This window comes from Agelaius tricolor, unplaced genomic scaffold (assembly GCF_023055355.1).
Source record: "Agelaius tricolor isolate 1412-34295 unplaced genomic scaffold, bAgeTri1.0.p SCAF_1, whole genome shotgun sequence".
In the NCBI taxonomy this organism is placed as follows: Eukaryota; Metazoa; Chordata; class Aves; order Passeriformes; family Icteridae; genus Agelaius; species Agelaius tricolor.
The window spans coordinates 99,482,028-100,635,460 of record NW_027269261.1 but is presented as its reverse complement, the minus strand read 5'-3'; the positions used below and the strand labels follow the sequence as shown (position 1 = coordinate 100,635,460).

The 1,153,433-nt window shown below is 36.1% G+C and overlaps 5 protein-coding genes and 1 long non-coding RNA gene across 17 annotated transcripts; 4 read left to right on the top strand and 2 right to left on the bottom strand.

The window, feature by feature from the left end:
• Positions 1-144,188: 144,188 nt before the first annotated feature.
• On the bottom strand, positions 144,189-205,590 carry LGSN (lengsin, lens protein with glutamine synthetase domain). Of its 3 annotated transcripts, XM_071433020.1 has the most exons (5): positions 166,207-166,236; positions 160,409-160,468; positions 158,334-159,330; positions 147,993-148,171; positions 144,189-146,395 (listed from the first exon to the last, which is right to left on the bottom strand). In XM_071433020.1, the coding sequence occupies exons 1-5, from the start codon at positions 166,234-166,236 to the stop codon at positions 145,196-145,198; spliced, it is 2,466 nt and encodes an 821-aa protein (XP_071289121.1). In that variant the 3' UTR covers positions 144,189-145,195. The 3 variants fall into 3 exon arrangements, with proteins under 3 accessions (XP_071289121.1, XP_071289036.1, XP_071289214.1); XM_071432935.1 differs by lacking the exons at positions 160,409-160,468; positions 166,207-166,236 and adding an exon at positions 205,477-205,590; XM_071433113.1 differs by lacking the exon at positions 160,409-160,468.
• Positions 205,591-238,187: 32,597 nt separating this feature from the next.
• LOC139598780 (uncharacterized) lies at positions 238,188-245,020 on the top strand. The gene is made up of 2 exons (XM_071445569.1): positions 238,188-238,321; positions 244,905-245,020. Exons 1-2 carry the CDS (start codon positions 238,283-238,285, stop codon positions 244,998-245,000), a joined length of 135 nt encoding a protein of 44 aa, XP_071301670.1. The 5' UTR covers positions 238,188-238,282; the 3' UTR covers positions 245,001-245,020.
• Positions 245,021-245,315: 295 nt separating this feature from the next.
• PTP4A1 (protein tyrosine phosphatase 4A1) lies at positions 245,316-251,777 on the top strand. Its single transcript, XM_071445556.1, has 5 exons — positions 245,316-245,454; positions 247,027-247,119; positions 247,494-247,624; positions 249,202-249,276; positions 250,356-251,777. Exons 1-5 carry the CDS (start codon positions 245,350-245,352, stop codon positions 250,471-250,473), a joined length of 522 nt encoding a protein of 173 aa, XP_071301657.1. The 5' UTR covers positions 245,316-245,349; the 3' UTR covers positions 250,474-251,777.
• Positions 251,778-259,281: 7,504 nt separating this feature from the next.
• On the top strand, positions 259,282-312,191 carry PHF3 (PHD finger protein 3). Of its 10 annotated transcripts, none has more exons than XM_071445483.1 (17): positions 260,154-260,243; positions 280,043-280,159; positions 280,388-280,463; positions 280,722-280,883; positions 281,980-283,798; positions 294,366-294,690; positions 295,715-295,892; positions 297,382-297,553; positions 297,680-297,836; positions 298,869-298,985; positions 301,073-301,204; positions 301,626-301,758; positions 302,257-302,449; positions 304,056-304,203; positions 305,317-305,406; positions 306,569-306,764; positions 307,886-312,191. In XM_071445483.1, exons 4-17 carry the CDS (start codon positions 280,742-280,744, stop codon positions 310,054-310,056), a joined length of 5,973 nt encoding a protein of 1,990 aa, XP_071301584.1. In that variant the 5' UTR covers positions 260,154-260,243; positions 280,043-280,159; positions 280,388-280,463; positions 280,722-280,741; the 3' UTR covers positions 310,057-312,191. The 10 variants fall into 10 exon arrangements, with proteins under 10 accessions (XP_071301623.1, XP_071301564.1, XP_071301555.1 ...); XM_071445474.1 differs by lacking the exon at positions 260,154-260,243 and adding an exon at positions 271,254-271,365; XM_071445463.1 differs by lacking the exons at positions 280,043-280,159; positions 280,388-280,463 and adding an exon at positions 271,097-271,365 and having other exon boundaries at positions 260,100-260,243; positions 297,403-297,553.
• A 444-nt stretch (positions 312,192-312,635) lies between these two features.
• Positions 312,636-1,104,369, bottom strand: EYS (eyes shut homolog). The gene is made up of 49 exons (XM_071445583.1): positions 1,104,209-1,104,369; positions 1,015,996-1,016,853; positions 1,013,730-1,013,843; positions 971,267-971,460; positions 969,310-969,437; positions 964,311-964,425; positions 950,340-950,499; positions 937,565-937,669; positions 937,163-937,302; positions 930,429-930,595; positions 922,502-922,755; positions 911,988-912,092; positions 838,081-838,194; positions 835,707-835,829; positions 823,246-823,350; positions 807,264-807,386; positions 806,012-806,125; positions 804,732-804,845; positions 804,164-804,277; positions 787,994-788,191; positions 785,507-785,628; positions 758,566-758,687; positions 739,362-739,621; positions 731,719-731,815; positions 730,481-730,588; positions 729,768-729,913; positions 721,206-721,377; positions 720,607-720,685; positions 707,851-708,050; positions 652,320-652,444; positions 648,600-648,724; positions 645,060-645,312; positions 575,670-575,860; positions 573,873-573,964; positions 558,087-558,237; positions 528,565-528,677; positions 504,027-504,256; positions 459,359-459,523; positions 451,853-452,006; positions 419,250-419,358; positions 416,202-416,422; positions 364,925-365,097; positions 355,397-355,579; positions 350,108-350,274; positions 349,773-349,917; positions 343,185-343,359; positions 335,338-335,510; positions 325,221-325,382; positions 312,636-315,268 (listed from the first exon to the last, which is right to left on the bottom strand). The coding sequence occupies exons 2-49, from the start codon at positions 1,016,750-1,016,752 to the stop codon at positions 314,070-314,072; spliced, it is 8,856 nt and encodes a 2,951-aa protein (XP_071301684.1). The 5' UTR covers positions 1,016,753-1,016,853; positions 1,104,209-1,104,369; the 3' UTR covers positions 312,636-314,069.
• Positions 928,415-963,250, top strand: LOC139598788 (uncharacterized). The gene is made up of 3 exons (XR_011682008.1): positions 928,415-928,518; positions 941,591-941,653; positions 963,178-963,250. It is a non-coding gene; the product is annotated as an uncharacterized lncRNA (long non-coding RNA).
• Positions 1,104,370-1,153,433: the final 49,064 nt, after the last annotated feature.

Here is a 1,153,433-nt window from a genome sequence, read left to right as displayed (position 1 = left end):
ACAGACCATGAAATTATTCTGATGCAGATTAAGGAAATAAAACAACATGATTTCTGGATAGTTTTAGGTTTATATGCTTCAAGGTGCTGCATGTTCATTCCAATCCTACAAAAAATCATCTTTAAACTTGAGAAAGTCAAGTCTATATCCCTAATTTATTTTTCTTTCAGGGAAAATAGGGTTCAATTTTTATTCAAGTTCTGTTGGTAATGAAAACTGGATATTCCATCATAAAATTAACAGCCTTACTACGTGTGGCTTGAAACTGGCATTAAACACCCTTTTGTTTTATCACTGTACATCAAAGTAATGTCTTTGCCTTGGAAAATCTGTCTTTCTGAGTGAAAAAAATTGATTAGGAAAAGAGATTTATTTACAATTTTGATAACTAATTTTCTATGGAATTTGCAGCAAGACTGTGTAGCATAAAATCTTTGTGGTCTGAATACTCCTAGTTCTCTTTTGTTAAAATTGTAATCCTGATTAATGATTATATGATAAGAAATTATTTCAGTTCAGCAACCTATACATAGGAATTACCTGTATTTTATATACAATTTGTACATAATTTTTATAAGTGCCAGAATATGATGTTAGCATAATATTTAAACAAAAGTCTAGGAGAAAAGATAGCGTTTTCTTGCTTAAATTAATTTATTAATTATTTTGATACTGAGGGCACTTACCTAAAAACAAAATATTTTTGTTCAAACTTTTAACAAACTTTTTGTAACATTTCTGTGAGATTTACTTAAGGTGTCTGAAATGTTCTGGTACCCTCATCTGATGGGATTATATAAAACAAAGTAATAGCTGACAAGGTGGCTGTTCATATTCATGTCCATATAACCAGTTCACACACACAAAAAATAGTTTCTCTATTTTCCAGTTAGACATAATTAGCAATCACATTTGGGTAGTAAAATAAGCACAAAACTCCTCCAACTTGTACTATCTAAACAACAGAGTTTTGCAAGTTTCTGTCAAGAAATAGCTTCAGAGATCAATTTATCATATGATTTAACAAGATACAAGGAGACACTTCTTCCTTCAAGGTTATCATATGCCATATGCCTTGCTCTATAGGTTTGCCAAAAGTCACTTAATGCCATATGTCCTGAGCCATTTGTTTCTCAAACAGTACCTCAGCCACTGCAGATGCCATCTGATATAAATAATCAGAAAATCTAATCTTGTTGCTTTGCTACGATTTTCTGTGTAAAGTAAGTATCATGAGAGATTTGTGTGTGTTAAATCTTAATTCTTCAAAAGACAATTTTCAGCACCACGCACAGTTCCACCTCCTGTACACACAGAAGAGGGGGTGGGTTTGTCTGCACAGGCAGGTGAATACCAACCCAAATAAGTGACTCCACCTTTTCCTAACAAAAACACAAAAACTTCTGAAGTCTCAGAAAATCTCTCAAACAGCTTTTAGGAAATGGTGTTTAAGCACAAAATGCTTAAAAGGGTAGTGAATTCCTGGGAGAAGCAGAAGGCAGGGGACATCCTTCATCTGTAATTCTTTCTTTCCTACAGCTGTTAGACAGCTGCCTTGTCAAGCAGATTCTTGAAAATTCAGAATAAAGGTTCGTCTTGTGTCATTGCATAAGATTCATGATGCTTTAAGATGGACCTTAACTTAGGGAGAGTAGTGCAGCAGGCCACACACCACAATGAGCTGTTCTACTGAGCTATTTAAATTAGTGATTTGTGGAAGCAGCAAGCATATTTGAGAAAATTTATTATTAGATATTTTTAAAACCTCTAAAACTTTGCTTTTAAAGAAAAAACACGTGAGTATATTTTAATACAAGGTGATTAAAAAAAATGTTACTAATTTCATATTTTATTAACTTTCATAATTTTACCTTATATCCATCTTTTAGCCTAAATATTTCTTAAAATAACATTCAAAAAACATCTTATTTTCAAACCTTGGAAAACATGTATAAAAGAAGAGAGATACAGCTGTTGCTGTTGTCAGTGATCCAGTCATCAGAGCTCAACAGAGATCTCCACTTCTGTTTACTTTATACTTTGGTTTACGTGGACCTATATAGCCTTTGCATTTGAAAGGGAGCATCCTTTGCAGGATGCTGTATGGATTAATTACCTAAGGTTTGTTTAACTCTTTGGGAATGAAGAATTCTATTTAGATACTAAGCATTGCTTTCATGTAGGAAAATAAGATAAATGCTGACTGACTGGCAGTGCTGGGGTAACACAGCTGTTTGGCTTGGAGTTACAAAATCACTCTTCCCATTTGAGGCCCCGCAGCATCCTCAGTACTTTCTCTCCAGAGTGTGAAAGTGGCAGGTGTTCATGGCCATTGCTGGGGGTGCTGCAGCTCTGGAAAGGCTGAGACACCAGGCAAAAACACAGCAAGTCAGATGCTGATTACATGCAGAAAAGCAATTGGAGTGTCAGATGAAACTGTGATTAGAATGATATCATTTTAATGTATTCTCATGTACTTTTGTCCTGTGCCTTCTGTGCAACCAGATGCATGGGCACCTTCTTTTGGTCTTGTACTACATACAAAGGAGCTGCAGTAAAAATGTTACTATTTTTAGGCTATTATCCCTTTTCAGCTTAAGCTGAACACCAAATATTTACTGATTTACACCCCAGATAAAATACTATGATGAGAGTTAGAGACTGCTTTTAGTCTCTGTAACACATGCAGGAGAAGCACATGCTGTTCTAGCCCCCAGAAATGCAGCTTCCAGTGCCACACAATTGCATTTTGCTTTTTTATTGATTAAGGACAATATTCAGCTGTATATTAAAAAAAAATCAATTCAGATACCCTTAGGTAGGGAAGGCACCATTGTTATAGTCATATAGCAGTGGAATTGGGTTAACCAAGTCTTGGATATCTCTTAAATTGGGATTTTGAATTCCCTGAGTGCATTGACTATATTTTCACTGATTATAACAGGAATCAAAATACTCAGTGAAGTGGTAGAAACTTACAAATAAGTGTGTAGCAACTCTTTTCATAAGGGCACAAAGTCAGTTCTGTAAATTGAGGTGTTTTGAGCTGTCCCAGAGGTGGTCTTAGAGATCCCACCTGGCTTCAGATGATGTTTCAGAAGGGTTAGATGCCAGTACAAATGCAACTGCACAGAAAATGCTTAAAAGTTCCAAAACCTTATATAATGAAGCTGTAAGCAGCACTGAGTTTTTGAGATGACATTGTGTGAAGCATGGTTGATTTCATTAGAAATAGAACCAGTGGAAAACTTAAAGGGAAAATCACAAAGTGATTTCATTCAGAATAAATTTAAATCTACTCTGGACAAGTCCTAATATGGGGATACATGATGTCTTGTGACTTTCTAAATAAGGACAATAGTTCTTGCAAAATTGTGTTTTATTTAGGTTTCTTTTTTTTTCTAATGGCCTTCAAGCAACAACAATAAGCAGTTAAAGCATTTTCTGTTTTCTGCTAGGAAGACTGAGTCTGACAATGATGAATGAAATATGCTACCCTGACAGGGTTTTCTATAACAATCATATAAGGCAACAATTCTGAGCTCTAGAGGTCTTGAAGCCACTAAAGAGAGGGGGGAAATAAATTAAAATTCAAAAATCAATATTTTCAATACTACATGTCTAGTTGTACAAAATCATCATAAGTCTTCTATGAAATCAGAGCTGCCAAAGTTCAGGAAATGCTGCTCTGCCTTATAACATCTTGTTCTATACAAAGAAGAAATACATGGACCAATACAAGGACATGTCAACAGAAAATTGACCCTCTTTTAAAACAGAGAGATCTGAAGTCTGCATGAAAATTCCTTCATAAATCTTGGAAATCTCTGATAAGTAACTATAGTTGTTCAAGGATCAAAATAATTTGTTTAATTGAAAGTTACAGGATCTGTACTGCACAGCACAGGATGCTTTGGATCCCACATGCCAGCAGACTGCTGATTACCAGAATATTTCTGTAGCAGCAAAATTGTCAGTGTCCCAGTCATAAGCAGGTGATTATCTGTGGTTTTAATATGCTAATGTGGTTCCTGGCATCTTTTTGACCAGCATGACTGTCTCAAGAAACTTATGGAAATACTCAAGTTGTGCTGAACAGTACAGTGGTTTCTAGACTGTCAGCTTTCTAGGTTTTGATGGGTTTTTGTTTTTGCTGCTGTTAGGGGCTTTTTTTTTTTTTTTTCCTTCTTGATTTATTTTCTGGAATCTGTGTAAAAGAACAATTATATAAAAATATAAATCAGTGGTCTGGAATTGAATTTTCCAGGAATTTTTTTCAATATCTTTATTTTTGAACATTTTTGCCACTGAAAATAAGAAATTCTTACCAAAACAAAAGTTGAGTAAAAATGTCTAACTAAACAGAATTCAAGACACAAAACTACAATGTGAGTATATTTACATTTTTAAACCCAAAATATAAGGTAAAGATTAAAAAGAACTCTGAGCCTACAGTGCGAATTTTCAAAGAATAAAAACCACATAAAATATTTTTTCTGGCTGAAATACACTTAAATATATTCTTTATGGGTCCCAAAGAACAATTCTTTGTGAATTTGCAAGCAGATCATACTAGAAATTGTCTATATTTTATAAAGCTAAAAAAGAAACCCTAAACAGCTGCAGAAATTAAGCATGGATCCCTGATGCTTTATAGCATTAGTAAAGATGTGATGAAGGAAATGTAGCTCACCTGGAACTGTTTCTCACTGAACAGAAGCTCTTATCATTGAGATGAACACAAGTGTACAACAAAAGTGTTCATAACATGTCTCTAGATCTAACTCTGAAGACAGAAAGAAATGTTTATTTCTTCCTGCTGATGAAGAAGGGAGAGCAGGGGGTGCAGAATGGTGCTATTTGGCTGTTGCTTGCAACCAAGTAATGTTTTAAAAACTAAGCATGAAGGCTACAACATCAGATGAGAAATTCTTGAAATGTAGTGACTCAGAGAAACACTAAGAATTTTTGTGTACAAGTCTAGTTGTTGGATGCCTACAGTGAAAATATCTGGTTCAACCAGAGTGATGATCTTGATTCCTTAACTCACCAGAACCTGTAATGAGATTGTGTTTAGTGCCAATTCTTTAGAGCTAACAACGGAGTCGGGAGAGTCAAACACTGAGAATTCATGTGATGCAAAACACAGCTTATCATTTTTGTTTACAAGTGTTATCTATTCAGTTTAAAGGGAAAGGCTGTGAAGATAGAGATATTTGACTAAAAGAAAAGACACCTGTGGCAGCAGCTCTCTGGCCACAGAGAGAAACAGACAGCTTTCCTGTCATCATTCTGGGAAAGACTGTGAGAAGATCAGAGAAAACAGTGAGAAACAATTCTAATCTTCACCTGCTGCACCTGGTGTTTGTGAACATGAGGAAGGTGTTATGGAGATTTGTTTACCAAAGGGTGGTTTCTTAATTAGCCAATGGTGATGGTGTTTTAATTAAAGGACCAATCAAGTCCACCTGTAGCAAACAGAATGGGGTCTTTTAATAAAGATTATGATCAGCATTCTGTAAGGGTCTTGAGAGTCTGTGTCCTGTATTACCCAGTCCTGACCCATTGTGCTGATAGGCACCCAACATGAGGAGAGTAAACAGAAGGGAGAAGCAGAGAGATATTTTGGTTAAGTAGTATCATGACATCCCATCAATAGGTCAAGCTTCATTCCATTTGACCTATCATGTCTGGCTGTTCTTGAGTTGCATCCAGAAGCTGATGACCAGGAGGTAAAAATGATCACTTCATTTGAGGCTCTAGTTTATGGAAATATGAGAAACAAAACTAACTTGTTTTGCAGCACTGAAATTCTCTGGTTTTGGTTGGGGTTTTTGAGCTTTTGCTTGTTTGTTTATCTGTTTTGTTGTTGTTTGGGGGGGGTTTTGGTTTTTTTTTTGGGGGGGCAGTGTTTTTTTTGCTGGTTTGGGCAGGTCTTTCTTATCCCCAAACCTATACAGTCTGAGAACATGCAATTCCGTTTCTCTCAATCCTTCAGATTTCAGTGGTTTTGGGATGTTTCTGTAAGAATCAGCATTTTTTTTTTTTAGTTTAGGTCTCAATGATAAACTTTCTTGTGCCACTGCACTGACAGCAGGAATTGAGCAGATGTCAAACTATAACTGGATTTTTTTGCTGACTGCTTCCAAAATGACTTATTTGAATGACCAAATTGATTCTTTTTGGTTACAAGTCTTTGGCAGTCACTGAAAAAACGATGCCATAACAATCAAATGAACATGGGCAGAATAAAGTGACAAGGATAAAGCATCTTCTTCCTCTTCCTTCTTCCTCTTCCCATCTCACAGTTGGCTGCAGATAGCATTAGTGACAACAAGAAGTGTGAGAAATGGAACTGCACTTGTTTGTACTTTTTTGCCATGTATTTTAAACCGAAGCAGCTTTGACATTTCAGATGAATATTTCAGACCAGATGCTCCAGAATGCGATAATGGTAGTTCTGTACGGCAATTCTTTTTCATGCAGGTCAGAGAAGCCTGGGGCAGTATTCAATTTTGAATATCTTATGAAAGCAATGATCTGCATTCTTTTGTAAAAACCAAAATTGAATAGTGGTTTCACAAGAATGAAGTGTTACTGTTCTGTCTTCTATTCAAACTTGAGGATTGTATTGCCTGAGTTTTCCAGTAATTTACATAAAGACAAATACAACAAGACTGATTTTCTGAGATGAAACTTGGGGGGTTGCTTTCTAACAACCTATTTTCCTAAATACTTCCTTGGGGGAAAAAAAAAGGAAAACCAGAGTAAATTTCTGTGTGGGTGTTCAGAATTCTTTGTTTAGCACTTAATACAAGTCTGTGCCAGGATGACTTTCAAAGCAAAAGATCTAAGACTGTGCTGATTTTGGGAAGAGATGCAGCTGGGAGCTGACCCTAACTGACCAAAGGGATTTTCCATACCATATGACATCATGCTTAGTATATAAATGGGGGGAAGAAGGAGCAAGGTGGGGACAGTCAGACTTATATCTTCCCACATAACCATGACACATCAGGGAGCTCTTATTTTTTGAGGATGGCTGAGCACCTGCCTGCCCATGGGCAGTGATGAATTAATTCCCTGTTTTGCTCTGCTTGTGTGCTTGACTTTTGCTTTACCTATGAAACTGTCTTTATCTCAACCCACGATTTTCCAATTTTTGCCTTCAGATTCTCTCCCTTATCCTGCTGGTGGTGGAGTGAGAGGGCAGCAGCATGAGGTTGAGTTGCTGGCTGGTTAAACCACAATAAAGACAATGTCAGCAATATGAGTTGGATCTCCTTCTTTTCTTGCAGTTGAGTTTGTCATTTACAGCCCATGAACCTATATGAGGAAGTTCATAGGCTGGAGAATTACTCTTTGCTTTCAATCACTTTGTGCTTTGTATGAGTTGACTGTGCTTGGTTACATCTTCACGATTTTCTTTGAAAATAAAGAGATGGAATTACTAATTTACTTTTCAAAAGGAAAGGTAAGACTTAAAAAAAACAATTTGCAGTGGATCCTAAGCACCTTAATTAGCTACATTCTGCTTTGACTGTGGTAATGCTGTAGTAATTATTTGACTCAACAAAACCCGAAGTTTGAATTGTAAAACATGCATATGAAAAGAAATTTTGCTAGTTTGAGCCCTTAAAATATAATTAATTTCACAGAACCTTGCCTCAGAACAGCCTTAATTATGTCAACCTACATTTCATTTTAAAGTCTAACCCTGCGTCACTGAAGTACTTTATACATCCTTATTTGTCTCTTCCTTTTCAGTATTTTCAGATTTATTTCCTTTCTATGTATAGATTGTCTCACACATACTGTTTTCAGTTAGTTGTCAATGTTTTAGAATAAGTGCAAATAATTAATGCAGATTTGGGGAAGATTGGAGCTGCAAAAGTCTATTTCAGGGAAATTATCCTTGAGAGATGTCAAATGTAACAATAAGATGCAAACCACGGAATATAATTGTTGTTAATATTTTCATAATCTGAAGTCACTACAAAGGCTTTCAGAGTATTTTTATTAAAGTACAATAGCAGATGGACTGTCTGCAACTGTTTGCATAACTGCAGAACTGTAATCCTTCTTAATATGACAAAGCTTTGCTGACCTTCTTTGGTGAGTGCAAGTACTTGTGGCTCAGATATACAAATCTGTGTAGGACTGTAGCCTTTATTTTGGTCCCTATTCCCCACCAATTGCTAGAGGAACTGGACACCTAAATCTATCTGAGGACCTGTGCCTGAAGTTCTTGAGGGGTGATTTCAAAAGGTTTCTTGCAATTTGTCATAGTTCAGAGGTTTACTAAATTACTTTTAGAAAGCTTCTGAATAAAAGAAGGAGAAAAAGAAAGATGTATTTGATGTATTTCTTTAACATGCATCTCCTTTTTGCAGTCTGCAGCTGGCTTGGATCAGCATAGTTGGGTTTTATTCTTCCTGAAGCCTTGTGCAAGATTCCAGCCATGTGATCATGCTACATAATAAAGGTTCCAGCTTGCCTCCCTTAACTGCAGACTACAGGGAAGGATGCACAGCCTTTTGTATACTCTGTCCTTCAAGATTTCTGTATCACCATCAAAAATTTGTGTCCCTGAGGTCTTGCTCTCATACAAACTGAGAATACAATTGCTTTGAATTTACTCTAAATGTTGTGAACTGAACGTACTTGAGACAGTGCAGAATGTCATTACTTTGTTCTTCTGCACAGTGAATGCTTTTGCCACAAAAATGACTAGTATCCAGTCTTTAACTAAACCTGCAAAGGGGAAGCTTCCCACTTAAATTGTAAGCTCTATTTCCTCAGCACTTAACCATCCTAATTTATTACTATCCTAAGTTTCTCTAGTACAGTAGAAGAAACAGCTATAACTATCATTATGACTAAACAAGACTGTTTGTTCTTTTAGCTGAGAATCTGTTGTACTGAAACGACAGCAACTTTTTTACAATGTGATGATACAATTACAGCTTACAAAAACCCCCAAACAAACAAGTCTGCTGCCATAGATCATAATCAGTACCAGCAAGATATAATTTTATTCTTTGTATTAATTATGTTTGATTCTGCAAGTGGAGTTCCTCAGTATGCAACATGAAATTTTTATCAAGAAATAGTTTTGTGAACGACAAAAGATTTCATCCTGGCAAAATTTACCACTGCTAGCAGAAAAAGATAAATATCAGTAATAACAGCTTATTTTACTTTGAAAAAAAATCCTTCACTATTATGCTTAAGTACAATCTTTTACAGAGGAAGCACATACACTCTGCCCCACTTTCCATCAAAAATTGTACTTTTCTTTGCCTGTTTGTTGTTGTTCATGTTTTTCTGACATCGATAAAATTTGTCTCTGGTTTTGGTATTTGTTGGTCAGCATGTGACCATTCCATATAGATTTTGCTGTCTAGCAAGATGGATATCTCAAGGTACTACAGGGATCTACTCCTTATCTGTCTGTTATGTTTGAACTGGACAGAAAATGTGTCTGCTTATCCTGAAACTCCAAGACAATAAAGGTTCTCCAAGCTTCTCAGAGCTTGCAGCCCTCTTACCCACTGCAGATAATTGGATTTGACCCAGATTCTGGTCTTCAGCATGATGATTGATGCTCCAATGTCTGCATCTCATCATGGTCTCATGACCTGTGCATCCAAAATTTATTTGACCTTCAGCATGCTTTCTGTGCCAAGTCTTACAGCCTGGGAGCATCTTGGTTTCTGCTGACAAAGATATTTACCAAGAAACTGCAGATTTCTGTTCTTGTGTATAAGTGGTGCCATCTATAGTACCTGGTCAGACAGCCATCCTTCCTCCTGGCCACTCCACTGCCTTCCAAGAAATCCTGTGGCAGCCTTGAAAAGTTAATGTGACATGAATTCTCTCTCATACAGGCCACTTAAAAACATGGTCATCCCAGATAAACTGGTATTTTTGTTTTCCCTGCTGCCATTGTGGAAAACTGGCTGAATGAAAAACCTCCTGAAAGAGATTAGTGAGGCATGTTAATCATACTCAGGAAATGACTGTATCAGCCCATTGACTGTAGAGGGAATGCAAATAAATTTTTAATCTAGCCACAGCTATTAGAGTACTGTAATTACAGAACATAACTTTCATCCTTACTTAGACATCCCACTTTTCTCACTTTTTTCTGTTGCCTTAATTTGTGTAACTGAACCTAAAAATTTGTGGGAACAGAATCTCACTGTATTTGGTCCGTCTCAGAAGGAGTTCATTTTTGCCCCAGCAGCCCTCACAGTGCAGTGCTCTGCATTGGTGGCTAGAAAGGTGCTGGTAACACACCTTTGGTTGGTGTTCTGGGCACTGCATCAGTGCTGTCTCTCCATCTTTCCATCACCGTCAGTGGGCTGTCAGTGGGCAAGATCTTGGGACGTGACACAATTGATACAGCTGACCCACACTGACCAGAGGGGTATTCCACACCATATGACAGCTGCTCAGATAAAAAAGATAAAGAAAGGAGGAGAAAGGAGGGGCATTCTTTATTTACAATGTTTGCCTTCCAGAGCAACTGTAACACATGCTGAAGCCCTGCTTCTTGGGATGTAGCTGGACATCATTTGCTGATGAGAAGTAGAGGCTAAAATTTCTGGATTTTTCTTTGCTTGTGCATATGCAACCTTTTGCTTTTGCTTTAGTTAACAGCCTTACCTCAACCTTCAAGCTGTTTCCTGTTTTATTTTCTCTTCTCTATCCAGCTGAGAAGGTGGAGTCATAGAGCTTCCTGGTGGGTTCCTGATGTCCAGACAAGGTCAACCCACAGTAGCAACCACAGGGGGTCTGCTGTGCAACTAGTTTAGCATAAGAAATTACCTGGATAGGGAAATTAATTTATTTAAATAATTCAGAGGGTTCTAGAGGGGTTGAAACAATGGGTCTAGGTTTATCTTATGTCGGTCAGTGAAGGCAAATGCCAAATTCTGCACGTGGGAAGGAGAAGATCCTAGTAAGAATCCATGAATAGCTGAACAGCTGGGGACCAGCTCTGGGGGAAAGGCCCTGGGGGTCCTGGTAGACAGTGAGCTGAGCTGCCAACAATGTTTGAATGTTTGAAGGTGTACTAACAAGATCATGGTCAGCTGGCTGAAGGGATTATTCACAGTTCTGTGTCCTCCAGCATGGGAAAGACACTGATAAACCAGAGCTGATTTAGCAGAAGGCACCAAGAGCTCAGTGCCTGGAACAGCTGTCCTGTGAAGAACGACTGACAGAGCTTGGCTTATTCAGCCTGGTGAAAGTTTGACTTCAGAGGGATTTAACAGCAGCCCAGCCAGCTCTGCAGGATTATAAAGAAGATAGTTCTAGACTGTTCTTAGTGTGTGTGGAAAGCTGAGAGACAGCAGACATAACTTTAAATCAGAGAGATTTTGGCTGGTCACAGAAAAAGAACTTCTCCCCATGAGGAAAGCACAATAGAGGAGGAGCAGGCTACACACTGTTGTTATTGAGTCCCCACTCTCAGAGGCTTTCAAGACCCAACTGCAAAACACTCTAAACAAATTAGTCTGACTCCTTGGTTGACCCTGCTTTGAGAGGAGGATGTACAGGAGGCCTCCTGAGGTCTCTTCATATATGAATTATCAGTGATCTCACAAACAGGCCATAATGAGCCTTTTATGAAAGCATGCCTACCAGGGCATGTTATCTTCTACCATATGGGAAAAGAAGAAACAAACATGACATTGATGCATGCATCTCCTCTGCTGAAACAACAGTTATGTGATGCCTTTATTGGTTGTTACAATAGTGATCCATTTTAGCTGTGGATAAGGGAGGTGTTTGTTTGTTGAACAATACCTTTCACAGGACACACACAAATATTCTGCATGTTCAGAGCTCCCCATTTCCTCTCCAAACGTGTTTCTAAAGCCTGAAAAATGAGAACATTTGCTCCAGAAAGATTAGAAGAATGCAAAAAGCAGTGTCTAAGCAAAAAAGATTGCACTGTGCTTGCCTTAGGAAGCTGCCAGTATATGAACAATGAGTTTGGAAAAATAGTTCAGCTCATACCAAACACTGTGATAAAGCTGAGGCGATAGCAGACAAAATGGAGGAACTTTAAATTGAAGAGTCCTGAAGATTTGTTTCAGACAGGACTACAGTGTTCTTTGTGATTTCTAAAGCTAATGTGCAACACTAGTCACCTTAAATATGTATTTAGGTGAACTTGAAATCAAGAGACCCCAATGATATTGAATTAGAGCATTATGGTTCATGGCCATTTGAACAGAAGCTGAAATTTTATTATGTTTAAAGTAATTGGCATATTTTTATGGATTCATTTTTTAATTTGGCATCCATTCAGATTTCATTGCTCGTGCTACAGTAGTTGTATGATGGATTGCTGTGTTTTTTCAATTATTATTAAACTTAATTATTTTTGCTCATGTACCCAAGATGTGAACAACGTTGAGAGTTCTAATCTAATAATACAGACTGTTTGGAAAATATGTGCTGTCAATTAAAGGCATTTTGTAATAGAAACGATAAAAGAGTCATTAGTGAAAAGTAGTTTGCCTCCCTATGTACTGACTTCACTTAATCAAAGGTGCTTTGAAATTGAAATCATCAATTAACTTTGCTTGGTTTTGTACTGATCAAGCACTTTCAGAGTTGCTGGAAATCTGTGAAATTAAGTTATTCTGCAAAGGAAATCAAAATTAATGTGGATTTTTTCCAAATACGTTTTATTTTTCCCTTCCAATAATGTACTATATATTTATTTCTTCCAATGTTAAAGTGAAAGAAACAGGCAAGATTAAGCTTGTTGCACTCCACTTTTAAAGGCACCTCTATTATATTTTACAGGATCATGCAACAGATAATGAAATACATCTCCCCAATATATATAGTTTTTTTCTTATTTCCTGTAATATTTTAAGTGGCACTCTGATGCTCAAAACAAATTTAAAATTAAGAATATAAAAAATTCATTGAGAAACAGAAAAGCTGTATGATCAAATCCCTGGCATGATTGTTCTGCAAATGAATCTTTCTGACAAAGCCACATCTCTCCAGTTCTCCATCAGTAATTTGACACAGGGAAAGAGTCATGCAGGCCAGTTGAAAGTGTTGTGTTAGCTTCCCTCTTTCTGCAATAGTTCCAGAATTTCTAATGGCTGAAAATAGCAATTTTACTTGCTGCATGGTTTTACCAAATTTTGAAAAAAATTTTTTTTATTTTTAAGAAAGGGCTTTCTTCTGAAAATGTGTTGGTTTTTTGTGTTTTTCTTTTTTCTTTTTTGCACCAGAGGACTGTGAGCTTACATTTTAAATTTCATGGGTGTAGAGGCCCAGAGAAGTTGGCTTTAGTCACAGGGTGAATTTTTTTGGTGCATGCCCCTGCCCCCAGGGCCACATTATCATCTAAGAAACCCTCATTAGGTCTCAACAGTGAGGAAAAAGCACCTGGAGTAAGCCCCTCCGGCAATTACCAGAAACATTGTATCCAGGATCCAACAAGTGTCTAATGAGCACCTGTTTTTTAATGAACAGCTCTGGAAACTTATTTTTCTTTTCTAAATAGCAAGCTAAGTGGAATAGAATATTTACTATTGAACCTTCAAAGAAAGTCTTGAATGGTGACCAGGACAGAAAATTTCTCTAACTAAAGCCCACTCTCTTGCAATCCTACAATCAGCAGTTCAAAGTGAGACCCTTTGAGCTCTTGAATCCAAGAAGACATGGGGGGATAGTGTGTATGTCTCAAACCAATAAGCAGATGGCTGTGGAGTCAAACAAGGACTGTTAGAAATAACAGACAAGAATTGTTGGTATTAACATGTCATGAGAAGCAAGATTTGGCTGCAGAAGGGAGGCCAGGTGGAGGCAGGGCAGCAGTTTTCTATGACAGAGAACCTCAGCACAGTACAGTTCAAAAGCAGGAATGAGGCTAAGAAATGGGAATGGGTTATAAGGTGTGGGATTACACACACTATAACCAAAGGTCCCCACCAAAGCCATTTCCTGAAAGGCCTGAAAGAACAAACTATGTATGATAACTAATTTACATAGAAAATGACAAACTTGTCTTTGGGGTGGAGAAACCTGTATATAGAAAGATACCTCCCCAAGCCTGGGTGATTCCCCTCAAGGCATCTCCTTGGCAATGCAGCTGGATTGATGCCTAGTGCTGGAACTAGGACTGGTGGTGTATTTTTCTTTCTCTTTTCCTCTTTATTTATCTTTTTCTTTCTCCCATTCTTTCTTTGATTCACGTCTCTAATTTCTCTCTTCATTTCACCCCACACTTTTATCCAGAACTCACTGCTGTGGGCTGAGATAGTAGGTCAGGAACTCATATCCCAATTTCTATGCCAAGTGTGTAATTTACTAATAAAACCTTCTGAGTGTTTGTGGACCCTCCAGTGTCATCCCTCTTATGAATCTTAGGTGCTTCTTTCCCCATAGGGATGGGTGGCCACAATGGATTCATATGTTTAAAGCTTTATAATAACCTCGCGTTCTTTATGGTGTCAGTCTGAAAGGGAATTTTTTTTTTCTGCAAATTGTTTAGCAAATAAATTCCTCAATAGTCCCCAGTTACTGAAGGATAAGCAGCTAAATTACAATGCCTAGTCCAGCTTTCAGTTTAAAAAAAAACTTGAAACATGCACAGAACAGTTACAATTATTGCTAGCTGGAGTGAAGTAAAGTTTAGTTATGCATAAATTCATAGTAAATTGAAAACAGCAAAAAGAAAAACAGTCAGAAAATTGATCCCAGGGATACAATCATACATCTCTTACCCAGTAAGGAGTTTTCCTAGGTTTACAATGCACAACTTAAATTACAGAGGTCTTCTTGTAGGACTTATTACATAGAAAATACCAAAAGGCTTTGCCTTTTCCTGACAGTAATAGGAGTTGAAAGGCCTCAGCAGTATGACAGGGAAAATGTGCACCTATTATTTCTCAGGGAGTCAGTCATGGTCCGCAAGGTCACAAGCTGACAGCAAAGATTTTTAAAAACTTTCAGCAAAAGGGATGAATAAAATGCTTTTCAAAATTTGTGTTCATTTCAAATGTCATAGCTGCAACATAATTGCAATAGTAATTGCAATAATTTGCTGTATTTCTACCATATTGATAACAGCACAGCACAATGGAACAATGACAAATGCATTCTATAAATAGATGTGCACTCACTGTAAGCATGTCTGTGCTCTCCACAATGAATGACAAAAATGTTCTGTGTAGGCAAATAAACCAAAAATTGTACATTACCTTGGAGTCTTTGAGAATGAATGGTTGATCTTGATAGATTTAAAATGACTTGTCAGTCATTTTAATAAATTTTTAAAATTTGATATAATATTGTATTTTTGCTACAGAAACCCCTAAAATGGTTTTAAAAAGCTATTGCAAATCTATTGTAATCTATTATTATAACTACAATTAAGTACTTATAAAAATTTCTGTATGCCTTTCTGCATTCCTTACTACTTGTCTGCTTTACTTCTAAACTCTGCAAAATATTTTCATAAAATTATGTGATGTAGTTTTAATTATAAAAGCATGTGATATGACTGACCATATTCACACACATGTATGTTTAGCACAGCTTGACTACAGTCTTAATTGGAAAGGGCATGTTACTGAAAGGCACAGTAATCTTAGCTCTGATATTATGATCCACTTTACATTTTTCAGAATAAGTCTATGATTAAGGTGACATATCAGTTCTCATTATGTCAGTATGTCAGATTATACAACATAAGTGATTGTGATAATGTCAAACCTAGTAGGACTAAAAAAGGGTCTCTAAAGTCCATCTCTAGTCCATCTCTAAAGAAGGACTTGCTAATACAATATAAAAGTTTCCAGTATTTCTCTTCCACCACAACTGCGTCCTGTTGCATCAAAACTAAATATAAACTGATGCAATTATTATTTGCCATCATGTGAAGGATGGAAACTATTTCTCTGCACAGTGAAAGACTTCCTTGGTGGACCTTTTCTACACTGTGCCCAAGGAGAACTAGAAACCCTGGGTCATAAGTCCCCATCTCTCCCACCTCTCCCATTTTGTACTTATGTGTGCCCCCCTATTTTGCACCTTGAAGACATACCCTCCAACATTTTTTTCTGAAGTTGAATCAAAATGTTTTAAAGCTCCTGGGGTTTTCGTCTTGCTTTTGGTTTTGTTTGGGCTCTTTTTTTTTTTCCCTTGGGCACAATCCATTTCACAGAGGGCTAAGATGCTACAGCAGCAGGTACAGCTTGAAATCCAAAGGAAGGGGAAGTCTAATACCCCTCTTCTTTTGAGGCACACTTCCCTGCAGGCCTTCTTCTTCCTACCACTACTGTGTCTCCAGGTAACAAATGATAGCTCTTCATACCTCATTAAGACAAGTTTGATGAAAGTATTTTTATGGTTCAGATTATTGGAATCAACAGCTAAATGCAAGTGGGAGGCTGTGGATGAGACACACTAAAAAGCAAAGCAAGATAACCAAGATAACCAAGAAGGATCGTGTCACATTTTACAGACATGTTTTGGTTTGTATTTTAATTGTTTCACCCATTACTGCAAAATGTGCCAAAGTCCAAATGCTAAAGATGAATAATGATTTGACAGTGTAGAACCAAACACCAACTGCCAGAGCTTAAGGGGACTTCAAATTGCCAGGATATGAAAAGTTCTTAAACAACAGAAGGAAATTGTGAATGCATTGATACTATAAGAGAGTTAAAAACTTGATCTAGTCAAAGCGACTAGACAGAAAGAAAACAAAAAGAAACCAGGATAAATTTAAAAGCAAAGATTTTATGATAGCACAGCCTGAATTAACTGTGGTTAACAACCTTGGAGGGATTCATGGACTTCGTTCTAGTCATGCTTTGTTTGTCAATTTCGCAAGTAGAATAGGTGAAAGTATAAAATGTCTGACAGTAAAATCAGAAATAAAAATAAAAAATTACATTTAAAAGTATTTTGACAAAAACTAATTCAGCAGTATGCAAGGTGTAGAAAAATCTTTCTTGTGTAGAGTTACAGCTTTTCTATCTATTGAACATATTCAAGAGAATTTCAAGTGTAAATTTTACCATGGCTAATGAATACCTAAGTGACAAGATATTCTGCTAAAAAGGCTTTCCAGCCTAGAAAAAAAGAGACATTTTAAGAACCAAAATCTGGAGTCCAAATTTAGATATATTTAGACAAGACAAATGCTTTATAGAAGAAGAGATAAGTAAGTATGTAAGAAAAAACCTTTGTAGTGTTCTACCATTTTCCAAGCCATCATTTGAAAACTTTAAGTTAATATCTATTGTAATCCTTTAAAATGTGCCATAATACAAGTGTCACCAGTACCACAGCAATCACTGAATTCTGCAGCCTGGATTATGCAGCATCTTACACTGGGCGATTTACATTGTCCTTAAAAATCTGTGGCCCTTATACTGAATGAAAAGATCCTGACCTGTGCTGCAACCAGCTAGTTAGAATCACTCATTAAAAACATTGAAATTTTGCAGGCTGCCTGTTAAGCAGAATAATTCTCTGCACCTGCTGCAAGCTGATTTCCTCTTGCTCCATATGCCAGAAAATTCTTTCCCCAGACATATCTTGTAACAGCTGGCATTTCTTTTTCTGCCTTCTCCTCTACTTGCTGGGTTGGCAATCTCTTCTCTTGGCCTATGTTTTATCCCAGTTCAGATTGTCTCTCTGTCTCTAGACCAGCTTGTTGTCATCTAATGTCAGAGCAGTAGAAAGGGGTTTGGACCTAGAATTGCATTCCTGCTTCTCAGGAGCTTATGTGATTGCATTTTCCATAAGGTTTGTAATGCCAATATTCTACTAAGCTCTGCCCGAAGGACTGTGTCTCATTTCTCTGACATTATAAATGTTTTTGAGTAAATTGGTGAAGATTAATTCTTTTTGTGGAAATTTTAAATTTAAAAATATCTGCAAAGATAATGACAGGTTCAGCTCGGGGAAATACCATTAGCATCCCTTTAAAAGAAGTTGGAGTTCTTGGCTAGCCTTTAGTAAATGGCTCTAAATCAATCAAAGCAAGATTTTGGACAACAGTAACCCCATAAGCATCTTGCATTTGCATGTTGGCATCTGCTTTGGTGGTAGGAAGACTCTTCAGGTCATGATTTTGGGAAAATTTTTGCTATTACAGCTTCAAAACTTTGCAAAAGATGATCTCGAAAAGTTTCTGAAATTTGGTTTTAAAAACAATAGGGGAACTTCCTTAAAAATCTGAATTGTCCTTTAAAAACTACAGATTGTTTAAAAAATGACATCTTTGTTAACTTCTGCAGAATACTTGTCATAGGAGGATGTAAAAAATCTCACATCCAAAAAGTGACTCTTTCCATTGAATAAAAAAATATAATGAAATAAACAACTAAAAATCCTGGAATTCACTTAGTAATCCTTAGATCTAATCTTGAAATGAGATAAAATATAGATAGGTATTATTCCAATTAATAAACAGCCTGCAATCTCTGTATTATAAAATCAATTCAACAATTTTTAAGGAATTAAATTATATCTTCACATTAGTAGTGTCTTTAAATTGTCAGACTACTTATTTCTGAAATGTCCATAAATACAACATTTATCAGGTCTTCTCTGACCACCAAGTGAAAATAACTTTTTGTCTACTGACAAATGAGGTAATTAAAAGCTTTTGGAAAAGGATTTTCATTAGCATAGAATACTTCAGATACAATATGAAAACAAAGCAGATGAGAAACAGTCTTTTTTGGATCAAATATAAAAAAAAGATATTAAAAGAGTTTTATGATCTGCAGTGTAGAAAATGTTACCATTTATTGTCCATTTTCCTGTTCTTAATACATTGACTTTTTCCACCATTATGCATGATTTAAGTTCCCTAGGAAAAAGAAAATATAAATTAATGCTATAGTAGTTTAACAAGAATATATGCTTTGTAAAAAGAGAAACTGTGGGTATGAAAAAAATCAGGAAAACAGTCATCAGCACAGATATCTGAAATATTTTCATTGATTTAGCTTCACTCGGTCATCAGTTGGTAGAATTATTTCATGCTCACATACATTGTCATTGTTTGCAAACTCAGGGCATGTTCACCCTACGTACCAACCTTAAATTGTGTCATTGAACAGAAGTGGATATTTTTTAAGGTGATATTTTTTTCATGTCTGAGGGAGATCCTCCTTTTAGCTGTGCAGCACCTGTCAAAATCTTCAGTACCCTGCTCAGCTGAGGATGAGTCTTACATTCATGATTTAACCCAAATCACATTTTTAAAGAAAAATGAAATTTAATGGATAAGGATATGATGGAAGATGGTGTTTTCCAAAGGGAGGCTTTTCCTATTTCACACATCATTGGTACATAGATTTTTCAGAAACTGTATCCAAACCCACAAGTTTTAATGCCTCTGCACTGACATTCTCTTAGTCATGGCCTCACAGATGAGAGTTGAGATTGTCCTTGCTTTTCTTTGGTGGGTACCTCACCTCTTGGAGGTCAGCATCCCTGCGGATTCCTGTGGAGACTAAGACTAGATTCACACTGAAGAAAACCAGAGTTCCCACTTTGCTTCTGCCATGGCGTGTCTTCCACATCAAAAGCAGATTTTGAAGACTGAGCCTTTCAGCAGAGTGGGCTCAAGTTGCTGCCATGGGATAAACTGTAAAGTGAACTACCAGCCACTTCCACTCCTTTTTATTTGCAGTTTGAATAGTGTAAGGCTAAAAGCATACTCCAGAATTTAATAGGCATTCATATATAATATATGAGCACAACCATTCAGAGCCAAGTTAATAATTTTCCAATGCATAGCATACTCCTTAAAAAGACATTTTAAAAGGAATAAAATGAAATGTACTGACTGCAAACATCTTTAACCAGAAAATTAAAAAAAAATCCAAACAAATAAAAGAGAACATTGAAGAAGCAAGGGATTTTGTTTAATAATTATTTTTATTTTTAATGAAATATTTAATAATTTATATTTAAATTTAGACAATTTCTTATGAATCTGAGAAATCCTGTGCCTAGAAGTCATTTTCAAGCTCAAATTCAGGAAGAAAAATAACCATAGGTAAACTGAAAATGGAAACTGGACTACAACACTCCAAGAACTTTATTCCTGGTTGTAATGGTTTTGATTTTGATATTAATTGTAATTAAAACCAAAAGCCAACATTATTCTCTTTTCAGTGTTGGACTTTGCATTGAACCAAATGAAGTTTGTTGCATTACGAGGTGTGTAATAGGTGTCATCAGAAGTAAATAGCATGTGCAAGGAGCTAACTTGTAAATTAGATAATCTTGCAATTCTTTTCTTGAAGTGCCACAGATTAACAAAAAACCATACTGTATCAACATATCATTGCAACCTACTGTATCACAAAGAGATACCTATGAAAGCTAGACACAATTAAATACAGAACTGAGGAGTAAGAAATATAAATAAAACATCAAAACCAATAAGGGAACTGTGAGGAATGCATAGGAAGCGAATTATATGTAAAATTTGATAATTCAGGCAATTAAAGGGAACAAAGATGAAGTTTGACAGATATTTATATTAATATTAGCAAGTGCTCCTTGCTTAAATAAGGTCTTTCCTTTCAGAATGGGAACTTATTATGTGAACAACACACTTGAAGTTTGAATATAATTTGCCAGAGGAAAGAATTATTGTCATAGCCCAGAGACAAGTAGCTCAACTCAGTTGACTGAGCTAAAAGCAGAAGTGCTTTTAAATTTTTTAAATGAAGAACGACTGAGGGAGCTGGGGTTGTTCAGCCTGGAGAAAAGGAGACTCAGAGGTGACCTTATCACTCTCTTCAATTTCCTGAAGGGTGACTGTGGTGAGCTGGGGCTCGGTCTCTTTCTCCGGACAACAACAGACAGAACAAGAGGACACAGTCTCAAGCTGCGCCAAGGGAGATACAGGCTAGAATTAAGGAGGAAGTTTTTTACAGAAAGAGTGGTCAAATACTGGAACCATCTACCCAGGGAGGTGGTGGAGTCACCATCCCTCAATGTGTTTAAAAAAAGACTGGATGTGGCACTTGGTGCCATGATCTAGCTGAGGTGTTAGAACATGGGTTGGACTCGATGGTCTTGAAGGTCTCTTCCAACCTAGAAATTCTGTGATTCCGTAAATTCTGAAGTCAAATTGGGGGTTTTTTAGGGGTTTTTGTGGGTTTTTTTCTTTTTTTTTTTCTTTTTTTTCTTTTTGCAGTAGTATACTTGAGTCTGAAGCCCATGATGTGGACAAGGAGCAAGGAACTGGCATTTTAGGTACTTTGCTTTACTGATACTCAGTGAAACAACACCTTGCTATATATATTACATTCCATGGGATTATATGGAGCAACAGTTTAGCCTTGTCCTGCACTGTGCTGTTTCTGCAACCATTCCCTAAAAAGAAAAACTATTCATATTAGTTCACATTAGCTTATTTTAAAAGTAATGTTGATAGTTGTTTCTGCAAACTGGAGAAATCACCAGTAATTTTGCCTATAATGCAACCTGTAAAGCATCAAAATTGGAAAAAAAATTAAAAGGAAATATTCCTTTTCACTGCAGTTGATTTTTGGAGATGATTTGGTGTCACCTTTAAGCAGTAAAATGTCATACTACACAGCTAATAGAAAATGAGTTACAAAAATCAGAACAGTACATACCTTTCCAGAGTTCTAGAGAAACAGAAAAAGCTTGATGTTTCAAGAGAACTAAGCTCTCACTTAGCTCACATGGTTCTCCCATTAAAACCTAGAAGTTTTAATACTTTGTATCTTTTTACTTTTTCTTACTGGGATCTGTTAAAAGCAAAATTCCTTTAACAATCCTGTCTGCAACCCTGTTTTACCAGCATCCAAGAATGGAAAGAAGGGTTTTATCAGGATTAGCAATATGCACTGTAAATTAATGTTAACAGTAGAAGAAAAGGAATTGCAATTGGTGCAAAACTTATTAGGTTTACAATTTGGATAAGTTTCCTGAGCACTTACACTGTTTCACACCTTTAATGAAAAAGAAACAATAAAAAAGAGACATTGGATATCCATTGGCCTAGAAGTCATATATTTAAACTCTCTAAATCCTGAGCCTGAAGTTTATCCCACAAGGAGATTAATAATCTATCAATGTTCAAGTACTACAAGTAGGATTGCAAAAAAAACCAACAACCAAACAGATAAGGGCTTTAACAAAAGAGACTTAAAACATTTTAAACCTACCTCTATCTCTTTATTTTTTGCTTTTCTAAACATGGAACTCATCTTGCTGGCAAATCTACTAACTACAATTTGACTTATATGTCATAATTTTAAAATTCTCAGTTTTATCATTACACGTGAAAAAGAGAAAATAGAATTTGAAGCAATGGTTGCAAAAGAAAGAATTATAACACAACACTACTCTCTCCTCAAAATATTAAATTTTATTATCAGAAGGAAGCATCTTCCTTTCTCCCTTTGAAAAATGTGGCTTGGAATAATAAAGTTTTCTTCAAGAAGTGCCTGGTTAGTGCTCAGAGCACACCCTCCAAAACTTTTCTTGGTTTAGCCAGATCTTAGCAAATCTGCTTACAGTAGGGCAGCACTCTTGTATTTTGCTGTAATTGTGGGCATTGTGGACTCTAGAATTGGAGTGTTTAACAGCATGGCAGGTGCACCAAACACAGCAAGTGCCTGTGGAAGGAGCACAGTGTGTAACCCTCTCTTGGCAGTAACTCAAAGACTCCCACTAAAGTTTTCTTTCACACCTACACACAACATCTTATTTGTCCCGGTCTCTCTGCAAGCCTCTCACTGTCCCTGGGCCTTACCCGGGTCGGCAGAGAGTGGGGGGGGTAGCCCCACCACGGCCGACTGCAGGGAGACACTCTCTGTGCCCCGAGGGTGCTGAGGGCACTCAGGCTGGTTGCCTTCGTTGCAGCAGAGACGACCGAGACGTCGGTGGAAGAGGAAAGGGGCCGACTCCCAGCAGGGGGTATTCCAAGGTTTTATTAAGGAGTCCCGAAGGAGCTCCTATACCTCAGGGGGTTCCTGCCGAGAGCCCTGGGGGAAGTCTGGAGCTCACATTTAAAGGGGGGAGGAAACTAACATAGATAAAATCCTACTAACCAATAGGTATCTCTGGGGGATGGGTGCTGGGGGGACAGACATACAAAACAGCGTATGGGGCAGGACTTGGGGGGTTGACCCTTGGCCCCTGGCTAATCACTCGACAACTTGGACCGAAACTTCTAGGTAGGGGGCTGGGATGTCGAGGTGACTGGCAGAGAGCCAGGGTGGGGGTTTTGGAGGTCTTATCCTGGGAAAGGGATAACACAAGTAGAGGGAAAAGGAGTGGGGGGATGCAGTCTGGGATAAACCATTTGGGAAAAACATGGGGATACAAAACCAACTACTTCAAGGTATTACAAAATATAAGAACGCACTACAACATCTCCCTCTTTTCGTTTAAATAAAAAAGGAAGAGGCACCTAAACATTAAATTTCAGCTCGGAGTGCTATCAATCATCAGCAAACCAAGGCTGTTTTGTAAATTCTGCAGAGGTTTCTGTCCCTTCCTCAGAAGAGGTGGGAACAGTCACCTGATTGACCTCTAAAGGGGAAATAGCTTTTGAGATCAGTTTGGTCACAATGCTCTTGATGATCCCAAAACTGATCAAAATAACAAGAAGAACAAGCAAAACTAAAAATACAGATTTCAAAATGGATTTGACCCAGCCCGAGAGTCCCCATCCCTGAAAGAGTCCATCCATCCAGTCTGCTGTTTCTTGCTTGATGTCTTGGACCATTTGTTGCATCTTCCCGATGATTTTGTGGACATTTTCAGCTTTGGATGACAGATTCAGGCAACAGAGACCTTCAAACTCCTCACAACGATGGTTATGTAGCAGGAGGAGAAAATCAATTGCAGCCCGATTTTGTAGGGTGGCTTGCCTTGTTGTTTCATCGTCTGCCAGGAGGTCTGAAAGTGCAGCTGATGTAATATTGGCCTGTTTAGCAACCCAACACTCTAGATGTGATAATTCACCTAGAGCTTTGGCTGCAGATACCCATGGCAAAAACACGGTGATCGCAACTCCTTTTGGTTTGGACCAATGTACAATTTCAGAATCGCAATTTGGGTCCAGATTCCTTAAATCTCTCTTTTTGCGGGCCGAATTGCGGGTGCTGGTTTTGGTTTGCCAATCCATGATTTGGGTTTTGTTGGGTGTAAACAGGCTCAGCTTTCCAATGGTGCGTGGACCTCCGATTAGACGAGAGGGGATGCCTGCCCATGCTCTGTCCCCGCAAATGAGGAAAAACCCTTTAGGAAGGGCACGGGGCTTATTATCAGGGGTAGAAGGTATTCCTACTTGGGAAATTTTCTTACACCAAATTTTTGCTGTATAATTCACTTTGAACTGTTTGACTTCATGGTACAAATCTACTTGATCTTTTGGTGTAAACGTAAACTGAACACAATAGAATGCCTTGGCAGAACCAAGGAGTTCAAATTCTTGGGGTTCTTTTTCTGCTACTGCTTGTCTATCAATTAATTTTGACCAAGGGGATAACGGATTATATACTGGGGGAAGGGGAGCAGCTAATGTTGGCGGAAACTCATCATATTTGGATGGGATCCCCACAAGGCAAGTGGACATCGGGTCAGACACAGAAGAGGCTGACAGGCAAATGTGGTCTTGGTTGAGGACTCTGGCGAGAGTGGTCCACACATTTGCTTGGGGTTGTGGAACGATCCACATCTGACCTGGATGGACGGCTGTCAACAGAAGCAACGGAAGGATGGGGCTCATTCTGATGACACCAGGGCTGAGTTCAGATCAAAGGAAAACACTAAAACTGAAAATAAAAAATGTTAGGGATGAGGTCCAGGTAACAACAATTTAACTTTAAAGAGTCTGACGGCGCTTCCTCCTCCAGCAGGCACTGGCTACCTGTGTTGCAGCTTTGTCCTTTGACACCTTAGGAATGTACGGTCTCACCCACCTGGAGGGGATCCATCTCAAGCCTGAGGGAGTGGATACGCACGCATATCCCCTACCCCAGACTACGAGCTCATGGGGCCCCTCTATTTTCCAAGTTTCAGGGTCCTTTATGAGGACTGGTGGACGCACTTTTAGCTTGTGCTGACTGTTCTCGTTAAAATGTCTTACAATAGGTGGGTTAAGGTTTTCAAAGGTACAGTTCAAAAAGTTCAGTGTGAACAGTGCTTTGGACAGCTGGATTTGAGGGGTCTCTGTTTTCATCACTTCACGTTGTCGGTGAAGAACCTTTTTTAGATTCTGATGGGCTCTCTCCACCACAGCTTGGCCTGTCGGGGAATAGGGGATGCCTGTTTTGTGTTCTATTCCCCATTGCTGCAGGAAGCTCTGAAGGTCTTTGGACTTGTACGCTGGGCCATTGTCTGTTTTGATGACCTTAGGGATTCCTAATGTGGAAAAGGCTTGCATGAAATGCTTCTTTACCTCACTGGCCTTCTCCCCTGTGTGGGCAGAAGCATAGATGGCACCAGAAAAGGTATCCACGGAGACGTGGACATATTTAAATCTGCCAAATGATGGGATGTGGGTTACATCTGTCTGCCACACTTCGCAGCTCTGCAAGCCCCTAGGGTTTGCACCTGCACTTAAGGTAGGTAGTGACTGATTTTGACAAGAAGGGCAGGTGGCTACGATGGCCTGGGCTTGTTTGTGCCTCAGATGGAATTGTCGGACCAAGGCAGGTGCATTCTGATGGAAAAATTGATGACTGATCTTTGCTTGTTGGAATACCTCTGGGAGCGGGGCCATCTTGGCTGTAGCCGCAAGGGCATCAGCTTTCCGGTTACCTTCTGCAATGAACCCCGGCAGGTCTGTGTGTGACCTAACATGCATCACATAAAATGGGTGTTCTCGGCCAGAAATAATTCTTACTAACTTAGAAAGTAATTCATATAAAGGAATGTTGGAAACTTCTTGCAGCACAGCATTCTCTGCCCTAGACACTACACCTGCAACATAAGCTGAATCAGTAACTACATTTAAAGGCTCGGGAAACTTCTCAAAAGCTCTGACTACAGCGGCCAACTCAGCAATTTGGGGTGATCCTTCCACCTTGGCAATATCTGCTTCCCACTGTTGAGTTTGGGGATCTTTCCAAGTTACCACTGACTTGTGAGACGCACCAGACGCATCAGTAAAAACTGTCAGTGCTTTTAGAGGTGTCCTGCTCTGAATACTTGTCAGTGATAATGAAAACTGAACATCTGAGTTGAAAATTTTGTGGGCCGGTCTGTGAATTGAAATTTGGCCTGTGTAGCTATCTAGGGCTAATTGCAAGGCTTCATTCTCTTGATAAAATTGCTCTAGCATTGCTTGAGACAAATGGCCTGATTTCAGGTTTAAGGAAATGTAAATGCAGTCAAAGTCACACCCTGCCAATTCTCTGATCCGTATCCTTGCTTTCCGGATCAATTCTGCCATCAGCTCTTGTGGCATTGTCATCCTTTTTGACCTGTTGTGACTGAGAAAAACCCACTCTATAATTAAGAGGGGATCTTTCTTGACCTGGTCCTTTTTCTTTGCCTGGACAGTTTCCCACTGAAAAATCATACCATGGAGATGTGGCAGTTTGCCTAAGATGATAAATTTGAAGGGGAGACCCTGCTGGCACCTGTGGGCCTGTCTAGTAGACATGATTTCCTGAACTTTCTCCAGTGCGGTTTTCGCTTCCTGGGTGAGGGTCCTAGGAGCACTAAGGTCATCTCCCCCTTTTAACAAATTGAAAAGGGGGGCTAGGTCTTCGGTGGAAATGCCTAGCCAAGGTCTCACCCAATTTAAGGATCCACAAAGTTGATGGAGATCCGCTAAGGTTTTGATATCATGTTTGATAGTCAATTTTTGCGGCACAATGGTCCGCTTTCCAATCTCAAGGCCCAGGTACTTCCAAGGTGGCATCTTTTGAATCTTTTCTTCTTGGAGCTCGAACCCTGCAGCAACCAATGCATTGATTGTCAGGTCAAGTGTGTGAGTAAGCATGTCATCACTTGGGGCACACACCAGGATGTCATCCATGTAGTGCAGGATGATGGAATCTCCTGCAGCTTCACGGACTGGAGACAACAAGGAAGAGACATACCTCTGGCAAATCACAGGACTGACTTTTAGTCCCTGAGGGAGGACGGTCCAATGGTATCTCTTCATTGGGGCCTCCAGGTTAATGGTGGGAACCGAGAAGGCAAAACGCGGAGCATCGTCAGGATGTAGGGGAATGTGAAAAAAACAATCTTTGATGTCAATTACAGCTAAAGACCAATTTTGTGGAAGCATGCTTGGGGAGGGCATCCCTGGCTGTAGGGAGCCCATGTCCTCAATAACATTGTTGATTTGACGGAGGTCATGGAGTAGTCTCCACTTGTCTTTGTTTGGTTTTTTAATGACAAAGACAGGCGAATTCCACGGCGACGTGGTTTCCACAATGTGACCTTTTTCTAACTGCTCTTGTACAAGTTCTTCAAGCGCCTTTAATTTGGTTTTATTGAGCGGCCACTGAACTACCCTTATTGGAGTATCAGTTTTCCAAATCAATTTTTGGGCATGGCGCACCTCAGCGACCGCTCCCCGAAAAACCTGCGGGTTTTCTGGGATGTCAATTGTGGTTCCCCATTGAACCATTAAATCTCTGCCCCAGAGGGGCTCTGTGTAGTCTAAAACAAACGGGCGAATAGAAGCTATTTTGCCATTGGGTCCCTCAATTTGAACAACGTTTTTTGACTGTCTTGCCAATTGAATTCCCCCTACACCTTGCACGTGTCCTGCTACGTTTTGCAATTCCCAGTGTGATGGCCACTCTTTAGATGGAATAATCGTGACATCCGCTCCAGTATCTAGAAGTCCTTGTATGGACTTGTACTCACCACCACGGTGTAACCCACATGATAGCTTGGGTTTTTCTCTTCCCAATACCTGAGTCCAGCAGACATTGGGACGGAGTTTACCTCTGAGGGTGTTTGCTTGCTCCTGGTCCCATGGAGGCTCAGGTACTGGGATGGCTTGGGCTATGATTTGGCCTTTGGGCAAGTACACGGGTGGATGAGTACAGTGAAGCCATATGACAAATTGTTTCGGGTCTGATGATATGAGACCCGGAGGAATAATAATTTCTTGGGGTGTGTGTTTTGTGTCCCCAAGGACGACATACTTACTGTGACGTTTCTGGCAAAGCTGTGTCCAAGTACCTGGTTGTTCAGGGTTAACAGATATGAAATGCCAGTTAGTGTCTCTGAGATGGAGAGGTTCGGTCAACGCCAGCCTGTAAGGGTTATGTGAAGAGTCAGTGGTTAAAATTGGTCTGGGATTATTCCCATGAAATGAATGTTCTGTTTTGTTCAAAGCCAGTGCCTCGCTTGGCACCGATACATCTTTTACACTAGATTTCTTTTCCCTCCCCCGTACTTGAATTGAGCCCACCCTATTTTTGTCATAGCGCTGGGGAAAGGAGCGCTCTTTACTCAGTTTTTTGAGAGGTGGTCCTTTGGGGAATTCTGGTTTTTAAGCATATTGTATTTAAAATCTAAAAACTGCTTTTTCAGAGGGCAGCCAGGCATCCAATGCCCCAACTTCCCACAAAGATGGCAAGGTCTATTAGAGCTGGAGATTCTCTCTTGTGGCATCGTGACATGCTGGAGCTGGCTGGTAAATGGTGGCTCAGGGGTTTCCACTGCAGCAATCCTTCTCTGTGGTTTTGGTCTCTCATCGGTGTCAGCGGGGGTAATGGTAACTTTCTTCTCACACACTTCAAGCATGGCCTGCAGCGTAGGCGTTGGGTCAAGAGGCAGGCTGAGGATAGCAGCTTTGCACTTCTCATTGGCATTTTCTTTAGCGATCTCGGTGAGGATTTCCATCCTGGCTCCTTCATTCTGAACTTGCAATTCAACAGCTTTTCTCAACCTTTCCACAAAACTCAAAAAGGACTCAGATGGAGATTGTGTTATTTTCAAATAATTTTCAATTGGAATACTAGGACGGAGCCCAAAGAAAGCTTTCTCAGCTGCTCTAGCACCTTCTCTGAAAGCCCTTGTGGGAATGCTTTCTGCCTGGATCACGCTGTCTTCCCAACCTCCCTGTCCACAGAGGTGATCGAGGGATAACATATTACCATAAACATCACGAGCAGTAGCTTCATCAGCCCACAGAGCTGGTAAAATTGCTCTCAATCCTTTTTGCCATGCAACTTCCCACAAGAGATATTCGGAAGAGGATAACAGGCAGGAAAAAAGGTGTTTTATATCAGCAGGGGTTAGAATGTGAGCGAATAATGTAGCTTTAAGGAGCCCTCTAAAATATTCACTTGATCTCCCAAAATCTTTTTGGGCTTTGGCTAGTTCTTTAACAGAATCAACAGAAAGGGGGCTATAATTTGGCTGGAATGCCCCGGTGGCATCTGGAATATATGAGACAGGGGCAACAGAAAGGAGCTGTCCTGTTTCCGGGTTCGGTCTCCCGGCGACAGCGTCTCTTATTACACTGTCCTGAGCGCCAGAGGGCGGGCCGTGGGGGGGGCGGAGGGAGCCCGCGGCGGGCGGGCAGAGCTCTGAGGGGGCGGGGGCGGCCGGGGCCAGAGCGGGAGGGGCGGCCGGGGCCAGAGCGGGAGGGGCGGCCGGGGCCGGGGGAGGAGACGGGGGAAGGGCGGGAGGGCGGGTTTCGGGGGCGGGGTGCTCCGAGCAGAATGGGTTGTTGGGAGAGCGAAAGGGATTCTGGGAAGGCGAGGAAACCGGCATTGCCACGTGGTGTCCGCCATTATGGTCCGGGGAAGTTACCGGGCGCGTCTCAGGGGTACCAAGGCGGGCACTAAGGTTGTGAGACACGGTATTATAACTTGGGGAAGCAGGGGGGAGGGTGGGATTTCGGGAATTCAGGGCAGAAGTGTCCGGGTTGGAGACAGGGAACTTCTGGGGGGAGGCAGGGGTTTGTGCAGGGGCTGGGAGTGGGGGAAGGTGAGTGGGGGAGGGAGAACCGAACTCGGAGGGGGGTAGATCGGGTTTTTGGGAAACAGAGATATTGAAACTGTTGCCGGATGGCTGTTCTTGCATCTTTAAATTAAATTTTACAACATTTCTTATCTGCAGGGCTAAAAAAGCAAATTTTGACGGAGATATGTCTCCTGCTTTCCCTGCCTTCAATAATTCACTACCAATTTTGTCCCAAAAAGCCAAATCACTGAGACTTTCAGTGGACACGTCAGGGAAGTGAAGGAAAAGCCATCTGACGAACTGTTTAACATCTGTTTTTGAAAATCGGATTTTTTCACTCTTAAGAATGTTTAAGAGATGATAATAGACACACTTGTGAGATACAGAAAGCCTAGCACCCATTTTGGCTCTGATTTTAAATTTGTATCTCAAATTTCAGCAACCCAGGTGGGGGGGGGGAGGAGAAAAAAGCCTACAGCTGGCAGCCTGCCCACAATAGAGAGAAAGGAAAAACTTCAGCCCTCCGCGGCGGGGCTGAGAACAAAGGGCAGGGAAACACCCCCTCCCAAAGAGGGGAAAAACAAGAGAAGGGTAAAACTTACCAATCCAACTGCAGGAGAGGGGAACGAAAAAGCCTGGGATGTTGATTTCCACCTAAAGCTGACTTCTTAGGGTACATAAGAAGCTCCCAGCTTCGTCCACAGGAGAGCAACTCACTAAAACGGAGTTTTTTCTTTCCTGAGGTAGCTTGCCGGCCGAAGGCTTATCGAACAGACTGAAAGAATGTCTGAGCCCCTTTCCGTGGGCTCCTGGAATGGTCCCAGAGCCCCACGTTGGGCGCCAAGCTGTCCCGGTCTCTCTGCAAGCCTCTCACTGTCCCTGGGCCTTACCCGGGTCGGCAGAGAGTGGGGGGGGTAGCCCCACCACGGCCGACTGCAGGGAGACACTCTCTGTGCCCCGAGGGTGCTGAGGGCACTCAGGCTGGTTGCCTTCGTTGCAGCAGAGACGACCGAGACGTCGGTGGAAGAGGAAAGGGGCCGACTCCCAGCAGGGGGTATTCCAAGGTTTTATTAAGGAGTCCCGAGCGAGCTCCTATACCTCAGGGGGTTCCTGCCGAGAGCCCTGGGGGAAGTCTGGAGCTCACATTTAAAGGGGGGAGGAAACTAACATAGATAAAATCCTACTGACCAATAGGTATCTCTGGGGGATGGGTGCTGGGGGGACAGACATACAAAACAGCGTATGGGGCAGGACTTGGGGGGTTGACCCTTGGCCCCTGGCTAATCACTCGACAACTTGGACCGAAACTTCTAGGTAGGGGGCTGGGATGTCGAGGTGACTGGCAGAGAGCCAGGGTGGGGGTTTTGGAGGTCTTATCCCGGGAAAGGGATAACACAAGTAGAGGGAAAAGGAGGGGGGGGATGCAGTCTGGGATAAACCATTTGGGAAAAACATGGGGATACAAAACCAACTACTTCAAGGTATTACAAAATATAAGAACGCACTACAACACTTATTATCTCATACTGAGAAAACATTTGCATTCTCAAGCAAAAGCCTTGATCTTTCATTGTCCCTTAGATGTCTGCATCTTGACAACAGTATTCCTTGCTCTGAAGTTTTTCTGGTCCATTCAGTCAGAAAACACTTCTACCCTTTTTCCCATTGTATTGGGTTTGCCTGGCCACGTTTTGGTGGCTGTGGGGCTACAGGAATGGCCTCTCTGAGAAGGTGACAGAAGCTTTTCTAATGTATGACAGAGCCAATATCACCTGGCTCTGAGGTGGACCTGCCATTCATCAAGGCCAAGACAATCAGAAATTGTGGTAACACTGACACCCCTGGGACAACATATTTCACAAGGGGGAACATGTGGGAAAAAAGCAGCCAGAGAGAGGAGTGAGAATATGTGAGAGGAACAGCTCTGCAGACACCAAGGTCAGTGCAGGTAGGGCAGGAGATGCTCCAGGTGCCAGAGCTGAGATTCCCCTGCAGACCCTGGTGCAGCCCCTGGTGAGGCAGCTGTGCCCCTGCAGCCCATGGAGGGCCGTGAGGGTTCAGAGACCCACCTGCAGCCTGGGGAGGACCCTATGCTGGAGCAGGAGGATGCCTAAAGGAGGCATCCTCCTGATGGGAGGCCTGTGCTGGAGCAGGCTCCTGGCAGGACCTGAAGATCCATGGAGAGAGAGGAACCCACACAGGAGCAGGTTTGCTGGCAGGATTTGTGACCCCATGCTGGAGTCGCCTGTTCATGGAAGACTAAACCCCATGCAAGGGAGCACTTGGGAGCAGTTCATGAAGAACTTCATCCTGTGGAACAGACACACCTTGAAGGAGTTCATGATGACTTTCTTCCATTGGAGGAACCCCATTCTGGAACAGGGAGTGTGAATAGTCTTTCCCTGAGAAGAAAGGATTAGCAGAGACAATGTGTGATGAACTGACTACAACCCCCATTCCCCATCTCTCTCTGTGTTGCCAGGGGAATGAGGTAGAAAATGCAGAAGTGAAGTTGAACCCAGGAAGAAGGAGTGGTAGAGATGATGGTGGTTTTAAATTTAGGTTTTATTTTCTCTTCACCCTACTCTGATTTGATTGGTAATAAACTATAGTAATTTCCCCAAATGGAGCCTGTTTTCCCATGATGAGTGATCTCTGTCCTCATCTTGACCCACAAAATTTTAGTTGTAATTTCTCTCTCCTGTCCTTGTGGGGAGGAAAGTGATGGAATGGCTTTGGTGGGCACCTGCCATCTGCTCAGGGTTAACTCAGAACATGATCTAGAAAAATTATTATGTTGTTCTGTCCTCACTTACCTAATGAAATTGTCAAGGGAATTCTTTGACTGTTTTTCCTTTTTTTTTTTTTTTTGTCTTATCTAGATCTTTTTTGATGCCTAACATTTCTTGGATACCTGTAGGAAACTGCAGCAACTCTCTGCAACAGAGGCTATATCAAGTCCCTGCTAGTTACCTACCTTCTTCACAGTTCTGGAAAGTCCAGCCCCCTTGTTTTGCCCATTTTTTAATGTTCCAGCTTCAGCATGTTACTTCAGTTTAGGCATCCTACTCCACCACTGTCATCCTGCCTCCAATGGCATTTTTTAAATTGTTTATGGCTATAGTAGTGACAACATGGATGCAAGGAACAAAGTCATGGGGAGCTACCAGATCTCTCCAGGCTCAGTGTATGAGAGACAGCAATGTTATGGTTAATGGTTTAAACATTGTTATGAAGCACTTTTTGCCCATTATGGCAAAACTGTAGAGAGCTGCAGCCACTGAAGCCCACCTCTCCTTGAATATGCCTCCTGACAGGAACTTCAAACTGTGAGTCAGGCCAATTTAAGGTCTAGGGAGAAGCAAACAAGGTTGAGGAAGAAGAATGTATCTACCAGGAAAGCCAAACCCAGCAGCTGTCCTGAAAATCAGCTCTGTCTGGGTTTGTGGTGGGGAAGCCAAAGGCCACAGGCTCATCTGCTGAGGCCAGGTTTGCACACATCCCCCCAGTCAAAAGGGAGGGAGGAGAGTTTTGGGTGTGTGGTGTAACCTCTGGTCAGAGGCAGTGAACAGCCATCCTCCCTTACACAAACTGGCTCAGTTGTGAAACCCCCACCCTGGGAAGGCCACACACATGTGGGACATTCACCTGAGAGGCAGCTGAGAAGTCTCATAAACCATCAAAGATCCCCAAAGTGCCCCCAACACCCAACTGATTCCTGAGGCCGTGCACCAGCCCTGCATGTGACACAAAGTGATGCAATGGATCCAGAGTCTGCTGCAAGGGACTGTGAAACTTGTCCCCTCCAGGGGAGGTACCTGGGCACTCCCATCCAGCCCAAATGTGTATTAATTCATTAAACTCTGTTTTGGGGGACCTCACCACCAAGAAGACCAGAAGAGGACCAACAGGAGGCTGCCAGGACCCATGGAGTGGTAATATTTTCTACTTAATCTGTCTCTCTGTTACTCTCTTTCTCTCCCTCCACAGTTTCCTATTTCTCTATTTCTCTCTCTCTCCTTCACATTTAATCTTAAATAAAATCCATATTATTGACTTTGGCATATGGTCTCCTTTGCACCTTAATTTTGGCAGAGGCAGCTCTCTAACAATTTCAATAACCAGATCATAACACAGGAATATGATTTATGCTGGTAGAGCAGTGCTAAGCCCACAGTCAGTCTGTATTGTTTTAAGACAGTCTCAAAGCCACCAAGGTAAGCCATCTACAGCAACAGCCCTACTAGTAACAACCTCATGTATGATATTTTCCTTGGGTCTGTCTCTCCCATTAATGTCTTTCAACTGTGTTAAGAATATAGAGAGATTTTTTAAAAACTTTCATTGTACTTTTCAGACAAAATAATTAATCTTTGGGACAGGTTTGGGGGGTTTGACAGCTTTTCTTCCACTCTATATTTACATTATATTATAGTGATAGAAAGCAATTTAAAACTTCATCTTTCAGTTACATGCTAAGAGATAACTCAGGATACAAGTCCTTCTTACTCTGTTCCAACCTGGCAGTGAATTCTAAGAAACCAGATTTCTGATCTCTCTCAAGCATGTTGAAGGTTAAAAACTATGTATCTGTCTTCCAAAACCTTCTAACTTGTACCATTTTTGTTGTTATTTCCCTCTCAAATGATGAAGGATATTATCATTCAATGCTGGCAACAGCACTTTGCCAAAGCACTGTCCTGAACCATCAGAGAAAATTAAGTGAGGAAGATGATAGTCTATCTTAGCTACTGCTGTGAGATGCTAGGACTAGGAGCATCATTTGTTACATGGCCTTATGATCCTCAACTCAAAAAGAAGTTATTTTCTTATTTTCCTAGTGTCCTTTTGAGTAGGAAACAAAAGCAAATACTTGTGCAGCGAAGTGCTACACCAGAATTGCTTCTAAAATTATTCCAATTCCAAGACTACTTTTACTTGATAATCCCAAAGAAATACCTACAAAAATAAATGTGGGTAGGGTTTTTCTTTCAATTGTTTTGTTAAAGTACAGGTTTAAGAATGTGAGTTTTGCAATTTCCAGACAATTGTAATCTTGGGGCTTTTTTAATATATCCTTGCTAAGGATCTTTTTTTCTTTTTTTTTTTTTCATCAGAGACTGTTGTGAATTTAAATGTAGAGTTAATTTAATCTGACAATAGCACAATCTCTTCAGCCTTGTAAAACTGATAGCTTTCAGTGAAGGTGTAACTTAAAGGACTTAAAAGTGATTATATTAATTCCCTGTGCCTGAAGCAATCTCTCTAAATTAAAGCTCTTATTTGAGTAAATCTCAAACTGTTTTGAAAAATGACTCAAAGTGTTTGCTGCGGGGAAATGCAATGTTTTTAAAAACTAAGGCAATAACATTTGCTTAGTTTCTTTAGAGTTTATGTGAAAAAACTCCAACATGACTTATAACAAGAATCTGAAAGAAGCCATCTGAGGAAACCATCACCACCACCTGGTCCAGGAGACAAAAGCAGCAGCCTCTCTCTGTGAATGAGGCAGGGACTGTTTTAGGAAAATCAGTCTAAAATGTAACTCACCATCTATTCAAGGTGCACATTTTGCTGATCCTTTCCCAGGTTTGAGATAAGTTTCAGTGTCACACCAGTGCCACTGAAGCCAATGCCCACTGGAGAAGGCTCCGACAAGGAGCAGGAGTAGCTGAGGAGGCAGCCTGGCTGCTGACAGAGCTCAGCCTAAGGCAGGTTGGCTCTGCCTGCAGAGATCAGCTGAAGCCTGGGACTGTTGTCTTGTGCAAAGATTTCATTGCTTACCCCACTGGTAGAAGTTAGGATCTAAACCACCTTTTCTCTGGGATTTCCACAGCTGAGAGTGAAGGAGCCAGGATGAATATAAGGGAGGCAGAGACCAAGGTGTTGGGCTTGGGGGGAAGTAAACACTCACACTACCAAAGCTGCCCTAGGCCAGCTGTCTGGGACCCCAAATCTCTCAGGAAAACTTTGAAATCAAGAATTATTAAGTGAGAATCTTCAGGCTTAGATTGGTGAAGAGAAGAGGGTATTAACAGAGGAGAATCTGACAGAGGGAATGCTCTTCCATTGGTAAAATTAATAAGGCAGGAAATTTCTTAAAACTAGTTTAATTCCCTCTCCCCTCTGTCAGAACAGTGATTAGTACAAGAGATACAGAGTGATTAAGATCCCTGCAGAAGAAAAGAATTATATTAAGTCAAAAGATATTTATGACACAAATTAAAAGCAAAAATCAGCCATGAACATGCTTTTTATTAACATGTGCTACAGCACATTAATATATGGGTTTATATTTTTTTCTTTATGATTTCTAACTCCAGAAGATATATTTCAGTAGCAACTACATGCAAGATACAGCCTGAGAGTAGTGTACTGGCACCTCTGGAGAAGAATCTACCTTCTGATACACTGTCTGTCATTTAATAATTCTCACACTAATGAGAATTATGTTTTTGTTGATTGACATCTGATAATCAAAAACAGTGATATCAGAAAACTTTTACTTTTCTTATTTTTTTCCCCTTTTTTCCATTGATTTGATTGATTTGCTCCCCAGTTATGAATGCAAAAACACTTTTGATGGGTTGGAATTGTCCAAAACTAATGGCTGCAGCTGGGCTTTAAATCCTGTTTAGTGGATCAGAATGAGTAAGAAAATGTTCTCAACACTTAAGCTTGATAGGGACATAAAAATTAATATTAGTCATTCCTCTAATTAATATCTCTATTAATTCATTGTGTTTGGTACACAAGATACTCATGCTTATACATCTGGATTTTGTTAAAATCATAACTCCGTGAGCCCATCAGAAAAATAGGGTCTCACCAGTATCACTGGTCCCTTGACAAGGGCAAATCCCTCCTTATGCAAGAAACCAACATTCCATCTGCCTTCCAAAACTATTACTCACAACTTTTCAGGGTCAAAAATGACAGTTCACCCTTTGATTTTAATTTTTCCTTTGTGTACATTGCCCTTAGGGGGAATTAATGGGAATATTTCTCTGCTATCTTGAAATGGAATACCACAAGCACAAAGCCATAAATAGTTCACTGTAGTAGTTTTGCATCATCTAAAGCACAAGTTGACTCTATAACCCAGATTATTTTCCTGTAATAGATTTGTGAATTCAAGACTGCATCAGTTCTGCACATGGTAAAAATCTGTTTCCTGCATTACCAACATTGGTATGTGCAGGATGATGCCTACTAAGAGAGGAGGATGCCAAGGCACATCTGAGCTCTTATGATTCTGCAGAATGGCATAACTCATTCAGAGGATTGAGAAGGAACTATAGAATATCTCACATGACAAATTGAAAAATTGCACTTGTAGGATAATGCAGATATTTATGCTAATGATTGGCTGATTTAAACCATACAACTCCAGCAATTGTATTTTTTGCAATAGCATAGTCACATTTTATCAGGAAACATGGACAAAGCTGCTCTGCAGCAGTTAATTATAGAGCACTGGTTATTGCAGCCTATTAATATTTTCTGCAAGTTCAATAAGCTTTAAAAGTACAACACTGTTTTAAGGAATCCCAGAATGAGCTGATGTACCACACTACTAAGAAATTAAAGGTTGGCAGCAGCAATTCAAAATTGAATTAACCCTCTCTGCCTAAAGGTATGAGATCAAAATAGCTGAATCTGGAGTATAGTATCTCTGGAGCAGATAAGAAATTTTGCTGTAGGAGAAAAACTCATGAAGGAAGATGAGAAAAGAGAGGTTAGAAAGAATCCAAGATCCTTCTGAGGAGGATAGTGGAGTTCAGGAGAGCAATAAGGCTGGGGGAACCACACAAGTTTCCAAGATGCAGCTAATGGGGAAACTGGGAACACAGATGGTCAGAAAAAAGGGCCCCACCTTAAGTGTTGGTTTAACACTTAATTGGAAAGTGGTCCCAACAGCAACACCACTTTCCATTTTTTCCTTCCAGCCAGCCTCAAACATAAATGCAGATGTCTCCCATTACATTTGCATTGGCTATATCATTAGGACCATTGGCATTTTGCCCTGATGTGCTCTTTGGCTGTCTGGGAGCCTTTTCCCTGTTAGCAGATCCACTTGCACCCATTCTTTTGCACCTCTGCGCCTTCTTTACCTGAGAGTTCACCTTTGTTTTAGTGCTAGGTTAAGCTTGGTTAGCTGTCAGATGCCCACCCAGCTGCTCCCTCACTTCTTCTCCTCAACAGAACAAGGGGAAAATACAAGATGAAAAAGCCTGTGGGTCAAGATAAAGACAGGGAGATCACCTACCCATTACTGTCAAGGGAAAAGCAGACTCAGCTGGGGGAAATTAGCATAGCTTATTGCCAAACAAAACCGAAGCAGGATGGTAAGAAACAGAAAAACACCTTCACTGCACCCCTTGCTACCTCCCAGGCTCAATTCCACTCCTTCATTCCTGACTTTTCTGCTTTCTACCTGCCCCATGACTGGCAGGGTGGGTGGGGAATGGGACTTCATCAGTCCATATCAGCCTCTGTTATTCATTCTGTGTACTGAATGTCAGTAGGGCTCTGGTGTGTGAAATGACCACAGGGGAGAGGACTGGGAAATTGGGTGTAAGTTGAAAACAGAAAACAAAGAGAGAGAAAAAAGGTATCATTCCCTGGGTAAGTCTGACAGTTGTTCTCATTTTTTTTTTTCAGAGAGATTGAAAAGTGAGTATTCTATATATACATTTCTGGAAAATGAAATTTTCACCTGTTCTTTTATGTACTTTCACAAATGTTCTTGAGAGTGTTACTTTTGTTGTGGCAGGTAAAATGAAAATTAATAAATGACAGTTTTCCTATATTTTCTTATCATTTATATTTCAGATTAATGATATTTATTTATTATAACCTTTACACTTCAGTTTATGTGCATTCACAGTAAAACAGATGTTCTCCTAGATGTCTGTAACACTCCAGAAGGAACTGCCTCTTTGCACTACAGAATGAAGTATAATTGCCAAAACCTAGAGAATGAACTTTATGATTAACCAGCAGACAGCATGAGTACATGTCTGGTTAATTTATGATCTTGAATCCAGGAGAAATATTTCAAGAAATTGTTTCACTTTCCAAGGAAAAAGTTTTTGCAGCATGGTGTTTTATATTTTAAATGCTATTATTTTGTGTTGCACAATGATTGATGAAACTGATATAGAGACATTTATATATTAGGTAGATTAGACTTGCAGAAAGCCACAAAAGTGGTTTTCCTCCTGTAACTGGAATGTAAGAAAAACCTGAAGCCTCCAAACTGTAGAAATCTACTTATGGAATTTCTAGACTGATTAACCTCTGTTTGTTTTTCTGCTTATTCCAGAAGATTCATAAAACATAATTTCATTACTTTTGTTAGAGTTTTCTATTTGTTTATGTGAGAACCTGGCCAAATGTTCTATTGAGCTACTTTTTTATGAGTTCTATTTCACAAGAAACTCAATATCTTCTTTCCAATAGCAAACTAAAATTGGGTTTGGTATTATATTTACCACTGAAATAGCTGCAGCTAATTTAGTTATAGTTAATGGAGCTCATTAATCCTGTATAAATTCTTTAGCTTCCTAAGTGTACTACACTAAATAGAATGCACTTTAAAATATTTAGTTGACAAGTTTCAGTAAAATTGAGCATTTAAACTTCAGCCTAGTTTATATAAACTGTAGTTTATGGTTCAAGCCTAAGTTCTGAGTATATAGAGTATATATATATATCAAGAATAAATAATTTAAAAAATAGAAAACAGTGACAGTGTTTGTATATTTCATAATACAAGCCATGCACTTAATGTTCTCTATTTCTGTTAGTCTGAAATTTCCTCTTACATCACTTTTTCTCATTCTTTCATAAATTCCTCTCAAATATGGAGATACATAGTGTACTTTTAAATAAACATAACTGAAATAAACATAACTTAAATCGTTTGCTGAGACAGAGAGGTAGATGTTTTCTTCAAGCAATGAGGATGAGGAGGGATTTAAATGTTGCATGTAATGTACAAAGTTCAGCATTTAAAACCACACCCGTGCAAACCCCTTGAATTATAACTTCTTTGTTACAGAACTTTTCATGGAAGAAAGAGAAAAGCACAGACTTTATTTGTTGGAAGGATTCATCTCATATTAAATTTGGTCTATACAATCCATATATCTTTACAGTCTATACAGCAGCACCTTTTTACTGAAGAATTATCTGTCATACTCCATAATGAGCTGCACTTTCACAGGTATATTGTATGGATTTTTGCAACAGCACCTCATTGCTTTTGTAATCCTTTTTCCTTAAGAGAAGTCATCCTTTTATGAAATGTTCAATACTTTGGAAAACAGGTTATATTGCATTCAAGTTTCTTTGTGGTCTTTCAAACTGAACAGCCTGAAAAGTTTCTTCAGCTTACTGCTTATGGTTTGCTCTCTACAGATGTTTTCCTATTGTACACTGACAGGTAAAATAAAAACACTTCTGCTGTGGGTCTTAGACCTAAAAATAAAGCAGTGATCTAATACCGTTTTTATAGAGTGGGTTTTAGAGTTTGTTTTTGGGTTTTTTTCCCCAGATTGAATATCCTTAGTTTCATCTTCCATATTGGAAGAGGTAAGCCACTCAGATTGTCTTGATCAAAGGTGAAAAAAACTTGGCTTTGGTTTGGGGGAGTTGTGCTATACCAACTCTACAGACAGGAGAAATTAATTTTTTTTAATTAAAAATAAGCCCTGACATCAGACTAATTCCCATTTTTGATGCTATGTCCACAAAATATCCTTTAAGTGATTTTTTTCAGCTGCTGCCTGATTTGGCAGGTTCTTCGTCCACATAAGCACTGATGGTTTGACATTGCTGAAGTTCTTCTTCCATTTACATTAGAAATTCCTTCTATTTTGATGTCTGATTTTGACATCACTCACAGAGCTAGATGTATTGCAGATTAAGTGCTTTTTGTCCACGCTCACCATTGAACAAGATCCACAGGATCTTACAGCATTATCCTGATCCTGTCCTGTCCATGAATTGTGACTCCGGGGCTCACAGCTTCCTCTCAAACTCGACCAAATTCCAGCAGTTTAAGATTCACTTCCATGTAAATTTAATCTTAAATTGACTCAAATTCACGTGCAAACTGACTTCTGCAGTACTTTGACAAGTTAAACATACAAATGCAATCAGGAAAGTAAATCCTAGCAAAATATATTGAATACATGTTATTACAGTTATTTGTTATATGGATGGAAGTGATATGTGAATTTAAATGACTGTTTGCATGTTTAAATGTACTGTTTCCTGTTAATCTCGAGACCTCCCTCTGCTGCAGAGCTACAGTAACCACTTAGGGATAAGCAGAAAGAAGTCATACACTCATTGTGTCATTTTGGAAGACAGGAAAAGTTACAAAAATTAATAAAAAAATTACAATTCTACCAATCCAGAAAGTATAGTGGATATTTTCTTAATTGTGACTCTCTTGTCCTGGGCAATGTGATGCTCTGAAGAGATGTCCTGCTCATTGTCTGACTCTGCTATTTCTTCCAGCCTCTGAATTCCCTCTATTTCAGTGCTCCCCAGAGAGGACACATAAGGTATTGTGAACTACCATATGTTAAAAACCTGGTGATTTCACACATGCACTTGCTTTCAGGGTCTTTAATCACAAATTGAGGCAATCTTGCAGAACACACTGAGATCAAAGCCAATTGAGAAAATATGTCTCTATATAATTTTCTTATTAAAATTTTGCAGAAGATATTAACACCATGGAAGTGAGTAAAACCATAACAGAAAATTAACAACATCTGAACAAAACCTGACATTTTGGGTAATTTTTCTTCTTCCTAGGTTTAGATTGCTGTAGTACATCTGTGGTGGTGTTCACAGGGGTCCCGGGAAGAGATGAGGATCTGGCTCATGTTTCAGGAGGCTTGATTAATTATTTTATGATATATTATATTAAAACTATACTAAAAGAATAGAAGAAAGGATTTAATCAGAAGTCTTGAAAGGAAGAAGTGGAATGGAATGATAATAAAATCTTGTGACTGACCGAGACAGTCTGAGACAGCTGACTGTGATTGGCCATTAATTAGAAACAACCAACATGGGGCAATCACAGATCCACCTGTTGCATTCCACAGCAGCAGATAATCAATGTTTACATTTTGTTCCTGAGGCCTCTCAGCTTCTCAGGAGGAAAAATCCTAGCAAAGGGATTTTTCATAAAACATGTCAGTGACATACATCCACTCAAACTAAATGTTCTTCAAAGTTGTCCTAGTTTAGCAACTGTGTAATCTGGCATAAAGGTTGTGTGATGATGATTCTGTCTTCTTAAAGTCAGCTGAGGAATAGCAGCATTTTTTTTCTCAAAAGGCTTTGAGATCCTTCAGAAAGGATCTGAGTTGGAAGCTCTGGGAAGGGAATTTAACATCTTCATCTGAGATGAAAAGCTGGAATTAAAAACTTTTTATTAGCCTTGTTCTCACAGTTCCTCCTCAGGTCTAGCAATAAGTACCATCATAACTTGGATTTTTTTTTTTAATTTAAAAGCTCAGTTGTAGAGCCTTTTCTGTAATCTGTCACATATAGTTTGCATTTTGTTATACATGGTCCAAGGCTATGTGTTTCAAGCTCTGGGATATTCTGTTTGTCATGAAGGAAGAAAAAGAAGCTTCCTCATTCTGTTCAATGAAATATGTTTCACTTTGTCTTAATGAATTTAAGAATGGCAGTGCCAGAAAAGCAACACAGTTATCATGATAAAAATTAACATATTTATACAGGAAGAAACAGCAAATAAATGTGGACTAAATATTACAATAATCTTTACAACAACAACCAAAGCCTATGTGTCCTCCACTCTATCAAAACAGCTTAAATGTCTAATTACAGCAATAGTACACTTATTTGGTCTAGTTTTGAGACTTCTGCAAAATGTTCTAGTTGTTATTTTCTTACAAAAGTGAGGCAGGTGTTCCCCAACTGAAATTTTGAGTATTAACTTCTTTTGTGTATTAAGGCATGTGTTTGTCCCACAGGAACAGATGAGCCAAATCTGATTCATCTGGCCAGGAGAATTATTCATGCCAGTTCAAGATTGATGGGAAATAATTTACACTTCTGATCCTTATGGTACTAAAAAAAAAAATAATCTGGTACTAAAAAAAAAATGGTACTAAAAAAAAATATAAAATAAGCATAGAATCATTCAGCTTTTTCACTATAGCCTAGCTAAGGCCTTGAAAGAAATGATTCCTTGGTTCATCTTAATGGGAAACAAATTTGAAATCATAATTAAAATGTGTGCATCCTCATTACCAGCTATTCAAAAAATGATTAAAGAGCATAAAAATAAAAGCAGAGATCACATTATGATAATGTGATTTTATCATGAGTGCATTTTGGCATCGTATGTAGCTGGCCTTGGGTTATGAGTGGTTAGAGAGAGCACAATCACTCATTTTTCAAGCTTCCTAAGGCATAAATTTTACTTCCAGAACTGTCTGATTTCTACTCCTAGTTGTCTGAATTTAAATGAAAAGGAAGAAAAAACATCATTGGAAGTAGCACTATTATAGAGTGCTTTAATTTAGAGGCAATTTTTGTAATAATTTTCATTGTCTATAAGAACCCATGCTATATTTAGACTATGAGCAGCTTGCATTTCACATACAGCTAATGTACTGTACTTGCAAGGTATAACTTTTTTGTTATGTTAAGTATATAAACATTTAGATATGCAGAAAAACTTCTGAAAGATTTATCTGTGCTATGATATTTTTATAATGGCTTCATCTGTAGATAATGTATATGCACATATATTTCAACTATATATTTTCACTATACATATTCTATTTCTGAAGCAGTAAAGTGATTATTTTATAGAAATGTGTATTACAAGCAACAGAATTCAGTCATCTACCCATTGTCTATCTATAGTGATGCAAGATCAAATACATTTAGCACAGCCTTACACATCTGTTCATGTCTTCCTATTATCCAACAAGTTTAAGCAAATTGAAAGTGGATTCTATTTTTGAAAAACTACTAAGTAGACTTAAACACACACATAAGAAACAGAGTCAATTTTTGCAATCATCTGGCATTTTATGATTGACTTTTTTTAGTTTTTATATAGAGAATTTGAAAAAAAAACCAAATGTATTTACAAAATAATTTGATAATTTTCTGTGAAATTACAATGATTTTTCTAAGTGACTGTCCATGTTTAGGGCAAATTTGGGAGGAAAAACCTCTAAAAGTGTTCTTCTAGAAAGCACATTCAAGCACCCCCTCCTCCAACTGCTTCAGGAAAATATTTCCTTGGAGAAAGGTGGAAAAAACCTGTTTATTTAACAGGCAAAGCATTCAGCAGCACAAAAAAATTGAACAATATTAAGCAATAAAATATTAAGCAATAAAACCTCTTGCTGCTCTGAAGAGATGACAAACTCAGGAAGATGACAAACCCCTTGGTGGGCTGTAGCTCAGCTCACCCAGTGTTATCAATCCCTCTGGTGCTGGAAATGCCCAGGCCTGGCCCCCATGGGCCACAGGTGCAGCTGCCAGTGCTCCTCTGGGTGTTCAGTCCAGAGCAGGTTCAAACAGTCCAAGAAAAAAAACCAAAACACCACAATCCAGGGAACTGCTCTGCCTCAGCTAGCTAAAAACTAACTAAAAGCAATGGAGAGCTCTGTCCCACTGTCTGTCCATGCTGCAGACAGCACAGTCCAGGAGAAGGATGTGAGGGAGCAAGTGCAGTTTCTGATAACAAACTCCGTGCTTCTTCTCCCCCTTCCCTCTCAGAACAAGTCTTAAACAAGCAAAACTTATTTCTGGGCTAACCAGATGAATGGGGATACAAGCATCATAAAGTCACCCCAGGACAGTGACAAAGCATTGTAGAGCAAGTTGAATTATCACTAATACTTCTGGCAATGTTTAATAATTTCAAAGATGTTTTCATCACAAATGTTTTGAACACTCTGATGCAATGGCCTGGAAATATAAAGACCAGTTCTATGTGACAGTTTTCAGGAAATTGCTTGAGAAAAAATATTACTTATATTAATCTTTAATAGCTTATGAGATATGAACATCTAGGAAAGCTCTTTACACTCTTCAGCATAAATTGAAGCTATGCATAATGTCTGGATGGCAAGAAAACAGATGATCTGTGATAACATTTCAATCAAAATTGCATAAAGTCTAATGGTGCTCTTAAAATACAATGTGGTTCTCCTAATGGCAGTTCCACCCCTGGTGTGAATTTTGGATAGATTAGCTTTCTGACTGGAAACAACTGAATTCTTGAAACTAAATCTCAGAATTTAAATTTTTACTTAGTAAACAATCCACAGTCAGCTTCAGGGCTATGGAACACTTGTGTTCACAGCCCATCAGTTCACTCTAGCTATCACTTACTGTGTCAGGAATTTAGGTGACAAAGTACTTACTCTCATTTCAATTGAGCTCTCAGAGGCTTTGAGGTTTCTTAATCCTTAGAGAGCTCCTTCTGTTTATATGAGATAAAGTAATGATCCCTCAGAACCAGCAACTTTGCCTCCTTGTCCATCTCTGTAAGAAGGTGGGTTGTCATTTCATGTGTTTTCCCCTTATGAAAAATTCTTGGCACTATTTCAATAAGGTCCATTTAAACTGTCTTAGCTATAGAACAAAGATTGTTGTTCTGGCAACAAATTTTATTTCAGAGAATGAAATTAAAAGCAAGATTGATCTTTTTCAGCTAACACATGGAACAGGAATATAAAGTTGTCCCTCCACCGTTGGTGACCTGACAGTAAGGTTTAGCAGTGACAGCAGGATTTTTACTCTAGGATCAGCTGATTATACAATTTAATTCTGAAGTTTAGACAATTTCATGGCAGAATAAATGGAGGACTGGAGCAAGTTTGAATGTTTTCAATTCACTTCCCCCATTAACACAAGAGGTGTCATCTCACCATCACTCCTTAGTATACATTTTGTCACACTGCTCTAAGTGGATTCCTACATCCATCAGGTGTCCAGATGAGATTCAGAGCTCATTGGAGAGCTATTAAATGCCACTGTCATGAGCATCAAGACTGTCTGATCTGACTGCTGATGACTATACCCTGAGTGCTGATTCTCACAACCTGTGCAAATAACAGTGAATTGAATTTCCTCTGCATGCTCACCTTTTGGAATGATTAATGATCTTAGAAACAACACTTTTCCTGGTAGGCATCAGCCATTAGTTATGACTAAAGAAAGCACATGTTTCCAGCAGTAGAGAAATTTTGTCCTCAGAATACCTCAGTAGTGGGAACAGAAAAAAATTTCAGGAAAGCAAAGATGCCCAGGGAAGCCTTCAGAAAATAAAAGAGATGTATTTTCACAAGGAGAGCGGAATTTTGCAGACAAATTAAAATGTGAAAGGTGTCTGCCATGGAGCAACAAGAGCAGAAGTTATGAGTATGTAGTTCTGTTATGATCACAGGTTAATGATTTGAGTTCTTCAGAGTGTAACATTACCTAAAATATTGTGTGGGCAAGAACTCCATTTAAGTTATGATAATAAGTATAGTGAGGATGACAAAGTAGTTAACAAACAGATAGCAAACTCAAAAATGCAAATGTTTGACGATGTACACATATTGCACATCATGGCAATCATTGACCACCAAGGTTAGCAGTCCCACTCACATAGTTCAGCCATAAATGAAACAGCCATGTATTTTCCTAAGTGAAAGGTAAAGAAAAAAGCCTAAAAACACACAGGGATGTTATTCTTATAAAACAGTAATTAAGAGGCACACAATTATGTTTCTAAAATCAATAGAATGAAATTTGGTTAACAGAAATACAGGTTATATCTTAGATGAAAATATTTTCACTCTCACATCTACCAGACTGTGGAACCATGTATTAACACTGGTCCTGCTTCAAGGATAAAGAGAGAATTCCCATCTCTTTAGCTGCTTCTTGTGGCTAGTAAAATCAGATGGAAAAAGCCTTTAGAGAAAATGCACTGGAGTTTTTCAGCTCATTGTCCTTCTTATAATCTCTTTCTACACCCTTTTCCTGCTGTTAAGAGTGACTATTGAAGGAAAAAAATAGTTTTTACTGTTGTAAAATGCTTCCTAGGAAAAGAGAGAAAGGCAGATAAATGCGACTTGAAAGACATTTGGTAAATGCATTTCTGTTTCTAATATTAGCCTGACATTAAAAAGGATAATGGAATATGTCCAAAGTGTCTCTTCTCTCTTTTTGATAACAAAACTCTGGACAAACTGGCAGATAATGAAGATTTAAGACCTTCCAAAGTAACTTCTTACGTGAATGCCTCTTAGCACCTTTTACATATTCCTAAAACTGCAAGGGAGAACCACTTGGTTCAAAGATAGATATCTATGCCTATCAAATATTGCAGACATTCAGCCAGACATATTTGGGAATTAAATTTTTCTAACTGCTAAGTAAAAAAAAAAAAAATTAGAAAAGAAAAAATATAATAAAATAGTTAATTAAAGATTATTTTCTTGCATAAAAACAAGAAAGCCTTGAAAATAGTCTTAAGGAGTCATACATTTGATTGGAAACATAATTACAAACCTTCCTTTTCTAAAATAGCCACTAGTAGAGGATTTTGTCTATTTGATGTTTCTCTAAGACTATTTGCATTTCATTTTTTCTCCCAAGTGTTAGTGGCAATAGGGGTTTCAATTTGATGTTGAAATTAAAATATTTCTTACTAAACATTACATATGGTATTGTAATTAAGAGAACTAAATGGAATATTGCATATAAGGCAAACTAAGTCCTATGCTATGAAAATCAGTAACAATTTAAGCATTATTTTAATATTGTTAGCATTTTTTCTATTAAACATACATCCATATGCAATCAGAAAGCCAAAAATTTGCAATCATGTCTTAATAAGAGCATACTAAAAGTAATGTGGAATATAATTGAGCAATAAATAGCACATTGTATGTATGGCCAAGACTTTTTATATTAAGTTAAATCATTAGTATAAATGTGAAACACAACCTGGATTAATCTGCTGAGAAGAATCAATACGTATAATTGCAAAAAACATTTAATAGTATCCATTAAATAGAATCAAAAATTGTTCTTAGTAATTTACAATGTAGTTAATAGACATTAATAAAAATATTCATATTGTGTATAATTTTTTTATTATGAAAATACACTGATTCTAAAATACTTTGGCAATTCTTTTTTTTAAACAGCCCATCTCCCAATCATTCTCATTGATACCAGTGATAATAGTTTAAAATAGGAGCCTCAAAAGTTTTAGAAGTTCACTGAAGCTTTTATTCTGACTGAGTTCACAGCTCTAAAAAGTAAATGAGAAATCTCTTCAGACCCTTTCTCTGTAAAGTTCTGAGAAACGAATTTTCCATTCCGTTTTCCAGAGTGTGATGTTTTCTCTACTGATGTTCAAAGTCATCTCTGGATTAGATATAAATAAAAGGCACAAAACATTTAGCTGTGCAAAGAGATCAAAAGATTAGATCAGACAAGATGACTATGAAGAAACTGAGGTGAAAAGAACTGAAAGTAAGTGGTTGGTCATTGATCTCTGAGTTCTGTAAAGCAATCAGCTGCTATCAATAAAGTCAGACCTCTACATGGACCTGTCATCACAGTGCTTGTACCTAATGCTCCACTTTTTTGAGGGAATGATGTGCATCATAATGTGTGACAGAAAAATTATGGGGCTGTGATTCCCTCACCTCTTTGCCCTTCAAAGTCATTGAAACTCTTTCTCCCTGCATCAAGGATACCTAAGTATCCTCTCACTTGAAATTCAGGCTGAGAAACATTCAAAACAGCCAAAGAAAAGTCAAGTCATTTTTCAGTGTAAGTTCAGGGTTCATTGAAGCCTTCATTGGCTGAATGGCACACTGGAGTTCCTCAGAAAAAGAAATCTCCTTTAAACTTCGACAGGCCCAGTTTACATGAGGAGCATGCTAGAATATTTTATCCAGTCCAGCATCAAGGCACTATTGCAGACAGTTTGTGAACACAGAAGAGAAATCAAATTGAACCATAAATATACCTACAAACCAGGGAGTACCTGCTCTAACACACAATGATAGGCCCACTGATGGGCATACTATAGGTAAACCAGCAGAGAGTAGTGCTTCTATCATGTCAGTAGCTGAGCACTCCATTTCTCAGTGCACAGCTAACCTCCTAATCTTAGCAAAATGCAGAATGAAAGAAAGAAAATGTACTTACCCATTGTTTTCTGATTTGTAGAGAAGTCAGTTTTGCCTAGATCTTCAGATGCCTGTGGGAATAAAAGCTTAGTACTCGATTTGCTTTGAGGACTTAAACACATTCCTGTTGCATCCAGCTGTTTTCTATATCTCAAGACTCACTCCTATTAGTCTTATCTTGCTCAAGTACCTCTTATGGTCTAAAGTCACTGCAGCCCTTATTTTCACATGCCCTTTACAATAGCCTATAATCTCCACAATTCAATTGTGTTCCTCATTACCTTTACGTGGAAGATAGGGGCCCTGTAGAGATCTCTGCAGCAGTATCTCCTTCTTTGAATTTACAAACAAGGCAATTACAACCAGAAGATACTGCCTTGTTTCTCAGGAAAGCTAGAAATGAAAGGGAGAATGCTTAATCCTGCAAGTCACTATCCTCTCACTTAAACAACTAGAGCAAAAAAAATTAATATTCTTATGTTGTGTAACCTTGCCACCACAGGTTGATTATGTAGATGAAGCTACAAAGACTCAGCCTGTTCAAAACTAAACCAATAAAAATGGTTCTGTAAAATTGTCACTGAAACTCAGACACACCATTTGCTATGAAACTCTATTTATTGTGGAATACCTGTGTACTATTGATAGTCTTGTCTCTAAACATCATGATTATCCAGTACTTAACATTTATTTGCCAGAATTGTAAATTCTGGAAAACTGGCTTTTCTCCTTCTCTTAGAAGACTCATATTATTTTTACCTGGCACACAGAGGGTTGATATTTTGTAATTTATAGTAGATAAATTCTCTGCTATGTCATAAAGAAAATGTAATTGAAGATATCCCCTAGCTATATTGCTTTACCTTGCATTATTGACATGCTTGCAGCCTATTCAATGTTCTTTCATCTAACAGTGTTAATTTTAAAAGCAAATTGAATCTTTTTAAAATTCTATTTGAGTAGCCAATTAGATGCAGATATTTTGCTTACGGCTTCTGCAAGAATCTCTATAAGGTGTCCCTATGTTAATACCTTCCCACATTGATTGCATAATGCAATATGACATTTTGTGTTAATAGGCTTTTATTAAGCTGGATTCAGAGGTTGCATTTCTTGGAGATTAAAGAAGTTGTATAATGAAGTTTCCTCAGTTTGTTGGTGTTAGAAAGAATATGGTGATCTAGTTGTGAAAAAGGATGGCTTTCACCCATTTCTCAGCAGGCCGCTGTTTTTCATAATTTTTAACTGTTGTCAGACCCAAAGCAAACAGATGTGTTTCAATAAAATCAGAAGCCTATTTTTAGTTGCTACTTCAGTAGTCAATAAAAGTTTTCATCCCACTGATGACAAATCTATTCTTTCTTCTATTTATTAAAGGTCAGCTATAAAATTACTCACACATTCACTGCAGTATTTAACATAACATACATTTAGAAATTCATTAAACATCATTCAAATCAACTTTATAATTCACATTTTCAATGTATAACTGTTCTAAACTATATCCAGTGGATTACTTTTGGCTTCAGCATAAGAGTCTTAGCTATGGTACAGAGATAAAAAACTTAATTTCCTGTGGCAGCAAGTAGAACTTTGCACTGGACATCAAGAACAAAGTGTTCCATGCAGAGTAGAAGGAAAAGACTAAAAAAACCAGTCAGACAAGTACCACTGAAGGGCAGTTCATTGGCCCAGTTCAATGCCCAGTTTATTTTTTGGAGGTATCCAACTCAGGAAAGAGTTGTGTACCTCCAAAAAATAAGCTCTCTGATACTCTGAATTAGCATCACATAAGAAGCTTTGCATAGCTGGCCAAGAAAGTAATAGATTCTTCAAACTTATTCTACAAGGTTTGGAACTACACAGAGATGGTTTTAGTTATAATGGATACACAGCCTAGAAGCTCCTCCCAAGGAGCTGTTACTTGATGGATATCAAACAGTAATTTATCAGCTAGCACATGTTAACTGGCATGCTAGCTGAAAAATTACTGTTTGATCAGTAACTGATCAGTAATTACTGTCTGATCAGTAATTTGATCACACCTCGTCAAATCACACATTCAGTGCCCAAGTGTACCTGGCACAAAGAAACTTTACCTCCAAAATCCTAATTATAAGAAATTTTAAGAGAATGGAAGAAAAGAGGAAAATATTACATGTGTCTACTCCTGATTTTTGTCTGGGGTGATAAGGTATGATTGATGATTTATTAGAAATTTTTTTTTTTCTCTCACTAAAATTTACATCTAAAATTTTTTATACAGGATGTAGTTAGTGGAACAACCTAAAGATTTGGGTAAATGTATTCTGTTAGATGCTAAAGGGGGTTTTTCAAAACAGGACTACTTAAGTTTCTTAATAATCATGGACATGTGTCAGTAGAAAATAATATATTTTGAAACATCTATTTCTAAAAGTCGGGTCCTGATCCCCCTGCCTTCCTGCCCCATTGGGTATATTTAAAACCTTTTAAGCCAATGAGAATTAAACTGTTGTTTATAGCTCAGTTGTGTCTGTTTTCATAACTAGCACCAGAGATTACATGATCATTTATAATTAATGAAGATATGTAGTAATTACAAGATAATAATGAAGTTTGTGAAATTTAACAATTCATCAAAGTTAACCATCAATATCAACTATTACTACCACTAGTGTCAACAAAAGGCACTTCTGCTGTTTTCTTTGAAGTAAGGCAAGATCTCTGTGGAGGAATAATACATATTCAGGCAGTATACTGTCTGAATGTTGCTGATGAAAAAGCAAATAAGTTGGCTGAAGCACAAACCCTCATTCAGGCATGAGAGAAATGAACATCTTTCCAAACTAAATACAGGCTGACAACATGGAGTCCAACATTTCCTGGAAGAAAAGTTGGCAGTTATTTGAGAAAATATTAGCTGAGGGATAGTTGATAAGGTGGTCATTTGTGAGCAAGAAATGATGGTAACTTATTGCTTGTGGAACTAGAAGGGGCTAACCCAGAAGAGAGAGAAAACTATAGCATGTCACAAAGCCATTGTTTTTTTGCATCCAGTACTGTGTAGCTAATCTTAGATATTCAGCACTGTTTTCTCTCCCTGAATCACTTTACTTCTTTGCCTAAGGAACTTCAGTCTTTCATTTCCCTACAAACTTATTTCCTTAGACTTTCATGTCCCCCATTGCCTTGCTTATGTAGGATGCACTCATTTTTTATTGTTTTGCAAGTTAAAGCTATGTTCCTGCACAGACAGGATACCGTGGTGTGGCTGTCCTAAACCAGTGGTTTTAAAAAGCATCTTTTTTTCATATTCTATATATACTGAATGTACTACCTAATTTTACTTAATGTAAAATATAAATGCAATTCTTGTATCTGTATGTAGTTTACAGTGATGATTTCTGTCTTTCAAGTAGTGATTACCATGCTGTGTTCTGTATCAGCAAAGACATTCTCAGGGACTTTCCAATTTACATGTTTAGGTAAGCTGTTTAGGTATTAGCCTGGGAAGGAAGAAGATATCCTTTCCTGTCAAGAACAGCTAAGAAGAGCTGGGGAATGAAAATGTTCTGCCCACATGCTGAGATAAGTAGGGGCAGATTTTGACTGAATAAACATAGTCACATTCATACTTAGCCCAGCTGCTTGAATCCTCTTAAGCATAGGTCCAAATTTCTCCTTCGACATATTCCTCAGCATGCTCACACCCATGCCCCAGGCCACAGTTTTTTATTTAGCTTAAACTCACCTATAGCCACACTAACACTCAATGCACTACAGCAGAAATGGTCTTGCAAAGCAAAATGGTGTGACCAGACATCCTTAATGTGTGTATTTTAGGGAGACTCTTTCTAAAAATATTTTGGCCCTATTGATTGAAGGCCTGTTGGCTGGAATTCATTAAGTGTGCTGTCGATTTGGCTCAGTTTCATTTCAGAGAAGTCAAATTTGCTTGCTCTGATATTGTGTAAAGCAAAGCCTGATCTATAAGAATGATTGGAGATTTATATCTGAAGTGTAATTATGACCTTATCTGGAACAGTAAGAGAGGTAGAAATGTTATGTAAATATTCCACTCTAGCTAACTGGACTTAGAACAGTAAACAGGTGATAATGAAGAGAAAATTTAATTTATGGCGATACTAAAGGTGACACTCTGTCATTTGACAGTAATTTTAGTGATTTGGGAGTCATTAGTTTCCTGGCTAATGAAGAACTAGAAGAATCATTATCTACTTATCCTGTTTGCTTCTAAGAAGTGGCCTAATTATGAAATTTCATTTTCTTAGTATAGCAAACTTATTTTATCCTTTATTTTGAAATTAAATTAACCAATTTCATCCATTTCCAAATAATTTTGAAAGTATTGTATCTCAAACCCAGTGGAAATAAACAGTATAAAAATTAGAAATTATTTCTTTTTGAAAGGACTTTAAAGCTGTGATGGCTAGATCTAACAAAATTCTCTTGTGCTGTTTGTCACACTGCCATAACTAAAGTAAGTAGAGACCCAAATGCTGGATGTCCCTAGATGAGAGAATGTGCTTTGAGAAGATCCCTGTAAAGAGGGGAAGAGGTAGTAAGGGGGAAGAAGTTCCTAAAGAAAAGGGAAGTGTTTCTTAACCCACTGCAACACAGGGTTGACATGTATATGGACATTGAGGTATGTAGAAGGAAAAGGTATGGACAATATGGAAAGACAGGGACACTAAGGGTAGAAACAGCTGTGACAGCTAAGGACTGCAACCAAATTTCTTGCTGTACTCATGGCACTGAAAGAGGAGTGGGCATTCATCTCAGCTTGTCTCTGCCAGTGGATTAAGGAATGGTTATGGTCAGGAAATACAGATGGTCTGAACACCAGCTTTTCATACAGCTGGGATAATGTGGTTAAAGACCACTTCTGTACTTGTTTCTGCTTAGTACCAACTATGGATGCTTAGGCAATCTGAATTTGCTTTAATTTGTTTAGCAGTGATACCCATGATGGGTATATTAGTTCTTTCAGCCTTCAAGCAAAAACTCAGACTACTGTGACAACATGAAATTTCTCTGCCAAAAGGAAGTGGCCACCAGCTCACAACAATTTCTGTCCAGTGCCAACTTGTCTACCTCTTACCCCTGTTGCAACCATATATGTGACATATACTGCCAAGATATGGTTTGGATGTGTTTCTCTCTGAGGGTGCCAGACTCACTCATTTTGTCTGTAATATAAAACCTTGGAACCTGAGTTCATTACAGAAGAGCTTTCAACATAGAGAATAAAAATTCTTTTAGATGTAGTACCCAATCTACATCCCTCAGTTTGATTTACTTAGAGATTTTCTTATTCATATCATCATCACATTTTTATTAAATAAAAAAAAAAAGAACAAAGAAACAAACAAAAAATTATTTCCCCTGTATGATCTCCATGTATTTCAACAGTTATTTTTATCTTTTGTTTCCTTTTTGTATGCATTTCTGGAAATCAAAGGCAACATTAGAATGGAAAATGGCTTACAACTGCTACATGGTGACGGAATTGAAAAAAAATACTGTTATTCGGAAAAATCAATACTGAATAATTATATTTTGAAAGCTAAAATAACTTTAAAAAGATATATAAAACCTAGGAACCCAAGCCAAAGCAAAACAGCTCTCCAAATCAGAAAAGTTTTTGTCAGAAAAGTTTTTACAAAATGTACAAGTTGGTTGTTTTAATGATTCAAGGGGAAGATTTCATTAACAAAATGCACATTTAACTATCAATATTTCAAATGGTATGATGCTCAAGATACAAAATTATTAAAACTCATTAGCAGGATAAAGCTGTTTTATGTACTTTTAAACTGTAGGCAAAATTGATTGTGCCTTTTTGTATATAAACCAGCTGTCCATTCCTTATTAAGGCATCTGTCAGTTCTTAATAGAGAAAGATGATAAAAATGAGTGCAGAAGAGCTTTTAACTCAGAGCCTTGCAAAACATTACCTTAGAGGAATATAAAAGAAGAAAAGAAAATGTAAGTCAGATAACTATAAAAATGGGAAACACACAATCTACATTAAATTTAATCTGGTTTATAGCAACTAATTTTATGAGCTTTCAAATGACTCATTAATCTCAGTATACATTGTTTTACTAATAAAAATATTTTCTTCTACCTTTGTTTCATAACAATAAGGATGACACTGTGAAAATACTAACTCCTTGCTCTCCAGTAGGAATTTAAAATTTAATTATAATGTGTTACTTCAATCTTGGTATTAGCCCTGAAAACAAGGCCTTGAACCTCTCAACCTTCATTAAAAAGGATTAGTGGTATATTATTAAGACACTGTTTCCCCCAGATTCTAAGTTTAGAACATGAATCTGGTTTTGGTTCTCCCAGTAATAAAAATTAATCGCAGATGTGCAAGTATAGTTCAATTAATTCATGGCTCTGGTTCATGAAACTGCAAACAGGAGACAAGGCTTTAGTTTTTATGCAAGATCATAATTGTAATCTCATCAAAATCTCTCTCTGCTCTTCCTTTACTGAGAAGGAGAATTGATTGTGGTGTGATCCAATTTAGATTTGAAAACTAAGTGAAAGATTCCAAACACTTGTTTGCCAAACTATCATTTTGTGCTAGTTAAGTGATGGATGCCTGCCGAATAATTTAACCCTTCAATAAGAAATATTTTTGTGTCCATTCTGCTCTGGAACAATGCCTTGACACGAGAAAAGGTTCTATCCATGGGGTCAGGGACCATACAACCCAGTCATGCTTTGACTCTGAAAGGTTCACTGCTGCTTTCTCCAGTAACCCAAAACCTCTTTATTGGTTGAGGAATACCCAAGATGAAATTGGGTGAAGTTGGCCACATGAGCAGTTGCTAGAAGACTTGAGCTCCTCTGTGGTGGAAGGCACATGCTGGGGCCATGGGCCCTGTGCCAGGCCTGATCCTGACCCACATTCATGAGTATGCTGACACAGCCCAGGTGGGTCTGGGTGCTGCTCTGATCCAAACCAAAATGCTAATACACACACCAACCCCTCCCTCTGGATTAGGGAAAATGAAGATCTGCAACGAGAATTGGGGCTGTAGTCACAACAATTCCAGTGGTACTTCAAAGACCTGTTTTGCGTTGAGTGCACACACCTCGGTTCCTCCTCATTTAGTCTCAGAGAAAAAAAGGTGTAAATTCTGTTTCTCAATCCATTTCAGAATTGTACTGAAAAAATCCAACTTAATGCATTGTACACAAGAGAATGAGTCCAATGAAAACATACTGCACTTTTTGAGTAACATTGGAAGAATAAGGAGCTATAAAAAGCATAATAGGTCTTACTCATGTATCATTTCTGCAATTATATTTACCAAAATGTCTTTTAATAAAAAAAAAAAAAAAGAAAAGCAAGCATTCTAAAGGTGAAATGAAAAATGTTCATGCTGTACTGATAATACACATTGAGAAAATTACCAGCAAAGGCTGATAACTACTGTCTGTGGATTGCTGAAAGGTAAAGAGAAATGCATTGTTATACCCCTAGGACCTAAGAAAGAAGAAAGAAAAAGACTATTTCTGTTTTGTTTATGTTGACAGTTTCATTAATTTTTTTAACTGAATGCTCACATTTTGATTGAAGTTTGTATTGAGCAGGAATTTTAATTTGCCTATATTGGCTTTTCTGATTAATAAAAAGTCCTTAAGAAAGAACCCATTGTGTTCTTTCATTTCACATCCTTGGTTAGGTTTGCTGAGTTCTGGTGTCTACATTATAAGCAAATGAATAGAAAAGTTTAAAGCAAATAAATACCACCACATTTATCTTTCCTCTTTCCATTTCCTTAGAACAGAAATTGTGCTATTTTTACTTGAAAACATGTTGCACTTCCATTCCCAGTTAATCCTCTGAAAAAATTGTACCTTAAATTAAAATCATACCCTCACAATTAATTGAATATATATTTTCATTGTCACTTGTTCATGTAAAATTAACCAAAAAATAATGCAATTTTCATATGATGGATTTACAAAGCTGAATAAAACAGGAAGCATAAAACCAGCCAGGTTCAAGTTTTATATTCTTCACTGACTTTGGTTCATGTTTTCAGATATGTCATATTGCAGACTTAAAGTTATACCTCTTAAGAAGAGAAGTTGGGAGAAGAGCAGTGATCTGAATTATTTATCATACAGTATTATCTTGCAAGATTCATCACTGAGGGACCCCAGGGATTTCTTTAGCAGGGAGAGGGGGCTAATTTAAAATATTAATGAGTAAATGTCATTTCTTTATTTCAAGATTCAAGGAAAGCATTTAATGCTTTTTTACCTATAGGTTTTAGGTTAAATTGGCTTTGGGGTTTTCTGAGTCTTACTATTTTCTAATGGGACTTGAAAATTCAATGAGACTTGAATTTTGTCAGTCCTACTCTGTCTGCAGCTGGGAAACACAACTCAATATCAATGAGATGACAGCTCCACTGGGAAAGAGACAATAGTTCCATTTCTTGTACTAAAACACTGTTCTTGTACTAAAACACTGTTCCAGGGTAAACAATTTTAAAAATGCATTTTTATTTAGTATCTAAGATTGTAATCCAACCACTTTTATTTTCTGTATAATTGATTGAATACCTGCTCAAGTCAATGGTTAATTTGAGCTTGAAGCAAGCCAGGACCTGTCTCTTCAATGTTTGGATCTGATATTCCTCTTCCTTACCCTTTGGTAAATCGAGACTTATTCCTGCCTTCTGCTTACTGTGAGCAGACAGTGGATCAAATGTGGAAATAAGTAAACCAATTGCATTGTAAGATATAGATACTTCAACTTGAAGCTTGAAAAAAAATTAAATCTGAATGCCAATCTATTATATATTAACATTTGAAAAGACTGTTTCCCTGTTGGGGTGGCTCAAATAAATTTTCCAAATACAGTACAATGCAAAGCTTTTGTAAACTTCACATTGAAAAGAAGTATGATTTTATATGCTATTCTACCAAGCAAGATTAAGAGATCAAGAGAGATTAAAGGGCACTGAAGTTCACTTAAGATGCTCCTGGACAGTTAATGCCATTGCCCCAAGAATTTTTTATTACAAGAGCTGTTGTATATAATGTGTGATGGACCTAAAATTCCTCTTTCCAAATCTGAGCCTGAACTCAAAGGCTGAACAGAATTTTTCTGTACACATCTTCGTTTCTTTTTCACTGTACTGAGTCCTGACTAGAGAAAGGCTGCAGAGGTGCAGTATCCCTTAAATTCATTTGCATTTATTATGTAGTGTTTGTATTGTGACAGTGGCAGCTCAATATTTGGCTTTTCATTGGTGACCTCCCTATTCTCTGAGCCATGCCATGCAGGAGTGAGGTGCCTTCTCTCCCAGCAAGTGCCTTGTGCTTAGTGTGGGACAGTTCTGGGCCACACACTGTCTGCCCATGGCATGGGGCTCAGGCAAAACCAAAGAAAGGCTGGAAATCTGTAAAACACTAATGGCAACAAACCCCACTATCTGTGGTGCAGGACACTGTCCCTGCATTGCACCAGTCCTTGGGCATGTCACACAGAGCTGTGTCCTCATTGTGCTTGGATCATCAGCCCAGGCTAATTCAGGTGCAGCCTACTCTTGGGCAAAACAAAAACAAGGCTGAGAGACTTTCAATTGTGTGACATCCCACAGAGCAGAAACTGCAACCCGATTGGTAAGATAGGGTGCTTTTACCACCTCCAGTCTGAGGGGAGGAAAACAAATTTTCTACTGTGTAGCATGTCAGGAATTGAAGTAGGTGAACAGATAACTCAGGTCCCAGGTCTCTCTGTTATCCCAATTCCTAACACAGGGCATAAAGGTTAACAATTCTTTGAGACAAACTGTCACTAATCTCCTGAGATCCTAGGGAAAGAAGCAGAGATAAAGTCCAGAGAAGGGCAGATTGTCTGGAATGCCAAGGGTGAGTGTATTTTTAATATTACAATCTTACTGTCTTTTATAATGAGAATCTTGTATTTTTATTACTTCTTCTCTGTCAGGGGAAAAATGACAAGACAATTATCTAATTGTTTAATAACAGAAATTTGCCCTGTTTTATGGTTATATCCATCTGCTAGAACTGCTTTGACTGATGAAATATATTTTAGACTGTAACACAAAAAATTAATTTACACTGTGTTTTACTTTTTTGTCTCTTCAGATCATCTTTCATTACTTTCTGGAACAATAGAACTTTGCTATATTGTCTAAGTGAAATCCTTCTTAAGAAAGACAATTCAAAGTTCAATTTAGTAACTTGTCTATGGGCTGATGATGTAAGTTTTAGAACTGAACAGATATTGCACATTTTCATTGTTTTTCTTAATATCTAGTTTATTTCCTATAATAGAGGCACTATTCATTTTACCTTGAAGAAAAACCTAATGAGGAATTAGACACCCGTCTTTATTTGGTGTTGAATACTCTGTGTCTCTTTTGACTGAATTAAACAACTCTTGTGTTTTAGCACTCAAACTCACAATATTTTGCTGCTGGTATTATAAAACCATGTTTCAGTTACTTTTTTTTTGATCTGCTAACAAATAAATCTGGACTTTTACTGAAACAGAATCTTCCAATTTTTATTTGAAATCATAGCACACTATGCAGTGGTAACAAAACAATTTTAAACAATGTCAAAAGATTTAAGAATTGAAAAATAATCAAATGGATACCCAAGAAAGACCCAAAGCTCTAAATTCCTCATAGGAAGAAATTCAAAATGTTTCTAATTTAGCCAGATTAATTTTGATTCCATTTGACCTCATAAATTATTTCTCAGTTACATTCCTGGAAGTAGTTTTGCTGATGTGGGAGACCATGTCAGTTAAGTAGAGGACTGTGCAAAAAAAAAAAAAAAAAAGGGTTGGTGACATGCAAAGGTCTGGAAACTCCACAAAATCAGGCAAATCATCACTTTCTACGTGGTTTGGTTATTTTAAAACATGTGGTGAATGCAAATAAGAAGCAAATTATCTGTTGCCTAAAAAATATTTTCCAAGCTATTTTTAATTTGTTCCTCTCAAATGAAATATAACAGAGAAGAGTTTGTTAATTTAATGTTCTTTAAAAAAATTTTTTAGTGTGTCTATTTCTTCAGTTTAAAGTGATTGAGACTTTTTTTACCTGAATGTGAATTATGAAGTTAAATATTTTTCATTTACTACATTTAAGTTACAAAGGAGTCACTCAAAGCAGGCAAGTACCTTGAAAAAAAGAAAAAAAGTTCTTAAAAGGATGATGTTCTTTCAATGAAAATTCGTCATAATAAAATATCAGCCACAATTCTTCTATTGTGCTCTGGGTTTTTGATACCAAAATCAACTACTGCAAACAGAGAATTAGAATGGAAATAGGGTAGTGAAATATTGGGTCATGTGTAGTTCTTGTCCCTATTATAACTTTTTTCTCCTTTAACAGGAGATCAGCAATGTTTATAAGAATCTCCCTACATTTCCCAGAGATCATTTTATAATCTAATATTAGTTTGTCCCTTTTCAAATGTTATTTGTAGCACAGTGCACGGCCAATCATTCTAACAAATCTTTTGCCTGTTTTTTCCCGGCTGTTTGTTGTGCTCTTGATATTTGGGAAAAGCATATTTCACTTGTTTTCTCATACAAAGTATTACTCTCATTTGTTTCTTTTATCCTTCCAAGTGTTTTTATGAGGAACATTGTTGATCACACCTGTTTAAAGCCATGTTTATGCCACTCAGAATATTGACTGGGAATTTGCATTGCCAGAAAATCTTCTGCTATAGTGGCTTTTTCATAGAATATGTCAGTCCATCAACACCAAAGTGTTCTGTGAGAAAGAGACAGTGCCAGCAGTGGTCTGAGGAGCCTTTTTCTCTGCCAGGAAGGGTTTTGGCTGGTTCACTGTCCAGCTGCTGCTTAATGCGATGCTGAGAAGCCCTGCTCTGCTGGAAATTAGTTCCTCAGTGTCCTGACTGATCTGCCTGCCAAGATCCTGGGATCCCAAGGACCTCATTGTCAGATTCTGTCTATATTTGAAAGGTGGATCATTATGGAGCTGGGACTTGAAAACCAGGAAATTAAAACTTTCTTCCTTAGGTAAGAGGGACAAAAGGAACTAGGAAAGCAATTATCTTCATTCTCAGTGATTCATTCTCAGTAATGAGAAACTTGGCAGGTATTCTGCTTTGTGATACTGTTCATGGAGAAAGCTCCAAGTCTCCAGAGGTTCCCATTGCAATCTAATTTTGATAATATTTCCTTTTTTTTTTTAATACATTATGCAAGTGTTGGATAGCTAAAAATTTCTATAGGACATTAAATAAGTTAAAAAAACCAGTCACACTATTTTTGATAGTTTTTGGGAAGTGTGATATTTGGATCATTTTTTCATCCTTCAAAATTACTTATGAATTTCTTCTCTTGCTATCTCATTAGAAGCAGTCAGATTCTTGTTCTCAACATATATTAAGTAGCTCTGTAACATTTCCCTTCTTTCATACTCTCTTTTTAAAAAAAATGCTATGTCTTCTATCTATTTATATACTTATTTTGCTGTCCTGAGAAGTCACTTTGTCCTTTCTGGGCTCTTTGCATGTTTCATAACAATCTCCAAATTCTGGGGGTGGTTGATGAATTAACTATGCTGTTTTCATATGAGGAGAATTTCTCTTTGTTGGTGATTGAAGGGTGATCTTCAGCTTACTCATCACTTTTTTCTCTTTTGCAGAACTGTTTGCCCTTTTTTTTCCCCCTGGGCAGCTCTGTGCTTGTGTTCCATAATTTTTTTATCTCAAGCATTGCACTGCTCTGTGATCAAGAGATTAGTGCATAAAACACAAATATCCAATTTTCAGGCTTATCAGTAATGCATTATGTAAAATGGAGATTAGACTATTGCCTCTGAGTATCTGTGCTTTGTAGTAGAAGGTGGAGGCCTAAAAGATGAAACTGACCTTAGGGACAGCTGTGTGTATATAAAACAATCTGGCCCTCTGACTCTTTGAAGCTTGAATCTTTTGATGCCAAAAATCAGACCAGCTCCAGAGAAAGAAGGGAAGTTAACAAGGAATTGGAGAAAGCAAATTTAAGATTTATAGATGAATTAAAGACATGCCTTTGAACTGAAAACAAAGTATTTGTGTCTGTTTCATAACATTTAAAATAGATTCTGCTAGAGAATACTTATCAAGATTTATAGAATTGATAGGTTGTTTTTACTGTTCTTTGATAGCTAAGCCAAAAAGCACCAATGTCCACATTTACAAATCCAGGCGAGCAGAGTTAGTGCAGACTTATTTTCAGTATTTTAGAGAGTGAGGAAAGCTCATATAGCATGAACAAATGAAACTCTGAAAGGTCTTTTGTTCATTTTCTTTTATGGAAATATTCTTCTTTTTTACCTTTTTATAAGGAACAGGCTATGAAACACACTTTTTATAAGAACCTTCTCTACTTATTAAAAAAGGTGTTCTCTGCTGCTGCTTCTTGAAATTTTCCAGCAGGGAAGGGAATGTGTTAGGAGGAATGGGTCAAGAGCAGAACAATGGCAATGTGGAATATACAACACTGAAGTGACCTTGCAGCAGGGAATAATTCTTGCTAAGCCTGTGTGAGCAGTAGGCCAGTCATCTTCTAGCTTGGACTGAGCTACCCTGGTTAGAGAGCTAATAGCAACAAGTTTACTCTTTGAGCTCTAGCCATGAGTTTGTGGTTGTTCCCACTGCCTCACACATTTGGAGGAGCTGACAGGATATGGGAGCAACCATGTTGTGGCTGGTGAAGAAGCTGGGGATGGAGGAAGCTCTGTCAGAGAACACTTGCTTCTCTGGGGGTTTGCCCTCACCCACATTCTTTACCTGTGAGACAGCATGAGAGTCAACAAACACTTGTCAGATATATAACTTTGCTCTGGAATGGACAAATCAGTTCCTTTGGTTTCTTCCTGCTGCTGGCACTGCTTTCCTTTATCAAAAGGACAGCCACAGTAAATGAGTATTACTCTGTTAAAATTCTGAACTTATATTTACAGCAACTAAACATGTGGCCTGCATGTTCTACTCAAGTCTGGGGTAAGTACAGTCTCACATTTTGCAAGAACATGTCCTGCCTCTAAAATATGTTCTTTCTCCATGTCAGGGCAAGAACTCTTCTTTCTCTTCTTCATCATCAAGGTCTGACCACCTACAAGTCCTGGACAGCATATATACCATCAAATGCACATCCTTGCAGCACAAACTACACAGCCTCTAAGTGCTCTGTTACCTTCAGCCCATGCTGAAGTAACATTACCTTTTGGTTACCCATTTGGAATTACATATTTGCATGAATTGCAAGCTTGTCTTCTAGAAGCTATATTGTTATATATAGGAATACTCTCTCTATATATGTTTTTAGAATAATTCTGTCTGATTTCCTTATCCCTTACCTCACTTTCCCCCCTGTATCTCACTAGATTGTAGGGGTTTTGTCACCTCCCAAATTTGCTGGCAACTGCAGTTAGTTGAATAGGTTAATAATTTTTTTTTTTTACTGTAAAAACAAAAGGATGCTAATGCATAAATTTACTTCCAGATAGATCCTGTCAATCACTATTACCACCAAGAATAACAAGACTTTTTTCCTATTTGACACAATCAAATACAGATAGTGGTGTCCTCTGCTTTGCCTTTGCTCCTAAATGCTGGGTTCAAGAGCTGCAGGGCTGAAAGGAGCTGTGTCAGCCAGAGCAGTGGCTGGGGGTAGTATTTTGGTGTGGTGAGTGAGACCCCTTACATAAGCAAATGACAGAGATGAGATAACAAAACTGGATCAAGTCACACCCTCTAAGATGGCAGCTTCACATAAGGTCCAAGGCACCCTAGAAGCTGCTGTAGGTTCAACAGACACCCTGGCTTTTTCACTATAGAACACCATGGAACACACCTGGACTAAAGGGGTGCAAAGATATTTCCCAGACAGGTTCGCGTTGCACTTCTCAAACGTGTAGCACAGAGTACCAGATCAGCAGCTAAATTCTGTGTCCAGTAATGTGATTGTAACTGAATGAAGAATTTACACAGGATTAACGACCCTTAAGACCTTACAGGGTAGTCTCTATCAGTTTATAAATCTACCTGTGGCAGAAAGACTGTAAGTCCCAAATAGCATGTCTACAGTGTGCTTGTGTTGCCTCCCAAAGTAATTATTCTGCAGGGATGAGAAAGAAAAGATTCCCTGACTGCAGCTTCCCTGCAATGGCAGAGGCCTTGGATGGCACAGATGAAGCAGCACTGCAAAAGAGGTGATTTATATTTATTACAAGGTTTGCACAGACTCTTGTCTCCCTGGAACAAGAAAGAGACTGAGAAAGTCTTTCTTTTCTAGATTGTCTTTAATGGAGAAGATCTATCATTCTTTACTCATGCTGAAACTCAGCTTTTGCTGCACTGGTAGGTACTGAAGATAATGATAACTAATGATCATCAGTGAATTCACTTTATTCTTGAAAATGGAGGAGCAACTTTTATGCCTGTGATTGTCCATCGTAGCCTTTAAAGTTCCAGGAAAAACAAAATAAAACTATTATCACCGATAACAATGATGGTAAGTCAAACAGAAAATTTTATTATTTTTTCAAGTTCACATTAACTATGGGATGATTAAAATTTTACAGTATCTAGAATTTAGAACAATTAAGTTACCTGTAATAACAAGCCTTTTTAAGTCTTTGAATTTTAAACCTAAGTATGTAAAAATATAACACTTCCTGCTCTACCAAGATAGGCAGTCCACAACAATCCTTATATGCTTTAGGAGAAAAATGTTTTTTTAATGTTTTACCTCTTCCAGATCAGAGTTATATTCAGTTATTCCAGGGTTTGACCCTTAGCTGCATTTCCCTTCTGTAGTGTCCCAAAAAATATCTCAGCTTGAGGTGGAGAGACCATTACAGAAATCATTTGTCCATGACAAGCAGGAAGTGAAACAACCAATGTTGTAACATATATCAAGTCATTGAGCCTTGCTCCTGACACAACTACATCCAAGGTGGTTCTACAGTGTGTCAAGTGAAAAGGAATAAAGGGAAATACTCTGTCCCCAAGGTTCAAGAGAAATGTTAGCTTGTATTAGATTTTATGTTGTGATCCTCTTTGTTAATTATTAGTCTTCTTTGCAAAGATTCTTGCTTTATAAAACCGAGAATTAACTAGAATTTTGTAAAATATAGTGCTGTAAGAAATGTAAACAAACAATTCTTTCACCTATAAATCCTTTCAATGGAGGTATAAAACTAGAGCAAGAACTCAGCATGGAAAAACCAGCACTGCATAGAATTCCTCCTTGCTTACTACCAAATAGCCTCCAGTGTTGAGAATTAAAGGGAATAACACTTAAAAGTCAGTAGCCATTCTGATAACTGTGACATCAAAGACTAAAGCAGTATGCTGAAAAGCATGTGAACAGCTTCAGTGATTCTGGTAGAACTGCAGACTTTCCAACAAACTTACATTTAGCACCTTAGCACCAACGTTTACATTACTCTGCTGTGTCATTACATGGAGCGCTCCAAACAGGAATTTAGCAATAGCTTTATGGACAGTCTGAAGCCTCCTTGCTCTCAGACCTCCTCATTCCATTTTCTATCTCATGCTCTGAGAGCCAGGAGGTAATACCAGCATTTACTGGCCCTATTTCACCTCTGGTTATGGTTTTCCTTTGTAAGCCTAGGCATTTGCTTCTGCACTGCAAAATGCCAGGAGGTGAGATTCTGCCTGGCAAAGTCCAGAGCGGAGTGCTGAGACTGACAGGGTGTTAAATCCAGACCTGCATGTTTTGCTCTGTCACTAAGCAGAGCTAGCAGCACCTCAGCTTGAGGGAGTGTTTTGTTGTTGGATTTAATTAAGTCAGGGTTTCAATCCCAACCCACTGTGTTCCTTCAGTTTATAATGGTCCCAAAGAGGAAGGGCTCAAACCTATCCCTGTCCTTTCAATCACTATTCAGCAGAATAATGTAGTGCCAAATGTAACACTGGATTGGGATGGTAAGGACTGACTTCCAGTTATTTCTCCTAGACCTGTCTGACCATCTACACCAAAATTTTTTCAAAAGGTCAGGACACTCCTAAGTAGAGATAAGTGGCTAAAGTCAAGAACAAACATGCATCTTAAATAAGTAATTCTACTAGACACCATCTACTGCTTTACCACCTTGGTATAATGAAAACTAATAGATCCTGCTCATAAATCTGCCTCCTCTCTTATAGGAAGGGTGGGAGAGATGAGATGTAAGGCGGAAAGAAGGATGAGACCTTCATCCTTCAGCAAAGCAAACAATCTGATCAGGTCAGCTGCTCAGGCAACAGAAGACCTAGAAATCATTGAAGGTCCTATTCTAGGGAAAGCTCTAAGGAAATCATCTTTAAATATATGTCCTTCTGTAATGCAAGCTATTTTACCCACCTCTTTATTTAAGACTATCTATATATCTATCTATATATATATATATACGTGTGAATATATACATGTATGTAAACATATTTGTATATATACACCTCTCAATAAATAATTTCATTTACCTCACTGCCCATGAAAACTTTATTGGTGTTGGCATGACCTTAGAAATAGGTCATGGCAACACAAATAAAGTTTTGGCATGACCTTAGAAATATAGAAATCTTTGACAACAAAACAGATAAGTCTCATAGATTTGGGAAGGATTGAAATATGCTGACTGTCTGACCAACTAAGACTTCAGCTATTCTAAACACCTTCTAGTCCAGTAACTTACGTGGTTGCCTTGCTCCATTATTGTCTTAAAAAACAAATGCATTGTTGTCTAGGGAAGATAATAGATTTCTAGTTTTATCTCTGTTAAGCCAAAGATTCAAATAATGAGGGTGTGCAGTTTTGGTTTTTGGTTGATTTTTTTAGAAAAGCTGAAATGCAGAAATAACATTATTAAGGGCATTGGTCATTGGAAAAGTTGTTAAAAGTGCATTCTATTTTTAGCTGTGTTCTGTAAATACTCTGCTTCATCATAGACCAATTTTTCAATTACTGTAAATTTATACAGATCCATTCAAACTATTTTATGTTCTCCAAGGATCTGCATCAAAAAATATATCTGAGAATTAGTGCAATTTTAATGCATGGCCTGTCATCAGCAGAAAGATTTATGGAAAGTATTTTGTCAAGACACTTTTTAAAGCTCTTCTTTTATCCTAAGAAAGACAACCTACACTTAAAATCTTCAAATTAAACAGCTGCTCTTATTTAAATTAATCTAACAAACAAAAATAAAGTGCTATTTGCAAGTACAAGTGAATGAACAACATTGAAGAAATATCTGTTAATTGGGTTTGTGAATTAAAATACTGTGTTCTTTGTATGTGAAGAAGAAGCAGAAAATTGCAAACATTGATTTCAAAATAGAAGCTATTCCCTTTATTGTCCTGAGAGTGCCCATCAGAGAACAATAAATTTCACTAACAACAGTCCCTTGGTATTCACACCAAAAGCAGCACAACCCCCTTGCAAAAAACCTAATCAGAAAATGGGATTATTTTCTGTGCTTGTATTTTTTCCAGTTTTGAGGCTTCCTATATGTTTTCTGAATTCTGAAAATAAAAATTATTATTATTATTATTAGTAGTAGTAGTAGTAGTAGTAGTAGTAGTAGTAGTAGTAAATAAGTTCAAAATACCCACAATTAAATATATACACTGTTGAAAGTCTAGAAACTATAAAAGTTGGTCTGTAAAACTGTCAAAATATTCTGGGGAATGTAATCGATCAGGATGTTGATTAATTTTCCCTTTGCAATCATTATCTTCAGGTAAAGAAATTGAACTTAATGAACTCTTTAAACAAGAACTTTGTACCCAGTTAATTTCTATTAACTTCAATAGTGATGCCTGATCATGGGCATCAGCCTGCATTTGCTTGATTATCTGTTTACACCTGCACGATGTTGGCAAAAGTCAAAATTATCTGTAATAATAGAATAATCTAGAACAGAAATAGTGTTTCTGCATGCAAGTTGCTCTCATTTAGAATGGCAGTCTTCTCCATGCAGGGCTGTGACCACTTAGCAAGTTTTTCCAGACCAGAAAATATTGAAAGTACAATTAAACACTTATTACCTGATCATTCACACCCAGAAACTCATGGAACTCTAGAATACTTTAGGTTGGAAAGAGCTTCTGACACTGAAACCAATGCTCAAAACAAACTTCAAAGGTACATCAGGTTGCCAAGGGCTCTCAGTCCAGTGCTGAATATATTCCAGGGTAAAAATTTCACAGACTCTCTGAGCAACCTCACTCAGTGTGAAAAGTGCTCTTCTGAAATTAAATCAGAATTTCCCTTGTCACAGCAATCTATTCTCTGCCCCTTTCCAGGAAGAATCTGCCATCTCTAAAATTGCTATGTACTTGCAGACAGCAATTAGATTCCCCCTCTGTCTGTTCTTAAGTTGCACAAACCCAACTCTTTCAGTCGCTTCTCTCATTCTGCACACCAGTCCTACAGCCACTGTGGTTTTCTCTCTTCCAGTTTTCTAAGCTTTTCTTGCACCAGGAAGACATGTTTGCATGCAGCAAACATTGTTAGATAAAATGCTTCACCTATAAAACTATGACAAGTGAAACATTCCACGCATTGCACTCACTCAAATAATTGCCTGTGGGAGAAAGTACCCTTAAAACAGCATTCAATCAGGTCATTTCCAGAGTTCATAATAGAATCACCATATAGCTCAGTTTGGAAAGGACCTCAAAGATCATCTGGCCCACCCTTTCAAGGGAAAGGGAGTCTAGATGATATTATCCAGCATCCTGTCCACTCACTTCTTGAGTTCAGAGTCTCACCTCTGCTAACCCTTGAAAATTAAACTAGACCAGGAGCAGGTGCCAGTTTTAGTGAGATTTCACTAACAAGGATGTGAACTGTCACAGGCTGTGACCTGGAGTCACTGATGAATTTAGCAGCTATGCAGCACAGATGTGCTAAAACTTCTTACATTCACAGTGTTCTTACATTTCCATATGTAGCATTGAAACTACATATGCAGTAAAGTAAGAGATCATAATCTTCTAAATAAATCCTTGAGGATTCACAGAAAAAAAGTGGAACACTTCATCTGTCAGCTTTACCAGACAAAGGGTAATATGATCCCTTATCAGCCTCCCAGTAGTGTCTCACTTGAGCTTTCTGTTGGGGGTGCTCTGAAGTATATGTGAAATGCAGAAAAGTGAAGTGAAAATTAATTTAGGTACCTGGTTAGCAGGGAGCTGTAAATTATCACAATTTTAAAGGAACAATATTAATTGAAAAATCATCAGCTTTCTGCTTTCAACTTCCATAAGGAGTTCCATAATCATTCTGTTTCCATTCCACGTTCACAGATGATAAGTAAAATGTTTTAATTTTAACCTGGGAAGACAACTTGCAGAAATGTGATTTGATTGAACTCTGCTCTGACTGAAGACTTCTTTTGAAGATCCAGCACCTTACTGAGAATATTGAACTCAAGTGAATAAATAAAACACGAACATCAATAAGAATGAGGAAATTCAAAGTTAAATAAGATGTTATAAAACGACCACAGGGTATTTAAATGTGTAGCACAGACTTTATAGTGAAAGAAAAAAGGGAATATAATTAATTTGTAACCGCAGAAGCTGTAGATTATTGCAGGAGGCAAAAGAAAAATTAGTTGCCTGTTTTAAAAAGTTTTGTGGCCATGACAACAGATAGGATAAAATGGTGCTGTGCCACAACTGTCAACCTGATTTGCATGACATGAGGATCTGCTGCAATCCTTTGTAATGCTCACAATGTATATCCTAAAGAATTACATTTGACTGTACATCAAGAGCAAACTGAAAGGCAGCATTATTTGTTAGATCACTCAATGCAGCTGGAAAAAAATGGCCTTGCTTTCAGGTCCATGAAATCATCTTCAGATTTTTTAACAAAGTCATGTCCCACCATGCTTGCATGAAGAATTACAAGGATTCAGCTAAGGGATGCTTCTGGGTTAGAATAAGGACATATTTTGGGTAGGACTGCTGCCCCTGTCCATGTGAAGCACAGGGCTTGCTTTCTTCCTTATCTCATTTGTTTTGTCATATGCAACATGGTTTTCTGTTATTCTTTACAGGATAAATCTGTGCAAATGACAAATTTTTGCAGCTGGATCTATGCTTCTGTTGCCTTACAAGCACTTCAGAAATCAGATATGTTTCATTTTCTAGTGTACAAATTTTTATTTGCAGTATATTAATAACAACCATAAAATATGAACCTGTAAATATATCTTAATATGAGAAATATTAAGATACTTCCACTCATCAATAAATTATAGCCCCAATCCCTCTGGATCAATGACATAAGCTGTTTTCTGTGCCTCACAGGGAATACATGGAGAAAGAAGTAGATTATTAACCACAGCTGATTAACATTTTTTCCTTTTAGTAATTCAATTTATTCTAAAATATGGAGCAATGACCATCACTGATATTTTGTTATTGTCATCAAGGCTGAGGATTTTGGTTTTTTTTGGAAATACATATAGTCAGTCCAATAAATGCAAAAATATTTACGGTTGTCTTCCCCATTCTGGTAATGAACAATCCCTGATGACACTGACATTTTGAGGTAAGATTTTTGGTATCTTCCTTTGCAGTTAATTATGATGACACCTCCAGTAAAAGTCCCCAAAACAGTTGGTAGATAGAAAGGCTGCAATCAAGACAATGAAACAATGACTTGCAAAGGATACCTAACACCCTACTTACATTATAAGCATCTTAAGTAGCAGAGAGTACATTTACACCCATAACACAGATGCCAGACAGGAGTTGTGATCCTAGAACAATCAGGTGCTCTAAGAGAAAAAAAAAAATTGAAATTAAATGCACCTCTAATTATCCATATAAAATATTTTAACACTTTATCATAATACAGCCACACATGTAGTCTGAAATGTCAGGTTTCATCTGCCTATAAGACATACTCATCCATGAGCTCCAGAGACCTTTTGGCTGCATTTCACACAGCGCTTGTTTTGATGTACATGAAGTTTCTGAAAATTGCCTTGATATAGTTGACCTAAGTTAGGGAATTGTTTTGACACACAAGTGTGGTTAAAACACAATGACAAGCCAGAGATATGGCAGAAACTGGAAGCATGTCTGAACTGCATAGCACAGCACTTGGCTAGGGATCAGCTTGGGGGCAAACCTTTGTAGTCTGTCTGAGGTGCTGTCAATCGTCAAAGTGCTCTGAACTTAAACCAAGGGCCAGGCAAGCCTGAAGTGCAACGAGAAGATGAAGGAGGACTTTTACATCGATAACTTTAACACCAAGGTAAATTTTTCAAGATGGGATTCTTCCCTCCTCTAATGCTTAAATGTGAGCAGTCTCCAGAGGGAATTTAGAAATCCAAAGCAACAAACTCACCCGAAGTAGCCAAATTACATCTCAATTCAGATAGGGGGAATGCTCATGAAAGTTGCTTTCCTTTTCATTTCTGCTCAGAGTAAGAAAGTACAAGTAATGCTCTAATATTGCTTCTTGGGGTTGGGGAGGAGTTTTATAAAGCAAACTGAATAACTTTCCAGTTTTCTCACCACTTATATTCCACCTCTCTCCTCTTAATTCCCAAGATTTTTAACCATACTCATGCCTTATGGAACAAAAAAATAAAAAGCACTGACTCTCCTTTTGCCTTTGTAGGTAAAACTGGGTCTGTATTTTTACACTAGGGTAAAACCCCACGGCATACAAAAGTGAACCTGGTAGGGTTAGCCTCAGGTACTACTAACAGAGGCTTTACAAAAGACATTGCAGAAGCTTTTTACTTTCATAGCTTTTGCAAACAAGCCCTAACAAATCTCTCGAGAGAAAAACCAGGCTAATACTGATCTTTTTTATCAGTTCATCCTGTAACAACAAATGAACCTTTTCTATGCATCATTCTAGTTATTCTCAGTTGCTATTACCACCTGTTTTACAGCATCATGCTGAACACAGATTCAATTTCTAAAGCACCTGAAGGTACTGTCAGTATTGAAGAAGCATGCTAAACTTTTTATCAAGTAGACTACAGAAGATGACACAGACGTCAAATCTGTAAATCAAAAATTAAGTATCTTGAAAAATGTTTGATAGGTTGTAATGCAGCTGTAGGATCTTACCCAGAGTAAAACCTACTGTAGCAATCACAGTGAACATAGAGAACAAGAAAATACATTCTGATTGTGTTCACAGACTAGATTTTTTTTTATACAAAACATTGATTCATTCCTGGAAAATATTTACTTTTTCATTTCATTAACACTGCCACAAGAAACAGTCAAGTGGTCAGTCTGGGGCCCACTTGAAGGACCTTTATGCCTTAAGAAGGTTAATTTAAATCATACATGTCAGTGTTTCCCTCCATAATGTTTTTTATTTAATGGAAAAGTGTGATATTTAATCAAATTTGTACTGAAAATATTAAACTCTTACTAATCAGATTTTCATGAATTAACAAAATCCTAAGCAAACATCACTGAAGCATTTACATTCAATTTAATCCTAGTGTGGATATCCAATATAACTTTGCCTTCTTGGGCTTTCATGGATTAAGTATCAAAAAAAACCCCCAAAATTAAGGTGCATACATATGCTTTTGTTATTTTGTAAAGGCTTATATGATGAGGACTTGACAAGAAAGAATTACAGAGATCTGTTACCCTCATGTTCATCATTGTTTCTATTAAGGAGTCTGAGAGGCAGCAGGCAGACAAAGGGGTCTTCATGAATACTTAAATGATATACATTTACTTGTAGTTCTTTAGGTAAGAAGGTTCTCTGGCATTAGAAAAGGGTTTTATGGTGTTGATTGCTGAGTACATCTGCAATCTCTAGAAAAAAATAATTGTATTAGCCAAGGTCATTGTAATTCTTTTTTCTTAATGCAACTCCAATAACCTTATAATTGCTATCTGACTCATGAGAGACTATTACCTATTAGTTGAGCTACTCAGTTTATAACAGTAAACAATCATTAATAAAGAAAAAAAAAAGAAAGAAAAAAAAACCCCTACTGTATAAACAAGTAATAAAAATTGCTGCTTCATAGACAGCATTTGCATGTTTGTCACTGAAGTCCTTTTTACAGACACCACCATTTTCCGATTAAGTTTACCTTATTCTGGGCACAGTCTTTTAAATAACTCCAAAATCAATGAACCTTTTTTATTTTTTCTTTTCCAGTTTTTTTCTGATGTTGTTCTGGATCTGTGCTATGAAGTGAGGAAGGGAAATGTAAGGCATACTGAAGCAAGGAAGCAGTGAGGTGGAATAATTATAACCAAATTATACTTGGGAATATTCTTTCCATATGTCCAGATAAAGCTTTTCTGTAGAGTGTCAACAAACAGCTCACTCATAGCTCTCTTAGAAATGGGGGAATGTTGCTGCTGAGAATATCTGATAGACCAAAGCCCAGGCTGCCTCCCAACTTGCATCTGTTGACAGCGAACTGAAATATTCTGGAAAGTCAAAATCAGAGCAGATGGACTCGGAAATTGCTTTTTTTGCAGAATAAAATTTACCTGAGCAAGAAAATAGGTCTAACTCTTGATATTGCTTTTATAGAAGCAATAACTTTTCTACTTAGTTGGTTTATTTTTTTTTAACAGGCCTGTAATAGATCTTATTTCAACCAAAAAAATTCCATATACTGCAACATCTTGTTCAAATCTGTATATATAGAAAACACCCACATTTCTGTGACAGATCATTGTTTCATCTTTCATATAGATTCACTTCATCTCTGTTGGAAAATTTCCAACTTTCCATCTTTGTTCCAACTTTCCATTGCTGTTGGAAAATACATTGATTTTACAAACCTTGAAAGCGTAGGAACAAAAATTCAGGATTCTTTTTGGTGTCAACAGGATACCTTGACACTTCAACAAATCTATTCTGCCTTTTGCTGATCCCTGCATTTTGCTCTGACTTGCTAAATGAAAGCCTTTTCCTCAGTGACCAAAATGACCACTTTGTATAGTACATGAGTAATGTTTTTTAATTTCTCTGTTACTTTGGACATGTATTAGAAAACAAATGGTTATCATTTTACACTTATGGAAGCATAAATAAGTGTGCCACTTACACCAGGAACACCCACAGTGGTTAGCATTTACTAAATTCAGCAGAGGTTTTGGATCTTGGAAGCAAGTACTGCACTTTGTAAGATAACACATGGGAAACAATTTCAAAAGAAAACATATTTCCAGCTCTTCAAGAGCAAAAGTCAATCAATTTAAAAGCGGCTTTGGTTTGGTTTGGTTTTATTTGTCTCTTTCTTCTTCACAAATAAAAAATATACATGTATCAAAAATATGTGTGCAATAAGGAAAGGTGTAAGAATTATGTCTTTGTTTTCCTACCTTGACTCCAACAAAGACCAACATGCTGTCTTTGTTAAAGACTATTTTTAAACTTATCCAATTGCAAACATAAATTGTTGTTATTATTTTTATTAGGTTTATAAAATTTTATAGGTTAAGTGAAAGATAAAAGTGTCTCAACAACTCCAACACATTTTCTTGGGAAGAGTACCAGTTATGCACTAGAAAAAGCCAACATACTTCAGTTGTACATGCAGCTCTGGGACTGAATATACTGCTTGTGTTTCATAAGTCTTTCTAACTGTCTTGGCATACATGGAAAGATCACGGTATGAAAAATGAAGCTGTATTTTAATATATTTGACTAAATTCTATGTCAAATACTTTCATCAGAGAGCTATATCTTGCTGTTAGGTTTGATGAAGACAGATTTTGGATCATTATACTGAGAACTGCTGCTTTTGGTATCTCACTTGTAGTCCTGATAGGTAAGTAAAAAACATTAAGGCCCAAAATTTCAAATTTATTTGGGATCTTTAGCCTACTGAAATGGGTATAAAATTTGTTAACTAAAGTCTGAAGGAATAAATAAATGAGAAAAATTTTATATGATAGGTATTACTATACTGTAGAACCACAGTATGCTAAAAATGATGAGTAGGTAATTCCATTTTTCTACTATATAATTCTCAGTTCACTTCCCCCCTACACTTTTTTAAGGAAAAAGTGTCAGTTACCACCATGTTCCAGTGCATCCAAGTATACATGAAATTAAGTGGAGTTGTCAACATGCATTACTGGGAAATTGCACCAAGTTTTTGTTCATTTTCAAGTCATGTACCAAAGGTGGAAAGACAAATGTTAGCACAATGGAAACAGAGGAAAGCAGCAGAACTGTTTTATAAATTTTATCACCAGAAGGAAGAGCAGCTGTTTCTATGTAATAGTTCTGCCTTTAAATGCTTTATCACGCTTTTGTTTATGTGGCAGGATATTTACTGTACCCAGACTGGATAGCACCATGAAATGAATGTTTTGAGCACATCAAATGCCACTGCAATATATAAATGTGTAACAAAATACAAAAAAGATTTTCACAGATGCTGTGAAAATAAACACTTACATTGTAATCATTCTATTTTCCTATTTTGCAGTTTTATCTTCTGTTTTCTAATTCCATGTTTCTTTGTTTCTCTAACTAATGTATTAAAGAGATCAGACTCAATGTACAAAATAATGCATAATCTTTTTCTTCACACTGGTGTGTTCTACTTTTTCCTTTTTCCCCTTGTATAACCTCAAGATATTTTTAATACATGTCTTATTCATATACCTATATATATCTAATTTGAAACACTTCTGGGAAAATTTTGGTTTTTAATTTAATTAACTGGATTGAATTCTGTTTCCCTAAACCAGTTGTACAGGTAGACTGTGTAAGTGTAACTGTATCACAGTTAAAAAATAATAATAATCCAACTACAATTGTGTAACATATTCAGTGATTTATATTGGACTTAATTTATACCTATTCATGAACTAGGAACTACAAAATATGAAGTTCACCAGTATCTTCAATGAAAAAGCAGATTGTCTATTAATTCCTCATTCCAGTTTTGTTGTAAGCCATGCTCTGTTCCACTCCAGTTGTTAAAATTTCAAATTGTTATTGCAAACAGAAGAAAAAACCATGGAAAAGTGCCACAGAGTTAAGGATTTTGAACTGAAAATATTCAATTATTTGACATACTTCCAAGAAGTGCTACAGAAAAATGAGGAAAGTTAATTGGAAATTTTAATTGTGACAACCATTTTATGGAAATGCATCTAGTCTAATTCAATTTGATTTAATATTGTTATTCAGTGTGATTGGGGAATAAAACCCAACACTGTAAATGTTTACAGTCTGATTTGTGTTAAGCAATGTGACTTGCTAAGAGATTACATTTCATTTTTAAATATGAATACTACAACATATCATTAGAGCATGGTTTCAGTACTTTATGCAAACCAGAGTGACTAACTGTATCTCAGAAATCATTACTTCATGTAAAATTATCCAAGAATTTCCCTGTAGGAAAAAATTAAAGTCTTCCAAAAGAATCCTCCTTGCTTCAGCATTTTTCAACATTTTCCATTTGAGAGAGCAGTATCTCTTCCTCAAAGGCTGCCTGCCTTTCAGATCTGAGCCAGCTGACATAAGGGAGAACCTTGAGACAATTGTCCTTTTTCCAGGAGCATGCAGCCCCATGGAAGAGTAACTCGCACCAGTCCTCAGCTCCTCCTGCTACTCCTTGCACCCACAGTATGAAATGTAAGCTGCATAAATGTCTCTTATTTTCTCTTTTCCCTCCACCACCCCTTCTTCCTTCTTTCTTTGGATCTCCGTACTAGGAAGAAGCAATATATAGCAAAAGTAATTCCAAATTCTGGACAAAACTGTTTGAGAAGTCTCCTGTCATTATTACTTAATATTTTAAAGAATATTTCTCTGAGTTAATTCTAAAGTCTCTGACCACAGAAAGAAAGAGGCTCCTCAGTCTCTCAGCCAATTTTTCTGTAAAAATAATCTTACTCAAGAGAGGTATTTTAGCTTGGTAAATAGTATTATATTGTCTTAGTTTTTCTCTCTCTGGTCAATAATCTTTCCAGGAGTCCTTTGGTGTATGTTAGGCTTCTGAAACTTAGGATGACACTGAGGAGAGATTTAGCTACTTAACAGTCTTCTGAGGTGCTGGGCTGCACTACTACAGCCTGGTAGTGCAATACAACTCCTTTTCTGCATTTTAATGTATTGTACAGTGACTGCTCTCTCTTCGTAGTATTGCTGCCAATAAAGTGCATCTCCCAATTTCCAAGGAAGAAGGGCAAAGGTGTAAAATGGACTTCAGCACTTTTGTACCCTGTCCAGGATGCATTGCCAGTTTGTCCATAAAGTGAGGATTTACTTGAGCACAATCCAGCACACATGACTATCATCTTTCTCTTAATAAACAGATGTAGAAGTTATGAAGATTTTTACTTAAGTACTTTCAAACTAAAAAGTAGGTATAATATATGCATTACTGACTGAAACACATAATATTTCCTATAGAGACAAAATGTGATGTTAAATCCACCCACCCAAATATCAAAATTTACATCAACAAAAGACAAAAAAAAATATTTTAAATAATGCATATGAATAAAATTAATCATTTTTATACTGTAGCATCTATCATAGAAACCTAAAAATAGTGTGTCTTTATAAATATCCTGTGATTTGAAAATAAATTAATATCTTTGTGTTCAAAAGTATTGATTTGTTATAAGAATTTGATCCAGAATCAAGGTTCATTTCTTACATTTACTTCCTGCACACAATACTGAAGACATCCACTCCTTCAAATGAACCCTTAGATATTATTTATTACTGATGAAGGAAAGCACAAAACCATACATCCAATAACTACAATAAAGAGAAAAAAAAAAAGACAGTACAGAAACCATAATCTGCATGTTCACACTACCAATGAGATTTGAGTTTAAACCATACATATCTGCAATTAGGTACATAAAATGTATCTATGATCAAATCTGCATGGATTGACTCTTTGCACATAGGCAAAGAGTCTTTCATTCACATGAAAGCTTCATTCACATCAGTTAATTGCTCCATGAATACAAGTATCCAAAAAAATAGAATACTGTCCTTAGTTCTTGAGTGAAGTTCTACCTAGACAGAGAAGAAGGCTGAAACACAGACTACAGCCAGAATAGCAGTGCATACCCTTCACAGCCATGTATACAGTGGGAACAAACCAATGCCTTTCAATGATAAAGGAAGAGGTTCTGGAAAGCAAAATGGGGAAAAACAGCTGACAGCTAGAAGTGTCAGTCACTCCACATGGCACAATGATGATGGTAAACCTCTCTGATGTTATTAAAAGATGTGATACTACAACATTTAAAATATTTTTAAAAATAAAATTGTTTAATCTTACTTTCTTTGTAAAAATTTAAAAAATTATATTCATCCCTGCAGATGCCTTCTTGATCTATCTCCTCTGCTTTAGCATTTTTCTCTATATCTTCTGTAAATAACATTTATTTTCAATTCAAACCTTTCTATCATTTATGATTTTATGATTCTAGACACCTTTGTAAGAGACACTTTCTGAAATACAATTAATTTGTATTTTAATTTGCTAAAAGGATAACGACACCTGTTAAAAGAAAAAAAAAATGCTGTGTAGCTCATAATCAACCACAACCCTGTGATTTCCTTATATAGACTAAAACTTTGCCGTGATTCTGATCTGTGCTTTTCTTACTGCTGTTACTGCTGCCAGTAAAATATTACTAATCATTCACCAATACGTTGTCATCTGTTGCAGATGACAAGAACAAAATAAGTGTCAAATTTACTTTTTTTTATTAGCAATACTCTTACACAATTATTTCCCACAATAATAAGAAAAAAATCAAAGAAATAGTATTTTGGTGGTTATTTGAGAAATGACTTAGCACCTTAAAAGAATTTCACTGATTTTATGACTTTATCTAGTCAATGGAAAAATACAAAAATTATTGGATTCTGTTACAGGCTGCAATCATCTAATCTGTTCTCCAACAAAACAAATTCTAGAGAAACCCTTGAATTAATTCCTGGTTTAGCTTAAGCATATTGTTTAATAAAATATCCAGTATAGATTTATGAATATTCTCCAGAGGTGGAGAATCCATTAGCTGGATGCTTACTACAGACAATTACTTTCCCTCTTTGCTAGTTCTCTGCTAATAGATTTCTATTCACGGGAAATTATTTATCGATTATGCTTGGGTCACCCCTACCGACTTGTCCTTTATTAGACAAACTGTTTGAGATATATATCACAGTGGTAGCCATGTGTTTCCATCCCTTCATCGTTCTCAAGGCTCCTCCCTGAACCTGCTCCAATTTCAACATCCTTCCTGCACTGTAGATACCACAGTATTACAGCAGAAATCACTCTAATCTCAATATGAAATACACTCACTTGACATTTCCTCAAAATGTTTCTTCCTTTGTATCCAAAAGCAGTTTCGCCTCAAGCTTGTTAAGTATCTCAAATCCATTCTTCCAGTCTACTGTCAGAAAAAAAAAGGGTAAATTAGCCAAGAACCCATTCTTCTAGGCCCATTCTCCATATGAAGTACACATCAAGGTAGATATTTCTACCTGCCTTGCAGAAGAGTAAGATACATTCAGCAACCCTATTATTTGTTTTCAGCCAGCTTATAAATAATTGGAAGGGTTTCTTCAGTATAATACTTATATTTCCTTATTATCCTGTTAATCAGTGTTTATTTCATTATCTTTGAATGTTAATTAATCAAACCCCAGCTCAGCTCAGACTTAATGTCATGTCAACACAGTTTACAACTAGCGTGGTAATATTTTCCTTCTGTTTTGAGTACTGTGAAAATTTTGCTTTTCTTTTATTTTTGTGGAACTTTCCCAAAACTTTTGGAAGTCAGTTACAAAGTTCCAAGAGGTTACTTTTGGGGGGTATAAAGCTTCCAGTGGTGGTATCTTTCAATTTTTTATTTCTCACATTAATTCAAATTTGGAGATTATTCTCCAAATCACAACAGGTCACTTTTGAGAGGGCTAAACTAACAGCACCTGCTGGGTGGATGGGTATAGACCATTTAAACAGATGAATCAGAGGTGTTGGGTTTCAGATCAAAGATATGGAAGACTTACAATGTGGGTAGTGGCTTAAACCACAGTGAGCTCCTTCTTCAAGTTTTCCTGCTCTTACTCAGGCTGCTGAAAAAGATACAAAAAGTGAGTAGAAAATGAGTGATTTTACAGCCTTTTTATGTATGTTCTACTTTTTGCTGATAGCAATGGATTCCCATAATTTGAAGCATCAGTTAAACAAGACAGTCATCTGTGATACTGAGACTTAATTTCCAGTATTTCCTATGTCAGTCATTTAAAAACACTTTTTATTATCAAGATACCTTACATATGCTTCATTTTAACCATCTTAAAATTCACTTTCAATTCTTGTGAGTCCATTGCAAGAGGTTGGGACTCGACATGGGTACAAATTCTGCTATCAGAGCCTGAGGGAGCTCACCTCAATTCCCAGCAACCACATGTACAGACAAAGCTCTGAAACATTAAGGTTCACATCAAAATTCCAGCCTCTGTCACTGTCATAGGCTTGTCCATCCCATTCAGTACTTTACATCAAAACCTGAAGAATGTTTTGGCCAGAAAGAGACCAGGTGAAGTAAATGAGGCAGTCTGTTTGCTTTCTTGAAAAGGCCAAACCTCTGTCTCAAATATCTGCCTAATAGCATTATATCTAATCACACAGGCCAAAATATTAGACAGAAATATTGACTGAGTCAGGCATGGAGCTCCTCCTGCCTTCCATGTGCATTTCTTGGCCAGTGGTGAATCGCTGCATCAGGAATATTTGCAGCTCTTTTACTCCTAGCATGTATTTACAATATGTGCCTCAAGTCAAGAGGCTGGAGCTTTATTTCTCCTCAGAAATAAAAGCAGTTCTTTACCTCCCAGTGACTGCTTTATCCATTGAACTACTGTGTAGAAGAGAGGGAATGGGACCGCTTGACCTGCTATAAAAATGAATCTCTGGGACTGAATTATATCACTTGCACATAACAAAACCTTACTAGATCTCTTTTTAGACCACTATAAATCTGAGACTGCCACACCACTGTTGGTTGAAGTGCCCTGCAAAAGGTGGTACTTGTTAAACAGCTCCTGATTTATTTGTTAAAGTTTCTTTTGCGAAAACAGTTTTGTGACTTCCCTCGGAAAAATTTTAAGAAAAAGAATTTCATATTAGCAGTAAAAAAGAATTTTAATTAAACATTCTACCTGCTCAGATAGCAATATATTCTTTCTATGTTTAGACATTTCTGGACATAGCAAAACCATAACCTTTTCTGAATCTAATTACATCTTCAAAGCTGGTAACTGAACCTAAGTCTTGGGTGCATTTTGTGGATATTAAAAATCATCCTATACTTTGAAAGATTTTTTTAATACCACTAAAAGCAGTCCAGACCTTTTAATATCTGCTCTTAACAATCTTAAGGATTTTTATAGCTATTCTCTTTCCTGTATAATCTCTCCAGACTCGCTTAACTCAATTTGGAAGTTATGGATGAATATTTTTCTGCTAGGGACAATTTCTAGCTGTACATGTATCCATCAAATTATCTTATATATATATATATATGTTTATATATAAAAAAAAAAGTTGAACTGAATAGCTGGCTTGGATACCATCCACCATCTTTCAGAAGACCCAGATGCAGGATAGCTGCCAGTGCTTTGTATCAAACAGCTGAGGTTTTTAATGTTTCACTTTACTTCCAAAATTAGGAGGGTATAGGATGCCTAATGAAGGAAGTGACAAACAAAAAAAAGCCTAGCCAGATAACTCAAAAGCCTGACTGGACTAGAAAACATGTTTAGAGATGTTGCTGTTCTCTCTCTTCTACGAACAAGTTTTGTGAATCCAGTGGAGAAAACATGTTTCCTCACTCTTCAGTGAGATCTCCTTCTAACACAGAGATCCAGCATGGTCTGCACTCATGCCATGGTCTCATCTGTCAGAAATTCTTGCCATTGGGCCAAATCTGTAACTTGCAGTGGAAATGTGCAGAGGTTTGTGTTGTTCACATGAAGATATATCCAACCCATTTCAATGGGCTCTGCCACAGGACAGAGCTGAGCTCCCTGGGTAAGGTAAGGACCTCAAACCTATGGAAAAGCATTTATAAGTGATGGAAAAACACTTCCTGGCTGAGGGGAGTGAGGTTAAAAAGTGTGAGAGCAGAGGGAGGGGAGGAGGTGCTTCAGGTGCAGGTGCAGAGGTTGCCCTGCAGCCTGTGAAGAGAACTCAGGCCACAGCAGCCCATGGCCCACAGCCAGTGTGAAGGACCTAGGGCAGAGCAGGGGCAACGTGTGAGGAGGAAGGAGCAGCACAGAGGAGCTGTTGTGGCTTATCCACAAGCCCTGCTCCCCATTCCCTGTGCTGCTTGCCATGGGACATAAAGGAGTCAGAAGTGAGGGAGTAAACTTCCTCCTGGGCAAGAGGGTGGGGGGATCAGAAAGGGTGTATTTTAATTTTTGTCTTTGTTTGTCTCTGTTTATATATTTTTTACTTGCAAGTAGATTGAGCTAGCTTTCCCCAAGTCAAGCTTGTTTTGCCCATAATGCTCACTGGTAAGTGATCTCCCTGTCTTTCTCAGCCCAGGAGTTTTTCATCTTATTATCTGCCCCCGTCCTTCTGAGGAGGGAATTGGCCAAGTAGTTGGGTAATCATCTGACTCTATTACTAAATGAAACTGGGGGATGTGCATCAATTGGAAAGATGGAGAAAATTATTAATTGTTAGCTACTAACTCAGTGAGCTAAGATGCAGTGGTGAAAAATCACTATGCAAACAAATAGATTAAGATTGTGATTTGGGGCAAATACAGAAGGACAGTATTAAACTTTGAAAACAATCATCATTCTTTTTTAAATAAAGGTAGTTTTAGCATACTTTTTTGGATATCCTATAATCATCTTGCTGTCTGACTATATGTATACTATGTACATATGTGTGTATATATATATATCTGTTTACTAAGATATCTGTTCATAATTCTATTATTCTTAAATATTTATATGTTGTTCACATCCTTGATTTACTACTATGCCAGAATAAATGTATTAGAGGATTTTTGCTGTAAATTCTCCACTTCTGTAATGGAACAAATGCTTCTTTGACAGCATAATTATTAAGAGAGCTTTATCTGTTTACAACGTTTCAGATATTTGGAATGTAAATGCATGTCCTGCAGACAGCTAATGAGATTGTCAAATGTAATTTAACATGTCTTTGATTCTCAGAGATAGCTTCACCATGTTACTGCTATGTCTGTATATTGGAGCAGAATTTATCTGTTTGAAAGTGATCACTAAGGATGACTCTGAGCCATCAAGATATCCTTGCAGTAAGAATGCTTTAGAAATTTAGGCCTAACACTTCAGAGGTTACTCTTCTAATCTTATTCTTTGGCAAAAGGAGTCTTTTTGCAGTAATTAATTTTAACACTTTGACCAATCAGTTCTGAAGTGACTGTCACTCCAGGCACTTCTGCTCCCAGCTACACTGGGTCCCTTGCAGCTCATCATCATTACCTCTTTCACCAGTCTGTCATTTAGCTCCAAGATCCTATTTTTTTTCTCACACTCTGGATCTTGGTGTTTTTGGTTTGTCTTTTTTTAACTAGACTAGAAGAAATCTTCTTCCTAAGAGCACAGGGGCTGATTTACCTCATTTTCACTAGTACATCTGCAGTACAACAGGATAGGCAATGCTCCTTTAGCTGTAAAAGAACAGAAGAATCAAAGTCACAGTCAGTAGAAGCCACCATTTCTCAAAATCAAGATGTAATTAACAGTATATTTTTATAGCAGATTCAGAGTCAGCTATTTGCAGCAGCATGCTGTGTAGTGTAAGAGTTTAAATAAATGCCCTGCATGAGTATGAATGCAGTCACATAGTTATCAGGTGTAAAACCATTTTTGAAATTACAAAAATGTCTTTTCCAGGCATGTCAAGAGAGGCCTTTAGGCAGTCTTGGGGTTCACACACAAAGATCTCAATTCTTTACTAATCTATGCAAAAGCATTTGAGTACTAAATTCAGTGATTCTATTTTAAAACCTATGTCTGTCTGATATTGCACATTCTCATTCCCTGCATCTCAGTCTGTGGAAGGTAAGCCACCTCTACCATAAGAAGCATTTTCTCACAAGTATGACAGAAGAAAAACAGTAGAACCTAATTAGAAAAATGGTCATTTATAAGACTTTGTTTCTACTAAATGAAAGTTTGAGAATTATAATTTAGTCTCCACTTACCTGAATAATAGTAATATCTTAAATAATTGTTTTATGGTATGTCCTAAAACTGTAGAATGGTGCAACAGATTTTTATGAGGAAATATATATATAAAAATTAAAGAAGTGATAAGAACTGACTACTATAATTGTGAAGGGAGAAGGCACTTGAATGCAGTTCACGAACAATAACTTCTTCCAACCTATCATTCAGTATTTGTCAGATATGATTCATTCCCCTAATAGAAAGCTTAATTTTCCCAATGAGACCTGACAGTTTTCTTGAACTAGTTTCACAGATGATATATCTGCCATGAGTATAGATTGATGTCTCTCAGGTGGCATTACAAATACCATTTTCTGTTGATCTGAGAAGGGAAGATAGAAACAAGATCACAACTTTATGAAATGTCCATAGATTTTTTTGGCAGAAAATGAAAGAAATTTCAAACTGACCTTTGACGTGAAAGGAGACAACACTTCAGAGCACCTAGCCCAGTAAACAAACTGACACTTTTGCAATAATACATACACTGTGTAGATTGAAAGACTGCTTGATGTTTAAATTGATCATCTGACAATAATATGTCAAGATGTTGTTCATAAGAATGCAGCTCAGTCTGTCCAAGAATTTTGTGAAAAATATCTCAGAATTTTAAGAATAAAATTCTTAATGGGTAAGATACCAGTAAACCATTGGGCTGTTGCGCATGCAAGTAACCGATCTCCATTTAGAGATCAGATGTGAGTTGCTAAAGATAAAAAATTTAAAAAAAAGAAAAAGCAAAATCATGTTAGTGTCGTGAATGGCAGAAGAAATGCTTCACACAATATGCGTGAATGGCAAATCCAAAGTTTATTGAAAGCTCACACATATTTATATTGGTGTTAATGAAGCTTATACATATTGCAAAAGCTGAGCTCATTATTGGTTAAAGCACTCTTAGATCAACCACACCTACTTCTAAACGCTAATGATTATTTTGTTTCTATGTTTGCATTCTTCTAGCTTCTCTACCTAGGATATCTACATTTTCTGGCAAGCGATTTTCTCCCCCGTCTTCCTGTTTCACGAAGGTCACTGTGACCTTTGTCAGTGATTGGACACTGGTTGCTTAATCCCCAGCTTGTTTCCCCTATCCTTATCCAACGGTATCACATCGAAGTGGCTAACCAATTATCCAAAAAGCTCTCCATATGTTAGTATTAAAGTGAATATTAAGAAAAAACTATTCCATTTCTCTTGTGTTGAATATGCTTGCTACATATGTTTATAGGTTTTTTCCCCCACACAAAAAGTAAAGCAAGCACATATTACAAAGTAAGAAATGTTGGATTATACATGAAGGAAGAAAAAGAAAATACTGACATGCAATCACTAATGTTTTAATAGGTCTAGCTCTTTGCTAAGTTTTGTTTGCACTCAGAATCTACAAATTGCAAAGCTGGGCATCTAACTAAGTCTTGTGCTAAAACACTTATCTGAAAGATTTCTTTGAATGAGATCTTTTTAAATTTATTTCCTTACAAACAGGGAAAAATATTACAAATCTATAAGATGAAAGATAATATAGATATTATGCAGACATAAATCATCAGACTTTCATATGCAAAATTTAATTCAGAAACTCCAGTTTTATACAATTATATTCCTTCAGCTGAATAATTTCCATTGTAGTGTTGAGGTTGAAAGTAATCAAAATATTTTGATTACAGATGATGCATGGCTTACATTTAAAAAAACCATGCTCATTCTTAAAAAAAAAAATGCAATGCTTGGCTTCCCCTGTAAAGCAAGCTGTTCTGGACATTAGCACTCTTCAGAAACAGAATAAATTCACAACACCAAAATATTATAAAATGATCACCTTGTCTGTGCATGGCCTGTAAGCTGAAATGGTAGTTTACCTCAATGAATACTTTAGCTTCAGAGAGTCTTGTGTAAAAATGTGCTTTGCCATTCTGTCATATTTCTTTTCTGCATTAATCATGAAAGCCAGATTTCAAATCAGACATTGTCAAACAACAGAAGAGTTAGATGAGAGCAGTAACAATTAAACAATTACTAAAACCTCGCAAACTACAACCTATGGAGCAGGACTGTTTAATCTCTTAAAAAAATGGATGGAGATAGAACTCTCTACAGCTGCATAAGGTAATACAATGAAGCAAGCTGTGATCAATTATCTCTCTAGTCAATGTGGAAGGATAAAAATAAGAATGGACTTAATTTATAGAAGGGGCAACTAGGGTAAATAAAAGTTTTGATCAAGCATGGCAACTGAAAATCATTTCCAGGAAAAAGTGAAGTTTCACCATTCCTACAGGTTTAAGGTCTTGGTAAGTTGTTATTCTTTTCAGGTTTAGTAACACCTAAACTAATCCTACCATGTTTCACTCCCTACCAATGAGTTAAAGAGTGGTTCTGCAACCCAAGCCAATTTGTGATGGCTGAATTGTAAACTACATTATTACTGAAACAATTCCTGTATGTTAATATCATCTTTGTTTTATGACATCTGATAACTTTGTGACTGAATGCATGAAGATATTAATTAATTTTACTGATATATGTACAAATTGCAAGCTTTTCTTTTCCGGAACAGGTGCACCTTATTTAACTTGTATAGCTTAAAAAATACTTATATGTATCTCTAATATGCCAGGTTTTTATAGCTGCCAGCAGGACACTAAAATGTATAAATTTGGCTAGTTTTTCAAACAGATTTGACCTCTTTATCTTAGTATTCATGCATTTCTAAAGTGTGCTCAGGATACATTAATTATCTTATCCACATGAGATTTATGTACTTTAGATAAAGCCTTTAATTTCCTGTAAGAAAACAGAAGCAAAATCAATAACTATTTCTAGTTCCTGTGCTTACCTGGAAAGAACCATTACTTAATAAGCAGAAAAGATAGCCCAGCATTTTGTCCTGTGATAAAATGATAAGTCTGTGTTGTATATCTTTCTGAGACTTTCCCATCTTTGAAGGAAACTAATGTAAATTCAAGGCTAGGACAGCAAAGATAAAGTTTGAGACCAAACAGACTGAGCATTGTGAGAGTTATACATGCATACAAGATTTTGCTGTTCTCTTTTCATTTAGCTATACAACATTTTAAGCTAATTGCCAAAAATGTCTATGAATTTAAGTTTTTATCATTAGGTATGATCTCATTGTTTTCTGGATGTCATTAAGAGCATTCTGATTTGCAATGCTTTGTCTAAACACAAGCTTAACAGCAAATGAGATTTAAAAAAATAATAAATATTACGCTGTTTTAACCTTTCTGAGTTTATTTTCACAAAAACCTATAGGTTGTATTTCTTTTTTGTTGGATATTTTTTCTGTTTATGAGTTTTCTATTAATGTCAAACAAGATGATTAATTTGAAATGTGATTGTCTATAGTTATCCTTTAAAATATTTTCTAATAGACAATAAAAAGCATTAAGCCTTCTGAATATAATCCTTATTTTCCTATCCAAAAAAGTTACTAGAATTTGGTGGAGACTCAAGATCACTATAATTCTTCTTTTTTTTTTTTTTTTCTTTTGTTATTGCCAAATATCACTAGAACATAATGCTGGATTCTTTAAAGCTGTTGGAATCAGAGATGCACAAGTTTTCATGGTGGAGACAATAGAAATGTCTTGAACTTATGATGGGAAATACAACCATAAGGTTCTGAAAGCTTTAGCCACTATGTCAGGATTTCCCTTGAAAAGTAATTTTGATGTCTGGAATTCCCTTTAATTTTGTGTGGAGCAATTTGAATTATAAATGTTACACCACCACTGATACTTACTGGTACTGTATATTCTGAGTAGTCCAATCCATGTTCCAAATGCACATTTGTTGAATTTCTTTCTGTCACTTCATTGTAGAGTAAACTCCAGGGCTATGGCTTAATCAGCATGAAAAATCAACTAATGTTTTTGTGTGTCAGTAACATGTGTATTACAACTTTTGTGGCTTAGTAAAATGAGTGGAAAGGGTGTGTGAGGGTACACCAGCCATAAAAGGGAAAGAAAAAACACAAACAGAGATTAAAGGAAATCCTTAGAAGCCTTTGGAGAGATTATTTGTACTAGTGACACTTGAAAGAGATGATTTAATGTATGAAACTGAAAGAATGATCAGTGACTGGAACCCATTCCTTACAAGAATGCATGCTACCTGACATGGCACTAGCTTGGTTTTGATTAAACAGAAATACTGTTTGAAGTCAAGACATGCCGTAATGAGAACTACAAAAACCAAACAGTAAAATACTAAACTAATAGCTCAAAAACACTTGTGTCATAAATAAAGAAAAAAAAAATGACAGTAAATGAAAGCAATGTGCTAGCCTGTCTAGAATCTCTGATATAGTAAAAGCTTGACATTTTTTAAACTATTCTCATCAGGTATTACACTTCTAAGAACTCTGTTTTGAAAAATGTATATTAAAAGGGATTTTTAACGTTTATTGAATTCACTGTACACAGCTCTGTAAAGATTCAGCTAATGCAACACTCATTTTGTTTATACTTTAAGCTGTCATTATAATAATGACAGTTTTCATTGGAAGGTAACAGAGTACCCCACACAGTCATTTGTACTCCCAAAGTTTGTCAAGCTTGGTTTTATTTTTTATTAATAGCACTTCTGACAGCCTCAGCTCAGAAGTGCTATTAATTCAGAATGTGTTTAACTCACTGAAACCTCTAATTTTGAGTTTAATCAGACTTTGCAGCAAAAGCTGACTGGACACATGATTCTGAGAGTTCTCTTGGAAAATATTTACCTGGTATGTTACAGTAGGAAAATACAGTAGACCAGGATTTGTGAGATAAGCTGTACATTAATGAAATAATGAAGATTTTTTCTATTCATTCCAAGCAGCTGTTCAGTGGAAGCTTAAAGATAAACCCATCCTGTGTTGTCCCTGTGCAAGACACAAACATAACTATGGAGACTGGTTTACTTGAGCATGCAGATGAGTGCTTGCTGCTACACCTGTGCAAGATGATGAACAAACTACAGAAGATCAGCAAGATATGCACCTGGTGTCATGGGAAATACCTGTACTGAGTAACCGAATATGTCACGTCCTTAATTCAAAATGCAAACTCACCTAGAAAGGTAAATTCAGCCCCTTCTTCACAGGCTATTTATTTGTGAATTCAATTGATAAAGTCTCTATTTAAGAGTAATTCTTTCCTATTTAATTTAGTCCCACCAACCTGTATGTTTCTGCATTTTTTCTAACAAGATCACATATGTGTCCAGGGATGGGTATTGAAATGTTGGAAAGTATGTGAGGTCAGTGTACTATATTTGTAGAATACTTTGTTAGCACTCATTTTAAAAGATGTGGAAAACAGACATCACAGAACATGAATTTTGGCCTAATAATAATTAGCTACTATTTTGCAAATAAATTAATACTAGCTAATTTTTTTTTCTTAATATTTATTTATTAGGCAAAGTATACTGATCCATTGTCCCTGAAAAAAGGAAAAAAAAATAAAAAACCAAAGAGAAAAGTGGTATAGTGACAAGGAACTCAAATGTAATCTTTCAACCACCTACTTTCTGAAATAGAAGGAATTGCTGGGCAGCTGGGTAAGAAACAAAAAGTGAATTTTTTTAGTTAAAATTGTTTATCTCTTTTTGTAAAAAGAAAAAAAAAATACCCAAAAAAAACCTTAGGTAAGACTAGTGAACCATACAGAAAAATCCTTCCTGAGACTGGAGCTTTCACTGGTGCCTGTTGGCTATTTTAAATACGTACTTTATAAACTCTTCTACCTGTTGGAAAGTATGGTTTATTTATTTACTTTTTTGTATTTATTTAGTGATACTTTTGTGTATCAGTTCTCCGAACATGAGTTAATATTTAATTTTTTGTGGCACTACACAGAATTCACTTGAAGTAAAAACAGGTCCAAGCTTAATGACAAGATTGAAAATGTGTTTAATTGTTCAAGAAAATAAAGGTTTTAATGGTAGAAAAGAGAAATGTTTAAGTCTTCTCTGTAGAAACAAACTAACAAAGAAATAGAGCTGGGAAATTACTTTGTGTGCTTAGGCTTCTGTTAAAAATGAACACCATTTGTGTTAGGAAGCAGCATGGTGTTGATGTGTCCATGCTCAGCCCCTGTGTGCTGCCATTCATGACACACACAGTGAGGGTAACAGAGCTCAGCTGGCACCACAGCTGACTGGGGCTTGCAAAGAGATGAGCCATTCTGTTTGGCTGTCATATGGAAATTCAGCCTTCATCCTTAGGCATCTGCAGCTTGTTACCCATGATCTCTTTTCTTGCCTTTAATGGGAAATGGACTTATTTCTTTTGCTTTATGAAAGAAGTTGATTCGCATTCACAGAGTGCAAACAATTTGGATGGTATGTCCCTATGTTAGACTGAGGGATAAAAATATCAAGAACTCTATGGATTTTTTTTCAGACCTGCAATTCCCACTGTGTTTCACACAACAGAAACTTTCCCTGAAAACTCAAAAGTTTTATGGGTTCCAAGGACAGAATTTTACCATTAGGTTAACACTGCATCTAATTAACATCAGTTAAATCTGCTGCAGCTGTACAGAGATTGCCTCCTAATGTGTTGAGCAACTCAGTAATGTCACATAATTTTACACTTGATCTACAGCAAAGTAGTCAGGTGTAAATATCTAGCAAGAGATACTCCTAATCTTGGGGGTAAGGGGGGTGGGCAAGCACTTTTAAAAAATGCTATGGCCAAACCATGAAAAGTGCAAACTGGTAAAAGTTCTCCCTTTCAGGTGTGATGCATTCCAAGCAATGTGTAAACAAGATGTTTATTTGAGGCATCTGCAGCTCAGCAGTATGTGTGCTGCCCAGAGTAAACACCTGGCAGCACCTCATTTCAGAGGAAATTTGTTACTCACCTTCTTCTTCCTAATCTCTCTTGATTACTGCCTTGAGTATCCCACTGGTATTTATAACAAGGGAAATAGTCACACACATTCACTAAAATTAAAGGAACAGCAAAGGGAGAGCCATGTACCTCCAAAGGCCATAGCACTGGAGCCTGTGGCTCTGTGTTCACCCTGCCCTTCAGCACAGAGCAGGAGGTTACAGACTGCAAGGTGGAAATAGCAATGCCTCCTTCTCCTTTGAGTCTGTGAGACCCTAGAAAGGACAGGCCACATGCTCAGGCAGGACTGTGGCTGAAAAGAGAAAGGGAGATGTTTAAAGGTCCCATCTAACCCAAACCATTCTGTGATTCTCTGACTGTTTATATTTGATTGTGTCAGAAGGCCTATGAGAACACAGCTCTTTGCCTGATATTGGTGGAGTGAGAAAATTCCTCATGCTTTCTCTTCTGTAAAGTTGCCCAGGAATTGTAGGACACATAAAATAACTGCCTACAGATCCTTTTAAGAAACTGCTGAAATAATTCTGTTTAATAGAAGATTGAGGGCATGTTTTTGTAGGCTTTGGAGAAAGAAACAGCATGAACCTTTCAGTCATAGACTTCATTGTGGGAAACCATCAATGTTTGAAACACAAGATCTACCCCAGCTCCCCTCTGGACACTTAGGATCCATCACTGGAAAGTTTCTTGCCAGAATGACAGATTTATAATGCAGGGAGTGGTAGCCTTCCCTTAAGGCAAAGGTGGCAAAACCTAACTAGGCTAGATGTCAATAGACTTATGCAAGTGTACATGAATCACCCAGTTTCTGTAAAGAAAAAAAAAGATCTGCTTGTCTGCTCTCACTGTGAAAAAAGGAGCACTGAATGTTTAATCTTGTTGAAAAGACTTATAGTGAAATCTTAGTTGATGTCTGTCTGGGAAACACAAATTATTGCTAGGAAATGTGCATCATGTTAATGAGTAAAATTAATATCTCAGTAGGGTTATCCAACTCAAAAGGAAAATAGTAATTATAGCAACTTTTTGAACTTCCTTTGGTAGCTATAATAATAAATTGTAGGTAGAGAAAAAGAAAAAAGAAAACTCCAAGAGACAGTACTACATGACAGAGTAATATGTATAAAGGGAGGAAAAATAATATAACTACAGTGAAGTAACTAGTGTGATAGACAAGTGATCAGCCTAATTTTTTTCATTTTAAATTTTACTTTAAATAGTGATTGTTGCTACAAATGCTTAAAGATAGAAAACTTGTCAGTAGGTCATGTTTAGCACTGTCACTGATGTCAAAGAAGTCTCTCCATGTGTGTCAGAGCATACATGCATTCCAAAAATGTAACTTGTTAAATTTATCAAATTACAAGTCTTTAAAATCAATGAGGAGAAAAGAACTCTGAGTTTAAGAGGGAGATTAATGGGAAAAAAACCCCACCAAATCCTGCATACTTAAAAGGAAAATGAGATTCTAAGACTTGTCTCTATTACTGCAGATTTTTCATTGTAATCAACACACAGCCTGGAACATTTTATTTTTGAGACCAAATTTCTTCCTTTGTCAGATCACTGAAGGACCAGTGACTAAACCTAGTTGATCTTTGTTTGCATCATTCCTGTCTAGTCTCAACAACGCAAACAACTGCAACAAAAGCATCACTGCAAATTTATGTCCTAGAGTGGCACATTTAAAAAATTTAAAATATTTCTATTAAGAGAGTAAAACTGAAGAGAGGGGGTTTGTTAGTTGATCCATGCTTAGGTCTGTTAGGCAAACATCCCACACCTGACTGCTACAAAAACTAAGACACATTCTTGATAAACCCAGAGCCAGAGTCCAAAGAATAAATGCATGAGTTGCAGATGCAAAGTAAGGATAACAACAAAAACCAGAAGATTCTGTAATCATTGTGTTACACATTTTATTTTCTGCTGTGCATTAGCATGGGTTCTTCACTTATCTGGAAAACACAGTTTGGTTTATCTCATTATTTGGAGTTCTAATTCTGAAAAAATAACTATTTCCTGCAGTCTGAATACAGAAAAGTTATGCTTTTCTATGTATGTATTAGAATCTATTTGCCTTAATATACTGTATACTCTTTCTTTCTTTCTCATATGTGACAGAAAAAGCTGCAAAATTGAGTCACATCCTTGCTTTTTGTGGAATATAGTGTGGAGTATAGAATACTTAAAATAAAAGTATGTGAGAAAATAAAGGTTAGAGAAGTATTTCAATTATCAGGGTCATTGCAGAGGCATTGTTCCTCAGGAAAGTGTTTAAAGTATAGAGAAATCTGTTTTATTTTGATATCCTAATGGCAAAGACATTTAAATATAGTTGATATGATGTTAATCACATTATACTTTAGAAACAAACAAGAAAAACAAACCCCCAAAAAGCAACGTTTAGCACAAAAAGGGTGGGGAATAAACTGTCAGGGAGTATCAATCATGTTAGAAGAATCTTTCCTATCTTTCAACCAGAAAGTTGGTCAACAGAGCTGTGAAGAAGTTACTCATACAAAACAAATTACATTTGTGTTTTTTTAATAAAACGTTAAATCAAAACATAGCATGCAATTGGAATGCTCTGGGATCTCACTCTCAGTGTAACCAGTGATGCTAATGCTATTGAACTAGATGTACAAACAATAAAAAGAAAGTCCTTGCCTCAAAGAAGTTAAATCTACATTTTAAAAACTAGGAAACAAGCTGATGGAGCATGAAAATGCAGATTTAATGAGGCAAAGAAGAGACTGTTTCATCACTTAATATGTGTGAAATAAACCCACTCACCAGGGATGAGGAATAACTTCTGGATGCTGACTGCATGTATAACTATTGCCCAACATATACATACACAGAAGAGCACACAACAAACTGTCCACAACTGCCCATTATTTTCCATAACTGGATGATAAGGCTCTCCACTGTCTTACCAACAAAGCATCTGAGCAGAACTGACAAAGGTGAAGCCAAAAGAAAGAAGTTATATGGGTTAGAGTAAAAGAGGGAATATTTCTAATGAGTAGTCTCTTTGACTGCTTGCAGTAAATGCAAACACTCTTAATGATATCATTTGGAGGTTCAGGAAGGGAGGCTAAGGGTAGCACAAATGAGCACTGGAGTTTATATGAACTGCAGTACTAAGCCTGTCATTTTGTGAGAGGTTTGCTGGGGCCACAACAATTGGTTGTTTCCCATTGTCCCACATGGGGAGCTGCTTGCAAACATCAGTTTACTGAGCAAAAAGCTATAGGACAGCCTGATCCATGGTGTTGCCTCTAAATCTGAGATCCCAGATATTCCTCTTTAAAAGATATAGAAATTGAACTATTTCAGTGGAGTGTCTCAGGATTTTCTGTTGAGGAAATGAGCTTTGAAAGCATGGAAGTCATGAGAGTCCCAGTTAGATGCCAGGCAAACATTTTCCACGCCTCTTACCACAAGCGTGGCAGTCACAGGGACTACATCATTCTAAGTTGATAATGCCTACGGAAGCAAGGAAGTGAAATTTTTAATCCCACTCCTAAAAGTTTTGAGACTATTTGTTTTTGTCTCGACTTCTTGTAGTAATTTCTTCAATACACACTTTTGTAAAGTTGTTTTGCTGTGACTTAATTTACAATTAATAATACATCAAGTAAATTTTCTTTTAAGAATGTTTTCTTTCAGTGAGCTGCCCTAGAAATAGGGCTCCTCTGATGTCCAATCATGTATGCACAGTGTTCATTTCTATCATAAAATACATGAGATCTCTAATTTCAGCTTTGATGCATGACTGTAAAAGTGCTAAGATTTAACAGCCTTGAGGTGATGTTGAGTTCATTATATGAAGCTGGCAGCACTTCTTCTACCAGATAAAAGAAATTTAATTACTGTCATCTACAGGAGACAGTTGTGTTGACTTTGAATACTCTGATTTCTTTTATAATCTAGCTATTTATAATTTCTATGCTGTGCATTTTCCCTGAATGACTCTGGTACTTCAGACAAGGTTTTCAGCAAGAAATCATCATAACAAGAATATCTTTATTTTCTTTTCAGAAGAACTAACATTATTCTGATGGTTGAGAGGTTTCTGAAGCCTAATGGTAGAATTTCAAAGGTCTTCTTATTTATTTGAGATTTTTTTGGCCAAATTCCTGATGTGCTCCCTCTTTCCTGACTTTTGGCTGCTGTAGAGGAAAGTCACCAGCTATATAAAATGTTGTTTATTCAATATATAACACACAGCATTTTTCATGACTGTGAGGTCACATCATAAAAGGGGTGTAAAATTTTGGGTGTCATATTCAATAAATTTTTAAACAGATTTTTCCTTGGTTATGTCTAAGAAGAATACTGTAGTTGATCTACTTCTCTCAAGGAAAGATGAAAAAATATACACAAGGTCTGACTGGCCTTGTTGAACATATTTTTAACTACTGAGTGTCAGGAATAAACTCAGTTATTGAAAGTTCAACTGAAGAACATTTTCAAGTGCTGGTATTGAGAAAAAATAACTGTATCATAATTTTCTCGCAAGCCAGAGGGTAAAGAACTTAAGCACTCATTTGGGGATGAGTGTATATTTGCTTTATGTAGCATTTTTGAGGATCTTAAAGCCTCAGTTTACCTCAGTTCAGCCTTTGTTTGGCCTCAGTTCAGCACAGGCTGCATATATTTTGGATGGAAATGGATATAAGTAGTTCCTTGGTTTGACATATGCTGCTTTTCTGAAACGGGCCTTTCTGAGCATAATGTGAATTTTGATCAGACTGAAGTTATCTCTAATTCCTAGAATAAATTTCCATCTCTAACAATATAGTTGGAATTTTAACAAAATCATTGCTCTGCCAGGGGAATGGCATGCACACCACCAGTCTTCCAAGCCTGTTGGTCGCTCTGTGCCTGGTCTGGGTTGAAAGTTTGAAGGAAGTGAACTTGAAGGATGGTACACAGGAATTTTTCAAAGACTGCTCCTGTGGGATATTCCTTGAAAAGTCTTTTGAAAAGTCTTTAATGTGATGTCATTTCCTGAAATGTATTAACATTTGATCCATGCCAGAGCATTTGGAGATCGAACGAAACTATACAGTAATATAAAATGGAGATGTGGATGTTGGAAGAGTAAGATGATGGAAGAGTACGAAGAGCAGATATCACAAAAGAACAAATATCCTGGAATAAGTGATGAAAGAAGTGAATGCAAAATGTCAACCAGGAGAGTTACCAGATGTAATAAACTGATGGATGGAGAAGGAAATCCACTTTTGTGTGAAGTTCAGTAAAAAAGAGACACTTAGTGTAAGGGCTTGGATAAGGTCAGGGAGAATAGAATAGAATAGAATAGAATAGAATAGAATAGAATAGAATAGAATATTAAAGTTGGAAGGGACCTGCAATCATCACTGAGTCCAACTGCCTGGCCACTCTGTGGATGACCAGAAGGTAAAATACATTATTACAAGCACTGTTTACACGTCTCTTAAACATTAACAGGCTTGAGGCATTGATTACCTCTTGTAAGACAATCCTGTTGATATAGAAAGAGTTCCTAAGATCTACTCTAAACCTCTCCAGTGCAGCTTTGAACCATTCCCATGTATCCTGACACTGGACACCAGGGAGAAGAGATGAGCACCTCCCTCTCCACATCCCCTCCCTAGGAAGCCATAGAGAACAATGAGGTCAGACCTCAGACTACTTTTCTCCAAACCAGACAAGCACCTAGACAAAATGGTCTAAGGCCATTCAGCTTGGAAACACGACAAACAGGAGCCAATATTGTAAAGGAATATAATACCATTAAGTTCATGGATAAATTACCAGGGAAATATTTTCACTAACCATAATGCAAGATTTAAAGGAGAGAGGGAAATTTACAATATAAAAAAAAAAAAAATTGGTTTTTATACCAATTGCCTTTATTATGAGATTCAATGCTACAAGATGTTACTAACGAAGGGATACAATTAATTTGTCAATTGCTATCAAACAAAAAATGTGTAGACGGAACCTTTGACTCCAGAATCCCAAGACTCAGAGATCAGACTCAGAGATCAGAATCAGAGACAGAAAATCAGAGAAAACAGAAATCAGAGGCTGACCCTGTGCTTTAATTTTCCCCCACCAAAATGCCAAGTGTCTGTTGTAGAAGACAAGATATTGGGATAACTCAATTGTAATCAGATGCAAATTTCCAAGATCCTGAAAAAAATCTTTGAATCCTGAAAAAAATCTATGAGAACTGAGGAAGTGTTTGATGTTATCATGAATTGAAGAGTCTTGAAGTAAAATTATAATCATTATTAGGAAAGCCAGACAGTAAATACAGGTAGAACATTCAAAACCTTATCTCAAAAAAGGAAAATTAATTCTGTGCACCATTCAAAAGAAAGGAATACAAAGCAGAGGATTTCCATCATTCTGTATGTCACATTACATTTCTATTCAGTTCCAAGTACATTACATTCTGTCCTTTTGTCACTTGTTACATCTTTATCTGTAATTGCTTTTCTGTTTCAGGGGATTTGTAGAGTTTTTCCTATGACTGATGGTTCCTTTACTTCACACTCTGCCTCTTCCCCATTGTTTTATCCTTTAGTCTCTGTTTCTTTTCTCTCTTCATTTAAATAATCCATCAAACAATTGTATTGCATGTGACTGCATTTTTAAGTTGGATCTGAAATATTTTTATCTCATTTTAGCTCATGTAGATGCACTCACCTTTGCACTGTTGTTTGACTAACTTGCTTCCTGATTAGATTATAAGAGATCTATTCGTTTTATTTTGCTGTGTTTGGGCTTTTTTCTCAAGTCCACCATTTACTTTTTGAATTAATTAGGGATGAAAATGTTCTAAGTATATGGATTACTATGCAAAAAAAAAAACAAACCAAAAAAAACCAACAAAAAAAACCCCTTTATATTTAAACTTAGAACAGATTTTTCAAAAACATAATTTTGTACCCACAGATTCTTATTTTGGTGGTTTAATTTTACTGGATACCTACCCTATAATTGCATTCAAGAGAATTAAATCTAGAATGCTATTTTTACTGTAGAAATGGGTTTTGACAGTTCCTTTTGGAGACGAGCAGGACATAAAATGAAGTAGTGCAAGGTGTGAATAGTTTTGCTCAAACAATTCCCCAAGGTAAAAGAAACAACTGAGCTTGCATAAAAAAGCTCAGAGTAAGCCTCTGAATCTCAAAATTATTGATAAATTTTAGATGTATTTGTCTTGGGAAAGGAAGGAGAACACATTTGTGAATTACTACAATGAAGTTCATTTTCTTGGTGTTTGTTCCAAGTACTCTAGAATATGCACTGTGCACTGCTGAAATATCATACCTAGTTAATGAGTAAGATTAGACCAATAACTTCTTTTATTTCTTAGGTAGATGGACATACAAGTTTTATCCATCAATTTCATAATAAATATTCATCATAAATAAATAAATAGTAATAACAAAGAAAGAGCCTAAGGGCCTCTAAGCTATGAGATAATAATCAAAGAGGCTGCAACTGCACAAAACTAAAAATCAGAGTGCAATTCAGCGTGAGGATTAGCCCCAAAATCAGTAGGGTGATTCCAGATTTTCAAAGAAGTGTACAAACTTTCCATGGTTTAGCCTGGTCTAGTGATTGCACCTTCCTTAGCTGGGGAACAGAATGGTCACTGCTTGTGATTAAAACTTAGTATCTACTTTGATTCCAAAAGTCTTTTGGATCTGTGTAACACAATGCTTGCATCTGCAGTTGTAACAGCTGGATGCCCTGAGGAGGTCATATCGTGCTTGATTTTTTTATATGCTGCAGCTGAACTAAAGAATTAACCATATAAATATTTTTTTTTATTTGAAAGAAAAATGATTGTGTAGTTAAGTGACAAATTCCTACCAAGAAGTACTATTTATGTGCTACCCCAATATTTATGCAACAAAATCAATTCTCAGCCACTCACATAAAAGTGATCCTGGATCTTGGTACCTCAGCAGAGAACAGAAGATGTAAGGATAAAATGACAAAGGCAGGCTTAGATTGTATGAACCTTTAGAAAGAGGAATATTCAGGAAATCTGGATCTGTAACATCTGTTAAGCTGCTCAGGATTGCTACAGAACTAAGAGTTCCCAAATTCAGGAGAACTCAAAGGGAATTATTTGCATATTGAGTTGTTGAGAAGCGTGTAGGAAATCTAAGGCATCACTTCCAAATACTCTCCATATGTTGATTTTAATACAATATTATCTTACCCCGTTGCATAAGGCTGTCTCAGAATACAGTAAGCAAATACTACTACTTGAAATTTACCTACCCTCATGTTTTTGGCTTTTTTGTGTCCTGAATAAGCAAACCTCAATCCTTAGCAGACAGAAATCAATCCAGGTTTATCACAGTATTTTGGAAGTTCTTATGTCCAGAGAGTGCTATAGCAAAAAAGTCAATAGGAAATGACACAAATAATAAAAAAAAGAGGATTGACACTGATATTTCAATATCTTAGTGACAGATGAGGAAGAACTCCTAACAAGGGAATACTCCAGGATACAGCTGATAAAGATTATTCTACCAAGGAGGCTCTGAGGCTCAATAGTAAAGTTGGGAAGGATAGAGAGGCTGAAGGTTCATCATGAATCTGTGGAAATCCTTGGAAAGAAGCAGCATTGTCAAAGAACTCCATCTTTTCCAGAAACAGAATTAGATTATTTAATCTGTCAAAATTTATCAATTAAGAATTAAGAGAAAATATGCATATATATATATATATCTATATATTCATATCCTATAAATTTTGAGCTGAATAAAAATGTTTTCTTCTGAAGATGACAGTTTTTATTGCTTTAATCAGACATTGATAATACCCAGCAGAAAAAAGATGTGGGTACCAAATTATGTTAATCATGTTAACTTGTCTGAAATTATCATTACACCTTTGAGAAAGGAGCAACTTGGCCTTGGGCTGTTGAGTTTGAACTGAATCTGAGTGATACAAAGAATCCAGGAGAACCTTACAGCTCATGCTTACTCCATAATTATGGTGTTGCTTCCTGCTCCTTCCCAGACCAGGGCAGTCCTTTTGATTTTTTTGTTAGATGTGATGTAGTTATTGGATTCATTTTGGGAGTCTTGAACTACTTGTCTTTGTTCTGCGGGTAGAAGAGAGAATCTCTAGTTCTAGTTATTTTGGGGGGTTTGCTGTAGAAGCTTAGAGAGTAAATGTGGTGTGAAATAGAAATACTGGACAAAACCCTGGGATGTATGAAAAAACTTTATTTGGAATGGTCAGAAAAGTTCAAAAAGTGATGCCTTAGAGTAACAACTATGAAATCTTTTCTATCACTATAAAACTGGTCCAGCTCTCTGAAAATCCCTTGAGTTTAGAGATAATTTTTTGTACTGAATTGGTTTGCCTATTACTAGTTATAAAACTAGAAATCATATTATCAACCGTGAAACTATATAATTAGTTTCTTTATGGACCTGCAGCTTTTTCTAGATAAAATAAAAACTGTCACCAAATGCAGATGCCATTACGAATATGACAGGTCATTTATGGAAAGAAGGTTGTGTAGAATAACATTTGATAATTTGTTGGAAACATTAGCATATAGATAGCTATGGAATGTGTGAAATATTATCAGAAGAATACTAATCTAAATTGCTTCAATGTCCAAATAGGATTTAGTGTTTTGTTACTCTAATGCTCATAGCAATTCCAACTTAAACAATTTATAGACATAGCATTCAGCTGTGAATAGAACCATGCATTCTTTCTCTGTGTTAAAATATTGAAAGCTGTGGAGTTGAGAGCATAGATTATTGTTATTATATGAAGATATGTGATCAAATGTTCAGAAGTGACTAATAACCCTGAGGAAAAATTATTATTTTTTGCTCCAATACATTTGTATAGCTGAGGAAACTTTTTTTTCTAATCATATTTTCTAATCATGTTTGACAAAAACTAGTAGGAGTGCTTTTACAGTTCCAGCATGCAGAAGATTAAGTCGATATTTCCTGAAAAGGAAGAATTCTTCTGTAACCATGCACCATTAGGGATTATATTAGGAGAAAAACCCCAAGCCCTACTTATTCACAGAGCAACTCTCTGTGAGTGGGACAGAAAAAACAACAGATGATACAATTACATGTGTAAATTGAATGGTTTTAGGCAGAATACCCTGACCTATGGATTAAAGTGATTCATTGAAATGGAGACCAGAAATTTCCCAAGCCTGAAATCCAAGATTACTCACAACTCGATAAAGTAAAGGAGTGGTAAAAAAGTTGGAATTCTCTTCCTGACTGCTCAGGGAACACATTACTGACAATCCTTTCTGTCCTCCACCGCTTACATGGGATGTGCAATTCTTCTCAACTGTGAAATGAGTGCTAGGAGTCTTGGGTCAGATCAGAGATAATGCCTAATTTTTCACAAAGACACTTGACATTCTTTCTAAGAACTTCCACGAGAGCATTTGTAACAACATCAATTCTCTTAACCACTGTACGTGTATACAGTAATTTAATATCTTTATTTGAACACTCAACATGGGAATGTAAATTCCTTTACCCAAATGCAAATGCTTTTCACCAAACAGTAAGCTTGAAAAATCCCACAGTACATGGGAGATATAAAACTTATCAACTTCACTTCTGCCTGTTAAATAGGTTGCTCTATCTCCAAGTTAAATTTCTCCCAATGAGTTTGTTTGGGTTCTGTATCTTACTATTCAATCCTAATGTACTTGTACTCCTTGTGCTTTAAGGACTTTTTTTATTCTTTCCAATATCTGCAGAGATATAGGGAAGATAATTTTCTGCAGTTAAGCACATCTTAAAAAGAGTTGCAGACTAAATATGAAGATAGCAGATTCCTTCCAGTTTATTTAAAAGAAACCCCTCTTTAATATGTCTATCAGTGATGGGAAGTAAGGATTAATTACTCAGTAAATGAAGCAATTTTACATATTTTTGTATGTAAGTGGGTCAGAAAACATGTAACTTCTATGATGGGCAGGATCTAGTTCTGAGCTTTTGGGGGGGAAATGAAGCTTTTAATTATTAATGTAATTTACTGTAACAAAATGTAATATCACCTTCTGATTTTTTTTCTAGATCGAAAGTTTTTTCTATTACTTCCCTTATTTATGATAGAAAAATTATTTTATGGAAAAAAGAGTAATGAAGGATACACACTTGTTAGATTTCTTTGCTTAGATTTTTGTTTTTAAGAAGGTGGGTAATTATTGAATTAAGTCTTGCAAAATAAAAAAAAAAACCATAATCAAACTTCGAGGCATGCATCTCAATGGAAATTGGTATTTGTCTTCCTGAAAAAAGACCTATATAGATCACAGCTGGAAGAGCTTTCAGTTCATTAAAAATCCAAAATTATTTAACTTCTATAATTAATTAGGACGCCAAAACTGCTCATTCTGAAAATACTGGGCCACACTGTCTGTTCTAAATGCATGGATCTATGTTTTTGACTGCAATTTATTAATATCTCAAACAAAGCAACACTATGTGGTTTGGGAAAGCAAGAACCTTCTCTAGAAGTTCTGTTGTCTTTCCTGTAGCAGCTGTAATGTCTTAAACTCTGTGTCCTTCCCTATGAGGGAATCTAAAGGAACACAAGATGATAAAGCTGCTATTCATTTGGATAGTATTGCATGCTCTCCAAATTCCAGACATCTCATGGTGAATCTCTATTCTATTAGAAATAAGGGGAAAAGATAGCTAAATATAAGGAATTGTGAAGATGAACCAAGGTACTGTTGCATGTTCTGTCCTCAAAGCAAGCATAAAAATATAAAATGAAACCAGTTCGTTCCTCTCTGAATAGGTCAACTAGCTACACTGGTTAACTATTAAAATGATTGCTAAGAGAATTTCTTTTTCAAATTTTCCAGTGCAAGAGTTACACAGTCATTTGACTTGATTATCTGCTGTATTAATTGATGTTTTGAGCATTTAAATGTGTTGATTTATTGATTCAATTTAAATTGTGACATTGATGATCACAGATACGGGCATCACCCTCTGCCACTTTTAATTAATGCTCTAAAACTGGAGTGTATCAAATTGAGAATGTGTTTGTGTAGTTTTAGTAGAAGGACGAACAAGGAAATATAATAACCATTAAAACCATGAGTTTGTATTTCCTCCCTCAAATTGACACATGGGTTATGTACTCAAGGGCTAAGCAACACTAATGTACTTGCAAGCTGCTTAATTCACTTTCTAAATTCATATTAAGTCACTCATATTTTGACTTGGTCAATAGAAATGTGAGTGGAATATGTTTATTTAGAGATTAGATGATGGATATGAAATATTAGATGATCAGATATTTTATGATGTGTTCTTTTACTATTTTAAAGGAGTCTGGTTTTGGATAAAACTATTTTTTTGTATAAAATTAGGACTGGAATAAATGTTCTTTTCTGATCAACAGAAACTAAAATGAAGTTATCTTTGGGCAAAAACTCTGAAATCTATGTAAAAGTTGCAGAAATATTGGCACCAGATTTGAAAATCACCATTTTGATAACTTAAGTTTCTCTAGAAAACAATTCACTGTACTCAATGATACAACGAGTCTCAGGAAACAGAAGCTGGACTTTCAGGCCTGCTCAAAACATTATTTTAATGCATTAATATTGCTCTTCTGCTTTGGCCTCATTGTTATTAACAAGGATGTTATGTCCCCATTGCATCTTCACACAGCATGACCCTGATCCTCAGGGAAGGATCAAAGTTCACTCAAATTATTGCCAGTAACAAAAGAATCTTTCTAACTAGAATATTACAACTGTGAGTAATCTCCTGGCTTTAGATGCCAGAGGTGAGCTGGGGAGTATCTGCTCTGTGTCCTTGCCCTGTTGCTTTTCTGAGACACAAGGGTCGTGTGAGGAACAAGAAACCAAGACCTCAGAGTGCCTGCAGGGTTTGCATCCTGATCTCATGCAAGAGCACGCTAAGCACAATTTAGCCAACTTCTTTATCTTTTTTCATTTACTCAAATATTCATTTAAAACTCAGCTGCAACAGATGAAATAGTACATTCCATTTCAAAACATCTCAGTGCTCTTCAACATCACCATTAATGGCCTGCATGCAGGATCTGAAGAGATACTAGGTGAGGTCACAGGCAATACAAAACTGGGAGAAGCTGTTGACTCCCTTACGGACAGGGAGGTCCTGCAAGTTGGAGGACTGGGAAAACATCAACCGTATGAAATTCACCAAGGGAAAATGCCAGATTCTGCACCTGGGATGGGGCAAGCCTGGATGTACAGACAGACTGGGGAATGAGATAGGGAAGCCTCATCACAGTTACAACTTCCTCCTGAGAGGAAGAGGAGGGACAGACACGGATCTCTTCTTCGTGGTGACCAGTGACAGGACCTGAGGGAGTGGCCTGAAGCTGTGGAGGTTTAGGTGGGATATCACAAAAAGGTTTTTCACCCAGAGGGTGGCTGGGCACTGGAACAGCTCCCCAGGGCAGTGGTCACAGCACCAGCCTGACAGAGTTCAGGAAGGGTTTGGAGAATGCTCCCAGCACATGGTGGGATTCTTGAGGATGGTGCTATGCAGAGGTGAGAGTTGGACTCAGTGATTCTTGTGGATCCCTTTCAACTCAGCATATGCTGTGATGCTGTGATTCTGTGATTCTGTGATTCTCCTTTCTTTCTATTCATTTCTATTATTGTTTTATGCAGTGCTAAAGCACCAATTAACTGTCAGAAAACTTCCAGGTTCTCATGATTATTAATCTCTGCTTTTCAAAGAGCTAACTGAGTTACTGTTGTGTAAACCCAGAACATTATTCATGAGGCTCCGACTGAAATGGCATTTCTTTCAGTTTTCAACAAGATCAACTATATCCTTAATGAACAGGAGCAAATGGGAAATAAATATAGCAGAGGATTTTGATACTGAATCTGAAAATACTACAGTCTATCAGTCTCGGCAAGAAAATTGCATAAAAAACAGAGAAATAGTGTTTGAATTATGCACGTTGAAAAGAAAGAAGGAAATGTGTCCTGGTTGCATGAGAACATTAGGAATATTGCAGTGCTCAACTTTGCTGTACAAACCTCACAAATATCACTAGGTACACCATTCCTACTTTATAGCATATCACATCAGATAAGTGTAACTGATTATTATGACTCCAAAAAACTTTAAATTTCCATGAAGCCTTGCTTTGTATCCTCAAATAAAATCTCATTGGTTTTTTAATTTTCCCTTGGATCCTTTAGTATATTTAGAACATAATTCTACAAATCTGAGAAAAAATGAAAATGAAACAATTTCCTTCATTTTTAAAGGTGTATTTTTTATTACATCCTTTCTATTAAGCCAGTCTTTTCTGTGAGGTGGTGAAATTCATGATCTTGTAGAAAAATCTGCTTTTTTCTCAATTTCCTTTTCATATTTAAAGTGAATCTGCCTCCATGATGACCATTTTTCCAGCAGATTTACCATCTCTTAACACTGTATTTATTCACTGCTGTTAGTATTCACCAGTAAAAAGACAGCAGATTTTTGCATCAAGTAGCAGCCAGGCAGTGAGGGCCATTGGCATTCAGTGCTACCCTGAGTCAAATCCTTTCCACCGGGGTAAGGGGTTCACAGGAGGTTTGGGGAGGGACTGGGTGCCCCTGCAGGGCTGCAGCAGAGGTTTCTGACCCCTTCACTCTGGCAGACAGGGACTCCTTCTGGAGACCTGAAGCTTCCAGAGTCTCTGCATTAGCTGAATTATATTTTTCTGTGCCTCCACGAGAACTTTACCACTAAGCATCTGATCTTTCAGCAGCAATAGAGAAAACTTGACCTGATCCTTTAGTTCCTTGAATGCTTTTTTTACTGTACTAGTAGTCAGCAGCAGCTGGCTATTCCACACTCCGCCCAAAATACATTAACACCTCAATCACCTCTTTCTGTTAATCATCTTTTCTTTCTACTACAGCAATCACAGCCCCTTTCTGTTAGTCACTGTGTATTTTTTAGAGGCCTATTTACTTGAAAGATCTTGCCACTCAAGCACAAAATCAGAAATGGATACAAAAAGATGGGAGATTCTGAGGAAACAATGAAATTATATGAAATTATATAACATAAGGAGGGAAAGACACTTATGTCAAAACCACCCATTAACCTGACCAGCTAATTTGAAGACTGCAATCATAAAATCTGCACATGAGGGGGATCATACCTGCAACATTCTGCATGCTGGTTTGTCTGAGAGCATGTTGTTAAAACTACATTCCCATCCCTCTGTAGATGTAAATTTATTTTAAAACTAATTAGGTTTTCATAATTTTGAAGAGATGAAAGAGGCTGAAGATGCTCAAACACTTAGAAAGCACTTCAGTCAGTTGTTACCGTTTCTTCACCTTTCATAGAAAAATTAATTTGGGGCCAAAAATTTCATTCTATTGCCAGAGTTACTCTGGCCATGGACATGACCACACAAGTCATTCTTGCATGTCATGTGGATTTGTCATCTAGAGCACAATAAGGATATCTGATTTGCCAAACCACCAATGAAGGTTTATTCTCTGAGATGTGCAGTGGATGTATATAAAACAAATAATTAAATAGATGTGAACTTATACCAGGAGACAACAAAGTTGCAGAACTGTCATCTACTAGATTCACTCTGTGCTGTTCACAGCCTCCTAAGAGGTTTGGTTTTTAATGGTCTTTGTCTCTATGCCTAGGTGGAGTATGTTACTAAGACATTCTATTAAGAAGAGAAAGAAAAAGAAAACTTCTGTGTTGGGGGATTTTAGTTCCAGCTAATTTATGTAATATTGCTACATCATTTGTACCCAATTCAGTGACAAGCTCATAAAGGGCCTTTATTACACTCTCTGCCTGCAACCAATTAAGGGGAAAAAAGAGCCTTTGTTCAGCTAATCATCTGAGTGTTATCAAAATAATCCTTCTGGGCCCCATTTAAAAGTCTAAATACCTCTGGCAGTTGAAGTGTAATGCATGTAAATAATTGAAATTATAAATATCTCTAAACAAAAGAAATTGCTAGTGATCTGGTAGCTTGCCAATAAAGTCTTGCTCAGTGAATTCACTGAGTTAAGAACAACAAAAGAGGTGTTGTAATCGGACAGCATATGGCAAAGTTATTTTTAAAGTTTTCAAGTAGTGTTTTGTTTACTGACTTCTTTTTAAATGCTGTGCTATGGAAACAGAGGGCAGCTAATTCTGCTTATGGTAGGAGACAGATGTTCCAGGCAGCAAGAAAATAAAGGAATATTCTTCAGGTGTCTGACTTTATGTTTTGCTTTGCATTTTTATGCCCCAAAAATAATACCTCAGGTGTTGAATTGAGGACTTTCAGTAATTTACTGCAAGAAGTAATTTTACATTCTTTAAGAGATCACAGTTCCTCTTTAAAATAATCCAAGGAACCTAATGAATTAAACATTTTGCAGCTGCAGACTCTCAATTTTTGTTTACTTGTACTATATGTGGTAATAGTATCTTTATATGCATAATATTTGGTGTACAAATATATCTGTTTATTTATTAATCAGAAATAGCCAGAGCTGAATTAAAATCAGACAGTCAAAGAAAGTATTTTGCAGAATATTTATGAGGTTGTGGTTTGGTCTGAGTGATAGTTTACAGGTTCAAATACTTTTTTTCTGTGCACCATTTGGAAACATCTGCGGATTTTGGTATTCAAAGATGTGAAAATTCACTTCCACTTAAAATGCTTTACATTTCAGGTGCTCAAGCAAGACCTTAAATAATCAATTTCTGTTTAAATTTAAATGGAATTTTTTCAAAACTTTCTCTGAAATTTAAATAAACAGACTATTAGTCTCAGAGAATAAAGAAAACCTGACCACATTCACCTATCACTTCCATTTTGTGCGTCTCTGATTAGAAATCGTGCTTGCATATAAGCAATAAGATTTACAACATTACATCAATGACTGTACTGGATGAGAAAAATGACCTACCATGATCCTATTCCCAGCTGTAGCATTGAACACAAGTCTAGGAAAGGAAAAACAGAGCACACGTTTTTTGTATCTCCCACTCAGCCTTTGCCTGTCTTATCCTGAGAGGGGTCACGAGACTGATGTTGGATTGCCATTTGGTTCTCCTCATCTGATCTCTCTTCCAAGAACTTTAAAGTATCCTGTGAATCCACTTCCCCAAAATCCTCTGGAAAGAATTTCCATGGAAGCAATACTCTCTGCAATGCCCTGGCTCTTCTACTGACAGAGAAAATGAACAGCTTCTAACCCTGCTCTCTGTGTCTCCCATAATTCTGCTGATCTCTCTCATGTCCCCTCTACATCAGCTCAGCGAGTGAGTTCTGCTTCACTCAGAAACTGTTTCCTACTTTTCATCATTCCCATCAGCTTTCTCTGAATCCCTTAATGTGTCTTTTATCAGGACGAGGGGATCAAAATGGGCAGGATGGGATGGAGGAATAAATAAATTTATTCCTATAGCAGGAAAAATTCTGTTTTTTTCCAGAAACTACAGGACAGAACCTCAAATGTCCATCCAAAATGCTAACAGCGCATTTCTACCAATGCATCATATTGCATAAAACTGATTTCCACTTCTTATTTGACTACCTAATCATGATATTTCATAAAGGCCCTTGTAATTCTTCACAACCTGCCCTGATCTCATTACCCTGAATAATTACAAATTACCAGTATACTTTCTTCTCTCACTTCACACCCTGTTTTTAGATAGATAGATCATTACAATGCAACATTTCCCTAGACTTCCTCTTCCCAATGTGATATGAACAGGACAGAACAGGTTTAGGATAGATCAGGTTCACAGACCAGTACTTTTCCAAATCCCTTCCTAGAAATACCCTCTGCCATCACCATTTGCTGCCTGTTCTCCTAGTTACTGTTGTTTGTTTCTGGATGAAGTCGGCACATGACAAGGAAATATATTTAGCAGATTGATTGAGAGGAACCTTCATCCTGGGCTATAGTGATGAATGACTTTCCAATTGCAAATTCTTGCAAATTTTGATACATAATGTATTTGATACATTTTAGTGACATCTAAAAGTCTGAGAATCTTGGGAAAAATTAATGAATATCAAATAAAAGTCTGCCTTTAAAATTTCAGTAAGACAATTGTGATTTCTTTCATTGTGGAAATAGTAATTAGTTACATTACATCTTCTAATCCTTGGACCAATTTTGGTGCCATCAGTTGAGACAAAGTGGTATGTCTTGCAAACCTCTAAAAGAGTATGTGCTGGAAGAGCTGTTGTTCACCACTATCAACTGCCTCTCCTATTTTAATCTGGCCAAAATTCATATTTATTTCTTTTCTTCACAGGATTATTCAGATAACTGATTAGATATTTTTTCTTGTCTCTTTCAGTGTCAGTATGACCAGATGTTATTCTTTCTGTTTGCTTATTTTGTGCTATTTTTATTAAGTCATTTTTTTTCTTGTCTGTTGGTTTTGACAAGCATTACCATCAGTATAAGGGCCAAATTCAGTAAATATTTTTATTTAATGGAGACTATCATAGTTATTTAGATCTATATGTATGACAGAGTTAAGTTAAAAGTTTCATCAAACTGCAATTAAAACAGAGACATTGGAAAAAAAATCTGAGGTAAAGAGGTCTATAAATGTAACCTTTCAAAGGGACTTTGCAGGGCTTCTGGCTTTGGTTCTGCTACTGTTCTTACTGTTGCAATGTTACGACACATTTTAGCTAATGATTTTTTTTTTACTCTGTAAATGTATAATATTCAAATTATCAGGAATATGATAAGGAAAGAGCCCCCTATTAAAAAAAATGTTGGGGGAATAATTCCTCCTTGACATTTGGACTGGAGAAGGACACTAGTTTTATGTGTCATGAAATAACTCCAGAGGTCACATCAGATGTGACAGAATATAAAAGAATTCAGTGACTTATTCATCTTGTTCCTTCAGAAGCTGAACAAATCCAGAGGTCAAGATTATCAAAGCAGGGTTACAAAGGTCTAGTTCTGACACATATATATAGATATGTATTCTGAATAAAGCTCTTGGACCTTGTGTCCTAGCTCCAAAATCCCACAAAGAGTTACTGAACTGAGGCAGAGATTCCAAGCAGACCACACACAGAAGTGAAGCCTCACTGACCTGCTTTTCAGAAGATTATTTGTTCAGAAGTTCCCACTGAAACTAATAGGACCTGCTGAAAGCTTGGCACTTCTGACAGCACCACTTTCTGTGAGTCCAGCAACAAGTCAGGACTTACATGAAAAATCTGATAACACATTCCCTGTATGCAAGGAGAGGATGTGGGAATTGCTGATTGCATTTAAAACATCTTTACAAATGTTTCAAAATTACTTGTCCATACTGCATACAATTTTTATTTAGTGTGTTAACTCTTAAAACTAGATTCCTCTCTTCATTTCTGACAAGCAGTATTTTCATTCTCCTAATTTAAATTGAGCTGTGTGATGCTGCAAAGTACATTTCCTCAATGATAACTCCAGACTTACATAATTTTCTCACATCCCAAAGTCTAATGTGAAGGATACAGCATGAAGCACATAGATGGGAAAGCAAAATTAAGATTAAAATGTCATTACTTTAATTCTGGGGAAAATGTAATTGCTAGGCTTGAAACTAATTTGAATATTATTTGAGAAACTGGATGACTGCATGCAGAGCTCTGCAGGACATGACAAATATACTTGCAACCCTCTTCCCTTTGAAAAGGTGAAAGGAGTTGGCCTTAAAGTGAAAGACAGCTGGGGTTCATTTACATTATGTTTATATGGTTCTCTACCTGGCCATGTCAAAAGTAACTGGTTTTTTACCCTGGAAAAAATACCTACTTTAATTTAAAATTCATAGGAATAGGAAGTTTTAATAATGATGTTCAAGTCAAAATTAACAGGAATTTAAGTAAGCAAGGGATAGAAAGCCTCAGGAAGCAGGGTTCTGCACTGGGTTCAGAGCCAGGACTGACCTACTTGTTTTGACAATAAATCCTTATTAAGCTACCATGACTACAGTCTGAAAAAAGAAACAAAACTGATCTTGTATGTACATCCCAATGAAAAATGGAAGTAATATCTTTATATTAAACAAGTAAGGAACTCGTTAAAATGGCCTTCCCAAGGTCACACAGGGAATCTGAATAGGGGCTTTCTCATGGCTCTTCTGCTTTTTACTGTTTAGCCTAAAGTCTGGATTTGGATTCAGATCTGAGGATTTTTTAGTAAATCTTACATATGGCTAACCTTATGTGACCTTGTCTGCACTATGTACACTTCTGCTCAGAGTGAAAAAGGTGAAATCCTAAATAATGTAATTCATCAGAAAATGAGAGCAAAAAAAGTACTGTAGAGGAAAACCAGAAGTCTTGATTTAATTTTAAATGTTTCTCCTTTTAATTACTCAAGAGAAAAATCAATTTAGGCCATTCCACACTTCATTTGCTTTGAAGCATGTAATTTTAAATGCTTGGTTTTGTACTTTGTCTCACACTTTTTTATTACTGCTAAGTAATAGATGTATAGAACATAAGTTAGAAAAATATGAAAACTACTTAAACTTACATTGTTTGAAATTTTTTCATTGAAAAAAAAAAAAAGAATGAATGTGAATTCTATTTTTCTCTTTAGTTACAGGTTTCCCAGGCTTTATAGTAGGAAAAATTAAGAAAAGGTAAATCTGAAAATACTAGGAATAAAAGTATTCATTTATTTTTAGTAACATATGTTTTCAAAATTCCTCCATTAGATATGAAACTCTTACAGCCCGTTCTAGGGACTCCTCCCTTGTAGGGTCTGCTGCTTCAGAGGGCAGTTTGATGAACTTGTTTGAGGATATGCAGCAACATTTTGGAGTCAATTTAGAAAGAGTGACAACTCTCCTAGATGTCCCCACTTTTGCTGAGTACATTATCCACTCCTGTAACAGCTAGAACCTTCAAAGGAGTCAGGCTAATCACTTTAAGGAATAATACATGTTACTGATAACAGAAAACTGACAGTTTTGCCATTGACAGTGACTGACTGCAAAAACTAATTTAACAGAAAATACAGATAAGCTCTAATCACCAATGAGTTAGCTAACTCTATGCACCCTAATCATTTAGGGTGCATAAAGTTAGGTTCTTATTCAATAGGTGTCCCTGTTAGGTTGTGAGAGATGGCTGAGGCAGGGTAGAAATCAGGTTCAAGCTGTCAACCAAACCCAGAGGTATGATGGAGTTTTCCTTAACTTCTCTCTATTTCTATATTACTTTTATACTGTTTCTTTACACACAGGTGGAACCTGAGTGACTCTGGTCTTACATACCTTTGTTACTGATTGTTGTAAAACTCTCTCACTTCAAACATAAGATATAGTCAAGAAAATATGGAATGCATGCTCAGGGAGGGGTGGTCATACCTTGCAAGTGGATAGCTTTGGGATGGAGCTGTGTGTTAGTATCTAAAATTAGATTAAAATGAGCCAAGTTCACCTGAGAGGAGCAATTTCACCACGGTTGCTGGTTCAGCAGCTGGATGTTCCCTATCTCCCTTGGCTGATGGGTACTTTGGGGTTTATTGGCTACTTGGAAACATCGAGTTCTCCCCTGCAAGCATTAGAACAGAGCCTGGCTGTGGTGTTTCCTCTCTGCTCCATCCTCCATCCCATCCCTCTCAGCAGCTGCCTAAAGTTGCAGGCTGTGTTGGGTGAGGAATCATGGTGGAATAGACTTTGTGCACACCAACCGCATTCCATCCAGGAAGCAGCAACTGCATTTCACCATATAACATCTGTACTGTTATAACTTCTGCTAGAAAGTGAGTATAACTGCCCAGTTTTCTATAATTTCACCCCTAGTCATCTTCCCACAACAAGAGACCATCATAATATTAGGCATGGTACAGATACATGGAAATAAGAGTTCTTCCTCTCAGAGCACAATCCTAACATTCTCTTTCATCTTAGCCTAGCAAACATGCTGAATACTTGTTTCCCAAGATGTATTTGTATACAGAAAATAATGCATTAATCTGTAGAAACAAATAAATTATTCTGCCAAAATGACCTATGAAAGGAAAGCCAGGGTAAAAAAAAAATCAAAACAAGAGATTTCAAACACCTTTGAATTCCAAAGTAGTCCAATGAGCATAATGTAAAAGCATACACCATCTGCAAATTTAATATTTCCCATAGACTGATTGTTGTAGAGTGGATAGCTGATTTCAGACCATGTGTGAATGGGTGGCAGGTTTTCTCTACAACATATTTAACAAAACCCACACTGAAATTTTATAGCATTATCATGTCAGCACATGACATTAAGAATAAAGATTAAAAAACATTTAAGGCATTTAACTGACTTAATTCCAGCAAATGACCTTTGCTGACATTACTTACATGCTGTTTTGCAGTGAAACAAAAAATTAGGTTCAACTGTTCACAGCCTGTCAACATTTTAAATTACTTGAGGAACAAATCTGATTTTTCAGAAAACTGGAACCTTTCCCAGTGGCCTGGATAACTGAGCTCTTGAACAACCTCAGGCAGTGAAGCAGATAAAGGAGATGGTGAAAATTTTTTGGGAACACCTTTACCAGAAAGGTTTTTCTCCACAGGCTGACTGATCTGCTGTCCTCTAGCTAAGCTGAAACTTCAACACGATGCTACATTTTTTGACAGGGACCTAACTATATCTCCAGTTTTTCTTTCCATTATTTTTGGTCTAATACCACCACTTGACATTTCCAGGTGTTTGTCTTGAACTATGTAAAAACAGCAGAGTGAAACTTCTGAGCTCCTTCTCCTGCAGTATGCCACCAGAAAGGACAGTTATTTCCATGTTCTTACATAGAATTTTCCACTTAGCATAACTACTTTTGTTTCCTTATATTCGCATGTTTTGGACAAGAAACCATCACGAATAAATACCAATCCAATTTCTCCTGTCATCCTTCTGCTCCTTTCATTTCTGGCCAATCAAACTTGAAAGAGCCCTTTACACAGTTCATAAATCTTCATTTTCTTCTCACAAATACTTAAAATTTGTTGTTAAGCTTTAAGTCCTATATGTTTACCTTTCAGACTTACATTAGAATTTCTGTGCCTTAAGTCTCATTGACAACTAATATTTTTCTAAACTTGAATATTTTTGTCTGCAAGGATCAACCAGCTTGACTCACACAGTATCAGCTTGCTTTTCTAATACCTGCACAGGTCATTACACATCCTTTTTAATCCCTAATGACAATGATTTATGTGCATGATCTTCTTTTTCATTATCCTTGTCCATCTCCATAAACAGTTCTGTCTTGCTAGAGAACTGCCTGCTTCAGTGAAATTTTCTCATATAAAACTAAAGAGAATTTATCATACTATTTTTAAAAAGGATTTGAGCATGCAGAAAGATGTAACTTTTCCAATGAAAATTAAACACAATTAAAGGCATTATGATATGCCATCTCCCTGTTAGTCTTTTGCAAGGTACAAAACCGGTTTTCAGCTAAAACAGCACTAGAAGCATGGAAGGCCTAACACATCATCATAACTTTAGAGGGGTTTATTTAAGCTTATTTCTCCATTTTCTTTATAATTTAAGTTAGAAATTAAAGTCTGCTAATTTTTAAAAAAGATAATTTCAATAAGAGCTCTCATTTTTATGAGAGCCCTGCTCTATGGATGTATATCAGCAAAACAGAAGTGTCTTTGTACTGACAGCAACTAGATGAAAATGCAGAGGGCTGGTTACTGATGTTTGTGTGTTTTAGGTCTGTTAAATGCTGCACAGCAGCTCGGCATTAATAGCTGTGCTGCCTGGTAGCTTTGTCTTTGTTAGCTCAAGTTAATGTTGAACAGAGTGATTTTTCAACTCCCTGGCAATTTGAAGTGAGTTAGTACCAGGACATGGATCCTTTTTTGAAATCTGTATGGGATCTCTCTCTACCTGCTGTGCCTAATTTCAAAGCCCATTGCTATCATTAGGAAAAAAGTGTTGTTTTCTCTTTTGTCTGTGTGCTCTACTTCACATCAATATCATCAAAAACCTCTCACGATTCTTGCTATAAATTGATCCTGTGTAGCCCTGACTGACCTTCAGACGTCACAAAGTTGAATTTTTCGAAGTTTAAAACCTTTCTTTGTGACAGATCAAATAGCCTGGGACACATTTGGACCTATTATTATTCCATTGAAAATATTTCATTTCCATAAGGAATGAATTTTTAACCAAGCAGAGCACTTTTCAGCAGTTAGTACAGCCCTGCTCTCTCCAGTATTGTAGAGGGTGCAATCTGCTTTTATCCACTGGCTGAAAAGAAGCAAGGAAAAGAGGAAAGAAATTCCAGGCCTCACCTGGTAGTTGCTGCATAGGCAAAAGTACTTTATTTGAGAGTTCTTCAGGTGGTTGACTTAGAAGATTTATTGGATTTTCATAGGCATCATAGCTGTATACAGCCTGCACTAAGTTATATCCTAGAATCCATCTTGCTCTTCAGTTTATCTTCTTCTGTAATTTATGCATTCATATTTTAGTGCAAACATCTGTTTATAATACCTGCTCCTACAGGAAACACTTTTTATATACTTTTCCTAATGCATCCTTTCTTTAAACTTCTAATTTTAAAGGCTGTTACTTGGTACAGATGTTCATTAGTTTTTGTTAATAGAGACAAAAAGAAAGTGCTTTTTGGTCACTCCTTACCTGTGTTTTATAATCAGTATACTTAGGTACATTTCTGTATTTCAACTCAATCAACACAAAATTGGGATATTTCCAATCCTAAAAACTGGGTTTGGGCTTTACCTGTTACTAGGAGAAAGGTATTTTTAAGATAAAATAAATATTATCAAGTAGTGGTTTTGCACACCATTTTTTTTTAGAATATATTGTTATCAGGTACTAAATATGCTGGTAGGCAAAAGCAGAGCAAGAAAGGGGCAGAACAGAAAAGAGAGGGTTCTTGAATCCCAGCACAGGCACACTAGCTTCTACAGCTCCACTACATGGGACACCAGCTGCTTTTGTAATGCTAGAAAGCAGAGATTTTATCAGTGTTCTTCTAATACCTCCTGTGAGCACAGCATTCCTGGGAGAAGAGAGAAAATGCAGCCTGCAAGGCACTCTGAAAAACCCTTACCCTGTCTGTGTAAAAAGGAGGAACATTTTTTGTCTGATTCAAAATGTTTCTGAATAGCTCTAATTTTTCGTTATTGTTTGTTATGGTTATTATTATTAATTATTTAGGATTTATTAATTGTTTATTATTATTATCCCACACAAAAATTATGTCTGAAAATCTGTCATATGTAGGAACTGCATCAGCTATAAAGACTCTGTTAAAATAAAACCCTGGAGTTTCTTCAGATGGCTATGTAGTGAGTTTTCAGGGTTACAATGAGACAAATACCATTAACTTCCTTGGTCTGCTTCTTTCACCTCATTCTGCAGGTCTGATTAGACAGGATTTCAGTGGGAATTTCTCTGGAACTGGAATGCCTGGGTCATGTTGACTTTCTGTGCAAGGTCAAAATGGCACCACAAATTCCTAGACACGTGCATTCACATATCAATGGATCCATGCAATATTTGCTCTTGTATTTGCTTTGAAAATGTCACAGTAGCACAGACAGTGCAGTTAGGTGCTTGGCTTTGGTAAGTTGTACCTGCTTTAATGTCCTTAGAACATAATGGCCTTTTTATTTCTTGTAACACATTTTCAGCTGGTGGAAAAGTACTTGCTGTTTGCATTGGGGTCCTTCTATGGCAGCAGTCTATGTCTCCAGAGGAATATAGGGCCACTTTTTATTTACTGGTGCTAATGGGGCCATATGACTTTTACTGTCAGTTGGAAAATGAGGCCACTGCCAGATGTGTGAAACAAAATTGCATTTTGTACTCAAATGCTTTTTCTCAGTGAACTCAAAGGAAGCCTGCAAAGACAAATGTTCTGGCTAGTAATGACAATCTACCTTTTTAAATTAAAATAGAACATGTGTTTTATAAAGGAGTTAAGGAAAATAAATGATAAAATGTGCTAAGTGCTGCAGCTAAATTAAAGCTCTTTTTTTCCAGGTGAAGCACTTTGATTTATTTCCCTAGACTACAAGGACTTTTTCACTGCCTTCTGCTATCAGCTAAGAAAAAGGAGCTTTTTATTTTCACAGTGGCACTCCAAGCTTTCTCAGATCTCTGGAATGAGTGATCCAGATGTTAAAGGACACAGCAGGACTCAATGGGGATTTGGGAAAGACTGGAAAGTAGATAAGGTCATAGCTTAAAGAGCAAGGATGAGTCTCTCTAAATTTGAGAAGACTTACAAGTTCCTACAACTAGAAGAAACTTTTTCAGCCCCTGGATAACTTGTGAATGTGTCCTTTATCCAGGGGAAACACTCAGATATGGTGCATCTACTGGAAGTAAATGTCATGGAAATCCTGCTAAGATTTCCTTTCCATAAGGTAACTAATAAATAATCAGTTTTCCTTAGTGTAGTTTCTTTTTCCCAACTCAATTTTACTGTGTCAATCAAAAGACTTTTCTAATCACATCTCAGTCCTCCAAAAAATTCTGAGAAGTATTAATTATGGTCTATTAAAATGTAAAATGTAAATTAGGGTTAAAATACCAATCAGAAGGATCATATGCATGAATTTTAACACACCTTGCACAAAACACTTTTAATTTAGCAATTTAGCAATTAGTTAAATTTAGCTGAAGTTTCAGACTGAATTAATAACAAAGATCCCCCCACCGAAAGTTTTTATATTGCTTGAAGATTTTACAGGAAAAAGCATACATACTGATTTCCATTTTGCACAAGCATATTCAGGATGTGTGCCAATTTGTACTCAAGTGTTTAATCTCTCCAACACTTTCAAATGTGGGGGTTATAGCAATGGATAATAGGAAAGTGTAATTTAAAATGTAGAGAAAAGAAAGTGTCTCATGTCCAACTGGTAGCAAAGTTAGACATGCAGAACATAAAAACCTCTGTTCTTCCTTTTTCTTTTATATACTTGCCCCAAAACACACAAACATCAGTTTATCTCCTTGCTGTTTCTCAGACCAGCTGAGTGTTCCTTCAGCACCAACTGTTTGCTTTTTGCAGTTTACCTCAAACCCTAATATTTTTTCATAGGAGTATCATCTCTATTAATTGCTTCTTGGAATCAACATTCATAAAACACACTGCACAAGGAAGTCCAAATCCTCAGAAAATTAAATATATATCAAGTTACAGGCTCAAGTGTAAAGGCACAAGGGAAGAATATGAAGGCCTCACCTCTTAAATGAAAAATTTTGTAAGCCACCTATATAAAAATACATTCTCTATGTGTGTGTGCATGATATTCATGCATGAAACCTTTATACTGTGTCATATAGCTTTTCAAGTGTTAATGAATGATGAGCCAATTAGCCTGTCCAGGGAAGTGGACATCAGTATTTTTCCCCACAATGTGAACTGCAGATATATTTGCTTTTTGCAAAATAGAAAAGAATTTTTTTAAAGCAGCTAAAAACATAGAAGTTATAAATGGCCATGGATGTCATAAATAAATGCATCTAATTTGTTGTTGGATATACAAGTGGCTAAAACACTCCTCCTTGACAGGGTGAGAAAGTGAGATGAAAAACTCCTTGGGGAGGAAGGTCAGGGAGGCCATTACCAGCCCCCCCTACTACCAACACCTTGACAAGTACACCAAGGGCAGGCTGGGAGAGTGGCACAGGGTGTGTGAGGGGACAGCCCAGCCCCTCTGAGAGATCCTGTCCTTCAAACTGATAATGCTATGGATGAACCCCAGGAGAGCCACTCATCACATTGAACAGCAACTACATAATCAGAGACAGCTTATTGAAACTCTCTGAGCAGTAGTGTGACAGAAATGGAAACTTCTATAAGGTGTTGGTAGAGGCCTTGGAGCTGAAAAACCCTGACGGCACTGCCCTCCCCCAGGACATCCCCATCCCTGGCCTGGGCTCAGCAGGTCCCTGTGGGGTGCAGGAGCCCCTGCAGCTGGCAGAGACCCCAGTGAGGGGGAGTGGGGACAGCCCTGCTTGGCCAGGGACACCTGGGTCACCTGTCCCTGCACCACACAGGGACCTGCAGCCACACAGAGGGGAGGGAGGTTGTCTGTGCTGCCAGACAGTGTGAGAGTGCATGGAAATACAAAGGGGCATTACCTACAGAAGGAAGTTTGGAAATGGGCTGGTTTCATTTCAAGCATCTGGGACTGTTGTTTATCTGTTGTGTCACCAATATCGATCCTGAATGTACAGTTCATTGATAGCCAGTTCACCGACTGCCAGTTAACTCTGTCATCAATAAATCAGCAAACCTTTAATCCTTATTTGATTTAAACCACTTACTACAGGTGAGTAGTTTTTCCCCATGACACATATGATCTGTCTCTACACTGATTCAGAGGCCGGAGACCCACTTAGGAGGATACAGGACCATGCTTGTGTCCATAAATAAACAAAAGTTCTTAGCTGAAATGGTCCAGTAGTGGCAAGGGTAAATATAGTGGAATATGGAGGATTTTATGCTCTAGAAAACAGAACTTATAACTCCATTACTAGGGAGAGCAAATTGAGAAAATTATACAGTAGGTTTTGCAAACAGCAAGACTCCTTATGTTTAGTAGTCATTATTTTTTCAGGTTATTGAAATACCACAATTTCCACGTTCTATTCACTGTTGATTTACAAAGGAGCTAAAAGGTTTGTGACCATTCTGGCTTCTGCAAGCACAGAATGGGTTTCTCTTGTTAGTTTTGAATATCAGTACTTTGTTGCTGATTGTGATTTCCAACTGGCAAGCTTGGTTATCCAGTGCTATGTGGAGATGCAATGGTAACCACCGTGTAGAGCAGAGAGGTTCAGCTGTAGAGAGGGTATTTACAGGAAAATCTTCAGCTTTCCCCAGGAAAACCAGATTCCTGCAACAGGGCACAGAGTCAGCCCAACAGAGACATTAGTGAGAAGAAAAATCTGAACCATGTTGCTCACTCAGAAATCAAATGTTCATGAAGAATTTTCTGAATATTTATCAGACAGAAGAATCAAAAAGCTGAGAAAGATAACCAAATTTTAGAAAAAAACTAAAAAGGATCAAAATTCACATGGAAAACTTCTGCCCTGAATCATCCCTAATACAACAAAATTTCATATGAACAAAGTTTTCCAGTGTTTCAGAACACAGAAACAAATGACATCCCAGATACTAAATAAAGATTGTGGGGACATTCAATATTATGAATAATTATACCTTGTCTCTTAAAACATCTTTCATAAATTTAGTCTTTAATAAATGCAAAATAAGCATTCAAACTGGAGGAGCTTTTTAAGCAGTAACATCCAACATTTCTACTAAGTAATTACTAAGAATATTTGCTTTTATTTTGAACACATACTGGTTTTGACAGTCATTCATAGGGAAAAATGTATCTGTAATTAATTTTTTTTCTTACCAGTTTAGTTCTGCAGCACTTCAGCCCTAGATAAAAGACCTGTTCATTGCCTGATGTGCTGAAAAATCTCACTTATAAACACAATCCTTCCTTACAATTGAAAATACTATCATTAATTAGTTAATATTAGAGCAAGATCAAAAGGCTTGGTATTCTGCTGACATTCAGATGTGAAAAGAGTTGGGTCTTTCATTATACTTTGATTTGTAAAACCAAACAATTGGAAAATGCACAACTGGACAAAATTCTCTTGTAAAGGGGCTTCTGGAAGCAATTGTACTTCTGGCTAATGGCTAAGGTAAATGACAAGTTTCATTGGATTTTGACATCTGGATTCTGCATAGCACCTCCTACAGAATGAGAATTGTAGAATTGCTGATGTATTCATACACATGAGAGATATTCATTGTTTCACCCCCTCCATCTGAGATTTGTATTCTGATTAAAATAGGAAAAAAAAAGGCAGAAGGATAAAATTAAATTTCAAGGCCAAATTTATTATTATTCTTTATGTGCATGAAAACTGCTGATGAATCTGGATATAGCTGCCACTGACAGAAAACTGAATAAACTGCCATTGGAACCATGGGCAGTATTATCTGTGGCATGTCTGCAGGCTCTCTGGAAAATTCAGTACCAAAATGGTGCAAATTAATTCAGCACCTTTGTAGCAACAAAAAGGTGAAAATAAAGTGTCAGAATAAAAATGAAATACTAGTCCTAAAAAATTTGTCCCTTTAAGACCAGTTGGCTGTTCTGCAGAAACCTTAAACTAGTTTAAGCCAACTTAATCTCACCTTACTCTTGTCCACAAGTTCTCAGTCTTTTCCTTGTATCTATACAAGGCTTTATGCAATCAGGCATACATCCTACTGGCCCTACTGAAAGAAATCTTTTTCTGCATTAGTTTTTAGCAGAATGAGCAGGCTGAGCTGGCTGACTGGAAAGCTAATGTGAGTCATGCTGGCAGCAGTGCACAGCAGAAACACACCATGGAGAGCAGGCTGGGAAAAGTCCACTCTGAAGTCCCAGCCAAGCAGATCAACTGGAACCAAGGCTGCTTTTCCAATTGGCTCTGCTCTGAACTATGTGGACTATTTTATCATCCATGTCACGCAGCTCCTGTGATATTGTGACAAATAATATGAACAAGTAGAATAAATGTTTTATCCTCTGTCATGATCTGCATAAGAACTGAACAGAATGTGCTGTATAAAAAAATAGGTCTGGGAAGACAGAGGGGTTGTGTTGTAAAAACAGTTGCCTTTGAAAAGAGTTGTTGATGAATATGCTAAAACAGCTGAAATTAGGACAGATCTTGTTAAGAAAAGAAGTTTGCAACAGGCTGAAATGTTGCATTTTTATTTTTTTAGTGTCACTGACACATGCATCTGCTTCTTAAGGAGCACGGGGTGAAAAGATCTCTCCTTAACTTTCTCATTCAGTTCCTGTCATTGCAGACACCTATGCTACATAGTTGCTTTAAGTGTTTATCAAGATCAATTTTTTAAGAAATTTGTTACATTTCTTATCTACAGTACTTCTACGAGGAGAGCTTGAACCCAGCTTTCAGTGATAACTAACAGAAGAAAAACCAACTGAATATCTTCCCAGAGTTCTCAAGTATAATTGTTAAACACTGGAAAAAGAAACCTCATTTCCTCTTTCAAATCATAGTAAAGTCTCTCATGATGGCATTCTTTTTCTTCCCTAAAGATTCTGTAATTAAAAATGTCTCTTTTGTATTTCTGTTTCTTGAGCAAGCTACATTTCTTTCATATATTCTTTTAGTTCTTCCAAAATCTCAACTGCAGTGACATTTTTTCAAAAATCAAACTGGAATTTATGAAATATGTAATGTTCATGACACATACTGATGATCCCATCAAATTAGAATGTGGCATCAGGATATCACCAGGATATTCAATAAAGATTTTTTTAAATGAAAGTTTTAGAAGCTGTTTCAGAAGATTTTCAAAGAACTATTTTCTTACTTTTCTCAGATCAAAATGTGTTCATCAGAAAAAATAAAGAATTGTGCAAATGCCTTTTCTTGAAGCCAGCAGGAGGTATGGCTTAATCAAAATTCATTATCATTTTGATTAACCTTTCACTGATTGTATTTCCGTATCAACAGAAATAGTAGTATATAATAATAAATAATTGAATCTCTTCTGCAATTTAATAAATCATAGAATCAATTATTTAAATCAAACATATCAATTTCTTCTCCAAAACATTTAAATTGCTTGAAAGGTCTGCAGAGAAATGGTTACAAGAAATTGAAAAGGAAACTAAGGAAATTCATATATGCTATACATAGCCATATGCATGCAAAATGCTTCAAGTTGTTTGTATAGCTCATGTTTGAGCTGTAAAAAAAGTCAACAAAATCCACTCCTCCCTAGAATTATCAATGCATCAAATAAAAGAAAAATACATAATGGAAAAAAAAATCCTACAAAAAATATAGCTATTAACCTGATTTTAATACAACAGAAATTATTTTAAAATCAAATTTTACTTTAATAAGTTATAAGTGGCATTAATACTGCTACCTTGTTATGCAATGCTTCTTATTCAGGAAAGTATATCTGGAAACTGGTGCTCCAGAATTACTCAGGAACAAAAAGTATAAAATATACACATGGAAAGAGAAATAGTCTTGGTCAGAAGAAAAAGTGGAAATTAATCTTGCTGAATCTCTCTCTTCTATTTGCACTCCAGCCAGCCACCAAAGTGAGTTCTTTTAAGGCTTTTGGTTCATAATTTATAGCAACAGCTATTGTTGGCTCACAGGGAATGTGAAAAGAAAATAATACTTTCATGGCATTTTAGAAGAATAAGTTGTGTGCACTTTCTTCTTATGCACAGGCCACAGGAGGATTTTCAGCAAGTTCTGCAGTCCTGAGCTACTTTGTGCTTCCATTTTTGGGAGCAGAGCATTGCACCTTTGGAAGATGTCAATTCCAAAGCACTTTCTCTTTGTCTTAATAAATGTGGACAGTTAATTTACTGTCCATTTTATGGCAATGATATTCCAACACTTGAAAAGCATAATTCATAGCAGACATTGCCCTCAGCTGGCCCTCTGCATCATTTACTTTCCTCATCCTTGTGTCACCCAGGCACAACAGAATGCCAAGCTGTAAAAGTTCCCTTGTTTGAGTTAAAAAATTGAAATTAATCTTGACAGAACAAATAAAACATGTTATCTCTATGGTGTGTACCTTTCAGTCACCTTAAAAAAATAAGACCTTCAAAAGTTGTAATGAATATTTCATATGTGTGAGAGGAACCATTGCACTCACACCTCATGGATGAAACTGCATTTTTATAGGGATTCATAAAGACATACTCAGCTATTCTGGAATGACAGGGTTAACTGGACTACTTTTCCCCCAAGCACATAAGAAAAATCAGAGGTGAAACACACTGGGAACAAACTCTGATAATTTTAACTGGGAGTTCAAAACCTGTACTACAGTGGTGTTATGAACACCATGACTTCAATTAGGGAAGTGCTAATGGTGGCTCACACATAGAGGGGCTACTTGGATACCTCTGCTAGGTTTTGTTTTAAAGTAAAAAAAAAAACATCTAAACATCTAAAAGTAAATATAGATCTTTAAATTTGTGTTTATCAACATGTGAAATATTAAAAAAAATCAAAAGAAGGTGTGGTGGAAGACAAAAACTTCTTTTGCATTTTTTCTACACAATAAGTTTTTCAGTTCCTGAAAAAGCCAAGATATATTTATTTTTCATGAACTGCCACAGAAAAGAGACACATAAGCAAACCAAAGTGCACGTTAATGAAGATTAAGCAGTTTTATGATGCTGCAAATTGTTATAAATATTAAGAATAAGCTTCTGGACAAAGGCTAATGAAGAGAAGTGCCCTGGAGTGCATTTTCTAGCTGAAAATTTGAGTATTTGGAAAACAGGGTGATTTTGAGGCTTATTGTCTTGTTAATGTCTTGTCTGAAATTTTTCCAGCAACACTCAGTAGAGGATAATTGAATAGGACATGTATAATCTAAAAATAAAAACACTTTTTATTTGAATTGCCATTATTGATCCAAATATTAGCTCTCCAGTCTGAATACATTTGGCTTCATAAGGAAAGCTATGGTATCTTACATGTGTACTGGATGATTCAGTAATGAACAAGTGCTAAACAGAGTTTGCTGGAGCTGAAATAGTACTGACAGAGTTTTTGCATATTGGTTTCAGGAACTGAGTGTAACAGCATTATTCTTGTCACATAGATAAGACATAAAACATGCAGGTAGATTAGACTAGCAGGATTAATCTTTTCAAATGAAGCTGTCTACAGTATGGATGTCTGAATTTAAGCTAGATCTTGTGAGATCTCTTAATTGTGAATGGAGAGAAAACAAGTACACTAGAGTGCAATTGACTTAATGCTGGATCTAAAGTCAGCACATTCAGAACAGGTCAGATACATGGAAATCAAGAAGGACTAGGAACCAGGACAACTATGTTAGAGTTAGATGGATACTTTGTACATTTAAAGTAAAATGAGATTATTGATACAGGAAGGATCTTCACACAGGAAGGACCAAGACTGACAGAGTCCAGCCACATGCCTCAATTTCAATGAAGTTGATGTCCAGCAGAATTAGTTTAATGGGGAAAAGAAGTTACTCAAAACAGCTCAGTCTGAATTCTGGGAGTTACTGATTCCCATACAGTTGGATTTTTAAGATAATTCAAAATTAATTTAAACCTAAAGGAAAGTAGTACCAAACAGGAGAAGAAACATGGAGGTGAAAAAATATTACTCAGCTTGAGAAGACACCTTGGCAAAATAAAATATGTTCTATGTCATATTAATAAGCTTTCCATTGCTGCCTTCCTCCACAGGGGCACTAGAGTGTCCTCTGAGTCACACAATTTAATAAACTGGGATTTTACTGATCCCCAAATCAGAAAACTGGGAAAATATGAAAAAATGTCTGAAGGCATATTGGAATGTTTATGAAAGAAAATAGAAGTCAAATTTCCAGTGTGTCTATATAATGGAAAGCCTGACAGGCCATAGGACCCACTTTTCTTATTTAGAACTATGAGCAAAGTCTGGCTAAACGTGGAGAAATTGGGACTAGAAGAAAAAGTTTGTATGTTCAGCAATCTCACCTGAGGATAGATACCATCAGGTTCTGGACTAAGCCTGTGAAAAAGATGGATGAAATTGATACAAATAAATACCAAGCACATTCACTGAAAAGAGCATCTCTATGTCAGCCATCGAGGAGGGGAATGACTGTCTTTGATCGTGGCAGTAGCAGTGCAGTCTGCAGTCAATATGTTCATGAAATACTGAGAACCAAAACACAGATAAGTACACATTATCTCCTAGAAGGGGACATTCTGTCAGTAAATTAACATGGGAAATTATTGCTCCTCTCAAATGAGAAATACATATGTTAGCAGAAGATCTGATGTAAATTTCCTTAGGCAGAGACTCTGCATCACTGTTCTACCTGCCAACCTAAAGGTTGAACACTTAGCCCTATTAAATACTGTGCTTTTTGGTTCAAGCAATTTCTGTGATGTGTCAGAAGTTAATATGTGTGTATGTGTTTGTACACAGGTTTTTTTCAAGAGAAGGATTTTGCTAAAAACCTGTAAAGGGAATTTGTGCTGGCAAATAGGGGGGAAAAGATTATATAACTAATGTTAGCATTTATATAATGCTAACATTAGTTCCATTCCTGTGCTGGGGTCTGTGGGAGTACTTTAGTGAATAAAGACACTGATAAAATGGTACAAAAATTCCCTGGATTGAAGGCATAAATGTGATATCATGAGGAATGGAAACACCTTTGAGATTCAACTCCTCTGACACGCTCATTAGTGTGATTCTGGCAAAAATTTCAGTATTAAAAACACTGACCTGAGAATAAAAACTTTAGTGGCAATTTGTCATTATCTTGCTCTATCTCCAAGTTAACCACATGCAAGGAGTGAGACTGTCCTTGAAAACACCTGGAGAACATTTGTGTTTTTAAGGAACAACACAGCTCTCTCCTTTTATTGGCAAGAGAGCACAATTCTACTGCATAGCAGTCGAATATAGTTTTTCTTTTATGATCACCAAAACTGGTGTACAGTGTGCAGTACCTACCATGGGAAATGTGAATTGTTCATTCCTCTTTTTCGCTGAAGAGATTGAAAAGAATGGAAATCCATCCTAATTTGGAATCTGCTTTTGTCATCCTCAACATTTTTCACTCAATGTGCTGTAACTCCTGCTTTAAAGTCCTGCCAAGTTTGTTTACAGAAGCATCATCCCTGGAGCAAGCAAGATAACCAAAGTAACCTGGTCAAAAGACAAGGAAGAAAAAATTTCAAATACAGAATGATGGGATTCTGCAGAGGTAACCTGGATTTCTTAATAACTCGGTATTGTTTCTCAGAAGTTTCTCATCTATCCATTTTTCCCTCCCTCTTCTTACCCACACATAAAGGGTGTAGCTCCCTCATCCTTACATGCCTACCCTTTCCATCCTTCCCCACTCAGGCATTTGAATGCAGTTTTTCTGTAAAACACAAGCAATAAACTCAAAGGAGGGGGGAAAATACTCCAATAAATATAGCTACACAGGAATATTCCATTTTCCCAAACATTCTACTGATTACTTTCCTCAAACATCCGCTTTTTGTTCTGTCTCTAGCTGCTCTCATGGCCTTGTTGAAAGCTTTCTAATTTGGAGCCAGAGAAGAGGCCAGCTGACTGCAGGCAGGGCCTCACCTCAATCTGCCTCCTGCAGCCTCAGCCCTCTCTGAGAGAGATGGATTACTTAATTGCAATTTTATTGTGCCAGCGTTTGCCTTTGCAAGTGTAGCAACTTTTGGGAAAGCACTTTTCGAATGTGAGACAAGTACAATTTCAAAATAGAGCAGTTTGGACCATTCTATTTAATTCAGTTAAATGTAATGGCAAATGGTACTTTAAAAAAATCCAACTTCTTAAGATGGTATAAAAAAATCAATGAAAATGTATTTCCCTAGCTCTGATTGCATCATTAGAGAAGCTGCAAATTTTGGATTCCATATCTGTGGGGCTTTACTCATTTGATCCCAATTCAATCTTATGCTATTCTTCCCTAAGGAAGAGAAGAAAACTGACAGAAAACAAAAAAAAAAACCAAAAAAAAAAACCAAAAAAAGCAAACAAACCTGAAACACCAAACCCCACAAAATCTCACAATATAATGCTTCATTTCACATTTTTGAAAAATATTTGCTTACTGACAAGGCAATAAGGTCTAAAAATGAGAGACATAAAATTTCAAAATGTGTGGTTTTCAATGGTTAAATTACCTCTTTTTCTAGTTATTTTTTTCCAGGTAATGCAGAAAAGTATGTCTGATATAAGATTTAATGCTGTAATACCTCTACTAATATGAAGAAGGGTAACCTACATAAATCCTGTATCCTCCGAACAAAAAAAGTTAAAAGGATAAAAGAAGGAAAATTCCACTTTTTATTTCACCACCCCCAACATGTCATTCAACACATGATATAAAATGAGCTTTCCAACAGAGAAACCTACCCAGGCCAGTGAATGTGTTTGTTTGCATTTCCAGAGCAGTGCAGGGGAGCAGCAGCCCTCCAGGCAGAAGCCACAGGTGTGCCATGCACTCAAAGTGCCCTAGCTCTATCTAGTGGATGGAAAGGAGATTCTGCTTGCTGTGCAAAAGCTGCTTAGTGCTTTTGCTGGACATTTGAATGCAACACAAACACCTTCTCTTTCCACTTTTAGTGTAGCTGTGCCATCTATAAATTGATGCATGCAACAGCAAAACTAGCTGTATTATTTTATAATACTTCTGTTTGCACAAAACCTTGGAGGTGGGGTTACAGAGAGAAATAATATTTTATTAGGCAACCGATATTATTGGACTAAAGAAAAAGTCACACAAGTTCTTCTCTGGAGTTAAACAAGAAATTTTATGTTATGGAACAAACTAGGTCTTCACCAAAAATAGATTATTTTCCTCTTTTTTCCCCTCTTTTTTCTTGCATTATGAGTTTATGGTTATGAATACTTTGTCTACAAAGATACTGCTTATCTTCTCTATACACAGTCTTGCATAAAAATCATAAAGACTATAGCACCAATATAATAAGTAATATCTTTTAAACTTCTCTTAAGGCAATTAAATATGACATTTTTGTCTTAATTTTTATATATTATACCTATTTAGAGAAAATGAAAGACAATACAAGATGAAAATGTTTACACATCTATTAGCTAATAACAGTGTTCCCTCTTGAAATGTAGCTGTAAATCCAGCCCAGGCTTCCACCTACTCTTTCCTGCAAACCCTTGTGCAAGGAGGAAGACCTGCATGGAGGCTGCCAAGTTGGGAATACAGCAAGCACAGCCCTTGCTGTGGACTCAGTGGATGCCCAAAGGCCTTGCATGAGGTGGGGAAGAAAAACTTTTAAGGGGATCCCTTACAACCACCAGATAAAAATCATCTTTTTCATTCAGTTTGAGAATGGGGTTGAAACGAATTGTGAGGTCTACTCACAAAATCACGAGGAGCTCAGTGAGATTCTGTGGGAGGTCCCCTCTATATGTCACTGAGCAAGTATGCTCACTCATTTCTTAACAAGGTATTTGCCAGGCTGAAGGGTGTGAAAGCTCAATTACTTTTTTTCATTATCATCACACATTGCACAATTTATGTGTATTTAGGGTCTCCCAAATGAACTGATGAGATGTCTGCCATATGAGCTGTTTTTTAAGGCCTACAGGAAATTTATGCTTGTGCTGAATGTAGCTGCCAACTTGCTTACTGGAGTGAGAAATGTGTCTTTCTCTTCCAAGGACACCAGTTTAACTCTGAACAATGTTTGTCTTTTCCTTTTGATCAGTAAATCCCTCTACAGTTGAAACTTTCTTCATTGATCTGTTGAAACATTTTAACTAACTTCCTTCAACTTTTGCACAGAAACTCTTTCAATCTAGATATATTGCAATTTCAGCAAAGGAACCAGTGTTGTAAAAGTCTCAGAAGCACAACTGCAATAAAAATTACATAAATCTAAATAAATCAGAACAATGTCAGGAAAGTAAAAGAGAAGTGAAAGGGAATAAAAGATCATTGGCTTAGTTAGATTAGAAAAATATATTTTGTAAGAAGAGACAATCCTAAGTTAAACACATCTTAAGGCAATGTATCGTGTCCATATCCATATAACATGTGGACATGTAACATATCCACCTTCATTCCAACCAACTAAAATGAACTGGCAAAAATCTTTCTTTCCTCAGCATAATTGTGTTTACATTCAGATTTACAATAAGAAATATAGAAAACTGTACTGCTAAGTGTTGTGACTTTTTTAGTTGATGCAGTTATTTTTTTGGATGAACTGACAGAGCTTTATAAAAATAGACAAGTTTTATTTATTGAGAATATATATCATTATTTTTAGCACGGATTTCTAACAAAGATTCTCCTTCTCCTCCCCTGAGAACCTGCAGCTAGTATCACTATAACACAAAAAGATTCTAGCATGAACCTACCTGTAAATCAATACTTTTAAAAATGTTTTTCCTAGCATTTTTCAAAGTATAGACACTTCGAAAGGTCTTCTAGTAGAGATAATGATTCCTGTAAAGAAAATTTTACCTTAATGTCCTTAATTAGCTTTAGAAGACCTTTGTTTAGACCAAAGATCTTGAGAGTCCCATGGAAGCACAGATTTTAATTGAGTTAATCTATTTTTAAGCAGTAGATGTACATATCATAATTTTCCTAACATGTAATTTTACCTACAACCAGTCTGAATAATTGCTGAAGATCAGAGAGCAAGCAACTGGCAGAGATGAGAAGAGGCAGTCTTGTTTAGTGCTTAGCTGTACAACACTCAAGTCTTATCACTAATTACTGTTTTTGCCTGAAGCTGAGGAAAATGCCAGAGGAAGTCTGGCGAGAGCACAGCTCTGTCTTGGGAGGAGGGGATGCTCAGAAAAGAATGTGCTACAATTAAGATATTATTATGCTGGGGCTGGAACATTTCTGGGGTTTTTGGTGCAAGATGGCGATCCACTGAAATCATATCAATTCTAAGATATAGTGATTTTTTAATAAATAGTAATATTTATCTGAATGCATGCTAATATTTTATATGCATTCAGATCTTGTTGATTTAGCTTGTTTCCTAAATCAAAAAGTATACACCCATTTACACAGCTGATATTACATGTGCAATTAGCTAAATTAAAAGCTGGAATGAAAATAGGAATATTATCACCATTTTGCAATTCCATGATTTCACAGTCAAAACTCTACCACATGAGGAAGAATTGTACAACTGGACACCTTAATGTGCTTGGATAAAAAATTTTCAAAATTCCTAAGACTTTTTTGTCCCTTGGTGAGGTTTTGCAGAAAAACTGAAATGTCTAAATATAACAGTAATTTATTCTACATAGACTGCCACTTAATTGAATTGTAACTGCACCATGAGAACCCTTTAAAAATGAGAAAGGAACCCCTCAGATTATTTCTTCTTGATTAGGAAAATAAAATAAGCGTAACAGCCTCTACAAATCCCGAGTCCTTTTGTTGGCAGCATGAAGTAGCTGTGCACAGCACACAGATACTGCTTAGGCATTTATCTGATATACTGAAACACTGCTATGTAACTGCAATGTATCAGCCTCCCAAACAGAGGTTCAAGCTATGATGTGTAAAATATTAACAGGAAGATATAGGCTCATTTTATTTGCACATTTTGAAAATACTCACTAGAAAACTCCCAGGGAGGTGAAATGCTTCTGGTCTTTGGATGAAGCATTTTCAGCATTTATTTCTTGGACCTTTATATGACTATTCATTATATTGCTGAAGGGATATTATTTCACCCCTACCTTTTAAAATTGTATAAATAGCTACACAGATTGTAACCCATATATTCCTGCCTGCAAGTGCTATCTCTATTGCACTTTGCCTATTAGGATTCAGTCATTACTAGAGACCATGGGCTTCACTCCCAAATTATTTGTTACTGCAACTTCTCTTCTCGCTTCCCTCCAGGCACACAACTGCAAATACAGTAAAAACTAACTGCATTTCTTACAACACCCCCTTATATCTCTTACTCTCACTCTGCTTCCAGTTGTAATTCCTGATTTGTAGACTACTGCTGCAAGCAGTCCCACAACACAAGTAATGAGTCATGCAGAGCAGTACAGAGTGCCCAGGAAAACAGGGGAAATCAGTTACATGCTCACAAGTGCTGCAGCCAGCGAGGCAATATGTAGAATTTAGACACTGGCAATATATCTAAGGCACAGCTGAAGATATAAGCCCTTCCTCTTTCACCTAGTCAGAGCCCAGCTGGGGAAGATGAAATTCATGTTTGGAGCCTGGGCCATCCCAAGAGGGCAGTAACAACAAATCAGCAAGAACAGCCTGCCAAAGGGAGACAGGGCAAGTGGTCCCTGTCTAAAATATGCTAAATGAAGGGGATGAGCGCGTGGTAGGGACTGAATCCCTTGCATTGAACAGGGAACAGCTCAGCAGTGAGAAAGGGGAAAAAAGGAAAGAAACTCTCTTTTTAAGGCTCAGTATTCTTGTGGAAGTTGATATATTGTATTGGCACACTTCTGAGTTGCAATATATATGGAAAAACTAGCAAACCTGATTCCACCCTCTCTCTAAGACAGATGGTTATGCTAGTGGAGGAACAGCAGTCAGTGTGCCTCGGGCACAGATGTGATCTTCAGGATATGTCTAAACTGCTAATTGCAAGAGGTCTTCTGGCTGCCAGGACCTAGGCCACACCCTGTGTTGTCCTTTACTGGGATGAATGCTGATCACAGACTGGTTTGGGTGGGAGGAGACCTTTAAAGGTCATCTAGCCCAACCCCCCTCAATGAACAGTGACATCTTCAACTAGGTCAGGTTGCTCAGAGCCCTGCCTAACGTGAATCTCTCTAGGGACAGGACACCTACAGCTTCTCTTGGCAACCTGTTCCAATGTTGCACCACTTTCATTGTAAAAAACTTCTTCCTTATGTCTAATCAAAATTGACCCAGCTTCAATTCTAAACCATTACCATCAAAATGATGCACACCAGCTTCCTTTCATCATGCTTCACCTCAGTTTGTGTGAAGGGATGGAAACCTGGGCATCCACTGCCAGTAAGGATCCAAAACATGTTACACTCTTTTCCCATTCTGGATGGGAATTCTCTTTTCCCATTCTGGATGGGATTCTGTGGTCTGGGACCACAAACTCTCGTCCTGTTAATTCTTGTAAACAAAAACATATAAATGAGTCATGGCTTATATTCGTATTATCTCTTATTGGGAAAAATGTAATCTACTCTGCTTAGCAAGCACAAAAATCATTTTCATCACGCCTCTGACAACATCACTGTGTCAGTAACACTTTCTTAGACTGCAGATGGTATTTGTTCAGTGCTGGTTTTGAAGACCCCGTGCTTCTCCTCAAGGGTGCAAGAACATAAAATATGGGTGCATGTCCCAAAGTCTGTTCTCGCTTAGAACCATTACTTGCAGTAGATGACTCTTATTGTATACTTCAGGTTGTTGTGTGGAAGAAAACAACTAAGTAGATCACACATGAGGATCAAATTAAGGGCTGAACTGTTGAGTTAAACTCTGTCATCACCATGGTGTAAGTACAGAGAAGCTGTACTCATGTTGGTGGATTTAAACTGATATAAAATGAGGGTAAGTAAAACAAGGGCAAGACTCCATCCACTAAGGAGTCTTCCCAGTCCTTGGGGTAGTGTTATGCAGAATTAAGGCATTCCAGAGAGGAGTTTGAAAGAAAAGGCTCTGAAGAAATATTACCCTTGCATTATCACAGTTTGAGGTCTGATACGCAGAGCTGAGACTGTAGCCTACTATGTCAGGAATCATGTCTAAAATGTCAGATGAGCTGGAATAAATCTTCTTAAAGCTAATAGTTCCTTTCATTGTTATTCTTTACTCATCAAAATGATGTATTGATTTTGAAAAAGCAGAGTGGGTGGGATTTTTCCACTTCTATCTTTAAAAATGTAAAATCTTACAAGGCAACAGACAAGAGTTCAATAAGGTTAAAAGATCTCAAGGACCAGAATGTTGTGATTATTTGGGGTCTTTGCACTAATATAAGTAAGAATCCATGTATCTCACTGGAGGTGAGATTTGTTTTCTGTAATAATACTACGGGTTTTTTTCTTAATCACAGTGTCAGTTGAAACTGGTTTTAGAATTAAATACACATAGATGGTATGTACACTATGACAGGTGAAAGAAATGTGGTTTTCTTAAAACAAAATATTTGTGTTAGTCAGAAATAAAAGATATCTCTGCATGCTGTAGAGGAAGAGCTATGCAGTAACTCAGAAAAAATCTTGAACAAAGATAAAAAATGTCAGTTATTATGCACTTAGCTGGCAGAACAGCTCTTAACAGCAGAAATGACACACAAGAGTGATGAAAAGAGGATATTTTAAAACCTTTTATTTTACATAATCTGTAACAGAATAATTAGTTATAATTGTGATAATTAATAGCACTGATTTTGATTGGTATTAGAGAATATATAAATATTAAAAAGTTCTATTCTTGTATGGGAGAAAAAAAAGCATGTTTTAGATGCAGCAATCCAGAGACAGAAGACTAAGAAAATACCTTTTATTTTTCTTCTTTACAAGACCAGGGTCCAGCAAATCAGAAGGAAATTAATGAGAATAAAAATATTCTTGAAGTTCTTTCCTGTCTTAGTAGGTGGAAATTACATTTTACTATTTTTTTAGGCTTAGTACTATGCTGCTTAATAATCCATTTCTGCATGTTCCCATCTCCACTTGTAACACCATTGTAGGAAAAAATATTTTTATGGTTCTGTTCCACACAGTCTCACTTTAATAATTTGGTCTTACTAAATAAAAGGTATCAGCAGTACTTTAAGTTTTGCAAGTCAACAAGAAACACTGCAGAGTTAAACCCGAGACTAATTTTTTTTGCAATTACTCAAGAATCTTTAAAATAAAAGCCTCTTCCATGTTCATGACTCTTGAAAGTGTATTTGTAGCCACCAGAAAACTAAGCTGAACACAAGTGTGAATTCCATCAAATATGTGAGTCTGCTCCCTCAGAAGCAGAAATCTGGTCAGTAAAACCAGCACATTACCCAACTGTATTTCCATTAGATCTCTCACCTAAGAAACAAATTTCATTGGATCTTTTGGGAAAGGTTTTGTTGCTTCGGGAAGCGTGTGCTTCCTGAAAGCTGCTGGATTGACATGGTGGCAGTTTGCACAGAACTGCTGGGATAGTCATCCAGATAGACAAAATTAAGCTGGTGCTAATATTTGACTGTCCACTTGGATATGTGCTGTTTGGAGTTTCCTGGTCAAATTTAAATTTGATTATCTACATATTTCTTGACCTTTAAAAAAGATGTGATGTGACAGAAACAAGCTATATGGACTTCCATTTATTTTCCTCTGAGTTTATGGGCATTTATCCTGTCTATGGCTCTGTAAGAAAAATCTGTCTAACCCCACTTTTAAAACAAATTATGTTTATGATGTGTGGGGAAACTGCACTGTGCTGGATCCAGTGGCCCAAGAGAGGCTGAGCAGACACAGAACACACATGTGCATCTCTTACAGACTCCTGGAACAGTCCTGAGAGGGGCCCAGGTGGAGTGTCCCTTCCTCTGAGCCCTTAATTTGTGTTCCCACATGCCACAGGGCTCTCTGCTCCTCTGGGGTGGTGAAGATCCACTTGTGATGAGCTGATGGATCCTGGATAGTCCTTGGGGGATACAGAGCAAGGTATTATTTGGCTTGCCCTCCATGTACCATTACTTCTCTGTGTTTCTGTGTATAAAGAGCTTTTGAGACATAACATTCAGATGCTGGTGCTCACACAAACAAATTTAGTGTCTAGTCTTTGATCAGCAGGAAGTGCCACACTGAGAATGTGTGGAAAACGAGAAAATATTAGAAAAATTTGCTTTTGGGATCATCTTTGACATCTTTCGATACCTCTTTCACTGTAATTTCCTTAAGATCATGATTTTATGAAGCAACAGAGTTCCAGCTCACACAGTGCACCCAGAGAGGTACATTCTCTGCTGTCAGAGAACAATGATTGACACCTGTCTTTTTCCAAGATTTGTGGTTACAAATAGCAGGTAAAAGGAAGACACTGTGTGATTAATCAACTGGTTTCAACAAGACAAAACAGATTTTGTTTTGCAAGCTGTCATTTGTGAAGGTGCATAATGCAGTACATAAATGGAGAGTGCATCTCACACAAGCAGTATGAGCTGCATGGCTGGTTCTGACAGGATCAGTGGAAATATCTATCCCCCTGCTATCAGGAGAACAGGTGGTAGTAACATCCATTTCTGTTCATCAAAGCAGCAGGGTGGGTAGTGCAGACTTTTCAACCATGTATTTTACTCTGAGCAAGTAACCCAGACCCACAAAAGTGACCCAGTGATATTCTGTGGCATCTCAAGAATTAATGAAAATTATACCAGATGACATTGGCATCTCCCTTGTCATTCCACACAGATCCTTCTGAAATCAGCACTGAGCATTTGGTTTTAATGTTACAACAAGCAAAATGACAGCACAGAGATGTTGCTGCCATCCAAAACTCTTGCCATGGCAAAGCCTATCCAGGGGCTCTGAGAAATGGCCTGTACAATTTCTAGATTTTAGAAATATATTAATCCCTTTTATTCCTTCAAAAGAAAGCAATAAACAATGTATAGGATACTAAAAGTGATGTTGGCTGAGCCCTGATCCAAATGATAGGTTACATTTTGGTGTCTGTAGTCAAGCACAGAGGCAAGGGGATGACAGCAGCATTTAAACTGTAACACCCAGGGGACAGAGCAAGGACCTTCAGGCTTCTCAGATCCAGCAGTACTGAGCTGAAGCAGCAGCTGAGCAGATGGAAAGCTGCTATCTGCTGGATGCCATTGTAGTACCAGTCCTTTATGGCTCTTTGATGAGTTAGGAGAAATCACACATCAGTCCCATAGCATGCAGTGACAGTTCCAGAGCTCAGAGTGCTTGAACCAGGCTCTCTTTAAAATGTCAGATTAACTCATCACTTAAATGTACAGCAACTCCAGAGAAGTCAACAACTAACTGAGTAACCACTGGCATCTATGTGGCTTCTTTAACTAATATTTGATGTCTCAGTGCAATGACATTATTTGACACTGTTGGTCATGTGTACTTCAAGGTCAAAAACATGCTCTGAGTGGGGAAGCTACATCAACATACTAACTGTGACACATTAGTAGTTTACAAAGCAGCTTTGTTAGAGGTCTCCAAAATAACTTTCACTTGGGAACTGCCTCTAGAGGCATCCTTCACAACCACTTCTTTGTTGATGGGTCATGTGCCAAGTATATATTGGATGAAGGATGAAGCCTTTTGCCTGAAGCAGCCATACGATCTCTGTCTTCTTTTGCTTTTCCACAATCAGCATCAGCTTTTTTTTCTCATTCTTCTGGTTTTATTGATGCCTGTATATCTGCATGAATGTTTCATGTTCTGCATGAAAATATGAATTTTCAGCACACCAAAATTAGAGTGTAAACAATTCTGTATGCATATATCCTTAAGAGCACTGCCCTAATTTTTCCGTGAAAATATCAGAAAATATTAGTCACAAGAAAATGTGACTGATCTGAAGCTATTCCTCAAAACAAAACTAAAGTAAGTTTTAAAGTGATGTTTCACAGAGATTCCCGTGAATGTTGTTTTCCCAGTATCTAGTGAAGTATCCCCAAAGGAGAACTGAAATTTACTTTCAACTATTTACTTAATAAATGCACATGCTGTTAAGGCAACCAACAGAACTCTGGGATTAGTTCATCCTCACTGTCGAGCAAGGTCAGCAGGTCAGCGGTGGTGGAGCAATGTGCAGAATAGGCCTGTGCTAAAGAGGCCACCTCACTGCCCTCTGATGTTTAAAATTCTTTTCCTAGTATGTCCCTGTGTGTTGCAAAGCTACCCCATTTAAGCAGAATTGTGAGCATCCCAAAGGAAGCACAAATTTGATGCAGTAGTAGGTGGCCACATTCCATGTGCATCCTCAAAGTCAAGCTGATTTACCATTTTCCTTAACTCTACCTGTCAGTGACAGATACCCCCACATCACTACAGCAGTAATAATGATAGCCCAAATAAAGCAAGGTGCTTGCTGGGCCTTGCTGTAACTTAGTGATTTATTGTATATTACATGGGAGCTTAAAGGTGAACCTTATAGTGAATCTCCATGATTTAGCACATATTCCAGAGATGCTTAGCATGTAATTCTGTTGTAAATTTATATTGATTTGCTGTACAATATACAGAACCTTATGGTGTAGCTTCATTGGGAGGTTCTTCTTACTCACTTCCAGTATCATGCACTGTGACTGTAGCTCCAGTGTGAAATGCTCTGATTTACAGGGGGCACAGATGATTTCACTGTGCAACTCTGCTGTGACCCTCTAATGATGTCCTCACTGAGTCCTGCTGGAGCATAGGCTGAACTTCAACAACCCACTGAGGCTACCATGTGCTAAAGTATCTGCAGCCAACAAATTCTCTGTTTCAGAACAGAGAATCTGGATTAAAGCATATTTGCTTCTAATCCAGACACTAATAAGGTGTCACAAAACATGACTTGTTCACCTTTTCCACAAAAATCCTAGTATCAAAAATACTACACATCAATTACTCCCATTTCCAAAAGCTCCAAAATTTTTAATTTTTAGCTTGTACAGTGTTTTCACCTAGGTTTGCCTTAGGCCAGGGGCACAAATTTTCAAGTAGCAGTTTGTGGCAGGTTGACTGCAGTCAGCAGCTAAGCACCCCCACAGCTGCTCACTCACCCACCCTCCCATCAGGGTGGTGGAGAGAAATGGAAGAGCAAACAGAAGAACTTGTGAGTAAAGACAATTTAACACGTGAAAGAACAAAGAGAAAAAAAACCCCAAGTGACATAAAGACAATCCACCTCCCACAAGCAGATCAGTGTGCAACCAGTTTCCGAGCCACAGCTGCTTTGAAAGAATTTCCCCAGATTTATTGCTGAGCACATTATATTGTATATAAATGATATCATCTTTGTCAGTTTGGGTCAGCTGTTGCAGCTCTGTCCCCTTCCAATTTCTGGGCGACCCCAATCTATTTGCTGGCAACGCAGAGTGAGAAACAGAGAAAACTTTGCTGCTGTGTAAGCCCTGCTCAGCAGTAGCTAAAACACTGATGTGTTACCAACACTGTTTTACTCACAAATCCAGAACACAGCACCCGTGCTGTGGGCTCCTTTGAAGGGAATCTACTCCATCCCAACCAGACCCAGTACACTGTTGTACAATATCTAAGAAATCAGATTTCAGTAGCATTGTCCTCAGCCCTAATTTTGAGAATTAAACAATACAGTATAGAAAATAATGTAATTTATTTTTTGCCCTGTGGCAATTTCTATGTGTTTCAATAAACAACCAGAGGTGCATGGGAGCTAAGCTCCTAACTGAGGTGTGCCAATAAAGTGCCTAAAATTCTCTGGGGTGGGTTTGAGCACAATAGCTTTGAATTCAATTTAGTATTCTACATAAAATTCATATAGAGTGTGTATGGAAGAGACACAAAACAGTGTCAGTAGTAGCTGCAATTCTGTAAATGGTGGCAGCAAAACAAGAAACCCAAAATGAAACAACAACAACAACTACAAAAAGAATAAAAAACCAAGGACATAACATTACCAGGATGGAACATCATAGTCAGTGTGAGATGGTAGAAGGCTCTATTTGTGGACATTGTTATGATGAGAGCTCAGTGTCAGCAAGGAAATCAAAAGGCACTCCAAAATTACAGATTAAATTGAACAAACGTGATTGTATACCTTCAATAAAAAAAAAAAGTTGCTCTGTATTTGCAAACTCATGCAAGTGATTTCTAACTTTCAACCAGTCATTCTTCATCCAAGAGCTGGTCTTTTTTTCTCAGGTGATGAATTAGAGCTTGCACAAAGCACTCTCACTTGCTCAGTCCTCTTCACATCTTTCTCCCATTGCTCAACACTAACACTTTTAGTGGAGTTTCTTGCAAATAGCTCCTCTCCTCTTGACTTCCTTTACTGCCATATCCTGGGACTGCATTGGTGCGTTTTCCACAGACAGTGCATTCAAAGGTGTTAAAACAGCAGAGTTTCAGAGCAGCTAAATTAATGCTCTGCAACAACATTGCAGTATCAATTTTTATTTTGAGAATGAATTTGAAGAATTTTGAACATAATTGAGCTCTTTAGTTAAAAAGAGCCAAACAAACTAAATCAAAAAGTCATGAAGGTGTTGCAAAGAAAAGGTTGGAGGAAAAGGATTGCTAAGACTTAAATACTACAACTTTGTGAAGAAATTCCATATTGAAAAATGTGAGTTGTGGTAGCAGACTTGCAGAGCAAAGCCATATGGATATATGTAGTCAGAACCACTTAAAAATGGCTATCCCACATGCTGAAAGATATCTAGAATGTGCATCTAAATTTCAATAAATCAAACTCTGGGTAAAGTTATGTTTCTGCTCAGAAATAGAAAGGTGGTTGGAATAGGTATTACTAGGGTGTGTTTATTGACTATGAATTTATGATTTTCTTCCTGCAGATGGGGAAAAAATGACACAACAGTAAAATGGAAGTCTCTATAAGCAAGTAGATCTCCCAAAGTATTTCAGTAAGATGGAAACATGAAATAAATTCTACTAATGGCCTACATTACATTACAAAAATAGAATATTGCCATTAAATGGTTCATACTTTTGCTGCAATGCTGTTAAGGATGATACACCTAAAGATCACACACACTCACACATGAATATAGATACAAGCCTTTCACTGGACTGTGTTATTATCAAGAATGAAAACAATATTTTGGATCTATGGTGCTTTACTGAAAAAGCCATGCAAATTCAACAGATAATTAAGCTTAGCTAAACCAATGTAAAAGATACGCATTAGCTTTCAGCTGCCACACTATTTAAAAAAATATTGTAAGCACATATATAAAACATATGGGTGTATTTTAATGGGTGTTTTTCAGCAGAGCATGACAGCTTGAGATCCCAGAGGAACACTGCACAGTGCACTGCTGCCCTCTGGCTGGAGCCTGAAAGAATAAAATTTGAATATATACTTGGGTGCATGACATGATCACCTTGACTTGCTGGAGACATGTTAGCTAACAAATTCAATTCTCTTTTCATATCTCATGAAACATGAAGCCTGGTTAGAAGCATGGCATTTCCAAATAGAAAATGAGCTACTGTATGAAGGGGTTTGTAGCTTTTGTATTATTTTTTGGATCCTACATCAAAAAAGAGATCAAGTTATGATGTGTACCAGGGGTATGAGGTACCTCCATTTCTCATTGCATACATTCAACATAAAATTTTCCTGAGCAATGATATTATAGAGTTTCACTACATTTTCACTGTGTCCCTAGTGTTCCATTACATTATATGTCTAACTGTAGCTGTACACCAGTTTTCTGACTGCTTTGCTACTCTGTTTCTTCTGGTATGTTTTCTTCCATACACTCACCATGGATAGATTTCTCTCATTAAAAATATTGTGAAAAAGTAAATGATAAAAAATAAAAATAATGATAAAACTATTATTATTTTAAAAGCATCATTATTAAAAATAATGATTAAAAATAATTTTTAATCTCCTAAAATATATAGTGTAGCAGTCTGTTCAATGATCTCACAGCAAAATGGGACCCAGCAAACAATGAAAACGAGCCATCCTGTTACATCTGTAAACACTGTGAACATACCATGCATCAGTATAGACTATCTTAGTGCATCATAAATTACACTGTGGAGTCCCTTATCAAAACACTGCCACTTTCCACGGTTATCTACCTGGCTCCAGTTTCATTCTCTCTAACACTCTGACATATTCCAAATCATCTAATCTAAATTTTCCTTTATGAAAACCTGCTGCTATGTTTTAACGGTAACATATAGGAAGAAAAGATGGTATTCTGCTCCTTAGCTACATCCTCTACATGCCTGAAAACCATTAGTAAAACCTATATTCTGCCTCCACTTTCTGAGCTACACAATTCAGTTATTCCTAGTAAATAGGTCCTACCTAGATGTATTCACTTGCTTTGGTGCCCAGATTTTCTCCAATAAATCTGCATGTCTTTGAAGTGTGTCACCTTATTACCAAATCCTGAGAAGAATTTAACTGAGCAAAATGATCAGGTTTTTGTTCTTGCAAGCTATAGCCTTGTTAATATTTCCTGATCTGCCTCTTCTATGCAATGCTGAGCTGGTGAAAGGAACACAGCCAGATTCCTCTCTGAACAAGCACAAACTGAGGCTCCTCACATCCTTGTCTCAGTGTAGTATCCTGCATTTACTCTTATTCAAGTATATATTTCTCCCTTGAGCCCCCACTCTGGAAGTGTTCAACTCCACACTGAGTGAGGCTCCAAGAAAACCTGTTCTAGTGGAAAGTGTCTCTGCCCAATGCAAGGGGCTTGTAACTAGATGACTTTTAAGATTCCTTTTAACTCAAACCATTCTACAGTTCTATGATTTTATGAAATCCTATGGAAAATCATCAGGAGCATATGCAAGATTACAGATGCCGGGTTTTTTTATTTTATAACACTACACTTATTTATATTATCGAACTAATAATGCTCTAGACATTGACCTCAGACCTGTAGAAGAGTGAAGTGTACTTTCAGGCAACACTTGAAGATCAAATGTTAATGGTACAACACTCAATAATAATTAATTTCAGCTGAGCAGAGGGACGTAATTAACTTTTTCTTGTTGTCTTTCTAAGGAATATGCATGAAAACTTAGTTGGGGATACATGCAAATTTAAAATTCATTTGAAATAAGTTGAAATAAATGTTTTTGTGCTTTCTGACAGAGTTGGAGTTACTCCATTTTGATTACATAGCATATATTTAGGAAAAGGTATTGAACAATATTGACCAAAATTTGGGACCCACTAGCTTCAGACTCCATCTGTGAACTTTGTAGTTTAAAAAAAATAGCATCCATTTGCCAGAAACATGAAATGTTTTCATTTAATCATATATCAATGTCTTTTCAGAGTATGAGTCATCAAGGAGTATGAGTCACTACTTAGAAAATACCTGTAGGTTTATTTTACTGGTTTACCTTATCTCATTATAACTGATTATAACTTGTAGAACATCAGAACATTAGACACCTGAGGTTTTTTAGTTTATAAATAATGGCTTTCTGTCAATCTAGTCAGGTAGTTGGACACACAGCAAGAGGTTTAGTTATGATGTTATTTTTTTCAATGTTGTGATAAGAAAATATATGGATAATATATGTAGTATATATCATAAACTTCATGTTTATTAAATTCAGTGGTATTTTTTTTTAAGTGAAGGTATACAGTGGCATATAAATTATAAATCCAAGACAAATGAGAAAATGTCTTATAAACCCACACCAACAAATAACTATTAATCTGTGTGACTACTGGGACTAAATATTAAGTATGCTAAGTAAGCTCTCTGAGCAAGTAAATAATTTTTATGTGTGTCTTCTGCCAAGTGTTTGTGAAAATGGTAAGTAACCAGAAAGAGAAGAGAGAAGACAGATTTCCAGAGCCCCCGAAGAAGTGCTTGGGCAGCAGAAGATTTTTTTTTCAGAATGGGAAATTCTGCTTAAATGCAAGGCTATGCAAATATATGCCCAATGCAAATTAGCCTCTAGCAAAGAAAAATAGTCCCCTATATGCCTGAAAATTGGGCATTCAAAAATGTATCATGAGAGTAAGAGGGAGAATCAAATCCACACACCAATCACAGACATGGGAATTCATCGTGTTTCTTTAGATTATTTATTTCTTCTTGCTACCTGAGTATAAAACGAGTTCTTTGGAATCACACAAAAATCTTTAGCATACCAGGTGCTACATTTCAAGTACAATACTTTGTAGAGGAAGAATGGAAGATCCATCAGTAGGCAAGTAGCACATTCCTGTTCACACCTTCCTAATTCTGCAAGTTGACAGAGGCATTGACTGAATCTTGTTTTTACTCCACTGATGACCAAACTTTCACTGACAAATTCCTACACATAGATCAAAATATTGTGACAAGATAAAGAACACCAGAAATCATTGTTAATGCAGAGGTGGTGTAAGAAACAAAAGTTACCTTTAATAATAAAGGATGACAGCAGTAACAAGAACAAAGAGCAAATCTAAACCTCACCTCCTGCTATTCCTAAAAAATATTTTTCTTTACACCAGCTGCCATTTCTAATTTTAGGATTGCGTCTTTTGTCCCTCTATTTTAACCATGAATTTTCAATCTCTGAATTTGCATCTTCAATCTTTCTTTCTTATTTCAACTTACTCTTTCTGCTCCTCTCCTCAGTTTTTTTCTGCATGCTTGATAAAATCAAGTTTCCTAAAAAGTACAGTTTAAGCTCTAAATTCTCTGGCTTTTTTGACTTTTTTTTTCCTCATTTGCCATTTAAATCTGAATTAACCCATTAACCATCAAAACAGATATAAAACTAACTCATTTTTTATTGCACAGTGGCCTGACACTGCTGACTTTCTATTACTATTCCCTCTTCAAGTCACCATTTGACTTCTTTTAATATTTTTATTAACTATAATTCTTGAAAACTCCATTCAGCAGCAGAATTCATGATGTATAGATTACTATATAATCCATCCTGTCTTTTTTATTTATATCCATTAAGATACTGATTCCTGCCTCTTAGGTCCTACAGCCTCAGTCCTTTGCCCCTCTCTCTACAATGTTCATTGTTCTAGCTTATGTTTTAAATCAAACTCATATTCTTTTGGTTTAGCAACCCATCAGTTACTGAATAGGCTGGAACAAATCCCATAACCATACTGAACACAAAATTCCCCGCCTTCCCCAGTTCTAAACCCCACTCCTCATCACTGTCCTCATCACTCCCATTTTTCTGCATGTTATATGGTCCTGTTACAGTTGAATAGTTGCTCTTCTCCATTTCACGTTCTCTTTTCTTCTTTTCACCAGCAGGTCTGCCAAAAAAAACTCCACCTGTTTCTTAAAAGCTTGTTAATGTCACTTCATTAATACATCAGCTTTGTGCTGCATGATTGTATATGGACACTTAAGTGTAATTATCATGTACTATACAAAGGAGGGGGGGAAATCCCAAAGCATTAAAAAGTTTTTAAATATATTTAAAACTAATTTCAAGAATCTGAGCCATTCACTGTATGCATTTACACAGCACCACTACAGAAGAGTGCTCCTTCTAAATAAAATATCCCAGGCATTTATTCCTTTCACTATCCATTTCTTCAGTTTCTAACTCATAATGTTTCATGGCAACAAAGTATCGGATAAAAGTTTCGCCTAATGCTTCCGTAATGCACGTATCTTTCTCGAGTGCAACCAGAGCATCTTCTAGTTTCAGAGGGATGGAGGAGTGTTTCGGATCAGCAGTGTGATTTTCCTCCTCAAGCATATCATCATACCTGAGTCCTCTCTTTACTCCATCTAGACCTGCAGCAATAGTAGCAGCAAGGACCAGGTACGGGTTTGCTGCAGCAGAACTTAATTTATTCTCTATGTAAGTGCCTTTTCCACCATGGCATTTGACATTAAAGGCACAGCTGTTATCATTATATGCCCACTTTGCATTTACAGTCTCTTTTGATTCTTTACTGTATTTGGAATAAGACTTGCGGCAGCTGGTGGTAGGAGCCATCAGGCAGCTGATAGCTGCTGTGTGCGCCAAGAGACCTGACAACCAGTTTATTCCAAGCTCTGAGAGCTCCTCAACTCCATAACCAGCAGAAAACAAATTCTTCTGGCCATTCAGATCCCACAGGCTGTGTGAGAGAGCCCCCGAATTGTAGAATCCTGATTCTGAGAAAAAGCTAGCCACGTAGTTATACTTCTTAGCCACCTCTTTAAGGCCTGTTCTGAATGTGAAGGCACTGTCAGCTGCATCTAGGCCAAATGCTGGATGAAAAGTGATCTCCATTTGCCCAGGCCCACTGGAAGAAGAAAAGCTTTCAATGTTGGCACCAGCATAATACATTCCTTCAATGAGCTCCTGAATGAAAGTCTGGTCATGGTTATTTAGTATCGTGGCTGCAGGAAAGGATATTGTCTTTGAATTTACAACCTCAGTAATGCCATAAATACAAAATTCATAAGTGAATGCAGAGTGCAAAGAAAAACCATTGTCCTGAAGCTGGCTCAGCTGTTTCTTGGCAATGTGCCTTGGGGAGGTCATTAGTGGGGTGCCCAGCACGGTGAAGGAATCACATATCACTCTTGCAGTCTGCTCAGTCCAGGGTAGTATTCGAAATGTCGATAAATCAGGGTTCAGAATTATGTCACAATTGAAATTGGTTGCATTTATGTACTCTAATTCATTATCTTTAGGATTCAGCGTCAGTTCAAGGTAACTTCTGGGCATGGCAATACCATGAATTGCTTTCTCCTAAACACAGAGCAGAATGACATATTACCAAACCAGAAAACAGCTCAACAGTATTTTTATGTATGTAAAAGACATAAAATTCAGATTCTCAGGTAGAACAATGATATTTTCATAAAAGAACACTAAAATGCAGTGATCACTGATGTGAAGGGTAAGAGCCAGTTGCTGTGTCTTTATAAAGCAGACAACTTTCTGCAAGATTATTATGAAAACTGTGCCATCAACGATCATTTTTAAAATTTCCATAAAGGACAAAAAAATTGTTCAACACTTTTCTTGCATGGTGTTTATATAATTATGGGTATCACCAGTTAGATGCATACTTTGCAAGTCAGACTTTTATCTATAGTTAGTCTATTTTACTACCATTTTTTTAAGTAGACCCAAGTGACCACACAAGACTCATATGAATTAATTTCAGGCTGTAACTTCTCTTTAAATACTGTTTTTCAGATGCAATATTTAACAGAAAAATCTCACTTTCTAGACTTAAAAGTTTGGGGCAAAATGCAGAGAACACTTACAGGTGACAAAAATTCATAATTATACTTTCTTCTCCATTTGAACAGAAAGTGTCAACTGATGAAAATTAAATGCAGGTAAGACCCCAAGGAAGGATCATCCACCTTTGATCAAGCACCTTTACAACTTCCCTTACGATCAAACATTTTTCTAATGAAAGCTGCAATTAGGCCAAGTTCTATCAAGTGAAATTTGGCTTATATTTACATCTTACCTTTCTTATTCTTCTAAGGGAAAAGATTGCCATTTGCGTGAGCAGAGGAGACAGAACAAACCCAGAAAGGAGAAATCTCAGAGCAGAAAATAGCCAATTTTGCATTTTCATATGGAAACTGCATATGGTGGCTTCTCTTAATATGAATGAATGAATGAATGAATGAATGAATGAATGAATGAATGAAGTCTGTCTTCTTTTAAGCAGGTGGCAGTCAACAGTATCAATGTGTGACACCCATAACCAAACTCTGATGATCCCTGCTCCAAGATGTCTAAGCTGTCCCTTTGGTACTGAAAAAGGTGTCAAAGGTGACTACCCCATAGTAGTACCTCTCCCTCCTTGAACACTGCTACCTAATTTATCCTGCTTCCTGATTGGATTTTTATTTCCTGAATCATTACTATAGCAAATATTGCTGTTAAATCATTGTGCAACTCAATGATATTTTCCTATCTTATTGATAATTATGACAATTTTCATATCTAAAATTATTGTATTTTCAGTCATTTTATTTCTTTCAGTGTTTACTCCTTTCTTTTTTTCAATTTAGAAATGTTTGGCAAAGTAAAACTTTTATAATGTGTTGAATCTGAAAAGATATTTCTGAGGGAAGAGATAATTAGAACTTCAAAGAACTGAAATTATTAGCCTTATCTAATTAGATTACTATTTGGAGGAAAGGAGGAATAAATTATTGTAGTGATGAAAAGAGTCTAGATCCTTTGGGAACATGAGCAAGGGGAGGGAACAGATAATTTGCTCTAAGTTGGAGTTGCTGCCTGCAGTATGAAAAAATATATAATTTAAGGATGGGGGCATGAAAACACATAAAGATACAACTAGAAACCAAAAACTTACTTGAAAAAAACGAGAAGGAACATTCTTTGATCTTGACACACCATGGAGGTCTATTGATTCAAATCTGACAAACTGCACGTTGTCCCTGGCCATCTGCTGCTTAATAAATTCAATATGAGAGAACAGGTAAAGGAGAGTTGGGTTTCCGAGGCCGTTTATGTCAGGGTCTCTGTTGAATGCTAGAAGTGAAGAGGAGTGTTCACGTCAAACAAAATGATGAATGCTGGAATAAGGCTCTCCTAAAAAGTGCAACAGTAGGAAATTGTGGCATGGGGTGTAAAAACAGAAATGACAAAAAGGTATGGATCATGAGAGAGTTTTGCAAATAAACACAAGTATTTTTCCCTGACATCCTGTATAAAATACCTTATTTTTTGGAATGGTCTGTAGTTTAAACTCTTTTTCAAGTTAAGAAGAGAACACATGGTAAAACCAGGAATTTATGAGGTTTTTTGAGGGGTTTTAGGAGCAAAAGCAGTAACTGGATACCTATTTCCCACTGAAAACTGACAGAATACAGGTGCTGTTTCTTCAATGACTTTGTAAAGTGTGTTGATATGGAAACATAATAAAAAGGCACTTGTCTTCTACTAAACCTTTCTCAAGGCCTCTTGAGGAGGATTACTTTCTTCTCCAGCACAGGCAGTGACTCTTAAGGGAAGTTTAGGCATTTATACGTTTGCTGTTATGGAGTCATCAACTGTATTGCAGAAGCTGTAGGGCACTATAAACTTCTTGACATGAAGGCAATAACACCTGAGTACAACTTCTATAACAGTGCAGAGAGATGGGCACAGACACTTCCTTTCTCCAACCTCAATCTCTCAGCCTGCTTTTCTTTGAAGTATCTATGCATTGTTTTTATTCAAGTTAAACTATATAAGGCATCAACTTCCACTTGATACAATAAACTAAAACAACCAAGAGTAAAATTTTATATTAACAGGCAAAAAATTGGGGAAAATATATTTCTTTTCACATTTCTGGGAGAATAGTGTTCCATTCTGAGGATGTGCACAGAGGAATTTATGCAGAAGTTTCAAATCCACAGTGAAAGATCACCAATAGCAAGCATTCACCGCCACCACCCTTCAAGTGGAAGTTTAAAGCTTCATGCTGATGCGCTCTTAAGGTTGATGGGTCCATCCTAATGTCTCCAGTAGAAAAGTACCCAACCTAGAGCAGATCTCCTCTAGCAGGAGGATCTCCTCTAGCAGGAGCCAGCAGGCACAAACACAGCTTTTTGACCTCTCCTTTGGGGCGTAGGACTGCCAGTTGCAAGGCTTTAATAAGGCTCAGCAGATGGCCCAGCACAAGGCTGTCAGATTATTCCCTGAGAAGGCCACGAATTCATCTGTAGTCACAGACTTCTCAGAATCTTTGAGTATTACTGGAGCATCCTCCAGCTTAGATGGCAAGAAGGATACTTTAGGTCAGTCAAATAAGAAAAAGTTAAGTAATAACATTGCTTCCTGTGGAATGGCAACTGAAAGCACAGAACAAATTTAAGTCAGTAGGAGAACAGAGTAAAAATTGAGCAGAAAGAAAATAATTTTGTCACATTCACTTCTCTTCACGACATCTTTCTCTTTGGCCTGTTTCAGCTCTAAATTCCTTATGGAAATAACTTTTTCATCCCCGATGTCTTCTATGAGCACTGGGGCAATATGCCCTTTAAAAGATGAGCATAAAATAAGGAAGTCCTATTTAATAGTTTTGTGTAACACTCACTCTGTTGCAGGTGCTGCCAAAACACAAGAGCAAGCAGGGAGGACTGGCCTTGCCCTGCCTATGCCACCAAATTATTTGAATACCACTTCAGTCATCCTTCAGTCATGTCGTTTTACAACATATGGGTTTACTGGCATTTTCCAGATTAGACTTTTTTAGGAACATGACCAATATTTAGATGTTTATTAAGAGGTATAAACTGTGGCTGTTTAATAGTTTAACAGAACTTTAAAACATTCTGAAAATCTTCTTAAAGTTTATATCAAGAGAAGTTTTTTTTTTTTATTCCAGGGACAGAAACCTGAGGCTTTTACCTTTAAAGCAGTGCTTGAGGCCTTATTTTATATGTTTAATTTCCTTGGCAAAGATGGTAAACATTTCCTGTCAACCACCTGTCACACTGAGATTTTTATGTCTTTGTATTGTTCAAAGTAAGGATTGGCTGACAACTCTTGACATCAGTCAACTTTTAATGTAAATTTTGCAAGTATTTCTTAAAATGTCCTGAAATGTTGTCTGTTAAATTTTCATCTACTGAACAAATATTTTTCAGGTAAAAATATATAAATTATGAAAAAAAGCAACTCTAATTCTGCTCCAATTAATTCTTTAAAACAATATTCCTGAGAGATATAGATTCTTTTAATCAGTATCTAAGAAAAACACAAGTGTTATGTCATATTACTGATGTATAAATTCATTTTAAAAGTACAGCTACAAATATACTTAATTTAAACATCTGCCAATGGCAGATAATTTGCCAAATTTTATATATTTGTGTCTTGGAGCTAAAGTTATTTAAATAAATACATAATTCCATATGTGAACAAACATTAACAGAAAATTCATAAATATACAATTTTTCTAAAGAACACTAAGAAAGAAAAAATTAATAACTAAAGGAGAAAGAATTTGTCTTCTCCAGTTAGACTTTTACAATCAAAGATATTTTTAAATTATGAGAATAAATTGTATATATTGGTCTAGTATTAGTCTAGAATTAATCTATATACCCGTGTAGACACCCTGCTAATCAAAAGACACTTAATCATCTACAAGAGCTTTTTCCAAAATCTTTTAGAATCAACAGAAAGAGTCATGCAGCCTTCACACACTTTTTAGAGTTCATCTTTTACACCATTTTCAGATTAGCTTTCTCATTGAAATAATGTTTCTGTAAATTGTAAGACAGATAAAAATGTCACCTCTGGTTGATTTTGGAAATATGTGAGGGGATTTGTTGCTTAAGTAATAATTAGTGAATAACTAGTAGCTGCTCACTTTTCCACTGCATAGGACCCAAAATATATTTTCTGGGTAGCCGCTAAATAAATCACTGTCAAACTACATCCATGATTCTAACAAATAGTATAGTAGGGAACTCAATACTCTGTCTTTACTCAGTTCATACAGTCACCATCTGGAGCGTTAGCTACCAGAGGTAAAGTAGCTAATACATATTTGACAGGCCTAGCTGATTTAGAATCACAGTCTAAAATTTTTACATTCTTCTAAGGGAGGATTCTATTCACAAGTGTAATTTTTTCTCTAGGTTTCTGAGTGCCTAGAAATAAGGGCATCTTCCTTTTCGTTTCAGAAAATCTTGTTAAAGAAACAGTTCAATGAGATGCTCAAATTTTTGCTCATATTTTCATTTTAAAAATCAAATAAAAAATCCAAACTGGCCATCTTTCTTTAAGCAAGTCATTAAATATCTACATCAGTTTGGGAGGACACAGGAAATAACCAAATGTTTTTTTGTCTATGGTTCTGTCTGCATTTCCCATTTAAGTTACCACTGAGAAACAATTGGTAATATTCATGTTTCTATTGTAATTAGTACAAAATATCTACAAATATGAACTATGTTCACATATTTAAAACATATTAATTGCACAAAATTAAAAAAATATTACAAATACTATTATTATTATCATTATTAGGGTGTCATTCTCATATTATTAATATTTCAATAATCCAGATTGCTAAGAGCAGCTAGGGCAAATAGCTGACATCAGCTTTCCCTTCTCAGCAACAGAGAAGTGCCAAAACAGAAGAAAGTGCACGTCGCAGATCAATCTCTCATTTTCAACTTGTTCAAGGGTGTTAAACCACACCACAACTCAAGTGAACAGTTTCTTAATTCTAGAAGAGTCTCCTATGTTAGAAATCTAACACAGGGTGCTCTGCAGATCTTTGTTCGACCACTTTACAAAAACAGACACCTTATGTTGATGGTACTCACTAGAAATGGTACTCACTAGAAATCCCCACAGGATAATCACACAAACACACTCCTCTAAATCCTTTGGAAATTACTGTCAGAACCCGTTTAAATGTCCGCTCTTCCTTACAGTGGTCTGGTTTGTATAGTTAGGAACAGCCAGTTTACTTGTTTTCACAGCATGTTGTTTACTGTTCTCACTTTTGCCTTCAAACATTAACCACCTTTATTTCTCAAACCTTATGTGACAGCTTTTCCTACAGCTGATATAATTCGTATTGCTACTTTTCTATTCCCATCTGGTTTTTTGACATGGTAAGTAGACATTAGTTGCATTCAAATGCTCTATTGATGTAAACAGTGATCAGAAGCATCTTAGCTTGAAAAAAATACACAATTTCCATTTCTTTCTCACCTAAAAAAAATGTTTCGCCAAAACTGCTCAATGATTTGATTTCTGCAGTAAAGCACATAAAAAGTTGTTTCCTACCTTGTATTTTAACTCATCTATGAGACTCTTAACAGGGGAATAAATATGCAAGCCTACTAGAAACTCTCAAAGGATACGAGACAGTAAAAACATTTGCCTGATCTGTTTGACAGTGAACTTTTTAAGTTCATTTTTTTCCATTTATTTCTTTGTCTCATGACGGTCTGCTTTATTTTTTAAACTTAATTGCAAAGCAGGCTTTTTACTGGCATGACCAGTCTTTTTTTACTGGCATGGAGAAGCTAGGCTTTTTCTTGAGTTCTCTGGCTAATTTAGAGACTACCATATAGCTTCAATCAGCCATGAATTATTCTTTCTAAACTGTATGAAAACAACATGACACAGCTTCTCAGAGAAGATACATCTTCAAGAGTCAAATGCAAAGCACATTTTTATCTTTCAATAAGTGAGAGATGAAATAAATAACCTATATTTTTCCACATCCCAGGATATTTTATATAATATCTGCAATGAATGAGAAAATCATCACAGTTGTCTACAAAATTTAGAGGATTTGAAAACAAAATGTGCAGGTGTCTGAAAGAAATCTAAGTTATGAAATACCCAATGTAATTACCTAACTGATAATTCTAAGATTAAACTACACTGGCCTATCTTTCTTCAAAATCAAAAAGAAAATTTGGATTTATGAAGGAATCATTGAGCAAAGTGTGAACCAAGGCGTACACTGTTGCAAACTGGAAAGTCCCTACTGGTCTAAAAATATTTGTCCTAATTAAAAAAAATCAGGATAATCATAGAACAGTTTGGGTTGAAAGAAACCTTAGAGATCATCTAGTTCTGGGGCCTATTCCATGGGCAAGGACACCTTCCACTAGACCAGGTTGTTCAAATCCAATCTGGCCTTGACCACTTCCAGGATGAGGGAGAGCACTATGCTTAATGGGAAACAAGGTTAATTAGGGAAGAGACTTTGTACAGTATTGAAGGTAAGGACTAAACTTTTCATTAATATGTTGTAGAAGGAGAGGCAGCTGGCAGCCATAACAAGCAAAGAATGCATTTCCCTTACATTAGGTCCAATCTAACAATTTTTGCAACCTTTAACTATTACTGTAAAGCAAGCAAGCATGTCCAGTGGGTGGGAAGAATTATTGTCAGAATAAACCTCTTTCTCACACAGTCATGTCATGACTAGCTTACAACAAATACCAGAGACAGATGAGTTGAATCTCAGCTGAAAGAGGACAAAATAGATCAGAAAGACTGGATGGAAGTCCTGTCTGAGCATTTTTCTTTCATATAGATTAAGAGGAAAGATGGGAAATCATGCAGAGTCATAGAGGAGGATGATTTCATCTATTAGTATGGAAGACAGAGTACTAAAGAGTTTTTGGTTGTTTTGGTTTGTCCTTAGAGTTTGTTAGGTAAAAAAGAAATGGTCAGTTGTATACAGCTTAGTTTGTAAAGAAAAGGAAAGAAAAAAAAAAATTTTTTTTCAACAGAAAATACGGGCAAGAGGGTTTAGAAAGGAGCTGAGCTTCAGCCCTGCTATGCTCCAACTCTGTTCAAAATGTAGAAAAAGAGAGAAAAATTGTGTGGAGCCACAGAAAAGGCATGAGGAAAGAACATGAAGGAACAGTTTATCTTTGGTTCTTTACTTTAGGAGAACTGCAAGAATGGCACCGATTGAGTCACATACAAAGTGGAAAAGGGTACTAAGTGAAAAAGACAGTCCTAAGTCCCAAAGTAAGACATTGTTATACTGCAGGAATTACAGCAGAGGCAGTGACTATGAAGGGACCACTTATATTCCCTGATTGTCCACCTGCAGCTCCCAAAGAGTCCCCATTTCTGTTTCCTTGTGACTGACTGGTTTTGCTGAGCAGAGTCAGTGGGGGCAGACATGTCTCCTCCAGGTGAGCACAGAGGACAGTGAAACCACATGGGGAGTTGAAATTTGGTTCAGACTGTGTGAGCAAATTTTTGTATGTCAAAAGAGAAAAGCCTAGGCTATTTCTTTGCTGAAGGATTCATAATTCTGTCCCTAAATATTAGGTAGCATCATTTGTTAGTGCCTCATTATTAAAAATAAGAGCTTTGAACAAGTCAAGAGTGATAATATGAGGTTAATATTGTAATAGAAAACAAGATTTCTAGTAGGATTGATGAAATCCACTTCTAAGTATGAAATACAGCCTGCTAGTATCTTCTTGAAATGTTTTTCTTTAAAAAGCCAAGTTAACAAAGGAACTTAGTGTTTGGGGTCAGCATGTGATTCTTGAAGCATTCAGACTTTCTTGTGCACTTGAAATTTCAACAGTCTCTAGGTAGCTATTGGTGCCTGCAGCCATAGCTGAAACATATTTTCTTTCTTCAGTTTCCTCTCTAGCAGTTCTTGGCCTCATGTTGGTCATATTTACATGGCTATTGACATATACTCAAGAATATGACTCCTGTTGAGAGGACCTGCTTTGGGAGCTGTCCTGGATGCCCAGCTCTGCAGTCTGCACTGAGTAGATTTTAAAGCATTTTTTTATCCTGGCTACCTACCAAGACACGCAAAGCAAATTTGAAGCCTCAGATGAGGGACTTATTTCAGTGCTTTGCTCACCTACAGCTACCTGGGGGTGATGTAGTTTCGTAAGGTCCAGAAGAGCAATTTCTCCTCAGCCTGTGTGATGTCACCAGCCTCAGCTGGTCCTTCTGCCCAGAGTGCCTGTGGCTGCTGAGGCCACCCTCAGTCCCTGGCTCTGGGAGCCCACATCCCCCTGTGTCACAGGAGATGATACACCAAGAGTCTGGGATATCAGGATCCTTGGGTGCTTCATATTGCTTGAATAAAGTTATTTCCTCTGGCCTCCTCTCTGGCCGCTGTAGAATTAATATTCTAATGTAGCAGCATACAGAGCAGCACGTGGTAAGACTTCAGTTCAGAGAGGTCAGAACACACCTGCCCTATGTGCTATAGACACTATACATACAGCACATGCATGAATTCATCCTGTGTGCATGTACATACCATGAATGGTTATTTAATACTACTTGCATCTTTTACTGTTATTCTCATCCTTCACTGTTTGGAACCATCCCTCTTTGTCGCCCAAGAATGCAGGCATTGAACAGCTTAAGAAGCTTAAGAAGGTAACTGATGACTACATACCAACTTGCAGAAATTCATATAATTATCAGATATAGACACTTTGGCAAATAAAATTCCTAAATTCAGGTTAGTGCTGGCAGTATATTCACCTAATTAGCTGCATGTGTTAGTTTCTACCTTTCTTTCTTCCTTTCTAGCTTTAGATTGAGTTTTAGCTTTAGCTTCAGCTCCAGTTTCTCTGACATTGTCCAAGTAACACTTTTCTTACTAACCTAACTATCTTACATGTCTGCTTCTTTCCTTTTATTTCTTCCCATGCTCAAGTACTTTTTTTACAACAGATATGACAAGAAATGGAAAAAATTCAGATCAGAATTTTGGAAAAAATATATGGATTTATCATTTTAGAGAGATGTTAGCCATGTAACTAACATGCCTTTGTATAAATCCTCTGATGTACTCTGAATCACTGATGCCCAGCTACATGTTTTAACCTTTCTACTGATGGTCTCTAGAGATTGCCCCTTAACCCTGTACTTTTATAACAATAAAGTATATTCCTGTTTTGGCCATATCTCAACACTGAGTGGATCTGAAATATAACTTCTTGTAATTTTTCCAAACATTTGGGATGAAGTCTTCTGATTTGAGCGAGTTCAAATATTTGAAAACTTGCAAATTATTGGAGATTGTATTTCAGATCTACTCAGAGTCAAGATATCTTTAGATCCAATACTTCAGGCACTTTGGTAACTGAAATATTAACATAGTGTTTTAGTCCAAAAAAATGAAAATATTTAGGATTTGATCTTATCAATCAATAAATTACCACAGGCAACAATGAAATACGGTTTATGCAAAGGCTCATTAAACAATGCAGAAATTTATCTAGAACTTTCTTTTCTTCAGTTAAGTTACTGAATGTATTCAATGAAATTAAATTTTGAACACATACAGTTCTTATTAAGTAGAAAGTATTTCTGTGCATTCCATTAACTAGTTGAAATGCACTGTGAGGCCTACCACTTGTTTGATCAAAGCCAAATGGAATCCAAACCTCATGAGATTCCAAAATCTTTGATATTGAATACTTTTCTGGTGAGACAAAACAGTTTTCTCCCAGCTCCCCTCAAAGTTACTTCTCACCTGTAGGTCTCTTGCAGCCATCACTACCACCAGTCACTCAGGGCAGGGTTAATCCCAGGCAGCTTTAGGCATCTCAGAGTTAGACAAATGACTCAAATTAATCATCACGGGGCTTCTTCCCCACTGAGTGGAAATATACACCCACCTTCGGAGATCAGTTTTTCATCCACCTCTAGTACCTCTCTGAAGACAAAATGCCTCTCTTTACTGACTAGGTAATAAGCTTGGATTAGCTACTTCAAGTTGAGTGGTTACAACCGGGTTGAAATCTCCCTGTGGAATCTACAACTAATCTCATCAGTTCCCTCTACTTTGTAAGTGGTGCTATGACAAAGAATAATTAGTCCTATGTTTTTAAATATACTTGCTGGTTTTGCAGACAATGAGAACACAGTATTGTTAAAATTTTGATAATGAATTTTGCCAGCCTTTAACAATGTGAAAAACAATGTAGTCTGAAAAGGGAACAGCATCAATCACAGGCTGAGAAATAATCCTCTAAACTTTTTATTCTAATAGACACGAATAGAAAGTGGTTCAAGTGCGAAGTATCTTTTCACAGCTTTGTATTTGTCATGCAGTGCCTTGAGTAAACACTGATACTGTTCATGGATTTCTTTTTCAGACTTGTTCAAACTGGGGAATACAAAATGTCCGCCAAGAAATCCTGCTGCAGCTGATAACAATTGACATGTTCAAGTTGTCTGTTTTCAGAATATCTATAGTAGGGTTTCTATCCAACTGTCGGGAGACTTGAAAAAAGCAGGATAAATTAATACTATTATAAATATTTCATTGCTATTATTATATTTTCTTATATAGTTAATGATGGATAAAGTATTTTATCAACGAAGAGATTCATATTTCTTGTATTAGCAAGATAAGTCAAAAGGCAAGATATCTGTCCTGGAAAGCTGATAATGTGATCTTCTACTGATGCTCATGGAAAGGTATTAATCTCATATTCATACAACTGACAAACTGATGTTTTTGTGCTTCCTGGAAACAGAACAACAAACTGTTCAAACCCATCACATTATCACAGCTAATAATAGTTTTCAGTTTGTTGATCCATCTAGCCCAGAAGCTTTACAAAGAAATCAGAGCCTATTAGTAGCAATTAATTGTCTCTACAAACACTTCCAAAATGGACTTACTGAACAGCATGAAAATAAGTGGAAGTTTTCTCTGCCTCATTTGCTTTTCTTCCCCTATAATTTGCAAGAGATGTTTTTGCTTTCCAGTCCTCTCACAAGACAAATAATTGAAAACACCATTCCTACATTGGAACAATTTCTACTGCTGGAAATGTTTTTAAAAAAAATAAACTTTAGTAAGTGCAGATGCCATCAGAGCTTTGCAGTATGTAGCAGAATTTTGGGAAATGCTGCCTTCACTCAGTTTAAATGAGGAAATATTTTAGTTTTAGTGAAAAAGACATGACCACTAGTGCGTGAAAGTTTTGGCAGGCAGTTGGGCTTTATAAATACCTTGCTTAAAAAAAAAATAGAAAAAGCAGCATAGATGTAGAGCGCAATATCCAATCCATCCTGATCACACAGAAACCACAGGTGTCATTTCTCTCATGCACTAGCTCCGACTTAAATTTGCAGCTTAGCAAAACACCACAAAACTACAGGAGCATTTTCTTTAAGGGGAGAGCAGGTGATGTTTAAGTATCCTTACCGTCGAGGCCTGGGGAGGAGTCAAACTGCACCTCAGGAGCTGTGCTGTCTGCAGGTGTAGGAGCTGCTGGAAGTCCCAGAATAAGGTGATCCACATTGCTTCCCACTGGTTGCTGCTGATCAGAGCCGGCAGAGCTGAGGACCAGGACGGTTTTGCTCTGCTGCCCCATTCCCTCCTTGTGGAAGCTGAGATACTTTTGCTTTTTCTCTCCAAAATGGGGACTAAAAGTCTCAAAGGGCCGGCCCTGCTTGTCAGCTGCTTTCTCCTGGGGTTTCAAATTTTTCTGAGCAAAAGTGCCACCTGCCTTGCCACAGAAACTGGGCCCATGAGAAGGCAGATGACCTTCACTCAGCAGGTTTTTCAACTCTTGTAGACTTCGTTTAGAAATGCCAGATGCCCCCTTGAAGGCCTCTGCAGTTCGGCTCCCTGGCATAGATGTGGCACTTCCCAGGGAGCCCATCTTTGTCACGTGAAACTTGACAATGTTTTCTTCCATCCCACCCCGTTCTTCTGGCTTACCCCCTGCCTGCTCACTGTGCTTCTCCCTCTGTGCTGCCTCCATGCAGCCACCTTTCTCTGCACCCCTCACAGGATGCACACTTGTGGGCAGCTTCATCTGAGCTGCTGTATCTGTTTCCTCATGCATTTTTCCTAATATTCTTTTCCCAGTATCAGCATATTCCTGGGTTTCTCGTGTTTCTCCACACCTGTCTTCTTTACCATCGCTGCCAGAGTTGGGATTGTCATGACCTCCTCTGTCCTTTTGTGCTGCAGGAAAGGTACTGGGGTTTTGGAGGGACTGCTCTGATGGCAGCTCTGAGCAACCAGTGGTTCCTTTAAGTGGACAAGGATCTGGGATTTTTGAGGTGCGGGACAGCTCCATCTTCTCATTTTCTCGAGGAGGAACATACTTTGTAGGACCTTTGATTCCCTTTTTCTTTCTGAAACCACATATATTGTTGCCATCAACTTCATCATTGTCACTTTCAGATGTGTTCTGTAACCAGCAATAAAATATACAACCAAACAACATGCATGAATGACACAAACATGGCAATGGAGCACTACCACCTGCTGCATTCACCCTGTAGTACTTCCACTACTTCTCGATGATGGAAGTCTCAAAACTGAACAATTTTTTTGACCTTTAAAATATAACACAGAATTATTTTTCTTATGTTTTACAACAAAATTGGAGAGAACACCTTCATAATACTGCTCTTAGGCAGATTTAGTAGATTATAATAGGAGACATACTACGTTGTGTGACATCATTTACCAAATGTGTCCTTCAAAGTTGAAAAAATGTATTTTAGTACTTACAATTAAGTATATTCCTGGTCATAATAAAAGTATTTGTATTTATAAAGGAAATTTATTGCCCTGAAACCAGAACACTGGCAATTCTTATGAGTGTGAGGATTGAAACCTGAAAATAAGCAACTTTTAAATTAATTTCAGGACGTAATTTGGACAAATAACTGAACTTTCAGAACAGTGTTCAAAAGGAAAAACTCATATTTGGATGTTTAAATAGGAAAGAACCCAATGTTTACCTTTATATATGACACTGATATAGCTTATATTGTAGTGGTGGGAGCAGATTTTAAAATGGATGTAAACCTGTGGAAAAAGTGGAAAAAGGAGCTACAAAAAGTGATGTGCTTGCATTATCCCCAGATATATCAAGTGTCTGGATGACCATCTCTGCTAAGTATCCTGATCTTATCTCAAGTGTGATTAATTTGATGGTGACAGGGAAAGGGACAGGAAATCAAAACCAGACACTTTCAAATTAAAAAAAATAGCACAGATTTCAATATTGTGAGTGATTAATTGTCACAATAGTGATTGAATTCTGCATCTCACAATGTCTTTAAAAAGACTCCCTAACTTAGTCTAACCAAAATCACTGCATATCCTATCACAAACTGTTATATTACTAATGAATACCTACTGAATTAAGTATTTAAGAGATATGAACACTACTTGGCTTGCTTGGATTGGGCTGGAATTAGCACCTGTAAAAACACTGGGAAATCCAGGGATATCCTCTGAATGAGACCATTCTTTACCTTTTCCACAAAGGAATAATCTGCACTCTCTCCAATTTCTGGATTTCCAGAAGAAGGGATCTGCACAAAAGCAAAATGAATGCCAGTCTAGGTAAGGCAAAAGTGATTTCTTTTGGAAGACAAAAACATGTAGAAAGAAAGGCAGAAGCATCCAGTGTGCATATGGAATGAAGCAGCATGGCTTACATTAAGTTCATTAAGAACTCCCCTTCTTTACTATTTTCTCACCATACTATTTTCCATCATTTTGTAATCAAAAGAGGTTCACGGCTTCTCTCCTAAAGAAGAGCTCACAGGAATGTTTCCTCCCTCTCTCCCACCTCTCCCAGTTTACCATGACAGGCTGTATGTACAGCTCCTTTGGAGCTCACTGGGACCCTGCTGGCCAGCAGCTCTGTGGGGAGATAAACCCCTGACTCCCATGCACATGTCCTGGCAGGGACATGCCTGTGGTGCCTGCTTGCAATGAAACACAGGCACTGGTGCATTCACATCAGAAGTCCTTTCCTACCCCAGTTTTAGCACTCTGTGTTTAATGAACCCATTTCTTCATCCAAGGGCTTTGGTTTATTCCCATAACACACCCTATAACACCCCATAAAAATATTCTGGGTGTTTGCTGATACCCCTTCACATTCACCCATGCAGAATAGACCTAATTCTTACAGCTCTGTACATTATGGAATAGAAACACAATAAAAAAGAAACTTTTTTGAAAAGAAAAGTGGACAAAAGCAGATTGTAATTCAGAATTATAATTTTAATAATTTCCTTAGTAATACACAAAGGGAATGAGGCTGGGGGAGAAACAGTAGTGGTGGAGGAACTAGAGTCTGCCAAATGGAAAAACACAGGTCTTATAATAAAACATTCATCATATTTAATTTCTAAACGTGTAACATTATTTTTTGAGAGAAAGTAGACAAGAGTTCCAACTATGAAAGCTATTGTCATTCAAAAAAATTTTATTATCATTAATTTATGACAAATATTTGCATTAATATCTTCTGTGGCAGAGGCTGCCATCATCAAAATATCTTGATTTACAATTTATGGTGTTTTCAGAATTCTTTTGTTTCCTTTGAGTAACTCAAAACCAGTAACATAACCTAACACCATATGCATTTCTACTTTATAATGTATGCTGATAGCTATTGAAAAATTTTTAAATAGACAAAATTTTTGCCTGTTATCCATATTGTAGATCTCTAAAAATATTTGGCAAAATGACTGAAGAAAAGTTGAGCTCATCCTTTTTTATAACACCTCTACTAAAGTCAGGAAAAGGATTGTATAGATGTCAAAAGCAAAATGTCAGAAAACTACTTATTCATATAACTAGCCATTCTAAAGGATTTCACAAACACAAGATACTATTCCCACACTATAATCCTTACCAAAACAAATTCCTTCTGAATAGACATGAGCAGGAGAAGGACTGATCACTTGTAATTTTGTAAATGGAAATTTTCTTTTGCAACAGACTGCTAATAACTGATGTGTCTATAGTAGTTTGCAAAGGTTTATTCTCCATGAAGAACTAGGATATGGTACTGCAGTTTGATTTTAGACCCAAAAGAAATACTATACTCATTACTCTTAAACAAAAACAGTGATCATTTTTAATTTCAAATAAAGAAATCTCTTACAATTATAGAGAGAACAACCTATTAATTACTTTAGGTTCTCAGCACATTGTGCATTTTTGCAGGGAAATGACTCTTAATTTCTAAATAAACTCAGACATTATGGACTTTCATTTAGAAAATGTAATTTTTCATTTTAATTTAATTTAATTTCATTTCATTTCATTTCATTTCATTTCATTCACAGTATTTTCTGCAGTGAAATAAACATTTCTATATTTGTTGCAAGGTACCACTACAGCATCTCTTCATATTAAAGACAGTCAAATACGTGAGATAGAACACAGACTTAGACTTATTTGTCTAGTAGTGTATGTGGTGTGTACCATCAGAAAAGGCTTAGTACATGTGTACAGAGAGGAGACCACCCAGGAATAGGACTTATGAATTGTCTGTTTAAATTTTTATTTCTTGAAAGGATTTTTTTTCTACATAAGACAGGGATGATTAAGTGAAATAGTGCCTTAAAAGAGATACAATGAGCTAGCTATAAATCATTACTTAATTTAATTGGACCATGTGTCGTGCTGTGCTGAGAGGAAAGTAAAACAGTCATGGCATTAATATAGCAAATATTCTGACTACTTTTAATTTCCTTTCTGAGTGCTCCCACACTTTGTTGCTCTGCATCAACAGCATTAGGAAATAAGCCACTTTAAAGTTCTTTTACTCAACATTTGTTTCGGCATGAATTAATTTTTGTTTGCTGATTTTCAAAAATTTGCTTGCACCGTAATCCAGAGGTCTTGGCAGTTCTGAAATTTGCTTCTCTGTCTTAGCAAGTGAACACTTGGGCAGCAATTCAAATATTCCTGCCAGAAGAATCAGCTCCAAAATACAAACAGTGTGAGCCACATTGTGTGACAGATCTGAGATTTAGGTTCTAAAGTTTTATCTGATGTTATTTTTCATTGATATTTATTGGTACTTGCCCAAGCTCTGATTTCTGTTAGGTCTACTTGTGCTAGTGCTGAAATTTGTGCTGATACATCGATCCCCTCTGCACTGGAGTTTGCACCTGGTAAGGCTTCAGGTAGAGGAGGACCAGTGCAAGTCCTACAAGAGGCAGGAACAGTAGGCTGGATCACACTTCATTTCCCTTTATGGATAATCTCAACTCATAATAAATGACAGTTTTAACTCATCAAATGACAGTTTTACTCATCTTCACTTTGTGCCAGCTGTGTTGCTCTGAGTACACAAGAGTCTGGATGTCTGACTATCAACAGATAAGGACTACACTTAAGCTTTGCAGCAGCATGTTAAGGCACCATGCAGGCAGGAAGAGAAGAGAACAGAGGACAGTAACAGCAGGCAACTATTTCAGCAGATGAAATTGCTCGCTCTACTTAACCAGATTAAATGCCGCTTCTGGCACGTGACCGGGATTCTACATCTGAGGGACATTCTATATCTTGTGATAACACAGAAAATATAAATCTAAAGCAATTTTTCTTAATCAGTTTGTGTTCATTCAGGGCTTTGTACAGTCCTGAAGTGAAGCATTAACTGCATCATGAAATACAGCACTGCCAAAAGGCAGTTCAACTGTAAACCTGCCGAGCTGAGAGCATTGGAAATGTAAAGTGTTGCCTTTGGGAGAAATAACAAATACTGAGTTTTGTGGTGCATGAAACAGGTGAAAATCCAGGGCAATTCTTGAACTTTTGCCTTAAAATGTTATTATAGGTGACTGAAAATATACCTGTAGTGTTCTATGTGGCAAATTCAGATGCTGCAGAGGGAACCTTCCATTTTTCTCCTACTTTTTGTTTGTGTAGGCATCAGTGTCATGACTTCAGGCAAGACTGCAAGCACTATTGTATTTTATAAACCTCTCTCAAAAACATATTGACAAAAAGAGACATGGAAATGAAAAAGATAAACTCTCTGTAAAGCATTTGAAAGGAGGGGAAAAAAGAGAGAAACGAAGTTAGTTTAAAAGGAGCTCTGAGTAACTCTAGATGAAGAGCTACAGAAGGATTTCTATCAAAGGAAAAGATGTAAGAGGCAAGGTGCAACTCTAGCAGGACCTTTAGTATACCTAATCAATAAAATAACCCAAAGTTCCTGCTACTGACTACCTAAAAAAGTGATGCAAGCATTCAACAAAAGACAATAGGAACTAAGTCACATTTCTCATTTTTTATTTCATATTGTTAACTGATTGTTAAGATGTCAACTTGTGATGATCTTTTTGACGCAGTGCTATAGATTTTTCAAGAATGAAAGATTATTTTTGCAAATAACATCTAAATGTCAAAATCTGGTAAGCCTAAGAAGTAGAAGAACGTGGGAAACTAAAACAAAAGTAAAAAATATATAAGGTTTGGTTGGATGAATTTTCTTATATATGAAAAGTTAATTTCTTCACTTAGGTTATATTTTTTTTATCACATAAAACACTGCTGAAAAACTGAAATTAAATGTTTCCAGTCTAAAAAAATGTAAAAATGTTGTTCAGGTCATGCTGACATGGGACATTATTCTCATTGTTTGAAATTTTTTCTGGTTCTAACTCAAAAGCCAGTTTTTTAGTGTTTTCAAATACTGTCATATTCCAAATGCTGAGGAACTTTTTCTGTCCCACTCTGGCTGTCATGAGGTTACCCTTTACAGTCTCCCAGTTTGGTACATCAAGTTTATTTAATCTTTTTGTGTAGTAATGAATTTCAAATACTTGAAGCCAAGTCAGCAGGAGGTTTTGCACTCAACAGTACCCATAAAGCAAGTAGTTCTGTGTCCAAGTGATTTCCCTGCCCCTTTCCCTGGCAGGAGAAAGCATTGCCCTGCTGCTTCCCCAACAACCAGGCAGCAAAGGAGCAGAGGCAAGAACAAATTATCTACTGCTGAGAATTAATGAAGCTTCACTGGAGTCACTGGAGCTACAAAGATTCGAACCAGGACAGAATCTGGGCACGGAGTTGTACTGAGGACAACACAGATATTTTCAGGGAGTATCTCCAAGCACAGAGAGAGGGTTTGGCTCTTGGGTGCAGTGCTAAAACAAGGCGTGTGTGCGACGATAAACAGACACTGATTGTTTGTAAGCCACAAACATGAGGATCACATACTTTGTCAAGATATTGCTGTGACTAATTTCTCCCTCAGTGACCTTGTTTGATAAAGTGGCTCTTTGAGAGTGATTTACAGCTACAAAAACCTTGTTGTGAAGGATGTGAAAGTGGCATAAATGTTAGGTACATCTCATTATTATGCAGTTTGAGAAGCTGAAGCACAAACTTGCCATAGGTCAAGGGAGATGTGTGGCAATGTGAGGAGCAGAAGGAATCTCCTTCCTTCTTTGAAACTTTTAAATATTCTCAAGATTATTAATATCCTTCATGTGAAAATTAATGGAGTGAAGTTAGCTAACAATATTGTGCTACTTATTTTCACATCTAACATCTGCCATTGTCTGTTACACCTATTCAAAGCCTTCATACTACATACACAATTATCAGAAAAGCTTCTCAAGGTCGTTGATTATCTTGCTGCTTCAAAGCAACAGAGTTGTCCTTGTAACAAGATTATTTGTAATTACTTTCCCTTGACTATGTTACCCGCATTGTGTTAAAAAAATCTCTAAATAAGGCAGAGTCTCAAAATGAATAAGCTCAAAATGAATAATGATCTTTCCTTCACAGTGGTTTGGGACCACAGAAGTATGAATTCAGGACTAGAATCTGCTTTAAAATGCAATTATATAGAAACTAAGCATTTCCATTTGGGTCAGTAGCCTGACTCAAGAGTGTCACTTTCTTACCCAGGTCAGATCCCGATCCACAGATTGTAGTGCTTTCATTTAGGTTAATGAAGTCAAAGCCAATATGTTTCTCCAATAATATTAATAGGATCAGATTTCAGACATCTATTTCTGTTACTTTTGATAAAGCTATAAATGAAATGAATAGGAAGTCAAAATCTCTTGGACTTGCTTCCTAAAGCAAATGGAGTGTTTTCAGTTTAAACAAGAAGCCTGTCTTTGACCTCCATTTCCTTCAGAATCAGACCATGCTCAACATACATGCATGAAGAGCCTTGCACATAATTCACAAGGAACAACACACTCACTTGAAACCTTGAAGTAGATGCAAGAAGTATTTTATATCAGTATATCTGCTTGGAAATCATTTATGATCAATCTCTTACCTGCTGACTAAGATCTTCTTTTTTGTTCATGTCCACTTCATTCTAGTTCAGGTCACCATTAGAAATGGCCTAGTAAGAGTCTGGTAGAAAGATATCCCATATTTATAGGCACAGACACAATGAAGGTTAGTTCAAACAGAATTGCTGTAAAGCTCTTTTCCCAGAAGGCCACGCAGATGATGAATCATGGAGAGCAACCCCAATGACTCATGGCCAAGAGCACTGCTCTCTGGAACAGCACAGAAGTAGTAAACTGACAAACATGCATTATTAAGCTGCCTGCCTGGAAACAAAGACAACTGAGCATAAAACTGGTTTGCTCAACTTTTCTCCTCACAAAAGGCTTTTGTCCCGTAACAAGCCATTTCTGTTCTGGAATAGAAGCTATTGTTAGGCTCCTTAGAGGTAAAACCTATACTGGGCATTACAACAGCAGTATGTTTTTGAGGCACATGAACAGGGATTTGAAAGGCACAGAACACTGCAAGAAAACATGCAGCACCAGCCAGTTATTCTGGCTTGCATGTTGTAAATTAATAGTGATGCATCTGGTTGTATTAGAATCGGAGAGGGGTCTTTTTTGCATTAGATATCTAAAAATATTTCAAGATTAGATAGTTAAGCTTGTCTTTCTGTTTTTTCTTTTTATTTTTCAGGTTTAATATGTATTCAAAGGACTGTTTTTAACTGACGTTTCATTCATTCAAGTTCCTTTGGATGACATAAAATTAAAGGATGGCCATTGTTGTGCTTACAGGAGCCCAACCTAACAACCAATCACTCAATAAATTCAAGTAAACATGATGTTCAGATTTAATTATGTGAAAACTCAGATTTGGCATTCTTTTAATACTCAAAAAACCAAAAGTTTGTTACCCAAAATAACGACTATGCACTAGGAGCTATAATTCACAAAAATCTTGGGCATCACCAGTCCAATGCATAAATATAAATGCCCAAGTCCTAAACTGGGATTCTGAAAATCATTCTTTTTCTTGTAGGCCAGAGATCCTACATATGTGACTCCATCTTTGCAATTTCTGTAACTGCCCCATTCTGAACTGCCCCACTTGTCACAGACCAGAGCAGGCAACAACTGGAAGTTCACTACTATTCAAGAAATAGGCTTATTTATGTCTTGACATTTTGTCAGCCAGACATTAAAAAAAAATCAACACCCAGACCATTCAATAGGACCAGGCTCCTACATGACAGATAGCATGGAAGTCAGCATTTTGCTTTTAGAATAATTCTTTCAAAAATGCCTCAGACTGCCATCATACAACAGTAGGCACAAATGTACAGTTCCTTTTCTAGGCAATGTACAGCTGTCATAGACCTACAGGCTGCCATGGCAGAATTGCTTGTGAGCCTGCTAGGATGAGCAATGTCAAAAGGACACTTCTAAACAGGACTACTCACACCAAATTGTCTGAGAGGCAGAGGCCAGACAGAAACAATTCTTCTGCCTTCCCATTTTTACCATTTTGAATGCAAGCAGGAAGGACGTCAGTTCTTAATTTAAAAAAGACACGCTTCAGGTTAAAAATCTCATTTTTCAGAGCAATAAAAATATTCTTCGCAACAACAGTGGTCAAACACTGGCACAGGTTGCCCAGATAGGCTGTGGGATATCCATCCTTGGAGGTATTCAGAATTTGAGTGTAAAACGCCCCGAATAAACTGAGGTAAGTTCTGATTTAAGTGGCTGATCAAGCCTGATAACTACCACAGATGTTATCCAGAGTAAATTATTATGTGATTGTACATCTGATTAATTTATACATATTTTTAATTAACTTCATTACATTCTTGCAAGTACAAAACATCTCTGGCACACTTCACATCCTGTTCTACTCTGTTCTGCTAAACAGATCCTAAAGACAAGAAAGAGAAACCTTTGCTTTAAACAGTGTAGTTGAGGCACCAATCTTCTGAACATCATTAGAAAGAAACAATCCTTTCATTAATGTTGAAAGAATCAACTATTTCCATCTCAAGTATTTATTAAGTCCTCTTAAAAAAAGAGTTGTTTTGTTTTGCTTTGTGGATAGAATGAAATAGGAGAGGGAGGGGGTTCTCTGCCAAGATCTGCCTGCAAGATGCTGCTGGTTTCAGAAAAACTGTGCTGATTGGAGAATCTGAGAATCAGATCCAGAAACTGATGGAAGCTTATTTCAGATCTACCACAACACACAGATTACTACAAAGAGCATTGTTTGGTCAGTAACACTCACCATCTTCCCACCTTTGGGAAATAAGATAAATCAAGACAAATCACTGTATCTCATGAGAAAAATCCAGGGGTTTATTAAAAAATGGCTTTTATAAATACATTAAGAAAGGCAGTTTCTGTAACTAAGCTTTTGTAAAAACCTGCTTTCAAATGGACTTGGGAGTTTTCTTCCTAAAACAAACCTCTGCAGTCTTTCCAAAACAAAGAAAACCCAAAAAAAAACCTACAGAGGAAGGCATCCTCTGAGGGAGAAGTATTCTGACAATAGAGAAAAGGGAAAATAAAGTTAATGGAATCATGTTTATTTTACATTTATCATTGAATTGTGCATAAGAGACATTATAAGTAGTGAATTCCAAATTCCTGAAAACCCAGTTTAGTATTGGCCACAATAAGAAAGGGCGAAAAAGTAGGGATCAATATTTACTGCTTGATCAGGACACAGCTGTGAGAAACAGCCATGCCATGCTCATCCACCCCTTGTTTCCTGGCAGACAGATGAGATGGGCTGGAGCAGACCTGCCTCTTAGACCTGTTCTAAAATGCTTGTCCCATCTTTCATCCCCTCCTCCTTTTCCAGTTCATTAGAGAGGAACCTTCTCCAGTCCTTAAACCCATCAAGTAGGAGTGAGAGGCCTTGAGATGGTTTCAATTTGGCATTAGCATAAATGTGCTAAAAATGTTCTTTTTCCAGCTGGACTGGCTACAAAACAGTTTTTAACATAATTAAAAGTAAACGAAATTTCTCAAGGGCATGTATGGTGCAGACTAATATTTTCATGTTCATATATATTCTTTGTGTCACCACAGGAAATGGAGTCTGAGAAGAACAGCTCGAAAAGTGTTTTCTGGAGGAGAAACAAAGATTTACACAAAATAATCCCTTTATTTTAGAATGTAGAACTGATAGCGCGAGTTTGCATAATTGTTTAATTTAAATATACAGGGCTTCAACCGCAGTTTATCAAATAACAATATAAAAATCTAGACACTTCAGAACTATAATACGGAACAAATGTCACCAAAGTGGTTACTTAATACTTTAACTACAGATACTTTGTATGCACTGTCTATGATGAATAAGTGCTAATGAGAATGTGCAAACTGTTAATTATCCCATTAGTAGCTCTTCAGCAGCTAAAAAAAGAGAACCAGCTTCTCTGGTGACAGCTACTGTGGTAAACAACTGCCAGCTCAGGGGAACGATCTGCTGGTGAGTTGATGGGAGCCTTCAGACAGGCTTCAGCGTCATAGTGGCCTAAAACTATTTCTGATTCCAGCTACTTACAAAAGGGTGGGGTTTTTTAATGTATTTTCAAAAGAAAAAAAAAAAAAGTTAAAATTTTCACTGCTTGTACTCTCCTCCTATTTAATTTGGTTCTCCAAGGGGGGAAAATTTCTATATATGAATTAACATCCCTTTAAACAGTGAAGAATCAGGCTTTGGAGCATCCACCAGGAAAATATTTTTTCCCCTAACTAGTGCAGGTTACATTCAGTTGCTAAAAAATGTTTTCTCCCATTTCAGAAACCTTCAGAATAAAGAGACTTTTAAAGCTGTTTAGCACTCTTATAATGTGGAGATTTCCAGACTGGTGCCAACACTACTGTATGGATACACATGTTACAGTATGGATACAGTATACAGCTGTATACTGTATACTGTATATATCCATATATGTCCATACACTACTGTGTATGGATATATATGGATATATACTAGATATAGTATGGATATATATCCATAACTAACACAGGTTACAGTATGGATATACAGGTTACAATGTGTTTTGGCAGACTTATTGCAGGAGTTTTTTATAAAAAAGACTCTTGAACTCTCCAGCTCCAAGGCTGGCAAAAGGAGGTGTTCACTAAGTCTCTCCCACGTCATCATAAACTTATTAAATTCTGGGCTAAATTCTAAAGGCTAGTATTACAAAGCTAAATACAGAATTGGAACATTGAAATCCCTTCAAGTAATTCTAACCTAATGTGTTCCTTCACCCAACAGGATACATTTCTTCTTTTACCTCTAACCTTGTGCCTTGCCATCATTACTAAACAACACTGTAGCTTCTATTCACAGGCCTTTTGCTTTGCATTTTTTTTACAGCTGATATATTATTCAGCATCAAGATTTACAAAATAGTTCATCTAATTAAATTCCATATTGCCATCTAGTAAAACAGATTGTTAGGGCTTAGATTTGTATTGCCATCTCAATTACTGGAGCTATATTTCTCCTAGATCCTCTTAAATTTTCCTCATATGGTTTTCTCTTCCTACATTTTCAAAAGGTAGGCACAAATGGTGCTCACATTGAATTGGAACCAAAACAACACCATGACTAGAAGAAGAAGAATTCCTGTGCCCCGAGTTCTACCCAACACACCTTCCTTCTCCTTCACCTCTCTGGTGGCAATACACACTCACTTCCCTGGCAGTCATGCTTTGCCACAGTGCAGCTGCTGGACTGGGGAGCAGCCATAGAGGCCTGTTAGAGAATTGTGTCCTATTTCCTCTACATGCCTCTTCCAGCACAGTACCACGTGGGAAGGCTGCCTTGCAGCGTGGCCCTACTCAGAGCCCATCACCCCATGGGGAAGCGTGACCTGTGAGGAGGTCTGAGAGGTGCTCCAGCAAGCAGGGCACAGGACAGACTGTAATTAGCAATTAATATGGATTGCAGTAAATCCAGGTAGTGCTTGTCATTCTAATCCTGCAAAACACATCATGTGAGCATTAGTACCATTGCTGCAGTTTTACAGCTACCCCTGTAATTCTGTCTCACTATGACATGTTCCCTGAGGTGAATTGCAAGAAGCTGCACAGCAGAAACTGCATAACAGAAGCCCTGACACCATCTGTGGCAGCTGGGATTTTCCACCTTAATATACAACACAAATTCCTGGCAGATGTAACAGACGTTACTTGACACAGCAACACAGCAGTGTCACTGGCCGAGGTTCTGTAGCTACAGATCTTTGCACTCTGTGTAAAATCTTCATGATTTAATCTGGAACCACACGAGGGAGGCCATGAATCCATGCTGGAAGAAGGTTTGATGGTTACCATTAGTGGTCAGCATGGACCGTGACCGGTGCTTCATCACGTGACTCTTGTTGCCTCTTGTTATTTGCCACCACGCTCCACAGATTTCTTTTTCCATATACAGTCAGCCTTCAAGTGAGACATAAACTTTAAGGAATTTAGAGATTTTAGAGGAGCTAAGGCTTTAGTTAGACATAAGCTTTATTTGAGTTAATTAAAATAAATGGGTAGGCCTAGATGAATTTAAGAGTTAGTAGTTAACTAATAACTGATTGATTGTCAACACAATGTTTGGTTAGCTGGGTTTATAATGAAGAATATAGAAACTGATAAATAGCTTTTAGGACCATAAGACAATTGTAGGCCTCCTCTGTTCTGAAACCAATTGAAGACAGGGAGTAGGAGTTCTACCAAGGGTTCATTTGTCATATTTGCATTGAGAAGGTAGAAAGGTCAGAACGAGGAAAACTTCACTTACTTCCTCATTTTGGGACCCTTCCCAATGAAAGGGACCACCAACCCATTTCAAGAAACAAACTGTGCATGCTTAATAGCTTTTGAACTAATTACCATATGAAGCAGGGAATGGGATGTACCAAAGTTATGAATATGCATTTGTATTTTGGGTATTCAGTACTTGCATAGATAAAAGGACTCTGTAATCACCAGTAAATGGTGGTGTGTGTTTGGGAGCTATCCCACACACGGCCCGGTATCACGATAAACATACACTTTCTAACTTTAAACTGTTACAGAGTTTTTGTCCGTCACAGCTGGATATTGGTACTAGATCAATATCCATATTTTTTTAATAAATCACAGGAGCCTTTTGACATTACACCTACTAACCCCATTTTAGCAGAAGGTTGGAGAAAATTCATGGCATCTTATGGCCTTTGTTCACATGTCTTGCATGCCCTCCAGGTAAACGCAGCACAATGTCCATCACACACCTCAATCACTTCAATTTTTCCAGGATTACCCCTGCTTGCTGGAAAAAGAGGAAAAAAATGTCACTTAATAGACCTGGCCTTTTACTTAGACTTAAGGTGAGAGTTCAGATGTGCTTCCACACAGCTTCCAAATTGTTCCACTTTAAAGCAGACAGTCAGCTGCCATTAAAGTGTATTAACACTACAGTGAGAGGTGCTCCATGGCAAGGCGTGCACTTAGGCATGGATATCCTGTGTCTTTAGGTGGTGTCACCAAACAAATGGAAATAAGTAAGAATGTTTACTGTCTCTTAAGGGAAATAAAAATTAAAAAGAAACTTTTCATATATTCTTGAACATATTTCTGCTAAATGTTTTTCTCTTTGACATATTTCAACCCTTTGTAACAGTGTTTCAGGTGGCTGTAGTTCTATTTCCACGCTGTTAACTTGCCATCACAGTTGAAAATCTCATTAGAGAGAAAAAGTAAAGGGAAAAACATCCCTCAAGTACAACAGGATCAGACTGACCCAGCCTCTCTGCAGTGTGCAAACATAGCCTGCATGGCAGATGATTTGTCAAGTATTTTTCCTGAGGAACCATCAGTGGTTTCCTAGTACACAATTATGCAAATCACTGAAAGCACTATGTGAAAATGATGATATTTAGTATGCACTCTGAGTATACTAACAATATTCAATGCCATCCATACTACAATCCAAATTTTCCCAATTATATGTCCAAAAAGTACATATGTATGAGATAAATAATGATAAATTAATAGCATCTGCTACCTTAATTTGTACTTATAAATTGGCAAAATCTAAGAAATCAAACAACAAAAAATGCATATTTGCCCACATAATATACCTGGTTGTAAAAAACTCTTTATATCCATTAACTTTAGGGTCTTTCTCAGGTAACACCCGGAATTTTAAAACAAGTCTAGAGGAAGTTATCTTTAAAAATTATTAATGCAATAATTTTTAGCATTCTATAGCTGAAGAGGAATTCTGCACTGGGTGTTATGCTTAATTTAAACTTTGGCATTTCTGATTATTAAAACTTGACACAAGATTTATTAGCCTAATTACCTAGATGTTTTAATGTATTTGTGCTATGACACCACAGTTCCACTATTCCTTATTTTGATTTCCTCAGTAAATCTGTCCACTCTGAAAGTAAATTCTCCTTTATGCCCTCTGCAGGCATAGAATATTCTGGCTTACTTGTATTCATATTCCTTTTTCCTAAGTAGATTATTTGTCTTCACACGTAGAGCATATACTCCTTTTTCATTCAATAAAGTGCAGTTATCTAGGGTACAATAGATATGGTTTGAAATCAACTTATAGATATGGTTTGAAATCAATTTATGCCTGGATGGATTTAGATATGTAATTCTGCCCCCCTTACTGACACCCTTAATAACTATGTTCAAATGCTTAGTGATTCAAATCTGTATTTGATATATATTCAAAAATGTGAGGTTCAAACTCAAAAGTAGGAAGCATTTCTTTGCCAAGAGGGAATCAAGCACTGAACAGGCTTCCTAGAGGGGTGTTTCATGTCCCTAGACTGTCAGTGCTTAAGAGGCAATTGGGCAATGTCCTTGATAATATGCTGCAACTTTTGGTCAGTCCTGAAGGAATCAATCAGTTGGATTGTACATCACTTCCAGCTAGAACCATTCTATTCTATTCTATTCTATTCTATTCTATTCTATTCTATTCTATTCTATTCTATTCTATTCTATTCTATTCTATACAACTACTGTTGCTAAATGAATAGATGACAAAGATGCTTAGTCCTCCTTGTTAAAATTGCTCTGCTTGATGTAAGCTGATTAAAAAATCATTGGGTCAGATAAAGAGAAGTAGTATAAGCTTAAATCTCTATAACTAGTGAAAGATTCTTCCAGACAGAGGGAGAAACAGCTTTAATCGCTGTCCTGGTAAAAATTATATACTTTAAATTGAGGCTGTTTTCTAGCCACCTTTTCTGCCAGTCAGGTTTTAAATTAGCATAGAATAGATGCAGTGGGGTAAAATTAAGAATCTCTACTTTCATTTAAAATATGCATTTCTATCATGTTTTCAAGGAAGCCTTGAAAGCAAGCTAGTGTGAGTGGAAACAGAAGGGAGTACTAAATTCCTAATATTTCAATCCTTGCTGGTAATTTAACAGCAACAAAAAGTAGCTGCCATGTTCTCTACTTACATTAGGTGGCACCATCCTCACAGATTTATTGTTTATGTAAAAAAGCTTAAAAACATTAATTCTGAAATTATGTTAATTCAAGTACAAAATACCTTGATAAAGCTGATGCTTGAATTGTAACTCAGAGGAACATCTGACATTATTTAGACAAGAAAGAGTACTCAAATTTTGTGTAAAAGAAATCTTCTTTGTTGAAGAAAAGGTGCACAGAATAGCTAGCAGGAAAGCAGGAATACCGATGGATTTACCCCTAAACCTTGCTCTGTAATAGGCTTATTAAGAAGCCCACAATTCACTTTTCATCTCTAAACAGGTTTTGTTCCCTGAAAAACAATAGTGAAAACCTCCTTATGATTCAACTTATTTAACTGGGTTATGATAATTTGCAGGACCTTTTCATTCTTCACTTATCAATGGAGGAATTTCTAAAAATAGTTGAGAATTGCCAATTCCACTTTGCAACATTCATCACTATTTCGTAGTGTGGGTCTCCTTGCGTTAAAATGAAGTTAGTACTATTAGAAATGGAATGAAGGAGAGGGTAAGTGTTGAGAGCAACCAACATCAAATTCAATTAAGATCAGCCTGTTCTCAAATCATCTCTGTGTCAGGCTAGGCATGGACTTAGGCATGGATAGCCAGTGTCTTTAGGTGGTGTCCCAAAACAAATAAATAAGAATGTTTACTGTCTTTTAAGGAAAATAAATAAAAAACAAACCCTTTATATATTCTTAAACATATTTCTGCTGCATGTTTTCTCTTTGATGTATTTCAACCCTTTGTAACAGTGTTCCAGGTGGCTCTAGTCCTGTTATCATGCTGTTAACTTGCCATCACAATTGAAAATCTCATTTGAAAGAAATTCTTACAAGACTCATGACACTAGGGCTCCTGGTCTTGAGAAGAATTCTTCTAATAGCTTAACTTTAAAACTCAATGTTTAGTTTTACCAAATTTGGAAAATTATATACAGTCCATCAGATAGAAACAGGTGGGTGTGAACTGCCTAAATATTTTAGGACCTCTAAAGAGAAGTGACTTTCTGTTTCCTTGGTCCATCTCTAGGGTAACATACTAGAAACTCATTAAATCAGTTTAAGTAACCTCTTTGTCATGGCCTGAGTAGCAAGAATCAAATTTATAAAGGCAAATAGATGTTATTTGAAATTTTCATCCACATACCTCACTGCTCTTATTGCTGATGATCCTCTGATACCAAATTTCACCCCAGTGTGAACTCGTGCCATTTACTGAGGTTCACAAAGACAGGTGACCCAAACAGCCTGTGATGAATATCCCTCCACTCTGTTTATGTCAACTCAAAAAACCAATGACAATTCAAAGTTATGACTTTGGGTAGATGATTAAGGTAAAAAGAATGCTAAAGTACGGAAGGCCCTAGATACCTAGCCATGACATTATTATTAAGTCTATCATATATTACTGTATATGTATAATTATCATATTTTATTATTATTAAATCTATGTATAGTACAGTATGTACGTAAGCCTGGACTGATTACAGGATGCACACACACTGTTTTCTTGCACATATTGCTGCTTCAGAGATGAATTAAGGATGACTGATCTATTTATTAAAAAACAAAACCAAGATCTTGTCTCAAATAACAGTGATAAAAGTTGGAAAATATTGCAAAGTAATTGAGTATGCATTTTCTATTGCTCTAAAAGAATACATTGGTGTCACAGTGTTTTCAAAGTTGTGCAGCAAAATCTTGCTGAAAACTACTTTTAGAAGTTCCTTTCTAATTTCCTACTGTTTGTAAGATTGTTTAAAGAGCAGATAAAATAGGTCAGTTGGAGAATGGTACTGAATAGGTGACTAATGCATGGCATTTATACAAGTTACACGTAATCTGTATATGTTTTCAATAGAGCATGGTAGTCCTAGAAAACAGATTTGCTCCCACAAACCAGTGTATTTCTTACACACTTACTGGGGTTATAATACACTCCATACCTAGAAGGCAGAGGAAAGAATCAGAGGCTTGTTCCACAGGTTATGTTACTGGGACTGTATCTGCAGCTGTAAAAAAGAGGCTTGGCTATAAAAAACCAACCATGCCAGCTAAAAGCAGTCAATACATGCAGCAGCACATGCTGCAGTACAGAATATAGTGAGTGTTCCTTTTTGCTGCAATTTGGCACATTTACTTGAGCCAGGTAATTGAAGTGGATCTCACAAATGTCATTTAGCATTTGTCCCAGTGCTTCAAGCAAACGTTCTTACGACTGAGTCACTGAATGAAACACTCATTAACTACTGGAGGCAGGAACTGGACAAAGTAAAGCTGAGTGTGTTGCCTCTGATGCCTCCTAATACACACATTTAGTGTTTCTACCCTAACAACTGAAAGACCACTAGTCAAGGCTATGCAAATAGATTTATATATTGTCCTTACTTTTCTTTTGATCTTTTAAATAAGGATGATTTAAACTATAACAGGTATTCCAACAATGGTATGGAAACTTCCATGTGCACGACAGATGAATGGATTGAAGGCACACCCAAAATCAGTTTGGGAGGTTCTCTAGTAGTGCACTTGTGCTCCATCATCCCTCCTTGCCCATAATGGACTGTGTTTTGTACATGCTCATGTGCCAGGTGGCATTCAGGGCTCAGAATCATTTCTAACAAGTGGTTTAAATATGTCAAACCCATTTTGGAAGGCACAAGCTATTAGACACAAGAGCATGACTGAGGCGGTTCCAATCAGCCTGAGGATTCAAGAGCTGCTCTTGGCAGTATTTATGCACTGATTTGCATTTAATCCAACAGTCCCATGTGGGTGAGGAGGAGATAGTGTGGCACATAAAAGGCTATCAAATGTGTGGCTCCTATGAGCTCTGCCATGGCTCTTTGAAAGAATTTGGTTGCCAGATCATTTCCTGATACTCTGATAAGAGCAGTAAGGGACTTACCCCTCTGTGTCATTGTCCAGAGGTCATCACTTAGTGCATTTTGAATCTCTGTAAGCTTTTTGTAATAAGCAAAACAAAATTGGCATAGATTGTTAAATAAAGACATAGTGTAGATGTAATTACTGACTGATTTTCCTTGCTGCCTTATCAGGTCAGACCTAACATGTCTTCTCTAAGCAAATTACTTGCAGTGCCATAGGCAAGTTTTCTTTCCCATATCCAGTCCAATGGTTCAAATTTCCACTCATAAATAACTCCCTTTACCCTGTAGATATTTCTAATGATGAATGAATACTTTTCCTAGATACTTTCATCTTCAAGAAGTTCCTGACCTTACAAATATAATCCAGAGAAGTAATGAGGAAAGATTCCCTATCTTCTTAAATGAGAAGGTGCCAAATCCCCACTTCTTTGCTACTGATTTGGTGTAATTTAGAAGACAATTTTTTTCTAGTGATCCATATAGCAGGTTGAGCATAAGAACTCTAGATGTAGGAGCCCGAGGCAAAAGTCATTACAAAAACAGCAAAGAGGAGCCAGACCTGCATTGCAGTGAAGACTCCAAGGCAAACTGCATGCACAGAAGTGCTGTGCAATTCTTTCTTTTTCTCAGATAAGTACTACTCTATGTTGGTTCCCCTTCTAGGCATAGAAAGCCAGGATAGGGTTAAAAGTGTTCCAAGACATGGAAAGATTTTCTGAGTTCACCCAAAGTCAGTGACAGAAGCATATTTATTCTGTGAGAAAAGTACATGTGTTACACCTGATCAGCCAAGGGTAAAGCAACGGCTTAAAATAACAATGAAGCTTGCAAAGTTTTTGCAGAAGATATCTAAAAAGCTTAAAGCTACAGCTTGCTCACAACTTTCCTGAACCTGTATGAATTCTAATTGACATAATCATTATGACCTCAAAAAAAACTGGGAGGATTTTCACAGGCAGGAAGGAAGGTGTTGCGGTAATGGGCAACATAGGGACCCCAGGGAGGTACAAAGTTGTGCTCTTTATTGCCAAAAACCTGGCCTTTTTAAGCAGTTAGCTGGATATCACCAGCTAACACAACAGGCCCAAGTCAGTCAATCACCATACACCATGATGTGGACATGTGGCTGTCACACAGCAGGTCTCTCACATCTCTCATGTCTCTCTAACCCTATTCCAGCTCAGTCACTCTCCCATAGCCAAAGTAACAGGCTGGAGCCATGTTACAAGGCCTTCCTTTAATAGAGCCTTACCTATCAGTAACAATTCCCCCATCTTTGTTTATGTGTTGCACAGCTAAAACTCTGCGCCTGTAAAGCCATTATCTTATTAAGACTGCTATTGATTATTTGCTGCACACGAGATACAATACACAGGGTATATATCACAATCATTAAGAACACACCAAGGATAACTGTGCTATACATTACTAAGTGTTTAAGCCATGCCTCAAAGCTGAGGCTGTCGAGCCATGAAGACACCTCCCACCAATCACCTTCATCGTGTTGCAGCGGCAGTTTAGTGAGCTGCTTAAGATTACTGATACTCTTATGAAAGGACTTTGGATGGTCACTTAAGTTCATGCAGCACATGCCATCAAAATCTTCGCACCCATGGCCATGAGCCAGCAGTAAGAATTCAATGGCTGCCTTGTTTTGCAGTGTTGCATGTTGCACTGATTTAACGTCAATCAGCATTGCTGAAAGAGAGGCACTAGTGGCATTAGCTTCCTCTGCAAGCCACAGTCGAGCTTGTTTAAAGAAGAGAAAGCATGAGCAGTACCAGTTGCTGGTATCAAGCTGCCAGAGATGCACTCTGCAGTGTTCCAGAAAGTCACTGGTGGATCACACTTCTCTCTGAGAACCCATGTGCTGCACCTGACCCAGTGCTGAGCTGCAGCTGTTAGAGCTGTCTGATTTGGATGAAACTAGGTCAGTTGGCCAATAGTGCAACAGCTTTGCCTGGCATACCTTTCCAGATACACTCCCTACACATTAAGAACAAGTCCAAGGGGAGAGCAATAGCACTGATACCAGATGTCAGTCAACTTTCCAAAGTTCGATTACACCACAAGGAAGTATTGCTGAAAATACCTTTAGCAGAGACATCAAAGTTAACACTGTTTATATGAACATCAAATATATCCCCAATGTAAAAGCAAAGCATGCAATGGGACACTGCAAAGTCCCCAGTCTATCTAGTTCTTGTGGCTGCGAGAGCAAAGCTGGAAAGTTGTGCATTCTTCTCAGATCTTTGTACCATGTCTCATCCCATCCTGTGTTCTTTCACCAGGTGTCCTGGCACCACCACCTGGGCTGCAATATACTTGGAGCCAGGCAGTTTCACATTGTAGAGCTTACCAAAACGCTCCTCACCAATGGGTACCCCTATGAACCAGGTGTGAAAGGAATCCCCAGGGGATGCCACAGAGGTGCACATAGTATCAGTGTGTGTAGCATTTGCAAGGGTGATCCATACATTTGTGCTGTCCAGCGTAGGGGGTAAGACACTCACAGTGCCTTCACCAATCAGGATGATGCAAACAAATTTAATGTGGCGACCTGTGGAGACACAAGCATAACTCCTTCCCCACATTAGCAAGCCTAAAGGTCCTGCCCACTGCCCTGTTTCTAGGTCCTTTACCATCACCAGAGGCCTGGGATGAGCCTTTGTATCAAAACAAAATTGCCTTTTGCATGCTGTTTGGCCAGGTTCATCCCAATTCAGGAAATTGAGAACATACAGGGCTTTTGCTAATCTATCATGGAAGCACTCCAGGAAGGCTTATTTTTGACATGAGAGCCATCTCCCTGACAAATTTAAGATACCTGCAGAGTAGGGCTGGAGAACTTTACAGAATAGACCTCAAAGTATTAACACAAGCAAAGTGGCACTTTTTCCTAGGCTCATTTATTGAAGGAGCTGAATTATTTGACTGAAATATTCTGGAATTCAGCCAGAAGCACAGGAAAGATATGAAACATTTTGACTTAAACTCAGTGCTTCAGAAAGGTATATACAAATCAAAATTGGTATTGTATAATGGGAATGGAGGCTCTTTTCAGTGGTGTCTTCAGTGGTGCAGAGCAAGTGGTGCTGCTCACACATGTGCAATAGACAGACAGAGCTCTCACCCTGCTGCATCTCTTCCCACTATTGCAGCAGGGAAAATGATCTTTTGATAGAAATGCCAGACTAGTGTAAAAGGTCATTAATGACCCATTCTATATAATACTCATTTACACTTCACTTAGCATTCCATTTAATTAGTAGCTCAAGAGGCAAACAGGAAATAAGCATCATCTGAGGACACTCCTAACATTATTCTCTACAACCTCTCTGAAGCAGACCACAATCCCCCCAACAGGCTGAGACAAGAAAAGATTTGAGAAGTAAGTGGTATATATCACTCTTTCCTGTATGCCAGCTGAAGCTAGCAAGATGTACATGCCACTATGACTCAGCACAACAAACCTGCAATTTCCTCAGGCTTTGGGCATTTGACATTAGAATGACTCATTGTCCATATGGAGAGCTGAGGAGTCATTTTCATATGACCGCACCAGAGCATCTTGAGAGAACTTAGAGAAATAGCTGTAGTTCCAAGGTGTTCTTTTTCTGATAAATTTTCTTAGCTATTTCAGTTACCCCTCTGTGATTGTTTCATCAGTGAGATACAGCTGCTGATTGTGGCTCCACAACTCTTACAAAACAGTATTGCGTATCTTCTTAGAAGTTCTTATGGTAGCAACTTTCCACCAAATCTTTGACGTTTGGCAATACTAAAACAACTAACACAGAGATATGTTAATGTAGGTCATCACTGAATTGTGGAGAAAGGGAGCTGAGCCATATCCTACAGGCCATGGCATTTTACATGCCTTGGAATGAGAAGCAGATCCCACTGCACCCCAAAGAACAGCCTGCTTTCAGCACCAGAGCAGCACCAGCCTTCCTTGCACAACCATGCAGCAGGCTCAAGGACCTCCCAGCTCCATGAGGAGGTGAAATTGAAAACGTGCTAAAATGAGCAAATCTCTCCACCCATGCTTTGGAAGGTGGCCACAGCTATCCACCTTCAATCAAGAAGTGCCACACAGAGCACAAATTTATTCCATAGAGGAGCCACTCTTTGTTACTCTTTCTCCTTTATCAGGGCATTTAAGCATTAGCACGTGGACTAATATTCCCACAAAAAAATAACAGACCCTTATTGTCCAAAGGTCACCTACATCAAGCTTTGATATTAGCAATCTGATAAACATGAGGGTTCTAATCTGACCAAGGTTCTTAAACTGTCATGTAACAGAAGATTTCAGTCAAACAAAAGCTTTCAGTCACCTTTTCAAATCAATAAAGTAACCAACTACAAAACTAAAATGTGACTATAATATCACATAGGTTGGAAGCTCTTTAGCTATCATTTACTATTTCAGCCATACAACTATGGCACTGCAGCTGGTGTGTAACCATCCATGGGGGAATGCAGGCTGAAGAACTGAGGTCTGACACTGGAAGATAGGAAATGTCAGATAAATTATTTCCTGTCAACCTTTATTCTGTTCCTTGTGCAATTGTATTTCAATACAGTCTTTAATTAAGTAATCATATCCTATTCTTCCCCCTTCTTTTTTGCCTTTAAGATTTAATGCAGAAAATTAATTCCCATGGTAGTTAGAGGAAGGTATCAGGGGCAACTCTTGGTTGTGATGCTCCCTAGCTTCTCTGCAGCTTGATCTTTCATCCTCAACTATATTTTTTGCAGGTTTGGTTTTTATTACATGTGAGTTTTTATGAACAGATAACATCAAAGTTAGGTGAATTTTGAGTGCCTTTTACCACAGCTTTGCAGGTGGCTAGCAGAGGCACTTTTTGTGCATCCCAGGCTTGAACAATACACAATGACATGAGAAAAGTTTCAATATGTTGGTTGGTCTGTTTCCAGACAAAAGCTGTTTCTAGTAAACAATTAAATATGATAATTTTTCATGTGGGATGTTGCATTTGCACTGAAAATTGCAAAAATAAGTGATACAAGCAGCTGAGCTGCAGTTATCACAAGACATAAAAGTAACATTCAACATAAAATCCCCATAATTTTAAACATAAAAGTTTGAGGTTGAAAATTGATGAGGTTGAGCTCACACCTGAAGCACTCAGTATTTCACTGTAAAGCAAATATATTCTTCAAGGGAACAAAATCAATCCTCCTACTAATTCTGCTTCCAAGTGTCAGCCTGCATTATGTGAAAATGTTACCAGGCAATGGCATGACAGCAGGGAACAAATGAAACAAAAATCTCTGCTCAGTGTACTTTAACTTCCATATGAAATTTAAGAGAAGCAACTGCAGTTTTGCTTACTTAGCCTGTATCAGCTCCATTCTTTACAGTTAAAATGAACATTTAGAGGTGGAATGACCTCCCTGAAGAATACTATGTTTCTGTCCCTGACCGCTCATGCCTCCAAGTATTGAAAATACAAGCTTTTTTTCTTTTTTTCTTGGCAAAGGAAGAAAATCTGATATTTGCTGATATTTATATTTAATACCTGCTTAAAACCATCTTTTCCAACACATCACCAATCAAAAAAAACTGTAATATTTTTTGCATTGCCCTGAGGAATTTAATCATTCTGCTCTAGCCTATGGATGATACAATCCAGACCTCAGGTTTGCACTTCATAGAACTTTGTGATTCAGCTGTCGTGGCTACTTCTATTTTTGTGTGTCCAAACCTTCAGCCTGTGCTTCTGGGTTTGCTGCAGTGTGTGTTTGGCTGCATTCAGAAAGATGTTCTTCATTTTAGCCTCTCTTTTCAGTCTCATAACTAAGCCTAAAGTGAGAACATAAAAGAACCAAATAGTCCAGGTTTGTGATGAAAAACAAAGCTTTCTTAGATGTCATTAACCTGTGAAGCTATTTAATCAATCAAGGAGATTCAATGCTACCATATAGAACATGGGAAATATTTGAGACTTATGAAGTGTTATTATGTTACAAAATTTTGGCTGATGGGCTTTTGTATGAAGCTCTTTTACAAATATTTAGGAAATCCAATTTTTCAATGTACAGCCCTGAGACTTTGTTATGGCTTGCACCAGATATCCTATGCCTGGAGCTAATACATAGCTGCAATAGCAAAATTTGAAAGGCAGTACTGCAGATTCTTATGGCATCTTCCTTTCCAAAAGCTACTGAAATACCTTTTTCTCCACTAAAATCAGAGATTTTATCAGAAGTGGTTTGATATTGATTGTCTATACTATCTAATTGCTGTATTCATTTATAGGACAGGGAACCTACTGCTAACAAGAGGCACCTCTAACTAATCTGTTCAAGAAATGGCAATAATAATTGCTTTTGCTCATCTTTATCAAATCCACTGCTGTGCACTGACTATGACTCTTTCAGACAATCTCTGTTGCTTTGTGGAAACATTTCTTGAGAAAAACATTCTCTTTTTATGGTGTAGTTACAGGGTTATTTTCTTTTTATTATGGCTCTCATTTTTATTATTATGAAAATAAACATATGCATAGAAGCAGGTTTTTTATTATTTGAGAATTAATCAAAATGCCACCAGTTTTTTTGCATTCATGTAATTATTTTTATGTTTGAAGAGCAACAAAACATCTGTTAACTATCTATCATAATACTATACCACAAATTAATTCTTTTTCCGTGAACATCATAAAGGTATATGTGATATTGCAGTAGACTGTCATGAAAAACATTACTGTGTAATGCACATGCTTATGATAATTTTATATGGGAAATAACTGTGTGCCAGGAGGTGAACTTCAGCTCTTTCTAATAAACTGAGGAAAAACCAGCAGAGCACAAAAACTTACTGAACTTTGCTGCCTTCAGACAATTGCTGTTTCCTGCAGTCCTAATTTGGAGTTTTAATGTCATGTGTAAGTGAATCTAGCATTCAGGAATGAGATCCTGCTTACAGAAGACACCAAAGGAAAAAAAATTTTTTTACTAACATATTTGTCCTCATTTTGTTGCACAAGTTGTTGCAGCCATTGCAAAATTGCCATAAAGAAAGAAGAATTTTTAGAAACTAAATATCTATCAGAATAAATCATATTGTTAGCTTTTAGTGAACAAAACAACTAAACAAAAATACTTCCATTATTTTTTTGCCTAATGAAGCTTCAGACAGTTATTAATTTACAGAGGTCTAGCACTGCAATCAAAACTATTACCCCTTTAATCTTCATTTGCTCATAATCAAGGCCTTGAATCCAGCTTTTTCATTTTCTAGTACAGTCTACTTTTTATAAGTACAGACTGACTGCTATCAATTATGTAAGGGGAAGTACAGACTGCATCATGTATCCTCCTTATAATGTTTCCTTTTCCTCAATACAGGCATAATTTAATCACCTTAAAAAAGTCCCAATTATTTCTGCTTGAAATCCCCATGAAAAATGGACCATACATCACAATATAGTGTTTTCTTTACATTGATCAGTACATCCTCTTACCTACAAAGCAAACATTTCATCATTCATGCTCTTTCCCTTTTCTCTACTAAAACAGATTTCCATGTAAAGAATGTCCACATGATTTAAAGTATATTTCAGACTTTTCAAAAAATTCCTCAAAACCTTGCCTAACTCCAAGGCCCCAAGCCAAGTTTCATGGAAAAAGGATTTTCATGCAAAGAGGATTTTCTAGTCAGTTCTTTCTTCCCCAAAGGAATTCATAGAAGCACTTTGCTTCTATGTGCTTGAAAAACTGAAATAACTAAAATAATTTTTGAAAAAACCTAGAACTTCTTCTTATTTGGCCCTCTGAAATTCACCTGCCTAACAATTTTGCCTGTCAGTTTTGAAGATAGAAGATAAAATTAGTGCAGAAAAGTAGTTCTTTCTTATGGAAACACCCCTCCCCTCCCTCACCCCCAATTATATTTAGTTCTATGAGAAGGTAAAAATTTTGGAACACTGAAATGTCTGTTTTTAAATGTTTTTATTGTCATGTAAATTAGTCTTCTTGGCCTATCTCTGGTCAATACAGCTTCTTCAGCAAATTTGCTGCTGCTGGTGGCTTGCAAAGGTAATTTGCCTCCCACGTTTGCAGGTCATGGACAAGTCACCAAGTGGTGCTTTCTGGCTGATTAAGCTGTGGGACATGTTCCAGTGAGCAGGTCTGAAAGCACACACTGACCCTATCTAAATCTTTAGCCAGGTGAAACCTGGGAACACCTCAGCTCCCCCCTGCCTCCACCTGAAGGCACCCTGGGCACCTGGTCCAGAATGTGATCCCTCTCCACACCAGCAGCCCAGCCTTGGCTGTGGGTCCTCACAGAAAATGCTTCTTCCCCCTTGATCAGACATAGCTGAAGCCTATGCACACAGATGAAGGAAGAGTTTTGTTTAAATAGCTTCTCATTACAAACACCAGTTCTGCAAAATCTGGTAGGTCAATTGAAAAATCATCTTTTAAATGAAAAACACTGAAACATGACAATTCCCTTTATTATGAACATAAAGGTTTGCTACATAATGAATTCTAACTATATCTTCAGGAGCCTTGTGATCTAGAAGCTGTTATTCTCCTTTGTCTCTTAGGAAGCTTCCTGGACAAATAACATTTTTCATTATTTACTGGAAACATCCTTTCCTATAGTGAAGAATGGCACGTTTTTTATAAGAACACAGATTTCATCTGATGAGGTTTTAATTCTATTCCTCTCTTTCCCCTTATTAGACCATATTTCTGAGGTGGAGGAGTGGGACATCCCAGTCTGAAATTCATTCACACTTCACAGTCTTCAGGCACAGTTGGGCCTTTAAGAGACATGAGTTGCAAATCGGTGAACCTTACCCATGGTAAATTCACAGCATCAGTTGAGCACCCTGTCATCTTTAGAGCATCCAAAGTTGTGCCTTACCCTAAAGACTGGCTATAAAGGAGAAAGCATACAACACATTTTCTATGACTTTGGATTTCAGCACATCACCCATTGGAAATCCATCGGCCCAGGCACCCACTTGAAAGTCCTGGATTACTTACAGATAATGGCCACACAATTCCCCCCCTTCAAAGAATCCAGGACCCAGGAGCCAAAGAAAGCCACCAGAATATTTTGATGTGAAGTTGAGGTCCAGAGATTGAGAATAGTGATGATAGGCAGAGACAACTTGCTGGTTTTACTGCTTTGGAGGATTAACATAGAGAACGTTAAAATCTGTTAAAATGTATTAAAATCTGGGCAAGCTGGATAGATGGGCTGGGTCCAGTGGTATGAGGTTCAATAAGACCAAGTGCCAGGTCCTACACTTTGACCCCCAGGCAGCACTACAGACTGGGGGCAGAGTGGCTGGAATGGGGCCCAGTGGGAAAGGACCTGGGGGTGCTGGCTGACAGCAGCTGAACATGGGCCAGTGTGTGCCCAAGTGCCCAAGAAGGTCAATGACACCCTGGCCTGTACCAGCAAGAGTGTGGCCAGGAAGACCAGGGCAGATTGTCCCTCTGAACTCAGCACTGCTGAGGCCACACCTGGAGCGAGTCCAGACGAGGGCAACAGAGCTGGTGAAGCATCTAAAGAGTGAGCCCCATGAGAGGCAGCTGAAGGAGCTGGGAGTGTTTAACCTGGAGAAGAGGAGGCTCAGGGGTGACCATACAGCTCTCTACCACTCCCTGCAGCCAGGTGGGGATTGGTCTCTTCTCTCAGGCAGCCAGTGACAGGATAAGAGGAAATGGCCTCATGTTCCACCAGGGGAGGTTCAGACTGGACGTGAGGAGGAATTGTTTCACAGAAGGGGTTGTTAAACAGTGGAATGGGCTGCCCAGGGAGGTGGTGGAGGCACCATCCCTGGAGTTGTTCACAAAACTACTGGATGTGGTACTTAGTGCCGCAGCCTGGTTGACAATGTGGTGATCGGTCAAAGATTGGACACCATGATCTTGGAGGTCTGTTCCAATATAATTCTGTGAAATCATAGAATCACAGAATCACTAGGTTGGAAGAGACCTTCAAGATTATAGAGTCCAACCCATGCCCTAATACCTCAACTAAACCATGGCACCAGTCTTTTTGTAAACACATCCAGGGATGGTGACTCCACCACCTCCCTGGACAGACAATTCCAGTAATTTATCTCTCTTTTGTTAAAAACTTTTTCCTACTATCCAGCCTATATTCCCCTTGGTGCAGCTTGAGACTGTGTCCTCTCATTCTGTCAGTTGCTGCCTGGACAGACAGACACCAACCCCCACCTGACTACAACCACCTTTCAGGAGATTGTAGAGGGCTCCTTCCTCTCTTTAGTCAAACTACTGTTAGTTCAGTAATATCCACTAATCTTCTTAAGGGATGACTCGCATCCAAGCCCAAATTTCCACATATTTCAGCCTGACTCATCACTGTTTAAGTTGGAATTGTTCTGTCTCACAGTTTTTGCAAATACACTGTCAGTCTTTGCTTACTCATATTAATAGCTTTGCCATGGCCTCATGTCTCCCCCCACCTTTCCAGCATCTGTGGGCAAAAACCAATGTTTTCTGTCTGAGAAGACTGGAAGACTTATTGACTCCTCCATGAAAGAGGAATCTTTGCTCCTCAGCAAAGCCAGTCACAGCTTTTTCACTACTTGCTGCTGGGAGTACTCTACAGCTGATCTAAAAAAGCCTTGGAAGGTGCTTGAGAATTAGAGCTGCTGGCAAGGCAAAGAAGTGGCAGTCACTCCCTGCCGCCTCCAAGAATTCACATTCTGTAAGGGGGATTTTCCTCTCATTTAAGCCTGAAAACATTCCTGAGAGGAACAGTTTGTCCTCAAGTTGGCATAATGTTGCATTAAACATTTGCCACTTACTGTTCTGCAAGCTGTTAAGCTTCCTGTGAAAGCAGTAAGATACCACAGAAGCACTCTTGTAAACAGAGTCCTACATCATTTTATTAAAGAACTGTGGCAATACTTATCTGGGAACAAAACAAGGGGAAGTTGCATCACTCTGTGGGCTGCAAATGAAGCAAGGGGAATTATTAGCCTAAATTAACACAGAAGAACAAATTATATTCAGCCAAGAAGTGTTTTACAAGGAAGAAGATGAAAGAGAAAGTTGTAGCTTTCTATAAAAGGAAAGATACAACTTTAATGATAAGCATAAGAGAGAGGATATTCAGATTAAAAGAAAGGAAGGGTGTAATTTGATCTTAGTCCTGAGTTGTAACTACAATGCAAAATAAAAAGAATACCAATGAAAATTTCAATACACTCTAAAAAAGGCATAGAAATAAAGGCGAAATGCACTTACTACAAAGATTCTGGAGAACCTTCAAAGTGAGCAAAACGTCCCTTCTTTTCTAACTGTGCAAGGACATCTGCATCATACTTGGCAACATCAGTCCCTTGCTTTGCTAAGGCCATTTCTATCCTTACCCAATAAACCATAGATCTTATTAGGAGTCTTGAATTATAACCCTAATTGCTATGTGCTTCACAAACCCCCTACTGCTAACAATCCAATTGCAACACAAGAATTGACAGATAAACACAGATGAACATCATTCAGTGAATCCATGTGGTACCTTCTAGCCTAGAATCTCCATAAAAATGGGAAAACATGCTGAAACTTTCTTATTTCCCATGACAGACATTGGTTGAAAAACACCTGCATCCTAATCACTACCATCTGCACTCTAAACTCATTTCTTGCAGGTTTCTGTTTTTCTGAGTGGATCACAGTAAATGTAGCACAATGAGAATCCTGTACTTGTTTATATCTCTGCAAATGTGATCAGGCTGAGCCTGCTCAAGAGGAAGCAAGTAAACAGTGTAATAAACCAGTTAAAGCACTACACTACTTTACAGAAGATTAAACATGCCCAGAACTTTTTTATACTGAAACTGGCTAGACCAAAATATCCAAAATGTCAGCACTAGTGACCATTCTTTGTCTCCAAAGCTTTCAAACTGCCTGGAGGGAATAGTGTCTGTTCTGTACTAACTCCCAAGTAGTGCCCAAGAATTGCTGGGAGGAGTCTGAGCTGATCCAGCCCAAACCAGGGACAAGGTTAATGATCTAGCACTACAGATGACTGAGTTTATTACTCTGGAAGATTTAGAGTAAGAGACACCTCCCATGGCACTAACCTCAAGGAAGTCATGAGCAAGAATTAATCAGAAAACAATAGTGCTTTCAAGGATTTACTGCAAAAGCACATTCATTAGACTGCACCCCTGAATGTACCAGAGGCCAAAAACAGATCAATAGTCCAGAAAGCAACCTCCTAAAGGAGCTCTTGTTCAGCAGAACACTGCTTGGAAGGGCAAACTCAGGACTGTAGGCTCAGAAAAGATCTTCTTTGGTAAGTTTCTACAGCAAGGCAGTTGAGTGCTGCAGCAGGGGAAGCTGAGGAGGAAGACAAGGGCATCCCTACTTACAGACAAGACTGCACCAGAAGTGCCTGACTTACATAAGCAATTTGTTCTCTTGTTTGTGTAAGCAATTCAGCTAGACCACAAATACCATCCTGAGTACTCAGGTGAAAAGTACTTGCAAGTCATTCTTCTGAGAAAATGCTCTGAAAAGCAGAGTCCAAGGCTGTGACATCAACTGCAGTCCTCTGTATACCATGACTGGATGCTGGTGAGTCATGCCATGCATAAACCACCAGCATTTGAGAAGATCTTCATAACCAGGTCCAGTAAAATTTATTGTTCTAAATTTGCAATTAACTCAGTTTAAATTGACATAATTAGGAGAATCTGACTCATAGCCTTTTTATAAGCGTATTTTAAAATCTAATTTATAAGATAAATGCATCTTCTGTTTCTGAAATGACATAAATATTACCTTTTTTTTTTTTTTAATGAAGCTATGCTTCATTTCACCCAGTAAAGGAGCCAAACCCTAGTTTATTAGTACTTGGTCTGTGTCTGGCTGAGAAATGAATCAATACCCTTAAATTCTGCCCTAAATGAACTTTTGTGCAAAGTTGTGTCTTACAGCACAGCTGAGGATTTAGATCAACACACTGACTCAGATCCTGCCTGGAGCCACAACTGGATTTTTATTGCTGTTAGAGAGACCTGCGTCTTTCATCGGTCCCCTCCCTCTTTTTTTTTTTTTTTTTTTTTATATAAAACCACCAACTCTAATTCTAACCTGGACCACAGAGCAACTTCCCCGATGTCAGGGGAGCTGGCCTGGGGTGGCAGCTGGATGGGGCTGCGCCGAGGAGAGCAGGGCTGGCTCAGCAGCGTCAGGAGGTGTCGCTAGGCAACGCAGGTAACCATGGATACCTGCATCCCCGGCGGCCCGTGGGATTTTGAGATTAGTCATTCATCTGCAAAAACACTTTAAGAAAATAAATAATAATTAATGTGTTACAATGCAACACTGTCTCCGTATAAATGTTGTTGTAATGACGAGATCCAATTTAATAGAACTTACTTTACTGGGACTTGGTGTTTGCTCCACCTGAAGACTCTGAGAACTCTAGGTCACAAAATCATGGAATCACAAAATAGTTTGGATGAGAAGAGACCCTAAGGGTCAGGTAGTTCCATGTCCCCTGCCATGGGCATGGACAACTTCCACTGGACCAGGTTACCAAAGCTCCATCCAGCCTGGCTTTGAACTCTTCCAATGATGGGGCATGGTCTCTCAAACATTGTGAGCTGCAGCATTAGTGACAGAACCAGATCTCTGGCCAAGGGTCACATGTTTTTAAATCCTTCATTAGAGAAATACCCTGAAGCTTAAAATGCTACAAGAAAAGTAGTAGAGTTCCTTTACATAGAAATTGCCCAGTGAGATTGACTGTCCCTTCCCCAGCAGTCTGGCACTGGTGTTTGGTTGGAAAGTGTGATTGCTGGCTGATTAGTATCAAAGTTGCCAGTAATCATGTGCCCACAACTAATGCTGTCCCATCTTTCACATGTTGGAGGTTTCCAATTAGCAAAGGCAGCCCAGAAAGAGCAGCATCCTGGGGGCCACAGCAGCAGGACAAAGAGCAGCCAAGGTCACCAAGCACCTTCCTTTCAGCTCTTGCAGGAATGTGATTGTGTAAATACATGTGCACAATTTTAGCAAAGCCAAAAAACCTCCAAAATCCTTTGCAGTCTGTGGCCACTACACCCTGAGCAAAATTCCCTCCCAGCTCCAAGCCTGGGAACCCGTTCAACCCTGTGCTTATGTGCCTCACTGCACACATCACCTGCGATACTGGTATTACCAGTCTCTTTCCTACCACTTCTTTCCCCTAATGCTGAATACTTGAGTCAATAAAATCAATCTGTAGTTAGCAAAGGCTAACTAACAGGAGCATGGATTTGTCCTCGCACAAGTGGTGTACCCAAAGTGATTAGCTCAGTCATTCCTGATAGGGTCTTGTAAACAAATTATTGATTCCTGGGTGTTTGAGGGATGTTGATTAGAATTAGTTTAAAGCAACAGCTCGTCTCACTTCATCAGAAAAAATTGTAAAAAATGTATCAAGGAGATCAGCTGCTTAATAAACAGTATTTTTTTTTAATCTGTGATATGCTGGCTATTTAAAATATTACTGCAAAGGAATAAGCAAACCAAACAATGATAACACACATGCTATATATATTACCTATCTTGCCTTAATTAAAGTCGTTTACTTGTTTACTATTGGAATGAGGCAGGCCCTGTGACTTGCTTTAATCTGCTTATTCAACTTCTTTATTAAAATCATGCTTTTCAGCTGTGATCACTAAGCCAAATAATACACACTGTGAGCAAAAAGCTTATGAAAATCTGTATAAACTATTTTGATCAGTCTTAATGAAAAGTTGAATTTGGCTTCAAACAATGAACCTTTTTTTCTGTGAAGCCTTTTAGGAAATCCCACTGCAAAAATTCTCAAGCTTAAATGGTGGCTACTGAGGATACCATTTGCTTGCTGGAAACATTTAGAAAATTTGATTTACTGTGCATAGTAGAAAAACAGAGAAAGTAGAAAAAAATTTCTGGATTCAGTTGTACATTTGCAATACTGACACAGTCATAAACTACTCTTTGATCAATCTTGTGGTTCAGCTTCACTGACGTCAACGCCCTTGGACAAAAGCACTTGTAAATAGCTCCATAGTTTAATAGATTTTTCTTCATGAAGCCTAAATTTATATGCACATCTATGCAGTGTCCTTGCACTCTCACACATACTTGCACAGTTAGCAGAGATTCTGATTTAGCAATCAGGAAAAGGCTTTTCCTCAATCAGAGTTGTTAAGAACCTGAAGCCTGAGCAATGGAGTCTTTCATTGTAAATGATGCATCATGGAGAGTGAAAAGTTTTAAACTAGATAATTAGGATTAATATATTTTATGTTAAGATAACAGCTATCTAAAAACAACCCAAAGAGAGACTGGAACAAGACATACTATAATGGATACATATTATCAAAACCTATTTGATTTAGTTGATGGACTATAAATCACATGATAAATTCATTTTCACATGACTACCCAGACTTTCTGATTTAGACTGGCTCAGAAATGCCTTGGCCTTTCTCATAGTGTTACTGAATTTCTACTCCCCAACCCAGTCAAAAGCAGAGTCACTCAGGAATAAATTATTTACTAAGTAAAAAATTATATTCCTGAACATTGAAGCTGAAAAAGCCTGTTTTCCTTATAAATCTGTGCCTTGAACTTGTTTGACTTTGGCCAGACAAGGCACAGGAAACACTGCTTTTCACAAACTGTGCTGCCCAAATGAAGTTTTTCATTCCAGGCTTCAGGCTCCCTTTTCATGCACATTCTAATAGAGTATACATTCCTGTTGCAGACTTTAATTAACAGACTTCGTCTCCTCTAACTGTTAATTTATTTGCATAAGTCTTGGGGCTTAATTATTTTTGAAATGTTTACCACTTTGTCAGAGTAGTAGAAATCAGACAGAACTTTCTAGTTATTAAGGAGGATTCAAAAAAATCACCATATAGGTAGAATTACCTCAGCACACGCAGTTGCACAAAGCTCACTTATTTTTGACAAACAAAAACCCCAAATCTAAAAAAAAAATTACAGTTATGGATTCCAAGATTGTTTTATTTTTATTATAATCTATCTTTGACTTCTTTGTGCCATTATCACCTGGGAAAGCTTTTAAGACTGATTCTTGGTTCAGATTCCCCAGTGACAGCTATTAATCTCTTCATACCTGAGCTATCTCTTAAAGGATGGAAAGCTTCTTTCTCACATCTTCTCTTCGTTATTACCTATTCACAGAAGTGTTGGAGTTGGTTCTGAATGCTAAGGAGGATCATCTCAGCTTGCTAATGAGGACAAACACAACATCAGTACAACTGTGACTAGCTTTAGAATAATTTTCTGAGGTGATAAAGCTGGTTCTTTACACAAAAAGGTGTTGAAAATTCCCACAGGGGAAAAGCTAGTTTGTGTATTTCTCATATATCTCTGCAATATTTATTTTTGAACACAGTGTTGGAACACAGAGTTCATACAATGTGATCAAGTGAGTGCTTTTACATTTTAAACTGTGGTAAATGGATCCTATTTCACTCCTACTGAGCTTGTGGCTGAGAACAAATTAGATTTCTCCACAAGAAAATAGCTGGAATTGTCTGTTTTTCTTAATAATTTATTTCACTACTTAATGTCCTTCAATTTAATAGACCAGTATCTGTAATAAACTGCATTATTAACATCTGTTTTCACAACATTTTCCCTATGGGGTTCAATGAAGCCCAGCACTGTGATGCATAGTTTGTGAAATACAACAGTTCATGGACAAATTCAAGCACACCAGAGTCAGGGTGGCCAAAATCGATCCCACCCATCTATAATCTGGATTTTGGGGCTGAATGTGCCTGGACCAGAAGTGACTTCTCATGCTACTTAGATTCCCTCACCTGCAAGCAATATTACAGCTGCTGGACACAAACAGGACCCTCAGGCCTTGTGTATACCAAGTTTGTCCACATTTGGTGCCTTACAGAGTGCAGTAGCCTGGGAGGGCAAACACGAGGGCCCACACATCTGCAGCAGTGCTTTCCCAGTCCCTGATCCGAGTTCTACAATACCCACTTAAGGGACATGGGATAAAAAGCACAGACAGTATTGGGAATACACATTTTCTCATTTCACATAGCTTTTTGTCTTCCTAGGTCTATGAATTTTTTGCATTTTTTTGGCATTGATCCAACTTCATCTGCACTATTGATTATTTGCCAGCCTGGTGCTTCCCCAGACTCTGAGACAAGGAAGATGTGGGTTCATCATCTCCCAGAACAAAGTTGATGGCCAAGGTCTTGCGTTTCTTGGGCAAGTGCTCTAATTCCCTAGGTGCTGAACAATGGCAAGTATTTCTTCAAATACAACTCAGGGCTGGGGAATTCCAAGGTGATGTTCCTGCCTGCAATGAGTCCATGACAAAGTTTCAGCCTCTAAACAAAGTGTAGTGCAGATGACCAAGCTGTGCCTTGTGTCCATCCTGCTGAAAATAGTTTTTAGATCTTAGGAAACTCTAACTTTTCTTCAGAGGTAAAAAGCAACTCTGGCTCACATAACAGGCACAATGTAAAATTGCCAGAGCTTGACTCCTCAGTGATGGGTCCACTGTAGTGGCAAAGTAAAAACCTCCCATCTAAGATATTTAGCAACAGTATGATGTGGCAACAAATCAAGAGTGGTCTTTTCTGTCCACTGTAAAAAAGTCTAAAACACCAATCGATTCTCAATTAGACTACAAGGAAAAGAAACTTAGAAAAAAAATTGTCTGTTCTGTTGATTGATTAGAATTTTGTAGCTTATCTTTTGAGGCTTTATTTGTGTAGGTTGCTGACCTTGGCAGGAGGGTGACTGGCATCTTGCAGGAGTGCCATCTGACTTAAAGGAAGAATTTTTAAGAAATCATAGAATCTTAAAGCTATAGAATCATTAAAGTTGGAAAAGACCACCAAGATCATCAAGTCAGACCTTTGAGCAAACACCACCTTTTCAATTCAACCATAGCACTAAGTGCCTTGCCCAGGTATTTCTTGAGCACCCCATGAGATGGTGTCCACCTCCTTGGGCAGCCTGTTCCAACATTTGTGGTCACCCTTGTAGTAGTTTGAAAGCAAACCAGTGGGAGATCCCAGGTCAGAAATACAATTTAATAGGAAAATTAAAATAAATGCAATAATATAGAAACACTGACAGAGTATAACCTGTTGGTCAGGGTGTTGGTAGCAGTCTGATTAAATGGTGGCTGCAGTCCTCCAAGAGTGACAGATATGGTTCTGTTGAAGCAGTGATCCTGTAGAAGGGTTTGATCTTCCTCTAAAGGTCCAGTGGTGGTTATGAGGCTCTTGTACTCTGGGAATTCACTGGATAAGGCTGCTGTGGTGTTCTAAATCTCAGATTATATCCAGGTAGAAATGCTTGGCTCCTTCCCCTAGGCAGAACATCTCACAACTGGGTGATGTAATTTTCATCAGCCATGCAGTGACAATCAATGGCCCATTAACAGAAGATATCTCCCTGGAGGGAGGATGGGTCATGGAAGAGATAAAGAACACTGCTCCACCTGGTTTTAACAGCTGGCCCATTGATAGAAGATATCCCCCAGAGTTATCAAGAACGAGTTAAGCAGGAGATAGGGAACAATGCCCCACCTGGTTTTAACAGCTTATGGAGATGGTGATAGAACACTTACCTTTGGGTACATCTGACATTGTAACCTAAGACAACCCTCAATGAAAGAATTCTTCCTGATGGCCAACCTGAATTCCCCTGGCAGAGCTTGGGTCCATTTTCTCTTGTCCTATTGCTGGCTGCCTGGGAGAAGAGGCTGACCCCCCACCTGGCTACGACCTCCTTTCAGGCAGTTGTAGAGAACAGAAAGGTCATCCCTGAGCCTCCTCTCCTCCAGGCTAAACAACCCAAACTCCCTCAGCTGCTTCTCACAGGACTTGTGCTCCTTTGCTTTTCTCTGGGCTCTCTCCAACCCCTCTGTCTTTCTTTCAGTGAGAGGCCCAGAATTGGACACAGCACTTTTGGTGTGACCTCATCAGTGCTGGAGCCAAGAACAGAGGGACAGTCTCTTCACTGGACCTGCTGGCCACTCTGTTATTGATACAGATACAATGGCCAGGATGCCATTGGCCTTTTTGGCCACCTGGGCACACCCTGGCTCATGTTCAGCTGCTGTTGATCAGCATCCCAGGGGTTTTCTGCTGGGCAGCTTTCCAGCCACTCTGCCCCCAGCCTGTAGTGATGCTTGGGGTTGTTTTGACACAAGTGCAGGACCCAGTACTTGGTCTTATTGCACCTCATACTGTTCATCTTGGTACATCAACCCAGTCTATCCAAATCCTTCTGCAGGTGATAAATCAGATTACATTTTCATTGGTGAAACGTATGGAAGATTTTATATCTGTCCTGATATTTCATTCTTTATAAACACAAGTGGAACACAATAAAGACAATCAAATATTCTAGTTTTGTATGTAAAAGCATCTGGTATGTATTTATATGTATCAAGTATTTATATACACATAAGGAAAAAGGAGGTAAAAATAATCATTCCCCAACTAGCCATCTTAAATTAGGAGTCAGGTTCATACATTTCACCAGAAATGGAACACTGAGAAATCTGGAGGATGAGCAATTGGCAGTTAAAATTTACTTAAATCAAATTGCAAGATAACAGTTGTTTAATGTTCTACTTTGATGCAGCTTATTTTTCTGCTTGACACATCTGTTAAGCTGTAAGTTCAGAACTGCTCTTAGTGAGAATCTGAATACTCGTCACCACCTAATTTGCTAGGGATCACAGGAAAGTACATTTGTATTCCACTATATTACACCACACCTCAAACATACATATTGTAGTTTAGGTCACAAAGTACATGACAGTGAAAAGGTAGCATTACAAATATAATAAATTAGACAGTAGTGATCTTTTGTTAGATGGTTGAAAACATTGCCAGTCCCAGGCTGGTCGTCTGTCTGTCTGTCTGTCAGTTAGTCTGTAGGAGGCTGTTGGTGAAACCTGTGAGCAATCCCCAGTTGACTTCAGGCAAAGGTGTTTGGGCTGGTATCACCTCTGTCATGGACTATTTTGTCAGTCTTGTTTGGAATTAGATTAGAAATTGAATGCACAAGTGTTTTGGCAGCCAAGTCATAGAGAATTAAATAGAGAATTAAATAGCACATTTGGGGCCATTAATGGCTTCAGCTGAGACAGGTTCAGAAGAGACATTTTCCCACAGCCTGATTGATGCCTTTCACATAATTTAAGTTCCTCATCCAAAGAATCTGAGCTTTCTGCAGGCAAAAGATTTGTATTGGAATGTGTTTTGAGTACCTTCCTGAGGTCAGGAAAGAAAACTTTTCTCTTTTTTGCTAAACAATCATCTCCCATACCTGAAAGTTTTCTAAATATTTTTTTCGTGTTTTATTAAAGCAAATGGGACCACATGTGGTCATATTCATGGTCTGTGACAGTATATGGTACAAGGAACTTTCCTTCCAGGATTTAAATGGTGGTGCAAAGTTGGGGTATCATTTTCTAAATCACCTGCACACACATGACCCCATCAGGCACGGTGCACTCCAGGGTTTATGGCAGAACAAAGCAGCCAGAGTCACTGACGCAGAAACGGCTTAGAGAAAAGCAAAACAGTGCTGAAGAAACACCACTGTTTCTGGTGGTCAAAGAAATTACTTTAGAGCAGCTTTCCTCATCATCCAGACCTGAATACTGAACTGCTTTTATAAATGCTTTTGCCATAGCCACATCCCTGGACAGCATACACTGAGCTCTGCAGAACATTGCTTGACTCATTTTATTACACTTTTTTCACTACTGTTTTCCTTTCAGGTGGACATATCTTTTTATTTTATCTAATGTTTCAACATGACAGTATTAGATTATGCAAAGCAAAGAATCAGTCAGTAAAAAGTGGCATTTAAGCATTGTGTGAATAAAACACACACACTCTTGGGGTTTTTTTTTCTTTTTAACTATGAAAAGTCTATAATCTCTGCAGGGCTATTTTTTATTTTGCCTTTTTTTTTTTTTTTTTTTCAATTCTGGCAAAAATTTGCCCTTGAAATTACCAGTTCCAGCTACAGAGAGACCTGAAACCTGTGGTCAGATGCATTGGGACACAGCCAATGCAGAGAGGGCAGTTGGGAGCCCGGGATGGCCCCAGCACAGGGAGCACCCCATGAGTAGACACAGCCCCGTGGGAGCAGGGAGCCTCAACAGCCACAGCACGAGCTGGACCAGGCCCAGGGGCCACCCAGGGGGCTCAGGCAGGAGCATCAGGGTCCAGAGACAGGCACACCTGCTCCACAGTTCAGGCTCAGGAGAAATAAAGGGCAGGGGTCCCTGGGGGAAGGGTGAGGGTCCCAGGGAAGGCTCATCAGAGCCATTAAAGTCAATTCATGCCCTGACATGTCTCACCATGAAGCAGCAGCAACACTTATTACAAGTCATTCTATTGCAGTTTTCTTACAAGTGAAAAAATCAGTCCCAGGGCTATACCAGTATCAGTGTTATCAAAAAAATCTTACAAGTTTGACAGTAGAAAGTTTTATCTGATATTACATTTCATCTATCTTGAAAGCCTTCTAAATGACTATTCTATATCTTAGTACTACATCTATCAACACTGGACATAATTTCTTATCTTGCCATGTATTAAACTATCATTATCTATCCCTTATAGATGTTTCAGCTAAGGTCTATGATGCTGGGGCTGTGCAAGTATAAAATAAAAAGCAATCTTTTACCTCAGCAGAAGTTCTTTAAACATAGCACAAGGCACTATAATAAATACAGTATAACAAATACAGTAAGTTGTGGGGGAAAATGGAAAAGAAAAGACAAAGGAAGTCAAATTGTATGTTAACAAAAGGCAGCCAAATGAACCTGCATCATTTTGTTTTGATTCTTCAGTTGAGAATCATACCTAGTTGTCAGAAATCTCCTCTGGATGTTTATTTCCAGTGATATTTCTGGAACACTGTTTCTATTCAGTATAAAATTCAACTTGCATAATTTTTGTTTTATTTCTTTTCCATCAAAAAATTTCTAGTAATAAGAATTCCTGGCACTGCATTTAAAACAAAAAAAAAAAAAAGTCTTTATTGCCCTAGGATCTGATCTGGCATTACTCAGTGCCCCCACTGCTGACTGGCTAAGGTAGTGTTTTGCAGTAATGGAAAATGTATACAGGTTCTGCTTTTTCTGAAGAGAAGCAGCCAAGGAATGTGAATTTTACAGGAGATACTCTGCTCTTCTGAGATGAACTGGGAACACAGATATCTCTGAGATACTCTCAAATTCTACACATCTGAAAATCTGGGGGAGGAAATTTATATTAGTCACAAACCTTTAACATTTACAGAAGATAAACATAAGTGTCCTGCCTAAATTATCTGATCATCACAGTAAATATCTGGTCTGCTAGATACCCTTAATTTGTAAATAGCCTATAGAAAAAGGTAGAATTAGAGAAAATGAAATCACCCCCAACCCCAATGTATGCTAAAAAGAAATTTTCTAAAGTCAGCCAAAAGGAACCTTTTTTTTTTTTTTTAATAAAAGGCAGTCTGGTCTCTTTTTTGGAGATTTGATTCCTTTCTTAAACCAGTAGTTGAGTTCATCTGTCCCCAGAGAACAAAGCTAAGACTTACCCAGGGATTACTTGTTTTAAAAGCCACATTTTAAAAAAACTAGGCAGTGAGGCTTATATTCAAAACAAATGAAAACTGAGGACACAAATCTATCCTTCAAATTTTATGCATGAACATCAATTTGATGCCACATTTCTTTTAGCAAGGTAGAAATGCAACCTCAACATCATCCTTCAGTTGAGGAAATTCAAGCCCAAATAATTTTGGATTGTACCTTGAGCACCAAACAATGGACTAACTTGATAAAAAGAGTACTTGCCATCATTCTTGCTCTAGTTGTCATTGTACACAGAAGAACATAGTGATCTGGCCACAAAGCACAAATGCATGAGGGAATATGACAAAGTAGGCATAAACACTCTTCTGGGCAAACAAGAGAGCAACCAGAGCTCTAAGCACTGACACTTTTCCAGAGGAAAACATAATACATTAAAACATTATTAAAACATAATATATGTTTTACATGTATTATCTATGATGCTCCACTATCAACAATCATCATAGAAACACTTCAAAATTCTAGTCACTCTTCTGCCAGTGCACAATCTAATTATTACTCATGGGGTCAAGATCTCTATTGTCTTCAGTCTTCACAGCCTGGTGGAATGGTTTTCATTCTCCAAATGCTTTTTTTCCAGAAAAGGAATGAGCAGAATAATTTGTTGCTCATACCACTGTCCACAGTGGGCTGAAAGCAGACTGCATCAGAGCAGATAGAAATTATCCTTTCCTGGGATTTGCACATCTTGTAGACATACTGTAGCATCACCCCTGCAATAACTGAAAAGATAATTATTATAAAGAATATGAATAAAATATTCAATAGTTATACCTTCCCTGAAATCTGAGATGGAAAAATTCTGACTATTTTTGTTGGGACCTTTACTTACTTTCTGTTCTTGTGCTCCTATATGTGTTGGCCTTACTCCCACAAATCATCCACAGGCTAAGTGGGTCTCAGCTGTCCATAGCATCTATACCTGACTGAAGGGCAGGGAGCTTACAGCACTGCTTCTCACAGCAGGAGGAAAATTCCAGGCAAATTAAGGCTTTTGGACTCTTTGATACCTTAGGCTCTATTATAGTTACTTTTGTCAGGGGAAGGATAAAGTGTAGTTTAAATCTTGGGATTTACTGGTCCCAGAAATAAATATAAGGAGGTCAAAGGCATAGCTCTACAGAGTCCAGGCCAGCACATGGATGTCAGATGATATTTAAGAAACCAGGTATCCCTAAAGTCAGCTTGCATACTCCAAAAATATCAGTAACAAGTACAAGGGCAAAAGTTACTCAGTTTTAGATTCAAACTATTGCAGACTGACTGCTGAGATGCTTGTGCATGTAACTGGGTTAGAAAATATTCCACTGTAAAAACTTCTGGAATTCTGGATGCTTTTCTGAGAGAACAATATATGTGAATACTTACAGGTCTCCAAAATTTTTCCCGGTGTGAATCAAGCATGGTGTTTTTGCACAGTGAAGCCAAGACACACTTGGTACCTATTTCCTGCAGTTAATGTGCAGAAAACATATATTAACATTTTGTGTCATCTCTCCTTGTCTGTTATCCCATGATCCCCATGTGCACCAGTATGTCTACCCCATAAGGTAAGGAGCAATAAGAGATCAAGAGAGGCCTACAGGAATAAAAGTATCTCTGTTGGGTAAACACAGGATCTTGTGGAGCCAAGGATATAAAACACAGAAACTGTAGTTCTGGCGCCCAGGAAAATGGGAAGGGGTTAATCAGAATCTCAATCAGCCTAGCTTCCCATAAGTTTGAAGAGCCCCTTTTTAGGGTAGCTTTCTATGAAGCTGATCAATCTTAGGAAACTTCTGTTAATAACCAAGACAGTTGCAGTGCTGCACATACTGACATTTCTCTCTGGTTACAATGATATCCAAGTTCTCAAAATTGGTAATTACTGTAAATCTCTAGACATTTCCTATCTGTATAATGATTTTAAAAAATACATTTCCCATCTTTCATCCTCCCATGTTAATCACCTACAGGGTTGCTTAGCCCACTGAACCACAGACAAGCAATCAGCTGAATACATTACTTAGAGATACTCAAAAACCAGCTTTCTGCTACTTCCTTAAGCTTTTCTCCATGACAGATTAGAGTCTGGCTGGTTTCAAGTCAGGACTTTTCAGAAGTGTAAACATGGCTGAATTCTACCCCTTATCTAGAGCTATAAATTACTTCTATTATCATGAACAATAATGATCTTAATGAATCAGTATTTAATCTCCTCAATGAATTAGATTTTTCAAGAAGCTTTTCAAGAGATTCCGTCACAAAGGCTCTTTTAAAAAAGTTCAGTGTCAGGAGAAGAAGGAAGGTTCCTCTCACGGTTACTGGTCAAAGAACAAGCAACTAATACTAGAAAGAAATGGCAGGTTTTTCATAGAGAAGGAAGGTGCCAGAAGAGTCCCTCAGGTATCTGTGTTTAGACATATGATATTAAATATATTCTTAAATGATCTGGTTAAGAAATAAAAAGTGAGGAAAAAAATCTCCAAATGGAACAAAATTACAAGAATCAGCACTGGAAATAACAAGGACAAGTTTCAAAATGGTCTTATATGCTCCCATATGTACATGATAGAGGGGCAAATAAAATTCATCATTCATGAAAGCAAATCCATACCTATCATTGTGAAGGAGAACAAACCATAAGGTTACAAACTTAAATTTATAAATACTAGGATTCAAATGACCATGAGGAAGGTGATCCTGGAAGTAGATATTGTGTAAAGTTCTCTGAAAACATATTTTCAATGTTAAAAAATTATCAAAGCAAAAAATAGAATATCAAGAACTATTATGAAAGCAGTAAAGAATCAAATGGAAACAAGGTTCTGTGATCATACCCCAAAGAGACACAGTAAAATCAGAAAATAACTATAATTGGAGACTTGGAATTAAATAAACTAAGATTTATGGGGAAAAAATGGAGAAATTTGAGATAATTATGAAAGAAAAAATTATGAAATTAGAAACGCATACAGAAAATGTTAAAGGCATAGAGAGGGTGAATGGGCAATAGCTATTTATTGTTTCCCATAACATGAAGACAAGGTGGAACACAATCAAATTACCAGGCAACTGGTTCAGAGCAAAAGGAAGTATCTTTTCATGAACACATAATAAAACTGTAATACTCATTGCTACAGGACATTATGGATGCCAGAAATATATAGGATCAAAAAGAAATTATACAAAATTAATGGATGAATTAATGCTAGATCTCTGTTCTGAAACTCCCAAAGCTTCAGACCAGTGAAACTTAGGAAAAATTAATTATGTCCTTGTCTTTCTCAAAATATCTACTAGTAGGCACTGTCAGAGACACATCAGTAAGCTAGACAGATCTAACAAAGTTCTTCTTCAACACAAGAATTCAAGTCTTTTTTTGTTGGAAGCATGAACTTCACTCATATTCTAAAATGAGAATTTTTTTTTAAAGTCATAGTTGGACTTTATATTAGTGGCTAGATAGTGATTGGATAGTGGTTGCAAGCTAGTGATGAAAATACTGGTTTGATGTCTCAATTCTGGCACTGAGTAGAAGCTTTTGTCTGGCTGATTTGATGGCTGATTCGTATGATGGGGTCAGTCTGATTCCCAGAAATGAGATGATTCCACCCAAAAACCATGCTCACAAATAAAACTCTAGTGAAAAGCCCATTAGTTCAGTACACTTCAGCCCTCTTCATTAGCAGGACACATGGATTGGAGTACATCACAAGGCCTGCACTGACAGCTTTGTGTGTAAGGTTGGCACTGGCAATCTTGTATGCAAGATCTTAGGATGAGCTTCTGTAAACACTCAGTAATGTAACAGAAGAGTAATATTCCAAAAATTATTGATATTATTCAGGATGATTCCCTGCACCTAAGCAGTTTTCAGGACTGGGGCCCTTGTCTAATTTTATGTAGTGTAGGGAATGAAAATTTCAGACCATTTCTCCTTACCATGGAAGAGCTCCAATCTAGAACATAGCAAGTGACAAGATTAGTGGAGGGAATATGAATGGAGCCCATGGTAGTAGACTTTATTACTTTGAGTGATGAGGCTGAACTGGAGTTTTACCTATCTTTTAGTATGTGATTTCCTAATAGATAAGAAGGCATTGTGCTGTTGAATAGCTAAGGGAAGGTGATAGGGTAGGCAGGAAAAGGAAAAAGAAGCAGAGATTCTTTCACAGCTGTATTACTAATGGTTAGTTTATTGGATGCCTCCTAAACATAGTGAAGGACTTAGAAACTATTGAAAACCAATCATAGAATCACAGAATGAGATAGAAGAGACCCACAAGGATCATTGAGTCCAACTCCTGGCCCTGCAGAGCACCATCCCCAAGACTCACACCTTGTGCCTCAGAACATTGTCCAAACACTTCTTGGACTCTGTCAGGCTGGTGCTGTGACCACGGCCCTGGGGAACCTGCTCCAGTGCCCAACCACCCCCTGGGTGAAGAACCCTTTTCTAGGATCTCACTTAAATCTTTCCTGACACAACTTCAGGCCATTCCCTTGGGTCCTGTCAGTGGTCACCACCTTTGGATGGTGACTCTCCAATAATTTAACAACTTTCTTATAGTGCAGCAACCAAAACTGCACACAGTATTCAAGGTGAGGCCACATAACTAGTTCAGAAAAGACAGTACTACTGAGACTTCTTGCTAATAATCAACAATTTATTTTTTCCATAAAAGGGGCTGTGTAGCCCCTTTTTGTCTTTCTGCATGGTTTTCATTAGAGTGTGCTTTCTCCTTGACTATTGTGAGAAAGTATGGTAATAATTATTTTGTGGAATTTAACTGTTTTTCTTCAATGTTGTTAAATAGTCTTGCTTGGAAGACAGGCAGATTGCAGGACATGTGGATTCTGAGGTGTATTTTGCTCTGCAGAAACCATTATTAGCTGTTCAGATATCACAGAAGATAAACCAGATACAGACACTGAAGGGATTTAAGACAGATCAAATTTAGATGGTTTCAACACTGACAAATCCACACCTACAAGATGCCATGAGAATAGAACAAATAAGGCTGTTTAATAATAGTTTAGCAAGTTTTTATTGCTAAATATATTGGGAAGAGACGATCTCTTGATACTTGTTAAATTCCAGATAGTCTGAGACGTGACTGGGATTCTTTCTGCCACTTTGTGCTTATTGCACAGCATTGTTGTAATTCAGGCACCAGATTGCTCTAAGTTTAGCATCAATGTCAAATTTTTTACTTACTGCTGAAATGGGTCTATGAAACCTGAGGTCCAGAAGAATAGGCAGCAGTGGGAGGATGGCAGGAACTGCTTGCACAGACATGGTATGGGGGTTAGATTTCATGGTAATCAGCATTTGAAAGACAGCAGCAAGCAGCTAATTGTCTATAAATGACTGTATTCACCAGTTCCACAGGGCGAATTCTAAGCTAATGATACTTAAATTCAATAGCCTGCTACACAATCAGACAGACTACAAATTAAATCTTTTGAAATTACAGCTTTCTCACAACAAAGCAAACAAATAAATGAGACAAAATAATGTTTTCATTTGTAGTGTTTGCACGTTGACAGATTTCTGAGGTTTAGATTGACTCAAATGCCACTTAACACTTCTTCTGTACTCGAAATAATGGATTTATTTAGCTGAAATATTGTAAAAGGTTTTCACTCCAGCTATCCATTTCTGCCCTCTCAGGAGATAACTGCTTACTTTGCACAAAGTTGCAAGACCAGCATACCACTAAATGTTCTGAACACATATTCTTAATTCAGTTGTTTTTTCTAGTTTTGCTATTACTTGTTACTTAGAACTGAAGTGCATCTGCAAAAGGTGTTAATTTTGCTATGAAAATTTTTGGTAGGCTGATGCATCTATAAAATATGAAGTAACATATTTTAATCTTATTTCTTATTCTCTCTAAGAATATGAAGACATCACTTTCCATGAAACTTCTGTCTTGACCCTTCCCCATTGGTCTGAAATAAGCTTGTCCATCAGTTTTATATTTCTATCCTGTTGTGTCTTCTATGCCTTGAGAGGCACACAAATAAACCATTTAATCTTGTATATACCATGGAGGTGTTTCTGCTTGTACTTTGGCTACACTTTATTGTCTTTGCCATGTAATAATTGCTTATGCAAACTCTTTGAAACCAGTCGCTAAGCAAAGGAGTAAGGCAACCATCTTGCCTCCCATTTTTTTACTGTCAAGTTTTTAACACTGAGTTTTTTGCAATCACAACCTGTTGGAAATGTCAGAGCTTATTAGACATTCACTGGCAAAACAGGTCTACACCAAATATTTTGATAAACTGCTAATAATGCATTCTGATAAATGTAACCTTACGTCCTGAGTAGATAGTAAATACAGCAAGATATAACTGCACATTGGTGTCTTTCAGGTGCTGATACCTCACCTGAAACATCTTCCTCTAAACAAGTTCTTTGCCCAGGGACTACTGGGTCAGGGAAACCACAGCAGTTGTCTGAGAGCTGAATAGCATAAGCTCTGAGATACACGGACAGTCTAAAGGAATAATACACTTCTGCTGAGGCCTTTTATCTGCATCCCCTGTGAGATATTAAAGCTATATTCAGGCTACTAACTCAGTGCTCTTAAGTCTGACACCCTGAGTGCAGAGGAGGATTAAATGAATGTTTGAAGCTGTTACTGACTTAAGCTGTTTGCCTCACACTTTCTTTGAAGGACCACCATGGACATCTCATGACGTCAGGAACGAAAGGGCATTTTAAAGGTTGGCAGCAAATCCAATCAAGTCTTCCAGATTATATGAAAATGCCTTCATCCTTTCTGGGGATGGTGACGTTGTTTCTGAGTGTGCCTTCATCTGTGCCTTCATCCTTTCTGGGGATGGTGACATTGTTTCCTCTAATGTGTAAGACAATTTGCTACAGCTGAAACCAAGGAAAATTAACTTCAGTATCAATAGGGAGCTCTGCAGCTAGCCCAGGTGAGCAGTACTCTTGTTTCTCCTCCATGAGTATGCAAGGCTTTCAATCTGCATGTGCTTTAACTTATTTTTTCCATGTTATGGGCACACAACTGGGCTCTGGGTGTTCTGCAAACAGGGACATCTTATGTGGATTTAAAATCCATTCTGCCTCAAGAGATATAATTATGAAGTGATCATTGCGAAGTCCTGCCCTTGTCTCTGGAACTGTGGCCTGTCTGTACAAAGACCACATCTATCACATATATCAATGTCCCTGTCACATTACAGCCACTCAATGACTGATTTCACAGACTGAACACTGTCTTTCCTTCATGTGCAGGCACCAAGCTTGTTCAAACAAACTGTCACTTGATCTATCCTATCATCTCTGCAAATTTTTCTCCCCAAGCAGAATCAGTTAATCTCTAGGGAATAATAACCTCCTCCTTGCAGAAGGACATCTAGCTGAAAGAATTTTTTTTCTTTCAGCTTTCAGCTGAAAGGAGCTGAAAGAAAAAATACCAATAGTATTGGTAATACTATGTATTACCAATCATAGTAATACACTTTGCAAAACTTTGCTTTTCCAGTGACACCATATTCCAGATGATACTATTTCTGGCCTGGGTGCTTGCCTGTCCTTTCAGTATCATGTTTTGATACACTATTAGGCAAATGAATCTAGTCTTTTCTTGCATTAAGCAAAAGGGTGTTTCCATACTCTTACCAGGCCACTTTCCTCCCTTGCTGTGCTGGGGTTCACCATGGCCTTAGGTACTCCAGGATACCAAGGAGAAAGACAATCCTGAGTTCACAGCAGAGCATGTCAGGAAATTAAACCAATTTTCCAGTACCTAACAGAGGCTCAGGTAAAAAATTTCTAGCAGTCACTCTTTCTTCCTTAGCATGTGATACATGGGAATGTCACTGTCCTCATTTAAAACTTCTGCATCAACTCACAGTCATTACAGCATAAATAACACTGATTTTTCTCTTTAAAAATTTAGAAATTGAGTGGAATGAAGATGGGACCTAGACAGGTGGTGATGAAGTTAGCATGCCCCAGCCAGCCAGTAGATCTGGACTGCACAATTTCCATGCTCTAAGTGGCCCACTGGGCTCAGAAGTGATTCAGAGGCTGGGCACACATCAGTACTTACCTGCAAAAGTCCTTCCAGTGCAGTGTTTATGCTCTCACTCCAGCCCAGGTGGGAAGTCAGACAGAAGCAGTCACTACATCTGGCAGACTCAGCTTCCAGGGCAGCTGCCTCTTGGGGCAGCAGCTGAGCTCTGAAGCAAAAAGCATAGGAGAGAAGTGCTGGATATCACAGATTTGTGGAAAGTGAATAAAAGATTAGTGTGTTGGTTTTGACTGGGACAGAGTTAGACACAAAACAAGAATGATCACACAAAATACACAAGATAAACTAGCACAAAATCATAATATATGATTTTTCCAATGCAAGCAGTGAGCATTCATGATCTGACCTTGCAAGTACATATTGAATGGGTCCTAATCTGCTCTATCAGATAGTCTGGCTCTGCACAATAAAGTATAACTGTTCTTATCATTGAACTTCATATCCATGTCTAAAATCAAATAAACCCTATGTTCTCAAACCTGTTTTATAAATTCATATTCAAATTCCACCTGAAAGAAAACACAGACTGCCTTGTGTTAATGAACACAAGATTAATTTTTATTACCACTTCATGAAAAGTATAATCTTAGAAAGAGCTTTTGCTTTTATATCTATTTTAATACACCAACTTGAGAGTTTTTCTCTGACTAACAAACTGTGCTGCTCAGAGAGGTGGGCAACACAGTGTTCAGAGCCCCATCTAATCTGCTCTTGAATACTTCCCCATCCCTGGAAGTGTTCAAGGGCAGATTGGACAAGGCTCTGAGCAACCTGACCTAGTTGAAAATGTCTTTTTAGGGGGCTGGACTAGACAGCCTTGAAAGGTCCCTTCAAACTCAAACTATTCTATGGTTCCATAAGAAACAACAAAACAAGAACTAAAAGAATGTCTTGTGTTGATGGCAAAGGACAAAACTGACAACAACCAAACTGAGAACGACTGAGGAATGTGGTTTTGCCAAGATCAGAAGGTCTGTGGTCCGATAACAGAAGAATGGCAATAAAGATAGCATCTTATTGTGTGTATCATTCCTGTTATTCTACAAGAAGGCAGACTGTAAGCCTAAAGATACCTCAAATGAGGAAACATACAATGAGCAACCCCTTTTCTAAGAATTATGAAAAGAGAAATTAAATTCTGAAACAGAAGTATCACCCTGAAATAATGTTTGATTTAGAAATGATATTGAGCAGCAGTCCAAAAAGCCATTTGATATCACCAGTAAGTAAGAAAACAAGAGAAATAGTGAGGAATCAACAGCTGTATCCTTTCCCATTGCTGTAAACCACAGATGATCCTTGCCAGATCACTTAGACAAACATTTGTGCTTTTATGTGGGTACGAGTGGGTGAAAATCTAGGGTTGACTGAAATCAGGGGTGTTTAAATAATTTTCTCTAAGTTCTCACAAGTGGTTTTCTCCATAAATTTCCCACAAAGCTGAGGAGAAAAAGGATGTGACTGTACTATGACATCAAACACCTAAATTCCTAAATTTAACTACTACAGGTATCTAAGCTGTGGAACTGTTTTATTTGCTAGTAAGGTCATAGCCTTAATGTCTGCTCTGAGGTGAACTAAATTGTTCTTCTGACTCCAACTGTGTTGATTAGATTTCCATTGATAATCATGGGCCATAGGCATGTCTATATGCATCTAAACATGAAAAATCTAATTTGAAGGATCTTAATATCTGGCCCAGTATCACTGTCTTGTTCTAGATGTCATCTTTCTTTGCATGTGTCTCTAAATCACAATTTAGCAATGTTTATTTTATTAATATCCTTCTATTTTACAGTGTAAACAACATTTTTAATGTGACCAATTGGTATTTTTTTATTACTTCGTTCAAGTAACAGCATTAAATATCCTTAACTTATGCTAAAATTAGGTATTTATTGAATTCATATTTCATTTTATGCAGTAGAATTTTTTCACACATTTAAAAATTGACATATTCATAACTGCTCTAGTTCTTTGGTGTTATTTATGCTTAGCACAAGAGAGCTAATGTTGGCTGGGTTAATGCTTCCTGAAGATTAACAATGTACAGATTATGTAAGGTGAAATTCAGCATATCTGGAACAATTATTTGCTGTTTAGCTCACATAAATTTTCCATTTTTCAGAGGTAACATGCCATGGAAAAATGTTCAGGTATTTCCATTTAAACAGATCAGATTGCATTTTACTTTTTATAGTAAGAGTAAACTCCTGTTCTTGAAAGTCCTGACAACAGTGATATCTGAAATCTTTTGTTTAGGCACATAGCAACATTCATATTTAATGATAAAGTAAATTCATCTGCACTTGGCTGCCAATAGTTTAAGTGCTGAGTGAAATAACTCCCATTTTCAAAAGAATGTGATTAAACCTCCTCTTTCTTTCATGCCATTCTGGCTTGTAAGCTCACTATGACTATACAGTTGTGAGAGTACGCGTAGAAATCAAGGCATTGAGGTTTTATTAGCCAGTTTTTGCTGTATCTGTGCTGCACCTTAACTTACATTTCTATGTTTCTTTGTGTGTGGTGTTTATTGTACAGTCCAAAATCTCATACAATTCAGTATGTAGACAAATTCTAAGTCATGTAGTTTGCAAAATGTTGCTTTTTAAATCTTATTTACCCATCTTAAACAATAGCTGATTTTAGAATGAATCCAAAATCACAGAATGGATCAGGTCAGAAGGAACCACAGTGGATCATCTGGTCCAGCCTCCCTGCTCAAGAAGGGTTATCCTAGAGCACATTTTTACACATTTGGCAAAGAATTACATCCCACTAGACCCTGTGCCACTCATTACAACCGTCAGGGACCTGCCATTCAGCCAGTTCCCAAATTATGATTATTCTTCTTGCTGTTACCCACAAGGACCCTTCAAAACTTTGTTTTGATTGTGTTTATGTTTGCCTTGATCTGGGTCACTACAGAAAGCTTCAGGAAGAACTATCTGCTTTGCTCCCTCACAGTGGCTGTGGTATGAAGCCAAGGAAAGAATGCTGCACAGGGAGTGCAGGAGAAATGGGAATGCTTCCTCCTGAAAAGGCACCCCCTTTCATCCCTTTAACTGGAGCTGGAACCTGTGGAGTTTTCCCAAAAGCTTGGCATCCCTCCATCCACACACCTTTGACAAAGCTAAATATGGATGCAGCTCTGAGCAACCTAATCCGGTTAAAGATCTCCCTGCTCACTGAAGAAGAGTTGGAACTAGATGACTTTTCAAGGTCCCCTCTAACCCCAACCATTCTATGATTCTCCACCTTCTTTGCTGATTATAGTGCTATAGTGTTGGGTATTTCTGCACAATTTTAGTAAATATTTATTTCTTTTCATTTACAGCCACAAAGCAGATGTCTAAATACAAGGGAAATGCACTCTAGAGTTGATACAGAAACAGTTATCCTAGTCCACATATATCCTGACCATGGTGTAATGCACACACAAATTTTGATAATAATTTTTTTTTCATGTTTGTCAGAAGAGGTATGATGTAAAAAACATCTATGGAAAATGAAAGATGAGTGGTAGAACCTGAAACTCTTTTCTTTCTTGATTGTAGTAACAGATTTGGCTTATCCTGTTGCCATTTAATCTTGCCAAAAATGCCAAAAGTCACTATGTAAATTATCCTCAAGAAGAATTGTCCTTAGGCTAAAGTTTGAAGGGATTCTTTCTCTGTTTTGATACATCAGTATCTATTAATGCTTAGTATCTGCCTAATGGGATTTTTGAAATAGATTTTTTTTAAATTGTAGCTTTTATTCTCCATAAACTGATTTTACTGGTTTGTTCCATTTTTCCAAGATCAAAATCTTATTTTTCAAAATGCAAAATATAAAATATAAAATAAACTAAAACTGAAATCTAAGCCTGACTCCCTTATAACCCAGTTTAAAACTGCTCCGTTGTCTTTTCTTTTTCAACAAATAAATAATTATTTGACAACCTGAAACTGTTTCAATGTGTCTTTTTCTCTTCTAACCCTAACCCATATTCTGTTGATTAAGGTGGTCTCACAGAAAGGGGGAAAACTGCTGCAGATTGTGATATATTAGATTTTTTTTTTTGCCTCCCACATAAGTGGGAAAAACCCCCAACATTGCTTTTATGTGGGAGTTAAAATATCCACTACCACATGCTGTAAAAGTCTTTGTATCATTCATTGGAAATGTTATAAAAGCATCCTCTAAATTGGTCCCCTAAGAAAAGATAGCTGAAAAGATGCCTGGTTTGGCAATCCTGCAGGATATTATTTTCAGTGTAGGTGAAAGCTTTGCAGTGTTATCCATTTATCCAGTCCCTGCAAGGTGGCAGAAGCAGGTCAGTGGCAGAAATTCACACGGTACATGAATTGCAGGATTATGTCTCTGCAAAGCTGAAGAAGTTGTCTCTACCTGAGTGAAAGATTTTTACATTAAACACCTTTTGGTATCAGACCTTACTGCCTCAGATGATGGAGAGAACCATTATCTGCCCACCTTGCAGGGACTGTGGGGAAATCCATGCCTTAAAAATTGCAGGGCTCTGAGTCCAACACATAAGTAATTGCTTGCCTCACTTTCTAGGATAACACACTGTGTTCAGGACCTATGAGAAGATGCTTGGTCTAAACAGATGGACAATGCAAAATAAGAGGGTGGAAAATTTACAGATGGCACAGAAATATTCTGAGGAATTAAGCCAACATTTTCAAGTGTGAATTCTCAGAAACCATGCACAAAGTAAAAGAAGTACCTTCTTTGAAGGAAGCTGCTCAGAAGTGTTAACTCCACCAATGTAGACAGATCCTGGTTATTTATTTCAGATTTAATTTTAGTTTCAGGACTTAAGTGAGCATTCAAGCTTGAAAATGTTTGTCTGTTGCTCACTTTAATGCTCCCAGCTAGGAGTAAGGTAGGTCAAGCAAGTCATGCCATGACTATGAGTCAATCAGCCTGACTCCCAGGTATCAAGATCACTTTCATTATCTAAAGAAGAATTAGAGCATCCAGCACTTGTTACTCATGGGCATCAACTCATCATTTTGGACAAAAATTTGTTCCAGGAAAACAGCAAACATGACAGTCTGTGTTGATATAGAAAACACTTTACTGCAAGATTCTCTTTCCCTTCTTTTAGTTTTCTTATTTTGCTCTATTTAGTTTATCTTTTCCATTTTTCTCACTGTATTTTTTATCTCATTTAACCTCCTCCTGAAATTGTATTCCCCAAATAAGTCCCCTATTTCTCTAATCCTACTCAGTAATTCCTACAATGGTGTAAATAAGGCTTAGGAATCAGTGTACTGAAATTCTGTGATTGACAAGTGAATGGAAAAAGTGCATTCAGATTTCTGAAGGTGGTATTTCCTACCTCTGAGTGACAGAATGAGTTCAGGACAGATGATTTTAACTTCCTCTCTTTTTTTTTTTTTTCTTCTTTTAACCTAGCCCAGATCTTTATTTTTACTCAATGCCTTACAGGACTAAAATTTCTCATTTCTCTTCTTTTCTTCCTCCTGTTCTCTTTCCCAGTGATGTCTTCAGAATCTTGTCTTTTAGCTTTCTTTTTTTTTCCTCTTTAAGAAAAATATGAATTTAACTTATACTATTTCTTTATGGTTTTTATTCATGTTTAAGAAACAAAGTACTCTAATGGTGCAAGGAAGGACTTTAAAAAGTTGAATAGTGGCATACAGTTTTAAAAATTTATGACAAAGAATCATACAGTATTTAATTTAGTTTATGTAGTTCACAAAACAATGCTTTGCATTTCAGAATATGTATCAAAGCATCTGGTTATATGTACATAATGAATGGATATATATCTATATGGAAGGATAGGCATGTATGCCTATCTGTGGATATATATTATAATTTCAAAAACAAGACTATTAATATAAAATGCAAATCTGTTATAAAAACACATAAAGGCCCCAAATGACTGAACTTTTACTTTCCAAAAAGCAGCTGATTGATGAACAATTTCTGCATTTGTTCCAATAAAATAGTGTGGTTTTAATTTCTACTAGTAAATTAATGCCTTTGAGTCTTCTTTTTCTGCACAGGTCATATGGCAGTGCATTATCTTTTTTTTTTTAAAAGAAGACAAATGTATGAATATCAAGAAGATATCAATATTTTACCAAATTTGAAATAGTTTTGCTATTGCAGAAGGTAAATTCCATGTACTTTCAGCAGAATTTGTCCTGCACAGTTATGGATTCAGTTCCAGTATTTCCAGTGTCACATGACAGAGGATAGTGCACTTGTAAATAAAGCCATCTAATTAAACCCAAGACATTTCTTAAATCATAGCATATTTGAAGGGCACTTAATTTTTTATGCCAAAGTATTATGAACACATGATCCTTGAAATGAATTCCCAAAGTAAATTTGGAGGCAGACAATCATATCTTTTTGTGGAAAAAACAATTTTTTTCTAAATGCTGTATCTTCTATTTTAAAGCCTTTGACAGCATGTTTAGAATAACCATATGTCAGACAGTTATTTAAGGGAGAATGAGAAATTAGCAGTGTATAATTCAGAAAGGAACCAGAATACCACTGAGTTTGGAAATCCAGAGAAGAAAGCCCCTCTTCCCAGCCAAGCTTTGCCTCATTCATGATTGCTACACAGCAGCAGTACTTCTTCTCCTGGGCAGTAAAACAGATTTTTATGGAACAGTTGGTTGAACTGGCATTTTCACCTTACCCTAACTTATGATGAAGAAAGAACAGTTTATTTGAAGCTACTCATGGAGTAGTTTGAAAAACTTCCTGTGTTGTTTTTCTCAATCGTCTGTGGGTTTTGGGCAAGCAAATTGGAGGATGGCTTTAGAAAATGCCAGTATAGCACAGACAGAACATGCATTCTCCTGATGGAAGAATCCCAAGAGAAGCAGCAGAGCTGACATGTGAAACACATTGGTTATTAAATAACACTTCAGGGAGTGTAACAGAAGTGGATTTCCCAGCCATGCCCCAGCTAATAAAGATGAACTGCAGCACCTACTGTATTAGTAACTCTCCTGGAAAGGCAATTATTGAGATGATATGGAAAACAATCCCATTTGCTGATAGCTTTTGAGATCACTTTCATTTTCATGCAGAGTGAAAAGATAATAAGGTAGATTTTTTTTCCCAGTGAAATTCTATTGAAACAACTCTTTAAATTTCAAGAACTCAAGTGGGATCACTAGTAATAATTTAAAAGCCCTGCCAGAGATTAATCATGCTATTAAATTTTGCTGAAGATTTCTGAAAATCAACACATCTGAGAAGTATTTCAGCCATAGTAAACTGGGTATTTGAACATTTTTTCATTTTAACAAAGTAGTTTTTGTTATAATTCAGAGAAATAATGTGAATGCTACCACTCCTCTCTTGCAACAGTGCAACCGCTTCAGTAACACGAATCTTATTTTGCAACTTCTCTAAGAAATTAGTTAAAAGGAATAGGAAACAAATGCAATGGAGAACAGAGATATTTTGTGATCCTCGTTCTTCATGGGTTAATTCAGATCTCTTGTTTTCAGAAATGATAAAATTTTTTTTTATTTGGCATTATTTTTATTATTTGCTATCACTTTTGCACTGATGTTCTTTTGCAGAAATAAAAGTATTTTGGACTTGTACTGATGTAATTTGAGGCAGAACAAAGCCCTAGAATTACAGGGAGAGCAAGTGTCTGAGATAACCATAGCCAATACTTTCAGGAGAAGTTGGATCAGATAATTTTAGCTTGCCAGTTAAAATGTGCTTAAACAACACCAGTTCTTTAGGATGACAGTTTCCATACTAAAAATCTGGCCGAGTCTGAAAGCTTTTAGAAAAAATTAGCAATAATACTTTGATTATTTGCAAGAAGGAAATAAGGAAATCCAGATTGTTTTCTACATAATAAAAAAAAAAAAAACTGAGGTCTTTTCTTGCCAGTATTTTAGCCCCGTCTCACTCTTTCTGTCTTCCTCTTTTCCCTACTTTATGACATGGTTTTGAACTTGAGCAAGATATGGACATTTAAAGGCTGAACTTGTCATTGTCCCTGTGAAACACCATCTTAAATGGCTGCATTATAAACTTTAAAGTGCCACTGACACACAGCCAGAGAGACCTGTGAAACAGAAGTCAAAATCCTCAGAAATTCCATACTCACTGAACACATTTAAGCTATACAAGACTTGTAGTGATGAGTAACCTGTTCCTACATCATATTCACAAAGTGAATGATTTAACACACACATATTTAGATTTTTTTTTTCCCTGGCTGTCTCAGCTGTTGTGCCTGGGACAAGAAGTGAAAACTGCAACCATATAATCTGTTTTTTTAAGTATTAAGCACTCACACTGTAACAGTTGTTAGAGGAACCTCTGCTCTAGACATATGGCTTACTAAAAATACTACCTTATTTGAAAAATGAGGCCTCTGTCTTCTTGGTTAGATACATGAAATTAATGGACCCCTTTGACCTTAACCTCTCCATACTTGAGCTTCCTTCACATCAGATAAGGATAAAATATTCCGTCGTTTCACATGGCATAAAGTAATAAATCAATGCATTTTGTGGTGCTTCCAGATGCAAGTGATACATCTCATAGAAAAATCTGTGAGAAAGGCAATGATTCACAGAAGAATTTCAATAGTATGCACTGTCAGCTGTAATGAATTAGGTAATATTTTAAATATGTGCTTCTGTGTCATAATACATAAGCATTGCGATGCCAAATAAAGACTGTAGATGCATTTTTCATTTTGGCACTTACAAACTTTTTAGTGCTTGGTTTCTCAACCTTACTCACATTTTTATCTTTGTGCATATGCCTGTAGTCTTTAGAACTGTAGATTTTGCTTTTGCAGCACTATAAGTCTGTAGTTAATGTCAAGTTCTACAGACCCTGGAGAGAAAAAGACTTATTTCTGAGTGCCAAAATTTGGTTTTCCTTGTAATTGTTATTAATCACTACTGAGAGTATTTTGCATTTACAGTTTTTCTGACTGTATGACCTGCCTTGCATGTTTGCAACTCCTGTGTGAGCTAGAGACATTGTAGAGATAATGTCCCTTACTGTTCTGCAACCTAATCTTTCAGTTGCTGACCATCAGGAAAAATAAATTATCAATACACTAATGGAGAAAGGATTCACTCTCACTACAGGCTATGAAATCACATAAATGCACAGCAGAACACATAACAATTCATCATTTCTTGCCATTTTACCTCTAAAGGACATTTTTATTACCCAACTTGTTTTAGCATCACTTGACTTTGAAGGTTAGAAATTTTTGTCTGTGCCACATAGCCTCAGACTTTATAGCATTTTTAACTGTTGCCAGCTAAAATCAGCCATATAAGTATGCTCTTGATGTTAAATCCAGAGATGTGAATGGAGTTAGCAGGAATGTGAATGGAAGTAGCAGGAATGTATTTTCAACTTTATTTTGTCAATACAAGGGCTCTCAATTAATAAAGAAATAGCTTAACCCCATAAGAAAGTGTCAGATTTACAAAAACAGTGTTCAGGGAAAGTCATACCTTGATGCTTCAACTAGAATTGGAATACACTAGAAACTGCAGTATTGAATATCTTAGAGTTGATAGAAAACTATAGATTCATTTCAATACCAGAGCTAAAGCCAACACAGAAAAACACCAAAAGTAATAGATGCTCTGGCAAATTCTGCACATTGTCAGAAGAAGAACTGGTGTTTTTTTTTGTATGCTGTTCAAGTAGGCAGATTTCTAGAAACAGCCTTTTAAAAAAGGCATAGCCAAAAAGATTGAGTCTCAACATAATGACGGCAAATAGGTCACCAAGAAAACATCAACACAACAAAAATAAAACAGAAATAATCCTGAAGAGGAAACCTACACACAAAAAAACCCCAACAAACAAACAAACAAAATAAAAAAAACCCACTCAGGGATCTAGCTGAAACAATCATTTAAATCCTAATGAAAAAACAGGTTAGACAAAATAATTTCTCTAAGAGAGGTCAGTATAAATCCAGATCAAGAAAGATTAAAATAGAAAATTGAGAAGTTCACCATAGCAAATCACTTTTACAAAGCAAAAGTCCTTTATCTCGGTGTTAAATTAGAGACAAACTAAAAGCATGCAGAGAAAATCATATAAAAGAATAACTGCAACCTTTGGTGTAATACATGAAAGTTAAGCCTGGAATACCATCCATATTTTAGCAAATGTAAAGATCAAACACATGAAGAGAAGATAAAACTTTTGATGAATCCTGTTCATTAGAAATATCCCAAAATCCCAGACAGAAACAGAGTCCTGTGTACAAAGAAACTATTCTAAGCAATGAATTATGAGCAAGATACAGACCGAACTTGTTTTATTCGCTGGAACTTTTTCACAACAAAAGTGATGGGCTTTTGCAAGAGATTTACTTTCCCAATACAAATTTATCCATAATGATGGTCACACAAATTATGGGTGTTATGATAGCATACAAATACGTGTGTATGTGCATTAATTAGATGTAGTAAGCTTCTAGGGAACAAATAAAACACCACAACAAAAGACCAGCTTTTAAATGTGACATCCTAAACTTGCAAGAAGTTAAAATTCATTTGACTGTGCACTGCATTGTGGTTTCCATGTTACATCAATAATGCCAATGTTTTAAACTTTCCTACAAAATACATAGAAACCAATTGCATTGCAGTTAGAAGAGAGTTTGCATCACACGTTTCAAACATCTAAACAATAATGTTCTATTTTGTCTCCTAAATGCTTCATCAGAATTCCCAAAAGACAAAAGGAGCTTTAAATACATTGACAGGTAACAGGACCATGCCATCAGCATTGTTCTCCATAAATTCCCTGTAAATACCAACCAGCCAAATGTGCTGTTGCTGACTTGATCAAGTCTAACATGCCTGTACTCTTCCAAACCTTCCTCCAGAGATACAAACGGTTCCATTTTGTCAGAATAATATCCAAAAACTGTTCCTCCTTTAAATTTTTATACTCAATGTCTAAATGAGATAATGATCATGATTCCATCAAGTAAGCATAAAAATGTTTGCAACTCTAAATAGCTGCCATCTTACGACTTCAGTTAATGAGAAGGTCCCTTAATACGATACAGGACTAACAGAAGGCACGTAAGTGATAACGAATGTAAACAGCACTGGACCACCTCAGGTCATGGCATAACAAATACTTGTAGGATGTACCTCTAACATGAACTTCAGAAACAGACTCCCTAAGAGGTTTCTGTCCCATTCTTCTCCTTTTTTTTAATAATAGTTTTCTATTTACATCCTACTGACTGAAATTCCAAGGCCCTGTCTCACTAAGCTCCGATCTCAGGAGAAAACCTCCACTGCACAAAGTTTCCCTTGAGTTTTCAAAATTAATTCAGGGATGTAGCATGGATAGTCTACTCTTTCAGTTACTCAATGATTTATTAAAATTATGCTGGTCTTAAAATAGACCAGTATTTTCTTCTCCCTCAGCATACAAATGATTCAGCCTTACCTTGGGGCATGAGGACCTTACTTAGGAGTAAGGAAGAGGAATACAAAACATGTACAAGCACTGGTATGTGAAAGATAATTTAAGCTAACTTGGGCAAGTTCACAAGCTGTCAGCACTTCACCGTCTCAAAGGCCAGTACCAAGACTTTCATTTGATTATGGACATTGGGTTGAAAGAGGAGTTAGAGTAGGATTCTAGGCTTTTCCAGCCACTAACAAAGGTTAAGGAGGTCTTTGCTACAGATTGCTCACCTACATTAGCATTTAAGCAGGTAAAGAATATAAATACATGCAAAAAATTGCTGAGCTTTTAGAATACTCTCTGCTTTTGTAGCTTTAGAATGTTAAATAAGTGACTCGATTTCCTTCTACCAAAGAAGAAAGGTTAGTTTCAACGCGGCATTTTTACATTCATAAACAGTTGTTTCTTCTAGTACAATCTCATGGATTAAAAATTCTCAATAAGGAAGTTTGCTAAATTACTAGTTAATCTAGCCTATTCCTCTATTAATGCAATATTAGTAATATAAAAAATATATTTATTTAAATATATATTATAACAAAACCAGCTCTTCGTGAATATCAATATTTGTTAATTGGTATCATTTACTTGCAATTAGCAGATAGCAACATCATTAGCTTATTTTGTAGTTATATGAGAGTACAAGTTTACTTAATCCTCATGGATATCAAAAAGGAAGTTTACCCCCTTTTTTTATAACTTCATGTTTTTATGCTACTTTTCCATTATTTCTCTTGGCAATCTGCACAGCTGAATTGAATCTCTCTTTGCCTTTCTCATCTCAGGTCTCCAAATTACTAGACAGTGACCAAAGGTGATTGCCAATTATTAATAGGGACTTTTTTTACATTTTACAAGTACTGCATAAGTTGCATTAATCTTAAATGGCATTTTACAGAAATTGAGAAACTATAATTTTCTTAACATTTTCATTTCTTAACATCTACATTTTCCCAGTCATAACCACAGAAGAGTTAAAAACAGTAATTAGTCTGGTGCTGACTCACTCCTTATTGCTTCTGAAGACACTTGTGTTAAATCAGTATAAACATAGGTTTAAAAGGTATTTTAATCATGAACTGAGCAGTAATGCATTGATTTTAATTCCAGTTCAAAAAGTTTGCAAATCAAAACTGCAAACACCTTTTTCCATAATTTTAAGAAGGGAATAAAACAGGTTGTAATGTTATTTTGTTGCTATGTTCAAATGAGAGAAAGTGTCTTGCCAAATGTGAAGAGTTTTCACTGAATCAAAAAGCTTTTTCTGTAGAAAACCATAAAATTATATCTTTTAAATACTGTTCTGAAACATCTTTTCAACAAAAGTGGATTGCAGTTGTCTGTTGTAGTAATAGAATCTAATAGTTTGGTAGGAGCTCAAACTGGTGCTAAGTCAATCTGCTTCTGTCAACTATTTCTACAGCATTTTGTCCCAGTTCATCCAAAACACATGAAAAAAGCTTTCTTCTTCTTCTTCTTCTTTCAAGTCAGTATTTGCCAGGAAATAATTCCAGGCCAAATTGCTCCAAGCCAAACATCACAGCTCTCAGTGGCAAATAGGCTAGAGAAGATTTTTCTAAGAATTTTCTTCTATGAACTTTTGGAATGGTATCTCCCTTTGCAAAGAGCAAATAAGACTGGAAAATTTAGGTTCTCCACTCCTTTGTGCAGTGTCTTTTTTAACCTACAACAAAAGAAAGGAGAAGCAGAAAAATAATATCTGAAATGGTCATTTGCAAGCACATGCAGACCTGCTAGAACTGCACAGAGTTTTCTACCAGTGCTAGTTTTTTGGAAGACCTGTTTTGTTTTTTTTTTCCCTTAATGAATCCAACCATCTCACCCATGTCTCTCCCCTCTTCTTAAAATAACTCAGTATTGTAACAACTGCCTTCTGGCTCTCTCTGGTAAATGGCCTATCAAGTAATTTCATAGAGGTAAAATTAGAGGCTGAAAAGCTTCACTCATTTTGGCAAAAAAAAAAAAAAAAAGCATAGCTTCACAGCTTTTCAACATAACTTTGTTTATTTTTATATTTAAGAAGACATAAATTACATGAAGCTGAGCCTGTGTCTGTGAGACTTCAATCCCCAAAATACCAGCAGCATTACAATCATAGAAACAGGAGTCTGTAGAGGCCATCCCAATTTAGCTGAAGTATTGCTCTCCTGACACTGTCATCCCATAAACACAAAGCTCTTCCTATTCTCAGCTCCCACTTGCAGTTTATAAATAGCTGTGGTGCGTTGTGCAAAAACAGGTTGCAAACAACATGAAAGGAGCCAGCAGTTGGAAACAACCTACTTTTTTCCTGGGGTCTAATTGCTGTTTGTACTGCTGCAATGACCAGAGTCAAAGTACTTCAGTGTCCTGTGTGCTTTATAAATGAACTATGTCCTTTCCCTCTCCTGCAGGATTTTGTGTCATTAAATTGGTGGCCATTAATACAAGCTGATCATAGAGCAGTTCAAATTAAAAATAATTTTCCTTATTTATTCTCCATACTACCACTCCTTCATGATTCTTCAGGCAACATTTCTGACTGGCACAGAGAGAGGAAGTGAATGTTTGGTGGGATGAAGGCAAAGGAGTACATTTTGTCACTCCAGCAATTAGGAGGTACCCAATGGCCCCAGTGGCAGCAGGAGTACAAAGAGGACCTACCAGTCACAGGCACTGGCACACAGCCCATGTCGTCTGGGCTGCCTGAGGAAGGGTGTTGTCAAATTGGACTTTGTCTGGCCAAGACTTGTGGGACAAAGAGCAATTTGTATAGGAAGCAATGATATTAAAAATCCCAATAGAGAAACGCTGGACTTCTGCCAGTCAGTGTATTCAGAGCATTGGGAACTTTTAAAGTGGTAAATTTCCCCTTGCAAGGGGGGAAACATGTACTGCCCTACACATGTACTCCTTTGCTTTTATTTTTTTCACAGAGATACTATTGACCTTGCAAAAATCCAGTAAGCCTCTAGTCAGACAGTTCTTTCTCCAGAAGTTCAACCAAGTCTGCTCTTAAGACTCAACAGCACCTGTTTTTCCAATAGTTTGCTCCTGTGCCCTCCCTGTCCCTGGTATTTTCAAGTGGACACCCTTAGCCTAAAACCGCACTGCATCCTCTATTTAAAGAAGATCTGAAAAGAGACTCAATAAAAATATTCAAACAGCTGGTCCCAGGAGCAGCTTTCAAACTGAGGGTTTGGCAACCACAGGACACATATAGCACATAGCAGTATGTAAGTGACTAAGAACGACAACACAATGTGATACCCTGCTGCCCAGACCATCAAACATCCTAGGATAGTGACATGTCTGAAATCCATCCTGTCCAGAAATGTTGTGTGTTATGCCAGACAACATGCCAGACAGGCACTCCTGCCCCCTCATGATCCACAGCCATCAGTGCTTCCATGAGAGTAGGCTGGAGCTGTATTTATTCCTTTCCTTCTACACTGCAATGAAATGGCTCCTGCATAACTGCCTTGATGCTAACATTCTGCTAAAGGAGGGAATGTCTTAGATTAATATCTGCCTTCAGACTCATATATATATATTTCCTATTTTCTGGAGAATTTCCTAATTGACATGCTAGTTGTAGGTGGTAAGTAAGGTTCCAGAAAGAATTCTAAGAATTCTAATAAGGTTCCAGAAAGAATATCTAAATATTAAAAGGGAGGATTAGAGGTAATTAGGAATTTACAAACCAGTCAGCCAACTGCAATTCTCAGAAAAATACTGCAATAAAAAGCAAACAATATGAGTGCCTTTAAGAGATAGTCTAAAAGTTTTTTAGAGAATCTCTGGCTTTAATCCAATCTCATCTCCTTCTAAACCAAGCAAAGATCATCCATAGTAACTTACAAAAATTTTTTTGATACTTCCACATGACTTTATTAAAAGCAATCACATAAAAACATCTTGATGAAACTAAAGGAAAATGGGCACAAAAACATTTGGGAAACCATTTCAACAATTTATTTTAAAATTAAAATTAATAGTTCATTGTCCAAAGGGAGAGATGATTGAGTATAGAACCACAAATATTTTCTTTGTACCAGATTCTACTCAGTAATGTGAATAAGTAAATTATCAAATAAAAAAGTAATTTATTAAAGTTATACTTTATATTAGGCTTTGGAGAGTATACAAGCAGATTGAAAGGCAAAATCAGAATTTGGATGCTTGAAAAAATTGGAGGATAGGTCAAGAGAAAAAAAAAGAAAAAGAAGCAGACAAATGCAAAGTATTACTCTGTTTAGAATTTACTAAAAGTGTAACTGCAAGATGACTTGGCAAAATTTCCTCAGAAAAAGAATCTGCAATTCACTGGATTCATCAACCAAAGTGAATCACTGTCTTACCATTTGAAAAAATAAGCCATACTGACATGCATAAACAACAGTATTGCAGATACTATATTAGTAATATTTAACTAAATTAGTAAATGTATTTTAATAGATCTGTTTTAGCCTTTATAAGTTAGGGAAATATTTACTGAAAACCAAGGCATTTATAATGCATGCCTCTGTTTTTTAACCAGATGACTAACTGCTACCAACAGGAAGCTGGGCATTAGCAAAGTCTTCCTTTACACTCTTTAGTTCAGAAGAAAAACTTTGACAAAAAGTAAATAAAAACAATTATTTAACTATTAATAGTCAATTTAGACTTTTAAAAAATTGTACAATTTTTTAATTTACAAAGGCCTTAATACAAAGATCTGAAATTATCACATACTTAGTCCAGTGAGCAGAAAATCTGTTTACTTACATAAAGTAAACTTAATTTTGGATTACAGGACTTCCCTCCCAAATTACAGGGCGATGTCAGACTTTGATAATCAACAAACATAATTTATTACAGGCATAAAAATGTGTGGAAAATGGTGCTTCCTAAGGTCTGTATTTCACGTTAAAAGACCTGACAAATGTACACTCTTTGTCCAAAATCATACCTGAATTCTTTCATTTCAACACTGTCTATGGTTGAAATCATACTTTTAAAAGCATGTTTAAGGACTGTGCTATTGAACCTTTTAGATAAGCAGAGGAAAAAAAAGATACAATCTGGCTGAACGCCTCCAACAGAAGGCAGTAAACAGAATACAAATTCCTTTTTGTTTCACACTAACTAACATTATGTCTATAGTTCAAGTCAAGTAAATTCACAGCACAGAACTTCATTAACCCTACAGTTGAGGGTTTTGTCCCTTCTAAATTGATATCCATTTGATTGCTAGCCTTTTAGTGTTCAGTCTTATATTATGCCAGATTGTTTAAAATATGTTTGAAATATATTAGACCTCCTCGCCTTTTTAAATCCAGATATTAGAAATAAATTACTAGTTATTAATGCACTTTTCCTGCAATGTTTGAGACTTCTGTTTAAACCATTATCCATAAACAAACTGATGCAACTTCCTACTCAGGATAAGAAGACTGGCTACTAGAATTCAGAGCAGAATTTGTGATGGGGCAGTTGGTGTACTGGACTACTGATGATACTGCTCCTTTATGATTATAAAACATAATCAATCAGTGAGCCAAAGACCAAAAGAGTAGAAAGGTAGACAATTCACTAACAGTTTGGCATGAGTATTTCAGCAAAGATTTTTACATCTTGTTGGAGAAGCTCTAGTCACTCATTATGTAATGAAGACACGGTGCAGTCTGAGAATTAAGGGAGTCTTTTGAGAGATGCAGTCTCAGATCCCAGAAGAAGAGTGAGAGGATTAAACTTAAGGTCTTGCACTCCTATCAAGTGTGCTGACCCTGCAGTTTTAGGCCAACACAGGGACATAATTGTATTTGGAAACCATGTGGAGCCCTTTGTTTTGCTTTGTTTTGGTTTTTTTTCGTTCATTAGAAGTACATAAATCATTTTAGGTCAAAAAAACCTTTTAGTGTTGCAAAAAATGAAATTAATTTATAGTGGATTCTGTTCTTTGTGGTTTCTAAATCTTCTCAAGGAAAGGATAACAAAAAAATTAACCTATTACATAGGACAACTTAAAACATCAGTCAGAGTGTAGGAACATATACTGCTCAGAACTGAGCTGGACACAGCATGGTTTTAGACACTGATGGGGTACTTTTTTTGGATACATTAGAGCCATTGGTAAGGAGAATTCATGCCACTCTAGAGTGGTAAGATTCAGGTTACCTCATGTGACCAGTTTGAAATATAGGTGCTTACTTCAATTGCTCATTCTTTTTCTACAGTCATGATAAATACTGCTGAAAAGCAATTTATCCCGTCTTTAGGACTTATGCCAGAACAGAATTTATCAGGCTCTAGAAGGACTTCTCTTGCTCTCTGAATTACAGGAAAAGCCTAGACAACTCTCTTAGATTTGACACCTAACTCATGGTAGCAAAAGGAAGCTGGATGTCTTCTACTACGGTAGGTTTCTACACAAGGTGCAGCCCAACACTAGTTAGTCTGTTTTTCCACTTGAAGTGAAATTACTTTTATGTAGCTTTAGTTAAATGTCTGAATCTGTGTAAATACCAATTAATAAATTTACTTCTGATTAGGATATTTTATAATTTGGTTTCCTGATTTGCATTGTAACTTACATTATGGAAATTAATGAGTTTCCCTGTAAATCAGTCTCTTAAGGCAATGACAGTTACTTTGAAGACATTTTACATCATTTTTTCCTAATAATTATATGACAGAAGAGAGACCATAAGGATACAAATATGTAAACTGGAAAGGACAGGTCAGGTCAGGGGAATTTTGTAAAAGCAGTATAGGAGAAATATAGAGCATGAGGGAGAAGACCAACTTCTTGATCCCTAAGACTAAATGTAAAACTGCAGTCCTGATAATTCAGCAGGGGCAAAAAGAGTAATACATTTTCTGAGGCTGAAGTCTGTAATCCTTGAAGAATGTTCCAAAGAAGACTGAGATTAGGTGCACAAGACACAGGCTTAAGATGACAGCAATAAATATAAAATAAATATGCAGTCTTGGGGCAAAGAAGATAAATAAAACAATATTGCTGGTACCTATAATGCCAGCAGACACAAAGCAGAAGGAAGGGTTACCAAACACAAAGAAAGGGAAAATCCTTAAAAATACAGAACTTGTACTGCAAGTAGAGAAAGCAGGACACAAAAGCAGTTAAGATAATTCATAATTGTATCAGTGAAGAATGCATGCTGCTTTAGTTTCTAGAGAATGAATGGATTCGCATAAAGCAGCATGTGAACACGAAAATTGCAAGCAGGAACTTTAGGGCCCCTTTTTCCATTACTATGATGGATAAATAGATAACTTTAAAAATTAATTTTGTTAAAGCACTGTTATCCTCATAGTGTTAGACTGAAAAGTGTTTATGAAGTGACAGGGGCAGTCATTTACTTTGCTGAGAATTTTTTTACCTGCAGGCTGTATTGGTATCTCTTCCTTTTTTGTGTAACTATTCAGTATATTTAAAAATGTTTTCTTAAATATTAATTTTGTGTTTATATTCAAGATTTTATCCCCATGTTTACCTATTTTTTCCCTCTTTTTGACTGCAGCCTGGCTAAAGAAAGTCAGCTTCATCCTCTAAGAGTTGGCCAAGCTAATTCAAGTTTTATTTCTCTCCACTATGGTTTTTGTCTGCTGTATTTTTCAGTGAGCCATGCTGACTCCTACTGATTCCATTTTTAGTTTCCTAGTCCTTCTCATGTTTTGAACAGGAATCTGTGATGTGTAATTAAGGGTGTGAATTCCCATATGCTGGAACTGTCTAAAGCTGAGCATCCCCAAGCAACTATTCCCTCAGAAAGCATGACTTTTGCTCTAAAATAATATAGATAATTTTGAAAAGTAATCTTTTAAACTAAAGGGCAACTTCCAAAGGTAAAATATACTTTTTGTTTGATCAGAGATGTCAGGTATTTTTTTCCAAAATTAATATATGTTAGATTGTGCCCGAATAAAGCAGAGTAAAATCTGACTAAATACTTCAGGCTATTTACTGAAAGAAGACTAAAGAGGATATTTTTCTTCCCTAAATAAGGCTGGTGAAATTTCACAGAAATTGGGAAATAGTATTGGAAAAAAGCTCCAAAATACGAAAAGTGTTTATGATCAGTTTTAGTCCTAATAGTACCTTAAGAAAAAAAAGTCAAGGTTCCTGCATTACCTTGCAATGTATTTTATTCAATTTGGAGAGAAATAGGTAGCCCTTATCTTGTACAAGCAGTGCTTGGTTCTGAAAGCTTCTGTTCAAGTCGAGGCTTAGTGGATCACTAACAGGATGAGAGGATGTATGGATGAGAGCTGCCTTCTGAGCCTTACAAAAAAGGCAGTAGAGCATCCACTGAGCAGCATAATGAGCTTGTTTCCAGAGGCTGTCTCCAAAGTTTGTACTGTTGATCTTTAGGAATAGTGTCTGTAAAGCTCATTGCTTAGACATTTGAAAATGTCTCCAGACTGCTTCTTGCTTGCTTGAAAATGACTAAGCAAAATTAGCTCTTGAATTATATATTGAAATTTTATTATGTTTTCAGCAATGGAGTTTATTTAAATACTGGCATTTCTAATAAAATTAAAAGCTACAAGAAATATGTCAGTAAATTTTGGGGTCTGGTTTCTTTTAAAATATATTTTATGTAGTGAAAATTTGAGAGTCTGCTTCTAAGCATCCTTAGTTATCCTAAAGTACTGCAGAAAAAATTATCAGTTTTACATTAATCTTGTTTGCATCCTAAGAATTTTCTTCTAGTAACTAGAAGGCCTCTGCATCAAGTTTCTTCTGATATTTGAAATGTTTCCATATGTGACAAAGAATGTGCAGAAAATATTCGCTCTACTGGCATCTTGAAGCTTCTTCACTTTTTTCTATCATTGCAAATATTTTTAATCTGAAATACTTGTTAAGGCCTGTTTAGTGAGACTAAGGACTTAGTTCCATATCTGTCTGCTCCTTTTTCCTCTCTTCCAAAGGCCAGCCTCAAGGACATGAGTTTCACTACATACAATTATCCACAGTGGGGTGTGTCACAGGACAGAATATTTTCACATCTACTCAGGCAACCTTAAACCAAACTATCACCGCTTATCTACACTTCCATAAACCAAGTACATCCTGAATACACAATGGTGCACTTGCTTACCCCAATGGTTATGATGATATTTCCCAGTTTACATAGTGCCCTTCTGAGTGGTGTGTGTCCCTAGGAACAAAGCAATCAGATTATTTCTCCTTTATGGCTCTAAGGACAGTGGTTATTTTAGCTTGCCACCACATACACCTGAGGTACTTCTGGCCCCTAGAGCTCTGACTATTCCCCACTTGCATCACAGACACATTAAACATGCTTCCCATTCTGTTCATGTTATGATGCAGACATCCATGTGACATTCCATGTCTTTTGGACAGAACCAAAATGTGAAATTACCACCATAATATTTTCATGACAAAATGGACAGTCATGGAAACTGTTTGAATTGTTACTCTATCCCCCAAGTGTACACTGGTGTTTCAAGCAGGAATTGTGCAATCCTACAATGAGAACATTTAAACACAGATAGGGAATAGTTGCAGAGGCTCCAGAATTTTGTATCTAAGCAGATGTAGAAACAAATGTGACCCACTTTTCTTGGTGTGGAGATGCTAACTCTCATTATTAAAAGAAATTATCCATGTGGCATCAGAAACATGTCGAAGTAAGAGTTTCAGAGAGGAGGATTATTCAGAGAGGAGGATAAATGCATATGCCTACAGCTGGTAGTTCTGAGAGTACATATGAGTATGTGAACTGCAGGAGTATTAGACAGGAATATACAGTTTTGGGCTTGATGGCAGGTTCAAGAATACCAGTTTGAAAAATTTAAAAAGGGCACTAGGGGCACAAAAGAGGCAGTTCTGCATAAAGAAATTTGCACAGAAAAACTACAGTGTATTCAGTTACATTTTCAGTGGGGTACAGCTCCCTACCATTAGTTTGGTATGTATTATTTTGACCAACAGTCTGCTGACCAAAGTAATATTCTGGCTGTGCAAGCCCTGGGAAAAAAAACAACATAATCACACACATAGAAAGGCTGGTGCAGAGTTCATCTGGCAGATTGGAAGCAAAATAGCCTGAGACCAGGAGTACCATTGGAATGTCATCTATGTCACAAAAAGTACATGTTTATTGATAGCCTGACACAGTGTACCTGCTCTAAGACAAAACAAAAGTCTTTTTTTTTATGACAAAGAGTTAGCATATTTTTGATCTGCTGAACCAGTTTACTCAAGCAAAAGGCAAAAGAAATTAGGGATCCAAAAGAATTCCAGCACTAGATTATGGAGGCTGACAGTTCTCAGATGCTTTCTTGTTTAAATCCAAATACAAAAGCCACTATATTTTCTTAGGACATGTGGAAAATTACTTATCTTTTCCTTACAGCTTCCAGCTTCCATCTTGATTTTTATACACATGAAATTTCCTTTCTTTAGATTAATACTAGTTAATCTCCCTTGTTTGTGATCTTTAGATCTTAAGATTACACATATTTTGGTTTCCAAGTGATTTGCTTTTCCTGTTAAATTGAACACAGGTATATCTCTCTTCTAATACATTGACAATTATAACACTATACAAAAGAGAAATGTTCTACAATGGGAACATTTAAACACAGATAGGGAATAGCTGCAGAGGCTACTACTAATCAAAGAAACAACAAAAGGACATGTATAGATACCAAAAAAAAATATATTTTCTTTTACATGTTCTAATTTTCCTTCTTGTATAATAATTTTGTCATTTAATAGTATAAGGTCATATTTGAGCATGGAATAGAATTGCAATAGAGCTTCCATTACCAACTTTAGCTTCTATTTCTCAATTTTTAATTCAATTCTCATAAATAAAATGAAAGGCAATGATTTTTAACAATAATGGGATTCCACCAGTAAACGATAAGATAAACTTTGAGTCTAGTGACAGTCTTGTGAGAGCATATCAGCTAACAAAAGAATATATTGAGTTATATGAGTGGATGTGCAAAATTTTCCTGTCTCAATAAATTGTTATTTTGCTGCACAAAACAACAACAACAAAACCCACAGAAAAATCAATGAGCATTCCTCCCTAGCAACAGAGGGGAAAAAATCAGGAGCGGTGTGAGGAGGATGCTGAACAGGCAGTAAGTGACTGATAGCTGAAGTAATCTGAACAGACTGAGCAAAGGGATTGCAGTTTATTTCTGGTTGCAGCACTAATAATGCAAGGCAATAAAATATGTGGTTTATATTTTAGAAAAAAAAATATAAATGAATTTTCACACTTATCCAAAGAAACTTTTTAAAAAGGAAAAATTACCAGTCCTTATAATTGCTGTATGCTCTTGTAATTGCCATGAACATATTTTATATTACTATTAAGAGTATCAGCTTAGCAGTTTTCATGGGTAGCATTGTTGAAAAACTGTAACACACAAAAATGAAGTATTTTAACAGCAAATCCTTACACCAAAATTTCCTAAAAAGTAATAGTAAATATGGAAAGCACGGTTAGCACCTAAGGCCCTGTTTGTCATAGCTGTGGCAGGGCTATGTTTTGCCACTAACATACTTGAGAAAATATTCCCTGGCTGTCAGCTCAAACAGCTTCCTGAGATAAATGCTGTGATATATCCAGAATGTCAAGCCATTGGACTGTTCCAAAAAGGAGAAAACCTAATTAAACCAAAAATGTCCAGTTTTCCTAGTGTAGAGGCTTTTACTTCAATAGGAATAAACTAGCAGATATGTTGTAAAAGAGCCTAACAACAGAAAACTTACCTGTAAGCAATATTGTGCAAATATTTTCTGAAATTATTCATCTTTATAATTACTCCTGTAATACTTAAGTACCATCTACTCAGATTACATGTTGCCTAAGGGCCAATAATGAATGTTAAACTTACCAAATGACTATTACACCACATGCCTATAAAAGATCATCATTTCTTCAGTCATGAAAAATCCTTCATTACCACATCTTCACGGCTTTAATACAAACTGGGTATTATGGAGACAATTCTTTTATTGAACAGACAGAAGCAATATGAGAAATTCAACAAATGTTTCCAAAAAACAACTGAAAAAGGGCTCCACATTGGTTGCATTTGTGAAGTCTCAGTAATAGTGTTCTAATTCCTCTGACCAGTCCAGGGCCAATGCATTTAAGCAGGGTTCCAGAAAGAAATTAAAATGACCTTCTCTTCAAAATACAGAAACCAGCTTTGGAGCTGAAAATGGAAAATAATTGTCATTATCACAAAAGCATATAGACAAGATCTAGCCCAAGATCATGAAACCAGCATACCCAACTTTGTATATGAAGTGCTCATTTCCATGAACGGTGAAAAGGTCTGTGTTAAATCCCCATAATGAATTCAGAGTATTTTTTTATAAAGATAAAAAGCCAAGGATGCTGAACAAATATGAAGAATCCACTGCAAAGTCTTTCAGTTTTGATAGTGTGGTAGAGCATCACAAACAGATTTCCTGGTAAAAATCCTGTATCCCTCTTCTAGCACATCAGCACAGAAATTTCCACAGCAGAAAGGTTCCCCTCTAGCACAGGTCAGTGCCCCCAGTGCTCCTTAGGTGCTATTTGCCTGCAGTAGAGGGCTCCATGTGTGCTTGAGACATGGAAACAGAACCACGTGTTGATGGTGCTATTGACCGAAACTGGGGACATAGGAGAGAAATTAACTTATGTTTAACAATCATGAGACTTTTCAAAGAACCAAAGAAAAGGAAGAAGCTTGAAAAAAGATTTTGACTGAGGACATCTATGGAGACAGATGGGCATGCCAGTCCTCTCCTTTGGAGAGAGGTATCCCTTGAATGGGGTCTAAAAAGATCTTCTCAAACCCTCATGGATTTAGAAATCCTCCGTGGTCAGGGTGAGTTCCCAGCATGATTTGGAATCCCATGCAGATTTGTTGGGACCGATTGGTTTTTCCCCCTTTGTACCACCCCCACTCTTCCCCATAAAACCCCCAGTTTCTGCCCTGTTCAGAAGGGAGCTGCTGTCACTGGCATCCTTTGCAGGGAGCTGGAATAAAGGCCACCTCTACAGAACAACCACACGGTGCTCCTGTCTCCTTGTCCCTGTGTTGGCCAGGGTACACCTTGCAAGGCAGAGCTGAAATCACTGCTAAGAGCTGAGCTTCCTGCCCCTTGCTGAGTTACCCTGTGGCTGAAGCAATGTCTAAGACTCCTAGAAAGTTGTCTCTTGTGAGACCTCTCTCTGGGAAGGTTGCTGCATCCCAGTCGAGCCATCAGACCCCTGACTGGCCGCCCCCACAGACATCCATCAGAAAATAAAGAGGAAAACATGCCAGAGGGGAGAATAAATGAGATCAAGATGCAGAAATTAAGCTGACATAGTAAGAACAGACAACAGCAAGAAACTCAAGATTTTGGGGGGTTTTATACACACAACAGAATTATAATCAATGGGAAATTAAAAAGAAGCACTCAGTTAAATTATTAATGTTATTAAACTTTAGAAATATTAAAAGCAGAATTTCCAGTTAAGACACAATATAAGAAATTCTACAGCTCCATTGAGATAAAATTACCATAAAGAGTTTGAACTAACTAAAAAAACCTGAACTAAAGCATTGTTTACTACAAATCTGCTTTTGCTGCTAAATTTGCACTTCAAGATGTAAAAATCTGTATTTTACAGTTTATGATCTCCCGTGCATCACAGCATATGAGATTTCACCCAGTAATTCCTGTACTGAAGCCAGTAACTTGTCTCTTCAGTAACTTCAGACCAAGTGAATTTGTCATACATTCACAAACCAATCCACCTTACTCTTCAAATCAAGAAACCTTTAGAAGCCGATAGTTTCACCTTGTGAGATATCACTCCATCTATTTTTTGAGTTAAACAGGAAGAGTTCTCTATATGCCTCACTGTTTCCAGTCTTTGAATATTTTCTGCAAATTTGCATTCTCAAAAACATATCACTTTCTCTTCTGTGACATGGCTGTGGACCTACCACTCAAACACAAATTGACACTGCCCTGCAGTCCCTTCCACTGCATTATCCTGTTCACCAGAAGATCACAGAATCCAAGAGACCCCACAGTACTGAAGCTAATCTGAAGAGGGAGGCAAAAAAGGGCTAAGAGGTGGAGCAGTAAATATGAACAAAGAAGTAGGTAACAGGGCACATGAAAAATGCCACACACAGGCTCCAGATGCATTGGTTGGGATTTTATGTATATCAGAAAATCAAATAAGGTCTGTAAGTTTTGCACATGGTAATTCATTAGTGTTGATGCTATTAAAAAAAATAAATCCCTCTATTCCTCACAATTTCATGTTAGATATCTAAGGATAACAGAATGATCATTCTTATCATTACCAAAGCACTGCCCTGGGAGTTCATATTGACTTGTCCATTATCATCCCTATACTCCTTTAAGAGTAACAAAAGTATTCTTGAAAACATATAAATCTTGCTTGTGTTCCTTGTTCTAGGTGTATGACTTTGCAAATGCCAGTACTAAACTGCATTTTTGAGTGAATAAGTTACTAAACAGCTTAGATTACTCTGAAGAACTATGCTGGTATCGTTGCTACTAGCTATTCATCAGTCTTTTCATCAGTCACACTTGTTTTTTAGACTGATCTTTGATTACACTCCTATGGTAAAACTGTTTGAAAACATGAACATTTAGTGCTACAGCTATGCAGTTACTTTTTATGCCAATCTTGTAATCTTATCAAAGCATTAAGTCAGCTTTCTTGGAAAACACTGGCTGTTTTCCCTAGAACTACATTGATTTGCATTACTTACATTATTTTTCTTTAATTATACTTTGTTTTAATCTGCTTAGTCATGTATGAGTTTTCTATTAGATGACAGTCTAACCCAGTGATAGTCAACTCACTTCACATTTTTTACAGATTGGCATGACATAGGCATTAGCACTACCTTCAGAAACCTCTACACAAAAGGCTACAGTAAATATCAGCAGATCAAAGATCTAACCAGTAGAACCTTAAGTGTATACATTAATTCTATACATACTGACAAGTAATAGACATGACATCAAGAACTATATAAAATCCCCAATTATACTAAAATTTAAAATAGGATTAATCCATATAGGCACAGTGAAACTATGTCCAACTGAATAAATTCAGATTCTTACATTCCTTTCCAGTAAAAAATTGTCTGTGGGTTTTTGCCCCAATGTTATGTTACAGAAAACCCGGACAAACATTAGGAACAACTGACTGATTTTTAGAGGGACTGAAGAAGCTAAGTGTCTCCAAAAGACAAGGGTATTAATAACCAGTAATTTTATTTAGTCCTTGAGCAATATTTTTATAAGTTGTTATATAAAGATATATATTTAAAATATAAGAGTAATGTTTTAAAGTTTAACTTCCATGAATCCCATAGAAGTAGCATTCTCAAAAAACAACATACATAGCAGCAATGAATTAAAACCACTTCAAAGCAATACATGGTCTTGGTGTGACTGCACGTTAACAACTACTTCCTGTTCTGGTCCCTCTGACTAAAAAAATAATATAATGGAACTTTTATAAATACAGAAAGGTTGACGAAGATGACCAGAAGTAAAAAACTTTGCCCAAATTATATTAAGATTCCCCTTCTTTACAAAAATGGCTAGCAAAGCATATAAAACATTTACACTTTTACATAAAGAATGTGAATAGGGATTTTTTTTCACTATTTTCACTATTCTTAGGAGAAAATAAAGTAATCATAAGGTATATTTGGATTTCTGAAACTTTGGTATTCTTTAAATTGACTGCTTTACTGCACAACTGCAGTATTTTAAAAACTTTCAAAAATTCTCGAGAATAGTCAGCAAGGTAAGGACATTGAGTTCATACCCACATTTTGTTTTTCATTGCCACTGCTTCAGAAATGTAATTCAAGCTTTTTCCTATTATAGCCTCTTATCATAAAACTTGCATTAATCTTCCTAATACCACAAGAGGGTCATGATCACATCTTTGTTTCTCGTACTGGTAGCATCAGCCTCTTCTGATTATACCCCACAGATTTCTCTTTTCAAGCATTTATTTCTTTCTTATATTTAAAGTTCCCTTGGAGTGTCATCTCCTTCTGTTTCCTCAACCCGTTTTGTCACATCAGTTCATTAACTGGCACCTTGTAACTATCCACTTGTCTCTCTCCTACACACATACCTCTCATTCTCCCTGTATTATATGAAATAGGAGACTATTGCAGTCTCCAAGTATCTCTTGCCATTTCAGATCACAAAATTCAGGAACCGCATAGTAAGTGACAAACTACTATGACATAATCAATCACAACTAGGGGGACCAGATAGGGTCAATCTAATAAAAATTATTAATATATTGTTAAAATGATCAAGGCATTCTTTACTCAAGAAGAAAAAAATCCTTTTATATCAGAAGTTTTCAGAGCTAAATCCTTTCTTCTTTGTGTATGTAATTTCAGAGAAACTGCCAGACTTATTTTCAGTGTAAACTACTGTGCTAGAGCACTCAAAGGATGTTGCAGCAGAAAGTAATTTGATTTTAAAATCCTGATCTGTTTATTGTGCAATGAAGCAGTAAACAAAACCTTGCATTGTTGGAGAAAAAACCCAAACACAAAAACCAAACAGCATGGATTAAATCAGGTAAAGAGCTGTTTAATCACTGACTCTGTGATTCAGAGCAAATTCCTGAAACTTTACTAATGGTAGAATTTATGTTGACTTTATTTCTTTATTCCCAAAACCTTCCTATCCTAAAGTAAACAATATTTCAAGCACCCATTCACCTTGGGATCTTATTTTATAGTATTCTGAGGACATTTTCAAGAAGTTTTATGTGGAGAAGTGGAAGCAGCTGTGAGTTCACCAGACACGTGCTCTAAGCCAGTAAATACTGACACAATGTAAATAAATACAGCCCAGATCTATTTATAGCCCGGAGAAGCTAAGTACATTATCCTAGCAGAGACACGGCTCCTGGTTAGATTAGCTCATGGCCTCCCGAAGCCAGGTGCAGTGAAAGATGGCATAAACATGCTGTGAATAGCACATCGCTCACGTGTCAGATACCGTGAAAACCTCCTCTGGACAAGCCACGGCTTATGCAGGTTCTACAAACCCAGGACATTTGGGCAGAATCACAAACCAGCCTTTGTACAAGGCAATAGTAACTTGAGGAGACTCATATCGGGGCTGTTTATTTTTTATATAGAAAACCAACTTCTGCAACCTCTTGTAATCTGTAAAGCAGCAATAAAAGATCACGCAGAAGAAAGACTTAACTAGTTAAATACAACTAGAACATTTTCAGACGAACCCAAGCTAAAAATAGGCTGTTATTTCACAAAGCTGGCAGTGACCCACATGGAGGTGTTTCCCGGGCTGCCGGTGTCCAGCCAGGGACTGCGGGCCGCGCCGCTATCCCCGAGGCGCGGCAGCGATAGCAGCGGCGCTTCCCGCCGCCGGCTGCACCCCGCCAGTCCGAGTCTGCCTTTGGGGAGCCCCCGGGAGCCGCTTTCCCAGGAGCGAGAGGGAGCACGAGGCCGAGCGAGCGCTGGTGTTTCTCACACCGCCGCTGGCCTACTGGGCTGCGCTCCCGTCTGCAGCACCAGAATCGCTGTTTTCATCTCGACTTAAGAGACACGGGGTAATCTGCGGGCAGAACGCTCTAAGAGCTTCCTGTCGGTATTAAACTCGCCAGAGCGGTTTTGCAGCCCGAGGGCGAAGGGGCCGACGGATTAACCCCACGCGGGGCCGGCGCTGCGCTGCGCCACGCCACCCCGCGTCCTACGACCCGCGCGGGAGCGGCTCTCCCTCCTCGCCTCGCCCCGCCCCGCCCCGCCCCGCCCCGGCGGGCACAGGGCTGCGGGGCGCCAGCCGGCCGGCCCGGCCCGCACCACGGCGTGGCGCGGGGAAGGCTCTGGAACTCTGCGTCCCGCGGGAGCCGGGGCTCGCGCCAGGCGCTCCCCGGCGAAGCCACCGGCGCGAGCGGGCGGGGCGGGGCGCGCGGGGTGTCCCGGCGCGGCCCCGAGGAGCGCTCCCCGCGCCGGCCCCATTCACCAACCGGTTCCCGCCGGCCGCCTCCGCCTCTCGCGCCCGCCCGCCCCGCCTCCGCCCCGCCCCCCGCGGCCTCGCGCCCGCCCCAGACGCGCCGATGGCGCCGTTGATTGGGTGGGCGCGACGCTCGTCAGTGACGCGCGCGAGGGGCGGGGCCGGGGCGCTCGTGCGGGAGGCGGCGCCGAGTGTCGCTCCTGGTGCAGCCGCGTCCGCCCGGCGCCGCCCGCAGAGCCGCCCGCCCGCCGCAGCCGCTGTATGGTCCTTCCCCGCGCCGCCGCCGAACCCCCGCCGGCAGCTCCGCGGCCTCCAGCGCCTCCTCCTCTTCCTCCTCCTGGTTCTGCTCCTCCTGCCCCCGGCGGTGGCGCCCGCACCCCGGCTGTATGATCAGGCTACAGTCTTCAATGAGTAACCATATTCCTGTGAGTGCCGCTCGCCCGCGCCCCCCGCCCTGGTCCCTCGCCCCGCTGGCCTCCCGGCTTCCGCGCCTCTCCCCCATCTCCTCCATGTTGTCTCTTTGTTCTGTCGCCCAGGCCGCGCCGACTGCGGGCGGCTTCTCGAAACACCGGGCTGCGGCTCCCGTCGGGCGGGCCGCTGGGGAGCCGAGCCCGCCCGGCTGCGGCACGGCTCGGCCTCCCTCCCTGCCGGCGCCCCTCTCCTGCCCCCGCCTGCTGGCGCCCCTCTTCCCTTCTCCACCGAGAAAGGAGGAGGTGGCGACCTCTTCGCGGCTCCTGGGCGGCCCGGCCCGGGCACAAAGCCGCTTTGTGAGCTTGGCTGCCGCTTGCCCCGCCCGCCGGTCCGGCCTTCTCCCCGCCGGGCTCCGTGCGGTGGAGTCCGCCGGTTGGTCCAGGCCGGGCCGCCCGCCGGGAAGGGCAGCGCCTCCGCGCCCTGAGCCGCGCCGGGAGCCCCCTGCCGGGGGGAAGCCGAGCCGGGCGGCGGCTCCGGGGGACAAGATGGCTCCGCGTCGGGAAGCCTGATCGAGGCGTGATGCGAACCCGTGACCGCCGCAGTCGGGGCGACGGCCCGGCCTGGCCCGTGGGGCGCTGTCACGGCCGGGACAGTGTCTCCGCACCGAGGAGAGGTTGGGGCGGACCGGCCGGGAGCCCGGCACGTCGCGGCTGCGGGGCGGCCGTAGCCCGGGGCTGTCCGGACAAGCCGGGGCTTGCCCGTGGGCGGCTGGCTGCCAGGCTTGGCTGGCGCTCGTCCCCTGCCGCGGCCCCACGTGCGCGGCTGCGGCCGGGGCGAAGGCGGCTGGGCGGCTGCTTTGTCTCAGCCGTACTCGGGCGGGGAGTCAGAGCCGGCTGCGAGCGAGGACGTGAGTCCTTTCCAAAATGAGCTCTATGCAGTAGAGGTGGGGTATGCCCGAACTCGGGTGTGCAGCCGGCATTGTTCGGCAGGAAAAGTCCGCAGACGAGTCATTAAGTACGTGTTGAAGCGGATGTTTCTGTAACAAGCCTCAAAAGCTTACGAATACAGTCAACTACCTTAATTTTGACCGAAACTGCTTTCAAGACCTTGCCATCTGTATTTTCAAGCAAGGCATTTCCTTCTGGAGGTGGATCGCAGTTCAGCTTTGGAAGATTTCGCTTGCCGCTTTTTGGCTTGTTTTCCTTTTTAAAGTCACCTAGTAATCTCGGTGCCTGTGCTGCGTAACATCTGTGACTACAGGGCACAGTGTGTATTTAGGCAGAAAAAAATCAAACAAGGCACGGCTTGCTGGTGGTACTATGCCCTCCAAAAGCAGGGAAGCAGGAAAGACAAAGAACAAAATCAAGTCGTCTACGACAATAGAAGCAGGATTGTTTGCTCACTGTTAGCCAGCCATGCACATTGCAAGTATTATGAGCTGACAATTGTACAGTTTGGGTGGCATGAAGGTCCTGTAATCTGGTGTTTCTTATTTCTCCTGGAGACAGCTTTCCAGTATGTCTACCTGCATCTGCTGAGTCTTTCGAAAGCAGTGACTCAGAAGTATGAACCCCGTCTCTGTAATCTCATAAAACTGCCAAATCAGGAAACCTGAAGATTACACCTAAATGTCAGCTCATATTATTCCATTGATGGAATAGCAAAGGGTTTTGAAATTGTCTTAACAGAGTCGTTTCAAGGGGAAGAGGTAATACAGAGGTGCTGTTTTTTAATTGCACAGCTGTGAAAGGAAATGTGAGAATGCGAAATAAAAATGTGTGATAGATATAAAAAGAGCCAAGGCAACAGGATGTCACTGTTTTACTGAAACTAAATGTGTCAGTAAGACAGTAAATAAATAGAAGTAAATCTTATCTAATAACTTCTATTAAGTGAAACTTTCCTGTTCTGACAAAATCCATGCCACATAAGAATGCCGGATGTGTCCCAGCGTGTAGGCTGACTGTAGGCAATCACTTGTTTTAAACGTTAACCAGAAGACCCTGATAAGGATATTGCTGAACCATAAACAACAGATTGTCACCTTCTTCAAAAAAATTAAAACTCACTCCATTGGATGAATACAAGAAAAAATTCTGTGTTAAATGGAAGTCCGTATTACTTTCTTCTCAGTTGAACTTATTGCTAGGCATTCATTACTTAATTAAACTTGATGAAATACATGCAGACATTTATTGCTGTATGTGCTATATTTCTCATGTTATTGCTTAAAACATAATGGAATCAGTTTTTGACAGGATTTATGTAGTTTGCTATTGAAGTGACAGTGTTAATTCATTTGGAGATTCCTTACTTCTAGAAACTCAGGAGGAAGTGCTAGACAACAGGATGGATTAGTTTCTGTGATGTCTAATTTTTTCCAATATCTGTTAAGGCTTCTTTGCATGTTGTTTTTGTGGTCCAAGCAGAAGAACTTTGAACCAAATCACATGGCCTTGGTTTCATCATCTCTAAAAGTTGCAATGACTTGTTATACAGGAAGTTTTGAGATAATTTTTTCTTCCCCCTTCTTGAACTGCAAGAATATGCTTCCGGCACAGAGCATGTCACAGCAAATTTATGATAAACCTTTGGATTCTCCCTCCCCATTGGTGAGATATGAATGTATTTTCATAGGCAATGGGTCACTTTCCATGGCCTAAAATGGACAGTGTTATCACTGGATATCATAAGGACAGGCATTTATGTGCTCAGTAGATAGGAGGTGCATCTTGTCAAGAGTACCTTATGAAGGTGTGCCTCTACCTTGTGTAATGGCTTTGCAGTTTGTACCCCTTACCCTGCCCCTCTTCCCTGTCTGCTTTGGCAGTTGCTACTGAGGCCTTGAATAGTAAGAAGAAGTTGGAGGTATTTGTCATTCAGTATTTTTTTATTGGGTAGTAAGTTAGAACACTGGACTTCCTCACAGGTGTTCTCAAATTGTTGTGAAACCTAGTTTATTTTAGTTTTATAGTGTTAGTCCTGTGGTTTAGTAGGTGAGTGTGTGTAAGGTCTTGACTTAAGAGATTGTGAGACCACATAGTTGGTTCTGGGTATAAATGTTTTCAGACTGTGAGCAGGTGGATTGAGTAACCGTGAACAATCGTGCACATCTTCTGAAGGTAAAAGTGTCATTTAACTGTGTTAAGAAGTGCTTTTGTTTGCATGCTTTTCAGGACACTACTGAGTTGTGAACCAGTGTCAACAGCATGGGATAACCTTGCATCTCTCTGCTTTCCCCATATCAGTAATGAACAAATAGATTACTTTTGTAAACCGTTTTTGTCAGACATGAGTGGTTGTTTCAAGCCCCAAATAAACAGCCATGTGAATCTGCTTGTCACTGATGACAGATCTGTCCTCGAGAAGGGCATGAATTAAAGCCTTCCTTTTTCAGATGCCTTCCTTCTGCTCGAACAGTTTATTCTGTAACTTGTAACTTGAGTTGTAGTGGATCATACAATCATAATTAATGCAGCTATAATTAACAAGTTACCTTCTCTCAATAGGGGGTCCTGGCATATTAACCCTAGTTTTGTTTTCCAAGTTTATTTTGGTGGCTCTAACAAAGTCTAAATGTTGGGCTTTTTGTTGGGATGGAAACTGCTACTTTTTCCAAAATCCCTCAGTATTAAATTTCCTCAAGGAAAATTTATATGTAAATTGAAAAGAACCTACTGGTTCAGCATACACAACTTGATGGTACAAACAATGAGTTGGTGTTACTCTGTTAAAGAGCCTTCTGCCTTCAACATTACATGTCTGAATTTCACTTATGCAACTTTTTGCTTTCATGCACTGTCTTGACTGTTTTGATAGCTTACTACCAAAACTGTATGAGACAATATAGTAATTTTAAAGCTGTATTTCTAGGCCTTTTAAAAGCTCATTACATCATTTGAGTTCCCTAAAAGCCCGAGGTCATCATAATTACTGCAAGATTATTTTTGTAGCTGATTTCTTATCTTCCAGGTCTTTTTGCTGTAGCTGGGTGAAGCCTTGTACTCTGGCTTACCTGCATAACAGAAACAGCGTGCCCATGTACTACTCATCTTTAATTTTCATTTGACTCCCAGAACAGAATGAAACTAGGTTGGCAAAGCTGTCTTGGGATAGTACAATGTGTTTCTGCCTAAAGGTTGGTCTGTCTGTGAACCTTTCCTGCTAGATTGGTGAGAAGTGATGGCATTCACATCAAAGGAAACTGTGAGCTTTGGTCCTCTGCAGTGTGGCAGCAGTAGTTGCCAAGGCAAACAGCGAGGCTTAAGTACATGCTTGGTTAGGTCCTTAGATGTGTGAATTACTAAGGTTGAGATGTGTCTAATACTGACTGTTAAGTCAGTAATTAACAAAATTAATTCCTTTGTAAGGGTTAATAACACACGGAACTCAAATGTAATGTTGCATAATCTACTTGCTTCTGCTTTGTATAAGAATTTGAACTGTGCACTTTGTTTCTAAAATGTCATTAGCAATCTGCATTAAAAAGAAGGATTTTTTACTTAACTAATAATTTTCTGCCTGCCCTTTTCTGTTTTTACTGGTTTGTCTGGTATCTTGGGTACTCCTAGTTGCAGACTAAGGATAGCCTGCCTAGAGGACTGGATGAAACCTGGTTACTTCTTTCTTCCTACCTGCCCTGGCAGGGTGACATGTTAAGTGTTCTTTTCTCCCCAAAAGCTCCATTTTGCCAATTGAAAGGTTTTTACCCTAATGACTCCATTCTCTGTCCTCAAGCTCACTTGCATGCATTTGTGTTTCTGACAGCCTTCACTCCCTCATCCTTTAGCAGAGCAAGGGTCTGTCTATGATTCTTCTTAGCAGTCTTAAGAAGAGATCGACAGGAGATCTGCCAGTGCAGTGCAAAAAGCAGCACAAGACCTTGTGCAGCTATATCTGCTTAAAGCTGTCCTGTCCCTTTCTGTCATTCTGCTTCTTAAACTAATTGAAAGTGACTTTAAATAAGTTACCTTCAGTTCTTTTTTTCAGTTGCTATTTTAGCTGTTCCCTAGATCTGGTCCTAGGAGGCTTTTAAATGCACTCCTGCTACCTTGCTGGGGCATGCATGGCTGGTGAGTCAGATGATAATTCTTGGAGTTCCTCCAAGTCTGAATTCTTCTGGTTCCTGTTACTCTGTTGACCTTTGACTTAAGAGGATCCTTCTTACTCCTTTTCCACACCTATTATGTTTAGAGTTCTTGCTCTCTGTCAAGTTGTTAAATACTGAAGTAGCTTTTTTTACAAGAAGCTGGCAAACTTAATCCTGTAGTCTGCATCCCTACCAGGTGGTGGTAGTATCTCTGAAGTGGCAGCAAAGTGGATGTGAAATTGTCATCTTAGTTTCTTTCTATTAACTTCATTCTCATGTTTGTTAGCAGCAGGTTGGGGTTTTATTGTGTGCTTCTTTGTTTTGTTTGTGTTTTACTAGTCATGCCTGTGACTTAACACACACGTTAAAACTCTTACCAGGAAGCTGTCTGAAAACATGAAAATAGGTTGACTGATCAACATAAATAACTTCTTCTGCTAAATATTTGTAGGAGTGATTGTGTTTCTCTCTAATACCTAAGTATATTTAGTGGATGTGGGGTTCAACTTGTACCTCTATTTTGGAAAACAGAACTCCCCTCTTCCCTCCTGTGCCCTAGCCAGGTATAAGCAGTAATACTGGTAGAGTAACTGGGCACAAAACTCATCTATCTTCTGTAAGGGTTTTACAGGTATAAAAAGCACGTATGGGTGGTTCATTTGCAACATCTGCAAATAAATACACGACTTGGAGCAGTTAATTTGCTATCTTAATTCCTGGTTGCTTCTTCCAGTAATTATATATATAAATTCAACCATAGCTGAGCAGCATGCCAGTGGACAGGAATGACCTGTTCAAGAAACTTGCCTGTGTATGTTTTTAGCTAGAGCATCTCTGCTTTCTGTGTATATTAATGAAGTCATGGTGTAAAAAAACTGTTGAGGCATATGAAGGTTGCCATTGGTCTTTAGCCTTTAGTATGTGAAATGTTCCTTAGTTAGAAATATGTGTGTGTCAAAAAGCCCACATTTTATTGTTAGGCCACAAGGACTGCATTTGCTTTCAAGGCCTACTGTTTGAGCCAGGTGGGTTTATACCCATTTTTTTCTGTAACTTAAGGTACTGTAACTTTAGTAGATGTTGTGATGTCTCTCAATTCAAAGTGGAGCAGGCAGTTGTATAGGTATCCTGGAAGAACTATTCTTTTTATAAATACTGGGGTTCTTAAAACTTGTTGCTGTGTTTAGCAGTTCTGAAATTGGTATTTTAATACATTGCAGGATTTGCTGTTGCAAAAACCCTACAGAGAAACTTTGTAATAAGTAAATGTATTTGTTTTCTAGATTCCTAATTTTTAATGCAAATTTTTTAATTTGTAATCCATGCTAAAAAAGGTAACAGGATTCTTGCACAAATCTAATCCTTGGAATAAAAAATAAACCTTGTGAAATAAGGTTTATTAATAAAGCTTAGTTGTTGTGGTTTTATTTTTTCATTTGTTAAAGCTTGATGTCTTAAAACCTTGTTTCACCTGTACTCATTATACTTTCCCCCCCCTCTCTTTACAGCAGTTCTGTGGTGTTCTTGGTCACACATTTATGGAGTTTCTGAAGGGCAGTGGAGACTACTGCCAGGCACAGCACGACCTCTATGCAGACAAGTGAACTGTAGAAATCCATTACTACTCCACCAAGAAGCCCCCCTAAGAGTGGTTGACCAGGATAAGAAGTGTTGAATTGAAATCGGCAGAGCATTTACCAACAGAATTCAGACCTGGATGGGGTAAACCTCAGTGCACTGCCTTTCTTTTGCCTCAGTATTACTGGATTGAAGAATTGCTGCTTCTTGTTAGGAGGTTCATTTCATTTCCCATTGCTCCCAACATCATACTTCCAAGCACTGAGAATTTCACGTGGAGTATAGTGAAGTAGACTTCAGTTTCTCTACATCACTTCTGTATTAGAATTTTTTTTAATCCTTTCATAATCTTGTTGCATGTTAAACTAAATCAATATGGCCCGAATGAACCGCCCAGCTCCTGTGGAAATCACCTACAAGAACATGAGATTCCTGATCACACATAATCCAACCAATGCAACCTTAAACAAATTTATAGAGGTAAGGCCAGTACAGAATTCTTACTGATGTATTTCTTTAATCCCTGAACAGCATGCTATATTTATATATAAATAAATATATATTTACTAGCTAATAACTACTGTAAAAGCCATATGAGGAGGTACTGAGACTGTATATTGATTTTTCCTTTCAAATGCTGGTGCTTTGCTTTGAAGATCTGTAGACAAATCTGTAGATATCTGCAAATCTGCAGACAAATCACATATACTTTGGCCTTCACAAATGTAATTCTGAGAGTGAACTAATAATTATACTGTCTAGTGCATAGTACATTAAGTGCATTGTTTAGGTCTGAAAACAGGAATTACCTAGCAGAGTTATGTACAGAGCAATACAAACAACTCTTAGTGGTAGGAGCTCACATTGAGATCGGGCTGAAGTGGGGTAACATTTCATTGGACTTCCTGCATAGTGATACATAGTGTGGGTCAGAACCTTAGGAGCTAGTAACAGGATTGCAATATGCTTTGACTGCCTAGCTTCCTTCACTATTAGCAGATCGTGGTTTTTGTGTAGCTTAAGAGGATCCTCTGTGTCATAGCGTCTTCGAGAGGGAAATTTGTGGCAATAGGCTTGGTCTGCACTCAGAGCTGCTGAAGCTACTTCAAGTGCTTTGGTGCATGCTACTGACTGAAGCCAGTGGCTTGGCATAGATTGCCAGTACTGAATTCATCAGCTAAACCACGTATTTAGCATGTTGGAACTATAAAGTGTGTGGTTGTATAAAGTGTGTGTGTATGCTAATAAATTGCTTGCAGAGCTACTTCATGGGAAGGTCCAAGTTTGCTAAGTCCCTCCTTAGCAAGATTTTAGGTGTACTACACCTCAATTCTGTATTTGGTGCAGGATTATTTACCGGAAGCAGAGTGAGATAACATTTGCGTGCCTTTATATTCTCAAAAGTAGATCAGGTCTGCTTAGGCTGTGCTTCAGTCATTACCCTGGCAGTTGCAGTCTGAATGATATTTGTTGCAGGGAGAATGAAGAGAGATTGCTTTTTTTTTTTTTTTTTAATTTTAATGTAGGGTAATAGCAAAATGGAAACCTAAATTTTGTCATGACAGCTCAGGAATTGGAATAATTTATTGTCCTGTACTTTTAACTCTTAAGAGTAAGTGGTCTAACAAACCTGTTGTTTTAAGCAGAGAGAGAGGGGGAAGATATGAACTTTGCTCAGAATGCTTTTAGTGAAGTATGTAGCTTTGCAAACCAGGAAGCTTCATGTTCCTTTAAGATGAATGATCATTTGGAGGTGGACTACTTGGACTAATCAACGTTTATCAGGATCTCATTTTAAAAGAAAAAAGTCTGATTCAACATAACCAAACTTAGTCTGCACATAAGACTATGTTTGCAGAAAAGCATAAAGTATCTGGTGTTAGCACACAAGTTTTTAGTCATTTCAGCTATCTGTGTCTTTGCAGGATGGCAAGCATTTGCATGAGTTTTGCTACTGGGAATTTTGGAATGAGTTACTAAGTTAGTTTATTAAGAAAATTAAATGGTTAAGTGAAGCTGGTTTACTCTTACAGCATTTTTTCCACTCCTTAGGAACTTAAGAAATACGGTGTTACCACAGTGGTGAGAGTGTGTGAAGCTACTTATGACACTGCTCCGGTGGAAAAAGAAGGCATTCAGGTTTTGGTAAGTAGTGTAGAAGCAGAGTTTGGAACCAACACATTTTGCTGTTCACTCTACCCCCTTCCCCAAAAAAAAAAGATTATTTGACACCACTTTATGAGTGTATTCACTCAGCAACTGATGGAGGAAAAAGATGTAGAGACATCTTTTCTTGTCAGGAAAAAAAGTTCAGTTTTGGGCTAAATCATGTGATCAATGAAAACTGATTGAGAGGAATCTATTTGTAATATTGCTGTAGTTAGACTATCAGAAAATTGTAGGTTTAAGTGGTTTCCTCAGCTGTCAGCTCTTCGTCCATTGTGTCCCCTCCTTTTTTTTGCCTGTGCATACAGCTTACAAGAATTCTGTCTTTATGTGTTTGTCACCCTGTGTTCTAGGACTGGCCCTTTGATGACGGTGCTCCACCATCCAACCAGATTGTTGATGATTGGCTAAACCTCCTTAAAGTCAAATTTCGTGAAGAACCTGGTTGTTGTATTGCTGTACACTGTGTTGCTGGTCTTGGAAGGTGGGTGAAGTTTTAAAGATTTGTTGAATTTGTCATCCCTTGCCAGACTTGTTAAGATCTAGTGCAAAAGTTTACTTGAGGCAAATGTAAAATAGGCACGGATCCAGTATTGGAATGACCTTATGCTTAAAAGGAGTTAAGATGGCAGGAAACTTGTATGTATTTATTGAAGATCTTTAGGTCAAGAGATGATGCTTCAGAGCTCTCACAAAGTCTACAGAATTAAGTTAACAAGTGTATTCATCAACTGAGTATGTTGATGAGTGCCCCATTGAGATTTTTTTGTCTGTTTTTCCCTAATAGACTTGGGGTTTTGTGACTTGTCTGCTTTCTCTCCATCTCCATTTCAGCAGTATTGCCAGTCTCCTTGAACCAAGGGCATTGTAACTGTTAACCACAAACAAGTGGGTGGTTCTGGCACATCAAGACCAGCTTTCGTCCATAACCTATCTGGGGCATGAAAAGTGTTTTCTAAAGTCCCAAAGCTGTTTGTCTCATTTCTAAGTGATATGAAAATTTTTAGGGATATTGCTAAATATTCTCCTCTTAGTCGGGTTTCTTCTGTCTGCTGCCACTATCTTGAATAGACTTCCAGAAGTTGTGAGAAAATAATAATGGTTTTACTGCTGTTCTAAACTGCTTGGGAACTAGATCTGTTCCAAAAGAAGTTGCTAAATTCTAGCTATGGATTACAGCATGTCCAATATAAAATGAAGGTTTCTGGTCTTGTTGTCCCTAAACCTGGCTTATCCACTGCATTATGGCTTCACATAACAAGATTCACTGTAGTGAACTTTGTAGAGGAATGTTACCAAAACAAGTCTTCTTCTGCTGCTTAGAATGATAGAGGTTGGTTTTTCCTCAAAATGGGGTAGTTAATTAGTTGAAGACAGTCCTAGCTTTCTGTCATGTAAGTTTCCTTAACCACCTAAAGTTACTATTATATGCACTAGTCTGTTGCTAGTTTGTGGCGTGAGGTTTTGTCTTGTGGTTTTTGGTGGGGTTTTTTAAATTGCTAATATATTTGAGTTTGATTTAAGTCAAGCTTTTGTAACTGAAAATTGATTCTGTCAAAGGAGGAACACCATGGCAAACAAGTAAATCCTCAGGGGAGTGTAGTAGCCTGTGGATTGCGTCTGTTCCCAAAACTTGTGACACTAGTGTTGGATTTGTCACTTCTTACTGAACTCGACCTCTCTTCTGACTTTTGTTTTGGCATCCTGACTGCTTCTAATGGTGATTCATTTTGGAGAATAAAAACCCAAATGCAACTCTTCCTCAGAATCAATTTATTTGAAACAAATGGTTAAAGATTACTTGCATTTTGCTTCTGTTGTCATCTCATGTACCTAAAATCAGATAAACGAAGCTAAGGTTGACCAGAGTTAATTTAAACCCCTATTTAATGAGAATGGCTAACTCAAAATCAGGTGATATGTCTCAGTGAATGTAGGAATGGCCTCCTGCCTTTTCTGCTTTCCCAGTGAAGAAACATCAGATATGCAGAAAACAGAGTAAATGGTTTTTCTGAATATGCTTTGACAAAAGCTAAACTGATTTTTTTTTTTTTTAACCAGAGCTCCAGTCTTAGTTGCTCTTGCACTGATAGAATGTGGAATGAAGTATGAAGATGCAGTGCAGTTCATAAGACAGTAAGTGTGACACTAATATGTAGCTGTTCCCAAGATTCAGTATGTTGATACATCCTTGGCCCTGAAGGAAATTCTGAATTACCTTTGATGCCTTTTTTTTTTGGTAAGGTTTTTAATTTAGTACATCTGAGATTGTAGTGCATACAATCAGTGTTGTAGGATTTGGATCTATGGAATGGATATTTTTCTGCTGAAACCAGAATCCATACATAATTACTTGAGGAGGTTTAAAAAAAAAACAGAACAACCATTAACAAATCCCCTAACCTTCAGTTAAATTTGCAGAGTTCTCTTTATTTATTTTACATATGAAAGGCAGAATACCTTTGTCTTTTCTGGTGGTCTTCTGAAGGCAAATATGTCCTTGGATTTTTTTAATCAATGTATGTAAGTCAGAGGAGACAGTTTTAGTCTCAATATTTTAAATTCTCAGGTTTCAGCTATATTTAAAAAAAGCTGCATCCATTATAAACAATAACAAAACACTTCTTGCATAATTGCCAGGCCTTCGAAGAATTAAATTTAGCTTGTACTGGTTGTATATGAAAGGAGGAATAGGTAGCAAGGTACATACTCCAGTCAGCCAACATGTACCTTTTTTTCACATACATACAGTTTGAGAAAACAAAAGAAGATTAATTTCTGTTCAGCATCTTTATTATGGGGACTTTAAATGTTTATGTACCTTCTTACTATTGTCATATTCTTCATAATTGTTTTAAGAGAATGCATGACTTCAGCTCTCAAGAAGACAATCTTGCATCTTCTCTATAGCTTCCTTTTGAAGTTTCTTCCAAAGATCTTAATGTAAAATCTCTGGCTTTTGCTTATCATAAGCTAGAACACTGTCTAAAATGTTATGTACTCCTTTGTGCATGTGGTCCAGTGAGGTATTTATGAAAGGAAGCTACCACCCTCTTTCCTGGCACTTAACTTCCAATTATCCCTACTTTGGTTACAGCCTTGACTTAAAGGTGGCTTTTTTTAAGTGACCTGAAAATATTTTTCTCTGGTTGGTGATATTATTTCACTGGACAGTAGATTAATGTTCTGTTTCAAATCTGTTTCTTTCCATCTAGGAAGCGGCGTGGAGCTTTCAACAGCAAGCAACTTCTGTACTTGGAGAAATACCGCCCCAAGATGCGTCTGCGCTTTAAAGACTCCAACGGTCACCGAAATAATTGTTGTATTCAGTAAAGCTCAACAGCCTATAGTACTTCTTTGGAAATAAAGGATGGAAACAGGAATTAAGCAGACTGCATGCCAAAGACATCAGTCTGGTATTTTTTAGTAGTAAAGGAAGCTTCCTTAGGAGTATTTATTAGGCTAAAGGCTCAGTAGAAATGCAACTTCTATGTTTAGATAAATATCTGTCTATTTGGAGACCCAGTAAATGTTTTTGCTGTACCCTGTTTCTGAGCTGTCTCCTTGTTCATTAATTATCAGATCAAATATCCTTTAATCATGCCATTGAGTCTTACTGACCTAGTTTCAACTACTATAAATTGGGGTACTAAAATAAATCTATCTGTAGAGAGATTAGGTGCCAAAATACCCAGCATATCAGCTACATGTTTTTCCTTAAAATGGGCATAGTTCTGATGATGTGAGAACTACCAGCTTATCTGGACCTTACTATCTTTTTTTCTACAGTCATTTCAATATTGAAGAATATGGCCTCTAAAGTAGTCTTGCCTGCTCACGGTATGTTTTGTCTCCCACAATCGCACTAGAATTATCAAGATTTGCACAGTCTGTCTTTTTAATACTATGAATTACAGCAACTTTTTACCCCTGCATCTGTACTTTTCTGTTACCTGAACCTCTCCATATTACAAGTCATTACTCTGGTTATTCATGTAGAAGATCTTTTAAATTGTACAGAAGCACACAAGTCTTTAATGTCTCCAGACAAAAAGCCTTACAGTAAAATTAATGTTGGCACTTCATGTGCAACTTAACAGAGGGCCTGAAAAGGTTGGGAGGGGCTATTTAATATTTCTAGTAAAATGTTGCCTTTGTCTTGTGCAGGAAGTATAGAATATGCCCTTTACTTTAGTAAATATTTTTTTAAAACGTAGAAATGCTTTGTTATTGTAGCTAAAAATTCTTAATCAGAAAATTTCTGAAAAATCTTGTAGTTTTCTTTTACTGTACCTATTGAGAGTTGTTTACCAACTATTGCTTTGTTGAAAGTGTGATCTTTTTCTTTTCTTTTCATTTTTCCTCCTTGAGTTTCTGCTATGACTTGGGCAGACCTCTGTAATATTTTGTATGCCTTTCAAGCTGCGTAACTTAATATTTGGATACTTGATAATTTGTTTTATTATGTAATTGATAAAATGGTGATGTGTATTAATGTTAGTTCAACCATATATTTATACTGTCTTGGGAATGTGTGGTTATAGTTCTGTGGGAGAAATACTTTTGCCAGTGTTCACCAGCTTGTAAAATCTAGTGCGAGAGCTTAAAACATCTAAATAAAGACTGAAATGCACTTACGAAGTTTGCTGAAATGCTCATCACTTTCACTTACTTTTGTGTACTGTCAGCAATCTGGAGGTGCCTAAGCTCAGAATCTAGTCAGGCATCTGTTTTCTTCTTTTTTTTTTTTTAAATCTGGGCCTGAATGTCCCCTTTGCTGTAATGTTTGCTGTTTGTTTTACTCATAAATAAATGTGGATAAAAATTAATGGTAGAAAGTACAGTATTTTTTCATGTAGCTTACTTGGGACTTGCTGTCCCCAGTACTAAAGCAGCTTACTTACTTAGTGTTCTTGAAGCTGTTTTTGCAGTAAAACAGAAGAGGATAAGCACCAGTAAAGCTTAGAGAACACTTGAATCAATACCATTAGAATTCAGGTAAAAATAATGTGATAGAATGCTTCATTGTCAAGACTGAAGCTATGTACAAACAAGATGTTCCAAAAAATGCGTGAGCAAAGACCTGTTATTTGAGTTTCCAAAGTGGTGACTAAACTTCCTGACAAGTACTAGAAGGTGCTCTTAGTAGGCAGCTGAGGTGATCGATGCTCATATCTGCTTAGAGTTAAACTTTGGTTAATATATCTCTTCCTTTCTAAAGAGTGAGGTGGGATCATAGTATCAGTCAATGAGATTTCTGAAGGATTGCTTTTGGAGAAGTTATAGCCTCATTATAAAGAACACTGTATGATTTTAAAATGCCTAAAATAATATAATATAGCACAATCTTTAAAGCAGTAAAATAAACTTTGGATCATCTTTCCTGTGGAAGCTGAACGTGGTTTAAAAGGTATTTTGTTTAATAGAATACAGCTTCATTTGACTGAAGAAATGAGATGTTATGGAATGACATCCAAAGTCATCAATGTTTCTGTTGCCAAGATGGGCATGGAAAACAGGCTTTAATGTAACACTTAATTTTGGATGCTTTCAATGTGTAACTGCTTTGCCCCATCAAGAGGTATATTGTAGTACATTCCTGTCATCTGCTAGACTGGTTTGTGCTGTGGACTTAATGGCTTATGTAATGTGACACATAAATGGTGGCAGTGTTTACATCATTCCTTAGCATGTAGCAGAAATGTTCATGGGAAATGGGGCGAGAGTTTGCAATTAGTGCAGCAGAAAACTGATTAATTCCCTATATTGTTCTGTCATATGGTCCCTTAAAAATTTGGAGGAAAGGTAGTCAAACAAGGTACTTTGTTACTGATTATCCAAAATTAGGTATAAAATTGAATGTGATTTTCTTGACTCTGATTCTGAAAAGTGCTGAGCAGTCAGTTTCCACTTAAGTCTGTAAACACTTGTACTTAAATATACATGAAATTATGTGGAACTCTTTCTCAACAGTCCTGAGCCACTTCAGACTGTACTCAAAAGTAATTAATACTTCTAATCTCCCTGTCTTCAGTTCTCAGTGTATAAAAATCCATTCCAGTCCTTAAATTAGTGGGGCAGTTCTGGAGATAAGCAGTAATTTCTGAAGTAATCAGACCCATCAGCTTTATTGCAGAAGAAACAATGAGAAAATGAGTAATTTGGTATTGAGGCTGAATCCAAGGTTAGACTTAAGGTCTTTGGCAGTAAGAAAAGTAGTAAGGCTCTGCTCATTTATGTGAGCATTGTTTGTCCTTACAAATGGGATGGGGGAAGAAATCTTCTGTAATTAAATAAATGTATTTGAGAGGGCCAGACTAGGGGTTCATATATGATCTTACCTTAATTGTTTTTAAGCTTCTGAGTGCTTGACTGCAGCATTAATAATACTCTTTTTCCTTTTTTTTTTTTTAATATGTGCAACATTATTTAAATAATTACTGAGAACACTCAAAACAGTATCTTAGATTTGCTGGGCTTTTGCTGTGTCTTTGTTAAGCAAGTATTTTCTGTCAGTATCGGGAAAGTTATCAAACCAGAGATAGTATTGTCCCAAGAAGATTACTATTACCTTTTGTATGTATTTGTGTAATCCCACTGTAAAGAAAAAATCAATTATGCTTCACAAATTGAATTCAGCTCTTAAAATCAGGCTGAAATTTGATGGGTTTATTAATAGCTAGGAGGGACTTAACTGAAGAAATGCAGTTTTTTTAGTGAAAGGAATTTTGCTGTTAGGTATGTCTCAGCTCTCCTATGCTAAGAGATACCTAAAATAGGTTAGCTGAAGAGCTCTCTAAAAATGAGAGCATATTCTGTAAAGGGAACATGGGATGGCAAATTCAGCTTTTAGCATTGGTATGTACAGGCAGATTAAATAAATTTCACCTAACTTCGTTAAGTGCAATAGTTCAAAGTGTCAGGTAAAGTATTTCTTTCCACATACTCTGCTCTTAATGTGTAATAACCATTGACAATTATAACTCAATTTAATCTTACTGATATGAGTTTATGCTGTGTAACCACAGCAAGTGGCATTATTTTTGTCTTGATGGTCACCTGCATGACTGCTGTTAATTTTGATACATACTGTCTTAATGCATTGATAATTATCTCAATAACAACTCAAGTTCCCTATCAGTTGAAAGCCTCTTTGTGAGGTAATAGTGTTTAAATAGTGATCTGACAAGAAACGATAGGGACAGTGCCAGAAGATCAAGTTCCCTGCTTCAGTTTCTGATTCAAATGAGAACTCTGAAGAAAATCAGATACCAGTGTTTAGATACATAGGAATGCTCAAGACAGAAATACTCACAAAGGAGAAGACATTCAGTCTCAATACTACATGTAACCTGCGTCTGTAAGAAAACCTAGATGTACAGAATGGGTATTTTCTATTGGACTGGAGTCTTAATCTCACTTTATTGGTGGAGTAACGGCAATAGCCGATTTTTATCCTTTATAAATTTGCACATGCTTTATCATTAAGTTCCACTGATGCTTGTTCTGAATAGGACAGAGCTTGAATTACCTTTGGACTCTGGAGGAGCAAGAGTTGCAGGTGATGAACTCTTCTTCCCCATTCACAGGAGTACAGTTATGATACAATCTGAACAGGACAGCATTGTTACGCACGTCCACAGTGCTAGTAGGAAGCTACACACATCTTAGTTTGCCTTCTTCAATTCCCCAGTAAATCTGTGTGTCTTTAGGTAGGGCATGCAAACCCTGAAGTTGCATTTAAAATTTCAATTCAACTGTGACAAGTTTCAGTTCATCATAGTAAAAGCACATAAAGACAAGAGGGCCATAGCAGATGTGCAAAACCATGGAGTTCCCTTATACTGCAAGTACACTCATCTCTTTACACTTGATGTACAAGGTTTTCCAGAGTAACACGTTCCCTGTCTGTCCCAGGGATGGGCTGCCCTACTCTTCTCTCCCTGGTTTTGTACAGCAGGATTCTTCTCCCTGCCTTCAAAGTGGGAGTTCCTTGCAGGATGCTGTGGAGAATGGGTACCTGGCAGGAACTTTATACCCCGATGCTCTCAGATGCTGCCTCAGGCCACCCTACATGGAGTGTTTCTGCACTCTGTCTTTATTCAATAGACAGAATTTTGCTAATGGGCAGACTTTTTTCTAGGCAGATGCTGGCTGTTTCCTATATTAATCTAATTAGTGAGACAATTTTATAATATCCAATCACTTTGTGTTGTTAAGGTTATCCTTCTGATGGAGAGCATGCAAACTTTCCCATATTTGTGTTAAATCACACCCCTTTTTACCTCTCCTCTTCTCATACTTCATTCAGTTGCCTGATCTTGAGTTAGCCTTTTGCTGCATAAGGTTTATTTCAAACATTGAGAGTCTTTAGCTCCCAAGTTCTTGACCTTATTTTGTTCCTGTTTTCCCTGTCTAGAAATTCTTGGTCATTTCTATTTCGCTTGTCTACTTCTCATCAAAACTCCTTTCTGGACTTCCTTCATTGCTACCTGGTTTTCTTCACTGGAAAAAAAATAGGTACTGTTCAACAGCACTCGATGTTTATATGCCTGTCTCAATTGTCTTTCAGCACTACCAGAGTATTTATACTACTTTGAAGTTGGGTCTCAATAAGTTCTATTCCAAGCCCTTTGCCTTGGAAGCAGTTCTGAGCCAAGTCCAGGAAGGGAATTTGAGAGAATTATCATATATTATTGGGTTGAAGCATTAGGATATTTTTGAAGGAAATCCTCTAATTGTGCTATTAAGAATATAGAGTAATTTAGATTGGACAAAACATTAGAAGATGATCTAGTCCAACCCCATGCTCAAAGCAGGGATAACTTCACAATTAGATCAGGTTATTTAGGAGCCTATCGAATCTAGTTTTTAATATGTTCAAGGATAGAGATAACAGCTCCTTCCCAATATCCGTCACTCAGCTGAAAACTTCCCTTGAGAACTATTCAGAATCTTCCCAGATGCAATTCCCCCGTTTCTCACATTTTTTCACTGTGACCTCCAAGACACTCTGTCTCTTCCTCTCTACATTCATCTGCCAGGTAACTGACAGAGGAAATTTGCCTCCTCAGTCTCATCACGAGGGTGAAGAAGCACAATACGGTCTATGCTCCAAGCCTCTAATAATCTCAGTGACCTTCTACCATGGTTCCTTCCAGTTTGTCAATATTTTCATGTACTGGGGAACTGGACACAGGCTACCAAACAATTGCCTTCATAGAAGCTAAAAATTAAGGTAAATAGTACTGGAGTGAAATCTCAGGTATTCAGAGAATTCATAACCAGCAGCAGTTCCATAGATACGTGCCCAAATTAGTTTGGGACATAAGTCTCAAAGGCATATTTTGTGCTGGCTATCAAAGTTTGTTTCCCTCTAGCACTAAAAAAGTTCATTAAAGCATTTTTTTCTGTTTTACACCAATCTCTGCATATAACTGCATCTCTGTCTTACTTTCTGGGATAAAATGTCTTTTTTCAGTCTTGAATCTGTGTATTGCATTGGGTAATTCTTAACAGCTTGTAACTTCTACACCTTTTACCGCTCTACAAAAACCTACCCTTAGTCATAAAATCAATGGCTAAACATCCTTTGTCTTCAGAACCTTGCCTTTGTCCACCTTGCTGTATGGGTAATTTTAAAAGCCTCAGTCCCTTTCACCTGTGGAATTGAATGTTTTTCTGCTGCTTTCTAGAGTAGGACACGTAATTTCTGTTTGATCCAACAACTGTCAGCTACTAGTGAATCTTTTTGTGGGGAAAGAGAATGATCATGTCATAAATTTGGTGAAAAGTGCATACACGTTACTGTTCCTATACTAACTAAAGCAAGGAGGAGGTAGGAAATTAAAGAAAAAATAGTGTCAAATCAGATATTCTTAACCAAAATATGTGGGTTTCCTTTATATGATTAGAAAATTTTAGATTATTGGTTGTTATTGTTCTGCATTTGAAAAAGTCAATTCTTCTTACACAAGAAATAGAAAAGATCAGAGGAACTAACAGTTTTAAATTTTGCTAAAGATATAATTCACAGTAACTTAAAATCAACTTCAAACGAGCTAACTATGGAGCCTCCTGAACAAGTGATACTGGCAAATCCCAGGTATTGTGAGCAGAGTGTCTGCTGCTCTTCCTGGAAAAAATCATGGCAGTAAGCTATGAAAAGCAGCTATCTAATTATTAAGGGGTCCCAATGTAGTATTTCTGACTTTCAGAAAACAGTAACCAGAAAAAAAAAAGAGCTTGTTCAATATTGTAAATTCAGCAGATAAATGTAACTGGTGGTGTAGTACATATCAATTTATTTCAGAAGTCTAACTCTGCTTTGTATAACATTTTCAGTTATGCAATTCACAAAATAAATGCAGCACTTGGGTTTTAAAATCATTTAAATCAAGTATCTTGCAGACAAAAGAAAGATGTTCCTGTGAGACACTGTTTGAATATTTAATGGCCTACTGCTGTAACATATCTCAGCTTTTTGACAGTAGCAAATACTGCCCTACAGCAGGGCACCACCATACCCAATACATTCTTTATCCAGATAAGCACATGGAGCAATCTAACTCTTTTCCACATTTTGACAACCAAAGCATAATTAACAGTAAAAAGCAAGCCATGTTTATGACCAGTTTGATCATAATCTGACTGCACAGAGCATATTTTCAAAAATTGCATTTAGACCAAAAAACATGGGAAGACTATAAGGAATATAATTCACAAACCTCTTGGGAAGAGTTGTGGCTAAATAGAGGCCTGGAACTATAAGCAAAGAAAGTGCCTTCTGCTGCTTTTTCTTGTGTTCAGGGCACTAGAAGACTTAAAATAAATAGGTAACTTTTCAATGGAAACAACTTGGAAGATCTGGCCTACTACCAAGTAGCTCATGTATAAAGGGATTACATGATAAAATATTGCTAGGGAAGAATGGCTGTTATTACAGCTGTAATTGTGTACACCTGGTGTGTCACTGTACACAAAGGCCTCTGTAATACCTACAAAATTTGCTATTGGGGTGCTCTTTTTTTTTATGCTGAACTGCAACACAGGTGCTTCAGATGGTCAAGTTCATTACATAAATGGAGCAGCACTGTATGGCCATGGCAAAAGAAAAGTGCACATACTCTGTTAAACTGAGATGGGTCACTGGAGTTCTGTGACTTTTGACAGTGTAAAGAAAAAAGTGAATAGAGCAATGAACAATGATCAGATTACCAGCAATGCTTTGCCTGCTGCTTGTGTCAAAAGAAATGAAATCAAAAGGGCTGAATGCTGGAAAATTTGTGCAATGCAAATTCTACTTAACTGAATTTTGCTTCAGAAAGTAATTTCATTTCTTTGTATAATATCAACAGTATTTTAGAGGGTTAGCACCTTGTTGAAAGTTCTGTACCTAAAAAGCCTTTGAAGAAGTTCGTGCAACCAACCCAGTAGCTCAGTTCTGCACCATCATAAGAATTCAGGGTTTTTTTAAAGATGCTTGTTTTGGAAAGAAAAGAGTCCTTCTGAAACAGAAGAAGTACAGGAAGAAAACTGGAGAAAACCAACTTGTGGTAAAGTGCGTAAGTAGCTTTGGAAGGGCAGGGAGAAAAAAAATGCTGCATAGGTAAAAAACTGCTCCACTCCAAAACTGTTCTGTTGCAAATACCTTGTGTATTGCCTGTAAATATTGCTGTGTTACCATGCCTCCAGTTTAATGCTTCCTTTCTTAGTGTCATGGCAGCAAGAGATGCATTCAATGTATTTCAGCCTTCATGGCACCACAGAAAGCCCTAGAGAATACAATCTCAAAAACTCAAAACAGAACTGAAAAAAAGGAAACTAAAGGAAACACAATCAATTTTTTTGTCCTTACATCATGTTTGTATTTCGTTACAAAATACTAGGAATATGTAAAGGCAGCGTTAATATAGTAATATATAAGGTAATTCCAAATTCGATTTTTAGAAATATTAAAAATCAAGTTTCTCTTTTGGAGGTGCTGAAACTTGGCATATGCTAGAACCAGCCTGCACTGCACTTCATGCCAGCCATCACAACTGAAAGCAGCGTAACGTATGCTGCATTCAGCTAATGCTGTAACACAAATTGGCAAAGAAAGTCCTGCTCTTTAGTAACATCATGTGGAGACCAAATTACTCCAGGTTCTGATGTCCCGACAACGCACACCGCGACAGTCCCCCTAGGTGTCGATTCGTGCGGATGTGCGCCACAGGTCCTGCAAGGCGCGTACACAAACTGTTACCAGGAAAAGAGAAGGCGAAAACGCGCCTGCACCAACAGGCAGCATGAGACATGTCTGCCCGGGACCGACCGACTGCGGAGATTTTTCTGTCCAACGTGTAGGAACCGAAGAGCTTGGCACCTCGGGAACTGCAGGAATCCGCCCGGGGCCGACGGCGCACAGGACAGATTAACAAACAGGTTGTATAATGCGGGCTGCACCGAGCACGGGGGGTGGCAGCTGCTCCCCAAAGACAAAAGGCCACATCATTACACACGCACTAGTCACACCATGCGTGTCCTCAGCCAGGGTCTTACGGGAAAACCCGCGGAGCCGGCCGGCCGCCCTCCATCCGCCCTGCCCTGGGCCCGGGCAGGCCCGTCAGGCCCAAGGCCGGGCCCGCGGCTGCCACCGGGCGCCCTGGGTACTGCGGCCCCCGACTCCAGCGAGGGTACCCAGGACACGCCCGGCTCCGCCGCGAGGGCCGGTTCCGCTGAGGAGCCCATCCGGGCCGGGGCCAGCGGCGCACCTCAGTCCCAGCCCGGCCCGGGGTCCCGCGGCTCTGCCCCGCCCCCGACCCCTCCCGCCCGGCGCCTGCGCAGCGCGCGCGCCCCCGCCCGTCCCCCATCCCTTCCCTCCAGCAGCGCCGTCACGTGAGCGGCCGGGCCCGGCGCGCCGGACGCCGCGGGGGCGCGCACCGGCGGGGCAGCGGGCACGCGGCCACCACCGGGCCGGGCCGAGCCGGGCGCGACCACCTGGGCGGGGGCAGCCCGCGCGCGCGCCCCCGCGGAGCTGCGCGCGCCGCCCTCCCTCCCTTTGGCGCGGCCGCCGCGTCCCTTTCCCCGCGGCCGCGGGGCAGCGCTGGGCGGCGGAGCGGGTGAGTTATTGCGGCAGCGACGGGGCAGGCAGGGAGGGCAGCAGCGGGGGTGGAGGACCCCGCTGCGCTGCGCGGCGCCCCCCAGCCTTCCCCGGGCCGGGCAGAGCTGGGCCGGGCCTGCGGCGGCAGAGCCGCGGCCTATGCCGGCCAGGCCCGGCCGGGTGGCGAGGGGCGGCCCGGCGGGACGCGGCTGCTTCCACCGCGGGGCCGCGGCACGGGCTGTGCGCGGAGGCGGCGCCGCCGCTGGCTCCTGTGCGCAGGCGACTTGCGGTCCGGCCGCGGGCCCCGGGGGCGCTCCCCGGGGGTGCTCCCCGGCCGCCTCGCTCTGCCCGGGTGCGGCCCCGCGGCCCCGGCGCGGTTGTTGCGGAGGCTGCCACCCGCGGGCCCCGGGCCGGCCGGGTCCGGCCACCTGACATGGCGCTCTGGCCCCGGCCTCGCTGCCTGCGGCGGCCGCTCCCGCCCCGTGTCCGTGCGGGACCCTGCCGCAGGCTCCTTGCCCGGAGTCGTGTTGCTGCCGAGAGCTCTCCCACAGCGCCTTCCCTGCCCTGCAGCTGCTGCGTTTCGATCCTTCTACGTTTGTCTCTTCTCACCCCTTGAGCCACCGATGCCTTGTTGTCCCATACCAAAGAGAGAAATAATCACCAATTTAGACTCTGCTCTTCTTGCTCTTGGTCTGACCTGTTCCGGGCGCCTCCTCCCGTGTTTTAAACTTAGCATCACCAACAATTTCTGTGTTCAACTCCTGTGTATAGTACCCACTGTAGGAAGTGCGGGAGAAAATGTGGTCATCAGCAGTGCTGTGGGATGCAGTGGCCTGGTGGTATTTCCAGATCCTTATCTGGGATGAGGTGCCGTTTCTGGGACAGTGCGTTTATTGCTTGCTACTGGGATGCACGTAATAACTCTCAGGCTTTAGAAGAGGCATCGTTCATGTGATTGCGAGTGTTCATTCTGTGTGGTGTGCACAAGGGAGACCTGTTACAGCCGTGCAGGGTGCGTTTGGATGAAGAGCAGTCTGCGGCATAGTTTAAATTAGTAAAAATAGCCAATGGAGTGAAGCGTAAAAACCAGTAAGGAAAGACAGGAATGGGGGCTGACAGGAGCTACGCCATGCAAATTGTAGTTGTGGTGTCTTTCATGTAGTTGTTAATTCATTATGCAGTTTTTATGCATTTGCTTTTATCAAAATGAATATTAGCATCACTAAACAGTGGAAATATTTTAGGATTAAACGTAAGGATGGTAAACATATGGCATCTCTTTATAACCACTAATTCATGGTTTGTTTTGCTTAATAAATTAATCTGTTGTGGTTTGGGACACAATGTAAGGAAGCCTTGAAAACGTGGGTTTTTACATTTCTTGGAGTAATTCCACTTCTGTTTACAGTTAGTGCGTGTCCTGCAATAAAACTCTTCTTTTTCCATAACAAGCAGCTTCTACTTTTAATTTCTATAGTTGGCTTTAAAAATTATGCATATAAACATGGAGTTCTGAGCACTTATATTTGGTTTTTTCAGCTATTGTTGCCTGTTACTCAATCATTCAGTTTTTATGTGCCTTTTACATTTGCAAAATGAAGGGGCACCTAACTACAAACCCTGTTGGCTAGATTTAATTCAACACAGTGGTAAGGTGCTTTATGGAAAACAGAAACTCTGAAAATGCTAATGTACTGTATTTCTGCAACCACTGTCTTAAAAAGAGGCTTACCTCTACCACTTGTGTTGTGCTCAGAGTTGAGCTGATGAATTTCTTTAGTTATTTTAATTTTTGCCATTAATTTTTCCTAGTCAACCTGGATATTGTTAAATACAAGCTTTAAGGAGAGAGCCATATTATATTAGAAGCTTTTTTTATGGTAAGGGCATATTTTTGAAAGGTAATGCTATGAAGTAGCGATGATAAAGTTCACTGAATTGGGGTATGAGAGTTCATTTTATAGAAGCAGAAAGTGAAAGATTCAGACAGCTTGTCACATTCTCCTGGGTGGTGTCAATATAGCTACATGATGGATGGCATATTTCTGTGAAAAACTTCCCAAGGGTTAACTATTAAGCTTTTAACTGTTGCTAATAAAAATCCCAACAAACAAACTTAATTCTAATAGGTGTTTCCAAATGAATCTGTATGAGAGAGACACTGACAAATGCAAAAGGTATTACAAATGAAAATATTCTCTCCAGTGACTGACAAATAATCAGTGTAACTTGCTGCACAGTTTAACATTTTTATTGTGTTCCAGCTGAAAATACTTGAAACAAGTATTGAGAAACCTGAGGGTGGAAGAGTTCAAAAGAATAGCAGTAATAATGGGAATACAATCTCTCCTCATCTTTTTACTTTCAGTGAAATGCCTCTGGGTAGTGAACTTACAAATTCCAAAGTTATATACAGCAATGGAGAGACTCAAATGGTCTTTGATTATGCCTAATTTCTGTGGTATTCAGATGTATTCATTGGTGGGACAGTCCAGCAAGGGAAAACAGAGTACTTAATGTTTCACAATGTAAAAAAATTGCATTTTTCATTTACATACTCCACGTTTCACACTGTGAAGGTGTTTTTTGACATAACAGAAGTTTTAATGCAGCACTTTGTGCCTCTTTGAGCTGTAAAGTAAGGGTGAGAGAGGTATGTTTTTTTAACATAACTGCTAAGATGATTTTCAGTGATACAATTTCATATTTTGTGATTAAGAAAAGGTTTCTCTATTCGTTCTGTATTTCTTTGTCTTCTAAATAAATTTTTTTTTTTAAATTTACTTTTCCTTTCTGTTCACTGAGGTACACACTGATGTACAGTTATGGCTGGTGAATGAGTTATGAATAGAGAAGGTTTAACAAAGTAAGTATCTTGAGCTGTCTGCTCTCTTAAATACCATGATAGCAAGTAGTAAGATACCTGCTCTGTCATTGAGGGGAGCAGCACATAACTTTAGATTTTAGATAGATTTTGGGAGGTCATTATTATTATTATGTCTGTTGAGATTTTAGTAGCAAGGGGTTTGTGTCAGTTGATGTCTGAAGACTTCAGAGTGAGGTAAACACAAATATAGTATAGAAGAGCTTCTTAACAATTAACAAAATGCTCAGATTTACATTTCTTGTTTTTTAGTCTTTAGCAGGGCTTTGTTTTGATGGCACTAAAAGCTAGATCTTAAATTTTAAATGAGGAATTAAATTAATAAATAATAAGTAGGGGGTTTACATAAGGGAACAGGTGGCATATGGATACCTAATGGGTCGATGTTTCAGTGTGTAAGTTTGTCAGCAAAGTGTACCTGGCCCTCCTTTACAGCAGTATCGATGATTCAAATCAGCCTATTTGCATACATGTTCCTGTTAGGCAGGTTTTTGCCAGTGTCCTGTTTTTTTGGGAGATAAGTGAATGAGGAAGGTCAAATTTGATGATGCTTAAAGATTAAAGCTCAGTAAACCATATTCTATACAAGTGTTATACAAGTGTTATTCTATAAGTGTCAGCATCCTTTTGTTTTTTTGACAAAGGATGCTGAAAGCTTCTTTTAACCCTTTCCAAACATGTTTTTGTGGCTAGATGGCCATTCATATGCTCATAGATCACATTGCTTGTTCTGTCAAAAATATTTTGTGAGTTAATTTAATTCTTGAAGACTGCCCCAGGTGATGGGATTTGAGCCAAAATGAACCAGAGTAGAAAGCACATTGGTGTGAGATTGGTAAACTCACCAAAAAGTTGTCAAGTTGATATCTTCTTACTGATGCTGCCTCTGATGCACTGCCTGATATTGATTTTTCTCTTTAATCCCATGATGTGTTTGGACTGTGAACCCCATTGGGTAAAATCTCTAGCTACAGATGTGGGTCTCTGTTCTGGCTTTTGATGCTGTAATATCTATGAACATAATGCATACAGCTTCTGGTGCTTAAAGCATGGCAACATGGATACATGGCTACTTAGCCTTAATTTTCCATTAGATACTTGGGAGCTTAAACTTAAAAGTTTGTGTAGGAGGAAGGAGGAGGATGGTAGTAAAACGTGCATCAGGGCTTTGAAGTAACATTGTTTGGTAGATGGGTTTTAAGTGTCAAGGTATCAGTGAGCCCATGGAGTGGTCTGACATCACAGCTCCAGTGAACAAAGGTAGACATTTCATACCTTGAGTGTCCCTTTTGGGTTCAGTAGTTGCCATACAGTGTGAGCAAGGAGTTGTTTGTGGTTTTTGGTTTTTTTCAAGGTGCTTGTGTTCATACCTAATTGCATGCCAATTAAGATGCAGTTCTCCTCTTCTGATGAAAAGTTTTTGTCACTTATTGTTACTTTCTAATTCTTCTGTAACAATGCTGAATCAGCTTTTCCCATTTGTTTTGATGTCTAAGGTGATAGTTGTCCAAATAGTTTGTTCCTTTCATTTAGTCTCCTTCCAGAGTTTACTGCTTGAAGAAATAAATATAATATGGATCTTTTTAATGGAGTCTGTTAGAGTTATTGTCACTAGTGCTTGCTGTTGGTCATTGGGTGTGCATAAGCACAAGGTCCAGAGACCAAATGTCGTATCTTGAATGTTGCAATGTCTCCCACATAGTCCAGTCAATAACTAGATGTACAAAACTTTTAAAAGCACTAGACAGATTCAGCAAATTGGAAGTGACAGACACTATTCAGAAACGTACTTCGGTGAAATGGAAGGAATTGTAGTATTGCTGTGCTATCTTCAGCAGTTTCAGACTCACTTATTCAGGCAGGTCAATAAAGTAGATAGGCTATTCAACATCTAGGATTCTGAATATCCTAAATAAGCAGTGTGAGGTTGTTTTTTGGTTTTTTTTTTTCCCTTCATTAGGTTCCCTCACGTTTTTGCCTATCCTTGTCCCCAATTCAGGCAATTCTTTTTTTGGCAATATTTCTTTGTAGAAATGGGTTTTTTTTTTAAGTCCAACTTTTGAGAACTTTAATAAACCAGATTTATTTTTAGTTTGACAATTATTAAACATACAGAAGCTTCTCTTTTATATTGCTAACTTTAAAATATAAGCTAAAATATGAAAGTCAAGTTTAAAAGGTAAACAGATATATTAAATTCACCCCCTGGCCAGAGAGGGAAGGAAAGAGAGTAATTACAGTGAAGCCTAACATTTGCTTTGTAAAATAAATGATGTGTGAATACTGTAAAAAAATGAACAAAATGAATGTAAAGGAAAATAAAGAAAAAAATAAAATATCAAGACAAATGTATCTAACATATATCCAAATATGTAGTTGGAAAATTAAATTTAACATGCTACTTTTTAAGGTAGACTTAGTTTAAAATGCAGTCAAGAGTATGCTTAGCCTGTCACAGAATCAGAGAATCACAGAATTTCTAGGTTGGAGGAGACCTTTAAGATCATTGAGTCCAACCCATGTTCTAACACCTCAGCTAGATCATGGCACCAAGTGCCACATCCAGTCTTTTTTTAAACACATTGAGGGATGGTGACTCCACTACCTCCCTGGGTAGATGATTCCAGTATTTGACCACTCTTTCTGTGAAAAACTTCCTCCTTAATTCTAGCCTGTATCTCCCTTGGCGCAGCTTGAGACTGTGTCCTCTTGTTCTGTCTGTTGTTGCCCGGAGAAAGAGACCGACCCCCAGCTCACCACAGTCACCCTTCAGGAAGTTGAAGAGAGTGATAAGGTCACCTCTGAGTCTCCTTTTCTCCAGGCTGAACAACCCCAGCTCCCTCAGTCGTTCTTCATACGGCTTGTGTTCCAAGCCGCTCACCAGCCTCGTTGCTCTCCTTTGGACACGCTCAAGCATCTCAATGTCCCTCCCAAACTGAGGGGCCAGAACTGGACACAGCACTCAAGGTGTGGCCTCACCAGTGCCGAGTACAGGGGAAGAATGACCATCCTGCTCCTGCTGGCCACACTATTCCTGATACAGGCCAGGATGCCCTTGGCCTCCTTGGCCACCTGGGCACACTGCTGGCCCATGTTCAGCCGACTGTCAACCAGCACCCCCAGGTCCCTTTCCTCCTGAGCACTGTCCAGCCTCACCGTCCCCAGCCTATAATGCTGCAGGGGGTTATTGTGGCCAAAGTGCAGGACTCGGCATTTGGACTTATTGAACTTCATCCCATTTGATTCTGCCCATCCATCCAACCGTTCCAAGTCCCTCTGCAAAGCCCTCCGTCCCTCTAACAGATTGACACATGCTCCCAGCTTAGTGTCATTTGCAAATTTGCTAATGAAAGACTCTAAACCCTCATCCATGTCATCAATAAAAATATTAAACAGAACTGGCCCCAGCACAGACCCCTGAGGGACACCACTGGTGACGACTGGCTGCCAGCTGGATGCAGCACCATTCACCAGCACTCTCTGGGCCCGGCCATCCAGCCAGTTCCTAACCCAGCACAGAGTGCTCCTGTCCAAGCTGTGGGCTTCCAGCTTTTCCAGGAGTGTGCTGTGGGAGACAGTGTCAAAGGCCTTGCTGAAATCCAAATAAACAACATCTACTGCCTTCCCTGCATCCACTAGGCGGGTTACCTGGTCATAAAAGGTGACCAGGTTGGTTAAAATGTTTTTCACATTCCCGGTCATGTGAAAAACACAAGGAATGCTTAGTGGTAAATACAAATTGTGATCACCTGAGGTGGGTTTTAGATAAGATGATAAGAAACATGTGGATGCAGTTGTAGATCTCCACTAAATTATTTTTCTCTGTTGTGATTAAGAAAATAATATAACAGGAACTGAAGTAATTCTTTGCCTCTTTCATAGACAAACTAAGCAATGAAAAAGCTTAAAGATGTGCAATATCTCTTGTCCAGTTTCTAGTCTTCCTTCCCTTCTAAGATTAGTTTGGAGGATATGCTTGTTTGAGATCTCAGTTTCTTTTCTTAGCAAGTGATCATTCTGACTATTTAACTTTTAATTTTAAAAATTCATGTAGAACTGTTAAAGATGTAATGAAAATATGGTAAAGGGGGAGAAGATAAAAATCTGCTGTGGCAGATTCTACAGCATGTTTATTTCGTACCAGATTTGTTGGGATTTGAGGCAATATTATGTCACACCTGGCTTAATAAACTATTTCAGCAGTGGAAGAAATTATTTCTTTTAAACTGAAAGAATTAGACTGTAAAAGGAAACAGTGTTGAGAGTGTGAAGAAATTTTATGGTAAACATAATGTGGGGAAAATTCTAGAAGTCATATTTGACTGTGGTCCTTTCCAGCAGGGTTTATAGTGTTGGATCACTTAATGACAGGTATTGGTTAGTGAGTTACTTTGTAATTGTTGCAATGTTACTTCTGTAATTGTTGCTTCTGGTTTTGCAGTGGGGGGGCTGATAGAAGCAAAGAATTTTCGAAGGTGTAAGAGAAATGTATTTAGTGAACTGAGGAGAATGCTGGCCATACTTCAAGCTTTCCTTGATGGTGAGCTCTTCTCTTACCCAGATTCCTCCTGTATGTTGCTGTGCTCTGATGCTCCAGGAGCCAGTGGGTGGGAGTTTAACTGAGCCTGACTGGGACTTGCTCCTTTGCCTCATTTATGAACACTCCTCACTGGTTCTGTGTGCAAAATACTTTTCATATTCTGTTGCTTCTGATTTTCCGCAGCGGGCAAGCCCTTGTGAATTGCCGTGCGATGGGAGCCGGCTCGGTGTGTGCGCGTCTGCTGGGAGCCTTGCCGAGGCACCGGCCGCCAGGGTTCAAGGGGAGGGCACAGCTGTGTTCCAGTGCAGTAACACATTCTTCCTTTGAGGGGTTAGGATTATCTTTGGAAATAAGTCAGCATGAAAATCTTAGCTGTGATTTTACCTCTACCTCTGGCTATTTTTCCTGATGTTCAAAGTGTTTCAAATTCAAAATTCATACACTGAAGGCATTGTGCAGGGGAAGATACTTTTTTTTCTCGCAGCGACTGTTTTTAACAGCTGTCTAGCTAAAGAAGTTTATCTCTCATCCTCAGTCCCACAGATTTTACACTTCTTATGATAGGTAATCTAGTAATGTTAGAAATAACTTTAAAATAGCTTGGTAGTGTACCAATTATGTAAATGATTGCAGAATGGTTTTTTGAACTAGGCAAAGCAAAATTTTGATTTTGCTGGCATAAACTTTGTATTTTAAAAATGGTAGAACAAGTTCTTTAAGATTAGATTTTGTGCTAGTAGTATTTTTAGGCAAGCCCCCTGACTTTTTGATGCAAAATTTGGGTAGAACTTAATACTTGATCACAGGCTCATGCTCCAGGAATAAAGCTTTCAGTAAAATTCCTCTTGAATTTTCTCTGCTAGCTACTTAGGTCTCATTGAAGGTCTTTGTGGCCACTGCATGTATAGTTGCTTTGACAGTTACTTCTCAGTGCTTTTAGTGTTTCTGAATGGCTGCATGGTAGTCTTAAAAAACTGAAGGTATCTTTTTCTTCATCACATCACTGAAGACAGGTTAATTTCTGTCAGGGATTTTTGTAGCAAGAGCTTTGCTTCTTAACATTGCTTTTTATGAAGTGGTCATCACTGCTTTGGGAACCACAATATTTGAGTAACAAATATATAAATGTTCTCCTATCCAGAAAAAAAGCTTGGGATATGTTATTGTGTCTTGAAAGCCAATGCCACTTTTTAATGTTGGATGCAAAAGGTTTCTTGCATTCTCACAATGTGTAGGTATTCTATTGCAGTGTAATTGCAGTGTCAATAACTGACACTTGCTAATGTCAGGGTTCACCATAATTTTATCCTGTGGCTGTTACTCTTTTGCTCATGTAATGCTAATATGAAAAAATCTGTCATTACAGAAAGGTACTTTGAAGTACTGTATTGGGGCATTTGTAATTATTTTCTTACTTGGAGCCATTACATCTCTTGTAGGTTATCCTATTGTATCAGATTGTGTAACTACTTGGTATAATAATAAAAACAGATTATACAGTGCAGCATAGTACTTACTCCATTAGTTTGCTTCTTCATTTGTTGCCAGATTTGGAACTTCAGAAACCATGTTTGCTGTTATAGATGCTGGTTTGCGTGGTGTATATGCAGATGCACTGCATTGTTTGATAAAAGAAGTCCATTTTTTTGGTGAGAGTGCTTTCAAATTACAACTTGCTGCTGAAGTCTGTTATCTCTTTACTAAATGCACGTGATTCCTAATTTTGCTAAACGTCACTCTGGCTGCTTGGTCAGTAGGACCTCGTGTATTAGACTGCTTTGTTGTGTAGAAATTGTGTGTAGAAATTGGAAAGATAACTGTGGCTCTGCAGAGACACAGTTCTATACCTGACCATCACTTTCTTCTGAGCTGCCCTATGGGAGAAGGAAGAAAGACTGGCATGTTTGAAAATAAAACCCCAACAACCCAAAACCCAACAAAACCCCACAAACAAAAAAAACCCTAAGAAACCCCACCCAAACAAAAGGAAACACCATTCGTGTTAAACCTGTAGTTTTTGTGAATTTGTGAAACAAAATGCGCAAATAGGGTCGAAATTGTAGCAGAGCCCTTACGTGTCTCTGGCTAGGATATTCCCAGTTGATTGCTAAAACAGAAATGCCCCATTAATGTGTCTAAGGAAGCATACTTAATGTTCTATTAAGCGTGAGTAAGTACTGGATTTATTTAGTGGCGGGTTGCTGGAATAACCATCTAGAAAGTAATTCAAGCACTGCAAACTCCAATTCTCACTTGTCATTTTCCTTTAATTAGTGTGTTCATTCTAAAAAAATAATTATCTCACGTGGGAGAGGATGATGAAAGAAGGAACAGGATACTTATTTGTGTCCTTTTGCTGTTTCCAAAAGCTTTAACAGCCTTGTGTGCCAAAAAATGGTCTTTCAGACTATCCTGTTTGCCAAATTAAGCCAGGCAGTACTGCACTGCTCCATTTTCCTTACTTTCCTTTCCTGTCTGATCATATTTATTATGGTTATCTTTGTCCACTTTGAGGATATGCTAAAGCAAAACTTCCAAAGTATTTTGCTGACTTTTTTTCCATTCTTAGTTTCCATGTTTACTTATACATACTTAATAGTTAAGTCTTTGCTTCAGTACTTCCACTTCTGCTGCATTGCAAAGAAGATCTAGAAAATAAAGAATTCCTTGTAAAATGCAATTGCCATCTTTGTATACAATTCCTTATGTAGACTTCTAGACATTCATCTAAACTTCTTCAAAATTGAAATTTCAAAGGGTCCTCCTTTTGATGCCAGCTCAGAATTCTCATGTACCTGATTGAAATCAGATTTTTCGTATAAAATTGATGTATTTTTATTGACTGTATTGATGGATGAAAAATAATAGAAATAAAACCTTGCTGTTTAAAAATACTATCTTGCTATGAAGTATCTGGTAGTTGCTCTTTGAACAGAAATATAGTTCTTCTCAGTAGTACACCATATTAATAGTATGGCAGGCTCTGGAACCTTATCAGCTCCATTGATGTTAGTGGAAGCTGACCTCACATTTGTACGTTTAAAATGAAGAAAGTCATGCTCACAGTGCTGCTATCTCCAGGTTCACTTGTTCTTGATATCCTCCTCCTCTGGTCTCCTATCTGCTTGGGCTGGTTAAGAGTTAAACATTTTAAAAAGAAGCTGTTTAGTTACCTTTGTTATTCACACTCTGTAGAAGTGTCAGCATTCAGATGCTGATAGAGGAGATTAGCATGGAATTTCTTTTAAAAATAATTAGGGAATTGATTTTTAGTTATGATTTTTAGTGGGCCATACTAAGCCATAAGCAGTTTTTTATTTGTTTTTATAATTCTTAAATACCTTAAGCATTCTTTATAAAACACAAGAGCCAAAAAATGTGCTGGTGTCTTAGGTGTTTTACAGTTTGTAGCTTATTTTCTTATGGTATTTTTCTTGTCTTTCTATAGGGCTGAAAGACACACAGGAGTCTTCATGGATGTAGTTGATACATTTAACCATTTAATTCCTACTGAACAATTAGATGATGCCCTATTTCTAGAATCCAACCTGGAGAATGAAGTCTGTGAGGATTTTAGTGCAAGTCAAAATGTCTTAGAGGATTCGCTGAAGAACATGCTCAGCGATAAGGATCCTATGCTAGGATCTGCAAGTGCCCAGTTCTGTTTGCCTGTTTTGGATAGCAATGACCCCAATTTCCAGATGCCTTGTTCTACAGGTAAATCTTACAATTTTCTAAGATTACAATTTAAAATACAGTTTCACTCTAGTACCAACCCTTTTTCATAACTTAGAAATAAGAAGTTGGTATTTCTGTCACCTTGCTGCCCTTTTTCAATGCACTTCATACATGCCTGGCATGTAAACTATGTGCAGGAATTGTTAATTTTGTAGTGTAACAATCGAGGAAAGCTCCTTATGTGGATCAGAAATAGCCTAGGCCTTGTCTGTCAGTTACTTCCAACGAGAGTCAAGATTTGTTTAGTGTAGGTGGTGAGCCTGATCACTGAAGTCACTGGTTGGCTCAAAAAATACCGTATTTCTAGAGTAGCAGTAGGTGCAGGAGAGTTATACAAATTACTGACCTCAGGGTTGCTCTGTTAATGCTAGGCCTTCTGGTACTGAGCTGTTTCTGGATTCTGGGTGCTTCTGGTTGGCTTCAAGACCCTGGAATGATCATAAAATTATTTTTTACTGTTTGGAATACCTGATTTGGGAACAATTTAGACCAAAGTTTTAAATGAAAATAATCTTAGAATTTATTGAGTAATTTTAGAAAATTAAAAAAAAAAAAGGGATGATCCAATCCCTAAAATGATTAATTTGTATGAAGAATTGGAATAATTACACTGAATTTGATGCTACAGACAAAAATATACTCTGTTCTTAGTAGTGTTCTTTATTTGACTGGAAGTTTAAAAAACAAAATTTTTTAGCTTCATTACTAGAAGTGTTGTAGATTATTGCAGAAAATTTTGCAGAATTTTGCAGAAAATTTGCAAAATTAATGCAGAAATTGCAGAAAATTATTATCTCAATATTTAATTTTTTTGAGTAAGTTTTATAACTGCTTCTGAAAATCTTCATCATTTCCTTACGTATATTTTACTGTTACTAACAGACTAAATTTTCACCGTCACTAAATTAGGTGGTATTACATAATGGAAAACTGTAAATCAAAGATTATACTGTTTAAGGTAATGAAAAAGTGAGCTATCAAGCCAAAACAAGATATTTGGCATTTTTTTCCTACTTCAGAAGAACATTTTTGAGGCCATCCTTAATGCTTTGGTATACTCTTGCAATAGTCTGTATTCCTACACATTTTTCTCAGTAGCCTGCCAAACAAAAATCGTATCCCTTTTAAAATGTGTAAGGCCATATAATGTACATAACTAAACCAAATTCCCCCTCACTTGCAAATTTGTTTGTTATATTGCATCCTGTGCATCCTCCAACAAACCTGTACTGCATTTAAAATTCTTGAATTAACTCATAGGGTACAGCTGGATATTTTGGAAGGTATGGACAAACTTTCAGGTGCTTCCTGGCATGTATTTGTCCTGAAAGTGATCAGTAGTGCAATAATTAGTACTATTACTACTTAAATAATCAAAATTAATCTTAAGGTCCTTAAAAATAGTTGAGTGAATGCATTTATTTGGGAGCTGCTTTTTCAGGCTGTCAGAAGACTAAGGGATTCAAAGCTGATTTGATTTATGAATTTAATGTTTTCTTTTTAAATCTGAAAGCGCCAGTAGAGCCACATTTCAGTAAAGAAATTAAAATGTGTAATTTGGCATTAATGTAGGGTATCCAAAAGAACATGAAATGTTCTTGTTGTTGCTTGCTCTTTGTAGGTCTTGATAAGAACTGTCCTTACTCTGACATGGTAGGACTTCAGTATGTGCTTAAAATTTTTTAGTTAAGAATAACGAGTATCAGTTCAAAGTATGGTTTCTTTGCTTGTCTTTTTTCCTTGAAAGTTCATATTTTGAAAGTTCATAGTTGTGATTTATTTGATTTTTCTGACACTGTTGGTGATCTAACACTGCTGATGTAGTCTGCTGGTAAGAATGTGGTTATTCAAGGTGGTAGTACCCTCTGTATGAATTAAGCCATGCAAAAGCTATTTTTCCCAGTTTAGATGGAAGCTCATCTGTATGCCAAGTTCAATTTGTCTAAAAAGTAAAAAAGCATAACTCTCCTGACAAAACTTGCTTTAATATATTCTATATTTTGCATAACCCATTAAACAGTTTAAGAAAAGGAACAAAGTGCTCATGGAAATTAATTCACAGACCAGCAAAAGATAGATTTATCATATTTGATGCTTCTTGTATTGTAGAATTCTGTTTTGTAGAAGTTTTAAAGTGGTGCATATTTCATGCTACGGCTTACTTGACTGCTGTGAGCAATCAGGAGAGATAAAGGTAGTAATAGTTAAACTGAGGACAGGTGTTGTAGCTAAAATAGTAATCAGATCTTCTAGATAAAATGGAGGAGCAGAAGGCATGGCTCCCTAATTCTTCTTTGAAAGCAGATTTGAGCTGAGTTCAGGAGTAGAAAACCTAGGCACAAACAAAATACTATCTTTATATGCCTTTAACTCAGCTGTGTAAGTGTGAAATTTCTTATGTGGGTATATGAGTATATGAGCAGGGCTTGATTCAGGCCTACTTCTTACCCACATGGCTACTTTCTCAAGATTGTGACATTTTCTCTGCTTTATTTTGGAGATCATGTATTTTTGTTTTCAAAAGCAAAAACTCCTCTCTTGCTCTTAAGTTGGTTTTGAGTGTGGGTTTGCTTCCTGCTCTCTTTCTTACTGCTGCATGGGTATCAGTTTTTGTTGGTAGTTTTTACTGGCCTGATCCAAAGTTGTTACTCATCAATATGTTTTGCTCAGCTTTAGGGTTTGGTTTATATTGTGCATCATTCATCAAGAACTAAGCTTTTTGTTAATACTAAGCTCTGGTTTTGGTGAGTTACCTCTTACCTGACTGTATGTGATGGATACTGGTAGCAATTGATTGTACGTCCTTTAGACAGTTCAAGTGCATGCCTATAAGAAATACAGAGACATGTATCCAGAAAACACATTTTGTATGTTGAATTATAACTATATCTCTTGGGGTGAATAGTAGCATAAGATCATAGAATGATGTGGTTTGCAAGGGACCTCTAAAGGTTGTCTAGTTCAGCCCCTCTGCAATGTCTGTGTTCAACTAGATCAGGTTGCTCATAGCCCAGTTCAACCTGACTTTGAAGGTTCCCAGGCACGGGGATCCACTGCTTTTCTGGGCAACCTCTTTCAGTGTTTCACCACCCTCATAATAAAAAAGTTCTCCCTTACATCCAATCTGAAGCTACTCTCTTTTAGTTTAATACCATTACCCTTGTCCTGTCACTACAGACCATGCTAAAAAGTCTGTTCTTATAAGCCCCTTCTAAGTATTAAAAGGCTGCAATGAGGTGTCCATGTATTCTCCAGGCAAACAACCCCAACTCTGCCAGCCTTTCTTCAAAGGACAGGTGTTCCAGCCTCCAGTCATTTTTGTGGCCTCCTCTGGACACGCTTCACCAGGTCCATGCCTTTTTTGTACCGAGGGTCTCAGTCAGCAGTACTAGTATATGACAAATAGAAGGACTGTGACAATGGATGTTTGTTGCCTATCTGTTGATAGGCAGAACTATATCAGTACCAATAAAGTAGTCTCATGTTTATCTCTTTGCCTGAATCTAGATTGTGCTAGATTGAGATAGTTTCTTTAGTTAGATGACAAACAAAGTTGGTCAGACAAAGACCAGCAGAAACCAAAGACAGAACAGACCAAACTTGCTGAGCTTGCTCTGTAATTGCCACTGAGTAACAGAATGGGGTCAGAGTAATAATATAAGGTTATTTTTCAGCTTTGATTGAATAATTACATATTTAGAGAAGGAACAAGATTCTTTGTGGGTGATCCTGGTTATAGCTTTGAGCAGAGGTAGAGATAACTCTATGACTCTCACAAGCTGAATAGGGTAGAGGTCAAATTATGCTGAAATCCTTTTAGAATGTGTTAGTGAAGGGTGACTGCTAAACTATAAAGATGTAGTTAGGTTGCTGGTTTATGGAGCTAGACTGAGAAGAATATTGGTCTTACAGCACAGTTAAGAAGTTCTACTACCTCTGTGAATCAAGGTACAAACTATCCATGTCGTATTCACTGCAGCTCATAGGAGCTTAGCAATTATGGAGGGCTCTTCCTGTCCTGAGGTAGGTATCAGCAGAACGACATTGTGTCGATAGTAGAAATTGATATAAGTGCTCTCCTTGTCAGTTAAAGGACAGAATTGGACAAAATGAAACTTTTGAAAAATAAATGAAATCCAAATTCTTGAAGCAATCAGAAGTGTCCCAAATCATGTTTTAGGTGCCTCTCTGCTTCTTTTTGTTGGTTTGCTTGGGTGGTTGTTCTCTGTGCATGAGCAATGTAGAAAATTATATTGAGTAGAACAGCTCTTGGCCATCTTAAATGTTTGAGTGGTGTGAGTGGGTGTGGAAGCATGCTTTTGGTGTTGTGTTGATTTCTTTACCTTATTGAGCAATTCATTGATAAGAAGTGGAAACTCTGAAGTTTAGAATATTACAGAATTATTTTAAGAGCAGCACACTTATTTCAACTTTGAATGGTGCCCTAGTGACAAGTTTTCTGTTTTGTTTTGTTCTTGCTGGAAGACATGTTAGAAGCTTATGCACCTGTGAACATAGCAGGTCATACTGGTTGCATGCCAGTGAGCTAAATAACTTAGCATTCATAATAAATTGGTAATTCTAGGTAAATTGAATTGGTATCACAAACTGTGTAGCTTTTCAGGATGTCATTTACTGGGGTAGTTTGATTTGTTATATTTATAATACAGGGAATGGAATTTTAATTGCATATAATCTGGAGACATTTCTAGATTTCATATTAAAATCAATCTTTTAACTAATTTAGTTTATGGGTATGTTTATCAAATCAGGTACTTACCATAAATGATAAAGACTGCTGCTGTAAGAATCACAAAATGTGTTAGGGACATGTTTTTAATTGCCCTTTTTTTCCTGTCCCTCTGGATTGCCGCTGGGAAAGTGTTTCCCTAAAGTGCAGTCTGTTTTTTCTAGTTTTAGCCTGTGTTTTCATGTGTATTGTTAAAAGCAGCATTACCTCTGCTGAAATCATTATTAGCTACTGAATCTTCGAAGCCAAACCAATTTTTCTGACTACAAATACTCTTTTCTTTAGCTGGCGTGATGTCTGGCTGTGTTAGGCATTTTGGGCTCTTTTCACTAAAGCCAAATGTACATTTATTTTTCCTCCTACATTTGAAGTAATTTTGAATGTAACTTTGAGATTCCAAAATTTGGTTTACAGTTATTTCTCTGTTTTCTTACCTCTTTATGCCTTCCTTCTTCCAAGCTGTCCATATGAACAGCTACACAGTGTTTTATGACCAAGGTAGTAACTTTTCTGTATAAAATTTAAATTTATTGTATTGGTATTGAGAATCTGGAGAATATTTATCTTGTGCCTTTTTCTGTTTGTGGGTGGCAAACTACCTATATTCCCCAGTGTAGGTCCTTCTGAAGTATTTAGTATGCCTTTGGATCAGTTTCATGGGTAGAGAGAGGTTGGATCTGTACTAAGATTTGCAAAGCAATTTAGATTAGCTCTCTGATTTGTAAATCCATGAAGACTCTTAATAAAATTAATTAATTTACATTAAAGTGCTTGGTTTGATGTGGTGTTTTTACTTTGTTGAAATTTGTTTTTCTGCTCTTTATTTCCAATGTAACAGGCTTGTGTCTCTAAAGAACCGCTATTCAGTAAGCTTGGGATATAACTCCGTCTTTTTAATAAAACAGGCATGCAGGCCTCTGTCAAGATACATGCTGTATTAAGTTTATTTATCCTAGTTGATTTTCATAGATCTTTATTCTAAAGACTGTAAAATTACCTCTTAACAACATAGACATTAATGGAGAGTGGGAGCAAGTGTTTAGTTAATATTTCCTGTTACATACTGTGATTCTTTTCTTGCACTGGACAGTCAGCCCAAAGTACTTGCAGGCAAATTCTCATTTCAATAGATTACAGGCAAACTTTTGTAAAACAGTTGGAATTTGATGTTTCTTTATGTAAGTTACATCATCAGTCACATAATTTCTCTTGAAAAATATATCTTCTTTTAACAGAAAGTATTTTTAATCTTGTTTCTTGAACATATGCATCACAAATGTCAATAGTAAAAAGGTTTCTCATAGAAAGTATACCATCCTCATTTATGATCTTGAGACTTACTGACAAAATATCACTATCTTCATATGTTTTGTTGTTTCACTGGAGTTCATTAGCTCTTCTGAAGGCTTACCTAGATGTGCTAGTTACTGCTTTAGACTGTAATTGTTCTTTTCATTGTAGAATTATGTTACATCTCTGTGTTGTTATTCCCATGTAATGCAGAAATTTTACCATGTTCAACCATTTCCATATAATCTGTGATGTTTATATGGAATCTACTGTGGATTTGCACATTCCTGCCATTAGTATGATTCAGCTGGACATAGTGCAGAGCAGTGCAAAGCAGGAGCAACAGCGATCTTCTATTTGGTGTGCTTACCTAAGCAAAAGAAATCTACAGAGAAGAAATTTATTTGTACACTTGATATTTACCTTGGTCAGTGTGTCAAGAATCTGAGTATTTCTGTCTTAATTGTGGCTGAAAATAATGAAAGAAAGTCTTATGTTAATAAACATAAAGATTTATAAACATCATAGTTTTTGATGATGTATTTAGGGGTTTTTCCTTCTCCTTACCTCCTCTTTTACCAGAAAGTAAGGCTTGTTTTCTTAAATTTTACATTGCTAAAAAATTAAAAAATGGTCATACTTTTGTTTTAGCATAGGGAAAACATTGCTTTAAATTTGCAAGTGGACTGTTTTTACTGAATGTTGTTCTATTATGATATAACATATATAAAAGTGAGTCAGTAGTACAGCCCAGCAGTTTAGAAGTTTAGATACTTTGCAAGTAATGGAGAAACTCAAAATAGTAAGGTGAAGGTCAGTGGTGCCTTTTTCAGTATAAATATGCTGAAAGTGGCTAAATATGTTGAATGTGACTCGTACTTTTCTTATTTGCAATCTGTTCAGTTGTACACTGGTGTACAACTCTTCTATTCAGATAAGTTCTTTATTCTTTTTTTGTTTTTCCTATTTTTTTATTTTCTATACTTGATGCTGAGATAATATTTAGATATTTGTTACTAAGATCATCTCTGCTTTTTTGCTCTTTCTGATTTTGCTTTTGTTGGTTTACCTTTCTTAGGGGTTGTTTCTTTACCTCCACTTCTCCTTCATAATTTACTTTTCTAGTCTTCTTTGTATCTATTGCTGTTCTCTGTCATTTTTCTTTTCCCAGCAGGGTCTATGTGGAATGCTCCTCATCAGGGGCCTAATGAGACTGTCTTTACTAGCTGAGTTGTAGCTCAGGTGGTTTGAAATTAGCAAGATTCTGTGCTTCAATTCCTCTGTAAAATTAAAGCTACAGCACAGAGTCTTGTAAGTATGAAAATACTTTAATATTTCACACTGTCTGTCAATAATGGACTGAATGTGTCTCTTGTTATTAAGAAGGGAGGGTGTAGAAATTCCCTTGAGCAAGAACGTTGTAAAGCCCAAGACTAATGTCAGCCCTTTAATATGCTCAGAGTTGTTTCAGAAGCTGTCCTAGTAGTTTTTATTTTTCATGCTGTCTTCAATAGTTTAGTAATTTAGTTCTCACAGAAAGAACAGAAGTGGATGTGAAAGGAGTCTCTTTTGTCACAGTCTGTTCCCAAAAGCCAGTTTTGTGTGTTGCAGGAGCACTATGAAAACACAAATACCAAAGTGCAGGGCTGCTGGGAGGATATAATCTTTGAGAGCATGAGAATGGGCAGCTGGAGTTAGAGTGAGGGTCCTTCTCATTCAGGTTTCCATCTTAGACAACAGCTAGCATTAGATATTTACTGGGAAAATGTCTGATAGGGCAGTTACAATGTTATCTTTTTGCTAGTGTGTCCAGTATGTAGCTTATAGCAAATAAGGGATTAAGGAACACTCTTGAGTGGAGTAAGACCAAATTTATCAGCCTCATGCACCTTGCATGTGATATCTGTATGTTTGTAAACACACACAGATAAAGAGGTGGCTCTGTGGATTGGAGAGTGGAAGTGGACAGTAATTTCCACAAACACTTTTCCTTGTAACTGATGTGTACAATGCAGTAACTAAAAATATTGGTTAAAATAAAATAAATGACCATAAATTGTTAGCCTAAGAAACTCCCTAGTTTTCAGCTCCTGGCACCCATCTGATTACAGAGGTTCAGAATGCTGATTGCCTGGTGCCATGATCAGCCTTCCTTAAGAGGCTGATAAAAAAATTTGTAATATTAGAAATTCTAACATGTTGCTTGGTTACTTTGTTTTTTCATTGTTTTTTTAAAAATTGCAGTTATACCAAACTTGAGAAGGACCAGGAGTTGACAGATTTTCTGAGATGATCTAAAAATTCTAACAATTTTTAATTTAACTTCTTGCTTTTTTACTTTTCTGATTGATGTGTTAATTTATATAGTTTTAAGTGAGCAATATTTAGAAATTTTTAGATATCTTATATGTGTTATGTGAGTTTATCTTAAAAATGCTTCAAGGTTTGTGTCTTAGTAGTGAAAAACAGACATACTTGATTGTTGGGAGTCACTGTTATATTTGTTAGACCTTCCTGTGTGTTTTGTAAAGTCACTTGGATGTTTGGCTTGATCTCACAAATTTTGCATCTCATGGGAACCAGGATTCATTAATCACACATAGGATCTTTAACTAGGAGAGGCTACCACTGCAAGAACCAAATTTAGAGCAAGTGAGGAGAATGGCTGGTGTAGTGACCTGACTGCCTCTTAGGAAACCTGTTTTCAAGAGCAACCTCTGGGACCTTTCTCAGGTTAGTGGAGAATAGGAGTTCACCAGTGACAATGTTCCCGGTCTCTCCTGGGAGGTTAAGTGCTTGCTGCACTTAAAGCTCTTCCAAAAAGACATTACAGGCACAGATATGGGATATGGGTGGGGCTGAGAGTTTTAAAATGGTATCCTGTCAGAAAACTGTGATTTTTACACTCCGCACTTCTGGATCAGCTCTTTCTGCTGTTTACCTTTCTTCACTTTCTCTTAGGTGGGAAGGGACAGTGAGGGGCAGCTGATCCTCTAAGACTGGGGACCTTCCTGTGGCAAAAAAACCCAATAAAAATGTGAGTCCACAAAAAAGCTATGAGGACTATCTACAGAAGTTTTAAGCTGTGGGTGATAGCTTCTTCTACACTGAAACTGCCTCACATGGGAATTTTCTGTCCTTTATTTCTTCATTTTTTTCTCTTTTGTTTGATTTTAGATGGCCAGTTTATTTATTTTTTTAATGTCTCTTGCCCTGTCTTGCTCAGCATTATAGCTGCAACACTTTTTGATCATTTTAAGTTTTAGGCTCTTTCTTGTTTGTTTGTTTTTTCCAGTTACTGGTCTTGATGATACTATGGATGAAGAAGGAGTTAAAGAGAGTGGTAATGACACCATTGATGATGATGAGCTTGCTTTACCTAATAGGAATTTGAGAAGCCGTGCTGAAGAAGCATCAGTCACATCACCGAGGAAATCACCACGTTTAATGGCACAAGGTGATTATAGATTGTGTTTGCACATTTGAAGTAAATCAAATCTTTAAAATCCCACCCTAACATTTATAAATTTAACTTGGTTGTGTGAATTCCAATATAGAAACTTCCTTTTTCATGCCTTGCAGCTAGAAGCTGGCATCCATAGGGTATGAGTCAATTAGAATTCCTATTTAATAAATATTTAGTGTCTTCTTTATGGTCATTAAACTAATTTTTGAGATTTTGATCCTTTCATGTACATAAGATTATTAATGTTGTTCTTCACTAACAAAAGCATGATGGAGTTGCAAAACAGCATTGGAATATTAGGTCAGCATGTCTCTTATTTCCAGGTAAAGTTTTGATTCTATTTTTATTTGCATATTCTCTTTTTACTTTTAATTAGGTTATAGTAATTGCAGTCAGAAAGTCTTTAATCCAAATATCTCAAGATACTTAATATTTTATTAAAATATTTTAATTCTTTCTGTTAGCTAATTTATTATAGTTACGGGATTTCTAATTTGTTGAACTGGAGTTATTTACTCCTCTGCTTATTCCCTCTAGAGCAGGTTGAGTTAAAAAGATAAAATTATTTAATATGACAATTAGAATTTAAACAAGAACCTGTGGTACAAAGCAGGTGATTATGCTGTTTAGAGAGCCACTGGAATAGTTACTTGTTTAGAAAATATAAAAGTTGTTGTCAGCTGAGAATGTGACTGGATCTCAGATTTGTAGACTGTTCTCTAAAAGATTTTTAAACTTCAGTTATATTTCTAATCACAATATGGCTTGTGCAATTTTTGTTTGAGGTAGAAAAGTAGAGTTAGTTTGGATTGTCTTTCTATCATCGCTTGTGTTTTGTATATACTAATTAGAAATTCCATGGCTTTTAGAATTATGGGATTTTACATCCAAAATATGTCCATGTAAAATTGAAATGCGAGTCGTTTAGTTTTGGGGAGGTTTTTAAGTTTAGTAAATAACTAACTTATAAGTCCTCTTTGTATCCAGAAAGCTAAATTGAGGTAAGTCACTTTTGTTCTCAGCAAATCTTGTATTTGCAAAAAGAAGGAAGCAGAATAGCTAAGAGATTTTCTTCTTCCCTTCCTAGAACCAGTACGGAGTCTGCGGCAGAGCACGCTAGCCAAGCGTTCGAATGTTGCTCCTCCTCTTAATACCAAGAAATCATCCGTAAAAAGTGGATCTGCTCCAAAAAATGGACAGAAACAAGAGAGAAGTCCAGTTAAAGAGACAGATGTTGCAGCACGCTTGAAAACGGAGCAGCCTAGGGAGGTTAGGCGTAGTACAAGACGATCAGGACAGTTGGAAGGAGCAGCAGCAGCAGTAACAGCATCCCAAAATAATAAAAAATGTCTGCCTGGTCCTGAAGATGGGAAAGAAATAAAGTCTGAAACCCCTGAGCAGACAAAAGTTGAAGAAACACCCCAAGAGTTAAGTTGTGCTAATTTAACAGAGCCCTGTTCTCCTTCTCCTGGGGAAACAAAGGAAATAGTAGAGGTTGCAATGAACACTGACTCTGGGAGTGCTGAGTCAGTTTGTTCAGTATCTGCAGATACTGAAATGATTCCTGTTAAAAATGAAACAACTGATGTGATTGATTCAATGGGCTTGGAAAATTCTTCAGAAGAAAAGACTGATAATAAAGCAGAGGAATCAGAGAAGAAAGCAGAAGAACATAATCAAATTGAAATAACTGGAAACAATAATGATTCATCCAGTGCTTGCTTGAATACAGATGGAATTTGTGAGACCTTTTCAAATTCGTCCAGCTCTGTGAAAGAGGGGGTTGATTGCAGTTCAGGTTCCCACAGCGTGGAAGTTCTTGATGAAAATGCATTGTCAGTAAAGGAATGTGTAACAGAAACTGGAGGTGATGACAAGGGAATGGAGAAAACTGAAACTCCATCTGAGAAACTATTGGACAGTACAGACTGTGATAATAAAGACTTGAAAAGCAAAGAGTTTACTTCAGCTGACCCAGGAAATAGCATTTTAGAAAGCACTGTTGTTGACCAGTCAAGCCAAAATGTACAGCAGCAGATCGACAGTACTAAAGTAGAAGGCCCAGAGGCATCAAAATTTCAGGATGATGAGAGACAAATTGGTATTTCAACAAAATGTGAAAAGAACATTAGGCCCCGGCATAGTAAATCCATAGTACAGAATAAACAAAATCTGAGTGCAGGTACTCGGCAGAAATCAGGTTCAGTGCAACAAGAAACGACTCGGTCAAGAACGAGAGCTGCTGTTGCTGTTTCGGGCCTTCACAGTTCCTCTTCAGCAAGTCTGAAGCGAAATGCTGATGAGCAAGAGAGTCATCAGCATCCAAGTAACCCAGTTAAAATTAGAAAGAAACAATCTGATCTGGGTTTGAAAGCAAAGAGTGGCATTTCAGGAGTGACTGTAAAAAAACAGACCAACACAAAGCTAAAGAAAATACCCCGAGTCCAGGCTTCTGGGCAAGCCCAGAAGTTATCAGTTCAAAAAGCAAGTGAGAAATCTCCTACTCATCAAAGCTGCTCTAAAGATACCCACCACTCTGTGCATTCATTGTCAGGTCATGTTTCACATCCTGGTCAGAAGCAAGCCAGCAAACACCAACTTGCAACTGGGCTAAAAGCTAATAACTCTACAAAGGAAGAGGCAGAGACTAAAGATCCCTCTGTTGTAGAACATCTGAAGGAGGATGATAAGGAAAAAAACAAGTCAAAAAGAAATGATAGAAATCTCCAACCTCGCCAGAGAAGAAGTAGCAAAAGTCTTTCACTTGATGAACCTCCTTTGTTCATTCCAGATAACATTTCAACTGTTAAAAAGGAAGGCTTGGAACATACCTCTGCTAGTGAAAGCAAACATATTTGGGTGCCCAGCAAACAATGTGGCTTTTGCAAAAAGCCACATGGTAACAGGTGTGTGTGCCAATGTGTTTTAGGAATTTATTACTGGTCTTGGAAGGTAATTTTTTTCCTTCCACCAAATGTTTTACGCTGCTCATGCCAAAACAAAGTCCTAGTCTGGCAATACAAGTCTGTATGTCATACAGTCAGTTAATTTCCTTTGCACTCATACACTTTTTTTTGATCATTTAAACTAGCATTAGAAACTAGTTTGGCCCAAAAGTTTGAATACAAATGTTTTGTTATATGAGTACATATTTTGATGACTGTATAATTCTTCTATGCTGTTTAATTATGCACTTTAAGCTTGACTTTTTTCAAAGAAAAAAAATTGGATATCTGTGTTCCGGGTTGTCATTTCCTTCTTTCCAGAAGCCTCTGAAATGGAAGGATCACCATAAACCAAAAAAATCAAATAATTGTTTGCATGTGACTTTTATCTAGTATAAGTCCAATCCTAATAGTAGAGATATAGAGATTTTTTTTTTCACTTTTTGTAATCAGTGCCCTGAGGTTTCATGTAACTGTAATTAAGTAATTACTAGGGAGGAGAGAAAGAAGAATATGGAAAAACCCCACAAAACTTCCACATGGGCATATCTGAAATTGCCTTTAAGCTTAATAATGAGGTTGCATCTGAAGTTGATAATAGCCCTCTGTGGCAAAACTTGTTCTGCACAGTAAGTGAGCTGAAAAAGACCATTGAGTTTCATTAATGATCTATTAGTCCAAGAATGAGAATTCCTTTATTCCTTTATCCTTTATTCCTTTAATACTGAAGTATTTTCTGTTGCTGCTTTACCTGCTAGCCTAGTTTTTGGTTTTTTAATGTCAAATTGAAGATATTTGTGATTAGCTTATGTGAGAGAAAGTTTTAATAGTAATTTTTAGTCATTGTGCTTTAGAACTCCATACATCAGAGTGAAATATGGAACAACTACCTTTGGCACCTGAGGGCTTTTTTTGCCATTTGTGTGTATCTAAGAAGCCCTTCTGAGCTTTATTGACTTATTGTATCATATTTGAAAAACAAATACAGGAAAATTCATTTACTGCGCAGCTACAGTAACTGCATCATTGTGGCCTACTAAAAGAATTAATAAGAGGTTTGCTCTGCCTGGTGGCTGAGGATTACCTGGTTGAAGGGGTGCTCAAATTTAGTTCCATGGGGTTTTATTTTTTTAAAAAATTCCTTTTAAGACTCATATTATCTGTGTCTTTGTTAGAGTGTTTAATTTTAAGCAGGTTGCATTTCCTTAGTTTTTGTCATCTTAGGCATTACCATGACAGTAAAACTGTATGAGTAGCCTGTATTTCAGTAAATTGTTTACATCCCAAAAGGTCACTTTCTGCATTAAAAAAATGCTTCTGTAGATATTTTTAAAGCAAAATATGATATTTGGAATTTCAAATACTTGATAGCTGTTAAGAATGCAGCTTTGACTTGTGCTATATTCTTTCTATTTTTGCCAAAAAACCCACTGTGGTTTGGTTTTTTCCCAATGTCTTGTTAGAGTTCAGAAAGTCTTAATTTTTATTGCTAAATGCATCTAACCAGTGTGAGATGTGGCAATGACTCAGTTATATCTACTTATTTTAGTTTATAAAGTCAAAGTAGCATTACAGAAGATACAGGAATACACATCAATATAGGATTGAGTTCAACAAACTCAATTTTGCATTGCCAGTTCTTAGTGCTGCCAGAATAATAATAAAGTGTATGAATCACCAGCTGAGGTTGGAATGAGACAGCCCATGAGTTGCCACAGATGGTAATTATGGGTATCATCAGTTTTGTAATGTTTATCTTCAGCGTTTTAGGGTTTTTGGTTGGAATTGTGTTACTTTTTATGTCTGCATAGCAAAACTGTGGACACAACCAGCACTTTCGGCAGAAGATAATCAGATTTGCTAAACATAGAAAGATTTTTAGCACATAAACACAGAATTTTTGTATATAAAACAAAAAGAGAGAGAGACACAGTAGTGGAATAAAGAAACTTGCACTATTGAGCTTCATGCCTAATAACAGAAAATTTAAGACTGTCAGTGCATGACTTTTTGTTATTACTAGTCTAAGTAATAAAGTTTTATTTTTTTCAGATTACTTTACTTCATAGTTTTGTGCTACAAATAACTAAAACCTTGCAGATTCACTTGCTATTATTAAGATACCAGAGGAAGCAAAATTTTTATCTCCTGTGCCTTGGCATTTTGTCCTAATTTAATTATTCGAGCAAGAAAAAGAAAATACTTGTAGTACAGTGCAAAAGAGAAGAAGTGTATGATGATAAACTTGAATTCTGTCTCTTGGAAACCCATCAAAACTATCAACATTTACTGTAATGAAAAGGGGATTTTAATTTGCTGTTTGGACTACTTTTCAAGGAATTTTTGTTTCCCTTTTGAAACCACCTTGCTGGTCACTCTTACCCTTTTTTTCTCATTGTGTAAGAGAAAATAAGAAAGTGTGAGACACAAATGCTGTCAAATGGCTGTATGTTCAATAAATCTCAAAGGCAGAGCTAAGATCTGAAACAACATTTTTGTTTATAGCTCTATGGTAATTTGAATTTTGGGACTTTTATTCAATGCTGTGGTTGAAATTGCTTATAGGAAAAGAAGTTAAACTGAAGTTGCAGCCCCAAATTGGGAAGTAATTTGCCAAGAGCTTTTCAGGATGTCATTGTAAAGTAACATTTAAAATTCAGTATGCAGAGTAGTAGTCACTAGAATCGTTGTGTATTTTCTCTAATAAATGTAAAGCCAGTTGTTGTTATTGTAATACCAAGCTTGGAGAATTGATTCAGGTTGAAGGTAATGTGTTGAAATGGTGGCATCAGCTTTCTTTGTGTACAGAATTCCCAAAGGGCGATGCTTACATAGGCCTTACACAGACCCAGAGTAATTTTACTCTGCCTGTTAGAACAGGAGTAGAAGGATGGTACTTCAATGTTGTTTTATTTCAGATCAGCACGTGGCAAATAGAGTAAATTTATATCTTTAGGAACACATGCAGTAATTTGCTGGCCACATGCAAAGTCAAAGTATGCTTACCTTGTAGTGCAGATACAGTGGGTTTGGGAAAGGAGGAATTCTGTTTTATGAACATGAGGTGTACATGATCAAAAAAGTTTACAAGTTAGAACATCTTGCTTTGTAAGAGACAATGTTTGCTTGCTTTCTATTAATGGATCATCATTGTTTGGCACCTGAGCTTTGAACAATGACTTCATGCTCTCTCTTCCATTTGTCTTGAAGTTTATGAGCTGTAACCGTCATAGCTGTTTTATATATATTTTTTCATTACTCAGAGAATGGGTTGCCAGTGTTTGCCTTCAGAACTCTCTCAGCCTGTTTGCTTGATGTATTGTGATGTATCTTTGCTATGTAACTAAAAAGAATTGCTCTTTCATATGAAAACTAAGCCTTGTGTTTCTGCACAAGTCAGATGACTTTTTGTAATTTTCAGCACATCTGAAAGTAAATTTTTTCATATTTTCAGGGTTTGAGTTGTTGTTGCTCATAGTATTTTCAACATGTTTGACATTGCCAGTGCGTTCCCATATTGCTATCAGATGTTTTCTAATCAGCTAATAACATAAATCATATGCAAAAATTTTCATTTGCCTATAGATGAAAAGTGTGTGTCTATGGATATGCATATCACATTGAAAACTTTTAGATTGAAGTTACTACTCAAATTCTTAATGATGCTGAAAATACTAAGCTTTGTCACAAACAATAGTTACTTTTTAACGACAGATTAAAGGTCGTTAAAAGATAGTTGAATTTTAAAAACAATACATAATTTCTCAGCATAGTGCAAGATAGTAGCTCTGCATACATTGAGAAATCTGCTAATGTAAAATTTCTCTGCTTTTCACTGTAGATGTTCAAATTCTCTGCAGCTGGAGGTCTGAACTGTTTCCTTGCTTGTACAAGTATACAAAATCTAACACACATTTTTCAGATTGTCTCCCTTGTTTGTAACTTATCTTCTTTAACAAGAAATTTGATCAATTTTGGATTAATAATTCAGTACAACTTGGGACACTCTGTTTCTAAGCAGATGTTCTAGAAAACATTACAGAGCAAGTTTGTAACTTTAATTTGGTGACTTGGTCTTGATTTCAACAATTCCAAGTAAGATTTTTTTAATAGCCTGTGGGAGTTAGAGGATTCTCTTCTGCTGTTGTTTTGTGGGGTTTTTTTCTGGTTTTGTTTTGTGGCTGCTTGGGCTTTGATAATCCAGTTTGAATGGTCAGACATAATTTTTCTGTGAGGTCTGAGGCCAGTTTAAGTGATACAGGAATAGATTTTACTTAGGGTATTCCTTCCCCCCACATTTCAATTATGCTTTTATATGGAGGAAAAGTTAGTAATGTTGTAAAAGGTAATTAATTGGAAAGTGCTGAAGTTGATTTAGCAAATGTACAGTATTCTTGATTTCTTGCTTATACATAATTGCTAAAGTGTTCCTTTAGAACTGTAGTACAAAAAAGTACTTTGGCTGATGGATGCAAACTGCAAACCATTTTTACCCATACCAAAAATTATTAGGAGATTTTTATTTTAAAAATAGTGCTAATTGTGAGTAAATTATAGTGGATCCAGGTTATCATACAATTTGCATAGCCAATACAAAGGAGAGTGGTTGAGAAAGGAGCTTGAGGCTCCAAACTTACAGCCATCTTTAAATTACAAATGCATATTTTTTTAGGGTGTTGATGCCTGGCGTGAGTGCATCATATACAACAAACAATTTGTTGTGAGAACATTCTTCACAAGGAACAGTAATTAGAATAATAATGGTGCCTGAGTTCTAGTAAACGTCCATTAGGTGGTATGAGTGTGTTAAGCAGCAGATTATGCAAGATGTCATCAGTTTACAGTAATGGGTGATGCTTTTAAATTTTCTGCCTCTGTTACTGCTTGCTTCCTCTGTGAAAAGCCTTGCAACATTAAAAGTTATCGTGCTTTTCCACCCACAGCTGTAGAAAACCTGAATGACAGTATAAACAAAACAACATTGTAATGTATAATTAACAAAAGGAAGGCCTCCACTGTGATTATTTATGGTTACATAATTGTATTTGTAGATTTTAAATGGATTATGTTACTATGCTGCAGTATTGGCAAGATTATTATTAATACCAGTGGCATTAAGGAATCAAGCAAATGAATACCATAAGTTGTCTAAAATATTTTTATGAAAGATGAGCATAAATACAAGGTGCTTATTAATGCACTTTATAAAGCATATTATGCTTATCCTGCAACATGCAATGTGTGTAGAATCCACTGGTAATGGAGCTTCCCTTAATGATTATATATAATATGTACATATGTTTCTTTATATATGCATAATTTTTAGTGCAGGTTTGTAATTAATATTAGGAAACATACTCTTTTATTTTCAGGGTTTTGAGGAAATTTAGTGGTTTTGGCTTTGCTGTTTGGCATGTTTCATGAATTCATCTTTAATTCAAAAAGCATAGGGTTCTTTATCTTCCTGCTGCTTCCTATTTGGAGGGGGTTCCTGTAATATAAATAGCAAAGAAAACTATGCCTTTAAGAAAGAGGAGAAACATCTGGCATAAAAGATGGGTAATTGAAATTTAGTACTTAGGCAATAAGTTTGCAGTGTCTTTTTCGTATGCTGCAAATTCCATGTAAGGACATCTGCTGCTAATGATTGAGATAGGTTTATGGGTTTTTTTCTAGAAGCTCAGAACTTGAAAAATCATGTCACTTGTGTTAGACTTTGTCAAAAAGGAAGCAAGTGGAACTGCTCATGTCTCTTACAAGGTAGTGCAGATTTTTTTTTTTTTGACAGACCATATTTCATTTGAGCTTTGTATCAAACCATGCTACTTCACTGATGTGGAACATACATTCTGCTAAAGCTGCCATGCCATGAATATCTTGTCCCTGCTTTAACATTGGCTGGACTGCAGCAGAGAAACAGTTGAAATGTTAATGCAGGTTTACAACAGATCTGTAGAGGATTGGTGAACAGTGACATTAAGGGACAAAGTGCAGATGGGGGACTTGCTTTAAGGACTTGTTGAAGTCCTTAAAAAGTGAACAGAGGGTTTACTCCTCTTAGGGGAGTTTGGGGTTAGGGTGTTCTTTTGAATAGTTTGGTTTGGGGTTTTTGAGGGGTTTTTTTTGTTAAGATTTGAGTCCTTTTGTGGTATTTTTCCCAATTGCTATGTGCCACAAGCATGAAGGATTAAAGAGAAGCAGTTGTTTTGAAACTAAATGATTTTCTGTAGCAATGCATTATTAATTAGTCTTAAAATCCTGATTTTGTAATGCTGTCCCACACTGATGAATAACTCTTGACAGCTCCTGATTTTTATTTTGCTTCACTCAAGTATAGCTTTATGATGAAAAGCTGTTTTATGAGTAAGGTGGTTTCTGCCCATTTTACAATAATGATTTTCTCTGGAAACTTGCTGCTGTTACATAACTTGAATATGAAGGTAATTTTAAAACATGGTCCATATATTTAGAAAATAAATTGTCCTGACTTTTTCATCTAAGAAATGCATTTAATTTATTACAAATAACTCACCAAAGGAAGTATTCGGATCATAAGAGAGGTTGTGGTAGGTTTGCATTAATTATTCTGTCTCTTTTTATGTTTCATCGCTTACTTTCTGATTTTAAGGTGTCTCTTTTCATGCTGACATGTGGACTACCAAGGGGATTCTTTAAAGGGATGAAACTGTAGCATACAGCATACTCTATGCAGAAGTCCCAGTGAGCTATAGTACTGTGTGCTGTCACTTGTCAGCTTTTAAAAATTTTTTTCTTTCAAAAAAATTTTTTTATGTTAAAGTCCAATGAAAGCAAGTCTCTCATTGAATGTGGCATGATTTAATATTTTAAAATAAACTTTTCTTTCTCTTTCAGCTTTACATCTTCCAATCCAGCCTTACAACATGGGTAAAAGTCCTGCACTTCAGATTTGAAGCAATCTGCAGTCAGAAACTTTGATGTTTTACTAGTCCAAGATACCAGAACTGCTTCAGTCAAAATTAACAGCTGTACAAAAGGACATCCTTGGGCCTTCAAACCAGGCTTCAGTTTTTCTTGACTCCCCTATTTAGATTGAACATTGCCCATTACCTAATTATAATTGCTACAAATCATAGATTTGTGTGCCAGTGAGGGAAACAGGCAGAGATGTAAAAGTGGCCTTATGGTAAAAAGGATTACCTACATTACTGGTATCAAAATCAGTATGTTCTCTCCCAGCCTCAAAAGTTACAGTTTTGCATTTGACTAGTGTGGGAAAAAAGCCCCAATTAGTAGAAATAGTGAATTTTTTTAGGCAGGCAGCACCAGTGTTTTTATTACCATTTTGTATAACTAGGTTTAAGCAAAACAATTGTAAACAATACATTGTGTTGTATAGAACAGACATCATGGATATATCCTAATTCTTTTTGTAGTCTTGGTTTCTGAATCCTGAATTTTAAAGTTTTGTTGTGTGTGTTAAAATACAGTGTAACTGAAACCTTGTTGTGAAGACTGGAATGAAGCCAAATGAATCTTCCATTTACAGTAGTTGGCTTGAATGACCTCTCTCTTGGTGTGTAGTCTTAGTGAAGAATGATCTTTTCTGAGTGGAATTCATTGTAGGGTTGACTTTTAAAATTTTCATTATTTATTTGATAGACCGGAAAATAAAGATTTAATACTGGATGCCTATCCTGGTGCCTTACTTGCACACCATCTCTATTACCCCCCTTAATATGTGTGAGCTAAGCTGAAGAATTCCATGTGCTGTCAATTTAAAGTTGAAGGTGTGCAGCATCTTGTGCATTTTAGTTTAATCTCTTCAGCAAATATCCATTTTCTAAATACAAATCAAAAGTTTGTTTTGGTTACTAGATGCAATCCATCTTCCTCATATAACAAATTAGTCTCCGATGCATGAATTTGCAAACTGAGGAAAAATTACATATATTTTAATAAAAATTCAATTAATAGCAGTTGTGGTTTCATGAATGGTGTATTCTTGGTTTCCTTTTATTTTTGAACCACAGGCATTAATTCCTTAGGACACCAAAACACCCTTTAAGCATGATGCTTTGGCTGTGTGGTTTGAATTTATTTCAGCTTTTGCAGAAAATCTCACATGGGGAATTTTTGTAACCAGTTCCATTGTTCCCAGAGCTTTACTAGTATTTTATTGCAGAGGTACAAGATGTGTTCTGTGTAAAGCACCCACTGTGGACCTTTGCAGTTATGAAATAGGGACTCACCTTATATTTCCTGCCTGTGCATGTTTGGCTCCAGGCTCTCAGAAAGGAGCAGTGAGCTTTGTGTAGCAGTCCTGTTGCTTCTTTCTTGTTTTTCTGTTGTGTTTATAAATGCTGTAGTATTACTCTGCTGAGACCATCAGAAGTAATTGTGCCCTAACATTACCTTTCTTGTTTTTGCAATTTGCTGGAACATGAATCTGAAAAGATTGAGGTACTGACAAAACATGAAGGAACCTCTGCCTTTCTAATTAAAATTATGAAGTAAATGGGCAGATGCTGTTTGCTAGTGACAAGTAATACTATTAATGTACTTGCAGCTCAGAAAAAGAAAATTCAAAAGGAGAAAATATTTTTCATCCCAAACTATTTTAAAAACCAGTTTCTTCAAATCTAGCAAACATCATCATAGGCTTTTTCTCAATCTGATGGACCTCTAAAACTTCTCAGACTCATTTTGTATCAAAATATTTTCTTCAGCAGAATGTAATCCTGACATATTTTGAGTAGGGAGGGACAGAACATACAGTTATTTCTTCTTTTGTTTCAAATGTCTGCTGTTAATAAGAGCTTTCATCTCTGAGGTAACAGTAATTTTTGAATACCATACCTGCATCAAGCCACCTGGAACATTGATTTACCGTTCTGGAGAATGAGAGTTGCTCTAAGCACATCATGTAATGTTTATAGGGTTCCACCAAGTAGGTAAGTCAGCAGATAGCCTGAGTGGGGACATACCTAAGTTAGGTATAATTTTGCTTAGAATCACCTTATGGAAGAGATCTGTAAGGTATTAGGTTAAAGAAATAGGGTTTGCAGGTCAGCGTATTTAGCTCTTAAATATATTGCTGAAATGATCAGGTTTTCATGAGTTACTTTTAAGTCAGGTCTGTCTTCTGTGAAATTCAAAACCTAGGAATTCAGTAAATTTTTAGTCTTACCAAAGAACTTCTACTTTCTTTAATACACTTACAGTCTTTCTGGATTTTCTTCATCCAGACTATTTGTTAAAGTACATATCTTGAATATAGTTTATATAAGTATAAAACAAAATGAAAAGAAGAAATAAAAATTGAACAAAAAAACCTGAACAAACAAAAATGCACACGAAAACAAACAAGCAATCCCTGCCCTCCCACCCCCAATCCTTCAAAAATATGAAAGGGGAAAGAGAATGGAAATGGATATCACAAGAGATCTTCCTGCATCATTTGAAAGCTGTTCCTTGGTGCTAGGTTCATTATTTGTAAAAAATAATTCCTACCACATAAGTCTCCTGAAGTAATTGGTTTTTAGCCTGTGAAACTTTGAAATTCCACATCATTCCCAAATTCTTGAACTGGAAATTGTACCTATCAGTGTAATTAGGTGTTCATTATACCTGATGAAGTTTTCAAAATGCTTCCACAAAATAGAAATCATGCTTTTGTTTTAGACCAGATGATCTTTACAGTGAAAGTACAATCTGTATTAAGGTTGATTCTAGTTTTAAAATAATGCAGTTAAGTGAGTTGAAGGGTGTCCATTAAAAGATAGTCATTTTGGTGTTTGAAGCATTCTTTAAATAACTTAGCTCTGAATAAAATGGCAGAGTAGTGTAAAAGTGTGTACCACGTTTAAACAAAAACAGTCACTGCAAGCTAGACTGGTGGTTTTGGAAGCCAAACTCCTGGCCCCATATTCACCAGTAAAGAGAATGAAAAGCAGCTTGCTAGAAATAATTTAGTAATAATGGTCTAAGGAATGAGATGTAAGATACCAACTAATTTAGAATAGGTTGATATACCCCTTGTGTTTGTCAGAACATTTAAATACCTCATACCGCTGTGGACGATTGCAGCTGCTGATGTGTTTGTGATGAATGATGACAATCATATTTGTAGGAAAGCAAGGATAATATCTTTTAAGAAAATTTTCAAGTATTTTCAAACAAATTGACTGTTTCTGAGAATTGCTGGATTTTTGGTTTTGTTTTTTAACATTCATAAGAACATTGATAGTAATCTGAAAAGAAGCTTGGTAGGATTTGGAAGCAAGTTACACAAACACAGTGAGGTTTGATAGTCTCTTGGACTGTTGTAAAAAGCAAAAAGGAAAAAAAAAACTCTTGGGAAGACCATACCATGTCGTAAGGCTGGAGATGGATGTAAAGCACCAAAGAAAATCACTTACTAGGTAAGAACAAATAATTGAGATGCACAGATCAAAGCAATTATGATATATCCTGCTGAAGGTGCTGTATCTTCTGTCATAGTCGTCTTTCACAGTTTTCACTGACTTTTATCTTACTTTGTTTTCAGGTTTATGGTAGGTTGTGGTAGATGTGATGATTGGTTTCATGGTGATTGTGTTGGGCTGAGCCTTTCTCAAGCACAGCAGATGGGTGAAGAAGATAAAGAGTATGTGTGTGTGAAATGCTGTGCTGAAGAAGACAAAAAAATGGAGTGCTTTGATCAAAATGTACCAGATAGTCAAGTGAAACTTGAGCATAAAGAAGAAAAAGCAATTGAGTGTGAAAAACTGGGGGTGTCAAAGCAAACACCTACTTGTAATCTAAATACAGCGACTGAAAAAACAAAGCAAACGGAGGACACTGGGAAGCACAAAGTCAAAATCTTCAGACGGGTGAGTCTTATTTAATGTTTTAAGTTCCCTTAATTTCTGAGGTTAGAAGGTTTCTGCCTGTGCTGTTGCCAATTTATAGACCATATTTCAGACATCTTTGTGAATCTAATTTAAATTATTTGCAAAGTTACTTCGTCTTCTAGGTGGCTTGACTCTTTCAAGAGGGTATTGCTAAACTCTTTTTTTATATTGAGCAGGGATAAGTTAATGTCATATGCATATAGAACATCCTGAGTTGGAAGGGACACATAAAGATCATTGAAGTCCTACTCCTGTATGTGTATATAAACCTATATATACAGGTGTACAAAGAAATGGTGAAGAACCTAGTGCATTTTTCTTTCAGATTTCTAATAGGACATCTGTCAATTTGCTATGTATTATGAGCTGCAGAAAAACAAAACAGGAAACAATACAGCAACAGTGTTTTAGTTTTTGATTGGTTTTATTTCAGATTGTATATAGAAAGGAATGCCTAGTGCTTTGTTTGGAGTTTTTCTACTTTTTGTCTAATTTTACTAACCAAAGGATAATTTACAAAGATTATTGCGACAATTCTTCAGTTTGTTAGTATATAATGTCATATTCATGATAACATAATCATAAGTAAGCCTGTCTTATTTCTGAGTAGTAGTATTGAAATTCTGGAATATAAACTGTTCTTTTTAATTTACATATGCTTTCTAAACATCCCTGACCTTTGTGGCTAAAACTGGTTAAGGAATGTTCATCGGTATCCCTGACTTTTTAAAATAACTGCAAACTTAGTGGTTGTCAACACAGAGCTTAAATGCAAATTCTCTGTGCTGTATCTTGAGCCAATATTTAAAGGAGATTGTTAAGCAATGCTTGGCAGTAATTTGGGATATTGTTCAGTAATTCTTTAGAAAATTATATGGTGACACACATCCAGGGGATACATTGTACAGTGTAAAAAGGAAAAAATGGGAAAAACACGTGGTAATTATGTAGAGGTTGATTGTAGCATTCAGTAGATGCTAACATGTGTAAATGTTTCTTTCAGGAATCTGGGGATGGGAAGAATTTACCAGAGTCCAGAGACTCAGATACTAAAAAAGGGCAGCATGTTCCTGCTCGGAAGGGATCACAAACTACTGCAATTCCTCGGCGGTCCCCTGAAGATAAAAATGAAAAAACAAGTAAAGAATCCCTTAGTACAATGGAAAGGTCCACAAAATCAGGTACCAAGGCTTGGGAATGTCCTCCATGCTGCAGTTCACATCAGTGTACAGTGAAGGATGATGCCTTTCTTCATAGCATCAGTTTTTCAAATCACGTTCCATAGTGGAAGAGCTGTTTGTTTCCATAACATTTATGATCTTTATTTCTCAATTTTTTTTCAGAGTTATTTAGTAGGTAGATGTGTCCTAGATAGATGTATGTTTCTGTTTCAATAGTAGAGGATACTCACATGATCAAAAGTGTGAGAAAAAATACACAGACATCTCTATTAAAATTTATTTTATATTGTATGAGACTTTAAAATACTCTTTCATAAAATACTATGAAATGCTTTATATGCATAGAACATATATAAATTATATTTTGACTTACTGATGTCTTTTGATAATAATTAACAACTTGACAATCTTGTCAACTCATTTCAGAGGGGACATTATATTACTTGCTGAGTCATCAGATTTTCATCTAAACTTCGTTCTAAAGGTTGAAGGGACATATTTACCCTCCAGCAACCTTTCTCCTCTCCCTAGCTCCCTTCCAGGAAGCATTTTTCTTCTAAGGTCATTATAATGTGAAGTTGTTGTTATTTGGGACTGAAATATCAGCAGCAAAGCTAGTGAGATTTTGTGTGAGAACTGTGTCTTTTACTCTGAAACTCAAGCTTTTAATTTTTGTCTAAAAATACATAACTTAGCTCTTCTGGTCTTTTGCCAGTGCTGGTGCATTCTAGAAATCTTTATCAATCTTTAATATATTCTTTTTTTTTCTGATTATAAGATGAAAAAATTAATTTTACTTAGTTCCCATTTCTTCCCTAAATTGAAGGGTGCTGCTCAAAATTTGTGACATGTTCACATGCTGACACAAATGAGCATTCAGTTGACTCTCTGAAAATTAGTAATTTTTCTTTAATGAGGTTTCTTTAATAATTCAAATAATGGACTTATCCATTATTTGAATTATTTATGACACAAACCTTACAATGACCTTGAATGTTACTTGAATCAGAAGATGAGATTATAGTTGAAATAATTTTGATGGCTATCAGATGCAGTAATGCTAAGTTTAATGTAAAATGATATTTTAAAGTAAAGCTTATTATGCTTATATGTGCTTCATAGTATATTATTTCTTAGTTTGTTCATTGAAAAATGAATCTATGCTGTTACAAAAATTTAGAGTCAAAAATCATACTTAAGATCAAGCTAATGAGCACTGGTCATCCTTATTTGGTGCAGATGAAAATACTGCAAATCAAAGGGCAAACCCCCTGTTTCTGCTAAGGAAGTTTTTGTTCTGGGTTAATCTAAGTAACATAAAATCCAAAGCAAAGAAGAAAAAAACCCCAACCAAACACAAACCATCCATCCTAGGGGTCCAGTCCTTCTTCTTGAGGATCAATTCTTAGCAGTTTAAAAATAAAATTTCATTAAAATAATTCCATCAGCAGCAAAAATTTCTAAATAAACCTACTTGATTATTTTACAGTTTTTAACTGTGTTTTGGTAGGTGTGCATGAGAAACAAGAAATTAAGAAAAAGAAAAATGAGAAGGGATCCAGTAGTGCAACACACCTGCCAGCTGTGCCAGCTTCCAAGCCATCTGCTGATCAGATAAGACAAAGTGTTAAGCAGTCTCTTAAGGAAATTCTTATGAAAAGGTAAAGATATATCAAGAAATGAAATTATTTATTTGTATTTATAAATATTTTCCTTTGGAAGGCAAAGGAAAAACTGTTAATTATTTGGATGCATTTTGTAATTTTTGCCATTGTGTCCTCTTATAGATTGACAGACTCCAGTTTAAAGATTCCTGAGGAGAGAGCAGCAAAAGTTGCCACAAGGATTGAAAGAGAGTTATATTCTTTTTTTCGAGACACTGACGCGAAGTATAAGAACAAATACAGAAGTTTAATGTTCAATCTGAAAGATCCTAAAAATAATGTATGTGTGATTTGTCTGTTGTCCTTTGCAGAAGTCCTTGATTTGCTGTAGATTTAAGGAACAATCTTCAATCTAGAAATGTTATCAACCCTCCTGCAGTTTAACTGGTTTGAGGTTTTTTTTGGGTTTCCTTGGTTTTTTGATGTTGTTTGTTCCTGGGCACTGAGTGTCCTCTGTGTTCTTCCCCATCATCAATTCTCCAACTCCTTGCTCCCAGTGTACAGTTTTTTTGTTTGGTTTCAAGCTGTAGTAGATACAGTTGGCCAAGTTTGTGTTTCTCTTTACCACTGATATGTTATTTAGATATTCCTGTCCCCCCCATAATTCTTTGCTGTTTACTACACCTACTCTTTTTCTGTTAAAGATCTCCTTACTGTGCTTTTTCACACCCAGATTTCTCAAGCTTGGTCTTCACTCTCTATTCTGCTTTCTGTGAGCCCATTATTTAACATCATTCCTCCTCAGCTTCTGTCTTTTGTTCTTTATCAGTTATTCTGATCAAGTCACTTTGTTTATAGTTTTTTGCCATTACAGTGAGCCAATTGTAAGAATTCTATCTTAACTTTCATCTAACAGTTAACTTCTGTTTTCTCTTTGCTCATACTGCTAAAGTAGTTGGTTGTCTTTTTTTTACCCTAGGACTTCATTTAGGCAAGAAGCATAGATATCCTCTTTGATGGCATCTTCTCTTTGTTGTGTAATGCAGAGGATTTGCACCTTTAAAAACAAAAACTGTGAAATGTCTGAGTTTCTGCTGCAGTGGGCATAAAGTCTTTCTCTTTTGAAACAGCAGTTAATTATATTTTTAATCATTAAGGGTATGTGTAGATACATTGTTATGTAGAATAAATGGAGCTCTGGAATTAAGCTTTTTATGTTATAAAATCTAGTACTGATTCCTGGAGAGGAGATAATTACAAACCCACTCCATTTAGCTGTACAGAGCATGTTGTATGTTACTTCTCTGATTTATTTCCTGCTGTGAGCTATTTTTGTCTTGATAGCAACAGTTACTTTTCTTCTTTCTTCTAGATACTATTTAAGAAAGTACTGAAAGGAGAGGTTACTCCAGATCATCTAATAAAAATGAGCCCAGAAGAACTGGCTTCCAAAGAGCTGGCTGCTTGGAGACAGAGAGAAAACAGACATGTGAGATTTGTCAACTTACGTTGTTTATTTGACAGCCTAAGCATGTGTAACTTCTGTTTGCAGGTTAAGTGTATGCCCAAAGAACAGAATGGATGTTGCAACCAAGCAGGAGGATCTCTGTTATTCATTAAGTACTCAGAACCCAAAGATGTTGTCAGGACAGAAGTGAAAGGAGTGTAGTCAGTTTCTGAGGGGAGGCAAACATGCACTTTCCTTTGCCTTGCAACTTTGTTGCTGCTGGCTCTTCTTTCTGTCTCAAAGAAGGCTTCTTTGTCCTTATTTTCCACAAGATTTTAAAGTTGTTGCTGGAGCTTTACAAACACGAGTTTCTTAAACAGGCAGAAACGGATACTGGACAAACCAAACGGGAGCAAACTGGTGTTGTTTCTAATTTACTGCTGAAGTGTTACAAATCAGTCCCCAAAAAGTAAATCCAGAGCTGAAAACCTGATCTGCCAGTTGGAAAAGCAGCCTAAAGGGACAACGAACAACAACAACAACAAAAAAAAAAAAAAAAAAAAAAAAAAAAAAAAAAAAAACCAAAGAAAAAAAAAACAAAAAACAAAAAAACAGGCAGCAAAAGAAAGCCAAGTGTAGGAAGTTTACTAGGTTAGTTTAGGCATGACTTCTCAAAGCAGAGCGTCACTCTGTGTACTGTGCTGAGAGTTTAGAAGGAGAAACAGGAATAAGAGGTTCTGTATTTTTATAAAAAATTCCTTTTTGTTAGACATAGCTCCATTTATTGGGCATTTAGTCTGATGATAACTGCAGCTGCTTAGAAATGGCCATTAAAAATTTTCTAATTTACAAAGTCTGGATTTATGTTGACAGGATCTTTGGTATTTATATTCCACATCATAAAATCTAAAAGCACATTGTTTGGGTAGTGTAAATTCATCTGTGTGCTTGGAATTAATGTTTGGTAATAACTAATTTAGTGGAGTGGGATGCAGTGTGCTTTGCAATAGTAGTAATTCCTGTGTTTTTTCCTTGTCATTGCACATTGTGGCTAGACTTGGTTATGAATCATGATAACTTTTTGCTACTTTCTGTGGAAAAACACTTGCTGATTATCTTGTTTCAAGGGACTAGAAAGCATGAAAAGTTTGTGTATTCTGTAGCTATTCCAAAGCCCATCTTTGTAGTGGAACTTTTTTACATTTATTTTTATATACATCAGAGAAATTCTAAAAACAGACCATGCAAAATAAAATTCCACTGCTATGAGAAATATCTTCCCAAAAAAGTGTATGCTGCTCAAAAAATTGCTGAAGGGTCCTAATTATTCCAGAGAAATGCTTCAAAATTTTTAGAAACATGTAAAATAAATAGCGATGTACCACTTGACTGTATTTTTCATGTTACTATTTAAGCAAGGCATTGAGACTGCAACTTAATAATTTTTTTTTTCAATTTCCCCACGATGTTCATAAGTATTGTTGGTATTTTTCAGACAGATAAAGCAATCATAGACTGCTTGTTTCCTTAGTAAATTAGGCTTGAGAATATTTGGCACAGCCAACATAACCTTGTCCTGGTGTAAGAAATGGAAATGTGCTTTAAGAGGCAATATTAGAAATAATGGTTTATATTTTATTTTATTGCAGGAAAGCAAAGCAGCAGTGCTATTGCAATTAGCATCTCCATTACTTTTAAAAATACCTTTAAGTTTTTTCTTGAGATGAAGCATTAGGTTTATGTACTAAAAACAAAATGTTGAAAAATTATACAAATTGGCATATATTTATATCCTACATTGTCGCTATTATCATGGGAAAATAATGGATGTATTTCTTTCTTTAGCTCTTGGGAAATCAGAATTACCAGTATTTTAAGTCAGTGTTGAAGGTTTGCTTTATAACTTATTTAAATGCATTCCTGGTAAGTCCTTGCTGTTACACTGTAGGAGAAGTTAGACAGGCTGCTTCCATGTTTCCTTTATGAAACTACTTGACACTTGCAAAATAAGAATGCATTACTTTTCTTCCTAGAGGGTTCTCTAATTGCAATACCGTTATCTCTTATATTTTTGAATTTCCAAATTTTACTGTATGGGAGTAATTACACATAACTACTTGTTTTCACAGACAATTGAAATGATTGAGAAAGAGCAGAGGGAGGTTGAAAGAAGACCAATTACAAAAATTACTCACAAAGGAGAAATAGAAATTGAAAGTGAGACACCAATGAAAGAGCAAGAGGAAGTAATGGAAATTCAGGTAGGAAAGAAAGCATGGCACTACAGTATGTTCAGTACATAGGCAATATGGTTGTGAGGTGTTTTGTTTATGATTCTGTTGTTCAAGTTTATAATTATCTGATAGTTTTTCTTTTATCTTTACTGACTTCTTGGCCTGGTGATTTTGTTGGTTTCTTTCCTTCAATGTTGTGTCTGTGACTGTATGATGAATTCTGGCAGTAGTAGAAATTAGAAAATATTCTAAATGGTACCTTAATATATTTGAGAATTAGTTATTGTAATGAATTTGAAGATTTTTTTGATAGAATTTTTCGCTATACAGCTGAAGGAAGAGCTTTATGTCTGAAGGGAGGAAAATGCCATAAAACTTTTAAACAATATTAGGAATATTAACAGAGGGATTAAAAAAGCCTAACTGAAATGTGTTTGACTTTTCTTAGGAACCTAATACGAAGTTGTTTGAGAAGTCAGAAGAAGCTGAAAAGGATAAAGAAATAAATGAATCTGCATCTCCGGACACTACAAGTCAACATAAAAATCATCTCTTTGATCTAAACTGCAAAATCTGCATAGGTAATTTGGGAAAGAACATGAAAATAAATAGATGGCACTTCTATAATTTTCAGTCATAAATCTCAATATACCTCAAGAATTTAAATAAATGTGGTTTTTTACTTAGTTTGCTGACAAAGTTGTGGCAGGAATGTTTTACTTCATCATTTACAAAAGAGACTATTAAAAGGGTAGTCTATTGGCATAAACTTGTCTTCTTTTAAAAAAACAGCTTCAGAGAGTGCAATCCCTATGGTGGATGTACATACTACTGTTGATTCCTCATTTCTTTATCCTATGCCATCGCAGTGCCAAAAATTATGTTTAGTACTGTATAAACATATACAGTGTAATAATTTCTGCAGGGTCAAATATGTGTAAATATGTATCCTATCCCACTTCAGTGGCAATATGTAGTATTTTTGGTGTGTCTTCCTTGTGTTCAGAGGAAGTTCAGAGGAGGTCCTCTTTTTGTTTCTCTAATAAAAAATGAAACCTCTTGTGCTTTCTTTCCTGCAGGCCGAATGGCACCACCTACTGATGATGTGTCAGGGAAGAAGGTGAAGGTGTCTGTTGGGGTTGCACGGAAGCAGTCCGACAATGAAGCAGAGAGCATTGCAGACGCACTCTCCTCCACATCAAGTATTTTAGCTTCAGAATTACTGGAAGATGATAAGCAAGACTCATCAAAGTCATTCACACCTCTCCCAAAGTAATACAAGCTGTAGAAACAGTATTTTTAAATGAAAGACATTATTAATCTTGTTAAGCTATTATGTCTAAAGCTACTTTTTTAATGGTGTTTCATTAATCCATTTGGGTACTTGAAGTCGTACACAGTTTTAGAATGGAGTTCTCTGCTGGAGTAAATGCTGTTCATTTATATGCATAATAGTACATATATTGTTGTGATTTCAAACTTCTAATTACCACATAGTTTACTTTTCCCAAAAAGCCAATATTTTCTGGTGCAGCAAGGTTTAAAAAGAGATTATATTACAAAAAATCAGTATATAAATTTCATATTGCCTTTTGCTGTTAAGACATGTAGTGTACATATTGTGCTGCATTTAAATAAGCGTGTCTTTGTATAAGCGTATATATAAATTTGGGGAATTTGATACTGCTCTAAACAGAGCATTTACACTGATAATTCAGGCTAGTTTGAAATTCCAAAGTAGTGCTTTTCCAGAAATGGCAGGTAACAGCATAACAGCAGCTTGTTTGATGTTTTGCTGTATTTGCTGTCAGCTCTCTCTTCATTTTCTTCCACACTCTGCTACTCACTAAAAAGGAAATTGCAGTTTATGAGGCTGTTTCTTTTTGGTGTGAGGGAGGCTTTTCGAGAAAAACATCCACTCCCAATTATTTAGAATTAACCAGAGTTCATACTGAAATTTTGCCTTTATCAGGACAGTGTGATCTTTTACCAAGGATAGTGAACTTTGGTTTTTGAATAGCTTACAGCAAGTTCAAGGTAATTTCCAGTGTCAACAGAAATAAACATAGGTTACAGTGTTACTGCATGTGGTACTACTGGGCAGCTTAAAACTGTTAATAACATGCCGAGAATATTTTGATAGCAACACGTTGGGAAATGTTGAAATGTGTAGTCTTTTTCATAAGGAAACTCTCAGGTTGAGAAACACTCTCCTGTGAAATTATTTAAGTCATCCCATTAATTTTTTCAGCTGCTTTGTTGACAAAACTGAGGCTTTTTTTCAAAGGCAGGAAAAACAGTTTTTTACAGGTGGAATTAGGAGGAGGCACTCACAGAAAGTGTGGAAGTGGTGCATAGATGAGAAGACATGAGGAGCCAGCTTGTGGTACAAAGAGAGAGTAGGGTGACACAGGCATGCAGGTGGTGGACAGACAGTGGTGGCACAAAATGTAGGAGTTAGGAAAGCAGTATAGGCCAGCAGGCAGTGTGTTTTCATCTTTTACCTGTGGCAGGGGAACATCTCTCTGGCTCTGCAGCACCTGTGTGTGTTTGTGTCCTCTTCAGTATAGAGAATTATAGATAATTCTCAGAATAAACAACTTCTCTGTTTTTAAAAAATATTGACTAGGGAATTAATATGCTGCTCATCTGACTATTCCTGTACCATAGAGCTACTCCAATGGAAGATAAGAAATGTGGTTGTCTGCCTGTCTTTTTTCTTTAACCCTTCAGTATGCTTAACTGAAAGAGAAAATTCTTTATAATACTTGTGATAAAGTATTTATTTCTGTGATAAAGAAAAATTAGGATTTACCCTGTCTTGCATGATGTATCATGTTGTAAACTGAGTGGGTTTTTCGTTTGTCCTTTATTTTAGGTCAGAAACGCCTGGTACTGTGGAATGTGAAAGTCTGTTTCTGGCACGACTGAATTTCATCTGGAAGGGCTTTATCAATATGCCTTCCGTAGCAAAATTTGTTATTAAGGCTTATCCAGTTTCTGGCTCCTTTGAGTATTTAACAGAGGTAATTATATTTATTGAAAAGAATTAATGAACAATTAATTTATTAATTTTACCAACTCACTTACCTTGTAGGCTATAATTAGTATAATGATGGAAGACAGTGAGGCATGATCATTTTACTGAATGAAGTATTAGTGGGAGGACATTGATTAAGGTCTATATTTGTAAGTCAAGCATTAGTCATTACATGAACCTCTTGTTCATCTTCCCATCTATAACAAAAACCTGCGTAATGGAGTTTTTTTGTTGGTTTTTTTTTGCCCATCTGGTGGCAGTTCTGGTCCTAACTTTGCATTGTGACTCAATTGTCCCTGAAAAAAAAATCATGTAACATTCTCTTCTGTGTCTGAAAGACTGGAAGAGCATGTAACTGCTTATAATAGTTGTCTTTGTGTCACAAAATAAAGATCAGAGAGCTCATAAGGCACAATTTTCCTTCTTGAGAGCTGCACAGGATGCATCAGCCTTCTAATTAAAAGAACTTAGGTCTTCTGTTAATAAGATGGTCTTTACTTTGCTGTAGATCTTCAGGGAAGTGCAGGCCATGCAGTAATCCTTAATACTAAACGATTGTTATATGAGTATCATACATTTTTCAAAGCTCTTCTATTTTATTCCAAAAGAATTATTTTTCTGAAAGTCTGTTTATTTTGCTTGGGAACAGTGAACTCAGTAGTATCCAAGAATTTACATCTTTATATACATGCACATGTAGGTTATATTTTCCCCTCATGATGAAGATTTTGAAAGTTTATTATGAACATAGATGTGGAGCTCTCATTGTGGTGTGATGTGATGGATAGCTTGAGTGTTCCCAGAGCACAGTACAGTTATGTTTGCCATTAATGTTACCAGAAAGGATAAATTTTGCAAGGTTTAGATGAACAGTATTGAATGATAACTAATTTACTATGTATTGGTAACTTCATACTGAAAATCTAAAATGTCCAAAATTTAATTTTGTTCTTCTGTTGTAACTTCTACTGATATTTTAAAATTACAACTTAAGAAATAAAAGAACTAAGTATGTTTTGAATTTAATGAAACAAATACTGGATGAAGGACATAGCACAAGATTTATTTGGATTCACGTTTCTGTTGTCCTTTCTCATAGGATTTACCTGATAGTATTCAAGTAGGTGGCAGGATATCTCCCCACACTGTCTGGGATTATGTAGAAAAAATCAAAGCTTCAGGGACCAAGGTAAGAATTTTACCTAGTAAAGACTTGCTGTTTAATATGCATCTTAGTCATCCTAAAGATACTTAGTTTATTTCTCTTTGAAACATTTGCAAAATATGTGAACGTTAGGAATATCTCATGGTTATGTTGAATGGGATGGGTGGCAGCTGCTGGCTTTTTTTTTTTCCTACCTAACCTTAAACTGTCATCTGCTGTTTGAGAATACCTGTCTTTGTTTTTCACAGTAACTCATCAGAAATGTTAGGATACCACTCCACATCTCAATTTTTTCAGTAGTGTTACATTGTGCAAAACCATCTCAGTGGCTCTTTGCTGGACTTGTCCCACTGTGTTCCAGTTGTCCTTATGCTGGGGAGCCCAAAACTTGAAGTCCTTTCCAGGTGGTGTCTCACAATTGCTGCATAGAAAGAAATAGCCATTTCCCTTGGTGTGCTGACTGCTTTGATTCTGACACCCGGATTGCAGTAGGCCTTCTTGGTATGGATGCATCACCAGTTCATGCTGGGCTTGTCCACCAGGATCCTCACATCATTTTATGCCAAGCTGTTTTCCAGCCAGTCAGTCCCCCAGCCAGTTCTGGTGCATAGGGTTACTTCAGCTCAAAGTGCAAGATTTTGCATTTTGCCTTTGCTGACATTGACAAAGTTTAGCCTGTTATTTCAGCCTGCTTAGGTGCCATCTCAGTTTTGCAGAGGTTCTTCTGTCCAATCTTCCAGTCTGTTCAGACAGCATCAGCTCCTGAGCTGGGCTTTGGGCATAATTCTGGGATCTGAATACTCATCTTCCACTATTATTAATGGACGTCTTGGACACAACAGACTACAAAACACAGCTTTCTAGTAATGTTAAGGGTAGAGAGTGGAGTAATTAATTGGAAGCTGGCAAGCTTCCCTGAAACTTGTTATTTAGTTGTCTGTTAAAATATTGGCTCTTTTGTCATGTACTTCAATTAATTTTTTCATACTAAGTGCTTTCTACTTGTTTTATCTAGCTCTGAATTATTTTGGCACTGTTTCTGCTCCTTCTGTCTCTTCTGTTCTCTGCCATTTTGGCATAGCTTTTTCTCCTCAGCACCGTTCTTTTAAATAAAGAGCAGTCAGTAAAAAAACATTTCACAGAAAAATATTCTTGACCATCTTTTTCCCTCTCATTCTGTGAACAGGAGATCTGCGTGGTTCGCTTTACCCCGGTAACCGAAGAAGATCAGATCTCCTATGCATTGCTGTTCGCCTATTTCAGCAGTAGAAAACGTTATGGTGTAGCGGCCAATAATATGAAGCAAGTGAAAGATTTGTACCTCATCCCTTTAGGTTCCTCAGATAAAGTCCCTCATCACCTTGTGCCTTTTGATGGGCCTGGTAAGTACAGCTTGGAATTTGGAATTTTATTATCATAACGCTACCCGAAGAAGTTGGCAATAAGAGGAAATGAAATTTAAAAATGCTATTTTATTCAAATATGGAATGAGTTTTCTATAGTATTATTATAATAGTTTCCTTGAAAAGATAATTATTTCCCCTTGCTAGATTATGGTGATACTTCAAAGATGAAAATATTAGTGTTTAACAACCTTGTTTTATGTCTGCTACCTTCTTTCTCTAACACAGGAGGCTTTGTAGGTTTCAATATCAGTAAACTGAGTCACACAAGTAGACTGTGGTAGAAGGCATAAGTTCCAAATTGATACTCTCAATTTAAAATAGTATTTTTCATTATTTTAATTGTTTTTATCTTTTTTCTCAAGTATTCCAAAGTTCCTTACAAAAAAATACATTGAAAGTTTAAAACATAGATGGGCAAGGAAGAAAAGGTCTTGAAAGGGCACTCACTTGATCTGTGTACACCTGAGTTACTTATATCAGTTTATCTTAGTTATAAAAATCAGTGCATAATCTTTCTTTTTGAGATAGGCCGGGCCAAAATGAAGATAGAATGAGCTAGAACTCTTTTTTTTTTTGCCATTATATGGAACAAAATAGATGGTGAGGAGATGGGTAATAGTATGCCATGAGGGAAACATTTCTGAAATTGCTCCTGGTAAATCTTGGAAGAAGTATGTCTGATACAAACTGATGAGGAGATTTTTTGTTTGCAAGTGTTCTGTTTACTTTTTTTTCCCTATTATACGTTGCTACCACTGCTACCATGTTGTAGCTGAGTTAGACTGATGTTTAACTTCCGTGCTGATTCTGATGAGATTAGATATCCTATCTGTCTCATATTCTCTGTTTGGAAGTTATAGTGTACTTGAACCAATCTTAAGTGGCAGTGCTTGAAGTCATACTTTTAATACTGGAAATACATATTTTTATGATTTTAAGTATTGTTTATGTTTAACATGACAAGCAGAACAAATTCAAATGCCATAAGATTAATACTTTGATAGTATATTGTAAGTATATGGGGGTTATTTTTGTTAAAATTATTGCCTTAACCAAAATACAAAGAGATGATAAATTGCTGTTGCAATTCTGTACAGGGATTGAAATACATCGACCAAATTTATTACTGGGATTGATAATTCGCCAGAAGATGAAGAGGCAGATTACTGCTGTTTCAAGTGTAACCAGCAGTTTTGCAGATGAAGCTGCTGAAAGTACCTTGAGTAGCTTGCCACCAGAGAAGAAAAGCAAGCCAAGCAAACATGAAGTCTCACATCATGATTTGGCACTAGAAGAAGAAGAGGAAAATAATTTTTTTAATTCCTTCACAACTGTGCTACACAAGCAGAGAAATAAACCACAGCAGTCTAATACAGACGATGCTCCAGCAGTTATTGAGCCGTTGGTGGAAAGTACCAAACATGAACCACCAAAGCCTCTCAGGTTTCTTCCTGGAGTCCTGGTTGGATGGGAAAATCAGCCTTCAACTCTGGAGCTAGCAAATAAACCCTTGCCAGTTGATGATATTCTTCAAAGCCTGTTGGGCACGACAGGGCAGGTGTATGAGCACAGCAAGTCAGAAGCAGGTCCTAGTGAAGACATACCATTATTAAATGAACAGGCCACCTTGAAAGAAGAAACCATGGATGTTGCTGATGTAACTGCTGAAGCTGGTGAAGCAAAGACTGGTTTGGATGATCCTCAAGAATCCACTAATGCTGCTGCAACTGTGGATGCAGCAGCTGTAGGGACCTCAAGTTCTGCAAGAAGTACTGGTTCTTTGATAGGGCTGACTCTTAAGGGAAAACCTCCAGATGTCTCCACAGAAGCATTTTTAGCAAATTTGTCTGCTCAGGCACAGAATAAGGAAACTGAAGAAAGTAAAGAAAATGACCCAAAGCGACAGATACCAGACAAAGATAGTGTTGCACAGGAAGTTAGAAGGAGCACAAATTCCAGCTTTTCTTCCTCATCAAATTCAGGAAAAAAGCCCAGTGAGAACAATGTTAATGTAGGCTCTGCTGAAGGTACTACTGCTAATACCTCTAAATCACCACCATTTATTAATCTTAAAAGAGACCCACGACAGGCAGCTGGACGAAGCCAGCAGACTAATATTTCAGAAAACAAGGATGGAGATGTTAGCAGAAATGAAGACCGACAAAATGCTTCAGGAAATGATCAAGGAGAACCAGAGAATAAACAACTTTCTGGAGAAGGGGGCTTAAACCTGTATCAAAGTGAGGCACAAACCAATGAGACACCGTTCAGTTCAGCTGCAGCTAAGGCAGATAACACAGTTGCATCACAAGCAGAAGATACCAAACACTCACAGGAAGATGGATTGATGCAAAACATTGAAACAGTGAACTCATTTAGAAGAGGACCAGCCGCAACTTCATCTCATTTTGAAACTGAAAACTCTTCTCGTTCTGAATTTATTTCCAAAGTCCCAAGCCCTATTGCAAGTGGCAGCTTCTCATCTGTTGGACCTCCACAGCAGAATTTTCAGCATTCTAAATCTAATCCACCTGGATTTCAATTTCAGGCTCCTGCACCTCATAACTTCCCTCCACAAAACAACCCTATGTTTGGATTTCCTCCTCATTTACCACCTCCGCTTCTTCCTCCTCCTGGCTTTGGTTTTCCTCAAAATCCAATGATGCCATGGCCACCAGTAGCTCATTTATCAGGTCAGCCACAGTATGCCGGACCCATTGCACAAGGGCTACCAGTGGCTCACAAACAATCAAGATTTTTGGGACCAGAAAATTTTTTTCAGAGTAAAGACAGTAGGAGACCAGAAAGACGCCACAGCGATCCTTGGGGCAGAGAAGAACAGCATTTAGAGAGAGGATTCAGTAGAGGAAAAAATGATAGACAAAGACCTTACAGTGAAACCCATCACCAAAAAAAAGACAGACATGAAAAAGAATGGAGCAATGAAAAATACTGGGAGCAAGATTCTGAGAGAAACAGGCGCAGAGACAGAAACCAGGAAAAAGAGAGAGAGCGGAAGAGTAGAGAGGAAGGACAGAGAGACAAAGAAAGAGCGCGATCCCCACACAGTGATAGAGCTGCTGATGGAAAAAGCCCCAGAGAGACTAGAAATCCAGAAAAAAAGACAGAGAAGCCTAAAAGTGATGAACAGGCTCATGAAAAAGATAAGGAGAGGGAGAAAAGCAAAGACAAACATAGAGAACGAGAAAGTGAAAAGAACAGAGAGAGACATAGGGACCACAGTGACAGAACTAAAAGCAAAAGGTAAAAAGATGCAGGCAGTCTTTTAAAATCCTATTTAAATAAACTGTTAGAGTAATGTTGTAAAACTTTGTATGACAAAAAAAAGAGAGCCTGCTAGGATTGTGCCATCGTTTTTTATTCTGTGTTGGTGTTTTGCAGAAACAAGTCTGTGTTTTGGTACCACTCAACGTACCAATACTCATCCTTTTTTTCATTATACCAACTATCGCTAGAAGTAGGAGTTGAATATTTTAAAAATTTTACATTGCTGTATATTCAAAATTTTAAAGATTTCTTTTTATTAATATGCAATAAAGGCTTAGGAATTTTCTTAGCTGAGGAAGTTGGCTTTAGTCAAGTCTGCAATATAGTTGCTGCCTTTGGTAATTTGTGCTCTCTTCTGTTTTAAGATGCCCTGATAATTTTAAAGGTCGTTTTCATACAATACCCTTGTTTTTAAATTGCACTGTTTTTAAAGACTGCAGCAAAGCCTCAGAATCCACATGTTACAACAAAATGTAATATGTTCAGTGGTGTGAAGAGTTTGGGTTTTTTTTTAAATTATTCAGTAGTACAAAAAGACCTCAAGTATATTTGGTTATATTATATTTCAAGTTTTTCCTAAGCATCTGAAGCAGTTTGTGACCAGAAATTGGAAGGCTGAGCTGCTCGAATGTTACTGCTTTAAACTGCACTTGTTTTAATAAGAAAGCATTTCTAACCTAAATTCTTGAAAATTATTTGTAGTAGTAAATTCATTTCTCCCACCATTTTCCCTGCTTCAAAAACTTGAATACCTAAGCTTGTACATTACTTTGTGTTTTGCTATCCTTTTTACTGTAAAATGTAAATATTTTAAGGGATATTTTGATTCTAAAATGATAAAACTTTCTCACATACTGTGTGTGTTTGATTTCATAGCTGTGAAACTGTAGGCTAAATGAATACAGAAGGCTGAGTCACAGAATGCCACATTTGTTGTACACTTTATAGCTCGGTTTGTTTTGAGTTTTGGAGAACAAAGAGGGGGGAGAAGGGCAAAAGTGTTTGTACCCGTGGGACTTCTGGTAACTTGGTATTTTGTGGACTACCATCCAGCAGTGCCAAACAACATGCAAATGTGAAAACAAAATCACCTACTCTTATACTTTTTAAAATACACTGGGCCTTCTATTGAGTCTGTCAGAAACAACAAAAATATTCCACCATATAAAGAAAAACTGAGGTTTATTGTTCTGGTTTTCAGTGTTTTGTTTTTCCACTTTGAGTGCACAACCTTACTATGCTGCTGACAGAGCATTTTGCACTTTGCTGTAGAAAAGACTCTTCTTTCCAGAAAAGTCTTCCCAGTTTAACAACATCATAATTGTTAGTTTTAATTATAAATATATTTTAAGGTCAATTTTTACTTGGATACCTTGCAAGTAACTTCATGGTCAAACTGGCTAAAATTTAAAATATTGCACTGAATAAAGGAGGTGGTAGACTTTTATTAAGTGATGTTTTTTCAGCTCATCGTTGACAAGACTAATTAAAAAAATCCTCAGTAGCTAAAAGCGACATTCAAACATCTTTAAAATAAAACTAGGCTTTTCCAAATTAATTCCATGGTCTGTAAAGCAGTAGTGCTATTGAATATATCTGGTAGTAATATACACGTGTTTTGTTGTTTAAATATTTGCACTGAGTTCTGTAGGCACAGAAATGCACCAAGACATTGTTCTCATTTTTGGAGTAAGTTTTAAATTGACAGCTCTGCATATGAAGATTTTCTTTTGATCCATTCAAAAGTAGTCTACTCCAAGGTCACTGGTGATCTGCCTCTCACATGTGCATCCATCTCTGCTCTGAAAATAAACTGGAAGCAGTGAAAATTGCAACTGCCTGTATGGAAGGGATGGGAATGCTTTCTGCCAGAACTACCAGAAATAATTTGTTTAAAAGAATATGTAAACATTTTTCAAGTTTGCTGAGTGCTTTGCCACCTGCCTTGTGTATGTAAAACCTGAAGAGAGCCACAGTAAAACAGCTCTTGAGGGAGAGTTTTGTTAAGTGTTTAAGTTAACAAACAGCAAAAGTCTCCAGGATTTATTCCAAGGATGTGCATTAGTGTAATGGGAATAAATCCTGCTACTACAAGAATAAAGGATTTTACTTTTCCATTGCCTTCAGTCACTCTCCTTCCAACATTTGTGTTTGCTGGAAGTGCTCTGATTACTTGTTCCTTGTTTTACACCAAATCACTGCTCAGATCACACAAGGCAGTGTGGACTGCTGAGGAACTGGCAGTACACCAGAAGCCCCAGAGAGAACAGGATAAACCTTAAATATGCTCCCTTCTCCAGCATCACGTGGCCATAAAAGCCTCTACCTAGACGAAACTGAAAGAGAAGAATCTGGGACAGCTCAAATGTCAGGTGGGCTTCATGAGCTGCCTTTTCAGAAGAGTTGCAGAAGCTCTGTTGCATCAGGCTGATCACTTGAGGGCTCAGAGCAGCTGAAGAAAATAGAATGAACCTCACAAAGTTGTTCACAAATGCTTAATGAAACATCTTGGGGTAGCTCCCATGCACTTCAGTTATCTTTAAGTCGCCTGTAACTGACCTGACAGTGCTTTCATTGCTACAGGTTAAGTATGGTGATGTGGAAGCAAGTGTGTGTCACCCAGTTTTAGGTGCTTATGGCCTTTGCCCTATAACATACACCCCATCCTCACTTCCCTCTCCACCCCAAAACAGTTACTTGTTTCTGACAGGTATATGCTGAAGACTTGCATTCAGAGAATTTCCATGCAAGGAGGTAATGGTTTGTTATGTGCTTTTTAGCAATAGTAAAGTGAAAACGGAAAAGATACAAATCAATCACTATTTATTTTTATTTAATAATTTTACTAATTTAGTAAGCCAGCAGTCAAATGAGAAATGTAGATGCCATCGTATATTATTGGTATAAGCACATTAAGATAGATAGAATTTTAAATTTTTGTTGCTCCCTAAAGCAGAATATAAGACAGCTTTATGAGAAGGAATTGATTTTTTGTATTTATGTATGAACAGCTCTATTTACTTTTGAGATTATCAATTAATGAAAAATATATTTGCAGAAATTTGGTTTACTATGGCCAAAACCTCTGTACTCATAAATTATTGAAATGTCATTTAGGGGCATATAAGCCAGAAGGGTATAGGTAAAGTAGAACAGTTCTTGGACTTTTTAAAGTCTTAAGAATAAAAGTTACTCGTAGACAGACTGCCACATTGCAGTTATAAATCATTAAAGCCAAAGGTTTTCATGTAGTCAAATAGGGGAGACCTCTGCTGGAGAAAACCAGGAGGCCTGTTTTCTCTCTCTAAAACTATATATGTTTTTGCTCTTTAAATCATTCTTTAGGAGTAATATTTTAGCAGACTTAAGAGAGGCTTGACTTCTACCCTCTTACATATAATACATACAGGATGGACACAGATAGGGGAGTGAGAACAACTTTATTACCTAATTAGAGTCTTCTTGAGCTTAACAAGTAATTATAGCTGTTGCATTTTTTTTAAATTCTCATTACAATAAATGAGGGTTTTGCCTCAAGCACACTGTTTCTTCCTCCACCAATTTCAGTTTTTAGACTGGATCTTAACATTACAAAATAAACATTTTAATAATATTCAAGAGTTGGAGAAACAGGTAACAGTTTTCTGTTCTCATAAAGCAACAAACAACACTTGAATGATGGTTGGCTTTACAAGCTAATCCCTACCTCTTTGTTTACAAAACTATTTCCAACACAATAAAGAAAAAAAACCCTTCAGACTTTCCCATTATTTTAAGGTAAATGCTAAAGAGTATATATAAATAATTCTATGAGGAAAACAATTGATCATATTTTATATGTATATGTTATTAATACTCCACATAAATTTGTCCCTTATTACTTTTTAAATGCTATCCTGTGTTGGTTGCTGAGTCGTACATTGTCAGCTAACACAATAAACAGGAGGAAAAGGAATTTTACCTTTTTAATAGAGTCTCGGACAGTTTTTTCAATTAATTTCCAGAATTTCCATCATGAATGTTGTATCCTTCTGCTTTCATTAGCTGAATCTTTTTAGAATCTTGGAAGAGCACAACATCTTTAATCTTACCAATGAATTCCTTCTGGAAAAGCCCTGTAGTGACTATATTGACTTTCCTGCCAATTTCAAACCCACCAAAGTAACAAATGCCACCGTAGTTTAAAGCAGTGTATTTTCTTTGTGGGTCAATATCTTCAAAAAGGATTAGTTCCTCATCAAGATAAACCTTAACACAAGTTTGGTTTTGAACTACAGTAGTGAAATGCCATCTTCCATCAGAACAGGTGAAATACTTTCTGTGCATTAGAGGAACAGAGATTCTTTCTCCAAGATTAATTACAACTTTTAAAGTTCCATTGGCAAGACCAATGGCAAGGAAGTCATTATCTTCATCTTCACTTTTTCCCATCCACACTATTAAGCCTTCAGTTTGATTGGTAGTAAAATTTAAAGAAAGGCGGCTGTACTGGAGGTCTCTTTTTCCATAAAAAGGATCTGTGTATTTAATGTAGGAGTTACCAACAAACTTTGCTATATAAAATTTGATTTTGTTATCGCAGTACTTACCTGTCCAGCCTAGTGCACATGCACAGGTATATGAAAATGAAGAAGGTTGAGGAATACAAAGTGCATGAGACCCACACATGTTTTGTGAACAGTGAATGGATTGTTCACACTTGGTCCCTGTCCAGTCTTTTGGGCAAGAACAAGAAAAGCCTGAGTTTACAACTTGACACGTTCCATTATTTTTGCACATAGTGTAACCACAATCTGTTCCATCACAGTCACCAATGTTGGCTCCACCCTTGGGGTCAGTCACGGTAAGATTCAGTTCCCTGTTGTTTATTACCATTTCTCGAATACAACCAGTGAAACCTGTGGGCTCATTTTCTATTGCCATTGGATTAACAAGGTTTAAGGAGGATACCCCTCCAACAAAAAAATCTGAGTGTGTGTCTAGTGCATTCATTCCAGGACTGGCTTTTTGAGTAACGTTGATACCATCCAGGTCCAGGTAGCCTTCATTACCAACTCTTCCTGCATTAAGTAAGTGCCATGTATTTCCATTTGTGTGGACCTTCTGAAGGGTCTGTAGGATGACTGTTCTGTCTCCAAGGTTGTAGCGTAACTGTGTATATCCATTTACTAATGATATACATAGAAAATCACCTGTATAAAAAAACAGTATAAAATATTTTTAAGTTTTAGAGGGATGTGCCAAAGAAAAACATATTAATGATTCTGATGCTTTCATGCCTGCATTTCCTTGTACCATCATTATATCTCAATCACACAAAGGGAAATGTTCCCTGATGAACTGCTTTTAGCCTTTTTTTTTTTTTTCTTTCTCATTATTGGAAACTGAGCTCACGTTTGCCTCAAAGTAAAAAGCCCAGCCTTCTGGAATGCTCTGCTTTTGTGCAAAGACTAGATAACTGAGATAGGAGAAAACAGGATCACTTTGGCATCTAGGAAGTGTGAATCAGTGTTCCCATCGAAAAGAAAAAGGTTTTGGCCAAGTTACAAAGGCAGAAATACTCTCAACTTCAGTATGTTGAATAAAGGCTTGATGGATTTGTCAGTTTAATGAACAGTTTTGTCTGCACCAGACATACTCTGCTTTCCCTGAAGGCTCCTTTTCACAACAGGGATGCTTTAGGTTTAATAATCTGACAACTGTAGGAACAGATATGCTTTTTATTGCATTGTTCTTCTAGAGGCCTTTGTGACAGGAAGTATTAGAAGGGAGTTCTCTCTTCTTGTACTATCAGTGTTTCTGGCCGTATAGGCAGTGTAAAAGGAGAGAGTACCACTTCAAACTGTACTTCCAAGCATGAAAAAGGAAAACTGGGAAAGGTTAGGAAATGGGAGATGGAGAAGTTTGTAAAGGCAGCAGTAGAGCCTAATAGGGGAAGGTGACAGGGAAGCAGAAGAGAACAGCAGAAAAGTCTGCAAATTAAAGTTTTGTTCTCAAATTTTTTGAGGTTTGCCTGTGCAATTTAACTTTTATATCTTACTTTTGGAAATAATAGGCATCAGGTTGTTATCCATTAAACTGGTAAATATGTTTGTTAAATTTGAATGCAAGCTTTCCTAATAGTTACCAGTCCAGTTTCCTTAAAGATTAAACATTCCTAAGGGTGGACCTATCAGAATGATGAAGTTAGCTTTCATGTGTGTTTAATTTTTGAGTATTTCTAATCCTTGGATTACATTGCCTTTAGTGAAATTGAATGGCTTAATTTACTGGAGGCTTGTGAAAGTTGCTGAAATTATACCTCCCTATTCAGGAGATGTTCAGGTTGCCATTTAGGCAGGCTAGAGGTGTTTTAGTTGTATTAGTGGCTGTAGAGCACATCATGCCTCACCTTCCCTGCTCCAGAGACCCATGGGAAGAACAAGAAAAAAGCTCTTCCTTCTTTCAGCTCTGGTGATAGCAGAGCACTCCCTTTTAGCTTGCTAGTTCCAGTTGTGATAATCTGGTTTACTTCCCTGTATTTAGTGTTCTTTTCCAAGACCTTCCTTGTTTCTTTTTTTCCAGAAAATTAATATGATTTCCTTCACTTGAGATTTCTCCTGCTTAGTGATGTGGCTTTGTGTGCTTGATTTTTCAGTGCATATTTTGAATACACTCATCTTGCTTTGTTTCAGCAGTGTACATAACCTGCTTGTCTATGTCTTTTATCAGGCCCTCAATCCTAGGGTGGGAAAGGAGCATGAGGAAAAGCTTCTGAGCCACCTCTTTGGCAGCCTTCGATCTCCTCTCCTTCCTGGACATGCAGACTTGTGTAAGGACACAAGTACTCATATTTTGCTGTCTAGGAAGGAGGAAAACATCTGACCAGGGTTGCTGTTGCATCTGACCTGTAACCAACACCCAGAGAAACTGGCAGTTCTCCAAGACTTCCTGGCCTGCAGGGGAGGGTTTTGGTGGCTTTGCACATTTGACAATAATCCGTTTTGGAATCTTATTTAATCTTATTGCAAGAACAAATCTGTGTTACTGAATCTGCTGTCTACAGTGTAAAGAGGTTATTGCTGAATATTCTGGCACAAATTCGAAGCTTCACTTCAAACTGGAGTAACTTCTGCTACTTTTGAACAAAAAAATTACACTTCCAATTTCACCTCTCCTTGAGGCCTTTCTTACTCCTCTGGTTAGACCCTATCTTTTCACAAATGACTTTCCATTTTAGTTGTTGGCAAGAACAACAGAGTGTTCAGATAAATTTTAGAATCTGAAAGTTGATCCTAGGGTGCAGTCAGTATTTCTCCATGAAGTTTTTCATATCAGAGGTACTATTAGGGACAACTGGCTGAAAACATCTTAGAACTGTTGTGCAAAGTGCTGTGTGTTCACTGTCCAAGAAACTTCCTCTGAAAGTGAAGGGAAATGATGGGCTTGTCTTTGATGCTTTTCAATTTAGCAACCAGTAATATTTTCAACACGGGATCTCCATCTGCCCTGTCTCTGAGGGCCAGATTGCACAGCTGGAGCCTGCAGAGGCCGATGTCTTCATAGGAGTTGTATCACCAGTTTAAACAAATGGCATTCTTGCCACTGATTTTCTCTTCTCGGTCTCTGTATAGGAGACCAAGAAGCACTACAGTTTTTACTATTTCAATTTGATCATAGCTCAGACCTGCCTCATTTAACCTGTGGCCAGAGACCTTTCTGAGGAGATTGACTTTGGTTAAGCATGAAGGAGATGACATTCTTAGTTTTTCCAGCACTAGACTCTTCAGCTGGTCCCTGCTTTCTTGAAAATACAATCTACACATAGGACACACAACTTTGCTTCTGGTTTTTTAGATTAGCAGCTCATTTAATATGGGCTATTAATCTCCATCAGTGGTGTCATAAAAGAAACAGACTCCTGAGACAGGCACTCACAGTTGTTGTTTTGTTCTGCATGCAAGTCTTTGCCCAACCTGTTGGATGCAAGGAGCTATAAGGCAACCTGTGTCAGTAAGGCTGAATCTTTTTTCTAAGTAGGCTGTTGTAGCTTAGCTGGGCCTTGAAACTGCAACATGTCAAGACCCTGGGCATTGAACAAAATTATTAACAACATTTAGTTCTCTTCTGATGCACCTTCTTGCCCCTGTAATACTCCCTGTTTCAGTAAAACAGTGATTTTTTTTTTTTATAGCCTAAATGCTAATTCCCTTCTTCTCAAGGGAAGGGAATTTGTAGCAGGTATTGCCTTAAGGAAGAACCTGTTCTGGAGATAAAACAGCACTTCTACCTGCAACTCCTAGTTCAGGGTTTTCACCAAGTGACTGAAGGTCAAAGTTGCTCTGCCTCAGAGTGGATTGTCTGTATTTCATATTAGAAGCCAGAACTCCAAAGCAGGGGTGAATTTTTCTTCATAACTTTATTTTCACATTTTTCTTATGTGTACAAATCTCACCTGCTCCTGTATGGGATGTCAGAATTCCCAGAAGGCTGGTCAGCCCTGTGTCTTGAGCAGTCAGTTCCTCTTTACTGGGAGATAATGAAAAGTCTCCTAAAAGTACCTCCAAGTGCTACTGTGAGATCTGGATTATCTGTAGTACTATCTTCTTATATGACTTCTTATGATGAATTCTGAGTGCATCACAAAATTTTTCAGCTTGCTACTACTATGAATATGTATGTAAGTCTCTAACAAATTGGTTGCAGTCTCACAGTCAAATTTTGAATGCTTCCAAATGGTAACAATGCCTTTTCATGTTCAGTCTTTATCTGGAGCTACAGATGTGTCTGTATACCCCCATTCTAAGATCATGCTCAAGTAGTATCAACTCTCCATGCTTCTATGTTACCATAGGAAACTCATGTACATCATAATTTGTCAAAACTTGGTACAGTTGGAAATGCATTCTAGGAAAATTGCACTCTCTTTGGAGATGTCCTATTCAGGCCAGAAGCACCGAAATAAAAAATGTAATTTTCAATTTACACAGCTGTGTTGGGCAAAGATCTCTGCATTTACTGCTGACACTACTGAATATGCCTGATACAGATGCATTTCCTAAGAGGGCTGAACACAGTGTCAGCGTCTCAGCTGACAAATCAGCTCATGCTGAGCTGGAGCAGCATCCTGGATGGTATTTTTAACATTTCTGTTTCAAGGTGTCATCCCCACAGTGACTTCAGTCTATCCTTGTGCTCTGGGGTGTGTGTGTAAAGCAAGGCCTTTCTTAACCTGTTAAAAGAGTACCTGAGGTTTTTCCTATGGTCCATTGAAAATTAAGAAGGATTTCCCACTAGTTTGCATGGCCAAAGGAACTTCCAGAACATACTTTCAAGTGACCTTTGTACTCAGTGGCGTTCATTTTTTTGCTGCTATTACCATAGTCTCAGTGATACACAGATGCAAGTGTCTCTGAATGCTCCCTGTGTGTTCAAAGTCACTGATTAGTCCTGCAACTACTGAAGATCTAGATTCCTTTAAGCATGTGTTGTTCATCTTTTGTCTCATCCTGTGTTACTGAGCAGGAGCCTCTATGCTAAGCTGAAGACAGAAGCTTTGATGAGCTCAGTGTTTCAGCAGCTTCTTGCAGCTTAAGCATCCCAGGAGCCCTACACTGTGGTTTCCTGGTTACTGAATATCTACAGTCTTGGCTCCTTTAGTTGTTTTGGAGCTCTGAGACAGCACCTCTGGGTGTATGTTTGCAGCCTGTGCCTTCTGCTGGTTTTACCTCACCCTTCTGTCCTCTAGCTCAAGCCCAGAGTGCCCGTTTCTATCACTGGTACTGAGTAGCACTTCCTCCACTCTCCTTCCACCATTTTTTTCAGAAGTTGTTATTGATCACTGGCACCATCTTGGTGGCAGGGTGAACATTTGAGCCTTTTATCCTCATAAGCAGTAACATTGATGGGAATCACTCCCAGTTAATGAAACCTTTTACTCTAGGTTCTGCTATGTGCTCATCTTCATTCCAAACTGACCTTGTTAGCCACCATAGTGAAGTGCCTGTGTCTCGAGCAGTACTACTGCCTCGTATTGGCATGATGCATCCTGTAACCATCACAGCTCCAAGAGCCATCTGCTCACTGCTCCTTCCTGCCTTGTTGAGCTGAGTTCACATTGCTTTCATTCTTCTTCTTCACAGTGTTCCTCTCATCCTGCTCTCCTGTATGATTTTCCATGGACCTGAACCACAATCTTGTACACTGTCACCCCTTACATATTGTTCCAGGAGCAGAACTTTTCTTGTCTAGAAGGGGTTGAAATAGCCCTATCAGCCTCCAGCTGAACGGCTACAATCTGTGGCCAAGGAAGGTGATGCACTCTGGTGTCCACCTGAGAGGAAACCTAACTGACCAGCAGTTGTCCTTCACATGCCTCCTGAGCATTTCCACTAGCCAGAGTAAGGCCCAAGGCCAAGGAGAGAAAAGGGAAGAAAAGAAAGGGCTATAGTGGGGTAAAATGAGGGAACAAAGAACAGAGAAGAGATGAGCCTTTTGCCCACCCTCTGCAGCTTCTGCTATTAATTGCTATCTGGTAATATGTCAATGTGATTGAAGCTGCCTTCCTTTAAGTTTGTAAACCTTGTCTTTGCCCTTGTCTGAGTGTGTGCATGCAGTTAGGTACCAGCTGGCTGACAAGGTAAAGGAGCTTGTTGCAGCTGTTGTAACTTGATCTTTCACCTAGGGGTGACCATAGCCAGTGCCCCTAACACGCATTTAAAGGAGTTACCTGGATATGCTTTCATGGATTATTATAATTGATTCTGCTCCATGTGTGGAGTTCTAGCTCATGCAAGACTGAAAACTGATGTCAAGTCAAGCCTGTATATTTCTCAAACCATTTAAAAAAATCAGTGTGTCAATAGGTAGAGTCCAGCTTCAGTTTGGAGCACCATCCCATAGCAGGAAGAACATAGCTGGGATCCAGAGCAACCTTGCAGACAGTGATGCCCATGTGTCTGCAAGGGGTGGGCACTTATCTATTTGTAGATTAGACTATTCAGCCTCATCTTTCCAAAATGTGTTTCTTCTTTGTGAAGAAATGTACTGTGCTTCCTTTAGTCATCACTGTCACCCTGGCAGGTTTTGGCAGTTGGAAGGAGCCACCTTCCTTGAGCAGCCTCAATTTGCCAAACATTTTTGGTTTGCTTGCCAGTGTCAAATGGGTAACAATAACACTTCATATGCAACAGATTTCAAGACAGTGGGGATGTCTGTTCTGTCACACAGCTACACAGCTGGCTGCCAGTTCTGCTTCCTACACTGCTGATTTAGTCCATACAAATGATTCCAAAACTAGTAACAAAGCAGAAATTATGTCCCTGTCAGCTAAGAAAATATGGCTGCGAAGAGAAAAAGACTTAACCACTCAAATTCTTGTTTTAAAAGTGAGTGGATGATCAGTTTCTTTCTGATTAAGAAAATAATACCCCTGCCTTTTAGGTATTTAAAAGTTCTGAATATTTCCAAAAGATTTTAGTCCAGTTCCATTATTCAGTTTTCATCATAAGCAATGTTTTAGAAAATCATGCAGACATCACATACTTGTACTGGCATTCTCTTATTTTCATGTTACAGATTTATAAACTGAAATGCCTTAAATACCAGGAGTTAAAGTTTTTAGGTTTTTCAGACCAGGTAGGTGACATAATCTGGCTAAAGAGAGACAGAGAACTGCTGTTGCAAATGTTGAGTGTTAAATTTAGCATGAGTCATCCCATTCTGTTTATTGACCTGACTTCATTCTTAGTCACCTAGCATGACTGTTCGTTCTCATCTCTTAGGGGAGCAAACCTTTCCATCACCCTGGCCTGAACTCTGGAATAATGCAGGCAGTCTATGGCATATTCCACTTTTGATAACTAAGGTAAAGCTTCAGTAATACTGTGACTCAACAAAAAGCACTGCTGCTTTTAAACTGCCTTTCACCCAGAGTGCCAAGGCCTCCAAACATATAGAGTGGCTGCTGTGTAAATGGACTGACTTATATACCTCGTTCAAGCATTTGATGGGCATCCAGCAAGCCCTGTCTGAATTACAGGCTGTTTAATCATTAGGAGTTCATGCTTTCATTGGTAAAAATAGAATACACTGCCCTTGAGAAAATGTGAAGTGAGCTGGCCTTCTACAAACAGTGTGCTGGACTCCACTTGAGTTCCATAGTGTTTGCAGAGTCCTTGCCCAGATGCAGTGCATAGAGCAAGTAGTCAAAAGGGAGGAAAAAAGTTCCCTTGTCTTCAAGTTTCCTATCTTCAAGTTTCTGAAGTCAACTCACTTGTTGGGTTGGGTTTTATCCCTAACTTGTTATTAATATTGCCAGCCACATAAATTTTGTCAGAATTTGGAAATTATTTTCTTAGGGCCTGCAGAAATCCATAGTACTATACTTAAAGTCAGGATGCACATTCAGAAATAGCTGACAAAGCAACAAAATGGATGACTGGCAATTACAGGAAATTAGGCTAACAGATTCACAGGATGCTTTCCATTTTGTGCCAGTTTCTGCGGTGTTTAAATCTGTGTACTGGAATAGTGATATTTTTAGAGGAATAGAAGGTGGGACCAGTAGATCAACGTCAAAGTAAGGAGACTAAGGAGACTTGCCCTTTCTAGAAAGTTCTCTTTTGTTCTTTGGAAAGAAGAAAGCTGGAGGAAAATGTTTCAACAGACATCTTGTGTTTTTTTCTTCACCTACTAAAGATGTGATTTTATTTTTAATGATGGGAGGATTATTCGGTGGCACATGTCCCTGAAGGCAAAGTCCCAGTGTAGTGTTTATGTGGGTGACAAACCAAGCTGATACATAACTGTGCTACTCAGTATCATTGCTAAATTATATATATAGTTATATATAGTTAGCTCATTTCTTTAAAAAAATAAAATGCATTGCCTAGTGAGGGAAAAAATTTTGAATTATTTCCTATTAAAAAGGAATTTTAGAAATAAAATCCTGTGATTTCAGCAATTAATTTATTAACTCTTACATAACTGTCTAAAGAAGAAACTTTATTGAGTTCTTTCTAAACTAATCTTCAACAGAAAGCTGTATCTCATCTGCTGGCAGCTAAGAATACTTCTAGGTTTTTCAATCTAATTCTGGCCTGGATTTGACAGGATTATATGAAGGCAAAAATAAAAAGCCAGGTGATTAGTTTTTCCTGAGTCTTTCAAAACTAGAGGACAGTAGAAATAAGAAATGTAAATAAATCTCTCTGTATAAGAGGAATTTTAGGAATTTTATTTTGAAATTGAATTGCTATGATTCTAGAAAATGATTGAAAGAAAATATTCTTTCCTGTTTAAACTAAACACTCAGGAATGGCAAGAGAATGAGGGCAGGTTCAGGCTACACCACTCCTGACCCAAGTTAAACATACTTAGCACTCTCTTTGATGCTTCCAAAAGGTATTTAATTTCATTAGATGCCAGCTGCTTCCATGACCTCTGACTATTCTTTCTGAGAGAGATCCTTTTCTTCTCCTATTTGTCATGGCCCATGTAATGCTTTAGTTTATACAGGAGAGAACAATTCACCAAAAATCTCAGAATTTGGCCTGTAAGTGATAGAACTATAAAAGATTCATTGTAGAATACAGAGCTCTTTGGTAATACATGTATTTTTATTACAGATGCTCCATATATTTTTCTTTGAAGCTTCTTCTCTCTATGTGGTTGCAATTAGAATAAGGCAAACAGGAGGTGTCAGCAGTGTATGATGCATTATCAACCTGTTGAAACATCTGTGTGCACAGTAAAGTGCTGGTACATTTGGCATGTATGTGTTTATATGAATTTGTGGCTGTTTATTGAAGTGTCTTAGAGCTTTAGACTTTGAACAAAGGAATGTAAAAACAAATGATCAATAATTAACTTGTTTTGTCATATAAAGCATCATTTTTGCATAAACTACTGCTCAATACAAGAGAAAAATCTGCTCTAAGATGATGTTATGGATGACATAATCCTTCTGTTTAAAAACCTGCAATCAACATTTAAATGCAATTGAGTATGGTAATAAAGTAATTACAAAAATGTACACCTTAAAGACTAAATTTTAGAATGTACTTACACTATCAAAGTATGTTTTCATGACATGAAGTTTTAGGAATGATAACTTAGTAAAATTTAAAATACTTCTATAAATATTTTATTTAGATTTATTTGTCACTCTGCATATCTGGGAAATGCAGAACTTGCATGTTTTACATGCTGCACCAGCACACTTTTCAACGTTATATAATAAAAAGCTACACTTCTGAGAAGCCTCATTTGCTCTGTTCACTTTCACTTAACTTGTTTGATGAGTTTTCATATTGCTTTGGTTTTGGTCATTTAAAACACTGGTCCAGCTCCCTAAAGTGAGAATCTTAGTGTAGCTTCTAAAAAGCTGGCTGAGGTCACTTTCAGGGGGAAGTGCTTTCCTGAACCATTAAATAAGTTCACTAAGTACTTTTTGGCTTTGGACTATCTTAAACTTTGGTTTTGAATGTTTTTTTCTTATGAACTTGATTATTTACAGTTCAAATCAACTGTAAAACACAGTTCTGCATACAGTTCTGTCCCCAGCACAAGAAGGACATGGAATTATTTGAGATAGTCCAGAGGAAGGCCATAATATTGATAAGAGGACTGGATGAACTCCCCTACAAAGACAGGCTGAGAACATTGGGGCTGTTCAGCCTGGAGAAGAGAAGGCCACTGTGTGGGGACCTCACAGCAACCTGCCAGCATCTGCAGGGAATCAAGGAAGCCAGAGAGGGACTTTGTCAGGAACTACAGCACAATGAGTAATGAAAATCTGAAAGAGAGAAAATTTAGGTTAGGTATTAGAAAGACATATTTTACGGTGAGGGTGGTTGGACACTGGAACAGGTTGCCCAGTGGGCTTGTAATGCCCCATGCCTGGCAGTGTTCAAGGCCAGGTTGGACAAAGCCTTGAGCAGCCTGGTCTGGTGGAAAGTGTCCTTGCCCATGGCAGGAGACTTGGGACTAGATGATGTTTAGGGTCCCTTCCAATGCCTTAACATTCTCTGATTCTGTGATAAAACCCAGCCACCATGGGCAGCGAGCTACAGAGACTGAATGCCTGAATCACCCCAACGTACTCCATTTCTTTTTCACAAAAGTACCTGGCTGTGTGATAGCAGCAAGCTGGAATCCCCTTACCTGACTGAGAACCCAAATGCTGTGCAGTGTAGAACAGGATCCCATCTGGAGAGAGAGGCTGGAACTGCAGTTTAATATGGGTCTTGTGCCGGATATAAAAGGGTGCAAATGACATCCATGATGATTCATTATTTCTGAAGGATGCATCACTAATGGAAATATCTGAAAAATGCAAGAGGAAATGTCTTCTGAAAGATATTTTGAGAGGACTGCATTATTATGGAACCAGTTATTTTGTATGGTTTTTAAATGCTGTACATAATACTTCCCATTCTTCCATTTTCACAGAATAAAAATAACCTAGATACAAAATAAAACTTAGATAATAGCAAATCAATGCCATTGTCTTCTGGGTTCCTTATTTTCCTCAACAATCAAGGCTGCAGTTCTAATGCAAAATAAATGTGAGCTTGTTAGCATTCATTTTTAAATAAGTATAAGTGTAAATTTCACATTGTTTAAAAATTGAAATGCAAAATACTGTTGCAGGAGTCAAAATAAACATTTCTTTTCTCACCATACAGATGAAAATCCTAGTGGAGGATTTGTAATGAGCTGCTTTGTGTGTGATAAGAATGTACCTTTTAAGTAGGAAGTATTCATTGATTGTTCCTGAAATTTGTTTTTAGGATAATCATACTGAGATGTTTGATAATTCAAATCGTCCTATCTTATAGTGAAAGAGAACACTCACACAATTACAGTTAGGATGCAATGTACACTTTTGAGCTATACACAACTTATCATTCTGTCTTACCTCTTCCCTCAGCGCTGGTTGTTCATATACCACTACAAAATCAGGCTGGTTCAGTTGCCTTCAGCCAACTGATAAATTATTATACTTTTCTATAATGTTTATGTGACTTGAAAATTTTCCAGTTTTTCCCACTGTAACATTGCATATTTGAGATATAATTATCGTAGAATCAAAGAATCTCAGAATGGGTTGGCTTGGAAGGGACCTTAAAGATCATCTAGGTCCAACTCCCCTGCTATGGCCAGGGACATCTTCCACTAGGTCAGCTTGTTCAGGGCTCCATCCAGCCTGGTCTTGGGCACTTTCAGAGATGGGGCATCCACAACTTCTCTGGGCAGCCTGTTCCCGTGCTTCACCAGTCTCAAAGATTTTTTTCTTAATACCTAATTTCAACCTACTCTCTTTCAGCTTGAAGCCATTCCCCCTTGTCCTGTAAATACATGCTCCTGTAAATAATCTCTCTAATAATGTTAGTTATTAGCTAATTCAAGATCATATTAGTAGTAGTTTCATGTAGATAAGGTAGTTGTTAGTTTACTGTATTTGGGGGTTCACTGGAATAATCAAGCTACTTAGATATGCAGGGCGTATTTAGACCTGTGTGTGTAAAACTGTTTTTACTGTTTAGTTAAACAGCAGTGTTAAATGCCTGAGTTTTAAGTGTTGCCTTCTCACTTCTGCATTTCCCAGCTGAAGCTGTGCTGTTTCCCTTCTAAGAGACCAAAGTCTTTCCTCATTTTGGTGCTCCCAATTTCATTGTTTTATGGTGACTTGCTCTCAGTCACATATGCCTTCAGGATGTCCTTGAAGTACATTCTGGGATACCTTTTGCTATCTTTCACACTCAGGTTTTCTGCCCAGCATCTGCTGGTGAACCCACTCACCACCCAGCTGCACCTTGCACTGCCTGCCACAGATGGGCCTCAGTTATTAGGCTGGAATACAGCCAGCATGATGCAAGCTCTTGTCATTTGTCTATTTGTCACACCACCTCCTTCAGAATAGGGTTCAAGGTGTCCCTGGTGGACAGTGTCCAGCAGGCAGATGCATCACTGGAGAGGATCCAGATCTCTCACCTGTTATCAGCATAACCTGACCTGAGGATGCCTCTTGAATGGGCAGTAACTGCACAGCTGACCTTTTTATTAATTCCCCCTGGTAGATTACAGATAATATTTCTGAGGAAGGTACATGGATTTGATGGCACAAAATCTCAGTAAGTCTAAAAGTAAGTTGTAATCACTGGAATATCAGTTATAATGGATTTATTTAATGCTTGAATGATCTGAATCAGGCTTTTGATGGGCTATTTTTCGATCTATATATATATTTTCTCAAACCACTCCCATCCTAAGTATCACAATAGCTGTTATGCATGCTATCAAGGCTAGGAAGTGTCTGTAGTAATATATTATATAATGTCTAAAGCATGAAGTTCCTGGCATCTAAACTTAAGAGTTCACAGAAACAGAAGTATTTAGAATTGCAATTACCCTAGATGATAAATAGTAATAAAGATTGCTAAACAGATTTGGTGCTGTACTTTACATCACTACAACTTATTAACACTATCAGGTACAAAAGACAGAGTAATACTTTTTATTCCATATGGATTTTTTTTTCAGTAGGTAAGACAAGGCTCTCCATTAGTAGTTAAAATCCCTATATCGATGTCTTCATATTTAAAAAACAATCAATAATAATAATTCATTTTGTACATAGACTTTTTTTCATGCATAATTTGTAAGTCAGTCTCCTCTTAGCAGAATTTTGCACAGTGAGACTTACATGTGGAGGAACTGTGCCACAGTGGTCAATCGTATGTGAAAATGTGCTGCTGCCTGAAAGGTCGCCTTAGGCAAAGTGTGTAATGAGGTATCTGAAAGTGTCTATGGCAGATGCAGTGTCACTTTATCAATGACTTTGCTGCTTATGGAGGAAGCCTGGACAATGACTAGTGTGAGAGCAAAATCAGCAGGATTGAAATGCTACATTGCTTGTCATTGGGAGGGATATGAAAGGAAGATTGCTGTGATAAAAAGCCTTGAAGCAGAGAAAGAGAACAAGGATAAAAGATGATTTCATAGTATCAGTCAGAGAAAGAATTAAGTCCATGGTTTCATATTTCAGATAGAGTATTAAAAAATAAGACCCACAGCTTCAGCAACAGATGTCAGAATTCTTTAGTAAGGAAGGTATTATTCTGATTTATAGATATCAAATAAGATACTCTATTTAATATACTTCATTCTGGAACTTCTAAGATGCAAATATTTTATTTTCATTATCTATAAAAAGTATGCTTATTCCCGATAAATGTATCTTACAAGTGTCAGAAAGTAACATATTTTGCCACAATGCAGCAGGAGTAACTATAGGAAGTACTAGAATAACTTATAATTTTCTTTTAAATGTCCTGTAGATCCTGCAAGTACTGATTATATGCATGGAAAAAATCTGCCTTGACAGGTGCTTGGAACCCATATGTGCACACATATCCCAAAACAGAATGCATTGACTCTACCACAGTGCAGAGGTGAGCAGGATGAAATTTCATTTTTGCAAAATTGCTTCTATAGACAGACAAGCTTTTAACGTGAAGAATATGACAATTCAAGCTTTTCAATTTTCTTTTATGGCAGGCATATACAAAACTAACACATCAGAGGCTGAGGTACTCTAATGCTGTTTTCTTGGCAGCAAACTTTGTTTTTCACCTAAAATAAGAAAATAAGAAGCTCAGCTAAACTTGCACAAGACAACACCTGTGTCACATATGCTTATTCCTGAGAAACTCCTTGCTAAAACGAATGAGGTAAATGGATGCCTTTACTGATCCTATAAGCTAAATGGGTAGAATCTTTGCTGTGTAACTACTGCATTACTCACTAGAATGCTTAGCACTGTGGGATGCATTGTGACTACAGCAGGCATTTACACAAATACCTCTGTATCTGATTAATGGCTCTGTTTTCTAAGCTGAACACTAGTATCTGATAATGCTACACAGAATCACAGCATGGCTGGAAGGGACCACAGTGGATCACCTGGTCCAGCCTCCCTGCCCAAGCAGGGTCATCCCAGAGCCCATGGCACAGGGTTTGTGTCCAGACAGTTCTTGAATATCTCCAGTGACAGAGGAAATGTGAGTCACTGCTCAAAGGACTGGGGATCTAATAACAAAAGACAGAAAAAGCCATGTCTGGCTCATTTTCTCACTTGGGAAAGCTGGATCAAGCCTCTCCATGCCTGATAGCTGAGCTAGGGCAAGTGAAACATCAGTTCCACAGTGATGAGGCAGGTGTTAAGGTCCAGCTTGCAAATCAGTCTGTGAGTCAGGGTCCAGATGAAGTGGATCTTGATGCTGCTACAGTGCAATTCAGCACAGGATCATGGGGTATTTAAAGCTGTTCCTGAAGCAATGCAGGAGGAAACTCCTGCTGGGGCTTCTCAACTAAGCTGTCTTTGAGACTCAACTCCAGCCCCATCCCTGTGGGCTGAGAAACACTCTCAGAGCTTTAAACTCATAATAGGAACTTATATATTGAACTCATATTTAGACACTTTAATCTAGGTGCTTTGCTTTAAAACTAGTTCCCACCATTACCTACCTACCTACCTACCTACCTCTGAACACTTTCACAAAGTAAGGTGGCAAGCACATTTTCAGCATATTGTTCATGCTCATAGGGGAAGTCTAAGTTATTTCAGAGTCATCCTGCTAAGTGCAAGTTAGCTGGCTGGATCTTGTTCTTGCTCAGTTGGGGGAGTGGAGGGACTGGTAAGTAGATGATTGAATTTTTATTGGGACACCACATCCCATGATGACATGGCTGACTTGGTGTGGAGGGTATTATCATGTCCTTCATTTTATCATACATGACTTCCTCTTGGGTTTCTATGTGATGTATTTGAGTAGGTAACTAATTTTGTTCTACTTGGCATTTTAAATTATACAGATAAATATTACAAATGCATGTTCCCTTGTGCCTGCCATGAATATGAAGTTTACTGGGCTGTTAATGATAAACCTGAAGGCTTAGATGGTCTTTGGGTAAAACTACCTTTCAGGTAAAATTTTAGACAACACATTTTATCCTTATGCAACGTGAATGCTGTGGCTACTGCTTAAACATTTTCTCATGTTGCCACAAATTTTCAAAAAATGTTGCTGGACACAAAGCTTGATGGGATTGGCAGTGCTCAAATGACTAAAAGACAATAGTGACAATAGTGACAATAATCACTGTGACTCAATAGCAAATTGCCCTTGTGGTTAAACATAGAAACAAAAGTGTCCTAATGGTAACTATGAAACTATGAGACTGTGCAAGTCCAACTGCATTGTCAGGTAAACCCAACATAAGTGTACATGACTGTGTATATAAGGTGTCTTGTCATGTACAAGTTGAGCTAAACCTTACTGTGAATTAATTTATCTTACAATAGTAGTCAAAATAAGTCAAGTAACATTCTATACTGTGTAGAAGTAAAAAAGTACTTATAGTAAAAATTATTTCAAAAGTAAAGATTTTTTTTTTCTGTTAGTTTATCAGGTCATTTCAAAAATTTGCTATACTTTTATATCAGAATAATGGAACTTGACCTCAAAATAATATGTAGGAAATTGACTTGAGCTGAATAAACATGGCCCAAGGAAGTTGCTTGTCCTTTGTTCATCAAGGAAATGGCTTTATTGCTTGACAAGTGTCTCTTTAAGGCCAGAACAATGAAAACTCTTTACATTTTCTTTCAGTTCTTCAAGCACTCTATGTTGACAGGCAATATTAGTAGCTATGGAATTCAGAGACTAATATACAGTTGAAGAAGTCTGTTTATTAACTTGTTTCTTTGTGAAAAAGACAGTGGCATTCTGTTATCATGCCTTGAAGTCAAGAAAAATCATCACAATAGATTTTATGAACGTATGTGGCACAAACTATTCCTGCTAAAGAAAATTGCTGAATAATTTAAAATTCATAGAAATACTGTGATGAAAACCCTGTTTATTTTCACCACCGACAAGTGTTCTCCAATAGTGCCATCTATAGAATCTTTCAAATATTGCACTGCTGTCCCCTTAAATAAGAACATTATCAGTCTCTGTTATCTCACAATTAATTAATCTGAAATTGTAGGTCTTCTTAATTCCTCCACAAAATTATCTGGGAAATAAATATACTCAGGAGCTATAGAAACTCTATCTTATAAATATATCTCAATGTGTAATGGAATGTCAGAGGAACTTTATTGACTTAACATTTATTTTTGTTCAAGTTTTTCATAGCCTTTGGTGATGCTGCTTATGACAAGATTAAAGACTTGATTTAATCCATTAAGACAAACGGCAAGAAAAAAAAGAGGTAAGCAATAAATGTTTAGATTCTAAAAGAGTGCTTCAGGGAGATATTGCATGTAGTTGCTGTGTCAATTTTCTCTCTAAACCTCCATTGTTGGCCACTGCTGGAGACAGGATTACTGGCCTCACACAGGCACACAGTTCTTATGAGAGGAATAAGCTGCTAAGATAGAATTCAGCAGAGATTAAAATATAAATGCAGACTGTAATTAAGGATAATGCCTGTAATTTTAATGTTCACATATCTTCTTAATTACTATTTGTGAAAAAAGATATTGTGTTCACATATGTAACAATGTGCTGTATAATTAAGCTACCTGCTGTAAAAGGGTTTTACACTGTTTCTTCTTTCTCAGGAAGAATCATCCTTGACATTTGATCTTGGCCACTGTTTCTCACAGTAATAATCACAGTGAAACCAACAGGTCTACTATACACTTGCAGGGGAACTGAAAAAACAGGTCCTTAGAGACTTCTCCCTCCTCAGAAGCCCTTTGAGAGATCTAATTACAAAGGTATTCATTGGCACAAATGGAATAAGCTGGAATTTGGCATGCAAAGCCATGCAGGGGACTCCCCAGACAAATTACTGGAAACTCTTGTTAATTTTGAATATTGTGTCTTCTTGAAATAACTAAATTATCATGCTGCTGCGTGCTGAATCTTCTTAATCAGAAGAAAAGTTATAATTGTCTGGTGCTTTAGATGCAAACTTTAAGTCAAATGACCCAAAGATTTTATTAACATCATGTTTTGGTGTCATGGAAAACATAACAATTTTTTAAAAAAACCCTAGATAAACTACTTCCCCATATTTCCAATCCTTGTGGTTATGGGAGTGCTAACTAAGAATTAATGCTGGGCCAGATCATGGCAATGTTTGGATGCCATTTTTGCACCTCAGGAGCTGGGCTGGCTTTGCTGTGTTGCTGTCACAGCTGTGACCTTTTCAAACCAGTGGAACATGATTTACTGCTTCATGTGTCACAAAGAGTCTTGGAAGTGGTTTGAGTCCAAGTGGCAATGTTAACACCAAGCAAAATAGACTCCTCCATGAATCTTCTATTTCCTTCCCATTTCATTAAAATCACTTTTGTTTCTGGAGGTATAAATTAATAACATTTTTGTTTGTTTAAATCAGTGTTACCTTTCTAAAGCTAACACTCTTGTTTTATGAGTGTTAATGGGTTTGGACAGCACAGTGCACCCAGGAATTGGAGTTTTAAGTTGTTGAACAAATGTATTACTCTGCCTTGGATGACAAGGCTTTATTTCTTGGGCCCATTCTGATCTAATTTACAGCCCTGTCCTTCTTTCCTAGTGCTCATTATGGATGCTTGCCTTCCCAAAACTGGTCTTAAATTTCACAGGCATCTTCCTATTTGTCAGTCACCAGGGTACTGTCTACCTGCTGAACCTCTTGATCTTTCTCTGAGAAAAGCAAGTCCTGATACTTACTTTGTCAGGTTGAAATATACAGTGAAATATTTGCTCTCAGCATTTCAGCCTACAAAATATCACTGCACTACTTCCTGAATATGAATTTGTTGCGCACAGCCAATAGGAAATTAAGAGTAATTGAAGTTGCTACCTTCTCTTTGTCAAGTGGGTTTATTTCTTCTATTTCCTCTAAAACACATGAAATAATACAGATCTTTCTGCAATCTCCTGAGAGTATTGCTCAATTTACCTATTGACAATGGTCACTGTGAGATATTCAAGTGAGTCCTGTGACTCTCGGGCCATGAGTGCCATGAAAACTGTGTTCTTTAACAGAACTTTCTCTCCCTGTGCTTAGTCTTGTTCTAACTTAGTTTTCCAACCACTGAACACTTGCTAGTGGAGCTCTGACATCTAAAGCTTAACAATAATGCACCCTATCTCTGCACTGACAGCCATTGGATCCTTGGTGGCTTGAGTTGATGCTCTAAGCAAGACCATCACAGTGAAGAAGGGCATCATCCTCATCTGCTCAGATGCTTTCATCTCTCCTCTCTCATGTACATAGTTAAGAAAGAACCTCAAACATTTTTAGTGTTTGCCAAACAAGTTAATGCTTGTTTGTTGATGATTTAGCCTGAGTACCCTTAATAGTTGTGTTCAGACTGCTCTTGTTTATTATTGTGGTTCTACCCCTATTGCCCTATTTTCTTGCTTCACCTGACCTGTTCCTGTGCAATCCATGCTGTTGTGCTGTCTTTGCCAGTTGCTATTATCTGGTAAACCCCTGTTTGTTCTTACCCTTTGTAATTCTACTCTATGCTTTTCTTGCCTCATAAATCTATTTGTCTTCTTCTCACACTTTTTTCCTTCCTTCTGGTACATTCATTAGTCTTCATCCTTTAATTACCCTTTGTTTCTCCCAGTCCCTTGGGCTGTTCATTGCTCTCTGTCTCTTTTTCTTTTGGCTCCAATAACCACCATTAATCCAGAGATGAGATATTCAATCTTGATAAGCAGCTGTTTTTTAGCAATTTGCTATCCACTAAAAGTGCAAACTGCTCTTTGAAAAATCTCATGATAATTCGTTATTCTGCCACAGAGTAAGGTGAAATACAGGGCACAGAGTTTGGTCAGGATCCACAGTACCTATTCATAAAAGGAAAGCTTTTAAATAAAACAGAGAGAAGCCCTCTAATGTGTTTATCAGGTGAAGAATTACTGCAAGAAAGACAATCTGTAAGAAATACAATTTTCTCTTGCTCCAATATAAGTTCTGTACTGATAATATGGCCATCATAAGAAGACCCAAATGAATTCTGGAACCAGAACACAGGACTGTTTACCTGATTAATTACCTGCTTTGTGTATAGCACATATCCTGATGATCAGTGTCCTGAATCCAGATGCCATTGCTTTTGAAAACCTCACTTGAAATGAGAATTCAAAATTGAAAAGTTCATATGAAGAGCCTTGAACAGCTGTTGCAGCAGAGGCAATAAAGCAAGCACGTTCTTACGTGGAATAAGGAATTCAACAGTAACTTTCCAGAAGCTATATTCTTTTTCATTTGTTTACCAGTTCCACGTGTAATGGGATCTAAGAACTATCCATCTACAGGGTGAGGAGGACTGCAAATCAGGTCAAATGCAGTTCAGCTTGTCAGTTTTGTGCTTCAAACTCACACAACAAGAGAGCTGGACCTTGACAGGCAGTTTGGGAAGGCAGCTATTTAACAGTAACTGGACTTCTCCAAAAGTTTTACAGAAGCTTCTCAACAGAAAAACATAAGCTTGTAAAAAATTAACATGAATCTAAGAGCTGTGGAATAGAGGGTGTGGACTGTACCTCCTTACACACAGAGTCACTTCAGGCACTTTCAGGAAAAGTCCCTGAGCTTGCAACACCTGTGTGTCCACATTGTTGAATATCTGCACAATCTCTCAGAGAAGAAAACAGATAAAGGACTCCTTTACATGAGGGTAAGAAATGCAAAACCTGCAAACTGAGGACATATTTTGAGGGTGGCATGTTGAAAAAAAGCCAGGGAGAATAATCACTTGTGGATTTTTACAGTGATGTTTGCATCTCTTGTCATCATTATCAGTGCACCCCTACCCAACAGACTGTGAAGCCAACAGGAACTTCACCATTAGGATCAGTAGAAATTGGATAAGGTCCCAGATGCTTCCCTCTACTGTGATCCCAAGTGTATTTCCCATCATACTTCATTATGATGAGCTTGGGAATTGAACTAAGCACTATAACATTGCTCTGCAATGCTTCCTGTCCCCTTGGTGCCTGACAAATCATGCTTGTGAATTTGGTTGATTGATTTGAAAAAAATGAAGGAAAAAATGGCATTAAAAATAAGCAAAGTAAGTAAACAATATCTAATAATTAATTGCTTTAAATTACTTTTTCCAACAGAAAAGAACATCACTTTCTTAAATCTACTTTTGTATCTTGTGTCTCTATGTTACATTTAACTGATATATTGCAAAATGCTGTGGTTTTACATCACATATCTGTGTGTACAATGCACTGTGCATTTGACATACCTTGTTCACAGTAGGTACCCGTTGTTCCAAGAGGACAGTGACACGTGTAGCCACCAGGCAGTGGCACACAGGTACTGCCTTGCTGACACAGATGTGGAGGATCATGCTCAGGATCACACACTGACACAGTTTCTGTGCAAAATGCACCTTTCCATCCAGTGAGGCAGTCACAGCTGCGGAGGGTAAATGAAGGGAAAGAATGCAACAGTATTATCAAAAGAAATCAACATGTCAGTAGCAATCTAATCAAGAGATTTTCAAATTTGGATACCTATATTCAATAACCTGATTCAAAATGGTTAACAAGAAAATGGTAGTAACCAAGTTTCTCATTTAACTATTTGATATGTTAATTTTATTATAAAAGAAAAATGTACATAATAGGAAATATTTTATTTTGAATAGTAACATTACAATATTAGCATCTTATTAAAAAAAAAAAAGGCTTGTAGCTTTCATGTGTTTGTTTTTCTCTACAAATAATTCCAAAAGGCCTTGGCTTCATAAACCAGGAGGAGTTAAAGTGGGCATTAAAAGGGAAAGGTAAGCAGCAAAAAACAGTCATAAAAATAAAACCAGCATAAGAGAATTTCTAACAGTGACAAATACTAGCTACTAAAATTTGAGTCTGTCAGCAACTGCCTTTCACTTAGTCATTGGTAATTTTCTAAATTCTTATAACTGGCATATCAAATGTAGGTTTGTTGAAGCACATGACGAAAAAGAGGATAGTGGGTATGGCCATGAAAGAGTTGGCAATCTGGGTTTCATATATATATGATTGCAATCCTATACCAAAAATAAACTTTCTAAACTGACTGAATCATTGAACTTGTTATTGTCTGCTACACTTTATGCCTTTCTTTCATCCAGGCTGTGGAACAAACCCAAAAAAGTCACAATAACCTATAAATTTAAAATTAGTATGGATTCTATAGAAATTGTTAAATACAGAATACACTTGGGATTGATGTTTAAAATGGCCTCCTTACTAAAGAGTTAAAATTACATATATTAGACCTATTTTTATTCTAGTATTTTGTATCTCTTTATGATTAAAAAATTATTCCCCTGAAAAAAAACATCTATGGATTTTTTTCACTGGAAGTTTTCTCTCTCAAGGCTAAGAATGAAAACTCATATTTTGATTGGGTTTTGATTGGTCCATGTTTGTTTGGTTTTTTGCTTTGTGCAAACTCTGGAATTTTTCTTTGCACTAACTGAGCTGCACATCCTCCATTAATCAGCCCACTGTTTCTGCATAAAACATAATGAGGAGCTTGTGAAACTGCTGTTTCACCAAACCTTCAGATCAGACAACATGTAAACAAAGCACTGCCAACAAACCCTTCAGAGCAATAAACAGACATTTGGAATGAAGGGGAAAAGAGGACAGGACCTTGCAAAAGCAAAAGCACCTCAATTCATCAAAGTCAGCATCAGAATGCTTTCTGTCCCAGCTATAAATGTTATGCTTTGATGCATGAAAGCTGCTGAGAAGGGGATGTGATTTAACTCCCTGAGTGCAAACAGCAGTGCCCCTTCCTTGTGCCATGAGGGAGGCTGCTGGAGCTGATGCTGCTGCTCTTGGGCATTGTACATGAGGCTTCTTCCCCTTTCCCTGGCTTATGTCTGCTTATGTCTTTAAGTTTCTTTTAATTCTTGTCTCTTATGACGTAACAGAAGTCAGGTATTTAAATTAATTTAAAATCATTTGCACAGAGCTGAACCTGTTTCCTGGCCTACAGTAGCAATGATCTATCACCAAATGAAGCCTATGTAACACACCTAAGCAAGCTGAACTGCTGTTGAGAAGTTTGATACAAATTTCCTAATCTTTACAGAGATGAAAGAAGAGCAAGTGTTTTAGAAATTTTCCATCATACAGCCTGCAAGGCTGGTCTACTTTTCTCTATGTCTTCCTGAATTTGGTTGCTTGTTTTTCCAGACCAGGAGAGCCCAATAGCTTGCACTAGTGACTTGACTCATGGATTTAAAGACCTATTTAGAATCACAAAATACCTCAAGCTGGAAGGGACTCATAGGGATCTTTGAGTCCAACTCCCTGCTCCTTGCAGAGCTACCTAAAGTAAATTGTATGACTAAGAGCATCATCCAGATGTTTCTTGTATTTCTTTAGGTATAAGAGATGAGATTCACTCTGAGATCAAGGCAGTTAATTTGATGTTACATCAGGTGCCCAGCTGGTTTCCACTTGCCCTAGAAGTATTTGAGAGAGGCAGCTGTTGGCCAGGGAGACAAGTTTCTGACAGAGGTCTGACAGAATGCTCAAGTATAAGCAATGGGATCCTCAAGGAACTGCCTGAGCTCAGCTACTAATAAACAATGGGATCCTCAAGGAACTGCCTGAGCTCAGCTACTAATCAATCAGTGGTGATGGAGCAGGAACAGTCATGGGAACTGGGGCACGATCCACCCCACAAACCAGCTCATGCATGGCCCTAATGATGAAGTCCTGCATTCAGTGGCCTCAACACAGACAAATGATATTTGCCTTCTGATCCATGGTGGGTCTGAGAGATGTGTGAGCCAGCAGAAGAGCTGCAGAAGACTTGTTCTTCTCTGGAGTGCTCCATTTCTGTGCTCCTATGAAGACCAGAAAAGTATCCCAGGACCTGTGCCATTAGAATGCCAGTCTTTAGACAATTGGAAAGGCCTGGATCTCCACTGACTCTAATAGGATCCTACACATTTACTTCACCTGGAGACACTCTAAGTTTATGTGTCTTAGGAGACAATGTCACTGCAAGATACTTTCCTATTTTCAGGCTTTTTGAAGAACATAGATTAAATTCTGTAAATATCTCTTCTATACTAGAGATACCAGTATCTCAAGAGGAACTGCCAAAATGTCTTTTTTTCTTTTTTCTTGTTTTCTAAAGCATATTTTCAGGTGGAAAAGGATAGAGAGGCTTTCAAGTACAACTTTGATTTTGTGTCAAAATGTCAATGATTATGTGTCAAAACAAACTGTATAATCTTGAATCACCTGGTTTTGCCAAGGAATATTAATAGAATGCATTTCAGAGTAAGTATGGGGCAAAGTCAGTCAGTTCAGGAAGCAAAACAAACTCACTTTAAATTTTGGAAATTCAAATACCACTTCAAGTTCTGAAATATTTGTGTTTAGAAAGCTCAAGGATTAATTAATTTAATGACATTTTCTTTTTTGCTTCTTGTAAAATGCTTAAAAGTGTCATGCAGTATTCATAGAATGGTTTATTCAGGTTCAAAGTTCCTTACCAAAGCCAAAATTAGCTCTCAAACAAATAACACAGTTTTTACATAAGCAAGGATGACAAGTGTATGTCACTGTTGATTATGAACCAAAACCCAAAATTTTTAATCAAAATTCAGGCAACAATAAAAAAAAGTAATGAAAAGTAATCTTACACATAAAATATGTAAGAAGTGTGTCTGTGTGTTACTACACAAAATCCTGATCAAACTTTCTTGAACTTTATAGTGAAATAACTAAAGATCCTAAAGGATTAATAAACAATTGAAATGATTACTTAGCTCCAAAATGAAACAAAAAACATTCCTCTATTGAATATGGAAAATATGCAATTTAAAATGTCATTCTCAATGCTAACAAATATGGAATTTCCCATAGCTATGCAAACGTGGTGTCAAATCAAACAAGTAACCTTATAGCAGAAAAGGAGGTGTCCAGGTCTGCACATTCTGACACCTGAATTAGGATTCTATATGCAAGATGGGCATATACTCAATGGAGATCAGAAGCTTAATTAATTTATCAAATTACTTAGAGCAGCTGAGATTAGGCAGATGTTCAGTGACATCTGAAACTCCCTAGAGTATCTTGTGTGACCTCCAAACACTTCTGCAGGAGGAACTGAAACATATCTCAACATCATTTAAGTATGTCAGATGGTGCAGGACATCTGAAATCCATATTGGCATGTATTAGCCCCATCAAACTGCCCAATCCACTGGAGATTTCTTGATACAGTTCTTGAATTTGTTTTGTAGTGGAAAGAGTCTGAGCAAGGAAGGAAATTTCTAAATAAGAGTGGTTTCAAATTCACACAGTGGAAGACCAGAGCATTAACAAAAACCAGTCTATCTTCAGGCTGGAAGGTAAGGAGGGAGCCTAAAGAAGACAAGATTGGAAGAGAATCAGCTGTATTTAAACAAAGAGGACCATGGAATGCTGCAAAAGTGTCCTATTAAATAAGGCAAATTGGATGAAAAATTTTAGACAGCAAATTCACCCCCCAAAACAGAACCTTGTATTGTTTTAAACCATGATTATTAAACAGAGAAATGTCTTTTTCCTTAAAGAGTATGAAAGTTATGTCCTTGTGTTCCATATTGATTCTGTCCTTGCACTGCAAATTTATTTTAATTGAATCTGGCCTAATAACAAGACTATAGAAGCTCTTTTTGTGGGCCGCCTCACACATATGGGGTATGATTTAATTTCTGAAACCTGAGTGGCTGTTCTTTTTGAAAGCTATAGAATACTGAGAAATCCACATGAGGCTTGGAGATATGACAGAAAACTTATTCAAGTCCCAAATTCTTCTGAAGCCACAGCTGATGGCCAAACATATACCCAGGGGTGTCTAAAGTGACACTGCATGCTCACATTCAGCAGATTGAATCCTCTCCATTTTGTCTGATGTTCTGTTCAAATAGCACACAAGATACATTTTTTTTCTTACTTCACAAGAAGTAGCCATAACACCTAGCAGACAATCTTGCTACATTAAGTTTTCTATTTTCCATAATTTTGCATCACAAATAAAATAATAGTGGATATTATTGTCCCTTGAAAATTATATTCTTCATTTTATTATTCAAGTAATTCCCCTTTGTTTTTTAAAACACAGCAGTTGTGCTCCGTTGCTGGCCAGAATGTAAAGATTAATGCTGCATATTTCTGTTTCTATTTAAATCAAAGCATTATCCCTATAGCAACTGAATCTACGGCTTAACAGCACTGCACACTTTCTGGCAGGGTGGTGAAAGCAAGACATAAAAATAGCTCAAAACAGCAACCAAAACCTCTGGAGAGATCTCATTTCAGCAGAGAAAATATTTGAACACAAATCCAGTTCCCTCAAGGACTCTGCTCTTCAAAGGAACATGGATGATTTGAAAATAGAAAGAAGTTCCCTCTGAGAAAATATATTGAGACAACATTGAGAGCTACTGCACTTTGACAGAAATTAGATGTAAGCTACATCCATGTCTCTTTGGCAATGCTTCACTTTTTCTGAGAGAGGAAAAGGTGGCCATTACTGGTACATGCATGCACATATACTTGGTGTGTGTAGACCTAGCTGTGTGACCACGTTCACAGGGGTTTTCAGGTGAGGGAAAGGACGAGAATGTTGACTCCATGTTCAGAAGGCTTGATTTATTATTTTATTATATGTATATATTACATTAAAACTATACTATAAAGAATAGAAGGAAAAGTTTCATCTCAGAAGGCTAGCTAAGCTAAGAATAGAATGGAAAAGAATGAAAACAAAGGTCTGTGGCTTGGACAGAGAGAGAGAGCCAGCTCTGCCGTGACTGGTCACTAATTCCAAACATCCACACCAGACCAGTCATGGATCCACCTGTTGCATTCCACAGCAGCAGATAACCATTGGTTACATTTTGTTTCTGAGGCCACTCAGCTTCTCAGAAGGAAAAATCCTAAAGAAGGATTTTTAATGAAAAGATGTCTGCAACACTAGCTGTCCTGAGATATGGGGACAGGAATAGAATTCAGTAGTAGGTCACTATAAATTAAATGCAAACAAACAAACCACCAGAAAAATCAAATTACACCCTCCTTCCGTCCTTCCTCCCCCCTTCCCCCAGTGCCCCAGAAATTTTAGAATAATCCCTAAACTAATCTGGAATACTGTAATGATGAAAAAGAACTTTGTCTATAATACCAAGCTTGCTATGTTTTCCTGTCACCAGCAGCCATTCTAGCCTGCCACCTGCTTTCCAAATGTGCTTTAGATGCTGCTGGTGGTGGTTCATCTTATGGACATGAAGGTGACTTAGCACAGCTGAGTAAATTGCTGAAGCAAGGATTTAGGTGGGTGGATGGGAGTGGGATGTTTCAGCCCACATTTATGCTTTTTTTTGTCTTGCAATTTTGGTTTTGTATTGCCTCTAATATGCTCATAAGGGGAAAGATGACCATTATCCTTTCTTGTTCCTCAGAAAGATCAAATGTCAAGGGTTTAACAGCTCTGGGAGGATGCTGCAAAGTGCAACAGTTGTGACATGCAGCAGTGCAACAATCAGAAAACAATTCCAAATTATATTTTTTAAAGCATTTCCTTCATTACTGTATTTAGAAGATTATAAAAAGACTTATAAGGGGAATGGGGACCAATCTGTGTGCTAATCTTGGGGTCAGTTTTCCAAATATGAGTACAGTTTACTAGCTTTAGAAGCAGTTTTTTTGTACAAATTTTCTTACAGGTGAAGATTTGTGTCACAGGCAGCAAAACCAATTACCATATAATTCTCTCTCCAATCCAGAGTTAGTAGATTGTTTTTGGTTTGACAGATATGCAAATGCTTTTCTTCATAGCACACAGAAGAACAGATTTTTGTTGTTTTAAGAAGCATCATACAGAGGCTCCACAGTGCAAAGCCTTTTTTCTCATTCAAATCTGTCTTGCTGTCTGCAATGTTTCTAGTGAGTATCTTAACAAGCTTTAAATCAGCACTTTTGCCTTTTTAAAAAATTTATGCAAATCTGTGGAAATAAATGAGCACATGTGAAAGCACATAAGGGGAAGCAAGCATAATTAATCTTGGCAGATACTCTTAAAATAAAAAAATCCTCATCAGCAAAGGTTTTACAGCTGTGTTACAAAGTGAAAACAAAATTTATTACAATGGAAGTGTTGACACTCAACAGCAATTTGGAACTGCAAATGAGCTTCCTCCCTCAGTGCATACAGCCTGGGCACTCAGCTCCATCTACACTGAGAGACAAGGCATGAAAGACCAGAGACTCATATTTTGGGCAACCTCTCCTGGCTACCCCCTCTCATCCCATAGATCAGCCAGGTGAGCAGCTTAGAGATGAGCTGACAGACTTTGAACAATGTTTGGAGCTCCTACAGATTTAAACTGGCTCAGAACTTTCTAATGTTGGACAGTCGGTGGTTTATTCCACAAGGGGTTTTTTAATGGAAAATAATAATTCCCAGAAAACAGACATCACCTATTTTTGCCCCATCAGTCACATTTGGACATTAACACAGTCAAGCTCTCCTCTTTATTACTTTTTCTCTGCTATTCATGCTGCTCACCTAATTTTAAAAAAAGGTCACACATCTAATTCTTCCCATGCATTTCCCAGTAAGTCTGGTTGCCAGTGACTTAGTGGAGCAGAACCAGCCCATGGAATTTGTTAAAAATATTCCCCAGAAATGGTCCTAACATTATTTTAATATTAATGTGTTTGTCTAACTGAATGAACTTTCATCAGCTTCCTTCCTTCCTTCCTTCCTTCCTTCCTTCCTTCCTTCCTTCCTTCCTTCCTTCCTTCCTTCCTTCCTTCCTTCCTTCCTTCCTTCCTTCCTTCTTCTGTTATGAACACAATAAATTACCACAGTTATTAGTCTAGGGACAGTCTATGCTGTGCCCAAAAACATATATAAATATACAAACATATATATATATATATATATATAAAAATATATATATGTTTGTATATTTATATACAAACATATATATATAATATATATAATATATATATTATATATATATAATATATATATAAATATATATATATTACAAACATAAATATATATATATATATATTTACTTACTAAATGGTAGAGCCACTTTCTATGCACTTGCCACCATTTCTGCATTTTATTAAACTGCATGGGGAATCTTTACATTGTCCAACACTGCGACCAGAATTGGGGTGTCCTTCTGGAGTTCCTGGTGATTTAAATCCTTCATTAAGGCTGGTGCGAACTTGAACATCAAAAATGCAACCTCAAAAGTAGAAAGAAAGAAAGAAATTAAGTTTAAAACAGATAGTGAAAGGCAAAACAAACTGAACAACAGGGCAGTGTCGACCCTCAGTGAGTGGGTTCCTCCAGAATATCTTCAGTGAAGGGGCAACCATACCATCTACAGAAGATAAAGGTAGGCCAGCTACTTTCTGTTCAGGCAAATGAGTAGATGATCAGAAGTCCTTCATTTAATGGTGGGTAAAACAAAGGAAATATTTTCTTAAGGAATAGACAGTATATAAAGTCAGTGATTAGATGCAATTTTGTGTTTACACAAAATTTGAGTTTATCATGCTCTTACAGGAATGTTTCTATATCAGATAAAAACAGTCACAAATCCCAAAAAAATATAAAGCACCAAAAGGACAGCCAACCAACCAACCAAAGCCCCAAAAACCCAAGGAAAAAAAAGAGAAGGACAGCAAGAAACCTACTTAATATAAAATATAATAGAATCCAAATGTCATCAAATAATATAATGCAAATAAGGAATGTGGACTTGAATTTCCATAGGCTGAAAAGGACCCTTTCAGGTAATGACTCAAATTCTTCCCTTCTCAAGTGAATGCTTCAGTCCTTGGTACATGCAGATCATGTCACACAAGACATTTTTAGGTTGAGGTAGACTGCTTCTTCAGGCCCTTAATCTCAGAAAATAATTTAAAAAATTAACATATACTAGTAAGGTAAATACTTCTGGGTCTGTTGCTTGGTCCTGTGGCCAAGTGACCTGGCATGGTCACAATTTTATTATCAAACTTTTATTACTTTCCAGAAGAGTAAAGCTGCATGCAGACTGCCACTGGGAAATGATCCAAAGATTATTCTAAATCCGTGAACACAGTAAAGAATTGTTTAGGAAAACAATAATTGTCATAAATATTTGTTAGGGAATATTGTAATAATTTATTTGTAAAAATGTTTTGTAAAGATGATCGAGTGCCAGTGCCTGGATCTATGCTCTGATTTTCTTTTAATGTCATAATCCATTGATATCCCAAGTGAAAGGAGGAGCTAAAGCTTCTGAGTGAAGCAGAGGTGTTCCCTACTTGCTCCTTCCCAGCAGCTCCTGCGCAGCCTGTGAGCTTTCTAGGGACTGCCTCTTTGGAGACACTTTGCTCTGCCTGGTGGTGTCACAGGATAGTCAGCCTTATGGGTCAGGCTGAAGTCACCAGTATTTCTGGATCATGTTTATGACTCCATGTGCTTATTTCTATACAGCAAAACCAAAGATGATGCCATATAATTATATAATATAATATATATTTTTTTTATCAAATCCTAAATGACCTTTCAAAATGTACCCCAGCATCCAAGTGATGTACAGTCACATTTAAAGGTAGCCTTAAACATTTTTGAAATGTCATCCGGATCTATACATAAATATATGTACAATTTCAAACTAAAAATCAGGTTTTAAACCACATTAGTTAAACTAGTACATAAATGTATCTGAAAATGCCCAGAGCTTTCTAAACATGACTTATAAAATTTAGCTGAGATGGAGTGAATTCCTACAGTGCCTGAAATCACAATAGTTGGAATTCAGCAGGGCATCTCAGAGGCTCTCTGCTTAACATTAGAAGCAGGGAAAAGTTATGATACGGAGATGGCAAATAATCATTACACTGATTTTAAAAGCAACACTTAACATGAGTTTTTGCATGATTAACTGAAATCACAAAAGAAATAGACTTGCATCTGAAAGACCCAATGAATATACAATGTGGTTTTTTATAGTTACGTAATTTTTAAAAACAAAATATAAGTAATATCTACAAGCAAGATAACTATTTTAACCACAGTTTCATGATAGTGAAAGTAGCTTTCTTAGGCTATTTCCATATTTCACACATTTTGTAGCTCTGTCTATATTGACACATAACTGTTTATTCATAAACTCTTAATATGTAATTTAAAAATAACCTAGTTTGATGATTATTTGCAATCTTTGTATTATTGCCTCTTTGCTTTTTACAGGGTTGTTTTTTTAGGCCACCTTATGCTTGGTAAATCCTAGCTAATGTTTCATCTCTATCAGTAGCAGATAAAGCATGCTCTGTTCTCCTGGGTCTTGCTGGAGTGCTAAGCAAAAGCAGCCCAGAGCTCTGCGTAAACAATGGAAAGCACAGTGAGTCCTCAAGGACTTTCAGGTCATCATGGAAAATAAACTGGCATTTGTGTTGATGACTAGCTTGAGTGCACCAACCACAGTTTAACTGTGCCATCTAGGTTAGGAACAGTTCTTGAGCACTGGTAAACAAAGCATGTAATAGGTACAAGAGTGTTTTGGCCCAGCTAAGTTAAACTGAATCTTTTATTTAATGAGTCAGAGCAGCAATTTGAGCCTGTTGTAGCAAGCACTACACAACCTTCTGCAGAGGGATCAGCTGATGAATGTGCCTTGTTTCTGACCTGAATTTCCTTAGCTCTGCCAGTTCTGGGCCCCTTTTAATGAGAGACTGCCAACTATTCTGAATAATGGAGAGGTTTCCTGACACAGCCAAGTTTGCAAGAGGAACTCAAAGTTCCTGACTTTGTGAGTTAAACTTGGCGTGATTTTGAACATCAGTTTTATGCAAGTAAACAGAAATCAGACACCAAGACTGTACACTCACAGATGGTATACTACCCTTTTTTTGTAATCTTTTGAATTGTGGCTTCTTAGACCACACCTAGGCCTTTCTATTACCGACCTTTTTTAGCATCAATTTATTTTATAGCTTTCACCCCCAGTCAAGCAGAGCTCATAAATCACTAAAGAGCCATTAAGTAAACTTGAGGGATTTTCATAAAATATATTACTTCACTGGTCACCTTTACTTTTTTAAAAATTTTTTCTGATATACCCTTATCACACAAAAAATTTTTCTTATAACTTCTTGCTAGGATCCCTTGCTCACTTCTAAGCACTTGGTGCTAATTTGACTAAAAAGTACACAAAGCAGGCATTTTCAATATGTACTAAAAGTGCAGCAAGAGAACTGACAAATAGATACACTGATAAATATTTTGTATCTGAATGCAGTACTGAATTTACAGATTTCTTAAATCCTACCTATCCTTAAATGCTTTTCTTTTCCCCTGTCTTTCTTTGCTGTTTGTGAGTGCTGGTCTAAAGAATGGCCCTGACAGTGACTACTCAGGTCTTCTCAGAGCTGTGACCCAAACACCCAGAGGTACCTGTATGAATCATACAGCACTGACTAAAAGCCTGTTCAGAACTCACTGTCCTTCTGTGACATCAGTGGTGCAGGAACATAAAGATAAGTAGTCTTAACCTCGGCAGTCTTGTAAGGTATTCTAGCTTATTATGAGCTTAAACTTTGACTGAAAGGTTATATTTGTATCTGTTTGGAACTCAACTGTGTTCTGGGCTTACTCTATTTTTAAAAAGTAATTGCAGTACCTGCAATTTTATTTACTTTGCAAAATCATTTATGTGAAGAGATGGCTCTTTCAGCATGAAAGAGGTTCTTCAACAGTTCAGCTTTGTGGTAAGAGTTTCTTTAGCCTATTTACTCCTTTTAATAATATTTGCTGTCAAACAACAGATAACTTCTATAGCCATGCTTCATCCTGCTTAGGAACAGGACCACAGGAACCATCAGTTGCTTCTCTTTCTCTGCTCCTCACCTATTTCTTGATGCAAGCCATGGCTCTCCATCAGTTGGATTGATGGCTAGAGACTGAATCCTGCAGTCATGGTAGCACAGAGCATGAAACATCAGAATTCTCCCTCTTTTGTCCCTGACACCAGATTTCTCTCTGCCTCTTTCAGAGATGGAAGGGCTGGAAATTCAGCTGTAACTTCTAGCTTTTCCCAAATAATTTTCTGTTTCATTTTGTGTAGATGAGTTGTGCAGACCTTTGAACATGAGTCAGTTGGTTTCACACTCCCTTTTCAGATTGTCCATTAATGACCAGGCTGAGTCTCTTTGGCCACAAGACTTTCAGCTACCTAAACCTCACATTTGACTTTTTAGAGCATCTGCAGTGTACTCAGAAAACTCTCAAGGTCCCTTAGTTACCCTGTTATAGGAAATAGAAAAAAAGCTGAGCACTAAAGTAAACAATCCCATTTACAAAAAGCTCCAATAAGCCCCTAAGGAACCTCAAATTCAGATAAAGTGCAAAGAACCTCAGAGTCCATGTGAACTTGGCTGCTTCATCTGAGCTCTACCAGTTTTCAGCTTCTCATAGGAACTGAATGAAAGTTTGCAAATTGCTTACAGTACCATCAAACATCCTTCAGCCTTTCAAAAGGATCTCTAGGTGCTGAATTTAATTTCCTAAATTAAAAATTCCACAACTTTTGATTATTAAACGACAATTTCTTAAAAATATTTGTGTTCAGTTTCCTCCTCCTCTGTGGAAATGTCTTGTACAAGTGCTAAAGGCATGCAGGTCATGGTAGAAATAATCTGAAACTGTAATTGTACAGAGTAAAAATCCTAAATTATTGCACACTGACACTGGGGACATTTAGTCTGCAGCAGTGAGGCTGGTCTCAATGTTTCTTCATCCAGTAGTGATCTCTTACAAAAGAAGAGGTACATTCCTTAGAATTAGAAGCAAAATGGTTTTAATAAATCATGTCTTTAAAAGGAGTCAACAGCAGGGTTCCAAAACTCTGAGTGGTTTAATCAACTATGTCCTAGATAAATTTATCTTGGCTGGCACTTCCAGAGTTTCTGTGAGATCCCTACAGCTGCAATTTGGCTGAAGTAAAATAATTCAAAATTTTCTTCTCTCACAGTGGTATTGCAGTTCCCACTCTGGAAAAAAAAAAAACTATGGAGGTTTATTTTTTATTCTGAAGATCCTGAGAACTGAAACTGGGGAGATTTCTGAGCTAGAAGAACAAATGAGATGCTGACTACGTAAGAAAACATTGGAGGAAATTGATCATAGGAAAGTGTAGATTCCTTGAAAGCCACTGTGCATTGGAGAACAGAGACAAGCTGCTGCTGGGAACAGGAGCATGGAATTAATTAGCAAAAAATAATAGTCTCAATACTATAAATGCTAGGTACATAGAGAAAACTGTTTATGTGCTACATGTTTCCCAAAATTTTGCAGTAATACTTCTTTTTAAAGAGCATGAAAAAAATCAATAAATAGTATGGTAACTAACAGTACATGAACTTTGTGGTTTCTGAAAAGTTATTGAAAATATTGAATCTGTAGAAATTTGATCCTTACAATACATTTGTAACATGAGGAATCTGGAAAACTGAAAATATTTGTGCTTAAGTAAAGCATTAGATATTCCTGTCAGTCACCCCTAACATTAGCACATCTATAAAAATGCCCAAAGTAGTTCACAGATATTGACCCTCTGAAAACAGTCGCACTGACATTATGTTTTATGATATGCCAATTTGCAAGCTGCTTAGAGGCCATGAAAGGTATAACCATACAATCCATGCTTCCTGAAAAGACAGAGACAGAGGAGATGTTAATTCATATGACATTCTGACTGAGAAGCTGACTAAGAAATGACAATATGAAATTGAATTTGAGGAAATGTCAGTGTAAGAAAAAAACGTGAAGTAATGGCTGGAAATAAAGCAGGTACATGGGCTTAATGGAAATGCAGTGTTTTAGTGCATTAAAGTGAGTTTTATTGCTATGCTTGACTTTCATAACATACCCTCAGTTTCATAACTGAGAACCCACACTCTGTTTTACTGTTGCAAAATGTTTTCTTTTCGTTTGAAAGGCTTTCCAGTGCTTAAAATTAATTGAAATTTTACCTTGTAAATATCAAGAACATTGTTTCTTTGGAAATAAAGAACAAAAATAAAGTGTTATGAACAAGTCCTTTGCTTCATTGCTGATCTGGTAGGAGTTGAAAACAGATTAATAAAACTTCAATATCAGTTTTGAGGTAAAAATTATTATCTGCTTGATAAATATTTGCAAAAGGAATTAGCTAAGTCTGCCTCGAGACCTAGGTCATAATGTCAGGAAAAAAAAAAAATCTGATGTCTTTCAGAAAGAAGTTTTCAGTGTGCAATCTATTACCCAAACTAGCACTGCCAGTCACAGTGGAAGCAGAATCTAAACTACTTCAGAGAAAGGAAGTCATTTTGAAGTGATGCTGTAGAACAGGGACACATAAGAAGAGGTTACATGGCAAACATTACAATGGAAAAGTTCCATTTTAGCAGAAACTGAAAGTATTAAAATTATTTAGCAATGCCTCTTTTTGCATCATCTTAGTGATCTTAGTTTCTTAGTTATCAGAGTGAAATAATGAAAAAGCCACAGGAAATTCAGCCAAGGAGATTCTAGTTTGTTTCCTGATAAGGCAGAGATTGCCTATGAAAGAAAGATAAACAATCTGATGCATGTAATAAAATGAATTGAAAATTGTGCAATCTTTACCTTGAAAGCCATTCTTAAATCTGGGTCCCTTTGGTAGGAGCTCTGGCGTGTACTCACGATAGCCTCCCAAATAAAACTGACTGAAGACATTGAGTCCAACCAGCCTTCCAGGAGAAGTGACAGTTTTATTCTTCTGATCATCCACCTTTCCATGAAACATTAATACTTGTTACAAAAAAGGGGTTTGCCTTTATTTAGGAACTTCTAGTGAAGAAAATCCTCCCAGCTTTACAGGGAAGCACAAAAATAATAATTACATTTTCCATGTAAAATGTGAAAAAACACAGAGAACACTTTCATCTAAAGGCTATCTTAAGGATATCCTTCTTTTTTACCTTCAGCCAGCCTTTCTGGAGATTCCTGCCAAGATGGATGACATGAATATTGAGTGTGAGATCGAGTGGTTTGCTAATGATTGTTGCTGTGCCAGAACCTAGGTTGTAGCTATATACCACTCTCCCATTACGGAGGCCTAGCTCCAAGAAATCATCTCCATTCAGACCTGAAAAAACAAAAGAAGGATAACTACTTATTCCAGGATTTAGTGAACATCAGTGTGTAAAATATACTCCAAATCCACTGAAAAATTAGCAATTTAGCAAAATAATAGCCAGGAAGCTTATGAGTTTACTATATATTTCTAATATTCTCTGTTTAACTTGTAATACTCTTTCTAGTATTATTTTGCATTTAAAATAGAAACTGCAGAGATTTTAAACATTTATAGGATTTTTGACAGAAGATTTTTTTCATACTACAGTTAAGTGAGTGATATCCACAAAACCTGTCAACCCTTCAGCCCTGGTGGATTTAGCAGTCATTGCTGTTCCTTCCCCCTGGAACATAAATAAATTTCAACTTCCTCCAAAATCTTAAAAAAAAAAAAAAAAAAAAAAAAAAAAAAAAAAAAAAAAATTAAAAAAAAAAAAGTTGAAATTTCAAGTTGCAGGTGAGAATAGGCCCTGACTTAGTCCTGTTCCAGAATGCTTTCAGCTTTCATTATAGGTACTTCAAGAGCCTCAAAACCAGAGGACACCTGCTGCTCTGAGGCAAGGGGAGTAACAGGGACATGGCTCTGAAGAAGCTTTTGCAGCTTCTATCAAGCTCCTTCAGCTGCCCTTGACTCAACAGCACCTGGAGATTTATTGCACCTGCCCCTGATTGAGGCAGCTCTAGGATGTTCATTGATGGAATTTCCTTGGTCAGCCAAGTGCTTTAATTCTTTAAGCCTTCTTTCAGGTTAGAACTGATTGATTTTCCAGTTTGCAGTAAATAATTTAATTTTTTTTACATTTCAGCCTCCATGCTATAAGTGTTGTTTGTGCTTTTAGTAACTACAGTGTAAAATGTCATTTGCAGGAATTTCAGTCTGACATAAAGCCCATGAGTAAGAGTTCAATTTCTCGACCTGGTCATGCAAAATAAACACATTTTTACACTGTCATCTTTAAAGAGCATTCAGTCTCTCTCCTCATGCAGGCAAGGGAGGAACCACCATTGATTGGAGAAAACCTGATCAACTTGTTTTTTTTTTATCAACCCCAACCTTTTTTTGTTTATGGTAAAAGAATCAGGATACAAACAATGGTGAAAGTGAAGAATGTTCTCACTTGTGCCTTAGGACGACCCAAATTGAAATTCAAAGCCATCCATTTCTTTTTACAACTCTCCTGTGAAATCAAGCAATTCAGTGCTCAATTTCATGCCCATACATGGTATTTTATTTGATATTTTCTTCTGTTTTCATAAGGTATTTGTTTCAGGGAAGGTCTCCCTATTTGCTCCTCCAGTGTCACATGGTGGCTGCCATTTAAAATGTGTGTTTTGATGCCCCTGTCTCAAATGCATGGGAAATTTTCTTCATTTGCAGAAGATAAAGTAGTCTTTTCCCCAGGAAACAATGCTACTTATATTGACCTCCCACTAAAGCTCTGCACACAGCTGCTTCACAGCCAAAACTGCCATATTCCCCTTATCTCATATCCTGGAAATGAATCTGGGGTGTACTGTGCTTTTTCTATACAGAAGTTTGTTTTTTCTATAGAGTTACTATTCTGATGCAATGGGAATCTATAGAAAAAAGAAAAGTAAATCCTTATTCCAAAGAATATAAATCCACTGCCTCTGTAGAAAGTGTGCAGCTACATTCAGTTGTATAGAACACAAACACTATTCATTTTTTATTACAATGATTGGTTCATGATTTATTCATAAACTGAATGAAATCCCATTGCTTTCAGTTACACTGGCACATTACCAGTGAAGGACTTCCAAACTGCAAATAGCAATTCTTTTAAAAAAACCTTTACTAAAGTTTCTGTTTTCAGCAGTGTCTACAATGCACTTATGTCATTTGACCAGCAAAACTAGGGGAAGCACATTAAAGACAAACTGTTATTTAAAAGGCTTTTTGATTTTTTAAAATGCTTTTCAGAATTAAAGTGTGTTAAAGACATGCAATGTAGCAGTGTCAGTACTCTACAAAACTGACTGGATAGTGAAGATAGTCATAGAATCATAGACTGTTGAGAGGTTGGAAGGAACCCTAAAGATTATCTAGTCCCAACACCCACTGCCATGGGCAGGGATACCTTTGACTAGATCGAGTTGCTCAAGGTCTTATCCCTGGCCTTGAACTCTGTCAGGGCTGGGGTAAAATAGAATAATGTTAATAGTTTGCATAAATGAGACAGCTTTAAACTTTAGCTATGTATTGGGACAGAATTTTATAGTAACTCACAAGAGGTTAGCTATGAAATTGATGCCTGTGGTTTGGGCAGAGTCAACACTGGAGGGGAATCAGATAGGGTGCTGCAAGAGAATGTTGACTACAAGAAATTGGATGAAATGGAGAAAGGGGAAAATTTCAAATTAAATATTAAAAAATGCTTCCTTAGTGGAAGATCACTAGCTGTGAAAACCCTCATGCTTCTCCTATTGAGAGCGCTATTGCTCAACACTCAGGAAATTGTTAAAACAAGAGCATCTTCTTTGGTAAGAAACTGCTTTTGTTGTTAAAATGTGGGGTGCTCAGTCTACCCAACCATTAAAACTAAGGAGAAAATCACAAATTATCAACAACATTTTACCATCACCTCATTGTTCCGTGTTTCTTGAGCCTTGCCCTTGGCAGGTGTGCTGCTGCCCACCCGTTGTTCGACATGGGGATGCAGCAATGCCTGACTGCTGTACCACAGTGCTCACACACACAAATCATATGCAAAGTAATAAAAAGCCAGGTTTCTGCCTGGCAACTGCATAACAAGCCCAGAATGTAGTATTCTCATTAATAAAAATGACACCAGTAAAACTTTTTTTAAAAACTCAGTTCAGTCAAATATGATTCCAAGACCTACATTCCACAGTGACTTCTGACAGTTCAGGGTACACCCTGCAGGCAGGCCTTTTTGAGACAAATTTTAGTGCAATGTATCTTTTATACTTAAGCATTTTTTTTGGAGTTCTCCTTTGATTGTTGTAACAAAAAAGAATCAGATTATTTCATACCATTGGTGTTCTACATATCGCATTTGCATTTTCTCCATCCTGAATAAAGACAATGAATTAATTGGTATGATTTTTGTTTGGTTACATTTCCTACAATTGGAAATGTTTCAAACAGGTGTTAGAAATTCAGTTCCCAAGGCTTCAGAAACATGTTTGAATGTGGTGGTTCATTCTTGTTGTTGAAAAGAACTTCTAATGATTTCTTTGTGTTCATATTACAACAGAGCTTCTTATAAAAATTTAATGGTGCAGACATTGGCTTTTGAATGCTGTTTTCTGAACGATTAGATGGAAAGGTTTTAGGTAATTACAACTCTGTGCACCATTTCTTCTCAGCTACCCAAAAAAGACAATATTTCATCCATCCACAAAAATTAATAACAGCTAGTGACAGAAAAAGCTGCCTGCGAGTGAATGTGACTGTCACAGGATTAAAATGTGGCAGGATGAGAGCTCTACCTGGATGTAGTTAAAATGATTGAAATGGAGTTCAGTTAGCAGGATCAACAGGTTTGATCAATCAGTCTCTTGCTGAAGTTTGGGAAAAAACTTAGCAAATTCTGATTTCCACACAGATAGAAGCAGAGCTAAGTTTTGAGTTTAAATCCTTTCAGAGTGGTTAATACCAATCTGTGTAGGCTAATTTGGGTAATCAAACTGATAAATTAAGTACCAGGGTCTCATAGCACACTAAAGTGCTGCTGAGCTGCACTAGCTAAATTTGACAGGATGTTTGCAAATGAAAAGTAGCAGATTTAATTATATCATAGATAAACTGCTGAGCTGTCCTACACTAACAATTTTTCATTTGCATTGCAATACACTAACAGTCTGACTCCTGCAAGTCTGCCACAAGGAGAAAGGGGAAGAAGCCTCAGAGGATATAGGAGTTTAAATAAAGAAATTTAGTAGAAAGAAAAACCTAAGAAAATATCAAATGTATTAACATAGCACATGAGGTATCCCCTGTATCCTATTGACATGGTATACTGCAATAGCTTTGTTAGATATATATGTAACTGCATAATGCCTCCCCAAAACTGATTTTTAATAATGCATTTTGGGACCTCAGTATGTTAAAACAACAAACAATAATTTGTCCCCTACTTCATCCTCCTGAAACATTAATTTTCTGACACTGTTCAGCATAAGTGTAGGGTTCCTGTAGGTCAAGGGCCATATCTGCAAAACTCATGTGATGTTTCAGATATGGTAAAATACCTACTAAAGTAGTAGAGAATTCTATCACACTTAAATCACTCTCCTGCTGTGATAGGTTTAGACATAAGACACATCATCCAACCTCCCTTCTCAGCTTCAACAATTCCATAGGACAGCTCCAAACCCAAGAGCTAGGTCATGCTCCAATTGCAGAAATTATTAAGATAAAAATAAATTTTCCTTCTTATGAAGTATCTATGAGTGGTTTATGTCTGCATCAAATTATATAAACTTTTCCTCAACTTTCATTAGTATTATGGCTTTTGTTTGGAGTAATGCTGAGATGGACAGAGCACAGGTATTGTTACCCATGCCCTGCTGACACCATGCAGGCTGCCACAAAGGGGTGCTGTGGAGAGATACCTTAAGTATTGATAAAATCTTAGTACAAATACTCTAAGTAGATTTAAATAACTTGCTTCTCAGCTGTGTTAATCAGACCAAATTGAATGCTTTGCTACACAGACTTTAGCTCAAATTACTTGTGGCTAGCTTGGGTTAACTTGCATTGAGAGATCTCAGGGTTTAGGGTCTCCTATTTTATGTGAATAACACAGAGTTCAATGATCAATAATGAAATTTTTGTTAACAACTGACAAAAGGGAACCTTGGCCTTCAAGTTTCCATCAATTTTGTTCAGAAATACATTACCTCAGATTAATTGTTGATTTCAATTACTGGAAGCAATTATATTTCTCCTTAATAAAAAGAAACATTTCTACAACCTGTTAGATTTCTTTGTCTTTACAAAACAGTACAGTTTTGAAGAGATTATTTTCCCACTAATGACATTTTATCTTAAATAGAATCAAGAGAAACCTGTGCATATTTTTTATCCTACTTGTTCAATAAGAATTTGACAGCTTGTAAGGATAAGTGATACAAATAAAGCCTACCTTGGCCCTTCTGTCCAGTGAAAAAAATCAGGTTATCTTGTAAAGCTGACTGGTGGTTTGCCAACTGAAATTTCAAGCGAAATTCATAGTAGAAGGTGATATTTGGGATTGTAGAATAAGCTAGGAATGAGGTATATCCAAAGACATCTGTGCCGCTGAAACTTGGCTGAGTAATATTAATAGCTGTATTAAAAAAAGAGTAAATTCAGTGTTAGGGCAAAAGGTCCAACAGACTTATTTTAAAAAATGAATTTTTGGCAACTACTGCCATCTCCTGGATGCTAGGTAACATTACTACAAATAACAGTAATATTTAATCAAGACTCAGACAGACAAAAGAAAATACAGAAAGAAATTTTCCTGTTAAAGGAAATGCCATCTCTAACAGGAATTTGAGTGAAAGTGAGTACAAGAATGTGCTGACAAGGTTATGGAATGATAATTCTTCACAGGTAGAAGAAATAAGAAAAAGAAGCATCATACAAGTATGAATTTGCAGCACAGTGAACAGGACCCACATGAATTGCAAATAAAATCAAGTCTATACCTGTCTGTACAGAAAACAGAGCGCTGGTGCTGCGTACCCACATGGCTCCTAGGGCTGGCAGCCAGTAGCCAGACTGCTGTAGTCAGTTCCTGGAGCTGATGCTCAGAGATCACATAGTGCTTGTATTGACAACATGGTTCAGTAAAAACAGGAGAAAGGAATGACAGCTTAATCCTGAAAGGTCTGGGACTAGATTTACAAGATTCGAGCAGTTACCTCCAACCAACCTGCACCCCAAACGTGACTGGACACAGCTTTATTAATGAAGGCAGTGTGAGGGATGGGGGGAGGAAGGAACACAAATCTGCACCGTGCACAAACCACATGGGGAAACGCTAGTCAAGGATTATAATACTCCCCAGGTAAATCTATATTAGCCTAAGTTCATCTAAGCACCTAAATGCTTACAGGGAGGGAGAAAAAATACCATGTAATTATGAAAATGTCATCACCACCTCCAGAGTGTGGAATCTGTTTCTAAATTTGCAGCCTGGGAAAGCTGCCATATTTGCAATGATGTGGCAGGAATTTCCTTGATACCTGCATCTGAGAAAAGGTGCAGACACAGGCATGGAAAACCTTTTCTAGCACAGACTTGGAATTTGCAGCAGTACAGAGTGTACTGTCCCATTTATTGAGCACTACTCCACACATGTGGCACATTATGCCTTGCTCTTGATCTTAGATGGGAGCCAGAAAATATGAAACAGTGGTTTTGTCCTAATTAGCAGGACACTGGAAATGAGTCTGAACACAACCTCAAGCTTCAGACCTCTGTGAGTCATGGACTGAATTGGAGGCACAACACAACTCCCCCATATTTAAATCTCATGTTAGTTTTAATCCACCCATATTCCCTTAGATTACTTGAACATGACTGAAGGAGTCTCAAATTCTGTATTTTTGCTAATTTAGAAAAATATGACACACAGACTGCTTCTTTGATGCAAAGTATTCTTCCTTTCTTTTTTCCTTTCTTTCTTCCCCCTTCTTTTGGGTGTCTTTATGTTTATTTAATAAACCACAAAATGTTTAAGAGACGAGAAGATTTTAAAATAAAGAAGTCCTTTGTGCTTATTGTTTTTTCCTGCTTCAATTTAAAATGGGAAAAGCAAATTCTCTCATGTACCTTCGCAGAGCCAGGTAATTTGGTTTGCTGGCAGACATCACTGAAGAGTCTATTCCTGATAAGTTATTCCCAACAGGAATTCTTTATGCCCAGGATGAGGTATGCCTTTGTGTCAGCTGTTTCCTAGGAGCATTCTAAGTGGGGAGTTATTTTCTTGCCTTTCTACTTGCTCCTTCCAGTATTCCACATAAAGCTGGATTAAAGATTGACAAAAGGCCTTCTCAATGCAAGGAGGCCACAGACCTGTTGGAACAAGTCCAGAGGAGGCCACTGAGTCAATCACAGGGCTGCAACACCTTTCCTGTGAAGACATGGAAGAGTCTGAGAGAGCTGGGGCTGCTCAGCCTGGAGAGGAGCAGCTCTGGGGAGACTTGTAGCAGCCTCCCAGAACATAAAGAGGGTTTACAAGGAAGCTGGGGAAGGATTGCATGAAGACCATATGGAGCTATACCTCCACCAGGCACATAGTCCTGAAGGGGATAGTACTTTTTAAGGCAGTAAGAGTCCTGTGGGTATTTTTAATGGAAACTGTGATGCACTATTTTGGTTTACATATTCACAGTTTTCTCCACTGTGCGGAAGAAGTTTCTCACACCTGGTAGAAGTCAGATGCAGTATTAATTAACCACCCTATCCTTAGCAGGTAGGCACATGTTTGCAAATAGTCCTCCCTATGCTGGTCTCTGGAGAGTAAAATGTATTTAGAAATGTTAATTAGTAATGAGTCAAAAGCTTATATTTCTGGCTGACTCAATCTATCTAGCTTGACAGCTATTCCATATTTTGTCTGTCTCTGAACTGCCACTTACAGATTTTATAGCACATTTTTAATCATGTTTCTTGTCTACACCAAGTATTGTTTGTCAAAAGATCTTTATCGAATCACATAAAAAAGTGAAAGGTCATCAGTAAATGTGCATCAGTGTTTGAGATTCACTTCATACAATGACCTTCATTAATTTGACTTTAATGCAGACTAGTTTACCATAGTCGTACATATATTTAACTTAAAAATTGAAAGAAAAAGTAATAATCCTGTATGAAAAACACAGTGATTGGCAAAATCATGTGAAACAAAACAGCTCCACCTTTCTTATAATTCTCTACCTTTTCATTATAAAGCTATGGAGCCAAGACTGCAGAAAATTGCATAATCTTTTCCTTGGAACACAGTCCTTCTAAACAGTATTTGTAAAATGTTTGAGGCTGGTTGAATTAGCAGAGGGCACAGCTATCTTCACTGGGTTATTTTTCTTTTCCAGTCTGGACATCATCCAAACTGATTTCTACTCTTGCTCTTGTAGTGTACAGTCTGAAGTGGTAGAGAGCAGAGATGTGTCCCAAGAACTTTGATTATGAGCCGTGCTCGCACACTCCAAGTAAACACTGTGACTAAAATACACATTGCTCTGACAGAGTACTGAAGTCTTTTATCAACTTTTTGTCCTTGATCTTGTCCTGTGTCTCCCTGTCAGTTCTATGTCATTCATCATTATGCTTTTCTGCATTCCCAGTATTGAGCAAGTAATAATGAATGATATGTCCCATTGACTCACAAACAAATAATGACAAATTATCCCATTATATAAATGTATCGATGTGGTTGACTTCTTACTTCCCTAATATTGTATATCTCATCAGAGCTGAGCACGAAAAATGGGAGATAGAAAAAATCAACTATACTTTGAAAAAAATCTTAGAGGCTCAATTTCACTTCTGAATTCTCTACCCCCCCCCCCCCCCCCCCCCCCCCCAACTGGCACAAGGTGATGGGGCACATGGGTTGTGGATGAGGCTACTGCCATTCCCCCCTCAGAGAAAGAACTATTCATACGCTTTCCCCATTCCAGTATGGGGTCCCTCCTATGGGAGACAGTCCTCCATGAGCTTTTCCAACATGAGTCCTTTCTATGGGCTACAGTTTTTCACAGCATGGGTTTCCCACAGGGTATTGAACTGCTCCAGTGTGGGCTCTTCTCTTCATGGGCCCGCAGGTCCTGCCAGACCCTGCTGTGGTACAGGCTTCCCATGGGGTCACAGCCAGGGATCCTCCATGGCCTGCAGGTGGATATCTTCTCCACTGTGGGCTCCATGGCCTGGATGGGGACAGCTGCCTCACCATGTCTCAACCCTGGGCTGCAGGGGAACCTTGCCACGCAAACCCACTTTGCTCACTGGAAACTCTGGGATGTCCAAGGAGGAAAAGATAAGGGGTGTTAGAGCTGCAGGGTGGTGCAGTGCCAGCTGAGGGTTCAAGGTAGTAGTAAAATACTCCTCATGTCTGTAAGACTGTTGTATCAAGAGTTAGTGATCCACTTAATGGCTCATTCAGGTGTATGACTTTCCCTCCCCACGTCCAGGACTTATGGAATCCTTTTGTCTGTCTTGTGGCATCAGTAATTATGGAGTCATCAGTTTTACTCTGGGAACTGAAATTTGAAATAATAAAAGTGACTTCACTGCTCAGAGATGAAACTATGATTGTGAAAAACTGCTAGTACAGCAGTGACATTAATAGTGTATGAGTGTGCCTGTATGTGTGTTTTACAATTTTTATGACATTCATCACATTGGAGGTGTGGGGGAAATTAAGGCCCAGTGAAAACAAAATAACTGAGAAAATAAATTCTCTTAAACAGTAAGAAGAGCAACCCTGCAGTTTTTTTAGCTGAGGAAATTCCCTTTAGGCATCTGCTACCACCGAACTGCACAACTCAGTCTGCAGACCCAAACAACTCTGAAGGTGACATTGAGTGCCAAACATAGCTGCACAGAAACAATTCGCTTGCAGGCTGATTTTCACTCTACAGAACTTGAAGCAAGTGACTATTCCCACTTTAACGCTTTGAAATTAATTTTATACATGGGGGAATACATCCCACAGAAAACCTGCTGGAATTCTTGGGGCTGTGAAACATTACTATAAGTGTTGCTCAGAAATGTTTCAAGGAAGAACCTTCCAGATTGCAGTGAATGACCCTTTCCAGGGTGTGTTTGCTAAATACAGTGTCACAGTTAGGACTCAGCTTCATGTTGTCACATATGTGAACATATGTGAAACTAAACCACTGAAGTTTGGTCTAAAACACTGCAAATGACACAATTACTCATTTTAGCAATGCCCATGCCTTTGAAATCCTTCTCCCTTTAAATCTACATTTGTCCTTATAAAGTGCTTGCTCTTGATTCTCGGCTCAACAAAAGGCTTCCTGTTATGACCAACATCTCCCCAAAAGAGCCCCATTTCTTGTGCAACATCATATTACCAACAACACCAGGTGTACATTTCCAGTCCTGGTGAATGAACCATTCCTGCTTCACTTGCATTTAGAAGGCCATTACCATCCCTCAGTATAATGATACACTGATATTTACTATTTAGGAATTCTGCATCTTATATATCAAAATTTCTTACACTCAGATATTTCAAATGTTGTGATCTTATATTTTACAGACTTTATCAATCTCCTGTACAAACCAGGAAAGGCTTCCATTCTGTGATTAGATAGAAGTGTAAAAAAAATAGACAAAAAGAAATAAAGGCTGATTACAGGGACGGTAGCAATTTAACAACTCTAATCAAGTCTGTGATACTAAACACTGGAGGAGATATATAGTGTGCAAAAAACAAAATGCAAGCAACTTTTTGCTAATTTAAATGTGAAAGGAAATTTGTCAAACTAAGGGCTTGAATGCTGGCTGCTTTCACACGAATCTACTGAGAAGCCAGAGCTCAATAACTGGACTCAAATTATATAGATCCCTTTATCTGCAGTTTAAAAAAGCAAAGTCACTTGGGGGAATTAGTCAATCTGCCCATGTGGACATAGGCTCTATAGTCTTATAGTCTCTTTTCCAAAATGTTGGGTATCGATGGTGTTTTCCTCTCCTTCCCTTTACCCCAACCCCCCAGCCAAGTTGGAGGCATTTAACAGAGGCATTTAACTCTGCAAATCAACAGTCAAGCCCATCCCTGCCCCAGGAGCCACCAGGCCATCACAGGTCCATCTCCATAATCCCAGAGCACAGACCACCACAGCAGACAGGACCCAAAATAAGGATTCAGAGGAAGGAACATCTTGTCCAGATCCCTCCCAGAGCTGTCAGGATACCCCAGCCCTAGTGGCAAGGTGTGACACTCCCCATGGTGAGTCAATAGTGGGTCACCTTTTGGACAGAGGGGTGTAACTATCATGGGGTATGGGACACATGAGATGTAGGTGAAGAGCATTTTGGAATAGCACAGGACTTATGGGGGTCTAAAAGAGAAAATTAGGTGATTTGGGGAGGAATGAGTGAGGAAAATAGAGGGATACAGAGACAATAAGGACCAGGCACGTGTAAATAGATCAGAATGCTTGTCTGGCCATGTCCTTCACCTGATCAACATGGCCTGTACACTCTTCTGTTTTATACTAACATTCCCCCTCCCTTTGGCGCATTATGCTGTAGCTGTGTAGGTTCCTGAGAGACATTTCAATGTATAATGGTCAACTTGCAGCCAAAATAACATGGTCATCTAATGATAAAAGCAAGAAAAATGTGTAGTGAGAGATAATGCATCTTGTTATGTATGTTTGGAAAAATGGACATGCTTTTGGAAGCTTTCATTGATGTCTGAAACAAGCATAGCATAACAAATAAACTCAGAGCCACTGTCACCAGCCTGCTTAGACAGCAGTATGCTCCATCTGATTCAGAAATGTAAGAAAAGTCCTTGTTAGTCCCAGACCTTGTGTATTTTTCCATATTTATATACATTTGTCTAACAGAAATTACTATCTGTCCTTACATTTTTGCCTCATTTGTCATATTTACAATTGTCCTATAATTTTCTTCACTTTTTGAGTGTTATGCATTTCACATAAAATGATGCACATTAGCTTGTCACAATTTGGTTTTTCTTAGTTTTTTTCTATTTTTGTTTTTTTTTTTTCCATTTAATAGTGACAATAGTTTTATTATAACTTTTCCTTACTGTCACCGACATATTTTATGAAAATCCTTTCACTAGGATTTTTCTCCTGAGAAGCTGAGAAGCCTCAGAAAAGAAATGTAAACAATAACTATCTGATGGCTGTGGAATGTGGTCTGGAGATGGTTTACCAACAGGTGCATCTTTGATTGGTCTCATGTGAATTGTTTTTACTTAATGACCAATCCCAGTCCAGCTGTGCCAGACTTCTGATTGGTCACAAGATTTTATTATGAATTCCTTTCTAGCCTTCTGATGTCTCCTTTTTCTTTCTTTTGTATAGTTTTAGTATATGATTTTCTTTTAATATAATAATATCATAAAATAATAAATCAGTCTTCTGAAACATGGAGTCAAGATTCTCATCTCTTCCCTCATCCTGGCAACCCTCAAACACCACCACAGTGTACATAATTGCTGTTGTTCTTAGCATGACTTCCAACCCTTAGCAGATGGCAATTGGAGCTCTGATAGGGGGAAGATCTGTATCTGTGGGCTCATTTATGGCTCTGTCCACATCTTTATTTATCCTTACTGTGTCTTTTGCAAATAATCTCTATTGTTAGGAGCAGCCAAGCTGGCATGAAATTGCAATTCTATTTGGTACATTAGTTATATTCATTTTTTCAAATAATCACTGTGACATCTCACTTGTTCTGTGTTGATGAAAACCAACTATTATTTGACAAACATTTTGATAAACAGCTTTTCTTCAGTGTTTCAGACATAAAGTATCAAGCATTAGGTTGTAATCTGAATAGTAGAGACAATATTATTGTGTATCTGAAACAAAAGATGATTAATTTAAAATCTGTGCTTCTATGTTTTAATTTTTTATGGATCATTTCTTTCTATTAAATTTATTATCTGGGACACACATTTTGTCATAGTAAACAATTAAGTTTGCCTTCTGCTTCTAAAATAATTTAAATTGTTCTATCATTTTAATTAGGCAATCTATCATTATCTTTAAGTATCTCCCAGAAGCATGGCTTTAATGCTGCTGGGGCTATCCATAAGGATACATCCAGATTCCACTGCTGTGTGGCTCTCTTTCTCTCTTAGTTTAAGAAAATGGGATAAAGGGGCCTCTTGCAACTCATTTTAAGACTTCTGTCTGTGTTCAGGTTATTTCTATTCCTTCTAAATTGTTAAGATATGGTTCAATAAAATAATTTTTCATATTTCAATAATAGATTTTTATGTTGTCAGCTGATTACCTTAGATTTATGTCCTGCAAAGCTGAACATTCTTTCCCATTTTGCTTGTTTATAGTGATGTTCCAGACAGTTTTACCTTTCTACTTATTAAAATTAATTCTTTCTGTGCTTCCAAAGACTCCAGTTTTGTAGACCAATCAAACTAATGAATTTCTGTAGTTTCTCTCAATTTAGGCTCTCAATTTTTATGTGGTCTCTCAGTTTAGAGACAATTAAATACAAAGATCTGCAGAAGAGCCTCATTGAACAGCTACAAGGAAAAAACATTAGATGATACTCAGTGTTGACAGATGTAAATTGGGGCAGATTACAGAACAGTCCTAGCCTTAAATACAGAACAGTGGGCTCTGACCTCACCATCAGCTTTCCAAGGAAGAGGTGTTGGAAATTTTAATAAGCACTTTCATGAATATGTCAGTGTACTCATAAAAGAAAACAGAATGGGAAACAAAGAAAACAGAGATGGGTTAAGTAAGGGCAGAGAGTAAGGTAGAAAAATGTCAGACAGCACTGTATAAAGCAGTGGCATTATCAGACCTTGAATATAGCACCCTGAATCAGCTCTGGAGACTCATTTTAAAAAGGATGCAGTGGAATTGAGAAGGAACAAAGAAATGCAGCTTGGATGACTAAAGATGCAGAAAATGAAGTCCCAGTGTATTTCTACTGTAAATTAGGAAAGGTTACCAAGAAATTATCATACATGTTTCATATATTCACTTCTACTATTTGCTATCAAGTATCATGGTTAGATGAAAGCAGATAAAACATAAATGTTCATCTACTGAAAATTTTGGAAATAAAAATTTTAAATAAGACTTAAATATGTATATGATATGACATACACCAACCTGATAATTGTTTAATATTTATTTGAAAAGGCACTTCATGTGCACCACTAAATAAGCTCAGAACCAATGAGTATTTTCTATATGTAGGTTTTTCAATCATTTCTTCTTGCTGCATTCGCTGTTAGGGGAAAGAATTCCTTGGATGTTCACACACAGGAATTCCTGACCTAGAACAATCATTATAATCAATGCTCAAGGAATAAAAGTCCTTCCTTTGACAATGTTAGTCAAAATGACCTATTTCCATTGCTTTATTATTTTCACTTCATCCTGTTTCCTGTTCCACAGCAAAGCACTTAGTAAATTTTAAATTGTCCTTCTTTTTGACCTGAACAATTAATCAAATTATTCTATATGGTGGTATTTTTGCAATTCAGAAAGTATTACTTTTACACTACTTTAATATGCAAAATGTACAAAGTAATACTTCTGTAAGCAGATGAAAAATCAAACTACAGGAGAAATCAATTTCTCCAAAGGAGCTCTCACTTGAATCTCAGTTTTTCTCCAGGTGATTTATTAAAACTTCAAATGCTACCTGGTATTTCCCAGCTTCTCTGAGTAAAAACTCTCAGCTTCTTTGATCCCTCTGTCTACCTTTCTCTGGCTGGAACTGTAATGAAACCACACACGGGAAGGGTGATCAGCTTAGCCATTCTTTGTGTGTGACTGGGTTTTGGGCTGTATTTTTAGGTGGGGAGGTTGTGACTTTCAGTGTTTTACCTTCAAAACCGTTGACATGTTTCTTACCACAGCTTCTATGAATGATAGAAATATGACTAATGCATGAAGAAAATGTTTCTTACCATCACTGCAGAGGATGCCAGACCTTCCATATGGACACAAGCAAACAGCATCTCGTTTGGACTTTGGAAAACATGTAGCACCGTTTCCACATGGATTTTCGTCACAAGTTGCAAACTGGCAGAGTTTTCCAGTGTAGAGTTTAGGGCATTCACAATACCAATTTTCTTCATCACTGATAAATTTAAATTACAACAAACAAAAAAGTGTAAGCACCAAGATGCATTTAAAACAAGCAGAATAGGATTTACACGTAGAAAAAATCTGTGACATCTGACTTATGGTTGTAATAGATCTCTGCTTTTACTAGTGTTCCTGGCATTAAACATGCCAGAATGCCTTACTAGGACTTGAAATAACAGCTTCTTTTGGGTTTAATTTTAAATTTTAATTTTTCTTTATTTTGCTGGTGAGATTTGTGACTTTTCTAATGTCTCACTAGTTGTTAGTGCTGCATCTTTCATAGCATAATCAAAATAACTGCTACAGTCTTCTATTATGTCTAAAAAAAATGAAAGCATGTGAGAACAAAAAATGAAAGTTACTAGTTTATTTTGCAAATGGAAACATCATTTGTATATTCAGATACTACATACAGTTTGTATGTATACAGTAGGATGCAGAAAATCCTGAAATATGAACACTTGCAGTAGGGATTATGTTGAACTTGAAACAGAATAAACAGAACATCTCTGCTATCATATAATTTATGTTCTCAGTCTTATAAAGAATATTAGAATAGGCAAGGATAAAAATAAGTTGTAACCAGACAAAACCGACATTTAGAAATGTACATATTCTGGTTGTACCAATTTTTTTTATAGTACACAAAGATAGCACAATGACAAATATGGCAGGAGAACCAAAGCAGATAGGAAAACAAAAGAGTGCAAGACATTCCCATCTATGACTTATTATAAATATAATTTCACAAAAGGTCTTATTTGATTTTCCCCTTATATTATGGCTAAAAATGGATGACAGCTAGATAGGTCAATTAATGTGGTTGCTCAGTATTCATGTACATCCTCAGTATTGAACAGAAACATATCTGCCTTTTACTTGAAAAGGTCACACGTGCCCTTGGGTATAAATGCAGAAGACATGGTGCATGTTGTATCAAATCACACTCATTGTGGTTTTCCAACAATAGCGTAATCATTAGGATGAGCACTGATAAAATTTCAAATACATGTGATTTCTAAAAATTCATTATCTGCTTATAATAGCCACACAATCAGGTTTTAGAAAATAATCTGGATCTGAAAGATGTCCTGTATTTTTTAAAAGAGGGAAATAAGTAAGCCTTGTGACATTCCTTGCTCAGAGCAGTTGATTAGTGTGTTCCTAAACTGACCACCCGCAGAGCTGGGGAGTGAGGATCTCAGCTTGAGAGTCTACCAGAATGAAACTCATGAATAATGCCTCCAGACACCTATGCAAAAGAAAATTGCTATCAGCTGCAATAATAAATTTCTGTGTGTAGCCTATTCTATTTATGGATCTGCTGCAGACAGCACGAGAGGAATCTAAATGAGCTACTGGATTGCTTTCATTTGTGCAGTACTGAGAATCCTGCTTTCACGGGTTTTAGTATCAACATTACGCAGTTCAGCTAATTAAAAAAGCATTAATAAACTGAATTATTCCTGGAAATCTACAATTGTGGGTGATGATTTTTAGTTATCAAATGTATTCAGTTTTTTTATGGAAGAAAAGGTGGATCATCACTGCTGACTGCCATAAGACGCAGACTTTAGTCCTCACCCTTAAAGAAAAAAATTTCATTCATTCTTTTAAGGACCTGTATATGCAAACATTGGCCATTACTTTTTATAGTCTTACTTTTGCTATTGTGGAGAAGATTAAAAATAATAGGTTTCATAACAAATGGTGAATAGTTTATGGTTTACAAAATGAGCAATGTTATGACATTTCACCATTGGTGCTGTAAGAGTCTAATAAAAAAGAAGAGTGATTCCTGATAAGGCAAAGAAAACAGTTTTTAAAAAGTTCTACAAAATAATATAAAACTTGAAAGTATAACAGCTAACCACAGAGAAAGAAAATAATCACATCCATTTCACAAAAATTAGTATACAAAGCCCCAAATAACTTATTATTTTTCAAAGCACGCTGTAACTGTACTAGGTTAAGAGAGGGACAAGATCTCCCATATTCTACTGAGTTAATCTCAGATGCAAGAAACACATAATGCTCGAATGGCCAAGAACTTTTCCCAGGTAGATTTCACAATTTCATGATGGCCTGCTACCCTTATAAATGCAAGAAGCAAATGAAAAAGGGCAGAAAATCAGAACAGTAATATCTTTTGTCTATGTTTTACACCTGTGAATGACTCCAAGAAAAACTTACTGGGTAATTACATACATGAGCTGAAGAAAGTGAAAAACAAGGAAAATACCAGAATTTTGAAGCTGCAGAACAAGAAACAAATTTGGAGTGTTCTGTGGAAATGTGTTATATGACTGTATTAGTGTTTGAGTTCAGATCCAGAGCATGGTTTTGCAGAAAATCTCCTGTTTGTCCCCTGTTGAAATGCCCTGTTCCACACTGTGTCTCTAGAGTACATGAACTAATTTCTTTTGGATGAACCTGCACCAGAACATTGTCTTAGAGGTCAGGTTGCTTCAGCTCTATGGACTCGGCATTCAGACCCAGACCAGATCTAGTGTGAGTCAAAGCTTCTTGAAACATGAATAATGGGAATGTTGGGTCCTCAGCACTAATTGATTTGACCTGAAAATCCATGCCTGTTGAGCTACATTACCTACTAATGTGGATGCAGATTTATAAGCCATCAAAAGAAAATCATGCAGCCATGGTATATGTTACACACAAAAAACCCCTCCAGATTTTACATGAGAGCACTGATGAGCCCCAGGAGTAAATAGAGAAAAAAACCCCAAACAACCCCCAACTATTTAGAATCATATGAAGGAAGAAAGACACAAACAGTGAAAGCAAATGGGAGAAAATATAGAAATAGTGATGAAAAGGTGTGAAAGAGACAAGAGTGTTTCTAGAGCACCATCACCTCATGCCTCCAGGATTATGATACAGGAAAAAAAAGTGGAGGGGAAAAAAAGTGTAGGGAAAATGAACTATTCCCTGACATTCTTAAAGTCCTCTGAAATGGTAAGGAACGTATTTTGTATTACCATTTCCCATGTTAAAATATTCTTTTGATCTTTGGTTTAGATATTAGATTGGAAAGAAAGTTACCAAGAAATATTTGCATGATATGACATGATATTGGTAATTCAGTAATACAATTTCTCTCCTTGAATCAATGTTACATCAGTGATCTGATTTAATGAAATCAAAGTTTTCTATAATATTGACAGCTTTGGGATACCAACCCAGATCATGGTAATTTATTTATTTAAAATATTGCACAATACAGAGGAGACTGAATTGTGTTACATTAGTGATCCAGTCACAGCTGTATTTAACCAGCTGTTAAAACCCTGCTTTTGACTTAAACCAATTCTGTTTTTGAAAGGAAAGTTTATAATCCCTCTTCACAGTGTGTCACAGACATCATCTGTACTCTATTGAGAGTGTTTTGTTTGCCCAAAGCAGAATATAATTTTCCATATCCCTGTGCTTTTTCCATTTCTAAAGTGGGAGTACAATGAGAGCAAATGCCCTTTATGTAGTTTTATGCAAGAGGGCTTCCCTGAAAGGAAGCACACTCAACACCCATTAATAATGACTTTAAAGTCCCTTCTAACACAAAGCATTCTATGATTCTGTGGTTGTACTGTGTGTCACAATGGGTTCAATATTTAATGACATAGATTCTTTTAGTGCCTTCATTATATTATCTGTAACAAAGCTATGGAAGTTGGAGGGAACAGCTCCTTCAGTCAATAAGTAGTAGATGTACTTCAGTTTATTTTCAAGTTGTTACTATTATGTTTTTGTAACACTCTTGTTTTAAATTACTAGAAAATGAAAGGACCATCATACATTTTCAGTTTAAGCTTTAAGTTGAATTATGCTTCATGCAAAGATTCATTAAATTGCTTTCCAGAAAACACCAGCATAATGTAAAGGCAATTACAATCTCCCTTTGAAAGCTTTGTGTAATAGACAAATCCACGGAAGCTCTCTGCTGCCAGAAGGACAACCTTATCTCATCAATAATCTTAAAAATATCAAAGGACAATATATAAAGGAGGTGTTTCTTCCTTGTGCACAGCAGGTGTTTTTCAGTATATAATATATCTGCCAATCTTTTCTTCTATTATACAGCTCCCAAAATCAATTCAGCTTTCATGCTGCTTTAGTACTTTTCACTCAGGTTTCCTCAATTATGGTATCTTGTCTAGCTCTGAATGCTTTGTTATCTTTACTGTTTTGAATCATTTTTTCCTCTGTCGGGAAGCATTATTCTACAAGTTCTGTCAGTTTACTTTAATTTGCTTTGCCTTTCACTCAGAGGATTTTTGTATTGGGTTTGTGTGATTGGGTATTGGTAGTGGCAGGGGACCTACAGGGGTGGGAAGCTGGCAGGGGTGCCAGGTGGCTGTGAGATGGACCTGCCACTGGCCAAGGCCAAGTCCATCAGCAACCATTGCAATGCCTCTGGGATAATGTTGTTAAGAAGTAGAAAAAAAGCCCTGGCAGCAGCCTGTGCTGGAGCAGGATCCTGGCAGGGCCATGGCCCCATGGAGAGAGGAGCCATGCTGGAACAGGTTTGCTGCCTGGACTTGTGTCCCTGTGCCCTGGGACACACACTGGAGCAGTTCTGAAGTACTGCAGCCCATAGGCCTTCCCACACTGAAGAAGTTCATGAAGAACTGTTTCCTGTAGGAGAAATCCCACACAGGAGCAGGAGAAGAATGAGGAGCCCTCTCATTGAGGAGGAGAGAGCAGCAGAGACTTGTGATGAAATGAGACTTGTGATGAAATGACTGCAACCCACATTCCCCACTCCCCTGTGCCACTGTGCAGGTGGAGGTAGAGAATTTGGGAAGGAAGTTGAGGCCAGAAAAAAAGGAGGGGTGAAGGGAAGGTGATTTAGGATTTGGTTTTATTTTCTCTTTGCCCTTCTCTGATTAGATTGGCAATAAATTATTTTTTTCCCCAAGTTAAGCCTGTTTTGCCCATGACAGCCTGACCCTTGAGCCTTTCATTATATTTTTTACTCCCTTGTTCAGCTAAGGAGGATAGAGCAGCTCTGGTGGGCACCTGGTGCCCAGCCACGCTCAACCCAGCACAATTTTCTAAACTGCTTTTCTTTATATGAAGGCTCTCTTTAAAACAAGACCAAATCACTTGTGAATTAAGTTGGTTTAGAAAACTCATAGGGAAAATGTTTTGAGATTGGTTGGGTGCACTCATGGAGGAACTATTTTGCTTAAAATTTTCTTTGGGGCAGCCTTAGAGTTATACTGGTTCTATCACAGACTAAATAGGCCCTCACTTTTAAATGATGCTTCTGAATTATTTGATTTAGATTCAAATATTGGAGTGGAAAGATTACAATCCCACTTCAAAAGGAGAACACGAGGGACAAAAAGGTTCCAACGCTTTGCTTGCCTTTTGTCAACACAGGAAAATTAGACCATTGTGTATAAACTGATTGAACTCTAGCAGCAAATTAATTTGTAGGACCCAAATAAAGGTTTATCCATCCCAGTCTGACAGAAATGAGCATGTGCTCTATCTTACCATTAAGCATATGCGTTTCCTTGAGCAAGAACACACTCTTTAAACAATACCTAAACTGTAGAAAGTTTCCTGCATTTTGATTTAGCTGTGATTTAGGAAGGACAGAATTTGATTTATGAAAATAATGAAGGAAGAGAAAGTCTTGCTTATTGGCAGATTATCTATTTCAGACCTTCAAAAATGCCATTATTTTCAGGAGTTTAGGATGGTTTTAATTTATTTTGCAGTGTACTAATCGAACTTACTAACACGGCACTAACTTTTCAGGATCATGAAGCCTCTTCTGGGGTCTTTTATAAGCACTCTTTAGACTCCATTTTCCACTCAGTCAACATGCAGGATTCCATAACCATTCCATGAAGGATACATATCCATTAAAATGTATGATGCATGAAAAGTTCTGCCTGGTAACATGTCAGTTATGACCATTCCTGTCACAAGAAGATGTACAATTGTGGTATCAAGCACTTCTAGATGTGTAACACTTAATGTGAGATGGTTAAGGATCCCTCAGAAAAAGTACAGCAAGTAATGGCTAGTAAAAAAAACAATCTATCTGAACAGAAATCCATTCCCTGGCCACATCTAGGAAGAGAAATAATGATCTGTCAGGCTGGATCCAGTGCAAGGGCTATAATTAGTTCTGACATTACTCCTTTCCCCAGTCTCAGTCTTTTCAGTTAAATCTACATTTTGTCCTTCCTTGTGTTTATGTGAAAAATAGTCAATAGATGTTGACATATGAAAATGTATTTATAAAAATTACTTTTTTTAAAGCTGAAAGGCTATGATTTTGACAATAAAAATTTTGGACTATATGAAATGTGTGCAGGGCAACATATAAATATTTTCAGCAGCATAAGGTTGAAGGCAGATCTCCACATCTTACTGAAATCATATGCAGACTAAATTCTGTTTGTCCTTCAAAAATCTATCATAATTTCTTATAACAGAAGATTTCCAATTGCTCTCAGTAGTCCCTAAGGCTCTAAACAGCCTTTGCTTCAATATATCTACTGTTTGCAGTAGGACTTGGGAATACCATACCCAAAGCAGTGACATTGAACATTGGCCTGCACCATATTGTTTGTTGCACTGCTTCCACTAAACTTGCATTGTATACTATTATTAACTTCTACTAGAAATTTAAAACAATCTTTAAGCACAAAACCACTAATTACTGCAATTTTAGATGAATTTATAAGTAGCAGAACTACATGACAGTATTTTCCAAGATTTCAGCCTCATTACAGACCAGCTGTAGTTTCCTAGAGTAATCATGAGGAGATGGGTAACAAAATTGCAGGGCAAAATCTTTAATAGTTTGTAAAATAACAGCATTTACTTTAAACACACAACATAATAACTTTGAACTATGATGGCTATATTCTAAATTCAGAACTGTCTACCTTGGAAAGAGGAAAAAAATATAGTGCAAATCTAGGTGGTCATTATGTTTTTCTCTCTTTATCAGTTTCTTACTAATTTCTTTTCCTGTTTCTAAAAGAGGTTTTTTATTTATGTATTTATTATTTTGAACTTCCATAGATGAAAACTATTCCATTCTGAATTCAACTTACAGAAAGAAGCTTCCATAACCAATTCTTGATGATGTTGTCACTAGTTCTACCAATTTGCAACTTTAATAATCAGTGGCTCAGCACCTCTTTCATGTTTATTTAGCACCTGTTACCTTTTCTGTTTTAAAAACATTCTGAATCACAAGGGCTTGATCATCAGCACTTTCTTTTAGGCCTGGTCTATGTACAAGGCTCGAAGACACAAATCTCTTAAGAGCAGACATAAAGGGTAAGTTAAGTTTTGAATTTGCAGGGCATCATCACCTTCCTATGGTGATTTTCCCTGTTCAACTAATTCCCTATATCCCCTAGTAATTCAAATTTAGAGCCTTCTCTTCAATCCTAGGTACCTCCTCATGTCCTAGTTTCAACCCAGTCTCTGAGATTTCTGTTTCTAGCTCAACAAAATGGAGATATTTTTTCCATATGCACATAACACAGTGTAATATTTACAGATAAGAATTTATGTTTATGAACATATATAATATATTCTAAGCTATGAAAGGAAACAGCAATTACTAAAGTCTCTATGAAAAGTTAACATTGCAAGTGACCACGTAAATCACAGCTGCTTTGAACTGACAAAACCTTTACCATTCACTTTGGATATTCCTTTTTCTAACTATCCTAAAAACAACACAAGAGAGAAGTTCTGAAGGAATGAATTTCATGGAGGAAAACCTGAATAGAAACTTCTTTTGATGGTTCATCTTTCCACATTAAATCTTCAACTTATTTTTCTTAGTGAGTGCCAAAAGAACATTTGTACATTGCTTTTTCATTTCTCAATGAAAACACAAAACTGGGCATGTGCTTGGCTTTTTCTCTGAACAGCTAACAGAGCCACGAGGTGGATCAAGAGCCACAACTTTGAAAGAGCAAGTCCCCATGGACTGTGCTTTTCCATGGAAGGGAATGAGTATGAGTCATATTTTCACAATATTCTAGCCTCAATGAGAAAGTTGTATCCCTCCACTTTGCCTGTAAATCTTTTACATAGTTTTTAATATTTAAATTCTATTAATTGTCTACCTATGGGCTTTGGGAGCTTTTTTTTCCCTCCCGAGTCTTTAAGTTAAGGAAGGGGAAGATAATATTCCTCTACATAAATCATGCTTCAAACCAGTAGGCATTTGCAGACTAGCATCTGTGTTTGCCCAGTGGCCAGTGAAATGTAACCTCTTCTTTCTTCTGACTATGCATCACAGAAAATTTGATTCTCTAATAACATTTACTAATGTATATTAAAAAATGTACTTGTACATATCATGGTAGTTAACATATTAGAAATATGCCACTGATCTAATCAGTAAAAATAGCACTGCAGAACCCTGCCTGGACTTCTACACGTTTTTTGAAAGAGTATTTGAGCTATAACTAAAAGTCATTTGCCAACAGAAAATATTTTTTCAAAATATTTATTATATATAATGTTTTTTTAAAAACCTCCTTTTTTCAACCTCAAATGAAATTGATTACTATCTATACAGCATACCAAACTACAGCCTCTAAGACATGAAATCCTAGAAATGTTTTAGGCTGAGTTAATTTCCATTAACTTCTATTTCTATTATCTAGACCTTATTATATTATATTATGAAGATTAAGGTGATACATGAATGACACAAGCAATTGCATTTGCCCTATATTCTACAGATTTATTGCTTACAAAAGATGGTAGATTAGCCAAAATTCCTTGGATGGTGCAAACTAGATAATTTAAGTTTCCTTGCCAATGACCAAGATGATTTCTTTCCCTCAGAAGGTAATTGAAATCTCTGTGCCTTTTCAATCTGTAGTTTCTTAGACTGTCCAGGGCTTTAACTCTAATACAGATAAGTCCTAGAGTTTTAAATAAGACTCTGGACATTTCCCAAATAGCTTTTTACAACCTTCAGACTAGCACATCATCAGTCACACGATGTGGCTGAATTGGTAGGTCATGTTTGAAGAACATTGGTTTTCAGGAATCACCTCACATATACTGATACATAAAGTCTAGAGTTAAATCTTATCTCAGCCCAACAGTGGTGTTTCATTACTGCAGATCTATCTAATTACAATGTAAGCATGGAATATGTGATGCTGAAATCCAGAGAACAAAAAAACCCTAAACACCCTAGACCTTTGTGTTACTTAGAATAAGACTAGTAAAAATTGGCCTGCAACCAGTGCATCAGGCATTGTAACCTGTGCTGAGTGTAGTATAAAGACTTCCCACAAAAATAGTATAGCATTTTTCTTTAGTTCCCAAAAAAACCCATCTCTTAAAGCTCCTGGGTATCTTTCCCCTGTCTGTCTCTCTTATCTCTTTGAGATTCACTTTCTTCCCTGTGTAGTTCAGATATTTTCTTCTGGTGTTGGGAATAAAAGAGGAAAAGAAAGCCTCAACACTGTTTTCTTTTTCATCCTTTCTCTGGAGTACCACCAGCTCTCAAAAGGAGCAAGAAATTCCTGCATCATAGGACTTTTGTTTGTACCTTAATAAAAGTGTAGGAGGTTAAGGACAACTTCATAGAGTCCATTTGTCCATGGCTCTAACCAAATTTCTACAATAAATTCAATCTAAGGTATTTATTTAAATGGCATCAAAGGTAGGTCGGGAAAATTGAAAGTAAAAAGCAGATAGAGAAGTAAGTGTGTATGAAGGACCAAACCTTGACCGCTCTGTCAGTTTCCTCCTACTAAAATGAAAGGTAATGTATAGGAGAGTGCACAAAGCTTTTACAAAGAGTAATTGCTTAAGCTTACACAACTAATTGAACATGAGAAGGACAAAAGAAGTACTGAGTACTAGAACTACAAAATATTGTCTGAAGTGAAAAGTTAGACATCACCGTGTGCTTTCAATTTTGTTACAATATGCTTTCTATCAATAGCTTGGGTTGTTCCATCTTGTAGGTTGACCTTTTACTTTGATTGCTGCCTCAGCTCTGAATTTCACACATTCCTGGATGATGGCTATGACTTATGAAGGATATAAAATGCCCTAAAAACTGTAAAAAATCAAATACTATAAAACTGAGTGTTGGCATTTTTCAAATGCGCAAGAACTGTAACTGTTACAGTTGTCCCATTGCTGAGAATTAGCACAGTTGGTGACACTGTGAAACTGATCCAAAGTGCAACTGAGGAAGTCTGATTCGCAGCTGATCTTTATAAATGTTACAAAAGCCATTTGTGTACCATTTTCTCAAACAGACCTATCTTTAAGTGCTATGAGATTAGTCTCTCTCTAGCTTGTACTCAAGAGGTCAGATGAGTCAGGTCATCTGACTTATTTGCAGCAAAAGCTAAATCATTATCTTGAAAAAGTAAATGACAGGAGAATATACAATAGAGGGAAACAGTTGCATCATGACATCATTAGCAGTACTGTTATTCACTTCCAGATTCCCTTCAGAGAAACAACTCAGTTTCTCTTGATATCATGATGTTGACCCATTTCTTTACATTTATGTAGAAGAATAACACAAAGTTATTCTGTCAGTCTGGCTCTATTGGCTATCTAACCTTGCAAATTTTTGGAGAATGGAAATGAGTAGTTCTTTTAAATAAGACACTTGAACTTATAAATCCATAACTAAAATAACCTGAATCAAGAAAGCATATGTAATGATCTGCATTTAATCATAGAGGATTTTAGAGTAGTTTTGTCAATAAAGCAGACAAAAGATTTCATGTTATTTTCTGGATATAGAGCATCTATAACTAGGATTCACCAGGGCAGTGCCTGTGACAATATTAGCTTTTGAAGATAAAGGAGTTTCTTTAAACCTTCTGAAAACTTTTCATTTTCCAGTGTGCATCAGTATGATGTCTGTCGATGTAAAATGAAAGTACTGGAGCAATTGCTGGTAACAATTTGATATTGCACTGTCTCATTCTAGTGTCTGAATATTTTACAGATACTGCTCTTCACTGCTGGGTGGAGCGAGTGGTGCTTCAACCTCTAATACATGCTGTACTCTTCTGACAAAAACACTTCTGATTCAGTAGCAAGGAATGGTGATTTGAAAAGTGTATCCATGTTTTTGCCATAAAGTTTGAATGTGTCTGTGTCTACATAGCAAAATGAAGAGATCATGGAAGTGGAATTAGACATATTTGACTTTATTCTAATTAGCACTGCTACCGCCTGCAGTGAACACATGTGGGATGTTTCGTTCTGGCTGCTAAGTTTTCCAGGAAAATAGTGATTTTTTCAGTTTACTAGCATGTATAGATATTGCTACTGATTCTATCTTCATGAAAACTACCATAGTTGTGCCTTTTCTGCAACCAAAATCTCTTTATTTTACTCTATAGGGATGTCCGCAATGTATCCATAGAAACAAGCACAGAATGAACTGTGATGCCTTGTGGTCACGTTTGTTTTGAAGTTACCACATAAAGGAAGTAAGAATGCCCTATTTAAAAAAAAATAAAAGAAAAGAAAGGATTTTAAAAAAGAAGACAGAGCTCTAATGCAGCAAGAGGAAAGAATTAATTTTAACCCTTCGTGTTTACTTCCATTAGTCAATTTCTAACAAATACATTGCAAAGCCATATTGGCTGAAATATTAATGAAGGAATTCCTTCCTTCCATTCCTTCCTAGGCATTGATATCAATGCTCCTGTAGGTGAAATGCACATTACAGCTAATAAGGGCAACTAACACCTCAGTTAGGCTGTGAAAGAAACAATCTGTTTGTGGCTGCAGAATGATTTAGCAATTAGAGTAGGTGCTTGGAGTTTTCCCAGGCTTTCAGGTTCACTTGACCAAATTATGACAGCACTACTGAAAACAGGTGATCTTGAAAATCACAGCTTTTCATACACTGTACCACGAATAGGCATAATTAAAATTAGAAATTTAATTTAAATTCTCAGTTGAGAGAAGGTGAACTGGAATTCCGTTCTCTACTTCGGGACTTTGCTTTAATATTAAGGATTTATTGACAAAAAGTAAACCCAGAGTACCAGCTAAACCTCAGTTCTCCCAGTATCTGTTACATGCCTCTTCAAAGGTAGGGGTAGATTATACCAATTATTCTCGTTATACTGATTATTTCTGGTTCAGAACAACAGACACTTTCACACTTCCACTGCTGGCTTCAACATTCCTAATTTCTAAAGAGAAGGTGAAAAATGCTCCCAGAAAGTTTCCAAGACACTTGGATACTTAAAGGCTAACCTAAAGCAGGGCCTGCAGTCCAAAAGTTAATTCAGACCTGTACCATAAATTTCCCTAGAATCCTGAAAACTTGAGAGAATCTCAGGTTTTGTAGCATTCTTATTTTACAAGTGTAAAATTTAAAAATACAAGTGTCATCTGTGCTATCCAAATGAGTTACTCAACTCAAAAATGAAAATATTTTCTTTGTTAACTGATTCCATTTTCTGATGTGCAGAGGTTTTCTACAGCCTTTTTAAGACATTCAGAACTGGAAGGTAGTTCCCTGCAGTCAAGTCCTACCACATCTGAAGGTCCTACCACATCTGAATAACTTTCACATCAAAGAATGTTTGTCTTGAAACTCCCACCTGTAACTGAGTTTCCAACACAGTATTTAATGTGTGGAGGGGTTGGACCACAGTGTGAATGTTCAGCTTGTCTGAACCAGCTGACTGGTTCCATGAGGATCATTACCTTAGCACATGCTTTAATGCAGACAATGATAGGATCTTGATGAAACCACTTAGGAACTACAGAAGCTGGTAAAAGAGCTGAATTTTTTGGCGCATGTGTTTCTTCATTTTGAAAAAAGAAAAAAGTTCTTGCTTTACTCAAGGCCATTCTTGAGTAATTCTGAAAAGTTAATATTAAAAAATATATTGTTGTGTGACAAATCAGGATGTGATACAAATCAAATGACTCCAAAATCAAAATAAGAAATATGAGATTTGTCTGCAGAGTTGATAATTAAATTTTGTTGTGTATTGGATATTGAAGAAAAGGGTGCTAGAAGTTGGGAAGTCCTACTGAGGCACAGCTACCATTGAACTGTTTACTCTGCCTATATAGCTTCTGTACTAAACTGATGGGCATTCAGTGGTAGAAAAGCAGTAAATGAAATACTGTCATCAAAGACAATATAGTTTTTAATTTGCTTCCTTTGAAAATGTTTTAAATTAAATGTGTAAAATCCTAACTTCATTAACATTCACTTAGAACATTTTATATGTCATCAATGTAGTAGTGGAATATCATAACCACTAAAATAAATAGGTCAGTTTGACATTGTATCATCTATGAGATAAGCTCTTTAAGAGATCTTTGACTAGAACTGATATAAACCACAGTAGATTATATACACTCATTAGTGTTTATTATTTTCTGCTGAACTATTTCAAACCTAAGATCAACACTGGAGTTAACTACTGTCTTCTATTATATGACGAGCAAATTCCTTTAAAATCTCACTTTCCTATTGTACCTACACTATTATTTATTTTTAAAGGTGTTAAAGAGTAACTGAACCATTTTAAAATATGTTAATATCCATCATATTTTCATTTGTTAAGCTGAAGTAAAAATTATCTCACAGTGGTGTTTGTGGCATGGGGATCTCTGGCAGAGGTTTCTGCTAATGCAGCTGAACAGAGAATATTTCCATTGGGATTGAATCTGCATGATAATTGTGGAGAAAGCAGAGTAAGAACAGTTTGTGTTGCAGTTGTTGGCCTGAGTCTTCCAAGATTTTACAGTGCACAAAATAATTTCTGGCAGAAATTCCTGTAACTCATATGGCTACCTCCCCTTAAGCGTATTTTCTGTGTGTAATATAATTCTATGTCTTCTAGTATTATCTAAAGCAGTGTTTGTGCCAAGGTATCATTTATGTGCTTCCTGTGTTCCAGCACTTTCTGTGAGACTGGAAATTGCAGTGCTGGAGGAATGGAGTGATTCATAGCTCTTGTGTTTCTATGGTAAGATTTTCTGCTGCTGTAATTGTTCAGCTCCACAGGTGGTAGCTATGGCAGCATCACTTGTGCAGAGAGAAAACCATGCAGCTTCTGATGTTTTAAGGAAGGTTAAGTTTTTTATGTTAAAAGCAGTACTGTACAGCACACTACCTATATATGGTATTCATTACACTGTTACTATTAAAGACTAGCTCATGCACAATGGAATTATCTGTATTAAATGCTAAAAACAGAAATAAAATAGACATGGAGAGAATTTACTAAACAAAGAATACTTGAAGCTGTACAAATAGAAGTTATAAGTGAAAGATACATAAAAAATGGTTGACATGGCTTTAAAAAGTATATAATATATGCAACAGCAAGAAAGATATTGGTATATTTTTCCACTTTATCTAAGGGTCACCTTTATCTCCACAGTGGTGCAGCTATGCCACAAACAGGCAAGCTAATCCATTTAACACAGGATTCCATAAATCTCAAATTTTAGGGAAAACAAGAAAACCAGATTTTTTGAAGCTCCTTTAGCACTCTCTTTGCTATTTATCAAATATTTTTGTATATATAGCTATGGAAGTGTGATTCAGTAAGATGCAAAGAGCACTAGAACCATGAATTCATCTATGAATCACGAGCATAAATCACACAGGATCACAAAAAGTACATTAATCACTCCTTCCTCCTACGTCACCGCCTGCCAGGGGATGGCCACGAATGTGCACTCTCATTCTTAAACAGTTGCAAGCAGTGCCTGAAATAGTATTATGTCCTATTTTATGAAGGTTAAGTATCCTGGAAAAAAGGCATCATCCCCTTACTACCCAAGTTATTAACAACCTTCATCCCTCATTCATCATAATTTCAATGAATACTTTGCTCTGCAGTTACTGTGCTCTCCTGCCTGCCAGGAAATGCAGCCTTGTCTGAAGACAAGAGTGTAACCTCAGCACATCCCTACCACCTCTCATAGTGCAAGAGCAGAGCGTTGTGAATGCACATCAGAGACCCTGTGAGAAAGCCCCCTAACACAATTTATTGCAGCCAATCTGATGCCAAAAAAAAAAAAAAAAAAATCCTTTCCTATTGTCCCAGAAGAAATTAACACTCAACGTTCACAGAGGCTCTCAGGATGCACAGCTGTGCTCTGACCTGTCAATGAAAACCAGGGATCTCCCAGCATGAGTTGTGGCTGATGAGGCAGTATCACACATGCTTTGCTTTATGAGATGTGAAAAAGAACTGGTGATCTATCTGAGTAATTTTTGACATGTCTTGCCAATTCACTGGAGAAACTCAGAACCCTTCCTTCAGGCAGGCAAAGCTATACTCTCTTTTAGCTTACGTGACATGAATTCCTGAAATGGAATATTTTTGCTTCAAAGAACTGACCTGTGGCCAAGCACAGTGACACCAGGCTATGTCTTCTCCCCTGACACAGTACAGGGTAGTAGAAGCACATACCATTTTTCTCTTTTACTACACTGGTAATGTTTCCAATTTTGCGTTATTATGAGCAGCAAAGATAAAAGAGGTGAAATGAGGTGTAACAGAGCATCAGGCTCTCAACATTTATTCCAGCTAGCTGTATTGGAAAGAGTTAATTTTCTGCAAAGCAGAAGGTGTGGTCCTGTATTGTGGATTTGAAACTGAAACTGTGTTAAGGTGTCAATGTTTATCTACTGCAAGCAGCAATTGCACAGCATAAGGTTTTATGTTTTCTCACTCTGAGCAGGCTGGGAGTGAGCAAGAAGGTGGGAAGGGACTCAGTCAGGACAGTCCCATGAACTGGTCCCATAATCTAAGGGACTGTGCTCAGCAGTGAAACCTGGGGGCTCATCTTTCCTAAGTAGCTGCTGCTTGGAGACTGGCTGGGCATTGGTCTGCAGGGGGTAAATGATTGCTTCTGCATAATTTGGTTTTGTCCTTTGTTTCTCTTAATTTATTAAACCGTCTTTATTTCAACACACCAGTTTTCTTGTTTTTGTCTTTCCATTTACCCCATCACTTTGGAGGTGAGTGAGTAACTCAGCTGGGGGTTATGTGCTCGCCAGGGTGAACCCACCCTGTTGAGCAAGTGACAAATTCCAAATGTGTCTGGGAGCTACAGGATCAGGAACTGCAATACAGGCACTCTACAGAAGTTTGCATTTGGCTAGGTACTCAAGGACAAATGATCTGGCCCAAAGACTGGAAAATCTGGACTTTGCAAGGGACATTAACTTCCAGCAATTCTTTTGTGTTTTGATAACAACAGACATTTGTCAGAGTGAGTTCACTAGCAGGTCAAGATTTGTGTGACAACCAGGCTGCAACACATTTAATCAAGAAATAGAAAGTAGAAATGATGCCTATCCCTAAAGGTTTTCATACTCAACTTTGAATGTGTTCCTGCTGGTCCACAGCAGACTCTTTGCCCAGGTTCTGTGATGGTAAATGCAGAAAACCAGAAAACCCACTTCCCTGGAATCTGTACAAATGTCAAGAGCATTCCCACAGAGCTGTGAATAAGTCCTACGAATACAGAAGTGCAACTGAGGGGGTCTGAGCAGCTCCCCTGGGCTGGAAATCTGTGGAGACGTTTTTGCTTTTCCTGGTGTAGTCCTTGAAATCCAGGAACAAAAAGGACCACAAGGAAGGAAGGCTGCATGCTATTAAGGGATACAATTATCCTGTCTCTGAAAGTGGACATCTCACAAGAAAGGAAAGTTTTAATGCAACATTATGTCACATTCATCATCCCATGACCTGCAGCAAATGACTTCTTGAGACAGATGTGTTTCACAGTCCGTAACAGATATTCCTACGTGAATATGTCTGATCACTTTACAAACCTATGTCAACATCTACATTGTGTTGCATTATTCCACTGCTTATGTATGAAATATTTCTTATCATCTACCTCTGCTCTCTTTGAATGTGTATCTCCTTTTTTTACATGATGTACACAAGTTTTTCCATTAGAAGGCAAATAATTAATGTCTGTTTGTTTTATGTCTCTCCTGATGTTGTAGACCTGTCACTCTTCAAACATCCCTTTTCCACACCGGAAAACTTGAAAGTAATCTGGAAAAATTCCATTTCTTCCATCATCCTTGTCTCTTCTTTTATTTTAACCTCATCACTCGTCTTTTTGAGAATAAAATAACAAAATTAATGAGAAGTATTGGAGCCTTATCAATTAATATTTCTGCATCATGACATTTCACCCCTTACATTCTAAGGATTTGCTCTTTACTTTCATAGTTGTTACTGAGCACAGAGATGGTCCATTTAATTGATTATTCAGAAATTGTTTCAGAGAATATTAGAACCTATAAAGCTCCTTTTCTGAAGGGTAGCTGCTGTATACTGTAAAACACTTCTCAGTATGATTTACTTTTTAATAATTTTCCATACACATTTATTTATCATATTTATTATCCCCAACATGGAACCTAGATGAGATCAAACTCTTGCTGCTATGGGATCCTGCAAGAATCTTTGAATTGGTGAAACTTGTTGGCAATGGTACCTACGGGCAGCAGTTTTTCTTCCAGTCAGAGAAGGGGAGGAAATGAGGACACGTGATAGAAAACAACATGGTGGCACCAAGGTCAGTGGAAAAAGAAGGGGAGGAGGTGCTCCAAGCATTGGAGCTGAGATTCCTCTGCAAGCCATGGTGAGGACCATGGTGAAACAAACTGTCCCCCTGTAATCCATGAAGACCATGGGGATGCAGAGATCCACTCAGAGCCCATGGGAAAAGTGCTCATGCCAGAGTGGGTGGATGCCAAGGAAAGCTGTGATCACCGAAGCCCCCTTGAATAGGCCTCTCTGGAAACCTGGACCTTGGACTGTAAGTTAAAACACCACAACGGGAACTTGAGATAAGATAAAGGTACTATTGTCTGGGTACTATCTCAGACCTAGGGAGAGGTCAACAAGATTGGGGGAGAAGAATTTATTACTCGTAATGGACACAAAGAATGTGGAATTTAGGGGTACAAGGAAAGTCAACTCAGGAACTGTGCTGAATTAATCTGATTGATTAGATGGTAATTCCAGTGAGGGGAGATCATGGTCACCAACTCATGGCCCAGTGACCCAATAATGAATTAAATAAAGTTAAGAAAAGGCCATTTTCTGTATAGTAAAAGCAGTGAAAATTAAGTCGTGCATATTATGTCATGCCCTGCCTGTTTTACAAATCTGCTAAGTATAATCTAAGATGCTTTGAAGTAAATAGTGAATAAAATAATATTATGTCTGTTTCTGATTGTGTTTCCATTCAAGGCAGATTAAAGCAATTTATCTCAAACAGATGTTGTGCAGAGATGATGAGGTTACAAACATAGCCTAATTGTAAAGGGCCATTGGCCATTTCTGGAATATTAAGGAAGACATTATTTTCAGTTAAGCTTGAAAATGATGATAAGAAAACATGACATTCACCTGGAATTTTGTATATGTACATTTTCATCTATCATGTCATTTTTTTCCTAGAAATCAGCTAATAGAGCTGCCAAGGCAGACAAAATTGCTAACATTTTACACAGAATTTTTGCTGTCTAGTCTCAAAGTGTCAGTAGCAATACATTCAGTGTTAAAAATTTTCTATAGGCAGAAGAGTCTCTTGTTCTGATGACTGTGATATGTGTCATTCCTTCTGGTGGGAAGTTACAAATGAAAATTACGTTTGAAAACTGGTAAGAAACCAAAGAATGAAGCTGCCAAAAACTGGATGACTGCTGGTCATCTGCCTTTTGAATAAATGTTTCTGAGGCTCATTAATGTTCACTTTCTGATAAGTCCTGCTGTATTGATGCTGAAGATGAAGTAGGATTAGAATGTGCTACAAGCTGTATGGGAAAAAATACTTGCTCTTGCCCAGATTTTCAGACCTTGGGCAAATCTCTCAGATGTTTTCACAAAAGAGAATACTTAAGACAGCAATAGCTTCACTACAACATGCCACCTGCAGAGCAACCTGATGAGATCCCTCTGCTATCGCTGCCAACTTGAGTTAAGAAAACCCCATATGAAAACTTTTGGTAGTAAAGGAATTCAGGTTAGAGGCTAAACACAACTTTGAATCTGAATAATTTTTCACCTAAGGGAAGACAGAGTTTTTCTCAATGCTAAGGCTCTTCAGCCATGAAACCAGTATAATTTTGTTTTTCTGGGTGCATTAAGAAGATCAACATGAAGCACTGTGGAACTATGATCCAGATGAGCCCTTACTGAATATTTAAAAACAATTCAATTTTAACAACTTTTGTTTGCTCACAGACCATCCAACACTAGTGATTCTGTGGAATGAACAAATATTTCTTCTTCCATTTAGCAACATTTACTTCTTGGCCTTAGTTTCAGAATCTTAGTGCACTGGCTGGAGAGAAACACTATTTTATTGTCTTTCAACAGGGAAAGATTTCTGTTTGGAATGAAAAGCTGAAAATTGCTGAATGAAAAATGACCCTTTTTATTCTGAATTAAGAAAATTACTATGATTACTTTTGCATTTGTGTTCAAAGCCAGGCTCACAAATGCAAGCTTTCAGAAGCAAAACCAGTAATATTGTAGTTTATTCCTAAAGTTTTGTAAGGGAAACTTATTAAAGTTATTTTCATGCAAATGGATGTGTGACTTTCTTTCATTAGCTTGCTGAAATGGCCTTAATGCCAGCCAAGCTAGCCAAACACCAATGGTGTGATAATGGCTTCAGAACATTCTCTATAAGCCTGCCTGAGTTCTAAGTATGTTCCCACATTCCTGGAAAACTTTTCCTTAAAATAGTATTCCCTTCATTGAAGTTCATGCACAAGCTTTTCTAGCTTTGATGTGTCTGCTTGTTTTGCTACAATAAACTCTTGTTTCAGCAGAAACATATTTTTTTCCCTTAAAAGAATAACTGGAGTTATTAGGAGAAATCTTTTTACAAAAATAATCTTACATAGAACAAGATAGTTGTGCTTACAAAAAAATCGAATGCAACTCCCCAATAGTCTGAGACTTTTAACTTCAAGCCACTGCTGATATCTAGGTCAGATCAGAAAGGACAAAAAGGACAATAAGTAGTCAACAGGTATCACTATTACAAGCAGACATGCAAGCTTATCAAAAACCCAAGCAGATTAACAGAAGGTTATACATGATGATATACTGGTTGTAACATCTTAGGAAAAGGTTCTCATCCACTGCTTTTTGAATAGCTGTCAGTCATTTAAAAAAAGAAACCCACAAGGGTAGTTGTTTGAAAAATGCCATAATTCCTGAATGCAGATGATAGCAAAACCTCTATAAAAATAACTTGCAAATAAAGATTGACCACCCAGCCAGTGGAATAAAAATGGTCACCCCCTGAAAGGATACCAGAGTTCATCTTTCAAAAGTCTTAGTTGGGTAAATTCAAAGTAAAAATGCTGCTGGAAGAAATTGGTTTACCAAGTCTGTTTTCAGATTCTCAAAACTGACATAAAATTATATGTGAAAGACTGTAAAGTCAACTAAAATCATTGCAGTTTGTATGGAAATGTCACACTTCTATCTACTTCACTCCAGTTTTTCTGTTGAGTCAACATGAAGACTATTGGTTCCATGCCCACTTAATTCCTTCTGAGAAAACTGTGAGATGGTATGTGCCATAATAGCAAATCCACCTTGTAACGGCCTCTTAAAATTGCTAAATATTGTCTTTATACCTTCATTTTCTTTCTCCTTTTCCAGATTAAAAAAAAAAAAAAAACAACAAAAACATGGCCCTTCCCCCCGGAATCTGAAGTGATGCGTCCATTAAAATGTGTTGGCATTATAGATTAATAATCACTCAGACAGTGCCTTGTGAAACCATTGAGGATTGGGTCCTGTTATAACAGATATTTAACACACAGAAGTATTCACATTGGGCAATATAATGTCTGAACACCACAATAATGGCTCTATTTGAGCAGTTGCTGAATTATGTGGCTCTCAGTGACATAAACAGAAAGCCTGAATATGTCAATAGCTTGTTAGCTTTTACAATTCATGTGCTTCTTTCTCTGTAGTCTGGAAAGATGCAGGGATTCATATCCCACTCCTCAAATCTGTGTGCAGGCAGGAGTGACATACCTCACCCACAGATTCCTTAATTGAGTTCATACTGCTGAGCATTTTTTTTTTCATCTCTTCCACATCCCAAAAGGCTTTGTACCTCTAGACCACGACCTGCAACATTAATTCCTGGTGCTCAAATGATTGAAAAGTTAAAGTCTGGTAATTTCATTGTAGATACAAATGTGGAATGAATGAATTTAGCAGCTGAAAGTCTGCCCAGCATGTTACAAATACTTTGTACTTTTGCAATTTGGTATTAGAGTGCAACTGACTGCTTCTGACTTTGGTATCCACAGCAGTAGGCCTAAGAACAAGACAGCACAATTGAGAGTCTTCATCAGTCAAGCTTCAGGATCGTGTTATGACAATTTACAACATTTATGATTCTGGCAACTGTCTGTAATGTAAACTCTGTGGTCATCTAAATAAAATAATGCTCTTATGCTAATACGGTAAGGCAAAACTACTGTATAGAATTTATTACATATATTATGATGCCCTTGGTTTGGCATTATCTTAATGTACTTCACTGCAATAAGACTCTGCACATTTGCAGTAATATTCTGCAATTTTATACAGTTACATAAAAGCTTTATTGAAATAATACTGCACAGCTTTTTATGCAATTCCTAAAATAGCAGAGGCATAATGTAACACCAGAATCATAGGCTATTTAATAATGCATGAGATGTTAAAATTATGCCACTTTTGTATTTTAAACTGTCCATTTTTTCTTCATCTTAGTGTCTCAGATGTGTTCTCTTCTACACTATGCTGCTTCACCCTTCTTCTCTGATCTTCATGCAAAGAAGCATCATTTTCTAGCATACTAGTATTATGTTTTTCCTGCCAATCTGTAATGCATTATAAGAAGCTGTTAAAGAATAAAGGACTTCCTGTTGCCCCACTTCTCAAATTTCTTTGCTTCATTTGCAAACATCCAGAAAAAGCTGGAGTAACCACCATGTTTGTCTTACTGAATGCTATTTCAGACCTTGTAAAATCAAAGGAAATATTTAGGGATGGTGCTAATGTCATATGTAGTTTTATTGTCCTTTGGACACCCTTAGTTGACAAAAGCTGTGTTGGTAGAAATTAGAGACTCTCTGCAAGACTAGGAGTCTGTTTTCAGTCAGCTGGAAGATATTGCTGACATCAGTGTTCACACAGTTTACCAGAAAGGAATACCCTTTCCTCTTAACTCCTGGAGTAGTCAGGCATTGTCTTAATGGTAAAATGCATTTCTGTCAAAAGGAGGACCCTAAAACAGTGCAATCCTGTTTAGCAATATCAAGCAAACAAGATTAAAATCAATTACCTTCATCCTATTTTCCTCTGCCCCACACTTGTTACTTTTCTGAAATATTCACAGACATTTGTGATTAAGCCATACTAAGCTTATCTCCAATTTTTTTTTAAGTATGAAAAAGGCATCTTTATGAAATCCTTAAATAGAAGTACCAGCCATTATCAAATGTTTAAAATTATTAGACTGCTACTAAAACAGAATAATACACTTAACAAAAGCAGCTGTCCTATTCAGATTCCTTAAAAAGTAGGGGAACCAATACTGTACCAGAAGCAGATTTTATTGTTCAAAGATGAGAGAATCTGAGAATGGTTGAGGTTGGAAGGAACCTTCAGAGGCCAGTCCAACCCCTCTCCTTAGAGTCACCTACAGCCATTTCCCCAGGACCATGTCCGGAAGATTTTTGTGAAATCTCCAGGGATGGAGACTCCAAACCTCCCTGGACAATGTGTACCAGGAGTACCTTAGCTAATAATGTGATACAAAGCAAACTATAATTTCAGGGTGTATTTTATTGTTCATTTGTCTCCTTATTAAGATAGCTATAAGGAAAAATCAAGAATGCTGGCAACCTGACAGACAATCACTTTAATTTCAAGAAAGATTTTAGCTATTAATAATTACAGCAGTCAGTCAAATGGAAGTTGCTTACACAGGTGAAATAACATTAGATCAGGCCAAATGGACAGTGAAGGATATTCGCTGCATTTTGAGCATTTTCAGTGCTGAAAATGCTCACTTGTCAGTTGGCAAACTGGCATTCATAATCAAATTTTCAGACTTGCTGTGTCTTGCAAACAAATGCCAAGCAAGATATGTTTTTCAGAATCTCTAACACTCAGCTATTGAACTGAATGCTTGTAATTTCAGAATGTTCCATTTCCCCAGCATTTTATGCTTATCAAATAGTTCAAGTTATCTTATTTTGTATTCTACAGGGAGATTAAAAGAATATTCATAAATGTATACCTAACACCTGAAAGATTGCACAGATCACTGATTAATCTAAGCTGCAAAGTATTGAAAGGAATCTTTTAGATGAGGCAAATGATGCAGGGTCAAAAAAACTGAAAAATGCCCAGGAGATTATCCAGCATATAGAAAGAGCTATTTTACGCAGAGAGAAAGTCTTTACAGTGAGAAAAAAAATAAATACACAATATTTTTTCTCCATTTTTAATGATAAATCTCAACACTTTGAATGGTGTGTCCCCTTTTACAAGCATTTCCAGTTTAGCTCGACTATAAGCTATAAAATGCACTAGATGGCAGCAAAAAGTAAGAGAACAAATCCATAGTGTAAAGGTACACAGAGATATGGTACAGACAGACTGAATGATTCTAATGCGGAATGAAGGTGGAAGAAATTCCTTCATTCTTTTGCTTGTGTTTTCCATTAAACAGTGCAATGCCTAAGCCAGCTGTCCATTGCACTATTTATTAATCTGAGTCAAAACTGAGATGTTCACAATTGCCTTTCAAAGGGGGTGAAATGCAGAGTCAATATGTGGCTCAGTGCAAAGAAGGTGGGTACCAAGCTCAGTGGTGTTCATAGGTGCACAAATGACTGTGTCATCTCAACACTTTGTGTCGAATATTTCAGTTAAAATGATACTCCATATTTAAATATAAGAAAATGGCAAGTACCTATTCCAATACAAGATTTTTCTTTTTCAAATTGTACTGTTGCCTCCTCTCCAATATATTTGAGTTTCTATAATTAGGATTTCAAAATGCCATCATGCACAAGGTTCTCAGAAGACTTATGGGTTGACCAGTACAATCTGATTAAAAGTGGATCTCTTCCCTAAAATCTCCAAAACAACAAAATCCTACATAAAACTGTACCACCTAAACCTTGCCTAAAAGGGTTGCCAGAATATTGGGTATAGTACAGAGGACCTTAAAGAATGTAATGACATTACCCTCTGAAAAACATTTTGAAGCTGTCATATTGTACTTGCCATGGTTCCCTTTAAGGCTAATTGTGCACACTTAACTGCTTGGTTGCTTCTACAAGAGATGCAAAAAGTTACAACTATTTAAAAAAAGAATAATATAATTCTTGCTATTTCACAAGAGGGAATCCCTTAAAAATGTTTCTCTACTAAAGGAAGCAGGAAACCTGCAACCAGAATAAAGGTTAAGAAGGAAGCAATACTAATGCAAATGTGTAAAGCAAAGAACTTGCTATTTATGTGGATCTTTATATTTTTATCTCCTCATATCTTCCATTCTGTCACGGTGCTACAGACAATGAACCATTTTCAGCAGCTCACAGTTTAGATCCCAGCTTGTTCTCCTGAATACTCTACCCCCACAGGGATTGCTTTGTTTAGGAGTGGAGGAATAGGGAAAAGAAAAACAGAACAGAAGGCTCTGTTTAAAGATCATGCAGTGACTTATTGAATTTCAGTTTCTTCAGTATATACTGTAACAGGCATTAAATAGTCTATTGAATAATCCAGGATCAGAGATGATAAATCTTTGTTGCAAATTTGTATTATTTAGCAAATTCATTATGTGTAAAAACCACGACTATATTGAAATGTTCTCTTTTGGCCACCACATAAAATCTCAATTAACCTGTAGACTGTAAAGTTAAACTATAGAGCTTGATGATCATTCTGTCAAAAAGTAACAAGACCAGAAGAAAAATTTTCACTCCAAGTGTGTGCATACATTAATAACAGGTCTTACATGTAATCTTTAATACTAAAGAACATAAGTTTGAAGCTCCCATCAGGCTAATGAGGGTATCTGTCTATCTAATGACGGTATGAAAATCTTTTCATATCCAAAGAGGAATTTAACCTGTATTTATTTATTGTAGCATTTTCATCAACACATTCCGACCCCTAATACTGTGATTATCCATTTATGTTTTCAGAAATGTTGATGAAACTTTCCTACAATATAGACAAAACTGTTCTAATTATAACAGAATCAAATGGCTTCGGGCATCTCTGTTTTCATGCATGTGGATATAGACCTATGTTCTCTGTCCCTTCCCTGAAGTTTCCATAATCTTTCCAATGAACAGAGCTTGCTCTTCTCTATTTCCCTTTCCCTCTATTTTCTGAGGGAATTTCTTGTTGATGCAATTTTTGCTGAATTCAACAAATTGAAAAGATATTTCTGTTGAAATAAGTAAACACACAAACCCACATTCACATTTTTTCTAAATGGCTTCTAATTAAGATTAATTTTCATTAATTTTATGCAGTACAAACTGGCATTATTTAATTTTTCTATCTGAAAATCTAGTTTTTCAGTGAGGGCTGAAATCTGTAGAAGTTTTTACAGAGAATTCTATGTGAAATTTTCCTCTTTTGAAATGGTTGTTATATCTATCTGGATGAAGTTTTGCTCTCCTCTGGAGAGATAAAGAATACCTTTTCTGCAAAAGGCTGCCAGGAATTCAGAATCACTAAACACAGCTGATGATGGTAAAGAAATTATTTGTGTATTTGAAAAAAAAGTTATTTCCCTCAGCTGATGCTCAAAGGAAGATGATCACAGGCAGTTACAAAAAAGAAAAAACAAAAAACAAATAACCAAAAAAAAATGAAAGCTTTTACTACTACCTCTAAAGAGAAGTAACTCTTCAAACACATTCAAGAGGGAAGATTTCAGCAACTTCTATCTGACTAAGAGGTTTTGCAGCATTTGGAAAAAATGCTCCAATACAACAAATGACACTTCTCAAAAGTTCCATTTAAACTCCTTTAATTAGTGTGTTTAATTTAGAAAAAACCCAACAAAAACCAACCCAACTGAATAAACAAACAAAAAAGTCACTTCTAAGGACTTGAGATGGGGATACAAATTTGGTCACACATGGTATTCTGACTGTACTCTGTATAATAAAGTGACTGAGTGCCTTACTAATGTGTGAAGCTCACCATGACTTAAGTTATTGAACACCAAAGCACAATTCTTGAAGATAATAAATCAAATTGAAAAATGTCCTTAAGGATCCGTTTCTTTACCATTGAAGGGTGGATTTTTTTAGGAAGGAAAACAATAGTGGCCAAATGAGGGCTGAATATTTGGACAGGAAATGATAATTTATTTGGGTGTGCAAGCAGAACTGCAACAAGCTCTCTTGTTTTTCAGACAGTAGGTTACGCATGTATAAACTGCCATAAGTATTTTTGAATCTAGCAAATCTATAGCAAATTTCTAAAAGTTTTGCAACTAAGGCAACTAAGACTCATGCCCAAGTTCTCATTCAAAAGAAAATTGCCATGTCCCTTAGCATCAGACAAAGATATTTAACTAGAAGTGATTTAAGGAGATGAGTGTTCCTGGCTGAATCAACAATGATGATTCTTTGCCACTTGGGTCTTCTGAAGAGGTTTCATATTTGAGCACTAAACCAGCATCACATAGCTTAAGAGTTTTGACAGTTTCCCTGCAAAACACAATATGCCCACGAAATACCTGCACCTCTCATAATCTCCTATAACTTTTCATTCTAAAAGAAAATAGTTTTTCTGTTCCTCTGCTTCCCCTTTTTAGGTAATTTGGAACTCATTAAGATCCTTCACAGACATAGTATTGCAAACCACAATGTCTGTTTAGGTAAACACATTTATAAATGTAGCTTTAAAAATGCAGTGTCTAATTTTTTCCACATATTTCAGAGGCTTCCTTGGAAACAAAGTATATAGACCTGAATTGAAGAAAATTTATTTTTCTAATGTTATAAATAAATTGTAAGGAAGCTGTTAGGAATGATTTTATAATCATCCTTGAGGCAGAAACCATTTAGAGCAAAACTGGTAGCATGAAGGCTACATAAAAACTCAAGAAGGCATTAAGAACATTTATGATTGTTGCAGCAGAAGTCCAATTTACATTGAGTTAAAGCATGATGGAATTACCAAGTGTGCACATAAGTTGAGCAGGTCAGAACAGGATCAGTGTCACACCTTCAGGTATGCCAGATGTAATGTGTACTAATGTATTATTTAAAGGATTTTAATGAAAACTGAATCAGATTAAGTGAACTGTTTCTAATCTGATTTTCACTGTATCAGGCTCAGCCCTACTCTGAGATAATAAAGCCAATGAAAAATAAAGAAAAATAAATAAGCAGTGATCAGCAGAGTGTAAAAAACTTCAATCTTTAGGACAGAGAGTCAAGCAATAACTTTCTGTTATTAGTTGATTCCCAGCTTGCCAAAACACTTACACTTTCAAGACAAATTAGCAATTGATAAAAACCAGCCCTTTTTCTCTACCAAGAGCTGTCAAGAATTATAACCCCTGGTTAGGATTTCTCAAGCGGAATATGCATTATTATGTTCTTCTCACCATCAAATGCTCCCTCAAAACTGGCACTTCTCATCTGTAATTAACAAGCAGAACACAAGGTAAAATGCCACACCTATCAGTGGTGCACATAATGATGTGAAATTGTTTCCACAGGCTCCAGGTCCTTTGAGAGGAATAAAAAGGCTCCACTATATAACCCTCTCCAGACCATTTCAGACTCTAATCCTGCTACTCTCCTACAACACAATCCTCTGGGGCACTGGGAGATCGTGAATTAATAACATTGATTTCTTTTTGCAGTAGCCAGTTGATTCAGAAAACTGCATCAATCAAAATTCGTTTTTCCTATGGTCTGTTAGTAGTTCCACAGACATTTCAAGCAAGTTGCTGTGAAGAAAAAATAGCCTCAAGAATGCAACTACATTATGCAGGGACTAATAAACTGGCATCTACAAAATAAAAATGTGTTTGCAGCCTAGGGTTAACATTTGGCTACTTTCAGCCAAGATAAAGGAATATTTTGACTTTACTTGACCTAGTGACTTCCCAGACTGAACAGTCTAGAAAGATTTTGCTAGAACTGATCACTGACCTTGGCTGGTGAAAATCAAATATTGATGGCAATACTCCTAGTAACATTTTATTTACCAGTTCTAAATTTTGAAACCTGTTTTGCTGCAGTTGGTAAAGTCAAGGTTAGAGTGAGTAGTATAGGTACCTCCAACTCTTAATGCCTTGTCTAGTCTTAGGAAGTATATTCAGAGTGTTTCTAAATTATGAAGGAAACAAAATATTTCAGTTTCCCAAGGGCTTCAGTTTATGTTTTACACAAATTAATCATTATTTGTCTTAGACCATTCCTTTTTATCTGTTATGCTGGCTTGTCATATTTCAGCATCTTCTCCCATCAGCCCCAGAGAAGCTGATTCAACCTTCATGTTTTAGCACTATGTTCTTTTAAATGTTGCAGCTGGTAACATGACTTCCAATTATTTTTATGCAAATGCATATGACAACAACCCACATCTATCTTACCTCTCACTAATTAGCTTCTAAGTTTTTAAAAACTTTTTCAGCTTTTAATATTTTGCAACATGCTTGAAAAAGTATTATTTCTGTAACATTGCTCTTCTTCAAACACTGCAGCTTGGTCTTTCTAATAGTTTCCAGATAATTCCTCCTTGACATATTTCTGCTATATGATATGTCTTTCCCTCTGGGCTTCTAAAGGAAAAATATTCTCCACAAGAAGCTCAGGAAGACATTTACTGCATAGCTGCAACTGCCAAAAAATTACTATTCTTATCATATTGCTTCTTCTACAGAAAGGGTATGGCACTTCTTTCTATAAACTTAGATGTGCCAGTTAAAACCTGAATGTCCAACTTTATTTTTACTTTATTATTTCTTTTCTGTTTTATTATCCTTGGGTCCCAAGCTAAAGTTTGACTTTGTTCTACATATTTATAAATGCATACTATATGCTGTGCCATGAATCCTTGATGACTATATTAAAAAAAAATCTCATTAATGTTTCAAAACAATGGTAGAAATTATTTAACATTATATCTATTTTATCCATAGTTTCAAAGAATATTTAGAATAATCTTGGCACAGAAAAGACAAGGACGTGACCCAAGGTGGCCAGGATGCCTTTACTAAGGGCAAATTGTGCCTGACCAATTGGGTGGCCTTCCATGGCAGAGTGATAGCAACAGTTGTCAAGGGAAGGCTAACAGATGACATCTATCTAGACTTCTGTAAGGTCTTGGAGATCATCCTTATCTCTAAATTGGAGAGGAATTGATTTAATGCATGAACTGTTTAGAAGGTAGGGACTAGCTAGATAGATGCAACCACAGTCTATGGATAACCTCGATGACCACACTGGAGCTGTGGTCAGTGGCTCTGTGTCAAGGTGGAGGCTGGTGAGGAGCAGTGTCCCTCAGGGCTCTGCTTGGGACTGGTGCTCTTCAGTGTCTTTATCAGTGACACAGTGAGACCTGGGAACCTCATGAAGTTCAACAAGGCCAAGTACAAGGTGCTGCACCTGGGTTGGGGTGATTCCAGACATGAGGACATGGGAGAAGAGCTGCATGTGAACAGATCAGTGGAGAAGGACTTGGGGGTTCTCACGGATGAAAAGCTGGACATGAGCCAACAGTGTGTGGTCACAGCTCAGAAGGCCAATGGTATCCTGGGCTGCACACAAAGAGGAGTGGCCAGCAGGTCCAGGCAGGGGAGTCTCCTCCCCTCTGCCCTAAGGATTACTGCATCCAGGTCTACAGTCCTCAACACAAGAAAGACATGACCTGTTAGAGTGGATCCAGAGGAGGCCACAAAGACAACAAGAGGAGAATACTTCTCCTACAAAGACAGGCTGAGAGAGTTGACATTGTTCAGCCTGGAGAAGAAAAGACTTTGGGGACGCCTCACTGTGGCCTTTCTGGACATTAAGGGCACCTATGAAAAGGAGGGAAAGGGTCGTTTTATATGGGCAAATAGTGACAAGGACAAGGGGCAATATTTCTAAACTGAAAGAGGACAGGTTTAGATTAGATGTTAGGAAGAGGTTCCTTACTCAGAGGATGGTGAAGCACTGAAATAGGTTGTCCAGTGAGACTGTGGATACCCTATCCCTGGAAGTGTTTAAGGCCAGGTTGAATGGGGCTCTGAGTAACCTGGCCTAGTCAATAGCATTCCTGCTGGGTGTAGAAGAATGAATGCATAATAACTCGGTTGCATGGAAAGTGAGAAGTGTAGCCTCAGGGTAGGGGAAAAATTATCTATAAAAAGCCCTGGTGGCACCCCCTGGACTGTGGACACCTTGTTGGCCAGATTGATGCTGGACCCAGGACCAGTGATATCCTTTACTCTGTCTCTGTCTTTCCTCTTTAAAAAAAATTCTTTTATTTCTATTACTATTAGAAGATAAGGGACTAACTTATTTCAATTTCCATGATGTATATAATTTACTTATAAAACTTATAAAACTAAGGTCTTTTTTTTTTTTGGCCCTCTGGCATTTGTTGTTCCTTTTCAACCATGGGCATTCACAAATCTTGAATGCTCCCTTCCTCTCGGGAGTGGAGCACCACAAATATGTAGATTAGAACAGTATTTAATTTCATATCTATTACTCTCCATCTTTCACATTATATGAAAGAATACCAGACCATATGCATATGACACCCTTCTTCACATTTTACATGAAAATAATTAAAAGTTATTGTCAGAAAGGAGGAAAACCAGCAAGCCAGATGCAATATTTCTTAGCAGACACAAAACTTCAGCTTTTAAATGCAATGCTGAATTGTATTAAGCTATGTCTGAAAGAAGAATGAAATGTGATGCATCATCAGAAGGTTAAACCCTTGGCTATACCAGCTGCCTCGAGAGAAGAGTGACACTGCTCCATCTCAGGAAAGACAGAGATACATTAGTGAGTTTCACTGACTGCAAATATTACCTGTCAATACCTTCTTGCTGCAAATGTGTCAGAAAACACAAATTCATGTTGGAACAGTTAAAAGGACTGAAAATATTTTATGGGATATGCTATAGATAAACAAAAAATAATAATTAAAAAAAACCTTAACAAAAAACTCTGCTAAATCTAGCAAAAAACCCCAACAACTACCAGGGAAGGTAAATTACTGTTCTGCTTCTCCAATCTCTGGCTTTCATGTACTTCATTATCAGTCAAATTGGCCAGGAGTCTCAAACCCTCGGTGTAAGTACCATCCCTTATTGGAGGCAGCACCACCTCAGGACAATCTGTAGGACAGAATGGGTAACCATGGTTCAGTTGCTTCTCTTCACAGCTCACTACCTTAATACAAATCCACCTGGCTCGCACTAAAATGCCAAACTGGGTGATGAGATGCAGGCATATATTCCTTCATCCAACACCGAAGTGGAACAGACAGCTTGAACAGGCACTGCCAGCATTATCTGTCAGAGCTTTGAATGAGTTCATCTAGAACTGGAAATTTATACCAGACAAGGGCAAGTTTATGTGACACCTTTCTTTTTGAACTCTATCTGTGTATCTAATTGGGAAAACAAATATGACAGATACCTTAAATAGTAATGTTTATGCAAGTGTATTTGGCTACAATTTGTCTTAGAAATGTTAAATTATCATTTTCTGCATGCTTTCTGCAGCTATACATACATAATTTGATATGTCAGACTATGTTTCTCTGGTCCTTCTTGTGGTAGTTTATTGCACCGTTACGCTATATGTGATGCTACAGTTCTTTTTAGAAATGTCCTTCAAAGTTATTTTTAAACAATGGGCTCTGATGAGCAGTTTTCTTCATAAAACTTGATCCTGTACATACTCATTTTAATGCCCACAAACAATTTTTGCAGCTCCTTGATTGATTGTTAAGTGCAATTCTTCTTCTGTTTGTTTTTTTTTCAATAGTTGTCCAATTAGCAAGATAGTACTTCAAAACTAAATCAAATATTACCAAGATGCCTTGCTTCTGATGTTTTGTATGGTGCATATGACCTGCCAAGACATTGACTCCCTCACTACACCATCAAAAAGGGTGAGAATTCTCTTTTTTTGACTTGAGCAGGCTGTTATCATTCTCTACAGCTTCCTGAAGGGTGGTTGTAGTCAGGCGGGGGTTGGGCTCTTTCACCAGGCAGCACTGACAGAGCCAGAAGACACAGTCTCAAGCTGCATCAAGGGAAATATAGGTTGGATATTAGGAAAAACTTTTCTACAGAAAGGGTGATAAAGTTCTGGAATGGCCTTCCCAGGGAGGTGATGGAGTCACCATCCCTGGATGTGTTTCAAAAAAGTCTGGATGTGGCACTCGGTGCTATGGTTTAGTTGAGGTGTTAGGGCATGGGTTGGACTTGATGATCTTGAATGTCTCTTCCAACCTTGTGATTCTGTGAAATCTGTGAATTCTGTGGAAGTTACACAGCTAGACCAAGCCAATAATTCACCTATGTTCAACAGTCAAATAGGCAGAAAAGTACTTCCAGAGAAGGATTTAGAATCATAGAATGACGTGGGTTGGACCTTAAAGTGACCTTTCGCTAGCCCAGGTTGCTCAGAGCTCCATCCAGCCTGGCCTTGAAGACTTTCAGGGCTGGGACACCCACAAGTTCTCTGTTTCAGGGCCTCACCACTCTCACAGTAAAGAGTTTTTTCTTAATATCTAATCTAAACATACTCTACTGAGGATTATGGACATTTCCCCTTGTCCTGACATGCTCAGCATCCATATCTCCACAGGAAGATCTGGATGTGGCAGACCCACACTTCTCAGTGTTTGCAAAATCCACTCCACCTGTGAGGGACTGGGTGTGCACACCCTGTGTGTGGGTGTGTATAAATAACTTACAGAAAGTTTCATGGAAATTTTTAGGTGTTTATTAACATTCTGCAGTGTCTGATATTGTGGTTTATCAGTGGCATTGCTGATACTGATCCTAAATTCTTAGTTCACTTATTGTCACTCATCATTAATAAATCAATAATTATACTCCATTGATAAATCAATAAATACTTTTATCCCCATTTAAAACACATCAATTAAGCAGTTTTCCTCTGTGAAGAATACCTGTCAAAATTTGAAGGTAGAAAAAGAACTGCCAGTATAACCTGCATCTAGCTTCTTATACTACGTTATTCTGAACATGAACAGATTGTTGTACTTATGCATTTAGGAAAATTCATAAGTCAAAATGAAAGTACCAGCTAATTTTGCACACCACTTGGAGCTAGGAAGCTGTTGAAAGCAAGCAATCTGAATTACTGTCTACGACAACTTAAATTTTGTGTAAATTGAGAAAATAGGTGGAGACAGAAAAAATTGCAAATGTTGACATCCGAATAATTATTAATATTGTACTGTGGCAAATTTGTTTCCAGCTGAGTCAAACATAGATGAAAGCACTTAATAGGAGAAAATCTTTGAAGCATTCAGGTGTCTAAAACCAGATGCAAAGGTTCACAGTGACATTCTCTTTAGAGTAAAGGAGAGCCCTCCCTTTTTCAGAGACTCTGACTTTTCAGACAGAACTAATTGGTTATTACATAAGATTTCTGTTCTCTGAAAACTATCAAGCCACATTATTTTTTTTCCTTGAAAAGGAACTGTAGTCAAACCAGAGAAAATCAGGCAAACATAATGCTATTTGCCAGTAGCTATGGTGACTGCTTGTAGGAAAAGGTAAAATGTTCTCAGGTGAAAGAAAAACCCTCACTGTTGCTTCTGTAGGATAAAACTGAGCCAAACAAAACTATTTAATTTGTTAATATATATTTCTTTACCCAAGTAAGCAGAGTGGGAAGGAAATTAACTTCCTATATTTAAATGCTTTAATTGGAAAATTCTTCTAGGAAGAGTGTTGTAACAGTTCAGGAATGCTATCATTATATCAACTCTCTGTGCTAAAGATCTGTAATAGCTGAAAGCTTTGTAATAATTAACTCCTTCCAGAAAGCAAGAAGATAGTGAAGAGGGAAAAATGTTAATAATTCATTAAAAAAATCAGGATTATTGACACACTATCATTATAAATAATTGAATCAAGTAAGTCTCCCCTTGGTAACATATCCTTGAGGTGCTGGATTCTTGAACATATTGATGTGGCTCTGGGACATAATATTGATTAAATCATCATTATTAAATTATTAAGTCAGATTGGGAAACCAGGCCAATTTTGTACTCCTCTATGTGTTCATTCTTAAATAGGAAGGCCTGGGAATGTTTATTTGCAATTGTCCTCCTTGCACTGCATTAATTCAGAAGCCATTTTAAGCTGGACCACAAAATTGCTGGATTTCTTAAGCATGAGCTAGTATGTATTCAGCTAAGAGGGGGCTCTAAGGAGCACATCAAAGCATTGTACTTAGCTACATTAAATACATGTTAATGCCTAAAATATTGAAAGACAGATGTTACAGAAGTAGCTTGATATTAGTTTACAGCTTACAGCCTATCCCTGCTCTTATTCATCAGGCCTGCATGGGTCCCTTAGCCACTCTATGGTAAGGGTCGCAGGGTCATCTCATGGTGAAAAGACTTCTTTTTTCCAAAGGATGAATTCTCAGACTTCTCAGCAACACATACATTTAACTATGACTGCCATCACTAGAGGTACAACAGGTTTTGCCCTTTTCTTTGTTCCAGAAGTGGGAGGCAAGTGGATTTTTCTTTTTCCTGGTTTCACTAAGTTGACATCCACTGGTATGACACGCATAGCGATAGCAGCAAGCTAGTGGCACCACAGCAATTTCTGTCCTACAGAGAATTAATCTAGCTGTCAATTTTTACTTGTTTGCCCTTTTTTCCATCTCTTGTTGTACCACCCTTTCTCTTATCTTCTAGCTGGCTATACTCTGAAAGGAATAATTAAATTTGGACAAATTTTTAATCAACAGGACAGCAGTGGTTTTAGTAGTTCCCCCTCTACCCCAACTCTTTACCTTCTATCCCCAGAAACCACTTTAAAAGTTCAAGACATTTTTACCTATGATTCTGACTGCAGGTTCTTCATTGATTTCTGAGGGTGATCAAGACAAGTATGGCAATGCAAAAAAATGCCTTAAGAACTTTTACTAGGTTCTAATTGAGACACTGTTTTTCAGATTTCCCTCCTGTTGTTTTCTCTTCAGTTCTATAATACAGATCAATACAATCCAAAGTTATTCTGTGTGAGCAAAAACTGTTGAATGTTTCCAGCTGTGGTGCTTGATTAGATTTTCATTTCAGTGGTATAAATCAGAGTAACTCCACATAAGGCAAGGAAATCTCAGTACTCTCAAATGGTGTAATCTCAGATGTAAAACCAGAACAAAATTCCATTTTTCTCCTTTTTCAGCTGGCAGTGTTACATCCCAATCCTGCATCAGAAGATTAATCTCCTTTATATGTAAACACAGAATTGTACAATTACTAATTATTAACTAATAGAATATTTAGACAGAGAGGAATATGCTCTTAACATCCTCTGTCAAGAAAGATAATTGGAGATGCTGTCTGAAAGAATATCATCCTCTGTGACTCAGATATCAGTGCATAATTTCTGTTAAAAGGAAGATAATTTTTCTCAAGAAATGCTGATTGCAGGCATAAATTAGCTCAAACAAAAAGCAGGCTGGAGGATGAAGCATAGCTGGAATATGTTGATTTTATTTTTTAAATAACATAATGTGTTCCTGCACTTTATTCTTATGCCCATTCTGCTTTCAGAAATGAAAACTAGGTCTCAAGCCTAATTTCAATATTATAAACGCAAGATTAAAGAGTCTGTTTTCTGCACTGCAAATGAAAATAAAGTAGCAGTGCTGTGCAGGCTCTTGCCTATGTGCTTACACACCTCACTGTGAAAGAATACTTCCATGAACACAGCATTTCTCCTAAAGTACATAATTTGCTACATCTCACTGGGACTATCTGCATAAGAAATCCTTTATGGGAGTGAAGCAGCCTGATTGGTCCACACAGAGCATTCTTGGTTGTTGCATAGAAAGTGAAAGGAAATCAGGAGAGCACAGGGAAAAAACCCTCAGATACCACAGTAGTAGTGAAAAAAGAGGATACACTTGAATGGAAACAAGCAGCAATTTCCCATCTTTCCCATACACACAGATCTTGTCATGCCAATACTTACTAGGCTAAGCAGAACAGAATAATGTTTAGATGGAAGAAACCCTATATTTTCCTTATTGAAAAAATACTGCAATAAAGCTCAGAACAATAAGTGTTGGAGCAGTCACAGAAAATGGCACACCACTGGGTACTATTATTCCTTCTCTCCTGAGGTCTTAATCTAGAGTGTGATTTTTTTTTTGTTTTTCTTTTTAACAGCTGGAGATACATAAATGCAAGGGGAGGAGGGATGGAAGTTATAGGGGACAACATTCTAAGCATCTTAAAATATTTGCAAGACACATATCACAGTGACTAAATATACCCCAAGAGAGTATAATCTTTCTTTCTTTTTTTTTTTTCTTTCTTTTTGGTAAATCTCAGAGCATTTCAAATGTTAACTGACACAAGGTTTGTCAGAAGCTGAGTTTTTTTCTCCTCTCTATGAAATTTATTTCTGCAAGCTACTGCCAGTAGAAAGATGCTTTTATGAGAAGCAAATTGCTTGAATATGCTACTGGGGGATTTTCTTTCTCTGTACCCCCAGTTTTATTTAAATGTCATAAAGAGCTGGCTAAACCCAATTACTACCAGCTCTGCAGTGTCTTCCTTCAGCTCAGGTCTGTGATCTACTGCTTTTTGTCCAGAGGGGCTTTAGTGCTGGGTCCATTTCTCCGGCAGGGAGCCAGTGACACTCGAGCTGTAGGTGGCAGCAGCCCACAGCTCTTCTCTCTCACAGCCTGGTGAAAGCCTAAAACCAGCCTAGAGACACAGAGCAGTGTTTTACTCAAGAGGCAGCAGAACAAAATATGGTAATAAGGATTTTTCACAGCCAAGGATTGCAGGGTTTTCCTGGCAAAGAAAAGCAGTTTATGAAGCACCCATTTACTTAAGACTTTGTTTGTTTATTTGGTTTTTTTTTCAGTTTTTTTTTTTTTTTTGCCTTTTTTTTTTTTTCTGGAGAAAAGTGTTATTTTGCATACACAGGCCCTTGGACGGGGGCCAAATGTCTCCAGAGCATAAAGATGAGATTTGACACAAACCCAATGTTTCTCATTTTGTTTCCATTTTGATTTTTGTAAGTTGGAGCATTCTTGTGATGCTCTGTTTTTTGGGTTTGTGGCTCACGTTGCAGTGTTCTGGTCTAAGGAAAGCTAATTGCACATGTACCTGGCTTTGCAGCACAACTTGATAGAATACATATGTAATCATTGTCAAGGATATGAGAAATACATATATATTGCCCAAGTTACTAAAAACACATGTTATCAAGTCTAGCTTACAGAAAATGCTTGCCAATTTAAACATCCAGGAATTAGGAACTGCCCAATTCATACTAAAAAAGCCCACCCAAAAATATGGGCAAAAACATACTGATAAACAACATCAATATATAAGCATGTATACCAATTTGCCTACGAATATACCTTATAAATATATTTTCTCCTATATACATATTATAAAGATATAATAATACCCAACTGGTTTTGCTACTACCGAAATATTTACCCATGAAAAAAATTGATGGTTTAACTAAATGAGTAGGCAGATTAAAAAAACCAAAAAGATATGTTCATTTCAATTACCATTTTTTACATATTCTGCATCTAGCAAGATTAGTTCCTAACCACAAATGCCATCTTGTTCATATTAAATCACAGCATTTTACTATCAAAGTACAAAACAAACATCCTCTCATTTTAAAACTGAGTGTCATAACTCTACATCTGCTCTTAAATCATTGCCCTAGCTTTAAAAACCTGATTGAACATGAACAAGCACTATCCATAAATAAAGTGTCCAGATATTGAATCCTGCTCCATCTCAGTATTGACTCTTGCCTTGCTGTAGCTTCTTTGTAAAACATGCTCTCCTACAGATGGAATTCACTCGTCCTTGCTACTAAGTGAAACACAGCAGGACTCAGCATTTGCTGAAGCTGGAAACCAATGTTAGAATTCAGCCTTGAATTTTGAGCTGGCATAACTACCACTTAATAAATCTGGATGCTGAGTTTCAACACTTGTAAAGCTACAAAATATGCTCCTGATTGCTTTGTCTTTTTATTGCAGTTTAAGCATTCATACTAAAGTAACATTTCAATGTTAAAAATGTTTGTCCACTCCAAGAATTTTAATGCCTAACAATTAAATAGGTATCTGTGAAACAGTTTGTCTACCTCATTGTTCTTTAAAGCAGGGAAACAGTAATGATACTCAAAGACTGCAGCAGGATTTTAAATATGAGTGGCTACTTTTAACTTACTGCATGTTTATAAATTGCATTCTTGCTCTATCATCCCTGAAACAGTGACAAAGCAACGAGCTGTTAACTGTGTCCTGTGTCCCACTTCAGCTGTGCTTCATGGTTTAAGTGAATCTTAGGTAGGCAAATTTCACCCTGGGGAAGATGAGGGTATAAGAATTGTACTGCCTGAATCAGAAACCTAGAAAAAGCATCAGGAAAAGGAAATGGTTTGGAGCTCTTTTTCTGTGCATTCTCCAAGGTAGGGAGTGGGGGCATTTAGACCTTCTGACTAATTTACAGGTTTGGTATTAATCACCAGGGAGGATTTGTTGTTATTGTTGTTGTTGTTGCTGCTGTTTTTTAATACAATTTTTTGGATAATAGGAGAATACATTTGTATTAGGCATGATCTGAGAGGAAAAAGGAATTCATTAAATTAACAGCTCTAAATGTATCATAAAATTTGGAGTAAAACTGTCTTATGGACTGTGTGCCTGAAGGAGCAGAGTGGGAGATTTCAACCATTTGGCAAATTTTCACTTTAATTTCTCCATGAAATCTACTTGAGAAAAAGCTAAAAAGAGTTTAAAAAAAGTAATCCTCTTTACAAAACACAATTTATTTGTTAATGGTTCTTAACTGCAAATGATTTTCAGTTCAATTTACCCTAGGTTTTTCTAAACAGTTTGTTCTCTCCACTACATTAGTATTTTTTTCCAGGTAGTGACTCTGATCCATGTAACAATATCCTGAATGCTAATGAATGCAAAAAAAAAAAAATCTGGCTTGCACAAAATGAAAACATGATGAAAATGAGCTTAGTGTGAATTTTGGGATTTAAATCAATCTCTGAATATTTTGGTAAGATATGATGTCCATAATTAATCCCTGAAGGTATAGAGGAAAGTGCTTAAGTCTGGGTTAATGAACTACCATGCTTAGGCTCCAATCTAGAAATATTATGCAATATTTCTGGAAATGGTTTACAGAATGGAAAAATGAATGAATTATTGGGCATATCTGACAACTGAAATACAATCATGGTAACATATTATGTTCTACTGCAAAACAGAATAATTAATGGATATTATTCAGGCTACAGATAATAGTCTTCATGTTTTATTTTAAAACTTGAGCTCAAAATGCTAACCATTTGTAACTCAAAAGCCCTTGCTGTGAAGAATTTGTTTAGATTGAAAATCTCTGTTATTGATGATATACCATTCTCTAGCTTATTTCTGTGTATTTTCCTTGGTCTTTTCCAGACCTCATGATATGAATAATCCAGAAGTAAAAAAATTAATTAAAGCTGTAAATAGGAGCCAGCAGTGTGGCCAGGTGGCCAAAAAGGCCAAAGGCATCCTGGCCTGTAGCAGCAACAGTGTGGCCAGCAGGACCAGGACAATGATTGTCCCCCCGTACCTGGCACTGGTGAAGCTGCACCTTGAGTGCTGTGTTCAGTTCTGGGCCCTCCCTCAATACAAGAAGGACATTGAGGTGCTGGAGTGTGTCCAGAGAAGGACAACTGAGCTGCTGAAGAATTGGTCTAGAGAGAAAATCATAGGAAGAGCAGCTGTGGTAGCTGGGGTTGCTTATCCTGGAGAAATGGAGTCTCAGGGAGACCTTATTCCTCCCTCCAACTCCCTGAGAGGAGGCTGCAGTCAGGTTGGGGTTGGGCTCACCTTGCAGGTAGCAAGTGACAGGACAAGAGGAGATGGCTAAAGCTATGTCAGGAGAGGTTCAAGGCTATCAGTGCTCAGGAAATAACTGGAGATGGCACTTAGTCCTATGATCTAGTTGGCAAGGTGGAGATTGGTCAAAGGTTGGACTAGATGATCTTGGAGGTCTTTTCCAACCTCAATTATTCTATGATTCTAATTGCTAAGATTGTCACTGAGAAATATAGAAAAAAAGTATGTTATTTACAGGACAGCACTCATGCATTTTGAAGAAGTGCTGTTCTTTTATATTTAATTGATAGAATTCACTCCCAATGTACTCCAGTTCATGACTTTTTGGGATTTTACCTGTTTTCTCAGTGTCCTTGTCTTTGCAATTGGGGTGAGATATGAAATTTTAAAAATTGCCCTTAGCACCCTCACCAAAAATACACTGTAAAACCCAAAAGTATAATGAAGACAGGATGGTTTTGCAGAATGGAACAATACATATATAGCACAGTTATAGTCAGCATATAATTTGTTTTATTGCATACATATCCACATGCGTTTCTATCTGTGTTTTCACACAGATATTTATTACACACTTCACAAATTCCCCATGATTACAGCAAGCTCATGACATGGTGACTCAATAATGAAACTTCACTATCTATTAGTAGCTTTAAAGGCTGTTTGGAAACAGAAAAGTGATGTCATGACCAGAGCTTCTGAAACTGAAGGCTTACACATCCCTCTGCAATCCCAAGAAAATTTGCTGGGGAACGTAGAAAGAGAACTCCAATGTAAATAACAGTCATTGAAGTGATCAGTGATAATTGTGGTCTAAGTTGATGACGAGTGCTGAACCAGAACAGAGGTGACTCATCCACACTTAGTGCACATGAGGGTTCCTGAATGTTCCAGCCAGCAAAGCGAGCCTTGCTGCCGAGCTCCTCCTCAATTCCCAGCAGCTGGTCTTACTTGGCCAGATGCTCAGAAGGTCACAGGGCAGCAGTTTTGATCTGACAGTTCAGACAGCCACTACTAGATCAGTAAAGAAGGTGTCTGCTGTCTCTCCAGAGCAAAGACTCACCATCACACCCCAGCCATTGGACTGGGCCAGCTTGCCAGTGGAGCCCTTATGACTGGCAGTTTCAATAACTATTTAAAACAGAATTTCTGCCTCTGAGTAACTGGTTTCCATCTGTGATTTTCGCCTTGCAGCATTCTTGAGGTGCCTGCTCCCAATGGAATTTTTTAGAACCTGATCTCATTTAGTACTACAACCTATTCATGAATGTGAAAACCTGCTAGCACAAACATGTTCTTTTAGGTACACAGCAAAGTAAAGTATTCATTAAAGTACTCTACATGTTAACATATTCGGGCTTCATGTACAGACATGAGTAGGATGTCCAAAAACTCATATGACTATGACATCATGTATATGAAATATATATCCCATATTATCATCATGGTAATGAAATCAGGTTTCAGGGAGCAGTGGTGTAGTGATTTGTATTGTTCCACAACAATGCTAGACACCTCCACTAATTATGGAGGGAACTAGTGACCCAGGTTTTGTTCTGACTTCTACTGTGAAGTAACCTGAGAGAGGTCCTGGTAAAGGACAAAAGGATTTTTGTGGTTCTAGGGTCATTTTCCCTTCATATTTCCAAGGATACAGATTTCAGAAAACCAGCCTTCAAAAGTGGTTGTTTCATACATATTTTTTATCCAAGACAGTCTTTCCTGAAGAGCAATGTACTAATTTTCTAGCAAGACATCAGGTAATTCTTAAGTCTCTGGATGTTTTGAGAATAAAATAACATATTGATCTTCTATGTTCCCCTTCACTTCAGAGTAATACAGAACTTCTATAAGTTTTCTCTAGTGTTGTTAGTCTATTTCTAGAGTCCCATATTGTTGTTAGATTTCTAAAGTCCATACCTCCTTGGTGTATTCTCATGGCGGCAGATCTTCACAGCACAGACTCCTTCTTCTACATACTGTTCTCTCTCAGTTCAGGGCTCCTTCACAGCTCTCCCTGACTGGCTAACCCACCCCCTTTTATCCCAGTTATCTTCATTTGTCACAGCTGCAGCCCAATTAAGGACATTGCAGCTGCAGCCCATCAAGGACAACCGGGACCTCTGGGGCAAAGCCTCTATACAGATATTCAAGTACAATACATTTCCTCTACTCTAGTAAAAAAATAAAATAAAAGGTCCCTTCTTCACAACATGCAAGACCTAATATAACTGGAGCCAGTTGTGAGGAAGACAGTATAAGCACCTCATTCCAATGGGCTCTGAGAAAAAATTGAAGTACTAGTTACCTTTGCCTTTGAATAGTCAGCTGGATACTTAGGGATCTTTTGGCAGAATGTCTCCTCTATTTCTGTCTTTCTGCTTCCTAAAAGCTGTCTTTTAGCTAGGTTTGGCTACTTAAAAGACAGCTAATCTAAATTCATTATCTGTATACACATGGAGCATGAAATTCTCGTGACTATCATGGTACAGCTATGTATATTTATCTTTTCAGATGATCACAAAGTTGGCTAGTTTTATTAAATCCAAAAACCATGGTCTTCCATTAAAAAAACCCAAAACAACAAACAAACAAAATAAAACATTTTTTTATATTTCTAAAAGGCAAACTTAAATAAGTGCTTTCTGAGAAAGAAATAAAGTACAAAACCAAATCTGGTGTCATGATAACCATCTATATCAAGATGACACTTCATATCCAGACTTCTCAAATTCTATTTGAATACTAAGCATGTTCCTCGAAGCTAACAAGGTACCAAAGGCAAAGAAAGCTTCTCTAAAGCATAATCAAAACCTGTTCTGTTCTGTGACCTCTGATAAGCCTCACTGTTTTATTTCAATGATAACCTTCCAAGCAAGGTTTCAGAACAATGAAGTTCTAACCCATTCGACCTCCATTAACTACACTAGTGGTTCTCTGTCTGTAATTTTCAGTATGAAGTGTAGAAATCTATAGCTAGTAAGTAGGTGTGCATGTTAGGTCAGCAGCAAAGGAAGAAATGTTCTGACATGTATTACGGATACTGCAGATTATCTGGTGGTTTGACCACTTTCCTGGGCAGTGTGTTCCAATATATAAAATTTTGGTAAATTTTTTCCCCTAATATCCAACCTAAATCTCCCCTGCTGCAACCTGAGGCCATTTCCTCTAGTTCTGTCACTTATTAATTGGGAGAAGAGGGAAACACTCACCTTGTTGCAACCTACTTTCAGGTTGTTGAACAGAGTAATAAGGTCCCCACTGACACTAATTTTCTCCAGGCTGGAATGCCATGTCCACTGCCCTTCTCTGGACACACTCCAGCACCTCAGAGTGTCTTTCTTATAAGGAGGGCTCAAAACTGCACACAGGATTTGAGGTGTGGCCTCACCAGTGCTGAGTACAGGGGGACAATCACTGCCCTGGTCCTGCTGGCCACACGATTGTTGGTACAGGCCAGGATGCCATTGGCCTTCTGGGCCACCTGGGCACACCCTGGCTCATGTTCAGCTGCTGTCAACCAGCATGCCAGGGCTTTTATTCTGGGCAGTTTTCCAGCCATTCTGTTCCAAGCCTGGAGCTCTGCATGGGGTTGTTGTGACCCAAGTGTTGGACCTGACTCTTGTGTTACTGAACCTCACAAAATTGGCCTTGGCCCATGGATCCAGCCTGTCCAGGTGCCTCTGCAAAGCCTTCCTGACTTCAGCAGATCAACACTCCCACCCAGCTTGAAGCTCTCTGTGAATTTACTGAGGATGCAGACCATCCCCTCATCCAGATCATCAATACAGATATTAAACAGGACTGGGCCCAGCACTGAGTTGGGAGACCTCACTAGTGACTGACTGACACATGGGTCTAACTGTTCACCACCACTCTCTGAGCTTGGGTCTGCAGAAGAACTTATACTGAAAGCATTACCTATGTGGGATTTTGGAAAACCATTAGTTCAATGAATATGACACACTAGTCAGTTTTCATACATATATTACGTGATATACCTTATAGCAAACAGTCTGAGCTCTATTATTTGTCAGTATTAACAGTGAAGTGAAATTCTTGTTAAGAATCTGCACACTACTTCTCCAATTGGAGAAATTTGTATGAATAGTGTTTTGAGTATTTCTACTTATGCTTAAACATCTCATTTGCCTTGGAAAAGTATTCCATTAATTTTGCTGCTCTGTTGTATTTTAAAACTTCAAACTAGATACCCTTTCTGGAATTAAAGCTATCAGAAATGCTGATTTGGTTCTGCTGTAATTCGCAGAAATAATGCTACATAGAATTTCTAGGCATTCAGTCAAAACATTCCAAGATTACTGGTATAATAATGGCATTTACTGGTATTTCAATACCCCCAGTAAAATTTTAGCAATGGCAGCTTCTCTGATTTAAGTAAAATTCAATAGAGATTATATATAACATGATGTGTAAAAAAATTTGTGCACAGCCTGCACATTATCTAAAGAGTCAGGAATTTGAAGCCCTTTATATTTTGATCCTTGATTTTCTTACGTGCACTGTTTTCAGTGTGCCACTTTTCACACTAATCGGATACTAAATCTGTGGATCTGAGAACATAAAAAATTGATTTTCCCACAAACATTTTTAAGAGAATCACTACAATGCCACCTAAATTAAAAGCAGAATGCTTTATGGTTTGAATATCACTTTTTCTAACTTGCTTGTTTTGATTATTTTTCAATTGTCAGAATTTGTTATTACAACAATATTTCTAAGATAAAATTATGTTCAGAAGCAAACAAATTCTGAAGAGAGTACCTCATTTTAATCACTAGTTCTATATTTTAAAGAAGTTCTATATTTTAAAAATGCTTATTTGAAAAGAATAGCAGTTCAATACTAGTATATCCAACAAAATTTATGATTTTATATTTTGCTGTGTTCCCATACATTATCATCATAAACTTTCCTGAGGTCTTATAGATGTTTTGTTTAAAATCTAAAACATCATCACTTAATGCTGTCAGCTTAATGGAATATGGCTTTGATTTCTTTGTCAAATCTTTCCTCCATGCTACTATAATCTGAGGAATACAATGTCCAAGAAATTAAATATGATAAAATGGGAATCTATTTCTGATGCAAAGAGTGAGACACATCTGGTTCAATTAATTCAGTCTTGAAACAGATATCCTAACAAAACTGTAGATTAGAAAAATTTACTGTTTAATCTTCAAGGGCTAGAAGGCATTAAATTTTAGTTTTCTGTTCTTATTTAACAAAAACTAATGTAGGAGAAATTAAGATTTTATCCAGAAAAACAATGTGCAGAGTTTTTATACAGGACTTAACCCAAATTAATTCCTTCCACCAGAAAGATCAATCTAGGTAAGTGAATTCTCTACCTCTTTACACTTAGTGTTAGGAAAACTAGAAATGAAATTTTTCTTTTTGACTTATTTGACTTTCTTGTGAGAATACAATGAAACAAACACACATCCAGCTGGATTTTTGGTCATTATGGAATTATCTTTCAGCCTCCTCAAAACTTTTATTTCTTGATAAGAATGGCATTAATTTTTCCAAAGATCATGAGAAACCAAAAAGGATGAATAATCTCTCTTCCAGAAAAAGGAAACAGCTTGGAAATAGATGTAAATTAATTATTCTATTCTCCAAAATCAAATTTGAAGTAATAGAAAAAAGTAATAGATTTCCAAATGTAAATCTCTTAAGTACCAAACTCCCACTAAAATATCTAATCTCATAAAAAAAGCAGGACCCCAAAAAATCAAGTCTCCCAACTAGTCGTCCTAAATAATGGTATGTGTAAGCATGAATCATCATCATCATCACCATTATCATCATCCCAACATCCACTTCTGGAGTTGTAAAATGTGGACATCTTTGGTATTGAGAGATCTGCCTAAAAATCACCCCTTGAAAAGGCACAGTAGTTTATCTTCTTCATACAGATCAGCATGCATAACTGCATTTGTTGAAATTTCTGAAAAGTTATAAGGGTAAACAACTCCCATCTGGAAATTTTCTTCATTTGAAGATCAACTAAGATGAATTTTAATCCCTTTGGTTAATCTTTTTGCAAAACCTGAATATGGTGGAACTTAAAGTACTAATTCTGAACTTAAAATGGGTGTTAACTAGGATTTAGATTGGTAAAAACCCCAAAAAATGGATGTTCTAGCTAATATATTGGCCTGAGTCTCCTAGTCTACAAAACACATCTATAAAAAGCTTATTGATATATGATAAATTCCATTATTTATGACTAGCTGGTACCTTTCTTACCCAAAAACACCTACAACTAAAGCAGTGAGAGAAAATCCATGAGCAATTCTAAAAATTTGACCTGCCATACTCTTTCTAGTTTTGGAGAAATGCTTCAGTGTTCCTTAGTTTGAAGGAACCTGCATATTCTAGGGTAACAATTCTATCTTTAGGTCAAAAAACACACAAACCAGATTTTTCAAGCTGGAAGCAGACTGCAGCTCTGTGCTAAAAATGTGAGAAAATAATTAATAAAGGCATACAAGCCTATCTTTAGATTAATACTTTCAGCTGAAACCTACACAGTTTTGGCTTATGGGCATAAGCAAGCATAAATGCATTTTTGGCACATGGCTGGAAAGGGATCACCAGGATTAGCCTTTGAAAGGAAAAAGGAGATGTAAAAAGTTTGCAAAGAACATTTTAGTGTCTCCAAGGTCTACAGTTTAAGGTCTTTCTTTTTTCTCCTAAAAATTCACATTTCTACTTTAAATTGATATTCAGGATATATACTAAAAGGACACCACAAAATTTGTTAAATCACTTCATCTGCTCTCCTCATCATCTACATCATAAGATTGTCTATCACTTAACCATGTTCAACCATAAAATTATCTTGTTCTTACAAGCTAACCTAACCCTGAACTCATTCTCCATTTTTTTTTTCTAAAAGACATTCAAAAGGTTATCAGATGAACTTTAGAAAAGAGTTTGGATGAAAATTTTCATTTAGTGATCTGTTCTTAGAGGCTAAAGAGGAATTGCATGATTTCCAGAATGCAGAAAACAGGCAATTTCTGAAGTATGCTTTAGAATATGTATTTCTCTATTTATAGATAAAAAGGTACTATTCAAATGAGACCAACATATCTAGGAAGGTATCTCTTATATTATTAGGATATTAAAATTGAAAATTTAAATTCCTCATATATTTTGTTGATTACAGCATACATGGCAGCTGAAATCTGAAGATAAGTGTCTCTCTATTGAAATTTATTGCTAATTGAGTTTGATTTTTCAGTCTTGGTTAATTGATTAACATTAATGGACCCATCTGCTGCATCAATACATGGGGAATAACAACAGTACGAATAATCACTGTGAGAATAGTTTGAGACACTGCAAACATGATTGTTTGTGGGAGCAATTAACTTTGTGATTGCATTCTACACTATAAAAGCTAAGCTTGTGTATGTTTACATTTTTTGAATCTTTATAAAATTTAAAACAAATGCATGAATCAATTGCTACTAATGTAGTAGCTGACATAATTGTCAAATCATTGGTGAGGAAATTTTGTGAGTTTATTTCCCACACACAGATGTGTCTTCTTAATTAACACTAAGCTTGGTTTGCAACATCTGGTTCATATGATCAGGGGGCCACACAGAATATTAAGAGCTTCCTAGGTTAATCTTTCCATGCCCATTTCAAACACATCCAAATCCAATGAGCTTTGTATGCCACAGAATTATGTGGCATCAAACCCTTAAATTTACACAATAGTTGCCATTTTTCCCCCCTCTGAAATTATTCTGGAATTCTACCTTAGCATAAAGTTAAAGTGCTGTAAAAGAGCTAGGGAACTTGGAAAAGTGTTTTTTAAAGGAGTAGAGCACTTCTATAGTTAGACTGTTTTGGTTTTTAATCTAATACATAATGACTATGTAAAGAATTAAAAATTTAGATTTCTATTGAAACATTCATCTGATGAAACATATGTTTAAACACTTTTGAAACCAATGGATTTTGGTCTGTTGTGCAGGCTTTGGCTGGGATAGAGTTAATATTGTACTGGTGGGGAGCTGTGTTTTACATTTGTGCTGAACATTGGATTGATAACACAATCAAGGCCTTTCTGCTCCTCACCCCCCCCACAGCAGTGCAGAGGCTGGGGCAGCAGAAGGAGTTGGAAGGAGACACAGTTTACCCCAACTGACCCAAGTGATGTCCCAGACCATATGGCATCATGCTCAGGGTATCAAACAGGGGGTAAGAAAGAGGAAATGAGGCACATTTGGAGTTACATTATCTGCCGTCCCAAGTCACCATTACCCATGCTGAAGCTCTGTTTTTCTGTCACCATTGCCCTGCCTAGACAATTTAGGGTTGTGTCTGGCCCTTGTTCCCCTTTCTGAACTTGATCCTGATCCCCTACCAGTGGACTGATGTCCCAGTCCTGCCTCAGCATGTCACTACACCCAGAGATATCCCCAAAGTCCAAAGGCTGGGTCTGTCCTGATGCCCTACCTGGTGCAAAGTCTTGCCCTGACAAATGCCAGGGGAACACCTGATACAACCAATGACCAGAACTAAGGGTCAGCTGCACCCTGAAATTTTGTGTCTGAAAACTAGGTACATTCTAATCCCTGTCTTCTTCTACTAAAATGATAAAGAATATTTTCCCCGTTCAAATAAATTTCTTTTGCATAATTATTGTAATTAATGGGTTGAACACTACAGTAGTATTTTTTTCTCTAATGATGAGAAAAGGCAAGTAAATATCTTTTCAGAACCACTGTAAAAAATGTTTCTTAGAAACACACCTCTCTATACTCAGCAATATGAGTTGACAAACTCCAGTCTTCCTTAAAAAAACATGACACAGATATTTGCTACGTAATACTTCATGGTCTTTTAGAAGCAAACCCACTAACTAGTTGCCAAGCACCTGAAGAATCAAATGCAATGAAAATTATCAGTTTTTATTTCTTTTTGCCATTAAGCAGTGTAATTGAAACACCTGGCAAAAATCTTGCTATGACACCAGATAGTTCCCTCATCACTCTCACGTGTGACTCCCATCACGTCCCACGGATATATGTCCAGTTGATTTAAAAACTCTCTAATCTGATTATCATCCACCAAGTGTAAATCTTCCTTTCTTCAGACTTTGTCCTACAGGAGAGGAATAGGATTCCTGGAGCCCAGTTATCCATAAAGACTACGGCAAAGAAGGCACCTCAGTCTTTCCTGAATCCTTTGTCACCAGGATTTTTCCCCATTCAGCAGCAAGCCTACATTTTCTGAGGTCTTCCTTTTGCTGCTGATATCCTTGTAGAGGCTTTTGCTTTTGCTCTGCCCATCCCAGCCAGATCATTATCCAGAAGGGCTTTGGCTTTCCAGCTCCATATCTGTGGAGCTGGATTTTTTCTCTGTACTCTGTCCAGATCACCTGGACATGTTTCTATCTCTTGTATACTTCTTTTTAATGTTTGAGTTTTGTCAGAAGCATCTAATTAATCTGTTCAGCCTTGCTGACAGTTGATTTCCTGCTTATTAGATTGAATAATTCTTGGGTTTGGAGAAGGTGATCCCTGAAAATCAGTTGGCTGTTGTAGAAAATCATGAAAACTGTGCTACTGAACAGCCACTTATCCCTGGTTTGCACATACCCAGTCTTCCATGACACCTCTGGGCAGAAGAGAAGTGACCTATTTCAAAACAAAAACATTTCTGAAAAGGGCCCAGGCCAGCAGCTGGAAAACAGAAAAGCAGGAAATAAATCCAATCCTCATGAATTATTCAGGACACAAATTCAAATGAAACAGTATTCCATAATGGCAGCTGACAGGCCAAGCAGTAGAATGGCAGAGATACAGTAAAAACCAACAGAGAAAAACCAGATTCATTACTCCAAAGTACACACTCAGTTTCATCAGACTGGTAGGCAAATTGTGTGTTTTCATAAAACTGCCTTGCTTTCATTTGTGCTCTAGTCAAACAAGACTTAGAGATCAAAGACCTGTTTTGTATTTTTTGTGTGCTCATATCAATCAAGAGGCAGAGAAGTCCCTCAAAAATTTGTTCAAGATCTCCTCAATCAAAGAAACACACAGTGGCCTAGAACATCAAAAGATCTTTAAATTGTTCTGTTCAGCATTTGCCTTGAAGTGAAGTACAATTTTTTAATAATTTGGCAGCTACTTCATAAATTCAATAATTTCTAAACAGAAATGTGTTTCTAAATGTTGAGTTCCTGAGATAATGATCAAGTTGCTATGGCTGAAAAAGTTACTGTGCTCCTACTGAACCATCATTCAACTGAACCATTATCCTCTGTTTTTTTCACTCATGTCTCTTTCAGACTCCATTTCCTCTTTCAGCATAATGCACCTTAGCTTTCAAAGGTTTTTTGACAGCATCTTTTCACATATGCTGAAGGTCAACAAGAAAGTCACTTGTTAGTGTTTCCATAGCATGATGATGAACATTTGCACTCAGGAACACACCATGAAAATGTGTGAGGGTACACAACTAAGATATGGAGTTGTTAGGAAAAAGAATGACCTCTTATGTGCCTTCTGTCCAAACTGTCTATAGAAAGGTTCAGATTTAGTTTTGTAGCAGTACTGATCTGGTTGGTTGCAAAGGAACTCTGCCTTCAACAAAATGTATATCCTGTGTGGACAATGTCATTATATTTTATATCACTTTTCATGCAAGCAAATAAAGTGTAACATCTCTCTGGCTGGCATGAAGATGCCACATTTTCTATTTGAAATTATCAGGACAAAAGATTGGTGATTATTTCATTACAGAGAAAATTATAGTAATTTTTCATCAAGAATGAATGATAAAATGGGTAAATAAATGCCTCTTACCTAGTGCAGGTCCCCCCATTGTGACATGGATGATAATCACATATTGGAACATTGCAGTTCTCAACATTCCTTCCTTCAAGAGCCTCATCTATGATGAACAACTCTTTGTGGTTGACTTGAAAATCCCTAATGCATCCTTTAAAGCCATATATCTGCCCAGCACATCGATGAACCTCCTCATGAACAGGAACCTTTCCAAGGAAGATTGATCCAAAGTTGATCTGCAGAAACAAAAAGAGACTTGTCAGAAAAAATATGATTTGTGATGTTATTGTAAACAATGAAAGAACAATAGATACTGATAAAGGAAATAATCATTACTTGAAGATGAGCAAAAACTCTGATGCTTTCTGAAGTGATTATTTTAAAAAATGTTCTCTTTTTTTTTTTGTTTTTGAATAATCCTTACCAAAAGGATGGTTTAATTTGTTTTCATATTTTCAAATATATAAGACAACATACTTTCCACAAAACCCAATTTGGAATTCTCAGCCTCAATGACAGTGAACATGGTAAGTTTTTTACATAGATACCCTCATCCTATATGATGAGTTGAACATTCATGGCTGAAGTTTGGTGCAGGAACACAGGACAAGCTGTAGACTTGAAGACATTTCCTTTAGGACCTGGGACCTATGGGATCTCAAGATAAGGGGAATACAGAAAAAATATTTTAGTTTTTTAATGAGTGACAGAAAACAGACTGCTATACTGAAGCCCAAGGGGGAAAAAAAAGAAAATTTTCAAATTTCCAAAAGTCTAGAACATTCTTATAATGCTGCAAAGAAACAATCACAACTTTTTCACACAGGGTCTGGCCACATCATATTAGTGCTCACTATGGTAATTCCTCTGTTGCCTGACCTAGGATTCAAGCCCTTAATCATCACATATAAATGATCTGTGGCTCATTTAACACTCTGAATTCCACTCCTCAAGCTAATTCCTGACTTTCTGGAATTCTGACATGGGACTACATCACTCCTGAGTTCATTTGCTAAGTGCCTGCCAATTCTTAGGAATTGAAAGAAAACTAAACTTGCATCACACAATGATGCATTTATTTGTACTATACCATTAGTCCAGAAAGAGGGTGACACCTAGCCCCCTCAAGTCAAGAAATTGGAATCAGAAATTATCACAGCATATGTAAAACATGTGAGGGGGTAACTTATAGTGAAGAGGCCGTTCGCTATCATATTCAGACACCTGTTAAGAAATAGAAACAGGAGGAAAACATCCCATTGATTTATCTGGAATTCACACATCCATATGATTTTTGCTTTGTTGTTTTCAGTATTACTTTTATCAGTCCTGGAGCTATGTTGACAATTTCAAGTGAAATTTTTGATAGAATGAATGTGAATACTGCCAGATATTCTTCTACTCAGCGTCTTTCATTCTGAAGTGAAAAAGAAAAACACCTACTTCCTTTAGAGCATGGATAAAATTATATCAGATTTTTCATACCAAAGGAATTCAAAGACACTGGCTCTGCACTTGTTGGATTAATTTCAGATCACTTGACTTTATCCCCTTTCAAACAAAGCTATGAAACACCGCAGTGATAGACAAGATTTGTAAGTAGTGTTTGCAAACATTTTCTCTCTGCCTGTGAATCTCTTTCAAGAAGTAAGCAAAGCATTGGACTGCATGACAAAGTATCTGTGATTAAGAGCACTGTTTTTAACACTCCACTGGCAAAGCAATCTCCTTTATTATCTGGCTTATTTTACAAAAGCACTAACCTTGGGGACAGATCCAGTGTATCACAGAACAACTTCAGTAGGCTTTGCTCTGTTTCTAGCACCACTGGATTTTCTCATAACGTATTTGATTTTCAAGCTCATGTTACTACACCATAATATACATTCTTTCTATAAAGGTCCTGTTCTGAATTTAACTGACTTAACCAGAATATATTTTAAGGAGGCACAAAGAAAAAATTCCTGAAAGTCTTATTAATAACATAAAAGGTTTAATATAGCATTATATCAATAACTTATGGAAGACTTATGTTTAACTTTTCAAATACTAATTTGAAAATATCCTTCTTCACTTTTAGCCTGAGTAGTGAAAAGGATTATCTTGGGCAATAATGGGAAGATATTCATTAGACCTCTTAGAGATAAGAAATGTCTTTTTATTCTTTCTTTGATTGTGTACTTTGTAAATAGAGGTTCTGGGAGATTAGGAGCAGATCTGTAAAGTGTAACAGTTAGTCATGAGGATTTGACATTCAAACTTCATACCACACAAGGGAAAAATTCTGTTACAAACCAGCAGTGCGTACTGTGAGATGCACATCAAGATTAGCATCTCTAAAGATAACTGACCTGTCTTCAAGTGAACAAACTTATAAAGCAAGATGTCAATCACAGTTCAAATTCTTGTCTAAAAATGTTCAAAAATGTTTCATGCAGAAATAATCTTGTGATGAGAGAATGCATAAAAAAGGCAATAAAATGAAGACAAAGAATAACTGAAAAATTCAAGATTTGGGAAAGCTGGCCTCTTTTCCATTCAGAATGAGTCTTCTGATACCAGTTTCAAAATGGAGACAGATATTTTCACAATACTATTCAGACACCAAGTCCTAGCAAAAATACTGAAACCAAAATAAATCACTGATGATTCATAACTGTCCTCCACTAGACAGTGTAGCTTGCAACTAAAAAGTAACTAGAATTACTGCTTAATAATATCTGAATTGTTTCTTATAACCCCTTGGCCTTAGGTAAATGACACTGCTAATATACTTTTTCTAAACTCTCATAGCATCCATGTCCTTTTATGGACTTTGTGCAGCAGGCATAGAGGCTTTAGAGTCGAATAAAAGAAGAAATTAATGGATATGTTGTGGTTGCTGGATGCAAAAACACCTATTAGAAAGAAAGTAAGTTGATATAATGATATCTGAAGAGGAATTATATTTCCTCCTTTAGAAGAAGTTAGAATATACCTTTTCTCCTTTGGAAATAACTGTAGTGCATATGCTGAAGAAATGTTCAAAGCAAATAGCTATTTTTTGATGTTTTGCAGACTCACCTGAGATGCTTGATGTGAGAAGGAAAGTCTGTGCTGTACAGGGGGGTTTCCATCTGCAGCCACTTCAATCATGCAGTAACCTTCAGGACTGCCCACAGGCAACATGTAGCTGTAAGGAAACAGGAGATCCCATTGCTGCTTATCCTGTTGGTCACGGAGTATTCAAACCTCACATGGCAAAGGTAAAGTGAAAGAATGTTCATACTTCCAAAAAGTATGAAAATCTTTGGACACTACTAATTTCAGTTTCATAGCTATTGAATTACCCAGGAGACAAAAGATGCAAGTTTCATCAACTAACATCCCTCTTCTGTTTCCTTTCTTGCTATTCTTGACTAGTGTTTGAAATATATACAGAGAAAAGAAGAAAAAATCTTTAAATATTTAAGTGAGTATTGATAAATTTTAAGTGCTAACTGTGGTTGACATACAATCTCCCTAGTATCCTCTGATTGTTGGACAAGTGACATCAACATTGAATGATGCTGAACAGCCTGGGTTGAAATTTCTTTTTCCTGACCTACAGAGGGAACATAAATGGAATAAGAAATGAAAGGCTGCATACCTCTGAGCAGAAAAATTACGCTGCGAGGCAGTTATCACTACTTGGAAACTGTGTTAGTGCAAACTCTGGTACTGAGCCTCAGAGATAAAGAAGATTGTAAGATTAAGGGAATTTGTGTAGTAAATACTACTGAAAATTCAATAAAACATGGAGAATTTCAGCCAAATCACCATAATTAGGTTTCTGGGGTACAGCTTCTAACAACAATGTTACATTTTTATGTAATATTTCACAAGTGCTACACAATGAACTTTAAAAAAGTTTCTAAAAAAAATTAACATATTTATATGGACTACCAAATTTTCCATTTCTTTTAGCTGAATAAATGGTAAAGGACAATAATAGGAATCTCAGAAATTGTTTTTTGTTGGGATAGATGAAGTTTTATGTTATGCAATATACATATGAAAGAGTTAAAATATTTTAAAGCCCATTATGATCTGTACATTAGAAGCATTACTAATCATGGAAACTACTTCAGCATTGATAAGGACAAATTTACTCCTGGAGAAAACACATCAAGATGTACCATAGTCTCAAATGGTACCTTTTTATATATCACCACCTGGTGATTTATTCCAGGTGATGCCTTGAGCTTTGTGCCTCTGCTTCTGTTTCTAAAGTCTTACTATTTCATCCTTCTCTCTCTAGATTCATTATGAAATCTCAGAAGTTGCTGGGAACATTGTATTGACATAAATGGATTTAGTATTTTATAGTATAGGCCCCAATGAATATTTAGAAATTCACTGCAGTGATTTCTGAGTGAGTAGTGCAAAACCAGTGCATTTACTCACTCACCTTACAGCCAGAACATCCACATCAGCACCTGATGCTTACATATTAATAAATCCCACCTTTCCACTGGTTATATCACTGCTGGTTCACAGCTAAATCAGTCAATACTAATTCATTGACTTTCCACTGTACTCCAATGCATGGGGTTGAAATGTGCTAAATTATTTCTACCTCTTAAGTATGCAACACATTTCTTATTTTTGAATCTTTCTTTAAAAATCTGGGATATTTGAATGGCATTTTCTATTATCACCCTCTGAAATGTGATCTAGACCCCTAGACTATTTAAATGAGTTTGAAAAATACTCATTTTTATTTATAATTTCAGGCTAAAAAGAGTCCTGTTGTTAAGGTATTTTTCAATTGCACTCCTTCTTGAAAAGTCTAAAGTTAGCATAATATTTTGATTTTAAATAATGGAGCTAGAAACAGTGCCTGTTGTTTTGAAGACCATCTGATTTGCACAATTTCATTATAAATAATGAATTCAATAAACAGAAGTTTCTCCTTAATAAACAATGGAGATATTGACAGATAGTTGGTGATTTCCTTTTAGATACTTGAAATAAGGAAAATTTTTGAGAAAATGCTTTCACTGTTCTGTTTTCCAACCAATTCTTGAAATATAAAATATTCTTTGAATTTGATTTATTATTCCTTCTCATATTTCAGTTGCTGTGAATTGTCTCAGTAAGTCAGAGTGTATAAAGATAACTTTCTCAGATAATAGAAAATCAGGTCATTTAAGATTCTCTCTTGGGGGAAACAAACTCATAGCCTTTCCTTGATGCTTTCTACTCTGAATGGATACTGTAGTAGAGACCTAACACACTCATATCAAAGCCCACCCTCTGCCCCTGCCTTGTCCCTTCTTTTCAGAAAGATTTCTGAAGTCTGCATGTTTCTTTTTCTAAATAACCTCTTATACCATATGTTACAATGGTCCAGCCCAAAAAGAACAAAAGTTTAAGTGAAGTGGCAAAATTAATTAATAGGAATGCTCATCTAATGAAAAATAAAAGAACATTGAGGTCTGTGTCAGTGTGACCATCTTCAAGTAATTAGCCATCCATTCAGCATAGTAAACTTCCATTGCAAATGCCTGGTTACACACATCCTCACTGTTTTCTACACATAACTTATATTGTTTTGGTCCTTTACTGTAGGAAAAAAGTGGAATATTAAACATAGGTGCAACTAAAATAAGCCTTAAAGACTGTTTAATACTGACAAGTTCTTTACTTTAGGAACCTTTATTTAGACAAGCCCAAGTATCATAAATTCATTTAGATAATAACACAGTCATCCCTACTCAGGCATACCTGGTAATCCATTCTATCTTTAAATAACTATATGAGGGGAAAAAAAGAAAATCCAAATAAAACCTCTCAGTATCCATAAACGACAGCTTATTATACAGTGATTTTGATCATTAGATCATAAGTTCATAAAGGACATAGAGGTGCTTCCCTTTTTTTTTAATATGCAGCAATGAAATCTCAAGGAGCAGAACAGATTTGTTTGATGTCTGCCAATAGATTTGTGACTGAGTTGTGAGAATAAAAGCAGGGTCTACAAGCAGAAACCTGCTGCCCTGTATTCTGGAGTGCAGGTTTGGAATGCACTCAATGCATGCTACCACTGTTTTCTTCAGCATTTGCTTCTTTCTGTGTAAAGATTTCCAATGAATTAATACTTGGAATTTTTCTCTGTCTTGTCATGGGAAGGAAAACCTGTCATTTGAAATGTGAACAAAATGGATATTTTTCATACTTATGTTACCACAGAATTAGAATTGTTTGAATTTGCTAGATTACTTAAATATGCCTAGAATAGCTTTTAGAAAGAGACACACCATGAAAGTTACAGTCCAAAAGACAGATTTCTTAGAATATTATAAAAATATGAAAAAATGGCAATTGGACCACAAATGCTGTCTCAGTCTTTATTATAGAATTTAATTCCAGAAAGTGCTGCAACATAGACACATGCAAAATATAATAATATTAGTTTTTTAAAACAATGGTGGAAAAAAGAAGGGACTTGAAATATTGTGTCACAGAAATTACTTGAACTAAAATACCATCAATGTTGCTCTATAACCTGGTTATAGTTTTCTTATAATCTATGTTTAAATCTGTCTTAATCTTGCAATTGAATAAATGCAGTTGTATTATTTCACACACCTCACAGAAGATTGAAATCCATTAGAAAAGAGAAAATGAAACTGATGATTTATTCTCTTGACATTTTTTCTTTATTTTTCTAATTAACCTCATATTATGAGATACTGACCTCACATTAAGAACACCTGAGATGAAAGTGGCTAATCACTGACATCTTTAAATTTTGAAATATTTTTAGTTCAGTGGTGCTTTTTCACTCGTTTAGATGCTGAAGGCATTTCAGTCCATCTGCCTTGCATCTCAGTGGCACATTCTGGCTGCACTTAAAGCCAGCATATTTTTCCCTCCAGAGACAGTGACAGGAGAGAATGCAACATGATTCCTCTTGCAGTATGATTTTGTCAGGCAGCAGAATTGTGATTCATTCATATCACACTCATAACCATATAAAAAGGATTCACAGAGAAGTAAAGAATTGGGTGTGTGAGAAGTAGTTATAGGAAATGTGTATATGTGGAGGACATATGGGTAAGGTTATGCACAGTAACCTTAACAGGTCTAGAGCCATGTGAAGCCCAGCCTGTTCCTGGAGATGCTAAGATATAGGCCTGATGAATTCAAATATTTATTTCCACAAATTTGAAATGAGAAGATGTTCAGCCTTCCTATTTGCTCTAGGCTTAGAAAATCATGATTCTTTTTCATAGTTGCTGTGGATTTTATATAAAGAACAAGAATCACAAAAAATTTACTATTTTTTTGCAAAAGACTCATGAGAGTCAACAGGTGCAAAACAGTGGTTATAGATTGTGTCATTAATAGTTGCATGTTGATTAATTATGTGCATGAACACTGGATTTCTAACAAAGTGCAATGTGTACCCCACACACTCATGACCATTGGATTACTTTAGGTCTGGAACTGGTAGTCAAATAAATCCTCTTAAGATACCCAAGATTGGGGCACCTCTAAATCTGGTATGATCTTGCTCAAGTAAATGTTTTAGCTTAAATTATCATAGATTTCTCCAGCTGGAAATAAAATCATACTTTTTTCCCTGTCTAGCTAGTCACCAGGTGGCACTAAAGGAGCACAGTAGAAAGCATGAATGCACAATCCCTACTAATGTCTCTTCTAATAATTGGAAAGACTGACTTGAGCTCTAATTGATAGCATGATTGCTTCAGCTTCCAGTTATATCAAGGGAAACATAGTAAAGTGTCTTAAACTGATTACATATTTGACAATACGGATGAGAATAGGTCCAGAGACTGGAACTTCTGGAAGACTTTTAACTGTTTTTATGCAGTATAACTATGCAATGTAATCAAGTAAAAATGGTGCATTCATGGTTATGTAAACATACTTAAGAAAGTTTAGTTTATAGCAATTATATTTTCTATATAATGCTGAAGATGCAGCCATATTTCTAACAGATTAAGGAGAAGTATAGCAAAATTAAAATGTCGTATCAGCAGGTATGAATAACTCCAGGCATTATAAAGAGAACTTTTGTTTTTATCCAAGCTAAATAATCACAGTAAAACTGTTTCTGAACAAAGACCTCACACTGCTATCAGTGCAGGGTTTCTGGTCTTCTGAAAAATTATTAGAAATTAGCTACACTATTGTCCATTTTATAATGCCACAATTGGAGGACTACAATTAGAACTACTTGCTATTTTTCTCCCTACATCTGAAAAATGATAGCCCAGCTTAACAGTTAAACATAGGAAAAAAATCCCTGCAAAAATCCCTTTACTAAAAAAGTATTGATATTAAAGACATAAAATAAAAGAGTCCTGCAAAACACTGAAATAGCAGCCTCATTTACACCCTTGATTTACCAGAGCAGTTGTCAAGGGAACAACTAACCAACTGTCAAGTATTACAGGTGATTTTTCAAGAATGGTGATTTTACTTTCGACTGAGCATATTCAATTCACAAGCGTGAAAATATGTATTGTGCCTTGCAGTTTTAATAATCTCTTCACTCTTTTTCAAAATTCTTGCACTTACTACCTTTTATCCCCTTAAAAATATATTTCTAAAAAGCCAATTGCTTTAAAAACCATACCTTCACTTCCCAAAAATTAACTTTAGCGTACTTATTCCATGGAAATGTTGTCATGTCTCTTTATCATCTTCTATTTCAGTAAGGTCAAATTTTGGTATTTCTTACCAACTTCAGTTGCAACCCTCAGAAGTGACAATTATAAAAATGAATGCTGCATTTTATGTCTGACATTTTATTTGAAATCAATGAAACATATTTCATAACCCCCAGCAATTCAACATCAATTTTCAGGTTTTCTAGTTGCTGCAAAGTGACCAAATAGTAAAAGTGTTCAGAGAGGGAAAGAGAAAAGGAGACCAAGGAGAAGAGTAGATGAAAACAAGGTAGATGGAAACCTCAAATTACTTTGACTCCTGAAGTGTCTTGCAGGAGTCCCTTGATGGCCATTTCTTTAGGAAAAATAAAACAAACCACAGACAAAAAGAGGTGTGTCAGCTTTGGGAATACATTATAAACTCCAGCTGACCCTGAAATTTTTTGAAATTTGCTGCTGCAGGTGTATGTACATAAATCTCTGGGCCCTGATGGGACTCATCCCAGAGTACTGAAAGATATGGCCAGTGTCATCACAGGATCTCTCTTCATTAGTTGTCAATGATCTTGGGAGTCTAGAGAAGCCCCAGCTGACTGGAAGCTGGCAAATATTGTTCCAGTTTTCAAGTAGGGAAAGAAAGAAGGTCCTGTAAATTACAGGCCTATCAGTCTCACTTCAGTGACTGATAAAATTAGGGAGGAGCTTGTTTTGGGAATGATTGTAAAGCATTTGAAAGATAACACCCTCACTGGCCACAGATAGCATGGGTTCATGAGGAAAAAGTTTTGCTTAACCAATTTAATGTCCTTTTAGTACTAGGTCAGCCACCAAGAAAAGAGAGTAGATGTGGTACATTTGGCTTATAGCAAAGTTTTCAGTACTATTTCCCAGAGTATCCTTCTGGATAAAATGTACAGAGCACAGAGAAATCCATAACACGTTGGCTGAGCAGTTGGCTCAGAGGGGTATTAAATGGGTTTGCATCAGGCTGGCAGCCAGTTGCCAGTGGGTTCCTCGGGGCTCAGTTTGAAGGCCAGTGTTCTTCGACATTTTTATAAAAGATTTGGACACAGAAATTAAATACACATTAATGTGAATTTGCTGATGACACCAAACTAGAAGGAGCTGTGGACTCCTTCGGGGGCAGAGAGGCTTTATAGAGAGATCGAGATAGACCAGAGAGCTGGGCAAGCACCAACCATATGAAATTTAACAAGAGCAAGTTCCAGAGTCTTCACCTTGAATTGTGGTTATGTATACAAACTGGGGGATGAGAGGCTGGAGAACCACTCTGTTTGAGAGAAATCTGAGGGTTTGAGTTCATGGCAAGTCAAATACAAGCCACCAGTGTACTCTGGCAGCCAAAGGGGACAACTTGGGGTGCATTAGGCACAGCATTGTGAGCCAGCTGAGGGAAGTGATTGTCTCACTCTACTCTGTAGTGGAACAGACACATCTCAAGTACTGCATGCAGTTTTGAGGGGTGTCAGTAAAAGAAGGCTGCAAAGTGTTACAGTGCTCAAAGGAGATTGACTAAGATGGTGAAAGGCCTCGATGGCAAGACTTAAAAGGCGTGTCTGAGGTCACTTGGTTTGTTCATCTCGGAGAAAAGAACGCTGAAGAGTGACCTCATTCTCAAGGGAAACAATGTAATGGGAGATCCTGCTCTCTCACTGGTGACCAGCAATTGGACATGAGAAAATGGAATGAGCTGAGCTGCATCAAGGGAAATTCAGATAGAACATTAGAAAAAGTTACTTCACTGAGAGGGTGGTAAGTCACTGGAACAGGTTCCCCAGGAGAGTGGTCATGGCACCAAAGTGCCAAAGTTCAAGGACTATCTGGATGATGCTCTTAAGTGTATAGTTTAATTTTAAGTAGTTTTGTAAGGAGCAGGGAGCTGGAATCAATAATCCTTAGGGGCCCTTCCGATCTGAGGAAGTCAACAATATTTTTTTATCATAGAATCATAGATTCATAGATTCATAGATTGAGTTGGGTTGGAAGTGACCTTACAGATCATCTAAATCCAATCTCATTGCCATGGCCCTTTCAGTAGATCAGGTTGCTCAAAACCCCCTTCAACCTGGCCTTGAACACTTCTACAGATGGGGCATCCATGAATTGTCTGGGCATCCTCCTCCAGTGCCTCACCACAGTCATAGTGAATTTTTACCTTGTATCTAATCTACACCTGCCCTCTTTCAGATTGAAGCCATTTCCCCTTGTTTTGTCACTCACTGTGTGTGCTTATAAAAAAGAATCTCTTTTCTCTTTTTGCTATGGGGGTACTAGTAGAATTGAAGAAAATAAGGAAAACAAATACCCTTTGCCTTCCCAAATACTACTTACTTTGCACTGAAGATGCAATTTCTTTGCTTAATATTGGTATACAGTTTTTTTGCATACATTTTACAGAATCTAAAAAAAACCCCAAACCCAATGTTTTTGTATAAGCATATTAGTAGCTGAAAATGGTAATACCTACATTAGGTGAAACAGATACTGTTTATGTTACATTCTACTTAGCTTGGTTTATGCTTCATTTACTCCAGCTCTGCTAGTCCAACTGTCAAGTTTATGATCCTTTAGTAGATTGGCTAATGGGACTCTTTCTAATGCATATATTGCCAAGCATACTACAGGCAGCATACACCCAAGGATCATTTATTTCAATGGAATGCTTTTCTTCAACATATATATTTTATGAATCATGACTTTAAAGATATGTGTTCCCAGAAAGGATCTTTAAAGGAAAGTATAAATTCTGCTTTTAATCATATCTTTGAAATCCCATTGACTTCATGGGGACTTCACTGGTGTAAACACAATACATCACTGTGCTGTGACAGCCAACTGATAGACTGTGACACCTCCATTTCACACATGCAAGAATGGGAATAACATAAAGATACTGAAATAATTAGCACTAACATTTAGGCAGAGTTTTGAAGTTACAACAAAATTGAACTTTTATTATAATCATTACCATAGTCATAATTGCTGTTCATGATCATGACGGTATTGGAAGAACAGATTGTTACACAATTGATCCTGGCAGAACGCACCAAGTCCTACAAAAACCTTGTGTTCTAATTTGAGTTTCAGGACAACAAGTTTGTATATAGAAGAATACAACATGTATACTGTACTTGTGTTTTTGTCTGTTGGATCATAAGGCTTCATAGTGCATATTGTGGGCTTTTTTGTCTGTTAGGTGAATTCGTTGAGATTTCACTGCTGATAAATACCCTGTGTTTCTAAACCCAGTAATCCACCTTCAAGACTGAATACAGTTGCTTTCTCCTGCTTCTGACTGCATTGCCTCAGGTTCATGTACCAACTGCATATTTGCTGCACCTGAACAAGGCTGTTTAATTTTTGTTATGGTTACCTTTACCTTCTCTTTGAGTCTACATTATATCAAAGAGAAAGGCTTCTACTCTTCTATTCTTTGGTGCTACAGAGATGAGCACTCCTTAGGGAAGGTGCTTGTGGTCTTTTGCACAGCTCATTCTTACTATGTAATCTAGCTTCTCTAATTCACTGATTTTTAATATAGATGTAATTGCATTCAAGCAATTTTATTAAAAATTGTGTAATGTCAGAAAAGAAAGTTGGCCTTCCTTTTTCAGTAAAAAGCCCCCAGCTAAAGCTTATGCAACAGCTAGTACAAAATATGTAAGACATGAAAATTCAACTATAATCTTCACTGAAAGAATATGCTGGTGTGAAAATAGAAAAACCCTTTTTATGAAGAATCATTAGATAATAAGCTTTGGACAGTTCTTCCCTTAAATGGAGATGAAATAATTTCAACAAACAAAATGGCTAAGCTGACCTATTATCTCAAAAGTAATATGCCTTTGTCCCTGAGAAATGGGAAAAATTGTCTAGGGGTAATAGGTGATACTAGGAAATTAATTTCGAAAAAGCCAAAATAGTCTTCAAGTGCAATGATGCAATATGACACCGATGAAGACGAAGAAGCTGGAAGACTTCTGCTAAATGATAAATAAAATTTGATTGCATGGAACATATGAATGCTAATTAAAAGAGTACCCTAAAAAGGTACCAACTCAGAGGTCTTTTAGTCTCAAGCAAAATGTGACCACTACCAAACCACTCTGACCACTATCAAGCATTTCTTTCTCTTTCAGTACAAGATAACTTGTAGGTAGAGTGATTTTGAACTCACTGAAAAGGATTGTGTGTTTGGATTGTGTTTCTGTTTAAGAAAACATTAATATCGGTAGAAGCAGAGTATAACTTCATATAAGGAATATTCAGTATTTCCTCCTGGTGAACAAATAAACACTGTTGTAAGCCTGGAAAAATATGAAAGAAGCTCTTGGTAAAACTTCAAATTTCAAAACTGTCTACATTGTTGCTTTGGTATCACATCTTAAAACTATTTTTATGCCATTTATTTATCTGCCAGGTAACTGAATCTCATGGATATGAACAGGTGAAAATAAAGAGAAATAAGAGAACAGTTTATGTACATATAGAATCAATGGTCTCATGTGAAGTGGATATGAGATACAAAGTTTGAAGAAAATACACATATACACATATTTCTGACAACAACCAACATTTAAGAATTTTTCTTATGCATACACAACTTATGCATAAGTTGTGCTTTTTAGAATGGTTAAACCAGAACTAAAGAGAAGAATAAAGGTTAAAATAACATATCTAAACCACCATGTTTTGAGGGGGTAAGTTCCCCTCAAGACATCAAGAAAAAAAGGTAAAATCATACAAATGCTGAGAGTTCAATTATCCTAACACCTCACCAAGAAAATGCCACAAAAAAAAAATTAAAAAACTGTTTGAAGAGAGACATAGTAGGCAGTCTTCAAATGACGTCTCCCCTTCCCTGAGGAGGGCTATCACTCCCAGAGCAGAGAGACTCTTCTGGTGCTAGCAACAGCTTGGTAGTGCACTGGAGCATAGGAATTAATTATTATGTTTAACTGTCTTCAGATACAGTCTTCCATCTATTGTCTTACATAAATCTGATCCTATGAATGAAAATTAGGAAGCCACTTGACATGTGAATAAAGCTCTATCAATGCAGTCCTGTACAGATAATTGCAATACTACAATGATCTCCTATTGAGGATCTTTTCTTACCTATTACAGACAGAAGAAATACAATGATCAGTAACATATATTACTTCTACCAGGCAGCACTAATTAATTTTCTTTTGCATACTCTGATGGTCCAAAATGAACTGTTACCTCCCCTCTACATGGGAAAACTAAGAGAAAAATAGGTTAAGCAATGTGGTTAATGAGAAAGTGACTCTTCAATTTGAACATCAAGAGAAGGAACAATTTATATACTAGTGCAGGAAATCCTGGGTAGACTGGAGAATAAAGACCTTCTATTACCAATTAGTGCAAATCCTGAGGTAGTGGCTGGTATTAATACTCAGGACCAAGAGACATCCTGCTGTATTTCAGTTTTACACATATAAGTATCAATTGGAAAAAGAAAAAAGTATTTTGCTTTCAGACTCTTTAAGGTTTATGTCTTTTAATCCTTCATAACCTTAAGCCTTTTGACCTTGGATCTATTGTCACATTTCTCTAATTATGACTTAGGCAAAATTTATGTGCCAGCTTCTCATAGTGATATTCAAACAGCCTGTTCTTGGTCCCTTCTGGTAACATTCTCAGAAACATCCCAGTAGACAAAAAAAAAGAAGTAGGCAGACACATAATCTCTCTTATAATTCAGCCACAACTGCTGAAACAACTATATCCTCTGCTCAACTCTTCCAAAATGGTCTATGAATGCCTAATTCAGTTGAACCACATTAAGATCCACTATAAATATGGCAAGAGAAAGTGAGTCAGGGCATACGTAGCTAAAGGTAACTTCTTAAAAGAGGACATTTAGTTCTCCACTGTATTGCTTAAGAATAGAAGGTACAAACATATTATTGCCAAATAAAAGTTTTCTATTTATGATAAGAATTAGCATTAACATATTAATTGTGTTAAGCATTACTTGTGCTGTCACAAGCAAAGGGCTATGGAAACTGAAGAGAAGGGTAATGCACCATTTGTAACCCAGCTAAAACTGGAAATGCATAACTGATCTTTCATATTAAGCCATAACACCACTTAAGAGAGTTATCTCTTCACCTCCAAGCTTCACCAACTTTGTGTCTCCCCCTTTGACGCCATCAGTAAGCAAGAAAGTAAGGCCTTGCCATCATAATCCCTTCAGGCCCTCTTCAGTACAGGTAAGAATAACTGATTTTTGGAGAAATGAGAGGCATCATTGCCAAAGTGCTGGTCATCTTACAAATCTGCTTTCACAAAGAATGAACAACTCACCTGAAGTCAATAATACAAGGCAGAAACATTAAATAACACTCCCACTTGCCAGACTTCAGATTTATTGATTTGTGAAGCCTAATGGCCACACAATGTAACCAGTTCATTACATTATAAAAAAAATTGGTTTTTGACAGATACTTATTGCTTTGAACACACAAAGGAATAGAACAGAGCAGACTTCTGATTACAGAATACATTCATAAATACAGAGTTGCACAGAACTTAAAGCTTACTGTTGTCATCTAAACTGATTAAAGTTCTGTACTCATCTTTATCTGGACCAGACTCATTAAGTGTTTTGTTGCAGTCTGCTTTTGATAACACATGTGCTGTGTTTTCCCCCATCAGAACAAAATTGCTCTGTCAAAGAAATTAAGATTCTCATAATAATTTCATGTGCATTTTGTACTTGAACCCATCTAAATCAAAGCATCCAACATGAACAGCTAAGAACATTTTGCTAAGCTATAACCAACTATTTTTAAAGAAAAAATAAACTGCTTTATGATGGTATGTTTATACACATTTTAGCTGCAATCTTAAACATACATGAATGTACAGGATGCTTATTGCCTATTTGAATATCAAAAGGCATAATATAATTTATAATGTCATTTGGATGTGCTTCAGCAGAACCTACCTAAATAGCCAGATGTATATTTCTTAGTGTATTAGAAATGTCTCTCCTACTTTTTTTGTTCAGTGATATATTTGAGCTGAAATGTATTATTTGGAAAATGAATGCTGCACAAGATTCGTAAGTATAAACTGCAAAAAAGAAAAGCGAGGTAAATATAATACATTTAGTTTGTAGATGTAAATGCATATTCACAGACCATCTTTTAGGAAGTGTTTTTGGTTTTTTTTAAACAAGATAGATTACTTTCATCAGGTTGTAGAAGCAAAAAGTATGAGGTGTTCATGGAAAAAAAGCAATCTTCTATGATGTGAAATGGGCTGCATTTCGTCATGAATAGTCCAAATTTTACATAGGCCTTTCAACAAGATTAAATTTTATGAATGTAAGTCATTAAGGAAATTGTGGAAGTATAAAAAAGGGCCACAATGCTTGTTGCTGTGTATGTAAAATCAGGTTTTGCTTACAGATGAGGTTCTTTATTTCTTGATTTTGATGTCCAATTTTCCACTTATATATTATAAATGCAGCTAGACATATATTGCATTTGGAAATATTAGAAATTATTTCACTACTAAACTACCCTGTGATTAACTATTTCATTTCAGAGAGATGCATGGTTGTATTAACCATGTAGATACTTTAGGTCAAGATTCAAGCACTGAAAAATGTATCAATTTATCAGAATTAACATTTCTAACTGACAAAAATTAACTTTAGATTAAGCTGTCTCTAATTAGCAACAAATGAAATCATGCACAACCGGGGTTTACCAGGTACCAGTTATAGTCTCTTCTTTATAGTGTTAGCCCTAATGAAAAGCATTTTATATCAGTATTTGCAGAGTGGGAATCCCGGCAGACTGGGAGAGTTAGTGTTTATTATCCTGAAAGGTAGGGAACTCCATAGTGTGTGATCCAGGCCTGGCTCATAGACTCTCCTGCTCCCTACCAGCTTATATGTAATGTTGCAATTCACCACCTGAGAGTGTTTGGCAGCCTCTGCAATCAACAGTAAAAATAAACAAATTGCTGAAGTGGCCTGAATGAGCCTGGACAGAAAATTTTTAGGTACTCTAAGTGTCCTAACAGGGTGTTAAGAGCAGACACTCTTCTATTATGGGCCTCCATAAAGCCAAAGTTATACACTGATTTTCACACTTTACACGGAATCGCTGAATGGGCAGGGTCAGAAGGGGCCACTGGAGGTTGTTCCAACCTCCCTGCTGCAGCAGGATCCCCTAGAGCATGATTCTTGTGTTTGCATCTGGATAGCTTTTGAGTATCTCCATAGAAGGAGAAAATGCCCACAGTCTCCCTGGGCACTCTGTTCCAGTGCTCAGCAATCCAATCCAATCCTTACAGCAAAGATGCTCTTCCCCATGTCAGGTGGAACTTCCTGTGTTCCAGGTCCTGGCCATTGCCTCTTGCTGTCTTCTGTATGTTTGTATTCATGATAATAGCTGAACCCTTCACAGCATTCCCTTACCAAAGGTTATTTTATAGGGTTTGTTTGTGTGTTTGTTTTTTACTGCAATAGGTAAAAGAGTATTGGACTCTAGAAAAATGGATGGCAACAGGATCACATCATAGGTGTCTTTTGGTTCAGTGGATTCAATACTAAACAGTAGTTGAGTTCCATCAAATAGATTGTAAAACAAGAAGTCTTTCTTTAGAACGAAATAAAGAGAGTTGTCTTTCATTTCAAATCACTCTTTAAATCTTCAAACACCAAAATACCAAGAACAAACCAAGCTTATTAAAAAGTGATCAAACTAAATATATCAACATATCCCAGCCTATAGATCAGATACTTGCAAAGTCTGGAGAACAAACTTGTCCTTCAAATTTAAATAGAAAAGGAAAAAGGGAACAATTTATGAAACTTGTGTATAGCTAAACCATTTCTAATGTGTTCAGAAGAGCATTCATGGGCTGTACTTCAGACATGCCTCTGAGGCAAACCCTAGGAGGTCATGCTGGAAGATTCTTTTCCTCTGAAGGACCGAGTGAGAAACTTCATTATTTCTCTGGCTCACACTGAGCACTAAGGGATGCCATGGGTAACTGACTGCCAGATATACAATGCAATGCTCACCAACAAATTTCCTGCCCACTTAGCTGATCTTGATATGAGGGTGTTAGGAGAGCCTTGAAAGGAATGTTCTATCTGAATGGCAGTGTATTTTAGGAAAGAGTTTTACCTATCCAACATAAGTTATTTTTAGAAATTATTTTAGTCTTCATCTATGTACCTCAGAACCCTGTGATCAATAATGAATTTTAAAATAAAAAGATCTCTGTAAATCTTGTATCACAGGGAAAGACCTGAAGGAGATGAACAGACATGCCCAAGATGTTGTCTGAAGAATGCCAAATATGTAAGGTAATGAGTGCAGGTTCTGTGATTGTCATTCTTTTATTGATCTCATGTGAAGTTGCTAGAAATTAGGATGAATTAATCTAAACAGAAATTGATTTTAAAGAACATACCCATCACACTTATTAAATTGCAGCAGTCAAATAGTTGCCTGTTTTCAGTCAATATTAAGTGATTTGCTTAATGATGAACCTGGAAAACTTTGCCTGCTATGCATCTGCCTCTCATTTGTGTGCCAGAGGAAGACAGCTGGCAGGAAGATATGGTGAGCATTAGGGTAGGATTAGGGCAGCTAATTCTACCACTGTTTTCATTAAACAACTACTGCACTGTTTTTCCAAATTAAAAAACAAAACCAAAACAAAAAAACCAAAACAAAAACAAAAAATAAAAACAAAACAAAAAATCAAATAAAAACCAAACAAAAATAAAAAAAACTCAAAACCCCAAAACCAAGCAAACAAACAAACAAAAATCCAAACCAAGCAAGCAAGTTAACAAACAAAACCCCCAACCAAAATAGGCTACTGTTTGGTCAGGAAAGAAAAAAAAACCCCATACACCTGTGCCTGACATATGAAAGGCAGGATACCTGCTGGTGATTCAACTATAATATGTGCTGCACATAATTAGATAAGCAGAATATATTGTGTGGGGAATCAGTTATGGAAAATCTACTTTGCAAGTACTTATTTCTTTTATTTTCCCTGTCTTCCTTTTATCATTCTTTCTTATTCAGGAAGGGTTGAGGCAAATGAAGTTCTGTGTTTGTCCTCTATTGTCTGCTGCATATTGATACAATAGTTTGGGCAGGTAGGGAAGGAACAAACCTTATTTGGCTTGAATCAGATACAAACCACACTGACATAAAAAGAGAGCATTATTATTTCTAGAGGGAAAACTGAAAAGGAAAGAGGAAAAAGCTTATTAAGCAAAGTATTGAATTCTCATCTTTGATCAAGTGAACATTTTGGAATCTTCTAACCATGGTAATGATTTAAGACACTGTTTTTTAATAGGACAATGTGGTGGTTTGACAGGAAATGTGTTTTTTGGGATGCTGTGTTTTTGGCCAATGGATATTCAGACTTTAATATTGGCATTTAATCTGGCCATTGGGACATGGACACGCCTCTGAGAACACGGGGTTAAAAGCAGAGCTCTCCCCTGGGAGGGTCCTCTTGGGTTTCCGCCAGGAAAGAGTTCGGGTCTCTGCCCCGGCCCAGCTGCTGGCTGGGCAGGGGGAGGGGAAAGCCATGAGGCTGGGAGAGGTAGGCCTGAGCCCCGGGGTGGAAGGGTGGAAGAGAGAAAGAGAGAGAGAGACACCGGGAGCCATTGGGCAGCCCCCCCTGAGAGACACAGAGAGAGAGAGAGAGAGAGCCGCTGCCTGAGACTGTAACCTTGAAGCTTGATAAACATGGGCCTGTGCCAGCAGCACGGCTGGGACGGAGAAGAGGGGGGGGTTCAGCCGGCTGCTTGTAGGAGCTTTTAACCCCTTTTTGGAAAATGAGAACTTTACAGAACATTGACCTTTCCTAGAAGATAGAGTGGAAGATGAGGAAGGAAATGGGTCAGTGTGAGAGAGGTCTGGGCGAGTGAGAGATAGTAGAAGAATAGAGAAGAATCCTAGTGGGAAGAGATGATGGAGTAGCTTTTGCTGGACTCTTTTTGTATAGCCATGGACAGAACCATGTTCCTTGTGATACAGAGACTGCATTCTAGGGGGAGGCAATGGCCTCAGAACCAAGAGGGTTCAGTGTTGATGCCCCTCGGCCCCAGGGGGTGAAAAAATATGGGGGGGACAGGTGTCCCAAAGGAGAGATTGTGGGGACAGGTGTCCCAAAGGAGAGACTGTGCCTTTTTTGGATCGGGACAGAGCATCCTTAAAAGACAACCCTAGAAGCAGTTCTGGTCCGTGTTCAGTGGTGAGAGCACTGGACATGAAAAGGAAGAGGTCACGACGGCAGATGTACTCCGGGCGGTGCCACGAGTGACACAGAAACACACGAGGCTTCAGCTGTGTTTCCAGGGGAAGCCCATGGCACAAGAAGGACTCTTCTCCTCTTGATGAACTGAAGATTGATTGTCTAAAAGGTGGTGCTGGACCGAGAGTTGGTGATTTGAGGAACAAATGTATTGTGTTGGAAATTTGGTGGGGGGAGGAGGAAATGCATTTGTGAGGTTTTCATTTTCCCTGTGTGTGTGTTCCTTTTTATCTGTAGTTGTAGAGTAGTTAATAAAGTTCTGGTTCTTTTTTCCCTAAGTAGGAGCCTGCTTTGCTTATTCCTGGTCACATCTCACAGCAGAAACCAGGGAGAAGGTATCTTCATGGGGGCACTGGCATTGTGCCAGTGTTAAACCATGACAGACATGTTCTTTGGAGCCCATAGAAAACCATCTTCAGCTATCTGGGATTAAAATGAGCAGGGATAGTCTCAGCTACTGACATGTAAAATATTTCAACAACTCAATATGCAGTTTGGAAGAATAAAATATTTGAATTTTTGTACACTTTTTGTTTAAAGCTATGCAATGATAGTTTAAAATTATAGAATATGTACATAAAGTTTTCCTACTTACTAGGCAAAGTAATTTATTTCATCATTTGAAGATGCAGGAGTACTATGCTGTAAAACTTGCAGGTCACAAAATATTGTTCCATGTTTAGTTCAAGAACTTGTGTAAGGTGAGATGAGATATATACTAGCTTCTTGCAGATCATCTTGAATTTAAACTGAACGATTTTGCGCCACTTCATTTCCCACTCGATGTAGCTGTAAATGTTTTGGCCCTTTGGTTGTCTCAGTACTCAACCTTTGGTGTACTTAACTGTCTTCCTGCACATAACTCAGAAAAATGGCAGCAGATTTTTAGTAGTTTAAAAATAAAAAATACAAAAGGAAAAAACACAAAATATCATAGCAAGAATTCTAAATGAGAGCAGAAATGCATGTTCAGCATTCACTACTGTAATACTCCATGACCAAGGAGATAAAAGCTACCAAAAAATCTCACAACCTTGCTGCCAACCTGTCAGAAAACATAGTCAGCTATGATAAAATTGTATGGACAAATTGTGTAATTACTTTAAATCACAAAGCAATGATATGAACTAATTATGACAGTGTTGGATACATTGAATAATGTTTCTCTTTGCATTAACTCCTCAGAGTAAGAATGAGAGGAATTTCCAAGATCTAGGCCTCTCTTTGGATCCAACTGCCATAGTTGCTTGAGTGGTAAAATATTTACTATTTAATCTACTGTTAATAAGGGGCAGTGTTAGTCAATATGAAACTACCTTGTGTTGCTACCAAAAAGAACGGTGCCCAATTGAAGAAATTGCTCAGGGAGTGTAACTAGTGATCTGACCTGACTAAAAAAAAAATTACCAAATCCCTCAAAAGATAATTTTGTCATCAGATAAGCAGAACTTCTACAGCAGTTCACAACTAATCAAACCAAGTTAATCACTCTTCTGTTTAATTGCCTGCTTAGTAAGACTGACATTATCTTCCTGAACAAAGAGGGCTTTAATAAGAGATATTAATTCCAAAAGCTGTAAGATGCTGACCAGTGTAAAACTCACAAGAAAATAAAACATTGCAGATGTATACTGTCTGAAAATACCTTATATGAAATGTAATATATGCAATGATAGAGAGCCATTTACTATTCAATATGAATGAATGTTCTCGTATTGGAAGGTGTGAATACCTTAATACTATAGGATTACTTTTTAGCATTTTGAGACTCTTTGAAATTTTTATTTAAGACAAAGGAAATGGTCATACTGACAGGGTTTCTTTATCATTAAATAGAGACTTTCACAATTATTAGATATGGGGGTTTTGTTCTGGAAAAAATAGAAAAGAAAGAAAGAAGGAAAGAAAGAAAACCCCAAAAATGAACCCCAAAAACTTTCTGGTTAAATTTGAAGGTTAAAGTGTTTAAAAGGAAACAGATGAAAGTATATGGGCTTTAGAAAGTATTCATAGTCCCTGGAGTACTTAGCAAGACCAACAATACCACATCAACCTCAGTGTCACCACACTGAGTTCTCAAATCGAAAAATATGGATGTACATTTGGCACAGGCTGCTGCTGAGATTATTTTCTGCATCAAGCAATCAGCAAACTCCACTCATATGTTAACTTGACCCTATTTTTCCTTATATATCCCCACCTTAAATTTCCAGTAAAACTGCTTGTGTGCCTGCTTCCCCACATAAGAACTGAAGAAATGTCTTTTAAAAAGCAATAAAAGTTCCAGATTCACTACCTCCATGAAATAGATTAAGAAATCTTGAAAGATTACAGGTTTAAGTATTTGATTGAAATAAATCCATTAAAATAAATCAATGTGTTCTTTTCTGTTAAAAGTGAAGGAAAAACTCAATCTGAATAATCAATACCTCCCTCTTTGGCTGGTTGAGGATCAGTACTCTTCAGCCAAAGAAAAAACTGCTCAGAACATACCTTGGCTTGTGTCAGGCACAGACTGCTGTTTAGTTTTGTGTTTTTCACAACATTTGCTGTTGAGCAAAACTTATACCTGCCCCAGAAGGCAGGCAAGCATAATCCTGTTATTTTCCAGATGGATGAACAAAAGAGGTTGTAGAAGATTGTTTCTGACAGTGTTGGGAACAAAACCCAGGGGCCAAACCACATGTCAGATTTACATAAAATGTATTCAAATCAAGAGAAAATGCATTTTCTGAAGGTGTTTTGAACGGCTGCTGAGTAATTTAGTAGCAACACAGCATGCTGCACTGTAGCTCTCACATTCACATCTTTCATTACTATTGGTCTGCTAGGTGCTGGCAGCTCCGACAAGACAATACAAACCGTAGGGGGGATGAAACCATTTCTGTGACAATGTATAGATGCCTAGCTCCTGGTGTTCTCACTAAAACCCCTCAGTGCAGTAGAAGTCACATCCACTGTTGCTAACAAACAGCAGAGCAGTGCTGCAAATTGCATGGAAGCTGCAGAAGAAAGGCCACAGAGACACAAATCCCAAGGCACAGGTGTGACCCGGTGCCATATAAACACCATTTGCCCAAACAGGGAAATGTACAGCAAACATGTGATACTGCACTTGAGCAAAGCCTCCAGAAAAGGCAGTCCACAACTGGAATAATATTTTTTTTATGTTCTCCAAACCTCTAACAGTTACATGTCTGTTTAATATAGTTCATTTTAAGTGTGAACTCAAAAGCAGATTTGGCATTACATAATGTTTTGCTATTTTATATCAAAGCACAGAAAATCTGTGAGACAGTTACTTTATCTGGAAATACTCTCTAATGCAGCAGATATTTTTCACACCTCTGGAAAGGCCATAGCACTAGCAGTGTGAGACAATAATTACTCTTCTATGTTCACTGTATGCAAACACAATGTGACTACAAGAATTCTCCAATATACTCATATTTACATTGTGTTGAACAACAAAATACAGCCTTATCCAACACAAGACAGCACTAGTTATAATTGAAATAAACAGAAGAGGTCACGTATCTGTTACAAAATTTGCCTGCACAATTACACATGGAAGGAATGCAGGAAAATCATGTTCAGTATCCCTTCCCTGTTCCTTCTGTGGTAAGTTGACCTCAATCAGCTGCCAGCTGCTCACCCAGCTGCTCTCTCTCCCCTCCCTCTCAACATGACAGTGAGTGTGGGGAAGCACAATGATGAAATTCCTGGGCCAAGATAAAGACAGGGAGATCACTTAGCAATTATCATCACAGGACTCACATGATGTCAGAACCCAGGACATCCCTCTGGCTGTCCTGAGCAGGCAAGATCCCTTCCAGGGGGCTCAGAGACCCTGGCACAGAGCCCAGGATGCCTGTGGTTTTGATTATGACCCATGGAGCAAGTTACCAGCCTTATGTGAAGATCTGCAAGGCACGACAGTTTAAGAAGAATGATAGTGAATTTATCACGGGGTGAAAAAGTAGATTTGGGGGCTTTTAGAATGTTCAGGGGGCAAGATGAAGGGATCTGGGCGTGTCCAGCCTTTCTCCTTCTTCTTCTTCTTGGCCTTCATCTTCTGCTGTGATGTTGGCACTTTTAGATTGGTTTAGAGTAGAAGCTCACTGTCTAACATAGGTGATAGGTATTGGAAAGTAATTGTAAACGTTGGATATGTAGTTTTTAGTATAGAGACATAACGCTGCCCCGGGGGCAGGCAGAGTGCCTCTGTGCTGCTGAGTGGACCTCAGCTGGACAGGAGAATATATTTTATAGATAAGGAACAATAGAAGAGCTCTGAGTCCTTCTTCGAACGCTGGGCTGGGAAAAGAGACCTTCTAACTTTTCTTGGGGTCACTCTGACCAGTGAGAGATCCCGAGACAACATGGGGAAAATTTATTTAATTTATTGGCCATTAAATAGGTTTGGATGGTAAGAAACAAAGAGAAAAATTAACCCCCTGCTCCCAACCTCCTTTTTTTCCAGGCTCAATTTAGTTCCATTCCCAACTTCTGTATCTCCCCCACACAAACAGGGCAGGAGAAGGATGGGGAGTACAGCCCAGTCTGTAAGAGCTCCTCTCTGCTGCTCCTTGCCTCTCACACCTTCCCCCTCGTCCAGTGTGGGATCTCTGTGGGTCCCAGTTCTTTCAGGAAATACCCACCTCCTGCAGCCCCCAGTGCCAGTGCCTGGGCACCTACACTCTGTACATCTCCTTTCTATAACCTCTGTAGCACTTTGCTAAAATATTAAATAGTCAAGTAATGGTCAAAAAATGACAAAACATCTTTGGATAAAGCTGACCACAGATGTAACAGCAGCATCACTAACTCCACAGAAAATAAATCAACAAAGGTAAAGAGCAAGGGACAGGAGGTAAGGGGTACAAAATGGTGAGCAAGCAGAGAAGAAAGTTTCCCAGACAGTTTACAGTCTAAGAAAAATCCAGGTTAATGTGTACTTAAAAGAACAAACTAATGATAGTGGCAATCAAAGTGGTGGAGAGATAAATAAAATAACTTCTCCCACCTGAATTATTGATACCAAAATATAAATTCCCTATGGAATCGGGGCACTTCAGTTAAAGGAAGAGAAATAATTTCCTTCCTGTGATGTGTTCCACAAATGAGTTTCTTGCAGACTCTCAGAAAGATGCAGTGGATGTTTCTCTCTCTCTCTCAGAAAGATGAGGTTGACATCTCTCTCTTTTTTCCTCTCTCTCTTTCACAACTATCAAGGAGGACTATTTAATAAATGTGTGCGTGAATTTTACTGAATATTCTCTTTAATCAAGTGACTCAATTTCCAGCACCAAATTTTCTTACTGCTGCTATGCAGAACTAGGCCTAAACTGGCTATTCTTTAAACAAAGAGCTGTCTGATGTCCTGTCTTGTTCTTTCTTCTCTGCCTATGTGAAAACTATATATTAAAAATCTACCTGAAATTTATTTAGAAAGCAAGAGTTTAGAAAAAAATAAGATTATAGCTATTACAATTAAATAATAACCATCTCTATTTCTTCTTTCCCTAAGCCCCCATGAAAAAGATATTATCCAATGAAATATATGAAAGAGCAATCTCCAGGACACCTGATGTCTTGTGAAAATTTCTGGTCACAGAGATGGACTGAGTATAGTGAAAAATACAGACCATGTATCAGAAGCTCAATGTCACATTTTTAAAATTCTTTGCCTCAGAAAATTTAGTCTTTTGAATATGTTTTGGAGATAGGTAAATAGTATTCCCACTTTGGAGTTGTACGAACTAAGCAACAAGCTAAGAGTAACCAAACTTTTTGAAAGGATATTGAAAATTTGCTGCTGAGCTAGGAGCTGGTCACCTAGACCAAGAAGAACTGCTCTCTTCTCAGCAAACAGGAGAAAATTCAGCATAATCCCACAGCAGTCTGGACTGCACGACTTCGCTGCCTGTTTCATTGTTTGTGGAGCTCTGCCTTCTGACTCCTCTGTGCTTATTGGTGCTCATGAGATGAATCAAAGGGAGCCAAACTGGCTTGTTGAGAAATAGATACATTTTCTTGCCCTTCCCTCTACCACTGCTTATTGGGCTGACTTCTGGTTTTTATTTTCTACTGATTTTCAATACCTACAGAGCAAATAGTACTTCCTATTGCTCTCAGCTAAGGCAAACCTGAAGAGAATTGCCAATTGTTACAAGCACACTGAACCAATTTTATTTCTGTATTGATCTTCCACATACAGAACAACAGATTGGAGGAAGAGAATTAAAAAACTGCTTGCTCTTCACAGTTTTATTTTGTTGTTCAGCTCTTCAGAACTCTCAAATACAACAGTGTAAACTACCACCTCACTTAGGAAGAAGGCAACACAGCACCTTAATAAGGTATTTGGCTCTATACTCCAATGCTATTGCTCCATGTGCTGTGCCAAACCCACAGAAAGTAAACTGCTGTCTGAAAAATCCTCTGTGTAAATCATTGGGTGACCAGACATAGATGGTGAATTTTAGAGAATTTATATATATTAGAAATAAAAAAAATAAAATATTGAAATGATAAAAATATTTAACAATATATCATCTTACATTGAATTTTATCATTTCATTATTCCTTCTGAAATCCAGTGACTCCTTTTTTTTCCTTCATGTCAAAGATATCTGCACCGTTTCACGCATCATGCCTGGTGTCCCTTCAGCAGTACTGAAATCCCTTCATACTAGTCTGTATGTGAAATAACTGTTATTCCTTCCAAGCAGATCAGAAGGGCCATGCATCTCACTTCCTCACTGAAGCAGTGGGAGCAGCCAAATATTTTGAAATCTTTGCTTTCTCACCCAGCCTGACTCAGGCCCAAGAAGATGGAAAAGTGAATCATATGATATCACTGTCTATGTAGAGAAACCACAGTGAATAAGCAATCACATCAGCAGTTCCTGGAATGCAATGTTTATTCAGCACACAGAAGAAACAAGACTGTCTACCAGTCTGCACCATTAAAGCAGTGTCTCCTTTAATACAGAAAGGGAGGGTTCTAAAGAACTTGGCAAATTTTGGAAATTTAGGTTAAATGCAGTTTAGAATTTCCATGGTATAATAAAAAAATCTCTTACATATGATTTATCTGCAACAATACTGAAGGGCAAATAATATAATTTTCAAAGCAGATGTATCCAGAAAATGGAAATTGGGTTATACAGACTATTAGAACTTTATTCTTCCTATTTTTCTTGCATAAAATCAGAGATTCTTTGGATATTGGAATTTTAAAATTATAACACATAGCCAAATCTAAAAGTAGAAGACAAATAAATGTGCATTCATTATGCTTTATAAGGTATACTTTAATTCTGGTGAATTCACAACTCACTGTCTTTAGAAGGCCTGATAAATTATGGCATAGAGATTCAGTAAAATCTCATAGAGAAATAACTGTTGTTAACAGCATCACTCACTAAGAAAGCAATAAATAATTACTGCAATTGTCAACAGCACACCAAAACTGTTTTCTTAATATGATTATTAATCTTACAACTTCCTTTGGAAAATGAATTTTTCTGGTTATTCTGAAAATTACACTAGCTATTATTTTGTCATGTTTGATAAAAGGGTCTGATGAACAGTGAGGTTTTAGAATTTTCTGAATTATATAATACGTTAGTCATGCTTTTGAAAGTTATAGCATGGAAACCTAACAATCTATTCACATATCTAATTACCAGCATATCTGTAATATGCTTAACAATGAAATAATCAACATACATTGGAGATTACCATGGTCATTAAACATCGGATTCTGTTTAAAAATGTTAAAATTGATATGACAAGGTTTTCTTCATTAGCTTTTTTCATTTTATCACTTCTGTAGGAAAAAATGCAAAGCAAATATACTGTCTTGAACCACTTGGTTGAAGTGGACTTTTTTAAAATCAATCACTGGAATCAATGAAATTCAGAATATGAGTATGAGGGGTATTACTGAAGTGTTTGGCTTATCCTAGGAAAAAATGGACATAATAAAAACATTGCTCCAACCCAATAATATCAACATTCATTATTATTTTCAAGTCTGGTCCTCTACATTAGAGAGGGAGAATGGTGGGAGAACAACATAGTAGTTGGGCAGGAATGCACCTTAAACACAAGAAAGATCAAAAAAACCTTTCCATTCTACCTCTACTCTATACAGGCACTCTCACTGGGACAGTCAGTACATAAAATATAAAGTTGTATGTAAAATGTAAAAATGACCACTGACATGACAGAATTTTTTTCAGAACGATGAAATTGTTTTGCTCTGCATCATAAAACTTTTTTTTTGTATTTCTTGCAGATTAATGGAAAGTTAAATATTCAAGTCTTTGTGGTGAATGATGGATTATTCTGCATAGCTGTGAGGGAGTTATGCCTATCAGCATCTTTTAGGATGAGTTAATTTATCCTACAATGCCAAACACAATCCAAAATAAAATAAGGTCAAGGTTAGTGCATTTTTTCTTTGCTGCTTGATTTTGCTTTATTATGCTAAGTTGAACTCACTAATAAATACAAATACCCTTTAGCAACATTGGTAATTCAAATGAAATATGTTACATTCTTAAAACAGATAATATGGTTAAAAATAAAAGCTATCCTTTTTCCTATAGGAAATACACTCATCTCTAGCATCTCTTATTCTATCCATTAAAAAGTTTAAATTCTGGTAGATACCTTCAGGAATAGAGATTAAATTATGCTTATTTTTTTCAGGATATTGAAGTGTAAACAGGAATTCAAAATGTAAATTCTAAGTTCATGATTGGAGCATCTGTTTGATGCATCTATGCTAAAGTCAGCATTTGCCCCAAACAGAATTTTATTTAACAGAATGCCTGATTTAGCAAAAAATTTAAATACATAAGATTTCCAACAAAATTTAATTTTTCAAATTCTGTGTTCAACAGATTGGAGGGTGTGCCCTGCTAGCAGGACTTTCCAAATAATACTTTCCAGTATTATTTTCTCTGATATTAGAGACATTTACAAAATATATTTATTTTATCATTAAGATTTAACAACAACAAAATCTTGAGTTTTATTTATGTTTGAAGCTGCAGTAATTGTAACAGAAAAAAGGGTTTATCAATGGGATAAAAGATTGTGAGAAACAAATAAAGAGTATTTTGCAAAACAATTTTTCTACTTTTTCAGCTTGTTTATAATTTAACACTGACCACTCAGGGAAGCAACCTAGATACAAGCTGTCAGTTTTCAGTTGAGTGTCAAAAATTGCTAGTGAGCAATAAATGTCTGAGTACTGCATTAATTTTTAAATTTTGCCATAAATCCATGTACTTATACAAACTCCTCTAGATTAATACCTTACTTGAAAGTAGGTGAGGTTAGATGGAATAAATATGACTCATCAGCATTTTTCTTAAATAATGTAAGTAATCAACAGCCTCATATTTTTTCAAAGCTTTATCTTTGAAATATGGTAAATATACATTGCTTTTCTGTTGCTTCTATGGTTGCAGGTAGTCATAGCACTCCAGCTGTGACTCAGAGCTCAGTTCAGTATGGAGCTCTGGATGCCTGATGCTACTCTGTATTATTGAGCTGCTAATACAGTTCACACTCTAACATTTATATAGATATGAATAACTTTGAAAAAGACTGAAGAAGACTCACACCTAGCAAGAGAACCTCAAACCTTCTTTAATGCATTGGTTTTGGTCAGTAGTTTTAGCTTTTGGAATGCACATCCATGTAGGAGCTCAAACAGCATTTAATGCAACTCTGTAATTTGTCCATAAGAAAACACAGCAGCTATCACTTATTTTGTGACATAGCCTTTTCATCTGGGATAAATGTAAAATGACACAATATGAATTGGAAGATGAAAATATTATGACATCATATACTGCGAACTGGCCTGTGGTGAGCCACTTTGCAATAAACCTTCCAAAGCCAGTTAATGATTTTTTTGTGTACCTCCTTACAGACAGAGTATGAGACATAAAGACAGGCCCTTGACTTATTGTAAACATGAATTAGCAGCAACCATAGCATTGATGTGTTATTAACCTAACCCTCATATTGAATGCAAAACACAGCACTATACCAGGTACTGAGAAGAAAACTCTGCCCCTGGTGAAACCAGGACAGCCGGCTTGAGCAGGAATGTTGGAAGGACCTCCAGAGGGCCTTTCCAGCTAAAGAATCACTTGACTCTGTCCTTCTGTGTTCTTGGGTCATTCCTCTAAGGGCAGTTAATGCAAGAAAATCTAGCATAAACTCAGAGCATGAAGGGTACAGGAATTCAAACATCTGTTCTTCAAGTCAGTAGCTAATGAGCTTGAACAGCCATAGCAGTTGGTTTGTTGGCTTTGACAGATCACTGATGAAATATTGCATACTGCTGATGAATGAAGGAAGAAAAAAAAGTTTCAGAGAGTGGCTTATGTTTCTAAACACACTGAATGTTCTGTTCATACACAAAAGCTGAAATTGAAATGAACACAAAAGGTAACCTTTTCTATATTCTTTGTGACAATCCATTTTCTTATTTGAGTTATTCCAGACAACATGCCACATGGCGTTATTTCACCAGCTGATTCCAATGTTCCAAATTTTTGTTTTAAATTTTAATTACATATACAAGAATTTGTATTCATTAACTTGATTTAATGTATCTCTTATGGGACTATTTTTAAAATGAAATAGATGTAGTGATTACTTGTGTAAAACTGTAACAGCTCGATTAATGAAACTGGGATTAAGGTTTTCAGAGAACAAACATTACACTGGTGTACAGGGCAAAAGCATTTCTACTTTATAGTGGCAAATATGATGATTTTATGAATTTTTCAATTGCTATAGAAAATGCAGCAAACATAAATTCATTCAGTTGTATATACGTCCTTCTGGAAGTAATAAAAATTTTTCTTCAAAATTGATTAAATATAATTAATATCCTACAGCATTTCCAGTTCTATGCAACACAACATGGGTACAATTCATCTACATGCTGACTTAAAATTCAAAATTAAGATAGAGAGTATGTAAAATATTTCTTTTTAAAACCACATCTAAATGTTTTTTCCTTAACAATTTTATAAATTCATAAAATAAAATTAAAATTCTTAAATCTATTTCAAACTGCTTTCACTGTTAATCTTCAAATAATTTTGAAAAGATGAGATGTGGTAAGATGACAGCGATATTGCATGTAGTTGTCATTTACCAAATCACCTTTCCATTTCTCATTCATAACATAATTAATCATGTTGGAAATCAGTATGGTATGTATGAAATCTAGGCTACACTATGTACTTGCTGAGATATAAAACCTGCTGCTCAGATGTTTCCAAATCATCAAAAAATATCCTATATTTCTAGGTAACTGGTAATATTGGAAGCAATAGCAAGACATCAGATAATTGAGTTTGGGGTTTGTTTTTTTTTTTTTTTGTTTTATTGATTTAATGTAATTTTAAGTAATACTTTCACACTATGCAGGATACCCAACACCTGTAAATAACAATAAAAATATGCACTAATATGAAAACCCATATATCTCTGAAATAATGAAATGAAATAGGTAAACACCATGACTGAAAATGAGAAAACATATCATATAGATTGTGATTTACATATTTTTTTAGAAACACATTTTCAGAATGCACATGCATGAAAAAGCTTTAGAGAATAGTTCAAGCAACGATTTTTTATTCTGTGGAAAGGGTGGAAGTAGAAGTGGAAAAATCATGGACACTGATAACATAATAATGTAACACCTTGCCAAAGTTTCCATGTGGAGGTACAAAAACATGCTGAGGACTTTCGCAGTTCAGAATGTGCCATCTGCTTTTGAAGCTGGAAGACCAAATAATAAACTTCAGCAGCTTCTGTACCACTGCATGGTCTAGGTGATAGTTGGCCAAATTAACTGGGTAAACAAGTTTAACAAATAAACCCTTTTAAGGACAGCTAAAGGTGCCCTTCTCAGCCATGAGTAAATGCTCACATCCATACTACTGATTAAAGTGTGACAGAAGGCTGGAAAAAACTGCTTTCAATATGTTCACTTGGAAGGTACATGAAATGTAAATGTACATAATAACATGATATAGCTCTGTGGGGATGGGCACTATGTTCATTAAATTCCAGAGTAAAATTCTGCAAGTTCTGCAGGTACATAAGACTGAAGAGTGATGTTGTCACATACAGGGAAGATTTTAATTAATGCTGCCTTGGAATCTCCTAAATGGAAAAGGACCCGCTGTGTCACATCACTGTGCAGAACAGACAAAAATATCATTTAGAGACAAGAATCTAAGATGTCTAAAAAATATCAGTACTCATATTCTAAAAGTGACAATCCACCTTACCATCTAGATAAATCAAAATCCTGATGACCTGGGTATTTCAATCTCTTTGTTAAATTTACCTTTTTTCAACCACTGAATTGAAGAAACATCATTTGCCCCCATGACAGTAATATCACTTTAACCACAAAGTAGAGCAAATTTTAAATCAGGCAAATGCATTTCAGAACCTACTCATGGAATGAAATGTGTTTGGATTAATGTTCTTTGAATAACTTTAAAGAACAAATCTATAAACCAATCCAAACTACATTTCAAGTATGTGCTCAAAGCTTTAACTGAAAAAACCAATACATTTTCAATCATGATATCATAAAAAATTACACTCAAATGAATGCACATTTTCAAACCAGTAATCAAATCATCCTAAAATAAACAGAAATAGAAACACATGAAACTGCATTGAAACAGGTTTCTATTTTCTTTAGGCAAGGCAAAAAAAGTAAGCAATCAGAGCTTTATTGACTTTCTTCTATAAAGCTGCCATTTCACAAGTATCATAAAGACAATGACTGAACATTTAAAACTCATTTAATCTTCATCAGGTTTGAGAAAATGGCCATTTCTAAGGAAACTAATCATACAGTTAAAAGAAAGCAATAGCTCTAAACTATGGGAATGTATTCGTTTCTTGCACATGTGGATTAAAAAAATAAGTTTGAAAAGGAGAAAGTCTCTTTCTATAGATCTTGGATGTGTTATTTGTAGTGTTTAACCACTGCAGTCATAGTAGCATCCAAAACCAGAATAACTGTCAAATATGATCTTCCAAACTAATTCAAAATCCAATACAGCAAATGTTTTGTTCCCCTTTTGGAGACCTTGGAAACAGTAACAAAAAGTGATCATTTATTCTACTCTTTGACTCTTTTCCTGCATTATAGGGAAAAAAACCCACAGAATTTTGCAGGTAAAGCATACAGATAGAATTATCTATCTCCAACAGCCTCTGAGAACACAAATCAACAGTTTGTCATGGATTCATATTTTATATCTTATGATGCAAGAGCTTGGGAGGCTACAACTGCCTTGTCAATTTTGCTTTTTCCTTTGACAGAGGTTAAGGATGATTGCTGAAGGATTACAATTTTATTGCTGCTTGGTGAAGGATATACTGCTCTCTCTACATTTTAGAAGGACTCACAAGAATAATCACAAGTCATTTTGAAGGCCAAGCCCATAAACTCAAATTCATGTAAATCCCTACTAGTCACAGTCTACAATCACACCTTGCAAGTTATTTAGTATTCCACTGTTTCAAAGATAGCAGTATAAAATTCTAGTAAACAAAGGAATTTGTTTACTAGAATTGAACTGATAGTATTTTGTAGTGTAACAACAAGAAGAATGAGACCATAAATACAGAGGTATTAATATTAAGGTAGAAAAAGAAGGAAATAAAATTTTCAGTGTGAACTTGAACTCTATACCTAGAATCAGTTTTTAAATTTTCGTTTAGCTGCATTTGTTGCTACAATATTATTAGGCTTTGAAATCTGTATGGCATTTTAATGGCTTAAATGTATGAAGCAAAGATAACGCTACCACAGCTGAGGCAGTGCAATTATCTGACCAATGTCTCATACAAGAGAAGCCTCTGGGATTAAAAAACAAACTTAGAATAGTTTATTTGTATTGAGCTGTATAAATCTATCGAGTATTTTTGGAGAGAAAAAAAATCTGCTAGATCAAAAGGAGGGGAAGTGATCTGCTCTTCTTTGTAAATTTTATGTGCTTTTACAATCTGTACAAAAATCCTAAAATAAATACACTGCCAGCTAATAAGATTTGAGTGTATGCTCTGTGACTTTGTTCCATTAATACTAGATGTTAATACTAAGCATAAAAGGAAAAAAACCCTGTTTTAAATGTAGAAAAAAAGTAATGTAAAGACCTGTGGATGAAAAGAAATAGAAGATAGAAATGAAACAGTTTCTTAAATGGCAGCTCCTATTAGCTTTCTGTGTATTGAAAAAAGGATTTATATTCTAACAAATGTGTTTCTAAAAGAATTGGTACAGCAGATGGGTTAAGCATACAATCTAAGAAAATAGGCTGATATGCTGAACATTCTCTTCTCCCCTTATCAATCTACTCTATATAGTGAGATCAACAAACCTCTGTCATTTCAGAATTGATCAACATTTACATAGAGAAACATATCATAGAGAAACAGCTCAGAAAAAAACCCACAAAAACAGTCAGATTTTGCTTTGATTTTTCTTTTTTCATAGTAAAAGGCAATTTTGAGAAGCCTAACATGCATATTTCATGGTAACTTTTGCAGCAGTCTCCTTCACATACCATCCTCTAACAGCAAAAATAGTCCTAGCTAAGGCTTCCTTTAATTTCATAATTTGTGCATTACATTCCCTCACAGCACCAATGTTTACAGTTCAGGTGCAGCAATTAATACTTAATAATACTTAAATGATGTAAAAAAAATGTTATCTTAATCACAGTAATATGATATTTTATATGGGTCAGAATTATTTCTAAACATTTCTGAAGTAAAGATTGAATACTTTACCATTATTTAACCTTACTAATATAAATATAACAAAAACCCCTATATTATTTCTGTTTTACTTCCTACCTAGCTTGCACATATGAAATTCCATGACTGGAAAAGAGTTAATTCATTACCAAAGCATGAAACCAATATCCATCTCAAAATGATAAATGAACCACTTTGAGAACTATCATTTGTACAAGATGAAAAATGACAGCAGTGATTAGCCACTTGTATAATCCTGATAGTACAGTGGCAAATGTAGATATGACAACTTTTAGAATTGTAGTTGTTTGAATAAGGCTTTTAAAATCTCCAAGTACACCCTGTAATGTAAGATGTTGTTAGCATGCCCATTTTTAATTTATCTTAAACAATAGATTAGTCTTATATTTAGCACTAAAATGTGATGACAAATATAATTTATTCAACGTGTTAATTAATAAGCATAAAATATGAGACCCCCCACCTGTAATTTCAAAAATTATGTTTAAACTGTTTCAGTTCTCAAACTGAAATAATCTGTATCTGTAAATGTATCTGGACTTTGAAGACTTTGAATGATTCATAAGTTCTCCAAAGGACTGAAGTAATCTGTGTGAACTAAAATGTATTTTCAATCAAGGAGAATCGAAATTGAATTATATTTTCAACTTTATGAAAAAGGTTTCCAAATTTGCTTTCCAATTTGACTTGCCCTTTTATTGTCAAAAAAAAAAAAAGAATGAAATTACGTTTTATTGCTCAATATAGATGACTAAAACTCTTTTAGTGTAACCCAGTTCTTACCTTACTGTGATAGGGACGAGCATCCCCTTGCTGACAGATTGGTTCAGGGATACAGTCAGAATGTTCTGAGAGTTTCCACAGCCTAATCGAACTGTTGGTCTTCCCTCCACAAGATACAGGTGAAGAAACTGCTCTCCAAAATTTCTTTCACCAGCTTGGAAAACAAAAATGGAGACAGTCACACTTCTGAAAGTGTAGGACCTCACAGAACTAAATCACACATCTGGAACACCATCATCAGACATGATGCCTATGTGACCTTGGGGACCCTTCTGTACATATACAGGACTCTTCTTGAGTGACTGTGAGGAAGAAAATCAGACTGTAAATGTCTGTATTTAGCTGATAATAGTTAAAAGTAAAAGAAAATAACTAAAAGACAAAATTTAATACCATTGCAGTGGCATCAATCTTACAGAGATCCTACATTAACTGAACTTCTCTCTATATCCAGCAGTATCATTAAGGCAATGAAGGTGACAATAAAAAAAGAAATTCACATTCATTCAGCTTTTCAAATAAATTATAGAAAACAAAAATTATAAGAGGACAGCTCTTATAATAGATTTAAAGATTATGAAAAATTCACCTTTCCCAATTCATGATGTATTTCAGACTCGAGGAGAAGAAAAATTATTTACAAAACATCATACTGTTACTTGAACTCTTAAAAATAAGAATGAAAAATATGCTTAAGTTCACTTCCACTAAATAGTATGTTATACATTGTAAAAATGACAGCAAAATATTTAAGTGATGAATGATACAAGGCTCTTCTAAAAAAAAAGGACTGACACCTACAGTTTCAAATGCTATTGGGTGAATTTGCCCTTTGAATTTAACTGTATTTACTTTTTATAAAATGTATGACAGTTCCTGTTTACAATTTTTATTCACCTTTAAGACAAATAGTTTAAATGCTAATCTGTTTATTTCACTGTATTCTACTATGTTTAACTGAAGTAAAAAAGACTCACTAACTGGGTCAAGAAACTGAAAATACTGCATATATTGTTTGATGTACCACTGCCTCTGAATAGGAGGCTCTGGGTGCTGGCATGGGTGTTAGACAGGGAGAAATCTCAGGCTAGCATTTGGGGGACCCTCAGCTGTGGAGTGCCTGGGTTTGGATGTGTGAGCCTCGAGTGACTCTGCCCATGAATCATGAGCAGGAGTCCCCCAGAGTGGGTCAGAAGGGCTGGGATCAGGGCTGGGTTTCATCTGCTGGGTTTCATCTGCTGGGTAGGAGCTCCCAGGCCTGGAGTTGCTGCAGAGAGCCACAGGTCAGAATATCCTTTATTATTTTTATTCAGAAAGGTAAAAAGAATGAGGGCATTATTGGGACTTTAAAAACATAATAATTTGTAAAAAAAGAAAAAAAATCAACTTTATTTTGGAGGACAAAACAAAGAGCAAAAAATGATCTTTTAGATCAGAGAGAGACAACAGTGCTTGCAACTGCCTGATCATTTCCTTTTGTACAGTTCCTAGCAGAAACATTTCACAATGTAAACTCCCTCCTTGAGAACAGCTTTCTAGGCAACATTGCATTTCTTCAGTCTGTTACAAATCCTGATGACCTACTGAAGCCTTTTATGCTTAGACATATTTTGTATTCTGAATACCTAATTAACTCCAAAGCTATTTTAATTTGACTGGATTTCATGCCTTTGGCTTTTACAATTTCCTTCTACAATAGTCTGATAATTCTCTTTCAAAATGTATTGCACTATTGCACTGCTTTTTAAACATCATATAACTGATATATGTATATATTGTACTACCTGTTTCCTAGTCTTCTCCCCTCCCTGTACATGCCATTCCTGGCATTTCCAATTTTTACCAGTAAGCAGATCTGTAAGTCACATTGATTCAGAGAGAATGAAGTGGATGTATATGTGCTTGTATATAACAGGTGTTGAAAAAGTGCAGTTACAGATGAACAGCTTGTTTTCCTTCTCCCAGTGACTCTGTCTGTCTATTCACTTTGCCCACTAGTAAAAACTTGGAAAAAAGTCCTCATTATTACCAGTAAAGTAAAAAATCTGGGACAGCTCTCTCAAAGGCAGCATTACTTCTTGAAACTTCAGTGTGTGTTGCTGCTTGAACTTCAGTCTAGGGAGCACTTTTAAGTCACACTTACAGGTGACTAACAGCATTCTTCACATTATTTGCTAGGTGGTATGAAATCCTTTGAAAGGACAGTCCTTTAAATCTTTCTACAGTGAACATGAGGAGTCAGAGAATTTTGTTCTGTCAATGTGAAAGAGCATATACTACCTAGTGCATATGATGGAAGTTACCTTCATAGGAAAAGCTTGAGTCATAAGCAAAACAGACAGGTTCTGGGAAGAGACAGAGATCAGGAAATACCTGAGTTAAAAACCTTGTTGGATATTAGGGGTAAATCATCTTGACCTCAGGTAGAGGTTGTGTGAGGGTTCCAGCAAAAGAATCTCAGCAATCATCCTTTCACAGAAAACAGTGAGCTGGAAGGTTATTTTTGTACATCAGTATGTCAATAAGCAAATGGCCATTGAGCTTAAATTATTGCCTATCTAAAAGAGAGATTTGAAGTCCCATTAAAATATGGGATTAACTTTATTAAGATAGAAAATAAATTTTGACACAGGAAGGATACTGTGAAATGCTCTACCTGAAAATGAGAGCTGAAATAAGAGACAAAGAGACTGCAACTGAAATGTCTGAATGGCCTCTAGTTTCTTAAGTGTAAGGGCAATAGGGAAGATCTGGGGAACAGAGCTTCTAAGAAAAAAGGAAATAATTTATGAGCCCAGCTTATGAAAAGGGAGCTGTTGTCCTTAAGGAATGCTATAAACATGGGCTGTGATATCTGAAATCCAATTGTCAGAAGTTATAGGCTACCATATATAGCAGAAGCTAAACAACCTACCCTTGAAGGGATTGTGAGCAGCATTATGCTGACTCTCTTAAAAGTGAAAATGATGAAGTAAAACTTTACAACTGTATCAGGTTTTTATGATTGCTAGCAATTTATTTTGCTTTGTGGCTAAATATCACAATTTGCTTTGACATGTTGATGAAATTTAATCATGCTAACAAATAAAATAATTAAAGAAGAGAATAGAAATTTTATGAATGCATTCTGTAGTCAACAAATAAATCTTCTCAAATGATGGCTAATCTTTATTGGCACAAATGTAATTGTCACATTCTAACAACAATTTAAGCATAACATAACAGCAAAAAATTCCAGGGATTTTTAGTCCATTTACTGTTAACACTCTTTAATGTATGTATTTATTGAATACATACTGAAATAATTAGGGAAAATTTCATTATTAAGAATGTAAATGAATTTTTCTTTGTATTAAGACAGATGTATGTATAGTAATTTTCTATGTATCATACATAGACTTCTACGACATATCTCTTTCCCTTTTTTTTTTAACAGAAAACCTATTTTTGGAAGCCTCTACAAGTCCTTAGTACTTGTTAATTTCAACTAATCATTGATAACATTTTTGGTAATAAAGGCATCAAATAGGATTTTTTTTAACAATGGTATGGTATGATTTACTAAAGTGGCATGCCTAGCACATGTAGTGGTTTTTATCTTCTGCCTATTGGTCAGCCTATAAGCAAGCTTATTTGCTGTATTCTCTATATTTATTTTATTTGTCTTATATATATTTGCATATATATAATTGCACTAAGTGCTAAGAGGTATTAAAATATTGCATTGATATTTCAGTGCTCTGTTCTTTTTATTTAAAGGCATGTTGACATGAAAAAGTGAAGAAGGCACAGATCTTTTTTGCTCTTCACTGGCTAATGTACTAGGCAAAGACAGATGCAAGTTTCAATCCTTTTATATTATCCTTATGATTTTGACTTAAATAGTCTTATGCATACTTTCTGATTCAAATTCATTTGTGTATTAGTAGCATCATGTCTGAGAGTTCTCCCTGTAATTAAATGTCTACTAATTATCTACCAGGAAAACAGATGTAACCTCACCACCACCTGGTAAAAACAGGTGTGTTTGTAAAACGTGTAATCTGAAGTTGGATTAATTTAAAAAAAACTAATCAAAAATGTGTAACAATTTTCTAGTAAAGTACATCTGAAAGAAGCACATCACTGTAATGATTTTTCTATTTTAAAAAGTTATTTTGACAAATAGAAAGGTTTTTGCTTTATGAATGTGTGAAGCTAATTGTAACTGCAATTATTAAACCATTGCTAACATGCATAAATTAACAGAATCTGAAAATGTTGGGAACATTAACCCTTAGAAGTGTGTGATTCTTGTACCTAGTAAGTGCAATAGCCTCAAGTTGGCTTTCTGCTGATGGTTCATTCCTTGGATGTTTGATGGTCACACAGCTTCAAAAAAGCAGAGTAAAGGCAGGAGTTTTATAACTATTAAAAGCAGAAGAGCTGACAGCAGCAGCTTCTCTTTTGTAGTAGTTAGAAGTGAAAATGAAAGACAGAGTGGGGAGAAAAAATAGGGATGAAGGAAATACAGAGAAAGCATATGAGGGAACTCACAAAGGATATTTATTTGACAGAAAAGTGTACAGAAATAATTAAAAAATTCTCAATTATCTGTATACGCACATAGAGATCATTCATAAAACACTGGAAAGATTTTTATTCATGCATTTATATAATTTTTTATTTTACATTCATGTAAAACCAAATAAGAATATTGATCCGAACCATTACAAGAAACATTTGTAATATTTGGAGAGTAATCTAATTATCAGGGAGACACAGAACAAAAAAAGAAAGAGCAAAACCAAGGAAAAGTAATTGGTGTTATAGAAGGAGGGACAGAGATCATTAAAGTGGAACTGGAAAGCAAAGATCTATCTAATGCTTAACACAGTATCAGAATTCTAAAAGAATTCTGATAATAAGACACAGAAAGTAATGGATGACTTATCAGTCATTCTACAAGAATTCTGATAAGTCATGCATTACTTTCTGTGTCTGTGTTCCACAGCCAGGCAGAGATCCAAGGTTTTCCTTATTTACTTATCTATTTATTTAGCTTAACAGAAATCTAACCTTAATAGAAACCCTACTGGTCGCTAAAAGAGCAGAATATTGCAAATCAGTTAAAATTCCATTTTAGGGCTAACACAAGGAATGACAATGCAAGTATGACATGGTACTGAGAACTTTTGAAGAAAAGGTGATTTTTCACTCTGAGAAAATATACAAAAATTATCCTGAGTTCCTAGAGCTACCCCAGCTCAATTTTAGGGTGAGAACTGAACTCGTACCATTAATCCTGATCCACACTGACTCCTTTTTGGAGGGACAAGAAGTGAGCTGTGACACTGCCCATGGAAGGCTCAGATACGGATAACAGGAAAGCAAAAAATGTCAGGGTTCTCCAGTAATGACATTCTATCATTCCAGAAAGTGGAAACGTTTATATTCTAAAGAACATGAAGTCCTCAAATACTGCTAAGACAAAATATCTGCAAACACCTGAAAAATACCATGTTAACAATTTTCCATAGACAGTATGAACTAATAGCTGAACAAGTTATATTAGGTTTAAATATCTAATTAGGTTAGATGCAAAATAAGTACATTACCTAGAAAAGAAAATGCATAGAGTCATATGAATTGGTCATCTAGTTCACCCCTTGCAATGAGCAGGGACATCTTCTACCTGAGCAGGTTGCTCAGAGTCTTCTCAAACCTGACTTGGATGATTCCAGGGATGAGGAATCGGCCACATCTCTAGGCAGTCTATTCCAGTACCTCACTCCCCTCATGGTAAAAAAATCTTTATATCTAGTCTACATTTACACTCGTTTAGTGATTTTTGGTTTAAAGACATTACCCCATGTCCTATTGCAACAGGCAACTAAGAAGTTTAGCCCCATATTTCGAATTATAAGCACCCATTTAATACTTAAAGACTGGAATGTGGTGTCTCCAGAGCCTTCTCTTCTCCAGGCTGAACAAACTCAACTCTTCTAGCTTCAAAAAACACCACTTCCTCCTGAGTTCCTCCTGAGTATAGCAGAGAGAATCTTCCTCTTTTTTTCTTTTTGGTTTGGAGTTCTTTGAGATTTTTGGTTTACAGAGATGCTTACTCAGGGCTTATGTGTAGATAGCAAGATTAACTTTGGCTGGAGCCAAATTAATCTGCAGTGATGAAGCAAACAAAATCACTAAATGTCAAATATATTCAAAATACTTCCAATAACCTTCATTGAATTCTTCTTCAAGGGCAAATAACTCCTCTTGAGATTGAAATAACTAACAAGTATAAAACATTTTGATATAAAGAACTGCCACATTACCACTTATCCATGATTCTTGGCAAATTTTGCAGTACTGTAGCTTAGGCAGGTGCAGTAACAGCCCAGATATAAAATACAAGGACTTAAAATACTATTTTGAAAAGAAGTAAACATTAATTTTCAGTTTGGGGCTAGAGTGTTTCACATCTAAAAAAAAATCCAGTACAGATAATAACAAAAGGCATAATTAAATAATGCCAAAAAGCTTATATTACTTTTAACCTTGTCTTATAAATATGTACATAGTTCAGATGAATTCACTGAACTATGTACATATACTACTACCAGATTAATATAAATGCAAAACAATTTAATCAGAATTATTTATGCTAGATCAACAACATTTCTTGTGTAGAGTAACTCTAGGAAGTTGCAGTGAACTGAAAATGCTCCTAATGATTTTGTCTTTGTGGAGTAAATCTATCAAATAATCATATCTTTCTAGCTCTTCTCGGGAAGAAATCACCTCACTTTCCATGTTTTCCATTTGCAAGAAATTGCAAGATAAAATATATAATGAAATACTCAACTGGCAGAGAAGTCTATCTTTTCTTGCTGACTAGTGAAAAGTGTACTTCTGTCTCAGAAGTTTATGCCATATATTGAGGAATGAAATATGCAGGCAAGAAGCAACTTTTTTTATGTAGTATTAACAGGCATATATCCAAGTCTGCACGTATACTCTCTGGGGATCACAAAGGAATTCTCTGAAGTGTGAAATCACAGTAAGTACTTCAAAATATGGCAAAACTGCAGAACCTAAGATAGTTCTATAAATCAAGAATTTGGAACCAAGATCACAATTATAAAAAGCGAGACTCAATCCAACTACAGAGAAGTTGTTTCTCTATAAGTTGTTCAAAACTTCTTCAACATTTGTATTTCAAAGCTGTAAAACTTACAACTAAAGTCATATGCTTACTGTGTTCTTTCTTGTCAGGAAGCAGCATTTTCTCTTGTAAGTTATGTTTTCCTCAATGAGTCATAAATTAAAGAACTTTCCAGAGGAACACAAGGAACAATGGTTCAAATTTTATAATGCAGCATGCATTAGAATACCAAAAGGCTTCTACTGCATTTTAATGACTCATTTTGCTGTTGAAGAGGAAATGCCAGCTGATGTACACTAAAGTTAATAAGGACCTGAAGGAGCTAAAACTGATACTTAGCTTCAAGTATCTTTGGTACTCACTGTAAAGAATTGTGCCATTTAGAGCAGTTGTTTTCACTGTCAAGTACAGAGTCGTCAGATTGCTTGTTTCCTGCCCAGATGCAGTCCTGGTATCAGATACAGATGTCAGAGAAGGTAGCTCCAAATAAGAATTTCCAGTGAAGGATGGAAAAAACAGTGCTATGTCTGAAATGAACAACAAAAAGCTAATTTTATTAATTTATTACAAAATAAAGTAATAAAATTCAAGCACTTTAGAGAGATCCATTTTTTTATACCTGTGAATAGCATCATCAACTATATTATTTGCTGAGCATGCATATAAATTTCTTTAATTTCAAACGTTCAAATCAAATACACAGAAAATGAAAAAGTTCTAGCATCTGCCCATTACCAGAAGTGATAAGACCATTATAGGAGGGACTAATGCTAGAAGATGCAAGTTAAAAAGACTGTCATAAATTTTCTTCTTTACAGATGTGTCAGTACACAACTTTTGTCCTTTGACATCTGTGTGAAGTACTTTTAATTTTTATTTCTAGATGGGAAACCCAGTTTTTCTTCATTTTCAGAATACTTACATTTGTGGGGTTTGAAATTATAAAGAGAATGCCATTGGGCAGAATATGCATTTTTCCACTACACTAGTCAGGAAATGAATAATTTTTAAGAGAAAATTTTTAAGTGTGAAGGCTTAACATTTACAATGTTTATTGCATTCATTACTTTAGTCATTATGGCTTTTGGGATTTTTTTTACTCTTTAGACATGATAATAGTATCATGAATGCAAGAAAAAATAAGCTAAAACTAATTGAGGTTAGGCAGAATGTCTTCCCAATGCCTTAAGAAACCTATTTAAGCAAAATACCTTGAAGATTTCCCAGACTGATCACCAGTGATATGAATAAGGGATAAGCATAAAAAAAATATTTTGAGTTCAGATCATATTTTTGCAAAGAAATTTTTAGTTTAATGAACTAAAACTATACAATGGATCTGTGAATGATGATTACACATGGGCATGACTAACACTTAAAAAAAATTGTATTCACTTTATTAATTTTTTGTTTGTTTGTGAATCTGACCACTGTTTATCCTCTGCTGTTTTTATTTGACATAAGAAAAAAGGACAAAAGGCCAAACTAAATAAGCATATGCAGAAGGACAGTCATTAAAAAACACCACACCCTGACAGCAAAAGAAAAACAGCAATGACTAGTCGTGTTTCTAAATCATAGGTCTGAAAAAGGATTGTTGGAGAAAGTGGAAAAAGATATGAGATGAAAAAAGCTCAGTGGCATTGCAAATCAGAAGCAGATCTACATGATTATGAGGGTTTTTTGCCTAATTAAATTCATACTTTCAAGAGAAACAGTACTAGGAGGTCAGCAGTGTAGTGCAGGGCCACAAACAGGATTAAGGGCTGGGTTCTCTTTCACATGAGGAAAGGCTGAGAGAGCCAGGACTCCTAAGGCTGCAGAAGAAACAGCTCAGGTGGATCTTAACACCTGTCTGTAAATACATGGGGATGACAAAAAGGGAGGCAAACTTCTCTCAGCAGTGCACTTGATAGCAACGGGAACAAATCAAAACCCAAGAAATTACACCTGAACACATGGAAGCTCTGTTTCACTGTGAGGGTGGTCAAACATTGGCCTAGGTTACCCAGAGGGGTTTGTCAGGTCTCAGTTCCTGGAGGTTTTCAAAACCAGACTGGGCAGGGTTGTGAGAAACCTGTTCTAGGTGATCCTGCTCTGCTTGAGCAGGGGTTTGGACTTAATGGTCTCAAGATGATGGTCCCTTCCAACCTCAAAAAATTGGTGATTCTGTTATCCTTCACAGGGAGGCTCTGTGCACTCAACTTTTATTATTCTTGAAGTGCAGTGCCTTTAGAAATCTCAGTGTAGTTCAGTACTCACGATGTAGTGGTACACTGAGCAACAAAGCTGTTAAAATGTCTTTTATTAGGTAGTTAAAAAAATCCCAACTAGTCAATTTGGAGAGTAACTGTCCACAATTTATATTCTAAGTTAAAATTGGTCTGTGAACTTTCTTTCAGCTAGGTGAAGGGAAGGGGGAGAAGAATGAGGAGGGGAAGAGATCATGGTATATCTGGGCAATCTTGAAAGGAAGGACAACCTCATTACTCCTTTAGGAAGGATAGCTCCCTTCAAAGGAGGCATCTCCCCTAAAGATTTAAAACTTTCCAGGGAGTCCAGCACTTGCATCCAAAGAAGTCTTTGCATTGATGTATAGGAAAAATCACTGAGAAAAGATTATATTTCAACAGTCCTGTCTACATCTGCAATGCTGTGCCCAGAGCAGCCTAGGCTTCCATCACCAGTGCTGTGAAGTCCTCTCAGAAATCAGCAGAAGAGACACAGCAAATACAGCAACTGCATCAGAAACAAATGCATTCCTGGCAAAAAAAAAAGCCATCCAGAAATGCCAAGATGCAGAGCACATCCTCTTCCCTACGGTGCACAGGCTATTAGCCCGCTGATCCTTAACAGTCATTTTCTGCCCTAAAGCTGTACAACAGCTGCAATCTGTTGCAAGTCTACAACATCAGTAAAGAGGTCATTGAGAGCACAGGGATTAGTCTTCTGCTTGGATGAAGGGTCTAAGTGGGAGAAAACAGATTGAGTCTGTGTATTAAGAACCTAAAACCTATGTTTGTGATACAGTACACAGAGAGAACACTATGAGCAAAGCTGTCAGTTGGGACAAAATTTTTCCACTTCCCTCATTCCAGTAAACTCTTAATTAGCAGAAATTAAAGTCCCATGAAGCACTGACCATGGCTGCACACATCAGATCCAAAGAAGGGCATCTGCTGAACTACAATAAGCTAATTCTCTACCACATCATGACAGTATTTTAGTACTGCTTCCTAGAAATATTTACAGTTCTTCATATTTGAAGATGATTGCTGGCAAAAAATAATTTAGTACTTAATATATTTCACAGGACAGGCTAACAAGAAGAACCCAATTCCACCCTGGGTCCACTATCTGAGAATGTCACCTCTGTCTCTGATCACAAGGACTCTCTTCCACTGAAGCAATGGTCTCCAAGTGAGTACATGCAACCTAAGGGGTTCTCAAAACAATTAACTAGGATGCAGGAAGAAATAGAAACTTTCTCATATTTTTAGGATAAAAAAGATTACAAATAAATCCAGAGAAAAAGTTTGTAAGAGACTCCACAGAGTTGGGTCTGAATTACCTGACAAGCACATATTACTAAGAAATCTACTTTAACAATTTAATGGAAGACTCAAATTTTCTACTGAAATAAATAGATTAGCTGGGATATTATTTATGAAAATTTTGACAATAACACAGTACAATAAGAAAAAGTTGAGAAACACCAGTAATTTTCTATTATGTCCCTACCTGATTTTGTCTTAGTCAGAAAATAAAGTGGAGCAAGGGGAAGGATATAGGTTTCTACTGCTACTAAAATGGAATCAATCTGTTTCCACTCCTACCTCTAATTTTCCCTTTGCATTCTACAGTTTTTATTACAAGACTGGCTTAGCTTGAATTTGATTAAATTCTGTTGAATTATTTTTAAAATATATTTTTCAGTCCTGAAGACATTAAGAGTCATCAACTGCACCAACCATCCCTAAATAAATTCAAATGAGAACCAAGAAAGACTTTTAACATCACAAAATCCAAGAAAGAGAAGAAATGCATTCATCTTCTGGTAGGAAAATCAGACCCAGCATCTGACTAAGCTTGTTTACAATCTACAAAGTAGAAAACTTCATTGAATGTCCCTGGTCCTCTTTAATAATTGAAGTAAATAGGTAACCCTAGGATGTGATTATCCTCACCCAATCATGACTTAAACTGGCCTATTTCTCAATTTGCTATAAAAGGACTTGAGAGTCAATAGTTTAGGTGCAAACATGTATGCAGCAATATCTGAAGGCAGATGAATAATTCTCATTCTTGTTGCTTATGCATCAGAGATAGACACCCTGCAGAAGGATTTTCTTTAGGCAAAACCAAATTAGTACAGTAGTTTTGAGTTGAAATGTTAAAGATGTGAACTGAACAGGATACCAGAATATTTAGTCAGGGGATTAAAGTCTGAATTTGCTTTTTATATCTTTCAATTACAATGGTAAACATCCTCTGAAATCTATGGACAGATTCTGTGCTTGTTCTTCTTTTCCATCAGTCAGAGAATGTGATAGAAGCACAGGTGATAAAAACTTTTACAAGCAGTGCAGCAAACCTTTTCCATATTATCAAGAATGGAGGTGTTCCCAGCAGGCAGAAAGTCAGTTAAGAATCAATATCAAGGGTCTGATGAATGCATGATCTGTTCTATCCATGTCATGCTCACAGAATATCCCAGGCAACCAAATTTAACCACCTTAGAGTAATGCATTCTTTTATCTTATGTTCATGGTGTGAAGAAAATCAAAGTGAATTAAATATGATTCAGAAAATTCCTAGGGATTATGTCTGGTACACATGAAATCTGACTTGGGTGTTTCATAGAGCATCACACGCACGTACACCAGTACAGAAATACAGTAACCATTTCCTATGAAATAATTGATTAGCTGAGTTCAGCTCTTTCAAGACAATAAAATATGAAACAAAATAAATCTTACCCATGCTGCTTTCATTCATTTGTCTCAATGCACAAAAGCCTCCTGCCTGCTGTAACTGAACTTGAACATAACAAAGCACAAAATCCTTACAAAATAAAATGCACAAGTGTTCCTCTATCAGGCCAGCCTGGTGCCTTTTTGATAATGCTCTCCACTGCCAACTGGGAGGTCTGAAATCAGATCACTGACTTAATCTCTTACTTTGCAGACTGCTAGGGCCTTTGAATGGGAGAAAGACAGTACATTTAATTGTGAAGACTCAAGAGGAAAGCACTAAGGGCAATGGGTCATATAAGCAATCCTTAGAGCAGGACATCAATTCATTTTCATTGAAAGAAACTGCCATACAAGTAGAACAGTAATAGAAGAAAAGACTTAAAAAAATTAGGAAAATAAAGCAGAAGATATTCAGCAAGCATGCATTTGCAAAGGTACAATGAAACACAGAACAGAAATAGGGATGATCAAAGGGATGGCATTGCTTCCAGATGGAGAAACAGAACAGGCCTATTCAACATGCAGAGGAAAATGTGAGTAAGAAATGACAGCTCCATGTCTTGGAACACAGCAGGTAAGGGAATTCAATTACTCAATTATTGTTACTATCAGGTCACAGGCTCGCAAAACAAAAGGAAATTCTTACTAACTTTTTGCAGAATGTTTGGGGTAATTTATTGCCAAAAGATATTATGTAGGTCAAAAGTATATAAAAATATTGAAAAATTGAGAGCAATACAAGAACAAGGGAAACTAATCCACCAGCCTAGCAAATACAATGGAACCACAGGTCAGGAAACCTTAGTCTCGTTGATTGGTGGAAGCTGAAGTAATGCACTTGGGGAAAAATCTCTGTTGTCCTGTTTTATATATCCATTTTAAAGAGTGACTGTTTTTTCTCTGAGACAGGATATTGAGCTAGATGCCCTCCTGACTTGATCTGGCTTGTGATTTTTGTGTGACTTGTTCTGCTCTGTGTATCACTACTAAGACTGCATGACAGAAACTAAGAGAGATGCAGACCATTTAACATAAAGGAAATTAATGATTCCCTAGATATCTGAAGCATACAGCAATTGTCATCACCTAGTGCCTAGAGTTACCCATCTCCTTTGATGGCTGTATTTCAATAAGCAGATCAACTCAATGAAAATATGTTATTAGATTTATTGCAAGAAAAAAAAATGTTGATAATTTTAGCATTCCTTAAGTACAAAGAATTTGAAGAGTTGGCTGCATGTCTGAAAAAACAAGATCATAGTAAATCAATATGATGTTAACATGCTTTGTAAAAAAGCACAAAACAAAGACATAAACAAAGAAACAAAACAAAGAAATAAATATTTTCATATTCCTATTTTATAGCTCACAATATTCCTCTTCCAATCTCACATTTTAGGAAGGAGGAATATTTTTTTTCCCTATACCCTCAGTCCAATTGATTTTAATATACAAAAACCTCAGTTGTTTTACATCAGCAAAGTTATAACTGCATTCATTTACAGAAGAAGAGAATTTAGTCAACTACTGTGTCTGTGTGAAAGGATGAAAATTACCTGTCTCAGAATAAGAAGAATTTTATTCAGTTAATGGGCAAGAAACATTATAAATGTCCAGGTGAGATGTGCTGTGTAATTATTAAGTTCTGTAAATTTTTCTGGATGTTGCACAGACATGCAAAGTCCAGATGTGTCAGCAAGTACAACAGACTGACATGAAAAATAAAAAAAAAAATATTAATTCATATTCAACTCAAGATCTTGTGAAAATAGAAATGACACCTCGGCATAAAGATAAAAAGTAGTGAAGGTGTTTTGTGTTGAAAAAAATCCCAAACAATCTAGTTATTGTTAGCCCAAATCCACAAACAGAATTAGCCTCTTACTGCCTGTTTTTTCATAGTTTTGAAAACAACACAGTGATTTGTCTTTTTCTGTTTGATTAGTTTCATCTCCAAAATTTATTACTTTTCTCCTAAGTGCATTGGATTTTGAAGCGGAAAGAATGTTCTTAATTGATACTTGTACCTAATCAGATGTGTTTTACCACCTGCATTCAAAATGATGCATAAGTGCTTCTCTTTTCCTGAATTTGACATGGAGGAAATTGGGAAGCTATTATCTAATATTTTTTCAAGCTGAATATATTTGACAGGAAATATGATCTTCCTGTAAAAACACCAGAGTTTTATCTATTTTTAAAAAGCACCCCATCTAGGAGGGAAATGAATGCCCTTTATATCTTAATTTAAATACTTCTATCTTTCCCAATTATGGGAAAAAAAATCTAAGACAGACTCTTAATATGAAACCATAATTTAAACTGGAGCTGTCATATTGCACTGCTATATTTGGTGCTGAAATGCTGGTTGCTTTGAAGGTCGCTGTGACACATATTATGGCAAAATTTAATGAAGCAAGACTTGTAAAAATCTTTTGAAGCTCCCTCAATAATATATTTGTTCTGTAAAATATCACAGAAGATCTACTTGAACATGAGCTTTCACAGTTTTGATTTACATCTAATGAACTGGTAAAAGAAGAAAATGAAATAAAGTATTGGTTTTCAGTGGGAAAGAGGCAGCTGTCATAATATTTTTGAAAACTCATACTTTTCATAACAAGTTGATGTACTAGAGATCATCATTGTAATGAGCACTTTTTGGTTCCACAAATGAGTGGGTCAAATGGCTTAATTTTCTATTGGTTTGCAGTGAGTCTCAGCTAAATGTGTACATATTTTATTTGTATATTATAATTCTTATGCTTATCAAAATTCCAAGGCCTTTTTCATTTTATTTTATGGAGTATCAATGTGTTTTCAGCCACTTTAATTTTATCTCTGCCATCTAAGTTTAATTTTATTCTCTGCAATGGTGCTTGAACACATAAACAAACATTCCTATCCCAAAGGATCTTAGAAATACTTGAAGAGTAATTGGCTATAAAGGTTTAATTTGGAAAAATATTCAGATTTTTTTCAGTGTGTGTCATACTTAGTCAGTTGAAGAGGAATCTTCCATCTGGATAACATTGCAGACTAATTTGTCATATGGTTGCCACTAGATATTAGATGATCAATATTAAAAGTGAAATGCAAGCTGCAGTTTCAAGAACACTAAATTTAATGTGCTCATGTAAATAGCATAGTTTCTGTATTGCTACATTGTGTATGCAACAGGTTTTTATTACTTTCCTGGGAGATTTTAATAGGACTTTCCTATTATTATTTAGCTATAGAGGTACATAGTTTAAAGAATTGTGTAAATCTAATCACACTTTTAATCTGAGCTTGTTTTCACAGATTCAGGGCGCAAAAAAAATGGGAATGTGAAAGCAATTTTTCCTCCATCTCTTAATTATATTAACATCTTGCTATGGCTTCCTTTGGGAATCATGTAGCTAACTCAAGGGCTTGGTGGGAAAAAACCAACAAAAACAGGCATAAAAGGATACTTAAGGGTTAAATTCATTAAAAAATTAAATTAGTATCAGAGTATGGATTAGAAAACCATGTATTTTCCTCTGTTTGCCCTTTCCTTTGAGGATTCAAAAACCGGTAGTTTTCAAAATCCCCAGTTTTGCTAATGTAATTTTTTTTTTATTTTTAGCCTAAAATGCAAAGTATAAAAAATGGAGAATTATCTATATAGACAGCTTGCCTATTCCTTTCCTTTATTTCCTAACATTTATCACTGTTACATTAGTTAGGAATTATAAAGCTAGAAGTAACACTTACATATAATGATCACTTTAAACATTTACACTGCAACAGATGCACTGTTGGTCTTAGAAAAGTATTTTCCAATTGATTTTTAATATATTTACTGTGTTAATATTTAAGAACAATGAAACAATAATAACAAATTGGAATTGTAGTAACTTTGATTGTTTTCTTGGCATTTGCAAGACAGCAATTGGGGAAGCATGTTCATTTACACATATTTATGTTTGCTTAATCCCAACAGCACTAATTTCAACATATTTTAGTTGGGCTCAGCATTGTGGGCACACAAACCAGTTCAGTCACATGAAATTCCTAAAGAATATTACAATCAAGTAAGCAAACTTATCTGGATTAAAACAATCAGGTGGACAATTGAAAAGGTATTAAGTTCCATAATTCCTAAGTTTTTAGCAGCCTTATTCAGCCAAGTTGTAATACTCTGACATCTTAGGTTTTATCTTGGATATAGTCTTTAACTGTAGAATCCTCATTCTCCCGCTTCCAAAACATAACTGGTAGAAGTTCCCGATGAGATGGATGTTCAGAATTAAAGCTTTCAGTTCATCTGCTTGCTTTTCTTCCATTGATTTGATGTGAGAGCATTAGCAAACCTTTACTGTGAGTGTAGGTGAAACAAGGAGAGAACCTCTTCAATATATCTGTACATTGCCTTGTTTGTGCCAACTCTGGCATGGATTTTTAGACCGGGCTTTGAGCAACCTGTTCTACTTAAAAACATAACTGCTTTTTTTATGGGGAGTTCAACCAGATGGCTTATACATGACTCTTCAACCCAAACCATTTGCTGATTGTATGATTTTATTAAAGCAGAAGTGACTAAACAGGAGACAAGACCCTAACTGCCTTCCCATAGCTGCTGCTTCTTGGGTCAGCGCAATCCTTCCCGAGGAGGAAGGGGCAGACTGCTTTCCTGAGGAACAGAGCAAGCTCCATTTGGAGACAAAAGAAGCCTACAGCATGGCTCTAAACAAAGCATTCCCAAAGCCTTTTTCCCCCCCTTTTCCATTCTTCATGACCAAAAATGCATGCTCGAATTGATTCCCGAAGGTAATAAAAGGCCTGTGAAGAAAGCCACCAGTCTTGAACAGATCTTTTTGCAGCCTTTTTTTTCCTTAGAGAGCAGATCTTACTTCTGTCTATACAGGGAGTTAGTGGTTTGTGTTCCATGCAGGATAATTTTAGGCCAAGATTTCTTTCGTATGTTGGGGCTCTATCTGAAAGAGCAGCAAAACAGCCCTTAACTCTAGCTTTACTTGGGAATCTGAAAAATGGTTGCTCCAGACTGAAACATCTTTTTTCAAAATCACTTCTGGTACTCTTTTTCCACTTGGTGCAGAATATCACATGCCTACTGATTTCTTCACATGCCAAAATCTTCCTTTTGTTTAACTGTACAGAATTAGATTTTAGCATGTACAGAATTAGATTTTAGCACTACTTTTGCCCTCTTTTCATTGGTGTAGGTAGATCTACTCCAGCAGGTTGTTGAACTTAAATGAATAGCAAGGTGGTCAGTGAAAGGACAGAGATAATTTTATCCTACAGAAAAGTATCTGCACAAAAATATTTCCTTTTCTCTGTGGCTTACTGCAGATTTAAAATACATTAATTTCAAGATAAACAAGACTTCTGCTTGATAGCAATTCAAGTCCTGGTGTCCAAGCTACAACACTAGAATATAGTTTGGAAAATGCACTGATTGAAATGACACAAATGATGGAAAGCAAATGACAAGTTATTTTCCAGCATTTGCCAATTGTTAAGAAACAATTTCTTGTGTACATGCATATTCCTATAAGGAAAGGACTCCAGGAGGTGAATAATCATGTCTTACAGGCAACAATACAAATACAGAAACATTTTTCATGGACTAAAATAATCCTTGTTCCTCAACACCATGTAAAAGAGAATTTCTTAAGCAAGGTATGAGGCAGCAGTAGGTCTCAAGTATACCTAGCTTCATTATGAAAAACACAAAGGTACTATTAAGAATTGCTTGATTATTTTTTTCCTGTTGTTTTATTAATTGTTGAGCTAAGGAATTCATCTTGTGGTATCTTATTTTCAAATAAATATCTATTTTAAAATAGTGTGTTGTGTTCTGTCAGGGATTTTCAAACTGACTATTTCTTTCATTGATATCAATGATATTCTTGTGTAGAGGGATGACTTTTGCTTTATTTTTAGGGAGAAAAAGTGATAATTTTGGTAGTTTTCTGTTATGAGACAGAAAACTGTCTGTTGAACAGTTGAGTAGCAATTACAAAAAAGTCCAGCATTGCAAAGCTGAAACGGAACTCTTTGTGGAACAGAGAGTGAACTTAAAATTTAAGATTTTAATGTAATATAAACTCAGGACAGTCTTCCCTGCAACTTGATAATGAAAAGGATGGGAGATAAATAATCATTCTTTTATAAGATTTAGGAAATTCTACATATTTTGGAAGTGAGGCCAAGGTAAACTAAGTATACATTTGAAAAATGGATGACCCCTTCTGCTGCTTAGCCAAAATTCTCCTCCTCACGTTAGTACAAATGTCTGTGGATAGTCTGAGAAAAAAGCCTATCATAATAATGTGCACCAGCACAGTTTGCTGCTGGTAAATATAACAGCTGAGCTCACAGGACAGAAGCATGTTTCAGATAAGAGATGCTTAAGTACTGATTTACACCATGTGAAGGAATTGTGCTCCCTAGCTAGAAGGGCAACTGACTAACAAAAAAAAGGAGAAATGACAATTACATTTAAAACATGACTTTTAAAAAGTCCTCAGACAGGCTTTCATCCCTCACACCTGTCCTAAAAAGTGACCTGCACTGGGATGTCCACCTGTTTCCCCAATAACCCAACACAGAACAGGAAGAATTTGGAGTCTGTGCTGTCCACTAGGTCAAAGTCCTTAATTAGTATCCAGAAATCTGCAAATTCCCGGGTCTCCAGGTCTGAGGAAGGAAACCCTGCACTTCTGGACACCCATCAGATCATCCAGGAGTTTACAGATTATGGTCTACTTGCTCCAGAGACTAATGAATTTCTGCAAGAAATTCATTGGATATTATTTCTTATTCCTGTAGAACCACCTGTCTCAAGCTTGCGAAAATCTTGGTGAGTTTTTGATGGTAATAGTCTCAAAGTACTAGGTCCCAGCAACCATCTAATTTTGGTTTTATTGTTCCAAATGGAAATTAGAAGGAAAAACCCAAACTCCTAAATTTTTTCCCCACAGTTGAAGAATGTATTTCTTCAGCAAAGTTTAAAAACTATCCATGTAACACATTGTGAAAGTACTAACTTTTTTACTTGTAAATTTTTTTCTGCTTTATTTATTACTTTTCACACTGCATATTTTTATATATGCTGCTTCCATCAACCAGGAGAAGATAAAATAATCTACATTTTTTTTTCATTCTTGTCTTAAAAATGGAAATTTTCAGGCCAAAAGTTTAGATAGGAAATACAGGCATAAATCCATCCAGTACATTCCAATATTAAAGAGAGAATGGAATATTTTAGTATAAATATTAAAGAGAGAATGGAACCAACCACAAGAATTTATATGAAATATATTCATTTACTTTCCATATTTAGACAGAAATGCTTTAGAAGTTCATAGCTATAAGTTATTTGATTAGGACATCTTTCCACATAGCAGCTTCTCAAGAATATCCTTGATGTATTAGAATAAGGAAACAAATGAAAGTAATGCCTTCCTTTTCAAAGTAAACACTTCTGATTGTCTTCTCTTGGATCCATGATGAGTCCAGAACATATATTCTCACCCATTCCAAGACTGAGAGATTAATACTTCACCTCAGGTTTGATATAAATTTCAAATTTAGCTTTGATAGTCTTTCTATCAGCTGCCTACTAAGGCAGACAGAAATATGTGAAGCAAGATGTTCATCAGGATTGTGTGATACCAGAAATCCCATGGTGCTGGAGCTAGAAAGTCTGCTGCCCTCACTATTGGAAAGCTAAAAACCCTTCTGGGTTCTCAGCTGGTATATTTCTGTTTCTGACCTTAGAGCTGCCGACAAAGGACATTATATGCAAGAAAGCTGGTTAGCAATTTTTTTAACTCAAAAGCACTGATGTCTATACTGCAGCAGGAGTTTTTTAGAAGAAAAGGTTTGAAACTCAAATACTTCTAAGTATGTAATACAGTATAACTGGCACCTAGCAAAATAAACCTCAAGTACTGATAGCAAAATAACCAATCTTTTACAGATAGCTATTTTTTACTTTGTTCCATTTGTCACTGGCCTATGGCTGATACCTTTTAAATAGCAATTTATCTACCATTTTACACTAACTTATTTCCATTACCTAAGACATTGGAGCATACTATCAAAATATAAAAAGAGTAAATTTCCTTTTGTATAGCTAAAATTAACCAATAATCTGGAACAGAATTAATTGTTGAATAGGCCAGTCTTTTGCAGCATTAATTATAATGTCAAGAGCTACTTAATTAAGTTCAGTACTTTTCTTCTTGTTGTTACTTATTAAGTTATTTTTTCAATTTTAAATCTCAGAGGTTCCACAGTAAATTTCAATGGCATCACTGCACTGTTTTTAGCTGTGATAGAAGCATAGATGTGTGGTGCTATATTTTGGTTTTGTGATGAAAGCAGTGTTCCTCACTCTACTTCCATTTCTCTTCCCCATCCCACTGGGAGGGAGGGAGGGAGGGAACAGCTGTACTGGATTGAGCTGCCTCCTGGGCTCCTTAAACCACAACAGTGTTCCAGGAAAAATACTTTCAGGCCCTCTAGAATGCATTGCAATGCAGGTTGTTGTCATTTTATAGAAACCAACTATCAATAACTCTGAAGAGGAGGTGAAGCTCCTTGCTCAGCCTTGGATACTGAAAATAATATCTGGGAAGTATGGATCTGCCTACAGTAATAAGGCTGAACAGCAAACTTTGAAAATCTTCATTAATTGGTAAATGCAAGAATTTCTAAAAATGTCTGAAATGTCTGAGGTAACAGAATTTAAAACAAGAATTTCTAGATTAGAACTAATTGAGGTATCACTCTCTTGACAGTCCTCCTTGTATACCAACTGTTTTTTTTCCTCCAACAAAATCTAAAAAGTCATTGAGAATGACAGGCCTGGCAAAATGCAACGTGAGGTATTGAAAAGGAGAAATAAAGGAGGCAGATAATATTTCTGGAAGCCATTATTAAAAAAAAATAAACCACACCATTTTAAATGCATCACTGGTGCAAGCAAAGAATAGCTAGAAGTTGCACCAAGAATTTACAATAGTCAATTTTTGGTTCACAAGCATAGTCCAAGTAACACTTTTAATTCTTTACCTCCAAAGACTATGGACCTGAGCTGTGCAGAGAGGAGCCTCTCCCAGGCTCTGCTCCTATAATACAAAGCAGTTACTAACAATTCCTTTCTGATAGGACATGGGTCCTTAGGATGGGAAATCTTATTTAAAGCCATTGGCAGGACTACAATTAAGTTTCATCTTGAGAACTATCTGCACTACTGTAATATTAATTTTCTGTATTTTTTTCCCCCAATCTAATAAGCAATTACAAAATAACCTCACAATGTCACAGCTCTGCCACTAATGTCACACAATATCATGGTTCTCTGGTACATGCAAAAAAACCTACATGAAAGCAGAGAATAAAACAATACTGCAATCATATTTACTGCTACTTTTAAATACACATTCCCCATCTGCCTTACTAATATCTGCTAGGCTATAAATAGTAATGTAGGAAACTACTTATTTTTCTAATCATAGTTGAAAAATTGGGATGAGAGGAAGGAACAAGGTTTAAATGAACTATCATTCGGCATAGCTCAGGTGCAGCTTAGAACAGTAGCAGTGCTGATTATTCTTTTGGAATAAACACAATCCCAAGACACACTGAAAGGGTAATAAAATCAAAATATGCTCAGAAGAGCATGTCCCAGCATAAGGAACATCTGCCCTTTCAATTTGTGTTATCTAATTATTAAAAAAAAGTACATTTTGCATTTTAATGCTGTTTGAATTTTCATCTTTGAATCTCTGTTTTACATTTAGTCACACCTCAGATATTTTCTCCCTAACAGTCTCCGTGCTGATGGATTTCATATTGGAAAATGCAATTGCTTTTCTGGATTTTACATTCATTTTGTAACAAACCTACTAAAAAGTACCACAGTGGGTGAACTGCAGGTAAATGATCCAACACAGCTTTAATCTAATTTATCTGCTAAATCACTTTAATTAGCTTTGGACTGTCAGCTATTACTTCCAGATTTTTACAATAGAAAGATGAATGAAAGCACTTATTTGAAAAAAAAGTACTCCTACGCACTTTCCTCAAGTCAAATAGTCTCCCACAAAGTAAAAAAACAAGTGGGAAAAAACCACATGTCATTAGTATGGCACTTCTATTTTATTACTTGGATATAAGGCACAAAATAACTAACATCTGTCATTTTGTAAAATGCTCTTCACCTTTATTATCTAATGTCTAGTAGAGAGTGAGCAGTCTTGTTTAGACTGATTTAAATTCATGTATATTTTAATGCATGCTTATAAAATTTGAAATTTGCCATTTGGCTTGTTTTTCTACTGTGTTTACTTATGTCAGACTCAGTAGGATAAATCCAAAATAAAGTCTGTAAAGCAATGTATGATAGTGACTACGAATGAGCAACCATTTTTAATAATATAAAATATCACAAAAATAAACTTATTCTCTTTTCAGATGTTGGACCAAAAGAATGAAAACTTGGGTTTTTTTTCTTTATTGCACAGCATGCAAATAAACAATAAATGTTTAAAACCTCATTATATAGTGCATGTTGCTTTGTTTCTGAGCAGCAAATGTTTTGAAAGTAGTTTCATAATGATTATGAAGAACAAATTGTGTGAAATAAGTGAACACTTTCAAAATGATATCCAAATATAAAATTAATTTTAAAATCATGCTGGCATTGCTAAGAGCACACAGTAGTGGTCTTGATAAGAGACCAAGTTGGCTTTGTTAGACTTGTTTAAAACTGTAGAAGAGAAACAAGGGAGAAAATGATAACATGAACATAGACGAGCACCTTACCCAACCACCCAAGTCTTACAAGCTGACATAATTGCCTTTTAATCTATGGGAAGTTTTCATATATATTAAGAACTGTGTGGCCTCCTTTGGCAATAAATTTATCTGCTACTATGACATACAACTCTGCCATGAAACAGAAAGTGTGGTGACTAAACTGAAACTACTACTGTAAAAATTTACTGTCTGGTCTTCAATTAAATTCTCATACTTACATAAGGAGTTATCTGGAGCCAAAACCTGTTGATCCTTCTTTGCCTATGTTTATGTGTCAAGGTGACAAAAACCCAAAGTCCTGATCAACAAACTAAGTTAATAATTTTTTTCTCTTCAGTTAGAGAAGAAATCCTTCTGCTTTCCTTGGAGGGGTGGGAACCAGCCACTGAAGGTCATAGATTAAAGCTCTGCTAAGAGAAACATCAGAAATGGGATTTCCAAATGGAGAATTATGAAGGAGGGATCTTAAATTTTGTGGCTAGAAATAGCCAAGCTGTAACAGAGGTGAAGCTTGCATATGAATTGAGCTGAAATCTTGGTGTCAAAAGAAGTTGTGCAGCCACAGCCTAACTTAGGATTCTTTTTATGAAGAGGCTGAGTGGATGTCACAGAGAAGACAGAAACATGGCAAGTACACAGTCATTCTTCTGAAAAGTATTCTGCCAGCCTTCAGTGGTTTGCAACTAGCGGACTTTATGAGACAAAGGTTTTGTCTTTACATTTAATGTCTTCTAAGAAACCTTTATCTCATGAATTTATACATGTTGCTCTTTGAACCTACTTGTAAGGAGTCGACCCTGGCTGGATGCCAGACATCCACCAAAGACTCTCTATCACTCCCCTCTGCAGCTGTTCAGGGGAGAGAAAATGGAACAGAGGGTTCGTGAATGGAGATAACAACAGAGAGAGGTCAGTAACCAAATACTGGCATGGGCAAAACAGGCTCTAATTAGAGATACTCATAGAATATTACAAAAAAAAAAAAAAAAAATCAAAGCAGGATAATCAGACGTAAAATAAGACTTTAAAAATAACTTCCCAGCTCTAACTCCTCCCCCTACAGTGGCACAGAGAAACAGGGAATGGAGGTTATGGTCAGTTCATCACAAGGTGTTTCTGCCACTCGCTGCTCAGGGAGAGGAATCCTTCCCCTGTTCCAATATAGGGTCCCTCCCACAGCCAACAGTCTTCTACAAACTTCTGCCACATGGGTCACTCTTCCATGGGGTGCAGCCCTTCAAGCACAGGCTGCTCCAATCTGGATATCCCATGGGGTCACAAGTCCCACTAGGAAACCTGCTCCAGCATGGGCTCCTCTCTCCATGGGTCCGCAGGTCCCTGCCAGGAGCCTGCTCCAGCACAGGCCTCCCATGGAGTCACAGCCTCCTCTCAGGCATCCACCTGCTCCAGTGTGGGGCTCCTCCAAGGGCTGCAGGTGGATCTCTGCACCCCCTGGCCCTCCATGGGCTGCAGGGCACAGCTGCCTCACCAGGGGCTGCAGGGGAATCTCAGCTCTGGCACCTGGAGCACCTCCTGCCCCTCCTTCTGCACTGACCATGGTGTCTGCAGAGCTGTTCCTCTCACATATTCTCACCCCACTCTCATCTGGCCACAATTACATCTGAGCAATAATCTTTTTTTCCTTCTTAAATATGTTATCACAGAAGCACTACCATAATTTATAATTGGCCAGCCTTTGCCAACAGTATTCCACCCATCACCTCTGTGAATCACATATATAAGAATTATCATCAAAAAGCCACATTCATCAGAGAACCTACTCTCACATCAACAAAACTAACCAAACAAAGCAAGACAAAAATTCCACGTACAAAAGCAAAATAACATAATCACAGTACTTAATGAAAATGGACAAGTTACACAGAATCTACCCCTTGTCCCTTTGGTGCTATTACTCAGATATCATGTCATTCACACCATGACATAAGTTCTAGTATCTACAATTTCCTACAAATAAAAAGTCCCACTGCTTAATTGCACTACATGAAGAATACAAGCAGAAGAATCTCAATTTCAGTTAGGATAAGGGTTCCTTTCCTCTCTGAACACAGAGTCTTTGAAACAGCAAAACAACTCAAACCTGTGGGAAAATATGGATTCCATGAAATAGTTCTTTGGGCACTTTTTAGCAGACAAGACATTAGCTCCAGAACTGATTTTTTTTTCCTGAAAAACTTCACATTTATCTTCAGAATCTGAAAACTCAAGAAACCTATTATAACTTTCAGCACATTTGCTGAGGATAATGAGAAAGCAAAAAATTCCACCGTTGCCAACTGCAAATTAAAAAAAGTCTTGATGACTAAAAAGTATATAGTCATAGCAAAAGTTAACAAACTACCATTTCTAATGTCAAAAGAAATAAAAGACAGTATCATCTGCTATGAAACTAGTTTCTACCAGCATAAATTTACAGTCCGAGCTCAAAAAAGCCCTGGAGCCTGAGTTATTTCTTCACAGACTATGCATTCTGATGTCATGGGAGAAATTCCTGGTCAAAACCCTCACATTCATCCAGACATGTCTACTCTTCATCACTCTATCTGTAAATGAAATTTAATTCATGCCCCAATTCATTGCATTTTTATTCTTCTCAATAACATTACCATCTAATGAAAGAATTGAAGTTTAACTAACTCATCTGAAAAAGGAATATCAGAGGACATACATAGAGAGATTAAGAATTTAATAATTTTTAATTGACAGAAGGAAAATCTTTTTCCAAATGAGCTACAATTTTAGAAGTAGTGGAAATGCTGATATTATATTCATGTTCATTTATGAATAAGATGTAGTAGCTTAAAATGTTACTGTTCTTCAATTGCTCATTACTGTGCCCTCAAATAAGATCTAATCATATGAATGTGATTCCTTTTAGTACATTTCAGTGCACAGTAAAACACGTTAATTTAAATCATACAAATGAGAGCATTGCAGAATCAACTTTTATCACCATGGATTACAATAATATCCTAAATTAGGATAAATTAAGAGTAAAATTAGACAGTAGACTTACCGAGCAGCAAGTCTGAAAAATATCTAAATATATGTCATTTACTTCATGCATTCAATTTCATGCTTGCAAAAGCTAAATAAGCATTCAGTCTTTTAGCAAAAAGAAAATTTTTGAGATTTAAAATTTTATACAAACCATTGAATAAATATTGCCTTGGGCAGGCATGTGGAAACCATGGACTTCTAAAGAACTAGGTGCCCTTGATAACTTCATTAGCCCCAAATAAAAATAATGATAATAACCCCTAACAAACAGTCAGCAGAAGCTTCTATGGTCTTTGTGTCCTGTTCTTACTTAATTTATGCTTTTTCTGCATTATATTATATTTTATATTATTACAATCCAATGGCTATCATTGCTAAACTTAGTTTTTTAAGGGTTCTTACTTTCTCATGCATAAGGTATTTTGGAATGATCCTGATCAGAATTTTTCATACAAAAAAAACCACCAAACACTCAAATATGATGAGGTTTGCATTGGTTATATTTGAGATAATCAAAAGGGTACTATATTTATGTGAGTGTACTGTCACATAAAATAACAGGAATAAATTGCAACACTTTTTTTCCCAGGATTCTGTGTTTTACAAAGAAATGTTAGTAGCATTACTTTGTGTGAGAAAGTTTCTGTCATTGTTAGGGGACAGCTGATGTTGAAGTTCAACCTCTACAGGTATGACATTGAGTATTGATGCAAATTGACTGCTAATATTTGGTATAATAAATTTTGTACCAGACTGATTCTATTTTCTTACTTCTACTTACACATAAACATGTGATAGATATTGTATCATGATATCAGTGGGGCATTATTTCACATTTACTAAAAATACAGTTTCAGTTGTTCAACATTTTGTTAAATGAAAAAAAAAATGAAAATTTTTACCATGTAAAATCTGACTCATGTCCAAAAGATGTTTCTAGAATGCTAGGATTTAGCTGTAGTGATTTACAGAGAAACAAGGGAATTAACATTTACAGATTAAGTCTGGCTAGACTCAATTGGCTTTTATTCCTCAGAAGTAATAATCATCATCCACACTTAGAATCATAAAATGGCTGGGGTTGGAAGGGATGTTTAAGGCTCCATCTAGTTCAACATTCATCACCTGGGTGAGAATTGTTGAGGAATGTCCAGGAATGAGGAACTGACATTTCCATGTTGTACATGAGGCAGCTGGGAAGTAGCATGGACGATACCATACATTCATGCTTCAGGGAGGTAGGGCTCTTGTTGCCACACACTCACAGCACCAGGAGCTGCCCAATCTCAAGCTGCTTATGCACACCAACTAACCATGTAAAACATGGCAATAGGGACATCACTGAGCTTTCAATGAACTTCATAAAAATAAATTAAAAAATTGTGGTGCTATCTAATTTATGATTCAGTGTCAGTATCACACCATAACAAGTTGTACTATGAATAATTTTAAATCCATCGGTTAGCTTGCAGGCAGATTTGCCATGTGCTAGAGATAAATGCTTTAAATGTTACTGTCAGTAATTGACTAGGATGCTAGTATTGATGGTGCACCTGTTAAAAGTGTTCTGCTCACTCACAAAGAAGCAGGAAACTCATAGTTTTGCTACATGAAACTTCAGTCCTGAAAAAACAGCCTGCCATTGCAAAGGATAAATAAATTTTAAGAATGATCTGTTTCTTAAAGATCATCACAATTTCTTTTCTCTCAATTTTTAAAGAAATCCACTAAGTACACCGATTTTACTATTAACAGTAAAGCCCAGATTTCTGTCATATAAATATATGACTGTGCCAGAGAAGTACTAGTTAGGACTGGAATTAGCTGTTTGGCTTGCAGACACTGCCAAAAGCTATTGAAGGTACACTTAAAACTCCTAATAGATTTTCTTTTTAATTTTTCATCTCTTTTTGACCTAGATGTTTGGTCAACTTGTGTGACAGTTATATTGGGCTGCATTGTGGCAGCAAAATTAACTGGCTACAAATAGATAGGTTCCCATCAACAGAACAAAACCTGCATTTGTTCCTGAAGAAGAGTATATATTTTTGATCAGTACTCTTTTCAAATTACTGATAGATTCCCTGAAATGGAACCTAGCACCTAAGTACGCAAGCAGTAGAAAATGTGTTGGTAAATTCAAAGTGTTCATCACTGTATTAAATAAAATGCACTTTACCCCACCAAATAAATAAAAATTGCATTCTAAGGCAGAAATGATGATACAGAAGACTGAAAACAAGTGGAAATAGAATAAAACAGTATGGAAAAGCAAAAGACAGCAACTGGTTCTGTTGTTTTGTCATTCTTTTAAAGGACATATTTCATGGATATTTCATACATATCACTTTATCACTTTGTAAGTGTTCATGGGTAAATCATAGGCCAGATACATAAATAATGAAAACAATATGGCAATTTATATATGAAATATATGCAAGTGATGACAAACACTGAGGTGCCTTATGACAGTCAGCAGGTTTTGAATGCACTCTGCATGGTAGTATTTTTTTCTTGTTCAAGTAAAAGACTTTTCTACATATTAACAGCAGTTGGGAAGTTCATTTTCTGGAAAGTTTTTATGATTAAGTGATGGCAACAGAAGGCACATCACAAAATCAGTTACAGCTTATTTCATGGTACATCATTTACTGGGAGATGAGGCAGTTTCCTCCTTGAGTGGAAATCTAAGGCTGGGGTTCTGCAATAAGTTCTTTTAATAGAAACTCTGTCAAAAAAATTATTCACAAAGTGTCCAAAGCAAAAGTGCACCAAGTTTTGCATCATAAAAATGGGGAATTTAGTGATAGAACATTTAAAAATATTACTGTATCATATTCCCCAAAGAGTTCAAGTGAAAAAATTGCTTGCCAAGGTTCATTTGATGGCCCTGAGTCCTAAAAGAGTCACTACAATTTTGTAAGAATCAGCAAATCTTTCATCTGCATGGTAGAACCTGATATATCCACATCTTACACTAGAGATCCCTTCATTAGGGATGGACTTGTATTTTATTCTTTAACCATCTATTTCCAACTGTTCAGAACATACTCTAAAATGTACCTGTGCAGACAGAGTGAAAATTTTCTTCAAACATGCAATACTATAGGCTGTGTTCTTCTTACCTGAAAGCAATTTAGAAATGCTGGTGAGACAATGGATTCCTTTATGAAGTCATGCACAGCTAGCTAACTTTGGCATATTTGTAAGGTGAAAGGTCACAGAAACTTTATGAAAAATGACCTATGCCCATGAGTGAAAAATGGCACAACCACTGGAAAGAGAGCAGTGATCCACAGGGGTTGAAAGACTTCAGTTTTGTTTGGGCTTCACTATTAAGTGAAGATTGGCTCTGACAAAAAGTCAAAATTTCCCAGCAGCAGCTGCATCACCATGGGATAATCTAAACCTGCTGTATTTGGCAGCCTGGGCTAGAGTGACAACAAAAGTAAAGGGAAATGCAATTGGGGAAAGTGATTTTAAAAGTAAGGTGACACTTATGAATCTTGTTATATAAAGTAGTGATAAAGCACTTGGAGATTATCCCTTTTTGCTGTTTGCTATAAATTAAAAACTTCAATTTTTATCTGAAATGTAAGAGTTGTGCCTTACATGAACCTCAAATATGTTCACACCTTTCTTTATCTTTTAATCCTTCTGTACATCTCAAGTCTTTAAAGTGTATCTGACGACAAAAAAATTTTTGTTTCACTGCATCTTTGCTTCTATTGACTGTTCCATTAAAGTAATAATGAAAAAGTTCTGTTGTTTTTGCCTTAGGCTGATGTTGCAGCCTCAATGAAATGAGGACTCATTATAAAATTTCCTGGTTTATTATTTTTAGTGTTAAAGGAATCCAAATAATTCCAGTGTGAAATATATGCAGACCTGGGCTAAACAAAATCCAACGAAATAGGACAGTTAAGACTCACATATGAGTTTACCATTTCAGCGTCATGAAACAATAGACAATTTCCAAATAATCCTCTTAAATAAGAATAACCTTCCTAATTTAGTGGAGAAGCAGTGTTCCAGCTCAAGTGTTTACACTGATGAAGAGCCGTCAGTCCTGCACATCAGGGCAGTCAGGAAAGCTACACCTTCAGCAATGGCCGAATGGGCTCAAACATAACACACTACTGTCTGGATAACAATTACAATTCAGTTCTTGGTTTTAGCTTTGAGTTTAACTCTCCATTGGACAGGTTAAATCCTGTTGACTCTCAAAAACCCCATCCTGTCTCTCAGTGCTAAAGGCAGTTTAATTCTTGTGGAGAATCCTCCAGAGTGAGAGGCGGGGAGCAGCTGCCTGCCACCATCTGCCTCGGGAACTTGGCTCAGTCAGAGCCGGGTATTCCCTCTCTGTTTCTGTGACTGAGAGAAGCTCTGCTCTGGTCACTGAGGGACAAAGAGCTTTGGGACTCTGTCTGGCTGGGAATGCTACCCTGACCTATCACACCTCCTTTCCAAACTTTATTGCCCAGACACCACCACCACCAGCAGTACTGCTGCCAAGGGGCCAGAGCTTTCTGTGAGGAGCACTTATTCTGATCTGCCTGGCTCCTTTCTCAGGCTGTCCCATCTCCGCCACCATGGGCAGGGAGGCTGGTCCCTCGTTAGTGGTAAGGACAGATCTGCACTAGCAGTGCCCCTGTGTCTGTATCCATTTGGTCTCCACATGTCAGTTCAGTCTCAGATGCTTTTATATCCCAATTTACTGCTTGTTTATAGTGCTCCCAAGGAAAGGCTACTAGAAAAGGACCTACCGACAATTATAAAGTGATTGTTTATACTCCACTGATTGTATCAAATTCTAGCATAATTAAGTTCCTTGCAAAGTGTGTTTTCAGCAAAGTCCATGATCAGCGTGGCATCACTACAAATGTTCTGCTTTCTGGGCAAAACCAGATTCACACTCAGCTCTCTCCATGGTACAAGCTTGACTGTAGCTTTAATGGACTGCATAGACACATGCTGTATTTAATATTGTCAAATGAATTATTTTTACTTAAGGAATAATAATTTAGAATCATATCAATATTTTCAGTGTTTGAGCCTGGTTTTTAAGTCTTGATTTGGACCTCCATCACATTCTGTTTCTATAGTTTTCTGTGCAGTTGTCTCACAACTGCCTTCCCTCAGGCTGTTCAGCAGAAGCACAGTTTCAATGACAGAGGACGCTGGTCTAAATCTTAGCAATCAAAGTCTAACATCTTCTGGAAAAGTGTTCAGTGTCCTGCACTGTTACAGCTAAAGAACATTTACAGTTTCTGTGTTTTCAGATTTGAAAAGAGTATGTATAGACAGACGGGTAAATAAATAACTTTACTCACACTTTTTTGAGTTACAATGTTCATGAAAAATAACCCTGTGGTGATTTAAGACTGAGCACCTTCATATTTCCTAAATTCCTTTAGTGTCTTAATAGTCTTATAAAAAATATTTCCACTTCTTTTGTACACTTCTAGGGTACAAACACAAGTGAATCCTTTCTGCCAGTGGCAAGCAATGACAAAGGTATCCAAGCAGTTAAGCAAGCAAACATGCAAGAGTATATTAGAACAGTTACTTCAGAAAACTCCTCAGTTTTAAGGATTTTAAAATTGTATTACTTCCCAGATTTGCAATGCCTGCACAACAAAGAATGAGGAAGAGAAGGAAAGAACTGTACTATCTGCTGTCCCTTTTGGATGGGCACTGATCCACTCAGAAAACTGGCCCTGTACAGTGTTGTGTGAGTCAGAACCACTAAGTTTACAGAGGCTCCAGAACTACTGAGACTGCAGTTTTGGTGATGCAGTGAAACAGGAATGACCTAACTGATGAGATCAATTACTGAATATTTCTACTAGCAGGTAGGACAGGGGCCTGACAGGCACCTAACTGACTATAGATGGCTTGGAATGCAGTATGGTGAATAAAGTACCTATGTACCTATGCAGAGGTAGGATGGATACACAAGAGGATGGATACACAAAACCACAATGTACATTCTTAATTAATTGAAACCTATCTTTTGGCACTGCATGAGCAGTAGGAGTAAAATATATGCAAGCTATCACTCAGTGAGGAGCATATTTTTCATATATTGGAGGAGTAGAAAACATTGGAAAACTCATGCTATTGTTATAAAACTCCAAGCCATTGAATTTTATTGGTTTAAGCCATTTGAGTTTTTAATAAAACTCAAGCCATTCTCTTGAAATCTGATAAAGATAGCTAATGTAAAATACATCACTAATTCTAATTATCACGAGACTATGAGAAAAAATAATCAATGCCTGTAGCTGCAACCCCTTCCCTAAACTATCAAAATTAAGCTACTTAATCATGAATCAAATTGAAGGCCCCTCCAGAGTTTCAGTTAAGTCTTTTTTTAATTAAGGTAGCAGGCTTACAGGTTTCTGTTTGCATTAGTGAAGACTTAGCTTAATATCACAAATACAATCCTAAATATCAGAAAAGCAGAAGATATTCAAGCCTGAGAGACTAAATCTGTGGGACCTCACTGCTTCTTTGAAACTACTCTGAGAAATTTGACAACATTAGTTAAAGCTGCTGGTAGGTTTAAACTAAGAAGAGAAGAAAATCACCCTCCCTCTAGAGCTCACTTTCACAATTACACCTTTGCAAAGAGGGGCTAGATTGATTAACTGCATATGGTCAATATTTATATATATATTATATATAGTCATGCCTAAAATTGAGTTACCATGGCTTGTATTGTGTGGTACTGTGCTACCACAGGTTTCTACCTATCATAAGGAAGCACAGGTTTTATAGATGAACTAATTAGAACTGAAGTGTTTTAAAATATTATTGTTGCTATTTTCTGGACTCTGTTGAGAAAACTCAGTACAACATTGCACAAGAGCCTACTTCAAATGCAAAGCTTTGTGAGGAAAACAAAAGAACATGTTTAAGAGTGATGCAATTCTTTTATGGTACATTTTGGCATATTAGAAAGTCCATGGATCTAAGCAATGTAAGAAAGTATTGCCTGCAACTTCACACTAGTGTTTGACTAAATATTATCCATCCAGCAGTTCAGGCTAAGTATTGCTATGACAAATTACATGTTTGATCCAAAAGAAGGAAGCACTAATTTTTGCATTGTTTGAACTAAGAAGTATGTAAAGCTGTCTGTGATTTGAGGACAGGATGTTCATGGGGAGACTGTAGAGGAATGCATGCTGAAAGGTTCAGCAATAATTTGTTACATGCTTAAAAATTTCATCACATGGTTTCTGTAACTGTTTGCTACATCAGTACAGCTATTGACATCTTGTGTCAAAGAAAGATGCAACTAATATAATTGTTATATTAAAGAGATGAAAATTAATGCATACTGGGGAAAAGTGATCCAATCATTTTTTCAATATGCTTTTCCAACCCTCATTTATTATTTGTTTCCTGAATCCTTCACACCTTGAAATACAAAGACTTGAAATATTCTTCTTGCTAAATGAGTCTTATTAGGAAAATGATTAATGTAGGAAAGAAGTTGCAGTACATTGCAAGGTTAGTTTGATCAATTGGTAGAGCAAGCACAGTCTTCTAGCCAATTTTAGAGCTGAAGATAAAGAGAGAGACATTGTTCTTTTAAACTTACAGACTGTAGTCTCACTGGATAACAGCCACAAGAGATAAGTCATGTGGCTGCTCACAAAACACCTCATCTTAATTAGTAGAAGAGACACCAACACACATCACATATCTTCACTCTATGTTCCCTTGGTTCTAACTTAAAAGCAGTGCAACTCCAAAGCCTGTAAAGATCTCTTCTTTCATATGTAAACAATCTGAAAGACAAATACTTACTTCTAAAAAGCCAGGAAAATGTGCTGTCAGGTTAAAAGCTAGTCTTCTCCCATTTTGCTCTTTTTTTAGAAGATAAAGTTTCCTTCCTGTCAGGATACATAGCACTGCACATCAAATAAAAGTATAATTAAAAGGACAGTGGCAGTAGTGACAACTTAGCTACTTACCCTGCTGTCAAGTTTAACTTTATCTTCCAACTGCTGTACTTACAAAATTGCTGGAAAAACTGCATTACTTTACCTGCTAGTGAGTAATGTTTGCAGTGTTTTAGTTATCCCATCCTCATGCATCTTTTTTGCCTGGCACTCTGGTTAAAATAAAACTCTCCTATATGGTTTTCCAATGCAACTTTCCATTTTTACTGGTCTTTTTAAAGGGCATACTCTCTGAGGTAATGGTTTTAAGTGATTTACTTAGTATTAGACCAGGGGGAAGAAATCCCTGTGTTCCCTAGAGCAGCCACACTTTTAATCAAATATAACTCATAAATCACATTTACAACTTTCAGAACTCAATCAATAAGATACTTTATAGTCTGTAAAAAAATTATCTGGAAAGTAGTAGAAGTACAAGAGGGATGTTACTGAGGGACCACACACATCTAGGCTCTGCACACTGCCTGTCTTTAGGGACTAAAGTGCCAATTTTAACAATGACTGATTTGTCCCAAAACTCTAATGCATTTATAAGCAATGCATAGTTGGCTGATAATGAAGCATTCCAGGAGGCCATAATCAATAGTACCAAAGCAGAATAAGTTTACTGTTTCACTTTACCCTAGTTTGGTGACTATTACTAATAGTTTTCTCATCAAACTTTAGCTAAGGACTTTTGTTCTCTTGGGCAGAAGTTTTCATGGCTTTTCTCTGAAGCAATCTCCAAGTAAGTCACAGAATACCAAGGGCTTTTCAATGCTAATTCAGTTACATGTCTTCCTGAAGTTTAATTTGCATATTTAATATAGCAAATTCTTCATCAAGTGTTTAATTTGTATACATAATACTGAACAGTCTCCTGTAGCAAAAATTACCCTATTAAACAGTACTTCATCTAGGACTGATACATAAGTCAAAAGCAAGTTCTGTAAATTACTGCTCTAATATCTGCATAACTTCAATTATATAGTAGATAACTTTCTCATAATTTCTGGACCATGCATTTGAAAAAAAGAAATTAATCACCTCATATTAGAGGCTTCAAAATGTGTTGCCTGTTTGTATATTCCCCTAATGACTCAAACATAGTGTGTATATCTTGTATGAAGATTTATTTGAACTTTTTTTCATGCAAGAGACACCACAAAATTGTTGTACTCAATGCTAAGAAAAAAAAACCCCAGAGAAATATTATCTCAACCTTCTGAAAATCTAATGACAGCAGCTTTCATGAAATATAAACAGATGCCTGCAGCTGTTGTATCAATATTCAAATTGAACACATACTCCAGTGGTACTAGAGAGTGGTGGCTAAGAGACTGAAGTGACAGACTACTCAATAGCAAGTTTTCATTCAGATGGAAATGATCTTATTGGACTGAGTTCAGACAGCTTCGCCTTTCATTCCTTTTTGAGACATCTGCAGAAAGTACTGGCAAATATCTGGATCATTTCAGTTTTTGGAGCCAGTGACTAGAAAAAACCAGAATATGTGAGAGCTGTTACCAGCTCTTACAACACAGACAGAAAAAAAATTAGGGAATAGTACTGATACATTAAGACTTTGCATTAGAATGTATTTCCATTATAACTGTCAACAACTTAGATGGCAATTTTGTGTAAAGATAAATGACAAGAAAAGTGCAACCACAGCTTAGAAATCTATTTTCTAACCAAACTGCAAGTGACTTTTAGTGTTAGGTCTATGAGGGATCATGTTGTCACTCATTTAAGACAGTTTCATAGGTTGAAAATATTAAATTAAGTTCCTAGTAGTGACTGGGTCTTTAATAGGTTTAGACACTTTGCCTTTTAAATCAAAACTGCCAATAATTTTACTTTAAGAAAGAATGGGAGAAATTTGTTTGACAAAAACAAATTCACAAATAGTGAAGTTGGTAACAGCTAAACAATCTTTGACCAAATTTAATGCCTAATTGCTCTATTTCAGTTTTAATAAGCTCTCTACAATGGAAGATACCAAAACCTCACTGGAATCAGAAACAAACAGACTGAGATATCTCTGTAAATAACATGAAAAGTATCCCTCATACTGCATGTCCTATGGCTTTTTAATGGACACAAGTGAACCTGTTTGTGATGTTTGTAAAAGATTGTCTATTTGTTGAGCTGCTTTGTTTTGTGATTGATCTGACATTTGAGTGGAATAGCAGAATGCTGAGGAGGGGAGCTGAATGGATTTGAACTCTAGGGAGCAACTATTTGAATCCTGCGTGGCATCCATATTTTAAGAAATAATCAGAGCCTAAATATATACACATTTAAAGCTATGTCCAAGTCTTTAAAATATATGTTATCATATGGAGCCTTTGATTTTCCACTGATGGTATGAGGAGAGTATGTCTGCTAAAGTTTTCTACACAGTTTTCTGTAGACCTGATGTGTGAGTCAAAGGAAACATGATCTGGTTTGGGGTGGTCATCTTCCAGGCAAAATCTCTCCTCGTCCACATAGAGAATTTATCATATAATCAAATTACTGTATTTATTTATATACTATCATAATCAGAGTCCTCTGGCATGAAGTCATATAGGAAAATGTTGACAATAGCATATTTCTGGTATTCAGCAATTGGTACCAGCAATTGGATGGACATACAGAGGCCTGTCTGCATGATCTTATGCAGAAAAATACTGAGAAATTCAATTTCTATTCAAACTTGGCAGGGCATGAATCAGAACTGATCTACAAGGCATGATGCTGCACTAATGCACACAGATGGTAGTAATTCTGCCAAATGTGTGAATTCCTATGCTAATAAAATCACATTATTTATGATTTCTTCACACACTGCTTCAAGACAAGTGATTTTTCAGATAAAGTCAGAGCATGACCATCTGTCACTGATCATAACGACATGCATAGAATGGAGCAATCATGCAGCATCTGGTCAAAGTATGATTCAAAAGGCTAATGAGGAAACATAATCTGGAATAGGATATGAAAAAGTTATTATAAGTAAAGTTTTAAAAGTATCATAAACCAGACATATATTTTAGCAAGTTAAATAACACTTACAGTATGAGATCTGGATTTTCTTTCTTTGTAATAATCTGAAATCTGTACCAAACCAGATAAACTCTGAATTTAGATTTCTCTCCAGAGAAATTACATATCAGGTTCTATAGGTTTATTAACATGTTGAATATATGCTGTGTATCCAACTTGTAAGATGATCTGTCTTGTGTAAGCCAATCACCAAGGAAGGATGCACTAAGATAAAGGTTTAAAAAATTATTTGTGCAATTGATTCCATTGAAACTGAAAGAAAGTGAATTTATGTAATTACTAGACAGGCATATTTTCTATTAATAACAAAAAGGATTTGTTGCCAAGAATGAATTATGGATACTTGATATATATAGAGAGTGATAATATAGGAAAATTTATATTTAAAAACTGTTCAGTGCAAATGAATCCTAAAGTTACTTTTTCCCATTAATACATTAAATTTTAAAATTCTTGAGGAAAGAAATTTTCTTCTGGGAAAACAAAGAAGGAAAAAAAGTCACTGATGACATACATGTGACTGCTCCAGAGAATTCCAGAGAAACAAAACTAAAAGCTTGTGTTCTGTGAAACTACATAATGAATCAGATCCTCTGTGCCTGGTCTTAGGTACTGGGCAGTGGATTTAAAACTGTTAATCAGAAGTACCTGTATCCACAATCTAATGTTTCTATTGGCAGGCACTGTCAGAATGAGTGTGTCTGTGCTGATGGTCACGGACAGTTGGTTTGGATTACAAGAACACTGACTCCCTCTGGGTGATCTGCTAATTATTTGCAGAAAAAAAATGGTTTAGAATTAACCTTTGTGAAATGTGTTTGGTGTCAAGTATGTTTTATTTGACAGATTACAGCACCTGTTAAGTCTTGAGCTTCCTGCTCTTTATGATATTGTATTAGCTTTCAAAGGAAAGGATGTAAATAAGGACCTCCTTGAGACAACCCTAGAAATTTGAAAATCCATCTAGACAAAGAATGGACAAGTGAATTATTAACAAGCAGAATCACATCATCATGATCCCACAAAAAAACCCCCAAAAAACCAACCAAACAAAACTACAGAAGAAAATGCAGGAAGAATTGCAGTGAGGGAACAGAATTCCAAGGTCTTAGAATGAGTCTGAGGCTAATTCAAGAATACAGGTGAACTTGATTTTTTGTCTCCTATGCTATTTAAAAGAAAAATTTCTGTGTCATGCACTGTATTTTTCAGACTACAACAGAAAATAAAATACATCCACAACTGGAAAATCAGTTATGACAGAGCATGCATTGAGCTGCTTCTAATGTCCTGACATAGTCTGCCTAAACTGCTCCCACAGATAGGTTTTTGCCCTATGAAATTACTTTAGGTTTACTTGGAGATAGAGGCAAGGATGTTCTTTTCACTTTATCTGGTTTTTCTTTCTTTCCTCAAATACACTCTGTTGACTGAGAAACAGTGGCATTCTTTGATTTGTGACAGTTCATTTTGCCTTTCTTTCAGAATATTTGGCTTTGTTATTTCTTCCCTTACACTGAACATTGTCACTGCAAGTACCCCTTCTACAATTAATATCAAACAATTGAACAGTTTGCTTCAGGAAGCTAATTCTGCAGTGCTACAGGACATCATCTATCTCCAACATTTATCTCTTTCAAAGCAAACTCTTTCTCATATAATCCAATTTCATGAGGGTATTTTTCTTTGCTACCTTTGATTCAGCTTTATAATCCACTATGTATAGCCAAAGAAAACTATTTTTGTGGTCTCTGAGTGATTCAGTTCATCTCAGAATATACGTACTCTTCCTTCTTAAATCCTTTCCCCCTTTCCTTTATCCTTATTGTAGCTCTGATGTGACATGTGCAGAGAGCATCAAGTTAAGTTGGGTGGTGGATTCTATTCTCTGCTGTATCATATGTGTGATGGTTGAGTGGTCACAAAAACAAGGAAAATAAGCAACAAGCTCCTGCAGATTTCCAGAGAATGGCTTATGGAACCATCAGAACAACAAAAAGTACCGGCCACAGGTTTTATGGTCAAAGAGAGAATGAATAAAGCACAGGAATTGCTTGTGTCAAATTGTAACACAAGTATTTGGATATACTTCCTGAAATAATGTGAAAGCAGTGACCATATTCAGCTTTTTATTCTAATTCTCCAATTATTTCATAGCATTGTCTCTTTAGGTGATGTAGCTGTCAACAAAATTTCAATCCCAAATTTTCATGGAATTTTTGCCTTCCCCTGCACAATTTTTCCCATTAAAAAAAAGAAAATTGAAGATCACAATGGCTGCTAATTAAATTTAACCCCTTGCTTGCTATGATAGTATATTGGCTTTTATAAGCCAATGCTTTGCATGATCAGAAATCCCAGGATTAGAAAATGAAGTAAATAGGATCTCACAACACGACATAGTGAAGTGTTAACTGGAAAACTCACTTTTTCCAAAAAAAAACCCCAGTTTTTTTTCTACACATGTTGTCCAAACCCATTCATTCTTTCCACAAATAAAGAAAGAAGCTCCATGGTTCAGTCTTCATTCAGTGATGATGATAGGGAAACATAAAAAGACTTTTAAGAAAAAAGTCTGAGTAGGACTTTGACTAAATATTACTAGTTCTGAAATTGCACCCAGATTTGTACCAAGAAATACTACTAAGAGTTACCTGAATTCAGGTTTTGTTTAGTAAGTACTAAACAAACTACTCATTTTCAAAGTTACTTTCATTATCAATTATAGATAATCACAGAGAAAAAAAAAGTGTCAATAGCACACAAAACCAAGAAGAATATTGAAGGAGTATTTAAAGTAAAAGCATTTTATCCACTAAGCATTCAGTAACACATCAGTAGCAAAGCATCTCACTTTCACTTCTAGTCTCACCTACATTCCCTGCTAAATGGGGTACACAACAATTCTACTGACCTCCCCTCCCCACCACAGGGACCACTACAAACACCTGTACCCACAACTACGGTGAACACCTTTATCACAGAATGCATCTCCTGCCAACTCATGCAAAATGAGCCGGTTAGTTCAGAGAAATGCTGCTCTAGGTGGGTGCTGCATGGCCCAGACTGCCTCTGAAAGCAGTGTGGCAGATGGTACACGACCTGCTCACATATGCTTTGCTACATCTGTAAAATTAACTTTATTTTTTACTAGTTACTTAAACTGGTCTGGACTGGAAATCAGAAATGTTTTCCATGTAGCTGATTAGAAAAAGAGTGATTCAAGTTTGTAACAGTGGCCACACACCAGGAAGGAGACTTCTACCTGAATGGAAGAATCACAAAAGAAAGAGTGACCCAGCTTTAGTACCTGGACTACTGTGTCTGCTTCTGGGCTTCTCAGTACAAGAAAGACCAGGAGCTACTGGAAAGGATCCAGCAGAGGTCACAGAGATGATTTGGGGTCTGAAGCATCTCTCTTATGAAGAGAGATTTCAAGAGCTGGGCCTGTTTAGTCCAGAGGAGAAAAGACTGAGAGGGGATCCCATAAATACATATAAATATCTCAAATGCAGGTGTCAGGAGGATGGTGCCAGGCTCTTTACGGTGGTGCCCAGGGATGGGATGAAAAGAAATGATCATAAACTAAAACACAGGAAGTTTCATCTCAACATGAGGAAGAACTTTACACTGAGAGTGGCAGAGTACTGGAACAGGCTGTCCAGGGAGGTCATGTAATCTCCCTCTCTGGCAACATTCAAAACCCACCTGAGCATGTTTCTGTGTTCCCTCCTCTAGGTGACCTTGCTTTGGCAGGAAGGTTGGACTGGATGATCTCCAGAGGTTCCTTCAAACCCTAAAGGTTCTGTAACTCTGTGACAAAGAAATTGTCAAATAGAAGACGATAAAAATGTCCCTTTCTTTATACTGGGGCTCGAAAAAAAGGAGATGCTGAGTCAGCTTCTTTTATTTCTGCTCACACTGCCCTGGGGAGGTTGGCAAGTCAAAAAGACTGTAAAAGCTACAAAAAAAAATGAGGGAGAATAAACAAACAACAAATGGTGGCAGGAAAAGATACAAAACAGTCATGAAGTTGAAATATAGAAATTCTTGTGTTTTCTATAAATATACACAATAGCATATAAATAGTTTATTGCTATTTGGAAGAACAAAGCCAGAAAATAAAAAAGGATATCAAATAGTATTATGTGTTCTGCAACATAACAGTAAGGAAGAAAAGAAGGAACAGCATTGGTCAGGGTCAGTAAGAAACATTTCTGGTTTCAAAAAAGAATCTACTTTTAATGACATTTCCCAGTATTCTTATAGATGCTTTTGGCATTTTTCTCCTTCACTTTTTGTTTTTAGTAGACAGATATTGATTATTACTTTCTAAAAGACTCATGAATCAAATATTTAGGGGAAAGACACTTTTTGTTAGGGGAGCACCCTTTAGAGCAGAAAATTAAAATAGCCATGCTATGAGCAAAAAATCTTGGCATAGATAAATGAAGATATTGCCAGAACTTATAAAAACCTTAATGTCATGGAGAGTGACTAGGCCTTATTGATTATTACAAGTAAGCTTCATCACTACTCACAGAGTCCTGTATGTTTTTGGCAAGTTGTTCATGTGAAAAATAAGCTACAGCAATATAATAGGAAAGTATTAATCTACTGCTTCTGAAACTGTAACAAAGCAGTAGGATTTCAAAGTTCTGCCACTGGAGCCAGAAGAAAGAATGAAGAATGTTGTGGATCTGGAAACACAGCAAACATGTGGTGTATTTTTCACAGGCAACAGAAAATGCAAACAGGTGCAGGGGTTGGTAAAGCTCCATTTGAAATCTCCTTTCAGCAACTACAAAGTGGCAGGCATTCCCTGCTCTGAGACAGGATGATTAACACTGCAAGCTGAAAGAGTTTGTGGAAAAGGCAAATATAAAACAGTAATTTTCTTCCTCAGAGAGTTCTGAGCTTTTATTAGCATTCCTGTGACCAAGAATTTTTTCTTTATCCTTCTAAGAGAACTTCAGCTGGATTAAGTACAATGCCAATGACTACTTTTCTTTATAACTGCTCATTTTATTTTCCTTTTCTAGATTTGTATTTAAAAAATATTTTCATTGTTCAGCTGCCCTATCACACAACCTCACAAATCTGTCCTGCCTGCTGTTAAGTGCACAGTAGTAATTCCTTTATCCTGTTCCCCTCTCATTTTCTTAAATGTTATCAACATTTTAGCATATCTAACTGGGACCAAAGGCTTAATAACCTTTTTAACGGATCTAAAATCCTAAACAAAGCAAAACAAACAAACAAACAAAACCCCAGGATACCCCTTAAAGCAGACACATTTTGAGCCAATATTTTGGATCAAAATGTTCAGTTCTGATAAAATTTATTGTTAGTGTTTCTTTTAAATCTTTTGCCTCCCAGCATCTCTGGATAAATTTTAGACCCACATGCATCAGTGGCTGGATTATTCATGGGAATGTTCAGGCTTTAAATCCAGGCTGACATTCTTTCTCTTATTCTCAATGGCACTCCGGTTGGTCTCCAGAAACGTCAAAAAATGGGAGACTGGTTCTGATCATCCAGAAATTAATTTCATATTCTCAATTCCGCTCTTGAGTCTCTCTGAATTCAACTTTAAAGGAGGAAAATTATGCAGTCTGCTGGATCTCAAAGAACAAAGAATGAAAGGCACCTTCATACTCTATTTTTTAATGCATGGAAATTTTTGATTTTCTGCACCTTTCCTCTACATTAATATTTTTTATGAGTGGTTAAAATGCTTTTATATCAAGGGAAGAATTAATTTAATAGGAGTTTCTGTAAAACTCCTGTATAAGAATCTCTAAACAGAGAAGGCTGTGTAGTGATTCTACAATGCTTTTAGCTAGAGATTTGATGAAGTACATATATATTTAGTAAGAACACTCCCATCTTATGTGGTTTTTTTCCTATTACAACAACAGCTCCATAATTTATACCTCAGAATAACCTACAGAGATAAAACTTTTAAATTTTGCAACTGTGCCGCATAAAACCCAAAACTCAGTAGCATTCTCCCTTTCATGCAAGAAAATGCATGTGAAGACATGGATGTACAACAGGGTCTGGGCTTCTACTGTCAAACTCTAAAAGAGACTTAAAAAGCTTGTGGCTGTACACATTTTACTCATATAAATATTTGATTGAGTTTTGCTCTTTATTTTGCTGACATTCACCAGTTGCTGAAGCCAGCTGTACATATGAGAAAAAAGAAAAAGCCATTAATTTACAATTTCCATAAGATAATATTAAGAATAATGCCACATGATGGAAAACAGCTTTGGCTGTCAGATGATTCTATAGTTTTCCATTTTGGTTGGTAGAAGCTAATAGGGCCCTTGTCTTTTTGTTTTCTTGAGTTTATTTTTTCATATTTGCATATTTTCTATAGTATTCTATATACAACTGTCTTTTACTATTTATTTATAATACTGTAGTTTTATTTTTGTCTTGTATAGGGCTAAAAAATCTATTTATATAAGAAAATTCTTCATACAGAGAAATACAAGTCACAAAGGAAAATTTTTTCGTTTCTGGAAGTCATTGTTTGAACTACGAATCTAACAGAGTATCTGTTTGGGCAATGTATCAATCCTTTGCTCTGTTTGATGATGTATTCACTATTTTCAGTAATTCCACTAAAACACAGGGAGACTCTACATGCTGACAAGTTTTGAATCATGTTCTGCACAGAACTGATTTACATCCATAGTATTTAAGTATATAAGTATATCATGCTACTAGGAGATTCACCTTCTGAATCCTAGATTTCCTGGGTAACTAAAATGCTAAATCACTAACATGTTTTTGCTCTATAATTACTTGCCTATTTTATCACCACAAAATGTCATTACAAAAATATAAAGAAAGTACAATGGTAGAAAGAAAACCAAGATTTTATTTTACATATAAGAAGTGGCTTCCTCAGAAGGAGGTTGGAGGCTTGAGGAGCCTCACAATGGTAACTTCCTAATACCTATGTTATAAATTTTCCTCCTCTTTAAAGATCAGCAGTTTAAGATTTTATGCAGGCAGCAGTGTTCCATGCAGATGCATGAAAAAGAACATATCAGGCACTCTTAATTAGAAATAATATGGGGTTTCATGCTTGAGTCAGAAATTTATGCTTAGGCCAGGAAACAGCAAAGCCATTTTCTCTTTAGTCACATTATGTAAGTAGCCAGCATCCTTCCAAACTGGCTACTGGCCTTGGGAGCATGGTAGCATGAAAGGATGGGCCAGGTGACATGGTGCTGAGCAGGACACTTTACTGAGGTCCCTTGAGAATCCTGATGTTCACTCCATTCTCTCAGCTAACTGAAAGTTCCTGAGAGTGCTCTGGGAGCAGAACCACAGCTTACACCCTGTGTGAAGGAATGAAAATCCCTCTGTTTTCAATCACAGCATTCTTGAAATCAAAATGTCAAGGTAGTAAAGCATACTGTTATCCTAACTCAGTACCACAGATGATTTCTAACTAACTGTTAAATTAACTGTGATGTTGAAGCACACACACTCTTCTATGTCTCTTTCTTACATAATAAAGCTCAAAAACATTATTTAATACCTCACCTGCTTTATTACACAGTATCTCCTGGGGAAGAACTCAAATGAGTCAAGCTCAGAAAATAAGCATTGCCAAACTGCCAGGGGAGACACAGGATTTTTGCAGATGACTTGATTATCAGCAAGTTAGCACAACAGAACAAATGGCTTCAATTCAGGAGTTACTGAAAGAAGTTTTTCCCAGAAAATGCCATAAATGGAGAAGTAAAGCAAGGAAAAAAACCAAGTATTTGCCACCTACATGACAATGACTACCTTTGAATGAAAAATTACTCAAAGGACTGGGACATTGCAGCCTAACACCTAGCAAGATTAGAAAGAACCAACTTTATATTGACATTTTCAAGTGGAAAATGAAGGGGAGAAAGCTTGTTCCCTGCAAATTGTAAACTCACCATTATTTCATTTTCTGCTATCTGCTGCCCAGAATAGAGTTTGTTATCAAATTGTTACAATTCTCATAAAAATTATTATGACAAGAACACATTCATCCACCCACATTAAAGAAACAGTGATTCAAGAGCCAAATGCTAGAAATGGTAAAATTTCACAGGTCTGGTCTATGTGATGAGGAGACATAGATTTTTCTACTGCTTTTATAGATTGTTTTTTCCAGAAATGCAAATCCTTATAGCAAAATGCTACAGCTATTTCATTTTTAATAAAATACCTATAAAAATAAGCAACTTTAAACCAAAACTTAAACCCAATACTTCTTATTTTAAATGGCTCATGACTGACTGTGAAGAGATGTGAATAACAGACAGAGGATGTACTAGCAAAGTGACAACTCTATAAGAATTTTCTATAATTATTAACTTTTTTCATCATAATCTCTCAAAACAGCTTATGCCCAACAGGCTCCATAATCTATTTCACAGAACAGACTTGTGAAATATATATAACAACTCTGCTAAATAAGGGAACCCTATAGCTCTACAGTATAGCATAGAACTCTATATTATATTCTATAGCAGTAGACTCTACAGCTGTTGTGGAGCTCCTTGGTTGTGGGTATATGACAGCTGCAATCATAAATAACTTTACAGATACTGGGACAGCAGTTTTTAAGACTTTGTTGGTGCTTTAAGAGCTCTTTCTACATCTCAAAAAATCCTTTCTTATTATCTTATTATTAGGGGGATTTTCCTCCCCCTAGGTATAATTAAGGTTTAATCACATATTTAGTCTTAACAATCATAGAAAACTGTCACATCCCTTTGAAAATTCATTAAGTTCTCTGGAGGGATTTGAGATGAAGGTTGATTTTAAGTAATAAGCTTATATGAATGACCAGACAAGTAACAGAATGGAGGGATCCTAAATCAGGGTCTGACATAGTAGAATACCTGCATCCTGAACATAAATTCCATGAATCACAGAAGTTCCTTACACTCTCAAAATTAAATACATGTAAAGCTTACATGCTTCACTGAATCTGGGACATAATATCTAAATTAGATGAAAATGAAATATTAAGTTGTATGAAAGCTCATACTGACACTTGTTTCTGAAGTGACAAAATTCATTCAAAATGTCCAAGAGGACATAAGAAGGATTTGTCTAAAATTGCTTCACCTCTTCCTTGTGAACTCTGTTTCTTTTCCGTCAAAATCCTGTTTATCTTTGATTTCAAAAACACTTCACCAAATTAACCCACATAAAAATAAAAATGATAGAACAAGATGTCAGTGGATTAAAGATATTTCAGATACCTTGAAAAAGTCTCCATAATTTTCTGAACTAGGAAGGAAAAAAGCAAGGGCCATAAGCTCAGTCCAGGTGACTGTGAAGCTAATATGATTACTAAAATCACAGACACAGGGTATTATAAAGTGTTGACAAGTTACACTTCACAAGGTTTGCATTGTCTGATATCAAAGTGCAAAATTATATCCTCAAGTGAAAGTGCAGAGAAGAAAATTAATTTATATAATTCCTTTTTGCATTGCTACCCAAATAAATTTTCTGTTGAACTATATTGAATGGAACAGACTGTGGGAATGGCTATTTCCTATGAAAATTGCTATAATCTCAACTAGTGTATAAAATCCAGCATACAAAGTTAACTACTGGCTAAATCCTTGACTTTTCTTAACGAACCTACTGTGTTCTTGATTTTCAACCCCACTTCCTAAAAAAAAAGTCTAAAGGGAAATCTTACTACAATTTTTTAAATCTAGTCCAAAAACTAGAGAATTCATTTGAAAGGTTTACATACACAAATACCAATAGTGGGATATCAATAGGTATCTCACAAGCCTAGACATAAACTGAGGTTAATGACATCAAATTAATGAGTCTGGGAATTTATAGAAATCTCTAAACACATTATTTTTTTCCTGCTCACAGAGTCTTACCAGGTATGAATTATTTTGAAGGAGGACAAAATGAATGAAAGAACACTTGAGCCCTGGAAAAACAGAGGTTTTGGGGTAACCACATCCCATTTTTTCTTTCTGGGTGCCTCAAACTGAAACCTAAATGTGGAGATGAAAGTGCAAGTGCAAGTGTCAACTTTTTTATGTAATTTTCACTGGCTTACTTTTCTTTTTGATGGAAAATGTCACAGACTTGTTTTAAATTATAAATAGACGGTATAAATGTTTTTAAGGAGATAAATAGTTCTACTGGAGATATGAGATTGTTCTAAATATGGCTGAAATCAAAGAAACTGGACCAACTTCATTTCTTTTCAAAGCCAAAGACATAAAGACAAAACTCCCCATACTTGTCTGAGATGAATTATGGTAGTCAATGACACAAGCTAGAAATGTTAAATTAGGAACGACATCTAGAAAAGCATCTGTAAAATAAACTTCAAATGTCCAGGGTGATATTATCAAATATTTCTCAACAAATCAGGAATTCAACAAGTGTATCCTGGGGAACAAATGCAGCAAAGTCTTTAGTGTGACTGTTCCAACCTAAGTGCCTGCAACAGCCTTCCATTTTACTGCTATTTTTGCAGCTTTGCCCAAGGAGTTGACCTTTAAGTAATGTACAAAATATACACAGGCAACATATCAAATTCAACAGATTTTCTGGTTTTAACACATGACATTTAAATACACTTTTTATTGAACAATTTATAAAACTTTTACAGAATACTAAAAATTTTGGAGACTTAAAAATGTTAATCTTATAATTAACAGTCAAGGATATACCATCTTCACACATGCAAGACAGTGATATTCCCAGCTATTGCCATGAACTTTCCAGTAATGCACCACCATCTGCTTTCATGCTAAAGCAGAGCCATAGCAGCTTTTTCTACTCGTGAGGGAATTTCACAATGAAGCAGATAACACAGCTTAGCTAATAAAGAAAAAATGATACATTTAAAGTTAAAGTAAAAAAGCTTATTTATATAGAAAGGAAATAGAAGAATGGGCAGTGCAGAGTACACTATCTACCTTTCATACCTCATCGATAAAATCCTGCCTTGCTCTTGGATGAAAGCAGTCATGTAGCACTCACCACTGATTAATTTTATGTGACAAACATATTTTCTATGCCGCATTTTAATAAAGATCTAAAATTCATCTTGTACTAACTTCTAATTTCTTATTAACTTTGGTAATTTGGAATTTAAAAAATAGAAAAGTGGAAATACTGAAAGCAGTATTAAAGGGAACAGAGGCCTCAGATATTTGCCCTTCCATGCTCTATACTAGATCCTCACTTTGGCCTTGAGTATATAACCAGTGTTTATAACTTCAATTTGAATTTGGCAAATACACTGATTTGTACGTATACTTTTCTATTTCATTACAAAAACGGAGATAGAGTTCCATTTTCCAAAACTGTCATTTAGAGATATTTCAGAGGTATTTGCTTACAGTAAGTACACAGTGTATTTAGATAAACTGCTATGGTCTAATATATCCATAGGGACAATTATGAATTGAATGTATTTTTTGTAAAGGCAGAACAATCTGCTAGAGCTTACTAGTCAAGGAACAAATTAATAAAGCCAAGAAATTGCATTTAATAACACTCATTAAGTTAAAACAGATAACTGATAATGACATTCACTTGCTCTCCCTCTAGAAGGTGTTCTTATACACTGTAATAAAAATAGTTAGCAACCAACGAAATGTATCTACCATAGCCATTTAGTCAACAAATTCACCCATTCTAGTGAAGCTAAGATCCCCACGGAGGGTTTGTATGTAAAACCCTGTGGCTTTAAAACCATGTGCACTGTTAATAAAGGTGAGTGTACAATGAGTTTTCTTGCTGAAATTTAGTTAAGGGTAGGTAAAAGGCAGATCACAAAGATGATTAATGAAAATATATAGCTGAAATGTATAGGTATACATAGTAGCATGTTATAACAGATCACATTAAGATAAACAGAAATCATTAAGGAGTCAAGAGAAAAATTCCTTGATTGTCATAAAGTTTCTGTATTGCATACATGACAATTTACTTTCTCCATTGGGAGGTCTACGGTAAATAATTTTAAAATTATTGCTGATTCTCTTATCTCCTGTAATTATGAGCTCTCTCTAGATTTCTTGATGTACAGGTCTCTGAATATCAAAAGTTTATAATCATAGCTCAGTTGGTCAAATTCTGGTTTCATTAGACTAAATTATCAATCTCATTGAAAATTTAGGATTAAATAAGATCACTCTAAACTGTAGTTACTTTTCAGCTACTAAATACAGGATCCATCAACTCAAATTCTGATCCATCTAAAGATGTAATGTGACAGCATGAGCTCTGGGATGCAGCTGCCCCAGTGAGCTCCCAGCCAGTGAACATGTCAGATACAGCAGCCCAGGCTCACCCAGCAGCACTAGCAAAAAGGAGGAGGCTGTTCCCTGTATTGAAAAGGGGGTTTTAGAGGGTAAAAGCAGAGCTCTGTGAAAAGAGAACTTAATTCATCTTCTCCACACACACACACACAAAATAAGTTATTCTTCCAGTGCTAGGATTATTAGACAACCTATGTGGAAATATTAATCTCTGTTATTATCTCAACATCATGTAAGGTGCAGGAAAGCAAAAGGCATCTCTTCCACTTTTAGGAAAAAAAAATAGATACATTGTGGAAGCAGGGTGTTTGACCATTAAAAGGATTATATGGTTGTACAGCTGAGGTTATGTTCTCCAAAGGAGCTGCTTGCTTCAGGGTTTCTTTAAAGCTTCTATTCTGTTTTATTGAATGGAATGGTTACTGGTGTACCTTATGTAGAGTCAGTCCTAACCATCAGAGATTCCGTTACAACTGCAACTAAGTCCAAGAGTCCTATGCTTTTAATTTGATCTTGGGGTAGTCATAATTCAGTCATATTTTCACACATGATTTTTGAAACAAAATCACAGAAAGAAAGAGAGAAGTCCCCTTCATTTACACAACTAAGATAAACTTCCTTGGAAGACAAATTTTCTTGGAAGTGTAGTTTGCAGTCAACTCTTTCCAATGTAGGAATTCTGCTGGCCTGCACTGGCTAAGCTTCAAAGGAGAAAATTACTCTGAACACTGTATTTTTGAAGGAGCAACATAAAAATACTTTTTTCAATAAATGAAACAGAAGATACTATCCCTAAAGTCTATGGCACATGGAAGTACTCAGTCCAGATAATATCATTCAAACACAGATCATGACAGTTATCATCAAAAACATGAAACCATAGTGATGCCTTAAGTTTTAAATTTCATATTTTTCAGATCCTGTGCTGCCTTAATGGTTAACTCTGAACTTCATATAAAGTGTTAGCAAGTTCTCTTCACAGGGTAGTTAGACAAAACAATCCTTTTCCAGCCTGAGAACCAAGGACAGCCATTACAGCCTCTGGCCCAAAAAGCATAAACAAAGGTGAATTGAAGAGAGCAAACCGAGAGGATGGCATTTCATAACCTGAGGCTGTAATTGGACAATTAACTCCAATATGCTAATGGACCAAAACTTATAAAAGTGTGAAACCTCGTGACCGGTTCTCCATTTTGTGACCATTTTGGGTCCATCTTGAGTGTAGCCCTGGTCAGGCTCTTGCTGCCCAATGTGTATCCTTTAAGGGCTTTTAATAAATATCTACTTTATTCTTTAACTCTGTCCAGCCTCTGTTCTAGGTCAGCCTCTCCAGGCATCAATAGAGGACCCTTGGGGACTGATAGATCAGCTGGAAGGTCAGAAGAAAGCAGCAATCAGACACTGGTGGAAGGAACCAGTGGTGTGGAGTCCCACAGAGTGGTTATGCACACATACTGATATGGCCTATTATCACAGGATGTCAGTCAAACTCCTGCTTAAATTGAACATTCCCTACTCCTAGCATAACCCTTGCAAAAAATCAGAAAGTGCCCTCATCCAAAACAGCACAGATGATGCTGATAAAAAGGATGCCAATTGCATTCTTTGGAACACAGAAGGAAATTCTGGCAAATGAAATGTATGTGAATAAATAAAAAAAATTATTGAAATGTTGAAAATACTTCATTGGAGGACTAACTAACTATTTCATGTTTTATGGAACACCCTTTTTTAGTTTCATTATTTCATGTTGCAGTTTCCACATCTGCAATGTATTGTAAGCAAGTGCAAAGAGTATACCCAGAGACTAAATATGTAGAAAATATGGGACTCAATTTTAACAGTGCAAATTTGCAAATATATGATTTATTATAAACTTGAAAAGGCTACATGGTAAAATAGTCTCTGATATCTTAGCAACATGACAATTTTTTTTTTTTTTGAGCTGACAGTCAGTGACTGCTTTCACATATAGGGAGTGCAATGACCTATTTTTAGACAGTAATACAATGTGATGCTAGCTCACATACACTAGCAGTCTGGCAAAGGCAGTCTTAGCTCTAGTTGCTTTTACTTCATACTGTGGGAAGTTCATTAGGAGGATGATACAGTTATATAACCATATTCTAGACATTTTTTTAGTTCTTTTCCTGTACACCAGTAATGCCCTTTATGAGAATTATCTACTGCAATTCATAAACCACAGTACCATAAAAGCTAAAACAGTTTTTGAAGCCAGCTATGAAATGTGCTTTAAAAAAGAACTTTCTGAAAAGCAATAATGAAAAGCAATTACAATTACAAAACAGAAATATTGATCAGTTTGCCTTATAGCCTTGATTCATTTTACAAAGAAACCGAAATTACTAAAAGAATTATTTTCTTATTCAAATTCCAATTATGTTCATTTGATTGATCTGTGCTCTATGAGCAACAGTAGTATAAGTATAAATGAGTTACAGAGAGAAAGAAAAGCCTTTTTCAACAAAGGATCTTACACACTGATGGAAAAAACCCAGTCTGTAGAAATGGAAAACATAATCTTTTGAGGAAGTCAGCTTACTTCTGTCCCAGAAATAATACAGTGAAAAACATACATTAAAACTGTGCACTACAATTTTGCACAAATAATGCTATGTTTTTTTTCACTAACTCAAATTGCAACCCTTAGGAGTGTGCCTGACTCATATCACCTAATTTACACTGCAAATAAGTATTATTCTAGTTACCTCAATGAATTTGCTCCTCAGTTAACTAAAAGTAACTGGGATGAAAGCAGAGAAATATGACAATCAATACCTCTTCCCCCTTTTCATATCCAAAGCAGAATAAGACTTTCATTTCATAACTAACAGGGACAAAATTAATCACCGTTACCTTTTTCACAGAATCGCCCAGTGAAGTGCAGTGGGCAGTCACACTGGAATGAGGTGGCCCCAGTAGGCAGAGAGAGAGGGTGACAAGTCCCTCCATTATGGCACAGTCCTTCCTGGCACACGGATGGCAATGCAGGGGAAATCTGAGAGGCCACACCAGGGTCAGGCAGGTGAGGCACATCAGAAGAAACCACAGGGAGTGCTGTTGATAGAGGTGTGGGTACAGAGATTCTGAAAGGAGAGAGACAACACATCAAAACAAAAAAAACCCCGTGAGATCTAATTTTTGTTACTGCACTTAAGCTTCAATTTATATTAGTTTGTTGTTTTTAAATAGAAATTCAGACTATACTTAAGAAAATATGAATACATACGGAATTCCCAAATCTAGTCCCCATCCAAAAAAATAGCAAAAACACAGTGAAGGTATTTTTTTCCTGTCAGGGAGCAAGGAATAGCCTTCATGCAAGAAGCACAGTTTTATCGGCTCTCAAAAATAATTTTTGGTGGATGTCAACAACAGTTAAAAAATAAACACTAGCTTCACTTATTAAATAACTCATTGCTTGAAGTTACCAAAACTCATAAGGCAGTTATATAAGAGATTCCATACAAGAAGATGAAGCATGCATAGCAGAAAGGGAAAAAGCTGTAGTACAGAAACACAGTATCTTATAATTCACAGAAATATTGGGGAGAAAGGGGAAGGGTAAAGAAAAAGCAACTTTTTTGGTGCAGTATCACCTGTTTGTCAACTCTGTTTGAAAGAAGCCCATATATTGGCTCCTGCTGTGCTCTTTCCTTTCTCTTTGGCACCTACTCTTGTATCAGCTAAAAATTTTGCTTCACCATGTTCTAGAGTTGAGAGTATGTCCTAAAAAGAAGCATTGGAAAGTGATGACGCACCAGTAGATTGCAACTGCAGAAACAAGATAGGTAGGTGGGGATGCATTCAGTGTGACATTGTGTTCACCATTCCATGGATCTGTTTAGCTTTTTCTTAAGTCTAGCTTTCAAATTTTTTACATATCCCATTTACATGAAAACTGATTTTAAATAATTTACTTTTTTGAAGACATATTTTAGAAAGCACCAACAAACTTCATAATATTCTGAAAAAAACTCTGCCCAACATAACACATCCCAGGTAAGTAAGTTGTCTGTTAATGTCGCTATTAAAAATCTGCTTCTCTAAATTATCAATACGGCAAAAAAAATAGGATACATGCCCACAGGCAGCTGGAAAAGAAAAGGAGGTGGACAGAGGAAGGAGATAAATAATTCAGGGCAAAGTAAATATCTAAGGGGACCCAAAGAAAGGCACAGTAACTGAGAAAGGAGTGGAGCCTGGGAATGAACAAAAAGGATGCAGGGCTTATATGACAGTAAAGAGAAGATGTGCAGAGCCGTAATAACAAGGAAAACATTAGAATGGGATACTTAAGCAGGGATGCATCCAAAACACAGAATAGCCAAAATACACACACTGTGGTGCTTAGCAATGAGGATTTCAAGGCAGCTATCTACTTTATATGAGAGAAAAGCATCCAAAAATATGGCAGGCATCAAGGTGGCTAAAAATAAATCCTTAAAATATTTTTGATGCAGAGCACTTGCTAATAAAAGGCTTGAAACTTTTAGAAATTAATTGACTTACTGTTTATTTCCATTTAGATGAATTGTATAATAACATTTCCATTTATACAAATACAATGAAAACAACATAATTGCTGGATTTATAACAATACTTTTCTCCTAAGGGAATTGACTCTGTTGAGCTTCATGTAGGCTATTCCATGCAGAGCAGCATTAAGGGTGCATTAACAGGTGTTATCTTCTATCAGCAAGCACAACAAATCTTCTATTTGCTAACACAGCAAATTAGAAATACTTAGTCACCTGCAGGGTTACAATCTCTGATTGAAAGTAAATAAACCAAAAATCTTGATTTTGTCCCCAAGCATAACCTAAATGTTGTAGAAACTCTGAACTAATAGCAGGTTTACATAAAGATTTAGACATTTACAGGAGAAATTTATTGGGAGCAGTTACTGGTATTTGTTGATTTTTCTGTTACTGCTGAAAAAAAATAGTCCACAAAACTACATAAAACCTGGGGAATTAACACAGTATAAACTAAGCTCTTACTACTAGCTATTAGAGAGACCATTTTTCTAATGACAGATAATCCTATTTGACCACTACAAAATTTACTCCTCTGAACCTGGTCACAGCTACTGTCAGGGGTAAAATGCTGAACAAGAGGGAGAGCTGTCTGACTGGCAGGTGCATTCTTGTCTCTGCTGAAAGCACTGATTTCCAGCTGTGGAAGTTTCACATCCCCTTTCTGATGGGAAGCTACTATTTTTTTCTAAAACAGAATCACAGCAGTGCGCTTTAAATGAAATTTTATATGAGCACAAGTAATGCAGCCTTGCTTCATTTTTTGGTTGACATTCTAATCTGCAGAGGAGAAAGGAAAGCTACTTGGTAGGCTGATTTCTCCCCGGTTCATTTGCTAATTTTTCACAGGATGTCAGCCTTTGCAGTGTTGTTCTGGATGTTTTGCTTCTAGATGGTGCCTGACTGTGTTGGTGCCAGCACTGCTTCCAGGCACCCCGCAGCTCCCTGCCTTGCCACAAAAGCAGGGAAGGGTTTGCTGGGGCTGGTTAGTGGGGCAAACATCTGCAGCTGTGCTCACAAGCCGTTCAGGCTGCTGCTGTGAATAAGCAATGACCTCGGCTCAATGAATTTTAACTAAAACACTATTTGAATATAGAGCTGGGAAGCATTTAAAGTAAAATAGTAATTGAGGTGTTGAAAGTTTTGACAAAGTGTAACAAAAATATATCAAGCAAAACTTGATTCACTGTTACTCTGCAACAAGGCCACAATTTTATATTTGTTTTTATTCTTTTCAATTTCCCAGCCTGTCACTGCTTCTCAGGTCAATAATGCACATGAAGACCTTCTAACTTGCTGCAAGCATCAACACATTGTTTTTAATCTTACAATGACCTCAGAAAGCTGTGTTTTAAAGGCCTGCAAGCTTGTGCTTCGTAGCTGAGTGCATGTAAACTTGAAATGCTTGTCTAAACATAGACATTACTGCAATTTAAAGTCTTGTTTATTTTATATTACATTGTTGCCACTCATGAGATGTATGATGAACTGAATGGCAGGAATATAGTACTTAGAGGTCATGTTCAACATTATGTTATTAAACTAAAAGCACACATACCCAGACCAGCTGCGCTTTCCTCTCCCATACACTCGCCTTTATCCAGTAAGAGCCTGAAACTATCAGTGTGTGAAGTTAGAGGCACTGCAGCCTCAAAAGCTAACAAAACCCCTGGGATGCCCTGCTCTGCGCTGACCTGGCAGTGAGGGGCTCAGCCTCGACAGGGCTGAGCTGTGTGCTGCCAGTTTAGCCCCTGCACCAGGGCCAGGAGAGTTGTTCAGCCTGAAGAAAGGAAGGCTCTGGGGATTCTGGTCGATTTGTAAAAGTACCTGAGGGAGAAGGGAAGGGGTAAGAATGGAAGCAGATGCTTCTTGCTGGTGGCCAAGACACACAGCAATGGACACAAACTGAAATGCAAGAAATTCCACCTAAATTCAAGAGAGCTTTTTTTTTTTTTTTTCCCCAGGTCTTTTTATATAATGGACTTCAAACTGAGACCTGCAAAGAGAGCAGACTTTTCCCCCAAGCAATTCATTATCAGGCTGATGGCAGATGTGTCTACAGAAGCACTCTGACATTTCCCATGAAGCAGGTTGATGAGACAAGCAATGGCACGGGAGTCCCCATGATATGATAACATCTCCACTGCCTATATCTTCTGTTACTTATGCACTTAACATTTTATTACTGGAGTAATGGATTTAGCCTTATCTGATATGAGTGGGATAAGGCAGTTTGTATTTTTATCTTGTCAATAAAGTAGTTTGTGCTGGGAAGCAACTGCTTTTATTTGCAGTTTTCTTCAGTGTACATCTGCCATTTTTCTTAGGTTGTGACAGAATATTATTTTAAGTGAACATTTTAGAATTTGGAGCCAAAAGAAGGATTTTTCAAGAGCATCAGCATACATGGTATAATTTCAAAGTTTATGAAACTGAAAACAACTGCACTTCATGGAAATGTTGGTTTAAACAAGAATAAATACCAAGTACCTTGAATGTAATTTGGCAGGAATTAATAAAGCCTTTTACAGGCTGTTTATTTCACTGTTCACAACCATGTCAAGCAGAGTACTTTAAATGGCATCTCACTGATTTCAATGAATCCACAGAGCAGTGTATCTGTGCACTTACCCTCCTGGAGACACCATTTACATCACTCAACACAGTAACTGGGAAAACAATTCAAGAGCTTACCAGATATGGATTGTTTATACTCTGCAGTTTATATGTGAATCTGATTTCCTCGCTCATGACAATTTTTGTTTTAGTTGGAAGTGCTGGGGGTCAGTTTTCTGAATAGAGATGATATATGCTCAGGCATATCTCTTAAAAAATTAAATTTTCAGTGTATGTTCCAGACTGTGAGCCCAGCTTCCTCCTCCTACAAGCCACAACATTTGGTAGCAGAACTCAGTGATAATGTTGTTGCAGCTTTCCATTAAAAATTCACAACTAGAATAACATCATTATTTGCAACTGCTTTTGCACACACAGAATCTCATTTAATGGTGCAAACTCTTAGCAATGCAAAAAATATATTTAATATACAATGCAGTCAAGGATGTGAGAATGAAATTAACAGATATAATGAAGCTGATGAAAGCTCTGTTTACAAATATGAAGGAAAAATTTAAACTTCAAGATACATAGTGGGGCTAGATATGGGAAGAAATGTCAGTTACGGACAGATGAAAGCAGAAAGAGGAAAAGGAAATACATGTACTGAACCATACTCCTGTTGTTTCCTCCAAAGTATATAGATTCCATGAACTTTCCAATGGATAAATAAGTTATTGTAGCAACAATATGTTGAATTTAATAGAAAAAAACCTTTCTAAACAAGACATTGAAGTGAGTGTTCCTTAGATGATACTTGCAAAACACCCTTAGTCCCTACGTTTAGGACAATTGTTAAAACAATGGTTTTGCTAAAACTGAAGAACTGAATTTCTGTACCAAATTCAGTCATGTTTTTACTTGGCTTGCTTGAAGAAATAAGGGAGCATTAAATCTTTCAGTTCTTCACACTGATTTTTACTTAAGCATAAAAGATTATGTGTGCCAATGATCCAAACATTAACTCAAAAAAAAAAAAAGGTAAGAAGTCAAACTACTGAGCACTGAGTGGACCAGTGTGCAAATCTTACTCTTTCTGAAGTTAAAACAACTCTCAAATTTGTGTGAACTTCAGCTTTATCTTTTACATTTAGTCAATAATCACAGTTGGAAAACCTCTTACCAGTTTCATCTTAGCTGCTATTTAGAAAAAGAGCACTTGAGAGGCCTAAGCACTGCATCTTTTTGTTGATTTCTGCAACTTCTTTTGTTTCTTGGAACTGGTGGTTTTGAAAGGAAATAAATACGTCCATTCTCTCTTTGAAGATTCTTTCAGCAGATGAAAAATATTATTTTGCTTTTTTAATATGACACTGTACTTTTCCTTCTGAAAAGGCTCTGTAAAATTAGAATATAAGCATTCTGTTCCAGTCCTAAATGGCTGGATAAATTGAGTTCCTGTAACAGAGATGCTATGACAGCTATCTCAAAAATCACAATTCCAGAATGGAGTCACTACTGTTTACCAAAGATTCTATCTAAGTTCAAGCAGTTCATCACCTCATTGATGCCATCTATAATTTAGACTCCAAAATGCATGATCTACCTATACAATATTATTGCACAATGTGTCTGTGAGAGATTAAGGAGGAGCACCTCTAGATCCTGAATATGCAATTGATTTCCTAAGCAATAATTCATTCAGGCAAGACTTCTGCATTGTAATTTTTGGGGCTATATTAGCCAAACTTTGTTCTTTGCTCACAATGAATATTCTCCAGATGGGTAGTACCCTGCATTGACAAGAAAAAAATCCTTAAATGCTTCAAGATACATGCTTAAAAAACAATTAACACAGTGGAAAAATACAAATCTGTACTCAGGTAAATATTCTAGCCCAAGGGATGGGGAACCATATGTGAACACTTTTCCTTTATCTGTTCAACCCAGTCAATGCTTATTACATGCAGGACAGAACAGACAGACTGCTTTGGAGAGTTCTTACAGCGCTTCTGGAAGGTGTTTATAATTCCACCAAGCTAAGGATAGAACTGAAGTGAAGAATCTGATAAACCAGAAGAGTGCTCTTATCACTGATCTGAGGAATAAAAACAGAAAGAAGGGATGTACCAATAGTGGACCTGTCTTTTACAGTCTCATCTCAACTTCTTCTGGGAATATTTAGGAGATATTGTCCTCTCTGAGACACTCCTGTAAAATAGAGGCATTCTCAGATCCTAACATGTGTGAGGAAGACTCTTAACACAATCAAGATGATTCCAGAAATGAATGGCAGGCTGGAAAATCAATGTACCCTGATTGCATTAGAGATAAAGTGCAGTTTTGAGAGTATATGCTTTGCTTTTAGAGGTCTCACATAAGAATAGCTAACGCCTTTAAATTATTTTTACAGATGAACTGCCTTATTTCTTTTAGGATTAGCTTCCCCATGTGCTGAAAATAGTTCTTACCAGCTTAATAAAAGTAGGAGAGATTTACATTTGTGGTTTTCACTGGGATAGAGTTACAGTAGCAACTGTGGGTCTGTGATTTGGACTCCTACTGAGAACAGTGTTGGTAATACAGAGATGTTTTAGTTGGTGTCACACAGTGTTTGCACACAGTCAAGGCCTTTCCTGCTCCTCACCCCACCACACCGATGAGCAGGCTGGGAGTGTACAAGGAGCTGAAAGGGCACATGGCCTGATCCCAGCTGCCCAAAGGGACACCCCATCACAATCAGCTGATTGTGCTGTGTCACAATCAGCACATAAAGCTGGCTGAAGAAGAAGGAACATTTGGAGGGATGGCATTTGTCTTCCCAAGTCAATGTTGCAAATGATGGAGCAGTGCTTTCCTGGAGATGCCTAAGCCTCCACCTGCCTGTGGGAAGTGATGACTGAATTCCTGGTTTTGCTTTGCTTGTCCATGGCTTAGCTTTACCTATTGAACTGTCTTTATCTCCACAAGTTTTCTTACTCATACCTTTTGATTTTCTCCCCCTTCCCACCAGGGAGTGCTGAGCAAGTGGCTGAGTGGGGGTTAGTTCCTGGCTGGGGTTAAACCATGACATTTTATAAATGTTAATTAAGATTCCTTTATAGAAACCATTTTTCTATTAAGGACTCTGTTACTGGAGAGAAATAGGATTTTAAAAAAGCATTCTGTTTCACACACTATAAAAATTAACATACAAGTTGTCCTGAAAGCAAGAAGAGAAGGATATATAGAAATTATTAGTACAGAAAGAGTTAAAAATGCAGAGTACTGTTATGTATCATCTAGTCTTTCTTCCAGACTTCATTTCTAATTATATCTTAATGCTGGAGAATGGCTGACATGCATAAACACAAACATCATTTATTCATCAGTAATTTGGCATTTAATTAAAATATTACTGCATTCTCATTGAATGCATAAGAAAGAGTGTTGTAAATATGACAGGTCAAAAAAATCTCTGTAATATTAAATGAGAGAATGAAAAAATACAGTACTTGAGACACCCTAAATAGAATTTTACAAGGTATTTTACAAAATAAGGAACTAAAATAATAGACTTCATGTAATTTTTTTCTGTGAGGAAGAAATTATTTTACAATCAATAAAATGTGTGACAGGTGAGAGAGTAAACACCAGCCCATAGTTAAACTGGATATAAGGGTTTATTTAAGAACTGATGAGAATAGAGCTGTAATCCTAGTTGTTTCTCATACACTCCCACGTGCCCTCAGTTCCCCTTGCCCTGTTATGTTCACTGGGTTTCCACTTTCACTTCTAGCAGGGAGGTTGCTGGTGGTTTGGGAAGCTTGAGTGAAAAGTCATGTTGACTCACATTGAGCTGCTGTCTGTAGTAATTGGTCTTGACTGCTGCCAGCCATGGTCTCTGTGCATCCCCTGGTATTCATCTCCAGGCACCTCTCTTATCTTCAGTATCTTCCCCCACTTCCAGGATCTTTCTTCCAGCCAGGAGGTTTTCCTTCCTTCCTGGCCAGCCTCAAGTCACCTCGGACCTCAACTTTTAGCCAAAACTGATGATAAATGATGAGAGTGCCTGGTGAGCTCTTATGTCACCACTCTCAGTGCCCTTGGGTGAATCCCATCTGGCCCATCAGTCTTCAGAGTGTCTAAGTGGCTCAGCAGGTCACTAATTACTTCCTCCTGGACTACAGGGGGTCTATTCTGCCCCTACCAGCTCAGGCAGCTGGTTGCCCTGAGGATAACTGGTCTTTCTGTTAAAGACTGAGGTAAAGAAGGAATTAAGTACCTCAGACTTTTCCTCTTTCTAGGTGACAGTGTTCCCCTCCAAGGAAATGGAGATTTCTTTTTTCTTTTGCTGCTAATGTATTTATGAAAATGCTTTTTATTACCTTTCACAGCAGTGGCCAGATTGAATTCTATCAGAGTTTTTGCCTCTCTAATTTTCTCTCTACATGACCTAATGATATCCTTGTACTCTTCGTGAGTTGCCTGCCCCTTCTTCCAAAGGTCTTAAATGGTCTTTTTGTTCTAAGTTCCTGTGAAAGCTCCCTGTTCAGCCAGGCCACCCTTCTTCCCCACTAGCTCATCTCTTGGCACATAAGGATAACCTCCTCTTTGCTATCAAAGAGGACCACTTTGTTATTAAATACTGTTTTCTAAGGGACTTTCTGAAATAGAGTACTGAAGAGGCACCCAAAGTCCACCCTCTGTGAGTTCAAGGTAGAAGTTTAGTTGATCTCCTACCTTACATCACTGGGAATTTAAAACTTTACCATTTCATGGTTGCCCCAGACAGCCTCCAATCACCAATAGTCTCTCTGTGCAGAAATCTCACAGTGTGAGATCAGCCTCTTAAATGATGTTTTATCTCAAGTCACTTTAATAACTGCAGGCATGAGGGTCTGCTACTAATGTTTGGTCCAGATATTGTCAAAGTGTATTGATTGAAGTAGGAGGTGTCTGTTTAAGAAATAAAATGTTCAATTTTGGATATTCATATATGTGTCCTTTTATCTGCTGGCTGCTATTGTTTACAATTTAATATTTTTTTTCCCTACAGCACTATCATATTTTACCTTGTCCCAGTGTAAGATGCAATGCTGGTAAATGACTTGCCCTTCTTAAAATGACTGTAAGGGTAACTAAACAATGTTATGTTCTTACTAGTAGGATTTTCCAAAGGAAGACTGTTAAATGCTGGTATAAGTAATATTTATCTTTCATGCAATTGGAAAACTATTTGAGTTTTGCCCCAAATGTGTTTTTGTAACAAACACTGACTTTACATGACAGTGAACAAATACAGCAACTACGATGTTGAGAGCACAAAGGAAAACCATCAATAACAAAGTAATTAAGAAGTTTGATACTTATGACTTCATGTTCAATCTCTTTTCAATTCCTAATTCTCCAAGGCATCAAAATGCCACCTAATATAGTATTTTTCCTCCTAAATATTTGAAGAAATTTCATCTGCAAATAAAACTATAGGACAGAATTCACTTTGTCAAACATTATCTGCCTAAGAGATTTGAAACTTGACTGAGATGACCACCATGGTTCTCCCCACAGACAATCTATATGCAGAGAGGTATCTCCAGCTCATCACATTCTAAGAAAAGTAACCAACTTTCTACATCGACTAGAAATGGTACTAACTAAAACAAATGTGACGAGTGAGGAAAATTTCCTACTTCTGCTTACTATGTCACACTTAAAATCATTTGTGTTTTGATTATACAGCTGAAAAACATCTCAAACCACTTTTATGTATTGAAAACACTTCCCAAAAGTATTTCCCATAAATCATATGCCTTTACAGCAGGGAATGGAGCTTACCTTACCTTTTCACAATCTAAAGTAATCTTTCTAACATTTTAAGCAGCTTAAGTTTGCAATGAAGGGACTGCTGTCATTTTACACGTGTAACAGAATGTGACTTTAACCTAGGAAAATCTTAAAACATGGAGCGATAGTAACAGGCAACATTATCAAGACTGAGAAGTTTTATTTTTAGTGTGAAGAACAGGAAGAAAAAATAACAGTCCACAAACAAGAAATAAGGAAGCTCCAGATGCCTTTTCAGGAAATTTCTGTCTTTCCTTCCAACAGGTGAGCAATATTCAAAACTGCACAGGAAATAAGATCAAGTGCTGCAGAAGAACATGCCACTGCTCTGCATTAAACTATTCACTTTTGATTAAGATTATGAATAATTAAGGAATAGTTAAGGAGTTGAGTTACATTGATGTGGATTGTTTGACAGAAAAATGTTATAAATGGATTTTCACGCCCTCCCATCTTCTTATCAACTCAAAGGTTGTAAGAGGGCAAGATCACAGCGAGGTAGAAAACATAATGAACTAAAGCTATGTTACATTGAAAGTATCAGGGGATCATGCTGTTCCAGAGTAATACTGGAAATTTTAGATATTTTGCATCCATTGATCCTAACAGCTTTTGTTTATCTTACGCACTACCTGAACCCAACTACTATGTCATTGATGAGTTGGGTACCTGACTGTGACTTGGCATTAGGCAACACCACTTGTAAAACTAATTGTTCTTTCCAACTACAAAACAAGTCTCAAAACAAGTCTCAAAACAAGAGTGAAAAAGAAACCTAAGGAAAATCTGGGAAATTATTCTCAATGTCAGAGAATACTTCTCATTTTTACCTTCAAACTGAGCTATATTATTCTTTCTTGAGTAACTAAATCATGAAGAGCAGCTATTAGTGATTTAAGAGGGTCATTGTATCAAAGCAGGTCAGATTTAATATCAGCCAAATGCTCATCATCGTATCAACAAAACAACCTTATGAATGCAATCAGGCAGTGAAAAGATGTAAGATGTATGTTTTGCTTACTTTCTTAATTAAATAAAAAACAACTTGCTTTCCTTGTGAAAAATTTAGACAACTCATTTGGTAATCAAGACTTAAGTATCTAAGCTATACATTTAAATTATGAAAATAAAATGCACCAAGTCAAGTGGACTGTGCTTTGCCATTTGCAAAGGGCTTAGGAGGGCTTAGGAGGTACAAATATACCTTTTAAGGTAAAAAAATAGTAATTTTATTCAATTAATCCAACTTGATAAAAATCTGTCAAAGGCTGCAGGGCCATATTCCCAAATTAGAGAGTTTACCTTAGTCTGTTTATATTAGCAAGTTATTCTGAGGGGAAAAATTATTTATTGCAAATAAAACTAATCTCACTTGCAATCAGAACTATCTCACCACTTAAGAGCTCTGAATGCTGCCAAATTTTTTTCATATACTTTAATTCAGTCAAGAATACTTTATATCTTCTGGTTTATGAAATGGATTTTATAATTGATAAATTCTGGAAGCCAGTTACTGATGTCACACTTGTGTTTATAGTGCTCAGAAGAGATTTAATCATTTCCTATCATTTCCATACCATACTAACTCAATTTTATAACATCAGTGAACTATGTTAGACAGTTAGTTCTAAGAAATTAATGCATTTTCAATTGACTAATGTAATTTGGCTTCCAGCCTTCATCCTTAGAGATGTAAAAATTTCACATTATATCTTGCTATTTAAATAAGGATTTTTTTGGCAGTAAAGAAATGCCAAGTCACTTTTTTTTTGTTAAGTAGGACCTTGTATGGGTTCTAGCAGTGCAGCATCATCTCCTATCTATCTCTTAATTTTAGCATGGGTATAGAAAGGGAAAATGGAGAAATCTGGCTTCAGAAAACAGGTCAAAAGCACATGTATCTAAAAAAATTAATGCACTGCATAGAGAAAGGTGTTTTCTTAAAATTGATTTTATTTATGTTCATGTCTTCTTTTTGGTACTGTTGGCAATTTTAACAGCTCATGATTTTATGAGCTGGAAACCTTCCTTCTACCCATACCTAGATAAATTACCTTGGATTCCTGCTATTGCCAACCATTGCTTTATTGAAACTTCAGAGTTTCAAAAGAAATCTGCATACCCATAACTAATACTGTGTCTAGAAATTTGCCAATGACTTTAGAAGTATGTGGGTAGGAGCTGAATGAGAGGAAACAAATCCCAAACTTATCTTTACATTCAATATGTAATTTTGAGCAAATTTTCAAAAATATACATGAAAATGTAAAAATACCTACAGTTTAGCACAGATGAAGCAGCATTTCTCTATTCTCTGTACATTCTACACATCACAGAGCTTGGCCTTCTGAGAGTCAGAGTTTCTTTCTTTTTTATAACTATTCATTTTAAAGTTTACACATATATTCTCAATTTCTTATGCTTCTGATTTCTGCTTTTCATACACGAGTGTATTTAACGTAAAAAAAGGGACTTTTCCTTCTCACAAATATATCAAGGTCTGTCTTGAGTTTTAGGCTACATTTCTGAAGAATTTCTTCTTTAGCCAAGAGCTGCAATTTCACTTTTAAAGAAGGAACGAGAAAAAAAGGAAAGGATACAACAGGATTTAAAGCTGTTCTTTTTCCGAATAGGTATTTGAACAGCCATCAATAGCGTTGGGGGTTTTTTAACTGTTCTGCTAGCACTTCATGGCTGCAGGGGGCACTGATGCACTGCTTATCTACAGCACTGCAGAGCAAGAGTCAGGACATGATTAAACAGTCGTGCAGGTTACAGATTCAGAAAAAAATACATAAACTATTTATAATCAATTTAGGTCTTGAGAAATTAGGCAATTGTAAAATATTTATATGAGTTTTGGAGGGAAATTCACGTTTCTTTTACTGGTTAATATATTTGTTTTTCTGCTGCAATCCAGTGGTTGTGGAGATAAGAATGTTTTCTTAACTTTACAACCAAGGTCCTTTGAAGGATGATATATCTTTCTAGTCTTGCATTACTTAATATTACAACCTTAAACAAACAATCCCTGTCCTGCACAGAAAATAAAATTTTGCTTAGTATCTCCTCAGAGAAACCTATTTATTCACTGTAGGCAATAACTTCCTCATATATTAATCAGCCAATACATATACTACCTGATTCACCAAGTCACTTAGGTAAGAATTTATTGCAATAAGAAATAATTATATTTGTAAAGAAATAATTACATATTACTTCAACTTATTTAATATTTTATGTTATAGAACCTAGGAGTGGGGGCATCTAAGATGCAGAGATTTCTTGATAATATGAATGTAAGACAATTTATGACTCAGCAACACATATCAGATATGCAGCCATGTCTCATCATGTGTTTTGCATTTATTCTTTACTGCTTATTCATTCTTTATTTCCTTTCTGCACATAATCACTTTTTTTTAAATGCAAATTACATTAGAGTTCAATCTCTTCTGTTCTTCTCAGGTCTTAGCATTTCCTGCATTTTCAACTGTAGTAAGGTATGGGTGCTTAGAGAACACTTTCTAGAAAGACATGAATTATAATCTTAACAAAGCAACAGGAAGAAGCCACCACTTCAATTGGTAGTTTGCACCAATTATCATCATTTATATCCACAGCTATTTTGGGGGGTTATTATCAATACAGACCTTCAGTTACAAATTTCAGCCATTGGCTCTAACATGCTGGTCTCTGCAGAGCTAAAGAAACCTACTGTGCATCCTGTGCTTCTCTTCATTAAAGAAGGATGATACCATTGTATACACCATAATCCACACAGTCATCCTTCAGCAAAAATCTGACACACTGATTTACTCAAGTATCTTTCTGCGTCCCTTTTTATTAAAAAATATCACCAATTTATTTGAGGGTTTTTGAATTATATCTTTCATCTTTTATGGTTTCTAGGTTCTGCTGCATTGCACATCAGGACACAATGAAATACAGTACAACCAATATCACAATCAATAGTGTACACAGAGAGGAAATTGTTTTCCTCCTTTCTTGCTCACACACACAGAAATCACATTTATCATTTTGATCCAGAAGCTTACATTGAGTTGCTTGTCTAATTAACTAAAAGTAACTCTTCAGGACATCGCTCTCCCTTTGCAGTTTGGCCTGCTTAAAGTAATTCAGATATGAAGCTTTGTACAAAATTACTTTCAAAAAAGTTACTTATATTGCCTTTTTTCAGGCTTTTCAACTAAATCTGCAATGTTTGAGCAATTTTAGATGAGCTTTATTTTAAATACCTTTTATTAAGTTAATTGCATATTAACTTATATAACAATATATAAATATATATATAACAACAATATATATAAACAATATATAAAATTGTGATTTATAGAATATAAGAGACATCTTTAAAAAAAAACCTGTTTTAAAAATTTTGATTCTTGATAATTTTTTGCCTTGAAATAATCCATTGTTATAAAAAGTGCTCTGCCAAAGAGAAGTTCAGTCTTTTTAATTATGGAAAATACACAAAATAGAGGAATATTATTTGTGATGGATTTTATTTTCTACAAATTCACACAAGGTTATATTTAATGATGATTGTTTCACTTTTAGCTTTGTTAAATGAGATTTTTCCAAAGCCACAAATACTTTATAAGTCACAGAGTCCATGTTCTATTCACCAGCACAGTGAAGGATGTAGAATGGATACCAGCAGAATGCTGCCAGACAGAATTAAAACTGAACTTCCAAACTTTTCTCTCGTCATTCTAGCTGTTAGCAGTTGAAAGTAACTCTGAAGATTTCTTATTACTTCTGTACAAAATTTAAAAGTCAAAGAGAAAGTATTATACCAATTCAAGTTTGCAGTAGGCAAATTATTTCTTTCAGTGTGACTTTCATTCTCACTGATTCTCTCTAATATGCCTCTCTTCACAATGCAGCCTGGTATAATACCAGGAGCAACTGCAGCTCCATTATGAGGCACTTTCTGCACATAACTCGGAAGTCATGGAAACCTGCTCCAAAGTTTAATTATTTCTGAGTATATAACAAAACATTCCTCCATTTCCAGGTTTCTGTAATTGGAATGACAGCAAATGCTAGCACTAAAGTGAATTGTGACTGTAATTCAATAGAGAAAGCATGCAAGATAATTTCTTTTTCCATTTGATTGTTTTTAGACAATTCATCATCTTATATTCTTAGCCTTTCTTAACCACTGCTTATAATAGATGCAAGACTAGATATATAGGGGAATATTCTTAAATCCAAATTTTGTCAAACTATACCTGCACCCATCTTTAAAACCAAGTTTTAAATGGACAGAACACATTTTTTTTCTATTCAAAGAAAGTAGAAGAAAATGATTTTATTATTCACATACCTGCCTGGCTAGAAGCCCAAGTAATTATTTCAGGAAGCTACTGAACCCTACCACTTTATGTGTTCTGCCACTAACATAACTTTTCTTAAGAATTAGATAAAGTTTTCAAAGATTATTTCAATGGCTATGATGCATGCTATTATTAATACTGTGAAAAACATGTAGCAAAATTTTAAGAACTTTGAAAAATGGCTTTATATTTAGCTTCTGTGAATCTGCACAAGTTTTATGGGAAAGCTGGTATGTTCTCAACCTGTTCTCAACCAAGAATTAAAGTCCTTGTTTTAATTCTTGGAAATACCTTCTATTTTCACATTAATGATATTATTTTGTTTTAGGGGGAAGCTGTGCTGAAAACTAAAATGAAAAAGTTACATTAATTAATGAAAAAATATATAAAAATATATTTAAAGATCATAAATCTTTAAAATATATTTTCCTGTGCTTTTCTATGCTTTTATATTTCAAAAGCTAATCATGTTCAAGCAGAGTGCTTTTTTGGATGACAGAATTTCCAGGGAAGTATAGATATTTAAAAAAATTTGGCAAAAGGAAATGAACACTCTTGATAACCTAGAACAACCCAAATGTTGTATCAATTTGTAGTGTTTCTGGAACTATGATCCTTGATGTAAAAACATTCTCCTTTACTGCAGCTAAAAATAGACAGCTGGTATCTACACCTCTCCTACCATTAAATAACCACATAATCCACAGGTAAGAAAGGCTGAAAGATTGCCATAAGGCTTTTAAACTATCTCAGCAGCCTTCTAATTCTGATCAGTCCTGACAGTGAGGAAGCTCCAGGTATGGAGGATCCATTCACTGTGCTGTCCTTTGGACTGCAATGCCTCCCAGAATTTCCCCATGCTAGTCCACTGAGCTCTGTCACATCCTCAACTCTCTTACTTCCTATGTAAGAACTTGTGATGACCCAGTGAACAGACATCTGACTGGCCATCTCTCTCACTTCCATGATCTGGGAATGTGCTTCAGACGGATACAACAACTTTATACACCAAGCACACTTGGTAGGGCTTTGGATCTACTACTCAATGTAAACAGGCCATAGCAGACAAAGACTCTCGCTGTAACAGAAGTCTATAACTCATATTTTTCCATCCTAAAATAGTTAGAATTGGAGTCATAGAAGGATTTGGGTTGGAGGGTATCTTAAGGACCAGTTAGTTCCAGCTCTCCACTGCCATTGGCCAGACCCTCCCACTAGACCAGGCAGCACAAAGTCTGATTAAACCTGGCCTTGAAAAGTTCCAGAGATGGGGCATCCACAGCTTCTCTGGGCAACCAGTTCTAGTGCCTCACCACTCACAGAAAAGAATTTTTTTCCAATACTTAATTTAAATCTTCAGTTTAAAGCCAGTCCTTCTTATCTCTACATGCCCTAATAAAAAGTCCCTCCCCAGCCTTCTTGAAAGGACCATTCAAGTACTGGAGGCTCCAATTAGGTCTTCCCAAGGCCTTCCTTCTCCAGGCTAAACACTCCCAACTCTCTCAACCTGTCTGCATAGGAGAAGTGATCCAGCTCTCTGATCAATGTAGTGGCCTCCTCTGGATGTGCTCAAATGGGTCCATGCTGTTCTTGTGTTGAGCAGCCCAGAGCTGGATGCAGTACTGTGAACAAATTTGGTTCTATGCTATGAGTGTTCTGCTAAAAGTGATCCACTGTGGTCCCTCTCAGCCTCACCCATCCTGTGTTTCTGTCAATGTGTGATTTCTCATGAAGGCACCAGTTTATATGCAATGGTTTCGCATTTGAGGTGAAGGAAGCTTTATAAATTCCATTAGTAAATTTGGTAGTCTAGAGTAAGAATCACCTATAACTGGAGACATTAATTATTATATAAATGAACAAAAATAGATTCAAAGGTGTGACTGGAGTGCAAAAGCACTCCATCAGTGGAGCCTTTTTTTTAGGACATTAAATCAATACCTTATAAAATAATGAAGTACACATGAGCAGTAGCAGAAAGACAATTTCATTAAAAAAAACAACTGTGAGTCTTGTTAACAAAAATATTTCCTTTTTCACAGCTGTGTCAGAGTGTTTTCCAAAATATTTAGCTGAGATATTATTAATTTTTAGTAACACACTGTCTCAGGCATTGTATGCATACATTGACATATATACTTGCAAATGCCTCCTTGATAAAAGTGAAAGGAAAAAATGTATGGTATCCTTTAATAATTGTCTTATTTGTTTCCATGCAAGTACCTGGCAATTCCAGCAGAAATCACAATCTCATTATTACTGGTCATTACAGACACACACTAATGGACAGTAACTGCCACTGAATTCTGTTGACGAAATTAAGAAACAATTTTCTCTTGATGCATAAAGCTACAGAGGGATAATTAAGGTCAAGATAGCCATCATCAAGTACTATTATTAATCTAAAAATAGAGAGCTTTCCTAAAGAACATTAATAGTAATTTTGTGGTATGCTGATGACTGACAATCTTTTCCAGAAACAAGCAGAGAAATGTGATGTTTATGAACACACATTATCTCACCTCCATACATTTGACACATGGATTTATCTAATATCCATCATAAACAATTTTCACAGAACACTTCAAAAGATTGAGATAAAGGGTTTCTATAACATTTTACAGTGATTTTGAGTATTTATAACAGTAGCAAAGATTACATATATCACTTCTTTTTTCTTCCTTTTTTTTGTTTTCTTTTTTTTGTAACACCAAAGTCTGTCACAATAAAAGTCATTATCTAAACAGGAATGCCAGAAGAAGAAGAAAAGGTAACAGAAGAATAGAATTCATATATGTGCAGAGAGCAGAAAGGAAATTGTACAGAGCAGCAAAACTCACAAAGGAAAAGAAAATATTGCAAACAAATGCAAAAGATGAAGGAAATCAAGAAGGGCAAATCAAGTAAAGAGATGAAAGCAACCCAGGCCCTGGAAAAGGAGTAAGAGGCAAACATAGAAAAGTTACCAGAGAGCAAAAGCAATAGATGAGAGAGGGAAAACGTAACAAAATAAATGCATAAAAAAGATCAAATTCTTGTTATCATTCTCCATGTTAGAATTGTGCAGAAATGTTATTAACGTAATATCAAGCATCATGCATGTGGTGAATACAAATGAATATTTCTGAAGCTTTAACTTCAGTTCTGTATTTCAGAAACATTTAGTCCAATCTCCATGTTAACCAGAGAAAACTCATAAAACCTCTTGAATAAATAAAACTAAGTAGTGTCAGTATTCTTCATTTAATAATTTTCTTTTGTAATGTTGATGGGCACTGCATATTCTTCCTTGGCCCTTTTTTTTTTTTTTGGTGTTTCAGAATTAAGCACATAACTTTAAACTCTTGAGGAGAAGATAAAAACTCAGGTAATGTAAGTGAGATGCTGGGATGTAAGTATTTATCTGGTTGTCTCTCACATATAACAGAAGCTCAATGCCTTTTATAGGATCTTGCATTTATTAATAACCTAAGATGTAAGTGGACAGAAGACCTTAAGCTTGAAACTCTATGATTTCTCTTTTGATTTTGAGCTAGCTTGTATGTTTGATTGACATTAAATTTTTCAGTTCAGGTGGATTCATATGAAGAAACTCTTCAAGCTGACTTGAGTCTTCTATGGACTCTTAGGATGTGCTCTAACATACAGGCTGTACCAGCATAAACACTTTCCTTGGAAAGTGGAATGGTAACAGGTAACAGTAGGACTTTCACAACTGACTGAAAAATAACTTTCAGCAGATGAACTTTCCCCTTTTTAAAGTATGCAGTTCTTTCCAAAGACAGAAGTCAAACACCTTCAGATGCCTGGTGTCAGATGCTCTGAGTTGTGATGTTTTATAATATACCGAAAAACAGGAAGTTCCACAGTGGAAAAAATGCTGAGAAATTGCACAGGAGACAGACTTCACAAAGGTGTCGTGGTCTGTGGGGATTTCTCTAAAATACCACAGAAAACTACAGAATGGAAAAGGGAGTAGTCACACCTGAGGAAAGGGATTTGGAGCTTGTTGGAAAGTGCATGAGTGAAGGGAAAGTGGAACGGAGGTCTTACTGAAAACATGTAGAGCTCTCCAAAGTGTATTGCATAGCTCCTGAGAAAATTGCCATATATCAGGAAACCCATGAGTCCTCTTGATAGAATGGACCTTGGGTAATGCACTTTCAAGAGCCTCTTTCAAAAATGCAATAACAATCAGAGTTTTTGCTGAAATAAAGCTCAGCTTCAGCCTGGAAACACATATTAAGATAAATGAATAAGAAAGCAAAATATTTAAAAAAATCTACCACAGTTCTGTCCAATGGGCAGTAATGAAGAACTTAGCTTATTAGCTCCTCTCTGAGAGTCCAATTCACTACTGTACATTTGCATCCATCAGTAAGAATTCTCTTAGGAAAGCAGTAAACAATATTTTTCTGTTTCATAGGTAAGATTCTTTTTTTTCTAAATAAAAAACAGGGCTTGGATAGGTACAGGTATATATGTATATGTATATGTATATGTATATATTTTCTGTGTGTGTGTTTGGAGCCTTTGAATTTAGTAGATGCAGTAAACTGTTACAGTAAACACTTACAGCAATATATAGCAGTCATAGTTCCCAGACACTAAAACAGAAATGAACTGCAGTAAACACCAGCTTTTAATACTGGGACTCAAAGCTTCATTTATATCTGTCATCTGAACTCTGTCTGGAAGTGATAGTCATTTATCCTGCAAATCTATTCCAGTAACATTTTCTGAAACACTTGAAGAAGCCTTATATTGCATTAAGACATCACAAGTATCTTCCTTCAGAAGAAGAAAAAAACCAGAGATTTCATTTCTTAAAAAAATGTTATCAGAGATGCTTTCTTTTCAATTGTCCCTTTACTACTACTATTGGTTGTTCTATAATCTTTTTCAAAATTATCTATATATTCATAACTCTGAGACAGGTATAATTTAAAGAGAATCATAACATAAATTTTGACAAGATTTACATAACTATATAGTCTAGCATAATTCTAGGAAACTACCGATCGGAGGATTACCTTTACTAATTGATACAATTCCAGTATAGCCTCTCTTGAAAACCAAAGCTGCATAGCTCAGAGTACTTCATGGCTGCCAGTCTGCTCTCAGACAGACAAACTCCTCCTGCCTACACCATTATTCTGCCATTTCGGTTTCACCTTGGTTACACTGAATGGCAGAAAGTTCTGATGAGCCCTCAGGGCAGTGCATCCCTCCTACCTGCTCTCTGTCCCTGTGGTATCATGTAATAGTGCACTTATAAACACAATGCTTAAAAAATGATGCACATAAATAGCAGAAGGATCTGGGCCAGATTAACTGGGTTAAAGCCACGTATCTGAAATCTCAGTGCTTCTGAGCATGCACAGAAATCTTGCATTTTCCAGAATGATAAGGATTATTGCAAGTATTTGGTTTTTAATCATATCCAATTGCCTGGTGCTGCCTGTATCAATAATCTTCTTGAATTTAAGCAAAATTTAACACCTATTTCCAAAATGACATAAAAGGTAATTTCCATGATGCCCTCATTTCCAATTTAGTTCTACCAAGTTAAATAATCCTCTCTCCCTTGTGGTATACGACGTTCACATTAAAATATAAGAATTTTAAAAGAATAAATAATATTCTTGCCATAAATATAGCATTTTAGACTGTAGATAGTCAGATATATATGGCAATGAAACTAATGTTATGGGGCAATTTTTTTCCTGTGAAAGGTTCTGTCTTGTCTTGATGTAGTGATTTCAATAGTTTTGAGAAGGTATATGAACTATCTCTAAAATCCATTTTTGAAAGCTCTTTATATTCCTTGCATGTATTAGATCATCCTTTTGGTATTTTAAAATAAAAATAGATCCAGTTAGAAAATGGCAAAACACATTTGAGTAAATTTCAATCCTATGAAAAAATCATGAGCTTAAAATTTACTCACAAACCCATACATTTTAAGAAGTGTCAGCATGACCACAATAATGAAGTAATCCATGCAGCTGGAGCACCAACAAGGACAAAACCCAGCAGGACAACTGAATGCCACTAGAGCATGCTAAATATGTAAAAGTAGGGCATTCAAAAGTATTATAAATCTACAAATAGGTGATGATAAGTAGAAGGTCAATTAAAGAAAAACTACCACAGTAAGAACAGAAATAGTGCCTCTGAGTGACTAGTACGGGGATGTTCTTGCATAAGAAATTGGATTGCTTTGTCTGACACACTGCAGAGTTCTCTGCTGCTGTTAGGCAGCTCCAACTGTAGCAATACTGCATCTGCAGAACCATGCAAATTCTGAAAATAAAATATAAGTTAAACCACGTAATTTAGTAGTCACTGCTACTCATATTTGCAAAGTATATAATCCATTATTGCCCTATTTAAACAACTTCCTTCAATCACTTTCTCCTTGCTTTTTAAAACAAATCCATCTTCCCCAGAAGCATGTCTTGCAAAAGGGGAATGACCGCTGAGCTTCATAGGTGCTTTTAGGGAAGCAGACTACATTTAAAGGCTGATGATGTCAAGATGAGTGTGGGTTATACCCAAAGTGAAAAGCAAACCATGATGTTAGCTGCCAGGTGTGAGCAGCTATGAAATTTGTGTGTCACAGGGCAGGAATGAGTAAAGAAAATGTCTGCCAGGCTTCCAAGTAGTCCATTTCTATGGCTTTCCCTCCCCACCAAGGAAAATTCAGAAAAATTTCAATTATATGTTGAAATTAATCTGAATTTCAGCAGACTAAGTACAATAATTTCCATTGTTGAAATTCAGCTTTTCCCAGACAGGAATAACTGTGATTTGGACCAGAATGGTGCCAGGTCTGTGTGGACTGCATGGGGCTGGACACTGTTGGACTCATCTGCAGCCTTCTGCAGAAGCAGGGAGGTAAAAGGAACATGTTGCTTAGAGCATTGAGAAGGCTCATCATTCTTTCAACAACCTTTTATGTACAAGATAATATCCACAGTTCATCTATACAAAGTAATGTCATTTTACTCACCTAATCAGTAACATATGCACAATAAGTATTTGCAAGAAAGAGTCCTAGACTGTAATCTCTGAGTTCTGATTCAAATAAAACAATCTTTAATGTCTGTATTATACAATATAAGCCATATTTGTATGCTAATTAACTATGAAGGGGAGTATCAGAATCAATACAAAATTCAATAAATCTTGGTACATAGTTCTATAGATTATAATATAACAGATAACACAGCATTCTATAATAAAAAAATTTAAAAGGAACAAAGCTATTTTTTTACAAGCCACCTCTTTCAGGTCTATATCCATGTCCATGTTATGTACACAGACTGGACAAAGCTGTTCTCATTTCTTTTTTTTTTGGTTGTTGAAGGCTATTGACATTTAATAGAATGGTTATATAAAGTGTTCAGTAGGAAAAACTGTAAAAAAGAATAGTGTCAAAAAGCTCAAGGGTGTAAGCACTTGTATCAATGAGAGTATTTTTAAAGAGAATGAAAGAAAGTAGAAAAGACAGTAAAAGTCCTGATTTTTAAGTTATCCTGTTTTTACCTAGTAGTTTAAAAAACAGAACCACCTCTTGCCTATGATTTAGGACATCAAAGCTCTAATGCATATGCAAAATAGAGAAAAAATTCCTAATCTAGTAACCAGAGGAGACAGCAGAGATGGTTTATGATATTTTTTTCACCATGATTCTTAAAAGTTAATACCTGAATGAAAGACATGAAATAGCATCCTCGCTTGCTTTCAACCTTATGAATTTCTGTTTTGCACAGAGGCATATTGTCACATACAATAGTACATGCCCTCATTTGGAAGGACACCATAGTTCTGACTACGAAAATTTCTGATGAAACACTGTACAGAAAGACAAGAGAGGAGACATTGTCTCTTTGTTATTCGGGGGTTTATCACAACAGTGGCCAGTGTTTTATTTTTTGTGCAGGATTTAGACCCACGACCATTTGCTAAATGTACTTAGAGAACATATTCCAAACAAAATGCTGTGGGGAACTTGAAGGGTGTGAAGATTTATTTCTTCATCAAGCTTGGACAAGAAGATGACACTCAGCTTCTGTTGTAAATAAAAATGGTGGCAAGTCTCTGCGAGGATAACAAATTGAATTTTGTGTTCAGAGTAAGTTTTACTGGCAAAAGTTTAGATGCCTGGGACTTGGGGCAGATAATTCATTAGACAGTGGGTTTACTGTTGTACTTTTGTAACTTTGAGTGGGATGTGTGCTCATTAAGGGGTTAGTGGTGGAGGTGAGTGCAGGGTTCAGATCTCACGGATCTTTAACTAATGATCTAGTGGGTTAACACCAGCTTTTGAGGATAGTGTTTAAACAAGCACATGAACATTAGTTGACCTATTCTATAAATTGCAGGGAAAAAAGTCATATGTTAAAAGCCATATATAATATCCTCCAGGAATCTAGGACATGCACATCCTATGACTGAAATGATATTCTCTCCCGAAAGACTTCATTATCTACAAATGCAATTCACCTCTGTTTTCTGTTGCTTTCCACTTTGCCATCTTCAAAACTATCATACTCCAGAACAGAATCCTAATGTACACCACTGCCCCTGTATAGCTTTTATTTCAATCAATGCATGACCAACAGCAATGTAAATATGCAAAACTGAAATCAACTGAGGTTTTTAAATGTATTCAGAAACAATGCATTCCAGCATTTTTCACAATCTCTTGTAGAGTAAATGTGGCACTAGCTCATCCATATTTGTGACAAGATTAATGGAAATCTCAAAGTCACAAGTAAGACACAACCACCATATCTCCCCACTTCCCAGTCCTGTATTTTCCTGCAGATCATCTTTCTTAGTACACTGTTTCAGCATTCAGGGTGTGACAACTCACTCCAAATAAGCTGTCAAGTTTAAGAAAAAAAAAAATCTTCCATTAAGAAAACGCTTTAAAAGCATAAAAGAAAGCAAGGTATCTGTCTCTCTAGGGATTTTTGTCCTTTTTTTTTTTTTCTGTAACCATTGTTGAAATCATCTAAAATGGTCACCCTGTGTAAGGAAGAAAGCAAAATCAGCACAAACAATTCCTTAGGATTTGAAAAGGCATAGAGGGCAGTTTACCTGCAATTGTCAACATTACTTCTTCCCACAGCATTAGAGAAGCTGAAAGGTCCAACGTTATTGATTTCTACGACTTTTATACAGCCAGTGAAATTGTAGACAGGTCCAGAAACCTACAAAGGAAAAAATGCATACAGTTCTTTTGCTTATTGGCATTATGATCAAGGTGTTTATTTTTCTATGAAGGAATACAAGTCATGGGGAATGGTAAACAGGGAAGATTTGAAATTTGTAAGTGTATTACTTCCCTGCTTAAAAGATTTCTAGTACCCTTAATCATGTTTCAAAGATGCCTAAGGACCTACTAAAAATGGGAATCACTGCAGGGGCACTGAAAACACAGAGAACAGTAAGTTGTTATGCACTGCCAAGGACCCATTTTTAACAATGAAGTCAGGTTTAGATAGTTGCAGAAAGAAAAAAAAAATATTTTGAGGAACAATTTGCTGAAAGAATAATGGAAAGCATTAAATGCTTTTTAAAGCCCAACAGGAGCATTAAGCCTGCCAGAAAGGCTTTAGGGATAATAGACCAGCTAAGTGTAAAGGGAGTGTTCAAAGAGACAAGGCTCTAGCAGGAAATGTAAATGACTCACCAAATCAAAATTTAATAAAGAGTAGTTCTGGGAGGTTCCTGTGACTGAACCCCTTTTTAGTCTGGGTACATCAGAGATCTGTCTTAAATTGAATTACTTCTAGAAAATGTTTTAAAAAAACCGCAAAAAGTGAACAGTGGCAAAAAAAAGGAGAAAGATGTTATGTTTGCCTGGGATTCTTATGGGAATTTACTGCAGTCATCACTTAAAATGGAATCCAAACCATGGGAATGGTAGACGTGGATTTTTAGGGCAAGGGGAAGGGGGGCTTGGGATTTTGCTTTGTATGATTTTGAAAATGGGGACAAGACTAGGGCATGCAAGGACATATCTCAAACTACAGATCAGTAAGTCCCAATTCCATCAAGACAGTGATTATGAATTACACTGAAGAACAGAATTAACATATATGTAAATGAATGTAATGTACGGGGGAATAGTTGAGAGGGTTTCTGAAAAGAGAAATTGTAACTCACAGGAGGAACACTCACTATGAGAAAAAGGATGCCTTGGCACATAGTCTTTGATTTCCAAAGGAATTTATCAAGTTTCTGTGTTAAAAGATTTTAAAGTAACTCAGTCTCCCTGGGATAACAAGGAAGGCCTTCAATAAATTAGAAGAATGGTTAAAACAGAAGCAGAAAAATTGTGAGCAAATGGTGAGGTTTCTCAATATGGAGAGTCCCTAGAAATTCTCTCTACAAGTCTGTATGAGGGTCTGTGGTCTTCAACGTATTTGAGTGGCTCAATGTTTTCTGAACTACTCAGGATAGCAGAACCAAAATCCTGAGAAAAGGATTTCACAATGTGTAAAAGTGTCACGATATACAAAATTAAAAGGCATGTAAGGATGATTATACATATGAGAGTTTCTGAACAGAGGAACGGTACAGACCAGGGATCTTCAGTCAGGAAAACTCACTGTCAATGAGAGACAGAACAGAGCAGTATGCAGATGAATAAAGAGCTTTCAGTTTCTCAAAATACAGAATCAAAAGGACATGAAACTACATAAATTAGTGCAAAGATGAAAGTAAGGTAAGGGGTTTGCTTTTCATACAACTCAAAATTAAATTGTGGAACTCTGTCATAGCATGTTGGGGATGGTACAAGTGTAAATGGGGTTAAAAATCAATCATATTAAAGGGAAGAAGAGCTGTCTCTCTACCCACAGACAGATAGGCTGCACAAATACAATACAGTTGAAGCAAGGAGAATTGCTTTTCTCTGCACTGCTCAACCACTCTGGAACATAACACAGCGTGCCATGCCATACACTATAAACAGAATGAACTGGCCTTCCAACCCATGGGAGGGCTCAAAGAGTTCACTAATAGTTTATTGTTTATTTCCTTAGCAGCAAAGGCTTACAGGAATTTAAGAATTTAAAAAAGATATGTTATTACACTGCAAAAATATGGAAAGTTATGTAACCATCTATAAGATGGCATTTAAAGTCAACAGTTCAAATGTGGCAAAGGGAAGATGGTTTCTCTGTGGAATAAACACAGAGGATTACAATGAAGCTTCCTGGATCTTAAAAAGAAAAAAGAAAACCTTATTCAAGAACTGGATATGAACACTCTGCTCCAAGTTAACTATGTACATTAAGAAAACAATACTATTTGATATTTCACAAGGTCTGACAGAGGTTATTCATATGGATTACAGACAATAGAACACTCTATTCCTCCTTTTCCAGCCATTCTGGCATAGAAATAAGTGTGATGGACTGCCAAGATGGACATACACTCAGCAGCCTGCTTTTGCTGCCATCATTATAATAAAATATAGCAGGTAATCTTCAAAGATGTCTTATCCTACTAAGCTTCACGTTTTAATTTTTATAAGAGATGCTTGTATTTTTTTTCCCAGCCTTTTATAAATAGTAAGTAAAATAATTTTCAATTTAACAGGATGAAGGATCTGTTATCAATTTATTATGAACACAGACAGAAATGGTTACAGTATTCTGAACTGGAAACTACAGACATTGTGATCAAAGTATTTATTTTATTATATTTTATTATAATATTATATTAAAATTATGTTATATTATTATTTTATATATTATATAAAATATTATTAATTTATTACAACTTATAATTTATTATAACCTGTAACATTCCTCCCCCCCAACAAACAATTGAACAGTGTTTTAATATTGGCTGCATAAATCAGCTTGTTAAAGCTGTGCTCCTTTTTTTCTCCCTGAGCCTCATATGACTGTCTCAGTCATATGATGCATGTGTTTTAACAAAAGTCCTCTTCCTCAGGATTGTAAAAATGAACAAACAAAATAGAAAGCAAAAGAAATCAATAAATGCAAAGAGCAGACACCATACAATTTTATGATAGCTACTGTGCCAAGCTAAGTTCATCCAAGATGCTGGTATAGGGAAAATTCACTATGTCAACCTGTGGTCCATTTTGCACACTGAAGAGCAAATTATTTTGGAAATCAACATTTAGCTGCATATTTCCTCAAACACTCTATTGTGTGAATATTTTAACAACCTCGTTTCCTTCCCCTCACTACTGGCTGGCCGCCTAATAATTTCTCTCACATTGATATATGTGCACATTTTGAAGGTAATGCACTCCTGTAAATCAATCTTAAAATTATTACTTCTTTGTTTTTTACCTATAACTACATTATAAACATTTTGGTCAAACAATTACTTGCATTTGTTCTGCTATGCTATCTCTACAAAAAAATCAATATCTTAGAGATATATAGGAATAAGAGCTATCGATATATATAACCAAAAATAAGCAGCTTTTATTCTTCTACTTTTGAGAACACATACCTTTTGTGTTTAGCAGAATATTAAAATGTAGACTTCACATGTAGTTGATTTCCCTTCAGTTTGCAAAAATGCATTAATATGCTGACAAACTGTAACACTTAAATTGCTTGAAAATGTCAGGGCCAGAGCAACACCAGAAATTTAGTTTAATAAAATTTAATAAAATATTCACAATCTATTCAGATATGTTTGACATATAGTAACCATGCTCTTTAAACGCCCTTTATACTTGACAAAAATGAGTACTGATACTTACCTTGTAGGAAAAGTTCACACATATATGCCAAATAATTTATTAACATCCCTTACTGACGAGCCCAAATTAAGCTGCTGCTAGATAGAATTAACCTAGAATGAGTTCCTAATGAAATGAACTTACCTGCTGTCAATTCACTACAGATTCATAAATAATATAATGAATTTTTGTCTTATGATCTGAGCATTTATTTGAAAAGTATGATTAACTAGAAAGAAAACAAAGAATAGCACAATCTTTCCTCATTTGTCTCCAGTCAGGATAAATGTTATGTACCTTAAATATTCTCACTATAGATATTACAGTGTACCAGAATACACTATTTTGGAGTCTTTCACATCTTTGTGATTCCTGAAATATGTCTGATTTTGGAGTCTGATTAGTAGAACTCTCTTCAATAGACTACAAAACTTTTTAAATGCAGTATTTCAAACTTAAATAAAATAACTCAGGTGAACAGTTTTGAATATACTAATAAAATTTTAACTTGTATTTACTAAAACCATGGTGAACCATTTGGAAATTGATAACTCAAAAAGCACCTCAACTTAGATAACAGCTTCTACAATTTTGTTTTCTGCTAGTGATTAGAATCATATGAAACAGTCATAATGAACTCTGAAATTCTGCAAGCCATAATCTCACTTCTGTATTTTCTTTAAATTTGCCATGAAAATTTGGCTAACCATCTCAGTTATAACCTGCTTGAAGCCATCTGCAACTGAACTTCAATGTCAATCCCGCTTAAGAAAAATACGAAAATCAAAAGAAATATTTAAAAAAATCAAACCAAACCAAACCAAACCAAACAAAAAACCCCATGTCTAAGTTCCATGGGTGGCTGGGGTGGCAATGCTTCCCCCTAAAGAATAATTTGGAATTTGTTCTTTAGAGATGTCATTTTAAAACCCATTTTCCTCTCTTAGATACTGAATTACATACAACAAAAACCAGAAATATGCAGACTATCAAATTAGCAGTAAAACAATCAGAGTGGGCTTATTCCAATAAGACAGCATTCTGCCTTTATATTTCACTTACTGAACACTGAAACTTGCCTCCATTCAAGGCAACATGCTATATATGGGACATGCACTTTGTTCAAGCCCAAAAGTTTTCAAGACTTTGTTAAAAACCAACATTAGTGACTCAGACATCACCTTTCTGAAAAATGTTTCTTTCTGTCTTAATTTTTAAAAAATCAATTAATAAAACTTAAACCTAATTTGTTTTTACTCTGGTAGTTCAAGAAAAATGGACAAGGCTTGTCTGGTTTATTTGTAGCTCCTAATGAGAGAAAATGTACCTCACTTTGAGAAGTCCTGCTGAAGTAGACAGTGGCAAGGGAGTGTGTGTCTTTGATGTATCTATACTGTTCATTACTTCACTTCCTAATATTTACTTTTAATAACACTTTCCATACTCAGTTCAAATTTTAAATCACAAGCATTTTTATTGTTAGATAACGGAGTATATGCCAAAGAGTTTAATGACATTTCACAGCGTGTAGGAAAATGAAAAGTAGTATTAGCTCTCAAACAAGAGTAATAAAAGAAAACACTTAAAATATGGGAGAAGGAATATTGCTTCAGCTTATGTCCTAGTACTAGTGTAGTAATGGGAAGGCAAAATGGGAATATGCCCTGGTAAAATTGCCTACATGCTATCATATCAATAAATTGGGTGAAACACAAAGGATCTTCTTCATCCTGACTTGTACTGACTATGAAATGAAATACCACATCAACCTATACATAACTCTGAAGTTTCATTCACTTCATATTTAAATATAATAGATGATTTTACACTGATATTGTGACCCTGAGCCAAGCATCCCAAAATAATTTTAATGAAGTTATACTAGTGTAACACAAAAGGAGCTCAAGTGGTAAGTTAAATTCAGATTTTTTTCATCTACCTCTACAGAATCTTTTAAAGAATTTACCGTTATTACCCCAAATCTGCTTTTAGTGTATCTGCCATGGATATCAAATCCTATCACTAGAATTTAATAAAACAAGAATGGTAAAGGATAATAATATAGGCAGAAGAAGGGGAGAAAATAAATCCCTAAACTGCTTAGTGTAGTAGAGGTATACTTTTCTGCTCTTCATGTCTCATTTGTTCTAGCCACTGAAATCAGGGGTTATAGAAGTAGCAACCCTGACAGTTCTGCTATGGGAAACCAGCAAGTCAATAGTCCTTCCAGCCTCATGTGCTGTACAGCAGGTAACTGAGGCTATCCTCTCTCATTGGGTCTGAATTGGCAAACCATCTCCTGCACTGCTGTGCTTCACAGTGGAAACCAGACTGGTCATCTGCCTGGTCCCAGACTCAGGGGCAACCAGCTCACCACACAGCTGACATCTCATTCCTCTTGCACCATTTCTTCATCTAAATTGACTGGCAGTCTAAATCTTGGGCATAAGAGCTTCACTGTAAATTCTCCATGATCCTGACAGTTCTAGCTCAGAATGGTTCATTAAACCACGAAGGATTAATTAAAATCAGTAAGTCTGAAAGATTCAAGAGTACTGAGAAATTCCCTTACCGTTTTTATGAAAGTTCATCTTTGGCCAAGATCCTTATCTTTTAAACTTGCTCTTGGCTTTCACTGTAACAAGTTCAATGCTGCATTTCAGAAGGGATATGAAAACTCTGATGGGAGGAAGAATATTCCTAAGCTTTGTGGCTAGCAATATCTGTCCCTTTTGTAAACAATTTCAGTGTTTATGCTTATAACCATAGTGCATCTTTTGCATACTCCATCTGTTATTGCAATTCTTAATAAATTCAACTACTGTAATTTATCTTTTCTCAATTCTCTCTGGTTAATGTGGTAAAACACCTTGTCCCTAAGAAAGCTGGAAAATATATTGGCCTGAGAGGACTAGAAAATGTAGAGTGAAATTTGGAAAATGGACTTACCTTTCTTGGATAGTGCAGACTCTATCAAACTGTGGAAATCAGTTCATCTCTCCGCATTTCACCTTTGCAGAGTGACACTGAAGTCACATATGCTGAACATCATGCTAACAAATTACAGTACACCAGCACTTAGGGAGAGGTGTTCTGAGCTCATCACCATGAACTAGTTTTCAGTCCAAGTCATTCAGCTTCTCTAGTTCTGGTTCTTGTTCAATCAATAGCCAATTACTCAAATCTACAAACATGTAACCCAAGAGATGTTTGCATCGAGCATATGTGCTTATATGCTGATGGATTTGGTGATTCTCATGGGTCATTTTCAAGTTAGGATATTCTATTTCTAAAGTGAGATTCGGTGTGAAACACTTGGTGAATTATAGATGTTGAGTTATGAAAAAGGGAAGAGTTCTAACAAGAAGTACATCTGTCTGAGTAGAAGAGATAACACCTTATCTAAAAAGCCAGGGTGTCTTCAAAATGAAAATATGCCCATAAAAATGAAAATGTTCTGATAAAATAGACTTTTCTTTAATGTATATATATGGTATATGATATTCAGAAGGGCCTAATTTTGTCAGACTCCTAAGAAAATTGAAGACTCTCTGCTGAAGAAGAGTGAGAAGAGAAAAATTTCTTCATGGTCTGTGCTTTCTTATATCATGCCAGTACACCTTTTAGAAACATGTAGAACTGGTTTGTCTGGTTTTGTACATCTTAAATACATCTTTTTCTTAGCACAATTTCTTAAGACAAGAGGTGTTGCAAGATAACAGTATTCCTCACACACTAGGTAAGGAATATATCTATCAGCTGGCACACTATACCTTTCAACAAATGCCTTCACTTCCCCAGAATACTCCAGATATTCCAACGAGGCATATATCAGGACCAGGTAAGAAGTAGGGGTTTACAGGGTTAAGAACATGGTAACAAGGAGAGCTGCCAGACACATAACAAAGATTTTAGGAGCATGTGGGCATTCCAAGGTTACCATGGTGTTAGACACATGTATTTATGTGACCAGAGGTGTATCTGCAGTAGACACATCACATAAAAACATTTACCATGATGCGCCAAGAAGATGATAAATCCACAGACTTCCAAAATGCATTTAATTATCTTACTATAGTAAAATAATATGAATTGTTGTGTTCTAAACCAAATAAACTCTAACAATAAAAAAAAAAAAATTAAAATTTTGTTAATTTTTAATGAAACAACTGACAGGTTACCACTCTTTTTTGTCTGCTCTGTCTTTCAGCTAGGCATTACTGCCCTTGTGACAAACGTAGCAGAACGTGAAAGTGTATCTATAATTCATCATATTAACATAGATTTAGATTAATGGCAGTTTAACTTGGCACAGCTGAGAAGTGGACATATAATCTGGTGGTTTATATCTCTGAGGAAATAAAAACTTTCAGTAAGCAGTTGGATTTGGTTACCTAATTCTTTGGTTTATCTTGAATTTCTGTTTTGAGAGATGCAGTCCTGAGAGACCTATGACAATATGTGTTTACATGGAACTTTGAATTGTACTACCTACTCACTGCCAAAGACTGGTGTTGATTTTTGTGGAGCATTTCCTTTTCCTCTAGCTCTAAATATATTTTTCCCTACCTTGACTTGTATACTATTCATATACTTGGCAAAAGACACACCTAATTCTAAAATCCTTATACTTAGCCTGAGTTTCATGCTCTTTGACTCCTTGCCTAAAGCATTTAAAAATATTATTTGGAATTTATAGTCCCCAGGAAAACCATAGTAAATAAAAAAGATCAAGTTCACATGTAACTACCTTATGTACTATACGATCTAGAGGAGAAATCAAATGTTCTAAAACCTGGAAGTTTAAAGTAAGTTCTTCACTTATAAAAAAGAAAACACATATTAAAATAATAAAGCAGGCATGGCAAATTCTAAACTGCTCCTTTATTTGCTTCCAACACAGATTCTGGAAGTGACTTCCCTCCTCTCCCTCCATAAGATTGCTCTAAGCCTCAATGCTCACCTGTTTTACTCTTCTCAAGATGAAATCTCACCTCTTTCATTTTTACTATCAACATACCTCAGGCTGTTATGCAGGACAAACACCTCAAGGTCAGTCACTTGCCCTTTCCAGAGATTCAGTGCATTTGCATTCCTTCATTCAAGTATATTCCTTCTTATTGAAAAAAACTTTCCAAAAGTCAAAAAAAGTCAATGCTATTAAAACCCCTTTGAATGAGGTTAAAAAACCCCCCCATGTTAATGCAATATGCATGCTATTAAGATAAAATTATTTAATTTTCTATTCAGTCTTCAGAAAGATTACAAGTGTCATTAATAACTGTATGAAGATCTAGTACTCAGAGTACTCAGAACCCTCCTTTCCACTATTCTGCATGAGGCTTCTACTGCCACATCAAAGTGCATCTGACCATGTGAAATAATTCATATTTCTTCTCCTATGATTCACTTAGAAACAGACATATTAGGTGAGGGTAAAGAACCATCTTCAGCAGACACTGAACCTGTATCCTACATCTCCATAGTAGCAACCAATACAGGATGCTAGGAAAAAGAACAGTAACAGATCACACCATCGCTGAGGATGGAAGGCCCCTCTGGTAGGTTGCTTCATTCAACCCCCTACTGAAGAAGTGCCACCTAGAGCCAATTGCTTGGGATCAAGTCCAGACAGGTTTTGAATATCTCCATGAATGGAAACTCCCATACCAATCAGAGCAACTTGTGCCAGTGCTCAGATACCCTCACAGTGGAAAAGTTCTGATACTCAGATGACACTTCCTGCGCTTCATCTTGTGCCCATTGCCTCTGGTTCTGTCACTTAGCACTGCTGAAAAGAACCTGCCTTTGCCCTTTTTGCAGCCTTTCTTCAGATGTTTGTAGAACATATTTGTGAGTTTTCCTCCAGAGCTTTCGCTGGGCTGAACAGTCCTGGCTCTCTCAGCCTTTCCTAACAGGAGAGATGTTCCAGTTCCCTAACCAACTTTGTGGCCATGTGCTGGTGTCTCTCCGGGAGCTCCACGTCTCTCGTATTGAGGAGCCCAGAACTGGACACAGCACTCCAGATGTGGCCTCAGCAGGGCTGAGCACAGGATAGAGATCCCCTCCCTCAACCTGCCAGCAGGAGCACATGCCAGCAGTGCTTCTCCTAATGCAGTCCAGGATACCATTAGCCTCCTTTGCTGCAAAGGCTCACTGCTGGCTCATGTCCATTTTGCTCTCCACCAGGACCTCCTGGTTCTTTACTGTAAGAAATCTACATACTCTTTCCTGTAAAACTGTACAAATCACAGGATGCCTGCTGATCTCAGATATTTCTTCATTCATGTTAGTAGACTTTCCACGTGATGATTTGGCTATCAGAATTTCAGTGGCCATAATGAATAAACTTTCATATACGAATACACACCCACATGCAGATGTGCATGCACACACACACACAGTGGCACAGAGGTTTGCATTCATACACTCAATTATGCTACAAACCAGGAATCTCTTTAAACATCTGGGTAATCAAAATCCCTCTCTTCCAAACCCATTAAAGGATTCCAAAGTACTCTGCTGTATGGACATACCGAATGGACAGTAGGTTAGAATGGAAAAATAATTTTTATTTTCACAAGCTGATTGTAAGACAAAATCAGTAGCATTATTTTTCAGATCTGGCTTACCTCTGGGCTCACTAATGTCAAAGATCATTAGCTTATGTGAATAGTCAGGATATTCCTATTATTTCAGGTTTACATTGGCATTTAATCTTATAATTAACTTGTGTTACTTTTTAAATACATTCTATATATGTCCTTTGTTTTAATTTTACCTCTCTTATTTTCTTCCCACACTATTCAGCCCATGCTGTAAACAATTGTCTGTAAAGCAGTATTCTGTAACCTGGTATAAGAATCAGTATAATGAGATGTGACACAATCACATATAACTTTTTTCTGTTACTATTATCCACAGAGAAAATGGCTTGCTGTATTTCTATATATGGTTCTCAGAAATTTGTAATCACAAACACAGTAAAGTAAAAACCAGGTAAAGAGAGATTTTTTAAACCATGGAAGAGAGAGACAGGCATCAACAGAGTAACTTATCTTTACTCATTTTTGCTTTAAAAAAATAACCCTTAATAATGATAAAATTGGAAATTAAAGATTTTGTGCTAATGTTCCCCACAGTTCCATTTCATTAAATGATTCTTCCTCCTACTCTATTCTTTCATTTCCAAATCTCATTTCATTTAGGTGAAAAAGCACAAAATAATAGTTGCATTTCCAATGTAGAACAACTGCCAGTTCCTTTGTTCTGCTCTTTTTTTTATGTTGCACACCAAGAATCACAAATTTACAATGTGATCATCGTGTTCTTCTCTTAATAATGACTCTTTATATTACAGCAGCTTTGTCAGCCTCTACCTTCAGAGCAGAGTGCATTTCCTGCTGGCTTGGCAAATGTGTTGTTTGACCACTGCTCAGGCTGAGATGTTCCCTGCATGCCCAATAGCTACATTCAGATGCTTAGTTTAGAGTGAAGCCATTAAGCAAACAGCACTGAAGGGCTTATTTTCCAGGGATCAGGAATGGCCTCCATTTACTGCAGTTTTCTATAAAATCTGCCTCTGCTACATTGTTTGCTATTGGGAAAAGGAATGAAACAACACAGCAAAATGTCAAAGCTGTCAAGGAACACAAAGTCAATTTATTGTTACTGAAATAATGGAAACTGCTACGTAGAAGATCAATGAGAATGGGAGATCCTGTACTGAGAATGAATGCAGAGAGAGATTGCTGATATTATTAGAGTAGGTTCTAGGCAAAATCACATAGCTGTGAGACTAACTTAGCATGCATAACAGGAAACCAAATGCTTTTGAATTTGGTAGTCTCTATTCTTCAACAAAAAGTTTTATGTCTTTTTATTCATAAACTAAACTCTCAGCCTAAAAAAAAAACACCCCACAAACCTTACACTGTAGATTGATAAATGTCAAAGACACTACAGAAACACTAATCACCCAGATTAACTCTGGAAAGAGCAAACAGGAATCACCATAATTTAAATAGAGTCTAGACAAACAAAACTAAATCTTCAGTGATGGTTTTCTTTTTTGGAAGGAAAAAACACAAAATTAAAGAGATCAGATAAAGAACTGAAAAATCAAAGATGGAAGGTGTGAAATTTCCTTAAGTAAAATTGCATGAGTGTCTGGCAATCACCTGCTGGAAGAGGGTACTGGGAATAATGAATACACAGAAACTAACACACAAGGAAACAGCAAAGAATATAATATATATTGGAAGCAGAAAGCATAAAGAATACAATGTACATTGTAAGTAGAAAGCATAAAGAATACAATATATGTTGGAAGTAGAAAGCATAAAGATTAAACAAAACTTGTAAAAAACTCAAACTGAGCTGGACCTTACACAAGTTTCAAACACATGGAGGAAAGAAGAGTGACAGACTACAAATGAGAAACAGGACCAAGTTACAAATACTGCAGCTTTTACCAAAACCCTTTGTCTTCTTAACACTGGAAAAACAGTGCTAAAACTTCCAGGGTCAGGATTTTGCTAGACAGTTGTGTATCAGTGTGATTTTGTAATAGGCTGCATATTTCATTTGCTGCTATTTAAAATTAGCATTATGGTCCCTTAAGCATAAAAATTACACTGTTAGAAGGATAAAATAAGATTGGTTTCCATAATGAGCCAAAGAGTGGGCTCTGATTAAAAATATAAAAAGTTTCTGGGTCACAACCCAGATGGAAGACAATAGGCATCACAGGAAACTAGCAGACTGCAGCTTCAGCAGAGAAATTGAAACTACTCTTAGGAGAAAAGAGCAGAGAATCTGGGCTCAGAGATAATGAAGAAGAAAATAGGATCAAAGAAGATGCAAATTCACTAAATCTCAGAAAGAAAGTGAGAAACTAAAAACCCACCTGCAAGATCATGGTGGGTAGGTGATGCTTGTCTAGTCATTTTTCTTCCACTTTGTCTGACTTCATTCTAAGCTTTTATTATGAAGATGCTAAATGTTCTAGTTTCTATACTATTCTACCAAAACTTGGGATGTTACTTATTTTGAAGACTTTTGTCTTTGGTTAAACAAAACCATGCATAACATAGCCACATAACTTCCTGCAATTTAGGTCAGATCAAGAGACTACCAACTGTGAGGGTATTTATGCATCCCTGTGTTAAGATTCCAAAAGAAAACCCCAGATTTCAACATTCATTTCACTTAATGATTAGGAAAGTTATATAACCTCATATGACTATTGTCATACAAAATATGTAAAGGGGACTTTCTTCTGGCCGTCCTAGTATTTCTTTATAAAGAGGTTGTTAGTTCCTTGCAGAAGGAATGCTTCTTTACCAGCTAGTCAGACAGGGCTCTCACTTCTGAAATACCTTTAGCACACTGAGTAGTCAGGCCTACAAATTATCAATGACACCTAACAGAAGTATAAGAGAAAATACTGTGTATGATTCTTTGTGAGCACGACACGAATTAGCCACAGGCGTCCCTCTGAGGTGGCAGTGCAGTTGAGGGGATATAGTGGGTAGAGCCCATCTGGAATATAAGATCCCTCCACTCTCTTGTTCCCACCCCCCATCAGGATGATAGAGAGAAGAAGGGAAAAAGTGAGGAAACTGGTGAGATGTCATTAAGACAGTTTAGCAAATGAAGAAAAAAAACAATGCAAAAGCAATCACCACCAGCAGGCAGGGGCCCAGCCAGTCCCTGAGCAATAGCTACTTTGGAAAAATCTCTTCCCATTTTATCACTGAGTGTGATGATACATGGTATGGGATATCCTTTTGGTCACCCAGGATCAGCTGTCTCAGCTGTGTCTCTTCCTAGGCTCTTGACCACACCCTGTCCATTTACTGAGGGGTAAGAGCAAGGAACAGAAGAAATCAATGCTGTGTAAACAGTGTTCAGCAACAGCCAAATCTTCCCTATATTGGCAACACTGCTTGGGTCACCAGTTTGTAACACAGCACTTACAAGCTGCTGTGAAGAAAATTAGCTGCATCCCAGTCAGATCCAGTTGGGAGAATTAATACATATTGACTCATTGCATTTATCACATAAAGTTTCACAGATAAATTATAATGGAGTTGATGCAATGCTTACTGTGAGTCATTGCATAAAAATACAATTGCCACTAAAGAGGTTAGAGAGATGTAAAGTCATAAAAATGCTAGCAAAAATGGTGAGAGAGGTAAGAAAAAAAAATCCAAGATACTGTACCAGAATACTGTAAAAAAAACTGCTGTGAGAGCAAAGATTTTTTTTTAATTGTTAACAATTCAGGAGGCACTACATGGTTATGGAAAATTAAATAAACTACCTTAGTGTACCTCATAGCAACATGGATGTTTTTGGTAACTGAGTTTGTATTTATCAGAAATGGCAACAATTTGCTTCACTTCCCATCCAAAGCACAGAAGTTTAATTGGTAAAAGTAATTTTCAATGGGATTTAGCAGCAAATTGTCTTTTTTTTTTTTTCTGAAGAGAAACTCATGGATTTGCATTTTAATGGGATGAAGTTATACACCCAAAGCTTCGTGTTTGTGGCATAAACCTCTCTACTGCTGAAAGAAGTTTGAGAAAATCACACATACATAAAATAGGAACAGATGAATATTCAGATCAGTTTTTATCTATTAAAATGTGATAAGAATTTTGCATAGCATGCTTTTTTTCTCATATAGATTGAGTATTGTGGTTAGATTGCTACAGGCGATGCCTCAAAATTTACCATTATCAAAAAACCAAATAAACAGATGAGTAAATTGATAGTTAAGGACGATCAGCTCTTGATTTTAGCTGTATGTTGTGGAGAATGCATAAAGAAACTCAAGGCAATATTTGTGCAGTCTTGTCAATTGCATAAAGAACCAGCCTTCAAGAAATGAACCTACAGTTACAAATACAGAATTAAAAGAGTGGGTGACAAATCTAGGCAACTGTTGGTTGAAACTGTTGATTATTGTGATTACTTTGTGTAATCACTGCATTAGTTGCCTGACTAATATGTATATGCTGGGAAATATATCTCTGACTTGTCAAATGTCTGGTTTCTCCTGAAGCTGAAAGGGTCCTGCCTAAACTACATGGAATTAATTGCTCTTGCACACACCCTTTAGGTTTACACCAGCAGGTTGTATCACCTCAAGAACTACAAAGGATGATTAGAGGCCATGACCTGGCGTCTGTTGGTACACGGTCAATACAACTACCTTTTCCAAGAGGTAAATTCTAGCTCTTTGTTCTTCTTCATTAGCTATAGGGAGTGTAGTGGCCAATATTCATGACCCTTAGATATAATTCTACCGTGAAAAAGAGACTGAAAGGAAGGGGTAAACAAGACCGATAAGCCACATAAAATTTATGTGTGAGACCCTTTTTTAAGGAAAGTGTGCCTGTATACATTTTCAGTACCAGCAGATAGTCTGCCATCAAGCTTGTTACATAAGATCCCAGAGTACACTTATTCAATGGATGATTACAGCCTTTCTACCCAGGTGTTGGGACTCTGCTTGGAAACAGTGCAATGTTGAAGTCAGTGTCTGGAAGGAGCTCAAAGTGTTCAGATGACAGATGTCTGGGATCAAGCACTGAAGAGCATTGCTGCATTAAGTCACTTCACTGTAGTTTAAGCTTTAAGCTTTGCTGGAATGGACTGATACCAAACACATCCTCTAAGGGCTCATGAAAGTTGTCTGCTACCTGTTCAAGCCTTACTTCTTACTTACATCAACGAGGCCTTCTGAAACTTTTAAAAAGGATCTCAAAGAGTCACACAGAGAAATTAATGAAATGCCAACCTCACAGATCATGCCATCTGTTGAGATCCATTTCTTCCAGAAAAACAGCAATTATTTCTTTTTGTTGTTTGCTTAACATGAGGTCATAAACCTATACCCACAACTCTCAAAGGTATATTCATTTTGAATTGCATCAACTTTTAAGACATCAATGTAAAGGCATAGCTCCATCAAACACTACAGATCCTGTGTAGCAGCCTGCTTGAACATGCTGTCCACCCCATAATGCTGCCTGCTGCCAATTTCAAGGTAACAATCATCTTTTTAAAAAGAGCTTCCAGACTGGATATGAATGATAGGCAAGCAAAGGTGAATTACCTGACATGCTTCCTGAGAAGATCTTATTGCACATACACACTACCACATTTCCAGGAAAATCAGGAAATTTGGGAACATGAGAAGCTATTGGATAAAAAAGGCTGAACATGATCAGCAGAAAAAGTCATCCCAAATGTCTGTAACTGCCCCTTTGGCACACTAAATAGGAAGAAGAGACAAATGGTTAATGTAACTAAGGGAACCACAGCTGTCAAAGAGAGAAAGCGTCAAAAAGACACTGAGAGTTTTATCTCAGGACAACTGCCATATCAGTGCACACATCAAGATAAGGTATCAAGGAGATGTCTTGCCAACAAAAATGGGCTGTAGCTATTGCCAGGAACCTGTGGTAATGTGCAGGAACTGTGGAATAATGAAGTGGCAACATCAACCAAAAACTGAAGACCTTAACATCTGATCAACCTGGCAGCTATGGGAAAATTAAAGTCCTCAAAGATTAAAGACAAAAACTGATCTTGCATGCCTGCCAATATCATTCAAAGACAAATGATCACCTGGATTTAAACATTCAAATTCATAAAAGCAATTTGCATGCAAATTCAAAACAATGCTATCCCTTTTTAAAATGTTCTTCAAAATAAGGAAATAATCTCCACAGAAACAGAATAATATCTTTGTATATCATCAAATCATATTTTTGCATAGCACTGAAACAGCATCTTTTTTCTGATAAAGTTAGGGTACTTTTGCATAGGGCCCCTGTGAGAGTTGATGAGCAAAAGGCCTGGGATAATATGACAGGAAGGCTTTAAAAACCCAAAAGAACTGTTACAGTTCTTTCAGTCTTTTCCTATATGAGAGATGTTCCAAAACCTTGATAATATTTCTCTCTACATGAGATGCTGCAGTAAGTCCAGTTGTTTCTTTTACTGGACGGGTACAGAATGGGTCCCATTAATTCATATACAAGCTCACCAATACCGAATAGAGAGGATGAATCCCCACCCATGCACTGTGAAGATGCTTAACTGGCTCACAGACAGTTTGCTGCCCACCAGAAATCCAAGGTTCTCCTTTGCCAAGCTGTGCTCCAGTCAGCTGACACCACAATGTGCTTACACATGGGATTATAATTCCTCAGTTGCAGGATTTTGCAATACCCATTTTTGAAGTTCAAGAGATTTCTGTCAGCCCATTTCTCCAGTCTGTTGAGGTTCTTCTGGATGGCAGCACAGCTCTCTGGAGAATTAGCCACCTTCCCGTTTTGAATCAACTTTAGAATCTTGCTGAGGGTGCATTCTGTTCTGTCATCCAGGTCACTAATGAAGATGTTGAAGAGTATTTGACCCACCAGTAAATACTGGGGCACCTCACTAGTTACTGACCTCCAACCAGACTTTGCATCACTGATCACAGCACTCCAGGCCAGTTCATTCAGACTTTTTTAAAGCCACCTCACCGAGGACTTCCATATACACCTGTACTTTGTCAGTTTTTCCCATGATGATGTCATAGGAGACAGTGTCAAAAATTTTACAGAAGTTGCAGACAGTATCACTGTTCTCCCTTGTCTACCAAGCTAGTTACCTAACACTAGACACTGTGGGGCTGGTCAAGTACAATTTCCTCTTTTAAATCCATGTCAATAACTTCTAGTTACTTTCTTGACCTCCATGTGTTTGGAAATTGTTCCCAGGAGGATTTGCTGCATCACCTTCCAGTGACTGAGGTGAGGTTGTCTAACCTATAGTTTTGCAGATCTTCCTTCTTGCCCTTCTCAAAGATGATGATATTTGTTCTTTTCCAGCTTTCAGGAACCTCTCCCAAGGTTTTGCCATGACCATTCAAAGATAATTAGCAGTGACCTCACAATGGCATCAGACAGTTTTCTCAGCACTCCTGGGTGCAACCCATGAAACCTCAGAGACTTACATATGACCAGCGTGTTTAAGGGATCCATAACCAATCCTTCCCACAGAGTCAGAGAATTAACTAGGTTGGAACAGACTTTTGACATCAAGTCCAACTTATGACCTAACATCACCTTATGAATTAAACTGTGGCATTAAGTGCCACATCCAGTCTGTTTTTAAACACCTCCAGGGATGATGACTCTGGCAGTGTTAAGTATTCCTTGCTCCAGAGTTTCCCTCTGGTCTTAGGGACCTTCCACTCCTGAAGGCTCGTTTTATGGTGTCCTAGTTTTGGCCAGGACAGGGTTGATTTTTGCAATAGATGTGGGGGGCATGGCCAGGACCCTAATGTTATTCCTTACCCACTCACATCATTACCAGGGGAGAGGAAAAGCAACTCTCTCTCATTTCCCAGGAGAATGTTCCTTCAAGTTAAAAAAACTTGTGGGGCAGAATGCTCTGGTATTTGTTTATTGTTGAGCATTTCATATCAGTGCAGTACATTTTAAGTGGTCAGACATTCTTGTGTTTTAAATTTTGACTGAGAGGAAGAGCTTTTACAGACTCCCTAAAGGTACTGGAATAGAAAAAACTTCTGGTATCACACAGGAATACATGACATGCACTTTTTATCAAACAGATTTTTTTTACAGTATATCTATTTATCTGAACATGCCCACCATTTGTCTTTAGAAATTGAATTATATCATACTATTTTCCTTTAATTTATCTTCTGTTTCCCAAATTCTTATTTCCCTCTATAGCAAATACTAGTAAAAAAAAAAAAGGAAATATTTCTTCCATACTAAACAGAAATCTGAATTCAAATCTCTTATTAAATTCTCCAAATACAGAGTTTGTTTACATCCCTCTACCCCATATGTTTTCTAGAAATTATCTCAAGAGAACAAGACCGAGAAATTTTCAGTGATGCCTTGGTATCAGTCTTTTAATTTGCTGAGGTTGCTGCATGGTTAGCTTCAAGCATTTAGTACACACAAGTCTGAGTTCAGGCAGTGAAATTATGAAATAATTAAAATGCTTTTGAGAAAAATACTCCCATAAAGCCAAATTCTGAGTGGATTTCTGTGAGAGTGGCACAACCATCATCATTAAAGATCAGCAAAAGATTTGCAAAGATTTTTTTTTTTCTTTCAGACTCAGAATCTTCGGGAGTTTGATTTTCCCATGCACACAGAGCTTTGGTTATTTCTAGCTGCATAAAAGACCTTCTAGAGGACACAGTTAAAGCCATGCATATCAAAATCTCATATAAACAAGAAACAGAAATAAACTATTTGGCTCAGCATAGTGATTCTGCTGAGAGTTCTGGAGCACAAACTCATTGCTCTTAATGTTCTGATCCAGTGTGGCTGCTCTCAGCCAAAGCCCATTGCAGAGATGGCCCTGGGCCATGAACTTCTTAAAGTTCAGTGGCTTCTTTTCTGCAAAAATTTAGTGTAGCTATAATATCACCAGTTTGAGTGATTTGCAGGTCTGTAATAAGTATAATGATCTTGGCATTTTAGCATTATCTAATGAGAGTGAATTACATTTTTAATCTTGGTTATAGTAGTCAGTTTATATTGTGGACTGCTGATATATTATATATGTGGAATGCAAATGCTTTTTTTTTAATGTAGAGATGTTGATATTAATAAGATTTTTGCACTTTTTTGAAGCACAGCCTTGTCAAAGTGATTCAATATTTATAACCTTAAGTGTCCCCTTTAATTTGATGCAGAAGATAATCAGTGAGAAAAAAACCCTTGATTTCTCATCCACAATAGTTTCTGGTCTGTGGACTTAACACAGTGAAAGATATTTCTTGCTTTCTCATTTGAATTTGTTTTGTTATGGTGTTAGGAGACTTTATTGAAAAGTTTACTACACATTTTTTTTAATATAATATCAGTATTGGTATTATATAATAATATAACATTAAATGCATGCATATGTAAATACATGTGTGTATAGTGCATAAGTGAAATTCTAACTTTGCTAAACCAACTCTGGTGAAATTTAAAATAGAAGCAGTAAAAATATCACGGCATACAGCTGGAGAAATATACATTTTTACAATCAATAAGTCTGATATTATAAACTTCAAAAATACTCATCTTAATATCTTCCTAATAAAATATGAAATGCAACCTATAACTAATAAAATCACCCAAATTAACATAACTTTTCAATATAGAGTTATCAAGAAGTATTCAGGAAATAGTATTGAAAATCTTTATACTTACTTTTATGTCTTCCATTCTATATTTTTAATATTATAAATTTCTAATATATTAGACATACTAGAAACACTTATTGTTTCTGACATTTAGATTAATGTTTCTGACATTTAGATTAATAGTCTAGGTTTAGATTTTATAATAACTAGCAAAATTCAAGATTTTTGTGATCTGTAAAGCTGTTCTTGTTTAAGAATCACACAGTTCTAATAATGATCTTCAGCAAGCATTCAAATTTTTTTCAAGTAGATAAATCAGTAATGAATTATCCAAAACACTTACATGAACACACCCAGATATAAGAAAAAGTATTAACAAATCCATAAAATGACTATTATCATACTGAATAACCTAATTAGAAAAAAAAACAATTAAAATGTGTCACTCTTCACTACAATGCTCCCTGTGCATGCCTCTTTCCTATAAGTTAATATCTCAAATGCTGCAGTGTCCAAAATCATTGTCTGCAGCCTTTTCAACACAGATGGACTTGAAAAGAATAACACAAGCCAGCAATCCCCTACTACAAGAATGTTTTAGCTTTCCCTTGATGGTGTCACTTCTCTGTATTGTTTAGGCTTGAAGACCTAACAAGAACACATTTCTAGAGGCTAAAGGCTACTAGCACACTAGTAACAAAGAATTCTACAGGGCAGCATTGGACAGTTTCAGCAAAATATCTGAAGTCTTAAATCTATCTATTTTTCGATTGATGGATTAGGCAAGACTGTCTATTACCATGATATAGAAGACATAATTACACTACATTGAAATTAGAATAAAGCTGATTTGCTAATGTAATTCCATGAAATTTTTCTCTTTACCTGCAAAAACCTTTTCTAAAAAAAATTATATTCAAAATATACATGACAGAACCAAATACGTTACAGAAATTGTAATATGAACATTTGTATAAAAACATCTCTTCTCTGCCAAACCACTGAATCGTTATTTATTTTCAGAAGAAAAGTAACTGCCTATGGAAAAATACCTGGGTTCTAAAAAAGGGAAAAAAGCAGTAAACCAGCAAGAATATGATAAGAATCTTGACAGTAGAAATATAAATACTGGGATGTTATGATGCAAGAGTAAAAATCTAGAAAGGTGTAGGCCACACCAGAAAAAGGCAAGATAATAAAAGTAGTCAAACAAATATACACAAACTTGCACAAATCATTTTGCACTCAAATTTCATGCAAAATGAAAAATATTATATTAGAGCTATATTATATATCACCAAGGTGATGATAGTGTTTGTTAAATACTATAGCAGGTTAGAAGGGGTAAGGCAGAAAAGACAGTAATAACAGAGTTTAATTACTCCAAGCAGCCTGGTAAGAAATCATGACAAAATATGCTGAAGGGACTACATTTTTACGTGTTGTAAATAATGGCTTCTTGGAGCCATTAGAGAAACTATGAGAGTTAAAACTCTAGGCAAATAATATGTTTCAATATTTCAAAATATAATAACTAAAAAAACCCCAAAACATTAAAAAAACCTGACTATAATATACTCAACTTCTGTGTTCTCCTGGGAGGAAATCACACTGAAAAAGCCACCAGAAAGTTTAACTGCATTAGGACAAGGTTATTAAGGACATAAAAAATTAAAAACCTCAACGGGTAAAATGTTACAGAAGAACACTTCTATTGAGTTCAGTAACTGCATATGATCAAGTAGAAAAAAAATCAAGCATGACTTACAAAAAAATAAAGCAAAAAAGAGAGATTGATTGTCAAAGTGACAGAATAAAGAAGACTATTAGTCAACACTTTTCCAGCCAAAATATAGGTAAAGGTTTAAAAGGGTAATATCTGGTAAAATAAATCTACTATTATGCCTATTTTAAAATGTTCTGGGTTATATTTTAATTTTGGATGAAAAAAGTATTTAAGCCATAAAATCATAAAAAATCCTTGGCTGGAAGGGATCTCACAAGATATCTGGTTCAACCTTTCATGTAAAAGGGAGTTTAGATAAGATTATCTAACACCCTCTCCAATCACATATTGAAAACCTCCAGGGACAGAGACTATCATCTTCTTGGGGAAGTTGTTCTATGTTCATCAAAACTTTATAATATGTGAAAGCTAGGAAGCCTGGAATTGTGCAAAAATGTTATATAACTTTTTAATTAAATTATGTTTGGTGACAATATATAGAAAAGTGGCAAATACAACACCGGCATTTCAAAAGGGACTATGAAAGGCCAAAATGATTGAGGCAAACTAAAACCCAGCAAATCTATATTCAGAAGAAAATTCCTGAATGTTGTATTGAAGAATGCAAGTAGCAAAAACATGGGAAAAAATATCACATAAAGAATCTAAAATTTTGTTTAAGAAAGTTATGCTTCCCTTGAGTACATCACTGGTCTTATATAAGAGGGTCACCCAAAAACTGCGCCAACTTAATTTCCAAAGACATTTTGACATTGTTCCCAAGCAAAAGTTCTTCAAGAAAATTAGTAATTTTGGGACATACAGGAATGGGGGTTTCTTAGGTGGGTGGTCAACAAACTGAATAAAAGAAAAGACAAAAATTACCAATACCAGTTGAGTTTTTACACTGGTTAGATGCAACAAATATTGCCCACTGAGTCTTATGCTGTTAAACACATTCACAAATTATCTAACAATGTAAGAAGTACTGATGCAAAAACACACGCTGATCAAAACAAACTATTCAGAACAGGCAAAACATCTCTCCAGTCAAGAGACAGGACCCCTGACTTCAGAGCAATGCTTAATTATAGAAGAACAGAGCCTTACCATGACATACCAATCTAAAAAAGAACAAATACCAGAATATGTGATAGTAGCCAATTAAACATTGATATGTTGAAGTATTTTTGATGATGTGACAAATATTTATTTAGTATATAAAAGTGCATAAATATTTACAATATCTTGAGTAACAGTAAGTGGTGCTCTTAATTAAGATAAGCATTCAGGTGATGCAAAGACAGAGTCAAAGCATATCTATCCTAAGTAGGACATTAGAAAGTAAATACATGTCAGGATCTAAGGCTGTCATGCCAAGATTCAAAAAGAAGTCAGATTCTCCTCAGGATGCAAAATGCATTTCAAATCAACAAACACCCTGAAAGAGCCTTTCTGAATATTGTAAATCACAAACCTGACAACAGAGCAGACTTAGAAGATGTATAATGTGTGTAGGGAAAGTCAAGTTAAAAGGGAGAGGCATAAATATAAGGACAAAAAAATTTAATCCCATTTTTTGAAAAATAAAGATTCTGGAATTCATGCAAATAGGAACAACTCACAGTTTCCGAAATGTAGCACTAAAAACACAATGAGATTCTGGATAAAAGAGTCAACAATGTTAATTTTCATTTTCTGTACCACAGCAGAACCTTAAACTCTATTGCATAGCTATTACAAACTAAACACCTATATTTCACTATATCTAGAGGGAAGACTAATGCTTGGCAAGTGGCTTCCACTTAGTCTATCATGAGCTAGATCTTAAACTGATGGATCAGCTAATTCTTTAAATTATATAAAATATGAAATATTCTTTGGATAATTCCTACGCAGATTCATGATCTAATGAATAAAAACCCAAAAACCTATAACCACTCTGCCTAAAAAATTATTTAAAAAACATATTATTTTTAATAGTTAAATATGGAAATTTCAGATATGCTGTAGAACAACAGGAAATGTATGGACATTCAAGAACTGCCCCTCTAAGGTTTCAAACTCCCCATTCTTGCTTACACCATTATAGCAAACAGTTGCAGCCATGGAACAGTCTAGCATGCCTTGCAATCCTGTGACAGATTGGATGTTCTTTCCTTTGTTGGCTTCCCCAGAATCTTCTCAGGCTGAACACTGCAGCCCAGGGAGCATTAATTGGGTCAGGACTACTGTAATTTGCTCACATCCAATGATTGCTGTAGCAGGATGCTAAATAATCATGTACATATTATGTTATTATAAATTATAGCATGAAAGCTGCTGTCAGAGCCCAAGATTTATCAGATAAGGTGAATGCCAGATAATCAAATCTAAAGCACTGTGCACAGATTGTACTAAATTCTCCCACTGCTTTGCAATGCTCTGGCATGGGAAATGGATCATAAACTGTTTCTAACTAGACAGTTACAGAGGGGTTACTGTTGTGTTAGTCTATGGAAGCACAGCAGCTGTAACATAGAGCAAATTGCTTTTGGATCATTCTAAATTAAGGGTCTGATTCTGTATTTTGTAACACCTGTTTCACATTGTCCATTTCTTCATCAATGCCACTGAATTCTGTGGCATTGATTATTAAAATTATTAAAAGGGAAAGAAAGTTATTTTGCATGTTTTAGCAGTTGGTTATTGAAATGTTTAAAATATTTTTATCTACATATATATATACCTGACAATATCTTAAAACTGGGCAGTACATATGATTGTGATATCACATTATCTCTTTTTCACAGAAAAACAATATGTGTTCTTACATATGCATGGTGTACTTTACACATTTGTATTTGAAGTACAAGCCTGCTAGACTACTGTGTCTGAGTCTTTACATATATAATGATTTCCACCTCACCTTCAACGTTAACACACTATGATCTATGATCCTGAGCATATCACTCAATTATCTGTTGCCATTTCCCCATTGGTAACATATTGATGCACACATATGTATTTGCACACCTTCCCCTTAATCATTTATTTTTATTTAGAAGATTGCTCTCCTGGTACAGAAGCTTCCTTTCCTTCTAAGACTTCCCTGTTTTAATGCTTGAAAGGTTTAATTATAGAGAATGGCTTGAGTTGAAAAGGAATATGAAGATATAATGCCATTTCACATTTTCAATACGAAAATACTATTAAGTCTCGAAATATAAATTACTGGAACAATTATAGCAGCAGAAACAACAGTATTACTGCAATCAGCTGCTACTGCTGTAGATATTTGAAAACAATATTTAATTTCCCTTTGAGTGTACCAGTCTTCTCTGCAGAGAAAAAGCTATTGTAAACAATTAACAATACTAAAACTAGCATGAAAATAATTATTCTGAAACATGTCTTGAGATTTCACAAACAATACCTCTTCTCAATTTCTGATCGGAAAGGGTTTTTTTCTGTGTGCAATTTGGTTTCTCTTCCTTTCTTTTTGTTTTTATGTCTTAAAAAACAGTGATCATAAATAGGTTTAAAACCCCAATATTTTAAAAAGATGATGCTATTAAACTGTTCAAATTATTTTGCCATTTACCTGCGGCAAGTCTGAGCTACTCCCATCATAGTCTTTATCAAAGAAATAGGATAGAATACAAAAATAAGTAATAAGCTAAGCTGGCACAGAACTGAAGAGGATTTTATTCACTGTAGTGAGGCAATAGGACAAGATGTCTGCCAGCCAGCTATTTAGAGTTTAGCTTTCATTCTGACTGCTTAGCAATGGCTTCCTAGACTGTCAGATGACTCCACTAAACTTTGCAAAGGACAGTTTACAGAGTCATAAAACAAATTTCTTGCTGTGCATGAGACAGGTTGCAGTACTTGAACTTGGATGAATTCATTTAAGGTGTTTCCATGCATGTATCTGTTACCTTGATTTCTACCCACATCTTCAGATCCTCCAGAATTCATACTGAGCCAAATACTTTTTCCATCTTTAGCCTGTGGATAGCTAAGAGAACTGTAGATGTGTAGGAGGAAGAGGTGGTGAGACAAACTGTTATGGTCTGACTATTACCCCCATTTCCCATCCTCCTGTGCCACTTAGAGGTAGGAGACAGTGTTGGGAGTGAAGCTGTCTGGAACATGAAGTAAGGATTATTCACTGCCCTCCCCTTGCCCACAGAGCCAAGGAATGTAAGCAATACTGGTCAGGCAGAGTCTCCCTTTGGTAAATCCATGGTTGCTCCAAAGGATGTGCTTGTCCTTCATTTGTTTCTATATTAGTACCAGGAATATAGTGGTGCCATTGACCTGAAAGGCTCATGGTTACCCATCTTCCTTTTTTGAGATGAATATAACATCTCATTTGTCTTTTTCTACTGTCATCAGGGGCTTCCTCAGATTGCTCTAAGCTTTCAGAGGGAATGGAAAGCGGCCTAGTGATACAGGGTACATGCTTATAAGTGTCTCTCTGAATTCGTGGTACTTTATGTCTGGTTTACTTAAGTAGTCCATAACTTTATCTTGCTCTAGTGTTTCTCACCATCAATCACAGGCACTAGGACTGAGATCTGGGAGGTCTGAGATTTTCTGAATACTGAAGAAATCTATTGAGTATTATGACATTGCTTTCCCAGATATCACAGATATTCTTTTAAATGCATCACTGCTTGAGGGTAAGGCTCTGATCTCCTGAAGAGACTGTGGCAGAAATGAGAGAATTGTACCTTGCCTTACAGAGTGCTAAGTGCACTCTGACTCTAAGGAATACCAAATAATAAGCATACAGAAAACAAGAAGAAATATGTGGGAAGAATGCATGGACATTTCAGAGCTGATTAGGAAAAATGTATAGGAAATCATCAGAGGAGACAATATTTTACCCTGAGGGCTTTTAGGTCATCTCAAACTTCAATCAAAATGAAAAGTAGAGGAATCTATCCTAGAAATGAATTGGCTCATTTAACATGAGCCAATTCCAGTAATATGCGACTCCCATGTCAACAGTTTCTGGTACTGACAGCCAAAAGTTCCTATTAGTCAGAAACTGAATAAGTCTGGGGCTGAAGTCACTGTTCTCTGCAACTTCCACAATATTGGCAGGTAGGAGAGCCAGAGCGAACAGCAGAGTGAACTAGTCCTACGAGAGAAGGAGCTAAAACAAGACAATGTATTATTAGGTGAATACTGCAGATATCACAAGGGTCATTATCAAACCTGACTCCAAGAGTGATCAGAGCACTTATCAGAAAAAGCTGAGTCTCAGCTAGAGCAGAATCTCCCTTGAAGCAAACTGCAGGATGAAGGTCAGAAACAGACCTACACTGTTTCAGGGATGAGGAACATTTTACAATAGAAGCCTGACTGCCTGGGTCTAAAGTGATGGAAAAGAAACTATCTGGAGTGGTTTCCTACTGCTGGGGTTGAAAAGCCCACATAAAGAATACTTGGACAGGCAGTTCTCCATCCCCTGACAAAAGAGAAAAACCTAGCCTTTATAGACTATATTTGTCTTGGACCCTACAGTCTTTGACAGGGAAGCCAAGGAAAATTGAACTTCCCTGAAGCTAGAAAAACATAAAAAATAAGAAAAATTCGATACTAAGATCAAAGTAAATACAAAAATCACAAATATACAAAGAAAATTAAGTGAAATAAAGGCTGAGGTAACCTCAAACAGAAAGAAAGCTGCAAGAAAGCTCAGTGGAAAACTAGAGAGGCAACTGAGAGCAGAGGATATATTTTTGCCTTTTTGGGGAAGTTATAGGAACATATGCTTTCCAAGTACTAATAGAGGTTAAGTATCACCAGCTTGAGCACTTTTACATGTCCCACATCTATTACCTAATTTAGATAACAATCACGAACCACAACATCTCACCTATTAATCCTGCACTAAGAATAGAATTGAACTGCAACATTCTCAAAGAAGGAAAGCCCATGCTGATATGACAATCCAACATAGGCAGGCAAAATTTTTAGCCATTTAAGCCATTGTGTTTAATTTCTATTTGAACTTCCCTAATGTAAATTTATTTTTCTGGATTTTATCTGGCCTTTAGCTAGTAAAGAGCTATTTTTCATCTCAAAATTCATTCTCATATACACATTATTACTATATCCCTCAAAAAAATTGCTTGTTTATCTGCTCCAAAATATACTACATGAACTGAACTTTTCTAAGCCTTTGTTATAAATTCTTTGAGGTATCCTCCAAAAATTTCTTAGAAGAAACGTCATTTAAACATTGAAAATATAATTTTTATATATCTCATTGGTATGGATACATTTTTGTAATAAATAAAATTCTATATACAACTGAGGATAAAATATTTCAGATGAAGGTATAGTTTATGTATAAACATTTGAATTAAGGGAAAAGTTGTATAACTATGAATACTACTTGATGTGTTCTTTTAATGTCAGTATGAGCTACTTATAAGTACACTTTTTGTGAAATACTTTACAACCTAAAAAGCACTTTTTCACAAGAACTTTTAAGTTGGATTTCAACAGTCTTGTCACATCATTGATTACTGTGCAATTTATTATAAGGTGAAAGCAATCTAGAAATGCTAGACTACAGTAGTAGTATCAAAAACATGCTGCTGCTTGAAATGACTCCATTTGCCTCATGATAAGATGACCTTCAATTACTGAAGAATGGAACAGAAATCAAAAGGTTAAATAAATTGCACAGGGTGATGCCTACCCTCAATATGGCTTAAAAATGAAAACTGGAGTGCATATGTCCAGTTTTTGCAGTGCACTGGAGAAACAAAACCTCTTCAGTCTAACTTTGCTCCAGTTATGAGGTGACATCAATCCAAAGATGCCTATTTGGATAAATGAGACTTGCAGTGCACCATCTCACTGCTAACAGTTTAATTTATTTCACAACATGGAAAACACAAACACTCAAAGATACTCTTTATTATGTAAGGATGAACAGTTTTACATTCTGGAAGCATATTTGAGAATGAGACAAGAGCGTTAAATAGTCCAGGTAGCAGCACGCGTTGGCGTTGGATAAGCGAAAGTCAGAGACCAACTTGGAGCTATGTAAATACTGAGGTCACTGGCACCTTATGTCAAAAATTTAATTAAAAACTTTGTACATAACTCTACCATAGCCCCTTAGATGCTGAGGTGCACTCCATACTTAGACACCTGACAAGATGTAAAAGGCTGAACCAGCTGCACTAGGAGCTGTGCTGCACAGGGGCCATGATGCTGGAAGCTGGCCTAAGTGTGCCCTGGGTGTGTGGTGCCATCTCAAATGAATTAGAGGGCCTGGGGCTTTGATCTGTGTTAGCACAAGTTAGAAGAGTTTGAGTGTCATAAACTGGAATAGAAATTGCTAACTACACTAATCCTGCTGTGAAAAAAAAAAAATATTGGAAATCACTTAAGTGATGTGTATCTGTTATTGTGACTACTCTACCCCAAAATCCTCCATAAGAACAACTTAGTAATGATCTGCTTGTCTCCAACTCTGCATGACTCTGTGGGTATTCTTCTTCCCTAACTCTGTACAAGCCCCACTGCACATTACTGCTTATCCCTGCATACATGGTTACCTGAGCTGCATACAGACCCCCACAAATTCAAGCTCCTGTGCTATCTCTCATTCCTTAATGCAGTTTCTTTCATGTGTTAGCTTTCTCTTGCCTGGTCCATTTCTTCTCAGTTTTGGAAACCATCACATGGTTATACTTTTCACATCCTCATAGAACTAGCACCTGATGTAACAGGTACCTCCTCTAAATTTGATCTTATGTGTTCCTTCACTCTGCCTACTCAAGGCAAACATTCACCAAAGTCCCAAACATGGGCAATACTCTACAAGGGACCAAATTCATTCCTTATATGTATGTGACTCTCAAAAAGTTGTAATTTTTATTTTTTGCATGGTTTAAATCTCTTCAGTTGTATCATATTCAACATAATAATTCAAATTTTAAATAAATAAAAATAAATACCTGTTTTGCTGCATAAGGATAAGGCAAACCACCAACAAATATGGATCCTGTTTCAAGCCAATAAGAACTGGACCAGAAATTTCTAGTTACACTTGTATTTGAAGATAACTTCAGGATTGACATTTCTGCTTCACATGGTACCATGCCTTGCCTGCACAAATTCAGAAATAGGCACATTTTACCACCATATATTGTTTACATTACTATCTGACAAATTGATTAGGCTTTTACCAAACCAACAAAGAAAGAAAATCAAATAAATAGATGTTTTGTATTATAGAACTATAAATGTAAAAGAAGCTGTTTAACATGCTCTAAGTTGCCTTGTCTTTGGGGTTTGAAATTCTATTAAAATGAAGCCATGTTGTAAATCTAGGCAGTTTAATTGCTAAAAAAAGCCAAAGCACATAAATGACTGAATAAAAAGAGTTAGAAAATTTTGAATAATAACAAGAAGTCTTCATAATTTGCAAAAAATACATCAATTGAACTGAAATATTTTAAATATCCCTCTTTCTCATCACACACACACAAATCACAAAAGCAATTTCAAACAAGCTGCATTTTAGAAAGTGCAGAGGTACTATAATAATCTGTATTACTTATCTTCAAAAGCATCATTCCTAAAGCTGAAGTCAGTAATATTAGGCCCTGACATTAATATATACATTCCCATTTCCCTCCCTCACTCACATACCCTCTTAAAAATGCTGCCATTAACAACATGCATAAATTGGCAACAACAAACAGAAGGTACCAAGCAAACAATTTGGTTTCTTTCAATTCTTTTAAATGATGTAAAGGTCATTTGCATTCCAATAACCAGCTGGCAGCAATCATTTTATCTTCATGTAAGAAAGCACAATAAGAAAATATCAGAACTAAACCAGTCTCTCATGGGGGAATTTCTTTTAGCCTATCCTTCTCTCTCTACATGAAACAAATCAGAGTTCTATCAGCTATATATTTAAAGCTATCCAAGTGTTTTGTAATATGGGTGCCACAAAAAATCTATGTGAAAATAGCAAATACAAAAACCCCCTAAAAACCAAACCAAAATCCACCAAAATCACAAACCAACAACTCGCAGCTCTATAAAAGCAATTTGGGTAGGATGCAGTAGGTATTGTATGAATTCAGTTTATGTCCGACAATGCAAAACAAAATTTGAAATTTCTTACAAAAAAGAGCAATAAAAGCTTTCTTAATTATATTCTGTCATATGGTACTATATGGATTCTCACATATAATTTCATGAAGTCTTCTATGTGTCTTTAACAGACATATTGGGGAGCTAACATTAGCGACATTTGCAAACAGTTCTCTATGTTTTCCCTGTAGTTCTGTTCTGAGATACTTTCAGAACAATATGCAAACATGGTGATACATATTTACAGAAAGGCCTATAATTATTTGTGTATGTAACATGGCCTGTCCATCCTATGGCAAATAACTTCAGGTGAAGAATAAAAAATTTTGGTTTGTTGCTAAAATCAAGAACGAAAAAGATAAAAAAATTGGGGTTTTGATTCTGTGGACTGAAAACTAGTGTCTTAATGGATTGATTCAGGGGATTTTTTATTCTCCCCTCAAATTTTTTTGAACTTGATAATAGCTAACATGAATGCAAAAAAGGAGCCAAATGTATCTAGAATCAAGGAAAGGAATGTTTTTCCTACCATGTTTTTTGGATATTATACAATTGCTGTATGTCTAAGAACACACACAAGGTTCTGTAACCCACCATTTTCATTAATGACTTACAAAGGGAGTTTGCTGATAATGTGTGTAACTGCCACAATCATTCTCTGTAGCTCTATTTGTAATGGTCAAGAAATTTTTACTGCTGTTTGAACCCAGTATGTATGTCATTCTACAGAAAAGAGTGGCAGTGAGACTTCAAACAAAAAAAATATGATTTTGCAAATATCTAAAATTACTTCTCTTCCTGATAAAATGATATTGTAATTATGAATAAAAACATAATAAAAATATAGCAATATTTCAGAAATATTTAAAGTCAGACTTGTTTTAATGCAGCGCAATTCTTAAGATGGAGTGGAAGAGGGTCAGGGAGGAACTGCCAGGCTTTTCTTTTTAACTATTTGACAGATGTGCTAAGTGAAGTACAGCTGCTCAAACAACTTCTGTTTTTCTCTTAATTACTATTTCTTCTACATGTTTTCAGATGTTAACACTGTAACTAGTTATATGACCATGTATGTACTTCTATCACACAAACACCATATTGATGTTGTTATTTCCACATTAGCTTTAGACATATTTTTTAGCTTGTCCTTAATAGCTTATATGATTGATATGTGAAAGTATTTTGTGTGCATATATTAAAAGAATATTTTGAAAATAATTCCCAGTATTTGGTTTCAGAAAACAAGTTAATGCAATTCAAAGCATGAGCTGCCTTTGCCCTAAGCTTGTTAGAATGTCAGCCATGCACCTCTGATTGTGTTTGATTGAATCTAGCAGGGTCTGGCCAAATTAGAATAATGACTTTAAACCATTGTTTAGCATTTGCTGATGATACAATCACTGGGTCACATATGCACTCTATGAAATTTCCATCAGGCTTTTAAAATACTGTTTCGACAATCAGCACATTGGGTGCTTTAAAGGTCAAGTAAGATGACAGGGCTTTTCGCATAATTATAAATGTGGAAATGCATACAGCAACTCTCAAGCACTTTTGCTGGGTAAGCTACCAGTAATTGTGCCTCAGTCCAAGCCAGCAGTAATAGTTCACAGTTTCCTCATTTTTAATCACACAAATGTAGTGATTAAATACTGGCCTATTAATTATAACCTGAAGATGAATTCTGTCTAAACAGTACGAAACCCATTGCTCAATGCCTCGCAGGTTGGAACGAGGGAAAGGTCAGGCAATAATTTGATAACTATTGATATAACAGTCCCTAAACATGGCAATGTCTGTATGAAATCCAAGTCCTTTTACATAATATCTTTACCTTCTGACATTTTTTAGTGATGATTAAAAGACATTTTTAGGATTATCATAAAATGGTAAAAAAGTAACAAAACAAAGGGTAGAAGCGGAGGAGGGAAAGGGGGATGTTCAGAAAAAGTACTTTGTCAATCATGCTGTGCAGCCTTGCTAGGAATAAAAATTCTTTTACCTGTTTTTTTCTGATGGAAAAGGGAAATCACTTGTTCTAGAAACAAGATTGAAACTTTCACTTGTGTCTAGAAATTTCACTTGAATGTGGCCATGCTAAACAACAATAAATAATTCACTAATAACGTTGAATTGTTTAGGTTGTAATATTAGCATTCACTTTTTTATACAAAAGTAACAAGATATTTAAAATATCTATACCAAACATGAATCGTGAACCACCAGAAGTAATTTTATTATAATATATCATGAAACTATCCCTAATTCCCCAATTGTATTGAAGACAATTTTTTAAATTAAAGCTGAGAACATATTTCACTTTAATTATATTTAGTTATTAATTATAGATTTATTAGCTTAAAAAAAGACAACTTGTTTTTCACTCAGTAGTGGAGGTTTACATTTTCTGGTTTTGTGCACAAACTGTTCCTTGCAGTAGAATATTTATTTTTGTAAAATTTTGATAAAACAATAAACCTACTGTCACTACAATCAAGAGAAACTTTTTCTTAAGGCACATTTAAAAGGCTGGATCAATTTTTACCTAGCACTGGTTTTGAAATCTTTACAGCTTTTCAAAGGTGTTTGAGGCAACTTTAGGAATTGATCATTTGGACCCCTCTACTCAGAAAGTTTTGCAGGTTTTAGTGTTGGAGGTTTACAAAATCTGACTGAATAAAGCAGTGAGCAACCTGTTCTGACCTTGGCTGGCCCTGCTTTGAGCAGGAGGTTGGGCTAAAGACTTCCTGAAGCCCTTTTTGGCCCAAAATACCCTACAATTCTACAATCCTAAGAGACCTTCCTTCAGCAAAGAAAACCCCAGAAATTCCATACTAATAACAGTTACAGAATAGGGCAGAATCTCTTATTACCTGCAGTAGATTTATCTAGATAGAATATATACCAGCTCGCTCACCGTCATTACATTTTCACTCTGCAGTAAAATGAATAATTTAACAATACTCTCATCTGTTGTGCTGACTTTGCCCTACTGAGACACCAGGTAACACACATTTCCAAATTGTAGATAAACCCATTAGTCAACATCTATTTATTCTCATTTCTCTGATAGCATATTTCCTGAGCCTGAAGCTGATTTCTTGGTCTGGTCTTACATTTAACTGTCATTTAACTAAACAAATAAGAACAATGAAACTAATGATGCAAATTTCTCTAAAAATACAAGAAAGGAAGGAAATGAACTTTGTTTCTAAGAAATAAATAAATATGGTGCCCCCTTTTCTTTTCACAGAAATTACACTTATACTACTATGCTAAAGTCCACAACTTGAGTTCAAATCCTGACATGGAATCATCCATATTTTTACAAAGTCATCACTGTTTCTGTTACAGTTACTATGGAAGTTACCCATTATCTTCAATTCTGAAACTTACAAAATTCACTGGTTAGTGCAATTCAGGAATAATTTCAAACTCTCCTTACCAAACTTTTTTACCATAAATTTTTTTATAGACATGATCTCAGACTTGCCAGTTGGTCTCAGTCCAGAGACCAGCCTTCAGATTTTAGTGTAATTTACTACTTTAGCTATAGCTAAAGAAAAAACAACTATCTATGCCTCTGGCCCTTTCTGTCTTTGCAGTTTCCTGCTTCTGGTTTCTTGCTGCTCACATCATACCAACCAGATACTAATTACAGAAATTAAACTTAGAAAACTGTATGCACTTATTTAAAGTTGAGGCAGATATATCACTTAGGGAAAACTTTGGCTCAATTGAGAGTACTGTATTTAAGTATTCAGAGAGCAGGAAGTTTAGAGTTGGATTTAGACTTGGAACACTGTAATTTTCAGTGAATCTTACAGACTGTTTATAATAAAAAAATGGTTACATTGTGGGAATTCATATTTATGTCAGCTCTGCTGGCCAATGTTATTTCTGATCTCTATACCCTATGTGTGCTCTCCTTAATACAAGTTCTATGCTTATGACATATGGCCAAAGCAGCCACAGAACACTGAACCCACTTTTAGTATCCATAAGTACCCTCTGATGTTCCATAGAAAATAATACAGAACACAGCCTGATGTATTGCTATTGGCCTGTTATTAGAGTCCCATTTTACTGGTTTCATGTTTCTGCCCCTCCAATAAGATGCTTCAGAAGATAAGGCAGAAAATTTTAATTCTTATAAGTGACACTAATGATCTCTTTTGACATCCAAAGCAAAATAAAGTAGCTATGACAGAAACATTTCTAGCATTTTTTAAAATTAAACAATCTGAAGAAGAAAATTTCACAATACACGACAGATTTGTCACTTGCATGATTCTAAATTTTAATGAATTTCTGCTTTAAGGTAGAGTTCTGAGAATATATAGAATGTGATTTATACACGAGATGTAGCATGACTAAGTAAGCTTTTATTTTAAAGAGGCTGTAAAACAGCAGTTTGTATCAAACTAATTGGTGGTATTAAATCACTATTAACTGTTATTAGGATCAATTTAGTATAATTAAATCCATTGCGTTCAATGATATTACAAGAAAAAGGCAGTTGCTTATTCTCTGTTGATTCATTAGAAGTTTGTGAAAAATAGCCAGTCTGGAAAATTAAAAAATATGTGCAACATCTTAAATTTCCACTTCATAATGAGTTTTGATTTCAATTAGGATTTTTTTTAACATTCTATTGATGCAAAGTAAAATAAAATTACTTAGCTGAAAAAAAGTCCCTTAAGTTTTAAACATTTTTTTTAGTAGAAGACTTGATCAGTGCAAGGTAGGGTTTTTTTCCTGTACTCAGACAGCTATATAAGCAGAAAGACTACTTTAACTATTCTTAATTTATGGAAACTAAATGCAAGATACAAAAAATATTAATGCCCAGTTTCTCTGACATAATTTCTAGGTTTTATGCATTTCCAATATTCCTTTCTCTGTGGAATCTTAGCTCTTGCTGAATGAATAAAGTAATTGCTGTAGTGATTTTAGAACAGCAAAAGGTATTCTGCCATGTCTGGCAATGCAGGACCAAGATCTCTCCTACACAGTTCAAAAGGAGTATCATCCTGTAGCATGAGCAGTATAACCCCATGATTGTTTGCTGGCAGAAATTGTTTCTGAAACAAATTGATAATTTTAAGAAGACAAACTTCAAGCTAACATTTTAAAGAAACTCTGATGTTAGTGGAGGGCTGTGGGCTCCACCATATACAGTAGATATGGTGGAGCCTGGATAATCTGACTGGCACTTTATATAGTTACAGATGTGGTTTGAATGGCACCTTAGGCAAAGGACCCTATATGAGCCCTGGAAACATGGGTCAGCAGCCAAACAAAGAAAGACGAAGAATAAAGTGGTTTAAACATGGAAAAAACAACCAAGACTTTTGAGGTCAAAAGTGTCCCTTTAACATTCAGGCATTCTGAATTGTCTCCCTTCTGTTGGAGTAACTTACGCAAAAAGTCATGAGCCCCCTCTTTAAGGATAAACTTTATTTAGCACATAAGATAACTAGATTCTTCAAAGATTATGTTTTTTAATAATGCAAATGTAGCAATAAGTACGATTAAATAAAATCCTTGAAAGCAAATTTATTCTCTAACTTGAAATAAATTTTCTACTAGATATAATTGGTCCTAAACAAAATCTCCTTCTTTTGTCTGTCCTTCGTCTTCTTTTTTTCAGGATTTTCTGTGTTCACTGTTGCCGCAGACTCTCTGCAAGCTCCATCCTGCCCTTCAGGGAAAAAAAAGCTTATTTGCTTTCAGAAGAGGTGCAGTCTTCCTGCCTCCAGATAACCCTGACTGAAAGGGATTCATGTGGGATAAAGTAGTAAGCCAGCTTCCTTCTTGCTGTGTAGGAGTTCCAGTGCACAGAATTCACACAGCACTGTCTCAGTAAACAAGGCTGCTACACTGCCTGTCGTGCTTTTTGCATATCCTGCTCTATTCAGAGGAGAAAAGGATTGCTTGCATCATCTTTCAAATACTCATGCTGTCTCATATCTGCTGCAGTACAATGACTTAAAAAAAAAATGCATGTCTTCAGGTTTCTGGATGCAATGTGCAGTGCCTATCAGCATTTTTCTCCCACTACAGAACCATCTAATTATTTTCATTTCTCCATTTTCTGGACATGTCTCAAATAACAGAGCAGTGAAAGGGTATATAGCAGACAAAAAGATCTTTGAGGCGAGAGTGAATTACACCTCTTATATGTCTGCACTGCTGGCTCAGTCCTGAGCATAACCTCAATACCTGAGACACAGGGTTAGCAGGGGTAAGAAGGGAATCTTTATCCACCTTTTATTTTCAGCTTTTTACTGAAGTACTGGCTGGGGTTTGCCAGACAGAATGATCTGCATACATAAAATGCCCACCAATCCTGTGGGTTTAGGAAGAGGTGACCATAGTAAAGTGTATCTTAGGAAAATATTTAATAGAAGGACTTGATTTAAATGAAGTCTATGTTTTTCATAGACTTCAAACAAAATATTGATCACTTAAGATATAGAAGTGGTCAAACTAGTGGTCTCTTGGTGGTCAAATAAAGTTCCCTTCTGGCCTGAAAATTTAAACCCAAGAAATTTTAGAAATTTTAACTTAGATAAAAACAGTAGCTTATCTTACTTTATGCTGCTATGTTTAAATCATGATATACTTTCATCCATAGAGAGAAAAGAAGTTTTATAAATATTTTTTAAAACCTACATTGTTTTTTCTCCACTAAGGTTCTTTTATGATAGCTAGTATATTTACTCCTTATTAATATGCACAAATTGTATAAAATATATTGATATCATACGTGAAAACCAGAGTCCTTAAAATCACTTTGATTACAAAATCAAAGTCCTCAGTGCATTTAAGTGTATAAAAGGAAATACTAGATTGTGTGCATTATATATATTATGTCTGCTTTTCCTAAAAACAAAATCCATTCAGAAATAGGATACTGGTACATTCAATTACTTTTTATAAGGAAAAAATATTTATAATGTATTTAAAAACTCAGCTGATAATATTGTTACTTTATTTTAAAAAATAGCAATTTGAATTATTCTGGTAAGAAAATTTTGAATGTTCTGTGAAATTAATAATGTGAACAATAGAGTTAAGAACTATTGTATGGATCACATGGGATAGAACAGGATTTAAATACTCTTAAACAGACAACCAGCTAAAGACATGTCCTGAGGAAAAGCCTCCAGCAAATACCTAAATTGTTTAGACAATATCTCTAACAGATATGGCACTTGGTGATATGCAGCAGTCAGTAAGAGAGGCAAGTTGTTTGCTTTTTGTGATAAAGATAGAAAAAGAAAGGCAATTTCTAGTAATGAAAAAAAACCCAAACAAATAATTTCTGAATCTAAAATAAAAATATACTTTTTCACAATAAAGACACTTCAAACAACAGTGGAACCATTTGTGTTGTTGTGGTACAGTAGTTCTACTATTGAAGCTTAAGATGTTTTCTTAAAAAAATTAGTTCAGCCTAACTGGTATTTTAAAAATACCTAGGATTAATAGAACATGATTGCAGAGATACACTGTACTTGAAACTTATTTCTGGTATTTGTGCACAAAAATGATCTTAAGCTACAGAAATCTATGCTTATGCACAGAGGAAACTGGCTAAGTATAAATTCATGGATGGTCTCTTTCCTTAATAATTGTTCAGCAGCAGATGTAATAAATGCATTCTCCTATTCAACCTATGTATGGATCAACCTATGTACAGATCAGTTTTCTTATCTGTGTTTTATAGTGAGATGCTGTTGCTGCTCTCCAGCATCTGCAGAGTCATTATTTCCACAGTGTTTTAAGTCATTAAAAAGGGAGAACTATCACAGAATAATACAATAATGAAGGTTGGAAAAGACCTCTAAGGTCGCCAGTCAAACCATTAACCTAATATTGCAAAGTTCATCACTAAACCATGTCCCTAACTGCAACCTCTAAATTTTAAAAAATACTTCCAGTGAAGGTCACACTTTGGGCAGCCTTGTCCAATGCTTAACAACCAATACTGTGAAGAAATTTTTCCTAATATCCAACCTAAACTTCCCCTCATGCAACTTGAGGCCATTTCCTCTCATCTTGTTACCTGGGAGAAGGTACTGACATCCACTTGTCTACAACCTCCTTTCAGGTATTTATAGAGAGCAACATGGTGTCTCCTGAACCTCCTTTTATTCCAGCTGAACAACCCCAGCTCCCAAATAGAAAGATACATTAAAGAAGGTTTAAGTTATAAAGTATTTATGAGATAAAGTAAAAAATTAAAAAAAAAAATTAATCACAAGAGGGAATATTATTGGCTTAGTTCCTCCTCTACTAATCTGTGAAAGGACTAAAATCAAATTAACTCTCTCTAAATGTACTGTGCACATTAGCAGAATGAACTGGAAAACACATGTGTTCTGACTAGAAAGATTTCAGAACTTTTCCTCTATTTAGTGTTTTCTGATAATTATTTGGCTTCAGTTTCACAGTTCATAAATCAGAATCTCCTTTGATTCTGTTGCTTCAATCCAGCATTTCCATTTCTGTGGCACTGTTATGCTCTGCTAGCGGGCAGTAATTGTGTCATCATGTAACAGAAATCTTCAGCCTCAGAAATTGTCCAACTTTTGAGCTACTTGTGCCAATAGTCAACCTATGCTGTTAAAAGTTAGTATCTTTTTCCTTTCACAAGTATTTAATAATACCCTTTTTGGGGATATTGTTCATTTTTCCTGCTCATCTGTGTGATAGTTACCATATCTATTCAATGTTAAATTTCTTTATCTTTGTCCAAAATCCCCAAACCAAAATGAAAAAAGAATCCTTCAAGTTTTCTTCACACTTCATGATCAACTCATTCCTATTTTCCACTTTAAAAATCCAGGTCTTGACATCAGTATTGATATTTCCAATGTTTTAATTATTTTCATTCCCTATTAAATGGAAATGCCTGCATTTCTAAACTGTATTCTCAAACCCGTTTGTTTTCAGTGACTTGGCATCTCTGCAATGTATATTGGACATTAAGTAGTAGATATAACCTACTTAGGATTTAAAATACAGTGAATTTAACAAAATACAAATGTCATTTTCTTACCAGTGTTAATACATCATAAATAAATTGAACTAAGTAAGAAAACCTGTATTTTTTCCAAGTAAGCTCCACTGATCTGGGAAAAGTTTCAGATCATACAAAAATTAGAAATTATTAGATAAGTCAGCACATGTATTTCGTTCACCCCTAGTTTTACACTAGGCACTTTAGGAGGGACTGAAAAAAAAGACCAACACAACCATGGCTGACAAGTATGTCTGTGAGGACCCTGTCAATGGCCAGTTTAGAGGTTCAGCAACTTCCTAAATCTTTTGTATTGGTAACAAATACAAAACAGGCTAAATACTGATGGATCCAAGTACTTAAACTTCTTGCAGCTGATGCAAGTCCATTGACAGCTTTCCTGGGAGACGAGAAGAAAATTAAAAGACCCTGAAGCTATTTTATATCAAGAATATATTTCTCACTGCATTTCATAAATATTGAATACAGCTCTCTAACTAAACAGCAGCAATTGGTAATAATATCTTTTGATTTACACTGCTTCTTGAGGATATGGACCATTAAGCATGTTTTCAATAAGTATATGACATTTACATGGTACATGAAACAACAGATGAGTGACTTCTTCACCCATATGCTGTCATGCTAAAAATAAAGGTCAAATTCTGCACCTTTGTGATAAAATAAAAATAGGAATTTATAACAAAAGTGAAATAAAAGGAGCCAAAAAAAAGCAAAACAGAGAAGCATCTGCAGGATTTGCTACCCACTTTATCTATCATATGCTTATCTCACCTGCCTAAAAGCCCTAGGGAAAATATGAGGTTTTTAGCATGTTGTGAAGGATAATAAATACAGGATACTTTGCACCATATGGATTATCTCAGACCCTCATAAAAAGCTGTCAAAACCAAGCAATATAAAAGCTCCTGAATGAGCATATGTTGCATTTTGGCATGATTATAAAGATCTTTTTCTGACTAAAGGAATCAGAAAACTTTTACATCTCAAAAGCAAGACAATCAATCACTAAAAGTCCTATAGGTTACTAGTGCAAAACTCAAATTAAAAACAATAGAAGTTAAAGTAGAGGAATAAAACACTCTTTGAAAAGCAATTGCCAGATTTTACAGTCAGTTTCCAATGGAGCACAACACCAGATTATAATCCTAATGATCTCAGACAATTAAAAAAAAATTCAAACACGATAGACTCATATTAAAGAATGAAGTTGCATTCATGACATCTATTGCATAATAAATTTATAAATAGACAAATTTGCTAAAGGAATTGACAAATATAATCTGAGACCTCAATTATACAAAAATACTTTTTACATAATTGAGGAAACTATTTGTATCTGTACTGAAATGAAGAATACTGGGGCAAGAAAAGGCAAATTTCTAATATTGCTGCTGCAGTTTGGTTTGTTTCTGCAATACATATTGTTTTATCAACTTGTTTTGATGACAAAGATTGAAGAAGAAAAAGCTTAAAGAAGTTAATGGAGGCAGTTTTATGAAGGCTGGAATGAGAAGATTGTGGTTGAACATCCCCTGCATTGCCAGTAAGAAAACTTTATCTTCACTACAAACCAAACGTGTAAAACCTTCCAGTGCTTGAGTCTAACATTTTCTTCTCTTCACAACATCCTGCAGTGATCCAATCCCTTTGGGATATTGCCCATATCCATTTTTCACTGTAGCTCACTCACTTTCCTGGTAACACTCTTAAGAAAACCAAAACAACAGTCAGAAATGTGAGTGAAACAGCTGCAATGAAGTTTCATTAACAGGCTTAGTACACAACCACAGTAGTTTACACATGAAATGGAACTTTCAGGCACTGCTCTGAGGCAAACCTTGGCAACGTTGGTTTTAGAAGCCAATGACACAAATTAGACTAATCTGATGCAAAAAGTTACATTCTAACCCAAATTATCCACAATATCCCAGATTTTGAAGCAAATACAGTCCTTACATTGTATCAAATTTATTAAATTATTACAGTTTTTGTAGTCACAATATTCCATCATCAGGAAAAATGTACTTCAGCAATGCTGCTACTTTTCTTTCAGCATGAATATCATGATGAACCATGAGAACTGGATAAAGGACATTGCTTGACAGCAATATGCACATTTCTTGCAAACATTAGATAGTGTGTCATTTATTTTATTTTTGTGAGGAATTATTTCTGTGGGATAAAGGAAGCAGTAAAATGTTCTCTTGTAAGGAGAAAAGGAAGATACTATCACTATCTAATTTTCACTGTACTTAAACTTGTATTTAACAGCAGTCACTACTTTTAAGTCTACTTTCATTTAATATGATATTGTAGAGGCGTCACGCTCTTTGAAGATGGCTTATCTTCAGCAGCTGAAATGCACTGCTTTTCCTTAATTGAAAAGACAAAATCCTTTCCATCACAGGACTACATCAAAAGAGCTCCAAAAAATTAAGATAACATTAAATAATTAAAATTAGCATTTTCTTTCAAAAAAAAATTTATTGTTATTATCCACAATATCTGTTCATAATGCTTAACATATGCACAACAAAGAAAATCTTGTGTGCATACCCGCTATGTTACAATACGCAGTATCTCCTGCATTCCCATTTAACTTCACTGCTTTCCCAGATACCATTGTTCAAAACTTAACATATTTATCTCACTGAAAATCAGTTCTGCGAAGATTAAATATTTGCAAGCCTCTAGAAAGTTGCTGAATAAGTTACAGAAAATTTTCACCAAAGTTATTTTAAGTTTTCTTATGCTGTATTACACTGCAGTTGATTAAATGAAATGCTAACTTTATAAAACAATTAACTCATATTTCAAGATTGACTCTATCAAACTTAACTGTCAACAATATATATTTAATTGTCAAGATAGGAAAAAATGTAAAGCATATGTATACAGGACATATACTTTATAATTAATTCAAGCACATATGAAAATGCATGAGATGACAATGAGAAGCAACTCCAAATCTTTCTGACATCTACATTACTAATATTTTGAATCTTAGAATCATAGAATCACAGAGTTGTTTAGGTTGGAAAAGATCTTTAAAGCCATCAAGCTCCACTGTTAAACCAGCACTGCCAAGTCCATCCAACACCAAACCCTAGCTCTAACTGCCATGTCTACATGTTTTATATATATCTCCAGTGATGGTGATTCAGCCACTTCCCTATACAGCCTCTTTCAGTGTTTTATAACCTTTTTTGTGAAGATTATTTTTCCAAATATCCAACCTAAATGTGCTCTGGTGCAACTTAAGGCCATTGCCTCTTGTCTGATTTTTTGTTAGTCGGGGGAAGAGTCTGACTCCCAGCTCACTATAGACACCTTTCAGGGAGTTGTAGGGGGGCCATAAGGTCTCCTTTCAGCCTCTTGTTCTCCCAGCCAAACAGCTCTGGCTCCCTCAGCCACTTCTCATAAGCCTCACACAATTGGCCTTGACCCATTGATTCAGTCTGCCCAGATCCTTCTGCAGAGCTTTCTTGCCCTCCAGTGAACCAATGCTCGCACACAACTTGGTGTCATCTGCAGAATGTCATCTTAAAACAACTATTTCCAGAACTATTTCCACTCTTCTAAAGTGAGTAGAATGATTAATTATTAATTGCTCTGTAACTAGCCTGAGTCTCATAAATGGTATGCATGCCTTCTTTTTCAGCAGGAGAAATAAGTGTGGCCCATTTCCTGAGCTGTCCTGAAATAATTTCCTGCAAATGAAAGAAAGTTCCTTTCTTTTTTATGCTCAAAAGGAAAAGCAAAATAAAGAAATTAGGTTGGTTTTCTTTTGTCATGGGCTATCATCATGGGCTGATTTAGAGACTCAAGCGTTTTTCTGCTTGATGGAATAGGGTGAAAATGCATAGAATAAGTGTATTCCCATCATGGTAATTAGTGGATCTCTGAGGGATGACAGTGACATCACAGTTTGAATGCTACAGTGCCAGGAGAAAGGCATTGTAGGGAGTTCCACATTACTGAGGGTTCAAGTGTTCCTACTTTTGCTATTTTCAGGAGCTTAAATCTTTCTTAAAATGAATAACAAAGGAGTAACAATTGAATTATAATGGATTTCAACTATCTTAGTAACTAGAAATTTTATGTCTCCACTTATCCCCTTTCTCTGTCACTTGGGATTTGTCTTCTTTGGGATCCTCTCTTACTTGTATTTAATGGGCTTGCAGAGTACTTGAGTATTTAGTCTCTATTCATATAGAAGCTGCTTAATGATTTTATCATCTTTATATCTCTTCTCTAAAAACTATTTTCCAATTTAATTTCTCTATTTTGCTATGGAGAGGGAGTCATAAACAGGAAATAAACAGAACTCCGTATGTTACTAGATTTTAGAGAATCCCACTTTTATCAGTGTCATCGAGATATTGTGTTCTATTTCTTCCTGGTCACAGAGGAGCTTACACTTGCTTTAGCTTCCATTAGTATGACTTGGTTTATGCTGCTCCTTTTTGGGTGATAAGCACAACCACAGTGGATTACTGGCTTTTGCTCCTTGCATTAATTTGTGTATGTTACTGAGCAGTCCTAGCCATGAGTGTGGTTTAACTTGCTGGAAAAAAATTATGATAGCAAAGGTAACCGAAATGCAGAAAAAAAACTTTGGTTCTCCTCACTGAGTACTCACTGCCACATCTGAGGCAGCAGGTACAGTATAATGGATACACACTGCACAATATTTCCCATGGAAGGAACGGGAGACAGTTTTGCCCTGCAAAAATTCTTCATTTTACAATGTTTGGACAGATATAGCTATAAAAGGCCTATTCCAGTGAAAGGTTTGTATTCCTTCTGCACTCCTCCACAAACATTTTAAGGACTAACTTACTCCTGAGAGGCAAACAGACAGCTAGGTTGCTTTCTTCTTGCTGGACAAGATGGCTGGATTTTACCTATTTTAAGCTACTTAATAGGAACTAGGCACCCAGAGAGCCCACTAGGTGCCTAACTTTCGTATAAAGTCAACCCAAAACTTTCACTTCCAAGGCTGTGGATTCTATGAGCACAGATATTTGGTCATTAGATACATCTATGTACAAACACCATGGAAAGCCTACTACCAACCTCATTTTCCTACCTCATTTTCTTTTCATTTTATTCTCCTTCAGTTGCATGTATTGTTACTTTTACAGGAATAATGTATCCTATTACGAGCTGCAAGTCAGTGACAGCAATGAAAGTCATGGTGCTGCTTCTGCCTATCTATTTATTTTCCAAGATTTTTCTATAAATCACACTCTCATTGTTGGAAATTCAACTATTTCCTGGACTGAGTAGCTTGGATTTACTGTGCAGCATCTTCCCTGACTGAATGTTTATGTTTGCTACAGTAAATTACTTCAATAAGAATAAATTTATTTCCACTAAGCACATCAGGGATGTGATGAGCACTGTCCAACTGTAGATTTAAACATTCTTTCCAAGGATGTGTTGTGGCCCAGACTACCATAATATAATTTTACGGTACCTGTTCAGGTATCATAGTTAATCAGATATAATATCTGTGGGATTTGCTAATGGTCCAGACTATGTGATCTTTGATAAAAACAGAAAACAGTAAACTTACCTAATTTGCACACTGTACCAGTATCCATCATCCACTCTAGCAGTGGTAGAGATGTTTTTGACTTCTGCTGTGTCATCACATAAATACTGGTACTACAGAGTGAGAAAAGGTTTTAATTACATTATTTCTAATAATTAAACAGTTTCAGGCATTGAAACTTGAATTTTAAAATGATAAATGGTTTCAAAAAAGTCCTGAAGGATGTCATGTGTATCAAGGAAAATAAATGTTTCATTGAAAGTTCTGGATAAGGAAGCCTATTGTACCAGAAATATGTACACATATATGCTTCCTAATCTGCATGAAAATGCTTTAATCTTTGTGTATTGTACAATCAGATATTATGGGTCTGATTTGCAAAGAAGTCGACCATCTGCAACCCATCTGAAATTAACACTGGCCATGGGTGAATTTTACTTAACATTTTATGGCTTCCTTACACTTCCAAACATGTAATGTAGCGTGCAGGCTTGAGCATTTTGGAGCACCATTTAATTTCCTATACTAATGTGAACAAGCACTTGATTTCATGGTTTGTCTACTTGTAATTGTAGCTTGATTGTGAGCTTAGAACCATTTGTTCATTGGGCTTTAAATCCACATTTAATTGACCAGCTTTGTGAATGATTAAGTGAATTCAATTAGTTTTAACATGGCACACTGGGATCTCTGAATAGATTTGTGTCAATTAAAATACCTTCATATTTTATGGTGCTTATGATATGTTAGAAAAATATTTTTCCGCATCATTACTTTACCATGAATACAAGTAAGATGAACTTAAAGCCATCACCATTTTCTAAACGTTGGATAATTTCCTCCCCGTGACTAATCTCACCTTTTTTTTTTTTCTGGACAAAGTCACAATATAATCAAAGACAAAAAAATCACAATATAACAAAATAAAGTAAAAGGTAATTTTCTCTTCTTTTCTATTTATCTTCAGTTTATGTATCTGTTTAGTATGGTCATTGTCTTAAAACATGAGGGTGAATATAATACAAAATGCTGTTTCTAACAGATATTTCACAGTTCTTACAAAAGAATATATTACAGGTACTTTGGGAAACTTTTAGCAGAAAATTGGGAGATTAGTAACGAGAAAAGTAACTTTTCTTTTATTATCTTTTTATAGCCTCTTTAGTGTCTGCCTATCTCTTAATAAAGCTCTAATATTACCTCTTCCTCAAAAAAGATGGAATAATTTGTGGAAGGTAAAGATATACCACAATAAACACTTTACTCTTTAAAGTTAATAAACAAATATATTCCTTGTTAGTCTGTCCACAAATAATTTTTTTTCCTGATCCTGTGGAACTGAGATTTAAATAATAGATGGATTCAAAGATTTCTACTCATAGATACATGGTAAAAAAGACACACTCTATTCCCTAACATGATAAATTTTCCTATAACAATTCATTCAATTTCTATGTCTACACCTATGCCATAGGCCTTCCTTATGACTATTTTAATAAAGTTCCATGTGAGGAATTTCAGTTAGTTTAGGTATAAAATACAATAACCTAATTTGTACAGCATGTAAAGATAAAACCTACATTTTTTGGTTTTGTGTTTTAATGTATACTCTTGTGAGTCATATTGACTCTATTAGCCAAGAATTGGACAAAACAGAAAGCAAGTTTAACAATTATCTTCTTTAAACTACTGAAGATGTCAAGAATCTCCATAGCTTTATTTACTATCTTCTACAGTAAGAAAATTTAAAAATATTAACATTTTTACAGATTCAACTTTTATTTACTTTTCCTTCAGTGGGAGATTTTGATGCCTTACCTGCAAGGTACCATTATTGATGACAAGTCGAATTAAAAAAGGTCGTATTGTTTCTGGGCTCTGTTCAATATTTAGAAGAAGTCCATGAGGATCATAGGTCTTAAATTCCAGGTGGATGAAATTTTGCATGTTCAAATATAAGCCTTGAAATTCCAGGTAAGAATCGCCATAGTAGCGAGCATAACTAAAATCTGTGAATAGAATTTTGAGACATGTAAGAATACAAAGACATTTTCTTCTTCACACACTGCTTTCTTATTCTGGTAGTGGTAGCAAAGATACAGCATAATTGTTTATATCTTTCAAGGATTCATAAATGAATCTGAAAAATGATATTGGTTTTCTTCTGTCAAAGGTTAACACTGAGAGTTTATATAACTAGACATAAAGGTTTTTGTCAAATTATATTAAGCAAGCATATAGATCAATCCCTGAAAGACTAGGCTACAAAGATGAAAGAATTGGTACGTATCTAGCAGCTTTGGCTCGACATTTGCTTCAAAGTCAGGTGTTTTCATCAAACCTAGATGCAAGAACGAATGGGTTTGGAGTCTCCACAAAAACTACGCAGTATCTAAAGGGAGGAAGACATTCTACATCCTAATTATGAAGCTGGCATCTTAATATATCAATTCTTTTCTGGTGATATGGTGAAAGATGAAAATTTCCCTTGGGTTTACATCCATCTTGTCTCATTTATCTATAAACCTCATAGCATTCAGCACCCTATGCAATACCTGGCAAGGGCAGATGCAACTCTTTTTTAAATAGAAAAGGTCTGTGAATACATGGGTTCAAGCCCACTAGGTGACACTTAAAAGGGGCTTCTTTGTATTTTTCATTTCTTCCTGTCCCCTTCTTTCTTCTCATCTTCCCTTTCCCCGCTCCTTTCCTCCACTTTTTCTGCTCCCTTCCCTTCCCTTCCCTGTTCCCTCCCTTTTCTCTCCTCTCCTTTCATTGCTCACTTTCCCCCATTTTTTCCCCTTCTTTTTCTCTCCCTTATGGTGTGATTACAAGGGAAGAGACATGCACATAGGTACCTATTCATACACAGCTGCAGTCTTACACTTTGTTTTTTCATTTGCCAGTATTAAAATTGAGATCATTACATTTGTCTGCTTGTAAAGACTAAAAAATATGGGTTCTCTTCCATACTTGTAACATAAGGAGTTAAGTACTTTAATTTTTGTAGAAGCAGGTACATATGCTTTAGTCTCACAGCACACAATTATTTGTTTGATCAGCTTCACGAGACTGATAAAAATTTAAAGAAATATTAACAATTCAGCCATCTTGTGAAAAATATTGGTGCAACACTATCAACCTGCATACAATACACAACACATTAGTGAATGATTCCATTTCCCTTTGGTCAAATTTCACTCAATCAACTCTACAGGGGTTTAGGATATCTTTGAAGGTCACAGATCTCTTTTTATTTTCCAAAACAGGTAAAAATTTAATCTCTTGTGACAACAACTCCGATACCAAATGCCTCACTATATATGATTAAATTCTGAACAAAAATGATAGTGGGAAAAAACAAAAACTGTTGATGCTGAACTTTCATGTTTCACTGTAAGGGTATGCTGAATTTTATCCTTTCATGACTTTGCATAAACTTATTTACAAAGTCCGAGTCACACTGGTCAAATCTCAAACTAAGCTCTTAAGAAATTCTCAGTACTATAGAAGAATCATCAACATATGCATACATACAACATAGAATAACATAGACCAAAAATTCCAAGCAATACCAATCAATAACCAGTGCTGCAATAAAAGAGATTTTACAATTTTAAGTGTATTTAATCCTTAAAAACTCTTTTTTGAACTATAAGCCTGTAGGTGTAAATTTCAGAAATTAAATTAAAAAGAAAGGCACAGAAAGCTTTTTACATTTTATAGACAGGGCAATTTCTCAAATAAAAGGCTTTCAAGAATTATTGCCAATCGCTAACCCTTGTTTGTTTTCCTTCCTGAGCAAGCCACTGAGCTCTAAATCTTTCTCTCATTCTGCTTGCCCTGAATTGCCCCTGAATAGATTTTGCTTATCCCAAGGAACCACTCAGTTATCCCCACACTCCTGAAAGTCTGATATCTAACCATCTCTTTTTCTTGATCCATTTAGGAGATCAGCTTGGCTAAAAGACAGCAAAGTTGTACACAACCTCCCCTTCCTGCAGTCCTAAATCCTTCTGCTACCTTTCCAATATTTTGGAGGTGGGTTGTTTTTATTGTTGGGTTGTTTTTCTCTCCCACATTGTTCAGTGTATAACAAAGCTGACATGTGAGAAAGGTCAAAACTATGTCAGCTCATCAGAGATTTGCTAACACAAGACATTTGAGACCCCAGATCTCACAGAAGAGTAAAATCTGTAATCATAAGGAGAAAGAAAAAAAAAGGTAGTTGTGAGAAGAGTTTATTCAACGATTCCTGAAACTGTAATTTAACTCTGATAACTGAGGTCAGACTGAATTATCTACTAAAATTCAGGGAAGACCCAACAAGCACAAGCTAGTGGCATCTACCTTTAGCTTTCTCCATGTAATTGTAGCAAGTGCACAGAGCACTACAGACAAAACTTGCGACTTTATTCTGGCCAACATCCATTTATTTTTATCTTCATATGGCAGCACGTGATGAAGCCTTGCAAGACAATACACTCCATGCCTACTCAACAGATTTGAGGCCAGTTTGGCTTCTATTGGGAAATACATTCATGCTGCTAAACAGAAAACTTCTTAAACAAATCATCTGCAGTAAAATTGCTCCAATTGCTCTAGTCCACAAATATGGAAAGAATTAATGAGAGAAAGCACTGAAGAATATTTAGCAGGCTCCAGGTTTCTATAAAATCCATAAAAATACTACTTCAATAACAAACAGGCTACATTCCTTCCCACAACAGCTATTAACATAAACTGCTGGTGTGGTTTTACTTATTAAGATTCTCACATTGTTTGTAAAAGTACACAATTTCTTTTTATAGAACATAAGCTTTGCTTATAATCCTTCTAGTGCACTTAGATGCAGTTTTTTCATTTGACCTCTGGAGTTGGCATCCTAGATTGTTTTTTGTCCTAATGGAGAGGACTCGTCCCCCAAGCCTTTAGAACAAAAAAAAGAAAAATTGAAACCATATCTTATCTTTCCCTAGGAATGCCTAACACTTGCTTTCCTAAGAAACAGACAAGCCCTTTGGTCTATAAAATCCTCTCAGCTTTAGCTTGCTCCCCTGCGTACATCCAGCTCTCTGTGGCTTTGTGTTTACTAGACTTCATATGAATGTTAAATGTCTGAATGTTAAAAAATTTGAGATTCAGCTGTAATAGTAAGCAGATACACAGGCAGGTCTGAACCCAGCTGACAGGCAAGCTTCATTAACTCTTGCCACTCCCTACTGGTTTTCTCTATTCCAGTGAGTATCAGCTACATCAGCTTCAGAATGGAGGCCTGCAAATTTAAAAATTTTTGAGAGCTACACAATTGCAAGAGCTTGTTTATAAAGACAAGTAGAGAGAGATAATAAAACCTTTTTAGATGTTCACAAGCATGCACTCCTGGCGATCAAGCTTTTGCCTCCATATATTTCTATGTATAATGTAGCCCCTGCAGTTTGCATGGACTCAGGCACAAAGAGGATTAAAATGATGCTCTTCTTCTTTCTTCTGCAATTCTTTTTGTTATGTTACACCTGGGAACAAAATCCTCCCGTTCAAGCTCTTGGTCTTCCATTTCTCATGGACATATATTTCACATCTTTTGTTATTCTTCTAGTTAGAACTATCTTACAACATTCAAACAGAGGGCATTATTGCCTATGGAAAGGACCTGTCATGAAAAAATCATAGCAATTAATTTTATATTTGAAATTTTATTTATTTTTATTAAGAAGGAACACATTTCTTAATAGCATAAAAAACCGTCGTCATAAAAACCACTTCTGTTTGTTTAAAATCAGAGAATGGCGAAAGAAAAAAGAGAAAAGCAAAACAAGAAATTCAGAGCAAGGACTGTTTCACAGGGCAGTTTGCAGACCTCTCGAGCCCAGCTGATGACTTCCAGTGGATGTCCATGTCCCAGGTTTATATGAACAGCATTCAAGGAGCCGTGCCTCCCCTGGGACAGCTTGTCAGCTTCCTCCATACAAACTGCCACGGCTTCCTCAGCCCTTCCTCAGCCAGGGTGTGCTCCTGGCCCACTACACTGGGCATCCAGCCCTGCCAGCACCTCCTGTGAGCCTGGCTGGCAGGACGCAGTGCCCTGCCCCTCCAATGGCCACACTGATGGATGGCTGTGCCATTGTCTGCACAGTTCCCTCTCACTTCTCGCTGCTGCTTGTGGTGAGCTCCCTCTGTGAGCTCTGAGAGTCTGGTGACAGAGCTGTAGGGACAGAGAAGGCAGCTGCCACCATCAGGCAGAATATTGCACAAGCACATGTGGAGAAGAAGCTGAGAAAGGGCCAGAGGCCATCACCCCACAGGTAGGGATGGGTGGGCTGTTGAGACAGGAGAGGCTGGAAACATGTGATGGACCAGCAGACATGCAGCTGCTCAGTGAATTGCTGAAGGCAACAAGGTTCTTCAAGAGACCCTCAGAGGCAGCTCAGCCCAGAGCTGGTGGAAATTGCTGGCTTGAAACATTTCAGGCACATGTGTGGGGAAAGGGGCAGGTCAGGTCTTGCCCTGGCAAGGTGCTGCCCTGCTCCACACACCCTGCACCCCCAGGGGCTGGATTCCAGCCGTGGGGCCAAACCCTGGCATGTGGGAGGCAATGCTCCACACTCCAACCCTGAGCCCCTAACCCAGCTCCCAAGTGGCAAAATGACCAAAGTCCCTCCTAAGGGAAGGGCCCAGGAAAGCTAATGGGTATGTAAGCCAGAGCACAAGGCACACACAGGTCTTGACCCTACATCCTCTTAGAATTTCTCTCAGGTGAACACCACTGGAACCAGAAGTGGTACCTGTATTTGTTCTTTTCTATATCTCTTCTCTCTTTCTTCTAATTCCTTCTTCTCAAAGTTTGAGTAACTTAAAGTCAGATGGGTTGGAGTTTGCTAAGTGGGATGGGCTTAGAGTTTACTAAATTAACGCTTTGTGAAACGCTTTATGTTGATTTAATGCTGCTCTAACATTAAAAAGTTCCCAGATTTTCTGAAGTTTGACAGTAAAGTTTTTGTTTGCCCTCTTGAGAATATCTTGTCAGTGTCTCCCTTGCATCTAACTCAAACTTCAAAAAATAACGTTAAATCCTTCCAAAAGACTCATTGAGTGAGCTCCAGGGCCTTACACCAAACCAACCTGATGTCCTCAGAGGCTTGTCTGTCAGCTTCACTGTCAGAGCAAGGATCTGGGATTCTACCCAGGGCCCAGCAGGCTTGCCCAGCTCACAGATGTTTAACCCTTGTTCCTCTTCCCTATGGGCACCAATAACACTGCAAGGGTAGCCCAATGCACCAAGAGTGACTGCAGAGCTCTCAGTGTGGGAGGAAGGCATGGGGGACTTCAGTCCTGCCGCTGAGCAGGAAGTCTTACAAGGAGGTTACTGAGCCTCCAGTCAGGCTCTTTGTAGATATTAATGACAGAGGGATAAGAGAAAATATACTTAAATTGAAACAGGTATCTTACCACTGAAGAAACATACTTGTTGTCCTAACTACAAAGAACTAATCTCCCTATTAATTTTTTTTAATTTCACAGAATATAAAAGCAGGGTTAATGGATAATATTAGTCATATGATGATTTTTTTTTGTTACCACTTTTAGAAATTTCTTTTTCAGGTAGCCCATGCATGTAGGAGTGGGGTTTGGTTTTTTTCACTCTCAATGTGCTTAAAGCACCTCAGCTTTCATTTCCCTTACACCTGTTTTCTCTCAAAAAATCTAATTTCTTTGAAGTTTCATTTTTATTGAGTCATTTAAATCACTCTCTTTTGCATCTAAAATAAGGTCAATCTTCCCAGCAAGTCCTGAAAGACAGCCACAGCAAAATAATCCATGAGTTTTACTCTTTACTCCCTTAAATACAATAATCTACTTCATATTTGTAACCACCATTTAAAAGGCTTTTGTTTATTTTCAAATTAGTCTCATTTACTTCCATACACTTCATTTAGTCTTTTCAGCTGAAACACCTTAAAGGCAGAGCAGAACAATGTTCTCCAACCATTATTTCTATTTACAGTTGCAAAGCTATTTCACTGCAATGTGCTTCACCTTTGGTTCCACACAACAAACCCACAATTACAGTGAATCCATGTTTTATTCTGTCACAGAAGTCTGTGCTGCATGACTAGCAGGGAATTATAGTTATGTTTTTCTCTCAAAGTTGAAATGTTCTCTAATGTGGCGTGTTAGACAACAATAAAATGTGGTTAACATCCAGAACGGTTGCCAGTGCAGCCCACAAGTAGCTTTCAAGCAAAGAAAAACAAGCTATGAATAAACGCCCTTCACTGTTGCTTTTTCAAGCTTACACATAGCCAGGGATTTCAGTAGCATTTGAAATTCTTCTGAAAGAAAAAATTACTGTTTAGAGCTCCTATTACTTCACAGTATCTTCACTACTAGCCTAAATATACACACACACACGCAGAAACGCATATGTAGAATTCAGGTGCCCTAAAGGTATGGAACATCAGACCCTAAATCCCAGGGAGCTCCTCCTATTTCCCTGAAGTTATTACACACCTCTCCTTTCCTCACACATGTGTCAATCACGTCTGTTGCTCCAAGTTTTGATTCTTAACTCCAACATGTCCAACAGCCAGTCTGTAATGTTTTTGAGTGAGGTCTGTACTCACCTCATGAAGGGGACTCCATGAAGTAGGCTGCACTTTCTATTAATTTTCAGTTTTTTCCTCATTCTCTTCAGGAGTTACAGTTAGAAGCAACAAGAAAACTATACATATAATATTTTCTTACACAATTAATTTTTCAGATTTTTTAAAATAAAAATGCTGACTGCAAAGAACTGGAAATATCCTCCTTGAACTCAGGGAAAAGGGACGCAGTCTTCTAGCAGGAATCCATTTGAATTATAGTAGGGACCTGGAATGCAATTAGTGCAGGAAATTGTTTTGTTATGGTCAGAAAATTATTAATAGTTTCTAAAGCAGGATTCTGTTTCCTGGTGAAGTGTAGATTTTAAATTCAAATCTACTGCCTCTATCTATTAATTGCAGTAATAGCTTAGTGAGTTAACTGATACTTGCTTGATTGCTGCCTGCTAGTCCCAGAGGGGATTTTTGCCATGTGGGCTAGCTCATCAACATACAGATATATAGATAATGGAAAGAGGTGTTTATGTTCATGGCAGTCAGAAGGGAATAGAAGAAATTCTCTCACTGAAGGCATAAAACATACATATATACATATAAATCAGGAAAAACATCAGCAGCGTGTGGTTCTGCTTCAGCTAAAGACTGGGTTTTTTTTTATTTTATTTTTAAAATGTACTAGAAGAGACACAAAGAGGATCAGCTAGTATTTCTGCAGAAATCAGGAGCAGCTCTTACCTCAGGGATAATTTGGCTTGCTCTCAGCAGAACTTCACAAGTCTTGCTAAAATCTTTCCCCCTGCTGTTCTTTCTTACAAAGCACTGGCATCTGGAACACAGCCAGCACCAAGCCCAGTGCCACTGCCTACATGTTGATAACCCCCATGGCTAGAAAGCATTAGAGCCACCACTGGGAGAAAAGCAGTTCTATCCAAAAGAAACCAAGTTTTTTGCCCTTTACTCATAAACCAACATGCTGTTTTTCAGTCTCTTACAACTAGACTTTGAACAAACAGAACTGAACTATTTTTAGCACATAATAACTGTTTTAAAGATCACAACAATATTAATAGTCAAAGCAAGAAGAGTTCATAATGTGAATTTAAGATATCCTTTATAGTACACTTTATAACTCCCTATTCCAAAGGGAGTTATCTTCCTATTATTCAAAATAAAAATTCATGTAAATAGCAAGATAATAAAGATCTTGCAATGTATTGTGAGAGCTGCACAGTTAAAGCAGAAATTTTTAAGCCTAAGATAAAAAAAAAAAAAATCAGTAATCATCCCTTACCCCCAATACAAAGTCCATAATACAAGCAAGATTATTCCCTGATTGGAAAATAAGCAAATAAACCATTGTGAAATTCAGAAAAAGACAATATTTATATCTGGCCAAATCCACTGGTAGAATAAATAGATTTTTAAAAATTTGTTTCATGGTATTCTGCTTTTCTAGTGCAGTCAAAAAATCACCATTAGGAAGGTGCATGGACTATCCAACCATGGGTATTGCTTTAAAGTGACACACACAATAACATTGTCTATTCTGTGCATTTAGTTGAGGATGTATGCATGGTATCCAGCAGGAGTATAATGGAACTCTCTGTGAATAATTTGTTCTTGCTCCAGATCCAAATATGCAGATAGCCAACATTTTGATTTAGCAATTCAGCTTGAATTTGCTTAAGATTATGCAGCTATGGGAGAAGTGAAATTCAGGTGATTTGCTCACAAGTATTTTCAGGAGTGTGCTTCTTCCTCTTGAAGGTTATTATATAAATGCTTGTGAAGGCCTTAGATTCAAGCCATGTTTATCGTGAAAACCACCTCTGTCAGTGATGTCACTGATGACCTATTGTAGCAAGCTGGCAATCTAAGGTTTGTGAACTAACTGTGCTTGTTCCTTGTAATTTATAGTAATTACTTTTACCTATTAATTGTGCACATGCCTCACTAAATTGACAACGAAATTGTATCTTGTTCTGCATTTGTAAGTAATTGCTGTTGTATTTACCACAGTTGTGATTTTGCATAAGCTCCTAACTGCCTGGTGAGTTGCAGTTAAATTGTTCAAGGGCATATTTCTGTCTTCAGGACGCATTGTTTTGGTCACACCTATGTATGACATCTCTCAGGCTGGCGGCAAATGGGCAGGCTAATATCAGCTGCACAATGTCTTCATCTTGGACACATGAAGCCTGAAAACATTCCCAACTGAAGCTGTACTTTCAGATATGAACAGTATGCACAGTATTACCGTATCAAGCTGTCTTTTACAAATTGGGATGAAACTCATGACCCTGACAGCAAAGCTATGGTGCTCTGAAATAATACCTAATTCATCCTTCTGGTGAAGTTGTGACTAATATCTTGCATACAGTGCTGTGTTCAGTACTTCTGTACACCCCTGCTTTCCTTTCCCCCAGTTACACAGTGCAAATATGCAGCTGTCCTATGAAAGAAATACCAAAGCCTCAATTAAGAGTCTAGTGAGCATTATTTCTGCTTCCTTCATCTTAAATAATGTATTAGAAGCCTGCAGTCTTCTAATGCATTCTTATTCTAATGCAGTGGTTTTCTTTTTAACTTCTAATGAAGACCTGCATGCACATTAAGAATCAACAAAAAACCACTCAGCGAATGTCAAAAACGTGAATCATTCACAATATTAACTTCTTCAATGATGTCCAATAAAGAAGGCAAAAGATAGAAAATAACATGTCTTATGCATCTATTTCACTTTCTGAACCCTAGTGGTCTAGGATCTGCTAATGTGCATGAGAATTATGGAAACAAATGTTGCCATGAATATTGAAGAATACAAGTAAGAAGTGAAACATTAATAACATACCACACCAATATTCCAACACAAAAATCAGTGAATGTTTTGAAGATCACACAAAAAAACTTTGATTGAAAACAGGATCAGAAAATTTAGTAAATATAATTTATGACACATAACCTTGTAGAGAAACCCAAACTCAAAACTTCCAAGAGATGGTTTATAAATTGTAGATATAACATACAATACTGGCTGTTCCCCCTTTCTGTTTAGTATGTGATTTAGTCCCTTGAAACATACACACACAAAATTCTATTTTGGTATCTTTTTAATATAGGAACTGACAGTCTAAAGGATGGAGAAGGTTTAGAATAATAGTGCTGCTTAGGTAATTTATTTCAAGATATGCATTTGAAGTAATTTATATGCTTAAAAATTCAACCTTACATTTGGTGTCTTAATGTAAGCACTGCAGAATAATTTCCCCTGTGTAGAAGAACTTACTCTGTTAAAGAAGGCCTTCACACAAATTTTCTATAGCACAGATTCTGTATGAATCATGACAAGAAAATTAGGTGTGTAGATGCATCACCTTCCAAAATAACTACATGCATGGAATTTGTTGGTGATAATGAAAAATTCCTGTTGCTTCATAGCAAATATCTGGGTTTGTATAAAGCTTGACTAGTATCTTTGGTTAAGTGCAGATGGGACCCTGAAGTAACTACACCATGGTTGAGATAGAGACTTCTTAAATGAGAATTCATGAAAGGATCCCCACTTTTTATCCTAAGATCAAGTTAAACACAAAACTGACTGCAAACCTAAATGAGGGGACACGACTGAAAGCTAGATGACTTAAAAATGCTGCCTACATAGCAATCAGGGCTACAAAACAAATGAGTTACCCATGCACCTTTATCTGTGATGAAAAAAAAAGCAAATAGGTGAAGATGTCTGTTATCAAGATGACACAGACAATTAACGTGGCAAAACCAAGATTTTCTGCTTCTGAAGAAGCCATGCAAAACACATAATATTCAACTGTGTTAAGAAGCTGTATACTATACATGAAGTTTTCCTGTGTGCCCAGAAATTGAGATGGCAACATCAAAAGCTGGAAAAATTTAGAATACATTCAAAGACACATATAGAGCAAAGAAAATGGTGGTGGAAGATAAAAGGAGGTAGAAGATAAAACTCCCTCTGGGTTGTACACTAGTTAACAAACTAGGAATATATTGTGTAGCAGTTTTGGTTAAACTGGGCAGAAACACCAATTAAGTGTAGTGGCTTTGGTTCACCAATCTTCGTTTCCCAGTCAACGCACCAGTTATTGTGGTGGGTGTAGCACTGGCCAAACACCAGTGCACCCACTAGAATCATTTACTTATTTTCTGCTGCAAGATAAGGATTAGGGGGAGAGCAAAGCAGGCCAAACCTTTAGAAGGCATAAAGAAAACTTTAATAACAGAACTAGAAGAAAATTAATAAGAAATCAGAATAAACCTTCAGAGCACTTCTCCTCCCCCGCACTTTTCTTTCTTTTTTCCACTGACAAAATAAAAAGAAAAATTTGGTGTTTTCAATCAGTTCACCACTTATAAAATATGTTGCTGTCTTATTGCAAAAGTTCCATACCTTCTTGGTGACATCTCACAGGCAGCTCCTCATATCACTAACTCCTTCTTCACAGTACAGCCAACAAACTGCAGTTAGCCCACTCTCTTATAGCACTCATCATTGTTGGACACAGCTGTGGCCTATTAAGGGCAGGCCTGTTCCTAATCTTTGGTGATTAGTACAGCTGCAACTCCTCAGGTGTGAGACTACCTTTTGCACTATTCTCTTACGTTCTATGTCTCCACAAAAATAATCTTTCTTCAGTCCACTTAGAGAGAGGAGTCTCTCCTGCCATGCCATGAAGACTTTTCCACAAGAAACAGTTCTCTTGTGGTTTTAATTTTCATTAATAGCAGCTGCCCAGAAATCTGCAATTGTGAAGTCCCTCCCTCAATTTTGGAGTTTTCCCACAACTAACACCATGGGTCATTTCAGCTTATTGGAGTAGAATTTTAATGATGAGCTGTTCTAGTATAGAAAATAAAAACTTCTTTTATCTCTGAGAACAGAGGTTTTCTTGTTTCATCCCTGGGGCAAAGTTTTTCATTTCTCTCATATCTTTCTGTTCAAGCTTCTCACTGGATCACAGCTACTTCAACATCTGCTTGCTTCAACATGGGCGCCTCTGCTCATAGCTTGGTTAGAATGCTACATGCCCCCAGAGCATTCCATGAATTACAGGGAAAAAACCCAAAGTCTGATATATCAATTGTATCTTCACCATAGCCTTACAAGAATATTTCAGCCCAAGACTAAGATACTGCCTCATTCTCCTCCCATCTGGGATTTGACTCCTTCTTCACTGACCTTGGTGTCTCCATGGTTTTTTTTCTTTACTTGTCTGCATCCTTCCCTTTTTCTCTCACTTGTGAGAGAATCAATGTCTTCAAGTTTCATCTGTGCACAGAGAGAGTTACTATCTTGCCTGGGCCTGTGGATGTTTATGTGATCTCTGCTGGGCAGCGGCAGCAGCCACTGTGGCTGCATGGCCGTTCTCCAGCCCCTGCCAGTTCAATGGCAGCCGCAGGGCTGCAGGGCTGCCTCTGTTCTCAGCCGCATGATTTTTCCACGGCACCAGCAGAGCGGTTCGGGGGCTCGCTGCCAGAGTGGAGCCTGGCTTGGCTCCACCCAAAGCTGAGTGGAGCTGGCCTGGCCCGCCGGCCATGTCTGGAACTCGGAGGGTTGAGCCGAGCTGGCTGTGCGCAGGAGCGAGCGCGGTCTGGCCGGCGCTGCAGCAGAGCAGGGCCCGGCCCGGCCCGGCCCCACATGGCCCAGCCCGGCCAGCATCCAGTTACCTGTGCAAAGGGTGGAAGCCAGAGTGTTTTTCCTGGGGTTTGTTCCTTTTTAAATGTGATCGCACAGAGGCATGTTCACTAAGTTTTCCCAAACATATTTCATTGTAAAGTACAAATTAATTTAAAATGTGAAAGACCACCTATTTCTCTGCTTAGATTTAGCCCTGACTTTTACCAGAGGTATAGCAAGACTCTGTTGCTGTCGTTATTAATCAGACTAATTCTCTTCCTCTGTTCTTGTGTGGATTTAGACCACATTGTCGTCATCCTGTTCAGTCAATGGAGAATTCCCATTTCGCTCAAAGCCAAAAAAACTTTCTAAATGGACAGAAGGAAAGTTTTCTAAAAAAACGGGAAGAAAACTGCAAAGCTGCCACTGGTAAAATATTCTAGATCACCATCCTATCTTGGTCACTTGGGAAATTACTTATGTCTATATGGAAATTGTCTTGCCCTAGCAGAGAGCAGGAATTTTTGTTTAGTTCTATAAATCTCTGTGCCTGCAATAGCAACACCACTTAAACTGTGGTCTGCTTTAGGAAGGTCCCTTTAGTGTTGTGAGTTTGAAAGGACCAGATCTCTATAACTTTGGGTCTTGTATTTCCTAATATGCCTTCATCCTTTAAAGATAAAAATTAGATAACGAGAATATGGGTACCGAGGAATCACTTTTTAAAATTTATGTTTCATAACTTTTATATAATTTTCTGATTATGACTGTTTTATTATGTTGAAATTATATGAAGTAGGAGTAAATCCAGTATATTTTTACATCTTGTGCATAGCTCTAAAACCAGTCTCCATATTTATATTCTAACAAATAAAAAACTTTGTAAATGCGGTGAATGTAAAACACCAACTAATTTGCTTTAGACATCTCCAATATCCATGAAATGTAAACAATCAAGACAGAAATATCTGAGGAAGGACCAAGGTACAAAAACATAATTTGTATAGGAGCTGGAAATAATCTAATTTCGCAGTCAAGCTTTGCAAAATTCTTAGCTATTGCTTTTCTGCTATTTGGTCTTCTGCATAATCTGACAATATGCCAAGTACTTTCATCTAAATGTATTTGTTAACTTTCTCAGAAATTTAAAATTCACCTCTGGTAAGCCCATGGTTTACCTGGTCTATATAAAATACAATTTAAGAAAAACAATATTGTCCCCTATGCCTCCAAGTAAAGATTACTCAGGAAAATCAAACTACTTATACCCACTTATACTTAAATACCACATAGCAAGAATCACTGAGAATTTCTTGGCTGTGACAGTGTTCACAGGGGTTTTCAGGATGAGGGAAGAGATGTAGATCTGACTCCATATTTCAGAAGGCTTGGTTTATTATTTTATTTTATATATATTACACTATAAGTATACTAGAAGAAATAGAAGGAAAGGTTTCATCTCAGAAGGCTAGCTAAGCTAAGAATAGAATAGAAAAGAATGATAACAAAAGCAGCTGGCTCGGACAGAGAGAGAGAGCCAGCTCTGCCATGAATGGTCACTAAATCCAAACATCCACACGAGACCAATCACGGACCCACCTGTTGCATTCCACAGCAGCAGATAACCATTGGTTACATTTTGTTCCTGGAGCCTCTCAGCTTCTCAGGAAGAAAAAATCCTAAGTAAGGATTTTCATAAAAAGATGTCTGAGACACTTGGCAAACACTGAATTCTGTTTTGATAAAAAAAAAGCCAAAACCCTTCAAAAATAATTATTCGGGAGCTAGAGCATCCAAATTTAATTTCTTTTGAAAGTTTGATGGGAATTGACAGCAGATACTGATAACAAACGAAAAACCCCTTATTTACACCAAATAAAATTTGGAAAAAAATGTTTATTATAATTTTGGATACAATGACATTTCATTCATCTAACTGTATTTAAAATTTTCTTCCAAATCTTAGTTAGATTAATTAGTAATGTTAGGCACATTAAATGCAGACAATTGAAACAAGTAATTTCAGACACATAAAATGTAAAAACTGAGAATAGCTGCATCTGATAGCTATTTGTATATGATTTTCACCAAAAATATTCATGTGGAAATCTCTTTATTAAAGACAAGCACTATAGTATTTAAGATTGTTTTCAATTTCTAATATGCCCAAAGTAACAAAATAGTTGCAATATGTTTTATAATAACAGGAGCAGGTGCTGTGCACACTTTGGAGAGGAACAGATACTAATGAAAACCAGAAAGACCCTGAAATACAAAAGCTTTGTCCTGAAAATTGATATTAGCTCAGCACAAAGAAATTTCAAGTGTAATCTATTGTATGGTGGTACACAATGCATGTATTACTTAGGATGGTGTTTAGAGTGTTAGAGAAATATTGATTCTAATTGGTGATGCCATTCATTGTGTTTTCATTGATGGTTTTGTAAAGGTCCTTTGTTTCTTTATAGGATGGGAAATTTGTAGTCAATTTGGTTACCTTGAAACTTCAAGCTAGCTAATAATGATTATGAAGGAAATTTCTTTATATCTAATACTATAAATAAATATTGGAGAAAGATATTTATTATTACAATATTGGAAAACCTATTGAAATACTCTCCTACAGTTATAAAGAAAAATTAAACATCTAGCTTGTGTCTTTTATAGCCCACTCCTAAATTTTTTTTTTCAATTTAATACTTTTAAATTAATTGTTGCTTTGTGAATCAAAACATCAAAAAATCATCTTATGTCTTTCAAATGTTCAAATTCAATGTTTTACATGAAAGTAAAATCTCAGTATTACAAATTTCTAGTATTAAAACCTTTATTCTCATGAAGAAAACTCCATGGCTTATGCTTCCATGAGCTTCATTTTGAACCTTTTCGTTCAGCATAGTTTCAAATTTTATCAACTTTCTAAGGAGAGTACCAAAAATGACCTGATATTTATAACTTGACTTTTGTCAGTTAAGTTTAATGAAAATCAGCTTCTGTACAGGAAATGTGTTAACACAGCTCTAAAACAGCACACTGAGCTTTCTCTGAGGACTTAGAATTGTCTCCCTTATTTAAAGTACAAAGCAGGTTTCTCATCCCTTAGGAGCATAATGCTAAGCCCCCTGAAGGAATTAAAAGCAGTTCTCTTACATGAGGCAGGCATATTGAATCCATGACAACTCACAAACATTTACAAGCAAGGCAGAGACATACATATTACAAAACCCCTCTGCTTGGAGAAGTTTAACCTGCAGCTCCCATCTTCCTTAGACATGTCACATATACATGTCTCAATAATGCCATTCAGCAGAAGTGAATGCAAAATCCACTGGGACAGAGAAAAGGAGGGAGATGTGCAAGACTTCTTACTATGGCCTAGTGAATAAGGCTGTCACCTAGTTAGAAACCTCAGAATTGTAACAGGATATTGACTACAACTGAACCCCCTATACAGAGAAGAATGGGATTTAGGTCATCTTTAATATTAAGAAAATCTATGTTATAAAAGAAATGCATCATTTTTGGATGCAGGCTGAGAAAACATTTGTAAGAATCAAGAAGAGGAGGTATATTTACAAATGAAGTATGTGAAAGGCAATGGTCATTTATATCATTTGCATTATGCCTAGAAAGGCAAAAAGAAAAAAATAACATGGCTTTAGTGGCATAGACCTCTTACTTAGACTGACAAAAAAAATCAGGTATACAATGCTTAAAATAATCAAAACTACTGTAAAAATACCTATCTAAAAATTCAGTTTGCTAAATAAAGAATATCCTTTTGTTTCCTTATATAATTCAGGGAATTATTGATTAAACAGAATCTCCTCTAGAGTGATCATGACCAAATCCCTACACTTTGTCCTTCTGCCCCTCAAAATGGGACCAAGAAATATGCAGTAATTGTGACATTAAGCATTTTGAAGCAATAAACCAAACCAAAAATCTCCTTCTGAAAATGAAGCAGGAACCTATCCAACACTAGATAATAGTAACCAGGGAAGGCTGTAGCTGGGATGCTAAGCCCTCCTCAGCTGCCAGGTATTGGATTAAGGATTGCATGCAGATCTGTCCACCTGGATGCTGAAGGCCAGAATTTTATCCTGGGTGTTGACATGCACAATTGCCCTTTCAAAGAACTAAATAGGGATCATTATTCTCTTTTACAGCAGTTCCACAAAGGTGGTAGTAGTGGCACTGTTCATCTTTTGTGCTACAAAGCAATTATTATACTGTTCAGCCAGCAGGAGACCCAGGTTAATTTTTTTTCTAGGTCTGGGACTCAATATCTTTGTCCTCTATGTATTAGCAAATGTTCCAGCTACTAGATAGAAAGCTAGCCCAGAGGGTATTTTGTCCTTCGGAGTGGCAAAATTCATGAGAAATGTAAGTGAGGAGGAAAGTATAGATTTTGTAGCCTTAGATGAGGGCACTTATCTGAGAGAAGGGAGACACCGGATGACTCAGATTTACTTTATGGTGGATGAGGAGAGAGGAACTTCTCTAACATGATTTACCTGAATAATTTTAGATGCATTTCTTGAGATGAATAACATCCTAAAAACATCTATTTCTCTGCATAGAGACAGTCTAGTGTCAGACACCAGATCCTGCCATAGGCAAAAGAGAAAACAGCACTTAACATGGGGACTAGACATAGTGTTTTAAAGGTCTCATACCATATGCTGTGTAATTAATATGGAAATGCTGTATTAACATTAAAATTGTTATGTAATAAAGTCTTCCTGTTATCTGTCCTTTTTCTTAGCTGTTATGCTCATCCTCTCTATGTCTTGCTGGATCCTATGGTTGACACTTCAGTCTTCCTCAGGAGTGATGGGGGTGAGAGGTTGCAGGGGGTCATACTCAGTTGTCAACATCCTCAGATCTTCACCAGAAAAACTGTCACATTTCTTTGTCCTCAAGCCTGGTCACTGTTTTGGGTTCTTTCTAAATGTTTTCCTGCGACAGCCCTTTTCCTTCTCCCAGAGTGCCAGCTCCAGCCTTACAGTGGCCTGCAGCCCCACACCAGCCCCATGCACACAAAGGGCTGTGCATTGTCAGGCAGCAGTGGAGGTGGGGGTGTCACTCCTTCCCCAGTGGGGCCACCACGGGGCTGGAGCTGAAGCTGGAGCAGGGGAGGCAGCAGCCACCAGCTGGCCCGAGCACAGGAGTTGAACCAGCGACACCCAGGTCAGGCCAGAGCGAGTCTAAGCCCCTGAGTTGCCAGGTCAGGGCAGACAGCATATTTACTGGGCTGCACTGACTACCTAGAGCCCATATGGATAACATCATTAATCTCCAAGGTAAGTCATGATGATGTCTAAAGTCTTGCTAAGGACTATGGTCTCTTAATGATCTCTTAAATGATCGAGTGTAAGATGAACAGTATCTCTTCCAAATTTTGTCAGCAAAGCTGACTTTTCCGATTTGATTAATAGTTACCTTAAATGTCCTTGAAAGCCAGGGAGAGTAAAAAAAGGAGCTGCCTGGGGCAATGTTGGCCCTAAAACTGATAAAAAACATACAACAGCAAGGTTCTGAGAAGTATCTATTCACTCGTGCAGAACAAGAGAAGCTCAATTGAATGAAATACTGACCTTCATCTTCCCTCACAGTTCCTCCAAATCACCTGATCTCACAGAGAATAAAGCTTCAAATTCAAGAAACGTGAGATGACCTCAAATGTAATGAACTTAAGAATCAAGTACTAGTACAGCTTTCTAGATTAAATAAAGTAAGTTGTACTACTGCTTTTCTGGACACTGAAATAAGAATGCAATGCTCAATTTGTCTCATATATTCATTCAATACATTCCTCCAGATTTTATATCACTGATTCCCTCCCCCATTCTTTGCTGTTTATTTAAAACTCACCTGAAGTACTAAATTGTGTAGTTGAATTTTGATTAGTGAAAATTCTGTTTTTTCTGCTCAGCTGAAGGACAGAAGGGATACCACATCAGGATTTTACTCATCACTGAATTGTTTCTAGTCCTAGTTTCTATGTTAACCCAGAAAGTAATAATATATGGTAAAATTTTATCCACTGGTGATTCCAAACAGAAGCCTCTGATATTAATGAACCAGTAATATTATAATTTCATATTCTACGAAAAATAATCTCTTAAGGCCAAGTTCCTTGCACCCTTTCTTCTGCTGAGAAAGTCCTTAAGATTTTAGGAAATTGAATGAACAATTTTTTCAAAGCCCTAAGAGACTGTTTACTTTTCATTCATCCGAATCTAATGGAGTCTGTCAAGAAATTTCACTCTAATAAATATATACATTTTAAAATTGCTAGTAATGCCAAGGTAACAACAAAGGTCGCTTCACTCCTGGAAAATATTTTATTATATGTTCAGTTTCATCTATAGATTATTAAGGAAAAGCTGTTTTAAGGTTGATTCCAAGCTAGCAGATTCCAAGAAGCCACATATTTCATGTTTTAACTACACTGGGTTCAGTGTTGCAAATTTTCTTTCAGATTTATCAAATCAGTCACAAGAACTCCTCAGAGGTTTGAGTATGACAAGTTCCAACTTTTAGCTGTGTTTTGATCTCAGATATGATTTCTAGTAGAAACCTAATCTAAATAAAAACACTGTCTGATTTACCAGTGCCTCATTAGTTTATGTAAGTTAACATACCTACTTTTCTATCTACTATCAAAAGTAGCAGCCTTCAATAACAGTTTAGTGTTGACTTTATGTATTTTACATCCTGTAAAGGGGAAGGGTTACATACCGAACTAACTTTATTGAATTTTTCTCTATCCTCATCTATTGCTTACTTCCTGACAGAAAGTGTCTCAAAAATTTCATACACATAATACTTTAACAACATTCAATTTTTTCATAGAAGCCTTTCATTTATGCCTTCTCTTGCTCTTAGGACTTCTTTCACACAGATTGTTCAATATGGATTATCTGTAATGCTAAGAAGAACCATGATGATGAACTACATTGAAGATGATAAATTTTCTCACAAATAATTTTAAGACAAGAAAAAAGAAAAGCAGTAGTAGTTCATATTGAATACATGTAATGAAATGGCTGTGGTTGCTTGGCAACCAGGATCAGATTTATGGGAAAATAATAAATACCTACAGCAAGCTGTAGAGATTTTCCTGTTAACACAAAGATGTAGTTGAAATTTCTTGACATGTTCATTTACACACTATGCAAGTTTTGTCTGTGCATCTTTTAGTGATGAAAAGTTTGAATTTATCTGTTTAGATTAGTGATAGTGTTATATTCACTTTATTTCTTCTTCTCAATCTCTATTGGCAAACAAGCAACCTCCAGGTAAATCTGTTGAGCAGATTTTATGTCCAGCTTCCTATATGACTTCGAATGTTTTTTGGAGCATTTTCATTTGCTCATTCAAGAAGTAACTAACTTTGGGACATGGCTGCTGGGGAGACTTTTTCAGAATGGTGTCTCTTAACCATGGTAGTGTAAATGCTTCTGTTTGCTTTTCCAGCACATTTCAGACATTGGTGTGTAAAATATGCCCTAGGCCAAAACTCTGTTTTCTGCACTGTGTGGACCAAAGGCCATTGCAAGTTTCAGACTTGGAGAGCTGCAGAGAACTATAGACAAGACCTGCATCATTGTTAAACTTAAACCAAGATGTGAACTCACCTTCAGTATGAATGGCTGGGATACTCTGTGCCTGGTCTATGTGGCAGATATTTTGGTGGCCTTTGCTCTCCTCAGCATGAAAGAGTCCTGAACTTGTCTACTGCAGAATTTAATGGGTGTGGTAGACAGTACTTAAGCAATATTTATAGCTGCTCTCCATGAACAGCAGTACGCCCTTAAAGAGCTGAATCAAGAATACTGTGAACTGAAACTTTTTCCTGACCTAGCACTTCATCATTAGCATAGATACAACTTTTCTTGTGACATGAACTACTTCAGAGTTTTGGAAAAACAAAAAAAAATTGTTTTCAGCAAAAAATACAATAAATTCACTTGGAATAACTTCATTTGGAGTAACTGCAAAGATGCTCCACTGCCTCCTGTGTTCCAGATGATGCAGCTAATGTGCTGGTAAAGTATTCTCTTGCCTGAAGTAGCTGTAGATCATTTCATGACAAAATAACCTTGTAGCTGCTGTTGGCTTTGTCAGGTGTGATGCAATTGTGCTTACATTTTAAAGGTATGAACTTCACTGAAAATGTGGTGGGATTTTCTTTAATGAAAACTAAACTCCTTCTAAAGTAAGTTCACATCATCAGTGCAATGGAAGCTCAAAATATAAAGGTTAAAAAAAAAGCAATCATGGTGCAAAATGACCACTTTTTTTTTGAGGTTCATTTCTGTAATCAAGTGTAGCCAACTCAGAGCCAATGTCTATCATAAAGTCTTCCTTCTGTTTTATCATTATTCAGAGCCAGCACGGGTGATAAACCTACCGTGGTACTCTGGTACCTGTAGGTAAATCCTAACTTTATTTTTGCTTTGTTTAAAGAAGACTACTGTTTCTAAAATTGCATTGTTCTCTCACAATTTTCAATATTCCCTTTCAACTTTTAAGCTACTGTCTAAGATTCAGATTGCTGTGTTTTCAAGAAAGATCATTAAAAAGGAATGAGAATATGGCACCACAATCATGAGAAGAGGGAAATTATTTTAAAACCTAGAGCTATAACCTTCTTTAACAGAATTTCCTCAGCAAGTTAATACTCCCATCAGGTAGACAGGTTATCTAATGATAAAGGACAGGAGTTTAAATAACACACTTCTTTCTCTTAGACACCAAGGCAAAACTCAGTAACTTGCAAGACTAAAGATTCTTCAAAGGGATTAAAACAAGACACAAGAGTGTAATACACTGCAGAATAAGCAAGAGAGTGTTTTATTATCTTTTTTTTTCCACCTGACTACAGTGGATGAGTAAATCTAAGGTAATGTCATTTGATTTAACTGTCAGTGGAGAATAGTATGAAAGTAAAGGAATCCATAAAAGAGTAAGCATAAGTTTAAGTTTTCTAGTTATTCTGACACATACCCATATACCCCACATTTCATTAGTGCATGAATAAGATTCTGGTAGATATGCTGCAACACATTTCTTTTCTGTTTAATACTCTTACAGCAAAACTGTTTTCCATTAATGGGCACATATAGATTGTGAGAAATTCCTTGTGGCTGTTTACAAGACTAAAACTATTGATGGGACTGCAAAGGGAAATTCAGAATTAGTTTCTATGTACTAATTCCAAATAATGCACTTAGTTTTTATTATCTCCCTGGAGTTCACTCTACCTTTGGTTCCTCATTTAACATGATATCACTGAGCTGTAATACACTTCCACATATGAGAGGTTCAGCAATTTAACTGTTTTAGTGGTCTTAAAGTGATTATACCTATAATGCAGAACTAGAAAAAGCCTTTTGATGCTTAAAACCTATAAACCTGTCGTTGTAGATCACAGAAAATCTATTATAGCAGTGAATACTTTCTGCTTCAAATTGAGATGAGCAGGCAAGCTTTTTATGGCAATTTGAGAGGCATTTAATGGAGTGAATCGCTATTCAGAAGCTTTTTATACATGTATTAAGTCCAATATAATACCTGAGCTTAAGAAGGTGACAAACATTAGCTAATAATTCTGTCACTTCTTAGGTTGTACCAAGTGTTAAGGAAAATTGTATTGGAAGACTTAGCAGAAAATAAAACAAAATGTACAATAGCTACCACATGTCATTTTAAAACATCACAGTTAAATCACATCTTAGAACATTACATACCATGTCAAAAAAGGCAAGGAATTGTTATAAAGGACACTGGTAAACTTTGGATTCATGGAGGTGGCACCTGGCCAGAACAGCAAGAACAGATTGGCTGGATATGCTAGATCAACTGGAGAAGGAAGGCTTACAAGGCCATGACCCCTTTTTAGTCATTGCCAGTTGTCTAAGGGGTGCAAGTTCTATTTCATGCGATAAATGAGATTGATTCATAGCAAACTCTAATACAATTATACATGTAAGTTGCATGTCAGTAACTAAACGTACACCTGTCAGTTTATCTCTACCCACTACTTTCAAAATTCACTCTAAAATACACCAAATGTATTTTTAAAAATGTGATATTTCCCTGCATAATTTTTAAATGTGTAGTTAGCGCAAAAATAACAGTTCTTAGTTAACAGATCAGCATATCAGGTATCTATTAATAGTTCTGAAAGAGCTGTTAGTTGTGCTGTAGCTGCCATGGTTTTTCAAGGCATTGCACTTGGTGGAGGTTCTACTTTTGGCTATTACATTTGTTGGAAATGTGGTGAAACACTCTTTAAAATGGCAGCGTCCACTGGGCCTGGAGGCCATCTCACTTGACAGAGATTTCACAAGCTCTGAGAGCATTTTCAAAATAGATAAGAAATATATTAGGGATAGGCTCCAGTTCAAGATGTAACTGCCTAAATGAAACTACAGACATTCTAAATTCTCACTATAATCAGTATCATTGTTGCTGCTAATAATGAAGGGGTGGGACCATCGTTGGGCTAAGAACGATTTGTTTCTCAGATAAACATCAGTCTCAGAGGCTGTGAGATTTTAGAGGAGCAAGCAGTTGGCCATAGCTCAAGAGTAGTCACAAGTTTCTTTGTTACAAGGAAATATATAACTTTCTTACTCAATAGAAAGTCGCCACAAGGTTTATTTTGCTTTTTTGACCTATCACCTTTTCTTAATTTTGCTGCACTGTGGATACTTTTATCTAATGGGCTTGTCTCAGGTCTACACATATGCTTCTATTATAACTTCTAAACTCTTAACTTTATACAAACACAGCCTTACATTATAAACCTTTACTTTATACAACCACAGCCTTACATTATAAACCCTTCACCATCTTATCAATACAGTTTCTCACTTACTTAAGGCATATTTTTACTTACAAGTATAGAAACATAAGTTTATGATTTTTCTATTTAATATATGTGAATTGTATTTTTACATCAATCTAAGCTTCTTCCAAAGCTACAAATCAAACTCTTCAGTGTCTGTAGAATTTTATATTTTTCTAATTCCAACAAATCAGTACCTACCACATTTCAGTCACTTGAAACTGTTAGCAGTACCCTCATTTACTTTTCAAAATTGAACTGAATCTCAGTCCATGAATGGCAATCTACAAATTCTTTCCTTTTATTCCTAGACATCCTATGAAAAATAGCAGAGGCCACTTAGTTTAGACCTTAAGTATAATTAAATACAAAACTGAAAATCCTTTAAGCAGAATCCTATTTTCTATTTGGAATGCCTTGATTAAATGTTGATGGTGCAATATGTGATCTCTGTTGATATACACAAGGCTACCCTAAAAATAGATTTTTAGAATAGAGAAATGAAAACCACAAGCATCTCAGTGAAGAGATATCTATGGGAATTGAGAGCTGTCACCCTTCCTAGATATTCTCTAGTAATTCTCAGAGTTGAAATGGAAAACAGATTAAATCTCAGTATAGGAGGTCTACACTCTCATGCAAATGGATTGGCTATGCACAGTGCATCATGACTGTAGTATCAAGAATGTCACTGGTGTTTTAGAGCTACACAGTGCACTGAATCATTGTCTCTACTTATGACTTTCAGCTAAAATTGCAAATCATACTGGGGTCTTGTAAGAATACTTAGATCTGGGAAACAGAAAATAAAGAGAAGATATTTAATTTCTGGGACATTCAAATCCAACCTGATATTTATGGTAGGAAATTTTCCAGTTTCCATTTTCAACCCCCCATTTCTGAATCTTTGTAATCAGACATTCTTGAGATAGACACATAATACAGAAAGGCTGAATCCTACTTGGGAGTCTTTCATTTCTATACTTAGTTAATCTCAGTGATGAGGTACCATTAAAATTCAGCATTTGTAATAATTGACATCTGAGGCTATCAATGTTCCCCCCTGGGTGTTTTCCTAAGTAACACACCCAAGCCAGGTCTATCATATTTTCATACAATCTAACCCAGAATGTGTTCAGAATTTTCCATTTACATTGAAGAATGTCAGCAGTGTTCTAAGATATCATAGGCTCATTATCTTGTCTTACTAGATCTCTGACATTCAGGAATAAATTCAGGAATAAATCTGTTCAATCAATCTAATTTAGTTGTTAGACTACAGTAGTAGTTAAGTATTAGTTGACTACTATTTGCATAAATACATAGAACTAAATCAAACATATGGAACTAAAATACTAGGTGCCATTAAATCCAAAAAAATTCTTCAGCTTAAAGAAAAGCTTCATGAACCACAGCTACTCACAATTAGACAGGAATGGCATACAGAACTAATATTCAGTCAACTGTCCTGGTTTCCTCATGGGTCATGTGGATCAGAAATTTAATTTCATTCAGGCACAAACTTGTTCTGTCTTAGTGAACAACTGTCAGCCTTAGTAAATATGTGATAAATATTCAGGGGTAAATAAATGTAACTTCATGGAAGACTGTATGCAAAACAGCATCAAAGAGATGAAACTACAACCCAAGATGAACATAGCCAGAGAAGAAAATTAACTTCATAAAGGTGGCATTAGTTGAGGAGTGTTCCATTCTCAGTGTTAAGTAAGCTGAAGCAGGACTTTGCTATAGAGACAGACACAACAGTTTGTCCACGTGTAAAAAGGGGTACTCAAAGAATGCATGGCTGGAAAAACCCCACAACTGATAATTACAATGCAATCCACATCCCATAGGCTTGCACTCCCCTTCTCACTGTGGCTAATGCTGTTTTCTGGCCCCTTTTTTTTTTTCAGTTTTACAAGGCAAATTGTGCTTTACAACACCGAATAAGTTTGTAGAAAGCATGCAGGCAAAAGACTCCTGATATAACTAATTAATATCAGTGTTATAGAATATATTGCTTCAGGAGGTGAATTGGAAGGTTGATTGAAAAAGTGTTATAGCAAGCTCGTAGAACTCCATCATGATATAGTGTTGAAAACAACAATAAAGCACTGCTGCCAGTAGGCTGTTTACACAACTCAGGTGCCATAAGAAAGTGGAGAGGTCTCATAGTTGCAAACTGTAGTATTTTCCTATCCAAGCCCTACTGGTGGGGATAAAATTAAATCTAAATTCTCTTCGATTGCTTAAACCATGATGTTTCAATAATCATATTAGTCAGTAAATTGAAATACTTAGAAGCAACAGGTTGTGTTGATTATAATTGTAATAGCAGCAGCTTTCCTTTATTCATCACATTGCATTTTGAATACCAATCTTTTGATAGACACTCATCTGCATGTATCAGAAAAACTAGAAAAATAAATCATAATTTTGCAGTTCAGCAAGGAATAAAAAATCAGCTGGGCTATCTCCCACGATATTAATGACCTGAAAAAAGAATATGTTGCAAAACTATCCTCACATGTACACAACCTTTATTTGTATTAGACAAAGATGATTTTCTTGTGGAACTTAAGTAAAACTTTAAACATGGTCATTATGAGCACCATAAGTTGTGAGGAAAAACATAGTTTTTGCAGTGAAGAAAGATGAGGAAATCAAATTCTGTCATTGATATGCCTGTATTTTTTTGTTGAACCTGAATAATTTTTGCAAAGAATGATGTGCACATCCACAGGAGGAGAAAAAAAAATCCATTTTACTTTAGTGTGATTGTCCAGCTGAGTAGGACCTTTTTCCTGACAACAGCATGCTTTAAAGCCATGTTGCCAAATGTCAGGTTATTTTCATGACCAAGACACAGAGTGAGGAACTGAAAAAACATACTGTTCTGTGAGAGACTGAATGTTGATGTTTAATGACTTCTGACTCCATTTGTGGAGGCAGCAGGGTGCTTTTCTGAGGCCAGGTTTGCACTCCCTAAGATGAGGAGGTGAATTTTTGGGTGTGTAGCAGCAGTTGGTGGGTGTTGACCCCTCTGGGGTCATGGCAGAGGGGTCAACACCCACCAACAAAGGCGACAAGCCAGGCTTTGAGGCAGATAAGCAGCAGATCCTGTGAGGTGGGTGGGATAGTGCCTTTTATCATGCCACCTGTTCTCCCTCACACCCCATTCCCCTCCTTGGGGAAGGTCACATTCACACAGAACATTCACATTTGCATGCAGCCCTGACATTGTTCATCCCTTCTAATGGGACATAACTGGCTCACCCGAGCTGAAATGAGAGGCAGCTGTCTTGTCTTAGGAAATGTCATAACCCATAAAAGACCCCGAAAACACCCCCAGACTCATTTCTGAAGCCTTCCACTAGAGGACTTGAAGCTCCTTCCCTCAAGGGTGGTATCTGGGTGTTCCCACTGAGCCTGAGTGTATATTAACCCATTGAATTCTCTATTTCATGGGCTTCCCCTATCCTCCACAGATGAAGACCACAACCTTCACATTGACAAGACTGTGACCATCACTTTTCAACAATCAAGTCTTATCACAAATCTGTGGGTGGTGGTATTTTTCTACTCTTATCCTTTCTTTCTCTTTTTTCCTTTCATACATTTTCTTAAGTGCTATTTTTATGTGTTTATGTTGCTATCTTAGTATAGATAATAATAACCAAAATGGCTACATACCTGATTTCTACTGCAACCAAATTGTTCTAAAATAAACCCTACACACACACACACACACACACACACACATATATATATATGTATATATACTTACAATCATTCAGTGTCCTTTCCCTCTAATCTGCCCCAAGGGATCTATTAACAGCCTTTATTACCCTCGCCTTTGGGGCTGCTTGTAACACCATCTTTCTTGGAAATCTCAATTTCCCTTTCTTGTCCCAAGTTTGCTGATCTCTTGTATGTGCTGACACATTTTCTGCCAGCTGTGTGGGGAAATGGACCATGTTTCCCTGTGTCTGCAAAATGCCTATCTCACTTTTTAAGTTTCTCACTTAAGAAACTGCACAGGTTATAGGAAAATAAAACCAAACCTGTGTCATGTCAGTTAATTGAGTTGTATACTCTTATTTTTGATGCTGGAAGACGTCCAGTTGCAGCTGGAACTAAAGCAAGCAACTAAAGAAGCCAAAATATATTGGAGAGGGATTTAGGAAGAGGAGAAAATGTGTCCTCTTCTACAGTGTATCCTGTTTCAAAGTTTTTGGGGATTTTTTTCATTTCTTATATAAAAATCCCTACAACCAATCAACAAACAACAAAACAAATTTCTGTAGAGATCAGGGTTATAATTTATCTTTAAATAAACACTTCATTATGGAATCTCTATTTCTAGTCTGACTCTTAGCAATTTTTGTCTTCCACTTAAACATTCAAAACCTCAACATATGTAAACCCATTTCGTCAGCTAAATGCTTGCATTATTGCATCCCCATCTTTCCACGGTTTACAGAAACTCACAAATCACAGCTCTATCTAGTCCGGCCCCTCCCCACCCTTTGCAACTGTGTCCTCATGACAACAAACTGTAAATATCCCAAAGACCTACTTAGGAATCCAGTGACTCTTTTATCCAGCCCCTGGATTTCTCACCAAGCTTATAGATTTACTCACCATCTGTAAGTCTTGCAAAATGACAGATTTTTCCAGGTTTGAGTCTGCAAAATTTTACCACAGAAATTTCTATTCCTATTTTTCCCTGTTAAATGTTTTTTCTCTTCCCTAAGCCTGACCGGTTCAGGAACTCTTTGCTTGACTGTAGCTGTATCACAGCTCAGGAGACAATGAGGCAGGAGACATTACAGACTCTCATAAATCCTATGATTGTATCCTTGAGGGAAGAAATGATAGCAATCACATGAGAGGCACTACATTTTACATCTTTCTTAAATTCAGCAAACCCTGAGGAGCAGTTAAACACAGGTAGTTTCAGCATTCTTCATCTAACTTTCAACTGGAATAACTCTGAAAAGAGGAACATGTTGTTCAGAGGGAATGTTGTATGCTTAAGGAAGCCCCTGCAATCACTGTAACATCAAAAAAGGTTTGTATCCCCAGAAGCATACCCTTTACACACCCACACCAGGTTAGGCATGCCTGCCTTGGAAAACTCAGGTCATTCTTGACAACGAAGATGAACTGAACTGATGTTAACCTCAGCATGCCACTTTTTTACATTTTATTTATGGCACAAGGCCAGATCATTTGCTTCCCTTGCTTTTGCAAGGTGACAAAGGCTGACTGCTGGGAGAATCTATTCTGCCTGACCAGTCATTGTAACTCACTAATGGATTATAGAAAGCAGTGTAAAATACCAAGAGTATATCAGAGAAATCTGAGTAGGGCTTATGTTAAGGGTATGAAAATCTGCAATAAGAACATAATTTCCTTTTTGATTGTGGTGGGAAAATTTAACAAACCAGCATGGTTGATGCTTTTTTCAAGAAAAAATACAGAAATAATTTGTAAAAATTCTTGAGAAAAGATTTTTTTTTAATTTTCTTTTTTGTTTTTTTTTTGTTTGTTTGTTTTTTTTTGTTGTTGTTGTTGTTTTTTTTGTTTTTTTTTTTTTTTTTTACTCTCTAGTTTAAAAAGGAAGATCTTATAGGCAAGGTAAGACATAGCTAAATGCATCTGAAAACCTATTTACATTTAAAATCTATTTACATTTTTAAAAGTTAAGTTTCTGTGAATAAATAAATAAGATCAAATCCTTTGCAATGCAAAATTTTAACAGCTAACTTAATCTGGAGATGAAATAAGCATCAGCAGAGAAACAAATTGTTGCATAAAGGATCAGAATTCATATAGTAATCAGGTTACAAAAGACAACTGATGCAATCAAATGTAATAAATGGACATAAATAAAAAGAGTGAAGAATGAAGAGTAATCATGGTTTAGCATTAAGAAAATAGTTAATAAAATGCAACACAATAATGTAAAGCTATTGGAATTCAGCTGTTGGAATTTATAAGCAAAACATGGCAATTCTGGTATCAGTTTTTCTGATACTAACAGGACACCTGAAGAGGACATGGAGGTAAATTTACTTGTAAATTGCATTTAAATAGAGTGTACTCTCTAATTTAAGTGTCTAACCTAAAAGCTTAAGATTTAATATAATTTAGTTTTAAACCTTTGCTATTTTATCTAGACTAAAATAAAATAATAAAATTTTGAATGCAAAATATGCAAGTGAATGCTACACACATACTTTCAGATTGTGGAAACAATATACATTAAATTTCATTAATCTCAAAACAGATTTATTAACTCTACAGTCATTTGTAAGCATTTTTCCAACAGTGCCATGTTTTCTAATTCTGTCTATATTAATTCTTTCTATAGAATATATATATACCCCCACACACACATATACACATATATCTCCACTATAACATATCACAGGGTTTATCCAGAGCTGACACCTGCACATAAGTGCCTCTAGTATAACAACAAGCTGATTTTACCTAAAAAGTCAGACTTTTGGAGTACGTTTTGTTGGTTGTTTTGAATACAAAGGCATGATTTTTCACTTTGCTATTACAAAACCTATTGGATACATAACTAATACTCTATTTACCACAGTACAGCTCTGAATGTTTTGGGATTAACATGCTGAATATGTATCATTCCCAAATAATACCTGGCTGGTGGTATCACAATGTAAAGCACCCTAGTACACATTGCTTCTCTTGGAGCCTGAAAATCTTCTAATGCTTTTATAACAGACCAGGAATAATTTCATTAGGAATCAATTTCATTATTTGTGAAAGTGTATTAAATGATCTGAATAGTTATTAATTTTAAGTTATAATAAGTTATTAATTAATTATTATCTGGAAAATAATAACAGAAAAGTGGATACATTATTTTCAGCCTTATTTCCAAACAAAAGGCTTGGGTTTCTTTAAGATATAATATTATGTGCAGCATTATCAGGTTTGGAATGCATGTGTAGCTCAATTTAGTACTCATATGCATAGAAAACTTAATTTCTCCTTCTCTTACTTTGTTTCAAATTTGGCTCAAATATCCTCATTATAAAGTACTTATGTGAAATCTCCTCACAGATATACAGAAGGTAACAAGGCATACTCAAAGCCTTGCCCTGACCAGGAGTACAGTGCAAACAGAGGTCAAATTTTGGAACCTTGTTCAAAAGAACACCAGGAAAATGAGAGTACTATGAGCCTTAGCATGTGCCATGGACAACTGTCAGGAAAACAGTAGCAGAAACTACTGGAAAGGTGCATCACAACAGTATTCCACAGTGATTTGATTGATGGGCTAGGCTAAAATCAGTCTATGAAAACACCACATACACCCCTTGCCATCCCAGTGATTAGAGAGGTAACCTATAATAAATTCAACGATGAGAGGGAAACATTTTTACGTGGATGCAGAGGACCCGAGATGCAACAGTTTTGTGTTTGTTCCAAGCTGCTGGCCAGAGCCCAGAGCTGTGGACACAGAGCTCAGTAATGCCTGCTCATCACAGCAGGAGAGACGCATCTCAGTTAACAATGCATCTGTGTATGTGCACAATGGTTTCTTTTTCTGTCCCCTTACCAAACCCAATGTCTAAGTGGCATTCTGTGGTGTTCCCTTCTTCTCTCCTTATGGCAAAGGGGTTCCATGTTTTCCATCTCTCAAAGGTGGAAGAAAATAACTATTTACCTATGAAAAACCCAAAGGAATTAAGAACACAAACTGATTTACTTCAGTCCTCTTGCGCTGTATCCAATATAAGCTCCCACAAAGCAAGAATCATTAAGAATATGATTTTTTCTGAAAACTTCTGGACATCCTGAAGGTTAGAGACAGAAAAATGTCTCTGTTCTCTGCCTGGAATAAACAAAGCTCTGGGAAGATTTTGCTGAGGCTTTTCAATACTTAAAGGAGGCTTCTAAGAAAAATAGGGACAAACTTTTTGTAGCAATTGGACGAGGGATAATGGTTTAAAACTAAAAGAGGGCAGACACAGACTAGATGCAATGAAGAAACTGTTTTACAAGGACAGTGGTGAAACACTGTACCATGTTTGCATCACTGGAAACACTCAAAATCAGGTTGAATGGAGCTCTAAGTATCCTGATCTAGTGGAAGGTGTCCTTGCTCATTGCAAGGAGGTTGGACCTTTAAAGAGTACTTCCAAACCAGACTGTCTATTAATGATTCTATGATTCTATTCTGTTTCAAACCCAGCACAGTGACTTCAATAATGGAACCAGGTATCACATGTATCCCAGCCATCAGTACAAGAAATACTGATTTCCTCTACATCTCCTTTGGAACAGTACTTACGAGAATATCAGAAGAAGATTTAAAAGATATAAAAGAAGATCAGAAAGGTTTTTTATAGATAGTGCTTTCCTTCCAAGCACTTTCCTTTGATAAAGAGATATGCAATAGCAAGTTACTGTATTGTATGTTCCTATTACCAGATCTCAAAGCCCTTTGCTGGCAAGATCTAATATATTAGGCACACATGCCACAGATGGAGAAATGGACACATGCTAAAATTACTTTTATGAAGTCAACACATCAGAGGCAGGAACTGAAAACAGAAACAAGGCAAAAACTATAGATATTTTCACTGAAAACTGATTGATATTGTCTTTTCTGAGAACCTTACTAAGGCAGCTGACTTATTGGCTTGTACACTGTAGGATTTCACTTGACAGTCCTCAGATATCATCATTTGTATGAGGATCCATTCATCTACTCTTCTTTTCCCTATGAAGCATGACACATCTAAGAGTGTATTCAATCACACCCCTACCCCGGCCACCAATACAACTCATGAGACCCAGAGCAGAATTTTTTTAAATGAATCAAATAAAAAAAAAAGTCTGTGCTGCCAGATGTACTGCCAGACACCATGAATTTATACTTATTACCTGCACAATTCTTGTGGAATAGACTGTATTGCATAGTTTTTCTCTTTTTCTAATACATCTTTATGTAAATCTAATTTCTGCATGGGTTGTTAAAAATGTCTAGGATAAAAGTTATCAATTATTGAACCATGCAATTATATTTTTTATTAAAAAACAAACAAATAAAAAAAACTTTCAAACTTTTTAATTTTTTTTTTGTAAATTATATAAAAAGAAAATACCATGAGTGTAATTTTCTCAATTTAGATATTGAATATGCATGAAAAACCAGTAAAAGTAGGATTATTCATGTTTGTTAGTAGGAGGGGGTTTCTGGCTAAAATAAATTTATGCAAACATTAAAAGTATGCAGCTAATGCATAAAAAGTGCTTAAAGACAAGCCTAGAAGTAAAGTAATGCACATTAATCAGGGCTTAGTGAACAGAATTAGAATTGAGTGAATCCTACATCATCTTATTAATGAATCTGTTAATTACCATTCAGAATCATGAGAAATTTTCTGAATTAGTAATGATTTGAAATTTTTACCCCTTATAAATAGCTAAAACACAGAATTGACCATCAAATGAACTTTAATGTCTGTCTTTTAAGTTTCTTCTCCATATAAACTGCAGATGAAGAGAGAGTGAAGTTATAACACTGAACTGCAAAATAATCAAGAACTAATTAATAATTCCTCCGGTAGCTTTGCTGTGCTACAGGTATAACAAAATTAAAAATAAAGAAAATATGTTCACAGGTAGTATTTTCCCCTGGAAAATATAATGTGTTATTTATATTCTTGTGGGGTAAAGGTAAATTTGTAATTCTGTGAAGGAAAAAAATGGTTAATAATATTAAATTATTTAACACAGCAACAAATGAGCTTTCTATTCCTTATGAGCAAATATTAATATCTAAAATGAAAGAGGACTGGGGAGAATGGAAGCAGTTAAAAGAACACTTTTCTCAAATTACTCAAGTATCTGCCACATTAATTTTTTCATTACTTTAATTCTCAGCTGCTCAAATCCTGCAGTTGAGGTGGACTCTACAGCTGTATTGCACTCCCCAGGTGGCATATCATGTCCAGTAAACAAAATATAGGAAGCTCCTGTGGGCATCCAATAATATCAGCCTCAGAAACAGCTATTTTGAAATTGAGATTCTGTCATTATAAGGAAAAGCTCCTGTGCATTTCATATTCTCCTTATCAGTTATTTCTGCCCATACCTTTTAATAATATGTTCTTTGAATTGTAAATGTCATGAAAATCACAGGCATTTATCATCTCAAGAAGAAAAAAGTAAAAGAACTAGAACACAGACAAAGCTTTTTAATATCAAATGTCTTAACTGCCAGGCCTCCTTTTTCCTGAAGGGAAGAAGGAGGGAAAAAAAGTTAGCATGGACAAACATCTATATATAGCTTTGGAGTTTTTATTGATGGTTAACAGCAAGCATGAGAAATGAAGCTTTAAATAGGTTGCCAGGAGTCCACAGGTATCATAATGTATCAGAAATTTGTCATCTGTCATCGAATTTACCAGCTGGCTACTGTAACATCTTTAGACCAGCTATGAAGGGTGCCATTAGTTCCTACTGCTAACACTATTCTCATGGATTCTGGTGTTTCATGGAAGAAAGGTTTTTACATATGAAAGTAACTTTTCATATGTATGAATACATGTTCGGCATTATTACTTGGTCCTGACACAAGCAGTATTTTTGCTGTATACGATTGTGCCAAAAGCCTTACTCAGTGCAAAGCTTTCATCAAATTATCTACCAGTAAAAGCTGACAAGCTGATTGAAAGTGTCAGTGAAAGGGGGAGGTGATATATAACAACACAATTTTCATGGCACAAAGCGGTATTTTTAGCCTTTGCAATTTGTACTGAAACTCATTATTCTTCTCCATTATGGGTAAAGAGGAAACTCAATAAGTGCCCAAGTCTGTGACTTCTCTAATTTTAAATCTAGCTCAAACGACTGTTTTCCGCAGGGAGATGACTAAATGATATACAACCACTCACCAGGCATTTGTCTCCTGTTCACATTTAGGGAAAGCTATCAAGAATTAAACTCTGTGCAGCCATTACACTGGTAGGGATATTAAAGCTATGATTGTGCTACATTAGATGCAACATAATGAAGGATGTTTCATTGCAGTCAGTCTAGAATTGATGACACAGGACAAATGCCTGTGTCACAAACACAGAGAAGTACAGCACCATAATTAGGTACCTGCACTAGGTTGAACATTTCTTGGCACAACATAATCACTTGCCATCCCTTTAGCCTCCTTTTGGGAATCCAAACAGGCTGATTTTTATTTTTAATTTTTTTTTAAATAAAAGCAGGATTTTATTGAACTGCCTGGCATACCTGTGCACAAAATGATTTAACAGTACTCATAATCGATGACAAAACTATACTAGCAGCTGATGGGAACATGTGAAGCCATTTGAGAAGCATAAGAATTCTTTTCTTTTTTTTTTTTTAAGTTAAATTTAAGTAGTCAAGTGGTAAATTCAAACCAGTAAAACCAAAATCATAGAATCACAGAGCATCCTGAGTTGAAAGGAACCCACAAGGATAATTGAAGTCCAAATCCTGTCCCTGCACACGACAGTCCAAGAATCCCACCATGTGCCTGAGTGTGTTGTCCAAATACTTTTTGAACTCTGTCAGGTTTGGTGCTGTGACCACTTCCCTGGGAGTCTGTTCAGTGCCCAACCACCCTCTGGGTGAAAAACCTTTTCCTAATCCAAATCCAATCCAAACCTCTCCTGACATGACTCCAGGCCACTCCCTTGGATCCTGTCACTGGTCACCAGAGAGAAGATATTAATGCCTGCCTCATATGCCTTCCCCTCTGGGCCCTTCCCATTATCATATCCCTCATTTGGACATGGACTATTCACTGACCTTTTGTTAGTTTGAGGGCTTTTTTTACTGATTATTATATTTATTATTATTATTTTATATCTGTGTGCTAGAAATAAATTCAAATCAAGGAATTTCAAACAAGTATTTTCATGAAAATATATTTCACATTGTAGAGGCAATGAAGCACATCTATGAATTCTCTGTTTAACAAGAAATATCTAGGTATAACAGATGCCTTCGATTTAAAATAAACAATTTTTTTTTTAATTAAAAAAATTATTTCAAAGTAATTTTAATTAATTCCTTTTTTATTTTAGAGTCAGTTATTTGAAGTATTTACATTGAAGCCACATTATAGTAAGACTGTAGTGAAACAAACAAAGTAACATTTTTGACTCTGCAGCACTTTTCAGGGAATAATCCCCTAAAGCCACATGGCCACAGAGGATAAAGAAACATCTAATCCAAGTTTACACAGAAACCAAGTCCTGTACTTGACTTTTAGTTCAGTGAACTCTTTGCTAGACTGTGCATTAAAAAATTTTCAGGCCTTGCTTAGAAGCAAGAAATATTAGAGGTCTTCCCCCATGTATACCTCTATGTATTCCTTCAGCAAAACCTGTATTTCTGTCCCAAGTTCCTCATCCCAATGCAAAGTGAACTGAGATATGTCTCTTATTCAACTGCAAAAACAAAAATATTTTTGTGGGAAATGTAGTAAGGGAAAAAAAAAGCTTGCTACTTTCTCTCCTCTACCTTTTTCAATATTTCAAGATTGAGACAATTCAGAACAAGCATATACAGACCAAAGTTAGTAGCACACACAAAACACATTCAGTAATTATCAGAAAGAAAATAAAACAAAGGTATAAGTTACACTAGAAGGAAACTGCAGGAAATTCTTTAGAAACTAGAAATTGTTTAAGGAAGGAACAGAACCACCTTTCTTCTTTCTCCAGGGTGAGAGCACTAAGATCCAAAATTGTCATTGAAAACTTGCACTTGGTTTGTAAGTATGAATTTGAAAACGTGTTTTCCACTGATGATCTAGAGTCTAGATGGAATCTTTACAGACCTTTTTGTAACACCTGTTCAATGATAACAGCATCATTTGATCATTTCATAGGAATATTGGAACTCAAAGGTTTGTCTCCTGGTTCTATACATAAGTAGACCATATATATATAAAAACCTCCCCAAAACACTGAATAGCAGGACAAAATCTAAGACTGTGTAACTTCTTATCTTGCAGAGACAGAACTGAAATTCCCTTCAGTCACCTAGTGACTGAAGTCCACATGATGGGGATCAACAACTCTACCTCTGGAATTGCAAGACGTAGTTCATAGTCTTGCAAATCAGATATTCACCATGGTTTACTTCTATAGAAAAAGAATCCAAAACACTGAATCATGAAATGGAAATTTTGTTTAGATTATTGTACACTTCCAGGAAGCAGTTAGTGGGAAAATCCAAATCCCTTTTGGCTTTCTCCCCCTTTTCTCAGTCCATTGGCAGCATTAAACTCAAAAGAGCTTTGCAACACCTGTCACCCCAGCAGGCACTTGTGGCCCTTAGAACAGCTCTGGCCCCAGCCACACTGAGGGAGTGACTGCAGTAATGGGTTGTTGGTTGCTTCTCTCCCAGTTCTGTGCTCATCCTCAAATCACAGTCAACTAAATGCAGACATGAAATACTTAAAACTATTTAGAACCTCATGGAAATTTTATACCACATATGCAAGTTCTCTAGCAGTAGTTTGTGGTCATCTGAAACCTGTAAGGGGACTTGAGTACTATGGAATTACATTAAATATTTGGGTTAAAGATCATCTTAACCCATTGTAACAGAGTGACTTAAATGTAATAGAAGAAATAAAGACTCCAGAACAGTATAAGTTCAAGATTTTAACAAAATCTACAGCCTATTATTATTATTATTATTATTATTGTTATTATTATTATTATATTAAGATAAATCATTTGCTCAAAGCATTGCCATTTAGAAGAATGTATTATTTTGTTATACATTTACAAAATTGCCTCTTAAAAATTCTGAGTTGAGCAAGTATGTTTGCTAAGATACTAGTATGAGGAGGTGGAGAAGCAGCACACCAGATCCACCCATATTGACTGCATTTAGTATTTCCAAGTGTTTTTACCAGCAAAAAGAAAAAAGCTTTTTCAGAATGCTGAAAATCAGTGGCAGCACTTAGGTTTTTTTCTTATTTCATAGTGTATATTATTATTCTAGTCCTGCCTAAAGCATCATACAAGTTGTACTTGCCATTTTATTAAGGTTGATTAAAAAAGGAAAAAAAAATACTGAGACAGGGCAGGCATATTTCAAAAAGAGATGGCTAAATTATCTTGTAAATTCTGTGACTGGTGGTACATGAGTGTTCAAAAGTTCATAAGAAAATTATTTCCTTGGTGGAAAGAGATCAGGATCTGAAAGTCAACTTGATACCGAATCAAGAAAAAGAACAAAATCACTAGTAATAAAGTTTCTGCAGGTCAAGCATTTCCTTGGGCAACTTCTATGGAAGCTGACTATTCCCAAAATAGACTTTAAATTACATCTTTACAATTCTATTATCTTTAGTATGCTAGAACTTGAGGATGCAATTTGATGAGAAATCTGTTTGATAAAAGACCTTGCAAATAAAATGGAGTTCTGATGCCTATAAACAAAATAGTGTTGATTATAAAACATCAGAGACCAATTCATTAAAAGTGTGCCGGTAATGTATGTGAGAGCATATAAACAAGTAAACATAAAAGCAAGTTCAATGACTTTTTTAATTACAGTCATTTCAGGACTGAATTCTGTATTGAGGGAAAAGAAGGGCTTTGTATTTTTTTCCTCTTGTTTGTCCTTTGCCCCAAGTACTGGGCATATATTGCTCAAAAATATTGTTACTTATCATTGGTAGACATTCTTCTGATTGAGAGCTACAAGGTACAGACACAGAGGGTTACAATAAGGGATGTTTTTTAACCATCAGCATGTTTTAATGATAACAGAAGGAGCCTAGTCTTAAAAAAGAGGATTGAACAAACAAAAGCAGGGAATTCTTAGTGCCATTTTCTGATTTCATGTACCTGTAGATAGGGATGAACATGAAGGAAGAATTGGTAGACAACCAAAAAAACTAAGCCACAGCTAATTAAGATAAAAGAATGAGGTGTGCAAAAATGAAAGACTGCTGCCAAAGAAGTGTAGATAAAATGTCTTCCCATTAATATAAAAGGAAAATGAGACCAGTGACAGGGGGAAAAAAAGTAAGAAGATAAGAAAACAAGTAAGAAAACTAATGTATGTCTGGAACAAGAAGGAAGTCAGCTGAAAAGATTAAAAACACAGTGGTAAGAGAGTGTCAAAGACAAACTTTCTAGGGCAAGTGGCAGTTTGGAAGCATTTGTTCTCTATCTTGGAATCCTCTGGCAGAAATTGCTATGCATCCTTTAAGAGATCTTCCTTCTATCACTGGGTTCAATGAAAAAGCAGTCAGTATATTGGTTTTGCTATCTCTGTCTCAGGACAGTTTTCTGTTAAGACATTCTCAGTGAACTCTCAATGAAAATGAAAACTTTAAAAATTGGAAAAGATTAATTAATGTTAACTTCTGAATTATTTTTTCCAATTTTTATTTACCATGTTTTAGGGATTTGATTGACAGTACTATTCTAAAATTCAGAAATTCCATATTAACTCCAAAGACTATTTTGATCATCTTAGTAACTTATTGTTTTGCTTATAGAACTAAAACTACACAATCAAGTGTGTTTCTCAGTACAAATTTGTTTATTCTGTCCAAAACTAAGAAACTGTTTATGTATCTATATCTATCTATCTGTCTATCTATCTATCTCAAATCATACTAGTACATGGATAAAGTTAATGGATACATTCAAATTTCCTGGCTGAACAAAATAACCACAAAATAAACCTTAAGCATACAAGATGAAGGTACAAGAGTATAAGGATTGCCAAAAGACACTTCTTACGGAGAAAATTGAATAGAAGCTTTAAAAAATGAGTCAGATTAAGTATGAAGATCTTCCTTGGATGTTCAGCTGAAATTCTCTTAGGCTCAAGGTCTGAGAAGAGGTGTGTAAAGACTTCCAATACATGCAAAGAATTTTCTTTATCTTGTGACAGCCCCATCTTGGTCTGATTTTTTCTGGTTCATGAAAGCCTTTTTTTCCTTCTGTATTTATGCAGTAACTTTACTATGAGCTTCAGCAAAGTATAAGATGATATCTTTTCCTCTTTTCCTTTAGTGAGAGTTTTGATTAGCATTTTGTTGTTACCTTTAATATACAGCTTGTTCACTCTGTTTGCTCTCTTCTGATAACGCACTGTGTATTAAGTTTTTCCCAAAATAATATTTATAATCATCTTAAGAAAATAAATTTGTCTCTGTATGTATGAATCTCAGAAGGATAACACATGAAACAGAAAATTTTAATATTCAGAAATTCAAGCTAGGTTGAAAGAAAAAAGATACCTAAGACACCTATTTCTATGTAAGCTTATTTTTAAGCAATCCTGCCAGATGTGGAACACTGCCTTGGATTCAGTGTATCTTATAATGAAACTTCAAATTACTCAGAGACAAGTTAGAGATGTTAAAATTAGCATACAGAGATCTTAGTCCCATGTCCACAGCTGTAGACTGCTAAATCTCTCCAGAGTGACTCAGGTAACAGCACATAAAGCAAGAGCAAGAGCAAAGGACACAAGATACTAGAACCTCAGTACCCTGAATTATCAAACTTTAAACTGCTTAAAATTTTGTGTCACTTTGATAAGGACAGGATTTAATTCTTCAGTAAGAGACAGAGGAATCCATTCTGTTTTACAGAGAATTGAGTACTTTTTGCCAGAACAGTACAGAAGAATCCAAACCAGCACAATTTCCTGTTTCACCAGACTGCAGTGATTTCACTGGAGTTTCTTGTCAAATATCTATAGATATAGATCTGCAGAGGTTCATACATTTAGTCTATGCAAGATTTTATCCAGTCATTTTCCACACATGGGTAGCATCTAATGACTGAAGGAGATTCTGTGACTGTCACTATCCTATTTAAAACTTTATATCTATGATTACTTTCTATTATGCATCAAGATACACATTTCATATATCCTGACGAGCTTCTCAGAGTTGTATAGATGCATGCCTTAGAAATTATTTTGTTGCTTAGATTCCTTTTACTAATCTTCTGGGTTCTTTCAAAGGACCAGATTCACATAAAGATGCAATAATCTAATCATTTGACATGACACTGTTTAATGCTTACCTTTGTGGTTTCTGGCACAGAAACCAAATTCTCCTTGCAGGTAAATGCTTTATGAGGGCCCCAAGCCAATTAACGGAAGAATCACAATAGGCACTGAGGAGGATCAGTGCAAAATTCATTTCCTGTCTCATTTTGTCTGAGTCATGAAGCAGTGACCTGAGACAGAACACTGGAAAATCACTGTGATTCATTTTTCATTCAGCATTTAAACCTTAACTGAGATATTTCTAACAGATTAATATATAATTGTTTTAATCTGTAGAGAAAAAAAGTTCTTAGCAAAACAAATTCAAAATAGAATTTGGAGTAACTGACAGAAAAGGTTCTGGTTTTAAAGCCCAATACAACCTGCTGTGATCAGATACTAGAGAACCATTTACCTACTCCCTATTTAATATTTTCTTGAATTTTATAATTAAGTATTAGAGAAGTGTAAGTTCCTGTGAGAGCACAGAAGCACCTAGCTGTATATGGCTGTACTGATGAGACTTTTACTAGGACTACTTCTTTGAAGAAATCCCAGTTTGCCAGTCATCTCCCTTAAAATGAGCACTCTCTTGTTCCAAACTATATTTATAACTTTCTTATTCATAGCATTGGAGCACATTTTCTTTACTCTTCCTGCAATTTTGAATTGCAAACACCAGTTTCTGTGGCAATTTTACATCTCGTGTAGGGCAGTTCTGTTCCATACCTATCCCCCACCCCAAGAATATGACTGATAAACAGTTTAACAGGAATTGTTCTTGAAAGTTCTGATACAGCTTTTATGTTGCTGATTGCAGGTGCCTGAAAAGATTTTGCAGCCGTGGTAGAACAGAAAAGCTACTGACATTCAGACACCAGGAAACTGCAGGAACCAGCAATGACAGATTGTGAGCATGGTGCCATTTCTCATGTAACCTGCTACTGGGATCATATCATATGAGCAGAAAGCCTTCAGTTGATAGGTCACTGTATTTTCAGAATTTCCAAATAACAAAAGCCATTACAGAGAGCTTAAGAATGGTATATGTGTTGTTTTTTTGGTTTTTGTTTTTTGGGGTTTTTTTTACTACAGTGTGCATTAGAAGTCTAAAAAGTAATGGCCAACACATTTATTAATAACTACCACATTCCAAGAGTGCTTTCCTCTCCTAAAACAAAGAGAGAAACACATTTTATTGTCACAGGAGGGTATAAAGCTGTCTATAAGCCACGCATCACCAAAACTGTAAGTTATGTACATTGCTTATAGCTCTATCTTTACCTTTTACTGTGATTGACTGCTCCTCTCTTTTACCAACACATCTTTTAAAAACATTTCTATTGATCAAACTTTGCCTTCCCTTTCCCTCTTCTAATGAAATGTCAGACTTCTGTTCTTTTTTTTTCAACTTCTCTCTGATCACCTTTGTCTCCTGCTACATCACACTTATGAAATTTCCCCCCCGTGCTTCTTGCGTATAAAATAGATTTACATTCTATGTGTTTATACAGTGATGGTGCTGTTTTACTGATATTAAATTCTTTACTGGATCTAATCCTTGAACAAAGGTCCATGTTTGCACCTAAGTTCTTTCCACAAAGCCCATGAGGTGTCAGGCATCAAAAAATGTTCTGAAAACTGATGAAATGTAATTGGTAAGATAACCAGAATGTACAGGTACTTTTGATTTACTGCTGCTGAATGTCAACTCTATCTGTCAGATTGCTTTCTGAAGAAAGGGGTCAGTGTCTTCCTCAATGTACTTGGTAGTTATTTTGTTCTTTTTAAGAACAGCAGTGCTAGAGGTATTGTAGCTGCTACCCACTTTTCATATATTTCTGAGTTTATGAAAGCGATTTCAGTCTTTGTGAGCTGAGAATGACTTCAGAAGCTTGAAGTTATCACCCAGAGCTAGAAAGAGGGTAGCCAACTTAGGCTGAGTCTGAAGACTCAGATCTTACTGATGTGTTCTAAACTGTGAATGCAAAACTGACTAAACCCAAGAGAGTAGATGAAGAGGAATCCTGGAATCATTACTTTTCTGCAGTGAGATGAGGACTAGCCATGAACTGTTAAAGTGCTCAGTGCCAAATCTCTGGTACAAAAAGAAACCCAATACAAGTTTCTCATCAACTTGAAGAAGAGCGGTACTGAAACTGGACCATTTTGGAAAAGCCAACATTGAAACGCTTCTAGGGATGATCCAACATCTGATTCATGACTGGAGGACATACATAAAACACAACAGGGCTATGATCTAGTATGTTCCTGCTTTAGTATCTTCCAGTGGCTAGACATTGTTCAACACTAACTGTATTTCTCTCTTTTTCAAAGAAGCTAGAAATGCTATCATTACCTCCCACAGCTTCACTTGTGTTCTGGTTTGAACACTTTTCTCTTGGAACTTTGATCTGTGTGGATGTGGAAGAGGGGAAGGAGGCAAAAACATTCTCTCTAGTTTTGTTTTTCAGAGCAAGAAGTCAGTTGCCCTAATTGAAATCTCTCATCCTATTTAAAGGCTGCTTTTAAACAAACTGTATGCAAATACTTGCATCAATACTGATTATGCCTGTCTTTGAATTCTGAGAGCTTAGATTTAAATCTCACTCTTCCTGGGACATTTTATTGCTCAAAATAAAGAATCTCATGTCTATCCTGCCTCTAATGAAGACCTGGAAATGATAAAGAGAGTCACTGAAAATAATGGTCTGATCATGAGAGCAAAGGATTGGGAGTCTTGACGGAGAAGAACCTGATCCTGACAAAGAGAGGTTGATAAATTGCATAATGCCTACTTCTGTGTCCTTCTGGAGGCAAGAAAAGAAAAATAATTTTCTACACATGTGCACACATATAATTTACCTAGATTTATAATAGGAATTATTAAGGATTAAGGAGAAATTTGATCATAAACATTGTCATAAACCAGTAAAACCTGGCATAAAACAGTTACTAAATATATTTCTACAGTGAATTATAATTTATAAAGTGCAGTAAAAGTCACAGTGAAAAAAACAACTATGAACTTCCACTTTATTCTGTTTTTAAGATCAGATGCCCACTATGACTCTTCAGCCTTCGCAGTAAAAGCTAAAATAACTCTCAACCCATAGAGGTACCTTTACCCCTTCAGTTTTAGCAATGGTTTAAGTTCCTGAGCTGATGCCTATTACATCAAATGAACTGAAAATAATGTAGAAGGCTTTTGCAATATTGACTTACAGAACAACAAGACAAAGAAACAGGAAGGTCTCATTAGGCTCATGTACTGGTGATGTCCCACTACTGTGAATACTCAGTGGTCTGGTCCAGCATCTCATAGATTGGCAGTATAGAAATGGGAAAACAACATAGAAGGATGAACCCCTTCTTACTAAATGGAGTAGGAAGAATGGAAGAATAGTAGGAGAAAGGTCTAGAAAGCTATGGGTGACATGAAAAATGTTAATAATGCATTCACCATTTTCCAACAGAAAAAAAAAGGGCATTATTTTAAGTCTATATCTGCTAATCAAGGAAAACTAGTAGGAAATGCACTAGTTTAATTTCTACATTTTAAAATATTTCTAGTCAATATCTACTGTTCTATTCTCCCAGGATAGGACTTGCTATGGTAGATATTAAAAATTGTCTTTGGGAAGATGAGAAATGAACTTTAGGTTCAGTGTTAAATCTAAACAATGGAGTAATGCTTTTTAATTGTCCTGAGCCCATACAGTATACTCATTTTGTAATTTTTTTTATGCACTTGAAATGTAAAGATTATAAAGTGCATTGAAAATGGTACAGATAAAAAAAATCACAATAAATCAGTTTTTCTCACTTGTGCAATTAAGAATCTGCAGCTACTTTCTTCAGAAGCAATACTGCACTTTTATTCCAGTAATTTTCTCGAAATAGAACCTGTGCACTCTTTAAGACGAAATGCTGTCATATAACCACGACTGCACAGAAAGCCACAATTCCAAAGGGTGAAAGGAAAAAAGAAATTACTGAAGAAATACTTGGAATCTGCACAGTGATGGACAAAGACCAGTATATTAGGTACATATCTGAAAATTTTACCTCCAAGAATGTAGACTTAACACATGCTCAGATGAGCATCACTCCTTGGGCATCCTTTCCGTTGCATAAGCTTTACCACAATAGCCATGCAGTTTTCATTAGGAACTGCTCACACTCCTTATGGATTGTTCATGCTGATGATGCTGTTAGCATTGACTAGAACATGCTCTGGTCATGGACAGGTGCTGCTCACTAACTGGTTAAGCTGTGTATGTGCATTTTGTTGTGCACATATATTGTGTAAATATATGTTGTGCACATATATTTACATATGCAATATACACATTGTTGTTCTCTAATGCAAAACAGAAAATACAACTGCTAGGTTGAAGAAGGGGTGAGTGGGGGGGGGGGAAATGAGGTGATAAGAATGCCATTGGAATTTTCTCCCCAAGAGTACCCACCATAATGACACCATCAGAATTTTCAGGAAGATGGACATGAGAGGGACAGCACAAGAACATGGGACACATACCACCACCACCAGCACACTGCTGGCTCACAGTCAGCTTGCAGACATCCAGGTTCTTCTCAGCAGAGCTGCAGCCCAGCGTGTTTTCCTGTTACAGGCTTTTACAATAATTTAATTTCACTGTTTCTACTTTACATACACCAGCACACTAAGTGGAGTGGCAGCACTACTTCTTCTAAGTGTGTGCTTCTTTTGACTTCTGCACAGCCTTGTATTCAAACTCCCTCCTGACTAATCTAGCTACCTCTGTGTAAAACACAGCCGCTTCATTTACACAGCCCTGCCTTTCTCTGTAATTTCAATGTTTATAGCAAAACCTCCTCAAGCTTAAGTTTTAGCATTACTTGTATGGTTATAAGTTTGCTCCTCACAATTGTATCCCTTTTTCAAAGAAGAAGGTCATTCAGTTTGTTCAGCCTAGAGAAGAGGAGCCTGAGGGGAGACCTCATTGTTCTCTTCAACACCTTCATGAGCAGAAGCAGAGGGGCTGGTACCATCTCTTTACTCTTGTGACCAGTGACAAGAGTCAAGGAAACAGCATGAAGCTGAGTCAGGGAGGTTTGGACTGGATATCAGGAAAAGGTTTTTCACCCAGAGGGTGGTTGGGCGCTGGAACAGGCTTCCCAGAGAAGTGGTCACAGCAGCAAGCCTGACAGTGTTCAAGAAGTGTTTGGACAACTCTCAGGCACATGGTTTGATTCTTGGGTGTCATGCACAGGGCCAGGAGATGGACTTGATGATCCTGATGGGTCCCTTCCATCTCAGCATATTCTCTGATTCCATGATTTCTGGAATTCACACTTTTGAGACATTTCTGGACATGTAAAACCTCCTAGAACTCAAATATTAAGCAGACCTACCACACTATTTATAACACAAAATTATTCTGTCTTTTAAGCTGTAACAACAGTTGTTGAAACTATGTTTTTCACTCTGACTACATGTAATAATATCACCTCACAAAATCAGCAGAGCTTAGCAACCTCTTTTAATATAGCCTATGCCAGTCTTCTGCATAATATCCCACAGATACTTAGAGAGCTTATCCTCTGAGAAGGGCGCCTCTTTAGTACACTAGTCAAATCTTGAATTAATATTCTTTACTTGCAGTCAGAGTAATGATCTCCTCTGCCACAGGAAAGAGGCATAAGAAATTTAAACAATTTGTGTACATTAATTCCATTTCTACTGTGTATATTTGCAACCAGAAAATTGTTGATTGGGCCACTGCAACTGTAGTTTTTCAGATGTTGTTCAGTATCACCGTGACACATTTTCTTTATGAATGTTCTTCTCTGTTGTAGAAAAGAGAAGGTAACTGATGGCTACAAAACATTCAGGACAGTATGTAACATTATGTCCTCTGCCTGCATGGAACCACATCTAACTTTCCAGAGGTAATCAAAGCCACAGATTCTTCAAACTTCCCTCACCTCTTCCAGGACCTAAGCAGTAGCATGGCTATTCTCCAGCATGTTAAGCTTTAAAATATATTTTTAAAAATATGGTAGTACGTACTTTGAGAAAAATAATGAACTGCAATCTATCACTCAGATTTACAGAGTTGTTAAATGCATTATATGAAACTGATTTTAAGAAGTTTGGAAAGTTCTCCTAAATACATTTCTACTTGTATTCCTTAGCTAATACCGTTGGAAATAGTCATCTCCTCCCAGCCCCCCTCCTTTTTTAAAGGCAATAACTAAAGTAAAGAACAAATTAGGTTTCAGAATTTTGGATCTATGAAGCATTATTGCACAGGCATACTAGCAAATTTATGTAGGTTTCAAAATCCTTTTCATATCAGATGCCATAAATTATTACATTTTAGTTGAGGCCTATTTAGATTGTAAAAGTATTGAGCTCTACTAGGGTGATGAATATCATCTCATATAAATTGAAAGAATAGTAAGAACTAGAGTTGCTTGAGTATTCCATTTCTAATTCATTCTTGTATTGTGAAATGGGAAAAAAGAATGGTACTGCTGGCAATCACAATTTCTGCTTTAAGCAACCAAGAAAAGACAGCATTCACAGAATGTGATACTTGAGCTATTAGAAGGGAGGTTTGTTTCCCTCTACCCTTGTGAAAAAATAACAAAAAAATGAAAACAGTATATATTAAAGGGTTCTCTGTGTTGTTTTCTATTAAAAGATAGATGCTACCTGGAAATTAGGTCAAGTTAAAAAATCACAAACAATAAAAAAGCCCTTGCAACTCCATGTTCTTTTTATAGAATTTTACTGTGTTTGCCAAAAAATATAATTTACTGTCACTTAACATTGGCATAATCCTAATACTTTCTCATTTCAGTGAGTAAGTCTGAAATATGAATAACTAAACCTCTCTGGAAATATGCAAGCAATTGAAATGTAAAACAAAAAATCTAAATCTAAACTTACTGGGCAGCATAAAGTAGGTATTGGCAACTGATTGGCTGAACATTTTCATGCAATCCTGTTGTCTCTATTAAATTGAAAATTACACAAGTAGCATTCTCAAAAAATTATTTAAAAATTAATTCAATTGTTAATGGCCTATTCAAGTGCAATAGCTGTGGGTTTTTTTCAAATGCTAAGAATATGAGTGGATTTTTTCATTGTTTAGATGTTTGGACAAATGGTAGTTCATCCTTTATATACAAACATACAAACAGAATCTGAATATTTATACAAATATTCTTTGGTCATATAATATTTACTGAATTTTTCTAAAGCCAATGGATAATAAAAAATAAGATATGAAAGTGCTTTCTGCTGGATCTGAAGGTTACAGGATAAATATCAGTGTTTCATAGCTCTGAAATAAACTGCTGTGTAGGGTTTTTTAGGGTTTTGTTGACTTTTTTAAAGTTGTTGACAATAAATTTCAATCTCAGTTTTATATGGTACTTTACAAAGAGTTACACTTTGAAGCATTATTGCACAAAAAAAAGAATGGCACATCCTGATGCTAAAATGTACTTCAAAATGAAAGCCAATTCAGCTGACTCTTGAAGGAGGACCACTTGTTTATTTGCAACAGGGGTATAGGGTCATCAGTATCAGAAATTACATGATTTTAAGATACTCTATACTGAGAATAAATTGATTAACTTTTGATCAGAAAGTTGTAGCAGAAGACAGATTCAGAGAGAGAGAGACAGAGACAAGGGATAGAAACACTGAATAAATAAGTGCGGAAGGGGGGCAGTCTAAAAAGCCCAGACTATCTTTCCTTTCTTGCACCATGCCTTTCTTGCACCATACCTCTTCCTGGCACCATACCTTTCTTTACCTCCATCCTATCTGCCCCCCAAAACCCACTCATTCACTCTAATTAATAAGTCTGTGAGCAGATAAAGCACTCAATACTTCTCCTTGACTTCCAAAATACCACTGAGAACATCCACTTGAGAAAATATATTGGCTCAACTCATAGCTTGTTATAAGTCAAAACACTATCTAATTTCTCATATTTTTCACTCTGCAAGATCCCAAGAGTACTTAAATTTCTATATTTTGGAGTATTTTCCCTAGTGATTGCTTACATGAATAGCTTTTTTCATTTAAGTCAGTGAACATTTATCCTATTTCCCTGACATTCAGTTTGTCTCCTTTCCCTCTCTACCTTCAAAAAGAGTTTAACCAAAGTTTACTGTGCTCAAAGACAGGTTCTTTAATGTAGAGATTAACTTAGTGATGACAGAGGCTTCATCTTCTTTGTTCATAGTTTATACTTAGAGGGATGACTCCCAACAGCAAAGAGGAAACATCCATAAGCTTTTGCCATTCTACTGCACTACTAATGAGCAGAAACACTGCAAGGAAGGAGGAGTTCCACAAATAAAGACTAACAAAAGTCAACCCTGTGAAAAAAAAATTACTAAGAATTTGGGCATTCATGAAACATTAATGATATGACAAATATAGAGTAAAGAAGTATTGCAAGCACAGAGCTTCATAAGAAGTTTTCAACAACTCCCAGCAAAAAATAATTTCTTCTTAAAATGTAGGTTTATACAGTGGGTATTCACTGCCATATAAAGATGCTGTATTTTCAAAGCCTAAACCAGGATTTCTATGTTGAGCAAAGTGATCCATGATGTTAGCGGTCTTTTATAAACAAAATGATTCTACATTTCTGTGATTTCACTTAAATTAGAATTTCAATGTAACATTACGTTTGAGACAAATTCAGATTTTTTTTTACCTTTCTGGTAGGCAACAAACTTTATTGGAACATCAAGAAATATAGCATAGTGATGATTAGGGTTTACTAAACTTTTCCCGAGCATACATGAAGCCAATATCATGAACTACTGCTATCTTCTCCCTATGAGAGATTTAGTAATCATCCTCTGTTACTGTGTGGACCTGGAATTATTTACATTCTGAGCATTTTCACATTGACACTTATTTAAGGAGCGAAACAGACGAATTATTTTAAAGATGTCTGGGTTTCAATTGCTCATGCATACAGCTAATTAGCCATTAGTTGCATTTTAGCCCACTTATTAACCTTAAATTATCAAAATCTACTTCTGCTGCCTGTTGATGATCAGATTATATGGATACTTCTCACCTATCCTATGAGAGATGTGAAATTGCTGTAGCACACAATACACAGTCAACTCCCTTGTCAAGTCACACAACACTAAATATTTCAAAGAGTAATGCTCTTTAGAAGTTCACAAAGAAAGATTAGAGTTGGCACTACAGTCTGGTGACTGAGTCTAGGGAAGAGAAGCCTGAGAGAGGATCTCACTAAAGCATATAAATATCTCAAAGGCAGATGCCAAGAGGATGGTGCCAGACTTTTTGTGGTGCCCAGTGACAGAATGAGGAGCAACAGCCACAAATTAAAACACAAGAAGTTCCACCTCAGCATGAATAAGGACTTCTTCTCACTGAGGGTGGCACAGCACTGGAACAGGCTGCCCATAGAGGTCATGGAATTTCCCTCTGTGGAGACAATCAAAATCCACCTGCATGTGTTCCTTTGTCACCTGTTCCAGGTGACCCTGCCTTGGCAGTGGGATTGGACTGTATGATCTGCAGGGATCCCTTCCAGCCCTAATGATTCTGTGAATCTATGATTCTGTGACAAGCACAGCCACGTTATGAAATAAACATAAAAGACAAACAGGAAAGCAGTAACTTTTCAAATACGAAATAGACCAAAAAAATCCTGGAAGAGTAGGAACACTAGAGTCTTTTTTGTTAGGTGTGGATAGTTTGTTGGCTGTTTTTAAGAGCTACATTTGCTTTTCATTTTCCAAAGTGATTTCAGTAGAAATCCTGAAACCTTGAAGAACAGGTTTGTGTTTGACTGAATAAGCCCTTTTCATCTACAGTTCTGTAACCACCCTGAGGGAGTTCAAAATGCTCATAATGATTTATATAACAAGGTTTACTCACCTCAGCTGTCAAGGACAATTTCAGAACAAATACTGAAACCAGAATAGCTACATAGCTAACTTTCAAATCTGACACTGATGATTTTACCTTGTTCCTTATTTTTAAAAAAAAAAAGCTTAATTGGCATATTAAATTTGTGACTTTAACTGACCAAACATATAAAAATTTTCTGTGTGGTGTAATTCTTTCATTCGCCCTGCCTTAGTTAACTCTCTGTATTCCCTTTCCACTAGGCAAACCTACTCTGCAGGATTTTCTGCAGAGAAAGAGAATATGAGCTTTTTTTGACATTAACTGTATCTCAACAGCTGTCAAGACTTGGGACAAGTACTACATTCTTGCTGTCACAAGGAAGCCAAAATTTTAAGCTCTGTTTCTCTAACAAGATCAAATTTTTAGAAAAGGAAAATAAAATAAGTCCCAGGCTTCATGACACACTTTTCAGTTTCTTAATCATTGTATTGGTTAAGAGCAAGACTCCTGGAACACTTGTTCCAAGTTTTTGCAAAAATTATCTCTTGCCTGGAAACCTCTGCTCCAGGGGCTGTGGGAGAGAAGAAATCAACTTGTGAAACAATAAAGCCATATGCCCTGCCATGTGAAAATCCCAATTTCAGAAGTTATCTCTAGGAATAGACTTCAACTGATTTTATGCCTTCTTTGAACTACTAATGGAAAAAAAATAAAGGTAGGGGAGAGTATTATATAATCAATTGTTCACAGCAGTGTTGCAAGGATCTTAAAGGAAGTGAGTAACAGGCTTTCAAACAAGTCTTCTTTAAAGCAGAAGCAAAACTATAAAACTATTAATGTTACTGTAAAAGGGACAGACTATGTTAGCATGTCAAGGTAAAATAAATCAACTACTGAATTGCACTTGGACAAGCCCAAAATTGTTTGTTTGTATTTTTTGTTTAACACTGATTTATGAAAACCAAGATTTTTGTCAAAATGAGGATGAAACTCCAAATTTTATCACAAGAAGTGTGACAACTGTTTGATTTCAGGAGTTTTCATTCTCCAGAAGTCCTTTAAATGAATGTTTATAGAAAGGCAAGAACAGACCAAACATACAAATCTCTCTGCTAGTCTCCTACTATTTTTCAGCTCTGATACAGCTTTGATGCCTTTTACACTAATAAATTTGATCTTCTCTCATCAGTCACTATTCTATCCCATCTCTGTAAACAGAGATGGGCAGACAGAAACTTCAAGGAAGATACAAACACCTATACTATATCTTTGATACTATAGAATATTCAAATAATTTTCTTAATAGTTTCTAACACTTGACTTGGGTTTTTTTTAATGATTACTCCATGCTGAGTTGACACTTTATATAAATATCAGGCATGAACTCCAAAAATTGTTCCTTAGTCTGTCACTGTAAAACAAGCCAGGATTTTTTAATCTTTCTTCTGTACCTGTGCACTATTACAAACATTTGTTCAACTTCATTATGCCATTTCATAGTACAATCCCACAGGATCCTATGACTCTTTCTACTAATCTAGTTAATCAGTTCTTCAACTGATCAACTTGATTTTCTCAGTGAACTGTTTCTTATTCCACTGATTATTCCATTTTCAAGGCATTAAAAATCTTACTGGCTTATAGAGTTTTACAACTGATCTTCAGCTACAATAAACATTTACTGTTTTACTGTTTCCTACCCTCTAGCTGTTCCTTCTCCTTAAAAATCTGTTTTATGGGACTTAGCAGCAGACCTCTGAAAATTTAGAAAGCTTCCATCAATCCATTATTCACACAGCAGCTAACTCTTCCAAATCTGCCAAGAAGTTTTAGGGTAGAATTTCTCTTAAAAAAAACCCCAAACCAGACATGTCAATTGTTCTTAACTAGGCAATATTTAGCTGTGCGTTCACCAATTCTATTCTTAAGTATTTTTTCTATTACCTTACTTGATACTCAGGAGGACATCAGTCTTATGGCTTGTAGCTTCCTGGAGGTATCCTAAAACCTTTTCTGTCATCATACTTAGTCTCTTGCCTGAAACTGACTTGTCATTGAAGATATCAAAAATTTCTAATGCTCATTTTCTCTGTTTATTCAACTATCACTCATATAATCTATCTTCCAAAAATGGATTTTTTTAACACTCACATGCAAAGAAGGAATCCAACCTAAATGTTTCCTCAGTTTCTTGTAAGTGAAGAGAGAATAAATTGCAAAAAGATGTAAAGTTTTTCTGTAATGTCCCTGGCTTCTCGATGTTTTTAATCAACCTTGCTCACTGACACCCTGCTCTTGAAATACAGAGGAAAAATGTGTTAATAGATAAGACACATTGTGCTGGTTGTTCTTCAAAGCCTTTTTGATATGCCTTATATTTTTGTTCAGACTAACAGTTTCAGAATTTATCATCTTTAATTTTCTTAATTTAGACAATACTTAGACATACTAGTTTTGTGGAGCACTTTTTGGAGTCCATTTCTAAGTACTCCATAATGACAGATAATCTCCATCATGGCTGCTTTAGATCTGTAAAAAAAGAGCACTAAATATTCAGAGAGGAGGGCACCCAATTTTCTAGTTCTGTGAATAGAACAGTCAGAACAGACTACTGATTTCCATTTCTGCTTCCAGAGCTGTTACCACAAATCGTAAATATATTTTAAATGCAAATGTGAATGAGATAAAAAGCATGGCCAGAAAAGCCTTAGCTGATGAGGCTCTATTCTCCTTCCTTCGCTGGCATATTCCAGCACATTGCACTGCATAGGAGTTCCTAAATGCTTGTATTCTTTTTAAGTGCAAATTTATACCTTGACTGTCTGTGATACTTGATATCTGCTAAGTGAAGTGACAGGAGATTAAATCAACACCATGAGGCATCACAGTTGGTGTGCCTTATAAACAATAAAACATCAAGCAGACTTTAGCTAATTTGGAGAGTGCACTTTGATCATACTGAGCAGAAGAAAGTCATAAGGAACCTAACAAATAAGTTATGGATCCTGGAAAAAAAAACAAAAACAAACAAATCAAAACTCTCTCTCATTAAAGCCTTTGCTTTGCAAATACTTGAAAGATGTCTGTGTTTTACTTTAATTTCATAGTTAAGTGCCTTTCTTATATTATTCAATAAATATGCCTTATATTACACTTAAGTTTTCTTAAACCAGATTTTTTTTCTGCATTAAAAAACCAGAAAGTATGCAAAATAGAAAGTTATCCTGATGACAACTTCAACTCTCAAGGAATTGGTACCACCATTGCAGAACCCCTGGCTAACTTTGCACTTTTCAGCTCAGATATTGTACACACTTGTTTGCAAACATTTTCAGACTCAGTAAGAATTCAGGAAAAAAGACAAGGTTTTGTTAATTGGAACTCTCTAATAAAATTCTGATAGAGTACTTTTAAACTATGCATTTGTGCTTAGATCATAGTCAGCAATTAAGAAAATCTATACATTGCTACTATTTGATTTTTTTTTTCTGTTAAATTTAAGTGTTGAAGCATGAAGGATTAGAAATCAATTCAGTAATGAGGGCTGATATCTTGCCTAGGAAAAACAAAAGTTACAGATGCTCTTGTTAAGGAAGCTGCCCATCCCTCTGGGAGCCGCTCTGTCAGTCACAGTCACACACCTGAGCCGGGACTGAGGCCCCTTGGCAGCTGCACCCCCACACAGCCACACCAGGCTTCTGAGCTGCCTCAAACCCAGGTTCCCACAGCAGAGTCTCAGATGAACCAATCCTTAAAATAATTTAATCTTGGTCCAGTAACTAAATAACAAGACAACGAGCTTGAGCTGGTCCCTCTGAGGAGGAGCCCCAAACAAAGGACCTCCATGACTTTTATCCTCCTACTGTCCAAGCATAGGAAAGTCTGGAACCCTTGTTCCTGTAGTGTCTCTGAGTCTCTGTGCCCCTGGCCAGGCCACAGGTCCCCAGGCCCTTTGTTGGGCAAAGGGTCAGAGGTTCCTGACCTGTCACCTCAGGCTCGTTGTCCCAGAGCTCAACCTGTGGCTGCTGCTGCAGCTGCCCACCGAGCTACTGGCACTGAGTGGATCCCTCAGCACTTCTCATCAGGACATTCTTCCTTTTCTTAAGCAAACTCAAAAGTAAAAAAAAGTTCAGAATGAATTATAGTTTGGCTATGTAGTGTTTTTATAATCAGCTTCATTAACAACCTACTATCACATTTTCAAGGGCAATTTCTCTTCTCTTTCTGTTTCATACATTGTCCGAAAAGAATAACCTAGCATTGTGATTGGTGTACTCAGAGAGTCAATATAAAGTCAGGGTCATAAAAGGCAAAAGAGCCAAATGAATAAACCAAGAACTCACAGAATAACTAGACCATTCTAATACAAGAAGTAAGAACCTTAAAAACCCTGTATCAACAATATGTGCAATTATTTTGTATAAATTTAAGTGGGAAAAGCAGAATTTCTAGTTTGATACCATGACATCATGACATTGCCAATAGGTTTTGCTAACTGACGCATAAATCCTTGTTCAGAAAAAAGCAAAGAAAACTTTAGGACCATCCAGGAAAGAGATATATATGTGTTTGATAACAATCTAGAGAAATTTTTTTCAAAGAATAATGCAAAAATCTCATCCAAATTTCACAAAGAACTCCAGGACTACAATATCATTTTTAACTACTGTAACATATGAAAACTATTGTCTTGCCAAAAACAGAGTTTAAGATTCTAATAAGTATTTTCTTCATGGGCCTATAAACTTTTTTTTGTCTTTATAATGCAAATATTAGGAGACCAAACGTTAACATGCAAGAAAATTAATTACTGATGAGTCCTGTCTCTAGACACAGCAATTTTAGAATATGTGGTAGGTGTCACTTGCAGTGATCTGTAAGATCAGATGTTTCATTCAGTTGTAGAATCAGGTTGTATATTTGGAGTTTAATTGAATGGAGTTTAATATTCTAATTAAAAATAATTTTGTTCATGAATAAAATAAAAGCCAATGTGAGATTAATTAATTTAAATACTACTGTAACTTTCTGAGAAAGGGCAGGAAAGTTTCTATTTGATTACTACATTGTAGGAGGTTTGTTCACTTGATTTTAATTTTACATTTAGAAGCATGCGTTATCTGCCTAAGAAAAGCCTGTTAATCTAATTTCAAGTAAAATGTAAAGATACTAAAAGCAAAAGGAATGGGGAAAGTCCCACAGTATTCAAAGGCAGTTTATTTTGAAAAGACACTCAATGTAACTCCTTGTTTTTCTCCATCTAATTTCAAAAGTTTTATTTCACAGTCTCCGAAATTCTGACTGGGTTCTGAAGGTGGAAAAAAAAAAGTAGAGTTCTGATGAAGCATTTAAGAATCAGCTAGTTTTAAGACCTTTAAAGGCACTACTGCAGACTAAGGCAGTGGGAATGGCTGTACCCACACAGCAACTTTCTGTGTAGAATTCTAAGCAGTTTGTTACACCAGCAGAAATCAATGTCCTTTACAGATAGAACAGAAGCATAATTTCTTACAAAATCTGACCTTAAAAATAACATTTATGAAATACACATATTATAATGATTGTAAATATAAAGTTACCACCTGTTCCCAAATGGAAAATGCTATTTAAAAGTTTAGTTAGTATTTATTTATATTAAAGTTTGAACCTTACGGTTATGCATCTGAATTTAAACGAATCAAAAACTGACAAATATTAAAGTACATTAGAATATTTTTTCCCCTTGAAACACTGCACTGTTTTTCTTTTGAGCCTGCTGGGACTTTCAATTATGAAATCAAATCTCACCTCATCATCTGTCATCTCCAGGGAAACAAAAACATGTTGACCTTACCTCCCACTGCTTAGAAGGATGAGTCATTTCTTTGCTCCATTTCCACAGATGAAATGCACCTGCGTAAGCAGTTGCTTACATTTTATAGGCCAATACTGTACTACGCCCAGCAAACTACACTCCCAGAGATTACCCTATGCATTAGCCAAACACTTCAGTACTTGAGGAATTGCTATTGCTTTTCTTGTCACTCTTACTGTGTTTTTTCCTAACACAAATCTTGGTTAGTTACCAGTAATAACCTAATCAAGCCTGTATCGCACTTGCATCATAAAGGCATTTTAACTGATTGATAAGTGAAAGCTGCATATAATAGTAGTAGCCTGTAGTACTAGAAAGCCAAAGTAGTTTTTAATGTAAGGCATTATCTAGAAGCAAAGGTTTAGAAAAAAATATTCAGAAGTTTTATAATGAACATGTTGATTATGGGTGGATGCTTTGCAATCTCATCAAGGTAATGTTTTATTAGTAAAACTAAAGTTATTTTACTGCAGTAAATGCTGGTATTGAGATGTTTTCATGTGAAATTAGTAAAGAGCAATGATTAACCTTTCATTACAACTGTAGTGGATTAAGCTTTAATAGCTCTAAAACATACAGAACAATGTTTATCGTGCTGGAGTTCAGTGAAGTGGTTATTTAAACAGCTTTTACAAATTAAGTCTGAGAATATCTGTATCATTTGTATGACCCACACTTGCTTACCCTGCAAACAGGGCATGATACTTTCAACAGTTGCTATAGCAATAACAGTAATGACTTTTAGGTAGTAAAGAAGGTGCTTCAGTAAAAATCACTTGAAATAACCTTATCTAATGATAACTCACTGAAACGTCATTTGCTCCTTTTTCCTAATTAAAAAAAAATACATTTTATAAAGGCAATTTTTAGTTAACTACACTAAAGCCCTGAAAAAAAAAAGTATATAAGAGTGATATATAATATACACAAAGAAAGTATCTACATTTTTAGAAAGAAAAACTTATAAAGCCTACAAAGATTTTAAAATTGGTGTAACAAAACATATACAGCTAGCTGAGGCTTAGATTCTGCAACTTGCATACAGTAAAATCAAGTTCATGACCAGAAGCATTACACCCATCAGCAAATACTTGTTGGACTCTACACAGAATTTGTTGTCCTATGAAATGTATATCTACAGAAACGTGGATATTTATAGATATTTATAGGCAGTCTTATAACACTGAGGAGTAAAAAAAAAAACAGCCGTGCCTTTCAGATGAGAATTCTGCTAATGGCATTGAAGCAGTATCTTATTATTAACATTGGAGCTCAAGTGAACATTGCTTATATTTGGTGTTATGGATATGTTGCAGAAAAAAACAGGCACAGACAACCAAAACAAGAAACCTAAATATAAAATTAAAAATATCCAAAATTAATGAGTGCAATACCAGCCTTATGTGGATACACCAATAAACTTTTTATGCTTACTATATGGGAGACTCCCAGGGAAAAAAAGTCACTCTTGGAGTATTATTTATTTACTAGATGGGAACTGGCAAGTTTAAAAGTATATTATAAATAATCAGAACAATTAAAATAAGTACTCATTGTTTTACTTGTACCTTGATAAATATTTTATTCAACTATTCAATGGAAGTCTCACTTATGCACACAGTTGTACCATTTATGTTCAAATCTAAGTAAATATTTTAGTGAAGTCAACTGGTTACAAAGAAATATAATTCTAAAATTTAAGAGACTTAAGTAGAACATTATTTACAGTTGAGAAAGAGCAGATTATAATATGTACATATTTTTCTCATTTCTGAGCCCTTACTGACTCTCATATTAGTAATGACGAAGTAGGTTCAACATAGCAGTTACTGACACAAATTTAGAAATGCATATTGTAGCCAATATTTTTTAGATGTCTGAAATATTTCATAATATGGTAAAGAAAGGAGGTTCTAGCTATTTTAAGAAAATATACAAAGGACCAGAACTGTTACTGCACTAAAGACATGGCCCTTTACATTTATTTTCTGTGCGTTTCCAACACTCATTTTACACAGTTACACAGCACAAATTAGAGAGTCAATGATTTAAGAACCAAAAAAAGAAAGATCTTTAAAATCCAGAAGAAATATAGAAGATACTGTAACCATAATTATAAAAACTGAAAAGATAAAAAGAACTCTTTTCAGAAGTTGGGATGCTGGCATTTGCAATGTTTTCTAATACTTCAAAATTCATAAATGTGTTAAGATGCCCCAAAGCACAAATTCCAACTCAAAAGATGGAAAGCAACAGCATTTCATTTTTTGAAAACCCAGGAATTTCTATGAGTCCCAAGATGTCCAAACAATGTGTTTGTTCAAGTGCTTCACTGTACTGCTGTGTCAGACATGTTAGTGTGCTTTTGAAGAGAATAGGAACAGAAAGGACATGGCTTTAAACCAGAAGGGTGTCTACAGCCATTTCTTTCCCGTGGTCTCAAAGACCTCTCCTGTGACCCCAGCAGTAATTTGGGGATGTAGGCTGGAGTAGGCAGACAAACATAAAACCAAAGGTGACAAAGCAGACATAAAGAACATTGTGTCTCATTCTAAACCAAAATTCAATGCACAGTTTCTATGCCAGTAGTGCCAATTCCTGATCAGCCATACTAGCTCATGGAAGAATAACTGAAACAAATTATCCAACTGATTATCGAATAATACACTTTGCCTGTAGAAGCAGCTCAAGTAAAATACAGTGAATTTATACCGAAGTGCTCCATACTCAATTAGGTATAACTTTCACTGCATACTGTGATTGGAGGATTCAGGTGGGTTTTATTCCTTAACCAGGAGCTGGCAATTCTAATACATATAAAATTCTGTTAACAATCTAAATCTTAAACAAAATTTTGAAGGCTGAATTTCTAACCAAGCAATTCTTCTATTTTTTATTTATGTGAGCTACAGAGGTTCATCACCTGGACTATTGACCATATAGGAATGTAATTTCTAAAATTTTGCTAAGTCCTTGTCCTCACATATTGTTTTATACAATTCCTGAAGCTAGTATCTTTAAGTGAATAGGAGATAAATAACAGAGTTTAACAGTTCTTTACTCGATCTTGAGAAAGTCTATTCAATGCGGAAGAAAAATCCAGTAAGGCTACAGTGAAAAAAATCTCCCATAACTAAGGAATTTTGGATGAGTCAGTATTATAGAACTTGGCTCTATTTTTCAGTCTTGAACAGGAACCTATCTTTCAATGTGATGGCTGCCCAGTAGTCTTAAATAAAAGCTGTAAGATTTAATGGTTCACAATTTTAGAGGTGGTCAGGATTATAACTTAGCACCAGAGCATCACTGATACTCTATTTCCTTTCTACATTTGAGGTTAAGGAAAAAGGCAGAATATAAAAGGCAAACGACTACTAGAGGAAAAAAAATAACATAGATAGAAGAATCAACTTAAGAAATAAATAGAATAATAGACCTATCTGCTTCAATGAATTGTAGGGGAAAAAAATTAAATCCCTTCACTTCTTTTCCCCTACTGCCTTTTGATATAGACCAATGAAAAAATAAGTAGAGTAAATGAAATCTATTTCTAATCCTGATAATTAAATTCTTAGTTTATATTCTTTAATTTTGAAATTCAAAATTTTTAATTTCAAAGAGCTAAAATAAATTCAATACAAAATAAATATTTTTTTGGCCTAAAAGAACCTGTGTTGTAACCACATTCACATAAATCTAGTCAGCATGTGAAGCTTGTTTACCAGATGTCATCCAGCCACAGCCAAAAGCTGCAGTTGGGTGTCTAAACAGGTACTGATTCTCCCTCTTCCAATTATTATAAGTACTCATGGAGAAATAGATGCATCTTGGAAGAGTTCTATATTTTTGGAGGCTGATGGTCTTTCAGATTTGGAAGTCATGGTATTTCTAAAGGTCTGAAACATACTCTACTTATATGAAAAGGGTTTGCAGAAGCCACAGAAACCACAAACATCAGAATAACTGAAACACCTGGTGCTAAAGTTAAATTTCAGAGGAAATACTAGAGCATTACATAATATGAAATTTGAAAAATTCCCTTCAGAATAAGAAAGGCAGATTCTGTAGCAGATTGCCCAGTATCAGAGAGTATTCTTCTCTCTTCAACAGAGAAAAGAGTGTATACTGCCTAGTTCTTACCCCTCAAATCAAACATAGATACTGACAGTCATGCTGAGGTTAATTCTTAAAAGAATGTTTAGATGTCTTTCTTTTTTATATTGAGGTGTATTAAAAAAATCTATTTTTACTTCCATTCTACTAGTAATTCTACCTTTGTTTAAAATTCCACTTCCCTCATAGTGCTTCTATTTTAAAGTATAAAAGCAATTAACTTCTGGTCACCAATAAAAATAACTATTATTTTTACTAATATTTACAAAGATAAATATATTCAAAATAATTCATTAAAATTGATGTTTTTCAAGTGGTCTTTGGAATCCAGAGTTTCCAACTGGAAACTAGAAAATGTTGTCCTGGTTTTCAAGGAGGACCCTGGAAATTACAGGCCTGTCAGTCTCACTTCAATGCCCACTAAAATCATGGAAAATACAGTTCTGGTGAGTATTGAAAAACACATGGAGGACAACACAGTCATCAGTCACAGCCAGCAGGGCCTCATGAACAGGGAGTCCTGCTTATCAAACTTGATTTCCTTCTCCGACGGGGTGATTCACCTAGTTATCTAGGGAAGCCATTAGGTGTAATCTTTTTGGACTGCAGCAAAGCTTTTCATACTGTCCCTCACTGTATCCTTCTGGACCAAATGTCCAGAATTCAGCTGGATAATCGTGTTGTACCATGGGTGAGAAATTGGCTCCAGGATTTAAAGACACAGTGTTACCTATGATAGAAGCACAGCACTGGAACTGAATTGCTGTTCTGTGTAAGGAAAATTATTCTTTCAGTCCTGCTTATATCCTGAAAGACTGGATAGGAACTAATATTTTTAAAGTGACTACCTTCAGTATATTTTATCCCCTGCAAACTTTCCTGACTTAATCATTGTGATACTAAATAAATTCTGAACAGCAAATAGTTCTAAAAGGTCATTCTCAAATTATACTTTTAGAGTTAATAGTGTAAACCCTGCTTATGATACACACAATGACTGAACTGCCATATGATTTAGTGTTTGTGACACTTTAAACTGCAGCATTTCTTTGGCATTTGAATATATGACAGTTTGCTAAAAAGCAAATCATGATCTAAGTAAGGATTAACAACCTTGCACCTGCCCAGCTTGGAAGAAAAAAAAAGAACGTTTACAATAAATCATGCCAAGATAGGCTAAATCATTCTTTGTTCTTTAGTCCACAAAATAGAAAATAGTGACTGAAAAGCTGTAAGATACAAACTTTAGATGGAGAGCAGCCTTTTCCAGCACATAAGAACAATTGAAAATTTTTCATTTGGTATATTCTTGATCTATTTAGATATGCAGAATAGGCATAGCCTTTCTCTTCTGCAAACAAGCACTTAGCAACTGCTTAGCTATACATAAATGGACAGTGTTAGGAACAGTCATTTAAAGGTATTTAAGGCATCTCTAATTTCTGAAGCAGAGCTAAGAGTACAAAGACTTGAGAAAAATTGTTCCAGCTCCACATTGTGTACTTACTAATAATGAAAAATGTGTTTGTGCCTTTCTTTTCAAGAAGAAGAAAAAAAGAAAAGCTATATATGAGAAATTGCTGGGAGGCCAAGCCAAGTCACAGGGCAGATTACTGTTAATCAGGCACAATTATCTCAAGAGTATTGAGTAATCAGTTTAATCTTTGTGACATGTTGACCCATGTGACATCAAAAGAAAAAGTAGGTTTGGCTTATGAAGTCATTTTATGTTTTCCATAACTGCACATAAAGATTTACTGGCTACCTGAAATAACACAAACCCTCTGGTCAAAGGTTTGAGGTCCAGAAGCCACTGCTGCTCACAACTCTACAAGGCTGTTAAAATTTGAGATAGTGAGAAGGTGAAATGGTGAGGCAACATGACACACTGTAGTAGGGATACTGCTTTACTCATGAGAAGGTGTTACTTCTTGTTTCTACCAGAGTAAATATGGAAATTTTTAAGGCTTATACATTGACAGAAGCTGAGGAAGAGTACAGGCAATTTATCTTTCTTCAGGCCAATAATATGTACTATTTCAAGTCTTGTTCCTAAACGTGTCACCCTGAATATCCTATCTCGTTACCTCACTGTGTATACATTTATTTTGTCTTGTCCTTACCCTACAATGTTCCCATCCATCTATGTCATACAATTTTTCCTTTTTACCCTCCCCATCCCACAACTTGCTTCATTGCAAACACATGTAACAGCATTTTGGAAGATTTGGTTTTTTCCCTTCTTTTATTTTTCACAGCACATTAACCTCTTTACATCTGTACACATATGACTGATCTGAGAACAAAACCGAGACTTATAGATAATGGTTAGCCAACAGTTCCTCTATTTTACTAATATCCATGTAAGCTGAGATCCCAACTGAAGGAAAATAATTATTTTCCTTTTTTTTTTTTTTTTTTCTGCAGGAATTCACATTATTTAAACTTCACTACAGGGGTCAAGTTTGCTAAGATTTTGAACAATGCTTTTCAATTACAGAACTAGAGACCTTGCACTAGAACCCAATAGTGCAACCCTCCTGTTCAGATCCCAGTCACTATCAGAACTTACCACTGCCAGTGAGCAGTTACTCGCTCAAGGGAGTCATACAGGAACCTCTCCACTTCCTCAAATAAGATGAGGAAAAAGCTGAACTGACAGTGTTTACACTTAGAATGCTGCTAAATCATCCCTAAGGATTATTTAACTCCAGGAAATGTAACAGTTCCTCTGAGGAACAATCTGTGCACTTGGGATACTTTTTGTATAATACCAAATAATAGGGTTTCCATATAAATAATAAGAGAAAGACTTGGAGGTTCTCATGACTCTAAAATCCCTTCTGTTTTTAAACTGCAGAAGTTGATAATTATGATTTATTTTCAATATATTCAAAATAAGGTTTAAGAGCAAAGCATAATTAATTCAATAACTGCTCCGAAATGTAAATGCAAAGTGTGAGCTACATGGAACACCTCATATCTTTTATTTGCTGTTCTTCAAAGAAAAGCAATCCTAATTGATTCAGGCTCCTCAGAACCTGCTACACAAAAGACATTTTAAGATTTTCAAAACAGTACACTTTCTATGCTGATGAATCTTAGCCCACGTTATATAGTTTGGTTGGTCCAAAAATCTACAATATAAATCAATCTTAACATAGAATGCTGATAGTATTCAAAAAATCAAGGAAAATCTTTTGAGTTACAGGAAAAAAAATTTCCCTAACCCCGAAATACTTGTACTGGTAAATGTATTTTTTGTTGTTTTGTGTTTGTTTTTGTTTGTTTGTATGTTTCCAATCATACGGAAGTTAACTATGCCTGTAGGAAGTTTCTTAGGGTAATATTTTTCAAACACAGAAGATGCTTTTGAATATTTCCCTGTTCCCAGAGCAGATGATGCTCATAGATCTCACTGGCTTTGAAACTCCAAATGACAGGAGATACTGAGTGGCATAAATACTGCTCTCAAATTACTTCATACCTGAAACTCAACATCTGCTGTCATTGGCAGGTATGCCAAGAGTTTTATTCACAATATCATGATTCTTTTTGCTTTAAAGTAGCTGGGAATATTGAGCACAACGAGTCTCTGAGCAGATGGACAATGCATAGTCTAGAAGACATTTAGATATTACTAGAACACTTTTGATGATTGGAAAGCAGAAGATATTTGTCAGCTCAAAAGGTAATTTAAATTTATTTTAATACAGAAATCTAGAAAATGTCAAATTATGTATAGTTTCTAAATGAAAGTTTAATTTCTTAATTTTTTTTTTCTTGTTGTGACAGCCATTTACATAGAATTCCCACAGATTTCACTATTTACCTGGCTTGCTTAGAAGTCTGAGCACAAAGCAATCAGAGTAAAAAATACACTTAAAAGTTGCAGACTATCAAGATTTTTTTGCCTGCAGAGCAGCAGGTTGCACTTAAGTAAAACCAGAAGTAGGCCAGGCTTGTGATTATTCTTCCAGGTCTTTATCAGAGCTCTAGGGAAAATGACTGCTTGTGAAAGAGGGCTGGAAATTTACCAAGTTCAAGCTTCTAGCAGTTACAAATAAAGTGCAAATAATAGATCAGTGTTCAAAGCACTCACTTTGCATGAAACTCCATGCTAACCTACATAGCTAGTAACTTCACTATGTCAAAAGTAATTACCTTCTTGATGTGGCAGATATAATAACATGTGTTTAAAAACAGCATATGATTACAGATACTGAGAACAGGGAAATTACAAGGGAATGAATAGTAATATGTCTGGCCGAACTGATGAAAGACAAAGCTTAAAGGAATAATGAGAGTGATGACAAATCCAGTGAATATAACATAAACAATTCAATATGATAAAGACAGATTAGGAGGCAAAGGCATCATGTAGTTTCAACATTTTTCAGAAACCAAGTGTACCCTGCTGTAATTGAATAGAACTTGATTAAGGAGAAAGCTGAAAAAGCATTACATTATAAAGAAAAGCAGTATGTAAAATCCAAAACCCTGAAATTTGCTTTATGCTAGGGGTGTTTAACCAATAATGTAATCAAAACTGGAATTTTTTGCAGAGCAAGATTTTAAACAAAATAATACTGAACAGGAAGAGCTTTGTAGTAATGTACCCATTTGACTATTAGTGATATGTTCAGAACATATTTCATATTTTAGGCAGTCTTAAGGAAAGGAAAGTCTTAAAGGAAATAATGAAATATTGAACACAGGCAGTGAAAGTAGGTGACTCAATAGGGGAATGAAAATCCACTTCAGTAGTGTATTTTTTTAATGAAAGTTTTTCTCCATAATTAATGGAAGTAAATCCAGTTAGCTGCTGTGTAATAGCAGATGTGTTGTTAACATTCATGTCTGGTTCTGCTGGGTTTTGTCTTTCAAATGTCTTTGTGAGCTCTACGATCCACATACATTACAAAAATAGAATATTCAAGGCAATATTCAATTTCTTTGCCAAAACCAAAAGTACAAAGAAGCAGAATAGTACATATTAAGAAAAGGAGAAAAGTTTGCATCCTATCCCAGAACAGACATCTAAAGCAGATGGTGCAATTTTTCTTCATTTATTACAGTGATACACTTTACACAGATTAATGAATGGATAGCTTTAGGTGTGATGAATCCCACTCTTGGTGACTAACTAGTTACTTGCATAGAAGTAAATTCTAAGAGTCTTTAGAAACAATGTCTGAAAGGCAATTCTGTCCTAACCATTACATGGTACCGCAGAATCTCAGGATAACTGAGGTTTGAAGGGACCACTGAAGTTTATCTAATTTAACCTCACCTGCTCACAGTAGGGTCAGCTACAACAGGTTTCTCAGGAAATTGTCCAGTTCAATTCTAAATATCTCCAAGGATGGAAACTGCAATCTCTCTGGACTTGTTTCAATGCTTGGCTGCCCTAACAGAAAGAGAGAGAGAAAGAAAAGAAAGAAAAGAAACAAAAAGAAAGAAAAGAGAGAAAGAAAGAGAGAAAGAGAGAAAGAGAGAAAGAAAGAAAGAAAGAAAGAAAGAAAGAAAGAAAGAAAGAAAGAAAGAAAGAAAGAAAGAAAGAAAGAAAGAAAGAAAGAAAGAAAGAAAAAGAAAGAAAAGTTCCCTGCATTCAATTTGTGTTAAAAGTTGCTTATTGGGCAATTACTTGGTGGCAGAGCATGGGAAAGTGAAAAAGTCATGCAGAATTTCACAGAGTGCTAACAGGCATATGGTTAAGAACTTAGGTCATCCCCTCTGGTCACATGAAAGCATTTCTATAAAAATAAATATTTTTTTTCCTAAGAATAAATGTATTTATAAAACGTTATTTTCTGCAAGCAATATCATGGCAGTTGAAAAGCACACCTGGAGACCAGATCAAAAATATATTTTTCTGCAAGATATATCTCATCTCTCACAGCCCTTTACTAGAGATCCCTGCTACTCTAAGGTATCTTAGAACTTGCTATAATGTATTTACCAATTGTCATATGAGAATAGCTATTCTAAAATATATGAAAAGTATGTAGTTCCCATTTTTCAGAGACTGCAATTTATCCGGGTGGGTCATCAGTGTTTTTTCTCAAGTTTTAGTAATGAAGGTTATTAACAAATACACAAAATCTGTAATTATAGACAAGTACAACAGGTTTAACACCTCGACACATTTCTTCTACTATGGATTGTGTATGAAAGATTTTACTCATCCAAGAGCATTTCTCACGTAGCTTATTAATAATCTCATTTCTTCCACTAAAAAAGACATAGATTTGCTTATGCATCAACATAAGGGCAGCTATTACTTTTGGGGATGCATTTTTGTTCCTTTTCTATTTTTTCCACTATAAAACCCAATCAAACTAACAAAACTCCCCAAAACAACAACAACAACATCAACAAAAAATGTAAATAAAATTCCTTTTAGGTCATATGGTCAGTTGGAAATCCATAGTGGTATGCTCAGACAACTTGACCTCTTGACTACAGGCACAGTATCAGGAGGCACTTCTGGCAGCATGAATTTGATCTGTGTATTTATGTTTGTGTACTGAGAATGAAACCTATTTAGACAAGCATTCACAGGAAAATAACTGTATTCTATACCCAACAAAAATGGTTTATTTGTCTTTTGGCACCTTTATACATATCTTTCCTGGTCTGGAAATACTTTTTCCCCCCTAAGTGCTTTAAATCAATAATATAAAGTCATTTTTTCCAACACAAGCCCTCAAGCAAAGAATGAAAAGCAAAAAAACCTCTCCTTGGCTTTATGGGTATTCATTCTGTTTTATAAAAGTATAATATAAAAATGTAGACCAAACGAATCAAAATTCCCTAATATTTAATTCCAGAATTTTTAGGTTTTCCTGTGTCTTTTTAATTCCCTGAATTTATTTCTGAAATGTTGCGATGTTCTAAAAGTAGTGCTGCTTTTAAAAAATGCAGCCATCATTTGTCTCATTGTGAAACGAGAAGTGACAAGTTAATTGTACTACATACAAAAAAAATTACCTCAAGAGATATACACTTTTCTCTGTACCAATTTTACATTAAAAATGTTGATTATACTTATATACTATATACTCATATACTATAACCTATACTATAATGCTATAACTATATACTCAAGAGGTAGAAATACCTCCTGAGTCTATATGTAAGTATGATAAAAGAAACACCTGAAATCCTGAAAAGATTATTGTAGTGAGGTGAAACTTGTGTTGCTGATTTCCTGTCAGCATTGCAGCAGCCTCCAACCTGCTCCTCCACTGCTCGAGTAGCCTGTGTGGCAGAAGGTGAGGAATAGCCATCTGTGTCAGGTACAGCTGCAGGTGCCATATCAGCTGCTGCCTGGTGACAATAAATCTCTTCCAAGCACCTGGAAACTTTGACAGACACTTTTATCTTTGTATAAAAACACCCCACCACCTCAAAAAGGTTCTCTGAATAGAAATGAGGAACTTGACAGAACACCAGCTGATAAAGGCCAGAACCTACTCCACTGCAGATGTTGTGTGCAGTCCAGGTAACAGGGTGTACTCATGAGTTCTTTATTAGGCACAGCAGTCATTTGTTTCAGTACAGTATAGCTAATATACTTGTATAAGGCAGAACTTGAAGCAGGATAACAGGTATGTAAAAATAAATGGTTTGTCATTAAAATTTTACAAATTTCTGTTTGCACAGATGTGAATTGTGCCAATAAAACCAAGTAGGATATCTCATCATTAGGGGTTTCAAACAATGACAACTTTTCAGTATCCATCAGTAACTTTATACCTGAAGGTTTTGTAAGAAGAAGATATACATAAGAGCACTTGATCAGATTGTTTTAAAAATATTTTAAGAGTCTCACGTTTACAAATAGAAGTGTTTTGAACTCAGAACTACTGTTAACTATGTCAGTGAAAAGTCATTGTTGAGATACACTACTCAGCTGAATGTTTCAGAAAGTACCCTGATTTCATGAATGACAGATCTCCATGTCTGGATCATGCAGTTTTGTTCTAGTATTAGTTGAATTTCCTCTGTGGTCAGCTGTTTAACATCACCTAATCATTTTGTCAAGTTTATGTTTGTCTCTTTAAAGAACATAAGTGATGAAAATGATGATTATTAGGAGACAGTCTTTGAAGAAAAATAGTCAGACAATATCAATCAAAAAATGGAAGATGAGTATGTGATTCTTGTGAAGGAAAAGGCAGAATAAGCAGTTCAGTCAATCAATCACTCAATCAGTTGATCCCAAGAGAATTATGTAAACCAAAACCCAACATTCTCTATAACTCATTTACCCAAATAAAAAACAAAACAAAATTAAAAAAAAACAAACCAAAACAAAACCTAAAACCAAACAACCCCCCCCTCCCAAAAACCCAACAAAACAGGGCTCAGCTTATTTTTTATACAAGTAATCACTTTGAAGATGTATGTAAGCAAAAAATTCTGAAACTATCTGTAAAGAGAATGCCTGTGTAATACTATTTTTAGTAAAATGAAGAGGCCACAATGTAGATACAATCTTCATAATAAAATGTTGCACTTCTGTTACTTTCGACTTTTTTGTGAATGTTTTAATATAACAGGATAAGCAAATTATGGCATCCCAAAAACATCACTACAAGCAATAAGAATGGCAGAGACTTTGAGAGGCTTTTCCAATATGTATTTTAGACTAAAAACATCTAGCTGCACAGAAAAAGAAGCACTCAGAAAACATGTGAACTAGGAAAAAAGAATCAAAGTCCCCATGGAGTAAGGCAAATTATCTTTCTCTCCTGCTGACTAGCCAAGGAAGAAGGGAAGATTGGCATTAGAATCACAGATTACTGAACACAATATGAGGCATATGAAATTGTACACTCTGGAAAACTGAAAACCCAGCTAAATGAAAGTGGTGTTTTCCTTATTGGATGTGAAAGATGGTGGGAAAAATTCTTTTGAGAGAAAAGAGTAATTTTGCAGTTACATATAAATGCAATTAAGAAAGGATGTTGCAGTAAATACAAGAAAAATAGAAGGGAATACATGAAATAAAAAAATCTTAATAATTAAAATTAATATATCTCCAATATTCTTACCATTTTAGAAGCATTAACAAGGAAAGAAGTTTGAAATATGCATTGTTCAGAAGCTGTTTCTACTCACCTTGGGACACTTCTCCTGCATGTAAATCAGGAGAGACATGTTTAGACCAAAGTTCCATAGACACAGCCAGTGCTGATGGAAGGTCATTGTCTAAAATTTCAGCAGGAAACACTTCAGCCACTTCACTGAGAATTTTCTTGCTTTGGGGCATGGTAGGTAAACAGGTGATATTGTTTATTCCATCAACACAAAGAAACCCAGTGGAGCAGGACTGTATAAGACAATCATTGTAATTAAGCTCACAGCTTTGTCCCTGAAAGAGAGTTTTCAAAAAAAGGACTTTTTTGAAGACAATTTACATTTCATAGTGATTTAAGTTACAATTATGGCTTTCTTTTGATTCTAAAATATTTTTTGCTTATATTAAGCTGTTTACACTTTCAAAAGGAAATACCATCTGGAAAATATTCCTTAACTAATATAATAGTATAGTTGCATATTTTAAATTTTAACTGAGTAACGTTTTGACTCTGATTATCAAGAAAATAATTTCTCTACAGACTTGTAATTGCATAGTATCAAAGACAATATTGTTACCAGTATTAAAAACTGGTTAAAATAATGATCTTCATGTAGAATCTAGGTTTGAAAAATACTTTTTACAGAGGACTTAGCTGACTAAAAATCTATGGCTTGCTCTGACTTGCAAGCTAATGTTCTTTCCTTTTGTACACTGCAGTCCATTGTTTGTTGTCTGTTGTTACCAAATCTGCACACAGCTCCCTATTAATACCTTGCATTCACAGATAGCGCTTAGAAAAGAAAAAAATATAGTGGCAGTCTCAAATTGGACCAGCCATTCATTTCCTATTTTTTTATCAAAAGTAACAATTCATGGGAAGTCTGAAATATCCTCCCTAGTAATAAAGCAAAAATGATCATATTCAGTGGTCTGTAAAAAAGGCAAGGAATAATTATGTGAATTAAATACATTCTTGAAGTGTGAAATAAATATATTCTGAAGTCAGGCCTGGATTCATTTTATTTTCGCTTCTGTTGCAGTGAGCTAATAGATTACGTGAAGGGAGACAGCTAACAGCTATCCTAGAAGGATACTACATATTTGATAACTATTTAAAATATGTACATTTCATCCCTGAAGACATACATCTCTTACAACATATCATCAGGATATAATTTCTAACTGAATCTTCTCCTGCAATTGGAGCACATGTTAAAAAATCCAAGCCTTCTCTAGAGCTCAAAAAGCATGTATTCATTACACACTTTCCTTCAGACAAATACTTAAAAAGTCTTTCATATCTACATAGCTAACTATTTACACAGAACTTGGGACAACTTATATTTTATGAGGTCTCTGTCAACTCTATTATATTAATTTATGATATTAAGAAACAATAGGAGGGACAAGAGAGAGAGAGGAAGAAATGCAGGCATGAAAACTGAAATTACTTTTTTTACAAGTAGTATAAATTATTTGGGGTTTAAAACAGAAGAGGTTAAACTGATGGGTTTTGAGTAATTTTGATACATTCATGTTTGTTTCAATCAACTTCTTAATTTGTTTTGGCAAGCAGACAAGCTATCCAGTAAATTCATGGCATCTTATAAAATCACTCACTGTGTCGGTATTCCAAAGCACAAAGGAAAAACAGGCCAATTAATATGTCAGTTCCCATGCATTTCCTTCTTGCTCTTTTCTAATTCCACACATAGAACAAATGATCAGTTTGAGCAAGCTCATAATCGTTCTTAATCCTATAAAACTTATGTTTCATTCTGACTTTCCTGTGACAGATTAGTACATTTTTATGACTACTACATTTAATGGCAAAGAGCATTTGATTACGATTTTATGACTCATAGAAACAAAGCAGATGTGGATAACCTCCAGTGTGCATGAAGGGTACATTAAGTAGCCATAGATAAATTTGATAGCACTGAAAGTGCCTGTAAATGCTTTAAATTTCCATGCAGGGGGATGGAATAATTTAGCTTGTGCAGATTTGTATTTTAAAGTAGGTATATATCTATAGATGGTTCCACTTAAAAAGTAAACTCTTATTTCATATACCACTGACTATGCTTTTCTTCTGAAAATTTATGACAGATTTCACAATCTATGCTTTATGATCCATACTTTGGGTAACAGTACAGACACAGACTACAGAAGATTTACATACACACTGTAGCTGGAGTTCTTTGAATACTTATTTCTCTGTGAGTTTTGCTGTTTCCACTCCATACCTACTCATGCTTAGGAATCAGAACCCATTGGGACCTAACAAATATACCTCTTGAGGTGTTTAGACCATAACTTCTTATCCTTGACACTGAAGATAGGTATATTAAAAATGTTTCTGTGGTGGTTCCCCCACCATGTTTTCTTACTTTTATATTCCTTCCCAAATCATAGTGGAATTGGAGGCACTGAAGATGGAAAGATGAATAATGGAATAAAAAGCAAAGATGATACATCTTAAATTTCAGATGCTTCAAAGGCTTGCTACTTTTCCTTCTGCAAGGGCTTGCTTGCTCTGCAACATAATGTACAATTAATACTCAAGCTATGTACTAATAGAGAAACTGCCCCCATGGGTCAAATATCTATCTAGCTCCATCATCAGTGAGCTGTTAATGAATACTTTGGGAAGAAAACAGGAAGAAAACAAGCAGAGCTAGCATCTGGTAACTCACCAAATATACCATTCTAACTTTTGACAATAAGTAAATCAAAGACTCCCTGGGCCAGGATAACATTCAGAAGAGTAATTTGAATAACAATTAATCTATCCTCCTCCTAACCCATTTTTGGGTTTATTTGTACTTCTGGTCTCTACAGTGTCACACAACACTGACTTGTACCAATAAATTTTGCACTAATTTAAAAAATAATTTCTCTAAATAGATTTTAATCTTTCTCTCTGGTGATTTTATTTGGTATTCAGAAGTTTTTTGGGTTTTTTTTTGGTGAGACATAAATGGTACAAAAAATTGTGAACCTGATCTTCTCCATTACAATTGTTCATGTAAGATAAGTATGAATATTTAAGGAAAAAATGAGATTATTGTAACATAAGGATCAACTGTTTTCTGTATAAAAAGACTATGGCCTTCAAGTGATGTATCCTTCATCACTACTTGACATTGTTTTGAAAGCCAATCTGCTTTAGAAGACAAAAAGGCAGCAGTTCCCATGCTCTGTGGGAAGTATCAATGTTACCCATACTACTCTGTAAAATCCACCTTTCAAAAATGCTATTAATTTTTATGAGATAGTTTTTCCTTCTCAGGATAGTCAGTAAATTTAGTCAGATTATTTGCATTGTTCAGATCTATTTTTACCTACCAAGCCCTTATGGTAAATACAGACTTTACAAAATTGTAGACAAAGAGTCACTGGGACAGCGAGAAATTCCTGGTGAATTCCTTGAACAAAGCATAAGTCACTTCTCTAATTCTGTTTAGTTCAAGAAGTATATCAACAATTCTGAGCAAGCTTAAAAAGAAAAAGTATTTTCTGTGCAGTGTTGAACAGCCAGGTAAAAGGAAAGATAAGAAAGAATTTCAGCATCTCACCACAAATCCTGGCTTGCAAAAACAGGAATAACCAAAGCTGGGCTCCTTCTGAACACAGATACCATGTATGCAGGGGTTGGATATGCACTCATCAACATCCAACTCACAATGGAGGCCTTCCCATCCTGTCAGAAAAAAAAAGCAAAGCAAACCCCAAAGAAACTCATTAAAATCTACATCCATTTACTGAGTGTCAATGGAACAAAGGTATGGGTAACTATCATCCATTCTCACATATATGGAGATATATATTATGGGATGAATATGAAATTTTTGGGCTGTGGTTTCTCAGAGTAGAAAAAAAGTAAAGGAAAAAAAGTTAAAAAGAGAAACTCTGAGATTATTGTACCAGATCAATGAGGAGGACATTTTCTGAGCAAATACTTTATGTTTGAACTCTATGAGATTCTGTCTTCTCACAGTTCATTAGTCAGATTACTGGATATTTTATTGATATACATTTCTTACTAAAATCTCCTTTATTAGTAAGTGCACCATAAATTAGAGGCTAAATTCTCATCTTGAAGCTGTCCCGAACTTGCTCCTTGTAGACTATGTTGAAATGGAATCAGTCCATTTGCTTGGTAAATACAAACCCAGAACTCTGGAAAATATGGCTAGTTAATGAAGACCACCGACTTTCTGCCATGATATTCCCACAGTGCAATACAGATTTGATTTTTCTCCATTTTACTATTGCTAAAGAAGCTAAAAAAAACCCCCAGCAACCCCACAAGCTCCCTAGCAGTCCTTGGCTGCTTCAAATCTAGTTGCCACTGTTCAGACTTTGCCTCAGAGTATACATCAAATGGATTCACCTGTTACATTCCAGTCTTGCTTTAGTTGCCCTGGTAGAAGAGCAGCCTGCCCAGTTAAAGAGTTAACCATGAGCCTGTTAATTATTCCAACAGCTGCTGTTGTTGCTTTTGAGCTGTCTGAGGTGCTGTTAGAACACAGTTTACATCTCTCCTTGCTGCTTCTGCACCTGAACAGCCTGAAGCTGCAGGCACAGAACCTGAACGTGCATCTATTATTCCAAGGGTATGGGGCTGCTGCTGGGACAATAGCTGACAAAACTCATGATCCATTACAAAATGCATTTGTCAGAGCTAAATCCATTCCCTTTCCTGGTATCACATGCTGTCACCACATGCTTCACTTTGTTCTCTGGAGGTTTTTGGAAGGCTGCAATCATCTGCCTTGTTCCTATTTCAGTCTTGGTACCATCCCTTTTCCATTTCATTAAATTACAACAGGGAATCTGTTGAGGGGTCTATCAGACTATCTGCCCAGTTGTCTCCCATTGTTGCCTTTATAGACCAAAAAATCCCCAATCCCAGCTCCATATTTCTATAGGTGAAGCTAAGAAGAGAAATATAAGATCTATTATATGTGAACAGTCAAAGCCTGCAAAAAATGCCAATTTTTTCCCTATGTATTTCTACTTTTTCTCTCTGGATGATTTTTTTTTCTAATTCCTTTCTTCAGATGTGCAACTTTGAAAAAAGTTTCTCCTCTCAAAGCTTCCCCTGCCTCTCCAAATTCAACTCTTTTCAGAGCTGTAGCCTTCTCATCTCTTCAGCCATTTTAGAGACTTAAATAACACTGAAAAATACCATATTAATTAAAAAAACCTCCTCAAGATATGTAAAAATTATGTATACACTTAATGCATGTGTTTTTTATTCTGTGTTTTTTACCTAATGGAAGAGTGATTTACAGATCTTTCACCCCTACTAGCACATGGTATTATTAAAAGGAATATAAAAGAAAGTCAGCCATGCTTGGGTTGGGAGGTATTTAAAACATGTTAGCTGTAGGAGTGAGTTCCAAAGCCCCGAGAACTTTCTCCTACTTATACCAAGAGTTTCCATGTTGCACAGAGACAGCAATCTCAGTTCTTAGCTACCGAGCAATTTTTAAATGTCTAGATTAAAATATCTTTGATGTATCATTTTAATAAGCTTTAAAAATAAGGAAAAAATGGACTTGGCAATGTATTCTGTGTGAAGCACTTTAATGATTTAAAAAATACATCTTTAAGTTTTTAAGTCATTACTATTGGTGGAGGGGGATATGGCCATATGCAGTACCAGGTGGATATGTAGTACTGAGGTTAGGCCATGACTGATTTTTTAAGATCAGAGAGATCTTTATTATCACGAATTCTGCATAAAAAAATTAAAAAAAAAATCACTCATTGGTTCATACATCAGAACTATAGTGTTTTTCTGAATTATCAAGTATCTCTTTGACATTAAAAGAAGTTGTTAAAAAATATTAAGCTGTAATCAACGTAGTCCTACTCATAATTAGCCTTTAGTAAGCCAAAGATACTTAGATTTGTCTTTTATTTCAGAAAATAATTCCTTATTATCAATTAAATAAATTAACAAACTGCCTCATTAAATCTCATTATACACATGCATGTATTTGCTTCAGTATCTTCCATACTTTTTTGAATAAGATCTCTTACATATAGTTTTGTAAGCTGCATTAATTATTCAGAATGAAAAAAAAGCAAAATATATTAATATTCAATTTGCTAAGTGCTTTCTTTTAAATGTAGAACAAGATTGAGTAGAAAGACTCTAGAGAAGTGTAAGATATATATGGTCACTTAAATTCAGGAGAGTTTGCTAACATGTTTTTGCTTGTAAATTGAAACCAAAAATATGAACATATTTTGGCACAAAGTAGCTAGATCAGATATATGGAGATAGCATGGGTTAACAGAATATTTATCATCCAGAATATATCTAAATTATCTCTAAAATAACCAGTAAGAAAACTCGTTCCAGTACTATCACAGAAATCATTCAGCAGTGGAAGTGAGTAAAATAGTAAGTAGATTTAAACTGAAAAATTAGAGTTTCAGGAGCCAGGTACTTAAATATTTCTTAATTTAAGAGTAATTTATGGAGCAAGATCCTACTTATGTATATGGATTAGAAATCCTACTTATGTTGAGAAATGGCTTTTTATTAGCAGACATGACAGGAGATTGTTAGTCCTGAACAGATTAAATTTGTGATTGCATGACAATTCAGACTGACTGTGACCTTTGCTTTTGTAAAATTTTGATAAATATTTGTAAAATATTTTGATGAATACTAAATCTCTTATATTTTCATAAACCACTAGACCTGTTTTAGTTGATATCTGTCAGAATAAGGAAACAGTTCCCACTTTTTAAGCAAGTGCCTTTTTTTCATTCTCTTTATAATATTTAAAAAAATTTCTCTTAATCCCAGCCAGCAGAATAAGCTTGTAATCTTGTATTGCAATACCAATAAGGTATGCCTTACAACACCAACACTAAGGACAATAATAAAAATCTTAGTTAAAGTCTTCAGAATTTCTTCTCAATCAATCTCATTCTATAGGTAGTGAAATTATTTTGCTGTTAAGCAGTGACTATTTGACAACTTACTCAGTAAGTTACATTAGTAAAGATCATAAACAATAAACCTGGGTCTAGATAATACTTCAGACTCCCTCAGTGAGCTGGCCTTAATTTGAAGGCTTTCTCATATGCTTACTGGAGTAGTTAATCCTCTTTAGATTTCATTCAAAAATCTTGCCAAAGAGATAGCATTTTTGCAGCTTATAGTTCATATATAACAAAACAGCATGATATGGTTTACCAATTTTCTCACTAGTAACACTGATAATTCAAAACTAACATTGTTTAAGATTGCTCTGTCATATGGCAGTTACCTTGTTGACATTTACAAGTGTATCCATTGATATGATCAGCACAGGTTGAGCCATGTAGACAAGGTGATGAATTACACTCATTAATTTCTATTTCACAAAATTGTCCAGAAAATCCAGCAAGACACCTGAAGAAAACAACATTTCAAAGAGTTATACTATGCATAAACATCATATAAAATAGACCTTGTGTGGAAACAATGTGTCTAAAATATGTGCATTAATAAGACATCATATATTACTTTCTGTTTCAAGGTATTTTACTGGAACACTTCCAAGCTTCATGTTGTGATACATGCTGATCTTGTAAGGGATTTATGATAGCAAAACCCGTCCAAAAATTTCACATGTGGACCATAATCAAGCATAACAGTCCCAATTAGAGTGCACTGGTTCTATCAAGGTGAATACAAACCTTTCTTTATGTACTCTTGGGAGATTGTCTACTAAAATAATTTAGCTAAGTAACTGCAGCCTATATTTGAAAAACTGCCTGCTGACAACTGTGTACTATCAAATATAAACTACAGCATAAAAGCTAATCTTCAGGACCCAAGCTTTAATTATTATTTAGGTATAAAATATTTGTTTTCTTAAAAAAAACTCTTCTGTATTTTTGCGGTTGTAAATTCTATGTGATAACTGATATCAAAGTAGTTCCATATGATTTCAACATATAGCTTACAAGACTTACAAGATGTTTAATGAAGTGCAAAAATCCTTCTAATCTCATTATTAAAACATGTCTTTGTGTATATACACACACAGTTTTATGGATATATGCAAATATGTTTTAAAAAACAGGGTCCCATAATGGTTTTAATAAAACTTACTCTTTTGAGATGTGTTGTACATGGATATATTTCACATGAGACAATGTTTTCAAAAACTCCTTTTAGTAACTGGGTCATGCACACCTTGTATGTTGTCTTGGGTCTACTGAAAAGCATAAAGGCTTATGTCTCACTTAAGAGGGAGATGAGTACATTAGCAAAGCACCTTTGAGTAAATCCAAGTAGCCATGTCACCTACTCCTCAAGGCACCACATTGAGTGAATTCAACATTTATAATTAGAAGGAGGTACCTGCAGTGCCTACCTTAGCTTTCCAGATTGTGAAGCAAAAGAGGAGGATGGACCATGAAACACATGTGTGAGACACCTCCTGAAGGATTATTACACTATGTATCAGGAATTATACTTTGGTTTACTTTTGCTGTGACTATTAGACTATGTTTGTTTCATTTCATATGGAATACACTCTGGGTAATGACAATTTGGAATCTACCAAGAAAATAACAACAGCGCAGATTTGTCAAAGTCTACATCAACTACAGATGACAGCTATGGCATACTGCTTGGAAAATAAACTGAAACACACACTATTATTTTTCAAATATCTAGTCATAATATATGAGACAAAAAGCATGAAAAATGCTCCTTAGTGAGTGTGCCATAAGCCCATCTGTTTTTTGGTTGAAAAACATTTAAAAAAATTCACTGCGAAGATACAGTTTGGTCCTTTGATCCTATATGTAAATGTCAAAGCCCAGTAGTTAGAACACAACTTCACATGCCCAACATTAATCACCCTAGCACTCTCCTATGCTTGGTGGAATAAGAAATGCAGAGGATGATTCTGCTCATGGAAATCTTAAATAGTTTTCATCATATACCTTTGTTTTTAGACTGTCTACAGAGCATATTAATGAAAAAGAAAATTAAAAGATCAAAAAAAAACAAATTGAAGGGAGAAAATTTTCCCAGATATGAAAAGGATGGAGACAATATTCTACAAGGGGAAAAAGGCAACTAGACACAGGGAATACTATGCCAGTTTAAATTCAATTTAACTTTAACTTTATGCTTTGGTGCTATTATATGTATTTTATCATAACAATAAAAAAGCATTTACAGAATAAACTGGGAAAAATGTACAATTATGTAAAATATCTAGACAGAACAACTACATCTATGTGTATCTAATGTATATGAGCTTGATATTTTAGTCTGTAAAAGTCAAACATTGAAAAAAGGTCTTTTTAAGAACTCTCCTGTTGGCTGCTTCAGTGGGGCACATTTTTATATGTGGTGTGTATCCTTGCTGAGTAGTAGACACCAGTAAAGACTAGAACAGTCTTTACTGATCTCCTGTGGTCATAACTATTTGGAGCCAGAATGATTAGTGGAGCAGGTTGCTATAACTCCCATGGAGAATCAATAGTATGGAATCAGCTAGATATTGCAGGTTACAGCCTGGATGAACTCTGTGAAATTTCCTACTCTGAAAAGCTTGAGACTTCAGAGACTCAAGGCTCTACAAAGCCTTGAAACTTCAGAGATATAAACTATATAACTATGAGATATAAACTACATACTCTCACTGAGGTAGAAAAGTATATATATTTATATATGTGTGTGTACATATAAATGTTTGGCAAAATAACCTATTTTGTACAGCAAGCTTTCCAAATATTTATTAAATTTATAATACCATATAAAGTGATTGTGGCACCACCAGAAATAGAAAAGTTTTGCAAATAGGTCTTTGCTTTCAAATTGAAATTTAGATGAAAGGCTTAAACCCATGAAAGCACCTAGATATCCAGTATATCAAGTCTTACATATATCAATATATACAAGATGCCATTTTTCCAATGTCAGGCACTCATTCAACTTACAGAATACTTTAGAATACTAAAGTATTCTAATATTAGTAGAATACTACTATTCTAATACTTTGGAAGCATTTAGCATACTGATGTGTTATATTTTTTTTTGGTAAAAGCTGAAATATCACAGTATTCAGTTTACCTCTGTTTAAAAAGCATGATGTGATATAAAAAATGCTTCATCACTGCAAAGACAGCAACGCTATTAACTAAATAATTCTGAGCAATTATGAAGCAACTAAAAGTAAGCTAAAACAACAGCTTATTATCAGCAGCTTTCACAAATTTCTCAAAATTGCAATAAACTTTACACTTAATTAAGAGTTTTAATGAAGTTAAATTTTCTTAGGATTTGACAAGCACTCCAATTATTTCTTAGCCTTTTATTCACTCCCACCTTCCTTCATATCTACTCCTCTAAAAAAAAAAGAAAAGTGTTTTTGTTCTGCCTTTCTACATTCTTACTTCCTTTTTGTCATTTCTTCTAGAACATTGGAAGGGACAGAAACAGTAGAATTTAAATACAAATGATATTAGAAAGTTTAGGTGGGTATGAAATACAGTTCTGGTTGCTATAAATAGAAGTAAACATATCTGAAACACTTTGGAACATATTTCTATGTGTTGTTTGGGATATGAACATTCTACAAAAAAACCCCAGAGGCTTTTAGATAGCTTTCATATGAAGGTATGATCACTGCAAATCTTGTATGTTGATTACCATCTAATAGAAAACAATGTATGTCTTTATAAGTAAATACATATCTAAGTTTATCAGCAAATAGCTCCAAGGGCTTACCTAACAAAGTAAGCTAGTGCACTGGGAAGTCTGAGCTTTAAAACTTACAGGAGAATCAACATAAGATCAATAGTTTTGTTCTGAAAGGCAGCAAAAAAATAGTGCTCATTTGCTGTAAGAATAATGCATTCACAATTTATTTATGACCAGTTATAGGGATATTGACAAAGATCTTTCTCTTTTCTGTCATTCCCCGCAGATTTTTTTTCTCATATAAGATGCTGACATACTGTGGTGCAAATATAATCCCTTTTATGTTGTGCCTTTATATCAATCATTATCAGGAGTAATTATCTTAATTTGAGCATATGCCAAAGCAACGGCTGAACAAAAGACTGAAAAGAGAGAATTAAATGAAGGATTTTGATCTATGACAATTCTTACTACAGTCACAGTAATTTTTTTCTTTGTTAGTATACTTTCAGCCTCAGAGAAAATCTAAAAAAATCCAAACATCAGCCACATTTTTCTCTAACACATTGATTTATATCCTCTTGTAACTCACTGCTCTTTGAGTCTGTTTTGTATCTCATCATTTGAGTCCATTTTTTAAAGCTGTACCCTTTTCCTTCTCTCTCCCTCTCTTTCTTCATCTGCCTTGTGACCTTTTACAGCTTATGAATAATTTGTGTATCAGTGAGATATGAGGTTCAGAAAAAACATGGTTTCTACAACACAGAAGTTTATTAGGTTTATCTGGAGCAATGATTAACAGCAATTGTACTTAGAAGAGAATGTTTATGCTGTAACCTTTACCTGCTTATGTGACTCAGTCAACCTGGTAAAATCAATGAATTTTGTGGACCAGTCCACACTATGAAATTTTTTGGAGACATCAGTTTTTCTTTGTGAGTGTTAACCTTGATGACTTTGTTAATGTTTTGCTAATACCTCCAGGTTAGATAATTAGGATGCTGGGCAGAAAAATAGATGAATGTGAAAAGCACATCTCCTGAGCAAATGCCTTAGCTAAAATTGTGTTGTAAATGTGCAATCTCTTTTGACATTAGTCATGATTTTTTTTCTAAATCTGCATTTTCTGTCTAAAATAAATCTAGTTAACTGCTCTACTGTAACAGGCCAGATTTGTCACTGCAAATTTACACTGGATTGCTATACATTATTAACAAGCTATGAAAAGTCACTGGCTAAATGTCATGGACACTGAGATATAGCAGCACCTTGGGATTCATATAGCAAACAGTTTAGTTTTAATCATCTTGGATCACAAGGTGCCTTGACATTTGCAAAGCAACTTTTTCCTTTTTAACTTCCAGTGGAATCACACCTCTATTATCTCAATCATAATTCTTAACTTCAAATGTGATAGAAAGTTTTACTGTCTAAATTAAAGAAGTGAAAAATTGATCAAACATGGACCTCATAATTCATTTAATCGATGCTCATATGCCAGCTTGGAAAGGAAAAAAGGAAGAGCAAGGAAAACCAGATAATTTAACCAGCTTCAGAATTATTAGAGACATTTCCTGTGATATACATGACCCTTAGCACTACTGAGGCACGACCTTCATGAGAAGTATTAGCACTGCAAACTTCTGCAGAACCTTTATAATTTTAAAGAAAAAATGAGTAAGAGCACTGATTAATTTTAAATATATCTACCATTATAACATGATTTCTTAAAGCTTTAAATTTTTGGCAGGGGGGAATTTTTCTAGAGTGATAAATAAAAAAAATTCAGTCTTTATCATACTTTACTCTCTAACAGCTAACCTTTTGGATAGTAAATTTCAATTTACTGGAAGCCAATGCATCATTTTTGCCCTTTTAAGTAGGGTTATTCACAGACAAAATATAAAAAACCAAATATAATTTTATTTAAGTGATTTTTTCTCTCAAGATATACAAGAACAAACAAAAATCCTGGCCCTATCAACATTAGTTTGAAAAATGAAATGTCTGATTTGAAAGTTACAATGTGATGTTCATAAAGTTTTGAATGTTCAGATCTTTTTATTTCTTTCAAATTAGTTGCTCTAATTTATGTGTGTTCTTTTTTCTTATCTTACACATCTGCCTGTCTATATTAGCTCAATACACAGGTAAAAAAATTTGCCTCATAAATGAATATATATTCATATATATATGTGCAGTACTCTCATCAGGTTACACAATGAATGACCACAACAACACATTCCTCATTATCCCTAAACCACCTGGGGAAAGGAGAAGGAAGTACAGGAGTTGGGAAAAAGGAGTGAACTTAAGCCTTTACAAAAGAGATCGATGGAAATTGGAGCAAAGATGGTTTATTTTTGGTTTGGTTTTTTTTTTTTTTTTCTCCTGACCATCCTAGTCTATTTGAAATTGGCAATAAATTAAATTTTCCCCAAGTCAAAACTTTTAGCCCGTAGTTCCCTGTGTTTATTTAGACCTCAGAGTTTCTCCACCTTATTTTCTCTCCCCATCCTACTGAGAAGGCGTGAAAGAGCAGCTGGGTGGCACCTGGTAACTAGCCAAGTTTAAGCCAATATAAGGTTCTATGTTTTTTCAATGATTTCTACATAAGTAGAGAAATTCTCAATTTATTTTCCTACCTCAAGAATTAATTCTGTTTATGACAATTAAGACAAGGCCTCTTCAAGGTTTGCCAGAACCTTGGTAAGGAACCTATCTCGGAAAACACTAATATAACATGAATTTACTCATTAACTGATCTGTACTTAAGACATATTCTGTAAAAACTGAAAAATCAATAAAAAGCCTTAAAGCAGAATTAGAAAATATAATTCTCATGAGTTATTTTGGTTTGTTTTTTCTTTTATTTCTCACAATATCACAGTTTATTACTATACCATTGAACTTGTTCGTTTAAAAATCTATTGGCAGTAGAATCTGTTATAGCATTCTTGTTTCATCTGTCAGGTTACTGAAACTTTTGCTGTACTTGTTTCATTAAAAGTGAGATTAATAGCTATGGGCGTGTTACTTTGAAGCTGATAGAATAGTCAGAGAGGAAGTTTTTGTAATTATCTAATAATGGCCAAGCTCTTCATTGCTTTAGAATTAACTTTTATAGGCAAATCACTTCAACTGAGAAACCTTTTTTTTCAAACGTTCCACTATTCCAAGCTTTGCATCATGCATTTTAAACTTTCATAGTGAGCTTTACCATGGCCTTCAATGAACACAAAAAATGCTGGACAGGTCATATAAATGAGCTTAGCTTGGTAGTCACAGGCAGGTTTTACTGGCTACAGATTTTGGGTTTTTATCGTATTACACCCAGATGCAGGAATTCCTTAAGAAACACTGAAAAAAGGAAGGTATCACATGAAAGTAGATTGTCTGCTGTGTGGTCATCCATCCAGTCTGAAGAGTGTGGATGCTGATGATGAAGCAGCAGACAACCCAATCAATGTGTATGATGTTAAATAAATACATACATAAATAAATATGTGCTCTACTGCTCTTGGAGTCTGAAAAATTGAGAAGAGAAAAAAGAACATTGACTTCTGTATGCACATGTGTGTGAACTCAGTGATTTCTGGGATCCTATGTTGGATCAGCATGGATCTTTTTGGTAGTGTGGTTTCACTAATGGGTTAAACTAATTGTCTTCCTAAGAAAAATGGCTCTGAGTTCAAAGTAATATGAGTCAGCTGCCTTATCACTAATACTACTGAAGTTTTCTTCTCCTGATGTACTTTGAAGCATGTTTCTATGGAGAGAACTTGAGAAAGCAGCCACTAAGGAATTTACACAAATCTCCTGAGAGCTTTTCTCAGATTATTATCTCTAAAACCCTTCCCAAAGGTGATGCTGTGATTTTTAATTTTAGAACACTGACAATGAAGCTTTCCCCAAGCTACAAGTGTAGCATATCATATTGCCTTTTTTATTACCTTTTGCTCCTCTGTATTCTCCTTGGATGTGCTGTCTAGAATGAAGCAAGTTTATTTACTCTGAAGAAAAATTTCCCATAGAATGAAGTAAAAATACATTATAGCTCTCCATGGTGGTCAGGAAATGGTTTTTTTGTAATTTAAAGAATATTCAGTAGATATCAAAAAGAAAAAATAGTATTAGCATGCTTGAGTATATATTTTGTTTTAAAGGGTATCCCACTTATTCATCTAAAGTTCTGTTCTTATCATTTCAGAATCAGAGTCCCCACTACAGATCTATAATCTGAAATAACAAGATATATCTTTTTTTCTTTCTGTTGTCTTTCTTAGATTATGGGAGAAATCATTCCATTATTAATGTAATTTATAGTGGTATGAAAATAGTTATTGTTATTAGTGAAAAATTAATTTGAAAAGAGCAGTATCCTATATAGTCCAAGAATCCCAAGTTCAGATCTTGTAAACATTCTGGTTCTGATAGTCAGGAACCTCTCCATATTCATCATTAGTTCATATTGGATATCTTTGTAAAGGTAAAATGAATTTTAAAAGTGTAATTCATAGTGCCATTCTTTTGGAGAACTTCTTTTAGAACAGGAGCTACAAACCACAAGGTTGGAACCTTATCCATATGTTAACTTTTAACAGGTTCATATTTTCACTAGCATGAGATCTTATCATAGGTTTACAAGAGCGTCTCATTGGTTTAAAGATATCAGACCTTTGATATATAATTATAAATGTATAATTACCTATGATTTATACTCACAGGGGTAAATGTTAGAAAGAATGAACTGATACATCATTCCTTACTTTGTAAGGAATGAAGGAAACAGAAGAAATTTATTCTTTATCCCCTTGGAAAGGTGACCCTATCAGCATATTGAACTGGATATACTCTAGTGCAAGGCATCTTTCTGCACGCAGGAGGAATGTTGCATGTAAAACCCCAAAACAGATTCAGATTGTTTAAAAAGGATTGGAGTTGGAAGATTTGCAACTTTTCATCTTTCTTTTTTTCAACTTTTTAAATCTTTCTTCTTAACTTGTAAAAGAGTTAATAGAACAGAGAACTAATTATGTCTACAGAAAAAAAGAAAAAGACCATGGAATCAAAGGACAGTTTTAAGAGCTTTATTCCTGACTATAATAATATAAGTGCAATGTGGACTTTATAAAACTACTTTTTAACTAATCTCAACACACAGTGTTACCCTGGCAATTGTTGACACTTTAATTAATTAAATTCATTAATGTATGTCAAATTAGAGTCTTTATTTTCAAAGAATATTTTGGGACAATCACAACAGATACTAAACATTTGCTAATAAAAAGTTCCATTCTTTCTAAGGTCATTCTCATTACAAGAGACGTTAAACTTTCTCAGTCCACTTGGATTCAGTCTTTATTTTCCCTATGAGAAAAGCAGATTTTACTGCCAGTAAAAGCTCCCACTGTGCTTAACATGGACGTTCTTATTAAGTGATAAATTATGTACTTGCTAAATCACAGTTGGTGGGGTGTGACAACGTTAAAGGAAAGGTTAATCTGTGGAATATCAGGCTACAATGAATACAGTAAAATAACCAGAATGGCTAAGCCTTGATGAAAATATATTAGAGCTAAGACACTCCTTTCTTTATTTTATTAACCTACCCAGTTGGAAACTATATGCATTTTTTCACACACCAGTAGTGTGGGCAGAATTAAAGGAGGAGCAGGAATGTGTGTGGGTGTGTGTGCTTGTGTCCTTGTAGAACTGATGAAAAGCCACCATTCAGCTGTTTGCTAAAATGATCCATATTTGCAGTGAGATTTCATACAGAGGAAAGCTAATATCTGGTCAATCCTTTCTCAAATATAATCTCTCTAAGCTTTTTACTAATAATCCTTATACATAAAGGAATAAGTTAAGACAGGTCCTTAGCTGATGTAAACTCCCATACTATCAGTCTTGACATACCTCTCTGCTATCCAGGCACTCATTCAAAATCCAGGATACAAAAACACCAGATTAATATCAGACACTATTTTCCTATTCTCCATTTACTTGTTCAATATTCTTGGTTTAAATTAGCTCCTGTGTGTGTGACAGTGTGCACATGACTGTGTTGAGAACCATTCACATTAAAATGAAAGATTTTAATTAATAGAGTTTACAAAATCAGTAAAGAGCTCACAAAATACTACAGGAGAACAGGAGAAGGGAGCTGATAAACACATTTAATTCTTCTGTTGTAAATGTTCTGTACCACTTTAGTTTAATTTTTTAGGTATTATTTAAGACCTCTGCCCTTCCCAACTCTGATAATACAGATAAAACAGTCATAGTGCAGAATTGTGAGCACCTCATTAGCAGCCTGCTATTTCTTGTCAAGACCAACCTCCCTACTCCCCATAGTTTATTGCTAGAATCGCCAGGGATCATTTCACAGGGGCTGTCTCAGCTGATTATTACTGTTAATCATTTTGGCTGTGAATTGTTAAAAAACAAACTGAAGTGTAGTAAATTCCATTTCAGCATATATTCTCAGTTTTTACAAATAATATCAACACAGTTCTTCCTGTGTCTCACTTTTGTAGTCGTTTAGTTCAGTAAATATGGTATTGCTGAACAAGAAACCACAGGGTTTGTTCTTACACTTCACGGCTGTAGACTGGAGCTTATCAAGCCTGATTTGTCTGGACATGTGTTCTTGCCTGGAGCTTTGTTTTAGCTTTTTTAGGTCTAGTAGACTCATATCTAATTTGAGTTTTGATTTTCATTGTAAAATGGTATGCTGATATGTCTCTTTTTATAATAATTCCAATATAGCTCAGACAGTGATAGCAAGTACTATTCCAGTGAGACTTTTTTTTGTGCATAGAATAAATTATGGACTATTGTAGAACAAAATACTGGATAACAGTTGAGATGATACATTTGAAACAGTGTGAAAATGTCTTTAGGATAATAAAAGATAAAGTAATAAAAACAAGCTTCCAACATAAATAAAACACACTTTCATTAAAAAATTCAGCTGTAACACAGAAAAGCAAAAGAAGCAAGGTATAGGACATGTTAGAAAATGCTTAAAAATGTCCCCTAGTATAAGCCCCTCAAGTACAAGAAAGAAGAAGCCCCCACTGCATTCCCTTGGCAAAGGATTCAGGATGACAATGCACCATAACTCCTTCTCCCTGAATGAAACAAATGGAAGTATAGAGTTTGTAAGTTTCAAGCCTTAAACTATTATTATCATGATTGAAATTCAGTATTTGGATAACTTGCATGGTAAGTTTTAGTGCTTCTGTAACGGGATTCATATTACATTTTTGGCAAGATTTATGATTCCAATTAGATCTACAGTAAATTTTTGACTTTACATACAAAGCATGTCTCTTATCCAGTTGAGACACTGAAGTTTTAATATGACATACTAGTAGAGTCAAAAGACCTTAAAATTTAATTGAACCTTTTTTCCCCTCAGGTCTTTCTCATATTTGTAGTGCTTTCTACACCTATGGGCTCTGCTGGGTGCTTCTAGTATTAAGCGCTACAAAATTTGGAAAAACTGTCAAAAACTAATCCCTTCCTAACACAGACTAACTTACAAAAGTGAAGCAATAATGCCACCTGGAAAAAAACGTGACTTCACAGAATACCAGGTTGGAAACAACTTCAAGGATCACCTGATCCAAGATTTCTTGGCAAAACACTCTTTAGACAAGATGCCTCAGCTCCCTGTCCATTTGAATCTTAAATGTATCCAATATTGTCCAATCCATCACTTCCCTGTCGAGATTATTCTGATGGCTGATTTTTTTCATTGCAATTGTCCTCGTGTGTCCAACAAGAATCTCCTCAGGAGCAACTTGTACTCATGACCTCTCATCTTTTCCATGTGATTCCATGAAAAAAGAATCTCCACATTCTTTGTAGCCCCTCTTTGGATACTGGAGCATGGTAATAAGGCCCTGTAAGCCTCTCACCTAAGCCTTTGTTTCTCAAAACTGACCACACTCCATTCTCTTAGCCTTTCCTCCTAAGGCAGGCTTACCAGTCCACGATCATGACTAATAAAAAACTGCTACTGTTTCTTTGGCTGATGTGAGAAACACTAAACTAAAAGTTTTCCCATAGTGGTGGTCAGGGGAGAAGGCTGGTGAACTACCACAGCAAGAACAAACTGTGATATATAAAAAAATGCCTTTAATGACCAGGAAAAACTCATTTAAAATGAAACCTGTTCCTTTAGATTTCCCAAAAGCGTGATGAGACAACATTGCAATCTATCCACATTACTAGTATACACAGTGATTTCTGTGGTGCAGACATTTTAGGAGAGCATATAGCTTCACTTAATAGTAGTAGAGAACACTGTCAAGTCAGTTTTTTTTTTATCAGGGGACACATTTGATTGCCTTCAATGTGGTTAAAACTCTTAAAAACAGCATTTCCACAGAAAAAGTCAGAGCATCTTTGTGAAACAATGGACAAAGCTATAATAGTTCTTGGAGAGCTAAAAACACAATAAAAGATATTAGTGGGAAAAGAAAGAACTGGGGAAAACCATCTTAGTGCAAACATTCTATTGCCTGTGTTATTTATTCCTTATTCCAGATGACTGTCAAAGAATCCTGTAGAACAATTTTGCTTCTTGGAAAGATTGTACAGGTGTTAATGGGGATGAAGTAAGAGGTGATTTTTAACTAAGAGGTCCACATGATAACTAGAACCTTAGGTGATTTTCATCTTATACTGTATAATTGCAAGACCCTGCATAGAAACAAAAAAATCTCCAGACTTTGTAAATAATGTATACCTTCCATAACACATGCACAGACAGTAAAGCTCTTGGTAAAAGCAGGAAGCTAAAGCAGATATTAAGGATAAACACGAACATGTATTAAAACTGTTACTTGCAATTTCTAGTGTAGATGAAACAAAACATGTCACCTTTCCCCCCAGATTTTCAAATCTGTCTTTTTTCTTAGCACAGGATATTTTCCTTCAGGGCAAGCATACCTATTACGTAAGAGAAGGAAAAATTTGCATCTTCCATTGTCTAGTATCTTAGAAATATTAATGACTATCTGTGCTAAGTTACCAATGCTGCTGAAAACAGATCATGCCTAGCTCCTGATTAAAGCTAAGAATTGGATTCCTTTTCCCATTCCCATTCTCTCACCCTGAAATGGATGGAATGAAAACAATCGTAAAGATAGTGTTACATAGTGTTCAGTTATAAACTGTATTTGTAACATTTTTCGTGGAAATAATATCTTATCTATCTTAATCCATTCCTTTTCACTACCATTGACATTTATGTTCTCCTGTCTACTTGAAGCACTCCTATTACAATGCAACTATTTTCCTATCTTGGACTAAGTTGGAGGTTCTTTTCAAATCCTTGTCTGCCTAAGTGCATCTCCAACCTTGATATCTGCCTTATCTGCTCAACTTTGTGCTTTCTACTTGTTAAACTCTGTTTAGAACATTCATACTGACTAAAGGTTTAATTCTTGCTATCTGTGGTGCGTAGTGCCTTGTGCTTATTTTTGTTTCCTAGTGTTTGGTTGCTAGCTATAATGTTACGGGTGGGATCCAGTCACCTGCATGGAGATACCAAGGAGCCACTTCAGCAGTCTAATGTATTCCATCAGGCTTTCTGCTACATTTCCAGAAGTGCTTCGCTTTCCCAGAGGTCCCATACCATAGTTGCCACCCTCTGTGTGTCTCAGATTCAGAAGGAAAATTACGATTACACAACACCTACTGTCCTGCAATTAATGTGTTTTGTGCCTTTAACAGTAGAATACAGGCCCTATATTGACCTGGCACTGCAAGGTCTCAAGATTTATCTCACTTGTTTGGGTCTGAACTGGATTTGCTTTGTTGGAGCATCTATGCTGTTCTCAGTGGCTGCTGCTTCCCCCATTCCAGCTCCAGCGCTGGGGATGCTCTCTGGGGACAGTGTCATACTCTCCAAGTGACTGCCAGACAAATCACAGGCTTTTGTGTGTGAGGGGCTGCATTAAAGAAACCCAAGTGGACCCAAACAATGAGAAGAAAGAAGCCCCTGCCAGCAGCATTGTGTTCTTCCTCACAGAGAAGTCATCAGCATCCTCATGGCTTGTCACAGCCTACACCACATTTTGCATAAGAAAGACTTTAAATGTCAGCCTTTATTGAAGAAACATTGGGAGTGTGAGCATAACACCAAATAAAAGGCCAGCTATTAAAAAGAAAAAAAAAAGGAAATTATACAACAACTCTAATTGCATTTGCTAATGTGTTTTTCGGTATGAACTAGACAATTCAGGGCACCAGAATGATAAAACTAGTTCATGGCTCCACTGCATATTTTGTGCTCTTTTTCTCACCCAACACTGATTGGAAACCCTTCTAGACAATGAAATGATGCCCACAGGAAAGTTCCCGTGCCTTCAGTCACTTCCATTGCACTCCACAGCTCAATCCACAGTCCAAAATGCACTGCTATGCCTGACTTTATCTGATGAGTTGACAAGCTTGAAGCTACTGTAATACCATCTCTGCAGAAAGTGAGATTGGAAGTTAAGACCCCATGATTTAGTACTCAGGAACAACAATCAGCATTTGCATCCAAAGATTTGATTTAACTGATACTCTGTACTTTTATTCATTCTTTCCTGGTGCTCACAGAGCTATCATAAATATCTGTTAAGAAGTCACCCAACACTGCTTTTATTTATTTTATAACTTCTTCAGGCCTCAGTCTCTTGCCTCAGCCATGTCCTTGGTCTGCAATGCTCATGAAGGTGAGCCACTTCTCAGGAATACTGTGAGTTCACAGAAGAGAGAAAAACATAGGGGTGACTTAGAATTCCCTGATAACATTCAGGAAAATGCTCTTTAAACATGTCATGGCCTTGTAATAAAATTTATTTTATGAGTAGCAAGTTTAATGTGTGTCTGTCCACTATAAAAACTGGGGAGTGAGTGGGGAAAAGACTTGGAAAAGAGGGGCACCCTCCCCTTCCCCACCAGCTGACCTACCAGGGAAGAGCTAAGAAGCAGGATCCCGCCTATCAGGTAGAGGTTTGGAGAAGCCATTAGCCATGGAAGGCCCTGGAAGCTGCCAGAAGGGGTGGATAACCACAGCTTGGATCCATGTCATGGATCCAGAGCAAGGGATAACCTGCCTCAGCAGTGTGGGAACTCTGCAGGGGAAGGAAACAGAAAAAAAAAACAACAAATGGGTTTTTTGGGTTTCTCTGCAGGGGAAGGAAACAAAAAAAAAACCCCATGGGTTTCATGGTGGATGAAACAGAAAAAAACCCCAAATGAGTCAGCCTGGCCCCCAACCTCATCTCTGAAAAAAAAGCACAAAAAGAAGACAAAAAATAAAATAAGTATAAATATCTCCCACAAACAATTTGGGAGGAACACAAGAATAAAAAAAAATTAAAAAAATAAAAAAAAAGGCAAGTAAAAAATTATCTGGGATAAATGCTATCTAAATAAACAAAAAAATCTACAAAATGCCTGAAAATGGGATGTCCACCCTAAAAGCTGTTCTCATAAGAGGGGAAAATCCCTACACAAACTTGCCAAAAAAATTCCCTTTCTGCCCTTCTGCTGTACCTGGAAGCACTACCTGTATGTACCACGTGGAGAGTTAATGCCATGTGCTTGCACAAGTAGGGGTTGATGAAAGAGCAAACACCTTCCCGAAGCAGCACTGGAGGTGGAGCACAAATGTGTTGAGTCCATGCTCTGGTGCATCCTCAGAGGAGTTTTGACCAGATGTCAACCAGAAATGTCCTGCCTTTTCCTCACTCTGTGCTGAAGCTGAGCTAGGTGAGTAGAGACTGAGGAAAATTCAGATTCTGTAAAGTTTCCTCTGGTATTACCACAAACATAACCATTTTGGGGACATGTTTTGCCAGAAGAGAACACTAACGTGCTTCTTCCTCCTTATGTCAGTGAATCAAATTACTGAAAACCATATGTCCAGCTCTGAACTCAAACCCTTTTTTGCCATCTAAACCCCACACCAAACTTCAGTCTCCCCAAACCTTCTACAGTACATTTTTCAGTTGTGTAAAATAGGCCCCAGACACATATTTTATTGTTTTCTCTGACTCTGACACTATGCTGAGACATATAGAAAGGCCCAAATTGCTCCAACCTTTCCAATGTTTATGCCTGCCTTACACTACTGTTCTCTTACTCCAGACAATTCGGAATGCTGGGACCTTGCACAACTGAACAGATCTGCTCGTTCTTTTGAAGTCAGTAACTGCTCACTAGATAGAAGCCATAAATAATATGTTTCTCTTTCTGCCTCTTGCTGACAACAAGAAAAACATTAATTTAACTTCTTTGGCTGAATGTGAACTAAAGCCTTAAAAAGAAAATGACTTTGCTGCTGTTGCCCTACAACTCTCAAACAGAAATGAAATACTACAGGGATTCTAGAACAGTGACTTTCACAGAAGAGAATAATTTCAGATACAATGTGCCAAGCCATAAAAAAAATACTAGTTCAGCTTTTATGCATATTATGTCTCCTTTGACCCTGTTCAATTCTTAAAAGGATACATATATTTACAGGACTTAACAAACACTTTATTTCCGTCTGATTTCTCTCTGGCAAAGAAACCACTATTGAAGTGTTACTTTTTTTTCCTATAGACTCAGAATCACACTACTGATAGATTTATTGCTGTCACTGTTATTATAATTTGTATGAATATCACATCAAAATAGCCAGTTCACAATCTGTGAGTCTGTACACATGATAAGAGAAAATGCTAGCCATATAAATAGATGAAGCCAGAGGAATGGGAGCACAGTCAAAGAGAAGTGAGATACTCAAGGTCATGCCAAGTACAAGTGAGAAAGAACTGAGGTTTTATCCCCATAAAAATTTCTGAAGCATTCCATATGGTCGCCTTTTTGAAAGTAACGTAAACAAGTTGCCAAATTAGAACAATCTAAATTTAGGGTGTAATTCTACATAATGTAATGTAGCTCTAGCTTAATTTTTTCAGTGAATCTGTAGTGACTTCCTAATCTGATCTGACATAAACACAGAATAATCAGAAATAATAATTAGTAATTGATTAAGTCTGATGTTGGTGTAAGATGATTTATATTTTATTTCATAACAGTGCCTTACAGAATATTCAGCAGCAATACAAAGGATTAACCAACATTAGAAGAGGGGACATTGTTGTATAAATGAACTTCTGCATTTTTTTCAAATTTTTTTCAAATTTTCTTTTTTTACATTTATAGATAATAGCGCAATAAACACTGAACTAAGTCATAACTGAGTATGTTTATTAAGATATGTAATAATTCCAGATTTTTACAACTGCTTTTCTCATACTAATTAACAGGAAAAAATTAAACCATTCCTCTTGTTTTCAGGTGCCCTTCTTAAAAACATTCCACAGATGGCATTTTTGACTAGTGCTCTGCAGTAATGATTTATAAAAGTTGCATAGAGCCTTATGAACCCCAATTAATATTTAAAGAATGCTTTCAGTGGCAGCAGGAAATGATCCATCTATGTCAATAGTAGAAAATAGCAGCAACAAAAGTTTCCTTGGGAGTTCTGCCCTTTTGAACACAGGGCAGTTCACATGTGTTGTAGAGAACTGTTCAATGAGTACCCTGGGTGCACACAGTGACTCCTCTTTTGTTTAGACTCTATTCATCACACCTCAAATTTTCCATATATCTTCATTAAGTGTAATGTGGTTAACCTGAGTGATAGTTTGCACTCTCCTAACCTGAAGAAGAAGTATCTCTAACTGCCTTAACTCCTGATTGTATTTGTATACCTGTTAATCAAGTTTTGATAATAGCTTAGGTCTTTTACAAGTTTAAACAGAGAGTATACATACATATTAAGATTTTTTGATTGAAGTAAAAATGGAAACTGGAAATTTGGCTTGAAAAATATCTCTGCAATCACTGTTTTACATTTTTGGCTCTTCTAAGTTCAATGTCTCAGTAGAAAAAGACCCAACATTCATTTTTCTAAATGCAGGTGTCATTCTACATTGCTATATCTAAAAAGCAATCAACAAAAATTAATGTATATATAACATGGGGATAAAATAAATTTCTTGCTACAGTAGAATTCCACTGTCATTAATAAATGTTGATCTGTTGAAGACAGAAACGGAAAATAAATTTTTAAAGGTGGAAGTTCATGTTTTTCAGTGTTCCTTCTCTCTTTGAGGAAATCAAGTCTTATTCTTATGTGTGTGCACACATAGGCTTTTAAGGTAGACTAAGTCCCTGCAGGTACATAGGCTTTTTCAGGTAAATATTCTAAAACAGGAAAGTGATGAAATCTTTCAAGAGTAATCAGTTCCTTTAAAAAAAAAAAAAAACAAAAAAACCCATAAGCAGAAACTATATCTCTTTGTATACATTATTAATTCTCTTTCATTTTTAAATATATATACGCACTTACATCCATATAAACACCTGTGTGCATATTTAAACTGACTCTATACAAGGAAACTGATTTGCTATTACAAATGCTAACGTTTGCAGATGTCTGTTACAATTTTAGCACTATGTGTCAGAAGAAGTGCATTTGAAAGAGTTTATTTCCTGTTCTGAGTGTTGACTTCTGAATGAATTACAAGTTATCATTCTATGCAGGTTCTCCAGAAATGATTAAGAAAGCGCCTCAAAAATTTTAATACCTGGACATATCCAGACATTAAATCTTCTAAATTCATGAAACTTCTTTCTAGGGCAGGCACTTGATTTATGTATGTAAATGTCTGCAACTTGCAAAGTGCATGTACATGTTTAAGCAATGCATTATTGCTGTGACCAGATGCTTTGATTTAAATTGAATGCTGGATTTCCATTTGCTTCTGAATGAAGAAGTTGCAGAAAACCAAGCAGCAGTTGTCTAAAAAGGCCAGGTAAAATGCAGCTGAGATGTAAATCAGCAGAGATATCAGTCTCAAGCACCTTTGCATGCACAAACAGGAGACACTGCTGTGGTTTTATGACCAAAAAAAAAAAAATTCCATAGACAGTTGTGTTAAATCTAGTAGTTGTCAATTATAAAGTTGCAGATGTTTCAAAATCTGGTTACAACTGACAGACCTTTTGGTTTCAGGCCATTTATTTCAAGTGTGTTTAGAGATTTGCTAGAAAGCACAGTGTGCAAATCTATATAATAAAAGTTCTGGGAAATTGCTCAGGGTATTAACTATAATCTCATAATTCAACTTTTTTTTTTCTGGGAAAACAAAACGCTTGATGTGGCACTCAAGTTTTCTATAAGGCCAGGCTTAGCAAAAAATAAATATTCTGTAGTCTTCTTTTTCAGATGGAAGATTGAAACATATGTATTTTGCATTTATCAGAAATTATTATTTCAGGGTTATAATATGCAAGAGTCATGATTGTATGTAAATGAAGAAAATAGTAATGAGAGTAGTATTATAATGTAAATAGATATATAAGGGTTCAAAAAAGAAAAAGGAGATATGGTTTAATTTAGTAATTCACTAACACTTGTATTTCTATAACCTCCGTATCACATTAAATCTTGGTAATAAATAAAATTTGGAAAGTAGTAAGTGTTACAAGTAGTTCTTTGTCAGGGAAGCTGTTTCCAGGTTTCTTTTCTTAAAAAAGAAAGACTGGGTGAGGAAGCAAACTATTATTTGGACCTGAAGAAATACTGAACATGTGTATAAGAAAAGGTAAACAGCCATAACTGTAATCCAAGCATGAAATATGGATGCCCAAGGAAAAAAGTAATTTCAGCACTCCTTAATAATATTTTGACCTATTAAAGATATTAAATAAATAATTGTCATACAAGGAGTTGAGTATATCTAGATCTATGTTGCAATAGGTTAAAAAATTAATTTCAACATGATTCATAATCCCTAATTACATTAACATTGAACTCTTTTCCTTTCTATCCAACCTTCTCTGTAAGCCCTGCAGACTAATATATTCTAAGCTCAGAAGGATTGCAGCCATTAGTTGTTTAGATTTGTGAAAAAAAATCCAAACCCAAAGCAGATCACGAAACTGCCTCCAACAATTTATTTATTAAGCCTATCAATTTCTGTTTAAACAAACTGTGTACATAAAGCCTCATTTTTTAAAAATATTTTATGTTGGGTCCACTGTTCTGCATTCAGCAGCCAGAAGGATCACTACTTCAAGAACCTGATCAAGCCTCACAGTTATAGACAACTACATGTGTTAGAAAGTTCCTTTTTCTTTCAGCTGGTTTTCTTTATCACTTGTAGAATAATGTACACTTAAACATTTTTCTTCCATCTCAAAGAAGAAAAAAATACCATATATTATGTTTTAGAAATTATATAAATTATTATGCATTTTGTTTTAACTTGATTACTCATATACTGTTCTGATCAGCTAATAATGTATTCTGCTCTGCTCAGATGTTTTATTCTGCTAGTAATGATGAATCCCAAAGGAAGACAATCATCATTCAAGACTATATCCTCTCCTGAGCAAGGGTTAAGCCTAATTTACTTGTTTTGCAGTGCTAGTAGAAGTAACAGGCAAATAGATTAGTGTTTAAGTATTCAAAGAGGCCATATAGTTCTATTTTCAATATTAAACTGTTTGCCACCTAACCTGGGTATAGAAAATAATTCCATTTATTTCCTCTGACCTCGTGGATACTTTTGTGGGTGTTCAGGGAAGGAACATTTTGATCACTCATGACTGTGACTAGCAATAGAGGTGGTGATGATGATAGACTGCTGAGGAGCTATCGAAATATGATAAAACTTAGTTTTGCTTCTATTTTCATTATATATTCAATTCTGCTATACAGCAAGTACCTCTCATCAATATTCAGAGAGAATGACTGAATGACTAGAAAATGTTACTAAGAAAATCATATGTGGCTATACATGTAAACATAGGGGTATATTCCTTTCTATACAAACACATACATATATATATATACATGCACGCGTATACTCTGTATATATTTACACAGAAACTGGAAAAGGTTAGCATAACAGAGGAATGTTCCACATATAATTTACTTGAAAGAAATATATAAAAATTTAAGAATAATATATTAATAGATATAATCTATTTCATTATCTGAAAAAAAATGGTAAGTAGTGTTTTCCAAGCATTTTATTTTCATTTTGCTTTTAAAATACCAATGTAAAATTATTGCATTCATTGTATGAAATAATGAATCATTCTCCACTACAGTTTGTGGGTGTTGGTTTCTTCTCAAGGAAGAATCAGTGAGAAAAGAGGAATCAAGGTGTACAGGGGAGTTTTAAATTGAATATTAGTAAAAATTTCTTCACTGAAAGGCTGGTCAAGAATTAGAAGAGGCTGCCCAGGGAAGTGGTTGAGTCTCTGTCCCTGAACATATTTAAAGACAAGCAGATGTGGTACTTAGGGAGTTGGTTTAATAGGGAACTTGGCAGTACTGGGTGTGTGGTTGGACTCAATGACTAGGAAATGATGGCTTATTGGCTTAGGAGGGGAGAAACTTGTGAAGATTTATCCAGGATGACTTGACCAGCAAGGCCACTGTCATAACCACTGAAATTAAAAAGCAATGAGTAGTGAAAACAGTGGTCCCTAGGGGAACATGTTTGCAAACAAACAATGCTGCGGTGATGGTTGAGCCTGAAATAGAGAGCTGCAGGTAAAGGCCAGATTGCCAGCCAGGACTGGTACCAGCCAGGAATGACTGTCCTGCTACTCCAGGTCCATGGTGCTGGACACAGCCACACCAGAGGATCTGGAGCCTTGGTGAGTATGAATCTGTGTGTGTGTGTGTGTGTGTGTGTGTGCTGTAGAATAGGAACTGCTGTACAGTTGCTATACTCATCCCACAAAGTAAATTAATCTTTTGTGTTACTGAGGAGTGAGGTTCTGTTCTTGCAGCCACACCAACCTTAATTCCTCTGTGACAATCTGTTTGGGTCAACACTACACCAACAATCAATACTAATCAAGAATGCAGTTTGCCTCTCTGATACAGCTTTAAATCAGTGTTAAACAAGGGTACCTAGTAACAGAAGGTATATGGACACTAGTAATTAACTTTTTTTTAAAAGCACAGCCTTATTACTGTACTGAGAAAGAAGCAACAACTTTTTTATAAGGTTCAGTATAGGTCAGAGTATTGATTATAGCATACAGAGTCTATAGCTCTTAAAGCTGTTAACTTTTTCTCTCAAAACAGATGATATCAAATTTTTATCTCTAAGATGTCTTCTCTGCCTTCACAAATTGAAGTACGCTTAATCCAGTAGATAGTGTATACTTGGTATTAATATATAAAGCTAAGATCTAAATTTAGCAAACAAATATGCTTAGGTACCTAAGGCTCAAACTGTTGGCAAGACGTGATCTGATAGGAGAAGAATTGAAGATCAAACCATTTGATTCTGAGGATCTCACATTCTGACTGTACATATTTCATAATTTTCTTCATTTTTTTAAACTTTAAATTAGTCATGACCTAGTCCTATGGGCAAACCCATTGCATTCAGAGCTGTGGTTTTGGAACTCGTCTTCTGGTTTAGTTTCATCCAAATTAATCTTATTTGTGTACTTTGAGACAACTTAATTTTATGAATTAAAGCATAGTAAATCATTCAATGAAAAGATATTTCAAAATTGCAATCTACATAAATCAAAATATAATGTATGTCCTTTCTTATATCCCATAATATCTGATAAACACCTAACCAGCACAATTAGTGAACCAGCTCAGAGAGACATTCAGTTGACATATGTAGGGACTCATGTCCTGAGGGATATGAGTCAATGACCCACTGCTTTAGAGGCTGAAGACCCAGACTGCTACCAGATCTTCCAGAGGTCTGTTAGGCTGTTGTGAAAGTTTTGGGTACCCTAGGGCATTGGCAATGGCATTTCTATGAATGCTGAGGCAACAGAGCCTGAACTGGACACTTGATCTCCAGGTCTCCAGGGAGGGCTGATTTGCCTTTCCAGCTGCAGTGACTGCACTGTATTTCATTGACTACAGCTGGCTGGATGTATGTAGTTTAGACCTTAACAGAGGGACATTGAAATTTAAATGTATGTGCTTGATTCTGGATATAAACACAACAACTGTCTTCATTGCACACAAAAAGATACATCATCTGTAAGAGTGTCTTGCCACTTTCAGTACCAAACCCAACATCATTAATACAGCAAGCTAATTTTTTCTTGTACTCAAATGGCTGGTCTTTGCCAAGAGGTAGGATGTTATTCCTAGAGTAATATGCCAGATTTCAGAGACTGGTTTGTGTGGATGAGACACTTTAGTCAGAGAGAGAGAAACAGGTATCTTTCCCAGGCATTGTCCTAGGAAAGCAGTGGGAATGCTCAGAGAAGGAATTAAAACAATTCCTAAGTCTCTGCAGCTGGTGTTTGTGAACATGTGGAACGTGTTACACGTGATATTATGGAAAGATTATGTTGTTCCTAATGAACCAATGGCATGACAGGTGTTAGTAAAACCAATTAGGTTCTGGGTGAATTATCTTGCCTATAAAAAATGTGTGATGTTCTAATAAAGTTTGCTCTTCTTCCTTCTGAGCATGGATTTAAATGTCACTTTCTAGCAGCCATCCCTAACTCAATAGCAACAGGTTTGGAATAAAGGGGACCCTTAAGATCATCTTGTCCCAACACCCCCACTGTGGGCAGGAATACCACCCCCTAGGCTGGGTAACTCAGGATACCATCCAATTTGGCCTTGAACTCTTCCAGAGATGAGACATCCACACATGTACAGCTTCTCTGGGCAACGTGTTCCAGTGTCTTATTGCCCTCACAGTGAATCATTTCTTTCTAATACCTAACCTAAACCTACATTCTTTCAGTTTAGAAAGAGTCACTACATGTCTGTCCTGTCACTACATGCCTTTGTAAAAAGTCCCTCTCCAGCTCTCTTGCAGGTACTGGAAGAGTTTCTGTTATTACTGCCTAGTCTATCAAAGCACAAAAAGGCTTTTTCTCCAGAGAAATCTGCCTGACTAAGAAACACCATATGAATGACAATAGGTTTTATAAAGCGAAGTTTGTGGCAGCCTCACTCTTAAGTTAATGCAGGAGTCTTACCAAAGCACAGGGCTTCAAATAAGTTGTGTTGGGGAGGGGGGTGGGGGGGTTGTTGAAAGGCTGTGCTCAGCACCTTATGAGAAACACTTCAGATGGAAAGATGACATAATCTGTTCATAGCACCTGTGCTTAATCTCTGGGGGTCCGGGTTCAAACATAGAACATCCCTAATGGAATGAGATGTGATCCTGAACTAGTCTGTAATTGAAATTCACTCACATTTGAAGCACTCACATTATAGAAGCACTTATTATAGCTCGATAGAAGTAGGACTTTACTTAAAAGCACTGCACCCATTAAATAATTTGGAAATAGAGAGTTATGGAATACTACTAAGCATCACAAGATGTCACATTATATTAGTCACTAGGAATATTGATGTAGACCAGGTGTGGAAAAATGTGTATATGATATAAAAAACTATTCTTATGGATGCTTATTTACAACTGTCTTATATAAAAACTTATGGCAAGAATAGTAAAAATAACACAATTTAAGCAGAAGTAGAAAAGTTCTAAATTATTTTTTCTTTGATAACATTTTTCCCTAATTTTACATTAAACTGTAATTCTTTCATTAAACTGTATTCTTTCTGTGAATTCTGTTTCTTATATTCATTATGCTTTTTTTCTTGTTCCCAGCAGGAAGATAACTCTTCCATGGAAGAATGAGTAGTCTCCCAAACAAACAGGAAACTTCTGTGGTCTGATTTTTAATTATTCTTCTGCTATAACTGTGTTTCAGTGTGCAGATATTTTAATCCTCTTTCTTAATGTCCTTTTTAATTTAAAGACCAAAATATGAGAAAGGAACTGGGTTTGGAATTGACTGAATAAACATTGAAGAATGCTTAATTTCTAAATAGAAAGTAGAATAAAGGAATTTCATGTGACATACCTTGTGTCTAGGATTTGGCAACCAACTTGATATTTCATTGTCAGGATTTTCATGCCATCTGCATGATGCTTCACAAAAGACAATAGGATATTCCATTTAATTGTCTTGCATTTTCAACCAGACATTATTTTCCTGAAACTGAATGGGCTATTGAAGAAATGTGCCTAAACATTTAAATAATTTCCCAGAAGACTGACCCTTAAGCATAGATATGTGTTGTTCAAGGAAAATCAATATGGATTTCAGGTTCTTAAATTAAAAAAAAAAACAACCTACCAACCAACCTCTAGAAAAAATAGTACACATATTATCTATCATAATCTAGGAACAGTTCTCTGAGTGCATTTGGGTGCACAAGATTGTGATAACAGCAGTGACCTAAAACTGCTGAATCATAGCTTACATTTAATGTCTGGGTAAAATAATGGAAGCCTTAGTTTCTGTTGTAATGTGACAGGGATGTCAAGGGAGAACAAGTAGGAAAAGAAAACTTGTCAATGTGGCCCTTATGCTCAACTGCTTTCCAGACATCATGTTACACTGTACTATTGTTTGCCTTTCAGTGTGTGATCTGAGAAACTGTCTGACTGCAAACTGACGTGTAAATCTTCATAGATGAACTTGCTTTTGAACACCAAATAATGCTCTAAAGACTGTTCTAAGGCTGCCTGGGTCTATTTTTTGACGCTCAACTTTTGCAAAGCAGGTGTATAACCAAAGAATCATCCTGTGGGGTTTTCCTCAAACAAGCAGGTCACTGACTAGAGTAACCGGAGCTCTGATGTGCCACCTCTCTGATTTTGACAAAAAGTATCCTTTAAATCTAGTAAACCCCAGTTTTTAGTCTGTACTGATGACTAACCTACTCTCACAGAATTGACATCAAAATCTTGGAAGGCCTAAAATATCCGTTACAGGCCAATACAGATTTTGCTTTCATATCCTTAAAGTGGAATTTTTTCAATTTCCCTTTTAAGTCACAGTCACTATTTTTTTGTACACTTTTAAGCTACCCTTTTGGTTTGTGTATTTTTGTCCACAGCCTCTGTATTTTTCTATTTTCCTTTCTTCTTCTTTTTTTAAAGGATTGATGCCTTTAGAATTTTTTATTGAAAGAACATGTGCCAAATGGGGGGTTGCATTCCCTTTTTACGAAGTATCAAGGGGGCAATCCAGTGTTACCAAATCATCTACTCTGAACCACCTCCAGGAAGCACATACTTGATGTTGTTATCAACAGTACTGTGTAGTGTGAACATCTCACCATCTCACTCTCCTTAAACAGACATCACTTTTATATGCCAGAAGATTTCTACATGGTAATTGCATTTAGTTCTGTTGCATCATCATCAAAAAAACCTTCATAGATAAGATACAACAGATTGTTTCTTCTTTGTTAAGTCCCAGAAGAAAGTATTTAAAAAAATCAGTGGAAATATTTAAAAAATTTTCTCATAACAGATTGACTCCACCAAAGGCAATGATTTAAAATGAAATTTATTGATTTTTCTCTATTTGACTTTAAATTGCACCTGCCTGTGCAACATAAATATCATTCTTTGTACCTCACTCAACCAGTTCAGAAAGATACGTGAAATACAGCTAGGATGGACCGAATTAGAACTATAATTACTCATCAACTGACTAATATCATACATACTTTATCCATTAGTTTCAATTATATTGTTCTTAAATAGAGTTTAAAAAACAGGTTTGGTTTTATTCCTTGGCAGCCTATACGAGTAATAGAATATAGCAGGAATAAAACACTGTAGAAAATTCTGATAGGAAGAGACAGATAGCAGAGCTCATTTGCCAGGTAGCCCATAATCCACAACTGAGCCTTTTTCATGGAAAGACAAATAAAAGTAAAACAATAAAGTAGTTAATATCATGTGAAAATAAATCTGTGGAGCTCTACAAAATATATTTTCTAACACAGTATATTGTGTTCTGTCAGACAGACTTTTATCAGCCCCTGTCTCACCAAACACAAGTGCTTTTACATTTATTCACTGGTTTTAAATGACATGGTTTTTTTTCCTAGAAAAAGAATAGGAAAATAATAAAATATAAATATATAATCTGTCATTCTCTTCATACAGTTGCATTTTTTACATATAATCCAAAATAAGTTACTTTGTCTTTTCTAAAGTATTTCAAGTTAGCAGCTAAATAATTCATAGATTTGTGATAACTAGTCTTCTTTATTTTCTTTTTAAAACTTCATCCTATTTCCAAATTCACCTATTCTCCAATTTTTTTTTCCCTTCTAAATACAATATTCCAACAGGTTTCAATTGCTAGGAATGATGAATCATGGACCTGCAAAAAACCTCATGGTGGGTCAGAAAGGCACAAAGACAACTCTCAGCTATCTCAGGATTTTAGAGTCTGAGTAGAAACTGAGTTTTTTCTCTATGCGTTTTTGTAAAATGGTTGCCAGATCTTAGACTTTAGTAACATGGGATCAGTCAGACGTAAACTAAATTTTGCAGAAACAGTTGCAGGTAATGGTAATGCAGTTGAGGGAATATGTATTATTCCATATGTTCTTGGTGTTTGACCAGGTAGACACCTCAATATGAGCTTTGTGAAAGGTCACTGTCTTGGATGTTCTCCAGGATACACTGGCATCCATTGTCAGTTGGCTGAGAAGCTAAATTTCACAGTCCATTAATATGCTACATCTGGAGGTCTTTTTGTACATTCTACATAGCTGTATTCCTTGCAGTCTACAGATGGGGCTAGAATAAAACAAAAGAAGGAAGACCCTTGTTTTTCAGAATGAAAAAACCAAGGACTAACAACTCACAGCCATCTTTATTTGGACATAGGTACTGGTAAATATTTTAGCATCATAGAGACCAGGAAGAATTAGTGTATTTTAATTAAAAAAGAACCCAAACAAAGCAAAAAGGTTTAAACCCCCTCAATATAGTCAGCCACTTAAAATAGTGTCAATAACTTGAATAATATATAAAATTGAAATAACTCTGCTTTTGATTCACTGCTCTGGAGTCAGGTCACTATGTAGGTGCATAGCCTATTTGAATTCCCATGGAAAACATAAAACTGCCTCCACATCAGTGCTGGAGCAGATTGTTCCCACTGGCTTGGGTGTGTATACTAACTATTTGAGACTAGTTTTTCCACTGACTAGTGGCAAGTGCCACTGAGCTCAAAGATTCAAAAACAACTCCAGTGTAGAGAACTAAATCCTTTTGAACTTATAGAATACTTAGATGACAAATCTAACTCTCTTTCTAAAGACACAGTTATTTACCTTAACCTTTTAATAAAAAAGTCTTGTTTGAGCAAAAACAACCCCTGCTTTTTAACCTACTTTTATTCATATGTGGAAAATTTTCAAAAATCTACCCTATTTTGTTTTTAAAAACATAATTGTGAAAACATAAGCCAGAAAAGATGCCCTTTTGGTAAAAAATATTAATGACATCCAAGGCTGCATTAAGAGAAGCTTTGCCAGCATGTCAAGGGAGATGATCCTTACCCTCTGCTTAGCACTGATGAGGCCAAATTCTGAGTGCTGTTCTGGGCTCCCCAGTGTAAGAGAGAAATGGACCTACTGGAGAGAATGCAGTAAAGGGCCACAAAGATGATAAAAGCACCAGAGCATCTCTCTGCTATGAGAAAAACCTAAGAGACCTGCAGCTGTACAGCCTGGAGAAGACTCAGAAGGAGATCTCATTAATGTCTACAAATAACTTTATGGAGGGCATGTAGAGGACTGACCCAGTCTCTTTTCAGCACTGTCCCGTGATAGTACCAGAGGCAATGGGCCCAAGCTGTACACAGGTGGTTCTGCTTGAACATTGGAAAACACTTTTTCACTGTGAGAGTGATTGAACACTGAAACAGTTTACCCAGAGAAGTTGTGGAGTCTCCGTCCATGGAGATATTCCAAACACGTTTGTTCTGTTTCTGCAACCAGTTGTACGTGACACTTCTTGGGACAGGGCCATTGGAAAAGATAACCTCCAGAAGTCCCTTTCAAACAAGACATCCTGTGATTCTGTGAAACCACTATAGACAAAATGCTGTGTTCTGTATAGTAAAAATTACAACCCAAGTCTACAAGAAATAATACTACTTTAGCTATTATAATAAAAAAAATCCAAAAAGTCTCACAAACAAACCCAAACAAAAAACCCCAACAAACCAAACAATTCAGTGACACTATTTCAATCAAGGTAGTTAAAATAGGTAAAATATTGAAAAACATTTTAAAATAAGTAATTTTCAAAAATGTGTCTTGTTCAAAAAATGTAGCAGTTATTAGCTATCTATTTCATACAAGTAAAATATCAACCTTAAAAATATAATAAGCCTGAGTTCTGCCTGTTGGAAAGGAAAAGAAAAAAACAGGTAAGAACCATAGCAACTGAAAGGGCAGGCTAGCAGTAAACCATTGATTTATTTCTGTATGTAAAATAATCCTGATAGAAAAGATTATCTTACTATAAAGGTCTTATACTATACATAAGTAAATTTATCTCTAAAGATTAGACCTTCAAATAGGAAACTTTTTATAGTCGCATTTACAATGTAAGGCTTGTTGACTATGCCCTTCTAAGTGAATGGAAAAGTAAGCACTGACTTGTACAGAAGCAGGATTAAGCTGTATTACTTGAGGCAATATGTACTATTTCTGTGGGGATAATTCAAGTGGCACATTATTATAGCAGGGGGAAAACAAATTCTTCACTGAGCTTTGCTGTAGGCCTGTGTGGTTCATTTAAATGTAGCTCAACTCCAGCTTTTATAATATATGTTTCAAAAGTAAAGTAGGGCATCGGTTCAGAGTGAAGCTAAAATGTTTGTCATGTGAATTGTAAACAACAAGCAACAAGAAGAAAAATATAATGGAAGCAAAATCACACATCTCCACACTCCAGTCTTGCTACAAAAATTTAGTTTAAGCAGAAAAATCACTCACTTTAAACAATGGAGACTATCTAATAGAAACAGCACATATTAATACTGTCAGTGTGACAGATGGTTCTGCAGTACATAATAAAGTAAAAGACATTCTGACGAGAAAGAAGATGTATCTGATAATTTGCAAATCAGAATCCTGGCAGCACAGCAAGGGGAAGACAACTGAGTGCACTTTATGTTGGTGCATCTTTAATGCTTCACATTTCAAGACAATAAAGGAATGGAGGTTAATACAAGTACTTGGAGAACTGAAAGGGGAAACAAAAAATATGTTTATCTGCTGCAAACAATATACACTGTAGCAGATTTTGGTTTGAAAAAAAATTCTACATTTCTAAATAGCGCCATATTACCTGTATGTGGGTATAGGTACAGATTGAAAATATTCTAATGAGTAACTTTATTCTAAAAAAAAATCTTTAAAGTTGATCCATTTAAAAAGTCAAAGGTTCCAAGTTAGGAACAAGTGCATTTAAAATGTGCTTAATGACAAGAATTTCTGTGTCTAACAGTGTTGTTTTAACTTACAATGTATACAGAGATGCTCAAGATTTTTTAATCAGTGTTTTCTCCAAAGGGACTCTCTTCCACGAAAATACCAGATAGACTTGAATTATATTTTCAGATATCTAGAAAAGGTTACACTTAATATATATTTTTACTGCATACTATATTCCAGTACATATCTTCCTTCTCCAATGACAAATTTCAGGGTTCATTTCTTCAAAATATACATTAGCCAGTGAGCGTTTTGAAGAAAAAAAAATGCTATGAACAAAAAATTATGTCTGCGACATATTTCCTGAAATTATCAATTTGTACTGTTTAGTAAATTTATGGAGCTCTATTTAACACAATTCTTTACAGACTAATCAGTGAGACTCAAGAGAAATGGATAATAATGACTAATATTTTCTTAGCATTTTTGACAACATCTATACTGTTTTGTCTGTAGACCTACACAAGTATTTTGTTATGAACATCTGCTATGGACATGGATGATGAAAAATGGTCAGATCAATGAATTTGGCTTTTATCCTGAAAAAAGGAGGACAAAAAGGATCAGAGAAGTTCAGTGAAGTTTCTAAAATTTCTTTTTTAAATTGTGTGCGTATATACATGTATTAAAAATAATAAAACACTGCTGGCAGTTGTACAACAATACAGAGGTAAAAAATACATAACCTCAGAAGAAGACAGAAACAGCTGCTACTGAGTTTCTGAATGGAGTATACAGCTCTCAGAAAGATTTATGTTGACATCTGAGACTGCGAATTTCCATTAGAGTCAGACATAGGGACACAACTCTCATTTACTCTCCATAAAAATGTATGAGTCCTGCTAAAGGCATTTCATGTATCATAAGGATATGGGAGAAAGGTGCTCTGAGAATTACTGCTCACTTGACCATTTTATGATTACAAACTAATGGCAATTGTTAGGCTGTAAACTTGTAGTTACATTAAGTAATTTATAAGCTGAACATTATGAAGTGCTGCTCTATCAAGCCTGACAAAAAGGTAGAGATGGTGTATCTCTATCCTTTGCAAAATATTCAAGTGAAGATTTCAAGGAACCTGCACATGAAGTTATTAAGTTAAGCCTCTAGGATCCAAGTCTCTGTGCATGTATAGATACCAGAGGTGACCTATGGACTTTTTTGTGAAGACAAATACTTTTGTTGCAAGTAGCTTCAAAAACACAGAGAAAAATGGATGGTGCTACAGTGCAAAATGTAAAATTATATAGAAATTTATTTGGTTTGTATGGGCAGGTTTTGCTAACCATGGAGGTTACAGGGTTGGCTTCTGGGATTAGCTTCCAGAATTTTCTTCCATGACTGGAAGAGCCAATCCCAGGCAGCTCCAAGACTGCTGTTGGCCAAGGCTGGCCAATTAGAAATTATGGTAATGCCTCTGTGAGAACATATTTAATACAGAAAAGAAGTTATTGCTCGGATATAATTGCGGCCAGAGAAGAGTGGGGTGAGAACATGGGAGAAAAACAGCTCTGCAGACACCAAGGTCAGTGCAGAAGGAGGGGCAGGAGGTGCTCCAGGTGCCAGAGCTGAGATTCCCCTGCAGCCCACGGTGCAGCCCATAGTGAGGCAGCTGTGCCCCTGCAGCCCATGGAGGACCACAGGGATACAGAGATGCACCCACAGCCTGGGGAGGAGCACCATGCCAGAGCAGGTGGATGCCTGAGAGGAGGCTGTGACCCTGTGAGAAGCCCATGCTGGAACAGGGTCTTGGCAGGGACCTGCAGAAAAGAGGAGCGTACACTGGAGGTGCCTGTCCCTTAAGGATTGCACCCCATAGAAGAGTGACCCCCATTGCATCAGTTTGTGGAGAACTGCTGCCCATGAGATGGACTCACATTGGATAAGTTCGTGGAGAGCTGTCCCATGGGAAGGACCCAATACTGGAGCAGGGGAAGAACTCTCCCTGTCATCAGCAGAAACAACCTGTGATGAACTGACCATGACCCCAATTCCATCTCCTGGCACCTCTGAGGAAGGTGACTGAGCTGAGAAGGAGGAAGTGGTGCTGAGAAGGTGTTTTTAAGGTTTCATGTTACTTCTTATTATCCTGCTTTGATTTTGTTGGCAATAAATTCAATTAATATCTCTAATTTGAGTCTGGTTTGCCCATTAGGGTATTTGGTGAGTGATCTCTCCCTGTCCTTATCTCAACCTGTGAATGCTTGGTTATATTTTCTCTCCCCTGTCCTTTCTTGAAGGGGAATGATAGAGAGGCTTTGGTGGGTATCTGGCATCCAGCCAGAGTCAACCCACTACAAGAAAGTAGGCACTAACTAGATTTCAGTGACTATGTTTTGAAGATAGTCTAGTGAGACAAGTGACATAAAGATACAATGGAAAGACAATTTAAAGCAAGAGCCTGCCTATTCCATTTGACAGCATGTAGAAGCTTGGTGGAACTACCTAAATTTAATTAATTTCTTCAAGTAATCTATTTTTAGACAAGAGACTTTTCAGAACTAGGAATTAATACTCTAGGAAGTCAAAAATGCAGTAAAAATGGCCGCATACAGTCAGGTTTAAAACTTTGCTGGAGTTTGTATAGACATCTGCTGGTTTGGCTTTGTTAATTTACTTCCTAGTGGCTGTTTTGGTGCTACGTTTTGGATTATTGCTGAGCAGCTTGCATAGCCTCAGGGCCTTTTCAGTTTCTCCAACCACCCCACCAGGGCACAGGCTGAGGATGCACAAGTAGTTTGGAGAGGACACAGCAGGGACTGCTGCCCCAAACTGACCAAAGGGACATCCTGTACTGGCTGGCATCATGCTTAGCAATGACAGCTTTGGGAAGAGGAAGAGATGGATATTTGGAGTGATGGTGCTTGTCTTCCCATGTCAGCATTACATGTCACGGATCCCTGCTTTCCTGGATAGGGCTGAATACCCACTTGCCCACAGGAAGTGGATAATTAATTTCTTGGTTTGCTTTGTTTCTGTGTGCAGCTTTGTTTTCCCCATTAAACAGTCTTTATCTCAACCCACAAGTTTTCACAATTCTGCCTTTCTGTTTCTCTTGCCATCCCAACCCAGGGTAGTGGGAGCCACTGCATGAAGCTCAGCTGCCTGCTGGAACTAGCAGGCAGAAATTGCAACAAAGCGTTCTTCTCCAGTAAGCATTAATTCATTTTCAATGGACTGCTTTCGCATTTAAATTTACTATGATGCATAGAGATATTTAAAATATACAGCAGAAAATCTATCTTTGAAAATGTGTCCACCAGCCTTTAGTAATTTGCACCCAGTACATGATACTATTTTTTTTTTTTTGCTAATGAGTGAGATAAAGCCAGTCAGAATCAATCAGAGATAAATCTAACTGGTCAGCTAACTGCTTTTTTTTAGTCCTCAGATTTTACACACTGTATGGTATTAGCTAGTTCCATGACTAAACACCTGCCTATTGCTGATTACTGTTTCTAAAGAAACAGTCTTTATCGTTAATATTTCTTTCCATCTGTGGAATAGAACTGGCATTTGATTATCTTTTTATATTGTATCCCAAATATAAAATTATCTAGATAAATTTTTTCAGGATTTATTAAACCTGATGCTGGCATTCTGTATTAAGAATGCAATGATCCAGAAATAATCTTACAATATATGAAATAATCTTTCAAGACACTGAGGCATGTCAGTCAGTGGGTAACAGCAGTAGCACACCAAAACTCACGCAAAGAGGTGAATGTTTTGCCAAAGAAACCAAACATGAAAAAGAGGATTTAAATTGAGAAAAAGGTAACATTAGAACCATAAAAATGACACATTTCTAAAGAACTGGTTGGTCTGTGTAGCAAAGTATTTTCTCTCCTAGATGGAAAAGTTAGTTTTGCAGTCCTGTGTGACAAGTTTTAAGCTCAAATAGCAAATATTAATGTGTGTATTTTAACTCTTTGCATCCTGAACTTCAATAAAGAAACCAAATTGGAGTCCATTAGAGTCTAGAGTACTAATATATGTACTTGACATCTTGATCGACTATACCATATTTGTGCTAAAGGAAGAACTTTAAGAAACTAGCTACATGAAGAAAGCCTGAGTTAAGTAATATCTAGAACTGCATCTCATAAGACATAACTTCAAATTGTGTAGGGAAGAGGTTCCAAATATTAAACATAGATTTTTATATTTCTAGATAATTTAATCTCTACAGAAACAGATATAAATTTTTGATTGTAGTTCTAAATATACTTTTAAGCTTTCTGCTTTCATCAATAAAACATCACAAGTAAGCACTTGCAAGTCAGTCCCCACTTTCCACCAGAAACACACACACACAATTCTGGGGGAGATTTAATGATGATAGGGTGAAACATAGTTCAATTAAGGGTCAGGAAAGGTATTTAAATGGGCAGTTAGGAGTTAATGAACTGAAAAATTCCACAGATAATGAGCAATTCTGAGAGAAAGATACTCCAAAGTTATCTAATGAGATGGCCTTAACAATGAAAGTGATGGTACTACTTATGTGAGACTAAAAAAGATTTCAACTTAAAAATTGTGGAGAGAAAATAGAGAAAAGATAAGAAAAAAATAGAAATAAATCAGAATAAACTACTATGGTGGTACTTCCAAGGTATCCTTATACAGAGGAAATAAAGCAAGCTTTTAACACTGGAGATGTTTGTATAATTTAGATTTTTTGTGAAAAACCTTGGGCTTAGGGTACACAGCTGTGCTGAAAATCTACAGCAAAGACAACAGAACAATTATTCACTTGATCTTCATTAGAAGAAAAAAGACTGCTCACATACATACAACTTTGCTGAAGACCAAGCAAATATAATTTCAACAGTAATGCAGGAGAAAAACTATAAGAGGATATCCCTCCAATACCTCTCCAATATTTCTCAAATTAACTGAAAAGAGGGGTTGTCACTCAGTTGTAGGCAGTGACATGTATGTCTGTTTTGACCTAGAAATATGGTTTGACTGCAGGAATATCACCCTACATTAACAATAGTCAACATTAATTTCAAACAAGGAATTATTCTATTTCAAAGATTTATGAAGAAAAATATTATTTATTCTGTAATTTAAAAAATGTAAATTTGGAAGAAGTACAACTGTATCCCAGATACAGATTAAACAAAAATATTTTGTCTTCAAATATATGAAGATAATAAAAGCAATCACTAGATTTGTGAAATAAACATGAAATATAAAGTAAAATTAAAATATATTGATTTTATGCTTTATTTAGCTTTGAATATGAATTTAACATTTTAAACTTAAATTTAACATTTTAATTTCAGTCTTCCAAGGAATATCTGCTTTTGATATATTAGGGCCAGCATTTCTTCCTTTTAATATTAGACAATAAGCTATTCTTTCAAAAACTTTTACCTGATACAAGAAGGTAGTCAGCAAGGAAATGCAAAAGGATGAACTGAATAATTTAGTTAATGACAAATAAAGAATTATTCAAAGACAGAACCTGAAATTAATTGCATCTGTCCCCTTCTTCATGACTCCTGTTTTTCAGAAATTGAAACTAAAAGAATGAAGGTAAACGTTAGTTTTCCTCATTGCTACTTGGATAATTTGTTCAGTGGTGCCCTGTAGTATCATATTCCCCTCAACACAATATTCGTAAATATAAAAACACTGGAAAAATACTCCAAGTATTTCAACAGCTTTTCTGGCCTTACAGCTTAATCCAGTGTTTCAAAGGTTTCTTTGTACCTGTAAATGTTATCCTTAATAGCTAATGGCTTCTTTGGCTTTTATATTTCTGCAGAGGCAAATGATTTTTATAAGAGCTTAAGTTGGAGAGGAACTGGGACTGAACTAACTGATCTTTTTTAGTCAACAAAACATAAGAAAGAGAGTTCTCTTAGTTGACACTAAAAAATCCCTCACTTTTGGTTTAGGGTAATACTGTATCTTAGGGCAATTTATAATGAAAATAAATATTTAATATTTAATTTTAAAGATATATCAACACATAAAAATATGTATTTAGAAATGGGAAATATTTTTTCTGTTTCTCTCTTCTACAAATATATTTTGTTTTCTAGTGTTTCTCTAATACTCCATGGAGTTGGGAAGAAACTAGAATACAAAACTGTTCATTTGAGAGGCCATGAATAGAGCAGCTGACACCAAGTTCTTCTGGTTTTCAACAGAAGAACTTGGTCTTCTGTGTTACTATGAAATGAATTACCAGAAGACAAAGAAGAAAATCTCCTTCAGCAGCAAAGGTAAGTAATGATTATGTACCTACTTATTGCACCATTTTGCACCATATTGCACCAGAACATGCACAGTTAATGATACCATTATTCATTTTCTGCTCTCAACAAAAATGCTCCCAATAACAATGAACATGTTGTTATTTATTAATAAAGTTTTTGGAAATTCAGTGAACTTAATTCCACAAATATAGTTCAAATGTATATTTTTATCTTATTTGAAATATGTCACACATCTGCTAATTTGCAGAGAAAAGAAATAATTTTATAAATCAAAGGTAAATCTTTGGTCAAGTACAGATCTATTTAAATAATTCATAAACAACCTTAGCTCAGGATATGGATTACCATCAACACAGGAGGTAAGGACAGGCAGATACTTACTGTGACAGATCTATGCTTAGAACCTATGTGGTTCACTTTTCGTCTAAGAGATTTATTAAATATTTGAACAAAATACTGTGATGATTATTTGACCTGAGAAATTAATAACTGAATGATCCTCCAAAGAGTTCTTAGTGAATAGACTTGTTTTTTAAAAATGAAACAGCAAACAGGTTTTCTTGAGCATTTGATGATGCTATTTGTCTACTACTGTGACTGCTGGATACTGAAGCAGTACTTGGTTTTGTGGTTGCAGATTTACCTGATCACCATGTAAATTAAAAGGGAGAAGAGCTTAAGTGTTGCTGTGAGTCCTGAAAGCAAAGCTGCACAGTGGTATAAAAAGATGGGGATAACAATGAACATAATTTGAACTGCACAATCTTTAAAAGTGGAAATAACTTGTGACAAGATAAAATGCAGCTGGGCAAAACTCCATATGAATACACATAGGACAAATGATCTCACATGAATTTTTAATAAAATTGACCATACACTTTGAAGAAAGCATGGAAATCAGCAGTGTTAAAATTGCAGCAATACTTCTGTATTTGTATGTTTCTTTTGCTGCTTCCATTTTCTTGAAAAAATTGTTTCATAGTGTTACCAGTGATGATCCATGTCACAGAAAATGCCATAGTGGCAGTAACAAGGCCTATTCTAGCGGGAACATTCTTACTGTACTGATGGCTACTTCACACAGAAGGGAACTACTTAAATGTGAATGAATAAACATCAAAGACTAATAACACAGCAGGACTTGTTCTTTACACCACCTTGTGTAGTTAAAAACTGCTATTTCCTTATGCTAATCATTTAATTCCATCTGTTGAAATCCTGCCAGCCACATGTCTAACATAATGACAGAATTTGTACTTCAGAGTGTCATTCACATGTCTACCATGCCTATGATTTTTTTCCCATGGATAATGCTATAATTGTATAAAATAAACTGTAATGCATTTCAAAATGGTAGGTGAAACGTATCAATGGGGCAGCTATATCTTTTTAGGAGAAGTGACACAATATCTTAAAAAAAAAAATTGGCCTGTGCCAGCTCTGCAGACTGCAGACAGTTAGAGCCAGGTGTCTCCACCCCTCAGCAAGCAAAACTGCTCAGGCAACTCCCAAGTATTCCCAGTGCAACATATGCTGCTGCTGCAGGTGCTGCTTTGGCAGCATTGTGAGCTTAGCTCTTAAAAATGTTCTTGCTCAGTTATCATTTTTCCAGACGGCCAACTTTCTTCCTGAGGAGAAAAACAAAATGGTTGAGGCTGAACTCCAAATGTTTTGCTAGCATAGATTGAATGAAAGTGAGGGAAAAAAAAATCACATTTCCAACCAACACAACTAGGGGTACAAATATATCAGTGTCATTCAAGAAGGCAGTAAGTCTGGTGAAGGAAAAGTTTCTTTTGCAAGCAGGTATCCCTCCAGCAGAGGGCTTTATTGGTATGATTATCCTAAAACTTCTCACAGTCTCTTCAGCCATAATACATTAGGATTTTGTAAGACAAGAAAAGGCAGCAGATTTTTTCTTCCTTAACATTGAAGGCTAATTCAAATACATGTTATTAAAGTCAGAATAACTTCTAATACCAAAATTGGTCAGTGTAAATTAAGATGTTGGTTTCTTTGATAACTTTATCATGTATGTATATGACCATGTTTACAGAGTACACTCTTCCAGATTATCTGTACAGATAGCTGATACTCTAAAGAGCAAATGCCAGCTGCTCTGTACCCAAACCAAAGATTTAAAGAGGTGATTTAAACATCAGTAAACTTTTTAACATTTTCTTTCTTTATAAAAAAAAAAAGAGAGAGGGATTTTTTTACCTGGGTAGATAGTGATAGGGCAGAGTTTTAGTTTACATGTTAGGAAGTAATGTTTTCCTCAGAGGATAGTGAGATCTGGAACAGGTTACCCAGAAAAGTTGTGGATGCCCCATTCCTGGAGGAGTTCAAAGCTAGATCAGATAGGACCCTGCAAAACCTGGTCTTGTGGGAGACATTGCTGCCTGTGGTGGAGTTAGGGGCATTAGAATAAGATGATCTTTAAGATTCCTTTCAACATGTCTTTTTTTTGTAATGATTCTACATTGTATTGCAAAGGGGGCTAAAGTGAGAAAAATTCTTTATGAAGTTTATGTTTCCTTCTTGTAAAATTTGCTTAAAATTTCAAAATGAAAGTATGTTTCTTTCAGATGTCTATGAGGTTGGATGGAACACTCTTCTCCTCCCTAAATATCTGTATACTCAGGCTCAGCTAGAATGAACAATTTTTGTCCCCCAAAGTTCCATAATAGGTCCAGTAATGTTTAGTTTATTCATCAGTGACTTGGATGAAGGAGCGGAGACCTCCTCAGCAAGTTCACTAATGACACAAAGCTGGGAGGAGTGGCTGAAACCCCAGAGGGCTGTGCAGACCTTCAGAGGGACCTTGACAAGTTGGAGAGATGGGCACAGAACTGTCTGAAACTCAACAGAGGCAAATGCAGGGTCCTGCACCTGGGCAGCTCCACACAAAAAATTAGGATGAACTCTTTTTTGTGCAGTGACTGAGCACTGGAATAAATTGCCCAGAGAGGTTGTGAAGTCTCTCTCTGGAGATATTCAAGAACCATCTGGGCACAATGCTGTGCCATGTGATGTGCTCTAGGATGACACTGCTTGAGCAGTAAGATTGGACCAGATGATCCTGTGTGACCCCCTCCAACCTGTACAATTCTGTGATTCACACCCTGACTTTCATTCTAACCCCCATGATAATAAGCAAGGAGGAGATAGGCAGGAAGGAGTGGAAGCATGACAATATATCAACTACTATCCCTTAGCCAGGGAGGTGAAAGGATGCAGGCCACACCTAAAAGAAGATTTGTTCACCAGAGGACTCAGGATGCTTCCCTGTGTGAGCACAAAAAAAATGGATCTGAATGGTAATAATTTATGTGGAAATACTAGCACCATACCAACATATTTTTCCTTATTTGTGCTAGCTTCCAAACTCAGACCATGGCTGTGAGATGTTTTTCCTGCAGCATTTTCTTACTATTTTCACAAGTTTGGATTAATTGCAAGCTTTTGTTTTTCAAGTCTGTGTGCATCACATAGGTCTCAATAGACTGATGCTGCTACATTTTAAACAGAGTGCTTTATTGTACTTCCCATAGTTTTATTAATTTCTGTGCTTTCACTTTCAGTTCATGTTTGTGAACAAGTACAAGGTTCAGAGTGTGGCCTATGCTTAATAACCTCAAAGATCTGCCTCTAGAAAATTCAGCGTGTAAAGAATCTAAGTTAATAAGATGTATAAATAGTAAATGATAGGGTAATGCATGAGAAAACTGTTGAGGGCAGAATAGATCTAATCATGGAGATACTAAATGCTTTCAGAGAAGTACCCAATATTCAATAATGCTTATTTTGGCTGAAATTCAGTCTTTGATACCTTTTACAATAATATCATCGATCAGTGCTTGTAAGCCCTCAAGAAGTCTATTGAAGTGGCTTTCTCCTCTTGATTGGTGCTTTTTTCTTTTGGCTATTCAGTATATTGTGTGAAGGATACAAGGTCAAACTAACAGGAACTTCTGAAAGAAATAGAAGGATCTACTTTGCTTGGGGGAAACACCAATTCAAACTGTAAACAAAGATGAATGAAAATTATAACAGAAATTTATAAACTTTGATATTATTTAAAAAATGAAGTATTGAATGTGTGTCATGTTAAATGATAATGGTAATGGTGTCAAAAACTTAACATTTAACATCCTCTTTCATGCTGCATATATCATAGAATCATAGAATCGGAGAATGGCCTGGGTTGGAAGGGGCCTCAAAGATTTGCAATGCCCTGCCATGGACAAGGGCACCTTTCATTACACCAGATTGCTCAGAGCTCCACCCAACCTGGCCTTAAACATTTCTGAGGATGAGGCACCCACAGTGTCTCTAGACAACCTGTTTCAGTGTCTCATTACTCTCACAGTAGAGATTTTTTCCCTAATATCTACTTTAAATTTACCCTCTTTTCAGTTTAAATCCATTTCCCCTTGCTATGCCACTCCATGTTCTTGTAAAAAGTCCCTCTCCAGCTTTCTTGTAGGCTCCCTTCAGGTACTGGAAGGTCACAATTAGTTCACTCCAAAGCCTTCTCTTTTCCAGGCTGAACAATTTCAGCTCTCGAAGCCTTTCCTGATAGGAGGGGTTTTTCATCCCTCTGTTGGTGGGCTCCTCTCGACTCAGTCCAACAGGTTGATGCCCCTCCTGTGCTGGGGACCCCAGAGCTGGATGCAGCACTCCATCTGGGGTCTCACAAGAGTGGAATAGAGGAGAAAAATCACCATGTCACACTATTTCAAAGTTATTATACATAAAATAAATAGTGACAGTAAATAGTGACATTGAAGAACCATTAACATCTGCTCTACCTTCAGTTTATGCTGTTATATTTTAATGCAATTTCTTCATAGCCTACATTTTCAAAAATAAAATTCAGTAGCTCTGAATTGAAGACTATATATATTTTCTGAACAGCATGAAGATTTCTTGTGTATCAAGTCTTCTGCCCACAGATTTGTAGCAATGTACAAAGTCATTACTCATCATTTGCTTCAAAAACAAAATTTGTTTTTTCCATGTAAAGGCACATTATTTTTTTACTTCCAGTGATAAGGTTTAATATAATAATTTAAACATATATCTTAAACTCTGCTTATACAACATTAAGCACTGGAAATGTGGATTATTCATTTATTTCTCCAGATAAACAGTATTTTTGTAACAAAGTAGTGTACATAAATATGCATGTATGTTATACAAATATATATGTAGTCTTGCTGATGTCAGTTTTCATAATGGGATTTTACTGTAGGAATCATGAAAAAAGGAGATGTTGGAAATAATACAGCAAAAGCAAATGCAGAATTCCTCCACTCCCTGCCAGCTATTGTTGGTCTTCTATTTGAAGGATGGATATAGCTTGGGGAGGATTTTCTTTATTGTTTTGAAGCAGCTGGCTCTGAATCTAAGGAAAACATCATGCTGAGCTACCGGGAGCTTCATTCATTCTCATTTGAAAGCAGGTCATGCATTCATCTTTGCTCTCAATTTCTGAATAATCTCAGCAATATGTGCCACACATGCTGCTTCAGCTCTCTGAAAAGACTCATACTGGTAGCATCCCTTCACACACTTATTAGTGGTCTGGGCTTGTCTTCCTTTTACTTCAGATTCTAAGTTTGCACACCTGCCGCAATGAGGAAATTGCAAAGTCTGCCTATGTCATTAACTGGTTGGTTTTTTTTTCAGGTAGAAACACTCAGCATTTCCCCCAAAACAAAGGGAAAAAATAGTATAATCACTGCTAATTCTGTTATTGCTTTTCAAAAGGTATCCACAGATTGAAGCAAAACCAAATGAACTGTCAGCATAATACCCAACGACAGATTTAACAGTGTATTTTCATCTTCAACAGGAGCTTCATTACTGAGAACTCAATCTGGGAAGCTATTTAGATCCTATCCCCAAAGGTGTCTATTGTTCTGTATCAGTCATTGACTTACACAAATTAGTGCCCAAAAAGCTCTCAAAATTAGGAAGCATTGATTTTTACTTTTAGGTCTTTTGTTTCTGTATTGTACATCAACCAAAGAGGAAAAAGAGAGTTAGCAGCAGCAAATGGTAATTTAGCTACATATGCTTGGTATATTCTACTCTATTCACACAGCTCTAAAGAATAAATTCAGGGAAGACAATGCAAATTGGAGGCCACTAAAACATTATACGGACTACTCCATTTTTTGCAACTTGATTGTATAACAATTACAACAGTGACAATTAACTAAGGTGGTATGATGCTATTATTTGATCTCTCCTACTGATAGCAATTCACTGTCTGTATACCTATGCTTGTGACTGAACTAAAAGACAAAGCTCATGTTACTGATTTTACCACTGTATCCAAGTAAAGCATCTATTAAAATATTTAGAGACGATCCAGCTGGATTTACAGAGTGGGAAAATAACCATTTCTAGGTTCTACAACCTAGAATGTTAAGCATACTAGCTGTTGGAGGCAACCTAGAGAAAACTCAGAAGATGAAAAAGAAGGAGACAGTAAGACTAAACAAGTGCTTCTGGAAGACATACCTTGGAGCAGCCTCTTTGCAAACACATCTATTTAACATTTCATGAAATAAGTGTCAGAGACAAATCAAACAAACAAGCAAACAAAATCAACAAAAACAAACAGCAAAACCAAACTCACAACTGGAAACAAAACCACTCAAAAACTAGGAAAATAAGCAGTGGCTGCTTATTCTTCAGAATAACACATGGATTCTTTTATGGGATCTTATAGGCAGTATTATCCATGAATCCAAAGAAAATAGTAACTGATGAAATACACTTTTCCATTAGGAGGCACGCTACCATGATCACCTGGATTGCCTTCATCTGCTGTTCACTAACCAATAGGACAAAGGTAGATGAATTGTGCAGCTGCTGTAAGAGAACAATTGATATGCTCGTGTGTAAGGGTTATTGCTACCATGTTTTATAAAGATTGTCAATTTTTAAAAAGTGTGTACCTGAAGTTTCCTAACTGCTTCAGAGTAAATGAAGGAATCAACAATGAAAATAGATACTTCTCTATTATCAGTGGTTAGCCGCCCACAGTAAGTAAAGAAAAATAAAGATTATTTGTGAGGAAAATATAATGACTGTTTTAGTACTTATAACAACATAGAAATTAAAGGTGTCAGTAGCCTTGGGTGATTTATTAGCTGGAAGAATATTAATACTATGTTTACCTTTAAGAAGCAAAAGTGGAATGGAAGACTGCACACTATAGGCCAATTATCTTTATCTCTGTCCCTGGAAAGGTCATGGGCAAGACTTCTTGGAAACCATTTCCAAACATATAAAGGACAGAAAGTTAATTAGGGGCATTTAACAATTATGAGCTCCTCAGCTGCTCCTCATTGGACTTACGGACAAGACCCTTTTTCCGACTTCTTTGGACAGGCTCCAGCACTTCACTGTCTTTTTTATCATCAGAGGCCTAAAACTGAACACAGAATTTAAGATGCAACCTCACCAGAGGCAATGGCCCCTTCCCCAATCCTGCTGGCCATGCTGCTTCTGATACAAGTCAGGATGCCATTGGCCTTCTGGGCCACCTGGGCATACTGCTGGCTCGTGTTCAGCCAGCTGTCAACCAGCACCTCCAGGTCCTTTTTCTCCAGGCAATTGGTTCCCATAACAACTGCAGTTACTGTTAAAGACTAAGGCAAAGAAGGCATCAAGTACCTCAGCTTTGTGTACCTTGGTTTCCACTGTTTCCCCCCCCCATGTCCAATAATGTATGAAGATTCTCCTCATCCTTCCTTTTGTTGCTAATGTATTCATAGAAATATTTTTTTATGCAACTAGGAAGATTAAGTTTTACTTGAGCTTTGGTTCTTCCAATTTTCTACCAGCATAACCTCACAGCATAGAAAATCATAGAATGGTTTGAGTTGGAAGGGAACCTTGAAGATCATTTAGTTCCAACTGCCATGGACAGGGACACTTTTAACTAAACCAGGTATACATCCTTGTAAGTTTTCCTGAGTTGCCTGCCCCTACTTCTAAAGGTCACAAAAGGTCACAAACTCTCCTTTTTCTTTTCCTGAGTTCCAACCACAGATCTCTGTTGATCCAATGTGGTCTTCACCTCTGGCACATCTTTCAGCACATGCACAGTATGAGACGGTTTATCCATTTAATTAAGATTTTAAATAAAAAAGGAAAGTTTGCATTTCTTCAAAACAAGTGAAAACAATATTTGTTCCAAATATTGGCATTCATAGAATTTCTTCCACTGTCTGATTTTCCCGACTATCTAATTTCTCTTTTGTCATTCAACCACATTGTACCAGAAAAATTCTCAACAGTGCCTAATGTACCACATCTGGTAGCCTTCCCATTGAAAAGAATTTCAGGAAACAAGCCTGTAAATTGTTGGGATTACTTACCAGTAAGCTATAAATTTAATTTCTCAGTTCAAGCTGTTTTTTGTTTGCCAAATGTGGCAAGACTTAGAGTGAAAAACAGATGCTTCTCATTTTGTCCCCAGTGCCTGTACCTCTCCAGACAATGTATTACAACGATACAACTAAGGCATTATGGGTTTATAGCATACTGTTTTTTTAAAAGTTTACTATTCTAAGCTAACTTTACTGCTCACATTGCCAATGTAGTACCTAGAGTGCATCTTAATTTCTTAATCTAGCTAGCTGCAGATATTTGAAACTGTTGAGAGATTTACAAAACATAATGCAGAATAAATTTTTTTACCAGCATGCAAGTAAGAGTGGTGTCACAGACATCTTTTCACTAAAAATCCTTTCTTTAGGATTTCTCATTCTGAGAAGCTAAGAGGCCTCAGAGACAGAATGTAAACAATGGTTATCTGCTGCTGTGGAATGCAACAGGTCCACCTGTGATTGGCCCATCTTGGATGTGTATAATTAATGGCCAATTAAGGACCGAGCTATCTCGGACAGAGTCCGAGAGAGCTGCTTTTGTTATCATTCCTTTTTTTTTCTATTCTTAGCTTAGTTAGCATCTGAGAAAACCTATCCTTCTTTTTCTTTTTAGTATAGTCATAATGTAATATATATATATATAATCATAAAATAATAAATCAAGCCTTCTGAACATGGAGTCAACATTCTCGTCTCTTCCTTCATCTGAAAACCCCTGTGACCATGGTCACAGAGTGGGATAGAAAATTGGCTTGCATCTTACAATTGCGCTTTTAACCTTTTCTGAGCCTTGGATCAAACATCACAAAATAGATGGAAGAAATAAAAATAGTTTATTGCTGTTTGCTGGTGAAGAAAATAATCAAACATAGTCAAAGAATTGCTGATGACCGCAGTCTCTTCCCTCTTTTTTGGGCCTCTGCATATGTTATTATTTTTAGTTTTTATTACCCTTTCCAAATCAGTGTAATATTTAGAATAAAAAATAAATATTTTCATTCCAACAGACCACTGGCAGTAAAGAACTATGTTTTATGCTCCTTACTTTCATAGCTTTGCAATTACTTACTGTTGGTCCTCTACATTTACTTGGAAAGCAAAGATGGCTGAGTCTGTTTCCTGAAGTCTTTTTGTTCTCTTTATTTATTATTTGAGAGAAAACAGCAATTAAATTTCTTACTGTAAGGCCATCACAAGATTGTTGATGAGAAAATGAGAAAAGTAATAGGAATATTTAGTAGGAACCAAAGTACCTAGTATCTGAAGAACATGTTCTGCAATGCTCACAGACAAGAAGTCAGAGCACCTGCAATCATGCAGTAAACAGTGTTTCGGGGACACTGATCCAGAATGACTTATACTCACCTTGGATAAACTGAGTTCTGGAAGAAATCAAAACAAGGAGAAATATAAAGCAATATTCACAACGTACATAACACTATTAGAGATGAACAGATGAACAATTTTTATTGGTAGACTTGTGAGGGAAATCTTAGAAATGTTTTGAAATTATTGAATGCAAAAATGTTTTAAAATAACCTTTATGAAGGATCTTGAACTTATGCTTCAGGGAAATCACTGCCTCCAACCAGTTAAAGTGAGACCTATTTTTGGTGGTAGATGAAGAGCTGGGGAGAAAAGTATTTTTCTACTGAATTCCTTAGGCATTCCTCTGAAATCAATACAAGATCAGACAGAGAACAAAGTGAGGCTGAGGTCTGACACTAAATGGCAGTTCCTATGTTCCATTTTCTCTCCCCTAATTCTCTAACACAATAATGAGTACAGAGAACTATGTTTCAATATTAAACAAAAAGTTATTGAAAATTTTATCAACAATGAAAATAAACTATTACTTCAATTCTCAAACCCTGAGGAAGATTATTTTACAAAAGTTATTCATCTTGTTTCTAGCATTAGTGCTTCCTAAGTTATGGTTACTTCAGCATGAACTAATTCAGGTGTACACAGAGAAAAAAATAAATCTGTAGCTGGTAATACCTAGTACTATGTACTACATTATTTTCTTAAGAGAAATTATTATTCCCCTGGGTTGAGCTCCCAGGAAAAGCACCTAATTCACCAGTGCAGATGAATAGAAACAGGGTGAACACTGATTTTTAGCTGTGTCCTACAGAAATGAAATTGAGATTTTTCAGCATGAAGCCTTCAGGAAATAGCAAAGCATTTTAGGTAAATCCATAAAAAGAAAGAATATATGAAGAATATATAATATGTAATAAAGAATATGTAATTCCAGTTACATTAATATACACATTTTATGACACTTAAGAGAAATTCTAGTAGAATTACATTGTGTATTGAATTCAGGCATAGAACACAATGCCTTATATATATTTATATATATATATATGTATTTAAATTTGAGTAAATATAAATAGTATTTGCAATTACTAAAGGGTTTTATGGGAAAAAGTATCCTTCCAGTATTACTACTCAGTTAGATTCACTTATTTATATTTATTCATAAATATAGAGTAAAATTCTAAGGTAGTAAATACAAATATTCATGCATACTGGCATATACATGTGCTTGTAAAACTTTTTATGGCTCCCCTGGAGACTAATTCTGAAATTTCCATTTTAAATTATGAACTTAGATGGAAAAAGCATTTTTATTATTATTATGGGCTTTAAAATGACCAATTTACCTTGATACCCAATTTACCCTCTTTTTTTCCTTTCTTTTTTCCTTGTCTATGCCTTTGCCCATCTCTACAAGCATCAATCTATACATCTGAAAGACAATGCTTGCTCTTTAAGAGAAAAAAATTAAAATATGCTCTAAATTTTTTCAAACTTACTTCATTTTCTCACCTTTTTAAATGCAGACTACAGTAAAATTAAATAGGCATAAGCTACCCTCCAACTTTTTCAATAAATGCTCTTTAAAAAGCAAAATCAAAATCAATCATTCAATCCATCAAATAAAATCTGCAGAAATTTTGTTGTTTTAAGCAATGACCTGAAATAGACAGGCTTTAAAATTTTTTGTGCTACCAAGATCAATGGACAAGTTTAGAAGAAGCCTTTTTTATACAGACAAGTTGAAATGGTAATACTTCTATCTTGGTCTTAAAATAAGGAGTAATGTTTTTCATTGTTTTTTATATTTCTTGTAACAATTTTTTTTGTAAAAAGTGAGCATATCTGCCTAATTATTAAAAAATACCCTCAAGGATTCTACTGTAAACTGTTGTCTTGTAGTCTGAGTTAGAAGACTCATATGAAGCACAACCTTTTTTTTTCAAATTGAGGGCTGTCACTCAAGATACAATTTACTCAAGGTAGTAAATTTCTTATATTTCCAAAATGCCAGTAGGTTTGAACTTTGCAAAACAGTAAATAAGGGATTTTAAACAATAACATATTAAACATTGTCAACTGTCATGTTATACGACTTGTTAATATAATGTACCAAAGTACAGTAATCTTATTTTTAAGCGATGTAAATTCTGATAGGTTTGTTGCTGCTTTTGTAAACAGTCACCATAAAATGCTCAGTCAGTTAACTCTTAGCAGTATATTTGTCATTTTTGTACATGTGCTTAGAATATACATTTTAAAAAGAAAAAAAAAAGAATGCCACAAGTATCACAAAGTTTTGAAGATTAACAGCAAAAATATCAATAGTGACATGTCTTTGAACCATTGTGTAACATGCTTTAGTCTTTCACATGGTATGCTGAATTAATGAGCAGCATAATATATTGTAAAGCCCTGTGAAATTTTAAATATTTTTCTAGGTCTTGGATTTTACTTAGGCATTCATGTTTTGGGTAAGTTTGAATTAAATATTCTCTGTGTATAACTAGAAAAAAAATGAAATGTTCTGTTACAGGTACATTCCCACCTGCTCAGTCCCTTGTATAATGAGGATGTGAATGTGATTCCCACTAGCTCTTTTTATTTGGCTTCCATATCATAAAATCACAAAACAACTTAGCTATAAAAACAAAGCCAAAACCCCAAAACAATACATACATAGGGTAGAGGCATCCTGTGTCTTTTAAGGCAATGAATTTTTAAAAGGTTTGCTTAAAAAATAGAACATAACAATTGGCAATAACTATTCAGATGTAAGATCTAAAACGGTTTTATTCTGGGACTGGACAGATGGGTGATTTGTATTAGATTTGTGTTTTGCTTTTGGGTGTGTTCTTATTCCTACTAGATTTTAGTGCCTCATTTCCAGACACTGCTGTCTGCATTTTTGTAGACAATGCTAATTCTCTAGCAGATTGCACTTTATGTTGAATTTTAGAACAGTAAAACAATAAGGAGAGTGGATAATTTTAACTAGATTAGGTGCTGCCATTGTAAATATCACTGGTAAAAGATGAAAAAAGGTAGAGCATGCATTTATTAAAATAAATAAATACATACAGTCATGTTTGGCATATGTGTCTTAATGCCTTGCCGTTCTTCATACTCCACTTTTACAACTTCTAGCCATTTTCAATTTTCTATATTTCCCTTTCCTTATTTAATTAGCTAAATATCACAGTGGGTATTTAAAATTGTTCAATATGTTTGAATATCAAAACATATAATCCACTTGAGTGACAGAATGAAAATATTCATCTACCTTTGCCCAGAAGCTCTAGGAGACAGGTATTCCATCAGGTATATCGTACACATTAAGCACCTTCCAATACATTATTTGTTAGGTTTACATGTGTATTCCAAATCCTGTGATCTTGACCTTCTGGTTATTTGCTAATACAGGCACAACCCCTCTAGAACAGATCTGTTGCCTCCGTATGACTATGGTAGATTCCTTTACCCTTCATGCAACATCATACAAAAAGAACAACCGATAAATTCAATATTCTTCTCAAAGATATCTCTAAAGTAATTAAAAAAATAATTCACTTAGAGAACTATTTTTTTTTTAAATTACATGTTAATCTTCTTTTGATTACAGTTCTGTTTATGGTTCAAAGTGTAGGAGCATGTTAATAGTTATTAAATGCAGTTTATTAAAGTAATTTTTTATATTAGCAGCTATCAAATAAAGACTATGATGGACTTGTACTTTTTTCCCTTATATTCTTGTCATGTAAGTAAGAAAAATACAGGACACAATGTGCATTTTTATTATATTATTTCATTTGATAGTGTTACAGCTAGTATTTTTCACATGAAGACACCAGCATTTGTCATTATAAAATGGATAAATAACTATTAATTATGATTAACATAATTTTCCATCCTTATTTATCTGGTGGTAAGAATGAGAATAGATTAAATAAAAGTGTGATATAATGAAAACTAATGTATACACATTTTTTTTATATATATATATATATACACATATATAAAATAATGATAAACACAGTAGTATAGACACGCATAGCATGCTAAATTTGCCTAACTATTCTCTATGAAAACTACATTTTAGTGATCAGCCAGCTAATAATACTGAAACACCTATATTCCCTTTCCTCACAGCACCAGTGAAAAGTTAGTTGCTGTTGTTATGGGAGGAATAGAGAAGGAGAAAAAACCATGCCATTGTATACATCACAGGTGGCCCACAGCCTGGATACTGTGTGTACTTCTTGTCCTAGTGTGCTTCTTGTCCTAGTGTCCTTCTGTGCTAGTAAAGGAAAAATAGTAATTAAAGAGCCTTGGAAAAAGGCAACAAGGATGACTAAAAGTTTTTGATGGCTTCTGAAGGAGGAAGGACTGGGAACACAAGAAACCTTTCCCTTGAAAGGAAGAAGCATAGAGCAATGTGTTAGTGACCCACAAAAACAAGGAAAGCTTGGCTTGGAATCATCTTTTCATTCTCCTTTTCCACACTAGATATGGGATAAAGCTGGCAGCAGCAGTGGTTATCATTTTAAAAAAGGGAGATATTTTTCCATGCAACAGATGAGACCTGTGGGTCTGTTTGCTGTACCATATTGGCACAGGAGAGCTGATATGGGCAGGTATCTGTGGAGATTGCCTAGTCAAAGCCCCCTCCTCAGAGGAAAAGGGAATATTTTTTATGTATATATATATATGTTTATATATGTTCAAGGGAAAATGGTGCTAGCAGACACCCACTGACTTTTACTGAACAAATCAAAACATGCTCAGGAAAACCCCCACTTGAAAGAATATAAGAAAGTACTGGAGGACAAATAATATGTGCACATTTCTTTTTTTTCCTGCCAATCCCCTTATGGCCACTGCTGGAAATAGCATACAGGGTCATATGGTTCTTTGATTGAATCCATACACGATTTATTTTGTTTTCATGTAACCTAATACATACACACAACGCAAAAGCTAAAATATTCATGCTTCACTAAGTATCAAGAACTAGGCAGTCAATTATGAAATCAGCTAAATCCATCTTGTTATCTACATATAAATGGAGAGGCATCTGTTCTCATAGACAAAAAAGAGTGTGCTGCATATATATTCATAGCTCATACAAATGTGAGAACCTATTGTTTTACGACTTGCCAATTTTAAGAGATTCTAATGGTCCAGGGAAGTTGCTTCTTCCATATTAAAAAATAACTTGCTTCTTACATTTATTTCAGCGTGCTGAGGAGCTCAGAGGCGTAGTGTGGGAGGATGGATTGTAAGAGAATTGAGATAGTGCTGAAGGCAATCTTACCCCTGAGGAGTTGCAACTGTACTGATTACCAAAGAGTAGGAACAGGCCTACCCTTAATAGGTCACAGCTATGTCCAGCAAGGATGGGTGTTATAAAAGATCAGGCTAGCTGATCAAGAGCTGGAGATTGTTGTCTGAGCTGTGAGGAGTAAGGGTTATGTGGCTGTATAAAGGATAGGAAGGTGTCAGCTGGCTGTGCAGAAGGAAAAGAAAAGGAGTCAGTGTTGTAAGAAGCTGCCTGTGGGAACTCACAAAGAGAAGGTATGAAAGTTTCATAGTAAGATGGTAAACTGGTGGTGACAGTTAGATTGGTGCCAAGCACCAATGCCAATAATTGGTAGCCTGTATGGGGATGAGTCCTGACCGCATAGTGCTGTGTCATATGTATATTCTGCCACTTTGGTCAGACCTTGCAAGCTGTCTTTCACCATCTAAATGAAATGAAGCTTTTCAATTAGCCATCTTCCAGCAGAAGCATGTTTTTTCTCTTACCCAGCATATAAATACTTTACCATTAAGTCACTTTTTTGAGTTGATAGGGGCACACAGCTGTGTAAGTGTTCCCTGTGTTAAGCCTTTTGAGATACAGGGGAACTTTTTGTACACTGCCTGGAGGTACAGTTGACATGAACAAGTCCAAAGAATAGCTCTATTTCCTTTGGGGTAAAAGACTAAATGTACAGTACTGATAAATCACATTTCTGCTTAAAAATACTTAACAAATCCTAAACAAGTTTGATTCTGAAAACAAATTTTTTGATACAGTTGCCTAGGTTGCCCTACAAGACTGTGCTTCTAGGGTCCCCCCCCCCACAACTGTTTGCTTCATACTAGTAGTATATTTTTTGTCTTCTACAAGCTCTAAGACAAACCGTTCTACATTACCATTTCTTATCTTATATGCTGTCTGCATATCACAGCCACAGAATAATATGTCTTCCAGATTCCAGTTTTTTGCTCATACAGCCTCTCCATGCTTGAATTATTTTAATCACTTTCCTAGATCCCTGTAGAGGTCCTAGCTAATTATGAGGACTGCTGCTCCTTGCTCAAACAGATCAAGAAAATTAGAACACATAGGTACCTGAAATAAGATGCTTTAAAATCTAAACTCTGCTTCCTTATCAGTAGAATAAAAGAATAGATAGGTGGATATCATAATGAATGTTTAAAAATAATTGCACTTTATTTGGAGGAAATGTAGAATAACATATTCCTATTTTAGACTTTTTTCTAAGATCTCATGAGCTGAAGGAAGAAAAAACTTGGAATTTTTTTGGTCATTAGTTCTGTCGATCAAATATTCACACTTACCTGTCTTGAGTATAAAATAATCTTGTAAAGATGCTGCCAAAAAAGCTTCAGTTCTGAAAAAAAATTATGTTGTCAAATATAATCCAAAAAATGGATTTAAAAAGCACCAGTCCTCCTTTGTGAATCAAAAGATAGGGTCAAACTTACTTGTGGTGCTACACATCTCTCAGACCCACAAACAATGAATACATTAAATTATAACAATAATAATAAATTAGGAAAAAAAGATTGAAAAAGAAAGAATGACATCAAAAGTTTCCTCATTTTTCCCTTAAAAAACCCACATTTACAAACCACATATATTCTATAAAACACTGAAACAGTACAATGAAGCTATAATATTCAAGAACATAATCCTAGGGCAAGACCTGACATAGGATTGTTGATGTTATTTTCACCTGATCAGGCTGAAACCACTACACATGTAATCCTTCCAAGACACCATGACTTCTGAACCTAATCAGCAGGAAGTACTTGAACATTCGAAAAAGGCCAATGCAAGTATTAGAGGGGAAGGAAGAATATTTTTTTCTCATTATTATGCTTACATTTTGAAATCACAAGTTAAACAAACTGGATGGTAGGGGACCAAAAAATGCACAAGTGGAGATGAGCCACCTGTGGATTAAATAAAATGAGAAATTTCAGAGTATTTAATGTAAACAGTTTCTCTTTCCCAGAATAATTGGAACATTCCATGAAAAGGCTTTGGAATTCCTATTATGTATTCATTATATCAATCATATGAATATTGGATTGAATTGTCTTCTGAAAGGCCCCCTGAGCCCAATGTTATCTTTATTATTAATTTGCTGATTCATATAGTGTTTATTGCTGTGGCAGCCAGCACTTTTAATTGAGAAGAGTGAAATAGAAAGGAAGGTAGGTGGGCATCCTTTCAGATGGTAATCTGTTTCCTGAAGCACTGATTCAGTGGCAATCTGCCCAGGATAGAACTGAATTACAACTCCCAGCATCCCTCTCATTTCCAATGAGTTGTTTTATGTTTAAACCAGGGGTTTGAAGACAGAAAGATATTTCATATAACACACAATCCAAGAACTATCTCAAAGGGTATTTTTCATATTAATTTCATAAGAAGACTGTAGGGTTGTTCATGTAATTGATTCACGCATAATTCAAGGAAAGTTCAAGTGTTCATGGCACTACTGAGTAAAATATCACATACATCATAGATGAAGCTGGCAGTGGTGCTTACAGGTAAGGCAGCCTGACACTTGCCCATTACTGGACCATTTTCTCTACTTCCTATTTTTTGATCTACTACCTACAAAATTGAAACATCCCAAGACATATCCCCAAAATAAGAAGACTCTAAGCAATACTGGATTAAAGTCTTTTTGCTGCCCATTCCACAGTGGGTAACAGGCATTAAGACTCATTATTTATTTGAATGTTTGTGTTGTTTTGCTAGAGTAGGAGATATTTCTCTCTTCCTTTTTTTTTTTCTCAATTCCACTTTTCTATCCTCCATATAACTCCTATCCTCCAGTTTGTACACGAGCATTGTTCAGACTGCTTAGAACATGTGAATGGAAGGGTACAAAAGGACTAGGGTTCATATTGTAACATTCATAGCAGAGTAGCAAACTTGGCTTTATGATCTTTTTATGTTTCTTACTTCTAGTTGTAGATAGCACTTGGAATCGTAGCACCTAATGAATGATAAGAAAGGGAATTATGTCTGTTTTCTAAAGCATATCAAGAGGAAGGAAATCATATAGGAGTGGAAATCAGCTGAAAAAAGTCCTTTCCCTGGACCCCATCAGAAAAGACTTATATCAAATATGTAATTTCTTTTTATGGGATCACAACCATATCTTACATCAACCTACCTTACTGTACTATTACAACACTCATGAAAACCTTTGTAATCTTGGCAGCACTAAAAATTCTGATTATAATTCCTTTCAAGTTCCCTGAATCTGGTTCCATGAAGTCCTCCTGATGGTCAATGCTGGGCTCAGAAGCAAGTGCAAGGTAAATATTCTGACAATGTTTGGTGTAAAATCCCAAGCAGAAGAGGAAAGAAATATAAGCAATTTAATTCAGAGGATTCATCTGTGAAAGATGAAAGGGTACTGCAGTACTTAAGCTTGGAAAAAGGAGCCTAGAGTGAAAATGAGCTAGGAAAGAAGAAACAGGAGAAAGCACAGGATTGAATTTTCAAACTGGCCATCAAACAATAATGAGCAAAACAGGTTATGAGACATCTGAGTCGCAACAGAAGTCTTTGTGCAGGTAGTAGCCCATTGCAGAATCAACAGAGTGTGAATTACTTTAGCACATATTGGAAGGTCTAAGCTAAATGATAATATTTTTTGAGTTGTCATGACATAAACACTATTTAATATCTTCATCAATGACATAGATTGTGGGATTAAGGGCACTCTCAGTCAGTTTGCCTATGACACCAAGCTGAGTGCTGAAGTTGATTCACTGGAGGAAGGTACTCAGAGGGATCTAGAATATATAAATTTATAGGAGTAGATATCTATTTTCTCTCTTAAGAATGTTTATAAAATAAGTTCTAGGTATTTAATATTTCTACAAATGTAGTAATTGAAAAGGGACTTAGATATTAAGATTTGTCATAATAATATAAACAGTCTATAAAGTAGCCTAATTTTAAAACCATATTACAAGTATATAAGGTATAAAACTACATGCTTTTAGGCAGAAGTCTAACAGCTGGAGAATAATGATGATGGATCTTAGGACATTGTTTTGGATATGTCTGTGCACACAGAGCATGTAAATTACCTGTCATCTAAATTTGAATGCAAGTTCATATTCCCTTTGAGTTTGAAACACACGAGTACATACATAAAAATAACATAATAATTTTAAATATTTTAGGGTCACTTTATGTTAGACATTTCCACACATGATTCTGAAACGCACTAGAAGATAACTTTTCAGACATAAGAGTCTGATGTTAAGCAATGAAGAGTTTAAGATAACAATATTTTTGACCACTAAATTGAGCACTAAATCCCTTTGAGTTCATATAGTGCACATAGTATCAGTACTGCCCTGAAATATTTACAAATCAATGTGTATTAATTTAAGCAGTTATATGACAATATTCATACTAACCTGCAATGAAAGTTTCTTCCAGGTCCATCAACACATACACCTCCATTGTAACAAAGAACTGAGTTCAGTGTGGACTCTCTGCAAACATCAACATCCACTTCACAAAACCTGCCAGTGTAACCACTCAGGCAAACACAAACAAATGCATTGATGGCATCTTGACAAGAACCTCCATTAATGCAGGGAGCAGATTCACATTCCTGAGAAGAGAAATAATAATACAGTGATTACACACCTTTAAAACACATTAGTTACTCATTCAGCTCAACAAGTGCAAGAGACTGAATCTGGAGATTAGAAAAAGTATTGGACGTTTTTACTGTCTGATAAACAGAAGTCTCTAATTTGATACAATGTTTTGCTATATAGAGATCCTTTGATTACAGCTCACACTCACTATACTTGCTCCTACTCATTAATCTTGTGAAGATGCAAATATAGCTTTATATAAGCAACCAAAAGTATGCAATCCCAATCATGATTAAATTTTAAAGCATGTTTTTGAGCCACAGTCTTACAATTATTCCTTCTAATTTTTTACATTAGGGCCTACTGCTGTAAAAGAAACACATTAGAAAGGCAATTATGGACAGAATAAAGAATTACTTATATAAATGAATGCACACAAGCCCTTTATTAGTATTTCCTGATAAATGTTTTCTCATTATCAATTTATGCCTAATACTGCAAATAGAAACATGTTTATGTGTTCACATAATAACAATTTCCTCTGATAAGGCTAATGTAAAAATCATCAAATTTAATCATCAAATTTAACCACACAAATTAGCAGCAAGTTAATATTTCTCCAGAATTACGAGAGAGTTTAGTTGGTGCAACAGACAGTGCAAGAAATATGTGTTTACCCTTGATCACAGAAATGTAGGTTTTACCTATATCCCAAAGGAGTTGTATTTTGCAGCTGCAACCCAAATAGTCTGGCTAAATCCACTATTTTAAATTTATTTTCACACTCCTGTAACTTTAGAAGGTTTAATTCTTTAAGGATATCCAAGGGCACTCACATTTCCTGCAGGTAATACTGTAGCTTTGACAGAATGTAAATGCAGATGTCCATGGGGAATTGTGAGAAAACAACTTATTTTCCTATAAGCTCTCCAGCTGGGTATATATAGGATGATTTATTAGTGAGCATTACATAAGCTAATTGAATTATATATCCCACAGGAAGATGGAGATAACCCTACAGACTGCCAAAATTTGTGTCTAGGTTCTAGAAGTAATCTTTTGCTATATTAATTACTTTTTTCTTATTGGCAGACAGTAGTGTTCTATTTTGTTTAAAAAAAAAATCTCAATTTTCAGTTCCAACTCTCTGATTTTTTTCTATTCCATTAACTTTTCCAATCTTCCTAATTTGTATTCACTTGTATACCAAACTACAAACCCGAAATTTATTTATTCTCATTAGCAGAATAAATTAAATCTACACTAATTAATGGATCAAATTTTTACTTAATTGTGATTCTAAAGTTAAATTCCAAAAAATACTGAAATCATCAAAGTAACTAAGGATAAATTCAAAGCTCAGCCTAAAGTTCACAGCTTTGGTTCATTACACTATCACAGTTGTACCAAGTTTTGAACAACACAAAACCCTTTTATTTTCTCCTGTGAAATGTATTGTTCTTTTAAAATTTTACAGTAAGATAAATGTCAGAAAGTTTGTAGGAAAGAAATCACACCTATCACTTTCCAGTACATTTTGATGTGCTGCTGTTAAAAGTTTGTCATTAGACTTGAAAAAAACCAGAGTACACTATTACCAGAGACATGACAGTCTGCACTGCTCTTAACTCATGCAAGAAAATTGTGTCAGCATAAAGGCAGAACTATGTTAAAAATGCCACAAATAACTTTATTCCAAAGTTGATGAGCTACCACACTACCACTAAATGCTGTAGATTTTAGTCCAAAGAACAAGAACACTAGATGACAAACTGAAGTTGTAAGACAACTGTTACCAAGTTTTGTATATCTTGGATCCCACCAGAGGCTGATTTTACAGCTGGCATTAGAGAATAGCTGGCTCTGCAGAACATTCCCAGCTACCCTGATTATCTGAAGACAACTTCATTGAAACACCAATGCTATTTTCATTTTGTCTTCCTTTATATAATATGAGATTGAATCTTAACTATGACCCCTAACCAGACAGCTGCCCAATCAGAGAAACAATAGGGACTCGCAGTCCTAGAGTCCCATTGCCTCTCTTTTTCAGTACAGTAGGAGAAAAATACTTTCTTGGTCACCTCAGCTGCCCAGTTCCCAACCTAATAATATAAAATTTTAACCTTTCCTTCCTTGGAATTGATCAGATAAGGAAAATTGCCTCTGAATAACTAAGAAAAATGACAACTACAAAAATAACTTTCACAAAGATGGGTCATTTTAGCTTTTCCAAAACACAAATTTGTTGATATATAGGAGTGTCACAATTACTGACTTATTTATATTTAAATTTTTAGCTTCTTATTTTCATGGGGTCTTTTCAATCTTTACTAAATTTGGAACTTTAATTTGAATGGGAATTTAAAAATGCATAATTTTTAAGCTTCAGAGACAAAATCTTGATCTGACAGCAAACCTCTTAAGAATTTGTGCATCTTCTACCAACAATTTGCTAGCAATAAATATTTAGGAACAAAAAAAAAAAAAGAAACAAAGCCACACATACACAAAAACCACCCAAAACCCAGAAAATCAACCAACCAAAAATAAGCCACTGCAAAGAAAATAATACCAAAATGAAACTCCTCCCAGAAGGCACAAAATTACTTTCAGCTCTGAGTTGGATTTCTCAACAGAATTATTCCATTTAAAAAGCAGAGAACATCCTGAGACCTCCAGAGCCTACTGAGCAGTTGTAACACTGAGAGGTCATGGGGCAATAACGGCAACAGCCTTGGCCCCCAAATTGTTTCCTTCTTCAGGACTTTCTACAAACATCCAGTACTCTTTTTAATTACTATTCTCTCAGATTTCTTCATTTTTTTAAAGCCCTACTTTCATTTTTTGTTTCCTCTGAGAACACTGAAAGTCTCATTGTATGAGACTTTTTGCCTCATACGCCACCAGGCCTCACTGCCCCGCTACGTTCTGGCCCAAGCAGCAGGCCTGGCACACGGCTTTGTTTGACATAAGAGATTGAGATAACACAGGTTAAAAGAGCTGTTAAAAGAGATTCATTTGGCAAGGTTTTGCTTGCAGTGGGCTGCAGGGTGGCAGGGGGCACTCTGTGAGAGGAGGCCAGGCCTGCCCCAGTCAGACAGAGATGGTTCCAGCCAGATCCAACCACCCACCACATGTGGGGTGTGGCTGAGCCCAAGGCCAGGGCAGCTGAAATGTGTTTACAAAGTGTATAAAAATGTGCAGAAAAGCATTAGAGACAGTAGTGAGGAAAAAGTGTGAAAAAAACCCTTGCAGTTTGAAAGGTCAGAGAAGGAATGGGGAAGCAGTGTCCAGCAGGGATCCCTGGGAAGATCCTCAAGAACATTGGGAAACAGTCTGGCCTCTTCTAGCCCACCAAGGACCACATAGGAGCAGGTATCCACACTGCCACATGTGTGACCATCGCACCATGGCAGGTAGATGTGCCCTGAAGGAGATTGCAGCCTGTGGGAGAGCCCATGCTTGACCATGCTCCTGGCAGGAGCTGCAGCCCCCTGAGAGGAGACTCTGCAGAAACATGGTTTCTGGCAGGTTGGAAAGAAAGTCTTTTAGTGTAATTTAAATTATTCTTTCCTAGGCTGAGTGACAATAATTGGTGACCATGACCGATCTCCCAGTCCTAATCTTGACCCACAAGCTTGTCTTTTTATTTCCTCTCTCTCTTTTGATTAGGTGGAGGAGTGCAGGAGTAGCTGTGTGGCAGCCAGACAAAGGGAACTCGCCACACCTGGGTATTCATAAGCTGTAAAACTTTTTTTTCTGTCCTATCAGAGCAAGTAACCTGTCCAAAGGGAGCTGTGATTCCTAGCTTTCCTGTGGCCATCATTGCCCTTTTTCTTTTTCCCTTTCTGTTTTGTTTGTTCCATTCCAGGACAGCTTCAGTCAAACCAGGGCTACAGCCACACACAGACAAGGAAACTAGGACAGAAAACTGCTCCTAAGGCCCTACCTTCTCATCTTCTTGTTCTGAAGGGTTTTGCTGCTTGCACTGTTACCAAAACATCCCAAAATGCCCCACACTTATTGACTTCAGTTGAGGTGCTCTGCTTATTGCCAAAGGTTCCTCACATGCATAATGGATGCCCAGTACTAACACTTTTCAGCATACCAATGCTCCCCTGCCCAGCTCATCTTTCAAAACAGGGATGGCTTTCATAAGCTTCAATGCAAAGAAAATAAATTATTTAATAAAATAAAAAATTATGCAATTGTAATTATTTGTATAGAGTTTTTATCAACTCTTCACTAGTCTGACACACTTTATTCTCATCCAAATATCTTTTGAATTTTCTTACATCTGACCTCCTAGGAGTAAAGAAGGAGGGGTACCTTTCTGAGTTTGTTGGTTTTTTCTGTGAAGCATGGACTTTCTCTACTTTGACCTCACATGGAATCCTTTGAGTTTATATGTTGTTAATAGGCAATGAACTTGGAGAAGATTTAAAAATTATAATGGACAAGCTATCAATATGAACTTTCATGGGAATGCTTTGGAAAAATTGCTAATTCTAACCTTAAGTGTTCAGAGATGGAACTGTGACTAACACTATGACTTACCAAGACAGATTATTATTTCTCTTTTTATGGTTAGTGGAAACTGAGACATTGTGTCAAGTTCTAGAATCTGTTTACTACAAAGTGTGTCAAAAAATGTAAACTATAACATGACTTAAGTACTAGCTAAAATACTTCACAGTAAGTTAAATCTAAGAAAAAATAACAACAGAATTTTTAGGATAGAATTTTTTTCAAAACAATTATTACATCATATATATAATTTTCACATGATAATGCTGAAAACATAGTATATAAGGGTTAAAAATTATTAGACAAATTTATGGATTATAGATCTGTTTCTAGCTATTAAAAACAATAATTAATGTAAGTTCTTTGCTGTAAGAAGTTCCAGAATTCTTGATGGCTCTATGAGTGTTCTCAGGTTTACATAGTCAACAAAAAAATTGAGAGAGAGATAATGGCAGTGCACAGTTATTTTCACAAGAACTATTATAAATTGAGTATTTAACTCCCAGAGATAGTTAGTACAAAAATAACCACCAGAATTCCCCAAATCCAGATATATCCAGCAAGAGAAAAGGTTCAACTTGACTACTGAGAATCAGTCACTATAAAACTGCTAAATGTTGATCTTCCACCTCATTATGTTTTAAAATAAAGGCTTGAGGCATCTCTAAAACATACTCCAGGCAAATAAAAGCTAAATACAAGTATTAATTTCCATGGAGATGTAAGTGAATGGAAAATACATACTTCTAACAGGAGCACAGAATGGTGATTTTCTGGATTTATTTTTACTAAACTATGTTTACAGTAAATATAAGTCCTTATTGATTTTTCTAGCATAGCAAGGCAATTTAAAAATCAAGGCAAAAAAGTGAAAGACTACTGAGATTTCTAGTGATGCAGCTCTTTTAAGGCTGGATTTTATTAAGAATTCTTAGTTCAAACAATGTCATACAAGATCCACTACATTTATTAGAGTGCAATAATTTATTATTTCTTCTTGGTGTTTCCTGTTCTCTGAATGTCATGGTGTAGTAAATCTTGTTTGTACTAGGAAGAAAATGACTGTCCCTTAAGAGAGTCCACCTTGGCATGGCACAGTTCACTGGTTCTTCTGGCAGGGAATTGTTCTGAAATCTGGACTCTTAACAAGTGACCTAGAAAGGCACTGTGCTCAAGGCATACTACTTCCATGTCCAAATCTGTGGGTCCATACTGACATCTGCCTTTGGAAGTGAGGTTATTCTGTCTAAGAAAGCCCAACTTTCTACATATTTCATTATATTATTTCCAAACTCACAATCCATAGCTTGAAAAATTTCTAAGGGAACACATTTTGGCAAACTAATAAAAATAGTAAAAATCTACTATTTTTCAAAATAATATGTCTGTTCAACACTGTTTCTTAAAAGAAAAAAAATGTAGTAGTGCATTTTGGAAGCTAGGATTTTTTTTTAAATTTTCCAGCAGAAAGGACTATTTTCCATTACTCTGCGTTGGAAACGCTGATTAGAAATACAAAATTATTTCTAACTAATCTTTCAAATCTCTTTCTATAAAAGAGCTTCAATGCAAAAAATTGTAAAATGTAGACTTATTTTTATTTTAGTGAATTTTTACTGTGTATCAAAAAGGTAATTATAAAGCGGAATAATTCTTTTGAGAACTAATTCAAATCCACTATGGTGATTGCAGGGGGCGGTAAGGGGAGAAAAGAAAGGGATAAGAAAGGAATTTAAAGATAAATATTGCACCACCAAAGAAAGATGCTTTCAAGAGGCATGCTTCCATTCACTTAATGATAGGACAACACTATTCTCAGGTCAAAATTGAAGGTTTTTAATAAGCAAGATCCACGTGGCTAAGGGTTTAGAACGAAATAAAAAAATAAAGCATGGAGAGAGTAAAAATGGTTGTAAATAAATGCTTTAGAAGCTAATTCATGTTTTAAAACAAATTTTTTTACATACAGAATATAATATGCATATGGTTTTAATGCATGCTTAATCCCGATTTAAAAAAAATAATCTAATTTTACAGTGTATATATATTGGGTTAAATCTCAATATATTGATGCCATAGAAAAGTATGAGATTTATATTGAGACCTTTAGATGACTGGTCCAGATATATTTCTACTTGATGCTTAACAAAACTATACATAAATTTTATTTTTCTATTAAGTAAAATTATTACACTATTTTTTGCAGTTAATATAATCATGCATCCATTTTGTTTAATTACTTACTTCCCAAAACTTTTTAACTTTTGTTTTGGTAGATTGAATATATATACAATATCTTGAGGACTGAACAGAGAAAACTTGGGTTCACCTTTCAGAAAGTTGGTTTTATCCAAAGTAATTCAAAAGGAGTTCAAAATTATACGAATGGGGTTTTTTGCCTTGAATTTTTTTTTTGTTATGAGCACAAGGAGAAGAGAAAAAAATAATAAAAATAAATCTAATTTTGAGACAATAATAGAAAGCAGGGTCATACTGGATCAGACCAGCGCCCTGTCTGTCCCAGTATTCTGTCTGTAGTAGTGATGGAGGGAAAGCCACTTTAGCAAAATCTATGTCCCATGCTTCCTCCCTTCAGCAAGCAGAACCGTCTAATCAGACATGATAAACTGTATTTCCCTGACTGATTCATTTATCATTCACTTATGAACCTGGTGTCTGTGACATGCCTAATTTTTCTTAACCTACTAAGAGATGACCTGACTCCCTAGCCTTTGGGGCAGGAAGTTCTAGCTGTTCTCTGCTTCCTCTGAAAGAAAGTAGTTTAGTTTCCTCCAGATATTTCTCTGTTTATTTTTATCATGTTCCCCCAAATGTCTGTTCCTTACTACAGAATTTGGGGAAGTGATTTTCCATTTATCTTCCTCTGCAGCAGTTTTCTAAATCTTAATTACATTTCCTTCCAATTTCCCCTCTTTAAAGGGAACAATTTCAGGCCTTTAAATATCTCCTTATATGTAGGCTAGGCAATTCACATAATATTTGTTACTCTCTGTAGCTTCTCTAACTCTCCTTAAGGTACAAGGTCCAAAACTGCGCACAATAACCAATGTATGAGCCCACCTGGTTTTATGTAGCAGGGAAATCATGTCCTCTGCCTTGTTCCTCATACTTTTCCTGATCATGGCCAGTAAGATTTTTTTGCTGTGCTTTGCTGTGACTGTAGATTGAGACAATGACTTCAGAGAACTGTCAATAATTGTTCCAAATCTTCTTTCCTGAATCGTAACTGATGGTTGAATTCAGTTGTATGAGGCTGTTTCTCCCTGGAGTATTACTTTACACTGAAGCTTATCTGCCACCTTTTCCCTCTTTCCATTCTGTGAGGTCCTTCTGGCATTTGTCAAATACAAAGAATTCACTAAGCTTCTCTCAAACCCTGTTTGAGTGCACATTTTGCACTTTCACCATCAAGCAATCCCACCAATTTCCTGCTTCCAGACTTTGATAGGTGTAAATAAATTTTTATAGGTTAGAGTGCCCTTTAAAAGACACTTTCAAATTTTTTATTTAGGTATTTGAAGTTCCTGCCAACATTTGAATTAATATGTTTTGAAAACTTTTCTATTTTTTCCATATAGGCAAACTCTCCATTTATTAAAAGGCCATTTTCTTCCTTGTGACAGTCTAAAGTTTCCTTCTTAAGCCAGTCAGGGTTTTGAACCACTTTGTGTTCTTCAGCTATAGCACACATTTTACCTGGGCTTTTAACATTATTTGTTTAATAGCTGTTAATATGCTTGTGGGCCTCACTATTACAAAGTTTATTTTCCTGAAACTGAATATAATAATTTAATATTCCTGGGGTTTAGGATATACTCTGTTGCTAGAGTATCTGTGATGCAAGATCATACTATGATATCAGTTGATAGGATTTTCTCATGCCATAGATTATAAAAATGCCTGTCAGTTGAATGCCCTCAGAGGGTTTAGCACTTTGGGGGTGAAACTCCTCTTCAACATTTTTGTAGGTCTCACCCATTTTTTTTTTGTTTCACCAATCTATATGATCTATTTTTCCTATTACTTTCTATTTAAAAGACTCTCTAATTCAGTCGCTCTGACTTAAAATAAACTTCCTATGTCATGGCCAGATGTCTCTGAAGTATTACACACACTGAAATTGTCCTGTGGGTCTGTAGTTACAGATAGTGTGTTTTACAGAATAAAGTGGGTATCTCCCTTTCTTCTTACTCTTAGATTTACCTATCTGTATCTTGTGCATAAACCATGTTTTTTGGGGTTTTTTTGTGAAGTTAATCTTAGTTTAGCTTATTTCAAGAAATTACTTACTTTACCAAATGCTTTTTAAACTAGTTAGCAATAGGTAAAAATACCCAGGAGTGTGAAAAAGTCTCAGAGAGACATGAAAAGCATCCACCTTATCTGAGGTCTTTGTACATCCACCAATGTTGGCCATGCCCATGTCTTTTGTGCAATCTGGCTGGTCCTGATGAATAAATATTTATTTACTTGAAGTAGCCTCTGCATGTGCATAAGCTGTGGGGCTTTTAATATGGAAAATTAGCTGATTTTCCTGATTTACACTTGTTTCTATCTTTTATGAAAATAGAGATAAAAGATCAGTAAAACCAGATAAAATAAAACAAATCTAGGATGGAGTCTGATCACAGCTTTCTACCAGATACAAGCCAAAATAACAACAAACTGAATATTCTCCTGTGTAAAGACTCAAAACACTTTTTTGCTTCTTTTTTGACAGGATGAGCCATCTTAACTGAGCATGGAAGAAGCACATCTGTCAATCATGTCTCATCCATCATAGCAAAGAAACAAAAAGCCAAAAAAAAGTAAGAAGCAATGTCTATTACTAACCATAATTGCTATTACTGCACATATTATTATTCTATGTTTATCAGAGAGGAAAGATCAATTTTCCATTATGTACATTCATTTTATAATTTCAAAAATATGCAAATGTCAAAGGGAATTGTGTGTATTGAAATTGATTCATATAGTGCATATATTTTTACTGTTACTTGTTTTTGAGTGAATTCCATAAATGAAAAAGCAATGAAAACTGTAGTAGATAGGGAAGTTCCAATATACATACCCCATAATTGATATGCAAAAGTTATAGGCTATAACTACAAAGATATATAGTGCTTATTTTGTACCTAAAAGTATTAGACAATCAGAGAAAGTTTTGAAGTGTATTTTCTTGAAACTCTATAGCCACATAGGCAAGGATGAAAAAATCAAGGGTAAAAAAGAAAAAATTCAAGATAAAAAAGTAAAGAAAGAAGATCCAAGTATGCCTAGGGAAATACATATACACACATAAATATTATTTTTAAGCTGGTTATTTGAATCATCTTAGTTGCTGACCTTGTAATGACCACTCAGCCATTCTCTCACTCTCCCTCCTCCTACATGACAAGGAAAGAAAAGAAGATGACAAAGCTCCTAGATTGATAAGGACAGAGAGATCACTTACCATTTACTGTAACAAATCAGACTTGACATTGGTAAAATAATAATTTACGTTCAACTACAAATAGACCAGTGAGAAACAGAAAGAAAACATAAATCCACACTCCACTTCTTCCCAGGCTCATCTTCACTCCTCTATTTTAAAGTGTTCTACTTCCTCATTTCATCCAGAAAAGTTTAGATGGGGTAAGGAGAGAGGGATCTTAGTTCACATCAGCTCCTCTCTGCAGCTCCTTCTTTCTCCCACTCTTCCCCTGCTTCAGTGTGGGGCCTCTTTATGTGCTGCAGGATGAAACTGCTCCTGCATGGGCTTCTCTCCATGCATCACAGTTCTTGCCTACAGCCTGCTCCTGTTGGGGCACTCCATGGGCTGCAACACTCTCAGGCCATATTCACATGTTGCAGCATGGGGTCTTATGTGGGCTGCAGTGCAGATGTCTCCTCTGGCATGGTTCTCTCCATGAACCACTGGCAAATACTTGCTCCACCGTGATTCTCTTCAAGGGCTACAGCTCTGACAATCTCTGCTGCAGCATTTTGAGCTCCTCTGCCCTTTCCTTCTTCAATGACCTTGGACACTGCCTGATTGTTCCTCACAATTCTTTCCCCCCTCCCTCCTTTTTCTGCTGAACAGTGTTTTCTGCTCTTTCTTAAATACGTTTCTACAAAGGTGCCATCATCTTAAGTGAGAGGCTCAACTCTTCCCTGCGGTTGCTTGGTTGGAGCTGACTCAAATGGGTTGTTTCCACCATGGTGCAGTCCCTGGTCTGTCTGTTCTCACAAAAGCCACTCCTGTAGACCCCCTTCTAAACAGAATCTTGGCTCCTGCACCAAATGAAATTGCATAGCCCTTAATACAAAGAAATGTACCTTCAAGTTACAAAAGAAAAAAAATATATATATTTATCAGATTAAATAATGATTATTTTAGAAAATGAAGAAGTGGCTGAAGCTACTCTAGAAAAAAACAAATAGAGAGCATAAGCCTACTACAACTATTGTGATATGCATACCCCAACATAGTCAGAAAGCCTAGCTGATCACTGTAAGAGTTGCATAGGTATGATATATGTCTGAGCATTATGAATGCAACGATAGAACGTTTAAAATATGACATTTGCAGCATAGTATAATCTGGGAATCATACTGCATGCAAATCGAAAGACTATCAGAAAATGAAGTTGTTACTCTGACAGACTTATCTGTCAAAGGTATATGTATATTGTTTCTTCCTATGAGTTTCTATCTATGCATTTTCAAATATCTCGCTATGAAATATGATTATCTTTTGAATATAATTTTATGATGTTGTCTACAGGACATTTAATCTCTTGTTCTCTTCAAATGGAGAAAAGTGTAAATCATGGATGTTCAGGAGAAAATATTACCCAAGGGTATTCTGTATTAGCATTTGCAACAGCTGATAAACATACAGATTTGCAATATCATATCTTATTGTATCATGTTGGGCATTCTTTAGAGCTGGATTACTTATTTTCTGGCTTTTACTTTCTGTAAAAGAGTTTGGAATCTATTATACCAGCTAGAATTACACCTCATTTGAGACTTGGATTTTCAACAAAAAAATTATGGACCATACTTCCCTTATGTAATATGACACATTTTTAGTTATTTAGTACTTTAAGCTGTAAATAAAAATTATGAAAAGTCCCTGCATTAATACATAAGTTAAAAAGAAGTTTTTGTAACATTTTGGAATGTTTTTTGACAATTCAGTAGCGCAATATTAGAACCCACATAGCCTGAAGGAAGGTCCATGCCAAACTTTCTCACGCCAGATTTTCTCATGAGATCAAATGCATTTGAAAGGATCATATCCCAAGATCATATTAAACTCCGTTTGGCAGAAAACTTAAAAAAGTCTAAATCAATCCAATACTTTCTGCAAAGGGTAGTTAGTATTGAAAACTCTGTTCATTTTTTCTGCCAGATATAGTCACTTTCTACAAATTGATTTGCTGACCAAGGGAATCTCCACAGCACAGACTTATATATATAGATCCCTTCTTGACCACAGCCATTCCCCATGAGAACATAAAACTATTAATGACCTTCAGAGGACTAAGTGGGCAGTATATTTAGTACTCCATGGTTTTATACCATAGAATTCTATTATTTCATGGTTTTTGAAATTTAAAGACGAGCAACTTTCAGTGTAGAACATTGTACCTTGAGGTTTACTATTCAAATGTGCAGCTAAACTACAGCAAATGAGATTCAAATACACAAATTAGGTAATTATACTATTCATCCCAAACTGAGGGACAAATGATATTCAGGTAATGTTGCCTTAGCTTGTTGTGGCTTTCCAGATTTATCATTCACACTTCACCTTTAAACTTCTTTCGACATTTTTTTAATGGTCTTTTCTAATGCACTGTCATGTAAGCAAAAAGTAATGCACTTTGCAGAATGGATTTTAAACAACTGAATTTCTGTCATACATTTTCGATGTACTGACTTCAGAGGTTAACTAAATAAAAATGAGTTTCAACAACATATTACCCTTTCTCCTATAATTAAAAAAACATTTTGAAAACATACATTAATATTTATCTCACATCTTGAGCTGGTCCATCCAGGTTCACAAGAGCATTGATACCCATCAATGAGATCTATGCATCTGAAATACAAAAGAGTGCTATTTAGCTGTTTACTTATTTAGTTCCATATACAGCACTAGTAGTATCATTCCATACATTTCAAAATAGTAGTCTGATGTAACCTACTGTAATACATGGTACTTTTCAATAGTTTTATAATGGATTTCAAATGTGCCTACTGTGGGTGCTGAGGCATTTTGTAAGGATTTTGATTGTCACATTAGGACACATCTCATTTCAACTGCTGGCATGTAACAGCTAAAGATTTTTTCTTAAGTATATTAAACATTAATTAATCCCCACTTACTGAATACTAGTTGTGGTAATGAACAAAAATGCAGGAGAAATTGAGATAATGTCACTATATTACATTAGATTAAGCAGGCAACATCTGTCATCTTTAAGTGTGCTTGTACTCTTGCTTTATGGAAGAACATTATTAAAAGTATATTTATCAAACATCCCATATCATTAAGTCTTGAATATTGTTAGTTAGGTACATTATCATGGAGATAATAATAGTTAAATAAGAATAGGCACCTTCCGTGAAGACAAGGATTTGGCAAGCATTCATTAACATTGATCTCACAGATTGTTCCGATGAAACCTCTCTTACAGTGACACTTGTAGGAACTGATGCCATCAATGCAACTTCCATTGTTGAGGCAAGGAGAAGACATACATTCATCTATATTTACTTCACACCTATCACCTGTTTAAAAATCCAGAAAATGCAACTAAGTTTTAAATTCTAAACTCAAACCAACACTATATTTATTAATATCAATATTTTCACATAATTGCTTTTAGTTACATAGATTGTTCATATAGTTCATGATATTCATCAATAAAAAATATCCATCTCGAATTTCCTATAGTGTAAATACCAAAAGGATGGTTATATTGACATACATAATGAAAAATGACAAATATAAAGTGATGACATCTGATTGATATTTGATATTTTAGTGCTGCTTGAGAAGATTAAAAATTCAAGATACCAAATTATGAGAATTGCGTAGTTTGAAAAGACAAAAAGGAAGAACACAGAATTTTATGCAGCAATAAAGTTAAATATTTTCTACCTCTCAAAGAAAAAAAATTGCATGATAAAAAGCAATTGATTGCTGAGAGCATACTCAAAAATGGAAAAGAATAATAAATTAGCATGTTATACTAATTTACACATGATATAAAAAAAGAACGTTGGTCTTTTGCCAGTAACTGAAAATTTTATATCTTTTTGAAAATAGAAAGAACTAAGAGAAAAGGTGAGATTTCCTTTCAGAATTGCTCAGCAGCACCTAGTTCCCTTGTTCAAGTCAATTTTGGTATCAAATATTAAAAGACTATTGACAACGACTTGTGATCATTTCATGAGATTTTAGGATAGACAGATGTGAATCAAAAGATCAATTAATAGGTTTATCATTTGAATAACCAATAATGAAGCCAATTATGTATATTAACAAAAAATCTATAGCATAAGTCTAAAAAATTAAAATTAACAAATAAACATGAGCAGAAATACTAAAAAATATATTGCATAGCATATTCCAGTTACAGAAAGAAAATCAATTATTTGTTAAATAATTTCTTACAAATCTAAAAACATACTTAAAAATAGTAACTGACTGCAAAGAACAAGTACTCATTTTGTCACATTGACATTAATCTTGTGAAAGGCATAACATCCTTTCAACATCATTTCAGCATTGTCTCATTCAGTCTGTTATGAATAAATAATCTGTTAAGAAAACTTTCTATGAGTTGTGCACGGAAAACTAGGGCTGAAAAGGTCACTGAGCTTGTTTTTGTTGATTTCATCTTAAGTAAGATTTATTATAACTTAGTGACTAATACCAGAGATTTAGATTTTCTATTTCTGTTGTACTTTGTGTCAGTAATAGACTTATTTCAGGCAATTATTTCACATATATCAAGTCAAATTCAATTGGTGCTGATTGGACTGCAGTAAATTTGAAAGGTTGCCACCTATTTTGAAGTATCTTTTTCTTTGTTTAGACAAGGTTTGATTTCCACTACAGAGAACTTTACAAGATAAGATTAGACCACAGGAAACAAAATAATTAAAACAATTAAAAACCTTAATTTCCTCAGTTTGAAACTTTGACAACCTTTTTTTTCATTAAATATCAATTAGGGACCTTGGATACATATGCATGGCTCTTGAGAACTATATTTTCCCATTTAATTGAAAAGTGAATACAAGAACCAGAGGGATAGAATATAAAAATATCACCTGTAGCTTGTACTGTTATTTAGATTTTTGAACTTTAGACTGGAGCATGATTTCTTTCTTCTCTTTGTTTGAAGGAATATGATACTGATACTTTCTTATTCCCCTAGTCTTGGGCTCTGCTTGGATTCCCCTTTATACTTTTGCTGCTCCCAGGCTGCCAGCATTAGCCTGGGAGTGGTGCCCAGACACCCTAGCACAGAGCAGCCACTGGCCCCAGCACAGGGGTTAAACCAGCGACCTGATAGGCCATGGCAAGGCTGAGCCTTTGCACTGCTGGATCAGTGCACAGCTGGGGCATCCCCCTGCTCAAGGCAAAAGTATTTACTGAAATCCAACACGAAGAAATCAAGCCACACCTAAAGATATAGTAGTCAAGAATTAAGATATAGTTGGCAGTTGAATAAACTTACAAAAAGGGATATAGAACAAGATAAACCTGAAACCATGCAAGTAAGTCTATTAATTAATTCTGAATATAGGAAACATCATAAGAAAATTAACATAGTTGTCAATATTTCCAGAGGAGGCAGTGTCACATTGTCACACTATAGCCAGGCAAGCTGCAAATATCAATTCAATATCTGTGATTTCTTAATTTTGACTTTAAGAACATAGGATTTAGTGTGATCAATGACTTTGTTAAAATTGAGGAAAACTTTTAAAACTGAAAGATAAATGAAAACTTGTAAGTGAAAAACGAATTTCTAAGAAACAATGCATATCTCATTTGAACTAGTGCAGTTCAATATGGAGAAAAGAATTGTATTGGTATGTTGCACTAAATATAATATGGATAAATTTCCTGTATTTCCTATATTAATGTAAGCACACTCACATATCTTACAGATAAAAAATATGTTTTATCCAGTATAGTTATTGTTTATTATTTTAACATTGTGATATAAAATGACATGTAAAATAAAATTGAAATAAGGCAAATTTGAAGATCTGTACTGTGTGTTAAAGGCATAAAGAAAAAAATGTTCTGTCACCACTCTAAAGCAATGTAAGTATAGCTTTGTGTAAAAAAAAATTCATATTTAATTCCAAATCACTCTATAACATGAATGCCTCCAGGATACACTAATATTAAAATTATAAACCTATTATTATTATTACTATTATCATTAGTAGTAGTAATAGTAGTAGTACTGATTTTCTTCTCCATTAGGTACGTTTTATGTTGTATTTAATGGTCTTATTTAAAACAGAAGCAGTTTTACGCATTTTTCAGAGTCAAATGACAATAAAAGACAGTTTGCTGTTCAGCTAAAAATTCAGCTTCTCTTTCTCTTCTTGGCATACAAGAAATCCCATTTACTATGAGTAAAGCAATGTATTATCCGCATTAGAGTTTAAATATTCTATCAGATATGAGAACTGTTCTGTGCTTGGAGGTTTTCCAGACCCAACTGGACAAAGACTTGAGCATCCTGGTCTGACCCCATAGCTAAAACTGATTTCAGCAAGCAATTGGACTAGAGACCTCAGAAGGACCCTTCCAACTTGATTTATTCTGATTCAAGAATGAAATTTTCCCTGTACAGCTTGATCCAGTAACCTAGTCAATGACAAAATGCATAGGATCAGAAGTATGACGTGGGTACGAGGAAGGAAATGAAAATGCAATAAGAATGTGATGATGGTATATGAAAAATTTCTAGAATGTAGAATAGAATACATTCTAGAATACTAGAATGAATTTTATTATACCCTTGTAATTTTCTTACACTTTTTAATAAAAATCTGGTCAAATTCAACCTCTCCCATATAAATCCAAAAAGATGCTATCATGGCTATATTTTCTGGGAGTAAGAAGCTCATCCTTATAGGAACTGTTTTAACATATAGCATGTTGTGTTCTGCAAAGTGAAACCATCTGTCAGCATTCATTGCTTTAGGTATTTATTGCTGTGAGTGATTGAAACATCCACAGGTTCTTAAGTGAATAATTGCTTGTTTCTATCTTATTAGTTATATCTGATTAATTTGTTTTTTTCTTTCTACCCCCAGTTGTTGTGGGTTAGGAACCACATTCCCCAGTTCAGTGCTGCCAATAGAACCACACTTCCTCTTTCCCCCTCCAACTGGAGGCACAAAAGGCAAAGATCAGGAGTTGAGACAAGAAAAATTTACTGGAAACAGCAATGAGATAAGGAAATTAACAATAACAACAACAATAACACCAATAAAAAAAAGAAACAATTTACATGGAAAGCCCATGAAAATAAACAAGTACTGGATGTTTTCCCCACCAGGTTTTCTTGACTGGAAGGACCCCCTCTCCCCAGAAGAGAGACTCCCTTTCCTCCTGCTCCCGACAATGACCTGAAGCGGTATAGAATAGCATCCCAGCCTTCATCATACCCCTTTCTAGCTACTACAAAATTTAACCCTGTCCTGGCTAAAACCAGTCAAGAATTTTTCAGTCCACAGTAAAACAAAATGCAGCATGAGAAATAGTTATTGAAATATTCTTATATAATTTAAAATATTTTATTTTCTAAATACTACAATAATTTAAGATGAAAGATATTAACTACATTTACAACTTTCACAAAGCTCAAAGAAATATCATGGAGTCACAGAAGAATACACTGGCATTATGATATATAGTGTTCCTTTGTGGTGTTCTCACATTAGAGCTGCTTAAATGTTCCTTTGTCTCAGTATTTGTAGCAGAGCAATTTGTGTGGAAATTGAGATTTCAATCCAAGAGTTCGGTAACTTACAAAATAGAGACTCCTTTAAAGCATGCACAATAACATAGTTTAATACATTCAAAAATCCCTCCAAAGTTACATTGGACGAAAAGTACAAAGACTCTCCTAGTTAGCAGTAATAGTTAGGGAACAACTTTCACAGCTCTGGAGCTCCTAGGAGTGTATGCCATTTATCATGATTTTAGCGTGGCTTTGACACTGTCTCCCACAATACTCCTGTACACAAGCTAGGACTTTATAGGCTGGAAGGGTGGACAACTAGATTGGTAAAAGGTTGGTTGTGGTGAATTGATCATATTCTATCAGGAGGTCTGTTAATAAAGGAATATCCTCAATTCTACCACAAGGCTTAGAACACTGGAAGGCTTAAGCCTGATCTTTAGTCATAAAAGCAGAAGAAAACTGCATGCCACAGATTCTTCCATGCCTTTTCTCACAAGGTCCCCCACCCCACTGAGAAATAGGTCCATTTTTTTATTGGCCTTCCTTCTGCTCCCAAAATAGATATATTTTGGGAGCAGAAGGAAGGCCAATAAAGGTATATAGAAGGCTTTCCTATGGCTTTGCACATGTTCTCTATTCTCAGCTCTAGTTTAGCTTTTCCTTTCCTAATTTCAATTCTACACACTTGGGCAATGACTTAATATTCCTCCTAAGCCCATGCTTGCTCCTTTCACTTAATGTGTGCTTCTCCTCTGCATCTGAGCTCAGTCAGGTGTTTCCTATTCATCCTGTTGGCCATACCTTCTTCAACACTCTCTTCCATGAACAAGGAGGAGCAGCAATGAAGCAAAGCTGCCACGAGACAAAGACTTAACTGTTTAATGTCTTTAGGCTCTGCTTAGTAGGCCATAAGTCACTTCAGAGGAAAAAGAAGGTTTGTATCCTGACCTTGGCTCCCAGGAGAGACAGCTAGCAATCCTGATTTGTCACTTCAAGCCAAATACTCAATGAGATTACACCTTACTGTTCTAGGTTCTTTCTGGCCTATGAAATCTTTGCTGAATAGTGTTCAAGCTCAACAAGTCCAGCAAAAGTGTCCCCTCCTTTCCTCACAAATCAGAATACAGCACAGACATTGAAGCACTTCTCAGAAAAATGCATAATGCAAATTTGTGGTGTTCTTATGGTGTGTTTACCAAACCTAAAGTTTTTCTAAAGTTCCCCAAACTTATGTGTATACTCTAATATTAAAACTAAAAGACAGACACCACAAACTCTACATTAAGTACAGAAATTAAGATTTATCAGTCTGCATGTTGAATTTGTTCTCAGTGTGCCAGTCAGTTTTGATGTCTTTATATGTCAGCTGTCTCTTGCTTTAATATCTCAAGGAGCATGCCATTAGATTCCTCCTAGCTGACTAAATAAGTGGTTACTTCAGTTAGAAGTGTAGTTACTCTTCTTCCACTGGATATCAATAGCAAGAAATGCCACGAGGCTTGAGGAGTGCACATGCAATCGCTACCACAGCTGACTGGCAGTACAAAGCTGTAAAAGCAGCTGGGAAGGTCAAAAAGACAAAGTAAACTTCTCTCCCTTTTAACTGATTAGATTTTGTGGGACTTTTTTGTTGGGTGAACCTATTGTATGAAAAGTGGAGCAGTTTCCATTGTCACATAGATAAGATGAACAGCAGGGTCTGAGGCTGATGATAAGGAAGACTGGGCCTCAAAACTGACATAAAAGATAAAATACAAGCTGAGTTATTTAAGCCAAGATTTTGACTTCATTTAACATATAACTTAAGTACACAGTCACTTCCAAATGTCAGTTTGTACTCATAGGGAAGATAAGAAAGAGAGATCTGTGCTTAACAGAATAACTATTTAAAGCTAAGGAATAATTACTGCTCTGCAGAAATGACTGAAATCAGTGACTTCATGGTACTTAGTCATTTTTTGGCATCTTTTGGATGATAGCCAGTAATTGGCCGTTTGAACAAGGATTTTGAATTTGTATAGCTCACTTAACACACATTCTATTTTAGCCACTGAAATCTTATTTTTAATAATGACTGAAGGTGAGAAAGTGTTGATGGAGGAGCTGCAAGGCACCTTCTGTGAGAAGAGAACAGGAATTGCCTCATGACAGACACAATTTCCTCTTTTAGCTTATAACCATTCCCCCTTGTTCTATCAATATGTGACATTTAAACAGTCCCTCTGTAGGTTTCTCACAGCCCCCCTGTACACACTCTAAGGCTGCTATAAGGTTCCCTTCTCTTCTCCAGGCTTAACAGCCCAACCTTTTTGGCCTGTCTCCACAGGAGAGGTGTTCCAATCCACTCACCATTTTTTGTGACCCTCCTCTGGACTTATTCCAAAGGGTCTGTGTTGTTCTTATGCTGGGACACCTGAGCTAGACACAGGTGGGGGTTCACAGGAGCAAAGCAGAGAGGGAAAATCCCCTCCCTCAACCTGCTGGCCATATTGTTTTTGCTGCAGTCCACAATATGGGTGGCTTTCTGGGCTGCAAGTGCCATGCTGACCTGACTTCCTTGTCAAACAACAGTTCCAGTTTGGGATTGTTCAGACCCACATGCAAGACCTTGCACTTGGCGTTGTTGAGCTTCATGAGATTCTCACAGGTCCATCTCTCCAGTGTGGCAAGGGCCCTCTGGATGGCATTCCTTCCCTCCAAGTAAATCAGCTGAGCCACGCAGCTTGGTGTCATAATATTTCAATAGTTGATGATTAAAGTTGTCAGTATATTAAAACATTTTTTTAAATTTAACTGATCATTGGAAACAATTCATGCTGTCATCTGTCTTTAAAGGGGCCTGGTCTTTGAAAGAAAAGTTCTTCCTAAATTACAGCTAATTGGAAAAAAATAATTACAAAAAAACCCAGAACAAAACCCAGCATCTTATCCTTTTTGGCTAAATATGTTAGGGAAACACTAAAGTCAAACTGCTTTGTCAATAATGAAAAATCAAGACAAAAGCACACCTGTGGATTGCTTGTTCCTTTTCAAATTAAAATCTCCTAAATGCTCATGTGCAGATGTCTTGTCTTTTATAAACATGACAGGGAATTCTTACAGAAACATGTACATAAAGTTTAATACAACTGTTTTAACATTTATTAGAAATTACATCTGCAGCACCACTGCCTAATTAACAGAAGTTTCTGTGACACCCAAGAAGTACTACTTAGAACACAGGCCATCTGAAGAATATATTGCGGGGGAAGGCTTTAAAAGATTTAGGCAGGAAAATTATATAGATTTTTCCATTTTTTGCTGAAATTTCAAGGATAATTTTGAACAACAGTGCACAAGTGATATGTGGACTTAGATTTGTGGTGAATGGAAAAAGGATATACAGCTATACAGAAATTCCCATAACTGTACTTGTTCTTTGTTCTGTGGAGAATTACATTCCTTTCAGTTCAGTGCATGCAAATTGCATCCTTTTTTATCTTGTACTTTATGTGGCATTCATCACAGGCTGGGATAGATAGGAAAAACAATTTTATGCATAAAAAATGCAGAAATTATTCAATTTGAGGAAACAACTGTAAATATTTCTGCAGTCATATGATCCCGTGTTTTCATGTTGCTTAAGATGGATCTATCAAAACATTGTGTATGAGCTAGCTCAGCAGCACACTGAACATTTAAATAAAAGTCAACATCATTTTAGGGAAATTTTACTGCATCTCTACCCATTAAATATTTTTTCATGACTCTGTAAAAATGTGCAGATTAACACTAAAGGCAGTGGTGTCAATCAAACAGGTCAAAAGTCAAGGTGTTTCTATGGTTCTGTACAAATTCAAATGACAAGGTAGCATATTCTCGTTTGCAAAATTTTCTCTGTATCTATGGTAATAGTTTTTTTCCTGGCTGAATTAAAAAGAATACACATTAATTTTCTTTATACTATACAATAACTCATTTCAACTGAATGTATGGGTGATTAAAGAAATTATAATTCAAGTCTTAATATCAATAATTTTGAGCTACTTCAGGAGAATTAGATAAAACTATTTTTAAGTTAGTATTGATTTATCCTCCAATAGGGAGATTAATTTTTGTCTTGCTATAATATTAAAACAATGCAAAACCTATGAAATAAGCTTCTTGGCTGAAAGAGTAAATCCATAATCATACCTGTAAATCCAGGTAGACAGAAACACCGATAGCCTCCAAGCCTGTTGATGCAGCTTCCTCCATGTAAACAAGGCAAAGTTTCACACTCATTTACGTCCATCTCACACAGAGACCCATAGTATCCAGGTGCACAGTTACAAACGAATCTTTAGAAAAAGAAAAATCAGGTATGTCAATGGAAGTAACAATGGGATCTATTGCAATACTTCAAAGCCATATGAATCTCCTTATGCCAAGCTGGTGTCCCTAATCCTCATCCATATTAAAATAGTGAACAGAGTTTTCTCATTTCCATGTTTCTGAAGCAAAGAGGGTGATTTACTTTTTGTTAAATTAATAGAACAATTTGGCACAGTAATTTTAACTGAAGATATAAGAAATGACTTAAGGGCTACTGATCTTCTGGCATAAGTCTCTGAATAACTTGTGAAGTGCTGTTGAGCAAACACAGGGTTTGTACCAATCTAACAAGATCAATTTTCTTCTATTTCAGTCTTTTTCCAAATTAAAAACAAACAAACAAAAAAGTAAGGAGGAAAAGTTCTGCACAAGTTGTGCAGAAGACATTTTCCCTTCTATCTTTCTTTAATGTCACATAGGAATCAAAAAACTGAGCACTAGCATTTGCTTAGTTCATTTATGGTGAAGGTTCCATCCAAATCCATAATTAACATAAAGAAATCAGGGAAACTTGTCATTTAGTAGTGACTAACCTGTTTATAAGATCCAGGCAAGTTCCATTGTTCTTGCACGGTCTTGACAAGCATTCATTAATCTCCACTTCACATAGGGTCCCAGTAAAGCCATGTTGGCAGGAGCACCTAGCAAAAAGGATGTCACTATATTATTTTTTAGGTTATTACAAAAATTCAGGAAAAATATGGCAGATGTTGAGAGGTATTAATTAAATGGTACCAAAATCATGTTTGCTTTTTACTGGTAATTGCAGAGGGCAGTACTTTAACAAGCACCAACAAGTAGAGTGTCTGAAGCCCTTTGTTACCATTAGCTAAAGGCCACAGGCTTTGTGCTGACCCCACTGTGCAAGGGCTTACTTAGAACTTGCCTTGGCCTGAGCTGCATTTCACTTATTTGACACCTGCCCTGCAGCCAGCTGACTGATGCCTCTCATGCTATAGCTTCAGCTCTGGAATAGCATCCGTAGTGAGGGTGTGAGACACTGAGATGACCATGGTGTTACAAATAATAGCCTTTTGTGTTCCACTCCTGAAGGATGGGATGACATCCAGAGGGATGAAGCAAACCTTGAGAGGTGGGCCCTTGGGAATTACATGAGATTTAATGAGACCAAGTGCAAGCTGCAGCTGGGTCAAAGCAACCCTGATATCAACACAGTCTGGGGATGAGCAGATTGAGAGTAGTCCTGCTGAGAAGGACATGAGGGTGCTGGTGAGTGAGGCCCCAAGAAGGCTTGAGACTGAAGATGTGAAAAAACCAACTGTGAACATCATAGTTCTCCTGACAAAGACTTCCAGATGCCAGTGACCTGCAATAAGACTGCCAGTTCTCGAAGAAGAACAAGATCACTGATCACAGGATGCACACAGACTTTTTAAGGATAATCAAAGAGACAGAATTGCAAGATTTCTTATATAACAGCTATAACTATATTCTTCATTAAGTTTTTCTATTGATTTCAACTCAGATTGTTTGTACTACTGTAAGTGGACTAACAACAACTCTGCTTTTTTAAATTGGATCCTTGTGATTTTAATTAGTCCTACAAAAAATTCTTGGCGTCATACTTATGGTGTATATGTATTACTTTTTGCACACAAGATTTCGACTATAATGTAACTGTCAAATACATTACAAACCCTGCCCCCCCTTCACTGAAGGTCAGCAAACATTAGACATTCAGAGTACAAAAGGAAAAGCTAGATGATAAAAAGCCATGTATCATATCTGTCATTCAAGTAATGTTCCTGACCTGTAGTGGTTGACCCCATCCACACAGAGACCTCCATTCTGGCATGGGTGGGAGATGCACTCATCACTGTTAACTTCACAGTAAGTGCCCTCAAATCCTGAAACACAGATTTTATTAATGGTGAATGAATGAACTCAACTACTTCATGTAAATTAAAAGGTAACAGATTCTCGTGGGCATTTGGCTATCTGAGCCCAGGACTAACTCAGACAATGAAAGTGGCTGGCCTAGAAAACCTCAGCTGCACTCAAAGCTGTTTAAGAAAAGCCTGAGAGAAGCATCAGCAATGGCTAGCTCTTCTCTTTGGGGTGTTTAACCTGCAGCTCTTTGTCCCTGGTATCTGACTGAGCTGTGTTGCAGCCATGGCCAATGCCTAGCTGTGCAGTATGCTGACTTTGGCCTACAGACAGGCTCCCTGGCTTGGCCTTGGAGCTGCCCCATTCCCTGTAGCCTTGACTGGCCCCTCTGCTGTTCCTGGACACAGCCACTGGTGCAGCCCGGCCGTGCCTCATTCACATACTGTCAGACTAGTGGCTGACTGCTGCTTCTGAAGGAGCCAGCCCTTACTGCTCACTGACCCTAAGATCAGAACTACAAGTAGAAGTAACCCTGAAAGAACTTTCTCCAACTATATTTGTTCCTTAGCTTCAGCTAGTTGATTTCCAGACAGTATATGAAGTCTCAACATACTTTAATGAACCAGAGAGAACAGATTTGGGTAGAGCATCTGGATAAATATACTGGGGAAATGCAAGCCATTTTAAAGGACAGAAAAACTTCCTTGGAGAGTGTGGGACAAAATCAGAAACTAAAAGCTAAGTCAGTAATTAATATATTAGAGAGTAGTGGAAGTTAGAGGACCACATTTATTCAAAGCAGTCAGTAGCTGAGAAAAAAACCCAACTGGGTTTTATATTTAAATGAAGACAAAATGTGGCTAAGGTCTTATCTGCACAGTACATCACTTGCATAATACATTCCATTTGCTTGTGTAAGTGTTCCAGAATATGTACTAAAATGAAATAAGACACTTTTCAGTGATACATGAACCCTATTTTTGCTCTTAGACAGCATACTGCATCTTATAACATTTGCATAAATAGGTGTCCTCCTAAATGTATACTTGTGGTGAAATTCTATACAGACCGTGGAGAAACTATAGCTACTCAGTTGAATTTCACAAATTCAATATATTTGTTTACAACTGATGGAGAAATGAAACCATTGCAATGAGCAAACTATTTGCATTGTATGACTTATATGCGAGTGCTGATTGCAGGTTGCCTAAAGACCATAAATAGAGTTCACTCAACTGATTTTGAACATCACTGATATAGAAAAATTAAATTGAAACAACTTTAAATTTAGCTATTGAAATTCAGTATATATTGCTATAAATATGGCAAAGGTTCTACTGGACTCTTAATTAAAACAATAAGCAAAACATGTCAACTTTACTTTTGTAGATACCCGAATAAGAATTTTTTTTTTGTTATGTTTTGTATTTGTGGTTTTCAAGTACTTAATGAAAGTGAGGAGATAATGAAAGACCACTGTTAGAATAGTATGGCTTATTTTTATCTAGAGAAAATCTTGACTGGAAGAAATAAGTGTCTTGGTCAGAGTTCCAAAGAAAGCTGTAGAAAGAAATCTCTGCTGGTACTCCAGTATATGATCTAAACATGAGCCCACATCAAAGCAGTTGTTATTTTCTTCTTATCAGGATTATTTCTGTTCAATAACTTTTGGGCCTGACTGAAATGAACTCTTAATATTTGCTGAAGATTTCACAGCAATGTTACTATAAAGCTGGGAAAATAAAGCCTGGAACATTTCTCAAACTAGCCTTTCAATTATAGTCATTTATGCTGTTATGATGTTATTTTTTTTTTCAGAAATTTCTTGAGCATGAAAGGATACCCTCATTTAGTTTGTTTGTATGTTTCACAAAATTAAAACCCAACAGTAAAACCAAACCAAATCAAAACAAAAAAAGTTCAAAACAAACCAGCAAAAAAAACCCACTAATCTCCCCAAAAACTGTAAAAGAATGGTCATAATAGCAAAAAAAATCTGTCTCGGTATATTGTTTTGAAATATATCCCTCAGCACAGAAAAAATTGTATTCTGAATGGTTTAGTTTATTATGTGCAAATGAGCCTGAACCAGAGCGAACCATCCAAATACTTCTCTTATCTGTGGCATGTGTAATCTGCATCTTAATGCTCCTGAACCTTCATCTATTCCTGCCTGTATTTTGATTAAGGAAAAAAGAAAGATGAAAGAACTATAAACTAGTACACCACACACCAAGTTAGGTACTAGGCCTGGTTGTGTGAGTAGGCAGAAGTCATTGACACACCAAAGCAGGTGTTTGATACATGCCATTCAGTGCCACTAAGTAAGAACAGAAAAGTTGACAACACATTTCTCTAACTCTGGTTTAATTAAGAAATTGGAGGGCATTAGTGAATATAAGACACTAGGACTCATAGGACTATTTGTAGTCAACTTCCTTATCTGTTAATTTCTCTTTTATTTGTAATGTTTGAAATTTCTAGAACTAAATTTGATTACTGAGTGGAAGGCTGTCAATGGGCAGGGAAAATGGAACTTTACTGAAAAGGACACACTGAAGGTAAACCAATGTAACATTATAAATAACTCACAGATATAGATATATTTTAGCTTTATAATGCTATTGCAATTAGTTTAAAACATTTGTGAATGTATTGAAAATACATACATAGATATATTTGAGGAAGTATCTCAGTAAGGTTAATTTTTGTGGTAACATAAAATATTCAAGACTTTCAGAAATTAACAGAGATGAAAAACAACTGAAAATTATTACAGTTCCTTATTACAGTGTTACAAAATAAAATCTTATTTCTGTCTAATTTTAATTGTTCAGGTGGCGTGAAAGTTACTTTAATGATATGAGGTATAGGAACATCTGGAAAGCTGTTACTTAAGATGAGACAGATGCTGATTTTACTTCTGTTTCTCTGAAATATAGGAGATCCTGCATTGGAGTTTGTCAACTCTGTCTAAGGGGCTTCTGGGAATTGCAAAGTGATGGAATATACAGAATATAGAAGCTAAATATCTGCTGTCACAGTTATGGTCATTTCCATCTCCTTATTCCATTGCAGAGAAATATTACGAAATTGACCTCTGCAGGTAACAGGGTTCTAATGGGATTCTTTTGCCCTAATCTCTCTACTGTTTCACTCATCAGAACAGTACCATAGATGTTTCTCTCCTTACCATGAACTATTTATGAACCAATGTTTGCAAACAGCAGAGATATAATAGCAGTCCCATAATCATTAGTTCAGGTACTTAGGTTGTTCAGCATAACATAAGTAGGTACATGAATCAAAATCAGAGGTGTGTAAAATATTAGGCACTGTAAAAAGGCTATTTCCCTCTGTAAATTATGTATGCGTATGTCTGAAAAAGAAACTGGCACTGAAGGACTCAGAAATTTGACAATGGCAAACTCCAATTTGAACAACTTGTTTTTCATCATCCGGTTATTATTTCTGCTTGGTATTATAAATTTTCTACATTATGATAATTTTCACTTAGCCTTGTTTCAGGCATTGGCTGAAAAATATTTTGCCTTGGTTCAAATTTCTAGCTATAAGGTCCTATAGACCAAATAAAAATGATCACTAACATCTAGAACAAAGAGTAGGTGTCATGGGAAAGCTATTGACAGGAGACTGATAAAAGAGGTGAAAAAGTCCAGGGAAAATCTGTTTAAAACAAGGACTTCAAAAATTACCTTGAAGCATAAAGAATGTATTGCTTTTGGAAACGACAAAGAAAAAATAAAATGCATAATTCCAGTAAAATTAAAAACTGTTGCTATTGTTTCTCCTTAGAGATGAGTCCTTTTTATAATTTCCCTGGAACAATACACATAATTTCATTACACCCTAAAACTGATGGCTTTAACCTTAAGCCCCATGCATAAACCAGTTTTTCAACTTCTCAGTTTCTAGCTTTCTATTTTTAAAGCTGCAATGAAGATAAATAAGATGACAAAGCTTTTGTGTACTTGTGTGCTGTAATGACAAATGTTGCTACCCCCTGCTCTTTTTACTCCTCTCTAAAACTGTGTGCTTCCAAAAGCTATGAAATTAAAAAAAAACAAAAACAAAAACAAACAAACAAAAAACCACAAAAAACCAAAAAAACCCAAAAAACCAACCAAACAAACCCAAAAAACCCCAACTTTACAGCAAAACCACATGAGGCAACTGGTCAAGAATTCAGCCTGCCTATCACCTGAAAGATTTTTCCTAAGCTGCCTAAATAGTCAGCAGAGCGACATAAGCATTTCTACAGCATTAGCCATTTCACCTTATATGTCTATTTTTGTGTGAAATGAAGTACATTAGAAAATAATACGTCCTTAATGTAATACTGTGGACATCCACAATCCAGACATTTCCAGTTTACGTCTTTCAATAATACATACATTATTATACTGGTCCAATCTCCCTTCTACCATAACTAATTAAGATGTTACTGAGTTAACACAAATGCTGGCTGTCCAAATAATCCATATTTCTGAAAAGAGTAGGTAAAGCTTTAATATGAACTCTCTCTATATGTATGCAATACTTAATGTAGAATATGTAGCATTTCCTGATAATTTTTCTATCAGAGAACGTTTATGGAAAATTGTTTCCATTGTAATAAGGAGAATGCATGAACATCCTGAGGTTATCCTATTTGTATTACGTGGACTAATGAAGGAAGTTCTACATCTAATTTTAATGAGAGATTATTTTCTACCTTCTAAGAAGCAGGAATTCTAGGAACCACTTTAATTCAGCAATCTTGGCCTTCTCTTCCTCTCTTTATGACAGCAACAACTCTATCTGCCTTTCCTACTAGCTTGCCTTGCTACTATATAGCTACTATACTAATAACTACTAATAGTTCTCATAAAAGAATAAATCACAGTTTAAAAAATTCTTATTAGAAAACACTGGATATTTTCTGGCCTGTAGTTTATGGTTGCAAATTACTTTTTATCTTGTTATTCTCTGCAATATTTATGCACTTATAATTACACAGGTTTCACACTTTCTTAAAACTGTTATCTTTTATCTCTATTTCATCATTAATCAAACTTGTTCATCAGCTCCAGCAGAGAGCTGATCTTGCACTCAGTAGTTGTATGCCTTCTCATAGTTTTCCTTGATTCTGAATACATTTCTTCAGTATTTTTTTTTTCTTGGAACATAATTCTTAGCAAGCATCACTATTTTTACCAAAATGTCCTATCTCTCTTTCGGGTTGCCTCTAAAGCACTAACAGTTTTGTGCTTGCCATTATCTAGAAGAGCATGGTCTAATGCCTAGACTCTTGTTTATTTACATTCTATTTTACTTATATATGCAGTTGAATTGCTCTTTGGATCTTTCTCATGTAGACCTTTTGGGGAATTTACGAATAGTGGCCAAGACTCATCTACAAATATTTCAACATTATTTAAATTATATAGTCTTGCTTACATCTCCTGCCTAGATTTTCTGTTACACTAAATTTTCAGTTCTATTATTAAGATTAATTCTAAGAATGGAGTTTTCTAATACTGGAAAGACATGTTGATAAATTAAGCAATAAAAATTCTGCTATTTGCCCTAAGTTTTCCATTCCTTCTGTTTTCTTTGCATTTAGTCTGTATTATTTAAGGAGATCCAGTGCTGGCTATATGATTAACAGCTCAAACCCATATGTCCCCACAATTGTCTTGATCAAACCCTTGCTTATCAATTACTGGCAAAGTATTTGAGAGGGGTTTTCTCTACACCTCTTGGGAAACTTGTTCTACAGCAGTGATTCTTAAGCTTTTGCAATAATGGCCCTCCCTTCAACATTTTTGCAACCTTGAATATACCATTGTGCAATTGTAGAGATCATAACTTTTTAAGCTGTTTAACCTGCTTCTGCGGACAATTTGACTAACACTGTTCCATGATCTATGAGATGAGAGCCCAGTTTTGTTACACAAATATTATAATCTATCTCTTTGAAGGAAGAAAACCGCTGTATCTAGGGCAAACAGCTCAAGAGGAAGTTTTACATTAACAGTATTTATAGAATTTTAGAACTCTTTATAGCAAAATCAGCTATAGTTCCCCAATGTACATACAGGAACAAAGATACAACTTTGTTTTATACTACAGCTAATCATGACTTAATCACCTTCCTACCAATTTGCTGTGGTAATTCTGTCCTAAGCTAACATCTTACATCAACTTTTATTCTGCCCAATTCATACTCTATCAGCTTTTATCTTCTCTGACCTAGCCAACACAAATCCTCTTTTTCTTCTAAATATGTACCACTGGCAGTGGTATAATTTATGGTCCTGCTGTACCCATCTCAGATATGGTGTTCTATGATATGGTGTTCTCAGATAGTTTTTAAAATTTGGTAAGCACTGCTACATTTTGTGATTCCTGTTATACCAGACTCAACCTTTCTAATGACTGGACTGTTAGCTACTGGCAAGTTTAATCCACATGCCATTTACTACTAAATCAAGTGTTTTGGAGTAATCTACCTATATTTTTGAAAACCAGCTTTTCTAAAGATGCTTCACTAAGCAACTTGCATACCTCCCCGGTGATGTTTGGGTTTTTTCCTCAGCAGCTTGCGGTAACATTTACCGTAATAGTAAAAAAACCTAAGGTTTTATATGCTCCTCCCTCCTAGATTTTATATCCATATCTTTTTGTCACTTATCCATATCATTTGTCACTTAATAAATGACATTTTATGTATTTTCATGTAACACTGAAGTTATCTGCTAGCCTTTGTCCCTAAGAGGCCCCTATGTTTATAGGCATAACAGTGAAAACTTCAAAATCTTGCTCCAATTCCAGTTTCAGTAATTGTACTCCCCCGCTTTTCTAACTTTTCTAACTTTTCAATACAGTTGTTAATTAGTTAATTTATTCTTCAATTCCTACATGGACGTGTATAGCAATGTTCTGCACAGTTAAACTGTTGCTCTGTTTCACCTTGGCAGTTCTTGTACATTGAGGGTGAGATTGTGTCTTTTAAGCCATGGCCCAGGGAAGCTGTCAGCACCTGCTGTGATTTGGTTCCTTGTGCATACAGGGAGAAACCCACTATATCCATTAAGCAAGGGAAGATTACTTCCCTGATGTGCCAGGCCTTCCTGACAGCTCAGCAGGAAAAGAAACAATTTCCAACTTGCTCCAATTTTTGTACTTCCACCAATTTGCATACATTTTTTCTAAATCTGCCTGTCTGTTTTGTCAATTTAGTTTGTCTTTGCTGGCCAGGTGCATGTCTATCTCTATGTCATTGTAACAATTGACTGAGAAATACTGATTCTGAGTGCTGAATTTAAGACACCATAGATTTAATAAGTATTGTAAAATAAGAAATTAATAATAAGTAAACTGACAGCTATCTTCCCAGTCTTTTAACACAACTGATAAACCTGCTGCAATTCATATTGGTTTTATGTTCTTTGAAACATATTCTTTGCCACTTACACTAAAGATAGTGACAAATTCAATATATATTTGCAATTTTCCAGAGCACAACAGAAAATGGAAGAAATTAACTATTCCAGTTCTCACCTGTTCTGCAAATGCACATTGGATTTCCATCTACTTGTGCCAAGCAGGTTGAATTGTTTATACATGGATTGTAAGGCAGCTCACAGGGACTGAAGCGCTGGTGGCAGAAGTCACCAGTATAAAATGGAGGACAAATGCATACGAACTGCCCCGGCTTCACAGATTCGAAACACGTGGCTCCATTCAAGCATGGTTCAGATTCACATTCATTTATATCTTCACTGCAGTCTGGCCCTGTCCACCCTGCTATACATGTGCATCTGCAGGGGTGAAAAAAAAAAAAAAGAAAAAGAGCATTGACATGGCAGAATAAAAATTAACAGCTTGGCCCAATCACTTCCAACCCTTTCTATTTTAAAAATAACAAAAAATTTAAAACAATATCAATAATACATTTCTGTGACTAGTTTTTCTTTTCCTGGCAATTGTATCAGAATGCATTATGAATAAAAGTTATATTCAGGTTATTATCCCAGAATTTATCTGAGGATAAATAAATAAAAGCAAAAGGATTTATTCTAAGTCACAGTATCACTTGGAGAACCATCTGGTTTAGGAAATGCAGATAGAATCATGTTTAGACCATTTTTAAGATGAAGCAAGAACACAAATTATCACATGAAAAAATTAAACATGAAAAAATTAAAAATGAAAAAATTAAAATTGAAAATGTAATTAAAATTAAAAATGAAAATTAAACATGAAAAGTAAAATTTCTAAATGTTAAATGAATTAAATGAATTAAAAATGAAAATTAAACATGAAAAGTAAATTTTCTAAATGTTAAGGATTAGAAGGACATCTTTTCATATGTATGAAACGAATAAGTACACCAATGTTTAGGGTGAAATGCATCAGGTAGCATATCCAGTACATTTAAGAAAGTAGGAATCATGAGGGATCCTAATTTCATTGTATTCTTTCTCTTTTTTGAATGCTTTTTTGAAGATCTGGTAATTATAATACAGGAGAAAAAACTTCGACCAAAATCTAAATTACATCTGAATGTAAGTAACCTATCTACATGAATGAGGTAAATATCTTTTGTTTTTCACAATATACATAAGATGTGGTTCTGTAAATTCAAAGGAAACAATTTGCTAATGTTTCAAAGCTTGCAGGGCCAAATTTCTTCACTAGCTGCAATAAAAGAGGCCTCTATGTACTTTAAAAGTCATACATTCCTGTTACTTTCACTGTAAATAAAACTGAATTTAATTTTAGTTTTGCAGATATTTGGCAGGACAAGATACAATATGAAAGATGAACTATTCGAGCTCTTGTCTACTTTGATCAATATTGATTTCAGGTATTAAATCATTCAAATATATCTTCATCGTTATAATTGGATAAGAAAAATTGTTCTTAAATAACAAACAGGTCGTTTAATGGAGAATCTGTTGTGTAGTTCTGTTCTGTAAGGCACAGGTATTTCTTGCCACATGAAAGGCAAATTTCACCTCTTAAAAAGATCCAGTCTTTTCTTTCAGATTTTTTTGTGTTCTGTGTTATTTAGTTGTGGGATACAATCACTATGTCACATAAAAAGAAATGGATATTACAAAGGAATTTTATTTATACTTTTAAAGGCCTGAGTATTTTAGCATTAAGGATTTAAAAATCAGGTTACTGTATTTTTCTCATGTTAAAAACTAATACCCATTGCTATAAAAAATCATTCAGACATTCTTAAAATAACTGACAAAAATCACATTTCAGAACTCATAATTTAAAATACTTAAGACATACTTTTGGAAATATGGTTAAAAACAATTTCTTTTTATTCTCTGCTTATACATAACAAACATACCTGCTTTTGATACACATGCCAGAATGCATTTATTATCTAGCAGCAACATCCACTGAATAACACTGCATGCCCAATTACTGCTTTACTGAATTTTCTCTTAAGTAGTCAATATATAAAAGCATCAGACTCTTACAAATTAAGCATCTCCAAATGTCTCATAGTGAACATAGGAGAACAGTGACCCAACAGATGTTAATTGTTTAGCAGCTGCTCTTTTTTTTGTTGACTTCTTTTATGAAGTTGTGAATAAATTACTACTGATGCAGTACTACAAATTGGTATGTAGCACTTGGCTATGCTCCATTTTTAGCTTAAAAAGCTCATTAAGTGGAGAGCCTTTCACTTTGTATTAGGAGAACATGGTTCAGTTCTGACCTGGTCCAGCTTTATGGATATAACTGAGGTGCAGAGGAGCAAACATTAAACACATTTCATTCCCTTTTTCCCCCTAATGAGTTTCATAACTGCCTTTGAGTTATCAAAACTGTTCTGTATGACTACAGGGAACACTAGGTCACTGAAACACAGCAGTTACCTACACTGCAGAACTAGCCAGTCCTACCCTGGCTTCATGCCAGCTCCCAGCTGAGGTGCAACAGTCAATATTAATGCAAAGGAGACAATTAATAACAGAGCTTTTTGTACTCCTTTCTGGATTATTAAAAAGAGTTACTGGAAGCCTCATTAAATGTGAAAAAAAAATAATATACATAGAAGCATCTATCCTGAGGCCCAGTTTTAAGAATCAAGACAAAATTTTGTGTTAATGAGAACTGTTATTTAAAAAAAGGTAAGGAGGTGTTAGGACCATTAAAAGTGAGTTATAAATTAAGCTATTATAGTTGTTATTCTTGGAAACAAACTGATCAAAAGGCAAAAATCCAAACACTTTCTCAAAATGACTAATTTTTTTCACTTCATTACAAAAATCAAGATGATTTCTAGAATTCTCAGGGGGAAAAAAAGGCTGATATATGCTTTTAAGAGTCCATATAAAGATAGCCAAAGCTGAATTAATTTCTATTGTTTTACCAACTTGCCAATATCAGTATTTTTCTTTCCAATAACCAAATCCAAATACACCCATTGATATTAGAAAACCAAATCATGACTGTTTTGTGTAAAATATTAGTTTTAACAAGCCCCATTAACTGCTTAGATTGTGACATGTGTAGAATTCCTCCAACACGTATGAATCAGCTTCCCTAAGTATTATCTCTTTACTTTCCATACCTATCTCTATAAATTGAAAAGCTTTCTATAGAAAAACAACCAAAAGGAGGGGGCAGTGAAAATACACAAATTATATTTATGGTTTTATATTTTACCACCTGTATTAACATTAAAGTCAGAATTAAAAAATGCAAAATCTAGTCATGAATTGTATCCAGAGAAGTAGTGTTAAAGTAGTAAGTTCCTCTGTCTCCATATGATGAGTTAAGTATTAAATTTGGTTCTTAGTTGCTTGAAAATCCCCTTTCTACTTCTCATATTACAGTGAAATATAGGTGTCACATGTCTTATATCCTACATTAAAGGTATTGAGGAATTAAAAAACAGGGAAGGGGTTTAAGAATACCTGAATTGTTGATTTTGGAAAAAAAGTTTCTGAGGTTCATCTAGACTCCCCTGCTCAAAATCAGTACAACTAGAGTTTTCTCAGGACTGTGTTCAGCCTGGTTTTGAGTATCTAAAAGACAGAGACTCCACAGCCTCTCTGGGAAATCTATTCCATCACCTGACCACCCTCACATCACAAAAAAGGAGCATTTTTTTTATCTTCATATGGAATTTCAGGTAGTTTGCCTTCTGCCCACTGCATATTTTCCTGACACTGGATACCCCTGAGAAGAGTCTGCCTCCTTTTTTATTGCTCTTTTTTATCAATTTTACATATTTTCAGGAGCTTCTGTGGGCCAACAACATTCTAGCTGCAGAGGCTGTCTCTCCTGAATCTTAAGAGTTCTAAAGTGGCCGTCTGTCAATTAGAAAATCATATTGGGGGGTTTATTCCAAATTAGCTCAGCTAGAAGCTCTGGAAAATGCCAAAGCTTAACAAAAGCACATGGTAGACTCTTGGGGATGGTCCTGTGCAGGGGCAGGAGCAGGACACAATGATCTTTGTTGATCTCTTCCAACTCAGCATCTACTGTGATAAACAGTAACAGTAATATTCATATAGATGAATATTCCAGAGTAGAACAAATTTCAGAAGAAGCTATTTTTTTCCCTTAAATATCTTTCTTTATAGCATAAAAATACAAGAAACTGGTTTTTTTAGTCTTCTGTGTAGAAAGCATTTCAGAAAATATCAGTCAGAGTACTTACCTTTGCCACAGATAAAGGTTTTACAGACAAAATTACAATATTTAAGAAGAACCAGAACTGCTTTTTCCTCAGTGGTTCAGTCAAAGGAACAGGAATCCTAAACTGAACCCTCAGCTACAGTGTGCCCATCATTCAACTGCCTCTTTGACAGATTCTTGATGAGAAATGGCAAGACATTCAGTGAAGTTTAGGTCAGTCTGTTAGCCATACAATGCATGCAAAAATGGGCCATTCTACAGTAAGATTTATGCTGTTTAGTGCATTCAATCAAATCAACTAAGAGCCTGAGAAACCACAGTGCTTAGTGACAAATTTATTCCTTGTAATCTAGAGGCTATTGGACCATCTGAAGTAGAGAAATAAGAGCTTGCTTTCTATACACACACAGCTGGAAATTTAGGGCACCAACACACACCACAAAGCTCCAAGAACATACACTTCCAGTCACTACAAAGGCTTCAAACACTCGTGTTTCTATCTCTTCTTTCCTTCTACAAGCATGTTTTTTTCTTTCATACTCTGAAAGTTTATTATGTTCTTTTTTCCACAGAGAGCTACCAGACCTCTTTCACCAGCTTCAACCTGAAAAAGCTGTCACGAGTTTATCTCTGAAGTCCTTGTGCTCCTAAATACTAAAATACTGTAAGTTCTTTACTCTCATATGCCACCCTGAGATGATCTCAAATTTTCACCTATGTCTCTCCTCCTCTCCCCTAAATTCATTTGAGCCTGCCTTTACAATCATTACCATAACTCATTCTGTGCTTTATTCCTTGAGCTCTCCATTTGTAACCAATCAAATATTTGTAACCAATCAATCTGATTAACTGTTTAGAGAAAACATTAACTTGGGCTGCAGTGCTTATGCTCTGATGGAATTAAGAATCTTGAAGGATATAGGACAGCAGTGGAGTAGTCAGGACCCTGAATTTTAGGAAAGGAAACTTTCAGTTGATTAGCAGTTTAGATTAAATTTCAGTATTTGGGTCCATGGGATCCCCTAGGAAACAGCCTTCAGGGAAAAGGGATCTGAAGAAAGCTGGCAGATCTTTAAGGACTTTTTTTTTAGAGCACACTTCTTGATTTCGCCATGTAAGAAATCAGGTAAAGAAGGCAGAAGACTAGCATGCCTTAGTAAGTATCTCCTGGGTAAACTGAAGTACTAGAAGGAAATACACAGGCAAGGAATAAGGGATATATACCCTTATTATGGTATATGAGATGACATATGAGATTATGGGATGTCATCTGGATATGTAGTAGTGGTATTAGGAAAGCTCAGGCCCATTTAGAGCTTAATTTGGCAAGAGCTGCAAAGAATAAGAAAGGATTTACAGCTATGTTTGCCACAAAAGTAAGGTTAAAGGAAACATACCATTGCAATAAATAAGACAGGAGAACAGGTGACAGCCAACAGAGAGAAGACTGAGATAGTCAACATTTTTTTTTGCCTCAGTTTTTACTGTTAATCTCACATCCCACCTCTCTGAAGCTCATGCCAGGTACTGAGGGACTGAAGTCCTTCCCATCCTGGGAGAAGGTCAGGTCTGAGGAATCTGAATATACCTACGTGCATGGAACTCCATGAGATGCATCCCAGGGGCCTGAGGGAACTGGCTGATGTAGCTCTCTCCAAAGGATTAATCAGTAAGTAACCAATGACCAATTTGTCCATCACAGAGTAAATTGATAGGTGGACATAAATTGAAAAAATTCTACATTAAAGAAAGTCCACCTGCCTTTATCTGCTGTTTGAATAAGGACATGAAGCTAAAATTAGGGAAAAAAAACCCAGTGTTATCTTTGTCATACACACACATAGCATTTTTTAATTTAACTGAGATGTAGATACTGGCTTATGAGAACTATATACATCACCTGAAGTCTACAAATTGAATCTGAAGTGGTGGCTAAGAAAACATAAATTAAGTACTTGGGGAATGGTACCAGGTAATAACAGACATAAATGGATATTGACCCCAAACTGGAGAAAAATTAATTGGGAGGTATATTGTTGGGAAGAGAGATAAAAAGATTAAGTTTCTGTTACTCTATTAATATTGTCTAAGGGTGTCTTTTGCATGTTTGATGCATACAGAAAGCCTTCAAAAGGCTTATGTTTTTATTCCCTTCCAGTTCAATTGCTTCAGACTTTTATTGCTCTTTTTTTTAATTTTATCATTGCTCTTCAATTGCTTCAGACTTTTATTGCTCTTTCTTTTAATTTTAAAGATATACTCTATTTGTTCTGTATGTTTTCCTCCCATAATTCTCTGCTCATGTTCTTCCATTTGGTAACAGTAACTAAAATTTATTCCCGATATTCTGTGTATTCAGGAACATTACATTACAAAAAAACCCCAAACAAACATATTTTATAGGAACAGATAGAGAAAGTTGTATCTGTTTGTTTTCCATATATTTCTTCCTTAATTCTCTATTTGAAGCTATGAGTTCACATAATCACAAGGTAACATTCAGCTCTATGAGACAGCAAGCTATATTTCAGCTTCTGCTTTAAGCTCTGTTTGAGCTGCAATGCACACATTTCTGTTTCAGGAAACAGAATTTAACATGCTACAAAGGGTATTTATACTTTCAACTCTTTTTTTTTCATGCTGCTGCTTTATTTTTTCCATTTTCCTGAACCAGAATATAAGATACATCTTATATCAGGCTGGATGCAACTTTCAGACTACTGGACCCCAGAGATGAGGTACACACTCATTTTCTTTTTGTATCAAAGTCTTTCATTATTTATCCCAATAACAGCAATTCGTCCTGTCTACAAGACCAGATAAATTTACATTGTTATCTGTTTCAGCCAGTAAACATTAAAATATTAAAAAATCTCTAATCAAACTGTCTCATTTGAATGAGTATTTGTGCTTTAAAAGCACAAGTGCTGAATACTTTGAATACTTTTAATTAAGAAAGACAATAAAACAAGTAAAAACTATAATAAGCAAAACTGAAGATTATTTCTGTCATGTGGGAGGATCACTTGGGTCATATGGCCCTGAACCAGAAAATAAAACATGTTTGGTATCAACAGTCTAGTTCATAGACCATTACCATGGGGAAAACCATTGTTGAAGTTCCTTCCCATCAGTCTTGCCTACTTAAATTCCTATTTTAGAAGCAATAGAAATTAAATTTAAAATTAAAAAAAAATTACCTTCAATGTTTGGGTGCATTTTTTACTCTTGCTTTATAGTTTTGGTTATTATCTAAGGTGTTAGTAAAACTGTTTGCCATCTTCAAGTTTTTTTAAAATAAATTATAATAATGTCTACAAATACTGAATCATCCCTTAAAATTTAGGAACTTCCATGTCCCAAACCTACCATGATGTACAAAAAGGATATCATAGTAATATGACAATTTTGGAATGTAGTTTAGCAAGTTATCACACAACACAGGATGAAGAGAAAGAAAGGTCTGTTTAAATTTGTGTCCTGTGTGTCAAACAATTTTCTGAGTAGCAGTATTAATTTCTTGAATTACTGCAGACCCCCACAGAGAATGTTTATGCGTTTTGGCATGTGAAACTGCTCTTTGAGTAACATTCTCTATTAACTAAACCCACATTAGACTTCCTTCTGTTCCTGACAAAATGCAAAGGGAAAAGGACATAAATGCCTTTTTGTCTTACCATCTCTGGTCACTAACACCAAGAGCTGCATTCTTTGCCTGTGTACCTTTCATCACTGGAACAACAATCAGTACAGCAGCAACAAGGTAATTCAAGATTTCACCATACAGTCTGAGAGAAAATATGTAATTTGCAGCCTTTTTAACAGGCAACACCCCTACAAAGATGTGACAAGGAGAAAGCCCTAAATTTGTGAAAAGTGAGCATCAGTAAATCAATGCTACTATAAACAGTAAGTAAATGATCTGCCTGCAATATCTTGGGTGGTACTGATTCACTTTGGTAGAGAAAAAAAGAGTATTATTTCATTCTTTCAAGAATCAGAGGGAATCAGTTGTCATGTGGCTTCCAAGTTACAGCAGTTAATCTGTTAGATTCAGATGTTGAATAAATCAGCTATCAGGATGACACTCCATCTTTCAAGGATTTTGAATAAAAGGCTTCCTTCTCCCCAGTTGCCTGTTTGCTTGTGCTCCTCTCTCTTAATTTAATGCTGGTCTTTGATGACAACTGGGTTTATTGCTGCACCTGTGGAAACTGGTATCTTCAGCACTATTTCCCCTTGGAAATCTCTTCCTCTACTCAAGATTGCTGTGCAAAGAGCCTAGTTGTTATGGAAAGAAGCTCAATGCCTTTCCTCAGTTTTTATTGCTCTGATATTCTCTGAGAGTTACAGGTAACTCTTACAGTATTTTAGTATTGATTTTGAGACAAGTCCTCTTTGACCTGAGAAATCTGAAAGGAAGAAAATTGCTGCACTGAAAAAGTAGGAGCTATCACCTGAATGCAGGTAACAGCTCCTCCAGGACAAACATTTGTTAAATTTCGGAAGTTTAGCAATGCAGCTGTAGTTCTGTCAATTGACCTCAAAGCTCTTCACCCTTTATACAGAGATTACACTGATTGCAGAAAAGAAAAAATGAACTCTCTGGGTAGAGTGCTCACAGTGGAAGGGATTTTGGCTCAGGGGGAGTAAAGGAGAGCCTTTCTGGTCTGTTCCTTCCAACACAGGCAATCAAAAAAGGGCAAATAAAGGTGATTACAATTGCAATCTTTATTAGCAATAATTAGCATGGCAACATGAAGTGCTAGGTAACATGCTCCAACTCTGCAATTTTATGAAGCATGAACAATACAAATCTAACTGTGAAGATAGATTACCTTGACATTTGGAGAACTGGACATGAGCAAAAATTGAACATAATGCACACCAATCCAGAAGTCTGTGCAAATGACCTTGCATAATTATTTGAATGGATGAGCAAAGAAATGTTTATCTCCTTCATATTGGAGTTTTTGAACTCTGCAATTCATTTAAGCAAGACATCTCTATCAGTTTGGGGGGGGGAGGGGGGGCAACTGCTTCCAATAATCTACGGAAAATTGTTCAGAACAACATTGTTAAATGATGTTTACTTAGGGTCTACTCAAGTTCCAAGGAAGAGAATCATAGAAGAAAATATTTCTATGGCTCAGTCTGACACAAAGCACTATCTGATCCAAGAAAAGAAGCAAGAGTATAAGAAAATATATTTATTTGAACAAGTGGACTAATATATTATTTCTCTTTTTTTCCCTTTTTTCTTTTTATTTATTTGAAACATAGAAGACATTGAATACTTTATGCCTAGAACCAATTAGATGCCTATAAAAAACTGATGACCAAGGATAGATATAGTATTTATTATGGTAGAATATATTAGATCATCATGACATCACTTAACCATATAGTATCTATACTTATATATTTGAAGAGAACTATTGAAACATTTTCAACACTCAGCAGCAGTCATGCTAACTTCAACATTATAACTCAGATTTTCAAAAGAGCCTGTAGAAAATAAAACTAGGAAAGGCTAGAGAGTGTCATAATTAATACTGGCAGTCTAGAAAATACTTTGTAAATAGATTAAGAAGCAGAGATGTCTCTGTTTTCATATTTGTTATTAGAATAAGAGAAAGAAAAGAAAAAAGGATTTGCACAGACTGCCCTTCATTAATATGCCGAATTATAACCTTTTACCATTCACCTAACAGTGCAAGAGGATTGTAACCTCAAAAAAATACCAGAGGCAATAACATTTCATCTTTCAAGACTAAATTTACCAAAAATCACTGAACACAGATCTTGATTAGTTTAGCCAAAGAATATTTATAGTAGCAAACGCTTGAAAAATTTTTTCAAGGAGTGCTACAATTTCAAAGCATATAAATAGTAACAAAAAAAAGAAAAAGAAAAAAATTAAGCCTCTTCAAGCACAGCAGTATTTCTCAAAGTTATAAAAAACAGACAAGCAAACGAAAAAATATATCTGCACTGCTTGAATACTGCAGTAACACATGAGGTAACTATTTTTCTACTCCAGATTCTGTTAAAAAACTCAAATTTGACTTGTCGTGTCCTGGCAAATAGCATTTTAAAAAATAGCTTTGTCCTTATAAAGATTATTGTTTTGATATAAGCTATAAAAGCAAACAACAAATATTATTTTCAGTTTGTCTCCAACAGTCAGTTATATCTTTATCTACCTTTGATATCTACTGTTATATAAACAATCCAACTTTCTCCTATGGGTGTCTCACTGAGTTATTTCAATAGGGCAAACCTATGAAAATTTTATGACTGTCCCTTCCAGACAGGGAATGAACAAGTCCAAGAGACCTACATATAACAATGCTTATGGATGCTCATAGAGAGCTGTGATTTTTTGTATTCATAGTCCCTTTTCTCCACCTGTGACCTTCAAAGATAAAGGCTCACTTCTATAACTCTGATAGATTTTTTTTCATATATCCAAACTGGCATTTAGTAGAAGAAAATATGATGGTTACTGGTCCCGAATTAGTCTCCTTGCTATTGCTGAAGAGTGAGCACTGGTTTATAGAGGACCTCTAACAGTGCACAATCTGTAATTGCAGTCTAAATAAACTCCTATAATGCTTCTATTGATCTAACAGAGCACACACAGTGTAAATCCCAGACAAATCCAAAAAGACAATTAACTAAAATTTTATTACCTATAGAAGCTAGTGGTGGGGAAGCCAAAGTTGATTTTCTAATTGTGTTTAGTTAACTTATACTAGAACTATTTAATTTTTAATTTTTACACGTGTACATGTGTTTCATATTATATTGCCATATACAAGCAATTATTTCTAAAATGCAACTGTTTTATCCAACTCATAATTTTTCAAAATTGTTTTTTCTAAATATACAATAATGCTCTTCTCCAAAACCAATTTTTTAGTTCCCATCACATTCTAATATTTTTTAAGATATTGTGACTTTTATGCTCTGAAAATAATTCTCTACTTCAAAAGAAAATGCCTCATAATTGAAGTTGAAACCTTGGTATTCTTTTGGCTGTGAAGTAATTTCAAGACAAAATAAATAATGTAATGGCTTGACATTAAAACTGACACACATTTAATTTACAAATATTTTGACCCTTGACCACTTTAGAATTTCTGTAAGAACATAGGAAAAAGGAACAATGCCTATGAAACCAATGAAAAATCTTCCAAGAAGTGAAGCATAGATTTTACTAATGACCTCTCAAGTCAAAGGAAAAAGTACAGTTTGTATAGTAATGAGAATGGGATCTACACCCTGTCCTTTTATGTGGAACTGTTTATTACTGATTCTCCATGGTTCAAAAGGATATAATGTCAGCAGCAATGCCCATAATCCTTGAAAAATTTTGTTCCTTTGTACATGTATTAGACATTGCTGATGCATGAAATATCTAATCTGTAGCTAACAAAGACAGATGGTTTTTCCATTTGTTTCTAATGAGCCATTTTTAAAGTGTCTGCAGCATTTTTTGTTTATTTGCTTGTTTAAACTTCCTTTTTTATTAAGGTTTTCCAAATTAAAAACGTGCATGTTCTTTAAGGGAGCAGTTAAAGGAAGGGCAAAAGAACAAGCAGGAATGAGTCTATTATGAATAATGTGCAACAGAAGCATTATAATATTAGGATTAGAAATAATGAGGTAGTGAAATCTGTCTTGAAAACTTTTTTCAGACATTCTTTTTGTGCATTGCCTATCTTATTTCTATCCATTCTATTTTTAATTCTCACTATCTCACACATCATCACATCCCACAACATCTCATCCAGGATTACTATGTGGTGGCAGCATTTTTGTTGTTGACCAGAGCTGTAGCTACAAAAGACAAGCCATTGAATTTCAGTTTTAGTGTCATTGCTACATAATGTGATGAGAGGATGAATTATGTTGAATATGGTCTTTGTGTCCAGCAATTCATCATGTTTTGTCTATGAGGGTGTTATGGTAGCATCTGAAGTCTTGCTAAGGTCAAGTGAAACAGTCCTCTCATTATCTGTCAAGCCAGCCATCTCATTGAATGCTATCATCAGGACAGCTTTCCCCTTTGTGCAAACATTCCCCTTAGCACCTTCTTTTCCATCATGTGTATGGAAACAATTTCAAGGGTTATTTGCTCCATCATCTTTCCAGGGACCGGGGTAAGGTTAACTTGTCCACAGTTGCCCAGATTCTCCTTCCTGCCTTTCTTGAAAGTAAGTAATTTTTTCCATTCCTAGCCTTCTTTTTTTCTTCCTTTTTCCATTCCATTCTCTGACATATTTCCATAACCTTCCTTCCGATCCTTAAAAACCTTGTCACCAAGATTCTTTAGAGATAATCAAGAGCGGCCTCACAAGGTCTTGAGCCATTACCCTCAGGACTCAGGATATCTCCTATCAGGAGCCTGCAGCTGAGAGTCTCCCAGCATTTGCCATCACTCATCCTTCCTTCTGGTGTTGCCTTGTGACTCAGGTTAAGCTGATTGAGATGCTTCACTGGACAGAGCTTCTAGTTCATGCTCTGGTACCATGTCACTGAGCCTACTCTGTAGTGGCAGAGCTCAGATAGGACAGGAACCCTCATCCTGCTGTCAAGGTTACAAGCTCCTAGCCTTCATTGTAACTGAAGCCTCCATTTCCAAAATCATACGCAAAGGCTCTTCCTGGTTCTCCTTCACTCTGTCTGGGAGTTCAGGTTCTTGTAATTGTAGGGTCTTGGAGAGTATGATATTGTCCCCATCTCAGCTTCAGAGTGCTGACTGCCTCCTGAAGCTCCTTTACTTGGCAACACAGATCCTCCTCCAGCATACAAGGGCTTCCTCCCTTGTATGCTGGACAAGGCAAGGACAATGTCTTCTGATTCCCAGCCTCAAGAAGAGGTTCCAGATACTTCTGCAGCTCCAGACCTACAGAACTGCATCCTCCCTGAGGAGCTCAGACTGGTTTGAAGTCTCTGTTGGGCTGATCTAGTTATTCCTGTGGATGGTCAGTGACAGTGCCCTGCAGCACCTCACTCCCTAAGTACACAGTGTCCTCAGTGGAATTTCTGGCCTCTTTTACACTGTTGGCTGTGCTCTGGGCTTGGCAGTCACATACACTCTTTCTAGCATTTGCTGAAAGCATGCTTGGCTGTCCTTAATGTGGAGTCAGCTGGAAACAAAGAGCTTCAAGTCCCCATAAATCAAGGAAAGTTGGCAACAAAGCTTGTGGGACACTGCTGCAGCTTGTTAGCAGTCACAGCCTTCTGTAGCTATCCCTTCTGGGGAGCACCAGGCACCCTGAAGCTCTTCAAAGTTTCACAGTAGTCCTCTGATGACCCCAGGGGTTCCCAGGAAGCTTAGCACATCACAAGCTAGAGCCCATAAACTACTTTGCAAACTGCTTTATTTTTAGCTCTGCTCATGTATTATTAGTACATTATTTGCAATGGAAGTGTTTAACTGCCCTACAGCAATGATAAATTTGAGTAACTTATATTGCATTTCATATACTCTCAAAGCTTTGCTTGAGGTACCTTATTATTTTAGAAGCTGGTTTAAACTACCTCCATTTAACCTGTGAGTTCATCAAATGATCATTTTGTGTCTCTGGGTGTTTGTAAACAAAATACATTAAAAAATTATTCAAAATCTATCACCTAATGATTAAATATACGAGGTGGAACAATGCTACTGTTCAGGAAGAAAAAGTTGATAAGCTAATTTTGGAGGGGGGGAGATATTTTCCAGGTACTCACTGTGTTTTGTTTCAAATTTTAATGTTTCATAGGGATTTTGAACAAAAATGTTCTTGTTCTTTGAGAAGATTGTTGAGTTATGGCTAAAATATGCCCTAATGAGTGCAGAATGTCAATGACTGTTAGATAATGCTGAGGTGGCACAGCAATATTTTCTTTTTTTGCTAAAGGCAATAGAAACCCTAAAGCTCATTTCACTGCAGTATAACAAGAAGCACACTACACATTTCGAGTTGTTAGCAGTATTACCAGAGAAGAGCTATAAAACACTTGCTATCTGTAGAGGAAACACTTGTTTATGCTTTCACACATTTCTTTAGTGAATTCATTAGTAAATTTCCTGATTGTCCATATAAATCTTTTAAAGATGATTTCGAGTAAGAAATATGTACATAACTTGGCACTAGGATGATGGAAAAAGCCCTACAAATCTGAATGAAAGATAAGTCAGAAGTGCAACAGACAAATGTTTTGGTGAATGTCTCTATAGCAAGAGAGGAGGAGTTGGCCAAAGAACCCTGAAGAAATGACACATAAGAGCTGCTGCTTGCAATAAGATACTTAAGCATTTGGCATCTGGGATCATTGAATAACAAGGTGATACCCTTCTATGGGAAAAGCTGCTTCTTGCTTTTGGGGGCAAAAAAATTTAGGAAGTGTATAGCAGTAGTTCAAAGGAATGTGAGTAAAAACAGAAGGCACACTGAACACAGCATTAAAATTATAATCATATCATGACTTCCTTTAGAATTCCATGATAGTTTAGAACTCATTCATTTAGAGATGAACATATCTTTAAAATGCTCTGTGTAAATAGGCATGTTTTTACTTATAGATCTTTCAGATATTTACACATCCCAAACTTAGGAATCACCTGCTTCCACAACCCAAAATAAATTCTTTTCAGAAGGGGAAAAAAGAAGCAAAACAGTATGCTAATTTTCTGTAACAGTACTGTAATTTAAGTATGCATGAGACTGAATAAATCCTAATGACTTAAAACTGGTCTTTTTTTTTGAGAGCTTAGCACAGGTTACGCTAACGGAAAACCATGTTATTATTCTGAAAAGATGTGGCTTAAAATGTTAAGTAGCAAAGAGGGAAGCAATAGGGCAAGATGTTGTACTTGGAAATGTACTGAGAAAGTAACAACAAGGAGGCAGGATAAGCTAACTCTGGTTGACAGCATGGTTATCCAAATTGTCAGCTGGCATAAATCATTATCTAAGTAAAGACAAAGAAGGATGATCATGGTATGGTTACTAATTGAAGAAGCATTGCTAAAGAAGACTAGCACAGTTTGAGATGAGTTCTGAAATCATGCAAAATAGCCTCTTCTATGAGCACAAATTATTCTTTCAGCTGGAATCCAAAGGGAGATAGGAAAACTATGGCCTCCTACAGGACAAGATAAAGTACAGAAGAGTTTAAATGGTGAGAATTTAAATACAGAAAATTGTTTTTGCACACATTAGCAGTAATTTCTCAGAAGTGCTTAAGGAACTTGAGCCTCAAATTTTAAGGTGACGTTGGCAGTTACCAACTTTTGTCCTTGAAGAACTTAGTGGGAAGGAGAGCTTTCAGTATTTTATAATACAGCCAGGTTTATGATATCCATAACTGAAAAGGGTAAATGGAGGCCTGTAGTATTTTCCTTATTGCATGTTTTCTTACATCCTATTGCACAAACAGGATGTAAGAAAACATGCAATAAGGAAAATATCAAGGATAAGAATGAGCAGGCAGGAAAAATGTCTGTTTCCAAATCAAAACAAACAAACAAAAAACCAAACAAAATAACAAGGGGTCTTGATTGCAAAAATAAAATATCAAGAATGGATAAGATAGCATGAAGAATTGACTTCAGTTTACACTGAGATAATAAAAAGGTGTCTTAGTGGATGGATTCAAGTGCTGACAAGGATAACATTTCTGTACTCAACTGAAGCAAACACTGAATCTTTCATAAAACATAAAAGATAGATAAATTACATAAGAAAATATACTTGGGTAGGTCTAATTTCCTGTTTAGTCTAGAGAAGTATATTTGCATGTCATAAACAGAAAAACAGCAGCAAGGCACCATTTTATTCTTTATAAAAAACTTAACAACAAGAACTGACAAAATGAATTTGTGGATTCTAATGTGAATATACAGAAAGAACTGAGTACTTTGGAAAGACACTTGATTCATTCTCCAAGTTCTAATATCATAATTATTATAGACAAGTAACAAACTATTCTAAATTATTAGAAACTCCAGGTCATTCATAAAATTATGTTGCCTGTTATTTGGCAAGAGAGTTGAAAAAATTTTCACTCAAAAGTTGGTAACAGCAAAGGAGACACAGGGGCTTTAATTAGGGTTTAATTAGGGCTAAACCTCAGAATTATCGATACAATAGAGGAGAAATAAGGAATTCAGCTGATACTAGATGAATCTGTCCATAAATGTTCAGAGACATAGTTTGAGATTTCATGTTATCATGAGAATTAAAATCACATGGCTCTAGAAATATATGCATGAAATATATGAATGAATTTTTTCTAAATTAATTTATTTGCCATGTGTCATGAGCCAAACTGAAAACTGAGAAGGAAGAAAAAGATATTTCTCATTTTATCATCTGAACATAAATTAAGTCAAGTGAAAGGGGACATATTAAAAGCTATTCACATCCAACAATTCAAGCTTGACTACTGGTTCAGAATCTTTCTTATCTGATTTTTTAAAAATTAAAATATGCATCTGAGAAGGCCTTATTTTCCTTTTTTTTCCTATTGGGATGTGATTTACTTTTCTGTGATGGAAACCATAAAGAAAGATACTCGTGTGACACATTTGTTGATACTTCAGTTTTGCCAGATGGTTTTCATTTCAAGATTCAACAATGAATAGCCCCAGATAAAGAAAATCAACTCCAAAGTGAAGTTTTAAATTAGTAATTATGTTTTGAATAATTATTTTTTTATCACACATTTGAATTTGGTAGGAAAATGTTTCATTTTTCATTATATTCACTTTCTTTGTATACAAAAAATATTTTTAAGCTGTTGCACAATAAATTACTTAGTTTTTAAGTAACTGATGTTCTCAGCTGGACTTGCAAATATTTACGGAAAAGTAAACTAATGAAGATTATCAAGGCATAAAAGGAAGCTAAATTTATTATCCCTTACATTAATTTAAGTTGTAAGGGGTATCCAGTACCAGTCATGGTGTGGCAAATTTCAAAGAAATTCAGAATAATCTGAGTATTGCTGTCAGCAGCTCAACTTACAGCAGGAAAATAAACAGTGCCAAAACATGGCCAGAGGCAAGAAAACTTCATTGCCTATCACTGATGTATTCTCAGATCAGTGCTGGCCTGACTTTGATCCAGACTAATGCCGTCCAAAACAATGCCTGGGCACAGATCAAGAACTGCAATGATCTTTTCTGTTAGGCAACTATAATCCAGTTATCCTGTTTTAAAAACTACATTTAAGTTTAAAGGCATGACTGGATTTCCTCAGGTTCAGGTACCAGTTACTGCCAATGCTTACCTGCCATAACACAAACACTTTGCCTTGTTGTTGTAGCTTTTAAGAGAAAAGTATTAGTAAAGGCAAATAGAAAAAACAAAAAAACAACACATTTTTAAAATTAAGAGTAATCATGATCTTTTAACATCTCTGAATACAAACAAGGACAGCTCTAATGATTGAAATGAAATTGCTTTATAGTATAAAAATAAAACATTGAGCTATACTAATTGTCCTTGGTATTGCCAAGTCTCAGAGTCATTTTCAACTCCAGGTATCTTTGAAGATGTTGTTTTGTTTGGTGTAACCTGCCCCTTTTATATGATGATTCAATGGTATGTGTAATTTTCCTGTTCTGTTATGTCAACTAGGACAAATAGCTCTAAGAAAAAATATGCCTGGTGCTTACACTTCAAACCAATTTTCTTGTCAATATTTTCTGTAACAGTTCTGTATTTGAAAAATCCAGAAAAGTACTTCTTGAGCATATTTATTCTCAATAAAAAATAGGAAGTCCTTGGATTTGTGCATAAGTAGTTGACCCAGCTAGGAGTAAAATCAGAAGAAGCCCTGTTACCTTCTGCAATACATATAATGCTGTCTGGCTGGAAAAATTGGGAAAATGAAAGGACAGGTAAGGATTCATGGCTGCAAAATTGTTCTTGAAGAACCTAGAATTGTTCTTGAAGGTGGTAGACTATAAAGAACTAAAAATATCAGAAAAATAAGAACCACAACAATTGAAACATTTCACAATTATTTTTTACATTCCATCAGGCTTTAAAAAGTGGAAAAATAGCAATTAAAGAGATTTTAACAGGTTTTCTCAACATTGCTATACTTTCTGTTATTAGAATAAAAATATTTTACCAAACTAAGAAATTTTATACCACATAAAAATATAGCTCTAAGATATCACAAATCATTTTGGTTAAGTTCTGAACAAAAAATACTTAAAAAAAATATATATATATGTATATACAATTTTATTTGACTTAGTTATAATTAGCTATTTGGGAAATCAATTCTCCATTGTCAGCTGTGTTTAGTTTCCTTTCTGATTATTGTCTGTATTACCAGGAATATAATCCCTGTACAACAGCTAGACTGTGTACCACGGACAGTTATTACACTCAGCTGTATATGCAGCCTCATCAGTGTCCATTAAGAATTTACAGGACTCTTGTAGTATTGACATCCTAATATAGACAAACCCTGGCTTCATGGAGCAGAAACTGATTACTGGATTGTTTAAGGGATCTTAATCCTCATGCTACTGAAATAAAATAATTTTTGAACCATAAATGCATGCATGAAATAAAGATTAGGGTTTAAGTTAAAAAAATAGGGTTAGCATCACATCCTTATTCTTTGTCTGAGGGGATATAAATTTTAGTTAAATTACTCTTTTGTTGGTATTTTAAGCCACAAGGTGGCAGCAATGATATAACCTCCTCATCCAACTGCCCACTACAACTGCTTTTACTCTTAAAATCATCTCTTTTGTTTATAGGGCAAATATGACAGAAAGAGAAACTATATTTTCTTTGACAAAATTAATTTCCACACTTAGTTAATAAATATTTTTTAAGTAATACTTTTTTCTTTTCCTTTTTTTATTTTTAATTTTACATATACCATTTAGTATATCTGCTGGCTTCGCATGAAAGAGCAGTGAAGCACTATGTCCATGACACAAGTCCTTTGCCCATTTGTGTAATAACGTTTCCTTCCCAAGCTGGGAAACAAAATAATGGCTGGATACAGAAGCCTGCCCTTCCTGGAACATGATCATAGAGTGAGGAAGTGCAATGCTTACCGATAGCTGTTGAAAAGGTCCATGCAGGTGCCATTGTTTCTACAAGGCTCTGAATTGCATTCATTTGATTCTTTTTCACAAAATCTTCCTTCCCATCCAGGCAAGCAATCACACTGGTATCTCTGTAATACATTTAGTAAAATAAACAATCTGTTACTCTTTGTATTTTAATGCAATTACAAAAGTATTATTACTAGTTGTTGGAAGACATGAACAGACAGCAAAACAACTTTTGGAGTTTTTTAAAACCTGAGTACATAAATAAATTGCCACAGCATGATGGTGAAATGTGTAATGTACGAGCATTGTGGCATCTACAGGTGTTTAGAGACTGCAAATAACTAGATTTTTTATTATTGAAATTTGGAAACAGAAACAATTACGTTTCAAAGATATATGGACTATGATCTTCATATAAAAAGCAAAGGGGATTTATTTAATAATATACTTTAAAAAATATAATAAATTAAGAGTCAGAACTCTGAAAGGAGTCCAGATTAACAGTTGACTTAGATCTTTCTGTAATGATACTCTTACACTCTCCTGACCAATTAAAAGCCTGAAATATTTTATTGGAGCAAAGATAACAAAAAGGAAAGGAAAATAACAATTTAAAGTTACACTCAGTATGATTGTCCTGGAGTGTGGAACAGCTCCACTGATACCAGTACTTCAAATGAAGTTATTTATATGTATATTCTATCATATCTGGTCAAATCAATTTTTGCACCAACCAACTTGTACGTAGTATATTTGTGATTTATATTTTCTCAAGCTGCATTCTGCTTGTTTTGTGCTAACGTTGATGAACATTGCTGCTATGTTTGTTTGGGACACACCCATGATTTCCGTGACATGGATGTTCTAAATTCACTGAGAAAAACTCTAAAAGTCAGGAAATACAATGAAAGAGTATCTTTGTGTGTTAAGATAGGGCATGGAACATGGGCAGATAAAACCAAGTTTTGTGGGAATGTTGGTCTGCTGAAGGATAAGGAAGGCTTTTCAGAGGGATCTGGACAGGTTGGATCAATGGGCCAAGACCGGTTGTGTGAGGTTCAACAAGGCCAAGTGTTGGTTCCTGCCCTTGGGCCCAGGCAGTGCCATGGGCTGGGGTAAGAGTGGCTGGAAAGCTGCCCTATGGAAAAGGACCTGTGGGGGGTGGTTGACAGCAACTGAACATTAGCAGTGTGTGCCCAGGTGGCCAAGAAGGCTGGTGGCATCCTGGCCTGTATCAGCAATAGTGTGGCCAGCAGGACCAGGGCAGGGATTGTCACTCTGTACTCAGCAGTGGTGAGGCCACACCTGGAGTGCTGTATCCAGTTCTGGGTCCCTCACTGCATGAAGAATACTGAGGTGCTAGACTGATTCCAGAGAGGGACAACAAAGCTGGTGAAGGGTCTGGAAAATGAGTCCTAGAGGGACTGGATGAAGGAGCAGGGGTTGTTTGGTCTGCAGGAAAGGAGGCTAAGGGGAGACCTCATGCATCTCTACTACCATCTGAAAGGAGGTTGTAGCAAGATGGGGATCAGTCTCTTCTCCCGGGTAAGAAGTGACAAAACAAGAAGAAATGGCTTGAAGTTGCACCAGGGGAGGTTTAGGTTGTATACTAGGAAAAATTTATTAACTGAAAGAATAGTCAAGCTTTGGAACAGAGTGCTTTGGGAAGTGGTTGAGTTACCATCTTGTAAGTGTTCAAAAAACATGTGGATGTGGCACGTGGGGACATGGTTTGGTGGTGAACATGGTGGTGCTGCATTGACAGTTGGACTTGGTGATCTTAGAGTTTTTCCAGTATTAATAACTTTATGATAGGAGACAGAAAGATTTTGTTCTTTTAAAATGTAATATGGAGAGATGAACTTGGAAAGAAATAATTTGCTGTGAATTGTGCTAAAGAAAGAAAAAACCATACACTTGAGACACATTACATTACTAGTCCACAGGCTGGTGTTTCCTATTACATATTGTCCCCGAGATTAGCTCAGTTGTTTACAACATGGATTCCCATAAGGGAAGAGAACCTTGGTGCTAATAACACCAAGGTTCTATTCCCATATGGGACATTAGCTTTGGAGTTGGATTTGATGATCATTGTATGCCCCTTTCAACTCAGAATATTCTGTGATCTGTGATAATAGCCACACCCAAATATCTCAGTTCTCTGCATATTTATCTGTGTCAAATGGGAAAAAATGGACACTACTAATCCATACCCATGAGTAACCATCAAACACTTCTTAAAAATTGTTCTATTGTCAGGTTAGGTTTTCACTAGGAATGTGAGATAACAACTTGTTTCCAAAAACTCTTCAAGAAATGGATTACAAAATGAGAAGTGAAAGGAGGCTTGCCAACAGTTTTGTTTAGAAAGCAGCAGTATTTTTTCTAGTCCCACTAAAATTATCTGTCAATCAGATGCTGAAATTCTGTTCTTTGCAGATTTCTCATTACATTGGATTGTCACATCAAGCACAAAACCTCACTCACATTTATGTATATCATGCATATGTGCAGAAAAACTAAAAATTCTTACACAACATTTCATCTCTCAGTAGTTTTTCAGTAATTGAAAGTGTAGTGTTACAATAAAAAATATGTAAGCAGATAAAAAGGTTTTTTACAGATACAAGTGTTTACAGAGAAGGATCTGAGAGGTCTGGTGGACACCCAGTTGGACAAGAGTCAGCAGTATGCCCTGGTGGCCAAAAAGAACAAGAGCATCCTGGGCTGCATTGGGAGGAATGCTGTCAGCAGATTGAGAGAGGTGATCCTTCCCTCTACTCAGTCCTGGTGTGGCCACACCTTAAGTGCTGTGTCAGTTGTGGGCTGCCCAGCACAAGAGAGATATGGAGCTACTGCAAAGAGTCCAGCCAGTAACATTACTAAGAGGTTGACACATCTCTCAGATGAGAAAAGGCTGAGAGAGCTGGGATGGCAGTCAGGGCACAGCTCACACCAACAACATAAAACGACAAGAAGCTGCATAATAGAAAGTATGTGGGGGATCAAGCAAGAGACTGAAGGAATAGGATTTGATACCTCTTTATATGTTGTTCCCCTTTATTTACTGTAACTATGTATTACTATCCATTGGAGACAGGTTAAAATAAATGGCACCTTTAAGTTCCTGCAAGTTGTCTTTTGTTTGTCCTCTAAAGAACACAATACATGCAACAATAACACTATAGTTATTCCTTGTACATAGCTCTTCCTTGTATAATATGTACCACAGTTTGCTAAAGAAGAGTGGATTTTACCAGCTAGGGTAAAAAAATTTCTGACCCCTTGCACACATATCTAGAACCACATATGCATGTGAGCATGTCTTAATGCAATTTACATTGTGTGCTGTAAGAAAGCGCCATTTAAGAGCAATTGCATATTTCCCCTTCCCAAAACTGTAAATGAAGAAATAATCATTTTCTTAAGCCCTAGTCAATATTACTTCACTAGGAAATGGCAGCTGAACATCTGGTAAACAGAAACTGCAATGAAAAATGTTCATTACACACAACAAAGATCTAAATTATGAACAAATCAAGCCTGTCCTATGTATATCTAGGTTGATAGATATTTTTATCATACAGAACATACTCCAGATATGTTTTCCATGTCTAGAGAATAAAACTGAATTAATTTAATTTTTAAAGATACCCATGGAGTTGGAGAATTTTTGGGGGGATTTTAAAGTTTTAATTCACAGAAAGAACAAAAAATACCTCACCTGGAGACAGAAACACACAAAAGGAAACATAGAAACATCCATTTGTTCTGTGTTCCAAATTATTCTGCCAGACCATTTCTTGGGATGCAACCCTTTATCCATTAAGGCCAAACAAGATAAACCTATTGTATGACTACTTATCATTGGCACAGAATTGGAGATGTACTCCAGCCTCTATGGAAAACTCATCACAAAACTCTTGTCTGTCGGAATCAGGGCTTTTTTTTCCTACAGAAAACCTTCATGACACTTCATTTTGTTAGTGCTAACAGCAGTTCATTTAACCTTGTGAAATAAATGTGAACATAAAAATGTAAGCATCTGTGAAATCATATTTGCAATTGCTCTAAACCATATTGAGATCCTTACCATATTTATGCAGCCTTTTTTAATTTAAGGGTCTTTTCTGAGTTGTAGTAGTAAAGGGCTTTACTTTTAAGTTATTATTGATTTAACTATTTACATAATCGTACATATTAACTGACAAAATTAGATTGCTATTTGTCATTATGGCATTGTTTTCATTGTGCAAGTCTATTTGCATTTATTTCCTAAATAAGCAAGCTTGTTTAAAACAAAATAAAACAGAACAAAAAGAAAACCAAGGTATCTGTTCATCTTCATTTGGTTTAACACTTACTTTTATTTTTACTATAGAAGTCTGAGCTAAAACAAGACCTATGCCAAGTGAAGTCCCAGCAAATACACTACTTTTCTGTCTTCTGATAATGAATTATTTACCTTTTCTTCACAAGTTGTGGGAAGAGTGAATGTATTAACCGTGCTGCTCCACAAATTAAGGAAATTTGACTTCTGACACAAAGAAAATCTGCAATTAGCTCTGTTGTTGCTGCTCTAGAAGACATACATGGCTTGCTCTAATATTAGTTAATAGCGCTGTAATAATCAGATTGCTTAACTCACAGCAAAGAAACACCTCTGGGGCTGAGTGTCATGAGGTTTGCTATATGGTTATTAATACTGATGTTAATTGGAAGAACGACTATAATAGGTGATACAAAAGAATAAGGTGGGAAAAAGTGTGAAACATGGATTCAGAAGTAATGAAAAATTACAATTAAAAATATAATTTCTAAACAGTAATACAAGTGATTGGTTCTGATAAGACTACTATTTAAAAGTCACCAAAATTTTTTACTGAATCTTATTATTAGAATCACTAACTGATGTATTTTTATCTATTACTTTATTAAAAAATAAGACTTTATTTTACTCTAGCTATGTAAGTTACAAAGCCTCTGTGGTGTTTTGTTTTAAGCACTTAACATTGTGAAATAGTAGGGTAAATAACTTAATATTAAATACTAGCTATCGGCAGAAGTTGAGGTAGCATTAGGTAATGCTAGGTATTTTAAAAGACTTCTAAATTCTCAATTTTTATTTATATATCTTTTCCTATACAGTTATATCATAAAGATGCTGACCAGTATATTTATTTGTTCTTCCAAACCACTTATATCTTTTGTAACCTAAGTTACTGTAAATTAGATAACATCTGATATAAAGGATAAACCAGGTTTTCTTTAATTCAAATTTCAAGCAAGGCTTAATTACAGGAGAAACAAGGAACATTTTTAATTTGCTCATCTCTCTAAGATTTTAAATAATGAATAAGTTAAATGACCAAGAAAGCATATTTAAAACAGCTGGTACAGGTAAAATTAGGTAAGTTGTAATGAGTTTTTGCTTTACATTATAATAATTATTTTTATATTAAAATAATTTAATAAGTTTATGCAAAAAAGTAAGATTTTCATCATATTTGAATAGCACACCATTAGAAAAGAGAATCTTACATTTTCATTCAGTGCAACTTCTGGCTTAAAATATGGCTGGCATCTAGACATGCTGTGTATTTATAACTCTAAATGAACTTCACTGTAATTTGTAACCACAAAGAAAATTATCTTAAATGGGAACACTTATTATTTGCACTGCAGGTCTCTATACACAACCATTTTATAGAATGGTGCTTTGTTAAAAAAACCATAATTATTGCTGTATTTGATACTGATAATTTTAAAATGAAACTTTTTGTAAGTGTGTATTTTCGTGAAACTTTCGTTCTCTCCAAATTTAAGCACACCTAATGCTAGTAACTGGCTTCTCTTAAAATTATTTTAGATTTCACGTTACATTTAACATGCAAATAAATTCTGGCCTATACATTTAAAATTTAATCAATTATTTCCATCACTGCTCAAACAAGATAGACAGTTCTCAAAGTCCAGCGTAAATCTTCTTGGGGTTGGTTTTCTGTGTGGAGATTCACCCATAACATGCTGAGGCATGCAAACATGCAACATGGCTTTTACTAGTATTGACACAGATATTCCATTTGAGTATAGACAATGTTAAACATTATGTATGTATTATTTTTGGAGAAAAAAAAATGAAAAATACTCAATAACAAATCCAAATCTCTGTGAATTTATGCTTTTAGTAAATTCAAAATGTTATTTTATGAGATGCTACAAGAAATATGGACATAGAAGACCATAAAAGGTATTTAAGAACAATCATTAATAAAAACAAATGTTACAGTCAAAGTTTTAAAAGCTGTTGATATGAATAAGGAAAGATTTTTCTAAGGAAAGATGAAGGATTTTAGGGAAAAAATAGGATTTGGTACTGGTCTTATCATCAATAATTTTATGACAACAAAGCAAAGTCAGTTGGAGACTTAATTAATAATAGGTGATAAGTCTTTTTTTGTCTTTGCTTCATGACTACTGCCATTTATTCTCTTTATACCTTTCTTTTGTTTCTCTCCTAGAGAGCTTACTAGGAAATGTGCCAATCAAATCATCATCAACATGACAGGTGCTGAACAGTACAGGAAAACTAATGGAAAGCAAAAGCCTTAGGTTGTTTGTGCAAAATAAACCAAATAACTAATCCAGCTAGTGATAGACATTTGAGTATCAGCCTTTGGTCAATGTATCTGGGTTGATGTTTAGCTCAATTGTTCAATGACTAGAGAAAGGTCATGAACACATTCCTGTTAAACCAAAGTACTGACAGGAACTTGACCTCCCTAAAAGCTTGTCCAAAGCTTTCAGTTTGCTGTTAGATCTCAGGTAACAGGAGAGCTGTGGGAATTAACTGTGATATTCCAAAGGAATAGTCCAAGTACTGACCAACAGAAATAACATCTTGCTTTTGAATTACAAACCTGGTGTTGCAGCTCGTAACTTTTTAAATAAAGTAAGAAAATGCAGAAGATCAACTACCAGTTTCCATAAAACAAAGCTATCTCCTCCCTTAACATAACAGCTCATTCAAATTCAGATCTTAAGTGTGCAACCAGTATCACATCAGTAGACTTCAGTCACCACAAAGTGCCATTTTTGCCAACCTCTGGCTCAAAAGTAGGGGAAAGTTGAAGAAACAGAGTGCTCCTAAAATACTTCAAACTGAATGTCCTTAGAAGTACCCAGAGATTCAAAATATTATTTGATGTCAAGTCTCCTCTTTTGAACTTTCACTCATCCCTACTTTAAATTTATAGAACATTTCATTATAATACATTACAGGAAAGTAATTTGGAAGAATGAGAACGTGTATCCCCACTCACCTGAATTTGCAACTCTTGTGGCTTGGCTGTGCTTGTTTTCAGAGATATGCCATCAATCTTTACTTTTTAAATTAGAGCAGTAAGCAGAGAAGTTTAAAATATAGTGAAAACTTTCCCATGTATTTACCTCATACTTCTAGACATTTGCTAATGCCCAGGTAATGTGCATGTCTTTGTGAGACTTGCACTTTCTCTTTTGTGAGAAAGTTCAGCATCTTTTCTATCAAGAGTTTTGCCATTCTGAGCCCAGTGTCACAGCTCCTGGAAGGACATTGGGTACCTGGAACCAGACAGGTTGGGTTTCTCAAAACAGAAATTCCAGTGTCTCCAGATTCTGAGGCACTAGACACAGCCCAGTTTTCTAGAATTTACTCCAAGATAAAATGGAAAAATAGTGTTTCAGATGTTTGATACATGTTCTCTGTATTGGAAACTAAATCTCAGCGCTCTTGGTTCATACACTAAAAACTTGGATCAGTCTGTTTATCAGGGTTACCTACTGATAGCTGCATCCACAAATGAAAAATTCATATCAGCTTCTGATTGCAAGGGAATTTCTATAATACTTATGATCTCAGAATGGCTTGTTATAAGAATCAATACTTTCTGGGAAAAGCACAAATTGTGTCCAACAGTCTAATTTAGTTGTTGCATAACACAATTTAGAAATAAGTCACCAAAAGTCAAGTACAAGCACACTTTTGAAATCCAAATTATTTAATTGAAAAATCAATGAGAGTCGACTTTTAAGGTTTTTTCTTAAAACTATACTTCACTTAAAAAATTTAGAAATAGGTTGTCAGACAAGAAGTAAAAGAGATGCATTATATTTTCTCAAGGGTTGCCACCATTTTAAACATGCAGTTTCCTACAAGAAAAAGAGAGAGAGAGAGAAAAGGGAACTGTAAAAATAGAAACAAACTAGATAAACTGAGGGATAAGAGCATTACCAGCCCTCCTCATTTTTCTAAAACTATACCAGTCTCAGGTTTTCCCTCTCTGCTTTAGAATGTCTTTGTTGCACTTTGTCTTGAAAATCAGAACACGATTTTAAGAGCACCAGCTCAAGATTTTAGTAATGTGTCTCTCCTTTTCCTGAAAATTACAGGTTAATTATAGATTTTTCAGCATACTAAAGGACTGTTAAGAAGAGACTTCCATTATGAAACATTTGTACAGATAGGAGAAAAGGGAATAGTATTCTTAGAATAAAATCCTAACTTAATACTTCACATTCAAATGTTAAGAGGTGTTTTCTCCTCTTTCTCTATTTTCTTAATACAGAGTTAAAATTAATTTTAGTATTATTTTGGATGAGGCAATAAAATATCAATCATTTTTGCAGTAATTTGACTATACTTTGAGCTTAGGGAAGTAATACTTTAAGAAATTATTACTTTGGATTTTATGGTTCAATCTGTATTTGGTATGGTAGAGGTTAACCACTCTTTACCTGTTAGCTCATATTTCATGTGAGAGAAAAAAAGGCTTTTCTCTCTGATAGCAAGAAATTGAAAGACTTTTATTCTAATCTTGTAAGGCTGTAAAAATATTTAATCTTAGCTATAACTTTTTCTGTCTCATTTCCACTCCCTGGGAGAGCTTGATCTTATTAAGGGCAATCTTTTGCAATTTGCATTTTTCTGGCCTTCCTGGAGTTTCCCTCTTATTACTTTAATGAAGTTCTATTTCTGGATATTGAAGGTGCTTGCCTACAAGACTTCAGGAAGCCCACACTTTTTTAATGGTATTGCAAACACTGTACCCACCAGTCCTATTTATTAAATCTATTACAATTTATGATGGTGGTGCAAAGTCAGAGCTTTTCTTCATGCTTTGGATTTCAGCAGCATACGGATGGGATCAGCAACTCATCAATAAGCCGCACAAAAAGATAATTTGTGACTGACATTTTTATACAAATGTGATATATTATTTTTCTTTTCCTATTGGTGTGATTGGAATTTTGTCATTATTAGACACTGACCCTCTCTTTCTTTTTCTCTCTTCTCTCTTCTCTCTTCTCTCTTCTCTCTCTTCTCCCCTCTCTCTTCTCTCTTCTTTCTTTCTCCCTCCTTCTCTGCACCCCTAAAGATGTAGCATGTTCTTCTACTCATGGAATTCCACCCAGGTCCTGGCAGGAACTAGATGAAGGGTGGGATTTGTGCAGCCATTGCAGCTAAGGGGATGATTCTGAAGGATATTATAAGCCAACAGGATTAAAAAAAAAAAAAACAAAAAACAAAACAAAACAAAGAAAACTGAAAAACAAACCCCACATTTGAAGTGCAAACCTAATGGAAATGTGAGGAGACAGTGGTAGATCCTGGAGGGATAAACTGAATCAGAGAGATTTAAATAGGGGAAAGCATTAGAAAAATAGGATAGGCAAGACAGATAGGAAATTGAAGATTCAGAGCAGCAAGAGTATGAAGGGATGTAAGCTCTGACTAAACAGTCTTTATTAGCATTTTTAGATCTTTATCAAATCTGATTTTGATCATCGTCTGTTAATGGGTTAAAGTAAGAATTGAGGAAAGCTGTGGATAAATGTGTTTCCTGCAGGGTGAAAGAAAAGGACTGCAAGAGCGCTGTGAGAACTGGAGGTAGATCACCACAGGGTATTTTCTACTGGCCATCTCAGGCATATAAATATATGACCATGGTTTGTCAAGACTTATATGCAAGATCCCTACTCTTCTTTTGTCATCTACAGTGTCATTTCTTTTTTTTTTTGTCCTGAGGTACAACAATTCTATGTGAAATAATATTAAAATGCTAATATCTGAAAAATCAAAACACATACATGCATTTAAATATTAGAGAGTGTCCAAAGGAGGGCAAGGAAGATGGTGAAGGACCTTGAGGGGAAGCCTCACGAGGCGTGTCTGAGGTCACCTGGTTTTTCAGCCTGGAGAAGAGGAGACTGAAGGGAGACATCATCACAGTTACAACTTCTTCATGAGGGGAAGAGGAGGGGCAAACACTGATCCCTTCTCTGTGGTGACAGTGACAAGACCTGAGGGAATGGCCTGAAGTAGTGTCAGGGAAGGTTTGGGTTGGACATTAGAACAAGACTCTTTTCCCAGACAGTGGGGAGGCTGGAACTGGCTCCCCAGGGAAGCAGAGACAGCACTAAGTCTGACAGAGTTGAAGAAGTGTTTGGACAATGCTGTTGAGCACAGGGTGTGACTCTTTGGGACAGTGCTCTGCAATACCAGGAGCTGGACTTGATGGTCCTTGTGGAGCCCTTTCAACTCAGCATGTTCTGTGATTCTGTAATTTACACCTCCATGTGGTCTAAAAAGAAGGAAATTAATTCTCTCAGTGCAGTCTCAAATAAAAGTTATCCAAAGAATACATTGCCAATAAATGTTATTCTCACAAATTACTTATTTTTCAGGAATTCCTCGACATTTTTCACCATTTGCAAACATAATAACCAATGCCAGTGTCCTCTTTTTACAAAACTTTCGTATAAAGTGCTTGTTGAAACTCATTCCACTTGTTTGTAACTATATGGTTTCAAAATAATGTTTTGAAATAATGCCTTAAGTTTTACCTTTTATATTTTTCAGATTCTGTGCTGCTTTAGTGTGTAGTTCTGATCTTCATATTAAGGGATGGTAAGCTCTCTGAAGAGTCACAGAGTAGGGAGACAAATTAATTCCTTCTCTAGATGGGTACTAAGGACAAGCAATCCAAATTTCAGTCCAAGAGCATAAAGAATGGTGGATTGAAGAAAGATAAACAAGAGGGATGGGACTTCATGGGCTAAAGCTATACTTGAACAATTAACTCCAATATGCTAATAGACCAAGACTTATAAAAATGTGAGATCTCGTGACCGATCTTCCATTTTGTGACCATTTTGGGTTCATCTTGGGTGTAGCCCTGGCTGGGCTCTTGTGCTGCCCAAGGTGTATCCATTAAGGCCTTTTAATAAATATTTTCTTTATTTTTTAACTCCATCTAGCCTCTGTTCTAGGTCAGCCTTCACAAGGCATCAGTTTCTGGTGGGAAATCAGGCATCAGAATCAGAGAAAGAATGAGACAGAGGGGACCTTTCTGCATGTACAGCATAATTTTTCTTAAAATATTTTATTAAAGATATTAAGATACAAAAAAGCAAAGATTTACCTAAATAAACAACATTTAAAATTCTTTTTACTTTCTATATATCTTACTAAATTATAGGTTCAACTCTTTCACTTTGACTCATATAGAGTTGACCATAAAACTCTAAGCTTTGACCATAAAACTCTAAGTTGAAGCGACAGCAAAAAATTTAATTTTTGATATTAAATCAATACTATTCTGGGTGTAGGTGGTTTTTTTATTTTTTTTTTCCTTAACTTTTACTTAAAGCTTTAGTCTAATATTTTTAAAGTGTAATATCAAGGTTAACTTAGTGGGAAAAAATTGAACCAGTTTCTTAGAACCAGTTGATTTACAAAGGAAGTGTATGGTAGTATAATTGTTAAAATACAAATGTAAATAAGTTATTTATCTCTGATTAAATGGTTGTTTCTGAAAAGTGTATGAAAATGTAGAAAATATTACTGCTTTAAAACACTGAACATTAGAAGTTACTTTAAAATAAAAATTATTTCAAGCATTGTCCCTTCTCTTTTTTCACTCACATAATATGTGCGTGATGGAAAGATAATACAGCTGAAGAAAACACAGCAGAGCTCTCTAAAATTCTGTGCATCTAGAAATCATAAAGTGATTGATAAGAAGTGCACCAGATCATCTTGCTGTTTTGGTATTTCATTAAGCATGCATACTCTGACCAGGAATAAAGAATATTTGTTTACTAATATATATGGAAAAAATCAGTACAAGCACTCTTCTGGATTAGCTGCCACAATTGTACTCAATAATAGATGAAGAAGGAGGTTTCAATTTTCTAAGGCAAACAGGATGGTACTTATTGAGAATACAAAACCTAAATTCATAATGAATCGTCCATCTAAAACATGAAGATGAGAAGCCAACTGGGACTTTTATGTTAAAAGGAAAACCTAGGAAAATGTTTGGAATGATCATTCCATTAGAAAGAAATTTCAGCATAATAAAAAGCACTTAAGTAATGAAGCTAGTGAAGGGTCTGGAGCAAAATTCTCATGAGGAGACATAAAGGCTCAGGGGGGACCTTATCACCCCCTGGCACTACCTGAAAGCACAGTTAACAATGTGGGAATGGGTGTCTTCTCCTAAGTTACATGTGACAGGAAATGAGGAAATGGCCTCAGGTAGCATAAGGCAAGCTTTTGATGGGATTTTAGGGGGGAAAAAAATCATGGAAAAGGTTATCAAGCAGGGGAATAGGCTGTCTGGGGAGTAGCTGAGTCACCATCCCTGCAGGTATTTAAAAGTTGTGTAGATGTGGCACTGAGGGTCATGGTAGAGGACCTGGCACAGCTGGATTAAGAGTTGGACTTGAAGTTGGAGGTTTCTACCGTAGCTGATTCTACGACTCTAACCATGGCCTGGAGACATCCCAAAATACAATTTCTCAGCTGTAACCTGGTAAGCATTGCTGTGACTTTTACATTTCCGGAGAATGATGTTTCCTTAGTGTCTTAGTTTGGATGAGATAGCTAATTTTCTTCCTAGTAACTGGTAGAGTGCTGTGTTTTGGATTCAGGATGAGAATAACATGCATGGCATTTTAGTTGTTGCTGAGCAGAGCTGACATTAAGTCAAGAACTTTTCAGCTTCTCATGCTCTCCTGCTACTGAGTAGGCTGGCGGGCACAAGGCTGTAAGAGGACACAGCTGACCCTGATTGACCAAAGGGCAGCTGTGGTGCCATGCACAACATACAAAAATGGTGAAAAACTGGCCAGGGGTCCACTGCTTGGGTAGTAGTGCAGGCCACAGGGCATCAGTTTGTTGGTGCTGAGCAATTGGTTTCATTTGCATCACTTATCTTCCTTGGATTTAACATCTCTTTCTCTCTTAATGATTTAACTTCAATCATTAAATTTTTCTCAGCCCCCAAGTTTTCATTCTTTTAGCCCTCAAATTCTCTCCCCTGCCCCACCAAGATGTGGAGTGAGCAAGCAGCTCTCTGGTGCTTAATTGCTATCTGGGGTTAAACCTTGACATAGAAATTAAATCTGCAGTGCATTTTCCTCTCAGCTACATGTTAGAGACAAAAAGAGATAACAAAGACATTGTGATATACCCTTGCTAAATAAAGGCTGTGTTTGATGTGTTCTGCTTATCTGACAGTTTAGAAACTAAAGGAAATTTTGGGGTTGAGAATCAACAGCATCATAAGAAAAAAATTATACATCTGACAGTAGCAATGAAATAATTGGGGCAATTCAAAAAATTAAAAATTTAGACAACTATTGTAAGGAGGAGATATATTCAGTAAAGACGGGAGAAAAGCATAGACTGTAAAAGTCTGGATTTTCTTAGCATCCATGACATTCAAGACACTTCAACTGGATCAAAACTGGTTTTATATCAAACAACTATTGTGTATTAATTACCCAGTTTTAAAATCAATTTCTGAATATTTTTTTCCTGATATGCATTTATTTGAGGGTTTTTTTTGTCTAAACCCAAATTTAGTCTAAATTTTTATCATGCTAAGTAGGTGGGAGTGGAGATGGAGACTCCATAAACTCCACCTAAATTGGTGGGGTCTTGGTGCACCTCTTGATTCATTCTTCTAATGCTGAAAGCTGTGATTGGTATTACAATTTTTCCCCAGTATTTTTTTTTCTTTTTTTCTTTTATTTTCTTTTTTTTTTTCAAAGGGATGTTTTTATTGCTAAAAATCGCACTAAAAACTTGAAAAACTTGCTTCTTTTGCACAGTTCCTTTCTCTCCCTTTGGTCAGTTACAATTCAGCATTGCATAGAACAAACCTAAGATTCTTTTAATCTCTCTTAATGAAAGGCACACAGTTGCTAATAGAAATAGTATAGATTTTTCTATTGACAAAGGTTTAGTGGAGAAAAACTGAGAGCCTGGAAGGTAGGAAAACAAACTGGGAACACAGCCAAAACCAACAGAAGTAATATAGAGCTGGGAACTTGGAAGCTACAGATGTACATAATGAAGGCTGAGGAGAAAGATCTGAGTTTCTACATGGCAGCAGGTACTGTGAGAAGGTGCACTTGGCCTACTGTTCATAATTACAGTTACTAATAAAGTTGACATATTTAAAGCATGTAAAAAACACTGTCTCAATTATTGTTCATTCCTCAAGCATGAAACAAGTATCACAACCTGACTAAAAAGCATATGTCCACAGCCAGAGGAAACTGGGAATGCTGCCTAGGTAATAAAATGAAAATGCCAGACTCTTTGATATGCCTTTTGTGTCTTTCCCCTGTGGATACACATGCAGAATGTGCATTTTTGTTCTTGATAGCACTGGGACTTTTGCTTGCAGATGCTTTTCAGTTTTGGATGTATTCAGAAATCATTTAGTGACAGTCATTTCAGATGTATAACTAAGCAGCAAGTGGCAACAGAGTAAATCAGAAAGTGTATTATGTTTTTCTCTGCTGTACAAAATACATTGTTTTTCCTAATAAAAGACACGAAAAAAACCCCCAAAAACCTAAACAAAAAAAATCCACCATCCCCCACTCCCCCACCCCCAAATCAGCTCAATAAATGAAACTCAGTCTCTTACACTATATTTGTATTTTCAGACTAAGCTAATTTTAAGATGAAGTTTGATATTTCTGAGCTTATTTTTAAAAATAATGCATATATTTTATTAGAGTTTGCAAACGTTAAAATCAGAAATTATCTGATAATATTAATCTTACATGAGTAATTTCTAACAGTTTTGTGGACTATAAAATAGTTCTAAAAAATCTGTGAGGTGCAGATACTTGTTTTGGAGGACATTTCAGATATAGCTTACGCACTCATAAACTGAAAGAAGCCAGACCAGTTTGAAAACTTTTGCAATCCTCCACCAGTGATCTTTTTCTTTTATCTTCATTGTTTCTATATCTCAGTGATTGCATTTGGGCAAGGTTCTTGAACACTACTCAGCACCTCAAGGAACACGTATCAAGAAACAAAATATCTTTGTAGTACTCAGAATTAAGGAACTAATAAGTCTTTACTAGGCTTGTATTTCATATCTCTAACTAAACTACATCAAGACAGATGTTACACTAAGATATAAGTCAAGTTTATCATATGGTGAAACTACCTAAAGCCTCTAGGCACTCACCTCTCAGAGAAAATGGTACTTTCTATGGTATCTGTCAGTGCAGTGCTAACAGCGAGCAGGTTCCTTCATGGTTCAGTTCAGCTCAATAGTATACCTCTGCCAACAGGCAGATTGTCAGTAAGAACAGCCTAAATCGAGTTTCTGACATCTTTTAGGGCTTGGGACAATATGCAGAGTTTATTCAAAGCACAAAATCTGGGTTTCACTGAAGTGGTATGACATGCACTGTTAAAGACCTGCAAGAGTTAAACTCTTTCAATCACTTGGCGCATTTTGTCTGGCTGTGTTAAATGGATCACTGATTTTCCAGTGGGCACAAAACCAGACAAACATATGGACAACATTTATAGGCAATCAGTACATTTACACTTAATTTGAGTATCTCAGCTGACTAATGAGGGGCAGACTTAAAGCCAGAGATTTCCAAGCTGTTGTCCATACTGAGATCACAAACTGCTGTTTCAAAAGACTTGTCCTTTATGAATCCGTTGGCCAAAAAAATTTAAAATCGACCATGTGTTCATATGCTTCTCGTTGTCACAGTTCTTATGGTTCTGACTCATTAGTGTTTTAGTTTACCCAAGGACTAAGCTTTGGACATGAATTTCTCATTGGTCCTCAATTAAATGTGCTTTGTCATACAGTGGTCTCAGTGTACACAAATCCAATCACTTTTGAAAGAAACTGAAACAGAAAATGTGCCCACCTAATGCTCTTCATAAGTCCAAACAATAGCAAGCTTCTTCCTCCAAACAAGTATATAATTTGCAGTCAGCTCTCAATACTCATTTTTTCACTCTGGGGTTATCTATGTTTCTTGCTAATGTGGTATTACACTTAATTCAGGTAATACCCTTAATTCAGTAATACCCTTAATTCAGGTATACTATAAAATATGAGTGAAAAAGACAGAATTTTTCCTTTTTAAGTTTTGGAATCTGAAATGGGTTTGGATTTATGTTGCCTTGTGCTCTGACCAACACATACTATGTTTACACAGAATGTCCCCACTGTGACTACTTCACGCTTTCAGTGAAGTACTTACATAACTAAATTTACAGATCCATTTACAGAACATTTTTTGTTTAAGTAAGAAAAGCATAGAAATGTGACCTTAAGTCACATATAATCTAGTGACTAGTAACTAAAAGTCTGATTCTATCCTCACACAAGTCAATCTTAAATGTTTTACTCTAAGATTGTATCAAAAGCACTTGAGCTTCCTATCCTTGTAGGAATATCCTCATCTGCACTCAGGTTGAACAGTTGTTAAATAAACTACTGCTGCATTTTCTAATGGAAATATTTTAGTGCCACTTTCTGATGACATAATTTTCTCCACCTAAGTGATTTCAACAAGTGTGAACCACCTTTCTATCAATTCTCAATGTAAAATATTTCAGCAATGCAATTCTAGGATTCTATTTTTGTTTTTTTTCTATAGCTGTAAACCATTCCCATAAAGATTTATATCACTGTTGTGAAAGGTATTTATTAAACTGTAGGTGTTTTGATGAGATACATGTATCAAGTTTCTGTACTGGAAAATCATACATAAGTAGACACTGGAAGGAACCTCTGGAGATTGTCCAGTTCCCCTGTTCCATTACCCTGTTTACAGCAGGGTCAACTATAACAGGCTGCTCAGAACCTCATCCAGTTGAGTTTTTGATAAATTCAAGGATGGATAGCTCACTTCGAGGCAACCTATTTCAGAGTTACCTTTATAGTAAAAAAATATTTTCTTTACATTTTAATAGACCCGGCATTATTTCAGTTTGTGGCCTTTGCCTATTTGACTGGGGACCACTGTGGACTGAGAAAAGTCTGCCTCTGTCTTTACTTGCTGGGGTACTGCAGGGGTTAATGTATTGGCACCTCAGATGGGCACACAGTCAGACTAATTTCTCAGAAAAAGTGTGATAGTTTTCTTCATGACTCTGTCCCCTTGGCACCTCCTTTTTTTTTGTTCATAGAGAGAAGCGGGCCCTCTGCAGTCCTAACCTTTATCAGAAGGTCTCTCTAAACCACTTGCACCCTTTGCTTGACAACTGAGTCTGTCACTTCTTCACTTGATTTTGGTTGGCCAATCTGTTGTCAAAGATACTTCTGTCCCTTTTAAACAACTCAATCCCACATCTTCCTAGCCTCAGTCCTGTGGGAAAGTCCCATGGTCCTGAAATATTAAACTCTGTTATCAATACCAGTTATGTAAGCAGTTGTTGACCGACAGGATTTATCCACACTCTCTCAGGCACTTCCTCTCATTGTCAGGATTGTAGAGAAAAAACATTGGAGCAACCTTTATCATGCTTCTGGAGACCTGGAGTCACCTATGGTGCGCTCCAGGTCTACTCTGGCCATATCATTAGTACCTACATGGAAGAGCAGCAAGAGATGAAAATCCCAGGGCTGGACAAGCCTAGTTAGCCTCACCACAGCAACCCAAATCCAAGCCCTTGGAAAGCATCAATCCTACTTAAACAGCAGGTAGCATTGGCAGATGGGGGCCTTCATCCCCAGCATGGAGTCCCCCCATACTGTCACTTGCTGTTCTCTGTTGTGCTGCTGAATGCTTCAGGCTCAGCTGGTTTGGACACTTTTTTGGCATAACTCCCAGTCCCTCATCTGCTGCAAGGACAGTGAACCTGTTCCACATACTCATTAAATAAAAATACATAATGAAATTCATAAATTCTTTTCATGTTTTGTTGCTTCTTAAATTCACCTCAGGGGGAGTTCTGATGAAATTCTCTTATATTTTCTTTCTTGGTTTGTTCTTGGGTTTGGTTGTTTGTTTGCTTTTTCATTATTCTCACTACAGAAGGTCTAGCAATTCCTGAACAAAAATTGTGGCAAAAATTGGAATTTCCTCAGTTAGAAAAAAAAAAAAGGAAAAAAAGGGGACAAAACATAGGTGGAATGCAAGGAATTACTTCATGTCACCTCTGTACCTCAGTCTTTCTTGTTCTCCAGACACTTAATGGTTCGTTCCACTGAGCATGTGTGAATGAGTGAAAACCAAACATGAAATTCAGAAATTTTCCCAGGGAAATTGCAGAGGTATTTGTACTTCAGACTACATTTTGTTAAGAAAGCGAGTCTACATTAATGTGGTGAAGCTTTTGTTTAAAATAATCTGCTTTACGTATAAAAAGAAACATATTTCTGTACAAATTAAGCTCAAAACCAGTACTAGATTGAAATATGAGAAATACAGTGTCTAATTAGAACAGAATTAATCTGGATAGAAATACATTTTATTGAGACATCCAGGGTGTGCTGGCTGGTATTAAAGCTGTACTGAAACAAACATAGTAAAGCATTTATGCAATATATCAAGTCTTTGCCTTAGCATAAAAGATTCATGAATTATTAAAAATATTACTAGAGAACCCTAAATAAGCTTTCTTTTTTTACAACAGATCCTAAAGGTGATGAAGATGGCTAACTATTTGAGAGCCTTGGCATCATGTCTCAAAGAAGAAAATGCATATGTAATTAGTGCTTCAGAAAGCTTCTGGTTAACCACTAGTTCTGATAGGTGTATGTGCAGGGGTGTCCCTACTTAGGGTTTCAATAGCCCTTACGAGAAGTACTGTGGGAGAGTAATGAGGAAATATTCAAAGTCTATCATGATTATTTTGAAAGGAAATTTTGGTCAAGAGTTTTGATTTCAGTCCAGCCACATATGACATATTCTTGCATTTTCACAATTCCTAACAGACCTGCAGAAATCAATTAATATGATTGCTCACTTAATGAATGAAATGTTTTCCCAGTGCTTTCAGAGTCAATTCTCCTGTAAAAGAATAAGCTATTACAATAATCTTGAAAATTGCTTTCTTTTGGAAACATCTCAGCATATTTCAGAATTTTTTTATACAAAAAACCAGATTCTATACAAACACGGTATACCTTTAATATAATTTAGCTTTTTTTTTTTCTCTGAAAAAGGTTAGCTAAGCAACAGAAACAAGAGCAATTGACTCTTACAACAAGTAACTCAGTGCCTAGTTGTACAAGACCTAGTAAATTGTCACAGCTGTTCTTCAGCTCCCTCTTTTCCATTGTCATAAGTGAAAAAGGAAAGGGGTCAAATGATAACAAGCAAACAAACAAATAAATAATACTGCAAGATATGGTCCCTGGGCAGGGTCACCTTCCACTAGATCAGTTTGTTTCCAGGGATGGGGCATCCATTGCTTCTCTGAGCAACCTGTTCCTGTGACTCATCACACTCACAGTAAAAAATTTTTAGTTTCAATCCTTGGAACAGAATATTAAAATCTAAAGGAGGACAGATTGGAGAACTCTAAAATAACTAAAAGAAATGGGATAACAAGTCTTTCTCTGGGCTATTTTCTTTTCCAAGTGCTACATAATTTTCCCAAGCCTGAAGAGGTTAGCAGCTAAAGAGACCTAATGAAACTAGAAAATGACCTCCTGGTCTTTGGATGACAAACGCGAATACATAACTTGTCAGTTGTACATGTTTTATGCGAATTATTTCACTTTTTTTTTTTATACAAAGAGAAATAAGAGACTGTTCTTTATTCCTGCAGAACTTATTTTGTTGTGAAAGAGATACCATACTGTAATTCATAATTGATGGAGTGGGAGTAACATTGGTATTTCCTCTAGAAAAGTAAACAGGTGCAAAGCTATTTAATATATTTTAAGCAAAAGAAAACACCCTTGCTGCTATATGGAGAATTTATTTCATATTTAATTAATTCTTCCAGTTAATTATTGTGTGTTGTGTTGCAAGGACATATACGTGGGAAGCTTTCAGAGAGTGGCTGAGCACCTATGGATTTCACCATTTAACTTGTTTCAGAATCATTTCCTTGTGGACCCGTACCTTTCCATGAGCTTCTGCTCTCTAAGTCTGCTAAGTACATGCCATTACGTAATTCTCTGCAGCTAAGCGTCCTTTTTCAGAATTCCCTTCCTTATGAATGAATGACATTTTGTAGTTTCAAGTCTCTGTAATACCACTGCCACTCTTTTAATGCCTTCAAAGGTACAAACCCTTAATTTCCCACCTCAAGCGAAGCATTAGTCTCCATAGAGTGCACAAATCGAATTTAGGGTTATGCTTTCCACAAGTAGGCCACAATTCTCCAGCTTCTTCCTTATGTTGTGAAGTTCTTCACTTCTTTCCCTGCTGTCACTGATTTTGTGTGTCCAGCCTCCTCACTGTGGGCAAAACTTAAAGCACACCATCTGGGACTACCTTCCTGTATCTTTACCACATTGATTTGCCTTCTGTTCACAAGTCTCATTGGAAAGCCAATCTTTAACTTCCTCTTAATCTCCATTTCCTCCACTCTGTGACAGTTTTATTCATTCTGTAGAGTATTTAAAATTCAGTTTATGAAAAAGATAATAGAAAGCTTTCACTCCTATGGTATTTAGTGGTATTCTTGGTTGAAGTTGCAAATTTTTATATATATCTGCATCTTCTTTCAAAAAGATCAAATTAAAACATGTTAAAATAATGTCATAAATAAAACAAATAAATAGAAATATGATACTTGTTTGCCAAAATCATCTTTCAATTAGAGTAAAGCATAAATATCATAATCACTCTATCCAGGTAATGTATAATACCACAGATCAATACCAAGGACATTATCCTAAGTCAGTAAATCAATAGTTAATTTTGTGTATTCCAATGTCTCTGACTCAACTGGACTTATTAGACCATAAAGGAGTACACCAAATAATGACTAAATTTTCAGTCTTTTTACTGTTATATTCACTATAGTACAAGGCAGAGGAGGGAGGCATTTCAATAGTCTTCAAAAAACCTTTTATTGAAGGACTATGAAGAGACTGTTCCTTTTTTATTTTTAGCTAAATATATATGGAAGATTAAATATTTCAGGGATAGAGAATCAAATCTTTAGGGCAGCACAGTGAGTTGTATCAGCAGCAAAACTTAGCAGAAGAACTGCTGCAGTTGCTAGTTTTTGGGTGAATTACAGCTGCTGTACAGCTCTTCTCTAGGATGTATAATTGGCAATATGAAACTTATTTGTCCTGCATTCACAGTTTCACCACATGGGTACTCTCAATGAGGTCAATGCATAACTTTAAGTCACATAGAAGTCAGCTTGAATTTATTTGGCCTGGGAACCATTAAGAGCTTGTCATTTGTTATGTACACTGGATGCCATTCATGGTAAGTGGTCTTTTAGTTAAGTTGAGGTTTCAGACCAACTTCTGTGGCAGTGCTTGTTTGCTTTGTTTAAAGCTTAGAGAATTTCCACTCCCACAGAAATCTAGAAACTTCATTGATGCAGACCTATCTGCAGACCTTTTATTTCCTTCCAAATGTCAGATCACCTGCTCTCATCACCTAGGAAGATGATCCTCCTGAAGCACTTTGAGTGCTTCTCGATGTTTTAAAATAAGTTATAGGCTTTAGAGATCATTATTATTCTTTTCTCTGTTTAGCATAAAGCACAAAAAATTCAGTTTTACAAGGAAATAAAGTGTAGTGTACCAATTTAAGAAATTGTTTTAAGTTAGTACAAAGACCTGACTAATTTCTTTTTGGGTAACTTAAGCTGTTAACAGTTAGCTACCATGTACTTTATTCCTCAATGCCAGAGCTCTTTCCAAATCTTTTTCACAATTTATGCAATGAGCTTATCTACTTGTTCTTGAAATTTAAACTGTCAACTCTATTTGTTTTTGTTATTAAAAAAAAAAAATCTCTCTCCACCCTTCACACAAGCCTTCCATGCAACCCAGAAAATAAGTTCCTAAAAGACCTGAATTACATGATTTCACTTTGTTATATGTACTTTTTTTTCTCCCTTATCGGTTTAAAAACAGAAACCAAACAAGAAAATATTTCTTCTTCCAGTTCAAATTAGCATTATTGTCCATTGTTTTATTGGAAAGCTCATTTCCATAATATTAAATGTTATTGAAAGGGAAATAATTGCCTTTAAATTCAAAAGGATAGAGAGTTAATGACAAGAAGGACATGGGACTGCAATGCAAGCATTATCATATAACTATAACTTTACCTACAGTTTATTTTCTTTACTTTACTATGTGGTAAGTACAGAGAAATAATAGCTTCCAGAAACAAAGCTCTAAAAGAAACATCTATTATAATTTTCTGCATGAGTCTCCACATACAATAAAGTGACAGGATTTGCATTATAATTTGACATACAGAACAACACAAGCAAAAACTAAATTCCGAGCTATTGTTAAGATACTATTTTCTTTTCTTTTTTTTTAAATGCAAATACCCCAAAATAATGTTTTGTGTTATATAGACTGTATACATGATCTGATCTTACATAAATCATTAGGGACAACATACCTTTTTGTCCCCCAACGATACCTTGAATTAATTATTTTAACTTTTTAAAGAAGAATTTGAAAATTACTCTGGTGAAACTCTACCATAAGGTAGCCCTTATTCAGATGCTGGCTGGGCAGCAGTGATCACTTGGAAGTTCTGAGCCATTGCCTTTGAATCACAGGATTTGTTCTATTCTTTTTTCCTCCTTTCTCCTTTGCTTTTTAAACTATCTCAACCCACTATTTTTCTTCTGTTTACTCTTTTTCTATTGTCTTCACCATCCCATAGAAAGAACAGAGTGAGTTAGTGGCTGTGTGGTCCTTAGCTGGCAGCTGGATCAAGCCCTCATGAGTGTCATTTCTTGTGCCTGCTCTTTCTGAGGCATTGCCAGTATAACATTGTTATCTAATTTCAAGGCTCTGTATTATACCACATTACCAACACCAAAAAGGAAGAATACATATTGCAAGTGTCATTCTGACAATGGTAATTCATCCTTACCTTGAAAAAATGCATCAAAGTTATTTGAGCTGCTTGACTGTAGAATGAAGCTTCTATAAGGGTAGCTGATTAATTATTCCTAAGCCACCAGAGGGTCTAATATGCTCTATATTATGACAGAACAAGCCACTGACAGTGGCTTGTTCTGTCATATAATAACTTGCTGGTATATAACTCTTGGAGAACTGGAATATTCAGATGCAGTAGAAAATCAGAATCTCCTTATGCTGATGTCGTTGTGTGATTAAACTCTGTATTTCACCTATCCTGATCTCCCACCAGAGAAGGTTTAGACTGGATATTAGGAAAACTGTCAATGGTGTCCAGCATTAGAACAGGCTGCCTAGGGAAGAGATTCAGTCACCATGCCTCAAGTTATTAACCAGGTGTGTACATGTGGAATTCGGGGACATGGCTGTGTTAGGCTTACAGTTGAAGATCTCTTTCAAAGTAAATTATTCTGTGATTCATCCCACAGTCCAGTTGTTTAATGCCACCCGCCCCCCCCCGGAAAGCCAAGGTAAGGTCTGTGAAATATATGTTGCAATTAGAGGACATATTGCAGTCCTTTCTCACATTCAGATCTTTGGTCTTTGACTTGTATAATAAGGCTGCTGTAATATAACTTTGAAAGAAAATGGTATTTGATGCAGAAATTATGAAACTCCTGAGATCTCCATCTGTTTTTAAATCTTCCTTTATTATGCTTCACTTACTTCCTATCATCCAGTTTTTTACCTTTTAGAGGGTGAAGAGAGACTGTGTTGTTAAAAATTAATTTTCTAGAGGATTGTTAATCCATTATCTGTTATTTTATAGCTGCTGAAAAAGAAGGGATGAGTCTTCTTCCATTTTTATGAATATATGTTAATTTATTAATCCTCTTCCTGTTGATCACTGAGGAAACTTGATGTATAAACAGATAATATTATTTGGAAAAATTTTGGTACACTTTGATCATGAATACAATTAGAAGGACATAGTATGTGAAATAATATAGTCACATGTAACTGAATAATGCAATAATTTAGTGAACAAGTGTTTTAGGTCCCTTTCTAGATTCAACTTAAAAGATGATCCACATGAAAGTTATTTCAAAAATGTATATAATAAATGTTAGTTTAAGTAAGTATACTCTGGAGAAGAATAGAGAAGGAGAAATTTAAATATTAAATAGAAATCAATTATTATTACTATAGCAAAATAATACCATAAATTAACAATTTATTTTCAAAATAACTTACTTTTCTACTTAGCAAAACCCATTCTGGCTGGGGGAGGGGGGGGTTTAAGAGTGAAATTTTGTTGTTCTTAAAAATGCCAAAGAACAATCCTGTAATGAAAAAAAAATACTGAAAATTTTGAATGTGTATTAGCCAACATCAAAATGAATCCTTTCACATAAATGGTTGCTGTAATATTGACAACATAGGTGAAAACTTTTGAAAAAGCCTGAAAAGGATCAAACACAGAGTTTAATATGACACCTTGCTGTTAAGTTTCTGCAGCATTTATTTTCTGTAGAAACTAACTGTATCCACATTGATGTTTTGAATGTCATGCTTTCTCAGAAACAGTAGTTTGAATGGATCTCACTGATTTGCTGTGCTGTGTTCCATTTAAAGCAAAATTGCATAGGTCTGTGACAAACAAGGTGAGAAATATATAGGAACTACAGAACAAAAATAAACACAAATAAGTCAAGGAAAAACAATGGATGAAAGACATGTGAAGAAAAAATTAAAACAGTGTTTGAAATTGCAGTGAGCTACTATCCTTTGTCATGCTAAATTTTGCCCAAATGATTAAATTTTCCTGGCTCAATATTTCAACTCATTTGGTGAAGCATAGCCAAAATTCTCAAGGGGTAAAATAGATTAACTTTATTAAAAATCTGTATTTTTCTCCATTTCCAGCCCCTTATTTTTGGGAAGAATGTTGTTTAAACTGCATACAAAACTCCATTTTGTCAGTCTCAATTAAAAGATCAGCTGCAGTTAGGAATAATACCTGTAATGTCAACATTTGCAACACACTCTCCTACAGAATAAGACAACACATGAATGAGAGGCATAACATTTATTTTGTGGAATGCTCTCTAGCATGACTTTAAGATGGCAATATGTGTCCAGTATGAGATCTTGAAATATTAACGGCAGTCTAGTGGTAGAAAAATATGCATTTACAATAGTATCCAAAGACAATAACAAAAGCGCCACAAACTGTGGTCTCCATATCAAGCACTGGATTTTGTCCAAGGTGTTGACTAGTCCTTGAAACATGTTAAAAAAACCCCTCCAAAATATTGTACAGTAAGAAAAATCTATGGAAATTAGAGAATTCGAGAAAATTCTTTTGAAACAGCTAAGTTTGGTTCAAGTTTAGGAAATAGTGACAATTGCTGATTACCCTCAGGATTTGTCAGAAAAAAATGCAGTTTCTTTATGCATGTACTAAGACAAGCAAGCAAGCAAAAACAAACAACCAACCACAAAAAGAGCAAATCAACCAAAGAAACCAAGAAAGGAAAACCCCCAAAACCAACACCTCTCATACACTTCAGGGTTCCTGAAATTGCAAACACTTTCAGCAATAGTGTAGCAGTCAGTGGTACCTACAGGGTTGTTCAGTTCACCCAAAGTGAAGATTCAAATGGTGGGAAGCTGAACTGTGGATTGTGCTGCCTATGTCCTCAGTGATCTTTGACTGGTGATTAGTTGTTTAGTTCATTCCATATACAGTCACCTACATTTAAGCTTCATAATATAATTTGAATTCTACATTTATCAGTTTAGTATTCTCACAAATGTGGTGGTAGAAACTAGAATAAGAAAGAAAAAAGCTAAACTTTCTTCCACTTTTTTTGATTTTTTTTAACTGGTAATTTCTCTGACAGCCTGAATGCTTCTTAAGGAAAATATTCTTGCTGTATGATCTTAGTGTCTCTGTTGAGTACAATGAAAACAAATTGCTTCTTGACAGATTCCTGGAACGAGTGACAGAGAACATGGGCCACCTCTGGTGTTGAAGTTTACACCATGTGAATCTCTGTCATCTTTCCTCTCATGCAGGAATCAGGTGATAGAATGATTTTATTTCTAAGACATGTTATTTTTAACACACTTCATATCTCTGAAACAAATATATCTGTGTAATTTTGAAAATAAATGCTGAAGTACTTGAAGTAAATCAGTTTTCTTGGGGAAGATACTTTTTAAGTCCCTTTGAAGCCAGTGCAATTGGTGTAAATGAGTATTCCTGTCACTTATAATGAGGTCACAAATACACCTAGTAGAAAATTTTCTGTGCCTTTTGAATTCCCTATATAACCACATTGACCTAGTAACTGCTTTTAAATGATAAAAACATTCCTCTTTCCCACTGCCTATAAAATTACAAATAAAAAAAAATACCAGTGTCTGGAAAGTAAGATTATAAAGCCCTTGATATGTGGATGTATGGATCAAGAGGACATTTAGAACTCAGAAAAATATTGCTTTAGGTTTTAGAATGATAGCGTAAAAATCATTATAATTAAAAAAATTGCTAAATTGCTACTCACCAGATGTAGATCAACACATGTAGAATTGTGTTCACAAGCGTTGACTATGCAGTCATCAATATCTTGGTCACATTTCAATCCTGCATATCCTGGGTTGCACAAACAATAGAAGCCATCGACAACTGCAACAGAGATCGAACTTTAGTACTGAGAGTCATAACCACTGAATGTAGTAAATTTACTAAGTTCCAGTTAAATAGTATCTGGAAAAGATTAAGACCAGGTTTACTTAAATGGTGTGGACATGTTAAAAAAATTGGAATAAATAAAATGTCATCTCAAAATACCTTTTCAATATGGAAGCAGATTCATGTACTGAAATATTTACACAATGGAAATATTTTGATTCAAAAGTTGTAAATCAATGAGTTAAAAAGTGATGTTATAAGTAATGAGTAATTTTCTATCACAAAACTATCACAAAATGCATAACATTCTATCTTTAAAATTATATCAAAATAAGATATGGCAGGTAAACAATGTTTGGGTATTGGCTGCTTTTAATGTAGTCATTGCTATTGTAAGGAATGCCTCATATTATACCGCTATATAAAGAGAAAACATACTTGAGTTGAACTTTTCTGTGATTCTTGTTAAGAATAACAAGATAATCGTAAGAATTCTGTCTCTTTTTCATCATTAGTAATCCAAATGGTGAAGAATCTTTAGAGTGCTCCATCCATATATGGAGTTCATGACAGAAGAAATCACATTTCTTGCAGGCCTGCATTTATTTTAACCTCAAAGGGGTCCCTGGGTTCTTCATTATCTCTGAGATTTACCATAAATCTATTCTACCATCGTGTCTGCACACACAGCTGCTACTGCATTCATTAAATGCTTTTAGTCCTTCAGCACAGGATCATTATTCATATGCTAAAAGCTTCCCAACTTCCTTAGGATTCCAGCTTTCTGCAGCCAGTGCACATAGGGTAGAGGAACTCAAATGTCCACATGACAAAACCCAAGCCAGAGGACACAAGGACAATCTGTTCCCCTAAAAGTTCACACTTTGTCAGCATGATGAACTTTAATATAGCTCATCTGAATTACAGTTCAAAAATATCTCTAAACCAATGTAGACCACATAGAAAACATCTGTAAATGTAATAGGAAATAGTCTTTGCTAGATAGAAGATGAAGTCACTCACCTTATTCCCAGATAAGGAAAGACAGAGTTTTTAAGATATTTTATTGAAACTGATTTATATTTTTATTTTAACCAGAAGAGTTTTAGACAATGATGAATTTAGTAATTTGGGCTCAGTTCTTTAAGATCTCATCTGAAACCAGTAGGCTGATTAGGTCTTCTGCAAATTTTTCTAAAAAATTATACATTTCATGGAAGTTCTTAAATCATTATTATTTTTGAAAAAGGATGTGAGGAAAAAAGAGATGTAGAAGCAGACAAACATGGTTACTCAGTGCTTAAAGTGTGGACCCTATGAGGAAAAGTTGAGCAGGCTTGCTTAGTATTAGACCTTTGAGAAAGTGTTCATAGTGAGAGGACTATTTAACAATATCTTGAAGGATACTTGCACAAGTGACAGAACTGAAATCCCTTAGTAGTGCTAGAAGGTATTATGAGGCAATGGCCAAAAGTTGCAGCTCAGGAGATTTGGATGGGACTGGAAGAGTGTGAGAATTGCCAGAGTAGGTAATTGGTGGAATATGCTGTCCCAAAGAGTTTGTGAAATTTCTGTCCCTCTTTGAAGGCTTTCAAAACTCAGCTAGAAAAATCCCTGACTGACCTGTTCTATCATTGTTAAATAGTCTAGCTTAGTGCAGGGTTGACTACATGACCTTCAGATGTTTTTCAGCTTTCCAGTCAGCATTTTAAGATCCTCTGAAGATTACTACTATTTTTTTTTTTAGTTTTTATTTTTTTTTTTTTTTTAACAATTATAGAAAGTGTCAGTTGGATATCAAGAGCCCTATAAAACTTTCAAATAAGTACTCCATACTAAACTTGGCCTGCCAATACAGACAAAATATAGTAGGGTAATCAAGTTGCTTTTAAAACCTTTTAGTACATCTTGCAATGAAAGAGTAAGTTACACAGTTACACGCAGAAGGTAAACAGGTACACCCTTTTATATTAGTTTAAAATTAAACAGAATTTTTTCACTTATTAGAATTATGACATATAATGCCTAAGTGCTCCATGAGCTTTTTCAGCACCTGAATATTCTCTCATGAAATGCGCAATATAAGATGTTTTTGGTTAATTTAGGTATCAAAGGAGACAGCACAAATCTCATTAAAATTTCTCATTAGCTACAATTCCGACCCCCTGAACACAAAAACCCCAGTGCTGGGAGTTGAGGCATTTTGACAAAAATAATCCTTCTGGTACAGGCTGTGAAGCTTCAGACAAGCTAAATTTCAGTAAATTATCCACTGATCTCCCCAGAGCAGCTCAGCAGCTACAGACACTTCAAGAGAAAGACTACCCTACATTAAAGTGAGTAACCAGACTGAACTGACTGTCATAGCAGTATCCGTGGAGGCAAGGGTTAGAGCTGCACTCATTGACATTGATCTCACAGCGTGGACCTGCAAAGCCCTTCACACACTGGCAGTGGAATCCAAGGGGAAAAACGTCCAAATTCATTTCTTCTATGCACACAGCTCCATTCTCACAGGGATTGCTGGCCTCACAAGGCCTAAACTCACAGTTCAAACCTGAAAAAGAAAACGGCAAAGCTGTCAGTGTTAAACTAATGAATATATCCCTGCAACTGCCGCCTATTATGAGCTTTATTTTCTTTACAACTCTGGTTAAAATCGAGTAGGAGGGTCTCAGAGGTACATATATGTATATTACTATGCAGAAACATCTATTTTCTTGGTATCATTAAAAAAAATACAATTTATATTTTGTTTATATTACTTTATATGATACAAGACATTTTAAATTCTAATAGCTATCTCACAGGTTTTGATAGATAGGTATATCTTCCATCTTTTCTCTTAACCCTTGTGGTTTGAACAGCTCAAAAATGAAATTTTTTAGAATGTGTTTAAAAACAATAAATGAATTTTGATTGAAGCTTGCTGCTATTTTGTCTTGATAACCTGTTGTCACAACTGTCATGTGAATTGTTCATACATTAACCTACAATAGTGAACATGAATTAAATATATGTAATATTGTATAATAGTTCTGCTTAACATTCATGACTGAACACAATTTATTTTACTGAAAATATGTACTTATTTAATCATGAGTGAATGCCTCCTTTATTTATAAAAATTCCATACAATAGAAAATCTTGCACAGTCTCATTGTACTCTTTCCTTACTAACACTCTTGTATAGCAGATTATGTACATTTATCTGGCCTACCCAAGGAACTGTGTGATTGTGGATCTTGGGTCACAAATGCCCTCATCAAAATTTTTAATTTGCAATAATTAGATAAAAAGAGATTTAAAGGTCCTATAAATCGAGCCTTAATTTGTTAGAACTTAAAAACTGTTTCATGTTTTCCAATACTGATAATGGAAATGAGGGTGGCAGAGAAAACTGATATCAATTGGGTTTAGGTTTGTAAATCTGCCTGCATTTTCAATCTTGCTGCTGGAGGCAAGTCTGTTCTTTCAGGCTTACTTTCCAAAAGTGCTTAGTGACTCTCAGGGCTGGAACAAACTGTACACAAGCCCCTCTGAATCCCTTTGAAGCCTTTCCATAACTACTAAAGCTGTGTCTATCCCATGCTTTCTGGTGGAGCTTCCAAGGGTTTGCTGTGCTCCAAGCCTTCTGCACTTCACCAGTGCCCTTGCCTCCACTATGGTTGTCCAGCCATTCCTTTCTGCAGCTGTTTCTCCCTGTCCCAAAAACCTCTGTGTTCCTCAGACAGGCTGTAACCTTAATCCAGTGATGGGCAGTGTCATGGACAAAATAGAAACAACTTGAGGAAAACTGATTGAATTAACTGCCAATTAAAAATAGCACAGGATTGTAAAAAGCAAACACAAAGATAAAACCACCTTTCTCCACCCCTCTTTTCTTCCCAGAGTCAACCTCACTCCTTCATTTCAGACTCCTCTACCTCCTCCTTACCCATGAATAGCTTAGGGGGATGGGGAATGGGAGCTGTGGCTAGTCCATGACAGCTCTTTGACCCTGACACCTCTGTCAGTGTCAGTGCAGACCCCCCACAGGCCACAGCTCCTGCCAGAAGCCTTCATAATAATGAAACAAACACTGTCCAAAATGTCAGCAGGATTGTAGGTGAGCTGACTGCTTACTGTAAGATGGTCATTTAAGGGCTGAATTCTAAATGTTTTTAATAACAAGTACAACAAGTAGGAACAGAACTGAAGTTAAAAAAAAAATCCAGCAACCCTTTGACCCCAGTAATGACGCTGACAAAAGAGGAAAAAACAACGCAAGTTGTTCCCTGTCTTTATGCTTATGATCTCTCTGATGCAGGATGATCCTGCTAAAGACAGCCAGCACTTTCAGATCTGGAATTCATAAAATTGCACAGCAAAAGAAGCCATATGGCTCATTGAGATTTTGCCCTCAAGTTTCCATATTTATATCACAACAGCTTGACATGAGTGAAAACCCTGCTGATTCCTAAAGTGGAATAACACAAATAAGCTTAACACATGGCTCGCAATCCTAAATGGAACTGACAGATGATCCAGTAATGCGGTACTTAATTTTCTTTACCTGGAGAGGCAGCTTTACCTTTGCATCTACCTTCTGTGCACTTCCTTTTCTCTTTACACTCATTCAAGAACCCATTTATCTGTTTTTCAGCCACACTTGCTTGAGTTCCTGCACATTGGAAAGAACTGTGCTTTGAGGAAATGGTCTTTTAAGATAAATCAGTGGGCTCAACACAAATCCTTTTTCCCTTCAGTGCAATCTCTAATGAGAGCTTGCCAAACAGATTTCTGAGCTAATGAAAACCAGCTCACTGAAGTCTGGAATCATTATTGTGGTACTTGAATTTTGCATTTCTCTCAAGATTATGAACTCTATCATCTCACTGCCATTATTGCTATTAGTTTCCTACCTCTACATCCTAAGCTTCCTCTTGCTTATTCACAAATACAGAGCACAGTTTTCTCACCCTGCAATTGCTTAAAAAAATTGTCAGTATTATCAATTATTTGTGTCTTTCCATGTTGTCTTTTCAGCAGAAGTCAGTGTGGTAATATCCCAAGGAGAACTAATGTTCCTAAGTCTTTTTTCCCATTTCTTAAAGATGACTTCATAAACTTTTCTTGATCAAGCTATCTGTAGAAGACATAGACAACAATATTTCTTTAAATGGTTGCCATTCCACTCTGTCTGATCTACTTGAATGATGTATCAATGAAGTTTTGCCTGTGACATTAATCAGATGCTTATCTTCCTATCAGCAGTGCTGGGAAAACTTTATCTGGGCCCCCACTGTTTTTGCCCCTGCTGCTGGAGTCCCCTAGTCACCTTTGATATGCTCTGGGTATCTGCTGGAATTGTCATTGGTGCTGTCATGGACAAGCAGCAAAAGCAAGCAAGCTCTGGTAATCAGTCAAACTCTGGTAATATCTTCCCCACACTAAGATCTCTGACATGGAAATAAACCTCATCCAAGATCAGGTCTGGTCGCCTGGTACCACTCTCCCTCGGAGAAGTGTGTTATCTGTCAACCTTTGCTTTGTTTTAGTGGTAGTGATGAGGATGCATGTGTCAGACTCAGACAGCTTACTTGGCCTTCCAGATAAAAGGAATCCTCTTCCAGCCTTCACAGCTGCAGAGTCTCTTTCTCCCCATGCCTGAGTGTATCCTCTGCCTACCCTGATCTTCTCTTCCCATCTGCTGCTGTGGGTATCAGGCTTTCTCACTTCAGGGAGCCTAAGAAAAACTTATTCACCTTTGATTTTGTAATCACTGCTCCTGTGTAGCCTATTCTTATTCACCAGGTCCTTCCCCTGGCCATATGGAAACTAAACCAGGATGCATGGAAAGGAACTCCCTCTCCTCCTTCCTCCCATGGTGTTCTGCAAATAGGAGCATGACTCTTCCTCAAGGTAGCTCCCCAGAAGGGTATGAATTTCAGTGAAATTTGAGTAGATTTGAAATTACATCAAAACTATTTCCTGACAAAAAATAGATTTCTCCCTTTTTAAGGATTTAGGGAAAACAAATTGCTTCTTTCATTCTAATTAAAATAGAGTGAAAAAAATTAAATTAACCTGAAATTTATAAAGAATGGTAAATGAAAATATGGCCATAAAGAAGTTTACCAAATCAGGTTAAGCCACATGGAATGATGTTAGTTGCTATTAATATTATAATCTTTTTAGAGCCTTGTTTCAAACAATATTCACCACTCTTTAATTAGATAGTCAATATCCTTTTTCTCCCACCCAGCTTTCGTGCATAGCATTGCATGAAAAATCTTTTTGTCTGCTACATTTGTCAGAAATGGCAAAGGTTTAATTTCTATTCTAACTGGAAGACTGGTAAACCAAAAAGATAATAAAATAACAAGACTCTCCATTTCACTCAGTTCTTTTCCCTGAATCAATTGATTTTTGACTGTCAGTGTTGAGATTAATAAGTAAAAAGACTATTCCCTTACTCAGAGAATCACAACTGTTGATATTATCTTAATACATTTTTGTTAAGTAATTACTTATTAATGCTAATCAATACAACAAGCAAGAAATCAATAAAATAAAATTGGATGAATTAATGTAGAATTATTTTTTTTAAAATGCATATTCACACAAAAATTAAGGGTGGATAGGAGTAGGCAGTGGTGATTGCACACTTGAAAAACAAGTTCACTTGCTGCTGTTGCTCTCATACCAGAATTTTTTTACAGAACTGTAAAAAAGAAGTATGATAAATCAAAGAGCAAACAGGTTGCAAGTTAAATTTTTTAGTAAAAATAGCTTAATCATAAAGCAGTTTTTATGTTTTCAGCTTTTTCTCTCACTTCCAAATATTTGTGAAAGAATTTCTGTACAAATATTTTTGTACAAATGTTTTACTGTAGCTGATTAATTTCAATACATCTATTTTGCTCTAAACATGAAACTTCTCACTTGATCTGAAAAGTTTCTGAAACAGCAGGTCTGTGAGAAAGAAATGCTGTGCCAGGAAAACAGTTTATAAACTGTCTTCTCTCCCTGACATATCAGAATTTTTAAATTCAGAGTAAAGAGTTAATGTTCACTAAACAGTTAAATGACAAAAAGAGAATGTCCAACAGATGAAATGTGAAAGAATCCATCACAGAAGTTTATAGTAGAGGAAATGTATTAGAATATCTGTATAGAGGCTTTGCCCCAGAGGTCCTGGTTGCCCTTGATGGGCTGCAGCTGTGATGTCCTTAATTGGGCTGCAGCTGTAACCAGCGAAGATGACCGAGATAAAAGGGGGCGGGTTAGCCAGTCAGGGAGAGCCTTGGAGGAGCCCTGAACTGAGAGAGAACAGCATGCAGAAGAAGGAGGAGTCTGTGAAGATTTGCAGCCGTGAGAATACACCCAAGAGGTATGGACTCTAGAAATACTAGAACAACAACAGTGGTGATCCTGGTGTGATAGTTAACAGAAGATAAGACAGCCAAGAGCTGTGGCGGCCAAGAGCTGCGACAGAACAGCCAAGAACTGTGGTGATAGTTGAAGATAAGACAGCTGAGAGCTGTGGTGGCCAGGAGCTGTGAAAGAACATAGCCTTTGGGTCAGGGAGCTGTGACAGAACATGGCCTTTGAGTAAGGAGCTATGTGGGTTGTACATGGCCTGTGAATCATAGAGAAATGTATGTATTGTAATTGAACATCTGTACAACTGTTAACTTGTGTAAAAGAAAAAGGGGGAAATATAGTAGAGGAAACGTATTTAAATATCTGTATAGAGGCTTTGCCCCGGAGGTCCCGGTTGCCCTTGATGGGCTGCAGCTGTAACTAATCAAGATAACTGGGATAAAAGGGGGCAGGTTAGCCAGTCAGGGAGAGCCTTGGAGGAGCCCTGACCTGAGAGAGAACAGCATGCAGCAGGAGTCAGTGAAGATCTGCAGCCATGAGAATACACCCAAGAGGTATGGACTTTAGAAATAATAGACCAACAACAGAAGTTTATTAATTAATAAGTTCAGGTCATCTTCACAACTGTGCTTATTTCCTTTAGACAGATTTAACCTTTTTGCTTGTTTAATTCTTGGCTACATTTTATTGATTGCAATAATGGATCGTCTTTAATGGGCAACTAAAGGCCTCTCTATTAGAATAAACCTGAACAAATCTCAAAAGTATGTGCACAAATAATGAAATTAAACAGCCTGAAGGACAATTTCCTTTACAGTTGCACAATATATTGCAGTAAGTATTATATGTATTTATCTAGATAATAGCATATAGTATGGTTCTCTATGAGCATACTATATATCAAAAAATGAATAGTTTATTTAGAAAATAATTTTTTTTTTTGTTTAGAAGTGAGAAGCATATTGCATGTTTAGAAATTTCATTCAGCTGATAATAAGTTTCCTTTTCTACTGTATTTGCTTATAATACTTTTAAGGTAGAATTTCTAAAAACCATAAATGGATGCTGAAAAAAGATTTTATTTTGCTGAAACAGACTGTCCTTTTAAGGCTCTTGTTAAAAGTCAAAAGCCTAATTTATAAAAATTACATAGAAAATAAATTGCCTGATATAAATTTCTATTTCTTCATGTGAAACCATTGATATTTGTTTTATTTGCTCAGCATAAATGTGTACATGAAATGTTTTGATGTGCAGTATTGAAGTTTCCTATAATCAAAAGTGACATCTCTTCAATGTTGTCATTTTTTAGGAAAATATTCTAATAAATAAAACATTTGCTACTAACATTTTATGGAATGAAATCTGACAACAGTTTTTCAAATTCAGCATTTTGCTGTAAAAGTATGGCCTGCAAAATGCATCTCCTTTCAGACTGATGGTAAAATTATGACAATATAGTGAAAATAAAACATCTACCAGAAAAACAAGTGTGTCATTTGGATGGCAATTTCCTAAATTATAACAAAAAGTCTGGCAATGGTGTTAAACACACATTCATGAGGACAAGAAACTTTCAAGAACTAGCAAGCAGGTAGCAGCACCCACACTGTGGTTTTGTGATCATAACGTCACTGCAATGGCATTGTTTCAGTCCTTTTAAACTTATCTTTTAACAACAGAGCTGAAAGACTCTTCTAACACTGAAATCAATCACTACTCTTTTCCAAGATAAATTAGACAATTGAATTCTTTACAATAAAAATAGATTTAGTTATGGGAAATAACCCAGTGTTCAAAGGCACTATAAAGTTACATAATGACATTCCTGCCCACGCCCCCCCAATCCCTGCCCCCAATCTATATGAAACTTACTAGTTTTCCCAAGATTATTCTTTTGAAATGAGTGGATACAAAAACTTTAATTCAAAAGTTATTTGATCACTTCAGAGAAATATGTGGTTTTGTTTTCATCACCTTTACACAGCTCAGTAGCTCTTGCTCCCAAAGGCTTTCATAGACTTTCCATAAAATCCCAGGAACACTAATGAGCAAGAAGTTCGATATCTAAAATCCGAGTTCCTTGCAACTGTAAATATTAAATGTCTTAATATTAAAGATAAAATTGTCTCTACTAAAAGTTCAAAACTTTGAGAAGCTTAGATGTACCTCTAAGCTTGCCATTATTTTAAAAACTGCCTGCTTGCCCTTATCTGCTACATAAGAAAACATTTCCACAACTAAGATGATTAAAGACTAGTAAAAGTAAATAAAAAACCCCCAAAAGTACCCTGAAAATGGGTAGGAAATAGAAAAAATAGGTGAAGCATGCATATTTTTATATTACTTGAAATTAAGCTGAGTATTGTAATATTTTAAAGACTTAACAAGTGTTTTCTTATACTTCAAGTTTATAGGAAATCCATTCTTTTCTTTGGAATCCAAATTCTACTTTCCATTAAAGGAATTGCTTTGAGATTCTATGTATAAAGAATGAAAAAACATTTTCTCTGAAATCCATACTAATTGAAAATCATATACTTTTTATTTTTAATGGAAGAATATTTGAAAAAAATACTTAGCACTTTTCAAGTAAAAATGCAGTTTCTTAATTATATATGATAATGCAGAGCATGCAGCAGTGCTTAAAGAGAGTATGAGAAAGACCCACATCACAAATTTTAAATGAAGATCACACAGAGGTGTATATATTATTGCTCCATACCTGTATAAATTTCTGTAAAAATAGAAGAAAGCAGAAATTGAATATATTATTTAGAAACAGATTTTCTTCAAAATATGCAAGTTTATAATGTATAAACAATGAAGATATATCTGTATCCACATTTGTGAATTTCACATTTCACATAAAAACATGCTTCACTCTTTCTAAGAAACCAAAAGAATTCCACAATGGAAAACAATTAATAAAAATCTATTTCAGACTGAAATATATGGGAATGCTTTTCTTTTCATTCTTTATTTTATCTGCAATAGCATTCAACTGAAATTCATATTAGGTGTGGAAAACTTACAGAAAACTTGTGTCAAACTTATGTTTTCCTTATGGCTGAGGACTTGTGGATGTCAATAATGAATTGCAATAATGGCTGCCTTTAGTTTTGGTGGTCAAATTCTTCTTTGTTCCAAGATCACACTTTCATTTTCTTAAAATTTGAGTGGTTAGAGAGATATTATTAATAGCATTTGATACCAAGATTATAATTTTATTACTTTTAGTTTTTGTATTAGCAGATGACCCTATGCCATAAATAGGCTCACTATGTAGAAAAATGAAGCTAAAAACATTTGCATCAATGGTCAAAAAAACCCCTCTGAAATTCGGTAAACTGATCTTTGAGAAGCAGCAATGCCTTCATAATTTGCAGGGCAGCCCTGGAAAAGGTAACCATGTTTTAAGTCTTTAAAAATGGTGGTTTGCACATGCTTTCTGGAAAAATATGGGCCAGATTTCCATTTGCAATGAATTGAACTTGTATCATCTCCATAACTTAAATCTGCTTTCCAAATAGAGATCTTGAACACCATTCTCACAGAATGCATGATGAAATTCAAACCTCTTATCAGCTGTAGGTGACCGGATTTACACATGAAGTATTCCCAGATTACTCATGGCTGTAAAGGTTTAGAGAATTTTTCTTGTGGATCAAGATGTGTCCCAAGGTGCAAACTAAAAGCAGAGTTGAGACTGCAGCACTTACCTCGCTGAATCTGTATGGACAGAGTTAAGGAAGCACAGTTTTTAGAGATGCTTTTGTGTTCTCAGGGCTATTCTGAAAGGCCACAGATCTCCTACAAACCTTGGCATAACTGCCAGACCCTTGTGGATATCTAACATACCCAAAAGCCCCTAAATAGATACTAGAAATGGCTAGGAAAAAGGCTTTCTCTCTGAATTGTTTCATTTTGGAGACAGAAGCAGATGAGAGTATTCATTTAGATGGCAGCTTTTAGGAACAATATAAAATGGAATAGAAATATCTGAAAAAAAATCCAAAATCCTGCAGTGACTTCATAAATGAGCCAAAAGCAAGTCCCAGCTCATACTGATTTCCATTCAGCCATTACATATCCTTTATTGTTCAAAGGCAATACATGTTTTTTTGGTAATATAGCCCAAATATGGACACCCTGCTTCTCTTCCCTCAAAAAGCTCCTATGTGATAAAGACTGCCCTTCATATATCTATGCATCAGTTTCATTTTTTCCCCCTAATAAAATTTTATTTGGCTGCTCAGTGTCAAGAGAGTGGCAAAACAAGATAAAACCTGATGTTGAACATAGTATAGTGGTTTATGGTCTAACACACTGTTATGCTAGAAAGAGCCAGAGGTCTTGCAAACCTGCCTGTTTGCATAGGGCTTGGCACAGGAGAGACTGAGGTTTGGCCTATGAACACTGGAAAAGTAATTGCTCCATTATCTCTACTCCAGCTTTTTGCCTTCATGAGCACTTACATTTCTTACTTATTATCTGTTTTGTAATTAGCTGTTCTCATAATAGAGTGTCCTGTGATGAAATCTTCATTATTACTCTTGTTTTTTGATAGACTTAAGCTTTTTTTTTCTGCTGAGTTGCCTTTCTTACTAGTTTACTTTCTTTATAACATGTTTGATGGTCAATTACCATTTTTGCTTTGATCTTAATTGGAACACATTTGGAGACGTGTCATTAAGGCTGCAAGAAGTAAGTAGACATTTCCTCAGAACTGAATTTCAATTTTCCTCTACAATTGCGTATATTTGGTTTAAAAGGTCATACCTATTAGGAACCAGACAAAATACATACAGTGCAGTTTTTGAAATGAGTCATGTAAATAATTTGGATCAAACAACAAAAATCTTTGCTCCATTTATTAAAAACAAGCTACTAAACAACTGCTGGTTTTTCTCTTTTTTTTTAAAGACAAAATATCATGCCAACTCTCATAGGACTATCACATATTCAATATACAGTCTCTAATTGAAACTAGAATTTTAATGCTTTCTTCCTTCCTGAGCTTTCTTTGGGAAGAGCAGATTACTGGCTCACTCCATGTGTTACTGAACTGAGCTGCTATGTTAGAAATGCTGTTAGTTTTGCCTTTGCTTTAAATACAGGTGTAGAAAATGGGGAAAATTTGCAGTCCTGGTGTGGGACTGCAAGATGTGCTCTTAGAGTTCAATAATACCAAAGAAGAAGAAAACAGCCTTTTAAGTCTTACTTTATCTTCTGTAGAAATGAGCTGGTCTACAAACTGTAGTGAGATCATTCACCTTGTGCATGATAAGAATGCTGAAAGCAGCTTGCCTGATACAGCAGCAAACTCGCTCTGCTACATTCTCAGCAAGGACTGTTGTCTAATAGTTGTGAGTAACTTCATTGATGTGCCTTAAAAATGTTGGCATTTCAAAGCTCTGAATAATGAGGTTCCATAAATCACTATGAACTTGACAGTTAAAAGAATATTTGAGTATCCTCAATGTTCTTACAAAACACTAAAACCACCAATAAAAACCAGCATGGATAGGAATATAGACAAAGCTATAGCTTTATTAATTGCAGTGGTTTTGGATATGTTTGAATTTTTAATGGGACAGCTCAGTGTTTTCTGACAGAGCTATGGGAACTTTCATTCTACCTTCTGTGAAGTTGTTAGGACCCCTAAATGAGATACAGCCTCATCATGTTTCTCACTCCTTCTGATCTCTGCCAAGGACTTAACACCAATTCTCTAATAACTGTGATTCTTTTATAGAACGACTTCAATTTTAGAATCAATATCATAGTCAAAAAGTTAGTATAATAGCTTCCCAGCTAGGACAGTCTAATGGAATCAAACTCTTAATAATATTAAGAATATTAAAATATTTTATTTTTCTAGCATCCAAATCAAGTTTATCTTCATTCCTTCTCCCAGTTCCAGTTGCTTGTCAGCAGCAAATGCAACAGCTTCTCTCTCCTCTGTTTCTGAAGAACTTCAAAATGTCCACTGATACAGAATTTCTGATATACACGACTATCACTGTTGTACCTCATTTATGATACAAAACAGGTGGAAGTGGAGTCATTTATGAAATGTGTATTTTCAGGTACTTATATATTACAACCAAGCAGAAGCAACTGTACCAGACATATTAAGGATAAATCTTATATATAAAGAACATCACACTGCAGTGAATGTAAGTGGCAGCACAGCCATTTCAGCTTTAAAGCATGAGGTGTAATAATGACTTGTACTAAACAGCTTAGTGGCAGAACACTGCTGAAAGCCAACAGAAGCAAAGAACTGGACTTTTAAAAGTGTCTTGTCATGTTTGATTAATTAAAACATATTCACAAACACATACAGTACTTCTGCCATAGATAGCTATTATAAATGGCAAAAGCATATTATACAGACCTAGGTGCTATATTTTTTTCTCTGTTTACCTTAGTCAGGGCACAGGCTCAGAGAGGCTCACTAACCTTTAGGATTTCTGTGGTATTACACAGGAATCTCTTTCTCTTACCAGATTAATAACATAATACGGTATAGATTTTCTTCTGTTAATCAAATCTTGAGCTTCTCCAAATCAAGGTCAAAAGAATTATGATGTAAAAGTACAGGGATATTAAGTTCATTATTTTGCACCATTTCAGGACTGCAGGTAAAACTGAATAATTTTGGAAAACAGAAAATCAATTTTCAACTCCACAAGGATAAGGAACTTTGCTGAAATAGGATGAAAATACTTCAGCTATTATACTTAGTAATTAGAACATTATTAGATGTTGACAAGGTTGTTATTTCATATCTGAAAGTCTTATAGGTTCATTCAGTTTTCCCTTGAATTACGCATAGGTGGACTGCTAGTACCTTCAAGCTGTTAGTCTGAATATTTGGAAAGTCAAAGGTAGTAATTTCAGTGGCAAAAATTCCAATGAAATACTAGAATTTATAGAAAGACCATGATCTACACTGCATGGGAGGAAATCTACTCTCAGGGGAACACTGGTAGAGAGGAATGCATTAGTTTTGTTAGGGTTACACCAGCAGCATCAGAAGATATAATTCTCCAGTGCTCTGTATTCACATTATGAAAGTTGGATTTTCTAAAAAAAGAGTTGGTGCCCACAGGAGAAGTAGAACTTCATTCACATATCAGACTTTTACAGTTAAGTCTCACAACCTGGACCACAGACATTTGAAGAAAAATTTAGCTATAATTCATTGTCCAAGTATCAATTTTCTTAGAAGCCTTTGATGACTTCCATTATTCTATGCAACCCAATGGAATGAGTTAAAACATTTTTTTCTAAGTAGACAAATCTGTGCTTTGAAAAAATGAAACAAAGAAACCCACTGCTCCTCCCAAGAGAAATACAAGAAACTATGAGTACACAGTAATACCTTAATTAAATTTCTGATGAATTTTCATATGTATATAAATTTTTTATAAAAGTTTTTAAAATATAAAAGTATTAATTCAGGATATTTTAAAGTTTACCAAATGTAAAAAATGAATAGCAGCTATCTTGCTCTCAGAAGACTTGAAATGGGAAGAAAGCAAAAATTTGTTTAAAAACCATGAGGAGATGAAGGAGGAAAAAAAAGAAAAAAATCAAAACTTTCTGGTCATAATCTTCCTTAGTCTCCTTGTTAAAATAAAGAAATAAAAATAGTCAAGGAAATTAAACCAAAAGCAAGATAAATGTATGTAAACCAGTTTCTATATATAGAATCAATTTCTAGCTTAATCTGACAGACTATCTTTTGTATGAATGCACCTGAATGCCCAAATCATGCTCTGAATCATCATTCCTTATTTCCATGTTCGATATACTGGGCATATGCTGTACATCTTCTGATCAACTGGTACATGTTCCTGATTTATGTTCCTAATAATAGTGCATGCCCTTCAAGTCAGATTTTGTAATGGGGCAATCAAATCATTGCAATATTCTATGGAAATATATCTTCAGATTGCTTTCCAGGTAAATGACAGCATTCATAATACAGCATTTATTGTTTTCCGCTAAGAATATCTGAAGCAAGAAAATCTGTGAAAATACTCAAAACCAAAACAGGTGTTCCTATATAATTTTTGCCATTAACATTATGCATGTACCTTCTTAACTAAGTGATTCTGTAATCTGTAATTAGTGCACACAAAGCTATTCATTAAAATGCCCTGAATATATCCAGACAATTAAAAAGCATAGTTTAACTAGACATTATGTTGGCTTACTGTGAATCTGTTAAAGGATACATTTACAGCAGTTTAACACTAAATAAACAGATGGTGTGCGACAGAGGTAGCATTTTCATATAAACCTAATCTACTTTTATTTATACCCATATAAATCCAGACAAAATCAGTATAAGAATTTGATATTGGAAGGTGTTGACTAAAGCTGTAAAAAAGTAAACAGCCTCAGACATCCAGTACCAGAAATATTATCATAGAATGGAGTCATAGAATCATTTAGGTTTGACCTAAATGACCTCCAAGGTTATTGAGTCCAATGTCTGACCAATCACCACCTTGTCAATTAAACCACAGCACCAAGTGCCATTTCCAGTCTTTTCTTGATCACGTCCTGGGATGGCAATATTGGTACTTCCCTCAACAGCCTATCCAATGCTTAATCACCCTTTCAGTGAAGAAATTCTCCTGGTATTATACTTGAACCTTCCCTGGTTCATCTCTTGTCCTGCTGATGCCTGCTTGGGAGAAGAGGCCTACCCCCACCTTGGTACAATCTCCTTTCAGGAAGTTGTAGAGAGTGATATGATCATCCCTGAGCCTCCTCCTCTACAAGCTAAGCAGCCCCATCTTCCTTCTCCTGGTGAGACTTACTTACACTCCAGAACCTTCACCTGCTCTGTTGCCCTCATGGGCACACACTCCAGCCCCTCAATGCCTTTCTTGCAGTGAGGGGCCCAGAACTGGACACGGGATTTGAGGTGTGGCCCTGCCAGTGCCAAGTACAGAGGGACAATCCCTGTCCTGCTCCTGCTGACCACATTATCGCTGATACAGGCCAGGATTTCCCTGCCCTTCTTAGCCACCTGGGCAGACATGTTCAAGCTCTGTCTACCCCAGGTTCTTTCTGCTAGGCAGCTTTCCAGCCACTCTGCCCACAGCTTGTAGGGATGAATAGGGTTTCTGTGTAGGACCCTTCACTTTGTCTTATTGAACTTCATAACACTGACCTTGGCATACTGAACCAGCCTGTCCTGATCCCTCTGGAAGTTAGCCTTTCTAACTTCCAACAGATCAACAATCCCACCCAATTTGGTGTCATCTGCAAAGTGATTGAGGGTGCCCTTGGGCCCTTCACAAAGATCATTGACAAAGATACTAAACAGGACTGGACCCAATATTGAGTCCTGGGCAGCCCCACTAGTGACTGGCCATCACACAGATGTGACTCCATACACCACCATTCTCTGAGCCTGGCCATCCAGCCAGTTTTTAACCCAGTGAAGAGTGCCCCTGTCTTAGCCATGGATTACCAGCTTCTCCACAAGTATGCTCTTGGAGACAGTATCAAAGGCTTTGATGAAGTACAGGTAGAAAACATCCACAGCCCTGATGTCACTCACCAGGTGGGTCATCTGGTTAAAAAAGATCAGGTTGGTCAAGCAGGACCTGTCTATCCTAAACCCACATGTCTGGGCCTGAACCCCTGGTTGTCCTGTATGTGTCATGTGATCACACTCACGATAATCTGTTCCATGACCTTGCCAGATACCAAGGCCAGGCTGACAAGTGTAGTTCCCCAAACCCTCCTTCCAACCCATTCTGAGAATAAGCATCACACTGGTCAACCTCCAGTCATTTTTGACCTTCCCAGTTAGCCAGAACTGATGACAAATGATGGACAGTGTCTTGCTGAGCTCTTCTGGCAGTTCCTCAGTACCCTCAGGTGGATCCCATCTGGCCTTATAGACTTGTGAGTGTCTCAGTGGCACAGCAGGCCATTAACTACTTCCTCCTATAATGTTCTCAGAGGATCTCAGTTACATTTTATGAGTCCTGCCAGCAGGACTTACCTTTTCCATAAAGAATATGAGACACTGCTAGTCTGTTGAAGGATGACTACAGAAAGGTTGACTTTCTGAATTTTTAATTACTTACTTAAATAGCTAAATGAATACCAAAATCTGCTGGAAATCCGGTTCCTTTTGCAAGATGTACTCAAAAGACCAGTATTTCTAACCATGTACTGAAAATTATTTTACATCTTCCTGCACAGAGGCAATTCTGCTAATGCAGTATTCATTTACTTGTTACTGTACTGGATTTTATTCAGTAGAGCATAAATAAAAACTAACAAAAATGACAAACTAAATTTTGACCATTAATTAAAATAATAAGAACAAACATGAGTGCTTGTTCATGAGCTCATGAAAAATGAATTTTATTCAACCATCTTCCCTATAGGGGAAAAGTCCTGCTGTCTCAACATACCAGGAAAATTGTCTTTTAATGATTGTTCTGGAATCCTTAGTAAGTATCATTATATTGAACTGCTGGAGGAAAAATGTGTTTATATTTAATTTACAAATCAATAGGTGCTTTTAATTGAGACTATCACTTGAACTATATTTGCTCAAGAACACCACACAATTTGTTTCTTTAAATTATTTTAGCAGTAAGAGTTTAAATTTAGCTGAAAATTTTATTTATATGAAAAATTTATATGAAAACTGTCGCAATAACTTTGCAATTTAAGTGTATTTCTTTTAAAGCATCATAAGAAATAATCACACAGTTTGTGGATTCCAGGATAGCTATAAATTGCTTTCTAAAAATGATAAAATAGAATTGGAGAGAAAACTGCGTAGAAAATCAACCAATCTTTGTGATGGCAGCTTAATGGGTACATACCTCCTATTACCTATGTAAATAATTTTATTCTGTTAACAAACTGATTTTAAAGTATCAATTTTGTTTAATAAAGAAACACACCTAGCAGATGTATAAACAATGATCCCTTCACCTTAGTTGCAGCTGAAGGCATATATAGGGCTGGTCACTTTGAGAACTTTCTTTGGGGAAGTGAAGGACTATTAATGCTGTAGGAACACTGAAATGCATTTAAACAAGTGATAGAAATGCCTTATAAAGTTAATTATGTTTGCTTTCCCCTCTCCCTTGATATTCATTACCTTTAAACGGAGCCACACATTGGCAGAAATAATTACCAGGCTGGTCAATGCAGGTGGCTCCATTCTTGCAGGGAAATGAAGCACACTCATCTATATCTGTTTCACATCTTGCACCTTTGAAAAGATGAAAATTTTCAACACTTACTAAAAAATCAGGTGCCAATTTCTAATTAATTTGCACCATAAAAATCTCTAGCAACTTGTGAAGATAAGCTAACATACATCAGCCAAACAAACAGCCACACTACTAATTTCAATATCCATTCTGTTTTTATAACCACAAATACATACCGACTTATTTCTGAGTTACTAAATGGTAACTAGTCTTCCTTATGTGTCCAAGCTTTGAAGGCCTTTTTAAATGCAGACTAATTTATCTTGTGCTATGAGGTTTACAGATGCAGTCAGTGTTCCGGTTAGTTGGAATGCAAATTAAACATTAGACCAGGGCAGATAAAGAGAAATGACGATAAAACACAAGCAAATTAGTCAATAATGTCTTAATGGATGCTTTGTGCACTACCTGGCTGTGGAAAAAAAAAAAAGGTTTGCTATGAAAACAACTCACCAGTAAAACCAGGTAGACAGACACATTTATAGCCACCAATAAGGTCTGCACATGATGCATTATGAAGACATGGAGAACACTGACATTCATTTATATTTGCTTCACAAGTTGTACCTATAAATATAGAATCAAGGAAAGGGGAAAGAAGTTATTCCATGGCACCTTTAGGTAAGGACCAACATTTATTTTAACTGAATATAACTCACATATCAGAATCTATTTGACACCTTTTTAATATTCAGATCTGGGTGTTTATGACAGATGTTAATCTTCTGAATGCTTAATTTGTTCACTAATTTTTCAAAAACGTTAAAAGTACAGTAATCAAACAGTTAACTAAGGCTTAAAGCAGAAAATTTTCTTATTATATAAATATAGAAGAACAGAAACCGTATTACAGTAAGTATAATAGACAGCATTGCAGTGGTATTAGAGGAAATGCTTCTTATGTTCATGATAAGGCAAAAGATGTACTTCCAAAAAACTATGAAAAAGAAATCTGTTATAGAAAAGAAGAAAATTTATTCCAATGTAGACTATAAAAACCCCCCATAACTACTCAAAGTATAAAAATACTTCATTGCTAATATTTGTCAGTGAACCAAATTCTTTATCATTTGAAGAATAATTGAAAAATTGCATCAATTGCATGATTTGGGAAGTTAAAAGCATTTAAAGAAATAAAAATGCAAGTGATAATTCTTCTGAATAGATGAGTGGTAGAAATTACTATTTTGCACTGGGACATTTGAATTATGGATTGATTTGTATTTTAATGATTAAATATCTATGATGTTTAAAAAATGAAGCTTTAAAAAGAAAATGGATACACTTTAAATTCCTGATCCAAGCTGAAAGGATAGCTGCAGCTATTAATGCACCCACTTATCAAAGCTAATAAATTTTTCATATAAATTGTACAAATATGACAAAGCCAAAACCTTTACCACACAGTTGGATTTTTTCTCAATTTGAGGATATTAAAGCTTCAAAATATTTTAAAAGCTTGCAGAAAAAAGTATCCCCAATTCTCAGAATTCACTGAACCCCACAGATCCATTTTCAACAGCCAAGACACCAGTTAGCAGAAAACACCTAGTTCCATGCTATCATGAAAACAAAATGGGTAATTTAGTCAAGATATGCTTCTTCTAACTGACATGTTTATGACTTCATATGACACCCATGTGTGAATACATGCGTTTCATCTGATGCTTAAAAAAATGGTGTAAAACTCTGAGTAGGTTTACAAAGTTATCATTCTGTGGAATTTTTTTTACCTTCAAATCCATCCTGACAGATGCAACTGAAGGCATCCAGATGATCAACACAAGTAGCTCCATTGTGACAAGGGTCACTAAGACACTCATCGACTTCAATCTCACAGTTATGACCTGGAAACAAGTGGAAGATTAATTTCATTAGAACACACCACTGGTGAATCATCAGCACAAGCAGCAACAACAAAATGAAATAACTGAGTTTAGGTACAGGGAGCTTTTAACAATGAACCATAAATTGTCTTTGGGGAATTTATTTCTTTTTGATTAAAGGAAAAAAGCAAAATGAATATAATGTTGAACAAAGATTTTATAGAGTCCTTACAGATGTAATCAAAAACTTGCATATTTTCATATTTTAAGGGCAAGAAAGCCTTGAGTTTTCATAAAACATTGCAAATGTAAATATGGTTTCTAAGGGAAAAAAAATAAAATAATATGCTCTTTCTCTATTATATTATTTTTTTTTCATTAATTTATTAATTTGTGGCTTCGTTTTAAAGATCAGAACAGCAAGTTAAGAGATATGCAGTCCTCTCAAGATCTCAATTCCTCTGGTTGTCTGTGTCCTCCCTTGAGGGAGATATAAGAGTCATCTTATTCCTGCTTTTGGAGCCCTCTCAACGTCCGTGGAGTTAGACAGGATGGATCTGGGTAGCACAGGTGATCTGCCACTCAGGGAATTCCTACTGCCCTTGATTATTTCACCATATAGTTGATCAAAAATATCTGTATATGTATCTAGAAAGATTTTTTTTTCTTTTACACTGGCGTCTGAAAATACTATGTCAGTATGCTGACATAGCCAAAATAATTTTAATCTAGTCAGTGTAATGACAATGGCCTGCAGGGTAGATGCAAACATGAGTAGTTAAACCTTCCCAGGATCTTGGATGTATGTTTGGAGTTGAGACCCTCTTAGTTCAGCCTTACTATTACAGAGAGCACAAAGGAGTTAAATTAAGGCCAACTTGCATATTGGCTGGGAGTTTAAATCACATCAGTGTAAGACAGACACTGTGTCTAAAATAGTATAAAGAGTAATTGGAGTGGAAATAGACCCTTGTAGTCAGTATTTTTACAGCTGAATACTTTTACTCAGCCAAGTACTTTTGTGTGTCAGGAAACAAAAGCTGTTTCTGCCTGAATCAGAGGCACAGTGCTAAATTATCTGTTGCTACTTTTGAACAAACTTCTATTCTCTGGTTTAGGACTGACTGAAACATGTTAAACAGCACTTCTATGAACTTACCTATAAAGCCAGGTGCACAGAAACAGAGATAGCCACCCACAGTGTCTTTACAGATGCTGGAGACCCCGCATGGTTGTGATAGGCAGGCAGCAACACTAGCTTCACACAACTCACCAGTAAAACCTGTTGAAAAATAGAGTAACAGAAGACTTAGGAAATTTATTAAAGTTAATCTGAGAAAACAGACGAGTGACAGACCAATTAAATGTGTACTGTTCCTATGTTTTAAAATCTTATTTAGAATAGCGTAAAATATTCAAATTTCCTTGAAAGTTTAAGTTTCATATACAAAACAACTCTAAATGGAACAAAGTCATAGTTATAAAGTCAATGATAAAGCTATACTTCAAATTATAATAAAAACCCTTCAAAATACAATGGGCATCAAGGAAATAATAATTTTCATTGATGATAGAACTTTTGTTTTTGAACATACACAATAAATAGTTGCAAGAAAATAATCTTTGTTAGACTGATTATTTTTCAAACCACATTAATATATTTAACTATGTGATATAAAGCAGTTGAAAAATCAATCCATATGTGTGGAGTTAGTATCCAAATGCTGAATATAAACAAAAAGTTTCAAATTTTAGACATTTCGGTTTGGTCATAAAAACTTAGTGAGCTAAAGCATAAGAAGTACAGTTTTCTGGTCTCCTATTAGCTGAGCATTTAAAATTTTCTAAATATTTTTAGTGCAGCAAAGATCAAAACAGACTAGACCAATTTATTATAATTTAACAAGTGCAGCATGGAAAGCCACTAAAGACTTAAACCAGAGATTTGGTTAAGTGAGTTAAACATAATGAATTCCAGTGTCTTACAAACTTAGACACTAAGTCTGGCTGAAGATCTGAACTTCACATTTAATTTAAAAATATATTTGTAAAGAAATGCCATGCTTCAGCAGCATAGGTATTGCCATGACAGATTCCAGTGTACCATTGAGGTTCCTCATATCTGACATTGTGTTAGTCAAATTTTTAGACAAAGAGGAAGACTCTTTGGTCAAAGATGTTCAAATAAATCTGCATTCCTACTGTATGCTGTGATAGCTTTCAAAACTAAACATAACCTAGTTTTAATAGTGTTTATTAAATGCAGTTGACTATAATAAATAATTACAAAATTTCATAAGTTCAGTACTGCATGGACCTAGTCTTTAAATGACAGGAAATGGAAACCGTGTTCTTAAGGCATGACTGAAGACCTTCTGATCTGGAAGAAGTTTTAACTTTAGAACATCTTGTTACATGAGGGAAGACAGCAGCTTCTGACCATCAGGGTAAATTGCTGGAACATGCTGCACTTTACAAATTCTGGCTTGTTGAACAGCCCTTTGAGGCATAAATACAAGGCAATGCATATTAAAACTGCCCTACACATGCAGTCATTTTCGTTTCTAAATCAGTAGATGCAGAAAGGTGACTTTAAGCTGTGTTTCAATTCCATCCTAAACACCAGCCATGCAACATTCTTGCACAGCTGAAGTTTTCCTTCTTGTTGAGTGCCATTAAAAATTTAAGTCTCTCATTTTGCCTTTGTAAATAGCTCTTAACATCTGCATAATGAAGTACTACATAAACCTAATATAAAATATTAGTATAAAGAAATAAAATTAAAATGTTGATCAATGATGGTATCAGCTATGCACAGATATAGCTATAGTTGTTGCATGTTTAACTTTCATCAAAATAGAGATAATGAATATAGAAAAGCCAACAGGTATTTTTTCCTTGATGAAATAAGAATTATTATTCATAACTTTATAGATTTAAAATAAAGGTCTTAACCTATGTGTCTTTTTATTTCTATGTTTTGAATTAATTATTGAAGTATTACAACACGGATTATTGGGCTTTGAGCAATCTGATATACTTTAAAAAGTCACTATACTAAGTTGAAGAACAAAGGGTAGTGGTTTCAGGGCTCAATTTTAATATTATACATCTGGTTATGTATAAGGTTTCTCTTCAAAACAGATTCAGTCAGATTGCTTAACAATACTTAACATTTCCTACAAAAAGAAATTACCACATTTTTATTTCTTTTTTTTCTTACAGATATACAAAAGATACTTCATAAGTTTAGATAATGAAAATTTCACAACAGAATATTTTTTTTTAATGCCACATTTGCATTCTTGAGACATTTCATTTTGACAAACCCAAATGCCTCACGACAAAAGTGATTTTTACTAGTCAGGCTGTGACACTTAAATTCTCCAAGGAGATCACTGAATTGTGATCCATTCTGACATAGTCCAGCCACACAGTGATTTATGGCAATTTCACTACATGGCTCCTTATATTCTGGATGGCAGGTACATCTGAAACTATTAACTGGAACCTCACATTAAGGGTTATTGTCAGAGCCAGCAGGATTTGATGTGCATTCATTCACTCTTATTGAACAAATAGTACTTCTGGGGAAAAAGTTTTATGGTTCCTGTTAAAATTAGATCTAAGAAAAGCTTAAACAAAAGAAAAAGAAAGAAAGAAAGAAAGAAAGAAAGAAAGAAAGAAAGAAAGAAAGAAAGAAAGAAAGAAAGAAAGAAAGAAAGAAAGAAAGAAAGAGAAAGAAAGAAAGAAAGAAAGAAAGAAAGAAAGAAAGAAAGAAAGAAAGAAAGAAAGAAAGAAAAAGACAAATGTCAGAATTTAATAAATTCATGTAAAACCTGGACAATATTTTCATTGTCATTAGGATTCATACATAATGGGTTGCGAATTTATCCTTATATGTACTGAATGTGATAATAATTATATATAAAACCATTTCATTAATTTGATTTTGGGATAGAGTGGTTGTTTGTCATTCAACACCTATCATAGTGAAATTCTGCTTGTGCTTGGGTCCTCTGGAATTTCAAATATAAAAATTGCACTTACTGAAAGAATTACACAAAATGTGAAAAATTTAAGAAATATGCAATTAATAATAGCTGTGTTGAACAAAATAAGGAGTAATAAGGAGGGAAAATCATCAGCTTGGCATGTGAATTGGGTTTGCTTGGTCAGGTTTTGGTAGCAGGGTGGGGGCTCACAGGGTTGGCTTCTCTGAGAAGTTGCCAAAAGCTTCCCCCATGTCTGACAGAGCCAATGGCAGCTGCCTCCAGGACAAACCCCCGGCTGGCCAAGGCCAAAACCATCAGCAAATGGCAGTAATCCTTCTGTGATCATATTTAAGGAGGAAAAAACTGATTGCACAGAGGTAATTTTGGCCAGGGAAAAACGGGGTAAGAACCAGAGGAACAGCTCTGCAGACACCAAGGTCAGTGCAGAAGGAGGGGCAGGAGGTGCTCCAGGCCCCAGAGCTGAGATTCCCCTGCAGCCCCTGGTGTAGCCCATGGTGAGGCAGCTGTGCCCCTGCAGCCCATGGAGGTCCATGGTGGATCATGTTACCTAGGCACTGTCAGATTTTTGTTTGCTTCAGATGCTTTTAAATAGTTCAACTTCCCATTTTCTTCAGATTTTTTTTGCAATACCTCAAGTTAGACCTGACAGTTTCTATACTTCACTTCTGCTCCTTTCTACCTTTCTGTAACTTGGGCCTAACCACAAGCTACAGCTCTGAAATTGCTCTGAATCCTTTCTAAATACCACAGTTGAAGCTGTAGCCAAACAAACAGATTTTAGAGTATGCATTTTCATTTGAACACTCTGGGTTCTTCTGTGACTGATAAAATAATGAAGAAGATTATTCTGGGAGTTATAGAAAAACACCTGAAAAACAGTACAGTATTGGTCATGGCTTAATGAGGGGAAAGTCCTGTTTATCAAACATAATTTCCTTTTAGGACAAGGTAACCTACTGTTGATCAAGGGAAGTCAATTGATGTAATATTTCTGGCTTTCTGCAACGCTTTTGATACTGTTTCTCACAGAGTCCTTCTGGACAAAATGTCCAGCACACAGCTGGGTAAACACATCATGTGGTGGGTGAGCCACTGGCTCAGGGGTTGGATGCAAAAGGTTATAGTGAATGGGGTGACATCAGACGGGTGACCTGTCACTGGTGGGGTTCCACAGGGCTCCATCCTCGGCCCTGTGCTCTTCAACATCTTCATAAATTACTTGGACACAAGAATTTAAGGAATACTAAGTCTGCCAATAATACTAAACTGGGAGGAACTGTTGACTCCCTCAAAGGCAGAGAGTCCCTGCAGAGAGAAAGAATAATTAGGGTACTGGGCAAACACCAATCACATGAAATTCAGCCAGGGAAAGTGGTGGGTTCTGCATCTGGGTCAGAGAAACCCTGGATGAATGTACAGATGTGGAATGAGGCACTGGAAGCAGCACACACAGAACATGAGCCAGCAGTGCTGTGGCAGCCAGGAGAACCAACCCTGTCCTGGGGGGGCATCAGGCACAGCATGGGCAGCTGGGAAAAGGAGGGGATTGTCCCGCTCTGTCCTGTGCTGGGGCAGGCTCACCTCAAGTTCCATGTGCAGTTTTGGGTGACACAATATAAGAAAGACATTTAAGAGTGTCCAAAGGAGGGCAGCAAAGATGGTGGTGAAGGGTCTTGAAGAGAAGCCATTATGAGGCGTGGCTGAGGTCACTTGATCTGTTCAGACCATTGCTTTTCAGAGGTTCTTCATCTATTTTTGAATATAGCACAAATCAGCAGAACAGAAGTTCTGATCAAGGTTCTTTCAAAAGGAGTAAATCTGACCTTTCTGTAACTTTTTCTCTCTCCATTCTTCCCCATCTAGAATTTCTTTCTCCCAATGAGGGCTAGTGAGTGCACCATGTCTCTTTTAGCTAATTGACTTCAATGACCATTTCTACTGCTTTTTGGACAAGCTGAACCTTAAGCCATACACTTAAATGAGAAGATGTAAGAGAACTGTTGCTCTACAGTGTTTTTCTTAAAAAAAAAAAAAAGCCCTTTAGCCTATGCAAAGGGCAACAATGGCTAGATACATCTTCCAATACTCTAAGAATATTTTTTTCAGTTCCACTAAAAGATAGATTAGAACTAGAGAAAAAGGATTAAGGAAAACCAGAGACATACTCTAGACATTTTACAGTAATTCACCGGAAGACTTACAGCTATTACAGAAGAAGTTTGATTACTGTACCACAGCAGGCATCTTCAGAATCTCTCTTATTTACACTAAGAAAACACAGAATAAGTTTTTACTCTGACTGTGATTGCTGTCTTGAAATGTGTCAGGCTATCTTATAATTTTTTGGTATGATGCGTTAAAACAACACCTAATGATGCTTTACACTTGCAGAATAAAATAACTGCAAGAGTAGGAAAAAATATGAAAAATTTATGAAATAATATCTCTTATCAAATTTCATTTTCCCATGATGACTGTGAAATTGTCAATGTTTGCTGATTCTTTTGAGATGATGTCAAGAGCTGTTGAGAAGGTGATACATATTATATAACATAATTTGATTGTTATTAGGCATGGGTAATTTATTACCCTTTCCTATATAACATCTTCCTGTAATTAATATGCAAATCCTGTGGTATTTACAATTCTCTTATGGATAATGAAAAATGAGAGTAAGAAATTGCTTAATTGAAATAGTTTATGCCAGTTAGAATTGGGGTAAAAGCATTGCTGCTAGCAGATCAGAAGGGAAAAAAACCCAACAAACAAAACCAATGACAAAAGTATAAAGAACAATAGGAATCATTAATATGAATTACCTAACTTATGAATTGCACAGATTTTCAGCTTAACATCTCTGAAAAAAAGTTCAGTGAACTACAAAGCTCCCAATAAAATCAGCCCAAGCAGTGGGCAATGTTGCTATTCTTCCTCAGTTACATCTGGAGGTATTGCATGCTTTCAGACTTTGTGTGTCGAGAATAAGGAGATAAGAGGACGAGCTGATCCCCCATTGCGTAATATGACAGTGGATTAAATAAAGAGCTCTTCAGTTCAATATTCTTATTTTAGAGTTGAACTAATTTGTTACAGAAAGTAAGTTCAATGACTTTATTAAAAAGAGAATGACTTCAAGTGCCACACAAATTCAGGTATGTATTTGCTCAGGACTGTAAAAGATTTTTAAGTAAAATTTAGGAAGACAAATATGAAAATAAAAACAGACATACATTGGCTTGTTATTCATGTCATTCATAGAATTAAGATTGGCAGGCAGTGGCAAGCAAAATTTTTGGGTTGAACTACTCCTTAGAATTTGCTGATAAGCAATCTGTTGGACAGAGGCAGAGTACATAGACATTCCCTGTCATCTATCATATATTTTCTAGTCTCTCTTTTGTAAATTTTAAAGATAATATGAAATCCAAATATGATCCTTCATTTCTCATCTGATTAGGACACCATATGGTACTAGAAACTTGGGGGGGGATAAAAAAGGGATTGATTTTAGTAACAGGTAAGTAAAGGAAAAAAAAACGTGATTAAACCACATAAAGCAACAGCAGTGGACTTTGCTGAAGGTCTAGTAAGACAATTCTCTTACTTGTTGAGAATTTTCTATATAGTATTTTTACTCCTTATTAATGCAAGTAGAGACATAGATTATGAAAACTGAACAAATACTAATTATTTTTCAGTACACTGTAGGACCAGAAGATTACTTGGAAAGTGAGTTGTCAAAGAAGGAAGTTATTTTAAAGAAGGGTAGAAAAGCATGAAGACAGAACAAAAACATAGATAAAAAATTAAATGAGTGGAAATTTCAAAGAAAAAGAATAAAGCATATCCAAAATAAAGACTGTTAATATTTCTTTAGAAATGGCAGTAGAATAAAGAGTGTTTCAGTTTTGGCTATAAAAATACACTTCTGGAATTTTTTTTTTTTTAATCAGAGGTGGCTAAACAACATAGCAGACCATAATTTGAAAACCTTTATTAGAAATTTGAATGTATTTAGACATGTGGTGGACAAATAACCTATTAATTATCTACTTTTCAGAAAAAGAAGTTTTGGAATAAACAAATTTTAAACATATAAATCAAACATAGAAAAATTAGGTTTAGTAGGCGTAGCATACTAACATCAGAAAAAGACAATAGTTTGATTATCACATTAAGTTCTCCACAAAATGTATGATTTTAAGCCTATTGACCAAACTTTCAGCAGTTTTCTGGAATGTGATGTCTGAAAACAAATATTATTTACATTTCTCATGTCAGAAACAGAAAAAGGTAGAGAAGAGCCAGAGATTACATCATTGTAAATCTTATTAATTTCTTATTAAAAGTGAAGTGAATGGGCTCATTCTATAACCAAGAGGCACTTAACCATGGGAACATATTCCAATAATGCATCAGAAAAAAAGAAAAATATAGAGATATGAAAAATAAGAAGCAGAAAATTAAAATTAGTCACAATTGGCAAATTAAATCCTTTATAAAGAATGTAACTCTGGTGAATTTTGAAATACAGCTATGATGGTTTTAACAAGTCTTTAAAATAACTGGTTAGTATCATAATCATTCCTTTCCATCCTGTTACTGCCATTACAGTACTTTTAGAAATGAATAGACTCAAGCTAAAGGCTGTCACAGAGATATTTCCTGACCTGGGGGATTTGTAATGGGTTATTACAGTGTTCCTTAAGACATCACTCTTTTGTGTCTGCTTTTGGTAGCAGTAACTCAATGTCTTATTAGACACTTTGAAATAAACAGTGTTGTTTTTATTAGAAAAATGTCAAATTTTTAAGTCATCTGCTAGGGTTGGTGGATTGAGTTGGCATTACAAATGAGCTATTAATCAGTTTTCTTCCCTGTATTTTTAGCCTCATAAATGACAGCACATTTTTTTAAAAAGGACAGGAAGTTTGACATTTTTTTCTTGTTCTATTGCAGGAAAATTTCTTTTACCACTGACATGAAGCACTATACTGAAAAATTGGAAAACAGGTAGAAAATTGGAATTATAAAAAAAAGAATCTTTCTTTATGAAACTATTGCACATAATAAAGTATCTTTTTACAATATCTAGGAATTTTCCATGTGGTCCCTTCACCATGATTGCTTTCTCTTTCTTCATCACAGGCTGCCTTAACAGCAAAGTCTTATAAGAGACTTTTTAATGAGATTTTCAAAGTTTGTTGCTCTTCTCATTTGTCCTTTCTTCCTTCCTATTTTTGGAGGATACTTTTGGATTCCACCTTTTTGTTCTCCTACACTTGGGGACAAGTATATATACATAGTATGTGTTGATGTATAATGAATGATTTTCAGTGTCATTGTGTGAATTTTCTTCTTCCTTCTTCATTTCATTATTTTAATTTAAAAACTGTAATTAAAATGTATATCTATTTCAAGATTTTTTTAAAAATCATTGTATCTTCTTTTACATCTTCTTAATTTACCAATCTTTTATATATTTGAGTGTTTCAGTGCAAAAACTCACTAAATGCTTATTTCTATAAGAATAATATAATGAAATCTCACTGAAGTAGAAATTGCAGAGCTTTATTTTCTCCTAATACATTTATGTCCAATTTCTAACAGATAATAAAGATTAGGTTTAAAATTTTAAATCTTACTGTGCTTCTGGGAGCATTTTGAACAAACAGAAGGTACAGATGCCAGTGCATTACAGAATGCACAGTCAGTATTACATCATGGTGCACAGCTTGAATACACAATGTCTGAGCAATTACACGTCCACTAGAGGAATGAGCTATTATGCACTTTTCCAGCAGCATTTTTATTTACATAAATCTCAAAGACTTTTCTCTGCATGTATATTAAAGTTAGCATTACAACTTCAAACATGCATGTCAAGTTAATCCAAAAGTAAGATAATTACAAATGAGGAAACTTAAAACTTTTCTGCACTGTTCTCTTGCTTTTCTACAGAAAATCATGAAAGTAGAAAATGGTATGTATCTCTTGAAATTTGATATACATAGAGAATTGAAAGGAAGATGTGAGAAAACTGCTGAGTCATGATAAGGACAAATTAGTGGATTACAAAAAAAAAAAAATACACCAAGTAATGCAAAGGCACTCTTCATCTCCTCCCAATGGCCATATGGTCTCTAGCAACAGCTATTTTAGAAAACTCTTTCCAGGATTTTATGGCTGACTATATAATTGCATATGGAATAGAATATCTCCTTGGTCCTTTGGGGGCAGCTGTCCCAGCTCTGTACACTCCAAGGTGTTTTTCCACTCCAGCCTACTCACTGTCAGGGGAAAATGAGAAACAGAGATGGCCATGATGCTGTGATGGCCATGATGATGGCCACTGCTCAGCAACAGCCAAAACTTTCCTGAGTTAGCAACATGGCTTTGGTCACCAATCTAAACCACAGCACTGTAACTTCTATGAAGAGGATTATTTCTATCTCAACCAGACCCTGTACATTGATCCAATTAATTCTTATTTTGGGGGAAATACCCATTAAACATTTATTTTCTTGTGTATTATCCAGTCTTTCTCTTCTGATAATAAGAAGATCAGGGGCTTTTTTCCAGAGTGAAAAAGCAAAGAATGGCCTTCAATGGTTTTTTTCTTCTTCCTAATGTTGAAAATACTGTAAAATACTTTGGAATTCTTTTTCTTTATAAAAGGAAGCTCCCAACTTGTGTCAATTTTAGAATTGCTGCCTTTTTCAGCTAGGTAATTTATGAATAAATTGCTACACGTTATGTAAAAAACACTTGAAGTTTAACTAATATTGTAAAGGGCTCCACGAAAAAATGAAGTAAACAATCCTACCTTCAGTGGTAAAAAATGACTAGATATGCTTGAGATTATCTTTATTAGAGAAATATCTTAATACACTAAGAGTCTTAAAACCACAGAAGAATCACTGGGGTATTAAAATATATTTAACATTTCACAATTATAAGAGAAAAAACTACTAGTTTATGGATGAGCTACAAATGTAAGTAAAAACTCTTTTGAAGGACCCTTAAAAATGTTCCCTGTTGCTCACTGTTTCCAGACACTGCTTTTGCAAGGGGCAGTAACAATGTCAGGTCCTGGAGAACCATCTGCATAACCTCTGCTCCTCCAACACCTCTGACTTTACATGGCCTCAGCCTTCATCCTGGATTAAGAGCCAACACAAATGTCATGGATGTGACTGCCTACAGAAGTCTCAGTATTAAGATTTTGCAAAAGAGACAACATAATACAAATATATTGACCTCAGTTTCCCTATAATATTGAGCCCACTAACTACTGCTACAAGCAATTCTGTACTATTTGCTATATGAATGCTCAAAGTATCTTCTGTGTCAGTCTGCTGAATAACCTTTCTACAGGTGATTAGGTGGACTTGTTCAGAAAGAGTTCTATCCCAGTACAAATTAGGATGTTAGGTAGAAGAAAAACATGATTTAAAATTGCATAAGTGAATTGTGACTTGGAGCAAGAAATAGAGAATTGGAATTTTAAGCTATGCACCAGGCAGTCTTTTTGGCAAGCAGAGCAACAGCTTCATGTGAAAAATGCTTCACTTTCTGATCAAGCAACTTTGAAATCAAAGCAAAAAATATCATTACAAATTCTATGTTAAGGATCATTGTGCAGCAGCAATGTGAAGAATTGAATGATTTTGTAAACTTTTTTCATTTGTAATCTTGATGATTCACTTTATTTTTTGAGTCACAGCATGCAATAGTTTTTCTAAGGTCTCTTCCTGGCATAAAAACTTTCATGTATAAGCGTCTACTTCATAACAAGGGTTGCCAGAAAGGTTTGAAAGAAAGTACAGTCTTATTTCATGGTACACTAAACTTTAATAACAGCAATACCTTCCAAAAAGGAAGAATTTGATTTACAATTTCTCTGTGTGCATGTTTACTCTTAATCAGAAGTACTGCTCCTTTGATTCAGTGTATTAAGTTGAACAAAAATTGATTTTAGTTTGAATCCATCAACTGATAGGATTTTCTGCTTCAAAATCAGTCTCCTTTAGCAATCATGCTAATCATCCAGTAATCCCATTAAAAAAATAAATGTATTAAGTTAAGTATAGCAGGGATATACATCACTGAGGCACAAATAGGGATGGGAAAGAAATTGTGTAGTGGATGTAATGTTTTCTAAAAGAGAAAAATTGTGCATCCAGCCTACAACTGTCTGAGAGCAGAAAAAGGGAGACTATTTAGGGAGAGATTATTAGTTTAGCAAATTCTAGTTGTCTGTTCCTTCTGAAACCTTCAAACATTGCAGTGTTTTAAAAGTCAAAGGATTCTTTAGTATTGACTTACAGATATTTTGGTTGTGAACTTGTCTAATCCTTTCTCAAAACTTCCAAATAAATCCTCTAGTTACATCCCATTCTGTGGTAACAAATAGAGAAATGCAATCCCAACTATTAAAAGTTTTTTTATGTTTCTAAGATTCCCTCATGCTTGTCGTCTATAAACTTAAAAGGACTTCACTTTTCCATAAGGAACTTGCTATATTCCACTGAACACTTTTGATGCCTTTTTGAATATATTGTAAAAAATCCAGCAGCTTGTAAATTAAAATTTCTTTAAATATCACAAAAATATTGCCCGTAAACACCTTATAAATTTTAGAAAGAGGTTACTCACTTCTTTCTCAAACTGTGTTTCTCTACTTGACCATTTCAAGGCATGGTTTCCAGATGACAGACTACTGTTGTCATAAAATGTCATAAAATAGACCTTGTTTTTAACTCTGTTTTCCCCCTTTTCTAAATTCAATATACATAGGTATCCATTTTCTAGTGGAATAAAAAATTAATATTCATGAAAAAAGTGATAGTTTATAAATTCTTGAATGCTCATAAAAAAATCGGGTTTTGGAAAAACATTTCACATAAACAAACAGTTTTATTCTTTTCAGCCACAAACTTGATAAAATGTAACATTATAATTAAGAATATGCAGAACTTTTTTAGATCTGGTCAAAATGCTTACAGCCTTAAAGACTTTGTGTAGGTACTGGTAGTTCAATTCAAATTCACCTTAAAGTATTATATTTATAAAGTAAAACTGGGCTAAGATCCCTTATTTAGTAATAGAATCATAGGAAAACTTGAGTTGGAAATGATGTCTTGAGGCCATCTAGTCTAATACTCATTCATAGTAATCCCATCTTGATCAGGTAGCTAAGGGAACTGTCCTGTCAGTTTTCAAATACAATTCCATAGATGGGGATATCACAAGCTTTCCAGAAAGTCTATTCCATTTGGAAGTTAACCACTTCCATAGTGCTGTTGGTTTTGCGTTTTTTTATGCCTTAATGTTGAATTTTCCTGCATTCTGACTTGTGTTTATTAACTCTTGTCCTGAGAGAATTTTGACCTGTAAGAAAAACTTTGTTCTGTCCTCCCTGTATCCTTCCAGGAGGTAGTAGTAAACTCCAACAAATTCCCTCAGCCTTTTCTTCAGGGTGAGCAGGTCTGATTACTTCAGCATCTCTCTGTATATCATGTTCTCCATTTTCATGGTCCCTTGCTAGACTTGCCTCAGTAAGGAAATGTCCTTCTTTTAGCAGAGAATGCAAAACTTAGATACAGTAATTCAGATGCAGTTCCACAAGTCTGTAGCAGGGCTTCTCACTCTCCACAAACATTTATCAGGTTGTTAACCAGTCAGGTAACTCAGTAGGACAAGCTGCCTTGTAGTGAGTTGTTTTGGTGCCATGGGGTTAACACTGGTCTGGCATCTCCCAGCTGCCAATGAATATCTTAATATTTAAGTGAGATCTGGGACAATAAATCAGATTTTTGACTAACCTTTTGAGACCCCCTTTTATGACTATAAAAGCAACACCAGACTTTCACAAAGCAGAAACCTGTACATTTTCCTGGAACTATGTGGAGTTTCTCCCATGAGTAGCGATGCTTTACCATTACTCCCCAGGGATGAAGTGAAGGAAACTGTGCACATTATTGTCATTTCAGTAAGTCACATTCGACTTGTAATCGTATTTCTTTCTCTAGCTTTAATGTTGGTCCCTTGATATAGTGCATTGTTTTATATTATGCTGTAATCTACTAGTAGTTCATTAGTAGTAAGTAATCCTGATTAAGGTCTTTCATGTGTTGTCTCTGTAGCTCCTCAGCTCCCAAATTCTGGCTACACAAAACCAGAATGGTTGAAGTCCTCTATGAGGACTAGGGTCTGTGAATGTGAGGCTCCTCCCTTCTCTCTACAGAGGGCCTCAATCACTTGGACTCCCTGGTGGAAGAGCCTATACCAGACTCTCAATGAAATGTCACTTGTCCCTGTCTTTTCTTTAATCCTGACTCATAAGCTCTTAGTTGACTCCTCATCCATCACCAGGCAAAGCTCCATGCATTCCAGCTGGACATTGGCATAGAGTACCAACATTGCCGCCTCATCTGCCTTGTCTGCTCTTCCTAAAAAGCCTTTATCCTTCCATTGCAACACTTCAGTCACAGGAGTCATTCTGTTGTGTCCCTGTGATGCCAATACTATCATAGCCATGCAGGCATGCATCCATCTCAACTCTTCCTGTATATTCCCCATGCTGCACGCATTTGCAGAGAGCCATTTAAATTGAGTTCCTGATAAAGCCAATTTATTAGCTGAAATTCCTTTGTGCTGTCCTTCAGGTGCTATATTGCTTTTCTGCTGTCCTAAATACTGTCTAAACCATTGCTTTTCATCCTGCATTTTGCAGATGGGTAAATTCTTCACAAAGACTGTATCTAACAAGTGTTCAAAATGGTAATAGAAAATTTTTAGTCTGATACTTTGTATGTGTACTTCTTACAGCATTTCAGTATTCATTTCATGCATATGATCTCACTTTTTAAGTATAACAGGAAGATGTTTTCATACTTATTGTAGTGTTTGTGTTTTCACAGAGCAAGCTACACTGACAAAATGAGATATGACATTTGGTTTATCCACAGTGGAAGGAATGATGAAATATAGTCACAGTCTTTGCAACTGAAAAAGTAAATTTAACTTATTACAGCACCATATAAGAATTCAGCCTTAAAAAATTAGCCAAAATAAATAATAATAATAATAATAGCAGTAACAATAAACCTTTAATTTTCTGCATCTTAAAAGACTATTGTAAGATAGTATGAGTATGTATATGTATGCACATATATAATACACAGATACACATACTTCTATATATAATAATATCCACAAATATTTATACATACATTCAAATTCTATTCATGCCCTTATACTATTACTTAGTGGCAGTGCTGGTTGTGAGTTCCTGTATTCTGCACATCAATAACTTTCAAGGTATTTGTATATAAGGCTTGAAATAGCTTGTATACATTTTAAAAACCTATATAGCTCTTATAGGGACATAAAAATGTTAATCCACTTATTTTGCCTATCCACTTTAAGTAAATATTTCAGTCTAAATACAAGCTTGATCATTTTATCCTTACATCGTTAACTTGACATTGTAGAATAAGGTTTAATGCAATGTAACTGACTTAAGAGTATTAAAAAACTGCAAGTGAAAGGGTGCTTTTGCTTCATGTTTTGCTCACTACTTTCCAATTGGCTGACAACCAGTCATCCCACAAAAAAGACAGCAAGGGATAAAAAAAAATAGTCATGTTATGCAAGTGTCACATATTAAATTAGCTGGCTATATTAAAAGAGACTACATTTCAATGTGTAAATTCTTGCCCGTAGCACCAATCCATGATGAAAAGCCACACTGAAGCATATATGTTCACATCTCAGTAAGATACTGTTTATTTGTTGGACTCTGTGGTCTCAGAGGGGTTTTCCACCCTGATTCTGTGATTCTGTGAGTAAAATTATGTATGTGTATGTCACATAAAGATAGAAAAGTTGATCTACTCTTTTTTGACAAATTCAGATATTGCTGGTGCCTCTCATCACTGCAAGAAACTGAACTGGGTTTGCACGGCAATATTATAGTGGGGGCAGGTACAGGGGTGGCTTCTCTGAGGAGCTGCCAGAAACTTCCCCCTGGTCTGATGGGGTCAATGCCAGCCAGCTCTTGGATGATCCACTGCTGGCCAAGGCTGAGCCCATCAGTGACAGTGGTAATGCCTCTGGGATAGCAGTCAACATGAGGGGGAAAAAAACAAACTGGGCAACTCCAGATAGAAAAAAGTGTGAGGGTAGCAAGAGAAACAGCTCTGTAGATGCCAAAATCAGTACCAGGGAGGGTGGAGGTGCTGCAGGCACCAGAGCAAGATTCCCCCGCAGCCTGTGGTGAGGCAGCTGTGCACCTGCAGCCCATGGAGGTCCATGGTGGATCAGAGATCCACCTGCAGCTCACAGACAACCTCATGACCAAACAGGTGGATGTCCAAAGCAAGCTGGGATACTTCCAGTGGTAAGCCTGAGCTAGAACAACTTCTGGCAGTGTCTGTGGCCTCATGGAGAGAGAAGCCCATACTGGACAAGGTTTTCTTGCAGGAGCTGTGACCCTGTGGGGGACCCACACTGGAGCAGGCAGGTCCTGAAGGACTGCACTCAGTGGAAGGGAACCATGCTGGAGTAGCTTGTAAAGAACTGCAGGCCATGGAAAGAAACTCATATTAGAGAAGTTCTTGGAGGACTCTCTCCCTTGGGAGGCAGCCCACACTGGAGCAAGGGAAGAGCATGAGGAGTCCTCCCTCTGAGGAAGAAGGAGCAACAAAAATGATGTGCGATTAACTGACTGCACCCAGCTCCCAGCCAGGGTCAACCCACCGCAGCAACCCTTATGACAACTGCTGTGTAGCTTGTCCACATTTTCAATCAGAAATTTTAAAAATAAGTTTTGCTAGTAGACAAGATGGAAACAAAATCATGCAACTGGCAGAGTTGGTTGATTTTTAAGGCACTCTATTCATAAGTTTGGAAGGCAAGACTTCCAGAATACAAGTTATATTCTGTAAACAAATTCTGCTGACACCACCTGCATAACAATTGTAGCATATGCTTAAAGAATACCAGTTCATCCTTCTCTCTTTTCAAGCATAATAAATTACTTCTTAGTTGTGTGCTTATGAAAAAACTCTTTTTCTTTTTTAAATACCACAGAACATTTCTCAACTAAATGTGACTTACCTGGCAAACAGCTACAGTAAAATTCACCAATCAAATCATGGCAATGGCCTCCATTTTTACAGGGCTTGGAGGAACATTCATCAATATCCGTGGAACAGTTTTTGTCTGACAGAAAAGAAAATTAAACATTAAAACTATAAATCATGCTGGGAAAGTAGAAAAGCTGCTTCACAGTGCAAGTGACAACTGCATAGTTTAACTTTTCCAGGTTGGAAACACTATTTCTGCTTGACAGTTTTAAAACTAGAGATATTCATAGATATAGCTGGTAGTCAAGAAATTAAATATTTTAAAGCAATAAATATGAACAGCATTTGCAAAAATGCCCTTTGTATATTCCAGCAACACAACTCAATACCTTAATTACTAGAGCTATATGCTACTTTGAAAAAAATTGTTTTAAAGATTTAATAACCGTAGTAACATTACCAAAAAAAAAATATTTCTTGAGGTCGCATTCATATTTCCAGAAGAATAAAGACATTTCTCAGATCCAAACAAAAACCCACAAGTTCACTCTGGTATTTCTTAATTTTTCTGCTTTTAAAAAAATTTAATTGATCTGTAATTCAGATTCATTCAAATCTGAAACAATAAAAATATATGTGAATATGCAGAATATACATAGAGGGGAAAATTTAGAAGGCAATGGAATGGTGGCTTATGAAAACAGTAAAGTCATTGGACATACCAAATAAAATCCAGCCTCCTGTTTCTCTGTTATGCACTACATTAATTTAGGGCAATCCCTACCTAGGCTATTATAAATAATACTGAGGCCTTTCTGATCAAAAATTGATCAAAAATAGATGGGACAAATATTTGGACTAAGAGCTCACATGAATACCAGAAGTTAAGCCAGTTATAGAGAAGGAAAGCTGTAACTATCACTGATGTGAACAAGCAGAACTTTTGTTGATGTTCTGTGTAGAAATTATGGAAGGTTCCTTGTATCACTCAAATCATCTATACCAGACAGGTCATGAATCCCAGGGGCCTCAGTCCAAGGAGCTGAATTAAAGGATCCCGTGGGGTTTCTGGGGTCCCTCTTGGACAAACAAAGCTTGGACAACTATAGATTCATTACAACAATAAATGCATGGATGGCAGAGGGAGTTTTATCTTCCTTAACTGTAAGACATACTTTCAGCTAACATGTAAAAATAGAACGTATGCAAAAATCAAACTAAATGGGAAGTGGAGAAAGTGAGGAGAAGACAGAGGAAAGAAAAAAAAAACTAAATAACATTAAGAAAAAGGTTTAAGGGGATGATAGCAGAAGGTCATAGACAAGGATAATTATAGAAACCAGGTAAGACTTTGACATTTTGTGGAAAATACTGCACAGCCACATACAATATGCTGTACTTAATGATTAAATACAGATCAAAAATCCAGTAGAATCAGTTTAAAGGAACCTTAAATTTTTTATAGCTTGTGGGCTTATCTGTTGCTGTTTTGTTTTGTTGTTTTTAAATAGCTAAAAGAACTAGCAGAATCCTTAACAACACAGGACTTGGACCCATAGAGTATTTAATTGCAAACCCATAATTTTTGAAAGGGATCGTCATTCAAAAATTCAAAGATATTTGAGTGTAGTATTGGTAATTTTTCATGCCATAGTGAAAAAGGTAACTGCAAGTTACTTGATTCAAAGTTAAAGGGAAAAGTACTCTCTGACTATAAGGAAAGAAATGTGAAAAACTTGGCTGAGAGCAGTCAAAATCTATGGAAAAGGAGAGAGGGGAGGGTGAGCAACATAATAAAAAGGAATTCAGAAGAACTGCATGGAATGTAGAGAAGTTCTGATTTGAGACCTGCTAAAGAGTGAACATTTTACCTTAAAAAGGTAATTAAGAGACCTGCTGCTTGCTATAAGTACACAATGGCAAACTTTCTTTTTGTCGGAGAAAGACATTGGGTATTAGGGGACCAACATGGCACTTCCGGGTTTTCAAAGCATGAAAAAAACTCAACTTACAAAAAAGCATGTCAAGTTACTATGGATAAACTAAAAAGTACAACACAAATATGCAGACATGAAATTGGACCAGCAAAAGCATGTAGCTATTATGGCATGGTCAGGGTAACAAGAAATTGTGCTGTATGTACTTCATATCGAAGGTGAAGGAGAAATGCGGTTTGCCATCCAGTGAAGAAGGATGGCTACTGATAATGGTAATCACACAAAATTGTTCAATGCTTCTTCTGCCTCAATCATCAGTAAAAAGACCAGCTGTAAAGCAGGTCAGTATCATAATTAATACTTATGATTAAAGGGCAAAACTTCAGTGTTGAATAGAGAAGAAAAGCTGTAGAATTGTCAGAGGAGTTAAATAGTCAGATAGGCTGGTCTGATGAGCTTATACCCTTGGGTACTAGTGACAAAAACTCAATAGTTTTCTTTGTGAACTTTTGAAAAATAGGTAAAGTACCTGAAGACCCACTAAAATCAGCCTTCAGAAAAAGAATAAAAGGCAAAAACATGAAATTATAAATCCATTTGTGCAATTCCTGATCCTGGAAGAAATATTGGGAAAAGCTTTAAAGAGTTTACTTGCAAGAACCTATAAATAAAAAACAATTCATTAAAAAATGGGCCTTATGTAAGCAAATTTATTCCCGTCTACATTAAATTTACACATTTTGTGGATAAAAAAACCCAGTAGCAAATGTCATGCTCCTTTTGTTCACTACTGCTATTTTTTGTGAAATCCCAGTAATGGGTCTACACAGAAACTATAAGAGCATATTATCAAATGAGTAAAACTTTATGGAAAGCCATATTCATGCATTAGTTATCAGTGGTTTTGCTACCAGACTGGATAAATGAATTGCAGAAGTTTTGAAAGAAATCCACTGTCCATTCAATTCCACTATTTTTTTTCAACAACCTAGATGATGGGTAGCAAAGTAAGCTCACTGATGGCAACACAAAAAGGTACATTGAAGAACAGGATTAGAAATCTTCATGAATTTCAATCAACTGAAGATAGAGTTTGATATAATCAGAAGAGAAGATACGATACAGAAAATCACAAGTAGGAAAAAACACCAGAATTTTGTTTTAAAATAAATAGTTTGCTGGCATACATAAAAAAGAACATATCCAGTTAGAAGTTTTACTTGAGTAAAGCTTCTTTTGGAGTGCTTTGCATTGTGCAGTGAGATGCATTTAAGAAAATTTTGAGAGTCCATGTGAGCATGTTAGGAATGAAAACCAGCTCAAAAGCATGACCTTGTAGGATGAACAAAATAAATGGGCCTATAAAGCCTAAATAAGGAAAATTTGAATAGAAATGTGATGGCAATCATAAAATAAGACAGTATTCTCACAAAATTCATCAGTTTGCTGTGTTCATAGTAGACAGGGTGAGAAGTAATGCATTTAAACTGCAGTGAAAAATTAGACAATAAGGAAATCCTTGTAGTGGTTAGTAAAACATCACACTGGGAAGATTCCACCAAGAAAATAAGGAATTATTGGATTTCTTTAACAAGATACATAGGCAAGAAAGCAACATAGTATATTATATGTTTTCTGCTGGGATAAGAATGAAACAGGTTATAGTTAGTATTTTATTGTAGTGTTGTGATTATATAATTTACAGGGTATAAATTCTGATTATCACACTGAAGGATGTCCAAAGACTTTGGGCAATGAGTTTGTGTAATGAGTTGGATTGTCTGGAAATTTGCTTTGTCTTATGGTAAAGGTCTTAAGTTACTTGGTGTGTGATAACTGTGCTCTGATTTTGGAAGGGCTCCTAGGGCTCCTATCCAAATCTGTGTCTCTACTCTATTTTTCCATCAAAACATGTTTCTACATTAGTGGTATAAAAGAGAGGTAAGACCAGGCTTTCAGCAGACAAGAGAAGTAGGATAAAAGTGCTAAGAGGAAGAGAAAACCACATTCTTCCTGCACACCATAAATGCACATGGTTGAAATTACAGAGTGACAGGTACTAAGGCCTACTCTTCCAAGAAAGCAGTACAGCTTTTGGCACATTCAATCTGAGTTCACCCCTCAAATCTTTCTCATGAAAAAACCATAATGAAGCAAATGAGGCATTTTATACTTCCACGAATCTCCTTTTCTGTAGGCAAATGTGAAAAGTCCTTAGTCTACTATTTCAACGCTGACTTTTAAACAGATACTTCATTTCCACTCTCACTTCTTTTTCTACATCTCCTTTCCACAGGGGACCAAGCCTATGCACCAAATGGAATCTTGGGATAACTTTTGTTTAGCTAAACAGTACATTTTTAAATGTACTGCAGGTCACTTCTGGTCACTTGTAGTTTGCAGATACAAGCACAGAAAAAAACACGCAGATTATAGCTACTGAGCTGTTGCTGAGCTGTATGTGGGGAAACAACAAAAGCAATTTGAAAAGGACTGCTGAAGACCTCAGCATATGAGCACTATTGCAGTGCTGCGAGAAAAAAAAATCTCAGACGTATTTAAATAAAACAAAAAGCGAACATTGATGTGTAAAATACCTCTGTATAAAACATTGATTAGAATGTTCCATATTTAAAAATAAATGGGAAGGATGCAAGAAAAACTACACAATTTATTCAACGACTGAAGAAAGCACGCTGTTGGCAAAGGCTTAAAGAGCTCCATCTGTTTCATTTAGAAGAAACAAAACCAAAAAGTGACTTGATTACAGTGTGCAAGTATCTTTACAAAAAGAAAATACTTGAGTAGCAAGAGCTTTTTCATTTTGTGTAGAAAAGGTAATGAGATGCAATAGATCAAAGTTGAAGACAAAAATTTAAATAAAATATTTAATATAAACTTCTAAATCTGATGGTGATTACTACTAGAAAAAATGCCAGTGAAATTCTGGCTTCTTTTCATTCATTCAAATCAAGATTGAATGCTTTTGGATTCATTGTGTGCCTTAATCAAAACTAGAGTAATTAGGTTCAGTACAAGGTGGTTAATGGCCAACATTAACTTCCTTCTGGTACATAGACCTAATATAGAGCATACAACCAGCAATCTGTGGATTGTTAGAAGACTTACAGAACATATAAATTCATCCTGTAGCCCTCTCTGTGTCTTTCCTGGGAAAACATCACAACAATTTAGTGAGACAGGTATATTTCTGTGATAGTAATAGCCCACCCTGAGGCACCCGGGCTCTGTAGCATCACTGTCATTCACATGAAATGTATATGTCCTGTAACTGGAGGTTTTGGAAATTAATAGGAAAACCAGGTGCAAGGTGTTACTCTATTGTTACCAGAGCAAACAGCCAATGCTATTCTATTTCTTGCCTGGCTACTAATGTGCTAAGGGGAAAAAAAAAATAATCTTTTTATGATAGTTGTGTAAACAGCTTTAAAAATCATCATTCTGCATTTAACACATTTCCCCTCCTGCCTCAAGGCTCCTCAGTAATCTCTGGTCAACTCACTACTTAAGTGAAGAGAGTCAAATTGTGGTGTAATGTGGTGTATTGTGGCCTGCATCCCTGAGGCCCAGTACACATGGTACTGGCACAAGCTAGGAGCAAGGGCCTCAGGACTTGTCTAGTGGCCAGGTTGATGATAGATCCATAGAATCATGGTGTGGTTTGTTTTGGAAATGACCTTACAGATCACCTAGTACCAACACACTGTGATGGGCAGGGACACTTTCCATGAGACCAAGTTACATAATGCCCCATCCAAACTCATCCTGAGCACTGCTAAAGATGGGGTATCAACAGAAAATAAATAAAATAAAATCATGACAAAGAAGAAAGCCAAAGAGTAAAGAACAAAAATGAGTCAACAAGACGGTACCAAATAAGACTCTATTTAGTGTGGTCATACTAAAACTGTCAGTGTCATACTCCTTATAGTATGGCTCTATCAAAGCAAAGGATGGCAAAAAAACATTGTTTCACTGTCTAAAACAGCAACCCAGTATATACTGGTAAATACAATTTAGTATCAAAAACTCCAGTATTATGCTAGGTGGTATTGCAGAGGCAAGTGTTGAACAACAGGCCTTTTCCAAAATCAATGATTTGGTGGATTATTTTCAGAAGAGGAACTATATACCAGGAAAAAAATTAAGCACACCCTAAATATAGCCATTCTTATCTAAGATGCCACTTTTGTTTCTCAAATTCAATTACAAAATGTCTGTAAGGGATGAAAAATGTGCACTGGGGTAGTTGCTTGGAGGTTGATTTCTTTATGTCAGGGTTCATTCACTGATTGCTTAGGTTGTTACAGAAAATTAATTCCCAAGAGGTTTCTTGAGGCAGTTATAACAAAAATTTTGATTGAAATTGTGTCTTGATAGCCATATGTTATTTTTCAGGTGCACTTAGATGTGAAAAGTAAAAGTGGTCCTCACTTTGATGGCATATTACTGTTCATTGTATGGTGTCATCAATGACATTAGCATAGGAAAAATATGGAGTTCAGGAAAAATTAGGTTGATTTTCCACAGTAACTCAGGAAGACTAAAAATTTCAGCCGCATCTTCCAGTGTCTTCTCTGTATGAGCTTTTCTAGACATGATTGTTTTTCCATTTTTTATTTGATAAGAGCCTCCTTGCAACTGGCAACAGTTTTAAAATTGAAAATCAAGCTTATTCATATAAAATGATTATTTTCCAATTTATCTTAAAGTAATTAAGTACATAGTCATGCCCAGAAAGATATTAATGGGTGTTCTACATACATTATGTTACGCATGACAGTTGGAATCACTACTAAAAAACCCTACCATTATACCTGAAATAATGGGGATGGACTGGAATACCAAAAATTCTCATAATAATCTTCCTTCAGAAGAGCAAAGATAAAGTAAATTCCATACAAGCTAATTAAAGCTATGATTGAAGAATTAAGTTATCTTTTGTCAGGTGGTTCCAACTACTATTATTCACTCTCTAATTTAAACCAATCATGCTTAGTATTTGCAGATGGAATACTATTGGAGAAATGTTCCATTTGATTTTTCACATAAAAAAAAAATGAGCAACTTTGCTTATATTTAAAATTACTGGAAAAAACCAACTGATTTGCTTTTCTTTCATGCAATTCATTAATTTTTATGTATTATTTTATCAAAATTTTTATGTAATGAAATTTGCAGCATGATGAAACTTAAACAGATTTTTCTGCACTCAACTGATTTTCTTTTCCCAAATGTCCTAACCTGAATTCCTTCCAAGCAAAGCAGGTACACTTACACATGACATGACAATAAATATTCTCTAATGACTCAGAAGTACATAGTGAATACATTTTCATGTAAGCATAAATTTTGTTTATTTTCCAGCATGTTAAGTTTGCACACCCCACTGTGGGAAGCCTGCCCTCAGCAGCCTGCCATTTACAGTGTTTGTGGCAACCAGCAGCCCATCTGCGCTGCTCCAGCTGAGCAGGGGAAAGGAAGTCAGCCCTTCACTCCTCCATGGCCTGCTATGAGCCAGAGCTCTGCTGGCCAGGAGCCTGGGGAACCATCCCTCTCTCTGGCTGTCAGCTTCCAGGTTTTGTTTTGGTTTGAAAAATCTCAGCGCTTTGACTAGCACTCAGACAGAGGAATGTTGTTTAAATGAACTCGGTCATTAGGGGACATCACTGAAAAGACCTGGCTTTTGAGCTGCTTCTGTGATGGCCATAAGGGCTCACTGATGTGGAACAATTATCTGATGCACGAGATGCAGGCAAGACTGAATTTCTGTGGCTGACTCTAAGGATGACTGAGGATCCATAGATCACAGGATCAATTAGGCTGGAATAGACCTCCAAGATCATCGAGTCTTGCCTTTGACCAATCACCATCATGTCAACTTAAACCATAGCACTAAGGGCCATGTCCAGTCATTACTTGAATATCTCCATTGTTCTTGACTCCACCACTTCCTTGTCAGCCCATTCCAATGCTTGACAACCCTTTCCATTAAGAAATTCTTCCCAACGTCCAACCTGAACCTTCCCTGATGCAGCTGTGTCCTCTTGTCTGTCACCAGCTGTCTGGGAGAACAGGCCAACCCCCACCCTTCCTTTTGGGTAGAGGTAGATCTCTCAGGCCAGTTTTTTCCTTTGAATTGTTGGGGAAAGTACTTTTCACAATTAACAAGAAAAAGAGAACATAGTGACTCAATAATTTTGTACTGTGCGGTTGTTCTGATAGTAACTAAAAGCATTTATGTCAAGCAAAATGTGTCTAAAATAGACCAGCTTTTGCAGACTTACTGAAAACAAAATTTAGAATCACACTGGAAAAGAATACACAGGAAAGATTTTTGAAAGCCCAGAGAAAGATATTATCTTATGTCTTGTGATGGCTTGAGCTGAGCTGCAAGACCTTGCTCATCTTCGTATAATTTTGGTTTTCAAATTTTCGGTGTTGCAGTGTCCACTTGCTTAGCCACAATATCTACTACAGGATTCCTAAAGCCCAATAGTATGAGACATGACAGAGGAAACTATATAGACTTGATCTTCAGAAAGCATATTAAAAGGCTTGCATATTTATTTAGTCTCTTGTGTAAATTTAAGTCAATGTGTGACTGATGGTAGATTCTGACGGTTGATTCATACTGTCCTGTTATAATGGTAAACATTAATGAGACATGGGCAAAGCTTAGAGGAAGGATCATTTTACACATAGAGGATTCATAAGGACCTTGATATAAGTGAGGAAGTCAGATTAAGAATCTCATGCATATAAACTACAACTACAAAATTCAGTGCTAAATGATGAAATAAAAATCACTTTGAAATCAAGTTTTTTTCTACCCAGTATTCACTGGTGTAATATTACTATCATAGGGCTTATCCATATACATGAACAGCTTTGAAACCCTTTTAATTAATTATTAAATAAATAAATGATTTAATTCATCTCTTCCAACAATTAAAAAAGGAAAAAGGTTTACGATGGAACAATATAATCCCATCATTTATTAAAGATTAAAAACCCATGCTTTCTCATCCAAAACCACTGAATTACAGAGTTCTTTAGTTCCAATTACTTATACTACCAGACAAAATCCACTCAAATGATGAAAATGGTCAGTAGTCAAACCTCATAGAACTGCCTCTTCCTTCTCTATCATTGATGAATTCAACACCCTCCCATTGATGTTTAATTTGAAGTGTCTTACTACCCAATGGACTGAAGGTGTCCCACTGTTCAATATTAAAAATTCCCTACTTCACCTATCTGAAGTATGTGCTTTTATGTGTTGAACAAGTGGTTTGTATGTGTTGAACAAAATGTTTTCTAATTTTTGAGGCTAGCCAGTTTAACAGACTTGGACTGCCTTTACCTATCTCAACTTCAGGTGTTCTCAAAACCCCTCTAATTGGCAAAATCAAATAAAACACTGTGAGGGAAGGAAGTAGCAGTTTTGCTATCTGTCCATTTGTCCATTAGCTCTTTACTATGGGATAATTACCATAATCCTGTGCATGCAGATTACTATGGGAGGGCATTTGAGAGCCCTCAATCTTTTATTGTAGAGAGAGTGTTTTCCTGGTCTTTATCAGGAACTGCCCATCTTGGACAGAGTAAAGGAAATTCTATGCAGCAAGCTCCAAAGGCTGCCAGAATTCTGGTGCTCACCCTTTCAGCAACAAACAATTCAGCTGGCAGCAGAAGCTGCAAAAGGGCTCCCTGCTGTTCTTACAACCCTCTCAGATGATTTGGATGTTCCTGTCCTGCTGTCTTTCCTCAGCAGGAGAGAGTTGTCTCCACCATCCAGCCCTGCTCCCTGTTGCACATGTTGCACTGCCTCTCCCCACCTCTGTTCTCAGGGAAGGACAAAGATCCAGCACCTGTGGAGCACCACAGCCTGGTTCAAGGGGGGTTCATCCAAGGCCATTCATGGAGGCCCTCCTGTCCAATGCACCCCTTCCATCACAGCTTTAGTGCACGAGGCATGTGATCCCAATCAGAATTGATGCCACTTCACACAGATAATAAACAGGAAAAGAGGCAAACAACCAGCCTAAGACAATTTTGTACCTGACCAGCTAAGATGCTGAAATTACTTTTAATATGATAGGAAAACAAAAGTGTGCTTAAAAGAAAATAAAAGGTAAAAGTCAGTCTTATACACTTAGTGGACTTTTTCAAATGTTACTTGCTTGAGAAAGTCTCATCAGAAGACTACAAAATGTGATTGGCAGGATGTTAGCAGATCTGTTGATGAACTTTTTAACATATGCCTTCATCAGAGCTAATTGTTATCAGCTAACTACTCTGTTTATGATGTTTTTCTAAATTAATGATGCAATTTCTACATTGTTTAAATATTAAGTGGATAAAAAATGTATATGTATGCACACTATGTTTCCTTTAGCCCTTAAATATCTTTTGAGTGTATCACTGCTGCTATAGCAATATCTATGAGTACCATTTATATAAATCTTAAAACTCAGAAGAACATGGAACACTCTTTTGCTGTTGTTTGCCTTTTGCATAAGATGGAAGCCCAAATATCCAGTATTTTGCATCACAGACTCATTCTAGAGAGGTTGAAGCAGTTTTTGGAAGGCTTGGAGAGAGCAGACCTAATGAGATCCACAGTGACTGACTGTGAATTAATTGTACAAAAAGCATGAGCACAAACTAAAATATTCAGTGCAATAAGGAGGATCCTTATCCCTACTCCTAATTCCAGTCAGTAGGCTGGTTTACTTTTTTTCTTGTGGGAGTTGTCCTGTCTCACAAAAAAAACCAACAATATGAAGTGAGATCAATAGAACATTCGTGATGGAAAGTCTCTCACATAGGAAATGCAGGAGAAAATTGAGCTTTTTTTCATATTAGCCCATTATGCAGTCATGTGAACTTCTATGACTTCAATATAGGCCTCAAGGTATTCAATAAAATCTACTTATAACTCACTTGTAACTTTTTTACTGTTGACAGATCCTGAATCCTGCTTGTCTTGGAATGAACAAGGATGTTACTGGCAAGCTGTTTGCATCAGTATGATGCATATATATCCAGAATATAGGATAAAGAGTCCCTGCTAAGGAATACATACTCTGTCCCAGGCTTCCTTAGTGACACTCACACATTAATTTGTAGTTCTGGCTCTATAATGTGGCCTCCATCACATCCCAAAATAGTGTTGCTGTATTTTCAAATGAACAGCTTTCCCCACATTACCCAGTTTAAACTGACTGTTGTCAACCTACTACAGAAAATTTAGACATTTTCCATTTGGATTCTAGCAGTACAGGAGAAAGTTTTAAAAACTTCTTATTTTAAATTTTTTGCACTAAACTTCTTCTATCTATAGTAACTTTGTAATCACCTCTGTTATTTTCAAAATTGATGCAAAATAGACATAGTATGCAAACTCATGAAAGCAAAGCCAGTTACCAAAGTAAAAAGGAGAATAAGATGTTACAGAAAATATATCAGATCTTGGTTTTATAATGCTGAAAAATATAAGAATATGTCTGCATGAAAACTCACAGAAGTTGGTGGCAATTGCAACTACTATTACTTCCACAGATTTAAAATATCTGTATATTGTCTTAGATTCCTTTTGTCCTGTCTTCCTACATTTAACCATTGACAAAATATGAATGAAAAATTTCTAAACTGAATGTCACTGGTGTTACTATGGACCTGAAATGCTCTACAACTAACTTAATTTTGCCTCCTCATCCTTCACAGTTCTACTTACTTCTTTAACTTTTCATTTCTCCTTAATAGAGCTCTTTCATTTTTTTTTTTCCTCTCCTCTCCTCTCCACTGGTCCCCACTAATTTTGAGCTCTTTGGACAAACTTGTTCGGCTTTTTATTACAAGATCCACTAATTGCATGATTTCTTAGACTGCCACTGCTTGTTTTCCTGTTACTACTTATAAATAAGGCTGCTCCATTTGCCTCTCTGAAATCAGCAGCTGAAAGTCAGTGTTCAGTGCCTGACATTGTTTTTTTAGATGGCATATATTTGGAGACAGTTTTATTGATTTCCTGTTAGCTGCTTCTGGCAGAAAATAGAGCCTTGAAGACTCTCCAGGATGTAAGAGCTATTTTCTCAAACCTTTTAGACATGCAAATAATTGTGCAACTTACGAGAATTTATCATAAGGATCTGATGGCACCTTTGTTAAAGAGAACAAAGTGTAATCTTTCTAAAATTGTGTTCTTGTTACCATCTCAATCAAGTATGGCTGTGATAAAATCTGAGAAAAATAGCTGGTGCTACCTGTTCACCTATGTTTCTTAGACTAGATGGTTTTTTAGCAATTTTTTTCTTCTATGCAAAATACAGTTTTTCTTTCCATACACACACTGCTTTCATTTGTTATCATATTAGGAGGGAAATTAAAACATTATCAATCGCACAGAACCCTAAGTTGATTTTATTTTTATTAATGCTAAAACACTGAACAAAGTGCAATTAATTTCAGGAAAGAAAATGAATAGTTTAACTATTTAACTTCATTTCCAAGTTAAAAGAAATCTTACCAGTGAATCCTGGAGGGCAAGCACAGCTGTAGTCTGCAACCAGGTCTAAACAAGTTGAATTGCTTTTACAGAAACCATAAGTGCACTCATCAAAGTTGATTTCACAGTTCAGGCCTTCAAATCCTTGGAAATAAAACCAAAGAGCTATGCATTATTCAGCTATATCAGTGTCTTATTTTTCTAAAGCAATGTCTTTAGGTCCCTTGTTTTCAATTTACTCTTGTAAAAAATGATCTTGAATCCTTATGGATTCTCATTCTAAAAGTTTTGTCTCCACTGTCATTAATAGGAAAATGCATTTTTTTTCCTGTCAGATATACTTTAAAAGGAGTCAATAAATGAAAGCACAAATTTAGGATTATGTTCATTAAGACTTAAGAACTTATGAATTACGTTTCTGCTGATTTTGACAACATTACAGATGAAGTGAAGCTGGGTTTTGGATATCTGCTGTCAAAATAAAAATCAACTCTTAAAATCTCTCTTAAAATCAATTCTCAAATAGTTGCTTTTCTACTTTTTTCTTTGTTTGTTTTACAGAACCCCAGAATTATCAAGGCTGCAAGAGGCTTTCCAGATCATCCAGTCCAACTGACAACCCAGCATCGCCCCAACTCCCCCTGAACCATCTCCCCAAGTGACATATCCAGACACCTGTCTCTCTCTTCCAGAGATGGTGACTTCACTACCTCCCTGGGAAATTATTCTAGTGTCTAACCACTCTTTCAGTGATTTTTTTCTTAGCTAATAATATCTAATCTGAACCTCCCCTGACACAGTTTAGGGCCATTTCCTCTTATTCTTTCACTAGAGACATGGCAGGAGAGACCGATCCCCCCACTCAATAAAATCTCCTGTCTTGCAGGTGTGGAGAGCAGTGAGGTTCCCCTGAGCCTCCTCTCCTCCAGACTAAACCACCCCAGTTTCTTCTGTCAGAATGACTTTTAGCAAACTCAGAGGTCCAACAATGTTTTTTTGTAGCTGAAATTGCTAGAAAATCTCCTCTCCAATATCTGACTTCTCATGCTCTTGTAAATGTATTCTAATTCATGGTCATGCTACAGAATGAGTGTCATTAGTGCTGTCACAGGCCATGGCTGCAGGAAGACCATGACTAATGCTAAGCTATCGGTATCCTCAGTGCAAACTATACTCCTATAATTTCTCAAACTGACCATGGAACCAATTTCCACTGATCCTTAAGTCATAAAACTTTAGAATTACCCTTAATTCATTAATAATGTATAAAATAAGAGCTCTTATTTGCATTTAAAGTTTAATCAGACCCATGTCTCACAGGTAACATGTAAGCCACAAAATTAGCAATGTGGATGGCAAGATTTATTTTTGTATACACTGGTCAGGCAGTTTAAACAGCAAAATGATCTTTTCCAAGGTTAATTTCCAGCTACCTTCCAATATCTGTTTTGGCTTCTAATTTAAGCTAACTAATGACAGAGACTATACTTATGAGAATTATTTGTGGCAATTTCATCTCTTGTGATGAGTTTCTGAAGTTATCACCACTGGAATGCCTTTATTAATATATAAATGCCTGAAATATTGTCAGCTATGAAATCAACTATCATGAGTCTATATTTAGAAAGTAGTAGAATTTGAAGATTAAAATAAAAAAAAAATGAAACATAGAATGTATCAGGTTATAATTTACAACCTTGGCTTTATTTTTAACTAAAAATGAATTTAAAAATATTTGTAAGGAACCCATTTGTGAAAGCATTTCAGAAAAAAACTGCAATTTTAGGTGCTTTAAAACATTTTAGCTTTCTTTGACTAATTTTTTACTGCAATCGCTATTTTTTTCATACAGTACTGATAACAAAGAGGAGAGTGCATTTTTAAAGAAACAGACCACAGGTGCTGAAAATCATATTATTTTTCTCTGTTAAAATTCTAATAGGTTTTTTTAGTGATGGTCTATTAAAGTCATTGTGACCATTGTAGCTTGCCATGATCAGTGAGAAATATGTATGTTATTAATGAAGGTAAAAATACTTTTTGTAAGCTTATTGATGATATTTTCCATGGAATTCATGTACTGCTCATTTATGTTTTCTCCACTGCTTTGAACTTTGATAAAATAATTACGTTCTGTCTGAAAAAAGGTAGCATTTAGGAGGATATCTGCCTCCATTCTTAATTTGTCTCCAATCTTAACGATCATGGTTGTTTTGGTAGGCACATTGACTTGGTGGACAAAGATGCCAAGAAGACTTTGGAAAGGAATGAATGACTTTCATAGAAAGGAAGTTTTAATGATGATTTGATGCCTGTCAAGAAGATGTTTTGCAAACTGCAGGCAGTTTTGAAAATTGTCAAAGATAATAAAAATAAATTATTTTGAACAACTTACCTTCAGGGCAAAAGCAATCATAGCTGTTGACATCATTCTGACAAACAGCACCATTCAAGCAGGGAGCTGAATCACACTCATTCATTTCTGTTTCACAGTACTGACCTGAAAACCCTGCAAATGAAGTAAGATAAGCTTTGATTTTCTTTGTCATTATGTATGCTATTAGCATGAAACATGTATTTCAAATGGTGGTCTTTAACTAAAACCCAGAGATCTTACGATCCATATTCCACTGGAAAAGGAAAATTTAGGTCAGAGTTTCAATATTTTATTTACAAAGAGTTAAATTTTATTAATTTCTTATTCAATGTTACAAATACATCTTTATTGATGGAATAAAGCAATAAATGAAGTAGGGAATTCCAGAATGCAAGATACTCATAGCTGTAAGAAAACAGGGTAGCAATTTTCAAGTGCTTTTCTTGTATTAAAGTAATTTTAGTATTTTTGTGATATAATTCCAGAATATTTTGGGTTGGACTGACCTTAAAGATTAACTAGTTCCAAGCCCTCTGCCAGGGGCAGGGACACTTTCCACTAAACCAGGTCACTCAATATATTTTTTTTTAATTTTGCCACCTTAATATGAGAAATAGTATATCAATTATATTCTATCCACTGTGTTGCCCTTATTGATGTGGAGAGTAACAAAATACAGAGTATAAATATACTGAGGCATAGCAAAGATGTGCTGTGCAAGTCAGGCCTCAGGACACGTACAATGCGCAGCTCAGTTATGGTACATAAGGCTCTTGGGTTTGTTTCTAAAAGACAGAAGGTGTACATCCTTAAAACAAAAATCTGAAGACTAATTAAACTTGCATAAAGAAAGAGTAGCTCAGTTTTTTTTCATTTCTTACAGGTACTTTGAGACACAAGTGCTGCAGCACCAGCAATGGGGGCTGCAAGGGGGTCCTGTCAGGAGAAGAACACGAGGATAGAAATTGTTTAGTTGATCTACAAAGCAAAAAAATATTGAATTAGCTTTCATTGTAGAGAAACAGGGCAGAGCTACCCACTTGCCCCTAAGTTATATGTGCTAGACGAAGACAAGATGAATTGGTATTTTCATAAATAGCAACTAAAGGTGAAAGATTTAATCTGAAGTATAATGAAGAATTATTTTAAAGGGCATATAATGTGAATCGAGACCTATATATTTAAATTTGTTTTGATGATATTCAATATCAAAGCAGCTTTGTGGGGGGGAGGTTAGAAAATTACTGACACCAATGAAATGAGCTCGTACTTTATACACTTAAAATGTATGTCAGTGTATTAAAAAACTGCAGGAAGTATTCCTTCTGCCACTATTTCAGAGCATTATGACTTTATGAAAACAAAAGTGGTTAGGTATGCTTGCAACCTACTTTGATTTAGCTGTTACAGATTGTTTTTTTAAGTTTTAACAAGCTAGAATTGTTTTCTAGAAGTTATGTTCTTTTGAAAATGTTAGCTTCTAACACCTGTAACTGAGAACTAGCTACCTAGATGGAAATTAATTGAGATTGGAAACTTAACTATCTGAAATCTGGCCTAATAAGTTTGTTGGTTTTTGTTTTTATTATAAAGACAGAAAATTAACAAGTACAGAAAGACAGAGAACAGCACCCTCATCCTTAAAAATGGAAAGAAAATACTTTTCAAGCTGTTCTTTTTTTTTTTTTTAGCCTTTATGCCTATTCATAAATTATTTTTTGAAAACAATACCTGGTAGAAAGCTTCTTAAAGGAGCTACTGGGAAGCATATTAGGTCATTTTAGAAAAAAATACTTAGAATTGTTATAGGTCTTGCTGATAGAGTTAAAATGTTTTAGGAACCACTGCTCCCACTTCAGGATCAGAAAAATGCCCACATTTAGATCCTACCATGTGAAACAGTATGAAATCTTAGAAGTGACTCAAGAGCTCCCAGCTCTCAGCAGGTCTGGCAGTGATGTTGCCAGAACTCCCTGTGATGAGCTGTGACCAGGTCACCCTTTCTTGGGAGCAGTGGAAATACCCAGCAGCTGCACCTGACATTCTGGGGATTTACAACAGGACTAGCAGGCAGGTGGAAATATCACAGCGGCAAACACAGGGCTGCAGGTAGTAGATTTATAAATAGCTTTATTATAAATTATAAATTAGCTATTATAAATAGATTTATAATAGCTAATTTATAAAGTTTTTAATTTACTTAGTTTACTTCATTGCTGTTTTATAAACTTATGGATTGGAACAGAAAAAATTAAAGGCATAACTAGAATCTGTCTTTAATAGGATTTGGTGCATATGGTGTGAATTATCCACTCTGAAAGAGCTGAAAGGAAAGCATACAGATAGAATTTTATTTCTTCTTGTCATATTTTTAACTGAATATGTCCTGCAGACAGAAAACAATTTAAATGCAGTTTGTATCTTTCTTAAATTGTTTCTACTGATGTAGAATTATTAAAATATAGTATAATATACTATAATATAACGTAATATACTTTGATGATGTTTATTTCTTGCTGATCAACATACCAACAAATGACAATTCTTTCACGAACATTAAATAACTCATGTAATGGGCTGAAAGAACATGAGGGAAAATAAGCTTCGTTTGTATTATTTTTAAATCAAGAATGAATTGAGGAATGCTTTTAGTTACATTATAATCCATGTACTCTTACTTAATTACTTGTGATATAACAACATTAATGTAAACAACAAAATAGAAGAAATTAGTCAATTAAAATACAAATATTTACGCATTTTTGATATAATACAGGTTAATCAGTTCCATACATTTGAAAATATGAAAATAAATTTCTCTGTATGAGTGCTCCAAACCATTGTGCTCTACCCTCTGATCTCATAAGATGACTTTTGCAGAGCCAATACAGTGCTCTATGAACCAGGAGAAAAATTCCATTCCTTCACCCATCCAGCTCCTCTCTCCATCAGCCAATGATAAGGGATATCCTGAATAACCTGATATACTCCTGAATAAATATTTCCATGCAGTCAAGTGAAAAGAAGTGTGTCCCATATATAAATCCTTTCAGACAGTCGAGAAAACATTTATGGGAATCTTTCATGTAAAAATGTCTTGATATTATTTGTGGTTCAATCTAGAGCGCCCCTTAAAAATAATATAAAATTATATAATATACATAGACATGTATAGAATAGTACAGTACTGCACAGAATAGTACAGTATTTTTTTTATCATATCACATCAATCAAAAGTAAGTTGAAGTTTATAATAAGTAATAGTGGTTTTATATTAGTACAAAAAGTAGGTAAACAAATTATGTTCTCCAAAAATGTTTTGTTATTGCACTGAGTGGCAAATAGCTATCATCAGAGAATATAATAGATAATGCAGCTGCTACACAACTTTCTCTACACTGAAAATGCAAGGGTAAAGCACATCTAAAAGATGAATTAGAAGTATTAAATTATCTTGTTTCAATTATTGCAAGGAAGGAATTCATAACTCAGATTTTCTGGGGTCAGAACTGGAAAAAGATATCACAATTATTTACTAGGGATATGATTTCATTATTTTTTTTTTGTCAACACACACTTACACTGCAGTAAATATTTTCAGCTCTCAAGCTTTATAGCTCTTTATTTGGACTTCCTCCTCAGGTGAGGATGAGATCTTTATTTCCACTGGCACCTGTCATAGTTTCCCTATCTAATGTAAATGCTAGATAAAACATAAACAGTCAAGAAAAGTAATAAGATTTACTGCAAAGTAATTATGTGAGAGCAACATTGTTTTCAGGATTCTTTTACATATATGAAGTTGTTTCAAAAATAGAGTAATTTTCATAGAGTTGTAGATATTATCTTAAAATATGTAAGCAGTTATAACTCATAAACATACTTCTATGTAAAAGCCTCAATGTTATTTTCTTTCCTGTAGCCTAATATTGAGGAATAAATCACATATAAGGAAAAATATTTTCTGTGTGTCATAAATAATTCTAGAAACGCTAGGTCAAATCTAAAAAAATAATTTGTTTCAATAAAAATATTAAATAAATATGTTTCTAATATTTGTTAGATGAGAATTATAATTCCACATTCTCATTCTTAGCAGGACATCCTCAATGAAAGAAAAGGGAATCTGCATTATCAATATGTCATAAAAGTGGGACACATCCTCTCTGGATGCTTAAATCTACTAGATTTAATCCTTACTCATTACTGGCAAGAAATATTTACTATTAAGTTTTATTTTTAATAATACATGTGTTTGTAAAAATGAAAGAACATATGTCTAGCTTTTGTATGGCTCTATTAGCTTCTACTAAATTTTACCAATACAAATGTGGTCTAGGATCATCTAGGGGTTTGAATGCAGACACTTTACTTCAAAGTCATAATTTTACATAGCGGTAAGACTCCTAGATATTTTTCAAGGATGAAAGCATAAAACTGAAAAATATTTTATGTTGCAGTCTTTAAAGTATCAACTCTTAAAATGTCAAGTTAAGCCAGTTACTAGAGTAGATTATATGTGAATCTCTTGCACACAGGTTATGCATTGAAAAATAAGGTGCATTGGGAAACCGAACTGTCTAAACCTCAGGTAATGATGTGTGAACTCTGCTTGTTGAGATCACATTTTTTTATGTCTTTGTTGCAAAGGAAGGTCATTACTTTATTAAAAACCTTCTCTGAGGTTAAACAGCATCTCAGACCCCAGAGCTGGTTGAATTTTAGGCAGACAAATGTCACAGTATTTTCTATTTGAAATGCATATTGGCAAAACAAAAGGAAGGGTCTCGTTAGAGAAAAGCACTGCTTTTTCAAGAAGATGTAAAGAAGACATGTCTTACAGTGAGAACCTTCTGGAACATCCTCCCAAGGGACATGGTACGTTCACCATCACTGGAGGTTTTCAAGAGACAATTGGACAGGGTGCTAGAACCTCTTACCTAGGCTCCTGTCTAATCAAAAGGGATCTTCTAAGGTCCCTTTCCTACTGAATTGTTCTATGGCTCTATAGCAAAATCCAAAGCCTGTAAAACAGGCTGGTAGAATGACCAGAGAAATAGAAAGCCTGTCACAGAACAGAGGACTCAGAAATTCTAGTTTGTCTGGTGTAGCAAAATATAGGCTGAAAGGAGATAGGAGTGTTTCTGTTAACTTTGTCAATGAGAAAAATCACCAAAAAAATGTGAACAGCAACTTAAGTTAAAGAATAAGTGTCACAGGTAAAAAGTGACATTATCACAAAAAAATTTAAATTACATAGTAGAAAACCTTATCAACAAAGAGATTCTATACATTCATTAGAGGTTATTATAGAAGTACTCATCATTCTCATGAGCTTCTTAAATTTGCATATATGAATTGTGATAGCATTTAAAATTAAGGAGTGGATATAAAATTCCTTGCACAACAATTTTCATAAGATAACATGCCAACTTTGTATTAAGAACACATATTAGTAGCCTGAATTTGACTAAAAAAATTCTCAAAAAATCAAGATTACATTTATAATTGAACTATCACTGCATCCAATATTATTATTAATAAAAAAGTCTCCTCAACTCACATAATCCAGCAAAAAGCAGAGAAAGGAGTTATTACCACTTAATCTAAAATCTTAAATGATCTTCAAGCAGAAGACACACCCAGTATTCTGGAATTTAACTGACATGTAGGAATATTGGAGTACATGTATAGAGACAACATAATGTAAGCAAATTGTTCAACTTCAGATTATAATGCATTTACACAGAGAGGAACAGAGATGGTACAGGAAATCACACTGGCAACATTAATTCTGGCTTTTCCACATATTGAAATGTTAATCACTCTTTTAATATGGTTTTTGGGTATATGCATAGTAGGTGCATTCAAGTATTAAGAAAGAAATAATAAAGTCATGCAAGAGATACAATATAGCAAACTGTTATGCTTTTATGAAATTCCACTGACCTAGATTAATCTAGCAGAGTTAAAGAACAAATCTCATCTACCAGATGTTTCAGTGTTCTAAATCTGCATATAGATGATTTGTTTTACATCTGGCCATTCAAGGTTAAGCCATTACTGTCTCTGTGGGGTGAAGAAGAGAAGGGGGATATCCATAATTTAGTTACCTTGTCTTCTGTAAACCACCCTGCATCTATAATAGGGTTTCACCTAATAGTTTTATTTTTTGAGCCTTCAGTTGCCTGAACCTAACATAAAAAACCACAGAAAATTTCAGAATAAGGAGAGAGCAGCCACATTAAAGTTATCTTGTACAAGTGTCAGAATTATTTGTACAGGAGACAAAGCTTTCTTGACAGCCAGTTGAAGACTGCTGAACAAATTTCAATAGGAATTAAGAACAAACATATAGCAGACAGTACAGGTGTTCCATTATTTAAAAAAACAAAACAAAACAAAACAAAACAAAACAAAACAAAACAACACACCTGTATGATTTGTCCTTGCAGAGAAAAATTAAGACAGACTTGCAGGTGGGAGATGCTAGTCACACAAAACATACAGTGGGTCTGAATAGAAAACCATGTGCTCTGACAGGATGATTTTATAATAAACTGTGCAAGCTGAAGCTTGCTGATTTTACTTATGCTACAGCAGAAGATCTCCCAAGGTTTTCTTTCAATCTATTCTAATTTTCCAATGCTCCATGAAATATTTGTTTAACGATGAAAAGCGTTTTGGTTTCTTCCATTCCTACAAAAAAACTTTCCTCATTTCCCCCCTCCCCCCTTTTTTTTTTTCTTTTACAATTAGTATCTGTCTTTTTGAGAGGATGTCATTAAGGCAGACAAATTTGCAAAGCCACATCAAAACCAAGGACAAAGGAACAGTATCTGGATACCTCCTACAGATAAAAAGCTGCCATGACAGGACAAAGAGCTGTATTCCAAGACTTTTGTTAAACATAGCTGTCACCACAGGAAGCACAGGGACAGCTATTGTTTCATTTATATCTCAAGGCCTGAGGAATCTCTGCTTACATTCGTGATTTTCAGGACTTACAGCTTGGGTAAGAAGAATAGCAAGATTTATAGTGTAAATATAAGGAAAAAATTATTAATTTGTGGAAGCAGTTGTAAGAAAGTACAACACATTTTTTACAGTCAAAATTTGCCTTAGTGAAAATGCATTAGAGGCAATATAAAAGGATTTGAGGAGATGTTTTTACTTGTCATTCTTTCATTTGGGTTTCTGCTTTTCTTTCTCATTGGGGTTGTTTTACTTTTTTAGTAGATGTATCTTACTCTATTTTTCTAACAGATTTTAAACTGACATCACTATAAATATTCTTGATCAATTCATTGTAAAAGAAATAGAATGGAAACATGGTATTAGAAATAATAATAGTACATTTGGATTTCTGTCAAAGAGGCTAAAATTCTCATGCAAGAAACTGTGACATTCTCATTTCCCAGCAGATGCACAACATGGATGTCATTTTCTCCCAGGTAAGTATCTCAGAGGACATGGAGCATTGTTAATTTCTTTTAAATAATTCAACAGTCCATTAATGAATTCACATATCCTTAGATTCCTAAGTCTATTTAAATTTGCTGTCATTATGAGCAAATTAATAAGGACAGAATTTTACACTAGTAAAAACCCAAACAGAAGTTTACAAATAAACTGAAGATTAACCTTAAATCTAAATGATAAATAGATCATAGCATTTAGTATTGAACTAAGTTGAATGTTAATTTTTGCCTCTTGCTGGCAAATTCTGCATAAATTCTACAATGTAAAGAAATAATGGAAGCTCCCTAATTTTCCATAATTTATAGAGACAAAGTTGCTGAGTATGAATCCCAGTGAAACTGGTTGGATTACATCCATGAAATTGGGTAATCATTCCTCAAAATAGAAATCCTTAGTGTGACTATCAGAGGGAAAAAAAAAAAGCTTAAATCATAAATGCTAGCAGACAGTAGATAATTGGTGATTTGGGTGTAGGTAAACATCTCAAGCAAAAGTCTGCAACTTTTTATCTTAACTTATAGTGTGGCCTTATTGTAAACTTTGATAATACCTTGACCAAATAAAGATTGCATGCTTTGAATCCAGTAAAGATGCCATGAGAGCATCATCCATTTAATCATATGTTGAGACTGAGAGAACTGGAGAAGGGAGAGCAGTCCAAAGTTTCAGAGAGAGTTAGTTGGTGCTGAACAACAGTAGCTCCTGCAAACGAGACATGGTGTTGAAGAGAAAAGGGGTGGTGAGAAAAAAGTTGAAGATCTTGACTGGAAGAAAGATCCTGGAAGTGTGGCAGGAACATGGAGATCAGAGAGATGTGTGAGGGAGGAAAAAAAAAAGCCAGGGTATGCACGAGGACTGTGCTTGGTAATGCTCAAGACTGATAACTTTGAGCAGCATCTCAGCATGGAGCAGCATGTACTTCTGCCTGAGCTTCCCACAAAATCAAACCAATGCAGACAAAGCACTGAAAGGGTGGGTATAAGCGGGATAACCAACTACAGTAAGAGCCCTTATCTGGATTGTTCTTAAGAAAATCCCATTTTCCAGATCCATTGTGGGCAGTCATTTGCATTGTTGCCCATGACCATGGCTTGATTTGCACCAAACAGGTCATTTTGAATAGGCTCCAAAAATTTGGCTTTCCTTGACAGAGAATGTTGCTTTGCTTACAATGATAAAGGAGCATACTAGATATTCTATAACATTCTCATAATACACTTATCTTTAGCAGTCTTAGATGTGTCATTAATACATCAAATATATTTTGCTTGCTAAGTACTCAAAGTTAGTCCAGCTCATTATCATACCTTTCTGGTACAGAAAGATGCTGCTTTCTAGTTGCATAATTAAAATGGTAGTTTTATTAAACAAAAAAAACTATTTGACCTTAGAGTCAAAGAATTTGAATCAGTGCAATTTTTTCTCTTACAGAAGCAGGATAAAAAATTTCTCTTCCATCTAGGATTTCAGTGAACTGGTGTGCAACTATGGTCAAGAAAAAAAAAAGAGGGAAAAAAAGCCATTGAAAAAAGAATATCCAAAAAATTTTTAAAAATTAAGTAATTGTCCTATGAGGGGAGTACCTGAGCTGTATTTAAAATGAGAAATTTAATAATCATGAGTAAAAAATTTATGTTTAGAGTATATTTAAAAGGGCTTAAAAATTAGGGCAAGCTAAAGTACAATAAAAAAAAATTGCTTCAAAATTCAGTCATGGAGTTGTAAAATGTTGGTATGATCCATTCGAGAAAGCTAAACAGGCAAAGAAAATGTTTAATTGCTACGATCACTTACTATTGAAAAATGTTTTCTCCTCCCATATAAATAAATGAGCAATCTGATTTTACAGAGGCACTGAGTATGGGCAATGAAGTCGTTATTTTTCACGGCACTCAAGATGTACTGTCACCATTTCCTGAAACAGAGGATTTTAACCGTGATGTGACAGTTTAATGCAAGACCATGGAGACCAACTGCTTTCGGTGCTGTTACAAGGTGAGATAACCATGACAAAATGATTTCTGTATGTGTCTATAGGGAGCCCATTATGAGTCTATCATTCTGGCACTACAGTGTGAAATTATGATGAGGAAAAAAAAAGTCATTCAAATTTGTACTGCATGACAGTGATGCTCCAGCACAAGTTAATGATATATAGCAACTGAAATTCAAGCCTTTTTTTCACTGTATACTGAATAAAACTACTTAACTACAAAGTTTTTATTTACATGTAGTACAAGAGAACTGGATATAAAATAAATTATTAGAATTACTTTCAATTAATCTCTACTAAGTGTAAAAATTCTGGTTTTAGGCTGGACTTAGATGTTTCTTTGCAAATTTATCCACTACAGAAATTCACATTGTACAGATAAAGTACATAAACAGACCCACATAACTAGAAATCAATTATTTCTGTCCCCATAATCTAAAAAAATAGAGTATATTCCCCTCATTTACTTAAATTTCCATTTCCTTTCTCCAATCCAATTATTCTTACACATTTCCAACTTGGAGTTCGTTAAATAAAATAATTTTAGCCTTGCTCTTTCAGGTATACTAATATATCTGTTTATGCATATATTTTCTAATATCTGATTATGTGCCCTTTGTCATCAGTGATTTTCTTTAAAGAACCATTAATTCCTTACTCAAAGACTATTTTCTTTTTTCTCATAAATGCTTGATGTTTGGTCAACATCAGGCATTATAGGTAATTAATTTATTAATAGACATATTTTTCTAGGACTTTCAATTAAAATCTGTGCTTCGTGCTACTTCTAAATTGTGAATTTTCTTTATCACTCTTCTGTCCTTTTCCATTTTTCTAGAGTTCATATTAAATTTCACCTCTTTGCATAATTCATATTTGGTCAATTTTTTTTTCTACTGTCTTCTCTTTACTGAAATACTAGCCTGAATTTCCTTATTTACAAAAATGAAGAAAATGGTAAGAAGTCTGTCTGTTAAAGATAAATTTACGCAGCATGAAGACCTCATTTACCATTGTTTCATATCTCTTGTGCCAGGTAACAAAGTAACTTCCTGACATTGGCCGCAAGGATTCTTGTTTCTGCAGTAGGGATGAGAATATGGCAGAAAGCAATGGAGTTTGAAAAGCCAATACTTCTGAGTTTTCTTAGCTAGGTAGTTAGAAATTTTTCATTTAAAAAAATGAGCATAATGCTAGTAAAAACATCAAACAAACATTGTCTAAAATAAAAGCACTTAAGTACAATGATATCCCTCAGGAATCCTAAACAATGTGACTTGTTCAGCCTTTGGAGGGACCTGCTTTGAAAGTTTAATTTAATTTCATTTTCCAATACATGTTATATTTTATTATTTAAACTACCTAGTGGGAAAGAATGACATAGTAAATTAAGAAGGAAAGCAAAATTAATAGCTCTCTGGTAGAGTACCAGAGAGAAAAGAATGGCTTGAATATTAATGTAGATTTGGGATGTGATGGATGAAACTTAGCATATTGTTGTCCACAAACATCCTACAACTAACTTTAAGTTTAGCATTTTAAGTGAATTTGTAAAAAAATATAGAGAGTCCATAATGCAGACAAAAAGATCTTCGAATTGTAACCAGTTTTGGCCTATACAAACTGAACATGGATTTCTATAAGTTGCTTGAAGATTTCTGACCATATCCTACACAAGTTTTGAATATAATCACACTAATAATATGCTTCAATTTAAAAATTAAAAGTATGTTGGAGCTCATAACAGACGTTAGAAAGACAGTATGCATTTCTTCATGGAAACATTGTGGGAATCAGCTAATTTCAGAACACTGTAAGTCACAGAAACACATAGCTGTCAGGAACTACTGAAGTCATTGAATCAGTCACCACCTCTTTTCTCACTCCTGAAAGCTTCTGACTGTGAAAGAAATGCTTCCTTTGGAAGAGTTAACATTTTCTTTATATTTCCCTCAGAAATATTTCCAGTACACTGTCATAAAATTAGCACCCGTGACAAAAAAATCAATTGCAGGGAGAAGGGAGGACAGCAGAATTTAAAGGTCAATAGGCTGGCTAAAATCTTAGATAGAGCAACAGCAGACAATTTATTAGATAAAATGGTGTGTGTTACAGATAAAGATTAAAAGTATTTAATTTTTATATAAGAACCTGACACAGAAGAAATCTTCAATACAGTTAATAAATTGAAGTACCTAAATATGTGATCTGTGGTGTTACTTTCAGTAAAATTTGGTAGTTCTCCCCAACCTACTTTGAGCAGGGGAAATCACTGTTTAACTGCAATTAGCAGTGAGAGGAAATCAGGCCTTTATGACACCTTATGACCTTAAGGTGTTTAGGGAATTATCAACTTGAAGACAGAAAAATGAAAAGATTTCATTGAAGTATTTTTGATAAAGTAAATTCACATGGTTAGATGTAGCATTAAGACCACAGGAAAATAAAAGCAAGGATTAGCTACCGAGGACCTAGTGTTTATTATCCACATGCTTTTAAAAAAATTATTTTGAGAATTATCACTATGGTGTATTTTAAGATAAATGAAACACTCATAAAGCAAATAAAATCTGAGGTCATGTCAGACCTCGACTAGTCCCATCCAAAAGGAAGCACAAGAGATCTGCCAGCAGATAATTTATTTATTGAATCTTTTGCACAGGGTTTTGTCCATATTCATGTTCACTTCCTATCACTGATCTTCTTAACCGCAGTGTGAGAAGAGTCAGTGTGTTATACAAATAAAGTAGAAAAGCACTGTATGAGATCTTGAGATCTGCTTCAGTTCCTTTGTACTTCCATAGTCTAACAGGATGTAAGAATTTAGCTTTGTTTTACAAGGACTTAAACCAAATCCCTACATCCCTTTTGCTGATTTCCATGAGCATTGGTTCAGGCATAAAGCTTATCTTTCTGATTCCTAATTTTTTTATTCAAAGAGGGTGTACTTTAACCTACTTTTCAGTAGGTTATATATATATTTCAATAACCTTTTCTTGTGGGTGATGAAGTGCTGCCCTGCTACCTGACCTTTATTTCCCATAACTCTGCTCAAGTGATAACCACCAGTAGCAATTGTGATGGTTGCACCACACTCATAATGTATGTGAGGGAGACAGATAACAGCACAATAGCCAAGAGCCAATCTGAGGCCCCTCTTGTTGCCCAAAAATAACACTGGTCAAGATCTGGCTCAAGCCAAGTGTGATAGAAATTAACTTCTGCGGGCAGCATGAAGGTATTGTTGCAATTCAATTATCTTCCTCTATAAACATTTGAGCTCTCTTGCATGAGTCAACTGCACAGCAGGATGTTCCCCTTAATAAGGGCACCTCTCAAGGTTATTTCACAAGTTTGAGACACTCCTTGCTGCAACAGATCCTTAGTAAGTGATTTATTGCATACTGAAATTTGAAATTTGAACTGATATAACTGATAGATTGTGCACCTATAAACCTTTAGATATAAACATTGAACAAGTTTCAGACTAGTAGAGGATCATTTGCACCCAAATTCCACTTTGAGAAAAATTGTAGAATTAAAGGGTGTCCTTTCTGAATCAAAGGGGATATCTCCCTGATAAATTAGTCTGACTTTATTTTCTATATAATAAATAATCCAGCATACCTTTGCCATTTAATCTTGTTAAACCACTGTCGTTTTTACTATAAACTTGGTCAAATTGCTGTTTTACATCAATAAGCATATTTTTGCTTCTCTTTTATGAGTGAAGCCACTCCATGTGTGACACTGTCATATCAGGTTTTTTATGAAGGGGTTTTTGCACCTACTGAAACAAAACAGGAGACCCTACAATTTTTAGTGAACATTTTTTTTTTCTCAAAAGCTGTATTTTTTTATTCAAAGACAAAATTTATTTCTAGGGAATCAAATCTAGATGCCCATTTCTCAGTATTCCTACCACAAACTTGAGAGTAGTTGGGACTAGAAATTGCTGTTTTGTCCTTCTCAGTAATCCATTCCATCAACAAGTGCTTACACAGTAACTGACCAAGAATATAATAATAGCTTATATTGCTCTTGAACAGGTGTTCAAAATTGTGTTTGAATAGGCAACATTTATTTACTTAGAAATTATCAACACAGATGCTCTCACCCACCGTGCACATTCTTTGTTTTCTTCAATGATTTAATGGTTTCTTGTACAGAAGTAGTCCAAGACAATTAAAAAGCTAATAAATAGTCACAGTGGAGGGTAAATTGCCTTTCCTGCTTTCAAGAAGCATGTGTGCAGCTATAAGATAAGATGTTGTCAGTCTGGTAAAATCTCAGCATAATCTTTCCTCATCAGATGTTTATAGCAGAGCGCACCTCAATTTATTAGAAGTACTGAAGGTCGTTCTTCCACATAGTGTCATGTCTTGAAAGCATAAGCAAAACAGTATTACTTGTGACACTACAAATGCAAGTAATAACCTTAAAAATCTATACTTTAGAATTGACTAATAGATCACTTTTAATTCATCTAAATTAAATTACAAAGACCTAAAACTAAGATTAATATTAAATTAGTAATACGATAATAACTTAGTGAAAATAATAAAATACTGAAAAGGAAAATGTTTTAGATATGGACATGCTACAAAATGATCTTAAATGCATGCAAACTTATTTTACCCTATACTTTTTAAAGCATTTGTTAAAATAATGTAAAACTCAAGAGGCAAGACCAATTTTTACTTTTAACTTAGAAATTAGTCCTATTTATACAGTAATCATAAAATATTGACTATTTCCTTAGTCTTACATATAATATTAAATGACAAGTATTCAATTTGCTACCTTTTATAGTCCAGGAAGACATGGAATCCTCATTTAAGGTTATGAAATTAATTACCTTAGTCATCCCTGATAATTAATACTAATTATAATAAAATTTAGAATAACACAAAATCTTTACAAGTTTGAAGGGAAGAGACATACATTTTACTGTCCCAATAAGAGGTCTCTAGAGAAATTAATATTTGTTACCTTGGAAGTATTTCCAGAAAACAATTAGAGCAAGATTTGGAGACAACTTAGAGACAAATTGAAGGACAACGATATAATTGAAAGAAACTATCACTATTTTCAGGAAAATAATCAATATCAAATAAAATTGGCATTTATGGCACCATCACAAGTACAGTTAAGAGAAGGCATGATGACACAAAACCATCATAGAATTATAAATGATCGGTATTGCAAGGGACCTTAGTTCCAACATCTCTGTAATGGACAGGGAATTTTCCTGTATTTTTTGTTTGTTTTGTTGGGTTTTTTTTAACCTTGAGAATCATAAAATATTCTGGAAAACACTTCAATGCCATCCAGAGTATGGAGTCTCAAGATTTACTGAAATTAAAATTAGCTTACTGAGACACAAGTGATTTTGACTGCACAACTTCTCCACAGCAGAAATCTTTTAGTCAGATATGGAAGAAGTTTTTTCTTGGTCTGAAGATATTATGTATTTTAATAATAAAAAATAAATAGTTATTAGCTGAATTTGCACTTGGAAGTAGGCTGGAAGAGAATAGTTATTGATGTAGATGTACAGATCATAAAATTCCATGGATTTGTAAGATGAGTGTCTGAACAAACAGTTCCAAAATCAAATGCTTAAACTAAGAAAGTAGGCCACATTTTCAGGTAAGGTTTAAAACATAGTTCAGAGATACCTACAAAGAGCTTAAGTATAAAGAAATGACATGTTGTATGTAGGATGTCAATGTATGAAGAGAGAGGTTAAATGTGAAAGGGAAGGTACCAGTGAGACAATTATAGCAATCCTCTAACCCAGTGCTCCAGTTGGTATTTTTAAAATTATTTGGGAAGGCTTTGAGTCTTCTGAATTTTTTCCTGCAAAGACAATCTTAAGCTCCACAGTCAATCTAATCTGAACAGTTTAAAATATTGCATTCAAAGCAAAGATGAAAAAGACAGCCTCTAGCAGCAAACTTCTTATCATGTATACTTTTTGCCCATTCCAGTAGTCGGAATAGCTTTTGATTGTTACTGATTCTGTTTACTTTTCGCTGTTTATTTCTAAGATGTAAATTTGTAGTTCTGCCTTCCAGCCAAGCAGCAGTTCTTGCTAGAACTCAAAAAAGTGGCAGTAACAGTAAGCTGTATAATTTTCTTCAAGTTTAAATTTCACATCATAATTAATCATAATTCATGGGAATATGAAGGACAATGTAGAAACAAATATTAATTAAATATGTCCACATTTTTAATGAAAACAGGCTTCTCAAATTATTTAAAGGAAATCAATAGACATATTGAATTATACTTTGTTTGTTTATAATTTTTATTAATGTGATCCATTGACTCAACCTGACCTTATAAAAAGAGCATGCATCTGAGATGTGAACGTTTTACAGAAATACACCTTTATTGCTACGTTTCTCTGAAATATAAAGAGACACATTTTCTAATGACAGTATTTTGGGCCTGAATCCAAGAAAGCACTTAAGTAGGGGTACAATTTAGGTGTGTGAGGAATGGCATTGATTTTAGAGGAGGCACTTATATAATTAGAGTTACTTGAGTGATTAAAAATTCTACTGGACTTGGAGCCCAATGACAAGGCATAGAAATCACCTTTATGCAGAAATTCATAGGCAACAGAAAAAAAAAATCTCATAAATATTTCAAAATAAGGACTCCATTGTGAGCTTAAACTCAAATTTTTAATTTCTGGAGAGAGAACACCAGCCCAGCTGTAAAATAAATCACATGGATGAAGAGGGATGTGGCTGAGTAGTATCTGTTTTTGTTTAAAATAACCCAAATGTCTCCCCCCACAGGCCACTCCCAGGGTAAACCAAAGAATAGTCTACACCAATGATCTTTCAGAAGATGCTGAAGAGTACAGGAAACTGATTTATTACATTTGAAAGTGGGAGACTTTGTATGCTGTGTTCCGTCAGTGGGTGAGTGGGTTGGTTGCACACTAGAAATACAGATATTGGTGCCCTCAGGAAGGTGCTTATGAGGCTTCTCAGATTCTGTGAGGCAGCAGCACAGTGCCTCAGATTTCTACTAAAGAGACAGAGCATGTCACTCAAAAATGGGGCCAGAAATCCATATATGGATCCTTAAAGACTGAAAGGGAGGTTGTCCTGTAAGACTGTGTATAAGAACAAGACAAAGGATTAGCAGCAGAGTGGTCTGGGGCAGGAGCTGGCTGTTCAAACCTTGCTCACACTGGGTGGGGTTTGTTCCATCCTCATGTTGGACACCATAATCAATTCACCATTTCTCCTAATCTAATAATCATTCTGGTTCAAAGTGGGGCATAAAGATATAGCACAGGCATTATAGTAATTTGCTGTCATTTGACATTACTGAAAAGAGGTGAGAGATGCCTGTAATCGAGGCCTCTACATCTCTGCATTAAAAAGATCAAAAGATTTATACAAACATTATTAGTGGCATTAATTTAGAATGCTATAGCATTTTAGTACATGCCTTATAGTTCTTCAGTATACATCTGTAGAATTTACCCAACAAGCTTCTCTCTGAGATTACCAGAAAATCTAGATTATTGGGATTTTACCCAATCTGATTCAACCTCAAATCCCTCTACCTTTTTATTTTCTGTTTATAGAAACACTTGCAGAATGCTTTATGAAGTCAAATAATTGCTGAAGCAGTTTGCTACAGCAGACTCATTTAAAGTTAAAACATGCTTTACAATTCAGTAATTAAATTGTTCTGATATTTTTGATTCTTGTCATTATCACTAATTTACATGATTACATAATTCATTATATGAGAAAATTGATCCACACTACTTCTTTAAACTGTTATTTGACACAACTTTAGTGCTAGATTGCAGAAATAACTACACTGGTGCTAGACTGTATTTACTCTCATCTAGTCTATATGCATTTTTCTTAATGTGATTAAGAACTGGTCTAGAACTTAACATAAATATCTATACTTACTTTTGGAATTTAGCCATTTCATGCCTTAATTTTTGGATCTTTTTATTTAGTATTTTGGCGTTAGAATGATTATCTGAAACACTTTTCAAGAAGTTCTACTTAAAATACATTATCACGCAAGGATTGACTACAATCCATTCACTCTTCCTTTTTTTTTTCAGTTTTGCACCATTACTTGTATTTCTGTTGGTTTTTTTTAATAACTGCCAAAACTGAGGAAGTATTTTGAAAATTCTTCCATGCAGTTTTCACATCCAAAGAAACAATCTTGTTGATGAGAGATTTTTATGTTTTTTTGCATATTTAAGCTTTCTCTCTCTTACAATATTGGTCTCCCATTAGTAGTTAATCACGACGCTAATTCCAGTTTGTTCAGATGTTTAAATTAATTTCCCTAAATGAAAGTGATATATTAGTAGGAAATATTAAGAAATTACTGTGAGGGTGTTGGGGCACTGGGAGAGTTTGCCCAGAGAAGTTGTGTATGCCCCATACCTGGCAGAGTTCAAGGCCAGGTTGGATGGGGCATTGAGAAACCTGGTCTAGTGGAAGGTGTCCCTGCCCAAGGCAGGGGGTTGAAATTAAATGGTCTTTAAGACTCCTTCTAACCCAAGTCATTCTATGATTCTATGGTTCTGTATGTACAGATGGCCCCCACAAATATGGCAGTACTAGTATCTTAGAACTCACACAGACAAGACAGAAAAAAGAGAGAAATGGAAACAGGCACACAAAAAAAACAAACCTAATTTCTCATATCTTGAGAAGATTTGAAAAGTCAATCCAAGCTTCACCTACATTATTCATAGTTTTGACGGTGTTGGTTCTTTTTTTTTTACAAATGAGAAATGAAATGAGAAATGCAGTACAATGGCTTCAGAGAGAAAAGAAGAATCTGAAAGCCAGTAGGTTACCCTGCAGCTCATTAAACACTGATGCAAATGTTGCAGCTGAATATCTGTGCAAGATGCATAAACATAACAGGGGAAGAAAAGGCAGTTTGCAATTTCTGTAACCTGAAGATGAATGAGAAATAGTTCAAATATTTTTCTCCATGTCAGGGTCTTCAGAAGGGCAGTATTCAACACCTAGCCATTTGCAGCTAGATTCTGGACTAGAGGTGGCTTACAGCTTTATGCAAGTGCCAATATAAACAGTGCCCAGCAAAAATCAGCATTTATCAATAGGTAAAACACCTAGCTGCATAATGTACAACAATTGGTTTTTATTTGGAGAAAAATGAAGCATAGGTCATATATTGCTGTGGCTATATGCTATTAAACAAGGAATTAATTCTCTAGAGGGACAGATTTTTTAAAGGTTTTACAGCATGTAAGCATTACAGAGTCTGAATCATAGTTGAAACACATGATGGATTGTAATGTTGGATTTAGGGAAGAGAGTCCTCAATCCTATCAGAACAGCTATAAAATTAGGATTATTGCTATTTGGTAACACATTTTATGACGATATAAAAACATATTTTAAGACAGATATATTAATCTTAGTCTGATTCCATGAATATCCACAAATAAACAGTCTCTTACTACATGTCACTAGCATAGATCTTTCCAGTTATGCTGATAAGTCATTTTAGTCTTTTATTGTGTCTGAGCAATAAGCAGTTTGAGATGCCCAGAAGAAATCTATCAAACAAAGACAAAAAGCAGTAAGGTCCAACCATCTGAAGAGTTAAGATAACTGAAAAGAGTTTCTAACCTGAAGCATATAAAACAAGGAAGCAATCCAGCAGGTTTTTGAAATATTTTTTTTTATTGTCCGTGCAAGAAAACTGACAAAATTACTCTGTCTGACAATTCCAGTGCCAACTGGCTTGTGAGTGCCAGCTAGATGGTTCTTCAGGAAAACAGCAGCTCCAGCCTGGACAGAAGTGGATGCTGTGGGTAAACTGGCTGGAATTGGTGTCCTTTAGGCTGCTCTCCAAGGACTTGATCCCACTGAAGCCAATAGGATTTTCTCTTTTGTTTTAAATTGGCTTTGGCTCACACCTTAACTTCCCCAAGCCAGGGTCTCCATAGTGAAGATTTCACTTGCTAGTCAAACAGATAGCCAAAGCTCAGCAAGATGACACAGTACTTCATTGTGAGGTATTTGTTAAGCTTTGGATAATAAGGACTGTTCTCAACTTAAATTTATCCACATTATATTAAAATAGCTATAACTGTGCATAAAGTCATCTGTCTCACTATCAGATATTTCCATAATTAAATGTTAGAAGATGACTTGTCCAACCACAACTGCTAAGCTTTTAACATTTTCCACACATTTTCATATTTATGACAATTTCTGTGATAACTCATCCTAACTCATTCGGCAGAATCTAGTGAAAATGAAATAAGATATAGGGAAGTTAGCAATTCAATTAATAATGACATCAGAATAAAAGGATTTGTTATAGAAAGAACTGGTCTATTCTTTATTCATAAAACTTGCTGGAAGGATCATTATTTGTGGTTGCATTTAAATGCTCTTATCTGATATACCTTATAGATATTTTATGTTTAAACAAATATTTTCTTCAGTTTCAGTAGCTCAAGTATTTTAGTCTCTTCTCTATGGGTATCAACAGAAATTCATCTTAATTCCTCCTGACAGCTCAGTAGCAGATAAATATCTAGAATAATCACAGCTTTTGTCTTTTAAGGCATTGTTCTGTATTCCCTGTTCACATTCCAGTCTATTTAGGTCCCCATTGTGTGATGACAGTAAAAACAGTTAATTAAATACTTTGCCAGGAATTCTTTTTTCCTCATTTAATTTTATTTCTATATTAAATGTGCTTAATCAAGGGTGGAAAGCATTTTGTGAAGAGTTTTATATTAGAAAATCAAAAATATCCAGCAAATTAACTGCAAAGCAGGCTGTTCCAGTTCTAAGTAGGAGTAAAATGTATGTGCATTTAAAGATAAAAAGGAAAGAAAACAATGAAAAGAAAAATCTATGGCTATTTATCTTCAGTGGGTACAAGGAGGATGTGTCTTTATTTAATTGTTTGTATGAGGAAAGATAATAGATGATTGCAGTATGGATATGCAGGCTGTCAGATTTGCTTCAAGCCAAATACATATAATAAATGCACTGAAACTCTATTTATGAATTTTCTTAATCTGACAGTAAATCAGGTGTTATAATACACTAAATGTTTCTGGTATGCTGCATTTAAAAATTTGTGTGACTAATTATGTAAACCATATGACTAATGACTTCTCTACTGTAATTATTTAGCACATAAGATACAAGGCTTTCAAACTTTTAATGTTTAGGACTAGTAATATTTATTTAATGGGCAATAGAACCAAACATTATTATCAATTAATAAAAGATAAGTATTCTAGAAAACCCTTCACTGCTGAAAGTCAATGGATCTTTTTTGATAAGGTTCTTCTGCCTTTTTCAAACAGATGTCTTTTGATTTGTTTTTAATTCTAATTCCATTTAAGTTTTTACATTGTATTAATCAAATTCTTAGCATTGTGCTAATTATCAACATGTATTTTATCTTGATGCTGTTATTATAACTAGAAACTATAAAATAGGTGTATATGTCTTCCACCAATGTGAATGGGAAAAATCTACATTTGAGTGACAGACCTGATCTGAATTTAAAGTCACCTGGGGGCTCTTGTATAATGCTGAATGTCTCTGAACATCTGGGTAGGCTCTGCAACAGAATAGAATTTAACAACAGAGATCAGCCATGAACAAATCCCATGAGCATGTGTGAGAAGCATCACTAATTTAGGAGGGCTCTTCTGGGGCAAAGGGCTGTCAAAGGTGTAAACACGTGTAAAGGTCATCATGGTGTAAACAGGAACTAATCTGCTGTTTTCAGGAAGCAATATAATTTCACCTTTGTCAAAATTATGACAAGTATTTGCTGTGGCGTAAATTAATTTGACAAATTACAAACTATGCAAGTTAGATTTATTAGTCATGCTCAGCAATTTAGACTGGCGTGGTGACCCTTTATCCCTGCCCTGCTGACATCAATTTGTGCCTAGGTCTCAGGATGGGAACCTGTCTTTGTTGGATACACTTTCCCTACACAATGCATCTAGATGAGTTACAATGGCCATTAACATGTCAGCATCTAACTGGGAGAGATGGCTTCAAACATGATGGGCTGAAAAAACCTGTCTGTGCTCACTTACACTGGTATAAATTATCTGTAATCTCACTAATGTCAACTTACAATTCTGAATGAGAAATATAAGTCTCACTCTGTACAGGTTATGCCTCTGCAGATTGTCCAGATCTGTTTGCTGCTACATAAAGAAAATATGTATAAGATAGAAATCAGTTCTACCTTACTGATCATAACAAAGGGCTAGTAGAAAACATACCATATTGTCACAAGAACCTGTTAGGTTGGGGAAAGAAAAGACAGGACCCCCATATTCTTTTCCCCTCCTTTTGCTGTAATAAAGGGGAAAAATAATGAAAGTAAAAGAGGAACTATGCAAAAATTCTACTCAGCCCTCCTCTAAACTCTTCTGTTTAATTTAGTTCCATTCAAGCTGTGGGGGTCAGATCACACCAAAAGTGATGGCTTGGGCTGAGACCATCTGTGTTCAGCAGCCCAATCTGACTATATAGGGCTATCTCAACTTTCTCCCCTGCTTTTCTACTTCATACTAGAAGGTGAAGTGAACAGAGTGAGGAAAAACTTGCACAAAGAAAATATTATGGATAGTCTCTGGACCACCTTAATGCAATACTGATTGAGGCAGCAAGGATCCTTCCTCATAGATATGGAAGATGGTTTTTATTAAGGATTGTTGGTATGATGGACAAGGTTTTATATTGGTAGGGATTATACTAAGAAAGCTGAAAAGGTTCAAATGAGTCACACAAGATGCTTCATAGTCACTGAAGATTGTAGAGAATCTGCTCTGGAAGTATGGGAGGAAGAAGGGAGGTTTGGGCTGGACACCAATAATGTCAGACCCATAACAGTTGTGGAATTGGGATACATAAAGGAAAGTAATATGGATTGTTTGCACATATTTTTTTTTTTGACCTTGCCAAAATTATTATAATAAAGAAGTAAGGAAATCTAAAAGCCATATGATATCATCACATAAAGTAGGAGATACGTCAAATCTCTTATGTATATCTATTCAATAAAGACTGAATTTTCATTTTTATCTGAATTGTAAAGTGAACCCTGTTTACTATGAAACTAATACAGCACATTTCTATAATTTCTAAATTAGGCTGTTTTTCACAGGAGTTGTTCATGCTTCAGCACTGCACAAACTGCTTTTGTCTACAGAGCTGAGCAGAAAGTCTCCCATGTCATCACAAAGAGACCCACAATATTATTGGACACAGTGTCAGGAGTCTTGAATATAAACCCAAGGAAGAACAGCTGGTGCCTTGAAGCCAGCATCTGGTTGGTTTTTTTGAATGTTTCAAAGCAGGGCCAGACTGAATATAATCAGGAACAAGGACTAAGGGAACCTCAGGACTTCTTTCTTTACAGAGCCATGATTCTTACTGGTTTAAAATATATTAAGGAAAAATATTCAAGTTTTCACCCCAGTCAGTGAAAACTGTTCTGCTGAGGAAATTATTTGCGAATCAATCTTCTCTCGAAGCATATTCTGATAGACAAAACAAACCCCATTTATAGAAATATTTCAGTAGGGTTAGATTACTTTAAAAAGAGAGAAAATATATACAGTCCATTACTCCATAAGTTTACTGAATTTTCCATATATCTGTGGGTACTGTGCTCAAGGCAATGTAAGTCATTCTTGGTTACATTACATAGATTTACAGTAGAAACCCACTTCATAATATTTTTAAAAATTTAAAACAGAAAAACCAAATGTCCAGGTTGCTGGAGTCCAGCCATGCCAAACTCATTGAAACTATACAATCCAGAGTACCACCAAGAGCTATTTATATATCATTTTTCCACATAAACGATATTGAAAGACATTATTCTTAATGTATAAAATCAGCCTTTGTTGAAGACTGTTTGAGACCATTCCTACCATTTTATTCTCTGGGTACATACTTTCACTCATTCCAAAATATTAGGTATTCTGTAGTCAGATTCAGGCAAAATATAAACTGGGTGAAGAAATTATAGAAAGAATAAAGGAATAATTGACAGAGAATAAGTGGTTTAATTGATCAACTAGTATCAAATTTTCTTTATGTTCTCAGAATTTTAGTTTGAGGGAAAGCCTTGAATAGGCATAGAATCATAGAATCATAAAATAGGAAGTGTTGGAAGGAACCCATGAAAATCATCAGTTCCTACTCCTAACCCTACACAGTTCCTACTCCTAACCCTAACAATCACAGAAGATGTTTTCTGAGTCCTTCCTGTGGGTTTGTTACAGAAGTAAGAAATAGCAAAATAGCAAAAAGAAAATACTCTTGAAGTAATAGAGTCTGCTTTACTGCTGGGATGTGAGTGACCCAGGCCTTCAGGAAGACACAGCAACAGAACTAAGGCTAAATCTTCCTGCCACATAATCTTAACTCCATGTAAAAATCTGAGTGATATTTTAACAGTGAAACCCGTCTCCAAGCTCCATTCTTGTTTTCAGAAGAATCTTCTTATCTGACTGCCCTGTTGCTCCTTTACTGAAATGTTTAAGTGTTTGCTTAGTGAGACAGACGAGCTGCTGTGATAATTCTGTTTTCTACAGACTTTGTTTTGGGAAGAGGTGCCAGCCATCCTAGCTGATACAGATTGCTCTGCAAGCTTGAGGGAAGAAGGGTGTCATCGAAATACCCATCCAGACAAATCCACTAATTTCCTGATGACCTCCAGAGGCTGTCCATACTCTCCTGTTCCTCATCTCTCATCAAAACATGGGCAGAAATTTATATGTATATATTTATTTACAGAACATGAAACAGGGAGCACCAAAATCCTTTATTGCTGTACCCATCAAGAAAATCCTGTATACATGCTAGTGGTCAGGTTGATCATTGGATTTGTATTTGAGAACAAATTTTTCTCTACTCTACATTGCCAGGGATGTCAAAATTTGTCAATTGTCTTTTACATTAGCTTTTTTTTTTTTTAATGACACCAAATCAATATATTCCTTTTAACATGTTTACATCCTTTCAGGAGCTTAAGACTGTTTTATCTATACATTTCCTTTCTGAAAACAGTCCCCTACAACTGTACCAGAGGACTGTGATGTTAAATCTTACTGATTAATATCAAGATGTTGTAGGAAGATGAGAGCTTTTGATATGAAAGTGGAAATAGATATTTTTATTATACCTTCTGGCATAAAACTCTGTATAGCATTTCTTCTTCACTACTTTCTTATACAATAAATAAAATAGATCATCAGGAATATTTGACAGAAACAAAACTCCTAGATCATCACTCCCACTTGACTTATGCTTATTATCTGTTCTGGATAAGCTTATTCTCATTTAAATAGCGCTCATGTAAGTGTCCTTGTGCACAACTTCCAGACTCCTACTTGAAGCTAAATTTAACATTTTGAGTCATTCTAGACATATCTTTGGCTATTCCTGTAACATTTGTTTTCTTTTTCTTCTTCTTTTCTTGTTGTTTTTTGTTTGTTTGTTTTTGTTTTTGTTTTTGTTTTTGTTTTTGCTTTTGGTGTTTTTTTGTTATTGTTGTTTGTTTAGTTGTTAGATTTGTTGGTAGTTTTGGGGTTTTGGGGTTTTTTTTTGGTTTTGTTCTGTTTTGGTTTTGGTTTTGTGGTTTTTTTTAACGTATCTGATACACATCTTTTGTGCCTCAACTGTCTGCTACCAAATTTGGAGAGGAAAATTTTTGTTTTACAACTTTAAAGGTCATCTAAAGTGATGATGCCAAAATTTAAACTGATAATCTGCCTATAAAATCATAAGATTGGTAAGGTTGGAAAGAACCTCAAAGATCAAATCCAACCATTAACCTGACACTGCCATCTTCACCATTAAACATGTCCCCAAGTACCACATCTAGACATTTTTTGAACATTTCCAGAGATTGTTGTTCTACCACTTCCCTATGCAGCCTGTCTCCATGCTTGACTACCCTTTCAGTTAAGAAATTTTTCCTAAATGCAATCCATCCAAGACTAATCCCCTACAAGAGCCATTTGATGTCACGCTAGACAATCTGCTTCATAACCTTTCCCAGCACCAAGATCAGACTGACAGGCCTGTAATTCCCTGTAATTCCCTCCTTCTGGGCATTCTTGTAGATTGGCCTCACATTTTCTCATCTCCAGTCATCTGTGGTCTTCCTGGTTAGCCAGGTCTGCTGGTAAATGATTGAAAGTGGCTTGGTGAGCCCTCCCAGCAGCTCTGTCAGTGCCTTTGGATGGATGCAATCCAGATCCATGGAATTTTGTGTATCTAAGTAGTGTAGCAGGTTACTGACTGTTTCTGCTTGGGTTATGGGGTCTTCATTCTGTTCCCTGTCCCTGTGATAATTTATCTTGTAAAGACAAATAGAATTACCTTCATTCATATTCTTCTATTTTTGCAGATGTTATTTACATAAATACTCTTTAGAAACATTTAAATTTGTCTTCATCAGATTTGGTTTTTGTTTCAATAAGGTTTAATCTTTATTTCTCACCTCTTTGTCCTGAATTCAGAGCCTTGAAAACTTGTTTGCTGCTACAGATACCAGGATATGTAGCAATTACTATTACGAACAACCTTCCTTTTTCCTCTTACAAAGCTTGAGTGCCCTTTGGCAAGGTCTCTGCATTCAAAATGTTATTCAACACAAAGTGAACTTGATTATCTATTACTTAAAAGCTTGTAGAGTCATTTCTACTTCTGCATAGTGTGTATGATGTCCTGAATTATTTTTCATAGTCTTACAGGGAATATATTCACACAGGGAATAGATTGTGACACAGATAAAATATGTTTAGTACAGACAGTAGAAAATTTGTGTCTAAGCTCTAAACATTAAAAACTGAAATGTAATTGGAATAAGAAAAAAAAAGGTTGAATGGAAGAAAAAAAATCTAATAATTGATAACAATAAATTATTAACACACTACTTAGGTACTGCTAGTATCATAGAATCATAGAATTATTTAGCTCGAAAAGGACCTTAAAAGATCATATAGTCCAAGCCCTCTACTGTGAACACTGTTACCTTTCACTAGACTGGATTGCTCAAAGCCCCATCCAACCTGGTTTTGAGCACTTATAGGGATGGGGCATCCTCAATTTCTCTGGCCAGAGTTTTTCTAATGTCTCACCACCTTTGTAATAAAAGATTTCTTCCTTTTAACTCATCTAAACTGACAGTTTTCAGTTTAAAATTCTCACTTGTCATATTGCTACAAGCCCATGACAAAAAATCTCTGTACGTTTTTTATAAACCTTCTTTAAGTATTGAAAGGGCCAAGTAAGGTTTCCCTGGAGCCTTTTTTCTTCCAGTCTCAATAATGCTATCTTTCTCAGCCTGTCTTTACAAGAGAGGTATTTCATCCCCCCGATGATACTCCTGGCCAGCTCCCAGCCTGTTTTACCAGGTCCTTGTCTGCCTTGTGTTGGGGTCCCCAGAGCTGGGAGTACTCCTTATGGGTCCCATCCAACCTGGCTTATTCTATGACACTGATTCTATGATTCTGTGATGTTCCAGGAGAGTATTCCAGGTGGGGTCTCACAAGAGCAGAGTGGAGTGACAGAATCACCTGCTTTGGCCTGGGGACCACTCTTCTTGTTATGCAATCTAGGGTCATAGAATCATAGAATAGTTTGAGTTGGGAAAGACCTATAAAGTCCAACATCTCTGCAATGAACAGGGCTATTTTCAACTAGGTCAGATTGCTCAGGGCTCTGTCCAACCTGACCTTGACTGTCTCCAGGGATGGGGCATCTGCCAGCTCTCTGGACAACCTTTTCTAATGTCTCATTACCAAAAAGGATACAGTTATCTTTCTGAGATGCAAGTTTCTACAACAATCCCATTTATTCATCCATGATTAGCCTCAATTCCTTCCCTGCAAGGCTGCTCTCAATCCATTTGTTATCCACACTGTACCAATATAGATTGAAGACAATAACTTATGTCTCTAGGGAAATCCACATATTTGAAAAATATTTTTACTGGTAGATACTTGACCTTGAACAAGCTGTATTTCAGCATTCACTTAAATAGTTTGTTTTAAATTTAAGTTAAAAATAATTCCTTCATGCAAAATAATTTTGAATTTTGACATACAATCTTATGATTTTAATAAAATATTCAGTCTAGCTAAGAAAAGAATATAGGCCAAAGCATCCATAGGGAAGTAATTTTGTATCAGACCAGAAGATGAAAGAGAAAGCAACAAAGGATACCAGAATGGATAAAAATACTGATATTCTTTAACATCATCTTATATTGTAGCTTTATTTAAAATTACCATCTATGCTAATTGTAAAAAATTAATGGTATTGATACTTTTACAACTGCTTCCACAATGAAAATTTTGGGTTCGGTAAAAGTAAACACAATACCCTTATTGCTTTTTGATATATGTGAAACTATTTATGCTTGGCTATAACTATAATGATATCAGTAAAAGAACCTGAAAAATTTTAAACAAAATAAAACACTAAAACACAGAACAAATGTCATGACAAGATGATGAGATAACATACTTTTTTTCATTAAAATTAATCAATCTCATTAAGCTAGAACATTAACTGTATCACTGCTGTGGCGGGTTTGAGGGTTTGGGGTTTTTTTGTTCCTTTTAATTATTATGCATTAACTCATTTTGATTTTTCTAGTAAGTACTGAGTAATCTCAATTTGCTCAAGGCATCCAAAAGGACAAAAAGATCAAGAGAACAATTTGCCAACAAGACACAAGAAAAAGGCTGTTTCTCATTCATGCTGAGAACAAATGTCAGCTGTCAACTTCAATAGTTACAGCCACAAGGCTTGTCAAGTTAGGGCTAGCTGTGAAAATCAGGGAGCACTGAAAAGTCCAAGCTGGATGCAATATTCTGGTGCATTCCCTGACATCTGTAGATGAGCTAATTTTGCCTCCAATTTCTAGTTCAGAATTAAAAATTCTGAGCTATGAATCTGGAGTTTCATACGAGAAGGTGAAATACTGAAAGCACAGTCACACGAGTGTAGGACGGGCCACAGAGCAAGGCCAACTCCTGCACAGGTACTGTCTCTGAGTTGTTGTGTGACTTGGAAAAACCCTTCTCCATTTTTTTCTCTGTCCCTTTTTATTTGTTTTCCTTCACATGTAAATCAGTGGTTCCCAAATACACTTGAGGATTCTAGCCAGAAGGAAAACTTGTTTAAGGGCACAATAACAGCCACATATATCATTTATATGCTAAAAAAAAAAAAAGGGTGAAATTTGCCTGTGCAAAACTTTTGTGTTCTGGAAAAGAAGCTCAAATTCTAGGCAACATCTGGTAGGGCAGACAGCAGGCTTAAGCAGGGAGCAGGTTGACAGGTGATGAGTTAGGTCACACTAGATTATAGATGGTCTTGGAAGATAAATCAATTTTAGAACCTTTGGAATAGAAACCTGAAAAAAAATAATTTGGGAAAAAACTGCTCATGATGTTTATACACTTCTGTGAATGTTTTCAAATAAAATTTTTATCTTTTTTTTCTATTCCAATCAGTTAAAATTATTAGATGATACAGCTTTCCACTCAACTGCAAGGGCAAAGGAAGCTGGATAATCAGTGAAATGGGATGAGAGGTGGAATTTTCCATGGTCATCGGAGCTTTCTGACTTTGGGATCTTTTTTAGGGCTTCTGGAACCCCTGGAAATTCAGTTCAAGCCACAGATTTTGAAACTTTCCTATTCCAGAAGAATAGAACTCCAGGAAAATTTCACAATTAGACAGAAGTTTTTTAATAAAGATATTTCTATGAAATGCTTGGCTTCTACAAACCTGAATAGAATACTTAAACAGACCTTTACCAGGTAATTTCCAGCTAATTCTTATGGTGATTAGTCTCATAAGTTGAGAGCACTTCAATATCTAATTCCAATGTCTAGACTGAAATTGAAAGAAATGTAAAAGGTTCACCATTCCTTAGATATGGTTCCATATAAAGTCTATCTAGTAGAAATAAACATTAATTCTTATAATCACAACTCCATGTTTTTGTGTTAAATGTTTTTTTCTTTCAAATTACCCTTGGGTTTGCTGTAATAGTGTTGTAAAAAAAAAAAAATCAACTTTTCAAGATGCGCCATTCTGACCACTCATACAGTAAGAAGTAATTCTCGTCATCATATACTGCAAATTTCTCTTGAAATTAGCATTTTTGTTTTAATGCTTTAATAAACTTCATGGAGAAGACCCAACTGCCAGTATTTCTCACATCAAAATTCAGATAAAGATTCTAATGGTCTCATCTTGACTATTTGCCAACTGAGATCTTAAAAACAGAGTGTAAGTCTCTGAAATTTATTATTATGCCTTCATCAGATTATTAGTTACATTTTCTTTACTGGAATCTGTTTTAAGTCAGAATTTATCCCTAAGTTTATTCTGTGGGAGACAGCACAGACTAAGACACAGCATAGATCTGATTTGGTAAGATTGTCTTCAAACACTAAAACTACAGCAAAGTAGGAATTGAATTACAAGCAGAAAAATTTTCTAAGTCAATACGAAAATTTTAGAAAGTGTATCACTGACATGAAGAGTCATTTAAATGCATCTTGTCCAAACAAACACAAAACCAAAATCAAAACCAAATTATTTTCTCTTGTACAATGGCACAAGCACATAAATATACATCAACTTAGGATGATATTAAATCACTCAAGACTGATTTTTTTTAATGAGGTTCCTTTTTTTTGCCAAAGATTAATGTGACAGTCATTCCTTCATAAGAGAAAAACAGATACATATTCAAAGCTCTCACTGCTTACCAAAGAATGTTGAATCACAGCCACTTTTCAAAATCAGAGAACAGTAGTTAGATACTACAGAAAAATAAGTATCAGATAATACTTTTACAAATCTATGGCTTTACTTTGAAAGGCATTAGTGTTTGCTCATCCAGTGAAATATTTGAAGCATTAGCATGTGAGATTCATTATCTGAAAAAGACTTCAGAAAGTAGCCCTACAAGCTTTTTTAAAAAAATATGTAAAAAAGAGAAAAAGTGATCACATTTTTACTCACATCTTACAAGCTTCATTACACCTAAAATAAATATTTCAAATGTCACATGAAACTCAAGGGGTGCTGCAGAAAATACAGTAATATAGTACAAGAGCAGCAGAATGTAGCTCACTATGTCTGCAATTTCAGGCAAAGTAGAAGTTGCCTCTGATTTTTATCAGGTCAGATACAGTTATTCCTATATTTCTGTGCAATGCATTACACTGAAATGCCTTTCATTACATATTTCTGTAGATAATTTGATAGATATGGAAAGCCAAGAGAGATACAAACCCTCCAGAAAGTCCAGAGAGCATCTTAACTGAGTTTCATCTCTGCAGAAAAGGATGAGGCTCCTATAATTGAGACATGTTTTTCTAATATATAGCCAAGAGAATAAGAGAAAGGCTACTTGGGAACTATGAACAATTTCATCATATTCTTGGCTCTACCAATCACATTCTACTGTAAATATGGCCAGAAAGTTCGAGAAGCAGCAGCTATCTTTTTTTTTTCAAAGTTTCACTGTGTGTCTTTCAGCTGCTCTTTGGACTTAATATCCACTTCAAGAAAGTTCCAGGGCAACAGGCACTTTAATAGCCCAAAGAACACTTAGTCTACCTGTGGGGTGCAGTTATAAAGTCAATTCAGTTGAGATTCATTGAATCTGAATGTAAAAAACACAATAGGAAACATTATTGGTAGCTAAAACCAGCTGCACAAGATTTAAGTTTAATGCCGAGAAATCCATTTGCTCATACTGACTTACAGTTGTTTTTGTCATAAAAATAAAGGACCCCCCCCCAGTTTTATATGTGATTAGGATATGACAAAGATAGAGAACAGTCCTCTCTCTCCTCATGCAAAATCCATTTATTTCTTACAGTGCTAATTTGTCAGCCTTTTAGTTTAGCTGTAGGTAGAATCGAGGTACAAATTAAAGACCTTCATCCATGAGAGTAATGTTTATTTCTCATCATGAGTCCAGTTTGAGTGGCTCAGTTGGCTACAGAAAGTACTGGTAAAATGCTCATCCATCCCTGTCACCCCTGTACCTAAAAATGAAGGCAGCATCTCACTGGAGTGCATAAATCTGGGCTGTGTGGCAATATGTGAAATTATTTAGGCCTTTCTGAAGTGCTTGGAGGGACAAACAGTACAAGGCTGAGAGCCTCAACTTTGTGTCTTTGTTGTTTGTTTTGAGTTTTGGGTTTTTTTGTTTTGTTTTTTTTTTTGCTATGTGGTCTGGTTTTTTGTTTGTTTGTTTTTGGGTTTTTTTTTGAAGTGGGTTTTGTTTTGTTTGGTTGGGGTTTTTTTTGTCTATTTGGTTTGGGTTTTTTTGGGGGGGGGGGCAGGGGCACAGGTTGTGGCGTTTTTATTGGTTTTGGTTGGGCTTTTTGGTTATACAAAGACTTAGGGAACCCAGATAGAGAGAAAGCAGAAATTCTTGTGTAGAGTTTGACGACAGTAGACCTCCAAGGGTTTGGAAATTTAGCATTTTAGTACAAAATATATGCAACAATATGTGTAAAAATACATATGTTTTTGTGACACATGCACTTGATAATAGTTGATGAGTTTCTTTTATTCTAATTGTAATGTTAACAGGCAATTCAGGAGAACAGCTCAAAAGTTTGTTGTAAAAATGTATTTAAGCTATAAATTTTGAGAAAAAGGAAAGGATCATTAACTGCCTTTGTTATCATGACTTGCTCATGCTGTGAACATGTGAATGAGTCTTCAAATGTGCTTGTGCTTAAACTGTGTAAATGTCCTTTTTGGTCTGTATAATATTCTGTAATTTTCTTTGCTTCAGAAGGTCCATTTTCTAAATGTCTCTTGTTTTGCTTTGACGATATGAAAAATAATGAAAATGATGGAAATACTTTTCACTGTTTAATTACAAAAAACTCCTTTAAGCAACTCTAAGAAAAAAAAAAAGGAAGAGTGAACATAAATCCCATGAGATTAGTGCTTCTACAAGATCTGATCATAAATATTATGCATTGCTGCACACTGGTATATATTTCTTAACAGTTAAAATTAGTTTGCATATATTAAATGTGTTGAGTATGATTGAATATAAAAATATTTTGCAAGTAACTTTTCCAGAAATGAAATACTGGGGCTTGATAATAGGCAAATTTCTTAATGGAACAAATAATATTTTTAAAAGATGGAATTGTTTTAAGTACCAATTCTTCAGTTGTATTTGACAACAGCACCCTGTAAGTCATACAGGATAATTAACAAATTGTCTGACAAGAGTTAGAGAGACAAGGGTTGGAGAGACAGTGAAAGCAATCTACACAAGAGCAGTGTTCTTAATAGCTACAATGTGTAACAATAATAAGGACATTTTGACAGCAAAATGTTTCTTTATAATGGCTTTATATTTAGTTCCAGGTACTTAATTCATTCAGTAATAGGTAGCAGAGAATTTAGTACTCTTTTCGAAATAAAATTCAATATGAATTTTAAAAACAACACAATGAGGAGAAGAGATAAAGACAAGATAAAAAGTAATTAAGGCGAAAAAAACCCCAAACAACAAATCAATATAATTTAACTGTTCCCATTTTTACAATTGATGTCCTACAAGCTGAGTCACAACAAGGTGAATAAAAATGCCTTTCCTCCTGCCTTGACTATGGCATGCCTTGGGACCAGGATACGATCTGACTCTTCTGACTCAGAACACTTTAATGTAAAACCACTGTTATTTTCTGAGCTACTTGCCTTCCAGAATATTCCTGAATCCTTTCTGTCTTCTTCCAGAAGTAAATTGCATGAAGCTTTTGGCAGAATAGAAACTGAAAAGCCACTGAAGGCTTTTAGCAGCCTTCAAAGTCCACACACCTTTGAGTGTTACTCTGATGAACTTTATTGTTTTTACTGATGTTTTTTAATTGCTATGCTTTTTGCTTCTTTTCTTTTCACCTAATAAACACCTAAAGAGAAACAGTGGCACAAAACCCAAAATATCTATTAAATGTTTTAATCTTCATGGTGTTCTAATCTTCATATTCTCATCTACCTCATTCTATAGTAGAGGAAATGTATTCGAATAACTGTATAGAGGCTTTGCCCCAGAGGTCCCGGTTGTCCTTGATGGGCTGCAGCTGTGATGTCCTTAATTGGGCTGCAGCTGTAACCAATGAAGATGACCGGGATAAAAGAGGGTGGGTTAGCCAGTCAGGGAGAGCCTTGGAGGAGTCCTGACCTGAGAGAGAACAATATGCAGAAGAAGAAGGAGTCCATGCAGTGAAGATCTGCAGCCATGAGAATACAGCAAAGAGGTATGGACTTTAGAAATCTAATAACAACAACAAGTGGTGATCCTGACGTGATAGTTAGCAGAACATAAGATGGCCAAGAGCTGCAGTGGTTGCTAGCAGAAGATAAGACAGCTGAGAGCTGTGGTGGCCAAGAGCTGCAACAGAACATAGCCTTTGGGTCAGGGAGCTGTGAAAGAGTATGGCCTTTGAGCAAGGAGCTGTGTGGGTTGAACATGGCCTGTGAGTCATGGGGAAATGTGTGTGTTGAACATGGCCTGTGAGTCATGGAGAAATGTATGTATTGTAATTAAACATCTGTATAACTGTTAACTTAAGTAAAAGAAAAGGGGGAAATATAGTAGAGGAAATGTATTGCATTTGAATATCTGTATAGAGGCTTTGCCCCAGAGGTCCCAGTTGCCCTTGATGGGCTGTAGCTGCAATGTCCTTAATTGGGCTGCAGCTGTGACCAATGAAGATAACTGGGATAAAAGAGGGTGGGTTAGCCAGTCAGGGAGAGCCTTGGAGGAGCCCTGACCTGAGAGAGAACAACATGCAGAAGAAGGAATCCATGCAGCGAAGATCTGCAGCCATGAGAATACAGCAAAGAGGTATGGACTTTAGAAATCTAATAACAACAATATGGGACTCTAGAAATAGTAGAAAAATGACATCATTCTCATCTACTCTCTTTACTTAAAATCTTTTTCTCAGTGTCAGCTGAGGCAGCCAAGTTTCCCATTCCAGTTCCTCCAGAGGCTAGGACATGCCCTTGGGAAAACAGGAGAGGGTTACAGATGTCTAGAATTCAGTGCCTGCAGGTTCTTGGTTTGTTGCCTGGCTGTCTCCAGCAGAGTCTCTCTAATCAATACTCAGGTTTAATTGTTGGAGCAATTAATTTCAGGAACCGCTTCCAAAAAGAAAAACTAATAGAACTGAACCTGTTTGGGCTCTTTCAGCCCTACATAATCCTCTGTAAAAACAACATAGTACTCTGCTCTCAAATGTGGCCTCATGTATTCATATTTTATTCTAAGTTAGGTAATACATATTTCTAATTTCAAGTGATTGTACCACAATATTTTGTCTGGTTAAAGTGCAGCTTTTAGACACTTTGAACTGAAAAATATGTCCTATACATGTACCTTGAGAAAATATAATCAAGTTCTGTGGAAGAAGCCTGTCTATTTTCACATGGATCTAGTCCCACCCAGGGTGGACACAAGTGTGTGGTGTACACAGCAGCCCCAAGGCTGATGCTGGATCAGGTGAGGCAGCAGTCGCTGGTTGGGGTTAAATCAAAGACATTCAGCTCAGGCCATGGCCAGGCTGAGCCCCTGCACTGCACCCCCTGATGGGGGCTAGAATCATATTTACAGGGCTACAACCTGTGTTCTGGCACTGATCTTTTGTTATGGTGGCAAAACATCAAATTAATAAAGACACATTTGTTTTCATAGACCCTTTATCTGCATAAATCCCTATGCATTTAATAATTTTTCAATTTTTATTGAATGGAAATTCTCCTCCCTCCTAAACAAGTTATTTTGCTTACATGTGCTAAATTTATAATAAGTATTTTTGCCTTTTATTATTTCTAACTTATTATGAGCCATGGATTTGGGAAATATGAACTCCAGAAAACTAGATAAATATAGGTGAGATGAAGCCCATAGTAAAAGCCCATAGCTTAGTAAAAGTAGCAGAAAACCAGTGTTGGTAAAAAATTATCTAAACATCCTCATGTGGGTGGTTTTTGCATTTTAAATATGCTCTGAGGGACAGAAATAATAATAAGTAATGCTTTGCACTTACATGTGAACTATCATCTGAAGATTTTGAGTTCTGCACATTATTATTCCATTAAACCTTACAATACCCTTGTGAAGGAAGAAAGTGCTTTATTATAGATACTTTACAGAGGTATTAATTTAGGAAAAAAACATGGAAGTGCTGTAGCAATATTAACCCATATTGCCACATGAGTTAAAAAGTAATGCCACAATTTTGCCCCTTAAGAAATAGCAGAAACAAGTAAAAAAGTGATTAAAACTATTCTCCTAAAAAGTAGATAGGCCTTCATTTAAATTAGTTTAACAGCTTTAAATAGTACTTTGAAAGGACTTTTTAAGAAGGCAATGACAGAGAAAGGGTTGCTCAGAGAAGTTTGAGATGCTCTATTCTTAGAGATTTTCAGAAATTTACTGCACAAAATTCTGAACAACTTGTACGTAGTTCTCTTTTGATCAGAAGTGGGAAAAATTATCCCCTAAAGATTTCTTCAAACCAAATTGTTTTGTGATTCGTTTATAATCAATTATACACCTCAGATATTGAACTCTGAACTACATAAAATTTTTGATTAAAAATTCATCTATGCTAGCCATTTACCAGCTACACAAGAGTAAAGAAATATCCTATCATGATTTTCACTCCAAGGAGAGAATAAATCATAGATTTCCTGTGGGGTTGCAGCCTCCTTGGGGCACATCCACCTGCTCCAGCATGGGCTCTGCTCTCCCTCCACAGGCTGCAGTGGATCTCTGTTCCCTGGGGCTGCAGGGGCACAGCTGCCTCACCATGGGCTGCACCATGGGCTGCAGGGGCTTCTCTGTTCCAGCACCTGGGGCACCTCCTGCCCCTCCCTCTGCACTGACCTTGGTGTCTGCAGAGCTGTTCCTCTCACTTATTCTCACTCCTCTCTCTTGCTGCAATTGGCCCTGCACAATAACTTTTTCTTCTTGTTAAATCTGTTCTCCTGGAGGCACTACCACTCTCACTGATGGATTCAACCCTGGCCAGCGGCAGATCTGACTTGGAGCCAGCTGGTTTTGGCTCTGATGGACAGAGAGGAAGCTTCTGCAGCTTCTCAGAGATGCCAGCCTTGTAGCCTCCCCTGCTACAAAAACCTTGCCACACAAATCCCAGGAAATTCTTACAATTTAAATTATTTAATTTAGGCTTACAATTTTCTTTTTTATCCTTTTAACTTTTTTAGCATTATAGCAGACAAATTTTTTAGACCTTCCATTTACCCACTTACTACCCATATAAAACTACATATGTGCACTGAACAGTTTGATTACTGTTTTTTTTTTAGTAAATTTATAAGGATAATAATAAATAAAGCATACAATGGATAGAGTTTATTGATAGAAGGGACTTCAACCTATCTGTCTCTTTGTGGACAGAAGAGCAGTACAGTTCACTTGATCCTTCTAGAAAGACATATAGCCCTATTTACAGATAAGAAGATAGAGAATACAGAGGAATTTCTTGCATCTTCATCACTAAAGAAACTACTGCTGCCTGTTTTCTACAACAGAGAAGTTTACTTACAAGCTATGACACAACGCTCCATTATTTCTTCCTGATAAACTGAACCCTTACATCTTCATCTATAAACTGCTTAATCAATTTTAGACATTCAGCACTGTCCACTCCAATTTTTCATCAGACTTTTGAAAATGAGCAGACAGTGTGCTGTCCTGACAATGTCTCAAGTGTAAGGGAAACTGAATGTCCATACTAAACAGGCTTTAGTTTGTCTGTCTTGTCCAGACTAATAATCATACTTCTAGTAGACTGGAGAACTACATTACAACATGGCTATGCAATGGAGGCACAATGCAAATAACTTCCTTTAGCCATGCTTACTCCATCTTTAGCACTGGCTACTGGCATTATTTAAGTTTTTATATGATGTATATTTTTAGCCTGTCCTCCTTCATTAAAGAGAATAAGGGAAAAGAAGTTGCCATTCTTTTAAACTTAGTATTGAAGCCGATGAACAAAGACTTAACAATAGCAAGAGTTATTGCTTCTTTCAAAAAAAAAATGAGACGAAATAGAGCATTAGATCACACATTAAAAAGTTCTATCCTAAAGTTAGATTTCTAAAATATATTTTCCTGGTTAAAACTGTAGCTTCTAAATTGCATAAGTGCATTTGACAATTGCCTTTTTAAACACTTTGAGTTTATCTGTTTATGAATTATTCATGGTGAAAGAGAAGTTTCCCTGTGATAGACTGCTCTCTTAAAATTGCTGCTTGCCCAAGTCTTTAGGCCATAACTACACAAATACTAGTCTCCCCACCCTAGAAAAGAATTAATATAGGAATACAGGAAATGAGAAATATCATTAGTTTTGAAGAACTTTGAAGCACCTAATAAAGCAAATGGATATACCAGGTTTATATTGTGAGGGTTTTTTCCAGTACTTCTTTTAAGAGTGTCAAAGTTTAATGCTAGTGTTTCTCCCAAAGTACTAAGAATAAGTGAAGACAGGTAACAAAGGAAAAAAATAGAGAAATGAAATGAATCCAAAATTGAAATTCAGAGATTTCATAAATAAACCAAAAGCTCTCCTAAAAGTATAAAAAAAATATTTTCAGGTGCCAAATTTTAAAATGGCTAGTCAATTGAAGTTATTTTCTTCTCTTTTCTTTCTTTAGTGTGGGTTTATTTTTTCAATTTTCCTCAGGGACAGGTTAAAATTGTTGTGCAGGTAAGGAGTAGGAACATTTGGCAGATGGAGAACCTTTTTATTTCAGTCATACTCAATCCTACTCCAAGGAGTAAATTATTATGTAGTCCCATATGAAATTCTAGACACCCTTTGCTGACTGAGACTAGACTATACATATTTTTAATATGATGAAGCTTTTTTTTTTTTTTACATCTTTTCCATTAAGCTCAGTCTTGAAGCCTTTAAAACAGGGGAACTTACCAAAGATTCCTGTAAGAAGAAACACAAAAATGACAAAAAATGTCCTTCATGAGGCCTCAAAATATTGAGTAAAAGAAGACATTTTACATCTCTGCTACATAGTTTTTGACAGAACAAGTGAACGATATAACTTAAGAAAACTACAATTCTTAAAATAAAATTAGAATAATGAAGCTATAAATGTGCAGCTTTCTGTAGTTTAGATTATCCTGCTTACTAATTATCATAAATACTTTAAATTGTATATATTTTTTTTGCTTATTATGTGTTCTTATAGATAAGCCCAGACTCCCAACTCTAACCATCACCTATACAAGTTCTGAGATTACCAGTGGATGAGATCAAGGTTCCTTAATAATTCTCTTTGTTCCCTTGCTTCTTATTTTTCTTTCTATGACAACATTGCTAAACTGTATAAGAAGGAAGCTACATTGCTTCTACAATAAAAACAAATAAACAAACAAACAACAAACCCCATCCAGTCCTTTCTTTTAAATGAGTTTTGACACTGTAGGAAAAAATAGAAGAAAAGGCTGCTGTGACAGGAAGGTCAGCCTCATATATCAGTACATATAACTTCAGATATATTTACTCTTAGTTTTCAATTACAAATGTTGTATATTGAAACTACTGAATATTTGCATTACTTTTAAAATAGAATGTTATTGAGGTCTAGGGGTTCAACCTAGCTTGCTGCTGACCTTGAACAATCTGGTTTTTTGGCTAATGATGATATGAATAGAATAAGAAGTAAAAGGTAATATAATTTACCATTCTTCTTTATCGTTGTTTGCAATACAGTGGAACAATCTTTTCTTCTTATTTTAAAATGAATTATGGTTTGATCTAAACCCTTCTGAAAACAGCCCTTGCTTTAGAACAAAAAGAAGGCAAGCTAAATTCCATTTCATTTAGTAACAATCAAAATAATAGAGGTCATTGTACTCAATTTCAGCTCCCTGTCATGATTGAACAGCGGCTTAGAGACTTAAGGTACTTTCCAGGAAATTATATAGCAAGCTGAAATCTAGTATATAGATTTGGCACCACAGGAGATGAAAAAGTTTAGAGAGAGATAATGCAGTCCGTTATAAATCTTGGAAGAATCTCCCTCGTTTCTGTATAAGGTTGATATAGCCCCTTGGGTATTAACTGATATTTGGCATAACTGCAGTAATTTTATCACTTTTAGTATGAGATATTTGCCCCTGTTCCAAACATCTATATCTTAATATATAAAGATGCTGTGAGATAATGTGAGCAAACAAAATGAAAGTTACTAAAAATTACTAAAAATTACCTTTATAGGCAAAAATCTCAAGGGGTGTTATTAATGAGTCTACTCATACTCAAAAAATTCTTGACTATATAAAATATTCTACTAAAACCAAAAAAGCTAATTACAGAGGTAGCTCATAACCAAGATTAATAATGACAACCACATAATGGGTTTATATTAAAAAGAAAAAAAGTCTACTGAGCAGTGAGAGCAAAAGGGACAAAGAAATATTGCAAACAGAGATTACACAGAAAAGAGCATTTGACATTTATAAAAACTTCATAGGTTTTAATCCCAAGCAGACTTTGTCCTTTTTCACATAACACTGACATTTTGTCTGACCACAGCCTTCTCTTTGCTAGACATCTCTTCTTGACTGCATAGGCATGAAACAGAACTAAATCCAATATTTATATAATAAATTTGTGTTAGTATAGAATTTGAAGAAAAATCTAAATTTCTAAGTTTGAGGCAGTAGCAATTAAGAAACATTTTATGATCTATCATTTTAGCTCATGACTCAATTCCTTCATAATCTATATGCAGTCAGATGAGCTTACTAATTAAAAAGAAAATAAGTCTGAATTCTGGCACAAAGACTGCTATGTAAATCTTGTAAGTTAATGCATTTGAAATATAAGTTATGCATTTAAAAATATGCTTTATATGCTTAACTTTAAAAAAATTGTGCAGTATTTACAACTAAAAGTAATTGCAAAGTATGCAGAATTAAATGAGAAGTCTGTTGTTGCCACTAGTATTTTACTCTTAGTCAATTAAAGTGACACTGTATTTTTTAAGTGAATGGAAACTTCAGTCTTATTTATTTTCTGTTTTTTTTTTTTTTTTTTTTTTTCTTTTTACCATTTAAAACTAGGAAAATGCCTTACCATTGTTTTAGAACGGAGTAAATGTTTGGGGAGGAAAATGGGCATAATTCTAAATTTTTCAAGATACCACATTCCTCTTGAACTGATAAGTACTCAATGCAAAAGAGCTCTATTAATAGAGTATGACTTATTGGAAGTTAAAAAGTCAAAGCAAATCAGAAGACAGATATTTTTCACCCCATTTTAATTTAGAATATTTTATTATTGAGTTCATAGCTTTTAAAAGTCATGTTCTCTACTTTAATGAAAGGTAACTGAAAAAAGGGTACTTCAACTGCCTTATTCTGTTCTTGATGCAGTGTGACAATTTGTGTGTATCTTCAAAATGCTCATGCTTTCCATCTTGAAGTGTCTTCAGAAAGTCATCTGTTACACAGTCTGATAAATGTCCTCGATGTTAAACTCCCAAAGTGAAATATGAGAGTTCTCATACCGGGATTTGGGATGACACTGGTACTGTGAATAGGCAGTAATCATATGCCAAATGGGAAATCACCTGGAACTGGATAATAAGAAGTATCTTCAGAAGGCCATGCCTTGAACCCCTTTCATCCCTAATATCTGCCTCTACCCTCTTCGAGAGTAGAGTCTCTAAAGAATCAATACCTCTACTCATCTTTCAGTGTTTTAAGTGGTAAGACACAGGAGGTTCATTGGCAGAGCATTGTGGGCGTGAATAGATTTTTGTGACCCTGCTCAGCCTCTTTGCTGCTTCCTCTTTTGCTTTGACATGGCTCCATGAACCCCATTTAATCCCAGTACCTTGTTGTGGTCATGCCATAGGAGACACCATGTCAGTGGTGTCTTTGTGCTGTGTCTAGGATGGACTTCAGCCCTACAACATAGGTAGGTTCACCCCACAGCCTACTCTGCAGTCCTGTCTGCAGTCTTTCCACTGTCCCTGTTTGCTTCTGGCTGAACTTTGTCAGAGAATTCCAGACCTGGTTCATTGCTCACTCTGGATTGCCCTCTGCTACCAGTCCCTTGCACTGACCACAGTTGTCAGCCCCAAATTGTGTAGCACTGTCTGTGCTGCTCTCTGAAAATGTTCCACTTTCTTTATAGCTTTATAGTTTGAATCATCACCAATTATATTAAAGAACATGATTTACAGAGTTTCAGATGCTGAAGTTATTTGCACTGACATAATCTACGACCAGGAGAGTGTCTCAGTCTCAAGGTCATCAGATGTCTTGTGAAAGATGCAACCTTCACTTTTTTTCTTCCTTGGTGAAGAAAGAGTACACAAAATAAAGTAGGGAAATGTGGAGATAGAGACAAAAATGAATGGATTTTTAGCCTAATGATTAAAAGATTATTAAGAGAGAGAGAGCTCTAATGGTTTTGACAAAACTCATGTTTTTCAGGAAATCTATGAAAAACACCTTGCTGGTGTAAGTCATCCAACCAAAAGGCTGCAAAAGCAGTCCACTTTGGTTCTCAGGTTATTCAATCTCTTTGAAACCCTATGTTGTGGCTGATGTGCACCTATTTTGATTAAGTCTTGCTTTAAGATTGTTGCAGAATTTAAACCTAGAGCCAGTTCCTTGTATTACAGAATCACAGAAAGGTTTGAGTGTGAAGGGACGTGAAATAAGATCCAGTTCCAATTCCCCAGCCATACTTGGCACCTGTATTCCAGTGATACAATGAAATTTAAGCAATATAAGAATGGAATTGTAATAAAAGCAGTAGCTGTTTTACATGTTAACTGAATACTCAAGGTGGAGCAATTTTAAGACCAAGCCTAAAGGTTCTCACTTCCCTAAAGGCATCTGAAGTCTTCCAGGTTAGCCTCTTAACTAGTTTGTATCTACAACGAGCATCCCAGATACTACATATCACAGTGTACTTCAGTGTAAGAGGTTAATAAAAACATATTAATATGCAGTGTAAATTACCACCTCTTCTATCAGGTCAGCCATTACATATGATAAAACAAGTTCAAAACAGTTTAGAGTATCAAGTCATTTTTATATTGAAAATGGAGGTTCTTACTACTGTATTAAATTGTTTTCTGTGCACTTATATGAGAACTATAGTGGTCTGAAAACTCCATATCAATAAACTCACAGAAAGTTGAAAAGATGTACATTACAGACAGAAAGAGTGAGAGGGAGAAAGAGAGCATCAATTTTATAATGCATTTGTTTCAGAGTAGCAAATGTGTTAGTGGTTACTGATGTGCTAGTGGTTACTGGTGTGTTAGTGGTTACGGATGGGCTGATAAGCATGAGGTACTCCAGAGCAAAATACATCTGTATCTGCTATTCATGCATATACATCCGTATTGGTGCAATCTTTCTCTAATGCATGGGAAATATTAAAGGCTCATGGAGAAAATGCTCCTTTTCTCAAAAAATCCCCTGTGAAATTATAAATCACGCAATATTAATATCTGCAGATAGAGAAGTATGGAATAAAAATTACCTAACACAGACATTAGCTCTAAGCAACATCAGCTAGCAAATCATCCACCTAAGATGCAGTGGTAAGGACATAATTTCAAGCTACATTGAATATTGCATGGTATAATACAAGCCATTTTGAAACAAAATTAGATACATAATTTTCTATACAGACTGCATGGGAAGTCCAATCAAACTAAATTTGTTGCTATACTGACACATTTTTGCTATCTGTAGTGTCAGTTTCCTGCAAGTTTTTCCTCCCACTGTGTTATTATTTTTGATGAGAGTGCCACAGCGTCATGAGGTACGTCTTGCAAAAATCAATATATCAGAAAAGCTATGAAACTAATTTACAAAAGAGACTACATAAGGTTTGAGGAAGAGACAGTAGTGGGAAGACCCATACATTCAAATTTTTAGGACTGCCTCTCACTTTTCTCATTTGCTTTACATATATTTTAATTTATAACAAAGGCAGAAATTTTATGAGGTAGAGATGATTGAGACATTTATAATCCTGTATTAGTGATGCCAGAACTGAAAAGGTCATATAAACTCTACATTCCTTATGAAATATAACAACAAAAAGATCTTTCCATCAGGCTTTCAATTCCTATGTCTTCAATATCTTTTTCTGATAAATTTTATTATACATTCCAGGATCAAACTTTAAAAATTATGCTGTTCCAATAAAGCAGCATTGTTTTAAACCAAATCAATGGGCCTTTTCTCCCTCTCACACCATTATGTGTGCTTACATAATTTGAGAAGACGTCATTGAAGGTTACTCAAATTATGTTCTTCTTGCTCATGGTGACAAATATGTGTACTTTATACTAAGCATAGTTAATTAATTTCAGTATTCATTATCTTCATAGCTCTCAATAACCACAGTTATAACCACAGTTATAAATTTCACATAAGTAAGCCTGCACATGTGGACTGAATGCCATTTATCTCTGTGCTCTGTTTTCTTCAAATGATGTTCATTCATTATGTCTCAAGGGAGTGTTTTTCAATTGTGGCTTGTTTGTTTGTTTGCTTTTTCCCCAAAGGTACAACAACAACATTATGTTATTCTTGAGTTTTGCTAGGTTGGGTCTTTGAATATCTGAACCTCCTCAGTCACACAATAGAACCCACTGCTCAAAGCAGTTTGTTACCCTGTAAGCAGGAATTGAACAATCTGTAGCTCTCAGAGTTCCAGGCAGCAAGTTATGACAAGGAGTCAATAGGAAATAAGTGATTTCCCTTCAGATATGAAAGTTCCTGTGTTGAACTGAGATATGCATACCAGAATGAGCACGACGAGGGCTGAAGTTAAAGGAACAAGGACTCTTCAGTCCCAAAGGACAAGGGCTCTGTTAAAAGGAAGCATATACTATGTATATGCATTATACAGTTTTGTAAGAGAGCACTCATGGGGAGAAAGCATCATGTCTTTTGTCAATTAAACATGCTTAAGCTTGACTTAACCATGTTTAATTGACAAGAGATGATGCTTGCAGTAGCAAGGCTGTACAGCAGGGTTACTCTGAGATTCCTCTGCTCAGCTTCATGCTGGGAATGAGCAGCAACAAATGCAATATTTGTGAAATAAAAATTGAAAATATAAGCCTGTGTCTGATGGTACACACATGGCTTTTATTATACCTATTCTAGGTCAGACCTGTTTCAATTGGAGTACAGAAACATTCTTCTGAACAAGAGCTGAACACAGCTGAACACATAGTCTCAGTGGGAGCACATCAGCACTAGGCTGCTGAGAATTAGCACAAACTCTCTTGCATGCTTTTCTCACACTTGTGAACCCTGAATCCCTCACTGTGCAGTAGAATGGTTGATACAGAAGGGGTTTACACATCTTACTCAACTCATATGCTAGTCCAATAAGTAAGGCTTGGCATTGTTCTCAGTAGTGGGAGATGTAGGCTGAGAAGGGAACTGAAACCTTGCATCCTTTTTTTCTGGAAGAATGGATGGTTGCTTTAGTAAATAGTGATGTTACAGAAAAACAAAAACACCAAACAAAACAAAAACCCCATACTTTTTGCTCTATTTATTATTAAACAAAACCAAAAAAGATGTAATTTTTCTTTGATTGATGAATGTTTTCAGTCCTCATCCATCAAACCTACATCCTATCTGTGCACTTTCCCAATGTTACTGTCTAAACATTAAAGCAGCTGAAATGTTAAGCAGGGACTCATTTGAAATCTTGCTTAGTCTTTCTGATAGGAACAAGAGTCTTTGGAGGTACTTATATCTGCCTAATATGACAAAAATTATACAAGAATGTTTTTGTCAATATGATTTTTTTTATTAATTTATTTCTTACCATTAATTTCTGCATCTACTGGCAACCAATAACAAATACACAAACACATAAAAATGACAAACGGAATGAATTTACAGCACTGATGGCTTTGGTTTTTTACAGTAAATACTGAGAAATAGAGTGCTTCACTCAATAACTCACTAGATGTACCGTATTTCAAATTTGGCAGCAGTTGAAGTTTCTTCACTCTTTTTGCCTTTGTTTATAAACTTTGAGTCTATGTGTCACATTCCTTTCAGAGATACTTTGCACCAGAGAGAAACTACTTCTACTTCATCTGAGGTACTATATGCTACTTTTCTACTACAGAATGTGTCAAATTGAAATAATTATTCTAGTTGTGCATTTTCAGTTTCTGTTTCCTAACTATGTCATAATTATATCCAGCAAATGACAAGTTATATAGTTTGGTTCCTTATCACCAGACACACAGAAGCAAAATATCTTTATATGTACATTGTTCTCTTCTGACACCCCTCACAAATCTGATTTGAAACAGTTCTCTACAGGGAGCCCAGAGAGATGATAATATAATTGTTTGCAATTGGAATGTAAAGAAAATTACTGATAGGTTCATGGATGCTGCTCATAAAATGACTGCACTTCTCATTACAGGATTCAGCATTTATGAATGTGTTCTGACCTAGTTTGATATACTGAGTTTTTAAAGCAAAGACTGTTACATAATGGTACTTTCATTTAGGACCTACGGGTTGAGATATTCGAGACTGTAAAAAACAAATTAAAGAACTCACTACTAGAAAAAGCCTGGAATACTGTGGTTATCTTTATGTAAGTTTTAAGATATCAACTGGGTATCATATGGCTGAACCAAGCGTCAGCTGAAGGCACTATGTGATGGCGGAGCCACTTGCCCCATTCTGTGCCTGGGAATGAATGCCTTTTGAAGAGGGAAAACAGGGGAGACACATTCCCTAAATATCCACCCTAAGAAATAATCTGTATGCAGAATAGAAACTATGAGAATAAACATTCCTTCATCTTACTGCTCTTTTGCTGAATGACAGTTGAAATAAAGGCTCTATTAACTATTTTCTAGTGGAAGGGGCATTCTGTGAGGTAGCATCTGCATATGGCCTTAATACATTTATCTTGTCTAAATTTACATGGGTACATATGTGGATCCATAGGTCTGCCATAGCACAGACAATCCCCTCCTGCTGCAATCTAAATCCCAGCACTAATATCCAGTCTTGTATACAGCCAGATTAAAGCATACACAGTGTTTGCTTTCTTCAACACACCCAAATAGAAATCAAAACAATTCTGAATAAAGAATATAGGAACATGTTAAAAAATGCAATAACATATCTGCAATTCATGTTGCAGCACAGTGAAGCATTTGCACAGGAGTACTACTGCATTTCATTCTAGCACTCCAGGGAGCAGGCAGGCTGTGCCTAGCTCAAGCCAGCCCACACACACTCACATTCATTAGCTCCAGCCATCTCTGTTCTGGGTCTAGGGAGAGTATCTAGGAAATGAATCCAAGCCTCCTTGGCTCTGTGTGTCTGTGAAACAGTACTATGCTACTGTGCCAAATGAAGAAAAAGTGTTAGATCACCGCACAGCACTTCTTTCTTTTACCTAATTTCATGCATATCCCTATTTCATTTTCTATTTCCCCCTTTTGGGTTTATTTTTTACAGAGATGCTTTCTGGGTTCAGTCATGCATGGACAAAATGAAAATGTATTAAGACCACTGGGAGCTCTATACTGATTGAAACAACAGCCATGTAGAACTCTGGTTGCCACTAAAAAAACTGTTGATTTGATTGCCTAATGCTGGCTGAGCAACTCGTTATCTTGTAATGACAAGTCTGTGCACCCCCTTCACCAAAATTCTGGATTTTGAACATTAAAAAAATGTTCAAATGACAATGGAGAGATATTTCTCCAGTGCTTGGATGCCAATAAAGAAAAAGTGACACCTCTTGTGTCTACGACACTTTTAATAAAAATTATGCTGATAATATTACAGCAACTTCAAAGGAAAGAAGAGCCTACCATTAAATTTGTGTACAATTACTGGTTATAGGCACCTTGTAAGAATAAATAAAGCCACTATTCTTGAAAAACAAACTTAAAATGAGAACTCCGTGAGTCTGTACTGGGCTTTGTTCAATGTTTATTTTATAAGCCTGATATCCCTGTGACTTTGGTAAGAAAAAAGGTTTGGGAAATTTTTAAGTGGGATATCCATTTGCTTCAGAGCATAGATATTGGAGTTTTCTGCCTATTTTACTAAGCCTTCTATCTGCATGTTTATTAGAATAACTCTAGTGAAATAAAATAGAATTCTAGCAAACTAATCCATCTCTAGATTATAATAACAATCTGCCATGGACAGGCAGTACAGATATACACAGCGTTTCCAAAGGAACATTTTCTGTACAGACTTGTACAGACTTTCTTTAGGATGAACAATCCTTCCCACCCTTGCCCTCCTTTCCCCTCCCCTCTACTTCCCCCCTTTCCTCTTCCTCTCCCCTCTTCCCTTTCCCTCCCTTTTTTTTCCCCAGCCATTCCCTCCCATTCAGTTACTCTTCTTAAATGTCCAACCTCAAGCTTTATTATAAATGAACACATACACCATATTTAAAATTAAACAAATAATACTAAGATTGTCAGAATTCTCAACCATGCAGAACTGTACACACGGATCCTTTAATGTACTTATTCTGAACACACTAAAAAGATTAATCAAAGAGGGATATACTTGTTACTCCCTCCTGTATGGATTCTTTTCTCCTATATGGTTCTACACTTACTGTGACTGATGGCAATAATTTATTATCACTCTCTAAATTCTGTGAAGGGAAAAAGCATGTGTTTCCTGGATTTAATTTACTACTGTCAGATTGAAAAGGTATGTGAGATTATAATAGATGCTTCAGAGAGTCCCTATTACATGAATAAAATCCCAGTAAATTAATATTGGTATGATGAATTCATGAATATTTACATTGTCCTTGGAATTGATTACAAGAACAAATAATCATTTGTGCAAAATTTATCAAAACAGACAGGTGCAAAAAGATGATAAAATGCATTTTCATAAATATAGGAATATATTTCAATGTAACATACATTACAAGATACCACTTTATTCTTTTGACTAGAAAGTGAAATTTTCATTTCAGAATATGTTGATAAACCTGGCAACAGTAAATGCCATGCTGAAATGCAAAACCAATGGAAACTGTAGAAGAGATGTTGAAGCACCCAATATGCAGTTATTCTGACATACAGCAAAACAAATATGTGCTGAGTGTTTTAAAGTACAACTCAGTGAAGTTTATCAGATACAAGATAACATATTTATGAAGTATATAAATGGTAGCACTGTATGGAAAAATACAGCTGTAAAATGCATTTCAGAAGTTTTTCTAAAAGTCTATTTTTCTTGGAAAAGCCAGAAGTTGAGTATTTTATGACAGATAAACAAAACAGGAGCTTTATGAATTAAAACACTTATTTACCTCCAAGAATTTGGTAAGATATTGACTTTTACAATGCATAAAGAGCTAATCAGCATATTAACATCTGAAAAGCGTACCTAGTTGATGCTTAGACAAAAATTCAGAGGAATTCAAATTCACTTACAGTAGTTAGATTTTAGAAAAATGAAAGTTGCCTAGTGAAATCCGGAATGGATTAATCTGGTACTGGCAGGTGAAACTGGTCATCTGCAGATGGGGGGGTTTTCAAGAAGCCTAAATCAATACACTTCTTACCACTTTATCATCTATTAATTACCAAATCTTCAGTCACATTCATTTAACAAACAATTCTCCTCTTCATATGATGCCTTGTGAGTCACACAAATCACATATATATGTACCTTTTCCTTTTGTACTTAAAGGCATCATTTTTTTCATATATATGAATCACATATACGAATCTTTTCATTTATATATATTAAAAGTTATGTTGTTCACTATAACAGGACATAAAAAGTTTGGGATTTTTTTTAAACAAGAGGTAGGAGCATCTATCTATGCATTTGCATCACAAAACATATTTCCGTTAAAAGAACAGTATTGGTAGACAAATAAAGTGGTACAAACTGGTTGTGATTGAAAAGAAATAAGTTGTAAGCCATAAGAGTGATTGAATTTTCATACTTTTAAATGTAATTTCATTGATGTACTGGGGCATGACCAGGTTTTGGTAGCAGGAGGGCTACAGGGGTGGCTTCTGTGAGAAGGTGCCAGAAGCTTCCTCCACGTCCAACAGAGCCCATGACATCCAGCTCCGAGAAGGATCAGCCCCTGGCCAAGGCTGAGCCCATCATCAGCAGTGGTAGTGCCTCTGGGAAAAGGTGGTTAAGAGGGGTGCACAAAAACTGCTTCACAATGGCAACAGAAGAGAGGAGTATGTGAGAGCAACAATTCTGTAGATACCAGGATCAGTGAAGGGGAGAAGGTGCTGCAGGTGTCAAAACTGAGATTCCCCTGCCACCCATGGTGCAGCAGCTGTGTCCCTGCAGCCCATGGAGGATCCCACATGGGAGCTGCTGAATGTCCAAAAATGGCTGGGAACCCCTTCTGGAGCGAGTTTGCTGGCAGCAGCTGTGTGACCCCCTGTCCTCCTGTGGGGGATCCATGCTGGAGCAGCCTGTTCCTGACAAACTACACCCCCTGAAACAGACTTGTGCTGGAGCAGTTCATGAAGAACTGTAGCCCATGGTGGGGACTCACTTTGGAGAAGTCATAAGAGAGACCCTGTGCTGGAACAATTAACTCACAAAATGTGAAAATGGAGGCAATGATAGGAATTTCCAATTTCATGTTGTGTTTAGACAAAAATAAAAAGGTTTCAAGTATGATTGTGAAAAATAGATATTAATTTTCAAAAATAGGCTTCTAGACATAATGATACAGCTCATGGGTAGTTCAGTTTAAACTTAATCAGTGATCTGAATTACTCAGCACAATTTTAAGTGAAGTTGTAATTTACTTCAGTCTCTGGGATACTTGCAGAGCTCACAGCTACCTTTCTCTGCATTTTCATGCCTTGACATTTCACTTTTTTTCCCAGACATTTTCTTCTCACTGTCTTTCTGTCTAGGTTGTTTTTATAACTACTGGTTATTCCACAGACTGAATTGGCTGACAGGCAAGTCCAACACATTATTTTAAATTAAGCTTATATTCAAGTATATTCAAATTTGTAAGTATATTCAAATAAGTATATTCAAATTTTTAAAACAAAATTAGCATGCATGCTTTTTGACATATAAGGTGCATCTGTAATATGATTTAAAATGAGTTATAAATTTCTTGGAAATTAAGGTTAATAATGAAATCATGGAAAGAGACTTGAACACAGCGATAGTACATAATGACTTCTTGATATATAAAAGAAAATTCATATTCTCTTTTAAAATTCATAATGATTTTTCATTACGCTTTCTCAGTATCCCTGAAGTACAGCTTCATACCCTTGAAGTACCATCCAATAAAGGCTTCATCCTATCACTATTTGTCATAATTTAGAAGGTGTCTCAGAAAAAAACATATTAAAACATTTTCACTTCCTCTCACTAGTTCAAACCTTTACAGAAACTCAATTTTACAGAAATTGTATTTCAAAAAATTTATATCTGCAGTGTTACAGCAAACAAGTACTTTACCTCAGCAGGTAGCAAATCCGAATGACTCATATTTACTTACACAAAGGTTTCACTTCAAACATAAAAGGACAGGGAGTGTTCTTTTATTTTCTTAGCTCCCTTTCAAGGCCCTTAAAAAAACTTTTCTTTTTTCTCATTTTAAAAAATAGTATCTTCAAATGCTACAGCAGAAAAGTACTAACATAAACATGTTCCCTGAAGAGATATCAGTACACGTAAATTAATTCTGTATTAAATACATACAAAGGAACTGCTTGTTAACTCTGTCTGAGAAACTGCATGAAATGGCTGGGTTTTGTGCTAATTGTAAGAAGCAGATCCATTATGGGAATAGCATCTGAAACAGTTCAGAAAGCTTCACAAGAGGCTCTGAGCTCATGTGTTTACAGTCATATTCTAAATAATTCAGGTAAGAAGCTCTTTAAAGTTAAGAAGACAAAAGGATCACAGACAGAAATAAATCATGGATTTTCTTCCAAACTGGTTTAGCGAGTAATAGGGAGAAGAAATAGCCAGTCAGTTGAATTGTGAAGTAATTTAGGTTAGAAGGAGAGGGGTTGTCTAATATAAGCCTCCTGCTTAAAGCAGGTTTACCTTCAAAGGCAGCTAAAGGTGCTTAGGACTGTGTCAAGTTGTATTTGAGAAACTCAAAGGATGTCAATTCTGCAATCTCTGGGGAAGCTTTGCTACAATTTCTGGCTAACAGCCCCTGCCCTTCTGTGGTACATGTCAGTGAAAAGTCTGCTCCACCTTCTCTATTGGACTGGAATTAAAGCCTCGACTGCTTGACTTCTCTTCCCTGAGCTAAACAAACAAAGCCTCTTGTCTCCTCTCAGGTTATGTATTTCATCTGTCTAACTGCCTTACTGATCTTTGGATGGATTTGCTTTCCTTTATGAACATATTTCTTTCCCTGGGACCCAGAAGGAGACATATTACTTCAGCTGTGGCCTCCTCTGTTCAGTAACAGCTCCCCTCAGCCAGCTGGCAATGATCTCACTAATACAGCTGTGCTGGCCCTGCCTGCCATGGATGTGATCCCATTCATAACATCTCCTGTGGTGCTGTTTTGATTTTCTCACCAAGCCAGTGTTAACATACTGGCACAGCTGAGCAGTGCTTTCAGTGTCAAGACCTTTTCTTCTTCCCAGTCTGCCTGCTCAGAGAGGAGGCTGGAGGTGCACACAAAGCTGGGAGAGGACACGGTCAGCACAGCTGACCCCAACAGAGCAAAGAGATATTTCCTGCCACATTATATTGTGCTCAGAAGTAAAAAATCAGAAAAAGAAGGTAGAAGTGGGGCCAAAGCACTTGTGGTGTTTTTTATGGTGTTTGTCTTCCCAACTTATATGTGCTGAGGCCCTGCTTTCCTGGAAGTAGATAAACATCTGCCTGTGATGGGACATGCTGAACTCATTTCTTATTTTGCCTTGCTTTCACAGAGCAAGCTTTTCTCACTTTTTCCCTTTTGATTCTCTCCCTCATCCCCTTGCAGAGCAGCCAGTGTGCACACATCGGGGAACTTACCAGCTGAGGTCCAACTACCACAGCAGCCTTGTCTGCGTTTAGCCTTCATCACCACAAGAGTGCAGTCCTGGCTCATGCTAATTGGTTCAAGACACACACCGAGGACCTTCTCTGCAGCCCTCTTCCCAGCTCATCAGCCTCAGCACTGATGCTGGGGGTCCTTTATCAGAGGCTGAACTTTGTTGTCTTTGTTGAACTTCCAGAGGCTCTATTGTCTCATTTCTACATCTTTATTAGCTACCATGACTAGAAAACCTCTTCAATATACCAGCTCTTTATCCCAATTTGTGGTCATCCATGAACCTGCTGAGGAAGTCAGATGTGGGTCTCTGAATTACTGGAACAGGCCTCTCAGAGAGGCTGTGACATCTCTGCCAAAACTGAAGGTTTTCAGTTCTTTACTGGAAAAGCCCCTCAGCAAATTGATTTAACGTTCAAGTTAAATGTTATTCTGACATAGATCTCCTCTTGAGGGCCTCCCACAACCTTAATTATTGGTAGAAACAGAAAATACAGCACAAAGCCTACTTTTTCTCAATTTTATAAAGTTGTATCAGTTCTCGAGTAACAGAAGGAATAATTAACTATTTACAAAAATAATATTCCAATTTTGGCAATGTTTTCATTATATGTCTGGTAGCTTTTGTTTCTATAAAATTGATTTCAAAGAGATAAGAATTGGCAAATCCCTGGGAGAAAAAGTGTGATTTATAACAGGAAGATAGAAGAAGCAAGACTCCATAATCATTTTAGAAAGGCCAGCTATTTCAAATGTTACATGAATTCCATCATATGGCAGTGATGAACACCACACTGTAAAACAAATTATGTTATTTACATGATGCTGTCAGGAGGCTTTCATTCTTCAATATCTCCTTAAGATGATCCTAAGGATTAACATGTACTGGGAGTAACTGCTAGTGGTATACGAGAAGTTTTTAAGCCTCTCTGTGTATTCTCATCATGAAAAAACCTTTCCAATTCAAAATTTCCTTTACAGTTAAAAATCATACCCAAAGGCATTTGTATAACTTCTTGTTCCTCTTTCACTATTCAGAGATGTTAGAGTTATGGTTTTATTCATGAGGGAAGGGTCCTTATAGCTCAAAGGATATTCTTTGAAATTTTCTCAGTGGCTCAGAGATTGAGACATTCTCAATATCTGAATTAATTGGCTAAATTGCACACTCTCTTATCTTTGCAGTCCTGTTCCAGAGCAATGGAAACCCAGGGCAGTCCAAGCTGAATTATAATTTCATATCTAGCACACCCACACAAACACACAGGATGCCTTAGGAGAAAGTTCAGATAGACAGAAGTAGATAAAATTATTTTCTTCCAGACATCTACATTTTCTGAGAAGAAGTTGTTCATGAAGTTTTCAACTGGGATTGATTTAATAAAAAATAGACATGTAAAAATTATTAAATGAATCATTCTCTAAAAATATCTCTTTTTTCCCTGCTTACTACACAGCTATGTAATTTATCCATGACTATTTCAGAGGAAGGTATCTCAAGATAAATTAAATTAATACCATCTCTAGCTAAGGAACCCATAATAGGTACTAACAAGATTGTTATTAGAGACTCTCCATGTGTGAGACTCTCCATGTGCTTCCAGCTTTTGATGTTATCTACGAGGTCTGGTGTTCTTTGGGATATTCCACCAGGATGAAAGCCTTATCTTACTGAAGATGTCTGTACTATTATCATTACCATTTCAAGGAAATCCAGCAGCAGCTAAAACATCTGTTTCTTCTTGAGAGAATATGGAATACAAACAATTTTGTTTCTAGTACACTGTAAGATAAAAAGGATTCCATGGAACTTTACACTTGTATTCACATTGGCTTAAACACATGCTTGCCCAGAATCTGATTAAGGAAAACTGAAAATCTTTTAACTCCTAATGTTAAAAAATCCTGCCCTATTTTATATAATGTAAAAAGACTGAAGCTATTAATATCTCACACATTTACTAGATTGATGTTAACATGACGCAGTCAAGTACTTGATAACTTTTTTTTTCATCATAGTACTTGAAAGATCAAAGTATCCTTCTCCAGCTCAAAACAAAAATTATTTTAAACTTATATTGCCTGAGAATGAAATTTTCAGGAAGGAGCTCATGTATTCTGATTTTCCTCTGAATTGCCTTGGCATGGTTAGTTACCAATGAAATTAGGAGCAAGAGCTCAAACATTCACAGGTTTATGCACAAAACTTTATTTGTCTTGCAAGATTAAGGAAGCCATATATTATTATGATAAAACTCTACTTTTGTTGATGATAGTGCACAAGTTTGGATGCACTGGTTTCTATTTTTCTTTTTTTACAACTCCCAAGACTAGAGTCTATGGAAAGAAAAGCTTAGGAGTGCAAGATTCAATGCAAAAAAAAAAAACCCAAACACAGATGCACAAAATGCATCCCACCTTCCAAGCCTGATCTCAAAAAATCCCTTGTTGCAAATGTTTTGGAAGGTTTTTCCGCATCTGTGAATAGGAGAGAAGTTTGGTTCAATTTGTATTCTTTGGCTGATTTTCTGATTCCTGTGAGGGCTGAAAAGTCCCTGTTCATGGTCTAGGCAATGCTACAAGTTGGGATGCTGGTATGAGAGGCACTGTGCAGAGGGAACTGGGAGCAGATACTGGCCTGGCTATACCAGAACTTACTTGTACAGAGAATTCCTAGTGCACGATGCCTTCTTGCTGAGCCCTAGGGCAAAGACTGCAGTATAAATAGTGATAACAGATGTGACCTGTCTGGTAGACCACTATAAGAGCTGATCTTGTACAAAGAATAAATACTCACTGTACCTGATATTTTTCCAGATCAGTTGTAGCATTCCCTTCTGTTTTCCTTTGTTTATCATTAAAAGAAAAAAAACAAACCAAAAACAAACCAACATCAGCATAGCTATTGCACCTAATTTGCTTTGCCTTTTCAATTGAGGAATTATGTTGGGTCCTTCCTTTATTAGCCCTATGGAAAAGGAAGATGGAGGCACAGGGAAGGGGGAGAAATGTCTCTCCTGGTGGAAGATTAAAGAGAAAAATGTGCAATTCAACCATTTCTTTCCATGCAGGATGTATTTCCTGGCTAATGTAATGGAAAATATTGTTACTATATTAGCCTATTTATTGGATAGATTTCTTCATTCATATTTCCGTGAAATTTGTGTACTTACATGCATTATGTATAATGAACTGTCAGATTATCAGATCCTCTCTAGGAAATGGCTTGATGTAGAATGCACCAAATAATAATTCACATTGATGATGTTTATCCTTTATGCCCAGTACTCCTCCTCCATTTTTTATCTGTATTATTGAATTAGTGTATAACATTTGTACAGTCTTTAACATGCTCACTATTAAAAAATCAATGAACTTTAATAAAATTGATTTTTTTAAAATACGGTATACAGGGTATTCTGTAAGAAATTATACCTTGTCTTTAGATTTTTTAAAATTTTTTTTTCACACTATTTGGCTAGGTGTAATGATTGGAATTTTGTTGTATATAAATAAATGTTTTAGTTAATAAGGAGAGCTGAGAAATCACCTCTCTTGATCTGCTCACCATCTGCTAGATGTTGCAGTCCAGGATGTGTTTTCTGGCTCAGGATGTCCATTTCTGAAGTAGGAAAGCAAATGAAGCATATGCTGAAGTATGTCCCACAGACTCAAGTGCAGCTTGCAACGCACTCTGGTCCCAGTGCCTTCCCAGCAGAGAAATATTCCCATCTGCTTGCAGGGGTAAAGACCCCAGCTCATGCTGCTCTTTGGGATAATTCCAGTTACTGGACTTTGTATTCAGCCCTGTTGAACTTTTGTGAATCTTGCTGACCCAGCTTTTCACACCTGTCAAAATCTGTCTTTAGGGGTGCTCTTCCTTCCAACTAAATCACTTCACCCAGTTTATTGTCATGCACAAATTTGGTGATGATGCATTCAGTCATATCATCCATATAGTCTAGAAAAATATTGAATAATATTGAGCCCTAAACAAACCCAGTCATGAGTGGGTTCCAGTTCAATTTTATCTATCCTCCTTGTGCTTAACAGTAAAGGCCATTTTGCTTCAATATTGGTCTATCTGTGCAGTCCATTTCTTCACCAAATTGTCAGAAGGGATATTGTGGGAGGCTGTGCCAAAGTGATTTACTAAAGTTAAAGAAGTAAATTCACAGCTCTCTTATAATCCAGTGAACAAACTATTTCATCACTGAAAGCAATCAGGTTGGTTAAACTCAATTTACCTTTGTTAAATCTGTGTTGGCTTTTGCCAACAAATCTGCCACATAAGAATGTAAACCCACACTGCTCAGTAGTCAGCCTGTCTACAAACAGCAGTGATGCTTCCAGCAGGGTGAAAGGCTGTGGTTCTCAGTCTCTGTGGACAACAAATATAATTAAAGTGATGGTGGTGGCCTCAAGGAGTCTTTCAAACACCATATAATCATATATATCATATGACTTTTTAAAATCTAAATTACAGTTTTTCACTTTCACTGAAGTGGATGGGGAAATAATTTAGCTTTATTCTGCCCCTCAATATCTCTCATATCTCTGAGAATTTTATTGGGGTTCTTGAAAAGTTTCTTCTCTTTAATATTAACCCTCAATTCCTGAGGCAGGAATTAAGGCTTTAACATTACTTTACAAATATTGCTATTGAACACTATGATCAGAATTTAGTATTAATTAAATGGTAAAAGTTACTATAAGCTTAAAAAACCCCAAAGACAGTAAAGAGGATTCACTTAGTTAAAAAGTAGTAATAAAGCAACATCATGAAATGTTTTGCATATCATTTTAGGACATAACTATATTTTAGACCATTTCTATATCACTCCATGTCCAGGCCAGCATGTTCTTTGGGAATTAATCTCTTTGTTCAGATGCGTATGTCCTTATATCTTTAATTGTGTTCAAATATAATTATGTTCAAATTGAGGTAACTTAATATATAAGGGTCAGACTCTTGATCCTACAGTCCCTGTGTGCCTGGCAACCAACTCTTTAATTTACATTCCATATTTTCAAATAGCAGTTGATTTCTGTGAATATTAATATAATTCATGAGTGATGGACTACTAAACATTGTGGCAATTATACACTGTGATTAAGTAATCATTGAAATTCAGCTAAAAGGACAAAATTCCCTAATAGCATAAAATACATTTTGATTAATATCCTTAGTATTATGAATACATAAATTGTCCTTTCAAAAATGTGTGTATCACCCAATTGTAAGGAAATACTGGAGCAGTATGGTATTTTAGCGTTTTCATCATGGCTAGTAAACAGCTTGATCCACCTGTTAACATGCAGGAACCATAAAGCAGATATGAAATAAATTGATTTTCAAGTCATCTTAATAAGAATAGGTACCAAAATATACAACTAAAACCAGAAATATTTGGAGAAATTTCATGGTTTTCTTCACTGTATTTCTATTTATTTCTATTTTGCACAGATCATGGACCTCTGTTATAATTTATTGTAATATATTTTTTTAGTTTATAAGCTATATTTATTAAAAACACTATGTGCGATTGATATATATTTAGATATATATATGAAGAACAATTACTTGAACAACAATAAAGCTTTTTCTTGTCAGACTCTTCTGTCTGCCATTTAGACAAAAAGAGCATCTATCAGTAAAACTGAGTGAAGAGACAGATCATTTACTGCGAATTGGAATGGGTATTTTGAAGCAAAAAGACTACAGAAATAGAAATAGTTCTATCTGCAGATGCAAACTATGTAAATTTTACTGATTTCAAATCTTATAAGTCATCTTTCCTGTTAATACACAGAAATTTTGACCTGCATCTAGTCAGTGTAGTCACCCACCAAGCATGCTACCTTCCCTTTACTGCAGAGAAACCTTAGCGCAACACTGTCTGGCTCATAGTCTTAACATTTTAAATAAAAATATTTTGCACTCTATTTTTACTATTACTTTCCGCTCATGTTCTTTCCTCCTCTTGAGGAAAGTAATTGTTTTGGCTGCCTAGGTCTAGCACTTTTCCCAGTTGAATGCATTTTCCCAGTTGAATGCATTTTCAGTGTTAGCATGCTTTAGCCTGGCTACCTCTATCTGCTGATGGCTGTACACTTCTATCCATTCTCCAGCTCAGCTCTCTGTGGTTTTTTGAGACAACTTAACACCACTTCAGCCAGATCCATACCCCAGGCTTCACATGTACTATTCACATTCTTGTTGCTTTCCTCAGACCTCTCCCTTGTTCTGCACTGTTTGTCCAGCCAATTGCTCACTCACATTTTGACAATACACAGCTCCCATTTGCTTCTGTCATTTTGTTGGGGCTAGCATTTCAATTTTAACACTCAATCGTTTCAGCAAAACAGCCTAACTTTCTGAGAAAGTTTGACTTCAGATGACTGTGAGATGTTGCTGTGAGACTCAGAAGATGCACCATGTATCTCACAAAACATGAAGATTTTAATTTAGCATTGAAATACAATCAGAGATAGTAAGTTATGAAAGAAATAAAATGAAGCGCCATGGCAACACCATTTTTTTGTTGCTGTTGTTTGTTTGTTTGTTTTAGTTTTGGTTATATAGCATTTTTCTTCCAAAACAATCTTTTCTATTAGAACATTCTTCTTCTTTTGCTTCTCAGGAAAACACAGATGAACTGAACACAGCTTGACAGCCAAGACATTAAACACACTGATATTTTTCCAGTGATTCTAAAGCTAGCACTTCATAAAGTATTCTCTTTTTCAAAGCTACATTAATCTTGAAAAATGCATGATTCACTGTAAATAACCAGTAAAATCCATAATGTTTCACCAGAGTCAAGATTTCAACTAGTCTTTCTGAGGCATTTCTAGTAAGATGCCACTTGGTAGCTACACCTAATTGCTGAACAGTCACTGTATTTTTCCAAAATATGTATTTCAATAAAAGCAACTAGCTACAATACAAAAAAAAAAAATCCCAGGACTTGGGAGCATGACTGTGTTATTTGGTCTTCTGTCAGCAAGAAATTCCCTTCTAATATTACTAGGGATTGTTGGGGTTTTTTTTTGGGGCGGGGGAAGGAGGACAGGAAATAGGAATTAAGCACATATTGCAGAGTAGTTATGATCTACATTATTTCCTGTGGACTATTCTTTTTGTGAAATTCTTTAGAAAAGCAGACTTTTAAATAGGTTTCGAGTGTCTCAGAGTATAGAAGTGAAAAGCTGTTTGGACCTTTTGACATTTGTGATACTAATTTGAAAATCTCCTAAACCTCATAGTACTGTAGATATAAAGAATAAAAAACTCTAAACATCAGTAGAAATCTAAACTCAGTGTTATTCTTTTCACTACTTTTACTTGATTCCTACCTTAAAAGTAGGAATCTCACATGCATTTTACTGAGTAATCAGGTTTGGTTGGTAATGACTGTTCTTTGGGTGATCTGAAATACATTAATTCTTTTGTAGAAATGAATAATTAGAAGACATTTAGTGTAACTAATTATTTTTCAGGATTTCATTAAGTAGGATAAATAATTATTTAATTCATCACATGCACAGCTAGCAAGTGCAATTATCTGATCAATACACTTTCATAAATGATAGTGACGTTATAGATCATTGGCACATTTGCTGATATTCCTTGAGATGCTCTCAAAATCATCTACCTCTATAAAAGGCAGCAAGATAACTGGGGTATTCAACTTAATACAAGTAATGATAGCCTATCTTTTATAAATCTTCCTGAAATGTATGATTTTTCAATTTTTTTCTCTAAATTCTAATAAAACTTTCAATGAAATATTGCCTCATTATTTCTTGAAACTCTTGACTATTAATTTCTCATTCTAAAGCCAGATAATATTTCATATGCTAAAATGTATGCAAAAATCTATTATTTTTAACTTGTTAAAAAGTTCTGTCCTTGTTATAAATTTGTCATATAATTAAAATTAGAAAATGGAGACTAAGAAATGGTACTTTAAGCATTTAAACAGTTTATTATATTTATCCTAATACCTTTAAAAATAAACTCTGTGAATTTAAGTTTATGTAATAAACTTAATAAACTTTTTGCATGCTAAAGCTCATTAAATTCAGTGAATAATTTCAAATTCAAAAAAGTCACAGGTCTAAAAGTTTTATTTCTATCTACTCCACGAATGGTAAAGTTGTGTTCTGATGCTTCTAATGACTGAAAAGCTCTGTCATTAGCTCTCCTTTTCTATCACAGTGGAGAATTCCCAATAGATTTTTGTCTTAAGGAGGCTAAAATTGAACATGTTACCTTAAATGTAGAAAAATTGAATCTATGATAAGGAAATCACAATATCTAAATATGCAATTACCACTGTCAGTCCTTCAGCTCTCAGTGATAACTTCTCTGTCCCAAGCGAAAAAGGGGAGAGGGAAAACTATTCCTAAAATACACCTTTTCAACATATGTTCTTGAAGAAACCCCAAAAAACCAAAAAAACAAAAACTACTAACTCAGAGATATGAGGGAGGAAAAGAAAACTTGGATAAGTAACAGCCTATGTTACACAAATGTCATTTGCGTTATCAACCATTACCATTTGCAGCACACATTTATATCATATAGCTGATCCAGGCCTCCTTTGGATCCTTGTGGATGAAAATCTGTACAAGAGAGTGCATTCAGAGCCCAGAAGGCCAACCATAAAAAAAGCCCATAAACCCTGTAATAGACCCCAAAAGCTGATTCAAAATAGGAATGGACAGTAGGCCAAGGAGGGGTATTCTCCACCACTACTCTTCCCTCTTGAGGCTCACACTTGCATTACTGCATCCAAGTCTGGGGTGCTCAAGAGAAGAAAGACTTGTTAGAATGGGTCCAGAGAAGAGCCATGAAAATGATCAGCTCCTATGAAGACAGGCTGAAACACTTGGGGTTGTTCAGACTGGAGAAGGCTCTGGGGACACATCATTGTGACCTTCCAGTACCTTAAAGGGGCTTATTAAAAGGATGGAGAGGGATTTTTTATACAGGAAAATAGTGACAGGACAAGGGGCAATGGTTCTAAACTGAAACAGGCAGGTTTAGATTAGACATTGGGAGGAAATTCTCCACTGCAAGAGTGGTAAAGAACTGGAACAGTTTATTCAGAGAGGCTGTGATATGTCCCATCCCTGGCAGTATTCAGTTCCAGACTTGATAAGGAGTTTGTCTAATGAGAGCAAGCTGGTCTAATGAGAGGTGTCCCTGCCCGTGGCAGTGGGGTTTTGAACTAGATGATCTTTACAATCCCTTCCAATCCAAACCGTGCTGCATTAAAAAAATGCTAAAACAATAAGTTTATGATGCTGTGTTCAGTTTACTCAGTTACATTAGAATAAGTGGAGAAAAAATGTTCAAGAAAAAGGTAAGTGTAACTAGTGATGCTAAACTCCCAGTGTTCAGTTCATAGCTATGGCTATATACATTTACCACAGCAGTGGATAAAGGTAATCCTCTTTGCACTTTGAAGAATACTTGGAATTCTTTTATTACAGCAAAAGTCCACAGGAATGAAATGAGTATTCAATCTCATAAAGTGGAGAAACTTCAAGAGAGAGATGGCTTTTTTCTTGTAGTAGAGTATGTGGGTGGCCATGGGTGGCAAATTAGATATGAGTTTGCAGTGTAATATGACATAAAAGTGCAATTCAACAAAGGTAACAAGTCATAGAGGATGAAGGCAGTTGTCATTCTATACAGCTCATGTGGTATAGAATCACCCAAACACACCATTCTACTGCATGTAACTTGACATCAGAGAAGTTGTTGATATACAGCTTGAGAAGATAATTTGTGTTGAAGGACTGTATATTTGAAGTAAAAAAAGGAAAAAAGAAAATAAGATTAGAAAGATGTAGGTGCACAGAAAAGAGGATTACTCACTGACAATTTCTTATATCCCTGAAGAAAGAAAATTACTGGTGGGATTAACTATTTGTTGTGCTACTGGAATGCTACTGCAGCTCTGCAATAGCAGAGCTAAATTTATCTCAAAGCCTACCAGAATATGCAACAAATCTATTTCACTAAAATTTTGATATATTAATGTCTTTAATTATCTTTAGACTATAATTGCATCTTATTTTATGGAATGAAAACAAGGAGGAAAAATATGGCAATGCGATTAGTTAATGCCGGTGGGCAGTTGAACCCAACACAGCTGCTCACTCAGTGCTCCACAGTGGGATGAGAGAGAGAGAATTGGAAGAACAAAAGTAAGAAAAACTCATGGGTTTGGAAATAGACAGTTTAATAGGGAAAGAAAAGCTGTGCATGCAAGCAAAGAAAAACAAGGAATTTATTCACTGCTTCACACCAGCAGCCAGTTGCTCAGCCATCTCTAGGAAAGCAGAGCTCCATCATGCCCAACGGTGACTTAGGAAGACAAACGTCCCTCACATCCTTCTTCCCTCATTTTTATGTGCTGAGAATGATGTCATATGGAATGGGATGTCCCTGTTATTGGTTGGGCTCAGCAGTCCAGCTATAGCCTCTCCCAACTCCTTGTGCACCCCCAGCCTACTTGCCAGCAGGGCAGTGTGAGAAACAGAAAAGTCCCTGCTGTGCAAACACTACTTAGCAAGAAACATTAGTATGATATCAACACTTATTTTGTCACAAATCCAAAACAATGCATTATATGAGGTGATATGAGGAACATTAACTCCATTCCAGCCAAAATCAATAGAAATTTTTTAAAAAGTAAAGGTTTTTTTTGGATGACAAGGAAGTTAATTTCATGAAAAGGAAGCTAAATGAACTTGCTTGAAAAAAGGAAACTTGAATTTGACCAAGAAGTTCAACTAAAGTTTAACTAAATCCCAGTTAGCAAAGCTGAATAATTCTCTTGGAATTATGTGCAATCTGTACTATGCTCTATTTCTCTCCTGGTTGATGTACAGACTCCCCATCCAGCTGTCAAATTATGCTTTTCATACTCTGAAAGTCCAGCTGACACAGTTGGCACAGTCTGAGTTACAAGCTTAAGGAAGAAAGCTGCTGAATCCTCTCAGGGAGTACTCACAGATTGGTTTTGGGCTTGAGTCCTGTGTAGTAAGTAGAAAGAGTAACCAGATATTCAGTTTCCTGTCTAACCACAGTTTATGCAAAACAGACTGGAGAGAATAACCATGCCTAGTTATGAAGGCAGACTAGAACTTCATGCAGGTCTTCTGCACTGCTAACCACAATGGATTATTACTTCATTGTGTGACAGTGATCATCAGTAATAAATTTGTCATTCAGTTGGTCTGCAAGGATATCCTTTTTCTACAAGGATAAGTGTCTTTTCTCAGCCCTTTTATCAATATCAATATCAATATCAATATCAATATCAATATCAATATCAATATCAATATCAATTCATGAACAGTAAAGAAGTAAAACACATCTGGCAGGGCTGCACTAACATGTAGAAGTAAAATACATGGTACTAAAAGAAGGCATAGAAATGATAAAGAGTGATAACGTATTCCCACAAAGTACAGCATGGTTTAACCACATTCAGGCAAATAAGAATATCTTTCTCATTCAACTAAAAAAATAAGGAAGACAAAAGAAAATTATGCACAAGGTAAATAAGTAAGTTTATGTGGAATTTAGCTAAAGAAACCTTTCATAAAGTTTCTTGATGAGAAAAATTCATCACATATAGAAAGGATTAAAAGTCAGAGAACTTTCTATTGAAATATTTCCCTGAGAAATTGTATACACACCTTTTCCATCAATCTATAATTTTGTTTGTTTAATCAAATAAATTTCCACAAGAAATTTTGATTACTTACATGAACAGTCATAAATATATATTAATAATAGGCATCTAGAGAGATATTATTATGTATATTTTAAGTGGTATTATTATGAGTTTTTGTTTATCCAAATGTGGTTTTATCATTGATATGTAAATTGAATTTCTAGGTATCATAAGAAATCTGCAAAGATGAAACTACACATGTAACCAAGAAAGTTTATAATGAACTTATTTAACAAAAAATGTCAGTAAGATGCATTCAATGGCTCAATGTCCAAGTTGAGATCAGTGACAAATGGCATTTCTCAGGGGTCCATATTTGGACCAGCATTGTTTAACATCCTTTTTGGCACTAGGACAATGGAATTTAGTGCAACCTCGGGCAACTTTGCTGACTACACCAATCTGTGTGGTGCAGTTGAGATGCTGCAGGGTAGGGATGATGTCCAGAGGGACTTTGACAGGTTTGAGAAGTAGTTGTAAAATGCAAGATTCCATGACTGGGACAGGGCAATCCCAAACACAAATACAAGCTGGACAAAAGTTTGGCAGAGGTTTGGCAAGGTTTGCAAGAACAGGACAGAAAGGACAGAAAAGGACTTTGGGGTAGGAGGGTGTGTAGTGAGAGGACAAGATGGGGATGGATTCTAGTACTTAAAAGAGCGCTTATGAAAGAGGGACTTTTTCTATGAGGAGATAGTGACAAAGACAAGGGGCAATGGTTTCAAACTGAAAGAGGGCAGATTTAATTTGGATATTAGGAAGAAATTCCTTACTGCAAGGGTGGTGAGGCACTGGAGGAGGTTTTCCGGAGAAGTTGTGAGTACCTCATCCCTGGAAGTGTTCAAGCCCAGGTTGAGTTAAAAAATCTGGTCCAGTGGAAGGTGTCTCTGCAGGAGTGATGGAACTAGAGGATCTTTAGGGTCTCTTCCAATCCAGAACATTCTATGATTCTAGGATCTAGGTGCAGATACTAGGTTTATAAAAATATCTACACCAAAGAAAAAACATATCCAGTACAAGGTGCACAGATGACCAGGTTGTCTCAAGTGTACAGGCCATATGTAAGAAAAGACATACAGAAGAGTAATTGACATAATATTCTAGAATTAGAGAAAATAAAAATTGAAGAATCAATGAACCTTGGAAAGGGACCCCAACTTAACCATGTAGATCATCATTAAATTTGATCCTAATTAGGATCATGGGTAAAACTGTCCCTATATTTGATACATAATGTTGTATTAAACTCCACTGAGTTGTGCAGGTGTTCTTTTCTTAAGAAACAGTTATGCAAAATTGACCATTGGTGACCCTTTATGTTATTGCTAATTACATCAGCTTTTCTTTATTGTTTTTTAAGTGAACTGTGAATCTGGTCTCAGAACTTTCTGGTTCTGTTTGGACTGAGTACTTGATTTGAGGACTGCCTATGGAGGTCGGATGCAACAACAGATTAATATTGTGGGCAGCCTAGACTACTCCAGACAAGGTGGCTGGAGTATTAATGCTAATAATTCATTTAAAATTTTATTTTTAATTGCTGAAGTCATAATATGTGCAGAGAGGGTGCCATTTGTCTCAAACAGTGTGCTTCAATTTGGGCAGCAGCTTCACTATTTTCAGTCCTGAGTAATCCTCTAAAAAGGACTGCCAATTATGTTGAACATAATAAAATTGTGTGGTAGCTTTTTTGAGGTTCATTTTATTGAACTTTTTAATTGTGCCTTATTACAGCTAATTTTCACTGTTTGTACAGACTGCAATCCTGCCCTTATCATCCTGCTACACGTATCATCCTGCTACACGTATCATCCTTCCTGTTATTTTTTTGATGATTCACATTTAGTTATAATGTATACACATTTTCCACTTGTCCTTTTTAGGTCCAGATAGCGCATTAAAGCATAGCATTCCACTTTATTAAAGTAGAGGAACTTTTTAAAGAATCTTAAAGGTATAATGAGAAAAATATGGAAGAAAATTATGCAAATTAAAAAAAAAACCTCCAAAGTTATTTTGTAAAGATGAAAAATGTCATCAGAATAATGCTAAGGAGATCTCTGTCCACTTTTACTGCAGTGTCTTTAGTCACAGAGTAAATCGCATCAGCTGGCATTCATCTCATCTCATCTATCTTCTGCTGGCTAAAACTTAGTTTTCTGAATGCAAGGTCTCCCAGTTTAAACTCTGATACAAAAGACTGGTACCTCTAGCAAAATGTTCATCTCATCTGTATGAATGCTTTCTATGCAACTACAAAATAAGGAAAGTAAACCGTGGTATATCCAACTATTTCCTATTTTGTTTGCAACAATAAGGATTGCCCTTCAAACAAACAAACCAACCAAAACCCATTGAACTTCCTGAATCATATTAACACTGAAAATGAAAACATCATAAAGAGAGCATGTCATATAAGTGCTCCTAATATAAATCAGGCATCATGATACTATTGTAATACAAATAGAACAATACTTTCTGTCACGTGTTTCATCCAATATTCTACATGAATACATGGAAACATTTATCAATTTAAATAACATACAACAAACATGATGAGTAGCACAGGAGTAATGCAGAAATGTTTTTGAAACCTAAGAAGGGAGGTTGTCATGGAAACAGCTGGGTTAGAAATCTTTTTGTTGCTACAATTTTATTCAGCTGCTGATGCTTATTTTTTGTGTTATTTTAATAGATTAATCTTCCTGAACTCATCAATGATTTTAATTTTTCAGAATAAGGTGTTAGGTTAAGAACTTTTCAGATGTAAGGAAAAGACTAATGGCATATTCATGTGCACTGAAACACATAAAAAGGAAAATTTTCAGTTTACTCTTACTCTCATCTAGCTGAAAGACTAAAAGGAAAGGTGACTAAGAGTGAATCATTCCCTCCATAAAAGGCTATCATTACACAATATTTTGCTTCAAGTGAACTAAAGGAAGAAGTAAACCTTTAAAAACAATTTCACCAAATTTGAAAACCTTAAAATATTTACCTATATGAATAAAAGAGGTGGACTGAAAAGTTCAACTAACAGAACTCATGTATAAAAGTAATTTAAAAACAAAAGAAGTTTAAAATAAGTAAAAGAAACAAGTAGCAGGTTAACCAGAAAAACAATACACGTACTCAGTGACAAAAAAGAAAAATTCTTGCTAACTAGCCTGTCTGCAAGAAACAGGAATTTAATCAGTCTTTATGAGCATACCTGCAACAAATACAAGTTTCTAAATATTTGTTTTCATAGAGAAAAAAAAAGGTGAAATACCAATGGAAGCAGAATGGAAAGGGTAACAAGTGGCACATCTTCATAAAGCAATCTGAAGATGCAATATAAAACAAATTTGAAAACAAACCCAAAGAATTAATAGTGTTTCAATGAGCAGTATAAATAGCCAAAATGAAAAAACCCATCAGGGACTAATAAAAACAATCTGAAGACTGAGCAACATAAAAGAAGAAGAATGTACAAATAAACTCCAAGGCAATAAAACATACAGGGAATGAAACCATGTCTTTGAAAATGTACATTTCTTGGAACAAGAGCTGATCTAAGAGTCTCCATGGATATTTTTTCCTTGCTAAACACGTTGGTTCACTGATAGGTTAAAAGTTTACTGGATACATTAATCTTAACATAGGTTGGAGCACAGCACAGGTCCTTTGGGACTTTCTCATCAGTTATCTTCCCTTCAATTTTTTGATAGATTGTGTGGAGAATTACATTCACTCTATATTGAGCCAACACCATATTAGTTCCAACATCACATATTAAATCAAGTATCAAATAGTAGCTGCATACATATCATCACTTAAATTTCTTTGGCCATTGCCTCCATCACTGAAGATGGTATTAGGTTACACTTTTATTACACTGAATTCAGAATACCTATTAATCAATACTGATCAGTCCTTATGTTTCTAATGATAAAGATCACATGGGGACAGCAAGTGATGGCAAGAGACAGTGCCTACCATTTTCCTCAGTATGTTTGGTACTGATTGGAGGTTTTCTCTGCTCCAAGGAAAGAGGCTGGAGTTTCTTCCAATAAAATTGATGAAAAACATCAGATGATACTATTTAGCAACACAAGATGCCTTGCTGGGTTGGAACACAGGTTTCAGACTCCTTGGAATACCTTGGTTTTCCAGTGTCATCTTCCAGACAGAGCTGCTAGAAGTGCAGCACTTGGCTCTATCACAGTACTGAGCAGAAGGTTTATTTAGGGTCTTTCCATCCTGCTTATAGGACTTATTGTTACAGTGCTTTCCTCATATTTCATGAATCTCATAAAAATTATCTTATGTTATTTGTATCAATGAATAAATGAATTTAAATATTTTAGAATTTTCTTCCTGCGAACTTCATCCTTTGTTGCACGAGAGACTAGAGGATGCTAAAATAATGAAGGTTCCTATTTTTACTTTCCTTTTCCTAAATCTGCTGATTTACAGCATTGACGCTTTGGGTGTGTGGTGGATTCACCTTGGATGGCTTCCAGACCTCTACCCAGCTCTCTGCTTTCTTACTGCCTCTTGTCAGCAGTACGGGGAGAGAAAATTAGATGAAATACCTCATTGGTTGAGATAAAGACAGTGAAATCACTTGCTAGAGAGAATTATGGGAAAAACAAACTCAACTTGGAGAAAATTGATCTAATTTATTGCAAATTAAACCTAGAGTAGGATAGTGAGGAGCAAAGCAAAAGCTAAAACATATTACGCTTGACCTGACCTACCTAAAGTTCAGAAATAATGCCTGCAAAATCTCCTATACAAGGTCATCAGTATATAGCAGTAACCCGTCACCCAAGCTATATAATTATACAATTACTTTCCTGAAAAACAGTTTTAAAGGATGTACACCTGAAAGCCATGCATGTCTTTTACTAAGAGAGAAAAGGACTTAGGTAATGATTTCATGCAATATCTAAAGATATTGTCTCATTCTATTTGATCTATCTGTATATTACTCCCTCTTATCTTGAGGTGCAAAAATAAAGATCATGTTCTGTCACAAAAATCTGCAAAACTAGACCCTGAAGAGTCCATTACTGAAAGTAACCTATACCTTTTGATGCATGGGCTTCCTATGTTGTGTTAATAAAATTAGAATATTGTACAGGGAAATGAGAAAAACTAAACCAAAAGGAAAAAAAAAACAAACTAACCGAACAAAAACAACAAACAATCCTCCCCCCCAAAAAAAACCCAAAACCAAAAACCTCAGCATCAACCCAAATTGCTTACAAGGAAATTATTTTATCTAGTTATCTACTTTTAAAATTTGACTCTAGTTATTTCAGGTTTCCAGCAAAGCTGAGATACATTTATGTGAATTAATGATCTGTATGATTAAATGACCTCATTTCATCCTAGTTAGTGACAATATCTTATCAACAGCAGGATGGACTACTGGAATAATTTCTAAGAAAGGTCCCAGCTGTATTACAGAGAATTTTAAAGGATTATTTTTAAAGCTGCTGAAAGGGGATTTGTCATATAAAAATAACAGTTTGAGTATTAAAATTGACCACATATGAAGAAATTGAACTACTTGAAAGTAATTAATAAAGCATAAGATATATTTTCATATAATGAGGTCATACTATTAAATGCATTTTTTTAGATTTGTTAAATATATAAAGTTCTGATTTATTGACAAAGAAAAACAATTGTGCTTCTCAAGGATGGATGAACTCTATATGTAAATTTGAAAACATTAAAAAATTGCAAATTTTGGGTCATTTTAATGGACTGTGTAGGCTGCAGAAGCATTTGGGGTAGATCTGGGTAACTCTTTAGAAGAAAAAACTGTCTTGGAAAGTTAATACAGACATAAATATATTTGATTGATTATTGCCTTAATATAGCATAGGTCAATTTGCACATTCTGTGTGCTTTTTCCACTTTAAGCTCTAAATAAAATAAAACTGGAGGACCACAAGTCTCAATCAAAAGCAAGCAGTTTTATCAGATTATGAATCTTCTCTGACAATTTAATTTCCTTAACTCCCCCCAATGGCAATATGCTAGTTTCTGTGCATTTCTTAATCACTCTACTTTATAAAGACACAGGATCTGAAAGATCCTACTTATTATCAGAAGCAGCCTAAGTATTACCATAACATTCTTGTTGAGTTAATGAACCTTGTTTATTAATCAGGCTAATCTTCTTACTGTCTTCAGATACAACCAATTATCTACAGCACACAGTATGGTGAAGAATTCAGCCTTACATTTTCATGTATCATGTGTATGATGTGAGAGCATCATCCATGTTCTCACTGGGCCAGGTATGCATTTTCCAGATGCAACACTGCATACCATGGGTAACCAGATGAGCTTTTGGAAAAATATGTATCTTTATAATAAAAAGTGCTAGTCTTACATTCACTTTGCATGGAAATTCTATAAGATAAAAGATAAAAAAATATCTATTTTCCTTTCAAAACATATGTTTACTCTGTGTTTACTATTATACAGCATCTCTTCATTATGAAGCCATGTCAAGATCATTAAACTGTCTGCAACCATTGCTAATGCAAAGACCCACATCTGTCTTAGCTTAGCATTAATGTTTATGAAAGAAAAACTAAAAAGAAATTAATCCTTTCCTTCTAAATTGTACTTTAAGATGACTTATGCTTTTTTATATTTAAATAAATAACAATATTTTTATGTCATAATTTGAAGAAAAAACTATTCAATGAATTTTAATGTATACAACTACTAACTGTGATTACCCTTTAAATGTATGTAACTTCTAACTGTGGTTACCCCTGAATATTTAGTAAAAGGTAAAAAACAGTGCTGCTCACTTTTGACAGGGCAGAAATGTTGGCATATTTCTTGCCCAACTAATTTATTTTAAGATGTATCTGGTAAAACAGTTACTATTACTCATTAAATAATAATCTAAATAAAATTAGAAACAGAACCTCTACTGAAGACAAAGATTTTTATGTTCATTTTTTGTAACATATTTGATATCGAAAGTTCAAATTTGAAAAGATATCATTATACATTTAAAATAAGGTGCAGATACTGCTTTAGACAACAGAGGCAAAGCAGAAAAGTGCAAAGACAGCAGCTAATGAATAAAAATGTTATTGGTCTAGTCAGACAGTTATAGATACAAATTTTTTCATTTACAAGAACTTAATCATTAGGGAGTATCCAAATTCTTTGTGTTCCCTTGTCTATTGCTATTAAATACATGTGATTTATTAAATATTTTTCTTTTTTATTTACTCACTATTATTTAGTTGATAAAAAGCCAATAACTACTATTCCTCTGAGAAGCAAAACTTATTTTTTCCAGAAATCCAGTAGCACACTGGCTGTCAATGAGAGTATGGGGGAAAAATTGTCTTTTTTCACTTAAAGATTAACTCAAGTCAGCTGTGTTATCTTTTGAAGTGACACTCTTGTTAGAACTGAGCTAGCAGTAAAAGCATCCAGTAACAGCGCTTCTTGTGATTTCAGGCAATTTACAGATATTATTTAATCACAGCAATATATTTGAAATGGTTACATTTGTTTATCTGCACTTTCACCTAGAGAATATGAACAGGGATATTAATTAATTTGGCCAAGGGCACAAATAGAATATGTATCACATTTAGATTAAAATTCTCCTCTTTTTAGCTCATTGTTAGGTATTCACATCAGTACACAATTTTTCCCTTCTCCAATTCAATTTACTATCATATTAATAATGTAGCTGCAAATTACAGCAAGTCCTAACTCTTTTCAGAAATAACTGATCATTTCTACAGATGACCCCTGGTTCACTATGAGGTTTTTTTGATCATTTGACTGATGATGATGAAGAACCACTGCTATATACAGCATTTCTTTAGAGTCACTAGAATGAAACTCATTTTCCAGATCTCACGCACACTGGGAATTATTACAGAAATTAATTGGGTAAGGAAACCTTTACAAAGTGACTGGCTTTTCTTTGAAGAAAGAGACATGGACAATTACGAATACAGTGCCGCAACAATTTTGTTTCCTGTCACTGACATGCATTCTGCTGTGTGAAAGGGTTCTCCTTTTAGATCTGTGCAAAGAAAGAGGTGCAGCATGCTTCTGTGTAAAATCCACTATAGATAAAAGTTTTGGTGAACACCAACAAGAGTCAAACACATGATAGCAAAGTGGTGCGTTGAATGTGATAATCTCTATCTCAGAAGAACAAAGGAGATAATGTTTGTGTTAATGTTTTGCTACAGCCTTTATTCAGTGAAACACCTGGCAGGCTTACTTTTGTCTCAGTGAAGCAACAAACTTGAAAGCATTACTTTATCTTTGAAGATATAACTCAGTATTGTCTTCAATTCCCAACTCAGCAGATACCGACCTTAAGGCATTTAAGGACCTTATGTTATTAAATACATTAAAGTTCTCTTTTAAAAAGTTGTTCATTTTGAGAGGGTTCATTGGAGACCTGTGTTTCAGTACTCTGACATTTCCAGGCTTTACTGATCACTATAAGTTTATCTTCAAAACACTACAGTATCATATGTACTTCTTAGTCCATAACCGTATAAAATTTGTTTTCTTGACCTTATTTTCCATAGTAACAATGAGCTTATAAATGCACATGTAAAAACAAAAACCATTTTTGAATTTATCAGTAATTTATCATTCACATTTATGAATGAACTTACAAGTTGCAAAATCAGTACCCCAGGCTCCTTTGGTCAAATCAATTTCTAAGGTTAGGAGTTTCTAACCCACCTTTTTCTACGTTTTCTTAGTCAACACAAAATAACATGTAAAATCTCAAATTAAACAATATATATAAAATTAGCAAAGCAAAACTTTCAGTATCATATATCTTTCTCCCTAATTTTGATTGGTCTTTTTGTGTTGTTCTTAGTTCATTTGCTACCTGGCCTGATGCATCTTGGATGTCCCTTATATCCTCTAGCATATCTTCCAGCCTTATACAATACCTTGGATACTTCAGGACATTTGAGATACCACAAAGATCAGGCAACCAGACTGAGGTCATACAAACTTTAGAGCAATGTTCAGTTCCTTTGGGAATTAGTAATTTGGCTAGTGGAGTGAGATTTGAAAGATTAGGGTTTTTATGTTTGCTAAATTTCAACATTTTGCTGCCTAAACCCTACATTTTTTGAAAGAATATATTGCTGTAAGGTGTCTATACATATATACACTAAATAATTTAAAATCTTCAGTTCTGTCATATTTCTTTCCCAATATGTTCAAGTACTGCAAGTACTTTTTTATTGAAGTAATCTATAATTTATAAGATTTTCTTATGACAAATTAGAAAAAAAATCTTTTTATTAGTCTAAAAAACTAGCTCTGTACATTTCAAAATGCAAGCAGAATGCTTGCACTATACAAGATTTTATAGCAGTTGAGTAGCAAGTACTGTGTCATATTGTGCCAACATAGGAATTATATAAAGGGGATAAATGCTTACCAAAGGGGCAATTGCATTTGAAGCTGCTTATGTTGTCTTCACGGGTTCCTCCATTCCAACAGGGTCTGTCTTCACACTCATTGATGCAAACAGAACATGTTTCTCCTGAAAATTTCAATTAAAAATAAAAAAGGACAATTATGCTGACATGTTGAAATCATAGAGATACATTTGCAATGAAAAAGTCAATGGGATTGTCACAGTCTACATGGTGACCCCACTGGCCATGGTACACCATGTACACAGGACTACTGATAGACTCACTGTGTGTCATGAATTTTTCTGCTTCATTGGTTACAGGGCAGTCCATTTTGAAAGGCAAAGTTGGAAGCATTACAACCAGGAAAATAGAAAGCTTTCTTACTGAGGTTATACATAATCCTGACACTTTTTTTTTTTTTTTTCAGTATACAAATCTACAGCATTCAAGCAATTCTTGTCCAGTTTTGTCAATAATTTTCTTTCATTTTGCTCTCTGACACCTTTGAAACAGAATTGTGAAGTATCATTGACTGTGCAAATCAGACCAACACTAATTTACAGACATTTATATGTCATAGAAGAGTTCAGCCTATGTTCTACAGCAAGTGGTCAGTACTGTAATATTGGACAAAGGAGGAGTAAGACCAAATCACTAAAGAACATTTAATGAGACAAAATGCAGATAAAAGGGGATTAAATAACTAAGTGCAAATCTAGGAAGTATATTGAAATGCAGATTTGTAATCTACAAAAGCGATTGCTTTGATGTGTAACAGGAAAAGCTATTTCCAGTGTATTGGGTTTTTGTGGCCAGATTTTGGGAGAAGGAGGAGCACAGGGGTGGCTTCTGTGAGAAGGTGCCAGAAGCTTCCTCCATGTCCAGGAAAGCCAATACCAACCACATCCAAGATGGACGTGCTGCTGGCTAAAGCTGGCTGGGCCAATCAGAGATGGTGGTAACACCTCTATGATAAGACATTTCAGAAGAAGGAAAAAAAGTTCTTGCACAGGTGAAACTGCAGCCAGAGAACAGCTGAGTGAGAATATGTGAGGGGGACAGCTCTGCGGACACCAGGGTCAGCCTAGGAGGGGCAGGAGGTACTCTGGGCACAAGAGCTGAGATTCCCCTGCAGCCTGTGGTGCAGCCCATGGTGAGGCAGCTGTGCCCCTGCAGCCCGTGGAGGAGATCCATGCCAGAGCAGGTGGTGCCTGAAAGGAAGCTGTGAAGCTGTGAGAGGTCCATGCTTGAACAGGCTCCTGGCAGGGACCTGCAGACCTGTGGACAGAGGAGGAGCAGGGATCCTGGTATGACTTGTCGCCATGTGGGGGACCACACTGGAGCAGCCTGTCCTTGAAGGACTGCACACCATGGAAGAATGACCCGTGTTGAAGTAGTTTGTGGAACCTATTTCCTGTGCAATGGACTCATGTTGGAAAAAATCATGGAGAACTATTTCCTGTTGGAAGGATCCCATGATGGAGCAGGGAAAGGACTCCTCTTCCTGAGCAGCAGGAGAAACCACAGATGATGAACTGACCATAACCCCCATTCCCTGTCTCTCTGTGCTGTTGGCAGGGATGAGGTAGAGCTGGGCAGGAGGGATGGGTGGGGGAAGGTTTTTTTAAAGGTCTTATTTTACTTCTCATTATCCTTCTCTGATTTTATAAATTCAATTAATAGCTCTAATTCTAGTCTGTTTTGCCTGTGATGGTATTTGGTGAGTGATCTCTCCTTGTCTCGACCCATGAACCCTTTGTTATATCTTCCCTCCCCTGTCCAGTTGCAGAGGGGAGTGATAGAGAGGATTTGGTGGGTGCCTGGTGTCCAGGCAGGGTTTACCCCTTATATCCAGCCATAGGAATATGGAGGTGAATCACGTTCAGTGATTATAACAAGTCAGCAGTATGGACAGCATGCTGCGCTTTCTGTGTATCTTACAGCAGAAGATAAAAAGAAACCAAATGCTGATATTCCTCTGAATTCTTTCCATGGTGAAAATAATTTGGTCTCTTCTCTGCAGCACACCTGCATGCCCTCTCATAGAACATATGAACCAGGACTCTTGGCTCTCAAAATCTGTATCTACTAGATATAAATGGTCTTCTTTGGAGAAATAAAGAACCAAGATTCTCTTCCACACATAAGCTTGTGATAAAAGGGCACCTACTAGGTTTTTTTGTGCCTCTAAACATGCTCTGCATTTTCTATAAGATTTGAAGATATATGTATGAAAAGGGGGAGAAAAAGCAAAATCCAGGCAGAGTTCAGGTAACTCAGTAAACTACAAAGCTTTCTGCTAAGAGCAGCTGCTGAACGCTCTCTAACATATGTCATGGCACCAGTGAGCATTACAGCAAGGACTGGCCAACATATAAATTAATTTCTAAGTTCTTCAATTTTTTAAAGAATTTTCTTTGAAGTTCTGATAAGGTAATGGCACTATATGCAACCTTGCTGATCTAATTCTGGTATTTTGCATTCCTTTTTCTTTCCAGTTCAGGTCCCTGATTATGGTGGGATTATTATTTATCTCTTTTGAGGGAGATAAATAAAAATGCATTGGCATCTGTTCCTCTGGATAGGAAGGTGGAGAGCAGCACAAATACCACAAACAGAGTTTCCTGCAGAAGTAAATTGTCTGGCCACAAGCCATGGGCAAGCTGAAACACGTACTAGAAAAAACTCCTTGAAACAGATTCTTCCACCTCCCTTGAATTGTTAAAGGTTAAAGCAAATGCAGTTTTGAGGGAAATAATAGAATGAGAGCATCATGATATACTGATGATATCTAAGATAACATGCAAGGGGGAATTTAGGAATTCATCTTCTCAGAGTACAAAGGTAATATGTGGGCAGTATTTAAACATATTTCAGAGAGAATCAAAGAATCTATGAAGCTACTGTGAGACCATATTTTCTGAGTATTTGAGACATGAAAAAAGCTGGACAGATACAGAGAAGCCTTTTTTGTTTTCAGTATGCAGCTCCTCTCAACTACGCATTTGAAATGTATGATGAGAACCTTCTTTGAAAGTCAGATAAAAATTGTTAATTGGCTACAAATTACTTTCAGCATCAAAGTATGTTAATATAAAAATTTTTTTGGTTTATGCTTTTAAGGTTAAAATTAATACAACACATTCCAAACATAATTACTAGTAAAACATAATATTTAATTAGCTATTTAATAAATCATAGCTTTAGGTCTGAGATCCTATACATTTTAAAGGCATCATATCACCAATCTGAAGTAAAAAGAGAATGTTAAAAATGACTGTGAGCCAACTATATTTCTATTAATGCTATAGAATATTTTATGCTGTTTAAAATTACAGTGTTCTCAAATATATAACAGATAATTACAGGAAAATCTGTCACTTGCAAATTGCATTGCCTGATCTTTAACAGCAACAGTTTCTACTGGCACATTAATGATACATAAGACATTATTCTGCAGGAGCACAAAGGTGTTGAGAAGAACATAGGGAGCTGAGAAGGTGAATTTTAAAAAATTATCAAAGATGTTTCATCATCCTCAGTGCTACTAATATCACTTACTCTCTTTAAAACAATCATGCTACTTTAGCAAATGGAGGGACTCTGAAGTTCTCAGGTAAATATAACTACAGACGAAAGACAACAAAAAAAAGTTTCATTAGTCTAATGGATGAACTCTCATTGAATATTCCTTACATTCAGAAGTGCAGTTCCATAAGATCACTAGATTGAAAGTTTGAACTTTTCAAAATTTGGATGTCTTTTTTCTGCTTAACTTAAAGACATGAACTTTGCACTTTATCTGAACTTATCAAATTATTGTTAGATTTTGTAGAATATCCACAAAATTGAGGGGTTTTTTGATATCAAAATAGCTTCAATTTCAAACTGTTCTCTAATATAATATTGAGAGATTAGAATAAATATCTGAAATTCATTCAGAAGTTAGAAGAGAACTGAAATAATTTGAGAGCTTCTTTTCTTAAGGTAATACACATTATATTTAAAGTATCTCTTATTGAGCACCACCACCACTATAACATTTCTGTCTGAATCTCAAAACACATGCAAAAAGATCAAAATATGAAGTTTCTTTTAAATACTGTTTATACCAACTTTTGTTTTATAGGCAAAATGAAATATAAAGTTTGACCATGTAAAGGCACACAAAATGACCACAATGAAGGAAAGGATGTGTAAGAATATTTTTTTAAGTAAAACTCCTTACTTGAGATATTAAAGACACAAAATTCATCTTTCTATTCTGAGATCAGATGAAAAGCAAATGATTTAACATTTTGCTTAATGTAATCTTAATCTTAATGAAGTACTATTAAAAAAAAAAAAAAAGCAAAACACAAAAGTGTTTTAAAATTCAAGAAGTAGCCAAAATACTAACAGTGCATTTGAGGATTGTTTTCACAACACCCTTGTCTTACTGTCCACCATTTTATAAAATGTATATAATTGCAAAGCATTCCAGTCATGTACCTGATAACGAATTGTGAAATTTTGTTGCTTGCTAAGCAATATAAGCTATTCTGTTAGATAAGAGATGCATCAAGCTGAGTAATGCTTCTGCTGACTTTGCAGAAAATGCAGTTATGAAAAAGAAAGACAGACGGTCCAGGTGAGGCTTTACTGAACTTGTCAGACATTTCTTTTTCTCAACTTTGTTGTTCTACACACTTGCTCATTTTTAAATTTAGTTTGAGGTCTTTTCTATGTAAAATATTGTAGTAGTTAAAAATCCAAAACAAATCTAATTTTTATTTACCTCATACAGAGTAATCCTTTCTGTGAACGCCTATTACAGATTGAAAATTTATATGATGTGTCAAACCGCTCCATCCTCTTAGCTTCCATGAAAGAGTTTTAACTCAGAGAAAGTCTGTGACTCTTCAAATGTAAACTGCCCTGAGCCCAGCTCATCTATGTCCATGGGATTACATTGTACATTTGACAGTCTGCTCTGGCACAATGTGCCAGCAATAATCAATCTTCTGTAGCAGAAAAAGCCAGCCAGAGCCCCTGAAAAGGTTGTACTACCCAATGCCCTGAGCTGGAAACCCAGCCCAGCCTTGAATGTGGTGGAAGTGTGGGAGCAGATATGACCTATGCTTCTGGGATGGTCTAGTCCTATCACGATATGAACTGTATGAATGGAAATAGAAGCAGGTGTTTCAAATGCAGAATGGATGTGAGAAAAAAATGAAACTGATTGCCTTTCTTTGTCAGCAAAAGGAATGATTTCATGCTTTCCAGATGACCCTGCTTCAGGCAATTCCTATAAAGCAGCTATCAGAGCCCTGAGAGCACTAACATACCCAAATTGTCTGCAGCAGCCTCACCGAGGTGCTTCCTACAGACCCTGCCCATTGTCAATGAGTTCAGCTGTGGGTACTTTGATCTGTCCTGAACTACTCTGCAGATGTTTTAATTTCCAATTCTGCTTCCCTCTCTTTCTCAAGAGTGATCTTGAAAGGGTTTTTTTAGTTTTTTTTATTTTTTGATGGATTCCTTGTATGTATATTACAGATTTGTCTCTGGTTCTGTCTCCTACTGCTTCTAACTTGCTTTCCTAGCTGGATCCTGGATTTGATCCATTGCTTGTGCTGTCTGGGGCTTGTCAGGGACCCTGTAACCAGACACTGGTTCTGACTTCTCTTTGTAGATGCTGCAGAACTGTTCTTTTCTTAGTGATGGCAACATTGCACTGAGGTTAAACTTGGATTTTAGTTTGTGATTCCTCTCATGGAGCAGCCTTGATCTTGCTGCTCCCTGTAAACAGGTTCAATCTTCATAATGTGTTAGGGTGTCCATCACCTGTTGTAGACTTGATTTGTATGAGGGATTAAGCCCTAAACTTACTTGTGTAAAAAAGGATTGGCTTTCACATAACTTCAAGTACTTTCCTTCAAGATTTGTTTTACATGGCAGCATGGAGGATATACCATCCACACCTTTTACAGAAGGGGGAAACTATTTTAAAACATCCAACGAATGCAAAACCAATTAATAATGTACTGAAAATACAAACACAATATTTTTTCAGACTGCAGATATCACATGGACTTCTCCTGTGTATTTGTGAAATAAAAAAAGAAAAAACAAAGCCCAGAAATTTAAAGTCATGGAATGATTTTAGAAATCCCACATGCCATGTTTCTCTTCTTGGGCAGAAAGAAGAATGATCAAGAGAATGTAGAATATATGAATGTCAAACTCAAAAAGTCACTGTGAGGCCTACATTAATAATGAGCTTTAATACTGTTATTTATTAATTACACACAGGTGAAGCAATGACAGACTGTATTTTGTTATGTGGGGTACAGTATATATTCAGAATGAAGAGATTTCCCAAATCTTAACTCTACAATCAATATTATATAGATACAAACCCTCGAGAGAAACCAGCGAGGCATCATTGCCTATCTGTTTAGAGTTAATGCCTTCACATTTTTGTGGGCATCTAAACAGAAGAGTTTTAGTGAATGACATGTTTAGATAAATTTTTTTTGGGGGGGGGGGATTTTTTCCAAATAATTCCAAGAAGGGCTTCCTTTAAACCAGAAGTAAACAGAGTGCTATTTATTTAGACATACTAGTAATCATGAAAGCTGGAATTATTTGATGCTGAACATTGATGTATCAAGATATAGTTAACACAAAGATATGGGAGAAAGGACAGACTAGGAATTAATCTGAATGTGAACTGGGAATTTCTCTGAAGCATTATGCTACATTAGACGGACTGAACCAGAAGATGGCAATATAGAGGGCCACCAAACGTTAAAAAAAAGATTGAAAAGTTATTAATTTAATTTTAAAATCATACTGCAAACTTCCAAGTTTGAAATGTGTGAAGTTTTCTTACAGGCAGCGGAGGGTACTTTGATATTTAATCTAAAAGTGAATTTACTATATATGAAGAAAAATGAAGTGCATCTGGATTTGTTAAAAAGCTAAATTACAGAGAAATAACAAAGATGCAAAAACAAGATAAGAATAAATATGCGGTTTTTAGTTGTACACAGAGATACAAATCACTGATTCATAACATGGAGTTATGACTGAACTTAAAATCTGTTTTGTACGGGAAAATATCCCAAGATCATAAACCCTCAGAGATTATGAAAATGTAATTGCCAGGGTGGTGATAACGTTTTTATAAGTTTAAACAGCCTTTTATTAATTGTTTGTGGTTTAGAAAATATATTCAGTACATGTGGTAATGACTTACACCCAATGGGTAATACTGTGACATTTCTTTTCTCTTTAGATTTGCTTCTATGGAAATGCCATTATATAATATCTCACTGCATGATAAAATAAAGATTCTTTTAAAGAGTTTTCCAGCAATATATAATTATGTCATTTATATAAGCAAATCCTCACAGTAACAGTTACAGAATGGTTGAGGTTGGAAATGACCTCTGAAGGTCATTTTGTCCAATCCCCCTGTTCAAGCTGGAACACCCTGAGCCAGTTTCATGGAACCATGTACAGATGGCTTTTGAATATCTCCAAGAATGGAGACTCTATAACCCCCGTGATCAATGTGTGGCAGTGCTCAGTCACCCTCACAGTAATGAAGTATTTCCTGATGTTCAGGAATAATACTAGCAGCATCTGTGTTTCCCTTTGTGCCCATTGTCTCTGGTTCTGTCACTGAGCACTACTGAAAAGAGCCTGGCTCCATCTTCTGTACATCCTCCCTTTAGGTATTTACATACATTGTTATGATCCCTCTCTGAGCCTTTCTTCTTCATTCTGATGAGTTTCAGCTTCCTCAGCCTTTCCTCATAGAAGTTTAAAAGGACAAGATCCTCCATTGACTCCTGGAAGACACCACTGGTTACTTCTGGAAAGGTTGACCCCATAACAAACATGTCCTCTGGGCTTGGCCACTCCTCCGGTTTTCAGTTCACCTCACTCTCCTCCAGCCTATACTTCATCAGCTTTTTCATGAGGATCTTGTGGAAGATCACACAGAAATCTTTGTTAATGTCAAGGCAGACAATACACACTGCTCACCCCTCATCTACAAGCCAGTCGTTTCACTTTGGAAGTTTATCAAGTTGGTCAAGCATGACTAACCCTTCGTGAAACCATGCTGATTACTTCAGATAATTTTCTTGTGTTCATGATTTCCAGGATTAACTGCTCCATTTCCTTAATAAGGATCAAGGAAATGGTGAGCTGCTTGAAGTTTTCCAGGACTTCATTTTTGCCCTTCTTGAAAAGTGACATTGTCTTTCCTCCATTCTTTGGGTGCTTCTGCTAATCAATATGATCTATTAATGTTAAATGACAGTGACTTTGCAATGACATATGCCAGCTCTCACAGAATTACATATTTAAAGAAAGGCAACAAAACTGGTGAGGGCTCTGGACCACAAGTTATATGAGGAGCAGCTGAGGGAGCTGGGGGTGTTGGGCTGGAGAAAAGAAGAATAAAGGGGTACTGTATTACCCTCTTCAGCTACTTGAAAGGAGGTTGTAACAAGGTGGGCATCAGTCTCTTTTACCAAGTTACAAGTGACAGGATGAGAGGAAATGGCTGCAAGTTGTCCCAGGGAAGGTTAAGAAGAGATATTAGGAAAAAAAGTCTTCACTAAAAGGGTGGTCATTGGAAGAGGTTGCCCAAGGAAGAGCTGAAATTGCCACACCTGGAACTGTTTATAAGGTGTGTGGATGGGCACATGGGGATATGGTTGAGCAGTGAACATGGTGGTGCTATCTTGCACAGGTGAGCCAAGTACTGTGTTCTTCACTTCTGTTCAGACATACAGTTCTGCTATCATAATGGAATTTAAGTCACTTCAGGGACAATTCTCTGGTTTATTGCACATTTATTAATAAATAAGCATGAACAGGAAGTAACATCTTTTATTAAATGTGCATTTTCTTTTTAAAAGAAAATGACCAAGAGATTATATAATCCACTAAAATTGAGGACAACAAATCTGCAAGTGTACATCATGCACATAAACGTGTAAATGAATATATGTAAATGAAATATATAAATTAACATAAACATATTTGACATTAAAAGTGTTAGTGCTTAAATGTTAAAAGTATATGTATGTGGCAGTGGTCACAGGGGTCTTCAGGTGAGGGAAGAGATGAGAATGTTAACTCCATGTTCAGAAGGCTTGATTTATTACTTTATGATATATATATATTACATTATAACTATATACTATATACTAAAAAGAATAGAAGGAAAGGTTTCCTCTCAGAAGGCTAGCTAAGAATAGAATGGAATGAATAACAAAGATCTGTGGCTCGGACAGAGAGTCCAAGCTAACTGGACTCTCTGTCCGAGCCACAGATTGGCCATTAATTGTAAACATTCAAGATGGGCCAATCAAAAATCCACTTGATGCATTCCACAGCAGCAGATAACCATTGTTTACATTTTGGTGCTGTAGCTTCTCAGCTTCTCAGCAGGAAAAATCCTAATGAAAGGATTTTACTGAAAAGATGTCTGTGACATATGTAGCTAGCCAGAATATAATATAATGAAAATATAATGAATATAATGAATTTTTTCATATAATGAAAAAATAGTATTGAAATTATTAATACTTAGTATTCAGTGGTTTAAATAGGATTTAAAAATCTAGTACTACACACACTCTCTGGACTAAAGCAAAAGCCTTCAGCAGCTTGAAAGAAGAAGCTGTAAGTTAATGTCTAGTTAGTACAAATGACACCATGCATACTATGCTATTTATTTTTGCCTTTGTTAGTGATACCACGGATTGTCAATAGAGAAGTATTTGGAGCATTAATTGCCTGTTCTTGATTATATAGATTAAAGGCTGGAAATGCAACTCTTTGGTATTACTGTATTCAAAATTATTTTCTGTCTCCCACATTTAGTCTGAATATTACTATTATTCATGCAAAACAGAAATTAGTACAAAAAGAATTCATAGCATCAGGTTGTGTAGGATTTATCTAATGCAATGCAGAAATCCAAAGCCCACCTCTTCCTAAAAAAGATGGCCAGGACAGACATATGCCCTATCTCCCTCCAGTTTATAGAAGGGGAGTCTGAGCAACTCAGTCAAATATAGCTGATTATATTCTGTACATGCAAAGAGATGGTACTGCTGATCTCATTCCTCCTCAAGCTCACATTTTTCTGTTCTGTACCAAAACATTTGTTGTTTTCACCCTGTGTATGACCGAAGCCATAACATGTAAGACTGCATAACTGTGAAATTAAAAAAATTCAATTAAAATTGTATTTTGGAACTTCATTGATTTTTTTTTTCCCAACAGAATCAAAGCTAATACTCAGAATTGTGCATTTAGTGGAGGGAAGGTCAGATGGGGAACTGTTAGGAGGGACAACATAAGAATTTTAATGCTAATTAAGTTAAAGCTCCAGTCAAACATACAATCAGAAATGTATGAATATTTATATATAATTGTAATTAAACAGTCACATAAACATTGCTTACATAGAGTGGGACAAACACATCTATAATACAAGGCACTTCAAAAGAACAAAACTTACCTGTGAACCCAGGAGCACAATGACAAGAAAAGTGGCCACTTAAATCCACACAAGTAGCTCCATTTTTGCAAGGTGAACTTGAGCATTCATTAACTTCAACTTCACAGAAGAGTCCTTCATATCCAGGCACACAGGAACAGCTGTAATTATGCAAGTGGTCCTGGCAGAATCCATATTGAGAGCACTGGTTTCCAATGCAGTTGTCTATATCAAGTTCACAAAATGTGCCAGTGTAACCAAGGGGACATATGCACCTGTTATTGAAATGAGAGGAGAGGAGGGGGGAAAAATCCAGCTAAATCACTAGCCTGGAATATATAGGTCAATTATCACTAATAACGTTAACAATACTCTGCCTTTAAATTACCCACAAATGAATCACAATTTTTTTTTCCATCTTCTTTCCTTACCTTTAATTAGTCACTAAGTAACTTCATTTCACATGCACTGCTAGCAATAATTAAATTAAAATCTTAGCTATTTACATTGGAAAAACTAGGAGCTATATTCATATTAAGCTTCAAATGAAAATATTGAAAGATAAAACTCTTATAAATATGAGTATTATGCATTTTAATTGTTTTTTATGAAAAAAATTGTTAGCTGCTACAGTATCTCTAGGAATAAGAAATATTACAACCTATTTGGATATAAAATCAGTACAAAAGTGCTTTATTGTTGGCAACAAAAGTTATAATTTATGTCTAACAAAAGAAAAAGTATCTATAAAATGCTATAGATATTTTTCAGTATATTTTTATAGAAATTTTTCAGAGTATTTTTTTCCAAAATTTAGACAGACATCTAAATCATGTAAGGCTGGAGATGACTTTTTCATGGCTACCCTTTCTACCTTTTTGTTTTCTTTTTCTGTATGAATGAAAACAAATCTGAATTATCTCATAGCTGACCCCCATCTCATAAAATTAGAAAATCCCTTGTACTTGGCAATATATTCTTAGATTGATTCTCCCCTCCCCTCCCCTGTCCAGAGGTGTCCTCACACATGAGGTAATTTTACTATAATACATCCAGAAGATGGAAAGAACTAGCAAGTTAAAGAAGCCTTGATTATAGTAGTTTTCTCTACTGATCCATCTGGCAGAAAGAGTATTTTTTCCTTTATTTTTAACACAAGTGAATGCCCATGTAGCTCTTTGCTTCTGTCCTTGTTTACAGTGCCTGCATTTTTTATGGTAGACATATGGAAACTAAATCAGGAGCTGTGTGCCTTGGAGTACAGCTAATGGACACCAACTGCTGATGGGCTTTTAGTCCATGGACCAAAATAGAGCTTGCTTGAAGTAAGCCCTCCATTACTCATTCAGTGTGGTTGTGAGTCCTTCATCACTACCATTTTTGCTCTACAGATCCATTGCTACTGCAGTAATGACTCAAGTATAAATAGCTGTTGTATTCTGTCTTCCAGCCTCAGTCACTTAGTACATGAGAAATCTCTACCTTCTCTTCAGAGCTTCTCACACAAGTTGATTCTGTTTCTCATTTTTAAGGGAATGCAGTACACAAAAATATCATACCAATTTTACTGTGCTGATTTTGGATGGTGTGGAGTTCATCTTCACAGTGGCTAGTACTCATATTCTCTTGGACTTAATACACAGTTTTGGATTTATGCTGGAAACAGAGTTGTTAATATAGAGATGTTTTCGTTATTGCTGAGCAGGGCTGACACAGAGCCAAGGCCTTTTCTACTTTTTGCACTTCCACACTGGTGAGGAAGTTGGGGCTGCATGGGAGGTTGGGAGGAGACACAGCCCAGACAGGTGACACAAACTGACCTAAGGGATATTCCTGACCATGGGACATCATGCTCAGTATATCAAGTACAGGGAAGGAGGAAAAAGGGAGGGACATTTTGACTCATGGCATTTGTCTTCTGAAGTAGCTGTTATGTGTGATGAGCCCCTACCCTCCTAGAGATGGCTGAACACCTGCATGCCCATGGGAAGCAGTGAATTCATTCCTTGTTTTGCTTTGCTTGCGTGCATGGCTTTTGCATTTCCAATTAAACTGTCTTATTCTCAACCCATGAGTTTTCTAACTTTTACCCTTCCAATTCTCTTCTCCATCCTGCTGGTGCAGGAGTGAGTGAGTGACTGCATTGGGCTTGGCTGCAGGTGGTGTTAGACAATTATATTTATAACTAAATATAAATTTTGACTTGCATAAAATTTCATTATGCATAAACATTAAAAGCAGGTGTGCTTTTAGCTACCTTTAGTTGCATATTTTCTGAATCTATCTCCAATAATATGGTAAACAACCAGACATATTAATCTTTCTGGTGCAGTTAATCACTTTATTGTCTTTTTTTTTTTTTACAGTAACAATTAGTGTGTGCACTGTAAAAATGTAACTATTCAATCATTCTTTGAAATTATGGCTATTATCATTAGCATTGAATGGAAAATTTAACTTAGAGCTCTCCTTAAGAAAAACTTGAGGATGAAGAATTTTCTGTCCTTTCCTGACTATTACTAGTTATAGAGCTTATCTTCAGAGACCACAGAAGAGGTACACAGAAACAGATGTGATGTAGAATCTTCTCGTTTAGGTTTCATACTTCTGATTCCATACTACAAGCAATGATGTCATGAATTTTTCAGATGTCAATATATTTTTCAGTGCTTTGGTGTCTGAAGAAATCAATAACAGCTAAGAATGAAATGCACTTTGTTTTTCCTAGCAAAATTATACCTAGATGTCTTTTAATTTAGTACAGGTCATCTCCTACAACAGTGTATTTAAGTGCTGTGTTGTTGTTGTTGTTATTATTATTATTATCATTATTATTATCATTACTACTACTACTACTACTATATTTTTATTAAAATTCAATTTCTTTTATTATCTGCAGCAGTACTAAAATACTGAGCATGATATCAGAAGTTTTGACACAGATTGATTTTCAGTCTTATTTGCTTTAAAGCGTGAATGTTTCTCTATGATAAATAAAAGAAAAAGAATTGTATACAGATATATACAATACCAGAATTTCCATTTGTAAGTATATTTCTAGCTCAGGGAACTTGCATCTGGGTGTCATTCCTTGTGCTGGAGTCAGTAACTCCTCCCTCTCCTGCTCCAGCTTCAGCTCTGGGATGGCCTGTCTGGGGTGTGTGGGTGTGTGTGTGTGAGATCTCCCAGCAGAGACCAGGAAATGCTAATGACACCTCCCCAGCCTCTTTTTTAAGGGGGACTAAAATGTCAGCCTTACAGAATGGAGAAGAGTGAAAGCAGAAGCATGGCACCAGAGAACAGCATATAAAAAAGTTTTGTGTTTTTATTAATGGGAATAACAATACTTTCTTAGCTTCATGTATGTCCTTTCATCCACAACAAAATTTTGAGGGTAAGAGTTACTTAAAGAGAAAACAAATACCTCAATGCTTTTGCTGCAAACATGGATTTTAGTAGTGAGTAGCAAACACAAGTCATTTGAGGATCACTGTGCTCCCACATATATCATGCAGATGATTGTATGTTACTACTCCAGAGCCTGAACATTGTTAATGTCACAAGGTAATTTGATATACTTGTGAAATAAATGTTTAGTGGAGATGCTAAGATTTAGTCTAGGAAGGAATGTGTTGCTAAAATGAGAATGGTTATGGCAGAGATGCAATGTACTTCTACCAACTTTTTATCACTAAAGGTCTCAAGCAGCAGATGTGTGGGCAAATTGGCTGGTGCTGGTTTGTCCAGGCAGTGAAGCTGTCAAGCTGTCACCACAGGCTGCCTGCACTAAAGATGTAGTGTGGCTTGGGTTATTGAGTAAATAATCATGTACATTGAATGAATCTTTAAAATGACTGCAAAAAGCCAAAGACCAGTCTGAAGACTGAAGGTATGTCTATGGTAACCTGTGCTGGGAGATGACCTTGCTATTTTCTGTATTGATACAAGAGGCATATAGGAGCACTGAAGCCTGGAATTAGCAAAGATTTCCCAGAATCCCTCTACTTTATTTTCTTAATATTTATCATTCTTTTATATATATACATATATGTTTATTAGTATTTGTCCAAGTGTATTAGCTGCAATTATTCAGTATTAATTATCCCTTTTTGCCATTGAAATGTGAACTGCACACACATAAGTGGTTGAAAAGGTTATTTAGTTTCACTTTGACTTTTTATATGCATCTATATTCTCTACAGAAAAGCTGTTGTATAACTTATTGCATAGGTATTCCCTAAGAAATTGTGACATATATTCACCCGTCTTCTGGAGTTGTACAAGTGAGGAAAAGTATTTATCCTCTTTCTCTAGTGGAAGAAGCCTATTATTGCCGCAGAAAACTGTGTATATCACAGTATTAACTTTATATGGCACTGTCAACTAGGTCCTCCAGTCAAATTGTATATATAGTATAGTATGAATAAACTTGTAAAAAGAAAATTAGATAAAAAAAAATTCTAATCAAACAGCTCAATTTACCCAGCTGGAGGAAAATGGAAAAAGTCAAGGATGAATAAAATAATAGGAACTTTAAATTTTGTGATACTCAGAAATTACCTAAATTATATTTACTTTTCACAATCTTGCTGGCATCATGCAAAAAAGTGTTTCATATTCTAAAGCATTTTACTCTACAATGTATCACTTTACTCTTTTGTATGGAGATTAGTTAGTTATTTAATTGTGTGCACTGCAATTTGAATACTGAACACTGAAGAATGTATTGGCAATTCAAGTTTTACCATACACCAAACTTAATTTCTTAATGAGACATTTTCCTGCATAAAAACTAATGAAATGTTGATGTCAGAGCTATAGTTATTGACTAAAATACATTTTTGAAATATATTAGTTCATCATTACTTTTTAAACAGTGGTAAATACTGCAATATAGTTTCAACATTCTCAGTCCTTCTTGCTGGACTTTTCTGGGGTTGTGATAAATGTAACACTTCATCTGAACACGCTGGACTGAAGAAATGGGAAACAGGACAGGTAATGGAAACTACACCAAGTTTTAAATTGGGTGTTTTCACTCTGTTGTTCCTTTCCACTGAATAGACAATAGTAAAGTATCTACTGTTATTGTTTTATTTCAGTTAGGATTTTGGTTGTCCAAAATTTATAAGAAAAAATTTACAAGGGTGAGAAAATCAGAGTAATAAATTTCTGCTTGGATTTCAAAACAGGAGGTTATACTCCTCAAAGATCTCTTTCATTTTAATTATTCATTAAATGCTTCTCATTGAGGCATATTAAATCAGTTCTCTCTCTTCTCCTATGCAGAACACAATCAAACAATGCAGGTTCTTTAGAAGAGAAAAATTATTATTCTTTTCTTTGTAATCTAGAAACATTTTCTGTTTACTGAGGTAATGAATCTTATCTGTTGTTTTTTCTCTCACATATATGTAACCAAAGGTCAAGAGATTCTTTTGGCGTGTGGATGCAATTACTCTATTGCATGGTATCTGCCAGATTCATATTGACAGCTGCACCATCAACCCAGTGGCAAGAGCAGCAATTCTTTGAAGTTATCATTTTAAACTCATGCTGATTGACTTACTTCATGGTATCGCAAACAGCACAGACTCAGCTGGCAGTGCAACAATTAATTTGAATTAATTACAGGTTTTGTGTCACTGTGATTGGGGCCACTTTAGTTGTAAGAAAAGGCTCACTAAACCAAAGGAGTAAAACTCTTAAGACTTACTGTAATTATGAGGATCTTAGTATGCAGCCTTGCTGAGAATTACACTGTATGAAAGTTTAAAACTCCCCCTCCTTCATTTAGAGCAATTCCCCAATCTGAACTCAAAGGAAATGCTTTGCATATAGATAAATATACCTCTAGGTGACACTACAGTCTGGAACAGTTTTTCAAAATGGGAAAAGAAAAAGAACATGCCATGGTAAGGAGACAAAAAGCTAGAAACATTTCCTTCAGTTGACAGCTTATTCCCCATCTGGAAAAATAAAAAAATGATGGCTTGCAAAATGAGATCTTACAGGAGGGGGATGCTCCTGAATCAAAGGTGGGTATTTTCTATGATTTCCTAGTGTAAGCTTTATATATCAAGCTACCACTAGAAAAATACATTATGACCAAAATTTAATAATCTAAAATTTAAGATTTCTTAACTAGGAGAAAGGTCTAGAGTTTTATAGTAATTTTATGTAAATAAAATCTAATATATATAAAATTTTGGCATATCTTTATCTTCTGCACTCATTAGGAGAGATTTTGAATGGCTGTAATAGTTATAAAAATGGATCTCTGTAGAGTTCTTAATGGCACTTATACATTTGATTCTCCATATATTCTGCTGACAGTTCTCTTATGTCTTCCTGAAACTAATTTGCATCAAATACAGCTCCTGATAAATACTTTGATTAAAAAATATACTCATTTTAGGACAGAAATGCAATTAAACTCTTTAGAAAAGGTGTGTGCACTTACATGCAGCATTTTCTCTTGTATTTTGTTTTTTAATCATGTATTGGAAAGGAGAAATTGGTTTTGTCTCATTTGCTAACAATAACTTGGCAAATATCATTCTTTTTAGGGCAGGCATAATTTAGGCATTTTAAAAAATGCTTCACTGTCATTGAGAAACAACCACGCTCTCTCAACAGAGCAGATATTATAGAGTAAACATAATACACTTTGTTGTGACAAAATAGCCAGTTGTGTTCTTTTGGGGTCAAGTTCTCTGCTAAGAAAACTGACTGTCTGAGATTTGGATCTTAATGGTGTATTTTTCCGTTCCTTAGATAAACAGAGTAATCTGTCAATATAATTTGTCTTTCAATGACTGAAAAAGTAAGAATTAAGTGCTTGCTGTGAGTAAACTGAGTCTGGATTAACAAGTAAAATCAAAAGTTCTTTATTACCAGATGTCTTCAGAACTACTAATTTCTCAGTAAATGCTAGTGGATTTTGTAACATAAACATAGCTTTGTACTTCTATCAGAATTCTTTTCCTGATAAAGAGAAGAAAGCCACAGATTTAACAGTTAAATAAGGTGCAATATATGGTCCAGTATAATTTGATACAAGAGTTGACTGCAAAGTGGAAAAAGGAAGGATGTTTACTTTGTGAGGATTCTTTGACAAAAACTCCTTTAACTCTGATATACTGAGAATCAATCATTTTTCATCATTTGTGTGCCTGTTTAGTGATTTCAGTTAATTTTACAAAAGATACTTTGAAAACAGAACTGAAATTGAAGACATCTTTAATTGCTTCTATTTCTATCTTGAGCACAATTGCAATCTTTTCTAAGTAGAAACATTAAAGCATACTAATTACAGTGCTTCTAAATAGAGCATGGCACAGCATAGAATAATGTCTTTCAAAATACATTTACAGATATTATGGAGAAGTTTTATTTATTCTGGATTTTGTAGAGGAAAAATAAATAATTCAAGTCAGATAGTTGAATTCTGTTTATTGAAGAAAACCTTTCCTATTTATTTTTTCACCATATTTTATAAAATCTCATTTTAAATAACTACAGCAGGTTACAGTTCACTAAGGAGAACACAAAATTTATGTTTCTTTTAATAACTGAAATGATAATAAATTATCATTCAAATTTTTGTAAGACACTTTGTGACAGAGTCCAGGCTCAAAAAGTGTTTGCCACTTAAAAAAATTAGATTATTTGTTTATATGAGATTCTGCATAGCTGGTTTAACTTCTTTGACCAGCAAAGAGGAATATTTGTGATTCCTTCCTACAATGCTTCAGAATACACAGTTTTACTGAATGTACCTTTATGTGCATTCTTTATGAAAATTTGTATTCCATGGCATTTTTTGACATGAAAATTATATTAGTGCACTAACAACACCTTTTGTAATTCTTTCTGAAAGTCAAAATATCTTCATATGGCATAAAACAATTTATGAAGGCTTGCACAGATAGCAACATTTTAGTACCTGTATTTATTAATTCCATCTTCACATGTGGCTCCATGTTGGCACTGGTTTATCTCACAGTCATTAATATTCTCAAGGCATGTGTTTCCAGTCCATCCAAGGGCACAGATACAGTGAGATCTCTGATTTTCTTCATCGTAGAAGCAACTACCTCCATTTGCACATACCTGAAGATAGGAATTACAAATATGCTGTGTTGGGTTTTATGGTCAAATTCTGGTAGTGGAGGGAGTGCTATTGAGCTGTTTTCTCTGAAAAGCTGCCAGAAGCTGCTCCCATGCCTGACAGATGCCAGCCAGCTCCAGGGTGGACATACTGCTGGCCGAGGTCAAGCCCCTCAATGATGGTGGTAGAGCCTTGGGGTAACAGATTTAAGAGGAGGGAAAACACTTATTTCACAGAAGTGCAGCCAGAGAAGAGCAAGCAGAGAGAGAATACATGAGAGGATCAGCTCTGCAGACACCAAGGTCAGTGCAGAAGGAGGGGCAGGAGGTGCTCCAGGCCCCAGAGCTGAGATTCCCCTGCAGCCCCTGGCGCAGCCCATGGTGAGGCAGCTGTGCCCTGCAGCCCATGGAGGGTGATGGGAATGCAGAGATCCACCTGCAGCACCTGGAGGAGATCCACACCAGAGCAGGTAGATGCCCAAAAGAAGGTTGTGACCCTATGGGACACACATGATGGATCAGCCTGTTCTTGAAGGACTGCATCCTGTGGAAGAGACCCACACTGTAACAGATCAGGAAGAACTATAGCCCTTGTGAAGGGCTCACGCTGGAAAAGTTTGTGGAGGACTGTCTCCCATGGGAAAGAACCTACTGTGGAAGGGGAAGGACTCCTCTCCCTGAGGAGGAAGTGAGGGCAAAGCTGAAGTGTGATGAACTGACCATAACTCCCATTCCTCATATCCCTGCACCGCTGTAGGGAGGAGGAGGTAAAAAATGGGAATAACAGTAAAGCCAGGAAGGAGAACGGAAGGCTGGAAGGTGCTTTTGTTTTACTTCTAATTATCCTGCTCTGATTTTGTTAGGAATAAATTCAACTATTTTCCATAAGTGAAATCTCTTCTGCATGTGATAGTAATCATTAAGTGATCTGTCCCTATCCTTATATCAACTTATAATCAATTTTCTCTCCCCTGTCCAGTTGCAGAGGGCACTGATGGAATGGTTTCAATGAGCACCTGGCAACTAGCCTGGGTCAACCCGCCACATACATAGAGTTTTTTCTTTAACTATTGGATTTTTTTTTCCCCCAAAGAGTTTAATGGAATAAGCCATTGGTAATAAATACGGTTATTTATTCTTTTTATGTTGTAATATTAAAAAGATACATCTCCAAGAACCTAAAATACTGAATGTTATTAAATCAATATATGAATTTATTGTTTAGTCGGCAAAATGCATTTGTGTTTTAATTTAACAGTAACATTTTTACAACTGCCCTTAAAATGTGCTTGTTTTAGGAGGGACAATAGTAAACTAGACTGGTTTTTTTTCATTGAGAGAGTAGAGCAATTGTTCCTATGTTGTATAATTTAGCTTAATACATGTCTATCAGGAAAATACTGATTTTTTTTCTTTCATTTTAATTATAATGCTGATTCAATCTGTCCTTGAATCTTCGTATGTTTATAAATTACATCTATGCTGTGGGAAAATCAGAAGCTGCTTTATTTTCAATTTGCAGATACTGAAAGATTGATAAATTTAGACTGGAACAGCTTTTATCCTTTTTGCTTTTAATTGCTAATATTACTTACTAAACCAGTATTTCCTGTATTCTTCAAAAATTACAGAAAATTATAAGTCTGAATTAATGCTCCTTTCCTCATTTTACTTTTTAGGCTTCATTTTCATTTCCATGAAAATTTTGCCAGTATGAAGACAGATAACTACATATTCATTCCAAAGCAATTAAGACCCCTCCTTCTAATCAATTGGTTTTTAAAGAAAATGGTGTCTAGAATATGACTTAATGCACTAGTACTTCAGTTTGATTGAGTCTGAATCTCTTTAAAATGTCATTAAGATTTGTAATAATAACAGTCCTTGGCAGAAATATTTAAATATTCATTTGTCTTTGATTAAGTTTTAAATTGACCTTAAAATGAAGAGATTTTTGTTATGCTCTCTGTACTGAATTTTAGATTTACCTTGGGATACTTATTCATTATAACAACATATTGAAGGAAAATGCAGTTCAACGTAAATGCATTCAATGTAAACCCCTTCTATGATATGGGAATTGTTATATTTTATTCTTTTAATGTGTTTTCTTACTTTTGTGTTTATGTTTTTGCTGGATTTTATCCTGATGCTTACTATTTTCTCAAAGCTCAAATAGGTCAAATAAGCTCATACTCAAGAAAATCATCCAGAAAAACCTTGGCAATTAAGACAAATATTTCAATATTGCCACGTTACGTTTAATTTATTCTTATGTCATTTTGATACTTTATACTGTGAAGAAAGGTGCCACCCTTTAAGGTGTTAGTGTAATCTAAAGATTTAAATTGGAATGAAAGCTATGGAATGTATTTAAATACAAATCTTATGTTTCAACAGACCATAAACAGGCCTATTCTTGTCAGTCTGACCATCATACTTCTGTCTATGGCAAGTACTTTAACACAAATCTGCCTTTTTATGTAGTTGTGATAAAATGTAAGAATCACTTTCTTCCAAAATCAACCAGCAGACTTTATTTCAGCTAAGAAATATAATTAGACCTTAGAGGATTTTGTTCTTCTCCTATCTTTCCTTTGCAGGAATTGAGGGATATAACTGTATGTCCGTCTCTTCTCTAAGTATCACATGTTGTCAAATGCTCAAAATAAGGCAGCAATCATTATTTCCAACCCCTCTTTCATCTTAAATTTCATGGAATTCTCTTCAGTTTGAAGGAAACTGCAGTTTACATAGATAAATAACCAGACACATATGTGTATTTTCCCCCAAGTGTACAATTTTACTATAGTCTTCAGGTTTTATTATTGAAAAGTCAATTGTCCCTGAGTATTCAAATTTTTCCAGATGTGCAATTTTATTTAATCTGACCTATATTCTTTCCTAGACTGGTGGTACACTAAGCAAGTAGATAAAATGTTTTTCTTAAAAATATTGAAAACAGAAACTGCCTTACTTTTACAGATGAGGAAACTTTGTAAAGTTGTATATAAGGATCAGAACAAACATGGAAGTGGCAGCTCCGCTAAACACTAAATATGTACTAAGCATATACATATTTCCATTGAAAAATTTGGAACTATGGTCTTGACTGCAAGTACAACATGGGATCATGGCTCATAAAAAGAGAAAATTTTCAAGTAAAATATGCAAATGGGGCTCCATAAATTTCAGTATTATAAAGGTGTAGATAGACTCTGAGAAGAACTTTCACATTTGGTTTAGTTCCTAACTCATATGGGAATTATTTTTGACAAACCAAGTTGATGTCTGCTAAGCAAGTCTGTTTACATCTTAAAACTGAAAAGAGAATGAAAAATAATTGTAAAGTAGTTTTTAATTCCTATTCCTTATTTCCTTTTAAAAACAATAACTATTGGTCAATATCTTGCAGTTCCCATAGTTTATGGCTGCACTTTAGAATTTTTCATAGTAGGAGCTAAAGAAAACAATGATTTTTTAAGATTGTTGACAGAATCTTGAAAAATAAGTGTTTTAAGGGAAGCAATAAAATTCTTAAGATGTAGCTGTACTCACTAAAAATAATCACACATAGAATCATAGAATTAAGGCTGAAAAATATGTTCAGGATCATTGAATCCGAAACTTGATCAAACACCACTCTGTAGCTAACTGTAACATTAAGTCTCACATCCACTTGTTTTTTGAGCACCTCCAGGGATGGTGGCTCCACCACCTCCCTGGGCAGAGGGAGGTGGTGGAGCCCAAAGTTTAACAGTCCTTTCTGGGGAAAAATCCTTCCTGGTATCCAACCTTAACCTCCTCTGGCACAGCTTGAAGCTGTGTCCTCTTGTACTGTCACTGGTTTCCTGGGAGAAGAGGCTGACCCCCACACGGCTACAACCTCCTTTCATGTAGTTGTAAAGAGTGAGAAGGTCTCCCCTGAGACTCTTTCTCCAGCCTAAACAGCCTCACTTCCCTCAGCTGCCTCACATAAGACTTACTTTCAGACCCTTCACCAGCTTTGTTGCCTTTTTCTGGACACCCTCCGACACCTCAATATTTTTAATGAAGTGAGGGGCCCAGAACCTCTTAGGATGCCTCTTCATTTGTGATTGTTTGGGTCACAGGTGGACTTTCCTGTGTATATAAACAGGTATGTAAAACTACTCAGGGATGCAGTGCCTCCATCACTGGAGGTTTTTAAAATGTGATTTATAATCTAACCAAGGCTTTCTTTTCCATGAAATGTTGGACTAGATGGTCTTATGAGATTCCTTCCTACCTGGGCTGTTTCACGGTTCTGTGATTCTGTTACTTGGGCCTATCATGTTGCACTACAGTTATTTGTTATTATGAGTGGTCTTATCAATTCTCTATGAGATCCTGTTAATAAAAACACTAAAATTTGTAGCATGCATTGAGCATTCAAATGGAAAAAGTGATTTTTTTTTTTTTAATTCCTTTTCATGTCTACCTGAGTATATTACAGAAGAAAAGGTGTTATACCATGAAATGGCTAAATTTGGTCCTGATGGAAGTCACTAATTTAAAGATGAAAAAATTTTTATTTATTTAGAGTTCTTTCATAATTCTTCATCCAGAACAAGCAGGCATTATCCTAATTACAAAGTTAAGATTCAATTTTAAAATTTAAAAGAAGATATCCCCTCTTAATCTGTTCACCTCAATTTTTTTAATATTTGTTTGAAAAAAAAGAAATTAAATACAACACAACACAACAAGTAGTGCACTACTTGTTGGGCTGGGAAGGAAAAAACCAAACCCTAATGCATTAATATCATTATATATTTATACAGAGATAGAAGAGCCCCACTTAATTACATCTATTTTCTGTTCAATAAGAAAATATTACAAATAGTAGCATACTTTTCAATCTATTTTTCTGAATACAGAGCTAAAGCAGTTCAGCATAACAGAGATACCACTGAAAATGTAAATAAATGAAAGGATGCAAAAATGTATACTTATTTTCTATCCACAAAAAATAAATTAAGAATTAAATGCTGAATTATGAAATTTATTGACTAATACTAATCTTTAATTTCAAATTATTGTTTACACTATTTCAGAAATGCACTAAAATATTTGTTTGAATACAGCCTTTTGTTTTTTCCAAGAAGGAAATTATATCAGTTTAATGATATGTAAGCTAAGAAAACAGGTAAACTCAAGTATATAAATCCATTATTTTATTTTCTATTCTTTTTCCCATTAGAAAATCTACTAATTATTCACATTATGCCCAAATCAAGCATCTCATATGGTGAGTGTATATTGGTACATATATATATATTCACATGTATATATATAATTACTTTTTTCCCATATGACATTTATTATAGTCTTTGAAATGTTTGTATGAATAAATTAAATGTGTCTGCAGGATTTTAAGTGAATATTACAGTAAAACATTTTACTAGCTCCTGTCAGCATCCTTGGCACACCATCACTTCATGCTGACTAGCCATAATGATGAATGCACCATTATGATGCTATGCCGTGTACCTGCCAATATATTTGCACTCAGTATGACACTTTAAATCATAAAAATGTTAAAATTTACCAGATGTTGAACAATTTAAGTATAAACCTTTGAGCCGGTGAGTTTTTCAGTGCTATATTTCATGTTCACTAATAAGTGTCCACTCATGGACTTGAAGGTGACATAAATATTGATTGTTCTTTGTAAATATGTTACTTACTAATCATAGTATATTTTTATGGTGCTATATTTCAATAAAAGAATTGATAAAGCCTGTAAAACACTTATTATCATGTTTGTGTACTGGTTTGGAAGGCTAAATAGCATTATGTACAGAACTTTTAAAATAGCTATCATAATAAAAAGTGCAACAGTATTTAAGTTTAACCTATACCGAAATCTCACAGTCCACCCTAATATGAATGAATCCTTCCCAAATACAATTTAAAAGGTCATAAAGGACTGTGAGAAGGATACAACAAATACATTTCTTTTACAAAACTTTGAAAGTGTAAAAGTAGTTTTCATTTCCCTATGATGTGAGCATTGAAGAGTAACTTGCAGGGCAAATTTGGATTTTTCTAACAGCCTTTTCATCTCCCATTGCAGTGTAATTAGTCTTGCCTTTTTGTTGTTGAATATAATTTGTTATTTTTTGTTTGTAATGAAAATGAAACTTCTATAATTCTTTCTGTGCATTGCTGTACCATCAGCCCTCTGTCTGGTAACTTTTAAACATACGAAAGAATGCCAAGAGATTTTGCCTAAAGTTCTTCAAGTTTCAGAATACAGCAGCAGCAAGTAGGGGACAGAAGGAGACATCAGTGACAAAACCTATAAAGAACAAGAAAGGCAGAGCTCTGACATTACATGGCTTGTGGGACAGTGACCAGACTAGTCAGATCATGCACTTTTACATGCGTATGTTTCACAGGAAAAGGAAAATTAGCATGAGAATATTTCAAGAGTGAGTACTGTGTTTAGGAAACCAGTGCAAAATGAGGCTTCATCAGCTCACTGCTATTAAAATAAGTTGTTTGATTTTCCAAAAATGCTGGGGGGAATATATCACTTTATCCTACCTCTGTGTTTCCAATACATGGTGATAAACATGTGTAATTAAATCCATGAGATTTATCCATACACACTGCTCCTGGGGCACAGCTTATATTGTTGAATAAGCAGGCATCAATATCGAGTTCACATCTTTCACCTTCAAAACCTGCACCACAAAGAGAATGTTTAATCACAGTTCATTCAGAATATTGACATTATGTCTGTTCAGGGTGTTAGCAGTTAACACCACTCTAGTAGAGTTATTTGGCAGTTTTATTTTGTGAACAAAGAGAAAAAGTGCTTTTCTTCATAAAAATGTTCACTGCATTTGTTGACATACCGTGCTATTTTTATGGTGCTATTTCTTAACATAAATATTTGGATGGCATTTTATTTGTTTTGTCAGAAAAAAATTACCAATGGCTCACCTATAGGGCAAGTGCACTTAAAATGATCTTCATAGGCAATACATGTTCCTCCATTTTCACATGAATTGGAACCACAGCTGTCAATTTGCACCTCACAGAATTCTCCTGAAATAAGAAAAAAGTCCTAAAATTATTAGGAATTAATATCACTTTCTTAAGGAAACACTGGAAGTCATATTAGTAATATTGATAGAATAACTTCCTTTAAGTAAGATCTCTGGGATATTGGTTAAAGATTTTGTGTATGTTTGCACAATTTTTTTTTTGCTCCACTTATACATATAAAAAATAGATTTCAGTGTTCCAAAAGGTCAAACCAAAAATACTTTTTCAGCATTTGAAACAATTTAGGATGTACCCAGAAGGAGATACAGAGCAGAAGAGGGGGGATTTTCCCTGGAAATAATTAGCTGAAATGGAGGTAATGCCCTATTATTTACATTTCACTATGCATTTTCTGAGCTCTGTTTTGGCTAGGAAAAATTTATCACATTTATTTGAGGTAACCTTTAGTGTGATTCACTGAACAAGTTTCTCATTTAGCTGAAAACTGCTTTTAGCCCAGCAGGAAGAATAATTAAACTTGTAACTGGACAGTTCTAAAAAAAAATGTACTGAAGAGATGTAGATCTCATGGAATGTGATATGAATCAATAAGGAAGACCATCAGGTTTACCATTAGACTTGAAAGACACCTAGATTTGACAAAAACAAAGCACTTTCACTTTTTATTCTTGTTCTTTTTGGTATTGAAAACAAATTCATGAACTCTGTATATACATTCTTGATTTTTTTTCCTTGTTATTGGTGTGCTTTCCTTGATTATTTTTTTAATTTACTATTTTTACAGCAGGAATTTGGAGTGGGGAGGGGGGAGAGGGGGAGAGGCGCCAATTTCCAAATTTAGAAAAGATAAAGAATAGGGAAAAGAGGAAAAATCTCTACTGCTGCGAAAGGTAGAAGAAGGTTCAGGAGTTTTGAGATATTTTGAAGAGGAAAACTTCAGAAAATGCAATAAGTGTAAATTACTGATGCTTTTACCACCAACTTGTTTGTAATCAGTGTTAGTTTATGGCTTAAGCAGAAAACATAGAAGAGCTGTACAGGAGAAAAATGTTTGGAAGGAATATACAAGAAATGTGGATAATTTCTTAAATCAGATAATATATCCTGTAAAATTTCAAGTCAGAAATTAGTATTTTATTTGAAATTCTTCATATGTCAAAAAAAAGGGAATAAAGTTACTTCAAATAATGAAATTGTTTTAAAATTTTTAATATCTATCCTTTTGATCTAAAGCTAGAGACATCAGGAAAACACAACTTAATAGGATAAAATTTGGTAAGAAAATACTATGTCTCTTCTTCAATATTTCCTGCCAATTTCATTCACTTTTATTATGCTGGAATGGAGTCTCAAATTACGAACTAAAGAATGCTTTTCATGGACTTCTGCAAATTCAAACAAGAATATGTTGTGATTTGTTGGCCAAAAATCTCTATTTTGGGCAACAGGTGCTAAACCACAAGTGCAGTTTCATGTTTATACATAAAGGTTGACCAGCATGCTTTTAAGGATTTTTAACTATTACTCTATCCTTTCAGTTCTCAGTTAAAAATCATCCACTAATAACATCTATCTATATTTTAATAGCCAAGATTATAATTTATTATAATTATAAAGTTTACTGAGTTAAAAATGTTGTCAATAATATGTAATAATAGAGAACATAGGAAAATAGGAAATTAGATATTTCCTGCTATTTATTATTATTATAATATGTAATATTACATGGAAAATTATGGGCAACCTGACCTTCCATATTCAAGATTCTCATTTGCTCTCTTCATATTGACTCTAATGGTAATTCAAAGTATCTGCATTTCTTGGGAGATTTCATCACGATGAATATTTTACAAAGCCACTTTTCCTGTAATAGTGGCCAGCAAAGAGGCAGGCTAACACATAAATAGATATTTTCATTCCAAAAGCAACTGGATGTGCTAAGGAAATTGCAATCTCGTAGGAATTGTGGGGTTTCATTTGTTTTGTTTTTCTTAATGAGGTTTGGAAGGCAAAATCAGGAGGAAAAAAAAAATCTGAGAAAAAAACTTTAACTCAATATATATTTTGGATCAATTTTTTTCATGTTTATTCATGAGGATGGAATTGTCTTGTCCATGAAACCCTTATGAATAAATATTAGTGCAACCCAACAGGGTTGAAGAATTATTTTGCTATAAATCTGAAATTCTTATAGTGGCTGTATCCTTTAAGCAAACTTTATGACTTTTCCCTGCCACAATGAGGTCAAGAAAACCTAGTAAATTCAAACTGTTATAGAATTTATTGGAATCTGAATACTGCTGAGAAATGCATAATTTATGGTATTAAAGTCTGATTAAGTGATAAATGGATATCAGGAGAGATCTCCACAGTAATCCACTTAGCTTTTAATGCCTAATTATCACTTCATAGTGAGTAAGGGCTGAGTAATTGAGAAATGCAGTACTTAGAGAACTCAAGATTTTTGTGCACAGTTAAGCATGTTATTCTTCTGTCAGGAATAGGTTCAGTAGGCCCAAGGAACAAAGGGGAAAATAAAGAAATTTTACAACATTAGGAGGAGGGAAAAAATTTGATTCAAGACTACTTATTAACTACTGTTGCACTGTTTATTTTTGTAAACGACCTTATACATTATTTATCTAAGGATGTGTTCTTAAAAGTTAAATTCTTTTATTATTTTCCTTAATTTTCTTTTACTACCAATATATTTAGAGGAAACTTTCTTTTCCTCCTTGGTTCTTGCTCTTTTAATTCCCATCTTATCTTTTGCTTTTCTAACTCCATCCATACACACAGATGTAATTTCTCCATGTTCCTTTTATGCAGCTTCCAACTTCCACTGTCTGTGTACGGTGAAATGAGACATTTAATTGCATTAACACATTAAACCTAAAAGAATATACCTTGCTTCTCATTTGTGTATTTGTTAGCTTAGAATCCATGATTAGCTAAAACAACTGCATAGCTCTGGGGTTCATACCAGTCAGCAACAAAACAGATAAATTAGTGTACTTACGTCTATACCTGATAATAAACTTGTATACTTATATTGTATATGTATATTTAAATACATAACCACAAATAACCTAATTCAGGTAAAATTCACCAAAGAATTCTAAAAAGACTAAAATGTGACATTGTTGAAAAAACATCAGTAGCGTGAGGAATCTTTTAAATGCACTTTGGGACCGGAAGAAAGAAAGGTGGCAAATTCAATATAAATTCTAAAAGTAAGCTGAGGGATTTTTTCCCCATAGTCCTGCAGAACAACTCTGCCTTTTCTAGCAATAGACCATAAGCTTTGCACTTAATTTGCAAGAACTGAGGGTCATCAGACTTTTCTGCAGTGATGTTTTACTTGGCCTATTTTTGAAAATAGTATTTTTCTTCTGATTTGCTTTAGTTTTTTTATCTTTACATGGAATAACCATAGGTTTAAATAAATAAAAACAAGTAGACGTTATAACTATGATTGCATTTACTAGCCTAATGCAGTGCTGTATACAAATAGAGGGCTGGTACCATAACAAGAGACCTTAAGAATAGAGACACAGGATGTGATGTGAGGAACACTGCAGTGATCAGAGATGGGAGACCCCATAACAACAGGCAACTCACCAGTGCCCAGTTAAAGAATGAAGACCTCTAGCTGGACAAAACTGGTCTGAAGGCTAACAAAAAGCACAAAGAAATTTTATTTAATATACTTTAGACCCACCATAAAATGTAAATTAAGATCTAAAATAGAACTGCAGTCCAGTGAAAAAAATTGTGTAAGTGGACAAATAGAAATGACCCCAAGTGGATCCTGGAGATGCAGCTGGCATCAAAAGGAACATATTTATCTACAGTGGATTTGAAAAATAATCTAAAAATATTTATTTTGTTGAAACTTGTAGGTTTAATTATATTTTTTCTGTTATTTTACTACTAAAATTCCTTTGTATTTCATTTTAGGATGGTGTTTCACAAATCCCTGTGAAGAAGAGTTATGCTTCTGAGAGAAAAAAATTGAATAAGGTAAACCCAAGAACAACGCAATAATAATATTGTAATGACACAGCTTTGCTAATTAACATATAAAGGAGATAATTTCCATTATCTCATGAAAAACAAGAATTTATTGGGGTTGGAGATAACAATTCCAAGACTGGAACTCATCATGTACTAAGTCTGATTAGATTTTGATTAGGTGTAAGTGGTTAGGCATATTTACACCATATCATGGGCCAATGTTCTAGTAAACTATTTCCTTTTTTAGGAAAGCAACTTAACCTTTTCAACATAAAGACATACATGTCCAATAGGTAAAGCAGCCAAAGTAAAACACCTAGGTTCATTAGGTACTGTCCCAGCTTCATAGACTAAGGGGATACAAACTATAATAGGAACATTTTCCAGCTCAAGTAAACATTATTATGCTTATTCTCAAAATTTACCAGCTATCATAATTTATTTACATGGAACTGAATTTAAAGCTTTTTAAAGAGATCAAAACGACTTTCACTGACCACAATCAGCTTATGGCTTAGTGCAATTGTCTACTACTGCATGAATTATACACAGTCAAATGAAAAATATGCAGTTAAAATTTTACCTTCTCCTGGTTTAGAATGCAACTAATCATTTAAGGGCACTTAGGAATAGTCCTTTCTGAAAGTCCTTCTGCAGCTGTTGGTTAAGCACAGTCTTTAGCTGAGTTGCTTTTTACAGAATGTCTTTAAATTTGTTTGAGATGTATTTTAATAACCTTGGCTCCTAAATGAACTCATTATTCTGGAACATGCAATTAGACTTTTGACCATTTAATAGATTATCTGTCCTTTCTCTTAGCTGCACTCAGGATTCAGATGGAAATCTGGCCATAAAGATTCATCTCTTGGCAAAGTCTTTTGCAGACCGTTCTTTCAAAGATTCGTTTATTCTTTTGTGAAGGTTTTGTTTGTTTCTTTGTTTTGTTGTTGGTCAAAGTGCCCTTTATATATCTCATTAAAATCTGGTTCATATAAAAACTACAACAGGTTACTAGGAGAATATGCAAAACAATTTTCACGCCTGGAACACAGAATTTTCATCTAGCTTGATCCTTTTTCACTCATCCTAAGTGAAATATGAAATAACACAGAACAGTCATTCACAGAGATACCCACTGAGAGAGGGCAGATTACAGAAAGAGAATTCCTACCTAGCCTGGATAAAAAAGCACCATACTTGCAGGTCCCTTTGCTCTCTGTAAGACACTTGAACATCGCTCTTAGGTTCCAGAGAGGAGGTGGAGCTTTTTTAAGTTTTGGAAAATATTCCTTGGCAAATTAGGTCTAAATATTTAGATACAGGGACTCTGGATTGAGAATAAGATAATAGTTTATGAGCCCGGAGTAAAGATAAATATCAGTGCACTGAGGCAACAGTCCAAATTTGGGTGGGTGACATAAAGATTCCTCGTGGGATAGTAGAATAAATTGGGTTGGAAGAGACCTTTAAAGATCATTTAGTCAAAGCCTCCTGCAATGAGCAGGGACATCTTTAACTCAGATTACTCCGACTTGTCCTTGAATACTTCCAGAGATGGGACATCTATCACATCTCTGGGCAACCTCGTCCATTTCACAACTTTCATTCTGAAAAATTCCTTCCTTATATGTAGTGTAAATGTATTGTCTTTCAATTTAAAGCCATTACCCCTTCTCATTGCTACAGACCCTTGTAAAAAGCTCCTCTCCAGTTTTTTTTTTTTGTTTTGTTTTTGGTAAGCTGCCGTATTGAAATGCCTCAATAAAGTGTTAAGAGATTCTTTTCTCCAAGCTGAACAACCCCAACCCTCTTAGCCTTTCCTCACAGGAGAATTGTTCCAGTCCTCTGTACTGGCTCTGTGTCCTTCCTGTGCTGAGGACTATAGGACTGGATGCAGCACTGTGATGTAAATTCAATATTATTTAATGTCCTTATCTGAATTGTTCTGATCTGAAATGTAAATTAAACCTCCGATACAGAGTTTATACTAAATTGGTGGCAAATGCTGAGGAGAAAGGTATCATGAAAACAAATCTAAAGTCAAATATTTTGAAGGAACACATGTGCAAAGTGAGATATCTCAGTAAATAGAAATGGAGGCAAGTATATTGCAGGGAAAAAAAACTTGAGCAATTCAGAGAGTCCCAGAGTGAGAACAGAAGTACATAAGTTGTTGCTGAATGTAAGTTTCTGATGTGATTCAGGTTAAAAAACCCAACTAAACAAGACCAATAGAGAAGATAGTTCTTGAAGTGCCCAAGAAGTCTGTTTATTTGACAAGAGAAATATACATTATAAGATACATCACTAACACAGCTGAAGTCATGCTTTAAGTCTTTAGCAAAGTGGTATTGTATATCATATTTCAACAGAATGTACTTGGGTTGTTTTTCATTTTTTTGGGTTTTTTTTAATAGGAGGAACAACTATTGAGCACAAAGGTTGAAATATAGCATAAGGAAGTCTAGATTATTTAGTTCATAGATTAACATTATTCCAACTTCAGTGGAGATACAGTAGGTTATGCCAGCTAATGATGTTGTACATTGTGTCTGAGAGAAAGGAAGTAGTATAGGATTTGCCTGGTTATCCATACTTTAAAGAGGATATTTGATATTCAAAGCTAAAAGATGTAAGTCTGAGGTCTTTTAAAGAACTAAAATAGAGCTACAGAAATCAGCTTTGTAATGAAAACAGTCACTACATCTACATTATAGCATTATTTATCTTTCCAATGCATTATATATTTTAAACATGCTAAAATTATATCTACACTGCCTGCCTTGTCATGTTTTAAACCCATTAGTGTGATAGGTGATTTGTAATGCTGTTGACAGTTTTTGTACCTTGGCAATATCTGAAATTGTGTACTTGGCTGAGTAAACACAGGTTCAGCTGAGAAGCAGAAAATAATGTCTCTATGGTTATTATAGTAAATTAGCTTTTTTAAGCACTTCAACTTGTTCAGAAGACTTTTTTTCTGATTTTGCATAAAAGGCCTACATCACTCATGTTTCCTATTGATGATGTGATGGTTTTTCCAGGGTGATATATAGCTATTTCAATGTTCACTATCTATCCAGCTACCTCTCTGAATGTTTGGGGAAAGCTACAGTTTCCCTTGTCACTAACAGCAGATTTATATATTTGGGAATATGAATGAATTATGCAGTGATGTTCTCAATAAGACACTTACAAACTATCCACAAAGAAAAATAAAAAAAACCAAAAAACCAGCCTTTAAATTTTTACTCTGAATGAATAAAAAAGGGAAAATATAGACATCAATAGCTGTAAACCCAGAAGAGCCAGACAAACTAAAGGAAATCAGCACAGTTCTAACTCCTTGACAGGTAAATCTTTGAGTTGTATGCCTTAGTAAAATGAGGCATGGTAGGTTGGTAGGAACGGGGAAGCAGGAGAATAAAATGGTAGGCTGTGTAACATGCACCTGCACTGAGGTCAGACTTTCACAGGAATACATTGTGAACAGGAAACACTCCTGCTATGTCCCCGAAACTTTGCTACTTTTAAAATATTCAGTCAGTTGTGTAAATTTCTTCTTTAGTTTGAGTTCTGGGCTAATAGTCCCAGAAAGTCAAGTACAAGTCAGCTGGTACTTCTCTTAAAAAATACAAGGTTGATAAAGATGGGTGAAAGTCATTTTTGGAGTTCATGAACAGATGTAGCTCTCTGAAAAATTCCATATGCCATGTTTAAGGGTGTATTTTAAAGCATGTCTTTTAGTTGAGAACTTTACTAATTATATGCTTAGAAATCCAGACCTTGATACAGCCATGTTTCTTAAAAATACAACAGCATCTTTAAGATAACCATAGCTATTCTTAATGAACAAAAATTCCATTAAAATTCCTACTTACTCAAATGGGCAAAATATACTGTGCACAGCAAATTAATCCAGAAACTGAACTATTAGGAAATATGAACATACTCATAAATATCCGCCTGCACTGGGAGCATTTTGTTCCATTTTAAAAGCAGGCAGAACTTAAATACTGATATTACATTTCTCCTTGAATTTTTATGTAGAATGTTTTTATAGTCTTTTGGCTTTTCATGTGATTGCTGCATGCCAAAATATTAGAAGCATTTCCAGCACAAAATTTCAATAGCTTTAGTAGTTTGTGTGGAAATTAGGACCTGAGAAAAAACTGTTGACTTGAACTACTGTAGATCAGAGTCTGCTTGGAGTAGTTACAAGTGTGCTACAACATCAGACATTAGCCCTAGCCCTCATTTATTGTCCAGGAGTTTATCTGCTTCATTTAAATATTATGCCAGTATGGATGATGTGTCCTTTTTATTTTTTCATTGTTTACTTCTCTATCCTTTCATTGCAATTAGTACTGTTGAATGCCCTGGATGGACTGAAACTGTTGTGTTTTCATTTAATTCATCTTGCTATCATCTTAGGTGAGAGTTCTTAGTACAGATCAGTGTCCTTATAACACACTTTCTGGTGAGGCATCACCTTGAGTCCCGGGTGCAGTTTTTGCTTTGGGTGCTACAATATGAGATGGATACAAAGCTGTTGGAGAGCATCCAAAGAAGGGCCACAATAATGTGAAAGGGCTTAGAAGGGAAACCCTATGAAAAGGAGCTGAAATCACTTGGTCTGTTCAGGAGACACTGAGGGGAGACCTCCATGTGATTTGCAGCATCCTCACACAGGGAAGACAAGGGCAGGTACCAATTTCTTCTCTGTGGTGACCAGTGACAGGACTCAAGCGAATGAGATGAAGTAGAGTTAAGGAAGTTTTAGGTTGGATATCAGGAGAAGGTTCTTCCCCCAAAGGGTGGCTGGGCAGTTCAACATGCTCTCCAGGGAACTGGTTACAGTGCCAAGCCTGACGGCACTCAAGAAGTATTTCTAAAATATTCTCAGGCATGTGGTGTGATTTTGGTGTGGTCCTGTGCAGAGCCAGGACTTGGGCATGGTGATCTTTGTGGGTCCCTTCCAATTTAGTACATGTTATCCTTCTGATGTATACAGTCAGTGTAACTCATGTTTTTTCTTGGACTTTTACTGGCTTTGGGAGAGACCTGCATTGTGAGAAAATTTGAAGGAACAGACAAGCTAAAATAATATTCCTTTCACCCTAACTAATGCTATATGGACACACCTCCTAAAAGGCATTTTAAAAAGCAGGTAAGGTTTCTGGGCATCTGCTGAAGAGGATTAGAATGAGAAGTACTTTGGTTGCTCATATTGCTTTCTGTCAGTTATCTCTGAAATTTCTTCTTTAATAAAAAACTGAGTCTTCTGAAAAGCAACAAGCTGTTCCCTTTTTATTCACCTATGAATGTAAGTATTCTGAGTGAATTCCTGTAGCACTCCTTAACAAGTGACTTCTTTTATTCCATTATTTCACTACATGGTCATTGATGTTTGGGATCTATGTGCCCTAACCATTTCTCTTTCAGAAGTGACAATCACAATAACATATAAAGCGCAATGAACAAAGCTTAAAGTGGCAGCATTTGTTGCTGAGACAGATACTGATGTGTAATTCCAGTATGCTCCTGTGATATAGCTACCTCCCATGATGATTCAAAAATTCCTTTATTTGCTCACCTTTACTATAAGGATTAGAGCTGTGGGAAAAAAGTACTACTCTTTTTATCTATTTGAGTTTTAAGACGTAGGAGATTACCACTGTACTTTGACATGAAATAGAGATCTTCCCCAAATATTCTAGAAATGGCAGAACTCTTGCCTGCTAGCAGTAAGTATTGAATGAATTCCTTATTTTGCTTCCCCTATGTGAACAGCTTCTGCTTGACCTAACGATTTATCTTTATCTCAACTTTTCTTACTTTTCTGCTTCTGATTCTTTCCGACACCTCACTGGGGAAGAGTGAACAACCAGATGTACGACACTTAACTGCCCACCAGGGTTAAAATATGTCAGCACTGTATCCTTGAGAACAAAAGAATTTAAAAAGGTGCATTTGGCCAGAGAGAAGGATTAAAATAAATGTTGCCTTATCAAGGCTTTGAAAGACGTAGGAACTTTTATATCCCATAGCTCGTTCTCTGGGACATGAGTTATTCTGGCACCAGAGATATCTTCTACAGACTATTGTTTCAAGTATCCAACACAGTTCAATAGGGCAATCTTCATCAAAGCATGCTTATATATATTTCCCCTATACCTGTAGAAATTAGAAGATCTGTCTCAATAAAACAATGGAAGAGAAAAAAAAATTGTGGATAAATCTAGGAACAATCTTAATGAGTGTTATAAAAAGTTTTAAGATAAGGAAAAAGTATGCAATTGAAGTAGTACTTTAAACTCTGGTTGGCGAGTTTTCTTGGGATTCAGATTATTTTAGCAGTAGTAAGATTATTTAAATTAAAGGACTTTTATGTGAAGTGAAAATGAAGTGTCTAACATGCCAAATCAATTCCTGCCAATATGATTGCTCTACTCACAAGGAAAGAGCAATAAATTAGAGGAATTTTATTCAAGGACAATTAGTCTACTGTGCAGGACCTGAGAAATTGCTGATATGGATTGTTTCAGTGCCCTAAGACATATTACTTACAAGCACTGTTGTAGAGTCAAAGGTTTTTATCCACTTTCAGAGAAGAGAAAAAATAAAATGAAAATAATAAACAAACAGTAGAAGCAAATTGAAAACACCAAAGTAAAGACACCTATTCATCAAAAATAACTATATATTATAACCTTTTATTCTATGAGCATTTAAACTTAACATTTATTTTCTGAGTAAATGACTCAATTTTTTTAAAATATAAACAGAAATAAAATCTATAGTTTAAAATTTCATGTATATACATCAAGTTTCTACAAGGTTTTTTTAAAGAGTATGGAACCAAAGTGAAGTGGGTTTATTACTTTTTAAATCAAAGTTCTACTTTTCACAGCTGAGAATGTTACATCATGTCATATTTTGTGTTCCCTAAGATGTTTGTTCCAAATATGATAGAATGTTAATGCAAAAGCTGCAGCTGTAGTGTTTATAATTTAAAAACACAATTAAGAACCAATAGATGTGAAACTACAATGGCTTTTCTGGTTGCAGAAACTTATTTAATTCAGAGTCAAGTAGATGTACCAAAATTGCTACTACATTTCCCTTCTCTTTCTAAATACATAAATGAAACAATAAACAGGTATAAATTAATTTTTTTATGGATCAAGACTGAAGAAGTAAGTGGCTATGAAAAAGCAGAAAAAGTGGGAAAAAAAAATCAATTGCAATATATAGAACCCCTTACCAATGATAATTTACAAAAATAGAATCTTGGCCTCATAGAATAACCTCAAACAACAAAGTTGTTTCCACTTGAATTCAGCCATGACTCAGCGTTTGTCAATGTTTAATTCTATTAATTGCATATATTTATTGCCATTTATTGTAACCTGTTGAACTTTTGTTTCATGATCATATTGTACACTAGAAACTTTAAATATCTCAAAAGCTTTGAAGTATCGTGGTGAAACATTACTTTTATTCACAAATTCATAATTATAGGCATCACACCAGTTTTAAAAAGTCAAGCATAGATTGAAAAACTAAAACCCTAAAGGGAATAATGGAGAAGTGAAAAGAAATGTTGATAAATAAACTCTGGGTTATTCAACTGTTATTTCTTTTTTAATGGTAGTAGATTTAAAGTCTGTTTTCTCTGTGTATTGACATCAGTTCTTTAGATTAATTTTCATTCTTTAGGTAATAAACATTGTTCCTATATTTCATATTGTTATTTTTAAAAAGTTCTCTTAATATTTCTGGCACTTATCTTTAAAATGATGTAAATGTTGTTAATGTCTCTCTCCATAATATTACCTAAACCTACAGTGAATCACATCTGAATCTTCTCTTTCAGTTCCTTCTCTAGACAAAGATTAGTGAAGGATTTTAGAATCCAACTTCAATGAGCTTCTTTTTAAAGGATAAGGCTGGAGGAAAAAAATCAGAAATTATTTTCTTTGCCACTTAAAAAAACCAAAACACCAGTGTGTTTAATATAAGCTACTTTTTTGGCTTCTCTTGTATCTAATTAAAAGAGAAATACTGCTGAAGAAATTGTGTCAATCACTAACAAATATCTGACACAGTGGTTATAATCCCCTCTAAAAAACTGACTTACTGACAATACAGAGAACCTCGAAGACTAGCCTTTAGTTAAGTAAAATGAATTAATCCCACACCAAATTAAATTTCATAAATCACTGGTGGTTCACTAAGGTATTTAAATAGAAGGTGGAATTCAGCTCTCAAAAGCTGAGTAAAGTTATCTGAGTAAATACAGACTGATAAAAAATAACAAACTTCCTGAATCCCATTTCTCTCATTAATTAGATATCCAGGAACTATAATTAGACATCAGACATGTACCTCACATGCAAAACTTTTATATGTAGACATACACTTGGTCTCTTAAACTGAAGCTAAAGCTTATTCTAAGAATATTATTACTGTAACCTTAATTGGAAGATTCAGAAGTAACCTGTAAATTCCATTCAGATTTTTTAGGCATCACAGCAGAGGGCAGAAAATGCAGAGAGGTGTGATTACTCTCCAAATACTTCTTTACTTCTTTATCCTTTTTTTTTTAAATACAGCATACATACATTTGAGTATTTAAAAGGAAATGAAACCAAATTATTTGTATCTACATAATTTGTATATGCCTTACCTGTAAAATCATGAGGACACAAACACTGAAACAAAGGTTGTTCTCTCAGTTGAGTCACATCAATGCAAGTTGCTCCATCAGAACAATTATTTGGGTAAATTAAACATGCATTTTCAGCAAATTGGCAAAATTCTCCTGTCCATCCAGGTGCACAGAGGCACTAGACATAACAAACACATAACAAACAAACAAAAAAAAACAAACACAGAAAACCCAAAATGAAAATGCAAAGTGAACGTTCATAGAATTTTCTTTGGGTCTTGCATTTTACTACTGAGTAAAAGTGTGGTAGAATGCAGCGTGGTAGAACCCAGCTGAGACTATTCCTCATGCCTGTACTTGCGGATGATAAAACAGTTAAGAGAGGCAAAACTTATTTACCATCTGTTGAAAAACTGGGGGAAAAAAAGGATGCATGAGTTGGGGAAAATGGTGAGATAATTACTGGCTGTAAGGGATAAAAATACCATCAGGAACAGAAGAACTGACTGTCCAAAAAGGATTTTAGAGGTATAGACATGAGGGAGAAATTGGGTAGTGAATGATAACAAAGCTTGCAAGACAAATATTGTCACAGACCAGTAATCAGAAAACATACTACAGGGTTTCTTTTATACATGCACACTCTACCTGTTAAATAAAATAAACTAAAATTGCTTATTCAGAGGAAAGGGGGAGATCTGAAGCTTATATTAGCTTCTCAAAAGAGTCCTGTGAAAGTCATACAAGTGTTCTGATCAAATATAATCAATACAGCTTGCCTTGAATCCCATTCCAAGGGCAATAAAAGACTATAGCCAACAGTAGTATGTGAGTATTTCAGAACACTGGAATGGTATACCAGATTCACAATATATAAACATTTTACATGAGTAAGTGTACTTGTGACCACCAAAGACAAATAGATGTGTTATAGTGATTCATACAAGTAAAAAGAAAGTTGCCAAAGAACAAGATTAGCTTAAGGCACAGAAAATAGGCAGAATATATTGCTGACTACAGAAAAAATTACTGTAAAAAGCCCCAAGGCGAGTAGTACCAGGAGGAGACCATCATTTTTTGAAGGGTGGGAGAGTGCTTGGGGGGAGATAAAATATTGCAAACCATCAAATCTGTAGAAGAAGGATGGAGACAAAAGACAAGCTCAATTCAGTAATGACTTCTCTCATCAAAGAGCTCATGAGAGAGATTACCTTGACCTTTGTTGTTAAGTACCAACAGGGACCACAGCTGTCAGCACTAATTCTTCGGCATCAACTCCACAGCATTGTGTGATCACAGAGACTTTAGAATGTAAATGTTACAGAGTAACAGTACATAGGGGTACTAAAAATGTCTAACAATCTTGAAAACTACTAGCATTAAATATGCTGTTTGTGAATTAATTCATTCAAGTTTGTTTAAAGTTTAAAACAGGCCCTACCTCTCAGTCTTTTAAACATTCCCTTTACAGTGATCTCTGATTCCCTACCTGACATATATACTTTGTAAAAATGAACAGTACTTAGGTGGTCAAGTGAAGGCTTTAAGGGAACTGCACTGATGGGAATTCCTTACTGTGAATCTCTGCATTCAATGATTGAAACAGCAGATAACTAAAGCAGATTGCCATCTCCAAAGGAGCGTGATAGCCTATGGAATAAGTGTGACTTACCTTCCAAGGCCTGGAAGAACAGAATGTTCTCCAGCAGTATATTCCTTTGTATTTTCTGCATTTTTATTCCTGCATCACTGTGTTGTGAAAATACCCATACACATCCCTGACATTTCCTGATTGTCTTCCCCTCGATCTCCAGGAACACTTTCCACTGCTATGTACTGTCCTTGTCCTTGATGTTATATTTGATTAAATACGACACTGCTACGTGAAAGGTAATGAGAGGTAAAAACAAGATGGCATGTTTTAGGTAACTGAATCTATGGGTTTGTCTGTGTTTATTAATGAGTTCTCGAAGCTCATCCCAGGCAAACCTATAGAAATATGATTTATCCTCCATGTCAATATATTTTACATTCATAGGACTCCAGAATTATTTAGGTTGAGACAGGCCTTTGAAAGTCATAGAGTCCTACTCCTTGATCAGAGCAGGTCAAACTTCAAATACAAGTTGGTTGCTCAGGATCTTTTCTACTTGAGGTTTGAATATCTCCAAGGATGACAATTCCACAGCCTTTATGGGCAACTTGTTGCAGCACTTAAGTACACTCACACTACAGTTATGAAAAATTTCTTCTTACTACCTAGCCATAATTTCCTTTGTTGCAACTTCTGCCAGTTGCCTCTCATACCAGTACTTCTGAGAAAAAAATGTCTTCATCTTGTTTATGATCACCCAATAAGGAGCTAAAGAAAAAAATTATGTCCCCATTCAGCTGTCTGTTTTCAAGGCTTAAGACAGAACCTTCAGTCTTTCCTCATATACTGCAAAGTTTTCACAATGTTGATGGTTCTCTCTTACATTTGTTACAATTTTTTCAGTCTTATTTTTTGTACATTGAAGTTCTACGCCTCAGAGTACTCCACAGGTAGCTGAGCAGAAGGGACTGATGACATAACTTGACCTGCTCTCTATGCTTTTACTAATGCAAGCCAGTATTATATGAAGCAACCTACACTCTATCATAATTTGGTTACATTGGCCCACTCCTTCATCTTCCATGGATGTAACTTGTCGAGCCCTTTGAACATTTATAAATACCCTGCTTGCCTATGGTCCTGGTTCGGCATTTCTCTTCAACTAATGGTATTTCATTCCTCTAAATCTTGCCACCTGGCACAGGACTTAGGAAATTTAAAGGCACATATTGTAAGTGAAAACCAAAGCAAAGTTACTGAATGTCATCCACCTCAATCAGCAGTGGGCATACATTTCCCTTGATCTCATTTTTTCTGCCACTGTACCTAAACAAATTTATAAGATAGTTTCTCCTTTATGAGTATTTTTCATGAGGATCCATTTGGAAATTCTCCTTGACTAGACTCTACCTTTTACCTACCCAGTCACTAAACATCACTATTTATTGTATTTCCTTTCTTTACACATCTTAAGTCCATTCTGCAAGAAAGAATTTCAAATAAGTTCACTGAAGTCTAACCCTATTTCTAGTGGATAAACAATAACTTAAATATGTTCTCAGAGATGGAATTGTGACAGCAGCTGTGAAAACTACATTTCCTTTCCTCTAGAAAAGTGACTTTTCTGCACCTGCAGTGAAAGGTATTGCTGTCAAGACAGCATTCAGAATCTGAATGGCTATTTCCAGACTATGCCTGAATCATTTTGAGGATAATTGAAGGACAAGTCTTAGGGATGCTTAAGCCAGCACTTTCCACAAACATTAAGCAATTTTTTTAAGCTTAATTGAAATCACCTCCATGGTATACTGGTACCATAACCTTTCTTTTTTTCCTCCACAGTTTTCAATTGCCTGGCAAAACAGCTTGCAAAATGATGTTCATGTGCTATATTTCTTTGCCCCTTTTAAAGTACACTGAGAAAATTCCAACTCAACCCAAAATTTAGGCATTAAACTGGGTATGAGTGCTTTCAATTTTTGATTTAACTTACATTATTCTGTTATGTTGTTTATGTTTAGATTTTTTTCTTTGCCTACCCCTCCCTGCTACCCCCCATTCCACAAATATAATCTGAGTTATGTGTACATCCTTAGAAGTATTTCTATTTTCAAATTTTTCTATAGGTAGTTTTGATATTAGGAACTGGAGTGACTGGTTTGTGACAAAAAGGCTTCAAGAACTCCAAACCTGCTGTTAGGCTGGCTAAATGCTTAAAAATAAATAGTATTTTTATTTTTCTGTATTGATGGAGCTCTGAAAATTGTTTAAATGAAGAAAAAAAATCCTTAATTTAATTTTAAAAAATCTGCTTTCATTTTTTGTAATTAAATTTTGTTCCTAACTGAAATTCTAGAAGTTCACTCACACTGGAAAAAATAACTTCAAGAAATATATAGAAATTTAGCTCGTAACCAACAAAAGTGTAGCTTAGTGGGGATTTATTTGGGGAGAATGTTTTACTCACTTCCTTATTTGAACTGATAGATTTTAAAACTTTACAATATTGATCATTAACCTACAATACACCAGGGCACATAAGTGACTTTAAACCTTAAAACAGAAAATTAATTGGTTCTAACTTACTATATCTGTCAAATTTTCAGAGGACACTAAGCTGAGCATTGCAGGTGACACACCTGAAGTATGGGACATCATCCAGGGTCCTGAACAAGCTTGAGATGTGGGTCCATGGGAACTCACAACAAGTTCAACAAGGCCAAATGCAAGGTCCTGCACATTGGTTGGGGACACCCCTGGTACCAACTTGGGCTGAGGGGAAAGGGGTTGACAACATCTTAGTAGAGAGGGTTGGAGATGATGGTGGATGAAAAGCCAGACATGAGCTAGCAACGTGTGCTTGCAGCCCAGAAAGCCAGCTGTAGCCTGGGCTGCATAAAAAGCAGCATGACCAGCATGTCAAGGGAGGTGATTCTGTTCCTCTACTATGCTCTGATGACATCCCACCTGGAGTGCTGCATCCAACTCTGGGATCCTGAAAAACCATTGACCTATAGGAGTGGGTCACCAGACGGGCCACAGAGGCCTGGAGCAGCTTTCCTAAGAAGACAGGCTGAGAAACTTTGGGTTATGAAGCAAAAATAATTCTGGGGAGATCTTCCTGTGACCTTTCATTAAGGAGGACTGTGGAGAGATGACTGTCTGTAAAATTAGAGGAAACTGAGAAGTTATATCCACATCCCAACAGAAGTTAGGTATGGAAATTATAGGATAAAACACAATTGTTACTCCCTGGGTGGAATGCAGTTGGCATGCTCAAAGCCTCTTCTATGATAATTCCCAATTCACATGATCTGGACCTATAGGCACCTGCAAGGGGGGTGGAATGGAGGGTGGAGCAGAGTGGAGACACCACAGCCAGGTGCTGCTGAAACCCTTGCAGGGAGGGGAACTCAGTGATGCTTTGCAGCTGAGAAACTGCACAGTAACTGTCAGCCAGGGGAGATATCCTGCTGCTGAGCCAACAACCCTGGGAAAATCACATTCCTCAGATGAGCTTGGTTCATTAGGGCCTAATTGTAAGATTAATCCACACCTGCATCCCAAAGTTATCCCCCTCCAGCATATGACCCCACCCCACAAGGTGTGTGCTCTCTATTTTTTTTACTCTATCTTTAAAAGTGAAGTGAGAGAATTTTACGCCAATCAGTAACAAAGGTATGTATGACTAGAATTACTCAAGGTCCACCTAAACATAACAAGATAGTATAAAAGTAAGTAGAGAATGGGAAAAAAGTTAGGGAAGACTCTACCATAACTGCTGAGATCAGTTGATGGGCTTAACCTGTCTTCTCCCTCATTGTCACAGACATGTTTTGTGAAAAATCCTTTCCTTAGGATTTTTCTCCTGAGAAGCTGAGAGGACTCAGGAACAAAATGCAAACTATAATTATCTGCTGCTGTGGAATGCAACAGGTTTGATTGGTCTCATGCAGTTGTTTCTAATTAATGGCCAATCAAAGCCCAGCTGTCTGGACTGTCTCGGTCAGTCACAGGATTTTGCTATCATTCCATTGTTTCTCCTTTGCTTGCAAGCCTTCTGATGAAATCCTTTCTTCTATTCTTTAGTACAGCTTTAATATAATATATATCATAAAATAAGCCTTCTGAATAACAATTAGCCTTCTGAAACATGGAGTCAGATCCTCATCTCTTCCCTCTTCCTGGGACCCCTGTGAACAGCACCACACCCCATAGGGTCGCTTATTGGGTAAGAACTGTACTCTCTCCATGCTGAATGTTTTTACTGGGGATCTTACCTTTTCTGTGTATTGCTTTGAACATGTTTTTGCAGTCCAGTACTATCACTGACAATGCTTGAAACTTAACCTATCACAATTTTATATTAATGAAGAATGCTGTTCTGTGAACTCTTGGTGTGAGTCTTTCACAGGCAGTCACAGCAAAAGACAACATATTCAGTGCAGTGGAAGACCCAGTGGGGGATCACAAGGTGGGAAGATCTGCCAAAGGATCTCCCTCATGCTGTTGGTGTGTGCCCCTGAATAAGTCAGTCAAGCCATTCTCTGATCTAGCAGGACTGCTCAGTGAAGGATTCCCATAACAGGGCATTGACAGACAGGCTGGACACAAGAGTCTTGGCTTTCCTGGGGTGCTGACAGACAAATTAAACACTGAGTAATCTCCCCACACTAAGGGTCGAGGAAATCTCCCCTTTTCACACAGCAAGGGCTTATAAGAAGGAGGGGGACAAACTTTTTAGCAGGTTACAAAGAACTAGAAGGGATAATGTTTGTAAAGTAAAAGAGGGTAGATTCAGTTTAGATAGGAGGAATGAGCTGGAATAAGTTAGCCTGAGATGTGGTAGATGCCTCGTGTCTGGAAATATTGAAGGTCAGGTTGAATGGGACTCTGAATGATCTGATGTAGTGAAAGATGTCCCTGCTCATTGATGGGGATTTGGAGTAAATGACCTTTGAAGGTCAGTTCAAACTCAAACCATTCTACGACACTATGATTACTGCTATGACATGCTCCTTCATATGAAACCCTGATTCTAGGTAAAACAATTAGAAGTCTCCACAGAAATATATCATAACTTGAATTAAATAATTTTAATAAAAATACATTCTTTCATTTCTCAAGTGAATATATGGGTAAAACAGAAACTAGAATTCTATCCAGGTACATCACATAGGGAAGGTGGGAAGATGAAGTTATCTATCTTTTGTGTAGTTTGAGAAAGTGCCATCTCTCTTTACATATGATTTCATTAAAAAATGAAATTTTATTAGTATTTAATTATAACTTAAAAAGGGAAATTAAGAATGTGCATTTTTGAGTTTTTGGTAGTAGATGACAAAAGGGCAAATACTGAACAATGAAAAATAAACATTAAGAATCTCAAACTAGAAACTTACTGTACAATGTTAGAAACAACTGCCAAAGACACCACAAAGTTTATACAGCACATGGAGTGTGTCTGGTCTTACTGGCATTAATAAACAGGCAAAAAATGATTATAAGTTATGTGCTTCAGAAATCTATAGTGCTGAGTTGGCTGAGTGAAATTTTATGGACTCTTTCTACAGACATTTTCCTTATCTCAAGGGGCCAGCTCCTTATTAGATAGGGAAGTCACAAAGAAGAAATTTGGGGAATTTCTGTGCCTTTGAAAAATGGTTTGAACTCGAGCACAGGCTTGATTTTAACTTCTCAGAGGTTGCATTTAAAAATAAACCAGAATATTTCTGTTGGTTATATCTAGCATGTTTTGCTGTCCATTTATATTTAATTATATGCTCTTCTACTATATAACTTCAGATCCATTGTACAAAGATATATGAAATGATTAGATGATCACAGTTTAAATATTTTTCATTTAAATTTTCTCTTGAAAAAGAAGGACATTTAGTTTATTACATGAAGATTTCTACTGTTTATTAACTTCTATACAGCTCAGAAATAATTAGCAGCACATATGAAATGTACCTGGGGTGCTTTGATGGTGTGTATTTCAATAGAATAAGAAAAGCAGGAAAATTAATTTTGATAAAGTCCAAATTAAACACTAAAGAAGGAAAAAACTGTTTAGAACATTTTAAAATTTATGTGAATGGTTCTGTAGAATTACTGCTACTGTGTGAAAGAAAATTGACTAATTAACTTGTGTAAAACTAGCCCCTAATGGAAGTATCTGACTTTGAACTACTGCTGTTTTGAACACTCAGCTGGAAGGACAAACACAGGAGAGACATCAATAGAATTAATGATGGTGACAAAATGGATTCACAGAGATGAAATTATAATGTTCTCATATGGTCCATGAGGAGAAACAGTAGGAGAGACTGTAGATTTTTCTTAAAAGGAAAATGACAATAACCTATTTGATATGTTGTACATAAGTATAAAAATCCCATCTGAGAGCAGTAGACTTTGCAGTGCCAATTTTCATTGCTTCTAGCATTGGTTGTAGATCTCTTATAAATATTCATAATAGTTTTATCATGCTAACCAACTGTTTTAATATATAAAATGCCCAATACATTAAATGTTTGTTTCTTTATAGCTTTTTTTATACTCAAAAAACAAACAGTGATAGATGCAGTGCAGAGGGCTTTAAAAAGCCCTAGTGCATTTTTCTTAAAGAACTGAGTTTTTTCAAACAAGGTAATGCTTTCTCTCATCTTTACTGCCTTTTAGTTCTGGATATGTGATGTAGAAATTATTTCTCCTCTCATGCAATAAATACAAATAGCTTCTCTAAGAATAAGCTGGAGGCCTGTCACCACTTATGCCACAGTCAAGGAAGCCATGATGCACAGAATAGCACTATACAATTCCAGAAGGTTTTAAGCATTTGCCCATACAGAGTAACACCATACCACATCAGAAGACCTCAGGTATCCAGCCCAACACCATATCACCTCAGAAGACTGCAAGCATCTGCTCCTTTTGTTCTTTAGCCCAACCTTTTATACCCCTGATTGTTCATGCATTGCACCTGAGTGCCCTCTGTTCCCTTTGGTGTTGGTCAGTGCCCCTGGGCACTCCCTGTCTCATTGCTGTCAGTGCTGCTCACCTGCTGCTCACAGCTGTGCCCATTGGGGGTGAGGCTCAGCCACAGCCCCACTCCCAATTACCACAAACTGTGTGCCTACAGAGGCCTTAGGGCTGTGAGATCTAAGCAGTGTGACATAGCTCCATTTTGCTGATTATTGCTGATTTTGCATAGAGATGCTTTGTTTCTGTGCTATAAATTCAGCTGGACTTCTAGGGATAAAGCATTATCAAAAAGCATTAGGGCTGAGATTGGCTTCTCAGAGAAGAGCTTACTAAGAAGACCTGAGTAGCAGACTTTCCACAAAGGTTTTTCAGGTAAGTCTGTGGGGCTTGGGACTGCTCTTCTGCAAAGAAGCAATTTGATCCCCAGCCTGATAGCTGGCTGATGGGCCTGATTCTGCACCCACAAAGAAAAACCTCATCTGGAAGGGATGAAACCTGGACCTCTGTCTGCCTGATTGCAATTTCTGTACCAGTTCTGCTGAATGAGGGCCCCGCATCAGCTTGATATGGGGGAAAAAATCACAGGAGAAAGAAATGTTCCCTCCTCTATACTCCTTCCCACATTGCCTCAGAAGGAACGTGATAGCTTCAGTAAAGACTGTTTTCTGTGGTTGTATGCAGTCTCCTGCTTTGCCAGAGAACATGGTAGTCTTTGGGCAGAACATATTTTCTGGGGTTTTTATCTTCAACTACAACAGTGTGACCCATGGGTTACTGACTATTAATGTATATTCATTTGGTTGACAAACTTTGTCAACCATATATCCTCCTAGTGCAGTTTGTTGTTGAAATATCTCAAATTCACCATAAAGCTTCAAATATAAAAGCTATGGCTCCATTATATGGATGTGAGAAAAAGATCAAGAGCATAACATGAACAACCACATAGCCATTGGCAGGGTAAGATTTTAGATACCAATCTTTTCTATTATATTAATTTTTGTATCCTCTTATGGTGAATCATACTATTAGATAAACATTATTAGATGTACATCCATATAAGAAAGCAAAATTCTGGTGACTGGGAAAAATTTTCTGAAGGGAATTGACAGAAATGTCTCTGTTATCGTTAATCAGTGTTCTCCAGGCAAATTACTTGTAGAAGTTAAAACCATTACTCCTTTTTGCTTAGCTTCACTCTCCCTTAAAAGCACAATCTGCTTCCACTGCACTGTAGGAACACTATTTAGAAATCAAAAGCATTTCCTGTTGTTTGCTCTTTCTGAAGGTACCAGGGCACCCACTGGCAATTTTTCCAACACAAAACTCCACATGCAAGTGTCAGTACAGCTTCTCAGAGAAATTTCAAACATTTTCTTTGAATGGCCAATGGTGAAACCAGAATGATAACAGAGATTGTTTTCTCTTTCTTTAATGCTGTGTGCATTTGTTTGCCAACACAGCTCCACTGTTCAGGCAATATATATAATTTGTTTAGACCTTGTCTCAAGTGTAGTGCTGGCTAATGGAAATAGACCTTACAATGACATTGCTTCCTCTTCATCTTTCAGCTTCAGTTTTTGTGTCTACATTACTCAATTTCTTTGCTGGCTGTAAGCACACAGCCTTACAAGAATTAGTGGCTTGTCAGGATGATAGGAGAAAGGCATATTGACACAATAGACTTGGATACAGTATGCAGACCATATAAGTTGAAAGATACTTGCTAGTAGCATAGTAAGGAGCTGTTAGGGGAAAAAAAAAAATCATGAATGAGTATTTTTGCACTCTACAAGAAGTGGAAAGCAAATTTGCCTGCCCTTCCACAGGAAGTGTATGGCAGATCACGAATGGGAGAGTGTGCAGCAACCACTGTAGAGCTGCACTTTCTTGTGCATCAAATGCACTTCTGTAGGTAACCATAACTGACCTGTAAATTCTGTCATTTTAATGCAATTCAATGGTTTCTCCCTGGAAAGTAAAGACAGCTACTATGCTAAAGACTTGACAATTTTCATACCTCAACTCACTACCATGTTTTCAAAACTGTGCTCCTTTCCAGGCTTGTAAACTCCAGTAAACTAGAGTTCCATTATCGTCCAATTTGCACTGGATTAATTTAATATATTTTTTCAGTATGTTTACTTTGTTTGGTAGGTTTTGAGGTTTGTTTCAGTTTAATACTAATGATTCAGGAGGAAACAGGGGATCTTAAGGAGGGATAATACTTGTTGCCATGATCTAAACTACTTGCTGTGAATAAATAGATAGTAAGGTACTCAATTCACTCTTGGGACCTAGAGGAAAGCTTTACATCCACAGGTGATTTCTTGTTTGTGTACTCTCTTTATCAGCTTTCACTGCCCACTTGTGTGCCAGAGGCTCTATTGGAGCCATTCTAAATCACTGGGTGAACCCTACTCAAGCCACTCCATACCCTGAGGTGGTTAGCATCTGGCAGCAGTATGATTAGCATGAAACAAACAACAGCTCTTTTTTCTCTACCACTTGCCTTTTGGGCATTGCTCGTATTTTCCCTGTCTTCAGGTAAAGATAAGGAAAACAGATACCTACAGCCATAAATTGTTTAAGACAATCAGATTGAAAGCAATGAGAAAATACTATCAGCTGCAAAACAAGAACACTGACTTCTCACTTATGAAATCCATTTAAGAAAAAGAAAAGCTGTGATGAGAACAGAAAAATCTATTGAAAAGTGTATCTGTGGGCAGATGTTTAAAAATATTTTTAAGAAGAAGGTTATTGTATTGTCAAAATAATGTAGTTATGTAGTTTTATTGAATAAAAATCTGCTGAACTCTGAAATTGGTTCACACATCAGTAATTGTGTAAGTATGATTTATGCTCAAACTGTTTTAATTTATTTCTTTTCTGACAACAGTGGCCCCTGTCTTCTAAGTAGGTGGAGTTATTTATTATAAAATTGACAAACCAGTCCATTAATTAAAAATTTTCCTATGGTATGGATATAAAAAAAGTCCTATATTATATTTTCTTTAGAACTTTAACAATTACTATATTTATTCTTAGAAGCAGTTGCAACATTGCAGCTGCAAATCAGGAGAAATTCAATTGCAGACTTCTTGCAATAATTGATAAATCAATAGTAAGTAATAGAATTTTTAATATCAGTACTTTTTGAGAGAGGAAGATCTGTTCATGTTCAAGAATTGTGTTTGTCACCTGTTAAAATTATATGTCCAAATGACAACCATATTTCTCAAACTGAGTCAAAGCTGCAGTGTTGTCTTTTTGTGCTTTAGAAACCAACGAGGTGAATATCATATCTTTGATCTTCTTCAGAGCCTAAATAAAATGGGGGGATTTATGCTTTTGTTATTCATGGCAACTTTGGAAAATACAATCCTTTTCCTAACCTTTTAATATCAGTGACATGTGTGTGCTGCATTGACTACTAGAAGCAATCCACAATAAGGCCTTCAGCCTTCTGTGGGAATTATGGGGTTTGGATCCCACAATAGTAGATCTTCATGAAATTTAATGTCTGGTGAAGTTATTCACAAGGACAGGACAGATGTGACCTGGCACTGATCTGATGGGAAACTGCTGAAACACAGCACTGGACCATATTGCCTAAAAAGCTTTTGAAAATGCTCTTGCTATAATCAATAGTACATAGAAGAAGCAACTACTCAAAACCATGCACAATAATTTTATCCCATTTTTGCTTCAAAATTTTTGCTAGGAACAGCTGAATATTTTAAATACAGTTGTTCCTTTTTTTCTTCTGAGAAAAACTGATAGACCACCGTTTTAAGATTGCAAATCTGTATGTACTTTTGAGAATATAATTTTAAATTATTTCTTTATTTTATTTCATAGACTTCATTTTTAATAGAGGTTTCCTCATTTACAAACTTTTAAAACAGTTTAGATGATATATGCTGCCTATGATGACCTTTCATTGACAGTCAAAATATGGCTACTGAAAAATGCTTCTATATATACAAGTGCTTATTTTTGACTACAGGGATTGTCTGTCTGTCTTCATCAACTGTGTGGTGTCACATTTTAAAATTCACTTTGAGCTAAAAGTTGCCTTCTTGGTCACTGACTATCAGGAACACTCAGTACTGGATAATTCATATTCTTTTTTCTATGCATAGAGCATTGAATATTTGCCTCTCATAGAACACATTATTTCCTAAAGTAGTGCAGTCCACCTGGAAATACTTACCACTTTTGTATATTATTAACTACTCTACCATTTTCTGTGGTCATCTGCATACCCAGGAGAAGGAGACCCCAGAAAATACGGGCCTGCCAGACTATCTTCAGTGCTTGCAAAACCATGGAAAATATTATTCTGAGAAGTATCCAAAAGCACCTGGAGTGTCTCAGTCATAGGTAACAGCCAGCACAAGCTTCCTGCCTGTCAAAACTTATTTCCTTCTATGAATGGAAACCCACTTAGTTTATCTAGGAAAGTGAGTGAGTGCAATCTTTTCAGCAATGCTTTCAATACTGTCTGTCACAAGACTCTCCTGGACAAAATACTAATAACCAGGTTACAAGATAGGTGGGCAACTGGCTCACAGGTCAGGCATAAAGGGCCATATTGAATGGTGTGACACCAGTCTGGTGACCTGTCACTAGTGGGGTTCCACAGGGCTCCATCCCCAGTCCAGTGCTCTTCACCATCTTTATAAATGACTTGGACAAAGAGCATGAAGGAATACAATATAAGTTTGCTGGTGACACTAAACTGGGAGGAGCTTTAAACTCTCTCAAGGACAGAGAGGCCCTACAGAGAGACCTTGACAAATGAGAGGGCCAGGCAATCACCAACCATATGGAGTTTAACAAGGACAAGGGCCAGATTCTGCACCTTGCTTAACATTTTCAGGAGCAATTTAGAGAGTTAAAACAAGCCGACCTGATATTTTTTTTCCCAAACTCTCAGTTGGAATAATGTCACCACACTACAGTTTCATCATCAAAGTTTTAAACTTGTATTCATTCTAAACAAGTTCATGTGTAGACAAGTAATTTGATTCTGGTTAAAAGGATGGCAACAGATGGTCTTAATTCAAGCAATGTATTTTTAAAGGCTGCAACACAGCTGTGATTATCATCTTGGTGGGAAATGACACTGGACCACAATTAGTAATATATTCCTTTTACTATAAAAGTACCCCTCAGTTCTCTTACTTGATATAGTACTAAACATGATCTCAGTAAAAAAGTAATAAAAAAATCCATATTACCCAAGAGAATTGCCCTTGTGTTATCAATTAAAGTAAATAAAACCTATAATATTGTGCCCCTCTTGTCTCTTAGAGTAATGAATGCATTTCAAGTTTGCTTGTCTGAAGCTTTTATACTTTGGAACACTGAATTAGTTTAACATGTATTAAATTACTTACAGTGAATCCTCCAATTACATTAAGACACAATCCTTCATTCAGACAGTTGATGCTGAGCAGCCTGCAGTAGTCAATTACTTCCTCACAGTTCTTCCCAGTGAATCCTGGCATGCAGCTGCAAATACACCAGTGTATTTTAGAGAACTTGCATTTTAAAAGTTAATTGTATTTAATTATGTTCCATAATTCTATTAAATTATGTTCTTGCAGTAACAAAACAAATCTCTTATGCTATTTAAAATAAATAGAATATGTTTCCAAGAAATTAAAAATCCCTTGCATGATTCTGAATAATTTTGCTTTTTTATAAATAATTTCTTTAATTGATTAAAATATTTTCTCGCTAATATTTCATATAATCTTCCAGAAAAAAAAAATCTATAATGAGGTAATATTTAATAAACTGTTGACAAGGTAACAAGATTTTGGAAAACTGTTAGAGAGGATAGGTCAATTTAAGCATCAGAGAGATGCTTTAATATAAAAATAAAAATGTGATAAGTGAGGAATAAACACCAATAATTGCTAATGAATAAAGAGTATAAATAGTAAATAATGACATGCTTAATTATGTAAATAACAATCTAGGCACAACAATGCATAGTTGTTTACGTGTTTGCTTAAAAGTTGTTAATAATAATAATAATGGAACAATGTAGAAAAATATTTGAATACTTATATCTTGACAGATAATCCTTGTAAACACTCTCACTATGTTCTTACAGACACAGCATACTCCCCTGTCTAAAGGCCATTTCTGGTATCATGGAAAAAAAAGATTTAAGAAGACAAAGGAAATGGTTCAGTTAGCTGAAAATTTGTGTTTGTGAAAGAATCCAAAAGTAATAGATGGAAATTTCTTTAGCTCTTTCTAAGAAGTTTTTTTTTCAAATTATTCAGTCCAGAAGCTGGAAATTATGAAGATTATACAGAATTGCTTCTGGTTTTCCTATGTCCTTGCTCCTAAGAGATATGGCATCTAGATGTGTTGCTTATGTTTTTTAATTTAGAAAAAACCTATCCAATTCCTGGTTTCAAAATTCATGGAGCTTCTCACAATGATGCAATATACTAAAGTTAGAGATATATTTTCCACAGCAACTTCTTGGGCAGCAACATTCAATAGAAAGCACCTGAGTTAACCAGATTTCTAAATCAGTTCAAGATGTTTATCTGTGGCTCTGAGTCTAAGGAATGGACAGACACATTAAGCATGTCCAGAGGCTGAAGTAATGTATTAACCTTAGTGAAGTGTTGGATTTAATCAGAAATTGGATTTAATCAGAAATCTCTAGAAACCAACCAGAATTCATGCATAGGACCATGTGGGCAGAGGTAAATGAATATGGAAAAACCTTCTGTAAATGGATATATGCTTGGAGGCTGGTATAGACACAACCACCTAAGAACACTCTAAGAAAGTTGCAATGAACCACATAATCCTCACCTTCTTCTTAAAAAAGATGCTACATGTGATCATATTTCTGCCATTTCAAGTACTTCGCTTCAAAATTCTTGCAAACTCTATTCTTAATAAAGTTCTAGTTCATGTATTGTAGTTAAAAGGAGTTTTTAGTAAGAAAAATTAAATATGAAGGAATGTAAATAATAATAAAAATATTTTGTATTTTTCCTTATAATTTTTAATAACATCTAAAACCAAGTCAGAGCAACTCAATTACAATGTTTCCTTTGATTTGTTTTTACCAATGAGCTGAAGTGAGAGAGTTCCTAGATTTTTTGCTTTAATCTATGATTATTTCATTAACTAGATAATCTAGAAAGACAATTTTAGAAGTGGCTTCTTCTAACTTTTATATTTGCTCATTTTTTCTGGTTTTGGGGATTTTTTGGTTGTTTTGCAATAAACATACTAATGTAAGGAAAGGGAAATGGAAGCTAACAGGAAAAAAAGTTGACAGTAAAGTTCTAAAGACAGCACGAATAGAACGTATTTTCTCAGAACACCCCCTTTCACATTTTTTGTGACTTTTTATTATCATAAAGTACATGGATAATAGAAGAAGATAGAAAGCAAACAATCATAGTTTATTTTGATGGATATGCTTGTTCACTGCCTATTTGAATTCACCTTAAATTTTGACATTTAGGAAAAAATGTGACTATTAGATTCTTAGCACAAAGTTGTGTGTGATATCAAGACTGAAAGGATGGAATTAGAATACAAGATAGTCATACATCATAACTGAAGTGGGGAAAATTAAATTGTTCCTGTTTCGTTTTATGTTTAGAATGGAAAATAACTGCTTTTCCAAAGAAGGAAGGATATGTTGAGAAGAAGGTGGGATTGTGTAGGATATAAGAATGTAGTTTGGGCATAAGGAGAACAACATAGCGTAGGGGGAAGCAAAATAAAAAGTAAAGAAGTAAAAAGTTCAATTCAGCTACTATTTTAACTTGTATGTGTATCTGACCTAAACACCATTACATTTATTTATGATGTTAAAATGCTATAGAAGTGGATCATGTTGCAGTGTGACATGTAGTATTACACCAAATGTAGTATGAAACACATGCAGTTTACTGTGGAGTGGCTAGACAGAGAGATATAACATGCAGTATTTGACAATGATTACCAAAAATTAATCAAATCTTCATTTAAAATGTTGATGAGCAGCTCCAAATCCCTCAAATTAAAGCAACATAATTAATATTAGATTTCCTTTGGGTGAAGTGAATTAAAACATGAATCACAAGCAGAAAGCGTCCAAGCCTGTGAGTTTAGAAAACTGAAACTGTCTAACCACTGCCTACTCTGTTAGCCAAGTAGCTAATGCAGAATATGGTTTTAAAAAGAAAATTTTGAATTCTTAAAACAGTGAAGCCTGCTGACTGTTGGACTTCTCTATCTGTCAACACCTCCTTTGCATTTCAGCACTCTGGCAAGATTGCAGCTCTCACAAAAAAAACTACTGGATGTGATCTCCTTGCATAAAATATGCAATTCATACTACTTAATAATGCTTTCTCTCACCTAAATGCCTCCTTTTTAGTACAGAGGCATAAATACTTCTATTAACTATTTCCGGTTAAGTGGTAATTAAAACTAATTTTAATTTCACCAAAAAAAATGAGAACAATATTTTTAATTTATTAAAAAATAATAATAAAAATATTGTAGTCAATAATTGAAGCCTTTGGGGACTGAATAGCAAAACTAAGGCAGAACACTGGAGATTTTCAACAAGCAATTGCACAGCGTAACAGAGAATCTCATCTAAATCCCCTTTCCCATGAAAGGTTGGACCAGAAGATACTTCTGGTATCTTGGCTGTTATATGAGTCTCTGAGAGTATTGTATATTTATTGTGTTCTAATATTCTGTTATTGTATTTTAGCCCTCTATCTTTGGACAAAGAAAACTGCAAACTTGTGTAAGATGTGTCAAGTCACCTGTTCTGGATATTTCTCTGTGGAAGATATGAGTCACTTTCTGGAGTTCTCCTTCACCAAGAATATCTGGTGGGCAAATTGATTGCTAGGGCTCACTATGGGGATTGAACACTATTCACAGTGTTCTTTTCTAGGTTGTCAGTCCCCCTTTTAGAACATTCTTAGTGTTAATGAGCTTATAACCCCCACAATGTAAAATGGGTTCTTAATTGTCCATTTTCATGTTCTGTTATATTGATCTAAATAATGACTTCCATGCTTATTCTCACATGAGATTATCAAAGGTCAACCACAATGTTTTCCCATAGACATTTTTATTAAACAATTCCTATGGTACAATGAGGTTCCCGGTACAGATCATTTCTACAAATACTTTGTGGAACTATAAAATATTCAATATGAATAACAGGGCCAGGATAATATTTTATGACTTCTTTTTTAATTTGGTTCCTGTTAATAAAGGTAATGTACATCTGGATATTAATTTTTCATGTTATGCATCTTTTTAAATGTGAACTTCAACACATTTCGTACTAATATAGACATATTGTGGGAAGACTGGCTATATAATAATAAATTATTAGCTTATATCCCAGTTTAAAGAATTGGAAAATTAATGATCGCTGTTCAGTGCTTTACATATCTATATGGGAAGATCTAACTGTATATGAGCTTGCATATGTGTGTTTGCATGTATATCTGTATTTAGGAGTGAATAAGAATGAAATTGTTTGGATTTTCTTTTTTGGGAAAAGTGTAAACAGTTCTACTTATACTTTTATTTTAAATCTTCTAAATTGAATCTCTGCTGGTGCACTGTAACTCTGTGTTCTATACTTTCTATACTTTTATATTTTTATGAAGTTTCTAAGTTCATTCATAATATGTTGTCAGGCATTTTTTTATCACAGCTTTCAATTTTCTGCTTTTATGAATATCTTAAAATTTGAAAAATGTTTACTTCAGTAATGCTTATCAGAATTTACTCAGGCAGCAAGAGAAAAGCCAAACAAAGGGGAACAGGATAAATTGTACTCCTTACTGATATAGAAAAAAAAATCTAAAAATCTATTTAAAAATGAAATTAAATTATACATTGGGTCACTTCTGGTATTTTCAAATGGATGATTTTTAGTGTGATCTTTCTGAATTAAACAGTTTTTCATATGCTGCTTGAAGGATCAATTTAAAGTCTACTAATGTGTGTCTGTGAACTATAAATTAAATAGGTTCCCTTATCTTTTCAGAAACAACATAAACTTCATGTACCCTAAAAGGGAGTGGCACATGTTGCATAACTACCTCAATTGTCATCAGCGTTTTAAAATTTATATATTTTTTTAATAGTATTAATAATGAAAAAAAATTATAGCCCTTAAATGCTTTAAATCTTTTTGTATTGCTCCCAGAGTTAACAAGAAGCCTAACAGAGTAAAGCACAAAAGATAAATATATATACTTTTAAAACATAAGTTTATAGTTTTCTGTGCTCTCTGTGAATGATGATGTCTTTTCTTTCTGCAATGTGTGTGATATCATCAAGTGAACCAACACAGGATTGAAATAAAGGAATATCCAATCTTACCGGCAGTTATAGTTTTGCTGTTGAGCTACACAAGTTCCATTATTTAGGCAAGGCAATAATTCACATGGATTCTGTATTCTCTCACAGAACTTGCCAGTAAATATTGGCATACAGATACATGCCACATCCTATAAAAGAAAGGGAAATTAGAAATAATTATTAGTTGTACCCAAGGCAGTACAAAATTTAGTGTTTATGGTGTTTACATTACATCCATTACTAGAGAGACCCTAACTAAGACAACTTTTCATTGTACAAAGCAGTCTACAGAGACACAATAGTTCTAGTCTCAGATAGGTTACAAAATTAATTTAGGACAAGAAGAACAGGCCTTCCAGCACAGATTATACCATACTTGAGTTTGCTAGATGGAAATATACCAGCTTCAAAATTACAGCTTCTCATAACTGAATCAAGAAGGAGTTTTATAACTAATTTGGGGTTTTTTCCTCATTTCTGGTTTTGTTTCAAGGCAATGTTTGCATCAATTAGACACTAACAGTACACAAAGTACATCAATAACCAAACCATCACTAACAAGAGGAGGAAAGAAAATTATGGATATCCATTTTTTCCTTCTATATAAAGCACAGTCTATGCTTCTCTTTAACAGTTAAAGACTGTCAGTTCTTGCAATCTGTAATTTGAACAGTAAGAAAAGTAAGTTATTTTACAAAACAAAATATTTCTTAGGGCTGACAGACACCCATATTTTCTATGCTCTTCTTAGGCCTTTTGAAGTCTGAAAGTAAAGGAAAAAGTAAAGGGGTTTGTTCCTCTAATGAAATTGGAAGTGCTTAGGTGCTTCTTTGAAACTGGTCTTAAAGATATAATCAAGAAACTTCAACTCCCACTGAGACATTTCTATACATGTGAAATAAACTACTACAATTGTTTGCCTATTGCACAAAATAGTTTGTGCTAGTATACCTAGTAGACAAAATATTTAGACAGGTTGCATAACTCAGAAATCTATCCATTTATTCAGTAATTTAGATGTCTCTTTTTCTCTCTGTGTGAATATGTATCACTGCAATATGATAACTAAGCTTTTGAACTCTTCTTTCACTGTTTTGATTCTGTACAATCCCTTCTATTTGCAATAGACATGCTAGTGAAAGGACATCAACAGTTTATTTTGACAGACTATTGGTATAACTTTAGCATTAAAAATCCATGAGTTTTGCATGAATTTATTCTATTTTATGAAAAGAAAAGGGAAAGAAAAAAAAGAAAAAAAAAATTATGCTGCATGAAAAACAAGAACAAGAAAACAAAATAAAGGTCACATGATGCTTCATGTTTGTGTCAGATAATTTTATTAGGGAGAAGGAAAAAAAATAACATGGGTAGTTCCTTAAGTGATCACCATGCAACTGATGTGAAACGGGGAGTTTGGGGGTTTTTATCATAAAAATGCTATAAACAGGACACATTGAGAAAATGGTATGTTTCTTCATGAAGCATGCAAAGCTAGTTTGAAAATTCACATTGGAATTGTTTTGACACTTTCATGGAACAGATCCTCCTGTAAGGTATGTCAAAGCATTTGGATGACAGCAAGGTGATTAGAAACAGACAATATGTCTTCACAAAAGGTAAATTATGTCTGACTAATGGTGTCTTTCAATGATCTAGTAACTGCATTGATGGGTAAGGGAAGAGCAACTGATACCATTTACCTTGACTTCTGTGAGACCTCTGACCTCACCCCACACATCACCATTTTTGCTAAATTAGTGAGATGGGCGGAAAGTTGTAAATGCCCCATCCCTTGAAGTGCTCAAGGTTGGATGCAACTTCCAGCATCCTGATCTAGAGTCAGTCTCTGCCCACTGCAAAGATGTTGGAAATAGATCATATTTAAATGTTCCTTCCAGCCCAAATCATTCTATGATGCAATGCTGCAATTCTATGATTCTCTGTTCAAATAGGAATCTCTAACACTTATACTTACATTTGGCAAATTGATACATGTGCCTCTGTTCTGACATGGCCTTGAAGAACATTCATTGATGTCAATTTCACAGTTGTGACCAAAAAAACCTGAAGGGCAATTGCAAACATATCCAGACTGGTTATAATGGCATATACCTCCATTCAGGCATGGCTGAGAGGCACAAGGATCACCAGATTCCTCACAAAATGGACCTAAAATAAATAAACATAAAAAAATACAGAGTGTTGGAGTGATGCTTGGCATGCTCTTTGGCATTACTTCTTTACTATGTCGTGTTTCCATATTATTTCTATTTGTTGCTGTTGTTGTTGTTGTTGTTGAGGGATTGAGAGTCTTTTATTGTGTGTCTCTAAATTCTTTTACACTGTGAAGCTCCAATTTCTGCCGGGGACATCTGTGAGCTATCCACCATCTAAAAAGCAAAGAATTTAACACAGTCCCAAATGCTTTGTTTGTTTTGGTTAATTAATGTGGTAGGAATCTCTGGAAGCAACTAATCCCATCTGCAGCAAAGGAAGGATGTGACTGGAGCCATGGTCCCATGAGATGCTGAATAGTCACTGAACATCTCACAGCAGTTATTATTAATGGAAGCTGAATCCAGTGGATTCCCAGACCAGGAGGTTTCTTCTCATTCTTGTTTACAGATCCAGCCAGTACTGAACCTGAATGTGCTTTGAGTAAGCAAACACACAATCACACACATAAATACAGTACAAATCTGCAGGCCATGTGAATCATCATCAACAGTGTCTTTTTCCTTAGATAAACATGAACAGCAGACAAATGAGCATAAGCACCAATGATGGCTCAAACTTTTTCCTTATCTCTGACTAGTTAGTATTGAGGTTCAACAATGAACATACACACCCCTTCATTTTCTAAATGTTATAAAGACAAAGCCTCATTAGTTGATGCCTCAAGAATCAGCATAGATTTTAAGTCTGTCTGATTTCCATATCCAGATCCTGAACCTCTTGCTGATTTGCTGGCTCAGAGCTTGAGTTGTTCCAGATCTAGATGCCATTCTAGTTTCTGGCTAGTCTAGTTCAAATATCTATCACTCCCCACTATGAGAGGCGTTAACACAAAAGTAGTAAAGAAAGATTGTTACTCAGTCTCTGTTGGCCTTGCAAGAAAAGAATCTGTAAAATTTCCCCAACTCACCTTCTTTAATTGTTTGAAATTTCCATGTCTCTCACAAAATTCTCCCTTAAATGTCTGTGAAATTCAGTGCTTGCTCATGGTGGTCTGTGCAACATTTGTGAGCCACTTATCCTGTTACTTGTTGAACTCAGCAGTTTCTCATGTTATGTCCAGTAGCTTCCCATGTTCTCCTAAATTCTTGTAACCCTAGGCAGGATTTACCTGATCTTTCTGCATATCTTAACATTTATGAACTGCCTAAGTATTTTTGACAATTAGCTCTTTTTAATCCTGTGACATCCAAGATAAAGCAGAATTATAGCATCTAAGAATTTATTTCCATTTACTTCTGGAAAATTATGTATCAAATGTGCTTTTTGAATACATTTTACTTTGATGCTCTGATTCAAACTACCTCTCTAATACATACTCACAAATTACATCAGAAGAAATTTTTAGCAATTTGCTGTAGTAATAATGCAGCTTTGTAATAAGTTCCTTGTGAAGCAGTAATATGTATTGATTCAATATTTTGTAAGTAATTTGAATCCACTGACTTAAAAATAGATATTCATAAAAGAATAAATTATACTTTACAACAAGATGTATAATTTCTAAATGGTAAACAAAATACTTTTAACTCAAATAGTAAACTACAGGATAAACATAAACAATTAATTACAAACCACTTAATAGATAAGTATATGAACCTCCAATAATTGAATTATGAATAGAATAGCTATCTAAAGCAACTGAAAATATGTGGAGCAACATTTACCAGAGGAGTGAAATATCACACTCTGTCTCCATTATACACCAGAACTGCTGATATGACAGGGTCAAAACATTTCCTTTTTTAATTCAGTTCTGTAGAAATAGTTATTCCAATAAGGCAAAATGAATTGGATCTATCTTTTAAGACAGATTATTCACTTGCCTTTAGCATCAGAGGACACTCAAGCATCTTTCAAAAAAATTTTTGCTATCTGTCATCACCATAGTAACCAAATTACAGTACATTGCAAATTCCAGATGTTAGGGCTTGCTAATAGAGCAAGCTAAGGAGGCTATTCCTCAGGAGAAGGTCATTAATTGCTATTTGTGTATATATAAGACAATATTTGCAACATGACGTGAGGGGGATTGGTGAATTCTCTCTTATTACTCAATTTACTGTCTAGCTGTCCTGTTCTACTTCAGTGCAACACTGTACCCCAGCAGTACTCATAGATGAGGGTATATATCAAGGCTCATCTTATTTTTTCTCCATTATGAACCACATTTGACAATAATGGGTGCTCCTGTCCCATCCACAGTAACAATCAGAAGAAGGAAAATGAGCAAAACAATGACCCCATTTGCTCTACCCAAAGGAAAGCCAGAAAGTGAAATCTCACTAGGTGAATGGAATAATGAGGTTTTCCTGCCATTGTTTCTACCCCTGAATCCATTCACTCCTCCGAGGTTTTTTGTGCCACCATTACCAAGCATTTCTTAGCCTCTTGTTAAAAAATGGCTCTTAATGGGATTATTAGAACAAAGAAAGACTAAATGAACAAAACAGGACAGAACAATGAAGACCAGTGCGGAAAACCAGATGAAAGAGATGCCTTTGGTAATGTCATGGTCATCTGCAGCAAAACTAGGAAAACAGTATTGCTCTGCTAAAAAAAAAAAAAAAAAGTGATGGTGCAACATTCTTTTAAGAGTAGACTAAAGTAGCTAGAAGAGGAAGAAAGAAAAGCCTGAGAGTGGATAGAGAAACACTGTCAATCACTCCATGAGAACTATATAAAGGAAAACTGCAGGTTTCAAGGATGGCAAAAGAAAGGAAAAGATATTTAGCTTATTACTTTTGTCCTTGGCATTTCCTTGCAAAGTGAGCAATTTTTATTTTTTTTAATTTGGGAAAGAACAGTGCATTTAATGGAAATTGGTAGCCAGTTATCTAACTAGATGAAGGGATATTAATTTAAATGAAGATATTAACTCTTGGTCTAAAACACAAGTCACATCTACCAATGTTTTTTACAAAGAATTCAGTCTTGAGCTAGAATTTTTCCTTACTCATTGAAAGTAATTATATCTTTTATATTCCTCTACTTTATAATTTCCTGTGTTCAGCATCTTATGTGAAAAACAAGAGCAACTTTCTTTCACCTGAACACCCATTCCTGATGAGTTTGACAAATCAAGTCAATAAATGTAATTCTGAAGAATGAGTGGTTTGAGATTTTTATTCTATCATTCCCAAACCTGATGTCACACTCAATCTATTTGCTAAATAAGATTAAAAGGTGACTTGAGTACAGTTCTTGGATAGGGAAAATATTAAGCACTAAAGGGACCATTAATTCAGAGTGTAAGAAAAGCAAATGACTGAAAAGAGAAGCAGAATGATATGATGTGAGAAAAACCTCACACATTTTTACCAGAGATCTCTTTATCTGACTGCCATGAAAGAATTGAATTCTAGATTTGCTGTCTTCACATCAATGTGTTTCAAAAAATACTTCTTTAACTTCATACAAGACAACTGCATAGAAGACATATGTAATATAATAAGCTTTGGTCAGAAAAGATGAATGACTGGTCCTCTAAACTTGCAAATCTGTTTATCTACTTTGACTCAAGATGTATACAAACCCTTTCAAAAGTTGTGAAAATCCGAAATTATTTCTGAATTCTTTTACTAAAATGTACACGTTTTGTCATTATCAGTGGCTCTTGTTGCAATATGTTTAAATAAATACTGAAATTCATATCCATGTTAACACTTACTGACTTCTTGAATGTTGTGGTTAGAAGCATGGTAAAGGGGAAATAGGACAAAAATAGATCTTTATAATCTGATGTCTAATGCAAGCCCAAGAAAAAGGACAATATTTAAACAATGCAGCTAGGATCAACAAATCAGTCCAACTAGTGTATGCATATTTGAAATTTTTGTACATCTTCTGAAGACCTGAGACTAAAATTGTAAAAAAAAAAAGGCAAGGCAAATTGTCTTAACAGCACAGATTTGATATATAACCTTCAATTTTACTTTGATATCAATAAAAACATGGTATAGGCATAGTATGTGCCCTAGATGCTGTGCATTTCTGTTACCAACAATTCCAACAGAAGTAATTTTTCCCTCAGTGAGACCCAAAAAGAGACATTTGCTTAAAATACTGAAGTCCCATTAGTACTTGCTGATGAATGATCAGCTACTCAAAGCTTATTCAAATTCTCAGGAAGATAAATGCAGAAACCATGTTCTAATGGGAGTTGGTTGATTCCTGAAACTTCAGAGTGGAAAAAAAATAGTTGTCAGCTTGATTGAATACCCTGATTAAAGAGGAATTTCCAAGAAATTAAAAGTATCATCAGTAGGATCAGTTCACCTTTGGCTTAAATATAATGAATTCCTGTTTGCTTTACTTCAATAAAATAAAAATTGTGGAAGATTAAAAAGCAGGAACAAATGAGCAAAGATTATCTGATAGACCAAAATGTTAATGAATTTTAGTTTAAGGAACTGAACCTTATTTCCTGCATCCTCGGTTGTTTTTACACATGAAAAGAATAAAATCTTTCACCAAAACAAAACTAATGACAGAAGAACCCCTGTCACAGACATATTTTATGAAAAATCCTTTTGTTAGGATTTTTTCTCCTGAGAAGCTGAGAGGCCTCAGAAATGAAAAGTAAACAATAATTATCTGCTGCTGTGGAATGCAAGAGGTGCATCTTTGATTGGTCTCATGCAATTGTTTTTAATTAATGGCCAATCACAGTCCAGCTGTATTGGACTCTGGTCAGTCACAAGGTTTTATTATCATTCCTTTCTATTCCTTGCTAGCCTTCTGATGAAATCCTTTCTTCTCTTCTTTTAGTATAGTTTTAATAAATCATTTTCTTTTAATATAATATATATCATAAAATAATAAATCAGCCTTCTGAAACATGGAGTCAAGATTCTGGTCTCTTCCCTAGTCCTAGGACCCCTTCAAACACCACCACAAACCCCAGCTTGTCCTTGTTCAATTTGACTGTATCCAACCTAGCCTTCCTTTCTATGGTTTCATTGCCATGTTATAGTGATAACCCATTTAAAGACAAAGGACATTCCTGATGTCATTGATAAACGTCACTCAATTTGTTAAGATATCACATAGTGATACTTACATAAATATCTGCGTTTACTGATTAAAATAAGTAGTTTCTATTTCAATTGCAGTATTTCTGGACTTCACATTTATGGAAACATTTCTCTTTCCAAGCAGCAAAATATGTTAAGAATCATAGTAGCATACTACACTTTATTATGATATAAGTACTCTCATTTTGTTGTTCCTCTGATGAAAAGTCAATATTTTCTAGAGCAGTTATGCAAAAGGCAGAGTAGACTGGTTCAGGAAACAGCATATGTTATTGTCAATTATTTGTACTTGTCTCAGAGTTATTTCAGGGTTAAGATAAAAAATTAAGTATGTAGTAGGAGAGAGATTTATTTGGAAGAGAGATTTATTTTCAGTATAATTGAAGCAAGTGACTGCCACTTGATGCAATCAATGATACACAATAGGCAGTAGACTGAATAAAGGCTGAGTATGAAGACAAGTATAAAAATCTAATTTTTAAAAACTACCATTATTATTTTTATATGTTCAGCTTCTATCTAGAATTATAGAAACCTGCACAATGTCCTTACACATGCCACTGATACGTATTATGCAAATGAACAACTAATTAGTAAACAACTCTTTTAATCTGATGACCATCAGATTTCAATTTATTCAGTTGTGAAAAGATTTCTACTATTAAATAATGCCTATCTTTTTAGTTTCATTTAAAAAATTATTAAAATTAGTTTAGTCCAGTCCACTTCTTGTTTTCACCTTCATGAGCTTCGTCAGATATCCTTCATTTTAAATGTAAAACTGAAAAGTGTCGCAGACATCTTTTCACTAAAAATCCTTTCTTTAGGATTTTTCCTTCTGAGAAGCTAAGAGGCCTCAGAGACAGAATGTAAACAATGGTTATTGGCTGTGGAATGCAGCAGGTCCACCTGTGATTGGCCCACCTTGGATGTTTATAATTAATGGCCAATCAAGGACCGACCTATCTTGGACAGAGTCCGAGAGAGCTGCTTTTGTTACCATTCTTTGTTTTTCTATTCTTAGTTAGCTAGCTTCTGAGGAAACCTTTTCCTTTCCTATTTCTTTTTAGTATAGTTATAATGTTATATATATATTATAAAATAATAAATCAAGCCTTCTGATCATGGAGTCAACATTCTCATCTCTTCCCTCATCCTGAAAACCCCTGTGAATATGGTCACAGAAAAGTGTTTTTAAAATTTTTCTCTGTAGAATGATTCTATTTTTTTCTATTTAAAAGTATCACTGAATCACAAGTTCTTGTCTTATATATCTGGACCCTGAAATATATCAATACTTCTATTACTGTGCTAAAATAATTAATCTTTAAATTCTTTTAAATACAGTATTTGCATCTTCATATGCATTTCTAATCAAAACTGATGAATGATACCTTGTTTTTCATGTAGATGAAGTTTCAGTAGGTCTTTCATGGAGTAAAAATCTCTGAAAGATTATAAGAGCTATAATCCTAATTTTAGACCAAAAAGGAAACAGCAAAGTTCACTGATGTTCTTTATAGAAAAGCTCCAATCAGCATATATGAAAATGGACATTTTAGAAGTAAATGAATGAGAAGAACATTAGCTTCCATCAGAGGGAAGCCTATTAGAGAAAAAATTATAGTACTGCTGGAAAAACTCATCAAGAGTCCTTAAAAACTTTCAGTTTTACCTCTTATCTTGGCTAACCACACTGTTCAAAAAATAGTGTGAGCTAATAAAACTGGTCTGATCCTGAGCAGATGCCATCCTGGCTGCTGCTAAGGCAGTGTGCATAGGCTGTCCTTGCTTCTGGAGGGCTGTTATTCCCTGGGCAAGAGCAGGGCATCACCCTAGCTGTAAGAGATCATATACCATTCCTCACTTAAAAGCACTTCCTAGTGCCTCCGTCTGTTGCAGAAAGGGGTGCTCAAAATGTTGCTAGAGGCATCAGGATAAGAGCTATAATGTTCAGATTGACAGTTATGACTTTTGTCAAGAACACCAATGCTGCCCAATCACTAAATGCCCAGATTTAAAATGGTCTTTCTCTTTGCAGCTAGCTGAGGGTGTTCACCACACAGAAGAATATCTGAGTGTGCCCATTAGCAATGAATTCACTTCATGGGTTTTACTACAGTAAAAATGATATGATATCTTTCCAAACATTTTTTGGAAAGGTGGTTTCAAAAATGTAGTGATTAAACAGTGTTTTCTCTGAGGCAATTTTCTACAGAAAGTATTAATTCAATTCCTCAACTGCTCATCAAGTGATAAGATATTGTCTATACTCCTTGTCTATACTGTTCCTGATGGCTCACATACTTCTGTGAGAAGCTCAATTTTTTTGAATTCTGAGAAATTACCCCTCTTAGAGATGAGATTACCTGGGATTCATGGACTTGCATTGTGCATGACGTTTCTCAACATGGTTTCTAAAACTATGAATGGGAAACACACTTCTGATTAAAATCCTAACTGAAAACAGAGCAAGTAAATATGCTAAGCAGGACAGCCTTTTTCTTCATTAAAATTGAAAAGTATATGTGATTCCAAACTAAACTAGGTCAATAAATAAAAATTTTAGAAAGTAGGATACATATGTCAACCATATATTTTTTTAAAAATTATAGTTAAATCTGTGCTAACAGGTTTACTTTGCATAATAATTTATTCTGAGTGCCTTCTGGACACACTTTTCTTTGGCAAAGTGATATAGATTATATTTGTTGCATTATTCTTAATTCAGTTATGCAAAATTACATGCCTCTCATATTTTTGGGCAGTCATAATTGTAATTATTTATGATTTATCTCAATGGAACCTCTGATAATCTAGTGTAAATCAGAAAAAATCCCATAAAACATGTTGGATGGATCTAGACACATGACATCAACATATCCATTAGGCATACTTATCAAATTCCTTCCTTTCTTTCTTTAAGAGGGGAAGTCAGCAGATGAAGAGTAAAATTTAGATATTTGGACACCATAACTTTAGGCTAATACCTATTGAGAGACGAATAAAGGAGCTGACCTGCAATTGAAAGTTCCATAAAAAGCTTTTAAAATTTGGCTGTAACATGTCTGTACTATAGACATCAATATTCTGCAATCATGATTATGTCATAATAAATGTAAACCTTTAAGAATTCTAAGACTAGTTGGAAGCTTTTTTGCTGTTGACAATGATGGTGATAATTGCTATTATCCATCCTATTGGCAGTAATATTTTCAAGAATTCCTCTGACACTAGGATAAATTAAAGATGCAATAAGTTACATAATGACAGTGGGCAGTTCAGTTAGTTATGCGAATCCAGGAAGAAGAGAATTAAATAAATCAGCCACCAGAAAGTTGGTATTCTTTTATTCCTCTGCTAATATACTTTTTAGAACAGATGACAGGTGATTAACTTTCTCTTCTCTCCTCAGTGTTACCAGCTGAATGATGGCAAAAGATGTTTGGGCTGAAAAATCATGTAGTTTCATGAGAATACCCAAACACTTTCCTCCACAACAAATTATATGATTTGTGGCTTGGTCTTTTCTCCTGTTTGCAGTCAAAACTGTGTGAGAAGACAAAAAAAGCTTGTATAAACATGTGCCAAGCCATGTTGATACATCACCTCTAAATAAACAATATACAGCTATGAACAAATGCAGCTCACAGCAATAGCATATTATACACAGCTGCAAATACTGAATTTAAAAATATTGAAAAACTTTCACTACTTTCAAATTTTCAGATGAGAATATACAGTTGTTTAAACCCTTTAATTTCCTCAAAACAGCTCGAACCTTTGGAATTCACTAATTTGTATGAATTCTTATTCCCTTAACAAAATTCTTTTCATAATCAGCTTGATAGATGTGAATAACTGAAGCCTGTGATTCATTTGTCTCCATAGTTTCACAGCTAATTATTGTTAAAAATTATACATCTTTTTATAATCTGTAGTAGTGTGGAAGCAGTATACAATTACTCAAGAAGCAAGAAATTGACATAGGGAATAGTCTTATCAAAAGATAATTGATTTTTCAAGTCTTTGACAAAGGAGTCTCTTCAAGATATATACATTTACTTTTGTTTTATCCTCAGAAATCACAAGTCTAAATGACAAGATACTTCTGTTACAGTGAAAGAGGATTTTGGCTGAGATGAATTCCTACTAAATTGCTTAACAATATTCAGAAACATGACTGTAGGCTTGAGGCAGCTACTAAAGACCTGGGAAATGGGTCTTCAGGAGATATAGCCACTTGAAATTCAATAACCAAGGTAAGGGTTGAAAAGAAATGTAAATTATAGGAACATATTCTGGGAAGGTGTGCCCTTGGGCAACTGCAGAGTACAGGGACGTGTGCTAAATAAGGGAAGTCTGGGACAGCACAGGGATTGAATATTTTGAAGAGAAGCAGGACACACCATGTGATATAGAAAGTGAGACCAAAAAAAGGCTTGAATCTCAGGATTAGAGAAGCACATCACAGCAGCAGTAGGATGGGCTGAGTAATTACCAATAGACCTGTTTTGATACCTTTTGTATCCTAGGAGGGAGAGAAAAAAATGTTGAGGGTACATGTTTAAATAAAAATAGTTTATAACCTGTATGTTGCTGGTGAGGAAAATAAACTGTTGGTGTTTTATCTTGAGTATTTTGATACTGCTGACTTTTTTTATCCTAGCTACAAAATTTTAAACAAATCAATTGTCAAAAGGTCTCAAGAGAGTTCCATTGGGTTAATGTCTAAAATGCAGGTCAAATGGATAAAGTGTGGGGTATGGCTTTATATTTATAGCATTTTCTCCAAAATCCTGCCTTTAAATGTCAATACATAATGACACATAATGATGTGTAGCAAGATAATGGCAGCAATATAACAAACACAAATCTGACGGAAAGTGAAAAAAAAAAAAATTAATGTAGAAGACACTTGCTGGATTAATGAGAAGACCCCTTCAGCAGTAAGTGAAAATTCTACAGAAGACTGTGTTTGTCTCCCCATTTTGGAGATTTCTGCTCAGTTATATATAAAAAAGCAAGCTCACATGACCTAACTCCGCAATTTAAAAACTAGAGGTACACTCTAACCCCTGTTAGAACCCGCAGTTTAAACTGGACACCATTAAAAGATGCCTCATTCCATCCAAAAAAACATATCTGGGACTGATTGTTCATGGGATGTTTGCTTTTCTTCTAACTAAACATGGCAAACTAAATGAGTATTTCAGGTTAGATACTAAACTCTAGACATCTGATGTTTCATAATATGCAGTCAGTCAAAGTTTGCTAAACAAATGGATTCAAGCTCATAAGATAATAGACTTTTACAACAGATTCATCTTCAAAAGCATTCCCATTCTAGCAATCTCCGAAGGCTACTTGATAAAAATAGGTTTCTTGAGTCTCTCACTTTTACTGCCAAAGTGGTAAAATGTATTTTGAAGTGATTGGCTTCTGTTTGGAAGAAGGTCCCATATCTTGGAAGAAAAGCAAATACAAATATGAGGTATTCCTATCTATTTAGGGATTTCATTCACACATATACTTACTAATAAATTAAAATGGGCAATGATTATGCAAGCTTCCGTTTTCATATATGTTATTTTTATCTGCATCTATAATTTTGATTCATTTTGAAAAATGCCCTAGATTTAAATTATCTAAGTTTTTGCTTTTATTTATATGAAGTTTGAACAGTGCAGCAAATAAGTTTTATTTTTTTATAATAAAGGGTTTTAAATCTATCAGCAAGAAAAAACAAAGGAATTCTCAAAGATTTCTCTAAGGTTTGAAAACCTTTTGAAATAGTGATTCTGTCATAATTCACTGGTGGTCATTATCTCCTTGTAAGATAAATTTGGCTTTTGTCTACTTAGTAGTCTAGAAATCATGGATACACAGCATGGAATTCCTTTTAAATGAAGACAGACATTATTTTACTTATATGTTTGAAGTAATATTGATTCTATACACTGGGCTTTATCCCTCCTGGAGATAGTGATATTGTTTGTAAAACTCTGTTTTGTTGCTAATTCCATAAAATAAGTAAATGAGTTTCACTAAATTTGAAATGTGTATAGCCATCAGCTTTTCAAAGTGAAAAAAAAAGAACTGCATGCAATCTCTGATGTTTTCTAGTGTTTGAATTTCATTCATGAATTAAGTGGATTATGTGTTGTCTTCTGTTGACCCATGGTAGGATGTCAAATAAACATTCAGCTACTTTGAAGACACATTGTGTGAAACCATCAATTTCCAGAACTTGAAATAAATCATATGATGCTATTATAGTCTGTAAGCCCTATGGTCCTTTGTATTTTAATTAATTATTAAAAATATTATAGTGACCACCGTACCCACATAATTTTGAAGTGATTGCCTGCCATGGAGATTTTCTTCCTTCAAAAATTTTTATTAAATATTTTTTGAAAGCTCTTTGCTTACCTTCTTGCATATGGATGTTAAAGCTACTTGCTTTCTTTGTGCTCATTCACATCAAAGAACGGAAGACTGCAGCTATGATAACAGTCAGGAAAGGGTACATTGTTATGGATGTTGCCTCTGGGTAGGTATGGATCTGAGGGCATTCTGAAGTATGGAAGAGGAATTTGAAGTTGAGATACTATTTAGAGTGGGAAGACAAGCCAAGTGAGGTCTGGTCTTGGGAAAGTGATCTTTGATATGAGGACAAAGGTTGACTTGCTTGGAGTGCACTGTGGCATCACAGATCCTGCAGCACAGCGACCCTAAGGTTTCAGGACCACTGCTCACTATAGTGAACAGGCTGCATTTTCTCAATAAAGTCCTCATTGTGAAATGTCATAAGTTGTAAATGTAAAAGGTCCACTATATATTCAGTGTCTGCTATTATTAACTAAAGCTGCAAGTGTTTCCTGTGCTGCCTTTTAAACTGTGTTCCAAAAAATATAAGTTAACTATTTACATATTTACTAAGCAAGAAAGTGGATAAGTGGATAAGATATCAGTAAATATGGCTTTGTTTTCTAGTGTTTAGAGAACTTATATAGCAGCTCTAAAATGCATGATGTTGTTAAGATTCTTGTTCCTTTCACAGATAAAGATAAGGATCTTGTCCTTTTGTCTAGAGTCCAGAATCAAACATTCTCTTTTCCTCTGTACTAATAATTTCCATGAAAAATGAAGACATTGCAAAGCATCGTTGTACAAATCTCATGTTAAACAACTGTAGATTGCTCTTAATGACACAGATTTGCCATGTGTTTAACTTTTGGGTTTATTTCTATCTAGAAACTAAAAATGGTTTGTAATATTGTTATTCACACTTAGTTTAAGATAATTTCACCACAGACATAGAGTGTAAGCACAGGGGCACTAGGAAGACTTTAGTCCAACCTCATGCTTGAAGCAAAATGAACTATGAAGACTTTAGTCCAACCTCATGCTTGAAGCAAAATGAACTATGAAGTCAGACCAGGTTAGTCATGGGTTTATCTATCCTAGTCTTCTAAGTCACTTAAAAGGAAGACTGTAATCTCTCTGGGAAACCTGTTCCAGTGTAGGATATCCCATTGTTTCCTTCCCAACTTCCTCGGGCACTCACAGCCTCCTTGCTGGTAGGGTGGTGTTTGAAGCAGAAAAGGACTTGATGCTGTGCAAGCCCTGCTCAGCAGAAACAGAAAACCCTCTGTGTTATCAGCACTGTTTCCAGCACAAATCCAAAACAAATCCACATACCAGCCACTGTGAATGAAATGAACTCCACCCCAGCCAAAATTGGTACATCTGCCTTTATGCAGAAAGAGGAGCTAATAGGCCCTGCCATAGGATAAGATTTTGAGCCAGGACTCTGAAGTGTTACATTTCAAAGATAAAACTGCAAGAAATATTGAGTAATTTGTAAATGCTAATGGTAAATCCAGATGTGATGTGGAACTGCAAGTCTAACATTAAATAAGGTTATTTGTTTTTTATTTATATGACTTAATATCTTGTACTAAACCCTATATTTTGAGATTTTAAACATCTTTCTGTGCCAATCCTGAAGAGTAAAGAAATCTGTGCAATGAATTCTAATATCCTTTCACCATCAATGGTAATTAATCACTACCCTGGAGAGAAAGATCGGTATACTCAATAGTGGTGTTATCAGTCTTGTGACTTTGTGCCTAGAAATATTTCCCAAAGCACAAACTTCTGGTGACATGTCATTATGCAAGGAACTTCACTTTAATTCTTAAAGGAAGTTTGTATGACAGGTGAAGAGAGTTCCAAGTGAAAAGGTTAAGTACTTGTTAGATCATTTTGTCACTAGGTATAAAATGTCAGTATAAGCTAATATATATTAAAATATTTTTTAAAGTATGTGAGTGAGCAGTATAAAGGAATGCCATCTGTCTTAATTTTTAACTTCTTTTATTCTTTTTTTTTTTTTGGTCACAAAAACCTTTAAAAAACAGCAGAATTAAATATTTAAGAATATTTAATTCTTAAATAAAAAAACTCCAAAAATCTGGTAGCACTAGGGAATGGACGTTTCTTCCCAAGTACTTTGCTTATAGCTGATTATCTGATTTTAAAACTACTCACATTTCAGACTAGAGGTTACGATTAGATATTAGGATGAAATTCCTTACTGGGAAGATGGTGAGGCACTGGTATGGGTTGCCCAGAATAGTCATGATGCTCCATCCCTGGAATTTTCCTAAGCCAGGTTGAATGGGGCTTTGAAAAACCTCATCTAGAGGACTGTGTCCCTGCCCATGGCACAGGGCTTGGAAATAGATGATCTTTCAAGTCCCTTCCAACACAAACCATTCTGCAACTCTGTGATTCAGACTGAAAAAACCCAAATACAATCTGAATTAGTGAATTCAACCTTACTCAACATGTAGTATTGTCAGGCCAGCTCTATTGGAGCTGCTATGCTATTTTTCATTGCATGAGTTTTTGGAAATTAACTGAGAACCATAAAAATTAGCTAGATGAATTTTTGAGCTATTTAAGTGCTACATGATAGTATCACTGTATCTCATGCCACAGGACTAGAGCTACATCTCCAAAGACACTGCTCTTGAAAATGGAACCAAAAGGAACAAAAGTTTCTAAATACTGCTTATTGTCTCACTTGCTATTTTACAACTAATGTTATCTTTTCCTTGGTGTTTAGGCTGAGGATGACCTGGGATATCAAGTGATAAAAGTAGTTTGTATATAAAACAAAGAACTAAAGAAAGTAACAAAATGGCATAGGGAACTCAAAGCTCCATATGATGTAGACTTCTGGATTACAGCTGTGATGTTTATACAAGGCATTTCTTCCTCCTATGTCTCAAGTCTAGAGTTTACTTGTGTGTATATTTTGTTGTTGTTGCTGGTTTGGTTTATTTTTATTTTACATTATTATTTTTATTTTAAATACATTTTTCTAATCACAGACTACTTTCTTTTCCCAGACTGCCAGCTGAAGCCTTATCCCTCAGGCATGAAGAGTTATTGTTTGCCTGGCAAAGACTGAAGGATGGAAGTGTGCTCCCCTCCTCAGGGCCATCTCCAGAGATGTAGCTGGGGCAGGGGAGGCAGCAGTTATGAAACTTAGCTCAGATCAAGGTGAGTCTGCACTGCTGGGCCAGTATAGAACCTGAAGGGCAAAAATCACATATTCACTGCACTATACAAGCCTTACAGTGTCTCATAGGTGGAAGAAGCTGCCAGCCAGCTAATCAGTAGTGTATTTACCCTCTAACTGGCAAGACAAAAAGGCAATCTGGTGTAAATACACTGAAGAATTTATGGTATCCTCTTTAGAAAGCACTTCAGATTATCCATCAACCTATTGTCTTGTTATCCAAAATTGTATCTTCTTGATTTTATTCATTCTGCTATGGAAAAATGTTCAGTTTTCATTTTATGCAGAACACTGATTTACAAGATAAAGACTTGAAAGTTTCATCCATCCTCAAAGCCCACATGATCCAATAAGCCAAAAAGCTGGGGGGCATCATTCTGACATATTTTCAAATTTGTCATTTGTTCTGTCTTCATGTCCTTGCTTTTTGCTCATTTATAAATATATTCTGTTTATTTTTAATTCTTACTTTTTATAGGATAGAGTTATTTTTCTTCATAATTGTATGTATGTGTTAAGGGTTGTGCTAAAAACAGTGTTGATAACACATGAGGGTTATAGTTATAGCTAAGCAGTGCTCAAAGTGTCAAGGCCTTTTCACGCTGTGCAGAGAAATTGTGGCTATCCCATTCCTGGAAGTGTTCAAAGCCAGGCTGGATGGGGTTTTGAGCAACCTGGTCTAGTGGGAGTTTTCCCTGCTCATGGCAGGAGGGTTGGAACTAGATGATCTCTCTAGTCTCTTATGATTCTGTGCTTCACACAGTGCCCCACTGCTGTAAATAGGTGTCCCTGAAGGGGTAATAATTAGCATTGACTTCATGATTCTCAGAAGGCTGATCAATCACTTCATTACACTAAGAAACCCATTGCACTTACCAACAGTTACAATACAGGTTGACCCAATTGGTCCTTCAATCTAAACACCATCACCATTGGTCAATTAAGAAATCACCCTTATGTAATTGTTTCTCGTTCTTTTTTCTGATCTTCTCACAGCTTTTCCCCAGGATAATGCCTTCGAAAGTTGTGTGTTTCTCTCTGTGGCCTGAGAGCTGCTACCATCCCACACCAGTGAAGAGGCTGGATGTGCATGAGAAGTTGGGAGGGGACACGGAGGGGACAGCTGACCCCAAGCCACCCAAGGGATATCCCAGACCATCTGACACTGTACTCAGCAAGAAGAAGTAAGGGGAAGAAGGCACTAGTGGAGGGACATTTCAACTTTCTGCATTTGTTGTCCCAAGTAACTAACATATAATGGAGCCCTGCTTTCCTCAAAACAGCAGAACATCTGTCCCCTGATGGCCACTATTGAATGAATTACTTGTTTTGCTTTTCCTGTGTGCATGGCTTTTTTCGTTTCCTACTGAACTGTCTCTATCTCATCCCATGAGATTTTTCACTTTTACCCTTTCAATTCTTTCCCTCCTTTCCACTTGGATGCCCTGTTTCTGGGTTTGATTTTTTGGCAAACAGTTCAGTCATCCTAGCTCCTAGAAAGTTCCCTCCAACACCACTGACTCATGTCTATCTGATGCTTACTCCTCTCCAGTAGTCTTTTTCATAAGCTGCTGTATATTGCCTTTTTCTCCTCTTTCCTACACTGCCATGTTAAGGCTTCTACCCCATGTCTGCACAGTTTTGACTCTGGAAGAAATAATCTTTAGTCTTATTTTTTGATAAAAGGGCATGTTAACTGAGATCGAAAAACAAGAGTAATTATTTGTTACCCACATTTTTTAAGTGTCCTGGTGGATAGGTGCCACTATTACATAGTACTCATTTTATTATTTTAAAATGATGCTGCTGGTGTCGATAACTCTGACTCATTTATAGTCTGCTCTCCAGCCTGGCCTGTGACTGCCCTGTTGCATAGTGTCATTTAAAAAATTTGAATATTTGAATACTTTGAGTGCTACAAAAAATTAAGAAGCTACTGCTGATCTTGCATTTCTCTAAACATGAGATATATTTACAATTAATATTTTTTCTATAAATAAACACATGGTAAATAAACACATGGAAGATGTTTTTTAAAGAATGTTCTCCTTATCTCTCTAAATCTCTTATTCTCAGAAGAGAGGTGTGTGGGCATTTGTGTAGAGGCTGATTTTAGGAGATTCTCTTAAGCAAAGGTGCAAAAGTGCTGTAGTTATTGATGCAGTACCACAATCAAATATACAAACAGTGAAAACTATTTATGCATTTACAGGTATTGATTATGGGCTTCTACTTATGAACATTGAATAAATTGTGATTCTTTTGACTAGGTAGACAACATCGTGAAACATTTAGAATGTTAATACATGTGATAGGTTTTGGGTTTTGGGCTCAAGGTTCAAAGTTACAGTTGCTTTTTTGTGATCATGATCAGTGTCCTGGAAGGCTTTCAAGGGATTTATATGCTCAGAACACTGTCCTATTATGTGTATAAATCATTATGAAGAAAAATTAAAACAAGAACTGAATTCTTGGAAATGTGTCAAAATTTCTAGGGTCTTTTTCTCCCTGAAGAGTGATAAAAGATCTGTATTAATGGCTTGTTCAGAACTAGTGGAATTATTTTGAAGCATAAACCAAATAATCAATCAACTATCATTATCTGCCCTGCTTTGAACTTTGTCTGTTTTGCAGGCAAGACCATCAGTGTCCAGCATGGATTCCAAATTAACCATGGGTTAAAAGCCATTTGCAAACTACCAAAAATTCTTTATTTGGAGCTCCTGACATAAACTACTGTACAGAAATAAAATGTATAATCATGAATATGTAGACCAATAATTTGTCGACATATTAATTGTCAAAGCATTCAATTCTAAATTGAAATAGCATGGTAAAAGACCCAAATGTATTACAGTCTTTAATTACATAATGTTTCTTAACATCATATTTCTAGAAAAAATAAATGTAGTTCCTTTCATTTGCAGAAATGCTGGTCTTTCTAGTTGTATATGCAATTTGCTTTTTGAACACATAAACTTCAACCAGTCTTCTGTTCTTTTGAAAGGATATAAAAAGATTTTTTTTTTAATGACAGACTGCCTGATATAAAAAGATAAGTGACTTTGCTTTCAAAAGGCACAATTCTATATTTTCATGACCTTGATTCATTACTATATGGACAAAGTTAAAGAAAAGATAGTGCTGAAAGGTGTACTATCTGTTAACTTCAGAGTGATTAATGACAAGACAAGTTATCAGGTATCTCAGAGCTGAGAACCCATTAGCTTGGAAGAAAGCTGTAAAGCCAGGGGGAAGAAATAAGTCATAGTAATAAAATGAGATGAAGAAGGAATGTGGTTCTCTTGACTATAGATTGATATGCTCTTGTAGCCATACTTAGTGCCAAAAGGAAATTCAAATTACTTCTCATGTTCAATCTGGCTTTTAATTCAAACAAACTACCACAATTTGATCAATAAGCAGTAAGTGCTTAAGTAAGAGAAAAATAACAGTTTCCAGCAGCAAACCAAAGAAATTATTCTCTAGAGTGAGTTCATAAAACCAACAAGAAATGTTCAAATATAGGAAAAATTTTTATTTAGTAATTTTTCCCACTAACATAATTACGAAAAGAAACCTAGACTGTATCAAATAGAATTGCAAGCGTACAATATAATTTAAATCAATAGATGTACATAATTTCTTTTTCTTCAGACTCTAGAGTTCTTCAGTCTACTCAATGTACTGCCTTACAACTATTACAAATTTGCCTTTTGCAAGGATATCCATTGAAGAAAAGGAAAAATATTTAGAATAAATTAATCTCAAGAGGAATTGTATTACATTTGCTTTACATTTCTAACTCCTTTGTATTTGCAATGATCTCCATAATTAAAAAAAAAAAATCCATACAGCATATAATTTCTCTACAGGAATGAACTGTAGTATGAACTCCATGTATGAATTCTTGTGCTAATAGGCACCCTCTGAAGTTTCTGTATTATAAAATAGTTTAACACAGTTATAAAGGCTTTCTGTGTTTTGAATAAAAGTGGTTTCAGGAACAATTCTGGTTATGTTTTCTTTTTATAAAACAATAGCAACAAAAAACCCACTGATATAAGCAAAACATGCTTTAGTTGTCAAGTATTGATAAAATGATGCCTACTAAGTGATATTCTATGAAATTAATTGAGTAAAGGCTACCTGCTGGCTTTAAAGGACAATAATAACAGTAAGAAACTGTGAAACTGCAGCTTTTTGTACTGAACACTTATTAAGCTCTTTATTCCTGCAGTGAAATAGATTTCTTTTGGACAAATCAAGTGAAGAGTGCATGCCTGTGTTCTACATCAACTTGCAGTCATGGAACACCTAAGGGTGCAAATGATCAGGTCTTTCACATGCAGGTTATGGCAGTGACAAATCTAAGCAGGGAAGACTGTGAGTATGGAGAGGAAGCAGGCACTACACCCTAGAGCTCATGAAAGCTTCTAGATTGGTGACAGAACTTTAGAAAATAAGTTATATCTATCAAAACTGTGATAAAATACCCTCAGAACAAATACCACCTAATCATCAAGGCACCCACACTCTATAATTATTTTGATATTCTATAATTATCTAACATACAGTTGACATATTTACGCTCAAGTCTACCCAGTTTGATGTGTTTGCTGCCTGTCTCCAGTGAAGTAACTGAGATAATGGAGTTAAATTATATTTATTCACTTCTAATTAAAGTAACATACTCTAGGGACATCAGCTTATTTATTTTTTGACACACTACATACACACATGATACATACCCAAACTCAGCGAAGTTACAAGAAATAGGAGGCTCTCTAAACTACCCCAGAAGTTTGACAGGCTATAAATGATGAGGGAAAGTCATGCATATCATCAGCCAGAAAGAATTCACTCCATGAAAAACAACAATTTTGGGAAATCACAATTAATTTTATCAAAATAGAGCTATGCCCACTTATTGTGGGGAAGATCATATTAATTTCACAAAAACTTACTGCACAATGCATGTATCTTAGGTCATGACATTTTGCCTTGTTAAAACCTATGTATTCAGAGATATCTTTATTTAGAAACACAGAGTGATCTAATACTATTGGTAGATTTGACACATCAGTGAGGAATTCAATCGTTTTAAAAGGACAATGATTAACAAATGCGTATAATTAAATCCAGTTTAATTTGTGCAAAATAATGAACCACAAAGGAAAAAAAAACTACATTGAAAGCATGAGTACACAGTGAGTAGATGTGGTTTGACTATTTTTGTTTTTATTCATAAAATTACATAAATGCTTAAGCCTTTTGCTCCTCTTGTCCAATAAATCCATGGTTATCTTGGAGTTGCAATTCAGTACATTCAAAACTCATTTCTTGTGTTTCAAAATATGTATTCATTTACAGAATGCTGTTTGACTTGAGGTTTTCAATTTTTTGTAAGTGATCACTGAACTAAATCCATAAAATTATGTTGGTCACACTGGAAAATGAGTCTGACACAAATGAGAGCCTGTAATTACAAATTATTGAAATTTGTTGGGGACAGCTTTTTCTGTGGATGGGTTTCAAAATACTACAGAAAAATAGGATGTAATCCAGTGAAATGTGCAGAGTACAATTAGATAAGAATACTCATATAATCATCTATGCAATAACTGACTAAAGAGTATTTGGAAATTAGTTCTATGCATTTAGAGCTTAACAATCAAAAATGTGAATCAGTAATTTTTTGCCATTCAAAAAAAAGTTTAAATCAAAATACTTTCCTTATAAATAAAAAAATATATATTTTCTGTAACTTGTGAAATGCATTCTCCTCTATTTTTTTTTCTTTAGGCATAGATACTAATTTGAGGCCATCAAATCATAGACTGATTTGGGTTGGAAGGGACATTTAAATGTCCTCTTGTCAAACCACCCCTGCAAAAAGCTGGGACACTTTAAACGAGATCAGGTTGTTCAGAGCCCTATCCAACCTGGCCTTGAATGTTTCTCCCATCTAGCACCTACCACCTGAATAGATAAGTAAAAGCCAAAGATAGGAAAACTGAAATGGGAATATGCAATTTGTTCTTACTATGATCGCATAATTTTCCATGTATTTTCTGCACTCTTCCTTTTGTTCATGACTATATGAAGTCAAGCAGTGCAGAAAAGTAGAAAAAGTAACATGCCAATGCTGTAGGTAGAGTTTAAAGTATTTCGCCACCTTAACTGGAAGGCTTTGGGTTGCCAAACTGGAGGAAGAAAACAAACAGTACATGATTACTAAAAAATCCTTTTTGTACCTAAGGAACTGGTAGGCCAGCTACAGGGTACAGAGAGGCAGCTGGTCATTTTACTCCTATTAAGGGTAATATACTGACTATGAGGAAAGAAACAAGGAGGTCAGAAAGCTGTATAGGATCACAAAGTTGATGGCATGATATGGCAAACCTTGAGTTCTTATTTAAAGAAAGGACCTAGATAAGCATAGCTCTAGGACAGAAAACAAAAATAGTATACTACTGAGTTTCAGAACACTGGTCATCATTACTGTAGTACTTTAATCAGCTGAGAAGGAAAAAATATACCTTCATACATAGTCTAGGCATAGCAGTTTTCTAGCTAGATCATTGAGAGGTAGTGTAGATGTTGCAGATGTCAGAATTACCTATGTAACATGAAGTTTGAGTGCACATATCAACCTATAGGTTTCTACATGTCACAGGATGCCTGACAATTATGGTTTAAATACCAATCATAACACATTAAAGGGTTCAGTCAATTAATCAGAAGAACAGAGAATAAGAAATTAATGGAAGCCATTCTTAATGTTTAGCTTTTTAAAAGATCAAATGGAAAATGTCAAGTAATCAAGTTATTTGCAAATACCTAGAAAACAATAAAGATACCATAAAATAGCAAAAATAGACAACACAAGTTGTAAGCTACAAATCTTGTCAAACCAGTCTATGTATATGGAAAACAACAAGTATGTTAATGACATTTATATCACATTTATTGTAATATACCATTTGGCATTGCTTTTCATAAATAGTTGAATAAAATATATCCTAGTTCTGTCTCACATTACTTGTTCACTTGAAAAAACAATGTAAAATAGAAAGGGAGTCATTATAGGAACTCCTGCTTAAAAGAAGAAGCAGCATCAAAATTTAAATGAGCAGGTTTCACAAAGACAATTTGAATAAATTTGAGTTCAATATAAAGAAAAGAAAATCTTGGAATAATGTGATGGCAGCTTCCAAACACAAGAAAGATTTCATTATTTTCCCTCCAAGAAAATCCTGTGATAGCATGAATGACCAAAATAGAGTAACCCAATCCATTGACTGAGTCAGCATGGCGGTCTGCATGGTGACTTGAGGACTGTTCAATACTACATAATTTGGAATTACCAGAATCTATACAGATAAGATTGTGCATATTATTTTAATTTTTTTACTAACATTATAATTTTGCTAGCCATTATAGATATAATTTAAAATTATCATTTAGCATAAGGCTTTACAGAGCCTGACTGCCATTCTTCTTGGAGTCCTAACAGACTAGCACCTACTAGCAAATACTTTCATGCTAGGAAGTGCTACCAAAAAAAAAGTGAAGGACAATGACTAGAAATCACATGCTGGTTGTCTTGTTGCAGCCTAATAAAAGAAAGTGCTTTTTTCTTATAGGGAATGTTATGGGTATCCAGCAGTGGAGAAGAGGGATGAAGTAGATAACACTGGTATTAATTTAATATTTCACTTCTTTGATTATTTTTTTCAGTCAGCATAGAAGTCAGGCAGCATACACTACCTCAGAGGATGCTCTTTGCTTTGTCAAAGGCAAATGTGAGATGTGTTTGAATTCTTTAAAAATAATTTAATCAGAACACTCCTAAAGTATAAATGTAAAACAGAGCTAGAGTAAAATGTAAAAACTAGCAAATAAAAGAGCTGCTTACCATAAATGCTAAAATGTTTTAAAATGCTAATAAAGGAAAGTATAAATGTCAACAAAATGCAAAATGGTATCACATTAAACATTTTTCAGTGGCTTCAAATTATATATATCCCTGTGATGGTGCTATTGCACAACAATTTAATGGAGACGATCAAATTCTGTCAACTGATGGAAAAGAAATCCTAAATCCTGGTGCAAGGCAAACAATTCAGGACCATTAAATCATTCATCTATCATTTCTGACAAAACGCTAAATGAAACTTACGCTATTCATCAAGAAGCAGATAGCAGCAGTATCACCTTTGTGATATGATTAAAACTACTTAACAGCTGCAATAGAGTCGTTCAGCAGAAACTTGCAGTGTTCCCACCAAAATACAGATATATAGGAGACATTACTGGCTCAGAAAGACTGTGCTTCTGACAAAGTTCATATAAAGAACGTTTTTTCACTTGAAAGATAATGTTCACCTCTTCAAATAGAAAAATGACTCCTCAGGCATGATAATGACCATACTAATTCTCCCAGTGATAAAAATATTATTGGGAGAATTATGCTTGACAGTGCTGATCCTAATAAATTTCTAGCTACTCTGTTCAGTTTCTGATTTTACTGGTTTTGGCTGGGATCAAGCCAATTTTATTCATAGTAATTAGTATGGTGCTGTGTTTTAGATTTGTGATAAAAACTGTTCTGGCATGTTTTAGTTGTTGCTGATCAGTGCTTACACACAGCATCAGGGGCCTTTTCTGCTCCTTGCCCCACTCTAACAATGTTCAAGCTGGGGGTGCAAAAGGAAGTGGGAAGGAACATGGCCAGGATAGGTGACCACAACAGACCAAAGTGATATTCCACACCAGATTGCACCATGCTTAGCAACAAAAAGCTGGGAAAAGAAGGAAGAAAAGGAGGATATATGGAATGATGATATTTGTCTTCCCAAGTAACAATTACATGAGGTGGAGCCCTACTTTCCTCGTGATGGCTGAACCTGCCCGCAGGAAGTGGTGAATGTCTTCCTTAATTTGCTGTTCATGTGTGGACTGGTTTACCTTTAGCTATTAAATTGTTTTTTATCTCAACCCATGAGTTTTCTCATCTTTACCCATTTGATTCTCTCCCCCTTCTCACTGGTGGGGAGAGAGTGAGGCTGGGTAGGGCTTTCCTGCCTACTGGGGTTAAACTATAACTCTGATCAAAGATGCTATGATTTTTGGAACAAAGGAAATTTTAAAACAATATGCATCAATACAAACCACTCAGTACTATCAGTTATCAGATTCCCTGAATGCTTCAGAAAAAACCCATTATACAGGCAAGTTTACAAATATATTTTTTAATTCAATAAGGGTGAGACGCATCCTTGTTTAGCATATACTTTATGTCTTTCAGGGATAAAAAGTTACAATGAAATAACTTGTTTGATAGCAAAACCTGTACATTGTACTTAGGAATCTGTATTTGTCAGCAGAAAGGAATTTCTATTTGTCAGCATACATAAGAGAGAGTCTTTCTGTTAAATCAAAATTTATATAATTGCTGGGTTATAGACTGTTCTTTGCCAATCATTATGTACATATTAGGATATATGCCATATATCATCAACTCTTTTGATCAAAACAAGAAGTGATTAAGTCTTCACATCAAAATTGAGGAAATTAAGGACTTCATCCATCTTCACAGTACTGAAGAGCTAGAAGATGCTGAAAAGTCACTTAGATCTGTGCATTGCTACTGAATAACAGAAATCTGTGTGGGAATTCAGCTAGGCTGACAATATAACTGATAAAATATACGTAGATAACAAAGAGATGAATTTGAGCTCTGTTTTTGAACATTAAAAACTCATCATTCATTATTTTGAATTCAAGTATGTTCTACTCATTTTTCAAAAACAGTTTTATGTAATGTGTGGAAGTTAAGAAGCTTGCAGTCATCATAATAAGCATCTCTGTTTTCCATATGAGTCTGTATAAATTATTTTGCTAATATAAAGTGACAGAATATAATTATCACTACTGAGAAATACAACACAGATGGATGTTTTTTTCACAAATACATTTATCCAGGTGTCTCTGTGTCAGGTAATAGACTGCTGCAACCTATTTTCACTGACCAGATAATATATACATACATGGCTGAAAAGAAGGCCGATGAAGCATTGCATGGACATGCCGAAGATGAATCTGAAGTGGAATGGCAACAGTACCACCCCAATGTATAAACAAAAAGGCTAAGAGTAATGTATTGTGTCAGAGAACCTATGTTGATCTTTCTAAGGCCTTCAAGCAAAAAATTGATTGAAAAAAGAGACTGCAGTGAAAAGTTCAAAATATTTTTATGGCATTTCTTTTACTAATTGGCTAGAAAATAGTATGATAATTTACAGTGGCTGCAAATTATGATGCCTTCAAAAAACAAGATTAATTTTTTATAAAGAAGACATAAAACTGAATTTTCCCATATTTAATTAGTAATGGCTCTGTAAAAACATGACTGGAAACACAGGAAACAGTTTGAGATTTAGACTATTCTGAAGGAAATCTGGCACTACAGAGCTTTGGAGTGAGGGGGAGCTGAGAAAGAATGAGTAAGACTTACAGATTTATAGGAGTTGTGGTGGTAGCGATGTGTAGACAAAACTGTCCCAATTTTTTGTGGAACAAAGTGTTTGTGCACTAGTTCCATTTTTATTTTAGAGATATATTTTAAAAATATTCTTCTGGAAAGGCCTAGTAACATATAGGCTACAAATAATTTAGCTAAGCAAATATAACTACTACCATTTCCATCTGGATGTCGATGATGTGATTTAAAGTTATTTTTTTAAGTTTGACCTATTATGTGAAGACAGCCAGCACAATATTAATTTCTGGGGATGAAGCCAAGTGAAATAACACATGTTTACATTAAGAAAATATTTACCTTGTAATCATCTGCTGCTCAGCTGTTTAATCTCACATAGATGATAGGTAATTTGGTGTAAAGGCCTTTAACTGTATAACTTACTTCATTGCAACTTATGAATATGATACAGAGACTCTCCTGCCAGGAAATACTAATTTATTGATTTTACTGCTGCGGACAAGTCAGCAGTGACACCATTGCCTTTTACGTCTTATGGTTACCTTAGCAAGTATATTACCATGTTAACCTTCTGCTATTATTCATTTCTTTATTTTATGTTTTACCTAGGGATATAAATTCATTTTATGCTTCTTCATTAAAAATTATTAACTTCTTAAATAATTCTTAATTTATTCTTAAGAATCAACAAGTTCTTAGAAAATTCTTGGTTTCCTCTACAGCACTCTATTACAGTTTTCTTAAGTTGTATAATTTAGTCTTCTTTTTCAGTATTTCTTTCTTTCCAATCATTTTAGCTGCAATTAACACTTCTGTTTCATATCTCATTTTTCCATTTAGTCTGCCTTTAGACTGCTATTGAGTGAGATGAATTGCAAATATTATATGGTATTAGCAGGAGCACATTATACTATATAAGCATATAGTTCAGCCTGGAGGAGACTCAGGGGAGACCTCATTGTGATCTTCATTGTGATTATCCATCCTCATGTGGGGAAGTGGAGGGATAGGCACTGATCTCTTCATTCTTGTGACCAGTGGAAGGACTTGAGGAAATGAAACGAAGTTGTGCCAGGGGAGGTGTAGGTTGAACATCAAGGAAAGGTTCCTCACCCAGAGGGTGGTTGGGCACTGGAATAGGTTCCCCAAAGAAGTGGTCACAGCACCAAGCCTGACAGAGCTCAAGCGGTGTTTGGACAATGCTCTGAGACGCATGGTGTGATTCTTGGTGTGTCCTCTGCAGGGTCAAGAGTTGGACTTGGTGATCCTGATGGATAACTTTTAACTCAGAATATTTTATGATTCTATGATCCTGAAAATATAATGCTACTTGGTGGTAAAAATTTGCATTGGTGATCCTAAAGTAAATAAATCAAGCCAGAATGAGTAGTTATTTTCTGGTTGTTTAGTTGCTACTTATGCAGGAATGTAACAGCCTTCTATTGATACAAACAGATTAAATTTTCTCCACAGGAATACATGAACTAAAAAGCAATACATGAGCTAAAAGGCTTGAACTGCAGAGCCCCATAAATTCTTGAAAATACTATGTTGTATATTCATTTTCATAACAATAAACAAGCTACATTTTGGAAGACATGGGATCCTTTTAAACAGTCAGGGCAAAGGTGTTATTTCCAGAATGATGATTGATTTGGACTTTAAATTAGAAACCAACAGAGGAGAGAGAGGGTTACCAGCAGCCTGTAAGGGAGTGACAGACAAGGTTGACTAGAGTCTGAAGTGATGTGAAAGAAAGGGAACACAAAACCAATAAAAATGGCTTAAGCAAGACTACCTCCAGCATTTGCATGAAAGCAAGGAAGTGCCTACAAAACACTGTTATGGAAAAAAAAGAGATTGTTTTTGGAAATTAGCATACCAAAGTGTTTTATTTCAGGTACCTCCACACACAAAAATAACATGAGAAACGGGAGGTCTTTGTGCTATTGTAAGACTATAATCTAGTTGGTATCACAGAGACCTGGTTAGATGGCTTGTTTCATTAATGCTTCAATGAAACAGGCTCTTCAGGATCAGCAGGGCAGAAAAGGATGAGAAGTTGCTCTCTATGTGAGTAAAAAGCAGAAATGTGGAGCTCCAGCTGGATATGGATGACAAGCTGACTGAGAGCTTTTGTGTGAGGATGAAAAAGCAGAGCAGTAGAGTGACAAGTGTGTGGCTGCTATAGACTGGCAGACCAGGAAGAACAAGCAGGTGATGCCTTCTTTGGAAGGAGAGAAGCAGTCTTGTGTTCACAGGACTTTGACCTCCCAGGGAACTTCAACTACACTGATATCTGCTCAAGGAACAGTCTAGCAGGGCTTTAGCAATCCAAGAGGTCCTTAAGGAGCGTTAATGGCAACCTCCTGACCCAAGTTGTAGATGGGCAATGAGATGTTCTGGTTGACTTCATACTCACAAACAAGGATTGGCTAACTGGGGATGTGAAGGTTGAAGGCAGGCAGTCTTTCAAACAGTTTATGGTTTTAAGAGATTCTGGGGTTTTTTTAACTCATTACAAGTATAACATTTAACACATTTATTTCTTTAGTCTTCCAGATCACCCAAGTCTTCCTGTAAAATGTATCTAATTCCCCTTTTTCTTGAAGGAACATTCTAACTGGTAAACTTAGCAAATTTCATTACTACAGCTTTAACTTCTTTACTCAAGTTGCAACCATTGTTGTTGTCACTGTTGATCATCTCTCATGCATGTTTGCACATCTCACTTTCCTAACAACCAGTCTTCACCAGTAGGTGTTAATTTCCAAGTGCAATCACCTTCCTATGGGTGTGTCTGATACAGACCTATAAATCACAATATTTGGAACATTTATAGATAAATATGTTATTTGATTGCTACAGGGTTTCCACCAGAAGTTCTTAATATTACGCAAGGTGAAGCTTATACATTTTCCTCTGAAAAGATGCAGTAAACTCTGGGGATATAGAATAGTTGAACTTTGTAACACAAATTTTTACAAAAACATAAGCAGTCAGGTACTACGATTTCTATTGTCGTGCATAACATTTTTGCTACTGTAGGTCCAATCAATAAATTCCTTTTCATGAAATCTGAGTTTGATTATTTTTTGTCACTGTGTCCTTCATATTATAATATGATACATCAATGTGATGTCTATCACACAACTCATTTATGCACACAAAATTCCAGTGAGGCTACAGTTTTCCAGTGAATAAGCAGGAATTTGTGTCAAAACACCTGAGCTGTATTCTTGTCTCCTATGATGCCTGATGAGTGACTTAGGAGGTTCCGTTATGATTTCCTGGAATTCAGCTGACATTATTTCAGTCATAAAATCTTTGAAGAATATATATTTTTGCTTGCACAGTGACATACAACAATGACTGGAGTTGCAGCTAGAATTAATGTAAGGGTGATATCTTCTATTTTTTTTCAATTTCACAGTATTCTATCTTATTCTGGTTTTTTCCTTCTCTGTTTGAATTTCATAAGCTATTATTGTCAACCCACTGTAAAAGAGTAACAGTAAACTTTTATTTTTGCTCATAAACTAGGGATTTGATTTCAAACTTTTTTCTTTTAGAAATTTGTCACTTGCTTAATGCTGAGAATTTTAAACAGTCTCCTGTTCAAAGTGGCAGTAACTTTATTGCCTATGTCAATTTCATTATTTCCTGCAGAATTTGTCTTCTTTCTAGAATGACTATTATTTTTAATATTTGCTTTGTCAGAGTTTGTGAGATATCAGTATGCTCTCTAAGCTTTCATATCACCTTGCGGGTTTTATTTTTTCCTCTTAGTAAGTGTAATTTATAACTCTGTAAGTGAAATGGCAGCACAGGCAGAACCAAAAAGAAATATTACATCTCTATTTTTTCATCAATATTAACCCAATATATTGCATTGTATGCTTTGTCTTCACCAATATAATTGTGATTGCTAAATATGAATAACGACTTTTAAACCATGAGCAATCTCTGTTGTATTATCTACCTACCTGTCTATTCATCCATCACCCCACTACCCAATCACTCCCATAGAAATGAATAGTGATATATTTTATGGACTTAATAGAGCCTTTGGCATGTCTCCCATTTCAGGCCCAGCATTGTGCTGAGGTAGAGCTCTTTTGTGCTTGGTATTTGCTGTGGTTTATGGTCAACAAAGAATGCCATATTTCAGCAGCTTTCATTCATCAGCCTCATTGACTACCCTAGATTCCCAATCATAAGCAGTATTGAGAACACTCACTTTTGCCTGTTTCCAAAGAGCATTTCTAGTTTTATTTCAACCACTTCCATTCCTCTTATTTTTCATTACTTTATCTTTTCTTTTGTTTTTAGGGATTTTTTTTCTCTTTGAATAGTAATCAGGAAACTTAAAATGTCTTTCTCTAAATCCTCATTTCTATTCAGCTTATTAACTGATACTACCTTCTGAGCCTATCTTCTGTGAAGAATCACAAACACTCAACTCAGTTTTAGAGAAACAAATCTCTTTTCCCTATTTTTTTCTTTTTTTGCCACTCCTCCACTATGTCCTCTTTTGTGGTCTCATCCTATATTCTTAAATTATACAAAAAGTTATTATTAAATCTTGGCTTTAAATGCTTTGAGTTCTACACTGATTAGAGTTACATGAAACAGTCTGGATAATGCATCTGTAAAGGTCTATTAAGAAAAGAAAATACATGTGTGCTTCTGGTCACATGGAAATGCTCTAGCTGCTTCCTACTGCTTGTCATATTTCATATATATATATATATATATATACAATTAAATAAAGATTATAAGATTATTAAACTGGTGTGTTTTAAAGTTGTAAGAGAAGCAGCATTCTTTCCCAAAAGAACCTTTTACAGAACTGTCTACTTCATTAATAAATACTATTGGTGATATTCCCCTTCATGAAGCACCTAGCAGATGTTGAAACAATAAACTAAAATTAACAATTAGCTAGCATCTATGTCTAAACATTTTCTCATTCCCTATTTCCCCATTTATTTACACCATTTGATTAATCCCCTTTTATGTGCTAATGAAATGAAACTTGCAGAATTTCTCCATCATATTTTAGGCATTTAGCTGAAACATGCAAATTACTATCTTGCTTACTGCGATATCTTTGTTGTCAGTGGAGAGATACACAATTCTAGAGCAGACCAAGCAAGATCAAAATTAATGTCTCTACTGACTTCATATTATGATTTTGCTAAAATTTGAAAAAAAAAACACTGTTGAAAACATACCAAAAATTTCAATAGTGACTCAGATGCTAAATATAATCAGTTGAGAAAGTGCTACATATGCAGTGATAAGCTTTTAAACATCAGTGCTTTTCATTGTTAGCTATTGTAGACTAGACAGGTATGTAACATTGAATAAGCAGAAGACTTTGGGAGGGGTACTGGACAGTTCAAAGCAGAGGCTTTGAAAATAAATAAACATATCTGACTGGAGTGTGATGCACACAATTGGCCAATTAACGATATAAAATTGTGTAACAAGCTCATGGAGCTGTCCATAACTTACAGCATGTCTGGAAGTGTGTACAGTACATACAAGACTACATAAAAAAGAATTGATTCTGCAGGTGTTGTGCTTCAGAACTGCATAAGCAGACTGATCACTCTGGTATCCAACAACGTATTACTACGTACCTAAATATTGTTCTATTGTCCTTAAAAAAAAACTTTATTTAGTACTTTTCTAACTCATTGGTCTTGTTACCCATTTTTAATGCCTGTTTAAAATATACATAATATTTTATATAAGTAGACTCAAAATCATGTAGCTAATTTTACCTTCCTCAAAAAAGAAAAAAAAATATAAGCATCTTGGGGTTTTTTCATCTGTCATTGTCTTTTCTTGATATACCAAAAATAATAATACACCTGCACTCAGTGCCATTCTGAGTACACCTTTCCTCTTCCCTTTCTTAGGCCTCACTTTATTCCACTCCAGACTGCTACACACCCTGCAGGGAAATACCTGCTCCACAACAGCTTTCACCACCAACTGCAAGGGACTATCTGGTCTGGTGCCTGCAGTACCTCCTCCCCCTTCCTTTACTGGTCTTTACGTTAATTGAGCTGTTCCCCACTTTTTTACTTTATTCCTCTATACATGTGCAGCATTTTGCCCTTTCTCAAGTACCTTTCACCCAAGGTGGCCCTACCTCTGCTGTGGGCTTAGCCATGACCTACAGTGGTGGGTTGGAGCTGGCTGGAACTGCAGCCTGAATTAGGCACTCTATATGATGATAAATATGGCTAAGCATCCTGAAAAAAGGGGATGGAGTCTAGATTACTTTTGGATAGCTTATCCTCTTTTTTTTTTTTTTTTTTTAATTTTACATCCTCTTAAATAATAATGGTATCAAATAACAGCCTCTTTTGCACATATGAAAACTCTTTGTAAAGATGGTGTTTCCTTTTATCCTGGTCAAATGAGATTCTTAGAATAATATAATCAGAGAATATGCTGAGTTGGACCCATTTGGATCACTGAGTTCAATTCCTGGCCCTGCAAAGGACAGCCCAGGAATCCCACCATGTACCTGAGAGTGAGGTACAAACATTTCTTAGTTCTGTCATGCTTGGTGCTTGACCATGTCTCTGGGGAGCCTTTTCCAATACCCAACCTCTGTGTGAAGGACCTTTTCCTGATATCCAACCTAAACGTCCCCTGTCTCAGGTTCAGGCCACTTCCTCAAGACCTGCCACTGGGCACAAGAGAGAAGAGATACCTTCCCCTCCTCTTTTACTCATAAGGAAATTGTAGACTTCAATGAGGTGTCCCCTCAGTCTCCTCTTCTCCAGGCTGAGCAGACCAAGTGGCCTCAACCCTGCTCACACGGCTTCCCCTAAAGGCTCCTCACCATCCTCATGGCCCTCCTTTGGACAGCTTTTTGTATTCATCTGCACTGAAAGCTGTAGCTGCATCACCTGCAGCACCATTATTCCCATTCCTCTTGCTTTAGAAGGTTTAATAATGTTGATTTCCTGTTTTCTATCATACATGGAATCTGATTCTGATCAGATTAATAACAGTAATAAAAAAGTTAATTACTTATGCCTACATCTGAAATATCCACCAGGTTTGTGCTCTTTTTACATACTGCTATGTATTTTAGCACTTCACAGGTCCTGGTATTTTCCAAAGTCTAAATTTAGTGTAAACATAATGTAAGGTTTCTTCAGGAAGGTCTGTTTTCCAGAAAACCTTTGTATAACTGTTGGTTGTATAGTCATAAAGAGTGTTAAGATATTAACCACATTCTTCTAATTCATGCTTTTGAGGACTCACAGTAATATTTTATATTACTGTGAGTAAGGCCTTTATCAACAAGCATCTCTTTTAATTCAAGAGTGAAACTATTTAAAATCACTTATGCAAAAAATATAATTTAAATATGTATTTTAGTCCAAAGCACATCATCAATGTCAAGTGAAATAATTCTTTCAGCATACCTGATTTATTTTCTAAGTTGGAAAAGAAAAAGATGCCTAAATTATCGGAATGTAAAAGAAGACACAAGAAAAACAACATGAGATTTTTAGAGTATTTAAAATATAAAAGAGTAAATGGGCCTGACCTTATTATGTATACTAAATCTATTTTATTTCTTTCATTAAAAAATAGACCTTTTGCATACTTGAATGCACTTGCTATGGAGTAATTTGCAAATTAAATTTAAAGATGGGATATTAACTGTTCAGATGTATAACTCTGCAAAGTCATAATTAATGAAACTATGATACTGTAGTCATCACCAGTTGATATTTGTGCTGAGATTCTTCAGCCACTTGTTCAACTGGAACTGTGTTTTTTAGAAATAGGACTTCTTCCCAGCAGTATCGAGGATTGCAAAAGGTACTTCATTATACAAATCTTGTATACAAGTCTTGTTACAGGATGACAAAATGAACAATGTAATGATCTGATGAACAGATGGGTACCATTAGCTTGCAATCAGCTTTGATGCCATAGTGAGGCCTCTGAGACATCGCCTAATCTTCTCAACTTTCTTTTCTTTCTTTCTTTCTTTCTTGCTTTCTTGCTTTCTTGCTTTCTTTTTCTTGCTTTCTTTCTTTTCTTTCTTTCTTTTTTTCTTTTTTCTTTTCTTTTCCCTTCCTTCCTTCCTTCCTTCCTTCCTTCCTTCCTTCCTTCCTTCCTTCCTTCCTTCCTTCCTTCCTTCCTGCCTTCCTTTAGCTCAAAGAACCAAAGTCTATAAAACAAGTTATATGTTGGTGCCTTTTATAACATCAGTGTCACATTTAATTTATTTGGATATCTAGCTGAGAAACAGACTGGTGCTAAATGAGATGAATCTGCAGAGCCTTGCAAGTTCAAACACGATATTTCTGACAACTTTTTGCATGGTAAACCACAATATGGGTTTACAGGCTTAGCCATTCTGCTCAAAGTGTTTATTAATGATGATGGACTAGTATCTTTGAACAGGCTGACTTTTGCTCATTTAGGGCCTAAGAACACCATGATAAAGTCCTGCATCCCTACTTCAGCAAGACTAAGGCATTTGGTGTCCTGTGAACAGGAAACACACATCAGGACTTTACTTCAGAGCCTTGAGCTGCTCAGTATCATGTCCCAAGTGTCTTCTCACAAGAGTTATTAGATGTCATTATTTCATTAGAGGATGAATACCTCATTCAATCAAAAACCACCAGAAATGTGTTAGAAGAACTAACTACAACTCCAACAGCAAGGAGTTGTTATTTTCTTTCTTACAACTAGTTACACTTGCTGAGTTCTGTTTTTCAGATAAGCATAATCCTAGCAGATAACTAATCAAGTGGAAAAATGTTTGTGTTTTTTTAGCTGGCAGAAGGAGTGTGCAGAAAAACAGGAAACTCAGGAGGATACAATTATTTGGGTATTTCACTACCATCATACCTCAGAGTTTCAGTCTCTTTAATATCTTCTACAGATTATTTCTATTTGTGTTCAGTATTATCAGTATTTATTAGCTGACAGCATCTGTAAATATAATACATCTTTTTTCACTGTCTTTTGCAAGATCATGCAAAAGCATTACTTTGTTTTTGTTAAAGAACTATAAAAAAAATTAATGTAATAGAAATTTAACAATAACTAGTGAACAACTCTAGGAAAGGACAGATATCCAAAAACTGCCAAGACTTTCTGTAAGGAGATGGGAAAGTTTATCAGTCTGATTTGCAGCTTGATAATACAATCCTATATTCTTAAATCTCTCATGGGTTAGGATATAAGAACTCAATATAGTCGAGATGCTGTAACTTCACAACAAATTCATTCATTTAATGTTAGTGTGATTACTCTAATGATTTAATGTAGTTAAGATTTGGCAAGAATTACATTGCTTCTCCATACTAAAATAGCACAATAACTTATTTTAAAAAATAAAATTAATTTAATATAATTAATCCCAAAGAAGTTATTCAGTTATAATTTCATTGCAAAGTATGATATTAATAATCTTGCTGTGAAAAAATTCCTTCCCTGAAAAAAATATTTCAGAAACTTATTCATACGCAGAAAAGTAAACTACAAGAATCATGCATACCTGCTGTTTTCCCAGAGTAATTATACTCATCAGTTTTAAGGTGCTATGAAATATTCACTCATTACACTGTTGAGTTGATATACTCAATAAATATGACAATTACTTATAATTCAAAGTAAATCTATTAATATAAGGGAAGAAAAGATTGTGATGGAAAGGTTATCAAAACTAATATGAAGTTTTCAAATATAGACTACGGAAGTGTGTAATGAAATCATGCCAGGAGAGTACATTTGAGAAAACTTAAATCGATTTAGGTCAGACAACCTAATTCACATCATTGGTGCAGTTTTGACAAAATCCTTTCATGTATACCTTTGTCACTAGCTAAGATGAATTGATCTGCATCATGTCTGGAAGACTAAATACTAGTAGTAGACTTATCTAGGACTGAAGTGAAAACATATACAAGTAGACTAAGATAATCCCTTGACTGATAGGTGAGAAACTTCCAGTCTGAATGAAAAACTCCTGTCAATGAATACCAAAAAATGCTGATGTCTTGCTGCAACTGTTGTGCCCCCTTATTGAGGGAAATGGATGGATTTGACCAAGATATGCACTGGACAGCTGAGCTTAATACCAAAGTAAAACATAGACAGTAGAAAGGCTTTTTACATAATGCTTTTTAGGGGTACTATTAAGAATCCTTTGGGTATTAATTTGGGCAATGAGTGTTAGTATTAGACAAATTTAATTATGAGGCTGTTAAAACAGTAATTGTGCAAACAATAAATTTTCTTCTTTTATATATGTGTAAAAGTATCTTTCCATTAGTGACCTTTTTCAAAAGAGCCTGTGTGTAATTCACCAATTAAGCAAACAGATTGTTTTAAACTAAAGCACCTGGATGATAGAAGCTCTAGCATAGTGGCTCCAAGCAAACTACTTCATTCTCATAGTATCTCCTGTCCCCCAAGTGTGGATGGAACTCATTATTGTCTGCAAAGAGGTCAATTGGACCATTGGGGAAGGCAGGAAATTCAAGTCTCTCTTACAGGAATGTGTGAAAAAAACTCAAATAATCTCAGATGCTCCACAAGGGGTTGTTTTTTAATCAGTCCCATCTTCCCACCTAAGGAGCAAAATGCCACAAAGATTCAACAAACCATATTCAAATGAAAAACTCCTTCTCTTAATGCACTTAATGTTAGCTAGGGTAAGCAGATTGAGCAGTACCATTACAGAAGTAGCTAAGATAGTGTTATTTCCTGCAGTTTATGAATGAGTCACATTAATTTTCTGTACATCTTCAGAACAGAACCATAACATCCATCAAAATTTTTGAGACATCCTCTTGCTCTGGAGCCTGGAGAACTTCCCAGCTGCAAAATCCCAGCTCAGAAAACCCAAAGACCTGGGAATCCCATCCATCCAATGACTGCAGCTGCTGCTTTCCTGTTTGCAGGCTCAGCCAGCAGCCAAGATGAACATGTATGCCAGAGATGCGCATAGGCAGAGGACACTAATGCAGCCAGCTACATAGACTACCCACAGATAAGGCATTGCCTTTGCCAGCACCCACCCAGAACTCACATAAAACCTATGTACAAACAGCCAAATTTTAGTCCTCTTCTCTGATTGATAAGGATGGAAGTTTGCTAGTAAAGATACACAGCCCCTTGCCCTTTATTTCAAAAGCATTGACACATTTGTGAACCCCTTAAATACACAGTCCCTTATCCTCTGTTTCACAAAGACCAACATTTTTGTGAACCCTTTCAATAGCAGTGTGGGACCTTAGCTCATCTCATATTGATGCCCAGATCCTCTGCCTCCACTTAACAGACAGTCCTGCTTGAAGGGTGCTAATGAATTGCACATGTACACACACATGTGCACATGCAGATCTGCACACACACTCAGAGACTGGCTTAGAGGAAAATATAAACATTTTATCTTCCAAGTGGCTCCTGCCAGTGCACACAGGCCCTGGCACCCTTGCTCCCCTCTTCATTTGCTGATGCTGGACCTCTCACCTGCTCAATTGGCACTAGGCATGTGAGCCACCATTGCCCAGAGTCTGATGCCCTTTGCTGGCACAAAATTGACTTATGTTCAGACACACACCCCTACAATCTGGGTCTCCCTTCAGCTTGCTGATGCTGAGACCCTCATTTACTCCAAATGCTGGCACCAAAGTTATTAGGACCACTACCACCAGTGGTCTAACTCAAATTGCAGACACCAAATTCAGGCACTTTTTCTCTCCAGTTCTGGCATTGGAACCTTAGAACACATAGATGGGGAGAGAGTGAGATTATGTGGAAAGAGAGTAGAGAAAAGATTTAATAAAAAGAATAGGTAGACTACAGTGATTCGGTGCAGGTCTCAGGCAGACAAGAGTACTGAGCAGCAACTGCTTACACACTACCAGCCTTCCTCTCTGCACCCAACCTCATCTTTGTTTTACCCATATTCCCTTCCTTTAAATGTTTCTTAATAAGTCTAAAGATGAAAATTCTGGTATGAATCGGAGTATTCAATCATAAGAATACTGACAGCCTAATGCTAGCTGTTTCCTATTATGTTAAAAATCTTCCTTCAGTAAAGAGTAAAGAGTTTTGAGAGCTCAGTGAATGAATGAATCAGTTAATAAAAAAGAAAAATTTATAATTGAAATGAGAATTTACATTGATTGTTGAATAGACCCATTCTATACTTATGAACATAACAACTTGGACTCAGCAACCTTTACTTATTTTGAATAAATGCTTTCAGAGCATTTTTACTTTATTATAATTTTATTTATTTCCCATCAATATAGACTAACACGTATATTTAATATTTTTTCAGATCATGTGAACTAGTTAGTGTCTTGACTTGGAGAAGCTGGTGGCTGATTTTTGCCTGTTCAAAAACATTTGGGAGAGTGGCCATCACTGCAGGTGCAGCAAGAGCATCTGCCCTTCTGTTGCCTTCAGCGATAAACCCTGGCAAGTTGGTGTGTGACCTGACGTGCATCACATAAAATGGTTGCTCTCGGTGAGTGACCAACTTTACAAGTTTTGAGAGCAATTTGAAAAGTCCGATGTTAGACACTTCTTGCAGTATTGCTTGATCTGCCCTGGATACTACTCCTGCCACATATGCAGAATTTGTAATCAGATTGAATGGTTCTGAGAACCTTTCAAAAGTTCTAACAACTGCAGCCCATTCAGCAACCTGGGGTGCACCTTCCACCTCAGCAATGTCTGTCTCCCACTACTGGGTTTGAGGATCCTTCCAAGTCGTAACAGATTTGTGGGACCTCCCGGACGCATCTGTAAAGACAGTCAGAACCTTATTTAAAGGTCTCCTACTTTGAGCACTTCTCAATTTGAGAGTAAATTGAACATCTTGTTCAAACATTTTGTGGGCTGGCCGGTGGACAGAAATTTGTCCTGAGTAGGAATCCAGAGCAAACTGCAACACTTCATTTTCTTGAAACAATTGTTCCAATATTTGTATAATATTTTGACCCGATTTTAACTCAATTGGAATGTGAATGCACTTAAAGTACATCCTGCTAACTCCCTGATCCGGGTCCTTGCTTTCCAGATCAGTTCTGCTACCAGCTCCTGAGGCTTTGTCATTCTCTTGGACCTTTTGTGACTGAGGAAAACCCATTCTGCGATCAAGGGAGGGTCCCTCTGGTCCTGGCCTTTTTTAGGTGTTTCCTTTGCCTTAGGTGTTTGTTTTTCTTCCCACTGGAAAATGATTCCATGGAGGTGTGGCGACTTACCTAAGATGATAAATTTGAATGGCAGGTCAGGCCGGCATCGGTGGGCCTGTCTTGTGGACATTGAAATCTGAACCTTTTCTAGAGCTTTCCGTGCCTCTGGGGTAATAGACCTAGGAGCACCCAGGTCCTCTCCCCCTTTCAATAAATTGAAAAGAGGGGCAAGGTCTTCATTAGTCAGACTGAACCAAGGCCTTACCCAATTTAAAGACCCACACAACTTGTGGACATCTGCAAGGGTCTAGAAATCTTTGGACTGATTTCTAGTTTTTGAGGAACAATGGTCCTATTTCCAATTTCTAAGCCCAAATATTTCCAAGGTGGCATCTTTTGAATTTTCTTTTCCTGGAGCTCGAACCCTGCAACAATCAATGCATTGATCATTAGGTCAAGCGCATATGTGAGTAAATCATCATTGGGGGCACACACAAGGATATCATCCATATAATGATAGATGATGGCCTTTTCTGCAGCTGCACGCACTGGGGAAAGCAGGGAAGAGACAGACCACTGGCAGATAGCAGGCAAGACCTTAAAGCCCTGAGGGAGAACTGTCCAATGGTACCTTTTCATAGGAGCTTCCATGTTGATGGTGGGGACCGAGAATGCGAAACGTGGTGCATCGTCAGGGTGTAGGGGAATATGGAAAAAACAATCTTTTGTATCAATAACAGCCAATTTCCAATCCTGGGGAAGCATTGTTGGGGATGGCATACCAGGTTGGGGAGAGCCCATATCTTCAATGACATTATTAATTTGTCAGAGGTCATGGAGGAGCCACCATCTCTTTTTGTCAGCTTTCTGAATGACAAACACTGGAGAGTTCCACGGGGACGTGGTCTCCACAATGTGACCCTTTTTCAGTTGCTCTTCCACTAGCTCCTCGAGCGCCTTTATTTTTTGTTTACTGAGCGGCCACTGTTTCACCTCAACTGGTCTGCCTGTTTTCCACTTCAGTTTTTGGGTGTAGCGCTGTTGTTCAATAGCCGCTGTACAAAAATGCTGTGGAGAGTCTGGAATATCAATTGTGACACCCCACTGGGCCATTAAATCTCTCCCTAACAAAAGTTCCAAATAATCTAACACAAATGGATGGATATTTGCCAATTGTCTGTTTGGTCCCTTGATTTGTATGATGCTCATGGATTGTCTCGCCAATTGCAGGCCCCCTACACCTCGAACGTGACCAGCAACATTTTTCAAAGGCCAATATGCAGGCCAGTCTTGTACTGGGATCACTGTGCAGTCTGCACCCGTGTCTACAAGCATCTCAATGCATTTTGACTCCCCACCCCCACTGGCATTACACCATAATTTGGGTTTGTCTTTCCCAATAACTTGGACCCGGGTGACTGTGGGCCCTTGTTTTTCGGTGCCTTCAGGTAAAAACGGCACAGGGTTAGCTTGTGCAACTATTTGTCCTTTGGGAAGAAACAGGGGTGGGTGGAAACAATGCAGCCCGAAAACGAATTGCTCAGGACCTGATGTTGTCATTGCTGGAGCAATTTCGATCTCTTGTGGTGTGTGTTTGGTGTCCCCAATGATGATGTACTTACAACGAATTCGGTGCCAAATACCCTTCTGATCTGGATTGACAGAGACAAAATGCCAGTCAGTGTCTTTCAGGTGGAGTGATTCTGTTAGCTGCAACCTGTAAGGCTCATTGACAGAAGACGTGGTTAACATAGGTTTACCTAAATCATAACAAAGGTTACTTTGTTTCACTTTCAACAATGGACCAGCAAACATGGTCTTTGAAGCATCTGCTTGACTTACAGAAACAGTAACATTACCGCACATTTGGTTTGTTTTGGTTCCCTTATTCCCTTGGCCTGCTCTTTTTGTGTCTGCTTGCCTGGCAGGCCGGTGCTCCCTTTTCAGTTTTTTTGTTGTTGTTGACCCCCAGGGAGTGCTTGCAGTTCTCCTCCCCTGCCATTTCTAAATTCATCAAATTACCTTTTTAGGGGGCACGGGCTACTCCAGTGCCCAAGGTTATTGCAAAGCAGGCATGGCTTTGGGGGGTCAACCATTGCTAGTCGTCGCTGCTGCCCAGGGTGCTGCTGTGCTGAGGGAATGGGCGCAGGGCTGGCAACGGCGACACGCTGAGGTGGTCTTGGCAGCAGCCTTGGTCTGGTGTCTTCAGCCACACTCATCAGAGGCACTTTCCTGTTACAGACTAGAAGCATATCTTTTAGTGTAGGGGGTGGTTCTAGAGGAAGGCTCAAAATTGCCGCTCGACACTGTTCATTTATACTACAGAACCAGAAAAAATTGTTAAAGTCCTTCTCCTCCTAAGATACTTATTCTTAGAAACAAGAAAGGATTCTCCATTTCCTTTTGGCTAAGTGGAGAATAAAAAGGCAGTTAGTTACACTCATAGACTCCTTTTTTTCCTTCTCAATCCTTACCAGCTATTAGAAAGTAGGTTGCAGTGTATCTTGCCCTCCAGTAGTTCAGAATATTAAACCATTTTCATATCATTATGGATATGTATTTACTGCATCTGGAGGGGTGTTCCTCCTGTCTCATTTCTCCCATCCCTCACTATGTCAAAATTGCAAGGATAAAAAAGATTTTTTGTAGGGAAAATTTCAAAAGTGATGTTTCTACACAATTTGTGTGAAAGGACAAAGGTAAGTGTTCTAAAAAGATATGGACCGACCATCTTGGGCTGGAAAACCAGTTCTAGAAAACTTTACTAAGGTATTTTTTTTTTAAACAGTGAGGTTTTTTTCAGTTTTCTCAGAATTATGCTGACCATGATGCTTCCATAGTGAAAGAAAGGGAAGAAAGGGAGAATAGCAGACAAATTTACTAGGAATTTAGAATTCAGCAGGTCTATCCCATTTTTTAAAAATGTATTTCTATACAGACTTAATTAAAATATCAACAAGGATCTTCAGTCTTTCACTATGAAAATAAAGATTGGCTCTTTGATCCCTCTAACTCCGTTATGTTTGGTTTTGGTTTTTTTTAACTCTTCATTTCAATGTAATGATTTCTTTATATTCTATAATTGACAAGATAAGTGATGCTTCCAAGAAAGATACATTTTGAAAAATTTACTGTCTTTGGATATTCAAGAGCTAGCTTTATACTTAGCTTCTTCTTAAAGAATGTTCTTCTGAGTGTTACTACTTTTCTCACATCCATACAGTGAACGTCTGTTGTGAAGCACAAGAATAAACGGTTTTTCACTGCTATCCTAATCCCCCAAAAAAGTGTTTACAAGAGGATGGTTTTAGATACATTTTTTCATTCAGCTTTTCTTATGAAAGCATCTTATTTGTCCCATATATAGTAAATAAACCACTTATCTTTTCCTTTTTAATCAAGTTGCACCCCTTAATCATTACATTATTGACTCTTTAGATTATTTCCATCTTATATTTCTAGTACCTATAAGAGGATAATGAAATTAGGAATACAAATGTATTCAAATTCATCCATCCAGGAAGAGTTCTGAATCTTGATAACTCTGTATTTGAGAACCAGGGAGTCAGTGATTATGAGTCTTCCTCTGTTATACTGCCAATAGAAGAAAGGTACTTGTGGATGGCATCTGATTATGAAAAGCTTCTATCATTTATGTTTTTACTTCAGTACATGAGTAATTTGGAAGTCTGATTTTTATATTTTACAAAGCCTATTTTTACAAAATCTAAGGATATGTCAATCTGTGCAATAATCATCAAAAATAACTGTTTTAATAAAGCAAAAGTTCATACCATTACTATAACAGATAAAATTGTTATTGTAAGACAGGAAAAAAAGATGTTTCCTACCTGTAAAGCCCTTGTCACACTCACAAAGAAAAGTGTTTGGAGTAACATTGATGCAGTTACCATTGAAACATGTGGATGGCTGGCATTGTCCAACTATTTCTGTGCAATTTTTACCTGTGTCAAAGGAATAATAGGAACATTGGAGTTTAGTAAATATTTAGGGAGTTTGGTGAACATTTTATAAAGGTCAAACTTATAGCTACAATATAGATAGGCAAATGGATAGAAAGGTATTTATGCCAACATTGTTCATTAGTTTGCACCAAACTTACTGAACTTCTAAGGAAAGGCAGAAAGATATTAATCTACTTTTGTGCTCACATACTGTGCTTAACCTCATCTAACATATAATGACAAATTCACATATACCTTAAAAGGCAGAAGAGCTACTAGAACTGTAGTATTTATTTCTTTTTAACATGAATCTAACTTACAGTTTCTTTCAGCATTGAGAACGAAAGATGTCCTTATGCGGAGTGGATATGTGAGATTATTTTATAATATGCAGCTTTCTGGGAATTACAATTCCAGTTATAAGTTGTTTATGCTATTATAGCATGCAAGTCTAAATACCATTTAATTATGCTTGCCTCTTGAATTATTACCATGACATTATTCACACTTCAAAAAGTGTTCAAATTTCTAATAGACTTTATGTTATGGGAGGAACTTTTTTCCTCCTTTACTCTTGTGTAGCCCTGCCCATAATATATGGTGATTTAGTCTCCTAATTCTTCTTGTTTGCAGCTTATTTATGAGACCAGTATTGTCAGCTGATGACATTACCTAAAACTTTCTCATATAGGCTAAAAAAAATATTTTAAGCATTGCTTGTTGATAGCATTAAACATGATGTTTGCTTTTAACGAATTGCTTCCAAATTTTTTTCATTAATTTGAGTTCAATTAGTACCAGACGCTTTTGGTGCTGTTATTTTCAAAGCATTTTACTCAGCCTCCAGTAACGATAAAGGAAATGTAAAACATACTGCATACCATCAATGTTTTCCACTATCTTATTACACTGTTCATAATTATAAAAAAAAATTTCTCACAACATTGACTTATTCATACCTGCATAATCTTCCATTGGCAAATGCATTAGTAACCAAATTATTATGCACTTTGAAAAGCAATTAAAAATAAATTACAGCAATCTTTATGCAACATAAGCTTCATTTCTATGAAGTGTATTCTATGAACCTCACTCATTCCTAAGCCATCTGCTGTGCTTCATAGCATAGCATCACTATTGTGAGATCATAGAAATTCAGTCGACAGAGGAACATTTCAGGAATTCTGCTCCACAAGTACAAAAAGAGCTACAATTATTCTTTTTTTATGAGAATGAATATTTCTGATACTTTCTATAACATACCCAAACTCTATTGGTCTGAATGCAGGAACAACATCCCCATAATTTCCTTAATCCATTTTTTTCCTCCATGAATAAAAGTAATGGTTAGATAAGAGTTTACCCACTTATGTTGTATTCTCTGGTATGGTAATCCAAACCCAAATTCAGTTTGTTCTGATGAGTTTTGGGTAAGTGCTGCAATATTTCCTAGGAGGATTACTTGATTTTTGTTTTTTCCTTTGTGACATATTTATTTGATAATAAAAGTATGTTTAACAAATTGCCTTTGAAAACAACTTTAGGGGACAGAACAATCTGGAAGAAAGTGCTAAGTATTTTATTTTTCTTGTTCTTCTAAGTTAAGGTTTGACCTTTCAGTTAAACTAAATTTTGATATAAAAAAAAATCAGTAATGTAATCTGAAAGGTCTTTAAATGAAAATGGAGGGGAGATCTGACTTGTTGAATGAAATCATTATTCATTTCAACAAAATCACTCTTTTCTACCAGTTTGATTAACCAGCTATTTTCGGGGGACCTTACTCCAAATGATTTATGTTGTTTGGTCTCACAATCTGAACTGCAGAACAAAAAAAGTAAAACAGTTACTTCTGTAAGTCAAGTAGCATTTATTTATGTCTCATGCTTAAGTAGGAAAGAAGCACAATAAGAACTTATTTTGTTTTTCTCTACAATGTATTTATGAATGTCTGCAACTAGAAACTGTCTTCAAATGCCTGCACAGTCTCCCATAAGTGACACCATGTAAAAGAGATCCTGCAGGTACGGTAGCAGCCATGGGCAATCAAATGATACAAAAGTCTTGCTAGTGTTGTTCCTATTGTTTTATCACCTGTTAAGTAAAGTGTAAGATCTATATAATGCTTACCCCTAGAGGAGAAAAGAAATACCTGAAAATTTTGGAGGACATGTGCATTCATAAGAATCTCCCAAAACTTCTGATTTCTCAGTGCAGGAGGCATTGTTGTGGCAAGGTTTAGTGGAGCATATATCAAACTTCTGGCAGAACGTTCCCGAATACTGTGAGAAACAGTGGCAATTATATGTTTTCTCCCAAACGTGGCTTAGACATTTTCCATGCCCAGAGCACAGTGGTGCACCCAGAGACTGTTGGCAGAGCTGCTGCTTCACAGTAACGTTCAGACGAAGGCCCATGTTGCACAATGGTGGACCTCTCTTGTGAAGTTCTGCAAAGTAGTGAGTTCCAACATCAAGCCAGTTAGGGTCCACTTGGTGCAGTCCTCTTATCTGGCAAACAAAAATCAGCTGCTCTTGAAGAAAATCAGCTTTAGGGCAGTTAATAAATTCTTCCTTGGAGACATTTACCAGATTCATTCCGTAAGACTGAAAGGACGGCTCAGAGGAGATGAAGAGACTATCACCTAATTGAAGCTGTAAAGGGCATATCTGAGGGATACTGAGGTTATGCTCTTCAGAGATTTCACCAATAATACTTTTATTCATATTCCAGCATTCAGTGTAAAAGTCTGAACAGACATTTTCCCTTGGTGTCCATTTTATTACAGTAGGTTTTGGTTCTGTTCTCCATTCAGTAATCATTTGTCTCTCACATCTTACCTGCCCATTGACAATGCAAAGTTGAAGAAAGCACACTACCATGCAATATGCTGATTTCATAGTCATCATTTCACCTGACCAACGGAAGTTTCCTTTCACATATGCTGCATTACTGAGGATAACTTCAGAACACTTGCTCCTGAATGTTCATGTGTATTTTCCACGGCACCCTAGGAATTCAAACAGAGGAAAATATTTCTGTTTTCATACCAAATACAGTTGAATATTAAAACCACATTACAAAACAGAAAATGTACAACAAATCAAGGGCAACATCTAGCAAGTAATGGGAAACTGGAATAAGTCAAATGAACCGATCAGAACTCCAACACGGTAAAAAAAGTCAGTTTTTTCCTATTTTTATTCCTGCTAAAAAATGGATATTTATTTAGTGCATTTCATTGTACTTGTGTACACAAGAGATTGAAGGCATACTTTTCATGTTCCCTCCCTCTGATGATAAAATTAATGGTAGTAAATTAAGATAGGGCATCTGCAGCAAAACAAGGAACTAAACAAGAACATCTAAGTTCTAGTCATAAACTTTAACCATAAATATTTTTCTAATAATCATTTAACAGTTTATTATAAAAGTAGATATTCCAAAGATGTAGGCCTGAGAATTTTTGCTTTTTAAAGAAAACATGCAATCACTGCTCAACTCTTTTCTGTTCTTATACATTTAACAAACCCTTCATTAAATCCTTACTTTTCAAAGAATATATTTGAAAAGCAAATGTCCTTAATCATATGCTTGAGACTTTTACTCATTACTGTCAAAGACGACAGATTACAGAGTCCTCCAGGACTATTTAATTTATAGACTAGCCTTTTCTATCCCTTGAATATATCTAGCAATTTTTATTGCATTGAGATGAGTGATTACAGAAAGAAAACCAAAATAAGATTATGAAGCTTCTGCTTGGAGTCATAACGAAAATGATGAAAACCCAATATTATGCTCATTACCTTTGAAATTTTCAATAGCTTTACATTAGTAATACCTTAATTTCTCTTAAATACAAAGTTTTTTCTCTCTTTTAGTCTTTTTTCCCTTCAGTATCCTTATCTGACATTCTCAGATATTTATATTCCCCTTTAAGATAGTGGCCGCTAAACTGATATTTACAAATGAGAAAGTTATTCTAAAGAAAACTTATCTTACAAGAGGAGCCGTTCAATGTAAATAAACAATAGCATTTGCAGTTTGAAATTTGTTCCCATTGCTTTCATTTTTGCACAGCACATGTAAAAATAATGTGGATGCATATTTTTCTACACCTACACACATGTAGTTTTATTGGGTTTGCATGGCCTGGTTTTGGTAGGGGGACGGTTAGAGGGGTGGCTTTCTCAATGTCCAGCAGAGCCAATGACAGCCAGCTCCAAGATGGAAGTGATGCTGGTCAATACTGGACCGATCACAGAAATGGTGGTAAGATCTTTGAGATAAAAGTTTGAAGAAGAAGAAGAAAAAGTTATTGTGCTGTTGCAACCGAAGCCAGAGAAGAGGAGAGTGTGAATATGTGAGAGGAACAGCTCTGCAGACCCCAAGGTCAGAGCAGAAGGAGGGGCAGGAGGTGCTTCAGGTGGCAGAGCTGAGATTCCCCTGCAGCCCCTGGTGCAGCCCCTGGTGAGGCAGCTGTGCCCCTGCAGCCCATGGAGGGCCACAGGGATACAGAGATCCACCTGCAGCCCTTGGAGGAGACCCACACTGGAGTAGGTGGATGCCTGAGAGGAGGCTCTGAACTTGAAGGACATCCAGGACATCCATGCTGGAGCAGGATCCTGGTAGCATTCTGCAGACCAGTGGAGGGAGGAGCCCATGCTGGAGCAGGTTTCCTGGTAGAACTTGAGACCCTGGGAGAAACTCATACTGCAGCAGCCTATTCCTGAAGGATGGAAAGTAATGGAAAAGTATCCCTCACTGCAGCATTTTTTAGAGAACTGTTGCCTGTTGGATGGACTCACATTAGAGAAATTTGTGGGGAACTGTCTTCCTTGGAAACTCCCCCTGCTGGAGCAGGGGAAGGACTCCTCTTCTGGAGCAGCGGCAGAATCAACCTGTGGTGAACTGACCATAATCCTCATTCCCTCTCTCCAGTGGGGTAGGAGGTAGTGCTGGGGAAGACGGAGGGGTGGGGGGAAGGTATTTTTAAGGTCTTATTTTATTTATCATTATTCTGCTCTGAGTTTTTAGTAATAAATTCAATTAATATCTCTAACTCAAATCTGTTTTGTCCATGACTGTATCTGGTAAGTGATCATTCTCTGTCTTTATCTCAAGTCACAAACCCTTCATTATATTTTCTCTCCTCTGTCCAGTGTGGAGGAAAGTGATGGAATGTTTTTGGTGGGTGCCTGGCACCTACCCAGGGTCAACACACTACTCTGGTTTATCACAAAAGGACATGTGGATTATGATGCAACAGTGCATGATTTCCTTAAATGTCCTCACTTTCCCCAAAGATCTTCAAGTGCACTTTGGTCCATACTCTGGACTAGGCTGAAAGATCAAAGGACTTTCAAAGGACAAAGTAAAGATACTGAAACCTTTAGTTGAAGAATTTTAAAAAAACTTAATGATCTGATGGCAATTATAGGATAACATTAAAGGGTCATATTCAGTCCTAAATTGGGATGAAAACATCTAAAATGTAGCTATGTCCTATTAATAATATGCTGAACATGTGAACCTGTCTCAGTGACCTTTGTGCAGCAGAGTGGCCAGCACTGTTTAAGATATCAGAAAAGTGTGGACTCTAACTAACTTGGAGATTGGAGTTTAAAATATTAAACTCAGAAGGGGTACAAACTATATTTTGATCCTTCTCCCAGAATAGTTTTCATTTTAATTTAATGACTGAATCCAAATTTTGCTTTCAAAGGGTTTCAGTACTCTAGCCACATAGCTCCAAAGTTAGGCAAGTATGTTAATATTAATTTCCTCTCTCTGCCTCTGTATTTTAACCCCTGGGAATTAACTCCCCATAGAAAGAAAGAAAGGACACAGATCAGCAACAAAACTACCATTCTTGCTGCTGAATACTCATAATCTTTCTATTTGGAGACCACTCCATTATCTTCATAATCTCATGATGTTCAAAGATACCATTACAGAAAGGGGTATCAAATGTGTAGTTTGGGTAATTTAGCTTTTTTTTTTTTTTCTTTTAAGGTAGCAGTCTTGAACTATTATGTTCATTATAACTGCTATTACATCTGTTACTGTTATCAGGTATAGAAGTCTATGGTCTGTATTATTGCATAGATTTATAAATTCTACATTCAGCAGCCCATCTTTTCATACCTATTTCATAATGAGATTTTCTCAGGTGTTACTAAAATAGGCCTTTACAAAAGGTTATTTTTCCTTTTAGACACTTCAAAAGGAAAGCTGTTGCATGTCTAATGCAGAAGAATTCTTGCCCACTTACATTTTGTCCTTCATTCATGTAATTATGCATCATTCTGGTGTCATATACGAATTTCATTTTTACTAGTAATGAAAATGTGCTTCATTACAATATTTATATGGGATAAATCTGAACTATTTAAAAATAAGTGGTTGGTAGCATTTTAACAGGTTTTAATCTTCACAAAATCATTATTAGTCTTCATGCAGAAGAAAACAAAAAATATTTCAATAAAAATTATTAAGGGAGCCCTATAACTAATAATAATAAACAAAAACATCTTGTAAAAGCAATTAAAAAAACCTTAAGAAATATAGAAAATAAATACCAAGAGATTGATTTTTAGCAATAAAATCATGAAGGAAACAAAATTATGGAGTGAAGAGTATAAAAAGTAAAAAACTCTGTAGGAAATACAGTTATAATATAGAAAATCAGCAAAGAAATTAAATAACTGCAAAATGCTGATGCCATCTCATGAGATAAAATGATGTCATGTGATAAAATTTGAAAGGGATTATGACAACTGTTATACCTTACACCTGCTTTTGGCAAGGATAAAATCCTCCTATTTATAAGCCCTATTTATTTACTTGCTGGCTCCATGTAATTGATGAAGACTAAGAAAATTTCAAGACTGGGATTTGTATTGACACAGAGATACTTGAAGAAAATCTAACTCTTAAACTTATATAAGGCTGGGTGAAAAGCAGCACAATGCTCTATTTTGCACTAGAGGAGAATAAAGCAGGTAGATTTATACAAAATTTCAACAAAAATTAATCCCAAATTATCTGCATTCCTGTCTAGCATTTTAAGGTTTATGTGTTCTTTCTATTAATAACTGGTATTACATACTAAGAACAAAAATACAGTGCATTATAAGTGAGATTGGAGAAACACCCACAGATGATATTTGACTTTAACAACTTCTCAGGAAAAGAAAATCTGTCAAAAAAGAGAATAACCAGGAAATGTTTAACAATATCATGCCACCATGTTTTGGCCAGGAATGAACCTCCTCTTTCCACCTTCCCACATGTTACATGACCCCTTTGTTCAATTCCTTCCTGTGCTTGAGCAGCTTTGGTAGGGTGGACTGCAACCTTGGATCAAAGAGATATGAAGTAACTGAGAGGGTGCTGTTGGGGAGGCAGGGGATGCTTTCTGGGTGCCCCCCTACCTTCCTCAAGAGCTGCATTTAGGCTCAAGTTCTGATCTTTGATACTCATCTGGGCTATGCTGCAAGTGAGCAGGTACTTGCCCTTATACCTTGATTACTTGGGCCTTGACTCTATCCTAAATATTTGACTTACTCTCTTCAGTGCCTGTCTCCTTGCTGTTTATGTGTCTGGGTACCACTGGACTGTTGGCTGCCTCTGAGCACCCTTCCCAGACACACTCTTTCCCATATGGATGCTATGGGATGGTACCTCTTGTCGCTGATGTCACTGATGTTACTCTCCCAGCACTCCACCCTTGCATGGCAACCCATGTTTTCTGCTCCCCAGTACTGTGATTTTTTTTTTCTGGTGTGTATTTAAAACCATCAAATTTAAGCATGATGTAATAGGTATATATAATAAAGGAAAAGCCATAAATTACAATGCCTGCAAAATTTTACTTCCACTCTCTGTCTTTGCAATATGCACTAATATTCTAAATGATATACCAAGTGGTCCTTTGTACCTTTTTATTTTTCATCACAAAATTAATAAATCTTAGTAAATTCTGCCTTATTTATGCCAATCCTAATTACTTGCAAATGATTCCTTGTTTACTAGACAACATTTAAAACATATGGCATTTGTTTAAACAATATTGAACATGCTAGATGGTGAATTTGCCAACACCTCAAAACACAGAACCGTTATTTCTACCTTAGAGTTGTACTGTAAATATAGACAGAGTAGTGATGCAGAGAGTGTTGAACTTGCTTATCAGGGTTTCTAGTAGCTAGTCTTTAATGGCAGGCATAACAGTATTAAGCCAGGGAATCCTACTTTACTCTAGTTTATTGTTAGCTGCCATGGTTTAACCCTGTCTGACAACTAAGCCCAACACAGCTGCCTGCTTATTTCCCCCTATTGTGATGAGAGACAGAGTTAGAAGGGTAAAAATGAGAAAGCTTGTGAGTTGTGATAAAAACAGTGTAGTAGGTAAAGCAGAGACTGTGCATACAAGCAAAGCAAAGCAAGGAATTCACACCTTCTCAGAGGCAAGGAGGTGTCCAGCCATCCCCAGGACAGCAGAGCACCATCACACATAGCGGTGACTTGGGAAGACTAACACTGTAACACTAAATATGCCCCCTGTTGTCCTTTTCCCCCCAGCTTTATCTGCTGAGCACAACATCCTATACTGTGTATGGAATGGTATGGAATATCCCTTTGGTCACTTGGGGTCAGCTGTCCTAGCTGAGATCCCTCCCAACTCCTTGTGTACACTCAGACTCCTCATTGTGAGGTGAGGAGCAGAAAAGACCTTGGCTCTGTATAGGCACTGTTTATCAACACTGTTTTCATCACAAATCAAAAGCACAGCTCCATACTGACTCCTATGAAGAAAATAAACTCCAATCGAGTCAAAACCAGCTTACCAGCCAGCCTAAAATTCTGTTTAGAAATTCTGATAGTGAGAAAAATGATCGCGGAAACAACACCCTACATAAGCAATCTTTGTGCCCACACTCAAGTGTCTGGAGTCTGTCCCAGTTCTTCCAGGATACACGGAGGAAGTTTTGGTATAGTATGTAACACAGCTTTTTCTGCTGTCCTGGGTTTAGTATTTGTGATACTTGTTTCTACACTCCTGGGACATTAAGTCTCTTGGCTGAAGTCTCTGAGGATGTCCATACCCCCATGTCATGTCTTTGCACAAACCTCTCCAGCCCCTATGAGCTGCCAGTGCCTTCCATAAGTATGCCTGAAAAGGGCCAGGAGTTCCTCCAGCTTGATGACAGCTTTGCACAGATGGGTTTCCCCACCTAGAGACCTCAGGAAGCATCTATGAGGAGCAGAAGGTAGTTGGTGGCCTCATTTCACAAGAACCCTCCCAATCAAAACCAGTCCCCTATGCCTGTTATACCCCACATGGCTCCCATTTACTTCACTCACAGTTTTGCGTGCCCAACAAAACAGTATAAGGACTAAAAATCTGCCCAGAAAAGCAGTTGAAGAAATTATAGAAGAAAAACAGATCCTAGAAAAAGTGTTTCAAGTGGCATGGCTTCCCCTAAATAAATCTATAAATACACACTCTTTTAACCTGTTTTCTTTATTGAAGTTTTCTTTCTAAGACCATGATGAAGCCCCTATGTGACCACGAGTGTGACCTGCAGAGGTCGAAGAGTGAGTAAAGAAAATTATCTCTAATGGGAGATTGCAGCTACGATGTACATTAGACAAACACCATGACACAGTTTAAATAAAGATTAAATTTCTATGTAGAATCTATTACTGTTTCATGGAGCAGTAGGTTGAAGAACACAAAAGGCAAAGCAGCTTTTGATGTGATTCTAGTTAAGTGTGTCTCTTTAGCAGTGGCCATCATGTACTTGAATTCAAAATGCCTGCAGAAAGAATTAAATTGAAAGAAGGTCAACAGTTGTCCTCAGTTTCTAAAAGAGAAACAATTAATGAGTTAATTTGTTAAAAGAACGCTTAAAATTGGGCAATGCTATTAAGTGCTCAGGAGAAAAACAGGAATTATATAAGGATACTGTATTAAGAATAAATTTAAAAATTGGTCAGGGCTTGAAAATAGATAAAAAGGAGCTGGTATATCTAAGAGTGTGGGAAGGAAAGCAAGAAGCAGACCTTACAATCTGAAATTTCCTGTAAATAAACTAAATAAAAGCATCACAGAACTTTACAGGTTCAATGCGAAAAGAGATTCATATGCAAAGACTAGAGGGGAAAAAAATTCCAAGAGCAAGTAATAGCATCAAAATCAACAACAAATCTCTAAAAAGACAGCAGTAATAGAAATTCCAATAGAGACTCTCCATAACCAACAAACATTCTTATGATGAACTTATTGTTCAGTTATGATACAGTGTCATACTAGATCATATTGACACTCAGTGGTTGCAGTACAAATTAGAGAAGAAAGAAACGCTATCCCATGCTACTCAAAATTACATTCTCTCTTGTCCCACTGATCACTCTGCTGAATTTCACAGCTTTGTTGTATTCACTCATGGTGCTTATGGTGCCTGGGGATAAAAACAAAAGCTAGAAATATTAACAATGGAAATTGTTAAGGAAAATACTGTGTTCTTGTGGTGAAATTCCTTTCTACTGTTTCTTAATCTACATACTAATTTATATAGGTCATATTTAGTTTATTGCACTACAGCTGTATTAAAAGAGAGAAGGCAAAAGTAGTTTTAAACATGTTTTGTCGTTTAACACTGCTGTATTTGACAACACAAGGTCTGTAACCATGGACAAGAAACCTTGAGCCTTTATTAGTTATAGCCCAATCACAGAACAAGGTCCTGGAAGTGACCACCAAGGATTATGATAAAGAGCATTGACATTCATTGAAATATGTATGGAGTATTTACTTCACTTAAATTCCTTCAAACAGTTTGTCTGACTAGTGTTGTATAAACAATGAAGTCAAAACAGAAGTCAAAACAGTCAAAACACATTTCTCATGTCCATCATCATGCTGCCTTTCATTTGGTTTTTAAACTTTGAAAGTATTTAGTCATGCCAGTAAAGCATGTACACTCATCTTTAAAGTAAAAACAGAATTTTCAAGGAGAATGCAAGAAAATTATGATGGGTGAAGTAAAACTGCAAAAGGATTCTAAATGCAATAGAAAAGTTTACTGCATTTTCTTGTCTATAAAAGCAATATGTATATTTAAACTGGATTATCACTTTGTTTCCATTTCTTTGAGGTTTTGGAGTTCCTACAGCAGGTATTTCAGAGGTGCATTTACAGTAAACTTATTGTTATGATCAAAAATATGCTGAAGCTAACTTAAAATTACCACCACATAGCACGCTTTAGTTTACTTAAGGCAGCAATCTCAAAATAAGTGAACCTTCAAATGGAACAAAGCTGAAAAAAATGCTTGAAGAATGTACCTGATACACCCCAGTGAGTATGGATGGTTGATCCATATGTGTAAGGCTAGTTAGCAGGAAAACACCTAAATAAACAATAGCATGAATATAATTTAGTGGTATCAGGTAGCTTCACAGCTTCCTGGCTTCACTGCTAAAGTCCTCTCTTATCTCTCCATACTGATTGAAAACATAGGCAAATCTGTGAACTGAATGTGAACTAAAAGAGAACTAGTTTCTTAACATATTCAAGGAGTTAAATTCTATTGTATTTAAAATAATTGATCCTTAATTAGAGAAAAGGAATTAAGACCAATCTCCCTGAAAAATAACACAAATCTTGAAAGGAAAATTAATTTTTATCAACTCCAGATAATACAGGCTAAGTGAATTCCATTCAATACTCTGTTAGAGAAAGTATTAACTTGACTTTTTCATGATTAAGGAGCCATATTATTTAAGGATGTCTTGACTATTACAGTCCATTGTGTCCAACTTCAGTTGAGGCTAGATAGAAAGGAAGAATAAGATAATTGGAGACTCCTAGATGGCATAGAATGAAAGAATGCCTTTGATTGGAAGGCATCTTAAGGATCATCTAGTTCCAACCTCCCTGCTGTGGGCAGAGACACCTTGCACTTGACCAGGTTGCTCAAAGCCCCATCCAACCTGGCATTGAACCCTGCCAGGGTTGAGGCACCCACAATTGCTGACAATCTGTTCCAGTGCCTCATCACCCTCAAAGTACAAATTTTCTTTCTAACATCGAATCTAAACCTTCTTCTCTTAGAATCCATTACTCTTTTTCATATCACTACAGTTCCTGATGAAGGACCCCTCTCTATTTTCCTTATAGGCCCCCTTCAGATACTGGAAGGATATTATGAGGTGTCCATGCAACCCTCTCTTCTTGAGGCTGAACAGTCCCAACCTTATCAGCCTACCATCACAGGAGAGCTACTTTAGTCTCCTTACCATGTCCTCTGTAGAAGCTCTGAAGACAAGGGGCTAACATGCATGTCTCCAAACCAACAGCCAAATAACAATGGAGGCAAACAGGGATTGTTGGCAAGAACATGCTGTGAGAAAGGACCAGATGTGCCTGGAGAAGGAGCCCATACAGAGGCAGGCCAGCACTTTTCTGGGACCAACTCCTTGTATTGGCTCCTGGAGAAGAGCACAGCAGAGGCCGTGGGTTAAGTAGGCATGGATGGTTGACCAAAGAAAGACCCAGTAGGGACCTCAAGACCACCAAAAACCCTCTAAACCCAGCATGATAATGAATTTGAATAGGAAGAGATAAACTCAGCCCTAGGGCAGGGAAGACTTAGGTGTAAAAGGGCATCCCTACGAAGCCCAGGTGATGTATCTACATATGGCCTTGTCTGATACAATGGCCATTCTTAACACCATGTGTAAACAGAGTTGTAGAATCATAGAATCATTTAGGTTGGAAAAGACCTTTAAGATCATCAAATCCAGCCTAACAGTGTAAAGACCAACACTGAGTGAACACAGGGAATACATACTCACTATAAATGACAATATTTACAATCTATGTTCTTAATAGGCCTCTTGAAATACACTAATATATTTGACAGAAGCTTCTGTTTAATGATAGAATTAATAAAGTAATTCCATAATTTAATATATTTTAAATTAAATATACAACAGTATATCTAGGCAACAAGAGAAATTGAATAACTGGTTTATTGTTGCTAGGATTTTGCAAGTTAGTATTTTGCAAGAATTAAATCATCACCGCTCCTCCAACTACTTTTTCACTTGCAGTGACTTGGAGGGATTGTCACTACTCATAGAGAATTTAGCTAAGGCTTTTTACTTAGCTGTATTCTTAAAAGAATTGAAAAAAGAGAAAAGAAAAAGAGGTACTTAATGCTGCGTATTAGAGTTATAGATAATTTTCTGTGGTTTTAGTTACCTCCACCATAACTCTTATAGGAATTCACTAAATTAAGAATTGGGGCAACTATTTTTCAGGGATAATGAAAAATCAGAAAGCTCACAATTTTCACCAATTGTATTTCGAAAAATATGAGTAAATAGGCAGATGAGTCAATCCTTCTAGATCTTTGGAAATCACTATTAGCAATGAATATCAGGCAAGCCCTGTCAGTAACCTGAGTTCTAGCCATCTGAGTTAAGCTGCAGCAGGTATATGGGGAAAATCTTTTTCACATATGGCACAGAAAAGCAAAGTAAAACCTAAAGCCAACCCTTCTATTAGTCAAGGTGAGATTAATAGAATTTTAATCTAAATTTTGAAGAAGGTGTCATGTGGTTTGTATAAGAGAATTTCAGTCTTGATGTCAAAATGAAAAAGCTAACAAGTATAATACAGAAATGAACATGCAATTCTCCTAAAACATCAGCAAAAATGTCTCTTGGGGAGTAACCAAGACTCTACAATAATCCTCAAAAGAGGATTTTAGCTGATGGTGGGAAAAAAGCAAACTGTGTATAGGAAAAAATAATTGTATCAACATTATTCTCCAGATTCTCATCAGAAATAATGAACACAATGTGCTATATTTTGCTGCAATAAATGTCTTAGTGCTCCTGAAAGAGTATTCAGACTTTTTACTTGGGAGGAAGCAAGTATCATCACCTGTTTCAGTTGCAGAAAAGCAATACAGCACAGAAAGTTTTATGAAACTGATGAGGTTATGCTTGTATTTAATTGCCTGGAAAGATCTGGTTTGGACCTTATACTGCCTTCATTCAAGTGATGATTTTATTCAACTGCACTTGCATTAGCAGTCAAAGCTGAAATACTTCTTGGCTCAGAAGTAATAGGATACTGATGCATCAAAATTTATTTTCATTGGTATCTGAAATTTGAGGGAGGTTCTCTTAGAGCAGCACTGCTCCAACAGTAGATTTTGGATCAGTAAAATACATTAATTTTATTCAGAATCTCATAATAACCTCAGAAAATTAATTTCTCACACAACTGTGAGAGATTCCTTGCTGTTGTCCTGATTATTCGTGAAAAAGGTGGAGAGCTTTTAACTCTGAGGGAAGCATGCAGACTGCAATTTTCAGAGCACATCAGAAAGTGGTTCAATGCTTCCTGCTAAAAGCACTTCATTTTCCCAGTAGGCTTTGGCAAAACTCAGCAGAGCTCACGGGTAGAAATCAAACCAAACCAAACCAAACGACAAAAACAAAAACAACAAAACAAACAAGCAAAAACAAAACAAACCAAAACAAACAACAAAACACAAACAAACAGACAAAACCCCCCACAACTCTCAGAACACCTGACAAAGATGAAAACAATTTTTCCATAAATTGTGAAACCAAAAACTGATAAATGGCTCCTGACCCCAATCCACTTGCAGTTTTGAAATAGGTACACCACCTTTTCAGGGTTTTTTTTAGGAGTGAAATGGTTTTGAATTTCTAGGATTGCTAGAACAAGATATGTAGAAGTTAAGATTTAATCAGACAAGAAGTATTTTTAAGCAGCAACACTAATACCCACATGTAACTGAATGGTGTACTCTTTTCTGTGATCCAGCAATTTTCAGAGGTATTTTGGATTGAAAAACTTCACTATTGTCCCTAGATAAGCTAAAAAAATCAGTCTGTATTTTCTGTAGTCACTGAAACCTCCTCTTTTCAAGACCTCCCTGGCTCTATTCATGCTTGGCAGTCCTTGATACTGAGGTTCTTGCTCACCACCTGCATTGTAAGAGCATCTTCAAAGCTCAGAAATGCCATTGAACAAAGCAGCATCTTTTCCTCTTTCCATAGAGATATCTGTCTCCATCTGTTGAGGCAGGAAATGCATATAACTCTATTCTCTGATGCCCAGCCACACTTAGTTTTGTATATCTTGAAAAAAACAAAACAACAAAACACAGGGAAAAAACTAAAATTTGCATCATCTTCCAGAAGCTGAGGGAAACAGAAGTAGAAACTTATAAAATCGATTGGTCAAGCTGAGAAGTTTGTAAGTCCAAAAAGAAACCAGATGATATATTGTCCCCCTCTCGATAAGAGTAAAAAAAACTATTTAATCTAAACTGTATAATTTAAGTACTAAGGGAAAAGTTTCTGGGTTTTCAAGTTTTATAATACTTATTTTGGCATTCAAAATGTTATGCAACATTTGTAATGAAAACAGTGGAATTTCTTTTCCCAAAGTTTTTTAGCCGGAGTTAGTAATAGCATCAGTCGTGGTGTTGCCTTTAGCATAGAGAGTTTTTAAGAAGACTTAAAATCAATGTTTAACATAGAGAGTTTAACATAAAATCAATGTTTAACATAGAGAGTTTAACATAAATTCCATTAAATTTGGAATATTGTATTAACAATTCTACAAATAATATCTAAAATTAATTCAATTTACAGTAGTTCAAGTGTTATCCAAAGTTTTTCAAAATGTTTAATCAACATTCTAGAAGCTATGACATATATGTAAGTCACATTAATTGCTTTTCTACAATTATGTAATGAAAAAGGTATTAGTATAATATGCATTGACTAACTCATCAGGAACTTCACCTCACATAATTGGGATTTACAATCTAATTATGTTTTATTCTCACTTCTGTGTCTTGTAAGCTTTCTGGTATTTTTTCAGCTTGTTTTGTGCATAAGCATTCTTATTCAAAAGGCAGGATCTGTTTAAAACATTTTGTCTATTGAATTCCATTATATTGCAATTCGTGAGCTATTCTTGGAAATTTGAATATCCGTTTGAGGCATTTGCAATTACTTTTAGTTTATGTATGATTTAATTCATGATCTTGCATTTTTCAGTAGCATTACTCTACTTTTCCATCTGTGAAATTCAATTTTCCCAAATTGTTTTCACTTCTTATAGTCCTTTATCAGAATTAAGCATCACTGTCTCTTAAAAACTGCATATCTGAACAATATTTCTTATTTGGTCTCTCAAAAAAGTACTGGGTTTGCAAGTTATTTTATATAAAATAAAGCCAATTTTCTGCATTATACAAATAACACCAGCATATATATTTCTCAAATATAGAATATGTCACCTTTCAAAACACCTAGTCTAGGAGTTGCCTATTATTTTATTAATTCTTCTTTGCATAGTCTATTGTCATGCGTCATGTGTAAGTGCAGACAGAAAAATTCTGAAGGAAACTTGGATTTTTAATTAGTACTGAATATTCCTGAGAATATTTAGCCAATTTTATTTTGTGGAATGATAGCTGGATTTCTATTGGCTCCTAGGTCATCTGGAAGACTGAAGTGCTAGAATAGATAAGTTATTTCATTGCAAATTAAGATCTGTAGCCCCTGGGCTTGGCTCCTGTGGAAAAGACCATCTATAAAAATGACACCTAAGAAAGGGAATCAAAAATCAAAGTTGAAGTATTACAGTCAAGGAGGTGATACTTATGTCAACCTACAGCTGTAAGTTGTTGATAATAGAATTTCCAAATAAGAAATGTAATTTGAATTTACTGTTCTATATTTGGCTTTCACAGAATCTCAGAATGGTTTTGAGGACACCCTGAGATCATTCTGTTCAAAACTCCTGCTCAAGCAGGACAGTCACGTTTTGAATATTCATGCACATGGGGGAGATTTTCACAGCCTCCCTGGGCAAGTCTCCCAAGTATTTGACCACACTCACAGTAAGAAAAGTGTTTTCTTTTGTTTTTCTAACTTAATATGTGTCTTCTCTGTGTCATTACTTTTATTAATCTCTACTCCTTAGTTATGAGGCATATTATTGCTATAGATGATGATATAATGAGATTTTAGCCCATTGACTTGCACAAATGTAGAAAAAATATCTATTGCCATGTATCTTAAGCTCAGTCTGTAAATTAAAAAATGTTACAGAAAATATTTATAGCTGAGTCAGAAAGTTACTGACTTTTCTAGAAAGTCATTAAAAATGTATCTACCTGCAGGCATTCGGTGTCATCCCCCTTTTCTCTCCCCCAATATTATTTCTTCATATTTTTTCATGTGGGACATATTATTCTTGAAAGATTTCTGTATTCTCACCATATAGTGGTTGAAAGCCTCCTAATTTCCTTACTACGTCTTACTAATTTCCCCAGCTGTTTTTTGAGTTGTACATTTGATATTACTCTATTCTTAGGCCTTGCCTTGGGGATGTACCTTCCAACTTCCTTTGTGGAAACACTTTGCCATTACAAAGGGACACATTTAAAACTCTTGATGGTTTGACTCCTAAAACCGTGAAACCAAGACCTGACAGAATTAAGGCTGAAACTCTGGCCTGACACTGGCATCTTAGTATAAATCCCATCACACAAGTAATCCTCTTAAATAGTTCCTTTTTCCATGATCATACTTGTAGTCGAAATAGAAAATTATTTTAATCCTTTAAGCAGTAGGAGTACATTAAATTAAATTCTTTCATATTTATAGTGAAATTATGTAGATATACGGGATAAGAGAAACAAGAGAAACCACCTGATTTATTACAGAGCCACCTCAATTTTTTTTCATAGGTTGACTGCAAATAGAATATTTATAGCAGTACTGATACACTCCAGAGTGAAATGGAAATAAGTGGACTTCTTAGAAAAGAAGTCCAAAAATTCTGGTAAGTCATTATTAGCACCATAAATACACCTGATTTATTAGCAGAGTTGACCCAAAAATATTCAATTTCTTTAGACATTTGGAGGAGAATTTTCTTCAATAAATTTTGTTAACTTGTTAGGTTTCTTTGCATAAAAGAGGAAAACTTGGGAAAAAATGTAAAAAACAGATATTAAAATATACCATTTCATAGTATTTTCCTTTTTCAAATAGTTGTTTCATTTTTGGTTTTTTTTGCATTTTTTGCCCCTTTGTCTTCTTTTCCATTTAAAAGGGGAGAAAAGAGAAAATGATATGAAAAAAATAAAATCTTTTTTGTTTTCTATATATTTTATTTTCATCTCTTAATGAAATAACTTCCCAAAATTTACATTTTTTATTAATTACAAAGCATTACATATTTCTGTCAGTACAATGCATGGATATGTTTTCTGCCACCTCATTCCCAAAGCTGTCTTTGGGTTCTAACCATCATCTCACCCCCACACAATCAGTGTGAAGTTGAATTAATTGAGAAATGATGTACTTCTACATTTTTCTTTGCAACACTTAATGCATTTATCAATTTTTGGTTTAGAATTTTAACCTTTTTTTTTCATTATATGACAAAATTTCCTTAGTTTTTTGCTTTTTGAATATTTGAGTAGAGAAACAATTCACATGACTTCTCATTTTATTTTTGCCAGAGCTTACTGTACTTTGCCTTGCCACAATGCACTATCTCTGCACATTAGAAAACAGGTAACTGTTTCAGAAGTAAATGAGCTACCCTTACTTTGAAAGACATATAAGGTTATTTAATATTCAAATGACACACAAACCAAACCAGCCAACCAAACCAAACAACCAAAAACCCCAAAACAAAACAAAAAACCCCCACCAAACAGTCCAATGTAATAATTCAATTTAGTAGCATAGTAAAGAAATTAATGTCCTAAATCTAAAACATAACATCTTGCTGACTTCTGTATAAATTATTACATATTCCCTTTTCTTGTTGTCTTTTTCATCCTCCCTCCATTTCAAAAATAAATAGGCTTGTGAGAAGTCTTTTGTGGCTCTATAACAAATTTTTGCAATAGGTATTTTTAAAAAGACATACTATTCTTATATTCAGTTTTTTGTGATTTTCTATTTATGTTATTATTTCCTGTTTCTATTTCAAGACCTATGTCTCATTCCAATGTGAGGCATAGAGCTTGTTATCTATGAAGCACATTAACTGAGCCAGGCAGCTTCTCTAAAATAAAGCTTTATAATAGAATTGTATGTAGGCATATGTTACATTTGGAAACACTCTTAAACTGATGCTCATTATCTTAGACTGAACATTTAATGCACTCAAATAACCCTGTAGCTTTTTCATTTGGGCTTACTGAACAGATGTAATACTGCATTGCCATGCCAGAAAGAAGTTTTAACTTGATTAATAACAGTAATAATAGTGTAGAAATATTTGTGGCAGTTCATATCTTGATGACGCATATACAATCTTATTTTTTCCTAGTATTGAAATTCCATGGATTTTTCTTAAAGATTAAGTTTCTAAAGTAATGTAGACAGCACATTCTTCAGTGATAATAGGGGAAAAAAAAAAAAACAGAAATTTTTATTTTTCTGCATAAATAATTTTGCAATCATAGTTGGCAATCAACGGACCATTAAAAATATCACAGGAAAAAAACAAAAGAATATTACACAAAAGTCTGCTACTAGCTGACTGTCAGGATAAAGTACTTCAAAATAGTCATATTTCCTCATAAGGTAGTTCAATTAAACATCTAATTATTTAGACTTATTGGTTTGACAGTAATTTTTGTTACAGGAAAGGCCAGTATATTATATTCTATTTTGCTATATATCTTTCTTGACTGAAATAGTCAAACATAAACTTACCACCTATTTTAAAATTCTGATCAATTTATTTGTGGCGTGGAGCAGGCACTGCATAAGAGCAATCACAATAGCTACTTAGAGGCATTCGTTACCATATAGAATCCCTATCCTTCCTGTTCTTAGAGAGAAATTCCTAGAATTAGGAACTTGGTGTACAGCTAGTAAATTTCTTCAGGAATATATCAGTGTTAGTTTTTCCTACATTTGCTAAAGAGGGCAGCAAACAAAGCCTATGTGAATAAAACTCTCTCAAAGTAAACATGGAGATTTGCAACATAGGAGAGTTTTGTCTGGAGAGGAAAAAAGATGTAAACTTAGATGTAAAATACATATAAAACTAATAGGAAGAAAAAGATGTTGTTTAAGAAAAATCTTGCCCAGGTAAATGCATTTTGTGGTGTGCAATATTTAGGACTCTGTGTTTGCTGGTCAGGTCTCCCCATTGACAAATCTAGTAGCACCAGTCTCGGTCTGTCAACAGCTCAGCATTTAAATGGAAAAAGAGAGAGACAGAGAGAGAGAAGAAGATTTATGCTCTGTTTCAAAACTGTCTATTCCAGGCTTTAACTGAGTAAACTTCTGGTGTAGCAAGCATAATCTTTACAGAATTCACTTTCTCATGAATGTCTGAAGGAGTGCTAATGATATCTCACACATACAGGAGATCACTGTAAAAGATGGGCTTACAGAGGTAAGTTATAGGCTTTGGGAAAATGAGATTTGATCATTCAAGCATTTCAGATGATGATCATGAGAACAGTTAATGAACTTGAAAAAAGGTGTTAACTCTCCTGAGACAAGCTCCTAGTGGCTGGGCGGTAATAAATACTTATTTGCAGAAGCAATTGTGATAAGGCATGGCAAAAGGAAATTCAATTATACTAATTATCAGAAGGGTTCATATATGTTGCTGTATGATAAATACAAAAACTTATTACAAAAAATTTAAAAATGAAAAAAAAACCCTGAGGTTTTATAAATTCTTGTCTTAAAAATATGTGTCTGCTTATAATGTCAAGGTCATGTGTTCAATCCCCTCATTTCAGTGTTGGACTCATTGATCCTTGTGGGTCCTTTTAAGTCAGATCATTTATATTACTCTGTAATCTTTTCCCATCCAAGCAAAAAATCTTTGCAGGAGTTTAATTAATTCTGTTAGTAGAGTACAGGTTTTATTGTACCATGATTTCAGCATAATTCTGAATTCTTGAGTAATCCAGACTCAATGATAAGACCTTTGTGGCTGCTCAAAAATTTCACAGATTTTAAAACCTGTTCATTTATACTTGTGTTTATGGACCTAAACTGAATAAAGAGGATTTTAAACAAACTTTTTAATATCTTTCAGGCACAAGGTTTCTGATTCTTATAACCATGGAGCTCATGAAACTCCAATGTTAAAAAGAGGGTGTGCTTGAAAGTTTTCTTAACAAACTAACAAGAAGATAAGGATTTTTGGCAGACAAAAGAGATTGTCTATCAAAAGAGAGTTCTTTAGGTCTATATGTGGAAAGGAAAATGGCCTAATTAGTCAAAGCAGGATGGCAAGTAACAATTGTATCCCAGACTTGATTATGTACAAAGAAGCTCAAACTTGAGAGACATAGCACCTTTTTTTTTTTGATTTTTGTTTTTTAATTGATTTCCTGTGTTTCTGGACAAATCCACCTTTCTTTTTCCTACTATGTTAAGCTGAAGTGCCTGTCCATCAGTGAATGTCATTCAGTTAAGTTATATTTTGTCCAGAGGCTACTTCTAAATTTCTCATTTTTACAGGTTAACTGGTTGCCTAATGTAATCATAAGTTGCTTCAAAAGATGCAGCATGCCCCAAATGTTGCATATCCTGTTCATATCCATACTCTATAGCAAAAACATTGCTTATAGTTGTGTTCTCAGTGTACAAGACATTTCTGCACTTGTAAGATGGTCCCTACCATGAAGGCATTTATATTCTAATGATAGAGATGGAGAAATTATGGGGGAAATTACAGGCTAGAATTCTCAAGCAGGATCAAAAAGAAACATAAGTTTACTAGACTGTGTGCCTTCAAGCTTACAGAATGAAAGAAATGTCTCCTTAGAAGGCCTGAAACACAATCAGTGTAGGGGCCTTGCACAACAGGCCACAGGATCAGATGCAATGCATAAGGAGCTGAGTGAGTGAAAGCATGGGGAAATTCTGTGAGGAGCTGACAAACAGGCAGCCAAGGGTGACAATCAAGAGGGGAGCTCTTTACACATGGCTGAGCAAGAATAAACTTTACAATGAAACAAACATAAAGAAACTGACAGAATCTAGAAGTTTTTATACATTTTTTTCATAAACAACATTGTCATGAAAAGTTATCTAATTAAATAAATATTGAGGAAAACTGGGAGTAACATACTTTGGTTTTTCATAGCTTTAAACTACTTGAACCAGACTGGAACAAGAATTAGTGTTAATTTATTAGTAGTGGTATTATTTCTCTGATTTGCTAATACTTGGCTATGCTAATTTTATTTTCTTTATTAGCTTCTTCAGAAAAAAACCCACAATTTTAAAGAATGCATGCCATCGAATAATAATTTGAAACAATCTAAACATGTATTACATATATGAGAATAAACTTGCAATCCTTGATTCTGCTTTGAATAATAATAATAGTAAGAAAATTTTAGTTATTTGCTTTTTCAAGCTTGTAACAGATTTTGTTTAGTGTTTGGATCTAAGAACAAAGGCTTGAAAATTTTTCTTTTCAACGTCATATTATCTTATAAATTATTTGACTGGTAAGCCTCATACACACAGGCCTGGAACACACTGTTACTTTGGGATTCTCTTTTTTTATGCAAGTAAAAAGGCATTCCCTCATAAAAGTATTTGACAGGAATTCCTCTCCAGCTCATTTAGGCTGGGATAGAATAAATTGTCTTCATAGTGGCTAGTATGGTTCTGTGTTTTAGAACTGTGCAGAACACAGGATTGATAATAGAGAGATATTTTTGTTACTATAGAGCAGAGCTTACACAAAGCCAAAGGCTTTTTTGCTTTTCATAGGGCCATGCTGATGAGGAAGTTGGGGGTGCATGGGAGTTTGGCCAGGACAGGTGACCCAAACTGACCTAAGGGATTTTCCATACCACATGACATCAAACTCAGTATGTAAAGAGGGGGAAGAAGGAAGAAAGTGGTAATTTTGGCTGATGGTGTTAGTCTTCTCATGTAGCTGTGATGGGGCCCTGCTCTCCTGGAGACGGCTGAACACCTGCCTGCCCATGGGCAGTGCTGAATGAATTCCCTGTTTTGCTCTGCTTGCGTGCAAGACTTTTGTTTTCCCTATGAAACTGACTTTATCTCAACCCACCAGTTTCCTAGTTTTTACCTTTCTGATTCACCTTCTGATCCCATTGACTGGGGAGAGTGACTGCATGTGGCTTGGTTGCTGGCTGGGGTGAAACCCCAACAAAACCAGAAGTCTATATAGAACATTCCCTAAAGCCAGCAGTGAAAGTTACAACTTTTCCAGAGGGATAGTTAAAACATATTAAATATTTGAAATTTATATTTTAATAATGCTGACTTTGAAAAAGATTGTAACTGGAAAAGGAATTGTTTAAATAGGAATGACACTAGGGACCAGAATTTAGTGTAAACTTGTTAGACACTGACTTTCACTTTAGCACCTACTAAGGAAAACCAGCTGCTTCTGCATCTCAAAATAGACATTTTCTCTGCTCAGTGTGACAGGTAGAGCAGCTGTTCAAGGACAGTAGTTTCCCTAGGAGAAATTTGATTGCAGAAAAATGTATGATCCTAAACAGTCCATGACATATAACCAAAACTGTCACTGAAGTGTGATCAACAAAGCCTGCAAAAAATGAACATGAAATTCTGAGCATTTTTGTGTAATTTTATAGTGTACCTTAATCAATTATAACATTTAAAGGAAATTATATCATTTTCCCTTATCCAGATCCAGCTTTTCACTGTACAATAAATATATGTCTGTTTACACCAAAGACTCATTTATGTTCACTGAAGTATTAGGAGTAAAATAACTTACAATTTATCAAACTTACTATAATATACTATTATCTGTATTTCTGTGAAAAGCCTATCCTACTACATTTGATCAGCAGTCTTGAAATGACAATGTCATCCTGTGGTACCTGTTGAGATTTATCTGAGGGTACTGAGGGAGCTGGCAGATGAAGTTGCTAAGCCATTATCCATAATTTTTGAAAAATCATGACAGTCAGGTTAAGTTTCCAAAGACTGGAAAAGGGAAACATGAGCTCTACTTTAAAAAGGAAAAAGTGTAAGACAGGGAATTACAGACCAGTCAATTTCACCTCTGTGCCAGGCAAGATCATGGAGTAGATTTTCCTGGAAAGCTTATGCTGAGATACATGAAAAAAAAGAGGTGAATGTTAATACCCAACATGGTTTTACAAAGAAATCATGCCTGATAAATTTGATGCCCTTCTGTGAAGGGTCTACATTATTGGTGAATAAGGGCAGAGAAACACCCATTGTCTACCTGGATTTATGCAAAGCATTTGACACTGTTCCCCTTAACCTCCTTGTTGCTGAATTGGACAGACATGGATGGATGGACCATTTTGTCCATAAAGACAAGGAGTAAAGAACTCACTGGATGGCTGCATGAAAAGGGTTGTGGCCAACAGCTCATTGTCTGCACAGAGAGCAGTAGTGAATGGTGTCCAGGGGTCACTACTGGGGCTGATACTCTCCAACATCTTTGTTGGCAACATGGACAGTGTGATCAAGGGCACCCTCAACAAGTTCACTGACAATACCAGGCTGTGCGGTGCAGTTGACAAGGTGAAGGGAAGGGATGCCATCTAGAGGGACTTTGACATATTTGAGAGATGGACCGATGCAAACCTCATGAAGTTCAACAAAATGAAGTGCAAGGTCCTGTACCTGGGTCATGGTAATCCCAAACACACCCATGGGTTGGGCAGACAGGTGGTTGGAAGCAGCCATCAGAGAAAGACTTGGATGTGATGGTTGATGAAAAACTCAACATGAGCCAGCACTGTGTACCTAGAAAGCCAAACATATCCTGGGCTGTGTCAAAAGGAGCATGGCCAGCAGGTCAAAGGAGGTGATTCTCCCCCATCCACTCTTCCCCTCCCGGTGAGACCCCACCTGGAATACAGTTCTGGTGTACAGTGTACAGTTCTGGTGTCCCCAACAAAATAAGGACATGGAACTGTTGGAACAAGTTGACAGGAGGGCCAAGAAGTTGAGAGGACTACAGCACATTCCCTATGAAGACAGACTGAGAGGATTGGGGCTATTAAGTCTGGAGAAGAGAAGGTTGTGTGGAGACCTGATAGTAATCTTCCCAGAGGGAAGCTTGAGAGGGATTCTTTGTCAGAAACTGCAGTGATAGGACAATGAGTAATGGGTACAAATTGAAAGAGGGAAAATTTATGGTAGATTTTAGGGAAAAATTCTTTACTCTAAGGCTGGTAAGATATTGGAACATGCTCCCCAGGGAGGCTGTGGATGCCCTAGCTCTGGCAGTGTTGTAGGCTGGGTTGATAAGGCCTTCAGCAACCTGATCCAGTAGGTGTCCCTTGCCCATGGCAGGGGCTCCTGGCACCAGGTGCTCTTTTAGGACCTTTCCAACCCTTAGCATGCTATGACTCTATGATTCAGTGTGCTTTGTTAAGACTAATAATGTCTTTACAAACTCTGCAAAGTAAATCTGCACTAGGAAAAGTTTAAATATCCATGTTTTTAATCAGAAAAGCAAATCGAATCTATTCCATGGTCTGAATATCACAGTTACACAATATAAATGAAATGTATTTACCTAGCTCTGCTTATATATTTGAAGTTAAGTTTTATTTGTTTGCCTTCATGAAACACATCTGTTGATTTGAACTTTTTCCTTGAAAACACTCCATCTGTTTTCCTGTTCTATGCTAATTCATGAAAGTGATCCAGGAAGCAAGTGCCAGGGAATAATCCAGCTTCAGTGTTTGTTGACGATGATCCTTCTGCATTGGATTTCATGGGATTTGGAAGACAATGTCATAGTAACCAGGCCCACTAAATTTGTAGGTTGTTGTCCTTTTTCCACAGTGTACACAAAAAAATTGATTAACTGGGATATGATCATAACTCTCTGGCATCTGCTATTAGTCTTTATATTGACAAAATAAAATTTACTCAGTTGATAATTAGGCCAAGATTATAATATTTTTCAGATTAACTATAAACTGACTCTTGATAAAGATATCATAGACATCAGATATTTGGTATATATAATTTTAATTATTTGATATCATCTTGTCAGCAAGGTGTTTTGCCTTTTATGTGGGCAGTGACCTTAATATGATAATGAATAATTGTGTGTTCTTAACAAAGAATGTCAACCTGATTTAAATCTTGGAATAAGCAAAGCTGAACAAAGATGACACCAATCACAAGCCAATTGTGATAATCAAATAAAAACACTGGTGGATTATGAATGATAACTTCATTTTTACTACACCTCATTGGCTATAAGGTTATTTTATTTAGAGCAGAGCAGTACTCACCAGCCCTTGGGTAGATCTATGTCAATTGTTTCTTGACTTTAGTAGAAGCCAATAGTAAATACCTAGGAAACTGCCCACTAACAGGGCTCTTTTTGTTTCAGAAACATGCAGCCAAGGACCAGCCTGAGACAATAATGATAAACTTTGCATCTCACAGCTTTCAAGAAATTTCTTGATTTATGAAAGCAATTTTTTAGCTCTTCAAAGTCTTCCTAAAAAGACAGAAATATTTATATATATATATATATATATATATGAAACTAATTTTATAATACTCCTCTGTGTTTTCTGTACAGTTTAAAATGGAGCTATTTAAATTTTCAAATGAAGCTATTAAAACTCTCAGGAAAACATCAGAAAGAATAATATCAATGTGTCAATCAACTAGTGTTTTTTTGGGGTCAGAACATTTGCCTCCCAATATAAAGAGCTTTGAAAATAAAGCTCTTTATTGACCAAAGCACAAATACAATCAGAAACTCCACACCTTTAGATGCCTAGTTACAGTCATGGAATTCATATGCCTGAAATAAAGATAGAGCATCTCCTGAAGAAATAACAAAATATAAATATTTCATTTTCTTCTATACTCTCTACAGGCTTTATACACTGCATTTTAAACTCCATTCTAAATAAGTAAGCATGTAAGTTTTTGTACTGCATAAGAAATTAACTCTGAATTTAAATCTGAAAATGAGATGCACAACAGATAGATAGTCTTCAGTTAAAGAAAGTGTGACTGAAGACAGGAAAGTAGACTGTCCACTTGTCTGGCCCAGACCTTCACATCCTGCATGAAAACCTTCGAGGTAGTAGATTAGATTGAGATCATTGGAGAGTGCTCAGTTTTGGAAAAGCTTCTATAAATGGGACAGTGTGTTCAAGAGGAGCGCCTGCAATAGAAAGGACAAGGATATATAGCTGGTAAGAAATTCAAAGCTAAGTCTCAGAAATTATGAAAAGGAAGAAGTTTTCACGGGGGTAAATAACGGCACATTTTAGCATATAGAGCCTCTTAATCACTAAAAGCTTTCTTGGAGAGCAAGAAGGCTGGATTCCATAAGAGGAAAATTATTTTCAGATTTAAAGTTAGTCCATTTCACCCAAAGAGATGAGTATTTCACTATTTAAAGTGTCATCTTTTCCCCATGTATTGATCTCAGAAATCAGAAGGCTGTTGCTATATGGTTTAAGGTTGTAAGGAACACAACACCCAGAACTTGGAGCCAGCTGTTAACTTCCCTGATGATACTACTTAGGTTGTAGGCATGTGTCAACCTATTGAGGTTGGTCCTATTATAGAATGAGGATTCTGGAGCAGGTTTATTTACGATAACATAGGATTGATGACACAGGATTAATTACATAGTGTAATCCCCTTTGAAAATCTCACATTTACTCAGGAGGTGGTTGAGGGACAGGTCAACTCCATGATTTGAGTTGACTCCATATGATCCTTGAAGAGATTGAAACTGAACGTTTTCAATTTCCACTAAAAAAAAAAAAGTCCCTGTGCTGCCACTGCTAAAACATCTCTAAGGGGGATTAGTTATGCTTCTATGCTACAGTTCTATATGATAAAAAATGTAGCACTTTTAACCTCAAAAGTGAGGTCTGTGGTCTGTTCAGAATTGCAAATATACTACTAAACAATATCAAAATGTCTATAGAAATATTTTGCCAATTATTGCCCAGGATATTCTGAAAAAGGGTGCTAGGAACTTTATCCGAGATTTACTATTAGCAAGAGTAGAACAAACACTTTCTCAAATCTTCAGAAGTCTGATCTTCAAATCTTTAAAACACTTTTCTTTTTTTCTTTAAAACATTTTTCTCCCCTCTTGCTTTGGATTTGGAATTCATATTACACACTTAATCTTTGCATGGAAGCAACATTCTTGCAAGTGGTTACATATTCTGTTCTCTTCCTTCCAAAAAAAAATAATCTGCATCTACTAGGAAAAAAGAGAAAAAAGATCTCTATTGAATAGAGCATGTAAAATCTGCTCTCGGAGCTAGTTTTGCTACCCCTGCAAATTATATCCCATTGTTAAAAGTCCTACCAAAAACATACTGGCTGTACATTTATGAATAAACCAGCCTAGATTTCCTTGATAATAGGACTTTGGGAGTTAAAAATTAAAGCCAAATTCTTATAATTCTTCAGATTTTTAATATAACTTAAAAAAATTTCCTATTATAAGAGATGTAAATAAGAAATACTATAAGTAAAACAAATTCAAACTAAAAATGTAAAATTAAAACTATAGGACAATTAAATCAGAAACAGCAAGAAAGAACAGAATTTTCTTTTCTTTTTTCTTTTTGAAAATTAATTTAACCTACACTTACTGAAGAACTGTCACTCACAGATTGTTCCAGTTAACAGACTGTCACACTGAACACTATATGCAGCTCAGGAAAACTGGCACTGCTCCATAATTGAGACACTGGTTTTTAAACCTCTTTCAATTATATAATATCCTCAGAGTCAATAATATAAAAGCAGCAGCTTTTCTCATATGGATGAGAACTTTTACCATGCCCTAAATTAAGTAATACGCAACACGCTCTTGCATTTTAAAATCATCAACAGACAAGTAACTGGATTAACTGTTCTTGCAGTGAGATTAGTGTGGATCAGGTCATAAAAGTAACAAATGGGTTATAGTGTATTCTTTGTATGAACAATTCATGAATTATACATCTCAGATGCAAAAAGCATACGAAACATAATTTAGTTACTCTGTATTTGGGAGATTGTATTGAAGCCTTAAAAATTCCTTGTCTGCACTTATTTCTCAAGAAATCACATTTAATCAAGAACTACATTTAGTTAATCGTATTTATATGAAATTGAGATTAAGAAATAAATTACTATATGGAACATGTCAATTCATGCTCACAGAAAAAGAAAAATGCCAAATTCAAGGAATAAACTTGCATATACATATCAGATGGCATTGTTGAAACTATTTCATATAAATGACTTATACTATTGTCAAAAATTAAGCGCTCACCTTACTTCTCAATGTTCTCATTCCTCTGATGTTGCTTTTCCCAGAAAAGTTGTAAGGCACTGGTTTTTTTTTTTTTTTTTAACTGTAGAGTTTTAACTGTAGAGATGTGATGCAAAGCATTCAACACAGAGCCACACAGCTAATTATTCTGAAGTTGGAGAATGAGGGCTGCAGTTGTAAGGAGTTTTGCTCCAGACTGATTATAATAGTTTTCAAAGGGAAGCCACCGGGATAAAAATAAATTCTTATCCTAGGGATCTCACTAATAAGAGCAAAAATATAGCAAAGTATTAATAACACTTCCCTAACTCAAAATATGGAAAGCATCATTCATAGAAAGAATCAGAACAGGAAGAACTAACTCTGAGGGAGCATAAATGGAAATGGAAAATGAAGTATATTAGTACAAAGTGCATGATTGCTCATAGTGAAAGTTTTTATGCACAGAGATTCTGAGTTGGAAATGGCAAAGGAGGACAAAATCCTGCATTAATTCAGCAGCTAGCAGTAAAATGGAGACATGAAAAAGTCATTGAGTTTTGTAGGGCTGATCAGACCATGCACTTGCAATAGGTGAGGAGCTGGGCCAAAACACAAGGGAAATTTCACCTGAAATATTGGGAAGAATTGTTATGACCTAATTTTATGTTTCCAGTTTGAACATCATTATTATAAGAAAAGTAAGCCTATGCAATTAACAGAAAGAAATAAGCTGCAGACTTTGCAACAGTACTCTGAATTCTGATTCTAAATGGCCTGTTCTACAGTTTTATCACATGAGGAAACTATCTTATATTCCTTAAACATATAATATAGGCAATATTTGCTGTATACAGTATGGGTCTTGTTTTGAACAGATTTAATCAGATGCAGAAAAGTTATTATCATAGAAATAGCTTAATTTAGTCAAAATAATGAACCAGATTGACTTACTTATCCTAGTGAAATGAAGGTTATTCAGGTTTTTAATTTCTCATAAATACATTACAGAGCTAAAGTGCAAAGTTGGCACAAGAACAAATTGATATAAATGCAGCAGAAATAAATTTAGGAGAAAACCAGATATTTTTAACATTCAATCTGCCAATGGTGGAGAGTAGTAAGTCAGTAGACTAAGTGGGACAAAAATATATTGCTAATTTTATTGGAAAGGTGAATCAATTTACAATATGGTTGCTAACATTATCAGGGGACTGGGTTCAGTAACATATAGAAATGTACAACTCCTTCCACAATAAGAGAGACTTAACCTATAAGACACTGAAGGATTTTCACATTTATTTTGGTAAGAGTAGGGAAGAATTGTCTCTTTTAAGTTCATGACATAGTTTTAGCTAATATGATTCTTATAATCATAAATAAATAAATAAATAAATAATTATAGTATATATAAAATAAATAATATTTTATATATATATATATATAAATATATATACCTTTCAAGATAAAAGAATTTGCCAAAGGCTGATTTTTTTTCCTAGTCATATATAAATTTCCACAATACCCTTTGTCATTCCAAGGAGGTGAAATGAAAAAAATTATTTTCAGCTAATAAAGGGTTGAGATATGTAAGAGCAGTAGTTATTATTTTTTATTATTATTTTTAGTTATTACTATTACTTAATTGTCTTATTAAAACAGTAATCAAGAGAATCTTCATGAAAAATCATAGTTTTAATTTACCTTTACAGATGCTGGGTGTTAATCACTACTACCTGTTGACATAAATAGCCCCATTCTTTCAGTCAAAACACAGATCTATTTTTCAAAAAAAAGGTCCCAGCTTAGCATGCCATCTCAACGTTCTTACTACATCATAAATAATTTCTTTTCTCATTCTGAGATTGCCTTCTTCTATTTTTTCAAGGTGATATGAGAAATACAGTTTGTACCAGATAATCATGATGTTGCTTGATAGTTGCTTGATAGTTGCTTGAACTGCCAAAAAAGGCTGCAAACCTCAGCTATTCAGAAAAAAACACTGAAGGTACTTTTAAAGAAAATAGATTTCTTTTACATACACTACTCTAGGAAATGTGTGCTTAGGAGAGTCTAGAAGAAATCAAAGTGAAATTAAACATTGACAGGTTACAGATCTTATATTATAATGATGCAATTATGCATAATTTTAAAACTGCAAAGTATATAAAATAAACATATGAAATAGCTTTATGACTGTGTTTCCCCATATTAGCAACATTCATCAGTCATGTGCTACTATTAAATATGCATTAGTTATATCAGTATTAGTATTACTTCAGTCATGAAAGTCAAGGGATGCAACATAAAAAAATTCTAGGAAAGTAGAACATACTTTTTGATCCCATTTTACATGCCTTAGCTTTCTCTGAAACCAGGTATAAATCTTGGTATAGCTAGAAACAATGCATCCTGGAGAAATATGGAAAAAAGAGAAGCAAGAATAGTTTTCAGACACCAAATATCAGCCAGAGTGGGTGTACTGCTCAGTCCTGCTGCAACAAAGCTGCATCAGCCTCAGCAGTCCCTGCTAATTTGCTGTTTTTCATGACGAAGTACTCAGACAGTCTAACAACCCCCTGCCAAAGGAAGCTTCACTGCTGCTTACACATTGCTCCAGCACAGGAGTTGTGCTTGAACTGCTTGACAACATTGTGCAGCTCTGTAGTTCAATATTATTTCACTATTTCACTATTCTATGGAGCTTATCAACTATTAAACTTGGTCTTTGTGTGTTCATGTGTTTATTGGGGTTGTTGACCTTGAGCAGCTGATCTGCTATACAGATAATTCTCAGATAACTCTCAGAAAATAAATTAAGGTTTTGAATGAACTTCTATTTCATGGGGTTCAGTAAATGTTTAAATGTTTATATGCAATTATACCCACCAGCCTTTGTTCCCCCATGTAATCCAAAATGGGTGTACAAATTACCTTCCTTTCCAAGGAAGGTAATTTAAATTAAAGGTCTACTTTCTTAGTGAGTACTTAGACATATATCATTTAATGGCAGAGCAACCACTAACAGATTTTCAAATCTAGTCTCAATTTGCCTGTGTTTCTTTTGGGCAAGATAACACTTCTTAGCCAATTGAGTCCTCTAAAAAAATTATATTTTCATTTCTATTAAAAACCAAAAACCAAATACTGTTTCTGCCTCATCTGATTTAATCAAAAAGGATCAATTACATGTGCAGATTTGAACTTTACTTGGCTTTCACTCCTTCTTTATTTGTAGCTCTTTCAGGGAGTCATAGATTGGTCATGTGTTAGAAGCACATACATCAATTTTTTGCAGTTGTTGTTGGGAGATTTCTGTGTACCCTAAAATAAGTAGGAGTTACATTTTTATGACTAAGTGAACTGTTTTCACCATCATGAATTCTTAAAAGTCATTAATTTAATCTCAAATTCTGTATTCTTCATTTGTAATTATACCATTTGGTCCTGTCCCACTACCACTTGTCAAAGTGTTGACTATCAAATTATATGTACAGTTTCTTATGCTAAAAGATTCAGTTAGGAAGAATAAGTACTATTCATTGAATTTATTATACTGTCACAGGTTATATTCATTCACCAGTAACATGATGTTAATTATCCTATGGCAAAGATTATCAATCTGTACATAAACTGCAGAGTGTTGTAACCTACTTTTCTAGTGTTTATATGTATTTGTAAATACAAAATTTTATATTTAACAGTATTTTAGATTTAATATCTCATGAGTGAATTCAACTGGCCTTAAACTGACCAACATTTCTTTCCTGAGCTCCAGTTTAAGATGTATCTGCATTCATCTTAAGGACTAAGATTGTGTTACCTTGTGTCCTCCTCAATCACCTTGATTTCAATTGAATACAGGTTGTCGACCTCAGTAAGAAGGAATTTAGAAAAACGCATGAGGACAAGGAGATTTCTCTTTAGTCTCCTGCTCTTTTGTAAATGATGAAAGAACCACTTTTCTCTTCTTCTGTGAAATAACCTCAGGCTTTTAATGGTACTGTGTGAACAAATCCATTACAGCTGGTAAATACCTGCACACTATGGTAAGGGATAGGTTAGTCAAAGAACAACAGAGGAACCCACCATTTTACAAATATGCAAATAACCATAGGCTACTCCTCCTTATTTAATTGTTTCCATTTAAATGTTCTTTTACTTGACAATTTAGTTTCCCATTTCCTTACATGCTGTCTGTCAGATGTCTTCTTTTTTAACAAATATTTGAATTTTTTTCAATATTTTATTTTGCTTTAATCAATTTTTTACACTAATTGACTCCATTACAACTTCATAAACTTCCTATTTTCCTCCACAGTTCATACAGATATTGTTTAATTTCATTTCCTCATTTCTGATATACTGTGTTTTGTTTTGAAGATTGTCAAAAACCTACTAAATTTATGACAATTCTTAATATCAGAAGACAAGGTTGATAATATCTGGAATGCATGAAACGTTGCTTGTTTCTTTAATTATTATTGCATTTAGTAGTCAAAGTCCACATGGTTCCTCAAAATGCATATAAAGGTAAAATTCAGAAGCAGGTAATGACAAGATATGCTGATTTTTTTTTAAATTACATCACACTAAAGTTAGGAAGATAAACAATAGAAATGAAATTGCATTCAAAAGCACTTTAATTGCAAGTCAGCCAGCAGATGGCAAGTGACGTTCAGTAAAGAAAGACAATAAGGCTGAAGATCTTGCTTGTACTGTGTAAATATTCGATGAATTAAAGATCCAGACAAACCTTTTTTCTCATCTGCATAATTATAGAGTATACTCTGCTTCTGTTACTAGGGGAAGGAAAAAGACAGTCTCTCATACATCCCAGCATTCTCAAGGGAAAGGCATTGAAGTTGTAAAAGGATTCCATTATAGTGAACCTGAAGGGGATTTTTATTTCTTACTGAATTCACCAATTGTTAATTTGTTTATATTATTGGAGTATTTAATCCCTGAGGATGCTGAGGGAGATGTAATGTGAGAAGAGAAGCATCAGAAATTACTGATAACAAATGCAAAATAATACCTGTAAAACATTAGCACTTCAGCAAGGAATCAGCAAAGAAAGCAAGCATAGCTGGAGCATGAAGTAAATACCTCAAAAAATGACAAGTGACCGGGAATGTGGTCAAAAACAATGTAGAAAAAATAAGGATCAAAGGCCTTTTTACTTTTTATAATCCAGCAAAATCTGTTAAATTTAATGTCAGCATTAGAGAACAGCTTTGAACCTAAAAATATAAATTACTCTATAAATACAAAATGTTTGATAGTAATGTAGTTATATTGTTCTTGGTGGGGTTTTTTTTATGCCATATAAAATCAGTTTTCAAATAAGTATAATGCCTTGAAAGGCAAAAGTCAGTTAAATTACCACAGCTTCTACCCTCTGTATGTGACCAAGCACATTGTGACATATGCTTACACCACACAAAGAATATAAGAGAAAGCTTTTCACAAATAAAATAATTTCAAACTGTCAGCCAAACAAAGGAAGAATCATCTAGATAAAAGCATGTTGTATTTTCCTTTCTACAGGGGAAAATGAAAGTTTTCACCTGACTTCTTCCCACATTTCTCAAAACTACTAATTGATGGCTAGGGGTATAATGTTCTCTTGGAATTCTCTATAGGATGCTCAACAGTCCTCTTTTTTAAAAAAAGCAGTCAATCCTAGTTTTTAAACATTCTTTCTAATAGAATGTATATTAGAACTGCATTAAAAATTACCATTAATATATGTATATATATATATATATAATTATCTTATGAATGGATACAAGGCAGGAGAATATAGAAAAAAACAGTATTCAATTTTTTTTCTTGTTAATTATTTAAAAAAAATAATTTTTTCCTTTTTGTAACAGTAAAACACAAATTCTGATGTGAATACAACAGTAAACTGCATGGAGTAGAGTCAGAAGACTGAAAGTTTGTAGAAACTTGATGTTAATTGGTTTAACAAACCTGTCAAAGCAATTAAAGCAGATGTGGGTGGTTTGAGGATGATGCAGATCTTTGATGGCCCATCAAAATTAACACAATCACAGACATATTTTGCCTGAGTAGCTCCTGAGCAAGCCACCCACACAGGACAGATATTTCAAAAAACCTCTGTTTAAAAGATTGCAGTAATAAGTGAGTCACAAGAGAATGAAATGTTGAACATTTTTTGGTTTCTAGCATTGGATATAGTATTAAAACTTCAAAACTTTGAGGAAGAAAGAACAAGTCTTGTTTTTATCGTGATCAGTAATGAAAGAAAAAAAAAAAGAGAACTTGTATTTGATGGATTTTATATATGGTGCTTCAAGACAACCAATAAAGTAAAAGCAAGATTTTTTTTCAGTTATGTATTTTGAAGCACAGTTTACATTTTAGTCATATTGCCTTTGACTGAAAACACACAGCTTGAACTTTACATTCAAAATTTTAAAACTGTATTCAATTTGTGCAAAGATATCAAAGCAGAGTTATTAACACTCCTGTATCAAACCAATCTACCAGTAGTTGTAGGAGATGTCAGCATCTATCTCAGCTGCTTAAAGAACTTGCCAACATTTGCAATCTCTTCAGTTTGTTTATTCCCATTCTGCTTAAATAATTTAAATGAAAATGTCTTTGCAATGACTTTAAACAAAGTGCAAACATTTCATTTAAATGTTTCCAAACATTTCTAGCCTTGTACATTGTATTTTTATTTTTAAGTATGCTGATCTAAAATCCAAATTTATGGCCTTTAACATTTTAAGTAGAGAAAAAGGAATTTAGAGTTTGGCTTTTGGGACATATTTTGTCTTTATCTGTTCCATTAGTCATCCTATTTGAGGGCCAGTAAATCGGGAGAGATTTCAAATAAACGGTTTTCTGAGTCCAAGATTTTGCGGGAAGTATTCGCTGTGAGTTAATAGCGCTCTCATTTTTATATGCCTCCTGCATGTTGTATCATAGAACTGTAAAAAATACTTTGGAGTGAGCCTAGAGCTAGCTCTATAGTGAAAAATTTATTCTTAATTAAATTTTTGAATTTTTAAATTTTGTTTTATTAAAATTAAAACCTCAGTCTTTTCATCCAGATACATCAAATCTAATAATCAAGCTAAGTGTCCACAAAGAACCTGGGAAATTTTTTATCTGTACATATTCCTTGTACGAAGTATAAAACTCAGATAATTCATTTGAAAACCTAATTTTGCTGAAAAAAAAATGTGGCTTGCTGTCTTTCTTGTCTATTTAAACAGAATGAAAGAACTATATGCTTAATCTGTACTGGGATCATTATCATGCTGAAGCTAACACAAACCCTCCCACAACAGAAATTTCTTTAGTTGCTTTGGTTTTAGTTTTAATTTTTTTGACAGAATTTTTCTGTGGTTTTTTTCATTTGTTTTTGGTATTGGTTTTGTTGTTGTTGTTTTTTAATGGATTTCACACGTGAACTCTATTTTTTATGATATTGTGTGCCTACAAACAACTCCTTACTTCTCATCCTTAGACTGCGAATAATGGAAATGCACAAAAAACCTGGAACTCATGACAATGAGAAAATATAGTTGCTGTATACAGTAAAAGTAGATGAAGCTGATATATGCTGCTCAATTATAAGATTATCTATAGAGAAATTATTCAAAGTCCTTTGATATACATATTTTCCCAAGCACTTTGTTTTTGAGGAAGGGTATTGTTCTCTCATGTCAAGTGCACTTGTTTGATAGATGTTTTTATAGTTGCACATGATTAATTTTTTTCTATATAAGCTTGCAAGCCTATGTGAAAATTGCAATTAACTTTACTGAAGCACAGCAGTTTTAAAGGTAGATGGCATTGAACCAGGATTTTTTGAGAAGAGCTGGACTTCAGTTTTGTCTACCATGTTTAGTAAAACTTTTATTGTAGTCATAGCCAAAGATTTTACCCTCTTGCTGTCAAAGCAATTTAGCTGCATCTCTATTTCATGAGGCCAGGGATTCTGAAGCAATCTCTAACCTGCTGTAGCAAATAAATAAAGTCCTATCATTTTACCAGCTTAGCAGTATAAATAACGAAGTTAAATCACACATTTGTTGATGTCATGAAAAATGAAGTCGTTTTTTATTAACTACTGGATGCATATTAATTTTTTTGTATTTTAGCTTCTTCACTGACAATGCACTTATGACATCTGCATCTCCAGACTTTACATCATATTCAAACTCCCTTAATTATGAAATGTATAAGTCACAAAGGTTATGTATATTTAACTACTCAGTTAAAATATAAAGTTTAGAAAACTTAAAATGAACATATATTGCTAAGATTTTAAAGACTTTCTATCTTTTAGTAGAAAAGATAGGCTCAGTTGCTAATTTTGGTTTTGTTTTGTTTTTTTTTACAGATGCAACAAAAGTCACCTAGACCTTTGATACAAGTGTCATGTAGATTTTATGACTTTGTACTTTGAATCTATTTTAGGATGTGAATGGTCATCTACTTATGCTAATAGATTTCCTTTCTTTTACAGAAGATGTGTTAGTTAAAGCTAAATAGATTAGTATTTTCATGTATTTACTGTTAATTTCTGCTCCTTAGTCTAGGTACTAAAGACGAGGAGTATAGTGGTTATAAAACTGAGTCTGTCAATCAATAAATTGCTGTCAGCACTCCAAATTTTTATAGTTCCTAACTGACCTTTCAGCACCAATTGCTTGCTACAATTCAGATTTTATATGTTTTTTATGGGAAAGGCAGGAAATGACACAGTTGCTTATTGCTGACCACAGTTTGAGAAATGATAATTAGACTCTTGTGAATCTTTAGTGTCTAACAACAATGCATTCTTCAGCAGGCTGGATACCATGAACCTCCTAGAGGGCTTCTATGTATACAGTGATACCTTTAGAAAAAGTATCATTTTGAAGCCCATCTTTATCAGTGAAGGAGTTTAAAAGAGGTATGAAATAACCTCTACCTCAATCAGTATTTAAACATACAAGATTTAAGCTTTGCCTTTTAGGAATACTTAATTTCAATAAGATTGTCTGTTTATTTTTTCCTCCTAAACATAAAATGTGGAGTGTTTGAGACTTCAATTACTTTTTTTTTTCATTTCAGTGTTTTAAAATAGTATTATGACTGCAACCTTGTCAAAATTCAGCTTTTTAGCTTTACATCCTGTACCTTAGCTTACCTTTCCTTTCCTTCCCTTCCCTTACTTAATCTGTTTTAGAACCAGCTAAGCTTATCTATTTTTTGGTGCAAAAGATGCAGAATGTCACTGCAAAGAGAATTATTTATGAAACTTCAAAAGCTATTTCCTCTGCAATGTGTATTCAAATGCACAATGCAAAAAATAGGTAAGTGGTAGAGGCAGTGTTGTTATTCAGAGACACAAAATAACAAGTGTTAAGGAAAATCTTGGAAACCCAGAACACTTATAGACAAATTTCTTCTTCTGCATTTAGTTGGAGCATTTAACTGTGTTAACATTGTCTGCCAGGTGGTATCAATCATTCCACTATCATTGCTATGTGATTATTTTCTGGGAGTTTTGTTTGTTGGTTGGTTTGTTTTGTTGTTTGGGCTTCTTTATGCACTCAGATTAGGAGTTTGATGAGTAAAAACAAACCTGTCTTTCTTGGTAATGGTGGAAGTTTATGCCTTCAAAAAGAAGAAAATCTATATTGACATAAATATCTTTGCATTTTCACAAGATTTTTCTGACAGGGTTCCAAATTCTATTAAAAATTTCTATGAAATGTTTTGCATCTATTTGAAAGGTTCACCATCTCCCACTCTGCAGAATGCTTTACACATGTAGATATTGTTAAGATGTACTTTTTTTTCTTTTAACATTGCATTGCACCATGGCAATCATCCAGACTTATACAGTAGTAACTTGATAGTTGTGATATTTTAAAATACTGCACATTAGTTTTAAGAATCACTGACCAGTTGATTGTCTACTTCCCTTACTGTCCTGAAGGTGAATTTAGAAAGGTAGTTGAGCATGTGGAGACAGCTTCCTCAACTTCCTTTTGTTGTAACAGCTTGCTTGCTCTTGACAAGATACAGCAAAATCATTATATCTCCTGGATGAAGATCAGAGGGAATTATTGGTAGGAGAAAAGGGGAGGCATAAATGACAGAAGACAATAGGAATTTTCAGCTAAGATTTCTGTAGAATAGATTCATGTAGAGCCTTTGAACACATTTTTTTTCCAACTCCTGCTCAAATATTTTAAGGTGATTGAATACTGTATGATTTTAATGAGGGGAGTAAGATTTGTTACTTCAGCACAGGTAGTACTGAATTGGAAAGAGTGTATTGCAATTCTAGTGTCTGATGTCAGCAAAGTCTAAAATTCTTACTTCCCAAAGGAAAATATATTAACTTTGTAGGCATTAGACAACAGCAAAAGTTTCTGAAGCAGAAATACAAGACTTTATCTTTCCATCTCCAAAAATCTCACAGCTTAGTCCTCTGAACTTCATAAAATTTCTGCTTTCCTTGTACATCAGCCAACACAGAATGGAAAAAAAAGCCACATATCCAAAATGTTTTGACACTGTTTTATTTATGCTCAGATAATGAACTTTTTACTAACTTCTACTTAAAATGTGGACAGAAGTGAAAAATAAGAATACACGGCAGCTTATAGAATAAGTCAAACTGATAGAAGAAATGAGTTACAAAAGTAATCTCTATCAGTAGTTCTAATGTTGATGTTAAGGCAAATATAATGGCAATGGAGTTAAGCAACAATGTCATTCAGATCAGGGACTCCTGATTAAAAAAGTTAAAATAAAACCCACCAGTAACCAGATTAAGCTTTTTTATGCCAGAATAAATCAAGTCTCAAAGACAAGTAATTTTTCCCCATGTTTAGATAGGCTGAACTGCGCAATAATAGGCTTCCAATAGCAGTGCTAACTGTATTTCTAGTTTATCTGAAGCACAAAGGATTCTCTGGCCCTATACTCACCATTAATCCTTAATGCAGACAGGTCAATACATTTGTTATTTTTCTAAGGGTGAAAAACTTGCTTTATCCTACAGATTACATTTAGACATTGTTACAAATAGTAACAGTAGACACACAAAAAAAGAACCAATATCTTATAAAAAGCTATTTAAGATATGGGCAAACAGGTTAATCCACTATCTGAAATATTTGCTGCAAAATTCATAATCCTGAAGACTGTTAGTTCCTTCTCATTGTGGAGGTTTTATTAAGGCTTTTAGGATGATGAACTCTGTGTTGCTCAATTTTACTTAGGTTTATGGCTTAGTGACCTCAAATTTTATTTTCATAGTCCATATCTTCACACTTTAAGCCCTGGTTTCTATTTTTAAAGGGATTAAATTTCTGTGAACCATTATTCTGCTCCCAACGTTTTTTATCGAGACTAGAAAATGGATTGGAACCAAGACATTCCTGCATTCCCTCCTGTCCATCCTACTTCTCCTCCTCCCTGAAGCAGTTTCTATATTCCAAGAAATTATACAATTACAACTTTTTGTGAAATCCTACAATGGAGTTTCACCCTTTGTCACTAGGGTTCTCAGTAGTCAAATTACAGAGGTAACCTGTTTTCTTTAATATCAAAGTATTTCAAAAACTTGGAATGAAGAAAGGAGAAAAGTATGTATGTATCTATCTATCTATCTATAACAAAATCCCACAAAAGATAGAAAAAATATTAGCAATTAATATTTTAAGGTCTTATTTTGTCCTGTAGGTTAACTGCAGATGTTTGTTCTCTCAATTCTATCATAGGTATCTTATGTTTGATAAATTCTATTGCACCAAGTAACTTTGGGGTTTAGTAAGAATTTGTTACTATGAATTTCTATTATAAACTGGGGGTTCTTAAAATTTCAGAAGAAAAAGACAAAACAGCTAGATTTGTGTGTCATAGGATGTTTAAGAGCCAACTATACAATATGAAGGAAAAAAAATAAAACTTCTAAGTTTTGGATGTGCAGAGTAGCATTTCCAGAAGCAATGGATAAGTAATAATGTCATTGTGCAAGACCTCAACTGGCATTTTTCCTCATGAATGAAGAAATAAGTCAGGAAAAGTTAACATAGAATTCACAGATGTGATCAAGGACATGGAAAATTGAACCATGAATGGAAAACAGAGGCTAGTTTGTTAGTTTTAACTTAGGTAAATAAAAGCTGAAAGGGATATGATAGATGTTTTATAGGCATGAAGATAAATATTAGGCAAGATAAACCTAGTGTTGGAAATAGATATACATGTACTGTAAAAATAATAAAGCAAAATTTAAAAAAAGAAAATTAAGGGGACAGCCTTAACAGCACAACAGAAGAAAACTCAACAGGTTTATTGAAAAGATGAAACTCAACATAGAGCTGACATCTTCTTTAGATTAGAAAAAGCATGCAACAGCATGCAGCTTGATAAGGTTTCTCCTGGTTTTATATTTCTCAGTATTGCTGTCCCACTTTAAGTTCCATTAGGAAACCATCATTACATCTTATACAACTTCTTAGTAATGTTGGAGCTGTATCAGAGGTATAAGAAGAGTAAACAGTATCTTCTTGTCTTTAGTCCTCAAATTCTGATATGTACAGAGTGCTCTCAACATGGTCTTTTAGGTCACTTTGTTTATACTTCTTTTTAAAGATAAAAATTCTAACATATTCAGGTATTAATAATGCATCATTTTTTTAAGAAGTTTTGAAGGAATCTTAACCAGTCTCTTGTATTTGACAGTTTGAATTGATATTTCCAGTAAATATAGATTTTGCTAAGTATTCACTAGGAAATATGTCAATCCACCAAACTAGGGAAAGATTTCTAATAATTTCAACATTAAAACTTTAGATTAGATTCTAAAAGGAAGCAGAAATTTTGCCAGTTTTCTATGTGCAGTTATTGGACCTATTTTCTTTATAGTTCAGTAGCATTTCTTTCTATATATTCATTCAAAAATCTATTTTAAAACCTATTATCTAGGTGAATCTTTTCTGAGTTTCATATTGACCATGAACTTTGAAACTATGCACAGTACCAAACCCATGACAAAAAAACAATAACCAAAAAAAAAAAAAAAAAAAAAAAAAGAAAAAAGCCACAAACCAAAAATCAACCAAATCAAAACAAAAATCAACCAAGGAACCAAGGAACAAGGATAGCCTGAGAAAGGAAAATATACAATGCAGGACTGCATTGCAGATACACTAAAAATACTAAAAAATATCTTAAGAGCAATTGTAATGTGCTAAACTGTCCTCAACCTAAGTCAATCAATAATATATCATTTAAAGATTCAGCGAAAAAAAAAATCAAGCTGCCAGGAGGTTTTGAAAGATGGTGCAACTGCCATGAGCTCTAATGATGTTTTAGAGAGGTAAAGTAAGTTTTGTCCATCCCTAAACTAAAATACCCTGTAACAGGTCCAATTCAAACTTTTGCTTTAGGTGGAGTCATTTTATTTCCATTAAGTTTGGATCTTCTCTGTATAGATAATTGCATTTTTTGAAACTAATTGTCACTTAGAATTAATAAGTATTTTAAAAGGAAAGTGTCAGCCGTTCAGTGAAAACCTCCATTTCCTGTCTGGTATTCACATTAGCTCTTTTAAGACAAGTGCAAATTTCTGAAAGAACAGAAATGTCATGTGGGGCAAGAGGGGGAGAAAGAGGAAGAAGAGATGTTGTGGTGTTGTGAGGGTCCTCAGGATGAGCTGAGTTGAGAATTTGACTCCAGATTCTCAGAAGGCTGATTTATTATATTATGATATGATATGATATTAAAAGAAATTATACACTAAAACTATACTAAAGAAAGAGAAAGGATACATCAGAAAGCTAGACAAGAATGAATAATAAAAACCTGTGACTGACCAGAGAGTCTGACACAGCTGGACTGGGATTGGTCATTAACTAAAAACAATTCACATGGAACCAATCAAAGATGCACCTGCCACATTCCAAAGCAGCAAAATAAAGGGAGAAGCAATCAGATAATATTGTTTACATTTATTTTCTGAGGCTTGTCAGCTTCTCAGGAGAAAAATCCTGGCAAAGGGATTTTTCAGAAGAGTATCATGGCGACAAGGAGATATTTGCACTGATGATGTTTGTCTTCCCAACTCACTGTTAGAAGCGATGGAGCCCTGCTTCTGTGGGGACAACTGAACACCTGCCTGCCACCTGGAAGTGGTGATTAATCCCTTCCTTAGCTTCACTTGTGTGCATTGCTTTTGCTTTCCCTATAAAACTGCCTTCATTTTAACCCAGGAATTTTCTCACTTTTACTCTTTCCAGTCTCTTCCCCTTTCCAGCCTCTTCACCATCACCCTGGGGCTAGTAAGCAAGCAGCTGTGTGGGTCTGAGATGCCTACTGTAATGTTAGAGATTACAGTCAGCCTGAAACTATTCATAACTATTCTTCCCTTTGGTGGCATGGGAAGTATGTACTTCTAGTCTAAAAGACATAATTTATATTTAATTTTACATATAATATAAAGGATAAGCAGTAGTGTTGCAGGAAGAAAATGCCTGTAAAGATGCCTGTAACTAGTAGGGTTAAGAATGTCTGAATGTCTTATTAAATTTATTTAATTTCAAAGGGTATCTGAAACATAACTGAGCAGGTTAACAAATACATAAAACTATGACTGTATATACTTTTAGAATATTTACAGAATAATCACAATTTCAAAAGGAGGAGTGAATAAAATTTTTTTAAATGACAAAATTCAGAGACTGATATACGTTTGGGCTGACTTCTTCAAGTCAGTTTGAAGATGCTTCAAAACCCAAAATACAGTGCTAGGAGAATGCATGAATTAGAAGAAGTCAGGAGTCTCATAGCCTCAGTAGTTCTGAAATCCCATTACTTTTATAAAAACAAGAAGGGTTTTTAGAAGGGTTTTTTATCATGTAACCAAACATGATACCTAGAAAAGAAATATTAGAAGTTCTTTCTATTTGATCACAATGAAACATGACTTCAAAGATGAAAAGCATAGATTTATTTTACTGTATCCAGTTTATGTTTGAAAAATATATCTATTGTATAAAAGAAGTGTGCTCTGGAGAATGTTTATTGGAATTTTTTTTCCCACTGGAATATACTTCCCAGACAAGTAACTTTGAACTGTAGGCTATATAGGAAGGAATTAATATTTCAATACATTTTCATTAAAATACCTTTTGATGAGGCTTGTGATGGTAAGACAATATGACACAAGGGAATCCTAATAAGTTGTGTGAATTATCTCTTGCTATTGTCACAATACATTTAAAGGAAGAACATAAAATCATCTTAAAATTGAAACTTAGGGAATTCAGTAATTAAAGTCTATGTTCATGGGAAAGGATATGATTAATAATAAAATATCTGCCCTTTTTGTGCCAATGAAAGTTACTTTAAAATCCATGATTTTCTGCTGTAATTTTCAGGTCTATATTGATATATTATTTTAATGTCTTAGACATGCGACTTAGGGGGTTTTTGTCAAAAGCAACTGCATTCTACAGCTACATATATGTATATTTAACTGCAATTATATTTTGTGTAGCCAGTACTATGTACAGATGTATAACATTTTATAACTTTAATCTTTTATCACACCTTGCTAAATAAGGAGGTATGTTGTTTTCAAATAATAAAGCAGAATCCATCGTATAGATTGATAAGTGAATAAGGATACAAAATTCATAATTGCTGTTTTCCTAATCCCTGCCAATGTGTTAGTATTTTCTTTGCACTGTAAAGTTTAGGTTTTGTCTTCCATAAAATTTAAATCATTGGCACCTTTAAAAACAATGTACTAGCTGGATTCCTAAAAGTTTAGAGGACATCAATGATCATTAGATTACATGGGTTTAGTACAGAGTAATTAAAGAGTGACCAGAAATTAATTGCTCATTACTTGCAAAAATAAGGACATCAAATATCTTTATGTTTTATTTTGAAAAGAAAAAATCAACCAAAATGTACTAAATTCTACATGTGTAGTAAAGTACAACTAAAGAATTAAATGTTTGAAGACTCGTTTAACATTTTCATCATCACTAAAATAGTAGTTATAAGAATTGGATAAAATGTTCTTTATTTAGATTAGATAGGCAACTTCTTGAATAAAAAAGTAGAATATTGAAGTTTGAGCTATGATAACCACCTAAGTGGAGCCAAAACTTAAATCAATGTGAAAGGAAATATATTTAAAAATACCAAATTTACAAATAAATAAATGTGAGTATTAAGAGTCTTTCAGAACTTATGCGTCTAATATGCCAGACTTGAAAAAAAAAGTTTTATGTATTCAGTTAAAATACTCAAATACTACCAATAGAATTTAATTTGGAGATGTATTGGGTCTGGCTGAGAAGGAGTTCATTTTTGCCCCAGCAGCCCTCACAGTGCAGTGCTCTGCATTGGTGGCTAGAAAGGTGCTGGTAACACACCTTTGGTTGGTGTTTTGGCACAGCTGAGCAGCCCTGGCACAGCATCAGTGCTGTCTCTCCATCATTCCATCACCATCAGTGGGCTGTCAGTGGGCAAGATCTTGGGAGAGGACAGGACTGGGACAGCTGACCCAAGCTGACCAACGGGGTATTCCACACCATATGATGCCTGCTGACATTAAAAATCAAAGAAAAGGAGAATTAAAGGGGGGCATTCATTATTTATAAGTTTTGCCTTCCAGAGGAACTGCTACTCATGCTGAAGCCCTGCTCTTTGGGAAGTAGCAGAACATCTTTCTCTTATGCTTTATTAAACTGCCTTGTCTCAATGCACAAGTTGTTTTCTACTTTATTTTCTTTCCCTTGACCAGCTAAGAAGGGGAAGTGATAGAGTGGCCTTGTCAGGCATGTGGTATCCAGCCAAGGTCAACACACCACAGAAGATTAATTTAATTTGAAGCTTTTTTTAATGATGTAATGTATGTTCACACTTATGGGAAATAAGTATTTTTTCATTTCATTATGAATCATAAAAAAAAAAAAAGCTCAATGTCAAAGAAATTTCAGGGAACATTGTTTTTATTAAAACTTCCATTTTACTGCAATCTGAAGCATTTTGGAGAACATCAAGCTCTTATCTTGTCATTGGAAGTGACATAGATATATAAATATTTTTATAATGGCTTGACAAGTTGGAATTACCTCTATATGTTTGTTTAGATTACTAGTATTTTTCAGTATCATAACATTCCTTAGTCTATGTGGAAACTTAACTGATACTGTAAACTAATTCCAAAATACATCTATAGAAAAAATAACTCCTAGCACAAACTCCATGCAATGCAATAAAATAAGACACTATATCTTTAATTTTTCATACCCATATCAACTGAATTATTGAACTAACCAAATGTAGTTATGGCTTAGATAATTTTTAATCGATGTTCAATTAAAAATTATCTAAAGGAAAAGAAAACACCCAAGGAATTATCTGAAGATAATTCCTAGCTTTTTTTCTATTTATTTGCCATTACAAAATGACAGCTCAATGTCTGAAGTGCTACAACCTTTAGTCTTTACAAAGAGAACACGGCAGTTTAAAAACAATACTAATAAACTCACATAAACACAAACCTCAACCACACAACTCTATACAAGATTAATAACATCAGCCTCTGCTCCCATCAGTGACCTATACATGTCTCCTTAAACATCTGAGAAAATAGATAGAATTTGTACAATGCAAAATCAATACACTATTAGTTCCTTATCCTGACCCACTGTCACACCATCAGGATTGATAAACCTTGTCCATGAAGAGAAAATCCTAGCCTCTGAACTCTACTTCCACAACAAAATATTTTTTTTATTTTCAACTTTTCTGAAACCCATTAGAGTTAGATAGAACAATAATTTAAATTAACACACCTATCAGTGCAATCACATACATTAATTTCTGCCCAAACTAAAATCTTTCCACTATGACAGTGTTACTTGCTTAAGAAAAGGGGAAAAGTGTTTTCTGCTTCTGCCTACCTGCTGAGCTTTGTTGATGAATGACATTCAATTTTCCTCCTTTCCAGATGACATCAAGCCTGTTTTATACAGTACAGTGAGGATGGTTCCACTTTTGCTGGTATGTGCATATTTCAGAATAAAGTGAGTTTGTAGTCTCTGTGGAGTATATTTAGAATACTCTCTACACAGTCCATTAACTAAAAAGTTGCATCCATACAAATATTTTAAATGGTAATGCTTCATAGACTGACTTCAAATGCAATGGAAAATACTGCTAATAAACATTGAATGGTGACATGACAATGTGGAAATTGAAGCTTCTATTAAACTAGATAACAGCATGCAGGAATTAAGATATTGACCTCTGGGAAATTTTTAATAGCATGGTACTGTGTTTCATGCCATGTATTTTCCACTTCTCAAAAGCACTGGAATAAATACATGCAACAATAAATTTCTGCCTATGGAGATTGAATGTTTTCCACGTTTTCCCTTTGCTTTTCTCCAAGATGGGTTTCAGTTACGTGTGGAACTAGAAAGTGTGTTATATTTCCTCACAAAATGTAATTCTTACATAATTTAAGATTTTCAGTGAGTAAGCTGGTAAAATAGGTAAATGATGCTATAAACAGCCTATACTATGCAAATTCAGTGTATTTAATTAACGACCGGGGTAAAATATTTACGTCACATAAAAGATATTGGTGTTTAAAAGAACTAGAAAGATAGATAAATTATGAAGTGTCTACAACATGATTAGCTGGTGCCAATTAAACAGAAAACTAAATCAAATAAGTATACTTTAAAACAGGAAATGAAACTGATATTTATAAATATTGCATTCATAAAATGCATTGACTTTGGAAGTCAAGTCAGAATACAGAAAAAAGCCCAGAATAATTTTATACAAAAAATATGGACAGAGAGTGAAATGATTTTCCATTTTTAAGTTTTCACTAACTCTTTTATGACTACATTTTTCACATAAAAAATTCAGGAAAGACTGCAAGTAGAAGAAAAAAACCCATATAAAAGCAAGAAAGAAAACATATATCACAAATGAATTAAATGAATTCAACTACTCCAATAAGAAAAAAAGATCCAAATAAATCATAGTTTTTTAATTCATTTCATCAGAAAAAAACAAATAAAACCAAACAAATTATAAAGGGCTTACTAGGTTTAGAGAAAGACACAAAAAGAATTAATTACTTTTACTAAATTCAGATATCTTTACTGAAGAAAACATATCCAATGTCTAACTGATCCTTTATTAAAGAAGATATTATTCTATCCACTTTTCATATAAAAATTACCCAAAGCATGTTTGTCCCAGTAAAAAAACCTGAACATATTTAGCCTTATACAAATGTAAAAAAAATCCATTTATTACATTAACAATTTTCCAGCAACTAGGAACTTAAAGTCTCATCTTTTCAGAAATATATATATATATACACATATATATATATATATATAATGGTCAGCACTTCAAATACTACCTGGATCACAGTATCACATAGGAATATGTTGATTATGATATACTGCTATCCAACATAAAGATTAATAGGGGGTGCCAGAAATATGCACTTTAGTCACTGGGGGCTTAAATTCAAATCCTCATATCCTCATCAGTTCACAAATTAAATTCTATTACTTGAGCTTGTCTTAGTCCCTGTGTGCCTACATCATTAAAACAATATGTCTGCCTGAATAATTGGGTTTGGAGAAAGGAATTTGAAATAATGAAACTGAGAGTGTACTTGTCAAGCTGCCTATTCTCTATTGAATAGAGTAAAATAAAATAAACAAAAGAAAAACTGAAATGTTTCAGGTAATATTTTCCATAGAAAGAGAGATGGGAACTTTGAACTACACTGTCATGTACCTCCAGACACTCTCTTGTTACATTATTGCTTTGTCATTTCTTTTAAAAGGTTGTAATCAAAGTTCTGTGTTTTTTCATTATATATATGTGTGGTCCTTTTTAAGAGTATGACATGACAAAGTTAATTCCCATTTTTACCTAAAATTATTATGTCAATTCTTGTTGTAGCAAGTATCCAGCTGTCATGGAAAACAAAATTAAGATTCATGTGACAGATGTTTAAAAAGCAGTAGTTTAGTACAGACTAGAAAACAGATATGGGATTGAGCAATATAAGTTAGAGTCCCAGAGGTAAGAATCTACTTATAACATATAAATTAATTTAATAGGAAAAGAGAGATTAAAATAGTGGCTATATTACTGATCATTTATAATATCTATTAAAAGATAGTCACTGAATCAGAGAATCATTTAGTTTGGAAAAGACCTCTGAGATCATCCATTCCAATCCATGACTGAACACCATCATGTCTATTAGACCATGGCACTAAGTGCCACATCCAGTCTTTCCATAACATCTCTAGGGACAGTGACTCTACCACCTCCCTGGGCAGCCCATTCCATGTCTGATTATCCCTTCTGTGAAGAAATTCTTCCTAATGAATATCCAGCCCAAACCTCTCCTGGTGCAGTTTAAGACTGTGTCCTCTTGTCCTGTCACTGGTTGCCGGAGAGAAGAGACCGACCCCCTGCCTGGCTATTGCCTCCTTTCAAGGAGTTGTAGAGGGATAAGGTCTCTCAAGCCTCCTTTTCTCCAGGCTAAACCCCCCCAGCTCCCTCAGCTGCTCCTCAGAGGACTTGTTCTCTAGAATCTTCACCAGCCTCTTTGCCCTTCTCCGGGCTCATTCCAGCACCTCAATGTCCTTCTTGCAGTGAGGGGCCCAGAACTGATCACAGCACTCGAGATGTGGCCTCACTAGTGACAACAAAGACTAGGACACCCTAGTCCTCTGGCCACACTGTTTCTGATACCATCAAGGTATTTGGGAAGGAAATCTGCTAAGTCAAGAAATCTACATCACTGACTGAAAGGTAAGTACTGTCAGGGAACTTAAACTTGATATTAAAATGCAATAGAAACATAAATAGATTATATTCTGTGGGTAAAAGGTTAATGTCTAAGTCATTATTGAAGTCATAAGGATTGCAGTTTTTTCTAGATAATGGGACAATAACCAACAAATTGTCTAACAGGCTTCAAAGAAATGCTGACACACTAGACTTCAACTCTTCCTTTCAGCATTGAGTGTCAGTAAAATTCTTGAATAGTGATATAATTTATTTTAAAATGCTGGCTAGCTATTTAGAGGAACTTATATGTAGTTTCACATTAATCTATGGCAGCAGTATATAGCATTCTTATATAGTAAATTCATTTTATTCTATAGATTTGTGAGAAATATTCTTTTTATGTTCAATGCACCAATTAACTAAAGTGAAAACTAAGAATTTTACTCATGATTTAGTGATTTGAAGATGTCAGATAGTTTATAAATTTTATGAGTATTCTTAAAATAAATAAAATCTTGAAAGCACAAACCTCAGGAAAATAACAATTTTTTGATGTCTCTTTCAAGATATTCTTGCATTTTCTATATACTTTGATATATGTATATACATACATTGAGAAACCAGACCTTTTTTTAAATTTGGAAAATTGAAAAGGTATTATGTAGATGGAAAATACATATCTATTATGCATATGTTTACATTTAGAAAAATACAAGATCAAGTTTTCTTACTGCATTTCACTTAAGTTATCTAAAAATTAGCTTCCCAGGTAAAGCTAGTCCTTACGGATCTCCACCATTATTGTAAATAAATAAATGAATATCCACTTCAAGAAGGTGCTAACTTTTATTTTGGATATTTACATCAGAATGAACTGCTGACTAGAGGTGTCTCCTAGCTATACCATGTTTCCACAAGCTTACTGACTATAAGCAGCTGCGGACAAAAGTCTGATATACAAACTGATCATGGAATTATAATGACCTATCACTGTGGATCAGTGGATGCAAAATAAATTCCAAGGTACTTCAGCTAAAACTTCCTCCATAAAATACCCCAGTGATTCAGCTTCCATTATATTCCAAAATGCTGAATATGATTCTCTTTCCTCATGCTCAAGACTGATAGCATCAAACTACAAAAGCTGCTGACAAAAGCAATGACAATGATAAAGTGAGTACAGAGCTAATCTTAGAAGAGGAAATGGAAAAACATGGCTTGCTCAGTCTAGCATAGTATTTCTAATATACTGCTGGGACTCAGAATTCCAGTGTTAGAAGCAGCTTCCTGTAGATATGAAATGTGTGGACTTCCCATAAATATTTACATTAGCCAAGGAACTACTATTTTGCTAGAAGCTAGGCAGTGAAGTTCTTTGTATCAGAAACAATCTAGCAAAAAATACAGAGGAGTATGATAACTCTTTAAAAACATATCAAGGTTAGAAGCATCAGCAAATAAAAAAATACTGTTTAAGCCAGAAATCAATACCAACACAGTAGTAGAGATTATATGTTGGCTGTGGAAACATTTGAATGACAAATTAGAAAAATGTCTACTAGTTATTAAATATGTCTAAGCAGTGGTCTAATACAAATAGGGTTGGCAACAAGAAGAAAGAAGGGGAAAATCAATATAAAGGAAAACCCAACAATTTTATATCTGGGAGGTGTGAACGCTGTAATCACACAGGCTTTAGTTCTGAAGCCCAGGAGCTCCTTTGGAGAATTGTTTCTAAATGTGTGCTGGAAAAGCTACCTTTCTGTCTCAGGGCTTCTCTTTTCTTGAAGAAAAACCCTAAACCAAATAATTTTTTAATTATGCTGTGTTACTCTTGTACTTTGATTGTGTGGTGCAAATGAATTCTCAATCTTTTTAGTAGCAATCTTCTACAGTTCAATTACTTATGAATACTTATGAAGACAAAAAAATGAGAACAATTGTGGACAAGAAAAGAAAGAAAGAGTCTTATATTAATGAAAACTATACAACACATCTCCAGATAGTTTAAGGGATGTTCTCAGCGCACAAACTCTTTGCTAAGACAGTGCAGCAAACACCTGGACTTACCAATTAAAAAGTGTAATATATTATCATTTCTTAATTATCAATTGTTGTAATTCATGTCAAGTAACTGTTGAGAACTAATTTTTTACTCTTATATTAGCTTTTTAGTCATAGGTAAGAAAGTGATCATTATGTAAAGGCGTTGTAAAGAAGAAAGAGAGGTGAGATAGCTGCAAAATAAGCAATAAAACTATTGAATTTCATCTGCTGTCCATGGATCAGTCACTTTTTACAGCATTTTAATTTCTCCAAATTCAAAGATTTACAAAAATACAACACTGTTCATTACAACCATCTCTAATACTGTCTCCATATTACAACTTGTGATTGATTCATCTTATTTGATTAGTTTCTGACTCAGATGTTAAGAAAAGGTCTGATGTTTGCAAGGTTTCTGTTTCAATTTGCTATATATATTACGTAACTCTCACCAAACCCCAACCCAAGCCCCAAATCCAGCTACATTAGAAACTGGCCATGCTCTAATACTGGTCACTAGAAAGCTAAGCCCCAAGAGTTCCTCATTGAACCTTAGCCCATCACATCCACCAGAATACACAATAGGATAATAATTGTTTACCTAATCAGCCTTATTTTGTATAGCTGCTATTTATGTCTGTTAGCAACACCAGCTAGCATTACTAAAAATGGCTAACCTTTGTGGAAATTTATACTCTTTAGCAGATGCAACTTCAGATTCATGTTACTTTCCAATTAAAATACTATTACCTGAATAATTCAAGTATTTCTAAAATGTAATCTCAAAAACCTACTCAAAGCAAAAATGTGTGTAAAAGTATCACTGTAAGCCATTTACATTCTGTAATTTTTGACTTGACCAAGTTTCCTGAAAAGTTCCTTATTATAATAGTCAGTAAAGATATAAAACTGTTAATTTAAGTGAAGGCAAAACAGGAACTCAGTTATTTCGATGCGATTTAACGAGAAGACTTTAGAATTATATTATTCTCAGTACATATAACCAATTTGACTATATAATATAAGAAAAACCATAAAGGATACAAATGGGCCTAAAGTATCAGTGAAATGAAAAGATATATTATGCTTCTATCTAAATAAATAGCTGAATTATTAATTTAAATGAAGAATGAAATATAAGCTATTTCATCATTCATTTCAAATTAATTCTGCACAGCTGATATTTAATGTACTCTATACATAACCTGAACTACAAGTACTTAACAAGCCTCATTGTCTTGTGTTTTAAACTCTATCATAACTATAGTTACAAGTCACACGTTATAAAAGTAAAATGTGTATTTGAACCCAACTCCGCTTATGCATAGCATTAATCAGAAATTTTATGAAAAAGAATTGCTGTTAAAAAATTCTAATAGCCTGATTCTGAAAAAATAAGTTTGAAATATGTTATATCTAATCACATTTAGTCACTTGAAAATAGAACTTCAGGGAGCAGAACAGAATGTAGCCCAGACAGATCAAATGTTTTACTTGCTGAAGTGCTTTTGAGAGCTGTAGCCCAGAACATCCAACTCTGTTAGGATTTCAATCTGTCAGTTACCAGCTTGGATGATGATCTCCTTTGGGGGAAAAGAGTGAGATAACATTTCTGAAATAATCTTTGCACAATTTCCGGGGTTTTAAAGTGGGGTTTTTGATTTTGGGTGATTTTTTTTTGTACTGTAATTTAAATTCAAAATTCTTGAGATGATATTTCAAAATAATCAAAGTCCATTAAAAAATTTCTTCAGATCAACACTTTCCAGGTTTTCTTGATATTCTATTTCGTAGAACAAAATTATTGATTAGCATTTTATGTGCATGCTATAAAACACAGGTTTTTAAAAACAAAAATAATTATGACCTTAAAGTTTAAGTCTGTGCCAGCAGAATAGTTACTACCACTTATATATTGATAGTTAGGGATATATTTGAGAAAGTGAAATCCAAAATTTTCTGATGATATACAAGATTTACTTAGGAGATAACACTTTTTTGGAAAAGAAGACAGTAACTAATAGATTTTGAAAAAGCAATTGAACATAATTTACTAAGCCTGTAAGAAAATGAGAGAATGGCTAAGAGTCAGACCTCAAGATATGTGTTCTAGATAGTACAAATTATTTGTTCTTGATAATCTTTCCTCCTCTCTGAATTCTACAAAACAATTTTTTACAACTAAATTCTGCACAGGCACGGGTGAAAATGCAACAATGCATGCCTAAGCCATAAAATATTTTCATTTTTTACATTAAAAAAATGGCTGAGATTCTTTATTGTTTTTCGCTAGGCTGCAGGTGCATTTTACTGCTAGAGAGAAACAACTTAGTTCAAAGCTGAACTCAGAGGGGCTTACATTTCTGTTTGGTAACATCTGACATGTGGTCAATGCCATAGAAATACTAAATGCTGCCTAAGAGTTTGCTATAGTCCTGCAATATCTAAGTCAGTCTAAATTACCAGACTAGAGCTGGCCCTGAAGGGAATTTCTGAAGGAAAAATATTTTTTCCTGCTGTCAGCATGAAATGTTGACAGAAAAAAAGAGTGAATGGTCTTTTAGTATCTTAAAGAATTTGCTTTGTAGTAATCTCAGTAGTCTGCTGATGAATGAAGAGTGGGGCCTATGCTGGCTTTTCAAGGCTCACCTGTGGATTCGTGGAGATGCACCTACATGGGTCCTGTTGGTATTCATGAGTTCTGATCTCTGCTTGAATCTGAGAGTCCAGGGGCTGGAGGAAATCCTCCTAGAGAGGATCACTGGTGCCAATGTGGTATAGGATAGGATTTCTCGTGCAAGGATCCTCAGATTCAGTGCATCAGCTCAACTTCTCCTCTTTGCTCTAGAACATATATAGGGCTGGAATGTCTGTTGATCAGTAAACATTCTGCACCAAAGTCTTACATTACTACAGGCTAATGTAAAAACACATTCATCTTACTAGTTGCTAGATGTTGGGGTTGTTTTGGGGTTTTTTTAGGTTGGTTTGCTTGTTGGTTCTTTGTTTGTAGGGTTTTTTTTCTTTTTCCTAATAATTTTTCATTTCTGTAAAGCTTTGATATGGTATTTTCCTTGGTCTTTGTCTAGCCAAGACTTTAATGTTCTATTACTTGGTAAGTACAATTTGCACATTAGGTCAAATATTCAGTAATTTGCAGAGATATTCTTCTTCCTTCTTAATTAACTATTTGACAATTCCATGGAATCATAGAATAATTTAGGTTGAAGGACAATCTGAAGAAGTCATTTAGTACAACAACCATGGCCAGGGCAAGGCCATCATTATTAAGCAGAAGTTTATGATTGAATTTCAGAAAAAAACCTTTTGCAAAAAGGTAATGGGTAGGAACAGTATCAGGAAAAAATGCAAGATCACCTTTCAAGTATCTGGGAAGAAGGATGCTGTGAAATAGACAAACTTAAGTTTAAAATGTACATATGGGTGTCAATCTAGTTGTTGAAAGAACTAGACTAAAAAGATCTCTGTGCCATAAAGTCAATAAGGGTTGCATAATACAAGTAAAGACAGTGATACAAAACCTGCTTTAAGACCTCAAGATAATGTAAATGTAAAGTGATATAGTTGTAAAGTGATGCAAAAAGCACGTAGCAGATTCATAATGAAAATGACCTAGAATTTATACAATCTATATATAGCTGGAATAATTTGCTAATATTGCTAATAGAAATAATAATATTTCTAAAAGCAATAAATTCATGAATAACAATATTATAATATGCAGATTGTTCCAGATATAGACATATTGAAATAAATAAGTTTTTGATGAGAGAAGAGTTGTGGTCTGTCTGAAACACAGATGCCCCTTTTTTTTCTATCCATCATCTTATATTCTATTTTGCTTTGAAAAAAACCCAAGAAAATTGAATTTGACAGAAAAAACCCCAGATAATTTACTATTATCCTTTTATAATTTTTAATTAACTCCTAACAGCTACATAAGTGAGTAAAAACCTTGAAATATACTGTAAAGGCAGAAAATGCAAAAATTTCCTTGTCTAAGATACTTGTGGTGTTAAAATAAAGCTGTTAATATTTCTTGAGTTATGCATAGCAAGAGATTCTGCAAATAACCAGAGAAAATGAAAGTACTGAAGAAAGTCTAATATGCATGGTAATTCTTGTGGGGTTTAAGTTGTTTGTTTTTCTCATTATTAATTATTTCACAGAATAAATAAAAAAATTCCAGGAAAAAATAATATTCAGCTGAACAGAAAATCTGAAATATCTGAAGATATTACTGAACAAATTACAGATGCTGAATTAACAAAGGATGCCCAATACTTTACTCTTTTGAAAATCTAAGCAAAAGCTTTCTCAGAATATCTTATTTAATTCACTGCAATTTATAAGTAATAGAGTAAAAAATTTTTTATGGATGTACACTTTCCTGTAAACTGTATCTGAAGATCCCTCTGCTTCATTCCCCCTCAAGTATAAAGAAAATTTTTAAATGCATAATTTTTTTGTCTTACTTTAAGCCATCATTTTTTGTATGATAGCAATATTTATAAATGTCATTAGAAAGCATGTTTATTTTAGCTTTAAAATACAAAAGACTAAACTACAAGGCACTTTATCTTTGGAAGCAACACCAATAAGGTTTGGATATTACAATAATTTCAAAATAATCTACTTTGTAAAAGAAACCATCAGTATTTTTAATGTTTGGATAATAAATTATTGTGTTATTGTATGGGCTTGTAATTCAGGCACAATAAATTCCTCACTAGAAAAAAGTCTCTTGGGAAAAATGTCTACATAATTAAGTAGTGTTATTTCTTGACAAGGAATTAAGGAAGATGTTTCTAGTTCCTGTCATAGCTGTGGTAGATCTTATATTCATATATCCTTAATTTGGTGGTTTTATTCTTTTTACAGATTACATATCCAAGTCTGCAGTATAATCAACAACATTACATCTGTTGATTAACAAATGAAAGTTCCTGAAGAAAAACAGCCCAACTTTTTCCTCAGAAAAGGAAAAAAAATTATAAAATATGTTATATTCAACATTGTTATCTTTCTTATTCTGAAGGAGACATTTTTCTGGGTCATCTAAAAATACTTGACAAGCTACTTTGTTACAAGCGCTGCAAGCTACTCTAATTAAAACTGTCTCATTTTTTGTGTCTTTTTGTGGGTGACAGTGGTCTCTTCCTATATCCTGGGAATGTGGGGCAATGAGAGTTCTGTTGTTTATGAAAGACAAGTGTACTGAACCACCTAACATGAACTCTGCACAGATACTTGAGTTCTTTTATACTCCAGAATATGGCTTCTTGACATGCTGTAAACTACATCAATTGCTCAAAATATTTTGTTTTAATAATTGTATTTAAAAGATTCAGTTTAGTTCTTTTCTTGCCTGTAACAGGCACCTACTTTTTTTCAGTCAAAATGAAACCATGATTTGGAATATTTGAAAACACTATGGAAATAAATTATTTTCCAATTTACATATTTTACATGTAGTCATTTGTTAATGGACATTTTTATTTTGAATAAATGTTGAGGTAATCTTCCCATTGCTTAGTAAACTGCTTTAAATTTATGGTACATTTCTCAGATAAGAATATAAGATTATTGAAATCACCTCATTTTGTTTACATATCATATATAGAATATCAAGGTGTTTATCTTTTGCTTGAAAACATCATGTTCTATGGCACTGATATTGAACAATTGAGTCTCCTGAAATGTGATCTGTTCTCTTAATGTTATGAATTTTTCCTTTTGCTCCCACATCCTTATCCTTCCAAGAACAGTGCTGAATAGCATGAACTGGTAGATAAAACCATAACACTTGACATTAAAGCTATAAAAAGATAATATTAATTCATGCTGGCATGCAAAACAGCTTTTAAAAGAAAAGAACAACAAACACCTCAGTTGTTACCCTTTCTTAATCAAAAACAAGATGTTTCCTGAAAATTGTTTTTCCACAGGCAGACTCAGAAAAGGACAATGCATATAAAACAGCTGTCCCTCAAGAAGCGTGGTGTGAGAGATTGGAAGAGATTGCTGGCATTTCAGCTGCATGTGTGTGGAAAACGGGCAAGTTGAGCCTTGCCCTGGTGAGGAAATGCCCTGCTCCTCCCAGCCCACCCCCTGTAAAGCCTGTATTGTCCCCCACAGCCACCAGTCCCTGGGAGGCAATGCTCCACACCCTGACCCTGAGGCCCTTAACCCAGATCTTGAGTGGCCAACTGAATGGAAGCCCCCTCTGGGGGCAGGGCCCAGGAAAGCCAAAGGGGACTTAGGCCAGAGCACAAGGCACACACAGGTCTTGATCCTACCGCTTCTTGGATTTTAGGTCAGCTGAACACCACTGGAATCAGGATGATAGCTGTTGTTCTTTTTGTTGTTATTTTTTTGTTCTATAGCTATTTTTTAAATATTTTTTGTCTTTCTCTCTATTTTTCTTCTAAATCGTTTTTCTCAGTTTCGAGTAACTTAAAATCAGATGAGTTTGAGGTATGTTAAGTTGAATGGATAAAGTTAATAATTCCTGAAAAGCTTTATGTTGATTGAATGTTGTTCTAAACTTTTGTCAAAGCTCTCTGATTTTCTGAAGTTTACCAGCAAAGCTTTTGTTGTTTTGACATTATGTATTTAAAAATATCTTGTCAGTATTTCTCCCTTGCATCTAACTCAGGGTACATAAAAAGAAGAACACAAGACCTCTTAAGAGATTCATCAAGTTGAGTTCTGTGGTGTTCCTTCTAATGTTCCTTTACCCTGGTCTCCTGGGTCAGAGATTTCTGAGGGCTGGTCTTGTCAGTGAAGACTAATGCAAGCAAGGTGTTTAGTAGTTCTTCCTTCTCTGCAACTTCTTTTCCAGGATCCTCCTTCTATTTAGTAATGAGCTTCCTTACAGGTGTTCCTTAGTTTTCCTTTGGTTATTGATGTATATGAAGAGGAATTTCTTGTTTTCCTCGACATCCTCAACCAGATATAATTACAGATGGACCTTAGTCCTCCTTGTCTCACTTTTACTTATTCTGATCTCTCTATATTTATTCCAAATGGCCTAACCTGTGTCCATCTCCTGCATATTTACTGCTTAGGCTTCAGTAATGACAGGAGTTTTTATTCATCTTACCCCTTTTGCCTAATTTCTCTGCTTATTGGGATGTATCATTCTTGAGCCTGGTGAAAGTGATTCTTGAATATCAACCAAGTCTCCTGGACCCCTTGTTCCTGGAAGAGCTGTTCCAATGGGTTTCTTCCAAGAACATCTCTGAAGCAGAAAAAGTTAACTCTTTTGTAGCCCATGGCTGCAATCTCTCTTGCTGCCCTGCCTCCTCCTCACCTGACACTGAATTCCATAATCTCACTGTCACTGCAGCCAAGCCTGCCCCCAGCATTCACATCTCCAATGCAGCCTTCCCTGTTTGTTTGTATGAGGTCAAGCAGCGCACCAATCCTTGTGAGATCCTCCACTAACTGTCAGAGAATTGTCATCAGTCTCTCCAGGAACCTCCTGGACTGTTTGTGCTTTCCTGTGTGGCTTCCCCAGAGGATGTCAGGGTAGTTAAAATCCTCCACATGAACCAGTGCCTGTGAGAGTGAGGCTGCTTCAATCTGCCTGTAGAAAGCCATATCCTCTTCCTGATCTTGAATCCTACAGTGCTTAACCTAGCACTCTTATGACACTGTTTTACATGTATTGTGTGTGCATATTAAGGTATCTACCAGAAGTACAGAAATGTTTATCATATTGCTGCCAAGGCAGTAAAAAAAATCTAAAGCTCTTAGATTCTAAAGAATCTTCATGGTTAATTAGAAAAAAACCAAACCAACCAAAAGACAATGTCTCTGATTTGAAAGAGCTTGCCCTTGTCCTTTCTGTGTTGTGCTACTAAAAGGCAAATAAATCTTGCTTGGTGAAAAAAAAAATTAAAAATTGTAGTAGTATTTAAAAGTATAGATAGATAGTTTTTTTCCAGTCCTCAAGTTTCATTAAAAGAGTTAAGCAATGGCTTCCTTAAAGTGTAATCCAACAGAACTATGCCTCTGTTTTAAGCCAGCCACAGATTTAAAGTCATGTCTAACTATATATATATACACAAAGTGAAATAATAAATAGGACTTCTTTATAGACAAGATAAATTCAAGCATTAAAATCTAAAAAAGGTGAGTTTTCTTGTTCATTCTTTTATTTCTTTGTCCCAGTAACAATATGGAAATATTTGCTGGTTTAGGAAGGAAAAATGAATAACAGTGAACATTTGAAAATTAAATAATAACAATGAAATATAGAGGCTGAGTTTAGGAAGAAAAACCCAAATAAGTATGAATAACATATTATCCTAAGTTACGTAGTGTTTCATTATACAGCCTTAAAAACATTGATGGTAAGTATTACTTCCCATTTTGCAAGACAGCTCCCAATTATGGCCTCAGAGAAATTTAAGAAAATTTCAGAAGAAAAGAAGAAAACAATATGAGTCTTCTATCATTTATATTTACTTAATGATACTTTTTCTATATTCACTGCCTACAACTGTGGGTGTTCAGTCTATAAACAAAAACCTCATTTTACAAATAGTGCAATATAATGAGACCTTTCCTATAAACTTCCCAGAACTAACTGTAGTGGCAGGGGTTTTCAGCTAATTAGGCTGTGCTAATAGAATGCATATGCACATTTGCAGTAGCTCAGCTGGTGGGCAATAGCTTGTTAAACCACCAGCACACAGTTGCTTTTGTCCATGTCAGAGCCTTAGGTATAAAAGCATTCATTTCCAAATTTGAGATACAGGATTTTAACATCTAACTCTCATAGAATCATAGTGGTTAAGGTAAAAAGGAACCTTTAAGATAATCTGGTTCCCACTCCACTGCAATGGGCAGGGACACCTTCCATTAGATGAGTTTGCTCAGGAATCCATCCAATATTTCCTGGAACACTTCCAGAGGTGAAGTATCCAGTACTTTTCTGGGTAAATTGTTCCAGTGCCTCAGCATCCACATAATAAACAATTTCTTCCTTATACCTAATAGAAATCTACATTCTTTCAGTTTGAAGCCAATACCCCTTGTCCTATCACTACATGTCCTTGTAAAAAGTCCCCATCCAGCTTTCATTTAGGGCCCCTTCAGGCACTGGAAGGCCACTATAAGAGTTTGCTGGAGCCCTTTCTTCTCCAGGCTGAAGAGCCCCAGCTCTCAGTCTGCACAGGAGATGTGCTCTAGCCCTCTAACCATCATTTTGGCCCTCATCTGGACTTTCTCCACATCCTCCTATGTTTGGAACTCCAGAGCTAACTCAGTAGTCCAGGTGAGTTCTTAGGAGAGCAGAGGAGGAGATTTCACCTCCTTTAACCCACTGGCCACACTTCTTTTTAATTCAGCCCAGAATATTATTTGCTTTCTGGACTGCAATTACTCATTGCTGAGTCATGTTTATCTTGTCATCCTTTAAAACCTTTCAAGTCTTTCTCCTCAGGGCTGCTCTCAGCCCATTCTCTGCCCAGCCTGTACTTGTGCTTGGGGTTGCCCTGACCCATGTACAAAACCTTACACTTGACCTCATTGACCTTCATGAGGTTCACATTGGCTCTTCCCTCCAACATGCTGATTATACTACAGAGCTTTGTGTTGTCTGCAAACTTGCTGATGATGCTAAGGTAGACCTTTGCCATTAAATGAGCTTAAGCTATTGAACAGTGTGTGAGAATATTTTTTCCTTTTAAAACAGGAATCCAGATTAATTATTTACTGTAAATTTGTAATAAATCAAGGTGCATAGATTTTTGAGGAAGCCAGGGATACTGGAAGACAAGGAGAAAGGTCGCAAATTTTGGTATTGGATGCAGGACAAAATAGACTTAAAGTGGATGTCAGAGTCTATATATTGAAATGTGAATAGTACAGTGAATACTTTTTAAGGTAGGCTAATTAAGCTTTGATATGATTGGGTTACTTCTTTATTTTCTTTATAAATCAAGGAGTTGCTTAACAAAATTATGCAATCCAGTATGCTGGGTTGACCCCAAGTGGGTGCCAGGTGCCTACCAAAGCTGCTCTGTCAGTCCTCCTCCTCAGGTGCACAGGGGAAAGAATACAACAAAAGGCTCATGGGTCTCCCTCCAGGACAGGGAGAGCCCACTCACCAGTTACTGCCCCAGGCAAACTAGACCAAATGTGGGGGGAAATTATTGAATTTATTAACAATAAAATCGAAGTAGGATAATGAGAAACAGAAAACTAAATCTGATAAAACACCTTCCACTCACCAGTGCTTCCTTCCCAGGCTTAACATCATCCCTGAATTCCCCACCTCCTCCCCATAAGCAGCATAGGGGAACAGGAATAGTCATTGGTGTCAGTTCATTGCACATTGTCTCTTGCCCAACCTTTCTCCTTAGGCAAAGGACCCCTCACACCCTTTCCCTGCTCTAGAAGCCACTGCTGCAGGCCCCCAGTTACCAAAATCTGGCCATGCAAACCCAACATCAACCCAAACATCTGATCAAGACAAAAACTAATTCTCTATACTCAAAGTTTTGGGACAATAAAATGTAATTAACTAGCAATCATTATAGAGTAATAGGTGTATGTCAGTTGTGGTTTCTAGAAATGGTTTGATTGTTTACACATCAATTTGCAGCATGCTTTGCAAGCACCTAAGATGGAAATCTACATTAAGAATGTCCATGGAATATGCTCATAAGGTACTGTGTACTTATGATGTTGCAGTGTGTCTCTCTGCTTGTCAGCTCCACTCAGTGCTCTTGGTATTTCAGAGAGACCTCTAAAAGCAGAAAGGAGGTCAGAAAGGGGTTGTGCATTTTGAAAACACATCCTGAAATTCTTCAGTTTAGTAGGAAGAAACTTTGCATTATTAATCAAAGGTTTTTAAACGTTTTTTGTACTTAATGGTTCACATCACGTACAGCGTGGATATGTTAACCAGTGATTTTAAAGTTCAGAGAAAGAAAAATCTCTAAATAGTAAAACGTAATTTCTTAGAAGAGTTTTGAACCCTGGATGTCTAAAATTACACCTGCCCTAGCAAAGCAGAACATATAGCCAGAAGATTCTGAACAATTATGTTACAATACTTGTGGATTTCTGGAAACCAGAAGGGCTCTAAAATTAAGATTACATAAGACTCATAAAGAGATGAAAGCAATTTTGAAGCTAAATTCTTTAGGTTAGAGAAGCCATAATGTTGTAGAATTTCTAGAAGTACAAAAAAGTAAGATCTCAGATATTCCAGGAGGACAAATTTCTCAGGATTCACAGAAACAGGTGGTAGTTCTTTGTTTAGCTTGTTTGTTTGTTTGTTCTTGTAAATGTCTGACTTTAAAAGAATATTGACAGTCCCAGATTTGAGATAATTTTTTTATTGCTGAAGAAGAGAAATAGGCAGTAGGTACCATCATCACTGACTTAGTGAGGCTTAGTGCTCAGTGAGGATTACAGTCAGCTGTTGCAGTGAGGATATCAGCAATACTGGAGGCAGTTTTTCCTTTAAGTATGAGTGTTTGGTCTACAGGCATTTTTTCAAAACCAGATGCCAGGCTCCTTACACAGAAATGCCTTCAAGTCCCTGGGATTTGGAAAGTGGCTTTCTGCACTATAATGAAAATGCTAAGGCACATATGATGGAGATGAAGCCAGGCTTACTACAAAGATCCTCTGGCATAATTAAGCCAATGCAAATTGGATGTCTCTTAAAATAGGTCTGCTCTTCCCTATTTCAGACAGAGAAAAGAAATGAAAACATTACTCATGGAAGAGTGAAGCTATATTTAGAGAAAGGCAGTGCCATAGGAAAAAAAAAAAAAAGATTAAAATAAAAAGTTATGAAGATATCACATAATCAGAACTGATCTGACCTTTCCCTTCCCGCTTCTCAAAATTTGAATGAAAAGTATACTATCCAAAATAAAAAATAAAATAAAGCAAGGCTCTTGCACCAGTAATCTAAGTTAAGATAAAGAGGACAGGAAAAAGTGTGAGTACAGTTTGAAAAGTTGTGATGCATGTGCCTAGAAGGCAAACAAAGACTTGAAAGAGACATTTGCTAAAGGGAAAGTCCCCAAAGCTGCATATGCCATAGTAGCTTTATGCAGCTAAACAGCTTTTCAAATACTTTATTTATAGATTAAAAGTGTGGGGCATTCAGCCTGTACATTTGCTCTACAGGCTGTCTCCTCATACAATCCAGCAATCCATCATACAACAGCCTGGCCAATACACAATTTCTTAGCAGGAATTGATAGAACAACAGGCTGTGATAAAGAAGTAGTTATCAGAAATTAGTGTGAAAAGTTAGCCAGTCCTGCTCTAGAAGTCACATTTCATTGACTTAAAAATGTCAAAGATTACTTGAAAGAAATATTTACCATAGTGTTAAGAACATGGGAAATAAATGTAATTCTACTTATTTCCTTCATGTAGTACAAAAGTCCCTTGAAATTTAATGTTCAGAAATATGCTGCTGAATTTAGAGAGCTATACAACAATAACCTGCTTTTATTTAATGCTTCCCTAGCATGGTAGATACATTTTCTTTGCTACTACAGATGTTAATCTTTGTTCTAACAAAATTTTCCCACCTAATCAGCATTATCTCTTCTTTCAAAACTAAAACAAAGTTCTTAGTCTTTTAGTAAATCTCCATAAATTTAGATTTTATTTATGACCAATCTAAACAAAAGGTGCACTGGCAACTGGTGAATGTATTTCCAGTCCCTCAGAGAAAATACCTATTCTTTCCTTTAGTTATGAAGTCTGAGAGTTTTAATCCAAATCTATCTGAAATTTATTTTTCCTTATTAAAAATTAAAATGCCTATAATTATAGCTACAGAACTTATGAACAATTATTTAAACATTTATGTAATAAAGGTTTTATGTTAAAAATCCTCCTTTGACAGCAAAAAGCTTAGTTAGCAACAATATAAAACCCCTTGATATCTAGCTAAAAGTAAATTTTTAATATTTGACTGTCTTTTTGAAATAACCAGTTATTTATTAATCAGTGTTAAGAACAAAAACTGTTGAATCATTTCCAGCAGTGGGCAGAACTAGACCCAGGAAAGATCATTAAAAAAAAAAAAAAAAAAAAAGGAAGCATATGGCAATGCATCTTCACAATAATCCCCTAATTCCCACTTCTCTGCAGTCATGAACTTGCTGAAACAGAGATCATAGCATAGCTGGTATGAACGGCCGCTTCTATTCTTAAAGTTTAAGTAGCTGGCAGGCAGAAATGTGCCTGAAACTTCTGAGATTCATTCTGGTTTTGGGGGAAAAAAACCTGTGGTGAGCAAATTTTCTTAAACTCAATTCTTTTACCTACTTGGTCTTAATTTAGCCTTTGAGTTTTACTCCAGTAGATATAACCTTCTGTTAAAACTGAATCTGTAAAAAGAATAGGTATTTCTAATCTGTTTCAGGTGTTAAAGGTTGTGAACTCTAACCTAATGCCTTGGGAGGTAATTGAAGATGGAATTGATCTGAAAGTCCAATTAAGTAACAGAGAAAGAAAATGAAGAAAACTATCTATTCTCCTGAGCTTGCTCACATGTAAAAATAGAATGTGTGCATGTGTAATACAAAAGTTAATCCATTATTGCATTAACTAATCAAAATTTACATGTATATATATATATGCAGGTAAAAGTTCATTTCTTGTTTTGTATTAGAGTATGTTATGTAACCCCTGGTTATTTAGCGGTCACAATTTCTGAAAAAAAAGACTGCTGACAAATTAAATCTTCACTGCTACTGCAGGAAAACCTGCAGTTACAGATTTCAGAAACTGATGGTATTTAATTGTGGGTGTTAAAAGACTTCCATGACAGAATTATTTGAAAATATCCTTTTGGGAATTTTTTGCGTAACTGGAGGCATTTTTACTCTGTTTGTCATTCTAGTTTTAAGTTCAGGTGGTCGAGTCAGGAAAAGCTATGGGCTCCACACTGGTTTTCCTGGCTTTCTCACCTCTCCTCTCCAGAATTACGATGAACTGTGCTACAGAGAATTACTGAGTGAAGGAAAAATAGAATCCCAATTACACAGTAATGCAATTCTTCCCTGAAATGGGACACTATCCCTTAGCAGTTTTTTACATGCCTGCAAGCTCTATTTGGTCCCCAGGTATAGATGAAACATACTGATTTTCTTAATTTGTACAGAAGTCTGGCCCCACAATTTCTTATCTACAAATTAATTTGTGGCAGTATTGTATGTGAGTGCATATTTTTGATTTTTTAAAAATTTTTTCTCAGAGGAAAGAACCAAAGAGATGTAGATGAAAACCAGAAAGCTCCACCTTTTTTCTCCCACAAAGCTTAGAGACTGAGTGCTTTGATGGAGTTGAGAAGAATTTAACTTGAAAGAATAATTATTAACCAATCAACTTGTGTATGCACACTGACGTGATTATAGTTATATTTTCATGCTGAATATGGGGTTGCAAAAGGTATTTTTTAGCATTTTATGATCTTTGAGAATAGAGCATGACCTTAAAAACAGAGATAGAATACAAAGATTTTCACTGTAATCTCTGTTCTTTTTCTTTTTCTGTTTTTCATGTAGTTGCTGCTTGGAAATTGTTTTGGCTGGTAAATCACAAATGTCCTGTGAGGATAATGCTTTGTGTACTGCATTAGATTATAGGGACACAAGTTGCACTAGATTAAAAATAAGCCTTATAACTAAAAGCCTTGGTCTTCTAACTACTAAGGAATCTAATACCTCAGTCAATTGGTGTTGTCTCTATTAAACTCCATATTGATTTCTTAGATTAGAGAGCTATTTGAACTACCCTGGGAATTGTTTAAAAAAATTCTTGAAGCGAATGGGTAGCAGTTTGTTAATTAAGAAGGCAAACCTCGTTAAACCTCTTGCTACAGCATTCACACTATCTTAAAATCTTTATTTACAAAATCAATCATTGCATACTAAGAACCTGGTCTAACTTATAGACTTACTTGAGTACATTTACAGCATGAAACCTCTGAGATTCATGTACAAAATGTGTACTCATCAGTCTTAATAGCAACAATAACAGCAGTAAAGTTAATGTAGAAGTCGTTAGAACAGAAATTTCTTTATTCTAGCTTGGTTTTCATCATCTGGATTTAGTTTTAACAGTTAAAGGAAAGAAAAGCACCTGCGTACACAGTGGAAAGCTACTTGGTACTCACAGTTCTTGCCCTAATTTCCAACAGAAAATCAAGAACTATGTTGCAGAGATGTTAAAGACTTTTTCATCCAAAAACCATGTGCTGTTATTTGCAAGAAATAGCTTAATTTTCTATCTATAAATGCTGTCACCTGACACCTTTCTCATGAAGATTAGTTCTCTTCCATTTGAATGTCTTTGTGCGGCAGATGAATGGCATCTTCAGGAAATTACCAGAATCTTCTTTCAAATTAAAAGTTTCTTTACAATTTTCTAATATCCATGCTGATTTTGAGGAAAAAACTGATATTTGTGGAAAAATTTTGGAGAACAATAGCGATTTTGCACTTTAAAAGTATATTTTTTTCTGCTTCTGCTTAGAAGCATGATATAAAATGTTTGATACGTATATTTAACTGCTGTACCACAAGCAAATATTGCTTAGCAAATCTGGGTACAAATCAAAGGCAGAAATCTACTAGGGTATGCAAAATCACAGATTTATATAGTAATCTCTTATGTGACTATATCAGTAAGAAAAAATTCTGAAAGTGGTTTTTGTTAAAGGTACACAAGTATAGAAATTAAAACTTTTTTAAAAAGTGTGCAAAAAAGGAACAGATACAGTATATGTTTTATATTCTATATTTTGTAATGAAAAGTGAAAAGTAAAGGATAAAAATATACAGATTTCCACTGGTCTTTTCCTCAGTGTTGTATGTACACTAAAGGAATTTAATTTTTGCTGTTCAGTCAGAAAACAAACAATCATTGCTTTACAGAATACTTGAGTTTTTGATAGGACACTGAACAGGCCATCAATACAAAAATGAAAAATCTGTGAATATTAAGATATTAAATTATTAGAAATTATGGTATATCCACTTTATCAGAGAATCAGCATAACTTATGAAGTGTGTAATAGAATTCATTTTTCTAGTCACTGTAGAAATAGTTCTTAATTAATGAATAAATAAGCTAAATTATCACACTTTTAAACAAGTAAGTTACTTTTGAACTATGGTAAAAGTAATTTAAGACTTGTCTCTTGTTAAGAATCAGGAAATATACTTTAAAATTGTTTTAAAAAGGGATTTGGGTTTATTGAAATATAGTTAGACTGAAAAAAAAAACATGTTTCCTCATGGTTCCTCAGAAATAGATTCATCATTTATGCCACATGGTAACTTTTTAATTCAAATATTTTTAATAACCCTAAAAGATGATGTTACTTATGTATCTCATATAATAGCATATAAATACATGTCAGTCTAGAGTCTTGCAAATACATTTTAAAAAAACTTATAAATACAGTTAGATTTGCAATTTCATCTAGAAGTTGTGCATTTTTTCATGTCATCTAAGTCACTAATTCCTACATACTGAAAATTGCTAAGGAATATGTTCCTATGGTATGGGATCAAAAAAATACTTTATTGTCCAAGATCTTTTTTTTAAAATAGTTCTTTGGTACCTATTAAATATGCTCAACTTACCTCTCCTTGTAGGGATAAAGTGGCATTTTCATCTACTGGGAGAAATATTTATACAGAAAGTACATCTAAAGTACTTTGAACATGAGAAACTCTAACAAAGAGGAAAAAAAATACATTACATGCAAAGCATTCTGTACAAACTACTGAGTACTTTTAGAAAGTACTGACAAAGGGTAGCTGGACCTATATGGCCAGTAGTGGGAATCTAGAGCCTAAAGACAATGAAGAGCTGTCTGAGTTTAGAAGTATAGAAATGAGAGTTATTCAGAAGGAAAAAGAACATGACTGAAGCAGACTCAGATGACATAAACTGCAGGAGAAATAAAATTCCTCTAGTTCCTCTTATAAAAGCTGTCTGAAAAACTTAATTAGATTACTGGAGGGCCCAGCTCCTCTTTTTTATAAATATAGCGTTTTACAACATATGTTTATTATATTATATATAATAAGCATATGTATAATTTTTGATTTCCTCAAAGACAGTATCTATTATATCTCATAACTTTGAGAACTGAATCTAAAATATTTAGTTGTGTCTTTAAAACTACCATATAAAATTCCTTTGGACAGAAATAAAAAAGCCTATGCTACTTGTGGTGCTTTTCTAATACAATAGTTAACCACGATTTCCCCACATTACTTTTTTAAAAAAAGACAGTCAAAAATACCCTTTGTTCTCCATAAATTTATATGTACCTCCCTGCATCATATTAAAAAAGTACAAAATCTCTACGGTACGATTACTAACAAGTATATGTGTTTTCTATAACAAGTTCTAACAGATAGAAAATTAAAATAAGAATAAATTATTTTTCAGATTTTTTTTTCTAATATTGTTATTTGGAATACATTACAGGTTTGGTTTTTTAAAAGAATTACCCTGCAATAAAAAAATAATTTTGATAAAATATCTTCTTTGAAATTTTAGTACTATTAGAAGTTCCTACCTCTAAGGGCTTAGATAGATAACATTTTGGTTGCATTAACAGGTTTATTATAACTTAATTAGCAAGGATACTAAAAAATGAAGGAAGAAAGAATATTACAGAGCTGTGGCTCATACACACACAGAGAAAACGTGAAAGGCTAAAACTCAACTCAAAGGTGAAACTATTGTGTCAGACAAGAAATGCTTTTGTATTTGTATTCATTTTGAGTAGAACCCTTTTTTTTTACACATTGTTTTTCCACAAATGTTAAATTGTTTTAAATCAGGCTAGGAATGACACTGAATACCCACAAAGAGGTCTCACCTTCGAGAAATAAAAGATTTGAATAAGATCTTTATCTCATTTATGAGTACGGATAATCTCTAGTAGGCCATAGACCTCATTACAATGTTTATATTTGTAGATGAAACATTAAGAACTGAAAAATGCAGGAAATTCCATTATTTGAAGATACTTAAATATTACAGATTTTATACTTAAATGAACACTAGTTTCTACAGTATGCAATCTCTTCTGGTAATATTATTTCATATTTTACATCAGCACAGAATGATTATGATCCATAAAAGGGATGGAAAGGTTATACCTTTGGTAGATGCAATGAAAAATAAAACACAACCACTATAATTTCAGAGCAAACTTCACTTTTGTCAAAAATTCTTTGCTCACAATGAGACCTTAATCAGGTATTTATTATGTTGCCATGATTACAGTGTATGTTCCATAATTTTAGCAAACAGGTTTATTGGATTAAATATTTTATGAGTAATACATTTGCAATAAAAATTGGTACAATCATTTGTGCACTTACATAATTACTTTCAATAACCTGAAGTAAATTCTGTAATCATGATTAAGGCTCATCAGGCAAAGTTATTGGTATAGTTTGATTATATGGAAAAGTTGAAACAAATGGATTTGATTTTGCAGAACACAGTCGTCCACGAGTCATGGTATTATTATTCTTATTTCTGCTGGTATTATTTTTATTATTATTGTAATAATTCTACTACTACTATTACTACTGTTTTCTGGTTTATATCTTTTAGACTAGAAGGCAAATTTTCTTCAAACCAAACCACTAAACCCCAACAAAAACAAGTGGCAAAACCAGTCCCCTCGAAAAACCCACTACCCTACTTAACATGTGACTCTATCTATATCTATTAATGTAAAAACATCATTAAATTGCCCAAGTTTTTTAATGTCATCTTGCCAATCATTAGCATTAAATTAACAATTAAATGACACACTAACATTTGCTTATTTATCAGAAATACTGAAAACTTCTGAACATTATATTCACACTGGACAATTCAAATGTATGTGAGTATGAAAGACGGTAGGGAATTGTATATGTAATATTTCCCACAATGGTTAAGAAATATAAGAATTTAGAATTTTCTGAAACAGCTAAAGCTTTGGTTTGGGGTACTTTAGATAAATGCAAATGCTATTGGAAGTATACAGCAAATCTGTTTACCCATGCAGAAGTAGTGAGAAAATGTCATTTTATGCGCTAAACTTTTCTAAGAAGCCCCTAGATTATTTGCAGAGTGACTGTTTATTTCTCTGTCAGTTCTAATACACTGTAGGCATTAGATTTATTTTGTGTATTGTCTACTTTCATATTGTCTTACCTACTTTTAAGCCCTTGAATCATATTATTCCAGTGTCATAAAAATGGACAGTTTCCAGGTTTCATCACTATTTGCAGGAAAAAACATAGTGATGATGACCTTCTTTGCAAAAGCTCTTTGAAATCTGAGTTCTAAAAATATCAGCAGATGTTTTGCATCAGTAATATAAAAAACTTGTGTATATTGGATTTTTTTATCTAAAAATAATCTGTTAGAAAGGCAATTGTTTGGACTACTCATATATTTCTCCAAAATTAGTAAAACCCTGGCTTTGCAGATGATCGAAAACTATCATAATTTGCATTCTCTCATGTGATATAGTAACACTGTTTCATGAAAAGAGTAGGAATGTCAGTGAAGGTTATTAAAGGGGAAAGCCCTGCATCTTGTGTTTATTTTGGAGTTTTTCAGCACATAGCATCAAAATGTGCATAATATAGAATATTTTCTTCAAGCACTGCCTTGGAATGTGAAGCTATAACTATTTTTTTTTTTTTTTAAATACAGACACTTTTACTACAAAACCATCTCTTATATTATGCTCTGACAACACGTGAATGTTATACTGAATAGTCACATGTGTAATGCAAACAACCTTATTTGACAGCTGGGAGTTTAACATTTTACAAACAAATGGCCCTTTAGTAGTATCAATATGGTATTAATAAGCAAAACATGCCTATGCTTTTAGTCTTCAGTGAATTTAAATTTAGGAAGATGAGAGATTACTGAATAGTCTAACAGCTGATTTTCAAAGAAAGTGATTGAATCTTTTTTGAAACAATTATCCTTTACAATAAAATCACCCACTTGAGCATGTAACATCAGAGTCATTCTTACCTGCTTAGAAGTTAAATCTTTGTGAAAATAAAAGCCACTATAGTAAAAAACTTACCAATCAGTCACTATATAAATTAAAATCCATGAAAAAATTAATAAAGGAAAAGTTGTCATCAGTTTTCTTCTGTACTATGCTAATTGACAATTAAACACTAAGCCTACATTTTTAAGTATTTGTGTAATGAATAAATAACAATTTCTTATTAAGAATCCAGGGGTCTGCAAAAAAATGAAAAAGAAATTAGGCAGATGACCACGGACAATGGTACTCCAATATGCAAGAGAAAAGGAAAAAAATTGTACGAAGCTATATTTTACTCTAAATGAGATATCATTAGGCTTCTTTTCCATTTCTATTTTTATGTGTATGGAATGCTTTTTAATTAACAGACATTATGAATACAATACATTAACAGATGTAGTTTCTAGAGAATCAATTCATCTCATATGAAAAGTAAATTCTACCATCTGAAATAGAATCATTCTGTTCCATACAGCAATTTATCTTGAGAACAGCTGCACCTCTCTAGTCCTTGAGAGAAGAACATCCTCAATGTTATAGAAGCAACCACTGAACCTTCTTTTCAAATCAACCTGATCCTAGACAGGTCAAAACAGAATGAGGCAGCCACTCCTTACATAAGTGAGCATGAAATGCCTCTGTTCTTCCAGTTTATGGATATGGCACCAACCGTAATTGTCATCCATGGTAATACTTCAATTCCTAAGCAGTGGTCACACAATCAACATTTTGCCCCTTTATATTTTCTGAGATCTTACAGTCATCCTGTCTGATGGAACAAGTCCACAATTCCAAATTTTTTCTTGGTATTTGTGTCATGATAGTGTCTTGAAGCTTCCAGTCATTAACCACAATCCCATCAAACCAGCCAAAAGGGGAAAAAGTGAACAGACAGGTAGGCATTTCCACAAAAAGCTCGTGACTGAGGGATCATTTGAACGAACCACGAAGATGAACAAAGGCCTAACTTGAACAAAACTCTTTTCACCTACAATATCTACTCATTTAAAAGGAAGACAAAAAAAATTTGGAAGATGCCTTTCAGGTTGACACAGAAATGTTTTCTCCGTTCTTTTCATCACCTGACACAGTCTGTTTCCTTTGACTCATATTACACAGTAAAGAGGAAATTTGAACAGGCTGTAAGAGAGGATTTTTTTACAGTGGGCTCTAAGGTCAGATCCCTTTTGCTGAATGTGCTTCACAAGTTCCAGAAAAGAAGACATTTCTCACACTTTTACAAATGTGATTTGTGTTGATCCTTAGTATTTTGGGATATGAAGTCAAGGTGAAAGAGCTAGGCAAGAGGGTAAGAACATCAAGAAGGTTGCAAATACACAGGAGCTTCAATGAAACAAAAGTTGAAAGATGAATAACATCTACAGACACTGAGTGCTAAAATCTATGGTAGACATTCTGATTCTATTCAATCAATCTGCCTTTAACAAGTGGGTTATGTAATTCATTGGCATCTATCTGAGACGCTGATAGCTTCAATTTTATGTGTTTATTTTTGAAATATATAATAATACCTTATGCACAAAAACAAATACGTTCACCCTTAAAGAAGTCTAAAACAACAGACTGTTGATAGGACTAATCTTAGCATCTCCATCTACTTTGCAAATGTTTGTTAATTAAAACCCATTTACACCCAGGTGAAAGCTTTCTATTTGATAATTTATCTAATATGCAAATAGGTATTCTGTACATGAACCCCCTTCAGATATAGCTTTGGTAAATTAAGATTTTGCATTGCTTTTTCTATACAATATTTTATACAAGAAAGCCACACAACTAACTGGAAAAAATAGATAATAATTTCATAATGTCTATGAAAACATTGAGATCACTCTCAAATATACAGTGAATAAAGTATTTGTAGCTTATTTGCCTGTGACAACATCCTCTCTCCTCAGAGAGAAGATGTTGTCACAGGCAAATAAGCTACAAATGGAAGCTTTGGAAGCTTTTCAGCTATTTCCTAGATTTTTTATGTGACACATCAGATGTCTTAATATTACTGGATTTTTCACTTAAGTCATATTCAATTCTAATAAAAAGTCATAAGTAGACCTATAATGTGATACGTTAAACATATTAAATATTATATTAAATATAACTAATGCCATCTAAAAATTGTTTATTAAAATACAAACAGATATTTGTTTCTATTATAAAAAGAAATATTTTTTCTTTTCAAAAGAAAAGCCCTACAGATTGCTTTACCAGATTTATCTCTGTCTGAAATACACTACTTTAAATAAAAAGTGTGTTCCATGTATTTCAGACGAGAAGTTACCTCTTGATCTTATGGACAATGATAATCCTGCACGGATTTAGTACTGCATTTTACTGGGGAAAGAATATGAACTAGTCTTTTTGTACTAGTTGCTCTGTTAATGGCTTATGGTTAGCCAGTCTTGTGACTTCAGCTGATTTTTATTATTTAGCTTGCAAAATTAGAGACCTAACAAGTCTTTTGTATAATTTTCTATATATTCAGTAAAATCTAATATCAAAATATCTAATATCTAACATTCAAGGAGAAATTAAGAAGATGGAAAACTTACTAAGTATTTATAACTTAGTATTTAGGAGAAGTTCTAATCAGTATAATGTGTTTGATCAGCTTATTAGAACTCTAGTTCATCAGCTGATTAGACATGAATTGAGAAAATTACTGATAAAGGGAAAATTCCCTTTTCTGATTATTGCTTGTGCTACCATCTAACTTTTTAATCTTTTTTAACTAATTTAACTTTTTAAACTAATTTACCAGAAGATACTGTAGTAGGGATAAAGGTATAGGAAAAAGTAAAGCGTTCAGATGACTTTTAAGGGCATTTTTGTTTCTGAACAAAATAGCTACTATGTCTCTCAAAATAATTTGGCTGCTAAAGGTCCATAGAATTCAACAGATTTTTTCCATATTCAGGTTCTGGTAAAAGCATTTCACCTGTGGCAGTTTCACCAACTTGCTATGGATACCCAGTACATCATTTTATTTAATGGTCATGTTCAGTCTTAGTAAAAGAATGAGGACATTCCTTTACATGGACAAAGAGTTTCATACATTTCCACTGCTCTAGTTAAATTACCATGTTATTTTCTTTCTTCTTTCAGGACATAATTTGCAAAGTGAAAATACATTTGGGTTGTAAGATATGTAATTTCAATGTAGCTATCTTGTAAAAAAATCATTACTAAATATGTCATCTATATATCTAATATGAAACATAACTACATTATTAAGATAAAAATAAAAAAAATAATATGCTAGTTCAAAATTATAGTCGAATAGTGTAATGATTTATCACATCAATTAATAATTTTCTATACATACATTAAAAATTGTATTTTTCTTGAAGTACTGTCTTTGCCAGTACACCCTGTATTTCATTACAATGAAAACCTACTGGATTTTAAGTTTGGTTGTTATCAATACATTATTACTTATTTTAAAAATTTCAGTGTTTAACACAATTATCTATGCTATGGGTATGAGGGTTTGGCTATATATCCCTACATTTGCTTGCATAGGTAAAACTAGATATTAACCTATGTCACTTTTCAACTATTCCCTAATGTCCACTGGTATTACAGTTGTGTACTTTTGACTGTTCCCGCTACAAATGACAGCAAGAAAAAAAATCTTCGTATTTTGTCATTTTCTTGTGCTTTCTGTGCTTTACTGTTAGTGCATTAGTAAGCATTACCTAGGGTCAAACTATCACAACCACCAAAAACATCTTGAAGCCTGCAGGGTTGTAAAAGTTTTACATACTTCTGTGAACTCAAAAGGACATGAAAAATTTGATGCACTTCCTTTTTGACAAAGATTAACAGGAACAGAAGATGGCTTGGCATGAATCCATTTTGTGACAAAAATTACCATGAGAGTACAAAATAGTACAATATTAATTCATTTTCATGAAAATGATGGTAATGAAAATGAGAAATGGCATCAGCTAAATCCATTTTCATTACTCTGTTATGATTGCAATCTTGTAGCTCTCAGCTAGTGGGCTGACTGAAGAGATCTATATTTTAACCACATTTTTAATGTCTTTGATGAGAATCTCCTTGCCATTATGTACCATTTCACTCTATAGTTTGAATTCTTGCTTTAAAAAGATTTTAGATCAGTTTTAGTTATCTAAACATGACAGAATATTTATTAATGAACCTTAAACATAGTTCATAGGAAGCAGTCATGGAACTCTGAAGAAAGTGGCATTTCATGACCCGATCTGTGAAAATGCAGAAACCCCCATATTTCTAATATATTTATGTAAAAAAGAAAAAGCAGAGTATAGGACTGGAAATTCTTAGCTCAAAATGGTTTTCCTTAAAAAAAAAAAAAACTATTGTTTGGATTCCATAAAATTTAAAATAATTTTGTTACAAGTTAAAATCAAATTTCCAAGTTCATTAACATGGAATTATTTTTAGTTTCTTTAGATTTTTTCTGAGTAAGCATAGAAATATTTTCTCATTTCTGTAATATTAAACTTTGCTGGGTGTGAATTAGGAAGAAACAAGTCAATAAATGGCATTGATAACAATAAACCTATTATTAAGTTTTTGTATATTAACACAGAGAAATTTATACCATTTATAAAAAATATATACAATTTAAAATCCAGAAAGATCACTCAAAAGAAAGCTCCAAAGAAACACATTCTGATTTTAACTATCCTACTTATTAACTCTATTTTTTTTCCACCAGCTCATTTTGTACAGTAAATTGCTTCAGCTGTATCAATAGTTTTACTCAAAATTACTTCAGCATTTGGTTTAAGAATGTGAAGATAATAATCATGTAGTTATTATTTATAAAAGAAAAATATCAATTTGTACATATGCTCCACTCTTTAATATAATCATATCCAACATATTTTTAGCTTTACATTTTTCATGCTTTTTGGCAAAGCTTAAACAACTCTCTCTGCTTCAAATTTCCAAGCACCATAGAACCTGACAGTCCAAGAATAGGATAGACTGTAGTCTGTAAACACAGCCCAGTGTTTCAACAGAAAAAACTAAGTAGTCTAACAGATGCACAGCTAATTTAAGCATTCCAGCTTGACATTCCAGTTTTTGGCTTTTTGAATGAGCTTCCTTTGTGTCCATGGTCTCTTAAGTTTTCGCCTTCTATCACTGCAGGAAAATCTCTGTAAATGAAAAATCCAGGATTTTCAAAAAAATCCAGGACTCTGTCATTTTGTAAATAGAGAGAGAAAAGTGCCTGACTATCAAATTGCTTCAGCAAATAAAATCCTTTTTGTGATTATGGCTAAAAAGAGCCTTCCAAAGACAGAATAGAGACCTATGATACTCTCTTTTCACAGTTCTCCCCATAACATCAAGAAAGCTGGTGACCAGAAGCTCTTGATAAAGTGATAACAAGAACTTTCTGCCATGGTAGTGTATCACAAGCCTGCCTGAGACCATGTGACACGAAAATGAGGTAGGTCTATCTCAACCTGGCCATCTCCTGCATCTCCTTTCTGTCTGGCCTGTTGAATGCAAACTGACCAACATGAAATCAACTTAAAAAGTAGGACAATAGAGGTTAGTGAAAGACCTCTGTGGAAGGTTTTTCCATCATGCATTGAGCTTGTGAAAACAAACACCTTAAAGTTTTAGAATACAATTTATTTAAAAAAAAATATTTACTGCAGTTGCAGTCTGGATGCATATGCTCTTCTAACATCTGCTTCCCTTTTTATAAAAATAATTTATGCAAGTTTTGTTCTTAAAAGGCAACAACAGTATAAATCTTTGCACTATATATCCATGTCTTTTTGTGTGTCTGAATTTAATTTTTTTTCTTTATGATAGTTTCTGTGAGCTATGGATCATTGTATCAGTCAGACTTTTTATTAGCCTGAGCGCTGTTTGCCTTCTCTGCAGTTGAAAGCAGTGGTACATTTGCATCAAAACAATATATGGAAAACCAGGAAAAATGCACAACTTTTAAAGTGATTTCACATAATTTATTGGCTATGCAATTCTTTAGAGTTCTCATGACAAAGCACCTAATAAGAATAAAACCTAGCTAATTAATCTACTCATTTCTCAAATACATAATAAGAGTAAAAACAACCTAAGAATGATTAACATAGTGCAATTTTGAATTAATCTTATTGTCTTGCCTTCTACCATACACCTTACCCTACAACATTAAATCTGACTTTTTATTCTGAAATCCTAATAATATTCAGAACTGACCCATTATCTTCAAAGTGTAATCATGGTTACTCTTCTTTTTTCATCCTTGCAGTTTCTAAGTTTTAAAGTAAAAGAAAGCAGATAAAGTATATTGATTCTGGACGGTATTAAGCAATAGTTCTGCTCAGTAATTTATATCATCTGAGGATTTATCTATTTTTCAAAAGAAAGTTGTTCCATCTTCACTTGAAAAGTAGTTTACACATTCAATTGCCGGGACTTACCAAGGGAGAGTAAAATTCTAATACACTATATAATGCCCATTTCAAACTTTTATTCAAAAACACCCTTGAAATATTAGCTATGTTGGCCTTTGTCTCTTTTTTTACCCATGGAGTCTTTGTGTCATGTCTAGGTATCTATCTGCTTAAAGATGTCAGGGTGCTGCCTCACAGGAACCAGCTGATACAGTTCCCCTAATGAACAAAATGATCTCTGCAGGCAGTGACATCAGACACTGTCTTCAAGGTGATTCAGGCTCTCATGAAGAGTTAGTGCTATAAAATTGCATATAACATTTCTTGAAAATCATATCTAGGGCAGTTTTTGAAGAGAGCTGTGCCAGTGTAGACAGCAGGGAATAACAGCACTCAAATCTCAACGTAGTTAAAATAGAACTACTTGAACCAAGCAAAAGCTGACTGGTCTGGACCATCTGAAAATTGGTCCTGAACACCCAGTATCTCTAACTGAACTTCTTTGTGTAGGTTCAGTGATTTTTCCAAGGACAGATGCTATATTAAGTTGTAGTGCCCTTCACAAGGGTGCTGTGAATAATACTTGACAAAGTACCATTCTTCTATTTCCACTGTATATTTTAACACTCAGCTGGTAGCCAGGAGACATGATGGCTCCTGGCTAAATTCACAGGAAACATACAATCTTACAAGAGTTGGGATGATATGATTGAAAGAGAAACTTAGAAATGATTCTGTTATTAAATCTAAAGCATTTAGTAACAGATGGACTTAGGTCTGATACTAAATAAAAACCTAATCCTAAAACAAGAGCCAAATGAACAAAAAAGAAAAAGCAAAAAATATGCTTATATATGCACATATGTATATATATATATACAAGATTCCAATCAAACTAGAAATGAGATGAACATTAATTTTCAAACATATACTCCCTTAATCCTCATTAGGAAAATAGTATTCTGTATAGAATATGAAAGGCATTTCACTGAAAAGGAATTACAGGCTATACTAATAACCTCTTACAGCAATGCTTCTTTAGCAGATATGAAAAAACTAATTTCCGTGTCAATTTTTTTTTTCTGTTTTTACAATTTGGGTAATGAACATGTGCTCATGCGCATTTGATTAATTATTTCTGATGTAGTGAGTTCTTTTTGTTGTTTTCCTGTTCTCACATCATCCATGTTTTCTTAGATCACCTGTTTTTCCAAACTGCTGGTTTTGTATGACTGAATCATGCTGCATAGGCTTTTTCCCAGTGGAACAGGTACAACAGGCAAAGCCACTGGTCTGTAGGAAAGAGAAATGAGTAGCTTTGTGTTTACAATAAACACACGTAAGAGTGTCAGAAATACAAGAACTGAAGAAAAAGGACTTGCTGCTTTTGAGCAAAAGCAACTTTCCGCTGTCATTCTTGTTGAAAGCGATGGGAATTGGTCAAAGGTTTAAAAAAGGCATCGCTCAAAGGGAATCCAAAGAGCCAGGTTTCTGTTCACCTTGAATTCTGTAGCAGTGTAAATACCTCTGAATGCAAAGGAAGAGGAGTGATATACATATATACTTGACTATTTTAGTAGCTCTGTAAGTTTTTTGAATTGGCTATGAGTGTACATATATACATAGATATATACATATAGATACATAGATATATGTCTGACATAGATATGTCAGAAAATCTACTGCAAAACTGTCTACATAATACTGTTGCACTATAGCACCAAAAGCTTAAAGCAACATTCAAAGGTAACAAGAAAAATAGCAACGAATGTGTTTTGCTACAGCAAAATTTCTGTAATTCTTTTAATTTGGGAATACTGTAGATTACTGTTTCAGACTGTGTCTGACACAGGTAAGAACTATGGTTTATGTCTGTTTAACAGCAACTGAGAGGACTGTTCTTAAAAGTGGCAGGCAAATTATGTCCTGGTACACTAGTGACAAGATCTCAGAGACTTTAGTTGCTCTCTGTCCTGGTTTTCATTACTGAATCTCACAATTGGTTTACCCTTAGCTGCAATAGTGTTAGAAACAAAACAGACCTTCTGATGCTGAAAAACAGCCTTGTTCTGCAGCTTTTATACTATACAGGGTCTAAATTAGTCTCTGTAAGAATACGGTTTCCACAAGTATACAAAATAATTCCCATCCTGCTGATGTGATGGGTATAAACAGTTTACACCTTGGTCTCAAGTACTACCATTCTTATAGGTCCAGAAGTACACATATCCTCTTTGAATAGTCTCATGATATATGTACACAACAAAAAAAACAAACCAGATTTCATAAAAGCAAGAAAACAAAAAAAGAAGACTATACCAAGTGGTTGCACTAACACCATTAGTTCACTGTGTTCAATTTTCATCTGACACAGAAATAGATTAACACTGACATATTTTATCAATTTTTGTTTTAACATAAGATGCTGCCAGTAACACAGCATATAGATGCCTTAAAACACAGTGTAATGGACTTTCTATATAAAATAAAATCCAATAAAAGAAAATAATTCAGTGTCCTGCCTTAAGTACAGGATTTCCTTGTGTCTTTAATAAAGTACTTTTTGTGGGCAATCCTTGCATGACACAGTTTCTGATTAATGTGCAAGGCACCTTAGTATGGCATGGTTGTTTTGTTACTTCAGGCAGCCCTCCAGCTGTGGGCCAGCACTTGGTCAGACTGATTTGTTCTTGGCAGGAGGCAAAGAACATTGAACACTTTCAGTTGTACATCATGACTTTGGGGGTTTGTTGTGGGACATAGACAAAAGTGTTATTTTAATCATTTCAACAGTGTACAGTTTCATCTGCTAATCAGTCACAGCCTCTGCTTTTAGAAAGGGGCAGATTAATGACAGTTTCAGAAAATACTGTTAAAGTTTATACAGTGATTTGGTAGTCTTTGATCAACTCCATACTAAATCTTATGATTAATTCTTATTCTTGACAATTATTGTAATCTAATCAATTCCATACTCTTATTTTCATGCAATCATTGTAATGAAGAAAGAAAATTGCACATAATCTTTTCTTGCAATAAAGATTACTGCAAGGATTTGACAGGGCCAAAAATTAATCCCACCCACTTAATCTTAAAATTGTCTTCTGCTGTCTGATTCAAATGCTATAAGGGAGGTGACTTCTTGGACATTATCAGTCACAAAAACCACACAAACAAAAAAACAAACAAACAAAAACCCACCAGGCCTCTGTTTCCTTCAACAGAGAGAATCATCATTCACAGATGATAAGTAAGTGATAAAGGCTTCTATTATGCAAATTAACAAAGAGGTAAGAAATTAAGTCTTTTAGGTTAGCTGAACAAGAAGGGGAGTAGGGATGACCAATTAAACTTTAGTCATATTGACATGTTTGGTAAAAATTCCTCTTCTTTGATATTGGGTTGAAAATTGTTTAGTAGATCAAAATTAAAGATGCTTAATTCATCCTGCCAGTCTTAGTTCTAAAAAAGATTTTCTTTTTCCAACATGTAGCTGCTTTTCACCCTCTTCTCTCACTTGCAATTAAGGTTGCTACCTGTACTATGTTACAAAGGTAGATGGAGAATAGTTTTTTGTTTGTTTGAATGAAATATGTTGGCAATTTGTGTAAGAGACAACATTTCCTCAAGATAAAGAATATATTAAATTATTCCAGTTACTAACATAGCGTGAATAACATACCTTAGTCTTTTGCCAAACTAGAAGATAAAAGTTCTGCAATTAAGAGAAATTTCATGGCACAGAAAGCATCCTCTATGTTGTAGTCATGGGCTTTTAGGCTCTGTAGTATTTGTCAGTGAGCATAACTTAACTAATTTAGTCACATTGCTGTACTGATTGATTAGAATGCATTAATGCCAATGGGATAAATTTACAAAAGTTGATAGAGGTGGTTCACAACTGAGTTAAGCCTGACATTAGCTTGAAATGAGGAAACTGAAATGAAGAACTGAAGAAGAACTTGACTAAATACACCATTATTTAAATAATCATTCAAGTATTGTTTCAAAATGGAAACGGAATATCCTTTCTTTCTTTGTTTATAAAAAATGCACATCTCACAGGAATATGGAAAGCAAGACTGCTTTTCCTGTACATCACAAACCTTTAGGTAAGCAGCAGGTAGGTTTTTCATGTTTACAATAGCTAATGGTTTTTAAATGCAATTCATAGTACTTTATATGAAAGTCAGTGTGTTCAAGACTATATTGTTGTGTTGCTATATTGCACTTGTGGTTATAGAAGGGGAGATGACATTTAAGAGCAAAAGAAGACTACAGAGTTTTATAGCTTTTTTAAACATATATTTTAAGACTATTGGTGTAAATGAGGCACAATAAGCAACTCAAGAGTTTCAGAGTCCAATTCCAAAAAAAATCAGTTGTCTCAGACTAAATAGCAATATTATAATCTAATTTTAAAGCAAGAGAACCATTCAAGACTCTGACAAGGTCATAATGTCCTAATAATTTTCTCCTTTAGATTATAAATCACTATTTAATTTTCACAAGATAGATTCAGCCTGTACAGATGCAAAATCTGACAATGAATGAGAATAAATTATTTCCTGGATGACAAGTGAGGAAAATACGGACATATTTGTAACAGAAAGTGATTCATCCATGTAGTTGTACAATGATAAGGAGATTCACTTTTTAAATATTAGTTAACCTAAAGGTGTCTTCCACACGTGTACATGAGTATAAATAACTACTGTTCTTCCAGCAATGAATAATTTACTTTTAAAGGGGAAAAAAAAAAGTGCTGTAAAGCAGCAAGGACAAAAAAAAAAAAATTCTGATCAATAACATTGCATCAGAGCTACTTTATAGTTTGTAAAATGTCAGGAGTGTCCAATGAGGTTTTCACCTAAAGTGTACATAGGGTAAAACTGGCAACACAGAGAGATCATGAGAAGAGCAATGAATATCTGTCTATACACCAAGTTTAATCCCCCTTCCATGGACAACAAATAACAAGTTGAAGTTAATCTGATGAATATAGAGATCATCATAAAAGGAAAAGCTGATGTTCCTATACAATGTCAAGCTCTTTGCTTTAAAAAAAGATATTTTTCTAGGAAAACTTCTAGGAAGTATTGTCCCCAAAATTTGTAAATATTTTCAGACCCCTGATTCCTATACGTTTCATAATCTTTCCCAAGAACGCTGCATTGAATAGACACAACTGAAAAGGATGAAATGACAAAAGAGGAAAATTACAAAGGTAATTGGTAGTGTTTTTACACTTCCTAATTTTCATGCCCCCTTTATTTTTTCTTTTTTTTACAGTTTTCCCAAAACTGTATCCCCATAGACAAAGCTGCAGCAAATATAGGGGGAGAAGGATGTAGGAAAAACAAGGGCAAGTATGTGACTTCTGATGTCCATAGCTGTTAACTAGCCACAAGTTCATGGCAAAGAGGGAGCATAGTAACAACTAATAGGCTCCAGAATATCTCTCTGCAGCTCTGCAAATGAAATTTTACAAAAAGAACGTAGATCAAACAGAAAGGTGCACTACTCAGTAGAAAGACTGCTCAGCTCTTCATTTTGGTTTTCTGAACATGATTTCAAACACAGTAGTGTATAAAGCAATGGGAAAGTGCAGGGCTAAAGCTATAGCTAAAGGAGGAGCTGTGCTACATAGTCTTTACTGTTGGATGAGGAATGTGGTTTTTAAGTGAATATCCTAATTGTTCCTCCTTACAGGGCTTCAGATCACATCACATAGCACATGAATAGGACTCCTTTCCAATGAAATTAAACCAGAACATGCACTCCCAGTGTGTAACTAATAAATCCAAATGCTAACAGGCATTCAATCTCCAGGTAGAAACTAGAGTTAATCCAAAATAAAAAATCCTGAACTGCATAATATGAATACCAAGTCTTCCACATGGATTGTTTTTGTTGCCAAGAACCATTTCAAAGCTTTCTGTGTTGTACTGAAGCTTGCTGAACAATGCTACCAGAGACACAAAAAGGCAGAATGTCTGACATTTGCACACAATTCCCAGCACACTCTCCCAAATTTCTTTTGAACAACTGCTGTTTTCATCTGAAAAACAAATATTTCTCTAAAATTTATGTTTCCCATTAAAGAGCTGAGAGTAAGACCAGACAGAATTTGAGTTGAGACATTCAGAACTCTATTTAATTTCTATTTTCATCTGACAAGCTCTATTAGTAGCACTTCTCCTATGAATATTCCTTTTTGTGATTGAGCAGTAATTCTAAAGTATGAAACTATGTAAACATTTTCCTCTTTGAATTGTTATCAGTTTACACTGAAAATTACCTTACATAGTGGGCTAAAGTAACGTTTTCATATTAAAGTTGTCAAAAATATAAAAAATTCTGAAGATATTAAGAAAATATAATTCATTCTTTCCTTTTTCCACTCACAGAAACCATTCTTGCTCTTTGTGTGAATGTGATTTTTTAGGAAAGCAGATAAGCTTAGCTGTTCTCCTGTTATGTTGCTTTACATTTCGGTGTGTACTTAGAGTTGCCAAAGTCATGCTTTGTAGAAAAAAAAGTCCAGTCCTGTGGTGGGCATAAGGTACTGGAGACTCCATTGCTTCCATTTCTTTTTTCCCATTTTCCATATTCTAGCTTTATATTCATAGAAATATATCACTTTCTATGTTATCCACTAATAACAATGTTCTATATTATTTGAAAAATATTTAGGATATGTGAAATAGTTAAATATTTCTATTAAATATATTTTAAGGCAACCTTATAGTCTTTAATTTGAAAAGTTACATTCACAAATTCTGTCACATACAGTTATGTTCAGGATTTTTGCCATTATCATCAACTCCCTTTCCAATGTTCAGCATAAATGAAATTATATCAATGCTCTCTCCAGTGAGAATACTCACCCCTACAACCTATTCATTGTTAATTAAGGTGCCATCTAATTATTTTTAAATTCAACACTGAAAAGACTAATTTTGAATAAGATTTTTTTACTTTTAAGTATCCCATTTTTTCTATGGCATTTATATGATGATCACATTTATTTAGACATGCTAAATAAAAAGAAAATGACATGAAAAACAATCACAAGCACTTTCAAAGATAATACTGCAAAAATATAAAAATTAAATATGTAATAATATAAAAATTAAATATGTAATAATTTGGTAGTACAAGCATTGATGTCAAGTTTACACTTCTGTCCAGTATTATTTGGCAATAGAATGTTGCAAATGATAGATACCTAAGTACCAAAATGAATTTCATTGACAATCTGCAAAAAAAAAACCTAACTTCTTGATTTAAGCTTTTCACAAACATTGTATTAAAGAAAAATTTAAGTTTCCTGGTAAAATATGTAGTTACATAGGAATAAAAGAGCATTCGTCCAACTGGCTTAATGCAGGTCTAAAAGAAGTGGAGAAATCATTTTGTATAAACTAGAAGGAAATAAATCACTGACCTTTTATTTAGTTTTCCTTATTTATGCGTATGGTAACATTTTTGTTTTCCCCCAAGAGAAATCTGTCAGCTCAACAGGCTAGGACCAGGCAATGTTTTACACAGACTCAATGCATTTACAGAAGACTGATAATATCTCTATTAAGAAAATGATACTTTTATACCCTAGTTCACTACATGTGAACTATGCCAGGTGCAGCAAATTAAGATAAGAATTGTTTATAATTCTTTTCTCTGGTTGTCTTACAGCTTTTCCCAGAATGATGCCTGGGAAAGTTGTTTGTTTCTCTCTGTGGCCAGAGAGCTGCTGCTACAGTAACCCATAATTCTGTCCATTTTAAGACAGAGTATGTAATTTCTACTTCAAAATTTGCAGGGTAAATGCTATTTCATGAAAGAAGAAATGTAGCCTTTTAACCTAAGTAGCTCAGGTGTTTGCTAAATTTTCTGCGTCCTTGTAAAATTTTTTAAATACCAGGATTTGAGTTTTTCTGGGTATTTTGTTGAAGCTGATTTCATAAAATACATATGCTCCATTCAGGGAGCAAGAAGAGAAAGGCATAACTGCATAAATTAAAGGCTAAGACCCTCCTGAAGAAGCTTAGACCTTGCAGGAAGCAGAAGACTCCTGCCATGTTAATTTCTTAACTATAAAAGAGAAACAGCTCCACAGTTTCAAAATTACTGCCTATCTTTGAAGAACCTATTATCACTTCTTTAATTTGTCACTTTAAAATCTTCCAGGCCTCTTAAATTCCCCCTTCTGATGAAGGCCAAGATGCATAACTCTTGTTTCACACCTAATATCTTTTTCTTTTTTTTTTTTAATAGTGCCCACTTGATTCCTTTTCCTTGAGATTGATAGTATGCCATGGCAGTGATCTATCTGTATGCTGCTAGACATGCAAGAAGCATCCACTCAGTCTGTGAGCTGGTATTTAATGAATGAAAACTGGTATTTCATGAATGAAAAAAGGGGCCCTATATTTCCTACCTTGCAGCCACTTACTTGCATGAGCAGCCTTCCACAACCACTGCTTTCAGGCTCCATAGTGTAATTACCCTGTTCAAGTCCTGTCCTATTGAGACATAAAATGAAAGCAGCTAGCATCTTCCAAAGGAAGATTTCCAAAAGAACACTCTCCTGGGAGTCATACAAAAGCAGGAAAACTAGTAAGAGTTTGGGGGCTCAGAAGGGTCCTATGAGCACAGCAGTGTCTTGGCAATGTAAAATATGCCAAGATATTTTACAACCTTGATCAATTAATATTGTTCACACACAAAAAAAAAAAAATCCTTGTCTCTTTTAATAAATATTTATTACCATTTATAATTGTTGCAATGATTGGACCAATCCAGAAAGTCAATGTTGAAGACATATTTATAGCTAATATCAGCTTCTTCATTCTGTACCTTGGAAATCTTTATAAACCCTAAATATCTTTCACATTTTAGCAAAAAAAGTTATGCTACATTCATTTTAGGATGAAGGTGACTTTTACTACAATTCTTGTCTGAGGCATGCTTTGCAATATACACATGGTCATCAGAACTTTGAGTGACAGATTATTATCTAATCTGGCATTCCATTTGCACAGGCAGTTTTCCAGTAGATTTGACATTGATCATCTGTCCATTTGATTTGTTAACTTCATAAAAATGTGTTATTTTACAAAATGACTAAAAGCTTGCAACTCTCTATAGAAATGCTGTTATTTTATATTTTATTTCATCATAAATTTGTTTTCCAGAGAAATTATTTTGGTTTGTGAAACCAATGGCATTATTTTTCTTTCTCTATCAACTCTCTACAGCTAAATAAACCTCTGGAATTTGGGGTTCAAATGTGATTAACTTGACTGGCACAAGAAAAGGGAAGCAAGACTGACAGGACGGGGAGATAAAAACAAAATGCAGCAGTATGGACATGCAATCCTCATATTACAGCATGTATCAAAGTCAGTGTCTGTCAGCATGCTCCCTCTATAATAAATCTAATTTTCTTCTAGATCTTCTCTTTATATACCAAATGTTTATGAAAAAAAAATCAGAAACCACAAATCAAGACAACATATGACACTAGAAATTAAAATCAGCTCTCCCAAATGGTTTTGGGAACATGAAATGTCTAGGTTTATGTTTGTTGAATATCATACCATGTAATTTTTAACATTCATTACACAGCATTTTCACAAAGACAATGTATTTTTAAAAGAGGTAAATATTACAGTCTGCCTATCTCTTCCCTATTCTTGCAAAACCTCACTGATATTATTTAAGAATATGCTTAAAAATGGATGGACTTGTGTGCAAACAGCCACACATTTTCTGCAACATAAGTGCATACAGGAAGGAAATTATCCCAACTTTGGCAAATGCATTCATAATTTCTTAAAATTTGCTCATAATTCTTTTCTAGTTGTTTATAATCTAAAAAAAAAAAAAAATACTACATAATCAAGATTAAGATCAATCCAGACCAAGCAGTATAGTAATGATAAAAAGATGTATAGTAATGATAAAAAGATGTTTCCATCTAGCCTCAAATACTCAACTGTGTTTCTGTGGGCAAAATTATTAATAATTATTTACGTGCTTTTCATGTGATTATCTTCTCTCTTGTATCATGTAATTCTTTAGCAAAAGTCAGCTACCACTTATATTAATTGGAAAAGGCCCCTGGAAAATTACCATGATGGTCCTGATTTCTTCAGAAAAGAGGTTTAACCCTGAACTGGATGAATATTTTCTGTTAGTGAAACTTCTCAAAGGCTTCTTACTAGTCAGCAGAATTATTTAGCAAAATACTTAAAAATTAAACATGAAACTATAGTTATATTTTAAATGGCATTCACAGTTGTATAAAGATTAGTCTAATGCATAATGGTATTATTTTAGTACAAAAACAAATATAGAAATAATTTATGTCTGGAGATGCCTCAAAAAAGTTAAAATTATCAATTCCGTGAAAGTTCTTGATACTTGCTACAGTATCTCTTCATCTCAGATATGTCCCTTCTAAATAAAATATACCTAAACATATTCTCATATGTGTATAAACAAAAATGTGTACTATACCTGTGTTGCCTTTTTTTCTTTAAATCTTCAGAAGTATAAAGGCACAATGTCCTGGTTTAACTTGAGCAATATAGGCACAGTAGCAGCTGCTTGATTCAACCTATGCCACAGCTTTTGTACTTACCATGATCAAATTTTGTTCACCAAAAACTACAGTAGTTCATGCCTATTTACAACAATGTTTTTAAAAAAGTATCAACTACATTTTGAGTTGATATTGCTTTCATAAAATGGATACTGTATCTAAGTAAAATTCCATAAAACAATCATGCATATTTTGAAATCAAACATTGCAACAATATTATAAAAATATAATGGGAAAGAATAGATAATTAGTAAAACGAAACCCAAAACTCCTCTGATATGGGAACTCTCCATGCTAGGTGGTTGGGCTTTTAATGGCTTTCAGTAGATTTGTCTGCCTTAGAAATGAAAAAGATACTTTCTTTGGCTTTAGTGAACATAGGAAAGCTTTTATTTAGAATATGCTGATAAGTACAAACATTCAATTTCTAAATTCCTTTCAGAAACATTTTTCTTTTTTTTTTTTTTTTGGTAAGAAAGCCATGTATTATTTCTGGTCACAGTTTTTAATTATCATTGCTTATTTTGAGTCAAGGATAGTTGTCTGTTCTGTGATCACTAACTCCTAAACCAAGCAAACTTGATATAACCTGTATATGGTTTGCTATCATTGGCCTGGAGAGGGATAACAGAGTAACATGAAAACTAACTTTAAACACCTTGGGAATATATTCATCCTGACACATCTATAACAAAATCAAAGTAAAGCTTTCCAAGATTTGCTATTTTAAATAAGCACTAAAAGCTATTATGCATTACAAAATAAACTCTTAAGCTGTGTGTGGGCCTACATATAGCCCAGACTTTATCTTTCTAATCTGGTGATGAATACAGCAGGCCACCATCTGGTGTGCGTGTACATCAACAACTACAATACAGCCCCACAATTTAATAATCACAAACTTTAACAGCTACTTACCACTTATTTCCAGCTACAGAAGGTCTCTGATTTAAGCTGTCAAATAAACGTAGAAAAACAACATATAATTAACTGTTTTTGTCCCAGGTTGGATTTCTCATGCAGACAGTGGAGCAGAGAGAGCTCTGCTGTTGCTACGGAAACCTGACGCTGAGGATTTAATGACAGCATCAGATGGTATTGTACTAGAGATTGTCTGCTTGAGGGACTAGACAGCATGCTGCTGATAAGAAATAGGAATGGATTCCAAATGTTTTCAATTTGCTTTATCAGAGGAATCCTTTCATTGCCTCAAATATATTAATTTGATAGCAGATACAAAGAATTTATATGAATGTTAAAAAAAAAAATTTGAAACATAATCTGTCTGGAAGCTCTCAATGCAGGTAACTAATCTTCCTAAACCCTTATTCAATATGTAAAAATGTAAAGTTTCTAAAATTAATACTGTATTTTAGTCTGATAAATATTTAACTCATATACATATATGATTCCTGAAATAATTTTTTTTAAACTGACAACTTATAAAAATGAAAGCATTTTAGGTTTTTTTAGCATTTAAAGATCATTAATTACTGTAAAAAAAGGATCCAAAGAGGAAAATTTTCCAGCAAATTCCAGATTCACAGGGGCCTGGAAGTATTAAATGTCACGGGTTTGCTTCATATTCAGTAATTTAGTTTTGTAAATACTTTTATTTTGTGATAAAACTTTTAAAATGCTATTACAACTCAGAAACAGTATTTCTGAACACAGGCAGTATGAATAGTAAAGTATCACTAGTCAAAATGCATGTATTTATCTGGTCAACATGCTCCTCTATAAAGTCTCTTTCTACTTCACAAATCTTTCTGAACTTCATGTATGTCCGTGGTTAGCTGACTGTTTGTAGATTAACAATTATAAGAGAAATAGTCTCTGAAAACAAAACCCATGATTCTTCTATCAAATGTGTCTCTTTTTCTGGTAGTCCATCTGAGCTCCAGGATATTAGTTCATTGCAGAGCTTATATAAATACAGAGAAATAATATTTTTATATTAAATAAAGGTCTTCTGTTCCAAGGAATTTTGCAAACACATTTCCCACTACATAATATTGGAAAGCCTGTTGATAGTACTCACCAAACCAGCTACTTTCCTTCAAAGATAAGGCCACTGCAACTTTGCTCTCCCAATAGAGCAGAAAGGACTGCCATTTCAAAGGTCTAAACCAAACATCACACAAGACCATTTGATCAATATGGCTTTGAAGGTTAAAAATTGATTCAGTCCTACCGGGGTTTTAGACTGTATCTCCTGGAGCCTTAGGTATTTTAAACATGAAGATAACCCCATTAACAGACTTCTCCATTAGCATCAAAGGGAATTTCTGATTATGTCAATAGTAGTTCCAAGCATTCCCTCTACCTACTATCCCCAAAAAACCCTAACAAAACAAAACTAAAAAACAAACAAACTGACAATCAAAAAAGTCTCTCACCAAACAAACTGGTCAGAGCAAGGAGAAGCCTATGAATTTCCTTATTTTGAATTTCCCCATAATATTTTCTCTTTGGATCCAAAATAATACTGGGGAAAAAAACTATTAATTGTTTACCCATAGTCAAATTAAAACTTCATTGCTGATGTTTTCGCTCTATTGGTTTTGAGCAAGATTTAGGAAGTTTAAGATAAAGAGTAGGGTTATTGTCAATAAAAAAGAAAAAAGAAAAACCAACAGAATAATAATAATTTGGAGTCAATATAGGTAATCTTGGCTTAAATGCACTAACGCCTTTTGAAAAACATCCAAAAACAATCAGTATAAACATTTTGGATTCTTTTTAAATAAAGTGTTTTGAATAGAGAAAAATTTCTTTTTGAATAATCAAAACAAAATGTGTTAACATTTCACCAAGGAACTACTTTCTAACTTTTTGGAAAATTTCCCCATATTCTAGTCCAAGCTGCTCACCAATTTCTATCTGAGATTTTTGGTTTAGACTGAAACTTTTCCCCAGTTCCTTTTTTGGGCATATGTAATACTTGTCAAAGCCAATAAAATATCCCATACAGTGTACATTGTGAAATAGCTTTGAAGACCTCCTAGCAAAAAAAAATTCCCACTACAGGATATAATATTTAAAGGAATATATGGTATTTGAACATAAAATACTGCACGTACATTCACCTTTTTCATCTTAAAGTTTGAAAGAAGAGCTTTGAAGAGGCTTCAAGAGAAGGGTGCAGGAAAACATTAAAGAAAATTATTCTAAATATTTTTGAACTAGGGGAAATTATTAATGGAAGTTACCAAGAAAAACAAATGAAAAAAAATGACATGACAACATTTTTTATGTTAAAATGTAAAAGAAATATTTTTAGAGTAATTTCTCTAAAAAATGTGCACCTGGTTTTTGAAATCTCTTTTAGTTTATCATGTTCAAAACATAAATCAGAGAGAGGCTGAAGTTATTAATCTTAGGAAAGAGAAATTCTTAATGATGATATGCACAAGAAGGGGCAGAGCTGCTTATAAATACTTACCATTTCTATTCTCTTTGTCTCTTTGAGTTTGTTTTTATTCAAAATATTCACTGCATCGGAGACCTTTGAATAAAGTTTTGCTCTTTTTAGGTGATAGATGTTTGCTGTTGTGTTGTTGTTGTTGCTGTTGTTGTTGTTTTTTATGGAATTTCTAAATTCCATAAAAAACATTTCTAAATTTCTTTCTAAAGGAAAGAAACACATCTATGTTTTCAGTCTTGAACTTCAAAGCCTGAAGGATCCTGAAGTAACTGTTAGGTGAAATTCAGATCCTGGTCATTAGAATTTTGCCAGCAATGGGTCCCATAATGCTTTTCTGAATCTAAGTTATCACTGCATTCTTGCTTCCACTCTAAAGATGCCATACATAATTGTAGTGGGACAGTGAGAAATATGACATTAAAAAAATATGTTGGAAAGGGTATGACAATAAAGCACACTAAAACATTTTGATTCTTATTGTGACTATTATGGCTAGATATCATGGCCGGAATGTAAATTGTGCTGCTTTGAAAAAATTACTATTGTTTATTTTAGATGAAAGATCGTTGTGAGAAATATTAAAAATCTCAAGTATCACTAAATTAATATTGAAAAGGATGAAATGGAACACAGTATAACAGAATTGTTCTCTTTTAAAAGCATTGTACTTTGTAAAAATATGTAAAAAAACTAAACTGAAAAGCTATGTTAAACATCTTTAAATGTAATTTAATCATATACGGGAAAACCAGAATTGTATCAAATTATCTGATGCAAATCCAGAGCAAAACCACCAGGCTTACTGGAGGGATGGAGCACTTCTCCAAAGAGGAAAGGCTGAGACAGTTGGGATTGTTCAATCTTGAAAAGAGAAGGATTTGTGGCAACCTAATTGCAGCTTTATAGTACCTTAAAAAGCCTGTAAGATGGAGAGAGACTATTTACCAAAGTATGTAAGGACAGGGGGGAAGGCTTAAAACTAAGAGACAATAGATTGAGGTTAGATATTGGGAAGAAATTCTTTACTGTGAGGATGGTGAGACACTGGAACAGGTTTCTCAGAAAAGTTGTGATGTCCCATCCCTAAAAGTGTTCAAGGCCAGGTTGGCTGGACCTCTGAGCAATCTGGTCTAGTGGAAGGTGTTGGAACTAGAGGATTTCTAGAACTCTGGAACTAGAGTAGAAGGGTTGGTACTAGAGGATTTCTAAGGTCCCTTCCAACCCAAACCACTCTATGGTTCTATGATCATATATTTGGCTCAATTTACCAAGATAGCTTTCCAAGCTGTATGTTGTCCTCTTAGGAAATTACTTCGCTATTAATTCCTATGTGTATCATGTTATGAATTACTATAATTCAAAAACTTTTGATTAACTGAATCATTTCTCATTTAGAAACTTTGGGGAATTCAGAACTACTACAGCACAGTTATACTAGCCATAGATTAATGTGAAAAATGAAAGTAATAGAGGTATAATCAAACTCCCAGGATAAGCAAGATAATTCAGATACTTCAAGTTTTGAATATATAGCGGCAGATGATCAGCAGTTTGTGAATAAGACAAATCTTCTGATCTAGAACTTTAACTTGATTTTGGTTTATGTGTTTCAGCTCCATGAGCACAGCCAAATATATAAAATGCAGTATAGAAGACTGTAGTTTTCCAGTACTGAAACTCACAGCCAGTGCTATATCTATTATTCATGTGCTATATCTATTATTCAATTTCTACTGTTATAGACACTATAGACACTAAAATAGATAGTAAATTACAGGTGTGTCTGTGTATACATACTACTTACATTTGGTCAGAAAACTGGTAAAATATATTGCTATTTATACAACAGAATTACAAAAAAAATCTTTATCAATGTACAGTTATAGTACCTATGTCAAATTAATAGATATATTAAGGGAACATTAAATTCTTTTGGTTGAGTACTGTGCCTTGTGGGTAAAATGGGGAGATATATAACATCTAAATATTCTCACATGCATAACCATTTTTCTGAAGTCTACCTCTTTATTTTAAAAAAGATAGATAGATAGATAGATAGATAGATAGATAGATAGATAGATAGATGGATGGATGATAGATTTGGTGCTTCCCAACTTTCTGTCATGAATAGTCCTACCCTTGGTTGTCTCCTGCACTGGGTCCTAATTAAGTGTGATATGCAAATTTTGCCTTTTATTTTCCATAGAGGTGTGCAAATTGTTTGAGGCTTGAGTCACTCTAGTGCCAATGAGACCTACAGGTTGTTTATACACCAAAGGAAACCATGGCTCTCACAGGAATCATTGAATGACCAGTGTGTTCAGGTCCACCACTGATGACCACACAGCAACTGTAAGCAATGAAAAACCATTGTTTCAGCTTCCCACAGAAATGCTGCATATTTCAACAACCAGTTCAACATAGTTTACAAACTAATATACTCATATAATATACAAATATACTACAATGATCTCCCATCCTGGTTAAGTCACACTTCTGAATATATTAGCCTGTATTAATTCAAATTTTAAAAAAACCAAAAAAACAAACAAACAAAAAAAAAAACAGAAAAAAAACCAAAACAACAAAAACTCCAACATTCTTTTGTTCTGGGGCTCAGCTTTAACAGATCAACAAGAAATTTATCAATGCAGTTATCATATGAAGAAAAATTCTCTCTGCCCATCCATATTGCAATCCATATTGTCAGTCCTGCGATTTGCAACAGACATTACTTCTTTCATACTCTCTCTTTAAGTGCCCCACACCTGGACTACCTATAAGTAATTCTATTCTCACTTTATTATGCATCATTTCTTTCTGTTTCTTTGTAAAAGCTGGTCTCTTTCAGGCAAGTACTATATATTATCTCACTCTACTGCTTCATGCATATATTTGAAGCTACATAAAAATGTTAAATAATGAACAATAGAAAGCAATTCAGAACACTCTTTTACCAAAACTTAAATCTGGCAAGATTTCAAGAAAACATTATTGGAAGCAGAGTAGAAACAGACATCAGTGAACAATCTATAGATTTATCATTAGTAGTAACTTAGAGCAGACAGCTCTTTATCTATATACATATTACTTCACCTCATCTCATCTCTGTCCTTCAGTATACATACTTACATACAAAGTATAATAAATAAAATAAGCACTTCAAGGAACCTTGGTTCATGTTGTCATATCCCATATTGTCATGCCTATAACTCAGACATTGTGTAATAGATATACATCATAGTGCTCTAGTATTTTATATATGTGGCATAGTGATTAGCATTTTTGTACTCTGTTTAGTAATAAGTTGAAGATCTGACAACTATCAGTTTAGTTATCTTACAGTCAATAGAGTTGCACCTTTTTATGTAAAGCCTGTAAGAAAATATTGAATATTTTGCTGCTGGGCATGATTTTTCATCCCTGGATTGCAATTTGGTTTGGGTTGGGTTTTTTATAAAAACCCCTGTGTCATTTAAATTTTACTTTTGTTTCCATTTCCTGCAGAGAGACTTTGACAATTTAGAGAAATGGAAGCATAGGGCATTGTGTTGCAATCTCAGTTTGTAGTACTAGTGTAAGCATGAAAGAAATTAGAATTGTTTTTTTCCAGACAGATTGACACAGAACTGGGTTTATTGTTGCTATTTCTTACACCTCTACTTGGCTACACCACAGAGAGCTAGAGAAATTGAGTCAGAAATCTCATCTCAAAATATGTGGAGTTTATAGATTTTCCCTAAAGCAGGTTTTCTCCACATTTAGTTCCTTACATAATAGTTATGCTTACATTTTCCAATATCCAGTTTGGATTCTGGTTTAATAGGCCAAGATATTTTAATTTACATATGTGGCCATATGTGGATGTGCTACCTCAGAAAAAGAAAACAGGATGTGCTATTGCTTGGTTTGTTAAAATAAAAGAAACTTTTGGTGTTACTTACTCAAAGAAAAGTAGATGATCTCTCTGATGTCATCTTGTGGCTTTCTAGAAAGTGGAGTACTACAGCTATTAATTAATAACATTTTTAAGATTGTTATTAAAATAAATATGTAGACTTAATTTTTTTTAGTAAAATATCTGAACCATTTCTCCACAGCATGGATAGGTTTATTCATATTGGCTTATTTCTTCTGAATAATAAGCAGTTAAGTCCTTGATAATAAGGGATCAAGAACTCTATGTCAAGGTATGAAAATATATGCTAATTTGTTTTTCCAAAACTCCTTGCTTAATGCTGGAAAAATAAAGGAACACTGTATTCCTGTAGTAATTTTATCAGGTTGGATTTTTTTTTCAGTTACAGATGCCTTTTAGCAAATATGTTCTTTTCTAAATGGAAGAGATTTACACTTTTTCTTTGGTGTGTTTCAATAAAAGAATTTAAAACTTTTTTTCTAATGAAAGGAAGTAGGTTTAGTCTCTTTTCCTATTCCATCTACAAGCACTCAGAATAGTTTGTCTTCCCCTGTGGGATTCCAGTGCACATTTTCCAAATAATATCACAAAAAGAAATAATATTAAAAATAAAAAGAACGTAGGCCTAGACTCCTGGGTGTGTTAAGTGACAGGTTTGAACTGCAGGATACTGAATCTTAGGCAGTCTCAGTCTCCAGAACAGGGGATTGTTTGAACTACACTATTATTTCCTCCCTTCCAAGGAAACAAGGTTGCACACTGGGGTGATGCATATCTAGCTTTTATCCTGAAATAGATTTAGAATATTTTTAAGGTGTAGCACTGAGCATAAAAGGCACACCTAAAAGTGTGGATACCATCAATTTAACTCTGAAGACCTGTTTTTGTTCTCTATGCCTCTTCTGTTTCCTCTGCTAGAAGTCAAAACTACTATATGAGAAACACCGGTCACCTGTTTGTGCCCTTTTTGCACCTAAGGTCCAACATATTTTACCAAATAAGATTTTTCCTACTAATCCTATCTACAAGATCTTCCCTGATGAGCCAGGAGTTCAGTTCTAAAATATGAAACCACTGTCTCCAATCTGATTTCAGCTCCCAGAATTTTTACTGAAATTTGAACTACTGTCAGACAAAAAAAAAAAAAATCTTTCTGAAAACTTGTATTACATATTATAATTATTTGGACAAAAAAAATTATCCTTCTGACAACTTGTATTACATATCATAATTATTTGTTCTGTTGATTAGTGGTAATTTAACAACTTTATATTATGGCATGACATCAACAGAAAAATACTGTTTCCTTTTGTACTTTTTCTAGCACTGTAGAATGTGCTGTAGCTAGATTATTTATCTGTACAGAGCAGATATTTTGCTCAAATATTTACTTTAACAACATGTTTAAGAGATTGAAAATGCTGTCTTCAAATCTCTTTTTATTTAGGAGAATGCCCTCATCAGGTAGTAATTTTAGGAACTGCTCCTCTTTCTTTTTGAGAAAGAACAAGTGGTTATATGTTCCGGGTAATGAATAGAACCAGCTTATTCTTTACTTTTGTTCTAAACTTTTAGCACAGAGAAGGGACTGAAAGTCTTCCGGAGCTGGGACATGATATCCAGATAAGATTTTGTACCTTATCCAATGTCATTGGGCAAGTTCACAATAGAATGAATGCAGGCTGAACTTAAAATATACATTCATTTGTCACCATATTTCATCTAAGCTCAGTTTCACTTGGGATGAATTCAGACAATTACCTGTTCAGCCCCAGTAATTTCAAAAGGGAAGAGAAAATATTATTTTCTGAGAGGCTTCATTGTTGTTTTGCCCTTCCTCTAGTTCTACAGTATAAAACACAGCTGTGTCTTATGTGTTTACAGTCTTTTTTGTAATAGAACTTACTCCAGTTAGAGTTATATTTTACCTGTTAAGAAAATAAAAAACCTGTTTTTTTAGAAAATAAAAGAAAAAATGCAAATGCTCTATTTACTAGATGAAAGAAAGATGTAAAATACAATAAATTGTAAAATGTGATTATTAACATTCATCGAGTACTATTTTAGCAATCCAATTTTTTGCAATATATGCTTGAATAACAACTTGAAAATGTGTGAGTAAAAATGTAATAGAACTCTTTATATCTATATAGCACTTAAAAAGACTGACCCCGATATCTAGGAGATTATTCTCTCTTTTCAAATCAAACCTTTGGACACCATTCCAACTGTGAGGAGACTTGAGTGACTGCCATTAATGATTCAACCTTAAAGAGTACCCCACTGTTTTGGAAGGACAGGTATATTTCTGCCTCATTTTCTCTTTTTTTCAGTTTTGCCTCTTGGAACTATTATTCTGGCCAATGATATTAGGCTACCTGCAAAGAATGCTGAAATATGATAAAGTGTCCAAAAAAATTCAGGCATATTCAAAGCTTAGAAAAGCAAATATATACAGCTCATGCACTAGTACAAATAGAGTTTTTAATTTAGCTTTTAAGACAGAGGAGAGAGTTTATGGTCTCAAGGATATTTATTTGTAAAGAGATTATGTCATTATAGACAACAACATCAGATTTCTTTTTATTCCATTAACTTCAAATTTGTTAGTAAAACACTAAAAAATCCCAAACAGATAAGAAATTTTATATGTGCTTTTTCATACAACCAAGTATACAAAATATACTATTTAAATTTTTTCTTGACATGTTATTCCTAGCTGTACTTTAATTTTTGCTATTTAAAAAAAGCACTTATGAAAACAATGGTCTGTGATTTTTGAAGTTCAGAATCATAAGATATTTTGTTAAGTTGCTCCTTCAATTCTTCTCTAACTAGTTTTAATATTTTTAAATGCAGTAGGAACTATATTATGGAATATTAATCCCAATATTTCTGGGTGGGACATGCCTGGCCTCGTCTGGCCCTCGCTGCTGGGCCAAAGGTGGCAGCTGTGGTGTTTCACCTCAGAGACACCTTTGGCCAGCTGGGTGCTGCAGCTGGGCACTCGGAACAAATCCAGGCATAGTAGGAACTCAGTTTACCTCTGGTGGAAAAGGTTCAGGCGACGGTGAAGAGAAAAAGGAGAGGATTCTATCATAGAGTTTTAATCCAGAGTTTTATTCCAGGATGGCAGACCTCTGAATGTGGTAACAGCTCCCAACAGAATCCCGACCGCATGGTCCCGTCTCCTTTTAAGCCCCGGGGACAGGGGGAGGGGAAGGGACAGGTGAGGGCCAGCCAGGTGTGAGGAGGGGAAGGCTCAAGGGATACAGACACTTGGACAGGCCAATGAGCCCGGACCTGAGGGGCATCTTTTGAACTTCTGCCAACCACACAACGCCCTTGCTGGAATGTTAAGATTGATGGACAGCTCTTAGGCAGGAGGGCAAAAGGGGGAGGGGGAAGGTTGGCACACCTGGGGGGTTGGGATAGGTGAAACAGGAAATCACACTGCAACACTATATGAGGCTTGTATCTCATTTAACATGATCCTTCTTCCAATAGTTCGTAATTCTTCTGCTTTCATATCAGATCTTATAAATGAAGAGTCTTTTTATATATAGGCATTGGTCCCATTAATTTTAATAGTAAATGCACCTCTGCAACAAGAAGAGAATATAAGCTAAATCTTTTATTTCACTTTCTAGAATATATCTCTGTAAATTCACAGCACACAAATGTCTGGTTGATGAACCTTTCATTTTAAATTTAAGTGAACTAGTACTACATAATGATTTTAGACATCCATATAACTGTCACAAGTCTGGCAGTTTTTTTCTAAGGTATCTTCTAGCTAGTGGAAGCCACTTCCCATCTCTTCTGCCTGCATGTTTTTAGATATGCACACATAGCTCCTGAAAAAGAGAGCTCAGATTTCAGTTGAATTTAGAAAGTCTGGTAGGAAAAAACCCCAGACCCTGAAGTATTATATTTGCTGTGGTTATTAATATTCAGTAGGGAACATGAATACATTGCTAAACAAAACTTGAAAAGTTGTGGTTTTAGTGACAGATGAAGCAGAAATGGCTATGACAGAGAAATCTAAATAAGCAAACTTGGTCATGCCACAATTCTAATGCACATTTTCTGGAGCCAATTCTTCATTATCTTCATGTCTGGCTTTGATCACTATGAAAGCACTGAATATAAATGTCTAGTTTGTAATGAAGCTTTATTTCTCCCTGTTTCTTTTAAAGCATCAGCTGAGTAGAGTCTATTTGTTGGCAGCAAATGTCATTTGCATTTTTTCTGTGGGTGTATCTGGAATAATGAGGAACAACTCACGGGTGTATTCCTCTATAAATTCTGTTAAACTTCAAGACTTCAAAACCTCAAGAAGCTCTTCCATGCATTTTACCAGATTAACTATTTTTTACAGGAAAAAGAATTGTACATCTTGAAAATGTTTCCTCAGAAGTGGGGGGCAGTGTGTGTGTTTATAGAAATTGGAGTTATTGATTAAGTATTCCATAAAAAAAAGAAAAAACCCTTTCATTTCAGGAACAAGAAAAATGAAAGCCAAGAAAGAAGTATTTTTGTCTACAACTCCTAAATATTTATGTGATACTATTGATGTCAAACCTTAGGAGAATTCTATACTCAGTGCCTCAGACTCTCATTCTCCTCCATGGATGAGACCCTCCAGTCTAGCTGTTAGCCTATTATCAACTAGATTTAAGAGAGGGAAGTTTCATTTTTCAGTATGAAATTTGCTTTATTTTAGTGCAGAAGTTTATTGTAGCCTTCCTCCACACAGTTTATTTCCCACTATTCCTTTCCACTATCAAAAACACATTTGAACCCTATTTGTATATGCCTTTTGTTGATGGAAGTGTTTCTAGAACTGTTATTTAAAATTATCTGATTCACTGCCCATGTAAGTCAAATGAAATCACCTTTCTACAGAGCTAAGAAAGATGCAATATCTATAGCCAAATAAAAAAAAAGGTTTTGGGCAAGTTAAAAGCTGTCATGTTGTTTATTTCGTTTGTTTCGTTTTTTTGGTTTGGTTTCTTTGTGTTTTAGGGGTGTTTTTGTGTGTGTGTGTTTTTTGTTGTTTTTTTTTTTTTGTTTTGGTGGGGTTTTGTTTGGTTTTGGGTTTGTGGTTTTGTTTGTTTATTTGTTTGTTTCTTCTTTTCAAGAAGTATTATTATCTGTAAAGAAGGAATGTGAAAACTACTCGGATTGTTCAACAATCTACCCCTTTTATACATCCAGTAACAAACAGAGATGTAGATGAAGCTGCTAAACTCCATGGCCAGGTTGGATGGGGCATTGAGCAACATGGTCTAATGTAAGGTGTTCCTGCCCATGGCAGGGGGTTGAAACTAGAAAATCTTTAAGGCTCCTTCCAACCTGGTCCATTCTATAATTCTATAAAACTCTGTATTTGCTTTAGAAGGATGGCTTATCTTCTCCATCCCTCATTCCCTTTTTATCACACAGGCATTTAGCTTAGTGGGACACAAAATATCTCCAGCCAATATAGAGAATTTAGAGTTTGTTATTCTTATACAGCTTCTCAGCAATCAGCCCTTTTTTGATCCTCTTGCACTTTTGCTGTGAGGTGAAGGTAATACACTAAAATGACCTTCAAAAGCAACAATCAAAGCAAAGCTCTTCCTAAACCAGAAGCCTTTCTGAGCTCCACATACATGACTTTTGTGAGCTGATTTCCCCTCTCCTTCTTTGCTTCTTTGCTATTTCACTCTTATTGTGACTATAGTAGCTTTAGAAAAATATATTTGAGAGTGAGAGAGGGTTGGGAGGATGAGGGTTTATTATGTAATACATTGAAAACCTCAAGGAACATTTCTTTATGTTTCTGTCTATACAAAATGCAGAGGATAAGGACTCTGGATCAGTTGCTGGGTTACTTACAGTACCATGAATTAAAAAAAAAAAAAAAGAAACAAAAAATTAGCTAAATGACAGCTTCTTTGGAGAGAGTGAAAACAGGTTTTGAACTAAAGCTGATCAACCAATATAGACGTACAGAAGCCTGGACTATTTTATAACTGCCTGTAATTCATTTTACCACATTATTTTAGATGGAGATAAATTTGTAACTTATTTTCCCAACAAGCAGCAATTGGGTACTCTGTAGTTTCTCACAGGCTGACTCCAAATGCAATTCAGCCTGTGCAGATGGCCTGCACAGGGATGACACATCACCTAAGTCTCAATTAGCTTCTCACTGCAGAATTTAAATGGGATTACGTGATACATAAAACCTCACTGGCACTGTCTGAAAAGTGGTGATCTACAACCCCTGCAGTTAAAGGCTAAAATGTAATGAACCAGCAATTTAAGTACTCTATCATATTTTTTTCCCCTAAAATGTAATTATGCTAGAATAAAGTCCTTTTTTTTTTTTTAAACCTTATTGAAAAATACTTTGGTACATTCAGAGAGAATTCTAGTTCTCAAAATCTGGCAAATGACCAGAAGCATCACATCCCTCCTGATATGCTTCTAATCAGTGTTGTTGGAGAGGCAGGCATTTGCTCTGCAGCTGTAGGCTGCATATTAGTTATGCATATATATTAGTTACCTTTCTTTTTTGTCTGTTATGGTATTTTTAACCCACAAACAGCAAAACTGAAGCCATCAGAATTTGCTCAACCCAGACTAAAGATCAGTAATGCTAGCTGAAATTTTTGTTTCATGTTCTACTAAGGACATACATCTCCAGTCATCAAGGTAGCTGATAGTCTTATGGTCTTTCTAGACTGCTGTACTTTGACACAAAATAGTTGTAACAAAAGGCAAAGACTAATTAGCAGAAAGGGTTTTTTTGCATGTTACATTTATAACATTTTTATTTATGGCAAGAGTTCTACAAAGGCAACAATGAAAAAAGAGCATTTCTATTCATTGGAAGCTGGATAATATATTGATTTTTAAATTATCCTCATTTCTTTCAAGATGCTTTGCAGACGTATATTATTGACTGTCTTGTTCCCCATATAAATAACTTGCCCCTCTATTGAGGTCTACTGAAACAGTGGGACTTACCCTTAAGCTCAAAAAAGAAAATCTGTTTTCATGTTCTTGTGTGGTAGAAATATTTTCTGGAGGAATTTAACTACCTTTAGGATATATACACCTGTTTAACCCTGGGCAACAAAACCTCTGTCTCTGCTTCCTTTGAGCCTGTGATGTTCTCTTAGTCTTCTTATAGGTTTATTTTTGGTGCAAAAATCTCTAGTGGTAAACATGTTTTGAAGAAAGCTTCTAAAAGAAAGAGTTGGTCAAATGCTATGTGCATCCAGCTTGAATGGGCAATGAGGTTTTGAAGGAACTTAGGAATAAAAAGAGGATGTATCATCTTTGGAAGGAGGGTCAGGTCTCTCGGGAAGTATTTAAGGGAGTTCCTAAGGCATGTAGGAAAAAAAAATAGGGAGGCCAAAGCTCAATTCAAACTCAATTTGGCAACTTTTGTAAAGAACATTAAAAAATGTTTTTACAAATATATTAACGGCAAAAGGAAGGGTAAGACAAACATTTGTTCTCTGCTGCATGTAGGAGGGAACTTAGTAATTACAGATGAGGAGAAGGTGGAAGTGCATTAACACCTTATTTGCCTCAGTCTTCAATAGGAAGACAGCTTGCCCTCAGAACTGTCCTCCTGGGCTGGTAGATGGTGTCGGGGAGCAAAATGGTCCCCCTGTTATCCAGGAAGAGGCAGTCAGAGAATTGCTGAGCCACTTGGATATTCATAAATCTATAGGACCAGATGGGATCCATCCCAGGGTGATGAGGGAGCAGGCAGATGAGCTTGCAAAGCCACTCTCCATCATTTACCAGCAGTCCTGGCTCACTGGTGAGATTCCAGATGACTGAAAGCTGGCCAATGTGACGCCCATTCATAAAAAGGATGGAAAGGGGGATCCTGGCACTTATAGACCAGTTAGCCTGACCTCAGTACCCAGTAAGTTAATGGAACAGTTTTTATTGAATGTCATCACACAACACTTACAGGATTACCAGAGTATCAGACCCAGCCAGCATGGGTTTAGGGGGTGTAGGCTATGTTTGACCAACCTGGTCTCCTTTTATGACCAAGTGACATGCCTGGTGGATGCAGGAAAGGCTGTTGATGTTGTATACCTGGACTTCATCAAGGCCTTTGACACTGTCTCCCACAGCACACTCCTAGACAAGCTGGCAGCCCACAGCTTGGACAGGAGCACTCTCTGCTGGGTTAGGAACTGGCTGGATGGCCGGGCCCAGAGAGTGGTGGTGAATGGTGCTGCATCCAGCTGGCAGCCAGTCATCACCAGTGGCATCCCTCAGGGGTCTGTGCTGGGGCTAGTTCTGTTCAATATTTTTATTGATGACATGGATGAGGGTATTGAGTCTTTCATTAGCAAATTTGCAGATGACACTAAGCTGGGAGCGTGTGTTGATCTGTTGGAAGGTAGGAGGGCTCTGCAGAGAGACTTGGAATGATTGGATGGATGGGTAGAGTCCAATAGGATGAAGTTTAATAAATCCAAGTGCTGAGTCCTGCACTTTGGCCACAATAACCCCCTGCAGCATTATAGGCTGGGGACGGTGAGGCTGGACAGTGCTCAGGAGGAAAGGGACCTGGAGGTGCTGGTTGACAGTCGGCTGAACATGAGCCAGCTGTGTGCACTGGTGGCCAAGGAGGCCAAGGGCATCCTGGCCTGTATCAGGAATAGTGTGGCCAGCAGGAGCAGGAAGGTCATTCTTCCCCTGCCCTCGGCACTGGTGAGGCCACACCTTGAGTGCTGTGTCCAGTTCTGGCCCCTCAGTTTAGGAAGGATGTTGGGATGCTTCAGCGTGTCCAGAGGAGAGCAATGAGGCTGGTGAGGGGCTTGGAACACAAGCCCTGTGAGGAATGACTGAGGGAGCTGGGGGTGTTTAGCCTGGAGAAAAGGAGACTCAGAGGTGACTTTATCAGTCTCTCCAACTTCCTGAAAGGTGGCTGTAGTCTGGTGGGGGCTGGTCTCTTTCTCCAGGCAGCAACTGACAGAACCAGAGGACACAGACTTAACCTGCTCCAAGGAAAATATAGGTTGGATATTAGGAAATTTTTCTTTTAATGGAAAGAGTCATAAAGTATTGTAATTGTCTGCCCAGGGAGTTGACGGAGTCACCATCCCTGGATGTGTTTAAAAAAAGACTGGATGTGGCACTTGGTGCCATGGTTTAATTGAGGTGTTAGGGCGTGGATTGGACCCGATGATTTGAAGGTCTCTTCCAACCTAATGATACAGTGTGATTCCGTGGATTCGTTATGCAGATTATCCCAGCTAGTAAAGCTCTTGGAAGCAGTGGCTTTAGACTTTAAACACTACACTAGCTTTAATTCCTTGTTTTTTGGAGATTCTTGCTTTTGGTATCTGAAGAAGAGTGTCACAACACTTCAGGGAAAAAATATCAAGTTGATCTTCTGCAAATGCTTTTCATTTCAATATAGTCAAACAGACAATGAAAATACATTATTCTGGAAAAGGATTTAAAAAAATAATCATGGAAGAACAACTACACAAGGCAGCATCAACAGTTAAAGAATGAAGGGATCCTCCATAGAAGTATGAATTTTTAAGCAGGAAAAAAAAAGAGATGTTACATGTGTACTCAGCATTGATAAGATCCCTGTTAGAATTTCACAGTCAGAAATTCATTTTAAGAACTGAATGCGTTCTAGAACAATTTGCAAAAGTGATAAAAGAACTAAAATACATTTTCACAAAAGTTTGGATTTAGCCCTTGCAAGTTGGGTTGCATTGGATACATTCATGTACAATTGATGTGTCTGTAATGAAGATTTCTACAAGTGAACTAAATGATTAAGCTTACTTTATATTCAGTATGTATTTTAGGAATGACTGAATTATCTGTGTGTGTTGCCCTGTAGGTATCACTCTAGGTGGTTGTGTCTCTCCTGCATGTCTTGTGTAACATCTGCCATTCCCACATGGGTATCTCAGATGCCTTAAGGTGTATAAAATAGCATGAAATACTTATAGTTGTACAAATGGTCTGGGGCTTTGATCAATATAATTGATGCACACAGAGAGACTTTTAGTTCATTCTAAAGTAGACACACCTATATGAAGACTTCACTAGGAGCACTTGTGTTGATTAGACCTCTTCAGACTGTGACAAAAACTTAGACATCTATCAAATCTACACGCAGATACCTACATAACAGATATCTGGGTATAAATGTCTGAGTTCTAGAGCTCGATTTCGCTCCCTGTTTGCATGGGCATTCAGGAGAGAAGACAAAAAAATCATAACCTATCTAAAAACACATAGAGGGGGATGCATTTGTGAGAAGATTTCTCAATGCAGAATATATGAGCAATAGCAAGACAAGTATAAAGCAAAGTATGTAAAATTAATTTAGACAAAAATAAAACTTGAAATTATACACATTTTAAGAGCCAAAACAATAACTCTTGAGCCAGATAGGAGTGATAGTGGATCTGATGGTGATCAATAAAAGAAAGCTAAGAGGGGACATCGAGATTGGAGGCAGCCTGGGCCTCAGTGATCATACATTGGTTGGGTTTGCAATCCTGAGGAATATGGGTCAACTAAGGTGTCAAGTTAGGCCCCTCAACTTTAGGAAACCAAACTTCCACCTCTTCTAGGAGATAGGCAATAGGATCCCTGGGGAGACTTCCAGGGATAAGGGAGTGGAATAGATCTGACAAATCTTTAAGGAAGTCTTCCATAGAGTGAAAGAGCTAGCAATCCCCAGGAGTAAATGCACTGGCAGTAGAACAAGTAACCTGGGAGGAATATAGAAGTGAAATTCAGTTGTGTAAGGAGGAGGTGAGAAGCTGGAACTAAACCTGGCAAGGGATGCAAACAACAAGCTTCTGCAGGTATGTTAGCCAGAACAGAAAGGTCAAAGAAGGTGTAGCCCTGATGAAACAATGCTGGAAAACTGGTAACCATGGATGAGGAAAAGACTGAGGTACTCAACAACTTTTTGGCCTCAGTCTTTTTAGCTTCAATGTGGCCAACTTTCTTACCTAAACTCTTGAGTGGATGGAGATTGAGGGAGCAAAGGGCTTCTCTTGTGAATGAAGATCAGGTTCATCACCACCTGAAGAGCTTGAATATACATAACTCTGTGGGACCTGATGAGACACATCCCAGAGTCCTGAGGGAACTGGTAGATGCAGTTGCCAAGCCACTCTTCATGACATTGGAAAAGTTAGGGCAGCCAGGTGAAGACACAGTTACTGGAAAAAGGGAAACATTGTACCCATCTTTGAAAATTGTAGAAAGGAAGACCCTTGGAACTATGGACCTGTCAGCCTCACCTCTGTGCATGGAAAGATCATGGAACAGATCCTCCTGGAATCTGCTGAGGCACATGGAGAACAAAGAAGAGATTCAAGACAACCATCACAACTTAACCAAGGGCAAGTCCTTGTTTGTGAATTGGAGAGATGGATTCAATGGGTGGAGCATTACATGGATAAGAAAATGATTGAATGGTCACATCCAGAGGGTAATGGTCAACAGCTCAGAACCCCAATGAAGATGAGTGACAAGTGGTTTCCCTCAGGAGTTTGTATTGGGACCAGTGTAATTTAACAACTTCATTAATGGCATGGACGAAGGGATCAAGGGCACTCTCAGCAAATTTTTAGATGACAATGAACTAAGTGATTGATACACCTAAAGAACCGGATGTCATCCAGAGGGACCTGTATAAGCTCAAGAAGTGGCCCATGGGAATCTCACGTGGTTTAACATGACCAAGTTGCAAGGTCCTGAAACTAGGTCTTTAAAGTTCCTTCCAACCCAAGCCTATCTATGACTCCATTATGCTATGATTCCATGATTCCATAAATCTATTATTCTATGATTCTATGAATAAAGAACTCAACAGTCGAGGCTTTATGGCACTGCCAGTATGGGAAAAAAACCTGAATCAAAATTCACTTGATAATTTTTTGCAGGTCTGAATGCTTTTTTAAGAAATATGTAATAGATTAGTAGTAAAAAGAATGAATAAAAAGTTAGTTGCTTCCTGCCTAAAGGCCAGCATTAGGCAAAATGAAGAGTGAATTATCATAACAGGGCTTTTGGCCATAAATTCTATTGCTACATCAATACAAGTTAATAAACAGAAGCAAGAGATTGAGCTCTTGGCCATGACTATCCCTTTCTTTGTTAACATAATCTCTGTCATGGCTTTGCTTCAGGCCAAACAACACTTTCCTAGACAATATGGAGACCCAATTGAGGAAATAACATATATAAGCCCTCTGTTTCAAAGGCACATTTGCATGTATTAAACATAGACAGTCTAAAATGTCTAATTTCTTTTTTCCCTGTAAAGTTAAATAAAAGAGCTGTTACTTTTCAGTATTTCACTTTATATATCTTCCTTACCAATTTATATTTTTTTAATAACTATTAAACTATTTTCTTCCAAAATGCAAACTAACTCCCAGCAGAACTGTAGCACATCTTCTACATGAGATGAAGCAGAAGTAACAGTGTGCAATTATTAACAAGTCATGATCAAACAGCTCTAATGGCCATAACAAAACATGAACTGGTGACCCATGAGTGAGGTCATGATAGATGCAAGAAGGCTAAGGCTAAGCAATGAAATTTAATGAATTTTCTAACTTCTGGTATTGCCAGGTTTTATATGAAAATATAGAAAGAGATATATTTCTCTCACTTATTAATATAACATACTTTGAGTCCAAGACAATATTTTCCTCAAAAATTGTCCACATGGTGGATCTATTATATTATAAAAAGATGCATTATAGCATGCATTTTAAATTACGTGTTGAAATTTCTCTGTAAAATATAAGCATTTCATGCTTTAACAAATGGTTTTCATTACACAGTGTGTATAACTTCTTTATGTGTATCTGCTACATAATGTGATTTATGATCTTAATGGCATCTATTTTCATACTCTTCCTTTCATAAAATCAAATCAAGTACTATCTGTTTATCTGTATCTGTTTTTTCTCATAAGCAATAATAATTGGAAGATGTCATGCAGGTCTGGGAAATCTCAGGCTGTGCTGCTCTCACACGTTGCTGCATTTGGATCTCAGCATTTTTCATCTTTATATTCCTGTGCTTCCTGAGTTTTGAATGGACAGGAGCAGTGCTCCTTCCTCTCACATTTCTGCCTGTTAATCCTTCTCAGAAGTGAGACCATGATTTCTTGCCCCTCAGATTAACAAATTTTCAGGAGAAGAACATGAGCTCTTGGCTCTGCAGTGGTTGAAAATCTGCTGTGTACCACAGCTGCAGCTGGTGAGGGGAGCAGATAGCATCACTCATCAGGTGTAAATAAGATAGGGTGGAAGCTGTGAGGAGATATGAAGACTCATGTGGACTCATATGGGGGAACACAGGAAAGGAGAAACAAGCTGAAAGAAGTGAGGAGACACAGCAAGGAAAGCTGTGAGAGGGACACAGGTAGAAGCACCAAAGAGAACACCAGAGGAAAACTGTGAGGAGGCAGAGTTTTGGAGAAAATGAAGGAGGAAGCAGAGAGATATAGTGGACACAAAAAGGACACTGCTGGGCTTACAGCTGGATGCACAGTCTTGGAAGGAGTTCCATGCTATGAGGACAAATTCTTCTGAGAGGACTGGAGTAATGGATTACCCATGCCAGAGCAGGGACACCCCTGAGGGGCTACAGCACATAAAGTAACCCATACCAGTACAGAGGAGCCACAGAAAGCAAGGAAATGTAGACATGTACTGGTTTTGAGTGGTAAAGATTTGGTAGTGAGGGGAGACCACAGGAGTGGCTTCTGTGAGAGGCTGCAAGAAGTTCCCTCCATGTCCAGCAGACCCAATGGCAGCCAGCTCCAAGGTGGACCTGCCACTGGGTAAGGTCAAGCCCAGAGGAGACAGTAGTAGTATCTCTGGGCTAATGTATTTAAGATGGGGAAAAAAAACAACAACAAACCCTGTGGCACAAACAACAGCAGTGAGAGAGGAGAGCAAATATGTGAAATCAAGGGCTCTTGCAGACACCAAGGCCAATGAAGAAGGGGCAATATGTGCTCCAGAATGTGAAGCAGAGATTACCTGGCAGCCTGTGGGCATGCAGATTGTTCCTGTGCAGCCACAGTGGAGCAGAGATCTACCTGCAGATCACTGAAGACTCCAAACCAAAGCATGAAGGGTATGGATGTGAGGAATTTCAGACATAACGTGTATGGGATGAATTTACCATAACCTCCATCCTGCTGCACTTCTGTAGGGGCAGGGGTAGAGAATTTGGGAGTGAGGGTGAGCCTAGAAAGAAGGACGGGTGGGAGAAAGGGTTTTAAGATTTAAATTTTATTTCTCATTATCTTACTCTGGTTTGATTTGTAACAAATTAAATTAATTTTTCCCCAAAGCAAGCCTATTTTGCCCATGAGATTAACTTAAGTGATCTTTCTATGTCCTTACCTCTACCCATAATTTCTTTTATAATTTTTCCTTCCCTTTCCAGCTGAGGAAGGGAGTGATGGAGCAGATTTGGTGGGCACCCACGCCTAGCCAGGATAAACTCACCAGGAGGAAAGTAAGTAGGAAGGATTTAACAGAAGAAGGATACAACCAGGTCCAGAGTCCAACTTCCTGTGCTACCCATCACCTCACTGAAGGTATTGAGTGGCAGAGCATAACAGACTCTGACAAGAGATTTCTATCAATTTGGGACAAACATAGTAAGAAAACATGTTAAGAAACAGAGAAAAATGCCACCTTTTATCATCCGGACTTGGGTAGGCAGGGGAAGAAAAATAAAAAAAAAGCCAGTCTTTTTTCTACAAAAGGACTTCACCTGGAATAACAAACTATTAAAGATCAAGAAATTTGCTACACTAATTCCTGCATTAAAGAGTGATGAGATTTCAATATAAAGTGGGATATAAAGAACTAGAAGTGGAGTTTCTGGTTAGACTCTGTAAGAACTTTTAAGTCCTCAGTATTATACATAACTTGCAAACTGTACATAGAAAGGTTACACAGAAGAATGTTAATAATTGCTTAAAATTACAGTAACACTTTGTAATTTTTTTCTCTGAAAGAAAAATACAAGCCAGAGACTGAACCTTTCTCTTAATTTTCATAAACCTGCAGAAAACAAAGCCTGAAACATTTTTTTGACTTATTACCAATTTTTTCATCACTGTACAATCTTTCTTCCAACATACCCCGTGAATATAGTAAGATTTTTTCAGAGTTTTTGATAGCAACCAGCTATCTTCCATTCTTTAGAACAAGTTAAAAACAACTAATCTGTCTCATTTTCTAATGCACAACGAAGAATTCTTTTAATAGAATTGTTTTTGTTCAATGTGGATTAAAAAAATCTTGTGCATAGCTGCAAGGATTTAACTCAAAAATGGTTTTAATCAGGAAGCTGCAAGTGGTCTTTTATATTCAGAACCACTAGTAGTAGTATTTTGAGAGCCATTGTGAAATCATGAGTTATTTGGTCAAAGTAAATAACTTTGATAAGAAGAAATGCTTGTCAGGGATGAACAAAATGTCAGGGATAAACAATGGCTTATCGTTGATTCTAATGCTATAAAAGAAAATATGAAGGAAAACAATAACATGGAATTGCAACAGACTTTTGAGTTCTGTATCTTGTCTTCCCCTTCCAAAGGAGGAGAAGAGCCTCAGTTCTTAAAGCTACACATAATAATCAAAGCTCAGCCTTGTAATAGCTGGAGTACTAAAGCTTTTCTTGTTCATCATCTAGTGCTGCAATTCATGCTTATTTTATTACGTTGCTGTTGAATGGTATGGTCCACTGCTCCTCCTCACCCCAGGTATCTCCTAAAGTTGGTTTGCCCCTAAGTTGTATCCACCCCGAGTCATCCTTCATTGATTCCCCCAGCCTTTTTTCCAGCACCTTCCCTGCCTGTCATTGTAACCCACCTTTTGTTCTCAAACTATCCCTGTCAATCCTTCCTTGGACCAATCCCAGACTGTACCACCCCTTTAGAATTCCCCTATTCCTCGAGGCCCCATTGGACCATGTGACCTACCATCTCATCCCACCTGTTTTAATTTGCCTCGAGGAGGTGACTTAATCCCTTCAATCCTCCTCTAAGGATCTCCCATTGGTTAATTGTTTGTATCCACCCCTTGACTTGGAACTGTATTTAATCCCGTGCACTGAGGCTGTTAGGGCTTTTTATTCTTGACCTCTTCAACTGCAGTAAGGTTCTCCCTGTTAGAACCTCAAGACCAGAGGGCCTCCTTCTCCTCTGCCTTGATCCCTGACGTGGCTGTGGCACTCTTCACCATGGAGCAAGCTGTGTTCAGGTGCAGGTACAATCCAGACCTCAGCTGTTCTCCACTCCTGGTGTGGTGCTGGAGTTTCTCCAGGGCTAGCCTGGGCTCTGATGGCTGCCTCACTATAGCAAAGAACACAAGGTAAAACTGTGAGAAGAATGATAGTGAATATGGAGTATGTTTGCCATTTTCAAAAGGGAGATAATGGCATATTTTTAGTCTGTTTTAAAGGCATTTCTGTACATTTTTGAGTATAAATTTGAAAAAATCTTAGACGTATAGATATCATTACCATGCAGAGAGATTTAAAAGAGATTTTCAAGGACACACTTTAATTTCCAGGGTACTTACTTTTTTGTAATGCAGAGATCATGACATCTAAATTTTTGGAACATTTAATCTCTCATAAACTAGCTATCAGTCTCTTTCATTAGTCACTAGGATAGAGAAGGCAGTTCATGCAATTTATCTTGGATGAAAAATGAGTGGATTTCTGTTTTTCACTTCTAGAATAGTGAAAATTGGAACAACACAATTATATTAGCTGCCTTGAAAAAACGCAGAAGCAAGGATGAACCAGATAAGGGACATTTTAAATAAAATCTACATACCAGGTTTTTCATTCACATTCTGACTTATATGTGTTTATAACAACATTAATTGTAAAGAGAGGAGAAAGTGATGTTCTAAAAACACTTTTTAAGAACACTGAAAGATTTTTCTGAAACATTTAAAAAGAATTGATTTTCAAAGTTAAAATATCCCTTTAACAATAACAGAGGGTTAAAATGTGTTTTGACATTCCTAATCTTTTGAATCCCACAAAAAGCTGTCCATGAACTCGTAAAGACCTGACCATTTTATAGCTACTTCTGCTCAACACCTGTTAAAACATACCTGTTTTTTTCCATATGATCTTTTGTATTATTGCATCTTTCATTTAGTGCAATCTGCCATTTCATAAGACAAATTATATCTCATGAAACAATATTAGCATACATTCAGTTTTCAATACTTACAACAGATTAATTTTTTTCCCAAATTAATTTTTCCTAAATTAATTTTTCCCAAGTTATTCCCCAAATTATCTTAATATGGATTAGTTTTCTGATTATACACACTGCTAAAACAGCAACATCAGTGAGAACAGGTTTTTTGCTAAGACCTGAGTATTTGTGAGTTCTCTCATAGAGGAAAAGTTCTCACTGCAGATTAATATTTTTTGTATATTGCTTGCTAGGTCTTCTTTGCAGTATATAATATGGTTCTTCCCTAATAAGATTCTAGGATTGTATTTTAAGTAGGGAGGTTCTATTTATTGAGCTATCATTTCAGATCAGAGCTATGGAGGACTGTGACTATATTTGAAATACAGCCTTGAAGGGTTTGCTTTCTTCCTGCTTTCTCCCTAAAAAATTTTATTTATATATATATACATATATATATATATATAAATTCTTATACTGAGAGTAACTCTTTGAGTCATGACCTTCAGTACACTATACTTTCAATATTATGCATGCCTAATACAAAGAAAAACAGCCTTTAGTGGATCACAAAGCTTTTTGAAAACCTGACATTTCTTTTTTCTTGCTAATGCAGACCATCGGTAACTGCACAGAACAGTAAATGCTGTGCTACCCTCAAACTAGAGTGGAAGCAGACTCAAACATACCTTTCAGAGATTATCATCACCTATTTTATATCAGACACCAAATAAAGCCCCAGCTTCTACCATGTGAAACCATTAAACAGCTCATGGGACTTTCCGTAACAGTAGGACCTTTAACCACAGTGTCCTGGACAATTTCCAGCAAAAGCAATTGCACTGTGCCAGTAAATCCCCTGCATTTTATTTGGACACTCTATTTCTTTCTCTTCTAGTAAAATGTTATGTGAGGTTTGCTGTGTATTGTAAATAGGTGCTGAGTTTTATCTAAAACTGAGAGGATGTGTGAAATGATCTCTATAAGATGCAGTCATGGCTTTGCATATGAATTTTCAATGCAATTTGGTAGCCTCTACATTAGACATTATATGATGTACCTGTTTAATTACTTTATTTTTATATTTATGCAGAGGATTGCTAAAGAAACAAGTGTCTTTACAGTAAGTAGAATGTGTTAAACTGTTCTTCAGAAATCATTTTACTGATTTTGAATTGCATTGGGCTGATAATTTTCTTTCTCTGCATAACTTCTCAGTATCTCAGCAGTATTCCTGTTTTGCAGTATAATAATGATACTGCCTGAATAATTTTACTTAGAGAAAGTAAGAATGCTTACATGGTAGAGTAACTAGTATCTTACAGAGAAGCTCACTTTTTCATTTCAGAGACTGGCATTCAGCTTTCTGCTTATTTTGAACTAGAGTAAGGGCTTAATCTCCTCTCACTGTATCTCTTAAGCTGCTCAGTTTGTTCAGTTATTTAAATTCTGGGTATTAGTTGCTCAATTCTGAGTTGAAATCTTCCCCCCTGCAAAAAGCCTTGAGGAGGTAAAATTCTAAGGTATGTTATTTTGGGATATTTTAGGGGTTTTTTTCTTTCATTTTTCTGTAACCAGTTTTATTGTCAATACTAGAATTATTTACCCATGATAAATATTTTCAGATGCTTTATGACTGTTTTGCAGTGTTAACAAAAAAAAAATTTCAAACTGTTCTCAGCTTGTATAGATGCAACAAATTAACAGCTCAAAATTTGTTACCAATTAGCTACTGATCACACAGTGCTTTGAATATATAAAATATTTTTGAAATTATAGGCATTTTTGCATAGGACACAGTTCACTGCAGAGATAACAAATGCTTTTACTGTGTGACCTGTGGTCACAATCTTCTGTAACAGCTTTATATTATCGTGCAAGAACAAGAAAGTTTGTATGATTTACAGAACTACTTCCTGAATGCATTTCACTGTATCAAAAGTCTTTGAATCATATAATTCCATTCACTTTGAAAAAGGTAAGTCTAGAATACCAATTGCAAAGAAATTAATCCATAAGTTTTACAGTCCCAGAGAATTTTGGTAGGAGATAGATGGTAAGGTGTAGATAGTTTTAAAACTTTTTTTTGCTATTTTCAAGCATAAGTGACAATAGGAATTTCAGAAATTGATTAAAAAAATATTTTAGTGAAATTCTGAAGAAAAACAGTTCTAGTTTGTAAACTGGCTGTGTAGGTGGGCTAAGAAACAAGATTCATCCCTGCTTCCACCTCTTGCTGCTCTGAGGTGCTTTGCTTCTTAGTTGGCTTCATTAAAACCTGGACTCAGTTTCCAGATTGATTACTTTGGCTGTTTAGTGAGCTGAAACATACAGTTTCTTATCCACTCTATGCCTACAAAGGACACTGCTGGGTCCTAATTCCAGCTACATGATAAATTCCAGGACTTTCTAAGTTAAACTAGGATAAATTCTTATGCAGTTTTCTGATGTGCTCAGTTGTTTCTGAGAAACATACTATTTCTGCTGCTTTTCCTCCTCAGGGAGGATGCTCCTCACACTCTTAGCCTGCTCTAGTGTGGGGTTCATCCCATGGGAGATCAGTACCCCTCTGGGTCCCAATTCCTGACGGAAAACTTGTTTCATCCTGGGTTCCTCTCTCCATGGCCACATGGGTCATGACAGGAACCTGCTCCATGTTTTTCTGGGCTCCACCATGGACCTCCATGTGCTGCAGGGGCTCAGCTACCTCACCATGGACTGTAGAAGAATGTCTGTTCCAGCGTGTGGAACACCTCCTTAGGCTTCTTCTCTGGCTTTTAGATCTGCAGTTGTTTCTCACTCCTGAGAGTCTGAGTTGCATTCTCCTCTCTTGACTGCAACTGCTTCTGCATAGTACGATTTTCCTGCTTTTTGACAATTTTATTTCAGAAGTGCCCATCTCTGATGGGCGAGCTGATGGGCAGCAGTTGGTCTGTTCTAGAGTCACTTGGCTCTGTTGAACAATGGGGAAGCTTCTAGCACTTCTCCCAGAAGCTCCTGCTCTGGCCTCCTGCTGGCCCCTCCCTCTCTTCACCCCATCCACCAAATTAACCTTTGCCACCCCATTTCAATACAAGTCTGAAAACCTCCTGATATTGTGGTGTGGTTGGAGGGGGGTGGGTGGGGAAGGGTGGTCTTAGCAGTGAAGTAGCTCTGGGAGCATTTCTATGTCTTACAAATGAAGCAGAAGTTTGCACTTTTTGATGTAAAAAGGCATTGGCATGATTCAACTTTCTCATTCACCCTAGTTTGAATTAGTTTTGTGACTTCATTTTGGAGTATTTAATGGAAGGGAAGTTTGAAAGTTTGAAGCAACCTCTAAGTCCTTTTTAATTTTATCTTAATTAAAACTAATTTTTAACCAAGGTCATTAGGAAACATTTTCACAGGAATGTGTTGTGGTTTTACACACTTGTTAACTGATACACAGCCTCTATATTTTTTCCTTTTTATCCTCTGAAGCATGTGCAAGAGATACATTTGCTTCTTCTATTTAATAGTGTGATGTAATTGTTCCTGAGCACATTTGTGTAGTACTCCTGGATGCGTTCTTTGTGCATGCAATGTCCTGCAGGATGAATGCCTGCAGCAAATACCACATGTCCTTTGCTTTGTGTACCCTGTAGTTTACCCCACTCCTTGCATTGCCTACTCAAGAAAGTGTGATGCTGGAAAATGGCTTTTTGTCTTCAGTGTTTGACTTCTGAGGTACATTTCTTTACACATTTTAGTAAAACTACTACTAACATTATGACTATAGCTGTGATTACTACCAAACAGAGCTGATTTAGTAAAATGCAAAATATGACTAAATCATTTAGTGTCACACTATGTTGCATTCTTGAAAAATTTTATAGAATTCCAGGTCCTCTTCATTTGTTACTTATTTTCATTCTGCAGGATCTTAATTCATCTATACTGTTCAAGAAGACAACATCAGAAAAACAGACTTTTCTGTGTGTACAAGTAATTATACTTCAAAATATGAATACAGAAAATTATCTTCCATCAGCTGCAGGAGTGAATTAAAATTCACATTTGCCAAAATTCAATAATTTTCTTACATGAATGTGAGTTTTAAATCTGTAGAGCTGTCAGTCAAAATAATATAAAAACATAGACTTAATTTATGTAGTCATAGTGCATGAAGAATAAATAACTTGGGGAATTATTTATCAATCAAGGAAAAATATGTCAAGCATAAATAATGGATGCAGATTTTTTTATTTCTTCCATACAACATAAACCAAGTGTTCCCATTAATTAAGTCTATTGTTTGATGTAATCTCCTGTTTTAAAAGTATATTTCTCCATCAAGGTGGAATTAAAGACTTTCCAGCAAGTGAAATGCAATAAAAGGGTTCATGCCACTTCTGGTGGACTTTCTCAATGTCAAGAAGAAAATATTTCTATCATTTTGTTGCTGAGTATGCTTATGCTGCCTAACTTCTTCCACTTAGAGGAACTCCTTTATGTAGATATAAAATATATAATTTACTTAGAAGGTTTTCTACATGTAGCCTAGCCACAAAAATCAAAATGGAACACAAGAGACTCCAGCATGGATATGGATCCAAGAGCCAGTGCATGACATTAGAGAAGCATAGCTCACAAATTTCAACAAGCTTATGCCAAGCTACCCCAGCTGCAATGTTGAAAACCTAGGAATTCTCCCAGTGAAATCTGAAAGTATTCCAAGTAAGCAAAAATAGCAGAGTAGAGTATAAACAGTTATCTAAACATAACCATAGATTTAACTAGCACTTCTTTGAAAGAACAAAGAAGCACTCAAATATAACTGTAGTACATTGTGTACATTTTATGTTGTATTTATTACTGTTAATGTGCTCAAAGTGACCCTATATTTTGAATGTCTTATACTTTAATCTTAATATGTTTTCATTGCATATTCAAATCATATCATTTCCTTAAGTGATTTTTCTTTGTTCTTTTTTATCCTATTTTAAAGTGTGTTTTACGTATCTGGTAAGAAGTAATTTTGAAATTATAAGTAGATAATATCTCTTGATGAGAAATAAATTTTTTCACCATTTAAAATTTGCTTTTAAATAATTGTAGGCTTTTAGCAGTGGGGAAAAAAATTATCATTATTTCATTTTCATCTGTACTTCAGTTTAATTAATAAGAATTAGGTTAATTTAGTTCAAACACTTAGGAAAATGTGAGGTAATAGTTAGTATTTTAATACTTACTTTTTCTAGGTTATTTGTTTAATTCATTGAAATTCTCTATTTTTATTCTGTTATTCACAACATGGATGGTAATATGAGAAGAGATGCATTCTAGGATAAATCTTAAAATAGAGTGGTTAATGTAAATAACTTGCTCAGCATACCTTAAAGTGAAATGTGAGTATTACATGTATGGCATGCTGTTGAACTGCATACAAACTGAGAAATCAATTAATATATTTCTAAGCAAAACAACCTGAAAACACTTGGGCATGGTGAGAACATTACCAATTACAAAGCTGAATATTGGTCTCGCTTTTCAAATCATTGAACTCAGATAACCCTCTTTGCAGGAAGAAAATGATGGAGTGACAGAAGTTTGGGAAGCTCCTTCAGGGGATTTCTGTATCAGAGGCACCAATACAGTAATGAATCATTATGACAGCATTATAAACAATGACATGCTGAAACATTCTCTGATTCACTGAAGCATTTGTTACAAATTTGAAAATTTCATAACCATAGGATACAGGCATAAGAAAATCTATGCATATAGTGCTGTACAAAGAAAAAGGTCTGCTCAGCAAAGCCATTGAATATTTTCATCATTACATATGTGGCAAACCCAAGGAAAAAGTTCCTGTGGAAACAAAAATGTTAATGTTACCTCATAGAGACCCTTGGCCATTCTCCAAGTCTTACAAGTACAAAAGGAATTTTAAAATAAATAGCATTTATGGCAACAACAAATATCAGAGTATGATAAATAGTCAGATTTTAAGACATTTCATATGGCATGACTATTAAAAAACTATAATTACGTACTTACTCAAAGAAATACTTCTTTCCTGAATCCCAGAAATATTGTAGACAACATTCTCAAAAGTACCCAATTATTTTTATTACCATCATTTATATTTAGTGACCTGGTATTTTCCTTTGAGACTGAGGACTTGGATTTTTTTACTAAAGAACTTGAAGTATATGTTAACTGAAAAATATTCATTGGAAGTGAAAGTACCTTAAAAACTCAAATTTCGTAACTAAAACTATGTGGAGGAATAGTTTTTATTTTCGTGTTACACATTTTATTCCACTGAAAGAGACAAGAAATATATTTTTTTAGTTGTTATATAATCATGTTCAGTTAAACATACAGAATTTAGCAGCATACTTGACTTATTTGGTGAAGGTTTGAATGACTATAACCAAAAGCTTTGATTGTTAGAAGTAATTATTATAATAATAAAAAACTTTTGGTTTAAATACTGTTAGCAGGGCCAAGTTATTCTCTTGTATAGGCTATAATGACAACAAAAACCTACAGTGGGATTGATTTTGCTATGTGGGCTAGCTGCTTGTGTCACCCTTGCTTCTGAAATCAGTTCAGTATCTGAAATGTTCTTCTCAGTCAATTTTGGAGTATTTTGTAACCACATTTACTTCTTCAAATTGGAATCCCCTGATGAAATTTGGCATGTGGTAGAATATGAAGACTTATGGTAGTATAAGTCACCAGAAAGTCTTATATGAACATAAAGAAGTCTTACATAGACATAAATTATGTCAAAGTAGCTGCAATTCCAGCTTAAGTAGTGATGCAGTCTCTGACTGTCCAAGCTGCATAACATTTAGGATGCAATATTAAAAATTTGAACAATTAACCAATGTATCTCTTTGGTCAGGAAAAAAAAAATCCAAACAAAAAACAAATGACCAACCCAAACTTGTTTTGCTTCTCAGGGAGACTGACTGGCACAATTCTCTAGAGACAGGAAAAAACAAACTACAACATTCTGGTTGTTATTTTTTGCTAAATTTCCCTGAAATTACAGCAAACAGTAAAAGTTGTTGTCATTACTGATATTCTCTCTGCCCCACAGCCATGTGGCTCTGTCACACAGTTTGGGTAGTAACAAGATAATGAGGATAAGGCTTTTCAGAAATCTATGCCAGCATGTACTGAAATGGAGACCAGACACTGTAATTGATACTGCTCTGTGTCCTACTGCACATCAATTCCTTCTATTTATTTTCCAGTACTGTCTTAGAAAAGTGGATATGATTACCTCAGTATTTTCAGTGTTACAAAACACATAAAGTAGACCTGGAAAGGAACTTGAGGTATTATGTAATTGAATTCTGTTCCTAGGACAGAATCATCTGCAGATGAGGTATTCCTAACTTATTTATCTGTTTTTAAGAAAATGTCAATTATATGATTCTAAAAGCTGCTCGGACTGTGTATTACAAAGCCTAATTACCCTTAACAACAGATAAAACCTTATCTTTTTTTTTACATCTAACTTAAGTATCCCTCCTTGCAAATTAATCCCATTACTTTTGGGCCCACGGAATAAAGAACAATTACTTGTCTTCCTTTTTCCAATAGCTTTTTATTTATGTGAAAGCTGTTACCTTGTTTCAAGGTCTTTAAATTTTCCTGTACACAGAAGCAATATAAGAAAATAGAGCTTTGGGGCACATTAAAAAACCAAATTGTTGAGCAAGTGGTGAAGATATTTTGGAGTAAGAAGTAAATTTTCTATGCATTCACTGTGCTTAGCTAAATAGTTATTGGTATGAAGGGTCAGTAGGTTGAAAATCACATATACTCATAGATATGTTGAGGGAGATTCAGTTGTATTTTACTAAGTTATTGAACATATTATACAGAATCATAATCTGTGAAAATCTTGTATCAGATTGGAGTAATTTGTGATGATAAAAGGTTGATTTTTATCATAGTTGCATTATTAGTTTATTTTATATAAGGAAGACTAAGAAAGCTAATGAAGAGATAGCTAATTTTTCTAATGAAGAAGGATTTTGTTCTGTTGCTCAGATGAGAATAATTTTAGAACACAAATAAAAGGTTTGAGTTTTCCAGTATTAAAGTATGTTGCCAGAAACATTCTGTTTTTAAAAGCCTTTAAATCTGAGGAAAAAAATCTGTTTACAACAAACATTTTTAAATACTTAAAACCTTTTTAAAAACAAATTTAAAAAATGGAAAAGCTTTACTTGTTGACTAGCTCTTCAGGAAACAATTTTTTCAAAATTTTTTTTAATCTCAGCTTTGAAATCATGTATATATCCAAGTTCACTTTCTCTTTCTATATCTCACTGAACAGATGCAGAAACAAAATATTCAAAAAACGCTTTCAAAAGTCAATTCAGGAAAGCTGAGGGAATAACACAGATCTGAACAATTAAGCAAACCAAACAAATCTAGAATAGAAGAGTCATAAGAACTCTCCCTTTCTTTTTATGCAAATAAAATGAAAAATAAAGAGCACAGTGTAGGTAAAATTAGCATTGGTACCAATAAGTTGTGTTTTAATCACCTGACAGAATGTAGTTTGATTTGATTATCTTTTCTTTTCTTAAAATTACAAATGTCAGGGACTGTGTCACTTGCCAGGTCATTATTATGAAATGGGAAACTTTTTTTTTAATACCCTGAAGCCATGTTTTTACTTTGTGTCATATTCACTGTATTTTAATGTATTTTTTCCTTTTTTTTTTGTAAACAATCAGAATGACTGTAAAATCTTTTTTTCTCACTGATGCCTTCAAGACTTTTCCTGCAGAGTTGATCTAAAATCAATCAAACTAAGGACCTATTCCTTTAGAAATTCTTACTTTTTTGATTGCTCACAACTGAGTTTAGTAGATCATTACAAGAAAAAAATTGAGAGAAAACATAAATGAGAAAAACTCTTTCATCTGATTGAATAGTAGAAAATTTAGCTCAAAGACAATAAAAGATCAGCATGATTTGAACATTCTTGGGCTTACTGTTGTGTGCAGTAGGAGGCATGACTGAACTTTATTACAGGTGCTGGTTTTTGAATTGTTCTTTTCTAGTTTATTTATCTGTCTGTTTATTTAGTGGGACTTCAATGCTAACTGACATCATTGACTAGCTATGAATGTAGAAACTGTTTCTGAGCTAAAAATGATGGCTCTTTGGATCGTGAAGGGTGACTGTGGTGAGCTGGGGCTCAGTCTCTTTCTCCGGACAACAACAACAGAACAAGAGGACACAGTCTCAAGCTGCGCCAAGGGAGATACAGGCTAGAATTAAGGAGGAAGGTTTTTACAGAAAGAGTGGTCAAATACTGGAATCATCTACCCAGGGAGGTGGTGAAGTCACCATCCCTCGATGTGTTTAAAAAAAGACTGGATGTGGCACTTGGTGCCATGATCTAGCTGAGGTGTTAGAACATGGGTTGGACTCGATGATCTTAAAGGTCTCTTCCAACCTAGAAATTCTGTGATTCTCTGATTCTGTGATATTAAGCAGCTGAACTTCTACGAAGGACACACAAGTTTCTCTGCTGAAATCACGTCTGAGTTTGACCTGAGGACTTTTCATCCATAAAAAAATGCTTTCATTTGATCTTCAGGTTGTTACAACTACCCATCCTAACAAAGAAGAGCTACGTGTGAGGTACATGTTAAGACATGAAACTGCAATTCAAAGGAATTCTGAGTATGAATCCCATGGCAGCGCTTAAAAGCCTTCTCTTCTAGAAAAGGGGAAATGGTAGGATTTGTGACTTTCTTTAAACCAAGATCTGAAGCAAAACGTGTTGGCTTCTCTCAAGGGGCTTCATTCTCCTACAGGTGGAGGAATTGATGGTTATAAATAGTCAGTGAGGACAGGAACTGTGGTCAGAGCACACTCATCAGGGAAATACAACCGTATTTGTATTCCTATTGATAGGAATTGTATTGTCTTCCTATTGATACTGAGTACAAAGTGAAAAAATAATCCATGGGAAGCATTTATTTATTTTGCTGTTTCCAGACTTCATGCATAAATCAGTGAGCATGGCAAATCAATATAGGACAGAAATCATTAAAAGTGTGATTGTAATTGGACAGGGAACGATGAAAACCTTGTGTGGTACTTCATACTGGCTTGCCTTCAAAGACATCCCTGTCAAGTTTCCTTCTATGTGATGAATCTAGCTGTTGAGCCTGTATTTCTTACTTGCAATTTCAGCTTTCTTAGTTTTCATTCATAATCTGTACACGTCTCGCGCCTGAGTGAAAGATGTGTTAGGCATGTACTTCCTCACATGTCTTGCTCTGGAGCACAGTCCTTAAAAAAAAGCGTCTTGTCCCCTAAATTGTGATCAATTATGCAAAGTCTTTGTTTTGTCATTTAGTACAGGTAATAATTTATTTAGTCTACTCTTTAAACACAACATAATTATTGAACCAGAACAGGTGGAAGGCAAAAAAATGCAGGACTAGCATATATAAATAAAAAAACCCCATATTTTTGTCTTTACACAGCCATTTTTATAGCTTTTAAGTTATTTCAACTTCTGGTCACCCCACAGGCTTACCAGAACCAGGAAAAAAGTATATGGGCTATGAAGTTTGGAAAGGTTAAGAGTCAGGCATACTATGCATTTTTTGTTTAGTCTACTTCCAGCATAATTCAGTGTGATCCTGTGATAGGGTCCTTGAGAGCAAGGGAGGCAAAAGGAGCCCAAGTTATGCACACAGCTGTTTTTTCACAGATGGCTGTGAAACTTTGTCATGGCACTTGCCTGGATGGGAAACATCCACGATACATGTTGGACAGCTGTGTACAAATGTAATGACTGTTACTCCTTCTGGGGCTGTATGGGATGTCCCACACAGCCGGCTGCAGGGGCTCTGTGAGGGGAGGCCAGGCCCGCCCCAGCCAGACACAGCCGGCTCCAGCCAGATCCATCCACCCACCACAGGGCCGGGCTGAGCCCATGGCAGCCGGTTCCAGCTGGATCCAATCCAACCACCCACCACAGGGCCAGGCTGAGCCCATGGCCCAGGGCAGCCAGTTCCAGCTGGATCCAACCACCCACCACAGGGCAGGGCTGAGCCCAGGGCAGCCAGTTCCAGCCGGATCCAACCACCCACCACAGGGCAGGGCTGAGCCCATGGCAGCCAGTTCCAGCCAGATCCAACCACCAATGTAGGGCATGGCTGAGCCCACAGCCAGGGCAGGAGCATTACGGGGACTGCGTGTGGAAGAAGGACACAGGAAGATAGTGGGGTGTGGGGAGTAAAAAGGAATGAGAAGCAACAGGGAACAGCAAGGTGAGGAAAGAAGGAAAAGGAAGAAGGAGTCAGTGGTGGAGAGCTCTGGAGCAGCAGAAGAGAGAAAGAGAAAGAAGGATGGACATGCAGAGGGAAACTTCTGCCTCCTGAGCTCAACACACCTAGTGCCCCTGATTGCTCAACAGAGAGCCTGAGTGAAGTCATATAAAAGAAGAAAAGGGACCTGGGGTGATGAGGAGTGTTATAGATATCTATTACTGGCTTTTTGCACATATTAAAATGGATTCTATATGTGTGGTGTTAATGTAACTTTGTTATAAAGTTTTTATTTCTGTTTTTAATTAAGTTAGACATAGTATTGAAATAGCTGATACAATAATGCTGGTGTTAAAATGCCTGCTTGAATGGGCTAACATCCAATGAACATATGATGATGACACCAGCTACAGATATGCCAACTGTCAGCACTCACCATCTGAAGACAGTGTGGGCCAGGGCCCAAAACTGGAGGTGATGATAAGAATGGACTAAAACCACAACCAAGAAATATGCATGCCCTAAAAAGGTGGGACCCAAGGAGGAGCTAAACAGTTGTAGAAATTGGTAAATTAGTTTGGGGAAAAGTTTAATATGCATGATTGTTAATGAAGATCTGAAAGGTTGATGCAATAGAAATGGTATGTAAAGGGTGTTTCCAAAATTGCAGGTGTCCTTTTGGCTGAGTGCCAAGATGCACACAGCCCCATATCTCTGCTCTATGGTCTTTGTCTCCTATTGTACTTTAATAAACTGCCTAATTTTTACAGGAGAGTCAACCTTGTTTTTACATGGAGCATGGGAAAAGGGGAGAAAAGGTGCTTTCCCCAGCTGTGAAATGTTTGGGTTTTTTTCTTTTTCTTTGATTTCAAATACTTCAATCAATAATTAAACATTTATATTAATTAACAATAAATGAAGCTAATTCCCCAAAGCTGAATTTGTTCTGTCCATAAGAGTAATTGACACTTGTCTTTTGTCTTTATTTCAGCTCTTTGCCTCAAACCAGGTGGGTTCTTGTTGTCCTGTTTTCTCCCCAGCCTCGCAGAACAGAGGAGTGAAAAGCAGCTGGGTGGGAGTTTGGCTGCTAGACAAGGCTTACCTACCACAAGCACAAATCTTGTATCTGTGTATAGTGCCAATTAGAAGCAAGAAAATAAATTAATTTGTGTGTAAATATTGATATATCTTCATATGTGTTTATATATATTGTATATAGTTAAGGAAAACTCAGAATGTTAATCTCAGTCTGTGTTTCTTAAATCCATAGGACAGTTTTACAAATACTGCTACAAACAGAAACAATTTATGTTTTATTAGAACCAATAGAGGAAAGCAGTAAAAAGTATTGTATCTAAGAAATAAGATAAATAGAAGTTTTTAGGTTTTGGGGTTTTTTTATAGATAGTGTAGATGAGCTGCTCAAGGCTCATGGTATTAAAGACTTCATAAGAAATACCATCTTGCTTGTGTGATGATATCTTCACAGCAAATATTACTTCAATTTGGAAAATTCAAATGTTTGCTTCTTTCCTGCTAGGTATCTTTCTTTTTTATTCGTAGGCCAATATTTATAACTATGAACAAATTCAGAAAAGTTACCACTTCTTCAATATAAATTGTATTTATGTTGATTGTGGATGTACTTAAGTCCAAAGTTTGTCACAGTATAACCTGTAAGCATACTTGCTAGTAAACCAAAATATAAACTTTGAAGCAATTGTAAAAGCAAAGGAAGCCTAAACATTATCTCATTATATTTATTGTCATAAGGACATATGTATCATGGAAAGAAATATTTTGCAGAACATGCAAATGTTTTTTGACTACACATTGTTTCAATTCTGGAATATAATTCAGGTATTTCTTAATTCTTTCTAACTAAAACAAAAAAAAAAGGCAAAAAATCTTTTTCTAGATAAAACTGCTGTGTATTGCAGGAAGAAAGAAGTCTTCCAAAATACTACTTTTGGGAATTACTTTTTGAATTTAAGTCTTCAATTGTAGAAATACGCCTGGATATATTTTTTTACTTTAAGGTCATAGAAAGCAAGATTAGATGACTCTTCTCAGAAATCATTTGACAGTTTGAATATGCTGCCTTAGCAAAAGATTATTCAAAGCTTTTGCTTGGATATGTAAAATACCACATTATGAATAGTTTTAATCTGACCTGTTTCATGCCAAATATAGAAGACATATTGGAAAGACTTGGCAGTCTTTGTATTGTAGTTTCCAAAATCTTCCAACATACTAAATCCATAAAATTAGTACTGCAATTCCAAGTTACTGAATGGAAGAATCCATCCCCATTCAATTCATACTTAAAAAACAAAACCCAGAAATGCCACATTTCATGCATCCCATTAATACAAAATTCAAAATTTTACCAAGGATGAGAACTGTATTTTCCTTAAGGGAAAAATACTAGGTTCCACAAAGAAAATGAAAGCTTCAGGAAAAGTTTTGTGTCAGTTAAAAATTACCCTGCAGTCAGTCTATGACTATGAACATCAGTGTCCTTATTTTATAAAAATTATTTTTAGCAAAGTCATGCTGTCTAATATAAAGGTAGCATATAGTCTATTAGTCTAATAAAAAGGTATCACAGTGATAATGATTGTATAAAGTCAACTTCACATCAATTATTTCTAAGAAAATATTAATTTTTATGTTTGAAGATTTTACTCATTTATTCATTGATTCAATTCAGCTTTAATTTTTTTTTCTTACTTAGTAAAGCTGGACATCTTTTCATATTTTCCTTGCCTAAACAAAAGTGCAGATGGTGAGACCCAGAGAGAGATTTTATGCAAATATTTTCCCACAGTTTATAACATGGAATAGTAGTTTATTTTCTAGTTGTTTAAAAAAAATAACGTTATTGCTTAGGTTATTAACTTCAAAAACGTGCATTATTTAAGTACTACAACAGCAATTATGACTTTTATGTGAATATTTCTTATTTCATACAATCTGAAGCAAATTTAATGGTATAAATAAATGTGTGAATTACTGAAAGGGTTGAGACACAAAAATCATGTGCAAATGCAATTTATTTTAAGTATGGAAAGTTGATTTGATCAGAAAGACAGCTGAAGAAGTAGCCATTTCAGGAAGATGTTAAAGGCCAGACATATTAGAGAGATGAATATTACATTTGATCATTGTTTTTTGAGTCACTTCACTAGAGCTCAGGTGATTGTAGATTTTAGAAGTGTTAATTAAAAAACCCCATCAAATAGTTACAAATAGACCAATCTCTGTCATGCACACTATCAGCCAAGGAGTGGAGATTTATTTCTGAACCTGTTTTGGAGGTTTTGATTCTCACAGCAAGAACATCAGCTGGGAAAGAGGCCTGCTTGGAGAATAATGCTTACACAGACCATAGTTACTATTTTTCTGAAATGAGTCTGGGTTTTTGTTTACCCACATGCTTCCAATCTAGAACAGACCAAATAAAACCTTGGCACATAATTTTGGGGAAAAAGAGCAACAAATATAAAAATTTTGCTTTGGCCTACATTTCAGTGGGACTCAGACATGGCCCATCAGGCCTGGCCTGATCTCTGTCTGCATGAGTTCACATTTAAACACTTCTCAAATCAGTCCAGAAACTAGGGGACAGTTTTCATGGGATTACCTGTTACTCTCTAGTAACTTGTTCAGTATGAAATCAGTTACATTCTTTCTTAATTTCTTATCTGCAGAAATACAATTAACAATATTTATTTATCTTGTGAAAAATATGTGCAGATAATACTCTTAAAATTTGTAAAATGGCCCAGATAATTATAAACCAGAATCTGTTACAGAACCTAAGATAGCTAAATTCTTCTTCCATGAAAAACATGAAATAGGCAATTTTCATGGTAGACAGATAGAAAACTTGGTAGCTAAAATGAGGGAATAACCTTCTTCAACAAATGCGAGATTGTGAGATTTATATAGGGAATGGATTAGCAGTATCAAACCTTACTGCTTACTACTATGTTGAAAGTAGTCACCCTCTTAATACAGGCATAGTCTGTTGGCCTTCTGTTTGCTTTATAAAGAAAATAAATTACAAGAGTTCTTAATTTTATTCAAGAAAAAAAAATGCAAAATCTTGAAAGCTTTTCTAAGGAGAATTTTTTCTGACTTAGTAGGTTAATGATTGTCTTCTAAAATCATAATTGGATACTGCACATTACCTTGTGAAAGCAAGTATACCTTCATGAAGGATCCTTCCTGGGATCAGTTAGTCTGTAACCACATTGTCATCCTTTTGCAAAAGTTCCCATACCTTCTTGGCAATTTCACATGGGCACCTCCTCACAGCACTGACTCCTTCTTCTCAGCACAGCCAACAAACTCCATCTCACTCCTCACCCACCTAACCCACTCTTTTGTAGCACTCTTCTTCTTATTGGACACAGCTGTGGCCTGTTAAGGGCAGGTCTGTTCCTAATCTTTGGTGATTAGTACAGCTGCAACTCCTCAGGTGTGAGACTACCTTCTGCACTATCTTTATTTTCTTACATTCTATCCCTCCACAAAACCACTCTTGAATTTAAAATGCTGAGTGACCCGAGGCAGAAAAGCAAAGGAAAAAAAAAGGAGAAAAAAAATTGTACTTTAACAATAGCACTGGTAGCAAAAATACTGGAAAAATGCTTATATGGGACAAAAATATATTCAGAACACTTCAATTTAGATAGGAGACTCTATAAAGGTTAATAAAAGTAAAATATAATAGTTCAAATATTTAAATAATGAGATTCTTGTAAGTATCTGAAGAGGAGGTAGGAATATAGAATATAAATTCCTTTTTATATATACATAAGATACAGAAGTATAGATATTAATATGACTCATGTAGGCAAATGTTTGGAGTATATTATTAAGTAAAAGGACAGTGGAAATGGAACACAATAATTTTTACTTAGATGATAATTTGAGAGAGAATTGATCCAAATCTATAACCATTACATAATTTTTTATGAAAAAACACATAGTGTGGTCAATGAAATAAAACCAAAACCAAAAAACCAAGCCCAACTTCTAATCTTTAATTAATAAAAACTTTGTGGCATTGTAATTTGTAATGAGAGTTTAGATGGATAATCTTAACTTCCAAAGGCTCTGAAATGATCAGAATCCAAATCAAGCAAGCAGGCTTCAAATAACTTTTCTCTTAGTAGTTAATTTTTTTAAAATATAAAGGTAAAGCCTCAACATCAGTTCTTTTGCAAGGTCTCTATGACAATAGTAAATCCCACTAATGTCTGAAGTACTTCAAACAGGGCATTTTTTTAATGATTTCCAGCTCTTCAAAGAATAAGCCTTTCCTACCTGAAAGCTCTCAGAGAGCTTTCATATAGTAAACTAGCCAGTTTTTCAGGGAGCCTCTGGCAGCAGAATGTGGTTAAAAGGGGTCACCTTCAAAATATGGAAAAAAATACAGAATCAATTTCAGGTGCAAGAAATTATACCAAAAATCCCTTAACTTATTAAATCTTTGAGTAGAAATTCATCTCCTTTTCACAGTAATCTGCTCACTCACTCAGGAATAAGGAATATTTACATGGTAATGAGGTAGAAATTGTTTCCCCAAGGCATTCTCAATTATATTCTTTAGGCAGTGTGAATTTTCAGAAAAAAAAATCTCAGCCAGTATAAGGGTTGCCCCATGTTTATACACCTGACAATTTTTTAAAATAAAACAGTATCTGGAAATGAATGTTGGAAATCCACACAGATGGCAAAAGAATAAGTCTAATATAATTTAAAAGCATAAATATAAATATAAATATATAAATATAAAAAGTTCTACTGTCAAGGTAAATTTCTGGGACTTGCATAATAAAGTGTTCAAGGGTATCTTGGTAAGAAAAAGTAAAATAAATTACCCTTACCATTCTTATTGCTGAAATGATCTAAATATGCCAGTAAGGGAGTGTGTGTAGAAGCCCCAGTTATGACACAGATTTTCCTAGTAAAGAAAAATTGAGAAAATAACTTTTAAAATACTGGAAATTCCATTTTTTTAGTAAGAATTATGTATTCCGTATTATTATGTGCTCTTTTTTATTCTTTTTTTGAGGCAGTCTCTCAACAACAGTAGAAATAAAACAAGAAAAGACCAGGAATCTTAAACTCTGATGCCAAGTATACTTAAGATGTTTTGCCCGTGGCAACTCAAGATAGATTAACAGCATAAATTAGTTTAAGAAAGGAGAGACTACGGTTTGATGGGTGTGATCCCTGCTTAGGGCTATACAGCAGGTCAGGAGGGAACCTTGCAGAGAAAAAAATACACCAAATTATTGTTTGCATTGTTTCAAATCAGGGTAATTTAATTTCATCTATTATGACTTATAGCAGTGCAGTTAAGAGAAGGATTAGAACTTCTGTTCTAGGGCAGGAGGGTTGCAACTAGATGAACTGTAAGGTACCTTCCAGCTTTGGCCAGTCTGTGATTTAACACTCATTCCCTCTCAGCTGTATGGAATCTCCTTTTAACTTTACCTATACATAACTATTTGGCTGATATGTAAACAGGCTTATATTGGTGTCATATATGGGAATGAACCTTGCAAAATTTGAGCACATAAATGGTATTATTGAGCTTTTTCATAAACACTGATGCAATTAAGAGCCTCATATGCTGACTTTCAAAGGATTTCTTTGCATAAACTGATCACATCTGTAGAATATGAAAATATAAATTTCCTTTTAAACAAAAAAAGTTTAAAACATGGAAACAACTGTTGGGTTGTGTTCCTTTTGTCACACTAACATGGTATAGTATTCTGTGTACTACTTGCACTGTGCCCTTTTTAAACCTGGGTGGACGTTCTGAATGGTCCTAACTTTTTGAGTGGGATATATGGATATAAGAAGAAGAGAGACTATGGCTATTTCCCTACAGAGAAATGAGAGAAGAGATTAATTAAATGATATTTCTGTTTCCCTTTTGTGCATAGTTTCAGACTTTGGAACAAATCTTCTCTTTCTGTTGACAACAATTAACATTAACAAGAATCCCTGGAGTGGGCTTTTCAAATTGAAAAGACCACATTTATGTGAAAAGAAGGTTAGTTTCAGGTTTTTGGTGTTCATTGGTTTGGGTTTTTTACAAAAGCATACATCTTTTTACAAAAAAGATGTATTTTTTATGCTTTTACAAAAGCATACATCTATGGAATTCACCCAAAGAGTCATTCTCTGTATGTGAAATGCAGAGATCATGGTATTATTCTTTTAAAATGAATAAAACTATTGTTCATGTTAATTTTGTGACAAAATAAAATATACTGTGTAGCATGGAGTATCTTAATGATAAATTCTGCATGCTGAAGAGTAGAAAGGGGGGTAGTATGAAGGACAGGTTCTTTGTATAGACCAAATTAAATTATTTCCCAAGCATATTTAAAATACAGATCTATGTGACAGGGTCTCCCTGGAATGATACTGCTTTGGTTCCTAATCAATAGAGACTGTTCCTATCTGATTGATTTACTAATCTCATTTATGTGAAATTGGTTTTAATTTGCTGAGGATTTAATTGCATTTATTATATGATTAATTGTGGCAGGGTGCTTGGAGCTCTGGACAAGCTTTTGAAATAATTTATATCTGATTTAAAGAAAAAAACCCAATATAATATTTTAGGAACTCAAAACATTTCTTTTAGTCTGAGGGAAAAATTACATCTCTGCTCTGAGAAGGCTTCTCCATACAAAAGACATGATGCTCCTAGAGCAGATCTATTGGAAGGCAACAAAGATGATTAAGGGACTGGAGCAAATAACTTATGAAAAGGAGTTGAGAGATTTAGGCCTCTTCAGTCTTGAGAAGAAGCAACTGAGAGAGCGTCGCGGTGAAGGAAACTTGGAGACTCAATATGAGTGTTTAGCAAGCTTCGTTTATTGAAGAGAGCATCAGACCTTTATGCACAACAAGTAATAAGCTCATACATATTCTGCAAGCTAAGTAATCTATTGGCTATACTACAATATCAGCTCTTCCTCATACCTTAGGGGTTACATCTTTCTTATCTCATGTCTCTCTCACTACTTATTATTGTACCACAGCTGTGCTCAAGGACACGGTGTTTTGCAGGTGCAGGGACCCAGATTAGCTGCATCCTCCCAATTCTTGGTCCAGAACGTGGCCCCTGTCACGTAGCCATTCTTCCACAAGAGAGGACCTCATCCCTGTCTATAATAAGGATCTGGAGGAAGGGTGTCAAGAGGATGTTTCCAGGCTCATCTTGGTGGTGCCAAGCAATAGGAAAAGAAGCAGTGGGCAGAAACTGATGCACAGGAAGTTCCACCTGAACATGAGGAAGAAATTCTTTACTTTGCAGTGACTGAGCACTGGAGCAGATTGCCCAGGGATGTTGTAGAGTTTCCCTCACTGGAACTATTTAAAAACAATCTGGGCACAATCCTATGCCATGTGCTTTAGGATACCCCTGCTTAAGCAGAGAGTCTGTAACAGATGACCCACTGTGGTCTACTGTGGTCTCTTCCACCCTTATCCATCCTGTGAAACACATTGTTACAGAATTTTTTTTTTTTTAATGCAAAGGTGGTAGCTAAGCTTGTGTTGAAATATTTGCTGTCGAAAAGCTATTGCTACTTAGCAATCATTGAATTAGCATAATGTTTTCAGGAGCCTTATGTTTTCTTAGCTGTCCTTCTACATATTTATTATTCCCCCAGTACTTCAAATTCTCTTTAAGTGGACTGACTCTGCCAAACCAAACATGAATTGACAAATATGCATATGGCATCAGAACTGGCTGGGATGTGGTTAACACTGCTCATAGCAGTCCATATAGTGCTGTGCTTTGTATTTGTAGCTGAGATGATGTTGATAACACACTGGTGTTTTAGCAATTGCTGAGTAGTGCCTGTGCAGCACTTATGCTGTCACCCACGTCTCTACACACATACACACACTCTCACAGGCGAGCAGGTGGTCAGGCAAAAGTCTGGGAGAGAACATAACCGGGACAGTTGAGCCAAAGTGACTGAAAAGATACCCCAAACCATATGATAACATTCTTGGTGATAAAAGCTAAGGGAAACAGGTGAGAGGAGGTCACAGAACATTTCATTACTAAGTTTGTGGTCTTTTGAAGAAACTGCAACATGTACTGAGTACCTACTTACCAGAAAAAGTCTGGATATCTCCTTCTGACAAGTAGATAATAATTTTTTTTTTGGCTTTGTATCTTTGGCAGCTTTTGTTTTCTTAGGGTAAGTTGTCTTTCTCTTGACCCATGAGTTTTTCATCTTATTTTCTCACTTTCTTTGGCTGAGGGCAGGGAGTGAGAGAGTAGCTTTTTGGGCATTTGGCAGCCAAGGTTAATCCAACATGTTGGTCAAAAAAATGCCAAACTAATATCCACCTTTACTTCCTACATGAAATTCAAAGATTTAGGATGACCCATGATATCAAAACTGGAGCCCTTTGAGGATTAGGGGGCACAGACCGTCCACCTCCATTGTTCTGTCCACTAAACACATAACCCTTTCAAGTATCAGAAGCAGCCATTCATGGAATTGGAAATCCACAGAAAACTGTTCAAGATATGAAAGTTAAAAATCAGACTAAAATCCCTGCCATTTCCATTCTCTTGTTTCCCCCTGCTGGTTTAATCCAGCAGGCAGCTAAGCACCACACAACCACGCCCTCATTCCTCCACCCTGCTGTGAGATGGGGTGAAAATTAGAAGGAAAAAAAAGCCCTCACAGTTTGAGATAAAGATGGCTTCACAGGACAGAAAATGAAGGGAAACAATAATTATGAGTATACAAACAAATTATGTACAACGCAATCGTGTACCACCCACCAGTTGATGCCCAGCCTATTCCCAGGCAGTGGCTCAGCAGGCCCAGGGTCAGCTTTTGCTCTAGTTTATACACTGAGTGTGATACCATATGATTTAGAAGATCCTTTTGGCCACTTTGGGTCTGCTGCCCTGCCTGTCTCTCCTACCAACTTCTTGTGTACCCCCAGCCTCCTCTGTGGTGGTGTGATGTGAAAAGCTGCAGTCTTTGACTTAATGCAAGTCCTGCTCAGCAACAGCTGAAATATCAATGTGTTATCAACATCATTCTCATCCTAAATGTAAAACACAGCAGTTTCCTGTACCAATTACAGGAAAAGAATTAACTCAATCCTAGCTGAAAATAGGACATCTGGTCATACCATAGTTGAAATGTCTTCAGTAAAACCAAATTTGATTGTCAGTATGTTTCTCACCTCCATTCTTTATCAGTGACCCTGTTCTGACAGCCAGATGAGACTGATTGTGTAATCTCTTTCCCACCTGTATCAAATGAACTAACAAAACTTTTCAATTATTTAATTATTTTTAATCCAGTTAAATCACATTTTGAATGAATATCAAGTCTGCATTGACCCATAGAAAACACAGTTTAAATTTTTTTTTTACTTATCCCTTTACAAAAGTAAATAGTACATACTTAACTTCAGCACAAAAATATACAGAAAACTCTACATGCATTCCTAGAAATTCTAACAAGGAATACAATATTACAATTGTCATGCCATGTAAAGTCTCTGTACTTTTTGATTTTAGGTCCAAGGCACCAACAGTTTAATCCCTTGAATGCTAGAGACAGAATGCACTCAGTACAATAAACATATCTCAAAATTTCTTATTATGCACGCTCATTCACTCAGTTATTCTTGTTAACTTTCCATAACTTTATACTCATATTTTCTTTTATTTTTTTTTTTATTTTTAGTGAAAAATGTGCTGTGATGCAATGTAAGGCTGCCATTTTGCCCAGTCTTCCTTTTGTTTGTAAGAGTAGTTTGACATGTCCCTCCTATGAATCTCTTTGCTATGGGTTGCAGATCACACTTGCCTATGAAATAATTTTTCCAGTGTTCTATCTTGGTGTTATAATATGTATGGACATCACGTGAAGAGGTAAAATAAGAGGGTAACAAAGACACTTCACTCTGGTGACATTTCTCTCCTAAACCCCTTTAAAACAATCCAGCCTGAAAAAGGTGAAAAAAACAACGGACAAAAAAGAGAATCCCACAAAAATATCAAAACCACAGGACTAAAATGGCTCTCTACAGAAATTATGAAGAAATTAATACAACAGTAAGTAAGAAATTCAGATGGCATTTTTCTTCAAATGCAAACTGTCTTTCATGTATCTAATATTAAAATCTGTTTTATTATAACTTTCTTTGGTCTGGTAACTTTGTATATTGTGGGTTTTTTCTTTATCCAGATTTTATCCTAAAATCTTACTGGATTTTAAAATGGTCACAGCATTTTTGTAAGTCTTTAAAAGTGTATTAGTTCCTGCTTAGGCTCTTCCCCAGTCTCTAACATCCATATTGTTAAAATTTAGGTGAATTCTTATGCATAATGGCCCAATGACATCTTTTCTATGGGTCAATCTCATGAGTAACCTTGTGAATAGTTTCTCATTTTGATCATCTAAAGCGTTGTTTCCACTTATCCTCATGACATGCAACCATGCCTTTCTGATAGGCAGCCAAAAACCTAATACAAAGCTTTTTTTCCTAGTCTGTCACTTTAATTTTATAACCCTCTTCTACACTGTTCTATTGGCTGTTTTTCTAACAGAGGAATAGAAGTTGTCCCAGTCAGGGATCTTAGAGATTATATCAGCTCCCAAGTACTATCCAATATCAAGAGGATGTCTCTTGTCTATGACTAGCGGTTTAGTTTAACTTCATTAATACAGGAAAAAAAAAAGAAAGGAACAATGATAATTATTATGAGAAAGAAGATACAAGAGTTCAAAAAGGAGGTGGGAAATTACTCTAACCTACTTTGCTGATGTTTTAACAAATGATTCCCATGAGCACCTGCCAACACATCACATAGAGTAACTCAGTAATGGGTTTGACTTACCTTCTGACTAATTCAGTTTTCATGAAATGGGAATTTAGTCATAAGAAATATGCAAGCTCTTTGATAAGTAAAAATAGTTTAATCTTCACCTACTTTTAAATCAACTGTGGCAGTACATGACCCATAAGATACCATTTGCTGAAAAATGCTTCATTTTTCTAAATAGACTTTGTGAAATGGAAATCCTTTCTACTGCCATCTTAGAGAAAAAAGAATTCCTGGAGGGATTGCTCTAGTTCTTTTACCTATCCATTATTTATTTTTATTAATATTATACATTTAATTACTTATTTAAAGAAATTATTTTTCTTTCTTTTTTCCCTTTACAGAGCCAATAGACTGGCATAAAGTACTAATGCCCTTTATCCATACAGGTAAAGTGCTAGTTGTTGACCATGATCATGAACTAGAAAATACTCAGGTGCTGAAAGTATTTTCCCCTTGAGATTTAAAATGTCAGAAAAGTATATCATCTGTGTACCAAAAGGAAAAAACAAACAAAAAACCCCCCACCCAAACTTATTCCCCCCAAACTAGCCTGAAATTTTAAGAAAATCCTCCACCAAATTTACTATAAACATAGAATATAGACTTTTATATATATAGATCATTTTTGATTCTGGTGACTGCAGAAATAAGGTAATTTTACCAGAAGCACTTCAACAAAGAGCTACTGTTAGTTTAGGGGAAATTTAAATCCTGACAGGCAATGGAGAAAGAAAACTTTCTTACTGATTTTTCTCAAACAGAAACAAAAAACCCTCTGCATTTTTTTTTTTTATTTTGGTAATCATATAATTCTAGAATCACAGAATATCTCAAACTGAAAGGGATCCTAAGAATCATCAAGTTAACTGCCTGTTCCTTGTAGGACAACTAAAACTAAAGCATATGACTAAGACTGTTGTCCAGACACTGCTTGAACTCTGACAGGTTTATTGCCATAGCCACATTCCTGGGGTGCCTGTTCAGTGACTGACTACCATCTGTCTCAGTGAAGAACCTCTCCTTAATGCCTGATGGTCAATAGAGTAGCTGATACCCTACTTGTGTAAATCTGTATAAAATATTCTTAGATATTTTTCTTTTCTTAACTGGATATTAACTAATAAAGATAGGTTTTATAGCACACAGAATGCTTTTCAAACTACTCTATTTAATTTTTAAAGGTTATCACTCCAGTGGCTATTCCACATCTCATAACTGACAAGTAAGCATCTGACCCCTTTGCAGGAGGAAAATGTAATTTTCATAACATCTGGAAAAATACAATTTTTTTTTCAAGCAATGGTTGTTTTATGAATTACATGTGAATTATTATAAATAATTATGGATTTTAATGCTTTGCTGTAACTGGAACACATTTTTCTTAAAATTGAAAAATCCCTGGGAAATGAATACAAATTTCTAGTGATGAAGTGTGATAATAAGGGAGGCACAAAAGGTGTTTGTTAGAATTGTCTTTTTCTCAAACTTTAATATTTTAAATCCTCATAACAATTCAATGTACTATATTTATTAAGGGAACAATTATAAAATGAAAATTGCATTTTTACTTTAAACTGAATGCCGAAATTTTCATCAACCTCAGCTTTCAGATAATTTGAGCATCAAGAGTTAAAAGTTCATCATTTGTTACACTAATTATTTTTAATAATTATATTCCTGCTACAGTACTAGAAAGGTATCCAAAGGGAGCTTTTATAACAAAAAAGAAAATGAGCATAATCCCGTACTGGAAAGTGCTGTTCCACATTTATAATCGCTCTCTGAAAATAACTGTGAATCACTATATTGTGATATACTTCACACACATAGGTGTGTGAAGTGGTATCTAAAGGTATCTGAAGTGCCATAATTTCAATTCAGCTCTTCCATAGTACCTCAATAGTTTCCAGACTCTTAGCTATTAAAAGGGGACAATCAATTTTTTTATGTAATAAGCAGTCATTAGCCCATTAGGCCTTTCTTGTGCTGTAAAAAAATATGCTTTGTATTACATCATGGGTGTGTTGTAGCACTGAGACTAAACTGTTTTTGAAAGAAGTGTCATAAACTTTGGCATAAGCATTAGGTTCACTGACAGCATGTGTACACCATAGAGTATGGTTTGGTGTCTTTTGTTGTCTAAGGTCCAGTGAGGTAACTGGAATTTTAAAATTCTGCTTTTCATTTTCTAAGTCATCAAAATTTTTTTGTAACATCAGATTGTTCTGACTCCTAATGAGTAAGTCTCTATATTTTATCAGAGTGAAGAGTTGTCACAGTTGAATACCAGCCAGCAGCCAAACCCCACAAGGCC

Excerpts from the sequence above, each read along its gene's own strand:
- LOC139598780 (XM_071445569.1), top strand. The coding sequence starts at position 238,283 with ATGATCAGGCTACAGTCTTCAATGAGTAACCATATTCCT. Across the intron at positions 238,322-244,904 it reads CAATGAGTAACCATATTCCT|CAGTTCTGTGGTGTTCTTGG; the intron begins GTGAGTGCCGCT and ends CTCTCTTTACAG.
- PHF3 (XM_071445454.1), top strand. The coding sequence starts at position 271,122 with ATGGATGTAGTTGATACATTTAACCATTTAATTCCTACTGAACAATTA. Across the intron at positions 298,986-301,072 it reads GACAGAGAGAAAACAGACAT|ACAATTGAAATGATTGAGAA; the intron begins GTGAGATTTGTC and ends TTGTTTTCACAG. Across the intron at positions 301,205-301,625 it reads AGGAAGTAATGGAAATTCAG|GAACCTAATACGAAGTTGTT; the intron begins GTAGGAAAGAAA and ends GACTTTTCTTAG.
- PTP4A1 (XM_071445556.1), top strand. The coding sequence starts at position 245,350 with ATGGCCCGAATGAACCGCCCAGCTCCTGTGGAAATCACCTACAAGAAC. Across the intron at positions 245,455-247,026 it reads CCTTAAACAAATTTATAGAG|GAACTTAAGAAATACGGTGT; the intron begins GTAAGGCCAGTA and ends TCCACTCCTTAG. Across the intron at positions 247,625-249,201 it reads TGTGTTGCTGGTCTTGGAAG|AGCTCCAGTCTTAGTTGCTC; the intron begins GTGGGTGAAGTT and ends TTTTTTAACCAG.
- EYS (XM_071445583.1), bottom strand. The coding sequence starts at position 1,016,752 with ATGATGACTATGAAATCAGCATATTGCATGGTAGTGTGCTTTCTTCAA. Across the intron at positions 964,426-969,309 it reads CAGCAAAACTATAACTGCCG|CTGCATGCCAGGATTCACTG; the intron begins GTAAGATTGGAT and ends GTGTATTTGCAG. Across the intron at positions 325,383-335,337 it reads GGGTACCTACTGTGAACAAG|ATATTTCCATTAGTGATGCA; the intron begins GTATGTCAAATG and ends TGCATTTTTCAG.
- LGSN (XM_071432935.1), bottom strand. The coding sequence starts at position 205,590 with ATGCTGATTACCATGAAATCTAACCCCCATACCATGTCTGTGCAAGCA. Across the intron at positions 159,331-205,476 it reads TTCATAGACCCATTTCAGCA|AACACATCTGAAAGTGACAA; the intron begins GTAAGTAAAAAA and ends TGCTGGTTACAG. Across the intron at positions 148,172-158,333 it reads CTCCTCCCCAGGCCTCGACG|CATTCAACAGAGACCCTGAC; the intron begins GTAAGGATACTT and ends CTTCACTTCTAG.